The sequence below is a fragment of the Eleutherodactylus coqui genome, chromosome 6 (genome assembly GCF_035609145.1).
Source record: "Eleutherodactylus coqui strain aEleCoq1 chromosome 6, aEleCoq1.hap1, whole genome shotgun sequence".
In the NCBI taxonomy this organism is placed as follows: Eukaryota; Metazoa; Chordata; class Amphibia; order Anura; family Eleutherodactylidae; genus Eleutherodactylus; species Eleutherodactylus coqui.
Genome location: NC_089842.1, coordinates 237,881,419 through 238,763,918, shown reverse-complemented (window position 1 = coordinate 238,763,918; position 882,500 = coordinate 237,881,419). Strand labels below are relative to the sequence as shown.

At 44.3% G+C, this 882,500-nt stretch overlaps 16 protein-coding genes, 1 long non-coding RNA gene and 1 pseudogene across 17 annotated transcripts; 12 read left to right on the top strand and 6 right to left on the bottom strand.

Annotated features, from left to right (window-relative positions):
• Window positions 1-13,410: 13,410 nt before the first annotated feature.
• On the bottom strand, window positions 13,411-16,988 carry LOC136631647 (uncharacterized). The gene is made up of 3 exons (XR_010793077.1): window positions 16,745-16,988; window positions 13,549-13,668; window positions 13,411-13,444 (listed from the first exon to the last, which is right to left on the bottom strand). It is a non-coding gene; the product is annotated as an uncharacterized lncRNA (long non-coding RNA).
• Window positions 16,989-51,658: 34,670 nt separating this feature from the next.
• Window positions 51,659-52,846, top strand: LOC136571914 (chemokine XC receptor 1-like). The gene is made up of 2 exons (XM_066572532.1): window positions 51,659-51,730; window positions 51,807-52,846. Exon 2 carries the CDS (start codon window positions 51,830-51,832, stop codon window positions 52,844-52,846), a length of 1,017 nt encoding a protein of 338 aa, XP_066428629.1. The 5' UTR covers window positions 51,659-51,730; window positions 51,807-51,829.
• Window positions 52,847-66,577: 13,731 nt separating this feature from the next.
• Window positions 66,578-586,759, bottom strand: LOC136571913 (SLAM family member 5-like). Its single transcript, XM_066572531.1, has 4 exons — window positions 586,693-586,759; window positions 574,342-574,659; window positions 70,037-70,354; window positions 66,578-66,897 (listed from the first exon to the last, which is right to left on the bottom strand). The coding sequence occupies exons 1-4, from the start codon at window positions 586,751-586,753 to the stop codon at window positions 66,578-66,580; spliced, it is 1,017 nt and encodes a 338-aa protein (XP_066428628.1). The 5' UTR covers window positions 586,754-586,759.
• LOC136631707 (olfactory receptor 5M11-like) lies at window positions 105,691-106,626 on the top strand. The gene has a single exon (XM_066605994.1). The coding sequence runs from the start codon at window positions 105,691-105,693 to the stop codon at window positions 106,624-106,626; it is 936 nt and encodes a 311-aa protein (XP_066462091.1).
• Window positions 117,164-122,710, bottom strand: LOC136631706 (olfactory receptor 5AR1-like; the record flags this gene model as incomplete). Its single annotated transcript, XM_066605992.1, has 3 exons — window positions 122,566-122,710; window positions 121,351-122,256; window positions 117,164-117,180 (listed from the first exon to the last, which is right to left on the bottom strand). Coding segments are annotated over exons 1-3 (1,068 nt in total), but the record flags the coding sequence as incomplete, so codon positions are not given.
• Window positions 154,900-155,823, bottom strand: LOC136631705 (olfactory receptor 5AS1-like). Its single transcript, XM_066605991.1, has one exon. It carries the CDS (start codon window positions 155,821-155,823, stop codon window positions 154,900-154,902), a length of 924 nt encoding a protein of 307 aa, XP_066462088.1.
• LOC136631704 (olfactory receptor 5G3-like) lies at window positions 178,666-190,546 on the top strand. The gene is made up of 2 exons (XM_066605990.1): window positions 178,666-178,705; window positions 189,627-190,546. The coding sequence occupies exons 1-2, from the start codon at window positions 178,666-178,668 to the stop codon at window positions 190,544-190,546; spliced, it is 960 nt and encodes a 319-aa protein (XP_066462087.1).
• Window positions 200,536-201,487, top strand: LOC136631702 (olfactory receptor 5V1-like; annotated as a pseudogene).
• Window positions 222,398-228,802, top strand: LOC136631701 (olfactory receptor 5AR1-like). Its single transcript, XM_066605989.1, has 3 exons — window positions 222,398-222,425; window positions 222,870-223,824; window positions 228,502-228,802. Exons 1-3 carry the CDS (start codon window positions 222,398-222,400, stop codon window positions 228,800-228,802), a joined length of 1,284 nt encoding a protein of 427 aa, XP_066462086.1.
• LOC136631646 (uncharacterized) lies at window positions 247,027-261,986 on the bottom strand. The gene is made up of 5 exons (XM_066605931.1): window positions 261,686-261,986; window positions 255,992-256,297; window positions 249,326-249,469; window positions 248,517-248,551; window positions 247,027-247,117 (listed from the first exon to the last, which is right to left on the bottom strand). The coding sequence occupies exons 1-5, from the start codon at window positions 261,927-261,929 to the stop codon at window positions 247,091-247,093; spliced, it is 756 nt and encodes a 251-aa protein (XP_066462028.1). The 5' UTR covers window positions 261,930-261,986; the 3' UTR covers window positions 247,027-247,090.
• On the top strand, window positions 552,300-553,302 carry LOC136631645 (chemokine XC receptor 1-like). Its single transcript, XM_066605930.1, has one exon. It carries the CDS (start codon window positions 552,410-552,412, stop codon window positions 553,235-553,237), a length of 828 nt encoding a protein of 275 aa, XP_066462027.1. The 5' UTR covers window positions 552,300-552,409; the 3' UTR covers window positions 553,238-553,302.
• Window positions 586,760-607,496: 20,737 nt separating the features above from the next.
• On the top strand, window positions 607,497-608,432 carry LOC136571912 (olfactory receptor 5M11-like). The gene has a single exon (XM_066572530.1). The coding sequence runs from the start codon at window positions 607,497-607,499 to the stop codon at window positions 608,430-608,432; it is 936 nt and encodes a 311-aa protein (XP_066428627.1).
• A 35,715-nt stretch (window positions 608,433-644,147) lies between these two features.
• Window positions 644,148-645,095, bottom strand: LOC136571911 (olfactory receptor 5AR1-like). The gene has a single exon (XM_066572529.1). The coding sequence runs from the start codon at window positions 645,093-645,095 to the stop codon at window positions 644,148-644,150; it is 948 nt and encodes a 315-aa protein (XP_066428626.1).
• A 47,656-nt stretch (window positions 645,096-692,751) lies between these two features.
• LOC136571910 (olfactory receptor 5AR1-like) lies at window positions 692,752-693,681 on the top strand. The gene has a single exon (XM_066572528.1). The coding sequence runs from the start codon at window positions 692,752-692,754 to the stop codon at window positions 693,679-693,681; it is 930 nt and encodes a 309-aa protein (XP_066428625.1).
• Window positions 693,682-741,598: 47,917 nt separating this feature from the next.
• Window positions 741,599-742,528, top strand: LOC136571909 (olfactory receptor 5AR1-like). The gene has a single exon (XM_066572527.1). It carries the CDS (start codon window positions 741,599-741,601, stop codon window positions 742,526-742,528), a length of 930 nt encoding a protein of 309 aa, XP_066428624.1.
• A 46,782-nt stretch (window positions 742,529-789,310) lies between these two features.
• On the top strand, window positions 789,311-790,240 carry LOC136571908 (olfactory receptor 5AR1-like). The gene has a single exon (XM_066572525.1). It carries the CDS (start codon window positions 789,311-789,313, stop codon window positions 790,238-790,240), a length of 930 nt encoding a protein of 309 aa, XP_066428622.1.
• Window positions 790,241-843,134: 52,894 nt separating this feature from the next.
• On the top strand, window positions 843,135-844,064 carry LOC136571907 (olfactory receptor 13C9-like). The gene has a single exon (XM_066572524.1). The coding sequence runs from the start codon at window positions 843,135-843,137 to the stop codon at window positions 844,062-844,064; it is 930 nt and encodes a 309-aa protein (XP_066428621.1).
• A 16,508-nt stretch (window positions 844,065-860,572) lies between these two features.
• Window positions 860,573-869,218, top strand: LOC136631644 (immunoglobulin lambda-1 light chain-like). Its single transcript, XM_066605929.1, has 4 exons — window positions 860,573-860,615; window positions 863,316-863,627; window positions 866,699-867,031; window positions 868,710-869,218. The coding sequence occupies exons 1-4, from the start codon at window positions 860,582-860,584 to the stop codon at window positions 868,793-868,795; spliced, it is 765 nt and encodes a 254-aa protein (XP_066462026.1). The 5' UTR covers window positions 860,573-860,581; the 3' UTR covers window positions 868,796-869,218.
• The last annotated feature ends 13,282 nt before the right edge of the window (window positions 869,219-882,500 follow it).

Here is an 882,500-nt window from a genome sequence, read left to right as displayed (position 1 = left end):
CTCGTTCGAGTATCAGCGTGTTCGAGATGCTCGTTACTCGTGACGAGTACCACGCGATGTTCGAGTTACTTTCACTTTCATGTCTGAGACGTTAGCGCGCTTTTCTGGCCAATAGAAAGACAGGGAAGGCATTACAACTTCCTCCTGTGACGTTCCAGCCCTATACCACCCCCCTGCAGTGAGTGGCTGGCGAGATCAGGTGACACCCGAGTATTGAAATCTGCCCCTCCCGCGGCTCGCCACAGATGCTTTCTCGCTTAGCTGAGGGAAGGGGCTGCTGCTGGTGCTGCTGCTATAGGGAGAGTGTTAGGAGTATTTTAGGCTTCAAGAACCCCAACGGTCCTTCTTAGGGCCACAGCTAACCGTGTGCAGTAGTGTGGAGGCTGCTTTTTGCAGTGTTGCACTTTTTTTTTTTGGTATATCGGCGTGCAGAGCATTGCGCCCTGCAGTAATACTCCAGGGACAGAAGTGGTGGTTAGGCAGGGACAGAAGACATATTAATATTATTGATTGAATATAGGCAGTGGGCCTTTGCTAAAAGAATTTGGGCAAAAAATCTATTTGGCCTGCCTGTCACTGTGCTCAGTGTTCTGGGTCTGTGTGTGCTGGGTGTAGTAGTTCTACAAAATCATACGCAGCCAGCTAAGTGTTACAGCAGGCTAGCGCAAAATTATTTCCTGGCGTTCCGTAAACGAAGTCAGCCTCCAACCACAGGCCAATAAGCGGCACTTTTAATTACAGCGTTCTGTTTATGCACTACTGGTAATACAGCATGCTGAGGGGTAGGGGTAGGCCTAGAGGACGTGGACGCGGCCGAGGACGCCGAGGCCCAAGTCAGGGTGTGGGCACAGGCCGAGCCAGTGCATTGGCATGGGGTAGAGGCAGGGCCAGACCGAATAATCCACCAACTGTTTCCCAAACCGCCCCCTCGCGCCATGCCACCCTGCAGAGGTCAAGGTGCACTACGGTGTGGCAGTTTTTCACAGAGACGCCTGACGACCGACGAACAGTGGTGTGCATCCTTTGTTGCGCCAAGATCAGCTGGGGAGGCACCACCACCAGCATGCGCAGGCATATGATGGCCAAGCACCCCACAAGGTGGGACAAAGGCCGTTCACCGCCTCCGGTTTGCACCACTGCTTCTCCCCCTGTGCCCCAACCTGCCACTGAGATCCAACCCCCCTCTGAGGACACAGGCACGACCGTCTCCTGGCCTGCACCCACACCCTCACCTCCGCTGTCCTCGGCCCATCCAGCAATGTCTCTCAGCGCAGCGTCCAGACGTCGCTAGCGCCACTGTTTGAGCGCAAGCGCAACTACGCCGCCACGCACCCGCAAGCTCAAGCGTTAAACGTGCACATTGCCAAATTGATCAGCCTGGAGATGCTGCCGTATAGGCTTGTGGAAACGGAGGCTTTCAAAAGCATGATGGCGGCGGCGGCCACGCGCTACTCGGTTCCCAGTTGCCACTACTTTTCCTGATGTGCCGTCCCAGCCCTGCACGACCACGTCTCCCGCAACATTGTACGCGCCCTCACCAACGCGGTTACTGCCAAGGTCCACTTAACAACGGACATGTGGACAAGCACAGGCGGGCAGGGCCACTATATCTCCCTGACGGCACATTGGGTGAATTTAGTGGAGGCTGGGACAGAGTCAGAGCCTGGGACCGCTCACGTCCTACCCACACCCAGAATTGCGGGCCCCAGCTCGGTGCTGGTATCTGCGGCGGTGTATGTTTCCTCCACTAAACCACCCTCCTCCTCCTTCGCAACCTCTGTCTCGCAATCAAGATGTGTCAGCAGCAGCACGTCGCCAGCAGTCGGTGTAGCGCGGCGTTGCAGCACAGCGGTGGGCAAGCGTCAGCAGGCCGTGCTGAAACTACTCAGCTTAGGAGAGAAGAGGCACACTGCCCACGAACTGCTGCAGGGTCTGACACAGCAGACCGACCGCTGGCTTGCGCCGCTGAGCCTCCAACCGGGCATGGTCGTGTGTGACAACGGCCGTAACCTGGTGGCGGCTCTGCAGCTCGGCAGCCTCACGCACGTGCCATGCCTGGCCCATGTCTTTAATTTGGTGGTTCAGCGCTTTCTGAAAAGCTACCCACACTTGTCAGACCTGCTCGGAAAGGTGCGCCGGCTCTGCGCACATTTCCGCAAGTCCCACACGGACGCTGCCACCCTGCGCACCCTGCAACATCTGTTTCATCTGCCAGTGCACCGATTGCTGTGCGACGTGCCCACACAGTGGAACTCTACACTCCACATGTTGGCCAGGCTCTATGAGCAACGTAGAGCTATAGTGGAATACCAACTCCAACATGGGCAGCGTAGTGGGAGTCAGCCTCCTCAATTATTTACAGAAGAGTGGGCCTGGTTGGCAGCCATCTGCCAGGTCCTTGGAAACTTTGAGGAGTCTACCCAGGTGGTGAGCGGCGATGCTGCAATCATTAGCGTCACCATTCCTCTGCTATGCCTCTTGAGAAGTTCCCTGCAAAGCATAAAGGCAGACACTTTGCACTCGGAAACGGAGGCGGGGGAAGACAGTATGTCGCTGGATAGTCAGAGCAACCTCATGTCTATATCTCAGCGCGTTGAGGAGGAGGGGGAGGAGCCTGAGGAGGATGAGGAGGAGGGGGAAGAGACAGTTTGGCCCACTGCTGAGGGGACAGATGCTGCTTGCCTGTCATCCTTTCAGCGTGTATGGCCAGAGGAGGAGGAGGAGGAGGGGGAGGAGCATGAGGAGGAGGGGGAAGAGACAGCTTGGCCCACTGCTGAGGGTACACATGCTGCTTGCCTGTCATCCTTTCAGCGTGTATGGCCAGAGGAGGAGGGGCAGGAGGAGGAGGATCCTGAAAGTGATCTTCCGAATGAGGACAGCCATGTGTTGCGTACAGGTACCCTGGCACACATGGCTGACTTCATGTTAGGATGCCTTTCTCGTGACCCTCGCGTTACACGCATTCTGGCCACTACGGATTACTGGGTGTACACACTGCTCGACCCACGGTATAAGGAGAGCCTTTCCACTCTCATTCCTGAAGAGGAAAGGGGTTCGAGAATGATGCTATACCACAGGTCGCTGGTGGACAAACTGATGGTAAACTTCCCATCCGACAGCGCTAGTGGCAGAAGGCGCATCTCCGCCGCCCAGGTAGCAGGGGAGACTCAGAGATCAGGCAGCATGTACAGCGCAGGCAGGGGAACATTATCCAAGGCCTTTGCCAGCTTTATGGCTCCCCAGCAAGACTGTGTCACCAGTCCCCAGTCAAGGCTGAGTTGGCGGGAGCACTGTAAAAGGATTGTGAGGGAGTACGTAGCCAATGGCACGACCGTTCTCAGTGATGCCTCTGCCCCCTATAACTACTGGGTGTCGAAGCTGGACACGTGGCCTGAACTCGTGCTGTATGCCCTGGAGGTGCTTGCTTGTCCTGCGGCTAGCGTCTTGTCAGAGAGTGTGTTTAGTGCGGCTGGGGGAATCATCACAGATAAGCGTACCCACCTGTCAACCGACAGTGCCGACAGGCTTACACTCATCAAGATGAACAAAGCCTGGATTTCCCCAGACTTCTCTTCTCCACCAGCGGACAGCAGCAATACGTAAGCAATACGTAGGCTGCACCCGCGGATGGAAGCATCGTTCTCTATCACCATCCAAAACGGGGACATTTTTGCTTCATCAATCTGTGTACACTATTCCTCCTCCTCCTCCTGCTCCTCCTGAAACCTCACATAATCACGCCGAACGGGCAATTTTTCTTAGGCCCACAAGGCTCAGTCATATAATTTTTCTAAACAATTTTTATACGTTTCAATGGTCATTAAAGCGTTGAAACTTTCACCTCAACCAATTTTTATTTTTACTGGGCTGCCTCCAGGCCTAGTTACCAATTAAGCCACATTAACCAAAGCGATTAATGGGTTTCACCTGCTCTCTTGGTTGGGCATGGGCAATTTTTCTGAGGTACATTAGTACTGTTGGTACACCAATTTCTGGGGGCCCTCGCCTACAGTGTAATCCAATTAACTTTTGGCCCACCTGCATTACAGCTGACGTAACATCAGCTGTGTTGGGCACTCCAATGGGATATATTTATGTACCGCCGGTGGGTTCCAGGGAGCCACCCATGCTGTGGGTCCACAGGGAGTTGTAAATGCATCTTTCCACTTCTAAAGAACCCCGGTCTGACTGGGGCATGCAGTGTGGGCCGAAGCCCACCTGCATTAAGCAAGACATTACCTCAGCTGTGATGGGCAATGCAATGGGATATATTTATGTGCCGCCGGTGGGTTCCAGGGAGCCACACATGGTGTGGGTGCACACGGAATTCCCATTGCGGAGTTGTACCTGTCTGTGACTATTTATAAAAAAACGCGGTCTGACTGGGGCATGCAGACACCTTGACAGAATGAATAGTGTGTGGCACATAGGTTCCCCATTGCTATGCTCACGTGTGCAGCTCCTGATGGAGGTGGCACAGGATTGGATTTTTCATTGCTTCTGTACAGCACTGTGGGCTATCGCCCCGCCCCTTTTAAAGAGGGTCGCTGCCTAGCCGTGCCAACCCTCTGCAGTGTGTGCCTGCGGTTCCTCCTCATGGCAGACACACTTATAAATAGACATGAGTGTGGCGTGGCATGAGGGCAGCTGAAGGCTGCGCAGGGACAATTTGGTGTGCGCTGTGGACACTGGGTCGTGCAGGGGGGGGGGGGGTCGGGCAGCATGTAACCCAGGAGAAGTGGCAGCGGAGTGTCATGCAGGCAGTGATTGTGCTTTGTTGGAGGTAGTGTGGTGCTTAGCTAAGGTATGCATTGCTAATGAGGGCTTTTCAGAAGTAAAAATTGTTGGGAGGGGGGGGGCACTCTTGCCGCTATTGTGGCTTAATAGTGGGACCTGGGAACTTGAGATGCAGCCCAACATGTAGCCCCTCGCCTGCCCTGTCTGCTGCTGTGTCGTTCCCATCACTTTCTTGAATTGCCCAGATTTTCACAAATGAAAACCTTATCGAGCATCGGCGATATACAAAAATGCTCTGGTCGCCCATTGACTTCAATGGGGTTCGTTACTCGAAACGAACCCTCGAGCAGAGCGATAATTTTGTCCTGAGTAACGAGCAGCCGAGCATTTTGATGCTCGCTCATCTCTATTAAGGACTCATTTAGATGAGCGTTCTTTTGCGCAGACCTATGTGCACACAAAAAATGCGCTCCACGGATGAGCAAAATGCGCATGACTGAAGGTCCGTGCATATGCTCTGTTCCCTGGTGCAGCTATCCTTGTAGAAGCACAGCTGCTCCAGGAAGGTCCCCTCATGACTGAACACTGTGACAGCATTGTCACAGTGTTCAGTGATGAGGGGACACCCCGTGGGGGTTAAAGAATTCACTGCCTCAGCTGTCACCAGCTGTGGCAGAGGACCGCAATGCTACGGAATTGCTTTCACTTGGGACGGTGCTGCATCTGGCTCCTTGAAAGCAATGAGCTGCAGGCAACTCAAGCAGTGATTTGCGGGGAAAGGCTTGAAATATAAGCCCTTCCCTGAAAATAAGCCTAAACTGACAGAAATAATAGTAACTATACATCACCTCTCCACCGCTCTGGCGCAGCTTTTTTCTGCAGCTCCTTGGCAGTTTTTCTTCTCCATTCTGCTTCCAGAAAGCACTGCCTCTGATTGGCTGAGCGCTGTGACCAATCAGAGGCTACGCTCAGCTGTCATTTAATGTTTGAGCGTGGCCTCTGACTGGTCACAATGCTTAGGCTGGAGGAATATCTGTCTGGTATGATTTAGGGATCCTACACTGGGCAGGGGGTTTGATCAGATGACACTGGAGATCACTTCTAATGCTATCATTTTATAATTCTGTTAACTCTATGAGGGCTTGTTTATTGTGAAACACGTTGTATTTTTAATGATACCATTTGATCTACCATATGAATTATTGAAAAACTTTTTAAATGGGGTTAAATTGGAAAAAAAGCAATTGCAACATTGTTCTGGGATTTTGTTTTTATGGCATTCATTGTGCTGTAAAAATGACATGCTTGCTTTATTTTCCAGGTCATTACAATTATGATGATACCAAATTGATATAGTTTTTTCATGTACACTACTGTTAGATAAAAAAAAACGAATTGCTTTTTGTAGCTATAGTCTAACAAACAGAACTTACTTTTCTTTTCCATTAACGGAGTTAGTGAGGTCTTGTTTTTCGTGTTTTTGTGTACATTCAATTTTTTATTGCTTTTTATTCAACTTTTTGAGGAGACGGCAGAATCAAAAAAGTGTGTATTTCTGCTTTTCTGCATTCACTGACTGCAATAAATAATGTGATGTTTCAATTGTTAGTACTTCTACAGATGAACTATATGTATATTTATTGTTTTGGTTTTATTTAGATTTTTATTTTATGTTAAACATGGTAAAAAGGGGTTTAATATTTTAAAAAAAAATTTGTATTCTTCGCACTAGTATTAGTCACACTATTGGATTTGAAAAAGTGATGAGGGAGAGAGAGAGATCGATCCCACATACAAAAAAATGCTCGAGTCTCCCATTGTAGTCATTACTCGAGTAGAGCTCTCAAATTTTACAAAAAGCTCGACTCGAATAACGCGGTCCCGAGCACTTGGGTGCTCGCTCATCTCTAATTGTTACCTCTCCTGTCATTGCTGCTTCTGGAAATCATATGATGCTCTGTTGCTCATTATGATACAAGATACATTTTTTCCCCCCATTTTCATTTGTTTCCTCCCCTTTTTTTATCCATCAACATAGTTGTTCAAGGGCTTGTTTTTTGCGGGTTTTTTTATGAGTTCTATTTTTCTATAGTTCTATTTAATGTACCCTATAATGTACTGAAAAACTTAAAAAAAAATTCTGAGTGGAGAGAAATGGAAAAATAAATTAAATACCACCATCTTGTTTCTACGGCGCACAAACTGCAACAAAAATGAAATGATAACTTTATTCTATGGGCCAGTACGATTACTACAATACCAAACTTATATATATATATATATATATATATATATATATATATATATATATATATATATATATATTTATTTCTTTTTTTGCTGTATTACTTGTATTTTATTTAAAAAATATTTAATTTTTTAAAATTGTTTTCTGCTGCTATTTTCTGCGTGCAATACATTTTTTTACTTTCCCGTCAACATAGTTGTACGAGGCTCATTTTTTGCGGGATGTCCTGTAGTTTGCGTTGGCCCCATTTTGGAAAAATAAGAATTTTTGGTCGCTTTTTATTGCATTTGTTATTGGGACTACATTCATCGTGCAGGGTAAATAATGTATTACTTTGATTAATCTGACCTTTACTGATGCAGCAATAGCAAATATGTTTTTTGTTTCATTTTTTACATTCCTTTATTGCAAATATGAGAAAAGGGTTTTTTTTAACTTTGATTACTTTTTTTTTAATAATTAGTAAAACTTTCTTGATCCTTTTTTTACTTTCTTTTTCTAGTCTCCAGAGAAGAAAACAACTTGCGATGCTTTGATCACTCCTGTAGCATTATGTAATGCCATAGCATTACATCATGCTGCGATTGGGCAGTCAGTCTATCAAGCCACCCCATGGGCATGGTTTGATAGGCATTCTGCCATGTCAGCCCTGGGGCCTTTCAGAAGTCTCTGACTGTCATGGCACCCACGTGGCTCCTTGCAATCTCATCGCTGGGGACCAAATGGGACTCCTGAACATCATTTGGGGGATGTAAATGCCGCAGTCAGTACTGACAGTGGCATTTATTAGGTCAACAGCTCCGATGAGCCACGAGGCTTATTGGAGCTGTTGCTGACAGGTATCGGCTGTAAGAAACAGCCGGCAGCCACGATGTATGGAGGGAGATCGCCACATGCTCTCTCTTCATATATAGCCTGGCGATACAGGACGTAAAAATACGGCAGCCTGGTCACTAAGGTATTAAGCTAAAGATTGTTTACCCTTAATTTTTGGAATAATTTTTAAAAATTAAAAGTGAACACCATATAGAATTTCCAAAAAAGATCTTGAGGCCATCTTAGGGTGTGATACAGCAGAAAAAGAGTTGCAGCAGCCAGAAATGAAGTCATTGAGACTGCATGTTAAGTACAGCAATATAGGCTGTACACCCCTATCAGAGGATGTGTCAGAGTCAGCTGGCTGCAAGTGTAGCACTGTCTCCGTGCTGAGGAGCAGTGCAGAAGATTCATGTCCACTAACACCAGTGAGCAGGAGAAAGGGATACAAACTTTAGCAGATGTCTACTTCAGTGATACCATTAAGTTCTTTACACAAAAGCAGGACAAATTTAGTTCCAGGATACTGATTTTCCGATATGCCGTTATCCTTTGACAGGGATACTATCCTCTCAGGGCCCACAGTTCATGTAGATCATGCAAGATGTAGAACCTTAAAGTCTTTCAGAGAGGTCAGATTGTTGATGCCTATCTACTTGAAGCATCTGTCAAGAACACTGCCAGTTTACTTGGTGTATCCAGAGGTAAAGTATCAAAAGTCATTACAGCATATACCCTTGAAGGCAAAGCATAGTCTGCTACAGGCAATGATGGCCAAAAGTGTTAACTCAGTGACAGAGATAGAAGGGTGTTGAAGCAGAGTGTGATCTCTAATAGGAGGGCAACTGCAGGCAGAGTGACTGTGGAGTCCAGTCATCATTTCCAGCTTCTTATCTTGACCATTATAATGAGAATATCACAAACTGAACTTTTCATGGCAGAGCAGCAATTTGAAAACCACAGTTTACACAATGAATACATGAAGATGACTACAGTGATCCAACAAGAGCATGAATCCTAGTCTACTGATGTCTGAAAAAATGTAGTTTAGTCCAATGAATCCTCCTTTACATTATTTCCCACCACAGGATGTGTTCATACCTGGTGAACACCAAAGAAAGCCTATCATCCAGCTACCTGCTTCCCACAGTCAAGCATGTGGTGGTACCACCATGGTTTGGGCAGCCATCTCATGGTTTTCTGCAGGATCCATTGTCACCTTAAAAGGGAGAGTGATTACAAGGACAATTATAACATTTTGGCCTATCAGCTTCCCCCATTGGTTGTAGACATTGTTTCCTGACAAAGATGCTCCTATCCATGCTGCTGACTATCTCCAATCATGAGCATGAAGATAAGGTTCTGCACTTTCCTTGGCCAGCACAGTCACCAGCCTGATCATAATTATGCCATTCTGCTCTGTTTTGCAAATTGGAGTGAGTACAAGTTATATCCCAGCAACATCTCTACTGGGGCTTGAACAGCTATTGCATGACGAGTGATCTAATATTCCATTACATACTATTCAGCGCTTGTATGAGCCCACTCCAAACCGAATTCAGGCTGTATTAACTGCCAACAGCATCCCTCACGTCATTAATGAAAAATCTCATGAAACATCTAGGTGTTTCCATTATTTTGATAACAAACTGTATGTCTTTTTGGCCTTTTAGGTGAAGATATGTGGCGTCACTATATAATAGGGGAGGGTTATACATTTCTCTATTGAGTGTTGTTATATTCTGACTTTAAGATTGAGTGGGAATGGAGGAACAGTTTCTGCGTGAAAGCATGTAGGAAGTCCAAAGAGAGAGAAAAAATGCAACTGAGCAATTGGTCCTGCAGATCAAAACATCCAGTGAGCAAAACGGCAAGTCGAAACCATGGGAACGGTAACACCCCGGTTAAAGTGGACTAGAAGTGCTATATATTTAGTCAGTGAAATTGGTTCCTCAAATTCCCTTTTTCATCATTATTTACTGTGCACACAGGTATATAGACAGCAGCTGGGCTTACTGAAGCACACGGCCACACACTTGAATGGCCAGAACCTGGACGTGATCTGCTTGTGGCTCCCTTTCTAGGAGGAAAAACAGTCACCCCACAAGTGAACATAAAAAGGGCTGTGAAATTTTGGGCCAATACTGGCCTTGAGATGAGTTTGAGATGAGAAATATGAAGATTCCAGCCAGAACCAGCATTCTTAAAAAAATGGGAAATGGGAGTGCAAACCTGCAGTCCCTGCATCCCCTTGCCCTCTACGACCACATCTTCCTGATAAGAGCCCTGTTTTTTCCCAAAAGCATGGATGGAAGTCAAATATCCATAATTTAATCAATGGAGAAAATTGGTGAATGCAACTATTCCACATAATCACCTTTATTTATATTACACATCACTTCATATTGGGTTCTGGCCCAGTTGGGACTCACTACCTGTATGTTTTTGGAGTGCAGAATTAAACTATAGTACCTAAGGAAATGCTGTTCTTGGTGGAATTTGAGCTTAGGACCCCAGAGCTGCAAGAAAACAGCTCTAACCACTGAGCAGCCTTGCTGCCCAATTCCACAAAGGCAAAACAATGTGTACAAAAATAGGGAGCACCCCTAATTATTTATCTGAGGTGTGGAATGATTGGCATGCAGCTTTGCTATCCCTATTCTGCTTTGATTCCCTGGCATCTCAGTTGTGTTCCAGGTTTAGGCCACTTTCACTCGTCCGAGAAAATCGCACAAGGTTTGCGCATTGCAAGATGTACAAATCTTGCATGAATATGAACCCCATTCCTTTGAATGGGGTCATATATATGAGCAATGTGATGTGGGAAGAAATGGCGGCTGGCCCTATCTTTGGTCATTCCCTCTGAATGCCTCGCCCATTGTTTTTAATGGGGATGGGAAAAACATTGCATGGTGTGCGAGGTGCAAGCCCTTACGACTCAAAAACACCTTACATCTGCGGGAACATCCCCCGTTCCAGAGCGTGATATCGGGCTAAGTTTCACAACGTGATATCACGCTCATCCGTGTAAATTAGCCTTAAGGGGTTAAGTAGATAAATTCCTCTGAAGTATCTGTGAATCTTCAACCATGTTTACTATATTTGAGGTTATGAGGAAAGTTATTATGCCAATCGCTGCATAAATGTAATTAAGTCAATGGAGGCCGTCTGATCTACAGCCCACATGCAATTAACTAGCGATGGCGTGAGAAATACTGCGCATGAGCGCCTCCATGCTCATTCTCATTGCAGATAATACAGGTACGAGGGGTTGCCGGCCAGGACCACAGCTGGATTACACTGTGGGATTTTGCATGCAGAATCTGGTTTGTCAATGTGCAGCCAGCCTACGAAAAAATGTTTTGTCTTTCACTGCAGTTTCAAGAGTCTAGAAAAGTGGGGCAGGATTTGAGTGCAGTCAGGTTTTTGTTTTTTTTAGACTTATTTAAGAATTGTGACTGTTTAAAGTCACAAAGCTTGTTGGAATCTCACTTTAGTTCCATGATGGCTTGCAAAGTGACTCCACATCTCTATGGCGTATTTACCCTGTTAAAGGCCAGATAGTTTTGATTTTTTTTTACTTTTCTTATTTTGCTCTTGCCTTCCAGGAGCCAAAACTTTTTTATTTTTTTTATCAACATAGCTATATGAGTTCTTGCATTTTATGGTCCAAGTTACATTTTTTAACCCCTTGGAGTTAAAGATGAAACAATTTTATCAAAATCATGCAACATTTAATGTGTCATATTTTAGGCCTCGGTCAGACGACCGTTTTTTGCCGTGATTTGCAGATGCGCATGCGATCTGCACATATATAGAACCATTGCTTCGCAATGGTATCGGTCATATGTCCGCTTTTTATGTGGATATGCGATAAATTATAGGAGAGAGAGCTGCCCCTGATTGGTCCCTGAGCTGAGCCAATCAGAGGCAGCCCTCACTCACCCATTCATGAATTCATGAATGGGTGAGTGAGGGCTGCCTCTGATTGGTGAGGGCTGTGACCAATCAGAGGCAGCCCATTCAGCAGGCGAGGATTTTAAATCCCCACCTGCTGAATACTACAGAGAGCAGTTCAGGAGAACTGCGGCCGGCCGCGGCTGAACTTCGGCTGCAGGGACAAGGTGAGTATATATATTTTTTTTATTTTTACACATTTTTGGATGGTTTTCAGGGAAGGGCTTATATGTTTAAGCCCTTCCCGAAAATTCATCCTGCGCTCGCCGACAGCCCATTGCTTTCAATGGAGCCGGCTGTATTGCCGGCTCCATTGAATTTCAATGGGCGGACAGCGCTCCTTTAATCGGGCCCGTTTCGCCGAAAACGCTGCTAGCTGCAGATTTTTCGGCGAATCATTGGCCCCGGTCACGCGATTTGCGGATGCGCATCCGTAATACGATCCGCAAATCGCGGCAAAAACCGGTCGCCTGACCGAGGCCTTAAAGTGTAGAAGGAAAAAAAGAAAAACAAGTTGTGTCAAATATCTTCCTGATGATAAATATCCCCAATGTTTAGGACCATTTCATTGTATTCAATACGAGTTCTTTATCCAGGTCCCAAGTCCAATGAAGGATTCCTCTACAGTATAGGACATTTTTGTTAAAAAGGACCCAAGCTGTGCAGTTACAAGATCCATTCTTTATTAAGATGTTAAAATAAGACTGACAGCCTGATAAAACGAGTAACTTCGGTCTATAAGAATAGCTCAGATTAATTGGGCATTGATCCGCCATTAATGTAGCGTCCTTGGCTTTCACTGTGTAGATCTAGTAAGATGATTTATATTCAGTTCTGAATAGACAGTTTCATCCTAGAAAAAAAATATATAAATCACCAGCTGTCATAATTTATTTGAATACAATAATGCTTAGACTTTGCTTTAGTGCACCCTACTGACTCTGGGTTTATGTAAATATATAATAAGACCAGATGGTACATGTTTTATAGGTTTAAACTCCTCAAAATAGTAACAAAAAAAAATTGGTTTAAATGTAGAAAACAATTGGCCTACGAAGAACAGTGTAAGGTAAGAGATGATCTATGAGTAAATGTGGCCATTGTGAAGACAATAGTCATGGCTAGCCTTAGCTGCATGCTGTGGTACACAGGGTACTGGACATCATCTTGTGGGGGGGGGGGGGGGGGGCACAGATGGATGCAGACTCCTTAGGTTCAGGTGCTGTATTTATGTAGTGAGCTTGGTTCTCAACCTGTATGTATGTTATGAGCTTGGTTTTGGTGCTGTATTTATGTTAAAAATTTGGTTCTGGTATTGAAGCTATATACTGAGGTTAGTTTGTGCTGTATTTATCTTATGAGCTTAATTCTGGTTCTGTACTTATGTTATGAGCTTGGTGCTGGTACCATATTCACTGAGCAACTCTTGTGTGGGTATGCTAGTAATTTGCAGCTTTCTGCACAGTCAGAATGTAGGTAATACAGTACTAATATATATATATATATATATATATTTTTTTTTATTTATTTTTTTTTTTTTTTCTTAAGGCAAGGGAGCAAAAAAAAAATTCTGCACAGGGTGCCATGAAACCTAGGACAGGCATGGGAAATAGTCTTAGGTCATTACTCATTATATAATTACCTCAGCCACAACATTTTTTTCCATTAAGCTTGGAGTTTTACTATCTGCAATAGAAAACAGAATACATATATGTTGACCGATGTGGAATATGCTATAACATGTATAAAACATTGGCAGTTGGGTGACAGCTGTGCATATTGTATGTTACCTGTGAGCTTGAGAGTCCTGATGAGATGGATGGACACCATCAACACCAACAAAGCCCCAGCCGCCACAACTGCTATCAGGAAACTTTGACATTTAGAGGTAAAATATCCATAGTGCTCACCTATAAATAGACAAACATAGGATTTTAACAGTAATTTTTCACAGTTACTAGCAAATTTTAAAAGCTTTTTTTAAGGACCAGTTCAGTCCTGACATGGATTGTAAGAGCCTATATATCCCCAAACCCTTATTAAGTAATGGAATCATTTTCAGATGCCATGTTGGGTTTGCTGCTCCTTGAGGTACCAGTACATTTGAAACCCACAAGAACTGACCCCATTTTGAAAACTAGACCCCTCAGGAAATTTATCAACGGGTGTAGTGAGCATTTGACCCCACAGGTGTTTTGTGAATTTTTCCATTAATATGTCAATTTAGCCCCAGATTTTACATTTTTACCAGGGACAAAAGGAGAGAAACACCCCATGATGTGTTATCTAATTTCTACAGAGCACGGAAATGCCCCATATGTGGACGTAAACTGCTGTTTGGGCACCTGGCGGGGCTCAGAAGGGAAGGAGTGGCATGTGGCTTTATGTATAAGCAGTTCGGATCCATCAGGGTAAATCATATAATGGTGTTTAAACACAATAATGAAGTTACAACTCCAGGGATGTATAGTATATTTTGAAGCAATCTTTTTTGCACAGATGGGTTGTGTGGGGCACATTTCACAGTGAGGCATCGTGTCCCTCCTTGTTTGTAACAAACTCTGCACCTTTTTTGGTCCTTCTCTTCTTGCCAGGGAAAGGAATTTGACTAGGAAAAAGTTGCCCTGGTACTTTATGTGTCGCCTTGCTTCCAATAGTGCTGGGCTCCCTCCTTCCTGCTCCCCCAAAAATTAGGGCCTTCTCCTGGAATTCAAGAAAGGTCTCCCTTTGGCCGACACATCAATATACCACACAGGGAATTTTACAGTGCTACCTGTATGATGGGCACAGCCAGTTTTTTATACCACACCCTTGTTTTCTGCATGGCGTTGTACGGATGAGTGCTTGATCAGACAGGTCTACCTTTTGCATGTACCTATTGTAGTCAAGGACACAGTCTGGCTTGGGGGCCTCCATACTGGGCAAGGGGATGATTGTGTATTGTGTTCAATATATGGACATCCCTCTTGGCCCATAGTGGTGCCCTGCTCTTACCCCTTCTCAGAATTGTCCAAGCAGCAACTTAAGGAGGCTTTTCAAACAGTGTCACGTGTAACAGTTTTTCTGCAAGTGAAGCTCCGGAATAAGGGAAAACTGATTATCCAGGTACAGGTGGTAACCCTGGTCTAGCAGTGGGTGCACCAGTTCCCATACAATTTTTCCTGTAGATCCCAGCAGGGGAGGATGCATTCTGGGGGCTCAATTTTGTTGTCCTTCTCTTCATAAATCCTGAACATATGGGTACACCCTGAAGTACTCTCGCACAGCTTGTACATTTTCACACCATACTGTGCCCTCTTACTAGGCAGCTACTGGCGGAATTTAAGCCTTGCTCTGAAATATGCTAAGGACTCGTCTACAGAAATATTTTTCTCCGGGGTGTACACCTGAGCAAAATGTGTCCTTGACATAACCATGCGGAAAATTAGGGTGTGGCATAAAATATTTGTGCTACGGTAGGCCCTAATGCTGTTTCTCTACTAGCCTCATACATAATACAATTCCCCAAAATTTGTGATTTCTGTTGCATCCACGGGGGTCTACTAGTGGGGTTTTGCAAAACTGGAGTTTGGATTTTCTTGGATGAAATTCTAGGCATGTAAATTAGTTTGTGTAACAACATGGGCAATAAAATTATCTGAAAAGAAAACTTTACAAAGTCCTCTGAGGCCTGCTGTACTAAATTTTTTTCATGAGTTCCCAGTAAAGTCAAGGATCTGGGCTCTGAAATTTACTGGGGAAATCCACTGAGTATCAGATCAATTGGGGTTGTCTGAACTGGCAGTCCTTGGTCACCTTCTCGGGGGTCCAGGGGGTTCAGACTCACTTGATGACGAAGTGTATAATGCCAGAAAAATGGGGTCATCCTAACTATGGTAGCTGAGTCTAACTCAAACACAATAACTGCATAAGCCTTCTCTTACAGGCCATATTATAAATGTATACAAACAGCAAACACTACATTAACACTACATAATGATGGTTGCTAGAATTGTTTCTTCTTTGCATACCTCAGTCTCTCCTCAGACCCGTTTCTCTCTCTGACCACAATGTTGCAGTGGTGGGAGGTAGAGTTTGCATTATAAATAGCACAAACTCGGGCTGCAGTGCTGTGATTCGTCAGTCATTGCTGACTGACCAATCACAGTGACCGCTGGGGCAGGAATGCTGTGATTGGTCCCTGAGCAGAAAGTAGTTAGCTGCCATCACTGCAATGTTGCCAAAATTGCCAACGCAGTGATAATTTAAACACAGAACATAAGTACCATTTGGGTATATTTACATCCTGTGTCAGTAAGGGGACAAAAGACAACATGGTCCATGACTAGTGATAAGTGAACTTTTCAAAATTTTGGTTCAGCCAGTTTGCCAAATTTGGACAAAAAGTTTGGTTCAATTTGAATAAGTTCGAACCGACCCCAGTCTTCACCAATCCCCTTAAAACTGGTGAAGAGGGAAAAGGAGGAAAAGAAGCCAGTTTAGCAAAGTTCAACCTGAAACAGGGTTTTCAACTGTTTCGGTTTGCTCAACACTCTCTATGACTACTAGTATAACAGAGTTTATTAGCCAATTGAAGTGTAACTATGCTTTCTAAAAACTTTTGAGATGTCATGGGCACCTTTAAAAAATTTTGATTACTGGTGGCCTGGCTGCTGAAACCCCCACTGATCACCAGCTGAAGCACTCATCCAACTTCTATCACTGTTCGTGAGCTGAAGATGAGCCAATAGACTTTTTATTGAGCCCATCTTCAGCTAATGAGCAGTGACAACACTCAGATGAGTGCTTCCTCTGACTCATTTCAGTGATCGGTTGCAGTAACAGCAGCTGAACCACCAGCAATAAAACCTCTTGACTCACCGCTATGAAATGCCAAAAGTTTTTAGAAAGCACAGTCATACTTTATTGTCCATTGTGTTCTATAGAAGTCATGGAATATCTCCACAAATGTGTTCTTACCACTTTACTTCTAGGATCAATTGTTACCTTGTGCTGGTATTTCCCAGTGGACACTGATGGGAGAAGATGTTAGCCAAACTTCACAAGTCGCCTTCTCCCCGTGGTTCCACTTGTCCTTAGAAAGCACAATGAAGTTTGTCACAGTCCATGTCCCATCTGATTCTTCTTTAGAGATGATCCAGCCCTTGTGATATGTTCCTGAGATGTTCCAGTATAGATAGACTGCAGTACCAGCTGCACATACTACACAAGTCAGCTGTAAAGGGGTGTGAAGAAGATGAAGCTGGCGATGAGCGAGAATATGAATGGAGCTTCTGGAAGAGGACCTGCCTACAAACATGGAATGGTGGTAGGGTTAAATGAAATAGAAAGTGTTTATGTGATTTTCAGATATATATTAATCCATAGCATGACTGATGCATCATGATAACTCAATTTGCAGCATTGTAGTACATTTTAGTTATCATAACACATTAAATAAAAAGTTAAATGAATGTTCCCATCTCAGCTTTTCATAGCCAAGATGGAAAACCGCTGCCATGATTACTGGCCACTAGACATGAGCGAGCATGCTCGTCCGAGCTTGATGGTCGTTGGAGTATTAGGGTGCTCGAGATGCTTGTTACTCGAGACGAGCACCACGCGGTACTCGTCTCGATTAAACGAGCACTGACCATTGAATTCAATGGAGCCGGCAATACAGCCGCCTCCATTGAAAGCAATGGGCTGCCGGCTAGCGCGGGATGAATTTTCGGGAAGGGCTTAAAAATATAAGCCCTTACCTGAAAATCATCCTAAAATGTGTAAAAAGTAAAAAAAAAAATATATACTCACCTTGTCCCGGCAGAACAATGTTAGCCCATTGAATTCAATGGAGCCGGCAATACAGCCGGCTCCATTGAAAGCAATGGGCTGCCGGCGATCGCACAATGAATTTTCGGGAAGGGCTTAAATATATAAGCCCTTCCCTGCAATTCATCCAGAAATGTGTAAAAATAAAAAAATATATATATACTCACCTGGTCCCGGCAGACGGAGTTCAGCTGCGGCCAGCTGGCAGTTCTCCCGAACTGCTCTCTGTAGTATTCAGCAGCCGGGGATTTAAAATACCCGCCTTCTGAATACTGAATGGGTGAGTGAGTGCTGCCTCTGATTGGCTCAGCGCAGCTCTCAGCTGAATGACAGCAGTTCAGCACCACAGTGCAGGGGACAGCAGGAGAAGACGCGGCTGTGCCCAGGCAGCTGAAGGGAGGTGAGTATCTATTTTTTTTGTTTTTTAAATTACTTTTAATTCATTTCCAGGGAATGGCTTATATGTAAAGCCCTTCCCTGAAAAAGAATTCAGGTGTGCCAGCGGACCATTGTCTTCAATGGAGTCGCCGGCAGCAGCAGCGGCTCCATTGAAGAGCATGCCTGCATTTTTATTCTTTTTTACACTAAAATCTTTCTTTTTCAGGTAAGGGCTTATATTTTTAAGCCCTTCCCGAAAATTCATCCCGCGCTCGCCGGCAGCCCATTGCTTTCAATGGAGTCGGCTGTATTGCCGGCTCCATTGAATTCAATGGGCTAACATCGTTCTTCTCTTCCACAGCTGTTACAGCTGTGGCAGAGGAGAACGATCATTATGCTGACAGTGGGGGGGGGGGGGGGGGGGGAGTCTCACTCTTGCCACTATTGTGGCTTAATAGTGAGACCTCGGAGCCCGAAATGCAGCCCTGCATGTTGCTCCTCGCCTGCCCTATCCATTTCTGTGTTTTTTACAAGACTTTGGGGATTAGCTAAGATTTTCACAAATGAAAACCTTAGCGGAGCGCCAGTCATATACAAAAATGCTAGAGTCGCCCATTGACTTCAATGGGGTTCGTTACTCGAAACAAACTCTCGAGCATCACTGAAAGTTCGACTCGAGTAACGAGCACTCGAGCATTTTGGTGCTCGCTCATCTCTACTGGCCACTTGATCGGAGCCTGTCAATTGAGCTCTGTTTCCGTAGCTCTCATTGAAGTGAATGGGAGCTGTGCTATGTTGTTTCTGTTGTTCCCATTCACTGCAAAAACTGCTCTAGAGACAAAGCTCGACAATTTCCAACTGGTAGTCACTTGCTATCGACATTCTCTGTACTTGCCACATCATCAGAGGGGACTGGCTGTTCTACACATCTTAACTAAATAAGCTTTCTTTCCTGTCTCTGCATCAGCTATAACAGAGAAGCAAAAATAATTTTGGTAGCTAAAGGATAAAAAAATAGGGCAGTAAAACCGCCACATGGGTAAAATCCCTAAAAAGTGTCTGGTCCTTAAGGTACAAAACAGCCTGGTCCTTAAGGAGTTAAATCTATGTTGGTTTAACCGAGTTTTCAGCATATTTGTTGCACGGCCCACATATTTTAGACCGCATGGGCATTCCAACAAGTATACCGCTAAGTCGCACTGCATGTCATGTGGTGCCTCAGTTTTATTATTTTCTGATCTGGATTAGATGTAATCTCTGTTCTTCCATAATTAATTTGTGCGCAGCACTTGCACCCTCTTAAATTACATTTGCAAATACCTACTGACTTCTCAACTACTTGTTTAGTGGATTGTTTACGTAAACAGGATGGAGCCAGAATATTTTTCAAAGTTTTTGTTCGACGAAAAATCAAGTTCGGTTTTCTCGCAATCTTAGGCTGCATTCCCACGAACGTATATCGGCTCAGTTTTCACGCCGAGCCGATATACGTCATCCTCCTCTGCAGGGGGGGAGGGGAGTGATGGAAGAGCCAGGAGCAGGAACTGAGCTTCCGCCCCTCTCTGCCTCCTCTCCGCCCCTCTGCACTATTTGCAATGAAAGGAGGCGGGATGGGGGCGGGGCTAAGTTTCAAGGAATTAGCCCCACCCCCGCTCCGCCTCTCTCCATTGCAAATAGTGCAGAGGGGCGGAGAGGAGGCAGAGAGGGGGCGGGAGCTCAGTTCCTGCTCCTGGCTCTTCCATCCTCCCCCCCCCCCCTGCACACCAGGACAACGTATATCGGCTCGGCGTGAAAACCGAGCCGATATATGTTCGTGGGAATGCAGCCCATATAGGTTAGATTGCTCCTTAAAATCATCTATTTAGGAGCAGTTCCATCTGATCCTGACAGATTGATTAAATGGTATATTCAATTTTCACTTTTTTTCATGGCAGCTAATGAAATCTAAATAACTATTAGCATCTACTGCTTTGAAATGGGTCCTGATACATACTTTCCCCATATTACAGTCTAATTCTGAATCTAAGAAAGTAACTAGAGTTGGACTAATGTCCCCTGTAAATTCCAAGTTATGTTGATTCTTACTGATATCTGTAATTAATTGTAATAAAGCAATAACTTCAAATGCAGGGTACGGCAATGGGGACGAAATTTGCCCCATGTAATACTAATTTATATGTTGGAGCGTTTGAGGCAAACCATTTTAATAATCCTCACTTCCTATTTTGTAGACAGTTCATCGATGATGTACTCTAAATCTGGAAAGATGAGAAAACAGAGAATCAAGGTAAAATCTTGATATCGATAAGTACACCTGGACTACAGGTGCCGAGCAGTTAGTTCCCCTATTGGGGGTCCCCGCTCGGTGCCAGGTGAGTTATCTGTTCAATTTCCAACACATTCTGCTATACGAGTAATCCATTTGGCACTCTCCTGTGTATATCATTACATTCTGGTATATTACTATACTCAGCAGCTGTACATACATAATAATATACAGGAGATACCCAGGTTAGGGCTCCTTCAGACAGGCGAGCACGATATGGGGCTGTGAATCATGGCCAGATATTTAGCTCCCCATGATGTGAATACACTGGGATGTGAGCAGTTTTGAGCCTCAATTCACTGCAGGAATGAAGGGAATTCTCACTGCGGCTATCACAGGCGGAGGATCGAGAGGTTAACTGCAAGTCAGCAGGGAAATGGTTAACATGATACAAATAGCACATTTTTCACTTGCGTTTTTTAGGTCATTGCCTAGTTTTTGGCTTTTATTCTTTTAGATGTTTTTACTTGATGAATAAGTGCATGCTAAACATAAGTAAACAAATAATCACCACCCAAGAAACACCCGTGAAAAACTCTTATGCTGGTTAACAAAAGTTGAAATTTTTTTAAATACATTTTTTTGGGGAAAATAACTAGAGATGAGCGAGCATACTCGTCCGAGCTTGATGCTCGTTCGAGTATTAGGGTGTTCGAGATGCTCGTTACTCGTAACGAGTACCACGTGATGTTCGAGTTACTTTCACTTTCTTCCCTGAGAAATTTGCGCGCTTTTCTGGCCAATAGAAAGACAGGGAAGGCATTACAACTTCCCCCTGCGACGTTCAAGCCCTATACCACCCCCCTGCAGTGAGTGGCTGGCGAGATTAGGTGTCACCCGAGTATTGAAATCTGCCCCTCCCGCAGCTCGCTACGGATGCATTCTGACATTAGTTCAGGGAAAGTGGTATCGTGTTGGAGCTGCTATAGGGAGAGCGTTAGGAGTGTTTTAGGTTTCAAGAACCCCAACGGTCCTTCTTAAGGCCATAAATCTTCTCTATATGCGCTCAATGGGGCCGGCGGCAGCAGCGCCGACCCCATTGAGAACATATAGAAGACAAATCATTCTCCTCTTCCACAGCTGTAACAGCTGTGACAGAGAAGAACGATGTTTGCCCATTGAATTCAATGGAGCCGGCAATACAGCCGACTCCATTGAATGCAATGGGCTGCCGGCGATCGCAGGATGAATTGTCGGGAAGGGGTTAAATATATAACCCCTTCCCTGCAATTCATCCAGAAATGTGTTACAATAAAAATATATACCGGCGTATAAGGCGACGGGGCGTATAAGACGACCCCCCAACTGTCACCTTATACGCCGGCAATACAGTGGAGCAAAGAATAAAAATCATTACTCACTTCTCCTGGCGTTCTGCGGCGCTCCTGCAGGCTGTCGCTCCCTCCTGGTGTTCTGCGGTGCTCCTGCAGGCTGTTGCTCCCTCCTGGTTCCCGGCAGAGCATTGATTTCTCTACGAAGGGCTTTAAATCCCCGCCTCCAGAAACACACGTGCCTTCAGCCAATCACAGCCAATGACAATGATGTCATTGAATGGCTGTGATTGGCTGTGTTTCTGGAGGCGGGGATTTCAAGCCCTGCCTCCAGAAAGCAATACTCTGCCGTGGACCAGGAGGGAGCAACAGCCTGCAGCAGCGCCGCAGAACGTCAGAAGAAGTAAGTAATGATTTTTATTCTTTGCTCCACTGTATTACCGGCGTATAAGGTGACAGTTGGGGGGTCGTCTTATACGCCCCGTCGCCTTATACGCCGGTATATATTTTTATTGTAACACATTTCTGGATGAATTGCAGGGAAGGGGTTATATATTTAACCCCTTCCCGACAATTCATCCTGCGATCGCCGGCAGCCCATTGCATTCAGTGGAACCTGCTGTATTGCTGGCTCCATTGAATTCAATGGGCAAACATCGTTCTTCTCTGCCACAGCAGTTACAGCTATGGCAGAGGAGAACGATCTTTACGCTGACAGTGCGGGGGGGGGGGCACTCTTGCCGCTATTGTGGCTTAATAGTGGGACCTGGGAACTTGAGATGCAGCCCAACATGTAGCCCCTCGCCTGCCCTATCCGTTGCTGTGTCGTTCCCATCACTTTGTAGAATTGCCCAGATTTTCACAAACGAAAACCTTAGCGAGCATCGGCGATATACAAAAATGCTCGGGTCGCCCATTGACTTCAATGGGGTTCGTTACTCGAAACGAACCCTCAAGCATTGCGAAAATTTCGTCCCGAGTAACGAGCACCCGAGCATTTTGGTGCTCGCTCATCTCTAAAAATAACCCAAAAATTGATTGCTCAGGGAAGCCTTAAATGGAATGTATCATCTGTATTCTTTTCACTAAGGGAAACCAGATAGTGAAATATATTCCATTTTTTTTGTTGTTTTCTGATTATAGATTTTTTTGTTATTCTATTGTCTGTTCACGACTACGGGGCGGCCATCTTGTCTTTACTACAGTTCACAGAATTTACAGATATGCTTTACTGCAGAACTCATGGGCCTTTCACACAGTGTTCAGAAGCTGACCTATTAATTTCTTCGGGAGACTATTCCAGCAGCACTGTGACCTGTGCAGCGAAGGGGAGGAGGTGAGCTGTGACTATCACTTTAACTTTAAGATTCTTGTTAACGTTATGTGTTTCAGTAGCATAGTGTGAGAGGAGTTTTTCAAAACTAAAATTAAACAAGAGCCCTCTTAGGTCCACTATGAGCCAGGCTTGGCTCTCTGGTTTACCCATCTTGTCAATTGAAAACAAAGCAGTGAAAGGAATTGATTTTGATGATACGATTTCAAAATTTGCAGAGAACAAAGTTAAGAGACAAAGGTTGTGAGTGTTTATGCTCACAATGTTAAGTATCTAAGCTAGTAATTTCAAAATTGGGAGGGGGGGGGGGGGTGACAAAAAAGTTTCTGAACCGAGTACCACCTGACCTTGCTACGCCACTGACTGCAGGTCCGAGTAAGGAGTCCTCTCTAGGCAACCTCTTTAAATATGTTAATGAAAAGTTAAAGAAGGAAAGGAAGACTGAAGAGAAACAAGAAGAGAAGAAAAAAAAATGAAGGTGTAGGTTGAGAATATTAAAGAGTCGAGGAAATAGGTTAAAAACAAAAAGAAATAGAGCAAAGAGGAAAAATGGAAGGAGAAAAATACAATACAATGAGAAGAAATAGAAGTAGACAACAAAGGAGGAGAAGAAACAAAATAGATGAGGTAAAGCTGGATAAGGAAGAGAAACTAACAGAGGAAGAGGAGAAAAATAAAGAGCTGAAGCAGAAGAAAAATAAGAGAAGTGAAAAAAAAATCTTCAATAGCTCACCCAGTTGGAGCTAAGTAGGCTACCCGGTAATAGGGTCACTAAACTACAGAGTCGCTAGACAAGCTAAAAAAGCTTCATACCACACAAAAGTAAAAAATAAACACAGACAATTATCTGCACAAAGTGGTCGGCTGCAGAACCAAAGCAGGCCAGAGACAGAACAAAGCCCTATTGCTTGCCAACGATATGTTCCCATTTTCTGACATTTAGATATGGTCTGCAGATAGTTGAAGTGATAAAGAATAGGCAGTAATTATTTTATGGATGACTGCTGGTTTAGGCCTTAGTCACACGGGCGTTTTTTCACGCGATTTGCGGATCGCATGACGGATGCGCATCCGCAAATCGCGTGACCGGTGCGCGCAAGTCGCCCGCAAATCGCCCGAAAATCTGCTCCTAGCCGCGTTTCATTAGAAACGGGCCGGAGCTGTCCAGCGCATTGCATTCAATGGAGACGGCAATAGAGCCGGCTCCATTTAAAGCAATGCGCTGCGGGCGAGCCCGGGATGAATTGTCGGTAAGGGCTTAAATATATAAGCCCTTCCCTGCAATTAATCCTAAAATGTGTAAAAATAAAAAATATATATATACTCACCTTCTCCCGACAGCCGAAGCTCCGCGCGGCCGTTCTGCAGTGGGTGTGAAGGGGGTGTGAGTCAGACCTGCCTCCTGATTGGCTCAGCGCTGAGCCAATCAGAGGCATGTCTCACTCACACCCATTCATGAATTCATGAATGGATGTGAGTCAGACCTGCCCCTGATTGGCTCAGCGCTGAGAGGCAGCAGTCACTCACCCATTCATGAATTCATGAATGGGTGTGTGAGTAAAACCGGCCTCTGATTGGTCAGGGCTGTGACCAATCAGAGGCAGATCATTCAGCAGGCGGGGATTTTAAAGCCCCGCCGGCTGAATAGTGCCGAGAAGCAGTTCAGGAGAACTGACAGCGGCCGCGGCAGAACTCCAGCTGCAGCGGAAAGGTGAGTATACAATTTTTTTATTTTAACACATTTTAGGATGAATTGCAGGGAAGGGCTTATATATTTAAGCCCTTCCCGACAATTCACCCCGCACACGCCGGCAGCCCATTGCTTTCAATGGAGCGGCTGTATTGCCGGCTCCATTGAATTCAATGGGCAAACATCGTTCTTCTCTGCCACAGCTGTTACAGCTGTGGCAGAGAAGAATGATTTGTCTTCTATATGTTCTCAATGGGGTCGGGGCTGCTGCCGCCGGCCCCATTGAGCGCATATAGAGAAGAGAACAGGAATCGCAGATCGCAGATAGGTGCGATCTGCGATTTCTGTTCTATAATTTATCGGACGAGCGCATAAAAAGCGCTCATGTGTCCGATACCATTGCAAAGCAATGGTTTTATAAAATCGCCGGACGCATGCGCATGCGCAAATCGCGGCTAAAAACGCCCGTCTGACTAAGGCCTTACTGTGAATGCAGGCGGGCAAGTCGGTAGAAGCAATAATCGCCAATAAAGTGTATATGGTTGAAGGACGGTGCACCGTAGCTGCAACTTTCACTTAACTCATTTGAAAGTGCCAGTATACTTTTTCCGAATAGGTTGCCATATGTGTACCGAGGAATAACACTATTTATGACCATTATATGATCTGTATCCTGAATTTATCACCAGCGTTCTTCTCTGCAGGCTGCATCTCTATTTTTCAGTTCTCTTCGAGCTTGTCAGAGAAACCTGCTTTAATGTCTTCTATGCACTGAACATGGAAAAAAACAGATTCTGTTCGCTAACCTTCTGTAGTACACACAGATACACAACATCGGCATGGAGGACAGTAAAGTACTGATCAGCGCAGATGTGATTCAGTATCTGTAAATCACTCACCATTAGCTCCAGCAGCCATGTCTGTACGAGTCTCTCACTCTCCTCCATCCTCCCTCTCCTCATCATGAAATTTTATGAGCAGCATGATTCATCACTCTCCTCCACTTCCTGTTATCCATCTTCTTACCACACTTCACTGCTTACATCTGCACCAGATGGATCCTCTAGCACAGATCCATCGTAAAATCTGAGATGAAATAGCATAATATGCTTCGCTATGTCATCTGGGAAAATGCCGGTGGGCATAAGAAAAGTCAGGCAAACCACATTATAGTCAATAGGGTTCATTCCGCTTCGTCATAGGATGAACTCAGCACAAACACACGTGTGAACTCGGACTTAGAAATAGGAGTGACTCCTAATGGCATTTTTCTGCACCCCAGTTTCTATGTTTGCATGCATAATTGAGGCACTTGGCCTAGTTTTTACATCAAACGTGGCTTTTTGGCCACAATTCTTCCATGATGACCACTTCTAGCCAGACTTCTCTGAACAGTAGATGGGTTCCCACTGGTTTCTACCAGTTCTGAGCTGATGGCATTGCTGGACATCTTCCAATTTCCAAGGGAAGTAAGTATCATGTGTCTTTCATCTGCTGCACTGCTTCCCTGGCCAAGCACTGTGTCTACAGTCTACAATGCTACCAATTTGTTTGCACTTCTTCAAAAGAGCTTGAACAGGACATCTTGAAATCCCAGTCTGCTTTAACCCCTTAAGGATATGTTTTTTTTTCTACCATTTTCCTTTTTAATGGATACATGGCACCTCCTTACGCTTATTGGCAAGGAAATCTGGCAAGAGTCATACATGTGGTGAACATTAGATGTAAATTTGGGCATGGCTGATCTATGTGTAAGTTGACTATTTGAAAAAGGCGCCTGGGGTGCTGAAACGCATAGCTTGATAGACCATAAATAGTTTTTATAACTTTTAATGACTAAATCAAAAAATCTTTTATACTTTGGAGAATCCTATTTGGCTTTATTTGCTCAAACCACTCATATCTCTACTGTAGAGATATTTAATTCACTAAATACGCAGAGAGATCTTTTTTCCTCTCTTTCTTCTATTCACCCAATTTTAAGCCTCCTACACAGCTGCGTCTGTTTTAGTTAAAGATTGTATTTCAGCCTACATATGAATATGACGATCATTATCACCTGTTTCGTATAATTGGTTAAGCATACACCTGACTCTAATCCTACAAAAACACTAATTGCATGCATAGAAAAATTGATGGAGTTTTGAAGGCAGAGGGTGCTCACCCCAATTATAGGTGTGATTTACATTTCTCTTTAGTTCAGTCATTTCGTTAATTGACAACATTGAATAAAGTATTAACACTTCTAGCTTTGAAAGCATTCTTACTTTGAAGCATTTTTTCCACACTTGCCTAAAACTTTTGCACAGTATTGTATATGCAAGCTAAATTAGAAGACTGAATCCAGGTCACAGACAAGCTGAGCCAGAACACCCGAGACTACAGGTCTAGACATGACAGGGAGGAACAAAGCAGACCGTTCCGGGGTCAGATGCTAAATAACTGAAGAGAAGGTTATTCCAGTAGGAGGGTCAATGGTAAACTTGGCCAGGTATCCAGAATACAATCCACAATTCCACACCCGAGTTTTAATAAGAAGAGCCAATAACTGCCAAGAGAATCTTGGGTAAACTGGATTATGTATCCTAGCTAGATTAGCTGATTAGCAACTGCTGTGGTAACTTCTGAGCCCAGAACCAGAGAAGAGAGATAAGCAGCGATGACTAGGTGTGATCACACAGAAGAGTCAAGATTACGGTAATAAAAGCTGAATAAGTCCCCAGGATCAGATGACTACATGACCAGAGAACTGTCAGATGTGCCAGCCAAAACGGTGGCTGCTGGTTGGAACACAGTGAGGTATGTAATATTACCCCATTTTTAGCTATGTTTTCTTACCTCCAACATTCAGATTGGTTCCATTGCCAAATTTCAGAGAAAGTTTAGTGTAACGATACATACAGTAATAAACTCCGGAGTCAGCGATTTGTACATCATATATCTCCAAGCTGGCCACATAGTTCTCATATTTGCAGGCATATTTGTGTGTATCATTATCCTTCACACATGACTTTACACAGATCGAGTCTTCACCATCTCTCCATTTTTTATAGTACCAGGAGAATTTTATTCCTACAGGGTTTGCACTGGATACACAAGTGATGACTGCCGTGCCATTAACATCCATGTATATAATGTTCTGGGGCTGATGCAGAACCATTCCACCAATGATCCCTGTAAGAGAAGACTTCATATATTTAATAAGATGCATCATATCTGTCGGGAGATTGTAGAACAAACAAAAGCCATAATACTCAGTGTGGCTTAATGTGGAGAACACAAATCAAAAAAGACAAACATCATCAAACAGATGGGACATATCTATCTATCTACCTCATATCTATCTATCTATCTATCTATCTATCTATCTATCTATCTATCTATCTATCTATCTATCTCATATCTATCTATCTCATATCTATCTATCTATCTATCTATCTATCTGTCTCATATCTATCTATCTATATCATATCATATCATATCATATCTATCTATCTATCTATCTATCTATCTATCTATCTATCTATCTATCTCCTATCTATCTATCTCCTATCTATCTATCTATCTATCTATCTATCTATCTATCTATCTCCTATCTATCTATCTCATATCTATCTATCTATCTATCTATCTATCTATCTATCTATCTTGTATCTTTCTCTTCCTATCTATTATAACAGCTTTAATAATTTTCTTACCTTGAATAAACAGAAGTATATAGAGAGCACCCATATCTGCTGCTCAGCACAGGGGTTCGGTACAATCAGGGTATTACTGTACATTATATTGTTATACATTCCCCATATGTGACCATATATAGAAATGTAAAGAGCTCTGGCTCCTCCTACCACAACATTAAAGGCACTGCCAAATACGTATATCTCATCTGAGCGAGAGATAAAAGAAATATACATTTGAAACTAAAATATCTTGAGATCAAAGCAAGGATTTCTAGGTCTCATTCCAGGTAGAGGGACATTCAATAAAATATCTCAAGAATTAAAGTGACACCAACACTAACACTTTCTTCAAGTACAGGTTAATGCATACCTAAATATACAGTGGTGCTTGGAAGTTTGTGAATTTTTTTTCAGAATTTCCCATGTCTGCTTATATTTGATCTAAAGCTATATCAGAATTTCACACAAGTCTTGAAAAAGTTAAAAATATTAGCCTTGGTAATTCATTGGGGAAAATGATCCAATATCACATATCTATGAGTGGTAAAAGTATGTGAACCTTTGTTTCCAGTATCTGTGTGACCCTATTGTGCAGCAATAACTGCATCTAAAGGTTTACAGTAATTTTTGATCAGTCCTGCACATCAATTTGGGGGAATTTTAGTCCATTTTAGTCCATTCTTCTGTGCAAAACAGTTTCCGCTATTATGTTTTTGGGTTTCCTTCCACAATTTGCTTCTTCAGGTCCTTCCACAACATTTCTGCAAGTTTAAAGTCCAGACCTTGGCTTGGCCATTCCAAAACTTTAACTTCATTCTTCTTTAACGATTCTATTGTAGAATGACTTGTGTTCTTTGGGTTGTTGTCTTGCCATATGATCCAAGTTCTCTTGAGATTCAGCTCATGGACAGAAGCCCTGACATTTTCTCTTAGAATTTGTTGGTTTAATTCAGAATTCAGTGGTCCATCAATGATGGAAAGCCACCATATCTCCAAACATAACACCTAATTTAAGCCAAAAAGTTCATTGTTGGTGTTATCCATCCCCAAAGCATTGTTTCAATAGCCTTATGGCTTCTTCAGGTGATACTTGACATTGCTGCCTGTCTGCAGTTTGCTCTTTTTTGGAGAACAGCAACATTCTCCTTTCATTCCTGCCTTGCACACCATTGTTATTCAGTGTTCCCCTAATGGTGGACTAATAAACATTAATATTAGCTAATGTGAGAAAGGCTTTTACTTTCTTAAAGTTTACCTTGGGTTCCTTTGTGACCTCACAGACTATTTCCCACAGGAAATCCTCAGGTGGCTACCCAAAGAGTAGTCTCCTTTAGCAACAGCTAACATGTAGCTGATCTGACGTCACCAAGTTACAGTAAACATGGGGAGAAGAAATTGTGGTCAGACAAAGTAAGAGTTGTGGAAGGTGATGTACAGTCAGCAATGTGATAGGCAGAGCTCAAGGTCGACAGCAGATAACAGTTTGTGGTCAAAAATACAAGCCTGACCAGTAATATAGATAATAAGAATATGACACCATAATAGAACATTAGTGCCTAATAAACCTTATTGCTTAGATCCCGAGCGATTGGAGAGGCTCACTTTTAAATCCCAGTATCACTAGGTATTGGCTGATGGCCATTGCAATTAATATCACAAGCCCTTTAAATACTTGAAGTCTGTGCATTCATGTAGCCAGTGGTGTTGTCACATCCCAGTTAGCACACTATTTAGTATTTGCCGACACCTTTGTTTCTGTGGGTTCTATCCTGACTAGCCAGGGTAAACATCTCTTGTGTGTACTAGCCCAGGTTAATTAGTCCTGCAGCTATCAGCGAGGTGTGGCTAGTGATTGACATTTCTGTCAGCCAATTGGCTTCTCCCTCTTCCCTATATAATCTAGTGCTTCCTGGCTGGGAGTTGCCAGTGATTTTCAGTATTCCTTGAGCAGTCAGCCTGCTCAGAGCTCCTATGTGTCTGGTTCCTGTGTTCAGGTTTTTTCCCCATTTTGCATCTGTTGTTTGTCTGGTATTCAGTTGTTCTTGACTTTTAGTTTTTGTTTGTCTCTATTTCTTCCTTGGTTGCCAGCACTCTGGTTCCCCTCGGACCCTTTTCCTGTCCTTGTGCAAGAAAGTGGGGTCATCGCTTTTGGGATGGGTGCTTCGCTGAAAGGTGGGTTCAGTCTGAGGGGTTTTGAGTGCCCTGCTCTGTCCATTACCTCACATCTCTGCATGGCCTGCACCTAGCCACCCATATTAGCTAGTTTTCATGTCTATTCTGGCTGCCCTCATACCAGGTTCCTGTTTGCAGGTCAGGACGAACGTAACATAATCATCGACCCAATAAAATTGCGCTAAACAAAGTATAGATCCAATTCAGGCATTTACTTATCAGGTTGGTGCCATGTCTATACAGAATCCAATGCAAGCTCTGGTTCAGTGAGTCCCAGCATAGTCAGGGCAAATGGCGAACATTATGCAACATCTGTCTGCCATTAAGTCTTTGACTGTATCATTTGACGTTTCTGCACAATCTGAATCAAGGCTTGAGTTACCAGACTGTTTTTCTGGCAAGCATAGCGATTTTGTTTCATTTTGTGAAGCTTGCAAGTTCTATTTTCGTTTGAGGCCAATTTCCTCGGGAAATGAGATCCAGAAGGTAGGCATTGTAGTCTCTTGGTTACAGGGAGACCCTCAGGCCTGGACGTTTTCCCTTTCTCCCGCCTCACCTGCTCTGTCTTCAATAGACAGTTTTTTCTCAGCGCTAGACCTGCTCTATGATAATCTGGATCGTGTGGCCCTCGCTGAAAGTAAAATCCGCATGATACTACAAGGCAATCGTCCGGTTGAGGATTACTGCCCGAAATTTCGTCTCTGGGTAAATGAAACTCAGTGGAACGATCCGGCTTTGAGAAGCCAGTTCTGTTTCCGTCTGTCATGCAAACTGAAGAACGTAATGGTTCAGTATGCTGCACCTTGCATGCTAGAGGATGCTATGGCCTTGGTGATTAGGATTGATCTCCGTCAGTGGGAGAGAAAGCAGCAAATGGTGTTTGAGTCTCCCTCCTCATCGTCTGTGTTCCCTGAAGAGGTTGTGGGTGAACCTATGGAGATAGGAACAGTTTCTATTAATAAAGAACGTAGGGCTATTCGTCTAAAGAAAGATTTATGCTTTTATTGTGGTCAAGATGGGCACTTTATTCACAGTTGTCCAGTGAGACCCACGAACAAGCAACCAGTTATTTGGCGTGATCCACAAGTAGCTTAGTTGGTTAAGTCCAGGTAAACTTTCCCAGCTGAAGTAGTTTCAGATAAAAACATCATATCTGCTTGTGTTTGTTTGGATAGTGGGTCAGACATTAATGTGATTCTTAGTTTGCCCTAAAAGCCGGTCTGAAGATGAAAACTCCCTAAACCAATTTCTGTTTCCACTATAGATTTGTCCCGTTACTCCTGAAGCACTTTGTTCCGGATGTACGATTGAGGGTTGGACCATTTCATGAAGAAACTTTATTGTTGTATGTCTGTGAGGGTCTGCCTACTGATATTTTCCTTAGATTACACTGATTAAAATTCATAACCTGATAATCAACTAGGTTTCCAGTAATATTTCTGCGTGGGACACCTGTTGTCTTACCAGGTGTATTCCTGCAAATACCCCAGTTAGGGAGTATTAGCCCTCATCCTGATTCATGGAAAAGTAATGATCAATCTTACTTTATTCACTAGACCTGGCGTGATTTTTCCTGTTTCCAATTACCTCTGGGTTTCCTACACTCGCTCCTTACAGACTATTGTGACTGAGACCGATTGTGTAAGGTGCAATAGTTATATTCAGGGTGTCTTAAATTATGTTTTTGCTCCTCATTGTGGCACTTATGAGTTTGTTTCAGGCCCATATAGATAGGTCATGTATAACGTTTTGTCCATTTAAGGAGTTGAAATGGGTTTTTTTGTCCTAAGGGTCCAGAGGCCCCTTTTGTTTAATGGGGGGTAGTGTTACGTTACACTTAGCACACTCTCACGTATTTGCCAGCACACATTTGCTTCTGTTGGGGTCTATTTTGACTAGCCAGGGTAAACATCTCCTGTGTGTATTAGTCCAGGGTAATTAGTCTTGCAACTGTCAAAGAGGTGTGGCTGGGGATTGACATTTCTGTCAGCCAATCAGCTTCTCCTTCTTCCCTATATAATCCAGCTCTTCCTGGCTGGGAGTTGTCAATGATTTTTAGTGTTCCCTGAGCAGTCAGCCTGCTCAGAGATCCTGTGTGTTTGGCTCCTGTTTTCGGGTTTGTTCCCTGTTTTGTATCTGTTGTTTGTTTGGTATTCTATTGTTCTTGCCTTTTAGTTTTTCTCTATTTCTACCCTGGTTGCAAACACTCTGGCTCCTCTCGACCCCCCCGTTTTGTCCTTGTGCAAGAAAATGCGGTCATCCCTTTCGGGAAGGGTGCTCGGCTGCAAGGTGGGTTCAGTCTGAGGGGTTCTGCCCCGCTCTGTCCATTACCTCACTTATCTGTCGAGTCTGCGCCTGGCCACCCGTATTAGCTAGTTTTCATGTCCGTTCTGGCTGCCCTTGTACCAGGTTCCTGTTTGCAGTCTAGGAAGAACGTAACACATATAATCCCAGAGAATGGTGCTGTGCAAAAAAATATGCTGCATGGATGTGCAAAATACACGTGACTGAAGCTACATACCCATTGCTTTCAATGGGGCCAGCACTAATGCACTTATGGGCTAAAAGTCTGTGACCCTCTAGGTCCTGGGATGTAACTGTTGTCAGTGCTGGGGTCAGTGCTGGAAGCCGCCTCTCATGGAATTGAGCGCTGCTGCTAAGTAGCTCACCCATTATAAAATTATAATGGACAGACTACATAGCAGCACCGCTCATTGCATTGAGCATTGGCTTCCAGTGCTGACACCAGGAAAATGATGGGGAAGCTTATAGGGCTAAAATTAGGTGGCAGGTTCCCTTTAAAGAATCATCTAGCAACCGAACAACCCCTTTAATTTATTTTTAGATACATTTGATTAATTTATTTGAATAGTGTTTAAAACTGCCCCCAAAAATATCAACTAAAATGTAACCAAGGAGTAAATCAAGGGATTTAAAGATGAGATTTAGAAAGGCAGGTGTGATTTTTTTTTTTTTTTTTTCTTTCAATAAGTTTGTATTTCTATTTTAAGAACCGGCCTTTTGCTTTGGTTTTAGAAACTTTGCCAAGTTTGCTTCTTATCTAACTGTGAACAGGATGCTGTGTGACGTCCAGTCTCTGTGGTTAAACCAAAGCTCACTAACTTAAAATACTTTAAGTTATGAAGAAGTTGAGTCAAAAAGAAACAGAACTTTTACTGGTTCAATGTCCTTCTAAATCATGGGCACCACATCTGCTTTCTATTCTGGCCACACATCAGTATTATGGTAACTCTACAAGTGTTTCTGCTTTATGTAAAACTAACCTTCTCTGTTGCTCTTCACAGAAACAAGATAGGATGAGGTTTTTGTTCTTCAGTTGTTGGTTAAATTGTCAATGCTAAAAACATAGTAACATAGTATGCAAGGCCAAAAAAAGACAAGTGTCCATCCAGTTCAGCCTATTGCCCCCTGATTTCGATTCAAAAGAAGGCAAAAAAGAAAAACAATGAAGTAGAAGCCAATTGTCCGCATGTAAGGGAAAAAATTCCTTCCTGAATTCATGAATGAGTGAGTGCTGCCTCTCATTGGCTAAGCACAGGACCAATCACAGGCAGCTCTCAGCTGTCATTCAATAGCTGAGACCTGCCTCTGATTGGTCACAGTGCTCAGCCAATCAGAGGCAGCCCTTTCAGCAGGCGGGGGTTTTAAACCTCCGCCTGCTGAAAGCTCCTCATAGCAGTGCAGGAGAAGAGATGGCTAGATGTGGCTGAGCCCCGGCAGCTGCAGAGAGGTGAGTATAATTTTTTTTTTTACAAATTTTTGGATTGATTTTCAGGGAAGGGCTTATATTTTAAGCCCTTCTCCAAAAATCAATGCAGGGCTTGCCGGCAGCCCATTACTTTCAATGGAGCCAGCTGTATTGCTGGCCCCATTGAATTCAATGGAGCCAGCTGTATTGTCGGCCCCATTGAATTCAATGGGAGAACATTGCAATCCTCTGCCACAGCTGTCACAGCTGTGGCAGTGGATTTCTTCATCTTCGCGGGGAGTTCCATTGTCACTGGACACAGTGTTCAGTGACAAAGGAATCGTGATGTTCTTGGTATGTCAATGGGGCCACCTCAGCTGCTGCCAGCCCTATTGACCCCAGGTGAAACTTCTGGATGTGACAGCATCCAGGGGTTTCACATCCAAGGAATCCCCTCCTGCAGCTGTCACAGCCGCAGTAGGGGATAGTGGGCAGCGCTCTTTTTGAGTGGATAAACACTGCTAGGTGCGGTTTTTCCGCCATGACGGCCGCTTTGGTCACGCAAAGTTTTGAACGCATCGGTTATGCGCCCATGTGACCGAGCCCTTACATTTTTTTATTTTTTTCATACAAATATGGGCAAATTAGCAAAAAAGTGTTTTTTTATGTATTTTTTCTGCTATTTATTTTGTTTTTTTTCACACTGTTTATGTCCCTGATGGAGACCTGATCCATAGCAGCTATGATCGCTATGGTAAGGCATTGCAGGATTTATATGCTGCAATGTCTTATCGCTGGTTATAGTGATCATAGGCAATGACAAAGCAAGACGCCTGTATCTGACATCTTGTTGCCATGGCAACCCATCAGCCTTTTACGATTACATCACGGGGGTCCAAAGACATCACAGAGGGAGCGCGCTCCCTCTGTGAACCCTTTACACCCTTCAATCTACAAAGATCATGCCTTGTAAGGGGTTAACAGCTGTTGCAACAGCAAGACCGACTATCAGTTACAGTCAGCTACCACTGCTGGATGTTGCAGGATCTCTTCAGATCCTGTGAGATCCACGTGACATAGGGTTACATCATGTAGCCTTAAAGGGGTTGTCTCGCGAAAGCAAGTGGGGTTAAGTACTTCTGTATGGCCATATTAATGCACTTTGTAATATACATCGTGCATTAAATATGAGCCATACAGAAGTTATTCACTTACCTGCTCCGTTGCTGGCGTCCCCGTCTCCATGGCTCCGTCTAATTTCGGTGTCTTCTTGCTTTTTTAGACGCACTTGCACAGATGGATCTTCTCCCTTCGGCTCGGCTCGGCAGCAGCGGCGTTTTGGCTCCGCCCCTTGTACGTGTCATCGCGTAGCTCCGCCCCCGTCACATGTGCCAATTCCAGCCTCCTGATTGGCTGGAATCAGCACATGTGGCGGGGGCGGAGCTACGCGATGACGCATCCAAGGGGCGGAGCCAAAACGCAGCTGCTGCCGAGCCAAAGGGAGAAGATTCATCTGCGCAAGCGCGTCTAAAAAAGCAAGAAGACACCGAAATTAGACGGAGCCATGGAGACGGGGACGCCAGCAACGGAGTGGAAAAGTGAATAACTTCTGTATGGCTCATATTTAATGCACGATGTATATTACAAAGTGCATTAATATGGCCATACAGAAGTACTTAACCCCACTTGCTTTCGCGAGACAACCCCTTTAAGTATCACCCTTCCATGATCTAACCTTACATCCTGTAGCGGGAAGGGTTTAAACTAAATAATCCCAATTTTGACAACTTTTCGGGGTTTCGTAGTCCACCCATTCAATTTGTGACTTTAGTTGCCCACCTTTGTACCCACTCAAGCTCTGATATGTCCTTCTTGAGTACCGGTGCCCAAAACTGTCCACAATATTCCATGTGTGGTCTGACCAGTGACTTGTAAAGAGGAAGAACAATGTTCTCATCATGCGCCCCTAGACCTCTTCTGATGCCTCCATAATCCTATTTGCCTTGGTAGCAGCTGCCTGACACTGGTTGCTCCAGTTAAGCTTACAGTTAACTGAAATCCCCAAGTCCGTTTTCATGTCATTGTTTCCCAGTGGTTTCCCAATTAGCGTGTAATGGTGACATGTTTTTCCTCTGCCCATGTGCATAACTTTACATTTATTGGTGTTAAACCTCATTTACTACTTTTCTGCTCAAGCCACCAACTTATCCAGACCCTCCTGTAATCGCCTCGTGTCCTCTCTTGTGTTAATTACTTTATATAGTTTTGTGTCATCTGCAAATATTGATATTTAGCTATTCAATCCTTCTACCAGGTATTAATACATTAAAAAGTATAGGGCCCAAACCCCCTGTGCTACCCCACTAGTAATGTTGATCCAATCAGAGTAGGTACTATTAATAAGCACCATCTGCCTTCTATCACTAAGCCAGTTACTTACACACATTCTTGACCAAGCATTCTCATTTTATATACCAACCAATCAAATTGTTTGGAAAAGTACAGATATACAAGATACAGTGGCTCTCCCCATTCCAGTCCAGTACCTCTGCACAGAAGCTGATCTGATTGGTTTGACGGGAGCAATCTCCCACAAACCCATGGTGATACGGGGCTAGACAGCTATTTTCCTTGAGGTACTCCAGGATAGCATCTGTTAGAAACCCTTCAAACGTATTACCCACAATAGTAGTAAGACTTACCAGCCTATAATTTACAGGGTCACTTTTTGGTGGGATGAGTACGTAGAGATTTTCTCCCTCCTCCCCTTGGAAAGATTTAATTTGGACAAAGGGAAGTGGGACAAGAGTAAAAAGGAGGAGGAAGATAAGCGGAGATGGCCTTTCATCCCACAAACATTCATGAACTGGCTGCAGTCATTCACGATCTTGGCTAGTGTCATAAGTGAAAAGTCACCAGAACATTGTTTTTCTGCTATATGGATGCCATAGGGGAGGTTCATCATACATATGAGGGAAAACATGGCTCCACTATGATGCGCAGTTCGACAAAGGAAGGTAGTCCATCTAACCATTCGTTGGAATCATAAAGACGCTGACCTCTGGTTATGGGTTATGACACCTTCTTATTATAGGCAGTCTTGAGATGAGCGAGCACGCTCGGTAAGGTGAGTTACTCGAGCGAGCCTCGCTCATCTCGAGTAACTGTTATCCTCTGAGCGTGCTCGGCGGTGAGCGGGGGGCGGCAGGGGTAGCAAGGGGGAGAGATCTCTCTCACTCTCACCCCCTCCCCTCCGCTGCCCCCCCGAGCACGCTCGGAGGAGAAGGCAGTTACTCGAGATGAGCGAGGCTCACTCGAGTAACTCACCTTACCGAGCATGCTCGCTCATCTCTAGGGCAGTCCTTTCATGCAGGAGCTGGTTCATCTGGGACTTTCGGAAACTCGAATTGACCTGGAGCTATGCTCTGTGCTGTATAAATCATTTGATGTGGTTGTTGTTTGGGTGCAGCGGTACAGAAAGGGGCTTTGCTAGCAAAGATGGACTTTGAGAAATGTGCGGATCACAAGGGAGTATAGAGAAGATTTGGGGAGGTAGGTATTTTTGGACTAGTACAATAGTAGATCTCTAATGATGGCTGAGGTTGTTGACAATTTTGACTTTATTTTTTTACAGACGCGGGGGGCAGTACCAGGTTCAGGGCTTTTTATGGTGGTCAGTGGTGCGTCAGAAGGTGGTCGGACTTATGTGCGTTGGATGGACTTGATACAAACTTGATGCTCTTTCCTATACTAGAAGAGGTGATAATTTGGGATGACCATTTGCGCAATAAAAAGGTTAGGTTTAAATGTAACAACATGGGAGTCATGCAGGCGATCAATAACATGACTGTATCTTCCCTGACGGTAATTCAGGTGCTTAGGCAATTGGTGTTAGAATTTTTGTTCCTGAATGCATGGGAGCTTACTGTACATGTACCTGGAATTGAAAATTCAATTGGGGACTCATTTCTTCATTTCATAATCTTCTCATTATCTTCATTTCATTATGTATTGTGGTCCTCTTTTTCCACAACCTTGTGTGTTCTCAAAATACGTTTTCCAATTTTGTTGTTTCAGATTCCTTGCCATTAGAGATGAGCGAACATGCTCGGATAAGGCAGTTACTCGAGCGAGCATCACTCTTCTCGAGTAACTACATACTCATCCAAGCAAATGCGGGGGGGGGGGGGGGGGGCGGCGGGGGTGAGCGGGGGGGGGGGAGTGGATGGAGCAGGGGGAAGAGAGAGAGGCCTTTGGAAGCTCTGCAGACTCTTACGTGTTCATAGCTTCCAGAATGGGCAAGCAGCTTCTTGCCAACCAGCTGGCCCTGCCAGAACTTCCGTTGCTTCCTGTCAACCCATGTTCTGCAGCCATTTCCTCTCAGAGGGTTGAACACCAGATGGAGGGTCTTTAACTACCGACTTACACGAACTCTGCGTTACATCTAATGTGCTTTTGGAATTCTCACCAGTAAATGGCGGGTTTTCCTGAGCACCATTCAGATAGAGCCCGAAAGGGCATGCTCGCTAGATAAAACCACCGTAGTTCTGAATATTTTTGGCCGGATCAATGATGTGGGTTGGAAGCTAGAGGAAGGTCCAATGCCCACAAACACACCAGTTGTAGGCACGGAACGGAGCCAAGCGAATAGTCTTGCAGCTTTGGGACCTATGGTTAGAGACCGTTTTGCAGATTACTTCATGACATTTCATGAAGAAGTTCCATGGCAGCTGGCCTCTATCCATGAAGCCTGAGCGGCAGGACTTTCCAAACCGTGTTTTGATTTTTTTTCTCCTGGCGTCCAAATTGTTTTTAGTTAGCGTTTTCCTTTTTCTTATTTTTTTTTTTAGGTAGGGACTTGCAAGTGATGAGGACTCTTGGCAGGCATTGTGGGCTTATATAATATGGCCATACTTAGCTGATTTACATTTGTATTAGCTGAATATGGCCAGATTATAAACTAATAGCTCATTATCAGTGTTCCACGTATTAAAAATTTGGTATTTAATAATAACGTCTTTCTTTATTTTGTCCTCAAACGTGACGGTCACCGTAAGATTTAGCGTTTGTGTTCAGAAACTCCGTAAGACAACTGTGAGAAAAAACTCCCCTGTGAAATTTCGGATTTTAAAGGATAATGTTTACAACTCCCTGTTGCTGTATCCTTCATGGATTCCAAATGGGATACGAGTGGAGGCAGTTGTAACAATGTGGTAAGTTCTCCTCTTGTCCCAAAAGTGTTCTGCAACACCCTGTTCTTATATCCTTCCTGGAATCCAATTATAGTACTACAGTTATCACAGCCCGGAACATCCAACATGGTTACAACTCCCTGTTCCCGAATCCTTCTTGGAATCCAAGTAGGATACAGGAAGAGGCATATGGGAAGTTCAACTGATTGGTCCACAAGTGTTCCACAACACCCTTTGTACCGTATCCTTATTGAAATCGCACTGGGAAAGGCTGTTGTAAAAATAATGTGGTTGTTCACCGTTTAAACTATTGTAGATAATTGATGTGTGTGTTGGATCCTCACAATGAGCAACTGACACAAGTTCTGTGCAAAAATGTACAATTTTACTGCAAGACAAAAAATTACAAACATTTTAAAAAATAAAAACCTAATTTACTGCATGCTTTCAGAACATGGATAAACTTGCCAAAAACAAATTGTAAAGTTTTTTTTTTACAGATTTTGAAATCTATTACGCTCCTGAGAGGGCGCCACGTTGCACGCACCAGTCTGGCTGAATTCCCTTCGATGCTCAGGTGTGGCACTAGGTGGTTCTGTGAACAGCGATGAAGAAGAAGAAGGCAGCGGAGGTAGTGGTGCCGCGTAACCTCGTCCTATAGAACCGTAAATTACGTTCATATCGTCCATATATGCACCGCTCTGTAAGGATCGGCCCTGCTGAAGGTGCTGTGGGAATTGGGAAGGTGCTGCTTCTGGTGTTGGTGGAGGTGGCTGCACTCTTAATCTGACTATGACGGATATTATCTATAACAGCGTAGAGTTGTGTTGCTGAATTTGGCGGAATCGCCATCTCCACAAATAAAGCATAAACGATTGCGTTTGCAGGCGCTACTCAACCAGAACCTGTCGCATATGCGACGCCACTAGCATCCCAAAACTATCACAGCTGTCTCGGGCAGCATGCAGCTGCTGTAAAGATGCCAGTACCTCCCTCTGTAGTTGAATTTGGTGGTTCATTGCATCGGGTTGAGCAACCTTGCCCATCTTCTCGAAGGAAGACTGGGGGTCACTGTGGTTGTCATCTCTGCTGCAGCCCCCAAACTAGTTGAAGGCGTGACAGTGGCCTCTGTGGACTCCTCATGGAGCGAAAGGACTGGTTCTGACTGGGTCCCCTCCTCCGTCTCTGTATTGTCTTCAATGTTGTTGCTTACACCGTTGAGAAAGAGAAACAGCCTCCATTAAAATTTGTTGACTCTTAGACCCCATTTACACTGACAGATGATTGCTCAAAAGTCGCTCAAATGACAGTTTGAGTGACAGTTTTGAGCGATCATCTTTGCATAGTCTATAGTAGCTAATTAGCTACTATACAGCTATGTAGGTGCAGTGGAACACCTCTATCTCTCGCCGAACACTACAGCTGTTCTGCATAAGCAAACAGCTGTAGTGTTCTCTCGCTTACAGCCTGTGTCCCGCTGTGACTTCATAGCGGGACACAGGCAGAGAGAACCTTATCAGTGCAGCCGATAACAGCCAGCTACGCTGATAACAGCTGATTGCTCAATTCCAGCAAGATAGAATTCAGCGATCAACGACTCGTGCACAAAAACTGCACAATGTTAGTGCATTTAGACAAAACGAGAATCGCTCAAAAGATTGGGGAAAAGGACAGTCTGGGTGGAGGGGTGATATGACCGAAGGCCAGATCAGACAAGCTGACTGTGTAACAGATGTTCAGCGGTGGTGGTGTCACAATAGGAGACCACAATACTTACATGTATTATTGGGACCACAATACTTACATATATCCTCCTTGGCAGTTAGGTCAGCAGATGTCCACGTTGCACCAAACATTTAGGCTGAACGTTCCTCCCATCGTCAGTCCTTTAGGATTTTGTCACTGTACTCTTCTGAGTTGGTGTCCCAAATCACATGGAAATCCTCCATGAGGACGACTAAATGGCCCATGTCCACCATTGCTTCTTTGTGGTGTCTTCAGAAGCTCTCAACTTCCGCCTCCACTCCCCCTTCCTGGTTGTCCTGGCAACAAAACCAAGTTAACGCCTACAAACACTGTACATATGCTGTGTACAGCGGATGTACAGCATTAACTAATGCTTCCATTGAAGTCAATGGAGACCTCCCTCGGCGCAATTTATTTGCCACTGTGGAAATACGCAGCAGAATTCCTCAAGTGAACATTGGCAGGCAGAAAGCTATTAGGTTCAATAGAACCTATTAGCTGTGGAATTCCCACACGGATTTCCGCCATGGGAAAAGTGGTAGAAATCCATTCGTGGGCATTAGCTCTACTTTAATCTTTTACTTGTATATTGTTTTGTGAGATTTTTAGAAATCACTTTTCTACCACTGAAGTTTGAGGAAGCAACAACTTTCAAGTTTTCTCATGTGTTTCTCATTACCTCTTTCATCCTAAAATCATTGCACATTTTTAGTTTCTAGTTCTGGTTTTTCAGAGTCTCCTAGGTAGGTGTGATGTTCACATTGCAGATACAGGTGGTTTTTATATGAATGTATCAAGGTGTACACATTAGAAAACTAAACTCCCAATTCTTCCTTAGGAAACTGTACATATCTTTGAGATGTAGTGCAGCTAAAACTACAGTGCACGGCCTGAGTAGTTTGGGGCTTTTCCATTCCCTTTACCCTATTTCTATAAATATTAGGAACTTTTCACACAGGAAAGAAGAGGTCACATGACGCACTGCAAGTTGCAGTAAATTCTGCCACAAAATCTGCAAGCTAACTGTGGATTTTGATGCAGAACTGAAAATGGCTTTAAACCTGTCTACAGTTCTGCATCAAAATCTGTAGTTATACCTGCAGATTTTGGTGTAGAATTCAGCAGCTACAAATTTGACTGTGTCCTGGCATAGTACTGCAGGGTACTAGTGTAGTATGTCTTCACTGGAAGACATGGGTGGGCGGGCTGAGCTACAGGTAATACCCAGGTCACACCCATGTCGTGCCCACAGCTGCCAATTGGCTCCCGCACACACACCTTCACAGATTACGACTTCTGAGCTCTGAGTTGAGCATCTCCCCAGGACCAGTGTGATCTGCAGAGCATTCCCCGTGGACAGGACATCAGTGCGGCAGCAGCGGTAAGCCGGTGGTGTACAGCCTCCATCCTCCTCCTTCCTGGTCCTCTGTCTGCTGCCAGAGTGTGGCTCAGCGAGAGGGACACAGCATGGGGACAGTGAGAGTGCAGTCGGTGGGGGATGGGAGTGAAGATGTGTTAGCTGTCAGGGATGGGCTGGTATGTGGGGAGAGAGGAGACTACAACCCGGAGAGGGAGCGTGGCATGGATGGTGAGAGTAGGGCCGGAGCAGACATGTGTGAGATGTCAGGAGGATGGCCTGGTACTTGGGGAGAGATGAGTCTACAACCTGGAGAGGGGAGCGGCATGGATGCTGAGAGTGGGGCTGGTGGGGGATGGGTCCAGAGATGTGTGAGCCGTCAGGGAGATGGCCAGTACATGTGTGTATGGGGAGATGTGTACAAGATGTACAAACAAGGACATTTGTGAAAGTGTGTGTTCGGGAGCCAATCGGCAGCTGTGGGCGGGGCATGGGCATTACCTGTAGCGCAGCCCAGCCAACCCATGTCTTTCGGTAGAGACATACTACACTAGTACCATACTGCAGTGTGTTATCTGAGCAATCTCGTTTTTTTTAGGTCTGTCTGTATGTGAGGTCTCCAGAACTGAACATTGAGTATTGCAGCTGTGAGCTCACAAGACTTCTGAACAGTAGGATCAGAATCTCTCTTGTTCTACCAGTTACACCTCCTATGCAGCCAAGCATTTTACCGTTTTGCTACAATGTTGACTCATTGAATCTGTCGGAAATCAGAACCTCTTGTTTCTTCTATTTTGAGGTCCTGTCTAACACCGAACTGCCAGTATGGTACTCAGATAGGAATCCCTTCCTCCACAATTATTATTTTACATTTGGAAACACTGAGCTGCAGCTTCAAGTGTTTTTACAATTTACCTGGTTAACTCCTGAGCAACCACTCATATGTCTTTGGACAGCGGCCATTAAGGGGGTTTATTCTACATCTTTTAACGGTGGCTGCATCAGAAACAACCTTCGATCTCTGCTGTTTAACCCTTTACATGCCACACTTAGTGCGACTGTGGCACTGAAAGCTCTGACAGAGGGAGGAGGCTCCCTCTATCACCCATTTGACCCCTTTCTGGTGCACTACTATACTGAACTATAGTAGCGTATTAGAAGAATGATAAAATTTGGTGATATTCAAGTCCCCTAGTGGGACAAAAATAAAAAGTTAAAACAAAACATTGCTCAACTATCCAATGATGACTCTTCTCAAGTAACTGCATACTTATCCGAGCAAATGCATGGTGACAGCAGGGGAGAGTGAGAGAGATCTCTCTCTCCCCCCGCTCTTCGCCGCAAGCCCCCTGCATTTGCTTGGAAGAGTATGCAGTTACTCAAAAAGAGCGATGCTTGCTCGAGTAACTACCTTTGCCGAGCATGCTCGCTCATCTCTAATGACAATCCTTGCACCATTGTAGATGTATTGTGCTTTGTGATGGACGGCTTGTGTGCAGTTGTATAAACCATATATCCAATAACGTACAGTTCCCTTCCAAAAGCTATTGTTGATAAATCTCCCCCCGACCATGCGTACCTCCCTGGAAGTCTGGAGTCAATCAACCTTCCCCCAGTGGTGTGAATGTATATATACATTCATATATATAGCTTCATAGGAAATAGCTAGCAGTTAAATGGTTAATGAGCTCAATATTATACCCTGGAATGTGTAAGTAGAATGTTGAATTACTCTTTCCCATACCTTTCTCATGGGAAACCTGTCTGCGGGGAACACTGGGACCTCATACACTGATAAGGAAAAGCTACTTAGATAATGAACACAGTATAAGTGTTGCGTCCTCCGCACATGCAACCACAATAACACAAACAAAAGGCACAAACTGTGCAAAGGAAACATAAAACTAAGGGGAATTCTCTCCCTATAGTCCCCTAACCCGGGAGGGGGCCCTGCCTACTCAGCGGACCAATCGCTCTGACAAGTGCAGAAAAGCACTTAGCTAGCATAGAGAGCTTCAGCTAAGGTGTGTTCCTCCGTCGCGGTCCAAAGGCAAATGAAGTGATTGACCAGCACAGGAGATACTGCTGGCAATGTTTAAGTAGGAGCTAGGCTACTCAGCACCAGGTGCTGACTGACATTACTCCTGCAGCTACCAGAGAAGCAAGGGCACACCCAAAGCCTTGTCTGGCCTGCAAGCCAGGTGTAGGCCTCAGAACGGCTGCAACAGTACCTCCCCTTCTAGAAAGGGCCCCAGGACCCTTAGGACCAGGACGTCCAGGGTTTGATCTGTGAAAATTTTTCACCAGACGATCTACATGAACATCCGCTGCAGGAACCCATGACCTCTCTTCTGGGCCATAACCGCGCCAATGTACCAGGTACTGCAGGGAATTCCTGACTTAACGGGAGTACAGAATGCGACTTATTATAAACTGCTCCTCCCCATCCACTAGCACAGGAGCCAGGGGTGGTGAGTCATTCCCCGAATCGATGAATCTTTTGAGCAGAGATTTATGGAACACATTGTTAATCTTCATCGTGCTGGGAAATTCTAACCGGAAGGCCACCGCGTTAATCTTCTCAATTATTTTAAACAGACCGATAAATCGCGGGCCCAGTTTAGCGGATAGTTGCTTGAGTTTTATATTTCTGGTAGACAACCACACCAAGTCTCCAACACAGAACCCCGCCCCCTCAGAGCAGTGACTGTCAACTCAATTGCTGCGCCGAACGGATCACTGTAAATTTTTCTGGACCTCCGCCCACCCGGCCTCAATATCGGAACAAAACTCATTTGCTCCTGGTACCTCCGAAACCCTCTTGGAAAGGGGGCCAAAACATGGGTGAAATCCATAGTTAAAAAAGAACGGTGAGGTCCCCGTAGCCTCCAGTGGTCTATTGTTTAGAGCAAACTCGGCTGGTGGTAAGAACTTCGACCAGTCCTCCTGATTTTCCGAGGCATAACAACATAAATACTGCTCCAGGTTCTTATTACACCTCTCCGTTTGCCCATTGATCTCAGGCTGGTATGCCGAGGAAAACGAAAGCTGGACACCCAAACGAGAGCAGACTATCCGCCAAAAGCTAGACACAAATTGTACGCCGCGATCGGAGACTATATTCTCTGGCAAACCATGTAGTCTAACAATGTGGCAAATGAACAAACTCGCCAACGTCTTGGCATTAGGTAAACTGGGGACTGCCACAAAATGGCACATTTTACTAAACCGGTCCACTACCACGCACACAACCGTGTTGCCATCGGAAGGTGGTAAATCCGTAATGAAGTCCATGGACAAATGTGTCCATGGTCCCCTAGGAATGGGCAGCGGCACTAACATACCGGCTGGCCTACTGCGGGATGACTTGGTTCTGGCACACACCTCACATGACGGAACAAAACTGAACGTATCCCGTCGTAATGAAGGCCACCAATAGGTTCTCGAGAGTAACTTACAGGTATTATTAATCCCCGGATGCCCGGCCAACATCGAACTGTGAATCTCGGCCAGCACCTGTAACCTTAGATGAACCGGAACAAAGAGCTTCCCAGCCAGAAGCTTTGACGGGGCCAAATTTTGTGCTTTATGGACTTGCTCCTCTAACTCTAATGACACTGCCGACACCACCACCCATTCAGACAGGATACGGGCAGGAGGTTCCTCAGAAACCACTGGAAGAAAACTTCTGGAAAGAGCATCGGCCTTCACATTCTTCCAGCCTGGACGATATGTAACTAAAAAATTGAAACAGGAAAAGAAAAGCGACCAGCGTGCCTGTCTGGAATTAAGTCTCTTGGCAGATTCCAGATATATGAGGTTTTTGTGATCCATGAAGACCGTTACTTTATGTCGCGCCGCCTCTAGAAAATGTCGCCACTCCTCAAATGCCCATTTAATCGCCAGCAATTCCCGGTCCCCAATGTCATAATTTCGCTCCGAGGACGAAAATTTACGGGAGAAGAATGCACACGGGCGGAGATCTTGCAATGTCTCCATTCCCTGAGATAGAGCTGCTCCAACCCCCACCTCAGAAGCACCGACCTCAACAATAAAGGGCCTGGAAGAATCTGGCTGCCCCAGAACCGGAGCAGTAGCAAAACACCTCTTCAATCTCTGAAATGACTGCATAGCTTCCGTCGACCATTAAGTAGGAAAGCACCCCTTCTTAGTCATATCAGTGAGAGGTTTAACTATCACCGAAAAATTCCTAATGAATCTATGGTAATAGTTGGCGAACCCCAAGAACCTTTGTAAGGCTTTCACATTTTCTGGTAGGACCCAATCCTGTACAGCTCGGACCTTCTCAGGATCCATCATGAACCCTTCGTGGGTAATTATATGCCCCAAAAATGTGATCTCTTGTACAGCAAACACACACTTTTCTCTTTTGGCGAACAAACAATTCTCACGCAAAGCTTGGAGGACCTGGCGAACATGAGAAACATGGGACTCAAAATCCGGAGAAAAGATCAAAATATCATCCAAGTATACTAGTACAAATCTGCCCACAAACTGAGAGAGAACCTCATTGATCAAGGACTGGAATACAGCAGGGGCATTAGTGAGACCAAAAGGCATCACCAGACTCTCAAAATGCCCCTCTGGGGTATTAAACGCAGTCTTCCACTCGTCCCCCTCCCTAATCTAGATTAAATTATATGCCCCGCGCAAGTCCAGTTTGGAAAACCAGTTGGAGTCATTCAACTGCGAAAACAGATCCGGAATAAGGGGGAGAGGGTATGGATTGCGTTTCGTGATCTTGTTCAATACCCTAAAGTCAACACAGGGACGTAACCCGCCATCTTGTTTCTTTACAAAAAAGAAACCAGCTGCTAGTGTGGAATTAGATGGTCGTATATGATTCCTTCTCAAGCTGTCCTGGATATAATCTTTGAGCACCTGTCTCTCAGGGGCCGATATGTTGAACATGCGACTCTTGGGTTACTTGCAGTCAGGGAGAAGTTCAATGACACAATCCCCTTGTCTGTGCGGTGGTAATTTGTCTGCCCCCTCTTGGGAAAACACATCAGAGAAGTCAGCGATAAATTCAGGCAACTCCTCTGCCTGAATGGAGGCTATATCAGCAGAAATGCAACCAGACAGACAACCAGGGCTCCATTTAACAATGTCCCCCTTTTCCCAGTCCACTACTGGGTTGTGTAGGCGCAGCCAGGGCAACCCCAGAACTACTTGCGCAGGGAGGGATTCCATGACATATAGTGTTATACATTCTGTGTGGAACAGCCCAATCTTTAAATGGAAATTAGGAACACAGAAACTCAGATTTCTCTAAGATAGTGGCGCAGCATCAATGGCGGACACAGGGATGGGAGAATCCAAAGCACTCATCACTAAGCCTAAATGTTTGACAGTCTCCTGATTTATTAAATTAATACTAGCTCCACAATCCAAAAAGACTAGTATGGGACTGTCAACACTGCCACAACGAATTTCAGCGGGAAGTACCAGCCTGGAAGAGGATACCCAAGCAATCTGATGGCCTAGAGGAACCTTCACTCTAACCTCCAGGTCAACTCGTTTTTCCCACTGAGCTTTACGACGTGGGCAAAACTGAGCCATATGACCTGTATGATTACAGACAAAGCATCGGCCATTAAACTGTACCATCCTTCTCTTCCTAACCCTGCCAGCCAGAGACCCCAGCTGCATGGGCACTTCCATACCTGTAGGTAGGAGGTCGGGATCTGTAGACGGTTCCTGATGCCTCTCCCTGATCCGTCTCCCAACTTTAATAGCCAGAGACATGGCCTCATCTAGACTGCCAGGTACTGGATGTCCTACCAGTACGTCCTTGATCTCATTGGACAGACCACAATGGAACTGGCTCTTTAAAGCAGGGTCATTCCACTGAGTTTCTGCTGCCCAACGTCGAAACTTAGCATAATAATCTTCTCTTCAACAGTGGAATCTCTCTGTCGTAAACGTCTGATATTTCCCTCAGTCACCGCTATCTTATCAGAGTCGTCATAAATGAGACCCAAAGCAGCAAAAAAGTTATCCACTGAGGTCAGAGCCTCAGACGTCAGGGGTAATGAAAATGTCCATGCCTGTGGCGCCCCCTGCAGTCTGGACATTACAATGCCCACCCTCTGGGCGTCGTCCCCCGAAGAGCTAGGACGCAGTCTGAAATAGAGCTTACAGGCCTCTCGAAAGGATCCGAATTTCTGCCTATTTCCCGAAAAACGGTCCGGTAGCTCAATTTTTGGTTCCTTGCTGGGAACCTGCAGTGTAAGTTGTCGCTGTTTAATCTCATCGACCTCCGCAGCCAGCGTGCCGAGCTGGTGTGACAAAACCTCAAGGGGATTCATGTTAACTGCACAGAATCTCCCTGAGTAGGTAAGGGCTGGTCAATCTGTTGCGTCCTCCGCACGTGCAACCACAATAACACAAACAAAAGGCACAAACTGTGCAAAGGAAACATAAAACTAAGGGGAATTCTCTCCCTATAGTCCCCTAACCCGGGAGGGGGTCCTGCCTACTCGGCGGACCAATCACTCTGACAAGTGCGAGCCCGCACGCGTGCCTAGGCCACTGACAAATCCCTATCAGGGAGCCCTAGCATCAAAGAAAGGCAAAACAGAAAACCAAGCGAAGCAGAAAAGCACTTAGCTAGCATAGAGAGCTTCAGCCAAGGTGTGTTCCTCCGTCGCTGTCCAAAGGCAACTGAAGTGATTGACCAGCACAGGAGATAATTCTGGCAATGTTTAAGTAGGAGCTAGGCTACTCAGCACCAGGTGCTGACTGACATTACTCCTGCAGCTACCACACCCCTCAGCTCCCGGAGAAGCAAGGGAACACCCAAAACCTGGTCTGGCCTGCAAGCCAGGTGTAGGCCTCAGAATGGCTGCAACAATAAGTGTGGTTTGTTCTCATCTAGTTAGAGGTGACGTGTTTGGTAGTGGCATATACCTGGTGTGTTAACATATGTTAATCTGAGAGTCATTACATACTAAGCCAATTATGAGTTGTTATGATGTTGGGGGCATACATGTTAAATGATGAGTCATGTTCAACTATATCTGTACTGTTATGATGTAAGTAAACCAGAAGTGTATTAGAGAATGACCAACATGCAGTCAGAGTAATCTGGAATATGATATTATTCCCATAACAGATACTAGAACATTTTATTAGTGGCCTATCCACAAGTCCTTGGAAAAACAGTGGGATTAATTACATAAAGGATTAATTTGACAAAGTTGGCAAAGTTACATTTTTTTCAAGACTTACAGGCAAAGTTCAGACTCCAGGAGGGTGAGAGTCTTCACTATTTTCAAGTTCGCTCTTTCCTGAAGTCATTTAATATGTGTATAGTTAAAATCAGTCCTACAAGTTTTGCAGAAAGGCAATCAACCAAATGTTTCAATAACTAGAAATATGTAGGACCGTTTGACGAGGAATCATGAGGTTAGCAAAAAAATCCTCCTACTGAATTGGGAAAAGGATTTGGGTAAAATATTTCCCATAGAAAGTTGGGAATTGGACCTCAAATTATCAACACGAGCAACAAAAGGAGCCTCGATCCTGGAGACATACACAAAAATTGTTACACGCTGGTACCGCACTACAACAATTCTGAAAAACAGGTTTACGTGATGGCTATCACTGCTGGAGGGAATGCAGTCTCCCTGGACCATTACTCCACATCTTTTGGGATTGTCCCCGCATGCAACTTTTCTGGGAAGAAGCATTTAATACAATAAACACCTTAGCAAACACCCAGGCTCCCAAAACATCCGACAGCTTTACTACTATTGAATTTGGAGAATTACCAGGTCGGTCTAAAGAAAAAATTTGGCCATATCTTTATGACAGCGTCTAATTTAATTGCTAGAAATTGGAAGGTCACAATCCCACCAAAAGGAAAAAACCTTCACACCATATTATCCACTCATGCCACAATGGAGAAATCGATGGCACTCAGATCAAATACGTTTCACAAATATCAAGAAATGTGGAATATCTGGCTTACACATTGTCCATATCAATGTCAAAAGAGAGCCGGTATTGTTGTTGCTCAGGTACTAAGTTATCTAATGTTTACCTACCTAAAGCTATGGAATTTTATGAACAAAGATAAGCAACTGTCAAAAAATGTTAAAAATTCTGTGTGAAGAAGTGAGTTAATGTCGAGCTATGTGTGATATTTAGATGAATATCTCATCACTCACTCTGATGCAGAATAAATGTTTGTCCTCCCTGTTTTTCCTACCACAAAATAAAAAATGTTTAAAATAAGCTATTTTTGACACCTTCAACTGTCAGCATTTTATGAAACATGGCTTACGACTAGTCATGAATGAGCATACTCGCTAAGGGCAATTGCTCGAGCGAGCATTGCCCTTAGCGAGTACCTGCCCGCTCGAGAGAAAAGGCTCAGGTGCCGGTGTGGGGGAGCGGTGAGTTGCGGCACCCCAATGCAGTATTGACAGTGGCATTTAAAGGCATTTAATCGGCCACGCAGCTGAAACAACTGATGCCCACGCTGTATGAAAAGAGGTCGCTCCGCGACCTCTCTTCATACATACCCTGATGCTTCAGGACGTAAATGTACGCCCTGGAGTGTGAAGGGGTTAAAATAATAAGGTGAACTATACTTATCTCTCTGCACTACAACCTCACTGGGGTGATTTTTGTGACAGATGATGTCACAGGAAATCAGACGAACACTAGCCAATGTAGGTGAAGTACTGGCATCATTGCAGTCAGGAAGTGAGCACCAATGGCAGAAGAATGAGCAGTGATGCTGCAGATTCTCATTGGCTGCAGGAGTCCCCTTATTTACAGTGACTTCATCTGTCACAGCAATCATCGGGACCACAATAAAGCTGCAGCGCTGGATCCCGGCGGCCATGGAGGGGCAGCTATAGTTCACATAATTATTTTAATACATGGGGTCCTACTGAAGTGGGGTTTTCCAGTAACTCGATAACCCCTTTAATAAAAATATCTGCGCAGTGCCACTGGCGAGACCTCAAAATTCTGCGCATAACAGTCCAGCTATTTTTCTTTACTCCCTGTGAATAGACTTTGCTTTATTATGTTAATTATGTTGGCTCCATATCAGAACCAAAACCAGTTTTTAACCACACGCACAAACATTTACACGAAACAGACCTGTGCAAGGCCGGGGAATTCTGCTAGTTACCGATAAATGGAATATTTAAAAAATGGAACAAAAACTAAAGCTCAAATCAACCAAGTCTTGAAACAGGAAGTTACTGGGCTTATATTGGAATGCCTGTTTTATTTCTTCGGGCTTTCCCTCTACGCTTTTGCTAAGGTAAGAGTGGATTTAGTACGCTGTAAATATGTACTAATTTTGGAAAATTCTAGAATCGCTCACTTTTTCTTATTAGGACACCAAGACGAAGGAAATATAATGGAAGAAACAACTTATAATTCCGAAATGACCATCTCCGAGGATTACTCTGGATTCATACCCCCGTGTAACAATGAGGATGTATATGCGTTCGTTTTTCTGTATACAACGATATTAAATTCCTTTTTCTTCATATTTGGAATCACCGGAAATGTCCTGGTCATATGGATCCTTATCACGTACGAACACATGGAGTCGCTCACCAATGTTTTTATATTTAATTTATCAGTTGCGGACCTTCTTCTAACGGCATGTCTACCGTTTTTTGCCGTATATCACAGACAAGGATGGATTTTTGGACCGGTCACCTGCAAAGCATTTAATATTCTCTTCTCTCTGGCGTTCTACAGCGGAATTATCTTCTTGACGTGCCTAACATACTATCGGTACGTTGCAGTTGTGAATCCATTATCGGTACTGAAAAACAAAAGACACTTGAATGGAGTACTTGTAACAGTGCTCTTCTGGGTAGTTAGTCTTTGTGCTTCTATTCCTGTTATCATTTTCCAAACTCAGACCTGGTTTTCGGATTTTGCCCAATGTGATTATAAACAAAAATACCCAATATTGGTTATTCACTATCAGCAAAATGTTTCTTTTTTTGTTGCTTTTTGTGTCATTGTATACTGCTATTTCAGGATAATCAGGACTTTAAACAATTCTCGATCACAAATCAATCATAAACCGGTTAAACTCATTCTGGTTATCGTTGCGCTCTATTTGGTCAGTTGGGCACCCTACAATATTGTCATATTATTACAGTCATTTGAACTTCAACAGTTGTTTTTGAGCTGCGAACTGAGAAAAAACTTGATATATGCAAAGTATGTTACAGAGAACATCGCATTTTCTCATTGCTGCCTCAATCCCATTTTATATGCGTTCGTTGGAGTGAAATTCAGAACACATTTAAAAAGCGTCATTAAATGTGCCAAACACAGAAAACGCTCCCAACAGCATGCCACCAGGAGTATTTCCCAAAACCATGATTATAATGAAGTGGGCTCAGTTTTCTAAGGAGGAGCCGTAAAAGCAGATATTCTTTGTGAAAATTCCACATATTCACACTCGTTTATTTTTGCATTCTTATCTATAGTCCATTTAATTTACCCTTTAGTGACTGGCTTATTTCCGCATTAATGACCAAGCTGTTGTCATAGGTTTTTCATCCTTGTATTGGAAGTGTTTTGTTGACTTAATCATGTGAGAGCTCATTTTTCTGTTGAACAAGTTGTATCTTTTAATGGCACCAACTTTGGAGAATGTAGAATGTGTTGCAAAAATTATTATTTTTTTTTTGTGGGGGGCTGAAATTTCACAATTTTTTTGGGGGGGGGCGGGGTTCTTTTTTTAACTTTTACAATGATATAAAAAAAGCATGATGTCATTCTCTAGATCAGTACACTTACAGCAATAGTAAGTTTTTTATGTGTTATTACTAAAAGCACTTTAAAAAACTTGAATAATATTGCTTTTCTGTAGCCACGTTACACAACCTGAACAGAGAACAACCTGTCATTTTCATTGGTACAATTTTGGGCTACAAATTACTTTTTTGATTACCTATTAGGGCTTATTTAGACGGGTGTATATTGGTCAGGTTTTTATGCCCGGCTGATATATGCTGCCCCTCTCTGCAAAGGGAGGAGGCGGCACTGAGCTCCCACCCCCTCTCTGCCCTCTCCCCGACGCTCGTCACTGTTTGCAGTGGGAGGGGGTGAAACTTAGCTCTGCCCCATCCCACCCCCTTTTATTGCAAACAGTGGCGAGGGGCAGAGAGGGGGTGGGAGCTCAGTGCACTATCTTTAGTCCCATCCCACCTCCTCCACTTGCAGAGAGCGGCAGCGTATATAGGCCGGGCATGAAAACCCAGCCGATATACGCCCGTCTGAATAAGCCCGTATTCTGCTTTTGGGAGGTAGGAGTTGCAAAAAACACCAATTCTAGACTTTGTTAAGGTGTTCAATTTGCAGTATAAAGGACCTTTTACCTTTATTCTAGGTGTCGATACGATTACAGTGATACAAGTTTATATAGTTTTTTTAACTGTTTTTTCACACAAACCAATAAAAAAAAAAACGTCTTTAAGGCAGGGCTCACAGGACCGTATGGGAATTGCATATGTAAGTCCATGCGATACATTATAGCTTGCAGGCAATCAATTACATAATCTTGCGCAGTTCCGCTCTCCTTAGCATCTCAGCATTGTGTAATCCGTGATCATAAAATAGAACGCAACATGTTTTATTTTACTGCATATATACGCAAAATAGAGCCCATTGTTCTTTATTCTTGTGTATATACATGCAGCCCTACATTATATTGTGTACGGACTGCGGGTATACGTGTCATCGCAAAGCGACAGTGCGGGAAATATAAACCAAAAACTAGGTCTACTGCGGATGACAGCCTGTGTGAGTACACGGTCATTGCAGTACAATTTGGTCGCTATATGTGGCCATACGCAGGATCATGGCCAGGTTTACCCCTATAAAATACTGCAGGAGTCCTGCGGCGTTTTACGCTTATGGTTGTGCGAGCCTGGCCCAACTCTTTCATGCCCACGGGTCATAGATGCTCCTGTTTTCAGGTCACGTTCTGCAGTTCTGGTATTGCCACCTTCTAATCATAGTTTTTTTATTTTTTTGGGTGACGTATATACATAAGGGCTTGCTTTTTGTGCGACTAGTTTTTCAATGGTACATTTAAACAAATCATATACTGTTTTAAAAGATGTTTAAAATTTTCAAGTGGGGCAAAGTGAGAAAAAAAACCCCACAATTGCACTATTTTTGGAGCGTTTATATTTATAACGTTCATAATGTAGTAAAATGATACACTGTATTTATTCTGTGGTCAGTACGATTACAATGATACCAAATGTATAGAGTTTTTTTTTATATAGTAATAATTAAAAAATGTAAAACAATTTTTAAAAAATGTTGTCTGCCTCAATCTTTTGATGCTCATAACGTTTACATTTTTCCGTCGATAGGGCTGTGTGAGGGTTGTTTTCTGCCGATTGACCTGCAGTAATAGTGATATCCCACAGCGGCCCCAGTAGTAATAGTGACATCCCACAGTGACCCAGTGGTAATATTGACATACCACAGTGGCCCCAGCAGTAATATTGAAATCCCACAGTGGCCCCCAGTAGTAATCGTGACATCCCACAGCAGCCCAGTAGTAATAGTGCCCCATTGAGACCCATATACTTACCCCCTCCTCTTCATGGATCCACTGCTGCTCCTCTGCTTGGCACTGCTAAGAGCGCTGATCTAAGGTGCACACTGTGACATCAGTGTGCTGCCGGATGCCTCCTCCCCTGCTCTTGTGGAACCTAACAGGAGACGTCAGGGGATCGGGGAGGATCCCGACTGCAAACTGACGTCATAGTGTGCGCCGGGATCAGTGCAGAGATCAGCACAGCTAGCATTGCAGCTGCATGAATGCAGGCAGGGATGCCATGGCCCCTGCCGGTATTTACTAATGTGGTGAGCGTCCGATGGCTGCGCGTGCCAGTGGGGAGAGCTCTGTGTGCCACCTCTGGTACGCATGCCATAGGTTCGCTACCACTGTCCTATGACAATCAATCATAGGCTTGAAATATGCATACATGCAGTAACCAGCACTAGGTAATGGAAGCACAAGAGAGATAGCAGAGAGGGCTGCAAGCCTGAGGTCCAGTGTGAGCTAAGTGGTGGGAATACCACAAGCCTGACAGGGGAGGACACACCTGGACTGAAACCCTGATTGTGTCCGTATTTGGACATTGCTATCAACAATTCTGGCCTAGACGTTTGTTACTGAGGAGCGAATAAAAAAACTGGAGGAAATATGGTGTCCCGATGAGCTAAATACACCTAAGAAAAAGGTTTCATAAGGTTAACGTGGACATTTCTGTTTTTCAAAAAGAAAAATGTTATTGAAATTGTTTTTTTTTTTTTTTTTGGTGTGCTTTAAAAAGAAATGAATAAAATGTAAAAAATATTTGTACATATCTGACAAACTCATAACTGTTACAACCTGTACTGTAAAAACAATTCTGCAAAAAAAAAAAAAAAACTGTAATAAAGGCAAAAGTGAAAAAAATAAACAAAAATTAAATTAGCATGTCCTACAATTTCTTTATTATTTTTTAAATAGAAAGATATGTATATGAGCGCAGAAAGTTTTCCATTATTTGTACTCCAGACGTTTATTATTTCTTAGAATTTTTGCTTGTCCACCAAAAGATCCGGAATTTATTATTTTATTCTATATACTATTTCCTTTTTCTTTCCTCCTTTGTACACCAAATACTCCTTTGAATGCTTTGTATGTGATGATCATGATGGCGGAAGTGGTAATATTATCCTGTAGCACCAAAAGAAGTCAACCAGCCATAAAAAAAATGCATTTCTTAAGGGGTTTTGGAACACACCCTTATCAGGAAGCAGAAACTTGTTAGACATCAGATGTTTTCACGGGGTACAATTATACTTTTGTAGTTTTGTTGGCTGTTTTTGAAAAAAACCAAAATCAATGTCCAAGACAGTCAGTTAATTAATAAATAAGTAGGACTGACATTTTTGGTGGGATCATAGCTGTCTTCATATTGGATCCATGGTATTGAAGACAGTTGAAAAGCTTGTGTACATACGCCCCCCCTAACACCCCAGCAAAGCTCCTGTAGACACAGAATACAGCTATAGGAACACTTGGGCAAAAACATCTGTAGGATCATTGGTGTTATTGTGTTACAATGGGCTTGCCCAACACCCCCCTGGTTGTAGGAAGTTGGTTTCTACTTAGCCCCTGCTTCTGGGTTAATGAGGAAACCCCATATATGGTAATAGGGGCTAGTATATAAGAATGAGACCTGCCCACTCCAGTCAGTTCCAGACCGAATGGGAAGTAGGATGGGAGCAACTCACTGCTCCCTACATATTCCCTCCAGAAAGCCAAAGACCTGCTTCAGACTAGCTGTAACCATGCAGTTATCAGATTTCAGCCATATATAGAGTGGGACTGAAATCCCACTTTACTAAAACAGCTTAGCACTGAATTGAGTGTTACTTCCAGTTTCCCTCGGCAGACCTGACGCAATTAGCTCAGCTGAATCATTGCAGCTTTTCAGCTATAGTTCTCCATACTTGGTGCCGAGTATTTCTAGTGCGGCCTGTTGGTGATTGCTGGAGTCTGAAGCAATTTTGGATGATCTTCTGTGGCTAAGTAATAGTCCCAGTCTGATAGTTCTAGTTAGAATTATAAATAGGGATTGGTGTGCAATTCAGGTACTAGTGGAAGGTTAGGTGACCGATGGCCCATAGGGAGATTAGTGGCCTGGTCACACTGATAGGATAGACTAAACTAGGGGCTAGCATAGTGTAGTCAGGCTTGATGAACTGTCTGAACGTGTTTGATGTACTATCTATCTATCTATCTATCTATCTATCTATCTATCTATCTATCCATCCATCCATCCATACTTATTGTAATTCTCATTCCCATATTATAAAAGTGTTATTCCTTTACCGTCATCTTGCTATAATTCTTTCGTTGCAGACAAGTAGTATTTCAAATGTATGTTTATCTATATATCTATATGTGTATGTATAGGTTATTCCCAGGAAGAGACCCTTGTTTCATTAAAGGCTCTATCCTGGGTGGAGGCACTGATTAAGGAAACTCAGTATTACACCTAGTCTTCCATTAAAGGGGTTGTCTCGAGGCAAAAGTGACATTTTTTTTTTTGCCCAGTCCCCCTTCTAAAGCAAACATTACTATGCACAAGTGTAAATGGCTTTTAACGAAGGTTTCTACTCACCGTTCTAGCGTTTCAGCAACTTATAAAACTTCTTCCAAAAATGGCTGCCGGTCCTTTCCCAGGGATGCACCGCGTTTTTCTCCCATGGTGCACCGCGGGTCTTCTCCCATGGTGCACCGTGGATGTCTTGCGTTCCACTGCCGATTACAGCCACCTAATTGGCTGATCGGCACACGTGACAGGGTGAAGCTACGCGATGACGCGTAGAAGGGGGCGGACCGACCAGAAGGGAGAAGACCCTTCTGCGCAAGCGCGTCTAATCGCCAAGCGCGTCTAATTGGGCGATTAGACGCTGAAATTAGACGGAGCCATGGAGACGGGGACGCCAGCAACGGAGTGGGTAAGTGAATAACTTCTGTATGGCTCATATTTAATGCACGATGTATATTACAAAGTGCATTAATATGGCCATACAGAAGTGTATAACCCCACTTGCTTTCGCGAGACAACCCCTTTAAACGAAGGTGCCAGGTCCCCTTGTCCCATACAGGTTAGTGCCAGATACTGTTGGTAAGGGTCATTATTCATACCTTCCCCCAAACAGGGTTACACATCTCTGACCCTTCACCTGATTGCCTGTCACACTTTGGAGTTCTCCTCTGTGTATTCCATCCACTTCCTTGAAGTGCAGCTCCCTGTCTAATTGTTATCAACCATCATTTTGAGAGTGAGATTTCTTACTTTCAGTTTCACATCTATCTCGTGATGCATCAGCACATCATTAGCTAGAGGCTGTACCATTTTGTCTGCTAGGGGGACAGTTTAGTTTTCATTACATTCTATATTCACCAACATAAGTTGCAGCCATATGTATATAGTCAGAAGGATGAACTGTTATCTCCTCTATTACACCTGTGTGACAGGAGATGTGTGATCATCATCACTAAAAGTAATCCAACATGCTCCTAAAATGGCCAGCATAAACAATAGTAAACAGACTGTGCCACGATCACAGGTACCTGTAACTTTAGATTTTTGTCACATAATGGGCTCATCACGTATGCTGATGAAAATGGTAGAGGAAACGCAAGCCCTGGCAGATTGCACTAAAGATACTAAAGAATGGACACTGATTGTAGTGAGAAGGCAGAATCTGCTTAAGGTACAGCAGACAAAACAGTAAAGGATTACATGGCCAGTTTCTAGAATCGAGGGCAGAGCGGATAAAGAAAAGACCTGCTATGGTTAAAAATGAGAAATTAAAAAGAAACAGAAGGACTGATTGTATCCGCACAAGAACAGGGAATTAGGACTGATGCGATGAAAGCCAGGGTGGAAAAATTAATAGATGCAAAATGCTGACTCTATAAAGAAACTGAAGAAACAATCAACTGCATACTCAGCTGTGGGGAAAAAACTGCACAGATTTAAGCCCTTCCAATCCAATTTGTATCCTCTTTTCCTAGGGGGCTTACTCTTTTTCTGCCGCTATGCAACAGTGCTATCTGCTGGCTAAAGCCAGTACTGAAAGAGGTGACATATTGGATAGGCTCTGACAGCAGAGAGGCTGTCAATATGCAGTAAGAGAACCTCGACGGACGTCTTCCAACATCGGAGCTGTACAGCCTTAAATCATAATGTCTTCAGAGGTCAGACAGTGGATTGGAAAGGGTTAATACAAACATAGACACAATTCAGTGGCAAAGATGATTCATTGGAACTTCAGCAAAGACTACCATCTGACAACAACAAAGAACTGGTGGGACCATAATCCCAAAAAACTGGTTCAAAATGAAGCCACAAAAATACAATGGGATTTCCATATACAAGAAAAGCCTTGGCCATAACATGCCTAATTTAACCATCATTGAAAAGAAAAGGGCGTGGCTTGTCAACATTAATGGCTTGTCAACCTGATGATGCTAAGGTCAATGAGAAACAACAATAGAAAATGGCCAGTGTTGGTCCCAGTGATATAGGTGCCATGCCTAAAGATCTTGACCGGTGCTTAAAACAGCTTAGTACTGACAAAATTAAAGAACAACTTTGGTGAAAACAAATATTCTCTTGCCTGCCCCCCTCACACTCTGGAGGTCTCTCCTTGCATTGCAGTCACTTCCATATTGGCACCATTGTTATAGGCCCCTGTGTCTGCCAGAACCACTTCCAGACACTTGGTTCAAGAACATCTGGTCTGCCAGTGCCCATTACAGGCATTGCCTTTGACACGCACCCACCATTGCCACCATTTACAATGCTGTCATAAATGATAAAACTGGACTGCTATTGAGTGGAATCAGGTTGTCTTCAGCAACAAATTCAAGTTTAGCTTGGGCACTGACTATGGCCATGTTTGTGTCTGGAGAACTCTGGGAGAGCACCTCAATCCTGCATTGGCTGTGGAGCAAAACACTACCCCTACTGCTAGTGTGATGGTATGGAACGCCATTGAATAGGACAGTCAGTTTCCCCTAGTAGTGGTACGAAGGACAATGACAGCTCAGCAATATGCTCAGGACACCCTGCAGCCACATATGTTCCTCTCATGGAGACTTCCAAAAGGCATTTTCCGGCTGGATAATGCTCAGTGGCACACACAAGGGGATCACAGGAATGTCCCCAAAACATTGTCACACTTCCGTGGCTGCCTGGTCACCAAGTTTATTGCCAATAGACAATGTATGGGACCATCTGGGATGCCAACTTTGACAGCCTACGAGTTTGCACAATATAGAGGCTCAGTTACAGCAAATGTGCAGTGATATGCCACAGGATACCATACAGAACCTGTATGCCTCCATGTTCGCCCGTATCACATCTTGTATCAAAGCTAGAGGGGGTACTGCAGGGTACTAGAGCCTCCATGCCCACCCGTGTCACATCTTGTATCCAAGCGAGAGGTGATACAACAGGGTACTAGAGCCTCCATGCCTGCCGTATCACATCTTGTATCCAAGCTAGAGGCGGTACAACAGGGTAATAGAGCCTCCATGGCCACCCGTATCACATCTTGTATCCAAGTGAGAGGTGATACAACAGGGTAGTAAAGCCTCCATGCCCATCCGTATCAGATGTTGTATCCAAGCTAGAGGTGGTACAACAGGTACTAGAGCCTCCATACCTGCCTGTATCACATCTTGTATCCAAGCTAGAGGTAGTACAACAGGGTACCAGAGCCTTCATGCCCACCCGTGTCACATCTTGTATCCAAGCTAGAGGTAGTACAACAGGGTACTACAGCCGTCCTACAAGGGGTCGGTTCGCCAAAATAAATGGTCTGTTTGCTCTTATATTATAATCACTTACTTAGATCAACATTACAATCACACAGAGAAAGTTTCCTTCCATTCTGACAACTTCTTCTATGGGAGGGATTGTTTTTAACAAAGAATGTACATAATAGATAGTGATTATGCTATCTTTGAATTTTGGATAAAAAGGGAAGGAGGACCTGAGAAAACTCAGACCTCAAGGTTGGATTTCAGAAAGGCAGATTTCAATGAACTCAGAAGGAGGATAGGAAGAATCCAATGGCTGGATGTTCCTAAGGACAAAAATGCCCAAGAAGGTTGGGAAATATTGCGAAATGAGATTCTCAAAGCACAATCGTTAACAATTCCTAAATGAAGAAAGATAAGCATTTAAAGAAACCAGGATGGATGAACACAGAACTGGCACACATGTTAAAAACGAAGAAAAATATGTTTATCAAATGGAAAGAAGGAGGAATATCTAAAGACGAATATAATGCGGTCTGCAGAAACTGTAGGGCAAGGGTCCGAAAAGCTAAAGCTAATAATGAATTGGGGCTTGCAACAGAGGCCAAAAGCAATAAAAAAAGGATTTGGGGGGTATGTGAAAAGCAAAAGAAAAGTCAAAGATGATATTGAATGCTTAGAAGATGAAAAGGGGGTTGGGCCCGATGACCCTGGAGGTCCCTTCCAACTCTACCATTCTATGATTCCATGATAGATAGATTTCTCATTTCTCGCATATGAGCTCCGAAGAGTAAACTATCGCCATACTATCCAGCAGACTTTACTTCACTGTAGAACTCTGCAGTCACATGATTAGTGACTTTTACAATTATTGCTTGTTACATTCTAAGAATTATAAAGCCGTCCATAATAAAAGAATCACCTCGGAGTCTTAACACAGTGAGGGGGCATTTATTACACCTGTACATCAATAACAAGAACTTATAAGTGCAAATTATCATCAGATCACCCAAAATATCATAAGATGTATAAATATAGGTTAAAATCTATTTTAAATAAGAATAAATTAAATGAGGATAATGATTGGGTCTCCTCCAGTGGTGAATATTGTCATCATCCTCCATTGGCTCCGTCACATTTCACTGACCATAAAGGGCTAGTGCATAATTAAAAAACTTGCCTGCTTTCCTCCAGAAAGAGCACTATTCCTGCCTATGGACCGTCTATATTGCAGTCCAGCCCCATTGATGTTAATGCCTCACTGAAGGGGAGGGAGCTGTAATACCACATACAACCTGAGGATGACTATGGTGCTGTTTTTAGAAGAAAGCAGCCATATTTTTCCAATCATCTACAACCACATTACAGGGGAGATTCCCCCAAGGTGGCACTTTGAAAAGTATTTTAAGGAGGTGTATAAAAAGTAATTATGTAATGATCATATATGTCCCTTTTAGGCACTTCCAAATAGTATAGCTTCATCCAAACCACCAACAGTCCAATTCGTTAGGGACTGCAACAAGCTAATAATGAAAGGGTTGTGGTATATGCAAAATTCCATAAAAAGAGGCATTTCAAGTTTTTTTTCAGGGCAATTCTAAACCAAAAGTTTCCAAATGTTAGGAGGTATGGCTCCACTTGCGCCGCAAACTCATTGTTGTCATTGGAATGCGAATATAGACTATACAAAGGAGTCGGGGACTGGTTATTATTGGAGTTCTCCTACAGCTAACTATATGGATTGTGATTAGAGATGAGCGAGCACCAAAATGCTCGAGTGCTCGTTACTCGAGTCGAACTTTCAGTGATACTCGAGAGTTCGTTTCGAGTAACGAACCCCATTGAAGTCAATGGGCGACTCGAGCATTTTTGTATATGACTGGTGCTCCGCTAAGGTTTTCATTTGTGAAAATCTTAGCAAATCACCAAAGTCATGTAAAAAACACAGAAATGGGTAGGGCAGGCGAGGAGCAACATGCAGGGCTGCATTTCGGGCTCCGAAGTCTCACTATTAAGCCACAATAGTGAATTCATGAATGGGTGAGTGAGTGCTGCCTCTGATTGGCTCAGCGCTGAGCCAATCAGGGGCAGCTCTCAGCTGTCATTCATGAATTCATGAATGGGTGTGAGTGAGAGCTGCCTCTGATTGGTCAGGCTGTGACAAATCAGAGGCAGCTCATTCAGCAGGCGGGGATTTTAAATCCCCGGCTGCTGAATACTACAGAGAGCAGTTCAGAAAAACTGCCGCCGGCCGCAGCTCAACTCCGTCTGCCGGGACCAGGTGAGTATATATATATATTTTTATTTTTACACAATTCTGGATGAATTGCAGGGAAGGGCTTATATATTTAAGCCCTTCCCGAAAATTCATCGTGAGAATTCAATGCGCTGGACAGCTCCGGCCCATTTCTATTTTTTATTTTTACACATTTTAGGATGATTTTCAGGTAAGGGCTTATATTTTTAAGCCCTTCCCAAAAATTCATCCTGCGCTCGCCGGCAGCCCATTGCTTTCAATGGAGCCAGCTGTATTGCCGGCTCCATTGAATTCAATGGTCAGTGCTCGTTTAATCGAGACGAGTACCGCGTGGTGCTCGTCTCGAGTAACGAGCATCTCGAGCACCCTAATACTCGAACGAGCATCAAGCTCGGACGAGTATGCTCGCTCATCTCTAATTGTGATATATTTTGCATGAATCAGTCGTACGCAGCATGGCCACTTTATTAGAGACCCCAGTCTCGTAGCATGTTGGACCTCCTTTTATTTTCAGAATTTGTCATGGTGTAGATTCCACTCGGTGATGAAATTGCACTGTTGGAATATTGGCCCCTGAGGGCAGAAGCTTCTTCACACTGCTACAACAGAAAACCCCACAGGATTGGCAGTAAAAACCTGGCCTCAATTAGTTTAGAACTGATTATCAGGCCTCGTTGGAAATCACTCAGATATGCTGAATTTTCCCATTTAATGTGGATTAACACTTAAACTGATTACATGATTTTATGCTGCACTCCATGGTCATGGCTCTAATGTCCATGTACAGACCTCCAATCTTCAGAGAAAATCAGGGTCTATAATAAAGTGGCCACACAGTAAATGTATGAAACTTTGTAATATACTTTATGATACTGGAGAAAAATAACATGTTGCCGTCCTTTCAATGTACTGCAGTCCTCCCTTACTTTATGTGTTTTGTATATTGCCTATAAATGTACTGGAACCTCTTCTAAAAATTAAATCAAGAAAGGGGAGGAAGAGAAGGGAGTGAGGAGGGGATGCAGCTGCAGCATCTCTCCCTCCGTGTGTATTTGAGACTGAATGCTGCGAGAGGGGAGGAAGAGCAGCAAGCTAAAGTGGTAATTAGCTCAGAGTATATAGTACAGCTCTGATATCACACCAGGAAGAGCTACCCATTGAGTTACAGAAATCAAAAAAGGAGGTGAAGACCCCAAAAGATGTAGTTTACACAACGTTTCTGGAGACTGATGGTTTAAGGTTCAGTATCTTCATGATTGAACAAAGTCCTTTACATCTTTGAGAATCTTCAGTATCTACAGTGGGAGTTGACCGATTATGGAATAGATATTTCTGGTAAAAGATAAAAAAAAGGAAAATACTGAGTATATGAATACATGCAATATCTAAAAATATACCTCAATGGCGATTTGCTGATTTCATAAAACTTCACATTAAAAAGCCTTGTGCCTCCCCATATAAAGCAAGCAGTTGATTACAGAGATGGATTATACCCTCCATTGTATCATATGAGGCGGTTAGTTTGTGATAGGAGATTCTCCTAAGATAAACAAGCTCGCCCTCTTATCCATGCCCCTCCTCCTTTTAAAAGAAAAAAAAAAATCACATCTCAGATATTGTTGAAGAAACTAAAAGTATTGCCTGTTTATGACTATAATGAAGCAAGTCACTTTAAATACTCTTCAGGAACTGATTTTTCACTTTGGGAAGTTTTCAGGGATAACTTTTACATTCTTAAAAGGGTTTAATGCGTGGCCCCAACTAACCAGCTGCTTGCAGGGTCACTGTGTAGGAAGCAGGTAGCTCGGTAGATTGTGCTCCCGTTCATAGAAGTGAAAAGGAGCTGTGCCTGCATTACCACTCTGGACCACTGCACAGGATATAGAGCTATCTTTTTCCTGCTCCGTGACCCCTTTTGATCAGCTATTGGTGGTAAGTTAAAGTCCCCTGGTGCAGGCACCAAGTCATGACTGACTCCTCAGGTGACGTCACATCGTGACATTTTCTAGGCAGACTGTTTTTCCGGGGTGGTTTGCCATTGCCTTCCCCAGTCATCTTTTTACCCCCCAGCAAGCTGTGTACTCATTTTACCAACCTCAGAGGGATGAAAGCTATTGATGACCTGCCATCAATTTTCTATTGTTGTTGTTGTTAGCAGTTAAGTCATTCGACGACCCTAGAGGCAAGCTCCCTTTTTATGTTTTTTGCTTTTGCACTGCTTCTTTCAGTTGTGTGATCTCCATGCTAAGATTATGAAAACCCTTGCAGCATGTCTCTCTGACATATTAGTTTAGAAGGAGTCATAGGGAGGGGGGAGGGGAAGATAAAGCAGATCTGATGGATTTTGGTGACCCTGTAACACATTTCTATTGTTATAGAAATTAAAAATGGCTGCTGTATGTTAACTACTTCCCAGACTCAATTACAAGAAGAGTGGTTATCACAGGTGATCACAAAGGGCCCATTACTATCAGTACTGGCCTTAGGTTAGATGGCACTCCAAGTGGAAATTTTTTTGTGCCTCCCATCATCATTAAACAACTTTATATATTGTATATAAGATATCGTTTTTTCCTTATGACTTGAGGTACAAAAAAAATTAAACCAAGTGTAGGATGGGGGTTGCAATCTCTGGAAGCAAGGGTCTCCAGGACCACCAATGTCCATACAGCTGTGACTAGTAATGGCTCTTCTGTGAAGGTTCCTAACACAAGGATTCTCTTGCTGACGCTCTTTGGATCATCGTTCTCACCGTCATCCTGATAATGTCCAGTAGTCATATAATGTGTCACCTGTGTAGCATTAATAGCAGTGGGACAGACATATGGAGAACACGGATAGGAACAGGTAAGCTGCTGTCAGGCCGGACCTCACATACATGTGGCATCCTAGATGTAAATGAGACATAGAATGGTAGAGTTAGAATGACCAATGTATTACACAGATTTATACTTTACAATCCTTAACCCTTTAGTGACGCGGCCTATTTTGGCCCTAAGGACAAAACAATTTTTGGAGGATTTTCATCTCCACTTTTCAACAGCCATCACTTATTAATTTTTCAATCTACGCAGTTGAATGGGACTCCGAGTTGAAGCAGCAAGCAGCATATTTCATCCTATAAATTCTTGCAAAATACTGGATGGAAATTGAATGGATCCCATTATAGCTATTGGGGCCATTAGGTGCCGTTTGGTTCTGCCATAAGATAGATGAGACATAGAATGCCGTCTTCCTGCTCCCCCGAAGAGAACAGGGAAATACGATCCCTTAACGCTGATGTTAATGAGCCCTAAAAGAGATTAGAGAAAAAGCTCTTCTTTCTTCACTCATAAACAGCGCCCCCTCCTATCCAATAGCTGCATCTGGTATTGCAACTCATCAATGTTCACTTAAATGTAGCTGAAATGCACAACCACACCTATACCATGGACAGAATATGAAACAGATAGAGTCATTGAGGCTGTGTATGCATACATGCAGACAGGTATGTTTTACATATGTATATGGATACACAACTTATGTTACTTCTTTTTTTGTGTCATACTAGCACCTGCATTATTTGTTTCCATGCAGGATTGTTCAATGTGGACAGAGATGTTCTTCTGGTCAGCCGGGTTCTGGACTATACACAGGAATTCCATGTCCTGGTGGTCCGGAGGTAGTGATATCTGGATGATGCTTCCAGTATTATATAGCTGGTACTCAGAGTCCTGCTGTCTGTATTTCCAAGTATAGGAGACATCTGATGTGTGTGATGGGACAGAACAATGGAGAGTAACATTACATAGCTTTGCAGTGCTTCCCTTCCATTCACTGCGTATAGCCGGAGAGGGAACGGGCTCTGAAATAAAAATGCCTTGGTAGATTAAAATTGAGGCAGGACCATAAACTCTGTTACTTTTCTGTCCCTTTACATAAAATAATTGGAAGATTAAAACTAAAATGAATTTGACACAATAAAACCATAAAGATGCTTCACCTACAGTACCATGCCTGACCACATGGTGCGCTGTTAGGAAGAAGATGCAAAGAGCACCAAGCACTCCCAAGTACATTTAGTTCAATATTCCAATGCCTTATCTAGTGATAAAAATATTACAATAGTAATTTGCATAAACTGTAAGGGTATTTCCATTTCAACACAGTTCCAAAAACTAAATGAGTAGCCTTTAGTTACTTCAAAGATATGAAAATGTTGCAATCCAATGATTATTCAATCATAACAACTCGTTAAATTGAATCTGCCCTGACTATCTGTTGATTGGCTTTGATTGCTATGGAAAGTCACAGTCGTATACTTTCTCTGCAGTGGCGGGAAATGTAGTACTACATGGCACCCATTTAAATAAATTGCTTACCTTGTAATTCTTGGACAGGACAGATCTGCAAGTGGTACTTTTTACTGTTACTATGGAAAGCACAGGAAGCACATCATGCTGACCACAGTGCAGTGGCCCAGGTTGGTATTGCAGGAGAAACAATATTCTTCCTAACTGCTCTCCCTACATGGAAAAAGATACCCTTCCCAATCTACGTTATAGGCCTCTCATGTGACAAACCAGAATCTCACTTCACGCTGAGGGGCAATCACCACAAAACAGGGTGCCTGTACATGGTTATAGTTTTCTTTTGGAGAAAACTCTGGATTTAGTTCATATTCCCAGTCATTGTTACAAATCTTGTGAAACGGTCTGACATTGATTCGTAGAGTTGGAAGGGACCTCCAGGGTCATTTGGTCCAACCAGCTGCTCAATGCAATATTCACTAAATCATCCCAAATAGATGTCTATCCAGCCTCTGTTTGAAGACTTCCATTAAAGGAGAACCCGCAACCTCCCGTGGCAACCTGTTCCAATCATTGATCACGCTAACTGTCAGAAAGTTTTTTCCTAATATCTAATCTGTGTCTCCTCCCTTTCAGTTTCATCCCATTGCCTCTACTCTCTCCTTATGCAAATGAGAATAGTGCTGATCTCTGTGGACTGTGACAGCCCTTCAGATATTTGTAGACAGCTATTAAGTCTCCCATCAGCCTTCTTTTTTTGCCAGCTAAACTTTCCCAGATCATTTAACCATTCTTGTAGCTCTTCTCTGAATTTCCTCCAGCTTGTCAAATGTATTTTTTAAAATGGGGTGCCCAGAACTGGACATAAATTCAGATGAGGTCTGACCAAGGAAGAGTAGAGGGGGATAATTATTTAATGTGATCTAGATTCCATGTTTCTCTTAATACATCTCATAATTGTGTTTGTATCACACTGTTGACTCATGTTCAGTCTGTAACCTACTATACACAAGTCTTTTTCACATCTGCTGCTGCTTAGCCCAATTCTTGCCATTCTGTATGTGCTGTTTTTCATTTTTCTTGCCCAGATGTAGGACTATGTTGTTAGTCATTGCCCACTGTTCAAGCTTCTATTGATTTATTAATATCCTATCTCTGATTTCTGGTATTGGCTATTCCTCCTAGCTCTGTGTTGTCAGCAAATTTCATCAGTTACCCCTCGATTCCCTTACCTTGATCATTTTCAAAAAATGTCGAACACTGGGCCTAAGACAGAACTTGCACAACTGGGCTCAGACGATGTAGCTATGTTACAGGAAAATTAATTAATTTGTTTTTTTAAAGTGAGCAAAAATAAAAATATCAAATAAAAAGAGCTGCAGCAGGAAGGAGTTAAAAGATTGCTATCTGACCTGGTCATGTGATGGACACACAGGTGGTCAAGTGGTACAAGACAGAGCTGTGATAGTTGCACTTTGATAAGCCAATGTGCTTCTGTGTCCAACACATGCCCAGGAAGAACTTTACCCACAACATGAAGAGATCTTGAAAATCATGGGGAGCTGATGCAGTAAGTAGTGTGAGACACTGAAGGGGTTAACTCTGGACGGTCGCTATATTCCACCTGGGTTCAGGTATTATGTCCGTTAAGAACGAAGGGGGTCCATGTCTCAGTGCGTGGAACACGGGGAAAAAAACTGTGAGGTGATGTGATCTCCAGCATATAGTTGCTGGAGATGCTTTTTCTAAAATGTGTTGGGCCTGTTTTTTTTTTGGAATGGATGGCAGGCTTGGTAGTGGGGCTGTCCATTCCACCCCTTCCACTCCAGGTCTAATTAGGGGGAGGCAAGCTCTCCAGGTGTAGAGGTTGGGTAGTTAACCCAGACCATAATGTCTGCAGCTATGCAGACTGGTAGGAGGCCGGGTGCAGCTAGATGCTGGCAGCTGCTGGTCTCATGCTCATGCTCATGCTCTATCCCTGACCCAGGGAAGAAACTGAACTGTGTGGTTTTTCATGCGGCTGCAGCAAGCCGTATGTATAGACAGGGAAGACCTCTGTATAGTAAGTGCTGAATAAGCAGGATTTTTGTTTATGCCTGAAGTTAAGGCTGTATTTTGTGCTTTCTAATAAACACAGGCCAAACCTATATGGACTTTACCTGCTTTTGTGGTCTCTGACTGTCACTCACCCTGCAACCCCACACTCTATCTGAGCTAACTCTCCCATAGTAGATTAGACGATTGTATAATTTTTCATTTTTTTGAACCTACAGTACTCTTTGAATGCCAGCTAATAATCATGGGATTAAGTTTAATATTCATATGAGGCTGATTAAAGGGGCTTTCCTGGCAAATTTTCCTGAGGAGAGCTAATTAATAGTTGATCACTGGGGATCCACTGCTCAGGATCCCCAGCAACCAGCTGAGTATCCAACCTGATGTCAGTGCAACGGGGCTGGACATCATCATCAGGGTCGGAGCACGAAGTCTCAGAGGCAGCTTCACTCCCTATGAAATCCTGAGCAGCAGGCCTGCATCGGTCAACTATTGATGATGACCCTTCCTGAGTACAGATCATCAAAAACCCTTTGTATTCATGAGACTGATAAATATGTATGAGATAGTAATATCTAACTGTTACAGGCTTCTGGTTTAGGTTGTACAATGGCTGCCACCAGATGCACATAGACTTACCATATACAATGAGATTAAATGAAAACCTGAGTATCTCCTTGCTGGTGAGTGTGATCTCGGCGCAGTATTTCCCAGCATCCCTCAGGCTCAGATTTCTGATGATTATGGTTGTTCCATTATTGAAACCTCTAATGCGATCCTTGAACTTATCACCGTAAGTCAGGAGGGAAGTATTCCCGATTTCCGCCACTTTAAATACAGTATTATCAGATGTAAATTTCCACACAGTTTCTTCTACAGGAAGCGGGAGGTGTAGGCGAGTAGACATTTCTACAGAGCGGTTCACCAGGCCGATCACCGGCACAGGCTCTTGATTGGCTACAGGGAACCAGATACAAAAATTATCATTGATGCAAAGAAGGACAAAAAAAGACGTATGCAGTACCAAATACAGCCACATGGGCATTACTACAGATAAGTGGCATGACACCTATCAGCTGGTTGGTAGAGGAGTTGTGGGTCAAACAAAGGAGAGGTCACCAATGTCATAGGACAGGATCTAGAGCAGTGTTTCTCAACTCCAGTCTTTAGGGACGCCCAATGGGTCATGTTTTCAGGATTCCCTCAGTGTTGCACAGGTGATGTAATTATCATCAATGCCTCAGACATTGCCACAGGTGTTCTTACTATAGGATATCCTGAAAACATGACCTGGTGGAGGTCCCTGAGGACTGGAGTTGAGAAACAGTAATGTAGAGTACTGGGCAAAAGTTTTAGGCATGTGTGGAGAAAATGCCGCAAAGTAAGAATGCTTTCAGAAATAGAAGTCTATTTTTGTCAATTAACAAAATGCAAAGTGAGTGAAAAAAAGAGAAATGTAAATCCCATCAATATTTGGTGCGTCCACACTTGGCCTGGAAAACAGCATCAATTCTTCTAGATACATTTTTACAAAAAGATGATAACGATCCTGATTTTCATACGCAGCATACGGACGAATTTTTGCCACGGAATTCGCGGGCCAGACGCCCACCGCCAATTCTGCAGCAATGTCTATACATAGACATGCTATGTTAAAGGATTCTCCCCTGTCCATGAGTGGAAATCAACTGCAATTTTTCTGCTTCCTGGGGAGAATCGCAGCATTTTCTATTTGGTGCGGAAAATCACACGGACGGTTTCCATTGCAGTCAATGGAAGCCGTCCATCCTGTAAGCGCTGCAAAAGTATCACGGGGATCTGCGTCATAGCCCAGTGCTGGCGTGTCATGCCCTGCCCTGCAAATGCGTGCCGGCTCGCTGGCCAAGACATTCGCGGCAGATCCGGATAAGTGAGTATGGGTCTCTAGGGGCGATTGCCTGGGCACCAGATCTGATTCTGCTGTGAGATTTCGCAGTCTGAATTCAACCCAGCCCTGGACATGAGGTCTTATTAACTGAAACAGCTGTGAATGAGGAGCAACCAAACTGTTATGAAGGTGAGGTTGTGGAAGACAGTTTCATATTACAGGCCTTACACCATAGTAAGACTGAGCACAGCAGCAAGTCACAAGATATTAATACTGCATAAGCAACATCTCTCCTAGGCAAAAATTTTAAAGCAGACTGGGGTTGCAAAATGCGTTGTTCAAGCTTTTTTGAAGAAGCACAAAGAAATGAGCAATGTTTAGGACAGTAGACACAGTGGAGAGCACTCCTCTGTAAATCGAACACACATTTGTCCTTAGTTCTCCAATATGTTTGGAACAACCTCCCTACCGAGTTCATTAAAAACTGTGTGCAAGTACACCTAGAAGAATTGATGTTCTTTTGAAAGGGTGGTCACACCAAACATTGATGTGATTTATATTTCTCTTTTGCATTTTGTTAATTGACAAAAATAAACTATTATCATTTCTATTTTTGAAAGCATTCTTACTTTATAGCATTTTTTCCACACCTGCCTAACACTTTTGCACACTGCTGTAGATATTAGTAAAAATGAAATCTCAAAGCCTCCTTTGACATCCCCCATATAGTGACAAATAGAGAAACTACTCTGGTCCTGTTTTGAAGAGAGATTCAGTTGAGTTCTGCATTACTGACCACCCCACATCCTGTTTTCCGGACTAGATTGAAGCAAAGTTTTCTAAACTTTCCTCCGCACCTTCTTAATACAGAAGTATAGATTACCTGAAGTAATAAAGAAATTCGTCCTCTACGGCTGAAGTTTTAATATGCCTAATCCTTTGCTGTTTTGGGAGATTGGCTGCCACCAGAGGTTTATTCTGCTTTACCTATTAAAATCACATGCGCACTCGACTGAGACGAGCATGCATGTGTATGAGGGGGTCTGAAGGAATAGCTGTCGGCCAATAGCAATCTATAGAGTATGACGAGCCTAAGAGATGCAACCACTGGACACTATGTCGTAAATTATCCAAAACACAAGACGGAGGATTGATGCACAGGTGTAACCATACTGCACCTGCTCTTCACAGCAATTCCACAGTACTGCTGTGAGAGGGTGAGACAGCCTCCAATATGTGTACATTGCTCTTGTTACTGTATATAGTCCACTATGTGTTTATTATTTGTCCACAAGAGGTCGCTGTTCTACAGAAAAGATTTTGGTCAAGCTGGGAGGTGACAGGACCATGGTAGCCTGTGATTGCAGCACCCGTTGCCTGGTTACAGCGTGCGCACGGGAGGAGAAAAAATAAAAGTGTGCGTACACTGTGAGGTGACAGTTGGTCGAGGGAGACATCTGAGTGGAGCTACGGAAGAGGGAAGGAAGTTGTATCTTGAAGGGATCGGAGCTGCAGCGGATTCAGATTTTGACCAGATGCCGGCTGGATGGGTGAAGACTTGCTGCCGGGGATGTTGCTTAACAACCGGAGTGAGACTGGCTATTGTGTGTACAATACTGGATGCCGCTGAGGAAATGAGTAACGACTCTATGCGGTACCGCACACTTTTCTGGAGGAGGCCCTCATCCGTCTAGACTTTTTGGCTGATCATACAGCAGACCGGTCTACGTGCACGCAAGACATCATATTTTGGCGCCAAGTTACTTGGGACTGCGTTTTGGCCTGTAGTTAGATTAGGTAGGGTTATGGACCGTGTCAGGCCACACTTCAGCGGGATCGGCATAGTGGCTGGCAGGCCACATCCAGCCGTCAGTAAGAAGCTTCCAGAGAACATTCACCTGGCTATACGGCCGCTGTTCTTTATAAATGTTCAATATTGTATTAGGTTCGGGGGGATAGAGTCAGTGTGGGTAAGTCTGTAAGCTGTTGTGCTGCACCGCCGGTACTCAGATCACTCTTCCTTTCCTTTGTTCCTTAGTAGCGGTATTAATAGGTAACAAGGGCCAGGTTTATTTAGGCCTGCCCATTAGGTAACAGCATAGTCTATTATAGTAGCACCCTTTGGGGAGTACAGCGCTGTACAGCACAAGGGCCTCAGCCATCTGGCTGAGTGTATGTGAGTTTTGTTGGGTTACCCATTGTTTGTGGTCACGTGGGCCACAGGGCTTTAGTAAAATTCGGTTTGCACCTGAACTGGTGTCAGAGACGTTTTCCTTGTCTGTGACTTCGCTGTATCCTGGGGAGCCCACCCTGGTACACGGCTTACACTTCAATCATTGCTTCCATGTGGCACTAGCACAATATTGGTTAGTTTCAAAAAGTCTGATGGGTGGTTTTCTCTTTGGCCTGTTCCAGGCTCTCTTCTTCTCCTCCTTTACCACAAGCTATGTGCCTTTGCTAATGATCAACATATCGATCTTCATTGAGTTCTGCATACTGCATTTATGCAGTAAGGTGTCCCGTCCGGGCGTTGTGGCTTTGCTATATTTAAGGTGACCAGATGCTCTGATTTAGGTGGGACAGTCCCACTTTGGGACCCTGTGTCCTGCTTTCCTCCGGGTCCCAAGCAGGACAGCCATTTGTCCCGCTTTTGGGACGTCTGTCCAGGGTCACCAATAAAGTGATTACCAGCCAGAGTGCTGCAGCTTCTCAGCTAGTAATCATGGCAGTGTGTGCATCCAGAATCCACCTCCCCTGACCTCTCCTCCTTGGTTTCACAGGAGGGAAGGAAAAGGGAGGAGGCACTGCTTCAGGTGCACACACTTCTGCCCCCAACAGCGCTGAGAAGATGAGGAGGAGGAGGTAAGTATCGGTCTTAGGGGGCTACTGTGGGGTCACTGTTAATACTGGGCCAATATAGGGGACAGTAATAGAATAGTGTCCCCTATATTAGCCCCAGTATTAATAGCATTACTACTGCGGCCACTGTGGGAGTTACTATTACTAATGGAGCTACTGTTGAGGTCACTGTTACTACTGGAGTTACTGTAGGGCTCACTATTACTGCTGAGACTACTATGGGGATCACTATTACTACTAGAGTAATTATAGAGGTCACTATTACTACTGGGGCCACTGTGGGGATTACTATTAACCTCTTCACGACCAAGGACGTACCGATACGTCCTGTGGCAGCGAGGTATGTATGAAAAGAGGTTGCGATGCAACCTCTCTTCATACAGTGCGGGCGTCAGCTGTTTATAACAGTTGACACCCGCGGGCAATAGCCGCGAGTGGCCGCGCGGCCGATCGTGGCTATTAACCATTTAAATGCCGCTGTCAATTATGACAGCGGCATTTAAATCCCCCGATGTTCGGGGGTCCCGCACGGCCCCCCCCACGGTGAGATTGGGAGAGCCGTGCAGGTGTCATGGCAGCCGGGGACCTAATGAAAGGCCCCAGGGCTGCCTTAACAGACTGCCTATCAAGCCATCCACACAGGGTGGCTTGATAGACTGCCTGTCAAAAAGCAGTAAGACGTAATGCTATAGCATTACGTCATACTGCAGGAGCGATCAAAGCATCGCATCTTAAAGTCCCCCAGGGGGACTTCAAAGTAATGTAAATAAAAAATCAATAAAGTTTTTTTTAATTGAAAAAAAAAAAAGTTGTAAAAGTTTAAATCACCCCCCTTTTGCCATATCTATTATTAAAAAATCTAAATAATATATTAAAAATATGTATTTGGTATCGCCTCGTCCGTAAAAGTCCGAACTATCAAAGTAGCGCATTATTTTTCCCACACGGTGAACGTCGTCCGAAAAAAAAAAAAAAAGAACGCCAGAAATGCACTTTTATAGTTACCCTGTCTCCCAGAAAAAATGCAATAAAAAGCGATCAAAAAGTCGTATGTATTCCAAAATGGTACTATCAGAAACTACAGGTCATCCCGCAAAAAATGAGCCCTCGGACAACTACGTCGACGGAAAAATAAAAAAGTTATCGCGCACACAAAATGAAGGCAGAAAATAATTGAAAAAAATGTAATGTCTTTGAAAAAAAAAAAAGAGTATAGTAAAAAAAAAAACTATACAAGTTTGGTATCGTAGTAATCGTACCAACCCATAGAATAAAGCTATTATGTCATTTTTGTTGCTGTTTGTGCGCCGCTGGAGCAAGACGCACTAAAAGATGGCGAAATGTCTTTTTTTTTCATTTTACTCCACTTAGAATTTTTTTTAAGTTTTTCAGTACATTATATGGTACTTTAAATAGCACCATTGAAAAATACAACTCGTCCCGCAAAAAACAAGCCCTCATACAGCGACATCGATGGATAAATAAAGAAGTTACGATTTTTTTAAAGGGGGGAGGAAAAAACGAAAATGGAAAAAGAAAAATGGCCGCGTCATTAAGGGGTTAATACTGGGGACACTGTGGGAATCACTATTACTACTGGGACAACTGTGGGGATTACTATTAATACTGGGGACACTGTGGGAATCACTATTACTACTGGGACAACTGTGGGGATTACTATTAATACTGGGGACACTGTGGGAGTCACTATTACTACTGTAGCCAATATAGGGGACACTATCACTATTGAGGCCACTCTGTACGTGGAAGCATACTTCAAGCTGACTTAGGGTGCCGCAGTGTTCTGTGACGAGGGGACTCCCCATGGGGAATCTTTACGGGCAGCACGGACCTTGCCAATGCACGCATGTCCTATCTTTTGCAGGTGCAAAGATTTTGAAATTGTAAAAAATTGACATGTGAGCACTGCATAGGAAACCAATGGTTCTAATAGATACGTGCAAAAAAAACGCTCGTTTGACTTTTCTGAGGGTGCCTTCACACTTGCGATCGCGATATCGCTGCATTTTTTTTTAACAAAAATGTTAATAGGACTTTCTAATGTTAAAAATGCATTGCACAAAAACTTGCAATTTTTGTGCAATGTGTTTAAACATTTAAAAGTCCTATTGACATTTGCGTTAAAAAAAACGCTGCGATATCGCGATCGCAAGTATGAAGAAACCCTGAGGGTCCTTTCAGATGAGCTGATTATCATTTGAATAAGCGAGTGGCATCACCATTAGCTCATTCGCACTCGTGCAGCCTGTTTACACAAGCAGATACATTGTTGGCTCGTTCAAATGAGAAATTGTTCAACATCGTTCAGTCTTTCACATTCGCTGTAAAACTGAATGAGAACGACTGAATGATCGCTGTTTAAACCGAACCATAAGTGAATGAGCCAACCATGATTTTTATGACTGCAAACAGTGAATGATAATCATTCGCATTCGGTTGTTGACTTGCGTTTAGACCGAACACTTATTATTCTCCTTAGCTCATTTGAACGATAATGATTCCATCTAAAGGCGCCTACCCACTGGCGTTGCCGATTTTCGTGTGTGAAAAACGCAGCGTTTTTCGCACGTTTTCCACGGCGTTTTTCGCGTCTTTTTCGTTAATTTCCCTTGACAATCATGGGTGCATTAAGAGAAAAATAAGGAGACATATGCAACTGACAGTTCTTATGTGAAAAATTGCAACGAAACGAAAAAAAAAAACCCAAATGGACAAGAACACATTCTATGCTAATCGCTTTTCAGAAAAAACGCAAAACGCAATTTAGCATCGTAGGAAAAAAAAAAAAATCGCCAGGGAGATACTCGTCTAAGGCACATTACTCGGACGAGTAGTGCCTTAGCGAGTATACTCGCTCATCCCTAGTATCTCCATCTCAGTCTGTGGTACCGCCACGCCTGCTGTCTTGAGTCCTATCTGATTCCAATCTTTTCTTTGCCGTCCATATGCAGTCTCTTGCTCGCTCAAAAACATCTCCGGAATCCACCCTTTTCTTATTGTGCTCTAAGGGTGACTACCCACTAGCGGGTTTTTTACTGTGAAATTCGCAGCGTTTTTTTAATTTTTTGCAGGGGTCTTTGGGCTATGGGACTTGTAAAGCTAAAATTGTGATCACGCAAAATTGCGATTTTGCGGTAAATCGTGATTTTGCTCGATCGCAATTTTAACATTACAAGTCCCATGAACCCCTGCAAAAAAATAAAACGCTGCGAATTTCGAAGTAAAAAAAAAACGCTAGTGGGTAGTCACCCTTAGAGCACAATAAGAAAAGGGTGGATTCCGGAGATGTTTTTGAGCGAGCAAGAGACTGCATATGGAGGGCAAAGGAAAGATTGGAATCAGATATGACTCAAGACAGCAGGCGTGGCGGTACCAAAGACTGAGATGGAGATACTAGGGATGAGCGAGTATACTCGCTAAGGCACTACTCGTCCGAGTAATGTGCCTTAGACGAGTATCTCCCCGCTCGTCCATAAAGGTTCGGGGGCCGGTGCGGAGCGGGGAGCTGCGGGGGAGAGTGGGGAGGAACGGAGGGGGGATCTCTCTCTCCCTCTCTCCCGCCCGCTCTCCCCTGCTCCCCGCCGCGACTCACCTGTCAGCCGCAGCGGTCCCCGAATCTGCAGGGACGAGCAGGGAGATACTCGTCTAAAGCACATTACTCGGACGAGTAGTGCCTTAGCGAGTATACTCGCTCATCCTTAGGAGATACCCACTTGCATTTTTCTTGCCTGTTTTTTTTCATGCGATATTGTTGCATTTTTTTATGCGATTGTCAATGGGACTTTCTAATGTTAAAAACGTATTGCAAGTTTTTGCTTTGCGACTTTTAACATTAGAAAGTCCCATTGACAATCACGTAAAAGAAAAAAACGCAGCAATGTCACGTGAAAAAAATGCGAAAGAAAAACAGAAATAGGAGTTCACCCTTAGGGCGCCCACCCACTGGCGTTTGCGATTTTCGTGCGTGAAAAACGCAGTGTTTTCGCGGCGTTTCCATTAATTTCCATTGACTTTCATGGGTGCATTAGGAGAAAAATAAGGACACATATGCAACTGACAGTTCCTATGTTAAAAAACGCAACGCAACGCAAAACGCCAGTGGACAGGAGTACATTCAATTCTAATTGCTCTGCAGGAAAAACGCAAAACGCAAAGAAAAAAAAATCGCCAGTGGGTGGGCGCCCTTAGTTCGGTTTCTAGACGACAAAATGCAAGAAGTTCAGTTTTTAAAAAGTTCCAATTTCAGACAGACAGATGAGTACATGATAATAGTGAGAGCGGGCAGACAGAGATAGGACACAATTAGAGATGAGCCAACGTTCTCGTTTAGGGCGATTTCGCAATCGAGCTCCGCTTTTTTCGAGTAACTGACTACTCAGGCGAAAAGATTCTGGGGGCGCCGGGGGGTGCCGTGGTGGAGCGGGGGGTAGCAGTGGGGAACAGGGGGGGAGCTCTTCCCCCCCCCCCCACTCCCCTCTGCAACCCCCCGTTCACCTCCGGCGTCCCCGAGTAGTCAGTTACTCGAAAAAAGCGGTGCGCTATTGCGGAATCGCCCTAAACGAGTATGTTCGCTCATCTCTAGACACAATGATAGCGACCGCAAACAGACAAATGGAGGACATGATAATAGCGACAGCAGACAGACAGAACTAGGACATGAAGAAAGCAAAAGTGGCCCAACAGACAGACTACACAATGATAGAGACAGCGGACAAACAAAGAGAGGACATGATGATAGCGATAGCGGCCAGACAGACAGAGGACATGATGATAGCGACAGCGGCCAGACAGACAGAGGACATGATGATAGCGACAGCGGCCAGACAGACAGAGGACATGATGATAGCGACAGCGGCCAGACAGACAGAGGACATGATGATAGCGGCCAGACAGACAGAGGACATGATGATAGCGACAGCGGCCAGACAGGCAGAGGACATGATGATAGCGACAGCGGCCAGACAGACAGAGGACATGATGATAGCGACAGCGGCCAGACAGACAGAGGACATGATGATAGCGACAGCGGCCAGACAGACAGAGGACATGATGATAGCGACAGCGGCCAGACAGACAGAGGACATGATGATAGCGACAGCGGCCAGGCAGACAGAGGACATGATGATAGCGACAGCGGCCAGACAGACAGAGGACATGATGATAGCGACAGCGGCCAGACAGACAGAGGACATGATGATAGCGACAGCGGCCAGACAGACAGAGGACATGATGATAGCGACAGCGGCCAGGCAGACAGAGGACATGATGATAGCGACAGCGGCCAGACAGACAGAGGACATGATGATAGCGACAGCGGCCAGACAGACAGAGGACATGATGATAGCGACAGCGGCCAGACAGACAGAGGACATGAGGATAGCGACAGCGGCCAGACAGACAGAGGACATGATGATAGCGACAGCGGCCAGACAGACAGAGGACATGATGATAGCGACAGCGGCCAGACAGACAGAGGACATGATGATAGCGACAGCGGCCAGACAGACAGAGGACATGATGATAGCGACAGCGGCCAGACAGACAGAGGACATGATGATAGCGACAGCGGCCAGACAGACAGAGGACATGATGATAGCGACAGCGGCCAGACAGACAGAGGACATGATGATAGCGACAGCGGCCAGACAGACAGAGGACATGATGATAGCGACAGCGGACAGACAGACAGGGGACATGATGATAGCGACAGCGGACAGACAGAAGAGGAAACAATGACAGAGACAGCAGACATCTCATCCTTTATGAGACTTCATTGGTTTTCCATGAATATCTATCTACTAAAGCCCCTTACCTGAGGCCAGGAGAAGGAGGGGCACAGTCACAGAGAAAAGTCCAGGGGCCATGTGCAGCATCTTCTTACCATTAGAAGAGGACGTATAATGGAAATATACTTCCTTCTTGGTCTAAATGACAGCAGCTAACATATCCACCTCTGCTCGGTCACGTGGTCTGTCATTTTGTTGTAACCACATTGTGGCTTTACTGAGAAAGCACAGATAAAATATAAAAGCTGCATTCAGAAAGAAATCTGGCCCTGGGAAAGCTGGGTGTCAGCCAGTCCTGCGCCCTCCAGCCCCCACTGGACGTATCATCCATCTCTTCCAGAATAGCGGAGTATGAATTATGCCTTTTTTCTGTGTCGCTCTATAAACAGATTTGCTTTTCAGAGTCTAGGAAAGTTGGGTAACAACAAGACCCAGAGAAGCATAATAGCTGTCATAGCAGTAGTCACAAAGTGTATTACCTTCTAGTCTCTGCAGCTTTTCTCAGCAGAATCCTATTACATCACCACTTCTGTACTAATTAATAGGCAATGGCACATGTAGTGATTCCCTTCTGTGCTTCTACACAAACAATCCCGCTCATTCAGTTTCCCATGTTATAACCTTCCCCTGCTCTTTAACCCCTTCCTACCCAACGGCATATATTTACATCCTGGCTAGGAAGGTGAGCCCGGGCCATCAACAGCAGGAGCTGGACAACCGACCTCCTGCTGCAACAGCAGGAACTGATGAGAACACCAAACCCAGCTGTTAACCCCTTACACACCGCCATCAATATCGATCAATGCATGTAAAAGGTTTACAGTGGGTTCACAGTTATATAATACATTATATGTACCCCAAAAATGGTGCCAATTAATACTCCAGCTCGCCACGCTAAAAAACAAGCTCTCATACGACCATGTAGACAGAAAAATAAAAAAAAAAGATGCCTTTTGAAAAATTGAGATGAAAATCCCTCCAAAAATGTCATGTTCTTTGCTCCAAAATAGGACGTGTCAAGAAGGGGTTAAAAGAAATACACTGAATGGACACTTTATTAGAGACCCCCATCTAGTAGTGTGATGGACCTTCTGTGGTTTTTGGACTGCAGAAATTTACTGTGATGTAGATTCCACTAGGGGATGAAATCAGTCTGCAGGAATATCGGCCCCTGCGGACAAGAACCTTCCTGAAGATGCTGCAGATTAGATGGAGGTGCTCACACGTTCTGACTGGCTGGCAGGAAGGCGTCATTAATTCATGCTGCTTGCACAAAATTTGACCTACCATCAGCATGGGGCAACAGATATCAGGATCCATCTGACCAGGAGAAGTTTTTCCGCTGCTCAGTGATACAAGTTTTGCGCTCTTTTGCCGTCTATACTCTCGTCTTTCTATTTCTCTTACACGCAATGGCTGGTCATCTGCTAGTAAAGCCGTATTCCACTGTTATCAAATTCCCAGTGCCTGTTTTTTGGAATGATTCCTGACAGCCTCCTCTGACCCCTTTTGGTGACAATTTTTTTCAATCCACACAATACTCTTTTGCTGGATGTTTTTCCTAAATCACGCCATTGTTGGTATATGCTTCATTACGCAAGAAAGCCCCACGTGGTTGGCAGTGAAATCCTGGCCCCGGCTAGTCTAGCACCGATGACCAGGTCTCATTGGAAGATGCTCAGATTGCTAGATCTTTCCATCTAGTGTGGATTCCTACTGATACTGATCCACGTAAGGTCATGTAACCCTACGCTGCATTCAGGGGTCACGGCTCTAATTTCCATGGAGAGAAGCTTCAATCACGGGGCTAGGTGCTTCAATAAAGGAGCCACTGAGTGAATATATATATGGAGGAATTGCTATGCATACATTTCCCTAACATACAATGTTGCTGAGAACCAGAAGAGGCTGATTCTTCCTGTTTGCAGCGGGTGATGAGAACAACAACTACTTTCCTACTGACCGGATATTGAGGGTGATAACAGTAATGTGGTCAGAATGAGAACACTTCAGCTTCATGTGGTTTTAATGATGTATTAGACCAGCTTCGTTTCCTGATACTTGGCTCACAGATGGGCAAGAAGCTAGAAACAAAAGTTATTGTTTCATGCAAAGATGTTGCAAAGCAAAAACTCACAGCATCTCAAGGTATACTGAGAGTGAGGCGGCCTTCACACCGGTGAGAAAATCACGCGATATTTGTGCTTTGTGAGATGCAAAAATGTCGCACAAATAGGAATTCCATTTTTTTGTATGGTGTTGTAGACATGAGCGATGTTTTCGCACAGGGCACTGTAGTACCCCAGAGTTGGGCACTTCAGCACTTTCTGTCTAGAGTACAACATTAAAGGGGTTGTCCCGCACCGAAACATATTTTTTTTTTTTTTGCACAGACCCCCACATAGTACACAGTAAAAGCGCATCTATTTGTTTTTTTTGTTGTTTTTTTTAAGAAGTCTCTTACCTGGATCCTGGTTCTGCAGCTTTGAAGAATCTTCTTTCCAAGATGGCGCTGCTGGTCTTTCCCTACGGTGCACCGCGGGTCTTCTCCCATGGTGCATTGTGGATGTTCTTCTCCAGTCTGCGCTCCACTGCCGATTCCAGCCACCTCATTGGCTGATCGGCACCACGTGACGGAGGCGGAGCTACGCGATGATGCGAAGAAGAGGGAGGAGCCAGGATGCAGCTCGTGAGCCCAGAACATCAAGAGGAGGAATCTTCAGTGCGCAAGCGCGACTGTTCGTGCGACCAGAGGAGAAGTTTGATCTGCACCATGGAAACGCAGACGCCAGCACCGAAGCAGGTAAGTATATAACTTCTATATGGCTCATATTTAATGCACGATGTATATTACAAAGTGCATTAATATGGCCATACAGAAGTGTGTATTCCCACTTGCTTTCGCGGGACAACCCCTTTAAACAAGTGGGATACATATCTTTCACAAATTATGAATACAGTCGAAAGCAAATCTTTAACATTATCAAAGTAGAATTTTCATTTTTTCATTTTACATCGACTCCTCTGGTTTTTCTAATTACTTATTACTTGCAATCAAATCAGCCCTATATATTAGGGTATGTGATGTGTCAGTCAAAATTATAATTTTTTATACATTGGCTTGCATATTTGGAACCTAATGTATTGGGATATGAAGAATTCATTTCTGGTATTATTTTTGTAAAAATAGCAATTACCGTATATACTCGAGTATTAGCTGACCCGAGTATAAGCCGAGACAATAGGTTTCACCACAACAAACTGGGAAAACTTATTGACTCGAGTATAAGCCTAGCTATACTCGAGTATATACTAGGTAAAAAAAACCCCTCCATACTCACCTTGCAGCCAGCGTCTGTGCGACAAGCTGCTTGAATTCTCCCTGCTGTCATCCCCTGCCGTCCTCTCTGCTTGGCTCTGTCTGTAAGTAAGCGCTGTGATTGGATTGAGTGCCAACCAATCACAGCTGGCGCTCGATCCAATCACAGTGCTTGCTGACACAACACTGACGACAGGGGATTTGAAAGCCGAGCAGGGAGATGACAGCGAGGAGAATTCTAAAGCAGCTTGATTGCCTGTGAATGATCGAGCACAGGCTCTGATTGGCTGACGATCGATCCAATCACAGCTCTTACTTATACCGCACTGACAGTGGGGGATGACAGAGCCAAGCAAAGAGCACGACGGGGGATGACAGCGGAGAGAATTCAAGCAGCCTGCCGCACCGCCGCCGGAGACACAGACGCCGGCTGGGAGGTCAGTATGGAGGGGTTTTTTTTAAAGCCTTCCCTGACTCGAGTATAAGCCAAGGGGGGCTTTTTCAGCTCAAAAAATGTGCTGAAAAACTAGGCTTATACTCGAGTATATACAGCAAATTACCTGTAATTAAAATTACACAATAAAGTTCATATTAATCATATTACACCTTTTATTGACAGTATAGAGACATTTAGTATCAATTAATAACATTTATTTAATAATTAAAATGCAAGATGGAAGTTAAATAAAACCTACTTTAGTCACCGCTATTAATAAAACGCAAATAAATTTCAACAATTTGAACATAAGAACAAACAGGTGATAAAACATTGTGCATGCGAATAATGACTGAACTGTAAAAAAGTCTATCCGCATTCTGCTTAGGGCACAAGAGCAAAACTCCAGACAGTCAGTGATATAGTTATTATTTAAGCTTGGAACACTTTTAGAAAGTCTTTCTTTATGTTCAAAGAAGGCATCACTTCCAGATTACGCAACTGTGTTCATACAAATCCATCTCTGTTGGCCAACCACACACTGATTTAGCTGCTCTGTAACCCATTGGGCGGCTCGCTCACAACTTTGAGTATGTGGTGAATATGGAGGAAGGTCCAGGGGGGCAACTTTCAATGCATCAAGTTGGGCCAAAGACTTGTTTGCTATGTAAACTGGTTCAGTGATGGTCTCTGCCTCCCAATCAAAGAGTTTTGAGGTTGCAAGCATTGAGGAACCATTTTGGGAACTATAAAAGACCGCACTGCAGTGGAGCCTTCTTCACTTCCAGCCCTGACTGCCATTATTGTGTCAACTGCTAACACTCTGTCTTGTATCATCAGAACAGAGAAGAGTGACGAGTACTTTCTCAGGATGAGCCCACCAAGATCCGCTTTTTAGGTAGGACTTTAAGGCATCCTTGACCATTGTATCTTGCTTCTACCAAGGTTGATGCCAAGGTCCATACTTGATCTCTTGTTTCACCTTGATCTCATAGAACATGGTGAGGTAAACTTGTGTTACCCAGGTTGCAAGCAGCTTCAAGACTTCCAAACTAATTTTTTAAAATTAACAATAACTTGGCATCCTTATTTAAAGTGTACCGAGGTTTCATTGTTGATAATATTTCAACCTCAAATCCCATACATCTAAATATTTGTTGTATGAACTAGAGCGAATAGCCATCCACTTTTCGAACACGCAATCTTCTGCCATACGGCTTACGAAGTCTTCTAGTTTTGGGGGTTCAGGAGATTTCCAGTGTTTTGCTATAATTGTTTTGGCCATCATCATGGAGTGGCCCATCAAGTATCTGATTGGGTGAGGTAATTCACTAAGGTTAAATAACAACAGAGCAAGTTTAGGGTTTTTTGGGAGTTTTGTTTTTCGCACTTTCTATAAAAAGTCGAATACTCCCTCCCAGAAGGGTATGAGTTTCAGACAAGGACAAAAGATATGTGACAAGGACCTCTTTTGTGCACAATTCCTCCTGAAAAAGCTGTCACATCCTTTTATGCGACTGGCTGTAAGTTGAGGAGAGTAGCACCATCGCATTTGTATTTTTACTTGTGTTTCTAGTGTGAGGGTTATGAACATATTAATTTATATATGTATGTATCTTTGATATACGTTTCCGGAGGCTGTAGGCCTAAATTGTACACTCTATTCTGTGTCCTATGAAAAGGTCTGCTAAATGCTTGTACATTTAGCTTAGTACTTAATTACATTAAGTAGAGGTGTAATCTTAAATGTCCATCATGTCTCCAAGATCTTGTTTAGCTTTTGTTTACAAAGGTTGTGAGGAATGCTTTGATCATTGTCTGCTGTCTAGGTAGGGCATGTGATTAATATATAGAGTGTGATGATAATCAGGGTACCAGACAAGATGTCTACATACAAATAAATAAAGCATTGTTTATAGAGAAGACACAATCACTTACCAGAAAAACAGGTCGACCTCTGTAAAGCAGTTCAACCTCTGATACGCCTACTATTTTCTGTATAAGAATAAGTCAATGTACACAATAAACTCAGATTGCTCTAAGACACGACCGTGATGCCTGTGTCTATTGCTTTCTCATGGTGGCCGACATAACCACCTCTGATTTGGAGTCCCACAGCATATTAACGTAACATGGATTTATCCTTATCAGTAATTGGCGCCCAACGTGGGGCTTGATGGAACAAGAGGACCACCTACACCTCAAACCCCCCCGGACCCAGATGGGATAAGGAGCCACTCGGAACCACGGATTGACAAAAACTGCGCAGTAAGGTAAGGTTTTATCTTGCCACAATCTATCCGTGCTTCCTGGCTGCTCCTTTCCTGTCCGAGGGGTAAGAAGTGCATGCCTCTTATAAATCTTCAAGCTTTTTAAGAATTCATATGGTGGGCTGAATATGCTGTGCGGGTGTTTAACTGTTATTGTCTTTATTTGTTACCTTGCATGGTCAGTGTACAGAATATGATACCCTATTGCCAATCTCTGGAAGGCATGGTATAAGTTATACCAGGGAAGCCTAAAATTTTCAGGGGATAAAACCCCTGATGGGATCCTCTTATTAACATAAGAGAAGTAGTAGAAACAAGGTAAAATATGCAGGGTGAGGAAGTACAGAATATGAAACCCTCTTGCCGATCTCGGGAAGGCATGGTATAAATTGTACCAGGGAAGCCTAAAATTTTCAGGGGATAAAATCCCTGATGGGAGCCTCTTATAGGTATAAGAGAAGTAGTTGATACGGGGGGAAATAAGCAGGGTTGGGAAGTACCGACACTTTTAGACAAGTGAGGAAGTACTGACACTTAAAGTACTGACAAAAAAAAAAAAAAAAAATAGTAACTGACATGCAAATGTTTTTGTCTTTATGTGTGTGTATAAATGGAAGGACCTGTATGAGAGTTAGACTGTGTTATATGGTGTATACTGTCCGGTAACCAGAAACGAAATGAAGCAAAAATGACCAAATGCTGAGCCAGACCACAGGGGGTGGAGCTAGGTGATGTAAGGAGATGGGAGGGAAGAACAATAGGAACAGGTCTTGCTCCACCCTACACACAGTCCAGCCTAGGTGAGAAGTGTGTCTCCATTTTAAGTGGATGTTGGTGTATATATATGTATATTGTGGTAATGTATAGAGTGAAGGTCACTCTTAGACTCCATGTTAAGTCTCTCACTTGAACAAATGGAGTGACCAAAGGAGGGGCATCCAATTTTATTCCTGAGACTAGTTGTGTGAGATAATAGCCCAGGATTACCACAGTGTATATATGTATATACAGATTCGTGGAATATGTGGAATTCAAAAATATTGAGTTGTGTTAATTTGAATATTATTGAATTAAGATATTAATATGAGATAATTGTGTACTTGAAACACCTGATAAGTACTTTAGTCAAATTAATAGCAAAAGTTCTATTTAAAGTGTATCTCATTTCCAATTAACAACAGTATTTTATTTGAAGAGTGTATAAAGAAAATAATAATAAAAATAATAAGCCTCTTGGTGTACATAAACCGCCAGCCATTGTCCATACTGCTGGTAAAGAGGATAAGGTGCGGAAGACTGCACAGAAAAATAGTGAAACAAACAATTGTTTTATGTGTGTGAAAGAATAAAAATTATAAGCCTCTTGGTGTACATAAACCGCCAGCCATTGTCCATACTGCTGGTAAAGAGGATAAGGTGCGGAAGACTGCACAGAAAAATAGTGAAACAAACAATTGTTTTATGTGTGTGAAAGAATAAAAATTATAAGCCTCTTGGTGTACATAAACCGCCAGCCATTGTCCATACTACTGGTAAAGAGGATAAGGTGTGAAAGATATCTAAAGAAATTGGCAAATGAATATTGGTCCCCATCCCACTTATTAGGGTCCCAATCGACTACAGTATGATCCTTTTATAGTGTCTTACTCTCTTTAAAGCATAATTTGAACTAAGTCTTGCTCCTTGCAGCAATACATAAATGGCGCTGTGAACAGGATTACGCAGAGAGTAATACACTAGTTTGTTTTAAAGGAAAATTTTGATAAACTGATAGTTGAAGAATTTCTTGTGATAATCTGGCACAGTGTGAAAATGTCGCCTTTTAAGAAAATCCGCAATAGTACGAAAATGTCGGTAGCTAAGAACAAAGAAGTGTCCGATGAATTGTTAATTATGCCAGGGTGGAATAAAGCCCCCTATAATATATTGGCCGCTGAGTGGTCGCAGTGTGGTGAATATCAGTATGTGGGTAGAAATGGGCATAAGTTGTATTGTGTTTGTCATTGGGTAGCCTATTCTGAGCAAATTGTGTAAAAACCGCAGTACTAAGAGTTTTTCTTATCTATACATAATTCGCTCATTATTGGAAGTCTGGTGTACAGTAAATACAATCCCAATTTCTACTTCACATATTATCAGTCCGTATAGGAATGAATAAAACCCCCCTTAGTGAGTGTGAATTTGCAGTTTTTGTAAGGTGGGGGCAAGTGTATTACACTCTAAGTTCATTTTGAATAGTCAGCCCAGGTTATTTGCACAATAGAAGATGGTCACAGGCAGTGGAACCAGTTATACAGCTATTTGTCTGGAGAAGTTTCTGTGTTCTATAGAAGATAAGATACATTTCAAAGGGTGGAGTACTGGGCTTTAGAAGACCTACTTGTCTTTGCAAAGAAATCTGAATTAAGAATTGGTTATATTTGGCTACACAGGAAGTATGTTGTATTATATATATATATATATATATATATATATACTGTTCAGTAGCTGAAAATGAAATGAGAAAAGAATTCAAAGATGTTCTCTCATTGTCGGGTTAGTTCCCTCTTCCATCTTCACCCCCTCCTTCATCTCAATTCCAACCGTCTCCTCCCCACCCTATGCCAAGTCATCCACTCCAAGGTCAAACATTGGACTGGAGGGATGGACCTGCTGGCATTGTGGACAACAGAACCCGGATTGGAGAGAGAGCTGCCCTGCTTGCGGAGCTCCTCGGCACAAACCGGTTATGCCTATGCTCACTAGATCCTAGGCTAGTGAGTGGAAGCATGAGGACAAGAAAGAGATGCAGGGAGCGGAGGGTGGAATAGGAGCAGATGTAAAACAGGGAAGGCAGTGGGAACGATAATCTAAAATTATGTGAAAAACTATTGTGGCACAGATTAGGATTAAATTAAACATAGAGAATTGAGAAGTGGTAAAATATTTTTAATTTGTCTGGAACATTGGGAAAAAGAAAAACAAAAATTTGAGAGAATCCTCCTTGTCTCTTTCTAATATCACACAAAGAGAAGGAAGAAAGTGTAAAACAATTCTATGCCCGCCTTCAACAACATTAGTCAGATCTGGGGTATAGGGGCATAGAAAAGATGGGCAAACATGTACTTAGTATGGCCTTTGTAGAAGGTCTATTGGAATCCCTAAGGTCATAGATAATAAGCCAGAGTGGAGACAGTCTGAATCTCCGGCCCTTTTTCAGACAAAAGGGCATTTATGTAACTGTCCTGCAGGCTTGGACTCCGCCTGAGGGGACTGTGCTGTTGCAATATGTTAATGACTTTCCAGCTTTGTGCTGAGGATCTGAAAACATGTCAATCTGCACCCATTTCTCTTGTAAAATTTTTTAGCAGAAAATGGCTGCAAGGCTTAAAAAGGAAAAATTACAGCTTTGTAAACAAAAGGTTGTTGTCTAGCTCAAGAAGGCAGACATCTCACAGAACGACGCAAGGCTGCAGTTCAAGCCATTTCTGTATCTTCTTCTGCTGCCAAAGCTTCGCACCTTTTTGGGACTTGTCTCATACTGCCGTCCCTGGCCTTTCATGCGACAGCAGTATTGACGCAAAAAAACATGGAGGATGTCCACGGTCACTTGGGTATTACTCCATGAGATTGGATCCGGTAGCCCGAGGAGCCCCCTCCTGTGTCTGTGCGGTGGCAGCAGTACAAGTAGTGGTTGACAAGTCTTCTGAGTTGGTCCTGAACTACCCTTCTAGTGGTTCTCACCCCTCATGACATCCAGAGTATACTCACTCAAGTACAACCTAAACATCTGTCTCTAGCTCGTCAAATAAGGTTGATTTGTGCTTTGCACATGCCCCCCCCTTTAATATTTCTTTTCAATGGTGAACCCGGCTACTCTTCTTCCAATCGAGTATCCTGTTTCAAATGGGGGAGGGGGAGGCATAGGTGATCAAATGGGGGAGGGGGATGCATAGGTGATCTATGTATTACAGATCAGCTATTTTTAAAAAATTTTTTTGCAAATAAGAACATGATCTATTTGGAATAGAATATCAGCATGATTGTCTAGCATTGATGCAACAAGAAAGTTTAAGTTTTAAAGAGTTATTGAAACCCCTTGTTAATACATATTTTGAGTTGTATTTTATAGATGGTACCAGGGTGATTGACGACTCCACACCAGATGTTCACACAACAAGATCTCTAAAAGCAGAATGCCTCCGCATGTCTCGGTACAAGAAGCGGAACTGAAGGCCCTCACTGAGGCGTGTAGAGTGACAGAAGGTAACCATTTACACTGACTCCTGGTATGTATTCGGCATAGATCATGGTTACGGCCCAATATGGAAGGCCAGACATTTTTAAACTTCTGTAGGACAACCCATTGAGAATGGTGTAGCAGTACAGAACCTTATGAAAGCCCTACTCCTACCAGACAAAGTAGCAATCCTGAAGGTGAAAGCTCATACTAAAGCCAACAGTGCAGAAGCAAAAGGCAACGCCCTAGCAGACTTCAGCGCAGACAGCGGCCCTCAAGCCGTGGAAGAAAGAAGGAAAGAAGATACTGACCGCACAAGTCAGAGACTATGATTTGGACTTTGATAAAAATTTGAACATTGATGTACTAAAGACATTACAGTCACAAGCCAGCAAAGAAGAAAAAGATAAATGGACTAATATGAGAGCAGTAGAACAGGGTGGCGTATGGCAAACAGTCAGTAACTTGCCTACCACGATCCCTGTACCCCATGATGGCCCAGCTGATCCATGGAAAGACTCACCTATCGAAGGCAGCTATGTTACCTACGCTTGAGAGAGAAAGGGTTGCCCCCTGGGTTCTTTGTAGCTGCTACATCATTTGTCCAGTTTTGCATGAGCTATGCCGTAAGCAACAGGGTAGAAGTAAATTGACCACAAAGGCACTTGCCAGGACCACTCTACCCATTTCAGGGATTGCAAATTGACAACATTCAGCTCCCACGTGTTGGGAAGTATGAATATGTGCTTGTTGTTGATGTTTTTCAGGTTGGAGGCGTACCCTGTTACAAAAGTAAATGAGCAGGTAACCGAAAAGAAGCTCATGAATAAGGTAATCTGCAGATACGGGGTACCAGAGGTAATCGAATCAGATAGAGGTACACATTTCACAGGTGAAATAATGCAACACTTCATGTCTGCCCTGGGTAACTCCCAGGCATTTGACACCCCTTATCATCCACAAAGAGCCAGAAAACAATTGTGCATTATAATATTTCTCTTCAGGCAATGAAACCCTGCACCAGAGGAAAACGAAAATGGTATGATACCCTATTAGGGGGAATTGGTACAGGTGTAGGGGTTCTGAACTCTATAGATTTAGAGGTGATGAAGAATAAAATGGCTGGGGTAGGACAGGATGTTTCTAGATTGATAAATGTTCAGGCACAATGCATGCCTTCCTTGTTCCTCCCCCGATGTCTTGCATTAGGATATGATAAGGATGTATTAACGCTTTTTAATCTGGTTTTGCGGTTTAAAAGGATTTGTTTGTAAATATGAGTAAATTCATGAACTATACACAATGTAGCCTGCAATACGTATATATGATTCACAAGAGGGACAAAGCAGTCAGATGTGATGACAAATAATGAAAAATTGTGGAGAAATATTCTCAATAATGTAATTCCAGTAGCAACTTGGATACGGCCCGGGCTGATGGTGTAGAATGCTCTGATGAGTATAGCACTGGGGAAATGATTTTATGATGTAAAGGACACAAGCCTGATGTGTAAGTCTGTAGTACTACCTGTGGTGTTCGGACCGCCTCTATATGCTTTACAATATTGGTTGCCCAAGTTCACAGGTATGATGATTTATAGTGAAAATAAAACCCATGGTATAGAGAACTGTGAAGAAACACTGGATGGCCTAGCATGCGGACGGAGTACAGCCGCATATGAGCCATGTTTCCAGCAGCCTTCAGTCAGCATATGTGATTGGACGGTGTTACCTGCTTCATCTATATGCTGATAGAAGTTGGCCCCCAATATATATTCTTTGTTGCCAACCGAACTGGAACCACCAGTATGTATAATCTCATCACTCCATTGTCTGGATGTATACAGAACATGTCGGTGATACATTGATTTACAGAAACTTACACATTTTTGCCAGATGCTGAAGCAACATTAAGGTACTACTGGTACCCAGATGCTATCCCTATGTCAACTCTGACAGTATCCTTGGGTAGAATTGTAAGACTAATGATAGATACTGAACACCTTTAAAAGCATTTGGATGTTACTAACCTCTCCCTTATGGAATTAGAAAAATGTATGGGTAGGAGATAAGCTAGTCAGCCTAGGTACTAAGATCCAGGTAGACACAGAGTATAACTGGTATGATATTTTTACTGAATGGTCACCTACAGCAGGAAAGATGATGGATTTTATGTTTCACCCATTATTAATACTGTTTCTTTTGTTCATTCTTTTGAGTGTTTGCAATTTATGGACATTCTGTGGGATACGGAGACAAGCAAATTATCTGGAATCGCTCCCTCTACGATATCGTTAAAACAGTCATACGTAAAAGAGCAACAACAGTGGGGATCCGGCGAAGAGGATAGAAAGACCGGCAGGGGTGGCTTAGCACCCTTGATAGTACCACTACAAAGGCTCTTTTCAAGATGGACTGTTTCAAAATGGGGGATTGTGAGGGTTATGAACATATTAATTTATATATGTATGTATCTTTGATATACGTTTCCGGAGGCTGTAGGCCTAAATTGTACACTCTATTCTGTGTCCTATGAAAAGGTCTGCTAAATGCTTGTACATTTAGCTTAGTACTTAATTACATTAAGTAGAGGTGTAATCTTAAATGTCCATCATGTCTCCAAGATCTTGTTTAGCTTTTGTTTACAAAGGTTGTGAGGAATGCTTTGATCATTGTCTGCTGTCTAGGTAGGGCATGTGATTAATATATAGAGTGTGATGATAATCAGGGTACCAGACAAGATGTCTACATACAAATAAATAAAGCATTGTTTATAGAGAAGACACAATCACTTACCAGAAAAACAGGTCGACCTCTGTAAAGCAGTTCAACCTCTGATACGCCTACTATTTTCTGTATAAGAATAAGTCAATGTACACAATAAACTCAGATTGCTCTAAGACACGACCGTGATGCCTGTGTCTATTGCTTTCTCATGGTGGCCGACATAACCACCTCTGATTTGGAGTCCCACAGCATATTAACGTAACATGGATTTATCCCTATCACTAGTATGACTGTGCCTTTTTGGATTTCAATGCTGTTCTATACATTTTCCTCCACTCGTCCAGGGAGAACTTTTCCCCAAATTCTTTTTCCCAGTTGAGCAAGTGTGATTTTTTTTGTCAAGTTATCATTGCTAATCAGTATATCATAAAACTGTCTTGTTTCTGATTTATTATATTTTGGGTCAAGTTCTCATTGTACGGAGGCCACCAGTGGAAGGACATCTTCTCTCTCCAGGTCCACAAGGGAGAATGTCAAGATTCGAAGATTAGAAGATCTAATAAGTTCTGCGAGTTGTTCTATGATAAGGCTGCACAGGAGTGGGGAAAGCAGACATCCTTGCCTCGTCCCATTGGTTATGGTGAATGGGTCAGATATATTACCATCAACCAGTATCCTTGCTGATGGGTTTGAGTACAGGGCTTGGATGGCACGAACTGCACCCCCCCCCCCCCCCCTGAAACCATGTTGCTTCAATGACAGAGATTTATTCTTTAGGGTTTTGGTTTACTCTTATGGTGGTTTTTCCTCATGTATCAGAGTTAGTGAGTGGCGCAGGCTAGAGGGTAGATGCATCGTTCCCTTGGGGAAAGCCTCCTTCCTTTGTTTATTCTTTCCTCGTAATGCAGGGGGTTCCTAGTACTGTGGTGTGAACATTGGCAGAGAGTATATATTTTGATTTGCAGTTATTGCAGGAATGAAGCAGATGTGACACTACTAGAGATGAGCGAGTGTACTCGCTAAGGCAAACTACTCGAGCAGGTAGTGCCTTATGCGAGTACCTGCCCACTTGTCTCAAAAGATTCGGGTGTCGGCAGGGGAGAGCAGTGAGTTGCGGGAGTGAGCGGGGGGGGGGAGCGAGGGGGAGAGAGTGAGAGAGGGATCTCCCCCCCGTTCCTCCCCGCTCTCCCCCGCCGGCCCCCGAATCTTTTGAGACAAGCGGGCAGGTACTCGCATAAGGCACTACCTGCTCAAGTAGTTTGCCTTAGCGAGTAAGCTCGCTCATCTCTAGACACCACCTTTTAGAATTTACATTATCTCCAATAGAACAAAGAAACGTCTCTAGACAAATAATAGACCTGTGTAAGAGATTTCACTGTCAATTTTCAATATAACGTTTATCTTCTTATATGGGCAAATAGTTGGGGCACTTCAGGTCTACTGCATGTGTGGGTGCATGTTATCTGTATCTCAAAATCCACTCCCATGGTATGTTAATCGTATGTGGCAATGGTACTATGTGGGTACTTAGAGTGTAATATTCTCCCTCCCTTCCTTACAACTTGCAAATCCACACTACACAAACAGCAGGGGAATGTATTCATTTATTTACAAGCTAATAAACTTATTAACCCTTTCCAATCCACTGTCTGACGTCTTAAGACATTATAATTTTAGGCTGTACAGCTCCGATGTTGGAAAATGTCCGACAGGGTTCTCTTACTGTATATTGCCAGCCTCTCTGCTATCAGAGCCTATCCAACATGTCACCTCATGCAGTACTGGCTTTAGCCAGCATATAGCTCCGTTTTATAATAGCAGAAAAAGAGTAAGCCCCCTAGGAAAACCAGGATACAACTTGGATTGGAAAGGGTTAAAAGAAATAGAGACTCAAATCCTACTTACATAAGACTGCCAACAGTAAACGAGACACACGTAAGAAAAACTCTTACCCACTATGCTTCGACATGTTTAAGAAATAGAGACTCAAATCATACTTACATACTTATATTCACCATTTCAGTTAGCTACTATGCCTAAGCTATCCTCTCTGTACACTGTTAAACTTTTTCCATCTTTCAATAATCAAATATTCCTCAGAACTTATTCCTGCTCTCTTCAACATCCGCTGACATAGACCTTTACCGCATTTTTACCTTCTCTCTCTTATACTATTTTTCTTGTGTACCCCAATATGTCATTTCCCAATAAGTTCCCCATGACTCATCTGAGGCTTTTCTCTGCAACTCACAACACAAATCTGGCTTCAAGGCACTACACTATAGGATGCATTTTGCAAAACCACCTTGTCTGTCTGGTCATAATTGGGAAGACCTCCATTTCAGGTATTTCCCAGCAACTCAAGACGCAGATGTGGCTTGAAAGCACTTCCACTGCAGGATGCATTTAGCAAAGCTTATCGGGAATATTTTGTGCACCCCACTTTCAAAAAGACATAGACAAACTGGAGCAAGTTCAGAGAAGAGTTACCAAGCTGGTTAGCGGTCTGCAAATCATGTCCTATGAGAAACGGTTAAAGATTCTGGGAGTCTTTAGCTTGCAAAAAAAGAAGCTGAGTGGAGACTTAAGAGCTGTCTACAAATATCTGAAGGGCTCTCACAGTGCAGAGGGATCAGCCCTATTCTCATCTGCACAAGGAAAGACTAGAAGCAATGGGATGAAACTGAAAGGGAGGAAACACAGATTAGATATTAGAAAAAAGGGCACATGTTGTCCCTATCTTCAAAAAAGGGAAAAGGGTGGATCCAGAAAACTACAGGCCTGTGAGCCTGACTTCTATACCGGGAAAGATCTTTAAGCAAATTATTAAACAGCATGTATGCAACTACTTGGATTAACATGGAGTAATTAACCAGAGCAAGCAGGAGTTTGTAACAAACAAGTTATGCGAGACTAATCTAATTTCCTTGGATGACAGTATCACCAACTGGGTAGATCAGGGAAATGCGGTGGATATACTTTACCTTGACCTAAATAAAGCATTTGACAAAGTATTTCATACTATACCTTTTGAAAAAATGAGCAAATGTGGGATTGACAAGGCAACTGTTAGGTGAATTCACAACTGGCTGAGTGATCATACTCAAAGAGTGGTCATAAATGGCCGCACATCCAAGTGGAAGAATGTATCAAGTGGTGTACCACAAGGCTCTGTCCTGGGACCAGTGTTCAATATTTTTATAAATGATCTGGAGGAGGGAATTGATGGGAATCTGATCAAATTTGCCGATGACCCAAATCTAGGAGGGATAGCTAACACTAAGGAACAGAGAGTATTCAAAAAAATCTAGAAAAGCTTGCACAGTGGGTGGCCACTAACATTGTATTTAAAAAGGAGAAATGCAAAGTCCTACATCTGGGCAAAAAATGAAGGAAGCACATACAGAATGGGAGGAATTGGGCTGGGCAGCAGCACATGTGAAAAAGACTTGGGTATACTAATAGATCATAGACTGAACGTGAGTTAATAATGTGCATGCAGCATCCAAACACAATTCTGGGATGTATTAGGAGAAGTATAGAATCTGGATCATGTGAGGTTATTATCCCCCTCTACTCTTCCTAAGTGAGACCTCATCTGGAATATTGTGGCCAGTTCTGAGCACCTCACTTTAAAAAGACAAGAAACTGGAGCAAGTTCAGAAAGGCGTTACCAAGATGGTGAGCGGTCTGCAAATCATGTCCTTTGAAGAACGGGTAAAGAATCTGGGAATGTTTAGATTGTAAAAAATAAGGCTGAGAGGAGACTTAAAGGGGTTGTCTCGCGGCAGCAAGTGGGGTTATACACTTCTGTATGGCCATATTAATGCACTTTGTAATGTACATCGTGCATTAAATATGAGCCATACAGAAGTTATTCACTTACCTGCTCCGTTGCTGGCGTCCCCGTCGCCATGGATCCGTCTAATTCTGATGTCTTCTTGCTTTTTTTAGACACGCTTGCGCTGTGCGGTCTTCTCCCCTTCAGCTCGGTCCAGGCACGAGCGGCGTTCTGGCTCCTCCCCCTTCTACGCATCATCACGTAGCTCCGCCCCGTCACGTGTGCCGATTCCAGCCAATCAGGAGGCTGGAATCGGCAATGGACCGCACAGAGCCCACGGTGCACCATGGGAGAAGACCCGCAGTGCATCGTGGGTGAAGATCCCGGCGGCCATCTTGGTGAAGGAAGAAGTAAGAAGAAGGAAGACGTCGCAGAGCGGGGATTCGGGTAAGTAATAAATTTTTTTTATTTTTTTTTAACACATCCCTTGGGGTTGTCTTGCGCCGAACGGGGGGGGCCTATGGGAAAAAAAAAAACGTTTCGGCGCGAGACAACCCCTTTAATAGCTGTCTACCAATATCTGAAGGGCTGTCACAGTACAGAGGGATCAGCCCTATTTTCATTTGCACAAGGAAAGACTAGAACCAAAAGTATGAAACTGAAAGGGAGGAGACACAAATTAGACATTAAAAAAAGCTTTCTGAAAGTGAGGGATGATCAATGAGTGGAACAGGTTACCACAGGAGGTGGTGATTTTTTCTTCAATGGAAGTCTTCAAACAAAGGCTGGACAAATATCTGTCTGGGATGATTTAGTGAATCCTGCACTGAGCAGGGGGTTGGACCCGATGACCCTGGAGGACCCTTCCAACTCTACCATTCTATGATTCTATGAATTCTGTAAAAACAAAACAAAAAAGTAGTCGTTTTCTGATCATGTTACTTCTCCAAAACAGGCGTTGTTATAATCATTATGACCTGTAGACTAAAAGGTAATATATTTTTTATACCACATGGTGAAATAGCTTTTTTCTATTGCCCCCAGCAAAAAAAAATTCTAAAAATGTTTTTTACTATGTTATATCTACCTAAAAAAACCTATAAAAACTAGAACTTGTCCTGTAAAATACAAAGTGTCATACAGCTAGGCTGATGAAAAAATACAGATATTTGTGCCAAATATATTTACTTGAGAAAGTAATTCAAAATCTACAATTTAAAAAAGTGACTTTCTTAGGAGGGTTTTTCCAATTTTCACTTAAATGTTGGGGGTGGGGGGGGGGATATAGGTTAAGAAAAAATAGTTTAGAAAATCTCAAATCATAGGTTTATTTTCCTGATCTCATAGGCAATGGTCCCCCTAGGCAGGAGCACAGGTTCCCCACAGCTGATCTCATAGGCAATGGTCCCCATAGGCAGGAGCAGAAGTTCCCCACAGGTTCCTCACAATGTCAGTAATTGTATCAGGGCCAATTAGTCTGAACAGTATTTAGGGTCACAACTGAAGGATCTGATATTCGCTGTAATGTAATGGAGAGCCCAGCAGTAATCAGAGAGACATCAGCTATAGATGAGAGGTAATGGGCTCTAAAAAACACACCAGACATTCATTTTGGAGGATGGGGCTTATTGAGCAGAAGGAATGAGGTTCATTCACAGCCATCTCTTTATCAGCCCTGCACACAAATATACATTGTATGAAGCAGGGTTACAGATAACACTGCCCAAAAAATTTTTTTAGATGTCTGCAAATTATGGGGAAGTCTGGTCTGAAATACAGTTAGGGCTCATGACCAACAGGCATATGCGTAAAACGCTGCAGGGTTCCCCACAGTGTTTTACCCATTATGTAACCATACACTTTTCTGGTAGAGAGCTGGCATTGACTGTATATGTCTGTGTGGGCACTGCTCATGCCCTCATAGCACATGTACACACGTAGTGGGACTTTTTTTTTTAATTCCTCGCTCTGTTTCAGAAATGTATCGGACTCATGCTGCGTGGTACACAGAAATAGAGCATTCTGCAATTTGCTTTTTCCTGCATATCGATACACAGAGTCTACATGCTGGTGTGCATGGGTCAATGAAAGTCCATTGACTTTCATTGATTCACTGCGTATCATGCGACCATGCAATGTACATGTAATGTGCAGTGAAATCACGGTCCTAGACATGAACCCTTAGACCTTGATTTTGGAGGATGTGGCTGTAGATAGGCAATAAAGTGATTGTCCAACATTTGACACTTTATTTTTAGGTTCAAATTCTGCGCTAATTACTTAAAGAGGTATTCTCATCTCTGGAATCCTATGTGTTCAAAATCACAAAACAATGCACTGACTCCTAAGATGTCCATTTCCATAATGCTCCGTTCTCCAGATACTGTAGCTATTGATTCTCTGTCCTCTGGTTATTTACTGCTCATTTCCTGATAACAGACCACCTTTTCTATGGCAAGAAATAGCTGATCACAACATTAGATGATGGCCGGGCTGAAAGCTAGTGCATATACTCCTGAGACCCTGGCCACCAAATTTAGGGCAAAGGAAGAACACAATCAAAAAGGGCACTGCCTGGGATTTTCTATCATTTTCAAAAAATGGTGTTCAGACTCACTTGGCGCCAGATAGTGGGTCCCAGTATCCAGAAACCACCCTCTGGCACCCGAAGTCCAAGTGAGCTTTGATTTTATAATCCCTAAGTGGTATCTGTAGATCTGGAGAGCAGAACATGAACTCATCCCAACAACTCTACCAGAGCAGTGGGTATGCAAAGTAAACAAAAATAGTGCACAAAAAGGCACAAAAAAAGAAAAGTTCTTCCCATGTTGTATTTTGTTATTTAATAAAAAAGCTATTCATGTACCTATATAGTATTGTCTATCTGCCTCCCTATAATAAACAAAGAGATGGAATGTAGCAACAAGGGCAGTAGGTGCTTTTTCTGTGAGAGAATATTCTCTGCTCTATGAAGTAAGGAGAGTGGGTTTCCTACCACTCCCAGATTGGCCTACAGGGGGCGCCAAAGAACTTTTCTTTTTTGTGTCTTTTTGTGCACTATTTTTGACTTGATTTAGGGCAAAAACACATGGGCATATGTTCAACTACGCTCGCTGCTACGGAGAATAGTTGCGTATGAAGGGGGTTATCTTTGTGTTTTTTGGGGGGCCTTTAGAACCCTGCCATAGTGCTCGAGTTTGAAAAAAACTGCAGGAAGATAGGTCCTGCCTTATCTTTCCTGCATGTAGCAGTAACTATGTGTGAGAAAGATAAGGCAAGTCCTATCTTTTCTCTCCCATACTATTAATGTCAAGAATACCGCTAATGAAAATGAAACTATTGAAATCATTGGTTTTGTTTTGTCCCTTTGTGCAGCTGTCTATAGACCCGTACAGACCATTCTATGTAATACACTCCTATATACCCCTCCCCTCCCCCTATAAAGGCCGTATCACAGCTTTTACCCCTGTGGTGTTAAAACTCCAGGCTCAGGGATTTCTCTTTTTAAATGGGGCTTTCTTAGCTGCCACCTCAGCTTTCTCATGCTCATTCCTGAATTGCCGTTGGTTCTTCAGTTGCTTCTCTACAGGTCTTTGCGTGGAGTTTGTCTCTTCTTACCCTGTTTTCCTACTTTCTACAACTTCTTGCACATGGTTTACAGTCTCTAATTCACTTTTTAATCCCTTCAGCTTTTCCAGAAAAACCTGACTGTTGTCTCCTTCAGAAATTTGCACTCGTATTGATCTCAGATTCCATTGTTCCTTTTGCAGTTAGTGAATCTGTCGTTGGGTCACCTCTTGCTCATGAATTGCTTCCTGTGCTGTCTTGAAGTCCAGTATGTCTTTTAAGACCTTTGCTTTGCCTTCTCAATTATCAGGTTTTCCTTGAGCTCCATTATCTAAGACTCCAATTCACAATTTTTTTTTTGCTAAGTGCATTTTCAACTCTGAAACTTGAGGGTGCATTTAGACGACCGTATATCGTCCGGGTATTCACGCTGGCCATTATACGGCGTCTCTCTCTGCAGGACGAGGACGCTGGAACAGCCAGGAGCAGTTCTCTGAGCTCCCGCCCCCTCTCTGCCTCCTCTCCACCCCGCTCTGCCCCTCTGCACTATTTCCAATGATGAAAGGTGGGACAGGGGTGGAGCTAATTCCCATAACGTAGCCCCACCCCCGTCCCACCTCCTCTCATTGCAAATAGTGTTGAGGGGCAGAGAGAGGGAGAGGAGGCAGAGAGGGGGCGGGAGCTCAGAGCACTGCTCTCGGCTCTTCCAGCCTCCTCCATCTGCAGAGAGAGATGCCGTATATCGTCCAGCGTGAATACCCGGCCAATATACGGTCGTCTGAATGCACCCTTACTATGTAAACCTGTAGTTTGATTCCGTGCATCTGCAGAAGCTCTTTCTAACTTGCAACATGTCATCTCTTATTTGTATTTTATTACAGTCCTGTTCACACTGTGAAGCCTACGCTTCCAGACATAATCTGCGACCAGCTTCATCTCTGGCTACATTTCTGAGATCTTGTATCTCCTTGTGGGATTTTGAAAGATATCCCTTGTATTTCTTTTTCTCACTTCTCAATTCTTCCAAGCCTTGCTCACACTGAACGGTTTGCTCCTCCAGCAACAACCTGTAATCATCTTCAACTTTAGCTAATCTTCTAAGGTGCTCATTCTCCTTTAAGACAATCGCATTTTCTGTTTTCACCTAAGCAGCATCTTAGAGAGCAACCCATCTTTCTCTCTGGAGTATTTCTGCCTCCTCTATCAGTAACCCTTGCCTCACCATAGCTTTCAGGTTAGCACTCATTGTGGCAAGTTCCTCCTGAACTTTAAGCAAATGTTCACCATCTGTCTAACTTTGGACGTCTGCACTGACTACACCTTCTGTTTTACTAGAAGCAGTCTTCCTTTTCTTTTTCTTATTCCTTGCATTTTAACTTCTTGTCGCCCCAACTGACGTTTGGTTGCAGCTAGCAACTATTTTAGCTTCACTGGAATCTCCAGCGCTAACCCCTCTCTCTGGGATGCCTTCACTTGAGGCTTATTTGGGCTAAATCCCACATGGGCAGTAGCTGAACTCCCTGTAACAGCCTGTTCAGACTCTTCCTTCATTTGGGAAACATTTCTATAAATTTTAGGCATATCATATACAGAAAACATGTTGATGACATTTATGTGATTGCACTCTTCATTAAATGTCCATTCAAATTGTGCAGCTTGCAATGTGCCATCCTGCACAGAAACCCAGCAGGGCTCTTTTAGGTGGTCTCCCTCCACCATTGCTATCTTGGCTGCAACATGGACAAAACAAAAAAAAACAGTCCACCAGCTTGGTTTATTGTAGTACTCTATCTGGACCTTTTTGCCCCAAAGGCAACTACCCTTTCAGTCTCTTGGACCTTTAAACGCCAATTTCAAACTTTTGTTTTCCCTCAGCAACCCCACTTTCGGCCTCCTGGCCCTTTAAATGCAGCTTTGTAGCAATGCTCACAGCAGATATACAATGTACATCCTCAGTCTTCTGTGTTTGCCTTTTTTTTGCCTGCACATCTTCCACCATATGTGGCAAGTTGGGCTCACTCACATATAGGATTGCCATCTTTCCATCCAGAATTGGAAACACTTACGCATAAAAGCTCAAAGACCTGGATTTGTTGAAACACTATGGTGCCTGCCAGAATTTATTTCATGTACAGCACAATGCCATAACATATACCAAAGTTCTTTTTCTGTACCCCTACCAGGATATGAGTCTAGGGTCATCCTCCCTGTCAAACTCAGGGCTTCCATTACGGGGTAAGAGTCTAGGGTTGTCATTCCTGTCAGACTCGAGGCCTCCACTAGTCCACACTGGATCTCGGGCTTGTAGGCCTTTGAGCTCTGCTGCACTTAAAACTTCCCCCTGAGCATGGCAGGAACTGACCCTTTAATATCACTTCCTGCCTGCACACGCACAGGTGTTTTATCTCACTTCTAGTACAAGAATGCCTGTATATAGCCCTCTACAGGTCATTGTGTACTACACTCCTACAGTATAACAATACATTCTTCTTTACTTCCATATACTGCAAATAGTACAATACACTGTTGTGCACTTCTATATACAATATGTATAACAATACACCCTTGAGGTCTTAAGATACTAATTAAAGAAACACAAAAAGAATTACAAGATAAAGAAATTAGGTTGGTTTCTAAAGGCCCATTTACATTGGACGAGTGTCAGGCAAAAATAAAAGAACTTCAAGTAAAAGGAAACCAATGCGGCTCGACAAGACGGTAAGAGAGGCAATAAATGAAAAAAAGAAAGCGTTCAAACTACTAAAGCAAGAAGGCAGCGAAGAAGCGCTAAAATCGTACAGGGAAAGAAACAAAATATGCAAAGAAAAGATCAAAATTGCTAAGGTAGAGGCAGAAAGACTGATCACCAAAGAGAGCAAAAACAACCTGAAACTATAGTTCAACTATATTAACAGCAAAAGGATTTGCACTGCCCCTTTAACAAATAATGCAGGATAAATCATTGAAGATGATGGAGGGAAGGCAAACCTATTAAATAGTTTCTTTTCAAGCGTATTCACAAACGAAAAGGAAATGCCACATGAGATGCAGGGGAATAAAATGAACCCCTCACAAAATATCTCATACCTAACGCAGGAGGAGGTGCGGAACCAATTAAAGAAGGTTAAAATTGATAAATTGCCAGGCCCAGATAGAATACACCCAAGGGTACTAAGGGAACTAAGTGATGTGATAGCTAGGCTGCTATATCTAATATTTGTGGATACTATCAAGACCGGGTTTGTACCATTGGATTGGCGCATTGCGAACGTGGTTCCAATTTGCAAAAAGGAGTCCAAAAGTGAGCCTGGTAACTACAGGCCGGTAAGTCTCACGTCAGTAACTGGAAAAATATTCGAGGGGTTTCTGAGAGACGCCATCAAAGAATACCTCTGGGAGAACAACGGAATAACTCCTCACCAGCATGGGTTCATGAAGAGGTCGATCATGTCAGACCAATCTGATCAGCTTCTACGATGAAGTAAGCTCTAGGCTGGACCTGGGAGAGTCTATTGATCTCGTATATCTGGACTTCTCTAAAGCATTTGACACCGTGCCGCATAATAGACTGATATATAAAATGAGACAGCTCGGATTGGGTGAAAACGTGTGTATCTGGGTAAAGAATTGGCTCAGAAAAAGAAAGCAGAGGGTGGTAATGAATGGTTCATACTCTGATTGGGTCCCCGTTGCAGGTGGGGTGCCACATGGTTCAGTATTGGGCCCCATTCTGTTCAATATATTTATCAGCGACTTGAGAGAGGGGCTGCAAAGTAAAATATTAACATTTGCAGATGACACAAAATTATACAATATAATCAATGCAACAGAGGACAAAGTAAGGCTACAAACGGACCGAGATAAGCTAGGGGCGTGGGCAGAAAAAATGGCAAATAAAGTTTAATGTTAATAAATGTAACGGTTCTGCACATGGGCAGGAGAAACGGATGTCACCAATATACACTAGATGGGGGACTCTAAGGGAAAAGTGATATGGAAAAAGACCTGGTAGTACTAGTGGATTGTAGATTAAACTGGAGTAACCAATGCCGGTCAGCTGCTGCAAAAGCTAATAGAGTCTTGGGGTGCATTAAAAGAGGTATAGGGGCGAAGGACGAGAACATTATCCTCCCACTATATAAGGCACTTGTCAGGCCCCACATGGAATAGTTCTGGTCACCGGTGCTCAGGAAAGATGTCACAGTGCTGGAGGGGTTCAAAGAAGGGCAACTAAACTAATACATAAAATGAAGGGACTGGAATACCCAGAGAGGCTATCCAAAGTGGGATTATTTACCCCGGAAAAAAGACGGCTAAGGGGCGATCAAATAACCATGTATAAATACATGAGGGGACAATACAAGGATCTCTCCCATGATCTGTTTATACTCAGGACTGCGACAGTAACGAGAGGGCATCTGTTACATCTAGAAGAAAGCAGGTTTCATCGCCCAGACAGAAAAGGGTTCTTTACTGTAAGAGCCGTGAGACTGTGGAACTCTCTGCCTGAGGACGTGGTGATGGCAAAATCCATAGAGGAGTTTAAAAAGAGACTTGATGTCTTTCTAGAGGGGAAGGATATTACAGGATATAAATATTAGGTTAATTGTTAATCTGGGTATACAGGCAGGTAGGAACTATTAGGGGTTGATCCACGGATTAGTCTGATTGCCATTAGGGAGTCGGGAAGGAATTTTTCCCCCAAAAGGGCTAATTGGCTCCTGCCTCTTGGATTTTTTTGCCTTCCTCTGGATCAACAACGTAGTAAACAGGATAAACAGGCAGGACTAGATGGACATTGTCTTCATTCGGCCTTACATACTATGTTACTATCTTACTCGTCCCTGTATCCCTGCGCTCCTGCATGGGAGCTAGCACCGCTGGCTTGCACATGGCGCAGCCAGCAGGGGGGCGAAGCAGTGCAGGAGATTTCTCTCCTTTCGCTCCCCCGCCCCACTCCATTGAGATACACAGGCGCCGTTCGCTATTGAATGGCGGCTGTCTAAACTGCACGATCAGCGATGATCGTCATGGCTCATCTTTTGTGCTGCTAAAAGATGAGCAATGTTTAAACAGCCGCCATTCACTATCAAACGACGCCTGTGTATCTCAATGGAGGGGGCGGGGGAGCGAGAGGAGAGAAATCTCCTGCACTGTCCCGACCCCCTGCTGGCTGCACTGTGTGCGATCCAGCTGTGCTAGGAGCACGGGAGCGCGGAGATACAGGGGCGAGTGTCGGGCATCCTTTGCCCAACACTCGTCAAATGTAAATGGGCCTTAAGGGTCAATAGAACATGCTTCTATTGGGGTAAATATCTTTTTTTTTTTTCTCATGATGGTTTTGTTACATGAGGCCAAATATGCACAGTAAAGTTGTCTTTAGCTCCTACTCACCTAACCTTCCATCTTGTTTTTCCCATGACAGATGCCCATTTTTGTGGAATGGAACTAGTCAACCAATCTTCTTCAGGCAGATTTATTCTCCTCGGTTTGTCCTCTGATCCTTACTTGAAGGTTTTTGGCTTTATTGCATTCTTGGTGATGTATTTTATCACATTGTTAGCAAACCTTTTACTGATGATTGCAGTGAAGATTAATCCAAAGCTCAAGACTCCCATGTACTTCTTTCTTACTAATCTTTCCATTATTGACATTTGCTTCTCTACTACCGTGGTCCCTAAAATCCTGCAGAACACATTATCCAAGGACAGGAGCATCTCTCTACCAGATTGTGCTGTCCAAATGTATTGCCATTTGGCCTTTGGGGCTACAGAGTGTCTCATACTTGCCGCCATGGCTTATGATAGATTTGTTGCTATCTGTAAACCTCTGCACTACAACACCATCATGAGCAAGAAGACGTGTATCTGTATGGCCGCTGCATCATGGACAGCAAGCTTCACCAACTCCACAATACAAGTGATCTACACCTTCCAGATGTCCTTCTGCCGTTCCCACCATGTCAACCACTTCTTTTGTGAGATGCCTCCATTCTTCCAAATATCCTGCAGTGATACTTGGCTACACGAGGTATCAATGTACATTACAGCTGGAATTATAGTCAGTTTATCTTTTTTCTTCATTCTGATTTCATATATCCATATTGTGTCCACCGTACTGAAGATTAGCTCTTCGGATGGAAGGCATAAAGCTCTTTCCACATGTGCCTCCCATATGATTGTGGTGACTCTCTACTATGGGACCATTATGATTCTATATTTACGTCCACGTTCACATTCTTCTCCAGACATAGACAAGTCTATCTCCGTCCTCTACTCTGCTGTGACACCGATGCTAAACCCCATCATCTACAGTGTCAGAAATAAGGATGTCAAAGGAACCATTAAAAGAAATCCAATGAAGCAATCACCTCAATAATGATCAAAGTACACTAAATGGTCACATTATTAAGGATCCCATCTAGTAGTGTGTTGGAACTCCTTTGGCCATTAGAATTACAGAAATTCATTATGAAATCCAGTCACAGGTGTCAGAGGGCCCAATGTGTGCAGGAAAACATTCCCCGCACCAGTGGTGGCCTTCAGTTAGATGTTACTCTGTATGGAATTTTTTATGACCCCCACCTATTCCCCATTGTAAGAAAAAAATGTTATATGTTATATATACTTCACTGATAGGTTGTCTGTCTGTAAGCCACTCAAAATATTATAGCACCACCTTTGTATCCCCAAAAAGTACTAGTGTCCCAAAAGATACTGCAACCTGCTTTGTGTGCAAAAAGGTAATAGTGCCACCTTTGTGCCACCATAATGTAATAGTGTCCCCTTTGTGCCCCTGTAAGTTAATATTGTCCAATTTTTGCCTTTACAATACAATAGTGCCCCTTTGTGCTCTTATAAGGTAAAAGTGCACCAAAAATCCCTCCTCAGTGCAGAGTTTAGGATTACTTGTTTAATTTACTCACTCCTTTCACGTAACAGCATCTGGTAGAGCTACTGTACATGAATCAGTCTCCTCCCCTCTGTTGTTTAAAAGTCCTAAAAAGGAGAAGACAGAGTCAGGAGGCGAATAATTCATGGAGCTCCACAAGAACTTATAGCATGGAAGAAAGCTGTGGATCGGACTGCTTCTATTGACTTCAATGGAAGCCATCCGTGCGGAATCCGCACTGAAATGGAGTATGCTGCGATTTTTTTATCTGGACCAAAAGGTCAGCAAATCAAATCTGTATGCTTTATTTCATTTGCGGACGCCCATGTTTCCGTATGGGTGGATTAATTTGCTGATTGTCTATGCAGGTGCCCCTCGCAGATTCCACAAGTCAACCCAGCGCATGGATATTGGGCCTAAATCCACCAGTGCCTCCCTAGCAAGCTGCTGGCTTGTGCCTAGTTCACAGGTAGCTAACACTGCCCATGTATAAGAAAGAAAAAAGTGGTGCTCCATAGTGCAGGAGATCCCTGGTGAACATATAGATGGTATGTAGAAACAGAGAGATGTGCACTTACCGGGACAGGTTGTGCTATTAGGTACAGCACTGCAAGAAGCATAAAGCAGCTGCAGCCATTCATAGGGCAGATCGGTGTAGGAACCTTCTGAAGTCGGAGATGAAAGCAGGAATAAAGTCAGGGGTCATTAGCCTGATGATCAGACACCTTCATCCAGCCAATTGCAGACAAATAGACAAGCAGGAATTTGAAAGGTAAAAAGCGTAAGACATTGGATGATGCCATGGGGTCATAAAGATCATCCAGACTCATCAGGTCCATGATGATGTTAGCGCAAAATTCGCTATTATAGATATACCATGTGTTCCAAATTAAATAATATGTGTACAGGCCTGGAGAGCCTTCAAAGACCACACGGACTACATCATGTGTTCCCAAAAGAGTCTGTCTTTATTCTGCGCGCGTTGAAACTTAAATAAGTTTCCACCCAGGAAGTATACAGTTACATTATTTAGCGTGCTGATTGGTTGTCCTCAGAGGGAGGTATTTGTGAGGTAGCTTGTGAGGTCATCCATCTGGGAGGAACTTCAGTGAGCATGCTCAGTTCATTCTTGAATTTAGCTCCATGAGAGAAACATCCTGTATCTCCTCTGTTTGCCAAGGACAGAGACATTCCTAAAAAGGTTTGGCCAGTTAGAACTGGTTTAACCAGTATTTGGGACAATAGGCACTGCTCCTTAAATTCTTGTGGAGGTGGTGGGGGGGTGATCTTCACTTCCTCTAGAAGTTCAGACCATTATAGACAAAATACAGTATATTCACAGTTGATAACAGAAAATACATACAAAATGGTGAACCTATAGGATATCTCCCACAATTCCCTCCTTTGTTGTGCGTATTTTCATTCTCCTGGATGTTTTTATTCTTCCTTTTTGTGTTCTCGGGCCTTTCCCTACCGCCTACAGGGGACCCTAGCTGTCACCTTCCTTATCCCTGCCTACTGCTGGGTGATATCCAGGATAAGGAAAATACCTCACAACACGTTACAGTTTCCCAACGGTATTCTAGGTAGATGGCTCCTGAAAGATTGATCTTTATTTCACGTTTTCTGCATAAGCCACCTTGTTCATAGTTTAAATGACATACAACATGTTGAATGTGACTGGCTTTCCAAGGTGTGATTTCAGGTTATATTGTTTGTTACAGGTTAACATTGGCCTGATTACACAATATGGCTGAAACATTGGTACACTTACTGCTACCTTATTGTATCTGTTGACATTTTTTTTTTTTTTTGTTCTTAAACAGCGACATTTTCACACTATGCCAGATTATCACAAGAAAATTCTTTAAATATGAGTTTATCACAATTTTCCTTTTAAAACAAACTAGTATATTACTCTCTGCGTAATCCTGTTCACAGCGCCATTTATGTATTGCTGCAAGGAGCAAGACTTAGTTCATATTACGCTTTAAAGAGAGTAAGACACTATAAAAGGTTTAACAATAAGAATTTATTAAAACCAAATGATAATTGAGCATAGTGGTGACTAATTGTCCTACGTTTGTCAACTATTGGGTCTATACACAAAGGATAATGTCTATATACAAATGATAATAGCTATATACAAAACATAACGGTTGCAGATGTCACATCACAAAGTATAAAGATAGCAAGTTACATTATTACCTAAAAGGTTACAGGTCACATATTACCATCACCAAAAGTTCCCTATATTTTCTAGAGGTTCAGCAGATGACATACTCATCTACTACTCAAAGCTTCTCATCCTTCCATCAAAGATTCCAAGAGCTTCTCCTCCTAGATTCCAAAAGCTTCTACTTCTTAGTTTCCAAAAGCTACTCCTCCTCCTAACTCTCTCCTGTCCTTTATACTAGTATAACTTGCTGAGTCATAGGCCATATTCTCCAAGCTTTGTAAACCAAGATGTTATCAGTCTGAGACCCCCCACCATCTGAAGGAGCCAGTTTCATTGATCAAAGGTTCAGAATCAGCAACTCAATTCCCTAGACAATGATGATGGTATCACAGGATTAACAAGACAACAGATTCATGGCCATACAATGTATATGGACAGAGTTCAAACAAACCTATACAAATGGAACTGTAGTTAAAGCCGTTAGCATTGTTCTGTCACATTTCACAGTTACATCAAAGCTTCCTACACCAAACAGGTTTGAAGGCCACATGAATGTTCATAGCTATTCGTATGTAAGATACAAAATGGAGGATAGAGGACAAAATGGAGGGCTACAAATATTTCATCAAGATACATAAAATTAGCATACAATTTAGGGTTGGAATATGTACTTTGACATATCATGGTTTGATCTTCAAGTTCTATTAATCAACTTCTGAAATATATTACATAAACAACCAAATATCTGTTCCCTATATTTTCATTTGCTAGCAACATAAAACCAATCTTATCAAATCTGGGCTCGAGAAAATAATGAAAAATAATAAAAAAATTAAAAAAAAAACGTTAGATGTTGAATACAAATGTCTCTTCCTGTAAAATTGTTCTTCTTCTCTTGATCTTCTTTAGATCCTAAACCTATAGGATCTCCGATGCAGGGAAGCAGGGGGATTATTGTGCCCTCACTGCTTTCCCTGGTTAGCCAAAGAACAGACCCTAAGTAGGAATCTGTCCCCGCCCATTACATTGGTATCAAACAATCTTCTCCATTCTCCATATCCAGAAGTATCCACAGCTGACTATAGAGCCCCTTTATTCCAATGTAGCAGCTGCCTCTGTACAGCATTTTGTTGCCCAAGGTCTTCAGGGAGGAGCTGTGATGCTTTTCCCTCCTTTGACGTCATCTGCTGGCGGTTATTGTGCAGAGTATGAGGATCACCCCAGTGGCAATTTAGCAGCAGTCGGGCACACTTGTCAGTTCTTCAGGCTCAGTTGAATAGTCATAGCGTATGGACAGATGCAGCAGGTACTTGGAGAAGATGAAATTTCAAATCACAATTGAAAAAGTCCAAAAGTCCTGGTGGAAATAACTCAGTTCATAAATTTTCTCAGTCCCAAATAAATTTGATGCAGAATAAATCAGTCCATGGCAAATCAAACAAAACAAATTCACAATCTGGGGTCTTGTGTGCTTTTCTTCACCCCTTCATAAAAATAGATAAAACAAAAATCTGTAGGTCAAATTTATCAATAAAACAATCTCTGCTCAGAGGGACCTGATGAGTTTTCTGCTGTAGCAAATGAATATTCCTAATCTATCTTCAGTAAAGCACAAATAACTTCTGTATACTGTATACATAAACTAATCAATTAATTATTACTATTTAAACAAATATAATATCAAACATTGCAAATCAATCAAGTTTTCAATAGAATAATCTTAGATTTATCAATATCATCATCAGTGCAGTTACTTATTTTTCACGTTATCAAACACTGCGAACCAAGTTAAGCAAATTTTATAACGCAACATTCCTAGATTTGTCATAATCCTCTTCATCAGTAGTTATGTATTTACCACATCCCTTATGAGGAAGAAGAGAAATGACAGCCCAATGACCGCAGGGGTCCTACATATAACAAGAGATTATGGGCCACATCTGTCTCCTCCCTTGATTATCTTTATTCAATGTCTGACATGAACCCAAATTAGCTTTTCTTGAAGTTTCACTGAGACCGTAGTGGTTAACAGCACTTGAAAGGATTCTTTGCATTTTGATCTGGAAACACGAAGAATACACATTTATGAGTGACAGATGATATAACTCCTGATGTTAGGCACTCACATGGGAGGTAAGGCCCTCCTTTTTGGCCTGGAATAAGCGTAGGCCTATTACAGCAGCATTACCAAACAAAACCTTCATAGGGACTCAACTTAGTCTTATATTCAGGCGTGGTTCTAACCAAGTAGATGACTAATAAAATGTTTACCTTTATTATTTATTATGACTTCTGGTGTATCCAAATATTCAAAATTACTTTCATAAAACATATTCTTAGGTCATATTTTAAGCGTGTTAAAATTATTTTTATTTCTCAAGCCACGCCTCCAAATAACATGAAAAGAGGTCTATGCAAACCAACAACTCTAAACACCTACCTGTGGTAGCTGTATGCTATCATCCTGCAGTCACTGATACAGATAGTCTGGCTCGCACCGAGAAGGTACCTTGACCAATTGGCCTGGATTGTAACGGGCGCATATTATGCATCCCTGTACAAACCCTATTGCAGCAGTGTTGAACCCTGGGGTAAGCCAAGCAGAAGACACCATACCACACATTACCTCCTTGGATGAATGGGTTAGCTCAGGGATCAGATGTGACATCATGGAGTACAGCGTGCAGGGGAGGCACAGGCATTTACCTTTCTGCCAGACCCCAGTAGCATTCCGTTCGCTTTTCCACTCCTCCTTTTTCTTCTTTTGAGGCCTGTTCCTGTAATTCAAGCAACAGAGAAATATCTACACCTATTTCAGGTGCAAGCAGGTTACCAGCCGTTACCTCATTCTATGGAAGTCAGGCTGCTGCGGTGCCTGCTCTCTGGTTCTTTCCAGCCTCAGTGGTTGTCTCTGTGGCATAAGCCTGGACTCTGATGATAAGTCACCTGTGCGGAAAGAGCTAAAACCTTGTAGAACAAAAGACACTGCTTCTGCGTTCTGGATTGGCTTACTCGAGGACCCCATGAAACTTCCACTGTGCCCCATAAGATGTGAAATCGTGTACGATTCCCAATGTGTACCTTAAGTCGGTGCAGACACAAACAGCCTTACCTGCAGCCAGCTTACATATTTCAGTGAGCGCCATCACCTCTATTTCCTGAGTAACTGAGTCTCTCAGGAGGGAAAGAGTGGTTTTTGTATAATTACCTCTTTCTGTCGGTTACCACTGCATAGCCTGTTTTACTTGTCCATTTCACCGATATTTGGAATCATCTATGGGTAAAACTCAAGATTTACATTAATCATGGCAGTTACAACATTATTGTTAGGACATCCAGTTTTCTGTTTTCATTAATCTTCCGACAATCATTATCATGTGCCTGCTATTTAATGTCATGGTCTGCACCTGCTGCCCCTCCTCTCAACCTTCTGAATTCAGTAAAAGACATGAAACGGCATTTGGAACTATACCCCACTGGATTGGAATATGTGAGGGTGCTAGCAGGGCAGTCTCATACATAGATAGTCTGGAAGCTGAAAGATGTTTATTTTGCACTCTATACAGTATTTTATTACCCCTTGAGGGAGCATCACGTTAAGGGGCCCCACACCATCTCCGGTACCTGCACTAAAACATACTGCAAACAGGAGAGGAAATATTGTTATTACAATCTGCAACCATGACAACTGCACCAATGATGGTTAACTACTGGTTTACTAAGGGACTAGTATCCCTGATACCATTTGGGATATACTCAAATTCTGTCATTCAAAATTTTCTTATTTTTCAAATGTAACTATCTTCATGTTAAATACTGTTGTTAATTGAAAATGAGATACACTCTAAAATAGAACTTTTGTTATTAATTTGACTAAAGTACTTATCAGGTGTTTCAAGTACACAATTATCTCATTTTAGTATCTTAATTGAATAATATTCAAATTAACACGACTCAATATTTTTAAATTCTCCACATACTCAAAGAACCTATATATATATATATAAATATACTGTGGTAATCCTGGGCTATTATCTCACACAACTACCCTCAGAAATAAATTAGATGCCCCTCCTTTGGCCACCTACATTTGTTCAAGTGAGAGACTTAACATGGAGTCTAAGAGTGACCTTCCCTCTATACATTACCACAATATACATATATATACCAACATCCACTTAAAATGGAGACATGCTTCTCTCCTAGGCTGGTCTGTGTGGAGGGTGGAGCAAGACCTCTTCCTATTGTTCTTCCCTCCCATCTCCTTACATCACCTAGCTCCACCCCCTGTGGTCTGGCTCAGCGTTTGGTCTTTCTTGCCTCATTTCATTTCTAGCCTCCGAACAGTATATACCATATAACACAATCTAACTCTCATACGGGCCCTTCATTTATACACACAAATTCACACTCACTGGGGTTTTAACTCACTCGTATACAGACTGATATGTATCTCATATGAAGTAGAAACTGGGATTGTATTTACTGTTCATAGAACTTCCCATATTGAACAAAGTATATAGTTATAAGAAAAACTCTTATGTACCGCGGTTTTTACATATTTTGTTCAGAATAGGCTATCCAATGACAAACATAATACAACTTATGCCCATTTCCACCCACATACTTATATTCACCACTCCAGATAGCAGCCATTATCACCGTTCATTGTTAAACCTTCTACCTTTCCTTAACTCATTGACTTGCTTTTTCCTTCACCCATTTTTGTGTGTCCAGTTATGTTTACAAACATCATCTCACCGAATTTGCTTGCGAGTCATATTTACGATTTTTCCCACAACTCACAACACAGGTCTGGCTTATCTTTTAATAAGCACTTACAATTTCACCCCTGCCCATCTTGTTGTAATTGGAAAAATCCTTAATTAATTGAGATTCTCTACTCCAGCACCTCATGGCACAGATCTGCACTTTTGGCACCACATTGTGGAACCTCAACAGTCCGTTTGGCCTGCCATAATCGGAGCAGAATCTCTGGCTAGCCCACATCTTTACTCCAAGCCCAAATTCCCTTGAGTTGATGTATGCAGACATGGCAAATGCAAGCATGCCATGTGCACCCCTCCCCCCACATAACAAAGGGAGACCTCTTCAGCCACATGTTGCACAATGGAAACTCTGACCGCATGGACACTCTACTGTTTTTAACCCTTGAGCTAACTTTGCTTATATCAACTTTCCTTTTTGCTTTTCTTTTAACAAGTTATACTGCACTTTCTTTGTTCCTTATTAACCTGCACAGTCTGTTCACACCATTTACTTCTACAGAGAATATATAAACCCCCATAGCTCACACCTTCTTTCACTCAGGACATTTTCTTTACAGACAACATAAAAACAACACAGTATATCTATTTCATAGTTCTTTAGATACAGACTTATCATATTTCAACTCACCCGGCCTGGGGCGGATCATAGCAGAGAGGGAGAGATGGGACAGGTACAAGAATAACTTATTACCTTGTTTGAGCTCATTATCTGTCCGTCTCTGCTTCGAAGTCCCCTTGTGTCCGGATAACGATGAAATATCTTCATATCTCTGTATCTTCATTATCCCAGCGGTGCCTCCAAATTTGTTAGCGCAAAATTCGCTATCTCGATATACTGTGCGTTTCCAAATTAAGATAATATGTGTACAGGCCTGGAGAGCCTTTCAAAGACCACACGGCCTACATCATGTGTTCCCAAAAAGAGTCTGTCTTTATTCTGCGCGCGTTGAAACTTAAATAAGTTTCCACCCAGGAAGTATACAGTTACAATTATTTAGCGTGCTGATTGGTTCTTCTAAGAGGGAGGTATTTGTGAGGTAGCTTGTGGTGTCATCCATCTGGGAGGAACTTCAGTGAGCACGCTCAGTTCATTCTTGAATATGTCCTCGTGAGAAGAACATCCTGTGTTTCTCCTCTCTGCTGTCCAAGAACACCTAAAAAGGTTTGGCCAGTTAGAACTGGTTTTACCAGTTCTTGGGACAATAGGCACTGCTCCTTAAATTCTTGTGGAAGGGGGGGGGGTGATGTTTCTTCCCTTAGAGGTTTAAACCATTATTGACAAAATACAGTATATTCACAGTTGACAAAAATACAGAAAATACATATAGGATATCTCCCACAACTGCGTAGAAGACCGGGTGTTCGCTACATTGCTGGACACGTTTTCTGCTAACCACAACAGGACCTGCTCGCACTGTTCTGTTTGTAATAAAGGTCTATCATGCAGACCAGTAAATTGTGATATGAAGCTGGGGAGCCCAGAAACTTGCCTCTCTCCTAATCCCGCAGCAGCCGGCTGTAATTCACAACGCCCAGGAACTCGGCCTGTGCCCACACCCTCACTTGGACACCCGCGTCTGCGTCCTCGACCCTTACCCCTACTCCTCAGCATGGCGCTCACTACTGTGGGTAGGGGATAGGGCTGGCATGTCACAGCAGGAAGTGGTAATGCCTTCCTTGCATGTCTATTGGCTAGAAAATGGCGCTAAACATGCAGGGAAGGAAATGCAATTGACTCAAGTACCGCATTGTGTTCGTCTCGAGTAACAAGCATCTCGAGTACCCTAATGCTCGAACGAGCATCAAGCTCGGACGAGTGTGCTCGCTCATCTCTAATCATAATTAGAGATGAGCGAGCACCAAAATGCTCGGGTGCTCGTTACTCGGAACGAAATTCCCGCGATGCTCGAGGGTTCGTTTCGAGTAACGAACCCCATTGAAGTCAATGGGCGACCCGAGCATTTTTGTATTTCGCCGATGCTCGCTAAGGTTTTCATGTGTGAAAATCTGGGCAATTCTACAAAGTGATGGGAACGACACAGTGATGGATAGGGCAGGCGAGGGGCTACATGTTGGGCTGCATCTCAAGTTCCCAGGTCCCACTATTAAGCCACAATAGCGGCAAGAGTGCCCCCCCCCCCGCACTGTCAGCGTAAAGATCGTTCTCCTCTGCCATAGCTGTAACAGCTGTAGCAGAGAAGAACGATGTTTGCCCATTGAATTCAATGGAGCGGCAATACAGCCGCTCCATTGAAAGCAATGGGCTGCCGGCGTGCGCGGGGTGAATTGTCGGGAAGGGGTTAAATATATAACCCCTTCCCTGCAATTCATCCAGAAATGTGTTACAATTAAAATATATACCGGCATATAAGGCGACGGGGCGTATAAGACGACCCCCCAACTGTCACCTTATACGCCGGCAATACAGTGGAGCAAAGAATAAAAAGCATTACTTACTTCTTCAGGCGATCTGCGGCGCTCCTGCAGGCTGTCGCTCCCTCCTGGTGTTTGCAGGCTCTTGCTCCCTCCTGGTTCCCGGCAGACTATTGCTTTCTCTACGAAAGGCTTGAAATCCCCGCCTCCAGAACCACAGCCAATCACAGCCATTCAATGACATCATTGTCATTGGTTGTGATTGGCTGAAGGCACATGTGTTTCTGGAGGCAGGGATTTAAAGCCTTTCGTAGAGAAAGCAATAGTCTGCCGTGGACCAGGAGGGAGCGACATCCTGCAGCAGCGCCGCAGAACGTCAGAAGAAGTAAGTAATGCTTTTTATTCTTTGCTCCGCTATATTACCGGCGTATAAGGTGACAGTTGGGGGGTCGTCTTATACGCCCCGTCGCCTTATACGCCGGTATATATTTTTATTTTTACACATTTCTGGATGAATTGCAGGGAAGGGGTTATATATTTAACCCCTTCCCGACAATTCACCCCGCGCACGCCGGCAGCCCATTGCTTTCAGTGGAACCTGCTGTATTGCCGGCTCCATTGAATTCAATGGGCAAACATCGTTCTTCTCTGCCACAGCTGTTACAGCTGTGGCAGAGAAGAAGGATTTGTCTTCTATATGTTCTCAATGGGGTCGGCGCTGCTGCCGCCGGCCCCATTGAGCGCATATACAGAAGATTTATGGCCTTTAGAAGGACCGTTGGGGTTCTTGAAGCCTATAATAACTCCTAACACTCTCCCTATAGCAGCTCCAACACGATAACACTTTCCCTGAACTAATGTCAGAATGCATCCGTAGCGAGCCGCGGGAGGTGCAGATTTCAATACTCGGGTGACACCTGATCTCGCCAGCCACTCACTGCAGGGGGGTGGTATAGGGCTTGAACGTCGCAGGGGGAAGTTGTAATGCCTTCCCTGTCTTTCTATTGGCCAGAAAACCGCGCTAACGTCTCAGAGATACAAGTGAAAGTAACCCGAACACCGCGTGGTACTCGTTAAGAGTAACGAGCATCCCGAACACCCTAATATTCGTCCGAGCTTGTACGTTCGCTCATCTCTAATCATAATCATTCCATCAATGGTCAATTTTAGTAATAGTCCCAAAATCATTGTACATGGTGGTATCTTTAATTTTGTCTTTTCTTAGAACTTCTGAGAATAAGGTAGCTGGACATGTAATACAAGTTGCTCTCTATAGATGCTTGAAAAGCAGAGTAAGTCTAAAGTAATCTGAAGAGCTAATTGTCTCTGAGCCATGAAAAGGATTTTTAGCCAACAAGGATCACCTTTTATTTGAAAGTTTGCTATTCTGTCTGTTTGTATGACTTAACTAAGCTGAATTAGATAAGCTACCTCCTAAAGGTGACTACCCACTACAGTTTTTTTTCACTGCGAAATTCGCAGCGTTTTTTTTTCTGCAGGGGTCTATGGGACTTGTAATGTTAAAATCGCGATCGCGCAAAATTGCAATTTACCACGAAATCGTGATTTTGCGCGATCACAATTTTAACATTACAAGTCCCATAGACCCCTAGTGGAAATAAAATACTGCGATTTTCGCAGTGAAAAAAAACTGTAGTGGGTAGTCAGCCTAATAGATAGCATTTCAGAGACATTGCACCATCTGCCATTTGCATACCATTCTTCCATACTACATATATTGGGCTTGAAATATATTGTCTGTCACCTTGATAACTATAGAACCTATAGCTCTATACTTAAATTACAGAGTGTTGTAAAATTAACAATAATATTTAATGGATAATGGTGATCAAGGAAAGTAAAAAAAAAACGTTTCAAAAGTTAAAGTTCCATCACCCCTCACCGATTATCCTCCACTTACCTTCCCCAGCTTCTGCGCATATGCCCACTAGCAAAAGAAGCCAAGGAGGGCCCAGGAAATTTAAAATCTCCTTGCTCCCAGCTACCAAAGGGTCAAAATACTGCAGGGTCAAAATACTTATGACACCCTCAGTGAATGCATTAAGGGTTATATTTTTTTAATGGGGTCATTTGTGGGGATATCTATCATTCTGACACCAATGTTTAATCTGCACGTTTCCTAAATGGTTAAAAAAATCTAAAGTTTCTCAAATGTGCTTCCAGAATAAAGTAAATAGAAGGAAATATGTATCTCATCAAAAATTTGTATAGTATGTTCGCACATATTTGACATATTGCAGTTGAAAATGTGAAAAACATTACAATTTATTCAAATGTTTTCCAATTTTGATGCTTTTATTAAATATAGACAAATTCTGTCAGCCTATTATTATGACCTAAAAGAAGTGCAATATGTGGTGAAATAACAGTCAGAATTACTTAGATATGCAAAATCTTTACAGAGTTGTTCTATGTTAAAGTGACACATGTCAGATTTCCAAAGTGTGGCCTGGTCATTAAGGTGCAAACAGGCTTGGTCACTTAATGGTTAATAAAGATGTTTATGCTCTTTGGGAGGGTTTTTTATTCTAGTGAAAATGAGAATAAACTCTATTAAAGAGACAATACTTTACATATCAACTGCAATGCTAAGTATACATTTCTGCTACAATTCAAAATATGCTTGCTCATCTCTCAGCATCTCTTGCCAATATATACGTCTCCTGTACATCTTCCTGGCAGCAGTAAGACACATGACAATCAGTGTCTTCATACTGTGACATAACCACTACATATATCATCATACTTCATGGTTATAGACCCCAACCTCAAATGTTTCAGAGAAGCAGCATCCTTATCCACAGAACGCAATACATGACATAGACATTATGTTACGATCGTGTGGGCAAACTAAGCACGGGGCCCACACAATCGTACCCAAAGAGGAATGGATGCACGCGAGAACACAGGTTGCACACGAGTTTCAAGCAACTGACCCTGTACTACAATAGAGGATGGCATGGCCTTACTTAAGCAGGGAATTCACAATAAAGGGCGGCCAAGCGGTCTTCGGATCTGGGCCCTAGCTGCTCCTAGGAGCCATGCACCAGAACAGGATACACACAATGCCACATGACAGGGACAGAACAACAGGAGACACAGAGCTAGAACACACAGCATACAGCAGCCAAAATACATACACTAATAGCAGATGATAGGCTGGATATAAATACCAGGTATTAGTTGACATTTTGTGCAAAACATGGAAGCTAGAGGGCCAACTTCACAGCTCCTGCTTATACCGCTAGTCCATACACTAACCAGGATTCCAGCAGAACCGGATACAGTTCACACAGCAAGCTGCACAGGACAGGACACAGATCACAGGTCATACTGCAAGCTAACACAAAACTGACACAAAATAAACGTACAAACAGACATAAACCAGCGCACACTTCACACAGATGAAACTCACAGCAAGTCTATGTGTCCTCATACAGTGGGGATAGACAGTCAGCCACCGAGCTGACATAGGGAGCAGTGTGAGGGATCCACCAACTGACACACAGAGAGAGACATAAGACGTTTGGATGCCGCACCTGTAAAGGGGGAAGGAAAGGGGCGCTGCAGACTAGGACTACAGGTGTCAAAACCATCTTTGGGAAGCAGAGAGACACAACAGACCTACTTGCAAACACAGATCTGAGTGGGAAAATAACAGATACATCCAAACAGTACAAGACCAGCTTCAGACTGACAAGAGCTGGGTTTATATGTGCTGAAGGCTAAACAGGATTGGCTGATGGAGAATACCACACCGAGCTAGCTCAATTAACCCTCAACCTCCTGTGGAGCTGTGCTACTAGGAAACTTAACACTACAGATTCCAGCAGCACATGTAACACATTACTAATATCCAGAGGTCGCCACATTAGAAAACTGGTGGCTCACAATACTGGTTGCCCTCCTGTTGAACTCAGAGCCACTCTGCTGTTGGTCTGGAAACTGCTGCTGCCAAATCATAATCCCAAGCTATTTGTGATGACTTTCAGGGGTGGGTTGGGACTGCTGCTACTCTGCTTCCTCTGCCCTGTGTTACACCGCTGACTGCAGTGATGTAGCTACCTTTCTATTATTAAAAGGTGCCTGTAGCATCAAAATCCTCTTCGCATGTGGGTAGGTCCTAGCCCTGTTCCTTTCTGTATGGTGGGGACAGGGTCTCCACGCCACTGACACACTAGTCCTGCCAGCACTGTATCCACAACAAGGTGCCATGCTCTTCCTTTCAAGTCCCTATTCCCTGCCGCTGATCTTTGACAACAGGGCGGGGCTAAGCATATTTATTATTTTTTGAGACACAGAAAAGTTTGTGGGTGGTAACAAGACACAATTATCTCTCCTCTGCACTTGGCCCACCAAAGTGTTGAAACTAACCTGCATGTGAGCGTCTTTGGCTATTAGTTGCCTTCCCTTCAACAATCTCACTGATGGCACTAATACAATACCCGAGATAGATCTAAAGCTGGTGAGGATCGTAGGTCTCTGTGGGCTAGGCAAATGGGTAATATCCAATCTACATAGGAAGTTATCTGACTGCTCGTGTACTGCCTGCTTATGTAAAATTTCCACCTCTTGTTATTGTTGGTAATTTCTTTTTTATTGGAATCTATCTTCCAGTGTTAATACCCACTCAGCTGGTAGTCCAGTAGTCTGATGACAACATTAAAAAGTATCTCCTTCATCAAAGGGCATGTGATTGAAATGACTGACAGGAATGGTCAACTTGAAGCTCAATGAAATTGGGGAAAAGAGATTTCACACTGTTCAACTTTCCTGTTTTTCATATGTAAACATCATATTAAGATTTTTGTAAACATAACCTTGATTGGAGAACATTTTTAAATAGATTCTTCTTTATGGTTCCTTTGACATCCTTATTTCTGACACTGTAGATAATGGGGTTTAGCATGGGTGTCACAGCAGAGTAGAGGATGGAAATAGTGTTGTCTATGTCAGGAGAGGATTGGGAATGTGGACGTAAATATAAAAGCATAATGGTCCCATAGTAGAGAGTCACCACAATGATGTGGGAGGCACATGTAGAGAGAGCTTTATACCTTCCATCAGAAGAATTGATCTTCAGGATAGTAGGCAGAATATGCATGTATGAAATCAGAGTTAAGAAAAACGATAAACTAGCAAAGGATCCCGCTGAAATATACATTGCTACCTCGTGAAGCCAAGTATCACTGCAAGATATTTGTAAGAAGGCAGGTACCTCACAAAAGAAGTGGTTGACATGGTGGGAATGGCAGAAAGACATCTGGAAGGTGTAGATCACATGTATCATGGAGTTGATGAAGCTTGCTATCCATGATGCAGCGGCCATAGAGATACACATCTTCTTGCTCATGATGATGTTGTAGTGCATAGGTTTACAGATGGCAACAAATCTATCATAGGCCATGATGGCAAGAATGAGACATTCTATAGCCCCAAATGCCAAATGAAAGTGCATCTGGATAGCACATTCCAGTAAGGAGACGCTAGTGTCCTTAAATAATGTGTTCTTCAGGATTTTAGGGACCACAGTGGTAGAGAGGCCAATATCAACGATAGAGAGATTACTAAGAAAGAAGTACATAGGAGTTTGGAGCTTTGGATTAATCCTCACCATAATGATCAGAAGAAGATTTGCTATCAAAGTTATCAAAAACATCCCCAAGAATGCAAGGAAGCCAAGAACCTCCAAGTAAGGAACAAATGACAAACCAAGGAGAAAAAATCGGTTTGAAGAGGATTGGTTGAACATCTCTATAACAAATAAAGAAGAACCTCACATGGACAAGAATTGGAAATGGAAGCTTTATTTATTGACTACAAGCTTGAGTTATGGGTAATGAATTTGAGCATCATGTAGTCATATCATAATCTTTCCATCAGTGGTCATCTTTAAGAATAGTTACAAAAACATTGTTCATGGTGGCATCCTACATTTCCTTGTAGATCTCCACTTCTGAGGATAATGTAGTTTGACAAGTGATATGATTCTCTATAGATGCTAGAAATCTAAAGTAGAAGCCAGTTGTCTCTGAGCCATGAAAAAACAATGTTAACATTTACCAGTGAACAGGGAATATCCTTTATTTTCTCTTTTATGTATGACATAAATATATAGATTTATAGGGAAGCTGTTTTCTAATACATGGCACTCCAGAGACATTGTACTATCTCCAATTTGCATACCATTCTTCTTTTCTACATACATTGGGCTTGAACTATTTCGGCTGTCATGTTGATACCTATAGAACCTATAGCCCTGAACTTAAAAAGCAGGGAGTGTTGTAAAATAAACAATAACGCACATTTACCTCTTAAAATAGCCACGTGTCAGAACTTGAATCTGCGATTTATTGTGTTTGAGGCAATGTCCCTGCTAATTGAGCTATTCAGCATACTCTACAGCTCCCCTAAATCCTAGTACCTTGTTCCTCATCCCTTGTGCATGTATGCCAGACTTCATTACTCTGTCCCGACAGATTTGGTAGCTGAGAATCAGGAGATATCACTGGGGACTGCGGTGACCAGTCCCCAGGCCCGTGATCGCCGTTATCCAATGGATAATGCCGATCATGGAAATGTGAAAAAAAGTTTAAAAAAATGAAAGTTTCAGCTCCCCTCATAGGTCAGATCCATGAAGGCAGCTGAAAATACTCACCCTTGTTCTCCGCGATGTGCCACGGTGATCTGGACCTGCCGCAGGCTTTTGCACATCTGCCGATGTGGCACGCATGCACAGAAGGCCGGAGTGCCTGGCTAATTAAAAATCTCCCTGCACCCGACTGTCAAAGATAGAAGAGTGCAGGAATATGTCACCTGGGGCTGCTATATGTGGTTCCTGGTCACTTGATTGCTTTATCCATGGGATAGCAATGATCATGTAAAGTTAAAAAGTTTTTTTTTTAAAGTTTAAAAAGTAAAAGTTTCATCTCCCCTTATGGATCATATCCATGGGGGGAGATGAAATTACATACCGAAGGTACCCAGATTTGTCCCCAAATCAGATCTTTATCCGCAGACCTATCTCAGCTTCGGCCCATATCCCCGTCGGCAAAATGGTAGACGAATGCACAAAAGTAAAGAATTGTCCAGTAAATGTAAAATCTCCCTACACCTGAGATCCTGGAGATATCACGGGGTGCTGCAGTATTCAGTTCCTGGTTACGAGATCGCCATTATCCAATGGAAAATGGTGATCATGTAAAAGTTAAAAAAATAGTTGAAGTTTCATCTGCCCTCACAGATGTGATCCTCCTCCATGGACCTTCCCGGCTACCAAAAGTCGCCGGGAGCCTGGAACAGTGACCGGTGGCCTTGCTGAGAGGTCACATGGTACAAAAGGTTAGCAATATACCTTAGTCCAGTCTCACATGACCAGACAGAAATTGTGGATTCCTCATGCTTTTGATCTGCAGTAATACGCGGATCAATCGAATGCATTGGTTTATAGAATTCCGCTCAAATTAGCTGGTCGGAATTACATAATCCACTCGCATAAAACAGAATGCCGTATGTTCTCTTTTACATTGAATCTCCGCAACATAGAGCCCATTGCACTGTACGGTTGCGGATAAACCCATAGCCCAAATGCAACTACATTGTGTATGGGCTGTGGGTACCTGCACCATCGCTAAGCAACGGCACGGGAAATGCAAACAAAAAAAAGCTGTACTGTGCATGACCGCCTGCATTTTAATGCCCCGATGTGCCCATCCCAATTGGGCCTTTGTAACTACCCCTGTCTTCGGACATACAACACAGTTTATATAATTACTTTTATCTAAGATTTAGGGAATGCCAAAAAATGGGGGTGTGGGATTATTTTTAGGGAGACAATTTTTTTTCTGCACAAGTGAGCAATTTGGCCTGGAATTTATTCAGTTGTGCCCTGAAATCCAATGGGTGCTCCTTTCATTATAGGCCTAGCCATGTGTCCTGTAAGTAGATTGGGGCTACAATGGGTATTTCTTGAACACAGGAGATACAGGGGGATTCATTTTGGGGTAAAAATTCTTCATTCATATGTGTGCTATACGAAAAAAAAAAGTTTTTAAATTGACACAATTGACCAAAAAATGAAAATCGTAATTTTTTTCCTTCTGCTTTGCTTAGATTCATTCAAAAACTGTAGAGTAAAGATACACAGTACAACCCTAGATGAATTCGATAAGGGGTGTACACGTGGGCAATGGGACCTAAAGCACCTTCAAGAAAATGTCTGTTCTGAAAGCCACCGGTTGCTACTCTCGGTTTGGGCCCCGTTGTGCATACAGACATAATATGAGGACCACAAAAGGTAGGTTTCTTAATACAGGACGAACAGGGGGATTCATTTATATATGTGCTGTACAAAAAAAACCTGTTTTTAAAATGACACCATTGGCAAAAAAATTTAAATCATATTTTGTTTCCTTCTGCTTTGCTTAGATTCTTTAAAAAACTTTGGGGTAAAAATACACAGTACACCCCTAGATTAATGTGGCTATTTCTGGGGGTTCTCTATCGTTTTGGCCACTCGAGGGCTATGGGGCCTAAAATGCTTCAAGCAAAATGTCTGTTCTAAAAGCCACTGGCTGCTCCCTTCATGTTGGGCCCCATTGTTCATACAGACATAATATTATGGCCACAATGGGTATGTTTCTGAACACAGGACAAACACGGGTATCCATTTTGGGGTGTAAATTCTCAATTTGATGTGCCCTACAGAAAAAAAAACTGCATTTAAAATGACATATTTGCAAAAATATTATTTAACTGGGACAAGAAAGGTCCAAATTATATTATAAAGCTTGTCACTGTTTGGACCCTAAAACTTAACTTTTAATAATTATAGAAACTGACACACATACATGGGACACACAAAAATAAGGAATGTATTAAATGTATACTCTAGGATACTTCTCACTGGCTTACGTAAGTAAATATCAAATATGGTCCATTAAAAAACCTTTCTTCTGCGCTCTTTACTGTGGATCTTTTGCTCTTTTGCTTTTCCCAGCAAAAGATCCACAGTAAAGAGCGCGGAAGAAAGGTTTTTTATCTATGAACTCTGGTTATTTCCCCATTTGGGTTTGTATACCTTTTGGGTTTTTTTCTTCCTGCTGCCCTCCTTAATCCTGAAGGATATCTGAGGATCTTCATTTATTACAAGCAAACCGGGACCATCAGTGCAAGTGGGGTGTCCCCCTTACATTCCTGGGACCCTGCTATGCACCAGGTGAGTTAACCCCATATACATTTCGGCATATTGTGTGGTGGCGCGGATCGCTATTCTTTAAATATCGACCATTGTTATGTGTCCTGAATTTTAATGGGTGTGTTTGGTACCACTGTAGGTAAACCCAAATAAGAGGGACAATACTAAACAATGTTGATCTTCTCCCTGAGGTGTAAGGGAGTTTATTTTGACAGTACACTACAACAGGCAGGAATAACCCCCCGATGAAGTGTCAGTCAGTTATAGATCCTAATCGTGACCAGGACAGAAGACAACTCTGCCATGACATTAAATCAGGTATAATGAACTTAATAGGTCTAGTTTGGTCCAACGCATTTCGCTCCACTCAGGAGCTCCTCAGGGACCTGAATCTGCCTCGATGATATGCCTCTATAAGTATCCTTAGTCATTAGTTTTAAAATGGGGGGCATTTGTGGGGGTATCTATCATTCTGACATCTATGAGCTTTTGAAATCTTGGCTTGGTATAGGAAAACAAAGTGTTCCTCAAAATGTTGATAATCAATGTTAAATTTGTATGTCCCCTAACTGGTTAAAAAAAAAAAGCTAACATTTTTCAAATGTGCATCCAGAATAAAGTAAACAGATGGAAATATATATCTTATCAAATATGTCTATCGTATGCTTGCACATATTTTAGATATTGCAATTGAAAATGTGCTGCAGCGCCTTGAGCTACCGACTGAAGGCGACATGCTCACAGATGGTAATTGAGAGGTGGAGGAGGGTGGGTTGGAGGAGGTGGCATAATAAGCAGGAGAAACCATGACCGAGGTAGGATCCGCAATCCTTGGTGTTAGTAACACATGAGCGGACCCAGGGTCAGACTCAGTCCCAGCCTGCACCAGGTTAACCCAATGTGTCATCAGTTGTCCACGTGTTGGTGGTTAAATGGACCTTCCCAGTAACTGCGTTGGTGAGGGCACGGTTGATATTCCATGACACGTGCTGGTGTAGGGTCGGGACGACAGAGCAGGAAAAATAGTGGCGACTGGGGACGGCCACCGCCATAAGGTTGCAGAAAGCCTGAGTGTCTTTCAGCCTATATGGCAGCATCTCCAGGCTCAGCAGTTCAGAGATATGCATGTTTAGCGATTGTGCATGTGGGTGGCTGCATATTTGCGCTTGCGCTCTGTTTGTGTTATGGACAGCTGAACGCTGCTCTGGGACACATTGGTGGAGGCAGTGGAGGACTGTGCAGGTGAAGAGGTGTGTGCAGGGCGGGAGACTCTCGTGCCTGCGTCCTGGAAGAGGGATTACATCTCAGTGCCAGCATGTGAATGTGCATGCTGGTAGTGGTGGCTCCTCGGCTGATCTTGGTGCGGAACAAGTTTCACACCACTGTTCGTCGGTCGTCCGCGCGCTCCTTAAAAAACCTCCAGATCTTTAAACACCTAGCCCTCTGCACGGGAGCGTGCCACGAGGAGGGGCTGTGGGGAAGAGTTGGGGGATTACTTGCTCTGCCCCTGCTTCCCCCTCTGGACGCCCCACTGCCTCTTCCCACCTGTTCTCGTGCTGCACTTGCCTCCCCCCCCGAAGCACTGTCTTCAGTAGGCTTACCAATCTAGGTGGGGTCAGTCACCTCATCATCCACCAGCTCCTCCTATGAATCCCCAGTCTGCTCCTCCCTCAGACTTACTGCCCTAACAACAACCTCACTGACAGACAATTGTGTCTCATCATCAACATCAACAAATACCACTTAAGACACTACTTGGAAGTCCCCAACCTTATCACTCTGAGACTGTGAAAGGTCCAAATTTTGGCCATTGGTCACGATAAGCTCCTCAGCTTGCTTATGAACTGTTGTTTGCGACACAGGGAAGGGACCTGAGAACAGATCCTGTGAGTATGCCTGTTCTGAATCTCTCTTTTTCCTGGAGTGACCAGGCTGGGAGGAAGGAAGAGCAGACTTAGGACTCAGAGATCCAGTCCCTTGGCTAGCGTGAGTGGACTGCATGGAAGATTGGGTGGTGGATAAATCACTATCCATGTTATCACCTGATCGCACTGTGGTGGTTTTAATAATGGTCTACCACGCGGACCTACAAAATGTGAGATGAGGCTAGGGAGCATAGATATGCGGCGTTCTACTTCTCCCTCAGCAGCAGGCACTATTTAGCCCCGCCCAGGCCCTCAGTCTCTGCCCACACCCTCATTCGGATTCCCACGTCCGCGTCCACATCCTCGTCCTCGACCCTTACCCCTAGTCTTAATCATGCTGTATAATGCACTGCGTCAAAATGCTACGCAAACTGGAAGGTATTTTGCTATGCTTTAAGCCAAAAATAGACAGTGTAAAATGTATACAGTCTTGTTATATAGTGAGGATCAAGAGGACACACCCTGGGGTAATTTGCATACGCTATAGCAAAAAACATACAGTGAAAAATGTGTACAGTCTTGTTATACAGTGTGGATCGACAGGAAACACACTGGGGTATTTTGCATACACTATAGCAAAAAATAGTGAAAAATGAGTACAGTCTTGTTCCAAAAACAAATAAAAAAATGAAAAATGAAAGAAGTTTTGTTAGTTCCTATATAGTCTGTGTACACCTGTAGCAGTATACTGTATAGAGCCGGTAGCAGTATGCAGTATTGGCACACTTGTGTAATGTTACTTCCGGATGTAGTACAAACATGAAATTTGGCACAACCATTCTACGGGTCATAAATAGTAAAAGTGAAGGGGTCACAAGTCGAAAATTTAATAAATGCAAAAATATTGGCAGCCCTGTGTAATGTATTAAATCTAATTCTCTAACTTCCCTATTTCATACAAACAAGAAATTTGGCATGAGTATTCTTTAGGTCATAATTAGGAAAAGTAAATGGGTATGAAATTAATTATTCAATGCTAATTGCAAAAGTATTGGCACACCTGTGTAATGTACCAAATCTTATTCTCTAACTTTCCGATGTCGTACAAACATTAAATTTGTGATGATCATTCTTCAGCTCCTGAATAGGAAAAGTGAATGGGTATGAACTTGATTATTCAATGTTATGTGCAAAAGTATCGCCACCATCTTGTAATGTACCTCATGTAAATCTCCAACTTCCCAATGTCATGCAATCAAGAAATTTGGCATGAGTATTCTTTATGTCCTAATTACGAATAGTAAAGGGGTTACAACTCCATAACTCAATGGTATTTGCAGAAGTATTGGCACACATGTGTAATAAAACTTCCTGGTGTCATACAAACATGAAAATTGACACTACCATGCTACAGGTTGTACATAGGAAAAGTAAAGGGGTCACAACTCGAAAATTCAAAGATAAGTGCAAAAATATTGGCAGCCCTGTGTAATATATTAAATCTTATTCTGTAACTTCCCGATTTTCTACAAACAAGAAATTTGGCACAAACATTCTTTAGGTCCTAAATAGTAAAAGTAAAGGGGTCATACCTCAGAAATGCAACATTAAGCGCAAAAATATTGGCACCCCTATGTATTTAACCTCCTGGTGACATACAAGAATTACATTTGACACGACCATGCTACAGGTCCTAAATAGGAAAAGTTAAGGGGTCAGAACTCAAAAATTCAATGCTAAGTGCAAAAATATTGGTAGCTCTCTGTAATGTACCAAATCTAATTCTCTAACTTCTTGATGATTATTCTTCAGCTCCTAAATAGGAAAAGTAAATGTGTATGAACCTAATTATTCAATGCTAATTGCAAAAGTATTGGCACACCTGTGGAATGGAACTTCCTGGTGTCGTACAAACATGAAATTTGGCAAAACCCTTCTACAGGTCCTAAATAGGAAAAGTAAAGGGGTCACAACTAGAGATGAGCGAGCACACTCGTCCTAGCTTGATGCTCATTCCAGCATTAGGGTACTCGAGATGCTCGTTACTCGAGACGAACACCACGCTGTACTCGAGTCAATTGCATTTCCTTCCCGCATGTTTAGGGCCATTTTCAAGCCAATAGACATGCGGGGAAGGCATTACCACTTTCTGCTGTGACGTGCCAGCCCTATCCCACCCCACAGTAGTGAGTGGCTGGGCCGATCAGGTAACCGCCGAGTACTTAAAGTGGTCCCGCCCGCGGCTCGCCTCAGACGCATGCTGGTAGAGGTTAGGGAAAGTGCTGCTGCTGATATAGGGACAGTGTTAGCGTAGGATCCAGTCTACAAGAACCCCAAGGTCTTTCTTAGGGCTTCTCACTCTTCATAGTGTGCATTACTGTTGTGGCTGGCTGGGAGCAGTAGTGCACCAATTTTTTTATTTCATCTCGGGCTGTGCAGGCCATGTTAGCTATAGCATTCTCAGTCTGCAGTGTATTATGCAGAGTTTAGGGGAAGAGCTGCTTATATAGGGGAAAGTGTTAGAGTAGGATCCTGTCTTCAAGAACCCCAAGAGTCCTTCTTAGGGCTACATCTGACCGTGTGCATTATAGTTGTGGCTTGCTGGGAGTAGTAGTGCATCAATTTTTGTATTACGCATCTAGGCCTGTTCCCAGCTTTTCAGTAATAACGTTCTCAGCCTAAAGTGCCGTACAACCAGCTCTCACAGTGAAACTGCTCTCTAACATCTCCTAGTCTACTGCAAGCGACTTCATTTATACCGTTCTGTGTCTGCAGTGCATAACCCAGAGTGTTGGGACACAGCCATTTCTATAGGGAAAGTTATACACTATACAGTCCTGATCCTCCATGCAAGAACCCGAACGCTCCTTCTTGAGGCTACATCTGACCGTGTGCATTATAGTTGTGGCTTGCTGGGAGTATTAGTGCATCAATATTTGTAATATGCATCTAGACCAGTTCCCAGCCTTTCAGTAATTGATTCTCAGCCTGCAGTGCCGTACAACCAGCTCTCACCGTGAAATTGCTCTCTAATATTTCCTAGCCTACTGCTAACGACTTCATTTATACCGTTCTGTGTCTGCAGTGCATTAAACAGAGGTCTCACCGCTAAACAAAACTGCAATATTTCCTTGGCCACTGCAAAGTATTTCAGCTCTGCTGCTGTGCAGAGCGTCTTACAATACCCTTTCCTTGGTGGGGTTGAGATAGACGCAGTTACCAGCACTATCCACTGGCTTTAGAGTCTTCTCCTACTCCACACAGCCTCTATTATCTACAAGTCTCTGTGAGCAGTAAATTACCCCTAGGTATGAGCGCAAGACAGCGGGTTAATTTCTTCAAGTCACAGCATAGAGCCTCCGCTATCTACAAGTCTCTGTGTGCGGTGAATTAAGCCACAGTTGTCAGTGGTGTACAGTGGGGTAATTTATTTGGGCCCTGCTCTATTCTTAATCCACCATGATGAGAAGTAGGGGTAAGGGTCGAGGATGCGGATGTCCAAGAGAGGGTGTGGGCACCGGCCGACTTCCTGGTCGTGGTGAATCACAGCCGGCTGCTGTGGGATTAGGAGAGAGGCAAGTTTCTGGGCTCCCGAGCTTCATAGCACAATTTACGGGTCTGCGTGGTAGACCTTTATTACAAACAGAGCAGTGTAAGCAGGTCCTGTCGTGGATGGCAGAAAATGCGTCCAACAATGTATCCACCAGCCAGTCTTCTACGGAGTCGACTACTCCCGGCCTAGGAACTGCAACTCTGAATCCTCTGGCTGCTGCTCCTCCTTCTTTCCAGCCTCCTCACTCTATGAAAATGACATATTCTGAGCAGGCAGACTCCCAGGAACTGTTCTCGGGTCCCTGCCATGAGTGGAAAAAATGGTTCCTCTCTCACCTGAGGAGTTTGTTGTGACCGATGCCCAACCTTTGGAAAGTTCCCAGAGTCCGGGTGATGAGGCTGGGGACTTTCGGCAACTGTCTCAAGAGCTTTTTGTGGATGAGGATGATGAGACACAGTTGTCTTTATCAGTGAGGTAGTAGTAAGGGCAGTAAGTCCAAGGGAGGAGCGCACTGAGGATTCAGAGGAAGAGCAGCTGGACGATGAGGTAACTGACCCCACCTGGTTTGCTAAGCCTACTGAGGACAGGGCTTCAGAGGGGGAGGCAAGTGCAGCAGCAGGACAGCTTGGAAGAGTCAGTAGAGTGGCCAGAGGTAGGGGCAGGGCTAGAGCGAAGAAATCCCCCAACTGTTTCCCAAAGCACCCCCTCATGGCAAGCATCCATGCAGAGCGTGTAGATGATTTTTAGTGAGATCGCGGATGACTGCCGAACAGTGGTGTGAAACCTGTGTCTCACCAAGATCAGCTGGGGAGCCACCACTACCAGCCTCGCCACCACCAGCATGCGCAGGCTTGCACCCACATCCTCCCCTCCACCGTCCTCCACTCCTTCCAGCAATGTCTCTCAGCACAGCGTTCAGCTGTCGCTAACACAAGCGTTGGAGCGAAAGCGCAAATACGCCGCCACCCACGTACAAACTTTAAACATGCACATTGCCAAATTAATCAGCCTGGAGATGCTGCTATACAGGCTTGTGGAAATGGAGGCTTTCAAAAACATGATGGCGGAGGTGGTCCCGCGCTACTCGGTCCTCAGTCGCCACTACATTTCCCGGTGTGCCGTCCCAGCCCTACAAGAGCATATCTCCCGCAACATAAATCATGCCCTCACCAACGCGGTTACTGGGAAGGTCCACTTAGCCACGGACACGTGGACAAGTACTGGCGGACAGGGCCACTATATCTCCCTGACGGCACATTGGGTTAACTTGGTGGAGGCTGGGACCGTGTCAGAGCCTGGGACCGCTCACGTCCTACCCACACCCAGTATAGCAGGTCCTACCTCGGTACTGGTCTCTGCGGCTTTTTATGCCACCTCCTCCAAAACCTCTCCCTCACGTCTACCTCTCAATTAAGAAGCGTGAGCACGTCGCCAGCAGTTGGAAGCGCGGGTAGTGGCAGCACAGCGGTGGGCAAGCGTCAGCAAGCCGTGCTGAAACTAATCAGCTCAGGTGACAAGAGGCATATGGCTCCTGTGCTGTTGCAAGGTCTGACAGAGCAGACAGACCTCTGCCTTTTGCCGCTGAGCCTCCAACCGGGCACGGTCGTGTGTGACAACGGTCGTAGCCTGGTGGCGGCTCTGCAGCTCGGCAGCCTCACACATGTGCCATGCCTGGCTCACGTCTTCAATCTGGTGGTTCAGCGGTTTCTGAAAAACTACCCCCACTAGTCTGACCTGCTCGGCAAGGTGCGCAGCGTCTGCGCACATTTCCACAAGTCCACCACGGACGCTGCCACCCTGAGGACCCTGCACGTTGGAATTCTATGCTGCACATGTTGGCCAGGCTGACGAGCAATAATGGAATACCAGCTGTAACATGGGCTGCAAGTGGTAGTCAGCCTCCACAATTTTTTACTGAGGAGTGGGCATGGATGGCAGATATCTGCCAGGTCCTCAGAAACTTTGAGGAGTCTACCCAGATGGGGAGCAGCGATGCTGCAATCATTAGTGTTACCATCCCGCTGCTTTGTCTGCTGAGAAGTTCGCTGCAAAGCATAAAAGCTGACGCTTTGCGGTTGGAACAGGAGATGGGGATTACAGTATTTCACTTGATAGCCAGACCACCCTCATGTCTATATCTCAGCGCATTTTGGAGGAGAAGGAGGAGGGGGAGGTGCAGGAGGAGGAGGGAGAAGAGATACCTGGGCACACTGCAGAGGGTACCCATGCTGCTTTCCTCTCATCTGTTCAGCGTGTATGGGCTGTAGATGAGGAGGAGAAGGAGGAGGAGGATCCTGAAAGTCATCTTCCTAGTGAAGACAGCGATGTGTTGCGTACTGGTACCCTGGCACACATGGCTGACTTCATGTTAGGCTGCCTTTCCCGTGACCCTCGCGTAAAACACATTCTGGCCAATACGGATTACTGGGTGTACACCCTTCTCGACCCACGGTATAAGGAGAAACTTTCCACTCCCATTCCCAAAGAGGGAAGGGGTACGAGAGTGATGCAGTACCACAGAGCCCTGGTGTAAAAAGTGAGGCTAAAGTTCCCATCTGACAGCACTAGTGGCAGAAGATGCAGTTCAGAGGGCCAAGTAGCAGGGAAGGCGTGGGGATCAGGCAGCATGTCCAGCGCAGGCAGGGGAACACTCTCCAAGGCCTTTGCCAGCTTTATGGCCTCCCAGCAAGACCCCAGTCAAGGCTGAGTCAGAGGGAGCACTGTAAAAAGATGGTGAGGGAGTACGTAGCCAATCGTACCACCGTCCTCTGTGATGCCTCTGCTCCATTGGGTGTCAAAGCTGGACACATGGCACGAACTTGCGCTGTCCACCCTGGAGGTTCTAGCCTGCCCTGCCGTTAGCATCTTGTCAGAGACAGTGTTTAGTGCAGCTGGGGGAATCATCACGGATAAGCGTACCCGCCTGTCAACTGCCAGTGCCGACATGCTTACACTCATAAAGATGAACAAAGGCTGGATTTCCCCAGACTTCTCTTCTCCATTGGCAGAAAGCAGCGGAACCTAATGATTCTTTTTGCTGCAACAGGAGAAAAAAGCATCCACTATCACCAGAAAAAAGGGGGAATTAGCTTTGTCAATCACTCTCGGATATTATTACTCCTCCTCCTAAAACAGCATATCATCACGCTGAACTGACAATTTTTCTGCGGCCCAAAAGGCTGTGTTTATAATTTTTTTTGCAATTTTTCAAAGTTTCAAAAGTATTGATACTTTAACAGAAACCAATTTGTTTCACAGGGCTGCCTCCAGGCTCTGTTAGAAATTAAGCAACAGCAAGTGCTATCTTTAAAAAATGTTTATGGGTTTCACCTGCCCTCGCAGTTGAGCAATTTTTTAGGGGTGCACTTTTACTCTTGGTAAACCAATTTTTCTGGCCCTCGCCTATACTTTTATCTAACTAACTTTTCCGGCCTTCTCCTACGCTCATGGTACACCAATGTTTCAGGCGTTCGCCTATACTCTTGCTACAGAAATGTTTCAGGGGTCTGCCTATACTTTTGCTACAGAAATGCTACTGGGGTCTGCCTATACTTTTGCTACAGAAATGTTACTGGGGTCCGCCTATACCTTTGCTACAGAAACGTTGCTAGGGTCTGCCTATGCTCTGCTACAGAAATGTTACTGGGGACCGCCTATACTCTTGCTACAGAAATGTTGCAGGGGTCTGCCTATACTTCTGCTACAAAAATGTTACTGGAGTCCGCCTATGCAGTTTCTACTGAATGGTTTGAGTGGTTCGCCTATACTTTTGCTACATAAATATTACTGGGGTCTGCCCATGCTGTGGGTACACAAAGACTTCCCATGTTTGGGCACTGTGATTTCATTATGCGTAATAACATCTTTAAGTTCCTTGGGCTCGCCTATGCTGTGGGTGCACAAAGACTTACCATTGCGGTGTTTTACCAGTTTGGCACAAATACACTGACAGACTAGGGTAGAAATGTGGGCGGAGGTCCTTGGCGGGGTGAAACTCACATGGATTTCCCATTGCTATGTAACTCGTGATACCTTGGGTCACACAAGGTGGAGGCTGGGACCGAGCCTGACCCAGGACCCGCTCACAAAGTATTGCTGCATTATGGAGATGTGTAGAAGTGATGTCACCTTTATGCCCTCGTTTGCTGCTCCTGACAATTTTGTGACGGAGGTGTCACAGGATTGGAATGATGATCGTACATCAATTTATCATCAATTCTCAACTGCACTGTGGGCTATCGCGTACATTTTCAAAGACGGTTGCTGCCTGGCCCTGCCAACCCTCTGCAGTGTGTGCCTCCGGTTTCTCCTCATCCAGTACGCGCTTTTAAATAGACATGAGGGTGGTGTGGCTATGAAGCAAGCGTGTGGCATGAGGGTGGCTGAACGCTGCGCAGTGAAACTTTTGTGTACGCTGTGGAAGCAGGGTCGTGCAGGGGCTTTAGACAGCAATGCCAGCATGTAACCCAGGTGAAGAGGCAGCTGTGTCACCCGCAGGCAGTGATTGTCCTTGGTTGCAGGTAGTGTGGTGCTTAGCTTAGATGTGCCAGTGCGTGTGCCTTGCTAATGAGGGTTTGTCGGAAGTAAATTGTTAGGGGGTGACGCCAGACTCTTGCCCCCATTTTGGCTTAATAGTGGGACCTGGGAGCCTCAGGTGCAGCCATGCATGCTGCGCCTACACTTCTCTATTGGTTTCTGTGGTGTTTCCATGACTTTCTTATGTTTTCGGGTGTGTGACAAGTCATCAGCTATGCGAAGCATCGGTCCCATAAAAATGCTCGAGTCGCCCATTGACTTCAATTGGGTTCGTTACTCAAAACGAGCATTACGAAAAGTTCGACTCGAGCAACGAGCACCCGAGCATTTTGATGCTCGCTCATCTCTAGTCACAACTTGAAAATTCAATACTAAGGGTAAAAATATCGGCAGCCCTCTATAATGTATCAAATATTATTTTCTAGTTTCTCATTCCGTACAAACATAAAATTTGTGATGGTCATTCTCTTGCTCCTAAATAGGAAAAGTGAATGAGTAGGAACATGATTATTAAATGCTATATGCAAAAGTATTGGCTTCCCTGTATAATGTACCAAATCTAATACTCTAACCTCCCGATGTCATATAAGCATAACATTTGGCAGGAGCATACATAGGTATTAGCACCCCTGTGTAACGTATCAAAACTAATTCTCTAAGAACCCAATGTCGCACAAGCATAAAATTTGGCATGAGCATTCTTTAGGTCCTAATTGGGAAAAGTGAAGGGGTCTCAACTCGATTATTCAATGCTAATTGCAAAAGTATTAGCACACCTGTGTAATGTAATTTACTGATGTCGTACAAACATGAAATTTGACACAACCATTCTGCAAGTCCTAATATGAAAAGTAAAGGGGTCACAACTTGAAAATTCACTGCTAAGTGCAAACATATTGGCAGCCCTCTGCAATGTATGAAATCTAAATCTCTAAATTCCCGATGCCTTACAAACATTACATTTGTGAGGATCATTCTTCAGCTCCTAAATAGAAAAAGTAAATGTGCACGAACTTAATTATTCAATGCAAATTGCAAAAGTAATGGCACACCTGTGTAACGTAACTTCCTAGTGTCTTATAAACATGGAATTTGGCAGGAGCATTCTTTAGATCCTACATAGGAAAAGTAATGGGATCACAACCCGATTATTTAATGCTAAGTGCAAAAGTATTGACCCCCCTTTGTAATATACAAAATTTAATTCTCTAATTTCCTGCTGTTTCACAAACATTAAATTTGGCAGGAATATACTTTAGGTCCTAAATACTAAAAGTAAATGGGTCACAACTTGGAAGTTCAATTCTAAGTACAAAAGTATTTGCACCCTTGTGTAGCATACCAAAACTAATTCTCTAAGTACTTGATGTCCTACAAACATAAAATTTGGCATCAGCATTTTTTAGTTCCCATGTAGGCAAAGTAAATGGGGCACAACCTGAAAATTCCATGCTAAGTTCAAAAATATTGGCACCCCTATGTAATTTAACCTCCTGGTGTCATACAAACATGACATTTGACTCGACCATTCTTTAGGTCCTAAATAGGAAAAGTAAAGGGGAATCGACTAGAGTATTCAATGGTATGTGCAAAAGCATTGGCACCCATATGTAATGTAACTTCCCGGTGTCGTGCAAACATTAAATTTGGCACAACCATTCTCCAAGTCCTAAATAAGAAATGTAAATGGGTCACAACTCGAAAATTCAATGCTAAGTGCACCACCATGTCATGTAACTTCCCAATGTCGCACAAACATGACATTTTGCAGGTGCATTCTTTAGGCCCTAAATTGAAAAAGTCAAGGGGTCACAACTCAAAAATCCAATGCTAAGTGCAAGAGTATTGGCACTCCTTTGGAATATAATAAATCTAGTATATACTCTAACTTCCTGATGCCGTACAAAAAAGAATTTTGGCATGAACATTCTTTAGATTCTAAATAGGAATAGTAAAGGGGTCCCAGCTCATGTTTTCAATGCTAAGTGCCAAAGTATTGACACGCCTCTGTAATGTAACTTCCCGATGTCATAGAAACATGAAAATTGGCATGGCCATTCTACATGTTTTAAATAGGAAAAGTAAAGGGGGTCACAACTCGAAAATGCAATGCTAATTGCAAAAGTATTCAGAGAAAAAGAAGATATCAACAGCACTGTTTGAGTCTAATAAGGTTGAACAAGTATCCTGCATGCCCACTAGGATTGGGATCCAAGCCAAGCCATTCCTTGCATAAACTTGAAAAAATGATGTAGGCAGCAGTTGCAGTGCAAATCAATGAAGATCTTTTTATTCCTCCCAGGACATGCAAACATGATGTTTCGACTACTTGAGTTTTTGTCATACTTGACAAAGTATGAAACCAAAAAATGAGGGGCCCAACATTTTAAAGTGTCCCTAGTACACACTTTGTCAAGTATAACAAAGACTCAAGGAGTCTAAACGTCATGTTTGCATGTCTTGGGAGGAATAAAAAGATCTTCATTGCTTTGCACCGCAACTGCTTCCTACATCATTTTTTCAAGTTAATTGCAAAAGTATTGGCATCCCTGTGTAATCTACCAAGTCTAATTCTCTACCTTCCAGATGTTGTACAAACTTGACATTTGGGATTATCATTCTTTAACTCCCAAGTAGGAAAAGAAAAGGGATCACAACTTGATTATTCAATTCTAAGGGCAATAAGATTGATGCTGTCACGTACCGGGCACAGGAGAGGAAGAGGGGGGACAATACCTATCAATCTTGCCTCCTGTCTTGATCACTCCAGCGGTATTGTAAGCATGAAGTCGTTAGAATACAGGCTGATTTGTACAAAGCTTTCACGGGGCTTCTGCACGCATGCAAAGCGGAAGCTCAAATCACCACCTGATCCGTTCTAACTCACTCCAGTGCCCTACAATGCCCATACACAGCTGCCACCACCAATGTTTACAGGCATTGGACCTGATTTATGAATTAGTAACAGAATCTTTGGAGTATTATGGTTCGTTGTTAAAACGGATAAGGCTTGAACTGATACATTGTAGATTTATTCTAGAAATGGTCTGCAGTGCAATATATACAAAATGTACAAAAGTATACAAGGAAAAAGATTGTTACATGGGGAAATAAGGAATACAGTATTAATACAGCAGATTTAAAATAAACAGGAGAAATTAAAAGAAAGTTACCAGATTTTGGGATACACAGCCCAAAAGGGTTTGGCTGGCGGAGAGCCAGAACATAGGGAAGTCCATATACTGCAGTATAGCTCCATGGATCGACAAATGGGACCTGAGGGGCCCAACATTTTAAAGTGTCCCTAGTACACACTTCCTCCCTGCCCCCTCTGAGGTCATACAGAGAATGGAGGGTTGGACTTGTACAAACTCTGAAGAATCATAAATTATTATTTTTTGGTCATATCTCGGCGGGGAAGGGGGGGTGGGGCTCCGATCGTTAAGGCATGCCAGCCATATTTCCAGTCATGATTTTATCTGCAGGTGCATACCAAACACACAGCCACAATCATAACCAGGGATGGGGTTACATAATTTGAGAGGGTTCCTTAGCGCGTAACGCACCGTGAGTGGATGTGTTTTGTCCAGCTGTGACACCCGATTTTGAAAATCTAATTCATATTTGACTGGGACATTCACACAACCAAATATTCTTATTAAAGATTTCCCCAATATGATTTTTTTGGGCTCCGGCTAGTCTGGAAGAGGAAGTTAATAGAAAAATGTTTTTTTAAAACGTAATTACCACATGCATGGTCTGTATTCTCATGCTAATACCACTTAACAAATACAGGTGGGAGAGAAAGAATGGGGGTTATTTACATCACAGCACAGCTCTTGTCCAGGCCAGGTGAGACAATGCTTTTCCTGCATGCACATATCAACAGGCTGGGGGGGAAAAGCTGCTAAACCTGTCACTTCTTTCCACCTATTCAAGGATTATATAGTAGGTACCAAATGGATTGCTGGACATAGGCTGAATATAATGCCCAGAACAAGATGGTTGATGGCTTAACGACTCTAGGTACAAAATCTTATACATCATCATAGGCGCCCCTGTGTAATGTTCGAAATCTAATTAACTAACTTCCCAATGTCGTACAAGCATGAAATTTGGCAGGAGCATTCTTTAGGTCCTAAGTAGGAAAAGTAAATGGGTCACAACTCAAAAATTCAATGCTATGTACAAAAGTAAGTGCACACCTATATAATGTAACTTCTCGGTGTTGTACAAGTGTAAAATTTGGCACAAGTATTCTTTAGGTCCTAAATGAGGAGAGTGGGATGGTTGGCACATTCTGCAGAGGGACATTGGTACATCAGCCTGAGGAGAATCTAATGCTTCTTTATGTGTATCCATATTTTATTCTGTGGTTACTCTAAAGTAACCTTGGATTCATAAAATGTTTTGTGCAAACAACACGTAAACACCTGTATCAAATTAACTTGGGTGAGGCCAGGTAAATCAGCTAGTAAAAATATATGGGTGCAATGTGCATATCTGTCCCAAGTTTATACTGTTCGTGACTTGGGCAGCATGAACCAGGTGACATGTTCCTTTTTAGGAATCACTGATAATTAGACACATTAGTTTGCACATTAGTTTCAAAGAGAGAAGTGGAGACTTTGTCCATAATGGTCATCAATGAAACTCCATATGGAGAAATTGCTTGGAAAATTATACAAAATTTATGGAATGGAAATGTACATAAACTTACATCTTATGGATGGCACGGGTTCATAAGCTAAGTTTGCACCTTTGGCAATGGACAGTGGCTGCAACAGCGGGGATTGTGAGTCTACCCATCCCTGCTGTTTCAATAGTGTCAGTTAGGTAGAGCTCCAAGAGAGAAGTGGAAGAAGACTTGATTGCATATGAAAGGAATATATTGACATAAACTCATCTGACGCACCTATGACCAGCCCTAATGAAGTTAGGGGCAGCCTAGGTTGTCTGCAATCCAAGTAGGCAAGTAGAGGCAGAGTGATATCCACTGGTCTTCAGGACATTTAATAGAGAGAGCGTCAAATGGGTAGTCCAGTTACATAGAAATATAACCAAAAAAGCAACAGAGAAAAGATTGGTATAGGAAACATAAAGTCTTTTGCGCTCCAGTAGATATACCATTGAAGACAATTAGCAAGTAACAAGCAACCTACTTCACAGGGGTGCCTCTGTCCAAAGCACCCCAATCCAGTACTGCAGAAATGTCAAACATCAACAACCAATGTATGGAAAGGTCCAAGGATTCAGGAAGGCATTGTACAGCAACAAACACTTTATTCCAACAATATAGAATGCGTTGCATTTTGGCCCAAACAGAAAGAGACAGGGCCCTTTCTCAAGGATCATCCGTTCGGGTCAAAATATGTTGCATTCTATACTGTTGGAATAAAGTGTTTGTTGCTGTACAACGCCTTCCTGAATCCTTGGACCTATCCATACATTGGTTGTTGGTGTTTGACATTTCTACAGTACTGGATTGGGGTGCTTTTGACAGAGGCACTCCTGTGAAGTAAGTTACTTGTTACTTGCTAATTGTCTTTAATGGTATATCTACTGGAGCTCAAAATGCTTTTTGGATTTCTATACCTATCTTTTTTCTGTGATGTTGCTAAGAGGTTAAATGCTCATTGAATTAATTTACTGTAATGTCCCAGAAAACTAATTTAATGCTTATGGAAATGTATAGCGTTCTCATTAATTCAGTCCAATCGCTACCTGAGATCAGGAGGGAAGTTCTTTGTTGTTGATAGGAGTCTGAATTTTGGGACCTTCACAGATCACAAGAATGGAGGTCCTGAAAGTTCATGAATGAATAGAGTGGTGGTCACAAATGCGTATTACTTGTTAATTTTTTTTAGATACCTGAGCACTTCAAATTTTCTACCTTTGGCAGTCCCATTAAAATTAATAGAACTGTGATACATATGTGTGACCTCCACGCCCTTCATTCATGGACTTTCAGGAACCCCTTTTTCATGATCAGTGGTGGTCCCAAAAGTTATCCACTGGCTAATGGATATCTTAAAAAATGTAAAAGATTTAACTGAGATAGATAAATCATTTTAAATATTAATCCTTCACAGCATAGACTAAATTTAAAATATAATGTTTATTTGAAGTATTTAAAAAACAAAACCACATAGGGCACACCTACATATTTATTATAGGTGTGCCCTATGTGGTTTTGTTTTTGAAATACTTTAAATAAACGTTATATTTTTAATTTAGTCTATCCTGTGAAGGGCTTTCTCTAAGAAATAGACTTTTGCCCCTGTGAATTACTTATTTTAAATATTAATATAACAAGCAATTCATGAAACTGATGAATCCATCAGCATAGAACTTAAACTATGCTGCATATAAAAATGTTAATAATTGAAGTAAATTAAAATACAATATAAACGAATGCAGGGTGTGAACACATTATGGCACAAAATCAGACAACTATCCAACTTACTGTTTTCTGTATATTTCTGATGGTCACCTATATATATTTCATCAGTTCAAACAATTTTTACAACTTGGCTAATTATTTTTAATTGTAGAGTGATCAACATCATGGAAGTTCTGCTTCAGTGGGCGTAATGGGTGTCCAGTCCAGTTGAGGTTTTTGTGGATGACTATGAGGCAGAATAATGCAGGAAGCTTCTGTAAATTGGCAAAGATGAACACTGCAGTGCTCAGCCTTAAATAATATCTTATATTTATATCCTGATCAATCCCAGAAGATGAAACTTTCAGATGTCCCAGAGCTATAAATTAGCCTACATTAGAGAAATAAAGAAAATAATTATTATTTATAATTGTTACAAAGTTATATAAGCAGAATGAACAAAGAAAGTTGTACAGTATGTTCAGTAAATAAAAAGTTTATATTAATAACCATATTGGCCAAATTTGTGCTTCTATAGTAATTAGAGATGAGCGAGCATACTCGTCCAAGCTTGATGCTCGTTCGAGTATTAGGGTGCTCGAGATGCTCGTTACTCGAGACGAGCACCACGCGGCACGAGTACTGACCATTGAATTCAATGGAGCCGGCAATACAGCCGGCTCCATTGAAAGCAATGGGCTGCCAGCTAGCGCGGGATGAATTTTCGGGAAGGGCTTAAAAATATAAGCCCTTACCTGAAAATCATCCTAAAATGTGTAAAAAGTAAAAAAAAATATATACTCCCCTTATCCCGGCAGAACGATGTTAGCCCATTGAATTCAATGGAGCCGGCAATACAGCCGGCTCCATTGAAAGCAATAGGCTGCCGGCGATCGCACAATGAATTTTCGGGAAGGGCTTAAATATATTCATCCAGAAATGTGTAAAAATAAAAAAAATATATATACTCACCTGGTCCTGGCAGACGGAGTTCAGCTGCGGCCAGCTGGCAGTTCTCCTGCCTGCTGAATGAGCTGCCTCTGATTGGTCACAGCCTGACCAATCAGAGGCAGATCTCACTCACACCCATTCATGAATTCATGAATGGGTGAGTGAATGCTGCCTCTGATTGGCTCAGCGCAGCTCTCAGCTAAATGACAGCAGTTCAGCACCACAGTGCAGGGGACAGCAGGAGAAGACGCAGCTGTGCCCCGGCAGCTGAAGGGAGGTATCTATTTTTTTGTTTTTTAAATCACTTTTAATTCATTTCCAGGGAATGGCTTATATGTAAAACCCTTCCCTGAAAAAGAATTCAGGTGTGCCAGCGGACCATTGTCTTCAATGGAGTCGCCGGCAGCAGCAGCGGCTCCATTGAAGAGAATGCTTGCATTTTTATTCTTTTTTACACTAAAATCTTTCTTTTTCACGTAAGGGCTTATATTTTTAAGCCCTTCCCGAAAATTCATCCCGCGCTCGCCGGCAGCCCATTGCTTTCAATGGAGCCAGCTGTATTGCCGGCTCCATTGAATTCAATGGGCTAACATCGTTCTTCTCTGCCACAGCTCTTACAGTTGTGGCAGAACGATCGTTATGCTGACAGTGGGGGGTCTCACTCTTGCTACTATTGTGGCTTAATAGTGAGACCTCGGAGCCCGAAATGCAGCCCTGCATGTTGCTCCTTGCCTGCCCTATCCATTTATGTGTTTTTTACATGACTTTGGTGATTTGCTAAGATTTTCACAAATGAAAACCTTAGCGGAGCACCAGTCATATACAAAAATGCTCGAGTCGCCCATTGACTTCAATGGGGTTCGTTACTCGAAACGAACTCTCGAGCATCACTGAAAGTTTGACTCGCGTAACGAGCATTGTAGAACTTGTATGAAGACCTACTACATGCAAGTATTGCAGTGCATTGTGCAAGTAATCAAGTAATTACATTTTCAAGTTCCACTAGAGGTCTAAAAAAGTGTAAAAAAAAAAGATTTTGTTAATTTTTTTAAAAATATTTAGAAATAAAATGAAGAGTTCAAAAAGTGTTACTTTATTTTAAATGTAGTTTATCCAGCGTGGCACAAAATATTGTACGCAATGTCAGAATTCTGGGAGTCTTTTGGTTCACTCTGCCTCTTAAAAAAATAGATCAAAAACTGAACAACAAGTTTTATGTATCTTGAAATTGCACTTATAAAAACTACAACTCATCCAACAAGAAACAAGCCCTTACACAGCCCTAGAAGCAGAAAAATTAAAAAGTAGGAAGGCCCTGAATTTTGCAATGCAAATCTAATTTAAGTAGAGAAACAGAATGAAAATATCATACAACTGTGGTATCTGTGTAATTGCATTGGCTCGCAGAAAAAAGTTAACCAGTTATCACCCCACCGCTCCTACTTAAGGCTCATGTCTATGGGCGGGTCAGATTCCGCATGCGCGAGCACGCAGTGGATTCCGACCCTGCTGGCGGCCAAGGACCGTGAATACCTGTCCAGGATTTCACTGCGGATGTGTGCAGAAGCGCCCACGTACCGCCACACATGCGCAGTAAAGTTTTCTTTTTCTAACTCCTGCTTTCCCGAGGAATCCACAGCTCATCCACAATGTCAATTGCGGACGGGCCGTGGATCAGACGGCTTCCTTTGATTTTAATGGAAGCCGCCCGTGCGGGAACAACACCGAAATGGAGCATGCTACAATTTGTTTTCCAGACCAAAAGGTCCACAAAACAAAGCTGCATGCTTTAATTCAGCTGCAGACGTCTATGTTTCTCTGTGGGTGGCTTGAACTGTGGATCATTCGTGCAGGTACGCATAATTCAAGTCCACCTGTGGACATTGGGCTTAACTTATAATTACAATAAAGTTTATCTTTGTGTTGCTCATAAGGGTGACTACTCACTAAAGTTTTCTTTTCCCTGTGAAATTCGTAGCTTTTTGTTTTCTGCAGGGGTCTATGGGACTTGTAATGTTAAAATCGCAAACGCGCAAAATCACGATTTCACGGTAATTTCGCAGTGAAAAAAAACCTGTAGTGGGTAGTCACCCTAAGGGCTCCCACCCACTGGCGACATTTTCTTTCTTGCGCTGCAAGAGCACGAGAAAACTCTCGCATCACAGTGCAAGAAAGAGGCCGGTATAGAACCAGCATATTGCAAGTGGTTTCAATGGGGCCAGCGACAGCAGCGCTAGCCCCACTGAAAGCATAGGGAGAATGCCGCGGACTTCTGACACAGCTGTGACAGCTGTGGCAGGAGTTTCCGTCATCCCAGTGGGGACCACGGGGATGAAGGAATCCTCTGTCACAGCTGTGGCAGAAATCCACAGCATTCTATTCTATTGCTTTCAGTGGGATCGGCACTGCTGCCGATCCCATTGAAATCAATGGTTTCAGCCAAGCCCCGCAGAATGATTATCGGGGAAGGGCTTGAAGTATAAGCCCTTCCCCGATAGGCATCAATAAGTGGTGAAAAAATAAAAAAAATTATTACTCACCTCTCCTGCGCTCAGCCGCGTCCTCCTGCTGGCTCCCCGGTACTGCTATGAAGCTCTTTCCGCAGTCAGGGATTTAAAAATCCCCGCCTCCTGAAAGGGCTATGCAGATTGGCTGAGGGCTCAGCCAATAGCAGCTACTGCTTAGCTATTGGCTGAGCACTCATCCAATCACACATAGCTCTTAGCTATTAATTCACGTCCTCATTTAGGACGTTTAGTTTTCCTATTCAGGACCTAAAGAATGCTCCTGCCAAATTTCATGTTTGTACGATATCAGAAAGTTAGAGAATTAGATTTGGTACATTACAGAGGGGCGCCAATACTTTTGCACTTAGCATTGAATTTTCGAGTTGTGGCCCCTTTACTTTTCCTATTTAGGACCTAAAGAATGTTCCTGACAAATTTCATGATTCTATGTAGAGATGAGCGAGCACCAAAATGCTCGGGTGCTCGTTGCTCGAGTCAAACTTTGTAATACTCGAGAGCTCGTTTCGAGTAATTAACCCTATTGAAGTTAATGGGCGACTCGAGCATTTTTGTATGGGACCGATGCTCCGCATAGCTGATGACTTGTGAAACACCAGAAAACATCAGAAAGCCATGGAAACACCACAAAAACGGATAGGGAAGGGCAGGGGCAGCATGCATGGCTGCATATGAGGCTCGCAGGTCCCACTATTAAGCCAAAATGGGGGCAAGAGTCTGGCGGTCACCCCCTAACAATTTACTTGGAATAAACCCTCATTCATTCTGTGTTGGTGTCAGATAGCTGAACAACGCAATGGGAAAGCCATCTGCACTTTGCACCCTACCTAGGTCAGTCAGTGTATTTGTGTCAGACAGGTAAAACAGCGCTATGGGAAGTCTTTGTGCACCAACAGCATATGCGAGCCAAAGGAACCCAAGGAAAATATTGAAGCAATTCAATAAACATGAAGCAATTACAGTGCCCAAACATGGCAGACTTTCACTCCGCCGAGGACCTCGGCCTCTGCACACACCCTCAGCAATCGTTGGCATAAAGCGGACTCCGATGCTATTACAGCTGTAAACGTCTCATTAAATTAGTTGTGGTTGCTTTCATCGCTCCAAAGACTTAATGAACCAGGAAGACGTTCCACGGGCCAAACCTGGCGCAGTTGCATTTCCCCCAGGACTTCGTCCTCTGCCCACATCCTCAGCAATCGTGGGCATAAAGCAGACTCCAATGCTAGTACAGCTCTATACCTCTAATTAATGCAGTAACGCTCCTTTTGTTTGGCCCAAACCAGTGTCTCAAATAACTGTGGTAACACGAGAGAAAATACATGTTGCGCAGTGCTGATCCCCTGACCCCAAGCAGGAGGAGGAGGTGGTACAACAAGGCCAAGAAACCATGACTGAGGTAGGACCCGCAATAGTCTGTGTGGGAAGTATGTCAGAGGGTCCTGGGTCAGGCTCGGTCCCAGCCTCCACCTTGTGTGACCCAAGGTGCCGCGAGTTACATAGCAATGGGAAATCCATGTGTCCGCACACTATTCATTCTGCGTAGGTGTCAGATAGCTCAACAACGCAATGGGAAAGCCATCTGCACTTTGCACCCTACTAAAGCCTGTCAGTGTATTTGTGCCAGACAGGTGAAATACCGCTATGGGAAGTCTTTGTGCACCCACAGCATAGGTGAGCCAAAGGAACCCAAGGAAAGTATTACACATAAAGAAATCACAGCACCCAAACATGTTGGGTTGGCAGGCCAGGCAGGGACCCTCTTTGAATGTGTGGGCGATAGCCCACAATGCTGTTGAGAAATGATGATAAATTGATGTACGATCATCATTCCAATCCCGTGCCACCTCTGTCACAAAATTGTCAGGATCCGCAAACGTGGGCATAAAGGGGACTCAGGTGCCAGCACTTCTACACATCTCCACAATGTAGCAATACTCTGTGTGGGAAGCACGTGAGCGGGCCCTAGGTCAGGCTCGGTCCCAGCCTCCACCTTGTGTGACCCAAGGTGCCCTGAGTTACATAGCAATGGGAAATCCATGTGTTCCCACACAATTCATTCTGTGTAGGTGTCAGATAGCTCAACACCACAAGGGGACGTCTTTGAGTTCCTTGGGCTCGCCTATGCTGTCAGTGCACAAAGATGGTATTACACAGGAAGAAATCAGAGTGCCCAAACATGGCAGAGTTTCCCCCCGCCAAGGACCTTGGCCTCGGCACACATTTCTTCCCAAGTCAGTCAGTGTAATTGTGCCAGATAGGTAAAACACCACGATGGAAGTCTTTGTGCACCCACGGCATAGGCAGACCCCTGTAACATCTCTGTTGCAAAGGTATAGGCAGACCCCAGTAACATTTCTGTAGTAAAAGTATAGGCAGACCCCAGTAACATTTCTGTAGTAAAAGTATAGGCGGACCCCAGTAACATTACTGTAGCAAAGGTATAGGCAGACCCCAGCAACATTTCTGTAGCAAAGGTATAAGCAGACCCCAGTAACATTTCTGTAGCAAAAGTATAGGCAGACCCCTGTAACATTTCTGTAGCACAAGTATAGGCAGACCCCAGTAACATTTCTGTAGCAAAAGTATAGGCAGACCCCTGTAACGTTTCTGTAGCAGAAGTATAGGTGAACCCCTGAAACATTGGTGTACCATGAGTGTAGGCGCAGGCCGGAAAAATTAGTTAGATAACAGTATAGACGAGGGCCAGAAAAATTGGTGTACCAAGAGAAAAAGTGTACCCCTGAAAAATTGCTCAACCGCGAGGGCAGGTGAAACCCATAAACATTTTTTAAAGATACAGCTCGCTGTTGTTTAATTTCTAACAGAGCCTGGAGGCAGCCCTGTGAAAAAAATTGGTTTCTATTAAAGTATCAATACAAATTTGTTTAAGTTAAATAGAGATGAGCGAGCGTACTCATCCGAGCTTGATGCTCGTTCGAGTATTAGGGTACTCGAGATGCTCGTTACTCGAGACGAGTACCACGCGGTGTTCGAGTCACTTCCATTTTCTTCCCAGAAAATTTTGCACCGTTTTCTGGCCAATAGAAACACAGGGAAGGCATTATAACTTCCTCCTGTGAAGTTCCAGCCCTATCCCACCCCCCTGCAGTGAGGGTTTGGGGAGATCAGGTGACACCCAAGTATATAAACTGGGGCCGGCCGCGGCTCGCCACAGATGCACGCTGAGAAACATTAGGGAAAGTGCCGTCCTGCTGTAGCTGCTATAGGGAGAGTGTTAGGCTGTTATCTTCGTCTACAAGAACCCCAACGGTCCTTATTAGGGCCACATCTGACCGTGTGCAGTACTGTTGAAGCTGCTTTTAGCAGTTTTGCAAATTTTTTTTTTTTTTTTTGTATATCGGGCTTGCAGACCATAGCGTCCTCAGTCTGCAGTCATTTTACTGAGTATAGGGGCAGTACTGGTGAGGCAGGGACAGTGGTACAGGGAAAGAGATATACTGGCTATTTAGGCAGTGGGCTTTTTCAAAAAAATTGGAAAAAAAAATCTTTGGGCTGCATGTGACCGTGTTCAGTTTACTGCGTGTCTGCTGGGGGTAGTAGTCACTCATTAATACCCAGCTAGGTGTTATTGCAGCCTTGCGCATAATTATTTCTGGCTGCACTGTGCTTTCAATAACCACAGTCATCCTCCAACAGGGAAATCCATATACAGGCTATATAGGCAGTGGGCTTTTTCCCAAAAATTGGGAAAAAATACTATATTTGGGCTGCCTGTGACCGTCTTCAGTTTACTGCGTGTCTGCTGGGGGTAGTAGTCGCTCATTATTACCCAGCCAAGCCTTTGACCGTGTACACTTTACTGCGTGTCTGCTGGGGGTAGTGGTTGCTCATTATTACCCAGCTAAGCGTTATAGCAGGCTTGCGCATAATTGTTTCCTGGCTCTGCTGTGTCCGCTACATGACCGCCGTCATCCCGCCAGAGGGAAAGAGTATACATATATACGCTGCATACAGTGTCTGTCTGGTTTTTCACGTCACCATTTTAGAAAATTGAAGCAAAATACTTAAGGCCTACCACTGGCCTTTGGCCACTTCACTGGTTCTGCCCTATGAATTCCAGTAGCTCAGTCATACGCACCTAGGTCTCACTACAGGCTTGCGCATAATTGTTTCCTGGCTCTGCTGTGTCCGTTACATGACCGCCGTCATCCCGTCAGAGGGAAAGAGTATACATATATACGCTGCATACGGTGTCTGTCAGGTTTTTCACCTCACCATTTTAAAAAGTTGAAGCAAAATACTTAAGGCCTACCACTGGCCTTTGGCCACTTGAATGGTTCTGCCCTGTGAATTCCAGTAGCTCAGTCATACGCACCTAGGTCTCACTACAGGCTTGCGCATAATTGTTTCCTGGCTCTGCTGTGCGTTCCATAAGCTAAATCAGCCTCCAACCACAGGCCAATAAGCGGCACATTTAATTACAGCATTCTGTTTCTGCTCTACTCGTAATACACCATGCTGAGGGGTAGGGGTAGGCCTAGAGGACGTGGATGCGGGCGAGGATGCGGAGGCCCAAGTCAGGGTGTGGGCACAGGCCGAGCTCCTGGTCCAGGTGTATCGCAGCCGACTGCTGCGGGATTAGGAGAGAGGCAAGTTTCTAGGGTCCCCAGATTCATCTCACAATTAATGGGTCCACGCGGTAGACCTTTATTAGAAACTGAGCAGTGTGAGCAGGTCCTTTTGTGGATGGCAGAAAGTGCATCCAGCAATCTATCGACCACCCAGAGTTCTACGCCGTCCACTGCTGCATCCCTAAATCCTCTTGCTGCTGCTCCTCCCTTCTCCCAGCATCCTCCCTCCCAGCAAATGACACATTCAGAAGAGCAGGCAGGCTCCCAGGAACTGTTCTCGGGTCCTGGCCCTGAGTGGGCAAAAATGAATCCTCTATCACCTGAGGAGTTTCTCATGACCGATGCCCAACCTTTGGAAAGTTCCCGGGATCCGGGTGAGGAGACTGGGGACTTCCGGCAACTGTCTCAAGAGCTTTCTGTGGGTGAGGAGGACGATGACGATGAGACACAGTTGTCTATCAGTGAGGTAGTAGTAAGGGCAGTAAGTCCGAGGGAGGAGCGCACAGAGGATTCGGAGGAAGAGCAGCAGGACGATGAGGTGACTGACCCCACCTGGTTTGCTAAGCCTACTGAGGACACGTCTTCAGAGGGGGAGGCTAATGCAGCAGGGCAGGTTGGAAGAGGCAGTGCGGTGGCCAGGGGTAGAGAAAGGGCCAGACCGAATAATCCACCAACTGTTTCCCAAAGCGCCCCCTCGCGCCATGCCACCCTGCAGAGGCCGAGGTGCTCAAAGCTGTGGCAGTTTTTCACTGAGAGTGCAGACGACCGACAAACTGTGGTGTGCAAGGTTTGTCGTGCCAAGATCAGCCGGGGAGCCACCACCACCAGCCTCACCACCACCAGCATGCGCAGACATATGATGGCCAAGCACCCCACAAGGTGGGACGAAGGCCGTTCACCGCCTCCGGTTTGCACCACTGCCTCTCCCCGTGTGCCCCAACCTGCCACTGAGATCCAACCCCCCTCTCAGGACACAGGCACGACCGTCTCCCGGCCTGCACCCACACCCTCACCTCCGCTGTCCTCGGCCCCATCCAGCAATGTCTCTCAGCGCAGCGTCCAGCCGTCGCTAGCGCAACTGTTTGAGCGCAAGCGCAAGTACGCCGCCATGCACCCACACGCTCAAGCGTTAAACGTGCACATAGCCAAATTGATCAGCCTGGAGATGCTGCCGTTAAGGCTTGTGGAAACGGAGGCTTTCAAAAACATGATGGTGGCGGCGGCCCCGCGCTACTCGGTTCCCAGTCGCCACTACTTTTCCCGATATGTTGTCCCAGCCGTGCACAACCACGTCTCCTGCAACATTGTACGCACCCTCACCAACGCGGTTACTGCCAAGGCCCACTTAACAACGGACACGTGGACAAGCACAGGCAGGCAGGGCCACTATATCTCCCTGATGGCACATTGGGTGAATTTAGTGGAGGCTGGGACTGAGTCAGAGCCTGGGACCGCTCACGTCCTACCCACCCCCAGAATTGCGGGCCCCAGCTCGGTGGTGGTAACTGCGGCGGTGTATGCTTCCTCCACTAAACCACCCTCCTCCTCCCTCCTCCTAGTACGCAACCTCTGTCTCGCAATCAAGATGTGTCAGCAGCAGCACGTCGCCAGCAGTCGTTGTCGAGCGGGGTGGCAGCACAGCGGTGGGCAAGCGCCAGCAGGTCGTGCTGAAACTACTCAGTTTAGGAGAGAAGAGGCACACGAACTGCTGCAGGGTCTGACAGAGCAGACCGACCGCTGGCTTTCGCCGCTGAGCCTCCAACCGGGCATGGTCGTGTGTGACAAGGTCCGTAACCTGGTGGCGGCTCTGCAGCTCGGCAGCCTCACGCACGTGCCATGTCTGGCCCACGTCTTTAATTTGGTGGTTCAGCGGTTTCTGAAAAGCTACCCACGCTTGTCAGACCTGCTTGGAAAGGTGCGCCGGCTCAGCAGGGAGGTCTGGGCCAAAGGGGGAAGAAAAAGGAAAGTTTATGACTCCAGTCAGAGAATATCATCTGTCCTCACTGGCAATAACTTTATTGTAATAACTTATACAGTCTCCAGGGTGCTTGTGTAGAGCTGGTATTTACTGTTTATGGTCACTATTAGAGATGAGTGAGCATACTCGCTAAGACCAATTGCTCCATCGAGGTGACAGGTGAGTTGCGGCAGTGGGCAGGAGGGTGCGGGAGGTGGAGATAGAGATCTCCCCTCCATTCCTCCCCGCTCTCCTCCGCCGCTCCCTGCCCGCCGCCGGCAGCCAAACCTTTTCTCTCGAGCGGGAAAGTACTCGCTAAGGGCAATGCTCGCTCATCACTAGTCACTATATAATGGTAATATTGGACTTTATATAGTGTTTTTCTTCAGTAATACTGTGGCGGTTTAGTGCAGTTATGGTTTAGAGGTATTATTTGTCCCTGATATAGCATCATTATTGGTTATATTGATCTTTGCAGTGGTCGTTATTCAGTAACAGTATGGTGGGACTTTCCCTTCACTATGTGGTGGTAATATGTGATCATGGTCTGCAGTTTTATTTGATACTATTATTTGGGCCTCATTTACTGTTACTATTCGTATTGTTGGTCTTGGTATAGTTGATTCTGTTCAGTGACAGCATGGAGGTAATTATACACTTCTTGAGGTAATATTTTATGTGGATTTCTTTTTTTCGCTTTTACAAAAAAAAAAAAACAAGAATAGTTTTTATTTTAACCATGCACATTTTTTTTAATACACTTTAATAACATTTATCCTTTTACTTTTTTGGTCCTAATAGGAACATCACAATGCGATCGTTGTTGCCCTGATCCATTTTTGTCTTGACTACTGTAACTTATCACTAATCGGTCTTCCCTGCAGTCTATCCTGAATACGGTTGCCCGACTCATCTTTATATCCAATCATTACACTGTTGCATTTACCTTTTTGCCCATAACTACACTAATGCCTCCACCCTGTGCCATACACTACACTGATGTCTCCCACTATAACAGTTACGGCAGTGATGCCTCTGCCCTGTGCCAGCCACTACACCAATGTTTCCATTCTGTGTCTCTCCACTATTTGCCCATCTGCTACAGAATACAATTTAAACTCACTTTCCCATCCATAAAGCTCTCCACAGTGCTGCAGCCCCCTATTTCTTCTCCCTCAACTCCGATACCCTTGACCGCTGTTTTGATAATGACTTTACACTAAGTTCATCCTTAATCTGAGACTCCCACTCCAGTTATGATGCTTTGGTATTCTCAATATGGGAATAATATAATTCCATGTGAATCTAGAACTCCAAAATTATCTATTAGACGACTGTGGCATGCCTGTATGCCTTTTAATAGGCCTCTGGCTGGTATGACCACCCATTGCTGAGCCACAATTACATTTGTGAGGGGCCAGTGGGAACAGAGGGAACCCCTCCCTCTGTCTATCTACCTAGATACCATGATTAATACTGACCACGGCACCTAGGGAGCTAATGACCAGGATCAAAGTCTTTTCTGATCCTGGTCAGTAAAATGAGAGCCACGCTGTCAGTTAATACAGAGCTCTATTGTGAGTGCAGAATCTATTACATAAATGTCCATCATTGAAGCTTAAAGCAAGCCAGTATATAATATTAGTTTACATCATGGAGTCTTAACAGGTTAAAAATAGGTGGTACTTTAATGTATATCTCTAGTACTAACCTGTTCTGTGCGTCGTAAGTAGAGATGAGCGAGCGTACTCGGCCACGCCCATTTTTTGCCCAAGCGCCGCGATTTTCGAGTACTTCCATACTCGGGCGAAAAGATTCTGGGGGGCGCCGTGGGTGAGAGGGGGGTTGCAGCGGGGAGTGGGGGGGGGGGGAGAAAAAGAGGGCTCCCCCCTGTTCCCCGCTGCTACCCCCCGCTCCGCCACGCCGCCCCCCGGAGCCCCCCGAATCTTTTCACCCGAGTACGGAAGTACTCGAAAATCGAGGTGCTCGATCGAGTAATTACTCGAAATGAGTAGGTTCGCTCATCTCTAGTCGTAAGACATTTGCTGCAGTGATCTATATAGGCTTCTCCCCCCTACTGCCAATGGGACTGTGGTTGTCAGTTGGTTTATCTCCATCTAATTGTTTGGGCCTACCAACAATATGAGGCCAATTTATAATTCTGTTTCGGAGCAACAAGCTCCTTTTTCAAGCACAAATCTGGTAGTTAGTTGCTGGTTAGTTGCTGACTGCTCTGAAAGATTATTATAACAAATTATTATCATTGTGTGTAAAAGGGCCTTTAGATGGAGATCAGAAAGAATTGCAAATCTCACCACATTTTTTTCCTGTTCTGCATTTAAGATGTTTTTAGCATAATAAAATCTTGTTTTATTTTGAGATGAATGCACAATTTCACAGTCCTCTTTAGATTCATGCTGTAGCCCTTGGCCGATACGAGGTATTTTCCCTTCCACTGCACCATCTGAGATTTGAACACGTAACTTCAATTAATTGAGCTGAGCTTGCAAACTTTTTTTTTTTGTTTGAGCTATAGGTGGAGCTGAGGTACAGTCAATACTAAGACTTTGGGTGACAAAAGACCACATATGTGGACATTAATGTATCATGTGATGGTTGTTTTTTTGAAAATGTGTGTGTTGGAATCTGTTACAGATCTTGTATCACAATTCAAGGGCTTCAAGCAATGCTTGTGCTCAGATCTTATGGTCAACATCCAAACTGGCATTAAGAATAGAGCACAGAAGGAAAGTTTGATACTATCGGATCCAGTGTTTCTCAATATAGAATTCCTATATTAATAAGATTTTTTATAAAAATAAATTCGATTGGAGACTTTAACTACAGTAGATTTTTCTTATGGTTCCTTTGACATCCTTATTTCTGACACTGTAGATGATGGGGTTTAGCATAGGTGTAACAGTTGTGTAGAGGATAGAGACAGACTTGTCTATGTCTCGAGAGGCATGAGAATGTGGACGTAAATACATAACCATAATGGTTCCATAGTAGAGAGTAACTACAATGATGTGGGAGGCACATGTGGAGAGAGCTTTATACCTTCCATCAGTAGAACTGATCTTCAGGATGGTGGATACAATACGGATATATGAAATTAGAATCAAGAAAAACGCTAGACTAACTATGATTCCAGCTGTAATGTACATTGATACCTCATGAGGCCAAGTGTCACTGCAGGATATTTGTAAAAATGGAGGTACCTCGCAAAAGAAGTGGTTGACATAGTGGGAACGGCAGAAGGACATCTGGAAAGTGTAGATCACTTGTATCATGGAGTTGATAAAGCTTGAGGTCCATGACGCAGCGGCCATACAAATACATATTTTCTTGCTCATGATGGTGTTGTAGTGCAGCGGTTTACAGATGGCAGCAAATCTATCATAAGCCATAATAGCAAGTAAAAAACACTCTGTAGACCCAAAAGCCAAATGAAAGTACATCTGGATAGCACATTCTAGTAGAGAGATGCTCCTGTCCTTGGATAATGTGTTCTTCAGGAGTTTAGGGACCACAGTGGTAGAGAAGCAAATATCAATAAAGGAAAGATTAATAAGAAAGAAGTACATGGGAGTCTGGAGCTTTGGGTTGAGTTTCACCGCGACGATCAGTAGAAAGTTTGCTAGCAAGGTAATCAAGTATATCACCAAGAATGAAAGAAAGCCAAGAGCCTCCACATAAGGAATGGTGGACAATCCAACGAGAAAAAATCTTCCTGAAAAGGATTGGTTAACCAGTTCCATAGCACTAATAATGAGCACCTGACATGGACAAAAAGTGGAAATGGAAGCTTATTGACTGACCTAAACAAGTCTATTTGCTATAGATAAAGGTAATGATCTTAAACATTTTACAGTCCAATCTTAATCATTATATCTACAGACAGCTTTTATAAGGTGCTCTCCTTTTAAAAAACACACAGTTGCGATTATCTAATTATCTTTTTTATAGAACAGTGACCTAACCTTCCCTACGGGTCCTTACATTGGGTTAGGGACCTCATCTTACATCAGAAGTTCCACCAAATTATATTGCGCCAAAGTGACTTTCAGCCAGCAGCCCATCATACTGCACCCTGAAGCTGGCAATATACATGAGAGAATTGTCCAAAAAAGCAAAATGGCAAAAATAATGCTAACAATTGCTTGCACTTGCATAACATGTGATCCAACCCAAAGAAAAATGTGAGCTGTTGCTGAAATTGCAAGTGTATGGCATGATTAGTGGAAGCCAGCTGATCATGCCATTTTGCACAGGCTTGTAAAATAAAAAAATAAGGTGAACTAAATTAACCCTATTTAGTCTCAATGCGGCCAATCAAAGTTTAATGAGTATGGTCAGCCTGAGAGGCTACTCTTTGTCACAGCCTCTTCAATCTCTACGCCACTTTTAGGTTTGCACTAGTCACTTAGTATGGAAAATGCTTTCTGTCTCCATGTGTCCTTATGACCATTACACCACTACTTCTCCATGAGTTCCTACTGCAAAGCATGCACATTGCATATTACTCTGTACAGCATAGGAGTATGACTCCCTACACTACAGACGGACTATTATAGACCTAGTTGGAAAAGGAGTACCTTTTTATCAAGGTACCACTTAATATACCTGCAACAATAATACAACTGAGACTTTAATACAGCATACATGTTTTGCAAAACACTATGCAATCCTTCAACTATTCTTGTCATTGAGGAGAATAGATAACTTCTTAGGCTTCTCCAGTCTGCTCCATCTACTAGACTTGAAGGAAAAGGGCCATCAGTAGGTCTCAGGTCCGGGCAGCCAGTCCCTCTGTGCTTATGGTACACTCCAACTCTGGGCTAACAGATTTAGTCCACGTTTGTTCATGCATTGACTTCCAAAGTCTCTAAAGGTCCATTTAGATGGGACGAATGTCGGGCAAACGATGCCCGACACTTGCCCCTGTGCGTCCTCGCTCCCATGCTGTTGCAGAGTTGCTAGTAGTGCTGGCTCGCTCACAGAGTGGCCAGCAGGGGGGCAAGGCAGCTGGAGGAGATTTTTCTCCTCCCACTCCCCCGCCCCTCTCCATTGACTTAACATAACGGCTGTTCAGTACTGAACAGCTGCTACTTACAATGAGCAATCAGCACATCGTCCATTGTTTATGCAGCATAAACGATGGACGATGAGCTGATCACTGATCGTTCAGTGTAAATAGCAGCCATTTAGTACCAAACGATCGCTATGTTAAGTCAATGCAGATGGGCGTGGGAGTGCAAGGAGAGAATTTTTCTCCAGCCTCCCGTCTGTGAGCCAGCGATACTTGCTCCCGTGAAGCAGCACAGGAGCGAGTATGTGCGGGGACGAGTGTCGGGCATCGTTTGCCCAACATTCGTCCAGTCTAAATGGGCCTTTAGGGTATGATCACCAGCCCAGTACTGTCCCCTGTGGTACTCCACTAGTAATGGTGACCTAATCACATTAAGCATCATTAATAACCACCCTCTGCTTTCTATCTCTGAGCCAGTTACATACCCACTCATACACATTCTCACCCAGACCAAGCATTTTCATTTTATTTACCAACCTTTTATGTGGCACAGTATCCTTTAGGGAAAAAAAAAACAACAACAAGATATATAAGATCCAAAGACTCTCCCCAATCCAGTTTAGATAGAACTTACCTCCGTGTAGAAGCTGATTAGATTGGTTTAACAGGAGTGATCCCTCATAAACCCACACTGATATGGAGTTGTACAGCTATTTTCATCTAGGCACTCCAGGATAGTGTCTCTTAGAAACCCCCCCCCCCCCCAAATTTTTTATTAACTATAGAAGTTAGACTTACCAGCCTATGGTTTTTAGGTTCACTTTGTGACTCCTTCTTGTATATTGGCAACTACATTTGCTTTTTGCCAATTTTGTGGAACAAACCCCATCATCACAGTTAAATATTAGAATAAGGTATTGTCGATTATAGTACTTAATATCTGGGGATGTATGCCATCTGAAACTAGTGATTTGTCTATGTAATCTTTTTAACACAGATCTGCACTTCTTCCTGAGTTAGACTGATGACATAGAGTGTAGAGTTTTCTTTATGATGATTAACCGTTCAGTTGCATCAGACCTTCAGTCACTCTATGGATCAATGTTCTCCATGTGTCTTTCACCGCTTCTTTCACTTCCACGATTGACCTGTTGGTGGCCTTGATTGTATCTTGTCATCTTGTTCCTTGTCGGCCTGATCTGCTCTTTCTACTGATCTTGTGAAGCATCAGTACTGTTTCCAGTGAGTTAGCAAGCATCACGTATCAAAAAATAGAGCCACTGTTTGACAATTTTGCCCTCTAGTGATATTTTCAGTTTGACGCGATCTAACACTACCTTATTCGTAGTAAGGCAGTCCAAGGTATCCGTAGCATTCTCCTCCAGAACCAGAGTTCAAACATATAAAATTTTCCTTCTGTTTGCTTTCCTGAGCGTCCAACCTTTGCAACCATACATCGTTATGAGAAAGACGATTGCATTGACTAGTCTGGTTTTGTTGCAATGCTAATATTCTTGCTTTTCCAGATCTTTTCCATTTCTTGCACTGCATTCCTACCAAGTGTAATCCATTTCTTGATCTCAGGTCCAGATTGCCCATTGCAATCGATTTTGGATCCATGGAAGATGAAATCCTGGACCGACTCAACTTCTTTGTTGTTAATTTTATGTTCAATGCACCGTTGCCTACCGTGGTGATGACTTTCGTTTTCTTGCTGTTGAGGTACAGTCCCATGCGTTCGCTTACCTTTTGCACTCATTGGATAAGGTATTCTAGGTTCCTTTCACTTTCTGCAAGCAGGGTGGTGGCATCTGCATATTGAAGGTTGTTGACATTTCTGCGACTGATTTTGACTCCGATTTCTAATTTGTCCAAATTGTATTGCATCATGATTAGAGATGAGCGAACGTACTCGGTTCGGGTGTTTTTTGACTCGAGCACCGCTTTTCCCGAGTAACTGACTACTTGGACGAATAGATTCGGGGGGCGCCAGGGGTGCACGGGGGGTTGCAGAGGGGAGTGGGGAGAGAGAGAGCTCCCCCCTGTTCCCCACTGCTACCCCCCGCTCCACTACGCCGCCCCCGACCCCTGGCGCCCCCCAAATCTTTTCGTCCGAGTAGTCAGTTACTCGGAAAAAGCGGTGCTCGAGTTCAAAAACACCCGAACCGAGTACGTTCGCTCATCTTTAATCATGATCGTTTCTGCAAACAGATTGAAAAGGACTGGTGATTGAATGCAGCCTTGCTGTGGGCCTTTCTCGATTCCAATCCAATCTGTGTTTCCATAAGTTGTCCTGACTATTGCTTCTTGGTTTTTGTAAAGAGACTTTATAAGCTGTTAAATATGTTCTGGGACGCCCATTTGCTTCAGACTCTTCCAAAGCTTGTCATGTTTGAAGTAATCAAATGTCTTGCTGTAGTCAATGAAAAACATGTACACGTCCATTTGATACTCTCGGGTCTTCTCCGTGATCCAACACAGGTTTGAGATTTGGTCTCTGGTGCCACGTCCTTTGTGGAAGCCAGCTTGAACCTTTGGCAGTTCCCGTTCAGCAATTGTCACAATGCATTTTTGCATGATCTTTTAAAAAAAGTATGCTCGTGTAAAATATGAGGGCGGTGGTGGGGTAATTGGAATATTCTTGAGCATCACCTTCTTTTGGCAGTGTGATGAAGACAGACCTTGTCCAGTTTTTGGGCCACGATTTGGAGCTTCAGATTTTATGACATAGGTTGGTTAGGATCTTGACTGACACTGGTTTGAGCAGTTTGGCTGGTGTGTGATCAACGCTCGGAGCTTTCCTGCTTGGTAGTTATTTTCAGCATTTCACCTCACAACATTTCATTTTCCTCTTAAAATACACTGAAGAAAAAAACTGTTTAACAGATTTGCTTTTTCCTCATCACCTTCTATAATTCTTCTCTCATTCCTTTTTAAAGTGCCAATACTTACAGTTTTAATCTTTTTACTATTTATACAACTGAAGAACATTTTAAGGTTCCAGCTTTTCTGCCTTTGTGTTTTGTTCATAATTTTTGTTCTCCTAAATACCTTTTCATGCTTCTTTACTGCTTTTTCTTATTTCAGTGGTTTCAATGCTTTTTTCCCATTATGTATTGCTCTATTCGCATCTTTCAGGAGAAGCATCTGACCGGAAGTGATGTCAGACGCCAGAAGCGAGCCAAGAGCAGGGCGCAAGGGGACATCGGTGGGGCACAGGAACTGTGGCCAGGAGACCGAGGAAGCCACTGAAGGATTGCCCGCTGATGGATCCGTCCAGCAGGGAGAGGTAGCAGAGCGGTTCCTGGAGCGGAACCAGGTCATTGAGCGGGGCTTCAGGGAGAGAGGTCCTGATGCTGAGCCTGTGGGTGAGGTCATCAGCTGCTGAAGAGGAGTCTGCTGCTGCTAAGGGCTGATAAGTATATTCTGTGTGTGTCCCTGTCAGTAGTGTCTGTGCGTGTGCCTGTCAGTAAGTGTCTGGGTGTGTGTGTCTGTCAGTAAGTGTCTGGGTGTGTGCCCGTCAGTAAGTGTCTGGGTGTGTGCCCGTCAGTAAGTGTCTCGGTGTGTGCCCACCAGTAAGTGTCTGTGTGTGTGCACGTCAGTAAGTGTCTGTGTGTGTGCCCGTCATTAAGTGTCTGTGTGTGAGTGCCCATCAGTAAAAGTGTCTGTGTGTGAGTGCCATTCAGTAAGTATTTGTGTGTGTAAGTGCCCATCAGTAAATGCCTGTGTGTGTAAGTGCCTATTAGTAAATGTCTGTGTGTGAGTGCGAGCGGTTGTGAATGGGCAGAGGCGCGTGAGCGGTTGTGAACGGGTGGAGGCGTGTTTAGAGTTTGACCTAGTCTATCTTCACTACTTCCGTTAGTAAATTGTAGATCCCCATTAGGATGAGCTCCATGCCTGACAATGCCACCCAGTGTGTTACTTGTGCAATGTATGCGGTCCTTGATCAGCCGATCGAGGGTGCATACTGTTTCGCAAGATGCATGGTGAACAGAAAGGTGGAGGAATGTGTCTGTACATTAAACCCTACCTAATGCCAAGGCTACGAGAAGATATAGGTGCAGGAGATAAAAGTGTGGAATCTCTGTGGGTAGAAATACAGGGAGAAAAAAAATAACAAAATCCTGATAGGGGTTTTGTATAGGCCACCAAAAGCAACAGAAGAAACGGAAATCTTACTATTAGGGCAAATAGAAGAGGTGTCAAACTGCAATGAAGTAATTATCATGGGGGACTTTAATTATCTGGATATAATATGGGAAGATGAAACCTGCAAATCTCACAAGGGTGATAAGTTCTTGAGAACAATTAAAGACAACTACCTTTCCCAACATGCGCAGAAGCTGAGTAGAGGGAGGGCCACTCTGGACTTATTATTAACTGCCAAATCAGACTGAATCATGGGGGTGAAGGTTGGGGGACACTTGGGAAACAATGACCACAATATAATTAATTTCCAGCTATCATTCAATAAGAAGCCCTATCAGGGAGTGACAAAAAAAACCTTAATCTTTAGTAAAGCAAAAATTTGATCAGCTCAGAACTAGTATCGGTAACATTAATTGGGATAGCGTCCTTAAAAATGAAAGCACAGACAACAAATGGGAAAAGTTTAAAAAGTTCTTATTACCTCATATGAGCAGTTCATACCCTTTAAAAATAAAAGAGCTACAAGTAATAAACAAAAAAAGAAAGCGTTTAAACTAATAAAACAAGAAGGCAGTGAAGAAGCGCTAAAATCATAAAGAGGAAAAAACTAAATCCGTAAAGAAAACATTAAAATTGCTAAGGAGGAGGCAGAAAGATTGATTGTCAAAGACCAAAAATAACCCTAAACTATTCCTCAACCATATAAACAGTAAAAGGATTTGCACTGAAAGCACTGACCCTTAAGCAAATAATGAAGGAGAAACCATAGAAGACGATGGAGGGAGGAGGGGGGGGGGTGTCACACAAGATGCAAGGGAACAAAACGAACCCCCCACTAAGTATTGCATGCCTAACGGGGGACGAAGTGCAAAAGCGGTTTAAGAGGATTACAATCGATAAATCGCTGGGTCTAGATGGAATACACCCAAGGATTCTAAAAGAAATAAGTGTCATGATAGCTGACCCCTATTTTTTACATTTATGGACACTACCGGAACCTGGGTTGTACCACTGGACTGGTACATTGCCAATGTGGTTCTAATATACAAAGAGGGGTCCGAAAGAGAGCCTGGTAACTACAGCCGGTGAGTCTCACTTCAATAATTGGAAACATTTTTGAGGGGTTTATGAGAGATGCCATCCTAGAATACATCAAGGAAAACAACAGTATAACCCCTCATCAGCATGGGTTCAAGAGGAGTCGATCATGTCAGACCAATTTGATCAGCCTCTACGATAAAGTAAGTTCCAGGCTGGACCTGGGAGAGTCTATTGATCTTGTATATTTCGATTTTTCCAAAGAATTCGACACCGTGGCGCATATTGGTTGATATATAAAATGAGGCAGCTTGGTCTAGGTGAAACCATATGTATCTGGGTAAAGAATTGGCTCAGAGATAGAAAGCAGAGGGTAGTAATAAAGGGATCAAACTCTGATTGGCCACCATTGCTAGTGGGGTGCCACAAGGTTCAGTATTAGGCCCCATTCTGTTCAATATATTTATCAATGACCTGATAGAGGGGCCGCACAGCAAAATATCAATATTTGGAGATGATACAAAATTATACAAGACAATTAATACAGCGGAGGACAATGTGTGGCTACAAAATGTACCTAGATAAGCTGGGGGCTTGGGTAGAAAAATGGCAAATGAAATTCAATGTTGATAAATGTAAGAATATGCACATGGGCAAGAAAAACAGATGTCACCAATATACACTACATGGGGTACTGCTAGGGAAAAGGGATATGGCAAAAGACCTGGGGGTACTAGTGGACTGTAGACTTAAATGGAGCAATCAATGCCAGTCAGCTGCTGCAAAAGCAAATGACGTCTTGGGGTGCACTAAAAGAGGTATAGGGGTAAGGGATGACAACATTATTCTTCCACTATATAAGGCACTTGTTAGGCCCTACATGGAATACTGTGTACAGTTCGGGACACCTGTGCTCAGGAAAGATGCAGCAGTGCTTGACGGGGTTCAAAGAAGGGTGACTAAGTTAATAAATGGAATGACTGGACTGGAATACCCAGAGAGGCTATACAAATTGGGATTATTTACCCTGGAAAAAAGATTGCTAAGGGGCAACCAAATAACTATGTATAAATACATTAGGGGACAATACTAGGATCTCTCCCATGATCTGTTTATGCCCAGGACTCTGACGTTAATGAGAGTGCATCCGCTATGTCTAGAAGAAAGCAGGTTTCATCACCAACATAGAAGGGAGTTGTTTACTGTAAGAGCAGTGAGACTGTGGAACTCTCTGCCTGAGGACGTGGTCATGGCAAACTCCATATAGGGGATTAGAGGTCTTTCTAGAACGCTATGATATTACAGGATATAGACCTTAGGTGACCAGCGGGGTTGATGATCTCAAATGTTGACCCAGAGATTACTCTGGCTGCCACTATGGAGTCAGGGAGGAATTGCCTTCCTCTGGACCGACAAGGAAGAGGTTGAAACAAGCTGAACTAAATGGACATTGTCTTCATTCAGCCTAATATACTATGCTGCTATGTTCATCCACATGCGTTTTCGCTTGTCTTGTATTCCTTTAACGTATGTACCACTCACAATGTATATTTAAGATATTTGTAAAAATTTCATATTTATTGTCTGTACTCTTATTTTTGATGGCATTGCCAAGTCAATAAGCTATGGGCATCTCTAAGCTGATGAGCTTCACCTTCATGAAGTTTATTGTTTTGTGGCTCCTGACAAAACACCCTATCAAAAGACAAGTGGAAATTGTATTTGTAGTATGATCACTCTTTCCTAGGTGTCCACCGACCTGAAACTTTGTTATTCTATCTGGTCTATTGGTTAATATTAAGTCCAAAAAGGTTGCCCCTCTAGTTGGTTCCTACACCAATCAGTTTTTGGCAAAAAGCTTTTTCCTTTATGAGATCCATAGGTTTTGCTTTCCATTCTATAGCTATAATTCCAAAGTGTAGATCTCATAGTGAAGATTCTAATGTAATTTACGCATATAGAAATACATGAATGCATTTTATCCATGTACATTACTTTTCTTGTAGACAAGGAAATAATCAGACCATCAATTTGCCACTGGTGCCTGACAGTCATAAAAGGGGTCTGAAGGAAGATGGTCCATTTACAGTGAAAAATAACCCTCCAATGTATTGCTGATAACAAATGATAGTGAAGAAAAATGTCAATTATTGGTAATTTTATAGTAATGATTGTCCTGACAGACATGGCATTCATAACAAGATATGGGCAACAGATCTCATGAGGAGCAAATACAGTATGCCATGAAGATGGCAGTCACTATGCACTGCAGTGTAGAAATCTTACTGTAGCAGATAATAAAGGGAGCAGGAAACAATGTGCAATAACAGATATCTAACACCAGTCCAGTTGTTTGGTCATTGGGTGATATTAAGGCAATCCAGCCAGATTAGGATATCATCTCCCAGTGTTCTCAATGAAGCCTGCAGATTATATAACACAGTGGGCTTTACCTATGGATTATATCTATTAGCACCCAATGCTAACAGTGCCGCGTGCTTGAGATGTGCTCTTATATACAATTGTCCATACCCTCTAATTGCCCCCTGAAGTAATTACAATTGATGTACAAATTATTCTACCTTTAGGGATTTTCCCTATTAATATGAGCATTTGCTTATTTCCTCTGTTTGTATGGTGTAACTGTTAAAAGATCCATACTAATGGTGATGAATGGTCGAAAGATTAGTTGACTTTAAAAGGAACACTCTGGGTCAGGGTCGGACTAACCGCATATGCAGCTGCTTTGGCTGTACGGAGGCCCGGGCTGCTGGGCCAGGTACAGCTGTTGGGCCTTCTGATTTTAGTTTTTTAAGGTGTGTTTAATAAAATAACAAACTCTACATACTCACCTCCACTGTTGCTCCCCAGTCGCTGTAGTGCACATTGCTGTTCTCTGCTGACCTTCGAGTTGTGAGATCATGAGACACACACATGATCGCTGTAGACATTCCTGGCCTCACTAACATTGATTAGGGATGAGCGAGCATAATCGTCCGAGCTTGATGCTCGTTCAAGTATTAGCGTGTTCGAGATGCTCGTTACTCGTAACGAGTACCACGCGATGTTCGAGTTACTTTCACTTTCATCTCTGAGACGTTAGCGCGCTTTTCTGGCCAATAGAAAGACATGGAAGTCATTACAACTTCCTCCTGTGACGTTCAAGCCCTATATCACCCCCCTGCAGTGAGTGGCTGGGGAGATCAGGTGACACCCGAGTATTTAAATCTGCCCCTCCCGCGGCTCAGCACAGATGCATGGTGACAGAGATCAGGGACAGTGCTGCTGATGCTGCTGCTGCTATAGGGAGAGTGTTAGGTGTTATTTTAGTCTTCAAGAACCCCAACAATCCTTCTTAGGGCCACATCTGACCGTCTGCAGTACTGTTGAGGCTGCTTTTAGCAGTGTTGCACAATTTTTTTTTTTTTGTATATCGGGCGTACAGAGCATTGCGTCCTCAGTCTGCAGTCATTTTACTCAGTATAGGGGCAGTACTGGTGAGGCAGGGAAAGAGGTATACTGGCTATAGAGGCAGTGGGCTTTTTCCCAAAAAATTCCCAAAAATACAATATTAGGCCTGCCTGTCACTGCCTTCAGTTTACTGCGTCTCTGCTGGGGGTAGTAGTTGTTGAATTAATACCCAGCCTTGCGCATAATTGTTGCCTGTCGCTGCAGTGCGTTACGTATGCGAAGTCAGCCTCCAACAGGGCAATCGAAATACAGTGCATATCACAGGCAGTGTGGTTGTTCCCACAATGTTTAAAAATATACAAGATTTGGCCTGCCTGTCAGTGCCTTCCGTTTACAGCGTCTCTGCTGGGGGTAGTAGTTGGTGAATTAATACCCAGCCTTGCACATAATCGTTGCCTGCCTCAGCAGTGCGTTACGTACGCGAAGTCAGCCTCCAAAAGGGAAATCGAAATACAGTGTATATCACAGGCAGTGTGGTTGTTCCCAAAAAATACAATATTAGGCCTGCCTGTCACTGCCTTCAGTTTACTGCGTCTCTGCTGGGGGTAGTAGTTGTTGAATTAATACCCAGCCTTGCGCATAATTGTTGCCTGCCTCTGCAGTGCGTTACGTACGCGAAGTCAGCCTCCAACCACAGGCCAATAAGCAGCACATTTAATTACAGCGTTCTGTTTCTGCTAATCTCGTAATACACCATGCTGAGGGGTAGGGGTAGGCCTAGAGGACGTGGATGGAGGCGAGGACGCGGAGGCTCAAGTCAGGGTGTAGGCACAGGCCGAGCTCCTGGTCCGGGTGTATTGCAGCCGACTGCTGCGGGATTAGGAGAAAGGCAAGTTTCAAGGGTCCCCAGATTCATCTCACAATTAATGGGTCCACGCGGTAGACCTTTATTAGAAAATGAGCAGTGTGAGCAGGTCCTGTCGTGGATGGCAGAAAGTGCATCCAGCAATCTATCGACCACCCAGTCTTCTACGCCGTCCACAGCTGCAACTCTGAATCCTTTGGCTGCTGCTCCTCCTTCCTCCCAGCCTCCTCACTCCATGAAAATGACACATTCGGAGGAGCAGGCAGACTCCCAGGAACTGCTCTCGGGCCCCTGCCCAGATTGGGCAGCAATGGTTCCTCTCCCAACAGAGGAGTTTATCGTGACCGATGCCCAACCTTTGGAAAGTTCCCGGGGTCCGGGGGATGAGGCTGGGGACTTCCGGCAACTGTCTCAAGAGCTTTCAGTGGGTGAGGAGGACCATGACGATGAGACACAGTTGTCTATCAGTGAGGTAGTAGTAGAGGGAAGTAAGTCCGAGGGAGGAGCGCACAGAGGACTCGGAGGAAGAGCAGCTGGACGATGAGGTGACTGATCCCACCTGGTTTGCTAAGCCTACTGAAGACAGGTCTTCAGAGGGAGAGGCAAGTGCAGCAGCAGGGCAGGTTGGAAGAGGCAGTGCGGTGGCCTGGGGTAGAGGCAGGGCCAGACCGAATAATCCACCAACTGTTTCCCAAAGCGCCCCCTCGCGCCATGCCACCCTGCAGAGTCCGAGGTGCTCAAAGGTGTGGCAGTTTTTCACTGAGAGTGCAGACGACCGACGAACTGTGGTGTGCAAGGTTTGTCGTGCCAAGATCAGCCACCACCACCAGCCTCACCACCACCAGCATGCGCAAGCATATGATGGCCAAGCACCCCACAAGGTGGGAGGAAGGCCGTTCACTGCCTCCGGTTTGCACCACTGCCTCTCCTCCTGTGCCCCAACCTGCCACTGAGATCCAACCCCCCTCTCAGGACACAGGCACGACCGTCTCCCGGCATGCACCCACACGCTCACCTCCGCTGTCCTCGGCCCCATCCAGCAATGTCTCTCAGCGCAGCGTCCAGCCGTCGCTAGCGCAACTGTTTGAGCGCGAGCGCAAGTACGCCGTCACGCACCCGCACGCTCAAGCATTAAACGTGCACATAGCCAAATTGATCAGCCTGGAGATGCTGCCGTATAGGCTTGTGGAAACGGAGGCTTTCAAAAACATGATGGCGGCAGCGGCCCCGCGCTACTCGGTTCCCAGTCGCCACTACTTTTCCCGATATGCTGTCCCAGCCCTACCCGACCACGTCTCCCGCAACATTGTACGCACCCTCACCAACGCGGTTACTGCCAAGGTCCACTTAACAACGGACACGTGGACAAGCACAGGCAGGCAGGGCCACTATATCTCCCTGACGGCACATTGGGTGAATTTAGTGGAGGCTGGGACAGAGTCAGAGCCTGGGACCGCTCACATCCTACCCACCCCCAGAATTGCGGGCCCCAGCTTGGTGGTGGTATCTGCGGCGGTGTATGCTTCCTCCACTAAACCACCCTCCTCCTCCCTCCTCCTCCTACGCAACCTCTGTCTCGCAATCAAGATGTGTCAGCAGCAGCACGTCGCCAGCAGTCGGTGTCGCGCGGGGTGGCAGCACAGCGGTGGGCAAGCGCCAGCAGGTCGTGCTGAAACTACTCAGCTTAGGAGAGAAGAGGCACATGGCCCACGAACTGCTGCAGGGTCTGACAGAGCAGACCGACCGCTGGCTTTCGCCGCTGAGCCTCCAACCGGGCATGTGTGACAACGTCTGTAACCTGGTGGCGGCTCTGCAGCTCGGCAGCCTCACGCACGTGCCATGCCTGGCCCACGTCTTTAATTTGGTGGTTCAGCGGTTTCTGAAAAGCTACCCACGCTTGTCAGACCTGCTTGGAAAGGTGCGCCGGCTCAGCGCACACTTCCGCAAGTCCAACACGAACGCTGCCACCCTGCGGACCCTGCAACATCGGTTTAATCTGCCAGTGCACCGACTGCTATGCGACGTGCCCACACGGTGGAACTCTACGCTCCACATGTTGGCCAGGCTCTATGAGCAGCGTAGAGCTATAGTGGAATACCAACTCCAACATGGGCGGCGTAGTGGGAGTCAGCCTCCTTAATTCTTTACAGAAGAGTGGGCCTGGTTGGCAGACATCTGCCAGGTCCTTCGAAACTTTGAGGAGACTACCCAGATGGTGAGCGGCGATGCTGCAATTATTAGTGTCACCATTCCTCTGCTATGCCTCTTGAGAAGTTCCCTGCAAAGCATAAAGGCAGACGCTTTGCGCTCGGAAACGGAGGCGGGGGAAGACAGTATGTCGCTGGATAGTCAGAGCACCCTCATGTCTATATCTCAGCGCATTGAGGAGGAGGAGGAGAGGGAGGAGCATGAGGAGGAGGGGAAGAGACAGCTTGGCCCACTGCTGAGGGTACCCATGCTGCTTGCCTGTCATCCTTTCAGCGTGTATGGCCTGAGGAGGAGGAGGAGGATCCTGAAAGTGATCTTCCTAGTGAGGACAGCCATGTGTTGCGTACAGGTACCCTGGCACACATGGCTGACTTCATGTTAGGATGCCTTTCTCGTGACCCTCGTGTTACATGCATTCTGGCCACTACGGATTACTGGGTGTACACAATGCTCGACCCACGGTATAAGGAGAACCTTTCCACTCTCATACCCGAAGAGGAAAGGGGTTCGAGAGTGATGCTATACCACAGGACCCTGGCGGACAAACTGATGGTAAAATTCCCATCCGACAGCGCTAGTGGCAGAAGGCGCAGTTCCGAGGGCCAGGTAGCAGGGGAGGCACGGAGATCAGGCAGCATGTACAGCGCAGGCAGGGGAACACTCTCGAAGGCCTTTGCCAGCTTTATGGCTCCCCAGCAAGACTGTGTCACCGCTCCCCAGTCAAGGCTGAGTCGGCGGGAGCACTGTAAAAGGATGGTGAGGGAGTACGTAGCCGATCGCACGACCGTCCTCCGTGACGTCTCTGCTCCCTACAACTACTGGGTGTCGAAGCTGGACACGTGGCCTGAACTTGCGCTGTATGCCCTGGAGGTGCTTGCTTGTCCTGCGGCTAGCGTCTTTTCAGAGAGGGTGTTTAGTGCGGCTGGGGGAATCATCACGGATAAGCGTACCCGCCTGTCAACTGACAGTGCCGACAGGCTTACCCTCATAAAGATGAACAAAGCCTGGATTTCCCCAGACTTCTCTTCTCCACCAGCGGACAGCAGCGGTACCTAAACAATACGTAGGCTGCACCCGCGGATGGAAGCATCGTTCTCTATTACCATAAAAAACGGGGTCCTTTTATCTTCATCAATCTGTGTATTATATTTATCCTCCTCCTGCTCCTCCTCCTGAAACCTCACGTAATCACGCCGAACGGGCAATTTTTCTTAGGCCCAACAGGCTCAGTCATATTACTTTTGTAAACAATGTTTATACGTTTCAATTCTCATTAAAGCGTTGAAACTTGCACCTGACCCAATTTTTATTTTAACTGGGCTGCCTCCAGGCCTAGTTACAAATTAAGCCACATTAACCAAAGCGATTAATGGGTTTCACCTGCCCTATTGGTTGGGCATGGGCAATTTTCTGAGGTACATTAGTACTGTTGGTACACCAATTTTTTTGGGCCCTCGCCTACAGTGTAATCCTAGTAATTTTTATGGGCTACGCCTGCACTCATGGTACAGCAAGGTGTGTGGGGTTGGCCCACACTTTTGCTACATAAATGTAACTGGGGCCTTGTCTATACTGCAACTACTGATATGTGAAAGAGACTGTTATCTCCCTAAACTGCTGCAACGGGAATGTTACTGTGGCCTGTCTGGACTGCTACTACTACTGAAATGGAACTAATACTGTACTCCCCCTATACTGCTGCTTCGGAATTGTTACTGGGGCCTGTCTGGACTGCTACTACTACTGAAATGGAACTAATACTGTGCTCCCCCTATAATGCTGCTAGTGATATGTTACTGTGGTCTGTCCCTAATGCTACCGCTGAAATGTTACTAATTCTGGGCTCTGCCTATACCGCTGCTAATGCTATGTCACTGGGGTGTGGAAACGGAGACTTCCCAAAGACATGATGGTGGCGAGGCCATTTCCCACCAACGCGGTTACTGTTAAGGTGCATATAACCACGGACACGTGGAGAGGACACTTAGTGCCTCAAAAACATCCCCCTCCTCCTCCAACAATGAAAACATTCTTGCCAAATAAATTTGCATTGGTCCGTCTGGTGGCAGTCCAAGAATTTCAACTTTACCGACACAACAAGAGAGCCCCCCCACCATCCCCCCGCCACGGCCCACTTAATCCTGGCCACATTCCGAAAACCAACTAAATAAAACTGCGCTACTAGGTCCACAGTTGCCACCACATTCCCACCAACGCGGTTACTGTTAAGGTACATATTACCACTCTGACTGGGACATGCACTGTGGGCCGAAGCACACCTGTATTGTATGTGACGTTAGCTCTGCTGAGCAGGGCACTGCAATGGGAAACATTTATGTACCGCCGATGGGTTCCAGGGAGCCACCCATGCTGTGGGTCCACAGGGACTTCACATTAGGGATTTGTACCTGCCAGTGTCTATGTATTAAAAACCCCGGTCAGACTGGGGCATGCAGTGTGGGCCAAAGACCACCTGCATTTAATCGGACATTACCTCAGCTGTGCTGGGCAATGCAATGGGATATATTTATGTACCGCCGGTGGCTTCCTGGGACCCACCCATGCTGTCGGTCCACACAGACTTCACAATAGGGAGTTGTAACTGCCTGTGTCTACTTATAAAAAACCTCAGTCTGACTGGGGCATGCAGTGTGGGCCGAAGCCCACCTGCATTTAATCTGACATTACCTCAGCTGTGCTGGGCAATGCAATGGGATATATTTATGTACCGCCGGTAGCTTCCTGGGACCCACCTGTGCTGTCGGTCCACACGGAGTTGTTGCTGCATGTGTCTACTTATAAAGAACCCAAGTCTGACTAGGGCATGCAGTGTGGGCCGAAGCCCACCTGCATTTAATCTGACGTTAGCTTTGCTGTCCAGGGCACTGCAATGGGATATATTTATGTACCGCCGGTGGCTTCCTGGGACCCACCTATGCTGTCGGTCCACACGGAGTTGTAACTGCATGTGACTACTTATAAAGAACCCCAGTCTGACTGGGGCATGCAGTGTGGGCTGAAGCCCACCTGCATTAAACCTGACGTTACCTCAGCTGTGCTGGGCACTGCAATGGGATTTGTTTATGTACCGCCGGTGGGTTCCAGGGAGCCACCCATGCTGTCGGTGCACACGGAATTCCCATTGCGGAGTTGTACCTGCCTGTGACTATTTATAAAAAACCCGGTATGCCTGGGGCATGCAGTGTGGGCCGAAGCCCACCTGCATTTAATCTGACGTTAGCTCTACTATCCGGGGCACTGCATTGGGACAATCTGCAGGAGCAATACAGAGCTAATGAGATGTGCACAGCTACGCTAGCATTGGAGTCCGCTGTAGGCCCACGATTGCTGAGGGTTTGTGCAGAGGCCTATGTCCTGGGTGCAGTGAAAGTCTGCTCCCTGCCTAGGATTGCTGAAGCTGGGGGCCGAGGCCTATGTCGTGGCCGCGGTGCAGGTCTGCCATGTTTGGCCGGTCAGATCAGTTTTTGGTTCATGTCTTGGGTTTCCTAGGACCCACCTATGCTGTTGGTGCAAACTTAGCTCCCATCGTGGTGTTTGACCTGTCTGGCACAAAGACACTGACTGACTTGGGTAGGGGGCAGAGCGCAGACGGCTTTCCCCCTGCAGTGTGAATTGAGCTATGCGACACCTTGACAGAATGAATAGTGTGTGGCACATGGGTTCCCCATTGCTATGCCCACGTGTGCAGCTCCTGATGACAGTGGCACAGGGTTGGATTTCTCATTGCTTCTGTACAGCATTGTGGGCTATCGCCCCACCCCTTTTAAAGAGGGTCGCTGCCTGGCCCTGCCAACCCTCTGCAGTGTGTGCCTGCGGTTCCTCCTCATGGCAGACACACTTATAAATAGACATGAGGGTGGTGTGGCTATGAGGCCAGCGTGTGGCATGAGGGCAGCTGAAGGCTGCGCAGGGATACTTTGGTGTGCGCTGTGGACACTGGGTCGTGCGGGGGGGGGGGGGGGTTGGGCAGCATGTAACCCAGGAGAAGTGGCAGCGGAGTGTCATGCAGGCAGTGCTTGTGCTTGGTTGGAGGTAGTGTGGTGCTTAGCTAAGGTATGTCTTGCTAATGAGGGTTTTTCTGAAGTAAAAATTGTTGGGAGGGGGGGGCACTCTTGCCGCTATTGTGGCTGAATGCAGCCCAACATGTAGCCCCTCGCCTGCCCTATCCGTTTCTGTGTCGTTCCCATAATTTTCTTGAATTTCCCAGATTTTCACAAATGAAAACCTTAGCGAGCATCGGCGATATACAAAAATGCTCGAGTCGCCCATTGACTTCCATGGGGTTCGTTACTCGAAACGAACCCTCGAGCATCGCGAAAAGTTCGACTCGAGTAACGAGCACCCGAGCATTTTGGTGCTCGCTCATCTCTAATTAAGATAGAAGATTGACATCAGCAATCATGTGTTACATAATCACACAACCAGGAAGTCAGCAGAGAACCGCAGTGTGGAGTACAGAGGAGATGAGGATGTAGAGGGTTTTTTAATAGATAGTTATAAGGAGACAGTTTATATAAAAGAGGGCAAAAGGCGGAAACAATTCTAAGAAAAATGGGACTAAAGGTGGCATCTATCATATGTAAAAGGGGGCAAGGGGCAGCATCTATATATCATAGAATCATAAAATGGTAGAGTTGGAAGGGACCTCCAGGGTCATCTGGTCCAACCCCCTGTTCAGTGCAGAATTTACTAAATCATCCCAGACAGATGTCTGTCCAGCCTTTGTTTGAACACTTCCATTAAGGCATGATGGTCTGCAGTTCTCCCACCCCCCCCCAGATCGAATGACAGGCGCTGCATTAAATAATCCCAGATAGATGACTGTCTAGCTTATGTTTGAAAACTTCCATTGAAGGAGAATTTACACCTCCCATGGTAACCCGTACTACTCATTGATCACCGTCACTGTCAGAAAGTTTTTTTCTGATATCTAATTTGTGTCTCCTCCCTTTCAGTTTCATCCCATTGCTTCTAGTCTTTCCTTGTGCAAATGAGAATAGGGCTGATCCCTCTGCACTGTGACAGCCCTTCAGATATTTGTAGACAGCTATTAAAGGGGTTGTCCCGTGCCGAAACGGGTTTTTTTTTTTCAACCCCTCCCCCCCCCCCGTTCGGCGCGAGACAACCCCGATGCAGGGACCTAAAGAAAGCTTACCGGAGCGCTTACCTTAATCCCCGCGCTCCGGTGACTTCTATACTTACCGGTGAAGATGGCCGCCGGGATCCTCTTCCTCCGTGGACCGCAGCTCTTCTGTGCGGTCCATTGCCGATTCCAGCCTCCTGATTGGCTGGAATCGGCACGTGACGGGGCGGAGCTACACGGAGCTACACGGAGCCCCATAGAGAACAGGAGAAGACCTGGACTGCGCAAGCGCGGCTAATTTGGCCATCGGAGGGCGAAAATTAGTCGGCTCCATGGGAACGAGGACGCTAGCAACGGAGCAGGTAAGTATAAAACTTTTTATAACTTCTGAATGGCTCATAATTAATGCACAATGTACATTACAAAGTGCATTATTATGGCCATACAGAACTGTATAGACCCACTTGCTGCCGCGGGACAACCCCTTTAAGTCTCCTCTCAGCCTATTTTTTGCAAGCTAAACATTCCCAGATCCTTTAACCGTTCTTCAAAAGACTTGATTTGCAGATCGCTCACCATCTTGGTAACTCTTCTCTGAACTTGCTCGTTAGTCTATGTGTTTTTTTTAAGTTGGCTGCCCAGAACTGGACACAGTATTCCAGATTAAGTCTGACAAAGGAAGAGTAGAGGGGGATAATTACCTCATGCAAGTTAGACTCTATGCTTCTCGTAATACATCCCAGAATTGTGTTTGCTTTTTTTGTTGGCTGCTGCATCACATTGTTGACTCATGTTCAGTCTATGATCTATTAGTATACCCAAGTCTTTTTCACATGTGCTGCTTAGCCCAATTTATGTAAGAAGGTGACACAATGGCATATATAAACTCTCTTTCATAGACTGCTCTCATGCCTCTATCTTTCACACAAACTGCTCCCCTATATCACATCTATCACAAACTCCTCCCTATTTTTCCTCTCTCTCACATACATTGTTTCCCAAGACCTCCAGTTACACAGATAGCTTTCCAAATCTGAATCTTACAAAAACTACTCCTCATGCCATACTTTTGTAAAGGGGACTAACTTTAATTATTTTGTAATTTGTTATGATTTTTCTATGTTTGTTTTATATGTGCATTGTTGGGATCTTTGAGTCTTCGAGAATAGCAGAAAGTTTTAATGTCCCACAACATGAGTCCTCACACAACTATTAATGTAAAAATAAAAAAGTTATTGCTGTCAGAAGATGGTGGCAGAAAATCTTATTTTCAAAAGATATTTTATTTTTTTAATCAGTACAGCAAAAAAAAAAAAAAAACTATATGAATTTAGTATCATCATAATAACACCGACCCATGAAATAAAGTAATGGTGGCATTTTTGCCACAGTGTATGCCTTAAAAACAAGACCCCCCCAAAGATGGTGGAATTTATTTATTTATTCCATTTTACTGTATTTAATTTTTTTTAAAGTTTTTCAGTATATTACATAGTATTATAGAGTTGGAAAGGGCCTCCAGATTCATTTGGTCCAACCCCCTGCTCATTGCAGGATTCGCCAAATCATCCCAGTTGGTTTAAAGACTATCAATGAAGGAAAGCTCACCACCGCCTGTGGCAACCTGTTCCACTCATTGATTCCCTTCACTGTCTAATATCTAATCTGTGTCTCCTCCCTTTCAGTTTCATCCCCTTGCTTCTAGTCTTTCCTTGTGCAGATGAGAATAGGGCTGATCCCTCTGCAGAGGGATCCACATGTCCAAACAACTGCACAGACACACAGAACACGTCGCTGTTCACACCTACAGAAGCCTACATGAATGCAAACACAAGGGTATGATGAGAGAACTGAGGAAACAGGACCCTCTCGCCAGAGGGGCTGATATTTATATGCAGCAGACTGGTGGTGATTGGCTTGCTGGAGAGCTCCACACTCAGCCAGCTCAAACATTCCACAGCTGCGGCAATGTGCTCCTGAAAACCTATAGAACTGCGGGTTCCAAGAGAACAACGTAACAGTTTAATTAAAAAATGTACACAGTTTAAAAAAACATTCTTTGTTTTAAACCTACACACAGTATTACCTCAATCATCAAGAAGTGTATCTCCATACTGTCATTGAACAACATCCACCATACCAAGATCAACATTATCAATAATGACACTAAGTAAGGGCCAAGTAATACTGCCAAATAATACAGCACACCACGAACACATATTACCAGCACATAGTGAAAGAGAAAAAACACCATAACTTTACTAAATAAAGACCACAGAAAAGATCAATATTACCAATAATGACACTAATCAGGGACAAATAATACCCTTAAACCATGACTGCACTACACCACCATAGTATCACTGAAGATCACAAGTGACGTTTTCTATGTCTGGACACATTTACTTTCCCTTGTCTTTGCTATCTGGCTCAGACCTCCCTGCTGACTTCCTCTAGTTAGATATGACATGCAGACATCTTAGGCTCCTCAATTTTTTAGTCATTGCCTTTGTTTTAAATACCTCTACAGAATCTCGCCATCCACTGATCTAAATAGTAAGAATGTCACTAATGGTACCCCACACAGTAATAGTGCTACCTATAGGCCCCACACAGTACACACCCCACTCATAAATAATGCCTTCTTTATTCATCCAATACAGTAATAATACTTCCTTTTTCCCCACTCAGTAATAATATCCCCTCTTTATGTCCCTACTCCGTAATAATGTCCCTTATGCTCATTGTGAGTAATAATACCACTTATATGGACTAAAAGAAAAGCAATACTCACTTCTCTTTCCCTTTTGGAATCTGCACTGTACTGTTCCCTTGCTGACTTTCTGGGTAGCTAGATCACGTGATTTCACTGCCCAGAAGTCAGCAAGGGACCCCAGTGGTGCTTACTCTAGAGGACAGTATAAGTGACAGAGGTAAGTATAGCTGTTTTGATTTATTTTAGTTCACTTCACCAACCAGATTGTATGTGCCCCCAGCATTGGTCCTAGGACTAGACTGGCTAACTGGGATTTATCTACGTGGTCTTAATGGCCAATCTACTCCTGCTTATCAGCTTTTTCCACAGTTTTTTTCAGCATCTCTAATCATAAGGCATCTAGATTTGGCCTCTCTGGTTTCATTTACACCTCCTATATCTTGGACTATTTCTCCTCACTACCATCAAATATAAATAACCATTAAAGTCCTTGTTGTTCTTTACTGACTTCATTATTCACATCTACCAAGGTAAATTTTGACTACCAGTCTAATAACAGTCCTTAGCCTATATCATTATGACAAATTTACTGAAATGTACTGAAATGGTAAAATTAGCCAAAGAGAAAAGTAGAGACACTCTTGGGAATCCCAGACTCCAGAAACATAATGGTGAACCTGACACATTTTTGATAAATTGAATGGAAACCTTTCTAGAACATAGTTATAAATAGTTCTAGAAAAGAGATGTGAATGGCGCTCAGGTGTGCTGTTTCTGGAATTTTTTTTGATTAGACATTTGTGAAAATTCTTTCCATGTCTCTCATTGAGGTAATTTTTGCAGCATGTTCATGAATTTCTACAAACCCCATTCTGATGAATGCAATAGCAAAGTTATGTTTGAGCATACCCTTATAGCCCAGGTCCATTTTAAACAGTCTTGGCTGTTAATAAAAGGCGTTTTCACCTCATGTTTGGCTGCCTGCACAGATATACAGAACAAGTCACTGATCACACCAATACACAAGGTCATACATACCACACAAAACAGGACTACACATAGAGCACATGTCTGGCCACCTGCACAGACATACCAAATACGTTGCTGTTCACACCAGCACACAAGGTCATACATACCACATAGAACAAGAACCCCACCGAGAATTCACATGCATACAGATAGCAAACTATAGCTAGTCCAAGTGTCCTCACACTGAGGGGATAAAAAGTCAGCCACCATGCTGACACAACAGTCAAGAGTAACATAGTAACATATTAGGTTAGGCTGAATGAAGATAATGCCCATCTAGTTCAGCCTGTTTCAACCCCCTTGTTGATCCAGAGGAAGGCAAAAAGCCCCAAGAAGCAGAAGCCAATTAGCCCATTCAGTTGAAAACTTCCTTCCAGACTCCATAATGGCAATCAGAATAGTCCCTGGATCAACCTTTGATAGTCCCTACCTGAATGTAAGACCCAGAACAATAACCCACTGGTCACCTAATGTCTATATCCTGTAATATCATAGCTCTCTAGATAGACATCTAGTCCTCTCTTAAACTCCTGAATGGATTTTGCCATCACCATGTCCTCAGGCAAAGAGTTCCACAGTCTTACTGCTCCTACAGTAAAGAACTCCCTTCTATGTTGATGATGAAACCTTCTTTCCTATACATGTAGCGAATGCCCTATTGTTACCATTGCAGTCCTGGGTATAAACAGATCATGGGAGAGATCCTTGTATTGTCCCCTAATGTATTTATACATAGTTTTTTTGATCGCCGCTTACCCATCTTTTTTCCAGGGCTAATAATCCTAATTTTGATAGCCTCTCTGGGTATTCCAGTCCTCTCATTTCATTTATTAATTTACTTGCCCTTCTTTGAACCCCTTCAAGCGCTGCGACATCTTTCCTGAGCACCGGTGTCCAGAACTGTACACAGTGTCAAGCATCACCCATGTGACATACACTTAAGAAGTCTGGAGGCTGCACCTGCAAAGGGATAGGAAGAAACCTGCGGATGTATGCACCTGTGTGGTCACCATGCCACACACTACTTAATGCACACACCCAGAGTGCAAGCATGCGAGGGATAAAAGGTGTCCAGACCATCCTCAGGAAAGGTGAGAGAGACACTTCAGACAAGCATGCATAACACCAGGGGGAAGAGCAGCTGGACGATGAGGTGACTGACCCCACCTGGCTTGCTAAGCCTACTGAGGACAGGGCTTCAGAGGGGGAGACAAGTGCAGCAGCAGGACAGGTTGGAAGAGGCAGTGGTGTGGCCAGGGGTAGAGGCAGGGCCACAGCGAAGTATCCCCCAACTGTTTCCCAAAGCAACCCTTTGCAGCAAGCCTACATGCAGAGGGCTAGGTGTTCAAAAGTGTGGATGTTTTTTAGTGAGAGCGCGGACAACCGATAAACAGTGGTGTGCAACCTGTGTCGCACCATGATCAGCCGGGGAGCCACCACTACCAGCCTCACCACCACCAGCATGCGCAGGCATATGATGGCCCAGCACCCCAGAAGGTGGGACGAAGGCCATTCACCGCCTCGAGGTCACACCATTGCCTCTTCCCCTGTGCCCAAACCTGCCACACAGATCCAATCCCCCTCCCAGGACACAGGCACGAGCTCCTCCCAGAATAGCGGGTCCTACCCCGGTGCTTGTATCTGTGGCATTTTATGCCACCGACTCCAAACCCTCCTGCTCCTCCTCCTCCATTGCCACCTCTACCTCTCACTTAAGAAGTTTGAGCACGTCGCCAGCAGTCGGTAGTGCGCGGCAGCACAGCGGTGGGCAAGGGACAGCAAGCCGTACTGAAACTAATCAGCTTGGGTGACAAGAGGCACATGGCCCCTGAGCTGCTGCAGGGTCTAACAGTGCACACCGACCTCTGGCTTTCGCCGCTGAGCCTCCAACCGGGCATGGTTGTGTGTGACAACAGCTGTAACCTGCTGGCGGCTCTGCAGCTCGGCAGCCTCACACATGTGCCATGCCTGGCCCACGTCTTCAATCTGGTGGTTCAACGGTTTCTGAAAAACTACCCCCACTTGCTCGGCAAGGTGCGCACGGGCATGGAAGATCAGGACAACTGCCAGGTCCTCTGAAACTTTGAGGAGTCTATTAAGATGGTAAGCGGCGATGCGGCCATCATTAGCGTTACCATTCCGCTGCTTTGACTGCTGAGAAGTTCGCTGCTAAGCATAAAGGCCGATGCTTTGTGGTTGGAACAGGAGACGGGGGATGACAGTGTGTCGCTTGATAGCCAGACCACCCTCATGTCTATATCTCAGTGTGTTTTGGAGGAGGGGAAGGAGCAGGAGGAGGAGGGGGAAGAGACAGCTGGCCACACTGCAGAGGGTACCCATGCTGCTTGCCTCTCATATGTTCAGCATTTATGGGCTGAAGAAGAGGAGGAGAAGGATCCAGAAAATCATCTTCCTAGTGAGGACAGCGATTTGTTGCGTATTGGGACCCTGGCACACATGGCTGACTTCATGTTAGGTTGCCTTTCCCGTGACCCTCGCGTTAGACGCATTCTGGCCAACACGGATTACTGAGTGTACACCCTTCTCGACCCATGGTATAAGGAGCACCTTTCCTCTCTCATTCCCGAAGAGGAAAGGGGCATGAGAGTGATGCAATACCACAGGGCCCTGGTTTAAAAAGTGATGCTAAAGTTCCTTTCTAACAGCGCTAGTGGCAGAAGACGCAGTTCAGAAAGCCAAGTAGCAGGGAAGGAGCGGGGATCAGGCAGCATGTCCAGCGCAGGCAGGGGAACACTCTCCAAGGCCTTTGCCAGCTTTATGGCTCCCCAGCAAGACTGTGTCACCACTCCCCAGTCAAGGCTGAGTCGGAGGGAGCATTGTAAAAATATTGTGAGGGAGTACATAGCCAATCGTACCACCATCCTCCGTGATGCCTCTGCTCCATACAACTATTGGGTGTCAAAGCTGGACACGTGGCACGAACTTGCGCTGTACGCCCTGGAGGTGCTGGCTTGCCCTGCCGCTAGCCTCTTGTCAGAGAGGGTGTTTAGTGCAGCTGGGGGAATCATCACTGATAAGCGTATCCGCCTGTCAACTGCCAGTGCCGACATGCTTACACTCATAAAGGTGAACAAAGCCTGGATTTCCCCAGACTTCTCTTCTCCACTGGCAGAAAGCAGCGGTACCTAATGATTCTTTTCGCTGCAACCGGAGAATATCCTCTCGGATATTATTACTGCTCCTCCTCCTACTCCTCCTCCTAAAACAGTATGTCAACACGCTGAACTGCCAATTTTTCTGCGGCCCAAAAGGCTCTATTTAAAAGGTTTTTTTTTTTTACAATTTTTCAACGTTTCAAAAGTATTGATACTTTAACAGACACCAATTTTTTTCACAGGGCTGCCTACAGGCTCTGTTAAAAATTAGGCAACAGCGAGCTGTATCTTTAAGAAATGTTTATGGGTTTCACCTGCCCTCGCGGTTAAAGGGGTTGTCCCGCGCCGAAACGTTTTTTTTTTTTTTTTCAACCCCCCCCCCCGTTCGGCGCGAGACAACCCCGATGCAGGGGTTAAAAAAGAAAACCGGACAGTGCTTACCTGAATCCCCGCGCTCCGGTGACTTCTTACTTACCTGCTGAAGATGGCCGCCGGGATCTTCTCTCTCGGTGGACCGCAGGGCTTCTGTGCGGTCCCTTGCCGATTCCAGCCTCCTGATTGGCTGGAATCGGCACGTGATGGGGCGTAGCTGCACGGAGCCGCTCTCCGGCACGAGCGGCCCCATTCAGAAAAGAAGAAGACCCGGACTGCGCAAGCGTGTCTAATATGGCGATTAGATGCTGAAAATTAGACGGCTCCATGGAAACTAGGACGCTAGCAACGGAACAGGTAAGTGAAAAATTTCTTAGAACTTCTGTATGGCTCATAATTAATGCACAATGTACATTACAAAGTGCATTAATATGGCCATACAGAAGTGTATAGACCCACTTGCTTTCGCGGGACAACCCCTTTAAGCAATTTTTCAGGGGTGCACTTGTACTCTTGGTACACCAATTTTTCTGGCCCTCGTCTATACTGTTATCTAACTAATTTTTCCGGCCTTCACCTACACCCTTGGTAACCAAATTTTTTCAGGGGTTCGCCTACACTCTTGCTACAGAAATGTTACAGGGGTTCGCCTACACTCTTGCTACAGAAATGTTACAGGGGTTCGCCTACACTCTTGCTACAGAAATGTTACAGGGGTCTGCCTACACTTTTGCTACAGAAATGTTACAGGGGTTCGCCTACACTCTTGCTACAGAAATGTTACAGGGGTCTGCCTATACTCTTGCTACAGAAATGTTACAGGGGTCTGCCTACACTCTTGCTACAGAAATGTTACTGGGGTCAGCCTGTACCTTTTCTACTGAATGGTTTGAGGGGATTGCCTATACACTTGCTACAGAAATTTACTTAATGACACGGCCTATTTTGGCGTTGAGGACCAAGCGATTTTTTGGTATTTTTCCATCTCCATTTTTCAAAAGCCATAACTTTTTTATTTTTCCGTGGACGCGGCCGTATAAGGGCTTGTTTTTTGCGTGGCGAGCTGTAGTTTTTATCGGTGCCACTTTCGGGTACATAGACACTATCGTTAATTTTATTTTTTTATTTTTATGATAACAGGGAGAGAAAACACATCAATTCTGCCATAGATTTCTTTTTTCTTTTTTTTACAGCGTTAATCATGCAGCATAAATGACACACTAAATTTTTTCTGCGGGTCGGTACGGTAGCAACGATACCAAAATTGTTATATTTTTTTTAGGTTTTTACACTTTTTTGCAATAAAACCCCCTTTTTTTTGGAAATTTTTTTTTTCTCTATAGCTGCAATCAAAGTCCTGTAACTTTTTTATTTTTCTATGTACGGAGCTCTATGAGGGCTTATTTTTTGCAAGATGAGCTGTAGTTTTTATTGGTACCATTATGGGGAATGTACGGCTTTTTTGATCACTTTATTGCATTTTTTGGGAGGCAAAATGCTAAAAATTAGCATTTTGCCTCTGTTTTTTAGCAGTTTTTTTTTACGCTTTTTGTCATACAAAATAAAAAGCGTGTTCAACTTTTTGTGCATGTCGTTAAGGACATGTCAATACCCAATATGTGGCGTTTTAATTATTTTTCCCATTTTTTTATGCTAATATTAGAAAAAGCATAAAAAAGGGGTTTTTTTACATATTTTTTTTACATTTTTCTTTTTTTTACACTTTTCTTTTCTTTTTTTTACACTATTTGAGTCCCTCTGAGGGACTTACATCACTGTACTGATGATCGCTGTTATAAGGCATGGCAGAGCTACTGCTCTGCCATGCCTTATCGCTTGTACAGTGATCATAGGCATAGGCAATACAGGACACCACGAGAGCCGGCCGGAGACACAGAGGGAGCGCGATCCCTCTGTGAACTCTTTCCCTGCCGTGATCTACTTAGATCGCGGCAGGGAAGGGGTTAACAGCGGTTAACCCTCATGTAGTGAAGCATGTTAGAGGAGGAGAGATTGTCCCAGCTTGGATGTGAGGTGGAAGGGGTGAGCCTCACCTAAGCAGAGCAAGAGCAACCATAAGTGAGTGCTTGTCAAGGACCAGTGCAGAGGTACTGTCTCCATATTAATTTCCTACATGGCCATTCAGATCTAGTGGATCACCACATAGATGTACACACATTCTGTCTTTCACACCTGGCTGTTCTGAAGTCTGGATCACCGGGTGGAGGTACTCCTAAGTCCATCATTCACGCATGGGTGTTCTGAACTCTAGATCACCGGGTGGAGGTACTACTGCTCAAGTCTATTAATTTCCTGCACTGTCATTGCTCTAAATTGTGCCTTGTATTGTTGAAGTTTTGCCAAGTAAAGTTACTCCATGTCCTGACCATTCCCTGGAACCTGAGGTACTTCATATTTGTCTGCTTCTCCCTTTATTCTGGTGTGTACCAGTACAGTGGTGTTACCCGTGACAAACTCTTTTCCTGTTCTACCATCTATTGGGCATCCCTATGCTAGGGGTGTCCGGAAGAGGCCCAGTGCCGCCCTGGCCTTGGCTGCGTGCGTTCATCTGGGAAGGAGCGTGGTAAGTGCCGCTGTGACAAGCCAGCATCTTGCCCTCCCAGCTTATCAGCATATGCCATGTGTCCGGAGTCACCCTACAGAACTCTGCGCAGTCCTTCCTTGCTCATTCAGAATGAGAGGTGCGGAATGCCCCTCTGGGCAAAGTGTGGCAAGTAAGGAAAAATGGGGATAGATTCAAATGAAGAAAATATTTTACCAGCATGAATTTACTATTGTTTTTCCATAAATACAGTTAAAGAAATTGTCTCATGTCCTTCGAGCTTCTGGATCAACAAGAGTAAAATGTTATTTTCCTGGAGATACTGTACAACTTTCTTTATCCATTCTATGTATGTAACTATGTAAAAGTTATAAAAATATTGTTTTTATTTTTAAGGAAACTCAAATATAGAACAATCTACAGCTCTGGGACATCATTGTTCAGAACATCGTAATTGTGTAGGGACTACTTCTGAAAGTTTCTTCTTCTGGGATTAATCAGGATATGAGTGTGATATTATTTAAGGCTGAGCACTGCAGTGTTCATCTTTGCTCCAATCTATAGGAGCTTCCTGCATCATTCTACCTCATAGTGAGCGACAAATGCCTCAACTGAACTGGACACCCATTAGGCCCACTTGGGCAGAACTTCCATGATGTAGATGTTTTTGAGCAGAAGAAACAATACAGAGAATATAGTAAGTTGAATAGGTGCCACACTTTATGCCATAATATGAGCGTAATCTGTATTCATTTTTGTTTATTGATTTACTGGAATTATTTTAATCTGAATTTGTAACATAATTTAAGTGTTATGCTGATGGAATCCTCTGTTTAGTGGTTGTACATTATAATAATACTATTCTATCTATTTATCTGTCTCATATCTATCTGTCTCATATCTATCTATATATCTAATGATGTATTGAATTACTCAATAGATAACTTTCTGATCAGTGGGAGTGCAAATGCTGGGTCTGATCACGAGAAAGGGGTCTTGAATGTTCCCAAATGAATGAAGTGATAGTCACGCATATGCACCACCGTTTCATTCACTTCAAAGGGACTGCCAGGGATAGCCAAGTTCAAGTGCTCAGCTATCACCAGAAATCCTATTGAAAACAATAGACTGGCATTGGACATGTGAGACCACTGCTCTATTCGTTCGTGGACCCTCAGGACCCCCATTCTGGTGATCAGTGGAGGTCCTAGTGGCCAAACCCCCATTGATTACACAGTTGTCCCCAATACAGATAAAATAGATTCTTCCTAATATCAAGTTGAGATCAGACTACATCAACAAAAATTCTATACAATTCCAAAAGGCATATAAAACAGAAACAAATAAAATCCAGTGTTCAAAGTATTAAAATCAGTGGAGCCGGTATCAACCTAATACATCAAGAAATGGTCAAACACTTAGGGTTAGAGGTAAAACCGCTGAGTTTACTCATTGTTGTGTCTGCCATCAACGCCTCTCCATTATTACAGAAGATGCATGTATAAAGATCGGTTATTTCATACTGAGACTATCACTCTATACATTACGGAATCCCTACCAACACAGATAGTCTTAGGTTTGCCTTGGTTGCAGCTGCATATGTAGTGACCCAGTACATCATTCTGTTCCCTTCCATAAATGTCATACATGTTTGTCCTATGTCGATGCACTGTACAAAGCTACCTTGTCATTTTCTGTGTGTGTGTTGCACAGCTGCAGCACTAGAAGGATTAAGTGTTTAATAAAATCCTAGCCTGCATGTAAATGTATCAGTTATGTCATATCATGTGGTATGAGAGAAGATATAAATGTGAGAGATTGAGAGCGGGAAAGGGTTCATCTTCTAAAGCTTCTAGAAAACACAGAGCCACATCGAGGCACCTTCAGCCTACCTGTGTTGAAAATGGAAGAAGAGGAAAGATTTCCCATACTTTGTGTTTTGAATGTGAGTGGATTGAGCCCCCAAGCATGAGAGAGCATTTGTAAGTAACTATTTCTTCTCAAGGACTGTGCATAGGTAGTATCTCATTGTTTAACCCCTTAGTGACCGGGCTTTTTTGCTTTTTTCCATTTTTGTTTTTTCCTACTCCCTTTTAAAAAATCGTAGCTCCTTTATTTATCCATAAACGTCGCTGTATGAGGGCTTGTTTTTTGTGGGACGAGTTGTATTTTTCAATGGCACTATTTATTGTACCATATAATGTACTGAAAAACTTTTTAAAAATTCTTAGCGGAGAGAAATGGAAAAAAAACGACATTCCACCGTCTTTCGGTGCGTCCTGTCTCTACGACGCACAAACTGCAACAAAAACGACCTGATATTTTTATTCTATGGTTCAGTACGATTACTACGATACCAAACTTATATAGTATTGTTTTTGCTGTAGTACTTGTATTTTTTTTTTAAGATATTAAATTTTTTTAAATTATTTTCTGCGGTCATTTTGTGTGCGCCATAACTTTTTTATTTTTTCATCGACGTAGTTGAGCAAGGGCTCATTTTTTGTGGGATGTCCTGTAGTTTCCGATAGTATCAATTTGGAATACATACGACTTTTTGATCGCTTTTTATAGCGTTTTTTCTGGGAGACAGGGTAACTAAAAAAATGCATTTCTGGCGTTCTTTAATTTTTTTTTCAGACGACGTTCACCTTGCAGAAAAAAATAATGCACTACTTTGATAGATTGGACTTTTACGGATGCGGCGATACCAAATACATATTTTTATTTCATGATTTCGATTTTTAATAATAGATATGGCAAAAGGGGGGTGATTTAAACTTTTATAACCTTTTTTTTTTTATTACAATTTAAAAAACGTTATTGATCTTTTTTTTAACTTTACTTTGAAGTCCCCCTGGGGGACTTTAACATGCGATGCTTTGATCGCTCCTGCAGTATGACCTAATGGTATAGCATTACGTCATACTGCTTGATAGGCAGCCTGCTATGACAGCCCTGGGGGCATTCAATAGGCCCCCGGCTGCCATGACACCTGCACGGATCCCCCGATCTCACCGCGGTGGGGCCGTGCGGGACCCCCAAACAGCGTTCGGGGGATTTAAATGCCGCTGTCAGAATTGACAGCGGCATTTAAAGGGTTAATAGCCACGATCGGCCGAACGGCCGAGCGCGGCTATTGCCTGCTGGTGTCAGCTGTAATAAACTCGCAGAGGGCTTCCATAAAAAGATCATCTCTGCTGTTATTGAGAAGTTCGGTTTTAGAGACTGCATCTGTTCCTCTACCTCTTTCCAGAACGCGGCAATGACCGGGCACTCCCACCCGATATGTCTGAAAGAGCCTACTTCTGTATTACATCTCCAGCATCTATCGTGTGAGGCTAATTTATAGGCCAAGAGCCCTCGTGGGGTTTTATACCATCTAACTAAAAGCTTGTAGTGGCTTTCTTGAAGCAGGATGCATGGGGACAGGCCGAAGGCAGTTTGCAGGATCAATTTAATATCAGCGGAGGAAAAGGATATATTAAGTTCTTTTTCCCAAGAGCTGAGGGAAGCTGGTTTATATATCTCAGGAGGCATGATAATCTTTTTGGAGAGAATGGAGATCATTTTATGTTTAGGATGATCGCTATGAAGCAGTTTTTCGAATGGAGTCTCTGGTCTAGTGGACCTATGTGTTTTCTGAAACTCTCCAAACGCTTTGGTCACATGGGCCTTCTGTAGGAAGGAAAGGGACAGCTGTGGGGTTAAAGTTGTAATAATATCAGAAACCTTTCTATGGGTTTGTACTTGTAAGTCTCTTATCTTTGAGTGGCAAATTTCCCCTAGATGCTTCTGACTGACCTATCTGTTGTCCAGCTCAGGAGCTTACAAATGGTACTCAGCGGAGCGGACGGAGATGGTTCTGGTGCCAGGAATTTCCTGAATTTATCCCAGACCTCACAAAGGCCTCGCATCAGCGGATTGAAATTTTTAGAACTATATGTGCTTCTGGCGGGGTACCATAGGTCCTCCAGTAGAGTGTCTCCATAGCAGCCAACTGCCAGAAGTTGTAACAATGTATCTTTTGTGGGAGAGACCAGATCCATCCAATAAATGAGTTGAGTAGCCTGGTAGAAGTCGTGGACACATGGCAGGCCGATCCCCCCCCCCTCCTCTCTCTTTCTAATCATAAGACTATAGGCCAGGCGGGACCTTCTCTGTCTTCATACGTATCCTGAAAATGCCCAGCGGAGAGCTTTAAAAAAAGTCTTGGGAAGGGAGATTTGGAGCATTCTAAGTTTGTATAGAATCATTGGGAGGACTTAAGATTTTAGTATGTTTTTCCTACCGAGCCAAGAAATGTATGGTGATTCGTATGCGTGTAGTAGGCTCCTGACGTGTGCTAGAAGTGGTAGAAAGTTGTTACAGTACAAGTCTTCAGCTTTTTTTGTGATCTTGACTCCCAGAAACTCTATTGAGGTGTCTGACCATTCGAAGGGTGAACCGGATTTCAAGGATTTGCATCGAGCTGAGGGAATAGAGACATTTAGGATAGTAGATTTGGAAAAGCTTATTTTGAAGTTAGATATGGCTCCAAAAGATTTTAAAAAGGAGATCAAATTAGGAATTCCTGTCTCTGGTTCTGAGATTATGAACATAATGTCATCCGCAAACGCAGCTGTGGTCATAGAAACTGTGCCCAGCTCGAGTCCTTTTATAGTGAGATCCATCCTTATCCCTTGCAGAAGGGGCTCCATAGATAGAATGAAAAGGGTCGGGTTCCATTTCTAATATCAAAAGGTGTGGAGAATAAATTATTAATCTTCAGTGTAGCGTAAGGTTCTTTATACAACAAAAGAATTGCAGAAATAAATGGGGGGGGGGGGGGGGGATTAAACTGAGCCAAAACTCTCTCCATGTAAATCCAGTCCACCCTATCGAATGCCTTTTCGGCATCTGTACCCACTAATGCTAACGGGATGCTATGGGTCTGGGCATATCTAATGGCGTACAGCAGTCTGCAGCAGTTATCTGCAGCAGTTATACACAGTGAGCAGTATGTGACCACTCCAGCTTTTGCTAGGACTAGAGTGGTGGAGACAAGGCAGCTGCACTGGATAGGGGTGACTATTTTTGGGGTGAGTATGGTTTATTGCTTATTTTACAACACTCCATGTCCTTAAATTTCTATAGATATCAAAATGACATGTACGTATGTTGTGCAAATTGCAGATGGTGTAATGCCTCTGCAGCACCATCAATTAGAAGGTAGCTTCTCTATAACTCAGTATAATTAAGTTATACAAACAGAGACAATAACAAACTTTTCAAACAATGGGTAATCCCTGCTAGAGGAGGAATCTGAACATAGGTTCAGGCATAATTAGCTCCCTGCTTTAGGTTTTGAGCATCTAAAGAAGAATCATATTACATGTCCAGCTGTCTTATCCTCAGAAGCTCTAAGAATACTTTTACACAGGACGTAAGAGCTAAATAGCACACGGGAGCAATAGACGATCAGCGAATGGAAGTGCAGCACACCGGGAATCTCTTACGGCCACCCATCTCTATTCACTGTGAGCAAGCAGTCATTCAAATATGAACGATTGGCTGTTTACATTGAGCGAGAAGTTGCTCACTAGTCGCATTTTTTCAGTGAGCTAAAACAAAGTGACTTGCAGCTAATGAGTGATTTCTTGCTCAGTTCCCTGCCAGGTTCTGTTTTTTTCATGGGTTAACTATCGGTCAAGATCACTTGTTTGAGTGATTTTTTTTGGCTTATTGTCATCCCACATAAAAGTACCCTAAGAAAAGACAAAATGAAAGATACTCCTATGTACAATGATTCTGAGACTATTCCAAGATATGACCTTAAATGGAATGACTATGATAGGACTAGTCAAAGATATTTAAAGATCCTTCATCCTTAGCTCAAGCTGGTAGAGATATTTAAGTCAATAAACTTAGCTTTCATTTCCACTTCTTGTCCATGTCAGGTTTTCTTTTTATGTGTTATAGAAATGTTCAACCAATCCTCTTCAAGCAGATTTATTCTACTCAGTTTATCCTCTGGTCCTTACTTGGATGTTCTTGGCTTCCTTGCATTCTTGGCAATGTATTTGATAACTTTGATAGCAAACTTAATACTGATCATCGTGGTGAGAATCAATCCAAAGCTCCAGACTCCCATGTACTTCTTTCTTACTAATCTCTCCATTATTGACATTTGCTTCTCTACCACTGTAGTCCCTAAAATCCTGCAGAACACATTATCCAAGGACAGAAGCATCTCTCTACTAGAATGTGCTGTCCAGATGCACTTTCATTTGGCTCTTGGGTCTACGGAATGTTTCATACTTGCCGTCATGGCCTATGATAGATTTGCTGCCATCTGTAAACCACTGCACTACAACACCATCATGAGCAAGAAGATGTGTTTCTGTATGGCCGCTGCATCTTGGACCTCAAGCTTCATCAACTCTATTATACATGTGATCTACACCTTCCAGATGCCCTTCTGCCGTTCCCACCATGTCAACCACTTCTTTTGTGAGATACCTCCTTTCTTACAAATATCCTGCAGTGATACTTGGCTCCATGAGGTTGCAACATATATTTCAGCAGGAATCATCGCTAGTTTATCTTTTTTCTTGACTCTGATTTCATATATCCATATTGTGTCCACCATTCTGAAGATCAGCTCTACTGATGGAAGGTATAAAGCTCTCTCCACATGTGCCTCCCACATCATTGTAGTGACTGTTTACTATGGGACCATTATGCTTCTGTATTTACGTCCACGTTCCCGTTCCTCACCAGACATAGACAAGTCTATCTCCATCCTCTACTCTGCTGTGACGCCCATGCTAAACCCCATCATCTACAGTGTCAGAAATAAGGATGTCAAAAGAACCATAAGGAACAAACTATTTAAATAAGTCCTTAAGTCAAAGAAATTTTGTATTAAAAAAATTATTATGGCTTTTAAATATGAAAAACATAAAAAACTGAATAATGTGGAACCGCTTTGCACCTTCTCTGCCTCAGGTTCACTGAGCTAAAATGGCAGGAGTCTACCATTTATGTCACATGACATTTGGTAAAGCAGATATTAGAGATGAGCAAGCACCAAAATGCTCGGGTGCTCGTTGCTCGAGTCGAACTTTCTGCGATGCTCAAGAGCTCGTTTCGAGTAATGAACACCATTGAAGTCAATGGGCGACTCGAGCATTTTTGTATATGACCGATGCTCCGCATAGGTCATGACTTGTGATACTCTGGAAAACATCCGAAAGTCATGGAAACACCACTGAAACGGATAGGGAAGGGCAGGGGCAACATGCAGGGCTGCATCTCAGGCTCCCAGGTCCCACTATTAAGCCACAACGGGGGCAAGAGTCTGCTCCCCCCTAACAATTTTAACTTCGGACAAACCCTCATTAGCAAGGCACACCTTAGCTAAGCACCACCCTACCTGCAACCAAGGAAATCACTGCCTGCGGGTGACACCACTGCCTCTTCTCCTGGGTTGCATGCTGCCCAACCCCCCGCATGACTCTGTGTCCACAGCGCACACAAAGGTTTCCCTGCCCAGCCTTCAGCTGCCCTCATGCCACATGCTCGCTTCATAGCTACACCACCTTCATGTCTATTTCCAAGTGCGTCAGCGATGAGGAGGAACCGGAGGCACACACTGCAGAGGGTTAGCAGGGCCAGGCGGTGACCCTCTTTGAAAGGGGGGGGGGGGCGATAGCCCACAATGCTGTTGAGAATCGATGATAAATTGACGTACGATCATCATTCCAATCCCGTGCCACCTCCGTCACAAAATTGTCAGGAGCCGCAAACGTGGGCATAAAGGGGACTCAGGTGCCAGCCCAGCACTTCTACACATCTCCACAATGCAGCAATACTCTGTGTGGGAAGCACATGAGCAAGCCCAGGGTCAGGCTCTGTCACAGTCTCCATCTTGTGTGACCCAAGGTGCTGCGAGTTACATAGCAATGGGAAATCCATGTGTCCCCACACAATTCATTCTGTGTATGTGTCAGATAGCTCAACACAGCAATAGAAAGTCTTTGAGTTCCTTGGGCTTGCCTATGCTGTCGGTGTACAAAGATGGTACTATACAAGAAGAAATCAGAGCACCCAAACATGGCAGACTTTCACCCGGCCAAGGACCTCAGCCCACATTTCTACCCTAGTCAGTCAGCGTATTTGTGCCAGACAGGTAAAGCAACGCAATGGGAACTGATTGTGCACTCACAGCATAGGCTAGCCCAAAAAACTCAAGCATGGTATTACACATGAGGAAATCAGAGTGCCCAAACATGGCAGAGTTTCACCCTGTGAAGGGCCCTACTTTTCTGCCCTAGTCAGTCAGTGGGTTTGTGTCAGACAGGTAAAACACCACAATGGGAAGTCTTTGTGCACCCACAGCATAGGCGAATCCCAGGAACTTAAAGATGGTATTACACATAAAGAAATCACAGTGCCCGAACATGGCAAAGTTTCTGCCCGCCAAGGACCTCGGCCCACACCCTCAGCAATCGTGGGCATAAAGCGGACTTCGATGCTAGTACAGCTGTGAACATCTCATATAATTATTTGCAGTTGCTTTCACCGCTCCAAAGACAGGATTAACCAGAAAGTAGTTCCACAGGCCCAACCTGGCGCAGTTGAATTTCCCCCAGGACATAGGCCTCTGCCCACACCCTCAACAATCACGGGCATGAAGCAGACTCCGATGCTAGTACAGTTGTGAACATCTCATGAATGCAGTAACGCTCCTCTTGTTTGGCCCAAACCAGTGCCGCGGATAACTGTGGTAACACGAGAGAAAATGCATGTTACCCAGTGCTGATCCCATGACCCCAAGCAGGAGGAGGAGGTAGTATTACAAGGCAAAGACACCATGACCAGGACCCGCAGTAGCCTGTGTGGGAAGTATGTGAGCGGGCCCTGGGTGACGCTCGGTCCCAGCAAATACCTTGTGTGACCCAAGGTGCCGCGAGTAACATAGCAATGGGAAAATCCATGTGCCTACACACTATTCATTCTGTGTAGGTGACGGATAGCTCAATCGACACCGCAAGGGGAAAGCCATCTGCACTCTGCACCGTACCCAAGTCAGTCAGTGTCTTTGTGCCAGACAGGTAAAACACCACTATGTGAAGTCTGTGTGCACCCACAGCATAGGCGAGTCCAAGGAACCCAAAGACAGTATTAAATATGAAGAAATCACAGTGCCAAAACATGGCAGACTTTCACTGCGCCGAGGACATAGGCCTCTGCCCAGACCCTCAGCAATCGTGGGCATGAAGCGCACTCTTATGCTAGTACAGCTGTGAACATCTCATGAATGCAGTAACGCTCCTCTTGTTTGGCCCAAACCGGTGCCGCGGTTAACTGTGGTATCACGAGAGAAAATACATGTTGCCCAGTGCTGATCCCATGACCCCAAGCAGGAGGAGGAGGTAGTATTACAAGGCCAAGAAACCATGACCAGGACCCGCAGTAGCCTGTATGGGAAGTATGTGAGCGGGCCCTGGGTAATGCTCGGTCCCAGCAAACACCTTCTGTGACTCAAGGTGCCGCCAGTGACATAGAAATGGGAATCCATGTGTCCACACACTATTCATTCTGTGTAGGTGTTGGATAGCTCAATCGACACCGCAAGGTGAAAGCCATCTGCACTCTGCACCCTACCCAAGTCAGTCAGTGTCTTTGTGCCAGACAGGTAAAACACCGCTATGGGAAGTCTTTGTGCACCCACAGCATAGGCGAGCTGAAGGAACCTAAAGACAGTAATAAACTTGAAGAAATGACAGTGCCCAAACATGGCAGACTGTAACTGCGCCAGGACATAGGCCTCTGCACACACCCTCAGCAATCGTGGGCATAGAGCGGACTCCGATGCTAGTACAGCTGTGAACGTCTCATGAATGCAGTAACGCTCCTCTTGTTTGGCCCAAATCAGTGTCTCAGATAACTGTGGTAACACGGGAGAAAATACATGATGCCCAGTGCTGATCCCCTGAACCCAAGCAGGAGGAGGAGGTGGCATTACAAGGCCAAGACACCATGACCAGGACCCGCTATAGTCTGTGTGGGAAGCACGTTAGCGGGCCCAGGGTCAGGCTCGGTCACAGCCTCCACCTTATGTGACCCAAGGTGCCCTGAGTTACATAGCAATGGGAAATCCATGTGTCCCCAACACAGATAGCTCAACACTGCACGGGGAAGTCTTTGAATTCCTTGGGCTCGCCTATGCTGTCAGTGCACAAAGATGGTATTACACAGGAAGAAATCTGAGTGCCCAACCATGGGAGAGTTTCACCCTGCCAAGGACCTGGGCCTTGGCCCACATTTTTGGCCAAGTCAGTTACTGTATCATTTGTGCCAGATAGGTAAAACACAGCGATAGGAGGCCTTAGTGCACCCATAGTATAGACAGACCCCTGTAACTTTCCTGTAGCAAAGGTATAAACAGACCCCAGTAACATTTCTGTAGCAGAAGTATAGGCAGACCCCAGAAACATTTCTGTAGCACAAGTATAGGCATACCCCAGTAACATTTCTGTAGTAGAAGTATAGGCAGACCCCAGTAACATTTCTGTAGCAGAAGTATAGGCAGACCCCTGTAACATTTCTGTAGCACAAGTATAGGCAGACCCCAGAAACATTTCTGTAGCACAAGTATAGGCAGACCCCTGTAACATTCCTGTAGCAAAGGTATAAACAGACCCCAGCAACATTTCTGTAGCAGAAGTATAGGCAGACCCCTGTAACATTTCTGTAGCAGAAGTATATGTAGACCCCAGTAACATTTCTGTAGCAGAAGTATAGGCAGATCCGAGTAACATTTCTGTAGTAAGTGTATAGGCGGACCCTAGCAACATTTCTGTAGCAGAAGTATAGGCAGATCCGAGTAACATTTCTGTAGCAGAAGTATAGGCAAACCCCAGTAACATTTCTGTAGCAAGAGTATAGGCGAACCCCTGAAACATTGGTGTACCATTAGTGTAGGCGAAGTCCGGAAAAATTAGTTAGATAACAGTATAGGCGAGGGCCAGAAAAAATTAGTGTACCAAGAGTACAAGTATACCCTTGAAAAATTTCTCAACCGAGAGGGTAGGTGAAACCCAGAAATATTTTTTAAAGATACAGCTCGTTTTTGCTTAATTTGCAACAGAGCCTGGAGGCAGCCCTGTGAAAAAAATTGGTTTCTGGTAAAGTATTAATACTTTTGAAACTTTGAAAAATTTAAAAAAAAATTGTAAGCAGAGCCTTTTGGGCTGCAGAAAAATTGGCAGTTCAGCGTGATGACATGATGTTTCAGGAGGAGGAGTAGGAGGAGGAAGACTAATATCCGAGAGTGATTGACAAAGCTAATTCCCCCTTTTTTCCGGTGATAGAGAATGCTTATTTATCCGGTTGCAGCACAAAGAATCTTTAGGTACCGCTGCTTTCCGCCGGTGGAGAAGAGAAGTCTGGGGAAATCCAGGCTTTGTTCATCTTTATGAGTGTAAGCATGTCGGCACTGGCAGTTGACAGGCGGATACGCTTATCAGTGATGATTCCCCCAGCTGCACTAAACACCCTCTCTGACAAGAGGCTAGCGGCAGGGCAAGACAGCACCTCCAGGGTGTACAGCGCAAGTTCGTGCCACGTGTCCAGCTTTGACACCCAATAGTTGTATGGAGCAGAGGCATCACTGAGGACGGTGGTACGATCGGCTACGTACTCCCTCGACATCTTTTTACAGTGATCCCTCTGACTCAGCCTTGACTGGGGAGTGGTCACACAGTCTTGCTTGGGAGCCATAAAGCTGGCAAAGGCCTTGGAGAGTGTTTCCTTGCCTGCGCTGGACATGCTGCCTGATCTCCTCGCCTCCCCTGCTATTGGCCCTTGGAACTGCGCCTTCTGCCGCTAGCGCTGTCAGATGGGAAATTTAGCATCATTTTTTCCACCAGGGCCCTATGGTATTGCATCACTCTTGTACCCCTTTCCACTTCTGAAATGAGAGTGGAAAGGTTCTCCTTATACCGTGGGTCGAGAAGGGTGTACACCCAGTAATCCGTGTTGGCCAGAATGCGTCTAATGCGAGGGTCACGAGAAAGGCAGCCTAACATGAAGTCAGCCATGTGTGCCAGGGTACCAGTACGCAACACATCGCTGTCCTCACTAGGAAGATGACTTTCAGGATCCTCCTCTTCCTCCTCCTCTACAGCCCATGTACGCTGAAGAGATGAGAGGCAAGCAGCATGGGTACCCTCTGCAGTGTGGCCAGCTGTCTCTTCCCCCTCCTCCTCCTGCTCCTCCCCCTCCTCCTCCTCCTCCAAAACGTGCTGAGATATAGACATGAGGGTGGTCTGGCTATCAAGCGACATACTGTCATACCCCGTCTCCTGTTCCAACCGCAAAGCGTCGGCCTTTATGCTTTGCAGCGAACTTCTTAGCAGACAAAGCAACGGGATGGTAATGCTAATGATTGCCACATCGCAGCTCACCATCTGGGTAGACTCCTCAAAGTTTCCGAGGACCTTACAGATATGTGCCATCCATGCCCACTCCTCAGTAAAGAATTGCAGAGGCTGACTACCACTCTGCCACCCATGTTGCAGCTGGTATTCCACTATTGCTCTACGCTGCTCGTACAGCCTGCCCAACATGTGCAGCATACAATTCCAATGTGTGGGCACGTCGCACAGCAGTTGGTGCTCTGGCAGCTGAAACCAGCATTGCAGGGTCCTCAGGGTGGCAGTGTCTATGGTGGACTTGCGAAAATGTGCGCAGACGCGGTGCACCTTGCCGAGCATGTCAGACAAGTGGGGGTAGTTTTTCAGAAACCGCTGAACCACCAGATGGAAGACGTGGGCCAGGCATGGCACACGTGTGAGGCTGCCAAGCTGCAGAGCCGCCACCAGGTTCGGCCGTTGTACACACAACCATGCCCGCTTGGTGGTTCAGCGGCGAAAGCCAGTGGTCAGTCTTCTCTGTCAGACTCTGCAGCTGCTCGGTGGTCGTGTGCCTCTTGTCACCTAGGCTGATTAGTTTCAGCACGGCTTGCTGACGCTTGACCACCACTGTGCTGCCACGCCGCGTGCTACTGACTGCTGGCGACGTGCTCACACTTCTTAATTCAGAGGTAGAGGTTGCAGGAGGAGGAGGGGGAGGGTTTGGAGGAGGTGGCATAAAACGCTGCAGATACCAGCACCGAGGTAGGATCTGCTATTCTGGGTGTGGGTAGGACGTGAGAGTCCCAGGCTCTGACTCGGTCCCAGCCTCCACCAAGTTCACCCAAAGTGATGTTAGGAAGATATAGTGGCCCTACCCGCCAGTATTTTTCCACGTGTCCATGGTTAAGTGGACCTTCTCAGTAACTGCGTTGGTGAGGGCATGATTTATGTTGCAGGAGACGTGCTGGTGTAAGGCTGGGACGGCACACTGGGAAAAATAGTGGCGACTGGGGACCAAGTAGCGTGGGACCACCGCCACAACCATCATGTTTTTGAAAGCCTCCGTTTCCACACGCCTGTACAGCAGCATCTCCAGGCTGATGAATTTGGCAATGTGCACGTTTAAAGCTTGTTCATGCAGGTGGGCGGTGGCATATTTTCACTTTCGCTCCAATGCTTGTGTTAGCGGCAGCTGAACGCTGCGCTGAGAGACATTGCTGGATGGAGTGGAGGACGGTGGAGGTGAGGGTGTGGATGCAGGCTGGAAGGCGCTTGTGCCTGTGTCCTGGGAGGGGGATTGGATCTGAGTGGCAGGTTGGGGCACAGGGGAAGAGCAGTGGTGTGACCCGGAGGCGGTGAATGGCCCTAATCCCACCTTGTGGGGTGTTTGGCCATCATATGCTTGCACATGTAGGTGGTGGTGAGGCTGGTAGTGGTGGCTACCCGGCTGATCTTGGTGCGGCACAGGTTGCACACCACTGTTCGTCGGTCGTCCGCGCTCTCACTAAAAACATCCACACCTTTGAACACCTAGGCCTCTGCATGGAGGCTTGCCACGAGGGGGTGCTTTGGGAAACAGTTGGGAGATTCTTCGCTCTGGCCCTGCCTCTACCCCTGGCCACTCTACTGGCCTTTCCAACCTGTCCTGCTGCTGCACTTGCCTCCTCCTCTGAAGCCCTGTCCTCAGTAGACTTAGCAAACCAGGTGGGGTCAGTCACCTCATCGACCAGCTGCTCTTCCTCGGAATCCTCTGTGCGCTCCTCCCTCTGACTTACTGCCCTTACTACTACCTCACTGACAGACAACTGAGTCTCATCATTCTCATCCACAAAAAGCTCTTGAGACAGTTGCAGGAAGTTCACAGCCTCATCACCGGACTCCGGGAACTTTCCGAAGGTTGGGCATTGGTCCCGACAAACTCCTCAGGTAAGAGAGGAACCGTTTTTTCCCACTCATGGCAGGGACCCGAGAACAGTTCCTGGGAGTCTGCTTGCTCGGCATATGTCATTTTCATGTAGTGAGGAGACTGGGAGGAAGGAGGAGCAGCCAGAGGATTCAGAGTTGCAGTCCTTATGCCGGGAGTGGTGGACTGCATAGAAGACTGGGTGGTCGATACATTGCTGGACGCGTTTTCTGCCATCCACGACAGGACCTGCTCGCACTGCTCTGCTTGTAATAAATGTCTACCACGTAAATTGTGATATGAAGCTGGGGAGCCCAGAAACTTGCCTCTCTCCTAATCCCTCAGCAGCCGGCTGTGAATAACCACGCCCAGGAATTCGGCCTCACTTGGACGTCCGTGTCCTCGACCCTTACCCCTACTCCTCTTCACGGTGGATTAAGAATAAAGCAGGGCCCAAATAAATTACCCCACTATACTACACTAACAACTGTGGCCTAATTCACCGCACACAGAGACTTGTAGATAGCGGAGGCTCTATGCTGTGACTTGAAAAAAATTAACCCGCTGTCTTGCGCTGATACCTAGGAGTAATTTACCGCTCGCAGAGACTTGTAGATAATAGAGTCGGTATGGAGCGGGAGAAGACTCTAAAGTCAGTGGATAGTGCTGGTAACTGCGGCTATCTCAACCCCACCAAGGAAAGGGTATTGTGAGACGTTCTGCACAGCGGCTAAGCTGAAATACTTTGCAGTGGCCCAGGAAATATTACAGTACTGTTTAGCGGTGAGACCTCTGCCTAATGCAGTGCAGACACAGAACGGTATAACTGAAGTTGTTTGCAGTAAGCTAGGTAATGTTAGAGTGTAGTTTCACGGTGAGAGCTGGTTGTACGGCACTGCAGGCTGAGAACGCTATTACTGAAAGGCTGGGAACAGGCCTAGATGCGTAATACAAAGATTGATGCACTACTGCTCCCAGCCAGCCACGACTATAATGCACACGGTGAGATGTAGCCCTAAGAAGGACCGTTGGGGTTCTTGCATGGAGGATCAGGACTGTATAACTTTCCCTCTAGAATTAGTTGTGTCCCTACACTCTGTGTTATGCACTGCACACACAGAACAGTATAGCTGAAATGGCCTGCACAGCCCGAGATCCTTAAAAAAAAGATGGTGCACTAGTGCTTCCAGCCAGCCACAACAGTAATGCACACTATGAGGAGTAGCCCTTAGAAGGACTGTTGGGGTTCTTGAAGACAGGATCCTACGCTAAAACTATCCCTGTATATGTGTATATGTAGCAGCACTCTGCCAGCATGCGTCTGAGGCGAGCCGAGGGCGGGACCAGTGTAAGTACTTGGCGGTCACATGATCGGCCGAGCCACTCACTAGTGTGTGTGTGTGTGTGTGTGTGGGGGGGGGGGGGGGGGGGGCTGGCACGTCACCGCAGGAAACTGTAATGCCTTCTCCGCATGTCTATTGGCTAGAAAATGGCGCTAAACATGCAGGGAAGGAAATGCAATTGACTCGAGTACCGCGTGGTGTTCGTCTCAATTAGCGAGCATCTCAAGTACCCTAATAATCGAACGAGCATGAAGCTCGGATGAGTGTGCTCGCTTATCTCTAATTGACAGTTTGGTTTTTTTTTGCATTAACCTATATTGGGAACACCTTTCCTTATGTTGGGGCTGTATTTTTATTGATGGGAAATAAATAATGGCAGAAGAAGACTGGGGAGTGCGGCAGATTCATTCACTCTGTTGTATGGAGTTTTCACCTATTATTTTTTTAATTTTAGCTTTTAATATTCTGCTCTTTCTACAGATCATCCAAATGTATCTTTCATTTTAGCCTAAAGGGACAGCCTGTAAACGTGGCATTAAGGTGGAGATCCCGCAGTAGCAGAGCAGGACACAGCGGGGAGAGGTGAGTATACGGCTATTTTTTATGTGCAAGGATAAGGGGTTTTACAAAAAAAAACTACAACTCAGACACACCCTTAACATTTCTGTACTGTGTGCTTTTAGGGGAGAATCCTTTATATTACATGAGATGAAGCATGCCACAGTTTTTGGGGAATCACAGCACTAATGATCCATACAACATGGATTCGTACCACATTATGTGGATGAGCCATGTAGCTTATTGGCAATATACTATTTAGGCCCCCCGCACACAGGCGGAAATTTTGTGACGGGATTTCCCGCAGAATTTCTGCCCGTGCCCGCTGCCATAGGATTGCATTAGATAATGGCACACAGCTGCGATTGGCCTGCATGAAAAAACACGCACGGAAAATAAATCACGGCATGCTTTATTTCCAGAAACGTCACTAGTGACTCGCCGGCTCTGCGCTTGTGCCGGCTGTGCGAGTGAGCCACAGATCTGTGCAGGGGCACAAGGGTGAGAATTCTTGCAGTGAGATCTGGCCCAGCCGTCTGCAGGCAGCCTTACAGAAACACCACCCATAGGGTATCATAAATAAGTGAATAGAGAAAATATGAAACATAGAAATAACTATTGATGTTGACTCTGATTCCTACAGGTTCCCACTGACACTTGGTATGGAATACTTGAACCAAACATCTTCAAATAGATTTTTCTTGGTTGGTCTTTCCACTGACCCATTCCTTCAACCATTATATTTTATGATATTTCTAAGGATGTATATGGTCACTTTAACAGGGAACATTTTGATCATTGCTGTGGTAAGGACAGAACCACGACTACAGACCCCTATGTACTTTTTCCTCAGTAACCTCTCTCTCATTGACCTCTGTTTCTCATCCACCATCGTGCCCAAGCTTCTGCTGAATACTTTGTCTGAAGACAAGAGTATCTCTTTCTGGGCATGTGTCGCTCAGATGTATTTCCACCTAGCTTTGGGAGGAACTGAGTGTATTATTTTGGCAATCATGGCCTATGATAGATATGTGGCCATCTGCCACCCCTTACACTACTACAATATCATGAACTTAAAGCTTTGTTTTCTTCTCTCAGTCGGAACCTGGTCTTCAAACTTCCTTAACTCCATTTACTATGCATACAGCACTTTTCAGCTGCCCTTCTGTAGGTCTAAGACTGTGAATCACTACTTCTGCGAGATGCCTCCTCTCTTTCGATTGTCTTGTAAGGACACATTGATCAATGAAATAGCAGTTTATATCTCTGGAGGGATTGTAGGTCTTTGCTCTTTTGTGTTGACTCTTCTGTCCTATGTTCAATTCATGCATCTTAAAGATCCGCTCAAGCACTGGAAGACGCAAAGCCTTTTCTACTTGTGTCTCCCACCTTTCAGTGGTTTCTTTATACTACAGTGCTCTTGCTTTCATCTATTCATCTCGGGGGAGCTACTCAGTATTTCGAGATAGATCTGTGGCCATTTTATACACTGTGGTTACTCCCATGTTTAACCCCATTATTTATAGCATAAGAAACAAGGAAGTGAAGGAAAGTGTCAGGAAAATATTGATTTACAGGGATTCCCAGCGTACAATCCTCAAATTCCATCACTGAAGTCAGAAGATATTTTTTATGACAATGAACTTTTTTCTGTAAATTTTCTATACATTGAAGATACTACAATTTGTTTTATAAACCATTGGACCTCATAAACATCTAAACTACTGAATTGCCTCAAAATTGTCAATCTGAAAATTCAATAAAAACAATTGTTAAAAAAAATTGCCTGCATTTCAATAGTAAATTAAAGAATGGTTTGTACTTTTTGTTGCCGTATGTCTATGTGAGTAATGAAGAAGTGGCCCATGCAAAGTGTAATACATTTCTGAACAGTGTAAGATTACATATGACAGCATAAAAAGTATTCAAGAGGTTGGAGTTTATTTTGTGCCTTACAAGGTGACAGTATTAATTCATGGTTTGTTTCATTTCTATGTAATTGTAAGAAGTGGCAAGGCATATAAAGGGTTAATTGTATGTAATGTTGTGTACAGTTTTATTGCTACTTCATATATATGTGTATAATGCACAGGGCGGTGGCCGTCTCTTATCTGAGCTGGTAAACAAGTGTTAAGGATTTTTTTTTTCATCTATGCAAAGTAGAGGGAGGAGTAAAAGTTATACAATCCAGATCCCAGTACGGGAGGCCCAGAGCAGAGCAAGCTTACAAAGTAGTAAGAGCTACATTGACACACACTAGGTCTGGAAGATGTGGCTTGGTGATAGATTTCCAGCAGAATATCCTGAACATAAAGCTATCACTGCTTGTCAGCATAAAAAGTGCAAGCAGCAGAAGTGAGGTGAGCTGTATGGCGCTGGCACAATGGGTGGTCAACCTGACCCTATATAGAAGGAATGATGCTGCAAGAAGGTCAAGATAAATAGTCAGTTAACTGCAGAGAGCGAGCAGGGACCTGCTAATCAGACTGGCTGTGAAGATGATCTGAGTCGTGTGGGAGCAACAGCTATAATGATGAGTAAGGGTACATTCAAACGAGCGTGTGTGTGTGCCGCACATAGGTGTGCACAAAACTGCACACCCACGTACGTGCACAAAACACGCGTGAATGCAGGTTCGTGCAGCATTGCTTTTAATGGGTTCGCGGTTGCTGCCAGCAGACCCATTGAACGCAATAGGATGTTGACAACCCATGCAGTGATTTTAAGGGATGGGCTTGAAATATAAGACCTTCCCTGAAAATCACCACTGGTTTGCGTAAAAAAAAAAAAAAAATAGGACTGCAGTGATTTTCGGGGAAGGGCTTTAAATATATATATATATAATAATTAACCTTAAACAGCAAAAACTATTGAAATTGATTTAAACAACATCTTACAAATGAATTGTTCCATTACTATAGAAGCAAATGTTTGACTAATATGACTATCACTGTTAGTTTTTACTTAACTACAATTTAAATAGATGGCACATCTTCTTCAGGCTTCTTCTGGATCCACAACAGTAATACTTTTTTTTTTTTTTACTGAACATATTGTACGTCTTTCTTTGTTCATTCTGCTTATATAACTTTGTAAAAACTCTAAGTAATAATGTTGCTGCAATATAGACTAATTTATAGCTCTGGGAAATCAGTGTTCAAAACCTCATAATTGTTTATGGTCCATTTATGAAAATGTAATCTTCGGGGAGCAATCAAGATATGAGTATGATATTATTTATAGGCTGCGCACTGCAGAGCTCATTTTTGTTCCCGTCTACAGGAACTTCCTGCATCATTTGACCTCATAGTTAGTGACAAATGCCTCAACTGGACTGGACACCCATTAGGCCCGCTGAAGCAGAACTTCCATGATGTAAATCACCAAACAACTAAAAATAACTTGCAAAATTGTAAAAATTCTTTGAGAGGATGAAGCACTGATATATGATCATTGGAAATATACAGAATACAGTAAGTTGCATAGGTGCCTGAACTTATACCATGATATGTTTGCACCCTATATCCATTCATATCGTATTTTAATTTACTGAAATTATTAACATTTTTGTATGCAATATAGTTCAAGTTGTATGCTAATGGATTCATCTGTTCCATAGATAACATATTTAATATACACTACCGTTCAAAAGTTTGGGGTCACCCAAACAATTTTGTGTTTTCCATGAAAAGTCACACTTATTCACCACCATGCGTTGTGAAATGAATAGACAATAGAGCCAAGACATTGACAAGGTTAGAAATAATGATTTGTATGTGAAATAACATTGTTTTTACATCAAACTTTGCTTTCGTCAAAGAATCCTCCTTTTGCAGCAATTACAGCATTGCACACCTTTGACATTCTAGCTGTTAATTTGTTGAGGTAAGCTTGTGAAATTGCACCCCACGCTTCTAGAAGCATCTCCCACAAGTAGGATTGGTTGGATGGGCACTTCTGGCGTACCATACGGTCAAGCTGCTCCCACAACAGCTCAATGGGGTTCAGATCTGGTGACTGCGCTGGCCACTCCATTACCGATAGAATACCAGCTGCCTGCTTCTGCTGTAAATAGTTCTTGCACAATTTGGAGGTGTGTTTAGGGTCATTGTCCTGTTGTAGGATGAAATTGGTTCCAATCAAGCGCTGTCCACTGGGTATGGCATGGCGTTGCAAAATGGAGTGATAGCCTTCCTTATTCAGAATCCCTTTTACCCTGTACAAATCTCCCACCTTACCAGCACCAAAGCAACCCCAGACCATCACATTACCTCCACCATGCTTAACAGATGGCGTCAGGCATTCTTCCAGCATCTTTTCATGTGTTCTGTGTCTCACAAACGTTCTTCTTTGTGATCCACACACCTCAAACTTGGATTCATCCATCCACAACACTTTTTTCCAGTCTTCCTCTGTCCAATGTCTGTGTTCTTTTGCCCATCTTAATCTTTTTCTTTTATTGGCCAGTCTCAGATATGGCTTTTTCTTTGCCACTCTGCCCTGAAGCCCAAAATCCCGCAGCCGCCTCTTCACTGTAGATGTTGACACTGGTGTTTTGCAGGTACTATTTAATGAAGATGCCAGTTGGGTACCTGTGAGGCGTCTGTTTCTCAAACTAGAGACTCTAATGTGCTTATCTTCTTGCTTAGTTGTGCAACGCGGCCTCCCACTTCTTTTTCTACTCTGGTTAGAGCCTGTTTGTGCTGTCCTCTGAAGGGAGTAGTACACACCGTTGTAGGAAATCTTCAATTTCTTAGCAATTTCTCGCATGGAATAGCCTTCATTTCTAAGAACAAGAATAGACTGTCGAGTTTCAGATGAAAGTTCTCTTTTTCTGGCCATTTTGAGCGTTTAATTGACCCCACAAATGTGATGCTCCAGAAACTCAATCTGCTCACAGGAAGGTCAGTTTTGTAGCTTCTGTAACGAGCTAGACTGTTTTCAGATGTGTGAACATGATTGCACAAGGGTTTTCTAATCATCAATTAGCCTTCTGAGCCAATGAGCAAACACATTGTACCATTAGAACACTGGAGTGATAGTTGCTGGAAATGAGCCTCTATACACCTTTGTAGATATTGCACAAAAAACCAGACATTTGCAGCTAGAATAGTCATTTACCACATTAGCAATGTATAGAGTGCATTTGTTTAAAGTTAAAACTTGTTTAAAGTTATCTTCATTGAAAAGTACAGTGCTTTTCCTTCAAAAATAAGGACATTTCAATGTGACCCCAAACTTTTGAACGGTAGTGTATGTATATATATATATATATATATATATATATATATATATATATATATATATATGTTATCTATCAATCCATCTATTTTTCTATATCTATGTAATTATATGATATCCTAGCTTTTCCTTTCGACTCTGCATCATAACTATCTCAGAATTATTTTGTTGCTAACCCATCGCTAACTAACATATGTTTTAAACCTTCATCTTTCTTAATCATACATCCCTTGCGTTTCTTTATTATATAAACCATTCGCATAATACCTGTATTAGGAAAGGTACTTCACTAAGACCGTCTGCACACGGGGGGGGGGGGGGGGGGGTGGCGGATCACCTGCGAGAAATCTCGGACCAGCGCAGGACTCACCTTTTCTGCATGCACAGAGCATAGCCGGCGGCCCGGGAGTGACATTTCTGTGCAGGCCTCTGTGAGACCCGCACAGAGATAGAGCATACCGCAATTTGTTTTCCGCATGCGATTTCACGTGCACAAATTGCGGCCGTCTGCCTAGGATTGCGTTTTTTAATGCAATCCTATGGCAGCTTCCACGGGCAGAAATTCTGCAGGAAATCCCGCCACAGAATTTCCGCCTGTGTGCAAGGGGCCTAAGCCTGATTAGTGAAGAACCTCTTTGTAAACTACATTGGTAGTATTACCTTCAGGTCAAGGCTCACCATACTGCTAGCAGAACGCATTCAGGAACAGACACATAGAACTGACCTTGTGAAAAACAGTCCTACGTCAAGTCTATTCCGGCTAACTTCAATGATTGTCCGGGTGATTTATTGATCATCCTTGCAAAGCAAACCTTGAGGGGAACCTGCATTCTTTGGGTATTAACGGTATTTGTGGTATGAATGCAGTTTACCCTTTAGCACATCCGGTAATTACTGTTGCCTCTATAACATTTTGATGGAAAACGTTTCTTTCCAGTCTGGTGCAATTACATAATTTTGGAGGGTTTATGTTCCTTAGTTACATAACTAGTGGTTATGTGGGGGGAGACCAACTGGGTGGAGGGTGTTTAGGAATTCTATGGGATAGTTTACTGCATCATAAGGTTGTTGTACTGAATCTATAAACTTGAATTTCTTCTCCTTCGAATGATTTCAACAAAAGATCATTAATAGCAGCTGTTTCGTCATTTTGGGGAGTTAAAAGCACAGGCTCGCATAACCAATTTATGGGCTTTGCTTTGATGTCAGAGATGTCGGGGTACAACTTTAACAGTCAATTCTGTAAGAGATGTCACCACTATGGCTAAGCTTTTGGTGGTTTGATGCTCTTACCTTCATGTGTAGAGTAGAGATGAGCGAACGTACTCGTCCGAGCTTGATATTCGTGCGAATATTAGGGTGTTCGGGATGCTCGTTACTCGTAACGAGTACCACGCGGTGTTCCGGTTACTTTCAGTTTCCTCTCTGAGACGTTAGCGCGCTTTTCTAGCCAATTGAAAGACAGGGAAGGCATTACAACTTCCCCCTGTGACGTTCAAGCCCTATACCACCCCCCTGCTGTGAGTGGCTGGGGCGATCAGATGTCACCCGAGTATATAAATCGGCCCCTCCCGCGGCTCGCCACACATGCCTTGTGACTTAGCTGAGGGAAAGTGCAGCTGCTGGAGCTGCTGTAGGGAGAGCGTTAGGAGTCAGTGTAGGCTTCAAGAACCCCAACGGCCCTTCTTAGGGCCACATCTACTAGTGTGCAGTACTGTGTTAGCACAGTATTTTTTTTGTCCAAAATTGGATCTGCAGAGCATTGCGCCCTGCAATAGGGTCAGAAGTGGGGGTTAGGCAGGGAGAGTGTTAGGAGTTAGTGTAGGCTTCAAGAACCCCAACGGTCCTTTCTAGGGCCACTTCTATCCGTGTGCAGTACTGTACAGGCTGCTGTTAGCAGTGTTGCATTTTTTTTTTTTCTCAAAACCGGCTGTGCAGAGCATTGCACCCGGCATTAATACTACAGGGATAGAATTGTGTAGGCAGGGCCAGAAGACATACATTATTCATTGAATACACGCAGTGGGGTCTTCCCTTTGCTAAAAAGGAAAAAAATTATATTTGGCCAGCCTGTGTCAGTCCTAAGGTCTCCGTGTACGTGTGTGCTGCGTGTACAACGTACAAAAATCAGACGCAACCAGCTACGCTTTACTGCAGGCTTGCGCCATTGTCTTTCCTGACTGGCAAATACCTGCTCTGCTAGAGTTAATAACTCTGCTACACTATACTTGTGTGACACTTTTTGAGGGCCACACCACAGATATTAAACTTCTTGTTCATTGAATATACGCAGTGGGTCCTTCCCTAAGCTAAAAAGGAAAAAAATTATATTTGGCCTGCCTGTGTCAGTCCTAAGGTCTCCGTGTACGTGTGTGCTGCGTGGACAACGTACAAAAATCAGACGCAACCAGCTACGGTTGAGTGCAGCCTTGCGCCAATTTCTTTCCTGCCTGGGAAATCAAATCACTGGTAATACAGCATGCTGAGGGGTAGGGGTAGGCCTAGAGGATGTGGACGCGGGCGAGGACGCGGAGGCCCAAGTCAGGGTGTGGGCACAGGCCGAGCCAGTGCGGTGGCCAGGGGTAGAGGCAGGGCCAGACCGAATAATCCACCAACTGCTTCCCAAAGCGCCCCCTCGCGCCATGCCAACCTGCAGAGGTCAAGGTGCTCTACGGTGTGGCAGTTTTTCACAGAGACGCCTGACGACGGTCAGTGGTGTGCAACCTTTGTCGCGCCAAGATCAGCTGGGGAGGCACCACCAACAGCATGCACAGGCATATGATGGCCAAGCACCCCACAAGGTGGGACGATGCCCGTTCACCGCCTCCGGTTTGCACCACTGCCTCTCCCCCTGTGCCCCAACCTGCCACTGAGATCCAACCCCCCTCTGAGGACACAGGCACGAGTGCCTACCGGCCTGCACCCACACCCTCACCTCCGCTGTCCTCGGCCCCATCCAGCAATGTCTCTCAGCGCAGCGTCCAGACGTCGCTAGTGCCACAGTTTGAGCGCAAGCGCAACTACGACGCCACGCACCCGCACGCTCAAGCGTTAAACGTGCACATTGCAAAATTGATCAGCCTAGAGATGCTGCCGTATAGGCTTGTGGAAACGGAGGCTTTCAAAAGCATGATGGCGGCGGCTGTCCCGCGCTACTCGGTTCCCAGTCGCCACTACTTTTCGGGATGTGCCGTCCCAGCCCTGCACGACCACGTCTCCCGCAACATTGTACGCGCCCTCACCAACGCGGTTACTGCCAAGGTCCACTTAACAACGGACACGTGGACAAGCACAGGCGGCCAGGGCCACTATATCTCCCTGACGGCACATTGGGTGAATTTAGTGGAGGCTGGGACAGAGTCAGAGCCTGGGACCGCTCACGTCCTACCCACCCCCAGAATTGCGGGCCACAGCTCGGTGGTGGTATCTGCGGCGGTGTATGCTTCCTCCACTAAAGCACCTTCCTCCTCCTCCTCCTCCTCCTCCTCCAACGCAACCTCTGTCTCGCAATCAAGATGTGTCAGCAGCACGTCGCCAGCAGTCGGTGTCACGCGGCGTGGCAGCACAGCGGTGGGCAAGCGTCAGCAGGCCGTGCTGAAACTACTCAGCTTAGGAGAGAAGAGGCACACGGCCCACGAACTGCTGCAGGGTCTGACAGAGCAGACCGACCACTGGCTTGCGCCGCTGAGCCTCCAACCGGGCATGGTCGTGTGTGACAACGGCCGTAAGCAGGTGGCGGCTCTGCAGCTCGGCAGCCTCACGCACGTGCCATGCCTGGCCCATGTCTTTAATTTGGTGGTTCAGCGCTTTCTGAAAAGCTACCCCCACTTGTCATACCTGCTCGGAAAGGTGCGCCAGCTCTGCGCACATTTCCGCAAATCCCACACGCACGCTGCCACCCTGCGGACACTGCAACATAGGTTTAATCTGCCAGTGCACCGACTGCTGTGCGACGTGCCCACACAGTGGAACTCTACGCTCCACATGTTGGCCAGACTCTATGAGCAGCGTAGAGCTATAGTGGAATACCAACTCCAACTTGCGCGGCGCAGTGGGAGTCAGCCTCCTCAATTATTTACAGAAGAGTGGCCCTGGTTGGCAGCCATCTGCCAGGTCCTTGGAAAATTTGAGGAGTCTACCCAGGTGGTGAGCGGCGATGCTGCAATCATTAGCGTCACCATTCCTCTGCTATGCATCTTGAGAAGTTCCCTGCAAAGCATAAAGGCAGACGCTTTGCGCTCGGAAACAGAGCCGGGGGAAGACAGTATGTCGCTGGATAGTCAGAGCACCCGCCTGTCTATATCTCAGCGCGTTGAGGAGGAGGAGCATGAGGAGGATGAGGAGGAGGGGGAAGAGACAGCTTGGCCCACTGGTGAGGGTACACATGCTGCTGGGCTGTCATCCTTTCAGCGTGTATGGCCTGAGGAGGAGGAAGAGGAGGAGGAGGAGGATCCTGAAAGTGATCTTCCTAGTGAAGACAGCCATGTGTTGCGTACAGGTACCCTGGCACACATGGCTGACTTCATGTTAGGATGCCTTTCTCGTGACCCTCGCGTTACACGCATTCTGGCCACTACGGATTACTGGGAGTACACACTGCTCGACCCACGCTATAAGGAGAACCTTACCATTCTCATTCCCGAAGAGGAAAGGGGTTCGAGAGTGTTGCTATACCATAGGGCGCTGGTGGACAAACTGATGGTAAACTTCCCATCCGACAGCGCTAGTGGCAGAAGGCGCAGTTCCGAAGGCCAGGTAGCAGGGGAGGCGCAGAGATCAGGCAGCATGTACAGCGCAGGCAGGGGAACATTCTCCAAGGCCTTTGCCAGCTTTATGGCTCCCCAGCAAGACTGTGTCACCGCTCCCCAGTCAAGGCTGAGTCGGCGGGAGCACTGTAAAAGGATGGTGAGGGAGTACGTAGCCGATCGCACGACCGTCCTCCGTGACGCCTCTGCCCCCTACAACTACTGGGTGTCGAAGCTGGACACGTGGCCTGAACTCGCGCTGTATGCCCTGGAGGTGCTTGCTTGTCCTGCGGCTAGCGTCTTGTCGGAGAGGGTGTTTAGTGCGGCTGGGGGAATCATCACAGATAAGCGTACCCACCTGTCAAACGACAGTGCCGACAGGCTTACACTCATCAAGATGAACAAAGCCTGGATTTCCCCAGACTTCTCTTCTCCACCAGCGGACAGCAGCGATACTTAAGCAATTCGTAGGCTGCACCTGCGGATGGAAGCTACGTTCTCTCTCACCATCCAAAACGGGGACATTTCTGCTTCATCAATCTGTGTCTAATATTCCTCCTCCTCCTCCTCCTGCTCCTCCTCCTGAAACCTCACGTAATCACGCTGAACGGGCAATTTTTCTTAGGGCCACAAGGCTCACTCATAATTTTTCTAAACAATTTTTATATGTTTCAATGCTCTTAAAAGCGTTGAAACTTTAACTTGAACCAATTTTTCGTTAAACTGGGCTGCCTCCAGGCCTAGTTACCCCTTAAGCCACATTAACCAAAGCGATTAATGGGTTTCACCTGCTATCTTGGTTGGGCATGGCCAATTTTTCGGATGTACATTAGTACTGTTGATACAGCAATTTTTGTGGGCCCTCGCCTACAGTGTAATCAAATGAATTTTCAGCCCACCTGCATTACAGCTGACGTTACATCCGCTGTGTTGGGCAATGCAATGGGATATTTTTGTGTATCGCCGGTGGGTTCCAGGGAGCCACCCATGCTGTAGGTGCACACGGAGTTTAACCTACATCTGTCCACTTGTAAAGAACCCCAGTCAGACTGGGGCATGCAGTGTGAGCCGAAGCCCACCTGTATTAAGCACGACATTACTACCTCAGCTTTGTTGGGCAATGCAATGGGATATTTCTATGTACCGCCGGTGGGTTCCAGGGAGCCACCCATGCTGTGGGTCCACAGGGACTTCACAATAGGGAGTTGTACCTGCCTGTGTCTATGAATTAAAAACCGCGGTCTGACTGGGGCATGCAGACACCTTGACAGAATGAATAGTGTGTGGCACATAGGTTCGCCATTGCTATGCCCACGTGTGCAGCTCCTGATGGCGGTGGCACAGGATTCTATTTCTCATTGCTTCTGTACAGCATTGTGGGCTATCGCCCCGCCCCTTTTAAAGAGGGTCGCTGCCTAGCCGTGCCAACCCTCTGCAGTGTGTGCCTGCGGTTCCTCGTCATGGCAGACGCACTTCTAAATAGACATGAGGGTGGTGTGGCATGAGGGAAGCTGAAGGCTGCGCAGGGACACTTTGGTGTGCGCTGTGGGGGGGAGGGGGGAGGGGGGGGGGGTTGGGCAGCATGTAACCCAGGAGAAGTGGCAGTGGAGTGTCATGCAGGCAGTGATTGTGCTTTGTTGTAGGTAGTGTGGTGCTTAGCTAAGGTATGCCATGCTAATGAGGGCTTTTCAGAAGTAAAAGTTTTTGGGAGGGGGGGGCCCACTCTTGCCGGTATTGTGGCTTAATAGTGGGACCTGGGAACTTGAGATGCAGCCCAACATGTAGCCCCTCGCCTGCCCTATCCGTTTCTGTGTCGTTCCCATCACTTTCTTGAATTGCCCAGATTTTCACACATGAAAACCTTAGCGAGCATCGGCGATATACAAAAATGTTCTGGTCGCCCATGGGGTTCGTTACTCGAAACGAACCCTCGAGCATCGCGATAATTTCGTCCCGAGTAACGAGCACCCGAGCATTTTGGTGCTCGCTCATCTCTAGTGTAGAGTTTTAGACTGACGAAGAGCCCGATAGGTTGGCAAGCTCGCTATTACATCATGTATTTTTGTTAGCCATTTGAAGGTATCATATCTACAAGATTATGTGGTTTCTCTGGCTGGGAACAATCACCTGATGATACTACCTTCACGTGTTACTTAAAAATCTCCTATTTTAAGTAACATATCTGAAAAATACCCATCGGAAGTGTCACCTCTTAAGAAAACTCTCATATTTGTTATTAGGGAAAGCTTCTGAATATGAGGCCACAAATATGAAGATTTTAGACATGACCTTAGTCCATCGGCTTGTGTTACCCTGGGCATGACTAGTGAAGTTTGCCAAAAGTCTCCAGCTAAGAGAACTGTATTATGCCCCCATTAAGCCACCATTTGCCCTTATATCTTTCAGCATTCTACTGAGCGTTTCGACTCCACCTTTATGAGCCATTCATCCCATTCTATTAGCTTAGCCTCTTTCAGCACCTGCACCATATTACTCTGCTTTGATATATTGCACAGAGGTGTCTTTACATGCATCAGATTTAAGAGCAGTTTAAAAGCAGAATGTACCTCCATTGAGTAATGTGGTACCAATGCCAGAAGAGGTAACAGTCAAGGCTGCTCCACGATCTTTCTGTATTCTGGCTAGTAGTAGATTTAGGACAAATGTTTTGCTGACACCCCCAGAAGCATCCAGGAAAAATATTTGACCAGTGCCCTTCTCAACACTTTCTAAAATTTGGTTGTAAATTTGAAATTGTTCTTCAGGTAACAAACTTTCATTGTTAGACACTACATGTGCCAAGAAAATTATATCTTAACTGATTTATTTAAGAAAATCTCTTCTTCGGAAGACTGCATCACATTTTGTAGCTTGAGGTGAGCCGTAAGTTTCTAAACATTATCCTCTACAAGAAAACACTACGTCTTCACTAGAAATCAGGTGTTTAACCCATTCCCGCTGCAGGGCATAAGTTAACGTCCTGGCAGCAGGGTACTTCCTGCAACAGGACGTAAACTAACGTCCTGGAGATAGCGCGGGATCACAGCGATCATCTGGGGAGTGGTCAAAGTCCCCCAGGGGGACACAAACAGTGTAAAAAAAACTAAGATTAAAAAAATGAATTAAAAAATGTAAAAAAAAGAGTATGCTTTTTCTCAGATTAGCATAAAAAAAGGTAAAAAAAAAATAAAACCCCACATACTTGGTATTGTCACATCCGTAACGACGCGTACAATAAGATGCACATGCTGTGGACTGTGCACGGAAAAAAACGCAAAAAAAAACGCTAAAAAACTGAGGCAAAATGCTAATTTTTAGCATTTTGCCTCACTAAAAATGCAATAAAAGTGATCAAAAAAGCCGTATGTACCCTGAAATGGTACCAGTAAAAACTACAGCTCGTCTTGCAAAAAATAAGCCCTCACAGAGTGCTGTACATTAAAAAATAAAAAAGTTACAGGACTTTGAATGCAGCGATTTAGAAAAAAAAAAAGATTTCCAAAAAAAGGGTTTTTATTGCAGAAAAGTGGAAAAAAATTAAAAAAAATTTAAGAATTCTGGTATCGTTGTAACCGTACCGGTCCGCAGAAAAAATGTATTGTTTCATTTATGCTGCGTGATTAACGCTGAAAAAAAAAAAATAAAAATCTATGGTAGAATTGATGCGTTTTCTCTCCCTACTATCATAAAAAAAATAATAAAAGTTTTACAATATAGTTAATGTACCCAAAAATGATGCCGATAAAAACTACAGTTCGCCACGCAAAAAAACAAGCCCTTATACGGCCGCGTCGACGGAAAAATAAAAACGTTATGGCTTTTGATAAGCGGAGAAGAAAATCCGCCAAAAATTGTTGCGTCCTTAAGCCCAAAATAGGCCGTGTCATGAAGGGGTTAACATAAATTTCATCCATAATGTGATAAACATTTTCTGACAATTCTGACACTAGATGATGCTTTATGTCTTCTGACGTACTATCCTTGAATTTTTCCCATAAAGTGTCTGAGAGTTGACAAAATATCAACAATACTGACAAAAGTTCCCATAGCTGGAATGGAGAATCACAAAGAGAAACTTCTTCCGTAGTAGCATTCCAGTGCCTTTCATTCTCTAGTAATTATAGACTGATTGATATGCCAGGGGAACAATACCGTTAACAGTCTTCAAATTCAAGAATGACTTTGGACCTCTAATTTCTTGAGATAGAAGACAAAAATAATAGCACTGAGCATTATTTCAGAGGATGGTGTACATTCTGCCCAAAGCTTGATCCCTTTTTACTTCTGGCCAGCCATCAATGTTATTTCAACATTTTCTCCTCTCAAATCTATTACTTCTCTATACATAGTAGAAAGGAACTTCCACATAAAGCAGAGTTTTTTCAAAATCATAAGATGCTTATAGCTCCTGCTCAAAAGTCAGAATTTGCACCTTACCACCGTTGCAACATATACCATGAGCCTCTTCTTAAGGGCATTACAATATATAGATTTATAAGGCATAGCTACCAGAGCTAACAGTTTTGTCAGATTCATAATCCATGCCAGATTCATACAACATTCCAAACAAAGCTTTAACCTTCCATGGAAGCGATTGCCTTTCTGATAATCCTCTTGGATTATTTCTGTCATATCTATTAACAGCTACTCTGTGAATTTCAGGTGATATTTAGCTGATGATGTTCTATGGACCTCGGGTTTATTTTCTTGGTATTTAGCGGCTGCAGCTCTATGAACCTCAGGGTTATTCTGTCGATAATTAGCTGCAGCAGCTCTATGAACCTCTGGTTTATTTTCTTGGCATTTAGCGGCTGCAGCTCTATGAACCTCAGGGTTATTCTGTCGATAATTAGCTGCAGCAGCTCTATGAACCTCTGGTTTATTTTCTTGGCATTTAGCTGCTGCAGCTCTATGAACCTCTGGTGTATTTTCTTGGTATTTAGCTGCTGCAGCTCTATGAACCTGTGTATTTTTTTGTTTGTAAACTGTCTCTGCAGCATGGTGGACTTCCCTATTTCTATTTGTGTACTTAGTAGCGGCTTCTTTGCTGTGTTCTTCTGATCGCATTGGTAAATCTAGATTGGTAGTTTTAGCAGTTTTTCCCAGAATTAGAAGTACTTTCAAGCTGAGGAATGGGGAGTGTGTTCTTCACAGCTTCATAAGGCAGGTAAACATGCAAATATCTGTTAGAAGTAAAACGAGGCCTATTTATGAGATTCCTTTCAACTCCAAACTTTCCATACAACTTTCCATTGTGATAGACTTCAGACACTGACCTAAATATTTGGCTGGGTTTTACTAAATCACACAATTCACCATGAGGCCTTAGTCAGACGGGCGTTTTTTCACGCGATTTGTGGATCGCATGACGGATGCGCATCTGCAAATCGCGTGACCGGGGCCCGAAAATCTGCTCCTAGCCGCGTTTCATTAGAAGCGGGCCGGAGCTGTCCAGCGCATTGCATTCAATGGAGCCGGCAACACAGCCGGCTCCATTGAAAGCAATGCGCTGCGGGCGAGTGTGGGATGAATTGTCGAGAAGGGCTTAAATATATAAGCCCTTCCCTGCAATTCATCCAGAAATGTGTTAAAATAAAAAAAATATATATATACTCACCTTGTCCCGGCAGCCGGAGTTCAGAGCGGCCGGCCTGCAGTGGGTGTGAGTCAGACTTGCCTCTGATTGGCTCAGCGCTGAGCCAATAACACATTTCTGGATGAATTGCAGGGAAGGGCTTATATATTTAAGCCCTTCCTGACAATTCATCCCGCGCACGCCAGCAGCCCATTGCTTTCAATGGAGCCGGCTGTATTGCCGGCTCCATTGAATTCAATGGGCAAACATCGTTCTTCTCTGCTACAGCTGTTACAGCTGTGGCAGAGAAGAATGATTTGTCTTCTATATGTTCTCAATTGGGTCGGCGTTGCTGCCGCCGGCCCCATTGAGCGCGTATAGAAAAGAGAACAGGAATCGCAGATCGCAGATAGGTGCGATCTGCGATTTCTGTTCTATAATTTATCGGACGAGCACATAAAAAGCGCTCATGTGTCCGATACCATTGCAAAGCAATGGTTTTTAAAAAATCGCAGGACGCATGCGCATGCGCAAAGCGGGCGAAAAAATGCCCGTCTGACTAAGGCCTGAGTGTGCGGTCATGACATATCCGCAAAACAGTCAGCAGAACTGTTATAATTATTCCCATGACTATCATGAGTTAAAATGGCAAAATTATCCCAGTGATTCAACAATTGCTCCAATATATCCTCAGGCACCTCTCTGGCAATGACTTGTGTATTGTACAAAGTATAGGATATTGCTCTAAATAGGCAAGCACCATGACCAATAATAGGTACGATGGTATGAGCCACCATTGTGACATTCATGTTTAAAACTTTAACAACCATTGTAGATGAAATATATGAAAGCTATCTAAAATAAAATCTGTCTTTGTTGCCTGTAGCAACCAATCAAACCACAGCTGCGCTAAGATTGGTTGCTATGGGCAATAAAACAGGTTTTCTTTTAGAGAGCTTTCATAAGAGTGTGGTGCCAAGTTTCAAGTTCCTAGGTTCCTCCACCCCCCTTTGACCCCTTTAGGAGTTGAATTTCAAAAACTGTTTTCTTAGTGTTTCTCTAAGTTATACAAAGACGCTCTTGCCAAATTTCATGTTTCTAATGTCAATGCTTTTGGTTCTGTGTTAATGAGTCAGTCAGTCCGGAGATTTCATTTTATATGTATAGATTATCCATCAGATAGAGGATCTAATCATGAGAAGAGGGTCCTGAAGTCCATGAATGAAGGGAGCAGAGGTCACATATACGCACCAGCCCTCTATTTATTTCACTGGGACTGCCAGAGGTAGTGGAGCTTAAGCACTCATCTATCTCTAGAAAAACCATTCAAAAAATAAACTAGTGTTCATTCATGGACCTTCAGGACCCCCATTCTTGTGATTGGTGGAGGTCTCAGTGTTCAAACTTACACAGATCCCAGAATTATTCCCTTTCGCTTCCAAATAGCGATCATGCTGGATTAATGATAACTCTATACATTTCCATAAGTATTAAAGAGGTTTTGACATACTTTACTACAAAAAAAATTCAATGAGAGCTTTGCGCTTTGCAACATGGCTTATTTTTTACAGCATTAATTATCCAGCATCTTACATTTTACTTTTCCATTTTTCTGTGTGTTGGTATGTTTATGACAATCGCAAAATTATATACATTTTTTAAGGTTTTTCCACTTTAGCACAATAAAACCCTTTTTTAAATTTGATTTTATTTTTTTTGCATGGCTGTATTTAAAGTCTCATAACTTTTTTATTTTGACATTCACAGAACTTTATGTCGGCTTTTTTTGTGTAAAAGCATGTAATTTTTATTGGCGTACATATGGCTTTTATTGTGATTTTTTTCAAGCAAAAAGGGCAAAAAAAACAAACATTTTGGCTTCATTTAAAAAAAAAAATCTTTGTTTGTGTTTGTCATGCAGGATAAAAGATGTGTTCAAGTTATGGTATGGGTTGTTTTCTTAATATTTTTCATTAAACATAAAGGAAAATATTTTTTTAACAGTTTTTTTAATATTTGTACCTTTTTTAGGATTTTTTTTTCCATTTTTTGCCCCATTAAGGGTTTTGAAGCTGCAATCCTATGATTGCTGTAATAATACACTGCAGTATCTCTGTACCAAAATTCATCTTCGCTTTTCATAGCGATTGTAGGTTGTGGCAGATCAGGACACAATTACATAGCAAAGAGCTGATGACGCCACAGAGGGAACACCCTCCCTCTATGAACCTTTTACATGCTACCATGAAAAGAGTTCACAGTGGGAATTAATGTTTTCACTGATCTCTGATGTTGTAGAAGGAAGACAGCAGTTAGTCACCGCTGACTCCCACTGCTGATGGTGCCGCCTCTTTCTCTGATCTGCCTGGTTCCTGACACTCTGATCCCAGAAGAAGCTGCAGTGGTGAAAAGCCATTCTTTGTGTACATGACTGCTTAGCCAATCATAGGCTTCAGGGTTGATACTGCCATGAACAGCAAGTGACCACTGAAGCAAAAGATTTGCTGAGCAGTCACATGCACAGTAAACGGCACATGATTGGAGTGGTGGAGAACAATCAGCGGTGTGTGACAGAGGTGGCTATTTTAGGTGGTGAGTATGGCTTATCACTTATTTTACAACACTCCCTGCCTTTTAAGTTCAGGACTATATGTTTTATACAAATCAACATGTGATTGTTCTCAGCAAGAGAAACGACGTAATCTTATAGATATGATACCTTTTAATGGCTAACAAAAATACATGATGTAATAATAGCGAGCTTTCGTACCAACGCAGGGTACTTCTTCCGGCTTAAATGGATTGGATCTGAAGAGGCATGCATATTTATACACACTTATAACATACATACTTATGACAAGGCACAGATATGGATGTGATTGGTTCGCACTTAAAAGGAATTCTGCAAACCAGAAAACAAACTTTTTTTTGTCTAGGCACTGATAGCGGAGTGAAAGTTTTATGGTCTCTAAATTACTGTTGGAGGTGGGGGAAAAGGTCAACAGGCTTGAATTGTTATAAGAGATACACAAACATTTTTAGCTAAATACTGATAAGGCAGTGAAAGTTTATGGTCCCTGAATTACTGTTGTTGGTGATCTTATCTGTGCAATCAAGTCTCACACTTCCCATTCACGCATAAATCCTGGGGAATAATTTAACCCAGTATTCAGCGTGTCAAAGGTTGTTATCAATTTATACTCCCAAATTCTTCTGTGGTTTTGTGACTTGAAACCACCCTTCAATATCAAAACTCTCATATCTCCTATGTCATGTCCATGGCTAGAGAAGTGTTCGGCCACAGGTAATTCTCTTCTTCTGTGTTCAATCGTGTGGCGATGAGATCTCATCCTGGCTTTCAGTTTCTGTCCTGTTTCTCCAACATAAAGACCCCCAACAGGACATTTACTGCACATGATCAGGTACACAACATTGGACGAGGAACATGTGAATGTCCCCTGGATCTTATAGTCCTGCTGTGTGTTGGGGATCCGTATCCTGTCCGCAGTCAGTACATGTGAGCAGGTCTTACAGCTCCTTACATTACAGGGATAAGTTCCTTTTTGTGTGTCAGAGGGTAATGCACTCCTGATTATAAAGTTCCTCAAGTTAGGAGGTTGCCTGTAACACAGAAGCGGAGGGTCCGGGAATATGGTTTTCAGACGGTCATCCTTGTGCAGGGTATGGTGGAGTTTTCTTGCGGTTTTCCTTAGTACCTCTAGTTGCGGATTGTAGGTCACTACTAGAGGCACACGATTGTTTCTTTCCTTCTCCTTGTATTGGAGTAGTTGACTTCTGGGTATCCTGGTGGCTCTGGTGATTTGGTCATCAATTGAGGTGGGATGGTAGCCCTGATTTATAAATGTTCTTTTAAGATGGTACAAATGTTCCTCTCTGTCCGTTGGGTTGGAGCAGATCCGGTTGTATCTGATGGCCTGGCTGTAGACAATGGACTTTTTGATGTGTTTAGGATGGAAACTGTCCCATCTGAGGTATGTGGGCCGATCAATCGGTTTTCGGTACAGGGATGTCTGTATTTAGTTATTTGAAATCTTTATGGTGGTGTCCAAAAAGTTGATTTCTGTATGCGAGTAGTTTAATGTCAGGTTTATGGTGGGGTGGAATGCATTGAATCTTTCATGGAATTTTATTAATTCTTGTTCGGTGTTGGTCCAGATGATCATGATGTCATCAATGTAGCGGAAGTAGGCCAATGGTTTGCTGGGGCAAGAGGCCAGAAAGTCACTCTCCAGTTTTGCCATAAAAAGGTTGGCATATTGCGGTGCCATTTTACTGCCCATGGCAGTCCCTGTGAGTTGCAGGAATTTCTCTTTGCCAAAGGAGAAATAATTGTGTGTGAGAATGAATCTTGTGAGTTGTAGCACTGCATCAGAGGTGACCCCATTGGCCTCAAGGTGCGCCTGGCAGGCAGTCAGTCCATCCTCGTGTGGGATGTTGGAATATAAGGATTCCACATCCATAGTGGCCAGGATGGTGCCATTGGGGAGGGGACCTACGGTTGACAGTTTGTTCAGTAGGTCCGTGGTGTCTTGCAGGTAGCTGGTTGTGTTTCTCACCAGTGGTTTGAGGATGCCTTCCACCCATCCTGAGATTCCTTCAGTGAGGGTTCCCACACCTGAGATAATCGGTCTTCCTGGGTTGCCAGCTTTGTGTAGTTTTGGAAGCATGTAGAATGTCCCCACCTTGGGGTTCTCCGGTATCAAGTCCAGAAGTTTTGTGGAGCCCACAGACAGGCTTCTAATGACACTAAACTGAATCAAGACCCGACTCAGAAATATGTGAGGGAATTGAGAAGGGTCATTAGAAGCCTGTCTGTGGGCTCCACAAAACTTCTGGACTTGATACCGGAGAACCCCAAGGTGGGGACATTCTACATGCTTCCAAAACTACACAAAGCTGGCAACCCAGGAAGACCGATTATCTCAGGTGTGGGAACCCTCACTGAAGGAATCTCAGGATGGGTGGAAGGCATCCTCAAACCACTGGTGAGAAACACAACCAGCTACCTGCAAGACACCACGGACCTACTGAACAAACTGTCAACCGTAGGTCCCCTCCCCAATGGCACCATCCTGGCCACTATGGATGTGGAATCCTTATATTCCAACATCCCACACGAGGATGGACTGACTGCCTGCCAGGCGCACCTTGAGGCCAATGGGGTCGCCTCTGATGCAGTGCTACAACTCACAAGATTCATTCTCACACACAATTATTTCTCCTTTGGCAAAGAGAAATTCCTGCAACTCACAGGGACTGCCATGGGCAGTAAAATGGCACCGCAATATGCCAACCTTTTTATGGCAAAACTGGAGAGTGACTTTCTGGCCTCTTGCCCCAGCAAACCATTGGCCTACTTCCGCTACATTGATGACATCATGATCATCTGGACCAACACCGAACAAGAATTAATAAAATTCCATGAAAGATTCAATGCATTCCACCCCACCATAAACCTGACATTAAACTACTCGCATACAGAAATCAACTTTTTGGACACCACCATAAAGATTTCAAATAACTCAATACAGACATCCCTGTACCGAAAACCGATTGATCGGCCCACATACCTCAGATGGGACAGTTTCCATCCTAAACACATCAAAAAGTCCATTGTCTACAGCCAGGCCATCAGATACAACCGGATCTGCTCCAACCCAACGGACAGAGAGGAACATTTGTACCATCTTAAAAGAACATTTATAAATCAGGGCTACCATCCCACCTCAATTGATGACCAAATCACCAGAGCCACCAGGATACCCAGAAGTCAACTACTCCAATACAAGGAGAAGGAAAGAAACAATCGTGTGCCTCTAGTAGTGACCTACAATCCGCAACTAGAGGTACTAAGGAAAACCGCAAGAAAACTCCACCATACCCTGCACAAGGATGACCGTCTGAAAACCATATTCCCGGACCCTCCGCTTCTGTGTTACAGGCAACCTCCTAACTTGAGGAACTTTATAATCAGGAGTGCATTACCCTCTGACACACAAAAAGGAACTTATCCCTGTAATGTAAGGAGCTGTAAGACCTGCTCACATGTACTGACTGCGGACAGGATACGGATCCCCAACACACAGCAGGACTATAAGATCCAGGGGACATTCACATGTTCCTCGTCCAATGTTGTGTACCTGATCATGTGCAGTAAATGTCCTGTTGGGGGTCTTTATGTTGGAGAAGCAGGACAGAAACTGAAAGCCAGGATGAGATCTCATCGCCACACGATTGAACACAGAAGAAGAGAATTACCTGTGGCCGAACACTTCTCTAGCCATGGACATGACATAGGAGATATGAGAGTTTTGATATTGAAGGGTGGTTTCAAGTCACAAAACCACAGAAGAATTTGGGAGTATAAATTGATAACAACCTTTGACACGCTGAATACTGGGTTAAATTATTCCCCAGGATTTATGCGTGAATGGGAAGTGTGAGACTTGATTGCACAGATAAGATCACCAACAACAGTAATTCAGGGACCATAAACTTTCACTGCCTTATCAGTATTTAGCTAAAAATGTTTGTGTATCTCTTATAACAATTCAAGCCTGTTGACCTTTTCCCCCACCTCCAACAGTAATTTAGAGACCATAAAACTTTCACTCCGCTATCAGTGCCTAGACAAAAAAAAGTTTGTTTTCTGGTTTGCAGAATTCCTTTTAAGTGCGAACCAATCACATCCATATCTGTGCCTTGTCATAAGTATGTATGTTATAAGTGTGTATAAATATGCATGCCTCTTCAGATCCAATCCATTTAAGCCGGAAGAAGTACCCTGCGTTGGTACGAAAGCTCGCTATTATTACATCATGTATTTTTGTTAGCCATTAAAAGGTATCATATCTACAAGATTACGTCGTTTCTCTTGCTGAGAACAATCACATTTTGCTCTACTGGCTAACACGGTACCAGATCTTTGTTATACAAATCAACATGACAGCCAAAATATCTCAAGTCCAATGTATGTTTAAAAGAAGAATAGTATGAAAATGGGAGATGGTACAATGCCCCGGACGTGCCATCTATTAGAAGGTAGCTTCCCTATAAGTCCATGTATATAAGTCATACAAAAAGAGAAAATAAACTTATTAATCTCTGTTGGCTGAGGATTTTTAACATTGTTTTTCATGGTTCATAAACAATTACTTAAGATTTCTAACATTTATAGAGGAATCATATCACATGTCAACCTGTGTTATCCTCAGAAGTTCTAAGTAAAGATCTATAAGAGAATGAAAGATACCACCATGAATAAGTTTTTATGATTATTCATATAATGATATCTATAGATGGAATGATTATGATAGGAATACACAATGTTTAAAATCATTATCTATAGCACAAGCTGGTAAAGTTATTTAAGTCAATAAATAAAGCTTCCATTTCCTATTCCTGTCCATGTGAGGTTTTCCTATATGTGTTATAAAAATGTTCAACCAATCCACTTCAAGCAGATTTATTCTCCTCGGTTTGTCCTTTGTTCCTTCATTGAAGGTTCTTGGGTTACTTGCATTCTTGGGGATGTATTTGATAACTTTGATAGCAAATCTTCTACTGATCATTATGGTGATGATTAATCCGAAGCTTCAGACTCCTATGTACTTCTTTCTTACTAATCTCTCTATCGTTGATATTGGCCTCTCTACCACCGTGGTCCCTAAAATCCTGAAGAACACATTATTTAAGGACACTAGCGTCTCCTTACTGGAATGTGCTATCCAGATGCACTTTCATTTGGCTTTTGGAGGTATAGAATGTCTCATTCTTGCCATCATGGCCTATGATAGATTTGCTGCCATCTGTAAACCTCTGCACTACAACACCATCATGAGCAAGAAGATGTGTATCTGTATGGCCGCTGCATCATGGATAGCAAGCTTCATCAACTCCATGATGCATGTGATCTACACCTTCCAGATGTTCTTCTGCCATTCCCACCATGTCAACCACTTCTCTTGTGAGATACCACCTTTCCTACAAATATCCTGCAGTGATACTTGGCTCCATGAAGTAGCAACATATTTTTCAGCAGGGTCCATTGCAGGCTTATCATTTTTCTTAACTCTAATTTCATATATCCATATTGTGTCCACCATCCTGAAGATCAGTTTTACTGATGGAAGGTATAAAGCTCTCTCCACATGTGCCTCCCACATCATTGTAGTGACTGTTTACTATGGGACCGTTATGCTTCTGTATTTACGTCCACATTCCCGTTCCTCTCTAGATATAGACAAGTATATCTCCATCTTCTACTCTGCTGTGACGCCCATGCTAAACCCCATCATCTACAGTGTCAGAAATAAGGATGTCAAAGAAACCATAAGGAAGAATTTATTTAAAAATGTTATTCAATCAAGGTTATGCTAGGGTTTGCCAAGGAAAATAGACTCATGGGGTACAGAAGAAAGTTCTTTATATCAGTGCTGGCATGCAAGAGAGAAGACACGCCAGAGCCCAGACAGCGCAGCTGGGAGCGTAATGTTTTTTTTTTGGAAACCTAGGGATGATTTTCAGGGAAGGGCTTATATTTTAAGCCCTTCCCCGAAAATCACTGAGGGGGCTTGTCTGCATCCCATTGCTTTCAATGGGGCCGTCGCTAGCAACGCTGGCCCTATTTAAAACAATGGGCATGGTGCTATGGTCACGCACATTTCGATAATGTGTGGAGCGCTCTTATTTGCTCACATAGGTGTGCAAAAAAAACCCGCTCATCTGACTGAGCCCTTATGATCCTACCCACTAGTGATCTCTCTTCTTGCGATGCGAGAGCGAGTAAAAACACATAACTAAGAAACCAATAATTTTCAATGGTTTCAAACTCACTTGTGATTTCTTCACTGAAACCTCGCAGTGCTCAGAAAAATCTCCGCTATCGCCCATTGTTTACAATTGGGCCGACAGCAGAAGCCAGCCCCATTGAAAACATAGAGATGAAGGAATCCTCTGCCACAGAGGTCCGCAATGCTATCACATTGCTTTCAATGGGGTTGGAACTGCTGCCACCCCATTGAGAGCGGTAGGTGGCAGGCAACCACTGCAGCAAATATTTTCAGGGAAGGGCCTAAAATATGAGCCCTTCCCTAAAAATCACCCCTAGTTGTAAAAAAAAGTTGAAAAAAAATAACTCGCCTAGAAGAGCTGTAGGGCTCTTATCTCCAGCCCCAGCAGTCATCTTCTGTCTTCTGGAGGTTGGGGATTGAAAAATCCCTTCTTCCAGAAAGCACCGCCTCTTATTGGCTTTACACTGTGATCAATCAGAGACAGCGCCCGTCCATCATTGAATGACAGCTGATCGCTGCCTGTGATTGGTCACAGCACTCAGACAATCACAGGCAGTGCTCAGTCATTCAAGAATTCAATTCTCGCATCGCAAGAAAACATATCACTAGTAGGTAGGATCCCTTAATGTGTAATGGTGACGCATATTTTCTCTGCCAATGTGCATAACTTTATATTTATCAGTGTTAAACTTCATTTGCCACTTTTCTTCAATTTAGGGCTCCTACCCATTTCCGTTTTTTTAACGCTACCATATCGTCACGTTTTTTTTAACGCGATCAGCAATGGGACTTTCTAATGTTAAAAACACATTGCACAAAAACATTTAACATGAGAATTTAAAAAAACGCAACAATATTGCAGCATTAAAAAAACGCAAATGGGCAGAGGAGCCCTTATCCAGATCCTCTTACAACCGCCTTGCATCCTCTCTTATGTTAATATCTTTATATGGTTTTGTATCATTTGCAAATATTGATATTTTACTGTGCAATTCTTCTAGCAGGTCATTAATAAATGTATAAAAAAAAAGGATCCAAAATGGCCCCGGTAGTACCCCACTTGTACCTTTCCTCAGCTATTTCTAGCATCTATTATCAAAAATCATCTGCATTTGGCCTCTCCATTCTCATTAAAGGGGTTGTCCCGCGGCAGCAAGTGGGTCTATACACCTCTGTATGGCCATATTAATGCACTTTGTAATGTACATTGTGCATTAATTATGAGCCATACAGAAGTTATCAAAAGTTTTATACTTACCTGCTCCGTTGCTGGCGTCCTCGTCTCCATGGTGCCGACTAATTTTCGGCCTCTAATGGCCAAATTAGCCGCGCTTGCGCAGTCCGGGTCTTCTGCTGTCTTCAATGGGGCCGCTCGTGCAGAATGCCAGCTCCGTGTAGCTCCGCCCCGTCACGTGCCGATTCCAGCCAATCAGGAGGCTGGAATCGGCAATGGACCGCACAGAAGCCCTGCGGTCCACAGAGAGAGAGGATCCCGGCGGCCATCTTCAGCAGGTGCGTATGAAGACGCCGGACCGCCGGGATTCGGGTAAGTACTACCCGGTTTGTTTTTTTAACCCCTGCATCGGGGTTGTCTCGCGCCGAACGGGGGGGGGGGGGGGTTAAAAAAAACAAGAACCCGTTTCGGCGCGGGACAACCCCTTTAACTAGCTCAGCATCTTGAATTATTTCGCTACATTAACATCAAATTAAATAACCATTTAGTGCCCTGACATCCCATACTGACTTTATTATTTGCATCTACCAAGGTAGATTTTGACTACCAGGCTGATAACAGCCTAACGTTTATTATTTTAAGTGGGGTCCTCAGCCTATATCATTGTGACAAACTTACTGAAATCTACTGAAATGGTGAAACCAGCTAAAAAGAAAAGTTGAGACTCTATTGGGACTCCCAGACTCCAGAAACACTGTGGTGAACTTGACACATTTTTGATCAATTCAATGGAAACCTCTCTGGGACATGGTGTTAAATACTGCAGGTGCCACTTTGCAATGCTAAATGTGATATAGGAGATGACTATTGCAACACCCAGAGGGGTGACCCTGGGCAGCTGGCTAACATGAAGAGCTTGGAGGGTTAAGTGCTGTCTCGTCATGTTGGCACTTACCATGCTCTGGTTCCCGAGGGATGACACACAGCCAAGGCCAGTGAAGATTGCAAGCCAGGCTTTGACACTCCTTTGGAAGATAAAAGGTCCAATATGTGATAGTGAAGGCGCTTCTTTTTTATTAATTCACAAGATAAAGACCAGCAATTGAAAACACGTTTCGGGGACGCACCCCTTCGTCAGTTCGGCTGGATTGGACACAACAGGATGCCTGAAGGTGACACAATCCCAAAGGTGTTTTGGGTGTGCCAGAGGTCCTGTATGTGGCAGGAAGGAACACAAGGAAGCTAAAGGTGCTTCCCTGTCTTACACTGGGATCTCCAACAACATGGGCAGATGGATGACCATCAACCCCCCTTCCCGCTCTCAGACACTCACTTTTATACTTTCACTTATACCACATGACACAATAGAATAGTTACATTCAGCAGACAGAGCTAACAGGCAATGATTTTATGTAAGTTAACCCTTCAGATGCTGCAACTGTGCAATACACATACAGAAAATGACATAACACCAGGATGGTGTTCTGGGCCACTACACTATGATCATAGTTTTGAAGATCCAAAGAGTGACATAGTCATAGCTGCAGTTGAGACTATGACCAGAGCTTTACTACAAGGGATTGTAGAATTATGAACAGATATTAAATATGTTTGCCACATGGCTGACAACCTGCACAAGATATACTACTTGTAAAAAAATCAAGCAACTAGAAGGAGTTGTCAGAATCAAATGAAACTTTATATGTATGGATGTAATGTTGATGACTCATATAAGGAAGTGATTACAGAATCAGAGCAAAAGGAGAATTTATTGCAGAACACTGAACACTTGAAGGGAGGCTCTAGTACCCTGTTGCACCACCTCAAGCTTGGATGCAAGATGTGATACAGGTGGGCATGGAGGCTCTAGTACCCTATTGTACTGCATCTAGCTTGGATAAAGAATGTGAATACAGATGGGCATGGAGGCTCTAGTACCCTGTTGTACCACCTCTAGTTTGGATACAAGATGTGATACTGGCAGGCATGGAGGATCTAGTACCCTGTTGTACTGCCTCTAGTTTGTATACAAGATGTGATACAGGTGGGCATGGAAGCTCTAGTACCCTGTTGTACCGCCTCTAGCTTGGATACAAGATGTGATACAGGTGGGCATGGAGGCTCTAGTACCCTATTGTGCCACCTCTAGCTTGGTTACAAGATGTAATACAGGGGGCATAGAGGCTCTAGTACCCTGCTGTATCCCCTCTAGCTTGGATACAAGATGTGATACAGGTGGGCATGGAGGCTCTAGTACCCTGTTGTATCGCCTATAGCTTGGATATACGATGTGATATGGGTGGGCATTGAGGCCCTAGTATGCTGTTGTACTGCCTCTAACTTGGATACCAGATGTGATACAGGTGGGCATGGAAGCTCTAGTACCCTGTTGTACTGCCTCTAGCTAGTATACAAGATGTGATATGGGCAGACATGGAGGCATTAGTACCCTTTTGTACTGCCTCTAGTATGGATGAAAGATGTGTTAGAGATGGGCATGGAGGCTCTAGGACCCTGTTGTACCATCTCTAGCTTGGATACAAGATGTGATACAGATGGGCATGGAGGCTCATGTACCTTGTTGTACCACCTCTAGCTTAGATAGAAGATGTGATATATGCGGACGTGGAGGCTCTAGTACCCTGTTTTACTGACTCTCTAGCTTAGATACAAGATGTGATACGGGTGGGCATGGAGGCTCTAATACCCTGTTTTACTGTCTCTAGCTTAGATACAAGATGTGATACGGGTGTACATGGAGGTTCTAGTACCCTGTTTTACTGTTTCTAGCTTAGATACAAGATGTGATACGGGTTGGCATGGAGGCTCTAGTAGCCTGTTGTACTGCCTCTAGCTTGGATACAAGATGTCATACAGGTGGGCATGGAGGTTCTAGTACCCTGTTGTACTGCCTCTAGCTTGGATACAAGATGTGATATGGGCAGCATGGAGGTATACAGGTTCTGTATGTTATTCTGCAGCATATCAGTCCACATGTGCTGTAGCTGAGCCTCTAGATTGTGAAAACTTGAAGTCTCTCAACATTGTTGTTCAAAATGGTCCCATACATGTTTTATTAGCGATAAATCTGGCAACTGGGAAGACCATAGAATTCCTGTGACACTCCTGCTGTGTACAGCCAAGCATTATCATGCTGGAAATGCCTCTTCCAAGTCTCAACATGTGTTTGCAGAATGTTCTGTACATATCCCTGAGCTGCTATTGTCCCTCATACCATGTAACCGACTGTTGTATGCGATGGCTCCCCTGGCCATCACACCAGCAGGGGGCAGTGTGCCGCTCCACAGCAAAGACAAGATTGAGGCGCTCATCCCGAGGTCTCCAGACATGAATACGGCCATCGTCAGTACCCGAAACTAACCCAGGATTCATTGCTGAAGACAACCTGGTTCTACTCCAGTCTTGTTTCCTCATTCACAACACCACTGGTGATAATACTGTAGATGTAATGTATTTTATGGTTATTAATATTCAATGATGATAATAATACTAATACAAAAATATCGTTATTAAAGGGATTGTCCGAATAGCTAAAATTGCTTCACAACCGCTCGGTACTTCCTGGTTGCTGCTGACCAGGACATGTGACTGCTGCAGCTAACCAATACATCAAAAAGAAAAAAACCACTGGATGTCATAAAGTGAGGAGCCTAAAATTCAAATATTGAGTTTACCCAGGTTTGGTTCCACATTTTGCACTTTGTTTAATGCAAAAGTGGTGCTTTGTTCCCACCGAGCGCAGGGCTCTTTTATATCTTTCGGTTGCCTCTACCGTACACGTCTGTCTTTGACCTTCTAATGCACACTCGCACCACTCCCTCTTCCACTATCACATCGACTCTCTGCAGACCCCCTGCCCTGGTCTGGCTCATGGGAAGCAGCTCCTCAATCCTCAAAGCCGCAAAAACCGCCAAAACAAAACCTACTAGAGATGAGCGAGCACCAAAATGCTCGGGTGCTCGTTGCTCGAGTTGAGCTTTTCATAATGCTTGAGAACTCGTTTCGAGTAACAAACCCCATTGAAGTCAATAGGGGACTCGAGCATTTTTCAAGCTGACCGATGCTCTGCATGGGGGAGGTTGTGTGAAACATCTGAAAACATCAGAAAGTCATGGAAACACCACAAAAACGGATAGGAAACGGCAGGGGCAGCATGCATGGGTGCATCTGAGTCTCCCAGGTCGCACTATTAAGCCAAATTGTGGGCAAGAACCTCGTGGTCACCCCCCTAACAATTTAGTTGGGACAGACCATCATTAGCAAAGCACACTCGCTGGCTCATCTTAGCTAAGCACCACACTAGCTTCAAGCAGGGTCAGTCACCACCTGCGGGTGACACCGATGCCTCTTCTCCTGGGTTACATGCTGGCATTGCCGTCCAATCATCCCCACAAGCCTGCGTCCACAGCGTACTCAAATTTTTCCCTGTGCAGCATTCAGCTGCCCTCATGCCACACACTCACTTCATAGCCACACCACCCTCATGTCTATTTATAAGTGCGTCTTGGATGAGGAGGATCCGGAGACACACACTGCAGAGGGTTGGCAGGGCCAGGTAGCGACCCTCTCTGAAAGTGTGGGTGATAGCCCACAATGCTGTTGAGAGTTGATGATAAATTGACATACGATCATAATTTCAAGCCCATGCCACCTCCATCACAAAATTGTCAAGAGCTGCAAACGTGGGCATAAAAGGGACTCAGGTGCCAGCACTTCTACACATCTCCACAATGCAGCAGCGCATACTAATACCAAAGGTTGGTTTGAAGCAGGAGGTGTTGCAAAAGTAGCCACCACAGGTGTACAGTAACCTTGTGAAAGTCTCATGAAATCCGTTTCACTTCCTGTGAACACTCCAATCCATGATCTCGAATAACTGTGGTTATTTGTTGCACGAGAGATAATACATGCCGACCGACGCTGATCCCCAGATCCCAAGGAAGAGGTGGCATAATAAGCCTGAGAAACCATGACCGAGGTAGGACCTGCAATACTCTGTGTGGAGTCAGGCTGGGTCCCAACCTCCACCTGGTTGACCCAATGTGCCATGAGTTACATAGCGATATGAAATCCATGTGTCCCCACACAATTCATTTGGTGTATGTGTCAGATAGCTAACACACCGCAATGGGAAATCTTTGTGCACTCACAGCAGAGGTGAGCCCCTGCAACCCAGGGACAGTATAAAATATGAAGAAATCAGAGTGCCCACACATGGCAGAGTTTCACCCCACCCAGGACCTGGCCTCTGCCCGTACCCTCAGCAATCGTGGGCATGAAGCGGACTCGGATGCTAGTATAGTTGTTAACGTCTCCTTAATTCAGTTATGCTTCTTTTGATTGGTCCAAACCAGTGTCCTAGATAACTGTGGTAACACGAGAGCAAATACATGTCGACCAGTGCTGATCCCCAGACCCCATGAAACCCAAAGACAGCATTACACATTACACGTGAAAAAATGACAGTGCCCAAACATGGCAAGTTGCCCCCCCCCCCCTCTCTTCCCCACAACCTCGGCCTCTTCCCTACACCCTCAGCAATCGTGGGCATAAAGCTGACTCGGATACTAGTACAGCTGTGAACGTCTCATTAAATCAGTTGCACTTGCTTTCATCGCTACAAAGACTGGATGAACCACCAAGAAGTTCCACAGGCCAAACCAGGCACAGTTCCACCCCTCCAGGACCTCAGCCTCTGCCCTACACCCTCAGCAATCGTGGGCATGAATCGGACTTGGATGCTAGTACAGCTGTGAACGTTTCATTAAATCAGTTACGCTTCTTTTGATTGGTTTAAACCAGTGTCTCAGATAACTGTGGTAACACGAGAGGTGGCATAATAAGCCCGAGCAACCATGACCAAGGTAGGACACACAATATTCTGTGTGGGATGCACGTGAGCAGGCCCAGGGTCAGGGTTGGTCCCAGCCTCCACCTGGTTGACCTAATGTGCTTTAAGTTACATAGCTTTGGGAAATCTATGTGTCCCCACACAATTAATTCAGTATATGTGTCAGATAGCTGAACACCGCAATGGGAAACCTTTGTGCACCCACAGAATAGGCGAGCCTATGAAACCAAAAGACAGTATTACACATGAAGAAATGACAGTGCCCAAACATGGCAGAGTTTCACCCCGGCCAGGACCTCGGCCTCAACCCACACTTCTGCCCAAGTCATTCTGTATATTTGTGCCAGGTAGCTAAACACCGCTATGGAAAACCTTTGTGCACCCACAGTATAGGCGGACCCCTGAAACATTTCTGTAGCAAGTGTATAGGCAGACCCCTGAAACATTTCTGTAGCAAGAGTATAGGCGAACCCCTCAAACCTGTCAGTAGCAAGTGAATAGGCAGACCCTGTTACATTTATGTAGCAAGAGTATAGGTGGACCCCTGAAACATTTCTGTAGCAAAAGTATAGGCGAACCCCTGAAACATTGGTGTACCAAGAGTATAGGTGAACGCCTGAAAAAAATTGGACAGGCGGGTACGCTTATCCGTGATGATTCCCCAGCTACACTAAACACCCACTCTGACAAGACGCTAGCTGCAGGGCAGGCCAGCACCTCCAGGGCGCACAGCACAAGTTCCTGCCACGTGTCCAGCTTTGACACCCAATACTTGTATGGAGCAGAGGCATCATGGAGGACAGTGGTACGGTAGGCTATGTACTCCCTCTCCATTTCTTTACAGTGTTCCCTCCGACTCAGTTTTGACTGGGGAGCCATAAAATTGTCAAAGGCCTTTGAGAGTGTTCCCCTGCCTGCGCTGGACATGCTGCCGGATCCCCACACCACCACTGCTAGTTGGCCCTCGGAACTGTGTCTTCTACCACTAGCGCTGTCAGATGGGAACTTTAGCATCACTTTTTCCACCAGGGCCCTGTGGTATTGCATCACTCTCATACCCCCTTCCTCTTCGGGAATGAGAGTGGAAAGGTTGTCCTTATACCGTGGGTCGAGAAGGATGTACACCCAGTAATCAGTGTTGACTAGAATGCGTCTAACGCGCAGGTCACGGGAAAGGCAGTCTAACATGAAGTCAGCCATGTGTGCCAAAGTCCCAGTATGCAACACATCGCTGTCCTCACTAGTAGGATGCTCCTCCTCCTCTTCAGCCCATACACGCTGAACAGATGAGAAGGAAGCAGCATGGGTACCCTCTGCAGTGTGGCCAGCAGTCTTTTCTCCCTCCTTCTCCTCCTCCTCCTCCTCCAAAACGCGCTGAGATATAGACATGAGGGTGGTCTGGCTATCAAGCAAGATACTCTCATCCCCCATCTCCTGTTCTAACCACAAAGCGTCGGCCTGCAGCGAACTTCTCAGCAGTCAAAGCAGAGGGATGGTAACACTAATGATGGCCGCATCACTGCTCACCATTTCGGCAGACTCCTCAAAGTTTCCGAGGACCTGGAAGATGTCTGCCATCCATGCCCACTCCTCTGTAAAGAACTGCAGAGGCTGACTACCACTCCGCCGCCCATGTTGTAGCTGGTATTGCTCTATGCTGCTCGCACAGCCTCGCCAACACGTGCAGCATAGAATTCCAGCGCATGGGCACGTCGCACAGCAGTCGGTGCTCTGGCAGCTTAAACCGACATTGCAGTGTCCTGAGGGTGGCAGCATCCGTGGTGGACTTGCAGAAATGTGCGCAGACGCGGCGCTTCTTGCCAAGCAAGTCAGACAAGTGGGGGTAGTTTTTCAGAAACTAATGAACCACCAGATTAAAGACGTGGGCCAGGCATGGCACGTGTGTGAGGCTGCAAAGCTGCAGAGCCACCACCAGGTTACGGCCATTGTCACACACAACCGTGCCCGGTTGGAGGTTCAGCGGCGAAAGCCAGAGGTTGGTCTGCTCTGTCAGACACTGTAACACCTCGGGGGGCATGTGCCTCTTGTCACCTAAGCTGATTAGTTTCAGCATGCCTTGCTGATGCTTGTCCACCGCTGTGCTGCCGCGCCACACGCTACCGAATGCAGGCGACGTGCTCACACTTCTTAATTGAGAGGTAGAGGTGGCAGAGGAGGAGGAGGGGGGGAGTGCCATAATAGCCCGCAGATATCAGCACCGAGGTAGGACCCGCTTTTCTTGGTGTGAGAAGCATGTAAGCGGTCCCAGCCTCCACCAAATTCACCCAATGTGCCGTCAGAGAGATATAGTGGCCCTGCCCGCCAGTACTTGTCCACGTGTTCGTTGTTAAGTGGACCTTCCCAGTAACAGCGTTGGTGAGGGCGCGGGTATTTTGGGGGCGGGGACGGCACACTTGGGAAAAATAGTGGCGACAGGGGACCGAGTAGCGTGGGACCACCACTGCCATCATGTTTTTGAAAGTCTCCGTTTCCACAAGCCTGTACGGCAGCATCTCCAGGCTGATTAATTTGGCAATGTACACGTTTAAAGCTTGTGCGTGCGGGTGGGTTGAGATGTATTTCCTCTTTTGCTCCAACGCTTGTGTTAATGACAGCTGAACGCTGCGGTGAGAGACATTGCTAGATGGAGTGGAGGACCATGGAGGTGAGGGTGTGGGTGCAGGCCGGGAGGCGCTCGTGCCTGTGTCCTGGGAGGGGGATTGGATCTGTGTGGTAGGTTGTGGCACAGGGGAAGAGGCAGTGGTGGACCAGGAGGTGGTGAATGGCCATCATCCTACCTTGTGGGGTGCTTGACCATCATATGCCTGTGCGTTCTGGTGGTGGTGATTCTGGTAGTGGTGGCTCCCCGGCTGATCTTGGTGCAGCACAGGTTGCACACCACTGTTCATTGGTCATCTGCGCTCTCACTAAAAAACATCCACACCTTTGACCATCTAGCCCTCTGCACGGAGGCTTGCCACGAGGGGGTGCTTTGGGAAACAGTTGGGGGATTCTTAGCCTTGGGCCTGCCTCTCCCCCTGGCCACTCCACTGTCTCTTCCAACCTGCCCTGCTGCTGCACGTGCCTCCCCCTCTGAAGCTCTGTCTTCTGTAGGCTTAGCAAGCCAGGTGGGGTCAGTCACCTCATCATCCAGCAGCTCTTCCTCCGAATCCTCTGTGCGCTCCTCCCTCGGACTTACTGCCCTTACTACTACCTCACTGACAAACAACTGTGTCTTATCATCCTTATCCACAAAAAGCTCTTGAGACAGTTGCCGGAAGTCCCCAGCCTCATCACCCGGACTCCGGGAACTTTCCAAAGGTTGGGCATCGGTCACGACAAACTCCTGAGGTGAGAGAGGAACCGTTTTTTCCCCCTCATGGCAGGGACCCGAGAACAGTTCCTGGGAGTCTCCCTGCTCAGAATATGTCATTTTCATGGAGTGAGGAGACTGGGAGGAAGGAGGAGCAGCAGCCAGAGGATTCATAGTTGCAGTCCCTAGGGTGGGAGTACTGGACTGCGTAGAAGACTGGGAGTTCGATACATTGCTGGACGCATTATCTGGCTTCCACGACAGGACCTGCTCGTACTGCTCTGCTTGTAATAAAGGTCTACCACGTGGACCCGCGAATTGTGATATGAAGCTGGGGAGCATAGGGACTTGGCGATCTATAAATCCCTCAGCAGCCGGCTGTGATGCACCCCGCCCAGGATCTCGGCCAGTGCCCACACCCTCACTTAGATGCCCGCATCTGTGTCCACGTCCACGTCCTTGACTTTTACCCCTACTCCTCATCATGTCAGATTAAGGATGGAGCAGGGCCCAAATAAATTACCCCACCGTATAGCACTTAGAACTGTGGCTAATTCACCGCACACAGACAATTGTAGATACCGGAGGCTCTATGCTGTCTTGCGCTGATACCTAGGAATCATTTACTGCTCACAGAGATATGTAGATAAGAGAGGCTGTATGGAGTGGGAGAAAACTCTAAAGCAAGTGGATAGTGCTAATAACTGCGGCTACCTCAATCCCTCCAAGAAAAGGCTATTGTGAGATGCTCTGCACAGGGGCAGAAACCTCTAAAGCCAGTGGATAGTGCTGATAACTGCGGCTACTTTACCGCACCCAAGGAAAGGGTATTGTGAGATGCTCTGCACAGGGTCAGAAAGCTATAAAGCCAATGGATAGAGGGAATAACTGCGGCTACTTCACCCAACACAGAGAATAGTATCTGTGAAATGTTCTGCAGTGGCCCAGGAAATGTTAGAGTACTGTTTAGTGATGAGACCTCTGCCTAATGCACTGCACACATAGAACAGTATAGCTGAAATGGCCTGCAGTGGCCCAGGAAATAATAGAGTACTGTTTTGTGATGAGACCTCTGCCTAATGCACTGCACACATAGAACGGTATAGCTGAATTGGTCTGCACAGGCCTAGATGCTTTAAAAAAAAATGGTGCACTACTACTCACAGCCAGCCACAACAGTAATGCGCACAATGAGAAGTAGCCCTAAGAAGGACAATTGGGGTTCTTGAAGAGAGGATCCTACTCTAACTGTTTTCCCTATATCAGCAGCAGCACTTTCCCTAACCTCTGCCAGCATGCGTTTGAGGCAAGCCGCGGGCAGGACCAGTTTAAGTACTCGGCGGTCACCTGATCCCGCCAGCCACTCACTGCTGTTGGCAGGCAAAGGGCTGGCATGTCACAGCAGGAAGTGGTAATGCCTTCCCCACATGTTTATTGGCTAAAAAATGGCGCTAAACATGTGGGGAAGGGAAATTATATTTTCTTGTGTACTGCGTGTTGCTCGACTCGAGTACCGACCATCTCGAGTAGCCTAATACTCGAAAGAGTATCAAGCTCAGACGAGTGTGCTCGCTCATCTCTAATACCCACCCTAAACAACAATGTCTCTCACTCGTCCGTACATGTGAACTTCAAAACCTCCAACAGCGTGCCTAAAACTGGAAAGGTGATTAAGTGGCAATTCTAGTCCCATTGTCTCTCTTTCCAGGCCATTGGCCAGGGAGCCCTGCACCAATTATTCCCAATAATTGCTCCGAACCCGATTGCTCCTGCCGCATCTGAAAAGAGGCTGAGTTATTTGCCCGATAATTCCTTCCTAGGGCACATCACCTACCTGTTGAAAGGATGCAGAAAAACTCTCCAAATATGGAGGTCCGCCTGAAGGTTCCGAGTAACGCTAATAAAATGGTGCGCCGCTTTTACCCCTACGGTTGCCAACGACAGATGACGGGAAAAGGCACGACCCATCGGGATAACTTTATAGGCAAAATTCAACAAACCCAGAAGCACCTGCATCTGGTGTAATGTTACCTTTTTGGAATTTCCCACCTCCTCCAACATCTACCTGAGGCAAGCTACCTTCTCTTCCGGCAGCCGAAAAAACCATCCTTACTGTTGATTTCTATGCCCCAAAATACTAGGCACGATACGGCCCCAGCGCTTTTTCTTCTGACAGCGGGACGCCAACCTGCCCCATCAACCTCTGAAAAGTCACCAATAAATACACGCTTGTGGGCCCATAAATAAAAAATCTTACAGATAGTGTATGACTGATGCTAAGCCCATCTTATATTTGAGCATCCACTCCAGGAACAAGCTGAACAACTCAAAGTAGTAACATGAGATGGAGCATCCCATCAGCAAACACATATCCACAAAAAATTGACCATTGAGCCTACAACATAATAAATGAAAGCAGTCTGGGTGCATGGGCAGCAAGCGAAAAAGCTGATTCTATGTTGGCCTTCACCCACTGTGCCCCTTTTCCTGGAAACCTCACCAAACCCACAGCCCGTTTGAAGGAGGTATATGAGACCACAGCTTGCTCCTTTGAAATGCCATCATTCACTGATTCCCCACCAGTTATGGATTAACCATAATTTGCCTGTTTCTTTCTTGGGCACCAGCCCCAATGGAGACACACGCAAATTCATAAAGGTGGTTCTTGCAATGGGCCAGCCATGCAACCTAATTCCACTTCTTTCAATAATTTTTCCATAACCAAAGTGGCGTTGTCCATCGCAGACTTTAAATTGGCGCATAGCATTAACGTCGGTTGATGTGCCTCCTTACTCCTGGCACCTGGCCGCTGCCTACTGTCCAAACCATCTCTTCTCCTGCCACTCCGAGAGGCCGGGCTTGGGCTGAGGCGAGCCCGTGGGTTCCTTCTCCTTTGTGGCCTTCCTTGCTTGACACCGTTGCTCTCCTCCACTCTCTCTGCCGCCGCCAATTCTGCCTCTTCAGTCTGACACACCGCCAGCAACTTCTTCAGCTACATTATCCCATCCTGCTGCACCGCTGGCCAAATCTTCTCCCGTAGGCTCTCCATCCCAGGCACTGTCTTCTTTACTGACGTCTTCCACCTGATGCTTCTCCAGGTCGGAACTTCTTCTTTCCTCTCCTCTCTTCTCTTCCCTGTGACTCCTGTTCTTCCCTCACCTAACTCCTCATTTTCCTTTCCCAGATCACTCTCCCTATTAAGCCTTACCAACCCCTCGACCTCCAGTTCCTGGCAGCTTCCTTAATTTGTTTGCTGCCTGCAGTGGTCTGGTCACATTGGTAGACTAGATAGAGTTAAGGACCTAGTGTAGCATAGTTAGGCTTGCCATCATCATCCGCCTTCCTGTTTGATGATCGTCGACTGAAGAAGCTTCTAGTCATCATCATGATCCTCATTCATCTTCTGATCTGCAGCGGATTGTCCTGTTATCTCTATTTTACTTCTGACCTCTGAGGTATTGTGCATTAGACTTCCTACACATATGTATACCCGGGTATATAGGTACAGTTAATTGGGAGTGCTAGCCTAAATATTGACTACTGTTATATTCAATTTAATGTATATTTGTGCTATCCCCAATTATGACTTTAAAAAGTTGCTGTGATGATCTTTATTGTTATCTCAGTAAAATTATTGATTTTGTATAATTTGAATATAGAATTCGCTGCCTGTTCATGGTAATGCATAGTTAATTCTCAGGAAGAGATCCTTGTTATGTCAAAGGATCCATCCTGAGTGGAGGCACTGAAAACAACTCTTTTATATACCCATTTTTCCACTCCGCGGAGGTGCTAGGTCTCTGTGTCCCACACGGGTTAGCGCCACTGCCTGATGGGGAGGATTATTATTCATACTCTCCCTTCCCAACCAGGGCTACATAAGTTATCTCCTTTCCATGAAAAAGGATACTAGCAGATCATGGGGGTCTAGCCGCTGGAACCCCCACTGCTTTCGGCAACAGGGGTTCCGTTGGTCTCTAAATATATGAAGTGGAGGTCAGGCAAGCATATTGCTGCTCAATTCATTTCAATGAGTGCACTAGAGATTTCCAAGTGCATAATATAGCAATCTACAGTGCATTCAATGAAATTATTTTTGGGGGGACCAACTGGACACACATTCTCAGGATAGTGGATAACTTCTTATTACTAGAATACTCCTTTAAAAAGGCAGGCCAGTTTCATGGCTGAGATGGGAAACCTGTGACTTTTCTGGACCACCTCACTGGGTGTTATGGAAATAGTTGAGACAGTTGTCTTTCACTGTTTCTGTGACTCCCATTGAAGTGAATCGGAGCTACGCAAACCGCATAGCACGGTGTGCTACAATGTTTCCATAACTCTTATTAACTTTAATGGGAGATCCGAAAATGACATAAGTCTGCTGCCTCGTCTGTTTCCATAACATCTGACAAGATGGTTGGGAGACAGTTGGGAATCTCTCCACTGATACACAGCGGCCCACTGGCAAGTACAATACACAGCATAGTGTGGCGAGGGGAACCCAATCACAATTGCAACCTCTACCACCCGTACACCTATGCCATTGCTTGTTGCCATAAGCTGAATGGGTAATCTGCTTTGCTGTCGACTAGGCCTCTGGAATGGAAGAGCTGAAATGTAAGTAAAAAATCTCCTTCTCCCCTCCATCGTGGTGGAACAGGGCATAATTGCCAGGATCTCAGTAAAGCAACGCTTTTCACTGTACCACTATCGGGCACATAAGCACCCAACAGCCATTCCACAGAATATCGCTTCTGTGCTTTCACACAGCAGCCATATTTATTCAGAAGATGAAGGCAGAGCAGGCCGTAGATTGCTTCCGCCCATCTGCCTCCATTCACTAAAAACAGGCATGCACTCATATATGAATGGCTGCCTATTCCAACAGGCTGACAGGCGCTTGGTTTTTAGGTGAGATAAAAACCAAACAACTCCAACAAGTGAGCAATTACTTGCTTGTTGCTTTGTCGGCAGTTGTTTGTACACAGGATGACTATTACTCAAATTTGCTGTTCCTAGCCATGAATTGTCCAATAATCACCCCATGCAAAGGCACCCTAACTGTCTGCCTGCTTTATGTTGAATTTGTAGGCTGGCCTTGGGTTATATTTAAGAATTTGGGGCCCCACTTATAATTTTGCCCAAGGCCACACCGTCTAAGACCGGCCCTGCTTGTAGTCTAACTTTATACTTTGACATCAAGTTTATTATAATATATTATACTCGTTAGCAGAAAGGGATTCACATAAAACTATCCATCATAATCTCATTCAAGGGTTACATCATCCTTTTGTATCAATTATATTAATTGTATCTTGTTTTCCTTTGTGTATCAAAAGTTTTGGTTTAGACATTTCTGTGTGCACCAAATTAGCCTTATGGGAAACACGGCGGCAATGCATCTCTCAATGGACTGTTCAGCAATGCCACACATCATTACAGGTACTGTACTGTAAATTGGCATCTTAATGAGCCGAGGAAGAGAGGCTTATTATAATTTGAACGTAGTACTTATGGGGATTTAACTGGAACAACACCAGAATGCAAGAAACAATATAACTGGCAATGCAAAGTACATAGAAAGTATGCAAAATACTAAAGTTTATATTATTGTTAGTTGATTTTATTGTTTTTTTATTCAGCTTTATGATATATTGTCATTTATTAGAGTTCAAAGAAAAGCAAATACATTTTTGTACTAAAGAATCTAATCTGACCCATTAAAATTGAAAGAAAACTGTTGGCTTTTTTCCATATGCAATTCATAAACGTTTTGTCATGTAGTGGGTGTTATCCCACTGTGTCATTGACCAATTTGGCATAGGGCTGTTGTACTTAGAGTTCCCCTAGTTTTCACCCTTTAATCCCTTCTTGAGGGATCTGGTCTTCGTTGCATGGGCTCCCAGACCATTACCCCAGGATTAGTCTTGGTGCAGTAACAGCTGACATGGACAGATCTTACTTACTGTAGGAATGTGTAACAGTACCACTGGTTGGCGCGGTTTCTGCTGCGACTTTGGATCAGATGTTTTGTTGGCATCGGTTACAGCAGTGCTACGAGCGGGGCTTTTTTGAGATTCAGGCTCAGTGCAGGGACTGGTACCTGTACTATGATGAGTGTTAGTCCCAGAGAACTCATCCCCGGGATGATTCTGCCCCTTTGGTTTGTGCAGATATAGTTGCCCCATTTTCATACCTACATACCCTACATGGAACTACCAATCACAGGGTTGTTGTGGAATCCTGATTCCATAACATTGATGCCATCTCCACTTATTGGCAATAGTAAGGTATAATTGTTGGACAATTTATGAAATATTCACACCAGTCACATGCTTCTGGTTTTCCTCTCATCTCTCCCACTTGATAGTCTCTCTTTTTGTATCTGATCTCTTGTAGACCCAGTGTGGACCTTTTGTCAGCATGCATATAACCAACCATAGAATGTCTTCCTCTTTCTCTTTTTTCTCTGAATGTGCAAGTGCATATTCTCTCTCCACTTCTATTCAGCCATTCTCTTATGGGCTCAGTTTGTTCTCCACTCTGTGTAGGCCTCTCGGTCTCTCAGACACACACAGGAGCATCCTCTTTCAATCGCTTCCATGTCTCACAGCTCTGACTCCACTGCTTCACACACCCCACCACCTAAGAGCAAGAGTTTTCTAGGTCTATCTGGTCCTTCCCGTGAGCAGACGCCTAGTTAATGCTTTGCTGTGCACTGGGACCTGACAGCACACATTTACTATACATTTTTTAAAGAAACCGAGCATATGTACAGCCAGCACTTAATACCCCTTACAAAAGTAGCTGCGAGACAGACAGAGCCGATATAATAGGCTGAGGTTCATGCAATACGGAGAAAAAAGTGGAGTGTCAGGGCAAATGGCAAACAGGCAAATTGTAGTTGAAGAACAGACCGAGGTCAGGACAAGCAGGATTTGAGATAGCCGTGTTAGTAAGGGTCAAAACCAGGAGTGGAGCGAAAAAAGTAGCACCTACCCAGAACCTATTGCTCCAATGGAGAAGTGTGCCTTTAACTCTTTCCAATCAAGTGTCAGACCTTGTGTTACGGCACTCTGACCCTCCGAGAGCCAGATGGGGTGCCCTGAACTTACCGCACCCCACTGTCCCTGCCTACTTACCTCGACCTGGCTAACCCCAGGCGGACAACTGAACGGCGGTCCCTACCCTGGCTAGGGACCTGGCGACTACCTAGATGAACTAACTAAAGGGGGACAGAGTGCCGACAAGGAAGGCAGATGGAGTTACCAAACAGGAAATGCTGAGCACTAGACAAAGCTAGGGAAAGGAAGCTGACGAGCCGACTAGCGGACTGACTGGAGGGAACTGCAGGCAGAACTAACTAGTAGCTGACAGAACCAATAACTGGCAGTGAGCTCAGGTCACTGCCAGCCTTATAACTGTGAGACTCCGCCCAGGGGTGGAGAGTGGGAGGAGGCAACTCCCCCACTCACAGTACAAGAGAGAGGAAGGGGTGCGGGCGGCGCCCTACGGGCGGACTTGCCCACGCCGCCGCACACCGGCCGCCCCACATCGGCGGGAGAAGCCTGTCGTCACAGCTCCAGGACGCCGGAGCCAAAGCCGGAGCGGCGCGCGCTGACCGCAGGACCCCGCGCCGTGCTGCATGGTAACACCTTGTCCGACATTGAGATTTCTCTGCATAGCTTCAATGTCTGGTAAGGTTCGACACATCTTTCTAACACTATGCAGAAGAGAGGTTCAACATTGGAGTTCTCCTTTAAATATGTATATTACACTATGCAGGAGAGAGAACTGGCACGAGGCATCCCAGCTGTCTTCTGCATATGTATATTACAGTATGCAGGAGAGAGGTCCGATGTCGGATCTCTCTCCTGTATAGTGTAATATACATATATAATAATGATAATACCACATATATTTATATATACGCATATACATATGTAATATACATAACTCACATTTAATTTTCAAAAAATTGCTAATAAAATCATCATGACAGTTCATTTTAAGTGTTTTTGTTGAGTATTTCCAAGGAACCCACAAACTCTTCCTAAACAAAATAAATAAAAGATGGGGAGTGCGCGGGTTGCAAGGAAATTAGATTGGAAAAGCTTAAAGGGGTTGTCCCGCGCCGAAACAGGTTTTTTTTCTTTTTCAATAGCCCCCCCGTTCGGCGCGAGACAAACCCGATGCAGGGATAAAAAAAAAAAACGGGTAGTACTTACCCGAATCCCCGCGCTCCGGTGACTTCTTACTTACCTTGTGAAGATGGCCGCCGGGATCTTCACCCTCGGTGGACCGCAGGTCTTCTGTGCGGTCCATTGCCGATTCCAGCCTCCTGATTGGTTGGAATCGGCACACGTGACGGGGCGGAGCTACGAGGAGCCGCTCTCTGGCACGAGCGGCCCCATTCAGAAGACAGAAGACAGGACTGCGCAAGCGCGTCTAATCGGGCGATTAGACACTGAAGATTAGACGGCACCATGGAGACGGGGACGCTAGCAACGGAGCAGGTAAGTGAATAACTTCTGTATGGCTCATAATTAATGCACAGTGTACATTACAAAGTGCATTAATATGGCCATACAGAAGTGTATACCCCCACTTGCTTTCGCGGGACAACCCCTTTAATAACCAAGGAGCATAGAGATTGCTTGGAAATGGAAAAGCTGAATGCAACAACTGGCCCTATATGAAGTAGGCTGAGCACGTGCGTAATAAGGCCAGAACAGACAACTGTGACAGCAGTGTGACATACGCCACACAGAAGGTACAGAAGACACCATGAACCATTGCGGGGGGCAGGAAGAGGCGAGAGACTCCGCCAGTCACGGTTGCGGCTATAACGCTTTTGGATTCCACCATCACTTACACTATTGGAAGAAACATTGATAATGTAAATATCGAACAATAAATAACTGTTTTGTTTTTTACTAAACAAGTTCAAAATGATGTCTTTATAGTGATCAGAGCTCTGTTTATCTCATAATAACCATCAAATGCTATGCATTGTCAAAGAGTTATAAAGGGGTTTTCTCATAAAGACAACCCCAGTCCATATGCTGCATATTTGGACTATGATATGAATGGCTTCCATTCTGGATGACTCATCTGAATGGCCTCCCTGTAATTCAACATTTGCTCTACCATGACTGCTGCAAGGGAAATGTCTGGCATGGAATATGTTGGCAAAATTAGCTGTTTTTGGGGATGCCAAAAGATGGACCTGGCACTCTGAAACCACTTTGTGAAAGGTATTGTCACTAATGAGAAGACTCCATTAATGATATAATTCTGGATGAGCGTAGCCTTGGCTAGAGGATGCTTAGGAGCATACTGCATACTATTTCTATACTGAGCTAACCAATAACACTGTATGCAGATAGCTCTTAACCCCTTCATGACAAAGCCTGTTTGCACCTTAGTAACGGAGCCAAATTTTGAAAATCTGACATGTGTCATTTTAACATGGAATAAATCCGTAAAGGTTTTGCATATCCAAGGGATTCTGACGTTTTTTTCTTTTTTTAATCAATACTTTATTGTGTAACTCAAAGAATGTCCTACAATAAAATACAGTATCTTCAGAGACAATAACATAAGATCAAATTGCATCTACAGTTCCAAAACAGGTTTTAAGTATATATGAAATTTTTATCCTTGACAATAAGGAATAAGGTGAGGTTTGGGTAAGGGAGAGGAAATGGGGGGGAGGGAGGGATGAGGGAGTAGGCAAGTATAGGGGTAAGATTCCACTTTAAAGAGGAAATATTGAATAGACATTCGGATTAAGTGTGCCTTAATTCTGTTGCTCTAGACGGGTAATGGGGTATTTTACACCAGATACACCATTTTTATATTAGTTAACAATGACATCTCTGGACCAGACCCGCCAGGGTTTCCACATAGCTCTAAAATTATCATGTGTTCTTGATGCCCAACTTGTTAACTCTTCAAATCTGCAAATTTTATTGACCTTAGCGGTCCATTGCAACAAAGTGGGTACAGTGGACTTCTACCAATGTAAAGGAATTAGGGATTTAGCTGCCAATATAATGACATTGTTTTTTCGACACATATTGTATTTCATTTAGGTGATAAAAATAGACTGGTAGAATTTATGTATATTTATTAAAAGTGCCAAAATTAGGACAATTTTGAAAAAAAATATCCTTTTTTCACATTTTCAATTGCAATATCTCAAATATTTGCAAACATACTGTAGAACTGTTTGATAAGATATATATTTCCATCTGTTTACTTTATTCTGGGTGCACCTTTGAAAAAACTTTCATTTTTTTAGCCATTTAGGAGACATACAAATTTAACATTGATTTTCAACATTTTGAGGAACACTTTGTTTTCCTACACCAAGCCAAGATTGAAAAGGCTCATAGGGGTCAGAATGATAGATACCCCCACAAATGACCCCATTTTAAAAACTACACACCTTAATGTGGGAGGTCACTGAGGGGTCATGAGTATTTTTACCCTACAGTGTTTTTTCAGGAATTAACGCAATTTAGAGGAGAAAAAATAAAATTTCAGATTTTCTAAATACGTCATTTTAAAGGTTTTTATTCTATAGTGCACTAATCTTATGTCTGTATGTACAATGGGGCCCAAACTGAAAGGAGCAGCCAGTGGCCTTCAGAACAGAAATTTTGCTTGAAGGCATTATAGGCCCCATAGCATACTTGTAAAGCCCTGGAGTGGACAAAACGACAGAAAATCCCCACTAATAACCCAATTTTTAAAACTAGACCCCTTAACATATTCATCTAGGGGTGTACTGCGTATTTTAACCCCACAGTTTTTGAATGAATCTAAGCAAAGCAGAAGGAAAAAAATTATGATTTTCATTTTTTTGGCAATTGTGTCAATTTAAAAACTGTTTTTTAGTACAGCCCACAAAAGAAGACTTTCACACCAAAATGGATCCCCCTGTTTGCTTCATGTTCCGAAACATACTTATTGTGGCCCTAGTCTACTTACAGGACACATGGTTAGGTCTATAATGGAAGGAGCACCTGTTGGATTTCAGGGCACAACCGAATAAATTCCAGGACTCACTTGTGCGGAAAAAAAATGATTACCTAAAAATAAGGCACTTTTTGGCATTACCTAAATTTTAGATAACAGTAATGATGTAAACCATGTGGTATATCCGAAGACAAGAGTAATTATGGGGGCCTGATTCGGATGGGCACATGGGGCAATAAAACCGGGTATCCCTCCTACTCTCATGCTTTTTGGGAGGTATTTCTTGACCTTAGTGGCAGGGATGGGTTGTAGAAAGTGGTGCTCTATGAGGCTTTGTAAGCTCGCTGAGGTGCGGCGGTCTCACACAGAAGGCGTTCAACAAGCTGCTCCTGGAACTGCAGGAAGGCGAGCGTTCCCGGGAGCTTCTTGTAAATTACGTATAATAATGCCAGGTCCACTCGGCCATATGTGGAATCCGCTTGTGGAGGCCCGCAGAGAATGACAGCTTTGAGCCCAGCCATGGCCCTATGTACGACCGCGTAATGTACTGCGCATAACTGCATTCTAACACATGCAGTTAAGCGCAGTACACCTTTTTTTTTAAATTTCCAGTGCCGTCGCTTAGTGATGATGTGGGTACCCGCAGCCCGTGCACAATGTATTTGCGTATGGGCTGCGGGAATAACCGCGACCTTGGAGCTCAATGGGCTCTATGTTGCAGATATCCGCAGTAAAATAGAACCCGCCACGTTCTGTTTTCTGCGAGTGCATTACGTAATTTCAACCCGCTAATGTGAGCGGAATTCTTTAGTCTAGTGCATTTAATTGATCCACGTATTACCGCGGACCAAACGAATGCAAGATCTGTAATTCCCTTCCGGTCGTGTAAGACTGGCCCAAGGTAGATCGCTATGTTTTTATCACATGATCAGGGACCACTCAACAAGGCCACCGGACACTGCTCCAGGCTCTCAGCTACCTTTTAAAATTTCTCCGACTCCTGAACGTGTCTGGCATTTTGCTGAAGGGTGCATGCACAGAATCCAGTTGATGCTTTCCCTGTACCTTTGAGACCTGGTGGGGATTTAATGCTTTTGATTGACTTGAAAGAACAACTGGACCAATAGTGTTGGGATTTGTCATTTGGACTGGTCCTCCACACCAGGTGAGTCCATTTTTTTCATTAATTGAATCTATTGACTGTTTATATATTGATTCCTCCCTTGGAGTGTGATCACACGTATTTACTAAACACTCTGCCCTAACTCATGGCCACATCTCCTACACTAAGGTAGCAGAATGCAGTAGTTGTTATAAGGGTCTAGAAGCTAAAGGTGAGAAGCATTAGGGATCACTGTGGATGATGGACAAGAAAGAGGGCAACTGAAAATCTAATGCAGATGGCTAGGAAAGCAAGGCTTCTTCACATTTTGCTTGATGAATTCAAGAATATACAGTTTTATTGTACAAAACAGTACAATCGCGGAATGGTGGATCATGATTTTACTGCAGCGTAAGTCACCTGCAAAAATCATAAAAATAAGGATAAATAATCATAATCTTAAATAAGCATAAATATACAATGTATGGGAGATGGCACTCATTTAAAGGACTTAAAGTGAAGAAAAATTGAATACTCATCTATTCCGGCAGCTCGCCTTTTATCGCTGCAGCACATGACCTAGAGGAAGATGCGGGCTGTTATGTGCCATTCATTGTGCATGTAACCCACAGCCAGTCACAAGCTTCAGCAATTATTTTTTCATGGCCACTGAAGCCTGTGAGTGGCCATGAGTACAATGCGTTCCATGCGCCAGGGAGCCACCAGGATAGACGACTATTCAACTTTTCTTGAATACTTCATGGCTTCATTTTAAGCCAGTTTAACTTTTCTTCATGTCCCGGAAAATGCCTTTAATTAGACAACAGTTGAAGGAAATTTCCAGCAGGTAATAGTTATCACTTATCACCCCTTCTCATTAGTCCATCCATAGTGGATGGTACATAGTGGATGGAGTGGCTGCACATTGTTGACCACCCCTTTCAGGAGTAGGACAAGGAGTAGCTGATTGCCTAGAGCACCAATGAGAGGTGACTAATTCATGGCCTTAAAGAAAAGTAGGGAGATGAATAAGATGTAGGGAGAGGAGGGGGGTGCAGGCTTTTTAAAAAATGTCTAAGTAGATGAATAGAAAAAAAACACCATCAATAGAGTTGCAGGATGGAATTGTAGCTTGAAGCTCACAACACCAGAAGCTGTGTCAAATGGTATTTATTAGCTGTCAGAGCATACAGTACAGTACATGTTTCCACTTTCTCAGGGGTTTTCATCAGGTATCCAGTGTCAGGAGATTCCAGCAATGGTTCCATCCAGCAGCATCATTGGTAGTGTTTTTATTTCTATTCATCTACCTTTTTAACATTCTTTTAACACTTTCTTTAGAGCCGTAAAGGCCCCCATAGACATTAATGTTTAGTCGTCCGAACACACCAATTTTTGGAAAGGCCAGATGACTCTCTAATGTATATGGAGGCCTCTCAATTTTTCCCCAACAGATAATGTTGTGGGAAAGAAGGATTGGGGATTTTACATTTCAACATCCAATCCTTTTGTTCCTTGGGAGATAAGCTGGCATGAGAGCTGTTTAGCTGTGACTTATCTCCTAAATACCCAAGCTGAATGTTTATGTGAATGGTAATGCCAAGGGAAAAAGCTGTCTGGTCAATAGCTGTTGAAGGCATATGGACATCTTGAGTTGATTGTTCAAGACCCCAATATAAGTTTGTTGCAGTGCCCCTGACCTACAATATGCCACTGGTGTCTTCTTATGTGATAGAGGGGGCTTAAGGTCTCTTGAGGCACCAGGGCTTATATTACATGAGCTGCATGACATACTATTTTAATGTGTTCTTATACTTACCGACTCATCTTCAGGATTAAATCTCACATGACGTTCTAAAAAAAAAATTGAAAAAAAAACTTATGTGACCAAACATTTACTGGCCTATAATATATGTGAAATAAAAAAAATATCCAGCAATTACCTTGATTTAGGAGCTGTGATTAGCTGCCACTGTTCTGAGCATTTTGTAATGGTCAGAACAGTTGAAAGATGGCACTGTGTTCGGGTAAGACATCCTGAAGATATGGGTGCAGATGGTCAGCTACACCATTCAAGGATTGTGATATGATGAGCAATGGACCTAAGCACACTCCCCAGACCATCACACAATAACCATCATGAACCTCAATTAGCACTCATGGGATACGGCTTTATGCAGTGCCCTCTGGATGCATATGCCTTATGGTTCAGCACGAAATCGGACTTGTCACTCCAGATGACCTTCTACCATGTGTTCGAGTTCTATTGACGTCTTTCCTAGGCACATAATTTATACCAGAAACTGGCTCATATTATAGCTGAGACTTAGTAGCTGGTCTAAGTTTTAGTGTGGTGCATGGAGGTGCCACCAGATGCTGGAGACTTGCCCCACTTTATCACACCAATGCAAACTTTATTTAGATCAGTATATGAAATGCTGGTCTAAGTAAATATGCCCAACTCTTTTTAGTGGCTCTCTGTTTTGGCTAATAGACAGATGCTCTGGAATAATTTGAGAAAACCCCAGGAAGATATTTGAAATTTGAGTTTTTGGGGAAGAATTGGGTCATAATTAGAAGACATCTATCTAGCTTTAGATCTTCTGCCTGCATTTTTGGATGACGTACCCTGGTGAGTGCTTGGTTGCTGGGTATCTTTTGACAAATTTCTGTGTCGCACGGCAAGGATAACCAGATGTACAAGGAGGATAGCAATTAGGATGGGTAATCCCACATACAGTACCATATAGCAGTCACTGCTGGACCCCTCATCTGAAACAAAGAAGAAAGGAAATAACTTAAGAATATTTTAAGAAAATTCATTGGTCAATTTAATGGGAAGGACCTTTTGATCTCATCAACATCATGATCTTTGGTGGTATCAGAGCTTCACCAGTTTTGCTGAAGTCGATCACTAACTGTGACCATCATTTTGTTTTTAGGTACAGAATTCTGTACTTATTAATTTCATAAACTGTTCTGCAAATCAGCGGGTGTGAACCCACTGTGCCAATGACTGAATTAACTTTCAGCTAGTCCTGAGGGCTGTTCAAAGGGGTTGACTGGTCTTCATTCTTTAAAACCTTTTTAGAGGGATCTGGCCTTCACTGCAGGTAAGCTCCAAGTCATTTTCCCAGTAGTAGTCTTGGTTTAGTGGCAGCACACCCAGACAGGCCAAAAAGTATTGAAGTGCAGTACCAAAGGGACAGACAAGGATGTAGTCAGTGTAGCAGGCTATAGTCAGGATAGAAGGAGTTCATACAATATAGAGAATCAGGCTAGTGGTCATAGTAGTCAGCAATCAAGCTAGCTGTAGTTAGAAAATAGGCCGAGGTAAGGACAGGCATGAATCAAGAAAGCTGGGCAATTAGGCAGATGGTCAAAATCAAGCAAAATACAGGTACACCTTCACAGAACCACTAGGAACCTATTGCTTAGGCACCTTCTAGTGGGGGAAAGTGGTGTAAACAACCCAGGAAACATTGCATTGGCTAGGGATGGGAAAGCTGGGTGTGCACAGTTGCCCTTAGAGTGGTGGGCGAAGCATGTGGATGCACCCTATGTACAGAGGAGACAACCACAGAAACAGCACAGCACCAGAAACATAGACGAATTAGAAGTTGCCAATGGCTGTGACGGGCAGAGGGAAAGGTGAGGTAATTGGCCACAAGTAAAACATCCTTCTACAGGTCAGAATTCTGATCTTCTATTACAGAGCTCCAAATCCTGCTAGAAGATTTGTACTCAAACCAATTTGTAAAGTTTTCATGTTTTACGATAGATATATTGAAATGACAAATAGTTACAAATTCTTTAAAATGTTTCTTTTGAGCTGTCTTAAAGGCAAAGTCACTCTGAATATAAGTGTAGTGATGGTTTATCTCTAGAGATGAGAGAACCTACTCATTTCGAGTAATTACTCGATCGAGCACCGCGATTTTCGAGTACTTCTGTACTCGGGTGAAAAGATTCGGGGGGCGGGGGGAGGCGTGGCGGAGCGGGGAAAAGCAGTGGGGAACAGGGGGGAGACCTCTCTCTCTCCCTCTCCCCCCCACTCCCCACTGCAACCCCCCACTGACCCACAGCGCCCCCCGAATCTTTTCGCCCGAGTACGGAAGTACTCGAAAATCGCGGCGCTCGGGCGAAAAAGGGGCGTGGCCGAGTACGCTTGCTCATCTCTATTTATCTCCTTATTGTTTATGTCCTGGCAGGGTGATAGTTAATGCAACAGGAGGTAAACTTACATCCTGTAGATGACACAGGCTCAGAAGTGAGAACTAGTAAGGGAGACGGCCAACCGCTACAGTAGTGGGGATCAGTACGAACAACGATCCCTGCTGTTAACCCCTTACATGTGGCAATCCATGTACATTGCAGCATGTAAAGGATTCACAGGGACCAATGGGTTGTCATGCCAGCTGGTAGCCATACACTTGTGTCCGGGTTTGCTATGGCCTGTGATCACTATTGTGAGTGATAATGTATTGCAGTACAGAAATAATGCAATACTTAATCTTAGCAATCAGAGCTTTTACAGATTCAAGTCTGCTGCAGGGACATAAAAATGTAAGAAACAAATAAAATTTGTGTAATAAAAATATATTAAAAATAAAAGAAATCTTTTTTGCACATTTTCCCCTGTTTATATAAAAAAAATGTTAAACAAAACCCACATATTTGGTATCATCTTATCTGTAACAATAAATTGAACACACTATTTATCCAGCATGGCAACAAAGTAAAAAGAAATTAAAAACGGAGGCAAAATGCTTATTTTGTGCATAATGCCTCTGAAAAAAAACACAATACGGCCTTAGTCAGACGGGCGTTTTTCACCGCGATTTGCGCATGCGCATGCGTCCGGCGATTTTATAAAACCATTGCTTTGCAATGGTATCGGACACATGAGCGCTTTTTATGCGCTCGTCCGATAAATTATAGAACAGAAATCGCAGATCGCACCTATGTGCGATCTGCGATTCCTGTTCTCTTCTCTATATGCGCTCAGTGGGGCCGGTGGCAGCAGCGCCGACCCCATTGAGAACATATAGAAGACAAATCATTCTTCTCTGCCACAGCTGTAACAGCTGTGGCAGAGAAGAACGATGTTTGCCCATTGAATTCAATGGAGCCGGCAATACAGCCGACTCCATTGAAAGCAATGGGCTGCCGGCGTGCGCGGGATGAATTGTCAGGAAGGGCTTAAATATATAAGCCCTTCCCTGCAATTCATCCAGAAATGTGTTAAAATAAAAAATATACTGTATATATACTCACCTGCTCCCGGCAGCCGGAGTTCCCCGCGGCCGGCCTGCAGTGGGTCTGAAGGGGGTGTGAGTCAGACCTGCCCCCTGATTGGCTCAGCGCTGAGCCAATCAGGGGGCAGGTCTGACTCACACCCCCTTCACACCCAGTGCAGGCCGGCCGCTCTGAACTCCGGCTGCCGGGAGCAGGTGAGTATGTATATATTTTTTATTTTAACACTTTTCTGGATAAGTTGCAGGGAAGGGCTTATATATTTAAGCCCTTCCCGACAATTCATCCCACACTCGCCCGCAGTGCATTGCTTTCAATGGAGCGGGCTGTATTGCCGGCTCCATTGAATGCAATGCGCTGGACAGCTCCGGCCCGTTTCTAATGAAACGCGGCTAGGAGCAGATTTTCAGGCACCGGTCATGCGATTTGTGGATGCGCATCCGTCATGCGATCCGCAAATCGCGCGAAAAAACACCCGTCTGACTAAGGCCTAAAAGTGATCAAAAAAGCTGTATGTACCCCATAATGGTTTCAATAAAAACTACAGCTCGTCATGCAAAAAACAATCCCCCACAGAGCTCCGTTCACAAAAAAAATAGGTTGAGTCCTTATGGGATTAATGGGAACCTGTCAGCAGGTATCATCCTTGTAAACCATTTCAAGCATATTAAGAATCAGGAAATTAAGGTTGAAAACCTGTATTTACATTATGATGACCCATTATAGCCCAACATACCTTTTGACATTGGGTAGTTAACTCCTTAACGATGCAGCCTTTTTTTTTTTCATTTTTGCTTTTTACCCCCACTTTGAAAAAAAATCATAAATGAGGACTTGTTTTTTGTGGGACGAGTTGTATTTTTTAATGGTACTATTTACTGGTATTATGTACTGAAAAGTTTAGTGCAGTAGGAAAAACTGCAATTCTGATATCTTTGGGGGGCCTCTTGTTTTTACGGCGTCCATACTGCTGCAAAAATTCCCTGGTAGCTTTATTCTACGGGTCAACATGATTAGGTTGATACCAAATTTCTATAATTTTTTGTGCTGTACTTCCTATAAAGAATGAAATATATTTGAATAAAAAAAAAATAGCCACAACTTTTTAATTGTTCTGTCGACACAGTTGTGTGAAGGCTCATTTTTTTGTGGGACGTTCTGTAGTTTCTATTGGTACCATTTTGGAATACATGTGACCTCTTAGGCCTCAGTCAGACAGGCGTTTTTTGCCGCGATTTGCGCGTGCGCATGCGTCCGGCGATTTTATAAAACCATTGCTTTGCAATGGTATCGGACACATGAGCGCTTTTTATGCGCTCGTCCGATAAATTATAGAACAGAAATCGCAGATCGCACCTATCTGCGATCTGCAATTCCTGTTCTCTTTTCTATATGCGCTCAATGGGGCCGGTGGCAGCAGCGCCGACCCCATTGAGAACATATAGAAGACAAATCATTCTTCTCTGCCACAGCTGTAACAGCTGTGACAGAGAAGAACGATGTTTGCCCATTGAATTCAATGGAGCCGGCAATACAGCCGACTCCATTGAAAGCAATGGGCTGCCGGCGTGCGCGGGGTGAATTGTCGGGAAGGGGTTAAATATATAAGCCCTTCCCTGCAATTCATCCAGAAATGTGTTAAAATAAAAAAAAATTGTATACTCACCTTTCCGCTGCAGCCGGAGTCCAGCCGCGGCCAGTTCTCCTGAACTGCTTCTCGGCACTATTCAGCCGGCGGGGCTTTAAAATCCCCGCCTGCTGAATGATCTGCCTCTGATTGGTCACAGCCCTGACCAATCAGAGGCAGGTTTCACTCACACACCCATTCATGAATTCATGAATGGGTGAGTGACTGCTGCCTCTCAGCGCTGAGCCAATCAGGGGCAGGTCTGACTCACATCCATTCATGTATTCATGAATAGGTGTGAGTGAGACATGCCTCTGATTGGCTCAGCGCTGAGCCAATCAGGGGGCAGGTCTGACTCACACCCCCTTCACACCCACTGCAGGACGGCCGCACGGAGCTCCGGCTGCCGGGAGAAGGTGAGTATATATATATTTTTTATTTTTACACATTTTAGCATGAATTGCAGGGAAGGGCTTATATATTTAAGCCCTTCCCGACAATTCATCCCGGGCTCGCCCGCAGCGCATTACTTTAAATGGAGCCGGCTCTATTGCCATCTCCATTGAATGCAATGCGCTGGACAGCTCCGGCCCGTTTCTAATGAAACGCGGCTAGGAGCAGATTTTCGGGCGATTTGCGGGCGACTTGCGCGCACCGGTCACGCGATTTGCGGATGCGCATCCGTCATGCGATCCGCAAATCGCATGAAAAAACGCCCGTGTGACTAAGGCCTTAATCATTTTTCATTACATTTTTCTGAGAGACAGAATTGACCAAAATACCAATAAATGCTACTATCAATTCTGTCAGTTCCAAAAAAGTGCAATTCTGGCGTTGTCTATTTTTTTTCTGACAACATAAATAATGTGTTATTATAGATCGGATTCATACTGACAAAGCAATACCAAATATGTTTTTTTTATCTTGATTTTTTATGATAAATATGAAAAAAATGTAGAACTTTAATCCGTTTTTTTTTTTAAACTAAACATTTTTAAAGTAATTTTAACATTTTTTTAAGTCCCCATAGGGGATTTGAACTGGTGATTAGAGATGAGCGAACACCCAAATGCTCGAGTCCGCCTTATTTGAGTCGAGCTTTTCGTAAAATTCCAGAGCTGTATTCGAGTAATGAACCCCATTGACTACAATGGGAGACTCGAGCATTTTTGTATGTGGGACGCCGGGTGCCGAGCTTTTTTTTTTTTCTCCTTGGTTCGTTTCTCTCTCGAACAAGCATCAAGCTCGGCAGAGTATGTTCGCTCAACTCTACTGGTGATCATTTGATCGCTCATAGACTATAATGTAATATTGCTTCATGACAAGCACTCTATGGAGCCATCCTGCAAGAAGGCCCCAGGCTGTCATTGGCATCAAATGTCACCTTTCAATTTCATCATGGGAGGTCCATTCAGAACTCCCAAATGCCAATCGAGGCATTTAATGCTGCTGTCAGAATTGATAGTGGCATTCAAGGGCTTAATAGCCACAATCAGCGTTCATGCTGATCACGTCTATGGCAGGTGGGTGTCAGCTGTCAAAGACAGCCGGCACCTACCAGGTATTGAGCGGAATTAACCACTGATCCCACTGTAGTCAAACCTCTACACCCCCATGATTCAAATATATGTCACATGCTGTATCCTAATTAGATCTGAACGGTCTAACCTGCGCTGTGCCCATTCATCTGTCTTTGCTGCCTGTTGGCTCCTCTTGGCAGCTGAAGACGGATGCATACACATATATATATATATATATATATATATATATATATATATATATATATATATATATATATATATATAAAAGTCTATGCATCTATTTTCAGCTTCCAAGAGAAGTTAACAGGCAACCAAGACAGCCAAAGAGGCACAGGGGTCAGATGAGTGCTGCAGCCCCTTCAATTCAGTGAACAGCGGGGGTCTCAACACCCAGACCCCCCTATTTAAAGTTTGTGACATGCCCCTCTAGCATGCCAAACATTTTTAAAAACTGCAATTACTCTTTAATGTATTTAAAATAGATTTTAAGGGTGCCCCCACCACAAATATCAATATGATAGCGATATGTTTAAGGGCTTATTCAGACGTGCGTATACCAGTCGGGTTTTCATGCCCAACTGATATAATCTGCCCCTCTCTGCAAGGGGAGAAGGCAGGACGGAACAGGAGCTAGTGCACTGAGCTACCACCCCCTCTCTGCCCCCACCCCCTTCCAATGAAAACAGTGGCAAGGGGCGGAAAGAGGGCGGGAGCTCAGTGCACTAGGTTCTGTCCTGTCCTGCCTCCTCCCCTTGCAGAGAGGGGCAGTGTGTATCGGCCGGGTGTGAAAACCCGACCAATATACGCCCGTCTGAATAAGCCCTAAGACTGGTGGGTGTCTCTTAGAGCCACCCTGAATTTTCTACTTACCCTTATTAAATTCCCAGGCAGTGACATTTGAGGAGATGTTTTCACCAGTGGTCAACTTCTTTATAAAGCAAATAATTAATGAATATGGAACAGATCTACGCTGCAAGACAAGTAAGCTTCTTAAACTCCCATCTGGATCCAGAGTTGTCCAACCTTTCTTCTCTGTCCCATTCACAATCCACTTAATGACGTCCCATTCTTTTGTCCAGTTAAGAGCGGCACACAATAAAATGGTTGACTCTGAGTCCCTTGGATGGTCTTCTACTGATGCTAGTATTGACAAGGTAGGTTTCACTGGATAACGCTCTGAGAAGAGGATCAAAATTATTCAGGGACATACATTTTTGTATAGACTTCCAGAGGGGTAACCTCAAGATTCTGGGCTTCCTGCAAAATATGTTAGAGGGATCCAGAACAACACATACCATTTATAATACAGATGTATTCGTGTACTACAGAAGGACAATTGGTCCCCTTCTGTCACCAGGACGACTACTTCTGCACTACCCAATAGATACATGGGTATCACAATTGTATTTAGTGCATAGAGTTTATTGTACTCCATTAAACCCTTTAGTTGCACACAAAGAAAATCTCCAGGGCTTGCTGCACTGACCATGCAGTTAAACCACGGAAGATTTTCGTGGACAGCTCTAGTGTTGAAACGTGCAGAACACTCAGCTGTCACCTGAAATCTTCCAGGGTTTAAAATTGCATTGTTGACTCATTTCAAAAACCTGCCCTGTGAGGCATGACATGGTAATAATAAACCTGCCACTGAAGGGGTTACAGTTATTTAACATGGATATCCGATTAAACTTAGACTGTCTGAACTGTTATGCAGATGGTGCAGATTTCATGTATACAATCTGGGATTGTGTAAAATTGTGTGAATTTTGGAATTGGTTACTAGGGGTAATTAAAAACATATATCTTGTTGATATTGGTCGTACTCCCAGAACTTGTATACTTGATAATGTTAGTGGGGCCTGATGGGCAGACTCTTTTGAGAATTCAAAGACCATTGTGTTAAGCATAGAAGTTGATGGCTATTTGTTGGATGCAGCCTGCCCCCACAAACCCCCACTACCGCCACCTTCGGCCTCATTCAGACAAGCATGTTTATGTGTGACTCCCAATGGAGAGTAAAGAATCCCTTGCCACAGCTGTGACTGCCGTGGCATACGATTGTGAAGCTCTTCAAATGATTTCAATTAGGACGCCGCAGTGATTTTTGGGGAAGGGCTTTCAATATAATCCTCTCCCTGAAAATCATCCCTAGCTGTAGTAAAAAAATATATACATATACTCAACTGTCTGCCATGGCCAGGGCTCAGGCACATCTAGCCACTTGTTTTCCCTGCACTGTAATGAATTTCTTTCAGCAGACAGGGATTTAAAATGTCTGCCTGCTGAACGGGCTGCATCTGGTTGGCTGAGTGCTCAGCCAATCACAGGCAGTGCTCAGCCATTTATTGAATGACAGCTGAGCGCTGCCTGTAATTGATCACAGCGCTCAGCCAATCACAGGCAGCGCCTGGCAATTCAGTGAATTCATTTTAAATCCCCATCTGCTTAAAGAACTTCGTTACAGTGCAGAGAGAACAAGCAGCTAGACGCAACTGAGCCCCACAGCGGCGGACAGCTGAGTATATATTTTTTTATTTTTTACTACTTATACTTAAAGCCCTTGCCTGAAAACCACTGCAGAGGTTGCCAGCAGCTCATTGCTTTTAATTAAGAACAATACTGCATGGAGCTTTGTTCATGTGTGTTTTAGCACGTGCGTGTACGCACGGATTTGTGCGCTCCTATGCACGTACAAATGCATGCTCATGTGAACGAGGCCTTAGACAGTTGGAGATTTTTTCGCAAATATAAGAGGTTATATCTTTGGAAAGAGAAATATATCAATAAAGAGGCTGTTTGATTAAGTTTCAGAAAAATTGGGTAAGATGGTCTCATAAATACAATGGATGGTTCCCATCGAATGCTGGTTGCATTGAGATATTGTAGAAAAGGTGAAGAGATTTGAGTGAAGGGAGATAGGTGAGAGGGTGGAGACTTAGTTGTTATTTTGTATCTGCTTAAATATTTTTTGGGGTTGGTGATTGAGATTTCCTTAAATATAGCTATGATTGATTGTATTGTCTGGGTGAGGTAATGATTAGAGATGAGCGAGCATCCAAATGCTCGAGTTCGCGTTATTCGAGTCGATCTTTTCGTAAAATTCGAGAGCTGTACTCGAGTAACGAACCCCATTGACTACAATGGGAGACTCAAGCATGTGGGACGCCGGGTCCCGAGCTTTTTTTTTTTCTTTTGGTTCGTGTGTTCTCTCTCACTCTCTCTCTCTCCCCCCTGCCTGCCAGCCCAAAAAATTGCCAATGACGCGTGCTGCGTCGCTGCAGGGAGGGGCCAAAACAGGCACGTCACAGCCGGGAGGAGCCAAAAACTGGGGCGGGGTCGAACACAGCTTGATGCTTGTTCGAGTAACGAGCGCCATCGAGTACGCTAATACTCGAACGAGCATCAAGCTCAGCAGAGTATTTTCGCTCCACTCTAGTAATATGTTTTATGCATATTATGCTTATGAATGTCTAAATGTATAGACATTAAGGGGTAATTGTATTCAAATTATAATTTCAATGATCTAATTAAAAAAGATACAACCTCCAATGACTAGCAATTCATGAGATAAACCTGGCATTGAATGTGTATCACTGGAGGATAGAGCATTACACTGTATCCCTTGGGAATCAGTGGGCTGTCTATGAGGGTGGCTTCACACGAGCTTGTTTTTGTGCGTACATTGGTGCATACATAAGTGCGCACCAATGTAAGAGCAAAAACACACGTGAATGCCGGTCCGTGAATTGCCTTCAACGGAACCGCGGCTGCTACCGGCGGCTCCATTGAATGCAATGGTCTGCTGGCACCCATGAATTGTTTTTGAGGGAAGGGCTTTACATATAAGCTTTTCCCTGAAAAAAACTTAATTTTAGTGTAAAAAAAATAAAATAATGCACGCATTCTCTTCAATGGATCCGTGGCTGCTGCCAGCGGCTCCATTGAAGACAATGGTCTGCTGGCACCCCTGAATTGTTTTTCAGGGAAGAGCTTTACATATAAGCTCTTCCCTGAAAAACAAGAATTTTAGTGTAAAAAAAAAGCCACCCTTAATTTCAGTGGGCACACTGATGCAATGGCTCTTCATTCCACTAATGGAGGAAGGTTGAAGTGACCTCAAAATACCCTAGTTGGGCATTGTACAAGGGGCTGAGCCAGAGACTCACTTCAGTGGCCTTGAGTTTCCTTGTGTCTGACTCAATAAGATCAAAATCACATATGTAGTCAATAAGTCCTGATATCGGGCTTACCAACATGTGGTTTCCCCACGCATGTGAGGCATTTTTATATCAAGACCGCCTTGTATCACTTTGCGGAAGTAGCGATCCTGACAGCCATGGTGGAGGATCATGGAGTGTCTCCCATTGTTTTCAAAGGGGAAACCTCACACCGCATTGCACCTTGTGCACCTAGCACGTGGTGCGATGCTGCCGTCAGCCTTATTGAAAAAAAATGGCCAATGCAAGGGTGCGCCCAAAGATAGGAGTGCTGCAATTTGTTTCCTGCATCACACCGCTTGTGTGTATGACCCCATTCAAAAAAATGGGGTTCATATTCCTGTGAGATTTGTGCATCTCGCAATGCACAAATTTCCTTCGATTTTCTCACCCATGTGAAGCTGGCCTTAAAGACTAGACATTTTCAGTTTTTTGTTCTCATTTGTGGTTGACACAGCCATGTGAGGCCTTTTTTTAAGGAAGAGTTATATTTTTAATAGTATCATAAGTGGGGTGAAATACAAAAAATGCAATTGTGCCATTTCTTGGAAAGTGTTATTTTGACAGCCTTCATGATGCAATAAAATGACACGGTAACTTTGTTCTGGGGGTCAGTACGATTATGGCAATACCAAATGTATATTTATAATGTTATGCTAATTAAAAAAAAAAAAGACTTTTTAAATCGCTTTTATCCAGTTTTTGTTTGGAGATGCAGTAACCTAAAAAGCAAAATTCTGGCATTGTGCATTTTTTCTGATTGCATTAACCATATGCGATAAAAACCGCATTAATTTAATGGATCGGACATTTAAGGATGCGGAAAAATCAATTAATGTAATATTTTTATTGTGTTCATTTTTCATGTATATACTGGGAAATTAAAGGATGTAAAACTTTTTATTTTTGTATTATTTCTAATATGTATGAATGTGTCCATAAAAGTCTGATCTATTAAAGTATCGTATTATTTATCCCACATGGGGAGTCTGTCAGCAAGAAAATACACAGTGACACAATTTCACTCTTTTGATTACTCTTTCAAAAAGCAAAAATTTAATAAAAAGCAATTTGAAGAGTCATAAGCATGGTGCCAATGAAAACTGCAGCTTGCCACTCAAAAAACAGCCCCACACGCCTTGCATCAATGATAAATAAAAAAGGTATGGGGTCAGAAGATGGTGAAAACGGCAATAACTTTTTACCATTTACATTTATTTTTAAGTAGTACAACTCGTGTATACATTTTAATTATACTTATTTTTACTTCTTTTGGTCCCACTAGGGGACTTGATTGCCAGATCTCTCCTATATTATACTATAATGCTTCAGAATTTCAACATATTGTGTTTTTAACAAAAGCCTATTAAGCCCTACCACATGCAGTGCATAGCCCTTTTTCTTAAGCCAATGTCACTGTTAGGTTGCTGAAAGTGAAGTTTGGGGTGGGTGCAGAACCTGAGTCCTTCTCAAACATGATCAGTGCTGACAATTAGGGCTCTTTCACATGGGCGCTGTCTACCCGGAGTATAGCCGCATGCATAACTGGCGGCTACACTGCTCTAAAGATCACGTGAACAGGCTAATTCAAGCTACTTGAAATAGCCCATTCATATGATCCGAGGTGTGGGCTGCGTAATTTCCAGCTCCCATAGGAGCGTATGGAAAGCATGCAGCAAAGATAGGACAGGTCCTATTTTTGCGCGAACCTCGGAGCCGGCATACAAATTTGCACTCGCATGTCCTATCTTTGTTAGATGCGCGGATTCCGCGTGTCTAACAATTGTCCAAGTGAACGCTTCTATAGGAACCTGTTAGTTCCTATTGAAGCACTTTATGTGCGCACCTCTCATATGGGCGAACAGCGCCCATGTGAAAGAGCCCTTAAATTCAGCTAACACTTGGCTGCAACAGCCAAGTTTGGAGATAACTCTGATCCTGGTCGTTAACCCTTTAGATGCCACTGTCAAACTGACATTTACCAGGCTTAATACAGGGGGCTCCTTCACCTGAACATACTCCCTGCAACTAGATAGATAGATAGATAGATAGATAGATAGATAGATAGGAGATAGATAGATAGATAGATAGATAGATAGATAGATAGATAGATAGCTATGAGATAGATAGATAGATAGATAGATAGATAGATAGATATGAGATAGATAGATAGATAGATATGAGATAGATAGATAGATAGATAGATAGATAGATAGATAGATAGATAGATAGGAGATAGATAGATAGATATGAGATAGATAGATAGATAGATAGATAGATAAGAGATAGATAGATAGATAGATAGATAGATAGATAGATAGATAGATAGATAGCATTGTATGCTTACCTATAACAATTAACGTGTTGGCTAGATGGAAGGTTTGGTCCAATCCTGACATAGAACAGTAATACACCCCAGAGTCAGATGTAAGGACATTTCTAATCTCCATGCTGAGTACAGACTGGTTCTCACAGTAGACATAAAATTTACTATCGTTGTTGCGTGAGATACATCCACTTCGAGACACGGACTGTAATCCTCCATCCTCATTTTCCTTGTACCATTGTAAATTACTACGGTTTTTACTCATGTTACATGTGATGTTGATGTTCTTGCCAATTTCTACAAAGTTGACATGGGAAAAGTCTGGGATATTTCCATATGTAATTATCTCTGTTGGAAAGAATTTTACACAGATTGTTATAACACAAACTAGATGGAATGTGGGTCACAGTGGATAGGCAAACTATGGTTATCATCAACAGTCCATACACTCTGTGGTGGGTACTGAGCCTTGAGTGGACAGACTGGTGATAGCTTTTCATTGTTAAAATGGATATAATCTATCTATCTATCTATCTATCTATCTATCTATCTCATATCTATATATCCCATATCTATCTCACTCATATCCATCTATAATATATATATTTATCTCATATCTATCTATCTATCTATCTATCTATCTCATATCTATATATCTATCTATCTATCTCATATCTATCTATCTATCTATCTCATATCTATCTATCTATCTATCTATCTATCTATCTATCTCATATCTATATATCTCATATCTATCTCACTCATATCCATCTATAATATATATATATTTATCTCATATCTATCTATCTCCTATCTATCTATCTTTCTATCTATCTATCTATCTCATATCTATCTATCTATCTATCTATCTTTCTATCTATCTCATATCTATATATCCCACATCTATCTCACTCATATCCATCTATAATATATATATATATATATATATATATATATATATATATATATATATATATATATATATATTTATCTCATATCTATCTATCTATCTATCTATCTCATATCTATCTATCTCATATCTATATATCCCATATCTATCTCACTCATATCCATCTATAATATATATATTTATCTCATATCCATCTATAATATATATATTTATCTCATATCTATCTATCTATCTATCTATCTCATATCTATCTATCTATCTATCTATCTATCTCATATCTATATATCTCATATCTATCTCACTCATATCCATCTATAATATATATATTTATCTCATATCTATCTATCTCCTATCTATCTATCTTTCTATCTATCTATCTATCTCATATCTATCTATCTATCTATCTATCTATCTATCTATCTATCTATCTATCTATCTATCTATCTTTCTATCTATCTCATATCTATATATCCCACATCTATCTCACTCATATCCATCTATAATATATATATATATATATATATATATATATATATATATATATATATATATATATATATATATATTTATCTCATATCTATCTATCTATCTATCTATCTCATATCTATCTATCTCATATCTATATATCCCATATCTATCTCACTCATATCCATCTATAATATATATATTTATCTCATATCCATCTATAATATATATATTTATCTCATATCTATCTATTTATCTATCTGTCTATCCATCGATCTCCTATCTATTTATAAATCTATCCATCTATCTGATGTCTATCTATCTATTTAATGTATATTTAAGTTTATAACTAGTTAATGACCCACAATTTTTAAAAATTTACCCTTTGATTTTCCGTACCCGCTTTTCCAGAGCTCTAACTTATTTTCCTGTTGGCATAGCCATGAGAGTGCTTTTAAAGGATAAGTTGTACTTTTTCATATCACTTTTTAATTTACAATCTAATATATTGAAAACCTTTTTAAAAATGTGATTTTAGGATAAATAGGAAACATCCCGCAATGATGCAATATTGCATCATTGTTTTTTTTTATATTAATTGTATAGTGTTCATGTAATCTGTGGGTCAATGCAAGTGTGTCAATACCTAATTTATGCAGTTTTTTAATAAAAAAAACATATTATTACTTAAAGAAACAAAGTACAATATAATTGGCCTGGCCAGGGCCTAATTTAGTTTTATAGAGAAGGTTAGAGGAGTAGAGGGGGTAGGTGAGGAGTGGGGGTGATGGAGGGGTTTGTGTGTGTCTGAGACAGCTTAAGGGTTTCCCATGGGGTGGATGTCGTCGGGGACAGCTCCGTTCTGCGTAGTTACTGTAGAGCAGCTTTTGTTTGGTGTTTTTTCTCTACCTCCTATAAAGAGGTCAAGAACCTGTTGTTTTGTGAGGGGTATGAATAATCTAGTCATGGAGACCATATTTCTAGAACTTTTTCGCGTTTGTCTGCTAGGATAGAGGTCAGTTTTTCGTTTGTTAAGTACCAGTCTTGTCTACGTTTAACTTCTGTGAAATCTAGTGAGGCTTTGCGCCACGATTTGGCGATTACTTGCTTAGTGTATATTATTACTTTTTAAGAATAAAATAACCCCTTCAAGAAAAAAAAATTGCTGTGTTGCCAAATTCTGAGACCCACCAAGGCGCAACCAAGGCTGTGGGTTACATGCACAATGAATGGCACATGACAGCTCGCATCTTCCTCCAGGTCATGTGCTGCAGCGATGAAAGGCGAGCTGCCGGAATAGATGAGTATTCAATAGAGATGAGCGAACGTACTCGTTTCAAGTAATTACTCGATTGAGCACCGCGATTTTCGAGTACTTCAGTACTCGGGTGCAAAGATTCGGGGGGCCCCAGGGGGCGGGGGGAGGCGTGGCGGCACAGGGGGGTAGCAGCAGGGAACAGGGGGGAGCCCTCTCTCTCTCCCTCTCCCCCCCACTCCTTGCTGCAACCCCCCACTCACTCACGGCGCCCCCCGAATCTTTTCGCCTGAGTACGGAAGTACTCGAAAATCGCGGTACTCGTGCGAAAAAGGTGCGTGGCCGAGTACGCTCGCTCATCTCTAAACAATACCTATTATGTTTAATTATTTTGTATATAAAAAATGGAAAAGCATTTATTTTTTACTTTTAACTTTTGAAAATATTTTATTAAACTATTTTTCACTTTTTTATTTTTTAGTCCCCATAGGGATTTGGGCTTCAGATCACTTATACAATATACTCTATATTTCTGTATAGCAACATACTGAGCATTTCAATGCTAGTCCATGAAGCCTTTCCACAAGCAGGCTGCAATATGGCAGTCATAAGGGTCTTCAGTAGAATCCAGGATTTCATTTGACTGCGATCGTGTCACAGAGAACCAGCGGGTATCCGAAAATTTAAAATTACAGCTTAGATCAATGTTAAATTATATGAATGTAAGGAATAAAAAATAAACAGTCTATCTATCTATCCCATGTCTATCTATCTATCTATCTATCTATCTATCTATCTATCTATCTATCTATCATCTATCTCCTATCTATCTCCTATCTATCTATCTATCTATCTATCTATCTATCTATCTATCTATCTATCTATCTATCTCATATCTATCTATCTCATATCTATCTATCTATCTATCTATCTATCTATCTATCTATCTATCTATCTTCTATCTATCTATCTATCTATCTCCTATCTATCTCCTATCTATCTATCTATCTATCTCATATCTATCTATCTATCTATCTATCTATCTATCTATCTATCTATCTATCTATCTATCTATCTTCTATCTATCTATCTATCTCCTATCTATCTATCTATCTATCTCATATCTATCTATCTATCTATCCCATATCTATCTATCTATCCCATATCTATCTATCTATCCATCTATCTATCTTTCTATCTATCTATCTCATATCTATCTATCTATCTATCTATCTATCTATCTATCCCATATCTATCTATCTATCTATCTCATATCTATCTATCTATCTATCTCCTATCTATCTCCTATCTATCTATCTATCTCATATCTATCTATCTCATATCTATCTATCTATCTATCTATCTATCTATCTATCTATCTATCTATCTTCTATCTATCTATCTATCTCTATCTATCTCCTATCTATCTATCTATATCTATCTATCTATCTATCTATCTCATATCTATCTATCTATCTTCTATCTATCTATCTATCTATCTCATATCTATCTATCTATCTATCTATCTATCTATCTATCTATCTATCTATCTATCTATCTATCTATCTATCTATCCCTGTTAGACTATCTGCACATCTTGAAAGTGAGCACAATGATCTACATTTCCATTCACTCTTAATTGGAAGTAATTAGATCAATTGTTTACTTACCCTGAATAAAAGTAGAAAAAGCGACAATAATCCAGAAGTTCATGTTTCCTCGTATGTTAGCAGCAGGGTTATGGCAAGAAGCGCTCTCCCCTCGTATCTGACTTCCTGGCCTGTCAGCATGAGGAAACTCAGAATGTGATACAGAGATAACAGCACTGATAGATGCTGGTGCATACAGTGAGCCACAGGCCAGCAATAACAAATAGTTTTCGAGCATCATATTACATGAAGGACTCATGTGCGAATGGACCTGACCAATTCACCTAAATTCAACTAGATATTTTTGGGGAGCATTTTTCACTTAAATGCAAGTATTTTGGGCTGACAATTATTTTTCAAGAGATTTTAATTAAACGTTTTGCACTATTTGTTTCCTGCAGCTTCTACTTCCACTGCATATAGACTGCAAACTATATCTCAAAAGGAGATCCGTCAGTGAAGCTGGTAAAACGGCTTACGCAAATGCAGATGATAAAGTGTTAATGGGCATTAGTGTCCATTAACACTTTATGCATAATGATCGCTAAAAATTTCAATCTTTCAATCGTTTAAAGGTTGTCTTTGTGTGTAAACGGGCCTTTAATCTTCAGCCCTCATCTCTCCTCTCCTGCACTTTTTGTCAGCTGATTTATGAACATAACAAGCATAAGCTTTCATCTGCTTATAATTTAGCTGATAAAAGGTGCAGTAGAGGAAAGAACAGATAGAAACTAAACTGTCATTACAGCTTCACTGATGGATAACCTATAGAGACTGTGAATGACAGCTCAGCGCTGCCTGTGATTGGTCCTTGCGCTCAGCCAATCAGAGGCAGCACTCAGCCATTCATTGAATTTAGTCAATCATTATATTCAATGAATGACTGAGCGCTGCCTGTGATTGGCTGAGCGCTCAGCCAATCAGATACAGCCCTTTCAGCAGGCGGAAATTTTAAATCCCCGCCTGCTGAAAGAACTTTACTACACTGATGGGCACCCAAGCGGCTAGACGAGACTGAGCCCCGACAGCAGCAGAGAGGCGAGTATATGTTTTTTTAAATTTTTTATACAAACCAGGGAGGATTTTCAGGGAAGGTCTGAAAGACTTTCCCCGAAAATCACTGTAGGGGTTGCTGGTATCCCATTGCTTTCAATGGGGCCACCGGCATCAGCAGCAGCCCCATTGAAGGCAATGGGCACGGACCTGTTTTCATGCATGTTTTTGCACATATGTGGGTGTGTGGTTTTGTGTGCACCTGTGTATGCACATAAATAAGCTTGTGTGAACAAGGCCTTAGAGAGGATTGAAAGTGAAAAAAAGTACTCCTGCGCTCAGGTTAACCAAGGGCAGAGAAACAATTAGACACCATGAGAGAGTAAATGACTCAGGAACAGAGGATGACCTCCATTCATGGTGGATAGAAAAAAGAGACTTATTCAGCAGTTGCTATATACAGTAATATGTAGAAGCCCTGGAAGACAAACAGTGCAAACTTTTAATTAACCCCTATTGAAAAAAGTTATTGTAAGTCCAAAATACACGTATTTAAGCAAAGAAAAGACTTTCAAAGTGTCCATAGCCATAGTCCATAGCAGGGGTGGCTTCAACATGTATAGGTGGCAACATTCCAGTACCTGTAAATTCCACGTTTCTATACCTTAGTAGTACATGAAATTTCATCTTCTTCGCCTTCCAGTAGTTTGTAGTTCCTTTTCTCTACCAGCAGGATTTTTGTAAATGTTCAAAAACCTCAAAAGTACTCAAAAATATCCATCTTGTATAATGCATAAAGTAAATAGGTTGGATGGGTCTTTCTTCAGCTGAGAGATAGCATACTGTTATAGGGGAAAGAGAGAAGTGGGGAAGCATCTGACTGGATCAGAATGGTTAGCAAACCACTGGCATCACACCAGAGACTTGGAGGAAGACCTAAAAACCCAAGCTAGACACCATTCTGAGGTGTTCTATATCTAATATACATCTATAGAGGTTGTTCACATTTCATTTTACTCTACGTCCCTGGTTCCATCTCAGGTTTCCATTTGAATGGAAAAAATGTGATTCAGATGGAATCATAGGTTTCTATTGCTCAAACAGAGACCAATAGGGTTTTTGCTCGGACAGTTTTTTGTTTCTTTCTGGTATTTATGTTGGAGAGAATACAATTTTGTTTGAGGGCCAAGTACTAAATCTGGAACAGGATCCAGTAATTATCATATATCTCTTGTAGTATCCTCTGGGGAAGAAGGCTCTTGCTGGTCCCTTCAGGCCCAAGACCTGGAAGCCATCACAAAGTGTTCACCTGCTAAAAGTATAATTTGAAGTTTCAGGGCCTCAGTGCAAAATTTGTAATAGGACCCTCACCTACCATGTGTCATATATACTATTGGAGTCTTTGCATGTGGAATAGAGGCTTTGGGAACCTTCAGAAACCAAGGTGAGGGGTGAGACTGCCTACCACTGCATCATCTAAAGCTACATTCCCCCAAAGAAAACCACCTAAATGACACTATATTTATACTGTCTGATGTAAATGCTCTTGGTAACGGACTGCTTGGTTGCTTCTTCTTCTAACTTGTATCCTCTTTACTTTTCTGTCAGTCCTGGGTCATTGTTGTAAATAGGAGACAATGAATTACAAATCCCTGACCTAGGACACCCAACGTGATGAAAACATAATTGCATCTAGCACAGGTTAAGGCCCTAAATTTTATATTGATACACAAAAAATAGGAATGACTGGTTTATGAATTCAACATATATCACCTACTAAATACTATATGTTATCTTGAGAAAATGTTACCTACAGTCAGATGTCAGCCTTCATATATTGTGAGTTTGCGTGGGTTGTGGTTATTTAATGTTGATTACGGGCAGTAATGACACCCTCTGAACAGAACATAGGACATTTAGTGGTTTCCTTCCTCTCAGAGAAAACACAATCACTCTTTTTAAAGACCTCTTTTATGTAATTAGCTTGTTGGCACACAGATCATTACATTTTGCTTCGTAGGGAGCTATAAAGAATGACTTCCAGGCCACTCGCTGTTCATTTGTCCCCTTATTTTAAATGTCAAAACAAAAAAAAATGGAGAGAAAAATATTCACTTTGGATGAGAAACTCAATCATGATTGGACATTGAAGGTTCCGTACTTACACAGTAACATAGTATGAAAGGCCGAATGAAGACAATGTCCATCTAGTCCAGCCTGTTTATCCTCCTGTGTTGTTGATCCAGAGGAAGGCAAAAAAATCCCAAGAGCAGGAGGCAATTAGCTCTTTTGGGGGAAAAATTTCTTCCCCACTCCCTAATGACAATCAGAATAATTCCTGGATCAACCCTTAATAGTTACCACTTGCCTGTAAACCCGGATTAACAATTAACCTAAGATTTATATCCTGTAATATCCTTCCACTCCAGAAAGACATCAAGTCCCTTTTTAAACTCCTCTATGGATTTTGCCATCACTACGTCCTCAGGTAGAGAGTTCCACAGTCTAACTGCTCTTACAGTAAAGAGCCTTTTCTGTAAGAGCAGCCCTTTTCTGTCTTGGTGATGAAACCTGCTTTCTTCTAGACGTAGCAGATGCCCTCTCGTTACCGTCACAGTCCTGGGTATAAACAGATCATGGGAGAGATCCTAGTATTGTCCCCTCATGTATTTATACATAGTTATTTGATCGCCCCTTAGCCGTCTTTTTTCTAGAGTAAATAATCCCAATTTTGATAGCTTCTCTGGGTATTGCATTCCCGTTATTCCATGTATTAGTTTAGTTGCTCTTCTTTGAACCCCCTCTAGCACTGTAACATCTTTCCTGAGCTCCGGTGACCAGAACTGTGCGCAGTATTCCATGTGAGGCCTGACTAGTGCCTTATATAGTGGGAGGATAATGTTCTCGTCCCTCGCCCCTATACCTCTTTTAATGCACCCCAAGACTTTATTAGCCTTTTCAGAAGCTGACTGGCATTAATTGCTCCAGTTTAGTCTACAATCCACTAGTACCCACAGGTCCCTTTCCATATGACTTTTCCCTAGTGGTACCCCATTTAGTGTAAATTGGTGACATCCGTTTCTCCTGCCCATGTGCATAACCTTACATTTTTCAACATTGAACTTCATTTGCCATTTTCCTGCCCAAGCCCCCAGCTTATCTAGGTCCGTTTGTAGCCGTACATTGTCCTCCGTTGCATTGATTATATTGTATAATTTTGTGTCATCTGCAAATATTGATATTTTACAGTGCAGCCCCTCTATCAGGTCGTTGATAAATATATTAAACAGAATGGGGCCCAATACTGAACCCTGTGGCACCCCGCTAGCGACGGTGGCCCAATCAGAGTATGAACCATTTATTACCACCCTCTGCTTTCTATCTCTGAGCCAATTCTTTACCCAGATACACACGTTTTCACCCAATCCGAGCTGTCTGATTTTATATATCAGCCCCTTATGTGGCACGGTGTCAAATGCTTTAGAGAAGTCCAGATATACGAGATCAATAGACTCTCCCAGGTCCAGCCTAGAGCTTACTTCATCGTAGAAGCTGATCAGATTGGTCTGACATGATCGACCCTTCATGAACCCATGCTGGTGAGGAGTTATTCCGTTGTTCTCCTTGAGGTATTCTTCGATGGTGTCTCTCAGAAACCCCTCGAATATTTTTCCCATTACTGACGTGAGACTTACTGGCCTGTAGTTACTAGGCTCACTTTTGGTCCCCTTTTTGTAAATTGGAACCACGTTGGCAATGCGCCAATCCAATGGTACAACCCCGGTCTTGATAGTATCCACAAATATTAGGTATAGCGGCCTAGCTATCACATCACTTAGTTCCCTTAGTATCCTTGGGTGTATTCCATCTGGGCCTGTCAATTTATCAATTTTAATCTTCTTTAATTGGTTCCGCACCTCCTCCTGCGTTAGGTATGAGATATTTTGTGAGGGGTTCATTTTATTCCCCTGCATCTCGTGTGGCATTTCCTTTTCGTTTGTAAATACGCTTGAAAAGAAACTATTTAATAGATGGCCATCTCCACTTTTTTTTCAGCTATGGCTGGTCTCGGCCTCATCAGTTTTTTAGTTACACAAACAGCCAAATCTACTATGTTGTGCTCCTATCAATATTTCTACCCCTTTTCATGACTTTTAGTTTCATCCTAACATGAACAAGAATAAAAAGTGTAATAGAACGGATGTGGATCCTCTGTACCACAATCTAAAACCACCAGGGATGCAGACATAAAAGGGGTTGTACAAAAATTGCAAGTAATCCTCTATCCATAGGGTAGGGGATCACTTGCTAATTGTTAGGGATCCCACTGCTGAGACCCTCACCGATTTCCAAAATGGGACTCTCCTATCTTGTTCTGCCTATCACCGCAGAGTTCCCCAGTAGCATCAGCACAAAGGGAGCTCTGGCCAAGCAGTCAGCTCTCAATTTATTTCAATACGAACGGAAATACTCAAGCAAGTGCAGTTCAATATCTCTGCAGCCCCATTGAACGTGAATGGAGCACTTATGCACCTGTGCAACCAGCGCTTCATTTAGTCTCCTCCTCACTTCAGGGGCTAACCACATAGTGAGGTGCACAAGTGACCTATGGATATGGGATAATTTGCAATCTTGGTTTAACCCCTTTAATCTCTTCACTATCATAGACCACCAGGGATATTACTGTTATCTCCACAGATCACCAGGTAATTCATGTTGAACCCCTGAGCTATCTAATGCAACCATCGAATGTCAGTATTCACTTTTAAAGTGTAACTTACTTCCCGAAGACACTTGACATGTCGTGGGTGATGAGACCCCACCAATCACTAGAACAAAGAAGCAAAAGCACTCATCCAACCAAACAGCACTTGGATGAACACTTCTGTTGCTTCATTCTAGCAATCGCTGAGAGTCTCAGCACCTAGACCAGTGGTGGTGAACCTACATCATGCATGCCAGAGGCGGCACACAGAGCCCTCCCTTCTGGCACACATCGCCGTGGCTCCCCTGACGGCATTCACTCAGCAGCGCCGCTTCCTGTGCTGATCCCGGTGCACACTGTGATGTCATTGTGTGGCCAGGATCCTCCTGCCCCCTCCCACGACGCCTCCTACATGGTTCCACAACAGCAGGGGGAGGAGGTGTCCGGCAGAACACTGACGTCAGTGTGCACCTGCGATCAGCACTGCTGGAGGGCACGCCGGACAGAGGAGGAGCCTCACTTCCACAAGGAGGAGGGGGTAAGTATGTGGGTCTTGGGGGTGAAAGGGGGGCCGCTGTGGGATGTTACTACTACTACTGAGGGCCCCTATGGAGTGTCACTAATACTACTAGGGGCCGCTATGGGATGTCACTATTATACTGGGGGCCGCTGTGGGATGTCACGATTACACTGCGGGCCGCTGTGTGGTGTCACTACTGGGGGCCGCTGTGGGGTGTCACTATTACTACATCACACATGCCAGAGATGACACACAGAGCCCTCCCTGCTGGCATGGGTCGCCGTGGCTCCCCTGCCGACATTCACTCAGCAGCACTGCTATCTTTGCTGATCCCAACGCACACTGTGATGTCAGTGTGCAGCCAGGATCATCCTGCCCCCTCCCCCGACATCTCCTACTTGGTTCCACGAGAGCAGGGGGAGGAGGTGTCCGGCAGAGCACTGACATTAGTGTTCAACTGCGATCAGCACTGCTGGAGGGCATGTCGGACAGAGGAGGAGCGGCACTTCCACGAGGAGGAGGGGGTAAGTATGTGGGTCTTGGGGGTGAATGGGGGGCTGCTGTGGGATGTCACTATTACTACTGGGGGCCCCTGTGGAGTGTCACTATTACTACTGGGGGATGCTATGGGATGTCACTATTATACTGGGGGCTGCTGTGGGATGTCTTGATTACACTGGGGGCCGCTGTGGGGTGTCACTACTGGGGGCCGCTGTGGGGTGTCACTATTACTGCATCACACATGCCAGAGTAAGTATGTGGGTCTAGGGGGTGGAATGGGGGGGCCGCTGTGGGATGTCACTATTACACTGGGGGCTGCTGTGGGGGTGTCACTACTACTACTGGAGGCCGCTGGGGGTGTCACTATTACTAATGGGGGCCACTGTGGGATGTCACTGTTATACTGGGGGCCGCTTTGGGGTGTCATTATTATTGCTGGGGGCCGCTGTGGGATGTCACTATTACATTGGGGGCCACTGTGGCGTGTCACTATTACTACTCGGGGCCACTGTAGGGTGTCACTACTACTACTGGGGACGTTGTGGGATGTCACTATATACTGGGGGCTGCTTTGGGGTGTCATTATTATTACTGGGTGCCACTGTGGGATGTCACTATTATTACTGGGGGCCGCTGTGGGGTGTCACTATTATTACTGGGGGCCACTATGGGGTGTCACTATTTGACATCCCGGTGACATGTCAAAAGCTTTTGAAATGTACAGTTAAATTGTAAGCCACCTCCAGAAAACAAAATGTATTAACCCCTATGATAGATAGATAGATAGATAGATAGATAGCTATGAGATAGATAGATAGATAGATAGATAGATAGATAGATAGATAGATAGATAGATAGATAGATATTGTAATGTATAGACTTTAGGCTGCCAGACATTTTGTGTGTCAGGCCTTGGGCCTATCTCAGCTCCCATTGTATGTAGAAGCTAGCATTGGTAATTTGTCAGGCCCTTGAAAAGCTGAATGAATTCAATGTTCTAATCTCCCCCTCTCCTCAGTAAATGACAAGCCTTTTGATGTACAAGACAGGACAGAGGACAGGAAACCCTTAGCCCCACTGACTATAAACTGGCTAATGACAAGGAGATGCTAAATTGGACCCCTACTGGCGTAGATTGACACCATCATCAGTTCACACAGACATCCTGGTGCCTAACTTCACATCAGAAGATATTAAATAAAAAAATATATTAAGGCGTATGAAAGTCCTAGCCTGATATGAATTATATTTTCTGAATTGGGCTGGCTAGCCGAACAAAACGCATCTACACGCGTTGAGGTCCAAGGCCCAGAACACCCAGAATCACATATGTCGGAATATATGGATCCGAACCCAGCCATGTGTGGGCTCAAACTGTATGTAAAATCATGACTAAAAATATGCTGGGCCTATAGGCACGATCGGGGAACCTCTCGCCAAGATATAACTGAAAATGGTCAATTATGATTTTTCCACCCCCACCCTCCTCAAGACATCACACTGCTGGCAACGTGTATTTGTATGGGTATTGTAGAGCTCTGGGTTGCATTAGAATGGATCAGGTGAATGATTTGAGCTTTTGCTTTGCAGCCTGTATTCAAACAATTTCAAGCTTGCAATCCTGCTAGAGTGATTGATTGGTATAGTTGATGGGATAGGCGATTTGCTGTAGAATTGTGGCCGAAGGTGATGGTTACTTGTCCAGTTGACGTGCAGAGTCTCGGAAAGTTTGTTACAAATCACTCCACAATCTAAGCCTCCGCTTGCCTACGTGACAAGTTTAGCTGCAGTTCAATGCAAAACCAGAGGTGACTAGTTGTGATACTTTGGTGACCTTGGCTAAATGACAAAACTAAGCCATATGAAAAGGCCTAAGTAGCCTTGTAGGCTTGAAAAAATATTTTTTCTGGTTATCAAAAAGGAATCACCTCAATGATACTTTTGTCTTTTTTATACAAGAGTATTAAATATTGCCTAAATAGCAAGCTGCATTGTCATTCAGGTGATATCATTTTACTAACAAATTTACTTTTCTTCTTATTCATGTCCTTTTACACTTTCGGTTCCATTACTGTTCCATGACTCTTTGGTCAGAAGTGTTACATCCTGTGATGGGTTGAGTGGAAAAAGAAAGACTTTAAAAAAATGCAAAAACTCAACACTACGAATCAGTTTGAGGCCTTAGTCAGACGGGCGTTTTTTCGCGCGATTTGCGGATCGCATGACGGATGCGCATCCGCAAATCGCGTGACCGGTGCGCGCAAGTCGCCCGCAAATCGCCCAAAAATCTGCTCCTAGCCGCGTTTCATTAGAAACGGGCCGGAGCTGTCCAGCGCATTGCATTCAATGGAGACGGCAATACAGCCGTCTCCATTGAAAGCAATGCGCTGCGGGCGAGCCCGGGATGAATTGTCGGTAAGGGCTTAAATATATAAGCCCTTACCTGCAATTCATCCTAAAATTCATCCGAGCGGCCGTCCTGCAGTGGGTGTGAAGGGGGTGTGAGTCAGACCTGCCCCCTGATTGGCTCAGCGCTGAGCCAATCAGAGGCATGCCTCACTCACACCCATTCATGAATGGATGTGAGTCAGACCTGCCCCTGATTGGCTCAGCGCTGAGAGGCAGCAGTCACTCACCCATTCATGAATTCATGAATGGGTGTGTGAGTGAAACCGGCCTCTGATTGGTCAGGCTGTGACCAATCAGAGGCAGATCATTCAGCAGGCGGGGATTTTAAAGCCCCGCCGGCTGAATAGTGCCGAGAAGCAGTTCAGGAGAACTGACAGCGGCCGCGGCTGGACTCTGGCTGCAGCAGAAAGGTGAGTATACAATTTTTTTTTATTTTAACACATTTTAGGATGAATTGCAGGGAAGGGTTTATATATTTAACCCCTTCCCGACAATTCACCCCGCGCACGCCGGCAGCCCATTGCTTTCAAAGGAGCGGCTGTATTGCCGCTCCATTGAATTGAATGGGCAAACATCGTTCTTCTCTGCCACAGCCGTTACAGCTGTGGCAGAGAAGAATGATTTGTCTTCTATATGTTCTCAATGGGGTCGGCGCTGCTGCCGCCGGCCCCATTGAGCGCATATAGAGAAGAGAACAGGAATCGCAGATCGCAGATAGGTGCGATCTGCGATTTTTTGTTCTATAATTTATCGGACGAGCGCATAAAAAGCGCTCATGTGTCCGATACCATTGCAAAGCAATGGTTTTAAAAAATCGCCGGACGCATGCGCATGCGCAAATCGCGGCTAAAAACGCCCGTCTGACTGAGCCCTGAGTGAGATTGTTTGATCAGCAATACTAATGCTATTGTAATTTATTTAACTTTTATATTTCATTGGATCATTGGATTGTCTAGATGTGAACCATGACAGGAATGATCTCTGATTATGCTCTAATAAAAAAGTAACTCCTTGCCCATAAAGTCTATGTGACTAGTAGAAGTTTACATTGTTGACATATGAGAGACTCATGAAGAAGCGGTAATTATGGCGGTCACAAAGCAACACAAATAAACTCTGTATCACCCTTCTACCATCCTCAAACCAAGGAAATAGACAGTAAGAGGATGAAGAATGCTCAGTGAGTGGTTCAGTACCCTACTGAGAGGCACCCACATCACAAGTTTAATTAAAATCCAACCTAGTGTGTGATGACATAATGGTGGTAGATCGTCATCCATTATTCCATGTGAATCTGCCACCTTTAAGGTCTATGGGAAGTTGAATGGATCTAAGCAGATGGTTGAGTATTTCCTGTCAAGCAAAGCTTATCAATATTCATTTGATGTCTTTCATACCTATAATTGCAGGGGTCTTTGATGTCCCTCGCTCCTTTTGAGACCAGCAAGTAAGCCTATTGCTGTGGTGATAACAAAGTTACCAAGCTACAAGAGGATGTCCATTGTTTTTATCCCTCCACCATTGTCTACCATCCTGTGCCCAATCCACAAGTGCAGACCTTGTGGCATTGGGAAGTAATACTCTTATTAATCAAAGAAGGAATTAATAATGAGGTTTATGTGTCATTTGAAGGTCCCAGACCAACAACAGTTATGTTTTTATGTTTTCTGAACCACAAGTGTGCATTCCCCCGCTGATGTGCAACCTCCAGGGGAGTTGCATATCCACAAAGCTAATCATCTGTCGACATATTCTGTTGGGTAGCCACAAGTAGGTAAATTCATAATATGAAACATGGCAGCCATAGCTTCTCTGTTGGAGGGCTTCCTATGGAAGTATGGCTGAAATGTTAATTTGGGTTTCCACCTGGAAGATCTGTGCATATACTCTGGTAGCTTTTAATGATGTTGTGGTGGAGATTGGACTCTAATAGACTTTAAAACTAAAGGGGAATCATCCCTTCATTGTCTGACCCAGGTGTGGCATTTAAATTTTGGCCTGTCCCCCGTTCCACACATTTTGTTGCCTACGGATTATTTGAAACAAAGACTGTTAATTTCTATTATCTTGCCTTTTTGTTTTCATACTGTTTTGTGTGTATTTGTATGTTCCTTACCCTTTGTATAAAAGTGTCCCTTTGTTTATTTTTACCTCAGCATGGCTAACTCTTTTCAGAATAAAGCTTAAAACTTTACTTAGTCTTCCTTGAATGGTTTAACCGATCCATAACCCCTTAGTGTGTTGTGTTGGTTGGTGGAAACCAAGATGGCTGACCTACCTGTCAGAAATGGTCAGTGGTGGCAGCAAAATGTGTTGGGGGGCGCTAGGCCATGCAGGGTATGATTTTGGCTCCATCTTGCATGATCCAGGGAGCTGAAAATAAGTCAACACTGTGATCCGCCCCTGGGTGCCATACGTCACAGATTGATGACCCCTAAACCCCCTTATATGTAACATAATGGTCATCTTTTGTATATATTTTACCGGGTAAGACGTGCTCCTAACCTGGTGCAAGTATTTACTAAGTATCATGCATCCATTGTTTGTTGGATAACATGGAGTCTTCAGGTAAGCAAGAGGGCGCCCCTTAGGTCAGCCCAACCAGATGATCTTTTACCTCCATGTGACAGCATCTTGTGGAGCTACGTGAATCATTCTCTTCCTGACCTTGTCTCCTCCGAACTGATGTTACAAGGCATAACTGTCAGCTCATCAGTGCTCCTGAACTACAGTCACACATTCTACACAGAATGCTATTAAACCTAAGGCTAGCGCCAATTTGGGGGCTATGTTACTTTAATAATGCTCTCAGTTTTATATAGAGACTTACATAGTGGCTGGAACTTTTAGTATGAAGCTGTCACCAGAGGGCTACAAGTAGAAGGAAATTTCGACTTGAACTAGTTACAGATCTACAAATTGTAAGGTGATGTTAGTCAGGAGTTTAGGAGGCTTGTGGAGGGTGGTTGGTGGGGTACTAAGAATGCAATATTGACTTTTGTTATGGGGCCTTTAGATTGGTATGTAAGCCTCTACACCTGCATTTATTTATTACTAATTTTCAGATATTTAGAAACATCTTTGGGCACAAACATATTCCTATAACAGAGTATGTATACATTATAAACAGACTGGTTAAGTAGAAGATTTTTCCATGGACCCAAGCTATGGCAAAATGATGTGGCCTATGAGGTTGATGTTCAGCCAATTCCTTATGATGATGAAATTAGAGGATCAGTGAAGTGTATCACTCATTATCGTTTTTTGGGGGGGCTGTAATAGTTATTACAATGCTGTTAAAGAGTACAGGAACATATTCTGTATAGTTGAAGGGTCTATCCACTGAATCTTTTTTATGGGTAAACCTGGTTACCATATACTATGAAATGCTTGTAGTTGCATTAAAAGGCTTCACACAAATATATGTACACAGCAGTAGATGAATTTAATAGATTGTGTGCGCTCACATAAATTCTCTCCATAGACAAGTACAATGCTTAGCAAGTTAGAAGTGTCCCCCGTGCAGCTAATGGTTCCAAATAGGTTTTCCAAAGACTGCGCACAATAATTGTGTCAGGATCAGCGGATGTAGATCCACCAAGGCACATATTTGGGATAAATCCTGAAGAGACACCTGAGTTACCCTGGTCTTCCCTCTTTAGCTCCACCAATCGGGATTTAGGCTTCACAGCAGGGACTCCAGGTAATTGCTCAGAAATTTGTCTCAGTATGGTGGCAGTTGATGCTACTATAGGCCTAGGTGTTGTCCTGAGAGTGAGAACAGGTCTGGGTTGGAGCAAGAGGCACACTACAGCATGAGGAACAAGCCATAGGTCAGGTCATAGAGAACAGGTTCAGTATGGAAAGGCAGACCAGAGGTCAGTCCAGGTAGCAGACAGAAGCACAGTTGATATAGCAAGCTGGGGTCAGGAGTGGAGAGGGGAACTAAAGACAGGCATAGCCAATGTCAGGACATCAAAGAATCAGAACAAACTTGATAGCACCTAAAGCAGACCAAAATGACCATAATACTCAGACACCTCCTATAGGGGAGGATTCATGATATAGCCAGGAATAGCAACTAATAGGCAGGGAAAGAATAAGTTTGATACATGTTGGCCCCTTATGAAAGTAGCCAAGCATGCGTCCTCAGAATAACTTTCAGTGCTACAGCAGACTCCAGAGCCAGACTTCTCCGAAAGGCAGGGAGGATCTGCATGACGCAGCCACCATGTGAACAAATTGTATTGGGTATTAGGTAATGGTCTTAGAATCTGGACTCTGGAGAATGTTTCTACAAGGATTTGTCTTGTGCTGCAGGATAATTAGGACAAGGCATTAAGATATTGATGGCAATACTGCAGGCTTTGTTATTTTCTTCGTTTGTTAAGATGGTTCATGTTCAGCTGGGCATAAGTAATTTCATCCTGAAAATGCAATTAATATTGTTACTCTCAATTTCAAAAAAGGTACAAAGCTGTACATGGCCTAACAATTCTGAACAACATGATTCCCACACATTTCCTGGCTGCAAAATAATGCATGAATAAAGTTTGATACTTGTTTGGCATCAAAGCACAGGAGTGCTGCCCTTCACTCTTTTCACTTTAGTCAAGTCTTGAAGTATTTGAAGTCTACGGATATCAGCGCCATCAGATTTTGAAGTCACAATGTCAAACACCATGGATGGACCACATTGTATGTCAATGGGATCCATTGGGTGTTGGTGATATCTGTCCTGTGATGGATGCTACTCTGTGTTATAGATCTATATGTAGCATGAGCTCATTGAGTATCTGTCCTGGACCATGTCACCATGAAAAGTAAGAAAAACACATTGTCAACTTCATATTTACACACTTCAGAGCAAATCAGTGTCTGATGATTAACAGCTGCTTCATCTCAACACCTTGTAGATACTTTGTACATATAGTACAAAGGGATCCTTCAGCTTAATGTAATCCAACATGGACAGGAATAAAACTTTCCTTTAGGTCTCACTGTGAAAACCGACAAATAGTCAACATTAAATGAGTTGCATGAGTTACATGTCTTCCTTCCTCTAAGAAAAGCACTATTCTCGTTCATGAAATATGTGTGGTATTGTAGCTGCCATGTTAAATGTGTTATTATGACATACACATTATATCTTTATTTAAATTGTGTTGCCGAACAAAACTTTGACAGTCAATATTCGCTAATTTTAAGGTTCCAGAAACCAGAAGTGCATTGACAAATCTTACTGGTATTCTACTTTGGCAATATACTGTACATAGTTGAAAACTTACCTGACTCCTATTTTTGCCATCAGAAATGTTGCTGATTTTATCTGAAAAGCACAAAACAAAAAAGGTTAAGTCTGGGATCTTGGACTTCACCCAATGGCACTATTTAGATCACACAAGCCTTGTTAGAATTTTTTAGCAATTTCTAAAGGAAGGGCCAATGATTTCAATGACCATTTGAATAGGATTTTATTTCATAGTTCAAGTTGCAGAAATCTCTGAGTAGTGTCAAAGGAGTTAAGGCTGAAAGGACTTTAGCGTTCTTAAAGCAACCCTCCAGTCCGCAATTAAAGTTTGACTATACATTGCTAATATATAGTCAACATACAGGTCCAAGTACCCTCCAGAGGATCCACCCTGGCTCCGTTCTGCTCCCATGTGGTCTATCAACCAAAATGTCCACCGCAGTCTTAGACTGCCCAATTCACAGATGCAGCAATAGTCTGAGACACACCCAACACCCTCAGAGGGACAAGCACTGATGGCATAGGCATTGTGCATTGGTGTTGGTCCATCCGATGGCAGCAAGGAGGTGTGCCTCAGACTATCACTGCACATATTGGACAGCGTAGTTTGAGACTGCAATGGACATTTTGTGTTGAAGACAATTGGGGAACAGATTGGAGAAATGGAAGTAGGATTGATTCATATAAGGGCACCAGACATGTTGACTATTTATCGGCAATGTAAGTCAAATTTTCATTTTAGACTGGAGAGTCACTTTAGGCCTATTTGCCAATGCTTCAAGAGTACTCTAGCTGAAAATTAATAGAAAAATCAAAACAAGTTGTCAGTCAAATTGATAACGCTTTGGTTTTCCAATAATTTTTATTGAGTTTGCAGATTAAACATTACAGTAAATCGCTATACATTTTGCAATCATATGATAAATCTGCAAAACCCCTTTCTTCATAGAAAACTTAAAAACAAGAAACTTTAAAAGTAAAGAAACATAATAAAATGAAATGGGTGAAACAGAAAGGGGAGGGGGGGCGGGGTGGGAAGCAAAGGGAGGAGACCAGGGAAGGGAGAGAGGAAAGGAGGGGGAAGAACGGGGTAAATTTCCAGAACCCTCACATTCACAGCCCAAGAGAACCTACCCTTTAAGGCCTACCCTTATAGAAATAACCTACCCTTATAGAAATATTCCTAGGTATCTGTTTATTTATAATGTTCTCCTATTGCATTATCCCTTTGTTAACGCCCATTAACCAGAGTTGCCAAGTTTCTCTATAATTTTGCATTCTGTTTTGCCTTAGGGCAAAAAGTTTTTCATAAAACAATGCTCTGATGTTATACTACCGTAATTACATTTTGGATTGAAGGTGTGTTAGGGGATCTCCAATCTCTGGCTATTAATAGTTTAACGTTAAGTAAAATATGTGCGACATTTTCCTGGGATTGAGGAGAAACTTCTTCTATACCCAACAACAAAATTGCCAACTGTAGATTTGGCTTCATTTTTATGCTCGTAATTTTAAAAATTGTTGCGAACACTGAGATCCATAAAGATAAGCTGGGTGGGCATTCCCAAAAAATATGAAAAAGAGAGCCCACTTCTCCACATCCTCTCCATCACATTCTTGAGGTACCCCAAAAAGCTAATTGATAATGCTTTTGAGAATGAGATTCTTCTCATATTGTAGAAAGATGAAAGATAGAAGAGGAGAAGACATAGAAAAAGAAAATGCAAATGAAATTTCCATTCCTTGTATGGCAAAAACATGATTGTGATTATGTATAGCTGAGATTTATATATATATATATATATATATATATATATATATATATATATATATATATATATATATATATATATATATATACACTATGGTGACAAAAGAATTGTGACACAAATAGAAGGTGATACCATTTTTTAATACGGTGTTGGGCCGCCTTTGCATTCCATGACTGCAGTGAATCTCTTAAGCATGCTTTCCACCAAAGTTTCATAAATGTGTGGCGGGATTTACTTTCATTCCTCAGGAAGAGCTTCTACTAGTGATGCTGGGGATGATGGGTATGTTAGGCGTGCATGCATATGTCGTTCTAGTTTGTCCCAAAGATGCCTGATAGGTTTGTGATCTGGACTTATGGAAGGCCAATGAAGTTTTCAGATGTTCTACTCGTCAAACCAAACCACAACACTACATGCTGTATGACATGGTCCTCAGTCATGTTGGTACAGTCATGGAGCTATACCAAAGTATTGCTCCTAGGTAGGAAATGCAACATTCTCTGCACCCATTGACATTGAGAGTGAACTTCACTTTAACCAGTGGACCTAGTCCTTCCCAACAGAAACACCCCCACACATAACAGAACCTCTTCCACACTTCACTGTTGGGATGATGTAGTCATGATGTTATCTTCTAGAATACACCTTTAACTAATCAGTGAAGGACTAAGCTTATACAAAAATGTTTCTAAAGTGAGGATGAGGATGGTTATGGGTAAATATGTATTACCTGTTCGCTTGTAGATCCATAGAAGATGAATAGACAGAGTCAATAGCAGTAGAAGACCCAAAGTCAAAACTGATGTCAGTACACTTTTACAATTGAAGGGTGGACCTAGAAAATGATCAACATGGTGCATTTAAAAAAAAACAACAAATATCCTCAAACCTCATAAAAATCATCAGAAGAACAATTACCAAAAGCCATAAAGTTGGTAATGATACACACATATATTAAAAAGCTTTGAGTTAGCAGTCACTTGCTCCAAATTCTCAAATTTTAATGTTAAAATCATTCCCTTGACAACAAAGGACAGTAGTGTGGACCCTAGGGCACCTCAATGGTAGTGCCTATCATTGGTCTAGAAGAATATGTTTTAATTAAACAAAAAAAGGTAAACACACTGTTTATAATTTTTTTTTTTAACATAAAAGTCCTCACCTAGTGCCATGGTCTCTACTTAAAAGCAACTTTCACCCACGAATGAAAGAGATCTAAGCTTCATCTCCTACCACCCGTCATGAATCATAAAGTGTCCATGGAGTTGCAGTGAACAAGGCAGCACTGCACATCTAGTCTACACTACACCAAATACTTGGGACCTAAAAAACCAAACATGGCAGATCGCATCTACTAGTGGCTCCCATATGGTCCTTGGACGAGCAGTGTACTTGAACAGGCTGCATGTGGGTACTATTGGCTGACTCTTTCTTGACGAGACCAATGGCCTAGTTGTCAGACACACCAGGACTTCAATTCTCCTGGACACCAATCACATCCAGCTACATCTCATCTGGCACTTCACGCAGTCCTCCTGTGCCCTCTGACCAGTACCCCCAGCATAAGAACAAGCACTACATCCATAAGTAACTGTGTGCCAAGCACATACCCTGTCAGCTCTGTGGTGTACATTCTCTCTCTATAATCATCTATGAACCAGCAGCTTCTATTACTGATTTTCCTCAGTAAATTTCTGGTTCACTTATTTATTACACTCATTGACAAAAAATATGCACCCCAAATCAAATGTCAGATTGCTGCAAAAGTTAGTATGCAGTTATGTCTGAGACACATGTGTAAGCAATTACAGTTGTGGTATGGTTAGACACTGGGTCTTGTCACCAGAGGTCATAAAGTGCATCCCTTGTTGCACTATAATAAAGCTTTCATATGCTAGTTTTGTATACTGTACCTCTTATTGAGAGATTATTGACTGCTAGATATGTCTTTATAACACACTCATAGAACTGGGAGTTCACAGTACAAATACAACCAAGGGCAACATTGTAGTGGCCCAGAGGGTCCTTCAGAATAGCTACACATTTATTGTCCTGTGAACACCTGTCTATGTGCTCACTCAGGAGACATAGAATGTTCCATACGTTGGAAAACCCCTGTTTTCCCTTTTCTTTCTACAAGCTAAACTCACTGCTTAGCAATAGCTGTCTGCTGATTGGCTGGTTGTCACACAAACACTGATTGGTAGAAGGGGAAGGGTGAGAGTCAAGAGTCAAGAGAAGGGGAGTCATAGTTCGGAAGAGGAAGAGAGTGGATGTGTTTTCGGAGACGGACGTGCAGGAGGTGTTCCGTGGACATACCAGAAGGAGAGAACGCTGCCTGGAGTAGGAAGACAGGATTCAAGCAGCTTCTGACTCAGCCCACAGTGTGGAGAAACAAACTGGGATCTTTCCAGCTAACAGTGAGTAACACTGAACCCTGCTCCATTATAATTAAGTAAGAGAGGCTCATCTTTAAACCAGCTCCAGTTACTACGTAAAGTCTTCAGATCAAACATCCCAAAAATACCAAGGACTGTGGGAGTATTGTTAAGTAACCTCCAGGAACAAATAGAGAGAGAGCATTGGAGAGTAAAGTGTTAAATGTACTGAACTGGATTTGTGAAGCAATGTTAACTGTATGCTACCATTGTTTACAAGTCTGCCATAATCTGCAAGTCTGCCATTGTTGTGCTTGTTCAACTGTTTCCAGAAAAGCTAGTAAACTGCATACCTCCAGTTTGCAAACTAAAGCTAACATGACTCGTGTCAGTTATTTCGTCACTAACCCCAAGATTCCTGAAGAGGGGCTGGCATTACATGATAAACCACTGTTATAAAACCATAGAATACACCTTGCCGCCATTGTTGGGAGAGATTGCAGAGCCACCTGTGACAACCATCTTTCCTTCCAATGGTCTCCCTCACTGTGGCACTCCTCGCTCAGACGCTGCAACATCATTATGAAGTTTTCTATGTATTCCCCTATGTTTGTGTAGGCTTTCTTCCACAATCAAAAATATTGGCCCATGTGTTTGAGATAAGAAATCTAGATTGTGAGTCCCATAAGAAACAGTGAATAATCCAAAATATGTTAGTACTATTTAAGAGAAATACATAAATTCAGTCAGCTGTTAAAACTAGCATGGTCCTACATAGAGATGAGCGAACCTACTCGGCCACGCCCCTTTTTCACCCGAGCGCCGCGATTTTCGAGTACTTCCGTACTCGGGCGAAAAGATTCGGGGGGGCGCCGTGGGTGAGTGGGGGGTTGCAGCGGGGAGTGGGGGGGGGAGAGGGAGAGAGAGAGGGCTCCCCCCTGTTCCCCACTGCTACGCCCCGCTCCGCCATGCCTCCCCCGCCCCCTGGCGCCCCCCGAATCTTTTCACCTGAGTACGGAAGTACTCAAAAATCGCGGTGCTCGATCGAGTAATTACTCGAAACAAGTAGGTTCGCTCATCTCTAGTCCTACAACTAAAAGGTATGCAAAAAGGGATCCTTCATACCATTTTCTGTTGTCTTTTTATGTGTCAGAAGGACTTCTTGTACTAGGGCCAGATGTGGCTGCTTTCTCAATACATCTCACCCATATTTGGTATCATTTTAGCCATCACAGAACAAAAAAATACATTTACAAATTTACATTTGATATTTGGTGCACGGTGTTTGGCTGAAAATGCTCCAATCTAATACTACCATTTTTTGCAAAAATAAAGGAATAATTGACCTATGTAAATAGAAAAAAGATATATCAGCCTTGTAATAATGATGTGTGGAAAAAACCATCAAATTGCTCCTAAGCTCTAAAATATTTTCTTCTATGATAGCACTTAAGAGGTTTTTTTTTGTTTGTTTTTGCACTTTAATATTATATTTTAATCAATATTACATTTTTTTCAGAATTCTAATTTCTCTTACCTGTTATTTGCCGATGTATGACTACCGCAGTAGAAGAATTAAACTGGACCTTACAGCTCACTTGATTTCTGTTGTTTAAAGTGTCCTTAGAAACTGAGACGATGTTCATGAAAGTCCAGATTTCATTTGATAGCTGAATGGAGGTTGTCTTGCCCTTGTAAGGTGTTCCAGAGATGATCCAGGTTATATTGACTATATGACGAACCTCATGTGCTACACAAGACAGCATAAGATGGTTGGGAAGAAGATGTTGAACAAAGAGATGGATAGAGTTTTGGGAGGTGGAGCTATCTGCAAATATTAGATATACCATAGTTATTTTATTACGTTTATCACTATTTCATATAAAGCTTATTCTTATTTATTGAAAAGCCATTTCATGATGCTCCATAATGGTTTCTACCAACTACATATAGTACTTATCATGGAAAAAAGACCAAGATCTAATTTGTCCATTAGTTGTAATATATGGTTTCCCTGAGTGCTTGCTCACATTTCTGCCATTTTATTGACATTTTGGTCTATGCCCCTTCTTGCATCCAGGCTGCAACCATAGTGTACTACAGCTAGATGTTTTTCTTAACAGGGATACTATTGTGCCCTTCCATTTTAGTGGCTATAGTCCATAGGTTGAGTGGTTTGGTGATCATTACTTGGTACTAAAATCCACATCAACTGAATGATAACATCTTTCTTGTCCTATTTCCAATGTTTTAGGGAGTAGTCAAACCAGGTGGCGAGAAAGGTGATAAAACAGAGCTCACCAGCTGGTACTTTCTTATCTTCTTCAAGGAGTTTAGTGAAGCTTCCTGAAGAACTAGGATTAAACCTAGATCTAATGAACTAACCCTTATTGAGGACTTTATGTGCCAGTGTTATCTTGGAATTATGTGGGCTGAAATTAAAAGAAAAAACAAAAATAACCAGCAGGGCATTTTTATAATGCTTGTTTAAACTTAAGCGCCATTTACATGGGACGACTGTCGGGCAAGCGATGCCCGACACTCGTCCCCACATGTACTCGCTCCCATGCTGCTGCACAGGAGCGAGTATGACTGACTCGCTCAGCAGGGAGGCAAGGTGGCTGGAGGAGATTTCACTCCTCACTCTCCCCCATCCCTCTCCATTCACTTTAACAGCGGCCGTTCAGTACTGAATGGGTGCTGTTAAAATGAATAGAGAAGGGCAGGGTAGAGCGAGGATAGAAATCTCCTTAAGCCGCCCCGCTGTGAGCCAATGATACTAGCTCCGGTGCAGCAGCACAAGAGCTAATACATGCAGGGACGAGTGTCAGGCAGTCATCCCTTGTAAATAGGGCTTTAGAATCAGTACAAAATAAGCACTATATGCAAATAAGAAATGGAACAAAGGGTTTTCATTGCCACCTACTGGAAGGTAGCTTCCTAATAAGTCAATGTCCGAGTTTGCATGAGCTTGCATGGCCTATAAGCTACCTCATGGCACCTTGAAGGTTTTCACATGGAGACAGAACTTCCTATAAGTCATCTGGAACCAATTTGGAGGTCTCAACAAGGAGAAATAGAACTTCATCAGACCCACATCAGAGGCTTCTCACCCAGCCAAGCAGCTACCTACTGTGCACTGATGAAGGGCAAAAGCCCCTAAACAGTTGTCAGTAGATAAGTTATAATTAGAGATGAGCGAGCATACTCGTCCGAGCTTGATGCTCGTTCGAGTATTAGGGTGCTCGAGATGCTCGTTACTCGAGACGAGCACCACGCGATACTCGTCTCGATTAAACGAGCACTGACCATTGAATTCAATGGAGCCGGCAATACAGCCGACTCCATTGAAAGCAATGGGCTGCCGGCGTACGCGGGATGAATTGTCGGGAAGGGCTTAAATATATAAGCCCTTCCCTGCAATTCATCTAGAAATGTGTAAAAATAAAAAATATATATATACTTACCTTGTCCCGGCAGAACGATGTTAGCCCATTGAATTCAATGGAGCCGCAATACAGCCGACTCCATTGAAAGCAATGGGCTGCCGGCGATCGCAGGATGAATTGTCGGGAAAGGGTTAAATATATAAGCCCTTCCCTGCAATTCATCCAGAAATGTGTAAAAATAAAAAATATATATATACTCACCTGGTGCCGGCAGACGGAGTTCAGCGCGGCAGGCTGCAGTTCTCCTGAACTGCTCTGAACAGCTGTGAGTAGTATTCAGCAGCCGGGGATTTAAAATCCCCGCCTGCTGAATAAGATGCCTCTGATTGGTCACAGCCTGACCAATCAGAGGCCAGCCCTCACTCACACCCATTCATGAATTCATGAATGGGTGAGTGAGGGCTGCCTCTGATTGGCTCAGGGGCAGCTCTCCGTCTGCCGGCACCAGGTGAGTATATATATATTTTTTATTTTTACACATTTCTGGATGAATTGCAGGGAAGGGCTTATATATTTAACCCTTTCCCGACAATTCATCCCGCGATCGCCGGCAGCCCATTGCTTTCAATGGAGTCGGCTGTATTGACGGCTCCATTGAATTCAATGGGCTAACATCGCTCTGCCGGGACCAGGTAAGTATATATATATATTTTTTATTTTTACACATTTCTGGATGAATTGCAGGGAAGGGCCTATATATTTAACCCCTTTCCGACAATTCATCCCGCGATCGCTGGCAGCCCATTGCTTTCAATGGAGTTGGCTGTATTGACGGCTCCATTGAATTCAATGGGCTAACATCGTTCTTCTCTGCCACAGCTGTTACAGCTGTGGCAGAGGAGAACGATCGTTATGCTGACAGTGCGGGTGGGTCTCACTCTTGCCGCTATTGTGGCTTAATAGTGGGACCTGGGAACTTGAGATACAGCCCAAAATGTAGCTCCTCGCCTGCCCTATTCGTTTCTGTGTCGTTTTCATCACTTTCTTGTGTTTTGCAGATTTTCACAAATGAAAACCTTAGCGAGCATCGGCGATATACAAAAATGCTCGGGTCGCCCATTGACTTCAATGGGGTTCGTTACTCGAAACGAACTCTCGAGCATCACTGAAAGTTCGACTCGAGTAACGAGCACCCGAGCATTTTGGTGCTCGCTCATCTCTAGTTATAATCCCAGTTATGTCACAAGTTTTGTTAAAAGGTCAAACATTGATTTACAGGGAAGCTGTCTTTGTTTCATCTTCCATTTGCATACTCTATTTCTCAAAAAGCTTTTTGTGACCTATTAGTCTTCTCATGCTATCCTGATGCTCTCTACAAGGAGAAACAGTATTTCCCCAGACCCAACATAATTATTTTAATTTATTTCCATACGTTCTTTTATTAAATTATAGACAACACTATCCTTAAATTTCAAAAATCCCTGACTTCATGAGTCAATAAAGGATATAAGCTTGCACACTGAATATAAAATAAAGACTTAAAAGCCATCATAACACATTTTTTGCTTTCAATAAGGGTTGTACTGCTGAACCCCATACCCATAATTCCTTCGGAGCAATAAGCTCCTCCCTCTGTCTGTTGATGCAATGCACACATTGTTTTAAAGAGCAGGATATTATACTACTATTGTCAAATCTTCCTGAGTTTTTTTGCTATTGTATGTTCATTACTGATTATACTTCAAAAGCACCTGAGCCTATATGATGAGTCTTACCTTGGACAATCAGGGCGGTTCCATTTGCCATAATATTATTGGTATATTGATAATAGTATGTACAGTAGTAAACTCCAGAATCATTGGTCTGTGTGTTACGTATCTGCAGTGTCGCCCTATAACCACTAGTACTACAGACATATTTATCCTGGTCATTATCCGTAACACAGGATTTAACTAATGAAATGTTTCCTCCAGTTATCCAACTTCTTCGGTACCAGGAAACCAAAGTTCCAGCTTCCAGTCGTTCACTGGACACACAGGGGAGTTGTGCTGTGGTCCCCTCATCCACATAGATGACATCCGCAGGCTGATACAGAACTATCGGAGTAGCAATCACTGCAACAAAATATATTCAACATTAATCTGAAGTAGTGTAACTTACACTATTTAATACTACATGAAGCATAAGATATACATCTAGCAGAGTTACTTCGCTCTCTGTGCTCAAATAGCAGACTGAGGCTCTCTGACCATGGCTGCTTCCTGTTCCTATGATCTTGTGTAACTTTTCAGTACTCTGGATCTCTATTCCTAGCTATATCTGGTTCCAATGGCAATCATAGAGTCAGTTGCATTTGGACATTACTTTGAACCAAAGTTAGTAACACCTGACTGCTTGCAGTACTGACTCATTCTGTGTCTACTGCTATCAGCTGCAAGTTTTGCTATATCCAGGCCTTGCTACTTGCTACCTTGCCCTTTGGGTGTAATTCCTGGTATCATTATTATTGACCTTGGCACCAACTCCTCACTTTGTATTGGATCATCCATGAAATATCTTCCCATCCATAGACTATCCTGAATTACTGATCTACATCACAACTCAGTCTGAAAACTCCTACAGCCCACTTGACACTAATTAGAGACTATTCCCAGAAGCCACGGCCTGGGGATCCACATTGGAAAGTCCATACATTTGTGAGCGTGTTAAGCAATAGGAGAATATTTTAGATTTCATCCTGATTTTACCTTGATTATTCAGTATCAAACCAGTCACAGCATATAGATTCCACTATTAGTTCTGGCTTCGTATGGAGCACAGAGTCAAAATGTCTTATAGTCATCAATTAGCATTTATAGCCTCCCTCTTGACAAAATATGATACACTGAAAGCTACAGTAGATCATATGGACAAGTCAGTGTACAGATGGATCAAGACGGGTCTGGAATAGCACCCATCAACTATGAACTTAACAAGGGTCATGGAAGACATTATCAGGGACACAGAATGGGTGAATAAAAAGAGAAACTATTCACTTAATTCCCTTATGTGTGAAGATCTGAAATGAGACTTGTCACCCTTCTTTATTATCTTTTTGGTACAATTTAGAAAAAAATCATAGGTGAAAACATTTTTATGCACAGAAAACTAAACATTTGTCAAAAGATACATATGTATCCTTCCTTACTTTGGCTCTTGGTTTGAGTTATTACAAGATAAATGGTGCGAGAAAACCAGCTTTGAGTTATGAGTAACACAAACGTTTTTTCTTTTGAAACCTGGCCATCTCTTGTTACTCATCTCAAGATATCTTGACCCAAGAGTCATGGTAATGAAGGACACATCTGTATATAGCTGAGATACTAATGTGAATCCATGTGGTTATGAAATGATTAAAATTGCTGTGACTTGTACAATTGCAAAAAGAATCACATACGCGTCTGTTTTTTTGCTAAAGACTTTGAACAGAAGTCCCCTATTTTAACACACTGTCGATGAAATTTACGGAAGCTTGACAAGTCTGTGTGGAGTACTTTAATCAGAATACCTCAGGGCTGATCAGTGTTCACAATCTCGGTTGTTTTAGTTGTTCTAATTTATCGTAAGAAGAATCCCCAAAGAACGTTAATAGGCAAAAAAGATCTGTGGGGTCTGTAGATTCCCTATAATCTGTATATAACAATACATAATTATTTGATGGCAGAAAGTAACTTATATTTCCCTTTGATCAGACTTTTCGAATTTTACAATAACATAATTACATATTATTTTTTAAGGGTTTTTTTTTTACAATATTTTGGCCTTTCGTATGATTCCAATGATATTTCTATCTGAAAGTCAATAGGTATCACAATTGTATTTACTGCATTGAGTTTATCATTCTCCATTAAGGTTGTTAATTAACGTGGTTATTAGATTAAACTCAGACTGTCCGAAATGTAGTATGGATGGTGCAGATTTATTGGATTCGGTCTGGGATTGTGTAAAATAGTGTGAACTTTGGAATCGGGTACTAGAGATAATTAAAAATATATGTCTTGCTGATATTGGTGTTAATCCTAGAATTTGTATTTTGGGTATTGTTGTCGGGATGGATAGCCATAATCTTGAGAATTCAGAGAGCATTATATAAGGCACAAAAGTTGAATACTACTAATTGGATACTGTCTCCCGACAGTGGGAGATTTTGTTGCAAAGATAAGAGAGGTTATATCTTTGGAAAAGGGGGTATATTAAAAAAGAAGCAGCTTGACTAAGCTCCAGGGCATTTGGGGAAGATGGTGTGATACATGTATAATGGATAGTTGATATCGAGTGCTGGTTGCATTGCGGTGTTGTAGAAACGTTAATGGGATTTGGAGGGGATGAAGAATAGAGGAGTAAGAGTGGAGAAGAGGTAATTTTTTTTTTTTTTTTGGGGGGGGGATTATGATTTGCTTAAATATAGTTATAAATGACTGTATTGTTCTGGTGGGGTAATGATATGATCTCTGCATGTATATATGTGTAAAAAGTAAGGGGTACTTGTATTCAAAAAAAGAACTTCAATAAAAGTGATATGATTTTAAAAAAGGAAAGGAGAAGATAATTTTTCTCTTTGTCTGCAAAGTTCTTTATCCATGAGTTCACTAGAATGTGAAAGAAATAGCACTGCCAAAACTCCAGCATGGCTGTAAACACATAAAAAAAGTTTTTGAAAATAAAAATATATATTTTTAGTGAATCTACACTTATTGTGCATATTATGAAATAATGAACTGCAGCAAGGCAAAATCCTTATTCTGCCACCTAAATCATCCATCTGAGCCATTCTATCAGGACTGTACCGACAGCAGCATTCAGGTCATTTTTTAGTAAGCCATATATTCTGAAGTTTTGAAAGTAATTGTTTTGCCCATCACTGCTTCTTACTGCCGTCCTGATGTTTCTCATCTGTGGCTTCTTATAAAAGCAGCAACTCTATTAAACCCATTACATACTGTATTGGTATTATAGAATTAGTGTTTTGGGCAATGCCCCAAAATATAAATGTACAGTTGAGTTTTTTTGTCCATGTTTTCATAATTCGTATTAACTACTATTTACAGGTATGTCCTTCCTGACCTTTCCTCTTGGCTTGAGATACCATAAGATGAGTGGTGCAAGACGAAAACTTAAACCAAAAAAGGGTCACTCTGTTAGGTATTTTTGGCAAGGTAAAAGGTAAGTCTTTTCAAAGCCTTTCATTTTGCATCACTCCTTTTGGTATACCTCTGTATAAAATATGATTATTTTATATGTATCAACTTTAATTTTTTTATTTTTTAACTATACTTTGAAAGTTTCTAAATACATTTTAAAATAAAAACAAAAAGAAAATTATTCTTAAATCTTAAAATTACACAAGTTCAATCTACGTAACCTGGAAAGCACAACAATATATGTTGATAAAACAAATAAAAACATTGAAAAGTTGCAAAAACAAATAATAGTTATATCTGTCTGTGGAATTTTAAGTAAATACAAGACAAGAGTGTTAATAATTAGAGATGAGCGAACACCAAAATGTTCGGGTGTTCGTTATTCGGAACGAACTTCCCGTGATGCTCGAGAGTTCGTTTCGAACAACGAACCCCATTGAAGTCAATGGGCGACCAGAACATTTTTGTATTTCGCCGATGCTCGCTAAGGTTTTCATGTGTGAAAATCTGGGCAATTCAAGAAAGTGATGGGAACGACACAGAAACGGATAGGGCAGGCGAGGGGCTACGTGTTGGGCTGCATCTCAAGTTCACAGGTCCCACTATTAAGCCACAATACCGGCAAGAGTGGGCCCCCCCCCCCCTCCCAACAACTTTTACTTCTGAAAAGCCCTCATTAGCATGGCATACCTTTGCTAAGCACCACACTACCTCCAACAAAGCACAATCACTGCCTGCATGACACTCCACTGACACTTCTCCTGGGTTACATGCTGCCCAACCGCCCCCCCTCCCCCCCACAGCGCACACCAAAGTGTCCCTGGGCAGCCTTCAGCTGCCCTCATGCCACACCACGCTCATGTCTATTTAGAATTGTGTCTGCCATGACGAGGGACCGCAGGCACACACTGCAGAGGTTGGCACGGCTAGGCAGCGACCCTCTTTAAAAGTGGCGGAGCGATAGCCCACAATGCTGTACAGAAGCAATGAGAAATAGAATCCTGTGCCACCGCCATCAGGAGCTGCACACGTGGGCATAGCAATGGGGAACCTATGTGCCACACACTATTCATTCTGTCAAGGTGTCTGCATGCCCCAGTCAGACCAGGCTTTTTAATTCATAGACACAGGCAGGTACAACTCCCTATTGTGAAGTCCCTGTCGACCCACAGCATGGGTGGCTCCCTGGAACCCACCGGCGGTACACAGAAATATCCCATTGCATTGCCCAACACAGCTGAGGTAGTAATGTCGTGCTTAATGCAGGTGGGCTTCGGCCCACACTGCATGCCCCAGTCTGACTGGGGTTCTTTATAAGTGTACAGATGTAGTAAAAACTCCGTGTGCACCTACAGCATGGGTGGGTGCCAGGAAGCCACCGGCGGTACATAGAAATATCCCATTGCATTGCCCAACACAGCTGAGGTAGTAATGTTGTGCTTAACCCTTTCCAATCCAATTTGTATATGGTTTTCCTAGGGGGCTTACTCTTTTTCTGCTGTTATACAACGGCGCTATATGCTGGCTAAAGCCAGTACTGCATGAGCTGACACGTAGGATAGGCTCCGACAGCAGAGAGGCTGGCAATATACAGTAAGAGAACCCCGACGGACGTCTACCAACAACGGAGCTGTACAGCCTTAAACCCTAATGTCTTCACAGGTCACACAGTGGACTGGAAAGGGTTAATGCAGGTGGGTTTCGGCCCACACTGCATGCCCCAGTCAGACTGGGGTTCTTTACAAGTGGACACATGTAGGTTAAACTCCCTGTGGACCCACTGCCTGGGTGGGTGCCAGGAAGCCACCGGCGGTACATAGAAATATCCCATTGCATTGCCCAACACAGCTGAGGTAGTAATGTCGTGCGTAATACAGGTGGGCTTCGGCCCACACTGCATGGCCCAGTCAGACGGGTTCTTTAGAAGTGTACAGATGTATTAAAAACTCAGTGTGCACCTACAGCATGGGTGGCTCCCTGGAACCCACCGGCGGTACATAAAAATATCCCATTGCATTGCCCAACACAGCTGAGGTAACGTCAGCTGTAATGCAGGTGGGCTAAAAATTCATTTGATTACACTGTAGGCGAGGGCCCACAAAAATTGCTGTATCAACAGTACTAATGTACATCCCAAAAATTGGCCATGGCCAGCCAAGAGGGCAGGTGAAACCCATTAATCGCTTTGGTTAATGTGGCTTAAGTGGTAACTAGGCCTGGAGGCAGCCCAGTGTAACGAAAAATTGGTTCAAGTTACAGTTCCAACGCTTTTAAGCGCATTGAAACTTATAAAAATTGTTCTGAAAAATTATTTGAGTGAGCCTTGTGGCCCTAAGAAAAATTGCCCGTTCAGCGTGATTACGTGAGGTTTCAGGAGGAGGAGCAGGAGGAGGAGGAGGAGGAATATTAGACACAGATTGATGAAGCAGAAATGTCCCCGTTTTGGATGGTGAGAGAGAACGTAGCTTCCATCCGCGGGTGCAGCCTACGTATTGCTTACGTATCGCTGCTGTCCGCTGGTGGAGAACAGAAGTCTGGGGAAATCCAGCCTTTGTTCATCTTGATGAGTGTTAGCCTGTCGGCACTGTCGGTTGACAAGCGGCTACGCTTATCTGTGATGATTCCCCCAGCCGCACTAAACACCCTCTCCGACAAGACGCTAGCCGCAGGACAAGCAAGCACCTCCAGGGCATACAGCGCTAGTTCAGGCCACATGTCCAGCTTCGACACCCAGTAGTTGTAGGGGGCAGAGGCGTCACCAAGGATGGTCGTGCGATCCGCTACGTACTCCCTCACCATCCTTTTACAGTGCTCCCGCCGACTCAGCCGTGACTGGGGAGCGGTGACACAGTCTTGGTGGGGAGCCATAAAGCTGGCCAGGCCCTTAAAGACTGTTGCACTGCCTGGGATGTACATGCTGCTCGATCTACGCACCTCCCCTGCTACCTTGCCCTCGGTACTGCGCCTTCTGCCACTAGCGCTGTCGGCTGGGAATTTGACCATCAGCTTGTCCGCAAGGGTCCTGTGGTATAGCAACACTCTCGAACCCCTTTCCTCTTCGGGAATCAGAGTGGGCAGGTTCTCCTTATACCGTGGATCGAGCAGTGTGTACACCCAGTAATCCGTCGTGGCCAGAATGCGTGCAACGCGAGGGTCACGAGAAAGGCATCCTAACATGAAGTCAGCCATGTGTGCCAGGGTACCAGTACGCAACACATGGCTGTCCTCACTAGGAAGATCACTGTCAGGATCCTCCTCCTCCTCCTCCTCCTCCTCAGGCCATACACGCTGAAAGGATGACAGGCAATCAGCCGGTGTACCGTCAGCAGCGGGCCAAGCTGTCTCTTCCCCCTCCTCCTCATCCTCCTCATGCTCCTCCTCCTCCTCCTGTATGCGCTGAGAAATAGACAGGAGGGTGCCCTGACTATCCAGCGGCATACTGTCTTCCCCCGCCCCCGTTTCCGAGCGCAAAGCAGCTGCCTTTATGGTTTGCAGGGAATTTCTCAAGATGCATAGCAGAGGAATGGTGACGCTAATGATTGTAGCATCGCCGCTCACCACCTGGGTAGACTCCTCAAAATTACCAAGGACATGGCAGATGTCTGCCAACCAGGCCCACTCTTCTGAAAGGAATTGAGGAGGCTGACTCCCACTGCGCCGCCCATGTTGGAGTTGGTATTCGACTATAGCTCTACGTTGTTCATAGAGCCTGGCCAACATGTGGAGCGTAGAGTTCCACCGTGTGGGCACGTCGCACAGCAGTCGGTGCACTGGCAGCTTAAAGTGATGTTGCAGGGTGCGCAGGGTGGCAGCGTCCGTGTGGGACTTGCGGAAATGTGCGCAGAGCCGGCGCGCCTTTACGAGCAGGTCTGACAAGCGTGGGTAGCTTTTCAGAAAGCGCTGAACCACCAAATTAAAGACGTGGGCCAGGCATGGCACGTGCGTGAGGCTGCCAAGCTGCAGAGCCGCCACCAGGTTACGCCCGTTGTCACACACGACCATGCCCGGTTGGAGGCTCAGCGGCGCAAGCCAGCGGTCGGTCTGCTGTGTCAGACCCTGCAGCAGTTCGTGGGCCGTGTGCCTCTTATCGCCTAAGCTGAGTAGTTTCAGCACGGCCTGCTGACGCTTGCCCACCGCTGTGCTGCCACACCGCGCGACACCGACTGCTGGCGACATGCTGCTGCTAACACATCTTGATTGCGAGACAGAGGAGGAGGAGGAGGAGGAGGAGGGTGCTTTAGTGGAGGAAGCATACACCTCCGCAGATACCACCACCGAGCTGGGGCCCGCAATTCTGGGGGTGGGTAGGACGTGAGCGGTCCCAGGCTCTGACTCTGTCCCAGCCTCCACTAAATTCACCCAATGTGCCGTCAGGGAGATGTAGTGGCCCTGCCCGCCTGTGCTTGTCCACGTGTCCGTAGTTAAGTGGACCGTGGCAGTAACCGCGTTGGTGAGGGCGCGCACAATGTTGCGGGAGACGTGGTCGTGCAGGGCTGGGACGGCACATCGGGAAAAGAAGTGGCGACTGGGAACTGAGTAGCGCGGGGCCGCCGCCTCCATGATACTTTTGAAGGACTCAGTTTCCACAACCCTATACGGCAGCATCTCAAGGCTGATGAATTTTGCTATGCGGACGGTTAACGTTTGAGTGTGCGGGTGCGTGGCGGCGTACTTGCGCTTGCGCTCGAACACTTGCGCAAGCGACGGCTGAACGGTGCGCTGAACTACACTGCTGGATGGGGCCGAGGACAGCGGAGATGAGGGTGTGGGTGCAGGCCATGAGGCGGTAGTGCCTGTGTCCTGAGAGGGGGGTTGCATCTCAGTGGCAGGTTGGGGCACAGGGGGAGAGGCAGGGGTGCAAACCGGAGGCGGTGAATGGCCTTCGTCCCACCTTGTGGGGTGCTTGGCCATCATATGTCTGCGCATGGTGGTGGTGGTGAGGCTGTTGGTGTTGGCTCCCCGGCTGAGCTTTGCGCAACAAAGGTTGCACAGCACTGTTCGTCGGTCGTCAGGCGTCTCTGTGAAAAACTGCCAGACCTTAGAGCACCTCGGCCTCTGCAGGGTGGCATGGCGCGAGGGGGCGCTTTGGGAAACACTTGGTGGATTATTCGGTCTGGCCCTGCCTCTACCCCTGGCCCTGGCCACCGCACTGCCTCTTGCAACCTGCCCTGCTGATGCCCTTGACTCCCCCTCTGAAGACCTGTCCTCCTGAGTAAGCGTTGCACACCAGGTGGGGTCAGTCACCTCATCGTCCTGCTGCTCTTCCTCCGAATCCTCTGTGCGCTGCTCCCTTGGACTTACTGCCCTTACTACTACCTCACTGCAAGACAACTGTGTCTGATCGTCATCATCCTCCTCACCCACAGAAAGTTGTTGAGACAGTTGGCGGAAGTCCCCAGCCTCTTCCCTCGGACCCCGGGAACTTTCGAATGGTTGGGCATCAGTGACGATAAACTCCTCTGGTGGGAGAGGAACCGCTGCTGCCCAATCTAAGCAGGGGCCCGAGAACAGTTCCTGGGAGTGTTCCCGCTCCTGAGCAGGTGTCATTGTAGTGGAGTGAGGAGGCTGGGAGGAAGGAGGAGCAGCAGACAGAGGATTCGGATTTGCAGCAGTGGACGGCGCAGAACTGCGTGTTGACGATAGGTTGCTCGAAGCACTTTCTGCCATCCAGGACAGGACCTGCTCACACTGCTCATTTTCTAATAACCGTCTCCCGCGTGGACCCATTAATTGGGCGATGAATGTGGGGACGCCAGAAACGTGCCTCTCTCCTAATCGCGCAGCAGTCGGCTGCGACACACCGGGATCAGGAGCTCGGCCTGTGCCCACACCCTGACTTGGCCCTCCGCGTCCTCGGCCGCGTCCACGTCCTCTAGGCCTACCCCTACCCCTCAGCATGCTGTATTACCAGTGATTTGATTTCACAGGCAGGAAATAAATTGGCGCAAGACTGCAGGCCAAATATAATTTTTTCCCTTTTTGGAAAACGAAAGGCCCCACTGCCTCTAGTGAATGAATAATCTAAGTTTAATAACTGTGCTGTGTCCCTGCTAATGTGTCACAGAACGTGAGGGTAGCAGAGTTATTATAACTCTTGGAGAGCAGCTATTTTTTTCCCAATTAAGGAAAGCAAATGGCGAAGCCAGCAGTAAAGCGTAGCTGGGTGCGTATGATTTAGCAATGTTGTTCACGCAGCTCACACGTGTCCACAGGCGTTAGGACGGACAGAGGCTGGACAAATAGATTTGTTTTCAGTTTTTTTCCACCAAAAGGCAGCACTGCGTATATTCAATGAACATGAGAAGTTTAATAACTGTGCTGTGTCCCTGCTTATGTGTCACAGAACGTGAGGGTAGCAGAGTTATTATAACTCTTGGAGAGCAGGTATTTTTTCCCAATTAAGGAAAGCAAATGGCGAAGCCAGCAGTAAAGCGTAGCTGGGTGCGTCTGATTTAGCAATGTTGTTCAAGCAGCTCACACGTGTCCACAGCCCGTAAGGACGGACAGAGGCTGGACAAATAGATTTGTTTTCAGTTTTTTTGCACCAAAAGGCAGCACTGCGTATATTCAATGAATAATAACTGTGTTGTGGCCCTGCCTATACAATTCTTTCCCTGCAGTATCAATGGAGGGTGCAATGGTCTGCAGAGGCGATTTTGAGAAGCAAAAAAAAATGCAGCACAGCTAACAGCAGCCTGGACAGTACTGCACACGGATAAATATGGCCCTAGAAAGGACCGTTGAGGTTCTTGAAGGCTACACTCACTCCTAACACTCTCCCTGCCTATGCAGCACTTCTGTCCCTAATGCCAGGTGCAACGGTCTGCAGAGGCGATTTTGAGAAAAAAAAAATTGCCACTGCTAACAGCAGCCAACACACAGCTATCAGTGGCCCTAATAAGGACCTTTGGGGGGTCTTGAAGCCTACACTAACTACCAATTCTTTCCCTACAGCAGCTCCGGTACAAACAGCACTGTCCCTCATCTAACTCACAAGGCATCTGAGGCGAGCCGCGGGAGGGGCCGACTTTTATGTTCGGGTGACACCTGATCTTCCCAGCCACTCACAGCAGGGGGGTGGTATAGGGCTTGAACGTCACAGGGGGGAAGTTGTAATGCCTTCCCTGTCTTTCAATTGGCCAGAAAAGCGCGCTAACGTCTCAGGGAAGGAAGTGAAAGTAACCAGAACACCGCATGGTGTTCGTTACGAATAACGAACATCCCGAACACCCTAATATTCGCACGAATATCAAGCTCGGACGAACGCGTTCGCTCATCTCTATTAATAATGTTGTGGCTGGAAATTTCCTTACCTTTAGAAAAGAGGAGCACGAAAATTAGATGCATTTCTGTTCCCTGGCAGAATTTGTTATAAGTCACTGCACAATACCCTACTTCTTTTATAATTGCTTTCTCGGAAATGACCATACAGGGTTACTTTCCTTTTCTTGCTCGGAGGTGATTGCTCAGCCTAAATGCATTTTTTTTCTATAGCATTTATAAAAAGTTATATAGAGTTAATGATTAGAGATGAGCGAGCACCAAAATGCTCGGGTGCTCGTTACTCGGGACGAACTTTTCGCGATGCTTGAGGGTTCGTTTCGAGTAACGAACCCCATTGAAGTCAATGGGCGACCCGAGCATTTTTGTATATCGCCGATGCTCGCTAAGGTTTTCATTTGTGAAAATCTGGGCAATTCAACAAAGTGATGGGAACGACACAGAAACGGATAGGGCAGGCGAGGGGCTACATGTTGGGCTGCATCTCAAGTTCACAGGTCCCACTATTAACCCACAATAGCGGCAAGAGTGCCCCCCCCCCCACTGTTAGCATAAAGATCGTTCTCCTCTGCCATAGCTGTAACAGCTGTGGCAGAGAAGAACGATGTTAGCCCATTGAATTCAATGGAGCCGGCAATACAGCAGGTTCCACTGAAAGCAATGGGCTGCCGGCGATCGCGGGATGAATTGTCGGGAAGGGCTTAAATATATAACCCCTTCCCTGCAATTCATCCAGAAATGTGTTACAATAAAAATATATACCGGCGTATAAGGCGACAGGGCGTATAAGACGACCCCCCAACTGTCACCTTATACGCCGGGAATACAGAGGAGCAAAGAATAAAAATCATTACTTACTTCTCCTGGCGTCCTGCGGCGCTGCTGCAGGCTGTCGCTCCCTCCTGGTCCCCGGCAGAGCATTGCTTTCTGGACACAGGGCTTGAAATCCCCGCCTCCAGAAAACACACGTGCCTTCAGCCAATCACAGCCATTCAATGACATCATTGTCATTGGCTGTGATTGGCTGAAGGCACGTGTGTTTCTGGAGGCGGGGATTTCAAGCCCTGTGTCCAGAAAGCAATGCTTTGCCGGGGACCAGGAGGGAGCGACAGCCTGCAGCAGCGCCGCAGGACGCCAGGAGAAGTAAGTAATGATTTTTATTCTTTGCTCCTCTGTATTCCCGGCGTATAAGGTGACAGTTGGGGGGTCGTCTTATACGCCCCGTCGCCTTATACGCCGGTATATACGGTATATATTTTTATTGTAACACATTTCTGGATGAATTGCAGGGAAGGGCTTATATATTTAAGCCCTTCCCGACAATTCATCCCGCGATCGCCGGCAGCCCATTGCTTTCAGTGGAACCTGCTGTATTGCCGGCTCCATTGAATTCAATGGGCAAACATCGTTCTTCTCTGCCACAGCTGTTACAGCTGTGGCAGAGAAGAATGATTTGTCTTCTATATGTTCTCAATGGGGTCGGCGCTGCTGCCACTGGCCCCATTGAGCGCATATAGAGAAGAGAACAGGAATCGCAGATCGCACATAGGTGCGATCTGCGATTTCTATGGCCTAAGAAGGACCGTTGGGGTTCTTGAAGCCTAAAAAAACTCCTAACGCTCTCCCTATAGCAGCAGCACCAGCAGCACTTTCCCTGATTTATGTCAGAAGGCATCTGTGGCGAGCCGCGGAAGGGCAGATTTTAATACTCAGGTGACACCTAATCTCGCCAGCCACTCACTGCAGGGGGGTGGTATAGGGCTTGAACGTTGCAGGGGGAAGTTGTAATGCCTTCCCTGTCTTTCTATTGGCCAGAAAAGCGCGCAAATTTCTCAGGGAAGAAAATGAAAGTAACTCGAACATCGCGTGGTACTCGTCTCGAGTAACGAGCATCTCAAACACCCTAATACTCGAACGAGTATCAAGCTCGGATGAGTATGCTCGCTCATCTCTACCTATACTCATCAATTAGCATTTATAGCCTCCCTCTTGGCAAAATATGATACACTGAAAGGTACAGAGGATCATTTAGACAAGTCAGTGTGCAGATAGATGAAGACACGTCTGGTATACCAACCATCAACTATGAACTTAACAAGGTCATGGAGGACATTATCACGGACACAGAATGGGTGAATCAAAAGCTTCCTTTAAAATATGCGATGGTTGACTAAAAGGAAAACTATTTACTTAATTCACTAATGTGTGAAGATCTGAAATGAGAATCGTCACCCTTCTTTATTGTTTTTTTGGTAGAATTTAGAAAAAATCATTGGTGGAGAACACTTTTATGCACAGAAAACTAAATATTTGTCAAAAGAATTATAAGAAGTATATTGTAGGTACATATGTATCTTATCTTACTCTGACTCTTGGTTTGAGTTATTACAAGATACTGAGTGCGAGATAACCAGCTTTGAGTTATGAGTAACACAAACGTTTTTTCCTTTGAAACCTGGTCATCTCATGTTACTCATCCCAAGATATCTTGACCCAAGAGTCATGGTAATGAAGGACACATCTGTATATAGCTGAGATACTAATGTGAATCCATGTGGTTATGAAACAATTAAAATTGCTGTGACTTGTACAATTGCAAAAAAATATATATCTGTTTGTTTTTTTGCTAAAGACTTTGAGCAATAAGTCCCCTATTTTAACAACTGTCCATAAAATTTACGGAAGCTTGACAAGTCTGTGTGGAGTACTTTAATCAGAATATCTTAGGCCTCATCAGTGTTCACAATCTCGGTTGTTTCAGTTGTTCTAATTTATCGTAAGAACCCCCAAAGAACGTTAATAGGCAAAAAAGATCTGTGGAGTCTGTAGATTCCCCATAATCTGTATATAACAATACATAATTATTTGATGGCAGAAAGTAACTTATATTTCCCTTTGATCAGACTTTTTGAATTTTACAATAACATAATTACATATTATTTTTCTAGGGTTTTTTTTTACAATATTTTGGCCCTGCGTATGATTCCAATGATATTTCTATCTGAAAGTCAATAGGTATCACAATTGTATTTACTGCATTGAGTTTATCATTCTCCATTACGGTTGTTAACTAACGTGGTTATTAGATTAAACTCAGACTGTCCGAAATGTAGTATGGATGGTGCAGATTTATTGCACACGGTCTGGGATTGTGTAAAATAGTGTGAACTTTGGAATCGGGTACTAAAGATAATTAAAAATATATGTCTTGTTGATATTGGTGTTAATGCTAGAATTTGTATTTTGGGTGTTGTTGTCGTGATGAATAGCCATCAAGAGTGGAGAAGAGGTAATTTTTTTTTTTTTTTTGGGGGGGGGGATTATGATTTGCTTAAATATAGTTATAAATGACTGTATTGTCTTGATGGGGTAATGATATGATCTCTGCATGTATATATGTGTAAAAAGTAAGGGGTACTTGTATTCAAAAAAAGAACTTCAATAAAAGTGATATGATTTAAAAAAAGGAAAGGAGAAGATAATTTTTCTCTTTGTCTGCAAAGTTCTTTATCCATGAGTTCACTATCATGTGAAAGAAATAGCACTGCCAAAACTCCAGCATGGCTGTAAACACATAAAAAAATCAAGTTTTTGAAAATAAAAATATATATTTTTAGTGAATCTACACTTATTGTGTATATTATGAAATGATGAACTGCAGCAAGGCAAAATGCGTATTCTGCCACCTAAATCATCCATCTGAGCCATTCTATCAGGACTGTACCGACAGCAGCATTCAGGTCATTTTTTTTAGTAAGCCATATATTCTGAAGTTTTGAAAGTAATTGTTTTGCCCATCACTGCTTCTTACTGCCGTCCTGATGTTTCTCATCTGTGGCTTCTTATAAAAGCAGCAACTCTATTAAACCCATTACATACTCTATTGGTATTATAGAATTAGTGTTTTGGGCAATGCCCCAAAATATAAATGTACAGTTGAGTTTTTTTGTCCTTGTTTTCATAATTCGTATTAACTACTATTTACAGATATGTCCTTCCTGACCTTTTTCTCTTGGCTTGAGATACCATAAGATGAGTGTTGCAAGACGAAAACTTAAAAAAAAAATGGTGTCACTCTGTTAGGTATTTTTGGCAAGGTAAAAGGTAAGTCTTTTCAAAGCCTTTCATTTTGCATCACTCCTTTTGGTATACCTCTGTATAAAATATGATTATTTTATGTGTGTCAACTTTAATTTTAAATTTTTTTAACTGTTTCTATACTTTGAAAGTTTCTAAATACATTTTAAAATAAAAACAAAAAGAAAATTATTCTTAAATCTTAAAATTACACAAGTTCAATTTACGTAACCTGAAAAGCACAACAATATATGTTGATAAAACAAATAAAAGCATTGAAAAGTTGCAAAAACAAATAATAGTTATATCTGTCTATTGAATTGTAAGTAAATACAAGACAAGAGTGTTAATAATGTTGTGGCTGGAAATTTCCTTACCTTTAGAAAAGAGGAGCACGAAAATTAGATGCATTTCTGTTCCCTGGCAGAATTTGTTATAAGTCACTGCACAATACCGTACTTCTTTTATAATTGCTTTCTCGGAAATGACCATACAGGGTTACTTTCCTTTCCTTGCTCAGAGGTGATTGCTCAGCCTAAATGCATTTTTTTTCTATAGCATTTATAAAAAGTTATATAGAGTTAATGATGGTCATTAGAGATGAGCGAGCATACTCGTCTGAGCTTGATGCTCATTTGAGTATTAGGGTGCTCCAGATGCTCGTTACTCAAGACGAACACCAAGCAGTACTCGAGTCAATTGCACTTCCCTTCCCCGCATGTTTAGCGCCGTTTTCTAGCCAATAAACATTGAGGAAGGCATTACCACTTCCTGCTGTGAAGTGCCAGCCCTGCCCCCTCCCCCCCCACAGTAGTGAGTGGCTCGGCCGATCAGGTGACCGCCAAATACCTAAACTGGTCCCGCCCATGGCTCGCCTCAGACGCATGCTGGCAGAGGTTAGGGAATGTGCTGCTGCTTATACAGGGATAGTGTTAGCGTAGGATCCACAAGGTGGGACGAAGGCCATTCACCGCCTCCGTGTCATACCACTGCCTCTTCCCCTGTGCCACAACCTGTGCCACAGATCCAATCCCCCTCCCAGGACACAGGCACGTGTCTCTCCCAGGCTGCACCCAAACCCTCACCTCCACGGTCCTCCACGGCCTCTAGCAATGTTTCCCAGCGCAGCGTTCAGCTGTCGCTAACTCAACTGTTGGAGCAAAAGCGCGAATACGCCACCAACCACCCGCACGCACAAGCTTTAAACGTGCACATTGCCAAATTAATCAGCCTGGAGATGCTGCCGTACAGGCTTGTGGAAACGGAGGCTTTCAAAAACATGATGGCGGCGGCGGTCCCACGTTACTCGGTCCCCAGTCGCCACTATTTTTCCCGGTGTGCTGTCCCCGCCCTACACCAGCACTTCTTCCGCAACATCAATCGTACCCTTACCAACGCAGTTACTGGGAAGGTCCACTTAATCACGGACACGTGGACAAGTACTGGCGGGCAGGGCCACTATATCTCCCTGACGGCACATTGGGTGAACTTGGTGGAGGTGGGTCCTACCTTGACGCTGGTATCTGCAGCGTATTATGAAACCTCCTCCAAACCCCCCTCCTCCCCCACCACCTCCACCTCTCAATTACAAAGTGTAAGTACGTCGCCAGCAGTCGGTAGCGTGCGGCGCAGCAGCACAGCGGTGGGCAAGCGTCAGCAAGCCGTGCTAAAACTAATCAGCTTAGGTGACAAGAGGCACACGGTTCCCGAGCTATTACAGGGTCTGACGGAGCAGACCGACCACTGGCTTTCATCGCTGAGCCTCCAACCGGGCATGGTCGTGTGTGACAACGGCCGTAACCTGGTGGCAGCTCTGCAGCTCGGCAGCCTCACACACATGCCATGCCTGGCCCACGTCTTCAATCTGGTGGCTCAGCAGTTTCTGAAAAACTACCCCCACTTGTCTGACCTGCTCGGCAAGGTGCGCCGCGTCTGCGCACATTTCCGCAAGTCCACCACGGACGCTGCCACCCTTAGGACACTGCAACATTGGTTTCAGCTGCCAGAGCACCGACTGCTGTGCGACATGCCCACGTGCTGGAATTCTACGCTGCACATATTGGCCAGGCTGTATGAGCAGCGTAGAGCAATAGTGGAATACCAGCTACAACATGGGTGGCGGAGTGGTAGTCAGCCTCCTCAGTTCTTTACAGAGGAGTGGGCATGAATGGCAGACATCTGCCAGTTCCTCGGAAACTTTGAGGAGTCTACCCAGATGGTGAGCGGTGATGCGGCAATCATTAGCGTTACCATCCCGCTGCTTTGCTTGCTGAGAACTTCACTGCTAAGCATAAAGGCTGACACTTTGCGGTTAGAAGAGGGGATAGGGGATGACAGTATGTCGCTTGATAGCCAGACCACCCTCAAGTCTATATATCAGCAGGTTTTGGTTGAAGAGGAGGAGGTGGGGGAAGAAACCGCTGGCGACACTACCCATGCTGCTTACCTGTCATATGTTCAACATGTATGGGCTGAAGAGGAGAAGGAGTTGGAGGAGGAGCATCCTCCTAGTGAGGGCAGCGATGTGTTGCGTACTGGGACTCTGGCACACATGGCTGACTTCATTTTAGGCTGCTTTTCCCGTGACACACGCGTTAGATGCATTTTTGTCAACATGAATTGTCGGGTGTATACCCTTCTCGACCCACGGTATAAGGAGAACGTTTCCACTCTCATTTCCGAAGTTTCACCTGTCCTTGGCGTTCAGCAATTTTTCACGGGTACACTTGTACTCTTGGTACACCAATTTTTCAGGCCATTGCCAATAGTGTTAGCAAACTAGTTTTTCAGGGCTTCACCTATACTCTCGGTAAACAAATTTTTTCAGGTGTTCGCCTATACTGTTGGTACACCAATGTTTCAGGGGTTTGCCTATACTCTTGCTACAGAAATGTTACAGGGGCCCGCCTATACACTTGCCACAGAAATGTTACAGGGGTTCACCTATACATTTGCTACTGAAAGGTTACTGGGGTCCGCCTATACACTTGCTACTGAAAGGTTTGAGGGGTTTGCCTATACTCTTGCTACTGAAATGTTTGAGGGGTTCGGCTATACTCTTGCTACAGAATTGTTACGGGGGTCCGCCTATACATTTGCTACTGAAATGTTACTGAGGTCTGCCTATACTTGTACTACAGAAATGTTACTGGGGTCTGCCTATACCTTTGCTACAGAAATGTTACTGGGGTCCGCCTATACTCTTGCTACTGAAATCTTACTTGGGTCAGACTATACACTTGCTACTGATAGGTTTGAGGGGTTGGCCTGTACTCTTGCTACTGAAATGTTACAGGGGTCTGCCTATACTCTTGCTACTAAAATGTTACTGGGGTCTGCCTATATTCTTTCTACTGAAAGTTTTTAGAGGTTCGCCTATACTCTTGCTACAGAAATGTTACAGGGGTCTGCCTATACTCTTGCTAATGAAAGATTTGAGGGGTTTGCCTATAGTCTTGCTACAGAAATGTTACTGGGGTCCGCCTATACACTTGCTACTGATAGGTTTAAGGGGTTCGCCTATACACTTGCTACAGAAATGTTACAGGAGTCCACCCATACTCTCGCAACAGAAATGTTACTGGAGTCCGCCTATACACTTGCTATTGAAAGGTTACTGGGGTCCCCCTAGACAATTGCTACTGAAATGTTACAAGGGTCTGCCTATACACTTGCTACAGAAAGGTTTAAGGGGTTCGCCTATACTCTTGCTACAGAGATGTTACAGGGGTCCACCTATACACTTGCTACTGAAAGGTTACTGGGGTCCGCCTATACACTTGCTACTGAAAGGTTTGAGGGGTTCGCCTATACTCTTGCTACAGAAATGTTAAAGGAGTTCGCCTATACACTTGCTACTAAAAGGTTGGAAGGGTCTGCCTATACACTTGCTACTTAAAGGTTGGAGGGGTCTGCCTATAAACTTGCTACTAAAATGTTTGAGGGGTTCGCCTATACTCTTGCAACAGAAAAATTTCAGGGGTCCGCCTATACTGTGTGTGCACAAAGGCTTCCCATAGAGGTTTTCAGTGGTGACACATACACAGAATGAAGTGTGTGGGGACACATGGATTTCCTATAGCTATGTAACTCATGGCACCTTGGGTCACACAAGGTGGAGGCTGGGACCGAGCCTGACCCAGGGCCCGCTCATGTGCTTCCCATACAGAGTATTGCGGGTCCTACCTCGGTCATGGGTTTTCGGCCTTATTATGTCACCTCCTCTTCCTGCTTGGGGTCTGGGGATTAGCGCTGGGAAACATGTATTTGCTCTCACGTTACCACAGTTATCTGAGACACTGGTTTGGACCAAACAAAAGAAGCGTTACTGAATTAATGAGACGTTCAAAGCTGTACTAGCATCCGAGTCCGCTTTATGCCCACGATTTCTGAGGGTGTAGGAAAGAGGCCGAGGTCCTGGAGAGGGGCAACTGTGCCAGGTTTGGCCTGTGGAACTTCTTTGTGGTTCATCCAGTCTTTGGAGTGATGAAAGCAACCGTAACTGACTTAATGAGATGTTCACAGCTGTACTAGCATCCGAGTCCGCTTTATGCCCACGATTACTGAGGGTGTGGGCTGAGGCTGAGGTCCTTGCGGGGTGAAACTCTTCCATGTTTGGGCACTCTGATTTCTTCATGTGTAATACTATCTTTGATTTCCTTGGGCTTGCCTATGCTGTGGGTGCACAAAGACTTCCCATTGCGTTGTTTTACCTGTCTGGCACAAATACACAGACTGACTTGGGTAGGGTGCAGATCGCTTTCCCATTACGGTGTTTTACCTATCTGGCACAAATACACTGAAAGACTACGGCAGAAATGTGGGTCGAGGCTGAGGTCCTTGACAGCGTGAAACTCTACCATGTTTGGGCACTCTGATTTCTTCCTGTGTAATACCATCTTTGAGTTCCTTAGGCTCGCCTATGCTGAGGGTGCAAAAAGACTTCCTATTGCGGTGTTCAGCTATCTGACACCTACACAGAATGAATTGTGTGGGGACACATGGATTTCCCATTGCTATGTAACTCATGGTACCTTGGGTCACACAAGGTGGAGGCTGGGTCCGAGCCAGACCCTGGGCTCTCTCACGTGCTTCCCACACAGAGTATTGCTGCATTGTGGAGATGTGTAGAAGTACTGGCACCTGAGTCCCCTTTCTGCCCACGTTTGCGGCTCCTGACAATTTTGTGATGGAAGTGGCACGGGATTGGAATGATGATCATACGTCAATTTATCATTAATTCTCAACAGCATTATGTGCTATTGCCCACATTTTCAAAGAGGGTCGCTGCCTGGCCCTGCTAACCCTCTGTAGTGTGTGTTTCCAGTTCCTCCTCATCTCAGACGCACTTATAAATCGACATGAGGGTGGTGTGTCTATGAAGCGAGCTTGTGGCATGAGGCCAGCCAAACGCTGCGCAGGGAAAGTTTGTGTGCACGGTGGATGCATGGTCGTGCGGGGGGTTGGACAGCAATGCCAGCATGTAACCCAGGAGAATAGGCAGCGGTGTTACCCGCAAGCAGTGATTGTCCTTGGTTGCAGGTAGTGTGGTGCTTAGCTAAGATGTGCCAGCACGTGTGCCTTGCTAATGAGGGTCTGTCCCAAGTAAATTGGTAGTGCAGTGGCTCTTGCCCCATTTTGGCTTAATAGTGAGACCTGGGAGCCTTAAATGCAGCCATGCATGCTGACCCTGCCCTTCCCTATCCGTTTCTGTGGTGTTTCCATGACTTTCTGAGGTTTTCCGGTGTTTCACAAGTCATCCCCTATGCGGAGCTTCGGTCCCATATAAAAATGCTCGAGTCTCCAATTGACTTCAATTGGGTTTGTTACTCGAAATGAGCTCTCGCGCATTACGAAAAGTTCGACTCGAGCAACGAGCACCCGAGCATTTTGGTGCTTGCTCATCTCTAATGGTCATATATCCTGAAAGACCATGCTATTAGAGATGCCGGCCGTCTCACAATTGTAACTTCCCTTTATAGAAATTAGTGCCATGACCCTTGAGCGCAGCATAAAGTCACATGATAGGCTTTCTATGGATTAGTTTCAGAGTTAATCCACATTAGATGGGAAAATCCAGCGATCTGAATGACTTCCAAAGACGCCGGGTCTTAGTGCTAGCTGGGGCTGAGATTTCACTGCCTACTCTCCACTTTTATGTGATGGTGTGGAGAGTATACAGAGAATGATGTGACCAAGATTTGATGTAGTAAGGAGAGATCTGAATTCCTTAAGAACAGGGCCAACTTTGCTGTTGGCTACAGGTTCTACCATAGGGATCGTCTGCATCTCCTAAGAGAGGGTGCAGCCATGCTGGCAGAGAATATGGATAGAAGGTTGGAGGAGTGTTTAAACTAGGGACTGTTGCGGGGATGGGGGTGGGGTGGGCAACCAAAGAGATAAAAGGGAACATAGTGTAGACAGTGATCTGGAACAAAGTAATGGAAATGAGGGCGAGCAGTGGGAGCGGTTAATACAATGGGAACTGGCAAAACAGTTAATAGGAATACACTTGAAATAAAGTAACGAAAACTTTCTAAACTGCATGGTGACTAATGCTAGAAGTTTGACCAATAAGGTTGACAAACTGGAAGTAATTATGTTTGAGGAAAACTATGACATAATGGGAATAACGAAGACTCGATTGGATGAAAGCTGTAACTGGATGGTTATAGTTTGTTCCTAAAAAATGAAAAGAGGAGGGGTTTGTCTTTATCTAAACATCTGCTTAAAGCCCAAAAACCCAACAAGTTTATAGAGGTTTTCTATAGACCACCAAATATAACAGAAGCCACCAAGAATCTATTATTGAAGCAATTAGATGAAGCAGAAAATCACAATGGGGTAATTATTATGGGAGACTTTAACCGTCCGGACATAAACTGGGAAGCGGAAACCTGTGATTCTCATAAAGGTAACAACTTTCTGTCAATAAAATCTTAACTTCTACAGGACTCGACCAGGGGGACGGCCAAATTGGAGTTAATTTTAACCTATAGAGCTGACAGGATAACATGGGTGCAAGTTGAGCGGCATCTGGGATATAGTCACCAAAAAAATAAAAATTTAAACTTGCCTATCAATAGGGATTCTTATTGGGGAGCTACAAAAATAGTAAACTTTAGGAAGGCAAAGTTTTATTGGCTTAGAGATGTCCTTAACCCTATTGATTGGCACAATGTCCTCAGAAAAAAGTACAAACAATAAATGTTTAGAAGATTCTTAAATACTCACTATAAGCAGTTCATACCCTACAGAAATAAAAAGGTTAGGAATAGGAAACTAGTGTGGCTCAATATCTCTGGGTCCCGATCGAATACACTCCCAGGTTCTAAGGGAGTTCAGTAATATGATAAGCCTTTGTTTCTTTTATTTAAGGACTCTATAATGATGGGTTCTGTTCCACTAGATTTGCGCATAGGACAGTAATGACCCTTTTACAAGGGATAGCAGTCGGGTAAATGACTGCACGAGCGCTGACATTACCGCTAAGTTCTTCAGTGCTTGTGTAGAGCGTTTACACTGACAGACTTCCCCACTGGATTGTGGGCTTCTTGCTGGCTTCTCATTCAGCGCTTTTACCTTCTAAGTGAAGTGCTGAGTGGGGAGCGTTTCCACAGAAAGACAAGCCTGCGATCCAGCGATAGTTTTAAGCTGACTGAAATCCAGCTTTAATAACCTGTGAACACAAATTAGTGATTTTTGTGCATTTGCACTACCCAATTATTGCTCAATTTTGCTTGCTTGAATTAATTTTGAGCGATAATCGTCCAATGAAAATGGCCCATTAGCCTGACTTCTATTGGAAGTAAAATGTTTGAAGGTGCTCTTCAAACAAACCTGATCAGCTTCTATGAGAAGGTAAATTCTAGACAGAAAATGGTTGCAAATAAATCTGAATAAGTTGGAGGCTTGGGCAGAAAAATGGCAAATGTGGTGCAATACTGAAAAATGGAAGAGTATACACATGACCAAGGGAAATACCATTGCATCAAGATAGGTCTAGGAAACATGACGAGCACATTGTTCTTCCTCTTTATGAGTCAATGGTCAGGGCAAGTGGTTAAACACTCCCAGACAAAAGAGAACCTACAAAATTTTGCTAGAGGAGGGACTTGTGGCAGTGCCTGGACTCTAGGTTTAATAAAAAACACCTCAAGCATGTAGTATATGCACACGGAAATCAGGAAAGTAAGTTTATGTCATCATTGCTTAAGAAAGTGCATGCCAAAAATCTCATTAAATCCATCAAAACAGATATGGGTAGTCGGGTTACTTTGACCCAGGACATAGCAAAATACTTCCAACAGTTTTATTCACATCTATATAATCTTAGAGACCAAACACCTCTTTGGGATTCACAGAACACAAGTGATCAGATAGAGTCCTACTTAATATCACTGCACCTTCCCAAATTGGGGCAGAGGGAGGCAGCAGCTCTATTGACAATGGTTAAAGGGGTTGTCCCGCGAAAGCAAGTGGGTCTATACACTTCTGTATGGCCATATTAATGCACTTTGTAATGTACATTGTGATATTAATTATGAGCCATACAGAAGTTATCAGAAGTTTTTCACTTACCTGCTCCGTTGCTAGCGTCCTCGTTTCCATGGAGCCGTCTAATTTTCCGCGTCTAATCGCCAAATTAGACGCTCTTGCGCAGTCCGGGTCTTCTTCTTTTCTCAATGGGGCTCCATGTAGCTCCGTGTAGCTCCGCCCCGTCACGTGCCGATTCTAGCCAATCAGGAGGCTGGAATTGGCAATGGACCGCACAGAAGCCCTGCGGTCCACCGAGGGAGAAGATCCCGGCGGCCATCTTCACCGGTAAGTAAGAAGTCACCGGAGCGCGGGGATTCAGGTAAGCGCTGTCCGGTGTTCTTTTTTAACCCGTGCATCGGGGTTGTCTCGCGCCAAACGGAGGGGGGGGGGGGTTGAAAAAAAAAAAAAACGTTTCGGCGCGGGACAACCCCTTTAAGGCTTGTTGGATTCATGCATCTTGGGAAAAAGCCCAAGCCCTGATGGCCTATCCCAAGTATATTATAAAACTTTCAAAACAACTTTAGTTCCTCACCTAACAGAGCTTTTTAATTCACTACTACAAGAAAAGGCCCTGCCGAAACAATCTCAGAAAGCGCACATCACATTGATACAAAAAGAGAATAAAGATCCAGAGATGTCCAGTAGTTATAGGAAATTTCCCTGATAAATCTTGATGTTAAACTCTGGGCTAAACTAATGGCCAGAAGATTAGAAGATTTCATCTCCACTCTGATCAATGGGGAGCAAACTGGTTTTGTTAAGGGGAGGGAGGGAAGAGACAATTGCTATTGTTTACTTCACACAGTTCAATATGCCCAATCACATAACATCCCCTTAGCCCTAGTAGGAACTGATGCTGAAAAGACTTTGATAGGGTGGACTGGCTCTATATGGAAAAAGGTCTATTACAATTCAATATCCCTGTCACATTTATCTCAGCTATCTTTTCTCTGTATGCAAAACCTTACATGAGGGTAAAAATTACCTACATACTTTCTCCCCCATTTGACATCAGAAACGGTACCCGTCAGGACTGCCCACTTTCCCCCACCCTGGTTATCCTTGCGATGGAGCCCCTCCTTGAAGAGGCTGAGGTAAGACCCAGAAGTTAGAGGTCTTAATGTGGGGGGGCATATGCTTTCTTTAGCTGCTTTTGCCAACGACATCATGTTTCTGATAGCAGCCCCAGAAAAGGACATCCCAGGGCTCGCTTCGCTTCTGGAGGAGTTTGGGTTAATCTCCAACTTTAAAGTCAATTTCTCAAAATCTACAGTTTTAAATGTGTCCATCAGCCAAATCTCATTGTAAGGCTCTGAAATTTAACTCACCCTTCCTCTGGTCAAATATGGCAATAGATTACCTGGGAATTAAACTTACCCAAAAAGCAGAAGACTTATATTCATATAACTTTCAGCCCCTTAATGGTCATGTAAAGAATCTCCTGTGCACCCATGATTTGCCCTATATATTGTGGTTCAGCAGGAAAAATATCTTAAAGTCTTATTTTTTCCCAGTGATAATATATAAAATCTGCATGCTCCCCATCCATCTCCCAGCGAGTTTCTTTAAGATTTTTCACTTAGTCTTCTCTGGATATGTCTGGAGACAAAGGAGAACGCATCTGGCCTAAAGTTTAATGGTAAAGATAGGCTCAGAGAGAGGCATTGACTTGCCCTGCGTCTATGACTTCTATCAAGCTACCCAACTTAGTTACTGGATGGAACTTGTCTACCCCACAAGTGACCCACTGTTGTATCCACTGGCTGAGGGCTCATATGGAAATACTTTATTAGAAGTATGAAGAGCAAATATAGATCAAGGGGCTTCAACACCCTGATTAGGGGCTGCTGTGAGACCTGGGATGGACTGATAAAAGTGCTGGCTCTTAGTCCATCACCTGCCACACCATCGTGCACCCTATACAAATAGTTTGACATACCCCCTGATCTAGGCACAATTAATATATGCAGAAAATGTTCATGCATTAATGTAGGAGACCTACAGGCTTTGGCACACAAAACCTCTGCAGATATTTTAAAATCCCTCTTGCCCAACCAGACCTTTTCATTTTTATAGACATCTCATATCACTAAAATGATTCAGGTTTTTCTCAGGTCATTCAAATCAACCAGACCTAGGATCTGTTTTTTTTTTTTTTTAAACAAGTTTTATTGAAATTTTTCATAGTAAGTAATACACAACAGTCTTGCAGCCAGAATAAGAAATGTACAGTAAAGCGAGGAGTATACAGCTATTCACTGTCCGTCTGAAGGGAACTATGGGAGGAGGGTCTTGAAAGTATTCCACAAGCCCTCCAGGCCATTATACGCAAACGTCTGGGGAGGCCCCAAGTTCCTCACAAATAAGAGCTGCATACAGAGTAAACTGTAAAAATAGTATGATGGTGGGGGGGAAAGACGTGGAAAAGAGGGGGTGGGGGTGGAGGGGGGGAGGGGGGGTGTAAAGGGCATGAGATCCATTAGAGACAGTGTATCTAAGTATAACAACAGAGGGGGATGGGGGTACCTTCTTGTTCTGTCCCAAGGTCAGAGGGACACAGACACAGCGCCACGTCATGCCACATCTCTCCGTCTTGTAGTCCGGGGGTCGCTTCACCACGCTGGATGAGAGTAGCCAGAGTCTGTGAAGGGTCCTCCAACGTCCGCGGTCCGAGCCCCAAGATCACGTGCCAACCACAGGCTGTAGGGAGTAATAGAACCGCTCCAGGAACCGGATGCTCCCGCGAGGAGCTCTATGAGCTTTTGCGGTAAGTCTCCCCAACACTCAAGCCAGATGGGTGCTCAGGAGTTGATTTGTCTCCAGGGGTGCCATGTTTTAATAAATCCCTCGTGTGTTCCCGTGTTCCAACTGTGTAGTTCCTCCATATTATAAATGGAGTCCACTTTTGATTTCCAGAGTGCCAAAGTAGGAGGTACCCTCTGAAGCCAGAAAGCGGGAATCAGAGCCTTCGCGGCGTCTAAGAGAAAGGCCAACAATTTGTCTTTTAACGGGTGGAAATTCGCCGAGGGTTTCCAAAGGAGCAATATTTCCGCTGTGATGTGGAAGTTGGGTTTAAGACGGCGCATCACATCCCCTATTTCTCTCCAGAATTTAGTTAGTCCTGTGCACTCCCACCAAATATGGCAATATGATCCCACTCCCGCACCGCATCTCCAGCATTTATCCTGGTCAGCTAATTTGTGCGCGTGTAGCCATTGTGGGGTCTTATACCATCTGACCATAATTTTATAGTGGCCTTCTTGTAGCAATATACAGGGTGAGAGGCCAAAGGCAGTTTGCAAAATCAATTTGACCTCTGAAGTAGAAAGGGAAATTTTAAGTTCTTTTTCCCAAGATATTAGAAATGCTGGTTTATAGTGAGTTTCGGGGCTTATATACCTGTTACGGATACACGAGATAGATTTGTCTCTTGTCAGGTTACTAACTAAAGCTTTTTCAAATGGGGTTTCTGGTCTAGTCGACCTAGCTGTTTTCTGAAACTCTCCAAAGGCTTGGAGAACATGGGCCCTTTGCAAAAAGGAAAGGGTAATCTGCGGTGCCAGGGTGTCTAAGATCTCAGTTGGTGTCTTGTGCGCCAGTGTCTGAAGCTCCTTGATCCTTAAAGGGGCGAACTTCCTCCATAAGCTTCTAATATCCCTGTCTGTTGTCCGACCCAGGTAACTACTTAAAATACTCAGTGGAGCTGCCGGGGACCTCTCTGGGGCTAGAGCTAACCCGAGTTTGTCCCACACTTCACACGGGCCACGCAGCAGTGGGTTAAAGTCCTTAGCCCTGTAGACTTTTCTAGAGGGGCGCCACAAATCCTCCAAACAAGTGTCACTCTCTCTGCCAAAGGTCAAAGAGTGCAACACCTTATCCCCTGAGGGGGAAGTTAGGTCTATCCAGTACCTTATTTGGATCGCTTGATAGAAATCGTGGACGCATGGCAACCCAATCCCCCCCTCGGACTTCCTTTTAATCATGAGGCAGAAGGCTAAGCGCGGTCTTTTCTGTCTCCATGTGTAGCCAATGAAAGCTGACCGTATGGCTTTGAAGAAAGATTGGGGTAGGTGGATAGGTAGCATTCTCAGTTTGTAGAGGATTTGAGGTAGAATGTAAGTCTTTAATATATTTTTCCTCCCAAACCAAGAGGCATATGGTGTGTCATATTGTTGTAGTATGGTTTTGACCTGTGATATCAAGGGCACAAAGTTGGCGCTGTATAGGTCCTCGATTTTTTTTGTGATCTTGATGCCAAGGTATTCAATCGAAGTGTCTGACCAATCGAAGGGTGAGCTGGACCTCAAAAGCGCGCTGCGGTTTGGCGGGATGGAGACATTGAGGATGGTGGATTTAGTATAATTTATTTTAAAGTTGGAGATGCTACCAAAGGAGTTTAAGAGAGCGATCAAATTGGGGATACCTTTCTCAGGCTCAGTTATCACAAACATAATATCGTCTGCGAACGCAGCCGTGTTTAAGCTGACTGAACCAGCTCTCAATCCCTCAATATCTGGGGCCAACCTAACGCTCCTTAATAGGGGTTCCAACGTGAGTATGAAAAGGGTCGGAGAAAGCGGACAGCCTTGCCGAGTACCATTTCTAATGTCAAAGGGTGGGGAAAGTAAGTTATTGACTTTCAGTCTAGCGTAAGGTTCTTTATAAAGAGTGAGAATTGCTGCTATGAACGGTGGTGGGAAGTTGAAATGAGTTAGAACTCTCTCCATGTAGGTCCAGCTCACCCTATCGAACGCCTTCTCAGCGTCTGTTCCGACAAGTGCCAGCTCTATACCGTTGGTTTGGGCGTATTTTATAGCATGGAGCAGTCTGTAGCAGTTGTCTCTGCCCTCTCTATGTTTAACAAACCCTGCTTGTTCTTTGTCAATCAGTTTGGGGATTAGTGTTTCAAGCCTTTTTGCAAGCAGTTTAGCCCAGAATTTAACGTCTGTGTTGATGAGAGAGATGGGCCTATAACTGCCACAGAGCTCCGGATTTTTGCCATCTTTATGAATGAGCGTTATGTGTGCCTCTTGTGCTTGTTTGGGTAGCGTTTTCCCTGACATGAGGGCATTCATCAGGTCTTTCAATTTGGGGGCCAGTGTCTCCCTGAAAGTCTTATAATACAGTGCTGGGTAACCATCAGGTCCAGGGCTCTTGCCGGCAGGGCTGTTGGTTATTATCTCTTCCACTTCTTTTAAAGAGATGGGAAGCACCAAGGCTTGAGCGTCGGAGACTTTCAATTTAGGTAGGTTAATATTGTTTAAGAAATGGTCTATTTGTTCCTTGGTGTCATTAGGGTTTAAGGGGTACTCCGGTCCTTTCAAGTTGTAAAGCTCGGCGTAATATTTTTGGAAGGCCTCTGCTATTCCTTTTGAGGAGGTTAAAGATTTCCCTGCATGATCTTTGATGGAGGAAATATGGTTCTTGGTTCTCGCTTTTTTGATCATGGAGGAAAGCAATTTGCTCCCCTTATTGCCGTGAGCATAATATTTATATTTTAGATACAGGTGTTTTTTATTGTATCTCGAATCTAACAGGCGCCTAAGCTCCCGTCTTAAGTCCGCCAGTTCCTCGAGGTTGTTTCCTACTTGGGAGAGTTTTGATTGTTGCTCGGCCTTAGCAATCCGCTTTAAGAGCCTGTCTATTTCAAGTTGTTGTTGCTTCTTAATTTTGGAGCCTAGAGAGATGAACAGACCTCTCATGAAGGCCTTGTGGGCCTCCCAAACTACTGGGAACTCTAGGTCCCCGGTGTCGTTGAGTTGGAAAAATTCCTCTAACAAACCAGAGAGGCGGTCCCTCTCCATGTCCAACCCTAGTAGTGAGGTATTAAGTTTCCAGACCCATTCTCTATGACCGTCTGCGAAGAGTGTAAGATCTATGTGTATTGGGGCGTGATCTGATATTGAAATTGATTCTATTCTAGCTCCCTTTACTCCAGGCAGAATGTTCTGTGAGACAAATAGATGATCTAACCTCTGGAACGACTTATGGACTTGGGAAAAATATGTAAAGTCCTTTGTCGAGGGGTTGATTGTTCGCCATGCGTCCACGATCCCGGCCTCCTGAAAAGCTTTATTCAGTTTTTTGATTCGTCTCTGGGCGATCCCAGATCTGCCCCTCGACGAGTCGAGTAGGGGATTGAGGAATAAATTAAAGTCTCCTCCAAGTACAATTGGTCCCTCGGCGAATTCCTTCAAGATATTAATTTGCTCAACCAGCCAATCTACTTGGTTGGTATTGGGTGCATATAAGTTCGCTATTGTTAGCCTTTTGTTCTCAATAGACCCCTTCAAAAACAAAACTCTGCCCATCCGGTCTGAGTATTCTGCTTTTAGGGTAAACACAACGGATCTATGGAACAGAATGGCCACCCCTTTTGATGCAGATGTAGGGTATGTGCTATGGTAGCTCTCGGGAAAAATTTTCCTAGAGAGGTGGTAATGGTTATCAGCTTTAAAATGTGTTTCCTGGAGCAGTAATATTTTTGTGTTGAATTTTCTTACCAGTTGGGAGACACTAAACCTTTTCTGGGGTGTATTCAGGCCACGGACGTTGAAGGACGTGACTCTCAATGGCTCCACGACCCCGGGAACGTCCATTGTTGTCTCAGACCGTTAGATGCTACCCTAATGTCGAGGAGAGAGAAAAGCAGGTTAAGTCGCTGTTATACGAATCAGAATCGAGGAGTAGCGTTGGAGAAGCACCGTCGCTGCGGTCCTGTCCGTCTCGCTGGTGGTTGTTGTCAGGGAAGATATGGTCGCCCTGGTAGGTATTGGAGGGGGGGGGAGGGGAGAGGTTAGGAAAAGTAAGGGATAGAGGGGGAAAACAGTTAGACAAATGCAAAAGGTACAATAACAAGATGTGGCACCAGAAACGTCTGATGCTTAAGTATTTACGGGTGAGCTCCGCAGGAAGTTACGGAGCCCAGCCGCAAAAGTGGGGTGGAATCAAGGTCCGCTCCAAATACTATAAGTATTGGTAATCGCCTGATCGGGGGAGCACAAAAAGGCACTTGCTTGTAGAGAAAACGAGGAAAGTTCTAACTTCTATAAACCATGGATTACTAGGTCCAACGTAAAGGATGAATCAACCGCGTTCAGTGTGCAGAATTCCGCAGGTTTTCCGGGTGGTCGTTTTTGTAGAAAAACCATGGGAGTTCGGTAGCCCAAAGGGCACATTTTTTCTGCCACTGTGTCTTTAATGGAAGAGGACGTATGTCCGGACGGGATCAAGTGTCACAGATGGCGTTCTCTTCTCTCTGTTTCTTCCTTTGCTTGCTGCGTGGTGACTTTGACTGTGTCGCTGTCTGCCAGCTGTCCTGAGTGGGTAGATGGGGGAGGGACGGGAACTCCGGTAAGGGAAGCCAGTTCGGGAGGTCCATAGGCTCGAGTCCCAGGTGCTGCCAGCTTCCCTGAAGGTCCTCCGGGGATCGTATATTTATCCTTCTCCCATTGTGAGTTACACCTAACCCGAAGGGAAAAAGCCAGGCGTATTTTATATTCTTTGATTTAAGCGCATCCAATAAAGGGCGCAGCATTCTGCGCTTGGCTAGAGTTGTGGGGGAGAGGTCTTGGTAGATCTGTATATTGGTACCTTCATATTGGAGGTTTCTGCTGCTCCTTGCTGCATTCAAGATAGCAACCGCATCAGGGAAAGTCAGCAACTTGCACAAAATGTCCCTTGGGGGTTCTGCTGGGGCAGGCTGTGGTCTCAGGGCTCTATGCACCCTCTCGATAGCAATCCCTGAGGCTCTCTCTTCTCCCAGCAACCCAGCAAAGATTTCTAAGCTGATCTTATGCAGTGTCTCTGCCGCCCAGGACTCTGGCAAGCCCTTTATGCGGACATTATTGCGACGGCTCCTATTCTCTAAATCCTCCTGCATGAGGAGCATTCTGTTAAGGTGAGTGTGCTGGTCTTTTACTGCAGCAGCTAGTTCTTTGGAATGGTTAGTTATATCTGCTGTGGAGCCCTCCAAATCCTCTACCCTCCTCCCCATACTCCTTACTTCTTCTTTTATGGCTGTTAGTTCAGTTAGCAGCGGTCCCATCGTTGTAGCTAGCAGCTCTCGCATAAAACCCTTTGAGGGGGGGTCATCCTCTTCACAATCAGAGGAGATCTCTCCTTCCCGCGCTGTGTTCATTGCTGCTGCGGCCGCCGGCGCCATCTTGCCTGCTGTGTGTGGGGAGCGGGCGCTCCGTTCTTTAAGGAACCGCTGCATGTCGGACTGACCTCGGGGCTGGCGAGGGGTCCCTGTATGTTCTCCCGTCCTTTCCTTAGTCAGCTTTCCCATTTTCGGATAGTATAGCGGCTGTTAAGTGCCTGAAAGAGTGCCGTGGAGATGGAGCACAAACTCTATGCTACCATCTCACTCCGCGGTCAGGCTCCGCCCCCCCTAGGATCTGTTTGAAAGGGTTTTGCATGAAGGAATTATAGGCTATAGAAAAATAGGAAATTTACATAAGACCTTCATCTTCCCACAGATGCTTGCTAAACCAGCTTTTCTTATGTCCTGGGAAAGGGTGTTGAATATCTCCCTCTCAACAAAGGACACCAAAATAATTTTGAGAACAGCCTGTGGACTTTTCCCTTGTGTTCTTTCACAGGAGAGTCATTACAAACTCCTGCTGAGATGATGCAAGACTCCATGATGGCTCTTTGCATATAAATTAACCTCACATTGCAGGTGCTGGAGGTGTGACACAGCCAAGGGTTCTTATCTGCAGGTCTGGTGGGAGTGCCCAGTCATCATACAGTTCTGGAGAGACATGGAAAGGGTTTGGCGGAGACTCTCCCCTAACCTAATGATTATGCCTCACATGATTTTCTTATGGAAGCCTTCCGCATGCTTTCACCCACTTAAGCAGAGACTGATTGCCTTCCTACTAGATGCAGCTAAGGTCCTGAAACATATTCAGTGGCTTCAAAAGACATCCCTCACTAGAGCGCAGTGGAGAAAAAAAGTAGACCTCATCTACAACTTGGAAGAATTCTCCAGTTGCTCAGTAGGCCCACATGATAAATTTCTGCAGATATGGAGACGTTGGCAGGAATTGAGTGAAGATTGTTAGATGATCTAGAAATAGGTTCTCACTGTAAATTGATTAACAGAGCTTGATATGCCTCAGGCACAACCAAAATACCTAACCCTAGGAGTTCCAAAACCAGGTCCCCAGGGTGGGCCTGGTACCAGGTTTTAGAGTTCTTGTGGAGGACGGAAATTGGTGTGGGGGATCTGACGAATGTTGGGGGGAAAGGGTGGCTGTGGGGTGGTACGCTGACTCAGGCTGATTCAGGATCAGGATTTATTTACTTTCTAGGAGGGAGAGCCTGACCACTATCACCCGGCTGACTTTAAGGTTTGTCACTTTTAGCTTTTCTTCTTTTTCTCTGCGCCTTAAGACTTATTCATCCTTTTTCCTCCCTCCCCTACTCCCCACTCTCCCTTTCATCTCCCCCTACCTTTTAAGTCATTGTTTGGTCTTAGTTTTTCATATGTCTTTTCTTTACGGCTATTTGATGCTGTTTAATAACATGGTAACATTTCTACGTCCGACTTGGATGAGACCAGTGTATATTATAATACTGTTTCTTTACTGTTTTGTGAAATAATAAAAAAAATGAAAAATTCTAATAAAACTTGATTTACAAAAAGAATTATACTTTTTGGTCAGCTCATCTCCAGGAAAAAATTGAGTAAATGCCAGCAAAAAGTCACATGCACCCCAAAATGGTACTACTGGAAAAATACAGTTTATCCTGCAAAAATTAAGTTCCCATGTGGCTATGTCACCCAAAAATGAAAACAGTTATGAGTTTTTAAAAGATCAAGTGACCGCTGAGTACTTAAAGTGGTCCCGCCCGCGGCTCGCCTCAGACACACGCTGGCAGAGGTTAGGGAAAGTGCTGCTGCTGATATAGGGAAAGTGTTAGAGTAGGATCCTGTCTTCAAGAACCCCAACGGTCCTTCTTAGGGCTACATCTGACCGTGTGCAGTACTGTTGTGGCTGGCTGGGAGCAGTAGTGCACCATTTTTTAAAATCTCGGGCTGTGCAGGCTTTTTTAGCTATAGCGTTCTCAGTCTGCAGTGTATTATGCAGAGTATAGGGAAAGTGCTACAGAGATAGGGCAAGTGTTAGAGTAGGATCCTGTCTTCAAAAACCCCAAAGCTCCTTAATGGGCTACATCTGACCGTGTGCATTTCAGTTGGGGCCTTCTGGGAGTAGTAGTGCATCCATTTTTGTATTACGCATTTAGGTCTGTTCGCAGCCTTTCAGTAGTAGTTTTTTTCAGGAAAGTGTTAGAGTGGGATCCTGTCTTCAAAAACCCCAAAGCGCCTTCGTTGGGCTACATCTGACCGTGTGCATTTTAGTTGTGGCTGGCTGGGAGTTGTAGTGCATCCATTTTTGTATTACACATCTAGGCTTGTTTGCAGCCTTTCGGTAATATTTTTTTCAGGCTGCAGTGCCGTACAATACCGCTCTCACCATGAAACTGCACTCTAACATTTCCTAGCCTGCTGCGAACGACTTCATTTATACCGTTCTGTGTCTGCAGTGAATTAGACACAGAGTGTTGGGGCACAGCCACTTCTATAGGGAAAGTAATATACACTATACAGTCCTGATCCTCCATGCAAGAACCCCAAAGATCCTTCGTTGGGCTACATCTGACCGTGTGCATTTTAGTTGGGGCCTGCTGGGAGTAGTAGTCTGAGAAGGGAATGGAATGTATCAAAAAGTCATTTGGCACTGTGGGATAGTGAGGAGATGAGGGAGGTGAAGTAAGTTTGGCATGGTGGAGGGCGAGGCTGTAGGTTTTGAGCATAAATTTGAAGTGGAGGAAGTCTACAGACTGCTTTGACTTTCTCCACAGCCATTCAGCACACCTATAGCACCACAGGATGAAGCACATTTGGGGCATGAGCTGTGGTTGCTGTGGTCTGTGATGGATATGCTCAGGTCATGAGGGGTGCCACTTCATCTAGGGCGTGTCTGAGGATAGTAGAGTGGTGCTTGGCAGCCAAATTGGGGCATGAGAGGAGAGGGATGGGGGACAGGGAGGACTGTAAGGTCTCAGAGAACTGTTTGGTGAGGACAGTATGAAGGTTCCTAGAAGTGCGATAGGTCGAAGAGTCTGGAGAGATGGTAGAGTTCCTGATGGAGAAGAGTGGAATGGGGGTGTTTGCAAAGCGGTAGGTAGAGCAGAGGCGGAGGAAAATTAGGTTGAGAGTGTTGCTGTCTCTGTGAGTGGGGGAGTCTAATAGGCCAAGGGAGAAGGTGAGCATTAAAAACTGGGAGGTAGATGGTAGGATGAGTCATTAGTGGGGATTTTGAAGTCACTGAGGATGAAGGCTGGGATTTAGAGATGAGCGAGCGTACTTGCTAAGGCAAACTACTCGAGCGAGTAGTGCCTTATGCGAGTACCTGTCCGCTCGTCTCAAAAGCTTCGGGTGCCGGCGGGGGACGGGGAGCGGCAGGGGAGAGTGACGGGAACGGGGGGGGGGATCTCTCTCTCTTACCCCCCCCCCCTCTCCCCCCTGCTCACTCCCGTAACTCACCGCTCTCCCCCGCTGGCACCCGAATCTTTTGAGACGAGCGGGCAGGTACTCGCATAAGGCACTACTCGCTCGAGTAGTTTGCCTTAGCGAGTACGCTCGATCATCTCTATTGGGATTTCATAGCATAGGAAGTGGAAAAGCCAAGCGGTGAAATGATCGAGGAATAGGCGGGTCGGACCCGGGGACCAGTAGATAACAGTGATGCACAGGAACAGTAAGAGGAAGAGTCGGAGGGTGTGGACTTCAAATGATGGGAAGATGAGCGAGGGAACCTGGGGAATGATCTAGAAGTTGTAGTTTGGTGAGAGAACAACTACTCCACTGTGTCTGTCACTTAATCTGGGGGTGTGGGAGAACTGCAGACCATTATGGGTTAATGGAAGTGTTCAATCAGAGGCTGGACAAATCTCTGCATGGGATGATTTAGTGAATCCTGCACTGAGCAAGGGGTTGGATCAGATGACCATGGAGGTTCCTTCCAATTTTACCATTCTATGATAGGACAATGCAGCGGGAGAGGTAGAATCAGACTTCTGAATCCACATTTCAGTGAGAGTGAGCTGGTTGAGATGTTTGGTGGTGAAGGGGTCGTGGATAGTAGGGAGTTTATTGCACACAGGCTGGGGGGGGGTTCCATAGGGGACATTTGAAAGAGGCAGGAGGGCATGTGGGATAATGGTGGGGCTAGAGGGGATGGTTTGATGTGATAAGGGAGAGATTTTGGTAGGGGGCAGCATGGGGTGAGCTAGGGTTGGGCGAGATGTCCCCTGCAGCCAGAAGTAATAGGGTAGCAAGAGTGAGCAGGTGATTGAAGGTAGCTATCATGTTTATTGGTGGTATGAGGGGGATGGAGGCAATTGAGGAAGGTGAGGAGTGCATGGGAGCTGTGTATGGGTGAGGAGAGGAAGAAGAGGCTAATGTGTATGGAGTGTATTGGGGATGGACGTAGGAAGAGAGCGTTAAGGCTGGCAGTGAGGATGGCAATGGAGGCTATAACAGAGATGTGGTTGTTGAGGTGCAGGGTGTTAGTGTTGGTGGAGTATACTTGTCTTCTGCCCCATTGAGCAGCCTTGTCTAAATGCACGGCTCGCCCACTTGAGCAGTTGGACAGGTGAAACAGGGTGTATGTGCAGCAGACTATTGCAGGTGATGAGGCGATGGAGGAGGGGATCGCTCAATGTAGAGAATGGAGCAAAATGTAAGCATGAGTAAAGCAGTGGAGATGCATTCTTTGCAGATGATAATGAGACACATGCAAAATGGAGCAAGTATAAGCATAGGCGAGAACAGCGGAGTGGAGATGCAGTCTTTGCAGAAGCAGTTTTTGTGGGTAAGTTAGGCGAGCGTGATTGATGATGAGTCGAATGAAGCAGCCATTTCATAAGATTAGGCGAGCAGTGTGGTATAGAGCAGGCGAAGCAGCCTTTGGCGGCTCTTACCCTGGTGTCTGGCCTCAGTAAAGGTTCGTCGTAGTGGAGTTCGTGAGGAGCCTGAAGTGCTTCTTCCCCAGGTGTTCAGGCGGACTATTACAGAGAAAAGGTGAAGGTTGAGGTGGCTGCAGAGCTTAGGCCGGTTGGATGGGTCTCTGAGCTGGGGTGCAGGGATCAGGGCAGGCATTTAATCAATAAACGTTAGCTATATGTCTCCTGCCACATCAGAACTACAGCTGAGTAGCTAGTTTATTAGATTAATTAAGCAACAGGCCCATATGTTTCTGACCCTCCTTGGATAAACAACAGGTAATAAGACTGGAAATGGAGCTGGGAATCGTGCAATTTGGGAGAGGGTGAACACAAAAAAGAAAAATCTAATAAGAACAACAATACAGTCTGAGCAGAACACATACCATAGACATTAAACAGTTCAACTAAGCAGTGAGATATCAATAGTGCAGATTTAGCGGAGATTAGCATGAGTCAGCAGCACAGAGTATGTCAGCATGTGCCTAATATGCCTCTTCTGTCTTTATTATCTCTGTCCTCTAACACTTTGGCTCAGATTAAATGTCCCCTCCTGGGGGGGGTTCCTAGTTTTGGCTCGGACTGTGGTGCCTCGTCTTTGGAGACTCTCTGTGGCCCTCTCTATTGGTGAATGGGCACAGGAGTTTATTAATGTGAGGAGGGAGGAACCTATGGCTGATGACACTGATTCCCAGGATCACTTCCTCAGTCTATGGTCAGGTTTGATCACCTAAAGTTCTTGCCCCTCCCTCACATTTGGTTCTATTTAGTTGATTGTCCTTTGCGCCCTCTTATTTCTCCTTACATCTCCTTTTTCTGTTTTTGCTCATTCTCTATTCCTGTTCTAGTTTGGCATCTTTTGAATCCTCTATTATGGACGGTGTTTTTAAGCTCAAGATTCCTTATAAACACTCCGATTTCTGCCGTTTGACACTTATAATGTTTAAGTTTCTGATGCCAGTAATGTAGTTTTGCTGATCTTGTGCTCAATGCTGGATTTGTTCTTTTACCGGTCATTTCTTTGTAAATTGTTCTTCTCATAAACTTTTAATAAAACAGATTAGACATTAAGTACCAATTTACACCATATCCTTAAGAGTTAATAGTTAATTCTGATCAAAAAAGCCTTCTTTTTAAATTCAATGCATTGAGGTTTAACCACCGAAACCAGAGTGGACGTTAGTAGAACATCCTGTTTACCTGAGCTCAGCGAAGTTATAGAACAGTGATATAGAAACAGTCTTAAAACAGACATTAAAAAGAAAGACTTCTTACCAGAGATGAGCGAGCACCAAAATGTTCGGGTGCTCGTTACTCGAGACGAACTTTTCGCGATGCTCGAGGGTTCGTTTCGAGTAACGAACCCCATTGAAGTCAATGGGCGACCAGAGCATTTTTGTATATCGCCGATGCTCGCTAAGGTTTTCATTTGTGAAAATCTGGGCAATTTAAGAAAGTGATGGGAACGACACAGCAACGGATAGGGCAGGCGAGGGGCTACATGTTGGGCTGCATCTCAAGTTCCCAGGTCCCACTATTAAGCCACAATAGCGGCAAGAGTGTCCCCCCCCTCCCAACAATTTTTACTTCTGAAAAACCCTCATTAGCAAGGCATACCTTAGCTAAGCACCACACTACCTCCAACAAAGCACAATCACTGCCTGCATGACACTCCGCTGCCACTTCTCCTGGGTTACATGCTGCCCAACCGCCCCGCCCCCCGCACGACCCAGTGTCCACAGCACACACCAAAGTGTCCCTGCGCAGCCTTCAGCTGCACTCATGCCACACCACCCTCATGTCTATTTATAAGTGCGTCTGCCATGAGGAGGAACCGCAGGCACACACTGCAGAGGGTTGGCATGGCTAGGCAGCGACCCTCTTTAAAAGGGGCGGGGCGATAGCCCACAATGCTGTACAGAAGCAATGAGAAATATAATCCTGTGCCACCGCCATCAGGAGCTGCACACGTGGGCATAGCAATGGGGAACCTATGTGCCACACACTATTCATTCTGTCAAGGTGTCTGTATGCCCCAGTCAGACCGCGGTTTTTTATAAATAGTCACAGGCAGGTACAACTCCGCAATGGGAATTCCGTGTGCACCCACAGCATGGGTGGCTCCCTGGAACCCACTGGCTGTACATAAATGTATCTCATTGCAGTGCCCTGGACAATGTAAAATTACTGCAGACTGTTTCACTCTGGACAGGAATACAGCGGTGATGTAAGAGGCAACGCAGAGCCAGGAAAGAATTTTGCGCAAGCCTGCTGTAACACTTAGCCGGCTGCGTATGAATTAGGACAACTACACCCAGCACAGACCCAGTACACTGAGGACGGTCACAGGCAGCCCAAATAGATTTTTTTTCCCAAATTTTTTTGGAAAGGCCCACTGCCTATATAAACTGTATATGTCTTGTGTCCCTGCCTCACCACTACTGGCCCTGGACTATGTAAAATTACTGCAGGACGCAATGCTCTGGACGCAACGCTCTGCACGGCCGATATACAAAAAAAAAAAAAAAAAGTGCAACACTGCAAAAAGCAGCCTCAACAGTACTGCACAAGGTCAGATGTGGCCCTAAGATGGACCGTTGGGGTTCTTGAAGCCTAAAATACTCCTAACACTCTCCCTATAGCAGCTCCAACACGATAGCACTTTCCCTGATCTCTGTCAGAATGCATCTGTGGCGAGCCGCGGGAGGGGACGATTTATATACTCGGGTGACACCTGATCTCGCCAGCCACTCACTGCAGGGGGGTGGTATAGGGCTTGAACGTCGCAGGGGGAAGTTGTAATGCCTTCCCTGTCTTTCTATTGGCCAGAAAAGCGCACTAACGTCTCAGAGATGAAAGTGAAAGTAACCCGAACATCGCGTGGTACTCGTTACGAGTAACGAGCATCTCGAACACGCTAATACTCAAACGAGTATCAAGCTCGGACGAGTACGTTCGCTCATCTCTATTTCTTACCAATTTGTAATTTTGATCTTAATTTTTTGCACTTTTAACTATAAGATTGACATTCCCAAAATTCTAGAAAATATTACCAAAAACAGTGTGTCGCATATATATTTAATATCTGACGTCCTAGGGCTCATATCCACGGCGATTTTTTACTGCGTATTACGCGTGCGTTGCACGGCCTCATGATATGCATGAATGGAGTCAATGAAAGTCAGTGGACTTTAATTGATCCATGTGCATGTGTGTGTAGACCCTGCATGCTGATAAGCATGAGCAATAGATCGCAGCAGGCTCTGTTAGCTGCATACCACTCAGCGTGAGCCCTATGCATTTGTATAGGCAGCGAACGTAACATTGCCCATACACAATACAATGCTCAATATGCAACCCCGGTAAGAAGTAGAACAGGAATTAAATAAATAAAAGAGTCACACTGCACAAGTCCATGTGATGCATGGACACTCACAGCCATGTGTGGTCTCTGCTGGCAGACCCGCTATTTACAAATACCGTCAGAACACTGCAGGAGGACCCACAGCATTTTACTGGTATGGCTGTGGACATGAGGCTTAAAGGGATAAGACACCTAGGAGTAGATAAAAAAAATATGCAGGATATGACTTTATGGTCCTTTTATACAGTGTCTATCTATCTATCTATCTATCTATCTATCTATCTATCTATCTATCTATCTATCTCCTATCTATCTATCTATCTATCTATCTATCTATCTATCTATCTATCTCCTATCTATCCCATATCTATCTATCTATCTATCTATCTATTATCTATCTATCTATCTATCTATCTATCTATCTATCTCATATCTATCTATCTATCTCTATCTCATATCTATCTATCTCCTATCTATCTATATATCTATATATCTATCTATCTCATATCTATCTATCTATCTATCTATCTCCTATCTATCTATCTATCTATCTATCTATCTATCTATCTATCTATCTATCTATCTATCTATGTCTATCTATCTATCTATCTATCTATCTCCTATCTATCTATCTATCTATCTCACATCTATCTATCTCCTATCTATCTATCTATCTATCTATCTATCTATCTATTATCTATCTATCTATCTATCTATCTATCTATCTATCTATCTATCTATCTATCTATCTCATATCTATCTATCTATCTCTATCTCATATCTATCTATCTCCTATCTATCTATCTATCTATCTATATATCTATATATCTATCTATCTCATATCTATCTATCTATCTATCTATCTATCTATCTATCTATCTCCTATCTATCTATCTATCTATCTATCTATCTATCTATCTATCTATGTCTATCTATCTATCTATCTATCTATCTATCTATCTATCTATCTATCTATCTATCTCCTATCTATCTATCTATCTCACATCTATCTATCTCCTATCTATCTATCTATCTATCTATCTATCTATCTCATATCTATCTATCTCATATCTATCTATCTCCTATCTATCAATCTATCAATCTATCTATCTATCTATCTATCTATCTATCTCATATCTATCTATCTGTCTATTTATCACCGTCAATATAGAAGACACTTATTATATTTACTGGGTCAACTATGGGCGACCCTATTACCCCTGGTGCCACTATGCGGGTCACTATTATAACTGGGATCACTATGGGGGGGGGGGGGCACTATTACTACTGGGATCACTATGGGGGACGCTATTACTACTGGGTCACTATGGAGACACAATTACTACTGGGGCCAATATGGATGACCCTATTGCTATGGGGGACACTATGAGGGTTACTTCTATTACTAGGGGTCACTACAGGGGCCACTATTACTGCTGGAGCCACAATGGGTGACCCTATTTCTACTGGGGCCACAATGGTGGTCTCTATTATTACTGGGGTCACTATGGGGTTCCCTATTATAATTATTATCATTTTGCATTACTGCATAACTTTTTTATTATTCCATTGATGCAGTTCTTTGCGGTGCAGTTTTTATTGATGAGGTGCAGTTACTTTTGGTACCATTTTGGCATACATACAGATTTTGTGGACACTTTTAATGTGATGTTTTGAGAGGCATAATGAAAAAAATAAGCATTGTTGCTCAGTTTTTTTTAGTTTTTTTTAAACTTTTTTGCTATGTAGGATAAATAGTGTATTCAATTTATTGTACAGGTTGTTATAAATGCAATGATTCTGAGGGCTCAGTCAGACAAGCTTTTTTTCACATATGAATAGGTGCATAAACAAAATGCAGAAAACATGTATAAAAAATGCATGATTGAAGCTTCAGATGTGTTTTTAATTTGCACTTGTTGTGCGGTCACATGATAGTAAAATTCACACATAAATAGTGTGTCCCCATTGGAAGCAATGGGAGAGGATCACTATCCCCTGCTGCGGCTGTGTCAGCTGCGTCAGGGGATTCCTTGGATGTGAATGCTGTCACACCCAAGGGCTTCACCTTGTTTCCAATGAGACCGGCGGTAGCAGCGAGGCAGAGGAGCGCGATCTGCGACAGCTGTGCCAGGGTATTCCTTTATCCTCACAGGGAGTTCCCTCATCACTGAATGCCGTGACAGCACTGTCACAGTGTTCAGTGATGAGGGGACTCCCTGCAGAGATGAAAAAATCCCCAGCTGCCGCCCCATTTAAAGCATTGGGATGAAGGCAACCCCGCAGGAAGTTTCAGGGGGGACATGAAATATAAGGAAATGAAAAGGAAATCCTACTGTCAAAGTTCTTAGCTGCAGGAAAAAAAAACAAAAAAAACAGTGACACATCCCCTAGAAGTGTTGTCTGGGCCAGGTGCGTCTTTTTCCCTCTTCTTCTTCATTTCTTCTGGCCGGGGAATAAAATATTCTTGCCTCCTGGAAGCACAGCATCTGAATGGCTGTGATTGGTCACAGCGCTCAGCCAATCAGAGGCAGTGCTTCTAGGAGGTGGGGATTTTTCAATCCCCAGACAGAAGAAAATGAAGAAGAGTGCTGCAGACCCGGGGAGAACGTGCCGGAGCCGGACAGCACTTCTAGGTGATGCATTTTTTTCCCCAGCAGCTAGTTCTTATTTAAGGGCTTTGACAGTAGAATTTCCTACTGTCAAAGTTGCATCGCTTCGCATGAAAACCGCGTTTTCGTGCAAAAGCGAAAAATGCTGTCCTATCTTTTGCAGGTGCTAATTTTTAGCCCTCGTAAAAAAACTGAGATGTGACCTCTTTCATTGGAAAGTATTGGTTCTAATAGAGCTATTTCTTAAACGCACCTATACATGCGTTAGATCAAATAAAATTTTTGTATGACTATTGTTTTTACATTTTTTTTTACTAGTTTTGCCTTTTAGTTTTTTCATTTGTTATGCCTTTGTAGGAAACTTGATCCTGTGAAGCTACGATCACTATAATACATTGCAGTACTTCTGTACTGCAATGTATTATCGCTATTATTAGTGGTCATAGGTCATGGCAACCCATCAACCCACTGCGATTAAATTGTGGTGGGCCGAAGACATCACAGAGGGTTTGTAAGAGGTTATCAGTGGGAATTGGTGTTCTCACCAACCCCACTGTTGCAGCAGGAGACTGGCTTTTAATTCCAGACAGCTCTTGCTGTGGATGGCGCTGGTTCAGCTTCTGAGCTCATGCCATCTATAGAACATAAGTTTACATCCATTTGCAGAAAAACTTTACCATAACTGTAGCGTAAAGGGCTTTATGATTTTTCACCTTTGAACTCACAGTACAGTTTATATATTAAGTAAATATGTGTGGCTTACAACTTTATTAATAATTATTGGCTTTATTTACACAGACAATGTGGAGAATCTGGCCTCACCATCTGTGACTGATAGATGGTTTCCCGCTGCAACAACGGGGATTGGTGAGGACACAGATTCCGGCTTTTAACCCCTTGCATACCATGATCAATGCTGATCGTGGCATGTTAAGAGTTCACAGAGGAAGCATGCTCCCCTTGCGACATTATCAGCCCACCGAGATGTCAACATTGAGGGCCGATGAGTTTTTATGGCAACCGGACGACACGAAGTGGCGTCCGGGTCTGCCATGACATACGATCGCTAGCAATAGCGATAATGCATTGTAGTACAGAGGTACTGCAATATATTATTTTAGAAATCATATGATTGGAGGTTCATGTCCTCTACATAGACATAAAAATTATTCAAAGAAAATTGTGGGAAAAAAAAGTGTAAAAATGAAAAAAAATACTGCACATATTTCGTATCACCACCTCCATAACAACCTATACAATAAATTGAGCACACTATTTATTCTGCATGGCAAAAACCATTAAGAAAATAGAAAATTTGTGAAAAAAATGTTCATTTTGTTTCCCAACAATGCAATAAAAGTAATAAAAAATCTGTATGCAACCCAGAAGGGTACCAAGAAAAACTATAGCTCATCACGCAAAAAAAAAAAAAGCCCTCATAGAGCTCCTTTGTTTGAAAAATAAAAAAGCATGGTGGCTTTTACAGGCTATGACCGGCTGCCTGGTTAAGCAGGTCTAGGGATAATGCATCATGTGGAATCGGCTTTTGCTGTCTGCCTTGATGCATAACTCCATGTTGGATTAGTCATGCCTGAGAGTAAGGTGGAGGTGTGGTTCTCTATTCTATTCTCTCTGCCATTGTTTCAGGTGCAGACTAGCTATTTATTCTCTGCCCTCCTTGTCAGCAGTGCTGCCTATTTTAATACACAGTGGAGTACCTGGGGTTGAAGCTCAACTGTGCTGGGTGTTCTGCACTGCAGATAAGTAGCTGCTGGGTCTTTTCCTATTGCTTTGTTGTTTGTCTTTTCTGTTTTTGCTTTGCAGGTTGGTGCGTCTCTCCAGGGTTTTTTTTATAGGGACACTCAGGCCCCAGAAAGAAGACCGCTGGGCCACCCTTTATCAGGGCTAGGTCCCCACTTTAGGTAGGGACCTGTCACCTGCCCCAACTAGGTTAGGGCAAAGCTCCCCTCCTTCCCTGGAGTTGGTGTCACCGTCCCGCATTACGGTATTTGCGGTTTTGCTATCATTTATACATTCCCATTCATCGTGCTTAGCAGTATACTCTGTGTCGCACGGTCCTTACAATCGTGGTTATCACTACCCCGTGTTTGTGATGAGCATGGTGCTCTGGCTCTGCACTGACGTGACAGTTATACAAAGCATTATATGTACCCAGTAAATGATACCAATAAAAATTACAGCTGGTCAAACAAACAAAAAAAAACTCATAACGATAGCAAAGAAAAAATAAAAAAGTTATAGGTCTTAAAAGTGGAGATGAAGTCCCCCCCAAAAATCATTGTGTCATTCAGGCCAAAATAGGCCATGCCAGTGAAGTGTAAAATGACCTTGGTCTTAGTCGTGTCACCAGCACTCCTCCAACTTGTATCCATAAAAAAATGGGATTTCATTTGAAGGGGTTACTAATACATTACAGAGCATAAATTCTAGGATTAATGTGTCAATACAATCCATGATCATTGTGGAACTGAAATAGTTTTAAAAAAGTTTCAAAAACTCTGAAATTGGACGAGAAGTATAGTCAAGAAGTGAATGTAAAGATCAAAACATGACGATTAGATAGAAACGTTGGTGTGATTTTCGTATTTCTATTTTAAGAACTGACCTGCTTTGTGTTTAGTAACTTTGCTAAATGGAAACAGGATGTTGTTTAACGTCCATTTTCTGTGGTTAAACCAGAGTTAAATTATTCTATTTTTAAAGTTGAAAAAAAATCAATAAAAGCAAATTGAAGTTAAAAAATTAATTAAAAAGAAAAACTTTTGTTGTGTAAATTTAGATTCTGCCTCGCATGCATCAGACGTGTTCTATCTTTGGATCACGTATTACTGTTATCTCTTCAAGTGTTGCTGTTTTATGTAACCATGACATCCTCTATTACTTATAATAGAAACAAGGTAGAGTATTTCGGGGTAATGTCTGTTTTTGACTTTTAGATATTGTTTTTCAGAAACAAAAGCAAAAAGTAAATGAAATAAGTTATGGCCGCTCAGTGTGGTCGTCAGTAAAACTCCCACCCTCCTCCTGCCGATCGCAGCCGACGGTATCCTCTGCCCTTCTGTGTCGCTCACGCCACATTGTCCTCCATGCAGCTTTTATCTTTTGTAGGGTGCACACACGTGGCCAGTCTACCTTTTGAATTGCCAGCATGCACATCCAAATTTCCCATCCCAATATTGTGTTTTTCCAGATTATTCAAGGCATCCTTTCTTACTGAAGAAATGCATGAGCAAAAGGTTTTGTTTGGTTCCTCTGAAGGTGCTCCTGATTCTTGTTTGACTCCTTGTTTCGGCTCTTGCTTTCATACTCAGAATTCACAGAATTTGCCTGCCCTGACCTTGGAATCTTCCTTGACTTCAATTTACCTGATTGCCTCCTATTTTAACCTTCTGCCTGTTTTTCCATTTTGCATAAACTCCATCTATCCTGTTCTCAGTCTCCTATATGGACTATGACACTGGTTGTACCTCCGGTACCATATTACAGTCCCTCTGACCTGTTTGTATCAGCTACCGCTGCACTGAGTCTGCACCTGGGGTAACAGCTGAGGAGCCCCTGCAGCAAAGACCAGATCCACCAAAAAGGGATTAAAGGGTGAGACCCCACACTATCTACTATGATGGCTTTTTTGATAATGACGCACGATTATTGCTCTAGAATCAACTTATCAATAGATATAAATTATCTTCCTGTGTAATGTTTTTGCTAAACATCAGAACATGAAATATTGTTAAAATGTATTTTTTCATATACCATAGAAAAAAAGGATTATTTGGGCTACTAAAAAAGAGAGTATGGGCTTAAACAAACAAAAGTCCTCATGCAGGTTTTTCTGCGCAGGTTTTGGCTGGGCATGAAACGCAGGGAAATAAAGATAGCTGGCCCTTATATGGCTATAAAGGGGACAATATGCATGGGGACATGGCATTTCCAGCACAAAAAGTACATTAATATGCGCTGGCACGCATGTATCGGCCTGTTTAGTGCCATCTCCAAACCTAGTTCATGAGCAAACAAGCTCTGTTGCAGTGAAATTATTTGTGCATACGTTCGTCTGTAGAAGCCCTACATCTGAGAAGACCACTCATTAGATCACTCAGAAAAATGCTAAGGATATGTGATAGGCTACCACTCATGAGAGCTGTAGTCTTACATACAGCATTTTTCTATGCATCATTTTGGTGAAAGATGCCCTACTTTTTGGAAGAGTGAACCATTTTTGTCCTTACACTAGAAATAAATAGACACATGAAAAGTGCATTTTCATAGTAGGGAAGGAAATCATAGTAGGGGCCAAAATGTACAGAATGGCTCTAGCTAGCTCAATGCAACCTAGTATTACATAGTGGCCAGTCCTGTAAGTGGGTATCAGTCTCATTTTAATGATTCACTCTGGGGCATTCTGGTAGCCAACCCTCCTGTAGTGAAGTAGGAAGTGGTGTGTTGGCTTAACGGTACCAACATGGGTAAATCATTGCGATATTATTTTTGGTGCCAATATGCACTGGCACTGGTGATCATAAGAAAAAATGAATATGCAGTAAGTAGTTTACCTTGGTGAGAGATAAGCTTTAGGACCAATTCAAGGTATTAACTCCTTAAAGGGGTTCTGTCACTAAAAAGAAAAATGCTATACTTATCTATTCCTCCCCATCAGTCTACTTACCAGATCTTCACTTCCCCCATGTTCTCCTGTCTCCTGCAGTCCGGGGGCTCACTTCAGCTCCAGCTGCTTGATTCTTCTCCTTCCTGTGAGGTTACGTACATTTGGTTGGCAGTCTGCCAATGTACGTTATGTCACAGCTAACAGGCCAGCAGGAGGACTGCCTATCTTCTTCAGAGATTGCTCATGCCAGCTGTCTCTGAAATAGATTACAATTCCTTCCTAGGCAGTGAAGCTACAGCACAGGGATGTGACCTTCACTGACCCAGCAGGAAGGAGTTTGTGATAAGCAGCCTTCATAACAAGCTGGGCCCAGCCTGCAGTGAGCTGACCTGGGGCACTGGAGAAGCTCAACCAGGAGAAGATGTGATAAGGAGACAGACAGGGAAGGAATAGGTAAGTTTAGATAATTTTTCTTTTAATGACAAAACCCCTTTAATGATGAAGCCTTTTTTTATATTTTTCGTTTTTCCTCCCCACTTTTAAAAGAATCATATCTTTCATTTATCTATCAACATAGCTGTCTGAGGGCTTCTTTCTTGCAGGATGAGTTGTATTTTTCAATGATACTATTTAATGTACTTGATCCGCTGCACTGCAGGTGTGGATGACTCTCCGCACTGGCTGTCAGAAAGAACCCATGGCCAGCAATGGAGCCGGCCATGCAGAGAGCGTCCGCACGCAGTGCAGCTGTCTTATCGGGCAGAAACACGGGAAGATCAGGCCCGTGTGACTGAGCCCTGAGGGCTCGTTTTTTGCAGGATGTCCCGTATTTTCTATTTTGGAACAGATAAAACTGTTTGATCACTTTTATTACATTTTTAAATGTAAGTTTTTTTAAACTTGTATTACCTTTTATTTTTTTTTATAAAACTTTTTTTTATTCCTTTTTACATTCTTTTAGTCTCATAGGGGACTTCAACTTGTATTTGTTTGATCGTTCTTGCAGTGTAATGTAATATCATAGTATTACCATATTATTACATTATATTGCCTATTAAGTCATGCAATAGGCATGGCTTCATGGACAATCTGAAATGGCAGCCTTGTGGGTCTTCAGAAGGGCCCCGGCTGCCATGACAACTGAACAGCGCCCAGCAATCTCTTTGTGAGGGAGCCGTTTTCGGTCCCCAAACCATGATAGATGGTGGCATTCAGAGGGTTAACAGCCATGATCAGCACGGGCGCTGATTGCAGCTGTTATTGCAGGCGTTAGCTGTCAAAGACAGCCAACACCCCTAATGAATGGAGCAGGGTAGACCTTCGATCCTACTCCATGCAATCCCCAAACCTCCATGGCGTAACTGCATGTCGTGGAGCATTAAGGTGTTAAATGGCTGATCATTATTGATGTCACAGCTCACATGATGGAAACCTGTACAGATAACATTTTTTTTTTGTAAAAAGAAAGAAAGTTGTCTGATTATAAAAGAATTTCTTTATTAAGAAAGATCCTGATAATCCATTAACTTTCATATATAAGACCAACTCCCAATAATCTGTGCATTTCACCACTATTTCCATAGCATCCTTGGACTTCACTGTGCAGGTTGATTCGTACGTCTAGTACAATGATTCATATTCAGTTTTGAATAAGTAATTTCATCCTAGAAAAGAGAGAAAAAATTATCACTCATTAATTTACTGTCATTCCTATAAATACTGTAGAAGATCTACAAGGGGTACCAAATGAAAACAGAATCTTCTTCTGGTGGGCGTTACTGTTACTAGTACAGGTTTCAGCTGCCAGGTGAATGTAGGCCAGCCAATATGGATCGGATGGTTCTGTTTGGTTCAGTGATTTTATTTATTATTAACTCTTCTCGCTCCATGCAACTTTTTTTTGAGTGCTTTGAGCAGTACGTTGTTGGTATGACTCAGTCATCAGTAAATAGATGAAAGACTGAACAACCTGTTAAGAAAAAAATCACCGGAGCTGAGGCAACCTTCCCCAAAAATGTTGACTATCATACCGCCTCAGAAGAGCTCAAAAGACATTCGTCCAAGAACAGAAGCCTGTACTAGTAATGCCTTGCCTTACAGAAAAGGATTTCTGTTTCTTTTTGGTGCCTCTTCATACTTGCTATTAGTGCTTCCTACTGACTTTGGGCTCATTTAAATTAATGTTCAGAATGCACATGTCAGTTTAAATGTTTGAACATAGAAACAATAACATTTGGTAAAACCTACAACAAAATGAGCCAGTGAAGAACCTGGCAAAAAGTTGCTTATTGGTGATATAAAAAAAGGGCCAGCAATATGTGGTAAGCAAAGATTTGAGATAATCTTTGAATAAATGTGGACTTGATAAAGGCAATAGTCTTAGGACTGAAGTTTTATTCTACACTCCTCAAAAATATTAGCAGAACACTTTGCGCTATAAAAATCAGGGTCCACTTAAATCACACATTGGATCTCAATGAAGATTAAAGTTGAAAATCTGTTCTTAAGAGAAAATCTACTACTATTATCTGTGAAGAGAACGGGGAGCCAATGGCAGACCTGCCAATTTTGGCTCATTTTAATTGAGCTGCATGGTGGTGACTGTGAGCACAAGTCACACTACAGGATATTGAGCTCTCATGCCACCTTCATGGAGTCTGTTTCTGAAAGTTTGTTCAGAAACATGCAGCTCTGTAGCCCACTGTAGCTCATTTTGTAGTGCCTTGGCAGTGCTCCTCTGGTCCTGATGCTGGGTTGATGTCCTTCTATGGCCATGTCCAACTTTCCTCATGTAATAGCCAATGTCCTGGTATCTGCTCCATGCTCTTGAGAGTGTGCCAAAAGATGCAGCAAAACTTCTTGTGGTGGCACATGTGGATGTGCCATCCTCAAGGACAAGAATTAACTGTGCAATCTGATTGGGCTACAAGTAGAAACTCAGGTACCAGCAGCAACATGGACACTATCAAAATACAAAACAAGAGAATAATAAGGAGAGAGGCATTCTCCAGTCCATTTTTGAGGGATATCTTGCTTTCGCTTCTACAGTGTGTAGTGGCCTAGAGTTAATGGAGTCCCCTCCAGAATGTTCTATATTTGTCTCGTGTCACTGTCTTGTCAGTGTCTTGTTTGTAGAGTGCATCAGGTTTATGTGTATTGTATGGCTGCACGCATGAAAGGGTTAATGTTTGGGTCATGTTTGGAAAATGTATTGTTTTGTCTAGTATGGTATAAAAGCATGGTCATGTGATGTGTGAGAGGGAGTGGAGTAGTAGTGAGAGCAGTTGTGGTAATGGTCTGATGGAATGGTCCTGTTGAGTTAGTATAAGAGACAGACAACCTGATAGAGAGAGCCAGAAACTTGGAGAATGGAAGAGTCCGTGAGGTGCTACCTTGTTCCTGCCTGGGCCTAGCCTTAGCCACCATCTCTAAGGCTGCCTGTCCATAGGGTTGCTATGGAAAGCATAGCGCCGGCGTCCACGAGCAGAGAATCATAGCGATTCTCCATTAGCGGGATTTAAATTATGGCATGGTGCAATTGCCACGATTCTCCGTGGTGAGCCTATCTATTAGATAGGCTCATCTCGGAGACCTGTCAGCTCTCCCCCCTCCTTCCCCACGGTGGAATATCGCTACTAATATTCCACCTCGGCTGTGGACAGGGGGCCTAAAGAAGCAAATGTACCTGGACTGGGAGAAATGAGTGGAAACCGCATGAAACATAGAAAAAGGAACCGCTAGCAAGCGAGAGAAGATTGAGTGACTAGCAGTAGAGAGAAAGAGAGTTACCAGGAGAGTTAATGCCTACAGATAACTGGGACTGTAGAGATAAAAATGCCCCTTGAATCCTCCCTGCATCAACAAAGTAAGAATTCTTGGACTGTTGTCATTTATACTTGTTAAGTAAATGAGCAGAACTGAACTTTCCAAGTTCCTATTCAGAAAAGTGTACTTTGTGCATGGACTACTTTATTTCCCCAGAAATTACATTAAAGCGATCCACCACAGAGGACAGAACATTGGTGTCAGGAGTGGCAAGTTGGACTACAGTAACCCTGGTTACTACACCATGATCTACCCAAGCAGAAACAAAGTCGGGTCCCGAGCTACCCTTAGGGAGGAGATGGTAGAGCCCGGTGGCAAGGTTAACATCTCCATCCCACTGTCTCCTCAGCTGAGAGCTTGCTCCTCGGACGCTGCAGAGTGGAGCTTTGGCGTCATGAGCAGGATGATGCCTCTGCGCCATACTTAAGAAAAAGTGAAGTGGTGCCTCCGCTATTGCCAGACACAAAGAAAATTGAGTGCCCGTGCCTGGGAAAAAAACGCAAGTAAGGGCTCTTACCCACTTGCGTTTTTTTAATGGGATTGTCAATGGGACTTGCTAATGTTAAAAATGCATTGCACAAAAATTGCAAAGCACAAATTTGCAAAGTGTTTTTAACATTAGAAAGTCCTATTGACAATCATATTAAAAAATATCAGCGTTAAAAAAACGCAGGTGGGTAAGAGTCCTTAATCTGTCTCCAGTATTAGGCCCTCCGGGCTTTCCAGAAAAGGCAAGGACAAGATCCCTCCAAATCACTGTGCCTAAATGAAATTAAAAGGACAAGGTTGTGGGTCCTCTGAGCCTACAGGAATTAGAAGGACAAGGTTGTGGGTCCTCTGAGCCTACAGGAATTAGAAGGACAAGGTTGTGGGTCCTGTGAGCCAACAGACAAGGCATTGTCACCTGCAAGATGCAAAGAAAAAGTAAGAACTCTTTATTTGAAATAAGTTTATATGTATCCCAGATGCATTATCGCCTAGAGAGAGATCGTACCATGTTGCTTGACAAAGTAGAATTCCCAAATCTACATTATGTAATGGAAATAAGGAACACTCTATGGACTGTCAAAATGGCGCTCAGCCTTCTTCTTCTACAGTGACAGAAAAGCCCACAAAACTTTCCCACCACAGAGTTTCTGCCATGGCTGTGGGAAAAGTAGGGGGGGGGGGGGGGACCTCCACTGCTGAATAGCAGCAGCAGAGCGCTGAAGACCACCCAGGGCAGGAGCTGCTTATGCTGGTGAGTGAGATGCCAGAAACCACCCAGCAGACCAGCAAGAGCATCCCTGCGTGTGACATGGCTGCAAATGTGCTGAGAGGATTCCCGACTGGATACCCGCCACCTGAGCCATGCTTTTATTGGGGAGATGTGCCAGAGTTGCTGGAATTGCTGCCCAGGATTTCTTCAGCTTCCCTCGAACTGGAGGAGAGGATAGAGGAGCCGTTGAATCCTGACTCCATTAGGGAGAGGGAAGAAATGACCGCGCCGGACACTGCTGAGACCTATGTCACAAGGCCATCATCTACCATTCGACCCATAGTAAGAGACCCGCTAGCAGAAAGGCTGGTGACGAGGAACACCTTAGCCAACATTTTACCTTCTAGGAAGAGAGTTTGGAGTTTACAGAAGTATCAGACACATGATGGATTTGTGGAGTCGCAATTTCCCCCGTGGATTTTAGTCCACCAGGACAATCACACAGTGAAGGACTTGTTGCCTTAATTCCTCCAACCATTCATCGTGGAGTTTGGGGACACTAACTTCCCCTTTGTGTACAGAGAAGCCACAGATTATCACCCATTGGATTTATCTACTCTGCTGTGGCAGTCATCTGACTGTTTTGAGCCTTGCCCCGTGAGAGAGGACAGCACATAGGAGGACAGCAATGTAAGTGTTGTCATGCATGCTAGTGCTAGTGTTGTCATGCGTGCTCACTTTGCTCCTCCATTGGAATTCGCGCTCTGGGGAAGTAATGCAGCCCCCACTGGCTATACCACTGCGTCAGAGTCTGATAAGCCAGCAGTTTTGTTGGTCAGAAAAGTAACATGGTGTTAAAAGACTTTATATGCCCATTGTTTGTCCAAAACTGTTTTTGGGACTTATTATTTTAATCTTTGCCCTTTATTGCCCAAAGGACTCCAAAGTTATTTTATCCCTTAATGCATATTTGATTTGTCTACAATGCGTAATTGAATTTCTAAAAAGTTTATATTGCATTATTTAATTGCAAAAAGTAAAAGAAATGTTAATGATATTATGCTAATGTGTAGGAGGGTATATAAGAGTAAAGTTCTTGCTGCTTGCACTTAAGTATATGTATGCATCTGCATGAGACGTTTGAGTGAGACAGGAAGTCTTGACGCTGCATCCTACTATTCATTAATTATTTCAGTCCGCTAACTGTCTTCACTGTCCCAGGAGACATGGCCTTATTATCATATCTGGTAAGCTCAGTTGGGGATATTGACTTAAACTATCAGCAATCATTAGTCAGAGGGGAATGATGTTCATGCCACTTGCCCTCAGTTAAAAAAAAAAAAATCTTCAAGTCACCCTTTTTCTATCTGCCTGTCAGTTCACAGTGATGTATCTCAATTTTAGTCTGTGCTGAGAAGAATTATGAAAGGGCCCCATAGCCATTCTAGTGAATCCTGAGGATCTGCCTAGCCTATCATTACTTGTTCTTGAGACTGGCCAGTCCATTTCTCTTACACAATGTCATAAATTACAACTGCACACCGGAAGTGAGATCCCAGGTAGTCTGAGTATGCCAGGGTGGGTTAAACTCTGAATAGTAACCAGAAGGGTGAAAATATAGCGTAATGATTCTGCCATATACTCTTCCAGACTGTGATAGATAATTCTCTTGTGATAATAAGTCAGAGCTCTGAGGAATTCCAATCCCGGATATTCACACTCCATTATAAGGAAGCTCTGGGGTCGGCTTTTCTTAAGTAGGAGAGAACTGTAATGGCCCAGAATTAATTGGGTCCCCTCCAAAATGTTCTATGTTTGTCTCATGTCACTGTCTTGTTAGTGTCTTGTTTGTAGAGTGCACCAGGTTTATGTGTATTGTATGGCTGCAGGCCTGAAAGGGTTAATGTTTGGGTCATGTTTAGAAAATGTGTCGTTTTGTCTAGTGTAGTATAAAAGCATGGTCATGTGATGTGTGAGAGGGAGTGGAGTAGTAGTAAGAGCAGTTGTGGTACCGGTCTGGTGAAGTGGTCCTGTGGAGTCGGTGTGAGACAGTCATCCTGACAGAGAGAGACGAAGACTTAGAAAACTGAAGAAGAGGTGGTCCACTCTTCCCGCCTGGGCCTGGCCATTGCTGCTATTTCTAAAAAAGCAAATGTACCCAGACTGGGAGAAATGTGTGGAAACCACATAAGTCCAGAGAGAGAGAAAGGAACCGCTAGCAAGTAATTGAAGAGTGAGTGACTGGCAGGAGAGAGAAAGAGAGTTACCAGGAGAGTTAATACCTACATATAACTGGTAATGTAGAGCTAAAAAAGCCCTGTGAATCCTCCCTGCATCATCACTGTAAGAATTCTTGGACTGCTGTCATTTATACTTGTTAAGTAAACAAGCAGAACTGAACTTTCCCAGTCCCTGTTCAGAAAAGTGTACTTTGTGCATGGACTACTTTATTTCCCTGGAATTAACATTGGAGGGATCCACCACAGAGCACGAAGCATTAGGGGCACAAGTGACAAGTTGGACTACAAGTAACCTTGGTTACTATCTCGTGATCTCCCCCAGCAGTAACGAGGTTGGGTCCCGAGCTACCCTTAGGGAGGAGATGGTAGAGCCCTGTGACAAGGTTAACATCTCCACCCAGCTGTCTCCTCGGCTGACGGCCTGCTCCTCAGACGTTGCACAGTGCACCTGTTGTTACTTTTAATGCAATCAAATGGATTCACAATGACTCATGCTTAATAACTTGACAGATTGCTATCCTTGAAGACTAAGTCACTAGAGTGATGCCTATGTGCCTTAAATTTTTTGAGCAGTGTATATTCTTTGTATAGTTACCTCAGTCATGTTATTCTTTTCGGTTAGGTTGGGAGTTTTATTACCTGAAATATGAAAGATAATAAATATATATTGACCAATTTTAAACAGGTTATAAAACATACATAATTTGTGGCCAGTAAGGTGGCATCTGTTGTAGAAGACTGTCAGTTTCAACATTTCTCAGCTGTGCATACATTACCTATGAGCCTGAAAGTCCTGATGAGATGATAAGACAACATCAGCATCAATAAAATCCCTGCAGTCACCACTGGTATCAGGAAGATTTGACATTGAGATATGGCAACATATTGATTGAGCTTATCTGTAAAATGGCAACACACAGGATATGTTAGATCAAACCTAAAGTTGAATGTTCTTGTTTGATTCAAAACGTGTTTCCCATCTAAACTCATGACTGTGCACGTGAAGCTCGAGCTAAGAGCACCTAGTGTCTGAAATGGACTTGATTTCAGTTGTATTATGCTGACAAAAGTATTTTGGCACGCAAAAGGAAGGTGATGAAATTTGATTTTATTACCATTTTTGAGGCTTGTGTTGGGCCACTGTTGGCCTCAATGACTGTAGTTACTCTCCTAGGCATGCTTTCCACCATATTCCCATAAATATGGAGAGGGATTTGCCCCCATTTCTCAATGAAAGCTTCAGATAGTGATGCAGGGGATGATGGCCATGTTGGGCGTGCATGGATACAGCATTCCAGTTCACCCCAGGTATGGCAAAGGAAGTTTGCATACATTCTGTTACTTAACACTGCATGCTGTCTGATGTGGTGCTCAGTCAAGTTGTTAAGGACATAAAGCAAAGTATTGCTACAAGGAACGCAATGCTGCATTCTCCGGAATGTATCTTCTTTACCCAATTGGCATTAAGAGTGTTCTTCACTAGAACCAATGGTCCTGGCCCTTCCCAGCAGAAACAACTCCACCCTATAACAGAACCTCCTCCACACTGTTTTGGCAACCACCACACCCAAGTGTGACCATCTGATTGGAAGACAGTGTACAGTGATTAAGCTGACCACAACACTTGCTTTCACCTATTTACAGTTCAACAACAACACTCCAAGCACCATCACAGATGCATCTGTGCATTTACTTCTGTGATGTTGGGCTTGTGTGCAGTCGCTCATCTATGGTAGTCTTCTGCATGCAGTTCCCTATGGATGGTTCTGGTGCTAACGGATATTGCAATGGCCTGTGAGATCTCCTGAGTAATTGTTATGACAGACGATGTGCGAGATGCCTTCACAGCTCATACAAGACTTTGTTGCCCATGTTCTGTTAGTTTGCAAGGTCTCCCTGAACATGGCTGTACTGCACAAACTAGATGTTTTTCATTTCAAAAAAACAATGTCAACAGTAGAATTTGGAAGGTCCAGAAGTGCTGTATTTTCCTGTACTGACTGTTGGCTTAAGTGACATCCCACCACCTCATCTCATTGGAAGTCTGTCAATTCTATGTCTCCTGACTTTCTAATGGTTTCTGCAATATGCCTGCATGATTCTATGGCTCATACCAAATGCTCACACAGCTGACTTGAAAATCCCCTTCACCTGACAGCATGGGATTTGTGGGGGTCCTAATACTTTTGTCAACATAGTGTATATTCTTTCAGGAGCTCAATTTAGGTATGATCTCAACAACTTAATATGCTAAAAACTTGAAAACCACAAAATCGCACTACTGAAGAACAAACATAGCTTTCTCAATAAATATTTAAAAGAATGCCTATTGTCTGGATTTTTAAATGATTTTAGACACAAAAGAGTATTTAATAACATATTGTGGCAGGAAGGGAAAAGTAAAATATACCTCCGCCAACTTAAAAAAGTAGAGCCAAGCACCATTTATCAATAGAAGTGAAATAATGTCCATTGTGTCATGAACAAGCCATGGAATACAATAGGTTCATGAATTTGTTGTCCACTCTCGCATCCATTTTTACCTTGTCCTGGTATTTCCCAGTGGACGCTGATGGGAGAGGATTGTAACCAAACTTCACAAGTCACCTTCTCCCCGTGGTTCCAGTTGTCCTTGGAAAGTGTGATGGAGTTCATCACAGTCCATGTCCCATCTGATTCCTCTTTAGAGATGATCCAGCCCTTGTGATATGTTCCTGAGATGTTCCAGTATAGATGGACTATATCATTAGCCGCAAGCACTACACAGGTCAGCTGTAAAGGGCTATGAGGAAGATGGGGCTGGAGATGTCCGAGAATATTAATTGAGCTTCTGGAGGTGGACCTATCTGCAAATATATGATTGTGGCAGCACTGAATAAACTGTATAGTGTCCATATTTTATACATGCAGAATATTGCTAGTTCTTTGGTGTAGACATATGGTCACTATGTAGTCAACATGGTAGCAGTATGTGCTCAGATGTTGATATGTTGCTTTAAAGGAGGGAGGGATTCCCACAAATAGAATTATGGAAAGGGGAAAAGTATTTGTTTGGTTGGGTCTGACTGCTCAGTCATAAGAAGAGGGGCCCTGAGTGTCCCCAAAGAAACACAGTAGTGTTCACATGTGCATAGTACAACTTCAACAATTTAAATAGGACTGCCGGAGAAAGCCAAGAGCTGGTACTCAGCAACCTTTGACAATCCCCAAAAAATGAATAGAGCAGAAATGTGAATGCTGAATGGCCTCTCCATTAAATCAGTGAAGCTCAGGACCCTTGTTCTCCTGATCATTGAGGATTACAGCGGTCAGATTTCCACCAATTGCATACTTATTCCTTATCTTGTATATAAGAGATAAGTTCTTTTCATTGGACAACCCCTTTAAAGGGGTAAAAGTAATAACATATCACTTGGTCCAAGTGCAACAACCCTCACAGATGCTTAGAATGAAGGATCTGTGTAGTTTTACTGTGCACAGAGTGTCACTGTACATGAAAAAGCCAAAGGGGCTTTTGCACTTTTGCTCTTGGGATTGGTAAAATAATTCAGACTCCCACCAATCCCACTAGTACATGCTATATTGTTATCTGAAGTGAATACAAGGAAAAAGAAGACTACAAAAAAGGAGGACTTGTTAAAGAATATCCCTTTTCCTTGTTTGCACGTTTGTTACAGTCCCTCTGATATCCAGACATGTCCGGCTCAGTGGAAGTAAAGAGTCAAGGGCCAACAAAAGAAGTATACTACCTGTTTCACAACTGAACATGTATAGAATAGGAAAAGAGGTGCACTGTATGTGTAACTTTCATTAAGTTAATCTTTCCCAGTTGAATTAGTCAAATCAGAGAGTTAGAAGAGGGGGAAGAGGGGGAACAAAAATTTTCTTAAAACAATTGTTTATATCATATGTTTTGTCAGAAGTTGCATATAAGTAAAAGGATAAAAGAAAGTATGAAGCTGATGCAAATTGCAATCAAAATTATTCAACCTCCATTCCAATTAGGTTTATGTACTAAATTTGCAAACTTTTAGCTGTTTCCAAACAATAAAACAAGAACAATTTGAATAACTCAACACGACTAATATAACAAATGGTTCCTCCAAATTCATCACAAAATGTCACTTTTAATGACTACTGTAGTCTCAAAATCAGTCAACCCCCTGAATAAAACATCTCACAAGAGCATACATTTGCAAATCAGGTGTTATCTCAAGCACACCTGATGCAAGTAATCAAGCACTTTGTTAGTTACATCAGGTGTGCTTGACATAAACAACATTAAATAACTGGACTGGCAAGAGCTTTGTTGACTGACATTTGATTGTGAGAGACTGGTCCAAAAAGTTAAGAGAAGAAATCATTATCTTGCACAAAGAAGAAAAAGTATGAAAAATGAAAGCAAAGGCACTGAATGTTCTAGAGCTACAGTTGAAATCATAAGCCATAAGTTCAAAGGACACAGGCTATATGTCATTGATGTAGCAGAAAGAGAAAGCTATCACCAGGTTCCTCAGGAGATAGTTCACCAGAAACCCTTAAAGGACTGCAAAAGACTTTAAGCAAGATTTGGTGACAGCAGGTACTGAGGTTTCTGTTTGCATAATTAGACACTTGGGTCAGATCTACTGACCCAAAAGCACAAGAAAAGTCACTTCCATAAGCTCATAAACAAATAAATAAGCCACAGAAGTTTTTGGATGCAGTGCAAGGGAGTGATGAAACAAAACTGGCATTTTTTGGGTCCATGAATCAGCAATATGTCTGGGGGAGAAACTAAACAAATGCTAAGAAGAACCCCTTGCCTACAGTGAAGCATGCTCTAGTGCCTCTTTGTTTATCCTGGCACTGGAAACCTACAGCATATGAGGACAAGATGTATTCAATCAAGTATTAGGAGATCCTAGGAGAAAATATGAACTTCCAACAGGACAATGATCCCAAGCATGCCTTATCTTCCACCAATGATTGGTTTAAGAAAAAGTCCTGGAAGGTTCCCCCTGACTTGAACCCCATAGAAAATCTTTGGTAGGATGTGAAGAAGGCAGTTGCAGCACAGAAACCCAAGAATATTAGTGGCCAGGAGGTCATTGCCCTTGAGGAATGGGGTAAAATTTCTTTGGAACGCTGTCAGAAGCTGCTGTCTGGTTATACATGACATTTGCAGCGATTCATAACAGTGAAAGGTTTTCTACCAAGTGTTAAATGCACTCGTCATGAAGGGGTTGAATACTTCGGAGACTGCAGTAATCATTAAAGTGGCATTTTGTGCTGAATCTAGAAAAAACACTTGTATTAGATGCATTGAGATTTTTAAATAATTCTTGCTTGATATTTCTTTTTTTTTTACAAACAGCTGAAAGTTTGCGATATTGGCAAATAAAACTAATTTGTAATGCAGGTTAAATAATTTTTACTGCAAATGTAGATACACATTGCCTATTGCTGACATCTTTACTGTCTTGCAAAGCAGGAAACAAAAGGACTAAAATGCCCCAAATTAGAGTCATCATCAAAAACTTAAACATTGTCCTATAGTCGGCTATGATAACTTACCTCCAACATTCAGAAAAGTTCCATTGCCAAATTTCTGAGGAGTCGTGTACAGATACGTACAGTAATATACTCCAGCGTCAGTGATTTGTACATTATATATTTTCAAGCTGGCCACATTTGTCTCATGTTTCTCACAATCATATTTGTGTATATCACTATCAGGTGAGCATGACTTTACACGGACCGGGTCTTCACTGCGTCTCCATTTTCTGTGATACCAAAAGATGTTTTGTCTATCTAAGTATTTAGTGGACACACAAGTGATGACTGCAGTGCCATTAACATCCACGGATACAATGTTCTGGGGCTGATGCAGAACCATTTTACCAGTGATCCCTGTAAGAGAAGCCGTTTAGGTGCATCATAATGTAGCTACAGGGAGATTGCACAAGGCGCAAATACAAGAAGGGACAACTGCAAATAATGACATCCCCCACAATGCAAATGTAGGTCATTCAATATGGCTCAGGTTGGAAAATACAAATCAGAGTTGAAGAATATTATCAAACAAGCTGGATGTCATGTGATGCCTTGTATATGAAGTAAAGTATAGCAAAAGGCACATCCAATAAATGATAAGATCAACTCCCTAGATGCCCAGATAATGGTCATTTTATATGTTACATAGAGAAACTAAGTGCAAGAATTGATCCCTATTGGGTATAACTGCAGATGGTAAACCAAATGGCACACAATGTCAGTCTGCTGCATCAAAAGGTATTTTCTTGTATTATAAAAAGGCATATGGCTTTGAAGGAAGAAATTATTATTTTACCGCATAATAAAGCACTGATGAAGAAGATATGAGACTACTAGAGAAATGAAGTAAGTATGTAAAACATTGTCTATAATATGATGATGATTATCCGTTCAGTCGAGGCCGACTTTCGGTCACTTCATGGATCATCGTTCTCCTTGCTTTCCTATCCTTGTCCGGCTGTGATCATGAAGTATTTTGGCAGGAATAGTGGATTAGTTTACCACTGCTTTCTACACCCTTCCCCATTTATCTGGGCTTGGGACCGGCGTGGCTGGGTTATCTATAATATATGGATACAAACTGTATATAATTTGTAAGTAGTATGGAAGATCTCAGTTATCAAAAAGATTGGCAAAATGTTTTTTTTTTTTTTTTTTCAAGACCCCACAGAGAACACCTTGTCAATGCTTGAAAGCATTACATTACTGGCCATAGGTATGAGACATGCTTCTACAGGATTTGGATAGTACTGTATAGATATTGGATCTTGGGATCAGTCTGATTAACATTAGGGGTAAACGAAAATTTGGAAAAATAGTATGTGTTGTCCGGTTTTTGCCTTTATCTGGATAAACTGTGTGTTTAATTTGACCTTTTTTTCAACCCATTAGCTATGTAGTTAGAGTTTATACATTATACATGGAGCTTTTTTGTGAATGGTATATGAAGAGAAGCAATAAAGCTTGTAATACTAGAACTATACAGTTTAACGCTAAAACAAAAATACAATAAACAGTGTATCAATCATCTAAATGTTCGTAAATTAAGTCACTGAGTTCGGTGTCCTCAGAGACAATGAAGAGATGTTGACTGAACTTGGCAGAACTTTTTGTGGTCTATCTTAGACACCCGGTAGTATAATATTATTTCTTCTCGAAACTTTCTATCTATCTATCTATCTATCTATCTATCTATCTATCTATCTATCTATCTATCTATCTATCTATCTATCTATTTATCTATCTCTCTCTCTATCTATCTATCTATCTATCTATCTATCTATCTATCTATCTATCTATCTATCTATCTATCTATCTATCTATCTATCTCCTATCTATCTATCTATCTATCTATCTATCTATCTATCTATCTATCTATCTATCTATCTCCTATCTATCTCCTATCTATCTATCTCCTATCTATCTATCTATCTATCTATCTATCTATCTATCTATCTATCTATCTCATATCTATCTATCTATCTATCTATCTATCTATCTATCTCCTATCTATCTATCTATCTCCTATCTATCTATCTATCTATCTATCTATCTATCTATCTATCTATCTATCTATCTATCATTAATCTCTCTCTTTAATATCTAATCTATCTATTTATCTATCAACTGTCTCATATCTATCTATCTATCTGCTTTCTTTCTCTCTCTTATGGAAAGCTATGTTTATACTAATACATTTGAGCTTCTTTGCCTTCATTATTTAATTATCCTATATTAGTTTTCAGGACTTTGATAAGACAAGATACAGTATGACAATAACTAAATACTGACCCCTACTTACAGACTGTTCCAAGATTACAATGGAAGTCATGAAACAGAAGAAACATGTAGTGTAAGGAACAATCCTCCCCATCCGATCCTCATCACTACCTGCTAACAAAGAATATAATACAAGGCAGGGAAATGGGTGTTCAACTGTGCTGAAGTTCTTCTCTATGTCCGGGAGCTTTCTTATTGTTGGTTATAATAAGTATAATATATAATAAGCCGCATTTCTTACCTTGAAGAAGCAGAAGTATATAGAGAACACCCATATCTGCTGCTCAGCACAGGGGTCGGGTACACACAGGGTATTACTGTGCATTATATCGTTATATATTCCCCATATGTGACCATATATAGAAATGTAAAGAGCTCTGGCTACTCCCACCTGACCATCAAAGGCAGAGGTAGAAATCTGTATGGGGATATGAAAAATCTTGATATTGAAACAAGAATTATTTTCTAATCACAGATAAAGTTGATGAATATATTTAACTAGCTGATATACCCGGCTTCGCCCGAGTTAATTTGGTACTGGTGTTTATCTGGTGTTCACACGGAAAAGCTTATGAAGTCGTGGTTACTTTAGAGATACTGAGGAAAAACATATGTTCACCATTTTGCATAGTTCTCTGCGATATCCAGGAAACACCACGGGGAGGTAACAATGCGACGTTTCCTTTATATAAAAGGACATCAGGAAGTGAGAGAATTTGATTACGTACATAAAATTTGGACACTAATTCTTTTGCGCTTAAAATTGAATAATCAAGTTGGGACCCATTAGCGTTTCCTATTTATGACATAATCAATGCTTGTGCCAAATTTCCCGTTTCTATGACACCGGAAAGTGAAAAAATTACATTCCGCACGTAAAATTTGGACGTTAATTCTTTTGCGCATAGAATTGAATAATCGAGTTGGGACCCATTAGCTTTTCCTACTTATGACATAATCAATGCTCCTGCCAAATTTCCCGTTTCTATGACACCGGAAAAAAGTGAAAAAATTACATTCCGTACGTAAAATTTGAACGCTAATTCTTTTGCGCATAGAATTGAATAATCAAGTTGGGACCCATTAGCTTTTCCTATTTATGACATAATCAATGCTCCTGCCAAATTTCCCGTTTCTATGACACCGGAAAGTGAAAAAATTACATTCCGCACGTAAAATTCCGACGCCAATTCTTTTGCACTAGAATTGAATATTCGAGTTGGGATCTATTAACTTTTCCTATTTATGACATAATCAATGCCCGTGCCAAATTTCAAATTTCTATCACATTGGGAAGTAAGAGATTTAGATTATGTACGTAAAATTTCGAGGCTAATTCTTTTGCGCATAGAATTGAATAATGGAGTTGGGACCCATTAGCTTTTACTATTTATGACATAATCAATCCTCGTGCCAAATTTCCTGTTTCTATGACACCGGAAAGTGAGAAAATTACATTCCGCACGTAAAATTTGGACGCTAATTCTTTTGCGCATGGAATTGAATAATGGAGTTGGGACCCATTAGCTTTTCCTATTTATGACATAATCAATGCTCGGGGCAAATTTCCCGTTTCTATGACACCGGAAAGTGAGAAAATTAGATTCCGTACGTAAAATTTAGACGCTGATTCTTTTGCGCATAGAATTGAATAATCAAGTTGGGACCCATTAGCTTTTAATATTTATGACATAATCAATGCTCGTGCCAAATTTCCCGTTTCTATGACACCGGAAAGGGAAGGAATTACATTCCGCACGTAAAATTTTGACGCTAATTCTTTTGCGCATAGAATTGAATAATGGAGTTGGGACCAATTAGCTTTTCCTATTTATGAGATAATCAATGCTCGTGCCAAATTTCCTGCTTCTATGACACCGGAAAGTGAGAAAATTACATTCCGCACGTAAAATTTGGACGCTAATTCTTTTGCGCATAGAATTGAATAATGGAGTTGGGACCCATTAGCTTTTCCTATTTATGAGATAATCAATGCTCGTGCCAAATTTCCTGTTTCTATGACACCGGAAAGTGAGAAAATTACATTCCACACGTAAAATTTGGACGCTAATTCTTTTGCACATAGAATTGAATAATCGAGTTAGCGTTTCCTATTTATGACATAATCAATGCTCGTGCCAAATTTCCCGTTTCTATGACACCGGAAAGTGAGAAAATTAGATTCCGTACGTAAAATTTGGACGCTAATTCTTTTGCGCATAGAATTGAATAATCGAGTTGGGACCCATTAGCTTTTCCTATTTATGACAATCAATGCTCGTGCCAAATTTCACGTTTCTATGACACCGGAAAGCGAAAAAATTACATTCCGCGCGTAAAATTTCGTCGCCAATTCTTTTGCGCTAGAATTGAATAATCGACTTGTGACCTACGAACTATTCTTACTTATGACATAATCAATGCGCGTGCCAAATTTCACGTTTCTATGACACCGGAAAGTGAGATAATTAGATTCCGTACGTAAAATTTGGACGCTAATTCTTTTGCGCATAGAATTGAATAATCGATTTGGGACCCATTAACTTTTCCTATTTATGACATAATCAATGCTCCTGCCAAATTTCGAGTTTCTATAACACCGGGAAGTGAGAGAATTAGATTCAGTACGTAAAATTTGGACGCTAATTCTTTTGCGCATAGAATTGAATAATCGTGTTGGGACCCATTAACTTTTCCCATTTATGACATAATCAATGCTTGGGCCAAATTTTAAGTTTCTATGACATTGGAAAGTGACAGATTTAGATTAAGTACGTAAAATTTCGACGCCAATTCTTTTGCGCTAGAATTGAATAATCGAGTTGGGACCTAATTACTTTTCCCATTTTGGAGATAATCTATGCTCGCGCCAAATTTCATGTTTCTACGACATCGGGAAGTTGGAGAACTTTTGGCGAGTCACTCAGTCAGTCAGTCAGTCAGTGAGTGAGTGAGTGAGTGAGTCAGTCAGTCAGTGAGTCAGTGAGGGCTTTCGTCTTTATATATATAGATCATGCAGTGAAATGTCTTTAACTTGGCATCTGATCTAGAAAATCAGATAGTGTGGCACTTGTTTCAGTCACTGAATTACAAATTATCTGATATTCCACAAGACCTGAAAGAAAAGAAATGGAGCATTAAAGGGGTTGTCCCGCGCCGAAACGGGAAACGTTTTTTTTTTTTTCAACCCCCCCCCCCCCCCCCCGTTCGGCGCGAGACAACCCCGATGCAGGGACGTAAAAAAAAAAACGCTCAGTGCTTACCTTAATCCCCGCGCTCCGGTGACTTCTATACTTACCGGCTGAAGATGGCCGCCGGGATCCTCTTCCTCCGTGGACCGCAGCTCTTCTGTGCGGTCCATTGCCGATTCCAGCCTCCTGATTGGCTGGAATCGGCACGTGACGGGGCGGAGCTACACGGAGCTCCGTAGCCCCATTGAAGAAAGCAGAAGACCCGGACTGCGCAAGCGCGTCTAATTTGGCCATTCGACCATTTTAGACGGCGAAAATTAGGCGGGCTCCATGGAGACGAGGACGCCAGCAGCGGAGCAGGTAAGTGAAAAACTTTTTATAACTTCTGTATGGCTCATAATTTATGCACAATGTACATTACAAAGTGCATTATTATGGCCATACAGAAGTGTATAGACCCACTTGCTGGCGCGGGACAACCCCTTTAAGATCAATATGATATTATCTTGTTATTTTGGGTTCTATTCATGGAGGTTCTCACCTCTTGCTGGTAAGTTATCTATGGTTGTCCAATAAATCATGTTCTATCTTGCACTTTCTATATATTTATACCATAAGATGCAATCTCTGGCCTTCACTCTTTTTATCTACTTAATCCCATTTCCTCATATCAGGTCCATGCTTTATCAAAAATTCTCATTTTCATATTTGACAACCTTTCGCCCATCTAAAATTTACCTTTGGTTTTAAGCATGCTCAGATCACCACAAATATTCAAGTAGCCCATTTTCGACCCCATGTCCCCTTCTAAAACCCTTATTCTAAACTTTCTTCTTGTGTCCAGAACCTCTGGTCAACCATTTATCTACTAACTCTCCGATGGACCCTTCACAATCTGGCTTCACTACTTTATGCTCTGCCAAAACTGCACTGGCTAAATTATTTAATAATCTTCTGTTAACCAAATTCAATAGTCACTACTAGAGATGAGCGAACGTACTCGTCCGAGCTTGATACTCGTTCGAGTATTAGCGTGTTTGAGATGCTCGTTACTCGTGACGAGTACCACGCGATGTTCGAGTTACTTTCACTTTAATCTCTGAGACATTTGCGCATTTTTCTGGCCAATAGAAAGACAGGGAAGGCATTACAACTTCCCCCTGCGACGTTCAAGCCCTATACCACCCCCCTGCAGTGAGTGGCTTGGGAGATCAGATGTCACCCGAGTATATAAATCGGCCCCGCCCGCGGCTCGCCACAGATGTGTTCTGACAGAGATCAGGGACAATGCTGCTGGTGCCGGAGCTGCTATAGGGAGAGTGTTAGGAGTATTTTAGGCTTCAAGAACCCCAACGGTCCTTCTTAGGGCCACATCTAACCGTGTGCAGTAGTGTGGAGGCTGCTTTTTGCAGTGTTGCACTTTTTTTTTTTTTTTGTATATCGGCCGTGCAGAGCATTGCGCCCTGCAGTAATTATACATAGTCCAGGGCCAGTAGTGGTGGTGAGGCAGGGACAGAAGACATATTGAATATAGGCAGTGGGCCTTTCCAAAAACATTTGGGAAAAAAAAATCTATTTGGGCTGCCTGTGACTGTCCTCAGTGTACTGGGTCTCTGCTGGGGGTAGTTGTCCTCCTAATTCATACGCAGCCAGCTAAGTGTTACAGCAGGCTTGTGCAAAATTATTTCCTGGCTCTGTGTTGGCTGTTACATCACCGATGTATTCCAGTCCACAGTGCAACAGTCTGCAGTAATTTTACATACTCCAGGGCCAGTAGTGGTGAGGCAGGGACAGAAGACAGATTTTAATTCCTGGCTCTGCTGTGCGTTCCGTAAGCGAAGTCAGCCTCCAACCACAGGCCAATAAGTGGCACATTTAATTACAGCGTTCTGTTTCTGCACTACTGGTAATACAGCATGCTGAGGGGTAGGGGTAGGTCTAGAGGACGTGGACGCGGGCGAGGACGCGGAGGCCCAAGTCAGGGTGTGGGCACAGGCCGAGCCAGTGCGGTGGCCAGGGGTAGAGGCAGGGTCAGACCGAATAATCCACCAACTGTTTCCCAAAGCACCCCCTCGTGCCATGCCACCCTGCAGAGGTCAAGGTGCTCTACGGTGTGGCAGTTTTTCACAGAGACGCCTGACGACCGACGAACAGTGGTGTGCAACCTTTGTCGCGCCAAGATCAGCTGGGGAGCCACCACCACCAGCATGTGCAGGCATATGATGGCCAAGCACCCCACAAGGTGGGATGAAGGCCGTTCACCGCCTCCGGTTTGCACCACTGCCTCTCCCCCTGTGCCCCAACCTGCCACTGAGATCCAACCCCCCTCTAAGGACACAGGCACTACCGTCTCCTGGCCTGCACCCACACCCTCACCTCCGCTGTCCTCGGCCCCATCCAGCAATGTCTCTCAGCGCAGCGTCCAGACGTCGCTAGCGCCACTGTTTGAGCGCAAGCGCAAGTACGCCGCCACGCACCCGCAAGCTCAAGCGTTAAACGTGCACATTGCCAAATTGATCAGCCTGGAGATGCTGCCGTATAGGCTTGTGGAAACGGAGGCTTTCAAAAGCATGATGGCGGCGGCGGCCCCGCGCTACTCGGTTTCCAGTTGCCACTACTTTTCCTGATGTGCCGTCCCAGCCCTGCACGACCACGTCTCCCGCAACATTGTACGCGCCCTCACCAACGTGGTTACTGCCAAGGTCCACTTAACAACGGACACGTGGACAAGCACAGGCGGGCAGGGCCACTATATCTCCCTGACGGCACATTGGGTGAATTTAGTGGAGGCTGGGACAGAGTCAGAGCCTGGGACCGCTCACGTCCTACCCACCCCCAGAATTGCGGGCCCCAGCTCGGTGCTGGTATCTGCGGCGGTGTATGCTTCCTCCACTAAACCACCCTCCTCCTGCTCCTCCTCCAACGCAACCTCTGTCTCACAATCAAGATGTGTCAGCAGCAGCAGCACGTCGCCAGCAGCCGGTGTCGCGCGGCGTGGCAGCGCAGCGGTGGGCAAGCGTCAGCAGGCCGTGCTGAAACTACTCAGCTTAGGAGAGAAGAGGCACACGGCCCACGAACTGCTGCAGGGTCTGACAGAGCAGACCGACCGCTGGCTTGCGCCGCTGAGCCTCCAACCGGGCATGGTCGTGTGTGACAACGGCCGTAACCTGGTGGCGGCTCTGCAGCTCGGCAGCCTCACGCACGTGCCATGCCTGGCCCATGTCTTTAATTTGGTGGTTCAGCGCTTTCTGAAAAGCTAACCACACTTGTCATACGTGCTCGGAAGGGTGCGCCGGGTCAGCGCACATTTCCGCAAGTCCCACACGGACGCTGCCACCCTGCGCACCCTGCAACATCGCTTTAATCTGCCAGTGCACTGACTGCTGTGCGACGTGCCCACACGGTGGAACTCTACGCTCCACATGTTGGCCAGGCTCTATGAGCAGCGTAGAGCTATAGTGGAATACCAACTCCAACATGGGCGGCGTAGTGGGAGTCAGCCTCCTCAATTCTTTACAGAAGAGTGGGCCTGGTTGGCAGACATCTGCCAGGTCCTTGGAAACTTTGAGGAGTCTACCCAGATGGTGAGCGGGGATGCTGCAATCATTAGCATCACCATTCCTCTGCTATGCCTCTTGAGAAGTTCCCTGCAAAGCATAAAGGCAGACGCTTTGCACTCGGAAACGGAGGCGGGGGAAGACAGTATGTCGCTGCATAGTCAGAGCACCCTCATGTCTATATCTCAGCGCGTTGAGGAGGAGGAGGAGGGGGAGGAGCATGAGGAGGAGGGGGAAGAGACAGCTTGGCCCACTGCTGAGGGTACCCATGCTGCTTGCCTTTCATCCTTTCAGCGTGTATGGCCGGAGGAGGAGGAGGAGGATCCTGAAAGTGATCTTCCTAGTGAGGACAGCCATGTGTTGCGTACAGGTACACTGGCACACATGGCTGACTTCATGTTAGGATGCCTTTCTCGTGACCCTCGCGTTGCACGCATTCTGGCCACTACGGATTACTGGGTGTACACACTGCTCGACCCACGGTATAAGGAGAACCTTTCCACTCTCATTCCCGAAGAGGAAAGGGGTTCGAGAATGATGCTATACCACAGGGCGCTGGTGGACAAGCTGATGGTAAACTTCCCATCCGACAGCGCTAGTGGCAGAAGGCGCAGTTCCTAAGGCCAGGTAGCAGGGGAGGCGCAGAGATCAGGCAGCATGTACAGCGCAGGCAGGGGAATATTCTCCAAGGCCTTTGCCAGCTTTATGGCTCCCCAGCAAGACTGTGTCACCGCTCCCCAGTCAAGGCTGAGTTGGCGGGAGCACTGTAAAAGGATGGTGAGGGAGTACGTAACCGATCGCACGACCGTCCTCGGTGACGCCTCTGCCCCCTACAACTACTGGGTGTCGAAGCAGGACACATGGCCTGAACTCGCGCTGTATGCCCTGAAGGTGCTTGCTTGTCCTGCGGCTAGCGTATTGTCAGAGAGGGTGTTTAGTGCGGCTGGGGGAATGATCACGGATAAGCGTACCCGCCTGTCAACCGACAGTGCCGACAGGCTAACACTCATCAAGATGAACAAAGCCTGGATTTCCCCAGACTTCTCTTCTCCACCAGCGGACAGCAGCGATACCTAAGCAATACGTAGGCTGCACCCGCGGATGGAAGCATCGTTCTCTATCACCATCAAAATCGGGGACCTTTTTGCTTCATCAATCTGTGTATAATATTCATCCTCCTCCTCCTGCTCCTCCTCCTGAAACCTCACGTAATCACGCCGAACGGGCAATTTTTCTTAGGCCCACAAGGCTCAGTCATATAATTTTTCTAAACAATTTTTATACGTTTCAATGCTCATTAAAGCGTTGAAACGTGCACCTGAACCAATTTTTATTTTAACTGGGCTGCCTCCAGGCCTAGTTACAAATTAAGCCACATTAACCAAAGCGATTAATGGGTTTCACCTGCCCTCTTGGTTGGGCATGGGCAATTTTTCTGAGGTACATTAGTACTGTTGGTACACCAATTTTTGGGGGCCCTCGCTTACAGTGTAATCCAATTAATTTTTTGCCCACCTGCATTACAGCTGACGTTACATCAGCTGTGCTGGGCACTGCAATGGGATGTATTTATGTACCGCCGGTGGGTTCCAGGGAGCCACCCATGCTGTCGGTCCACATGGAGTTGTAACTACATGTGTCCACTTCTAAAGAACCCCAGTCTGACTGGGGCATGCAGTGTGGGCCGAAGCCCACCTGCATTAAACATGACATTACCTCAGCTGTGATGGGCAATGCTATGGGATATATTTATGTGCCGCCGGTGGCTTCCTGCACCCACCCATGCTGTGGGTCCACAGGGACTGCACAATAGGGAGTTGTACCTGCCTGTGTCTATGAATTAAAAAGCCTGGTCAGGTTGGGGCATGCAGTGTGGGCCGAAGCCCACCTGCATTTAATCTGACGTTAGCTCTGCTGTCCAGCGCACTGCAATGGGATTCATTTATGTACAGCCGGTGGGTTCCAGGGAGCCACCCATGCTGTGGGTGCACACGGAATTCCCATTGCGGAGTTGGGGATTCCCAGTTGTACCTGCCTGTGACTATTTATAAAAAACCGCGGTCTGACTGGGGCATGCAGACACCTTGACAGAATGAATAGTGTGTGGCACATAGGTTCCCCATTGCTATGCCCTCGTGTGCAGCTCCTGATGGCGGTGGCACAGGATTATATTTCTCATTGCTTCTGTACAGCATTGTGGGCTATCGCCCCACCCCTTTTAAAGAGGGTCGCTGCCTAGCCATGCCAACCCTCTGCAGTGTGTGCCTGTGGTTCCTCCTCATGGCAGACGCACTTATAAATAGACATGAGTGTGGCGTGGCATGAGGGCAGCTGAAGGCTGCGCAGGGAGAATTTGGTGTGCGCTGTGGACACTGGGTCGTGCAGGGGGGGGGGGGGTGTTGGGCAGCATGTAACCCAGGAGAAGTGGCAGCGGAGTGTCATGCAGGCAGTGATTGTGCTTTGTTGGAGGTAGTGTGGTGCTTTGCTAAGGTATGCATTGCTAATGAGGGTTTTTCAGAAGTAAAAGTTGTTGGGAGGGGGGGGGCCCACTCTTGCCGCTATTGTGGCTTAAAAGTGGGACCTGTGAACTTGAGATGCAGCCCAACATGCAGCCCCTCGCCTGCCCTATCCGTTTCTGTGTCGTTCCCATCACTTTCTTGAATTGCCCAGATTTTCACAAATGGAAACCTTAGCGAGCATCGGCGATATACAAAAATGCTCGAGTCGCCCATTGACTTCAATGGGGTTCGTTACTCGAAACGAACCCTCGAGCATCGCGATAATTTCGTCCCGAGTAACGAGCACCCGAGCATTTTGGTGCTCGCTCATCTCTAGTAACCATGACATCCTCTATTACTTATAATAGAAACAAGGTAGAGTATTTGGGGGTAATGTCTGTTTTTGACTTTTAGATATTGTTTTTCAGAAACAAAAGCAAAAAGTAAATGAAATAAGTTATGGCCGCTCAGTGTGGTCGTTGTTTGACTGATTCTTGTTTGACTCCTCGTTTCGGCTCTTGCTTTCATACTCAGAATTCACAGAATTTGCCTGCCCTGACCTTGGAATCTTCCTTGACTTCAATTTACCTGATTGCCTCCTATTTTAACCTTCTGCCTGTTTTTCCATTTTGCATAAACTCCATCTATCCTGTTCTCAGTCTCCTATATGGACTATGACATTGGTTGTACCTCCGGTACCATATTATAGTCCCTCTGACCTATTTGTATCAGCTACCGCTGCACTGAGTCTGCACCTGGGGTAACAGATGAGGGGCCCCCGTAGCAAAGACCAGATCCACCAAAAAGGGATTAAAGGGTGAAACCCCACACTATCTACTATGATGGCTTTTTTGATAATGACGCAGGATTATTGCTCTAGAATCAACTTGTCATCAATAGATATAAATTATCTTCCTGTGTAATGTTTTTGCTAAACATCAGAACATGAAATATTGTTAAAGTGTATTTTTTAATAGAACCATAGAAAAAAAAAGGAGTATTTGGGGTACTAAAAAAGAGAGTATGGGCTTAAACAAACAAAAGTGCTCATGCAGGTTTTTCTGCGCAGGTTTTGGCTGGACATGAAACGCAGGGAAATAAAGATAGCTGGCCCTTATATGGCTATAAAGGGAACAATATGCATGGGGACATGGCATTTCCAGCACAAAAAGCACATTAATATGCCCTGGCACGCATGTATCGGCCTGTTTAGTGCCATCTCCAAACCTAGTTCATGAGCAAACAAGCTCTGTTGCGGTGAAATTATTTGTGCATACGTTCGTCTGTAGAAGCCCTACATCTGAGAAGACCACTCATAAGATCACTCAGAAAAATGCTAAGGATATGTGGTAGGCTACCACTCATGAGAGCTGTAGTCTTACATGCAGCATTTTTCTATGCATCATTTTGGTGAAAGATGCCCTACTTTTTGGAAGAACTAACCTTTTTTGTCCCTACACTAGAGATAAATAGACACATGAAAAGTGCATTTTCATACTAGGGAAGGAAATCAGAGTAGGGGCCAAAATGTACAGAATGGCTCTAGCTGGCTCAACGCAACCTAGTATTTCATAGTGGCCAGTCCTGTAAGTGGGTATCAGTCTTATTTTAATGATTCACTTTTGGGCATTCTGATAGCCAACCCTCCTCTACTGAAGTAGGTAGTGGTGTGTTGGCTTAATGGTACCAACATGGGGATATTATTTTTGGTGCCATTATGCACTGGCACTGGTGATCATAAGAAAAAAATGAATATGCAGTAAGTAGTTTACCTTGGTGAGAGATAAGCTTTAGGACCAATTCAAGGTATTAACTCCTTAAAGGGGTTCTGTCGCTAAAAAAGAAAAATGCTATACTGATCTATTCCTCCCCCATCAGTCTACTTACCAGATCTTCAGTTCCCCCATGTTCTCCTGTCTCCTGCAGTCCGGGGGCTCACTTCAGCTCCAGCTGCCTGATTCTGCTCCTTCCTGTGAGGTTATGTACATTTGGTTGGCAGTCTGCCAATGTACGTTATGTCACAGCTAACAGGCCAGCAGGAGGACTGCCTATCTTCTTCAGAGATTGCTCATGCCAGCTGTCTCTGAAATAGAATACAATTCCTTCCTAGGCAGTGAAGCTACAGCACAGGGATGTGACCTTCACTGACCCAGCAGGAAGGAGTTTGTGATAAGCAGCCTTCATAACAAGCGGGGCCCAGCCTACAGTGAGCTGACCTGGGGCACTGGAGAAGCTCAACCAGGAGAAAATGTGATAAGGAGACAGACAGGGAAGGAATATGTAAGTTTAGATATTTTTTCTTTTAATGACAAAACCGCTTTAATGATGAGGCCTTTTTTTTATATTTTTGGTTTTTCCTCCCCACTTTTAAAAGAATCATATCTTTCATTTATCTATCAACATAGCTGTCTGAGGGCTTCTTTCTTGCAGGATGAGTTGTATTTTTCAATGATACTATTTAATGTACCTGATCCGCTGCACAGCAGGTGTGATTGACTCTCCGCACTGGCTGTCAGAAAGAACACATGGCCAGCAATGGAGACGGTCATGCAGAGAGTCGTCCGCACGCAGTGCGGCTGTCTTATCGGGCAGAAACACGGTAAGATCAAGCCCGTGTGACTGAGGCCTGAGGGCCCGTTTTTTGCAGGATGTCCCGTATTTTCTATTTTGGAACAGATACAACTGTTTGATCACTTTTATTACATTTTTAAATGTAAGTTTTTTTAAACTTGTATTACCTTTTATTTTTTTTAATAAAACTTTTTTTTATTCCTTTTTACATTCTTTTAGTCTCATAGGGGATTTCAACTTGTATTTGTTTGATCGTTCTTGCAGTGTAATGTAATATCATAGTATTACCATATTATTACATTATATTGTCTATTAAGTCATGCAACAGGCATGGCTTCATGGACAATCTGAAATGGCAGCCTTGTGGGTCTTCAGAAGGGCCCGGGCTGCCATGACAACTGAACAGCACCCAGCAATCACTTTGTGAGGGAGCCGTTTGCGGCCCCCAAGCCCTGATTGATGGTGGCATTCAGAGGGTTAACAGCCATGATCAGCACGGGCACTGATTGCAGCTGTTATTGCAGGCGTTAGCTGTCAAAGACAGCCAACACCCCTATTGAATGGAGCAGGGTAGACCTTCGATCCTACTCCATGCAATCCCCAAACCTCCATGACGTAACTGTATGTCGTGGAGCATTAAGGTGTTAAATGGCTGATCATTATTGATGTCACAGCTCACATGATGGAAACCTGTACAGATAACATTTTTTTTTTGTTAAAAAGAAAGAAAGTTGTCTGATTATAAAATAATTTCTTTATTAAGAAAGATCCTGATAATCCATTAACTTTCATATATAAGAGCAGCTCCCAATAATCTGTGCATTTCACCACTATTTCCATAGCATCCTTGGACTTCACTGTGCAGGTTGATTTGTACGTCTAGTACAATGATTCATATTCAGTTCTGAATAAGTAATTTCATCCTAGAAAAGAGAGGAAAAAATTACCACTCATTAATTTACTGTCATTCCTATAAATACTGTAGAAGATCTACAAGGGGTACCAAATGAAAACAGAATCTTCTTCTGGGGGGCGTTACTGTTACTAGTACAGGTTTCTGCTGCCAGGTGAATGTAGGCCAGCCAATATGGTTCGGATGGTTCTGTTTGGTTCAGTGATTTTATTTCCAATAAGTTGTTCAGTTTTTCGCCTATTTTGTGAAGGCTGACTCATATGAACAATGCGCAGCTGTGAAATTTTTGTTTCTTTTTCAACTGCTCAAAGCACTAGAAAAAATTACCCAACACTCAGCGCTTTGTGGGCAAACAGGTGACTCATTCTTCTTTTTTTCATGAGTGCTTTAAACAGTAGAGAAAGAAACAGAATTCCACAACTGCATATTATTCATATGAATCCGCCATCACAGAATAGGTGAAAAACTGAAAAACTTGTTGGAAAAACATCACTGGAGCAAAACACAACCGTCCGAAAAATATTGTCTCTTCATATTAACTCTTCTCGCTCCATGCAACTTTTTTTTGAGTGCTTTGAGCAGTACGTTGTTGGTATGACTCAGTCATCAGTAAATAGACGAAAAACTGAACAACCTGTTAAAAAAAAAATCACCGGAGCTGAAGACAACCTTCCCCAACAATGTTGACTATCATACCGCCTGAGAAGAGTTCAACAGACATTCGTCCAAGAACAGAAGCCTGTACTAGTAATGCCTTGCCTTACAGAAAAGGATTTCTGTTTCTTTTTGGTGCCTCTTCATACTTGGTATTAGTGCATACTACAGACTCTGGGCTCATTTAAATTATGTTCAGAATGCACATATCAGTTTAAATGTTTGAACATCGAAACAATAACATTTGTTAAAACCTACAACAAAATGAGCCAGTGAAAAACCTGGCAAAAAGTTGCTTATTGGTGATATAAAAAAAAGGGCCAGCAATATGTGGTAAGCAAAGATTTGAGATAGTATTTGAATAAATGTGGACTTGATGAAGGCAATAGTCTTAGGACTGAAGATTTATTCTACACTCCTCAAAAATATTAGCAGAACACTTTGCGCTATAAAAATCAGGGTCCACTTAAGTCACACATTGGATCTCAATGAAGATTAAAGTTGAAAATCTGTTCTTAAGAGAAAATCTACTACTATTATCTGTGAAGAGAACGGGGAGCCAATGGCAGACCTGCCGATTTTGGCTCATTTTAATTGAGCTACATGGTGGTGACTGTGAGCACAAGTCACACTACAGGATATTGAGCTCTCATGCCACCTTCATGGAGTCTGTTTCTGAAAGTTTGTTCAGAAACATGCAGACCAGTAGCCCGCTGTAGCTTATTTTGTAGTGCCTTGGCAGTGCTCCTCTGGTCCTGATGCTGGGTTGATGTCCTTCTACGGCCATGTCCAACTTTCCTCATGTAATAGCCGATGTCCTAGTATCTGCTCCATGCTCTTGAGAGTGTGCCAAAAGATGCAGCAAAACTTCTTGTGGTGGCATATGTGGATGTGCCATCCTCAAGGACCAGAACTAACTGTGCAATCTGATTGGGCTACAAGTAGAAACTCAGGTACCAACAGCAACATGGACACTAGCTAACAAAGCAAGAGAAGAATAAGGAGAGAGGCATTCTCCAGTCCATTTTTGAGGGATATCTTGCTTTCACTTCTACAGTGTGTAGTGGCCTAGAGTTAATGGGGTCCCCTCCAGAATGTTCTATTTTTGTCTCGTGTCACTGTCTTGTCAGTTTCTTGTTTGTAGAGTGCATCAGGTTTATGTGTATTGTATGGCTGCACGCATGAAAGGGTTAATGTTTGGGTCATGTCTGGAAAATGTATCGTTTTGTCTAGTATGGTATAAAAGCATGGTCATGTGATGTGTGAGAGGGAGTGGAGTAGTAGTGAGAGCAGTTGTGGTAATGGTCTGATGGAATGGTCCTGTTGAGTTAGTATAAGAGACAGACAACTTGATAGAGAGAGCCAGAGGCTTGGAGAATGGAAGAGTCCGAGAGGTGCTCCCTTGTTCCTGCCTGGGCCTAGCCTTAGCCACCATCTCTAAGGCTGCCTGTCCATAGGGTTGCTATGGAAAGCATAGCGCCGGCGTCCACGAGCAGAGAATCATAGCGATTCTCCATTAGCGGGATTTAAATTATGGCATGGTGCAATTGCCACGATTCTCCGTGGTGAGCCTATCTATTAGATAGGCTCATCTTGGAGACCTGTCAGCTCTCCCCCCTCCTTCCCTACGGTGGAATATCGCTACTGATATTCCGCCTCGGCTGTGGACAGGGGGCCTAAAGAAGCAAATGTACCTGGACTGGGAGAAATGAGTGGAAACCGCATGAAACATAGAAAAAGGAACCGCTAGCAAGCGAGAGAAGATTGAGTGACTAGCAGTAGAGAGAAAGAGAGTTACCAGGAGAGTTAATGCCTACAGATAACTGGGACTGTAGAGATAAAAATGCCCCTTGAATCCTCCCTGCATCAACAAAGTAAGAATTCTTGGACTGTTGTCATTTATACTTGTTAAGTAAACGAGCAAAACTGAACTTTCCAAGTTCCTGTTCAGAAAAGTGTACTTTGTGCATGGACTACTTTATTTCCCCAGAAATTACATTGAAGCGATCCACCACAGAGGACAGAACATTGGTGTCATGAGTGGCAAGTTGGACTACAGTAACCCTGGTTACTACACCATGATCTACCCCAGCAGTAACAAAGTCGGGTCCCGAGCTACGCTTAGGGAGGAGATGGTAGAGCCCCGTGGCAAAGTTAACATCTCCACCCCGCTGTCTCCTCAGCTGAGGGCCTGCTCCTCGGACGCTGCAGAGTGGAGCTTTGGTGTCATGAGCAGGATGATGCCTCCACACCATACTTAAGAAAAGGTGAAGTGGTGCCTCCGCCATTGCCAGACACGGAGAAAATTGAGTGCCTGTGCCTGGGAAAAAACGCAAGTAAGGGCTCTTACCCACTTGCATTTTTTTAACGGGATTGTCAATGGGACTTGCTAATGTTAAAAACGCATTGCACAAAAATTGCAAAGCACAAACTTGCAATGTGTTTTTAACATTAGAAAGTCCTATTGACAATCATATTAAAAAATAGCAGCATTAAAAAAACGCAGGTGGGTAAGAGTCCTTAAACTGTCTTCAGTATTAGGCCCTCCGGGCTTTCCAGAAAAGTCAAGGACAAGATCCCTCCAAATCTCTGAGCCTAAAGGAAATTAAAAGGACAAGGTTGTGGGTCCTGTGAGCCTACAGAAAAGTTGGAAAGACAAGGCATTGTCACCAGCAAGATGCAAAGAAAATGTAAGAACTCTTTATTTGAAATAAGTTTATATGTGTCCCAGATGCATTATCGCCTGGAGAGAGATCGTACCATGTTGCTTGACAAAGTAGAATTGCCAAGTCTACATTATGTAATGGAAATAAGGAACACTCTATGGAGTGTCAAAATGGCGCTCAGCCTTCTTCTTCTACAGTGACAGAAAAGCCCACAAAACTTTCCCACCACAGAGTTCCTGCCATGGCTGTGGGAAAAGTAGGGGGGCACCTCCACTGCTGAACAGCAGCAGCAGAGCGCTGAAGACCACCCAGGGCAGGAGCTACTTATGCTGGTGAGTGAGATGCCAGAAACCACCCAGCAGACCAGCAAGAGCATCCCTGCCTGTGACATGGCTGCAAATGTGCTGAGAGGATTCCCGACTGGATACCTGCCACCTGAGCCATGCTTCTGCTGGGGAGATGTGCCAGAGTTGCTGGAATTGCTGCCCAGGATTTCTTCAGCTTCCCTCCAACTGGAGGAGAGGATAGAGGAGCCATTGAATCCTGACTCCATTAGGGAGAGGGAAGAAATGACCGCGCCGGACACTACTGAGACCTATGTCACAAGGCCATCGTCTACCCTTCGACCCATAGTAAGAGACCCGCTAGCAGAAAGGCTGGGGACGAGGAACACCTCAGCCAACTTTCTACCTTCTAGGAAGAGAGTTTGGAGTTTACAGAAGTATCAGACACATGATGGATTTGTGGAGTCGCAATTTCCCCCGTGGATTTTGGTCCACCAGGACAATCACACAGTGAAGGACTTGTTGCCTTAATTCCTCCAACCATTCATCGTGGAGTATGGGGACACTTCACCTTTGTGTACAGAGAAGCCACAGATTATCACCCATTGGATTTATCTACTCTGCTGTGGCAGTCATATGACTGTTTTGAGCCCTGCCCCGTGAGAGAGGACAGCACATAGGAGGACAGCAGTGTAAGTGTTGTCATCCATGCTAGTGCTAGTGTTGTCATGCGTGCTCACTTTGCTCCTCCATTGGAATTCGCGCTCTGGGGAAGTAATGCAGCCCCCACTGGCTATACCACTGAGTCAGAGTCTGATGAGCCAGCAGTTTTGTTGGTCAGAAAAGTAACATGGTGTTAAGAGACTTTATATGCCCATTGTTTTTCCAAAACTGTTTTTGGGACTTATTATTTTAATCTTTGCCCTTTATTGCCCAAAGGACTCCAAAGTTATTTTATCCCTTAATGCATATTTGATTTGTCTACAATGCGTAATTGAATTTCTAAAAAGTTTATATTGCATTATTTAATTGCAAAAAGTAAAAGAAATGTTAATGATATTATGCTAATGTGTAGGAGGGTATATAAGAGTAAAGTTCTTGCTGCTTGCACTTAAGTATATGTATGCATCTGCATGAGACGTTTGAGTGAGACAGGAAGTCTTGACGCTGCATCCTACTATTCATTAATTATTTCAGTCCGCTGTCTTCACTGTCCCAGGAGACATGGCCTTATTATCATATCTGGTAAGCTCAGTTGGGGATATTGACTTAAACTATCAGCAATCATTAGTCAGAGGGGAGTGATGTTCATGCCACTTGCCCTCATTTAAAAAAAAAAAAAAAAATCTTCAAGTCACCCTTTTTCTATCTACCTGTCAGTTCACAGTGATGTATCTCAATTTTAGTCTGTGGTGAGAAGAATTATGAAAGGGCCCCATAGCCATTCTAGTGAATCCTGAGGATCCGCCCAGCCTAGCATTACTTGTTCTTGAGACTGGCCAGTCCATTTCTCTTACACAATGTCATAAATTACAACTGCACACCGGAAGTGAGATCCCAGGTAGTCTGAGTATGCCAGGGTGGGTTAAACTCTGAGTAGTAACCAGAAGGTTGAAAATATAGCGTAATGATTCTGCCATATACTCTTGCAGACTGTGATAGATAATTCTCTTGTGATAATAAGTCAGAGCTCTGAGGAATTCCAATCCCGGATATTCACACTCCATTATAAGGAAGCTCTGGGGTCGGCTTTTCTTAAGTAGGAGAGAACTGTAGTGGCCCAGAATTAATGGGGTCCCCTCCAAAATGTTCTATGTTTATCTCATGTCACTGTCTTGTTAGTGTCTTGTTTGTAGAGTGCACCAAGTTTATGTGTATTGTATGGCTGCAGGCATGAAAGGGTTAATGTTTGGGTCATGTTTAGAAAATGTATCGTTTTGTCTAGTGTGGTATAAAAGCATGGTCATGTGATGTGTGAGAGGGAGTGGAGTAGTAGTAAGAGCAGTTGTGGAGCGGTCTGGTGAAGTGGTCCTGTTGAGTCGGTGTGAGACAGTCATCCTGACAGAGAGGCGAAGACTTAGAAAACTGAAGAAGAGGTGGTCCACTGTTCCCGCCTGGGCCTAGCCATAGCTGCCATCTCTAAAAAAGTAAATGTACCCAGACTGGGAGAAATGTGTGAAAACCACATAAGTCCGGAGAGAGAGAATGGAACTGCTAGCAAGTAATTGAAGAGTGAGTGACTGGCAGGAGAGAGAAAGAGAGTTACCAGGAGAGTTAATGCCTACAGATAACTGGGACTGTAGAGATAAAAATGCCCCTTGAATCCTGCGTGCATCAACAAAGTAAGAATTCTTGGACTGTTGTCATTTATACTTGTTAAGTAAACAAGCAGAGCTGAACTTTCCCAGTTCCTGTTCAGAAAAGTGTACTTTGTGCGTGAACTACTTTATTTCCCTGGAATTTACATTAGAGGGATCCACCACAGAGCACGGAGCATTAGGGGCACGAGTGACAAGTTGGACTACAGATAACCTTGGTTACTATCTCGTGATCTCCCCCAGCAGTAACGAGGTTGGGTCCCGAGCCACCCTTAGGGAGGAGATGGTAGAGCCCTGTGACAAGGTTAACATCTCCACCCGGCTGTCTCCTCGGCTGACGGCCTGCTCCTGAGACGTTGCACAGTGCACCTGTTATTACTTTTAATGCAGTCAAGTGGATTCACAATGACTCATGCTTAATAACTTTCACAGATTGTTATCCTTGAAGATTAAAGGGGTTGTCCCGTGCCGAAACGTTTGTTTTTTTTTTCAACAGCCCCCCCCCGTTCGGCGCGAGACAAACCCGATGCAGGGACTTAAAAAAATACCCGCACAGCGCTTACCTGAATCCCCGCGCTCCGGTGACTTCTTACTTACCGGTTGAAGATGGCCGCCGGGATCTTCTCCCTCGGTCGACCGCAGGGCTTCTGTGCAGTCCATTGCCGATTCCAGCCTCCTGATTGGCTGGAATCGGCACGTGACGGGGCGGAGCTACAAGGAGCCGCTCTCCGGCACGTGCGGCCCCATTCAGAAAAGAAGAAGACCGGACTGCGCAAGCGAGTCTAATCTGGCGATTAGACGCTGAAAATTAGACGGCACCATGGAGACGAGGACGCCAGCAACGGAACAGGTAAGTGAATAACTTCTGATAACTTCTGTATGACTCATAATTAATGCACAATGTACATTACAAAGTGCATTAATATGGCCATACAGAAGTGTATAGACCCACTTGCTTTCGCGGGACAACCCCTTTAAGTCACTAGAGTGATGCCTATGTGCCTTAAAATTTTTTGAGCAGTGTATATTCTTTGTATAGTTACCTCAATCATATTATTCTTCTTTTCGGTTAGGATGGGAGTTTTATAACCTGAAATATGAAACATAATAAATATATATTGACCAATTTTAAACAGGTTATAAAACATACATAATTTGTGGCCAGTAAGGTGGCATCTGTTGTAGAAGACTGTTAGTTTCAACATTTCTCAGCTGTGCATACATTACCTATGAGCCTGAAAGTCCTGATGAGATGATAAGACAACATCAGCATCAATAAAATCCCTGCAGTCACCACTGGTATCAGGAAGATTTGACATTGAGATATGGCAACATATTGATGGAGCTTATCTGTGAAATGGCCAGACACAGGATATGTTAGATCAAACCTAAAGTTGAATATTCTTGTTTGGTTCAAAACTTGTTTCCCATCTAAACTCATCACTGTGCACCTGAGGCTTGAGCTAAGAGCAGCTAGTGGCTGAAATGGACTTGATTTCAGTTGTATTATGCTGACAAAAGTATTTTGGCACACAAAAGGAAGGTGATGAAATTTGATTTTATTACCATTTTTGAGGCTTGTGTTTGGCCACGTTGGCCTCAATGACTGTAGTTACTCTCCTAGGCATGCTTTCCACCATATTCCCATAAATATGGAGAGGGATTTGCCCCCATTTCTCAATGAAAGCTTCAGATAGTGATGCAGGGGATGATGGCCATGTTGGGCGTGCATGGGTACAGCATTCCAGTTCACCCCAGAGATGCTCAGTGGGATTGAGACTCTGACTTTGGTCTGGCAAAGGAAGTTTGCATACATTCTGTTACTTAACACTGCATGCTGTATGACGTGGTGCTCAGTCAAGTTGTTAAGGACATAAAGCAAAGTATTGCTACAAGGAAGGCAATGTCGCATTCTCCGGAATGTATCTTTACCCAATTGGCATTAAGAGTGTTCTTCACTAGAACCAATAGTCCTGGTCCTTCCCAGCAGAAACAACTCCACCCTATAACAGAACCTCCTCCACACTGTTTTGGCAACCACCACACCCAAGTGTGACCATCTGATTGGAAAACAGTGTACAGTGATTAAGCTGTCCACAACACTTGCTTTCACTTATTTACAGTTCAACAACAACACTCCAAGCACCATCACAGATGCATCTGTGCATTTACTGCTGTGATGTTGGGCTTGTGTGCAGCCGCTCATCTATGGTAATCTTCTGCATGCAGTTCCCTATGGATGGTTCTGGTGCTAACGGATATTGCAATGGCCTGTGAGATCTCCTGAGTAATTGCTATGACAGACGATGTGCGAGATGCCTTCACAGCTCATACAAGACTTTGTTGCCCATGTTCTGTTAGTTTGCAAGGTCTCCCTGAACATGGCTGTACTGCACAAACTAGATGTTTTTCATTTCAAAAAAACAATGTCAACAGTAGAATTTGGAAGGTCCAGAAGTGCTGTATTTTCCTGTACTGACTGTTGGCTTAAGTGACATCCCACCACCTCAGCTCATTGGAAGTCTGTCAATACTATGTCTCGTGACTTTCTAATAGATTCTGCAAGATGCCTGCATGATTCTATGGCTTATACCTAATGCTCACACAGCTGACTTGAAAATCCCCTTCACCTGACAGCATGGGATTTTTGAGGGTCCTAATACTTTCAGGAGCTCAATTTAGGTATGATCTCAACAACTTAATATGCTAAAAACTTGAAAACCACAAAATCGAACTACTGAAGAAGAAACATAGCCTTCTCAATAAATATTTAAAAGAATGCCTATTGTCTGGATTTTTAAATGATTTTAGATACATAAGAGAACTGACTATGTGGACCCTTGACCAAAAAAAATTATAATAAAATATAACTTTTATTAAAGAAATAACTAAAAGGAAGAACATACACACATAAATCTAGATCCAGGAAATTGGATGTCAGTCCACCACCAGGGCTGACATGCCGCCGTTTTGTTTATTTGTTTGATTTCAGTTTTTGCTTATTAAGGCTCTGACTTAGTGACCACCTTATTGAGGGACTAATATAGGTCTTTGAATCCTCTTTCCACTCTATTGAGGGACTATTATAGGTCTTAGGAATTTTCCTTGTAGCTCTAGAGCGAAAATTTATCAGATGGCTATCCAAAAGGCGGCTATTCTGGGCTGCTGTGAATATGCCATTTGATTATCCAGGGACCCGATTACCAAAATTTTGCCCTCGGGATACTCTTTGACTTAACGGCTAAAATTATTCTATCTTTCTGTACTCGGGACTATTATCCCTGAGAAATTATAACTTTCTCTCGCATAAAGGGTAGAAATTTTTCTTACCTATACCCTACTCTTATTTCTACCATTGTAGTAGTAGGGTTCTCGTAGTCCTGTCAGTTCATTTATCTTATATGGCGACAATAATCTATCTAGTAATATAATTGTCACCAGTGGAAATGACAGTTCTACTCTGATTGATCCCTCTATATCCAGTGTGTCATTTATTTGACAGTGCTGGACATTTTGAGGCTTCATCAATTTTTTATTTTTGTACCACTATCCGATTTCTGACTGGGAGTCACTAAACCAGTAAAGTACCATTTTTTGCGTATTGAAACCCCTGATGAACCCACGTTGTGGGAGAAACGCGTTGGGTTACGCTTATAATTGTTAGTGGTCCGGCATAGACTATTTTCTTGATGTGAACGACGTATACATCACCGAACCTGATCTCTGAAGTTTGGGTCACGTTCTGTAACATCCAATTGTCGGACTTATGTCACTTTTTCATCCTCTGATTAGGTTGACGTGTATACAATAGATTCTGATAATCCTGTCAGATTCTGCAAAGAGACCGAATACACTAAATGGCTGAGTCATAACGATACTCAGACTGACCGGTCTATTACTGTTTATGGACAGTGGTATCAATACATTTTTATCGGTTCCATGGGATTTCCTGGATCTAGATTTATGTGTGTATGTTCTTCCTTTTAGTTATTTCTTTAATAAAAGTTATATTTTATTATAATTTTTTTTGGTCAAGGGTCCACATAGTCAGTTCTTTCCAAACTAGTTGGACTTCACTGCCTCTGTTAAATTAGATACATAAGAGTATTTAATAACATATTGTGGCAGGAAGGGAAAAGTAAGATATACCTCCGCCAACTTAAAAAATTAGAGCAAAGCACCATCTAACAATATAAGTGAAATAATGTTCATTATGTCATGAACAAGCCATGGAATACAATAGGTTCATGAATTTGTTGTCCACTCTCGCATCAATTGTTACCTTGTCCTGGTATTTCCCAGTGAACACTGATGGGAGAGGATTGTATCCAAACTTCACAAGTCACCTTCTCCCCGTGGTTCCAGTTGTCCTTGGGAAGTGTGATGGAGTTCATCACAGTCCATGTCCCATCTGATTCCTCTTTAGAGATGATCCAGCCTTTGTGATATGTTCCTGAGATGTTCCAGTATCGATGGACTATATCATTAGCCGCAAGCACTACACAGGTCAGCTGTAAAGGGCTATGAGGAATATGGGCCTGGAGATGTCTGAGAATATTGATTGAGCTTCTGGAGGTGGACCTATCTGCAAATATGTGATTGTGGCAGCACTGAATAAACTGTATAGTGTCCATATTTTAAAGATGCATAATATTGCTAGTGCTTTGGTGTAGACATATGGTTACTATGTAGTCAACATGGTAGCAGTATGTGCTCAGATGTTGATATGTTGCTTTAAAGGAGGGAGGGATTCCCACAAATAGAATTATGGAAAGGGGAAAAGTATCTGATTGGTTAGGTCTGACTGCTCAGTCATAAAAACAGGGGCCCTGAGTGTCCCCAAAAAAACACAGTAGTGTTCGCATGTGCATAGTACAACTTCAACAATTTCAATAGAACTGCCGGAGAAAGCCAAGAGCTTGTACTCAGCTAGCTTTGACAATCCAAAAGAAATGAATAGAGCCTAAATATGAATGCTGAATGAACTCTCCATTAAATCAGGGAAGCTCAGGAAACTTGTTCTCCTGATCATTGGGGATTACAGTGGTCAGATTTCCACCAATTGCATACTTATTCCTTATCCTGTAGATAAGAGATAAGTTCTTTTCATGGGACAACCCCTTTAAAGGGGTAAAAGTAATAACAAATCACTTGTTCATCACTGCTGGTTTGAGTGCAACAACCCTCACAGATGCTTAGAATGAAGGACCTGTGTAATTTTTCTGTGCACAAAGTGCCACTGTACAGGGGAAAAGCCAAAGGGGCTTTTGCACTTTTGCTCTTGGGATTGGTAAAATAATTCAGACTCCCACCAATCCCACTAGTACATGCTATATTGTTATCTGAAGTGAATAAATACTCTTTCAACAAGAAAAAGAAGACTACAAAAAGGAGGACTTGTTAAAGAATATCCCTTTTCCTTGTTTGCACGTTTGTTACAGTCCCTCTGATATCCAGATATGTCCGGCTCAGTGGAAGTAAAGAATCAAGGGCCAACAAAAGAAGTATACTACCTGTTTCACAACTGAACATGTATATAATAGGAAAAGAGGTGCACTGTATGTGCAACTTTCATTAGGTTAATATTTCCCAGTTGAATTAGTCAAATCAGAGAATTGGAAGAGGGGGAAGAGGGGTAACAAAAATTTTCTTAAAACAATTGTTTATATCATAAGTTTTGTCAGAAGTTGCATACAAGTAAAAGGATAAAAGAAAGTATGAAGCTGATGCAAATTGCAATCAAAATTATTCAACCCCATTCCAATTAGGTTTATGTACTAAATTTGCAAACTTTTAGCTGTTTCCAAACAATAAAACAAGAACAATTCAAATAACTCAACACGACTAATATAACAAATGGTTCCTCCAAATTCATCACAAAATGTCACTTTTAATGACTACTGCAGTCTCAAAATCATTCAACCCCCTGAATAAAATCTCACAAGAGCATACATTTGCAAATCAGGTGTTATCTCAAGCACACCTGATGCAAGTAATCAAGCACTTTATTAGTTACATCAGGTGTGCTTGAGATAAACCACATCAAATATCTGGACTGGTGAGGGCTTTGACTGTGACATTTGATTGTGAGAGACTGGTCCAAGAAGTTAAGAGAGGAAATCACTGCCTTCCACAAACAAGGAAAAGTATGAAAATTGATAGCAAAGGCACTGAATGTTCTAGTGATACAGTTGAAAGCATAATCCACAAGTTCAAAGTTAAAAGAACATGGGCTATACGGCCATGATGTAGCAGAAAGAGAAAGCTATCACCAGGTTCCTCAGGAGATAGTTGGTCAAAACCCTTTAGTGACTGCAAAAGACTTGCAGGGAAATTTGGTGGCAGCAGGTACTGAAGATTCTGTTTGCATAATTAGATGCATATTAAACATTGAAGGCCTTCATGCATGAACTCCGAGATCTACTGACCCAAAAGCACAAGAAAAGCCACTTCAATAAGCTCAAAACCATATAAATAAGCCACAGAAGTTTTGGGATGCAGTGCTAGGGAGTGATGAAACAAAACTGGCACTTTTTGCATCCATGAATTAGCAATATGTCTGGGGGAGAAACTAAATAAATGCTAAGAAGAACCCCTTGCCTACAGTGAAGCATTTATCCTGGCACTGGAAACCTACAGCATATGAAAGACAAGATGTATTCAATCAAGTATTAGGAGATCCTAGGAGAAAATATGAACTTCCAACAGGACAATGATCCCAAGCATGCCTTAAATTCCACCAAGGATTGATGTTAGAAGAAATCCTGGAAGATTCCGCCTGACTTGAACCCCATAGAAAATCTTTGGTAGGATGTGAAAGTTACAGCACAGAAACCCAAGAATATTAGTGACCCGGAGGCTATAGCCCTGGAGGAATGGGGTAAAATTCCTTTGGAACTCTTTCAGAAGCTGCTGTCTGGTTATACATGACATTTGCAGCCAGTGAGTCATAACTGTGAAAAGTTTCCTACTAAGTGTTAAATGCACTCGTCATGAAGGGGTTGAATACGTCTGAGACTGCAGTACTCATTAAAGTGGCCTTTTTTGCTGAAACTGGAAAAACAGTTGTATTAGTTGCATTGAGATTTTTAAATAATTCTTGCTTGATATTTTTTTTTACAAACAGCTGAAAGTTTGCGATATTGGCAAATAAAACTAATTTCTAATGCAGGTTAAATAATTTTTACTGCAAATGTAGATACACATTGCCTATTGTTGACATCTTTACTGTCTTGCAAAGCATGAAACAAAAGGACTAAAATGCCCCAAACCAGAGTCATCATCTAAAACATAAACATTGTCCTATTGTAGGTTATGATGACTTACCTCCAACATTCAGAAAAGTTCCATTGCCAAATTTCTGAGGAGTCGTGTACAGATAGGTACAGTAATATACACCAGAGTCAGTGATTTGTACATTATGTATTTTCAAGCTGGCCACATTTGTCTCATGTTTCTCACAATCATATTTGTGTATATCACTATCAGGTGAGCATGACTTTACACGGACCGGGCCTTCACTGTGTCTCCATTTTCTGTGATACCAAAAGATGTTTTGTCTATCTAAGTATTTACTGGACACACAAGTGATGACTGCGGTGCCATTAACATCCACGGATACAATGTTCTGGGGCTGATGCAGAACCATTTCACCAGTGATCCCTGTAAGAGAAGCCGTTTAGGTGCATCATAATGTAGTTACAGGGAGATTGCACAAGGCGCAAATACAAGAAGGGACAACTGCAAATAATGACATCCCCCCAATGCAAATGTAGGTCATTCAATATGGCTCAAGTTGGAAAATACAAATCAGAGTTGAAGAATATTATCAAACAAGTTGGATGTCATGTGATGCCTTGTATATGAAGTAAAGTATAGCAAAGAACACTTCCAATAAATGATAAGATCAACTTCCTAGATGCCCTGATAATGGTCATTTTATATGTTACATAGAGAAACTAAGTGCAAGAATTGATCACTATTGGGTATGACTGCAGATGATAAACCAAATGGCACACAATGTCAGTCTGCTGCATCAAAAGGTATTTTCTTGTACTATAAAAAGGCATATGGCTTTGAAGGAAGAAATTATTATTTTACCGCATAATAAAGCACTGATGAAGAAGATATGAGACTACTAGAGAAATGAAGTAAGTATGTAAAACATTGTCTAGAATATGATGTTGATTATCCGTTCAGTCGAGGCCGACTTTCAGTCACTTTATGGATCATCGTTCTCCTTGCTTTCCTATCCTTGCCCGGCTGTGATCATGAAGTATTTTGGCAGGAATAGTGGATTAGTTTACCATTGCTTTCTACACCCTTCCCCATTTATCGGTGCTTGGGACCGGCGTGTAGCTAGCTACATGGCTGGGTTATCTATAATATATGGATACAAACTGTATATAATTTAGTAAGTAGTATGGAAGATCTCAGTTATCAAAAAGACTGGCAAAATAAATTTCATTTTTTTTTTGAAGACCCCACAGAGAACACCTTGTCGATGCTTGAAAGCATTACATTACTGGCCATGGGTATGGGACATGCTTCTACAGGATTTGGATAGTACTGTATAGATATTGGATCTAGGGATCAGTCTGATTAACATTAGTGGTAAACGAAAATTTGTTTCCAATCTAGGAAAAATAGTATGTGTTGTCCAGTTTTTGCCTTTATCTGGATAAACTGTGTGTTTAATTTGACCTTTTTTTCAACCCATCAGCTATGTAGTTAGAGTTTATACATTATACATGGAGCTTTTTTGTGAATGGTATATGAAGAGAAGCAATAAAGCTTGTAATACTAGAACTATACAGTTTAACGCTAAAACAAAAATACAATAAACAGTGTATCAATCATCTAAATGTTCGTAAATTAAGTTACTGAGTTCGGTCTCCTCAGAGACAATGAAGAGATGTTGACTGAACTTGGCAGAACTTTTTGTGGTCTATCTCAGACACTCGGTAGTATAATATTATTTCTTCTCGAAACTTTCTATCTATCTATCTATCTATCTATCTATCTATCTATCTCCTATCTATCTATCTATCTATCTATCTATCTATCTATCTATCTATCTATCTATCATTAATCTCTCTCTTTAATATCTAATCTATCTATTTATCTATCAACTGTCTCATATCTATCTGTCTGTCTGCTTTCTTTCTCTCTCTTATGGAAAGCTATGTTTATACTAATACATTTGAGCTTCTTTGCCTTCATTATTTAATTATCCTATATTAGTTTTCAGGATTTTGATAAGACAAGACACAGTATGAGAATAACTAAATACTGACCCCTACTTACAGACTGTTCCAAGATTACAATGGAAGTCATGAAACAGAAGAAACATGTAGTGTAAGGAACAATCCTCCCCATGCCATTCTTATCACTACCTGCTAACAAAGAATATAATACAAGACAGGGAAATGGGTGTTCAACTGTGTTGAAGTTCTTCTCTGTCCTGGAGCTTTCTTATTGTTGGTTATAATAAGTATAATATATAATAAGCCACATTTCTTACCTTGAAGAAGCAGAAGTATATAGAGAACACCCATATCTGCTGCTCAGCACAGGGGTCGGGTACACACAGGGTATTACTGTGCATTATATCGTTATATATTCCCCATATGTGACCATATATAGAAATGTAAAGAGCTCTGGCTACTCCCACCTGACCATCAAAGGCAGAGGTAGAAATCTGTATGAGGATATGAAAAATTCTGACATTGAAACAAGAATTATTTTCTAATCACAGATAAAGTTGATGAATATATTTAACTAGCTGATATACCCGGCTTCGCCCGAGTTAATTTGGTACTGGTGTTTATCTGGTGTTCACACGGAAAATCTTATGAAGTCGTGGTTACTTTAGAGATACCGAGGAAAAACATATGTTCGCCATTTTGCATAGTTCTCTGCGTTACCCAGGAAACACCACAGGGAGGTAACCATGCGACGTTTCCTTTATATAAAATGACATCAGGAAGTGAGAGAATTTGATTACGTACATAAAATTTCGACGCCAATTCTTTTGCTCTAGAATTGAATAATTGAGTTGGGACCAATTAGCGTTTCTTATTGATGACATAATCAATGCTCTTGCCAAATTTCCCGTTTCTATGACACCGGAAAGTGAAAAAATTACATTCCGTACGTAAAATTTGAACGCTAATTCTTTTGCGCATAGAATTGAATAATCAAGTTGGGACCCATTAGCTTTTCCTATTTATGACATAATCAATGCTTGTGCCAAATTTCCCGTTTCTATGACACCGGAAAGTGAAAAAATTACATTCCGCACGTAAAATTCCGACGCCAATTCTTTTGCACTAGAATTGAATAATCGAGTTGGGACCTATTAACTTTTCCTATTTATGACATAATCAATGCCCGTGCCAAATTTCAAGTTTCTATCACATTGGGAAGTGAGAGATTTAGATTATGTACGTAAAATTTGGACGCTAATTCTTTTGCGCATAGAATTGAATAATGGAGTTGGGACCCATTAGCTTTTACTATTTATGGCATAATCAATGCTCGGGGCAAATTTCCCGTTTCTATGACACCGGAAAGTGAGAAAATTAGATTCCGTACGTAAAATTTGGACGCTGATTCTTTTGCGCATAGAATTGAATAATCAAGTTGGGACCCATTAGCTTTTAATATTTATGACATAATCAATGCTTGTGCCAAATTTCCCGTTTCTATGACACCGGGAAGGGAAGGAATTACATTCCGCACGTAAAATTTCGACGCTAATTCTTTTGCGCATAGAATTAAATAATGGAGTTGGGACCCATTAGCTTTTCCTATTTATGAGATAATCAATGCTCGTGCCAAATTTCCTGTTTCTATGACACCGGAAAGTGAGAAAATTACATTCCGCACGTAAAATTTGGACGCTAATTCTTTTGCGCATGGAATTGAATAATGGAGTTGGGACCCATTAGCTTTTCCTATTTATGACATAATCAATGCTCGGGGCAAATTTCCCGTTTCTATGACACCGGAAAGTGAGAAAATTAGATTCCGTACGTAAAATTTGGACGCTGATTCTTTTGCGCATAGAATTAAATAATCAAGTTGGGACCCATTAGCTTTTAATATTTATGACATAATCAATGCTCGTGCCAATTTTCCCGTTTCTATGACACCGGAAAGGGAAGGAATTACATTCCGCACGTAAAATTTCGACGCTAATTATTTTGCGCATAGAATTGAATAATGGAGTTGGGACCCATTAGCTTTTCCTATTTATGAGATAATCAATGCTCGTGCCAAATTTCCTGTTTCTATGACACCGGAAAGTGAGAAAATTACATTCCACACGTAAAATTTGGACGATAATTCTTTTGCACATAGAATTGAATAATCGAGTTAGCGTTTCCTATTTATGACATAATCAATGCTCGTGTCAAATTTCCCGTTTCTATGACACCGGAAAGTGAAAAAATTACATTCCGCACGTAAAATTTCGACGCCAATTATTTTGCACTGGAATTGAATAATCGAGTTGGGACCTATTAACTGTTCCTATTTATGACATAATCAATGCTCGTGCCAAATTTCACGTTTCTATGACACCGGAAAGTGAGAAAATTAGATTCCGTACGTAAAATTTGGATGCTAATTCTTTTGCGCTAGAAATGAATAATCGAGTTGGGACCTACAAACTTTTCTTACTTATGACATAATCAATGCTCGTGCCAAATTTCACGTTTCTATGACACCGGAAAGTGAGATAATTAGATTCCGTACGTAAAATTTGGACGCTAATTCTTTTGCGCATAGAATTGAATAATCGATTTGGGACCCATTAACTTTTCCTATTTATGACATAATCAATGCTCCTGCCAAATTTCGAGTTTCTATAACACCGGGAAGTGAGAGAATTAGATTCCGTACGTAAAATTTGGACGCTAATTCTTTTGCGCATAGAATTGAATAATCGTGTTGGGACCCATTAAGTTTTACCATTTATGACATAATCAATGCTTGGGCCAAATTTTAAGTTTCTATGACATTGGAAAGTGACAGATTTAGATTAAGTACGTAAAATTTCGACGCCAATTCTTTTGCGCTAGAATTGAATAATCGAGTTGGGACCCAATTACTTTTCCCATTTTGGAGATAATCTATGCGTGTGTCAAATTTCATGTTTCTACGACATCGGGAAGTTGGAGAACTTTTGGCGAGTCACTTTTGGCGAGTCAGTCAGTGAGTCAGTGAGTCAGTGAGGGCTTTCGTCTTTATATATATAGATCATGCAGTGAAATGTCTTTAACTTGGCATCTGATCTAGAAAATCAGATAGTGTGGCACTTGTTTCAGTCACTGAATTACAAATTATCTGATATTCCACAAGACCTGAAAGAAAAAAAATGGAGCATTAAGATCAATATGATATTATCTTGTTATTTTGGGTTCTATTCATGGAGGTTCTCACCTCTTGCTGGTAAGTTATTTATGGTTGTCCAATAAATCATGTTCTATCTTGCACTTTCTATATATTTATACCATAAGATGCAATCTCTGGCCTTCACTCTTTTTATCTACTTAATCCCATTTCCTCATATCAGGTCCATGCTTTATCAAAAATTCTCATTTTCATATTTGACAACTTTTCTCCCATCTAAAATTTAGCTTTGGTTTTAAGCATGCTCAGATCACCACAAATATTCAAGTAGCCCATTTTCGACCCCATGTCCCCTTCTAAAACCCTTATTCTGTCTAGAACCTCTGGTCAACCATTTATCTACTAACTCTCCGATGGACCCTTCACAATCTGGCTCCACTACTTTATGCTCTGCCAAAACTGCACTGGCTAAATTATTTAATAATCTTCTGTTAACCAAATTCAATAGTCACTACTAGAGATGAGCGAACGTACTCGTCCGAGCTTGATACTCGTTCGAGTATTAGCGTGTTCGGGATGCTCGTTACTCGTGACGAGTACCACGCGATGTTCGAGTTACTTTCACTTTCATCTCTGAGACGTTAGCGCGCTTTTCTGGCCAATAGAAAGACAGGGAAGGCATTACAACTTCCCCCTGCGACTTTCAAGCCCTATACCACCCCCCTGCAGTGAGTGGCTTGGGAGATCAGGTGTCAACCGAGTATATAAATCGGCCCCTCCCGCGGCTCGCCACAGATGTGTTCTGACATAGAGGAGGGAAAGTGCTATCGTGTTGGAGCTGCTGTAGGGAGAGTGTTAGGAGTATTTTAGGCTTCAAGAACCCCAACGGTCCTTCTTAGGGCCACATCTAACCGTGTGCAGTAGTGTGGAGGCTGCTTTTTGCAGTGTTGCACATTTTTTTTTTTTTGTATATCGGCCGTGCAGAGCATTGCGCCCTGCAGTAATTATACATAGTCCAGGGCCAGTAGTGGTGGTGAGGCAGGGACAGAAGACATATTGAATATAGGCAGTGGGTCTTTCCAAAAACATTTGGGAAAAAAAATCTATTTGGGCTGCCTGTGACTGTCCTCAGTGTACTGGGTCTGTGCTGGGGGTAGTTGTCCTCCTAATTCATACGCAGCCAGCTAAGTGTTACAGCAGGCTTGTGCAAAATTATTTCCTGGCTCTGTGTTGGCTGTTACATCACCGCTGTATTCCAGTCCACAGTGCAACAGTCTGCAGTTATTTTACATACTCCAGGGCCAGTAGTGGTGAGGCAGGGACAGAAGATATATTTTAATTCCTGACTCTGCTGTGCATTCCGTAAGCGAAGTCAGCCTCCAACCACAGGCCAATAAGTGGCACATTTAATTACAGCGTTCTGTTTCTGCACTACTGGTAATACAGCATGCTGAGGGGTAGGGGTAGGCCTAGAGGACGTGGACGCGGGCGAGGACGCGGAGGCCCAAGTCAGGGTGTGGGCACAGGCCGAGCCAGTGCGGTGGCCAGGGGTAGAGGCAGGGCCAGACCGAATAATCCACCAACTGTTTCCCAAAGCACCCCCTCGCGCCATGCCACCCTGCAGAGGTCAAGGTGCTCTACGGTGTGGCAGTTTTTCACAGAGACGCATGACGACCGACGAACAGTGGTGTGCAACCTTTGTCGCGCCAAGATCAGCTGGGGAGCCACCACCACCAGCATGCGCAGGCATATGATGGCCAAGCACCCCACAAGGTGGGATGAAGGCCGTTCACCGCCTCCGGTTTGCACCACTGCCTCTCCCCCTGTGCCCCAACCTGCCACTGAGATCCAACCCCCCTCTAAGGACACAGGCACTACCGTCTCCTGGCCTGCACCCACACCCTCACCTCCGCTGTCCTCGGCCCCATCCAGCAATGTCTCTCAGCGCAGCGTCCAGACGTCACTAGCGCCACTGTTTGAGCGCAAGCGCAAGTACGCCGCCACGCACCCGCAAGCTCAAGCGTTAAACGTGCACATTGCCAAATTGATCAGCCTGGAGATGCTGCCGTATAGGCTTGTGGAAACGGAGGCTTTCGAAAGCATGATGGCGGCGGCGGCCACGCGCTACTCGGTTCCCAGTTGCCACTACTTTTCCTGATGTGCCGTCCCAGCCCTGCACGACCACGTCTCCCGCAACATTGTACGCGCCCTCACCAACGCGGTTACTGCCAAGGTCCACTTAACAACGGACACGTGGACAAGCACAGGCGGGCAGGGCCACTTTATCTCCCTGACGGCACATTGGGTGAATTTAGTGGAGGCTGGGACAGAGTCAGAGCCTGGGACCGCTCACGTCCTACCCACCCCCAGAATTGCGGGCCCCAGCTCGGTGCTGGTATCTGCGGCGGTGTATGCTTCCTCCACTAAACCACCCTCCTCCTCCTCCTCCAATGCAACCTCTGTCTCACAATCAAGATGTGTCAGCAGCAGCACGTCGCCAGCAGCCGGTGTCGCGCGGCGTGGCAGCGCAGCGGTGGGCAAGCGTCAGCAGGCCGTGCTGAAACTACTCAGCTTAGGAGAGAAGAGGCACATGGCCCACGAACTGCTGCAGGGTCTGACAGAGCAGACCGACCGCTGGCTTGCGCCGCTGAGCCTCAAACCGGGCATGGTCGTGTGTGACAACGGCCGTAACCTGGTGGCGGCTCTGCAGCTCGGCAGCCTCACGCACGTGCCATGCCTGGCCCATGTCTTTAATTTGGTGGTTCAGCGCTTTCTGAAAAGCTAACCACACTTGTCATACGTGCTCGGAAGGGTGCGCCGGGTCAGCGCACATTTCCGCAAGTCCAAGACGGACGCTGCCACCCTGCGGACCCTGCAACATCGGTTTAATCTGCCAGTGCACCGACTGCTGTGCGACGTGCCCACACGGTGGAACTCTACGCTGCACATGTTGGCCAGGCTCTATGAGCAGCGTAGAGCTATAGTGGAATACCAACTCCAACATGGGCGGCGTAGTGGGAGTCAGCCTCCTCAATTCTTTACAGAAGAGTGGGCCTGGTTGGCAGACATCTGCCAGGTCCTTGGAAACTTTGAGGAGTTTACCCAGATGGTGAGCGGGGATGCTGCAATCATTAGCGTCACCATTCCTCTGCTATGCCTCTTGAGAAGTTCCCTGCAAAGCATAAAGGCAGACGCTTTGCACTCGGAAACGGAGGCTGGGGAAGACAGTATGTCGCTGGATAGTCAGAGCACCCTCATGTCTATATCTCAGCGCGTTGAGGAGGAGGAGGGGGAGGAGCATGAGGAGGAGGGGGAAGAGACAGCTTGGCCCACTGCTGAGGGTACCCATGCTGCTTGCCTTTCATCCTTTCAGCGTGTATGGCCGGAGGAGGAGAAGGAGGATCCTGAAAGTGATTTTCCTAGTGAGGACAGCCATGTGTTGCGTACAGGTACCCTGGCACACATGGCTGACTTCATGTTAGGATGCCTTTCTCGTGACCCTCGCGTTACACGCATTCTGGCCACTACGGATTACTGGGTGTACACACTGCTCGACCCACGCTATAAGGAGAACCTTTCCACTCTCATTCCCGAAGAGGAAAGGGGTTCGAGAATGATGCTATACCACAGGGCGCTGGTGGACAAACTGATGGTAAACTTCCCATCCGACAGCGCTAGTGGCAGAAGGCGCAGTTCCAAAGGCCAGGTAGCAGGGGAGGCGCAGAGATCAGGCAGCATGTACAGCGCAGGCAGGGGAACATTCTCCAAGGCCTTTGCCAGCTTTATGGCTCCCCAGCAAGACTGTGTCACCGCTCCCCAGTCAAGGCTGAGTTGGCGGGAGCACTGTAAAAGGATGGTGAGGGAGTACGTAGCCGATCGCACGACCGTCCTCGGTGACGCCTCTGCCCCCTACAACTACTGGGTGTCGAAGCAGGACACATGGCCTGAACTCGCGCTGTATGCCCTGAAGGTGCTTGCTTGTCCTGCGGCTAGCGTATTGTCAGAGAGGGTGTTTAGTGCGGCTGGGGGAATCATCACGGATAAGCGTACCCGCCTGTCAACCGACAGTGCCGACAGGCTTACACTCATCAAGATGAACAATGCCTGGATTTACCCAGACTTCTCTTCTTCACCAGCGGACAGCAGCGATACCTAAACAATACGTAGGCTGCACCCGCAGATGGAAGCATCGTTCTCTATCACCATCAAAAACGGGGACATTTTTGCTTCATCAATCTGTGTATAATATTCCTCCTCCTCCTCCTGCTCCTCCTCCTGAAACCTCACGTAATCACGCCGAACGGGCAATTTTTCTTAGGCCCACAAGGCTCAGTCATATAATTTTTCTAAACAATTTTTATACGTTTCAATGCTCATTAAAGCGTTGAAACTTGCACCTGAACCAATTTTTATTTTAACTGGGCTGCCTCCAGGCCTAGTTACCAATTAAGCCACACTAACCAAAGCGATTAATGGGTTTCACCTGCCCTCTTGGTTGGGCATGGGCAATTTTTCTGAGCTACATTAGTACTGTTGGTACACCAATTTTTGGGGGCCCTCTCCTACAGTGTAATCCAATTAATTTTTTGCCCACCTGCATTACAGCTGACGTTACATCAGCTGTGCTGGGCACTGCAATGGGATATATTTATGTACCGCCGGTGGGTTCCAGGGAGCCACCCATGCTGTCGGTCCACATGGAGTTGTAACTACATGTGTCCACTTCTAAAGAACCCCAGTCTGACTGGGGCATGCAGTGTGGGCCGAAGCCCACCTGCATTAAACATGACATTACCTCAGCTGTGATGGGCAATGCTATGGGATATATTTATGTGCCGCCGGTGGCTTCCTGGCACCCACCCATGCTGTCGGTCCACAGGGACTTCACAATAGGGAGTTGTACCTGCCTGTGTCTATGAATTAAAAAGCCCAGTCAGGTTGGGGCATGCAGTGTTGGCCGAAGCCCACCTGCATTTAATCTGACGTTAGCTCTGCTGTCCAGGGCACTGCAATGGGATACATTTATGTACAGCCGGTGGGTTCCAGGGAGCCACCCATGCTGTGGGTGCACACGGAATTCCCATTGCGGAGTTGGGGATTCCCAGTTGTACCTGCCTGTGACTATTTATAAAAAACCGCGGTCTGACTGGGGCATGCAGACACCTTGACAGAATCAATAGTGTGTGGAACATAGGTTCCCCATTGCTATGCCCTCGTGTGCAGCTCCTGATGGCGGTGGCACAGGATTATATTTCTCATTGCTTCTGTACAGCATTGTGGGCTATCGCCCCACCCCTTTTAAAGAGGGTCGCTGCCTAGCCGTGCCAACCCTCTACAGTGTGTGCCTGTGGTTCCTCCTCATGGCAGACGCACTTATAAATAGACATGAGGGTGGCGTGGCATGAGGGCAGCTGAAAGCTTGGCAGGGACAATTTGGTGTACGCTGTGGACACTGTAGTGCGGGGGGGGGGGGGGTTGGGCAGCACGTAACCCAGGAGAAGTGGCAGCGGAGTGTCATGCAGGCAGTGATTGTGCTTTGTTGGATGTAGTGTGGTGCTTAGCTAAGGTATGTATTGCTAATGAGGGGTTTTCAGAAGTAAAAGTTGTTGGGAGGGGGGGGGGGCCCACTCTTGCCGCTATTGTGGCTTAGAAGTGGGACCTGGGAACTTGAGATGCAGCCCAACATGTAGCCCCTCGCCTGCCCTATCCGTTTCTGTGTCGTTCCCATCACTTTCTTGAATTGCCCAGATTTTCACAAATGGAAACCTTAGCGAGCATCGGCGAAATACAAAAATGCTCGAGTCGCCCATTGACTTCAATGGGGTTCGTTACTCGAAACGAACCCTCGAGCATCGCGATAATTTCGTCCCGAGTAACGAGCACCCGAGCATTTTGGTGCTCGCTCATCTCTAGTAACCATGACATCCTCTATTACTTATAATAGAAACAAGGTAGAGTCGGTCGGGGTAATGTCTGTTTTTGACTTTTAGATATTGTTTTTCAGAAACAAAAGCAAAAAGTAAATGAAATAAGTTATGGCCGCTCAGTGTGGTCGTTGTTTGACTGATTCTTGTTTGACTCCTCGTTTCGGCTCTTGCTTTCATACTCAGAATTCACAGAATTTGCCTGTCCTGACCTTGGAATCTTCCTTGACTTCAATTTACCTGATTGCCTCCTATTTTAACCTTCTGCCTGTTTTTCCATTTTGCATAAACTCCATCTATCCTGTTCTCAGTCTCCTATATGGACTATGACACTGGTTGTACCTCCGGTACCATATTACAGTCCCTCTGACCTGTTTGTATCAGCTACCGCTGCACTGAGTCTGCACCTGGGGTAACAGCTGAGGAGCCCCTGCAGCAAAGACCAGATCCACCAAAAAGGGATTAAAGGGTGAAACCCCACACTATCTACTATGATGGCTTTTTTGATAATGACGCACGATTATTGCTCTAGAATCAACTTATCATCAATAGATATAAATTATCTTCCCGTGTAATGTTTTTGCTAAACATCAGAACATGAAATATTGTTAAAATGTATTTTTTCATATACCATAGAAAAAAAAGGATTATTTGGGCTACTAAAAAAGAGAGTATGGGCTTAAACAAACAAAAGTGCTCATGCAGGTTTTTCTGCGCAGGTTTTGGTTGGGCATGAAACGCAGGGAAATAAAGATAGCTGGCCCTTATATGGCTATAAAGGGAACAATATGCATGGGGACATGGCATTTCCAGCACAAAAAGTATATTAATATGCACTGGCACGCATGTATCGGCCTGTTTAGTGCCATCTCCAAACCTAGTTCATGAGCAAACAAGCTCTGTTGCGGTGAAATTATTTGTGCATACGTTCGTCTGTAGAAGCCCTACATCTGAGAAGACCACTCATTAGATCACTCAGAAAAATGCTAAGGATATGTGATAGGCTACCACTCATGAGAGCTGTAGTCTTACATACAACATTTTTCTATGCATTATTTTGGTGAAAGATGCCCTACTTTTTGGAAGAGTGAACCATTTTTGTCCTTACACTAGAAATAAATAGACACATGAAAAGTGCATTTTCATAGTAGAGAAGGAAATCATAGTAGGGGTCAAAATGTACAGAATGGCTCTAGCTAGCTCAATGCAACCTAGTATTTCATAGTGGCCAGTCCTGTAAGTGGGTATCAGTCTCATTTTAATGATTCACTCTGGGGCATTCTGGTAGCCGAACCTCCTGTAGTGAAATAGGAAGTGGTGTGTTGGCTTAACGGTACCAACATGGGTAAATCATTGCGATATTATTTTTGGTGCCAATATGCACTGGCACTGGTGATCATAAGAAAAAATGAATATGCAGTAAGTAGTTTACCTTGGTGAGAGATAAGCTTTAGGACCAATTCAAGGTATTAACTCCTTAAAGGGGTTCTGTCACTAAAAAAGAAAAATGCTATACTTATCTATTCCTCCCCCATCAGTCTGCTTACCAGATCTTCACCTCCCCCATGTTCTCCTGTCTCCTGCAGTCCGGGGGCTCACTTCAGCTCCAGCTGCCTGATTCTTCTCCTTTCTGTGAGGTTACGTACATTTGGTTGGCAGTCTGCCAATGTACGTTATGTCACAGCTCACAGGCCAGCAGGAGGACTGCCTATCTTCTTCAGAGATTGCTCATGCGAGCTATCTCTGAAATAGAATACAATTCCTGCCTAGGCAGTGAAGCTACAGCACAGGGATGTGACCTTCACTGACCCAGCAGGAAGGAGTTTGTGATAAGCAGCCTTCATAACAAGCTGGGCCCAGCCTGCAGTGAGCTGACCTGGGGCACTGGAGAAGCTCAACCACGAGACGATGTGATAAGGAGACAGACAGGGAAGGAATAGGTAAGTTTAGATATTTTTTCTTTTAATGACAAAACCCCTTTAATGATGAGGCCTTTTTTTATATTTTTCATTTTTCCTCCCCACTTTTAAAAGAATCATATCTTTTATTTATCTATCAACATAGCTGTCTGAGGGCTTCTTTCTTGCAGGATGAGTTGTATTTTTCAATGATACTATTTAATGTACCTGACTCTCCGCACTGGCTGTCAGAAAAAACACATGGCCAACAATGGAGCCAGTTATGCAAAGAGTCGTCCGCACGCAGTGCGGCTGTCTTATCGGGCAGAAACACGAGAAGATCAAGCCCGTGTGACTGAGCCCTGAGGGCTCGTTTTTTGCAGGATGTCCCATATTTTCTATTTTGGAACAGATGCAACTGTTTCATCGCTTTTATTACATTTTTAAGTGTAAGTTTTTTTAAACTTGTATTACCTTTTATTTTTTTAATAAAACTTTTTTTAAATTCATTTTTACATTGTTTTAGTCTCCCAGGGGACTTCAACTTGTATTTGTTTGATCGTTCTTGTAATGTAATATCACAGTATTACCATATTATTACATTATATTGTCTATTAAGATATGCAACAGGCATGGCTTCATGGACAATCTGAAATGGCAGCCTTGTGGGTCTTCAGAAGGGCCCGGGCTACCATGACACCTGAACAGCACCCAGCAATCTCTTTGCGAGGGAGCTGTTTGCGGTCCCCAAGCCATGATTGATGGTGGCATTCATAGGGTTAACAGCCATGATTAGCATGGGCGCTGATTGCAGCTGTTATTGCAGGCGTTAGCTGTCAAAGACAGCCAACACCCCTATTGAATGGAGCAGGGTAGACCTTCGATCCTACTCCATGCAATCCCCAAACCTCCATGGCGTAACTGTATGTCGTGGAGCATTAAGGTGTTAAATGGCTGATCATTATTGATGTCACAGCTCACATGATGGAAACCTGTACAGATAACATTTTTTTTGTTAAAAAGAAAGAAAGTTGTCTGATTATAAAATAATTTCTTTATTAAGAAAGATCCTGATAATCCATTAACTTTCATTTATAAGACCAACTCCCAATAATCTGTGCATTTCACCACTATTTCCATAGCATCCTTGGACTTCACTGTGCAGGTTGATTTGTACGTCTAGTACAATGATTCATATTCAGTTTTGAATAAGTAATTTCATCCTAGAAAAGAGAGAAAAAATGATCACTCATTAATTTACTGTCATTCCTATAAATACTGTAGAAGATACACAAGGGATACCAAATGAAAACAGAATCTTCTTCTGGTGGGCGTTACTGTTACTAGTACAGGTTTCTGCTGCCAGGTGAATGTATGCCAACTAGAGATGAGCGAGCATACTCGTCTGAGCTTGGTGCTCGTTCGAGTATTAGGGTGTTCGAGATGCTCGTTACTCGATACGAGCACCACGCGGTACTCGTCTCAATTAAACGAGCACTGACCATTGAATTCAATGGAGCCGGCAATACAGCCGGCTCCATTGAAAGCAATGGGCTGCCGGCGAGCGTGGGATAAATTTTCGGGAAGGGCTTAAAAACATAAGCCCTTACCTGAAAATCATCCAGAAATGTGTAAAAATAAAAAAAAAATTATGCCAGCATAAAGATCGTTCTCCTCTGCCTAGAGAAGAACGATGTTAGCCCATTGAATTCAATGGAGACGGCAATACAGCCGACTCCATTGAAAGCAATGGGCTGCCAGTGAGCGCGGGATGAATTGTCGGGAATGGCTTAAAAATATAAGCCCTTACCTGAAAATCATCCTTAAGGGTGCGTTCAGACGAGCGTGTTTTGGTGCGTGCATACGCACGCACAAAAACAGGCTTGTATTTACAACACTGCATTCCCTATGGTGTGTGCACATGTCCGTACTTTGCAGGTGTTTGCCTGCAAAGATAGGACATGCGTGCACCATAGGGAATGCACGCATTGTTTTCAATGGAGCTGCGGCTGCTGGCGGCGGCTCCATTGAAAACAATGGTCTGCTGGCTCCCTGCATTCCTTTTCAGGGAAGGACTTTACATATAAGCCTTTCCCTGAAAAAGAAAGATTTTAGTGTAAGAAAGAATAAAAATGCAGGCATTCTCTTCAATGGAGTCGCTGCTGCTGCCGGCGGCTCCATTGAAGACAATGGCCTGCTGGCTCCCTGCATTCCTCTTCAGGGAAGGACTTTACATATAAGCCATTCCCTGGAAATGAATTAAAAGTGATTTAAAAAACAAAAAAAATAGATACTCACCTCCCTTCAGCTGCCGGGGCACAGCCGTGTCTTCTCCTGCTGTCCCCTGCACTGTGGTGCTGAACTGCTGATCTATCACCAGCCGGGTATTTAAAATCCCCGCCCGCTGAATGAGCTGCCTCTGATTGGTCAGAGCCTCACCAATCAGAGGCAGCTCTCACTCACACCCATTCATGAATTCATGAATGGGTGAGTGCTGCCTCTGATTGGTCCCTGCGCTGAGTCAATCAGAGACAGCACTCACTCACCCATTCATGAATTAATTAATGGGTGTGAGTGAGAGCTGCCTCTGATTGGTGAGGCTCTGACTCTGATTTTAAATCCCCGGCTGCTGAATACTACTCAGTGCAGTTCAGAAGAACTGCCGGCCAGACGCGGCTGAACTCCAGCTGCAGCGGAAAGGTGAGTATACATTTTTTTTTTATTTTTACACATTTTAGGATGATTTTCAGGTAAGGGCTTATATATTTAAGCCCTTCCCGAAAATTCATCCCGCGCTCGCCGGCAGCCCATTGCTTTCAATGGAGCCGGCTGTATTGCCGGCTCCATTGAATTCAATGGGCTAATATCATTCTTCTCTGCCACAGCTGTTACAGCTGTGGCAGAGGAGAACGATCTTTATGCTGACAGTGTGGGGGGTCTCACTCTTGCCACTATTGTGGCTTAATAGTGAGACCTCGGAGCCCGAAATGTAGCCCTGCATGTTGCTCCTCGCCTGCCCTATCCATTTCTGTGCTTTTTACATGACTTTGGTGATTTGCTAAGCTTTTCACAAATGAAAACCTTAGCGGAGCACCAGTCATATACAAAAATGCTCGAGTCGCCCATTGACTTCAATGGGGTTCGTTACTCGAAACGAACTCCCGAGCATCACTGAAAGTTCGACTCGAGTAACGAGCACTCGAGCATTTTGGTGCTCGCTCATCTCTAATGCCAGCCAATATGGTTCAGATGGTTCTGTTTGGTTCAGTGATTTTATTTCCAACAAGTTGTTCAGTTTTTCGCCTAGTTTGTGATGGCTGACTCATATGAACAATGCGCAGCTGTGAAATTTTTGTTTCTTTATCAACTGCTCAAAGCACTAGAAAAAATTGCCTAACACTCAGCGCTATGTGGGCAAACAGGTGACTGATTCTTTTTTTTATGAATGCTTTAAACAGTAGAGAAAGAAACAGAATTCCACAACTGCATATTATTCATATGAATCCACCATCACAGAATAGGTGAAAAACTGAAAAACTTGTTGGAAAAACATCACTGGAGCAAAACACAACCATCCGAAAAATATTGTCTCTTCATATTAACTCTGCTTGCTCCATGCAACTTTTTTTATTAGTGCTTTGAGCAGTACGTTGTTGGTATGACTCAGTCATCAGTAAATAGATGAAAGACTGAACAACCTGTTAAAAAAAAAAATCACCGGAGCTGAAGACAGCCTTCCCCAACAATGTTGACTGTCATACCGCATGAGAAGAGTTCAACAGACATTCGTCCAAGAACAGAAGCCTGGACTAAAAATGCCTCACCTAACAGAAAAAGATTTCTGTTTCTTTTTGATACCTCTTCATACTTGATATTAGTGCATCCTACTGACTTTGGGCTCATTTAAATTAATGTTCAGAATGTACATGTCAGTTTAAACTTTTGAACATACAACAAAATGAGCCAGTGAAGAACCTGGCAAAAAGTTGCTTACTGGTGATATAAAAAAAGGGCCAGCAATATGTGGTAAGCAAAGATTTGAGATAGTCTTTGAATAAATGTGGACTTGATGAAGGCAATAGTCTTAGGACGGACGTTTTATTCTACACTCCTCAAAAATATTAGCAGAACACTTTGCGCTATAAAAATCAGGGTCCACTTAAATCACACATTGGATCTCAATGAAGATTAAAGTTGAAAATCTGTTCTTAAGAGAAAATCTACTACTATTATCTGTGAAGAGAACGGGGAGCCAATAGCAGACCTGCCAATTTTGGCTCATTTTAATTGAGCTACATGGTGCTGACTGTGAGCACAAGTCACACTACAGGATATTGAGCTCTCATGCCACCTTCATGGAGTCTGTTTCTGAAAGTTTGTTCACAAACATGCAGCTCTGTAGCCCACTGTAGCTCATTTTGTAGTGCCTTGGCAGTGCTCCTCTGGTCCTGATGCTGGGTTGATGTCCTTCTATGGCCATGTCCAACTTTCCTCATGTAAAAGCCGATGTCCTAGTATTTGCTTCATGCTCTTGAGAGTGTGCCAAAAGATGCAGCAAAACTTCTTGTGGTGGCATATGTGGATGTGCCATCCTCAAGGACCAGAACTAACTGTGCAATCTGATTGGGCTACAAGTAGAAACTCAGGTACCAACAGCAACATGGACACTAGCAAAATACAAAACAAGAGAAGAATAAGGAGAGAGGCATTCTCCAGTCCATTTTTGAGGGATATCTTGCTTTCGCTTCTACAGTGTGTAGTGGCCAAGATTTAATGGGGTCCCCTCCAGAATGTTCTATGTTTGTCTCGTGTCACTGTCTTGTCAGTGTCTTGTTTGTAGAGTGCATCAGGATTATGTGTATTGTATGGCTGCACGCATGAAAGGGTTAATGTTTGGGCCATGTCTGGAAAATGTATCGTTTTGTCTAGTATGGTATAAAAGCATGGTCATGTGATGTGTGAGAGGGAGTGGAGTAGTAGTGAGAGCAGTTGTGGTACTGGTCTGGTGGAATGGTCCTGTTGAGTCAGTGTGAGATAGAGAGAGCCAGAGGCTTGGAGAATGGAAGAGTCCGAGAGGTGCTCCCTTCTTCCTGCCTTGGCCTAGCCTTAGCCACCATCTCTAAGTCATGTGATGTGTGAGAGGGAGTGGAGTAGTAGTGAGAGCAGTTGTGGTACCGGTCTGGTTAAGTGGTCCTGTTGAGTCGGTGTGAGACAGTCAACCTGACAGAGAGAGACGAAGACTTAGAAAATTGAAGAATCCAAGAGGTGGTCCACTGTTCCCGCCTGGGCCTAGCCATAGCTGCTATCTCTAAAAAAGCAAATGTACCCAGACTGGGAGAAATGTGTGGAAACCACATAAGTCCGGAAAGAGAGAGAAAGGAACTGCTAGCAAGTAGGAGAAGAGTGAGTGACTGCCAGGAGAGAGAAAGAGAGTTACCAGGAGAGTTAATGCCTACATATAACTGAGAATGTAGAGATAAAAATGCCCTGTGAATCCTCCCTGCATCATCACTGTAAGAATTCTTGGACTGTTGTCATTTATACTTGTTACGTAAACAATCAGAACTGAACTTTCCCAGTTCCTGTTCAGAAAAGTGTACTTTGTGCATGGACTACTTTATTTCCCTGGAATTTACATTGGAGGGATCCACCACAGAGCACGGAGCATTAGGGGCACGAGTGACAAGTTGGACTACAGATAACCTTGGTTACTATCCCGTGATCTCCCCCAGCAGTAACGAGGTTGGGTCCCGAGCTACCCTTAGGGAGGAGATGGTAGAGCCCTGTGACAAGGTTAACATCTCCACCCAGCTGTCTCCTCGGCTGACGGCCTGCTCCTCAGACGTAGCACAGTGCACCTTTTACTTTTAATGCAATCAAATGGATTCACAATGACTCATGCTTAATAACTTGACAGATTGTTATCCTTGAAGACTAAGTCACTATAGTGATGCCTAAGTGTGCCTTTAAATTTTTTGAGCAGTGTATATTCTTTGTATAGTTACCTCAATCATGTTATTCTCTTCGGTTAGGTTGGGAGTTTTATTACCTGAAATATGAAAGATAATAAATATATATTGACCAATTTTAAACAGGTTATAAAACATGCATAATTTGTGGCCAGTAAGGTGGCATCTGTTGTAGAAGACAGTTAGTTGCAGTATTTCTCAGTTCTACATACATTACCTATGAGCCTGAAAGTCCTGATGAGATGATAAGACAACATCAGCATCAATAAAATCCCTGCAGTCACCACTGGTATCAGGAAGATTTGACATTGAGATATGGCAACATATTGATGGAGCTTATCTGTAAAATGGCAACACACAGGATATGTTAGATCAAACCTAAAGTTGAATGTTCTTGTTTGGTTCAAAACTTGTTTCCCATCTAAACTCATGACTGTGCACCTGAAGCTTGAGCTAAGAGCAGCTGGTGGCTGAAATGGACTTGATTTCAGTTGTATTATGCTGACAAAAGTATTTTGGCACGCAAAAGGAAGGTGATAAAATTTGATTTTATTACAATTTTTGAGGCTTGCGTTGGGCCACCTTTGGCCTCAATGTCTGTAGTTACTCTCCTAGGCATGCTTTCCACCATATTCGCATAGATATGGAGAGGGATTTGCCCCCATTTCTCAATGAAAGCTTCAGATAGTGATGCAGGGGATGATGGCCATGTTGGGCGTGCATGGGTACAGCATTCCAGTTCACCCCAAAGATGCTCAGTGGGATTCAGACCCTGACTTTGGTCTGGCAAAGGATGTTTGCAAACATTCTGTTACTTAACACTGCATGCTGTCTGACGTGGTGCTCAGTCAAGTTGTTAAGCACATAAAGCTAAAGCAAAGTATTGCTACAAGGAAGGCAATGCCGCATTCTCCGGAATGTATCTTCTTTAGCCATTGGCATTAAGAGTGTTCTTCACTAGAACCAATGGTCCTGGCCCTTCCCAGCAGAAACACCTCCACCCTATAACAGAACCTCCTCCAGACTTCACTGTAGAGATAATGCAGTTGCATAGAAACCACTGTTTTGGCAACCACCACACCCAAGTGTGACCATCTGATTGGAAGACAGTGTACAGTGATTAAGCTGACCACAACACTTGCTTTCACCTATTTACAGTTCAACAACAACACTCCAAGCACCATCACAGATGCATCTGTGCATTTACTTCTGTGATGTTGGGCTTGTGTGCAGCCGCTCATCTATGGTAGTCTTCTGCATGCAGTTCCCTATGGATGGTTCTGGTGCTAACGGATATTGCAATGGCCTGTGAGATCTCCTGAGTAATTGATATGACAGACGATGTGCGAGATGCCTTCACAGCCCATACAAGACTTTGTTGCCCATGTTCTGTTAGTTTGCAAGGTCTCTCTGAACATGGCTGTACTGCACAAACTAGATGTTTTTCATTTCAAAAAAACAATGTCAACTGTAGAATGTGGAAGGTCCAGAAGTGCTGTATTTTCCTGTACTGACTGTTGGCTTAAGTGACATCCCACCACCTCAGCTTATTGGAAGTCTGTCAATTCTATGTCTCGTGACTTTCTAATAGTTTCTGCAAGATGCCTGCATGATTCTATGGCTCATACCTAATGCTCACACAGCTGACTTGAAAATCCCCTTCGGCTGACAGCATAGGATTTGTGAGGGTCCTAATACTTTTGTCAACATAGTGTATATTCTTTCAGGAGCTCAATTTAGGTATGATCTCAACAACTTAATATGCTAAAAACTTGAAAACCACAAAATCGAACTACTGAAGAAGAAACATAGCCTTCTCAATAAATATTTAAAAGAATGCCTATTGTCTGGGTTTTTAAATGATCTTAGATACATAAGAGTATTTAATAACATATTGTGGCAGGAAGGGAAAAGTAAGATATACCTACGCCAACTTAAAAAAGTAGAGACAAGCACCATTTAACAATATAAGTGAAATAATGTCCATTATGTCATCAACAAGCCATGGAATACAATAGGGTCATGAATTTGTTGTCCACGCTCACATCCATTTTTACCTTGTCCTGGTATTTCCCAGTGGACGCTGATGGGAGAGGATTGTAACCAAACTTCACAAGTCACCTTCTCCCCGTGGTTCCAGTTGTCCTTGGGAAGTGTAATGGAGTTCATCACAGTCCATATCCCATCTGATTCCTCTTTAGAGATGATCCAGCCCTTGTGATATGTTCCTGAGATGTTCCAGTATAGATGGACTATATCATTAGCCGCAAGCACTACACAGGTCAGCTGTAAAGGGCTATGAGGAATATGGGCCTGGAGATGTCCGAGAATATTAATTGAGCTTCTGGAGGTGGACCTATCTGCAAATATGTGATTGTGGCAGCACTGAATAAACTGTAAAGTGTCCATATTTTATACATGCAGAATATTGCTAGTTCTTTGGTGTAGATATACAGTCACTATGTAGTCAACATGGTAGCAGTATGTGCTCAGATGTTGATATGTTGCTTTATAGGAGGGAGGGATTCCCACAAATAGAATTATGGAAAGGGGAAAAGTATCTGATTGGTTAGGTCTGACTGCTCAGTCATAAAAACAGGGGCCCTGAGTGTCCCCAAAGAAACACAGTAGTGTTCGCATGTGCATAGTACAACTTCAACAATTTCAATAGGACTGCCGGAGAAAGCCAAGAGCTTGTACTCAGCTAGCTTTGACAATCCAAAAGAAATGAATAGAGCCTAAATATGAATGCTGAATGGCCTCTCCATTAAATCAGGGAAGCTCAGGAAACTTGTTCTCCTGATCATTGGGGATTACAGTGGTCAGATTTCCACCAATTGCATACTTATTCCTTATCCTGTAGATAAGAGATAAGTTCTTTTCATGGGACAACTCCTTTAAAGGGGTAAAAGTAATAACATATCACTTGTTCATCACTGCTGGTTTGAGTGCAACAACCCTCACAGATGTTTAGAATGAAGGACCTGTGTAGTTTTTCTGTGCACAAAGTGCCACTGTACAGGGGAAAAGCCAAAGGGGCTTTTGCACTTTTGCTCTTGGGATTGGTAAAATAATTCAGACTCCCACCAATCCCACTAGTACATGCTATATTGTTATCTGAAGTGAATGAATACTCTTTCAACAAGAAAAAGAAGACTACAAAAAGGAGGACTTGTTAAAGAATATCCTTTTTCCTTGTTTGCACGTTTGTTACAGTCCCTCTGATATCTAGACATGTCCAGCTCAGTGGAAGTAAAGAGTCAAGGGCCAACAAAAGAAGTATACTACCTGTTTCACAACTGAACATGTATATAATAGGAAAAGAGGTGCACTGTATGTGCAACTTTCATTAAGTTAATCTTTCCCAGTTGAATTAGTCAAATCAGAGAATTGGAAGAGGGGGAAGAGGGGTAACAAAAATTTTCTTAAAACAATTGTTTATATCATAAGTAGAGATGAGCGAACGTACTCGTCTCGAGTACTTACGCACCCGAGTACCGCCATTTTCGAGTACTTCAGTACTCGGGTGAAAAGATTCGGGGGGCGCCGGGGGGCGGGGAGAGGCGTGGCGGTGCGGGGGGTAGCAGCGGGGAACAGGGGGGAGCCCTCTCTCTCCCTCTCCCCCTCACTCCCCACTGCTACCCCCCGTGCCGCCACGGCGCCCCCCAAATTTTTTCGCCTGAGTACGGAAGTACTCGAAATTCGCGGTATTCGGGCGAAAAAGGGGCGGGGCCGAGCACGTTAGCTCATCTCTAATCATAAGTTTTGTCAGAAGTTGCATACAAGTAAAAGGATAAAAGAAAGTATGAAGCTGATGCAAATTGCAATCAAAATTATTCAACCCGATTCCAATTAGATTTATGTACTAAATTTGCAAACTTTTAGCTGTTTCCAAACAATAAAACAAGTACAATTTGAATAACTTAACACGACTAATATAACAAATGGTTCCTCCAAATTCATCACAAAATGTCACTTTTAATGACTACTACTAGTTTCAAAATCATTCAACCCCCTGAATAAAATATCTCACAAGAGCATACATTTGCAAATCAGGTGTTATCTCAAGCACACCTGATGCAAGTAATCAAGCACTTTATTAGTTACATCAGGTGTGCTTGAGATAAACCACATCAAATATCTGGACTGGTGAGGGCTTTGCTGACTGTGACATTTGATTGTGAGAGACTGGTCCAAGAAGTTAAGAGAAGAAATCATTGCCTTCCACAAACAAGGAAAAGTATGAAAATTGATAGCAAAGGCACTGAATGTTCTAGTGATACAGTTGAAAGCATAATCCACAAGTTCAAAGTTAAAAGAACATGGGCTATACGACCATGATGTAGCAGAAAGAGAAAGCTATCACCAGGTTCCTCAGGAGATAGTTGGCCAAAAACCCTTTAGTGACTGCAAAAGACTTGCAGGGAAATTTGGTGGCAGCAGGTACTGAAGATTCTGTTTGCATAATTAGATGCATATTAAACATTGAAGGCCTTCATGCATGAACTCCGAGATCTACTGACCCAAAAGCACAAGAAAAGCCACTTCAATAAGCTCAAAACCATATAAATAAGCCACAGAAGTTTTGGGATGCTGTGCTAGGGAGTGATGAAACAAAACTGGCACTTTTTGCATCCATGAATCAGCAATATGTCTGGGGGAGAACCTAAACAAATGCTAAGAAGAACCCCTTACCTACAGTGAAGTATGCTCTGGTGCTTCTTTGTTTATCCTGGTACTGGAAACCTACAGCATATGAAGGACAAGATGTATTCAATCAAGTATTAGGAGATCCTAGGAGAAAATATGAACTTCCAACAGGACAATGATCCCAAGCATGCCTTAAATTCCACCAAGGATTGATGTTAGAAGAAATCCTGGAAGATTCCGCCTGACTTGAACCCCATAGAAAATCTTTGGTAGGATGTGAAAGTTACAGCACAGAAACCCAAGAATATTAGTGACCCGGAGGCTATTGCCCTGGAGGAATGGGGTAAAATTCCTTTGGAACTCTTTCAGAAGCTGCTGTCTGGTTATACATGACATTTGCAGCCAGTGAGTCATAACTGTGAAAAGTTTCCTACTAAGTGTTAAATGCACTCGTCATGAAGGGGGTGAATACGTCTGAGCCTGCAGTAATCATTAAAGTGGCCTTTTGTGCTGAAACTGGAAAAACAGTTGTATTAGTTGCATTGAGATTTTTCAATAATTCTTGCTTGATATTTTCTTTTGCGATATTGGCAAATAAAACTAATTTCTAATGCAGGTTAAATAATTTTTACTGCAAATGTAGATACACATTGCCTATTGCTGACATCTTTACTGTCTTGCAAAGCAGGAAACAAAAGGACTAAAATGCCCCAAATTAGAGTCATCATCAAAAACTTAAACATTGTCCTATAGTCGGTTATGATGACTTACCTCCAACATTCAGAAAAGTTCCATTGCCAAATTTCAGAGGAGTCGTGTACAGATACGTACAGTAATATACTCCAGAGTCAGTGATTTGTACATTATGTATTTTCAAGCTGGCCACATTTGTCTCACGTTTCTCACAATCATATTTGTGTATATCACTATCAGGTGAGCATGACTTTACACGGACCGGGCCTTCACTGTGTCTCCATTTTCTGTGATACCAAAAGATGTTTTGTCTATCTAAGTATTTAGTGGACACACAAGTGATGACTGCAGTGCCATTAACATCCACGGATACAATGTTCTGGGGCTGATGCAGAACCATTTCACCAGTGATCCCTGTAAGAGAAGCCGTTTAGGTGCATCATAATGTAGCTACAGGGCGCAAATACAAGAAGGGACAACTGCAAATAATGACATCCCCCCAATGCAAATGTAGGTCATTCAATATGGCTCAAGTTGGAAAATACAAATCAGAGTTGAAGAATATTATCAAACAAGTTGGATGTCATGTGATGCCTTGTATATGAAGTAAAGTATAGCAAAGAGCACATCCAATAAATGATAAGATCAACTTCCTAGATGCCCAGATAATGGTCATTTTATATGTTACATAGAGAAACTATGTGCAAGAATTGATCACTATTGGGTATGACTGCAGATGATAAACCAAATGGCACACAATGTCAGTCTGCTGCATCAAAAGGTATTTTCTTGTATTATAAAAAGGCATATGGCTTTGAAGGAAGAAATGACTATTTTACCGCATAATAAAGCACTGATGAAAAAGATATGAGAGTACTAGAGAAATGTAATTAATATGTAATACATTGTCTATAATATGATGATGATGATTATCCGTTCAGTCGAGGCCGACTTTCGGTCACTTTATGGATCATCGTTCTCCTTGCTTTCCTATCCTTGTCCGGCTGTGATCATGAAGTATTTTGGCAGGAATAGTGGATTAGTTTACCACTGCTTTCTACACCCTTCCCCATTTATCGGTGCTTGGGACCGGCGTGTAGCTAGCTACATGGCTGGGTTATCTATAATATATGGATACAAACTGTATATAATTTGTAAGTAGTATGGAAGATCTCAGTTATCAAAAAGACTGGCAAAATGTTTTTGTTTTTTTTTTTTGAAGACCCCACAGAGAACACCTTGTCATTGCTTGAAAGCATTACATTACTGGCCATAGGTATGGGACATGCTTCTACAGGATATGGATAGTACTGTATAGATATTGGATCTAGGGATCAGTCTGATTAACATTAGGGGTAAACGAAAATTTGTTTCCAATCTAGGAAAAATAGTATGTGTTGTCCAGTTTTTGCCTTTATCTGGATAAACTGTGGGTTTAATTTGAACTTTTTTTCAACCCATTAGCTATGTAGTTAGAGTTTATACATTATACATGGAGCTTTTTTGTGAATGGTATATGAAGAGAAGCAATAAAGCTTGTAATACTAGAACTATACAGTTTAACGCTAAAACAAAAATACAATAAACAGTGTATCAATAATCTAAATGTTCTTAAATTAAGTCACTGAGTTCGGTCTCCTCAGAGACAATGAAGAGATGTTGACTGAACTTGGCAGAACTTTTTGTGGTCTATCTCAGACACCCGGTAGTATAATATTATTTCTACTCGAAACTTTCTATCTATCTATCTATCTATCTATCTATCTATCTATCTATCTATCTATCTATCTATCTATCTATCTATCTATCTATCTATCATTAATCTCATATCTATCTATCTATCTATCTATCTATCTATCTATCTATCTATCTATCATTAATCTCTCTCTTTAATATCTAATCTATCTATTTATCTATCAACTGTCTATCTGTCTATCTGCTTTCTTTCTCTCTCTTATGGAAAGCTATGTTTATACTAATACATTTGAGCTTCTTTGCCTTCATTATTTAATTATCCCATATTAGTTTTCAGGACTTTGATAAGACAAGATACAGCATGGCAATAACTAAATACTGACCCCTACTTACAGACTGTTCCAAGATTACAATGGAAGTCATGAAACAGAAGAAACATGTAGTATAAGGAACAATCCTCCCCATGCCATTCTCATCATTACCTGCTAACAAAGAATATAATACAAGGCAGGGAAATAGGTGTTCAACTGTGTTGAAGTTCTTCTCTATGTCCTGGAGCTTTCTTATTGTTGGTTATAATAAGTATAATATATAATAAGCCACATTTCTTACCTTGAAGAAGCAGAAGTATATAGAGAGCACCCATATCTGCTGCTCAGCACAGGGGTCGGGTACACACAGGGTATTACTGTGCATTATATCGTTATATTCCCCATATGTGACCATATATAGAAATGTAAAGAACTCTGGCTACTCCCACCTGACCATGAAAGGCAGAGGTAGAAATCTGTATGGCTATAAGATAAATCCTGACATTGAAACAAGAATTATTTTCTAATCACAGATAAAGTTGATGAATATATTTAATCATGCAGTGAAATGTCTTTAACTTGGCATCTGATCTAGAAAATCAGATAGTCTGGCACTTGTTTCAGTCACTGAATTGCAAATTATCTGATATTCGACGAGACCAGAAGAAAAAGACTGAGCATTAAGATCAATATGGTATTATCTTGTTAATTTGATTTCTCTTCCTGGAGGTTTTCAACTCTCGCTGGTAAGTTATCTATGGTTGTCCAATAAATCATGTTCTATCTTGCACTTTCTATATATTTATAACATAAGATGCAATCTAGAGGCCTTTCACTCTTTTTATCTACTTGATCCCATTTCCTCATATCAGGTCCATGCTTTATCAAAAATTCTCGTTTCCATATTTGACAACTTTTCTCCCATCTAAAATTTACCCTTAGTTTTAAGCATGTTCAGATCACCACAAATATTCAAGTAGCCAATGTTCTACCCCATTCCCCCTGCTATAACCCTGTTTCTAAACTTCCTCCTTGTATCTAAACGTCTAGAACCTCTGGTCAACCATTTATCTACTGATTCTGCGATGGACTCTTCACAATCCGGCTTCACTACTTCATGCTTTGCCAAAACTGCACTGGCTAAAGCATCTAATAATCTGTTAACCAAATTCAATAGTCACTACTCACTCTTAATAGTAATCCGTTTCAGATCAACCTTTGCTAAGCGTTTGGTTTGGAACAAACCTGGACCAAGATTTTAGCTAAGTTCTATCTGAAACAGGGTTCTGCTGGTTTGGTTCACTCCTCACTAATCCTGAACACTGGTGTATAACACTGTCTGAGAGCCAAAAGAGCCCCCTCAGAGTGTTATACAGAGCTTTTATGGCCCTGACACAGTGTTTTACACCAGTTTTAGAGGTTTTGGTGAGCTTCTGTTTTGGTTTGAATTAAAGTTCGGTGAACTCGCCAAACCGAGCTTTTCATCAATAGTCTTATTTCTTCTAGATCTATGTGCTGCATTTGTCATCATATCCAAATCTCCGCATTCTCTGTTCTTTTAGCTTGCTCTTTCCAATATCTCCCACCACTTTTGGAAATGTTTATCTTGCTGATTCTATTTCCTCTCTTTATTATAGTTCCACAGGACTCTGACTTGGAATCGTCTTCTTTTTTCACTTAGTTGAGCAGTCCATCAGCAGGTTTGCCTACCAGTACCATCTTTGTACGAATGACAGTCAACTATATGTGCCTCCCCCAGGATATTTCTCCTGCTCTATTGAAAATCCCTAATGAGTGGCCATAGTCTGCTGTCTGTCTAAACTGTCATGTCCTTTCTACATTTTAAACTTCCTAAATCGTAACTCCTTTTTCCACCAGTTTCTTCCTACCTTTTATTTACGTTCCTATCCTTTTTGTTTCCATCTTAGCCTGTAAAACCACTTTCTTCCCTGGGCTCACAAGCCCAATGAAGGCATACTAAACTTGATATGTCCTTTCTTGTCCTTGTCATTTCAATCGTTTCTGCACGCTCACAGTAGCATGAATGTATTGTACTGTGTGACATGAATTAGAGGATTTTTACATTACAAGTAGAGATGAGAGAGCATGCTTGTACAAGCTTAATGCTCGGTCGAGCATTAACATACTCAATGTCGCTTGTTACTCACTCAAGCACCACGCGGTGTTAAAGAAACTTTTATGTCCCCTCCCCGCATTTTTTTTTTGGCCACTAAACATGCAGGGAGGGCTTTACCACTTCCTGCTGTGGCATGCCAACCCTGAACGCCGAGTATTTAAACTCCAGCCACCCGTGGCTCGCCTTAGACGCATGCTGCATGAGCTTAGGGATAGAGCTGCTGCTATAGGGAAAGAGTTAGGGTAAGGATTAGGTTGCGGTTAGGCAGGGATCCTTAAAACCGGAACCCAACAGTCCTTTCTAGGACTACTACTCCTTTCATTGTGTGCATCAGCATTTTGACTGGCTGGGACCAGTAGTGCGCACAAATTTTTTTTCAAGCATCTTGGCTGTATTCTGCTCACTGTTACAGGTTTTATGCCGTGTACTGCCAGGGGTGTACACATAGTACATAAGACGTAATAACACTCCTATCATTTCTCTGATTTTTAGTTTTTTATGGGCTCAAAGCGTACGCTATATACCCGTGTGTTGGTGCTGTGTTGGAGCCTACTCTATCTACCAGTCTCTGTGGGCGGTGAATTAGCCCTAGCTAACAGCAGTATACACTGTTTTAATTTTTTCTGGGCCTGCTCAGAGACTCCTGTATCTACCAGTCTCTGTGGGCGGTGAATTAGCGCTAGCTAACAGCAGTACACACTGTTTCTTGTGGGTTTTTTTGGCCTATAAACGTATGCAAAATAACTAGCATTTTTCGTAGCATTTACTTCAAGTGCTTTATTCAACATGATGAAGACTAGGGGTAAGGGGCGAGGACAAGGACGTGGATGTGGGCGTCCAAATGAGGGTGTGGGCAGAGGCAGAGGCCGAGCTCCTGGGCAGTGCCTGCTGCTGAGGAATTAGTAGACCGCCGCGTATCTCCCCTCCCCAGCTTCATCTCACATTTTGCAGGTCCATGTAGTACACCATTATTAAAAGCACAACAGTGCGATCAGGTGTTGACGTGGATAGTGGATAACGCCTCCAGTACTTTATTCAACACCCAGTCTTCCACGCAGTCCACTCACGCCAGCCAAGGGACTGCACCTCTGAATCCTCAGGTTGCTCCTCCTTCCTCCCAGCCTGGTCACTCCAGGAAAAGGAGACATTTTGAATAGGCATACACCCAAGAGCTCTTCTTGGGTCCCTGCCCTGAGTCAGAAAAAAACGGTTCCACAGCCACGTGAGAAGTTTGTGGTGACCGATGCCCAAAATTTGGACCTTTTTGAGACTCAGGGTAATGAGGGTGGAAACTTCCAATTACTGTCTCAAGAGCTACATGTGGATGATGAGGATGAGACACAGTTGTCTGTCAGTGAGGTTGTTGTTGGGGCAGTAAGTCTGAGGGAGGAGCAGACTGAGGATTCAGAGGAAGAGCTGGTGGATGATGAGGTGACTGACCCCACCTGGCTTGCTAAGCCACAGCAAATACTCCCCCAACTGTTCCCCACAGCACCTCCTCGCAGCAAGCTCCCATGCAGAGGGCTAGGTGTTCGAAGGTCTGGAGGTTTTTCAATGAGAGCGCGGACGAGTGACGAACATTAGCAGGGTGAGCCACCACCACCAGCATGAGCAGGTTTATGATAGCTAAGCACCTGATGACGTGAGACGAAGGCCATTCACCCCCTGCGGTTCACACCACTGCCTCTTCCCCGTGTCACATCCTGTTACTGACATCCAATCTCCCTCCCAGGATGCTGGCACGAGCGTCTCCCGGCCTGCACCCACACCCTTTCCTCCACTGTCCTCCATCAATGTGTCCCACCGCAGCGTTCAGCTTTCGATAACCCAAGCATTGGAATGCAAGCGGAAATACGCTACCACCCATCCATATGCACAAGCTTTAAACGTGCATATTTCAAAACTACTCAGCCTGGAGATGCTGACACATAGGCTAGTAAAAACAGAGGCTTTCCACAACCTGATGGTGACGGCGGACCCTTGGTACTCGGTCCCCAGCCGCCACTATTTTTCCCACTGCACAGTCCTCGCCCTACACCAGCATGTCTAAGGGAACATAAACCGTGCTCTCATCAACACGTTTACTGGGAAGGTCCACTTAACCACTGACACGAGGACAAGTGCTGGTGGGCAGGGACACTTTATCTACCAGATGGCACATTGTGTTAACCTTGTGGAGGCTGGGACCGAGTCTGACCCTGGTTCCGCTCACGTGCTACCCACGCCGAGGATTGCAGGTCCTACCTCGGTGAAGGTTTCTCCGGCTTATTATACCACCACCTCCAAACACCCCCCCTCCTCCCCCACCCGCTCCACTTCTCAATTACCATGTGTGAGCATGTCACCTTCAGTTGGTAGCTGGAGGCGCTGCAGCACTGTGGTGGGGAAGCATCAGCAGGCCGTGCTGAAACTACTCAGCTTCGGAGACAAGAGGCACACCGCCTAAGAGCTGTTACAGGGTTTGATGAAGCAGACCGATCTGTGGCTTTCACCGCTGAGCCTCCAACCAGGCATGGTCGTGTGTGACAATGGGCGAAACCTGGTGGCGGCTCTGCAGCTTGGCAGACTAACACACGTGTCATGCCTGGCCCACGTGTTCAATCTGGTGGTTCAGCGCTTTCTTAAAAACTACCCCATTTGTCTGACCTGCTCAGGAAGGTGAGTCGCGTCTGCACGCACAGATGCTGCCACCTTCAGGACACTGCATTATTGCTTCCAGCTGCCAGTGCACTGACTGTTGTGCGACGTGCCCACGTGCTGGAATTCAATGTTGCACATGTTGACCAGGCTTTACGAGCAGCGTAGAGCCATTGTTGAATATCGGAGGCAAAATGGCTGGTAGTCAACCTCCACAGTTCTTCACAGAGGAGTGGGCATGGATGTCTGACATCTGTCCGGTCTTAGGAAACTTTGAGGAGTCTACACAAATGGTGAGCGGCGATGCAGGCATTATCAGCATAACTATCCTGCTGCTTTGTCTCCTGAGAAGATCGCTGCTAAGCATTATGGCTGACGCTTTGCAGCTAGAACAGGAGATGGGGGAAGAGAATATGTCGCTTGACCACCCTCACATCTGTTTCTCAGCGCGTATTGGAGGAGGGGGAGGAGGGGTAGGAGGCGGAAGAGACTGCTGCCCACACTGCAGAAGGTACCCAGGCTACATCCTAGACATCTGTTCAGCGTGTATGGACTGAAGAGGAGGAGGACGAGGACAGTGAGAGTTATCCTCCTAGTGAGAACAGCGATGTATTGGGACTCTGGCACACATGGCTGACTTCATATTACGCTGCTTTTCCCATGACCCTCGCATTACACGCATTCTGGCCAACCAGGATTACCGTGTGCATTTTACTGGTTGTGGGAGTGGTAGTGCATCACTATTGCAGAGCCAGACCTTTTTGCAGCCTTCCGTATAATTTTTTTCTGGCTGCAGTTTGCGTTACATTACCGCTGTCAGCCTCCAACTGTACGCCAATAATTCCATTATTTCTTACACCGGTCTGTGTCTGCCGTGAACTTCACGCACAGCGTACAGCCACAGCCACTGAAAGAGGGAAAGTCATATACACGCCACATAGCCTGTATTCTTTTTCAATTTTTTTTTTAAAAAAAGCTCCTTCTTACGGCTACCTCCGACCGTCTGCATTTTACAGGGTGTCTGGTGGGAGTTGCAGTGCATCACTATTGCACAGCTAGACCTGTTTGCAGCTTTCCGTATTCTTTGTTTCTGCCTGGAGTTAGCGTTACAATACCGCTGTCAGCCTCCAACTGTACGCAAATAATTCTATAATAATTTACACCACTCTGTGTCTGCTCTATTCGTAATATTCGTAACCTGCCATTCAGATCCAACCCCCTCTCAGGACACAGGCAAGAGCGCCTCCTTGCATGCACCCACACCCTCACCTCCGCTGTCCTCGACCCCATCCCGCAATGTCTCTCAGCGCAGCTTCCAGCTGTCGCTAGCGCAAGTGTTGGAGCGAAAGCGCAAATACGCTATCACGCACCCGCACGCTCAAGCGTTAAACGTGCACATTGCCAAATTGATCAGCCTGGAGATGCTGCCATACAGGCTTGCGGAAATGGAGACTTTCAAAAACATGATGGCGTCGGCGGTTCCACGCTACTCGGTCCCCAGTCGCCACTATTTTACCCAGTGTGCCGTCCCATCCCTACACCAGGACGTCTCCCGCAACATCAATCATGCCCTCACCAACGCGGTTACTGGGAAGGTCCACTTAACCACGGACACGTGGACAAGTACTGGCGGGCTTGGCCACTATATCTCCCTGACGGCAAATTGGGTGAATTTGGTGGAGGCTGGGACCGAGTCAGAGCCTGGGACCGCACACGTCCTACGCACACCCAGAATAGCGGGTCCTACCTCGGTTCAGGTATCTGCGGCGATCTATGCCACTTCCTCTAAACCATCCCCCTCCTCCTCCTCCTCCTACGCAACCTCTACCTCTCAATTAAGGAATGTGAGCAGCACGTCGCCAGCAGTCGGTGTGGCGCGGCAGCACAGAGGTGGGCAAGCGTCAGCAGGCCGTGCTGAAACTACTCAGCCTAGGTGACAAGAGGCGCACGGCCCCTAAAATGTTGCAGGGTCTGACAGAGCAGACTGATCTCTGGCTTTCACCGCTGAGCCTCCAACCTGGCATGGTCGTGTGTGACAATGGCTGTAACCTGGTGGCGGCTCTGCAGCTCGGCAGCATCACACACGTGCCATGCCTGGCCCACGTCTTCAATCTGGTGATTCAGTAGATTCTGAAAAACTACCCGCACTTGTCTGACCTGCTCGGCAAGGTGCGCCGCGTCTGCGCACATTTCCGCAAGTCCACCACGGACGCTGCTACCCTGAGGACCCTGCCCACATTATGGAATTCTACGCTGCCCCTGTTGGCCAGGCTCTATGAGCAGCGCAGAGCAATAGTGGAATACCAACTCCAACATGGGCGGCGTAGTGGGAGTCAGCCTCCCCAATTCTTTACCGAGGAGTGGGCCTGAATGGCAGACATCTGCCAGGTCCTTTGAATCTTTAAGGAGTCTACCCAGATGGTGAGCAGCGACGCTGCAATCATTAGCGTAACCATCCCGCTGCTATGCCTGCTGGGGTTCGCTGCAAGGCATAAAGGCCGACGCTTTGCGGTTGGAACAGGAGACGGGGGATGACCGTATGTCGCTTGATAGCCAGACCACCCTCATGTCTATATCTCAGCGTGTTTTGGAGAGGGAGGAGGAGAGGGAGGAGCGGGAGGAGGAGGGGGAAGAGACAGCTGGGCACACTTCAGAGGGTTCCCATGCTGCTTGCCTCTCATCTGTTCAGCGTGTATGGCCTGTGAAGAAGGAGGAGGAAGAGGAGCCTGAAAGTAATCTTCCTAGTGAGGACAGCCATTTCTTGCGTACTGGCACCCTGGCACACATGGCTGACTTAATGTTAGGCTGCCTTTCTCGTGACCCACGCGTTAGACGCATTCTGGCCAACACGGATTACTGGGTGTACACCCTTCTCGACCCACGGTACAAGGAACACCTTTCCACTCTCATTCCTGAAGAGGAAAGGGGTACGAAAGTGATGCAATACCACATGGCCCTGGTGGACAAAGTGATGCTAAACTTCCCATCTGACAGTGCTAGCGGCAGAAGGTCAGTTTCAAGGGCCAAGTAGCAGGGGAGGCATGAAGATCAGGCAGCATCTTCAGCTCAGGCAGGGGAACACTCTCCAAGGCCTTTGCCAGCTATGGCTCCCCAGCAAGACTGCGTCACCACTCCCCAGTCAAGGCTCAGTTAGAGGGAGCACTGTAAAAAGATGGTGAGGAAGTACATAGCCGATTGTACCACCGTTCTCCGTGATACCTCTGCTCCGTACAACAATTGGGTGTCAAAGCTGGACACGTGGCACGAACTTGTGCTGTATGCCCTGGAGGTGCTGGCTTGCCCTGCCGCTAGTGTCTTGTCAGAGAGGGTGTTTAGTGCAGCTGGAGGAATCATCACGGACAAGCGTACCCGCCTGTCAACTGCCAGTGCCGACATGCTTACACTCATAAAGATGAACAAAGCCTGGATTTCCCCAGACTTCTCTTCTCCACCGGTGGAGAGCAGCGGAACCTAAAGATTCTTTTCGCTGCAACCGCTGATAAAAGCACTCTTCTCTATCACCGGAGAAACGGGGCATTTAGCTTTGTCAATCTGTCTCTGACATTAGTCCTCCTCCAGCTACTCCTCTTCCAGAAACAACATGCCATCGCGCTGTACGGCCAACTTTTCTGTGGGCCAAAAGGCTCATCTACCAATGTTTTTACAATTTTTCAAAGTTTCAAAAGTATTGCTACTTTAACATGAACCAATTTTTTCAACAGGGCTTCCTGCAAGCTCTGTTACAAATTAGCAACAGTAAGCTGTATCTTTCCAAAAATATCTATGGGTTTCACCAGCCCTCTTGGTTGATAAATTTTTTAGAGGTACACTTGTACTTTTGATACACTTATTTTTCGGGCCCACGCCTACACTCTTATCCAACTAATTTTTTCGGCCTTCGCCTACGCTCATGTTACCCCAATGTTGCAGAGGTTGGCCTATACTATTACTACAGAAATTTTACTGGGGTCTGCCTGCATATACTTCTGCTGCAAGAATGTTACAGGGGTCTGCCTATACTGCTGCCACGTAAATGTTACAAGGGTCTGCCTATACTGCTGCTACAAGAATGTTACTGGGGTCTGCCTATACAGCTGCCACTTAAATGTTACAGGGGGTCTGCCCATACTTCTGCCACGTAAATGTTACTGGGGTCTGCCTATACTGCTCCTACAAGAATGCTACTGGGGTCTGCCTATACGGCTGCCACTTAAATGTTACAGGGGTCTGCCTATACTTCTGCCACGTAAATGTTACAGGGGTCTGCGTATACTGCTGCTACAAGAATGTTACAGGGGTCTGCCTATACTGCTTCCACTGAAATGTTACAGGGGTCTGCCTATACTTCTGCTACAAGAATGTTACAGGGGTCTGCCCATACTGCTGCCACGTAAATGTTACAGGGGTCTGCCTATACTTCTGCCACGTAAATGTTACAGGGGTCTGCCTATACTGCTGTTCCATAAATGTTACAGGGGTCTGCCTATACTTGTACAGAAATATTACTATTGGGGTCTGCCTTTACTCCTGCTATCGAACTATTAGAGGGGTCTGCCTATACTTCTGCTACCAAAATGTTACAGGGGTCTGCCTATACTTCTACTAAAGAAGTGGTACTGAGGTCTGCCTTTACTACTGCAACCGAAATGTAACTGGGGTCTGCTTATACCTTTTCTACTGGAATGTTACAGGGGTCTGTTTATACTATAGGTGCACACAGACTTCCCATCGTGGTGTTTTACCCATCAGGCCCAAAAACATCCACTGACTAGGGCATGAATTGTGGGCCGAGGCCAATATGTATTTTCTCTCGTGTTACTAGAGTTATCTGTGAAACTCGTTTCGGCCACTGAAGAGGAGCGTTACTGGCTTAATGAGATGTTCACAGCTGTACTAGCATCGGAGTCCACTCTATGCCCGCGTTTGCTGAGGGTGTGTGCAGTGGCCTATGTCCTCGGCGGAGTGAAAGTCTGCCATGTTTGGGCACTGTCATTTCTTCATGTTTATTACTTTTTTTGGGTTCCTTTTGCTCGCCTATTCTGTGGGTGCACAAAGACTTCCCATTGCGATGTTTTACCTGTCGGGCACAATGTCACTGACTGACTTGGGTAGGGTGCAGAGTGCAGATGGCTTTCCCCTTGTGGTGTCGATTGAGCTATCCGACACCAACACAGAATGAATAGTGTGAGGGCACCTAGATTGCCCATTGCTATGTAACCCGCGGCACCTTGGGTATTACAGTGTGTTTGCTGGGACCGAGCATTACCAAGGGCCCGCTCACATACTTCCCACACAGTCTACAGAGTGTCCTGGTCATGGTTCTTGGCCTTGTAAGACCACCTCCTCCTCCTGCTTGGGGTCAGGGGATCAGCACTGGGCATCATGTATTTGCTCTCGTGTTACCATAGTTGTCTGATACACTGGTTTGGGCAAAAGAAGAGGAACATTACAGCATTAATGAAACGTTCAATGCTGTGCTAGCATCGAAGTCCACTTCATGCCTACGATTACTGAAGCTGCTGGCCGAGGCCTATGTCCCGGGGAAACTGCAGCTGCGCCAGGTTGGGCCTGTGGAACATTTTCCTGGCTAATCCAGTCATTGGAGCGGTGAAAGAAAACGTAACTGATTTAATGAGCCCGTCGCAGATGAACTAGCATGGAAGTCTGCTTCATGCCTACGATTGCTGAAGCTGTTGGCCGAGACCTATGTCCTCGGTGCAGTGTAAGTCTGCCATGTTTGGGCACTGTAATTTCTTCATGTTTATTACTTTCTTTTGGTTCCTTCTGCTCGCCTATGCTGTGGGTGCACACAGACTTCCCATTGCGGTGTTTGACCTGTTTGGCACAAAGACACTGACTGACTTGCGTAGGGGGCAGAGTGCAGATGGCTTTCCCCTTGCAGTGTCAATTGAGCTATCTGACACCTAGACAGAATGAATACTGTGTGGGCACATGGATTCCCCATAGCTATGTAACTCATGCCCACGTTTTTTAGCTCCTGACGGAGGTTGGCACTTTATTGGAATGAAGATCGAACGTCAATTTCTCATTGATTCTCAACTGCATTGTAGGCTGTCGCCCCCCCTTTTACAGAAGGTCGCTACCTGGCCCTGCCAAACCTCTGCAGTGTGTGCCTCCGGTTCCTCATCATGGCAGACGCACTTGGAAATAGACATGAGGGTGGTGTGGCTATGAAGCGAGCATGTGGCATGAGGGCAGCTGAAGGCTGCGCAGGGACACTTTTGTGTGCGCTGTGGACGCTGGGTCGTGTGTGGGGGGGGAGGGTCGGGCAGCATGTAACCCAGGAGAAGAGGCAGCAGTGTGACCCGCAGGCAGTGATTGTGCTTGGTTGGAGTTAGTGTGGTGCTTAGCTAAGGTGTGACTTGCTAATGAGGGTTTCTCTGAAGTAAAAATTGTTAGGGGGGGGGGGGCACACTCTTGCCGCTATTGTGGCTTTATAGTGAGACCTGGGAGCCTGAGATGCAGCTCTGCATGCTGCCCCTGCCCTATCCGTTTCTGTGGCGTTTCCATCACTTTCGTAGGTTTTCCAAATTTCCACAAGTGAAGACCTATCCGGAGCATCGGTCATATACAAAAATGCTCGAGTCGCCCATTGACTTCAATGGGGTTCGTTACTCGAAACGAACTCTCAAGCATCGCGGAAAGCTCGACTCGAGCAACGAGCACCCGAGCATTTTGGTGCTCGCTCATCTCTATTTTTTACCTTTAGAAAAGAGGAGCAAAAAAATGAGGTTAATTTCTGTTCCCTGGCAGAATTTCTCATAAGTGACTGTATAATACCCTACAGCCTTTCTTAATAATTGCTTTTAAGGAAATGACCATACAAGGTTACTTTCTTTTCCCTGCTCAGAGGTGATTGCTCAGCCTAAATGCTTTTCTATAGCTTTCATAAAAGGTTATATAGAGATAATGATGGTCATGTACCCTGAATGACCACTTTTCTTAGAGTCCCCGGACCTCTCACGATTGTAGCTTCACTCTATAGAAATTAGTGCCATGACCCTTGAGTGCAGCATAAAATCACATGACAGGTTTCCTGTGGACCAGTTTCAGAGTGAATCCACATTAGTTGGGAAAATGCAGTGATTCGAGTGACTTCCAAACCGGCCTGGTCGTTGGTGCTAGTCTACCCGGGGCCAGGATTTCACTGCCTACTATCCACTTCTCAGGTGGTGGTGTGGAGAGTATACAGAGAATGATGTGATCAAGATTTAGTGTAGGAAGGAGGGATCTGAGTTCCTGGAGAACAGGCCCGGCTATGCTGTTGGCTACATGTTCTGTCATAGGGATCAGCTGCATCTCAACTGAAAGGGCACAGCTGTACTGGGGGAGAAGATGGCTAGAAGGTTGGAGGAGTGTTTAAACTAGGGAATGTTGGAGGGCAACCAGACAGTTAGGGGGAAGACAGAGTAGACAGTCACCTGGTACTAAATAATGGAAATGGGGGTGGAGTAGTGGGAGGGGTAATGCAGTGAGAACTGACAGAACAGTTAAAAGGGATAGCCTTGAAATAACAAAATAACCAAACCTTTCTAAACTGCATGGTGACTAATTTCAGAAGTCTGACCAATAAGGTTGATGAACTGCAAGTAGTTAAAGGGGTTGTCCCGCGAAAGCAAGTGGGGTTCAGCACTTCTGTATGGCCATATTAATGCACTTTGTAATGTACATCGTGCATTAATTATGAGCCATACAGAAGTTATTCACTTACCTGTTCCGTTGCTAGCGTCCTCGTCTCCACGGAGCCGTCTAATTTCAGCGTCTAATCGCTGCGCAGTCCAGTCTTCTCCCTTCTGAATGGGGCCGCTCGTGCCGGAGAGCTGCTCCTCGTAGCTCCGCCCCCCGTCAAGTGTGCCGATTCCAGCCAATCAGGAGGCTGGAATCGGCAATGGAACGCACAGAGCCCACGGTGCACCATGGGAGAAGACCTGCGGTCCACCGTGGGTGAAGATCCCGACGGCCATCTTCGCAAGGTAAGTAAGAAGTCACCGGAGCGCGGGGATTCGGGTAAGTACTATCCGTTTTTTTTTTTTAAACCCCTGCATCGGGTTTGTCTCGCGCCGAACGGGGGGGCTATTGAAAGAAAAAAAAAACGTTTCGGCGCGGGACAACCCCTTTAAGTGTGCGGAAAAGTATGACATAGTGGGAATAATACAGACTTGCTTGGATGACATCTGTGACTGGATGGGTAACTTACAGGCTTATAGTTTGTTCATAAAAATGGAAAGAGGAGCAGTTTGACTTTATGTAAAATTCTGCTTAAAGCCTACACCACAAAAAGATACATATGAGGGAGTTGAACAGGTGGAGTCTGTATTGGTAGAGATACATGGAGGGAAAAACAAGAATAAAATTCTTGGAGGGGTTTTCTAGACACCACCAAATATAGCAGAAACCACCGAAAATCTATTAAAGATCTCTAAAGAAAATAGATGAAACAGCAAATCACAAGGAGACAATTATTATGGGAGACTTTAACTGTTCAGATAAAAACTGGGAAACTGAAACCTATGGATCTCATAAAGGTAACACGTTTGTGTCAATAACAGATGATAATTACCAACTAGAGTGACAGCCATTCTAAAGTTAGTGTTAACCAATAGGTCTGACAGAATAACAGGGGTGCAAATTGAGGGGCACCTGGGAAATACTGCTAATAATTTACTACATTTCTACTTGCATATCAAGTTGAAATTGGGGAGCTATAAAAATAGTAACTTTAGAAAAGCAAAGTTAAATCAGCTTAGAGATACCCTTAACCTTACTAACTGGAACAACGTCCTCAAAAATAAGAGTATAAACAGTAAATGGGAAATTTGAAAAAGCTTCTTAAATGGTCGCTGTGAGCAGTCCATGCCGTACAGGAATAAGAGGTTTAAGATTAGGATAAAACAAATGTGGCTTAATAAAGATATAAAGAGTAGGGGAACAGAAAGCATTTAAACAAATAAAGCAGGAAGTCCGTAAAAAAGCATAAAAATCTGTAAGTTAAAAAAACAAATTTTGAAAAAGCAAAGAAAAGCAGCAAAGGTGGAAACAGAGAGACTTATTGCCAAAGAGTGTAAAACTAACTCTAAACTGTTCTTCAATTATAAAAATAGTAAAAAAGATTAATATAGAAAGTGTTTGCCCATTAATAAATAATCTAGGAAAAAATGTAGAGGGCTATGAGGAGAAAGCAAATCTAATAAACAGTTTTTTTCAAAAATGTATTCACTCAGGAAAATTAAATGTCAGATTAATTGCAAAGTGATAAAGTAAACTCTCCTTTAAATGTCACATGTCTAACCCAGGGAGAAGTGCAGAGCCACCTTAAAAATATTAAAATAGACAATGGCATACAACCCTGGGTTCTAAGGAAATTAAGCAATGTAATAGACAAGCCCTTGATTCTTATATTAATGTCCTCAGAAATAAGAGTATGGACAATAAATGGGAAATTTTTAAAAGCTTCTTAAATACACACTATGAACAGTTCATATCTTACAGGAATAAAAGGGTTAGGAATAGGAAACCATTGTGGCTCAATGAAAATGTAAGGGGGGAAATAAACAGCAAACAGAAAGTGTTTAAACTACCAAAACAAGAAGGCAGCAAAGAAGCGCTAAAAACAGCAAAGTTGGAGACAGAGAGACTCATTGCCAAAAACAGTAAAACTAACTCTACACTGTTCTTCAACTATATAATAGCAAAAAAATTAAAATGGAAAATGTGTTGACCCTTTAATAAATAATGTAGGAAAAATTGTAGAGGGTCATTTGGAGAAAGCAAATCTGTTAAATAGTTTTTTTTCGCCAGTATATTCACAGATTAAAAAGGAAATGTCACATTAGATGCAGAGTGATATTGTAAACTACTAACTGTCACCAGTCTAACCCAGGAAGAAGTGCAGAGCCATCTTAAAAATATTAAACTACACAAATCTCCGGGTCCCAATGGTATACACCCCTGGGTTCTAACAGAATGAGGTAATTTGATAGACCCTTGCTTCTTATGTTTAAGGGCTCTATAATGATGTGGTTTGTTACTCTAGATTTGCACATAGGCCAGTAATGGCCCTTATACATGGACCAACAGTTGGGTAAATGACTGCACAAGCGCTGACATCACTGCTGAGGTCTTTAGTGCTTGTGTAGAGTGTTTACACTGACAAATTTTGTGATGTAGAAACTGCTAGGCCATCAGACATTTTGCGTGTGTCAGGTCCTAGGCATGTCTCAGCATCCATTTTATATCAGCTCAGTCAGGCCTGGCTGTATGGCATCCATATCAATTTGCCGTTCAGGACCCTGGAAAAGTCAAGTGGATTAAATATTGGTTCCCCCTTCCTTTTTCACAGCTGTCCAGGTCTTTTGATGTACAAGAGGCCAGGAAATGCGTTGTTCCAATAGCAATAAAACTAGCTAGTGACAGGGGAATGCTAATTGACCCCATGCTGGTTTGGATTGACACCTTAGATATTTCCCATAGACGTCCTGACTGCACAAGGAAATCTTTTAATAAAGGATATTTGGTCATGTGTAGGGCCTAGTCCAATATGAAATGTTTTCAGAATCGGGCGGCCCAGCTGAATAAAACGCATCCACACGCGTTGAGGCTGAGGAATATCTGCATAGCTAGGCCTAATTTATGTATCATGCTTAGCATCTATGGATTGGTAAATTCCTGATATTAAACATGACAGCCATATCTTCCCCATTGGAGTGCCTGCTGGGGAATTATGGACAAAACATAAAATCCGGGTTTCATATAGATATTCCCCACATATCCTCAACCTGCCTTTGAGACATCATGAAATGGCCGTCAGGAGTGTGGTTCTACTGTCAGGGAAATTTCTGCGTAATAGCACCAATCAGGCCCACCCCAATGCCCCACTGCCGGCGGTAAAGAAGAGACACCACACACGGAGGTCTGGTATAGTTCCTAACACGGGGACATAACTGCGCACTTTATTACAGATTACATGGGATCTTATACCCTTTGGTCACATCACTAGGATTGGGTGATGGGCTCATTGGCTCAGATTCACCGCATAGCCATATATGGGAAGTCCGGATTTCCGGCTGAGGCACTGAAAGTTATATACGTAGTTGAACAGTCGTTATCTAGATACGGCGCTTCTGGGAAAACAGCCAAGCACGCGGCCTTCGTGTTCGGTTCTTCCTTGCGGTATTTAAGATACATTTTGTCTTCGCCTTGCAAGGCCTTTGGAATATCTGATGTAAGGCGACAGATTAAGTTTTTCTCATTTTAACTTTGAATAGAACTTGCATACAGGTATAAAAGCATAAAAAACATATGGCAATATATACATATACCCTCACACTACGGACGCTTTAAAACTGAGTGAGTTCTTTATCCAAAATGGTCAGACCACGGAGATATGCTGCTGCATATGGACTGTCCCGTTTTTGCTTTCTGGAACTGCGCCATAGATACTCTTTGGGCCGTGTATCCCTAAATCTGGTAACTTTCTTTTAATTTCTTTCTATTTATTTTAAAATGCTGTCTTGTTGTGCATTAATACAGTATTCTCTTATACTCCTGTGTAACATCCTTTTCTGTATACTTTTGTACATATATACATATTTTGAATGGCTAGTTTTTTTTTTCTAGAATAAGTCTATAATTTCTTAGTGAAGCCTTGTCCATTTTAAAGCGAATCATAACTCTAAAGATTGTGTTCATATTTCATAGTTTACCGGTGATATTGTAACAAGCTGGTGGTGGCAGCATGTATTTGCATCAGTTTTGCAAGGCTCTGAGTCTTTAGAACAGAGCAGGGGGGTGATCTGAGCTTTCAGGCCACATACATGCAGAAGCCTGGGAAATCTGGGTACAGATCCACCTGTATTGTAATGACTCCAAGCTTTCAATCCTGCTTCAATCAAGCCTCTACTGTGACAGTTGGTAGCAGTGAGTGCACTTGAAGTAGTCCATCTGTAAGTAATCAAGGATAGAGGCAGTATCAATAGGTATCCCCCACCTCTCCCTCCATGACAGAATTCACCGCTGGATCACAGGTTTCTCACTGGCTTCTCACTCAGGACTTCACCTTCTCTCTCCTGAGACTACTCACTAATTTTAAGAGCAGGTTTGCAGTTTAAGTTTCTCTTCTGCAGCAACATCATTGTGAATAGAGTGCTGTCCAAGCATGCGCTATTAATGCTCCATTACTTTCAATGGAGCTGATGGAAACAGCTGACCAACATCGGCTTGGGATCCTTTATAGCCCCATTGAAAGTAAATGGAGTACTAGTGCCCTTGCATGACTAGTGCTACATTTAGTCTCCTCCTTTGGGAAGAGGAAAGTGGACACAGGAGTCCTGTTCTCTGATCAAAGGAACTCTCAGTAGTGAGACCCCACCAATCAGCAAGTTATCTCCTTGTCTATGCATATGCCTCATAATTCACGATTTTCGGGATCGCTTTCTGGAGACATCACGTGGTTTGTGACTGTTTTGTGTCTAATTTGCCTCTTCTGGCTTTATTGTCTTTATCCTCTGACTCTTTGGCTCAGATGAAAAGCTTCCTTTTGAGTTTTTTTTTCTAGTTCAGTCTTTACATCTCCTTTTTCTGTCTTTGCTCATACTCTATCCCTGTTCTAGCATGGCATCTTTTACATTTTCTATTATGGACGGTGTTTTCAAGCTCAAGTTTCCTTATACACTGCTTTGTTACACTCCGATTTCTGCCTTTTGACACTTATGACAAGTTTCTGATGGTAGTATTGTCATTTTGCTGATATTGTGCTAAATACTGGAATTTATTCTTTTACCAGTCTTTTCTTTGTAAATTGTTCTTCTCATAAACTTTTAATAAAACAGATTACACGTTAAGGACCAATTTAAGCCATATCCTTAGGTGTTAATATTTAATTAAGATCAAAAAGCCTTTTTTTTTAGATTCAATGCATTGAGGTTTAACTACCAAAACCGGAGTGGACGTCAGTAGAACATCCTGTTTACCTTTAGATAAAGAATCGAGCACAGCAAAGTTACAGAGCTGTGATATAGAAACCGTCTTAAAATAGACATTAAAAAGAAAAGTTTATTACCAATGTAAGAATCCTGATCATCACCTTTAGGCCACGGTCAGACGGGCTTTTTTTGGAGCATGAATAAGCGCGCTTAAAAAGCGGTTCTATTAGAACCAAAGCTTTGCCATGAAAGCGGTCACATGTACGTTTTTTAGACATGCTAAATAATCACACCTGCAAAAGATAGGACAGCATTTAAAAAAGTGTGACTATAGTCCATGGTGTGATTAAAGATCGGACCCGAACAATGTTTTTCTTTTTTTTTTTTTTTTAATCAAATTTTTAGTCGTTTTCCAGAATAATAAACATTCTCTCATTGACAAGGAATAATGAGCAATACAAGATAGAGCATGCGTCAAAATGCAAACAAGCCAGATGTACAGCAAGAGTTATGACAGGAAGCTACGTCAGCGTAGAGACCTCATAACACTATACCTGACCGGAAATATCATAAACTCCTTGAGTGAGAGAAACAGAAAAAAAAGGGGGAGGGAGGGGGAGAAAGTATGAGGAGAGAGAGGTAGAGTAGAGGGGGTAAGGGTGAGGTGTGAGGCAGTAGACAGTAGAGTACGGATTCTTGGTTATTCTGCCAAAGAGTTGATTACAAGTTGGGATCATCACCAACGCCAGAGGTCTGCGTGGTTATAGGCTGGTACAAGGTTAGGAATAGAAGGCGGGGAGTCTGTGCAGGGGGTTGAGGGTGCCAGGAGGTCCCAGAAGGACTCCCCTGACTCCGTGCAACTACATCTACTTACTAGTGGGAGATTCTATATCAAGATTTTATTTGTCTCCATGGGTGCCATGCCTTTATAAATCCCTCGTGTGATCCAGTGTTCCAACTATGTAGTTCCTCCATGTTATAGATCGAATCAACTTTTGTTTTCCATTGTGCCAAGGTGGGAGGGGTTTTCTGGAGCCAGAGGGAGGGTATCAGGGCTTTGGCAGCGTCTAGAAGGAATGCCAGCAGTTTATCTTTGATAGGGTGGAAGTTCGCCGAGGGCCTCCAGAGGAAAAGTATCTCCGCTGTAATTTGGAAGTTTGGCTTGAGGAGACGCATAACTTCCTCTACTTCTCTCCAGAACATGGTTAGCGCTGAGCACTCCCACCAGACATGACTAAACTAACCTGTTTCGGTGTTAAATCTCCAAAATTTACTGTGATTAGCTAGTTTATATACGTAGAGCCATTGTGGGGTCTTGTACCATCTAACCATGATTTTATAGTGGCTTTCCTGGAGCAAAATACATGGAGAAAGGCCGAAGGCGGTTTGTAAGATCAATTTAATATCCAATGTAGTGAGGGAGATTTTAAGTTCTTTTTCCCATGAGACCAGGAAAGCTAGTTTGTAAAGTTCCGGGGGTGTGGTGATCCTGTTGCAGATAATGGAAATCAATTTGTTTTTGGGTTGATCGCTAAGGAGTATCTTTTCAAATGGGGCCTCTGGTCTAGTGGATCTATAGGTTTTCTGGAACTCCCCAAAAGCTTGGAGTACATGTGCCCTTTGTAGGAAAGAGAGGGGTAGTTGCGCAGTTAGGGTATTTAGGATGTCCGCTGGCTGCCTGTGAGCCTGCGTTTGCAGGTCGCTTATCCTAAGAGAGGCAAATCTCTCCCAGAGGCTTCTGACGGCTCTGTCTGTTGTCCAGCCCAGTAGTTTGCTAAGTGTGCTCAGAGGAGCTGTGGGGGATGGGTCTGGGGATTGCTTTAGTTTATCCCAAACCTCACAGGGACCTCGTAGCAGTGGGTTAAAGTTTTTGGATCTGTATATATTTTTGGAGGGGTACCAGAGGTCCTCCAGGAGAGTGTCCCCTTCACTACCCACCATCAGGGAGTGTAACAATTTATCCCCAGAAGGGCAAACTAGATTCATCCAGTATCTGAGTTGGACAGCCTGATAGAAGTCATGGATGCATGGCAACCCAATCCCTCCCTCTGTTTTTCTTTTGATCATAAGGCTGAAGGCCAATCGGGGACGTCTCTGTCTCCAGGTATATCCGGCAAAGGCAGAACATAGGGCTTTAACAATGTTTTTCTCTCCAAAGCGCAGGAGTTCCCTTTGAGTCCTCTTGGGAGTCTTAAAACACTCCGATCATGTGAAGGAGTGCATAGACTCCTATGTGATCTCAATCTCTTGCAAATACACAAGGTGTTTCCAATGTGTCTCTTGTGGCTGCTGTTACTGTGGCCAAAAGGACTCTGTGAATGGAGCCGTAATGAAGCATTGCATTTCCAGTGCTACACATGGCGAAGGCTCATAGACGCGTGAGTTTGAGCAGCAGTTTTCCTCGCTAGAAAGGTTGGTGACTAGCAAGGTCACTAGGCATCTCCTCCGTGGTCTCACGCACTTCTAAATATAAGACCGTCATTTCCAACAATTCTAGAATATATTTCCAAAAATAGTGTGTTGCATGTATATTTAACATCTGACCTCTTAGGGTTCATATCCATAGGTGTTTTTTCATCGTGTATCACACATGTGCTGCATGGCTGCATAATGCGTGGTGAAAAGAGTCAACGAAAGTCAATGGACTTTCATTGATCCATGTGCGTGTAGACATTGCGTGTTGATACACATGAGAAATAGATTGCAGCACACTCTATTTTTCTGCGTACCACGCAGCGTGATCCCTACACATTTGTATAGGCAGTGCATGTAACACTGTCCATACGTAATACATTGCGTATGGGCAGGGTTTTCATATGCAACCCCATTATGACATAGAGCAGGGAGTTAAAGTTAAAAAAAAAAGACTTATACTGTGCATGACCAAGTGATACGTGGCATGTGCAGTACACTCAAAGCAATACGCGCTCTTTGCCAGCAGACCTGCTATATACAAATACCGATAACATGCTGCAGGGGGACCTGCAGCATTTAACCGGTATGGCTATGGACAGGAGGCCTTAAAGGGATAAAACACCTATAAGTAGTTCAAAAATTAAATATGACATGACTTTGGGGGCCACTATTGGGGCACTGTTAATACTGATGCAACTATGAGGGTTACTTTTATTACTGGGGTCACTACCGGGGTCACTATTACTGTTGGAGCCACAATGGGTTACCCTATGTCTACTAGGACCACTATGGGACCTCTATTATTACGGGAGTCAATATTATTATTATATTTCTTCATTGCTACATAACTTTTTTATTATCCCACGGATGCAGCTCTGTGAGGACTTCCTTTTTTGCATGCAGTTTTTATTGGTACCATTTTTGGGTACACACAGCTTTTTTGGAGACTTATATTGGGATTTTTGAGATGCATGATGAACAAAATAAGTAATATTGCTATTTTTTATTTTTATTTTTTACTTTTTGGCAGGGTAGTGTGTTCAATTTATTGTACAGATTGTTACGGATGCAATAATTCCAAACTTGCCATTTTTTTCATTTATTTTTTATAAGCAAATAAGGGAAAGCGCGCAAAAAGGTTATTTTTGTTATTACTACTGTTTTTACATTTTTAGTTTTATATTTTAGTTTTTTTCATTTTATATGTCTTTGTAGGGAACTTAAACCTGTGAAGGTATAATCACTATAATACATTGCAGAAGCTTCTGTACTGCACTTCATTATCACTATTTTTAGTTGTCATAGGTCATGGCAACCCATTAACCTTCCACGGTTGCATTGTAGTGGGCCGATTATGTGATAGAGGGATTGTAAGAGAGCATCAGCGAGGATCCGTGTTCTCACTAATTCCCACTGTTGCAATGGGAGACTGGCTTTTAGTTACACATAGCTCATGCTGTGGATGGTGCTGGCTTAGCTTCTGAGCCCATGACACCCATATGATGTACGTTTACATCCATTTGCAGGAAAACCTTGACATACCTGTAGCATGAGGGGGATAATGAGGTTTCCATCTTTGAACTCCTATTACAATTTATGTATCCAGTACATGTGCATTACAACGTTATTAATCTTGCTTGGCTTCATTTTCACAGACAATGTGGAGGATCCGGCTGCATCATCTATGACTGACAGCTGGCCTCCCGCTGCAACAGTGGGGATCGTTGAGAACACCGAATACCTGCTTTTAATTCCTTACATACTGTGATCAATGTTTATCAAGGCATGTAAAGAGTTCACAGAGGGAGCATGCTCCCCTGTGACATTATCGGCCCACTGAGATGTCAACATTGAGGGCTGATGGGTTTCTATGGCAACCTGACGCGAGGAAGTGGCATCCAAGTGTGCCATGGCATATGATTGCTAGCAATAATTCATTACAGCACAGAGGTACTGCAATGTATTATAGCGATCAAACGATTGTGGGTTCAAGTCCTCTACATCGACATAAAAAAGAAAATTAAGTGAAAAAAAGTGTAAAAGCAAAAAAAAATGCACATATTTGGTATCACTATGTCCATAATAATGTATACAATAAATTGGGCACATTATTTATTTTGCATGGCAAAAAAATGATTACAAGAAAAACTTTAAAAACGTAGCAAAAATGGTAATTTTGTTCAATTTGCTTCCAAAAATGCGATAAAAGTAACAAAAAAGCTGTATGCAACCCGAAAGGGGGGCAATAAAAACTGCTCTTCAAAAAAATGTATTAAAAGTTATACAATGCATAATATGTACCCAGAAAATGATACCAATAAAAACTACAGCTCGTCAAGTGAAAAACCAAATCTCATGGAAATGTCAATGAAAAAAAAAATAGGTTTTAAAAGTGGAGATGAAATACTCAAAAAATCATCATGTCATTAGGACCAAAATAGGCCATGCCACTGACGGGTAAAATGACCTTGGTTGTAGTCGTGACACTGGCACTCCTCTAACTTCTATCCATAAAATGAGGTTTAATTTGAAAGGGTTACTAATAAATCACAGAACATGAATTCTAGAATTAATATGTAAATAGAATCCATGATCATTGTGGAACTGAAATAGTTAAAAAAAAAGTTTCCAAAATTGGACATAAAATATAGTGTAGAAGTGAATGAAAAAATCAAAAGGTGACGGTTAGATAGAAAAGTTGGTGTGATTTTCGTATTTCTATTTTAAGAACTGACCTATTGCTTTGTGTTTAGCAACTTTGCTAAATGGAAACAGGATGTTGTTTAACGTCCACTTTTTGTGGTTAAACCAGAGTTACATTATTTTTTGAAAGTGGAAAAAATCAATAAAAGCAAATTTAAGTTAAAAAATAAATGAAAAAAGAAAGACTTTTGTTGTGTAAATTTAGATTCTGCCTCACATGCATCAGACGTGTTCTATCTTTGGATCACGTATTACTGTTATCTCTTCAAGTGTTGCTGTTTTATGTAACCATGACGTCCTCTATTACTTATAACAGAAACAAGGTAGAGTATTTCGGGGTAATGTCTGTTTTTGACTTTTAGGTATTGTTTTTCAGAAACAAAAGCAAAAAGCAATAAAATAATTAATGGCTGCTGGGTGTGGTCGGCGGAGCAACTCCCACCCTCCTCCTGCCGATCGCAGCCAATGGCATCCTCTACCCTTCTCTGTGGCTCACACCACACTGTCCTCCCTGCAGCTTGTATCTTTTGTAGGTTGCACACAAGTGACCAGCCCACCTTTTAAATCTGCCAGCATGCACACCCTTGATAAAGGCCCTGTTCTGGGCCGAAACGTAGCCTACCTATTTAGACTATGGGAAAATAAAGATTTCATTATTTTATGAAACATATGTATGCTGCCACTACTTCTTTATACTTTTGGATTTGCCTTTTGAGTCTTGGGGCACAGACTCATATAGGTGGCTAGCATTTTTCCACCTTTCCCTGTGAAGGATTTTTTTTTTTGGATCTTATATGAACTATGTCACTGGTTGTACCTCTAGTACAATGCTATGGTACCTCCGATCTGTGTGTATCAGCTACCACTGCACCAAGTCTTCACCTGGGGTAACAGCTTAGGAGCTCCTGCCTCAAAGACCAGATCCACCAAAAAGAGGTGAAAGAGTGAACAGGAGTTCTCTAAGTGCAGCCCTCTGTAGTAGCCCAAAATCAAATCAGTCAGTGGCACAGCGGGTCCACACCCGCTTTATGACAAAAATGTACAATCTTCAATAAAGGTCATCCAGGAAGATAGGGAGCTCCTAGACAAAACTGATAATACTCTTTAGCAGGGGCGTAACTATAGAGGGTGCAGGGGATGCGGTTGCACCCGGGCCCAGGAGCCTTAGGGGGCCCATAAGGCCTCTCTTCTCCATATAAGGAGCCCAGTACTATGAATAAAGCATTATAGTTGGAGGCCCTGTTACAGGTTTTGCATTGGGGCCCAGAAGCTTCAAGTTATGTCTCTGTGCAGCATGGTTTAGGTATGGGTATGGGTACAGATAGAGGGGGGGCCCCAGTTCACCTTTTGCATCAAGGCCCCTGAGCCTTTAGTTACGCCCCTGCTCTTTAGTACTGTTGTACAATAACATATCCAAGGCTCCATAAATGCACAGCTCTTCTGTTGTTCTGTCTTATATTCCACTGATGAACAGCCATATTGGTCATCTTCTCCACAATACCAGGCAGTACTGTGAGTTTTCAGAAGGGCCCGGGCTGCCATGACAACTAAACAGCACCCCACAATCTCATCGTAAGAAAGCCGTTAAGTCCCCCCAAACCTTGATTGATGGTGGCATTTAGATGGTTAACAGTCACAATCAGCATGGCCGCTGATTGCAACTGTTATGGGCAGTTGTAAGCTGTCAAAGAAAGACGTCACCCATTTTGTATGAAGGCAGGATTAACCCTTAATCCTACTCTATTCAATCCCCATACTTTCATGACATAACTGTATGTTGTGGAGCGTTAAGGGGTTAAATGCCTGATCATTATTTGGGTCACATCTCATGTGATCGAAACCTCTACAGTATAGAATGTTTTTGTTGTTAAAAAGAAATAAAGTTGTCTGATTATAAATTAACTTCTTTATTAAGAAAGATCCTGATAATCCATTAATTTTTATGTATCTAGCAACTCCCAATAATTTGTCCATTTCACCACTATTTCCATAGCATCCTTGGACTTCACTGTGCAGGTTGATTCGTAAGTCTAGTACAATGATTCATATTCAGTTCTGAATAAGTAATTTCATCCTAGAAAAAAAGAGAAGAATTTCCACTCAATAATCTTCTGTCATTCCTATAAATACTGTAGAAGATATATAAGAGGGTACCAAATGATACATGAATCTTCTGCTGGTGGGCGTTACTGTTACTAGTTGAGGATTCTGCTGCCAGGTGAATGTATTGTGTTTGGCTTAGTGATTTTGTTTTCTAACGAGTTGCTCAGTTTTTTGCCTACGTTGCGATGGCTGATTCATATGAACAATGCGCAGTTGTGAAATTGTGTTTATTTTTCTACTGATCAAAGCACTTGTGAAAAAAAGTTGCACAGGGAGAGATGGGGTGAATAAGGAAGGTGAGGGGTAGGTGTCATGCCATTTTTCGGCAAAAAATGCTTAAAGGGGTTGTCCCGCGGCAAAATCAAACATTTTTTTTTTCTACATACCCCCACATTGCGCCCCGTTAAAAACAATCCCTTTGTTACTTAAAAAAAAAAAAAAAACGCTTACCTGCATCCCCGTTCGGGCAGTTTCTTCTTTTCTTCTTTTAAAGATGGCCGCCGGTCCTTTCCCAAGGATACACCGCGGTTTTCTCCCATGGTGCACCGCGGGTCTTCTCCCATGGTGCACCGTGGATGTCTTGCGTTCCACTGCCGATTACAGCCACCTAATTGGCTGATCGGCACCACGTGACAGAGGCGGAGCTACGATGACGATGCGCAGACCAGCTCTCCGGCGCGAGCACACCGGAGCGGCCCCATTCAACAGAGCAGAAGACCGGACAGCGCAAGCGCGTCTAAAGAAGCCAGAAGATGCAGAAATTAGTCGGAGCCATGGAGACGGGGACGCCAGCAACGGAGTGGGTAAGTGTATAACTTCGGTATGGCTCATATTTAATGCACGATGTATATTACAAAGTGCATTAATATGGCCATACAGAAGTGTATAACCCCACTTGATTTCACGGGACAACCCCTTTAATACTCAGAGCTATGTGGGCAAACAGGTGACTGATTCTTCCATCATGACAACTCAAATGCCCACACAGTGGTGAGTGTAAAGCAATTTTGGACAAAAAGTGTCAAGACACCCTTGCCTTACTCTCATTATTCAACAGATTTCGCTCTGTGCAACTTTTCTTCATGAGTGCTTTGAGCAGTAGAAAAAGAAGCTACATTTCACAACTGCATGTTATTCATATGAATCAGCCATCACTAAATAGGCGAAAAACTCAATGTGTTGCAAAAAGATCACTGGAGCCGAATACAACTATCCTAACAATATCGGCTCTCTATATTCACTCTTCTTGCTCTGTGCAACTTTTTTTTAGGTGTGCTTTGAGCAGTAGAAGAGAAAACAACATTTCTCAGCTGCACGCTGTTGGTATGACTCAGTAAATAGACGAAAAACTGAACAACTTGTTAAAAAAAATATCACCGGAGCTGAACACAACTTTCCCCAACAACGTTGACTGTTATACCGCCTCAAAAGGGTTCAAAAGACCTTTGTCTAACCAAAAAGCCCATACTAGTAATACCTCATCCACCAAAAAAGATTCCTGTTTCTTTTAGGTACCTCTTCATACTTGGCTTTAGCACACCCTACTGACTCTGGGCTCATTAAAATTGTGTTCAGAATTTACATGTCAGTTTAAACTTTTGAACATAGAAACAATAACAATTGGTAAAACCTACAAGAAAATGAGCCAGTGAAGAACGTGGCAAATAGTTGCTTATTGGTGATATAAAAAGGGGCCAGCAATATGTGGTAAGCAAAGATTTGAGATAGTCTTTGAATAAATGTGGACTTGATGAAGGCAATAGTCTTAGGTCTGAACCTTTATTCTACACTCCTCAAAAATATTAGCAGAGCACTTTACTCTGAAAAAATCAGGATCCACTTAAATCACACAATGGATCTCAATGAAGATGAAAGTTGAAAATCTACTGTTCTTAAGAGAAAATCTACTACTATTATCTGTGAAGAGAACGGGGCGCCAATGGCAGACCTGACAATTTTGGTTTATTTCATTTGAGCTGCATGGTGCTGATGGTGAGTACAAGTCACCCTTTAGGATGTTGAGCTCTCATGCTACCTTCATGGAGTCTGTTTCTGATAGTGTGTTCAGAAACATGCAGACCAGCAGACTGCTGGAGCTCATTTTGTAGTGCTCTGGCAGTGCTCCTCCGTTCCTGATGCTGGGTTGATGTCCTTCTACAGACCTGTCCAACCTGCCTCAAGTAACAGCCAATGTCCTAGTATCTACTCCATGCTCTTGAGGATGTGTCCAAAGATGCAGCAAAACTTCTTGTGGTGGCACATATGAACGTGCCATCCTCACGGACCAGAACTAGCTATGGAATCTGATTGGACTGCTGGTAGAACGTCATATACCAGTAGCAACATGGACACTAGCAAAATACAAATCATCAAGAATCAGTCATGAAGAATAAGGAGAGAGGCATTGTCTCCAGTCCATTTTTGAGGGATATCTTGCTTTCGCTTCTCCGGTGCACCTGATGTTTATTTTAATGGCATTAAAGCAGTTAAATGGAGTCACAATTGTCAGAACCGGCAACTCTCGGGGCCGCCGTGCCCGCACCACCGGTCCGGCCACCCGGGGTGCAGGAGCGCGGCGCAGAGGTACCCCGGTTCTTGTGATCTCCCCGGGCCGCTGTAAGACTGGTCGCCGCCGGGTTGCTAGGGAGGCAGCTGGTGCTTCTAGTGTCCTGACTACCAGGCTGGCTTCCCTAGTAACTGTCTGTGCAGCTAGACTGGGGGCGTGTCCCCAGCACCGCCCTGATTAGCCCTGCTGCTGTCAGGCTCCCCGCCCCAATCAGCTTCTGGGGCGGGAGCGCTGACAGCATTTAAATAGGTGTGTTTTCCTCTCAGGCCTCGCCAGTGTTAGTTTGGTTCTCCAGCTGCACCCGCGTTTATCCTGACTGCTCTTGTGACCTCGGCTTTTCTGACACCTGCTTTTGGACTTGACTACGTTTTTGCCTGACCCCTCCGTACTGCGTACCCTCTTGTTGCCGACCCGGATTGTCTGACCATTCTACCGTTGCTTGTCTCAGTGTCTGTTTGTCTCCCGTGTCCCGCTTCCCTAGTGAGGGTAGGGACCGTCGCCCAGTTGTCGCCCTGGGGGTTAGCCCAGGGGGGCAAGTAGGCAGGGACAGGGGTTGCGGGATATCTCAGGGACCCCCATATCCCGGACACTGTCCTGACAGTAACACTGGCCGAACTAAGGTCAGACCCTTGCATCCGCCCGGCAACTTTGAGCCCCTCGATGGAGGCCGTGGCGGCTGTAGCGAACCAGGTCCAGGTCCTTACGACCCTTGCCCAGGACCTAACAGCCCGCTTGCAGCCACGGGAACAAGTGGCAGCTGCAGGTCCCATGCAGCCCTCGTCCGCTCCAGGAACGATGTCAGAACCTCGAGCCACGCTTCCGGATTGCTTCTCCGGAGAGAGAGATCAGTTTTTTGCATTTAGAGAGAGCTGCAAGCTCTACTTTGATCTCCGCCCCCACTCCTCTGGTACTGAATACCAGAAAGTGGGAATCGTAATTACCCGCCTGAGGGGAGAGCCCCAAAATTGGGCTTTCTCGCTACCAGCTGGCTCTCCAGCCCGACTATCCCTTGACGCCTTTTTTTCCGCCCTGGGTCAAATTTATGACGAACCCGACCGGGCGGGCTACGCAGTCTCCAAACTTCTGGCCCTGCGCCAGGGTTGTAAGATGGCGGAGGACTACTGTTCCCAATTCCGTCAACATTGTACGGAATCCCGGTGGAACGATGCCGCCCTAAAAGACTTATTTTTGACCGGTCTGTCTGAGGGTCTCAAGGACCTACTTGTGGCCCACCCAGAGCCTAAAACCCTGGAGCAAGCCATGTCGCTGGCTATTCGAGCCGACCGACGTTTGAGGGCCAGACACGCCGCTCGGACCACCCCACTCCCCACGTCTACTTCTTCGACTGACCCGACCTGTTACCCTCCCACCACCGAGGCCATGGAGCTGGGAGCCGTGAACCCCGAGCAACGACGGGAACACCGCCTGAAGAAGAACCTCTGCTTCTACTGTGGGGAGCCGGGTCACCGCATTGCTACCTGCGCTAAGAAGCCACGGCAGGAAGAACTCCCGCTCCTAGGCAGTTGTCGGGGGGACTGTCTAGGAGCCAAGGTACTCCCTGTGTTGTCCAAAATGTTAGTGCCTTGCACCCTAGAATTTCATGCTTTCCACCGTACTGGGCAAGCCTTTGTCGATTCGGGGGCTGCGGCTAATTTCGTTAACTTTAATTTCGTTGCTCAACTGTCCGGGGTTTTGTTACGTTTAGAAACTCCGATTCTGGTTTCAGGAGTGGACTCCACTCCTTTGCAAGCAGGGGTGGTTAATCTGGTGACCCCTGAAGTAAGGTTTACTATAGGAGCCTTACACGTGGAAACCTGCACCTTTCTAGTGATGAGAGATTTGTCTGTGGACGTCGTCCTAGGCCTCCCCTGGCTCCGGGAGCACAACCCGGTAGTAAATTGGGACACGTTGGAACTGGTAAAGTGGGGTCCCCGCTGTGCCAACCACCTTCGTGCGGTGAAGGTGGGAATCTCCACCTGCGAGGGGAGCCCCCTACCAGAATACCTCTCCGAGTTTTCTGACGTGTTCTCCAAACAATTATCTGAAGCTCTGCCCCCTCATAGGGAATGGGACTGTAAAATAGACTTGATTCCTGGGGCCAAACTTCCTAAGGGCCGCATTTATAACGTTACGGTTCCAGAGAGAGAATCCATGAGGGACTACATCCAGGACAGCCTGGCCAAGGGGCACATCCGGCCCTCAGAATCCCCGGTGGGTGCCGGGTTTTTCTTCGTTGAGAAGAAGGATGGGGGTCTCCGGCCCTGTATTGACTATAGAGAGCTAAATAAAATCACAGTCCGAAACCAGTATGCTCTTCCACTCATTCCTGACCTCCTCAACCAGGTCGCTGGTGCCCGATGGTTTTCCAAACTTGATCTCAGGGGAGCATACAACCTCATCCGCATTCGGGAGGGGGATGAGTGGAAAACCGCCTTCAATACGCCCCTCGGGCATTTTGAATACCTAGTTATGCCTTTTGGATTGTGTAACGCCCCCGCCATTTTTCAGGGGTACATGAACTCAGTGTTTCAGGATATCATGGGGGTGTTCGTGGTTGTATATCTAGACGACATTTTGATTTTTTCCTCCGACTTGCCGAGTCACCATACTCACGTTCAGACTGTGCTAGCTCGACTCAGACATAACAAGCTGTTTGCTAAACTCGAGAAATGTGTTTTCGGGGTACAAAGGATATCATTTTTGGGGTATATCATCACGCCATGCGACTTCCAGATGGATCCTGAAAAGGTGAAGGCCATCACGGAGTGGGCCCAGCCAGGGTCGTTGAAAGCCCTTCAACGCTTCCTCGGCTTCGCCAACTACTATCGCAAATTCATTAAAGACTTCTCCGTGGTGGCTAAACCTCTAACGGACCTCACCAGAAAGGGGGCAGATGTGAGGACCTGGTCTTCTGAGGCTCTGAGGGCCTTCAATACCCTAAAGGCGGCGTTCTCGTCTGCACCTGTCCTAGTACAACCGGATCTGTCCAGTCCTTTTGTGGTGGAGGTAGATGCCTCTGAGTTTGGTGTGGGAGCGGTACTGTCCCAAGGTCCCTCCACTCTCACCAACCTTAGACCGTGTGCCTATTTTTCTAGGAAGTTTTCGTCCACCGAACGGAACTATGATATAGGCAACCGGGAATTGCTGGCGATTAAGTGGGCTTTTGAAGAGTGGAGGCATTTTTTGGAAGGAGCCCATCACCAGATTACGGTACTCACTGACCATAAAAACCTCACTTATCTAGATTCCGCTAAGAGGTTAAATGCTCGGCAAGCCCGCTGGGCCTTGTTTTTCTCTCGGTTCAATTTTGTTGTTACCTATAGACCCGGTTCTAAGAATGTCAAGGCTGATGCCCTGTCTAGGAGTTTTGGTTCTCCGGAACCTTCCGAGCCGGAGCCTGAGAGCATTCTCTCCCCTGGGGTGGTCCTCGCTGCTGTCTCCTCCGACCTTTCACCTCTCATTCACGCCGCTCAACAATCTGCTCCTGAAGCCCTTCCGGAAGGCAAATTATTTGTCCCGTTGTCACTGAGATTGAAAGTGTTAGAGGAGACACATGCTTCAGTCCTAGCTGGACACCCCGGTATCAGGGGTACTCTGGAGTTAGCGGCCAGACTCTATTGGTGGCCGCACATGGCCAAGGATGTACGGGTATTTGTGTCCGCATGCCCGGTTTGCGCAAGGGGGAAGAACCTCAGGAGACGTCCTGAGGGGCCTCTTCTGCCCTTGCCCATTCCGTCCAGGCCATGGTCCCAGTTGTCCATGGATTTTATTACTGATCTGCCATCCTCGCTGGGGAATACGGTCATTTGGGTAATAGTTGACCGTTTCTCCAAAATGTCTCATTTTGTTCCACTTGGCAAGTTGCCTAACGCCAAACTTTTGTCTGAGATGTTCATCAAGGAGATTGTTCGGTTACATGGGATCCCCGAGGATATTGTGTCTGATAGAGGGGTTCAGTTCGTCGCTCGCTTCTGGCGAGCCTTCTGTAAAAATCTAAACGTTAATTTGTCCTTTTCCTCTGCTTTCCATCCCGAGAGTAACGGACAAACGGAACGGATGAACCAAGAACTTATCCAGTATCTGCGACTGTTTGTCTCTGATAACCAGCATCAGTGGGCCAACTACTTACCTCTCGCCGAATTTGCTATTAACAACCATGGTAACTCGTCGACCCAACTGTCACCTTTTTTTTGTAACTATGGGTTCCATCCCCGGTTCTCGCTTTCTACTCCTTTGGTCTCGAACAATCCGGCCGCCGACATATCCGCCGAAGAACTGTGCACAGTTTGGGCCCAGGTTCGTAAGAACCTTCAGGGTTCCCAAGAGAAACTGCGTAAATACGCAAATAAAAGACGTACTATCTCTGCACCTTTTGTGGTCGGGGAGCAGGTTTTATTATCATCTAAGAATCTGAGACTTAAGGTTCCCTCCCTGAAACTTGCTCCTCGGTTCATTGGCCCATTTACGGTTTCTCAGGTTATCAACCCGGTGTCATATAAGTTGGCACTTCCTGACCCCTGGAAGGTCCACAAGGTTTTTCACAAGAACTTGCTTAAGAAGTATGTGACTCCAGTTCTCCCCACCCAGAACCCGCCTCCTCCCTCTCTGGTACAGGGGGAACTGGAGTATGAAGTAGAAAGGCTTGTGGATGCCCGACGGGTTAGAGGTGGGCTGCAGTACCTGGTCCACTGGAGAGGATTTGGCCCTGAGGATAGGACGTGGGTCCCTGCCAGGGACGTTCATGCGCCACGCCTAGTCCAGGCATTCCACAGGGCTTTCCCGCTTAAGCCCGCACCTGGCCATGGGGGTCCGGTGTACCCCCGTAGAAGGGGGGGTACTGTCAGAACCGGCAACTCTCGGGGCCGCCGTGCCCGCACCACCGGTCCGGCCACCCGGGGTGCAGGAGCGCGGCGCAGAGGTACCCCGGTTCTTGTGATCTCCCCGGGCCGCTGTAAGACTGGTCGCCGCCGGGTTGCTAGGGAGGCAGCTGGTGCTTCTAGTGTCCTGACTACCAGGCTGGCTTCCCTAGTAACTGTCTGTGCAGCTAGACTGGGGGCGTGTCCCCAGCACCGCCCTGATTAGCCCTGCTGCTGTCAGGCTCCCCGCCCCAATCAGCTTCTGGGGCGGGAGCGCTGACAGCATTTAAATAGGTGTGTTTTCCTCTCAGGCCTCGCCAGTGTTAGTTTGGTTCTCCAGCTGCACCCGCGTTTATCCTGACTGCTCTTGTGACCTCGGCTTTTCTGACACCTGCTTTTGGACTTGACTACGTTTTTGCCTGACCCCTCCGTACTGCGTACCCTCTTGTTGCCGACCCGGATTGTCTGACCATTCTACCGTTGCTTGTCTCAGTGTCTGTTTGTCTCCCGTGTCCCGCTTCCCTAGTGAGGGTAGGGACCGTCGCCCAGTTGTCGCCCTGGGGGTTAGCCCAGGGGGGCAAGTAGGCAGGGACAGGGGTTGCGGGATATCTCAGGGACCCCCATATCCCGGACACTGTCCTGACAACAATTACTTCTGCAATGTATTTTCATTGTACTCGTAAAGTTACCTCAATCATGTCATCATTCTTTTCGGTTGGGTCTGGAGTTTTATTACCTGAAATAGGAAAAATAATAAATATATATTGACCAATTTGAAACAGGCTATAAAATACACATAACGTGTGGCCAGTAAGGTGGCATCTGTTGTAGAAGACTGTTAGTTGCAGTATTTCTCAGTTCTACATACATTACCTATGAGCCTGAAAGTCCTGATGAGATGATAAGACAACATCAGCATCAATAAAATCCCTGCAGTCACCACTGGTATCAGGGAGCCTTGACATTGAGATATGGCAACATATTGATGGAGCTTATCTGTAAAATAGCCAGACACAGGATATGTTAGATCAAGCTTAAAATCGAATGTTCTGTGGGTTCAAAACCTATTTCCCATCTAAACTTATTACTGTGCACCTGAGGCTTGAGCTAAGAGCAACTAGTGGCTGAAATGGGCTTGATTTCAGTTGTATCATACTGACAAAAGTATTTAGATGCACAGAGAAGATGATGAAATTTGATTAAATTCCCATTTTTCAATACGGCATTGGGCCACCTTTGGCCTCAATGAATGCACTAACACTCCTAGGCCGCTTTCCACCATAGATATGTAGAGGGATTTGCCTCCATTTCTCAATGAGAGCTTCAGATAGTGATGCATGGGATGATGGGCGTGATAAGCGTGCATGTGTACGGCATTGTAGTTTGCCCCAATTATGCTTAGTGGAATTGAGACCCAGACTTTGGACTAGCAAAGGAAGTTTGCAGACATTCTGCTACTCAACACTGCGTGCTGCATGACGTGGTGCTCAGTCATGTTGGTAAAGGCACAAAGCTAAAATAAAGTATTGCTACAAGGTAGGTAATGCCACATTCTCCAGAATATATCTTTGCCAATTGGCATTAAGGGTATACTTCACTATAATCAATGGCCCTGGCCCTTCCCAGCAGTAACACCTGCACATCATAACAGAACCTCCTACAAGACTTCACTGTAGGTACAATGCAGTTGCTTACAAACCACTCTGTAGGCAACCCCCACACCCAAGTGTGGCCATTTGATCGGAAGACAGTGTACAGTGATTAAGCTGACCACAACACTTGCTTTCACTCATTTACAGTCCAAAATCAACACTCCAAGCACCATCACAGATGCATCTATGCATTTACTGCTGTGATGTTGGACTTGTGTGCAGAAGCTCATCCATGGTAAATCTTTACGTGCAGTTCCCTATGAATGGTTATGGTTCTAATGGATAGTCCAATGGCCTGTGAGTAGGGATGAGCGAGCATACTCGGAAAAGCACTACTCGCTCGAATAATTTGCTTTATCCGAGTATCGCTGTGCTCGTCCCTGAAGATTCGGGTGCCGCTGCGGCTGACAGGTGAGTCGCAGCGGGGAGCAGGGGAGAGCGGGCGGGAGAGAGGGAGAGAAAGATCTTACCTCCGTTCCTCCCCGCTCTCCCCTGCAGCTCCCCGCTCCGTGCCGGCACCCGAATCTTCAGGGACGAGCACAGCGATACTCGGATAAAGCAAATTACTCGAGCGAGTAGTGCTTTTCCGAGTACGCTCGCTCATCCCTACCTGTGAGATCTCCTGAGTAATTGTTATGACAGATGATGTGCGAGATGCCTTCACAGCTTGTACAAGGCTTTGTTGGACATGTTATGTCAGTTTGCAAGGTCTCCCTAAAAGTTGCTGTACTGCACACACGGTACTCATGTTACCAACCTTGGGAGAATGGAAGGCTGAGTCAACCTTGACCAAGCGGAATTGAACTTGCAACCTTTAGGACTGCATTTCTGCTGTCTTAACACTCTGCACCACAAGAGGCTCTTTCTCTCAGGCACTCAATTAAGGTATGATCTCAACAACTTAATATGGAAAAACTTGAAGACCACAGAACTGAACTACTGAAGAACAAACATCGCCTTCTCAATACAAATATAAAAGAATGCCTATTGTCTGGATTTTTTAATGATCTCAGATACATAAGAGTATTCAATATGGTACTATGGCAGGAAGGGAAAAGATATACCTCCGCCAACTTAAAAAATTAGAGCCAAACACCATGTAACAATGTGAGTGAATTAATGTCCATTATGTCATGAACAAGCCATGGAATACAATATGTTCCTAGATTTATTGCCACCTCCCTGCTAGGATCTGTTGTTACCTTGTCCTGATATTTCCCAGTGGACACTGATGGGAGAGGATTGTAACCAAACTTCACAAGTCACCTTCTCCCCGTGGTTCCAGTTGTCCTTGGAAAGTGTGATGGAATTCATCATAGTCCATGTTCCATCTGATTCCTCTTTAGAGATGATCCATCCCTTGTGATATGTTCCTGAGATGTTCCAGTATAGATGGACTATATCATTAGCCGCAAGCACTACACAGGTCAGCTGTAAAGGGCTATGAGGAATATGGGCCTGGAGATGTCCGAGAATATGAATGGAGCTTCTGGAGGTGGACCTATCTGCAAATATGTAATCGTGGCAGAACTGAATAAACTGTATAGTGTCCATATTTTATACATGCAGAATAGCAAGTTCTTTGATGTAGACATATGGTCACTATGTAGTCAACATGGTAGCAGTATGTGCTCAGATGTTGACATATGTTGATGTAATTTAAAAAAGCGTTGTGCCACAAATAAAATTATGGAAAGAGGATGAGTATCCAAATGCTCAATCATAAGTGGGGGCCCCGAGTGTCCCCAAATGAATGCAGGGTTGGTCACATGAACATAGTACAACTTTTTCCATTTCAATAGGACTGCTGGAGAAAAGCAAAAACTGTATTCAGCTACTTTGACAGACTCAAAGAAATGAAATAAACAACAGCATGCATGCTCAATGACCTCTAAATTCAATCAAGGACATTGAGGACCCATTTTATCATGAACAGTAGGGATCCCAGTGGTCACACCCCTCCCATTCACATACTCAGCACCTATTCTATGGATAAATGAGAGGTTCTTTTCATGGGAAAACCACTTTAAAGACATAAAAATAGTGACATTACTTGTTCATTACTGTGGGTCCGACTCCAAGAACCACCACAGCTGCTTAGAATGAAGAACTTTCAATAGTTTTACTGTGCACAGCGTGCCACTGTACAGGAAAAAAATCCAGAGGGGCTTCTCCCTTTTGTTTTTGGGATCTGTCAAAGAATTTGGACTACCACCAATTTCGCTACTAGTGCCATATTGTTATCTAATGTGAAGACTCCTTTAACAAGAAAAAGAAGACAGCCGCAAAAAAGGGGGACTTGCTGCAGAAGAGCCTTTTTAATTTTTTGCACATTTTTTGCAGACCTTCTGATATTCAGATATGGCCGGCACAGAGCTAGTAAAAGAGTCAAGGGCCAACAAAAAGAGACAACCTGTACCACAATTAGACTTGTATATAATAGGAGAAGGGGTGCTCTTTAGGTGCAACTTTCATTAAATTAGTCTTCGCTGTTGAACTAGTCAAATCTGAGAATAAGAAGAGGGGGATTAGAGGCAACAAAATATTCTTAAAACAATTGTTTATACCTTAAGTTTTGCCAACGATTGTATATAAGTAAAATGTTGATTGAAAGTACGAGCAGACACAAGTTAATGACACAAATGTATTCAGCCGCCATTGCATATTAGGTATTTTTGCCAAATTTGCAAACAATTAAAAATGAACAATTTGAATAACTAAACGCAACTAATATAACAAGTGGTCTTTCCAATTTCATCACAAAATATCACTTTTAACCCCTTAAGGACACGACCCTTTGTTTTTGTTTTTCATCGTCAGTTTCTCCTCCTCGTTTTTAAAAAATCGCAACACTTTACAAGGGTGGCTTCACACGAGCGTGTCTTTGTATGTGCATATGCGCGCACAAAAACAAGCGTCTATTAGAACCTATGCATTCCTAAGGTGTGTTCACATGTCCGTGCTTTACAGGCAGGCGCCTACAAAGATAGGACATGCGTGCACCATAGGGAATGCACGCATTGTCTTCAATGGAGCTGCTCCCTCTGTGAACCCTTCCCATCTACATGGATCGCGGCAGGAAAGGGGTTAACAGCAGGGGGCGCATCTCCGATGCACCCCCACTGTTGCAGCAAGAGGCCGGCTATCAGTGACAGCCAGCTCCCGCTGCCAGATAGTATGAGATCGCTTATGACTTGCCAGATGCAACTCCTTAAGGGCTTTATTAGTTGCATTAGGTATGTTGGAAATAAAACACATCAAATATCTGGACTGGCTAGGGCTTTCTTGACTGTAACATTTGATTGTGTGTTAGAGATTGGTCCAAAAATGCAAGAGAAGAGATAATTGCCTTGAGAAAAGGATACAAAAAAAAGCAAATACGCTGAATGTTCCTAGAGATACAGTTGGAAGTATACTTCGCAAGTTCAAAGTTAAAGGAACACTGGTTATATTACCTTGATGTGGCAGAAAGAGGAATATATCACTAGCTGCCACCCATATCCTTAGGAGGTAGGTGGCCAAAAACCCTCAAGTAACTACAAAAGACCTGCAACTAGATTTGGTGGCACAGACACTGAGGTTTCTGTTTGAATAGTAAGAAGGTCTTCATGCCTGGACTCCAAGATGACACTTTTACTGACCCACAAACACAAGAAACATCTCTCCAATATGTTGAAAACCATACAAATAACCTACAAAAGTGGAGTGATGAAACAAAACTGGAACTTTTCAGGTCTATTGATCATCAGTATGTCTGGAGGAAGAAGAATGAATTATACGCTAAAAAGAACCCCCTGCCTACAGTGAAGCATGTCAGTGGCTCACTGCAGGTTTCCTCTGACACTGGAAACCTGCAGCGTGTAAAATAAAGAAAACAAGGGTTCCGTTTAGAGATGAGCGAGCATACTCGTCCGAGCTTGATGCTCGATCGAGTATTAGGGTGTTCGAGATGCTCGTTACTCGTGACGAGTACCACGCGATGTTCGAGTTACTTTCACTTTCATCTCTGAGACGTTAGCGCGCTTTTCTGGCCAATAGAAAGACAGGGAAGGCATTACAACTTCCCCCTGCGACGTTCAAGCCCTATACCACCCCCCTGCAGTGAGTGGCTGGCGAGATTAGGTGTCACCCGAGTATTTAAATCTGCCCCTCCCGCGGCTCGCCACAGATGCATTCTGACATTAGTTCAGGGAAAGTGGTATCTTGGTGGAGCTGCTATAGGGAGAGCGTTAGGAGGGATTTTAGGTTTCAAGAACCCCAACGGTCCTTCTTAAGGCTATAAATCTTCTCTATATGCGCTCAATGGGGCCGGCGGCAGCAGCGCCGACCCCATTGAGAACATATAGAAGACAAATCCTTCTTCTCTGCCACAGCTGTAACAGCCGTGGCAGAGAAGAACGATGTTTGCCCTTTGAATTCAATGGAACCAGCAATACAGCAGGTTCCACTGAAAGCAATGGGCTGCCGGCAAGCGCGGGGATGAATTGTCGGGAAGGGCTTAAATATATAAGCCCTTCCCTGCAATTCATCCAGAAATGTGTTACAATAAAAATATATACCGGCGTATAAGGCGACGGGGCGTATAAGACGACCCCCCAACTGTCACCTTATACGCCGGCAATACAGTGGAGCAAAGAATGAAAATCATTACTTACTTCTTCTGACGTTCTGCGGCGCTGCTGCAGGCTGTCGCTCCCTCCTGGTTCCCGGCAGAGCATTGATTTCTCTACGAAGGGCTTTAAATCCCCGCCTCCAGAAACACACGTGCCTTCAGCCAATCACAGCCAATGACAATGATGTCATTGAATGGCTGTGATTGGCTGTGTTTCTGGAGGCGGGGATTTCAAGCCCTGCGTCCAGAAAGCAATGTTCTGCCGTGGACCAGGAGGGAGCGACAGCCTGCAGGAGCGCCGCAGAACGTCAGAAGAAGTGAGTAATGCTTTTTATTCTTTGCTCCACTGTATTGCCAGCGTATAAGGTGACAGTTGGGGGGTCGTCTTATACGCCCCGTCGCCATATACGCCGGTATATATTTTTATTGTAACACATTTCTGGATGAATTGCAGGGAAGGGCTTATATATTTAACCCCTTCCCGACAATTCATCCTGCGATCGCCGGCAGCCCAGTGCTTTCAGTGGAACCTGCTGTATTGCCGGCTCCATTGAATTCAATGGGCAAACATCGTTCTTCTCTGTCACAGCTGTTACAGCTATGGCAGAGGAGAACGATCTTTACGCTGAAAGTGCGGGGTTGGGGGGGGGGGCACTCTTGCCGCTATTGCGGCTTAATAGTGGGACCTGGGAACTTGAGATGCAGCCCAACATGTAGCCCCTCGCCTGCCCTATCCGTTGCTGTGTCGTTCCCATCACTTTCTTGAATTGCCCAGATTTTCACAAATGGAAACCTTAGCGAGCATCGGCGATATACAAAAATGCTCTGGTCGCCCATTGACTTCAATGGGGTTCGTTACTCGAAACGAACCCTCGAGCATTGCGAAAATTTCGTCCCGAGTAACGAGCACCCGAGCATTTTGGTGCTCGCTCATCTCTAGTTCCGTTAAGTATCAGGAAATCCTAGAAGAAAACATCATGCATTCTGTGAAGAAGCTGAATCTTGGGCAATATTGGAACTCCTAGCAGGACAATGATCTCAAGCCTACCTTAAATTCCACCACAGATTGGTTTAAGAAATTGGTTGGGGAATTCCGGAGTAATCATCACAGTTGCCTGACTTGAACCCCATGAAAAACTTTTGGTTGGATATTAAGAAGATTGTTGCAACAAAGAAACCCAAGAATATTAGTGAACCGAAGGCATTGCCCATGAGGAATGGGGTAAGATTCCTCAGGAACACTGTCAGAAGCTGCTGTCTGGCAATATATAATGTTTGCAGCCGGTCATAACAGTAAGAGATGCTCTACTAAGTACTAAAAATGCTTGTCACGAAGGGGGGGGGGGGGGGGAATAATTCTGAGAGTGATATTTTGTGCTGAATCTGGAGAAACCAATTGTTATATTAGTTGTATTCAGTTTTTGAAATCATTCTTGTTAGATTTTTTTTTTACAAAAAGCTGAAAGTTTGTAATTTTGGCAAATAAACGTAATTTGTAATGCTGGTTGAGTAAATTTAATTGCAAATGAAGTTACACATTGCATATTGCCAACATCTCTATTGGGAACGGAAAGGAGAGGAACAAAATGCCGCAACCCGGTATCATCCTTAAAAAATGAAACATTGTTCTATAGTCGGCTATGATGACTTACCTCCAACATTCAATATAGTTCCATTGCCAAATATCTGAGAATTCGCAGAGTACAGATACGTACAGTAATATACTCCAGAGTCAGTGATTTGTACATTATATATTTTCAAGCTGGCCACATTTGTCTCATGTTTCTCACAATCATATTTGTGTATATCACTATCAGGTGAGCATGACTTTACACGGACCGGGCCTTCACTGCGTCTCCATTTTCTGTGATACCAGGAGATCTTACGTATACTATGTAAGTCTTCAGTGGACACACAAGTGATGACTGCGGTGCCATTAACATCCATGGATACAATGTTCTGGGGCTGATGCAGAACCATTCCACCAGTGATCCCTGTACGATAAGAATATTATCAAACAAGCTGGATGTCATGTCATGCCTTGTATTTGAAGTAAAGTATAGCAAAGGGCACATCCAATAAATGTTACATAGGGAAACTATGTGCATAAATTGATCACTGTTGGGTGTAATTGCGGATGATAAACCAAATAGCACTCAATGTCAGTCTGCTGCATCAAGAGGTATTTTCTTGTATTATAAAAAGACATATGGCTTTAAGGAAGAAATTAGTATTTTACCGTTTTATAAAGCACTGATGACAAAGATATGAGACAATTGGAGAAATGTAATAAATATATAGTACATTCTCTATAATATATAGCTACATATACAATTTAGTAGGCAGTATGGAAGATGTCAGCTATCAAAAAGGTCTTCAAAATGTAATGAATAGAGATGAGCGAGCATACTCGGTAAGGCGATATACTCGAGAGAGCATCGCCTTGTTTGAGTACCTGCTGGCTCGTCCCTGAAGATTCGGGGGGCCGCAGTGCTGAGTGGGGGGTTGTGGAGGGGATCGGGAGGGAGAGAGAGAGGGCTCTCACTCTCCTCCCCGCTCTCCCTCGCTGCCCCGTGCCGCCCCCGACCCCCGCGGCCCCTCCGAATCTTCAGGGCCGAGCCAGCAGGTACTCGCAAAAGGCGATGCTCTCTCGAGTATATCGCCTTACCGAGTATGCTCGCTCATCTCTTGTAATGAATTTACCCTAGAAAAGAGCAGGTTGAGGGGTGATAAATCATTCTTTTTGAAGACCCCACAGAGAATGTCTTGTCATTGTTTGAAAGCATTACATTTCTGGAAAAAATTATGGGACATGCTTCTATGGGGTTTGGTATAATAGTACTGTATGGATCTAGGGATCTGTCTGATTGACAATAGGGGTCAACACAAATGTGTTTCCAATTTAGGGAAAATGGTCTGTGGTGTCTAGTCTTTGCCTTCCTCTGGATCAACTGGGTGTTGAACTTGATAAACTTTTTACCAGCACATTAGCCATGTAGTTACAGTTTTTGTATTGTACATAGAGCCTTTGTGAAGCAATATAGCTTGTAATACTAGAACTACACAGTTCCATGCTAGAACAAAAAAACTATAAAAAGTTCATCAATATTCAAAATGTTTACAAATTAAAAGTCCTCAAGTTTGGTCTCCTCAGAGATAATGAAGAGATGTTGACTGAACGAAATATCGAATGAGTAAATATGCAGAACTTTATAGTCTATCTCAGACACTTGGTAGTATAATATTGTTTCTACTAGAAATTCTATGCATTTATTATAAAAATTATTATATCTATCGATCTTCTTTCTTTCTCATATCAAAAACTATGTTTTATATTTATAAGCGTGAGCTTCTTTACCTTGATTATTTAATTATCCCATATTAGTTTTCAGGACTTTCATAAGACAAGATACAGTATGACAATAACTTAACACTGACGCTTACATACAGACTGTTCCAAGATTACAATGGAAGTCATAAAACAGAAGAAACAAGTAGTATAAGGAACAATCCTCCCCATCCCATCCTCATCACTACCTACTAGATAAATAATACAGTACAAGACAGGGCAATGGATGTCCAATTGTTTAAGAAAGTTCTTCTCTATCTTTGTGTCCTGGAGCTTTCTTATTGTTGGGTACAATGAGTATAATATATAATAAGCTACAGTTCTTACCTTGAAGAAGCAGAAGTATATAGAGAGCATCCATATCTGCTGCTCAGCACAGGGGTTTGGGTACACACAGGGTATTACTGTGCATTATATCGTTATATATTCCCCATATGTGACCATATATAGAAATGTTAAGAGCTCTGGCTACTCCCTCCTGACCATCAAAGGCAGAGGTAGAAATTTGTAGAGTGCTAAGAAAAATCCTGACATCTGAGAGCCAGAAGACCTCTCTTAGAGTGTTATACAGGGCTTTTATGGCTCTTGCACAATGCTATACACCAGTTAAGTGGTTTTGGTGAAGTTCCCTTTCGATTTGAATTAAAGTTCAACAAATTGGCCAAACCAAACTTTTCAAATGGTTGCTCATCAGCATTCTTCTAGATCTATGTTCTGCATTTGGCACCACAATATTTTTGCATTCTCTGTTCCTTTAGCTTTGTTCTTTCCAATATCTCCCACCACTTTTGGAATTGTTTATCTTGCTGGTTCAATTTCCTCTCTTCATTATAGTTCCACAGGACTCCGACTTGGAATCCTTCCTTTTTTTCACTTAGTTGGGCAGACCATCAGCAGGTTTGCCTACCAGTACCATCTTTATTGGAATAACACTCAACTATGTGTCTTCCCCAGGAGATTTCTCCTGCTCTACTGAAAAACCCAAATGAGTGGACATAGTCTGTCATCTGTCTCAAGTATCATATTCTTTCTACATTGTAAACTTTCAAAAACAAAGCTCCTTCTGTTTCCATCAGTTTCTTCCTAAGTTTTGTATATACCTACTTATACTTTTTTTCCATCTTAGCCTGTAAAACCCCTATTTTCCCTGGACTTACAAGCCCAATTACTTAGAGATATACTAAACTTGATATGTGCTTTCTTGCCTTTGCAATCTCAACTGTTTCTGCAAGGTCACAGTAGCATAAATGTATTGTACTGTTTGGGATGGGGTAGAGGATTTTTACATTACAAGTAGAGATGAGCGAGCACCAAAATGCTTGAGTGCTCGTTACTCGAGTCAAACTTTCAGTGATGCTCGAGAGTTCGTTTCAAGTAACGAACCCCATTGAAGTCAATGGGCGACTCGAGCATTTTTGTATATGACTGGTGCTCCGCTAAGGTTTTCATTTGTGAAAATCTTAGCAAATCACCAAAGTCATGTAAAAAACACAGAAATGGATAGGGCAGGCGAGGAGCAACATGCAGGGCTGCATTTCGGGCTCCGAGGTCTCACTGTTAAGCCACAATAGTGGCAAGAGTGAGACCCCCCCCCCCCCGCACTGTCCGCATAACGATCGTTCTCCTCTGCCACAGCTGTAACAGCTGTGGCAGAGCAGAACGATGTTAGCCCATTGAATTCAATGGAGCCGGCAATACAGCCGGCTCCATTGAAAGCAATGGGCTGCTGGCGATCGCGGGATGAATTTTCGGGAAGGGCTTAAATATATAAGCCCTTCTCTGCAATTCATCCAGAAATGTGTAAAAAAAAAAAAAAAATATATACTCACCTGCTCCCGGAAGACGGAGTTCAGCCGCGGCCAGCTGGCAGTTCTCCTGAACTGATCTCCGTAGTATTCAGCAGCCGGGGATTTAAAATCCCCGCCTGCTGAATGAGCTGCCTCTGATTGGTCACAGCCTGACCAATCAGAGGCAGCTCTCACTCACACCCATTCATGAATTCATGAATGGGTGAGTGAGTGCTGCCACTGGTTGGCTCAGCTCAGCTGTCATTCAGCTGAGAGCTGCCCCTGATTGGCCCTGCGCTGAGCCAATCAGAGGAAGCACTCACTCACCCATTCATGCATTCATGAATGGGTGTGAGTGAGAGCTGCCTCTGATTGGTCAGGCTGTGACCAATCAGAGGCAGCTCATTCAGCAGGCGGGGATTTTAAATCCCCGGCTGCTGAATACTACAGAGAGCAGTTCGGGAGAACTGCCAGCTGGCCGCGGCTGAACTCCGTCTGCCGGGACCAGGTGAGTATATATATTTTTTTTATTTTTACACATTTCTGGATGAATTGCAGGGAAGAGCTTATATATTTAAGCCCTTCCCGAAAATTCATTGTGCGATCGCCGGCAGCCCATTGCTTTCAATGGAGCCGGCTGTATTGCCGGCTCCATTGAATTCAATGGGCTAACATCGTTCTGCCGGGACAAGGTGAGTATATATATTTTTTTACTTTTTAAACATTTCTGGATGAATTTCAGGTAAGGGCTTATATTTTTAAGCCCTTCCCGAAAATTCATCCCGCGCTATCCGGCAGCCCATTGCTTTCAATGGAGCCGGCTGTATTGCCAGCTCCATTGAATTCAATGGTCAGTGCTCGTTTAATCGAGACGAGCAACGCATGGTGCTCGTCAAGAGTAACGAGCATCTCGAGCACCCTAATACTCGAACGAGCATCAAGCTCGGACAAGTATGCTCGCTCATCTCTAATTACAAGTCAAAATCCCTAGGGTGTAACAAAGATACCTAAAATATAAAAAAGATACATGAAAACATGAATTATAAAGATAATTATTAACCCCTTCACTCCACATTCTTTTTGTAATTTTTTGGTCTCTACCTTCCAAGAGCTGTTTTTTTCCCTCTTCCTATAGCCATAATGTGGCTTGTTTATTGGGAGACAAGTAGTATTTTTAATGGTACTATTTAATGTACCATATGATGTATTGAAAAACTTTTTAAACTTTTTGAATGGAGTTAAATGGAAAAAAGGAATTGTTCCATTGTTTTGGGGTTTTGTTTTTATGGCATTCAGGGTGCCGCAAAAATGACAAGTTCATTTTATTTTGTGGGTCATTGAAATTATGATTATACCAAATATGTACAGTTTTTTATGGTTCACTACTTTTAGATAAATAAAAACTCTTTAAAAACAAAGGAATTGCTTTTTGTAGTCATATTCTGACAAACAGAACTTTTTTTTCCCATTGATCAAGTTTGTGAGGTCTTTTTTTTTGTGAAAATGAAACTTTTTTTTGCTTTTAATTCAATTTTTTTGGGAGACTGGGAAGCGGCGATTCTAGCAGTGTGTGTTTCAGCTTTTCCGATGGTGTTCACTATCTGGAACAAACAATGTGATATTTTAATAGTTAGAACGTCTACAGATGGGACGACACCAATTATGTATATTTTTATTCTTTTGATCTTGTTTTGATTTATGTGAAATTGATAGTAAGGATTTTTTAAAGATTTTTTAATATAAAAAACTGATGGCCCTCTCTGGCCAGCTTTCACTGTTGTAACTAAGTGGTTATTATTATTTTAGATTAAATTTACTAATATTTACATGGTGAGTCAAAGATCTAGAAACATCAATTTAACTGATGTAATAATATGGACATTGAGGCCCCCTGCACACGGGCGGAGATTCTGCGGCGGGATTTCTTGCAAAATTTCCAACCGTGGAAGCTGCCATAGGATTGCATTTAAAAACGCAATCCTAGGCAGACGGCCGCCATTTGTCTGTGTGAAATCACATGCAGAAAACAAATCGCGGCATGTTTTTTTTCTGCGCGGGTCTCGCAGAGGCCCGCATAGAATGTCACTCCTGGGCCGCCGGCTCTGCTCTGTGCATGCGCCGGCTGAGCGGCAGCCGGTACATCAGAGAGGTGGAGCCGTGGGAGAAGGTGAGACCCACACTGGTCCCTACAGGGGCACGGGTCGGGTCCCGCTGCGAGAATTCTCTCAGCAGGATCTGACCCGGCCATCTGCAGGCGGCCTGACTTCCAATGTGTAAAAGTATTAGTTAAATCCAGTCTTTGTGAACATGGTAATGAACTGCAGGTGATCTTTCTACACAACACAGCAGGATTTTCTGTTTCAGCTGAACCAAATAGCCCCAGAGAAAACAAGTCCAAGGCCATTAAGTCCACTGACCTTGGTGGCCATTGTACCATATCTTTACACACAATCCAACACCCAGGGAATTGCACATCCAGCCACCTTTGTACAGCCACAGCATAGGGCAGAGGGGTGCTATCCTGCTAAAAGTAATGAAGGACCTCACTGTACTTATTGAGCACAGATGAAAATATGTTATCCTGGAATATCTGGAGGTACTTCTCACTTAAGTGATGCGTCATTAAAAAAGGTCTTGCATGTTTGATACTATTTACCAGCTTTTCCCTCACTTAATTCCCAAACAAGTACAGAAAGGGCAAAAATTGAAACTTCCAGTGTGTTTCTGAGTAGATTCTAGCCAAAACTGATATATCACATACCCCCCTTCTATTTGAATAACCTAATCTCAATTCAATATGCAGAGTTCAAAATGGCGTCCAGAAAGGTCTATTTTACCAAAAATGCAGCCTGCCTTCCAATTAATACTTTCACACATTGGAAGTCAATTTTCTCATTACATCAGTTTAACAGGTATGTCCAGACTTTTGAGTCACCCTATAGATATGTATGTATATGTAGGCAAAAATACACTTTACTTTTTTTGCTCTTATACTGTGTGAATTTCAGAACATAACTTTTAACCCTTTCCAATCCAATTATTTTTTTCTCATTCATTCTCCCCAGCTCCAAATAAATTGGAGCTGGTGAGAATAGATGAGAAAAAATACATTGCCCTGCACCCTCCTGAACTGACAGAGTTCAGGAGGGTGCAGGTGCTCACTGCACCGTGGGGGTGGGGCTGCTTACCTGTCCGGCATCTTCCGCATTCTCTCTCTGCCTCCCGGCTCGGCGATCATGTGACCGCTGGGGTCAGGTGGCACCGAGCGGTCACATGATCGCCGAGCCGGGAGACAGAAGGGAGAATGCGGAAGACGCCGGACAGGTAAGCAGGTCCCCCCACGGTGCAGGCTCCCGGCTCGGCATTCATGTGACCGCTGGGGGTCAGGTGACACCGGCGGTCACATGATCGCCGGCGGAATCTCCTGCATTACATAGCGCTAATTGAGCGCTATGTAATGTGTAAAGGAGAAGGCAGAAAGGGTTAAAAACCCTTTCTGCCTTCTCCTTGGGGGTCCTCAATGAGGACCAGTGCAGGAGTGCATCTGCACCCAATGTGTCTGATGATCGGGTGCAGATGCACTCCTGCACTGCAGTGTCGGGCCTGTCCCAACATCGGAGCTGTGGAGGGAAATTATGAGGTCGGGGCAGGCCCGACATTGGATTGGAAAGGGTTAAAACTGCATAGAATCTTTGTGTAAATGAAACAACTTTAGTAAATTGAGAAAATTGTTAACTTTCTTAAGAAAACAGAAAAGAGACATGAAATGTAAGCATTGGGTGGCAGAGGTGATGAAAAAATGATGTTTAGATAGAAAAGTTGATGTGATTATTTTTTATAATATGTATGGTTTTGATTTATAAAGTGCATACAGTGGCGGGCTCGGTTGGTGTTGGCTTTGGGTCATTTTTATGCATATATTTGTATATTATTCTGTAACTGTATTTTTATTTATTTATGTAACATTTTTTTTTTTTTTTTTACCATCTGAGTCCCCTATGGTGTTTTATAAGACCTCTGGAAGACATTCACATGGTCTTTTTTTAATTGCACACTTTTCCCACTGTAGCTCGGACATTCATAGGAGCCTTAGTTACAGGAAAAAACATCTCCTTGTAGTGATAATAGTCACTGGCAGAGCTTAGCTACGTTTGCTAGGACCCAGCACCTCTAATATAACAGGAGGGAACAGGCGGTCACGTGATTGTTCGGTCCCACAGTGGAAGAAACACTTCGACTTTAACATCTTAGTACATAGCGCTTATTGAGCGCTATGTACCCAAGAAAAGGGAAGGCAAAAGCAGTTAAAAACACTTCTCCCTTCTTCTCCAGGTTCTCAGCTGTGACTAACAGCAGAGAACCCGACCTGCATCTGTTTGATTGCAGGAGCAGAGGCTTTAATCCCACACCATATTTTTGCTATTGGCCAGAATTAAAGCCCAGGATCAAGCAGCATAGACTTACAGCACTTGGTCCTTAAAGTGGTTAATATTAGATTAGCCAATATGTCTAACTTAATAACAGGGGTGCATGTCTGGGCGCACCTGGTAAATAGTGACCATAATATAATACATTTTAACTTGTGTTTCAATAGGTAGTCTTAACAGGGAGCTAAAAAAATACAACTTTAAGAAGACAAACTTTGATCAATTTAAAGATGTCCTTAACCTTATAGACTGGAGCAATGTACTCAAAAATAAGAGTACAGACAAGAAATGGGACATTTTTAAAAGCTTCTTAAATGATTGCTGCGAGCATTCTGTCAAGGCCTAAACCCAGGAGCTCCAGTGCTTCAGGTGGCAACTCTATCTGCTGAGCCCTTCAGCTGCCTAGTTAGCTAATGAGGATGGTGGAAGCAGCGTTATGTTTTGTGGCTGCTTTTTCTGTGACTAAAACTGGGACTTTAGTCAAGGTAGAGGGAATTAATGACAATTCCAAACATCAGTCCATTTTGGTACAAAACCTTCAGGCCTCCACTAAAAAGCTGAAGATAAAGAGGAATTTCACCTTTCAGCACAGCAATGACTCAAAGCATACCTTCACCAGTAGAAGATCAAAGTTTTGGAATGGCCTAGCCAGAGCCTAGATCTGAATCTTATTGATGATCCGTGGGTTGACCTGAAGAAAGGGCTACCCATGAGATGCCCTCACAATCTGAAATGATTTATCTATGTTGGGATATATATATATAAACACTCTTTTGTAATGTATTCTAGAACTGTTGGAAAATTACGCTCTTAAAGGGGTTGTGCTGCAGAAGCAAGTGCAGTTATGCACTTCTGTATGGCCATATTAATGCACTTTGTAATATACATCGTGCATTAAATATTGGCCATACAGAAGTTATACACTTACCCCCTCCGGTGCTGGCGTCCCCGTCTCCATGGCAACTACCAAACTTCTCCTCTGGTCGCCGCAACAGTCGCGCTTGCGCAGAGAAGAATCCTCTTCTGGAAAGTCCGGGCTCACGAGCTGCATCCTGGCTCCTCCTCCTTCTCAGCGTCTTCGCGTAGCTCTGCCCCCGTCACGTGGTGCCAATCAGCCAATGAGGTGGCTGTAATCGGCAGTGGAGCTCAGACTGGAGAAGAACATCCACAGTGCACCATGGGAGAAGACCCGCAGTGCACCATGGGAGAAGACCAGCGGTGCACCTTGGGAAATGATGGCGGCCATCTTGGAAGAAGATTTTTATAACTTCATGAAACAGCTTCATGGTGAGTAGAAACGCTCTAAAAAACCGATTTACATGGGTAGTTTGTGATGCTTGCTTAACATGGGGTGTGAAAAAATTTTCGTTTTGGCCGCGGGACAACCCCTTTAATGCTAAAACGTGCAAAGAGTGATAAACAGAATTACAATTTTATGAGAAGTTTCTTCTCTATTTAAGTCTATTTTAAGAACATTTCTATATCATCACAGTTCTATAACTTCGCTGAGCTTCATTGTGTATCTTAAGGTAAGCAGGATGTTCTACAAACGTCCACTCTGGTTTCCGTGGTTAAACATGAACGCAATCGGTTTAAAAAGAAGACTTTTGTGTTCCTAAATAACATTAACTCTTTAAGGATGAATCCTAGTTTGGTAATTAACATGTAATCTGTTTTATTAGACATTTTTGAGAAGAACAGTTTTGAAAGAAAAGACCAGAAAAATAACAAATTCCAGTATTGAACACAAGATAAGCAAAATGACAATAACGCCATCAGAGACTTATAAATTGGAAGTGCCAAAAGGCAGAAACCCGAGTGTAACTAAGAAGTGCATGAAGAATGTTGAGCTTGAAAACATAATAGAAGATTTAAAAGTTGCCAAGATAGAACAAGAATAGAGAACAAACAAAAAAACAGAAAGAGGAAATAATGGCGGGCACAAAGGACAAACAACAAAACAGAACCAAATGCCAGGGATTGGCAAGACAGACAAATAAAATAATGTAGAAACAGCTATAAAACAGTTGGAAAGGTGTTTGAAGGTCAACCGAGGTGTCCACAGAGTGAGGAAGCAATCCTGTGTCATCAGCCATAAGTTTCTCAATCCTCATCATATAATAAAAATCCTGTGCTCATTCACCCACAGAGGGGTCCACATTGGATCTCCAATGATGAGGCACCACAGCCAGAGCCACAACCAGGAAAAACCTCAGGAGGAAACATTTCATCTGAGCCAAAGAGTTAAAGGCCGCTAACCATGTGATAAGTCTCCAGAATGCCATCCCAGAAATTGTGAATTGAGGGGTATATCTATAACTTGCTGATCGTAGGGGTCTCACCACTGAGAGCCCTTCCGATTTTGAGATCGAGACTCCTGTGTCCCCATGCTCCTCATTGTGGGGTTACAAACCTCTCCAATAGTGAGGAGGAGACTGAATATAGCCCTTGCCATGCAAGCTCACTAGTGCTCCATTTACTTTCAAGGGGTTGTGAAGATTTCCGAGCCAGTGCTGTTTAGCTATTTCCATCAGCCCCATTGAAATTAGTAGAGCACTATTCATGCATGCTTGGCAGCACTCCCTTCACAGTGATGTTGCTGTTGGAAAATACTGAAAAATGGAATTCTGGTCTCAAGATTGGCGACTAGTCTCAATGGAGAGATTCCTACCGATCAGCTAGTTATCCCCTTTTTTTGTGGATATTCTGTGGATACGGGATAACTTGCAGTTGTGATACAACTCCTTTAAGGACATAGCAATTTTATTTTTTGTCTCACCACACTCTGAGAACCCTATCTTTGCATTGTGTTTTGCTGGCATTGCTGTGTGAAGTCTAGTTTATGGTATGGGTCATTGTGCTAGAGAAGAAACTTATAGGGGTTGTCTAGCCGTGACTGGTGCATGTAAGCAAACTTTGTAATATACTTTGTACTTTGTAAATGAGCCATACAAAAGATATAAACTTACCTACAGGAGGGCCGCCCTCTGTGTCGACCATCCCGTTGTCCCTGGTTATGACAAATTCTGTCTTTTTTTTTTTTTTCTTCGCACATGTGCAGTAGCGCTCGTCTGGCCTGGAATTCACATCTGTTTCTTCACGCATGCACAATTGCCCTTGTCGGCTTGGAATGCACGGCAGATTCCTTGCGCATATGCAGTTTACTCAGAAGTCAACACTGAAGCCGATCCTGACAGCAGCATCCACAGGCTGCTGGTGTCATCATTACTACTGGGGCAATGTCGATGGTGGGTGGTGTCATCAATACTACTGAGGGCAGTGTCGGGGGGCAGGTGGTGTCACCATTACCACTGGGGGCAGTGTCGGGGGTGGGTGGTGTCACTATTGCTACTGGAGCAACTATTGTGGATTACTATTACTACTTGAACAGCTATTGGGGGTCCCTATTACTGCTAAGGCAATTATTTGGGGTCACTGTTACTGCTGGGGCAATTATGAGGGTCACTATCTTTCCTCAGGCAACTATTGGGAGTCACTATTACTGCTGGGGCAAATATTGGAGGTCACTATCTCTGCTGGGAAAATTATTACAGGTCACTCATACTGCTGGGGCAATTATTGGGGGTAACTATTTGTGCTGCGCAATTATTGGGGGTCACTATTAGTGCTATGGCAATTATTGGGGGTCACTATCTTTGCTGGGGCAACTATTGGGCATCACTATCACTGCTGGGGCAAATATTGGGGTCAATATCTCTGCTGAGGGCAAATGTTGGGGGTCACTATTACTGTTGGGGCAATTATTGAGGGTCACTATTATTGCTGGGACATATATTGGGTTTCACTATTACTGCTGTGGCAATTATTAGGGGCCACTATTTGTTCTGGGGCTATTATTGGGGATCACTATTAGTGCTGCGGCAATCATTAGGGGTCACTCTTATGGCTGAGGCAATTATTGGGATCACTATCTCTGCTGGGGAAACTATTGGGGGTCACTATCACTGCTAGGGCAAATTTTTGGGTCACTTTTAGTGCTGGGGCAATTATTGGGGGTCACTCTTACTGCTGGGGCAATTATTGAGGGTCACTATTATTGCTGGGACATATATTGGGTTTCACTATTACTGCTGTGGCAATTATTAGGGGCCACTATTTGTTCTGGGGCTATTATTGGGGATCACTATTAGTGCTGCGGCAATCATTAGGGGTCACTATATGTGCTAGGCAATTATTGGGGATCACTATTAGTGCTGGGACAATTATTGGGGGTCACTCTTATGGCTGGGGCAATTATTGGGATCACTATCTCTGCTGGGGAAACTATTGGGGGTCACTATCACTGCTAGGGCAAATTTTTGGGTCAATTTTAGTGCTGGGGCAATTATTGGGGGTCACTCTTACTGCTGGGGCAATTATTGAGGGTCACTATTATTGCTGTGACATATATTGGGTTTCACTATTACTGCTGTGGCAATTATTAGGGGCCACTATTTGTTCTGGGGCTATTATTGGGGATCACTATTAGTGCTGGGGCAATTATTGGGGGTCACTCTTATGGCTGGGGCAATTATTGGGATCACTATCTCTGCTGAGGAAACTATTGGGGGTCACTATCACTACTAGGGCAAATTTTTGAGTCACTTTTAGTGCTGGGGCGATTATTGGGGGTCACTCTTACTGCTGGGGCAATTATTGAGGGTCACTATTATTGCTGTGACATATATTGGGTTTCACTATTACTGCTGTGGCAATTATTAGGGGCCACTATTTGTTCTGGGGCTATTATTGGGGATCACTATTAGTGCTGGGGCAATTATTGGGGGTCACTCTTATGGCTGGGGCAATTATTGGGATCACTATCTCTGCTGAGGAAACTATTGGGGGTCACTATCACTGCTAGGGCAAATTTTTGGGTCACTTTTAGTGCTGGGGCGATTATTGGGGGTCACTCTTACTGCTGGGGCAATTATTGAGGGTCACTATTATTGCTGGGACATATATTGGGTTTCACTATTACTGCTGTGGCAATTATTAGGGGCCACTATTTGTTCTGGGGCTATTATTGGAGATCACTATTAGTGCTGCGGCAATCATTATGGGTCACTATATGTGCTAGGCAATTATTGGGGATTACTATTAGTGCTGGGGCAATTATTGGGGGTCACTCTTACTGCTGGGGCAATTATTGAGGGTCACTATTATTGCTGGGACAAATATTGGGTTTCATTATTACTGCTGTGGCAATTATTAGGGGCCACTATTTGTTCTGGGGCTATTATTGGGGATCACTATTAGTGCTGCGGCAATCATTAGGGGTCACTATATGTGCTAGGCAATTATTGGGGATCACTATTAGTGCTGGGGCAATTATTGGGGGTCACTCTTATGGCTGGGGCAATTATTGGGATCACTATCTCTGCTGGGGAAACTATTGGGGGTCACTATCACTGCTAGGGCAAATTTTTGGGTAACTTTTAGTGCTGAGGCAATTATTGGGGGTCACTCTTACTGCTGGGGCAATTATTGAGGGTCACTATTTCTGCTGGGGCAAATATTGAGGGTCACTATTACTGCTTGGAGCAATTATTGGGGGTCACTATTTCTGCTGGGGCAAATATCGAGGGCCACTATTACTGCTGGGGCAATTATTGGGGGTTACAGAATGATCACGCCAAATATGAAGTCTGTTGTGGACACCTTGTGGAAACATGTTGCTGAACTTCTAGCATTTTGTGCCACCTACCAGGGTTGCTGACCTGCAAAGAGAAATATATGGGTTACAGAGACAACTACTGGAGTTACGCAATTTAGGTTCTGATGTCTGCATGCCACTGCCCCAGTGGGGATCGTTGCCAGTACCAAGGTTGCTTAACCAGTGCCGTATCTACTTCCAGAAGCAATATCGACTTTCTAACAGATTATGGCACTTGCATGGGCCTTGCCGTATGTGGAAACAAACAGTAGCCTCCCCAACAAACTCAATGCCTTCACTACCTCTATGGAGCAAGTATTTGATGACTCAAATCTCTGTGCCACAGCAGAGGGTAGGTTACATAAGTGTGACGATCAGTTACCGAATATACAGTAGAATTTTGTTTCCGGGTACTGATACCACATGGAACCAAGCCACCCAGAATAGTTTGTTCTGACGAGGATTATCTGAGCCAGTAAAAGATGAGCTTGCCAGAGATGAGACCCCTGACAATTTGGAGGACTTTATTTGGTTATGTATTCAAATTGATCAGAGACTTACTGAACATAAAAAGGAGAAGCTGCGGGTATTTGGGAATCACTCTACCTATTCTTTCAGTCAACCAGCATTTAACACCCAGCAAAGGACTGATGTTGTACCTGAACCAATGCAGATTGATGTCATCCGCAAACCACTTCCGCTAGCAAAGGAGGAAAGGTGCCATCCACACTATATAAGCAGACTGTATGCTTATTTCACGGTCTTTTTTGGTGCTAAAGTGTACGCAAAATACCCTGGTGTTTGTCCTGTCCATCCACACTATATAAGCAGACTGAATGCATTTCTCACAGTCTTTTTTTTTTGCTAAGGTGTATGCAAAATACCCCAGTGTGTCCTGTCCATCCACTCTGCATAAGCAGACTGTACGCATTTCTCACAGTCTTTATTTTGCTATAGTGTATGCAAAATACCCCTGTGTGTGTCCTGTCCATCCACACTATATAAGCAGACTAAATGCATTTCTCAAGGTCCTCTTTTTGCTCTAGTGTTCGCAAAATACCCCAGTGTGTTTCCTGTGCATCCACTGTACATAAGCCGACTGTACCCATTTCTCACTGTCTTTTTTTGCTATAGTGTACACAAAATGCCCCACTGTGTGTCCTGTCTATCCACACTATATAAGCAGACTACTCATTTCTCACAGTCTTTTTTTTGCTATAGTGTACGCAAAATACCCCAGTGTGTCCCCAACGTGCTGACATGATGGTTTAGGAGGAGGAAGATCAGAGAAGGATAGACCAAGCTACGTCTACCCTTTTCTGGGGTGATAGAGGATGCATGGTTATACAGTTCCAGCTTAAAGATACTTTATGTTAAGCTGCTTTCCACCGGTGGAGAAGAGAAGTCTGGGGAAATCCAGGCTTTGTTCATCCTAATAAGTGTAAGCCTGTCGGCGCTGTCAGTTGACAGGCGGGTACACTTATTCGTGATAATCCCCCCAGCAACACTAAACACCCTTTCTGACAACACGCTAGTAGCAGGGCAGGCCAGCACCTCCAAGGTGTACAGCGCAAGTTAGTGCCATGTGTCTAGTTTTGACACCCAATAGTTGTATGGAGCAGGAGGATCACAGAGGACGTTGGTATGGTCAGCTATGTACTCCCTCACCATCTTTTTACACTGTACCCTCCAACTCAGCCTAGACTGATGAGTGGTGATACAGTCTTGCTGGGGTGCCATAAAAACTGGCAAAGGCCTTGGAGAGTGTTCCCCTGCCTGCAATAGACATGCTGCCTGTTCCCCTCATCTCCCCTGCTAGTTGGCCCACTGAACTACGTCCTCTACCGCTAGCATTGTCAGATGGGAAGTTTAGTATCAGCCTTTCCACCAGGGCCCTGTGGTATTGCATCACTCTTGTACTCCTTTCCTCTTCAGGAATGAGAGTGGAAAGGTTATCCTTATACCGTGGGTCGAGAAGGGTGAACAACCAATAATCTGTGTTGGCAAGAATGCGTCAAACGCGAGGGTCACAGGAAAGGCAGCTTAACATGAAGTCAGCCATGTGTGCCAGAGTCCCAATACGCAACACATCACTGTCCTGACTAGGAAGATGACTCTCAGTCTCCGCCTCCTCTTCAGCCCATACACGCTAAACAGATATGAAGGATGTAGCATGAGTATCCTCTGCAGTGTGGCCAGCAGTCTCTTCCCCCCTCCTCCTCCTCCAATACTCACTGAGAAACAGACCTGAGGGTAGTCTGGATATCAAGTGACATATTGTCATCCCCCATCTTCTGTTCTATCCGCAAAGCGTCATCCTTAATGCTTAGCGGCGACCTTCTCAGCAGGCAAAGCAGCAGGATGGTTACGCTGATAATGGCCGCATCGCCACTCACCATTTGTGTTGACTCCTCAAAGTATCCTAACACCTGACAGATGTCAGACATCCATGCCCACTGCTCTGTGAAAAAGTGCAGAGGCTGACTACCACTCTGACGGGCATGTTGCAGCTGGTATTCAACAATGGCTCTATGCGGCTCGTAAACCCTGGCCAACATGTGCTAAGTTGAATTCCAGCACGTGGGCACATTGCACAACAGTCGTTGTGGAAGCGCTGTGGAAGCGCTGTTGCAGTGCCCTGAGGGTAGCAGCATCAGTGGTGGACTTTCTGAAATGTGCGCACACGTGACGCACCTTGCTGAGCAGCTCAGACAAATTGGGTAGTTTTTAAGAAAGCGCTGAACCACCAGATTGAAGATGTGGGCCAGGCATGGCACGTGTGTTAGGCTGCTAAGCTGCAGAGCCTCCACCAGGTTACGCCCATTGTCACACACAACCATGCCTGGTTGGAGGTTCAGCAGCGAAAGCCACAGATCTATCTGCCCCATCAAACCCTGTAACAGCTCTTGGGCGGTGTGCCTCTTGTCACCTAAGCTCAGGAGTTTCAGCACGGCCTCTTGACACTTTCTCACGGCAGTGCTGCAGCGCCTTGAGCTACCAACTGTTGGCAACGTGCTCATAGATGGTAATTGAGGTGGAGGAGGTGGCATAATAAGCCAGAGAAACCATGACCAAGGTAGGACCCGCAATCCTCGGTGTGGGTAGCACGTGAGTGGAGCCAGGGTCAGACTCGGTCCCAGCCTCCACCAGGTTAACACAATGTGCCGTCAGAGAGATGTAGTGTCCCTGCCCGCCAGCACTTGTCTATGTGTCAGTGGTTAAGTGGACCTTCCCAGTAACCGCTTTGTTGAGGGCACGGTTAATATACCGTGACATGTGCTGGTTTAGGGCGGGGACAGCACAGCGGGAAAAATAGTGGCTGGGGACCGAGTAGCGAGGGACAGCCGCCACCATTGTCTTGGTTTTCTTGAGGGTCCATGGCGTGATCAATAGGAATGTTTGCACCCTTCCTGATTAATCCTCAGAGATTGTGCATGTACAGAAGAACTTGACACTGAGACGGACTGAAAGTGTAAAAAGTCTTCCTTGACTCTTCCTGTTTATCATTAGTAGGCGTATAGCATCTTATATACTATAATGAGTTAATTGCCCTTTATGGGCATACAGGAAGCAATACGTGATTGAAAATCAAAGCATGGGATTGGGTGGTCTAAATAAGGTCTTTTTACATCGCTGTCATCGAGGACGTCTGACATCATGTGGTTTCTGGTGCCAACCAGCGCCATCTTTCCGTGTTTGATGGAGGGGGCAGGGGTGGAGTGAACAATAGACATTTCACCTTGGATGTATATATGTATATATCCTCCACACCATAAGGTTGCGAAAAGCCTCAGTTTCTACCAGCCTATATGGCAGCATCTCCAAGCTCAGCAGTTTGGAGATATGCACATTTAGCAATTGTGCATGCGGGTGGGTGGCTGCATATTTGCGCTCTAATGTTTGTGCTATGGACAGCTGAACGCTGCCCTGGGACACATTGGTGGAAGCAGTAGAGGACTGTGCAGGTAAAGGGGTGAATGCAGGGCGGGAGATTCTTGTGCCTGCATCCTGGGAGGGGGATTGCATCTCAGTGCCAGCATGTGACACAGGGGAAGAGGCAGTGGTGTGACCCGCAGGCGGTGAATGGCCTTCATTCTACCTCGTTGGGTGCTTAGCTATCATATGCCTGCGCATGCTGGTGGTGGTGAGGCTGGTAGTAGTGGCTCCCCTACTGCACTCTCATTAAAAACCTCCAGACCTTCAAACACCTAGCCCTCTGCATGGCAGCTTGCTGCGAGGAGGTGCTGTGGGGAAAAGTTGACGTATTACTTGCGCTGATCCAGCTTCTCCCTCTGGCCACCTCACTGCCTCTTTCAACCTATTCTGGTGCTGCACTTGCCTCCCCCTCTGAAGCGCTGTCTTTAGTAGGCTTACCAACCCAGGTCGGGTCAGTCACCTCATCATCCACCAGATCTTCCTCTGAATCCTCAGTCCGCTCCTCCCTCAGACTTACTGCCCTAACAACAACCTCACCGACAGACAACTGTGTCTCATCATCATCATCATCAACAAATACCTCTTGAGACACTACTTGGAAGTCCCTGAGACTGTGAAAGGTCCAAATTTTGGGCATTGGTCACAACAAACTCCTCATGTGGCTCATGAACAGTTGTTTGCCATTCAGGGAAGGGACCTGAGAATCCTGTGAGTATGCCTGCTCTGAATATCTTTTTTTTCCTGGAGTGAGCAGGCTGGGAGGAAGGAGTATTAGCGTGAGGATTCAGAGGTCCAGTCCCTTGGCTAGCAGGAGTGGACTGCATGGAAGACTAGGTGGTGGATAAATTACTGGACAAGTTATCCGCTATCCACGTGATCACCTGATCGCACTGTTGTATTTTTAATAATGGTGTACCACGCGGACCGGCAAACAGTGAGATGAAGCTAGGGACTGTAGATATGTGGCGTTCTACTTCTCCCTCAGCAGCAAGCACTGTTTCACCCCGCCCAGGACCTCGGCCTCTGCTTACACCCTCATTTGGACGTCCTCGTCCCTGTCCTTGACTCTTACCCCTAGTTTTGATGATGTTGTATAATGCACTGCGTCAAAACGCTACGCAAGCTCTGGGGTGTTTTGTGTACACCATAGCAAAAAAATACTGTGAAAAATGCATACAGTCTGGTTATATAGTGTGGACGGACAGGACACACACTGGGGTATTTTGCGTTTAGCAACTTTGCTAAATGGAAACAGGAAGCTGTTTAACGTCCAATGTCTGTGGTTAAACCAGAGTTCAATAATTTTTTGAAGTGGAAAAAATCAATAAAATGAAATTGAAGTTGAAAAAAAATAATAAAAAACTTTTGCTGTGTAAATTTAGGTTCTGCATCACAGGCATCAGATCTGCTCTATTTTCTGACCACGCATTACTGTTACCTCTTTAACCCCTTAGTGACGGCCCCATTTTCTTTTTACATATTAGCTAAGTGAGCTTCAATCCTCAGGGCCGTAAAAACATGTATCCCCTGCAGGCTGTGGACGTGACAGCTACATGCTGTCGGTTACCGAAGTCCGAGGAATGCTCGCCTTCCTGCAGTTCCAGGAGCAGCTTCTTGCACGTCTTCTGTGTGTGACCGCCGCTCCTCAGCAAGATTATGAAGCCTCACAGAGTGCCACTTTTTACATCCCATCCCTGCCACTAAGGTCAAGAAATACCCCCAAAAAAGCATGAGAGGAGGAGGAGGGAAACCTGGTTTAATTGCCCCATGTGCCCATCCTAACCAGCCCCCATAATTACCCCTGTCTTCAGAGGGGGGGGGTATTTTTATGGAGTCAAGTGAGCAATGGAGCCTGGAATTTATTCAATGTGCCCTGAAATCCAACGACCGTTCCTTTCATTATAGGCCTAGCCATGTGTCCTGCAAGTAGATTAGGACCATAATGGGTATGTTTCTGAACACAGGACAAACATGGTTAACAATTTTGGGGTGAAAGTCTTCATTCATATATGTGTTGTAGAAAAAAAATGTTTTTGAATTGACACAATTGCCAAAAAAATGAAAATCGTGATCTTTTCCTACTGCTTTGCTTAAATTCTTTAAAAAAAATACGCATTACACCCCTAGCTGAATTAGTTAAGGGGTCTAGTTTTCAAAATGGGGTCATTTGTGGGTGCTCTCCATCGTGTTGGCCGACTAAGGAATCTACAATTAGGCAATGGGGCCTAAATCACCTTCAAAATGTCTGCTCTGAAAGCCCCCGGCTCCTCCTTTAAGTTTTGGCCCCATTGTGCATACAGACATAATATTAGGGTCACAGTGGGTATGTTTCTGAACACCTGACAAACAGGGTTATCCATTTTGGGGTAAAAGTCTTCATTCATTGTGTGCTGTACAAAAAAAATGTTTTTAAAATGACACAATTGCCAAAAAAAAATCAAAATCTTAATTTTTTCCTACTGCTTTGCCTAGATTCATTTAAAAATGGTGGAGTTATAATACGCAGTACACCCCTAGATGAATTTATTAATGGGTATAGTTTTCAATATGGGGTCATTTGTTGGGGTTCTCTTTCATTTTAGCCGCTCAAGGGCTCTACAAGAGGGCAATGGGGCCTAAATCACCTTCTTGCAAAATTTCTGTACTGAAAGCCACTGGCTGCTCCTTTCGGTTTGGCCCCGTTGTGCATACAGACATAATAATAGGGCCGAAATGAGTATGTCTCTGAATACAGGAAGAACATGGGTATCCACTTTGGGGTGCAAGTCTTCATTCATATGTGTGCTGTACAAAAAAAACCTGTTTTTAAAATGACACAATTTACAAAAAAATGAAAACCTTATTTTTTTTTCCTTCTGCTTTGCTTAGATTTATTCAAAAACCGTGGGGTCAAAATATGCAGTAAACCCCTACATTTATTCGTTACGGGGTCTAGTTTTCAAAATGGGGTCATTTGTGGGGGTACTTTATCGTTTTGGCCACTCAAGGGCTCTACCAGAGTGCAATGGGGTCTACAATGCCTTCAAGCGAAATTTCTATTTTGAAAGCCACTGGCTGTTCCTTTAATTTTGGGCCCCGTTGTGCATGCAGACATACGATTAGGGCTAGAGATGAGCGAGCACCAAAATGCTCGGGTGCTCATTGCTCGAGTCGAACTTTTAGTAATGCTCGAGAGCTCATTTTGAGTAACGAACCCCATTGAAGTGAATGGTCGACTCCAGCATTTTTGTATGGGACCGATGCTTCGCATAGCTGATGACTTGTCAAACACCAGAAAACATCAGAAAGTCATGGAAACACCACAGAAACAGATAGGGAAGGGCAGGGGCAGCATGGATGGCTGCATCTGAGGCTCCCAGGTCCCACTATTAAGCCAAAATGGGGGCAAGAGTCTGACGGTCACCCCCTTACAATTTACTTCGGACAAATGCTCATTAGCAAGGCACACGCGCTGGCACATCTTAGCTAAGCACCACACTACCTGCAACCAAGGACAATCACTGCCTGTGGGTGACACTGCTGTCACTTCTCCTGGGTTACATGCTGGCATTGCTGTCCGACCCCACCCCCCACACACACACGACCCTGTGTCCACAGCGCAACAAAAGTTTCCCTGCGCAGTGTTCAGCTGCCCTCATGCCACACACTTGCTTGACTCATGTCTATTTATAAGCACGCACTGGATGATGAGGAACTTGAGGCACACACTGCAGAGGGTTGGCAGGGCCAGGCAGTGACCCTCTTTGAAATTGTGGGCAATAGCCCACAATGCTGTAAAGAATTGATGATAGATTGACGTACGATCATCATTCCAATCCCGTGCCACCTCCGTCACAAAATTGTCAGGAGCTGCAAACGTGGGCATAAAGGGGACTCAGGTGCCAGGACCTCGGCCCACATTTCTGCCCTAGTCAGTTAGTGTGTTTGTGCCAGATCGGTAAAACACCGCTATGGGAAGTCTTTGTGCACCTACAGCATAGGCGAGCCCAAGGAACTTATAGATGGTATTACGCCTAAAGAAATCACAGCGCCCAAACATGGCAGAGTTTCCCCCCACCAAGGACCTCGGCCAACATTTCTACCCTAGTCAGTCAGTGTGTTTGTGTCAGACAGGTAAAACAACGCCATGGAAAGTCTTTGTGCAGTCACAGCATAGGCGAGCCCAAGGAACTGAAGCATAGTATTACACATGAGGAAATCAGAGTGCCCAAACATGGCAGAGTTTCACCCTGCTAAGGGCCTTGGCCTACATTTCTGCCCTAGTCAGTCAGTGTGTTTGTGCCAGACAGGTAAAACACCGCAATGGGAAGTCTTTGTGCACTCACAGCATAGGCGAGCCCAAGGAACTCAAGCATGGTATTACACATGAGGGAATCAGAGTGCCCAAACATGGCAGAGTTTCACCCCGCTAAGGGCCTCAGCCTCGGCCCACATTTCTGCCCTAGTCAGTCAGTGTGTTTGTGCCAGACAGGTAAAACACCGCAATGGGAAGTCTTTGTGCACTCACAGCATAGGCGAGCCCAAGGAACTCAAGCATGGTATTACACATGAGGGAATCAGAGTGCCCAAACATGGCAGAGTTTCACCCCGCTAAGGGCCTCAGCCTCGGCCCACATTTCTGCCCTAGTCAGTCAGTGTGTTTGTGCCAGACAGGTAAATCAACGCAATGAGAAGTCTTTGTGCACCCACAGCATTGACGAGCCCCTGGAACCCAAGGAAAGTATTACACATAAAGAAATCAGAGCACCCAAACAAGGCAGTTTCACCCTGCCAAGGACCTCAACCTCGGCTCACACCCTCAGTAATCGTGGGAATAAAGCGGGCTCGGATGCTAGTGCAGCTGTGAATGTATCATTAATGCAGTAATGCTCCTTTTGTTTGACCCAAACCAGTGATTCAGATAACTGTGGTAACATGAGAGAAAATGCATGTTGCTGTTGCCCAGCGCTGATCCCCAGACCCCAAGCAGGAGGAGGAGGTGGATTAACAAGGCCAAGAAACCATGACCGAGGTAGGACCCATAATAGTCTGTGTGGGAAGTATGTGAGCGGGCCCTGGGTCAGTCTCGGTCCCAGCCTCCACCTTGTGTGACCCAAGGTGCCACGAATTACATAGCAATGAAAAATCCATGTGTCCACACACCATTCATTCTGTGTAGGTGTCAGATAGCTCAACACCGCAAGGGGAAGTCTTTGAGATCCTTGGGCTTGCCTATGCTGTCAGTGAGCAAAGATGGTATTGCACAGGAAGAAATCACAGGAGTGCCCAAACAAGGCAGAGTTTCACCCCACCAAGGACCTCGGCCTCAGCCCACATTTCTGCCCTAGTCAGTCAGTGTATTTGTGCCAGATGTGTAAAACACAGCGATGGGAAGTCTTTGTGCACCCACAGTATAAGCAGACCCCTGTAATATTTCTGTAGGAAGAGTGTAGGCAAACCCCTAAAACATTGGTGTATCAAAAGTATAGGCGGACCCCAGTAACATTTTGGTAGCAAAAGTATAGGCAGACCCCTGTATAATTTCTGTATCAGTAGTATAGGCAGACCCCAGTAACATTTCTGTAGCAAAGGTATAGGCAGACCCCTGTAACATTTCTTTAGCAAGAGTATAGGTGAACCCCAGAAACATTGGTGTACTATGAGTGTAGGCGAATGTCGGAAAAATTTGTTAGATAACAGTATAGGCGAGGCCAGAAAAATTGGTGTACCAAGAATATAAGTGCACCCCTGAAAAATTGCTTAACCGCCAGGGCAGGTGAAACCCATAAACAGTTTTTAAAGATACAGCTCGCTATTGCTTAATTTTTTAACTGAGCCTGAAGGCAGTCCTGTGAAAAAAATTGGTTTCTGTTAAAGTATCAATACTTTTGAAACTTTGAAAAATTGTAAAAAAAATTATAAACAGAGCCTTTTGGGTCGCAGAAAAATTGGCAGTTCAGCGTGATGACATGCTGTTTTAGGAGGAGCAGTAATAATATCCGAGAGTGATTGACATAGCTAATTCCCCCTTTTTTTCTAGTGATAGAAAATGCTTTTCTTCTCCTGTTGCAGCAAAAAGAATCATTAGCTTCCGCTGCTTTCTGCAGAAGTCTGGGGAAATCCAGCCTTTGTTCATTTTTATGAGTGTAAGCATGTCGGCCCTGGCAGTTGACAGGCGAGTACGCTTATCCGTGATGATTCCCCCAGCTGCACTAAACACCCTCTCTGACAAGACGCTAGCGGCAGGGCAGGCTAGCACCTCCAGTACATACAGAGCAAGTTCGTGCCACGTGTCTAGCTTTGACACCCAATAGTTGTATGGAGCAGAGGCATCAAGGAGGATAGTGATACGATTGGCTACATACTCCATCACCATCTTTTTACAGTGATCCCTCCGACTCAGCCTTGACTGGGGAGTGGTGACGCAGTCTTGCTGGGGAGCCATAAAGCTGGCAAAGGCCTTGGAGAGTGCACCCTTGCCTGCGCTGGACAGGCTGCCTGATCTCTATGCCTCCCCTGCTACTTGGCCCTCGGAACTGCATCTTCTGCCCCTAGTGCTGTCAGATGGGAACTTTAGTATCACTTTTTCCACCAGGGCCCTGTGGTATTGCATCTCTCTCGTACCCCTTTCCTCTTCGGGAATGAGAGGGGAAAGGTTCTCCTTATACCGTGGGTCGAGAAGGGTGTACACCCAGTATTCCGTGTTGGCCAGAATGTGTCTAACGCGAGGGTCACAGGAAATGCAGCGTAACATGAAGTCAGCCATGTGTACCAGGGTCCCAGTATGCAACACATCGCTTTCCTCACTAGGAAGATGACTTTCAGGATCCTCCTTCTCCACAGCCCATACACACTGAACAGATGAGAGCCAAGCAGCATGGGTACCCTCTGCAGTGTGGTCGGCTGTCTCTTCCCTATCCCCCCCCCCTCCTCCTCCAAAACGCGCTGAGATATAGACATGAGGGTGGTCTAGCTATCAAGCGACATACTGTCATTCCCCCGTCTCTGTTCTAACTACAAAGCGTCGGCCTTTATGCCTTGCAGCGAACTTCTCAGCAGGCAAAGCAGTAGGATGGTAACGTTAATGATGGCTGCATTGCCGCTCACCATCTGGGTAGACTCCTCAAAGTTTCCGAAGACCTGGCAGATTTCTGCCATCCATGCCCACTCCTCAGAAAAGAATTGCGGAGGCTAATTACCACTACGCCACCCATGTTGCAGCTGGTATTCCACTATTGCTTTACGCTGCTCGTACAGCCTGGCCAACATGTTCAGCGTAGAATTTCAGTGTGTTGGCACGTCGCACAGCAGTCGGCGCTCTGGCAGCTGAAACCAATGTTGCAGGGTCCTCAGGGTGGCAGCGTCCGTGGTGGACTTGTGGAAATGTGCGCAGACGCGGCACACCTTGCCGAGCAGGTCAGACAAGTGGGGGTAGTTTTTCAGAAACCACTGAACCACCAGATTGAAGATGAGGGCCAGGCATGGCACATGTGTGAGGCTGCCGAACTGCATAGCCGCCACCAGGTTACGGCCGTTGTCTCACACGACCATGCCTGGTTGGAGGCTCAGGTCAGTCTGCTCTGTCCGCCTCTAGTCACCTAAGCTGATTACTTTCAGCATAGCCCCTGGAACCCAAGGAAAGTATTACACATAAAGAAATCAGAGCACCCAAACAAGGCAGTTTCACCCTGCCAAGGACCTCAACCTCGGCTCACACCCTCAGTAATCGTGGGAATAAAGCGGGCTCGGATGCTAGTGCAGCTGTGAATGTATCATTAATGCAGTAATGCTCCTTTTGTTTGACCCAAACCAGTGATTCAGATAACTGTGGTAACATGAGAGAAAATGCATGTTGCTGTTGCCCAGCGCTGATCCCCAGACCCCAAGCAGGAGGAGGAGGTGGATTAACAAGGCCAAGAAACCATGACCGAGGTAGGACCCATAATAGTCTGTGTGGGAAGTATGTGAGCGGGCCCTGGGTCAGTCTCGGTCCCAGCCTCCACCTTGTGTGACCCAAGGTGCCACGAATTACATAGCAATGAAAAATCCATGTGTCCACACACCATTCATTCTGTGTAGGTGTCAGATAGCTCAACACCGCAAGGGGAAGTCTTTGAGATCCTTGGGCTTGCCTATGCTGTCAGTGAGCAAAGATGGTATTGCACAGGAAGAAATCACAGGAGTGCCCAAACAAGGCAGAGTTTCACCCCACCAAGGACCTCGGCCTCAGCCCACATTTCTGCCCTAGTCAGTCAGTGTATTTGTGCCAGATGTGTAAAACACAGCGATGGGAAGTCTTTGTGCACCCACAGTATAAGCAGACCCCTGTAATATTTCTGTAGGAAGAGTGTAGGCAAACCCCTAAAACATTGGTGTATCAAAAGTATAGGCGGACCCCAGTAACATTTTGGTAGCAAAAGTATAGGCAGACCCCTGTATAATTTCTGTATCAGTAGTATAGGCAGACCCCAGTAACATTTCTGTAGCAAAGGTATAGGCAGACCCCTGTAACATTTCTTTAGCAAGAGTATAGGTGAACCCCAGAAACATTGGTGTACTATGAGTGTAGGCGAATGTCGGAAAAATTTGTTAGATAACAGTATAGGCGAGGCCAGAAAAATTGGTGTACCAAGAATATAAGTGCACCCCTGAAAAATTGCTTAACCGCCAGGGCAGGTGAAACCCATAAACAGTTTTTAAAGATACAGCTCGCTATTGCTTAATTTTTTAACTGAGCCTGAAGGCAGTCCTGTGAAAAAAATTGGTTTCTGTTAAAGTATCAATACTTTTGAAACTTTGAAAAATTGTAAAAAAAATTATAAACAGAGCCTTTTGGGTCGCAGAAAAATTGGCAGTTCAGCGTGATGACATGCTGTTTTAGGAGGAGCAGTAATAATATCCGAGAGTGATTGACATAGCTAATTCCCCCTTTTTTTCTAGTGATAGAAAATGCTTTTCTTCTCCTGTTGCAGCAAAAAGAATCATTAGCTTCCGCTGCTTTCTGCAGAAGTCTGGGGAAATCCAGCCTTTGTTCATTTTTATGAGTGTAAGCATGTCGGCCCTGGCAGTTGACAGGCGAGTACGCTTATCCGTGATGATTCCCCCAGCTGCACTAAACACCCTCTCTGACAAGACGCTAGCGGCAGGGCAGGCTAGCACCTCCAGTACATACAGAGCAAGTTCGTGCCACGTGTCTAGCTTTGACACCCAATAGTTGTATGGAGCAGAGGCATCAAGGAGGATAGTGATACGATTGGCTACATACTCCATCACCATCTTTTTACAGTGATCCCTCCGACTCAGCCTTGACTGGGGAGTGGTGACGCAGTCTTGCTGGGGAGCCATAAAGCTGGCAAAGGCCTTGGAGAGTGCACCCTTGCCTGCGCTGGACAGGCTGCCTGATCTCTATGCCTCCCCTGCTACTTGGCCCTCGGAACTGCATCTTCTGCCCCTAGTGCTGTCAGATGGGAACTTTAGTATCACTTTTTCCACCAGGGCCCTGTGGTATTGCATCTCTCTCGTACCCCTTTCCTCTTCGGGAATGAGAGGGGAAAGGTTCTCCTTATACCGTGGGTCGAGAAGGGTGTACACCCAGTATTCCGTGTTGGCCAGAATGTGTCTAACGCGAGGGTCACAGGAAATGCAGCGTAACATGAAGTCAGCCATGTGTACCAGGGTCCCAGTATGCAACACATCGCTTTCCTCACTAGGAAGATGACTTTCAGGATCCTCCTTCTCCACAGCCCATACACACTGAACAGATGAGAGCCAAGCAGCATGGGTACCCTCTGCAGTGTGGTCGGCTGTCTCTTCCCTATCCCCCCCCCCTCCTCCTCCAAAACGCGCTGAGATATAGACATGAGGGTGGTCTAGCTATCAAGCGACATACTGTCATTCCCCCGTCTCTGTTCTAACTACAAAGCGTCGGCCTTTATGCCTTGCAGCGAACTTCTCAGCAGGCAAAGCAGTAGGATGGTAACGTTAATGATGGCTGCATTGCCGCTCACCATCTGGGTAGACTCCTCAAAGTTTCCGAAGACCTGGCAGATTTCTGCCATCCATGCCCACTCCTCAGAAAAGAATTGCGGAGGCTAATTACCACTACGCCACCCATGTTGCAGCTGGTATTCCACTATTGCTTTACGCTGCTCGTACAGCCTGGCCAACATGTTCAGCGTAGAATTTCAGTGTGTTGGCACGTCGCACAGCAGTCGGCGCTCTGGCAGCTGAAACCAATGTTGCAGGGTCCTCAGGGTGGCAGCGTCCGTGGTGGACTTGTGGAAATGTGCGCAGACGCGGCACACCTTGCCGAGCAGGTCAGACAAGTGGGGGTAGTTTTTCAGAAACCACTGAACCACCAGATTGAAGATGAGGGCCAGGCATGGCACATGTGTGAGGCTGCCGAACTGCATAGCCGCCACCAGGTTACGGCCGTTGTCTCACACGACCATGCCTGGTTGGAGGCTCAGGTCAGTCTGCTCTGTCCGCCTCTAGTCACCTAAGCTGATTACTTTCAGCATGGCTTGCTGACTCTTGCCCACCGCTGTGCTGCCGTGCCGCGCGCTACCGATTGCTGGCAATGTGCTCACACTTCTTAATTGAGAGGTAGACGTTGCGTAGGAGGAGGAGGTGGAGAGTTTGGAGCAGGTGGCATAAAACGCCGCACATACCAGCACTGAGGTAGGCCCCGCTATTCTGGGGTTGGGTAGGACTTGAGCGGTCCCAGACTCTGACTCAGTCCCAGCCTCCACCAAGTTCACCCAATATGCCGTCATGGAGATATAGTGGCCCTGCCCGCCAGTACTTGTTCATGTGTCCATGATTAAGTCGACCTTCCCAGTAACCGTTTTGGTGAGGGCACGATTTATGTTGCGGGAGACGTGCTGGTGTAGGGCTGGGACGTCACACCGGGAAAAATAATGACGAGTGGGGATCGAGTAGCGCGGGACCGCTGCTGCCATCATGTTTTTGAAAGCCCTTGTTTCCACAAGCCTGTACAGCAGCATCTCCAGGCTGATTAATTTGGCAATGTGCATGTTTAAAGCTTGTGCATGCGGGTGGGTTGCGGCGTTATTGCGCTTTTACTCCAACTCTTGTGTTAGCGACGGCTGAACGCTGCGCTGAGAGACATTGCTGGATGGAGTGGAGGACGGTGGAGGTGAGGGTGTGGGTGCAGGCCGGGAGGCGCTCGTGCCTGTGTCCTGGGAGGGGGATTGGATCTGTGTGGCAGGCTGGGGCACAGGGGAAAAAGCAGTGGTGTGACCCGAAGGCGTTGAATGTCCTTCGTCCCACCTTGTGGGGAGCTTGGCCATCATATGCCTGCGCATGCTGGTGGTGATGAGGCTGGTAGTGGTGGCTCCCTGGCTGATCTTGGTGCGACACAGGTTGCACACCACTGTTCGTCGGTCGTCCGTGCTCTCACTAAAAAACATCCACACCTTTGAACACCTAGCCCTCTGCACGAAGGCTTGCCGCGAGGAGGTGCTTTAGGAAACAGTTGGGGGATTCTTCGCTCTGGCCCTGCCTCTACCCCCGGCCACTCCACTGCCTCTTCCAACCTGTCCTGCTGCTGCACTTGCCTCCCCCTCTGAAGCCCTGTCCTCAGGAGGCTTAGCAAACCAGGTGGGGTCAGTCACCTCATCGTCCAGCTGCTCTTCCTCTAAATCCTCTGTGCGCTCCTCCCTCGGACTTACTGCCCTTACTACTGCCTCACTGACAGACAACTGTGTCTCATCATCCTCACCCACAAAAAGCTCTTGAGACAGTTGCTGGAAGTCTCCAGCCTCATCACCTGGACTTAAACTTTCCAAAGATTGGGCATCGTTACGATAAACTTCTCAGATGCGAGAGAAACATTTTTTTTCCACTCATGGCAGGGACCCGAGAACAGTTCCTGGGAGTCTGCCTGCTCAGAATGTCATTTTCATAGAGTGGAGGCTGGGAGGAAGGAGGAGCAGCAGCCAGAGGATTCAAAGTTGCAGTCCCTAGGCTGGGAGTAGTGGACTGCATAGAAGACTGGGTGGTCGATACATTTCTGGACGCATTTTCTGCCATCCACGACAGGACCTGCTCACACTGCTCTGTTTGTAGTAAAGGTCTACCACGTGGACATGTAAATTGTGATATGAAGCTGGGGACCCCAGAAACTTGCCTCTCTCCTACTCCTGCACCAGCCGTCTGTGATTCACCACGCCCAGGAACTCGGCCTGTGCCCACACCCTCACTTGGACGTCCGCGTCCTCGACGTCTACCCCTACTTCTCACCATGGCGGATTAAGAATAGAGCAGGGCCCAAATAAATTACCCCACTATGCAGCACTGATAACTGTGGCTTAATTCACCGCACACAGAGACTCGTAGATAGCGGAGGCTCTATGCTGTGATTTGAAAGAATTAACACGCTGTCTTGCGCTGATACCTTGGGGGAATTTACCGCTCGCAGAGACTTGTAGATAATAGAGGCTGTATGGAGTGGGAGAAGACTCTATAGCCAGTGGATAGTGCTGGTAACTTCGGCTATCTCAACCCCACCAACGGAAAGGGTATTGTGAGACGCTCTGCACAGCGGCAGAGCTGAAATACTCTGCAGTGGCCCGGGAAATATTACAGTATTGTTTAGCAGTGAGACCTCTGCCTAATGCAGTGCAGACACAGAACGGTATAACTGAAGTCGTTTGCAGTTGGTTAGGAATTATTTGAGTGCAGTTTCACTATGAGAGCTGGTTGTACGGCACTGCAGCCTGAAAATACTATTACTGAAAGGCTGGGAACTGGCCTTGATGCGTAATACAAAAATTGATGCACTACTACTCCCAGCCAGCCACAACTATAATGCACACGGTCAGATGTAGCCCTAAGAAGGAGCTTTGGGGTTCTTGTTCTTTGCTTGTGCTGACCTTGGAATAGTCTTTGACTTTGATTAACCTGATTGCCACATGCTCTAACCTTCTGCCTGTTTCTCCATTTTGCATGAACTCCACCTATCCTGTTCTCAGCCTCTTATATGGACTACGTCACTGGCTATACCTCCAGTACTATGTTATCATACCTCTGACCTATTTGTGTCAGCTAGCATTGTGCTGAGTCTGCTTCTGCGGTATTAGTCTAGGGGCCCCTCCAGCAAAGACAAGATCCACTAGAAAGGTGTGAAAGGATGAAAACAAGGAGTCCCCTAAGTGCAGCCCTCAGGAGTAGCCCAAAGTAAATCGGTCAGCGGCACAGAGGGTCTACACCTGCTGCATGACCAAATGTACAATTCTCAATAAAGGTCACCCAGGAAGATAGGAAGCCCCTAGACTAGACTGGTAATACTCTTTAGTACTCTTGTACACTAACATATAGTATCCAAGGCTCCATGAATGTACAGCTCTACGCTGCTCCATCTAATTTGAAGATTTTATTGATAATGACCGCAGTGTTATTGTTCTACAATCAATTTGTCATCAATAGATATAAATTATGTTTATATATAATGTTTTTGAAACATGAGAACATGAAATATTGTAAAAAAGTTTTTTTTTTTTTTTTTTTTGTTAATATAGTACTATATCAAAAATAATTCTTAGGGCTACTAAAAACAGAGGGCATCTGAGAAGACCACTCAGAAAGCTGTTGAAGATTACTGGGCTGTATTCCTATGGACAGACTTTTCTTATACATTGTTTTGGTAAATGATGCCCTACTTTTTTGAAAAGTGAAGAAGTTTATTGTCCTTACACTAGAGATATATGAATAGACATATGAATAGTACATTTTTGTAGCAGAGTAGGAGATCAGTGTCTACATAATGGCTGTAGCTGGCTAAATGCACCCTAGTGGCTCGTCCTGGGTACCAGCTTCATTCTAATGACTCACTTTTGGGCATTCTGGTGGCCAACCCTACTGTACTGAGGTGAGAGGTGTTGCGTTGGCTTAATGGGAAAGTCATTGTGATATTCTCTTTGGTTTCCAATGTCCTCTATATTGTACACTCATGTCTCCTGGCACTGGTGAATATAAGAAGTATATGGATATACAGTAAGTTAATCTGGATGAGATATTATAATGTTTAGGACCAATTTAAGGTATTAAATATCTGTTCATTATTTGAATCACAGCTCACATGATAAACACCTTTACAGTATAGCAAACATATAATCAGAGGCAGCATCCACGGCAGTCCATTTCAGATATAAGGAACTTTAGTCCATGTTGGTCCCACAAGCAGCAATATATAGATGCAGCAGTACAGCAGAAATGACACAGCGACGTTTCGATCTAAACAGATCTTTGTCAAACCTTTAGGCCTCCCTCACACAGGGCGTTTTGTACAGCGTTTAGCGCTGCCTTTTCAGCCCAGCACTAAACGCTGTACAACACTCCCATTCATTTCAATGGGGCTGCTCACACAGGACTGAAAACACAGCTGTTCTATTTTGGGGCGTTTTCAGCCCTGCGTCGCCCATTGAAATGAATGGGCAGTGGTTTTAGCACTGCTGAAAACGTGGTAACGCTTGGTGCCGCGTTTTTGGCAGCGTTAACCGCTCGCCGATTTTCGGGGTGAGGGCTTGCAATAGAAGTCCTACCCCGAAAATCTGCCCCAGCTAGGTAGAGAGAAAAAAAGAAGGTTAATACTCACCTAGCCGCTGCAGTCCGGGTCGCCGCCGCTGGTCTCTGCCGCTGATCCGGGCTTCCCCTGCATTCACAAGTCTATTGCCCTAGGCCAGGTTTGAGAACCCCGCCTCCGGCAATAGAGTGCTGTGATTGGTTGTCGGCACACTCGATGCCCAATCACAGCCCTTCATTGACTGTCTCAGCCAATCAGCGCCCGCAAGCTCTGATTGGCTGAGACAGTCAATGAAGGGCTGTGATTGGGCATCGAGCAAGCACCGACAACCAATCACAGCACTCTATTGCCGGAGACGGGGTTCTCAAACCTGGCCTACGGCAATAGACTTGGGAGTGCCGGGGAAGCCCGGATCAGCGTCAGAGACCAGCGGTCGCGACCCGGACTGCAGCGGCTAGGTGAGTATTACTTTTTTTTTTCTTTTCAGCATTCTTGGCTGCTTTTAAAGTATGCCAGCGCTGCTGAAACGGGGCGGAATCTGCCGTAACCCAGCGCTGAAAAACGCTGCGTTTCTGCAAACACCCCGTGTGAGAGAGGCCTTACAGTATAGAATGTTTTTTGTTACAGAAAGCTGATTATAAAATAATGTCTTTTTAAGGGAGATCCTGATAATTTCTTGACTTTTATATATGAGCAGCTCTCAATAATATTTGAGTTTCACCATTATTTATATTGCATCCTTGGATTCCACTGTGGAGGTTGATTTTTAAGTCTATTCAGTTCTGAATAAGTAATTTCATCCTATAAAAAGAGATAAAAATGTTACTCAATAATCTGGTGTGATTCCTTTAAGAACTGTAGAGGATATATAAGGGGATAGCCAACAGAAACATGAAACTTCTTCTGGTGGGCGAGGCTTCTGTTGCTAGGTGAACGTCTCCGCAACCCCTCTGGGGTGGTATGTTAGCTGACATTGTTGGGGAAGGTTACGTTGCTGATTACTGGAGCCGAACACAACCTTCCCCGTGGGTTCTGCAGACATTTGTCTAACTACAGAAGCTTGTTCTAGTAACACCTCGCCCATCAGAGAAATAAATCCTGTACCCTTTCATACTTTGCTTTAGCGCACCCTACAGACTCTACGCTCACTTAACGTATGTTCTGATATCACATGTCAGTTTAAGCTTTTGCACATAGAACCTGAAATGTTGCTTATTGGTGATATATTAATGGGCCAGGGATATGTTAAGCAAAGATTTGAGATAGTCTTTGAATAAATGTGGACTTGATGAAGGCAATAGTCTTTGGTCTTAACCTTTATTCTACACTGCTCAAAAATATTAACACAACACTTTGCTCTAAATAATTTAAGAACCACTTAAAGCACATATTGGAGCTCAATGGAAGAACGATTCGAGTTTAAGATCTAGAGTTCCAAAGAGAACAGGTCGCCAACAGCAGATATGCCAATTCTGGTGCATATGATGAGTTGCACGGGGCTGGACTGTGAGCACAGGTCATACTACTTGATGTCGAACTCTCGTGTCACCCTCATGGAGTCTGTTTCTGAAAGTGTATTCAGAAACATGCAGACCAGTCGCCTGCTGGAGCTCATTTTGTAGTGCTCTGATGGCATTCCTCGGATCCTGATGCTGGGTTGATACACTTCCACGGCCCTGTCCAACTCTTTTCATGTAATGGCCGTGCTCTGGTATCATGCTACTTAGAGTGTGCTAAGAAATACAGCAAACTGTTGGGTCCAGTGGTTCTGGGGTCTCTATGCCCGCACTACCTGTTCTATTACCCGGGCTGCTGGGGTGCAGCGCAGAGGAGCCCCGGTCTTGGTGACCTCTCCTGGCTGCCGTTATCTGGTACGCTGGCTCTGGGCATGTGCTGCCGCGCGCAGGGAGCGTGCGCCTAGTTAGCTGGGTTGCTGGGGACGTGGCGGGTTACCACCCTGCCGCATCCCCATTGCCATGACACCCTGGTGCGCTTGCTCTGCACTCATTGCTGGATGTCTCCTCTCTGCTCTGCAATCACTACTTGGTGTCTGGATCTCTGCTCTGCACTCACTGTTTGAGGTTTGGGTCTCTACTCTGGACTCTCTGCTTAATGTCTGGGACCTGCTTCTGTCAGGCTCCCCGCCCTAATCAGCTGCTGGGGCAGGAGTTCTGACAGCATTTTAACTACTCAGTTCCTTCAGACCTCTGCCAGTGTTTGTTAGGTCTTCTGCTGCACTCATGTTCCTTGAATTTGACTGACTCCATGTTTGACTTACTTGCTTGGACCCTGACTTCACCTGGCCCCTCGTACTGCATACCCTCCTGTTGGGAACCAGATTACTTGACCAGCCTCTGTGTTTTGCTTGTAGTCTGACTCCTTGCCCCTCATTTAATGGCACTAAGGCCCAATGTCCACGGGCAAATTTGATTTGCGGAATCTGCTCAGGACACCCACGCGGGAGATCCACAAATCAAGCCGCCCATAGAGGAGCACGGGCGTCCACAAATGGATTAGAAGCATGTGGATTTGATTTGTAGACCTTTTAGTCTGGAAAAGAAATCGCAGCATGCTCTATTTTTCTGCGGATCCCGCAGGGACGGTTTCCGTTGAAGTCAACCAAAGCCGTCTGATCCGTGGCACACCCACAGCTGCCACACGGATCCGTGGGAAAGCAAAACATTTAAAAAAGAAACTGTACTGCGCATGTCCGACGGTGAGCCGTGGGGACTATGCGCAGTACATCGAACCTGGAAATGGAGGGATCGCCGCTGTCAGGGAAAACAAGTAAGCAGGGCTCACTGGTCATGGGATTCCTTGCACGGAATCTGAGCATACTGTGGACATGAGGCCTAAAGCTGGTGAAATGGATTCCCAATCACTTCTGCTTCATAACTGGACAGATTGTTATCCTTGAAGACTAAGTAACGGCAATGATGTCCAAGTACTTTTAGTTTTTTCGAGTAGTGTGTGTATATATATGTTACGATCGTGACCAAGAGGGACTGGGTACGCACACGGATTTCTGGCAAACTGACCCTGTGCTACAGGGGGGATGAACTGGTCCTACCTAAGCGGGGACATTGCTCCAATAAGGGCAGCCCAGCAGTCTTCGGATCTCGGCTCTAGCTGATCCTAGGAGCCACGCACCAGAACAGGATGCATTCACATGCCACATGACAGGGACAGAATAACAGGACACACAGAGCCAGAATACACAGCATACAGCAGCCAAAATGCACACACTAATAGATGATAAGCTGAATATAAATGCGAGCTGTTAATTTCGTACATTGGCCAATGAACTTAAGCTGCAAGCCCCGGCAAGGCCCCTCGTATCTTGCAGTCCCTACACTAGCAAGACACATCTACTAGAGGGCCCTAGGAGCCAACCTAGCGCAGACATAGCAAACAAACTCAGCAGACCAAATTGACACAAAATAAACATACAAACGGACATAAACTGCAAGGCACAGATCACACAGCAAGCTGCAACAAAACACAAATAGCAGGTCACACAGCAAACTTCAACAGACAAGGATTCATGATTGCTCACCCTGAACACCAGAGACTGACCAGGAGCTGGGTTTATATGTGAGCACAGACCCAGGAGATTGGCTAGCAGGAAGTACCACACCCAGCCAGCTCAATCAATTAACCCTGTGAGGGCTGTGCTGCTAGAAAGCTTAGAACTACAGATCCCAGCAGCACACGTAACAATATATGTTATAAAGTTACATCAGTCATATTATTGCTTTCCATTATATATGGAATTTTAATAGCTGAAATATGAAAAAGAGTACATACTCGTATATATTGACCAATTTGAAACAGGCTACAAAACATAAACAATTTGTGGGCAGTAAGAGGGCAACTTATGTAAAAGACTGTCATTTTCAACATTTCTCAGTTGTGTATATCTTACCTGTGTACCTGAGACTCAGGATGAGGTAAATAGACAACATCAACACCAATAAAGTCCCAGCAGTCACCATCCGTATCAAGAAGCTTTGACATTTAGATATGCCAACATGTCGATGGAGCTTATCTGTAAAATGGTCAGACACAGAATGTGTTAGATCAAACTTAAAGTTGAATGTTCTTTGTCTGGTTAAAAACATGCTTCCTATTCAAACTCATCACTATCCTCCTGAAGCTTGAGCTAAGGACACTTAAGCCCAATGTCTATGGGCGGATTTAATTTGCGGAACCCGTGCGGGGCACCTGCGTGAGAGATCCACAAATTAAGTCACCCATAGGGATGTATTAGCATCCGCAAAACAGTTAAAAGCATGCGGTTGTAATTTTTTCCTGGCGTGTGGATTGCTCACAACCGAAGAAATCCTGGCATGCTCCATTTTTCTGCGGATGCCGCAGGGACGGCTTACATTGAAGTCATGGAAGCCGTTCAATCTGCGGCACATCCACAGCTGTCACTGTGGACATGCCTCAGATCTGCGAGACAGCAGGAGATTTTAACAAAAATTGCACGGCACATGCATCCGGCACCTCGGCTGGCGCTGGCATCCGCCGTACTGGAGAAAGAAGATCCAGCATGGAGGAGACCCGTACTGGATCTGTACAGGTAAGATAATGGTTTTTTTTGTCCATTATCTGCAGGCACGGCTGGATTCTGCTGTGGGATTTAGCAGATGGAATCCATGTGTGCAAGTGGACATGAGGCCTTAGTGTCTGATATGGTGCTAATTGCAGATATACTAGTTTGACAAAAGTATTGGGTCACACGTAGAAGATGATGAAATTCAATTTAATTTACAATTTTCAATATGGTCGTTTTAACTAAATGACAGCAGTAACCTTCCAAGGCTGCTTTCCACCAAATTCCCATAGACGTATAAAGGAAATTGCCCCAATTTCTTAAGGAGAGCTTGAGATAATGATGCAAGAGATGATCGGCATGTTGGGCATCCATAGATACGATGTTCTAGTTTGCCCCAAAGATGCTCAGTGGGTTTGAGATCCATACTTTGGGCTGGCCAATGAAAACCACACTCCAGGCAGCCGCCACACTCAATTGTGCCCATCTGATTAAAATATTCGGCTATCCACAACACTTGATTTCACGCATTTACAGTCCAAGAATGACACTCTAAGCACCATCACAGGTTTGTGTTTAGCCGCTTGTCCATGGTAACCCTTGTAATTCTCTTTGGGTTGGGTATGGGGTAATAGATGTTTTTTTCAAAGGCCTGTGAGACCAAATGAGTGATTGTTTTGTTAGATGATGTATGTAGTGCCTTCACAGCTCATTCAAGGCTTCATTGTCCACGTTCTGTCAGTTTACAAGGTCACCCCAAACGTGGCTGCATTGAATATATACCAGATGTTTTCCATTTCTGAATAACATTGTTAGTAGTGGACTCTGGAAGGTTCAAAAGCACTGCAATGTCCTGTACTGTTTGGTGGCTCAGGTGACATTTCACCACCACACCCCATTAAAACTCTATCAATTCTGCACCTCATGACATTCTATTGTTTTTTGTACAAGGATATGCCTGTGTGATACTCTACGTTATACCAAGTGTTTACATGTCCGATTTGAATATGCAATTTGCCTGATAGGTCAAGATCAGCGGGGTCCCAATACTTTTGTCAACATAGTGTATATTGTTTCAGGAACTTAATTAAGACTGAATCTCAACAACGTAAGTTTCCTAGTCTTCAAATTTTCTTTATATTAACTACTGAAGAACAGACAGACTTCTAAATACATATTTAAAGGGATATCTAATTTCTGGATTTTTAAATGACCTCAGACACAATTTTCTAAATAAACTTCTCCAAATCTACTATCCTAAATATATCCATCCCTTCAGCCCGTTGCTCGCCATTGAAATCCAGCTCACCCTTCGAATGGTCTGACACCTCAATTGAGTTCCTCAGTGTTAGGATCACAAAAAAAGCGGAAGATTTGTTCAGCACCAACTTCTTGCCTCTCCTTACTCAGGTCAAAACACTACTACACACATATGATATGCCGTACGTCTCCTGGTTTGGCAGGAAAAACATACTAAAATCATATGTTCTCCCACAGATCCTATATAAGCTCAGGATGCTCCCAATTCATCTGCCTCAGTCCTTCTTTAAAGCCCTATGATCGGCCTTTTCCGGATATGTCTGGAGACAGAGAAGGCCTCGTCTGGCCTTCAGTCTCATGATTAAAAGAAAAATAGAGGGGTGGATCGGATTGCCATGCGTCTACGACTTCTACCAAGCTATCCAACTCAGATATTGGATGGACCTGGTCTCCCCTTCGGGGGATAAATTGCTACATTTCCTATCGGCAGGTTGCGGCGGAGAAACTTTATTGGAGGACCTCTGGTACCCCTCTAAAAGTATATACAGGTCTAAAAACTTCAACCCGCTGATATGAGGCTCCTGTGAGGTCTGGGATAAACTAAAGCAATCCCTGGCTCCAGAACCTTCTCCCTTAGCACCACTGAGTACTCTTGGTAAACTTCTGGCTGGACTTCGGACAGAGCAATCAGAAGCATTTGGGTGAAATTCGCCACTTTTAGTATAAGCGATTTACAATTGCATGCCCACAGGCAGCCCTCTGACATTTTGTATACCCTAACTCCACAACTGTCCCTCTCCTTCCTACAAAGGGCTCATGTGTCCAAAGCCTTTGGGGAGTTTCAGAAAACTTACAGATCTACGAGACCAGAGACTCTATTTGAAAAGATGGTCCTTAGCAACCGACCAAAACATAAATCTATCTCCATTATCCATAACAGGATCACTACACCTTCGGAGCTATATAAACCAGCTTTCCTGGATTCCTGGGAAAAAGAACTAAATATGTCCCTAACCTCCGCAGATATGAAATTGATCTTACGAACCGCCTTCGGCCTTTCTCAATGCATTCTGCTTCAGGAAAGTCAGTATAAAATTTTAGTAAGATGGTATAAAACCCCACAATGGCTTTATGCCTATAAGCTAGCCACAGACGGCAAATGCTGGAGATGCAACACAGAAACAGGTTCGTTTAGACATATCTGTGGGAGTGTGCGGTAATTACCACGTTTTGGAAAGAAGTTGAGGAAGTAATGTGTCTTCTTAAGCCGAACTTCCTAATAACAGCGGAGTTGCTCTTTCTTTGGAAGCCCTCCGCGACAAACTGCTGTCATTCCTTCTGTACGCTGCAAAAGCCCTGATACCCTCCCTTTGGCTCCAGAAAATCCCTCCCACCTACCTTGGCACAATAGAAAACAAAAGTTGACTTGATATACAACATGGAGGGGTTACATAGCTGGAACACTGGATCACACGATGGATTTGTGAGGACATGGCACTCCTGGAGACAAATAATGTCCTGAAGTGGAACTGTTTAGTAGAAATGTGACAGAGCCGTACGGGGATAGGAGTATCCTCTCCGACTCTCCTGCTACGCTCAACCCGTTGCACAGGCTCCCGCCCTTTGTACTAGTACCTAACCATGAAGACCTCAGGCACTGAAGGTGACATTGGCCTGGATTTTAGCTAGATAAAGCTTCTGTGAGACTGTCAGAGGTCACCATAGGAACAGGCTATCTTTAGCAAGAAAGAAATATCTAGGTTGCATAACCAAGAACTCGCACTTCACCGCCTACTGACATATGCATTCTCCCCACCCCATCCTTCCTATCTCTCTTTCCGAATACTTCCTTCCTTCCTCCCCCCCTTCTCTCTCAATTAAGAGTCATAATATTTCTGGGCAGGCGCACTGCTACGATGACTCTACGTAGACACAGTAGCTTTGTTATAATTCTTTCTGTCCCTATTGAATGGTAACATCTTAACTAGGGATGAGCGAGTATATTCGCTAAAGCAGTACTCGTTCGAGTAATGTGCTTTAGACGAGTATCTCCCTGCTCGTCCCTGAAGATTCAGGGGCCGCCACGGAGCGGGGAGCGGCGGGGGAGAGCGCGGAGGAACGGAGGGGAGATCTCTCTCTGCCTCTCTCGCGCCCGCTCTCCCCTGCTCCCCGCCGCAACTCACCTGTCAGCCGCAGCGGTCCCCGAATCTTTAAGGACGAGCAGGGAGATACTCGGCTAAGGCACATTACTCGAGCGAGTAGTGCTTTAGCGAGTATACTCGCTCATCCCTAATCTTAACTCAAGAACTAACATGTATCGTATACTATCCTATGTTGGAGAGAGAATTTTGTTATATCCAAAACTCTAATAACATTTCATAAAAAAAAAAAAAATAGAGCCAAACACCATGTAACAATATAAGTCAATTAATGCCCATTATTTCATTGACAAGCCATACAGTAGGTTCTTGAATTTTATTACCACCTCCCTGCTAGGATCTGTTGTTACCTTGTCCTGGGATTTCCCAGTGGACACTGATAGGAGAGGATTGTAACCAAACTTCACAAGTCACCTCCTCACGTTGGTTCCAGTTATCCTTGGGAAGTGTGATGGAATTCATCACAGTCCATGTTCCATCTGATTCCTCTTTAGAGATGATCCAGCCCTTGTGATATGTTCCTGAGATGTTCCAGTATAGATGGACTATATCATTAGCCGCAAGCACTACACAGGTCAGCTGTAAAGGGCTATGAGGAAGATGGGCCTGGAGATGTCCGAGAATATGAATTGAGCTTCTGGAGGTGGACCTATCTGCAAATATATGATGGTGGCCGCACTGAATAAACTGTATAGTGTTCATAATTTATACATGCGTAACAGCAAGGTCTTTGATGTAGATATACAGTCACTATATAGTCAACATGGTAGCAGTATGTGCTCAGATGTTGATATATTACTTAAAAGGGAAGGGGTCCCACAAAGAGAACTATGGAAAGGGGATAAATATTTGATTGCTGGGAGTCTGACCACTCAATCATAAGAACGGGGGCCCAGAATGCCCCAAATGAACGCAGTAGTAGTTACACAAGCATACTACCACTTCATCCATTTCAATAGGACTGCCAGCAAAAGAGAAGTGCTTGTACACAGCTACCTTAGACAGTCCTAAAGAAATAAATGGAGCAGAAGAGTGCATGCTCGATGACCTATTTATTCAGTCAGAGACACTCAGGATCCCTGTTCTCCTGATTAGTGGGGGTCACAGTAGTCAGACCCCCAGCAATTATATATGTATCCCCTATCCTGTGGATAAGAGATGATTTCTTTTCATGGGACAACCCCTTTAACCCCTTCAGTGATGGGTTTAGGTAGTCTTCAGCACTTTTCAACACTGATTTTTAGGAGATTTTGAGGGCGTACCACTAAAGAGGTTAAAGGGGCAAAGTTAATGATATATCACTTATTTACCACTGCTAGTTCAATTGCAATAACCCCTACAAATGATTAGAATGAAGGATGGGCAGCACTATTTTTTATGTGCACAGAGTGCCACTGAACAGGGAAAAGCCAAAAGGGCTTCTGGACTTTTGTTCTTGGCATCAATCAAAGAGTTCACACTCCCATCAATTCACTAGTACAAGCCATATTGTCATCTGATGTGAATACTCCTTCAACAAGAAAAAGAAGTCAACAACAAAAAAGGAGGACTCGTTGAGGAAGAACCTTTTTCATTGTTTGTATATTTGTTGCAGACCCTCTGATATCCAGATATGGCCAGCACAGTGCGAGTAACAAGAGCTAAGGGCCAATAAAAATCGGGTACTTGTTGCACAATTAGACTTATATATGATAGGAGAAGGGGTGCACTAGGAATCTTTCCCTGTTGAGCTAGCAAAATCTGAAATATTCAAAATATACTTAAAAAATTTGTTTAGGCCTTAAAGGGGTTGTCCCGCGCCGAAACGTTTTTTTTTTTTCAATAGCCCCCCCGTTCGGCGCGAGACAAACCCGATGCAGGGGTTAAAAAAGAAAACGGGATAGTGCTTACCTGAATCCCCGCGCTCCGGTGACTTCTTACTTACCTGGTGAAGATGGCCGCTGGGATCTTCTCCCTCGGTGGACCGCAGGTCTTCTGTGCGGTCCATTGCCGATTCCAGCCTCCTGATTGGCTGGAATCGGCACGTGACGGGGCGGAGCTACAAGGAGCCGCTCTCCGGCACGAGCGGCCCCATTCAGAAAAGAAGAAGACAGGACTGCGCAAGCGCGTCTAATCCGGCGATTAGACGCTGAAAATTAGACGGCACCATGGAGACGAGGACGCCAGCAACGGAACAGGTAAGTGAATAACTTCTGTATGGCTCATAATTAATGCACGATGCATAATTAATGCACGATGTATATTACAAAGTGCATTAATATGGCCATACAGAAGTGCTGAACCCCACTTGCTGCCGCGGGACAACCCCTTTAAGTTTTGTCAAAGGTTATGTATAAGTAAAAGGATAATAAAAAGTATGAAGCTGATACAAGTTGCAATTAAAATTACTCAACCTCCATTCCAATTAGGTCCATTTGCCAAATTTACAAACTTTTAGCTGTTTGCAAAAAAAAAAAACAATTAAAAAAGAACAATTTGAATAACTCAACACAACTAATATAACGAGTGATTTCTCCAAATTCATCATAAAATGCCACTATTAACCCCTTAACACTCCAGAACTTACATTTACATTCTATGGAGGGGAATCATAGCTTGATCCGACTGCATACAATACGGGTGCTGGCTGTTTTTATATAGCCGCCACTCGCCTGCAGCAGCTCCCATCAGCACTGCTGCTGATCACTGCTGTTAACCCGTTAAATGCCACAGTCAATTCTGTAGCAGCATTTAAATGTTCGAGGGCACCGAAAAGCCCCCCGTGATGAGATCAGGGGGTGCCATTTGGTTGCTGTGGCAGCCAGGAGCCTTCTGAAAGTCCCCAGGGCTGACTTTGCAGATTGCCTATTAAAACATGCGTCATGTCCTAGAAGAGACGCCAATAATGCTGTTGTGCCCTATGAGGGAACGCCAAAAGTTGTAACACCCCTGCTTGGGATGCTGCAGGGTAATGACTCTCTACCCAAGTATACGGTTGGAGTTGGGAGGGTGTAGTGCGTGGACCTGTCATGGTGGCACTTACCAACTCTTGGTCCTGGAGGGAGTTACTGCAGCAGAGGATAGGCCCAGTAGTCCTCAGAATGAAGGGGTAATAGTTGTCAGTTTGTGACGCCACCGTTCCACACACCGGCATTCATACACAGGGGATTAATAAACACTGGACAAGTGTATCGTACCTCGGGTCCCTAGGAACGGCTAGGGCCCGGAATAAACTTTACTAGTGACTTTTAAAACCTTATAAACAACTTCAGCAGGCAGAGTTTACAGTGCAGGCAGATTAGCATTATCCAGATACTTGACATGAAAGTCAATGGCCACAGAATGGCAGTAATTATCGTTCTGCTCTCATAGACTTCAAGATGCGTGGGTGTCAGTTAACGGGTGTACCACTATACAGGGATCTGGGTTTCAGACGGCCGCATAGGACTTGCAAAACCAACTTCAGATTGTATTCAGAGGTTTGATAGACTTCTGCACTGGCCTTGCTTGGGAAAGTACACAGTTACCGGAAGGAGAAGTTACTTACAAGGGCTCTCAGTTACCAGACTTTTGGGAAAAAAAAACACTCAGGCTCACTCCGATTCCCAGTCTCTTCCTAAAGGTGAAGTCTTTCTTTCTCCTCCATCTTCAGTGACACAAGGGCTGATGGTGCCCTCATGCGCCTCTGTGGTAGCAAACCCTCAGATGGGAGATGGGTGCTCCTCGGCAGACAAGATGGATCTCTCAGAACTCCCTAATCAAGGGCTTCATTAGTTGCATGAGGCATAATTGAGATAAAATATATCTAGAAATACAGTAACATAGTAACATAGTATGTAAGGCCGAATGAAGACAATGTCCATCTAGTCCAGCCTGTCTAGCCTCCTGTGTTGTTGATCCAGAGGAAGGCAAAAAACCCCAAGGCCAGAAGCCAATTAGCCCCTTTGGGGGGAAAATTCCTTCCCGTCTCCCTAATGGCAATCAGACTAATCCCTGGACCAACCCCTAATAGTTCCTACCTGCCTGCATACCCGGATTAACAATTAACCTAAGATTTATATCCTGTAATATCCTTCCACTCCAGAAAGACATCAAGTCCCCTTTTAAACTCCACTGTGGATTTTGCCATCACCGCATCCTCAGGCAGAGAGTTCCACAGTCTCATTGCTCTTACAGTAAAGAACCCTCTTCTGTGTTGGAGAGGAAACCTGCTTTCTTCTAGACATAGCGGATTCCCTCTCGTTCCCGTCGCAGTCCTCGGTAAAAGCAGATCGTGGGAGAGATCCTTGTATTTTTCCCCTCATGTATTTATACATAGTTATTTGATCGCCTCTTAGCTGTCTTTTTTCCAGGGTAAATAATCTCAATTTTGATGCCTCTCTGGTTGTTCTAGTCCTCTCATTCTGTTTATTAATTTGTTGCCCTTCTTTGAACCCCCTCAAGCACTGTAACATCTTTCCTGAGCCCCGGTGACCAGAACTGTGTGCAGTATTCCATGTGAGGCCTGACTAGTGCCTTATATAGTGGGAGGATAATGTTCTCGTCCCTCGCCCCTATACCTCTTTTAATGCACCCCAAGACTTTATTAGCTTTTGCAGCAGCTGACTGGCATTGGTTACTCCAGTTTAATCTACAATTCACTAGTGTCCCCAGGTCTTTTCCATATCACTTTTCCCTAGCAGTACCCCATTCAGTGTTTTTTTGGTGACATCCGTTTCTCTTGCCCATGTGCAGAACCTTACATTTATCAACATTGAACTTCATTTGCCATTTTTCTGCCCAAGCCCCCAACTTATCTAGGTCAATTTGTAGCCATACCTTGTCCTGCATTGCATTGATTATATTGTATGATTTTATGTCATCTGCAAATATTGATATTTTACTGTGCAGCCCCTCTATCAGGTCGTTGATAAATATATTGAACAGAATGGGGCCCAATACTGACCCTGTGGCCCCCCACTAGCAACGGGGACCCAATCAGAGTATGAACCATTTATTACCCCCCTCTGCTTTCTGTCTCTGAGCCAGTTCTTTACCCAACTACACACGTTTTCACCCAATCCGAGCTGCCTCTTTTTCTGTATCAGCTTATTATGCGGCACGGTGTCAAATGGTTTAGAGAAGTCCACATATACAATGCTGGTGAAGAGTTATTCCGTTGTTCTCCTTGAGGTATTCTTCAATGGCGTCTCTCAGAAACCCCTCGAATATTTTTCCAATTACGGAAGTGAGACTTACCGGCCTGTAGTTACCAGACTCACTTTTGGACCCATTTTTGTAAATTGGAATCACGTTGGCAATGGGCCAATCCAGTGGTACAACCCCGGTCTTGATAGTATCCATAAATATTAGAAATAGCGGCCTCGCTATCACATCACTTAGTACCCTTGGGTGTATTCCATCTGGGCCTGGTGATTTATCGATTTATATCTTCTTTAACTGGTTCCGCACTTCCTCCTTCGTTATGTATGAGCTATTTTGTGAGGGGTTCATTTTCTTCTCCTGCATCTCATATGGCATTTCACTACTAACATGAAGTGATTAGGATCCTTTTAAACTTTTCCCATTTGTCGTTTGTACTGATATTTTTGAGGATGTTGTCCCAATTAATGTTACCGATAGTAGTTCTCAGCTGATCGAATTTTGCTTTACTAAAGTTTAGTTTATTTGTCACTCCCTGATAAGGCTTCCTATTGAATGACAGCTGGAAGTTGATTATATTTTGGTCACTGTTCCCTAAGTGCCCCTAAACCTGTACCCCCAATATTCGGTCCAGTTTGTTAGTTAGTACTAAGTCCACATTGGCTCTCCCTCTAGTTGGCTCCTGTTCGGTAAGGTAGTTATCTTTAATAGTTCTTGAGAACTTATCACCCTTTTGAGATTTGCAGGTTTCGTTTTCCCATTTTATATCCAGATAATTAAAGTCCCCCATGATAATTACTTTGTTCCGGATTGGAATCTCTTCTATCTGCCCTAATAGTAAGGTTTCAGTTTCTTGTGTTGCTTTTAATGGCCTATAAAAAAAACCCTATCAGGATTTTGTTATTTTTTTTCTCCCTGTATTTCTACCCATAGAGATTACACCTGTTCACCTCCTGCCCTTATATCCTCCCGTAGCCTCGGTATTGATTATGCTTTAATGTACAGACATACCCCCTCCCCCTTTCTGGTTTCCACGGTCTCTTCTGAAGAGGTTGTAACCCTGTAAATTCACCGCCCAATCGCACTTATCATCAAGCCCTGTTTCTGTCATTCCAACTATATAATAGTTTTCATCAGTCATTCTCACTTCAAGCTTGCCCACTTTACCGATCAGACTTCTTGCATTCGTGGTCATACAATTTATACAGTTTTTTTTGTTCTTTAAATTTATTTTTCTGCTAATGGTGCTATTGGATGATCTGTCAGTTCTAACTGTACTAACCCCACCCCCTGCTCGACCCCCATTTCATTACTTAGACCCAGGTCGCTAGCTACACTAGCTACCCCCTTGTTTCTCTTTTTGCCCTCCCCCCCAGTCCCTAGTTTAAACACTCCTCCAGCCTTCTAGCCATCTTCTCCCCCAGCACAGCTGCACCCTCCCCATTAAGATGCAGTCTGTCCCTGCGGTAGAGCCTGTAGCCTACAGCAAAGTCAGCCCAGTTCTCCAGGAACCCAAATCCCTCCTTCTTACACCAACTTCAAAGCCACTTGTTTACCTCCCTAAGATCCTGCTGCCTTTCTAGTGTGGCTTTAGGTGCAGGTAGTATTTCTGAGAAAACTACCCTGGAGGTCCTCGCCCGAAGCTTGGACCCTAAGTCCCTGAAATCATTTTTGAGGGCCCTCCATTGACCTCTAATTTGTTCATTGGTGCAAACATGCACCATGACCGCTGGATCCTCACCAGCCCCTCCCAGTAATCTGTCAATGTGAGCTGCGATGTGTCAAACTCGAGTGCCAGGAAGACAACCCACCTTTTGATGATCCCTGTCTTTATGACAGATTGCCTTATCTGTCCCCCTTATAATTGGGTCCCCCACCACTAGGACCTGTCTAGCATGCCCTGCGCTCCCCGTCCCCATCTCACTGGAGCAATTATCCCCCTGGCGTTCAGAGGGCATGTCGTGCTGCAGCGGTGCTGGCTCTGTAATGGCATTCCCCTCATTTGCCAATGTTGCAGACTTGTTGGGTTGTGCCAGTTCAGGGCTAGCCTTCCTGTTTCTCTTCCCTCTACCCTTCCTTCTATCTGTGACCCAGCTTACTGCCTGCTCCCCCTGCTTTTCTGTGCTACCATCCTCCCCCCCCCCCTCTACTCAATAATGGCTCGCATAGTTGAAAGCATACTTCACAAGCTCAACATTAGAGAAACACAGACTATACTACCTTGATGTGACAGAAAGAGGGCGTTATCACCAGCTGTCACCAGATTCCTCAAAAGGGTCAAAAACCCTCACGTGACTGCAAAAGATCTGTAGCAAGATTTGGTGGCAGAAGGTACTGAGGTTTCCATTTGCACGGTAAGGCACATACTAAACACCAAAGTTTATGCCAGAACTCCAAGATGTTACTTCTTTTGAACCAAAAGCACAAGAAAAGTTGCTCCAATATGCTCAAAATCAATACAAATAAGCCACAGAACTTTTGGGGTTCTGTTCTGTGGAGCGATGAAACAAAATTTGAACTTTTTGGGCCTATGAATCAGCGGAATGTCTGGAAGAGAAATTAAGCATATGCTAAAAAGAACCCCTTCCTACAGTGAAGCATGGCGGTGGCTTAGTAACATACATAGTAACATAGTTCGTTAGGCCGAATGAAGACAATGTCCATCTAGTCCAGCCTGTCTATCCTCCTATGTTGATCCAGAGGAAGGCAAAAAACCCCAAGAGCAGAAGCCAATTAGCCCTTTTTGGGGAAAAAATTCCTTCCTGACTCCCTAATGGCAATCAGACTGTTCCCTGGATCAACCCCTAAAAGTTCTTACCTGCCTGTAAACCCGGATTAACAAATAACCTAAGATTTATAACCTATAACAGTGGTGGCGAACCTATGGCACGGGTGCCAGAGGCGGCACTCAGAGCCCTTCCTGCTGGCACGCGCCGCCGTCGGCCGCTCACCACTTTAGTGAGTACCGGCTGGGGCCATGGCTCTACTGCCACTATTCACTCAGCAGCACTGATCCCGATGCATACTGTGACGTCAGTACACACCTGGGATCCTCCTCCCCTGACGTCTCCGCGAGAAGAGGGGGGGAGGCGTCCGGCAGCACACACTGACGTCACAGTGTGCACTCGGGATCAGCGCCAGCAGCGGTGCCGAGCAGAGGACGAGGGGGTAAGTATATGGGTATCAAGGGGGGGGTGGGGGGGATGTCACTATTACTGCTGGGGCTGCTGTGGGATGTCACTATTACTGCTGGGGCCGCTGTGGGGGGGGGTTCACAGTTACTGCTGGGGCTGCTCTGGGGGGGGGTCACCTTTACAGCTAGGTCCACTGTGGGGTGTCACTATTACCGCTGGGGTATGTTTACACACGGCAGAAATGTTGCAGAATGTCCTCAGCGGAAATTTCTGTGGCAAACTCTGCAGCATTTCTGCATCCAAAAAGCTGTCAAAATCTGCACTCTGTCTATTTTGAAACAGCCTTATCCTTTTTGGAAGGATGGGGGTAAAATCATACATCGTGATAAGCCCCGCCCCCTGATGTGTTGGCACTTTGCGATAAATAAGTGAGTTTTGGGTTGCAGTTTGGGCACTCAGTCTCTAAAAGGTTCGCCATCACTGACCTATAATATCCTTCCTCTCCAGAAAGACATCAAGCTTCTTTTTAAACTCCTCTATGGATTTTGCCATCATCACATCCTCTGGCAGAGAGTTCCACAGTCTAACTGCTCTTACAGTAAAGAACCCCTTTCTATGTTGGTGATGAAACCTGCTTTCCTCTAGACCTAGCGGATGCCCTCTCGTTACCGTTTTAGTCCTGGGTGTAAACAGATCCTGGGAGAGATCCTTGTATTGTCCCCTCATGTATTTATACATAGTTATTTGATCACCACTTAGCCGTCTTTTTTTCTAGAGTAAATAATCCCAATTTTGATGCCTCTCTGGGTATTCCAGTCCCGTCATGCCATGTATTAGTTTAGTTGCTCTTCTTTGAACCCCCTCCAGTACTGTAACATCTTTCCTGAGCCCCGGTGACCAAAACTGTGTGCAGTATTCCATGTGGGGCCTGAGTAGTGCCTTATATAATGGAAGGATAATGTTCTCGTCCTTCGCCCCTATACCTCTTTTAATACACCCCAAGACTTTATTAGCCTTTGCAGCAGCTGACTGGCATTGGTTACTCCAGTTTAGTCTACTATCCACTAGTACCCCCTGGTCCTTTTCCATATCACTTATCCCTAGTGGTACCCCATTAAGTGAATATTGGTGACATTCGTTTTTGCTGCCCATGTGCATAATCTTTTTTCAATATTGAACTTTATTTGCCATTTTTCTGCCCAAGCCCCCAGCTTATCCAGGTCCATTTGTAGCTTTATATTGTCCTCCATTGCATTAATTATATTGTATAATTTTGTGGCATCTGCAAATATTGATATTTTGCTGCGCAGCCCCTCTATCAGGTCGTTGATTGATATATTGAACATAATGGGGCCTAATACTGCACCCTGTGGCACCCCACTAGTGACTGTGGTCCAATCAGAGTATGAACCATTTATTACCACACTCTGCTTTCTATCATTGAGCCAATTCTTTACCCAATTACACACGTTTTCACCCAATCCGAGCTGTCTCATTGTGTATATTAGCCTATTATGTGGCACGGTGTCAAGGCTTTAGAGAAGTCCAGATATACGAGATCAATAGATTCTCCCAGTCCAGCTTAGAGCTTACTCAGTCGTAGAAACTTTATTTATCTGACATGAAAGACTCTTCATGAATCCATGCTGGTGAGGAGTTATTCCCTTGTTCTCCTTGAGGTACTCATCGATGGCGTCTCTCAGAATCCCCTCGAAAAGTTTTCCCGTTATTGAAGTGAGACTTACTGGTCTGTAGTTACCAGGCTCACTTTTGCTCCCCTTTTAGGAAATTGGAACCACGTTGGAAATGCGCCAATCCAATGGTACAACACCGGTCTTGATGTCTAGAAATAGACATCTTGGTGTCTAGAAATATTAGATATAGCGGCCTAGCTATCTCGTCACTTAGTTCCCTTAGTATCCTTGGGTGTATTCCATCTGGGCCTGGTGATTTGTCGATTTTAGTCTTCTTTAATCGCTTCTGCACTTCCTCTTGTGTTAGGTATGACATATTTTGTGAGGGGTTCATTTTATTCCACTGCATCTGGTGTGGCATTTCCTTTTCGCTTGTGAATACATTTGAAAAGAAACCGTTTAATAGATTTGCCTTCCCTCCATCATCTTCAATGATTTCTCCTGCATTATTTGTTAAAGGGCCAGTGCTCTCCCTGCAAATCCTTTTGCTGTTAATATAGTTGAAAAATAGTTTCGGGGTTGCTTTTGCTCTCTTTGGCGATCAGTCTTTCCGCCTCCTCCTTGGCAATTTTGATCGTATCTTTGCATATTTTGTTTTTTTTCCCTGTACGATTTTAGCGCTTCTTCGCTACCTTCTTGCTGTAGTAGTTTGAACGCTTTCTTTTTTTCGTTTATTGCCCCTCTTACAGTCTTGTTTCCTTTTAGTTGAGATTCTTTTATTTTTAAAGGGAATGAACTGCTCACATGAGGTGATTAGGATCCTTTTAAACTTTTCCCATTTGTCCTCCGCACTGATATTTTTGAGGATATTGTCCCAATTAATGTTACCGATAGTAGTTCCCAGCTGATCAAATTTTGCTTTACTAAAGTTAAGTTTTTTTTGTCGCTCCCTGATAAGGCTTCCTATTGATTGACAGCTGAGAGTTGATTATATTGTGGTCGCTGTTCCCCAAGTGCCCCTCAACCTGCACCCCCTTTATACGTTCCGGTTTGTTAGTTAGTACTAGGTCCAGAATGGCCCTCCCTCTTGTTGGTTCCTGCACTAGTTGGTTCAGGTAAGAACTTATCACCCCTGTGAGATTTGCAGGTTTCCTTCTCCCATGTTATACCTGGATAATTAAAGTCCCCCATGATTATTAATTCATTGCGGTTTGACACCTCTTCTATCTGCCTTAATAGTAAGTTTTCAGTTTCTTCTGTTGCTTTTGGTGGTCTATAGAAGACCCCTATCAGGATTTTGTTATTTTTTTCCTCCCTGTATTTCTACCCACAGAGATTCCACCTGTTCGTCTCCTACCCCTATGTCCTCCCGTAGCCTCGGCTTTAAGATCGATTTGATGTACAGACATACCCCTCCCCCTTTCTGGTTCCTTCGGTCTCTTCTGAAGAGATTGTACCCCTGCAAATTCGCCGCCCAATCGCACTTATCATCAAGCCATGTTTCTGTTATTCCAACTATATCGTAATTTTCATTGGCCATTCTTACTTCAAGCTCACCCACTTTACCGATCAGACTTCTTGCATTCGTGGTCATACAATTTATACTTTTTTGTTTGTTTTTCAAATTCGTTTTGTTCCTTTTCGTACTATTTGTACTATTGGCTGATCTAACAGTTCTAACTGTACTAACCCCATCCCCTGCTTGACCCCCACTCCCCTTGCTTGGACCCGGGTCACTAGTTACACTGGCTACCCCATTATTACCATCCACCCCCACCCCAGCGAGTGTCTGCTCAGTGAGCACCAAACTCCTTTCCATGATGTCAATGGCTCTAAGTGTTGCCAGTTGCCCATTTAGATCCAGAATTTGGGCTTCTAAATGTGCGATGTGCAAGCATCTTGCGCAACAGTCTGCACCCTCGATCGGCTGATCAAGGACCGCATACATTGCACAAGTAGCACACTGGAGGACATTGTCAGGCATGGAGCTCATTCTAATGGGGATCTACAATTTACTTGTGGAAGTAGTGTAGATAGACTTGTTCACACTCTGCTCACACACTACCGCCTCTGCGCAACCGCTCACACGCTGCTGCCTCTGCTCAACCGCTCACACGCTGCTGCCTCTGTGCAACCGCTTACACACTGCCGCCTCTGCGCAACCTCTCACGCTGCTGCCTCTACTCAACCACTCACACGCTGTAGCCTCTGCGCAACCGCTTACACACTGCCACTCACACACTGGCGCTCACGCCGCTCACACACTTCCGCTCACACGCTGCCGCCTCTACGCAACCGCTCACGCGCAACCGCCTCTGCCAGACATGGAACTCATCCTAATGGGGATCTACAATTTACTTGTGGAAGTAGTGAAGATAGACTTGTTCACGATCCGCTTACACGCTACCGCCTCTGCGCAACCGCTCACATGCTGTTGCCCCTGCTCAACCGATCACACGCTGCCACCTCTGCTCAACCGCTCACACGCTGTCTCCTCTGCGCAACCTTTCACACGCTGTCGCCTCTGCTCAACCTCTCACACGCTGTCGCCTCTGCGCAACCACTCACACGCTGCTGCCTCTGCTCAATCGCTCACATGCTGCTGCCCCTGCTCAACCGATCACACGCTGTCTCCTCTGCGCAACCTTTCACACACTGTCTCCTCTGCGCAACCTCTCACACGCTGCTGCCTCTGCTCACACGCTGCCGCCTCTGCGCAACCTCTCACATGCTGTCACCTCTGCTCAACCACTCACACACTGCCGCCTCTGCGCAACCACTCACACGCTGCTGCCTCTGTGCAACCTCTCACACACTGCCACTCACACGCTGGCACTCACGCCGCTCACACACTTCCGCTCACCCGCTGCCGCCTCTGCGCAACCACTCACACACTGACGCTCACGCGCAACCGCTCACTCGCTGCCGCCTCTGTGCAACCGCTCACTCACTGCCGCCTCTGCCAGGCATGGAACTCATCCTAATGGGGATCTACAATTTACTTGTGGAAGTAGTGAAGATAGACTTGTTCACGATCCGCTCACACGCTGCTGCCCCTGCTCAACTGCTGACACGCTGCTGCCTCTGCTCAACCGCTCACACGCTACTGCCTCTGCTCAACTGCTCACACGCTGTTGCCTCTGCGCAACCGCTCACACGCTGCTGCCTCTGCTCAACCGCTCACACGCTGCTGCCTCTGCTCAACCGCTCACACGCTGCTGCCTCTGCTCAACCTCTCACACGCTGCTGCCTCTGGGCAACCACTCACACGCTGCTGCCTCTGGGCAACCGCTCACACGCTGCTGCCTCTGGGCAACCACTCACACGCTGCTGCCTCTGGGCAACCTCTCACACGCTGCTGCCTCTGCTCAACTGCTCACACGCTGCTGCCTCTGCTCAACCGCTCACACGCTGCTGCCTCTGCTCAACCGCTCACACACTACTGCCTCTGCTCAACCACTCACACACTGCTGCCTCTGCTCAACCGCTCACACGCTGCCGCCTCTGCACAACCGCTCACAAGGTGCTGCCTTATGCGCAACCTCTCACACGCTGTCACCTCTGCGTAACCTCTCACACGCTGCAGCCTCTGCGTAACCTCTCACACGCTGCAGCCTCTGCGCAACCTCTCACGCGCTGCTGCCTCTGCGCAACCTCTCACACACTGCCACTCACACGCTGGCGCTCACGCCGCTCACACACTTCCGCTCACACCCTGCCGCCTCTGCGCAACCGCTCACACACTGACGCTCACGCGCAACCGCTCACTCGCTGCCGCCTCTGTGCAACCGCTCACTCACTGCCGCCTCTGCCAGGCATGGAACTCATCCTAATGGGGATCTACAATTTACTTGTGGAAGTAGTGAAGATAGACTTGTTCACGATCCGCTTACACGCTACCGCCTCTGCGCAACCTCTCACACGCTGCTGCCCCTGCTCAACTGCTCACACGCTCCTGCCTCTGCTCAACCGCTCACACGCTACTGCCTCTGCTCAACCGCTCACACGCTACTGGCTCTGCGCAACCTCTCACACGCTGTCTCCTCTGCGCAACCTCTCACACTCTGTTGCCTCTGCGCAACCGCTCACACGCTGCTGCCTCTGCTCAACCGCTCACACGCTGCTGCCTCTGGGCAACCGCTCACACGCTGCTGCCTCTGGGAAACCGCTCACACGCTGCTGCCTCTGGGCAACCTCTCACACGCTGCTGCCTCTGCTCAACTGCTCACACGCTGCTGCCTCTGCTCAACCGCTCACACACTACTGCCTCTGCTCAACCGCTCACACACTGCTGCCTCTGCTCAACCGCTCACACGCTGCCGCTCACACGCTGCCGCCTCTGCACAACCGCTCACAAGGTGCTGCCTTATGCGCAACCTCTCACGTGCTGTCACCTCTGCATAACCTCTCACATGCTGTCGCCTCTGCGTAACCTCTCACACGCTGCTGCCTCTGCGCAACTGCTCACACGCTGTCACTCACACTCTGCCGCTCAACCGCTCACACGCTTCTGCTCATACGCTGCCGCCTCTGTGCAACCGCTCACCCGCTGCCGCCTCTGCGCAACCACTCACACGCTGACGCTCACGCGCAACCGCTCAAACGCTGCCGCCTCTGTGCAACTGCTTACTCGCTGTCGCCTCTGCACAACCGCTCACACGCTGCCGCCTCTGTGCAACCGCTCACCCACAATTTTTTTTTTTCCACAAACACTTAGACCCACAGACACACACACACAGAAGACACAACTAGGACACACTAGATACACAGAAGACACACAGTTAGATTCACACACACACACACAGATGATACTTATCGGCTCCTGTTGCAGCTCCTCCACTCCTCCTGGTGACGTCACCTGCTCTCCCGGCGGCCGCTCTCTCTGCCCTCCTGCCGCTCCGTTACCTGCTGCTCCGCTTTGCTCTGCTCCACTTCTGCAGCGCTCTCCTCGGACAAACCTCCTGCCGGCGCTTGACTCCTGGTGGCCACCGGGAGCCTCCGGGCGCCGGCTCCTGCTCCGCTCCCCTTCTGCCCCCCGCTCCTGCTTCAGCGCTTCTGCCTCGGCGCGCTGCTGCTATCAGCGTCTGACGTCACTTCCTCCTCTGCTAGTGAAGCATGGTGGAGGCTCAGTGATACTACAGTAAAGCATGGTAATGGGTTGGTGATGCTACAGTGAAGCATGGCGGTTGCATGGTGATGCTACAGTGAAGTATGGTGGTGGCTCGGGGATGCTACTGTGAAGCATGGCAGTGGCTCCGTGATGCTAGAGTGAGGCATGGTGGTGGCTGGGTGATGCTACAGTGAAGCATGGTGGTGGCTCGGTGATGCTACAGTGAAGCATGGCGGTGGCTGGGTGATGCTACAGTGAAGCATGGCGGTGGCTCGGTGATGCTACAGTGAAGCATGGTGGTGGCTCGGTGATGCTACAGTGAAGCATAGCAGTGGCTTGGTGATGCTTCAGTGAAGCATGGCGGTGGCTTAGTGATGCTACAGTGAAGCCTGCTTCCTCTCGAAACCTGCAGCATCTGAGAGACAGGATGGATTCAGTTAAGTATCAGGAAATCCTAAGAGTCATTGGACTTTCCAACCAGACAATGATTCCAAACATATCTTGAAGTCTACTAATGCTTGGTTCAGAAGAAGTCCTGAAAAATTCTTGAGTGTCATCACAGTCGCCTAACTTGAGCCCTATAGAAAATCTTTGATGGGATGTGAAAAAGGCGGCTGCAATAAACAAACCCGAGACTATTAGTAAACCAGAGGCCATTTGCCGTGGAGTAAAGTCCCTCAGGAAAACTGTGTGATTGCGCTGTGAAGAACTGTCAGCAACTGCTGTCTGGCTATATGTAATGTTTGCAACCGGTCATAACAGTAAAAGCTGCTCTACTAAGTATTAACCCGTTTAGGACCAGCCACAGTAAATTTACGGCGGCTGGTTCTGGGCTTAGAGCACCGCCGATAGTAAAATTACGGCGGTGCTCTGTCTCCTGCCTCTGCAATCAGTCAGAGCCAGGAACAGGTTATCAGCGGTTAGTGACAGCTGATATCCCGGAGCAGAAGGCAGGAGGGGCTTTTAACCCTTCCTGCCTTCTGCTTCCATGATATACAGTGCTCAATGAGCACTATATGGGGAAAGTGAAAGTAAGATGTTCTTTCACTACGGGAGCCTCGGGGGGGGGGGGGGGGGGGTCATGTGACCTCCCGGGATTCCCTGCTACTGCAGAGCTGCAGGGTCAGACTAGACCCTGGCAGCTCTTCAAGTGACTAATGTCACCACAGGGGTTGCTTTCCCCTGTAACTAGGGCTCCTATGGACGCCCTAGCTACAGTGGGAAAGTGTCAAATAAAGGGAAAAAAAACATGTGAATGTCCCCCAGAGGTCTTATATGACTTCATGGGGGACCTAGATAGCAAAAAACACAATTACATACATAAGTACAACAAAACAACAAAATAAAACAACATACAAAAGAAAGAGAATAACACAAAGCAGATGCCAACAAAAACCGTCACCGTATGCGCCCTGTAAACCAAAACCATACATACTATATATCAAAACGTCCAAAACAAATAGAGGAACCCATTCCCATACTTTATTTTAGTGTAAATATAAAAATAATTTTTAAAAAATTACAAATGTTAAAAAACGATTTTTTTTTAGCTTTTTACCCCCAATTAAACTTAAAAATGGAAAAAAAGTCAGTGAAAAGGATATAAAAATAGTCCTACATGTCACGGAAAAAAAACGCAGCAACAATAATTTTGGTAGCTAAAGGAAAAAAAATAGAGCAGTAAAACCACCACAGGGGTAAAATCCCTAAAAAGTGTCTGGTCCTTAAGGTACAAAAGAGACTGGTCCTTAAGGGGTTAAAGACACATGTTATGAAGGGGGTGAATAATTCTGAGATTGCAGTATTCATTAAAAGTATTCATTTTGTACTGAATCTGGAACACTTGTTATATTAGTTGTGTTGAGCTTTTTAAATCATTCTTGTTTGATTTTTTTTTTTCAGACAGCTGAAAGTTTGTAAATTGGGCAAATAAACGTAATTTGTAATTCAGGTTGAATAGTTTTAATTGCTAATGTAGATACACAATGCCTGCTGCCTGCAAAGCTGGAAAAGAAAGGAACAAAATGCCCCAAATCCGTGTCATCTTTAAACAACTGAAACATTGTCCTATAGTCGGCTATGATGACTTACCTCCAACATTCAATATAGTTCCATTGCCAAATATCTGAGAACTCGCAGAGTACAGATACATACAGTAATATACTCCAGAGTCAGTGATTTGTACATTATGTATTTTCAAGCTGGCCACATTTGTCTCACGTTTCTCACAATCATATTTGTGTATATCCTTATCAGGTGTGCATGACTTTACACGGACCGGGTCTTCACTGCGTCTCCATTTTCTGTGATACCAGGAGATCCTACGTTTACTATCTAAGCCTTCATTGGACACACAAGTGATGACTGCAGTGCCATTAACATCCATAGATACAATGTTCTGGGGCTGATACAGAACCATTCCACCAGTGATCCCTGTAAGAGAAGCCGTTTAGGTGCATCATAATGTAGCTACAGGGCGCAAATACAAGAAGGGACAACTGCAAATAATGACATCCCCCCAATGCAAATGTAGGCCATTCAACATGGCTCTAGTTGGAAAATACAAATCCGAGTTGAAGAATATTATCAAACAAGCTGGATGTCATGTGATGCCTTGTATTTGATGTAAAGTATAGCAAAGAGGCTTTTCAATAAATGATAAGATAAACTTCCTTGATGACCTGATAATGGCCAGTTCAGATGTTACACAGGAAAACTATGTGCAAGAATTGATCACTATTGGGTGTAATTGCAGATGATAAACAAAATGGCACAAAATGTCAGTCTGCTGCATCAAGAGGTATTTTCTTGTATTATAAAAAGTCAGTTGGCTTTTAAGGAACAAATTTTATTTTACAGCCGAGGTCAGATGAGTGTGGTTTACACTCTGATAAGCAAAAATATCACATGACTGGGCTGTCTGTAGCTCCGTGGAGCAGCCTGGTCAAACATCCATGGTGTGGGCTGCATGCTTCCATGGCTCCCATAGAAACCTATGGAAATCACCCTGCACAGCGCACACCACAGAGCTGACAGGCTGAATTTAATGAATGGCTGAGCGCTGCCTGTGATTGGCTGAGCACTCAGCCAATCAGACACAGCTCTTTCAGAAGGTGGGGATTTTTAAATCCCTGGCAGGAGAAGAAGCTTCAGAAGAGTGCTGGAGAGCCAGTGGGAAGACATGCCGAAGCCGTGACAGTGGCGGAAAGATGATCTATTTAATTTTTACAGTAGCTGGGGATTATTTTCAGGGAAAGGCTTATATTTTAAGCCCTGCCACAAAAATCACTGCAGGGTTTGCCTGCATCCCATTGCTTTCAACGGGGCCTGCGGCAGTAGCGCCGGCCCCATTGAAAGCAATGAGAATGGAGATGTGGTCACACACATTTTCAATATGCGTGGAGTGCATTTTTTTGCGCACATAGGCACACAAAAAAAATTGCTCATCTGACTGAGCCCATATAAAGCACTGACAGCTTTCATAGGGGCGACAAAATCGCACAATTTTCTCGCGATGTGACAACAAATGTGCAACAAATCGCATGTTTGTCAAGCCCCTGCTTTTCTGTGGGTTCCTTCACATCAGCAATGTTTTGTAGGCTGCTATATTGAGAGGTAAAAAAAATGTGGCATGCTGCATATTGCTGCGATTTGCCATGCTTTGTAGGCCATGTTTCCCTATGGAGCCTGAGGTGCAATGCAACTTTTACAGTAGGAAGTCCTACTGTTTGTCTCTAAAATAAGTCCTGGCTGTATAAAAAAATACCTTCTCCTCTGGCAATTCCTTCACACTTGCTTGTAGTCTTCATCCAGCGCATTGAATGGCTGTGATTGGTTCATCAAGTGCTGTGGCGTTCAAGAACCAATCAGAGCCAGCACATCCTGGAGGCAAGATTTTTCATCCTCCTAACCAGAAAGCGCTGGCTGAAGACGACAAGCAAGTGCAGAGGAACTGCCGGAGGAGAGGTGCGACGGAGCGGACAGCTCCTGTTAGTTGATTTATTGTTATGTTTTTATTTTTTTAATGATTATTTTCGGGCTAGGGCTGATATTTCAAGCACCCCCAAAAATCTCAGCAAAAGAGCGCTACAAAGTCCCATGAGAAAACAAAGCGACATTACACAGAACATAGTTGTGATATCACTGCGATTTTCTAACGGCGATATCGCTGTCACAGAGGCCTGATACATTATCTATAAAATATAGAGATACATATATTATTTAGTCAGTAGTATGGGAGATCTCAATTATCAAAAAGGTTGGCAAAATGTAGTAATTTACCCTAGAAAAGAGCAGGTTGAGGGGTGATAATCATTCTTTTTGAAGACCTCACAGAGAACAGCTGGTCATTGCTTGAAAGCATTACATTACTAGCCATAGGTATGGAACATGCTTTTATGGGATTTGGTATAACAGTACTGTATAGATCGAGGGATCTGTCTGATTGACATTAGGGCTCAACAAAAATGTATTAACAATCTGGGGGAAATGGTCTGTGGCGTCTAGTTTTTGCCTTCCTATAGATCAACTGAGTGTTAAACTTGATGGACTTTTTTCCAACCCATTAGCAATTGTAGTTACAGCTTATATACTGTGCATGGAGACTTTGTGTTGTTGTATGAAGAGAAGCAATAAAGCTTGTAATACTAAAATTATACAATTGCATGCTGGAACAAAAATACAATAAAAAGGTTTATCAATCTAAATGTTTATAAATTAATTGTCACGGATTTTGGTCTTCTCAGAGATGATCTATCTATCTATCTATCTATCTATCTCTCTATCTCTCTATCTACTATCTATCTATCTATCTATCTATCTATCTATCTATCTATCAATCTCCTATCTATCTATCTATCTATCTATCTATCTATCTCCTATCTATCTATCTATCTATCTATCTATCTATCTATCTATCTATCTCATATCTATCTATCTATCTATCTCATATCTATCTAATATCTATCTATCTCCTATCTATCTATCTCCTATCTATCTCTCTATCTCCTATCTATCTATCTCATATCTATATCTATCTATCTATCTATCTATCTCCTATCTATCTATCTATCTATCTATCTATCTATCTATCTATCTATCTATCTATCTATCTATCTCATATCTATCTAATATCTATCTATCTCTCTCTCTCATATCTATCTATCTATCTATCTATCTATCTATCTATCTATCTATCTATCTATCTATCTATCTATCTCCTATCTATCTATCTATCTATCTATCTATCTCATATCTCTCGCATATCTATCTATCTATCTATCTATCTATCTATCTATCTATCTCATATCTATCTATCTATCTATCTCCTATCTATCTATCTATCTATCTATCTATCTCCTATCTATCTATCTATCTATCTATCTCATATCTCTCTCATATCTATCTATCTCCTATCTATCTATCTGATATCTATCTATCTATCTATCTATCTATCTATCTATCTATCTATCTCATATCTATCTATCTATCTCCTATCTATCTAGCTATCTATATATCTCATATCTATCTATCTATCTATCTATCTCATATCTATCTATCTATCTATCTCATATCTATCTATCTATCTATCTATCTATCTCATATCTATCTATCTCTCTATCTCATATCTATCTATCTATCTATCTATCTATCTATCTATCTATCTCATATCTATCTCATATCTATCTATCTATCTATCTATCTCATATCTATCTATCTATCTATCTATCTATCTATCTATCTATCTATCTCATATCTATCTATCTATCTATCTATCTATCTCTCTATCTCATATCTATCTATCTATCTATCTATCTATCTATCTATCTATCTCATATCTATCTATCTATCTCTCTATCTCATATCTATCTATCTATCTATCTCATATCTATCTATCTATCTATCTATATATCTATCTCATATCTATCTATCTATCTATCTATCTATCTATCTATCTATCTATCTATCTCCTATCTATCTATCTATCTATCTCATATCTATCTAATATCTATCTATCTCTCGCTCTCATATCTATCTATCTATCTATCTATCTCCTATCTATCTATCTATCTATCTATCTATCTATCTATCTATCTCATATCTCTCGCATATCTATCTATCTATCTATCTATCTATCTCATATCTATCTATCTATCTATCTCCTATCTATCTATCTATCTATCTATCATCTATCTATCTATCTATCTATCTATCTATCTATCTATCTCATATCTCTCTCATATCTATCTATCTATCTATCTATCTATCTATCTATCTATCTATCTATCTGATATCTATCTATCTATCTATCTCATATCTATCTATCTATCTCCTATCTATCTAGCTATCTATCTATCTATCTCATATCTATCTATCTATCTATCTCATATCTATCTATCTATCTATCTATCTATCTATCTATCTATCTATCTCATATCTATCTATCTATCTATCTATCTATCTATCTATCTATCTATCTCATATCTATCTATCTATCTCTCTATCTCATATCTATCTATCTATCTATCTATCTCATATCTATCTCATATCTATCTATCTATCTCATATCTATCTATCTATCTATCTATCTCATATCTATCTATCTATCTCCTATCTATCTAGCTATCTGTCTATCTATCTCATATCTATCTATCTATCTATCTATCTATCTATCTATCTATCTCATATCTATCTATCTATCTCTCTATCTCATATCTATCTCTCTATCTCATATCTATCTATCTCATATCTATCTATCTATCTATCTCATATCTATCTATCTATCTATCTATCTCATATCTATCTATCTATCTATCTATCTATCTATCTATCTATCTATCTATCTATCTATCTATCTATCTATCTATCTCTCTGTTTAGCTGCCTGTCTGGCTGTATTCTTTCTTTCTCAGATTGAATGCTGTATTTTATACTAATAAATTTGAGCTTCTTTACTAGAGATGAGCAGCACCCAAATGCTCGGGTCCGCGTTATTCGAGTCAAGCTCTTCGCAAAATTCAAGAGCTCTACTCGAGTAATGAACCCCATTGACCACGAACATGGCGTGATGTTCGTTCGAGTATCGAGCACCATTGAGTACGCTAATACTCAAACGAGCATCAAGCTTGGCAGAGTACGTTCGCTCAACTCTATTCTTTACCTTCATTATTTAATTCTCTTACATTAGTTTTCAGGACTTTGATAAGACAAGATACAGCATGGCAATAACTAAATACTGACCCCTACTTACAGACTGTTCCAATATTACAATGGAAGTCATGAAACAGAAGAAATATGTAGTGTAAGGAACATTTCCCCCCATCCCATCCTCATCATTACCTGCTAACAAAGAATATAATACAAGACTGGGAAATGGGTGTTCAACTGTGTTGAAGTTCTTCTCTATTTCCTGGAGCTTTCTTATTGTTTAGTATAATGAGCATAATATGTAATAAGCCACATTTCTTACCTTGAAGAAGCAGAAGTATATAGAGAACACCCATATCTGCTGCTCAGCACAGGGGTCGGGTACACACAGGGTATTACTGTGCATTATATCGTTATATATTCCCCATATGTGACCATATATAGAAATGTAAAGAGCTCTGGCTACTCCCTCCTGACCATCAAAGGCAGAGGTAGAAATCTGTATGGGTATAAGAAAATCCTGACATTGAAACAAGAATTATTTTCTAATAACAGATAAGGTTAAAGAATATTTAATCATGCAGTGAAATTTCTTTAACTTGGCATCTGATCTAGAAATTCAGATAGTCTGGCACTTGTTTCAGTCACTGAATTACAAAATGATCTGATATTTGACAAGACCAGAAGAAAAAGACTGAGCATTAAGATCAATATGGTATTATCTTGGTATTTTGGGGGTTTTCTTCCTCGAGGTTCTCCACTCTCACTGGTAAGTTATTTATGGTTGTCCAATAGTTTGTGTCTCATGTTCCATCTTGCACTTTCTCCATATTTATAACATAGGATGAAGTCTCTGCCCTTCTCTCTGTCTTTTTGATGCTATTTTCTCATATCAGGTCCATGCTTTATCAAGAGTTCTTGTTTCCAAATTTCTGTTATCTACATTTTTTCCCTTTGGCGTTAATCATGCTCAGTTCACCAAAAATATTAAAGAAAGGGCTTTGCTACCTCTATATTCTGCTATCACCCTGTTTTTAACCCTCCTTTTTGCATCTTAACTTCTAGAACCTCTGGTCAACCATGTCTTTACCAACTCTCTGATGGATCCTTCACAATCCGGTCTACTTCATACTCTGCCAAAACTGCATTAGTTAAAGTATCTAATGATCTTCTGTCAACCAAATGCAATAGTCACTACTCACTCTTATTTAGTGTTGATTGAACCTAACCAGTAGAACTCTCTCAGGTAGACCTTTGCTAAAAGCTTGGTTTGGAAAAAAAACAAATGGAGGTTTTAGCAAAGTTCTACCTGAAACAGATTGATTAAGGACTCATTTAGATGAGCGTTCTTTTGCACGTAGCTATGCGCACAAAAAAAATGCGCTCCACGGATGAGCAAAATGCGAGTGACTGAAGGTCCGTGCATATGCTCTGTTCCCTGGTGCAGCTGTGCTTGTAGAAGCACAGCTGCTCCAGGAAGGTCCCCTCATAACTGAACACTGTGACAGCATTTTCACAGTGTTCAGTGATAAGGGGACACCCCGTGGCTGTCACCAGCTGTGGTAGAGGACCGCAATGCTACGGAATTGCTTTTCACTTGGGACGCATCTGGCCCCTTGAAAGCAATGAGCTGCAGGCAACTCAAGCAGTGATTTGCAGGGAAAGGCTTGAAATATAAGCCCTTCCCTGAAAATAAGCCTAAGCTGACTGAAATAATAATAATAATGATACATCACCTCTCCACCGCTCTGGCGCAGCTTCTTTCTGCAGCTCCTTGGCAGTTTTTCTTCTGTATTCTGCTTCCAGAAAGAACTGCCTCTGATTGGCTGAGCGCTGTGACCAATCAGAGGCTACGCTCAGCTGTCATTTAATGGTTGAACGGGGCCTCTGACTGATCACAATGCTTAGGCTGAAGGAATATCTGTCTGGTATGATTTAGGAATCCTACACTGGGCAGGGGGTTTGATCAGATGACCCTGGAGGTCACTTCTAATGCTATCATTTTATAATTCTGTTAACTCTATGAGGGCTTGTTTATTGTGAAACACATTGTATTTTTAATGATACCATTTGATCTACCATATGAATTATTGTAAACTTTTTAAATGGGGTTAAATTGGAAAAAAAAGCAATTGCAACATTGTTCTGGGATTTTGTTTTTATGGCATTCATTGTGCTGTAAAAATGACATGTTTGCTTTATTTTCCAGGTCATTACAATTATGATGATACCTAATTAATATAGTTTTTTCATGTACACTACTGTTAGATAAAAAAACTAATTGCTTTTTGTAGCTATAGTCTAACAAACAGAACTTACATTTTTTTTCCATTAACGGAGCTAGTGAGGTCTTGTTTTTCGTGTTTTTGTGTGCATGCAATTTTTTATTGCTTTTTATTCAACTTTTTGAGGAGACGGGAGTATCAAAAAAGTGTGTATTTCTGCTTTTCTGCATTCACTGACTGCAATAAATAATGTGATGTTTCAATTGTTAGTACTTCTACAGATGAACTATATGTATATTTATTGTTTTGGTTTTATTTAGATTTTTATTTTATGTTAAACATGGTAAAAAGGGGTTTAATATTTTTTTAAAAAATTAGTATTCTTCTTTTAACGATTTTTTTAGTCGCACTATTGGATTTGAAAATGTGATGAGAGAGAGAGAGAGATCGATCCCACATACAAAAAAATGCTCGAGTCTCCCATTGTAGTCAATGGGGTTCATTACTCGAGTAGAGCTCTCAAATTTTACGAAAAGCTCGACTCGAATAACGCGGACCCGAGCATTTGGGTGTTCGCTCATCTCTAATTGTTACCTCTCCTATCATTGCTGCTTCTGGAAATCATATGACGCTCTGTTGCTCATTATGATACAAGATACATTTTTTCCCCCCATTTTCATTTGTTTCCTCCCCTTTTTTTATCCATCGACATAGCTGTTCAAGGGCTTGTTTTTTGCGTTTTTTTTAAGAGTTGTATTTTTCTATAGTTCTATTTAATGTACCCTATAATGTACTGAAAAACTTTTAAAAAAATTCTGAGTGGAGAGAAATAGAAAAATAAATGAAATTCCACCATCTTGTTTCTATGGCGCACAAACTGCAACAAAAATGAAATGATAACTTTACTCTATGGGCCAGTACGATTACTACAATACCAAACATATATATATATATATATATTTCTTTTTTTGCTGTATTACTTGTATTTTATTTAAAAAATATTAAATTTTTTAAAATTCTTTTCTGCCGCTATTTTCTGCGTGCAATAGATTTTTTTACTTTCCCGTCAACATAGTTGTACGAGGCTCATTTTTTGCGGGATGTCCTGTAGTTTGCGTTGGCCCCATTTTGGAAAAATAAGAATTTTTGGTCGCTTTTTATTGCATTTTTTCTTGGGACTACATTCATTGTGCAGGGTAAATAATGTATTACTTTGATTAATCTGACCTTTACTGATGCAGCAATACCAAATATGTTTTTTGTTTCATTATTTACATTCCTTTATTGCAAATATGAGAAAAGGTTTTTTTTAAACTTTAATTACTTTTTTAATAATTAGTAAAACTTTCTTGATCCTATTTTTATTTTCTTTTTCTAGTCTCCAGAGAAGAAAACAACTTGCGATGCTTTGATCCCTCCTGTAGTATGTTGTAATGCCATAGCATTAAATCATGCTGCAATTGGGCAGTCAGTCTATCAAGCCACCCCATGGGCATGGTTTGATAGGCATTCTGCCATGACAGCCCTGGGGCCTTTCAGAAGTCTCTGACTGTCATGGCACCCACGTGGCTCCTTGCAATCTCATCGCAGGGGACCAAATGGGACTCCTGAACATCATTTGGGGGATGTAAATGTCACTGTCAGGAGTGACAGTGGCATTTAATAGGTCAACAGCTCCGATGAGCCACGAGGCTTATTGGAGCTGTTGCTGACAGGTATCGGCTGTAAGAAACAGCCGGCAGCCACGATGTATGGAGGGAGATTGCCACATGATCGCTCTTCATACATAGCCTGGCGATACAGGATGTAAAAATACGACAGCCTGGTCACTAAGATATTAAGCTAAAGATTGTTTATCCTTAATTTTTGGAATAATTTTTAAAAATTAAAAGTGAACACCATATAGAATTTCCAAAAAAGATCTTGAGGACATCTTAGGGTGTGATACAGCAGAAAAAGAGTTGCAGCAGCCAGAAATGAAGTCATTGAGACTGCATCTTAAAGGGTTTGTCTCGCGAAAGCAAGTGGGGTTATACACTTCTGTATGGCCATATTAATGCACTTTGTAATGTACATTGTGCATTAAATATGAGCCATACAGAAGTTATTCACTTCCCTTCCCTGCGCTGGCGTCCCCGTCTCCATGGCTCCGTCTAACTTCAGCGTCTAATCGCCCGATTAGACGCGCTTGCGCAGAAGGGTCTTCTGCCTTCGGGTCTGTCCGGCAGCAGCGGCGTTCTGGCCCCGCCCCCTTCTACGCGTCATTGCGTAGCACCGCCACACCTTGTGTGCCGATTCCAGCCAATCAGGAGGCTGGAATCGGCACGCGTGACGGGGCGGAGCTACGCAATGATACGTAGAAGGGGCGGAGCCAGAATGACGCTCGTGCCCGGACCGGCCAGAAGGGAGATGACCCTCCTGCGCAAGCGCGTCTAATCGGGCGATTAGACGCTGAAGTTAGACGGAGCCATGGAGACGGGGACGCCAGCGCAGGGAAGGTAAGTGAATAACTTCTGTATGGCTCATATTTAATGCACGATGTATATTACAAAGTGCATTAATATGGCCATACAGAAGTGTATAACCCCACTTGCTGCCGCGAGACAACCCCTTTAAGTACAGCAATGTTGGCTGCAATACCACTAACAAAGGATGTGTCAGAGTCAGCTGGCTGCAAGTGTAGCACTGTCCCTGTGCTGAGGAGCAGTGCAGAAGATTCATGTCCACTAACACCAGTGAGCAGGAGAAAGGGATACCAACTTTAGCAGATCTCTACTTCAGTGATACAATTAAGTTCTTTACACAAAAGCAGGACAAATTTAATTCCAGGACACTGATTTTCCGTTATCCTTTGACAGGGATACTATCCTCTCAGGGCCCACAGTTCATGTAGATCATGCAAGATGTAGAACCTTAAAGTCTTCCAGAGAGGGCAGATTGTTGGTGCCTGTCTACTTGAAGCATCTGTCAAGAAAACTGTCAGTTTACTTGGTGTATCCAAAGATATAGTATCAAAAGTCATTACAGCATATACCCTTGAAGGCAAAGCATAGTCTGCTACATGCAATGATGGCCAAAAGTGTAAACTCAGTGACAGAGATAGAAGGGCGTTGAAGCAGATTGTGATCTCTAATAGGAGGACAACTGCAGGCAGAGTGACTGCTGAGCTCAATCATCATTTCCAGCTTCTTATCCTGACCATTATAATGAGAATATCACAAGCTGAACTTTTCATGGCAGAGCAGCAATTTGAAAACCACAGTTTACACAATGAATACACGAAGATGACTATAATGATCCAACAAGAGCATGAATCCTAGTCTACTGAAGACTAAAAAAATGTAGTTTAGTCCAATGAATCCTCCTTTACATTATTTCCCACCACAGGATGCGTTCATACCTGGTGAACACCAAAGAAAGCCTATCATCCCGCTACCTGCTTCCCACAGTCAAGCATGTGGTGGTTCCACCATGGTTTGGGCAGCCATCTCATGGTTTTCTGCAGGATCCATTGTCACCTTAAAAAGGGAGAGCGATTACAAGGACAATTATAACATTTTTGCCCATCAGCTCCCCCATTGGTTGCAGACATTGTTTCCTGACAAAGATGCTCCTATCCATGCTGCTGACTATCTCCAATCATGAGCATGAAGATAAGGTTTGGCACTTCCCTTGGCCAGCACAGTCACCAGCCTGATCATAATCATGCCATTCTGCTCTGTTTTGCAAATTGGAGTGAGTACAAGTTATATCCCAGCAATATCTCTACTGGGGCTTGAACAGTTATTGCATGACGAGTGATCTAATATTCCATTACATACCATTCCACTCCCCTCCAAACTGAATTCAGGTTTTATTAACTTTCAAAATCATTCCTCACGTCAAAAGGCCTCACGTCAACCCCTTTATAGGGGTTGTCCCGCGAAACAAAGTGGGTCTATACACTTCTGTATGGCCATATTAATGCACTTTGTAATGTACATTGTGCATTAATTATGAGCCATACAGAAGTTATCAAAAGTTATTCACTTACCTGTTCCGTTGCTGGCGTCCTCGTCTCCATGGTTGCCGTCTAATTTTCAGCGTCTAATGGCCAAATTAGACGCGCTTGCGCAGTCCGGGTCTTCTCCTTTTCTCAATGGGGCTCCGTGTAGCTCCGTGTAGCTCCGCCCTGTCACGTGCCGATTCCAGCCAATCAGGAGGCTGGAATCGGCAATGGACCGCACAGAAGCCCTGCGGTCCACCGAGGGAGAAGATCCCGGCGGCCATCTTCAGCAGGTAAGTAAGAAGTCACCGGAGCGCGGGGATTCAGGTAAGCGCTGTCCAGTGTTCTTTTTTAACCCCTGCATCGGGGTTGTCTCGCGCCGAACGGGGGGGGGGTTGAAAAAAAACAAAAACGTTTTGGCGCGGGACAACCCCTTTAATGAAAAATCTCATGAAACATCTAGGTGTTTCCATTATTTTGATAATAAACCATATGTCTTTTTGGCCTTTTGGATGAAGATGTGTGGCATCACTATATAATAGGGGAGGGTTATACATTTCTGTATTGAGTGTTGCTATATTCTGACTTTAAGATATAGTGGGAATGGAGGAACAGTTTCTGCTTGAAAGCATGTAGGAAGTCCAAAGAGAGAGCGAAAATGCAACTGAGCAATTGGTCCTGCAGATCAAAACCTCCGGTGAGCAAAACGGCAATCGAAACCATGGGAACGGTAACACCCCGGTTAAATTGGGCTAGAACTGCTATATATTTAGTCAATGAAACTGGTTCCTCAATTTCCCTTTTTCATCATTATTTACTGTGCACACTGGTATATAGACAGCAGCTGGGCTTACTTAAGCACACGGCCACCCACTTGAATGGCCAGAACCTGGACGTGATCTGCTTGTGGCTCAATTTCTAGGAGGAAAAACAGTCACCCCACAAATGAGCATAAAAAGGGCAGTGAAAGTTTGGGCCATTACTGGCCTTGAGATGAGTTTGAGATGAGAAATATGAAGATTCCATCCAGAACCAGCATTCTTAAAAAAATGGCAAATGGGAGTGCAAACCTCCAGTCCCTGCATCCCCCTGCCCTCTACAACCACATCTTCCTGACAAGAGCCCTGTTTTTTCCCAAAAGCATGAATGGAAGTAAATATCCATAATTTAATCAATGGAGAAAATTGGTGAATGCTACTATTCCACATAATCACCTTTATTTATACAGCACATGCATATTACACATCACTTCATATTGGGTTCTGTCCCACTTGGGACTCACTACCTGTATGCTTTTGGAGTGCAGAATTAAACTATAGTACCTAGGGAAATGCTGTTCTTGGTGGAATTTGAGCTTAGGACCCCAGAGCTGCAAAAAAAAAAACAGCGCTAACCACTGAGCCAACTTGCTGCCCAATTCCACAAAAGGCAAAACAATGTGTACAGAAATAGAGAGCACCCCTAATTATTTATCTAAGGTGTGGCATGGTTGGCATGCAGCTTTGCTAACCCTATTCTGCTTTGATTCCCTGGCATCTCAGCTGTGTTCCAGGTTTAGGCCACTTTCACTTGTCCGAGAAAATCGCACAAGGTTTGCGCATTGCAAGACGTACAAATCTTGCATGAATTTGAACTCCATTAATTTGAATGGGGTCATATACATGAGCAATGTGATGTGGGAAGAAATGGCGGCAGGTCCTATCTTTGGGCATTCCCTCTGAATGCCTTGCCCATTGTTTTCAATGGGGATGGGAAAAACATTGCACGGTGTGCGAGGTGCATGCCCTTACGACTCAAAAACACCTTACATCTGCGGGAACATCCCACGTTCCAGAGCGTGATATCGGGCTAAGTTTCACAATGTGATATCACGCTCATCCGTGTAAATTAGCCTTAAGGGGTTAGGTAGACAAATTCCTCTGAATTATCTGTGAATCTTCAACCATGTTTACCATATTTGAGGTTATTAAGGGAAGTTATTATGCCAATCACTGCATAAATGTAATGAAGTCAATGGAGGCCGTCTGATCTACAGCCCACATGCAATTAACTAGCGATGGCGTGAGAAATACTGCGCATGAGCGCCTCCATGTTCATTCGCATTACAGATAATACAGATACGCTGGGTTGCCAGCCAGGGCCACAGCTGGATTACACTTGTGGGATTTCGCATGCAGAATCCGGCTCGCCAATGTGCAGCCAGCCTACGAAAAAATGTTTTGTCTTTCATTGCAGTTTCAAGAGTCTAGAAAAGTGGGGCAGGATTTGAGTGCAGTCAGGTTTTTGTTTTTTTTAGACTTATTTAAGAATTGTGACTGTTTAAAGTCACAAAGCTTGTTGGAATCTCACTTTAGTTCCATGATGGCTTGCAGAGTGACTCCACATCTCTATGGCGTATTTACCCTGTTAAAGGCCAGATAGTTTTGATTTTTTTACTTTTCTTATTTTGCTCTTGCCTTCCAGGAGCCAAAACTTTTTTTATTTTTTTAATCAACATAGCTATATGAGTTCTTGCATTTTATGGTCCAAGTTACATTTTTTAACCCCTTGGAGTTAAAGATGAAACAATTTTATCAAACTCATGCAACATTTGATAAATGTGTCATATTTTAGGCCTCGGTCAGACGACCGTTTTTTGCCGTGATTTGCGGATGCGCATGCGATCTGCGCATATATAGAACCATTGCTTCGCAATAAGATCGGTCATATGTCCGCTTTTTATGCGGATATGCGATAAATTATAGGAGATAGAGCTGCCCCTGATTGGTCCCTGAGCTGAGCCAATCAGAGGCAGCCCTCACTCACCCATTCATGAATTCATGAATGGGTGAGTGAGAGCTGCCTCTGATTGGTGAGGGCTATGACCAATCAGAGGCAGCCCATTCAGCAGGCGAGGATTTTAAAGCCCCGCCTGCTGAATACTACACAGAGCAGTTCAGGAGAATTGCCGGCCGGCCGCGGCTGAACTTCGGCTGCAGGGACAAGGTGAGTATATATATTTTTTTTATTTTTACACCTTTTTGGATGGTTTTCAGGGAAGGGCTTATATGTTTAAGCCCTTCCCGAAAATTCACCCTGCGCTCGCCGACAGCCCATTGCTTTCAATGGAGCCAGCTGTATTGCCGGCTCCATTGAATTTCAATGGGCGGACAGCGCTCCTTTGATCGGGCCCGTTTCGCCGAAAACGCTGCTAGCTGCAGATTTTTCGGCGAATCATTGGCCCCGGTCACGCGATTTGCGGATGCGCATCCGTCATGTGATCCGCAAATCGCGGCAAAAACTGGTCGTCTGACAGAGGCCTTAAAGGGGTTGTCCCGCGCCGAAACAGGTTTTTTTTTTTTTCAATAGCCCCCCCATTCGGCGCGAGACAAACCCGTTGCATGTGTTGAAAAAAAAAAACGGATAGTACTTACCCGAATCCCCGCGCTCCGGTGACTTCTTACCTACCTTGCGAAGATGGCCGCTGGGATCTTCACCCTCGGTGGACCGCAGGTCTTCTGTGCGGTCCATTGCCGATTCCAGCCTCTTGATTGGCTGGAATCGGCACACGTGACGGGGCGGAGCTACGAGGAGCAGCTCTCCAGCACGAGCAGCCCCATTCAACACGGAGAAGACCGGACTGCGCAAACGCGTCTAATCGGGCGATTAGACGCTGAAAATTAGACGGCACCATGGAGACGGGGACGCCAGCAACGTAACAGGTAAGTGAATAACTTCTGTATGGCTCATAATTAATGCACAATGTACATTACAAAGTGCATTAATATGGCCATACAGAAGTGTATAACCCCACTTTGTTTCGCGGGACAACCCCTTTAAAGTGTAGAAGGAAAAAAAGAAAAAAAAGTTGTGTCAAATATCTTCCTGATGATAAATATCCCCAATGTTTAGGACCATTTCATTGCATTCAATACTAGTTCTTTATCTAGGTCCCAAGTCCAATGAAGGATTCCTCTACAGTATAGGACATTTTTGTTAAAAAGGACCCAAGCTGTGCAGTTACAAGATCCATTCTTTATTAAGATGTTAAAATAAGACTGACAGCCTGATAAACGAGTAACTTCGGTCTATAAGAATAGCTCTGGTTAATTGGGCATTGATCCGCCATTAATGTAGCATCCTTGGCTTTGACTGTGTAGATCTAGTAAGATGATTTATATTCAGTTCTGAATAGACAGTTTCATCCTAGAAAAAATATATATAAATCACCAGCTGTCATACATTTATTTGAATACAATAATGCATAGACTTTGCTTTAGTGGACCCTACTGACTCTGGGTTTATGTAAATATATAATAAGACCAGATGGTACATGTTTTATAGGTTTAAACTCCTTAAAAAAAATTGGTTTAAATGTAGAAAACAATTGGCCTATGAAGAACCTGGTGATGTAAAAAGAGGGCGGCCATACAGTATAAGGTAAGAGATGATCTATGAGTCAATGTGAAGGCAATAGTCAGGGCTAGCCTTAGCTGCATGCTGTGGTACACAGGGTACTGGACATCATCTTGTGTGTGTGTGTGTGGGGGGGGGGGGGGGGGGCACAGATGGATGCAGACTCCTTAGGTTCTGGTGCTGTATTTATGTAGTGAGCTTGGTTCTCAACCTGTATGTATGTTATGAGCTTGATTTTGGTGCTGTATTTATGTTAAAAATGTGGTTCTGGTATTGAAGCTATGTACTGAGGTTAGTTTGTGCTGTATTTATCTTATGAGCTTAATTTCGGTTCTGTACTTATGTTATGAGCTTGGTGCTGGTACCATATTCACTGGGCAATTCTGGTGTGGGTATGCTAGTAATTTGCAGCTTTCTGCACAGTCAGAATGTAGGCAATACAGTACTAATATATATATATATATTATTTTTTTTTCTTTTCTTAAGGCAAGGGAGCAAAAAAAAAAGTTCTGCACAGGGTGCCATGAAACCTAGGACAGGCATGGGAAATAGTCTTAGGTCATTATATAATTACCTCAGTCACAACATTTTTTCCCATTAAGCTTGGAGTTTTACTATCTGCAATAGAAAACAGAATACATATATGTTGACCGATGTGGAATATGCTATAACATGTATAAAACATTGGCAGTTGGGTGACAGCTGTGCATATTGTATGTTACCTGTGAGCTTGAGAGTCCTGATGAGATGGATGGACACCATCAACACCAAGAAAGCCCCAGCGGTCACAACTGCTATCAGGAAACTTTGACATTTAGAGGTAAAATATCCATAGTGCTCACCTATAAATAGACAAACATAGGATTTTAGCAGTCATTTTTCACATTTACTAGCAAAGCTTTTTTTTAAGGACCAGTTCAGTCCTGACATGGATTTTAAGAGCCTATATATCCCCAAACCCTCATGAAGTAATGGAATAATTTTCAGATGCCATGTTGTGTTTGCAGCTCCTTGAGGTACCAGTACATTTGAAACCCACAAGAACTTACCCCATTTTGGAAAGTAGACCCCTCAGGAAATTCATCATGGGGTGTAGTGAGCATTTGACCCCACTGGTGTTTTGTGAATTTTTTTACCAATTTGATTTGTAAACAAAAAATTCTAATTTTTCCAGTAATATGTCGATTTAGGCCCAGATTTTACATTTTTACCAGGGACAAAAGGAGAGAAACACCCCATGATGTGTTATCTAATTTCTATAGAGCACGGAAATGCCCCATATTTAAACTGCCTTTTGGGCACCTGGCAGGGCTCAGAAGGGAAGGAGCGGCATGTGGCTTTATGTATAAGCAGTTCGGATCTATCAGGGTAAATCATATAATGGTGTTTAAAGGCAATAATCAAATTACAATTCCAGGGATGTATAGTGTATTTTGAAGCAATCTTTTCTGCACAGATGGGTTATGTGGGGCACATTTCACAGTGACGCATCGTGTCCCTCCTTGTTTGTAACAAACTCTGCGCCTTTTTTGGTCCTTCTCTTCTTGCCAGGGGAGGGAATTTGACTAGGAAAAAGTTGCCCTGGTACTTTATGTATCGCCTTGCTTCCAATAGTGTTGGGCTCTCTCCTTCCTGCTTCCCCAAAAATTAGGACCTTCTCTAGGAATTCAAGAAAGGTCTCCCTTTGGCCGACACATCAATATACCACACAGCGAATTTTAGAGTGCTACCAGTGCTAGCTGCTCAGCTAATAAGCAATGACAACACTTAGATGAGTGCTTCCTCTGACTCATCTAAGTGTTGTCACTGCTCATTAGCTGAAGATGGGCTCAATAAAAAGTCTATTGGCTCATCTTCAGCTCACGAACAGTGATAGAAGTTGGATGAGTGCTTCAGCTGGTGATTAGTGGGGGTTTCAGCAGGCAAGCCACCAGTAATCAAAATTTTTGACATGTGCCCATGACATCTCAAAAGTTTTTAGAAAGCATAGTTACACTTCAATTGGCTATTAAACTCTGTTATACTAGTAACGGTTGGAGTAACAGCAGCTGAATCACCAGCAATAAAACCTCTTACTCATCCCTATGAAATGCCAAATGTTTTTAGACAGCACAATCATTCTTTATTGTCCATTGTGTTCTATAGAAGTCATGGAATATCTTCACAAATGTGTTCTTGCCACTTTACTTCTAGGATCAATTGTTACTAGAGATGAGTGAGCACCAAAATGCTCAGGTGCTCGTTGCTCGAGTCGAACTTTCCATAATACTCGAGAGCTCGTTTCGAGTAACGAATCCCATTGAAGTCAATGGGCGACTCGAGCATTTTTGTATGGGACCGATGCTCCACATAGCTGATGACTTGTGAAACACCAGAAAACCTCAGAAAGTCATGGAAACACCACAGAAACGGATAGGGAAGGGCAGGGGCAGCATGCATAGCTACAACTGAGGCTCCCAGGTCCCACTATTAAGCCAAAATGGGGGCAAGAGTCTGGCATCACCTCCTGAAGAATTTACTTTGGACAAACCCTCATTAGCAAGGCACACACGCTGGCACATCTTAGCTAAGCACCACACTACCTGCAACCAAGGACAATCACTGCCTGTGGGTGACACCGCTGCCTCTTCTCCTGGGTTATATGCTGTCCAATCCCCCCGCACGACCCTTCGTCCACAGCGCACACAAAAGTTTCCCTGCGCGGCGTTCAGCTGCCCTCATGCCACACGCTCGCTTCATGGCCATACCACCCTCATGTCTATTTATAAGCGCGTACTGGATGAGGAGGAACCGGGGGCACTCACTGCAGACGGTTGGCAGGGCCAGGCAGCGACCCTCTTTGAAAGTGTGGGCGATAGCCCACGATGCTGTTGAGAATTGATGATAAATTGACGTACGATCATCATTCCAATCCCATGCCACCTCCATCACAAAATTGTCAGGAGCCGCAAACGTGGGCATAAAGAGGACTCAGGTGCCAGCACTTCTACACATCTCCACAATGCAGCAATACTCTGTGTGGCAAGCCAAAGGAACCCAAGGAAAGTATTAAACATGAAGCAATTACAGTGCCCAAACATGGCAGAATTATACTCCGCTAAGAACCTCGCCCTCGACCCACACCCTCGGCAATCGTGGGCATAAAGCGGACTCCAATGCTAGTACAGGTGTGAACGTCTCATTTAATTAGTTGCGGTTGCTTTTATCGCTCCAAAGACTGGATGAACCAGGAAGAAGTTCCATGGGCCAAACCTGGAGCAGTTGCATTTCCCCTAGAACTTTGGAACCTGCCTGCACCCTCAGCAATCGTGGGCATAAAGCGGACTCCGATGCTAGTACAGCTGTGAAGGTCTCATTAAATCAGTTATGGTTGCTTTTACCGCTCCAAAGACTGGATTAACCAGGAAGAAGTTACACGGGCCCAACCTGGCACAGTTGCATTTCCCCCAGGACACAGGCCTCTGCCCACACCCTCAGCAATCGTGGGCATAAACCGGACTCCGATGTTAGTACAGCAGTGAACGGCTCATTAAATCAGTTACGTTGCTTTCACCACTCCAAAGACTAGATTAACCAGGAAGAAGTTCCACGGGCCCAACGCAGTTGAAGACGTGGGCCAGGCGTGGCACGTGTGTGAGGCTGCCGAGCTGCAGAGCCGCCACCCGGAGGCTCAGCGGCGAAAGCCAGAGGTCGGTCTGCTCTGTCAGACCCTGCAACAGCTCAGGGGCCGTGTGCCTCTTGTCACCTAAGCTGATTAATTTCAGCACGGACTGCTGACGCTTGCCCACCGCTGTGCTGCCGCGCCGCTTGATACCGACTGCTGGCGACGTGCTCACACTTCTTAATTGAGAGGTAGAGGTGGCGGAGGAGGGGGAGTGTTTAGAGGAGGTGGCATAAAACGCAGCAGATACCAGCACCGAGGTAGGACCTGCTTTTCTGGGTGTGGGTAGGACGTGAGCAGTCCCAGGCTCTGACTCGGTCCCAGCCTCCACCAAATTCACCCAATGTGCCGTCAGGGAGATATAGTGGCCCTGCCCGCCTGTGCTTGTCCACGTGTCCATTGTTAAGTGGATCTTCCCAGTAACCGCGTTGGTGAGGGCACGATTAATGTTGCGGGAGACGTGCTGGTGTAGGGCTGGGGCTGCACACTGGGGAAAAATAGTGGCGACTGGGAACTGAGTAGCGCGGGACCGCCGGCGCCATCATGTTTTTGAAAGCCTACATTTCCACTGTACGGCAGCATCTCCAGGCTGATTAATTTGACAATGTGCACGTTTAAAGCTTGTGCGTGCGGGTGCGTGGCGACGTATTTGCGTTTTCACTCCAACGCTTGTGTAAGTGAAAGCTGAACGCTGCGCTTAGAGACATTGCTGGATGGGGAAGAGGCAGTGGTGTGACTTGGAGGCGGTGAACGGCCTTCGTTCCACCTTGTGGGGTGCTTGGCCATCATATGCCTGCGCATGCTGGTGGTGGTGAGGCTGGTAGTGGTGGCTCCCCGGCTGATCTTGGTGCGACACAGGTTGCACACCACTGTTCGTTGGTCGTCCGCGCTCTCACTGAAAAACATCCACACCTTTGAACGCCTAGGCCTCTGCACGGAGGCTTGCCGCGGGGTGGTGCTTTGGGAAACAGTTGGGGGATTCTTTGCTCTGGCCCTGCCTCTCCCCCTGGCCACATAGCTGGATGCATTTTCTGCCTTCCATGGACCTGCTTACACTGCTCTGTTTGTAATAAAGGTCTACCACATGGACCCATAAATTGTGATATAAAGCTAGAGACGCCAGAAACTTGCCTCTCTCCTAATCCCACAGCAGCCGGCTGTGATTCACCTGGACCTGGAACTCGGCCCCAAATAAATTACCCCACTTTACAGCACTGACAACTGTGGCTTAATTCACCGCACACAGAGACTCGTAGATAGCGGAGGCTCTATGCTGTGACTAGGAAAAATTATCCCGCTGTCTTGCGCTGGTACTTAGGGGTAATTTACCGCTCACAGAGACTTGTAGATAATAGAGGCTGTATGGAGTGGGAGAAGACTCTAATGCCAGTGGATAGTGCTGGTAACTGCGGCTATCTCAACCCCACCAAGGAAAGGGTATTGTGAGACGCTCTGCACAGCGGCAGAGCTGAAATACTTTGCAGTGGCCCAGGAAATATTATAGTACTGTTTAGCGGTGAGACCTCTGTCTAATGCACTGCAGACACAGAATGGTATAAACGAAGACCTTCGCAGTAGGCTAGGAAATGTTAGAGTGTAGTTTCACTGTGAGAGCTGGTTGTACGGCACTGCAGGCTGAGAACGCTATTACTGAGAGGCTGCGAACAGGCCTAGGCCCTAGATGCGTAATACAAAAATGGATGCACTACAACTCCCAGCAGGCCACAAGTATAATGCACACGGTCAGATGTAGCCCTAAGAAGGAGCTTTGGGGTTTTTGCATGGAGGATCAGGACTGTATAGTGTATAACTTCCCCTATAGAAGTGGCTGTGCCCCAACACTCTGTATCTAATTCACTGCAGACACAGAATGGTATAAATGAAGTCATTCTCAGCAGGCTAGGAATTATTTGAGTGCAGTTTCACGGTGAGAGCTTGTTGTACGGCACTGCAGGCTGAGAATGCTATTACTGAAAGGTTGGGAACAGGCCTAGATGCGTAATACAAAAATGGAAGCACTACAACTCCCAGCCAGTCACATGTATAATGCACACGGTCAGATGCAGCCCAACAAAGGAGCTTTGGGATTTTTGCACGGAGGATACGGACTGTATAGTGTATATAACTTTCCCTATAGAAGTGGCTGTGCTCCAACACTCTGTGTTATGCACTACAGACAGAGAAGGGTATAAATTAAGTCGTTCGCAGCAGGCTAGGAATTATTTGAGTGCAGTTTCACGGTGAGAGCTGGTTGTACGGCACTGCAGCCTGAAAAAAACTACTACTGAAAGGCTGCAAACAGCCCTAGATGTGTAATATAAAAATGGATGCACTACTACTCCCAGCCAGCCACAAGTTTAATACACACGGTCAGATGTAGTTCAACGAAGGAGCTTTGGGGCTTTTGAAGACAGGATCCTACTCCAACACTTTCCCAATATCAGCAGCAGCTCTTTCCCTATACTCTGTATAATACACTGCAGACTGAGAACACTATAGCTAATATGGCCTGCACAGCCCGAGATGAAAAAAAAAAAAATGGTGCACTACTGCTCCCAGGCAGCCACAACAGTAATGCACACAGTCAGATGTAGCCCTAAGAAGGACTGTCGGGGTTCTTGAAGACAGGATCCTACTCTAACACTTTCCCTATATCAGCAGCAGCACTTTCCCTAACCTCTGCCAGCATGCGTCTGAGGCGAGCCGCGGGAGGGACCACTTTAAGTACTCGGCGGTCACCTTGTCGGCCCAGCCACTCACTTCTGTGGGGTGGAATAGGGCTGGCTCGTCACAGCAGGAAGTGGTAATGCCTTCCCCAATGTTTATTGGCTAGAAAATGGTGCTAAACATGAGGGGAAGGAAATAAAATAGATTCGAGTACTGCTTGGTGTTCGTCTCGAGTAACGAGCATCTTGAGTACCCTAATACTCGAATGAGCATCAAGCTCCGACGAGTGTGCTCGCTCATCTCTAATTGTTACCTTGTGCTGGTATTTCCCAGTGGACACTGATGGGAGAAGATGTTAGCCAAACTTCACAAGTCGCCTTTTCCCCGTGGTTCCACTTGTCCTTAGGAAGCACAATGAAGTTTGTCACAGTCGATGTCCCATCTGATTCTTCTTTAGAGATGATCCATCCCTTGTGATATGTTCCTGAGATGTTCCAGTATAGATGGACTATATCATTAGCCGCAAGCACTACACAGGTCAGCTGTAAAGGGGTGTGAGGAAGATGAAGCTGGCGATGACCGAGAATATGAATGGAGCTTCTGGAAGAGGACCTGCCTACAAACATAGAATGGTGGTAGGGTTAAATGAAATAGAAAGTGTTTATGTGATTTTCAGATATATCAATCCATAGCATGACTTGATTTCCAGCATTGTAGTACATTTTAGTTATCATAACACATTAAATAAAAAGTTAAATTGATGTTCCCATCTCAGCTTTTCATAGCCAAGATGGAAAAGTGCTGCCATGATTACTGGCCACTTGATCGGAGCCTGTCAATTGGGCTCTGTTTCCGTAGCTCTCATTGAAGTGAATGGGATCTGTGCTATATTGTTTCTGTTGTTCCCATTCACTGCAACAACTGCTCTAGAGACAAAGCTCGACAATTTCCAATCGGTAGTCACTTGCTATGGACATTCTCTGTACTTGTCACATCATCAGAGGGGACTGGCTGTTCTACAAATCTTAACCAAATAAGCTTTCTTTCCTGTCTCTGCATCAGCTATAACAGAGAAGCAAAAATAATTTTGGTAGCTAAAGGAAAAGAAATAGGGCAGTGAAACCGCCACATGGGTAAAATCCCTAAAAAGTGTCTGGTCCTTAAGGTACAAAACAGCCTGGTCCTTAAGGGGTTAAATCTATGTTGGTTTAACCGAGTTTTCAGCATATTTTTTGTTTGGCCCACATATTTTAGACCACATGGGCATTCCAACAGGCATACCGCTAAGTCGCACTGCATGTCATGTGGTGCCTCAGTTTTATTATTTTCTGATCTGGATTAGATGTAATCTCTGTTCCTCCATAATTAATTTGTGCGCAGCACTTGCACCCTCTTAAATTACTTTTGCAAATACCTGCTGGCTTCTCAACTACTTGTTTAGTGGATTGTTTACGTAAACAGGATGGAGCCAGAATATTTTTTTTAAGTTTTGTTCGACGAAAAATCAAGTTCGTTTTTTTTGCAATCGTCGAATAAAGGAACGAATTACCCTTTCATACACCCCAGTGTTTTTCTAAAAAATGTTTAATCTCACCTCCTTGTGTACTATAATTGGTAGTAAAAGCCATTTTTAGTTAGTTGTATTATTATCCTATCTTTTCTGCTTATTATAATACATTTTTCCACTGTATGTTAATGCTTTTTGATAGGCTGCTTTTATCAATGTGAATGAGTAGCTTTTTTCACAGAACCTCTCCTTAAATAGGTTAGATTGTTCCTTGAAATCATCTATTTAGGAGCAGTTCCATCTGATCCTGACAGATTGATTAACCCCTTGAGTGGCACGCTCGGAAATTTTCCGGGACGAGCTCCACTGCCGATAGTGATATAGCCCAGATTTCCGGGCTATGTATCACTATGGGAGCTGCAGAGCACAATGCCACAAGCTGTGACAGTGTGCTCTGCCTGCACAGCCCCACAGAGAACAAAGCAAGGGCTTTGAAAAACCAGCAGAAGATATTGCCGATCTGCCGGCAATCTCCTGCTTTGTTTACAGGTTGCCATAGAGACCATCGGCTTATCAGAAGCAAGCCGATGGTCTCTGTGGCAGGGAGAGCTTGGTGCTTGGCTGTCAGAGGACAGCTAGGCACCAGCTCTTACAGCAGAGATCAGAGAAAACCTCTGATCTCTGCTGTGTTAACCCTTTACATGCTACAGTCTATGTGACTGCAGCATGTAAAGGGCTGTCACTGCAGCATGTAAAGGGCTGTCACCATCAGACCCCCGGAATGTGATCAGGGGTCCTGATGGGTCCCTGTGGAAGTCCCCTAAAGGGACAAAAGAAAAAAAATTAACAAAAAAAAAAAATGGAAAAAAAATTTAAAAAAAATTATAAAAACACTTGTCTCCCTTTACTTTGTAAAAAATCAGAAATACAATCACACATGTGGTATCCATGCGTCATAATGACCCAGAGAAGGAAGTTAATGCATTATTTAACCCCTTAATGACATGGCCCCTTTTTTTTATTTTTTCCCCATTTCTTTTTTTCCTCCCCCCTGTTTAAAAAATCACAACTTGTCCCGCAAAAAACAAGCCCTTATATGGCCATGTCAATGGAAAAGTGAAAAAGTTATGGCTCTTGAGACGCAACTGCAAAATTAGTTGAAATTCAATGATTAGACCATTTTAAATGGTATATTCAATTTTCACTTTTTTTCATGGCAGCTAATGAAATCTAAATAACTATTAGCATCTACTGCTAATGAAATTTGCCCCATGTAATACTAATTTATATGTTGGAGCGTTTGAGGCAAACCATTTTAATAATCCTCACTTCCTATTTTGTAGACGGTTCATCGATGATGTACTCTTAATCTGGAAAGGTGAGAAAACAGAGGATCAAGGTAAAATCTTGATATCGTAAGTACACCTGGACTACAGGTGCCGAGCAGTTAGGTCCCCTATTGGGGGTCCCCGCTCAGTGCCAGGTGAGTCATCTGTTCAATTTCCAGCAAATTCTGCTATACAAGTAATCCATTTGGCGCTCTCCTATGTATATCATTACATTCTGGTATATTACTATACTCAGCAGCTGTACATACATAATAATATACAGGAGATACCCAGGTTAGGGCTCCTTCAGACAGGCGAGCACGATATGGAGCTGTGAATCATGGCCAGATATTTAGCTCCCCACTATGTGAACGCCCCGTGGATGCGAGCAGTTTTGAGCCTCACGTCACTGCAGGAATGAAGGGAGTCCTCACCGCAGCTATCACAGGCGGAGGATCGAGAGGTTAACTGCAAGTCAGCAGGGAAATGGTTAACATGATACAAATAGCGCATTTTTCACTTGCGTTTTTTGGGTCATTGCCTAGTTTTTGGCTTTTATTCTTTTAGATGTTTTTACTTGATGAATAAGTGCATGCTAAACATAAGTAAACACATAATCACCACCCAAAAAACACCTGTGAAAAACTCTTATGCTGGTTAACAAAAGTTGAAATTTTTTTAAATACATTTTTTGGGGGAAAATGACCCAAAAATTGATGGCTCAGGGAACCCTTAATTGGAATGTATCATCTGTATTCTTTTCACTAAGAAAAACCAGATAGTGAAACATATTCCATTTTGATATTTTGTTTTCTGATTATAGATTTTTTTATTATTCTATTGTCTGTTCACGACTACGGGGCGGCCATCTTGTCTTCACTGCAGTTCACAGCATTTAGAGAGATGCTTTACTGCAGAACTCATGGGCCTTTCACACAGTGGACAGAAGCTGACCTATTGATTTCTTCGAGACTATTCCAGCATGCACTTTGACCTGTGCAGCGAGGGGGAGGAGGTGAGCTGTGACTATCACTTTAACCTTAAGATTCTTGTTAACGTGATGTGTTTTAGTAGCATCATGCGAGAGGAGTTTTTCAAAACTAAAATTAAACAAGAGCCCTCTTAGGTCCACTGTGAGCCAGGCTCGGCTCTCTGGTTTACCCATCTTGTCAATTGAAAACAAACCACCGAAAGGAATTGATGGGATTTCAAAATTTGCAGAGAACAAAGTTAGGAGACAAAGGCTTTAAGTTTTTATGCTCACAATGTTAAGTATATAAGCTAGAAAATTACACTTGCAACTGTAAGAATCTTGTCTTCCCTTCTTTTAGTAATTTCAAAATTGGGAGAGGGGGGGGGGGGCAAAAAAGTTTCCGAACCGAGTACCACCTGACCTTGCTACGCCACTGACTGCAGGTCCGGGTAAGGAGTCCTCTCTAGGCAACCTCTTTAAATATGTTAATGAAAAGTTAAAAAAGGCAAAGAAGACTGAAGAGAAACAGGAAGAGAAGAAAAAGAATGAAGGTGTAGGTTGAGAATATTAAAGAGTAGAGGAAATAGGTTAAAAACAAAAAGAAATAGAACAAAGAGGAAAAATGGAAGGAGGAAAATACAATACAATGAGAAGAAATAGAAGTAGACAACAAAGGAGGAGAAGAAACAAAGTAGATGAGGTAAAGCTGGATAAGGAAGAGAAACTAACAGAGGAAGAGGAGAAAAATAAAGAGCTGAAGCAGAAGAAAAATAAGAGGAGAAGAAGAAGTGAAAAAAAATCTTCAATAGCTCACCCAGTTGGAGGCTAAGCAGGTTACGCGGTAATAGGGTCACTAAACTACAGAGTCGCGAGACAAGCTAAAAAAGCTTCATACCACACAAAAGTGTGGTATGAAGTGAGTGCTGCCTCTGATTGGCTCAGCGCAAGGACCAATCAGGGGCAGCTCTCAGCTGTCATTCAGCTGAGAGCTGCCCCTGATTGGTCCCTGCGCTGAGCCAATCAGAGGCAGCACTCACTCACCCATTCATGAATTCATGAATGGGTAAGTGAGAGCTGCCTCTGATTGGTGAGGCTGTGACCAATCAGAGGCAGCTCATTCAGCAGGCGGGGATTTTAAATCCCCGGCTGCTGAATACTACTCAGAGCAGTTCAGGAGAACTGCCGGCCCGCCGCGCTGAACTCCGTCTGCCGGAACCAGGTGAGTATATTTTTTGTTTGTTTGTTTTTACACATTTCTGGATGAATTTCCGGGAAGGGCTTATATTTTTAAGCCCTTCCCGAAAATTAATCGTGAGATCGCCCGCAGCCCATTGCTTTCAATGGAGCCGGCTCCATTGAATTCAATGCGCTGGACAGCTCCAGCCCGTTTCTATTGAAACGCGGCTAGGAGCAGTTTTTTCGGGCGAGTTTTTTGGCCCCGGTCACGCAATTTGCGGATGCGCATCCGTCATGCCATCCGCAAATCACGGGAAAAAACGCCCGTGTCACTAAGGCCTTACTGTGAATGCAGGCTGGCAAGTCGGTAGAAGCAATAATCGCCAATAAAGTGTATATGGTTGAAGGACGGTGCACCGTAGCTGCAACTTTCACTTAACTTATTTGAAAGTGCAAGTATACTTTTTCAGATAGGTTGCCATATGTGTACCGAGGAATAACACTATTTATGACCATTATATGATCTGTATCCTGAATTTATAACCAGTCTTCTTCTCTGCAGGCTGCATCTCTATTTTTCAGTTCTCTTTGAGCTTGTCAGAGAAACCTGCTTTAATGTCTTCTATGCACTGAACATGGAAAAAACTAATTCTGTTCGCTAACCTTCTGTAGTACACACAGATACACAACATCGGCATGGAGGACAGTATCTGTAAATCACTCACCATTAGCTCCAGCAGCCATGTCTGTACGAGTCTCTCACTCTCCTCCATCTTCCCTCTCCTCATCATAAAATTTTATGAGCAGCATGATTCATCACTCTCCTCCACTTCCTGTTATCCATCTTCTTACCACACTTGACTGCTTACATCTGCACCAGATGGATCCTCTAGCACAGATCCATCGTAAAATCTGAGATGAAATAGCATAACATGCTTTGCTATGTCATCTGGAAAAATGCCGGAGGGCATAACAAAAGTCGGGCAAACCACATTATAGTCAATAGGGTTCATTCAGTTTCGTCATAGGATGAACTCAGCACAAACACACGTGTGAACTCAGACTTAGAAATAGGAGAGACTCTAATGGCCATTTTTCTGCACCCCAATTTCTATGTTTGCATGCATAATTGAGGCACTTGGCCTAGTTTTTACATCAAACATGGCTTTTTGGCCACAATTCTTCCATGATGACCACTTCTAGCCAGACTTCTCTGAACAGTAGATGGGTTCCCACTGGTTTCTACCAGTTCTGAGCTGATGGCATTGCTGGACATCTTCCAATTTCAAAGAGAAGTAAGTATCATGTGTCTTTCATCTGCTGCACTGCTTCCCTGGCCAAGCACTGTGTCTACAGTCTACAATGCTACCAATTTGTTTGCACTTCTTCAAAAGAGCTTGAACAGGACATCTTGAAATCCCAGTCTGCTTTAACCCCTTAAGGATATGTTTTTTTTTCTACCATTTTCCTTTTTTAAAGGATGCATGGCACCTCCTTACGCTTATTGGCAAGGACATCTGGCAAGAGTCATACATGTGGTGTACATTAGATGTAAATTTGGGCATGGCTGATCTATGTGTAAGTTGACTATTTGAAAAAGGCGCCTGGGGCGCTGAAACGCATAGCTTGATAAACCATAAATATTTTTTATACCTTTTAATGACTAAATCCAAAAATCTTTTATACTTTGGCGAATCCTATTTGGCTTTATTTGCTCAAACCACTCATACCTCTTCTGTAGAGATATTTAATTCCCTAAATACGCAGAGAAATCTTTTTTCCTCTTTTTCTTCTATTCACCCAATTTTAAGCCTCCTACACAGCTGTGTCTTCTGTTTTAGTTAAAGACTGTATTCCAACCTACACATGAATATGATGATCATTATCACCTGTTTCGTATAATTGGTTAAGCATACACCTGACTGCAATCCTACAAAAACACTAATTGCATGCATAGAAAAATTGATGCCGTCTTGAAGGCAGAGGGTGCTCACCCCAATTATAGATGCGATTTACATTTCTCTTTTGTTCAGTCATTTCATTAATTGACAACATTGAATAAAGTATTAACACTTCTAGCTTTGAGAGCATTCTTACTTTGAAGCATTTTTTCCACACTTGCCTAAAACTTTTGCACAGTATTGTATATACAAGCTAAATCAGAAGACTGAATCCAGGTCACAGACAAGCTGAGCCAGAACACTCGAGACTACAGGTCTAGACATGATAGGCAGGTGCAAAGTCAGACAGTCCAGGGTCAGATGCTAAATAACCGAAGAGAAGGTTATTCCAGTAGGAGGGTCAATGGTAAACTGGGCCAGGTATACAGAATACAATCCATAATTCCACACCCGAGTTTTAATAAGAAGAGCCAATAACTGCCAAGAGAATCCTGGGTAAACTGGGTTATGTATCCTAGCTAGATTATCTGATTAGCAACTGCTGCTGTAACTTCTGAGCCCAGAACCAGAGAGGAGAGTTTAGCAGCGATGACTAGGTGTGATCACACAGAAGAGTCAAGATTACGGTAATAAAAGCTGAATACGTCACCGGAATCAGACGACTACATGACCAGAGAACTGTCAGATGTGCCAGCCAAAACGGTGGCTGCTGGTTGGAACACAGTGAGGTATGTAACATTACCCCATTTTTAGCTATGTTTTCTTACCTCCAACACTCAGATTGGTTCCATTGCCAAATTTCAGAGAAAGTGTAGTGTGACGATACATACAGTAATAAACTCCAGAGTCAGCGATTTGTACGTTATATATCTCCAAGCTGGCCACATAGTTCTCATGTTTGCAGGCATATTTGTGTGTATCATTATCCTTCAGACATGACTTTACACGGACCGGGTCTTCACCATCTCTCCATTTTTTATAGTACCAGGAGAATTTTACTCCTACAGAGTTTGCACTGGACACACAAGTGATGACTGCGGTGCCATTAACATCCACGGATACAATGTTCTGGGGCTGATGCAGAACCATTTCACCAGTGATCCCTGTAAGAGAAGACTTCAGATATTTAGTAAGATGCATCATATCTGTCAGGAGATTGTAGAACGCACAAAAGCCATAATACTCAGAGTGGCTTAATGTACAGAACACAAATCGAAGAAGATAAACATCATCAAACAGATGGGACATCTATCTATCGATCTATCTATCTATCTATCTATCTATCTATCTATTTTCTCTATCTCATATCTATCTATCTATCTATCTATCTATCTATCTATCTCATATCTATCTATCTATCTATCTATCTATCTATCTATCTATCTATCTATCTATCTATCCCATATCTATCTATCTATCTATCTATCTCTCTCATATCTATCTATCTATCTATCTATCTATCTCTCGCATATCTATCTATCTCTCTCATATCTATCTATCTCATATCTACCTATCTCTCTCATATCTATCTATCTATCTCTCTCATATCTATCTATCTATCTATCTATCTATCTATCTATCTCATATCTATTTATCTCATATCTATCTCTCTCATATCTATCTATCTATCTCATATCTATCTATCTATCTCATATCTATCTCTCTCATATCTATTTATCTCATATCTCTCTATCTATCTATCTATCTATCTATCTCATATCTATCTATCTATCTATCTATCTATCTATCTATCTATCTCATATCTATCTATCTCTCTCATATCTATCTCTCTCATATCTATTTATCTCATATCTATCTATCTATCTATCTATCTATCTATCTATCTCATATCTATCTATCTCCTATCTATCTATCTATCTATCTATCTATCTATCTATCAATCAATCAATCAATCTCCTATCTATCAATCTCCTATCTATCTATCTATCTATCCCATATCTATCTATCTATCTATCTATCTATCTATCTATCTATCTATCTATCTATCTATCTATCTATCTATCTATCTCATATCTATCTATCTATCTATCTATCTATCTATCTATCTATCTATCTATCTATCTATCTATCTTGTATCTTTTTCTTCTTATCTATTATAACAGCTTTAATTTTGTTACCTTGAATAAACAGAAGTATATAGAGAACATCCATGTTTGCTGCTCAGCACAGGGGTCCGGTACAATCAGGGTATTACTGTACATTATATTGTTATACATTCCCCATATGTGACCATATATAGAAATGTAAAGAGCTCTGGCTCCTCCTACCATAACATTAAAGGCACTGCCAAATACGTATTTCTCATCTGAGCGAGAGATAAAAGAAATATACATTTGAAACTAAAATATCTTAAGATCAAAGCAAGGATTTCTAGGTCTCATTCCAAGTAGAAGGACATTCGATACAGTATTTCATGACTTAAAGTGACACCAACACTAACACTTTCTTCAAGTACAGGTTAATGCATACCTAAATATACAGTGGTGCTTGGAAGTTTGTGAATTTTTTTTCAGAATTTCCCATGTCGGCTTATATTTGATCTAAAGCTATGTCAGAATTTCACACAAGTCTTGAAAAAGTTAAAAATATTAGCCTTGGTAATTTCTTGAGGAAAATGATCTAATATCACATATCTATGAGTGGTTAAAGTATGTGAACCTTTGTTTCCAGTATCTGTGTGACCCTATTGTGCAGCAATAACTGTATCTAAAGGTTTACAGTAATTTTTGATCAGTCCTGCACATTAATTTGGGGGAATTTTAGTCCATTCTTCTGTGCAAAACAGCTTCCGCTATTATGTTTTTGGGTTTCCTTCCACAAATTGCTTCTTCAGGCCTTCCACAACATTTCTGTAAGTTTAAAGTCCGGACCTTGGCTTGGCCATTCCAAAACTTTAACTCTAATCCCCTTTAACAATTCTATTGTAGAATTACTTGTGTGCTTTAGGTTGTTGTCTTGCCATGTGTTCCAAGGTCTCTTGAGATTCAGCTCATGGACAGAGACCCTGACATTTTTCCTTGAAAATTGTTGGTTTAATTCAGAATTCAGTGTTCCGTCAATGATGGAAAGCCGCCATGGCCCAGGCACAGCAAAACAGGCCCCAAACATGATACTACCACCTCCGTGTTTCACAGATCATATGAGGTTTTTATGCTGTGTTTTCTTTCTCCAAACATGACACCAAATTTAAGCCAAAAAGCTCCATTTTAGTGTTATCCATCCACAAAGCATTGTTTCAATAGCCTTATGGCTTCTTCGGGTGATACTTAACATTGCCGCCTGTCTGCAGTTTGCTCTTTTTTGGAGAACAGCAACTTTCTCCTTTCATTCCTGCCTTACACACCATTGTTGTTCAGTGTCCCCCTAATGGTGGACTCATGAATATTAATATTAGCTAATGTGAGAAAGGCGTTTACTTTCTTAAAGTTTACCTTGGGTTCCTTTGTGACCTCACAGACTATTTCCCACAGGAAATCCTCAGGTGGCTACCCAAACAGTAGTCTCCTTTAGCAACCGCTAACATGTAGCTGATCTGACGTCACCCAGTTGTAGTAAACATGGGAAGAAGAAATTGTGGTCAGACAAAGTAAAGTTGTGGAAGGTGATGTACAGTCAGCAATGGTTGATATGCAGAGCTCAAGGTGGAAAGCAGAAAAGAGTTTGTGGTCAAAAATACAAGCCTGACCAGTAATATAGATAATAAGAATATGACACCATAACAGAGCATTAGTGCCTAATAAACCTTATTGCTTTGGTCCAGAGCGATTGGAGAGGCTCACTTTTAAATCCCAGTATCACTAGGTAGTCCTGCAGCTATCAGCGAGGTGTGGCTAGTGATTGACATTTCTGTCAGCCAATTGGCTTCTCCCTCTTCCCTATATAATCAAGTGCTTCCTGACTGGGAGTTGCCAGTGATTTTCAGTATTCCTTGAGCAGTCAGCCTGCTCAGAGCTCCTATGTGTCTGGTTCCTGTGTTCGGGTTTTTTCCCCCGTTTTGTATCTGTTGTTTGTCTGGTATTCAGTTGTTCTTGTCTTTTAGTTTTTGTCTGTCTCTATTTCTTCCTTGGTTGCCAGCACTCTGGTTCCCCTCGGACCCCTTTCCTGTCCTTGTGCAAGAAAGTGGGATCATCGCTTTCGGGATGGATGCTCCGCTGAAAGGTGGGTTCAGTCTGAGGGGTTTTGAGTGCCCTGCTCTGTCCATTACCTCACTTCTCTGTCTGGCCTGCGCCTAGCCACCCATATTAGCTAGTTTTCATGTCTATTCTGGCTGCCCTCATACCAGGTTCCTGTTTGCAGTCCAGGACAAACGTAACATAATCATCGATCCAATAAAATTGCGCTAAACGAAGTATGGATCCTATTCAGGCACTTACTGATAAGGTTGATGCCATGTCTATACAGAATCCAATGCAAGCTCTGGTTCAGCGAGTTCTAGCATTGTCACAGCAAATGGCGGACATTATGCAACAGTTGTCTGCCATTAAGTCTTTGACTATACCATTTGATGTTTCTGCACAATCTGAGCCACGGCTTGAGTTACCAGACTTTTTTTCTGGCAAGCATAGCGATTTTGTTTCATATGGTAAAGCTTGCAAGTTCTATTTTCGTTTGAGGCCAATTTCCTTGGGAAATGAGATCCAGAAGGTAGTCATTGTAGTCTCTTGGTTACAGGGAGACCCTCAGGCCTGGACGTTTTCCCTTTCTCCCGCCTCACCTGCTCTGTCTTCAATAGACAGTTTTTTCTCAGCGCTAGGCCTGCTCTATGATGGTCTGGATCGTGTGGCCCTCACTGAAAGTAAAATCCGCATGATACTACAAGGCAATCGTCCGGTTGAGGATTACTGCCCGAAATTTCGGCTCTGGGTAAATGAAACTCAGTGGAACGATCCGGCTTTGAGAAGCCAGTTCTGTTTCAATCTGTCATGCAAACTGAAGAATGTAATGGTTCAGTATGCTACACCTTGCATGCTAGAGGATTCTATGGCCTTGGCAATTAGGATTGATCTCCGTCAGCGGGAGAGAAAGCAGCAAATGGTGTTTGAGTATCCCTCCTCATCGTCTATGTTCCCTGAAGAGGTTGTGGGTGAACCTATGGAGATAGGAACAGTTTCTATTAATAGAGAATGTAGGGTTATTCGTCTAAAGAAAGATGTGTGCTTTTATTGTGGTCAAGATGGGCACTTTATTCACAGTTGTCCAGTGAGATCCACGAACAAGCAACCAGTTATTCGGCGGGATCCACAAGTTGCTTGGTTGGCTAAGTCCAGGTAAACTTTCCCAGCTGAAGTAGTTTCAGATAAAAACTTCATATCTGCTTGTGTTTGTTTGGATAGTGGGTCAGAGATTAATGTGATTCTTAGTTTGCCCTAAAAGCCGGTCTGAAGATGGAAACTCTCTCCAAACCAATTTCTGTTTCCACTATAGATTCGTCCCGTTACTCCTGAAGCACTTTGTTCCGGATGTACGATTAAGGGTTGGACCATTTCATGAAGAAACTTTATTGTTGTATGTCTGTGAGGGTCTGCCTACTGATATTTGCCTTAGATTACACTGGTTAAAATTCATAACCTGATAATCGACTAGGTTTCCAGTAATATTTCTGCGTGGGACACCTGTTGTCTAACCAGGTGTATTCCTGCAAATACCCCAGTTAGGGAGTATTAGCCCTCATCCTGATTCATGGAAAAGTACTGATCAATCTTACTTTATTCACTAGACCTGGCGTGATTTTTCCTGTTTCCAGTTACCCTCGGGTTTCGTACACTCGTTCCTTACAGACTATTGTGACTGAGACCGATTGTGTAAGGTGCAATAGTTATATTCAGGGTGTCTTAAATTATGTTTTTGCTCCTTATTGTGGCATTTATGAGTTTGTTTCAGGCCCATATGGATAGGTCATGTATAACGTTTTGTCCATTGAAGGAGTTGAAATGTTTTTTTTTTTGTCCTAAGGGTTCAGAGGCCCCTTTTGTTTAAAGGGGGGTAGTGTTACGTTACACTTAGCACACTCAAGTATTTGCCAGAACACGTTTGCTTCTGTTGGGGTCTATTCTGACTAGCCAGGGTAAACATCTCCTGTGTGTACTAGTCCAGAGTAATTAGTCTTGCAACTGTCAAAGAGGTGTGGCTGGGGATTGACATTTCTGTCAGCCAATCAGCTTCTCCTTCTTCCCTATATAATCTAGCTCTTCCTGGCTGGGAGTTGTCAATGATTTTTAGTGTTCCCTGAGCAGTCAGCCTGCTCAGAGTTCCTGTGTGTTTGGCTCCTGTTTTCGGGTTTGTTCCCTGTTTTGTATCTGTTGTTTGTTTGGTATTCTATTGTTCTTGCCTTTTAGTTTTTCTCTATTTCTTCCCTGGTTGCAAGCACTCTGGCTCCTCTCGACCCCCCGTCTTGTCCTTGTGCAAGAAAATGGGGTTGTCCCTTTCGGGAAGGGTGCTCGGCTGCAAGATGGGTTCAGTCAGAGGGGTTCTACCCCGTTCTGTTCATTACCTCACTTCTCTGTCCAGTCTGCGCCTTGCCACCCGTATTAGCTAGTTTTCATGTCTGTTCTGGCTGCCCTTGTACCAGGTTCCTGTTTGCAGTCCAGGATGAACGTAACAAATATAATCCCAGAGAATGGTGCTGTGCAAAAAAATATGCTGCATGGATGTGCAAAATACACGTGACTGAAGCTATATGCCCATTGCTTTCAATGGGGCCGGGGCTAAATCACTTATGGGCTAAAAGTCTGGGACCCTCTAGGTCCGGGGATGTAACTGTTGTCAGTGCTGGTGTCAGTGCTGGAAGCCGCCTCTCATGGAATTGAGCGCTGATGCTAAGTAGCCTGCCCGTTATAAAACTGTAATGGACAGACTACATAGCAGCACAGCTCATTGCATTGAGCATTGGCTTCCAGTGCTGACACCAGGAAAATGATGGGGAAGCTTATAAATCTAAAATTAGGTGGCAGGTTCCCTTTAAAGAATCACCTAGCAACCGAACAACACCTTTAATTTATTTTTAGATACATTTGATTAATTTATTTGAATAGTGTTTAAAACTGCCCCCAAAAATATCAACTAAAATGTAACCAAGGAGTAAATCAAGGGATTTAAAGATGAGATTTAGAAAGGCGGGTGTGAATTTTTTTTTTTTCTTTCAATAAGTTTGTATTTCTATTTTAAGAACCGGCCTTTTGCTTTGGTTTTAGAAACTTTGCCAAGTTTGCTTCTTATCTACTGTAACTGTGAACAGGATGCTGTGTGACGTCCAGTCTCTGTGGTTAAACCAAAGCTCACTAACTTTAAATACTTTAAGTTATGAAGAAGTTGAGTCAAAAAGAAACAGAACTTTACTGGCTCAATGTCCTTCTAAATCATGGGCACCACATCTACTTTCTATCCTGGCCACACATCAGTATTATGGTAACTATACAAGTGTTTCTGCTTTATGTAAAACTAACTTTCTCTGTTGCTCTTCACAGAAACAAGAAAGGATGAGGTTTTGTTCTTCAGTTGTTGGTTAAATTTTCAATGCTAAAAACATAGTAACATAGTATGCAAGGCCAAAAAAGACAAGTGTCCATCCAGTTCAGCTTATTACCCCCTGATTTCAATCCAAAAGAAGGCAAAAAAGAAAAACTATGAAGTAGAAGCCAATTGTCCCCATGTAAGGGAAAAAATTCCTTCCTGAATTCATGAATGAGTGAGTGCTGCCTCTCATTGGCTGAGCGCAGGGACCAATCACAGGCAGCTCTCAGCTGTCATTCAATAGCTGAGAGCTGCCTCTGATTGGTCACAGTGCTCAGCCAATCAGAGGCAGCCCTTTCAGCAGGTGGGGGTTTTAAATCTCCGCTTGCTGAAAGCTCTTCATAGCAGTGCAGGAGAAGAAATGGCTAGATGTGGCTGAGTCCCGGCAGCTGCAGAGAGATGAGTATATATATATTTTTTTTTACGAATTTTTGGATTGATTTTCAGGGAAGGGCTGATATTTTAAGCCCTTCTTCGAAAATCAATGCAGGACTTGCCAGCAGCCCATTGCTTTCAATGGAGCCAGCTGTATTGCCGGCCCCATTGAATTCAATGGGAGAACATTGCAATCCTCTGCCACAGCTGTCACAGCTGTGACAGTGGATTTCTTCATCTCCGCGGGGAGTCCTATTGTCACTGGACACTATGACAATGCTGTCACAGTGTTCAGTGACTAAGGAATCATGATGTTCTTGGTATATCAATAGGGCAACTGCAGCTGCTGCCAGCCCTATTGACCACAGGTGAAACCTCTGGATGTGACAGCATCCAGGGGCTTCACATCCAAGGAATCCCCTGCTGCAGCTGTCACAGCCGCAGCAGGGGATAGTGGGCAGCGCTCTTTTTGAGTGGATAAACGCTGCTAGGTGCGGTTTTTCCGCAATGACGCCCGCTTTGGTCACGCAAATTTTTAAACGCATCAGTTATGCGCCCATGTGACCGAGCCCTTACATTTTTTATTTTTTTCATACAAATAGGGAAAAATGAGAAAAAAAGTGTTTTTTTAATGTATTTTTTCAGCTATTTATTTTGTTTTTTCACACTGTTTATGTCCATGATGGGGACCTGATCCACAGCAGCTATGATCGCTATGGTAAGGCATTGCAGGATTTATATGCTGCAATGTCTTATCGCTGGTTATAGTGATTATAGGCAATGGCAAAGCAAGACGCCTGTATCTGACATCTTGTTGCCATGGCAACCCGTCAGCCTTTTACGATTACATCACGGGGGTCAGAAGACATCACAGAGGGAGCACGCTCCCTCTGTGAACCCTTTACACCCTTCAATCTACAAAGATCATGCCTTGTAAGGGGTTAACAGCTGTTGCAACAGGAAGGCCGACTATCAGTTACAGTCGGCTACCACTGCTGGATGTTGCAGGATCTCTTCAGATCCTGTGAGATCCACGTGACATAGGGTTACATCATGTAGTCTTAAGTATCACCCTTCCATGATCTAACCTTACATCCTGTAGCGGGAAGGGTTTAAACTAAATAATCCCAATTTTGACAACTTTTCGGGGTTTCGTAGTCCACCAATTTAATTTGTGACTTTAGTTGCCCACCTTTGTACCCACTCAAGATCTGATATATCCTTCTTGAGTACCGGTGCCCAAAACTGTCCACAATATTCCATGTGTGGTCTGACCAGTGACTTGTAAAGAGGAAGAACAATGTTCTTATCATGCGCCCCTAGACCTCTTCTGATGCCCCCATAATCCTATTTGCCTTGGTAGCAGCTGCCTTACACTGGTTGCTCCAGTTAAGCTTACAGTTAACTAAAATCCCGAAGTCTGTTTTCATGTCAGTGTTTCCCAGTGGTTTCCCAATTAGCGTGTAATAGTGACATGTTTTTCCTCTGCCAATGTGCATAACTTTACATTTATTGGTGTTAAACCTCATTGGCTACTTTTCTGCTCAAGCCTCCAAGTTATCCAGATCCTCCTGCAATCGCATTGTGTCCTGTCTTGTGTTAATTACTTTATATAGTTTTGTGTCATCTGCAAACATTGATATTTTGCTACGCAATCCTTCTACCAGATCATTAATAAATATATTAAAAGAATAGGGCCCAAACCCCCTGTGGTACCCCACTAGTAATTTTGATCCAATCAGAGTAGGTACTATTAATAAGCACCTTCTGCCTTCTATCACTAAGCCAGTTACTTACACACATTCTTGACCAAGCATTCTCATTTTATATACCAACCAATCAAATTGTTTGGAAAAGTACAGATATACAAGATACAGTGGCTCTCCCCATTCCAGTCCAGTACCTCTGCACAGAAGCTGGTTTGATTGGTTTGACGGAAGTGATCTCTCACAAACCCATGGTGGTATGGGGCTAGACAGCTATTTTCCTTGAGGTACCCTCGGATAGCATCTCTTAGAAACCCTTCAAACGTATTACCCACAATAGTAGTAAGACTTACCAGCCTGTAATTTCCACTTTCCCTTTTTAGCAGTATAAGTACATAGAGATTTTCTCCTTCCTCCCTTTGGAAAAATTTAATTTGGACAAAAGGAAGAGGGACAAGACTAAAAAGGAGGAGGAAGAGAAGCAGAGATGGCCTTTCATCCCACAAACATTCATGAACTGGCTACAGTCATTCACGATCTTGGCTAGTGTCATAAGTGAAAAGTCACCAGAACATTGTTTTTCTGCTATATGGATGCCATAAGGGAGGCTCATCATACATATGAGGGGAAAACATGGCTCCACTATGATGCGCAGTTCGACAAAGGAAGGTAGTCCATCTAACCATTCGTTGGAATCATAAAGACGCTGACCTCTGGTTATGGGTTATGACACCTTCTAATTATAGGCAGTCTAGAGATGAGCGAGCACGCTCGGTAATTTGAGTTACTCGAGCGAGCCTCACTCATCTCGAGTAACTGCCTTCTCCTCTGAGCGTGCTCAGGGGTGAGCGGCGGGCTGCAGGGGTAGCGAGGGGGAGAGAGAGATCTTTCTCACTCTCACCCCCGCTCCCCTCCGCTGCCCCCCGAGCACGCTCGGAGGAGAAGGCAGTGAGCGAGGCTCACTCGAATAACTCACCTTACCGAGAGTGCTCCCTCATCTCTAGGGCATTCCTTTCATGCAAGAGCTGGTTCAACTGGGACTTTCGGAAACTCGAATTGACCGGGAGCTATGCTCTGTGCTGTATAAATCATTTGATGTGGTTGTTGTTTGGGTGCAGCGGTACAGAAAGGGGCTTTGCTAGCAAAGACGGACTTTGAGAAATGTGCAGATCACAAGGGAGTATAGAGAAGATTTGGGGAGGTAGGTATTTTTGGACTAGTACAATAGTAGATCTCTAATGATGGCTGAGGTTGTTGACAATTTTGACTTTATTTTTTTACAGACGCGGGGGGCAGTACCAGGTTCAGGGCTTTTTATAGTGATCAGTGGTGCGTCAGAAGGTGGTCAGACTCATGGGCGTTGGATGGACTTGATACAAACTTGATGCTCTTTCCTATACTAGAAGAGGTGATAATTTGGGATGACCATTTGCGCAATTAAAAGGTTAGGTTTAAATGTAACAACATGGGAGTCATGCAGGGTATCAATAACATGACTGTATCTTCCCTGACGGTAATTCAGGTGCTTAGGCAATTGGTGTTAGAATTTTTGTTCCTGAATGCATGGGAGCTTACTGTACATGTACCTGGAATTGAAAATTCAATTGGGGACTCTCATTTCTTCATTTCATAATCTTCTCATTATCTTCATTTCATTATGTATTGAGGTCCTCTTTTTCCACAACCTTGTGTGTTCTCAAAATACGTTTTCCAATTTTGTTGTTTCAGATTCCTTGCCATTAGAGATGAGCGAACATGCTCAGATAAGGCAGTTACTCGAGCGAGCATCACTCTTCTCGAGTAACTACATACTCATCCGAGCAAATGCGGGGGGGGGGGGGGGGGGCGGCGGGGGTGAGCGGGGGGGGAGGGGGTGGAGCAGGGGGAAGAGAGAGAGGCCTTTGGAAGCTCTGCAGACTCTTACGTGTTCATAGCTTCCAGAATCGGCAAGCAGCTTCTTGCCAACCAGCTGGCCCTGTCAGAACTACGGTTGCTTCCTGTCAACCCATGTTCTGCAGCCATTTCCACTCAAAGGGTTGGACACCAGATGGAGGGTCTTTAACTACCGACTTACGCGAACTCTGCGTTACATCTAATGTGCTTTTGGAATTCTCACCAGTAAATGGCGGGTTTTCCTGAGCACCATTCAGATAGAGCCCGAAAGGGCATGCTCGCTAGATAAAACCACCATAGTTCTGAATATTTTTGGCCGGATCAATGATGTGGGTTGGAAGCTAGAGGACGGTCCAATGCCCACAAACACACCAGTTGTAGGCACGGAACGGAGCCAAGCGAATAGTCTTGCAGCTTCGGGACCTATGGTTAGAGACCGTTTTGCAGATTACTTCATGACATTTCATGAAGAAGTTCCATGGCAGCTGGCCTCTATCCATGAAGCCTGAGCGGCAGGACTTTCCAAACCGTGTTTTGATTTTTTTCTCCTGGCTTCCAAATTGTTTTTAGTTAGCGTTTTCCTTTTTCTTATTTTTTTTTTTAGGTAGGGACTTGCAAGTGATGAGGACTCTTGGCAGGCATTGTGGGCTTATATAATATGGCCATACTTAGCTGATTTACATTTGTATTAGCTGAATATGGCCAGATTATAAACTAATGGCTCATTATCAGTGTTCCACGTATTAAAAATTTGGTATTTAATAATAACGTCTTTCTTTATTTTGTCCTCAAACGTGATGGTCACCGTAAGATTTAGCGTTTGTGTTCAGAAACGCCGTAAGACAACTGTGAGAAAAAACTCCCCTGTGAAATTCGGATTTTAAAGGATAATGTTTACAACTCCCTGTTGCTGTATCCTTCATGGATTCCAAATGGGATACGAGTGGAGGCAGTTGTAACAATGTGGTAAGTTCTCCTCTTGTCCCAAAAGTGTTCTGCAACACCCTGTTCTTATATCCTTCTTGGAATCCAATTATAGTACAACAGTTGTCACAGCCCTGAACATCCAACATGGTTACAACTCCCTGTTCCCGAATCCTTCTTGGAATCCAAGTAGGATACAGGAAGAGGCATATGGGAAGTTCAACTGATTGGTCCACAAGTGTTCCACAACACCCTTTGTACCGTATCCTTATTGAAATCGCACTGGGAAAGGCTGTTGTAGAAAAAATGTGGTTGTTCACCGTTTAAACTATTGTGGATAATTGATGTGTGTGTTGGATCCTCACAATGAGCAACTGACACAAGTTCTGTGCAAAAATGTACAATTTTACAAAAATTACAAACATTTTTTTAAAAAAAAACCTAATTTACTGCATGCTTTCAGAACATGGATAAACTTGCCAAAAACAAATTGTAAAGTTTTTTTTTTACAGATTTTGAAATCTATTACGCTCCTGAGAGGGCGCCACGTTGCACGCACCAGTCTGGCTGAATTCCCTTTGACGCTCGGGTGTGGCACTAGGTGGTTCTGTGAACAGCGATGAAGAAGAAGAAGGCAGCGGAGGTAGTGGTGCCGCGTAACCTCGTCCTATAGAACCGTAAATTACGTTCATATCGTCCATATATGCACCGCTCTGTAAGTATCGGCCCTGCTGAAGGTGCTGCGGGAATTGGGAAGGTGCTGCTTCTGGTGTTGGTGGAGGTGGCTGCACTCTGAATCTGACTATGACGGATATTATCTATAACAGCATAGAGTTGTGTTGCGGAATTTGGCGATATCACCATCTCCATCAAATAAAGCATAAACGATTGCGTTTGCAGGCGCTACTCAACCAGAACCTGTCGCATATGTGACGCCACTAGCATCCCAAAACTATCACAGCTGTCTCGGGCAGCATGCAGCTGCTGTAAAGATGCCAGTACCTCCCTCTGTAGTTGAATTTGGTGGTTCATTGCATCAGGTTGAGCAACCTTGCCCATCTTCTCGAAGGAAGACTGGGGGTCACTGTGGTTGTCATCTCTGCTGCAGCCCCCAAACTAGTTGAAGGCGTGACAGTGGCCTCTGTGGACTCCTCATGGAGGGAAAGGACTGGTTCTGACTGGGTCCCCTCCTCCGTCTCTGTATTGTCTTCAATGTTGTTGCTTACACCGTTGAGAAAGAGAAACAGCCTCCATTAAAATTTGTTGACTCTTAGACCCATTTACACTGACAGATGATTGCTCAAAAGTTGCTCAAATGACAGTTTGAGTGACAGTTTTGAGCGATCATCTTTGCATAGTCTATAGTAGCTAATTAGCTACTATACAGCTATGTAGGTGCAGTGGAACACCTCTATCTCTCGCCAAACACTACAGCTGTTCTGCATAAGCAAACAGCTGTAGTGTTCTCTGCGCTTACAGCCTGTGTCCCGCTGTGAATTCACAGCGGGACACAGGCACAGAGAACCTTATCAGTGCAGCCGCTGATAACAGCCAGCTCCGCTGATAAAAGCTGATTGCTCAATTCTAGCAAGATAGAATTCAGCGATCAACGACTCGTGCACAAAAACTGCACAATGTTAGTGCATTTAGACAAAATGAGAATCGCTCAAAAGATTGGGGAAAAGGACAGAGTCTGGGTGGAGGGGTGATATGACCGAAGGCCAGATCAGACAAGCTGACTGTGTAACAGATGTTCAGCGGTGGTGGTGTCACAATGGGAGACCACAATACTTACATATATCCTCCTTGGCAGTTAGGTCCGCAGATGTCCACGTTGCACCAAACATTTAGGCTGAACGTTCCTCCCATCGTCGCTCCTTTAGGATTTTATCACTGTACTCTTCTGAGTTGGTGTCCCAAATCACATGGAAATCCTCCATGAGGACGACTAAATGGCCCATGTCCACCATTGCTTCTTTGTGGTGTCTTCAGAAGCTCTCAACTTCCGCCTCCACTCCCCCTTCCTGTTTGTCCTGGCAACAAAACCAGGTTAACGCCTACAAACACTGTACATATGCTGTGTACAGCGGATGTACAGCATTAACTAATGCTTCCATTGAAGTCAATGGAGACCTCCCTCGGCGCAATTTATTTGCCACTGTGGAAATACGCAGCAGAATTCCTCAAGTGAACATTGGCAGGCAGAAAGCTATTAGGTTCAATAGAACCTATTAGCTGTGGAATTCCCACACGGATTTCCGCCATGGGAAAAGTGGTAGAAATCCATTCGTGGGCATTAGCCCTACTTTAATCTTTTACTTGTATATTGTTTTGTGAGATTTTTAGAAATCACTTTTCTACCACTGAAGTTTGAGGAAGCAACAACTTTCAAGTTTTCTCATGTGTTTCTCATTACCTCTTTCATCCTAAACTCATTGCACATTTTTAGCTTCTAGTTCTAGTTTTTCAGAGTCTCCTAGGTAGGTGTGATGTTCACAGTAGCAGATACAGGTGGTTTTTATATGAATGTATCAAGGTGTACACATTAGAAAACTAAACTCCCAATTCTTCCTTAGGAAACTGTCCATATCTTTGAGATGTAGTGCAGCTAAAACTACAGTGCACGGCCTGAGTAGTTTGGGGCTTTTCCATTCCCTTTACCCTATTTCTATAAATATTAGGAACTTTTCACACAGGAAAGAAGAGGTCACACGCCGCACCGCAAGTTGCAGTAAATTCTGCCACCAAATCTGCAAGCTAACTGTGGATTTTGGTGCAGAACTGAAAATGGCTTTAAACCTGTCTACAGTTCTGCATCAAAATCCGTAGTTATACCTGTAGATTTTGGTGTAGAATTCAGCAGCTACAAATTTGACTGTGTCCTGGCATAGTACTGCAGGGTGCTAGTGTAGTATGTCTTCACTGGAAGACATGGGTGGGGGGGGGGGCTGAGCTACAGGTAATGCCCAGGTCACACCCAGGTCATGCCCACAGCTGCCAATTGGCTCCCGCACACACACCTTCACAAATTACGACGTCCGAGCTCTGAGTTGAGCATCTCCCCAGGACCTGTGTGATCTGCAGAGCATTCCCCGTGGACAGGACATCAGTGTGGCAGCAGTGGTAAGCCGGTGGTGTACAGCCTCCATCCTCCTCCTCCCTGGTCCTCTGTCTGCTGCCAGAGTGTGGCTCAGGGAGAGGGACACAGCATGGGGACAGTGAGAGTGCAGTCGGTGGGGGATGGGAGTGAAGATGTGTTAGCTGTCAGGGATGGGCTGGTATGTGGGGAGAGAGGAGACTACAACCCGGAGAGGGAGCGTGGCATGGATGGTGAGAGTAGGGCCGGTGGAGGACGGGAGCAGACATGTGTGAGCTGTCAGGGGGATGGCCCGGTACTTGGGGAGAGATGAGTCTACAACCTGGAGAGGGGCGCGGCATGGATGCTGAGAGTGGGGCTGGTGGAGGATGGGTCCAGAGATGTGTGAGCCGTCAGGGGGATGGCCAGTACATGTGTGTATGGGGAGATGTGTACAAGATGTACAAACAAGGACATTTGTGAAAGTGTGTGTTCGGGAGCCAATCGGCAGCTGTGGGCGGGGCATGGGCATTACCTGTAGCGCAGCCCAGCCAACCCATGTCTTTCGGTAGAGACATACTACACTAGTACCATACTGCAGTGTGTTATCTGAGCAATCTCGTTTTTTTTAGGTCTGTCTGTATGTGAGGTCTCCAGAACTGAACATTGAGTATTGCAGCTGTGAGCTCACAAGACTTCTGAACAGTAGGATCAGAATCTCTCTTGTTCTACCAGTTACACCTCCTATGCAGCCAAGCATTTTACCGTTTTGCTACAATGTTGACTCATTGAATCTGTCAGAAATCAGAACCTCTTGTTTCTTCTATTTTGAGGTCCTGTCTAACACCGAACTGCCAGTATGGTACTCAGATAGGAATCCTTTCCTCCAGAATTATTATTTTACATTTGGAAACGCTGAGCTGCAGCTTCCAGTGTTTTTACAATTTACATGGTTAACTCCTGAACAACCACTCATATGTCTTTAGACAGCGGCCATTAAGGGGGTTTATTCTACAGTGCCATCTTTTAACGGTGGCTGCATCAGAAGCCTAGTGCAGGTCTCTCAGGCCCGGAGGCGCGGGTACTGAGCTATCAAATGACAGCTTGGCACTTTCTCTATCAGTGGGGACTGAAGAAACCTTCGATCTCTGCTGTTTAACCCCTTACATGCAACACTTAGTGCGACTGTGGCACTGAAAGCTCTGACAGAGGGAGGAGGCTCCCTCTATCACCCATTTGACCTCTTTCTAGTGCACTACTATACTGAACTATAGTAGTGTATTAGAAGAATGATAACATTTGGTGATATTCAAGTCCCCTAGTGGGACAAAAATAAAAAGTTAAAACAAAACATTGCTCAACTATCCAATGATGACAATTAGAGACGGGCGAGCACCGTCAGTAAAGGCAGTTACTCGAGCGAGCATGGCTCTTCTCAAGTAACTGCATACTCATCCGAGCAAATGCAGGGGGACGGTGGGGGTGAGCAGGGAGGGAGAGTGAGAGAGATCTCTCTCACCTCCCCGCTCCCCCCCCCGCCAGCCCTCCGCATTTGCTTGGACGAGTATGCAGTTACACAAAAAGAGCGATGCTCGCCCGAGTAACTACCTTTGCTGAGCATGCTCGCTCATCTCTAATGACAATCCTTGCACCATTATAGATGTATTGTGCTTTGTGATGGACGGCTTGTGTGCAGCTGTATAAACCATATATCCAATAACGTACAGTTCCCTTCATAAGCTATTGTTGATAAATCTCCCCCCGACCATGCGTACCTCCCTGGAAGCCTGGAGTGCATTTCTTATGAGTCAATCAACCTCTCCCCAATGGTGTGAATGTATATATACATTCATATATCTACAATCACAGAAAATGGCCGTTACTTACCGAGTGAGGATTGCACATAGATGCATCCTCTCACCATGCAGGTAGCTGACTACCAAATGGAGGAGCCAATAACACCTGTGCAGGACACCGATGAGACAGCCACTCACACTGCCTCTTGATAATGAGCGGGGTGGCTGCTTGGTGTATACTCCCACACATAGTGTTTTTAATTTCCCCTTCTGTGATACATTCATATATCTAGCTTCATAGGAAATAGCTAGCAGTTAAATGGTTAATGAGCTCGATATTATACCCTGGAATGTGTAAGTAGAATGTTGAATTACTCTTCCCCGTACCTTTCTCATGGGAATCCTGTCTGGGGGAAACACTGGGACCTCATACACTGATAAGGAAAAGCTACTTAGATAATGAACACAGTATAAGTGTGGTTTGTCCTCATCAGTTAGAGGTGACGTGTTTGGTAGTGGCATATACCTGGGGTGTTAACATATGTTAATCTGAGAGTCATTACATACTAAGCCAATTGTGAGTTGTTATGAGGTTGGGGGCGTACATGTTAAATGATGCATCATGTTCAACTATATCTGTACTGTTAAGATGTAAGTAAACCAGAAGTGTATTAGAGAATGACCAACATGCAGTCAGAGTCATCTGGAATATGATATTATTCCCATAACAGATACTAGAACATTTTATTAGTGGCCTATCCACAAGTCCTTGGAAAAACAGTGGGATTAATTACATAAATGATTTATTTGACAAAGTTGGCAAAGTTAAAGTTTTTTCAAGACTTACAGGCAAAGTTCAGACTCAGGAGGGTGAGAGTCTTCCCTATTTTAAGGTTTGCTCTTTTCCTGAAGTACTTTAATATGTGTATAGTTAAAATCAGTCCTACAGGTTTTGCAGAAAGACAATCAACCAAATATTCAAAAACTAGAAATGTGTACGACTGTTTGACGAGGAATCATGGGGTTAGCAAAAAAAAATCCTCCTACTGAATTGGGAAAAGGATTTGGGAAAAATATGTCCCATAGAAAGTTGGGAATTGGACCTCAAATTATCAACACGAGCAACAAAAGGAGCCGCGATCCTGGAGACATGCACAAAAATTGTTACACGCTGGTACCGCACTACAACAATTCTGAAAAACAGAGGTTTAGGTGATGGCTATCACTGCTGGAGGGAATGCAGTCTCCCTGGACCATTACTCCACATCTTTTGGGATTGTCCCCGCATGCAACTTTTCTGGGAAGAAGTATTTAATACAATAAACACCTTAGCAAACACCCAGGTTCCCAAAACACACAAAACAGCTTTACTACTATTGAATTTGGAGAATTACCAGGTCGGTCTAAAGAAATAGTTTGGCCATATCTTTATGACAGTACCTAATTTAATTGCTAGAAATTGGAAGGTCACACTCCAACCAAAAGGGAAAGACCGTCACACCGTATTATCGACTCATGCCACAATGGAGAAATCGATGGCACTCAGATCAAATACGTTTCACAAATATCAAGAAATGTGGAATGTCTGACTTACACATTATCCATATCAATGTCAAAAGAGAGCCGGTATTGTTGTTGCTCAGGTACTAAGTAGAGATGAGCGAGTATACTCGCTAAGGCACATTACTCGAGCGAGTAGTGCCTTACCCGAGTATCTCCCCGCTCATCTCTAAAGATTCAAGGGCCGGCGCGGGTGACAGGTGAGTTGCGGCGGGGAGCGGGGGGGGAGAGAGAGATCTCCCCTCCGTTCCTCCCCGCTCTCCCCCGTCGTTCCCCGCCCCCCACCGGCCCCTAAATCTTTAGAGACGAGCGGGGAGATACTCGGCTAAGGTACTACTCGCTCGAGTAATGTGCCTTGGCGAGTATACTCGCTCATCTCTAGTACTTAGTTATCTAATGTTTACCTACCTAAAGCTATGGAATTTTATGAATAAAGATAAGCAACTGTCAAAAAATGTTAAACATTCTATGTGAATAAGCGAGTTAATGTTGAGCTATGTGTGATATTTAGATTAATATTAGAGATGAGCGAGCGTACTCGGTTCGGGTGTTTTTGAACTCGAGTACCGCTTTTTTCGAGTAACTGACTACTCGGACGAAAAGATTCGGGGGGTGCCGGGGGTGAGCCGGGGGTTGTAGAGGGGAGTGTGGGGGGGGGGAGAGAGAGAGCTCCCCCCTGTTCCCCACTGCTACCCCCCGCTCCACCACGCCGCCCCCGGCGCCCCCCGAATCTTTTCTTTCGAGTAGCGAGTTACTCGGAAAAAGCGGTGCTCGAGTTCAAAAACACCCGAACCGAGTAGGTTCGCTCATCTCTAATTAATATCTCGTCATTCACTCTGATGCAGCATAAATGTTTGTTCTCCCTGTTTTTCCTACCACAAAATAAAAAATGTTTAAAATAAGCTATTTTTGACACCTTCAACTGTCAGCATTTTATGTAGCATGGCTTCAAACACATGAGATGCTAATAAGACATGATCCATTCTACTGGTAGGGGTGTCCAAATACTTTTGGTAAAATTATGTATATTGTAATAGATCAACAAAATAATCAATATATTAAAGTTTGTACAATCGTATGCAAACATTTAGATCCACATTTCGTACCAGAATATATAGCATTTTCCATCTTTACATCTCTGAAAAGTAATTTCTATGTCTGCCGTTTACGCATGACCAAATGACTGGACAAATCTGCATCAAATTTGCCACATAGGTAAATCAGACACTTCCGAAGGTTTTGCCTATAATCAAAATGCAAACGCAATTATTGAAGGGATTGTCCAGTTACTGGACATCCCGGCTTCAATAACACCCCTTGTATTTATGCCTTAATGATGTGGACCCTTTTTTTTTCCATTTTCGTTTTTTCATCCCCCCATTAAAAAAATCGTAACTCCTTTATTTATCCATTGACGTCGCTGTATGAGGGCTTGTTTTTTGCGGGACAAGTTGTAGTTTTCAAGGGTGCTATTTGAAGTACCATATAATGTACTGAAAAACTTTTTTAAAATTCTAAGTGAAGTAAAATGAAAAAAAAAACAAACCAACATTCCGCCATCTTTCAGTGCGTTTTGTTTCTACGGCGCACAAACTGCAACAAAATCGACATGATAACTTTATTCTATGGGTCAGTACAATTGCTACGATACCAAACGTGTAAAGTTTATTCTTACTGTATTATACTTTTTTTTTTCAAGGACATTTAATTTTCTTCGATTATTTTCTGCCGCCATCTTGTGCGCGCGATAACTTTGTAATTTTTTTTGTCGATGTAGTTGTGCGAGGGCTCATTTTTTGCGGTACGTCTTGTAGTTTACATTAGTACCAAATTGGAATATATATGACTTTTTGATCACTTTTTATTGCGTTTTTTCTGGGAGACAGGGTGACCGAAAAAGTGCATTTCTGGTGTTCTTTATTTTTTTTTTTCAGACGACGTTCACCGTGTGTGGTAATTAATGTGCTACTTTGATAGATCAGACTTTTATGGACATGGCAATACCAAATATGTATTTTTAATTTATTATTTAGATTTTTTAATTATAGATATGGCAAAAGGGGGTTGATTAAAACTTTTATAACTTTTCTTTTTTTTACAATTAAAAAAAACTTTATTGATCTTTTTTTAACTTTACTTTTAAGCCCCCCCCCCCCCCCCCCCCGGGGGACTACAACATGCGATTCTTTGATTGCTCCTGCAGTATGATTTAATGCTACAGCTTTACGTCATACTACAATTTGGCAGGCAGCCTATCAAGCCACCCCAAGGGGATGGCTTGATAGGCAGCCCTGGGGCCTTTCAGAAGGCCCCTGGCTGCCATGACACCTACACGGTCCCCCCCCCCCCCCCGATCTCACCGCGGGGGGCGAGGGTGTACAAGACCCCCAAACATTGTTCAGGGCATTTAAAGGGTTAACAGCCACAATCGGCCACACGGCTGAAACAGCTGACGCTCATGCTGTAGCTCTCTTCATACATACCCTGATGCTCCAGGCATAAATGTACGCCCTGGAGTGTGAAGGGGTTAAAATAATAAGGTGAACTATACTTATCTCTCTGCACTACAACCTCACTGCTGTGATTTTTGTGACAGATGATGTCACAGGAAATCAGATGAACACTAGCCAATGTAGGTGAAGTACTGGCATCATTGCAGTCAGGAAGTGAGCACCAATGGCAGAAGAATGAGCAGTTATGCTGTAGCTTCTGATTGGCTGCAGGAGTCCCCTTATTTACAGTGACTTCATCTGTCACAGCAATCATCGGGACCACAATGAAGCTGCAGCGCTGGATCCCGGCGGCCATGGAGGGGAAACTATAGTTCACATAATTATTTTAATACATGGGGTCCTACTGAAGTGGGGTTTTCCAGTAACTCGATAACCTCTTCAATAAAAATATCTTCGCAGCGCCACTGGCGAGACCTCAAAATTCTGCACGTAACAGTCCAGCTATTTTTCTTTACTCCCTGTGAATAGACTTTGCTTTATTATGTTAATTATGTTGGCTCCATATCAGAACCAAAAGCAGTTTTTAACCACACGCACAAACACTTACACGAAACAGACCTGTGCAAGGCCGGGGAATTCTGCTAGTTACCCATAAATGGAATATTTAAAAAATGGAACAAAAACTAAAGCTCAAATCAACCAAGTCTTGAAACAGGAAGTGACTGGGCTTATATTGGAATGCCTGTTTTATTTCTTCTGGCTTTCCCTCTACGCTTTTGCTAAGGTAAGAGTGGATTTAGTACGCTGTAAATATGTACTAATTTTGGAAAATTCTAGAATCGTTCTCTTTTTTTTATTAGGACACCAAGACAAAGGAAATATGATGGAAGAGACAACTTATAATTCCGAAATGACCATCTCCGAGGATTATTCTGGATTCATACCCCCGTGTAACAATGAGGATGTATATGCGTTCGTTTTTCTGTATACAACGATATTAAATTCCTTTTTCTTCATATTTGGAATCACCGGAAATGTCCTGGTCATATGGATCCTTATCACGTACGAACACATGGAGTCGCTCACCAATGTTTTTATATTTAATTTATCAGTTGCGGACCTTCTTCTAACGGCATGTCTACCGTTTTTTGCCGTATATCACAGACAAGGATGGATTTTTGGACCGGTCACCTGCAAAGCATTTAATATTCTCTTCTCTCTGGCGTTCTACAGCGGAATTATCTTCTTGACGTGCCTAACATACTATCGGTACGTTGCAGTTGTGAATCCATTATCGGTACTGAAAAACAAAAGACACTTGAATGGAGTACTTGTAACAGTGCTCTTCTGGGTAGTTAGTCTTTGTGCTTCTATTCCTGTTATCATTTTCCAAACTCAGACCTGGTTTTCGGATTTTGCCCAATGTGATTATAAACAAAAATACCCAATATTGGTTATTCACTATCAGCAAAACGTTTCTTTTTTTGTTGCTTTTTGTGTCATTGTATACTGCTATTTCAGGATAATCAGGACTTTAAACAATTCTCGATCACAAATCAATCATAAACCGGTTAAACTCATTCTGGTTATCGTTGCGCTCTATTTGGTCAGTTGGGCACCCTACAATATTGTCATATTATTACAGTCATTTGAACTTCAACAGTTGTTTTTGAGCTGCGAACTGAGAAAAAACTTGATATATGCAAAGTATGTTACAGAGAACATCGCATTTTCTCATTGCTGCCTCAATCCCATTTTATATGCGTTCGTTGGAGTGAAATTCAGAACACATTTAAAAAGCATCATTAAATGTGCCAAACACAGAAAACGCTCCCAACAGCATGCCACCAGGAGTATCTCCCAAAACCATGATTATAATGAAGTGGGCTCAGTTTTCTAATGGTACATGTGTTCTGCAACTTAGGAGGAGCCGTAAAAGCAGATAGTCTTTGTGAAAATTCCACATATTCACGCTTGTTTATTTTTGCATTCTTAGCTATAGTCCATTTAATTTACCCTTTAGTGACCGGCTTATTTTGCGCATTAATGACCAAGCTGTTGTCATAGGTTTTTCATCATTGTATTGGAAGTGTTTTGTTGACTTAATCATGTGAGAGCTCGTTTTTCTGTTGAACAAGTTGTATCTTTTAATGGCACAAACTTTGGAGAATGTAGAATGTGTTGCAAAAAGTTTTTTTGTTTTTTTTGCGGGGGGCTGAAATTTCACATTTTTTTTGGGGGGGGGGGTCTTTTTTTAACTTTTACAATGATATAAAAAAAGCATGATGTCATTCTCTAGATCAGTACATTACAGCAATAGTAAGTTTTTTATGTGTTATTATTACTAAAAGCACTTAAAAAAACTTGAATAATCTTGCTTTTCTGTAGCCACATTACACGACCTGAACAGAGAACAACCTGTCATTTTCATTGGTACAATTTTGGGCTACAAATTACTTTTTGATTATCTATTAGGGCTTATTCAGACGGGTGTATATTGGTCAGGTTTTTATGCCCGGCTGATATATGCTGCCCCTCTCTGCAAAGGGAGGAGGCGGCACTGAGCTCCCACCCCCTCTCTGCCCTCTCCCCGACGCTCGTCACTGTTTGCAGTGGGAGGGGGTGAAACTTAGCTCTGCCCCATCCCACCCCCTCTTATTGCAAACAGTGGCGAGGGGCAGAGAGGGGCTGGGTGCTCAGTGCACTATCTTTAGTCCCATCCCACCTCCTCCACTTCCAGAGAGCGGCAGCGTATATAGGCCGGGCATGAAAACCCAACCGATATACGCCCGTCTGAATAAGCCCGTATTCTGCTTTTGGGAGGTAGAAGTTGCTAAAAACACCAATTCTAGGCTTTGTTAAGGTGTTCACTTTGCAGAATAAGGCCTTAGTCAGACGGGCGTTTTTAGCCGCGATTTGCGCATGCGCATGCGTCCGGCGATTTTATAAAACCATTGCTTTGCAATGGTATCGGACACATGAGCGCTTTTTATGCGCTCGTCCGATAAATTATAGAACAAAAAATCGCAGATCGCACCTATCTGCGATCTGCGATTCCTGTTCTCTTCTGTATATGCGCTCAATGGGGCCGGCGACAGCAGCGCCGACCCCATTGAGAACATATAGAAGACAAATCATTCTTCTCTGCCACGGATGTAACAGCTGTGACAGAGAAGAACGATGTTTGCCCATTGAATTCAATGGAGCGGCAATACAGCCGCTCCATTGAAAGCAATAGGCTGCCGGCATGCGCAGGGTGAATTGTCGGGAAGGGCTTAAATATATAAGCCCTTCCCTGCAATTCATCCTAAAATGTGTTAAAATAAAAAAAAATTGTATACTCACCTTTCCGCTGCAGCCGGAGTCCAGCCGCGGCCGCTGTCAGTTCTCCTGAACTGCTTCTCGGCACTATTCAGCCGGCGGGGCTTTAAAATCCCCACCTGCTGAATTATCTGCCTCTGATTGGTCACAGCCCTGACCAATCAGAGGCCGGTTTCACTCACACACCCATTCATGAATTCATGAATGGGTGAGTGACTGCTGCCTCTCAGCGCTGAGCCAATGAGGGGCAGGTCTGACTCACATCCATTCATGAATGGGTGTGAGTGAGGCATGCCTCTGATTGGCTCAGCGCTGAGCCAATCAGGGGGCAGGTCTGACTCACACCCCCTTCACACCCACTGCAGGACGGCCGCTCGGAGCTCCGGCTGCCGGCAGGTGAGTATACAATTTTTTTTTTTATTTTTACACATTTTAGGATGAATTGCAGGTAAGGGCTTATATATTTAAGCCCTTACCGACAATTCATCCCGGGCTCGCCCGCAGCGCATTGCTTTAAATGGAGCCGGCTCTATTGCCGTCTCCATTGAATGCAATGCGCTGGACAGCTCCGGCCCGTTTCTAATGAAACGCGGCTAGGAGCAGATTTTTGGGCGATTTGCGGGCGACTTGCGCACACCGGTCACGCGATTTGCGGATGCGCATCCGTCATGCGATCCGCAAATCGCGCGAAAAAACGCCCGTCTGACTAAGGCCTAAAGGACCTTTTACCTTTATTCTATGTGTCGATACGACTACAGTGATACAAGTTTATATAGTTTTTTTAACTGTTTTTTCACACAAACAAATAAAAAAAACGTCTTTAAGGCAGGGCTCACACCACCGTATGGGAGTTGCATATGTAAGTCCATGCGATACATTATAGCTTGCAGGCAATCAATTACATAATCGTACGCAGTTCCGCTCTCCTTAGCGTCTTGGTATTGTGTAATCCGTGATCATAAAATAGAACGCAACATGTTTTATTTTACTGCATATATACGCAAAATAGAGCCCATTCTTCTTTATTCTCGTGTGTATACATGCAGCCCTACATTATATTGTGTACGGGCTGCGGGTATACGCGTCATCGCTAAGCAACAGTGTGGGAAATATAAACAAAAAAACTGGTCTACTGCGGATGACAGCCTGTGTGAGTACACGGTCATTGCAGTACAATTTTGTCGCTATATGTGGCCGTACGCAGGATCATGGCCAGGTTCACCGCTATAAAATACTGCAGGAGCCCCTCAGCGTTTTACGCTTATGGTTGTGCGAGCCTGGTCTAACTCTTTCATGGCCACGGGTCATAGATGCTCCTGTTTTCAGGTCACGTTCTGCAGTTCTGGTATTGCCACCTTCTAATCATAGCTTTTTTTTATTTTTTGGGTGACATATATACATAAGGGCTTGCTTTTTGTGCAGTGGTACATTTAAACAAATAATATACTGTTTTAAAAGATGTTTAAAATTTTCAAGTAGGGCAAAATGAGAAAAAAAACCCCCACAATTGCACTATTTTTGGAGCGTTTATATTTATAACGTTCATAATGTAGTAAAAATGATACACTGTATTTATTCTGTGGTCAGTACGATTACAATGATACCAAATGTATAGAGTTTTTTTTTTATATAGTAATAATTAAAAAAAAATGCTGTCTGCCTCAATCTTTTGATGGTCATAACGTTTACATTTTTCCGTCGATAGGGCTGTGTGAGGGTTGTTTTCTGCCGATTGACCTGTAGTAATATTGACATACCACAGTAGCCCCAGCAGTAATATTGAAATCCCACAGTGGCCCCCAGTAGTAATGGTGACATCCCACAGCAGCCCAGTAGTAATAGTGCCCCCTTGAGACCCATATACTTACCCCCTCCTCTTCATGGATCCACTGCTGCTCCTCTGCTCGGAACTGCTAAGAGCGCTGATCTAAGGTGCACACTGTGACATCAGTGTGCTGCCGGATGCCTCCTCCCCTGCTCTTGTGGAACCTAACAGGAGACGTCAGGGGATCGGGGAGGATCCCGACTGCAAACTGACGTCATAGTGTGCGCCGGGATCAGTGCAGAGATCAGCACAGCTAGCATTGCAGCTGCATGAATGCAGGCAGGGATGCCATGGCCCCTGCCGGTATTCACTAATGTGGTGAGCGTCCGATGGCTGCACGTGCCAGTGGGGAGGGCTCTGTGTGCCACCTCTGGTGCGCATGCCATAGGTTCGCTACCACTGTCCAATGACAATCAATCATAGGCTTGAAATATGCATACATGCAGTAACCAGCACTAGGTAATGGAAGCACAAGAGAGATAGCAGAGAGGGCTGCAAGCCTGAGGTCCAGTGCGAGCTAAGTGGTGGGAATACCACAAGCCTGACAGGGGAGGACACACCTGGACTGAGACCCTGATTGTGTCCGTATTTGGACATTGCTATCAACAATTCTGGCCTAGACGTTTGTTACTGAGGAGCGAATAAAAAAACTGGAGGAAATATGGTGTCCCGATGAGCTAAACACACCTAAGAAAAAGGTTTCATAAGGTTAACGTGGACATTTCTGTTTTTCAAAAAGAAAAATGTTATTGAAATCGGGTTTTTTTGGGGTTTTTTTTTACGAAAATGGTGTGCTTTAAAAAGAAATGAATAAAATGTAAAAAATATTTGTACATATCTGATAAACCCATAACTGTTACAACCTGTACTGTAAAAACAATTCTGCAAAAAAAAAAAAATGAAACAGTAATAAAGGCAAAAGTGAAAAAAAAACCCAAAAATTAAATTAGTATGTCTTACAATCTCTTTATTATTTCTTTAATAGAAAGATATGTATATGAGCGCAGAAAGTTTTCCATATTTTGTACTCCAGACGTTTATTATTTCTTAGAATTTTTGCTTGTCCACCAAAAGATCAGGAATTTAGTATTTTATTCTATATACTATTTCCTTTTTCTTTCCTCCTTTGTACACCAAATACTCCTTTGAATGCTTTGTATGTGATGATCATGATGGCGGAAGTGGTAAAACTATCCTGCAGCACCAAAAGAAGTCAACCAGCCATAAAAAATACGTTTCTTAAGGGGTTTTGGAACACACCCTTATCAGGAAGCAGAAACTTGTTAGACATCAGATGTTTTCACGGGGTACAATTATACTTTTGTAGTTTTGTTGGCTGTTTTTGAAAAAAACAAAAATCAATGTCCAAGACAGTCAGTTAATTAATAAATAAGTAGGACTGACATTTTTGGTGGGATCATAGCTGTCTTCATATTGGATCCATGGTATTGAAGACAGTTGAAAAACTTGTGTACATACGCACCCCTAACACCCCAGCAAAGCTCCTGTAGACACAGAATACAGCTATAGGAACACTTGGGCAAAAACATCTGTAGGATCATTGTTGTTATTGTGTTACAATGGACTTGCCCAACACCCCCCTGGTTGTAGGAAGTTGGTTTCTACTTAGCCCCTGCTTCTGGGTTAATGAGGAAACCCCATATATGGTAATAGGGGCTAGTATATAAGAATGAGACCTGCCCACTCCAGTCAGTTCCAGACCGAATGGGAAGTAAGATGGGAGCTACTCACTGCTCCCTAAATATTCCCTCCAGAAAGCCAAAGACCTGCTTCAGACTAGCTGTAACCAAGTAGTTATCAGATTTCAGCCATACATATAGTGGGACTGAAATCCCACTTTACTAAAACAGCTTAGCACTGAATTGAGTGTTACTTTCCGTTTCCCTCAGCAGACCTGACACAATTAGCTCAGCTGTATCATTGCAGCTTTTCAGCTATAGTTCTCCATACTTGGTGCCATGTATTTCTAGTGCGGCCTGCTTGGTGATTGCTGAAATCTGAAGTAATTTTGGCTGATCTTCTGTGGCCAAGTAATAGTCCCAGTCTGATAGTTCTAGTTAGAATTATAAATAGGGATCTGTGTGCAATGCAGGCACTAGTGGAAGGTTAGGTGACCGATGGCCCATAGGGAGATTAGTGGTCCGGTCACACTGATAGGATAGACTAAACTAGGGGCTAGCATATTGTAGTCAGGCTTGTTCCTGGATTCAACTCCTGTGTGGAATCGTTGGACCAGAAGAGCTGCTGCACTACTTATCGTCATTCTGTTCGGGACCTCCATCAGAGCGCTGTTCACACCCTGCAGATTCCTGTATTTACAAACAACCACAGAGGGGCCCCCTGCAATGTGATTCTTTGTCTCTGATGTCTGAGGTATGGTGTATGGGACGCCATGCATATTTATATATACACATACCCGGGTATATAGTGACTGTGGTTAAATACTATTAGGACTGCTATAGGAACTAAAGTGCTTGATGTACTTACTATCTATCTATCCCCTATCTATCTCCTATCTATCTCCTATCCCCTATCTATCTATCTATCTATCTATCTATCTCCTATCTATCTCCTATCCCCTATCTATCTATCTCCTATCTATCTATCTATCTATCTATCTATCTATCTATCTATCTCCTATCTATCTATCTATTTCCTATCTATCTATCTATTTCCTATCTATCTATCTATCTATCTCCTATCTATCTATCTATCTCCTATATATCTATCTCTCTATCTATCTCTCTATCTATCTCTCTATCTATCTCTCTATCTATCTCTCTATCTATCTCTCTATCTATCTCTCTATCTCCAATCTATCTATCTATCTATCTATCTATCTATCTATCTATCTCCTATCTATCTATCGCCTATCTATCTCCTATCTATCTATCGCCTATCTATCTATCTATCGCCTATCTATCTATCTATCTATCTCCTATCTATCTATCTATCTCCTATATATCTATCTCTCTATCTATCTCTCTATCTATCTCTCTATCTATCTCTCTATCTATCTCTCTATCTATCTCTCTATCTATCTCTCTATCTATCTCTCTATCTCCAATCTATCTATCTATCTATCTATCTATCTATCTATCTATCTATCTATCTATCTATCTATCTATCTCCTATCTATCTATCGCCTATCTATCTCCTATCTATCTATCGCCTATCTATCTATCTATCGCCTATCTATCTATCTATCTATCTATCTCCTATCTATCTATCTCCTATCTATCTATCTCCTATCTATCTATATCCTATCTATCTATCTATCTCCTATCTATCTCCTATCTATCTCCTATCTATCTATCTATCTCCTATCTATCTATCTATTTATCTCCTATCTATCTATCTATCTATCTATCTATCTCCTATCTATCTATCTATCTATCTATCTATCTATCTATCTCCTATCTATCTATCTATCTATCTCCTATCTATCTCCTATCTCCTAATCTCCTATCTATCTATCTATCTATCTATCTCCTATCTATCCATCTATCTATCTATCTCCTATCTATCTATCTATCTCCTATCTATCTATCTATCTATCTCCTATCTATCTATCTCCTATCTATCTATCTATCTATCTATCTCCTATCTATCTATCTCCTATCTATCTATCTATCTCCTATCTATCTATCTATCTATCTATCTATCTCCTATCTATCTATCTATCTATCTATCTCCTATCTATCTATCTATCAATCTATCTATCTCCTATCTATCTATCAATCTATCTATCTATCTCCTATCTATCTCCTATCTATCTATCTATCTATCTATCTCCTATCTATCTCCTATCTATCTATCTATCTATCTATCTATCTCCTATCTATCTATCTATCTCCTATCTATCTCCTATCTATCTATCTATCTATCTCCTATCTATCTATCTATCTATCTATCTATCTATCTATCTATCTCCTATCTATCTATCTCCTATCTATCTATCTATCTATCTATCTATCTATCTATCTCCTATCTATCTATCTCCTATCTCCTATCTATCTCCTATCTATCTCCTATCTATCTATCTCCTATCTATCTCCTATCTATCTATCTCCTATCTATCTATCTATCTATCTCCTATCTATCTATCTATCTATCTATCTATCTATCTCCTATCTATCTATCTATCTATCTATCTATCTATCTCCTATCTATCTATCTATATATCTATCTATCTATCTCCTATCTATCTATCTATATATCTATCTATCTATCTATCTCCTATCTATCTCCTATCTATCTATCTATCTCCTATCTATCTCCTATCTATCTATCTATCTATCTATCTATCTATCTATCTCCTATCTATCTCCTATCTATCTATCTATCTATCTCCTATCTATCTCCTATCTATCTCCTATCTATCTATCTATCTATCTATCTATCTCCTATCTATCTATCTATCTATCTATCTATCTCCTATCTATCTATCTATCTCCTATCTATCTATCTATCTATCTCCTATCTATCTATCTCCTATCTATCTCCTATCTATCTATCTCCTATCTATCTATCTCCTATCTATCTCTTATCTATCTATCTCCTATCTATCTATCTATCTATCTCCTATCTATCTATCTATCTATCTATCTCCTATCTATCTATCTATCTATCTATCTATCATCTATCTCCTATCTATCTATCTATCTATCTATCTATCTATCATCTATCTCCTATCTATCTATCTATCTATCATCTATCTATCTTCTATCTATCTATCTATCTCCTATCTATCTATCTATCTCCTATCTATCTATCTCCTATCTATCATCTATCTCCTATCTATCTATCTATCATCTATCTATCTATCTATCTATCTATCTATCTATCTATCTATCTTCTATCTATCTATCTATCTATCTCCTATCTATCTATCTCCTATCTATCTATCTATCTCCTATCTATCTATCTATCTATCTATCTATCTATCTATCTATCTATCTATCTCCTATCTATGTATCTCCTATCTATCTCCTATCTATCTCCTATCTCCTATCTATCTATCTATCTATCTATCTCCTATCTATTTATCTCCTATCTATCTATCTATCTATCTATCTCCTATCTATCTCCTATCTATCTCCTATCTATCTATCTATCTATCTATCTATCTATCTATCTATCTCCTATCTATCTCCTATCTATCTATCTATCTATCTATCTCCTATCTATCTCCTATCTATCTCCTATCTATCTATCTATCTATCTCCTATCTATCTCCTATCTATCTATCTATCTCCTATCTATCTATCTATCTATCTATCTATCTATCTCCTATCTATCTCCTATCTATCTATCTTACTCCTATCTATCTATCTCCTATCTATCTATCTATCTCCTATCTATCTATCTATCTCCTATCTGTCTATCTATCTCTCTATCTATCTATCTCCTATCTATCTCTCTATCTCTCTATCTATCTATCTCCTATCTATCTATCTATCCATCTATGCATACTTATTGTAATTCTGATTTCCATCTGATAAAAGTGTTATTCCTTTACCGTCATCTTGCTATAATTCTTTCTTTGCAGACAAGTAGTATTTCAAATGCATGTTTATCTATATGTGTATGTATATGCTATTCCCAGGAAGAGACCCTTGTTTCATTAAAGGCTCTATCCTGGGTGGAGGCACTGATTAAGGAAACTCAGTATTACACCTAGTCTTCCATTAAGCGAAGGTGCCAGGTCGCCTTGTCCCATACAGGTTAGCGCCAGATACTGTTGGGAAGGGTCATTATTCATACCTTCCCCCAAACAGGGTTACACATCTCTGACCCTTCACCTGATTGCCTGTCACACTTTGGAGTTCTCCTCTGTGTATTCCATACACTGCCTTGAAGTGCAGCTCCCTGTCTAATTGTTATCAACCATCATTTTGAGAGTGAGATTTCTTACTTTCAGTTTCACATCTATCTCGTGATGCATCAGCACATCATTAGCTAGAGGCTGTACCATTTTGTCTGCTAGGGGGACAGTTTAGTTTTCATTACATTCTATATTCACCAACATAAGTTGCAGCCATATGTATATAGTCCGGAGGATGAACTGTTATCTCCTCTATTACACCTGTGTGACAGGAGATGTGTGATCATCATCACTAAAAGTAATCCAACATGCTCCTAAAATGCCCAGCATAAACAATTATAAACAGACTGTGCCACGATCACAGGTACCTGTAACTTAAGATTTTTGTCACATAATGGGCTCATCACGTATGCTGAAGAAAATGGTAGAGGAAACACAAGCCCTGGCAGATTGCACTAAAGATACTAAAGAATGGACACTGATTGTAGTGAGAAGGCAGAATCTGCTTAAGGTACAGCAGACAAAACAGTAAAGGATTACATGGCCAGTTTCTAGAATCGAGGGTAGAGCGGATAAAGAGAAGACCTGCTATGGTTAAAAATGAGAAATTAAAAAGAAAGAAACAGAGGGACTGATTGTATCCGCACAAGAACAGGAAATTAGGACTGATGCGATGAAAGCCAGGGTGGAAAAATTAATAGATGCAAAATGCTGACTTTATAAAGAATCTGATGAAACAATCAACTACGTACTCAGCTGTGGGAAAAAAACTGCACAGATTTAAGCCTTTCCAATCCAATTTGTATCCTCTTTTCCTAGGGGGCTTACTCTTTTTCTGCCGCTATGCAACAGCGCTATCTGCTGGCTAAAGCCAGTACTAAAAAAAGGTGACATATTGGATAGGCTCCAACAGCAGAGAGGCTGGCAATATGCAGTAAGAGAACCTCGACGGACGTCTTCCAACATCGGAGCTGTACAGCCTTAAATCATAATGTCTTCAGAGGTCAGACAGTGGATTGGAAAGGGTTAATACAAACATAGACACAATTCGGTGGCAAAGATGATTCATTGGAACTTCAGCAAAGACTACCATCTGACAACAAAGAACTGGTGGGACCATAATCCCAAAAAACTGGTTCAAAATGAAGCCATAAAAATACGATGGGATTTCCATATACAAGAAAAGCCTTGGCCATAACATGCCTAATTTAACCATCATTGAAAAGAAAAGGGCGTGGCTTGTCAAAATTGATGGCTTGTCAACCTGAGGATGCTAAGGTCAATGAGAAACAACAATAGAAAATGGCCAGTGTTGGTCCCAGTGATATAGGTGCCATGCCTAAAGATCTTGACCGATGCTTAAAACAGCTTAGTACTGACAAAATTAAAGAACAACTTTGGTGAAAACAAATTTTCTCTTGCCTACCCCCTCACACTCTGGAGGTCTCTCCTTGCATTGCAGTCACTTCCATATTGGCACCATTGTTATAGGCCCCTGTGTCTGCCAGAACCACTTCCAGACACTTGGTTCAAGAACATCTCGTCTGCCAGTGCCCATTACAGGCATTGCCTTTGACACGCACCCACCATTGCCACCATTTACAATGGTGTCATAAATGATAAAACTGGACTGCTATTGAGTGGAATCAGGTTGTCTTCAGCAACAAATTCAAGTTTAGCTTGGGCACTGACTATGGCCGTGTTGGTGTCTGGAGAACTCTGGGAGAGCACCTCAATCCTGCATTGGCTGTGGAGCAACACACTACCCCCACTGCTAGTGTGATGGCATGGAACGCCATTGCATAGGACAGTCAGTCACCCCTAATAGTGGTAGGAGGGACAATGACAGCTCAGCAATAAGTTCAGGACACCCTGCAGCCACATATGTTCCTCTCATGGAGACTTCCAAAAGGCATTTTCCAGCTGGATAATGCTCAGTGGCACACATAAGGGGATCACAGGAATGTCCCCACAACATTGTCACACTTCCGTGGCTGCCTGGTCACCAAGTTTATTGCCAATAGACAATGTATGGGACCATCTGGGATGCCAACTTTGACAGCCTACGAGTTTGCACAATATAGAGGCTCAGTTACAGCAAATGTGCAGTGATATGCCAAAGGATACCATACAGAACCTGTATGCCTCCATGTTCGCCCGTATCACATCTTGTATCCAAGCTAGAGGGGGTACTGCAGGGTACTAGAGCCTCCATGCCCACCCGTGTCACATCTTGTATCCAAGCGAGAGGTGATACAACAAGGTACTAGAGCCTCCATGCCCACCCGTATCACATCTTGTATCCAAGCTAGAGGCGGTACAACAGGGTAATAGAGCCTCCATGGCCACCCGTATCACATCTTGTATCCAAGCAAGAGGTGATACAACAGGGTACTAAAGCCTCCATGCCCATCCGTATCAGATGTTGTATCCAAGCTAGAGGTGGTACAACAGGGTATCAGAGCCTTCATGCCCACCCGTGTCACATCTTGTATCCAAGCTAGAGGTAGTACAACAGGGTACTACAGCCTTCCTACAAGGGGTCGGTTCGCCAAAATAAATGGTCTGTTTGCTCTTATATTATAATCACTTACTTAGATCAACATTACAATCCCACAGAGAAAGTTTCCTTCCATTCTGACAACTTCTTCTATGGGAGGGATTGTTTTTAACAAAGAATGTACATAATAGATAGTAATTATGCTATCTTTGAATTTTGGATAAAAAGGGGAGGAAGACCTGAGAAAACTCAGACCTCAAGGTTGGATTTCAGAAAGGCAGATTTCAATTAACTCAGAAGGAGGATAGGAAGAATCCAATGGCTGGATGTTCTTAAGGACAAAAATGCCCAAGAAGGTTGGGAAATATTGAGAAATGAGATTCTCAAAGCACAATCGTTAACAATTCCTAAATGAAGAAAGATGAGCATTTAAAGAAACCAGGATGGATGAACACAGAACTGGCATACATGTTAAAAACGAAGAAAAATATGTTTATCAAATGGAAAGAAGGAGGAATATCTAAGGAAGAATATAATGGGGTCTGCAGAAACTGTAGGGCAAGTGTCCGAAAAGCTAAAGCTAATAATGAATTGGGGCTTGCAACAGAGGTCAAAAGCAATAAAAAAAAGGATTTGGGGGGTATGTGAAAAGCAAAAGAAAAGTCAAAGATGATATTGAATGCTTACAAGATGAGCAGGGGGTTGGGCCCGATGACCCTGGAGGTCCCTTCTAACTCTACCATTCTATGATTCCATGATAGATAGATTTCTCATTTCTCGCATATGAGCTCAGAAGAGTAAACTATCGCCATACTATCCAGCAGGCTTTACTTCACTGGAGAACTCTGCAGTCACATGATTAGTGACTTTTACAATTATTGCTTGTTACATTATAAGAATTATACAGCCGTCCATAATAAAGGAATCACCTCGGAGTCTTAACACAGTGAGGGGGCATTTATTAGACCTGTACATCAATAACAAGAACTTTAAGTGCAAATTATCATCAGATCATCCAAAATATCATAAAATGTATAAATATAGGTTAAAATCCATTTTAAATAAGAATAAATTAAATGAGGATAATGATTGGGTCTCCTCCAGTGGTGAATACTGTCATCATCCTCCATTGGCTCTGTCACATTTCACTGACCATAAAGGGCTAGTGCATAATTAAAAAACTTGGCTGCTTTCCTCCAGAAAGAGCTCTATTCCTGCCTATGGACCGTCTATATTGCAGTCCAGCTCCATTGAAGTTAATGCCTCACTGAAGGGGAGCTGTAATACCACATACAACCTGAGGATGACTATGGTGCTGTTTTTAGAAGAAAGCAGCCATATTTTTCCAATCATCTACAACCACGTTACAGGGGAGATTCACCCAAGGTGGCACTTTGAAAAGTATTTTAAGAAGCTGTATAAAAAGTAATTATGTAATGATCATATATGTCCCTTTTAGGCACTTCCAAATAGTAAAGCTTCATCCAAACCACCAACAGTCCAATTCGATAGGGACTGCAACAAGCTAGTAATGAAAGGGTTGTGGTATATGCAAAATTCCATAAAAAGAGGGATTTCAAGTTTGTTTGCAGGGCAATTCTAAACCAAAAGTTTCCAAATGTTAGGAGGTATGGCTCCACTTGCGCCGCAAACTCATTGTTGTCATTGGAATGCGGATACAGACTATACAAAGGAGTCGGGGACTGGTTATTATTGGAGTTCTCCTACAGCTAACTATATGGATTGTGATTAGAGATGAGCGAGCACCAAAATGCTCAAGTGCTCGTTACTCGAGTCGAACTTTCAGTGATGCTCGAGAGTTCGTTTCGAGTAACGAACCCCATTGAAGTCAATGGGCGACTCGAGCATTTTTGTATATGACTGGTGCTCCGCTAAGGTTTTCATTTGTGAAAATCTTAGCAAATCACCAAAGTCATGTAAAAAACACAGAAATGGATAGGGCAGGCGAGGAGCAACATGCAGGGCTGCATTTCGGGCTCCGAAGTCTCACTATTAAGCCACAATAGTAAATTCATGAATGGGTGAGTGAGTGCTGCCTCTGATTGGCTCAGCGCTGAGCCAATCAGGGGCAGCTCTCAGCTGTCATTCATGAATTCATGAATGGGTGTGAGTGAGAGCTGCCTCTGATTGGTCCAGCTGTGACAAATCAGAGGCAGCTCATTCAGCAGGCGGAATACTACAGAGAGCAGTTCAGGAGAACTGCCGGCCAGACGCGGCTGAACTCCGCCTGCCGGGACCAGGTGAGTATATATTTTTTTATTTTTACACAATTCTGGATGAATTGCAGGGAAGGGCTTATATATTTAAGCGCTTCCCGAAAATTCATCGTGAGAATTCAATGCGCTGGACAGCTCCGGCCCGTTTCTATTTTTTTTATTTTTACACATTTTAGGATGATTTTCAGGTAAGGGCTTATATTTTTAAGCCCTTCCCGAAAATTCATCCCGCGCTCGCTGGCATCCCATTGCTTTCAATGGAGCCAGCTGTATTGCAGAAAACAGAAAACCCCACAAGATTGGCAGTAAAAACCTGGCCTCAATTAGTTTAGAACTGATTATCAGGCCTCGTTGGAAATCACTCAGATATGCTGAATTTTCCCATTTAATGTGGATTAACACTTTAACTGATTACGTGATTTTATGCTGCACTCCATGGTCATGGCTCTAATGTCCATGTACAGACCTCCAATCTTCAGAGAGAATCAGGGTCTATAATAAAGTGGCCACACAGTGGATGTGTGAATGTATGAAACTTTGTAATATACTTTATGATACTAGGGAAAAATAACATGTTGCCGTCCTTTCAATGTACTGTAGTCCTCTCTTACTTAATGTGTTTTGTATATTGCCTATAAATGTACTGGAACCTTCTTGAAAAATTAAATCAAGAAAGTGGAGGAAGAGAAGGGAGCGAGGAGGGGATGCAGCTGCAGCATCTCTCCCTCGGTGTGTATTTGAGACTGAATGCTGCGAGAGGGGAGGAAGAGCAGCAAGCTAAAGTGGTAATTAGCTCAGAGTATATAGTACAGCTCTGATATCACACCAGGAAGAGCTACCCATTGAGTTACAGAAATCAAAAAAGGAGGTGAAGACCCCAAAAGATGTAGTTTACACAACGTTTCTGGAGACTGATGGTTCAAGGTTCAGTATCTTCATGATTGAACAAAGTCCTTTACATCTTTGAGAATCTTCAGTATCTACAGTGGGAGTTGACCGATTATGGAATAGATATTTCTGGTAAAGATAAAAAAAGGAAAATACTGAGTATATAAATGCATGCAATATCTAAAAATATACCTCAATGGCGATTTGCTGATTTCATAAAACTTCACATTAAAAAGCCTTGTGCCTCCCCATATTACGCAAGCAGTTGATTACAGAGATGGATTATACCCTCCATTGTATCATATGAGGCGGTTAGTTTGTGATAGGAGATTCTCCTAAGATAAAGAAGCTCGCCCTCTTATCCATGCCCCTCCTCCTTTAAAAAAAAAATAAAAAAATCACATCTCAGATATTGTTGAAGAAACTAAAAGTATTGCCTCTTTTTGACTAAAATGAAGCAAGTCACCTGAAATACTCTTCAGGAACTGATTTTTCACTTTGGGAAGTTTTCAGGGATACCTTTTACATTCTTAAAAGGGTTTAATGCGTGGCCCCAACTATCCAGCTGCTTGCAGGGTCACTGTGTAGGAAGCAGGTAGCTCGGTAGATTGTGCTCCCGTTCATTGAAGTGAAAAGGAGCTGTGCCTGCATTACCACTCTGGACCACTGCACAGGATATAGAGCTATCTTTTTCCTGCTCCATGCATGGTAACAGCGGCCCTTCAAATTGGGGACCAGCATTGCGGCCCCCTTGTGATCAGCTATTGATGGTAAGTTCAAGTCCCCTGGTGCTGGCACCAAGTCATGACTGATTCCTCGGGTGACGTCACATCGTGACGTTTTCTAGGCAGACTGTTTTTCCGGGGTGGTATGCCATTGCCTTCCCCAGTCATCTTTTTACCTCCCAGCAAGCTGTGTACTCATTTTACCGACCTCAGAGGGATGAAAGCTATTGAGGACCTGTAGAGATGAGCGAACGTACTCGTTTCGAGTAATTACTCTATCGAGCACCGCGATTTTCGAGTTCTTCAGTACTCGGGTGAAAAGATTCAGGGGGCGTCGGGGGGAGGCGTGGTGGCGCGGGGGGTAGCAGCGGGGAACAGGGAGGAGCCCTCTCTCTCCCTCTCCCTCCCCACTCCCTGCTGCAACCCCCCACTCACCCACGGCGCCCCCCGAATCTTTTCGCCCGAGTACGGAAGTACTCGAAAATCACGGTACTCGGGCAAAAAAGGGGCATGGCCGAGTACGCTCGCTCATCTCTAATGACCGGTCATCAATTTTCTATTGTTGTTCTTAGCAGTTAAGTCATTCGACGACCCTAGAGGCTCCCTCCATCCCATGTTTTTGGCTTTTGCACTGCTTCTTTCAGTTGTGTGATATCCATGCTAAGATTATTAAAACCCTTGCAGGATGTCTCTCTGACATATTAGTTTAGAAGGAGTCATAGGGAGGGGGGAGGGGAAGATAAAGCAGATCTGATGGATTTTGGTGACCCTGTGACACATTTCTATTGTTATAAAAATTAAAAATGGCTGCTGTATGTTAACTACTTCCCAGACTCAATTACAAGAAGAGTGGTTGTCACAGGTGACCACAAAGGGACCATTACTATCAGTACTGGCCTTAGGTTAGATGGCACTCCAAGTGGATTTTTTTTTGTGCCTCCCATCATCATTAAACAACTTTATATATTGTATATAAGATATTGTTTTTTCCTTATGACTTGAGGTACAAAAAAAATTAAACCAAGTGTAGGATGGGGGTTGCAATCTCTGGATGCAAGGGTCTCCAGGACCACCAATGGCCCTACAGCTGTGACTAGTGATGGCTCTTCTGTAAAGGTTCCTAACACAAGGATTCTCTTGCTGACGCTCTTTGGATCATCGTCCTCACCGTCATCCTGATAATGTCCAGTAGTCATATAATGTGTCACCTGTGTAGCATTAATAGCAGTGGGACAGACATATGGAGAACACGGATAGGAACAGGTAAGCTGCTGTCAGGCCGGACCTCACATACATGTAGCATCCTAGATGTAAATGAGACATAGAATGGTAGAGTTAGAACGACCAATGTATTACACAGATTTATACTTTACAATCCTTAACCCCTTAGTGACACGGCCTATTTTGGCCCTAAGGACAAAACAATTTTTGGAGGATTTTCATCTCCACTTTTCAACAGCCATCACTTATTAATTTTTCAATTGACGCAGTTGAATGGGACTCCGAGTTGAAGCAGCAAGCAGCATATTTCATCCTATGAATTCTTAAAAATACTGGATGGAAATTGATTGGATCCCATTATATTGGGGCCATTCGGTGCCGTTTGGTTCTGCCATAAGATAGAACCATTCAGCCAAGGGCTGCCGTCTTCCTCCTCCCCCAAAGAGAACAGGGAAATAAGATCCCTTAACGCTGATGTTAATGAGCCCTAAAAGAGATTAGAGAAAAAGCTCTTCCTTCTTCTCTCATAAACAGCGCCACTCCTATCCAATAGCTGCATCTGGTATTGCAACTCATCAATGTTCACTTAAATGTAGCTGAAATGCACAACCACACCTACCCTGTTTCCCTGAAAATAAGACATAGCCTGAAAATAAGGATTTTTCAGGTTTTTTGAGGATGTTTGAAATATAAGCCCTACTCCAAAATTAAGCCCTGCTAACAGTTAATTTTAAAAAAGTCAATTTAAATAGTGTCCAGGCAGCTATAGATGTAAAAAGTTAAACCTTTTTGAACAAAAATTAATATAAGACACTGTCTTATTTTCAGGGAAACACGGTATACCACGGACAGGAGGGGTGCTGATAAATATGAAACAGATAGAGTCATTGAGGCTGTGTATGCATACATGCAGACAGGTATGTTTTACATATGTATATGGATACACAACTTATGTTACTTCTTTTTTTGTGTCATACTAGCACCTGCATTATTTGTTTCCACGCAGAATTGTTCTCTATGGACAGAGATGTTCTTCTGGTCGGCCGGGTTCTGGACTATACACAGGAATTCCATGTCCTGGTGGTCCGGAGGTAGTGATATCTGGATGATGCTTCCAGTATTATATAGCTGGTACTCAGAGTCCTGCTGTCTGTATTTCCAAGTATAGGAGACATCTGATGTGTGTGATGGGACAGAACAATGGAGAGTAACATTACATAGCTTTGCAGTGCTTCCCTTCCATTCACTGCGTATAGCCGGAGAGGGAACGGGCTCTGAAATAAAAATGCCTTGGTAGATTAAAATTGGGGCAGGACCATAAACTCTGTTACTTTTCTGTCTCTTTACATACAATAATGTAAACATTAAAACTAAAATGAATTTGACACAATAAAACCATAAAGATGCTTCACCTACAGTACCATGCCTGACCACATGGTGCGCTGTTAGGAAGAAGATGCAAAGAGCACCAAGCTCTCCCAAGTACATTTAGTTCAATATTCCAATGCCTTATCTAGTGATTAAAATATTACAATAGTAATTTGCATAAACTTTAAGGGTATTTCCATTTCAACACAGTTCCATAAAACTAAATGAGTAGCCTTTAGTTCCTTCAAAGATATGAAAATGTTGCAATCCAATGATTATTCAATCATAACAACTCGTTAAATTGAATCTGCCCTGACTATCTGTTGATTGGCTTTGATTGCTACGGAAAGTCGCCGACAGTCGTATATTTTCTCTGCAGTGGCCACTACTGGAGAAATGTAGTACTACATGGCACCCATTTAAATAAATTGCTTACCTTGTAATTCTTGGACAGGACAGATCTGCAAGTGGTACTTTTTACTGTTACTATGGAAAGCACAGAAAGCACATCATGCTGACCACAGTGCAGTGGCCCAGGTTGGTATTGCAGGAGAAACAATATTCTTCCTAACTGCTCTCCCTACATGGAAAAAAGATACCCTTCCCAACCTATGTTATAGGCCTCTCATGTGACAAGCCAGAATCTCACTTCACGCTGAGGAGCAATCACCCCAAAACAGGGTGCCTGTACATGGTTATAGTTTTCTTTTGGAGAAAACGCTGAATTTAGTTCATATTCCCAGTCATTGTTACAAATCTTGTGAAACGGTCTGACATTGATTCGTAGAGTTGGAAGGGACCTCCAGGGTCATTTGGTCCAACCAGCTGCTCAATGCAGGATTCACTAAATCATCCCAAATAGATGTCTATCCAGCCTCTGTTTGAAGACTTCCATTAAAGGAGAACCTGCAACGTCCCGTGGCAACCTGTTCCACTCATTGATCACGCTCGCTGTCAGAAAGTTTTTTCCTAATATCTAATCTGTGTCTCCTCCCTTTCAGTTTCATCCCATTGCCTCTACTCTCTCCTTATGCAAATGAGAATAGTGCTGATCTCTGTGGACTGTGACATCCCTTCAGATATTTGTAGACAGCTATTAAGTCTCCCCTCAGCCTTCTTTTTTTGCCAGCTAAACATTCCCAGATCATTTAACCATTATTGTAGCTCTTCTCTGAATTTCCTCCAGCTTGTCAAATGTATTTTTTAAAGTGGGAAGCCCAGAACTGGACACAAATTCAGATGAGGTCTGACCAAGGAAGAGTAGAGGGGGATAAGTATTTAATGTGATCTGGATTCCATGTTTTTCTTAATACATCTCCTAATTGTGTTTGTATCACACTGTTGACTCATGTTCAGCCTGTAACCTACTATACACAAGTCTTTTTCACATCTGCTGCTGCTTAGCCCAATTCTTGCCATTCTGTATGTGCTGTTTTTCATTTTTCTTGCCCAGATGTTGTTTGTCATTGCCCACTGTTCAAGCTTCTATTGATTTATTAATATCCTATCTCTGATCTCTGGTATTGGCTATTCCTCCTAGCTCTGTGTTGTCAGCAAATTTCATCAGTTTCCCCTCAATTCCCTTATCTTGATCATTTTCAAAAAATGTCGAACACTGGGCCTAAGACAGAACTTGCACAACTGGGCTCAGACGATGTAGCTATGTTACAGGAAAATTAATTAATTTGTTTTTTTTAAGTGAGCATGGAAATTGAAAATGAAAATATCAAATAAAAAGAGCTGCAGCAGGAAGGAGTTAAAAGATTGCTATCTGACCTGGTCATGTGATGGACACACAGGTGGTCAAGTGGTACAAGACAGAGCTGTGATAGTTGCACTTTGATAAGCCAATGTGCTTCTGTGTCCAACACATGCCCCGGAAGAACTTTACCCACAAATGAAGACTCCTCTTAAATGACAACATGAAGAGATCTTGAAAATCATGGGGAGCTGATGCAGTAAGTAGTGTGAGACACTGAAGGGGTTAACTCTGGACGGTCGCTATATTCCACCTGGGTTCAGGTATTATGTCCGTTAAGAACGAAGGGGGTCCATGTCTCAGTGCGTGGAACACGGGGAAAAAAACTGTGAGGTGATGTGATCTCCAGCATATAGTTGCTGGAGATGCTTTTTCTAAAATGTGTTGGGCCTGTTTTTTTTTGGAATGGATGGCAGGCTTGGTAGTGGGGCTGTCCATTCCACCCCTTCCACTCCAGGTCTAATTAGGGGGGGGCAAGCTCTCCAGGTGTAGAGGTTGGGTAGTTAACCCAGACCATAAAGTCTGCAGCTATGCAGACTGGTAGGAGGCCGGGTGCAGCTAGATGCTGGCAGCTGCTGGTCTCATACTCATGCTCTATCCCTGACCCAGGGAAGAAACTGAATGGTGTGATTTTTTGTGCGGCTGCAGCAAGCCGTATGTGTAGACAGGGAAGACCTCTGTATAGTAAGTGCTGAATAAGCAGGATTTATGTTTATGCCTGAAGTTAAGGCTGTATTTTGTGCTTTCTAATAAACACAGGCCAAACCTATATGGACTTTACCTGCTGTTGTGGTCTCTGACCGTTGCTCACCCTGCAACCCCGCATCTATCTGAGCTAACTCTCCGATAGTAGATTAGACGATTGTATAATTTTTCATTTTTTTGAACCTATAGTACTCTTTGAATGCCAGCTAATAATCATGGGATTAGGTTTAATATTCATATGAGGCCAATTAAAGGGGCTTTCCTGGCAAATTTTCCTGAGGAGAGCTAATTAATAGTTGATCACTGGGGATCCACTGCTCAGGATCCCCAGCAACCAGCTGAGTATCCAACCTGATGTCAGTGCAACGGGGCTGGACATCATCATCAGGGTCGGAGCGCGAAGTCTCAGAGGCAGCTTCACTCCCTATGAAATCCTGAGCAGCAGGCCTGCATCGGTCAACTATTGATGACCCTTCCTGAGTACAGATCATCAAAAACCCTTTATATTCATGAGACTGATAAATACGTATGAGATAGTAATATCTAACTGTTACAGGCTTCTGGTTTAGGTTGTACAATGGCTGCCACCAGATGCACATAGACTTACCATATACAATGAGATTAAATGAAAACCTGAGTATCTCCTTGCTGGTGAGTGTGATCTCGGCGCAGTATTTCCCAGCATCCCTCAGGCTCAGATTTCTGATGATTATGGTTGTTCCATTATTGAAACCTCTAATGCGATCCTTGAACTTATCACCGTAAGTCAGGAGGGAAGTATTCCCGATTTCTGCCACTTTAAATACAGTATTATCAGATGTAAATTTCCACACAGTTTCTTCTACAGGAAGCGGGAGGTGTAGGCGAGTAGACATTTCTACAGAGCGGTTCACCAGGCCGATCACCGGCACAGGCTCTTGATTGGCTACAGGGAACCAGATACAAAAATTATCATTGATGCAAAGAAGGACAAAAAAAAAAGACGTATGCAGTACCAAATACAGCCACATGGGTATTACTACAGATAAGTGGCATGGCACCTATCAGCTGGTTGGTAGAGGAGTTGTGGGTCAAACAAAGGAGAGGTCACCAATGTCGTAGGACAGGATCTAGAGCAGTTTTTCTCAACTCCAGTCTTTGAGGACGCCCAATGGGTCATGTTTTCAGGATTCCCTCAGTGTTGCACAGGTGATGTAATTATCATCAATGCCTCAGACATTGCCACAGGTGTTCTTACTATAGGATATCCTGAAAACATGACCTGGTGGGGGTCCCTGAGGACTGGAGTTGGGAAACAGTAATGTAGAGTACTGGGCAAAAGTTTTAGGCATGTGTGGAGAAAATGCCGCAAAGTAAGAATCCTTTCAGAAATAGAAGTCTATTTTTGTCAATTAACAAAATGCAAAGTGAGTGAAAAAAAGAGAAATGTAACTCCCATCAATATTTGGTGTGTCCACACTGGCCTAGAAAACAGCATCAATTCTTCTAGATACATTTGTACAAAAAGATGATAATGATCCTGATTTTCATACGTAGCTTTAACCCCGTCATGACATGGCCTATTTTGGGCTTAAGGACGCAACAATTTTTGGCGGATTTTCTTCTCCGTTTATCAAAAGCCATAACTTTTTTATTTTTCCGTCGACGCGGCTGTATGAGGGCTTGTTTTTTGCGTGGCGAACTGTAGTTTTTATCAATGCCAATTTTGGGTACATAGACTATATTGTAAATTTTTTATTTTTTTTTTAATGATATCAGAGAGAGAAAACGCATCAATTCCGCCATAGATTTTTTAATTTTTTTTTTTACACCGTTAATCATGCAGCATAAATGAGACTTTCCATTTTTTCTGCAGACCGGTACGGTTACAACGATACCAAAATTCTAACATTTTTTTTAGGTTTTCCCACTTTTCTGCAATAAAAACCCTTTTTTTTGGAAATCTTTTTTCTATTCTAAATTGCTGCATTCAAAGTCCTGTAACTTTTTTATTTTTTGATGTACATAGCTCTATGAGGGCTTATTTTTTGCGAGACGACCTGTAGATTTTATTGGTACCATTTTGGCGTACATACGACTTTTTTGATCACTTTTATTGCGTTTTTAGTGAGGAAAATGCTAAAAATGAGCATTTTGCCTCAGTTTTTTTGCTTTTTTTTTAGCGTTTTTTTCCATGCACAGTCAAAAGCATGTTCAACTTATTGTATGCATCGTTACGGACGCGACAATACCAAATATGTGGGGTTTTATTTTTTTTTACCTTTTTTTATGCTAATCTGAGAAAAAGCATAAAAAATGGTTTTTTTTACTCTTTTTTTTACATTTTTTTAATTCATTTTTTAACTCTTTCTTTTTTTTACACTGTTTGTGTCCCTCTGAGGGACTTTAACCACTGCCCTGATGATCGCTGTCATAAGGCATGGCAGAGCTACTACTCTCCCATGCCTTATCGCTCATACAGCGATCTCAGGCATAGGCAATACAGGACGCCAGTGTCTGGCGTCCTGTTGCCATGGTGACAGGCCGGGCTCTTGCGATGACATCGCGAGTTCCGGCCGGAGACACAGAGGGAGCCGCGCTCCCGCTGTGAACTCTTTCCCTGCCGCGATCTACTTAGATCGCGGCAGGCAAGGGGTTAACAGTGGCGGGCGCATCTCCGATGTCCCCCCACTGTTGCAGCGAGACACCGGCTGTGACTGACAGCCGGCTCCCGCTGCGGGATAGCGCTGGATCATATGTGATCCCGCGCTATCTCCAGGACGTAAGTTTGCGCCCTGTTGTGGGAAGTACCCCGCTCCCAGGACGTAAACTTACGCCCTGCAGCGGGAATGGGTTAAACGCAGTTGGGCTCCACGGACAAATTTTTGCCACGAAATTCGCGGGCCAGACGCCCACCGCCCATTCCGCAGCAATGTCCGTCCATAGACATGCTATGTTAAAAGATTCTCCCCTGCCCATGAGTGGAAATCAACTGCGATTTGTCTGCTTCCTGGGGAGAATCGCAGCATTTTCTATTTGGTGCGGAAAATCACACGGACGGTTTCCATTGCAGTCAATGGAAGCCGTCCATCCTGTAAGCGCTGCAAAAGTATCACGGGGATTTGCGTCGTAGCTTAGTGCTGGCGTGTCATGCCCTGCCCTGCAAATGCATGCCGGCTCACTGACCAAGACATCCGGATAAGTGAGTATGGGTCTCTAGGGGCGATTGCCTGGGCACCAGGTATGATTCTGCTGTGAGATTTCGCAGTCGGAATTCAACCCAGCCCTGGACATGAGGTCTTATCAACTGAAACAGCTGTGAATGAGGAGCAACCAAACTGTTAGGAAGGTGAGGTTGTGGAAGACAGTTTCATATCACAGGTCTTACACCATAGTAAGACTGAGCACAGCAACAAGTCACAAGATATTAATACTGCATAAGCAACATCTCTCCTAGGCAAAATTTTTAAAGCAGACTGGGGTTGCAAGATGCGTTGTTCAAGCTTTTTTGAAGAAGCACAAAGAAATGAGCAATGTTTAGGACAGTAGACACAGTGGAGAGCACTCCTCTGTAAAGCGAACACACACTTGTCCTTAGTTCTCCAATATGTTTGGAACAACCTCCCTACCGAGTTCATTAAAAACTGTGTGCAAGTGCACCTAGAAGAATTGATGTCCTTTTGATAGGGTGGTCACACCAAACATTGATGTGATTTAGATTTCTCTTTTGCATTTTGTTAATTGACAAATATAAACTATTATCATTTCTATTTTTGAAAGCATTCTTACTTTATAGCATTTTTTCCACATCTGCCTAACACTTTTGCACACTGCTGTAGATTTTAGTAAAAATGAAATCTCAAAGCCTCCTTTGACATCCCCCATATAGTGACACATAGAGAAACTACTCTGGTCCTGTTTTGAAGAGAGATTCAGTTGAGTTCTGCATTACTGACCACCCCACATCCTGTTTTCCGGACTAGATTGAAGCAAAGTTTTCTAAACTTTCCTCCACACCTTCTTAATACAGAAGTATAGATTACCTGAAGTAATAAAGAAATTCGGCCTCTACGGCTGAAGTTTTAATATGCCTAATCCTTTGCTGTTTTGGGAGATTGGCTGCCACCAGAGGCTTATTCTGCTTAACCTATTAAAATCACATGCGCACTCGACTGAGACGAGCATGCATGTGTATGAGGGGGTCTGAAGAAATAGCTGTCGGCCAATAGCAATCTATAGAGTATGACGAGCCTAAGAGATGCACCCACTGGACACTATGCCGTAAATTATCCAAAACACAAGATGGAGGATTGATGCACAGGTGTAACTGTACCGCACCTGCTCTTCACAGCAATTCCACAGTACTGCTGTGAGAGGGTGAGACAGCCTCCAATTAGTGTACATTGTTCTTGTTACTGTATATAGTCCACTATGTGTTTATTATTTGTCCACAAGAGGTCGCTGTTCTACAGAAAAGATTTTGGTCAAGCTGGGAGGTGACAGGATCATGGTAGCCTGTGATTGGAGCACGGGAGGAGAAAAAATAAAAGTGTGCGTACACTGTGAGGGGACAGTTGGTCGAGGGAGAAATCTGAGTTTAGCTACGGAAGAGGGAAGGAAGTCGTATCCTGAAGGGACTTGAGCTGCAGCGGATTCAGATTTTGACCAGATGCCCGCTGGATGGGAGAAGACTTGCTGCCGAGGATGTTGCTGAACAACCGGAGTGAGACTGGTTATTGTGTGTACAATACTGGATCCCGCTGAGGAAATGAGTAATGGCTCTCTGCGGTACTGCACACTTTTCTGGAGGAGGCCCTCATCCGTCTAGACTTTTTGGCTGATTATACAGCAGACCGGTCTACGTGCACGCAAGACATCATATTTTGGCGGAAAGTTACTTGGGACTGCGTTTTGGCCTGTAGTTAGATTAGGTAGGGTTATGGACCGTGTCAGGCCACACTTCAGCGGGATCGGCATAGTGGCTGGCTGGCCACATCCAACCGTCAGTAAGAAGCTTCTGGAGAACATTCACCTGGCTATATGGCCGCTGTTCATTATACATGTTCCATATTGTATTGGTCTGGGGGGATAGAGTCAATGTGGGTAAATTTGTAAGCTGTTGTGCCGTACCGCCGGTACTCAGATCACTCTCCCTTTCCTTTGTTCCTTAGAAGCGGTATTAATAGGTAACAAGGGCCCGGGTTATTTAGGCCTGCACATTAGGTAAAAGCATAGTCTATTATAGTAGCGCCCTTTGGGGAGTACAGCGCTGTACAGCACAAGGGCCTCAGCCATCTGGCTGAGTGTATGTGAGTTTTGTTGGGTTACCCATTGTTTGTGGTCACGTGGGCCACAGGGCTTTAGTAAAATTCGGTTTGCACCTGAACTGGTGTCAGAGTTGTTTTTCTTGTCTGTGACTTCGCTGTATCCTGGGGAGCCCACAGGCTTACACTGCAATCATTGCTTCCACATGGCACTAGCACAATGTTGGTTAGTTTCAAAAAGTCTGATGGGTGGTTTTCTCTTTGGCCTGTTCCAGGCTCTCTTCTTCTCCTCCTTTACCACAAGCTATGTGCCTTTGCTAATGATTAACATATCGAGCTCCATTGAGTTCTGCATACTGCATTTATGCAGTAAGGTGTCCCGTCTGGGTGTTATGGCTTTGCTCTATTTAATGTGACCAGATGCTCTGATTTAGGTGGGACAGTCCCACTTTGGGACCCTGTGTCCCGCTTTCCTCCGGGTCCCAAGCAGGACAGCCATTTGTCCCGCTTTTGGGACGTCTGTCCAGGGTCACCAATAAAGTGATTACCAGCCAGAGTGATGGAGCTTCCCAGCTAGTAATCATGGCAGTGTGTGCATCCAGAATCCACCTCCCCTGACCTCTCCTCTAGGTTTCACAGGAGGGAAGGAAAAGGGAGGAGGCACTGCTTCAGGTGCACACACTTCTGCCCCCAGCAGCGCTGAGAAGATGAGGAGGAGGAGGTAAGTATCGGTCTCAGGGGGCTACTGTGGGGTCACTGTTAATACTGGGCCAATATAGGGAACAGTATTAGTAATAGTGTCCCCTATATTAGCCCCAGTATTAATAGCATTACTACTGTGGCCACTGTGGGTGTTACTATTACTACTGAAGCTACTGTTGAGGTCACTGTTACTGCTGGAGTTAATGTAGGGCTCACTATTACTGCTGAGACTACTATGGGGATCACTATTACTACTAGAGTTATTGTAGGGGTCACTATTACTACTGAGGCCACTGTGGGGATTACTATTAATACTGGGGACACTGTGAGAATCACTATTACTACTGGGACCACTGTGGGGTTACTATTAATACTGGGGACACTGTGGGAGTCACTATTACTACTGGGACCACTGTGGCGGTCACTATTACTACTGTAGCCAATATAGGGGACACTATCACTATTGAGGCCACTCTGTACGTGGAAGCATACTTCAAGCTGACTTAGGGTATGCTTACATGTGGCCGAAGTGCTATGGAATTTCTGCAGCCAAAATTTCCGCAGCAAATTCTGCAACATTTCCGCATCCAAAAACAATTTTGAGTGGAAATCAGCTGCCTATCTGCAGCTGATTTCATACTATGCAGCGCTCCCCCTCACCTCCTCTGACGGAGGTGTAATCAATGCGGCCCCTGATATCTGTGTTCCTGTATACAGACACCAACAGAGAGATCTGAGGTTGCATTGACTACAAATGAGTAAAATGCTTGTTGGGTGGCCAGAGGTCCATTATGAGGGGTTACTATTAAGACTCTAACTACTACTGGGGGTCACTGTTACTATTGCGGCTTCTAATGGGGGTCACTATTTCTACTGGTGCCACTAATGGATCACTGTTACTACTGGGGTCACTATAGGGATCAGTATTACTACTAGGACAACTATTACTACTGGGGCCTCTAAGGTGGCCACTATTATTGTGAGGCGGTTACTGAAGAGCACCATTATGGAATACAGAGTGCATGGCTTTGTGTAGAAGGGGCATGGACTTCTATAAAAATGTGCACTGCTATGGTTATCTCACTTTTTGTTTTGGGAAGTATGGGGAATTCACCAATCGGGATGCTGCAAAAGTCAATTCAGGGTTCATACACGTCATAAAAAAAATGGAATTTGATAAAACTCATGGAATACCTGGAAATGTCATGGAATTTTCAGATCTGTCATGGATTTTTGTTTTTTGTCATGAAATTTTGCTAATTTTTGAAGTCTTGCTAAGAGTCGAATTGTTGCTTTTTTCATCCGTATCACTAAGAGATTACTTGCATTTAAGTTAATTGATTGCAGTTCATATGCTAAGGATGGGAGGACAGTTGGGGAATCTACAGAATCAAAGAAGCTGGTTTGTCAAAATGTTCCAAGTTGCTTTCTATCTGAGAGTGAGGTTAAAAAAAAAAAAAACTTTTGGCAAACTCGCTTAATGCAATTCTGTTGTAGTGCTGTTATACCTTCTGTAATGTTTAGGATAACTACTGGAAGAACAAGAGTTCACTTAAACAGTACAGATTTTTTTAAAGTGTCCCTTGTAAAACTCGGTTTCAAAGTGTATATACCGTGTACTTAATACACGGTACATAGACTTTCATGCCGGAGTCAGTTTCATGCCACGGAAATTAAAAAAAAAACAGTATGAACCCTGCAATTGGTGCATTGGACTAAGGTAAGGACTAGAGTTGAGCGAACATACTCTGGCGAGCTTGATGCTCGTTCGAGTATTAGCGTACTAGATGGTGCTCGCTACTCGAACGGGCATCAAATCGCCTTCGACCCCATCCCAGCTTTTGGCTCCTCCCCGCTGTGACGTGCCTGTTCTGGCCCCTCCCTGCCGCGACGCAGCGTGCATCATTTGAAAACTTTTGGTCTGGCAGGAAGGGGAAGGGGAAGAGAGAGAGGGAGAGGGAGAGGGAGAGAGGGAGAGGGAGAGGGAGAGATAGAGGGGGAGAGAGAGAGAGAGAGAGAGAGAGAGGGGGAGAGGGGGAGAGAGAGGGGGAGAGAGAGGGGGAGAGAGAGAGAAACACACGAACCAAGAAAAAAACAAAACAAAAGCTTGGGACCATACGTTCCCCATACAAAAATGCTTGAGTCTCCCATTGTAGTCAATGGGGTTCGCTACTCGAGTAGAGCTCTTGAATTTTAGAAAAACTCGACTTGAATAACGCAGACCCGAGCATTTGGGTGCTCGCTCATCTCTAGTAAGGACCCAGTTGATGCTCCCCTCCAGCCCATTCATCCCATTCCTTCTTCTGACAGCATGTCTCCTGCGGACCAGGACTCTGAGATGTCAAACATTAGCAAAGAGGAGTGGTTTGTGACAGCGGAGGGGGAAAGAGCCCAGACCAGGCCAGGATGAAAACCACCACCTACTGTATATGAAACCAATAAACACAAAAAAATGTGGTTATGGGGCACTGGAGTCACTGTGACATTCAGAAAGAGTATGGTTACACTTGGAAGCCCACACAAATAGGGAGAGAACAAACTCCATGCAGATGTTGACTTTGATCAGATTTTGAAGCCAGGACTCTAGTGCAGCAAGGCAACAGTGCGAAGCACCAAGTCAGCACGCATGCTACACTATAGTGCCCATAATATGAGCAACTACAGGAAGAGAACAGAAAGACTTTCTACACTGTAACAACATAGCAGAACGGTGAGGTCCGCTGCTCGTCTCATTATTGGTTGTGATTAGGTTATGGAACTTTTTACATTTTGTGTTGATCGGGTTGTGTGAGAGCTCATTCTTTGCACTGTGACTTTTATTTTTCATTACTACTATTTTGGGGTACTTTTAAATTACTTTTTATTCAATTTTTCCTTCGATAAAAGGTGATTAAAAAGGGCAATCCTGGCCTTGCAATATATTTTTCTTGATGGTTTTCATTGTGTGGGATTCATTCTTTAATGAATTAACTCTAGCCGATTGCTAGATTTACCTGAACTGAAGCCAAAAACCAACAGGAATGCGCCACAGGGAACTGATGGCAGGCGTTTTTAAAGCAACAGACCTTGCATCCACGGGTAAATTCCATGATAACTTTTTTATACCAGAAAACTGGCGTAAAGCCTTCTTAAATGTCCCCTGATATTCCCGACCCCTTTTAAAATAGCTGCAGCTTCAGTTCAATTGTGAAATAAAAAGCATGTTGGTAGGACTGATAGAACCTGAGAGAGGGTGGTGCAGAACTGTGGAGAGCTTTATGGATGAGAGTGATGAGTATCTATTGTATTCTATTGTGGACAAGCAACCAGGGTGGAGGCATCAGTGTAGTGACTGGCACAAGGGGGAGGAATCAGTATTGAATTTAGTGAATGGCTGAGCGCTGCCTCTGATTGGCTGAGCGCTGTGACCAATCAGAGGCAGTGCTTAGCTGTCATTCAATGCATGGCTAAGCGCTGCCTGTGATTGACTGAGTGCTCAGCCAATCACTTTCAGGAGGTGGGGATTTTTAAAACCCCGGCCAGGAGAAAGTGCTTCAGAACAGTGCAGGGGAGCCAGCGAGAAGATGCGCTGGAGCCCCGACAGTGGCGGAGAAGTGGTGTATATATTTTTTTTACATTTTTTACAGCAGCTAGGGAGGATTTTCAGGAAAGGGCTTGTATTTCAAGCCCTTCCCGGAAAATCACTGCGGGGATTGCCTGCATCCCATTGCTTTCAAAAGGGCGACTGCAGTGCAAGCCGCATTGAAAGCAATAGGAGAACATCGCGATCCTCTGCCACAGCTGTAACAGCTGTGGCAGGGGATTCTTTCATGCCGCGAGGATTATCCTCATCACTGAACACTGAGACAGTGCTGTCACAGTGTTCTGTGACGAGGGGACTCCCCACGGGGAATCTTTACGGGCAGCACGGACCTTGCCAATGCACACATGTCCTATCTTTTGCAGGTGCAAAGATTTTGAAATTGTAAAAAATTGACATGTGAGCACTGCATAGGAAACCAATGGTTCTAATAGATACGCGCAAAAAAAAACGCTCGTCTGACTTTTCTGAGGGTGCCTTCACACTTGTGATCGCGATCGCAAGTATGAAGAAACCCTGAGGGTCCTTTCAGATGAGCTGATTATCATTGGAATAAGCGAGTGGCATCACCTTTAGCTCATTCGCACTCGTGCAGCCTGTTTAGACAAGCAGATACATTGTGGCTCGTTCAAATGAGAAATTGTTCAACATCGTTCAGTCTTTCACATTCGCTGTAAAACTGAATGAGAACGACTGAATGATCGCTGCTTAAACCGAACCATAAGTGAATGAGCCAACCATGATTTTTATGACTGCAAATAGTGAATGATAATCATTCGCATTCGGTTGTTGACTTGCGTTTAGACCGAACACTTATTATTCTCTTCAGCTCATTTGAACGATAATGATTCCATCTAAGGGCGCCTACCGACTGGCGTTGCCGATTTTCGTGTGTGAAAAACGCAGCGTTTTTTGCGCGTTTTCCGTGCCTTTTTCGCAGCTTTTTTCGCGCCTTTTTCGTTAATTTCCATTGACAATCATGGGTGCATTAAGAGAAAAATAAGGAGACATATGCAACTGACAGTTCCTATGTGAAAAATTGCAACGAAACGAAAAAAAAAAACCCAAATGGACAAGAACACATTCTATGCTAATTGCTCTTCAGAAAAAACGCAAAACGCAATTTAGCATCGCAGGAAAAAAAAAAATCGCCAGTGGATAGGCACCCTAAGGGTGACTACCCACTAGCGTTTTTTTTTACTGCGAAATTCGCAGCGTTTTTTTTATTTTTCTGCAGGGGTCTATGGGCTATGGGACTTGTAAAGCTAAAATTGCGATCACGCAAAATTGCGATTTCACGGTAAATCGTGATTTTGCTCGATCGCGATTTTAACATTACAAGTCCCATGAACCCCTGCAGAAAAATAAAACGCTGCGAATTTCGAAGTAAAAAAAAAAACGCTAGTGGGTAGTCACCCTTAGAGCACAATAAGAAAAGGGTGGATTCCGGAGATGTTTTTGAGCGAGCAAGAGACTGCATATGGAGCGCAAAGGAAAGATTGGAATCAGATATGACTCAAGACAGCAGGCGTGGCGGTACCACAGACGGAGATGGAGATACTAGGGATGAGCGAGTATACTCGCTAAGGCACTACTCGTCCGAGTAATGTGCTTTAGCCGAGTATCTCCCTGCTCGTCCATAAAGATTCAGGGGCCGCCGCGGAGCGGGGAGCGGCGGGGGAGAGCGGGGAGGAACGGAGGGGAGATCTCTCTCTCCCTCTCTCCCGCCCGCTCTGCCCCGCTCCCCGCCGCAACTCACCTGTCAGCGGCAGCGGCACCCGAATCTTCAGGGATGAGCAGGGAGATACTCGTCTAAGGCACATTACTCGGACGAGTAGTGCCTTAGCGAGTATACTCGCTCATCCTTAGGAGATACCCACTTGCATTTTTCTTGCCTGTTTTTTTTTCATGCGATATTGTTGCATTTTTTTATGTGATTGTCAATGGGACTTTCTAATGTTAAAAACGCATTGCAAGTTTTTGCTTTGCGACTTTTGTGTGATGCGGTTTTAACATTAGAAAGTCCCATTGACAATCACGTACAAAAAAAAAACGCAGTGATGTCACGTGAAACAAAATGCGAAAGAAAAACAGAAATAGGAGTCCACCCTTAGTTCGGTTTCTAGACGACAAAATGCAAGAAGTTCAGTTTTTAAAAAGTTCCAATTTCAGACAGACAGATGAGTACATGATAATAGTGACAGCAGGCAGGCAGAGATAGGACACAATGATAGCGACAGCAAACAGACAAATGGAGTACATGATAATAGTGACAGCGGGCAGACAGAGATAGGACACAATTAGAGATGAGCCAACGTTCTCGTTTAGGGCGATTTCGCAATCGAGCACAGCTTTTTTCGAGTAACTGACTACTCGGGCGAAAAGATTCTGGGGGCGCCGGAGGGTGCCGTGGTGGAGCGGGGGGTAGCAGTGGGGAACAGGGGGAAGCTCTTCCCCCCCTTCCACTCCCCTCTGCAACCCCCCGTTCACCTCCGGCACCCCCCCGAATCTTTTCGCCCGAGTAGTCAGTTACTCGAAAAAGCGGTGCGCTATTGCGGAATCGCCCAAAACGAGAACGTTCGCTCATCTCTAGACACAATGATAGCGACCGCAAACAGACAAATGGAGGACATGATAATAGCGACAGCAGACAGACAGAACTAGGACATGAAGAAAGCAAAAGTGGCCCAACAGACAGACTACACAATGATAGAGACAGCGGACAGACAGACAGAGGACATGAAGAAAGCAAAAGTGGCTCAACAGACAGACTACACAATGATAGAGACAGCGGCCAGACAGACAGAGGACATGATGATAGCAACAGCGGCCAGACAGACAGAGGACATGATGATAGCGACAGCGGCCAGACAGACAGAGGACATGATGATAGCGACAGCGGCCAGACAGACAGAGGACATGATGATAGCGACAGCGGCCAGACAGACAGAGGACATGATGATAGCGACAGCGGCCAGACAGACAGAGGACATGATGATAGCGACAGCGGCCAGACAGGCAGAGGACATGATGATAGCGACAGCGGCCAGACAGACAGAGGACATGATGATAGCGACAGCGGCCAGACAGACAGAGGACATGATGATAGCGACAGCGGCCAGACAGACAGAGGACATGATGATAGCGACAGCGGCCAGACAGACAGAGGACATGATGATAGCGACAGCGGCCAGACAGACAGAGGACATGATGATAGCGACAGCGGCCAGACAGACAGAGGACATGATGATAGCGACAGCGGCCAGACAGACAGAGGACATGATGATAGCGACAGCGGCCAGACAGACAGAGGACATGATGATAGTGACAGCGGACTGACAGAAGAGGAAACAATGACAGAGACAGAAGATATCTCATCCTTTATGAGACTTCATTGGTTTTCCATGAATATCTATTTACTAATGCCTCTTACCTGAGGCCAGGAGAAGGAGGGGCACGGTCACAGAGAGAAGTCCGGGGGCCATGTGCAGCATCTTCTTACCATTAGAAGAGGACGTATAATGGAAATATACTTCCTTCTTGGTCTAAATGACAGCGAACATATCCACCTCTGCTCGGTCACGTGGTCTGTCATTTTGTTGTAACCACATTGTGGCTTTACTGAGAAAGCACAGAAAAAATATAAAAGCTGCATTCAGAAAGAAATCTGGCCCTGGGAAAGCTGGGTGTCAGCCAGTCCTGCGCCCTCCAGCCCACACTGGACGTATCATCCATCTCTTCCAGAATAGCGGAGTATGAATTATGCCTTTTTTCTGTGTCGCTCTATAAACAGATTTGCTTTTCAGAGTCTAGGAAAGTTGGGTAACAACAAGACCCAGAGAAGCATAATAGCTGTCATAGCAGTAGTCACAAAGTGTATTACCTTCTAGTCTCTGCAGCATTTCTCAGTAGAATGCAATTACATCACCACTTCTGTACTAATAGGCAATGGCAGATGTAGTGATTCCCTTCTGTGCTTCTACACAATCACGCTCATTCAGTTTCCCATATGATAACCTTCCCCTGCTCTTTAACCCCTTCCTACCCCAGGGCATATATTTACATCCTGGCTAGGAAGGTGAGCCTGGGCCATCAACAGCAGGAGCCGGACAACCGACCTCCTGCTGCAACAGCAGGAGCCGGACAACCGACCTCCTGCTGCAACAGCAGGAACTGATGAGAACACCAAACCCAGCTGTTAACCCCTTACACACCGCCATCAATGTCGATCACGGCATGTAAAAGGTTTACAGTGGGTTCACAGTTATATAATACATTATATGTACCCCAAAAATGGTGCCAATTAATACTCCAGCTCGCCACGCTAAAAAACAAGCTCTCATACGACCATGTAGACAGAAAAATAAAAAAAAGTTATGCCTTTTGAAAAATTGAGATGAAAATCCCTCCAAAAATGTCATGTTCTTTGCTCCAAAATAGGACATGTCAAGAAGGGGTTAAAATAAAACCACTGAGTGGACACATTGTTAGAGACCCCCATCTAGTAGCGTGATGGACCTTCTGTGGTCTTTGGACTGCAGAAATTCAGTGAGATGTAGATTCCACTAGGAGATGAAATCAGTGTGTAGGAATATCGGCCCCTGCGGACAGGAAGCTTCTTGTAGTTGCTGCAGATTAGATGGAGGTGCTCACACATTCTGACTGGCTGGCAGGAAGGGATCATTAATTCATGCTGCTTGCACCAAATTTGACCTACCATCAGCATGGGGCAACAGATATCAGGATCCATCTGACCAGGAGAAGTTTTTCCGCTGCTCAGTGATACAAGTTTTGCGCTCTTTTGCCGTCTATAGTCTCGTCTTTCTATTTCTCTTACACACAATGGCTGGTCATCTGCTAGTAAAGCCGTATTCCACTGTTATCAAATTCCCAGTGCCTGTTTTTTGGAATGATTCCTGACAGCCTCCTCTGACCCCTTTTGGTGACAATTTTTTTCAATCCACACAATACTCTTTTGCTGGATGTTTTTCCTAAATCACGCCATTGTTGGTATATGCTTCATTACGCAAGAAAGCCCCACGTGGTCGGCAGTGAAATCATGGCCCCGGCTAGTCTAGCACCGATGACCAGGTCTCATTGGAAGATGCTCAGATTGCTAGATCTTTCCATCTAGTGTGGATTCCTACTGATACTGATCCACGTAAGGTCATGTAACCCTACGCTGCATTCAGGGGTCACGGCTCTAATTTCCATGGAGAGAAGCTTCAATCACGGGGCTAGGTGCTTCAATAAAGGAGCCACTGAGTGAATATATATATGGAGGAATTGCTATGCATACATTTCCCTAACATACAATGTTGCTGAGAACCAGAAGAGGCTGATTCTTCCTGTTTGCAGCGGGTGATGAGAACAACAACTACTTTCCTACTGACCGGATATTGGGGGTGATAACAGTAATGTGGTCAGAATGAGAACACTTCAGCTTCATGTGGTTTTAATGATGTATTAGACCAGATTCGTTTCCTGATACTTGGCTCACAGATGGGCAAGAAGCTAGAAACAAAGGTTATTGTTTCATACAAAGATGTTGCAAAGCAACAACTAACAGCATGTCGAGGTATACTGAGAGTGAGGCGGCCTTCACACCGGTGAGAAAATCACGCGATATTTGTGATTTGTGAGATGCAAAAATGTCGCACAAATAGGAATTCCATTTTTTGAATGGTGTTGTAGACATGAGCGTTTTTTTCGCACAGGGCACTGTAGTACCCCAGAGTTGGGCACTTCAGCACTTTCTGTCTAGAGTACAACATTAAAGGGGTTGTCCTGCACCGAAACATAATTTTTTTTTTTGCACAGACCCCCACATAGTACACAGTAAAAGCGCATCTATTTGGTTTTTTTGTTGTTTTTTTTAAGAAGTCTCTTACCTGGATCCTGGTTCTGCAGCTTTGAAGAATCTTCTTTCCAAGATGGCGCTGCTGGTCTTTCCCCACGGTGCACCGCGGGTCTTCTCCCATGGTGCATTGTGGATGTTCTTCTCCAGTCTGCGCTCCACTGCCGATTCCAGCCACTTCATTGGCTGATCGGCACCACGTGACGGAGGCGGAGCTACACAATGATGCGAAGAAGAGGGAGGAGCCAGGATGCAGCTCGTGAGCCTGGAACATCAAGAAGAGGAATCTTCAGTGCGCAAGCGCGACTGTTTGTGCGACCAGAGGAGAAGTTTGATCGGCGCCATGGAAACGCAGACGCCAGCACCGGAGGGGGTAAGTATATAACTTCTGTATGGCCAATATTTAAAGCACGATGTATATTACAAAGTGCATTAGTATGGCCATACAGAAGTGTATAACCCCACTTGATTTCGCGAGACAACCCCTTTAAACAAGTGGGATACATATCTTTCACAAATTATGAATACAGTCGAAAGCAAATCTTTAACATTATCAAAGTAGAATTTTCATTTTTTCATTTTACATCGACTCCTCTGGTTTTTCTAATTACTTATTACTTGCAATCAAATCAGCCCTATATATTAGGGTATGTGATGTGTCAGTCAAAATTATAATTTTTTATACATTGGCTTGCACATTTGGAACCTAATGTATTGGGATATGAAGAATTCATTTCTGGTATTATTTTTGTAAAAATAGCAATTACCGTATATACTCGAGTATTAGCCGACCCGAGTATAAGCCGAGACAATAGGTTTCACCACAACAAACTGGGAAAACGTATTGACTCGAGTATAAGCCGAGCTATACTCGAGTATATACTAGGTAAAAAAAAACCTCCATACTCACCTTGCAGCCAGCGTCTGTGCTACAAGCTACTTTAATTCTCCCGGTTGTCATCCCCTGCCATCCTCTCTGCTTGGCTCTGTCAGTGCTGTGTAAGTAAGCGCTGTGATTGGATTGAGTGCCAACCAATCACAGCTGGCGCTCGATCCAATCACAGTGCTTGCTGACACAACACTGACGACAGGGGATTTGAAAGCCGAGCAGGGAGATGACAGCGAGGAGAATTCTAAAGCAGCTTGATTGGCTGTGAATGATCGAGCACAGGCTCTGATTGGCTGAAGATCGATCCAATCACAGCTCTTACTTATACCGCACTGACAGCAGGGGATGACAGAGCCAAGCAAAGAGCACAATGGGGGATGACAGCGGAGAGAATTCAAGCAGCCTGCCGCACCGCCGCCGGAGACACAGACGCCGGCTGGGAGGTGAGTATGGAGGGTTTTTTTTTTAAGCCTTCCCTGACTCGAGTATAAGCCAAGGGGGGCTTTTTCAGCACAAAAAAATGTGCTGAAAATCTAGGCTTATACTCGAGTATATACAGTAAATTACCTGTAATTAAAATTACGCAATAAAGTTCATATTAATCATATTAGGCCTTTTATTGACAGTATAGAGACATTTAGTATCAATTAATAACATTTATTTAATAATTAAAATGCAAGATGGAAGTTAAATAAAACCTACTTTAGTCACCACTATTAATAAAACACCAATAAATTTCAATAATTTGAACATAAGAACAAACAGGTGATAAAACATTGCATGCGAATAATGACTGAACTGCAAAAAAGTCTGTCCGCATTCTGCTTTAGGGCACAAAAGCAAAACTCCAGACAGTTAGTGATAAAGTTATTAGTTATTATTTAAGCTTGGAACACTTTTAGAAAGTCTTTCTTTATGTTCAAAGAAGGCATCACTTCTAGATTACCCAACTATGTTCATATAAATCCATCTCTGTTGGCCAACCACACACTGTTTTAGCTGTTCTGTAACCCATTGGATGGCTCGCTCACAACTTTGAGTATGTGGTGAATATGGAGGAAGCTCCAGGGGGGCAAATTTCAATGCATCAAGTTGGGCCAAAGACTTGTTTGCTATGTAAACTGGTTCAGAGATGGTCTCTGCCTCCCAATCAATAAGTTTTGAGGTTGCAAGTATTGAGGTTTACCATTTTGGGAACTATAAAAGACCGCACTGCAGTGGAGCCTTGTTCACTTCCAGCCCTGACTGCTATTATTGTGTCAACTGCTAACACTCTCTCTTGTATCATCAGAACAGAGAAGAGTGACGAGTACTTTCTCAGGATGAGCCCACCAAGATCACTTTTCACGTAGGACTTTAAGGCATCCTTGACCATTGTATCTTGCTTCTGACAAGGTTGATGCCAAGGTCCATACTTGATCTCATGTTTCACCTTGATCTCATAGAACATGGGGAGGTAAACTTGTGTTACCCAGGTTGCAAGCAGCTTCAAGACCTCCTATTTTTTTTTAAATTAACAATAACTTGGCATCCTTATTTAAAGTGTACCGAGGTTTCGTTGTTGATAATATTTCAACCTCAAATCCCATACATCTATACATTTATTGTATGCATTAGAGCGAATAGCCATCCACTTTTCGAACACACAATGTTCTGCCATACGGCTTACGAAGTCTTCTAGTTTTGGGGGTTCGGGAGATTTCCAGTGTTTTGCTATAATTGTTTTGGCCATCATCATGGAGTGGCCCATCAAGTATCTGATTGGGTGAGGTAATTCACTAAGGTTAAATAACAACAGAGCAAGTTAGAGTTTTTTGGGAGTTTTGTTTTTTGTACTTTCTATAAAAAGTCGAATACTCCCTCCCAGAAGGGTATGAGCTTCGGGCAGGGACAAAAGATATGTGACAAGGACCTCTTTTGTCCACAATTCCTCCTGAAAAAGCTTCCACATCCTTTTATGCGACTGGCTGTAAGTTGAGGAGAGTAGTACCATCGCATTTATATTTTTGCTTGTGTTTCTAGTATGACTGTGCCTTTTTTGGATTTCAATGCTGTTCTAAACACTTTCCTTCACTCGTCCAGGGAGAACTTTACCCCTAATTCTTAGAGACGTTTCTTTGTTCTATTGGAGATAATGTAAATTCTAAAGGGTGTTGTCACATTTGCTTCATGCCTGCAATAACTGCAAATCAAAATATATACTCTCTGCCAATGTTGACACCACAGTACTAGGAACCCTCTGCATTACAAGAAAAAAATAAACAAAGGAAGGAGGCTTTCCCCAAGGGAAAGATGCATCAAGCCTCTTGCCTGTGCCACTCACTAACTCTGATAAATGACGGAGGAAAAACCACCATAAGAGTAAACCAAAACCTCAAAGAATAAATCTCAGTCATTGAAGCAACATGGTTTCGCAGGGGGGGGGGGGGGGGAGAGAGAGTGCAGTTTGTACCATCCAAGACCTGTACTCAAACCCATCAGCAAAGATACTGGTTGATGGTAATATGTCTGACCCATTCATCATAACCAATGGGATGAGGCAGGGATGTCCACTTTCCCCACTCCTGTTCAGCCTTATTATAGTACCGCTCGCAGAACTTATTAAATCATCTAATCCTCGAATCTTGACATTCTCCCTTATGGACCTAGAGAGAGAAGATGTCCTTCCACTGGTGGCCTCCGTACAATGAGAACTTGACCCAAAATATAATAAATCAGAAACAAGACAGTTTTATGATATACTAATAAGCAATGGCAATTTGACAAAAAAAAATCACACTTGCTCAACTGGGAAAAAGAATTAGGGGTAACGTTCTCCCTGGACGAGTGAAGGAAAGTGTTTAGAACAGCATTGAAATCCAAAAAAGGCACAGTCATACTAGAAACACAAGCAAAAATATAAATGCGATGGTACTACTCTCCTCAACTTACAGCCAGTCGCATAAAAGGATGTGGAAGCTTTTTCAGGAGGAATTGTGGACAAAAGAGGTCCTTGTCACATATCTTTTGTCCCTGCCCGAAGCTCATACCCTTCTGGGAGGGAGTATTCGACTTTTTATAGAAAGTACAAAAAACAAAACTCCCAAAAAACTCTAACTTGCTCTGTTGTTATTTAACCTTAGTGAATTACCTCACCCAATCAGATACTTGATGGGCCACTCCATGATGATGGCCAAAACAATTATAGCAAAACACTGGAAATCTCCCGAACCTCCAAAACTAGAAGACTTCGTAAGCCGTATGGCAGAACATTGTGTGTTCGAAAAGTGGATGGCTATTCGCTCTAATGCATACAATAAATGTATAGATGTATGGGATTTGAGGTTGAAATATTATCAACAACGAAACCTCGGTGCACTTTAAATAAGGATGCCAAGTTATTGTTAATTTTAAAAAAAAAAGGAGGTCTTGAAGCTGCTTGCAACCTGGGTAACACAAGTTTACCTCCCCATGTTCTATGAGATCAAGGTGAAACATGAGATCAAGTATGGACCTTGGCATCAACCTTGTCAGAAGCAAGATACAATGGTCAAGGATGCCTTAAATTCCTACGTGAAAAGTGATCTTGGTGGGCTCATCCTGAGAAAGTACTCGTCACTCTTCTCTGTTCTGATGATACAAGAGAGAGTGTTAGCAGTTGACACAATAATGACAGTCAGGGCTGGAAGTGAACAAGGCTCCACTGCAGTGCGGTCTTTTATAGTTCCCAAAATGGTAAACCTCAATGCTTGCAACCTCAAAACTCATTGATTGGGAGGCAGAGACCATCACTGAACCAGTTTACATAGCAAACAAGTCTTTGGCCCAACTTGATGCATTGAAATTTGCCCCCCTGGAGCTTCCTCCATATTCACCACATACTCAAAGTTGTGAGCGAGCCATCCAATGGGTTACAGAACAGCTAAATCAGTGTGTGGTTGGCCAACAGAGATGGATTTATATGAACATAGTTGGGTAATCTAGAAGTGATGCCTTCTTTGAACATAAAGAAAGACTTTCTAAAAGTGTTCCAAGCTTAAATAATAACTAATAACTTTATCACTGACTGCCTGGAGTTTTGCTTTTGTGCCCTAAAGCAGAATGCGGACAGACTTTTTTACAGTTCAGTCATTATTCGCATGCACAATGTTTTATCACCTGTTTGTTCTTATGTTCAAATTGTTGAAATTTATTTGTGTTTTATTAATGGCGGTGACTAAAGTAATTTTTATTATTAAATAAATGTTATTAATTGATACTAAATGTCTCGATACTGTCAATAAAAGGCCTAATATGATTAATATTAACTTTATTGCCTAATTTTAATTACAGGTAATTTACTGTATATACTCGAGTATAAGCCTAGATTTTTGATTTGCAGTTATTGCAGGCATGAAGCAGATGTGACAACACCCTTTAGAATTTACATTATCTCCAATAGAACAAAGAAACGTCTCTAGACAAATAATAGACCTGTGTAAGAGATTTCACTGTCGATTTTCAATATAACGTTTATCTTCTTATATGGGCAAATAGTTGGGGCACTTCGGGTCTACTGCATGTGTGGGTGCATGTTGTCTGTATCTCAAAATCCACTCCCATGGTATGTTAATCGTATGTGGCAATGGTACTATGTGGGTACTTAGAGTGTTATATTCTCCTTCCTTTCCTTACAACTTGCAAATCCACACTCCACAAACAGCAGGGGCATGTATTCATTTATTAACAAGCAAATAAGCTTATTAAAAGAAATAGAGACTCAAATCATACTTACATAGGACTGCCCACAGTAAACGAGACACAAGTAAGAAAAACTCTTACCCACTATGGTTCGACATGGTTAAGCCAATATCGGTCATCCAATAACAATCCTTAAAACACAACACAACTTATGCCTGATTTCCACTTGCATACTTCTTATATTCACCATTTCAGTTAGCTACTATGCCTAAGCTATCCTCTCTGTACACTGTTAAACTTTTTCCATCTTTCAATAATCAAATATTCCTCAGAACTTATTCCTGCTCTCTTCAACATCCGCTGACATAGACCTTTACCGCATTTTTACCTTCTCTCTCTTATACTATTTTTCTTGTGTACCCCAATATGTCATTTCCCAATAAGTTCCCCATGACTCATCTGAGGCTTTTCTCTGCAACTCACAACACAGATCTGGCTTCAAAGCACTACACTATAGGATGCATTTTGCAAAACCACCTTGTCTGTCTGGTCATAATTGGGAAGACCTCCATTTCAGGTATTTCCCAGCAACTCAAGACGCAGATGTGGCTTGAAAGCACTTCCACTGCAGGATGCATTTAGCAAAGCTTATCTGGAATATTCTGGGCACCCCACTTTCAAAAAGACAAATTGGAGCAAGTTCAGAGAAGAGTTACCAAGCTGGTTAGCGGTCTGCAAATCATGTCCTATGAGAAACGGTTAAAGATTCTGGGAATCTTTAGCTTGCAAAAAAAGAAGCTGAGTGGAGACTTAAGAGCTGTCTACAAATATCTGAAGGGCTGTCACAGTGCAGAGGGATCAGCCCTATTCTCATCTGCACAAGGAAAGACTAGAAGCAATGCGATGAAACTGAAAGGGAGGAGACTCAAATTAGATATTAGAAAAAAGGGCACATGTTGTCCCTATCTTCAAAAAAAGGGAAAAGGGTGGATCCAGAAAACTACAGGCCTGTGAGCCTGACTTCTATACCGGGAAAGATCTTTAAGAAAATTATTAAACAGCATGTATGCAACTACTTGGATTAACATGGAGTAATTAACCAGAGCGAGCAGGAGTTTGTAACAAACAAGTTATGCCAGACTAATCTAATTTCCTTGGATGATAGTATCACCAACTGGGTAGATCAGGGAAATGCGGTGGATATACTTTACCTTGACCTAAATAAAGCATTTGACAAAGTATTTCAAACTATACCTTTTGAAAAAATGAGCAAATATGGGATTGACAAGGCTACTGTTAGGTGAATTCACAACTGGCTGAGTGATCATACTCAAAGAGTAGTCATAAATGGCTGCACATCCAAGTGGAAGAATGTATCAAGTGGGGACCACAAGGCTCTGTCCTAGGCCCAGTGTTGTTCAATATTTTTATAAATTATCTGGAGGAGGGAATTGATGGGAATCTGATCAAATTTGCCGATGACACAAATCTAGGAGGAATAGCTAACACTAAGGAACAGAGAGTATTCAAAAAAATCTAGAAAAGCTTGCACAGTGGGTGGCGACTAACAGAATGGTATTTAAAAAGGAGAAATGCAAAGTCATACATCTGGGCAAAAAATGAAGAAAGCACATACAGAATGGGAAGAATTGGGCTAAGCAGCAGCACATGTGAAAAAGACTTGGGTATACTAATAGATCATAGACTGAACATGAGTCAACAATGTGATGCAGCAGCCAAACACAATTCTGGGATGTATTAGGAGAAGCATAGAATCTGGATCATGTGAGGTTATTATCCCCCTCTACTCTTCCTAAGTGAGACCTCATCTGGAATATTGTGGCCAGTTCTGAGCACCTCACTTTAAAAAGACAAGAAACTGGAGCAAGTTCAGAAAGGCGTTACCAAGATGGTGAGCGGTCTGCAAATCATGTCCTTTGAAGAACGGGTAAAGAATCTGGGAATGTTTAGATTGTAAAAAATAAGGCTGAGAGGAGACTTAAAGGGGTTGTCTCGCGGCAGCAAGTGGGGTTATACACTTCTGTATGGCCATATTAATGCACTTTGTAATGTACATCGTGCATTAAATATGAGCCATACAGAAGTTATTCACTTACCTGCTCCGTTGCTGGCGTCCCCGTCGCCATGGATCCGTCTAATTCTGATGTCTTCTTGCTTTTTTTAGACACGCTTGCGCTGTGCGGTCTTCTCCCCTTCAGCTCGGTCCAGGCACGAGCGGCGTTCTGGCTCCTCCCCCTTCTACGCATCATCACGTAGCTCCGCCCCGTCACGTGTGCCGATTCCAGCCAATCAGGAGGCTGGAATCGGCAATGGACCGCACAGAGCCCACGGTGCACCATGGGAGAAGACCCGCAGTGCATCGTGGGTGAAGATCCCGGCGGCCATCTTGGTGAAGGAAGAAGTAAGAAGAAGGAAGACGTCGCAGAGCGGGGATTCGGGTAAGTAATAAATTTTTTTTTTTTTTTTTAACACATCCCTTGGGGTTGTCTTGCGCCGAACGGGGGGGGCCTATGGGGAAAAAAAAACGTTTCGGCGCGAGACAACCCCTTTAATAGCTGTCTACCAATATCTGAAGGGCTGTCACAGTACAGAGGGATCAGCCCTATTTTCATTTGCACAAGGAAAGACTAGAACCAAAAGTATGAAACTGAAAGGGAGGAGACACAAATTAGACATTAAAAAAAGCTTTCTGAAAGTGAGGGATGATCAATGAGTGGAACAGGTTACCACAGGAGGTGGTGATTTTTTCTTCAATGGAAGTCTTCAAACAAAGGCTGGACAAATATCTGTCTGGGATGATTTAGTGAATCCTGCACTGAGCAGGGGGTTGGACCCGATGACCCTGGAGGACCCTTCCAACTCTACCATTCTATGATTCTATGAATTCTGTAAAAACAAAACAAAAAAGTAGTCGTTTTCTGATCATGTTACTTCTCCAAAACAGGCGTTGTTATAATCATTATGACCTGTAGACTAAAAGGTAATATATTTTTTATACCACATGGTGAAATAGCTTTTTTCTATTGCCCCCAGCAAAAAAAAATTCTAAAAATGTTTTTTACTATGTTATATCTACCTAAAAAAACCTATAAAAACTAGAACTTGTCCTGTAAAATACAAAGTGTCATACAGCTAGGCTGATGAAAAAATACAGATATTTGTGCCAAATATATTTACTTGAGAAAGTAATTCAAAATCTACAATTTAAAAAAGTGACTTTCTTAGGAGGGTTTTTCCAATTTTCACTTAAATGTTGGGGGTGGGGGGGGGGGGATATAGGTTAAGAAAAAATAGTTTAGAAAATCTCAAATCATAGGTTTATTTTCCTGATCTCATAGGCAATGGTCCCCCTAGGCAGGAGCACAGGTTCCCCACAGCTGATCTCATAGGCAATGGTCCCCATAGGCAGGAGCAGAAGTTCCCCACAGGTTCCTCACAATGTCAGTAATTGTATCAGGGCCAATTAGTCTGAACAGTATTTAGGGTCACAACTGAAGGATCTGATATTCGCTGTAATGTAATGGAGAGCCCAGCAGTAATCAGAGAGACGTCAGCTATAGATGAGAGGTAATGGGCTCTAAAAAAACACACCAGACATTCATTTTGGAGGATGGGGCTTATTGAGCAGAAGGAATGAGGTTCATTCACAGCCATCTCTTTATCAGCCCTGCACACAAATATACATTGTATGAAGCAGGGTTACAGATAACACTGCCAAAAAAAAAATGTTAGATGTCTGCAAATTATGGGGAAGTCTGGTCTGAAATACAGTTAGGGCTCATGACCAACAGGCATATGCGTAAAACGCTGCAGGGTTCCCCACAGTGTTTTACCCAGGCATTGACTGTATATGTCTGTGTGGGCACTGCTCATGCCCTCATAGCACATGTACACACGTAGTGGGACTTTTTTTTTTAATTCCTCGCTCTGTTTCAGAAATGTATCGGACTCATGCTGCGTGGTACACAGAAATAGAGCATTCTGCAATTTGCTTTTTCCTGCATATCGATACACAGAGTCTACATGCTGGTGTGCATGGGTCAATGAAAGTCCATTGACTTTCATTGATTCACTGCGTATCATGCGACCATGCAATGTACATGTAATGTGCAGAGAAATCACAGTCGTAGACATGAACCCTTAGACCTTGATTTTGGAGGATGTGGCTGTAGATAGGCAATAAAGTGATTGTCCAACATTTGACACTTTATTTTTAGGTTCAAATTCTGTGCTAATTACTTAAAGAGGTATTCTCATCTCTGGAATCCCATGTGTTCAAAATCACAAAACAATGCACTGACTCCTAAGATGTCCATTTCCATAATGCTCCGTTCTCCAGATACTGTAGCTATTGATTCTCTGTCCTCTGGTTGTTTACTGCTCATTTCCCCATAACAGACCACCTTTTCTATGGAAAGAAATAGCTGATCACAACATTAGATGATGGCCGGGCTGAAAGCTAGTGCATATACTCCTGAGACCCTGACCACCAGATTTAGGGCAAAGGAAGAACACAATCAAATAGGGCACTGCCTGGGATTTTCTATAATTTTCAAATAAGGGTGTTCAGACTCACTTGGCGCCAGATAGTGGGTCCCAGTATCTAGAACCCACCCTCTGGCAACCGGAGTCCAAGTGAGCTTTGATTTTATAATCCCTAAGTGGTATCTGTAGATCTGGAGAGCAGAACATGAACTCATCCCAACAACTCTACCAGAGCAGTGGGTATGCAAAGTAAACAAAAATAGTGCACCAAAAGGCACAAAAAAAGAAAAGTTCTTCCCATGTTGTATTTTGTTATTTAATATAAAAGCTATTCATGTACCTATATAGTATTGTCTATCTGCCTCCCTATAATAAACATAGGGATGGACTGTAGCAACAAGGGCAGTAGGTGCTTTTTCTGTGAGAGAACATTCTCTGCACTATGAAGTAAGGAGAGTGGATTTCCTACCACTCCCAGATTGGCCTTCAGGGGCGCCAAAGAACTTTTTCCTTTTTTGTGTCTTTTTGTGCACTATTTTTGACTAGATTTAGGGCAAAAACACATGGGCGTCTGTTCAACTGTGCTCGCTGCTACGGAGAATAGTTGCGTATGAACGGGGTTATCTTTGTGTTTTTTGGGGGGGCCTTTAGAACCCTGCCATAGTGCTCGAGTTTGAAAAAAACTGCAGGAAGATAGGTCCTGCCTTATCTTTCCTGCATGTAGCAGTAACTATGTGTGAGAAAGATAAGGCAAGTCCTATCTTTTCTCTCCTATACTATGAACGTCAAGAATACCGCTAATGAAAATGAAACTATTGAAATCATTGGTTTTGTTTTGTCCCTTTGTGCAGCTGTCTATAGACCCGTACAGACCATTCTATGTAATACACTCCTATATACCCCTCCCCTCCCCCTATAATGGCCTTAGGCCGTATCACAGCTTTTTCCCCTCTGGAGTTAAAACTCCAGGCTCAGGGATTTCTCTTTTTAAATGGGGCTTTCTTAGCTGCCACCTCAGCTTTCTCATGCTCATTCCTGTATTGCCGTTGGTTCTTCAGTTGCTTCTCTACAGGTCTTTGCGTGGAGTTTGTCTCTACTTACCCTGTTTTGCTACTTTCTGCAAAAACCTGACTATTGTCTCCTTCATAAATTTGCACTCGTATTGATCTCAGATTCCATTGTTCCTTTTCCAGTTAGTGAATCTGTCGTTGGGTCACCTCTTGCTCATGAAGTGCTTCCTATGCTGTCTTGAAGTCCAGTATGTCTTTTAAGACCTTTGCTTGCTTCCCTGCCTGGCTAGAAGCAGCCTTCTCAATTATCAGGTTTTCCCTGAGCTCCTGTTAGGACTAGCAGCATCTGCACTTGCTGCTGCATGTCTGGGATCTGCACTCGCTGCCTTTTGCCTAGGTCTGGCTGCTGGCAGACTCCCCGCCCCAATCAGCTGCTGGGGCGGGAGTTCTGACAGCATTTAAACCTGCCTGTTTCTCTCTAGCATTGCCAGTGTTAGTTTTGGATTTCCTGCTACACCTGCGTACTGCATACTTCTGACTCCTGTTACTGACCTTCTGCCTTTGGACCTGACGTTGCTTTTGCCTGACCCTCTTGTACCGTGTACCCTCTCGTTGCTGACCCGGATTGTCTGACTCTCCTTGCTGTTGTTTGTTCCAGTGCCTGTCTGTTTGTTAGTCCCCGTGTCCCCCTTCCTTAGTGAGTGTAGGGACCGTCGCCCAGTTGTCGCCCTGGGGCTTAGCCCAGGGGGGCAAGTAGGAAGGGACAGGGGTTGCGGGTATTTTCAGGGACCTCCAGTTTCCCGGACCCCGAGCCCTGACAGTAACACTGGACGAACAGAAGTCGGATCCCTACATCCGACCAGCAACCTTGAAACCCACTATGGAGGCTGTGGCGGCCTTATCCAACCAGGTACAGATTCTGACGGACCTGGTCCAGGACCTGACTGCTCGAATGCAGCATCAGGAGCAGCGAGGGGCTTCTAATATGATGCAGCTCCCTGCCACTCCTGGTACGGTTTCTGAACCCCGAGCAACACCTCCTGACTTCTTTTCCGGTGAGAGAAGTCAGTTTTTTGTGTTCAGAGAAGGCTGCAAGCTTTATTTTGACCTCCGACCCCACACCTCTGGCACAGAGTACCAGAAAGTGGGTTTCGTGATAACTCGCCTGAGGAGAGAACCCCAAATTTGGGCCTTCTCCTTACCAGCTGACTCCCCCACCCGACAGTCACTAGACGCCTTTTTTGCTGCTTTGGGCCAGATCTATGACGAACCCGACCGTGCTGCCTACGCTGTCGCTAAACTGTTGTCCTTGCGACAGGGTCAGAAGGTGGCAGAAGATTATTGTTCCCAATTCAGACAGCACTGCACCTTTTTTGGTTGGGGAGCAAGTTTTATTGTCGTCTAAGAATTTGAGACGGAAGGTTCCGTCTTTAAAACTTGCACCGCGGTTTATTGGTCCTTTTTCTATTTTGGAGGTTATTAACCCACTGGTTTATAGATTATCTCTTCCTGGCTCTTGGAAGATTCATAATGTTTTTCATAAAAGCTTGCTAAAAAGATATGTGACTCCAGTTTTGCCCACCCGTGACCCGCCCTCTCCTACGCTGGTGCAAGGAGAATTTGAATTTGAGGTGGAAAGTATTGTTGACCCCAGGCGGCTTCGGCGCTCTATACAGTATCTGGTCCACTGGAGAGGGTTTGGCCCTGATGGACGGACTTGGGTTCCTGCCAGAGATGTTCATGCCCCACGTCCGGTCCGATTATTCCACAGGGCCCTCCCTCTTAAGCCCGCTCCGGGTCTTGGGGGTCCAGTGTCCCCCCGTAGAAGGGGGGGGTACTGTTAGGACTAGCAGCATCTGCACTTGCTGCTGCATGTCTGGGATCTGCACTCGCTGCCTTTTGCCTAGGTCTGGCTGCTGGCAGACTCCCCGCCCCAATCAGCTGCTGGGGCGGGAGTTCTGATAGCATTTAAACCTGCCTGTTTCTCTCTAGCATTGCCAGTGTTAGTTTTGGATTTCCTGCTACACCTGCGTACTGCATACTTCTGACTCCTGTTACTGACCTTCTGCCTTTGGACCTGACGTTGCCTTTGCCTGACTCTCTTGTACCGCGTACCCGCTTGTTGCTGACCCGGATTGTCTGACTCTCCTTGCTGTTGTTTGTTCCAGTGCCTGTCTGTTCGTTAGTCCCCGTGTCCCCCTTCCTTAGTGAGTGTAGGGACCGTCGCCCAGTTGTCGCCCTGGGGCTTAGCCCAGGGGGGCAAGTAGGAAGGGACAGGGGTTGCGGGTATTTTCAGGGACCTCCAGTTTCCCGGACCCCGAGCCCTGACAGCTCCATTATCTAAGACTCCAATTTTTTTCGCTAAGTGCATCTTCAACTCTGCAACTTGAGGGTGCATTCAGACGACCCTCAAGACGATTTTCAATGAGGAGTGGCGGGGCGGGGCGCGGCTAATTCCTGGAACTTAGCCGCACCCCTGTCCCGCCTCCTCTCATTGCAAATAGTTCAGAGGGGCAGAGAGGGGGTGGAGAGGAGGCAGAGAGGAGGGGGAGGGGGGAGCTCAGAGCACTGCTCTCGGCTCTTCCAGCCTCCTCCATCTGCAGAGAGAGATGCCGCAAATCGTCCAGCGTGAATACCCGGCCGATATACGGTCGTCTGAATGCACCCTTACTATGTAAACCTGTAGTTTGATTCCGTGCATCTGCAGAAGCTCTTTCTAACTTGCAACATGTCATCTCTTATTTGTATTTTATTACAGTCCTGTTCACACTGTGAAGCTTACGCTTCCAGACATAATCTGCGACCAGCTTCATCTTTGGCTACATTTCTGAGATCTTGTATCTCCTTGTGGGCTTTTGAAAGATATCCCTTGTATTTCTTTTTCTCACTTCTCAATTCTTCCAAGCCTTGCTCACACTGAACGGTTTGCTCCTCCAGCAACAACCTGTGATCATCTTCAACTTTAGCTAATCTTCTAAGGTGCTCATTCTCCTTTAAGACAATCACATTTTCTGTTTTCACCTAAGCAGCATCTTAGAGAGCAACCCATCTTTCTCTCTGGAGTATTTCTGCCTCCTCTATCAGTAACCCTTGCCTCACCATAGCATTCAGGATAACACTCATTGTGGCAAGTTCCTCCTGAACTCTAAGCAAATGTTCACCATCTGTCTAACTTTGGACGTCTGCACTGACTACACCTTCTGTTTTACTAGAAGCAGTCTTCCTTTTTTTTTTCTTATTCCTTGCATTTTAACTTCTTGTCGCCCCAACTGACGTTTGGTTGCAGCTTGCAACTATTTTAGCTTCACTGGAATCTCCAGCGCTAACCCCTCTCTCTGGGATTCCTTTACTTGAGGCTTATTTGGGCTAAATCCCACATGGGCAGTAGCTGAACTCCCTGTAACAGCCTGTTCAGACTCTTCCTTCATTTGGGAAACATTTCTATAAATTTTAGGCATATCATATACAGAAAACATGTTGATGACATTTATGTGATTGCACTCTTCATTAAATGTCCATTCAAATTGTGCAGCTTGCACTGTGCGATCCTGCACAGAAACCCAGCAGGGCTCTTTTAGGTGGTCTCCCTCCACCATTGCTATCTTGGCTGCAACATGGACAAAACAAAAAAAAAACAGTCCACCAGCTTGGTTTATTGTAGTACTCTATCTGGACCTTTTTGCCCCAAAGGCAACTACCCTTTCAGTCTCTTGGACCTTTAAACGCCAAATTTCAAACTTTTGCTTTCCCACAGCAACCCCACTTTCGGCCTCCTGGCCCTTTAAATGCAGCTTTGTAGCAATGCTCACAGCAGATATACAATGTACATCCTCAGTCTTCTGTGTTTGCCTTTTTTTTGCCTGCACATCTTCCACCATATGTGGCAAGTTGGGCTCACTCACATACAGGATTGCCATCTTTCCATCCAGAATTGGAATCACCCACGCATAAAAGCTCTGAGACCTGAATTTCTTGAAACACTATGGTGCCTGCCAGAATTTATTTAATGTACAGCACAATGCCATAACATACACCAAAGTTCTTTTACTGTACCCCTACCAGGATATGAGTCTAGGGTCATCCTCCCTGTCAAACTCAGGGCTTCCATTACGGGGTAAGAGTCTAGGGTTGTCATTCCTGTCAGACTCGAGGCCTCCACTAGTCCACACTGGATCTCAGGCTTGTAGGCCTTTCAGCTCTGCTGCACTTGAAACTTCCCCCGGAGCATGGCAGGAACTGATCCTTTAATATCACTTCCTGCCTGCACACGCACAGGTGTTTTCTCTCACTTCTAGTACAAGAATGCCTGTATATAGCCCTCTACAGGTCATTGTGTACTACACTCCTACAGTATAACAATACATTCTTCTTTACTTCCATATACTGCAAATAGTACAATACACTGTTGTGCACTTCTATATACAATATGTATAACAATACACCCATGAGGTCTTAAGATACTAATTAAAGAAACACAAAAAGAATTGAAAGATAAAGAAATTAGGTTGGTTTCTAAAGGCCCATTTACATTGGATGAGTGTCAGGCAAAAATAAAAGAACTTCAAGTAAAAGGAAACCAATGTGGCTCGACAAGTCGGTAAGAGAGGCAATAAATGAAAAAAAGAAAACGTTCAAACTGCTAAAGCAAAAAGGCAGCGAAAAAGCGCTAAAATCGTACAGGGAAAAAAACAAAATATGCAAAGATAAGATCAAAATTGCTATGGAGGAGGCAGAAAGACTGATCGACAGCAAAAGGATTTTCACTGAGGGCACTGCCCCTTTAACAAATAATGCAGGATAAATCATTGAAGATGATGGAGGGAAGGCAAACCTATTAAATAGTTTCTTTTCAAGCGTATTCACAAACGAAAAGGAAATGCCACATGAGATGCAGGGGAATAAAATGAACCCCTCACAAAATATCTCATACCTAACGCAGGAGGAGGTGCGGAACCGGTTAAAGAAGATTAAAATCGATAAATCGACAGACCCAGATAGAATACACCCAAGGGTACTAAGGGAACTAAATGATGTGATAGCTAGGCCGCTATATCTAATATTTGTGGATACTATCAAGACCGGGATTGTACCATTGGATTGGCGCATTGGGAACGTGGTTCCAATTTACAAAAAGGGGTCCAAAAGTGAGCCTGGCAACTACAGGCCGGTAAGCCTCACTTCAGTAACTGGAAAAATATTCAAGGGGTTTCTGAGAGACGCCATCGAAGAATATCTCAAGGAGAACAACGGAATAACTCCTCACCGGCATGGGTTCAAGAAGGGTCGATCATGTCAAACCAATCTGATCAGCTTCTGCAATGAAGTAAGCTCTAGGCTGGACCTGGGAGAGTCTATTGATCTCGTATATCTAGACTTCTCTAAAGCATTTGACACCGTGACGCATAATAGACTGATATATAAAATGAGACGGCTTGGATTGGGTGAAAACGTGTGTAATTGGGTAAAGAACTGGCTCAGAGAAAGAAAGCAGAGGGTGATAATAAATGCTTCATACTCTGATTGGGCCACCGTTGCTAGTGGGGTGCCACAGGGTTCAGTATTAGGCTGCATTCTGTTCAATATATTTATCAACGACCTGATAGAGGGGCTGCACTGTAAAATATCAATATTTGCAGATAACACAAAATTATACAATATAATTAATGCAATGGAGGACAATGTGCGGCTACAAACGGACCTAGATAAGCTGGGGGCTTTGGCAGAAAAAATGGCAAATTAAGTTCAATGTTGATAAATGTAAGGTTATACACATGGGCAGGAGAAATGGATGTTACCAATATTCACTAAATGGAGTACTGCTAGGGAAAAGTCATATGGAAAGGGACCTGTGGGTACTAGTGGATTGTAGATTAAACTGGAGTAACCAATGCCAGTCAGCTGCTGCAAAAGCTAATAGAGTCTTTAGGTGCATTAAAAGAGGTATAGGGTCGAAGGACGAGAACATTATCCTCCCACTATATAAGGCACTTGTCAGGCCCCACATGGAATACTGCGCACAGTTCTGGTCACCGGTGCTCAGGAAGGATGTTACGGTGCTTGAGGGGGTTCAAAGAAGGGCAACTAAACTAATACATGGAATGACGGGACTGGAATACCCAGAGAGGGTATCAAAATTGGGATTATTTACCCTGGAAAAAAGATGGCTAAGAGGCGATCAAATAACTATGTATAAATACATGAGGGGACAATACAAGGATGTCTCCCAAGATCTGTTTATACCCAGGACTGCGACGGTAATGAGAGGGCATCCGCTACGTCTAGAAGAAAGCAGGTTTCATCGCCCACACAGAAAAGGGTTCTTTACTGTAAGAGCCATGAGACTGTGGAACTCTCTGCCTGAGGGCGTGGTGATGGCAAAATCCATAGAGGAGCTTAAAAGGAGACTTGAAGTCTTTCTAGAGGGGAAGGATATTACAGGATATAAATCTTAGGTTAATTGTCAATCCGGGTATACAGGCAGGTAGGAACTATTAGAGGTTGATCCAGGGATTAGTCTGATTGCCAATAGGGAGTCGGGAAGGAATTTTTCTCCCAAAAGGGCTAATTGGCTCCTGCCTCTTGGGGTTTTTTGCCTTCCTCTGGATCAACAACATAGGAGGATAAACAGGCTGGACTAGATGGACATTGTCTTCATTTGGCCTTACATACTATGTTACTGTGTTACTCGTCCCTGTATCCCGGCGCTATTGTGCTCCTACACGAGAGCTAGCACAGCTGGCTTGCACACGGCGTGGCCAGCAGGGGGGCGGGGCAGTGCAGGAGATTTCTCTCCTCTCGCTCCCCCGCCCCCCTCCATTGAGATACACAGGCGCTGTTCGCTATTGAATGGCGGCTGTCTAAACTGCACGATGAGTGGTGATCGTCATCACTCATCTTTTGTGCTGCTAAAAGATGAGTGATGACGATTATCGCTCATCGAGCAGTTTAAACAGCCGCCGTTCAATATCAAATGACGCTTGTGTATCTCAATGGAGGGGGCGGGGGAGCGAGAGGAGAGAAATCTCCTGCACTGCCCCGACCCCCTGCTGTCCGCACCGTGTGCGATCCAGCTGTGCTAGGAGCACGGGAGCGCGGGGATACAGGGGAGAGTGTCGGGCATCCTTTGCCCAACACTCGTCAAATGTAAATGGGCCTTAAGGGTCAATAGAACATGGTCCTATTGGGGTAAATATCTTTTTTTTTCTCATGATGGTTTTGTTACATGAGGCCAAATATGCACAGTGGAGTTGTCTTTAGCTCCTTCTCACTTAACCTTCCATCTTGTTTTTCCCATGACAGATGCCCATTTTTGTGGAATGGAACTAGTCAACCAATCCTCTTCAGGCAGATTTATTCTCCTTGGTTTGTCCTCTGATCCTTACTTGAAGGTTTTTGGCTTTATTGCATTCTTGGGGATGTATTTTATCACATTGTTAGCAAACCTTTTACTGATGATCGCAGTGAAGATTAATCCAAAGCTCAAGACTCCCATGTACTTCTTCCTTACTAATCTTTCCATTATTGACATTTGCTTCTCTACCACCGTGGTCCCTAAAATCCTGCAGAACACATTATCCAAGGACAGGAGCATCTCTCTACCAGATTGCGCTGTCCAGATGTACTGCCATTTGGCCTTTGGGGCTACAGAGTGTCTCATACTTGCCGCCATGGCTTATGATAGATTTGTTGCCATCTGTAAACCGCTGCACTACAACACCATCATGAGCAAGAAGACGTGTATCTGTATGGCCGCTGCATCATGGACAGCAAGCTTCACCAACTCCACAATACAAGTGATCTACACCTTCCAGATGTCCTTCTGCCGTTCCCACCATGTCAATCACTTCTTTTGTGAGATGCCTCCATTCTTCCAAATATCCTGCAGTGATACTTGGCTACACGAGGTATCAATGTACATTACAGCTGGAATTATAGTCAGTTTATCTTTTTTCTTCATTCTGATTTCATATATCCATATTGTGTCCACCGTACTGAAGATTAGCTCTTCGGATGGAAGGCATAAAGCTCTTTCCACATGTGCCTCCCATATGATTGTGGTGACTCTCTACTATGGGACCATTATGATTCTATATTTACGTCCACGTTCACATTCTTCTCCAGACATAGACAAGTCTATCTCCGTCCTCTACTCTGCTGTGACACCGATGCTAAACCCCATCATCTACAGTGTCAGAAATAAGGATGTCAAAGGAACCATTAAAAGAAATCCAATGAAGCAATCACCTCAATAATGATCAAAGTACACTAAATGGTCACATTATTAAGGATCCCATCTAGTAGTGTGTTGAAACTCCTTTGGCCATCAGAATTACAGAAATTCATTATGACATCCAGTCACAGGTTTCAGAGCGCCCAATGTGTGCATGAAAATATTCCCCACACCAGTGGTGGCCTTCAGTTAGATGTTACTCTGTATGGAATTTTTTTATGACCCCCCTATTCCCCATTGTAAGAAAAAAATGATATATGTTATATATACTGCACTGATAGGTTGTCTGTCTATAAACCACTCAAAATATTATAGCACCACCTTTGTATCCCCATAAAGTACTAGTGTCCCAAAAGATACTACAACCTGCTTTGTGTGCAAAAGGTAATAGTGCCACCTTGTGCCACCATAATGTAATAGTGTCTCCTTTGTGCCCCTGTAAGTTAATATTGTCCAATTTTTGCCTTTACAATACAATAGTGCCCCTTTGGTGCTCTTATAAGGTAAAAGTGCACCAAAAATCCCTCCTCAGTGCAGAGTTTAGGATTACTTGTTTTATTTACTCACTCCTTTCACGTAACAGCATCTAGAGCTACTGTACATGAATCAGTCTCCTCCCCTTTGTTGTTTAAAAGTGCTAAAAAGGAGAAGACAGAGTCAGGAGGAGAATAATTCATGGAGCTCCACAAAACTTATAGCATGGAAGAAAGCTGTGGATTGGACTGCTTCCATTGACTTCAATGGAAGCCGTCCATGCGGAATCCGCACTGAAATGGAGTATGCTGCGATTTTTTTATCTGGACTAAAAGGTCAGCAAATCAAATCTGCATGCTTTATTTCATTTGCGGATGCCCATGTTTCTTTATGGGTGGATTAATTTGCTGATTGTCTATGCAGGTGCCCCTCGCAGATTCCACAAGTCAACCCCGCCCATGGACATTGGGCCTAAATCCACCAGTGCCTCCTTAGCAAGCTGCTGGATTGTGCCCTGGTTCACAGGTAGCTAACACTGCCCATGTATAAGAAAGAAAAAAGAGGGGCTCCATAGTGCAGGAGATCCCTGGTGAACATATAGATGGTACGTAGAAACAGAGAGATGTGCACTTACCTGGACAGGTTGTGCTATTAGGCACAGCACTGCAAGAAGCATAAAGCAGCTGCAGCCATTCATAAGGCAGATCAGTGTAGGAACCTTCTGAAGTCGGAGATGAAAGCAGGAATAAAGTCAGGAGTCATTGGCCTGATGAGCAGATGCCTTCACCTAGCCAATTGCAGACAAATAGACAAGCAGGAATTTGAAAGGTAAAAAGCGTAAGACATTGGATGATGCCATGGGGTCAAAAAGATTATCCAGACTCATCAGGTCCATGATGACAATGCAATGATTTCATGAAATCTATCAAAACCATGAGTAATGATTCATTAGAAAAAAAAAAAAACATCCATTCAAGTATACAAACCACTCTATACAGAATCAAGTTACATTATTCCGGCCACCAGCTAATATCCAGAGTAATCACCATGTGCCGCGTGGACAGCAGCTAGACAGGCTTGAAGTGACTCAATAAGATACTAGTAGGTTGTCTCAGGTACCTGGAGCCATGCTAACTGCAGTACATCCTACATTTGCAGGAGGCATTCATGGGGGAATGAACTGTAGAGGGAACATGACGATCAAGGTGGTCTCACAGATGCTCAATTGTGTTCAAGTCTGGGGAATTAGGGGCCAGGGCAATACTTGGAAGTCTTGGTCATGCTCTTCCAACCACTGCCAGACATTTCTAGCCATGTGACATCTTGCACTCTTCTGTTGGAAGATCCAATCTGTCCCAGGAAAGACAAACAGCATTTATAGGTTTATGTGATCTGCAAGAATGGATTCATAACCAGATCCGATCAGAGTGCCTTCCACAAGGATGAGTGGACCCAGAGAATGCCACCACCAGCTTGTGTTCTTCCAGCAATGGTTGCAGGGTATTTGCTCTCTGATGTTTCTCATCTGTCATGCCAATGAAGCAGATTCAATGAAACGTGACTCATCAAGGAAGGCCACTCTTTGGCAATCAGTGATGGTCCAATTTCAATACTGCCATGCAAATTGAAGCCTTTTCTACCAATTCACCTTTGTTAGCATAGGTGCAGTGACCATCTGTCTGCTTCAGAGCTCCATCGGCGCTGAGCTGTTGCTTTAGGCAAATCACACACACACGCTAATTGCCACAATTACCACAACATAGCATATTATTGAGCCTCGTGTGGCGCAGAGTGTAAGCTCTCGCCTACAACCTGAAGATTGCAAGTTCGATCCCCACATGCGTCAGGTAGCTGGCTCAAGGTTGACTCATTCTTCCGAGGTCGGTAAAATGAGAACCCAGCTTGGTGGGGGGTAATAATTACCTGAAAGCGCTGCGTAATAAGTTGGCGCTATACAAATACCATCGGCACTGAGCTGTTGCTTCAGGCAAATTGCACACACACGCTAATTACCACAACATAGCATATTATCGAGCCTTGTGTGGCGCAGAGTGTAAGCTCTCGCCTACAACCTGAAGATTGCAAGTTCGATCCCCACATGCATCAGGTAGCCGGCTCAAGGTTGACTCATCCTTCCGAGGTCGTTAAAATGAGAACCCAGCTTGGTGGGGGGTAATTAAGTAATAATTACCTGAAAGCGCTGCGTAATAAGTTGGCGCTATACAAATACCAAGATTTATTTCAGATGGTCCTTGTGCACCTTCGTAGCTGAGGTTCACATCTCATATCACTTACACGTGGCGGTCCACAGTTTCCATGTCAGTTCTTCCCATTGTTGCTGTTTGTCCATTCACTTTCACCACAACAGAACTTCACAAATTGCCAACAATCATTATTTTTTTGCAACTTTGACAAATCGTTCCATTTACCCATGACAGCAATCAGTGATATGTGAACAGGCAGCCTACCTCAAATCTTATATACCTACCAAGGCATCCCACAACATGCCACTTCCTTCATGGCCTATGCACTGACAACATCGAAAGTAGGGGGTGGTCATATTAATGTGCTCCACAAGTAAAATTAGCAGCTGTGGAAGTTGAGTGGAGTATAAAAGTAACAAGACACACAAACCTGATAGCAGAACTATACCAGAATAAAGCCGAGCCTGCTCCTGGCCGCATATATAGCAAGTATAGCAGTATATTCTATAAATGATCAAACAACCGCAAGTTCATATTCCTTTTGGGTACAAAAAATTAATAATGATGAGTAAAATAATTTTTTTTAATTTTTTTAAATATAATATTTTAAAAGTTGAAATATTCCCCTTTTCCCATGATTATGATTTATCCATACAGTAATTGCTGACTTCCGGTCACCTTGTGGATCAGCATACGCCATGCTTCCCTGTCATTGGCCGCTTCCTTCAGATTTTCCACAGTCATGTTCGTGTCAACCTTGATTGTGTCTAGCCAGCGTGTTCTTTGGTGTCCTCTTCTTCTTGACCCACTGACTGTGCTGAGCATTGCACTATGGCCAAGGCTGATGCTTCGCTTGATTCCAGACCCCGCTTCGCCACTGCAATCGATCTTGAATCCAAGGAAAGTGAAATCTTGGACTTTTCCTATACTTAGCATCAAAAATTAAAAATATGCAAATTTTGTATCACCACATCCATAAAAGTATGATTTATTAAAATAGCACATTGTTTATCCCACGCAGTGAACACCATATTAAAAATATACACTAGGATTGCACTTTTCTGGTCACCCTCACTCCAAAGAAAAATGTTATGGTGCAATAGAAACCACAAGTCATCTTGCAAAAAGTAAGCCCCCATACAGCTGCATTGACCGAAAAATAAAAGTTATTTTTTATTAGATTTTTTGAAAAGTAGTAAAGCAAAAACTACATAGATTTTCTTATTGCCACAATCCTACTGACCAACAGAATACAGTTATCTGGTTATATTTGCCGGAGTGCGTATGCTGTAAAATACAAGCCCCCTCAACACCAACACAACTGTGTTTTTCTCATTTCACTCCACTTAGGCATTTTTTTTTAATTTTCAATTAAAATAGTACTATTAAAAAATACAATTCCTCTCACAAAAACCAAACCCTCAGACAACTACCTTGAAAAGAAAAATGAAAACAGACCAGAAAAGTAGGCAGTACTGGGATGGACGTGGAAGTGCTGATACTGAGTATGATGAATTATTTATTAAATCACAACTAAATAGGATGGGAGGAGGTACATCTGCTTAGAATGTGGATTCAGTAGTTTAATTTAACTAAATAGGTGGAAAGTTTAATTCTTTAGTGACCACAACACTCCTTCTTACTGACCTAAGTAATGGGCTTTAAACTTGCACATACATCTTTTTAAGGGCACATTCAGATGACCATATATCGTCTGGGTATTCACGCTGGCCGATATACGGCATCTCTCTCTCCAGGGAGAGGAGGCTGGAAGAGCTGGGAGCAGTGCTCTGAGCTCCCGCCCCCTTTCTGCCTCCTCTCCGCCCCACTGCACTATTTGCAATGAGAGGAGGTGGGATGGGGCGGGGCTAAGTTCTGGGAATTGGCTCCGCCCCATCTCACCTGTCCTTGTTGAAAATAGTGCAGGGGGGTGGAGAGGAGGCAGAGAGGGGGCAGGAGCTCAAAGCACTGCTCCCGGCTCTTCCAGCCTCCTCCCCCTGCAGAGAGAGACGCCGTATATCGGCAAGGTGGTGACTTAGCTGACTACTGCAGCCAGGCTCCTGCTGTAAGAACTAGAAATAGAAAAATTTCAAATCTTTGCAGGAAAAACAAATTTTGGAAAAAAAAACAAAACGGCGCTCCAAGTGCATAAGATCCCAAGAATAGTGGTCCCATGTCCCCAACTTCTCCTCATTGTGGTCTGACTGCACTCACAGTGAGGAGGAGATTGAATGGAGCAGTGGCTGGGCATGTGCCACTCATTCATTTTCAATGAGAGTGCAAGAAAGTGTCAAGTACAAGTGCTTGGCTCTTTCTGTCAACCACATTGAAATGAATGGAGTGGTGGGCGTGCATCCTCTGCCACCGCTCCATTCATTCTCCTACCACTGCGGGTGTGATAAGCGATCCTGTAGTAACGAGAAGAGGGGAACCCGGGACTGCTGTTCTCAGGATAGGTTGGCATTTCAATGGCGAGCCCACCCCCCATATCAGACTTTTATCACCGATCCTATGAGTAGATGAAAAAAGTTAATTCTGGTACACTGTCGTAGGGCCTGATCTGAGGTATGTATTACTTTAGGGAGCCTGGCGTGAGGTCTGTTTTCATCTATGGGGTCTGGAGTCTATATTAGTTTGGGGGTCTGTATTAGCTAACAGGTCTGGCATCTGTGATAGTTTAGCTGGTCTGGGGTCTGTGTTTATTTAGGGTCTCTGGGGTCTATATTACTTTGTAGGTTTGGTCTGGGATCTGTGTTAGTTTAAGGAGTCTGGTCTTGGTTTATATTTATTCTAGAGTCTATGTGTCACATTTACAAAACTTTTTACACCAGCTTGTGGTGTAAAAAAGTTGAACATTTTTGTACAAGCAGGTATTTATGCAGAAAATTGTGAATTTTCTTTCTCATGTGCTGGCCGGCCACTTTTTCAAAAATTGGGTGGAGCTCTTCAGTAGGGGGTATTTATGTAAAACTCATGCCAGAAACTTGCGTAAATTATACCAGAAATATACTCTATCTTAAGATGCATGCAACTCTTCATGTATTTAGCCTGTGTTATCCTAGGATAAGTTGTACTAAGTCCAGCAATAGAAAATTTGCTCCTATTTTCACTTAAAAGGTCCTCTATTGATCCCAAAACCAGCACACTCAATTCCCTACTGCTTCATTCACATCTGTGATCAATGCACTCAGCACGCTCATTCCATTCCATAAAAGTGGATGGAATGGCGGTTAAGCACATGTACTGCCATTTAGTGATGAGCGAGCATACTCTCTAAGGGCAATTGCTCGAGCGAGCATTGCCCTTAGAGAGTACCTGCCCGCTTGAGCGAAAAGGTTTGGCTGCCGGCGGCGGGCAGGGAGCTGCCTCTGCTCACTGCCGCAACTCACCTGTCACCCGCGCCGGCAGCCGAACCTTTTCTCTCGAGCGGGGAGGTACTCGCTAAGGGCAATGCTTGCTCAAGTAGTTGCCCTTAGCAAGTGTGCTTGCTCATCACTACTGCCATTCCATTCACATGGGCCATTTGTGTGCACCAGGCTTGGGATTGCTGGCATTCCCAATGGTCCTAGCAGTTAGATCCCCAGAGATCAGACCTTTATCACTTATCCAGTGGATTTGAGATAAATGTCTTTAATGGGAAAACCCTTAAAGTCATGTCACTCCGTCATGTCATGTCATGGTCAGCCAAACTTAGTTGGCTTCTTTTATGTCAGCAGTCAGTCCAACTTTTGGCTTTCCAACTATTGCAGTACTACAGCTCTCAGTATGCCCAGAAATGCTGTGAGTTGTTGCTTTGCAACATCTTTGTATGAAACAATAACCTTTGTTTCTAGCTTCTTGCCCATCTGTGAGCCAAGTATCAGGAAACTAAGCTGGTCTAATACATCATTAAAACCACATGAAGCTGAAGTGTTCTCATTCTGACCACATTACTGTTATCACCCTCAATATCCGGTCAGTAGGAAAGTAGTTGTTATTCTCATCACCTGCTGCAAACAGGAAGAATCAACCTCTTCTGGTTCTCAACAACATGTTCAACATTGCATCTTAGTGAAATGTATGTATAGCAATTTCCCCATATATTTACACAGAGTTGCCAATTTATTAGAGCCCCTGACCCTCTAACAATTGGAGCATGTCTCTATGGAAAATAAAGCTGTGACCCCTGAGTCCAGCAATCTGAATGACTTTCACCAAGGCCTGGTCATCGATGCTTGACTAGCCAAAGTCAGGATTTCACTACCAACCGTGTGGGGTTTTCTTGTGTAACAATGTGAAGAATATGCAAAGCTTGGCATTATTGATAAAAACATCCAGCGAAAGGTGATCCTGTATGTGGAAACAACCTGACACTGAAAAGCGGTGAGAGGAGGAAGTGAGGAATCATTCCAACAAATTGGCACTGGACATTCAAAAGCAGTGGGAAATGACTATAACAGCAGATAACCAGCGCCATTGTGTCTAAAAGAAACAAAAAGGCAAAGCTCCAAGGGGCAAAAGAGTGCAAAACGTATTTCACTGAGAAGTGGAAAAATATCACCTGGTCAGATGAACCCAGATTCCTGGAACACCCTGCCGATGGAAGGGTTAGAATGTGGCACCAGCAAAATGAATAGATGACCCTTTCCTGTCAGCTGGTCATAACATATCAACACCTCCATCTAATTGCAGCAAATATAAGAAGATTCCTACAGAATGATTTCATCCCCTAGTGGAATCTATGCCACAATGAATTAGGTATTAGTGTATGTTGACTAGAGATGAGCGAGCGTACTCGTCCGAGCTTGATACTCGTTCAAGTATTAGCATGTTCGAGATGCTCGTTACTAGAGGCGAGCACCACGCGATGTTCGAGTTACTTTCACTTTCATCTCTGAGACATTAGCGCGCTTTTCTGGCCAATAGAAAGACATGGAAGGCATTACAACTTCCCCCTGCGACGTTCAAGCCCTATACCACCCCCCTGCTGTGAGTGGCTGGGGAGATCAGGTGTCACCCGAGTATTTAAATCTGCCCTGCCCGCGGCTCGCCACAGATGCGTTCTGACAGAGATCAGGGAAAGTGCTGCTGATGCCGGAGCTGCTATAGGGAGAGCGTTAGGTGTTATTTTAGGCTTCAAGAACCCCAACGGTACTTCTTAGGGCCACATCTGACCGTGTGCAGTACTGTTGAGGCTGCTGTGAGCAGTGTTGCACAATTTTTTTTTGTATATTGGGCGTGCAGACCATTGCGTCCTCAGTCTGCAGTCATTGTACAGAGTATAGGGGCAATACTGGTGAGGCAGGGACAGTGGGAAAGGTGAAAGAGATATACTGTCTATATAGGCAGTGGGCTTTTTCAAAAAAATTGGGGGAAAATACTATATTTGGGCTGCCTGTGACCGTTTTCAGTGTACTGCGTGTCTGCTGGGGGTAGTAGTCCTAATTAATACGCAGCTAAGCGTTACAGCAGGCTTGCGCAAAATCATTTCCTGGCTCTGCTGTCTCCGTTACATCACCGCCGTCATAGCGCCAGAGGGAAACAGTAAACATAATATACGCTGCATACAGTATCTGTCTGCTGTTTCAGCTCACCATTTAAAAAAAGGAAAGCCAAATACTTAAGGCCTACCACTGCCCTTTGGCGACTTGACTGCTTCTGCGCTGTGAATTCCACTAGCTGAGTGATACTCACCTACGTCTCACTATAGGCGTGCGCAAAATTGTTTCCTGGCTCTGCTGTGCGTTCCGTAAGCGAAGTCAGCCTCCAACCACAGGCCAATAAGCGGCACATTTAATTACAGCGTTCTGTTTCTGCACTACTGGTAATACAGCATGCTGAGGGGTAGGGGTAGGCCTAGAGGACGTGGACATGGGCGAGGACGCGGAGGCCCAAGTCAGGGTGTGGGCACAGGCCGAGCTCCTGATCCAGGTGTATCGCAGCCGACTGCTGCGGGATTAGGAGAGAGGAAAGTTTAAGGGTTCCCCAGATTCATCTCACAATTAATGGGTCCACTCGGTAGACCTTTATTAGAAAATGAGCAGTGTGAGCAGGTCCTGTCGTGGATGACACAAAGTGCATCCAGCAATCTATCGACCACCCAGACTTCTACTCCGTCCACTGCTGCAACTCTGAATCCTCTGGCTGCTGCTCCTCCTTCCTCCCAGCTTCCTCACTCCATTACAATGACACATTCTGAGGAGCAGGCAGACTCCCAGGAACTGTTCTCGGGCCCCTGCCCAGAATGGGCAGCAATGGTTCCTCTCCCACTGGAGGAGTTTGTCGTGACCAATGCCCAACCTTTGGAAAGTTCCCGGGGTCCGGGGGATGAGGCTGGGGACTTCCGGCAACTGTCTCAAGAGCTTTCAGTGGGTGAGGACGACAATGACGATGAGACACAGTTGTCTATCACTCAGGTAGTAGTAATTGCAGTAAGTCCGAGGGAGGAGCGCACAGAGGATTCTGAGGAAGAGCAGCTGGACGATGAGGTGACTGACCCCACCTGGTTTGCTAAGCCTACTGAGGACAGGTCTTCAGAGAGGGAGGCAAGTGCAGCAGCAGGGCAGGTTGGAAGAGGCAGTGCAGTGGCCAGGGGTATAGGCAGGGCCAGACCGAATAATCCACCAACTGTTTCCCAAAGCGCCCCCTCGCGCCATGCCACCCTGCAGAGGCCAAGGTGCTCAAAGGTGTGGCAGTTTTTCACTGAGAGTGCAGACGACCGACGAACTGTGGTGTGCAAGGTTTGTCGCGCCAAGATCAGCCGGGGAGCCACCACCACCAGCCTCACCACCACCAGCATGCGCAGGCATATGATGGCCAAGCACCCCACAAGGTGGGACGAAGGCCGTTCACCGCCTCCGGTTTGCACCACTGCCTCTCCCCCTGTGCCCCAACCTGCCACTGAGATCCAACCCCCCTCTCAGGACACAGGCACGACCGTCTCCCGGCCTGCACCCACACCCTCACCTCCGCTGTTCTCGGCCCCATCCAGCAATGTCTCTCAGCGCAGCGTCCAGCCGTCGCTAGTGCAACTGTTTGAGCGCAAGCGCAAGTACGCCGCCACGCACCCGCACGCTCAAGCGTTAAACGTGCACATAGCCAAATTGATCAGTCTGGAGATGCTGCCGTATAGGCTTGTGGAAATGGAGGCTTTCAAAAACATGATGGTGGTGGCAGCCCCGCGCTACTCGGTTCCCAGTCGCCACTACTTTTCCCGATGTGCCGTCCCAGCCCTGCACGACCACGTCTCCCGCAACATTGCACGCGCCCTCACCAACGCGGTTACTGCCAAGGTCCACTTAACAACGGACACGTGGACAAGCACAGGCGGGCAGGGCCACTATATTTCCCTGACGGCACATTGGGTGAATTTAGTGGAGGCCTAGGACCCCCCTATGCTGTTGGTGCAAACTTAGTTCCCATCGTGGTGTTTGACCTGTCTGGCACAAAGACACTGACTGACTTAGGTAGAGGGCAGAGCGCTGACGGCTTTCCCCTTGCAGTGTGGATTGAGCTATGCGACACCTTGACAGAATGAATACTGTGTGGCACATGGATTCCCCATTGCTATGCCCACGTTTGCAGCTCCTGATGGAGGTGGAACAGGATTGGAGTTCTCATTGCTTCTGTACAGCATTGTGGGCTATCGCCCCTTTTTAAAGAGGGTCACTGCCTGGCCCTGCCAACCCTCTGCAGTGTGTTCCTGCGGTTCCTCCTCATGGCAGACACACTTATAAATAGACATGAGGGTGGTGTGGACGTGAGGCCAGCGTGTGGCATGAGGGCAGCTGAAGGCTGCGCAGGGACACTTTGGTGTGCGCTGTAGACATTTGTTCGTGCGCGCGCGCGGGGGGGGGGGGGGGTGGGCAGCATGTAACCCAAGAGGAGAGGCAGGGGTGTGTCCCGCAGGCAATGCTTGTGCTTTGCTGGAGGTAGTGTGGTGCTTAGCTAAGGTGTGCCTTGCTAATGAGGGTTTGTCCGAAGTAAAAATTGGTAGGAGGGTGGGCCCACTCTTGCCGCTATTGTGGCTGAATAGTGGGACCTGGGAACCTGAAATGCAGCCCAGCATGTTGCCCCTCGCCTGCCCTATCTGTTTCTGTGTCGTTCCCATCACTTTCTTGGGTTTTGCAGATTTTCACAAATGAAAACCTTAGCGAGCATCGGCGATATACAAAAATGCTCGGGTCGCCCATTGACTTCAATGGGGTTCGTTACTCGAAACGAACCCTCGAGCATTGCGAAAAGTTCGATTCGAGTTTCGAGCACCCGAGCATTTTGGTGCTCACTCATCTCTATTTGCTAGGCTTCCCTCGTTCTCCTTCACCGGCTCCTGCCCCCACCCAGTATAGTTGTCTGGTTCAGCATCTACAGACATTTTCTGACACTGTTTTTCATGGTTCCCTGTGGGTGTGGAAACACTTTCAGACAGTGTGTCCGGTGCCATCTTGTGCTTGATGTATTTTAATGTAGTGTCCCCAGCCATTGCCTCTTTTACTGCTGCCATCTCCCTCCCTGTCTGCAGGCATTCTGCTATCTCTCCCACTGCTTCATCAGTGTCTCTCCGCTCACCTCCATGTATGAAGTCTGCAGTTTCTTTCAGCTCATCGGACGGGGAGCCGCCGGTGGGCGTGTCCTCCGCGGCCATTTCAGAGAGGGAGCCGCACGCTACAAAAAACTCCTCCAGCCTGGATGGTTTTGCCTTGGAGATCCATCTCCTCGACATCGCTGTGCTCCAGGTACGTTCCCCCAGCTGATAGGGGTGTTTTCCCGTCTTTCAGCTGTTGCTTTAGTAGTTGCTGAGAGCCTGTGTCGGACAGAGCCTAAGCTGTAGCAGCCGTCCTGGTGCCTCTCCAAGCCACGCCCCAACTTTTATGTTTTTTTAACCATTTAGGAGACGTACAAATTTAACATTACTTTTCAGTATTTTGAGGAACACTTTATTTTCCTGCACCAAGTCAAGTTTGCAAAGGCTCATAAGTGTCAGAATAATAGATACCCCCCCAAATGACCCCATTTTAAAAACTACACCCCTTAGTGTATTCACTGAGGGGTGTCATGAGTATTTTGATCCCACAGGTTTTTTTCAGGAATTCATTCAATTTAGAGGAGAAAAAGTAACATTTCATATTTTTGCAAATATGTCATTTTAAAGACATTTTTTTTCTATAGTTTACATGAAAATGAGGATTTACACCCCAAAATGGATCCCTCCTGTTTGTCCTCTGTTCAAAATTATATCCATTGTGGCCCTAATCTTATATCTGAGTGCACAACAGGGCCCAAAATGAAAGGAGTAGTCAGTGTCTTTCAGAACAGAAATTTTGCTTGAAGTCCTTTTAGACCCCATAGCACACATGTAGAGTTCTTGAGCGCCCAAAACAATAGAGAACGCACACAAATGACCCTATTTTGAAAACTAGACTCCTTAACAAATTTATCTAGGGGTGTATTAGCTATTTTGACGCCAGAGTTTTTGAATGAATTCAAGCAAAGCAAAAGGAAAAAAAATGGGATTTTCATTTTTTTGGCAATTCTGTCACTTTAAAAACCATTTTCTTTTGTACAGCACACATATTAATGAAAACTTGCACCCCAAAATGGATACCCCTGTTTGTGCTGTTTTCAGAAATATACCCATTGTGGCCCTAATCTTATGTCTGGATGCACAACAGGGCCAAAATGAAAGGAGCAGTCGGTGTCTTTCAGAACATAAATTTTGCTTGAAGGCCTTTTATGCCCTATACCACACTGGTAGAGTTCTTGAGCGGTCAAAACTATAGAGAACCCCCAAAAATGACCTCATTTAAAAAACTAGACCCCTTGACGTGTTCATCTAGGGGTGTACTGTGAATTTGACCCTACAATTTTTGAATAGATCTAAGCAAAGCAGTAGGAAAAAATTAGGATTTTCATTTTTTGGGCAATTGCATCAATTTAAAAAACTGTTTTTTTTGTACAGCACACATATAAATGAAGATTTTCACACCAAAATAGATACCCCTGTTTGTCCCGTGTTCAGAAACATACCCATTGTGGCCCTAATGTACTTACAGGTCACATGGCCAGGCCTATAATGGTAGGAACACCCATTGGATTTCAGGGCAAAACTGAATAAATTCCAGGCCCCATCGCCCACTTATAGAGCCATTGAGCGGCCAAAACGATAAAGAACCCCCTCAAATGACCCCATTTTGAAAACTAGATCGCTTAAGAAATTCCTCTAGGGGTGTACTGCTCATTTTGTATTTGAATGAATCTAAGAAAAGCAGAAGGAAAAAATTACGATTTTCAATTTTTTTTGGCAATTTTTTCAATTTAAAAACAGGTTTTTTTTGTACAGCGTACATAGGAATGAAGACATTCACCCCAAAATGCATACCCCCGTTTGTCCTGAGTTCAGAAACATACCCATTGTGGCCCTAATCTACTTACAGGGCCCATGGCAAGGCCTATAATGGAGGGAACACCCGTTGGATTGCAGGGCACAACTGAATAAATTTCAGGCCTCATCGCGCACTTGTACGGAATAAAAATTGACTCCCTAAAAATATCCCCCTCCTCTGTGCCCTTTTCGGCGTTCCCCAAATCTTAGATAAAAGTAATAATGTGAACTGTGTGGTATTTACGAAGACAGGGGTAATTACGGAGGCTGGTTGGAATGGGCACATGGGGCAATAAAACCGTGTATCTTCCCTCCTCTCATGCTTTTTGGGGATCATTTCTTGACCTCAGTGGTGGGTATGGGGTGTAAAAAGTGGCATTCCGTGAGTCTTCGTAAGCTTGCGGAGGTGTGGCGGTCTCGCACAGAAGACGCTCAACAAGCTGCTCCTGGAACTGCAGAAAGGCAAGCAGTCCCGGGGCTTCTTGTAAAATACGTATTACAGGTAGCGGTCTGAATAACGCTGGGCTCACGCAGCCGTAGGCGGAATCTGCTTGTGGAGGCCCGCAGCGGATCCCAGCTGTGAGCCCAGCTGTGACCCTGCGTACGGCCGCGTAATGTACTACGCATAACTGCCTACTCACACAGGCGGTCATGCGCCGTACACCTTTTTTTTGTTTGTATTTCCCGCACTATCGCTTAGCGATGACGCGGGTACCCGCAGCCCGTACACAATGTAGTTGCGTATGGGCAGCGGGTATATCCACGACCACGGAGCACAATGGGCTCTACGTTGCGGATATCCGCAGTAAAATAGAACCTGCCGCGTTCTCTTTTCTGCAAGTGGATTACGTAATTCCAACCGGCTAATGTGAGCGGAATTGTGTAATCCAATGCGATTGATCTGCGTATTACCGCGGATCAGAAGCATGCGGAATCTAATTCCTATCCGGTCATATGAGACCGACCTATGTTAGATCGCTACTTTTTTATTACATGACCGGGGACCGCTCAACGAGGCCACCTGTCACTGCTCCAGGCTCTCGGCGACTGTTGGTCGCTGAGAGCAAGGAGATCTTAAATTTCCTGGGCTCCCCGACTCCTGCGCATGTGTCCGGCATTTTGACGGCGGTCGCATGTGCAGAATCCAGCAAGGTTCTTTAAGGAGGATCGCCCCGGGGTTCAAATACAGAGGCCTCCGGTAAAAAGTTTCATCTCCTCTCACCGAGCGCATCGGTGAGGGGAGATGAAACTTCAATTTTTTTTTAAACTTTTACGTGACCGCCATTATCCATTGGAGCAGGGAGAATTTAAATTATCCTGGCAATTCACAGCTTTTGCGCATGCGTCCGCCATTTTGGCGGCGGGCGTGTGCGCAGAAGCTGGGGTAAGGTCCACGGTAATAAATCCCGGGGCCTTATGTATGTACTTTCATCCTCCCTCACGGATATGATCCGTGAGGGAAGCTAAGATGCAAGCTTTTTAAACTTTTTAAAACTTTTTTTTACTTTTTTTTTTTTAACTTTTTTACACTTTTTTTTTAACTTTAAATTATCCATTGGATAACAGTGATCATCTCTGCAGTGACATCCCTCTGCTTCTGGCTACACATGGCAGCCAGGAGCAGACGGATTTTGAATTTCCCGGGGCTCGAGCCCCTCTGTGCCCCTCTGTCAATCATCGGAAACACATGCGCAGACGGGGACTTCGGGTCCCGGAGCTTTTTTTTACTTTTTCAAACTTTTTCGCGATTGCCGCTATCCACGCGGTCCCCGGTAACATCTTCTGGTTCCCGGCTACCTTCAGGAGCTGGGAGCCAGGAGATTTTGAATTTGCCGGGGGCTCCCGGGCTTCTGCGCATGCGTGTGACGTCATCCGTCTGCGCAGAAGAGCGGCGGCGGGTCCGGGAGGAGTAATATCAGCTGCCCTGATGGATCGGATCCATCAGGGCAGCTGAATCTTTAACTTTTTTAAAACTTTTTTTCACTTTATTGTGGGGGGGGGGGGGGGGAATGCCCACAGCCCAGGATGACAGCCCTATGCTGTCGGCTACCTGCGGGCACCGACAGCATCGAGCTGTCACGTCCAGAGCCCACGTGGCTTTTTTTCTCTGCAGGACACATGTTTTTACGGCCTCAGAGAATAAAGCCCAGTTGGGCAGGACATAAAAAGGCAATGGGCTGGTCACTAAGGGGTTAAATAATGCACTACTTTGATCAGATCAGAATTTTATGTATGTGGCAATACCAAATATGTATTTTTCTTTTGTGATTCAGATCTTTTTATTATAGAAGGCAAAAGGGGGGTGATTTAAATTTTTATTACTTTTTTTTTACACTTAGTAAAACTTTATTTATCTGATTTTTATTTATTTATTACCCCCCCCCCCCCCCGCCCCCCAGTGAAACACAACTAGCGTTGCTTTGATCGCTCCTGCAGTATGATGTAATGTCATAGGATTACATCATACTGTGATCTGACAGCAAGTCTATCAAGTCAACCAACGGGAACGGCTTAATAGTTAGCCTGCTAAGGCAGCCCTGGGCCCTTTCAAGAGGACCCCGGCTACCATTGTCAGGGTAATTCTAAGTACAGTACCAATCAGGCCCACCCCACTTGCCCCGCTGCCGGCGGAAAGAAGAAAACACCACACGGAGGTCTGGTATAATTCCTTACACGGGGACATGACTGTGCTGCGCGCTTTATTACAGATTACATGAGATCTTATACCCTTTGGTCTCATCACTAGAAATGAGTGATGGGCTCATTGGCTAAAATTCCCAGCATAACCATATATGGGAAGTCCGGATTTCCGGCCTGAGACAGTGAAAGTTCAGATGCATAGTTGAACATCTTGATATGGCACTTCTGGGAAAACGGCCAAGTACACGCGGCCTTCGTCTGGTTCTTCTTTGCTGTACATTTTGTTTTCGCCTGGCAAGGCCTTTGGAATATCTGATGTAAGGCGACATATAAGTTTTTCTCATTTTAACTTTGAATAGAACTTGCATACAGGTATAAAAGCATAAAGAACATATGGCAATATATACATATACCCTCACAAACCCCCCTAAAAACTTATATGGAGATCAAGCATCAGACCTTGCACTCTTCCTCGGTCGTCTCTCCCTTGCGTCAGGGTTTCTCCACTGCCCGTAAGTCCCTACTCCTAGGAGGGGGATCCCTACCTCACCTCAGAAGGAGGCCATGGATTCCCTGGGCTTATTTCCGGGCATCCATACCCTCTATCTGTACGAGTTAACACCCCACAGGGTGTGCCCTCGCCGGAACCTAAGGTCTTCTGCACTATCCCTAGGCAAATGGGAAGTCCACTGACAGTTCATCTTAGGAGATCGGGGTAGGCGCAGCACTAGTACATTTCTCCATTCTTCTGGTAACGTACGTGGCTGGCATTATCGGAACTGGCTCTTCATCTTTTTCAAACAAGGGAAATGTTGGTGTCATATTGTCCAGTCCCTTACTCATACTCTTTTTGGTCAAAGGGATAATACACATACAGGAAGTTATATACCCAACCTCTTTCTGCTAAAATCATATCCAGGGCCACTCTATTTTGGAACGCCATGGATGCAGTGGGCACTAACTGGTCAGCTAACCCTTGTAAAGTATGCCTGGTGTAGTTTACAAACCTCTGCTGATTGTAATAGATATAATTCATCCAATCTACATTATTATTGACAGTGACAATAGCAAATAAGGACTCAAAACCTGCTTTAACCTGATCTCTAGAATTAAATTCATCTGGCACCCCCCTTGGCACTCCTATTGCATTTATGTATACATGTGGATAAAAGTTACCACCTGGAGCGTCAACTTCTCTCTTAGCAGGATGCGGTGTTGGATTCTCACCCTCAGTGTAGTCTTATTGATTGCACATTTGATTGTATTAATTTGTTCTGAAACAGGGGGCTAGTGTACAGTAGTCAAAGGTGTGTGTTAGAGGAATTGTACCACATTATAGCATGTAAAGGATATGCAGGATCATTAGTTTTTTTTCAGTGCGAAGTGTGGATCCAAGTGGGCTTTCCTTCGAGCTTGACTGCAGTTGGGGTGGTGAACAACATCTGGTAGGGACATTCAAACCGGGTCTCTCTCTCAAACTTTTTCACATAGACCCTGTCACCTGATTTCAAATTGTGACACTCATCTGTAGGACCTGGGAGAAAAGCAGAGACTGCAGAATGCATTATTGACAATTCCTTGGAGAGACCTATGACAAAATTAACAAGAAAATCATTCCCCAAACTCAGCTACTGTGGCATATACCCTCCTGAGAAAAAGAAAAACTAGTGGAAGACACTCAATTCAAAATTTACCCATTTTCTTCATTGCCTTTTGGATCTACTTTCCCACTGCTCCGCGGACGGTAGGGTGTGTGAAAAGCCTGGAATATACCCAAAGCAGACATGATGTGTTGCATTATTTCACCTGTGAAGTGTGTACCTTTGTTTGACTCAATCACTTCCGGTGCCCCATATCTGCGGATTACCTCATTCATGAGCTTCTGTGCGGTTACCTGCTTATTTACTTTGGTAACAGAGTAGGTCTTCAACCTGAAAAACATCAACAACAACAAGCACATATTCATGCTTCCCAACAAGTGGGAGCTGAATGTAGCCAATTTGCAATCCCTGAAATGGGTAGAGTGGTCTAGGCAAGTGTGATGTGGCAAATTTACTTCTACCGTGTTGCTTTACGGCAAAGATCATGCAAAATTGGACAAATGATGCAGCAGCTACAGAAAACCCAGGAGCCACCCGTCCTTGTTCAAGTGTCGACATCATTACTGCTTTGAGAGGTGCGTCTTTCCGTGCATCAGCTGGGCCATCATGGGGCACAGGGACCGTGGTAGGCAAGTGCTGTTGACTGTTCACCATATGCTGTCCCTTTTTAGTCCATTTTTCCTTTTCTTCCTTGCTGGCTTGTAACTGTAAAGTCTTTAGCATATCAAAGTCCAAAGTTTTTATCAAAGTCCAAGTTCATATCAAAGTCCAAAGTTATTGTTAAATTCTTCTTTTCTTCTGTTCTTCCACAGCTTGAGGGCCGCTGCCTTTGCTGTGTGGTCTGTGATGGCGTTGCCTCTTGTTTCTCCGGTGTAGGAATTGGTGTGAGCTTTCCACTTTGTCAGGTAGAAGTAGAGCCTCCATGAGAATCTGCACCGTTGCATCATTCTTAATTGGCTGTCCTGCTGAGGTAAAAAACTGTCTGGCCTTCCATGTTGGGCCGTAATCATGAGCTATGCCAAATGCATACCGGGAGTCAGTGTAAATGTTTGCCGTCTTACCTTCTGCCACTCTACACGCCTCCGTGAGTGCTTTTAATTCCGCTTCTTGTACTGCGACATGCGGAGGCATTCTGCTTTTAGGACATCTTGTTGTGTAACCACTGCATAAGCGGAGTGGAGTTGTCAATCACCCTGGGTACCATCTATAAAAAACAACTCAAAATATGCATTATTAACAAGGGGTTTCAGTAACGTTTTAAAACTTAAATTTTCTTGTTGCATCAATGCTAGACAATCAGGCTGATATTCTATTTCAAATAGATCAGAATCTTGCTGCAGAAAAAATTAAAAATGGCTTGCAAAAAATTTAAAAATGGATGATTTGCAATACCTAGATCACCTATGCCTTCTCCTCCCCCCCTTTGAACCAGGGTACTAAATTGGAAGAATAGTAGCCGGGTTCAAGTTAGTACAACATTGTAAAAAGATTTGATGGATGCAGATAAGACCTGTAAGATGTTAGCACCAATAACAGAGACATGAGTTACATCGGGGCAGAATAATCTACAAACACCTATTAATATTTGAAATGTGATATTCTTTAAGCAAATTCATTATTAATCTGATCCTGCTTGCAATGTCTTATCAAATTTGAGAGAGAGAAAAAAAAAACAACTTTTACTAGCTGCTCAAGATCCTCACCCCCTCCCTTGTGGACAAGAGGGATGAAACATTACGTACTATTACATCATCTAGCTCCACCCCCCCGATACTGGCTGTGTGCGTCTTTTTTCAGAACTTCATTTCATCTGTACAGTCTTAAGCATCCACATCACAACCAAGCAAAGTCTTATGCATGGGTGGGACTTCCATCCCTAGTCAATATCTGCATCACACATTTTACATTTCATCACAGCCTGAACACTGGGCATTAACTTTCATCCATTCATGCGCTCAAGTCTGCTCCGTCACCCCCTATTGAAGGTGTACCAGTACATACAGATACACAGAAAAAAAGTCTGATAAACATACATACATCAGCTGAAAAATACCGAGGTGAGTGCTATAATGTTATAAAGTACATGATTCTATTGAGATGAGATTGTGAATGAGCGCTATCTTTGACAAATTATGTGAAAAAAAAATTGCTGAGTGACTGAGACATTCTATCTTTCTTATTTACTGAAACTATTATATGCTGTATTAAACGCTGAAGTATTTTAGTTTCTGTGACCCTGAGCTTAGAGTGAAGTCTGAAAGCCCCCACCTTTGTAAAACCAACTGTTATCTCTCTGAACATTCACTGACTGAGTTGTTTTAGTTTAACTATTGTCTGCATTTGAACTCATAAATAACACATATGCTGGGACCTTGCAACATGTTCATTTTCAACCCCTGTATAAGTAAGAATATATCTTAGAAATTGCTATATTTCCTGCCTACTAAGACAGTATAATTAATTAAATTCATTTCAATTCATTTTAAGCAAGCAAAGATATTTTCCAGGGTCATTATTGCATTTTCTCTCGCTTCGTTATCTCTTGACCTTGAAAACGAGACACAGACTCTACAGCTTCACATAAACAGACCCTTCTCCCCTAAAAGCAAGCTTAGTTAACCATTTGCACATACAGTATATACATATATATATACACATATATATCAATATCTATTATCTATCTTGTATTATACACCTTTTCTTCTTTCTCTCTGCCAACAAATCACATGCTTTGTAACTTTCCTCTCGACTTTGCTTGTTTCCCATACTTCTCTCCCTACCTAGCTGCCAATGTAACCTTCAATAGACACTCTCCTGACACCATCTTGAACACTTACTGTACTTTCCAACATTTCACTTACGGATACTTTCTTAATACGTGTACATACTTAACTTTCTCTGACTGTCTCTCTCTCTCTCTCTCTCACTCCAGCACTTTCTAGCAAACCTTGGTCTTTTAAGGCACGCTTCTTGGTCCTAAAGACCTGCTCCCAGACACCATGCTGTAATCTACCGTGCGGGTCGATGTCACACATTTTTTATAAGCTTTCTTACATTTTACAGATTGGGACTCTCCTCCACCAATTCATCCGCACAGCGGCAGCCCATAAGGGGCTCTGTCTTCTTTAATAAGGTCTTACACATATTAGAACAACAACAATAATAATAATAACACGCTCCATAGAATGCATCCCTCTTAATTTTCAAATTGTCAGCCCCTTATATACCGGCAAAACAACCGAGGGTCCCTTCTCCTATGGAACCATCCTCACAGAATGCATCTCTCTGAAATCAAATCGTGTGCCCCATATATAAGGCAAAACAAGCGAGAGTCCCTTCTCCTATGAAGCCTGTCTCACAAAATGCATCCCTCTTAATTTTCAAATTGTTAGCCTGGGATATATATATATATATATATGGCAAAACAACCGAGGGTCCCTTCTCTTATGAAACCTGTCTCACAAAATGCATTCCTCTTAATTTTCAAATTGTTAGCCCCTTATATACTGGAAAAACAACCGAGGGTCCCTTCTCTTGTGAGACTAAATACAACAAACAACCTTCACTATCGTTAAAACACCATGGACTTCAACAACAAATAGACTACAGACTAGTTTCTGGGTGAGCGATTGGTGCGCATATCACGGTCAGTGGTCCATGACGGCAAACCCGAAGCCCACACGAGTTACCGTGTAGAACTCTTAACCCAACCCGTCCGGTCACAAAACACAGATAGTCCCTCCTGCTGCAAGACTCGCAGTGTAAAACACAACATAAATATATGCTGGTCTTACCTGGAGTTCTGTGAGTTGATCAGGCTCGTTTTGCAGCAGGACGGCTTCCCCGTGGCGTGGATCCGGGTGGAATGCGTTGTAAGCTCCGGTTTTACCGCCCCAGTTGGTTGCGCCAAATTGTCAGGGTAATTCTAAGTACAGCACCAATCAGGCCCACCCCACTTGCCCCGCTGCCGGCGGAAAGAAGAAAACACCACACGGAGGTCTGGTATAATTCCTTACACGGGGACATGACTGCGCTGCGCGCTTTATTACAGATTACATGAGATCTTATACCCTTTGGTCTCATCACTAGAAATGGGTGATGGGCTCATTGGCTAAAATTCACAGCATAACCATATATGGGAAGTCCGGATTTCCGGCCTGAGACAGTGAAAGTTCAGATGCATAGTTGAACATCTTGATATGGCGCTTCTGGGAAAACGGCCAAGTACACGCGGCCTTCGTCTGGTTCTTCTTTGCTGTACATTTTGTCTTCGCCTGGCAAGGCCTTTGGAATATCTGATGTAAGGTGACATATAAGTTTTTCTCATTTTAACTTTGAATAGAACTTGCATACAGGTATAAAAGCATAAAGAACATATGGCAATATATACATATACCCTCACACCATGATACCTGCATGGCTCCCTGCAATCTCATCATTCGGGGGATTTAAATGCTGCAGTCAGAATTGAGAGCGGTATTTAAAGGCTTTAATAGCCGCAATCGGCCGTGTGGCTGATTGCAGCTATTGGCCACTGGTGTCAGCTGTAATAAAAAGCTGACACCCGTGCGGTATGAATACAGGTTGCCCCACGATCTCTCTTCATACATGCCCCGACGCTGTATGATGTAAATGTACGTCATATAGTGGGAAGGGTTAAACTATGGAAAGTACAGTTTACCGTATGTATTTTTGCTTGTGCTAGCACCTTGAACTTCATTTTCTGAGCTTTACTGTACTCTTTATTTATAATAATAGGGGTCTTGCACAACCTGGAAATTGTGTTTACGAAGAACGTAGCTTTCTGTGGTAAGATGGAAACAAAATATACTTTATGGTATGCCAATAAGTAACACATTTTGAGGTATAAACCTCTTCAACAGACAGGTGGACAAAATTAGGCAGAAAGTCAATTTTTCATAGTCCCATGGGGTTTTTTTTGAACATAACCAAAGTTGGCTAACAATGTAAGGCAGTTCTCTGCTATCTGCACTTTTCAATTTTCATCAACAGGTTTAGTAGGTTGCACCAGACCCCTAGTGTTTTTTTTCTTCAATATCCGCATGATAGGAGACAATATGAGATCAGTGAGGACCACTGCCTGTAACCCCATGCCAATCAGCTGTTTGAAGTGACCGTGACACTTGAGTTTAATGCTACGGCCACTTCACTGAATACCAAGCACAGAAGCTGTACATAGTAGAATATGCCAGCTATAGCAGCTCAATCTCATTCTCTTGAATGAAACTGAACTGCTGTTAATGTATGTAACTGATTAAAGGGGTTGTCCCGCGCCGAAACGGGTTTTTTTTTTTTTCAATAGGCCCCCCGTTCGGCGCGAGACAAACCCAATGCATGGGTTAAAAAAAAAAAAGTTTAGTACTTACCCGAATCCCCGTGCTGCGGCGACTTCTTCCTTACCTTAGCAAGATGGCCGCCGGGATCTTCACCCACGATGCACCGCGGGTCTTCTCCCATGGTGCACCGTGGGCTCTATGCGGTCCATTGCCGATTCCAGCCAATCAGGAGGCACACGTGACGGGGCGGAGCTACGCGATGACGCGTAGAAGGGGGCGGACCCAGAACTCCGCTCGTGCCGAGACCCAAGAGAAGGGAGAAGACCCTTCTGCGCAAGCGCGTCTAATCGGGAGATTAGACGCTGAAATTAAACGGCACTATGGAGACGAGGACGCCAGCAACGGAGCAGGTAAGTGAATAACTTCTTTATGGCTCATATTTAATGCACGATGTATATTACAAAGTGCATTAATATGGCCATACAGAAGTGCTTACCCCCACTTGCTTTCTCGGGACAACCCCTTTAACATGGCGCCACATGCCTGTAAAGAAGCTGCAGCTTATTCCCAGGCCTGGGACATGAAATTCATTGGTCAAACAGCTAGTTGATTCAAAGAACTGAGTAAGTGGCAAACCCCCACAGATCTGGAATAGATCACCTAATTGGCACCTTCCCAATTATTATCTTATCTTACATACAGTAGCGTTAACTTGGTATTTGATGTAACCTGGGGATAAGAAGGAGGGGGTAAAAAAACAAAGGGAGAAGGAGAGGGAGGGAGTTGGATGGGCGGGGGAGGGGTAGGGTAAAGGGGGACACACTTTTAATTGAAATATTTATCTTACCCAAATTCTTATTGATAGAAGTGCCAGTCTACCCAGCAATCAGGAGGAGGACCTCCGATCTATCTAGACCTTTATGAGGTCAGATCATTTTGTATAGAGGGAAGCAAAGGATACCATGCTAAGTCATAGGCCTCCGGTGTATCATTTTTAATTGCAAATAATTTTTCATAGAAGCAATGCTCAGGCAGCATTTTTGTGATGGATTGTAAAGAGGGAATGGCAAGAGCCGTCCAACATCTGGCTTTGGCTAGTTTTACAGAAAGGAGGATATGAGAAGTGATTTTCCTATGTTTTCCATGCATCTCTTTAATACTGAATAGTAATAATGCTAGTTGCGGAGTAGGTTGAATTCCTATAATTTTGAAAATCATGGAAAATACTGAAATCCATAATGGCTGTAGGGATTGACAGCTCCAAAAAATATGGATCAATGATCCCGTCTCTCCACACTCCCTCCAACACAGCGCAGAGGCCTCCAGATCCATTCTATGTATTCTAATGGAAGGGTAGTACCATCTAGATATCAGTTTATAGTAAGTCTTCAGAAGGTTGGCGTTCAGAGCGCTGTTGTGGGCCCATGCAAAGGCATTGGATCATTGCCTAGGGTTGAAAAAGGACTTCATATCTCTTTCACAGTTAAGCAGGTGGACTTTTTTGAAGTATCTCTCCTCCAATTCTCTTTTCCCTAAATAAATCTCATAGAAGCGCATACTCAACTTAAAGGGGGGAGGTTTGAATAGAAAACTATTGAGATAAATAGGAAGTAAGATAGTCAATGGAAGGTGACTTTCAATGTAGCTTTTGATCTGAAGGTATTTAAGGAAGTTCAGCCATGGCAGATTGAATCTTTTGATTGTCAGTTCCAAAGGAATTAATTTATTGTTTGCCATTAAATCAGAGGTGGTTGACACTCCTCTCTCTCTCCACTTATCTACAAAAAAGCTCTGGAATGAAAAAATCCAATGTTTCTATGGGAAGAGGAAACTCTTTTCTAGGGGAGTGAATTTCAATAGGTGGTGCCAAGGTGGAGCCAAGCTGAAACTGAGGCATTTATGGTATTGCAGGCTGGAACTGCAAAGGACTGGTCAAAGGAGATTGCCACCAGTTAGTGGCATGGGGTGCAACCTCTCAATAATTGGCCTTCTATTGTTGGCCAGCTTGTTGAATGCGAGGGGAAGCACCAGGAGAAAATCTGACATGTCAAATTTGCTCTGTAGTAAGCCATTAAGTTAGAAACTCCTAGTCCCCCCCCCCCCCCTAAGGGTTCAAAATTTAGGGCTGGAATATGGTTAATAGGGAAGAAAATATTTGTTCCCATATAGGAAATTGTGTTCTTTTCCCATGAATAGGGGAATTCCCTTCTTATGGCTTCCTTAAGTTGGGAGGGAATATCAATATTTAGAATTTGGGACTTAGTAAAATTGACCTTATAATATGACACCTGACCAAAGATTCTCACTACATCTGAGACTGCCTGCAAGGAACCGAGGAGATGAGAGAGGAGGAAAATAATGTTGTCAGCAAATAGTCCCAATTTATGCTGTCTGAGAGGAAGTGGTGATATCCATATCTACATGTACGGTCTCTGTCAAGAGCTCCATTATCAAAATAAATAGAATGGGTTTCGATAGTGATGTTAAATGGATTTGAAAGAATTCCATTTGCTAAAAGTTTAGCTGAGGGGGAGGAGTACAAGGCCTAGATTGTTTTAAGGATGTTGCCATTAAATCCAAATTTCTGTAGTGCAGAGAAGGCATAGTCCCAATGGATCCTATCAAACTCCTTCTCCACATCCAAAGTCAGAAGCAGAGAAGGTGTTCCAAGGCTCACAGCATGATATATCACATCCACAATCCTTCTGGTACTGTCCAAAGCCTGTCAGCCTCCCTCAAATCCAACCTGATCTCCATGAATTAATGAGGGAATTATTGTGAAAAGGCACTAAGCATGAATCTTTGCGTAAAGTTTGGTATCGCAATTTAACAGAGATATGGATTGGAAATTTGCTGGAGTAGTGGTGGGTTTCCCTGGCTTAGGGATCGTCACTATGGTGGCTTTTAACATTTCAACCAGTAGAGACCCCTGGGACATTGCTGTATCCTCTGTGGAGCTAGGAAAGTGCTAAAATTTTGAGTAACCATCTGGACCTGGGGGTTTATTTTTCTTTGAGTTCTGCACTGTATCTGTAATTTCACTTACCATAATGGGTTCATTTACATTGTCTAGTTGGATTTTTTTTAAAGAGGGTAGTCTTATGCTAGATAGAAATGCCTCTATCATCTCTTTGGAAGGTTATGGAGTTGAAGGGTCATCCGCAAGGTTATAGAGCCCTTCGTAAAATTGTTTAAATCTTTCTGCAATATCTTGGTGGTGGCAAATTTTGTGGTTCCTTGTTAGGGTCCAGGAGGAAGAGAACTTTGGACTAGATGTGTCTTTGTTTTATGTTTGCCATTAATTTACTGAATTTGTTGTTTGCCATGTAATATGTTGCTTTTAGGTATTTAACATGTTTTTCGTGCTCTACCAACATCATATCTGTAAGCTTGCGTTTAGCTTTAAACAGTTCTGAGTGTAAGGATGAGGAGGATCCTAAGCCTAGTTTATGTTGTAACATTTTAATTGATGAGAGAAGGGAGCGAAGTTCCCTCTCTTTTTTCTTTTTTATGTCGGGTACCTTGCTGGATCATGACACCTCTGAGCACTGATTTTGAGCATTCCATATAGAGAAAGGGCTCATATCAGGAAAGTCATTAAGTGCAAAATCTTCCTGTATGGCTGTGTGGAATATTTCCCTATATTTGGGTATAGGGACTTGGTAAAAAGAAAGAAAATGCCCGCGCTCTTCAGGACCTAAACACTAGGGTCGGGCTACAGACACCACTTGTTTCAAACTTTTATTCTAAATATCCTCTGTGCAACGCGTTTCGTCGTTCTACACAACGACTTTCTCAAGCACAAGACTTTCTCTTGTGCTTGAGAAAGTCGTTGTGTAGAACGACGAAACGCGTTGCACAGAGGATATTTAGAATAAAAGTTTGAAACAAGTGGTGTCTGTAGCCCGACCCTGGTGTTTAGGTCCTGAAGAGCGCGGGCATTTTCTTTTTACCAAGTCCCTATACGAAGATACTTCGAGTGGGTCCTGCTAGCCAGCAGGACACAGAAGCCCAGCAGCCGAACGGACACACCAGAGTATTTAAAAGCCTACGAGGATGTGGAGGTGCTGGTGAGACCTCTGTTAAGGGGTACTCGCCAGACACCGGGTGAGTCCAATTGATTTATTTATTCTTTGAGTATTCTAACTTATATTTAGAGTGATTATACAAAGAGTTAACAGCTCCAAGCCAGCCCGGGTAACGCCTCCCTGACGTGTTTTTTCCCTATATTTGGGGATATTCATCAATTGCGTGTTGTTATACCTACTTCTGGAAGGGGGAAGGGTAGAAGAGGATCATCAATATCAGGAACAGCGGAGCGTGATCAACCAAGAAGACGTGACTACTGAGGCCTTTTGAGTCTTAGGGAGGAGGAAGAAATCTGTCAGGAACATTTCAATTCTAGAAAAGGTCTTGTGTCTAGGGGAGTAGAACAAGTACCCTTTTGAGCTTGCATTCATGCATCTAAATGAATAATATAATTCTTCTTTAATAAGCCATGGGGAGAGGGAAGGAACCCTTGACCTGCATCCGCTATTCGTGTCAAATGCAGGGTCAGCTATAATATTAAAGTCCCCACATAACAATAATTGTCCCTTCTTTACTTTTTGGTTATTTTAATGACTTTGTTTATGAAATTAATTTGGGAAGAATTTGGTGCGTATACATTGACTAAAGTTATAAACATTCCATTTATGTTACCCACCAACACAATGCATCTGCTCCCTACATTTACCACTAAATCAATTAGACTAAAGTCCAGTGTGTCCTTCATAGCCACCATGACACCGATTTTCAATCGGATGAGAAAATAAAGGAAAACTTTGGGTGAGAAATTTTGGGACTCTTCCCTTCTTCCAAATGGGTCTCTTGGATGCAGATGATGTCTGCATTTGATGATACCACTTCTCTTCATAATGAATGCCTTTTAAATGAGGTGTTGAGGCCTTTTACATTAATAGATAAACAGTTTACAACTAGAGATGAGCGAACGTACTCGTCCGAGCTTGATATTCGTGCGAATATTAGGGTGTTCGGGATGCTCGTTACTCGAAACGAATACCACGCGGTGTTCTGGTTACTTTCAGTTTCCTCTCTGAGACGTTAGCGCGCTTTTCTGGCCAATTGAAAGACAGGGAAGGCATTACAACTTCCCCCTGTGACGTTCAAGCTCTATACCACCCCCCTGCAGTGAGTGGCTGGGAAGATCAGATGTCACCCGAGTATAAAAGTCGGCCCCTCCCGCGGCTCGCCACACATGCCTTGTGAGTTAGCTGAGGGAAAGTACTATCGTGCTGGTGCTGCTGTAGGGAGAGCGTTAGGAGTCAGTGTAGGCTTCAAGAACCCCAACGGTCCTTCTCAGGGCCACATCTACCTGTGTGCAGGCTGCTGCTAGCAGTGTTTTTTTTTTTTTTTTTCTGAAAATCGGCAGTGCAGAGCATTGCACCCGGCATTAGGGACAGAAGTGGTGCATAGGCAGGGAGAGTGTTAGGAGTGAGTGTAGCCTTCAAGAACCTCAACGGTCCTTTCTAGGGCCAAATTTAAGCGTGTGCAGTACTGTGCTGGCTGCTGTTAGCAGTGTTGCATTTTTTTTTTTTCTAAAAATCGTCTGTGCAGAGCATTACACCCTCCATTGATACTACAGGGACAGAATTGTGTAGGCAGGGCCACAACACAGTTATTGTTCATTGAATATACGCAGTGGGGTCTTCCCTTTGCTAAAAAGGAAAAAAATTATATTTGGCCAGCCTGTGTCAGTCCTAAGGTCTCCGTGTACGTGTGTGCTGCGTGGACAACGTACAAAAATCAGACACAACCAGCTACGGTTTACTGCAGGCTTGCGCCATTGTCTTTCCTGACTGGCAAATACCTGCTCTGCTAGAGTTAATAACTCTGCTACACTAAAGTTGTGTGTCACTTTTTCAGGGCCACACTACAGTTCTAAAAGTTATTGTTCATTGAATATACGCAGTGGGTCCTTCCCTTTGCAAAAAAGGAAAAGAAATTGTATTTGGCCTGCCTGTGTCAGTCCTAAGGTCTCCGTGTACGTGTGTGATGCGTGGACAACGTACAAAAATCAGACGCAACCAGCTACGGTTTACTGCAGGCTTGCGCCATTGTCTTTCCTGACTGGCAAATACCTGCTCTGCTAGAGTTAATAACTCTGCTACACTATAGTTGTGTGACACTTTTTGAGGGCCACACCACAGATATTAAACTTCTTGTTCATTGAATATACGCAGTGGGTCCTTCCCTTTGCAATAAAGGAAAAGAAATTGTATTTGGCCTGCCTGTGTCAGTCCTAAGGTCTCCGTGTACGTGTGTGCTGCGTGGACAACGTACAAAAATCAGACGCAACCAGCTACGGTTTACTGCAGGCTTGCGCCATTGTCTTTCCTGACTGGCAAATACCTGCTCTGCTAGAGTTAATAACTCTGCTACACTAAAGTTGTGTGTCACTTTTTCAGGGCCACACTACAGTTCTAAAAGTTATTGTTCATTGAATATACGCAGTGGGTCCTTCCCTTTGCAAAAAAGGAAAAGAAATTCTATTTGGCCTGCCTGTGTCAGTCCTAAGGGCTCTGAGTACGTGTGTGCTGCGTGGAGAACGTAAAAAAATCAGACGCAACCAGCTACGGTTGAGTGCAGCCTTGCGCCAATTTCTTTCCTGCCTGGGAAATCAAATCACTGGTAATACAGCATGCTGAGGGGTAGGGGTAGGCCTAGAGGATGTGGACGCGGCCGAGGACGCGGAGGGCCAAGTGAGGGTGTGGGCACAGGCCGAGCCAGTGCGGTGGCCAGGGGTAGAGGCAGGGCCAGACCGAATAATCCACCAACTGTTTCCCAAAGCGCCCCCTCGCGCCATGCCACCCTGCACAGGTCAAGGTGCTCTACGTTGTGGCAGTTTTTCACAGAGACGCCTGACGACCGACGAACAGTGGTGTGCAACCTTTGTCGCGCCAAGATCAGCTGGGGAGGCACCACCAACAGCATGCGCAGGCATATGATGGCCAAGCACCCCACAAGGTGGGACGATGCCCGTTCACCGCCTCCGGTTTGCACCACTGCCTCTCCCCCTGTGCCCCAACCTGCCACTGAGATCCAACCCCGCTCTGAGGACACAGGCACTACCGTCTCCTGGCCTGCACCCACACCATCACCTCCGCTGTCCTCGGCCCCATCCAGCAATGACTCTCAGCGCAGCGTCCAGACGTCGCTAGTGCCACAGTTTGAGCGCAAGCGCAAGTACGACGCCACGCACCCGCACGCTCAAGCGTTAAACGTGCACATTGCAAAATTGATCAGCCTACAGATGCTGCCGTATAGGCTTGTGGAAACGGAGGCTTTCAAAAGCATGATGGCGGCGGCTGCCCCGCGCTACTCGGTTCCCAGTCGCCACTACTTTTCCCGATGTGCCGTCCCAGCCCTGCACGACCACGTCTCCCGCAACATTGTACGCGCCCTCACCAACACGGTTACTGCCAAGGTCCACTTAACAACAGACACGTGGACAAGCACAGGCGGGCAGTGCCACTATATCTCCCTGACGGCACATTGGGTGAATTTAGTGGAGGCTGGGACAGAGTCAGAGCCTGGGACCGCTCACGTCCTACCCACCCCCAGAATTGCGGGCCACAGCTCGGTGGTGGTATCTGCGGCGGTGTATGCTTCCTCCACTAAAGCACCTTCCTCCTCCTCCTCCTCCAACGCAACCTCTGTCTCGCAATCAAGATGTGTCAGCAGCACGTCGCCAGCAGTCAGTGTCGCGCGGCGTGGCAGCACAGCGGTGGGCAAGCGTCAGCAGGCCGTGCTGAAACTACTCAGCTTAGGAGAGAAGAGGCACACGGCCCACGAACTGCTGCAGGGTCTGACAGAGCAGACCGACCGCTGGCTTGCGCCGCTGAGCCTCCAACCGGGCATGGTCGTGTGTGACAACGGCCGTAAGCTGGTGGCGGCTCTGCAGCTCGGCAGCCTCACGCACGTGCCATGCCTGGCCCATGTCTTTAATTTGGTGGTTCAGCGCTTTCTGAAAAGCTACCCCCACTTGTCATACCTGCTCGGAAAAGTGCGCCAGCTCTGCGCACATTTCCGCAAATCCCACACGCACGCTGCCACCCTGCGGACACTGCAACATAGGTTTAATCTGCCAGTGCACCGACTGCTGTGCGACGTGCCCACACAGTGGAACTCTACGCTCCACATGTTGGCCAGACTCTATGAGCAGCGTAGAGCTATAGTGGAATACCAACTCCAACTTGCGCGGCGCAGTGGGAGTCAGCCTCCTCAATTATTTACAGAAGAGTGGCCCTGGTTGGCAGACATCTGCCAGGTCCTTGGAACATTTGAGGAGTCTACCCAGGTGGTGAGCGGCGATGCTGCAATCATTAGCGTCACCATTCCTCTGCTATGCATCTTGAGAAGTTCCCTGCAAAGCATAAAGGCAGACGCTTTGCGCTCGGAAACAGAGCCGGGGGAAGACAGTATGTCGCTGGATAGTCAGAGCACCCGCCTGTCTATATCTCAGCGCGTTGAGGAGGAGGAGGAGGAGCATGAGGAGGATGAGGAGGAGGGGGAAGAGACAGCTTGGCCCACTGCTGAGGGTACAGATGCTGCTGGGCTGTCATCCTTTCAGCGTGTATGGCCTGAGGAGGAGGAAGAGGAGGAGGAGGAGGATCCTGAAAGTGATCTTCCTAGTGAAGACAGCCATGTGTTGCATACAGGTACCCTGGCACACATGGCTGACTTCATGTTAGGATGCCTTTCGCGTGACCCTCGCGTTGCACGCATTCTGGCCACTACGGATTACTGGGTGTACACACTGCTCGATCCACGGTATAAGGAGAGCCTTTGCACTCTCATTCCCGAAGAGGAAAGGGGTTCGAGAATGATGCTATACCACAGGGCGCTGGTGGACAAACTGATGGTAAACTTCCCATCCGACAGCGCTAGTGGCAGAAGGCGCAGTTCCGAGGGCCAGGTAGCAGGGGAGGCGCAGAGATCAGGCAGCATGTACAGCGCAGGCAGGGGAACATTATCCAAGGCCTTTGCCAGCATTATGGCTCTCCAGCAAGACTGTGTCACCGCTCCCCAGTCAAGGCTGAGTCGGCGGGAGCACTGTAAAAGGATGGTGAGGGAGTACGTAGCCGATCGCACGACCGTCCTCCGTGACGCCTCTGCCCCCTACAACTACTGGGTGTCGAAGCTGGACACGTGGCCTGAACTCGCGCTGTATGCCCTGGAGGTGCTTGCTTGTCCTGCGGCTAGTGTCTTGTCAGAGAGTGTGTTTAGTGTGGCTGGGGGAATCATCACGGATAAGCGTACCCACCTGTCAACCGACAGTGCCGACAGGCTTACACTCATCAAGATGAACAAAGCCTGGATTTCCCCAGACTTCTCTTCTCCACCAGCGGACAGCAGCGATACGTAATCAATACGTAGGCTGCACCCGCGGATGAAAGCTACGTTCTCTCTCACCATCCAAAACGGGGACATTTCTGCTTCATCAATCTGTGTCTAATATTCCTCCTCCTCCTCCTGCTCCTCCTCCTGAAACCTCACGTAATCATGCTGAACGGGCAATTTTTCTTAGGGCCACAAGGCTCACTCATATAATTTTTCTAAACAATTTTTATATGTTTCAATGCTCTTAAAAGCGTTGAAACTTTAACTTGAACCAATTTTTCGTTACACTGGGCTGCCTCCAGGCCTAGTTACCACTTAAGCCACATTAACCAAAGCGATTAATGGGTTTCACCTGCCCTCTTGGTTGGCCATGGCCAATTTTTTGGATGTACATTAGTACTGTTGATACAGCAATTTTTGTGGGCCCTCGCCTACAGTGTAATCAAATGAATTTTTAGCCCACCTGCATAACAGCTGATGTTACATCCGCTGTGTTGGGCAATGCAATGGGATATTTTTGTGTATCGCCGGTGGGTTCCAGGGAGCCACCCATGCTGTAGGTGCACACGGAGTTTAACCTACATGTGTCCACTTGTAAAGAACCCCAGTCTGACTGGGGCATGCAGTGTGGGCCGAAGCCCACCTGCATTAAGCACGACATTACTACCTCAGCTGTGTTGGGCAATGCAATGGGATATTTCTATGTACCGCCGGTGGCTTCCTGGCACCCACCCATGCTGTGGGTCCACAGGGAACTATGAATGCATCTGTTTCCACTTGTAAAGAACCCCAGTCTGACTGGGGCATGCAGTGTGGGCCGAAGCCCACCTGCATTAAACATGACATTACTACCTCAGCTGTGATGGGCACTGCAATGGGATATTTTTATGTACCGCCGGTGGGTTCCAGGGAGCCACCCATGCTGTAGGTGCACACGGAGTTTAACCTACATGTGTCCACTTGTAAAGAACCCCAGTCTGACTGGGGCATGCAGTGTGGGCCGAAGCCCACCTGCATTAGGCACGACATTACTACCTCAGCTGTGATGGGCAATGCAATGGGATATTTTTATGTTCCGCCGGTGGGTTCCAGGGAGCCACCCATGCTGTCGGTCCACAGGGACTTCACAATAGGGAGTTGTACCTGCCTGTGTCTATGAATTAAAAACCGCGGTCTGACTGGGGCATGCAGACACCTTGACAGAATGAATAGTGTGTGGCACATAGGTTCCCCATTGCTATGCCCACGTGTGCAGCTCCTGATGGCGGTGGCACAGGATTCTATTTCTCATTGCTTCTGTACAGCATTGTGGGCTATCGCCCCGCCCCTTTTAAAGAGGGTCGCTGCCTAGCCGTGCCAACCCTCTGCAGTGTGTGCCTGCGGTTCCTCCTCATGGCAGACGCACTTCTAAATAGACATGAGTGTGGCGTGGCATGAGGGCAGCTGAAGGCTGCGCAGGGACACTTTGGTGTGCGCTGTGGGGGGGAGGGGGGGCGGTTGGGCAGCATGTAAGCCAGGAGAAGTGGCAGTGGAGTGTCATGCAGGCAGTGATTGTGCTTTGTTGGAGGTAGTGTGGTGCTTAGCTAAGGTATGCATTGCTAATGAGGGCTTTTCAGAAGTAAAAGTTTTTGGGAGGGGGGGGGTCCCCACTCTTGCCGCTATTGTGGCTTAATAGTGGGACCTGTGAACTTGAGATGCAGCCCAACATGTAGCCCCTCACCTGCCCTGTCCATTGCTGTGTCGTTCCCATCACTTTCTTGAATTGCCCAGATTTTTAAACATGAAAACCTTAGCGAGCATCGGCGAAATACAAAAATGCTCGGGTCGCCCATTGACTTCAATGGGGTTCGTTATTCGAAACGAACCCTCGAGCATCGCGAAAAGTTCGTTCCGAGTAACGAGCACCCGAGCATTTTGGTGCTCGCTCATCTCTATTTACAACCATTACATGATTCCGGGATTGCGATGGGAAGTCACAATCTCAATCTTGGGCACTGTGTATGGGATCCAAACATGGGTATCCAGCGGATCCTAGGAAAGTAGCTAGTAGAGTGGGTCATCTTCATTCTTAATGTATGTGGTTTCCTTTCATGTGGCAGGATGTAGGGTATGGTGAGAGAAAACATTTGAACATTAAAAAAAGAATTTGAGGTGAGGGTGCGTGGTGAAACACATCTGGTGAATGGGTACCTACTGTGACCACCACTAAGGTGACCTCATGGGGGGGTATAAGTTCAGCCATCTGGGGAGAAAGCCTTCATTTCTTTTCCGAAGACCCTAAATTATCAAATTTTGTCAACAGTCAACGAGAATATTGTTCCTCTAAGCGCCAATCATCACATGTGGGTCAGTGACTTGTTGGACCACTCTTGAGAAAGGCATTTTGGGGGTCCCATATCTGTATCCAGAAAGCCCCACTTCATTAAGAGCTTTAGGCTCTCCTCTGGATTCAGAATTATATGGGTGGATCTTTCCATTAGACAATCAGTCTGGTCGGGAAGCCCCATTTATAGAGAATTTTGTTATCCCAAAGGATTGTGGTTATGTAGGAGAACTTCTTTCTTATTTGCATAGTTTCTTGGGACAAGATCAGAAAAAATGTTGGTCTTGTCGAATAGTGCAGGTAGTGTTTGGAGCTTCGAAATCAGACTTTCTTTGATGTGGTAAAAGTGTCTTCGCACTATGATATCTCTAGGTAGCTTTTTGGAGATTGTATTTGGACAGGGTAAGCCATGAGCTCTATCTATAATTCTTTCTTCTGCTGCAGAGTTTGGGAGGTGAGTTGTAATTAGGTGCTTCACAAACATGGTCAGTTCCACCTAAGGGATCGATTCTGCCAATCCTCCAATTTTAACATTGTTATGGTGGTTTCTATCTTCCAAGTCCGCCATTATGTACTTTAGAACTTCAAAATCTTCAGCTAACGTGAGGTGGGCATCTATTAACTCATTATGTGATCCCGTCATCTCTCCCATCTTATGCTCCAAGTGATTTACTCTGTCTCCTAGCTCAGTGATTGAACAGTTAACAGAGGCGTTAAATTTGCATAAATCATTTTGGATACGCCCTCTTAAAGCTACGATCATTTTTTAAATAAAATGCTCTGAAGCAGCTTGATCCCTGCACTCAATGTTTAACAGAAGGTCATTAGCAGTCTCAAGTGTTGTTAGAGTGCACAGGGGTTTTTTAGAAAGCCTTTCACTTTGCTTTTGCTGTTGCTGCAGCTGCAGCTCCCTTGCAGACCCAACCTGGCTCTCAAGCCTGGGCGGCCTCTTATCCGGGCTCTCTCTCTAGGGATAGTTGTGCTGCTCTTCATTTGAGTTTTCCACCTTTGGGGTCACTGGTGACTCCTCCTAGTTCGTGGAACATGGAGAAGAACTCCCTGCGTGGGCGCTGGCCGTGGATAGTGTGAAGGGCAAGGAGAAATTCTCTTACCCATTCCCCATGGTCTGATGTTTGCCTCCCCCAACTCCGTCTACCTGTCAGAATGTGCACTCGGCACCACCATTTGTTCCTCCGGCAGTTCCTCCTCTCCTCCTGGCTCCCATGCAAGGAAGAAATCAGTGAGCTGTTTGGGCTTTAATTTTGGCGCTCTCCTCCTGGTCATCTTCACTATGTGAAATCTCCGGTCATGCTTCAGGACACCTCTGGTGAGTCAGGTTGAAGTAGCTGTCGACTTTCTTCTCGGAGCTCGAGGCCGTACAGCCGCTTTCTCTGCCATCCAGACCACGCCCCCCTTGGGAGACCCTCTGAAATATTTTACTTGACTGTGTCGTAATGTTTTCTTCTCATCCAAAGTTTTTTAAATGCACATTTGACTTCTTTGTTTCTCATGCTATATATCATGGGATTTAAAACTGGAGTTACAACATTAAAAAATAGAGTAAGCATTTTATCATCTTCCATAGAATAACTTGATTGCGGCCTTAAATACATAATTATGATAGTGCCATAAAATATTACCACAACTGTAAGGTGGGATGCACATGTAGAAAAAGCTTTCCGTCTGCCTACTGTACAACGGATTTGCAGAATTGTAGAAATGATAAAAAAATAAGATATTATGGTTAATAAAAATGATGCACCAGAAGCAAGACCACCTAGACCCAAGATAACAATGACATTGATTATTGTGTCTGTACACGATAATTCCAATAAGGGTGGCATGTCACAGAAGAAATGGTTCACTTCCATGGAAGCACAAAAAGATACAGTTGAAGTAAGTATTGTATGAGCAAATGAGTAAAGAACCCCAGTCATCCAACAACCAAACGCCAGACATATGCAGGTTTTCTTGCTCATGATTTGAGAGTAACGTAAGGGATGGCAAATAGCCACGTATCGATCATAACCCATAATACTTAAAAGAAGGCATTCAGCACATCCCAGAAAGTGAAAGAAATAGAGCTGAATAAAACATCCAATATATGATATGTAGTTATGTTCTACAAGAAATCCAATCAGCATTTTGGGGACAGTCACTGATGTAAATGAAATGTCTAAAAGAGCTAAATTGCATATGAATCTATACATTGGTTTTCGTAGTTCATTGGCAAGTTGTGTAATTGCAATCAACGCCAAATTTCCTGATATTGCTGTAGTGTAAACCAGAGACAATAATATGAATAATGCAATCTTTGTTTTTGGGTCACTGGATAATCCAATTAAAATAAAGTCCATGTCTTTAGTGTGGTTAACTGGTCCCATAATTAAGGTTTTGGAAATAATTATACAAGCAACTTTGTCACTATCAGAATCAAGAAAGAAAAAAAAAACATAGAATAAGTCCAATATAAATTATTTGCAGTCTGGCAATTTCACTTACTATTTCGATAATAGTCAATATAAGGGACCAACAATTAAAATTTAACTTTTATTATTATAAATGTGTTAAAATACTCCTCAAGGGACCCACTAAACAAACAAAACAACAAACAAACAACAGATATATGTGTCTGGTGTAATGTAGACACCAGATTATATCTATAGTAATCTCAAATAAGAGCCCTAAATTTAGGCCGATAGGCAGATATAGTAACAGATAAACTGAATACAGATGTAGAGATACCAGTTTATGTCTACTAGTTTATAGTTATCCAGTAAATAATATCTGCATTATTTTGAGAGGTCTGAAGGCATATCTAACAGAGCTGGATAGCACACAATTGGGGGAATGTTTGTGTTTATGTAGATACCTTATTTTTAATGATATTGAAAGTATCCAATATGTGATGTCAGGTATACGGACCAATGTTCTGTCAAGGATGTTATAGTAGATTACAGAGCAGGTCAAATACAAATGGTCACTCTAGTCCCCTAATAATTGCTCTGGCCATTCAAAACTGGCTACTGGTATTAGGACTAGCTGAAAGCTGATAGTAGATATAATACTCAGCTGACAATTTCATTGCATAACATAGGAAGGTGAGTAGACTGTCTAGCTAATGCTGATGACAATCAGCTAAATGTCTAACTGTCTAATACCAATGCAAAATTAGTTAATTTTTATTCAATTGTCATTTGTCTATTTAAGAACCTTGATTTATGATTTCACTGGTCTGTGTTGCTATGAGCTGTTAAATTGTTGATTAGACATCTGATAAGCTGTTATCATCGTTCATAGTATACCCCATTTTCCAAATCTTGAAGAAGATTTGATGGCTTCTTGACATAAGGTGATTGTTTCTTCAGATAAGAAATGTTTACTCTCAAGGTCTAGAGATGAGCGAGCATACTCGTCCGAGGTTGATGCTCGTTACTCGAGACGAGCACCACGCGGTACTCGTCTCGATTAAACGAGCACTGACCATTGAATTAAATGGAGCCGGCAATACAGCCAGCTCCATTGAAAGCAATGGCCTGCCGGCGAGCGCGGGATGAATTGTCGGGAAGAGCTTACATATATAAGCCCTTCCCTGCAATTCATCCAGAAATGTGTAAAAAAAAATAAATATATATATATATATATATACTCACCTTGTCCCAGCAGAACGATGTTAGCCCATTGAATTCAATGGAGTCAGCAATACAGCCGGCTCCATTAAAAGCAATGGGCTGCCGGCGATCGTGGGATGAATTGTCGGGAAGGGGTTAAATATATAAGCCCTTCCCTGCAATTCATCCAGAAATGTGTAAAAAAAAAAAAATATATATATATATATATATACTCACCTGGTCCAGGCAGACGGAGTTCAGCGCGGCCAGCGGCAGTCCTCCTGAACTGCTCTGAACAGCTGTGAGTAGTATTCAGCAGCCGGGGATTTAAAATCCCCGCCTGCTGAATGAGCTGCCTCTAATTGGTCACAGCCTGACCAATCAGAGGCAGATTCCACTCACACACCCATTCATGAATTTATGAATGGGTGTGTGACTGCTGCCTCTGATTGGCTCAGCGGGACCAATCAGATGAGAGGCAGCAGTCACACACCCATTCATAAATTCATGAATGGGTGTGTGAGTGGAATCTGCCTCTGATTGGTCAGGCTGTGACCAATTAGAGGCAGCTCATTCAGCAGGCGGGGATTTTAAATCCCCGGCTGCTGAATACTACTCACAGCTGTTCAGAGCAGTTCAGGAGGACTGCCGCTGGCCGCGCTGAACTCCGTCTGCCGGGACCAGGTGAGTATATATATATTTTTTTATTTTTACACATTTCTGGATGAATTGCAGGGAAGGGCTTATATATTTAACCCCTTCCCGACAATTCATCCCGCGATCGCCGGCAGCCCATTGCTTTCAATGGAGCCAGCTGTATTGCTGGCTCCATTGAATTCAATGGGCTAACATCGTTCTTCTCTGCCACAGCTGTTACAGCTGTGGCAGAGGAGAACGATCTGTATGCTGACAGTGGGGGGGGGGGGGGTCCTCACTCTTGCCACTATTGTGGCTTAATAGTCAGACCTGGGAACTTGAGATGCAGCCCAACATGTAGCCCCTCGCCTGCCCTATCCGTTTCTGTGTCGTTCCCATCACTTTCCTGAATTTCCCAGGTTTTCACAAATGAAAACCTTAGCGAGCATCGGCGATATACAAAAATGCTCGAGTTGCCCATTGACTTCAATGGGGTTCGTTACTCGAAACGAACTCTCGAGCATCACTGAAAGTTCGACTCGAGTAACGAGCACCCGAGCATTTTGGTGCTCGCTCATCTCTATCAAGGTCATTTTAATTACTTCGGGCATTAGATTGAAGTATTTGACAGTGACAAGTTGGATCATAAAAGGTAGCTTTTTATCCATAGGGGGTTATGCTAATTTTAAAATGGATAATGATGTAGACAGGATGTTCACAGCAAAAGAAATAGTGCAAGCTGCTGCAAAGAAAAAAGCTTGATGGAAATTGGGAACTGTTGTTCATATGAGAAGCTTTGGAAAAAATGTGTTACATGATAATGGAGCAATTCTGGCTGATAGACGATTGCTTAAGTTTGCAGATAGTTTTTTTGCAAAGCGAAAAAAGGACAGTTGAAGTTACAAGATGGCAATTTTTACATGTGCTTTGTGTGAAAGACAAAGGAAGACCAGCCCTTCCTCACCCTCTGAGGGCTCTGCCCTGGCCCTGTCAGGGATGCATTTTTCTCCCTATTGCCCCGTCCCTAGAGTTGTTGCTGGAAAGATCTTTTCCGCTCCGTGGGGGTGGGGGGTAGGGGGCATTATAGGGGAGAAAGGGGATCCTTTTATACTCTCATTTATGCTGTCTGTGTCCCTCTATGACATGAAGTAAGTTCATGCAGAATCTGTGGACAAATATGCGATAACCACCGTTTGTCCTGTATGTTTTGATGTCTTAACACTGATCTTCGCTGTTCGTGTTGTCTCCTCTTTACAAGTGTCAGGTAGTGTCAGGAAAGGTTGCTATAGGTGACAGTAGTGTTGATATGGATCAGAAAATAGCTGACAGCAGTAAAAAAAAAAAATTTCAGAGAGAGAGAGAAAGGATTATTATGTGATGATTTGACAGCCTTGAGACAGTGCAAGAGTGTATGGGAATACATAAATGGTTGAAGAATGTGTGCTTGCAAGGCTCTGTGGGCACAGCCCCCTTCTTTACTCTCAGCCTCATGGATAGGCCTCTTTCACATGGCCATAGGCATTTTTACATGCACCCACCAGCGCTGTAAAAACGCTTGAATGGGTGCACAAATCTAGCCAAATCTAATCTGTGATGCTGTTGCGGCCTGTTGCTAGCATCCCTCTGCTTTCCCTGTCTGCTTTTGTCCAGCACTGAGAGGGTTACCCAGCTCACCTGAGTGGCTCTAACCCACTCTCGGAGTTCTGTCTGACCTGTCTCTAGTCAGCCTCTCTGTGATGTCTGTATGTCCTGGTGTGAACAGTGTCATCCTATTACATTCTGTGTGGACTATCCCATGCTTTTGTATCTCTGTGGGTCTGCTGTAGGCTTTCTGAGCTGGCATGGTGGCCAGTTCTGCCTCTATATATGCATATTTCTGCATCTGTCTGCTGCTAATTTTGCCTGGTCCTGAGTTTATCCCCTTCAGGGATAGTCAGACCCGAGGTTCCAGTGCAGGGCCGCTCTTATGAGGGCGATCACTCTGCCTATAGGTAGGGGTCTGCCATTCTCTCTGCAGCCAAGGGTCAGTTCCCCTTTCCCTGTCTACAGTCCATCTATCTGAGGAGTTGGCTACCAACCACTCAGGGACTGTCCTCAGCTTGGTTTGGTTGGTCCAGTGAATCCACAATTTCTTGAAATCCGTAACAGCAGTAAACATTGTGTGTGGAAGATTATATGGTTATTAATATTTGTATGAGAGAGACAGACTTAACTGCGTGGATGGATGAGAGTTAATGACTAGTGTTTAAGCTGTGATGAATGTAAAATATGTGATGCAGATATTGACTGGGGATAAAAATTTCTCTCCCCTAGGTTAGGGGTGGTGAACCTATGGCACGCATGCCAAAGGCGGCACTCAGAGCCCTCCCTGCTGGCATGCGCTGCCTTCGGCCACTCACCACGGTAGTGAACACCGGCAGGTGTGCTGTGGCTCCGCTGCAGGTATCCACTTAGTGAAGCTGATTCCGGTGCACACTGTGACGTCAGTGTGCAGCCGGGATGCCCCCACCTCCCCTGACGTCTCCTGCATGGTTCCACGAGAGCAGGGGAGGAGGTGTCCGGCAGCACACTGACATCACACTGTGCACCTGGGATCAGCGCCAGCAGCAGCGCCGAGCAGAGGAGGAGGGGGTAAGTATATGGGTCTCAGGGGGGTCAGTACTCCTACTGGGGGCCACCAGGGGGGTCAGTACTCATACTGGGGGCCGCCGTGGGGGTCAGTAATCCTACTGGGGGCCACTGTGGTGGTCAGTATTCCTAGTGGGGGTCGCCGTGGGGGTCAGTATTCCTACTGGGGGCTGCCGTGGGGGTCAGTATTCCTACTGGTGGCCGCCGTGGGGGTCAGTATTCCTACTGGGGTCCGCCGTGGGGGTCAGTATTCCTATTGGGGGCTGCCGTGGGGGTCAGTATTCCTACTGGGGGCCGCTTTGGGGTCAGTATTGCTACTGGGGCCGCCTTGGGGGTCACAATTGCTGATGGGGCCACCGTGGGTGACACCATTACTGCTGAGGCCACTTTGGGGGACACTATTACTGCTGAGGCCACTTTGGGGGACACTATTACTGCTGTGGCCACTGTGGGAGTCCCTATTACTACTGAGGGGGTCACTACTACCTCTGGGGCCACTGTGGGGGTCACTATTACCACTGGGGCCACTATTACCACTGGGGTCACTGTGGCGGCGGGAGGGGGGTCACTATTACCGCTGAGGCCGCTGTACGGGTCACTTTTACCACTGGGCCACTCTGGGGGTCACTATCACTGTTGGGGTATGTTTACACATGGCAGAAATGCTGCAGAATGTCCTCAGCAGAATTTTTGGTTGCAAATTCCACAGCATTTCCACTTCCAAAAAGCAGTCAAAATCTGCACGCTATTTTGAAGCGGCCCTGTCCTTTTTATAACGGCGGTGGTAAAATCATACGTGGTGATAAGCCCCGCCCCCTGACGTGTTGGCACTTTGTGATAAATAAGTGGGTTTTGGGTTGTAGTTTGGGCGCTCGGTCTCTAAAAGGTTTGCCATCACTGCCCTAGGCTCAGGGTAGGATGTGAATTTCACCCACATTTTTGTTTTCTTATTTCTATGCCTTTGTATATGTCAGTGTCAGTCTTCACTGTAGCTGTGATATTTTAATAATTAACTCAGAAGTTCAGGATAAGCAGTGGTAAATATTGCCTCCCCAGTAAAACCTTTTCCACCTTGCCTGCTCAAGCTTTGACAAAAAATAAGAAATTGTTTAGGGTTTTTTTGTTTCCCTCAGCCCTAGAGTATGGGACTATGGACATATTGCATTGCCCTCATTCCAGCTCACACTGGTTGGCAAAGCCCCGTAGCATATTACTCAACATGCCTTCACCCTGTTGCTTGTATTGCATCCTCTTGTGTTAGAAACACTAACTGCAGCTGGAAAAAAAGTTCTGAGATAGGTTTTTTGCTCAGACTTTGGTCCAGAGGAATGTCACTATTACCTACAGTGCGCCCTGCTCATGCCACTTAACGTGTCAGCATTGTAACACCCACAGTCCCATTAGCTTGCTGCATCTTGAAAAGGAGAGAAGGGGGAATAATCACCTGATAGTTTTTTCCTTTCAGCTTAATACACATGGCTAGAGATGAGCGAACGTACTCGTCTGAGCTTGATGCTCGCTCGAGTATTAGGGTACTCAAGGTGCTTGTTACTCGAGATGAGCACCACGCGGTACTCGAGTCAATTCCATTTCCTTTCCTGCATGTTTTGCGCCATTTTCTGGCCAATAGACATGAAGGGAAGGCATTACAGCTTCCTCCTGTGACGTTCCAGCCCTATCCCACCCCACAGCAGTGAGTGGCTTGTGAGATCAAGTGACCAGGGAGTATTTAAAGCAGTCCCGCCCGCGGCTCGCCTCAGACACACGCTGGCAGAGATTAGGGACAGTGGTGCTGCTGCTATATGGAGAGTGTTAGGCTACTGTTTGCGTCTTCAAGAACCCCAACGCTCCTTCTTAAGGGCCACATCTGACCGTGTGCATTACTGTTGTGGCTGCTGGGAGCAGTTTTGCACAATTATTTTTTTCATCTTGGGCTGTGCAGACTATTGCGTTCTCAGTCTGCAGTCAATTATACAGAGTATAGGGGCAGCACTGGTGAAGCAGGGACAGTGGTAGTGTAGAATCCTGTCAACAAGTACCCCCCAAAAAGCTCATTCTTAGGTTTACCTGTGACCGTGTGCATTTCACTGCGTGGCTGCTGGGAGTTGCCTCACTACTACCCAGCTAGGCCTTTTTGCAGCCTTGCGTATAATTTTTTTGGGACTGCAGTGTGCATTACATAACCGCTGTGAGCCTCCTACTGCAGGCCAATAATTGCATATTTTTTTACACCGCTCTGTGTGTGCCTGCTAATTCACGCACAGCGTGTGGCGACAGCCCCTGATAGAGGGTAAGACATATACGCGCTCTCTAGGCTGTTAGCTTTTCAAAAAAATTAGAAAAAAACGCTCCTTCTTAGGGCTACCTGTGACAGTGTGCATTATACTGCGTTGCTGCTGGGAGTTGCCTCACTATTATTCAGCTAGGTCTTTTTGCAGCCTTGCGTATAATTTTTTTGGGACTGCAATGTGCGTTACATAACCGCTGTCAGCCTCCAACTGCACGATACTAATTGCATAATTATTCCGACCGCTCTGTGTCTGCTCTATTCATAATTCATCTTGCGCAGTGGTAGGGGTAGGCCTAGAGGACGTGGACGCGGGCGAGAACGCAGAGGTCCAACTCTGAATCCTCTCGCTGCTGCTCCGCCTTTCTCCCAGCCTCCTCACTCCATGAAAATGACACATTCTGATGAGCAGACAGACTCCCAGAAACTGTTCTCGGGCCCCTGCCTTGATTGGGAAAAAATGGTTCCTCACTCAGCTGAGGAATTTGTCGTGACCGATGCCCAACCTTTGGAGAGATAGCTGGGCCCACTGCAGAGGGTACCCATGCTGCTTGCCTCCCATCTGTTCAGCGTGTCTGGCCTGTGGACGAGGAGGAGGAGGATCCTGAAAGTGATCTTCCTAGTGAGGACAGCCATGTCTTGCGTAACTGGCACCCTGGCACACATGGCTGACTTCATGTTAGGCTGCCTTTCTCGTGACCCTCGCGTTAGACTCATTCTGGCCACAACGGATTACTGGGTGTACACCCTTCTCGACCCACGGTATAAGGAGAACCTTTCCACTCTCATTCCCGAAGAGGAAAGGGGTTCAAGAGTGATGCAATACCACAGGGCCCTGGTAGACAAACTGATAGTAAACTTCCCATCTGACAGCGCTAGCGGCAGAAGGCGCAGTACTGTGGGCCAAGTAGAAGGGGAGGCACGGAGATCAGGCAGCATGTTCAGCGCAGGCAGGGGAACACTCTCCAAGGCCTTTGCCAGCTTTATGGCTCCCCAGCAAGACTGCGTCACAACTCCCCAGTCAAGACTGAGTCGGAGGGAGCACTGTAAAAAGATGGTGAGGGAGTACATAGCTGATCGTACCACTGTCCTCCGTGATGCCTCTGCTCCATACAACTATTGGGTGTCAAAGCTGGACACGTGGCACGAACTTGCGCTGTATGCCCTGGAGGTGCTGGCTTGCCCTGCCGCTAGCGTCTTGTCAGAGAGGGTGTTTAGTGCAGCTGGGGGAATCATCACAGACAAGCGTATCCACCTGTCAACTGCCAGTGCTGACATGCTAACACTCATAAGGATGAACAAAGCCTGGATTTCCCCAGACTTCTCTTCTCCGCCAGCGGAGAGCAGCGGAACCTAAAGAATCTTTTCATTGCAACCACAGATAAAAGCACTCTTCTGTATCACCGGGAAAATGGGGCATTTATCTTTGTCAGTCTGTCTCTGACATTAGTCCTCCTACTGCTACTCCTCCTTTAGAAACAACATGTCATCACGCTGAACGGCCAATTTTTCTGCGGCCCAAAAGGCTCATCTACATCTACCAATGTTTTTACAATTTTTCTAAGTTTCAAAAATATTAAGACTGTTACATGAACCAATTTTTTCAACAGGGCTGCCTCCAGGCTCTGTTACAAATTAAGCAACAGTGAGCTGTATCTTTAAAAAAATGTTTATGGGTTTCACCTGCCCTCTCGGTTGATACATTTTTCATAGGTACACTTGTACTCTTGGTACACTAATTATTGGGGCCCACACCTACACTCTTATCCAACTAATTTTCCCAGCCTTTGCCTACACTCATGGTATCCCAATGTTTCTGAGGTTGGCCTATACTATTACTACAGAAATTTTACTGGGGTCTGCCTGCCGGCCTGCCTATACTTCTGCTACAAGAAAGTTACAGGGGTCTGCCTATACTGCTGCCACTTACATGTTACAGGGGTCTGCCTATACTTCTGCTACAGAAATGCTACTGGGATCTGTCTATAGTGTTACTACAGAAATGATACAGGGGCCTGCGTATACTTCTGCTACAAAAATGTTACTGGGGTCTGCCTATACTTCAACAACAGAAATGGTGGTGGGGTCTGCCTATACTGCTGCTACAGAAATGTTACAGGGCGCTGCCTATACTGCTGCTACATAACTGTTACTGGGGTCTGCCTATACTTCTGCCACATAAATGTTACAGGGGTCTACCTACACTGCTGCCACTTAAATGTCACAGGAGTCTGCCTATACTTCTGCTACAAGAATGTTACTGGGGTCTGCCTATACTTCTGCCACATAAATGTTACAGGGGGTCTGCGTATACTTCTGCTACACAAATATTACAGGGGTCTGCCTATACTTCTGCTGCAGAAATGTTACAGGGGTTTGCCTATACTTCTGCTAATGAAATGTTACTGGGGTCTGTCTACACTGTTACTACAGAAATGTTACTGGGGTCTCCCTAGACTTCTGCAACATAACTGTTACTGGGGTCAGCTTATACCTTTGCTACTGGAATATTACAGGGGTCTGCATATACAATGGGTGCACTAAGTCTTCCCATAGCGATATTCTACCTATCTGGCCCCCCAAAAAAACCAGAATGTCTAGGGCAAGGCGTGTGGGCCGCAGCCAACATGTATTTCCTCTCACGTAACCTCAGCTATGCGGGGCACTGTAATGGGATTTCTTTCTTTACCGTCTGTGTGTTCCTGCTAGCCACCCATGCTGCGGGTGCACACAGACTTGCCATAGCGGAGTTGTACCTGCCTGGCATTTTAAAAAAACAACAGAATGTCTAGGGCATGGCGTGTGGGCCGCAGCCAACATGTATGTCCTCTCACATAACCTCAGCTATCCAGGGCACTGCAATGGGATTTCTTTCTGTACCATCTGTGTGTTCCTGCTAGCCACCCATGCTGCGGGTGCACACAGACTTGCCATAGCGGAGTTGTACCTTCCTGACACTTTAAAAAAAAACAAAAAACAGAATGTCTAGGGCATGGCGTGTGGGCCGCAGCCAACATGTATTTCCTCTCACGTAACCTCAGCTATCCGGGGCACTGCAATGGGATTTCTTTCTGTACCATTTGTGTGTTCCTGCTAGCCACCCATGCTGCGGGTGCACACAGACTTGCCATAGCGGAGTTGTACCGGTCTGTCCCCAAAACACTGACTGACTTGGGTAGGGTGCAGAGTGCAGATGGTTTACCCCTTGCGTTGTCTATGAAGTATCCGACACCCAAACAGAATGAGTAGTGTGTGGACACATGCAGTCCCCATTGCTATGTCACTCGCAGCACCTTGGGCCACACAAGGTGTTTGCTGGGACAGAGGCTGACACAGGGCCCGCTCACATAGTTCCCACACCGAGTATTGCTGCTTTGTGGAGATGTGTAGAAGTGCTGGGCTGGCAGCGGAGTCCCCTTAATGCCCACGTTTGCAGCTCCTGACGGAGGTTGCACAGGATTGGAATGAAGATCGAACGTCAATCTATTATCAATTCTCAACAGCATTGTGGGCTATCACCCACACTTTCAAAGAGGGTCGCTGCCTGGCCCTGCCAACCCTCTGCGGTGTGTGCCTCCGGTTCCTCCTCATGGTAGATGCACTTATAAATAGACAAGAGGGTGGTGTGGCTATGAAGCCAGCGTGTGGCATGAGGGCAGCTGAAGGCTGCGCAGGGGCACTTTTGTGTGCGCTGCGGACGCAGGGTCGTGTGGGGGGTTGGGCAGCATATAACCCAGGAGAAGAGGCAGTAGTGTGTTCCGCTGGCAGTGATTGTGCTTGGTTGGAGGTAGTGTGGTGCTTAGCTAAGGTGTGCCTTGCTAATGAGGGTTTGTCCGAAGTAAAAATTGTTAGGGGGGCGAGGGGGCACTCTTGCCGCTATTGTGGCTTAATAGTGAGACCTGGGAACCTGAGATGCAGCCCTGCAAGTAGCCCCCTGCCTGCCCTATCCGTTTCTGTGTCGTTTTTATCACTTTCATAGGTTTTGGAGATTTTCACAAATGAAAACCTTAGCGAGCATCGGTCATATACAAAAATGCTCGAGTCGCCCATTGACTTCAATGGGGTTCGTTACTCGAAACGAACTCTCGAGCATCGCGGAAAGCTCAACTCGAGCAATGAGCACCCGAGCATTTGGCTGATCGCTCATCTCTACACATGACTATGCACTAACTAATGGCCCTGGAGACAGGGATGCATCACAGAAGAGGAAATCAAGAATTAAAAGCAATCACAGAAAAATGGCCGTTACTTACTGACTGAGGAGTGCATATAGATGTATCCTCCTCTCACCATGCAGGTCGCTGACTACCAAATGGAGGAGCCAATAACACCTGTGCAGGACACCGATAAAACAGCCACTCACACTGCCTCCTGACAATGAGGGGGGTGGATGCTTGGTGTACACTCCCATACATAGTGGATACAGGACAGGCGATTCAGTCATGTTGATCAGTCATTAGGCAACCCTGATTTTGCACTCTTTGTGGATGGATGGAGGTCAAGAAGGCAGGTTCTATACAGGTTATGGCCGCCTGCAGACGAGCGGGTCGGATCCGGCAGCGAGAAATCTCGCCGCGCGATCCGACCCCAGAGCCTGCAGGGACGAGCGCGTACTCACCCGCGCCTGGCGGCCCCGGCTCTTTGATGTGCCGGCTGCCGCGCAGCCGGCGCATGCGCAGACCGGAGCCGGCGGCCAGGTGAGTGCGTGCCCCGCAGAAAATTAGAACATGCCGCGGTTTGTTTGCCGCGCGAGATTTCGCGCGGCCAAACCGCGGCCGTCTGCATAGGAGTGCGTATTGTAATGCACTCCTATGCAGACTTTCAGCGGCGGAAATCCCGCGGGAAATCCCGCGGCGGGATTTCCGCTCGTCTGCAGGCGGCCTATGTTGTGCTCTCCTTACATGATGTAGTCAAGGCCAAACCTTTTCCATCTTGTATGTCAGCCCGAAAAACTGAATTGCGAGCTCTGGAAGAAGCAAGCAAGCATGCTCACGAGAACGCGGCTAACGTCTACACAGACTCATGCTATGCCTACTGCATTGCTCATGACTACGGACCCATCAGGAGAACAAGATAATTCTTAAAAGCAAATGAAACAGCAATTCAAAATAGAAAAAGTGTACAGGCACTGATGGAAGCCCTCTTGCTGCTTGAGAGAGTGGCCTAAAAATGCAACAAAAGGCCACTCCAAGGATGGCACAAAAGGAGGCAACCGTAAATCACCAGGCTGATTAGGCTATAAAGACAGCCACACAGAAGCCCAGAATTGATCCTTCAGGGGTTGGGTAGGTACAGGAGGGGTGGGGTGGGGGGGGAATTGCGTACCAGCATGAAACTTCTCATTATAACCAATTTAGAGCAGACAGGGGAATCATCTGAAATATGATAATCATTCCCATAACACGGGTTATACCCATTTCAGCAAGCTACGGCCTATCCATATGATAGGTGATGTGATAACTTGCTGATCAGTAAACTCAACCACTGCGACCTTCATCGATCCTGAGATTTTGGACCTGGTACTCCCACAGTGTGAGAAAAGAGGCTACACTACTTTCATTCCAATGGGAGTGCAAAAGACAGTTCAGTGCTTGAACTCGGATTTCTCCAGTTCTATCATTGAAGAGAATGAAGCAAAGGTGCTCATGCACAATCCCCTTTGTCCACACTTGGGGATGTGTTGACGCCAAAAGTTCAGCATAGTTGGGGTTCCCAGCAGTTGGATTACCACCAATCAACACATTGTCCTCTATCATGTGGATATCAAGTCACTGTAAAAATGTGTCTCTGTAGAAGAAGAACCCTTAATTAAAACCATACAAAAATTACCTATTAGAGGTCATTAGAGATGAGCGAGCACCAAAATGCTCAGGTACTCGTTGCTCGAGTCAAACTTTTCGTAATGCTCGAGAGCTTGATTCGAGTAACAAACCACACTGAAGTCAATGGAGGGACTTGAGCATTTTTGTATGGGACCGATGCTCTGCATAGGTGATGACTTGTGAAACACCAGAAAACATCAGAAAGTCATGGAAACACTACAGAAATGGATAGGGAAAGGCTGGGGCAGCAAGCATGGCTGCATCTGAGGCTCCCAGGTCCCACTATTAAGCCAAAATGGGGGCAAGAGTCTGGCGGTCACTCTCCTAACATTTTACTTGGGACAAACGCTCATTAGCAAGGAACACATACTGGCACATCTTAGCTAAGCACCACACTACCTGCAACCAAGGACAATCACTGCCTGCGGGTGACATCGCTGCCTCTTCTCCTGGGTTACATGCTGGCATTGCTGTCCAACCCCCCCGCACGACCCTGCGCCCACAGCGCACCCAAAATTTTCCCTGCGCTGCGTTCAGCTGGCCTCATGCCACACGCTCACTTCATAGCCACACCACCCTCATGTCGATTTATAAGTGCGTACTGATGAGCAGGAACTGGAGGCACACACTGCAGAGGATTGGCAGGGCTAGGCAACGACCCTCTTTGAAAGTGTGGGCCATAGCCCACAATGCTGTTTAGAATTGATGATAAATTGAAGTATGATCATCATTCCAATCCTGTGCCACCTCCATCACAAAATTTTCAGGAGCCGTAAACGTGGGCATAAAAGGGACTCAGGTGCCAGCACTTCTACACATCTCCACAATGCAGCAATACTCTGTGTGGGAAGCACGTGAGCGGGCCCAGGGTCAGGCTCGGTCCCAGCCTCCACCTTGAGTGACCCAAGGTGCCGCAAGTTACATAGCAATGGGAAATCCATGTGTCCCCAAACAATTTATTCTGTGTAGGTGTAGGATAGCTGAACACTGTAATGGGAAATCTTTGAGTTCCTTGGGCTTGCCTATGCTGTTGGTGCACAAAGATGGAATTACACAGGAAGAAATTAGAGCGCCCAAACATGGCAGAGTTTCACCCCGCCAAGGACCTTGGCCCACATTTCTGCCCTAGTCAGTCAGTGTATTTGTGCCAGACAGGTAAAACAACGCAATGGGAAGTCTTTGTGCACCCACAGCATAGTTGAGCCCCTGGAACCCAAGGAAAGTATTACACATTAAGAAATCAGAGCACCCAAAGAAGGCAGTTTCACCCCGCCAAGGACCTGGGCCTTGGCTCACATCCTCAGTAATCGTGGGCATAAAGTGGACTCGGGTGCTAGTGCAGCTGTGAACATCTCATTAATGCAGTAATGCTCCTTTTGCTTGGCCCAAACCACTGTCTCAGATAACTGTGGTAACAAGAGAGAAAATATATGTTGCCCAGCGCTGATCCCCAGGCCTCAAGCAGGAGGAGGAAGTGGCATAATAAGGCTGAGAAACCATGACCGAGGTAGGACCAGCAATACTCTGTGTGGGAAGTATGTCAGTGGGCCCAGGGTCAGGCTCGGTCCCGGCCTCCACCATGTGTGACCCAAGGTGCCGTGAGTTAAATAGCTATGGGAAATCCATGTGTTCCGACACACTTCATTCTGTGTAGGTGTCAGATAGCTCAACACCGCAATGGCAAGTCTTTGAGTTCCTTGAGCTCGCCTATGCTGTGGGTGCACAAAGATGGTATTACACAGGAAGTAATCAGAGTGCCCAAACATGGCAGAGTTTCACCCCGCCAAGGACCTCGGCCTCGGACGACATTTCTGCCCAAGTCAGTCAGTGTATTTGTGCCAGATAGGTAAAACACCACGATGGGAAGTCTTTGTGCACCCACGGCATAGGCAGACCCCAGTAACATTTCTATAGCAAGAGTATAGGCGGACCCCAGTAACATTTCAGTAGCAAGAGTATAGGCGGACCCTGGTAACATTTCTGTAGCAAAAGTTTAGGCAGACCCCAGTATCATTTATGTAGCAAAACTATAAACGAACCCCAGTAACTTTTCTGTAGCAAAAGTATAGGCGAACACCTGTAACATTTCTGTAGCAAGAGTATAGGTGAACCCCTCAAACCATTCAGTAGAAACTGTATAGACAGACCCCAGTAACATTTTTGTAGCAAGAGTATAGGCGGACCCCAGTAACATTTCTGTAGCAAAAGTATAGGCAGACCCCTGTAACATTTCTGTAGCAAGAGTATAGGCGGACCCCTGTAACATTTCTGTAAGAAGAGTATAGGCGAACCCCTCAAACCATTCAGTAGCAAGAGTATAGGTGGACCCCAGTAACATTTCTGTAGCAAAAGTATAGGCGAACCCCTGTAACATTTCTGTAACAAGAGTATAGGCGAACCCCTCAAACCATTCAGTAGCAACTGTATAGGCGGACCCCAGTAACATTTCTGTAGCAAAAGTATAGGCAGACCCCAGTAACATTTCTGTAGCAAAAGTATAGGCGGACCCCAGTAACATTTCTGTAGCAAGAGTATAGGCGGACCCCAGTAACATTTCTGTAGCAAGAGTATAGGCGGACCCCTGTAACATTTCTGTAGCAAGAGTATAGGCGAACCCCTCAAACCATTCAGTAGAAACTGTATAGGCGGACCCCAGTAACATTTCTGTAGCAAAAGTATAGGCAAACCCCAGTAACATTTCTGTAGCAAAAGTACAGGCAGACCCCAGTAACATTTCTGTAGCAAGAGCATAGGAGGACGCCAGTAACATTTCTTTAGCAAAAGAATAGGCGAACCCCTGTAACAGTTCTGTAGCAAGAGTATAGGCAAACTCCAGTAACATTGGTGTACCAAGAGTATAGGCGAACACCTGTAAAAATTTGCTTATCAAGAGTAGAGGCAAAGTCTGGAAAAAATTAGTTTGCTAACAATATCTCACTGAAAAACATTTATACCTTTGTACATCTAGCCCTCTGCACGGAGGCTTGCCGTGAGGGGCTACTGTGGGAAACAGTTGGGGGATTCTTTGCTCTGGCCCTGCCTCTACCCCTGGCCACCCCACTGCCTCTTCCATCCCGTCCTGCTGCTGCACTTGCCTCCCCCTCTGAAGTCCTGTCTTCAGTAGGCTTAGCAAGCCAGGTGGGGTCAGTCACCTCATCGTCCAGCAGATTTTCTTCCGAATCCTCTGTGCGCTCCTCACTCGGACTTACTGCCCTTACTACTACCTCACTGACAGACTACTGTGTCTCATCATCCTCATCCACAAAAAGCTCTTGAGGCAGTTGCCGGAAGTCCCCAGCCTCATCGCCTGGACTCCGGGAACTTTCCAAAGCTTGGGCATCAGTCACGACAAACTCCTCAGGTGAGAGAGGAACCGTTTTTTTCCCACCCTGGGCAGGGACCTGAGAACAGTTCCTGGGAGTCTGCCTGGTCATAATCTGTCATTTTCCTGGAGTGACGAGGCTGGGAGGAAGGAGGAGTAGCCAGAGGATTCAGAGGTACAGTCCCTAGGCCGGGAGTAGTGGACTGTGTAGAAGACTGGGGGTTTGATACATTGCTTGACGCATTATCTGCCATCCACGACAGGACCTGCTTGCACTCCTCTTCTTGTAATAAAGGTCTACCTCACGGACCCACAAATTGTGATAGGAAGCTGGGGAGAGTAGGGACTTGGTGCTCTCCTAATCTCTCAGCAGCTGGCTGTTATGCACCCCGCCCAGGACCTCGGCCTGCGCCCACACCCTCACTGGGATGCCTGCGGTCGCGTCCACATCCACATCCACGTCCTCGACCCTTACCCCTACTATTCATCATGTCGGAGTAAGGATAGAGCAGGGCCAAAATAAATTACCCCTCCATATAGCACTAATTTACCACACACAGAGACGTGTAGATACCAGAGGCTCTATGCTGTGACCAGAAAAAATTAAACCGTTGTCTAGCACTGATACGGAAGAGTCATTTACCGCTCACAGAGACTTGTATATGATAGAGAGGCTGTATGGAGTGGGAAAAAAATAGAAAGGCAGTCGATAGTGCTGGTAACTGCGGCAACTTCACCGTACCCAAGGAAAGGGTATTGTGCAAAGCTCTGCCTAGGGGCAGAAAGCTATACAGGCGGTGAACAGTGCTAATAACTGCGTCAGCTTTACCGCACCCAAGGAAAGGGTATTGTGGGATGCTCTGCCCAGGGGCAGAAAGCTATACGGGCAGTAAACAGTGCTAATAACTGTGGCAACTTCACCGCACCCAAGGAAAGGGTATTGTGGGAAGCTCTGCCCAGGGGCAGAAAGCTATACAGCCAGTGAACAGTGCTAATAACTGCGCAACTTCACCGCACCCAATGAAAGGGTATTGTGCGATGCTTTCTGCCCAGGGGCAGAAAGCTATACAGCCAGTGGATAGTGCTGATAACTGCGGATACTTCACCCAACACATAGAATTGTATCTGTGAAATGCTGTTCTGCAGTGGGCCAGGAAATATTTGGGTACTATTTAGCAATGAGAGTGAGCCCTCTGCCTAAGGCACTGCACACATAGAACGGTATAGCTGCAATGATCTGGAGTGGCCCAGGAAATATTTGCATACTATTTAGCGATGAGAGTGAGCTGCTATAGCTGTAATGCTCTGCAGAGGGATAGATGTTAAAAAGAAGAAAAAAAAAAACTGGCGCACTACTGCTCCCAGCCAGCCAAAACTGTAATGCACAGGATGAGGAGTAGCCCAAAGAAGGACCGTTGGGGCTCTTAAAGACAGGATCCTGCTCACTTTCCCTCAACTCTGCCTAATGCACTGCAGACTGAGAGGCGTAATGCTTTGCAGAGAGATATATATTTTTTAAAAAGAAAAATAAAAACCCCAACTTCACCGCACCCAAGAAAAGTGTATTGTGCGACGGTCTGCACAGGGACACAAAGCTATACAGCCAGTGGATTGTGCTGATAACTGCGGCAACTTCACCCAACACATAGAATGGTATCTGTGAAATGCTGTTCTGCAGTGGGCCAGGAAATATTTGCGTACTATTTAGTGATGAGAGTCAGCTGCTATAGCTGTAATGCTCTGCAGAGGGATAGATGTTAAAAAAAAAAAAATGGTGCACTACTGCTCCCAGCCAGCCACAACCCCATTGGGGTTCTTGAAGACAGGATTCTACTCTAACACTTTCCCTGTATAAACCTCAGCACTTTCCCTAACCACTGCCAGCATGTGTCTGAGGCGAGCCGCGGGCTGGACAATTTTAAGTACTCGGCGGTCACCTGATCTCGCCAGCCACTCACTACTGTCGGGGGGGGGGGGGGGGGGAGAGGGCTGGCACGTCACAGCACGAAGTGGTAATCCCTTTCCCGCACGTTTATTGGCTAGAAAATGGCGCTAAACATGCGGGGAATGAAATGCAATTGACTCGAGTACCGCGTGGTGTTCGTCTCGAGTAACGAGCATCTAGAGCACCCTAATACTCGAACGAGCATCAAGCTCGGACGAGTGTGCTCGCTCATCTCTAGCGATCATCAATGTGTTAATATGCAAGCAAGAAATAATTATAATTCAATCAATAAATTGATGATAACTGAAAAGTCCACAGGAAACTGGTCTGTTATATGGATTGTAGAAACGAGGCATCAAAAGAGCCAAAATATGCAAGTGTGAAGGTAGCCTAAACCAAAGGATACACTTCATAAACACTACAGCTGTATCTACTCCTTTATACTATAAAACACCAAAACACTAAACATAGTTACATTATGCTACATTGATTTTATGCTAGTGTAAATATTATGTGCAAATACATTTATGAAAATAATGGATTTATACAATTGTCAATACAAAAAAAATAGACAAAATACAGTGCAGTTTGTGCTACTTTTTATGTTACTATACCGTATTGTCAGTCTTTCATGCCATCAAGCATAATGTCTCCTAATTCCTTGTTTATATACTGGTATGCATTGATTTAAATTAGTCCTGGCATGATTAATCAACGTGCACTAATTAGCCCTTGTTATACTTTTGTTATCCTTAAATTCCCTCAAGATAAACATAATTGATGCTTAAGAATAGAGATGAGCGAGCACCAAAATGCTCGGGTGCTCGTTACTCGGAACGAAATTCCCGCGATGCTCGAGGGTTCGTTTCGAGTAACGAACCCCATTGAAGTCAATGGGCGACCCGAGCATTTTTGTATATCGCCGATGCTCACTAAGGTTTTCATATGTGAAAATCTGGGCAATTCAAGAAAGTGATGGGAACGACACAGTGATGGATAGGGCAGGCGAGGGGCTACATGGTGGGCTGCATCTCAAGTTCCCAGGTCCCACTATTAAGCCACAATAGCGGCAAGAGTGCCCCCCCCCCGCACTGTCAGCGTAAAGATCGTTCTCCTCTGCCATAGCTGTAACAGCTGTAGCAGAGAAGAACGATGTTTGCCCATTGAATTCAATGGAGCGGCAATACAGCCGCTCCATTGAAAGCAATGGGCTGCCGGCGTGCGCGGGGTGAATTGTCGGGAAGGGGTTAAATATATAACCCCTTCCCTGCAATTCATCCAGAAATGTGTAAAAATAAAAATATATACCGGCGTATAAGGCGACGGGGCGTATAAGACGACCCCCCAACTGTCACCTTATACGCCGGTAATATAGCGGAGCAAAGAATAAAAAGCATTACTTACTTCTTCAGACGATCTGCAGGATGTCGCTCCCTCCTGGTCCACGGCAGACTATTGCTTTCTCTACGAAAGGCTTGAAATCCCCGCCTCCAGAACCACAGCCAATCACAGCCATTCAATGACATCATTGTCATTGGCTGTGATTGGCTGAAGGCACATGTCTTTCTGGAGGCAGGGATTTCAAGCCTTTCGTAGAGAAAGCAATAGTCTGCCGTGGACCAGGAGGGAGCGACATCCTGCAGCAGCGCCGCAGATCGTCAGAAGAAGTAAGTAATGCTTTTTATTCTTTGCTCCGCTATATTACCGGCGTATAAGGTGACAGTTGGGGGGTCGTCTTATACGCCCCGTCGCCTTATACGCCGGTATATATTTTTATTTTTACACATTTCTGGATGAATTGCAGGGAAGGGGTTATATATTTAACCCCTTCCCGACAATTCACCCCGCGCACGCCGGCAGCCCATTGCTTTCAATGGAGCGGCTGTATTGCCGCTCCATTGAATTCAATGGGCAAACATCGTTCTTCTCTGCTACAGCTGTTACAGCTGTGGCAGAAAAGAAGGATTTGTCTTCTATATGTTCTCAATGGGGTCGGCGCTGCTGCCGCTGGCCCCATTGAGCGCATATACAGAAGATTTATGGCCTTTAGAAGGACCGTTGGGGTTCTTGAAGCCTATAATAACTCCTAACACTCTCCCTATAGCAGCTCCAACACGATAGCACTTTCCCTGAACTCATGTCAGAATGCATCCGTAGCGAGCCGCGGGAGGGGCAGATTTCAATACTCGGGTGACACCTAATCTCGCCAGCCACTCACAGCAGGGGGGTGGTATAGGGCTTGAACGTTGCAGGGGGAAGTTGTAATGCCTTCCCTGTCTTTCTATTGGCCAGAAAAGCGCGCTAACGTCTCAGAGATACAAGTGAAAGTAACCCGAACACCGCGTGGTACTCGTTAAGAGTAACGAGCATCCCGAACACCGTAATATTCGCCCGAGCATCAAGCTCGGACGAGTACGTTCGCTCATCTCTACTTAAGAAAGTTCAATGCAGAAAAATGTAACACTAGTTTTATACTCAGGATGAAGATATAATCTGCACAAAAGTTTCTACTAAAACATGGCAAATACTTATTTTCTGTGTTGTGTCCTTTAAAAGAAATATCCTGGAATAAGATTTGTGTTTCACAGAGTAGAAAATAAATTAATGGAATAAGTGTTTCTACTTTGTAGTTTATCTTTTACTGGACTTTCTTAAATAAGTTCACCAAGCTTTATCACATATTTTTCTTGAAATGGGTTTTCTGGGTTTAAGAGGCTCTCATGAAGCATTCCCTATCTATATGCCCTTTAAAGGTATATGGATATCATAAAGGGAGGTCCACTCAGATGGTACCACACCTGAAATGTTTTCAGCCGCCATAACAATACATCTAGCGTACTGCTGATGGCAGGTATGCTACAATAATAAATATGTAACTAATTAGAGTTTGTACCCAAACGTTGACTGTACAATGCTTCCAAGCACTTCCTGGACATGAGGCCAATATGGCTTCCCTTTGGGTAGCTAATAGAGATGAGCGAACGTGCTCGGCCACGCCCCTTTTTCACCCGAATACCGCGATTTTCGAGTACTTCCATACTCGGGTGAAAAAATTCGGGGGGCGCCGTGGGTGAGTGGGGGGTTGCAGCGGGGAGTGGGGGGGAGAGGGAGAGAGAGAGGGCTCCCACCTGTTCCCCGCTGCCACCCCCCACTCACCCACGGCGCCCCCCGCCCCCCGGCGACCTCGAGTACTTTTCACTCGAGTACTGAAGTACTCGAAAATGGCGGTACTCGATCGAGTAATTACTCGAAACGAGTACGTTTTCTCATCTCTAGTAGCTAACAAATAATGCTGCTCGTAATGATTGTCCAAACAGTAAAATCAATCGGATTTTCACCAAATCGGATTGGATTTACCCTGACCCAATTTCTGGCGAAAATCTTGGTAAAATACACTTTCCCACAATGCTTACTAAAGCAGGTCCGCATGTAGCCAATCAGCAGCAGGGTGCATTGATGATGTCACCAAATGTGTCCTTCATGTTACATATAGGCAACACTTTCATTGGACACCTCTATCACATGATCCAGCCATATACAACATAGCCATTGTGTTATCAGCACCATTTAAAGGGGTTGTCCCGCGAAACAAAGTGGGGGTATACACTTCTGTATGGCCATATTAATGCACTTTGTAATGTACATTGTGCATTAAATATGCGCCATACAGAAGTTATTCACTTACCTGTTCCGTTGCTAGCGTCCCCGTCTCCATGGCGCCGACTAATTTTCAGCGTCTAATCGCCCAATTAGACGCGCTTGCGCAGTCCGGTCTTCTTTCTTCTGAATGGGGCCGCTCGTGCCGGAGAGCGGCTCCTCGTAGCTCCGCCCCGTCACGTGTGCCGATTCCAGACAATCAGGAGGCTGGAATCGGCAATGGACCGCACAGAAGACCTGCGGTCCACCGAGGGTGAAGATCCCGGCGGCCATCTTCGCAAGGTAAGTAAAAGTCACCGGAGCGCGGGGATTTAGGTAAGCACTATCCGTTTTTTTTTTTAAACCCCTGCATCGGGTTTGTCTCGCGCCGAACGGGGGGGCTATTGAAAAAAAAAAAAACCCATTTCGGCACGGGACAACCCCTTTAACAGCTCAGCTGAACAGACAGAAAGAAGTTGCTCTATAGTGTGGGAGATATTGCAGATGCTAAAAAGTGTATATGCCAACGGAAAAACTGCTCTGTAGTGTGCAGTGTAGAAATTGCAGCTGGTGAAATAGTATATAGCAGCAGACCCAGAAACAAACTAGTACATGTACAAGTACGCTCACCACTACAGAGCATATTTGCGCATGAACAAGTGAAAATTATTACTTTTTAACCGTTTAAATTTTGCACTATTGCACACCGTAAAAAAATAAAAGCTTAAAGATAGGGCAGGACTTATCTTTTCTTGCACATATAAAACATACTTGTGAGAAAAGATAAAGCATGTCCTATATTTTCTCACACATAGTATTATCACGTGAGACTCCCGCTAGTCAAAATGAAACCATTGAAATCAATGGATTTGTTTTATCATGTTTTGAAGCGCTGATTTCTTCAGCCGCAAAACATTGCAAAATTACATTAATTTGTTTAGGCCCATAGTATGAGGAATATTGCAGCTGCTGAAGTCTATTGCTATATACCTGCATGTGCGGAGGTGTAACTTAAAGCTTCTGTGCCCCAATGCAAAATCTGTAACAGGACCTCCATCTATAATGCTTTATTCATAGTACTGGACTCCTTATATTGAAAAGAGAGACCTTATGGGCCCCCTAAGGCTCCTTGACCCGGGTGTTATTGCATCCTCTGCATCCCCTATAGTTACTCCCCGTATCTGTGGGTTTGTGAACAGAGATGAGCGAGCATACTCGTCCGAGCTTGACGCTCGTTCGAGTATTAGGGTGCTCGAGATGCTCGTTACTCGAGACGAGCACCACGCGGTACTCGTCTCGATTAAACGAGCACTGACCATTGAATTCAATGGAGCCGGCAATACAGCCGGCTCCATTGAAAGCAATGGGATGCCGGCGATCGCGGGATGAATTGTCGGGAAGGGGTTAAATATATAAGCCCTTCCCTGCAATTCATCCAGAAATGTGTAAAAAAAATAATATATATATATATATATATATATATATATATATATATATTCACCTGGTCCCGGGGATTTAAAATCCCTGCCTGCTGAATGAGCTGCCTCTAATTGGTCACAGCCTGACCAATCAGAGGCAGATTCCACTCACACACCCATTCATGAATTTATGAATGGGTGTGTGACTGCTGCCTCTGATTGTTACAGCTGTGGCAGAGGAGAACGATCTTACAGTGCGGGGGGGGGGGGGGTGTCTCACTCTTGCCACTATTGTGGCTTAATAGTGGGACCTGGGAACTTGAGATGCAGCCCAACATGTAGCCCCTCGCCTGCCCTATCCGTTTCTGTGTCGTTCCCATCACTTTCTTGAATTTCCCAGGTTTTCACAAATGAAAACCTTAGCGAGCATCGGCGATATACAAAAATGCTCGAGTCGCCCATTGACTTCAATGGGGTTCGTTACTCGAAACGAACTCTCGAGCATCACTGAAAGTTCGACTCGAGTAACGAGCACCCGAGCATTTTGGTGCTCGCTCATCTCTATTTGTGAATTTAAAAACTTGAAACAGGAAAAAGACACAAAGCTATACTATCTGTTTGCCAAGATCTGATTCTGGCCTATTAGATTGTTACACATCTGCCTGTGGTTTTTTGAAAATTAAAAACTGAACTAAAGGCTAAACTAAAAACTACCCAAAAGCTAAACTGAAAACAATATATCAAAACTAACAATAAGAAGAATAAAACATGTAGACAGCAAGGGGCAGCAGAGATGTCGGTAATTGTCATGGCGCCTCAAGTGTCTCTCACTGAAGCAACAGCTCCATATTTTGCATGAGTCAAGGCAAGCCTGCTGCCATTATTTGGAATTGGTTTTGTCCATGCATTACATTCGCAGCACACACAACAGATTGAGTGGATGACGCAGCATGCCTCAACTACAACCACCTTCTTTTCCTTGCAGTCCAAGGCACAGAACAGTCAGTCTGCAACAGTCCGCCATAAACCACCATCAACTGCTACTAGCTGCAGCTGCAGCAACATCAAGCCCACAACTGGGTCTTTTCATACGACTTGGGCAGCCTGGACGTTCTTTGAAACTACAGGTGATGGCAGAATAGTGGTCATCTGTAAGATCTGCGGTAAGTGTTTGAAATGAGGCAAGAATATTAAACAATTTCAACACAATGTGTATGAACAGCCACATGAACTCCCATCACCTTCTGCCAAATAGTTATCCCTGCCCTGTCCTACCCGTAAGTGATAATGTGTTCCTGGTGCTGTCAGTGGTAGGGTACACCTGGCCACAGATAAGTGGTCAAGCAAGCAGGGGCATTACATATCCTTAAAGGCACATTGGGTTAAAGGGGTTGTCTCGCGGCAAACCTCAAAATTTTACCTTACCCCATTCCCCCTGTCACCCCCCTGGCATAAAATAGCAAATTAAAGCAGTTTTTAAACCGCTTGCTACTTACCGATCTGACGAAATAAGGACTTTAAAAAATCTTCTCCCTAGATGGCCGCCGGTCCTTTCCCAGGGATACACTGCGGTTTTCTCCCATGGTGCACCGCGGGTCTTCTCCCATGGTGCACCATGGGCTCTGTGCGTTCCATTGTCGATTCCAGACTCCTGATTGGCTGGAATCGGCACACGTAATTGGGCGGAGCTACGCGATGATGCGTAGAAGGGGGCGGAGCCAGAACGCCGCTCGTGCCTGGACCGAGCAGAAGGGGAGAAGACCGCACAGCGCAAGCGCGTCTAAAAAAGCAAGAAGACAGCGAAATTAGACTGAGCCATGGAGACGTGGACGCTAGCAACGGAGCAGGTAAGTGAATAACTTCTGTATGGCTCATATTTAATGCACGATGTATATTACAAAGTGCATTAATATGGCCATACAGAAGTGTATAACCCCACTTGCTGCCGCGAGACAACCCCTTTAATTGTTGTGTGTCATGGGACTCTGTAATATATATCTGATTTACAAGGTGTATGTAAGGTAGTCTAGGAGAGTCTGTTTCTGAAGCTGCTTGCAAAAGTTAGTCTAGGAGAGTGGAGACTTTTGGTGGTTAGGAGAAATTGTGCCTTGTCCTACAAGGGACCCCAGGATGGAAGAGGCTGAGCAATTGCCTTATGTGTGCCCTGGGCTCAACTCACCCAGGCCTACCTGCTGTTGACCTGGAGGACTGAGAGAGTGAGGGGAACCGCCATGCAGTGCTGAGTGTTTTCTTCCTAAAAGTGAGTGTTGACTGGTGGAGAGCTGGAATGAAAGAGAGTGGCTGGGAACAGAACTCTGCAGATAACTTGGAATGTGGACTTGTCTGTCATTCTGTGATTCCTTCCTGTCACACCACTAATGTTGCCTGCATCAGTGTCCTGATGGTTGATGTGTAATGGATTGTAATAAACTAAGTAAAATGCCTATTGCAAATATGTACTTTTTCTACTAACACACACTGCCTCTTTAAATGCTGACTAACTACTTGCTCCCACCATGTTTCTGACAATTTACTCAAGATGGCACCTCCATACAAATCTATAACAATTGACGACCCAGATGGGACATCGGGCTGTGAGCCAAAGAGTAGCTGTGAGAAAAGTCGTTGGTGACGGGCAAAGCAGCCGGACACAGTTGGGGGCCTGATCAACTCCTAGAAGTACGGTAGGACATTTTTATGTTACCCCTACACCTGTCTCCATCTTGGCCTTTTTCTGTGACTTAAACGACTGCGTCTGTGGCCACCAAAGACAGGTAATATTCTTGCTTGGTGTCTGGTAACCCCAACCTGTCATACAGAATATCTGCTGCCCAGTTTTATGTTATGTGTGCGTTGATGGTTGGAAGAAACTTGGAGGATTAAGTGAAACGGCGGGTAGATCTGCAGATAAATTAGCATGGGTATACTGCTCCAGAGTGACAGAGTGGTAATGCTCCTCACTGAAGCAGAGCGCTGGGACGACCTTAGTAACGAGCATCCTCCACAGTCTCCTATGACCAGTATTGTTTAATGCTATGTTATGTCCTAAGTTTGTTATGAGGATTATGTTGGTATAAATGAGGGTGGCTGGGGTTAAAACTAAGAGACCAAAATTTGAGGGTAGAGTACCGCCCTATTATGCCACGTTCGCCTGAGGTCCTAGTTTTCTGCCTTAACGTTCATTACCCTGTTTAAAGGGGGGGGGGGGAGGGAAGTTGTCTCTGAGGAGAGCAATACAGTATTCAGAGGTTTCTGCTAACAGAATCAGCCAGAGATAGAACAGGCTAGGAGGATACACAGCAGGAAACTGTTAATCTGTTAGAGTTCCCATTGAGGAATCTGAAGGACAAGCGAGGGGGAGGAGATGGGTTCTAAACAATCTAAACCTCTAGAAGGCAGCTTAGCATGCGACCTTGTAGCGCCACACGAGGGGGAGGAATGCAGAAAAAAGTTTAGAAAGTTACTGAAAGTTTGCAGATTACCGTATAAGGGATAAGGGATAAGAAAGGTATGCTAATAGATAACAATCTATTAAAAGCAGAAGAAGGCTGGTATAACGTCGCTAGGATGATACACAGGGACCAGTGGGTTGAGGAAGAAGTGAAAATAAAAAATCAGACTGTATATGTGTATCATGAAAATGTGTATCATAGAAAATTGCGATGATGTGCCACTGGCAAATGCACCTTCCCCACCCTGCAATGGCAACCTGCCCTACTGGATATGTCTAGCCTGTGACGTCCAGAATTTCCGATGGTGCAATAACTGTTATAATTGTGGTGCCCCCATCCCGGCCGTCATTTCTCTCTGGGATGTCACCTCTTCTCCCCATACTCCAAGCCACTCCTACTACACCTCCAGTGACCACTTTCTGTCCCAGCGGCCATCTTAGCTAACCTGGAACTGTACCACCCACTTCCTGTCTCGGCAGCCACCTTAGCACTCCTGGAACTACACCTTCTCCACCCAGTTCTGGCAGCCATCTTGGTACTCCAGCCGGAATGCATAACCAGGAAGGACCTAAGCCCACTACGTTCCTCTATCCAGTCCTCAGGGCAGATTGCTTCTTCTATGTACCACCTAATGTTGGCCCTGCTGCACTAGGCATCAACCCCCTTATTCTTAATGGTGATCCGCAAGAAGACACCAGTGCTGTGATTTCTCCGCAGGTCCTCCCGGACGCAAGCACCAGTCGGTGGCTCAGTCATCCACCGTCCCCCAGCCTGCACACCCACAACAATCCCACCAGCCCTACAGCCTCAAAACGGTATAACTCTGATGATGCCGCCAGCTCCCTGATCACATTAGCCCCCTCTCAGACCCAGCAACCACCTCCGGGTCTAGACCTAAGGACTCCAACCGCCAATTTTGTACCCCTAACCACCACGTGGGGGCGGCCTGTCCTACCGCTTTACACAAGTGGTGACACAACCAGCTCTGGGCTCCCACAACACACCGCTCAACTATGTGGTATTCAACCCTACCCAGGCCTCCGCTCTTGTGACCAGTTTACCAGACCCAGAAAAACAAGCATGCCTTATTACCGCCGGATAGTGAAAAATCAGATGTTCGCAGCCACCTGGAAGGATCTAAAGGGGCTGACTGAAGTAAAGGCTGGGGACACATATTGGCCGATCATGGAATGATGTCTCAGAGAAGCCAGGCTGATGAATGACCAATCCTACCAATCTGGTGTGGAATTCTGTGAACAACTACATACCTGGGCCCAGGATCGCTTGGCTGACCAAGCTACCACAATTCAAGATATCATTCAGGACAAGGGGGAGTCCATGGAGAATTTCCATCTCCACCTTACCCAGATATTCCATGACCTCGAATTCTCTACCCAAAATAAGGCTCGTGTACAAATGTTGTCATCGGCTTTTGTTATGGGATTCCGAGAGCCCACTAAGAAGGGCCTAATCAAGGCAAGGCCAGAATACAGATCTCTCCCTATGGAGACTCTTCTCCTAGTAGCGAAAGGCCTGGAATCCTCCCAAGGGGGTCAGAAGCAGACTGCACCATTTATGCTGAATGGGCCACCGACTTATGGCCAGAAAGTCTGAACCTGTTTCAACTGTGGCCAACCCGGACACTTTAGAAGTGATTGCAGGCCCACAGAAGACCCTGACACATGGGGTGCCAACCACAGCCCTGGAGTGGTCAACAGCAGCAAACCTGAGACTCTTACCACTGCCCCCCTGAAGAATCATATCCACTGCCACCGCCGCCTCAGGCTCTTCACCCCACTCAAGAACACCTGGACCTCCTGCGCTAGGGTTTGGGCAAGCCTGTGTCACGTTCCCCATCTATGGCTGTGTCTTTAATGAACCCGGATGGTCCTCTAGCCAAAGTGACCCTACCCATCGAGGGATACCCTACTATGTTCCTAATTGACACAGGTGCAGCTAAAAGTGTGATCTGTACATCGGACCTGCCGGACCCCTCCTTCCTGTCTAACATAGACGTCTCCTGTGTGGGAGTTGATGGAATCCCCAGATCCAACCCACCTATACGCCCACTCCAAGTAGGGCCCTTCCCAGATCTCTTAGCCAGATCCGTTGTTTCCACTACTTGTCCTCTGAACCTTCTGGGAGCAGACGTCCTATCCAGACTGCAAGCAACCATCACCTTCACTGAAGATGGGAAAATCCCGGTTTCCACCCCACTGTCCTCTAAAGACTGCATGATGCTGTGCTCCCTGCCTATCCTCATATTCTTACAGACATCTTCCACATCAGGCATGCCAGAAGTATTGAAAAGAATACCGGAACACTTGTGGTCAACCGGCCCGGAAGACATTGGCCACCTCAAGGTGCCACCTGTAACGGTTACTCTGAAAGCAGGAGCACCACTTCCCCGAAAACCCAAGTATCCTCTCAAGATAGCAGTGCCAGAAGGAATTGTGGGACAAGTCAAGGCCTTGCTCCAGAATGGGGCTCTCATCCCCTGCGAGTCACCCTGCAACATACCCCTCTTTCTTGTGAAGAAGAAGACCCAGAAAGGGAAACCACACAAGTACAGAATGGTCCAGGATCTCAGAGCCATCAATGAGGCCACCATCTTGAAAACACCTATCATGCCAAACCCCCACTCCTTGCTGTCTGAAATCCCACCCTCAGCTATGTACTTTACAGTGGTGGACTTGGTGAATGCCTTCTTCAGTGTCCCACTCCACCCATCCTGCCGATACCTCTTTGCCTTCACTTATGACGTCCGACAGTACACTTGGACAGTAATGCCACAGGGAGCAAAGAACTCTCCAAGTCAATTTGCCAAAGCCATGGCCGTGATTCTGAGTACGTGGCAGTCGGAGTACCCCAATGTTGTCCTCTTTCAGTATGTGGATGACCTACTTCGGTGTGCTTATGACCTCCACACAGCTGAGTCAACATCTGAAAGCCTCCTCTGTTTCCTTGCCAATCAAGGTTGCAAAGCCTCAAAACCCAAACTACAGTAGTGCGCAACGTCAGTTGTGTTCTTAGGACACTGCATAGCGAAGGGTACAAGACACCACCCAAGACCGAGTTACTGCCATACAGCAGATACCACTACCTCAAGGACTGCGAGCACTTCATGCCTTCTTTGGACTCATCTCCTACTGCAGAGCATGGATCCCAGAAGCCTCTCTACTGATCCAACCTCTGTACGATGCTTTAAAGACGGATCCTTTTAGTCTCTCACCGGAAGTGCTATCCAGTTTTACTCTGCTCAAGCAGGTCATCTCCACCGCCCCAGGGCTGGGCTTACTGGACTATGACAAAACTTTCGAGCTCTTTGTGTCCGAGAGGCAAGGACACGCGACTGGGGTCCTTACCCAGTCTCATGGCAGCAGACTCAGGCCCATCAGATACTTCTCTTCTTGCCTGGACCCAGTCGCCAGAGGTGGCCCCCCCGCCTGCGAGCAGTCTTCGCAGCCCAAGCCCTGCTGGACCAAACTTCTGACTTGACCCTTGGGCATTCACTGGTGCTTCTGGCCCATCATGACATTGCTGCTATCCTCAACAAGATGCAGCCCAATCACCTGTCTGCAGCTAGACATCTCCACCTCCAGTGTTCCCTGCTCATCCCAAACAACATCACCCTGCAGAGTTTGGACTGTTAACTATTATGTGAAGTAAATGAGTAAAATCATTCCCGATTCTGCTCTGAAAATGTTATCCCTGTGTGTTAACAATATCTGGATTCACCACAGTGGATGTAATGGTGGTATCATGAGTGTCAAAAGGACCTTAAGGTAGACCACTACCAGAGTTACCCTGTGAAACTCCCCTAGCAGTAACTTGGGCAGGTCCCGCGCTACCCCCAGGGGTGAAAATGGTAGAGCCTGGTGACAAGACCTCCCTCTACCCTTGTATCTCCTCAGCTGTGGGCACGCTTTTCGGACACTGCACTATTAGAAAGGGTGTTCAGCATAGCTGGAGGTGTAATAATTGACAGGCGCATCTGCCTGTCCACAAGCAATGTGGATCACCTGGCATTAAAAAAAACAAACCAGCCGTGGATTTCACATAACTTTTGTACCTCCATGGCAGATTCTACTGATTAGTTACAGCATAGATTTCTATCAAAGAGCACAGTATGTCCTGAAGTAGGTGCTGGTGCTGTGCTACTTCTACTTCCACCATGTTTTCTCCTCTTTTTTTTCTTTTTCCCCTTTTCCTTCCCCCTAAAAACAAAAATATGTGAAAGAGTACCAAACTTTGCTCTCAAGGTGGTTGCTGCTGTTGTCCTATTACTTCCACCATTTTTCCTGCTCCATCTCCTCCTATGTCCCCTTCCCCCTTCATTTTTTTAAAGCACAAGAAAGCTGTGCTCTACTGCATTTCCTTTGAGGAGGCCTGTGGTTGGTTCTTTTCTTCACCTGATAGATTTTGTCCTTTATAAAATGACTGACATTGGTTGTGAAACAGCAGCATGCCTACTGTCCTTGGCATAATTTTTTGATAGTTCCGCTGCTTTTCCTTGGAGGAGGCCTTTGTTTCTGTCTTCCTTTGATCTGATATAATTTTTCTTTTTATAAACATTTATTGTAATAATGTAGTTGGGAGTAATCAGTCCAATTTTCAAAAAAACGCACACCACTGTACGCTATGTTTGCCAGTTTTTTGGATGAGCACAGTGTATCTCAGATGTGTGGCTGTATTTCCATGCAAATTGAGGGCCTTTGTCTGCATTAGGTTCCTTTAGTGGAGCGCTAATTTTATTGTGGGCAGTTAATTGTGATTTGTTTTCTCTTTTTGTTTTTGTTCGAACGCCAGTTCTGTTGGGCACAATTTGTAGTCGTGAGGGGTGAGGTGCTGAATAATACACGTAGTCAGATATTTTGCTTAACTTTTATTTTTTTAATCCGTTTTTACTAAAGATTTTTCAGATTTTACATAGAGGAGAAAGAATATTTGCAAGCAAACAGAGTATTACATTCTGTATACAGACGGGGAACATAAAACAACAAGAGCAGATCAAGGAAGGGGGAAAGAGGGAAAAGGAGAAAATGGGGTAAATAGGGTGGGGGGGCAATAAACAGCAGAGCTCGACCTTGTCACCACCATTCTCGCCTCCATCCACAGTCCAACTCCAAGGGCATTTGAACATGTATCACTGCAGAAGCGGCCTTCAACCTCGAGATCGCTATCTGCCAAACCTTGGTTAATCGAACGGGATCACAACAGTCCCCGTATAAACCTCAGGGTTTTTGTCTCAGTGTTCGCCAGTGGTTCCAAGTTTGGGCAAAACTATCATGGGAGGCCCTTGCCCAGCTTTAGAGCTCCTCTAAATTGTAAATCATGTCTACCTTTTCCTCCCACTGAAACAGTGAGGGAGGGGTTTTCTGAAGCCAGTGCAGAGGAATCAGTGCCTTTACAGCGTCCAGTAAAAACGCTATCAATTTATTTTTCAGTGGATGAAAAGTCGCGAAAGGTCTCCATAGAAAAATCACATTATGGGAGAGTATAAAAACAAAAAGGAGCAATTGAAAAGCAAACCCACCAGATATGGAGATAAGAGCTGACCGCTTTTTCACACCTCCAGCATTTGTTGTGAAGGGCTAGCTTGTAGTCATAGAGCCACTGCAGAGTTTTATACCCCCTCACCAATAGCTTGTAATGACTCTCCTGCATGAGCACACAAGGAGAGAGACCATATGCCATTTTTAAGATTAAGTTAGTGTTCATGCTGGATAGAAAGATTTTTAGTTCTTTTTCCCAGGTGTATAGGAAGGTTGGTTTAGAAAACAATGGGGGGCAATGAAGCTTCTCTGTATTATCAATATTTTCCTTGTGGAGGAGCCGCTAGTACCAAGGGCCCTCTCAAAGTGGGTCATGGGGTCTGGTGGATTTATATTTTGAAATAAACTCCTTGAACCCTTTGATTACATGCCCTTTTTGCAGGAAATTCAGGGATTGGCAGGGCAGCAGAGTCTGTAAAATTTCCTCAGGAGATTTATGTGCCAGAGCCTGTAAGTCTCCAACTACTCCTCCACTAAATTGCTTCCAGATACTTATCACGCAATGGTCGGGATGAAGACCCAGTAGTCTGTATAGAGCAGGGATCGGCATCCTCGAAGAGGGGCTGGGGGCCAGGAGTTCTCTGAGCCCTTCCCATGTCTCACAGTGTCCCCTAAGTAAGGGGTTGAAATTTTTTGATCTATAAATACTTTTTGTGGGAAGCCAGAGGTCTTCCACTAAGTTAGTACCATCTATGCCAGTTGCCAGGTTTTGCAACATCTGGTCTCTAGTGGAATTAGTGAGATCCATCCAATAATTGAGTTGGATAGCTAGGTAGAAGTGGCGGACGCTAGGCAAATCTATTCCACCTTCTGTACGTCTCCTAATCAGGAGGGTATCTGCTAAGCGCAGTATCCTCTGTCTCCAGAGAAACCCCAGGAAAACAGAGCGAATAGTTTTGAAAAAAGAGAGAGGCAGGTATATTGGGAGCATATGTATCTTGTAAAGAATGATGGGAGCCCATAGGACTTTAAAATGTTCTTCCTACCAAACCACGACAAGAATGGTAAGTCATATTTACGTAAGAGGGACTTCACTTGTGTGATTAAAGGCAAGAAGTTATGGGCATATAAATCCTGTGTATTTTTAGTCAGTTTAATGCCCAAATAATCTAGTGAGATGTCGGACCAGACAAAGGAAGAACTGTCTCTTAGCGAACTGCATCGTGTTGTAGGTATGGAGATATTAGGGAATTTTGACTTGGAAAAATTGACTTTAAAATTAGAAATTCCTCCAGTATCGAGGCAAGTCTAGATATACCTTTTTAAGGTTTGGTAACAACAAAAAAGATGTAATCCGCAAAACCAGCTGAAGACAAGATGTGGTCACCGAGACTTAGTCCTTTTATTTCTGGATCTTGCCTCACTCTCTGGAGCAAAGGCTCCATAGTCAGTAAAAAGAGGGTAGGTGACAGTGGGCAGCCCTCTCTAGTACCGTTATGAATGTCGAACGGGAGGAAAGAGTATATAGTTAACTTTCAATCTAGCATGGGGATTGGAGTATAAGGAGAATATTGCCACGATAAAAATGGGGGGATGTTGAATCTATGCAGAACCCTTTCCATTAAGAGCCAGTCCACCCTATTGAAGGCCTTTTCTGCGTCTGTCCCCACGAAGACCATTGGTACATTGTGGGACTGGGCATAATATGCGGCATGCAATAGCCGAAGACAGTTGTTTCTGCCCTCCCTGCCCTTGACGAAGCCTCCTTGTTCTGCTTCCACCAAGGTGGGCACATAGTCTTCCAGTCTCTTAGCCAAAAGTTTGGCCCATAATTTCACATCTAAGTTAATCAGAGAAATGGTTTTATAACTACCACATAGTTCAGGATAAGAGATGAGCGAGCGTACTCGGTTCGGGTGTTTTTGCACTCGAGCACCGCTTTTCCGAGTAATTGACTACTCGGACGAAAAGATTCGTGGGGCGCCGGGGGGCGGGGTTGCGGCACAAACGACACAATAAGAAAGCCCCCCGCCACGGCCCACTTAATCCTGGCCACATTCCGAAAACCAACTAAATAAAACCGCACTACTATATCCACACTCCACAACTTCATCCTGGCCCCATTCCGAAAACCAACTAAATAAAACCGCGGTAATAGGTCCACAGTCGCGACCACTTTCCCACCAACGCGGTTACTGGTAAGGTGCATATAACCACGGACAAGTGGACAAGACACGTACTGCCTCAAAAACATCCCCCTCCTCCTCCTACCAAAAATGAAAACATTCTTGGCAAATGCTTTCGCAGTGGTCCGTCTGGCGGCAGTCCAAGAATTTCACCTTAAACGACACAATAAGAAAGCCCACCACCACCCCCCCCCCCCCCCGCCACGGCCACTTAATCCTGGCCACATCCTGAAAACCAACTAAATAAAACCGCGGTAGTATTCCGTTATCCCTAGCTAAAGCTTTCAGCCGACTGGTAGAGCAATGGTGGCTTCCAACTTGTTGGTACTGCTAAGTCCAAAGATAAGCGTACAGTTGAGGTCGGAATACAGGTGACTATAGAACACAGCATCCCTGCAGGGCAAGGGACAGAGTTGCAGCAGGCACCGATCCTTAATGGAAGCAGGCCAGCTGAGAATCACATACTCCCTGAATGATTTTGGACTGACCGATGATGAGGCCTTTACTTGTGATCATCTTTGGTAATTCCTAATAAAGATGCTTGCGTGGTAGTAGCCAGAAACTTGGATTGCTATTTGCTAACACTTTGAAATGGACAACTGAAACCATAGGAATGAAGCCTTTCCATTTTTCAGCTGGAGATGAGAAGGAGTGCAGACTTTCAGTACCTTGAGAATCCTTTTCATTGCAATCAAATGCCCCTCTCTTGTCTTAGAAAATACTAGCTTTTCCACATAGGTGTTGTCAATCTGTTTATACTGTTACTACTGAAATCCAACTAATACTGGGCTATGCCTATCCTGCTGTTACGGAAATGTTACAGGGGCCTGTCGATACCGTTACTACTGAAATGTAACTGATACTGTGCTCTGCCTATACTGCAGCTACTGAAATGTTACTGGGGTCCGTCTATACTGTTACTACAGAAGTGTTAATAGGGTCTCCCTAGACTTCTGCAGCATAACTGTTAGTGGGGTCTGCGTATACCTTAGCTACAGGAGTATTACAGGGGTCGGTGCATACTATGGGTGCACTAAGTGTTCCCATCATGGTGTTCCACGTACATGGCCCCCCAAAAAAATAACCCAGACTGACTAGGGAATGTAGTGTGGGACGAAGCCTACCTGTATTTAATCTGGCGTTAGCTCTGCTGTCCAGGGCACTGCAATGGGATGTACCGCCGGTGGGTTCCAGGGAGCCACATATGCTATGGGTCCACAGGGACTTCACATAGGGGAGTTGTACCTGCCTGTGTTTATGAATAAAAAACCCCGGTCTGACTGGGGCATGCAGTGTGGGCCAAAGCCCACCTGTATTTTATCTGACGTTACCTCAGCTGTGCAGGACACTGCAATGGGATTTATTTATGTACCGCCGGTGGCTTTCTGGTACCCACCCATGCTGTCGGTCCACACGGACTTCACATTAGGGAGTTGTACCTGCCTGTGTATACTTATAAAAAAAAACCAGTCTGACTGGGGCATGCAGTGTGGGCCGAAGCCCACTTGTATTTAATCAGACGTTAGCTCTGCTGTCCAGGGCACTGCAATGGGATATATTTATGTACCGCCGGTGGGTTCCAGGGAGCCACCCTTGCTTTGGGTGCACACGGAATTCCCATTGCGGAGTTGTACCTGCCTGTGACCATTTATAAAAAAAACCCAGTCTGACTGGGGCATGCAGTGTGGGCCGAAGCCCACCTGTATTTCATCTGATGTTAGCTCTACTATCCGGGGCACTGCATTGGGACAAACTACAGGAGCAATACAGCGCTAATGAGACGTGCACAGCTACGCTAGCATTGGAGTCCGCTGTAGGCCCACGATTGCTGAGGGTTTGTGCAGAGGCCTATGTCCTGGGTGCAGTGAAAGTCCACTTCCTGCCTCCGATTGCTGAAGATGTTACCAATATACACTTAATGGGGCACTGCTAGGGAAAAGTGATATGGAAAAAGACCTGGGGGTACTAGTGGATTGTAGACTAAGCTGGAGTAACCAATGCCAATCAGCTGCTGCAAAGGCAGATAAAGTTTTGTGATGCATTAAAAGAGGTATAGGGGTGAAGGACGAGAACATTATCCTTCCATTATATAAGGCACTTCTCAGGCCTCACATGGAATACTGTGTACAGTTCTGGTCACCGGTGCTCAGGAAAGATGGTACGGTATTGGAGGGGGTTCAAAGAAGAGCGACTAAGCTAGTACATGGAATGACGGGACTAGAATACCCAGAGAGGCTATGAAAATTGGGACTATTTACTCTAGAAAAAAGAAGGTTAAGGGGCGACCAAATAACCATGTATAAGTACATGAGGGGACAATACAAGGATCTCTCCCAGGATCTGTTTATACCCAGGACTACGACGGTAACAAGAGGACATCCGCTACGATTAGAAGAATGCAGGTTTCATCACCAACATAGAAAAGGGTTATTTACTGTAAGAGCAGTGAGACTGTGGAACTCTCTGCCTGAGGACATGGTGATGGCAAAATCCTTAGAGGAGTTTAAAAGGGGACTTGATGTCTTTTTGGAGAGGAAGGATATTATAGGCTATAAATCTAAGGTTATTTGTTAATCCGGGTATACAGGCAGGTAGGAACTATTAGGGGTTGATCCAGGGAACAGTCTGATTGCCATTAGGGAGTCGGGAGGGAATTTTTTCCCCAAAAGGGCTAATTGGCTTCTGCTCTTGGGGTTTTTTGCCTTCCTCTGGATCAACAAAACAGGAGGCTAAACAGGCTGGACTAGATGGACATTGTCTTCATTCAGCCTAACGAACTATGTTACTATGTTACTATGCTTTACCTCTGTTTGTCCCGTGTTCAGAAACATACCCATTGTGGCCCCAATCTACTTACAGGACACATGGCTAGGCCTATAATGAAAGGAACACCTGTTGGATTTCAGGATACAACTGAATAAATTCCATTTGTACAGAATAAAAATTGACTCCCTAAAAATATCCCCCCCCCCTCCGCGCCCTTTTCGGCTTTCCCCAAATCTTAGATAAAAGTAATAATGTGAATTGTGTAGTATTTCCGAAGACAGGGGTTATTACGGAGGCTGGTTGGAATGGGCACATGGGGAAATAAAACCGGTATCCTCCCTCCTCTCATGCTTTTTGGGGGTCATTTCTTGACCTCAGTGGCGGGTATGGGGTGTAAAAAGTAGCGTTCCGTGAGTCTTCGTAAGCTTGCGGAGGTGTGGCGGTATCGCACAGAAGACGCTCAACAAACTGCTCCTGGAACTGCATGAAGGCAAGCATTCCCGGGGCTTCTTGTAAAATACGTATTACAGGTAGCAGTCTGAATAACGCCGGCTGTGACCCTGCGTATGGCCGCGTAATGCACTGTGCATAACTGCCTACTCACACAGGCGGTCATTCGCAGTACGAATTTTTTTTTGTTTGTATTTCCCGCACTGTCGCTTAGCGATGACGCGGGTACCCGCAGCCCGTGTACAACGTAGTTGCGTATGGGCAGCGGGTATATCCATGACCATGGAGCACAATAGGCTCTATGTTGCGGATAGCCGCAGTAAAATAGAACCTGCTGCGTTCTCTTTTCTGCAAGTGGATTACGCAATTCCAACCCACTAATGTGAGCGGAATTGTGTAATCCAATGCAATTGATTAGCGTAATACCACGGATCAGACGCATGCGAAATTCCGACCTATGTTAGATCACTACTTTTTTATTACGTGACCGGGAACCGCTCAACGAGGCCACCCGTCAGTGCTCAACGGTCGCCGAGAGCAAGGAGATTTTAAGTTTCCTGGGCTCCCTGACTCCAGCGCATGTGTCCGGTGTTTTGCCGGCGGTCGCATGTGCAGAATCCGGGTAAGTTCACGAATGAGGATCGCGTCGGGGTGCAAATACGGAGGCCTCCGGTAAAAAGTTACATCTCATCTCACCAATCACATCGGTGAGGGGAGATGAAACTAACTTTTTTTTTAACTTTTACGTGATCGCCATTGTCCATTGGATAACGGCGAACACGTGATCAGGAACCTCTTACCGCGGCCCCCCGTGAAATTTCAAGGCTCTTGGCTAAGTTTTGTGGCCAAGAGCAGGGAGATTTTAAGTTATCCTGGCAATCCACGGCTTTTGCGCATGCATCTGCCGCTTTGGCGACGGCCGCGTGCGCAGAAGCTGTGGTATGGTCCGTGGATAAATCCGGGGGCCTTAGGTACGTAATTCGTCCTCCCTCACGGATATGATCCGTGAGGGGAGATGAAATGTAAGCGTTTTAAACTTTTTTTTTACTTTTTCAAACTTTTATTTTTACTTTTTCAAATTTTTTTTTTAACTTTAAATGATCACTGCTATCCATTGGATAACAGTGATCATCTCTGCAGGGACATCCCTCTGCTCCTGGCTACACATGGCAGCCAGGAGCAGAGGGATTTTAAATTTCCCGGGTCCTGAGCCCCTCTGTGCACACGCCCGATGTCAATCATTGGGCGCGCATGCGCAGAAGGGGACTCGGGTCCTGGGAAAACCGGGACACCGCTGAGGACTGGGGGTGAGTATTTTCACCTCCCCTCATGGATCTGATCCATGAGGGGAGGTGAAATTAACTTTATTTTTACTTTTTTTAAAAACTTTTTCATGATCGCTGCTATCCTCTGGACATCTCCTGGTTCCCAGCTACCTTCAGGAGCTGGGAACCAGGAGATTTTAAACTCCCCGGGGTTCCCAGTCTACTGCGCATGCGCGTGACTTCTTTTGTCTGGCGTGCATGCGCAGAAGAGCTGCGCCGAATCCCGGAGGACTCTTTCACCGCGGCAGACATCAGGGAAGCCGGGTGAGTACTTTCAACTACCCTGATGGATCCGATCCATCAGGGCAGCTGAATCTTTAACTTTTTAAACTTTTTTTTAAACTTTATTGTGATCGGCACTATCCATTGGATAGTGCCGATCGCAATGCCGAGGGGACTGCCCGCAGCCCGGGATGACAGCTCCATGCTGTCGGCTACCTGCGGACACTGACAGCATGGAGCTGTCATGTCCATAGCCCACGGGGCTTTATTCTCTGTAGGATGCATGTTTTTACGTCCTCAGAGAATAAAGCCCACTTGGGCTGGACGTAAAAAGGCTATCGGCTGGTCGTTAAGGGGTTAAAAAGGTGGTCCTATCTGGAAAAATCCTCTCAGAATGAAGCTCTGAATTCTCTAACTCTAATAAGAGTAGCTGAGGGTGGCTAATGTTTTTCCTTGGACTGGTCGCAATCAAATCAATCAGATTAAGTAACTTTGTAAAAATGGAAGCTGCTCTCCCATATGCACAATGAGAAGGCTACTAAGTGGGGAACCTCCTCTACGACATCCATATGCCTTGACTGTTTACATGAAGTACTGATAAAACAGACCATTCTCACTGTCATTGCCCTACACCACAAAATAGCTGAGCCCAAAAAATGTCTGACTTTGCCTTTACTTGTAAATACCTTAGAACCGGAAGAAAAAAAAATCTTTAAATTGTTTTATTAAACTTTCATGAATTATTTTTACATGATTAATAATAGATACACGGTAAGTGGATGTCGGGGGACACATAATGACCACTGGGAGCTTTGAACATTGTATGAATTCTCCAACCACTCAATTACATAAAGAAGGAAGATATCTGTGATACCTTATAAATAGTACGGTCATGTTAATGCTTATTTGCTCTGCAGTCATAGAGAGCAGGCCACTCCATCAATGCAGACAACAGTAGACATATTACAGTAAGTAATAGATGTATGCAACCATGAATGATTTCTTTAAAGGAAAATTCACTTTCAAGAATTGTATTCTGTAATTTTATTTTTAGTAATTATTATTATTATATTAAAGTAAATTAGCCACTCCATTGGTGGACTAATAATCCGAGGGTCTTAAGGTAGGTAAAAACCAAAACTGCAAAGGGAAGACATAATATACCAAATTAAAGAGGTTATTCTTTACTTAAGATATGATTATTATTAAGGACGGGACATCAATATTAGATTTTTGGTATTTGGCTCTCTGTCTGACTGTTTGAAGGGGGCTCTCTGATTAGGGCCACGTCCGGTACCTTGCAATATTCTTGATCTCTTTAACCCTTTCCAATCCAATTATTTTTTCTCAGCCATTCTCCCCAGCTCCAAATAAATTGGAGCTGGTGAGAATGGATGAGAAAAAATACATTTCCCTGCACTCTCCTGAACTGACAGAGTTCAGGAGGGTGCAGGTGCTCACTGCACCGTGGAGGAACCTGCTTACCTGTCCGGCGTCTTCCACATTCTCCCTTCTGCCTCCCGGCTCGGCGATCATGTGACCGCTGAGGTCAGGTGGCATCCAGTGGTCACATGATCGCCAGGCTGGGAGGCAGAAGGGAGAATACGGAAGACGCCGGACAGGTAAGCGGCTTCCCCCACGGTGCAGGCTCCCGGCTTGGCGTTCATGTGACAGCTGGGGGTCAGGTGACACCGGCGGTCACATGATCGCCGGCCGGAATCTCCTGCATTACATAGCGCTAAATTTGTAAAGGAGAAGCAGAAAGGGTTAAAAACCCTTTCTGCCTTCTCCTCGGGCTCCTCAATGAGGACCAGTGCAGAAGTGTATCTGCACCCGATGTGTCTGATGATCGGGTGCAAATGCACTCCTGCACTGCAGTGTCGGGCCTGCCCCGACATCGGAGCTGTGGAGGTAAATTATGATGTTGGGCCAGGCCCAACATTGGATTGGAAAGGGTTAAAGCCTCAGTCAAACGGGCATTTTTATGTGCGTATGTTAGTTGCGTTTGCGATCCGCATCTATATAGAACCAATGCTTTTCAATGGCAGTGATCACATGTCCGATTTTTCCAAGCGCATAAAATTCGCACTTACAAAAGATAGAACATGTGGGGGCGTGGCCTAGATGGAGTTAATGTCAGACGCATAGCAGTTTAGCTCTGTACTTTACTTACCATTAGCAACTTTCAGCAATTTTTGAGGACGTCCAGCCAGAGGAGATCTTCATGCCAACGGGGGTAAGAGAGCTTCCTTGTGTCCCCCAACATCCAGAAACTCCCAGCCCCACACTGGAGAGCAAAACAGCTTGTCACTGCAAGCAGAGAGAGGAGAGCAGGTAGCCCTGCACAGCATGGGGAGTAGAAGGAGGAGGTTAACTACCCACCAGCTTCACAAGAGGAAGAGGGGAATGAAGGAGATTGACTTGAGGTGGGTGATTAGAGTCGAGAGAAAAGAAGGCCAAGAAGGGAGGAGGTGAGTCCACAATCCTCTTTAGAGCAGGAACCTACAGAGGCAGAGGAGAGGCAGGATCCTATCATGAATATTGAATGCTCTAGGCCAAGCAGCTTCAGAGTTCTTTATCAAGTACATGGTGCTAGCACTAAGAGGTTCCTTGAAGAAGGAATTAACTACATTGTACAACAAAATCGGCTTGGCTATTACAGGACTAGGAGACAGAGTGGACCATCTAGAGGCCAAAACTGGCGAGATTACTAATTCTCATAATCAGCTTAATAGATGCCCATTACAAGCTATCAGAGGACTTTGAATCTTTTAAAAATAAATTAGCTCATCGGGAAGATCGCAAAAGGTGCAACAATCTCAAATTTAGAGGAATTGAGGAGTCAGTGAGACTGGAAGAATTGCGCACCTATGTACAAAACCTCATAAAAACATTACTGTCAAACTCTAAACCATGCTGAGTACATATTAGACAGAATCCACTGACTCCTCAAAAGATAGAACATATGGGTGGCAATGGACGTGGTCACACATTTTTTTTTGTTCATGCGCAGTGCAATCTTTTTTACTCGCGAATAAGCACACGTAAAAACACCCATCTGACTGAGCCCTAAATATCTACATTCAATTCAAACATTCAACGTCTATGTAAAAAGTGCCAATTCTTTTCCTGGTTGTTTTGTATGTTTAAGTCAAAATTATATTAAATTTTTCAAGAAATGTGCAAACCATGAACAAGTGCTCCAATAATATGTCAGCTACATCACCAAATTTCTGGAAGTCGCATTCTGTTGAAGTCTTTGTATATTTTGGATTACATACTAAAAATATTTCAACTTAAAAATGGACTTTTTTATGATAAGCACTTTAGAGGGACTATATCAGCAATCTTTTTTGTATTAATTATATATTTTTATTCTATAGTCTATATGTTGCTATGGAGGTGGGTATCTTATCTAAGCTACAATAAACGGCATTTAGAGCATGTAGACGATATACTTTTACAGCAGTCTCATGGGTGATTCCCACAATGGACAAGAGGGAAACCATTGACTTGTATGGGAGACTGTTCTAGGCATGCTCTGTGACTACCTACTGTAAATGGTGGATCCTATGTTATCTACATATAGGAGTCACCTCTTAGAGTAATCCTGCCTGTAATGTTAGTGAGGTGACTTCTGAAAAGTCTTCTCTACAGATATCAGCAAGTATCTGCCTGTTATTAGGCTCTGTGATTACTTTTAAAATGCAGGATTTTAGGTCTCTTTTACATGCAGGTTGTGACCAAAAATGTTTTAAAAAATTACCCAAAATTCATATTTAACACAACAATGTGATTTATATAATAGGTAATTTTTAGAGATGAGCAAGCACACTCGTCTGAGCTTAATGCTCGATTGAGTATTAGACTACTCGATATGCTCGCTACTCGAGTCGAGCACCACGCGGCCCTCGAGTAAATTTCATTTCCATTACCCACATGTTTAGCACCATTTTTTATCCAATAAACATGCGGGGAAGGCTTTACCACTTCCTTCTTTAATGTGCCAACCCTCTGCATGTCTACAGCAGTGACTGGCTGGGCTGATCAGGTGACCGCCAAGTATTTAAGCTCCAGACACCCGCAGCTCGCCTCAGACGCCTGCTGCATGAGCTTAGGGATAGAACTGTTTCTGCTATAGGGAAAGCGTTCGGGTAGGGATTAGGTTGCGGTTAGGCATGGATCCTTGCTCAAAGAACCCAACAGTCCTTTCTAGGACTACTACTCCTCTCATTGTGTGCATCAGTATTTTGTCTGATGGGGACCAGAAGTGCGCACAACTTTTTTTTCAAGCATCTTGGCTGTATTTTGCCCACTGTTACAGGTTTTATGCAGTGTAATGCCAGGGGTGTACACATGGTACATAGGAAGTAAGAAAAATCCTATCATTTCTCTAATTTTTAGTTTATTGTGGGCTCAAAGCGTACGCTATATACCCGTGTGTTGGTGCTGTGTTGGAGTGTACTGTATCTACCAGTCTCTGTGGGTGGTAAATTAGCCCTAGCTAACATCAGTTTACACTGTTTTAATTTTTTTTTGGCAATGCTCAGAGCTTCCTGTATCTACCAGTCTCTGTGGGTGGTGAATTAGCCCAAGCTAACAGCTTTATTCAACATGATCAAGACTAGGGTTAAGGGTCGAGGTCGAGGACATGGATGTCCGAATGAGGGTGTGGGCAGAGCCCGAGGTCCTGGGTGGGGTGAAACAGTGACTGCTGCTGAGGGAATAGTAGAGCGCTGCGTATCTCCCTTCCCCAGCTTCATCTCACATTTTGCAGGTCCGTGGGTAGAACATTATTAAAAGAACAACAGTGCGATCTGGTGCTGACGTGGATAGCAGATAACGCCTCCAGTACTTTATCCCCCACCCAATCATCCACGCAGTTCACTCAAGCCAGCCAAGAAACTGCACCTCTGAATCCTCAGGCTGCTCTTCCTTCCTCCCAGCCTGGTCACTCTGGGAAAAGGAGAGATTACGAACAGGCATACACCCAAGAGCTCTTCTCGGGTCCCTGCCCCAGTCGGAAATAATGGTTCCACAGCCACGTGAGGAGTTTGTCGTGACCGATGCCCAAAATTTGGACCTTTCACAGACTCAGGATGAGGAGGGTGAGGACTTCCAATTACTGTCTCAAGAGCTATTTGTGGATGATGAGGAGGAGACAAAATTGTCTGTCAGTGAGGTTGTTGTTAGGGCAGTAATTCTGAGGGAGGAGCAGACTGAGAAGTCAGAGGAAGAGCTGGTGGATGATGAGGTGATTGACCCCACCTGGCTTGCTAAGCCTACTGAAGACAGGGCTTCAGAGGGGAATGCAAGTGCTGCAGCCGAACAGGTTGGAAGAGGCAGTAGGGTGGCCAGGGGGGAAGCAGGACCACAGCAAATACTCCCCCAACTGTTCCCCACAGCACCTCCTCAAGGCAAGCTCCCGTGCAGAGGGCTAGGTGTTCGAAGGTCTGGAGGTTTTTCAATGAGAGTGCGGACGACCGACGAACAGTGGTGTGCAACCTGTGCCGCACCAAGATCAGCACGGGAGCCACCACTACCAGCCTCACCACCACCAGCATGTGCAGGCATATCATGGCTAAGCACCTGATGACGTGGAACGAAGGCCATTCACCGCCTGCGGGTCACACCACTGCCTCTTCCCCTGTGTCACATCCTGTCTCTGAAATTCAATCCCCCTCCCAGGACGCTGGCACGAGCGTCTCCCGACCTGCACTCACACCCTCACCTCCACGGTCCTCCACTGCCTCCACCAATGTGTCCCAGTGCAGCTGTCGATAACCCAAGCATTGGAATGCAAGCGGAAATATGCGGCCACCCACCTGCCTGCACATTTTTTAAATGTGCATATTTCAAAACTACTCAGCCTGGAGATGCTGCCATATAGGATAGTAGAAACTGAGGCTTTCTGTAACTTGATGGTGGCAGCGGTCCCTCGGTTCTCGGTCCCCAGCCACCACTATTTTTCCCGCTGTGCCGTCCCCGCCCTACACCAGCACGTGTCACGGAACATAAACAGTGCCCTCACCAATGCGGTTACTGGGAAGGTCCACTTAACCACCGATACTTGGACAAGTGTTGGCGGGCAGGGACACTACATCTCCCTGACGGCACATTGGGTTAACCTTGTGGACGCTGGGATCGAGTCTGACCCTGGCCCCCCTCACGTGCCACCCACACCAAGGATTGCAGGTCCTACCTCGGTAAAGGTTTCTCCAACTTATTATGCCAACTCCTCCAAACACCCCCTCAATTACCATGTGTGAGCATGTCACCGACAGTCGGTAGCTCAAGGCTCTGCAGCAATGTGGTGGGGAAGCGTCAGCAGGCCGTGCTGAAACTACTCAGCTTGGGAGACAAGAGGCACACTGCCCACGAGCTGTTACAGGGATTAACAGAGCAGACCGACCAGTGGCTTTTGCTGCTCAACCTCCAATTAGGCATGGTCATGTGTGATAATGGGTGTAACCTGGTGGTCGCTCTGCAGTTTGGCAGACTAACACACATGCCACGCCTGGCCCATGTGTTCAATCTGGTGGTTCAGCGCTTTCTGATAACTACCCCATTTGTCTGACCTGCTCAGCAAGGTGCGTAGCGTTTGCGCCCATTTCAGGAAGTCCACCACAGGACACTGCAACATCGCTTCCAGCTGCCAGTGCACCGACTGTTGTGTGACGTGCCCACACGCTGGAATTCAAAATTGCACATGTTGGCCAGGCTTTACGAGCAGCGTAGAGCCATTGTTGAATACCAGCTGCAACATGGACGGCGGAGTGGTAGTCAGCCTCTGCAGTTCTTCACAGAGGAGTGGGCATGGATATCTGACATCTGTTGGGTCTTAGGAAACTTTGAGGAGTCTACACAAATGGTGAGTGGTGAGGCAGCCATTATAAGCGTTACCATCCCGCTGCTTTGCCTCCTGAGAATGTCGCTGCTAAGTATTAAGGCCCACGCTTTGCGACTAGAACAGGAGATGGGGGATGACAATATGTCGCTTGATAGCCAGACCACCCTCAATTCTGTTTCTCAGCACGGAGGAGGGGGATGAGACTGCTGCCCACACTGCAGAGGGTACCTATGCTACTTCCTTCACATCTGTTCAGCGTGTGTGAGCTGAAGAGGAGGAGGACAGTGAGAGTCATCCTCCTAGTGAGGACAGCGATGTGTTGCGTACTGGGACCCTGGCACACATGGCTGACTTCATGTTAGGTTGCCTTTCCCGTGACCCTCGCGAAAGACGCATTCTGGCCAATCAGGATTACTGGGTGTTTACCCTTCTTGACCCACGGTAAAAGGAGAACCTTTCCACTCTCATTCCTGAAGAGGAAAGGGGTACGAGAGTAATGCAATACCACAAGGCCCTGGTTGAAAAGCTGATGCTAAAGTTACCATCTGACAATGCTAGCGGTAGAGGATGTACTTCAGTGGACCAACTAGCAGGGGAGATGCGGGAACAGGCAGCATGTCCAGCGCGGGCAGGGAAACACTCTCCAAGGTCTTTGCCAGTTTTATGGCTCCCCAGCCAGACTGTGTTACTACTCCCCAGTCTAGTAGGAAGGAACACTGTAAAAAGATGGTGAGGGAGTACATAGTTGACCGTACCAACGTCCTCTGTGATCCCTCGGCTTCATACAACTATTGGGTGTCAAAAAGCTGGACATGTGGCCTGAACTTGCACTGTACGCCTTGGAGGTGCTGGCCTGCCCAGCCGATAGCGTGTTATCAGAGAGGGTGTTTAGTGCTGCTGGGGGGATTATCACGGATAAGTATACCCGACTGTCAACTGCCAGCGCCAACAGGTTTACACTCATTAAGATGAACTAAGCCTGGTTTTCCCCTGACTTCTCCACCAGCAGAAAGCAGAGGAATATAAAGATTCTGTAAGCTGGAACAGGAGAACCATGCGGGTTGGTGTGCCAATCAAGCGACCATGTGGCATGAGGACAGCTGAACGCTGCCCTGTGAAAAATTTGAGTACGCTTTGGACGCAGGCTTGCGTGGGGGGATTGGACAGCAATGCAAGCATGTAACCCAGGAGAAGAGGCAGTGGTGTCACCCGCAGATGGCAATTGGCCTTCGTTGCACCTAGTGTGGTGCTTAGCAAAGATGTGCCTTGCTGATTATGGTCTGGCCCAAGTAAATTGTTAGGGGGGTGACCGCCAGGCTCTTGCCCCCAATTTGGCTTAATAGTGTGACCTGCGAACCTCAGATGTATCCTTGTATGCTGCCCCTGCTGTTCCCCTATCTGTTTCTGTGGTGTTTCCATGACTTTCTGATGTTTTTTTTAGGTGTTTCATACAACCTCCCCTATTCGGAGCATAGGTCACCCTGAAAATGCTCGAGTCTCCCATTGACTTCACTGGGGTTCATTACTCGAAACGAGCTCGCGAGCATTACAAAAAGTTCGACTCGAGCAACGAGCACCTTAGCATTTTAGTGCTCACTCGTCTTTAGTCATTTTCTAATGACAGTTTCCCACTTTAAATGAAAGTAGAGCTTTCATTTTTATACACAGATGTAGCAAACCTACAGGTATTGTTAAAAACAGCTCTCTAGATGAATGACAAGGACATTCAATAATCTAAGGATAAAACATTGAGGCTCTTATAAAAAATAAAAAAAAAACAGTAGAAACATAAAATAGTGGAGTCGTTCTCAAAGACAAGCAATAACATTTTAGTTCTCATGTACCTTAGTGTATGAACACAGTGATCTGATTGGTTGTCTGTACTAGTTTTGTATGTGGGGTACTTCTCAATATACAGATATTCCAAGTTCAGTCAAACTACTTAACAATCTACAACTTTGTCCTTTGTTGAAGGTTCTGCGTTTTTCTATGGAGAACTCCAACCAAACTGTTCCATTTCGGTTCTTCCTGCTTGGATTATCCACTGTTCCTCACCTCCAAATTTTAGGGTTCCTTTTATTACTGGTGGTATACATTATTTCATTGTTAGGAAATGGTCTTCTTCTTATTACAGTGAGGATCAGCCCAACCTTACACACGCCTATGTACTTCTTCCTGTGTAATCTCTCTATCATTGACATCTTTGTATCCACCACTGTAGTACCCGTTATCCTCAAAAATACTTTATCCACAGACAAGAGTATCTCAGTGACTGGATGTGCTTTACAGATGTTCTTCTCATTGGTAGGTGGGGTAGCAGAGTGCCTCTTACTTACAGTCATGGCTTATGATAGATTTGTAGCCATTTGTAGGCCATTGCACTATAGCAGTATTATGAATATGAGGTTTTGTGTTATCTTAGCCCTAATACCATGGACTTTTGGTTTAGTAAACTCCTCCATCCATGTGCCCATTACCTTCATCGGACTTTCATTCTGCAATAATAATTTTATCAACCATTACTTTTGTGAAATACCTCCCATTTTAAGACTATCCTGCAAGGATCCTTGGCTTAATAAGGTAATAATGTATGTAACATGTGCGATCATTATTTTTTGCTCTCTAGCTTTGAATGTGATTTCCTATGTTTATATAATTTCCAGCATTTTGAAGATCCGTTCCTCACAAGGAAAACAAGCAGCGTTTTCTACATGCAGCTCTCACGTCACTGTCCTCACCTTCTATTTTTCAACCCTTATGTTTATGTATCTTCAGCCTCCATCTTCTCATTCTCTAGAGACAGACAGTACTCTATCTCTTCTCTATACGGCAGGAATGCCAATGTTGAATCCTATCATCTACAGCATCAGAAATAAGGATGTTAAAAATTGTGTAAGAAAGATGATCAAAACCAAGTGAAATAATCAGAAAACATTCTTAAGTTATTAGTTACCGTGCCTAAACTAGGTCAAATTATAATAAATCAGCTGAGTTTTATGTAGCCATACAAGTTTTGTTTGATAGCATATATTTGTGTATGGATTCTGGCTTGGCTTTCAATTCCCAGTCATTGTTTCAAGGCTTGTATAAAGAGTGTAACATTGACTTGCAGGAATGCTGCCTTCAAATAGGTGGCGATGCAGAGGTATTCCATCTCCCTTATTTGCATATTACCCAGAGGAGCATGAATGGCCTTATAAGTCTCCTCACTCACTCATCTTCTACGTGCTCTCCCTAAGGAGAAAGGATAGTGTTCTTGATCCACATCACAGGCCTCTTGCTAGCCAAGTCAGAAACCCACTGCACACTGATGAAGGGCATGCACCCTGAAACAACTGAATAAGGTCTCATTGTCCTAGTTCATTAAAACACGTCTATTTCATAGATACATAAGAAATAGTACAATAATGTTGCTGTTTATTTGGTCTATTTTAAAGAGAAACACAGTCCATCAGATGCAGGTGTAGATATACACTGAATGAACACTTTTTTAGAGACTCCATATAGTAGCATGTTCAACTTTCTGAGCCTTCAGAACCACAACAATTCATCATAGCGTTGATACCACTAAGTGTTGAAACCATTCTGCAGGAATACGCTGGTCTACAAAACAAAACTTTTTACTTTTACAAGAATATTTAATGGTGATTCCAGTTGTATTTCCCCTTCGGAATTTAATGTTAGAATTTTTCCATCAAGTTTTTTGGGACACATTTCAAGTTTTAGAAAATTAGTACTAATGTAAGTCAGCATTATGTGAAATAGTTTAATTAGAAAGTTTTTGATGAGGTTTGGCAAAATATTTTGCTTCTAGGACGTCTCTCTTCATGGTCCAGCAATAGTCAGCCGGTACCTCTGTTCCATTGTAGACATCTACTGATGGAGACACTCGCCATGCCGGTCACTGACAGCCCCAAAGATCTTCTGTGAGAAAGTCCAGGTGGGAGTCCAGAAGTGAAGTTTTAAGGACATATTGCTTCTCATAACTTAGTATGGTGTCACAAGCTCACTCACTAGCTCACAAGAGCTTTCTGATTCCAAGGAAAGAAGAGGAGACATTTGTGAACCTATAAAAATTCCTTCTTTCTCTTCCGCATCACTAACTTTGGCAAATTTAGATTTCAAATGCATAAGTACGGCAGAATTTCTATCAATTGTGTTTACAAATTGTTTCTGCTCCCCAGTTTTATATGCAGTGGAGGCAAATACACCTCTTCAGGATTCATTAAAGGTTATTAGTGAAATGGATGTGCCTCCATTTTCTGTCTCATGCGTAGCCATTTTGTAAACAAGTTGCCATCGTCAGTGTCTCTTTTCACTGTTTTCACTTGTCCTCTAAAAGAGTCCCTGAAACTGTTAGCCTGGCTCGCAGTGAGGAGGACATGGATATGCTGATCAGTTGGTCTGGATTGTAACAGACTAATACCATGCAGCCCAGTACAAACCAGTTCGCAGCAGTGGTAAGCCCTGGGGCAAATCAAACAGAAGACACTATACCACACAGTACCTCCTGAGAGTGATGGGGTAGCTTGAGACTCAGGTGTGACATCATGGTGTAGAACGAGCAGGAAAAGCATAAGAGTTTATCCATTCTACAGACCCTGTCAGTGTGTGGTCCATTCTTCTTTCTTCTACCAGTCATAGTCTCCCTCAGAGACTTGTTCCTGCAATCTAAGCAACCTAGAAAATATCCACATCCAATCCGGGTGTAACCAAGTTAGCAGCCATACCTCAGTTAAGGAGAGTCTGTCCACTCTTTGGAGTTACAGGAGTTACAGTTGGTGTGAGTTTTGGTAGGTAGGCAAAGGCAAAGTCCCCTGATGCAAGCACATTGGTTTTGTGGGCTTCTTGCCATTTCCTTTCACAGTCATCTTCTACCCCTACAGCAAGCTGGGTACTTATTTCCTTTAATTGAAAACGGAGTAGACCTTGGGCTAGCTACCTGAACCACTCAGGGATTGAACCCGCAACATTCAGTTCATGAGCACGAGCTTTAGACTGCATTTCTGCTGTCCCAATGCTCTGCACCACATGAGGCTCTCCAGTGAAATCTGTGTGAACTTGTATAAAAACAATGAAACATTGCATCTCCATTCTACATTGGTTTACCCAATGGTTCAACAACAACAAAAAAAAATTTCCACGGCGCCACAAAAAGTTGTGAAATCGAATGCGATGCCAAAAGTGTACCTTGGGTCTATGCTTACTTTCAAGCCAGTCCCACATATTACAGTGAGTGCCATCATCTCCCACCTCCTTGGATATGTCCCAGGAAAGGAGACGTTATTCCTCCCGCTTACCAGTATTAGTCACCGATGTGCTCTTCCAATATGCTGTTCACCTGTTCTGCTTATCAATTTCCATGATATTCTGGAACAATCTATGAAACACTCAAACTTTGCATTAGTAGTTGGTTTATTTTAATGCAATTTTGTTGCCGCAGACAACTGTCGTCATCCTTAAATTGTTACTGAAAATTGTTGGCTGTCCATCTGGAAGGAAAAACATTACCCGAAGTCCTCCCATTAGGTATCAGTAAATAGTAGTCACAGCAGCACTCTTAAGGAAACACCAAACCTTGTGGAGCTGTAAAGTGCATGCTGGAAAGTCAAATCAAAAAGAATAATAATATCCCAGCAGCACAGAGGTGTAGTTTCCACTTTCAAAAAGGAACACCTTTAGTCCACTTCAGCAAGTAAAATGATAGTTGGCTGCAACGTTTCGAACAGCAATTGGTCTTTGTCAAGCAATCCTCCCGTTAGCATTTTGTTCCTAGTAAAGGCTTACAATGAGCATACACTTGTTACCAGGACTCAGGTGGGGCACCAGGAGCACTAAGGCATAAGAGGAAACATAGTCCCCTTAAATATATATATATATATATATATATATATATATATATTTTATCAAGTCAGGTGGGACTGGAAACTTCCCAATTTCCATCTAACCAGTTGCCCATAGCATTAATGGGACCTGAGTACCTACCCCCTGGACATAAGGGGCCCAAAGTTGTCCCTTTCCAACAAAAGCGATTGCAACTAGGCCATATGGGAGGAGAGAAGAGGGAGGGAGTGTAGCAGCTATGCTATATCAGCAGGCTGTGCGTTTTTATGTCGTGGGAAAACGACTTAACCAGGAGATTTCAAGGCGTGAGAGATGATTTAATTATGTTTGAATAGACGACACTAGAGGCAGGAAAATGTATAGGAGTAAGATTTGTTAGAGTAAAGCATAGCTTAACCCCTTAGTGACGAAGCCTGTTTGCGCCTTAGTGACGGAGCCAAATTTTGGAAATCTGACATGCGTCGTTCAACGTAGCATAACTCCGTAAAGGCTTTACATATCCAAGTGATTCTGACATTGTTTTTTCGCCACATGTTGTACTTCATTTAGGTTGTATAAAGAGACCGATATAATTTGTGTATATTTATTAAAAGTACCAATATTGGAAAAATTTTGAAAAAAATTGTCATTTTTTCACATTTTCAACCGTAATATTTCAAATATGTCCAAACATACCGTACAAATTTTTGATAAGATATGTATTTCCATCTGTTTACTTTATTCTGAATGCACACTTGAAAAACTTTTGTGTTTTTTTTTTAACCATTTAGAGGATGTACAAATTTAACATTACTTTTCAGCATTTTGAGGAGCACTTTGTTTTCCTGCACCAAGCCAAGTTTGCAAAGGCTCATAAGTGTCCGAATAATAGATACCCCAACAAATGACCCCATTTTAAAAACTTCACCCCTTAATGTATTCACTGAGGTGTGTCATGAGTATTTTGACCTCACCAGTTATTTTCAGGAATTAATTCAATTAAGAGGAGAAAAAAGAAAATTTCATATTTTTGCAAATATGTCATTTTAAAGACATATTTTTTTCCTATAGAGCCCATGAAAATGAGGATTTACACCCCAAAATGGATACCCTCGTTGCTCCCGTGTTCAGAAACATGTCCATTGTGGCTCTAATCTTATGTCTTGATGCACAACGCGACCCAAAATGAAAGGAGCAGTCGCTGTCTTTCAGAACATAAATTTTGCTTGAAGGCGTTTTAGGCCCCATAGCTCTTTTGTAGAGCTCTTGAGCGGCTAAACCCAAAGAGAACCCCCACAAGTGACCCCATTTGGAAAACTAGACCCCTTATCGAATTTATCTAGGGGTGTACTGCCCATTTTGACCTGACAGTTTTTGAATGAATTCAAGCAAAGCAAAAAGGAAAAATTGTGATTTTCGTTTTTTTGTCAATTCTGTCATTTTAAAAACAGCTTTTTTTGTACAGCACACACATGAATGAAGCCTTGCACCCCAAAATGGATACCCCTGTTTCTCCAGTGTTCAGAGACATACCCATTGTGGCCCTAATCTTATGTCTCGATGCACAACGGGGCCCAAAACGAAAGGAGTAGTCAGTGGTTTTCAGAACATAAATTTTCCTTGAAGGCGTTTTAGGCCCCATAGCACATTTGTAGAGCTCTTGAGCAGCCAAAATCAAAGAGAACCCCCACAAGTGACCCCATTTTGAAAACTATACCCTTTAACGAATTTATCTAGGGGTGTACTGCCCATTTTGACCCCACAGTTTTTGAATGAATTCAAGCAAAGCAAAAGGAAAAAATTGTGATTTTCGTTTTTTTGGCAATTCTGTCATTTTAAAAACTGGGTTTTTTTGTACAGCACACACATGAATGAAGACTTGCACCCCAAAATAGATACCCCTGTTTTTCCCGTGTTCAGAGACATACCCATAGTGGCCCTAATCTTATGTCTGGATGCACAACGGGGCCCAAAATGAAAGGAGTAGTCGGTTGCTTTTAGAACAGAAATTTAGCATGAAGGTGATTTAGGCCCCATTGCCCACTTGTAGAACCCTTGAGCGGCCAAAACGACAGAGAACCCCCACAAATGATCCCATTTTGAAAACTAGACCCCCTAACGAATTTATCTAGGGGTGTACTGTGTATTTTTACACTACAATTTTTGAATAAATCTAAGCAAAGCAGTAGGAAAAAAATTACAATTTTCATTTTTTTGGCAGTTGTATCAATTTAAAAACAGTTTTTTTTGTACAGCACACATAGGAATGAAGACTTTCACCCCAAAATGGATACCCCTGTTTGTCCCGTGTTCAGAACCATACCCCTTGTGGCCCTAATCTACTTAAAGGACACATGGCTAGGCCTATAATGGAAGGAGCACCCGTTGGATTTCAGGGTACAACGGAATAAATTCCAGGCCCCATTGCCCACTTATAGAGCCATTGAGCATCCAAAATGATAAAGAACCCCCACAAATGACCCCATTTTAAAAACTAGACCCCTTATCAAATTCATCTAGGGGTGTATTGCATATTTTGACCCCACAGTATTTGAATAAATCTAAGCAAAGCAGAATGAAAAAATTACGATTTTCATTTTTTTGGCAATTTTGTCAATTTAAAAACTGTTTTTTTTGTACAGTGTACATAGGAATGGAGAGGTTCACCCCAAAATGGATATCCCCGTTTGTCCCGTGTTTAAAAACATATCCATTGTGGCCCTAATCTACTTACAGGAAACATGGCTAGGCCTGTAATGAAAGGAGCACCCGTTAGATTTCAGGGTACAACGGAATAAATTCCAGGCATCATTGCCCACTTATAGAGCCATTGAGCGTCCAAAACGATAAAGAACCCCCACAAATGACCCCATTTTAAAAACTAGACCCCTTAACTAATTCATCTAGGGGCGTATTGCGTATTTTGACCTCATAGTATTTGAAAAAATCTAAGCAAAGCAGAAGGAAAAAAATTACGATTTTCATTTTTTTGTCAATTTTGTCAATTTAAAAACTGTTTTTTTTTGTACAGTGTACATAGGAATGAAGACGTTCACCCCAAAATAGATACCCCCATTTGTCCTGTGTTCAAAAACATACCCATTGTGGCCCTAATCTACTTACAGGAAACATGGCAAGGCGTATAATGGAGGGAAACCCATTGGATTGCAGGGCACAACTGAATAAATTCCAGGACCCATTGCCCACTTGTACGGAATAAAAATTGACACCTTAAAAAAATTCCCCCCTCCACCATTTTCGGCGTTACCCAAATCTTAGATAAAAGTAATAATGTGAACTGTGTAATATTTCCAAAGACAGGGGCAATTACGGAGACTGGTTGGAATGGGCACATGGGGCAATAAAACTGGGTATCCTCCCTCCTCTCATGCTTTTTGGGGGTATTTTGTGACCTCAGTGGCGGGTATGGGGTGTAAAAAATAGTGTTCCGTGAGTCTTCGTAACCTTGCCGAGGTCCGGTGGTCTCACACAGAAGACTCTCAACAAGCTGCCACGCGCGACGGAGCTCGGAAGAGCCTCCTGCAGCCGACTCAGAAAGAAGTCGCCGCAGAGCGGGGATTCGGGTAAGTACTAAACGTTTATGTTTTTTAACCCATCCCTTGTGTTCGTCTCGCGCCGAACGGGGGACATATTGAAAAAACAAAAAAAAACGTTTCGCGCGGGACAACCCCTTTAAGCTATTTGCGCCTACTCTGCTCCCTCATGCATGCAACTTCTTCAACCATATTATGACAACAGGTAGCGCACCCCAAGAAAATCTAAAAGCTACTATAGTCACTATACCTAAGGAAGGCAAGACCCCTGATGTTCCGAGCAACTTTCAACCTATATCCCTTCTTAACTCAGATGTTAAACTATACGCAAAAATTATAGCAAACCGACTATTTCCAATCTTACCCCAACTAATTAAAAATGACCAAGTAGGATTTACAAGGGGACGCCAGGCCCCAGATGGAACCAGACGACTAATAAACTTGATAGCTAAGGCAGACGCTACACGAACGCCTTCTCTGCTCCTTGCTCTGGATGTAGAGAAGGCGTTCGACAGGGTGCATTGGGGATTTATGCAGCGAACACTGGAGGGGTTTGGCCTTTCAGGTCCAATTCTCTCAGCCATAATGGCGCTCTATACTGCTCCGTCGGCATCCGTCCTGACAAACGGCATTTTATCCAAACCGTTCCAAATTACTAACGGCACGCGCCAAGGATGCCCACTATCACCTCTAATCTTCTCAATGATGATGGAACCACTAGCAGAGAAGATAAGATCCAACCCACTTATTCAAGGTATTCCTATAGGCTTAAAAGAGCATAAAATTAATCTATTTGCCGATGACGTAATCCTCACTTTAATCAACCCTAGAACCTCTCTTCCTCAAGTGACCTCCTCACTATCACAATTTGGAGCTGTCTCCTACTACAAAATGAATCCCACGAAATCACAAATGATGGGGATTCACTTAGCAAAAACAGATGAGAAATACCTAAGATTGACGTTCCCATATCAGTGGTGTCCTTCGTCCCTACCATACCTGGGAATAATACTGACCCCCCTCAATTGAAGAACTCCCGACTACCAACTTCTCACGGCTAGAGTCCACGATACAAAAAGAGCTGGATCGCTTGGCCAAATTCGAACCCAGCTGGATGGGCAGAGTGATCCTATACAAAATGCTTGTTCTCCCCCGAATATTATATCTCTTTAGAACTCTTCCTGTGACTATTCCTGAACCAATATTTGCGGCTCTCCACCAACAAATGAACAGGTTCGTCTGGAGAGGGGCCAGACCCAGAGTGGCATTCTCCATTCTAAATAGACCACTAAAATTCGGAGGTATGGGTCTCCCCAATCTCTGCAACTACCATAAAGCATTTCTAATAGACCAAAGCAGACATTGGTGTAGAGCGGAAACGGACAAAACATGGGCAGCAATGGAGTCTATACTATCAGGTATAAGTGAATGGAGAACATGCCTCCTAGCGGCTACTGTCCAGGCCCAAAGAGACACTCAATATCCCCAGATGGTGCAGGCTACTGTGCAGGGGTGGAGAGCACTACATGCTAAACCAAACCTAGATCCAACTACCTCAACAAAAATCTCACTCCCACTTCTTAGCCTAAAATACTTAATATCGGATCTTTCCATGAGCAACTAGCCACACAGAGCAACTATGAAGATCTCCGACCTGTATAGTGGAGACATTATCATGCCTTTCTCCCAGATACAAACAAAATATGCAATTCCACAATCAGAATACTACACGTATCTCCGAATTCATAACTTCTTGGGAGTCTGTAAGACGCTCCACGTCACGCTTCCATGCCCGATAAGCGACCTCCTAGATGGAAAGCTGCCGCCACAAAAAAGACTCACAAAATTGATCTATACCAGCCTATCTGACATTCAAAGTTTCAAAAAAACAGTCAACTTCCTAAACTGGGAAAAAGACCTAAACAAAAAATTCTCCCCTAGAACATGGTGTGAGGCGTTGGCGTGGGCCCATAGATCCACCTCATGTGCTTCTCATTGGGAACAATACCAGAAACTACTGACAAGATGGTATTGCTCTCCACTAAGGTTGTCGCAGATGAAAAAGGAAGTGTTCCCCCTGTGCTGGAGAGGGTGCGGCGGATTGGGTTCCCTCCTGCATATATTCTGGACATGCCCAAAAATATCTTGCTTCTGGGAAGAGATCTCGCAATACATAATAAACTTCTTTCCGTCCTTGAAGAAAATTGAACCAGAACTAGCCCTTCTTCTTATAGGTATAGGAAACATACCCAGAAGCCACAGAATAACTATATCTCACATATTCCATTCCGCGCGTATATTAATAGCGAGGAAATGGAGATCTAAACACATTCCCACTATAGAAGAAATACAAGAAACTGTTAATCTAAACTGCATTCATGAGAAATTGATAGCTCACCCAAAAAATACTCTGGCCCAATTCAGGAGAGACTGGGCAATGTGGCTTCAGATAACAAAAATGCCGACAGGATTCGATTAAATGAATGCAAACACTCTCCTCTTTGGAGATCTGACTGCCCTTCCGCCCCGCCCTCCCCACCGGAGGGGAATAGGTGACTCAAATCTTAAACACATGGACAGTGACCTGTATGATATGTTGTTGTGTTGATATATGATGTTAAGAATCTCAACAAACTAAAATGATGTTCTATCTGAATACAATCCTTGTTCTCAGGAACGTCTAAGCAAAGGAAAAAAAAAAAAACTCTGATAACTACCGCTCAAATCCAATTGTAAATGTTCAAGATACCTTTGAAGTTTAAGGTTATAAACTTTCCTATTGTCCCTATTAGAGATGAGCGAACGTACTCGGATAAGCACTACTCATCCGAGTAATGTGCCTTATCCGAGTACCGCTGTACTCGTGCTGAAAGATTCAGGACGCGCTGCGGAGCAGGGAGCTGCAGGGGAGAGCGGGGAGGAACGGAGGGGAGATCTTTCTCTCCTTCTCTCCCGCCCGCTCTGCCCCGCTCCCCGCCGCAACTCACCTGTCAGCAGCGGAGCGCCCCAAATCTTTCAGCACGACTACAGCGGTACTCGGATAAAGCACATTACTCGGACGAGTAGTGCTTATCCGAGTACGTTCGCTCATCTCTAGTCCCTATCCTTTTCCCCTCCTTCCTCCCCCTCCCTACTTTTCCTCCCCATAAAAGATGTTATATGCAATGTTCTAGTACTAATAACAAATCTAATGCATGTTAATCTCAATGCTGTATATCTTGAAAATGCTAATAAAAATTTAATGTTTAAAAAAAAAAATTTACACAAACCAAATAAGCACCCCACCTGGGTGTTGAGTTTAGGGTCATCTTCCCTGTCAAACTTCTGGTCTGCACTAGACCCTGGGCTAGCAGCCCTTCCAGCTCCATGAATCTGGCTCTCTCAGCCAATGTCCCTCCCAACTTGGGTGTGAGTCCAGGGTTGCCATCCCTGTCGGACTCTGGCCTTTGCTAGGCCACCAGCCTCTGCAGCACCTCAGCTCTGCTGCGTTGATCCTCTCCCCCTTGCTTTTGGCAGGAACTGGCTTTTATCTGGTTTCTGCTCCACCCCTTGGTGTTAAATCTAGCACCAGAAGTCCTGTCTGCAACCCTCTGCAGGCCCTTCTGTGTACTGCACTACTACATACCCCCCTTTGATATAGGCCATATCACACTTTCTTTTTTGGCCCTCCAGGGTCAAAACTCCAGGGTTGGGGGGGTCTCTCACCCTAACTGGCACTTTCTAATGCTCAACTTCCATATTAAATACTTCACATTGTACAACACTCCTCTGTTCAACTGTTGCAGGTGTCATTTCTTCAGTCTGCACTTCAGTAGTGGCATGTGCACTTATTTCCATCTGTGTGCCTTCTACCACAGAGATACTTCCATTCATTTGCACAACTTCCTTATCCAGGACAGGAGTTATTTCTGAGGCCTTTTCCCCAGTTTCTACTACCTTCTTGGCCTTCTCTGCTTCAGCAGTTTCACCTTCTGCCTTCTCTTTGTTCATTTGAACTTCAGAGGATTGCTCACCTTCCACCTGTAGCTCAGCTCTCACTTTCTCAATGCCTTTCACAATTTTTATCTCCTTTTTAGAATTTAACAGGGTCTTCTTTCTTTTTACTTGTCTAAACTGGGCCCTAGACCTCTCTAGTCTCTGAACCTTCTTTTCAGCAATATGACCCTTTGCCTCCCAGAGCTTCACCTTTGCATTTAACTTCTTAGCGGACCTTTGCAATACCACTTTTTCTTCTGACACCACCTTCAGGGTGCACGTCAAATTTAGCGCTTCAGTCTCTTTCTTAATATTCTCCAACAAGGTCTCTGTTCCTTCTTCCGGTTGTTGGAACACACCTTTTAGCTTTTCCTGTATCAGGGTTCTCTTTTCAGCGTTTGTCTTGGTGACAATCCAATCTTGCATTTCAATGCACACCCATTTGTTAAGCTGTTCTTTTGCATCTTTAGGAGACACTGAAAAATCCTCAGTAAGCCACTGTTCATACCTCTTTTGTTTCTTCTCCCAGTTGGACACCATCTGACATTGGTGACCAAGCTCCACAATAATGTCTTCTACTTCCTCTTCTTGCACCAGTCTCTGAGACTCTTCAGTCTCAGCTTCCAGCTCCACCTGCAGTCTATTCACCTTCTCAGACAACGCTGTCTGCCTTCTGGCACCTTCAGTGACTTTTACTAGTAGCTCTTGAAGCTGCATTTCTACTGCATTTCCTTTGCATTCAGATGCACACTTGTCTTCCAACAACCTCTTCACCTTTTGAGTCAGCTAAAGACACTCACTTTTCAAGTTTTTTTTTCACCTTTCCAGTTTGCTCCAACTGCTTTGACACTTTCCCCACAGCTACAGCATGACTCCGTTTCAGCTCCTGGATTTGGATTCCATGTACTTCAGCTTTCTCATCCAAACTCATCTGTAGCTGGGACACCAGTCTCTCATGCAGTGCTTCCTGGTTTTCCTTGTAACTCAGTCTGTCTTTCAAGATCTCTGCTTGCTTCTCTGCCTGACTGCAAGCAGCTTTCTTTAGTTCCAGCTTTTCCTTAAGCCACCTTATCAGGAACTCCAATTCACCATTTTTCTTTGCTAACTGCATTTTCAACTCTGCAACTTGATTCTGCAAACCAGTAGTTTGATTATGTGACTCTGTAGAAGCTCTTTCTAACTTGCAACACGTCATCTCCAACTCTTGGGTTTTCATTTGCAGTTTCTTACAGTCCTGTTCACACTGCACAGATTGTGCCTCCAGACATACTCTGCGATCAGCCTCATCTCTAGCTACATCTCTGAGGTCTTGTATCTCTTCATGGGCTGTTGAAAGATATCCCTCATACTTCTTTTTCTCACTTCTCATCTCTTCCAAGCTCTGTTCACACTGAACATTCTTCTGTTTCAGCAACACGCGGTGATCAGCTTCCTCCTTAGCCAATCTCTCAAGATGCTCATGCTCCTTTAAGAGAGCTGCATTCTCTGCTTTTAGCTGCTCAGCTTCTTGGAGATTACTTTCCTTTTCTTAGGAATTTATCTGTCTGCTCCTCTGCTAACAGCCTTTGCCTCTTGGCCTCTTCTCCAAGCAGACACAACTTGGCCCTTTCTTTCTCAAACTGCGCGTCAAGTCTTTCATTAGCAGTTTGACATGCTTCCTTCAGAAACTTTATATAAGCTTACATTGGTGCAAATCCCTCCTGAAGTTTAAACAAGAGTTCTCTTGCTGTCTCACCCTGGACCTCGGGATCTGCACTGACAACCTCACTTTTCTCATCAGCAGCATTTTCTTCTTTTTTCTCTTCTTTGCACCTTTAGTACTATCTATCCTCTCTCTCTAAAGGCATAGTACTACTAACTCCAGCATTTCTAGTCATACGCACACTGTCTTCATTATTTCTTCCCTCTTTCACTAGAGGTATATTTGCACTACCTCCCACATGGGCATTGGCTACACTTATTGCAACCTGTTCACACTGTTGCTTTATATGGGAGACATATATAATAATAATAATCTTTATTTGTATAGCGCCAACTTATTCCGCAGCGCTTATATATCTACACATATTAGGCACAGAATATATCCCACCATCCCCCACACATGACACTTCAGGATTAATGGACAGTTCTCAGACAAATCTTCCATAAATGTCCGTGCACACTGTGCGGCTTTCACGGTATCATCGTGCACAAAAGACATATCATGCAACACATTATGCACCATACGTTTTTTGAACTTTTTTGCACCTAATGCAGACATTGCAGTTTTCTCTGTACTCTCCTGCATGGAAAACATTTGGTCATGCAAAAATTTCCACACATCATCATATGCATTAGATGCATCTTTGGACAAATCTTCACCAAATGTCCTGCTACATTGTGCAACTTTTGCTGAGCCACCCTGCACATAAGACATTCTATTTGTCAGGACTCGGGGTCCGAGAAACTGGAAGTCCCTGAAAATACCCACAACCCCTGTCCCTACCTACTTGCCCCCCTGGGCTAAGCCTCAGGGTGACAACTGGGCGACGGTCCCTACACTCACTAAGGAAGGGGGACGCTGGGACTAACAAATGGACAGACACTGGAACAAACAACAGCAAGGAGAGTCAGACAATCCGGGTCAGCAACGAGAGGGTACGCGGTACAAGAGGGTCAGGCAAAGGCAACGTCAGGTCAAAAAGCAGAAAGTCAATATCAGGAGTCAAAAATCACAAAGTACGCTGGTGTAGCAGGAAAACCAAACTAACACTGGCACTGGTCTGCAGACACTAGCAGGTTTAAATGCTGTCAGGGTTCCCGCCCCAGCAGCTGATTGGGGCGGGGAGCCTGACAGCAGCTGAGTGCACCCAGCAGCACTGGGGAACCCGCCCCCAGCCCTGCAGGAGGCAGGAAAGGAGACACATGCCTGGTTGCTATGATACCGAGGACGCAACGCGGGGCAACACCCACCGCGTCCCTAGCAACCTGGCGGCGAGGAGGAGCTCGGCAGCCAGGGGAGGTGACGAGGATCGGGGCCCCCCTGCGCCGCACAGCAGCCGCACGTGTGACAGGACCGGCGGTGCGGGCACGACGGACCCACGAACTGCCAGTCCTTACACTATTAGTGGCCTCACCACTGCATGGAGTCTTCTCTGAATATTTGACACAGTCCTTTGGCGGGGATGCCTCCTGTTGTGCCCTCAAAGCCCTGCAGTTAGCCTCCAGTGACCACTTTGCCACTGGACATCCATACCTGCACTAGTCCATCTGCAAACACTCCCAGCATGGCTCTTGTTGGTTGCCTTCCGCACCACCCACCATCTTGACTTCTCAGTCCAACATGAACAAACAAGTTCACAAACTTACCTCGCAGACTTCCTCTGCCTGGTCTTCTGTTGCTCGCACAGCAACCGCAGACTTCGGCCTCCTGGCCCGTTAACCACAGCCTTGGCCTCCTGGCCCTTTAACCACAGCCTTGCCCTCCTGGCCTTTTAACTGCAGTATTCAGCCTCCTGGCCTTTTAAACTGCATACTCGGCCTCCTGCAGCTTTGTGCACCTCTCAAGATCGTGCCAGCGCATCCTCCACCATATGTGGCAAGTTGGCGTACACTCGCCTCGGGATTGCTGACCTCTCTTACATGGAAATAGCGCATCACACATGTAGAAACTGCTCCGGAGATGAGGATTTCTTTATCTGGCTCCTGACAGCCTTTATTTCACAGCACATCATACAACATCAATATACACAGTCCAAATAAGCACCCCACCTGGGTGTTGAGTTTAGGGTCGTCTTCCCTGTCAAACTCCTGGTCTGCACTAGACCCTGGGCTAGCAGTCCTTCCAGCTCCATGAATCTGTCTCTCTCAGCCAACGTCTCTCCCAACTTGGGTGTGAGTCCAGGGTTGTTGTCCCTGTCGGACTCTGGCCTTTGCTAGGCCACCGGCCTCTGCAGCACCTCAGCTCTGCTGCGTTGATCCTCTCCACCTTGCGTTTGGCAGGAACTGGCTTTTATCTGGTTTCTCCTCTACCCCTTGGTGTTAACCCTAGCACCAGAAGTCCTGTCTGCAGCCCTCTACAGGCCCTTCTGTGAACTGCACTACTACAGTGTGTAGGAGCCTGGCAAAGCTGTGTATATTCTAATGACTCTGCGCTTGCAATCCCACTAGAGCGATCGATCGAAGCTCTGCCATAGCAATTGGTAGTGCGGTAGCGCTCAAAGTAGTTGATCCATGACAAATCAGCAACAGAGGCGGGATCAGTCAGGGTACCCCTTCTCTCTCCTTGACAGATTTGGTTACAATGAAGCAGAGAATTATATGCTTCTCTTGAAGACGGAAGGGAAGCTGAAAGAATCAATAACATATCATCCACAAACAGGTTTATTTTATGCTGCCTATGACCTGCCATAATCACTTTAATGTTGTAGCGTGACTTGATCATCTCTGCAAGAGGTTGCATTACTAAAGAGAATAATAGAGGAGGCAGGGGACAGTCTTGCCATATACCATAAGTGATTTGAAAGGATTTGGGGAAAAAAAGATATCCACCAGCACCCTGGCCAAGAGGACACCACATAGGGCTTGAATAGCCTTAAAAATATTGCTGTGAAAGCCAAATTTATTGAGATTAGCAAAAGCAAAGCCACAGTAGATACTATTGAATGCCTTCTCTACATCCAAGGTCAGAAGTCGGGAAGGCAAGTGAGAGAGTTCGGTCTCTGAAATTAAATTTATCATTCTCCAGGTAGTGTCTGGTGCCTGTCTACTTTTCATAAACCCCAGCTGATCATTATGAATTAAATTGTGGAGTACCACTAGAAGTCTTTTTGTTAAAAGTTTAGAACAGTATTTCTCAACTCCAGTCATCAGGGACTCCCAACAGGTCATGTTTTCAGGATATCATACAGTAAGAACACCTGTGGCAAAGTCTGAGGCACTGACAATAATTACATAATCTGAGCAATAATGAGGAAATCTTAAAACATGGCCTGTTGGGGGTCCCTGATAACTGGACTAGGGAAACACTTTTTTATTTATTTTTTTTCAAATCAGATTTTTATTATTTTTTTTTTTTCAATAAGTGTGGTGCACAAGTATCCAGAGGTCTGTACATCGAGATAGTTATAAGCATCGACAACCAGCATACATATTACATAGAGGTATGATAAACCTTTAAGTGCCGGTCTAAGTCCACTGGTGCGCATAGGTACCTTAGGAGGAGGTTGCTTTCAGCTCCGAAGGGCTCACTGAGTCTATATGGTCAATGTTACGATCATGTGGGCAGGCAAAGCACGGGACCCACACGATCGTGACCAAAGGGGACGCACACGGGTATCACCAGGGTCACATGGGACTCACACCGGTTTCAGGCAACTGACCCTGTGCTAAAGGAGGAATGAGAGTGGCCCTACCTGAACGGGGACATTGCCCCAATAAGGGCAGCCCAGCGGTCTTCGGATCTGGGCCCTAGCTAATCCTAGGAGCCACGCACCAGAACAGGATGCATTCACATGCCACATGACAGACCCAGAATACACTGCATACAACATGCAACCACTAGTAACAGATTGGAAGCTGAATATAAATACCAGGTATTGGTTGACATTTTGTACAAGATGTTGAAAGCTAGCAGGCCACTTCACGGCTCCTGGTTATACTGCTAGTCCCTACACTAACCAGGAGTCCAGCAGAACCGGACACCGTTCACACAGCACACTGCAACAGGACACAACACAGATTGCAGGACACACAGCAAACTAACACAAAACTGACAGAATTTAAACTTACAAACGGACATGAACCAAGTCAAACTGCAAACTCCACCAGACAAGCATTCATGACTACTCACCTGAGGGGCCATACAGACTGACCTGGAGCTGGGTTTATATGTGAGCACAGATCCAGGGGATTGGCTAGCAGGAAGTACCACACCCAGCCAGCTCAATCATTAACCCTGAGAGTGCTGTGCTGCTGGAATCACAATAGCACAACATGTCTCAGCAGCACACGTAACAGTCAACCTCAGACATCTTAACAAAAAGAAATCAGTAACAGTTATGTGACAAGGAGGGGGGTGGAAGTGGTGGGGTAGGGAAGGGAGGGGGGAGAAGGGGAGCAGCAGGAGGCTAGTGTTAACCTTGGTTTATTCAAGATTGGTTGTGAGAAAAAGAGAGAGATCCATCTTGCGCATAGGAAGGTGGGGGATTTTGTGTCAAGCTTTCAAATCGCTCTTATTTCCGGAGAAGGGGGGGGGGGTACAGTAGCCAAGAGCAGAGCTGGGGAAGAGGGGCCCGATCTCCGTCCTGCCAGGCGGGCACCGGCGCCCCGGTCCCCGTAACACCAATCTCACCTCTAATCCCATGCCAAGGGGTCCATACTTTTAAGAATTTGTCATGTGATCCATTGGACCAGCTGGAGAGCTCTTCAAGATTCGATAGAAGGTCTACTCTGTCCCTCCATTGAGTCACAGTGGGGGGGTCTTGCTTTTTCCACAGCAGCGGAATAAGCGCTTTAGTTGTGTCCAGCAAGAACGCTACCAGCTTATGTTTCAAGGAGTGAAAGGCGGGGGATGGCTTCCACAGGAGTACCACCTCAGGGGATAGAGCAAGAGACGGCGACAATTTTTTCAGGACACGCTCTACCTCCCTCCAGAAAGGGATGATAAGTGGGCAGTTCCACCAAATGTGTATGTATGTGCCTGGGAACGTCTCGCATCTCCAGAATTTATCATGCGTGGCGAGTTTGTGGTCATATAACCATTGCTGGGTCCTGTACCACCTTGCCAAAAGCTTGTAGTGAGACTCCTGGGAGGTGACACAGGGAGATAGGCTGAAAGCCATCTTGAGAATGAGCCCAGTATCCTCTCGGGTAAATGTAACTCGGAGCTCTTTTTCCCAGGAGGTAAGGAAGGTCGGTTTCACGTGCCGGGTGGGGGAGATATAATTTTTACGAATATAGGAGACCTTCCTCGAAGTAGTGGAGTTACCTCTAATTGCGGTTTCGAAAGGGGTCTGGGGTCTTGAGGATTTAAATCGGTTTGAGAAGACCTTAAGCATCCTTTCGATGTGGGTGGAGACCAAGAAGGGTAGTGTACGGTTGGGAAGAAGCTTCTCCAATATCTCGGAGGGGGGTTTGTGAGCCACGGGCAGGATGTCGTGTATATATTTGTCCGCGAACATTCCCCATACTCGAGCGGAGCAGGGGTCAAGAGGTATGTCGATTAGTTTATAAAGTGCACGTAGGGGAGCACAGGGAGAGGGTCTGGGGGCCAAGGTTTCCCTCAGTCCCTCCCAGGTCTCTGCTGGGCCTCTTAAGACGGGGTTAGCCCCTAGGGCTCTGAGTTTCCTTTTCTCAGGAAACCAGAGGTCCTCTCAGAAAGTAGGGCCATATGATCCCTCGGCCAGCTTCTGGACAAGGGTGTCTTTGCTTGGATAGGAAAGCTCTATCCAGTTATTCAAATGAGTGGCATGGTAGAACTCTCTAATGCAGGGGAGATCTATCCCTCCCTTGCGCCTCCTAACCAGAAGGCAATGGGCCAGTCTCAGTCTCCTCCCCCTCCATAGGTATCTAGAGAAAGTTGAACACAGTGTTTTGAAGTAGGTAGTTGGGATAAATACTGGAAGTAGTCTGATTTTATATTGGATAATGGGGATGACATATGATTTTAGAATGTTCTTTCTTCCCATCCACGAGATAAACGGCAGTTCATAAGACCGCAGTAGGTTTTTGACCTTGGTTATCAGTGGGGGAAAATTTGCAGAGAAAAACACTTGTTTAGTAAATATTTTAGTATCACAGTTGAGCAGGGATATTGGCCTAACGTTAGCTGGGGAGTCTAATGATTTACCCATTTTGGGGATTGTAACTATAGTTGAGTAGAGCAATTTGTCTGGCAGATAACCATGAGTAACTGCAAATTCGATAAGAGAACACCTTTCTTGAGTGGTACAATATTACTGTATATGTTATAATCATTAATAACTTTAAAAGGGTTGGTGATCCAGGAATGATTATGAATGCCAGATTGGAGTCAAGAAGAAATTGTTGTCCTTAAATGGGGAAAATTGGCTTCTATCTCATTGGGTGTTTTTTTGCTGTCCTCTGGATCAACATTAGAGGGTAATAGGCTGAACAGGATGGACATGTCTTTTTCAGCCTTTTATACTATATTAGAATAAAATAAATAGAAAAAAACCTCTTTTTTGTGTACTTTCCACTCTCTTCTTCACGGTCCGATCGAGCGCAGGAGGAGAGGAGTGGGCTGCCGAGGCACAGGAGGAGAGAAGTGCTGACGGAGCGGCTGGTCGGGAGGATACACTGAAGAGAAATAAGAGTAAGCGGTCTTCTCCCGATCTCCCACTCTCAGGAGCCCTCAGGCAGACTATAGTGGAGAGACGGAGTTCGGACCGCGGTGGGGAGGCTCAGGCAGCGACTTCCAAAATGGCGCCTGCTGCCCCTGCTGAAAGCAGGATTCCCGTGCCTCTAATAAACCAGCCACAGTTAACAAATCCAGAGCTGGTAAAACAGGGGCTGCTCCAAGTTTCTCAGGGCTTAACACCACAAGAAAAAGACTCTGACACAGTGAACTTGACCCTGATGACCCCCTATTATGCATAAGTTGCTCAGAACAAGCAGCTACAGAGATCTTCATAAGAGGAATAATCCTGGCACTGAGGGGGTCCCTCCAAAGAGACTTAATATCCATCTTCAATTCACTAAACACTTCCATGGTGGATCAGGGAAATAGATATATATTAAGCCCTTCCCCAAAAATTCATCCAGCGCTTGCCGGCAGCCCATTGCTTTCAATGCAGCTGGCTGTATTGCCGGTTCCATTTAATTCAATGGGCGAACATCGTTCTCCTCTGCCACAGCTGTGCCACAGCTGTGGCAGAGGATAGCAGGGCCATTTCGCTGAAAACGCTGCTAGGTGCAGATTTTTCAGCGAATTGTCGCCCCCCGGTTACGCGATTTGCAAAAAAACGACCGTGTGACTGAGGCCTAACAGTCAAAGCAGAATGGTAACACCTACATTGGACCGTGGTTGTTCAAGGAGGAACTCTACGACTCATTCAGATGTATTAATGCAAATGTCAAAGAGTAGTCTTTCTACTCCACGAGGCATTGAATCTTTACCAGAATCGATATGTTTTTGGTAGATTTTTTTTATTACCAAGGGTAAAAGCGGCATTGATTGGTACTACATCCTGGTCAGATCATGCCCCTATATTTTCTCCCTGGCTCTATCTAGCTCAGAATTTATTCCCCAAATTTGGCGTAACAACTACTTCCTGATGAAATTTGACCTTTATAATAGCCAATTACACTTAGCTATTCAAGAATTCTTTTATAATTAATGATTCATCAGTTATGAGCCCATTTACAATGTGGAATGCGCACAAATCGGTAATAAGGGGTCTGATAATTCAACAAGGGTCCCGATACAAAAAGAAAAAACTTAGACTCTACATACTTTACTACTACAATTAAAAAATGTAGAACCAAGAGCCCTAATAGCCCTGACAAATAATCTCCATAGAGATTATTAGAACACGAGAAACAGCTGAAAATCTACAAAACAAATTACTACACTAATAACAAATTTAGTAGCTTTATGGCCCAGAAAGTTAAACAAATAAGAAGTAAATCTAAAATCCCATATATGAAAGAATCATGTTCAGAACACGAGATTTCTAACCCAAAAGATATAGCTAAAGCCTTTAGTAGGTTTTACGTGAAACTCTATAACCTAAAGGATGACCCTTCAACAATCCAACCTTATGAAGGAAGCATAAAAGAGTTTCTCAGTTTATATCAACCTCCCATCACTCAACCAAAGACACCTAGAAAAACGTAATACTCCAATCACTGAACAGGAAATCGTAAAAATAATTAGCACTATTAAAAAAGACAAGGCCTCAGGCCCTGATGGGTATTCTAATGAATACTACCAAATTTTTGGGAAAGAAGTGTCTGGAAATCTTGCTAAAATCTTTAATGAAGCCAGAAACACAGGAAAACTGCCTGTAGAAATGCTACAAGACACAATAGTAACAATCCCCAAGCCAAACAAAGACCTTACTCTACCGGGAAATTTCAGACCTATTTCACTGTTGAATAGCAATACAAAAATATACACAAAAATCCTAGCTCAGAGGCTACTGCGAATTATTACACTGTTGGAACATAGTGATCAGGTGGGGTTCACCCAAGACCGCCAGGCCTCAGACGGCACGCGAAGCTTAATAGATTTGCTGGCTCGGTTGACGGACCTTCGGACGCCTTCTCTGCTCTTTACCCTGGATGCGGAAAAGGTGTTCTATAGAATCAATTGGGGATAAGCATTTGCGGTTCTGGAAAATTTTGGATCTAAGGGAGAAATCCTAAGAGCTATTCAAGCTTTGTACTCTGCCCCCTCAGTGAAAGTGTAAGCTAACGGCACCCTATCTAGTCCCTTCCAGATGTCTAATGGTACTCGCCAGGGCTGCCGCCTTTTACCTCTACTTTTTGTACTAACGATGGAACCATTTGCTGAGAAAATTAGAACTACCATAGAAATCCGAGGAGTCCCCCTATCACTCCAACAACATAAAATAGGACTCTTTGCGGACAACGTTGCACTGCTAATGACTCACCCGCTGTCTTCCCTCAGGGCGGTAACAGAGACAATAAATAGCTTTAGCCAGATCTCATATTATAAAATTAACCCTCATAAATCCCAACTACTGGGTATCAACATATCAAAAAAACTGGAGGAGGCCATCAAAAAAGAATTCCCATAATCATGGGAAACAGGACTGATCTTTTACCTTGGCATTAAGATTGTCCTTCCCCTCAATGATATGCCAACAACAAACCTAGAACACCTCACTCTCTCGGTGCAAAAGAACTTAAATAGGTTTGACAAAATAGAACCTTCATGGTTGGGGAGAATAATACTGTATAAAATTATGGTACTTCCAAAAATTCTTTATATCTTCAGAACAATGGTGCTACCCATTCCTCAGAAATACCTTCAAGTGCTCAAAAACAGATGCTAACATTTATTTGGCATAGGAAACAGCCAAGGATGGCAGCTTCTATTTTATATTTGTCAAGAGACAGAGGTGGGATGGGAGTCCCAAATCTTACACTATATTATAGAGCTATAGTACTCCAACAAATAAAAGAGGGGTGGATGCCCCACAATAATATTAGCTGGCCTGCAATTGAAAAATGCTTAGCAGGAGGCAGGGACCTTTGAACAACCGTTACCATGCGGCGGCTGCCGAGGCCGCAGGTGGGTGTAGACGGCGGTATGCGCGCGGGAGCCTGTGAGTGCAGCTCTATGCATGAGTCCCTGTTATGGGATTCTGCTGGGAGGTGTCGCCTCCCTCTCTCTGCCCCTGGGCGGAGGCTTCTGTTTATAAGGCTGGCAGTGAGATCCATTCACTGCCAGTTATTGGTTTCTGTTCAGTATGCTAGCTTCCTGCCTCTGACAGTCTCCTGTGTTCAGCTTGTTTGCTTTATCTGCAAGGTGATCTATCTGCCTCGGTCTGCTTATATTTTCTGTTGGTTTATTCATCTGCCCTTCCTGTCGGTATTCTACCCTGTTCCATCTTGGTATGCCAGCATCCCTCCTCGGTCCCTAGCGAGTGTAGGGACCGCCGCCCAGTTGCCCGCCTGGGGTTATCCAGGAGTGGAGGCAAGTAGGCAGGGACAGGGGTTGCGGGTAAGTTCTAGGGCAACCAGGGCTGGCGTATTATCGGGTAGGATACCGTAACAACAACCCTGTTGGCAATTACAATCAATCCACATGTCCAGCTCCCAACTTGCCCAACCATTAAAATTTCTGTGGAGACCTGGCTGCACCTGATCAAACTCTCCAAGTCTCACTCCCCTAAATGTCAGATCGCCTTAGCTATTGATATACTAGAGCTTTTAATCCCTAATCTATCTATTAAAAGTTGGAAGAAAAAAGGAATTAAGTATTAACAGACATTCTAGTAAACTTCAAAATAAAACCCTTTGACAGGCTGTGCAGAGAAAGAAATCTCAAGAGCGGTGATCTCCTACATTACCTACAAATCAAGAGTTTCCTCTCGAACAACCCAAACATTTCGCTAAAATTACCCGTATATATGTATAACTTACTATATGTTCATGAGCCTCTGAAAGGTAAATTAAAACACTGGTATAACATTTTTAACGGAGAATCTAAGGAAGAGGAAAATAAACAGAAAAGGGTCCACCTCCTCAATTGGAAAAGAGATATGAAAACTTCATATGATCTGGATTATTGCATCAAAGTTTGTAAATGGGCATACAAGTGTACAGTTAGTGCAAGCCTATTAGAAGTCCACCAAAAAGTGCTAACAAGATGGTATTACTCCCCATTGAGGCTAGCGGGGATGTTCCCGAGTCTTCCCGGAGGATGTTGGAGAGGATGTGGAGCAGCTGGATCTCTTTATATTTTGGGAGTGTTCCTATATTCACCCATTATGGGCTGCGGTTTCTACAATTATATTCAAAATACTGGGAATTAAACTTTTTGTAATGTTTAAAAGGTAGTTTGAAAAAGAAAGGTGTTCGGGAATACAAACCAAAGAATACAGTAAACCTGTACAATGCTGTGTTTCCTGTCATCTTAATAAAAATTTATTGGTAATAAAAAAAAACACATTTGGTATTGTCAAATTAATGATTACCCATACGATAAACTGATTTTTATCCTGCAAGGCAAGGCAACAGCCACATTGGGAAAATAAAAAAGTTGTGGGACTTTAAATACTGCGATTAGAGATGAGCGAGCACACTCTGTAAGGTGAGTTACTCATCTCGAGTGCTCGGGGGAGGGGGCGGGGTGTAGGAGCGGGAGAGAGAGATCTCTTTCACTCTCCCCCCCTCCCCCCCGCTGTCCCCCGCCGCCCCCGCTCTCCGCTGCTCCCCCCAAGCACGCTCGGAGGAGAAGGCAGTTACTTGAGATGAATGAGGCTCACTCGAGTAACTGACCTTACCGAGCGTGCTCGCTCATCTCTCACCGCGATGATAAAAAAAATAATATTAAAAAAGTGTTTTTTATTGTGCAAAAGTGGAGGAACCTAAAAATGATTGTCGTAATCGTAGCAATTTGCATAAAAACTTACAAATCTTATTCCAGTAGTGAAGAGGAACCTCAAAATGCAGCAGTATCAGTACAGTCTATTAAGAAGCTCTAGTAGTACATTTCCCCATTGCTGTGGTGATGCATCTGTAATGGATCACAGCTCTGTGGCTCTCGGTGCTTGATAAAGGACACTACTTTTGAAACGTGTTGCACTTTTCACTTCTGTTTATGTATCCAGTAAAAGGATGTTCAAGGATCAGGATTTGTAACCGTGAACTCTATCTAACACATCAGGAATAATTTTAATCCACAACTAGAATTTCTGGGGGGTCCTTGGACTTTGACCCCCCCCCCCAAAAAAAAAAAAAAAAAAACTTAAGTGACAGTCCCATTCTTTTGCTAACCTTCTATATAAATTGATTGTCTTATACTGTATCCCTGGAGCATGGGAAATTTTTATCTTCTGATCGACTTATCTCTTCTTTTGCTTTCAGTGACACTTCTGTGCTACAATTGATGCCTACACCACTGTTCAGTATTTTAATTAATTTTGGGGAGGAGCACAGTGTTTGCCAGATCTATCTGTATTCCCATCCAATTTGGACAACTTTAGCTGCATGAGCTAGCTTCCAGAAGGAAAATTAGTGAATCTGATTTTTACTCCCATTTATTTTAATGATAGTTGGAATTGGCCATGCTATATCACAATAGTTTTGGTGAACACCAGATGGATCCCTACAGGAAACTGCTTATTACACTAATTGATCATCACTAGTCTTTATTATTACTGGATCCATTGCAGTGGATCTAAAATCGATTGCAACGATTTTACACTTTGTAGGAATGCAATGCAAGGAATGGAAAAGATCTGTAAAAGCAATGATATTAGCATTGCAACAAAACCAGACTGGTCAATGCAATACTCTTTTCCATAACGATGTATGGTTGCGAAATTTGGACGCTCAAAAAAACAGAATATCACTAGAGGGCAAAATCATCAAACAGAGGCTCTCTTTTTTAAGACATGTGATGCGTGGTAACTCACTGGAAACAGCACTGATGCTTGGCAAAGTCAGTGGGAAGAGAAGATCAGGACAACAAAGAACAAGATGGTTAGATGCAATCAAGGCCACCAAAGACAGAAATGTGTGAAGAACATTGATTAATGGATTGACCAAGAGTCAGATGCGACGGAATGGATAATCATCAGTCTCCATTATGATTGCATACAAGGAGCTATAGATTCAAAACAGCTGGAAATTCTCTAATTGCTCTGGAGCACAGCTTTCCTACCTGTTTTATGGAGTTCTCACCAATGGGAATATGATCGTGCCTGGACTTCACCATTGACCATGGTTCTTGCCAAAAGCTTGAACAATTACCTTGATTTAGCTTAAAATTTGCTTTTTAAACCAAGTAGAAAATGACAATGACTCATAATGCTAATATAGATCGCTGTAACTGTATTTTTTTCGTACAAAACTGTCTCACCAAGTGTGCCTCACCATGAACTGGGGGACACCTTACCCCCAGTGAGGTCTTTCTATAGCCAGATTTTTGAACAAAAGATAGCATGTTCTTTGTGGAATGGTTATAATAACAAAATTAGTGGACCTTTTAAAGTATCTCACTTTCTTATTTTCCAGTTTTAATGAATGAACTATTGATGAACTGTCTTTGGGATAAGTCATTAATAACTGACCAACCAAGGTTTGACATTCGGAACTCCTGACGATCACTTGATCGCCAGCATTGCCATGTTAGTATTGCTGGAAACACACAGCCCTGTACACTCTCCAGGTACTTGAAATGGTACTGCAGGTAGAGTTTCTATTCACGTGAATGGGACTAACTTTATAATGTCATTCTAGGCCATTGCATAGTGTATGAGGCTGTGTGTTTTGGACAAGGAGCCCTGTATCTCAACTCAGTGCACCTGCAATCACATGGTCGGCAGTGGTATTGGTTGTTGGACCCCCACTGATCTACTAGGATAGGTCATTAATAGTTTAAACCTGGAGAAACCCTTTAAATGCATTCTCTAGTAATGTAATCAAAGCTGTTTAATAAGAACTACAATTTTAAAAAGGAGGTCCTATTTGGAAAAATCCTCTTAGAATGAAGCTTTGAATTCTCCACAGCTCTGAATTCTCTAACTCTCTGGTAACAGTACCTAAGGGTGGTTTATGTTTTTCCTTGGACTGGCCGCAATCAAATCAATCAGATTAATGTAAGTAAGTTTGCAAAAAAAAAAAATTGAAAATGCTCTCCATATATGCGCAACGAGAAGGCTGCTGAGTGGCAAACCTCCTCTATGACGTCCATATGCCTTGACTGCTTACATAGCGTACTGATAAAACAGACTTTTCTCACTGTCATTGCCCTACACCACAAAACGGCTGACCTCCCAAAATGTCTAACTTTGCCTTCAAGTGTAAATATCTTAGAACCAGAATAATAAACAAATAATATCTTGAAATTGTTAAACATTTTATTAAACTTTCATGAATTATTTTTACGTGATTAAAAAAAAAGCTACACGGTAAGTGGATGTCAGGGGACACATAATGACCACTGGGAGCTTTGAACGTTGTATGAATTCTCCAACCACTCAATTACATAAAGAAGGAAGATATCTGTGATACCTAATAAATAGCACGGTCATGTTAATGCTTTAATTACTCTGCAATCATAGAGAGCAGGCCACTCCATCAATGCAGACAACAGTAGACATATTACAGTAAGTAATTGATGTATGCAACCAATAATTTCTTTAAAGGAAAATTCACTTTCAAGAATTGCATTCTTAAATTTTATTGTTAAAAATGATTATTATTAGAGATGAGCAAGCGTACTCGTCCGAGCTTGATGCTCGGGCGAATATTAGGGTGTTCGGGATGCTCGTTACTCTTAACGAGCACCACGCGATGTTCGGGTTACTTTCACTTTCATCTCTGAGACATTAGCGCGCTTTTCTGGCCAATTGAAAGACAGGGAAGGCATTACAACTTCCTCCTGTGATGTTCCAGCCCTATACCACCCCCCTGCTTTGAGTGGCTGGCAAGATCAGGTGTCACCCGAGTATAAAAATCGGCCCCTCCCGCGGCTCGCCTCAGATGCATTCAGACATAGAGGAGGGAAAGTGCTGTTGGTGCCTGATCAGCTATAGGGAGAGTGTTAGGAGTTAATGTAGGCTTCAAGAACCCCAACGGTCCTTCTTAGGGCCACATCTAACCGTGTGCAGTACTGTGGAGGCTGCTTTTTTGCAGTGTTGCACAATTTTTTTTTCCGGTATATCGGCCGTGCAGAGCATTGCGCCCTGCAGTAATACTACAGGGACAGAAGTGGTGGTTAGGCAGGGAGAGTGTTAGGAGTGATTGTAGGCTTCAAGAACCCCAACGGTCCTTCTTAGGGCCACATCTAACCGTGTGCAGTACTGTGGAGGCTGCTTTTTGCAGTGTTGCACTTTTTTTTTTTTTCCAAATCGGCCGTGCAGAGCATTGCGCCCTGCAGTAATACTCCAGGGACAGAATTGTGTAGGCAGGGCCAGAAGACATATATTATTGATTGAATATACGCAGTGGGCCTTTTCTAAAAAATATTGGGCAAAAAATCTATTTGGCCTGCCTCTCACATGCTCAGCGTTCTGGGTCCGTGTGTGCTGGGTGTAGTACTTCAACAAAATCATACGCAGCCAGCTAAGTGTAACAGCAGGCTTGCGCCAAATTATTTCCTGGCTGTGAAATCACCGCTCTGTTGCAGTTAATAACAGTGCAACACTCTGCAGTTCTGTGACACACTCCAGGGCCAGAAGACATATATTATTGATTGAATATATGCAGTGGGCCTTTTCTAAAAAATATTGGGCAAAAAATCTATTTGGCCTGCCTCTCACTGTGCTCAGCGTTCTGGGTCCGTGTGTGCTGGGTGTAATACTTCAACAAAATCATACGCAGCCAGCTAAGTGTAACAGCAGGCTAGCGCCAAATTATTTCCTGGCGTTCCGTAAGCGAAGTCAGCCTCCAACCACAGGCCAATAAGCGGCACATTTAATTACAGCGTTCTGTTTCTGAATTACTGGTAATACAGCATGCTGAGGGGTAGGGGTAGGCCTAGAGGACGTGGACGCGGCCGAGGACGCGGAGGCCCAAGTCAGGGTGTGGGCACAGGCCGAGCTCCTGATCCAGGTGTATCGCAGCCGACTGCTGCGGGATTAGGAGAGAGGCACGTTTCTGGCGTCCCCACATTCATCGCACAATTAATGGGTCCACGCGGGAGACCTTTATTAGAAAATGAGCAGTGTGAGCAGGTCCTGTCGTGGATGGCAGAAAGTGCTTCCAGCAAGCTATCGTCCACCCACAGTTCTGCGCCGTCCACTGCTGCAACTCTGAATCCTCTGGCTGCTGCTCCTCCTTCCTCCCAGCCTCCTCACTCCACTACAATGACACATTCTCAGGAGCGGGCAGACTCCCAGGAACTGTTCTCGGGCCCCTGCTCAGATTGGGCAGCAGTGGTTCCTCTCCCACCAGAGGAGTTTATCGTGGCTGATGCCCAACCATTGGAAAGTTCCCGGGGTCCGGGGGATGAGGCTGGGGACTTCCGGCAACTGTCTCAAGACCTTTCAGTGGGTGAGGAGGACGATGACGATGAGACACAGTTGTCTTTCAGTCAGGTAGTAGTGAGGGCAGTAAGTCCGAGGGAGGAGCGCACAGAGGATTCGGAGGAAGAGCAGCAGGACGATGAGGTGACTGACCCCACCTGGTTTGCAACGCCTACTGAGGACAGGTCTTCAGAGGGGGAGGCAAGGGCAGCAGCAGGGCAGGTTGCAAGAGGCAGTGCGGTGTCCAGGGGTAGAGGCAGGGCCAGACCGAATAATCCACCAACTGTTTCCCAAAGCGCACCCTCGCGCCATGCCACCCTGCAGAGGCCGAGGTGCTCAAAGGTCTGGCAGTTTTTCACTGAGAGTGCAGACGACCAACGAACAGTGGTGTGCAACCTTTGTCGCGCCAAGATCAGCCGGGGAGCCACCACCAACAGCCTCACCACCACCAGCATGCGCAGACATATGATGGCCAAGCACCCCACAAGGTGGGACAACGGCCGTTCACCGCCTCCGGTTTGCACCGCTGCCTCTCCCCCTGTGCCCCAACCTGCCACTCAGATTCAACCACACTCTCAGGACACAGGCACTACCGTCTCCTGGCCTGCACCCAAACCCTCACCTCCGCAGTCCGCGGCCCCATCCACCAATGTCTGTCAGCGCACCGTCCAGCCGTCGCTAGCGCAAGTGTTGGAGCGCAAGCGCAAGTACGCCGCCACGCACCCGCACGCTCAAGCGTTAAACGTGCAGATAGCCAAATTTATCAGCCTGGAGATGCTGCCGTATAGGGTTGTGGAAACGGAGTCCTTCAAAAGTATGATGGCGGCGGCGGCACCGCGCTACTCTGTTCCCAGTCGCCACTACTTTTCCCGATGTGCCGTCCCAGCCCTGCACGACCACGTCTCCCGCAACATTGTACGCGCCCCCACCAACGCGGTTACTGCCAAGGTCCACTTAACAACGGACACGTGGACAAGCAATTGCGGGCAGGGCCACTATATCTCCCTGACGGCACATTGGGTGAATTTAGTGGAGGCTGGGACAGAGTCAGAGCCTGGGACCGCTCACGTCCTACCCACCCCCAGAATTGCGGGCCCCAGCTCGGTGCTGGTATCTGCGGCGTTGTATGCTTCAACCACTAAACCACCCTCCTCCTCCTCCTCCACTACCTCTGTCTCACAATCAAGATGTGTCAGCAGCAGCAGGACGTCACCAGCAGTCGGTGTCGCGCGGCGTGGCAGCACAGCGGTTGGCAAGCGTCAGCAGGCCGTGCTGAAACTACTCAGCTTAGGAGATAAGAGGCACACGGCTCACGAACTGCTGCAGGGTCTGACAGAGCAGACCGACCGCTGGCTTGCGCCGCTGAGCCTACAACCGGGCATGGTCGTGTGTGACAACGGCCGTAACCTGGTGGCGGCTCTGCAGCTCGGCAGCCTCACGCACGTGCCATGCCTGGCCCACGTCTTTAATTTGGTGGTTCAGCGCTTTCTGAAAAGCTACCCACGCTTGTCAGACCTGCTCGTAAAGGTGCGCCGGCTCTGTGCACATTTCCGCAAGTCCAACACGGACGTTGCCAGCCTGCGCACCCTGCAACATCGGTTTCATCTGCCAGTGCACCGACTGCTGTGCGACGTGCCCACACGGTGGAACTCTACGCTCCACATGTTGGCCAGGCTCTATGAGCAGCGTAGAGCTATAGTGGAATACCAACTCCAACATGGGCGGCGCAGTGCGAGTCAGCCTCCTCAATTCTTTTCAGAAGAGTGGGCCTGGTTGGCAGACATCTGCCAGGTCCTTGGAAAGTTTGAGGAGTCTACCCAGGTGGTGAGCGGGGATGCTGCAATCATTAGCGTCACCATTCCTCTGCTATGCCTCTTGAGAAGTTCCCTGCAAAGCATAAAGGCAGACGCTTTGCGCTCGGAAACAGAGCCAGGGGAAGATAGTATGTCGCTGGATAGTCAGAGCACCCTCCTGTCTATATCTCTGCGCGTTGAGGAGGAGGAGGAGAAGCATGAGGAGGATGAGGAGGAGGGGGAAGAGACAGCTTGGCCCACTGCTGACGGTACACATGCTGCTTGCCTGTCATCCATTCAGCGTGTATGGCCTGAGGAGGAGGAGGAGGAGGAGGAGGATCCTGAAAGTGATCTTCCTAGTGAGGACAGCCATGTGTTGCGTACAGGTACCCTGGCACACATGGCTGACTTCATGTTAGGATGCCTTTCTCGTGACCCTCGCGTAGCACGCATTCTGGCCACTACGGATTACTGGGTGTACACACTGCTCGACCCACGGTATAAGGAGAACCTTTCCACTCTCATTCCCGAAGAGCAAAGGGATTCGAGAGTGATGCAATACCACAGGGCCCTGGTGGACAAACTGATGGTAAACTTCCCATCCGACAGCGCTAGTGGCAGAAGGCGCAGCTCCGAGGGTCAGGTAGCAGGGGAGGCGCGGAGATGAGGCAGCATGTACAGCACAGGCAGGGCAACACTCTTTAAGGCCCTGGACACCTTTATGGCTCCCCAGCAAGACTGTGTCACCGCTCCCCAGTCAAGGCTGAGTCGGCGGGAGCACTGTAAAAGGATGGTGAGGGAGTACGTAGCCGATCGCACGACCGTCCTCCGTGACGCCTCTGCCACCTACAACTACTGGGTGTCGAAGCTGGACACGTGGCCTGAACTCGCGCTGTATGCCCTGGAGGTGCTTGCTTGTCCTGCGGCTAGCGTCTTGTCAGAGAGGGTGTTTAGTGCGGCTGGGGGAATCATCACAGATAAGTGTACCCGCCTGTCAACCGACAGTGCCGACAGGCTAACACTCATCAAGATGAACAAAGCCTGGATTTCCCCAGACTTCTCTTCTCCACCAGCGGACAGCAGCGATACCTAAGCAATACGTAGGCTGCACCCGCGGATGGAAGCATCGTTCTCTATCACCATCAAAAACGGGGACATTTTTGCTTCATCAATCTGTGTATAATATTCCTCCTCCTCCTCCTGCTCCTCCTCCTGAAACCTGACATAATCACGCCAAACGGGCAATTTTTCTTAGGCCCACAAGGCTCAGTCATATAATTTTTCTATGCAATTTTGTATACGTTTCAATGCTCTTTAAAGCGTTGAAACTTTCACCTGAACCAATTTTTATTTTAACTGGGCTGCCTCCAGGCCTAGTTACCAATTAAGCCACATTAACCAAAGCGATTAATGGGTTTTACCTGCCCTCTTGGTTGGGCATGGCCAATTTTTCTCAGGTACATTAGTACTGTTGGTACACCAATTTTTGGGGGCCCTCGCCTACAGTGTAATCAAATTAATTTTTAGCCCACCTGCATTACAGCTGACGTTACATCAGCTGTGTTGGGCACTGCAATGGGATATATTTATGTACCGCCGGTGGCTTCCTGGCACCCACCCATGCTGTGCGTCCACACGGAGTTGAACCTACATCTGTCCACTTGTAAAGAACCCCAGTCTGACTGGGGCATGCAATGTGGGCCGAAGCCCACTTGCATTAAGCACGACATTACCTCAGCTGTGATGGGCAATGCAATGGGATACCTTTATGTACCACCGGTGGGTTCCAGGGAGCCACCCATGCTGTAGGTGCACACGGAGTTGAACCTACATCTGTCCACTTGTAAAGAACCCCAGTCTGACTGGGGCATGCAGTGTGGGCCGAAGCCCACCTGCATTAAGCACGACATTACCTCAGCTGTGATGGGCAATGCAATGGGATTTATTTATGTACCACCGGTGGCTTCCTGGCACCCACCCATGCTGTGGGTCCACACAGAGTTGAACCTACATCTGTCCACTTGTAAAGAACCCCAGTCTGACTGGGGCATGCAGTGTGGGCCGAAGCCCACCTGCATTTAATCTGACGTTAGCTCTGCTGTCCAGGGCACTGCAATGGGATACATTTATGTACAGCCGGTGGGTTCCAGGGAGCCACCCATGCTGTGGGTGCACACGGAATTCCCATTGCGGAGTTGTACCGGGCTGTAACTATTTTTAAAAAACCGCGGTCTGACTGGGGCATGCAGACACCTTGACAGAATGAATAGTGTGTGGCACATAGGTTCCCCATTGCTATGCCCATGTGTGCAGCTCCTGATGGAGGTGGCACAGTATTGGATTTCTCATTGCTTCTGTACAGCATTGTGGACTATCGCCCCGCCCCTTTTATGGGGGGGTCGCTGCCTAGCCATGCCAACCCTCTGCAGTGTGTGCCTGCTTTTCCTCTGGCAGACGCACTTATAAATAGACATGAGGGTGGTGTGGCATGAGTGTAGCTGAAGGCTGCGCAGGGACACTTTGGTGTGCGCTGTGGACACTGCGTCGTGCGGGGGGGGGGGGGGGGTCAGCATGTAACCCAGGAGAAGTGGCAGCGGAGTGTCATGCAGGCAGTGATTGTGCTTTGTTGGGGGTAGTGTGCTGCTTAGCTAAGGTATGCCTTGCTAACGAAGGCTTTTCAGAAGTAAAAGTTGTTGGGAGGGGGGGGGGGGCCCACTCTTGCCTGTATTGTGGCTTAATAGTGGGACCTGGGAACTTGAGATGCAGCCCAACATGTAGCCCCTCGCCTGCCCTATCCGTTTCTGTGTCGTTCCCATCACTTTCTTGAATTGCCCAGATTTTCACAAATGGAAACCTTAGCGAGCATCGGCGATATACAAAAATGCTCGGGTCGCCCATTGACTTCAATGGGGTTCGTTATTCGAAACGAACCCTCGAGCATCGCGAAAAGTTCGTCCCGAGTAACGAGCACCCGAGCATTTTGGTGCTCGCTCATCTCTAATTATTATTATTATTATTATTATTATACTAATGTAAATTAGCCACTCCATTGCTGAACTAATAATCCGAGTGTCTTAAGGTAGGTAAAAACCAAAACTGCAAAAGAAGACATAATATAACAAATTAAAAAGTTATTCTTTTCTTAAGAATTGATTATTATTAGGGATGGGACATCAATATTAGATTTTTGGTATTTGGCTCTCTGTCTGACTGTTTGAATGGAGCTCTCTGATTAGGGCCATGTCCAGTACCTTGCCATATTCTTGATCTCTTTAAATATCTACATTCAATTCAAACATGTCTATGTAAAAAGTGCCAATTCCTTTTCTGGTTGTTTGTAAATTTAAGTCAAAATTGTATTACATTTTTCAAGAAATGTGCAAACTATGAACAAGTGCTCCAATAATATGTCAGCTACATTACCAAATTTCTGGAAGCCACATACTGTTGAAGTCTTTGTATATTTTGGATTAACATTAGAGATGAGCGAGCGTACTCGTCCGAGCTTGATGCTCGTTCGAGTATTAGGGTACTCGAGATGCTCGTTACTCGTGACGAGCACCACGCGGTGTTCAAATCAATTCTATTTCCTTCCCTGAAAGATTTGCGCCATTTTCTGGCCAATAGACATGCAGGGGAGGCATTACAACGTCCTCCTGTGAAGTTCCAGCCCTATCCCACCCCCCTGCAGTGAGTGGCTGGCGAGATCAAGTGACCGCCGAGTATATAAAGTGAGGCCGCCCGCGGCTCGCCACAGACGCACGCTGGCAGAGATTAGGGAGAGTGCTGCTGCTGCTACAGAGAGAGTGTTAGTGTCTACAAGAACCCCAACGGTCCTTCTTAGGGCCACAGCTCACCTAGTGCACTACTGTTTTGGCTGCTGGGAGCAGTTTTGCACTTGTTTTTTTTTTTTTTTGGGGGGGGGAGCGTGCAGCCCCATTACAGCTATAGCGTTCTCAGGCTACAGTCTGTACTACGTAGTATAGGGGAAGTATTGGTGAGGCAGGGACAGTGGTAGTGTGGAATCCTGTCTAGAAGAACCCCAACGGTCCTTCTTAGGGCTACCTGTGACAGTGTACATTTAACTCGGTGGTTGCTGGCAGTTGTAGTACCTCAGTATTGCACAGCAAGGCCTGCATGCAGCCTTCAGTTACATTTTTTGCTGGGGGCAGTTAGTGTAACGTCTGCGCTGTCTGCCTCCAAGTGCACGCCAAGAAACCACAAATTTTTTACACCGCTCTGTGTTACCCGTCAGCTGCCTGCATAGTGTATGGTGACAGACACCCATAGAGGGAAAGTCCAATACACGCTGCATAGCCTGCATTGCATTGAAAAAATGATTTATTTTAAAAAAGAAATCCTTTTTACGGCTACTTGTAACCCAGTGCATTTCCCTGCGTGGCCTGTGGGACTTCAGGTGCATCAAAACTGCCTAGTGCACAGCAAGGCCTGCGTGCAGCCTTCCGTTAAATTTTTTTCTGGGTGCAGTTAGTGTAACGTAAGCGCTGTCTGCCTCCTAGTGCACGCCAAGAAACTACAATTTTTTTACACCGCTCTTTGTTAGCCGTCAGCTGCCTGCACAGTGTACGGTGACAGACACCCATAGAGGGAAAGTCCAATACACGCTGTATAGCCTGCATTGCATTGAAAAAAACATATTTTAAAAAAGAAATCCTTTTTACGGCTACCTGTGACCCAGTGCATTTGACTGTGTGGCCTGTGGGACTTCAGGTGCATCACAATTGCAAATTGCACAGCTAGTCCTGCTTGCATCCTTCCTTATAATTTATCTCTGGCTTTATTTTGCGATATATAACTGCTGGCAGCCACCAACTGCCCGGCAATAATTCACAAAATTTTTACACCGCTCAGTGTCTGCTCGATTCTTAATCCACCATTCTGAGGGGTAGGGTAGGGGCAGAGGACGTGGACGCGGTCGAGGACGCGGAGTTCCACGTGAAGGTGTGGGCATAGGCCGAGTTCCTGGTCCAGGTGAATCGCAACCGGCTGCTGCGGGATTAGGAGAGAGGAAAGTTTCTGGGGTCCCCAGCTTCATATCACAATTTTTGGGTCCACGTCGTAGACCTTTATTAAAAAACGAGCAGTGTGAACAGGTCCTGTCGTGGATGGCAGAAAGTGCATCCAGCAATCTATCGACCACCCAGTCTTCTACGCCGTCCACTGCTGCAACCCTGAATCCTCTGGCTGCTCCTCCTCCTTCCTCCCAGCCTCCTCACTCCATGAAAATGACACATTCTGAGGAGCAGGCAGACTCCCAGGAACTGTTCTCGGGCCCCTGCCCAGATTGGGCAACAATGGTTCCTCTCCCACCTGAGGAGTTTGTCGTGACCGATGCCCAACCTTTGGAAAGTTCCCGGGGTCCGGGGGATGAGGCTGGGGACTTCTGGCAACTGTCTCAAGAGCTTTCAGTGGGTGAGGAGGACGATGACGATGAGACACAGTTGTCTATCAGTGAGGCAGTAGTAAGGGCAGTAAGTCCGTTTTCACAAGCCTGTAACATAGCAGTAGCTGCAGTATAGGCAGAGCCCAGAATTAGTAACATTTCAGTGGTAAGAGTATAGACAGAACCCAGTAACATTTCCGTAGAGGCAGTATAGGCAGAGCCCATAACATTGCAGTTGCAGCAGTATAGGCAGAGCCCAGTATTAGTAACATTTCAGTAGTAACAGTAGGGACAGACCCCAGTAACATTTCCATAGCAGCAGTATAGGCAGAGCCCAGTATTAGTAACATTTCAGTAGTAGCAGTACAGACAGACCCCAGTAACATTTCCGTAGCAGCAGGATATGGGAAGCCCTGTATTAGTAACATTTCAGTAGTAGCAGCATAGACAGGCCCCAGTAACATTTCCGTAGCAGCAGTATGGGCAGAGTCCAGTATTAGTAACATTTCCGTAGTAGCAGTATAGACAGGCCCCAGTAATATTTCCGTAGCAGCAGTATGGGCAGAGCCCAGTATTAGTAACATTTCAGTCGCAGGAGTACAGACAGACCAGTAACATTTCCGTAGCAGCAGTATAGGCAGATCAGCACATTAACATTTCCGTAGCAGCAGTGTAGGGAGAGCACAGTATTTGTAACATTTCAGTAGTTGCAGTTAAGACAGACCCCAGTAACATTTCAGTAGCAGCAGTATGGGCAGAGCCCAGTATTAGTAACATTTCAGTAGTAGCAGTATAGACAGGCCCCAGTAACATTTCCGTAGCAGCAGTATGGGCAGAGCCCAGTATTAGTAATATTTCAGTAGTATCAGTATAGACAGACCCCAGTAACACTTCCGTAGCAGCAGTATAGGGAGAGCTCTGTATTAGTAACCTTTCAGTAGTAGCAGTATAGACAGGCCCCAGTAACATTTCCGTAGCAGCAGTATGGGCAGAGCCCAGTATTAGTAACATTTCAGTAGTAGCAGTATAGACAGACGCCAGTAACATCTCCGTAGAAGCAGTATGGGCAGAGCCCAGTATTAGTAACATTTCAGTAGTAGCAGTATAGACAGACCCCAGTAACATTTCCGCAGCAGCAGTATGGGGAGGGCCCACTATTAGTAACATGATGGCGGCGAGGCCGCGCTACTAGGTCCACAGTCGCGACAATTTTTCACCAACGCGGTTACTGGGAAGGTGCATATAACCACGGACACGTGCACAGGACGCGTACAGCCTCAAAAACATCCCCCTCCTCCTCCTCCAACAATGAAAACATTCTTGGCAAATGCTTTCGTAGTGGTCCGTCTGGCGGTGGTCCAAGAATTTCACCTAAAATGACACAATAAGAAAGCCCCCCACCCACCCGCCACGGCCCACTTAATCCTGGCCACATTCCGAAAACCAACTAAATAAAACCGCGCTACTAGGTCCACGCTCCACAACTTAATCCTGGCCACATTCCGAAAACCAACTAAATAAAACCGCGCTACTAGGTCCACAGTCGCGACAATTTTTCATCAACGCGGTTCCTGGGAAGGTGCATATAACCACGGACACGTGGACAGGACACAAACTGCCTCAAAAAAATCCCCCTCCTCCTCCTCCTCCAACAATGAAAACATTCTTGGCAAATGCTTTTGCAGTGGTCCATCTGGCGGCGGTCCAAGAATTTCACCTAAAATGACACAATAAGAAAGCCCACCACCAACCACCCACCACGGCCCACTTAATCCTGGCCACATTACGAAAACCAACTAAATAAAACTGTGGTACTAGTCCGTTATCCCTAGCTGAAGCTTTCAGCTGACTGGTAGAGCAATGGTGGCTTCCAACTTGTTGGTACTACTAAGTCCAAAGATAAGCGTACAGCTGAGGTCGGAATACAGGTGACTATAGAACACAGCATCCCTGCAGGGCAAGGGACAGAGTAGCAGCAGGCACCGATCCTTGGTGGAAGCAGGCCAGCTGAGAACCACATACTCCCTGAATGATTTTGGACTGACTAATGATGAGGCCTTTACTTGTGATCATCTTTGGTAATTCCTAAGAAAGATGCGTGGTAGTAGCCGGAAACATGGATTGCTATTTGCTAACACTTTGAAATGGACAACAGAAAACATATGAATGAAGGCTTTCCATTTTTCAGCTTGAGATGAGAAGGAGTGCAGACTTTCAGTACCTTGAATATCCTTTTCATTGCAATCAAATGCCCCTCTCTTGTCTCAGAAAATACTAGCTTTTCCACATAGGTGTTGTCTATCTGTCTATACTTTTACTACTGAAATCCCACTAATACTGGGCTCTGCCTATACTACTGTTACGGAAATGTTACAGGGGTCTGTGGATACTGTTACTATTGAAATGTAAGTGATACTGGGCTCTGCCTATACTGCAGCTACTGAAATGTTACTGGGGTCCATCTATACTGTTACTACAGAAGTGTTAATAGGGTCTCTTTAGACTTCTGCAACATAACTGTTAGTGGGGTCAGCTTATACTTTTGCTACAGGAGTATTACAGGGGTCTGTGCATACTATGGGTGCACTAGGTGTTCCCATCGCGGTGTTCAACGTACATGTTCCCCCAAAAAGTAACCCAGACTGACTAGGGCATGCAGTGTGGGCCGAAGCCTACCTGCATTTTATCTCACGTTACCTTAGCTATTCGGGGCACTGCAATGTTATGAATAATTCACAGAAAGAGCCCAAAATCCATAACCCCTTACTCTTCAAAGCAGACACAGTCGCCATAGGCAAAATTGCAGTAGGACAGGCGCAACCGCCATAAGCACTACAAATATGCTGGCAGCCAGACAATGCTGTGGAGGACGAAGCCCACCTGTACTTTATCTGACGTTATCTCAGCTATCCGGGGGACTGCAATGGGATTTATTTATGTACCGCCGGTGGCTTTCTGGGACCCACCCATGCTGTGGGTCCACTCCACACAGACTTCCCATAGGGGAGTTGTACCTGCCTATGACTATTAATTAAAAAACCCCAGTCTGACTGGGGCATGCAGTGTGGGCCGAAGTCCACCTGTATTTTATCTGACGTTAGCTCAGCTGTGCAGGGCACTGCAATGAGAATTATTTATGTACCGTCGTTGGCTTCCTGGGACCCACCCATGCTGTGGGTCCTCTCCACACAGACTTCCCATAGGGGAGTTGTACCTGCCTGTGACAATTAATTAAAAAAAACAAAAAACTGTCTGACTCAGGCATGCAGTGTGGGCCGAAGCCCACCTGTATTTTATGTCATGTTAGCTCAGCTGTCTGGGGCACTGCAATGGGATTTATTTATGTACCGCTGGTGAGTTCCAGGGAGCCACCCATGCTGTGGGTCCACTTCACACAGACTTCCCATAGGGGATTTGTACCTGCCTGTGACTATTAATTAAAAAAACCCAGTCTGACTTGGGCAAGCAGTGTGAGCCGAAGCCCACCTGTACTTTATGTCACGTTAGCTCAGCTATCCGGGGCACTGCAATGGGATTTATTTATGTACCGTTGGTGGCTTCCTGGGACCCACCCATGCTGTGGGTGCACACAGACTTCCCAGAGCAGAGTTGTACCTGCCTGTGACTATGAAAAAAGGCCAGACTGACTAGGGCATGGAGTGGGGGCCGAAGCCAACCTGTACTTTATCTCACGTTAGCTCAGCTATCCAGGGCACTGCATTGGGACAAACTAGAGGAGCAATACAGTGCTAATGAGACGTTCACAGGTACGCTAGCATTGGAGTCCGCTGTAGGCCCGCGATTGCTGAGGGTTTTTGCAGAGGCCTATGTCCTGGGTGCAGTGAAAGTCCGCTTCCTGCCTATGATTGCTGAAGCTGTGGGCCAAGGCCTATGTCGTCCGCGCGGTGCAAGTCTGCCATGTTTGGCCGGTCTGATTTATTTATTGTTCATGTCTTGGGTTGCCTAGGACCCACCTATGCTGTTGGTGCACACTTAGTTCCCATCGCGGTGTTTGACCTATCTGGCACAAAGACACTGACTGACTTGGGTAGGGGGCAGAGTGCAGATGGCTTTCCCCTTGCAGTGTCGATTGAGCTATGCGACACCTAGACAGAATGAATACTGTGTGGGCACGTGGATTCCCCATTGCTATGTAACTCATGCCCACGTTTGCAGCTCCTGACGGAGGTGGCACAGGATTGGAATGAAGATCGAACGTCAATTTCTCATTGCTTCTCTACAGCATTCTGGGCTATCGCCCCGCCCCTTTTAAAGAGGGTCGCTGCCTGGCCCTGCCAACCCTCTGCAGTGTGTGCCTCCGGTTCCGCCTCATGGCAGACACACTTATAAATAGACATGAGGGTGGTGTGGCTATGCAGCCAGCGTGTGGCATGAGGGCAGCTGAAGGCTGCGCAGGGACACTTTGGTGTGCGCTGTGGACACTGGGTCGTGTGTGTGTGGGGGGAGGGGGGGTTGGGCAGCATGTAACCCAGGAGAAGAGGCAGCGGTGTGTCCCGCAGGCAGTGATTGTGCTTTGTTGGAGGTAGTGTGGTGCTTAGCTAAGGTGTGCCTTGCTAATGAGGGTTTGTCCAAAGTAAAAATTGTTAGGGGGCGGGGGCTCACTCTTGCTGCTATTGTGGCTTAATAGTGGGACCTGGGAACCTGAGATGCAGCCCAGCATGTTGCCCCTCGCCTGCCCTATCCGTTTCTGTGTCGTTTCCATCACTTTCTTGGGTTTTCCAGATTTTCACAAATGAAAACCTTAGCGGAGCATGGGTCATATACAAAAATGCTCGAGTCGCCCATTGACTTCAATGGGGTTCGTTACTCGAAAGTTCAACTCAAGCAACGAGCACCCGAGCATTTTGGTGCTCGCTCATCTCTCATTAACATACTAAAAATATTTCAACCATTAAAAATGGGCTTTTATTATGATTAGTGCTTTAGAAAGACTATATTAGCAACATTTTTTGTATTAGTTATATTTTTTTATTCTATAGTCTATACGTGACTATGGAAGTGACTATCTTATCTAACCAACAAAAAACTGCATTTAGATATGATGTACTTTTACAGAAGTCTCATGGATGATTCACACAATGGACAAGAGGGAAACAATTGGCTTGTATGGGAGACTGTTCTTGGCATGCTCTGTGACCGGTGAAGACGTATTTTTGCAGGGAAGGAGTAGATTGTCACAGCTGGTCATCTATTGCAAATGGTGGATTCTGTGTTATCTACATATTGGTGTTAACTCTCAGTGTAATCCTGCCGTTGATATTAGTGAGATGACTTCTGAAAAATCTTCTCTACAAAAAAGGAAGAAGTATCTGCCTATTATTAGGCTCTGTGATCACTTTAAAAATTCAGTATTTTAGGTTTATTCTTTTTTACATACCTGTTGTGACCGAAAATTTAAAAAATCACCAACAATTCTTAAAAATCATGTTTAACACAAAAATGTGATTTATTTAATAGGTCATTTTCTAAGAACACATCCCCTTAATGGCTTTTTACCGACTAAGGTTTTTTTAACGCTGCAATATCGCTTCGTTTCTTTCAATGGGACTGTCTAATGTTAAAATCGCATTGCACAAAAATTGCAAAAAGCACAAACTTGCAATTTTTATGTGATGCGATTTTGACATTAGACAGTCCCATTTAAAAAAAAAGCAGCGATGAGGGGCGTGGCCTAGATGCAGACCCGAGCAGACATGTCTCCCTGAGCTCTGCTCGCACCCGGTAATTAAAGCTACTTAAATAGCATCTCCAGCTCAGAAAAATCGGCTCAAACGAACACTAAAGATCCCTACAACAAAGAGGCAGTACCTGAACTCCGAGAAGTGAAGCCGGGAGGGACGGAGATCTTTATCGCTCAGCACTGCCCGCGGGGGTGAGGACGCCTGAAACTTCACCGGAGGACTCTGCCGTCCCTAGCAGTGTTCTCCGCAGAGAGGAAGAAAAGAACGGAGCCCCACCGCAACCTTTGCTGAATCTCCCGGTGGGTCACTATTAGTAGAAGCCCGCCGAAGCACGGGAACGGAGCGACATCTTAAAATCCGGCAGCCGCGGCTGAGCGCAGTGTGCAGAGAGAAAGTGAAGGAGACAACCTTAGGATACACACTGTTTCCCAGAGCCTCCCGACACACGTTAACCCACAGCAGCTGCCTATCCACATTAAACAGTGGGCACAAAAGAAGCAGAAGCCTGCTGAAGCGTGGGAAGGAGGCGCCATTTTAGACACCAGCAACCGCGGCTGAGCGCGGCGTGAGGAAAGAAAGGAAGGAGACATTACCAGCTCACACGATGCCTCCCCGAACCCCCTGTTACAACACAGCCAACTACAGCTGTTCACTCACAGAAAACGACTGGGCTCAGGGAAGCTCACTGACCGCGCTAGACAGCGAGCTGATAACAGAGAGAATAGCTCTGTGACATCTAAGTGCCGGTGATAGGGCTTCTGGGGATCGTGGCTCCCCTGTACTGAGGCTTTTAGATTGAGCTCCCTTGAAGTAGTGTGAGCTGAAATAGGCTGTACATTGAGACGGACACTGTCTTGCCTTCACTATACTTGAACCCAATAAAAAGCTCTTTTGGGGGAGGAGGGGCCCGAACGAGAACCAGGACAGTTACATGACACAGAGCCTTCCCTGCTTACAATCCTTGCCCAAGAGGGATCTTAACCCCTTCAAAAACACCTAAAAGCAGCCTGAAGGTCCTCTGCAACAAAATGCCTAAAAGAAGAAACACCAAAACGCCACTTAACAAAGTCTCGGACTTTTTCATCACCCGCGGACCGAGGAGGCAGGGACCGATGAACAAAGAGGGCTCCCCCTCACCTCCAAGCCCCAGAGAAGACACAGAGGTTTCTCCTTCTCGGTCACCCGGCCTGAGAAGACAAAACGCTGACCAAGAAATACAATGTGAAGAGAAACCGAAGACCACATCCAGACGCGGGGTGAGTGATTCTTCTGAGGAGGGTGCTGGTGCCGCTCCACACGGCTGCAAAATGGCGCCATCGGGTTCGAAGCCACCATCTTTCCTCTCCAGTCCTTTATCAAGCCCTGAAAAACAGCACCCCTGACTCTCTTCACATACTAACCAACAGCAAGAAGACCCCCATTAGAGCCTGACCTCATTATAAGTGTCCCATCATCCAACATGCCTGCTATGGAAGATTTTATAAAACAAATGATCCTAGCATTAAAGGGATCTTTGCAAAAGGACATAAAGTCTCTGTCAAACACCCTAAACACCTCTATAACAGATCTAGAAGAAAGGACCGACCATATTGAAACCAAAATGGGAGAAGTAACTGCATCCCACAACAAATTAATAGATGCACACTACTCCCTGGAAGAGGAAGTAGAAGACATAAAGAAAAAACTTACAGATCTGGAAGATAGGAGCAGGAGGTGTAACGTCAAGTTTAGAGGCATCCCAGAGAGAGTCCCACAGCATGATCTAAAAAGCTTCCTCACCAAGCTAACAAAAGCATCCTTCCAGATGCCTCAGAATTAGATTGCACTATCGATAGAGCGCACAGATTGCTAAAGCCGAACTTTCTACCAGACTCAGTTCCAAGAGACGTAATCGCCAAATTTCATTTTTTCCATATAAAAGACGCCCTGATGACAGCTTCAAGAAAGCAGGGCGCCCTACCATCTCCATTTACAAACAAGCCTTTTCACCGACTTGTCACAGAATACTATCCCAGCAAGAAAGGCTTTCTCTCTAATCACTTCATCCCTGAGAGCTGCAAAAATTCCCTACAAATGGGGCTTTCCTGCAAAAATAATAGTCCACAAAGATAACACAGTGCATGCTCTAAACTCATCAGAAGATAGCGCCAATGTCCTCTCAAAATGGAATATCTTACTTCCAGAGGAACCACAATCAAGCAAACCTCAGAGACCCCCGAAATCCTCCCATCGCCACACGCTTCCTACTACTCCTCTGTGAAAACAGCATGAACATCACAAGTGTTCTTCCTTATATGATGCTGGTCACATTTCTCGCTGACCTTCAATACCGGGCTGATGGTCTGCAAGCCAAACTTTCCCCCCCATAACAGGTTTCAGGTTTTTATACCTGCTCTTATCTAAAGTTTAACTGTTTAATTTTACAGTCTCACTGCTCTTTCCGTGGAGGGCTCATATTGATGTTTTCATGCAATAAGATAGATTATCTTAAGTATGCCCTCACAAATAACATGAATAACGCAACTCATATATTGTTTAATGTTAACAGGCATATTACTGTTTTCGCCTGTATCTTTGTTTTAAGTTCGTATATTTGCTATGCTGCTAATGTATCCCAAACAAATACACTCAAAACCTGTTCCCAGAACGTTAGGGGATTAAATTCCCCATTCAAACGCTCAATGGTCTGGAAGGATGCTAAAGCGTCCAAAATAGACATCTTATGTTTGCAAGAAACGCATTTTGCCCAACAGTCTTGTCCTAAATTTTCAAATAAACAATACCCGCATATTTACTTTTCAAATGCCCATAAAAAACACGCTGGAGTACTGATTGCCCTGAGAGATAGTCTTCATTTTTCTCTTAATAAACAAATTTCAGACGACAAGGGTAGATACCTGATATTGCAAGGCACCATAAATAATTCACCAATTACTCTGGTGAACATTTATGCACCTAACAAATCCCAAATCTCCTTCCTGAACAGAGTAATAAAGAAGATCAGAAAAGTCCTTATGAGCAAATTACTATTATGTGGAGACTTCAACATAATAGCAGACAAAAAGGTGGACTCCACAGCATCCACCAGGAATGTGCTGGTTCTTCCTTCTTGGTTATATAGAGAGGGTTTATACAATACATTTAGATGTCTCAATTCCTCTTCAAGGGAATTTACCTTTTTCTCCCCAAGGCATAAAACTTACTCAAGGATAGATATGTTCTGGGTGGATAGAGGGACTCTCACTTCAATAACTGACTCCACGATTGGAGTCTCCACCTGGTCAGATCATGCGCCGATATACATAAAATTGAACGTGAGCGCCCCCTGTACCCTATCAAAAACGTGGCGAAACGATACCAACCTATACAATATCCCTGAGAATCAAAAAACTATCAACAAGGCTTTAGAGGAATACTTCTCTTTTAACTCCACATCAGATGTAAGCAACACCACGTTGTGGAATGCCCACAAGGCAGTTATAAGAGGGGTGCTAATAAAACTCAAAATACAACAAAATAAAAACAAACAAGAAAAAATAGACCTTCTATTAGGAAAAATAAACAAACTGGAATCTCTCCACCAAGAATATCCACAAAACAACCTCCTAATGGAGCTATCCTCCTTGAGGAGGGAATTAAAAAAAACGCTTCTAGACAACTACAATAGGGGTCTGACTTGCTTTAAAGCAAACTACTATTCCTACATGGAAAAAAACAATTAAAAACAAAAATCCCATTTATCACTAACAAAAATGCCCCCCAGGATAAAATCTCCCACCCCCAGCAGATAGCTGAACAATTCAGGGAATATTACAACAGCCTTTACAGCCTTAAAGATAATCCTAGCACTTTTCAGCCCACCCCAGAGGTAATAAATAAATTCCTGGATGGATTGGATCTCCCCACACTAGTCACCCAAAGAGACATATTAAGCAAACCAATATCAATTCCAAAAATACATAAGGCCATACAAGATCTAAAAAACACAAACCAAATTCACTATTTAATGAAGCGATGGACCTGGGCTCCATGCAAGAAGAAATACTCCAGGCCACTATTGTCACCATACCCAAACCAGGCAAGTCCCCTACAACACCAGAAAATTTCAGGTCTATTTCCCTCCTGAACTCCGACTTAAAAATATATGCTAAAATATTGGCCAGCAGACTTCTGGAGGTTTTGCCCACGGTCATTCCCAATGACCAAGTGGGCTTTACGAAAGGAATAAGTGCCACAGATGGCACATGCAAGATACAGAACTTGCTGGAGTCGATCGCCTCGAGTCAGACGCCTTCTCTCCTTCTTTCCCTGGACTCGGAGAAGGCGTTCGATAGAGTGCATTGGGGCTTCGCATTTGAAGTGCTCGGGAGGTTTGGGGTGGGCGAGGGCTTCCTGCGTGCAGTCCAAGCTCTTTACACAAAACCCTCGGCCAAAGTTTTGGTTGACGGGGTGTTGTCCTCATCTTTCTATATATCTAATGGCACCCAACAAGGGTGTCCCCTATCCCCATTGTTGTTTGTCATGACAATAGAACCCCTCACAGAAATGATTAGAACCTCTCTGGAGATTAGAGGTGTATCAATGGGCTTAAGACAGAACAAAATCGGCCTTTTCGCCGATGATATTATCATTACCATGACAGACCCTGTTAACTCCCTAAGAGGTGTAAACAACTGCATCACCCAATACAGCAATGCCTCTTTATACAAACTAAACTCTGACAAATCCCTGATAATGGGAATCAATGTAGATCCTGATTTAAAATTGGATATACAGAAGGAGTTTCCCTTTCAATGGAAAACTGAGATATCGTACCTAGGCACCAAAATATGTCAAAACCTACCTGAAACAATTTCCGCAAATTTTGATCCCCTATATATCTCTCTTCAAGCAGAGATGGAGGAAATTGGTAATTCTTGGTTCGGCAGAATGGCACTTTATAAAATGTTACCACTCCTGAAAATTGTATACCTTTTTCACACACTGTCCTATCCAATTCCCCAGTCCACGATCCAAAAATTCTAGAAGCAGCTACTTAATTTTATTTGGTGTGATAAAAAACGAGATTAGCGGCATCAATACTATACCAGCATAAGAAACAGGGGGGTCTTGGTGTTCCCAACCTCCAAACCTATTACAAGGCTTCTTTGTTAAGCCAATCTGGTGCCTGGCTGAAATCTCAATCAATCCCATCTTGGTGCCATATAGAGAAAAACAGAAATGGAGACAGACACCTGGACTCTGATTAAGGCCTCCAATCTTGGAGCTCTGATTCCAAAGATCGCACCACTAATATATTTCCAAGATATCCCTCTGCTAATGTCAAACACCCTTCAGTATTGGAACCAACTAGCACTTGGGTGTGGGGCTGACTCCAGAGACCCTCCAGCTGAACTTCCAATTGAAGTCCTTTCCTACTTCATTCGGGATTTAAATCTAAACAAATGGACAACTAGGGGAGTTAAAACCATCTCAGACATACTGAATAAAAGTAAACCTCTTTCTTTTCAGGAAATTCAAAACAAATTCAGTATGCCTGATTCAGAAGCTTTTTCATATATAAAAATTCTCTCCTTTCTCAAACAAGCTGATATATACAATTTCTCTTTCCCGAAAGAATTGGAAGTCATATTTACCAGGTGCAAAACCTCCCAAGCTTCCCAAATCAAAACCTTCTACAGCGTAATTACTCAAAATACCAATAGATTAAAAAAGATACACCTTCTAAATTGTGAGCATACCATAAAAGAAAACATACCACTCCCGATGCGGTTGAGAGCCTTTGAATGGGCCAATAAAGCTACTTTTTCAGCCAGCATTCTCCAAACCCATTACAAAGTACTAACTAACTGGTACTATACACCCTCAAAAATGGCAAAATTTTTCCCGACCCATTCTAATTCATGCTGGAGAGACTGCGGCCAAGTAGGCACCTTATATCACTTGTTTTGGGATTGTCCCCAAATCCGTAAATATTGGAAGGAGGTATTTAACACCATTTAATCCATAACTGGCATTTGTCTTGAGTGTTCACCTCAACTAGCACTCCTCCTTATCGGCTGCCAAGAAATACCAAAAAAGAAAAGAAAATGGATATGCCACTTTCTATTGACTGCCAAAAGCATCCTAACCAAAAAGTGGAGGAAAGCTTTTCCTCCCTTGATTGGGGAACTCTTGGGCGCAGTTTCAGACCATTATTGTTACGAAAAGATATATGCAAAATTTAACAATTGTCTCTCTAAATTTAACAGCATTTGGAATAATTGGCAGCAATTTGAACTAAAAAATAAGTTCTGATATGTTTAAAATTGTTTAGTTGATCTATTTCTCTTACTGCTTAAACACAAAAAGTAATTTATCTCATTTATAACATATCGCTGTGTGAAATGTAAAGCTTGAAATACCTGTCGTCACAATATGTAAACTTTGTAACGGTGTATTTAATTATTACTTATATACGCAATGATATGTATATGCTCCTACTTCTCTACAAAATTTAATAAAAATTATTATGGAAAAAAAAAAAAAAGCAGCGATATTGAAGCATTAAAAAAACGCTACTGGGTAAAAGCCCATAAATAGAAATAGAGGTTTCATTTTTATACACAGATGTAGCAAACCTACAGGTAATGTTGAAAACAGCTCTCTAGATGAATGACAAGGACAGTAAATAATCTAAGGATAAAACATTGAGGCTCTTATAAAAAACAGTAGAAACATAAAATAGTGGAGTAGTTCTCAAAGACAAGCAATTACATTTTCGTTCTCATGTACCTTAGAGTATGAACACAGTGATCTGATTGGTTGTCTGTACTAGTTTTGTATGTGGGGTTCTTCTCAATATACAAATATTCCAAGTTCAGTCAAACTACTTAACAATCTTCAACTTTGTCCTTTGTTGAAGGTTCTGGGTTTTTCTATGGAGAACTCCAACCAAACTGTTCCATTTCACTTTTTCCTGCTTGGATTATCTACTGTTCCTCAACTCCAAGTTTTAGGGTTCCTTTTATTACTGGTGGTATACATTATTGCATTGTTAGGAAATGGTCTTCTTCTTATTACAGTGAGGATCAGCCCAACCTTACACACGCCTATGTACTTCTTCCTTTGTAATCTCTCTATCATTGACATCTTTGTATCCTCCACTGTAGTGCCCGTTATCCTCAAAAATACTTTATCCACAGACAAGAGTATCTCAGTGACTGGATGTGCTTTACAGATGTTCTTCTCATTGGTGGGTGGGGTAGCAGAGTGCCTCTTACTTACCGTCATGGCTTATGATAGATTTGTAGCCATTTGTAAGCCATTGCACTATAGCAGTATTATGAATATGAGGTTTTGTGTTATCTTAGCCCTAATACCATGGACTTTGGGTTTAGTAAACTCCTTTATCCATGTGCCCGTTGTCTTCATCGGACTTTCATTCTGCAGGAATCATTTTATCAACCATTTCTTTTGTGAAATACCTCCCATTTTAAGACTATCCTGCAAGGATCCTTGGCTTAATAAGACAATGATGTATGTAGTATGTGCGATCCTTATTTTTTGCTCTTTATCTTTGAATGTGATTTCCTATGTTTATATAATTTCCAGCATTTTGAAGATCCGTTCCTCACAAGGAAAACAAGCAGCTTTTTCTACATGCAGCTCTCACGTCACTGTCCTCACCTTCTATTATGCAACCCTTATGTTCATGTATCTTCAGCCTCCATCTTCTCATTCTCTAGAGACAGATAGTATTCTATCTCTTCTCTATACGGCGGGAATGCCGATGATGAATCCCATCATCTACAGCATCAGAAATAAGGATGTTAAAAATTGTGTAAGAAAGATGATCAAAACCAAGTGAAATAATAAGAAAGCATTCTTAACTTATCAGTTACCGTGCCTAACCTAGGTCGAATTATAATAAATCAGCTGAGTTTTATGTAGCCATACAAGTTTTGTTTGATAGCATATATTTGTGTATGGATTCTGGCTTGGCTTTCAATTCCCAGTCATTGTTTCAAGGCTTGTATAAAGAGTCTAACATTGACTTGCAGGAATGCTGCCTTCCAATAGGTGGCGCTGCAGAGGTATTCCATCTCCCTTATTTAGATATTACCCAGAGAAGCATGAATGGCCTTATAAGTTTCCTCACTCACTCATCTTCTAGGCGCTCTCCCTAAGGAGAAAGGATAGTGTTCTTGATCCACATCACAGGCCTCTTGCTATCAAGTCAGAAACCCACTATACACTGATGAAGGGCAAGCACCCTGAAACAACTGAATAAGGTCTCATTGTCCTAGTTCATTAAAACACGTCTATTTCATAGATACATAAGAAATAGTACAATAATGTTGCTGTTTATTTGGTCTATTTTAAAGAGAAACACACTCCATCAGATGCAGGTGTAGATATACACTGAATGGACACTTTTTTAGAGACTCCATATAGTAGCATGTTCAACTTTCTGAGCCTTCAGAACCACAACAATTCATCATAGCGTTAATACCACTAAGTGTTGAAACCATTCTGCAGGAATACGCTGGTCTACAAAACAAAACTTTTTACTTTTACAAGAATATTTAATGGTGATTCCAGTTGTATTTCACCTTCGGAATTTAAATATGTTAAAATTTTTTCCATCAAGTTTTTTGGGACACATTTCAAGTTTTAGAAAATTAGTACTAATGTAAGTCAGCATTATGTGAAATAGTTTAATTAGAAAGTTTTTGACGAGGTTTGGCAGAATATTTTGCTTCATGGTCCAGCAATAGTCAGCCGGTACCTCTGTTCCATTGTAGACATCTACTGATGGAGACACTCGCCAGGCCGGTCACTGACAGCCCCAAAGATCTTCTGAGAGGATGTCCAGGTGGGAGTCCAGAAGTGAAGTTTTAAGGACATATTGCATCTCATAACTTAGTATGATGCCACAAGCTCACTCACTAGCTCACAAGAGCTTTCTGATTTCCAAGGAAAGAAGAGGAGACATTCGTGAACCTATAAAAATTCCTTCTTTCTCTTCCGCATCACTAACTTTGGGAAATTTAGATTTCAAATGCATAAGTACGGCAGCATTTCTATCAATTGTGTTTACAAATTGTTTCTTCTCCCCAGTTTTATATGCAGTGGAGGCAAATACACCTCTTCAGGATTCATTAAAGGTTATTAGTGAAATGGATGTGCCTCTATTTTCTGTCTCATGCGTAGCCCTTTTGTAAACAAGTTGCCATCTTCAGTGTCTCTTTTCACTGTATTCACTTGTCCTCTAAAAGAGTCCCTGAAACTGTTAGCCTGGCTCGCAGTGGGGAGGATATGGATATGCTGATCAGTTGGTCTGGATTGTAACAGACAAATACCATGCAGCCCAGTACAAACCAGTTCGCAGCAGTGGTAAGCCCTGGGGCAAATCAAACAGAAGACACTATACCACACAGTACCTCCTGAGAGTGATGGGGCAGCTTGTGACTCAGGTGTGAAATCATGGTGTAGAACGAGCAGGAAAAGCATAAGAGTGTATCCATTCTCCAGACCCTGTCAGTGTGTGGTCCATTCTTCTTTCTTCTACCAGTCATAGTCTCCCTCAGAGTTCCTGCAATCTAAGCAACCTCGAAAATATCCACATCCAATCCGGGTGTAACCAAGTTAGCAGCTATACCTCAGTTAAGGAGAGTCTGTCCACTCTCTGGAGTTACAGGAGTTACAGTTGGTGTGAGTTTTGGTAGGTAGGTAAAGGCAAAGTCCCCTGATGCAAGCACATTGTTTTTGTGGGCTTCTTGCCATTTCCTTTCACAGTCATCTTCTACCCTTCCAGCAAGCTGGGTACTTATTTTACTGATGGAAAACTGAGTAGACCTTTGGCCAGCTACCTGAACCACTCAGGGATTGAACCTGCAACATTCAGTTCATGAGCGAGAGCTTTAGACTGCATTTCTGCTGTCTCAATGCTCTACACCACATGAGGCTTTCCAGTGAAATCTGTGAACTTGAATAAAAACAATGAAACATTGCATCTCCATTCTACATTGGTTTACCCAATGGTTCAACAAAAAAACAACAAAAATTTTCACGGCGCCACAAAAAGTTGTGAAATCGAATGCGATTCCAAAAGTGTACCTTGGGTCTATGCTTACCTTCAAGCCAGTCCCACATATTACAGTGAGTGCCATCATCTCCCACCTCCTTGGATATGTCCCAGGAAAAGAGAAGTTATTCCTCTCGCTTACCAATATTAGTCACCGATGTGCTCTTCCTGTATGCTGTTCACCTCTTCTGCTTATCAATTTCCATGATATTCTGGAACAATCTATAAAATGTGATTTTTCTCAGCAAGAGAAACGACGTAATCTTGTAGATATGATACCTTTTAATGGCTAACAAAAATACATGATGTAATAATAGCGAGCTTTCGTACCAACGCAGGGTACTTCTTCCGGCTTAAATGGATTGGATCTGAAGAGGCATGCATATTTATACACACTTATAACATACATACTTATGACAAGGCACAGATATGGATGTGATTGGTTCGCACTTAAAAGGAATTCTGCAACTAGACACTGATAGCGGAGTGAAAGTTTTATGGTCCCTAAATTACTGTTGGAGGGGGGGGGGAAGGTCAACAGGCTTGAATTGTTATAAGAGATACACAAACATTTTTAGCTAAATACTGATAAGGGAGTGAAAGTTTATGGTCCCTGAATTACTGTTGATGGGGGTCTTATCTGTGCAATCAAGTCTCACACTTCCCATTCACGCATAAATCCTGGGGAATAATTTAACCCAGTATTCAGCGTGTCAAAGGTTGTTATCAATTTATATTCCCAAATTCTTCTGTGGTTTTGTGACTTGAAACCACCCTTCAATATCAAAACTCTCATATCCCCTATGTCATGTCCATGGTTAGAGAAGTGCTCGGCCACAGGTAATTCTCTTCTTCTGTGTTCAATCGTGTGGCGATGAGATCTCATCCTGGCTTTGAGTTTCTGTCCTGTTTCTCCAACATAAAGACCCCCAACAGGACATTTACTGCACATGATTAGGTACACCACATTGGACGAGGAACATGTGAATGTCCCCTGGATCTTATAGTCCTGCTGTGTGTTGGGGATCCGTATCCTGTCCGCAGTCAGTACATGTGAGCAGGTCTTACAGCTCCTTACATTACAGGGATAAGTTCCTTTTTGTGTGTCAGAGGGTAATGCACTCCTGATTATAAAGTTCCTCAAGTTAGGAGGTTGCCTGTAACACAGAAGCGGAGGGTCCGGGAATATGGTTTTCAGACGGTCATCCTTGTGCAGGGTATGGTGGAGTTTTCTTGCGGTTTTCCTTAGTACCTCTAGTTGCGGATTGTAGGTCACTACTAGAGGCACACGATTGTTTCTTTCCTTCTCCTTGTATTGGAGTAGTTGACTTCTGGGTATCCTGGTGGCTCTGGTGATTTGGTCACCAGATACAACCGGATCTGCTCCAACCCAACAGACAGAGAGGAACATTTGTACCATCTTAAAAGAACATTTATAAATCAGGGCTACCATCCCACCTCAATTGATGACCAAATCACCGATGGTTCCCACAGACTCCCTGGCTCCAAGATTTTTTTTCAGGGGAAAATCTTTGAATAAGGATTACTGGTTGTGCGAAGGACCTAGCCAGATATGAATTATCTTTTTGGAATCAGGTGGGCCAGCCAATTAAAACACATCTACACACATTCAGGTATGGGACCCAGAAACGGGACCCCCAAATGGTGTATCCACATACCTGGCTATAATTTACATGTCAAGCTTGATATCGTTGAATAGATAAAATTATGAGCAGAAATATGACGGTCATATATTCCCGATTAGAGGATCTCTTTCAGAGATATGGTCAAAATGGAGAATTATAGTTTTTGAAAGGTTGTACGCTTCTAACCAACCCATCTTGAAATTACATTAGAGGGGGTGGGGGGAGGTGTGTTCTGGTAAATCCTTTATAAATCAGGGCTCAGCGAACCCCTTTTGTCAGACTTCGGAGATATGCTACAACATAACGCTTTCCCATTTGCTTCAGTGACTCCACACAAACAGAACCTTGAGCCAAATATCACAAATCTGGTATCTGTCTTTATTTTCCCTTTGCTTTATTTTTAAATACTGTCTGTTGTGTATTTCTGTAAACCTTACCACCACTGTAACATTGTTTTCTGTATATTTTTGTATACTTATAAATATTTAGCACTTCTAGTCTTTTTTTTGGAATAAATCTGCAATTTATTAGTTAAGTTTTGTCTGTTTTAAAACGAACCATAACTTAAAAAATTGTGTTCATAATTAGAGATGAGCGAACGTGTTCGGCTCCGCCCCTTTTCGCCCGGACACCGAACTTCGCGAGGAATTCCGTGTTCGGGCGAAAAAAGTTCGGGGGTCGCCGTGGCAGCGCGGGGGGTTGCGGCGGGGAGTGGGGGGGAGAGGGAGAGAGAGAGGGCTCCCCCCTGTTCCCCGCTGCTGCCGCCCGCGCCGCCGCGCCTCTCCCCGCCCCCCGGCGCCCCCCGAATACTTACGCGCGAACACGGAAGTCCTCGGAAAAGCCGGTGTCCGGGTGCGTAAGTGTTCGTTAAGAACACGTTCGCTCATCTCTATTCATAATTCATAGTCTTGGTCCTAGCTTCCCTATGATAAAAACTGGTGGTGGCAGTGAGTGTGTGTGGGTATTGTAGAGTGCTAGAGATGTTAGACTGACCAGGGGGTGATTTGAGCTTTTGTTCTGTATGCGTTGTGGCAAGTTGGGGTACACTTGCCTCGTGTTCGCTGACCTCTCTTACATGGAAATGGCGCACCACACATGTAGAAACTGCTCAGGAGATGTGGATTTCTTTATCTGGCTCCTGCCAGTCTTTATTTCACAGCACATCATACAACGTCAATATACACAGTCCAAATACCCACCCCACCTGGGTGTTGAGTTTAGGGTCGTCTTCCCTGTCAAACTTCTGGTTTGCACTAGACCTAGCAGCCCTTCCAGCTCCATGAATCTGGCTCTCTCAGCCAACGTCTCTCCCAACTTGGGTGTCAGTCCAGGGTTGTTGTCCCTGTCGGACTGTGGCCTTTGCTAGGCCACCAGCCTCTGCAGCACCTCAGCTCTGTTGCGCTGATCCTCTCCCCCTTGCTTTTGGCAGGAACTGGCTTTTATCTGGTTTCTCCTCCACTTGGTGTTAACTCTAGCACCAGAAGTTCTGTCTGCAGCCCTCTACAGGCCCTTCTGTGTACTGCACTACTACATACCCCCCCTTTGATATAGGCCGTATCACACTTTCTTTTTTGGCCCTCCAGGGTCAAAACTCCAGGCTTGGGGGGTCTCTCGCCCTAACTGGCACTTTCTAAAGCTCAACTTACATAATAAATACTTCACATTGTACAACACTCCTCTATTCAACTGTTGCAAGTTCCATTTCTTCAGTCTGGACCTCAGTAGCGGCATGTGCACTTATTTCCATTTGTGTGCCTTCTACCACAGAGATACTTCCATTCATTTGCACAACTTCCTTATCCAGGACAGGAGTTATTTCTGAGGCCTTTTCCCCAGTTTCTGCTACCTTCGTGGCCTTCTCTGCTTCAGCAGTTTCACCTTCTGCCTTCTCTTTGGTCACTTGAACTTCAGAGGATTGCTCACCTTCCACCTGTAGCTCAGCTCTCACTTTCTCAATGACTTTCACATTTTTTATCTCATTTTTAGAATTCAGCAGGGTCTTCTTTCTTTTTACTTGTCTGAACTGGGCCCTAGACCTCTCTAGTCTCTGAACCTTCTTTTCAGCAATATGATGCTTTGCCTCCCAGAGCTTCACCTTTGCATTTAACTTCTTAGCGGACCTTTGCAATACTACTTTTTCTTCTGACATCACCTCCAGGGTGCACGTCAAAGTTAGCGCTTCAGTCTCTTTCTTAATATTCTCCAACAAGGTCTCCATTCCTTCTACCGGTTGTTGGAACACACCTTTTAGCTTTTCCCGTATCAAGGTTCTCTTTTCAGCGTTTGTCTTGTTGACAATCCAGTCTTGCATTTCAATGCGCACCCACTTGTTAAGCCATTCTTTTGCATCTTTAGGAGATGCTGATTTATCCTCAGTAAGCCACTGTTCATACCTCTTTTGTTTCTTCTCCCCGTTGGACACCACCTGACATTGGTGACCAAGCTCCACACTAATGTCTTCTACTTCCTGCTGAAGACTCACTGTAAACTTCTCAAGTTCATCATAGACATCAGTTTGAAGACAAAACAGCTGATTTATCACTTCCACTCCTTCTAGGATTTCACTATCTTGCTCTTCAACTGTGACCCAGCATGCAGGGTTCTCATCCAGTTTCTCTTCCAGATCTGACACCTGAAGTGTTGCAATCTGCTTTGACAGATTCCTCTTAGTTTCTGCATCTTCCTCTAACTGCTTGAGGAACACATCTATCTCATCTTGTATTATCTTCAGGTGTGCACTAAAACCAAGCCTCTACTGTGTCTCTTCTTGCACCAGTCTCTGAGACTCTTCAGTCTGAGCTTCTAGCTCCACCTGCAGTCTATTCACCTTCTTAGACAACGCTGTCTGCCTTCTGTCACTTTCAGTGACTTTTACTTGTAGCTCTTGAAGCTACATTTCTACTGTATTTCTTTTGCATTCAGATGCACACTTGTCTTCCAACAACCGCTTCACCTTTTGAGTCAGCTAAAGACACTCACTTTTCAATGTTTTTTTTTTTCACCTTTCCAGTTTGCTCCAACTGCTTGGACAGTTTCCCCATAGTTACAGCATGTCTCCGTTCCAGCTCCTGGATTTGGATTCCATGTACTTCAGCTTTCTCATCCAAACTCATCTGTAGCTGGGACACCAGTCTCTCATGCAGTGCTCCCTGGTTTTCCTTGTAACTCAGTCTGTCTTTCAAGATCTCTGCTTGCTTCTCTGCCTGACTGCAAGCAGCTTTCTTTAGTTTCAGCTTTTTCTTAAGCCACCTTATCAGGAACTCCAATTCACCATTTTTCTTTGCTCACTGCATTTTCAACTCTGCAACTTGATTCTGCAAACCTGTAGTTTGATTACGTGAATCTGTAAAAGCTCTTTCTGACTCGCAACACGTCATCTCCAACTCTTGGGTTTTCATTTGCAGTTTCTTACAGTCCTGTTCACACTGCACAGATTGTGCCTCCAGACATACTCTGCGATCAGCCTCATCTCTAGCTACATCTCTGAGGTCTTGTATCTCTTCATGGGCTGTTGAAAGATATCCCTCATACTTCTTTTTCTCACTTCTCATCTCTTCCAAGCTCTGTTCACACTGAACATTCTTCTGTTTCAGCAACACGCGGTGATCAGCTTCCTCCTTAGCCAATCTCTCAAGATGCTCATGCTCCTTTAAGAGCGCTGCATTTTCTGCTTTCAGCTGCTCAGCTTCTTGGAGATTACTTTCTTTTTCTTAGGAATTTATCTGTCTGCTCCTTTGCTAACAGCCTTTGCCTCTTGGCCTCTTCTCCAAGCAGACACAAGTTGGCCCTTTCTTTGTCAAACTGCGCGTCAAGTCTTTCATTAGTAGTTTGACATGCTTCCTTCAGAAACTTTATATAAGTTTACATTGGTGCAAATCCCTCCTGAAGTTTAAACAAGAGTTCTCTTGCTGTCTCACCCTGGACCTCGGGATTTGCACTGACAACCTCACTTTTCTCACCAGCAGCATTTTCTTCTTTTTTCTCTTCTTTGCACCTTTAGTACTATCTATCCTCTCTCTCTAAAGGCATAGTACTACTAACTCCAGCATTTCTAGTCCTACGCACACTGTTTTCATTATTTCTTCCCTCTTTCACTAGAGGCATATTTGCACTACCTCCCACGTGGGCGTTGGCTACACTTATTGCAACCTGTTCACACTGTTACCTTATATGGGAGACATATCTACACATATTAGGCACAGAATACATCCCACCATCCCCCACACATGACACTTCAGGATTAATGGAATTTTCTTGCACTAGCCGGTCAGCAACACAGTTCTCGGACAAATCTTCCTTAAATGTCTGTGCACACTGTGAGGCTTTCACGGTATCATCGTGCACAAAAACATATCATGCAACGCATTATGCACCATACATTTTTTGAACTATTTTTTGCACCCAATGCAGACATTGCAGTTTTCTCTGTACTCTCCTGCAAGGAAAATATTGGGTCATGCAAAAATTTCCACACATCATCATCTGCATTAGATTCTTTGGACGAACCTTCACCAAATGTCCTGCTACATTATACAGCTTTTGCTGAGCCACCCTGCACATAAGATATTCTATTAGTGGCCTCACCACTGCTTGGAGTCTTCTCTGAATATTTGACACAGTCCTTTGGCGGGGACACCTCCTGTTGTGCCCTCAAAGCCCTGCAGTTAGCCTCCATCACAGACCAGTGGGGTTTTACTGGCCACTTTGCCACTGGACATCCATACCTGCACTAGTCCATCTGCAAACAACCCCAGCATGGCTCTTGTTGGTTGCCTCCCGCACCACCCGCCATCTTGACTTCTCAGTCCAACATGAACAAACAAGTTCACAAACTTGCCTCGCAGACTTTCTCTGCCTAGTCCTCTGTTGCTTGCACAGCAACCGCAAACTTCGGCCTCCTGGCCCTTTAACCACAGCCTCGGCCCCCTGGCCTTTTAACTTCAGATTCGGCCTTCTGGCTCTTTAACTGCAGATTCAGCCTCCTGGCCCTTTAAACCGCACACTCAGCCTCCTGCAGCTTTGTGCACCACTCCAGATTGTGCCAGTGCATCCACCACCATATGTGGCAAGTTGGCGTACACTCGCCTCGGGATTGCGTGTAGCAGCCTGGCAAAGCTGGGTATATTCTAATGACTCTGCGCTTGCAATCCCACTAGAGCGATCGATCGAAGCTGTGCCATAGCAATTGGTAGTGTGGGAGCGCTCAAAGTAGTTGATCCATGACAATTCAGCAACAGAGGCGGGATCAGTCAGGGTACCCCCTCTCTCTCCTTGACAGATTTGGCTACAATGAAGCAGAGAATTATATGCTTCTCTTGAAGACGGAAGGGAATCTGAAAGAATCAATAACATATCATCCGCAAACAGGTTTATTTTATACTGCCTATGACCTGCCATAATCACTTTAATGTTGTAGCGTGACTTGATCATCTCTGCAAGAGTTTGCATTACTAAAGAGAATAATAGAGGAGACAGGGGACAGTCTTGCCATATACCATAAGTGATTTGAAAGGATTTGGGGAAAAAAGATATCCACCAGCACCCTGGCCAAGGGGACACCACATAGGGCCTGAATAGCCTTAAAAATATTGCTGTGAAAGCCAAATTTATTGAGAGTAGCAAAAGCAAAGCCACAGTGGATACTATTAAATGCCTTCTCTGCATCCAAGGCCAGAAGTCGGGAAGGCAAGTGAGAGAGTTCGGTCTCTGAAATTAAATTTATCATTCTCCAGGTAGTGTCTGGTGCCTGTCTACTTTTCATAAACCCCAGCTGATCATTATGAATTAAATTGTGAAGTACCACTAGAAGTCTTTTTGTTAACAGTTTAGACCAGTGTTTCTCAACTCCAGTCATCAGGGACTCCCAACAGGTCATGTTTTCAGGATATCATACAGTAAGAACACCTGTGGCAAAGTCTGAGGCACTGACAATAATTACATAATCTGAGCAATACTGAGGAAATCTTAAAACATGGCATGTTGGGGGTCCCTGATAACTGGACTAGGGAAACACTTGTTTAGAAAATATTTTAGTATCACAGTTGAGCAGGGATATTGGCCTAACGTTAGCTGGGGAGTCTAATGATTTACCCATTTTGGGGATTGTAACTATAGTTGCGTAGAGCAATTTGTCTGGCAGATAACCATGAGTAACTGCTTTATTAAGACTTTTAGCTAGATGCGGGAAAATAATGGGATCAAATACATTTTGGAATCAGTTAAAATCCATCTGGTCCCAGAGATTTGAAGAAGAATTAGTTATTTTTGAAACTTCTAAGATGAGAATGGGGGCATTTAGCTGTGATCTGGGGGAATGTTAGGGAGTTTGTTTTTTTGGAGGAAATTGTTAACTGATGAGTAGCAAGGTAATCTTTCTAGAGTACAAGATACTGAATTCATCATCAATATGTTGGGGAGGAATAATCTTAGTAATTGAGCTCCTAGATTTATAAATATATAGAATTTTTGCTTTAGGTTGTCTACGTTTGACTGTAGTCACTATTAATTTTGAGGGTTTAATATAAGAATAACATAAGGACCAAAATAATTTTAAATCTTTTTCATAGTCCTCTAAAAGCAACCTTCTAAGCTCATTACGTAGACTAAGAAGTTGATGATGGCCAGAATTAGAGGGAAGAGCCTGCAACTCAAGATCGATTTTGTTGATTTGTGCAAGGAGGTTGTTAATATAGGCTTGTTTTAGTTTCTTATGTTGTGAGCTAATTTTGATCAGCAGCCCCGAATAAACACTTTGTGAGCATTCCAAATTGGAAGAGTCAGTCTCGGGTAGGTTATTAAAAAGAAAAATTCATTAAGTTTCTTAATTATCAACATATTATAGTGGGAAATTTTCATACAGGACATTATTTTTCTAGGACCTAACATTATATAGTGGGTGTCTAAAAATACAGTTAATGAAATAGGAGAGGGATTAGACCACATATAGGTGCCAATTAAGGAGGAAGTGATCCAGAGAAGTGTCCCTCTGTCAACCAGGAATAAGTCTATTCAAGAAAAAGATTTGTGATGAGTGAAATAAAATGCATATTCTCTAGAAAATACATTTAGGCAATGAAAGGTATTGTATAGGGCCTATCTATGGAGCCAAGGAGGGAGACATCCTAACTCTATGACCTGTTGAGTCTACATCTCTGTCAGGGACAATATTGAAGTCTTCCCATATAATACGTTGGCCAAGTGAAGATTATGGACCTTTTTACGAAAGGAGTTAATATACTTTGTAACAACTTCTATGACAGCTATTATGCTTCCATCGGTCTTGTTGTTACCCCACTTTTCTAAACTCTGAAAAGCAAATTTGCTTAGTTATAGAGCTACACAGAAAAAAAGGCATATTTCATACCCTGGGAGAGATGAATGATATGTCCACTGGGGGCTGGGAGGGCGCAGGATTGGCTGACACCCAGCTTTCCCATGGCCAGATTTCCTTCTGAATGCAGTTTTTATATATTTTTATATTGGTCAGTAAAGTCATAGTGTGGCTACAATAAAATGACAGACCACGTGACTGAGCAGAGATGGATATATTAGCTGTCATTCAGGCCAATGGGGCTTGTATTATACATTTCTTCCAATGGAAAGAAGATGCTGCACATGGCCCCCAACCTTCTCTCTGTGACTGTGCTCCTCCTTATCCTGGCCTCAGGTAAGTGGCTTTAGTAAATAGATATTCTCTGGATATTCTCTGCTAATTTTGCTGACAGATGAAGAACAGTTCAATTTGTTGTGTGCTTCACTACATAGGACTTATGAAAATCAATGCAGTCTCAAAGAAAATGAGATGTCTGTTGTCACTATCATCATGTCCTCCTTCTATCTGCTCACTGTCTCTATCATCATGTCTTCCCTCTATTTGTCTGCTGTCCATATCATCATGTCCTCTCTCTATCTCTCCACTGTCTTTATGATCATGTCCTCTCTACCACTTTACTGTTGTAGTATCCCAGAACACCATCCTGGTCCCCTTCATAAATGTCATACATGCTTTTATTTCTGTAGATGCTCTGTGCAAAGCTTGTCCTGTCATATCCAGTGAGTGTGTTGCACAGCTGCGGCGCTTGAGAGGTAAACAGTAATAAAAACATTGCCTGCATGTAGATGTAACAGTTTGTCATGTCATGTGGTGTGAGTGAAGGTATAAATAGAAATGCTTGAGAGCGGAAAAGGAGTTCAAGTCCATCTTCAGGAGCAGAGCGTGCTAACACAGAGCTACAGGGAAGCACCTTCAGCTTCCATGTAGGTGAAGATGGAAGAGGAAGAGCGATATACCATAACGAGTGAAGTCTGGATGAGTCCCATGATTTTAGAGCGAGAGCAGTTTACAATAGTTCTGTATAGAGGAACCCACCGCACAGGTACTGATTCACACTACAGGTTTTTCCTGTGCGGCCGTCCAGAGTCAGGATCACCGCACAGAGGTACTCTACTGAGACACACCAGTGCGCCTGTCGTGTGGGGTGTTATTATTAAGTCTTTTGCCTTAAATAATTATCTGCCAGAGAGTCTGCGAAGTGACCCCTTCCTCCTCTGGAGTGCTCCCAGTCTAGAAGCCGTGCTGTGCAGAAAACGTGGACTGTATGACCGTTTTCATCCTGCGTATCCTCCCTGACCTATGTTCCTGCTTGCACTTAAAGAGAACTGTACCTGTACTTTTTTGAATACCTGTGTTGTAAAGCTTATTCATTAAGTAAAGTTATACCATGCCTCTTACTGTTCCTGGGGACCCGGGGTACTATACACAAGTCTCTGTGTTCTATTTTCCGCTGCTTAGCATACTAGTGTGGGAACTGTGGCATCACAAATGATAAGTAATACTACCCCCATCAACCTGTTTATTGGCACTTCCTACACTAGGAGTGTCGAAGGTGGCCTGCAATCCTGCTCTGGCCTTGGCCATGTGTCATCACTCAGGGACCAGAGCCTAGTGAGTGCCGCTGTGACAAGCCAACACTTATCTCTCCCAGCTGTTCATGCTAGTCAAGTGTCCGTAGTTATCCCTCTGGGGTGTTGCACTGTCTCTACCATCATCCCTCCTCTCTATCTGCTTCCTGTCTCTATCATCACTTCTTCCCCCATTTTTTCTGCTATCTCTATCATCATTTTTTCTTCCTATCTGTCCACTATCTCTATCATCATGCTGTCTCTGTCTGTTCACTGTCTGCGACACCATGTCCTATAAGCCATATAGATACTATAGTGTACCATGTGCAGTGATTCGGTGCTTTGTTCTGTTGCCTTGCGGCACTGGAGTCCTGCCTTCAGATCTGATCAAAGACAACATTTGCATGGAGTTTGTATGTTCTCTACATATTGGTGTGGGATTCCAAGTGTAACTATACTCTTTCTGCATGTCACAGTGACTCCAGTGCCCCATAACCACTATTTTTGGTGCTTGCAGTATGCTTATTGGTTTCAAACGGTCCAATTGGCGGTTTTCTTCCTAGCCTTGTTCGAGCTCTTTCCACCTCCATCATCTCCAACCACTACTCTTTACTAATGCTTGGCATCTAAAATGCTGTGCATAACATATACTGCCCCTCCAGAATCAGAGCATGTGCAGTTTTTCAGAGTCTTGGGTTTCAGGAGACACTTTGTCAAGAGAAGGAACAGCTAAATGGAAATGATGGGAACCTCAACTGGTTCCATACCTAAGTCCAATGTACCACTTTAGTTTGGCAGCAAAATTATTGGTGAATTTGCCATACCTCCCACCTTTTAAAGAAAGGAGGAACAACTGTAGTGGTGCACATTTTTACAAAAGGCTTTTACGAAAAGTTATGCCCCCTCACAGTAATAGTGTCCTTCGGTGACCCCCTCACAGTGATAATGTCCTTCATTGACCCCCTCACATTAAGAGTTACCCCGTTAGTGACCCCAACAGTCATAGTGATCTTAATAGTAATAGTGTTCTTGGCCCCAATAGTAATAGTTATCCCCATAGTGGTACCTGTAGTACCACTCTAGGGATAACTCAATGGTGGTCCCAGTAGAAATAGTGACTCCCGTAGTTGAGTGTGCATGTGATATGAAAAGGGGAAGGGAAATAATCTGCTGTCAGACACCTCTGGTGGCAACCAATCTCCCAAGAGGACAAAGAATTGGACATGCTAAAATATAACACCCTTAATCCTCCTTTTTAGGTGTGTTTGACATATGCCTAAAGTTTATGGTCACCTTTAGCTTCAGCTATGGGGGCCAAATTTCTTCATTACTTCAAGTAGTCTGTGCTTCTGTATTAAGAAAGTGCAGAGGAAAGTTTAAAAAACCTTTGCTTCAATGTAGTCCGGAAAACAGGATGTGGGGTGGTCAGTAATAAAGAACTCAACCAAATCTTTCTTTAAAACAGAACCATAGTAGTTTCTCTGTGTTACTATATGGGTGGGGAATGTCAGAGAAGGCTCTAAGATTTAATTTTACGAATATCTACTGCAGTGTGCAAAAGTTTTAGGCAGGTGTGGAAAAAAATTCTACAAACTAAGAATGCTTTCAAAAATAGAAGAGTTAGTCTATTTTTGTCAATTAACAAAATACAAAGTGACTGAACAAAAGAGAAATTTAAATGACATCAATATTTGGTGGGACCGGCCTTTACCTTCACAACAGCGTCAATTCTTTTAGGTATAATTGCACATAGTTTTTTAAAGAACTTGGCCGGGAGGTCATTCCATACATCCTGCAGACCTAAACACAGATCTTCCATGGATGTAGGCTTAATCAAATCCTTCTTTATCTTCATGTAACCCCAGACAGACTGGATGATGTGAGATCAGGGCTCTGTGAGAGCCATATCATCACTTCTAAGACTCCTTGAACGTCTATGGGTAGAAATACAGGGAGAAAGAAATAACAAAATCCTGATAGAGGTTTTCTATAGGCCACCAACAGAAGAAACTGAAACCTTACTATTAAGGCAGATAGAAGAGGTGTCAAACCGCAATAAAGTAATTATCATGGGAGACTTTAATTATCCAGATATAATATGGGATAACGAGACCTGCAAATCTCACAGGGGTGATAAGTTCTTGCGAACAATTAAAGATAACTACCTTACCCAACTTTTGCGGGAATTAACTAGAGGGAGGGCCACTCTGGACTTAGTATTAACTAACAAACCGGACCGAATAATGGGGGTACAGGTCGAGGGACACTTGGGGAACAGCGACCACAATATAATTAACTTCCAGCTGTCATCCAATAAGAAACCTTATCAGGGAGCAACAAATTAATTTACCTTTAGTAAAGCAAAATTTGATCAGCTCAGAACTATGATCGGTAACACTAATTAGGACAACATCCTCAAGAATAACAATGCAGCTGACAAATGGAAGAAGTTTAAAAACATGCTAATTACCTCATGTGAGCAGTTCATACCCTTTAAAAACAAAAGAACTGCAAGTAAACGGAAAGCAATGTGGCTCAAGAAGACGGTAAGGCCTTAGTCAGACGGGCGTTTTTTCACGCGATTTGCAGATTGCATGACGGATGCGCATGCGCAAATCGCGTGACCGGGGGCAAAAAATCGCGGGAAAAATCTACACCTAGCCGCGTTAATCGTCGCAGCAAAACGCCCATCTGACCGGAGAAAAATCGCCGAGCGCATCAAAATGCGCATGAAACTTAGACTGGCCGGCGAAAAAAACGCAGCTAGCTGCAGTAAATGATTTTGGTGCGCACATAAAACGCCGAACGCAGATAGGCGCGATCTGCGAATCGTCGTGTCCTATAATTTATCGCATATCCGCATAAAAAGCGGACATGTGACCGATACCATAGCGAACCATTGGTTCTATATATGCGCAAATCGCATGCGCATGCGCAAATCACGTGAAAAGACGCCCGTCTGACTAAGGCCTCAGAGAGGCAATAAATGAAAAAAATAAACCGTTCAAACTACTAAAGCAAGAAGGCAGCAAAGAAGCACTAAAATCGTACAGGGAAAAAAACTAAATATGCAAAGATAAGATTAAAATTGCTAAGGAGGAGGCAGAAAGACTGATCGCCAAAGAGAGCAAAAACAACCCGAAACTATTTTTCAACTATATTAACAGCAAAAGGATCTGTACCGAGAGCACTGGCCCTTTAACAAATAATGCAGGAGAAATCATTGAAGATGATGGAGGGAAGGCAAACCTATTAAATAGTTTCTTTTCAGGCATACTCAAGAACGAAAAGTAATTGCCTCATCAGATGCAGGGGAATAAAATGAATCCCTCACAAAATATCTGATACCTAACGCAGGAGGAAGTGCGGAACCGGTTAAAAAAGGTTAAAATCGATAAATCGCCAGGCCCAGATAGAATATACCCAAGGGTACTAAGGGAACTAAGTGATGTGATAGTTAGGCCGCTATATCTAATATTTATGGATACTATCAAGACTAGGGGTTGTACCATTGGATTGGCACATTGCCAACGTGGTTCCAATTTAGAAAAAGGGGTCCAAAAATGAGCCTGGTAACTACAGGCCGGTAAGTCTCACTTTAGTAACTGGAAAAATATTCAAGGGGTTTCTGAGAGACGCCATCGAAGAATACCTTAAGAGGAAGAACGGAATAACTTCTCACCGGCATGGGTTCATGAAGGGTAGATCATGTCAGATCAATCTGATCAGCTTCTACAATGCACCTGGGGAAGTCTATTGATCTCGTATATCTAGACTTCTCTAAAGCATTTGAAACCGTGACGCATAGTAGACTGATATATAAAATGAGATCGCTCGGATTGGGTGAAAACGTGTGTATCTGGGTAAAGAATTGGCCCAGAGATAGAAAGCAGAGTGTGGTAATAAACAGTTCATACTCTGATTGGGCCACAGTTGCTAGTGGGGTGCCACAGGGTTTAGTATTAGGCCCCATTCTGTTCAATATATTTATCAAAGACCTGATAGAGGGACTGCACAGTAAAATATCAATAATTGCAGATGATACAAAATTATACAATATAATCAATGCAGCGGAGGACAATGTGCGGCTACAAACGGACCTGGATAAGCTGGGGGCTTGGGCAGAAAAATGGCAAATGAAGTTCAATGTTGATAAATGTAAGGTTAAGCACATGGGCAGGAGAAACGGATGTCACCAATATACACTAAATGGGGTACTGCTAGGGAAAAGTAATATGGAAAAAGACCTGGGAATACTAATGGATTGTAGACTAAACTGGAGTAACCAATGCCAGACAGCTGCTGCAAAAGCTAATAAAGTCTTGGGGTGTATTGAAAGAGGTATAGGCTGGAGGGATGAGAACATTATTCTTCCACTATATAAGGCACTTGTTAGGCCCCACATGGAATACTGTGCACAGTTCTGGTCACCGGCGCTCAGGAAAGATATTACAGTGCTGGAGGGAGTTCAAAGAAGAGCAACTAAACTAATACATGGAATGTAGGGACTGGAATACCCAGAGGGGCTATCCAAATTGGGATTTTTTACCCTGGAAAAAAGACGGATAAGAGGCGATCAAATAACTATGTATAAGTACATGAGGTGACAATACAAGGATCTCTCCCAGGATCTGTTTATACCCAGGACTACGACGGTAACAAGAGGGCATCCGCTATGTCTAGAAGAAAGCAGGTTTCATAGCCAACACAGAAAAGGGTTCTTTACTGTAAGAGCAGTGAGACTGTAGAACTCTCTGCCTGAAGATGTGGTGATGGCAAAATCCATAGTGGAGTTTAAAAGGGGACTTGATGTCTTTCTAGAGGGGAAGGATATTACAGGATATAAATCTTAGGTTAATTGTTAATCCGGGTATACAGGCAGGTAGAAACTATTAGAGGTTGATCCAGGAATTAGTCTGATTGCCATTAGGGAGTCGGGAAGGAATTTTTCCCCCAAAAGGGCTAATTGACTCCTGCCTCTTGGGGTTTTTTGCCTTCCTCTGGATCAACAGCATAGGAGAATAAACAGGGTGAACTAGACGGACATTGTCTTCATTCCGCCTTACAAACATACAATGTGTAAGACCATCACCGTCTGGCCACTACATAACATAGACTTCACACTGTCTACAATGCAAGCCTAGTGGCTCAAACATATAGAAAGTCCATCATCTTTTACACAATTAGGTCAATCCAAGAGTCGTCTACCCCTGTCGGACTTGTAGGATTCGGGTACGACAGTTTGGTTTCCACTGGACCTCTCAAGAACCACTCCCAGTGACCTCTCAGGGACACTGAAATCAGCAACTGAGGGACATTTCTGCTCTGCAACTACATCCACCCAGGTGTTGGCTGATTAATTAGAGACAGTAACCCCCTCCATGCTCAAGATTTCCTCAGAAAAGCCTGTTCTCATGCCCCCTGGTGTCCACCCGCAGCACTGCACCATCATATATGTGTCATCCTACATATAAAAATGATAATTGTAACTTGTTTGGTATAATCGGTTTTTCATACACCTGACTATAATCTTACAAAATCCCTGACTGTGTGAAAGTATACCTAGAAGAACTGATGATGTTGTGAAGGCAAAGGGCTTTCACACCAAATACTGCTGGAATTTACATTTCCCTTTTGTTCAGTCACTTTGCATTTTGTGAATTGATAAAAACTATTAACACTGATAGATCATAGACTGAACATGTCAACAGAGTCAACAGTGTGATGCAGCAGCAAAAAATGCAAGCACAATTCTGGAATGTATTAAGAGCAGCATAAAGTCTAGATCACGTGATATTATTATCCCCCCTCTACTCTTCCTTGGTCAGACCTCATCTGGAACACTGTGTCCAGTTCTGGGCACCCCGATTTTAAAAAGACATAAACAAACTGGATGACGCGGCCCCTTTTTCTTTTTCCATTTTCGTTTTTTCCTCCCCCCATCAAAAAATCGTAACTCCTTTATTTATCCATCAACGTCGCTGTATGAGGGCTTGTTTTTTGCGGGACGAGTTGTATTTTTCAATAGTGCTGTTTAAAGTACCATATAATGTACTGAAAAACTTTTAAAAAATTCTAAGTGGAGTAAAATAAAAAAAATAAAAAAACGACATTTCACCATCTTTTAGTGTGTCTTGTTTCTACGGTGCACAAACGGCAACAAAATCGACATGATACATTATTCTATGGGTCGGTACGATTACTACAATACCAAACTTCTATAGGTTTTTTCTTACTATACTACTCTTTTTTTTTCTCAAAGACATTTAATTTTTTTCAATTATTCTCTGCGATCATTTTGTGCGCGCAATAACTTTTTTATTTTTTCGTCGACATAGTTGAGCAAGGGCTCATTTTTTGCAGGATGTCCTGTAGTTTATGATAATATCAATTTGGAATACATATGACTTTTTGATCGCTTTTTATTGCATTTTTTCTGGGAGACAGGCTAACTAAAAAAGTGCATTTCTGGCGTTCTTTATTTTTTTTTTCCGGATGACGTTCACTGTGCGGGAAAAATAATGCACTAGTTTGATAGTTCTGACTTTTACGGACGTGGCGATACCAAATACATATGTTTATTTTCTGATTTAGATTTTTTAATAATAGATATGGCAAAAGGGGGGTGATTTAAACTTTTGTAACTTTTTTTTTTACAATTAAAATAACTTTTTTGATTTTTTTTACTTTACTTTGAAGTGCCCCTGGGGAACTTTAACATGCAATGCTTTGATTGCTCCTGCAGTATGACGTAATCCTATAGCATTACGTCATAGTGCCATTTAACAGGCAGTCTATCAAGCCACTCCATGGGGATGGCTTGATAGGCAGTCTAGTAAGGCAGCCCTGGGGCCTTTCATTAGGCCCCCGTCTGCCATGACACCAGCACGGCTCCCCTGATCTCACCGCGGGGGGGGGGGGTCATGCGAGACCCCCGAACGCCGTTCGGGGGATTTAAATGCCGCTGTCACAATTGACAGCGGCATTTAAATGGTTAATAGCCGCGATCGGCCAAACGGCCTATCGCGGCTATTGCCCGCGGGTGTCAGCTGTTATAAACCTCTCTTCTTACATACCCTGCTGCTCCATGACGTACCAATACGTCATGGAGTGGAAAGGGGTTAAATACCACGATTAGAGATGAGCAAGCACACTAAGTAAGGTGAGTTACTTTAGCGAGCCTCGCTCATCTCAAGTAACTGCCTTCTCCCCCGAGAGTGCTCCGGGGGGTGTAGCGGGGGGAGAGAGAGCGAGATCTCTCACTCTCCCCGCCGCTCTCCCCCACCGCCCAGCCCCCTTCTGCCCCCGCGAGCACGCTCGGAGGAGAAGACAGTTACTTGAGGTCAACGAGGCTCGCTCGAGTAACTGACCTTACCGAGCGTGCTCGCTCATCTCTAAGCGCGATGATAAAAATAAATAATATTAAAAAAGTGGGGTTTTTTGTGCAAAAATGGAAGAACCTAAAAATTATAACATTTTGGTATTGTCGGAATCATAGTAATTTGAATAAAAACTTGCAAATCTTTTTCCAGTAGTGAAGAGGAACCTCAAAATGCAGCCCTATCAGTAGAGACTATTAAGAAGCTTTAGTAGTACATTTACCCATTGCTGTGGCGATCCATCTGTAATGGATCACAGCTCTGTGGCTCACGGTGTTTAATAAAGGACACTACTTTTGAAACGTGTTGCACTTTTCTCTTCTGTTCATGTATCCAGTAAAAAGATGTTCAAGGGTCTGGAGTTGTAACCGTGGACTCTATCTACAACATTCGTAATAATTTCAATGCACAACTGGAATTTCTGGGGAATCCTTGGACATTGACCGTCTCCCCCCCCCCCCCCCCCCAAAAAAAAAAAAAAGTGACAGTCCCATTCTTTTGCTAACCTTCTATATAAATCGATTGTCTTATACTGTATCCCTGGAACATTGGAAATTATTATCTTCTGATTAATTTATGTCTTATTTTGCTTTCAGTGACACTTCTATGCTACAATTGACGCCTACACCACTGTTCAGTATTTTAATTAATTTTGGGGAGGAGCACAGTGTTTGCCAGATGTGTCTGTATTCCCATCCAATTTGGGCAGCTTTAGCTGCATGAGCTAGCTTCCAGAAGGAAAATAAGTGAACCTGATTTTTACTCCCATTTATTTTAATGATAGTTGGAATGGTTTTGGTGGACACCAGATGGATCCCTACAGGAAACTGCTTATTACACTAATTGGTCATCACTAGTCTTTATTATTATGGGATCCATTGCAGTGGATCCAAAATCGATTGCAACGGGCAATCTTAACCTGAGATCAAGAGACAAAATACAATTGGTAGGAATGCAATGCAAGGAATGGAAAAGATCTGTAAAAGCAATGATATTAGCATTGCAACTAAAACCAGACTGGTCAATGCAATCGTCTTTCGCATAACGATATATGTTTGCAAAAGTTGGAACTCAAAAAAACAAAATATCACTAGAAGGCAAAATCATCAAACAGCGGCTCTCTTTTTTTGGACATGTGATGCATACTAACTCACTGGAAAAAGTATTGATGCTTGGCAAAGTCAGTGGGAAGAGAAGATCAGGACAATAAAGAACAAGATGGCTAGATGCAATCGAGGCCACCAAAGACAGAAATGTGTGGAGAACATTGATTAATGGAGTGACCGAGGGTCGGATGCGACTGAATGGATAATCATCAGTCACTATTATGATTGCATACAAGGAGTAATAGATTGAAAACAGATGGAAATTCTCTAATTGCTCTGGAGCACAGCTTTCCTACCTATTTTGCTGAGTTCTCACCAATGGGAATATGATCGTGCCTGGACTTCACCATTGACCATGGTTCTTGCCAAAAGCTTGAACAATTACCTTAATTTAGCTTAAAAGTTGCCTTTTAAACCAAGTAGAACATTACAATGACTCATAATGTTAATATAGATTGCTGTAACTGTATTCTCTTCGAACAAAACTGTCTCACCAAGTGTGCCTCACCATGAACTGCGGGGCACCATACCCTTAGTGAGGTCTTTCTATAGCAAGATTTTTAAACAAGAGTTAGCATATTCTTGGTGGAATGGTTATAATAACAAAATTAGTGGACTTTTTAAAGTATTTCACTTTCTTATTTTCCAGTTTTAAACTATTGATGAACTGTCCTCGGGATAAGTCATTAATAGCAGACTAACCGAGGTTTGACATTCGGAACTCCTGACGATCACTTGATCGCCAGCATTGCTGTGTTAGTATTGCTGGAAACACACAGCACTGTACACTCTGCAGGGACTTGAAATGGTACTGCAGGTAGAGTTTCTATTCAATTGAATGAGACTAACTTTATAGTGTCATTCTAGGCCATTGCATAGTGTATGAGGCTGTGTGTTTCAGACAAGGAGCCTTGTATCTCAACTCAGTGCACCTGCAATCACATGGTCAGCAGGGGTATTGGTTGTTGGACCCCCACTGATCTACTAGGATAGGTCATTAATAGTTTAAACCTGGAGAAACCCTTTAAATGCATTCTCTAGTAATGTAATCAAAGCTGTTTAATAAGAACTACAATTTTAAAAAGGTGGTCCTATTTGGAAAACTCCTCTTAGAATGAAGCTTTGAATTCTCCAAAGCTCTGAATTCTCTAACTCTCTGGTAACAGTACCTAAGGGTGGCTAATGTTTTTCTTTGGACTGGTTGCAATCAAATCAATCAGATTAATGTAAGTATGTTTGTAAAAATTGAAGCTGCTCTCCATATATGCGCAACGAGAAGGCTGCTGAGTGGCAAACCTCCTCTATGACGTCCATATGCCTTGACTGCTTACATAGCGTACTGATAAAACAGACATTTCTCACTGTCATTGCCCTACACCACAAAATGGCTGACCTCCCAAAATGTCTGACTTTGCCTTCAATTGTAAATACTAGAGATGATCGAGCACCAAAATGCTCGGGTGCTCATTGCTCGAGTCGAACTTTCGCGATGCTCGAGAGCTCGTTTCGAGTAACGAACCCCATTGAAGTCAATAGGCGACTTGAGCATTTTTGTATATGACCGATGCTCCGCGTTGGTCTTCACTTGTGAAAAACCAGAAAACATCCGAAAGTCATGGAAACACCACAGAAACGGATAGGGAAGGGCAGGGGCAGCATGCAGGGCTGCATTTTCTGGCATCCAGGTCTCACTATTAAGCCACAATAGCGGCTAGAGTCTGCCCTCCCCCTAACAATTTTTACTTCGGATAAACCCTCATTAGCAAGGCATACCTTAGCTAAGCACCACACTAACTCCAACAAAGCACAATCACTGCCTGTGGGTGACACCGCTGCCTCTTCTCCTGGGTTACATGCAGCCCAACCCCCCGCACGACCCTGCGTCCACAGTGCAAACAAAAGTGTTCCTGCACAGCCTTCAGCTGCCCTTATGCCACACGCTCGCTTCATAGCCCCCCCCCCCCCTCTTGTCTATTTCTCTGTGCATCAGCGATGAGGAGGAACCGGAGGCACACACTGCAGAGGGTTGGCAGGGCCAGGCAGCGACCCTCTTTGAAAAGGGGGAGGGGCAATAGCCCACAATGCTGTTGAGAATCAATGATAAATTGACGTACGATCATCATTCCAATCCCGTGCCACCTAAGTCGCAAAAATGTCACGAGCCGCAAACGTGGGCTGCCAGCCCAGCACTTCTACACATCTCCACAATGCAGCAATACTCTGTGTGGGAAGTATGTGTGCGGGGCCTGGGTCAGCCTCTGTCCCAGCAAACACCTAGTGTGGCCCAAGGTGCTGCGAGTGACATAGCAATGGGGAATCCATGTGTCCGCACACTACTCATTGGGTTTGGGTGTTGGATACCTCATTGACGACGCAAGGGGAAAACCATCTGCACTCTGCACCCTGCCCAAGTCAGTCAGTGTCTTTGTGCCAGACAGGTCAAACACCGCTATGGGAAGTCTGTGTGCACCCACGGCATGGGTGGGTCCAAGGATTTTAAAGACAGTACACATAAAGAAATCAGAGTGACCAAACATGGCAGACTTTCACTGTGCCGAAGACATAGGCCTCTGCACAAATCCTCAGCAGTCCGGTGCTAGTGCAGCTGTGAACATCTCATAAGTGCAGTATCGCTCCTCTTATTTGGGCCAAAGCAGTGCCCCGGATAACTGGGGTAAGGCGAGAGAAAATACATATTGGCCTCAGCCCACAATTCATGCCCTAGTCAGTGAGTGTTTTTGGGCCTGATAGGTAAAACACCGCAATGGGAAGTTTGTGTGCAGCCATACTATAAACCCCCTGTAACACAAACTTCCTGTAAATACCCCTGTAACATTCCAGTAGAAAAGGTATAAGCAGACCCCAGTAACATTTCGGCAGCAGTAGTATAGGCAGACCCCAGTACTGTTTCTGTAGTAGAAGTATAGGCAGACCCCTGTAACATTTCTGTAGCAGAAGTATAGGCAGACCTCTGTAACATTTCGGTTGCAGAAGTATAGGCAGACCCAAGTACCATTTCTGTAGAAATATAGGCAGACCCCTGTAACATTTATGTAGCAGCAGTAGAGGCAGACCCCTGTAACATTTATGTAGCAGCAGTATGGGCAGATCCCTGTAACATTTACATGGCAGAAGTATAGGCAGACCCCTGTAACATTTTTGTATCAGCAGTATAGGCAGACCCCTGTAACATTTACGTCACAGAAGTATAGGCAGACCCCTGTAACATTTGTGTAGCCGAAGTATAGGCAGACCCCTGTAACATTTACGTCGCAGAAGTATAGGCAGACCCCAGTAACATTTTTGTAGCAGAAGTATACGCAGACCCCTGTAACATTTATGTGGCAGAAGTATAGGCAGACCCCTGTAACATTTATGTAGCAGCAGTATAGGCAGACCACTGTAACATTTATGTAGCAGCAGTATAGGCAGACCCTGTAACATTTCTGTAGCAGCAGTATAGGCAGACCCCTGTAACATTAATGTGGCAGAAATATAGGCAGGCAGACACCAGTAAAATTTTTGTAGCAGGAGTATAGGCCAACCTCTGAAACACTGGGGTACCATGAGTGTAGGCAAAGGCCGGAAAAATTAGTTGGAGAACAGTGTAGGCGTGGGCCAGAAAATTAGTGTACCAAGAGTACAAGTGTACCTCTGAAAAATTTATCAACCGAGAGGGCAGGTGAAACCCATAAATATTTTTTTAAAGATACAGCTCGCTGTTGCTTAATTTGTAACAGAGCCTAGAGGCAACCCTGTTAAAAAAAATTGGTTTATGTTAAAGTATCAATACCTTTGAAACTTTGAAAAATTGTAAAAAAAAATGTTAGATTGGGCCGCAGAAAAATTGGCAGTTCAGCGTGATGACATATTGTTTCTGGACAAGGAGTAGCAGGAGGAGGACTAATATCAGAGAGAGATTGACAAAGCTAAATGCCCTGTTTTTCCGGTGATAGAGAAGAGTGCTTTTATCTGCGGTTGCAGCGAAAAGAATCTTTAGGTTCCGCTGCTCTCCGCCGGTGGAGAAGAGAAGTCTGGGGAAATCCAGGCTTTGTTCATCTTTATGAGTGTAAGGATGTCGGCACTGGCAGTTGACAGGCGGGTACGCTTATCCGTGATCATTCCCCCAGCTGCACTAAACACCCTCTCTGACAAGACGCTAGCGGCAGGGCAAGCCAGCACCTCCAGGGCATACAGTGCAAGTTCGTGCCACGTGTCCAGTTTTGACACCCAATAGTTGTATGGAGCAGAGGCATCACGGAGGACAGTGGTACGATCGGCTACGTACTCCCTCACCATCTTTTACAGTGCTCCCTCCGACTCAGCCTTGACTGGGGAGTGGTGACGCAGTCTTGCTGGGGAGCCATAAAGCTGGCAAAGGCCTTGGAGAGTGTTCCCCTGCCTGCGCTGAACATGCTGCCTGATCTCCGCGACTCCCCTGCTACTTGGCCCTTGGAACTGCGCCTTCTGCCGCTAGCGCTGTCAGATGAGAAGTTTAGCATCACTTTGTCCACCAGAGCCCTGTGGCATTGCATCACTCTCAAACCCCTTTCCTCTTTGGGAATGAGAGTGGAAAGGTTCTCCTTGTAGCGTGGGTCGAGAAGGGTGTACACCCAGTAATCCGTGTTGGCCAGAATGCGTCTAACGCGAGGGTCACGAGAAAGGCAGCCTAACATGAAGTCAGCCATGTGTGCCAGGGTGCCAGTACGCCAGACATGGCTTTCCTCGCTAGGAAGATGACTTTCGGGATCGTCCTCCTCCTCCACAGCCCATACATGCTGAATAGATGAGAGGCAAGCAGCATGGGTACCCTCTGCAGTGTGCCCAGCTGTCTCTTCCCCCTCCTCCTGCTCCTCCTCCTGCTCCTCCCCCTCCTCCTCCTCCTCCAAAATGCGCTGAGATATAGACATGAGGGTGGTCTGACTATCAAGCGACATACTGTCATCCCCCGTCTCCTGTTCGAACCGCAAAGCGTCGGCCTTTATGCCTTGCATAACAGCGGGATGGTAACGCTAATGATTACAGTGTCGACGCTCACCATCTGGGTAGACTGCTCAAAGCTTTCGAGGACCTGGCAGATGTCTGCCATCCAGGCCCACTCCACGGTAAAGAATTGGGGAGGTTGACTACCACTTTGCCGCCCATGTTGGAGCTGGTATTCCATTATTGCTCTACGCTGCTCATAGAGCCTGGCGAACATGTGCAGCGTAGAATTCCACTGTGTGGGCACGTCGCACAGCAGTCGGTGCTCTGGCAGATTAAACCAATATTGCAGGGTCCTCAGGGTGGCAGCGTCCGTGGTGGGCTTGCGGAAATGTGCGCACACGCGGCGCACCTTGCCAAGCCAGTCAGATAAGTGCGGATAGTTTTTCAGAAACCACGAACCACGAGATTGAAGACGTGGGCCAGGCATGGCACGTGTGTGAGGCTACCGAGCTGCAGAGCCGACACCAGGTTACACCCGTTGTCACACACGACCATGCCCGGTTGGAGGCTCAGCGGCGAAAGCCAGAGGTCGGTCTGCTCAGTCAGACCCTGCAACAGTTCGGGGGCCGTGTGTCTCTTGTCACCTAAGCTAAGTAGTTTCAGCACGGCCTGCTGACGCTTGCCTACAGCTGTGCTGCCGCGCCACACTGACTGCTGGCGACTTGCTGCTGCCACTTCTTAATTGAGAGGCAGAGGTTGCGTAGGAGGAGGAGGGGGGGAGTGGTTTAGAGGAGGTGGCATAGACCGCCGCAGATACCAACACAGAGGAAGGACCCGCTATTCTGGGTGTGGGTAGGACGTGAGCGGTCCCAGGCTCTGACTCGGTCCCAGCCTCCACCAAATTCACCCAATGTGCCGTCAGGGAGATATAGTGGCCCTGCCCGCCAGTACTTGTCCACGTGTCCGTGGCCGCGTTGGTGAGGGCACAATTTATGTTGCGGGAGACGTGCTGGTGTAGGGCTGGGACGGCACACCGGGAAAAATAGTGGCAACTGGGGACCGAGTACCGCGGGAACGCCGCCGCCATCATGTTTTTGAAAGCCTCCGTTTCCACAAGCCTGTACGCAGCATCTCCAGGCTGATTAATTTGGCAATGTGCACATTTAAAGCTTGTGCGTGCGGGTGCCTGGCGGCGTATTTGCGCTTTCACTCCAACGCTTGCGCTAGCGACAGCTGAACGCTGCGATGAGAGACATTGCTGGATGGGGTGGAGGACAGTGGAGGTGAGGGTGTGGGTGCAGGCCGGGAGACGCTCGTGCCTGTGTTCTGATAGAAGGTTTGGGTCTGTGTGGAGGTTTGGGCACAGGGGAAGAGGCAATGGTGTGACCCGGAGGCAGTGAACTGCCTTCGTCCCACCTTGTAGGGTTCTTGGCCATCATATGCCTGCAGATGCTGGTGGTGGTGAGGCTGGTTGTGGTGGCTCCCAGGCTGATCTTGGCGCGACACAGGTTGCACACCACTGTTCGTCGGTCGTCCACGCTGTCACTGAAAAACATCCACACCTAGCCCTCTGCACGGAGGTTTGGCGCGAGGGGGTGCTTTGGGAAACAGTTGGGGGATTCTTCGCTCTGGCCCTGCCTCTTCCCCTGGCCACCCCACTGCCTCTACCCACCTGTCCTGCTGCTGCACTTGCCTCCCCCCTGTGAAGACCTGTCCTCAGTTGGTTTAGCAAACCAGGCTGGGTCAGTCACCTCATCGTCCAGCTGCTCTTCCTCCGAATCCTCTGTGAGCTCTTCCTTCGGACTTACTGCCCTTACTACTGCCTCACTGATTGACAACTGTGTCTCATCATCATCATCCTCCTCACCCACTGAAAGCTCTTGAGACAGTTGCCAGAAGTCCCCAGCCTCATCACCCGCACCCCGGGAACTTTCCAAAGGTTGGGCATTGGTCACGACAAACTCCTCAGGTGAGAGAGGAACCATTTATTGCCAGTCACGGCAGGGACCCGAGAACAGTTCCTGGGAGTCTGCCTGTTCATCAGAATATGTCATTTTCATGGAGTGAGGAGGCTGGGAGGAAGGAGGAGCAGCAGCCAGAGGATTCAGAGTTGCAACAGTGGACTGCGTAGAAGACTGGGTGCTCGATACATTGCTTGATGCATTTTCTGCCATCCACGACAGGACCTGCTCACACTGCTTTGTTTGTAATAAAGGTCTACCACATGGACCCATAAATTGTGATATGAAGCTGGGGACCCCAGAAGCTTGCCTCTCTCCTAATTCCGCAGCAGCTGGCTGTGATTCACCTGGACCAGGAACTCGGCCTGTGCCCACACCCTCACTTCGACCTCCGCGTCCCCATCCGAGTCCTTGTCCTCGACCCCTACCCCTCATCATGGCGGATTACGAATAGAGAAGGGGCCAAATAAATTACCCCACTCTACAGCACTGACAACTTGGGCCTTAATTCACTGCACACAGAGACTTATAAATAGCGGAGGCTCTATGCTGTGACTAGGAAAAAGTAACCCGCTGTCTCGCGCTGATACCTTGGGGTAATTTACTGCTCGCAGAGAGTTGTAGATTATAGAGGCTGTGTGGAGTGGGAGAAGACTGTAAAGCCAGTGGATAGTGCTGGTATCTGTGGCGATCTCAACCCCACCAACGGAAATGGTATTGTGGGACCCTCTGCACAGTGGCTGATGTTAAGGGTTAATCTTGTTTCTAAGTAACATAACATAAGAAAAATAAGGATAAATAGAACAATGAAGACTAAAACCTATGCTTTGTAGTGCCAGGAACTAGGATTTTTAGATAAGAATTCAAATAGACAAAGCAAATAAAGCTAAAGCTATGTTAACAGAGAAGACACACAATTATTATAGAACTATTGTCTAATTCACCAGCAATCTCCTGACTTGAGTAATTGTTTGAGCTTTGAGACTATTTGATAGATGTCAATAAGTCCTAAGTAGTTTCACCTTTGTACCAGTAAAGTAGTTTCACCTTTGTACCAGTAAAGTAGTTTCACCTTTGTACCAGTAAAGTAGTTTCACCTTTGTAACACTAATCTTTGTACCAGGCAACATTTGGATACGCCTTCTTCCTCTTGTATAAGAATTGGCAATGTTCACAATAAAGTAGAATTCATTTGATTCACTATGCTGTGTGTGTAGTGGGTTCTTATGGTTCTCTGAGTACTTGCTATAACTTTCCTTCGAATTTGGACTCAAGCAACATCAGCACTGGTCTCCGTTGAGGACCCCCCAACAGTTCACTTGGCCCCCAACGTGGGGCGGGGACTCCTCTTCACCTGCAGCCAATACCCGTCGACACCAACTGCCAACAACCCAGGACCAGGATCACGGGACCCCAGATCTACAAAACACCGGTGTAAGGTAAAGCCCTTGACTTGCCATTTTCTGTTCTGCGCTCCCCAGAATTGTGTCTACTGTTGACAGAAGGTTAGTCGCTGCATGTGTTATTCCCCGCCTCTTTATGTAGTTTGTTCATGAAACTGTAATAGACAGAAGAACTCACTACTGGGATATTTTCATGCCATGTTGCCTGTAGTAATTGCTGAAATCTGTACGTTGATAGTCTGTGTCATTTTAGCCATAATTTACTTTTACTAGACCTGCTATAATATCACCAAAAGTTCCCTTAGAGGAGAGGTCTTGTCTCCCCTGAAACCCCTAAGTAGTCTGAGTGACTGCTGTAGTGATTCCGTAAAACTATTCCAGGACCCGGAGACTAAGTGTCTTTAGTATAACTGTGTGAGATAAAAAGTCCTGTATACTTAGTGAAGAATAGTGGGAAATAAATTACCTTCGTGGTTGAAAATGGGGTCTGAACGGTCTAAAGCTTATCTGCCTCCCATTGAGATAATCAAGGAGAGGGAAGGGGAAGACATATGCAGACAAGCCTATAAAATATATAGGCAGATAGGACTTAAAGGGGTTGTCCAGCCATAAACATTAGGTCTCATTACTTCTGTTTGCCCAATACAATGCACTTTGTAATGTACATTGTGCATTGTAAATTAGGCAAACAGAAGTTATTCACTTACCTCTTGGGCTGCCCCCCCCCCCTGTGTTGCTCCTCGGTTGCCATGGGTTCCGACAAGTCTCTTGTCCTCTTTTTGTCGGGACGACGGAGACACGCTTCTCCAGCACAGCTCTGCGCATGTGCAGAAGAACTTCAGCCACTGGGAAGCTCAGTTCTGCCTGCAGGGGAGGCGTGGCTGCTGGCTCTTCATCTCCAAGGTAAGAATGAGTGGAGGGGCGGGCTCTCGCAGGGGGGGTGGGGGGGTGGAGAGGGAGAGATGGATGGATGGATGGATGTGTGCAAGGGGGGGCGTGCAGTGATGTGTGTGTGTGTTCGTGGTGTCTGGAGACCCGGCTGTCAGAAGTCCCGGGGGAAGGAGGGAGGTGGAGAGGGAGAGATGGATGGATGGATGGATGTGTGCAGGGGGGGGGGTGCAGTGATGTGTGTGTGTGTTTGTGGTGTCTGGAGACCCGGCTGTCAGAAGTCCCGGGGGAAGGGGGGGTGGAGAGGGAGAGATGGATGGATGGATGTGTGCAAGGGGGGGGGGGGGTGCAGTGATGTGTGTGTGTGTGTGCAGGGACCCGGCTGACAGAAGTGGGGGGGGGGGTCATTGTGAGAGGGGTCGCTGTGGGAGGGGCACTATGAGGGCATGTGTGTGTGGGGAAATGTTTTGTTTTACTTTACTTTAGCAGGGTGGGGTTGCAGTAGGTAGCTTTGCAGTGGGGGGCTGCAGGAGAGTTCTCTCTCGGCTCTCCCCAGCCCCTCTCCATTCACTATACACTGTGCTGCTGTTTACACTCATGGTAGGATTTTATCATGAACCATGACAGTCTCCCCTGGCCACAACCCCTCTGATTATAGTATGCAGCAGGGGGCGGGGCCTGGGCGGGGAGAGACTGTAGATCAGTTCAATAGAGGTGGGCGTGTCGTGGGCGGGGCTAGGACGTGAGCTGAGGGAAATCCTGCCTTTTCATGTCTCTTACTACCATCGAGAGCGCGCACACAGAAGAGGGAGAGCGCAGAGCATTGTGGGAAGGCAGCACAGAGGCGCCATCTTTGAAAGCTGCAGTGAAGATCAGAATCTAAGGTAAGAAACTGACATTGCAGCTGATCTGCCGGCCGGTTTGAGCCCCTGTATGCTGTCTGTTACTATCCTTACTGAAAGGAAAGCAGCAGCATTATAAAAATTTTTACCCTGTGTGGCCGGACAACCCCTTTAAAAAGGCGGGAATCTTTAACTATGAGTTCTGGCAATAGTACGGGAAAAACACATGAAAGATATCAGAGACGCCGGTTTAGAAAAAGGAACAGACAATATGGGAAACGTACAGGGCAAGGGGTATGCCTAGATGGAAAACAGCTAGAGAAATAGCAAAAGACAGAGAAAGCAAGTTAGCTGTGGGGAGAGAATGTAGTCAGTTGTTTAGAAAAGCAGGTGTTTAGAATTTTGGGAGCCTTAGACCAGCAAGTTTGGGAAAGATTCAGAGATAGTCAAAAGGTTGGATAAAAGTAGTTAGACAGATGGATTGAGGCAAGTGTAGATACGGCAGTAATGGGTTATCAGAGAAAGGGAATCCTTTTATACTTTGTGTTCCTTTGGGACATAAAGCAAGTTCATGCAGAATCTGTGGACAATTATGTGACAAATAACCATTATTGTTTGTCTTGTATGTCTTGATGTTATGTAATCTAATCTTTGTTGTACGTCTTAGTCTTCTTCATACAAGTGTAAGAATGTTATATCCCACTCACGTCTGTGGGGCCCTTTAAGAATACAAGGGTTAAAAATGCAGAAAATGTTGCGCTGTTAGAAGTGCTTAGCATGTTTTCTTTTCTATGTGTTTAACTATTTATATCCTCAGAGAAATATACCTCTTGTAATTACTAATGATTAATGCTGTTTAAAGTCTGAATGTTCTAGCTGCTTTTTAATATTTTAGCTATTGTTCTGTTTCATAGAGAGATAAAATTCAGGGTCATAGAAAGAAGGAAGACAAACGTCTGTATAAATAAGAAACTTGTAATGAATTACGTGAATTATACGGTCTTAAAAATAGAAAACATACAGGGATTTTAAGATATATATTTTTGCTTCTTGGGTAAATGTCTGTTCGGTGGTTGGTTGGACGTCTGTATCACTGCTAAATGCTGTTAGTACTGTACTGTCTCTGAGAGAATGTTCTGTAGGAGAAACACGCAAACGACCAGCATCGAAGGGGTGGAGCTAGATGATGTAAAAGTACGTAATGTTTCATCCCTCTCTTGTCAAAAGAGGGGGGTGAGAAGCTTAGGCAGTTAGGAAAAGTGTTTTTTTTCTCAAATTTGATGAGACATTGCAGGCAGGATCAGATTAATAATGAATTTGCTTAAAGAATATCATATTTCAATGTGGATAGATGTTTGTGGATTATTCTGCCTTGTTGTAATTCATGTCTCTGTTATTTGTACTGATATCTTACAAGCCTTATCTGCATCCATCAAATTCTCACCAGATGGATCGGTACGGGTTGAGACCTCAGGTGACAGTTCAGAAGAGTTTTGTAAACTAACTGCTTGCTCTCCTGGGTCATTGCTTAGCCCAAGGAACTGAACATCTGACATAGGAACAAAAGGCTGCTGTCCAGGCCATACCTGTACTTACATCTGCTGCCAAACTCCGCACCTTTCTGGGCCTTGTTTCATACTGCCGCCCATGGATCCACTCTGTTTCCTCTCTTATGCAACCACTCTATGACTGTCTTTCAATCATTCTTTTCTCTCTCACCCCTGAAGTTCAATTCTCAGCTCTCCACCCTTTTACACTTTACCTTTTATTCTTTTCTGTACTGAACTTTCTGGCCATGTGACGACAGTATTGACACAAAGGCACAGAGGACTACCACAGCCACTTGGATACTACTCCATGAGGCTGGATCCAGTGGCTCGAGGAGCTCCCTCATGTGAGCGGTGGCAGACGTACAGGCAATGGTTGACAAATCTTCGGAGTTGGTATTGGACTACCCCCCTAGTGGTCCTCACCCCTCATGATATCCGGAGCATATACACGCAAGTGCAACCCAAGCACTTATTTCTGGCCCGTCAAATCCCGCTACAAAGTCCTCTTTTCATTCTTTTCAATGTTGCTACTACTTTGAACCCGGCTACTCTTCTTCCAATTAAAGGGGTTGTCCCGCGCCGAAACGTTTTTTTTTTTTTTTCAATAGTCCCCCCGTTCGGCGCGAGACAAACCCAATGCATGTGTTAAAAAAAAAAAGGTTAGTACTTACCCGAATCCCCGCTCTGCGGCGACTTCTTACTTACCTTACCAAGATGGCCGCCGGGATCTTCACCCACGATGCACCGCGGGTCTTCTCCCATGGTGCACCGTGGGCTCTGTGCGGTCCATTGCCGATTCCAGCCTCCTGATTGGCTGGAATCGGCACACGTGACGGGGCGGAGCTACGCAATGACGCGTAGAAGGGGGCGGAGCCAGAACTCTGCTCGTGCCGAGACACAAGAGAAGGGAGAAGACCCTTCTGCGCAAGCGCGTCTAATCGGGAGATTAGACGCTGAAATTAGACGGCACCATGGAGACGGGGACGCCAGCAACGGAGCAGGTAAGTGAATAACTTCTGTATGGCTCATATTTAATGCACGATGTATATTACAAAGTGCATTAATATGGCCATACAGAAGTGCTTACCCCCACTTGCTTTCTCGGGACAACCCCTTTAAGTATCCTAGTTCAAAGGGGGTGAGGAGAAGACATAGGTGATCTAGGTATTGCAGGTCAGCTATTTTAAATTTTTTTTTTTTTTTGCAACAAGGTTCTGATCTATTTGAAATAGAATACCAGCCTGATTGTCTAGCAGTAATCGGTGCAAGGGGTTTCAGGAGTGCCAATTCAGCTGGCAGAAACTGAACCGCTAGAGGTTATGTTCAAAAGGTCGCGATTAGAGATGAGCGAACCTACTCGTTTCGAGTAATTACTCGATCGAGCACTGCGATTTTTGAGTACCTCAGTACTCGGGTGCAAAGATTCGGGGGGCGCCGGGGGGCGGGGGGAGGCGTGACGGAGCGGGGGGTAGCAGCGGGGAACAGGGGGGAGCCCTCTCTCTCTCCTTCTCCCCCCCACTCCCTGCTGCAACCCCCCACTTACCCACGGGGCCCCCTGAATCTTTTCGCCCGAGTACGGAAGTACTCGAAAATCGTGGTACTCGGGTGAAAAAGGGGCGTGGCCGAGTAGGCTCGCTCATCTCTAGTCGCGATGCCTCACGCACTTCCTTGTGCTGGAAAGTCCTGAAAGCATATTGGGAACCGATGTGATGGGACCCTTGGGATGTTGTATCGAACTTCACCCGTCCGGTGAGGCTCGTATACACCCCGGGTCTGAAAGTCACCCAACCTTCTGTCGGATGGCAGCAGACCTAGCGACACCTCTCCCTGTCCTCACTCTTACGCACGTAGAGGAACAAGCTCTTAGTGTCGTTCCTTCGAAGCCTTTGGGCTACCAGTCAGACGGACCTCGGCAGACTGTCAGTCCCACCGGTAATGCTTTATCTAAAGGAAGGGGAAAAAGCCCCCTTGGTCCGTCAGTACCCCCTGGCACATGCCCAGGAAAATGAAATTGCAGACACTGTCTCTTCTTTATGTCAATTTAAAGCCTTCAAGGAATGTGTCTCCCCAGCCAATACGCTTTTTTTCCCAGTTAAGAAAAAGAGTATAAAGGGCCAGTCAGACTGTCAGTATTTGTTTGCATTTATTTTCAGAAGGAAAGCAGTACTGTTGGACAGTGCTGCCACAAGGGGCACAGAATAGCCCAAACTCAGTTCACCAGATGCATGAAGCTGGTATTAGACGCCTGGCCAATTCCCAAGGGCACCGCCCTCTTGTAATATGTTGATGACTTACTTTTATGTGCTCCTGACCCAAATAGTTGCCTCAATGCATCATTAAGCCTTTTGTGTTTCCTCCATCAGAGTAGAATGGCTGCAAAGCCAGCAAAGGGAAACTTCAGTTCTGCAAATCTCACGTAGTGTCCCTGGGCCACTGCCTAGGTCCAGGTACTAAACACCTGACGCCGGAGCGCACGAAGGTGGTAAGTGACATGCAACTTCCCACCTCCCATACCCAGTTGCGTACCTTCTTGGGACTGGTTTCATACTGTCGGCTATGGACACGCTCTGCCTCCATGACCATGCAGCCTCTGTACGACTGTTTGGGTTCATGGCCATTTGCCCTGACCCCGCAGGCCGAGTCAGCTAAAAGTACGATAACCAGTGCACCCGCACTGGGGCTGCCAGACTATGACAAAGCTTTCCAAATGTACGTCACTGAGATGGCGGGACACGCCACCGCTGTACTGACACAAATGCATGGTGACAAAAAGCGACCTGTAGCATACTACAGTGCCCATCTTGACGCGGTGGCTAGAGAGTCTCCATCATGCGTCCGAGCGGTTCTAGCAGTTCAGGCGCTACTGGACAAAAGTTCTGACGTTGTCTTAGATAACACCATGGTGATCTACACCCCACATGACATACATGGTATCCTGACTCAGGTAAGCCATCGTCATCTGTCTCTTGCCAGACAGATAAAAATGGAACTCGCAGTGCATTCCTCCTCGAACATCTCATTCCAAAGGTGCACCACCTTGAATCCAGCCACCTTACTTCCATTAGGTGACGTAAATTCAAATGGGGGAGTAAGTACAGGGGATCAGTTGTTTTACAACTCCCTGACTGACAAGCAGGAGGCATTTGACACCGGAAACCAGCATGATTGTGTGGCCCTCATGGCCCAGGAAACGGCTGGGTTCGCGCATGTCACAGTCAAGCCCCTGCAGAACCCCCAGTTTGAGCTGTTTGTGGATGGATCCAGATACCTGAATGACGAAGGAAGGTTTGTAGCAGGTTTTGAAGTAAGTCACACTAAATGAGATACTTGTACAAAAACCACTGCCGCCACACATGTCAGCGCAGAAGGCTGAGCTCCGTGCTCTAACTGAGGCCTGTACGATTGAAAAAGGTACCACTGCTAACATCTACGCTGATTCCAGGTACGCCTTTGGTACTGCACACGATTATGGACCCATCTGGCGGTCCAGGAGCTTTCTCACGGCACAAGGCAAGCCCATTAAGAATGGTGTATCAGTAGGTAGATTAATGCAGGCCATCATATTGCCAGAACAGGTGGCCATAATAAAGGTTAAAGCACACACGCAGGGGCAGTCACCAGAGAGCAAGGGAAATGATAGAGCGGATAGGGCAGCCCAGGCTGCAGCTCTCCTGGACAGGACACAAGACCCCGTGTGCTGTAAGTTGGATCTTGGTCCCACCACTCTTGTTGATGTGGGATTTGGCGTCCTACAGGATGAAGTGGAGCAGTGGACCAAGGCATGAGCCAGGTACGTAGATGATGTATGGAAATTAGGAGACAGAGTGTGTTTACCAGCGGCTGCCTACCCCCACCTCGCCGTCCTAGCTCACGGGAAAGTGCATGCCTCTCGGAATGCCATGGTTTCTGTTGTGGACAAGGTATGGTATGCTCCAGGTTTCGACAGGATGGCGAAGGCATATGTGAAGGCATGTGAAGTGTGCACCCTGCACAATCCAGGTCAAGTGGTGAGGACTCCCCCGGAAGTGCACACCCAGACCACTGTATCCTTTTCAGAGATTACAAATCGATTACATCCAGCTTCCCAAATCAGGCAGGTATGAGTACGTCCTTGTGTGCGTGGACCTGTACAAAGCGACCGCACAATGCACAGCGACTAAACTTGTGTCAGAACTTGTATGTAGATTTGGGGTACTAGAGACAATTGAGAGCGACAGAGGTACACATTTTACAGGTGAAGTGATGAGAGAGGTGATGTCAGCCTTTGGGGTGGAACAAGCGTTTCACACTCCATACCACCCGCAGAGTTCAGACAAAGTTAAAAGACTAAAATCGTATGCTTAAGTTAAAAGAAGTGTTGTTTGGCTCTATGCCAAGATTGGGGCTGTATCATCCACAGGCCCTACAGCAGGGCTATGACACAGTAGCCAGATATGTAAAGCACCTGTGTGACCAACTAAAAGTAACACAGAATCTAGTCTTTTCTTCCATTCCAGACCCAGACAACTTAGAGGGATCACACTCTCTGCAACCTGGAGACTGGGTGGTCGTAAAGAGGCGTGTCCGGAAATCCCTAGGGCTCAGATTCGAGGGGCCCTATCAAGTCCTGCTGACCACACCTACTTCGTAAGTTGAAGGAACTGTTGCTTGTCTTGGGACTAATAGGACTTTTGACGCCCTGCTTTGCCCCCCTATGAGAAGGAAAACAAAGGACATTTTGCTTATTGTTGGACTTTTTGGACTCCTCACTCCATGCTTCGCCCCTATGAGAGGGTGCAAAATGACAATGCCCAGAACCACTTTGTTAGACACCACCAAATACTGATAGATGGACTAAACACCTCACAGGTGAAGGACTGTTGGACTTGCACACACGCACCTGGTGCCACTAGTCTTCTTTTCCTGGTTGTTCCTGTTCCACCGAAAGAATTACTTACATGGACAAATGAAAACTCAGAAACCCGGGATAGCTGGTGGGGTAACACATTTAGTTCTTTGAACCCTGCCAATTGGTTCTCTGGTTTAGGAGGTTGGTTCTTGGGAATTCTACAAAGTATATTATAAGTGGTAATGATAATCTTATGTATATATATATTATAATAAAGATAATAATTTCATGCGTAGCTAAATGTACTGAAAACCGATTTTCTGCACCCATTTAGATGTCATGATAGCCTAGATGGACATAGAGTGCACCATTCCTACCTGGGGATCCGGCTGGAGTCGGCACCAACGGGTGACAGTACCATGAGATAATGGTGGCTCTGATGTCCAAATGGGGGATTATGTTAAGGGTTAATCTTGTTTCTAAGTAACATAACATAAGAAAAATAAGGATAAATAGAACAATGAAGACTAAAACCTATGCTTTGTAGTGCCAGGAACTAGGATTTTTAGATAAGAATTCAAATAGACAAAGCAAATAAAGCTAAAGCTATGTTAACAGAGAAGACACACAATTATTATAGAACTATTGTCTAATTCACCAGCAATCTCCTGACCTGGGTAATTGTTTGACCTTTGAGACTATTTGGTAGATGTCAATAAGTCCTAAGTAGTTTCACCTTTGTACCAGTAAAGTAGTTTCACCTTTGTACCAGTAAAGTAGTTTCACCTTTGTACCAGTAAAGTAGTTTCACCTTTGTAACACTAATCTTTGTACCAGGCAACATTTGGATACGCCTTCTTCCTCTTGTATAAGAATTGGCAATGTTCACAATAAAGTAGAATTCATTTGATTCACTATGCTGTGTGTGTAGTGGGCTCTTATGGTTCTCCGAGTACTCGCTATAACTTTCTTTCGAATTTGGACTCAAGCAACATCAGCACTGGTCTCCGTTGAAGACCCCCAACACCGAGCTGAAATACTTTGCAGTGGCCCCGGTAATATTACAGTACTGTTTAGCGTTGAGACCGCGGTCTAATTCACTGCAGACAGAGAACTGTATAAATATTTATGGAATTATTTGCGTACACTTTCACGCTGACAGCGGTATTGTAACGCTAACTCCAGACAGAAAAAAATAATACGGAAGGCTGCAAACAGGCCTAGCTGTGAAATAGTGAAGCAGTACATCTCCCAGCAGGCACCAAGCAAAATGGAGATGGTGAGATGCAAGCCAACGAAGGAGCTGTATTTTTTTTTTTGTTTGAAAAAGAATACAGGCTGTATACTGTCTATATTACTTTCCCTCTAAAAGTGGCTGTGTTGGCCCTGGGCTGTGCGTATAATTCACTGCAGACACAGACCGATGTAAAAAATTATGGAATTATTTGCGTACACTTTTACGCTGACAGCGGTATTGTAACGCTAACTCCAGCCAGAAAAATATTTTACGGAAGGCTGCATACAGGCCTAGCTGTGAAATAGTGAAGCACTACAACTCCCAGCAGGCACCCAGCAAAATGGAGATGGTGAGATGCAGCCCAACGAAGGGGCTGTTTTTTTTTTGGTTTGAAAAGGAATACAGGCTGTATACTGTGTATATCACTTTCCCTCTAAAAGTGGCTGTGTTGGCCCTACGCTGTGCGTTAAGTTCACTGCAGGCACAGACCGGTGTAAATAATTATGGAATTATTTGCGTACACTTTCACGCTGAGAGCGGTATTGTAACGCTAACTTCAGACAGAAAAAAAAAATACGCAAGGCTGCAAACAGGCCTAGCTGTGAAATAGTGAAGCACTACAACTCCCAGAAGATATTCAGCAAAATGGAGACGGTGAGATGCAGGCCAACGTAGGAGCTGTATTTTTTTTGTTCGAAAAAGAATACAGGCTGTATACTGTCTATAGCACTTTCCCTCTAAAAGTGGCTGTGTTGGCCCTGGGCTGTGCGTATAATTCACTGCAGACACAGACCGGTGTAAAAAATTATGGAATTTGCGTACACTTCCACGCTGACAGCAATATTGTAACGCTAACTCCAGCCAGAAAAAATTTATACGGAAGGCTGCAAACAGGCCTAGCTGTGAAATAGTGAAGCACTACAACTCCCACCTGGCACCCAGTAAAATGCAGACGGTGAGATGCAGCCCAACTAAGGTTTTTTAGTTTTTTTGTTTTAAAAAGAATACAGGCTGTATACTGTCTATATCACTTTCCCTCTACAAGTGGCTGTGTTGGCCGTACGCTGTACGTATAATTCACTGCAGACACAGACCGGTGTAAATAATTATGGAATTATTTGCGTGCACTTTCACGCTGAGAGCGGTATTGTAAAGCAAACTGCAACCAGAAAAAAATTATTCAGAAAGCTGCAAACAGGCCTAGCTGCGTAATAGTTAAGCACTGCAACTCCCAGCAGCCACCCAGTAAAATGCACACGGTCAGAGGTAGCCCTAAGAAGGACGTTGGGGTTCTTGTAGACAGGATCTTACACTACCACTGTCCCTATCTCAGCACCACTTTCCCTATACTGTGTATAATTGACTGCAGACTGAGAACGCTATAGCTGTAATGCCCTGCACAGCCCGAGATGAAATAATTTTGTGCAAAACTGCTCCCAGCAGCCACAACAGTAATGCACACGGTCAGATGTGGTCCTAAGAAGGACCGTTTGGGTTTTTGAAGACAGGAATCCTACACTACCACTTTTCCTATCTCAGCAGCACTTTCCCTAATCTCTCCCAGTGTGTGTCTGAGGCGAGCCGCTGGCAGGACCGCTTTAAATACTCAGCGGTCACTTGATCTCGCCAGCCACTCACTGCAGGGGGGTGGCATAGGGCTGGCACATCACAGGAGGAAGTGGTAATGCCTTCCCTGCATGTCTATTGGCTAGAAAATGGCGCTAAACATGTGGGGAAGGAAATGGAATTGACTCGAGTACCGCGTGGTGCTCGTCTCAAGTAACGAGCATCTCGAGCACCCTAATGCTCGAACGAGCATCAAGCTCGGACCAGTGTGCTCGGTCATCTCTAGTAAATACCTTAGAACCAGAAAAATAAGCAAATAATATCTTGAAATTGTTAAACAGTTTATTAAACTTTCATGAATTATTTTTACGTGGTTAAAAAAAAGCTACAAGGTAGGTAGATGTCGGGAGACACATAATGACCACTGGGAGCTTTGAACATTGTATGAATTCTCCAACCACTCAATTACATGAAGAAGGAAGATGTCTGTGATACCTAATAAATAGCACGGTCATGTTAATGCTCATTTGCTCTGCAATCATAGAGAGCAGGCCACTCCATCAACGCAGACAACAGTAGATATATTACAGCAAGCAATAAATGTATGCAACCAATAATTAAGGAAAATTCACTTTCAAGAATTGCATTCTTTAATTTTATTGTTAAAAATGACTATTATTATACTAATGTTTCACTGGACCCGCTAGAGAAATATTTTTAATACATTTAAAAACTTTTTTTTTATTCTGTTAAAATTGGAGCCCGCTCGATCATTAAATGAAAGTGTGCAAGAGCATCTCATTGATTTCAGTTTATCCTTTCTGATATATCCCATTTTTGCCAAAGGTGCACAAAACTGCATTTTGTAATTACACACTATGCAAAGTATGCCCTCCGATCTGAATTCACAGGGCTGTGAGTGATACCTGTTATCACCGACTCCTGATGTCTTTCATTATCTCCATGCCTCTGGGCACTTGCTTTCTACTTTAGTTTGTACAGTCCTAATTATATGCGCTGCCATTCATTATCTTTTTCTTTCTTTTACTTTGTTTTACACCTTAAGCATTCTTCCCTTCTGTACCATCATTGGGGTAGATGCATCCTATCAGCTGTCAGCTTACTATTTCTAGTTTCTCTTCTGCCGTGCACAATTTATTTTTTTCCTTACATATCCTTTCTTTCCTTTCTTTTTTCTTATGTTTTGAATATTTCCTCGTTGTACTCTCACTCAGAGTTGATATGATTAATTTATATTAAATTCTATGAGCAGCTTCTTATATGCGGCTTTTTGTATGCTTAAATATATGTATATGTATATACATTCTATGCTACTCCACGATACATACATTTTTGAGAATGCAATCTTGTGTATTATTTTCTTCTCTTTTTGTTATTATCCAAACTACTCTTTTTTTAACCCTTTATATCTTATTCATAAAATGTATTTATTATATGCCCCCTTTTAGATTGTTCGGACTAGTTAGGATTACATTCCTTTTCCATCAAGACTGCTTCACCTGTTTTGCATGAATCAATCTAATACCATTATCATTGACCCTTACTGTATTTATTCTTATTGTGTATTGTTTGTGTTTTTTTTAAACATTTCATTCAATGATATCTCATTTATTATTTATTATACACATTAACAATACATTTTTTTCTTTTTACTGTCAACACTTACATTGATAATTAGTCTCATCTCATCCTGTCAGTGTAAATACAAAGGTCTGTTGTTCTGTTTGGGTTAAACATAGAAGTAATAGCGGGACCGCATGCGGCTTGCAAGCATTTAAAAAATCAAAGTAAGAACAAAAGTTAAAAATATGCAATAATGTGGAAACAATCGTATAATATTATAATTGTATGTAAATGAGAAAGAACAATAGATATTTAGAATAAAACCATCTAGGGCAATGGAAGGAAAAGGAAAAGTCTACAGTTATAATAGCTTGCTGCCACGATAATAGTTTTTTGTATGAATTTGGTTATTTATGTTTCTGAATATGATACTAACAATGAAATAGTTGATTGCATTTACAAAGCATTTAAATGAATGTTCTAAGGGAAGGGAACTAACATGTGCTTTGTTAACGAGGCGGTTAAAACATCAGATGTTGTTTTAATGAGAGTGAATTAGTTTTTAGCATTTAAAGGGGTTGTCTCACGCCGAAACAGTTTTTTTTTTATTCAATAGGACCCCCGTTCGGCGCGAGACAAACCCAAGGGATGGGTTACAAAAAAAAAAGTTTATTACTTACCCGAATCCCCGCGCTGCGGCGACTTCTTTCTTCCTTTACCAAGATGGCCGCCGGGATCTTCACCCACGATGCACCGCGGGTCTTCTATGGTGCACCGTGGGCTCTGTGCGGTCCATTGCCAATTCCAGCCTCCTGATTGGCTGGAATCGGCACACGTGACGGGGCGGAGCTACGAGGACCAGCTCTCCGGCACGAGCGGCCCCATTCACCAGGGAGAAGACTGGACTGCGCAAGCGCGTCTAAAAACGCCAGAAGACAGCGAATTTAGACAGATCCATGGCGACGGGGATGCTAGCAACGGAGCAGGTAAGTGAATAACTTCTGTATGGCTCATAATTAATGCACTATGTATATTACAAAGTGCATTAATATGGCCATACAGAAGTGTATAACCCCACTTGATTTCACGAGACAACCCCTTTAAGGATGGGCAGCAATGTGTAGCATTGATGGGAACAAGGCCGTAAGGCTATAACGCGTTCTTCGCTGTTTGCGTGCCTGATTGCTTTAAGCATGTATTAAATAAAGTAAGGATTATACTCTGAGATTCCGGACTTCCCTGCATCTACTATTTATCGCTTAAAGAGGCCACCGGACCGAGTGGCATATGGAATGTGAGTATAATCTCCTTACACACAAAACAGATGGATCAACGGGCAGAAGCAGAGGTGAGACACTTTATGCATTTTTGAAAGCCTGTAAGAGAGCTAGATGTAATCGCTCGATTACAATATCCTGGCTTTAAATGCTGTTTTTTAGAACCAAAAAGACACTACTTAGGATCGCAAAAGCTTAGAGAGTAGAGCCTGATAACGCCCTCCAAGCATTCACACACATTAGCATATGTCCGCTAGGATCAATGTCACACAGTAATCTGACAGACAGGTCTTGGAGGGCGTTATCAGGCTCTACACTCTAAGCTTTTACCACCTTGTAGCGATCCTAAGTGGTGTCTTTACGAGACACCACTGATAACGTAGCATACTACTGTGCATAAGACCTTAAGTGCATCTGTGCTAGTGTTTGCTAACGACTATGTTAATGATATATATACTTTAGTATCCAGCCACCTATCACCTTAAAGGGGTTGTCCCGCGATGACAGGTTAAGTTAAACACTTCTGTATGGCCATATACATGCACTTTGTAATAAACATCGTGCATTAAATATGTGCCATACAGAAGTTATTCACTTACCTTCCCTGCGCTGGCGTCCCCGTCTCCATGGTGCTGTCTAATTTCAGCGCCTAATCGCCCGATTAGACGCGCTTGCGCAGAAGGGTCTTCTCCCTTCTGGTCGGTCCGGGCACGAGCGGCGTTCTGGCTCCGCCCCCTTCTAAGCGTCATCACGTAGCTCCGCCCCATCATGTGTGCCGATTCCAGCCAATCAGGAGGCTGGAATCGGCAATGGACCGCACAGAGCCCACGGTGCACCATGGGAGAAGACCTGGGTGAAGATCCCGGCGGCCATCTTGGAGGAAAAGAAGGAAGAAGTTGCAGAGAGGGGATGCGGGTAAGCAAAATTTTTTTTTTAAATTTCAACACATCCCTTGGGTTTGTGCTGCGCTGAACGGGGGGCCTATGCAAAAAAAAAAAAACCCATTTCGGCGCGGGACAACCCCTTTAAGTGACACATCAGTTTGAAGTAAATCAGTATCTTAAGCTGAGATATCCCAATTGAACTACTAGCATTCATATTGATAGCTCAGCGGCCTAAATACCTGAATTATCACACTAACAACAAAGCATACTACGGCATATGATGCTCTCAATGTATGCATGTTAGTGTGCGCTAATGATAGGAGAAGTATGCTAAGCCTTGCGTCCTAGTTTTTAGACACTCTATATTTATAACCATCCTAAGTGGCACCCTAGGCTCAAAACAAGCAGCAATAAAAGCTACTTCTAATACCATACTAAGGATATAATTTACCATCACGCATTATTCAGTGTTGAATAATGCTTGGCCTCTAAATTTCTGAGCTGGCCTCAAATATTTCTATCATGCACAGTGTTAACCATCAATGTCCCGTCTGTAACTCACATACTATCAAAAGTATACCATTAAAATTGAGATCATACTTGATATACCACTAAAAGAGTATCTTATAGAAGGGAGATTTGTACCCTGATTGATCCTTATCTTGATTTATCTTCAGAGTGGACCTACATATTTAAATAAAAAATCTTTCACTCCTTTATCCTGAGGAATCAGCCACAATTTAGAAGCGGCTGAGGAAACGCGGCGACTTTGGGAGGTTGATGTGTATGTGCACAAATTGTAAAAATCTGTTACAAATGCACTTTGCAAACTGTCCACTATGTGGATTTAGGAACACTCATACTAGATTTCTGATACTTTATTGAAGAAAATTCCATCGCTTTATTTAGCAGTAAGGCCAAGATTGTTAAACAATTTTTGGAACAACTCGGCCAATCAGAGAACAGAATGTGATTGAGACTATATTGGTATTACAGCAGACCAGTTTTTGGTGGCTTCATTAATCGATACCTCTATTAAGTAAAGAATCTAAGTCTATACATAATACTAGGACTTAATTCTTAGTGCATATGCAAATTATAAGAGGTATCATAAAGGTTGTGTTGTTATAAGTGTTTGTTAGCGGGCTCCAATTTTAACAGAATAAATAAAAGTTATTTTTTAAATGCATTAAAAATATTTCTATAACGGGTCCTTTCCAGTGAAATAGTAAGTAAAAGACAAGAACCCCTCTGTCACAGTGAATAGTTTATTATACTAATATGAATTAGCCACTCCATTGGTGGACTAATAATCTGAGGGTCTTAAAGTTGGTAAAAACCAAAACTGCAAAAGGAAGACATAATATAACAAATGAAAAAGGTTATTATTTACTTAAGATATGATTATTATCAATGATGGGACATCAATATTAGACTTTTGGTGTTTGGCTCTCTGTCTGACTGTTTGAATGGAGCTCTCTGATTAGGGCCACGGCCGGTACCTTGCAATATTCGTGATCTCTTTAAATATCTACATTCAACTCAAACATGTCTATGTAAAAAGTGCCAATTCTTTTCCTTGTTGTTTGTAAGTTTAAGTCAAAATTGTATTAGATTTTTCAAGAAATGTGCGAACTATGAACAAGTGCTCCAATAATATGTCAGCTACATCCCCAAATTTTTGGAAGCCGCATTCTGTTGAAGTCTTTGTATATTTTGGATTAACATACTAAACATATTTCAACGGTTAAAAATGGGCTTTTATTATGACTGTAGCGCTTTAGAGGGACTATATCAGCAACATTTTTTGTATTAGTTATATATTTTTTATTCTATAGTCTATATGTGACTATGGAAGTGACTATCTTATCAAACCAACAAAAAACGGCATTTAGAGCATTTAGATATGATGTACTTTTACAGAAGTCTCATGGATGACTCACACAATAGACAAGAGGGAAACCATTGGCTTGTATGGGAGACTGTTCTAGGCATGCTCTGTGACCGGTGAAGAGGTCATTTTGCAGGGAAGGAGTAGATTGTCACAGCTGGTCATCTATTGCTAATGCTTGATTCTGTGTTATCTACATAAAGGTATTACCTCTCAGTGTAATCCTGCCTGTGATATTAGTGAGGTGACTTCTGAAAAGTCTTCTCTACAGATATCAAGAAGTATCTGCCTATTATTAGGCTCTGTGATCACTTTAAAAATTCAGGATTTTAGGTTTATTCTTTTTACATACCTGTTGTGACCGAAATTTTTTTTAAAAAATTACCAACAATTCTTAAAAATCATGTTTAACACATCTCTAGATGAATGACAAGGACAGTCAATAATCTAAGGATAAAACATTGAGGCTCTTATAAAAAAAACAGTAGAAACATAAAATAGTGGAGTCGTTCTCAAAGACAAGGAATTACATTTTAGTTCTCATGTACCTTAGAGTTTGAACACAGTGATCTGATTGGTTGTCTGTACTAGTTTTGTATGTGGGGTACTTCTCAATATACAAATATTCCAAGTTAATTCAAACTACTTAACAATCTTCAACTTTGTCCTTTGTTGAAGGTTCTGGGTTTTTCTATGGAGAACTCCAACCAAACTGTTCCATTTCGGTTTTTCCTGCTTGGATTATCTACTGTTTCTCACCTTCAAGTTTTAGGGTTCCTTTTATTACTGTTGGTATACATTAATGCATTGTTAGGAAATGGTCTTCTTCTTATTACAGTGAGGATCAGCCCGACCTTACACACACCTATGTACTTCTTCCTGTGTAATCTCTCTATCATTGACATCTTTGTATCCACCACTGTAGTGCCCGTTATCCTCAAAAATACTTTATCCACAGACAAGAGTATCTCAGTGACTGGATGTGCTTTCCAGATGTTCTTCTCATTGGTAGGTGGGGTATCAGAATGCCTCTTACTTACCGTCATGGCTTATGATAGATTTGTAGCCATTTGTAGGCCATTGCACTATAGCAGTATTATGAATATGAGGTTTTGTGTTATCTTAGCCCTAATACCATGGACTTTTGCTGTTGTAAACTCCTCTATACATGTATCCATTACCTTTATCGGACTTTCATTCTGCAAGACTCATATTATCAACCATTTCTTTTGTGAAATACCTCCCATTTTAAGACTGTCCTGCAAGGATCCTTGGCTTAATAAGATAATGATGTATGTAGCATCTGTGATCATTATTTTTTGGTCTTTAACTTTGAATGTGATTTCCTATGTTTATATAATTTCCAGCATTTTGAAGATCCGTTCCTCACAAGGAAGACAAGCAGCGTTTTCTACATGCAGCTCTCACTTTACTGTCCTCACCTTCTATTATGCAACCCTTATGTTCATGTATCTTCAGCCTCCATCTTCTCATTCTCTAGAGATAGATCGTACTCTATCTCTTCTCTATACGGCGGGAATGCCAATGTTGAATCCCATCATCTACAGCATCAGAAATAAGGATGTTAAAAATTGTATAAGAAAGATAATCAAATCCAAGTGAAATAATCAGAAAGCATACCTACGTTATCAGTTATCATAAGAGATGAGCGAGCACACTCAGATAAATCAGTTACTCGAGCGAGCTTCACTCTTTTCGAATAATTGCATTCTTGTCCTAGCGTGCTCGGGGGTGGTGTCTGTGTAAGGTGTAGGCAGACCCCAGTAACATTTCTAGAGCAAGAGTATAGGCGGACCCCAGTAACATTTTTGTAGCAAGAGTATAGGCGGACCCCAGTAACATTTCTGTAGCAGAAGTATCGTCGGACCCCAGTAACATTTCTGTAGCAAGAGTATAGCCGAACCCCTCAAACAATTCAGTAGAAAAGGTGTAGGCAGACCCCTGTAACATTTTTGTAGCAAAAGTATAGGCAGACTCCTGTAACATTTCTGTAGCAAGAGTATAGGCGGAGCCCAGTAACATTTCTTTAGTAAAAGTATAGGCGAACCCCCTGTAAGATTTCTGTACCAAGAGTATAGTTGGACCCCAGTAACATTTCTGTACCAAAAGCATAGGCGGGCCCCTCAAACCATTCAGTAGAAAAGGTGTAGGCGGACCCCAGTAACATTTCTGTAGTATAAGTATAGGCGGACCCCAGTAACATTTTTGTACCAAGAGTATAGGCGGACGCCTGTAACATTTCTGTAGCAAAAGTATAGGTGAACCGCTCAACCATTCAGTAGAAACTGCATAGGGGGACCCAGTAACATTTCTGTAGCAAAAGTATAGGCAGACCCCAGTAACATTTTTGAAGCAAAAGTATAGGTGAACCCCTGAAACATAGGTGTACCATGAGTGTAGGCGAAGGCCGGAAAAATTAGTTAGTTAACAGTATAGGCAAGGGCTAGAAAAATTGGTGTACCAAGAGTACAAGTGCACCCCTGAAAAATTGCTCAACCGCAATTGTAACAGAGCCTGGAGGCAGCCCTGCGAAAAAAATTGGTTTCTATTAAAGTAATACTTTTGAAACTTTGAAAAATTGTAAAAAACTTTTAAACAGAGCCTTTTGGGCCACATGGAAAAATTGGCAGTTTAGCGTGATAACACGCTGTTTTAGCAGGAGGAGTAGGAGGAGGAGTAATAATATCCGAGAGTGATTGACAAAGCTATTTCCCCCCTTTTTTGTGGTGATAGAGGATGCATTTTTCTCTGTTGCAGCGAAAAGAATCTTTAGGATCCGCTGCTTTCCACCACTGGAGAAGAGAAGTCTGGGGAAATCCAGCCTTTGTTCATCTTTATGAGGGTAAGCATGCCCGCGCTGTTAGTTGACAGGTAGGTACGCTTATCCGTAATGATTCCCGCAGCTGCACTAAACACCCTCTCTGACAAGACACTAGCGGCAGGGCAGGCCAGCACATCCAGGGCGTACAGCGCAAGTTCGTGCCACGTATCCAGCTTTGAAACCTAATAGCTGTATGGAGCAGAGGCATCCCAGAGGATGGTGGTACGATTGGCTACGTACTCCCTCACCATCTTTTTACAGTGCTCCCTCCGACTCAGCCTTGATTGTGTAGTGGTGACACAGTCTTGCTGGGGAGCCATAAAGCTGGCAAAGGCCTTGGAGAGCGTTCCCCTGCCTGCGCTGAACATGCTGCCTGATCCCCGCGCCTGGCCTGCTCCTTGGCCCTCGGAACTGCATCTTCTGCCACTAGCGCTGTTAGATGGGAAGTTTAGCATCACTTTTTCCACCAGGCCCCTGTGGTATTGCATCACTCTCGTACCCCTTTCCTCTTCGGGAATGAGAGTGGAAAGGTTCTCCTTATACCGTGGGTCGAGAAGGGTGTACACCCAGTAATCCGTGTTGGCCAGAATGCGTCTAACGCGAGTGTCACGGAAAACACAGCCTAACATGAAGTCAGCCATGTGTTCCAGGGTACCAGTACACAAGACATGGCTGTCCTCACTAGGAAGATGACTTTCAGTATCCTCCTCCCCATCATCCTCCTCTTCCTCCTCTACAGCCCATGCACGCTGAACAGCGTGCACTGTGAGGTGCTGGTTGGTAACAGGAATTTGGGTTGTCAGGGGCTCTTACCCTGGTGCTTGAAGTGCTAGCCATTGTTTTTTGATCAAGAGTCCCTGGATACTTTGTCACCTTGGGACAGGGGGTGACGGGAAGCGCAGTAATAAAGCCCATTTCACAAGCTTATTGGTACTAGGCCCTTCACTGTTGCATGCTGTTGCCATTTGCCTTGACTAGGAGTTGTATCCACCTTCAGCAAGGAAGGAACCACTGCTGCCCGGCCTTTACCAGGGCCTCGTTATTCGAGTGTCCTGAGAGGCCTTCATGGCTACCATTGTGGCCACCGTACTTCGCCCTGTCAGTCAGTCCCCTACTTGACTGTTGCCCGTCTCTCATGACGAGGACCTGAGGTTGGACTTTGAGAGACAAAAGGTGATGTTAGATTGTGCCAAACCAAAAATGTCACTAGAAGGCAAAATCATTAAACAGCAGCTCTTCTTTTTTGGACATGTGATGCATGCTAACTCACTGGAAAGAGTACTGATGCTTGGCAGTGGAAAGAGAAGATCAGGATGACAAAGAACTAGAGATGAGCGAGCACACTCGGATAAGGCAGTTACTCGAGCGAGCATCGCTCTTCTCAAGTAACTGCATTTCCGTCCGAGCAGGCACGGAGTGGCGGCGGGTGGGGGTGGGGGGCGCCGTGGGGAGCGGGGGGAAGAGTAAGAGAGATCCCCCTTGGTCACCCATGCCCTCCCCCTGAGCCTGCTCGGACGAGAATGCAGTTACTCGAGAAGAGCGATGCTCGCTCGAGTAACTGCCTTTTCCCAGCATGCTCGTTCATCTCTACAAAGAACAAGACAGCTAAATACAATCAAGGCCACGACAAATATGTCAATCGAAGAATTGAAAGAAGCCGTGAAAGACAAAAATGCATAGAGAACATTGATACATGAACGGATAATCATCATCAGTCTCTATTATGATGGCATACAAGGAGTTATAGATTCAAAACAGCTGGAAATTCTCAAATTGCTCTGGAGCACAGCTTTTCCACCTGTTTCTAATGGGTCCTCACTAGAGATGAGCGAACGTACTCGTCCGAGCTTGATGCTCACTTGAGTACTAGGATACTTGAGATGCTCGTTTCTCGAGACGAGCACCATGCGGTACTCAAGTCAATTCCATTTCCTTCCCTGCATGTTTTGCGCCATTTCCTGGTCAATTGACACACAAGGAAGGCATTACAACTTCCTCCTGTGATGTTCCAGCCCTATCCCACTCCCCTGCAGTGAGTGGCTGGCGAGATCAAGTGACCGCCGAGTATATAAAGCAGTCCCGCCCGCTGCTCGCCTCAGACACACGTCAAAGATTAGGTAGAGTGCTGTTTCTGCAGTTTCTGCTATAGGGAGAGTGTTAGGCTACTGTCAGTGTCTTCAAGAACCCCAACGGTCCTTCTTAGGGCCACATCTTACCGTGTGCATTACTGTTGTGGCTGCTAGGAGCAGTTTTGCGCCATTTTTTTTTTCATCTTGGGCTCTGGAGAGTATTGCGTTCTCAGTCTGCAGTCAATTATACAGAGTATAGGGGCAGTACTTGTCAGGCAGGGACAGTGCTAGTGTAGAATCCTGTTAACAAGTACCCCAAAAAAGCTCCTGCTTAGGGCTACCTGTGCACGTGTGCAGTTTACTGGGTGGCTGCTAGGAGTTGTAGTGGCTCACTATTAGCCAGCTAGGCCTTTCTGCAGCCTAGCGTATAATTTTTTTGGCCTACAGTGTGTGTAACATAACCGCTGTCAGTCTCCAAGTGCAGGCAAATAATTGCCTAATTTTCTTACCATGCTCTGTGTCTGCTGTATTCGAAATACACCATGCTGAGGGGTAAGGGTAGGCCTAGAGGACGTGGCCGTGGACGCAGGCGAGGACGCGGAGGTCCAAGTGAGGGTGTGGGTACAGGCCGAGTTCCTGGTCCAGGTGAATCGCAGCCGGCTGCTGCGGGATTAGGAGAGAGGCAAGTTTCTGGGGTCCCCAGCTTCATATCACAATTTATGGGTCCACGTGGTAGACCTTTATTACAAAATGAGCAGTGTGAGCAGGCCCTATCGTGGATAGCAGGAAAATGCATCCAGCAATGTATCGACAACCCACTCTTCAACGCCGTCCACTGCTGCAACCCTGAATCCTCTCGCTGCTGCTCCTCCTTGCTGCACCCCACAAGGTGGGACGAAGGCTGTTCTCCGCCTCCGGGTCGCACCACTGCCTCTTCCCCTGTGCCCCAACTGCCACTCAGATCTAACCCCCCTCTCAGGACACAGGCACGAGCGCCTCCTGGCCTGCACCCACACCCTCGCCTCCGGTGTCCTCAGCCCCATCCCGCAATGTCTCTCAGCGCAGCATCCAGCTGTCGCTAGCGGAAGCCTTGGAGCGCAAGCGCAAATATGCCTCCACGCACCCGCACGCTCAAGCTTTAAACGTGCACATCGCGAAATTGATCAGCCTGGAGATGCTGCCGTGCAGGCTTGTGGAAATGGAGGCTTTCAAAAACATGATGGCTGCAAAGCCTAAAGGCTGACACTTTGCGGTCAGAACAGGAGACGGGAGAGTATGTCGCTTGATAGTCAGAGCACCCTCATGTCTATATCTCAGTGCGTTTTGGAGGAGGGGGAGGAGCATGAAGAGGAGGGGGTAGAGACAGCTGGGTCCACTGCTGAGGGTACCCATGCTGCTTGCCTCCCATCTGTTCAGCGTGTATGACCTGTGGACGAGGAGGAGGAGGATCTTGAAAGTGATCTTCCTAGTGAGGACAGCCATGTCTGGCGTACTGGTACCCTGGCACACACGGCTGACTTCATGTTAGGCTGCCTTTCTCGTGACCCTCTCGTTGGATGCATTCTGGCCACTACGGATTACTGGGTGTACACCCTTCTCGACCCCCGGTATAAGAGGAACCTTTAAACTCTCATTCCCGAAGAGAAAAGGGGTACGAGAGTAATGCAATACCACAGGGCCCTGGTGGACAAACTGATGGTAAACTTCCCATCTGACAGCGCTAGCGGCAGAAGGCGCAGTTCCGAGGGTCAAGTAGCAGGGGAGGCACGGAGATCAGGCAGCATGTTCAGCGCAGGCAGGGGAACACTCTCCAAGGCCTTTGCCAGCTTTATGGCTCGCCAGCAAGACTGCGTCACCACTCCCCAGTCAAGGTTGAGTCGGCGGGAGCACTGTAAAAAGATGGTGAGGGAGTACGTAGCCAATCGTACTACTGTCCTCCGTGATGCCTCTGCTCCATACAACTATTGGGTGTCAAAGCTGGACACGTTGCACGAACTTGCGCTGTATGCCCTGAAGGTGCTGGCTTGCCATGCCACTAGCGTCTTCTCAGAGAGGGTGTTTAGTGCAGCTGGGGGAATCATCACGGACAAGCGTACAAGCCTGTCAACTGCCAGTGCCGACATGCTTACACTCATAAAGATGAACAAAGCCTGGATTTCCTCAGACTTCTCTTCTCCACCAGCGGAGAGCAGCGGAACCTAAAGATTCTTTTCGCTGCAACCGCAGATAAAATCACTCTTCTCTGACACTGGTAAAACAGGGCATTTAGCTTTGTCAATCTGTCTCTGACATTATTCCTCCTCCTGCTACTCCTCCTCCAGAAACAACATGTCATCGAGCTGAACTGCCAATTTTTCTGCGGCCCAAAAGGCTCATCTACATTTACCAATTTTTTTAACAATGTTATAAACGTATTGAGACTGTAACATGAACCAATTCTTTTGACAGGGCTGCCACCAGGCTCTGTTACAAATTAAGCAACAGTGAGCTGTATCTTTAAAAAAATGTTTATGGGTTTCACCTGCCCTCTCGGTTGATAAATTTTGCACACTTGAGTATACTTGTACTCTTGGTACACAAATTTTTGGGGCCCACGCCTACACTCTTATCCAACTAATTTTTCCGGCCTTCGCCTACGCTCATGGTATCCCAATGTTTCAGAGGTTGGCCTATACTATTACTACAGAAATTTTACTGGGGTCTGCCTGCCTATACTTCTGCTAGAAGAAAGTTACAGGGGTCTTCCTATACTGCTGCCACAAAGATGTTACTGGGGTCTGCCTATACTGCTGCCACGTTAATTTCACAGGGGTTTGCCTATACTGCTGCCACAAGGATGTTACTGGGGTCTGGCAATACAGCTGCGACGTTAATGTTACAGGGGTCTGCCTATACTTCTACTACAGAAATGTTACTGGGATCTGCCTATACTGTTACACAGAAATATTACTCGGCTCTGTCTATACCATTACCACAGAAATGTTAGTGGGGTCTGACTATAACCTCCACCACGTTAATGTTACTGGGGTCTGCATATACAGTGGCGACAGACATGTTACTGGGGTCTGCCTTTACTTCTACAGAAATGGTACTGGGTCTGCCCATACTGCTGCTACAAAAATGTTATAGGGGTCTGCATATACTGCTGCTACACAAATGTTACAGGGGTCTGCCAATAGTGCTGCTACATTAATGTTACAGGGATCTGCCTATACTTCTGCTAATGAAATGTTCCTGGGGTCTGTGTGTTCCTGCTTTCCACCCCTGCTGTGGGTGCACACAGACTTGCCATAGCAGAGTTGTACCTTCCTGGCACTTTTAAAAAAAAACCTGAATGTCTAGGGCATGGCGTGTGGGCCTGCAAGCAACATGTATTTTCTCCCACGCAACCGCAGCTACCTGGGGCACTGCAATGGGATTTCTTTCTGTACCTTCTGTGTGTTCCTGCTAGCCACTCATGTTGCGGGTGCACACAGATTTGCCATAGCGGAGTTGTACCTGCCTGGCACTTTTAAAGAAACCACGAATGTCTAGGGCATGGCGTGTGGGCCAAAGCCAACATGTATTTTCTATCACGTAACCTCAGGTATCCGGGGCACTGCAATGGGATTTCTTTCTGTACCGTCTGTGTGTTCCTGCTAGCCACCCATGCAGCGGGTGCACACAGACTTGCCATAGCAGAGTTGTACCTGCCTAGCACTTTAAAAAAAAACAGAATGTCTAGGGCATGGCGTGTGGGCTGTAGCCAACATGTATTTCCTCTCACGTTACCTAAGCTATCTGGGGCACTGCAATGGGATTTCTTTCTGTACCGTCTGTGTGTTCCTGCTTGCCACCCATGCAGCGGGTGCACACAGACTTGCCATAGCAGAGTTGTACCTGCCTAGCACTTTTTAAAAAAAACAGACTGACTAGGGCATGGAGTGTGGGCCGAAGCCAACATGTATTTCCTCTCATGCAACCACAGCTATCCGGGGGAACTGCAATGGGATTTTTTTCTGTACCGTCTGTGTGTTAGTGCTAGCCACCCATGCTGCGGGTGCACACAGACTTGCCATAGCGGAGTTGTACCTGCCTGGCACTTTTAAAGAAACCACGAATGTCTAGGGCATAGCATGTGGGCCAAAGCCAACATGTATTTTCTATCACGTAACCTCAGCTATCCGGGGCACTGCAATGGGATTTCTTTATGTTACCATCTGTGGGTTCCTGGGGGCCACCCATGCTGTGAGTGCACACAGACTTCCCATTGAGGTGTTTTACCTGTCTGTCCCCAAAACACTGACAGACTTGGGTAGGGTGCAGAATGCAGGTGTTTTACCCCTTGCATTGTCGATGAGGTATACGACACCCAAACAGAATGAGTAGTGTGTGGACACATGTAGTTCCCATTGGACACAGGGTCGTGCGGGGGGGGGGGGGGGGTTGAGCAGCATGTAACCCAAGAGAAGTGGCAGCGGTGTGTCCTGCAGGAAGTGGTTGTGCTTTGTTGCAGGTAGTGTGGTGCTTAGCTAAGGTGTGCCTTGCTAATGAGGGTTTGTTTGAAGTAAAAATTGTTGGGGGCGGGGGCCCACTCTTGCCGCTATTGTGGCTTAATAGTGAGACCTGGGAACCTGAGATGTAGCCCAGCATGTTGCCCCTCGCCAGCCCTATCCATATCTGTATCGTTTCCATCACTTTCGTCGGTTTCGCAGATTTGCACAAATGAAAACCTTAGCGAGCATCGGTCATATACAAAAATGCTCGGGTCGCCCATTGACTTCAATGGAGTTCGTTACTCAAAACGAACCCTCAAGCATTGCGGAAAGCTCGACTCGAGCAACGAGCACCTGAGCATTTTGGTGCTCGCTCATCTCTAGTCCTCACCAATGGTAATATGATCGTGCCTCGACTTCACCACTGATCATGGTTCTTGACAAAAGTTTGAACAATCACCTCAATTTAGCTTAAAATTTGCCTTTTAAACCAAGTAGAACATTTTAAAGACTTATAATGTTATATGATAGGGGCTAAAAGAAATTAATATATGTTGCTTAGCAATCCATTTGAATCAATAAGGCTGATTACTGCAAAATATTTCATGTGTAAGAGGACTCATGACTGTTTTGAGGAAGAAGCCTGTGGTTTTCTGTCTACAATGAAGGTCTACGTGTGACCTAAATGGAATCAGGAAAGTCACCAGAACAGATGTTCATCAGTTTAGCAAGAGATGGCTTAACCACAGAGAGTTATCAGCAATTTCTAAAAAGTCATATATCACAAGTCTAAGTCAAATGTTAAGTCATAAGTTTTTTGTCAAATGTAAAATCACGAGTTTTTCCCTGTTTAACCACAAGTCCCATCCTGCGAGAGGGGCTGGCTATAAAAACCAAGACGATGCAAATAATAAACTTAGAGTTCATTGCTTCAACCATATACTGTGTGTATAGGTCTATGCATGGTCTCTCAGGAGCGCTCCTACCTAGGTCAATTTGGAAACGGACAACATCACTGACCAGTCTGTTTGTGCAGGCTAACCCCCGACAGTTTTTGGCGCCCAACTAGGGGGCGGGGCTTATCTTTACGGGACATCGCAACCAGTAGACTGAAACAAACTCCTGGCCCATTGACGTGGACACTGGATCCTGAGACCCCAGACTGCAAACACCGGTGTAAAGGTAAGAGCTTGTCTTACTATTATACAGTCTGGATTCTTTAGATCTGTGTGTCTCTAACGGACTAGAGGTTAGTTGTTGCCTGTTTCAATATATTTTCTGCCCCGTCCATATTTTAGAGTGAATGAGTTCATTTAACTGTCCTAGACGGAAGAACTCACTCATTGGGACTTAAAGAGTCATGTTGTCTGTATTGGAGATTGAAATAATTGTTATTGTTATAGTCTCATTTCTGGCAGTCATATTGTTACTCTGGATCTGTTATAATATTACTAAAAGTTCCCTAAGAGGCGAAGTCTGGTCTCCCCTGAATCCTAGTGTTTGAAGTTGACCACGTTTTAGTTCTGTAAATCTATTCCGGGACAGGGAACTGTGTGTTCCCAGATAATCTCAGTGATTATCTTAGTTTACTGTGTGAAATATACGTCCTGTATACTTAGTGAAGAATAGTTGGAAGTGGTCAAACATGGGGTCTGAACAAATTAAGACATATCAGACTCCTATTGAAATAATTAAAGATAGAGAAGGGGAGGACATTTGCAGACAAGCCTATAACGTTTACAAACGTATAGGCCTCAAGAAGGCGGGAACATTCAATTATGAATTTTGGTCACAATATGAGGATAAGCATAGAAAGGAAATAAGAAATAAGGGTTTGGAAAAGGGCATGAAGGCCATCCTGGACTGCTCTAAAACAGCAGAAGACGAACACTGGGACTCCGAGTCCCGAGGCGAGGGCATTTTAGTTTATTGTCCTATGGCCCGGCCACCAATAGACGTTCCCATGGAAACCCCTACGGTTCCATTAGCCCCTCCTGTCGTCCCGGCCGCTCCACCAATGTCTCCAAATAATCCCTTTAATTCTCTGTATCCCAATTTGCCGCCCCTGCCCCCTACGTATCCACAGGCTACTGCCCAGATGGATACACCTCCCTACAGCCCTCTGTAGTGGAAACCCAATATTTCTATATTTTGGACTTTGAGCCTTTGGTAGTGGACATTAGTGAATTTAACATTCTGTATAACCAAATGTCATGTTTGCCTTCTGTCCTTACATTTACGCAATATGCAATCCATCCTCTTATGAAACTTCTGTTCTCAAAACGCTGACAAGATAATATATAGTATAAACACGTTACATTTTCCATCTGTTTTGCAACTTGGAAGACAGTATAACTCAGACATGGACAACCGCAGTCTGAAACAGCTACCGCAATAATTACTCAAGCAATTTTACTGGAAACGTATGCAAATAACATGGGAGGTCTATGCTATTACTAACTCATGATGTAACCCAATTATATCGAAGGAACCACACGTGGGCCTAAGACAACTCAGTCATTTCATCCACCACCTGATGGCCAATCATAGATGACCGGAGGATGGAAGAATTGCAAGATGCTTATCCAATAATTAAACAATACGTTGTAGCTATGTAATCTTTTGACCTGCCCAGATGTTAAACTTTAAAAGAGGCTACACGCCCAACATTAAAGTTAGAATTGAGGAAGCTATACATGCTGAACCTCGTGTCAGTGTGAAAACTTCTTATGCGCATTATCAATTCAGAATTAATATGGAGGGGTGTAAACATTCCAAATTGAGTAAGCCGTGGTTCCACAAAGGAAAGCCACGACAGCTGGCGCCCAACGTGGGGCGTACGGGGAGTGATCGATAGGTTCCATAGAGTGCGGACAGAAGACATGGACATATGCGACCTTGGACTTGGTGGGCCCAAAATATCATCAGAACACGGTAAGATAAATTAATTATCTATACCTGTGTGGCTGAGTTCAGGCTCGCCTATGTGCCGTGTCAAGGCCGAACGATTTGGATCCGCACGACGACAGGTATTTCTTTGTCTCGATCACTCGATAAGAACCTGTCATAAGATATAAAAGGAATGTTTACATGCCTGTTGTTTTGAGAGTACTGGTCGGTTGGCAAGGTCAGTGAATTGCCTTAAGGGGGAGGATGACCCTGCGCAGGTGTCCCGATTACTCGGGTCAGGTTTGGTTACAAAACCTAAGAGTAAGGGACCTGTGAGGGTAGTTTGGCTGAGGTGTTCCTGCTCTGGTCCGGTTTGGTTACAAAGCCTAAGGGTCAGGAAGCCGTCAAACGTCTGGGCAGATATCGCTACTTCGGTAAAGTCTGGTAAAAGGCTTTCGAAGAAAGGGAACTGACAGACCGGATCCCGAGGGGCAGTTTAGACTAAACCAGCCGTACTGGTGCTCCGTCTATTTGTCTGTCTAATTGTGTGGGTATACCACCCATGTCTTGCCCAAATTGCCAAAAAGGATTGTTATTGACGATAAGTACCCTCGGATGGGAGATCTGTAGTCAGAATAATTCCTACCCCGCCCACCGCTGTGGTTACAGTCCACTGTTTGAGGATGATGGTCCGCAAATATTTGTTTATCGTTTAAACGTGCACGAGTAGATCCCTCCGTCTGAGGGTAGATCAATAAACTGTGTAGTGACAGAAATGCTAGAGACTCTAGGGTGGGACATACTGTGTCCGGCATCTGAGGAGACTTCTATAATCATGAATTTGGCAGCCATGATTAAAATTGAAAGGCAACAAACAATGTACCAAGGTCAATTCTTACACCCTACAGAAACGTGTGGAAGGGGTGGAGAGTCAAGTTATCATTGATTAATCAAGCAATCTTTCTGTGTGCTCAAAACGTCCTACCTGTCAGTTTTATAAAGTTAGTGTGCTTGTCTGTTGTGTAGAGCTAATCCTGCTGAGTTGTTATATAGGAATAGTTTGTTTGTCTGTCATATAGAAGTAGTATCAGTCCTGCTCAACTGTAAGAAGGGATTGTTGGCAATGAGAACGCATTGGCTGGGTTATAGCCAAGATTAATGCACCGTACACAGCGGCGCGCTGTGGGTTTGGACTTTATAGGATACATGTGCATTATTGGATCCCTTCTAGTAAGACAGACTACTAGACTGTGTTGCTGTTGAATTGTTAAACGTTGAAAGTATAGGCTTGTGCCCGTAAGTGAATGTATAAAAAGGGTTAACTGAATGTGTTTAGAGGAAAAAAAAAAAAAAGGCTGCTAACTTCATTTAAAAAGAGGAAGTGCCATAACTCTTAATAGAAGTGAAGCAATTCCTGTGCTGTAATAAATAAATAAACTATACGTCTGTCATACAAATGTAAAAAGTTATATGCCACTCACATCCTGAGGGGGCTCTTAAGAATACATCTATGTTTGTCAAGTCCCCAATTCAATTGTAACCACATACAATGTTAGGTGGTCACCGCTGTGACCGTAAGGTTACAACATAAGATTTATGCATTAGACGTTAGAATTTCCCTGAGTGTCAGAAAGAGGAAGAGAAGGTGGGCTGAAATGGCGTCTGTATTAACACAGGCCAAAGACACCAGCGTTCAATATAACAGTTTAGTAAATAGAGAGAGTTGCAGTACATTACCAATCAGATGGAGATGCCCGGCATCTAAGACTGCATCTGCCCAGTCGCCGGAAGTCTGGGACAAAAACTGTTGTAAAAGTAAAAAGTAGCCACGTTCTCCCTTGTAATCCTGTCGCTAGGCTGTCACGGGAGCGAGAGATTTTAAAAAGAGGAAGTTACTAGCCCTGACAACGTCCCAGCACCAGTAAAGTACATTCGCAGACAATATAAAATAAATAAATAAACTACAGGGAGTAAGAGAAACTGCAGAGAAGCCAAGGAATAGGAAACAAGCAGGTAACGATAAGGCCAGGTATCCATAGGAGGAACAGGGCAGATTGACCCGTAATTTGTAAAATGTAAATTGTGTGATGCATAAGACTTTATCTTTATTGGGTTGTGATGTGTATCCAAGGACTGCCAACCTTGAATGAGAGAATAAGGAAGTAAGTGATTAGCCAAATTCAGAGGGGTGGAGCTAGATGATGCAAGAACACGTCTCTTATCCAAGGAGGGGGTAAGAATCATAGATAGCCAGAAGAAAAAGTTTTGTTTTTTCCTCCTGTCTCAAACTCAGCTTTCCACGGTTCCTGACACCCACAAGACAGGCATAGGGAAATTGAATATACCCACCATGATAATATATATGAGACCCAGATACACACCCCTGGGTCAAACAATATCCCCCTAGTTAAAAAAAAAAAAAAAAGAAAAAAAGGGGTGAAGGGTCAGCCACACATGTTAGGTGCTGATGCTTTGAAAAAACTGCCAACCGGCCACAATTTCACTGTTAATTTCTCTTGCAGAAGGCGGTAAGGCCTGGAGGCCTCCAAAGACTAACCAAGTTCTGCAGGCCATACCTGTACATACACTGTTGCCAAATTCCGCACCTTTCTGGGCCTTGTTTCATACTGCCACCCATACGACAGTATTGACACAAAAGCACAGAGGACAACCACAGCCATGAGGTTAGATCCAGTGATTCGAGGAGCTCCCTCATCTGCTTGTGCGGTGGCAGCAGTACAGGCAATGGCTGACAAATCTTCTAAGTTGGTATTGGACTACCCCCTGGTGGTCCACACCCCAAATGACACCCAGAACATACTCATGCAAGTGTAACCCAAGCACTTATCTCTGGCCTATTAGATCCGGCTACAATGTGCTCTTTCCATGCCTCCCCCAATATTTCTTCCCAATGTTGTAATACCTTGAATCCGGCTACTCTTCTTTTAATCAGGTATTCCGGTTCAAACGGGGGAGGGGAGGCATAGGTGATCTGAGTATGACAGATCAGCTATTTTTTTAAGTTTTTTAGGATTCTGTGCAACAAAAATTCTGACAAAAACTGTTATTAGAATACACTGTTAATGATGCATATATTGAGTTTTCTTTTGTAGATGGTACCAGGGTGAGGATTGATGACTCCGAACCAGATATGCAGAGCTCACACAACAAGATGTCCTAAACGCAGAAGCTCTGCCTCCGCATGCCTCAGGGCAAGAAGCGGAACCGGAGGCCCTCACTGAGGCGTGTGGAGTGGTAGAAGGTAAGACGGCAACCCTTTACACTGACTCCTGGTATGCATTTGGCATGGCTCATGATTATGGCCCAATATGGAAGGCCAGACAGCTTGTTATCTCAGTAGGACAGCCAATTAAGAATGGTGCAGCGGTGCAGAGTCTCATGGAAACCCTACTCCTGGCAATGGAGAATTCACACCGATTTCTACAATGGAGAAGCGAGAGATGACACCCTCGCCGACAACACAGCAAAGGCAGCGGCCCTCAAGCCGTGGAAGAAAGAAGAATAGATACTGACAGCATGAGTCAGTGATAAAAACTTTGGACTTTGATAAAAACTTTGGACTTTGATAAAAACTTTGGACTTTGATAAAAACTTTGGACTTTGATAAAACCTTTGGACTTTGATAAAACCTTGGACTTTGATATGTCAAGGACTTTACAGTTATAAGTCAACGAGGAAAGAAAGCAGATGGGCTAAAAGACGGGAGCGACAGAACAGGACGGCGTATGGCGAACAATCAACAGAACTTGCCTACAGAGGTCCCTATCCCCCATGATGGCCCAACTGGTACACAGAATCAAAAGCAGCGATGACGTCGACACTGAACAAGAATGGGTGACGCCTAGGTTCTCTGTAGCTGCTGCATCATTTGTCCAGTTAGCATGATCTTTGCCATATGCGAGTCCGGACAGAAGTAAGGTGGCCATATAACACTTGCCTTGACCACTCTACCCATTTCAGAGATTGCCAATTTGACCACACTCAGCTCACACCTGTTGGGGAGTATGAATATGTGCTTGTTGTTGCTCGAGTCTTTTTCAGGTTGGAGGCCCACCCTGATACTAAGGTAAATGAGCAGATAACCACACAGAAGCTCATGAATGAGGTAATCTGCAGATACAGGGTACCGGAAGTGAATGAGGTAAACGAAGGTACACACTTCACAGGTAAAATAATGTGACATCATGTCTGGAAAGTAATTGGACAGGGGAGTGTGCCTTAGTAAAGCCCTTATGCTCTTCCACATCCTGTCAGACGGCATTGAAGATAATGAGGTTACCCCCCATAGTTACTCTATCTTGATCCAACTCTGCTGTGTTCGGTAGTTATCCTGTCATGTTGGTCTACCCTTGTTTCCTGCATAGGTACGACGGCTCTTTCCAGTCTTGTCACTAGGTAGTGTAGGGTCAGGGTAGGCGGCCTGGACGTGTTCACCATCAGGACTATCTCCAGGAGGGACACGGTGTGGGTGAAGATCAGGGAGTCCCAATCCGTGCGTACCTGTGCACACTACTAGCATTGTAACAGTACACTAGAGTGAGAAGAGAGGCTCCTGGTGATAGTTTTGACCTACACGTGTACGTTGACGTCATCAGACAGCCAAGGGGGGTACCTGATGAGTTTTTAAAATTTTTTCCTGATTATTATGGTAAATAAAATGTTGACTGGATTAATTATGTTTATTACAATTAAAAGTGACTTATAAGTTATACTAGGGACGCCTTATAGCGACTAGTCGACCAATAGAACCTACCTCGACTATGACTTTTCAAAATACAATGGCACTAGGTACGATTTTAGCCAAAAAAGGGAGTGTCTGTAAGATGATAGGGGGGACTTGTACCTACATTCCAGACAAAACGTGACCCGCAGGTAAAGACGCAGTTGCCATTAAGAAGCTGACCGCACTAACTAAAAAGAGCTAACCTTAATCTGTTTTCCTCAGTAAGGTACCTAACGGGAGTAGGAAAAAATATATATAAATAAGTTTTGAAACATTGTGTATTTAGAACACTGTGATAGGTTTTCGCTAAGATTTTGCTTTATTTTATCTGCAGTGCACTCTGCTTATGTCCACGCAACATGCTGGTGTTACAACGCCCCTGGTCCTGTTACCTTGCCGCCTCTGGAAAAGGGAAGTGGGAACAATCACCTTGTAGCTCTTTCCTTCCAGACTAATATATATATGATAATGCACTTACTAATAAGACAAAGATTCAGTCATGTTGATCAGTAATTAGATAGTCCTGACTTTGCACTCTTGTTGATGAATCGAGGTAGCGTCAAGAAGGCGGGGTTCTATACAAGTTATGCAGTGTTTACCTGAAATAGTAAAAGTCGCACCTCTCCTAACCTAATGCCTCGAGATCCCAAGTGGTAGCCTAGACCTCCACATGTACTAAAAGACCCGATTGCCATGAACCCACACCTAGGTATCAGAGGGGCATTTGCAGCCTAGGCGACAGTTGTGAAAGACCGCCACTCTACTGAGTTTTCAGAACGTTCTACACAAGAGTGTATTCCGACCCTGATGACTACCTGGTCCACCTGTCTCACTACGATGTCCAACAAAAAGCCCACTGTCAGCGCAAACATCAACATCATGGATCCAGAATACGATGATGTCGAACCATCCTATACCCCCATGACAGCAATAGCTCCAGTGTACAACACAATGCGAGTCTAGGGTCAGCGGTGGGGGTGGGACGGAGCAGGGCGAGTTTAGTGAAACAGATAGTTTCAAGGGGGGTCTATAGTGGAAACCCAATATTTCTATATTTTGGACTTTGAGCCTTTGGTAGTGGACATTAGTGAATTTAACATTCTGTATAACCAAATGTCATGTTTGCCTTCTGTCCTTACATTTACGCAATATGCAATACATCCTCTTATGAAACTTCTGTTCTCAAAACGCTGACAAGATAATATATAGTATAAACACGTTACATTTTCCATCTGTTTTGCAACTTGGAAGACAGTATAACTCAGACATGGACAACCGCAGTCTGAAACAGCTACCGCAATAATTACTCAAGCAATTTTACTGGAAACGTATGCAAATAACATGGGAGGTCTATGCTATTACTAACTCATGATGTAACCCAATTATATCGAAGGAACCACACGTGGGCCTAAGACAACTCAGTCATTTCATCCACCACCTGATGGCCAATCACAGATGACCGGAGGATGGAAGAATTGCAAGATGCTTATCCAATAATTAAACAATACGTTGTATCTATGTAATCTTTTGACCTGCCCAGATGTTAAACTCTTAAAAGAGGCTACACGCCCAACATTAAAGTTAGAATTGAGGAAGCTATACATGCTGAACCTCGTGTCAGTGTGAAAACTTCTTATGCACATTATCAATTCAGAATTAATATGGAGGGGTGTAAACATTCCAAATTGAGTAAGCCGTGGTTCCACAAAGGAAAGCCACGACACCGCAATCAGGACCCCCGGGCCCTGAAGTAAATAGAGGTCCGGCTTGGGACTGTCCACGTTGTGGTCAACAGAATGCCTGTTTTAGAGAACTCTGTACGGTATGTGGGACTCCACGTCCCAGGGACCAGTGTAGACAACCGGTTCCCTTGTTCCCCGTTACAACCTCCACTACCCATTATAGAGAACCAAACAGACCGAGTCCACCATTGGGCACGGCCAGACAAGAGGACACCGACAGACCATCGTCTTCTAATGACAGACCCACGGACGCACATAGACCAACTCCCGGGTCTACAGTCACTACATGGCGACCCTGGAGCGCCACAGACCAGATGGCACTGTGTCAGCAACTGCCCGATCCCCAGACAGAGCCAGCAGCTTTCCATAGAAAGTTGGAAGTCATACAGAAAAACTACTCTGCCACTTGGACAGACATGGAATGTCTTATGAATGTAAAATGTCCTCTGGGCCTTTACAATAGTATTACTCAATTTTGTGGTCTTGAAGAACGCCCAGATGACCCCCAGACATTACTTAGTGGTACTCAATATGTGGACAAGGTTAAGGCCTGGTTTAAGGATAAAGCCCAAGAGAGACGTACAGCCCTAACCCAGTGTAGACAGAACAAGGGCGAGTCTATTGAATGTTACTTTGGCTGTTTAGAGGAAGTAGGCAGAGATCTGGGTTTGTATGATTGTCCAAAAGCCATACATAATGCTGCTTTTTGTGAAGCCTTTATGCAAGGAATAGATAAGCGCCTGTCCGACTGCGTTAAAGCATGTACGCCCGATTGGCGACAGGCCAACCGCGTGATCTATATAAGAAAGCTGTAGGATTTGTCATGGACACAGAAGACCACGCAAAGGGTGTTATGGTTAAACATTACACCATGGAGGGGGACACAGCCCGACTTACAGACCCCAGGCGGGAGACCCGTAAGTGTTATAACTGCGGGAAGACTGGACACTTGGCCCGTAATTGTAGGGCCCCTAAACGCCCTAGACAGAACATGACAGACGAAAGGGGGCAACAGGGAAGTACGGCCAATACCACATCATCCCGCCCACAGGGAAACAACGGGTATACCAATTACCAATGAAGGTCTGGCACTCCTTCCCCCGTGTCCCTTATAGTTACTGACACACGTGGGCCACAAATTTTTCAGCCTCTAAAAATCCAGGGGAAGGAGGTGCCCTTTTTAATTGACACAGGGGCCACTAAATCATGTGTCAGTACCTCACAAGTCAATGACCTTAGTATTCCCCTCTCAGACTCCATAGCCATAGCCGTTGGAGTGTCCGGTGAACCAACACCCCTGCGTGAGACCGAGCCCATAGAAGTCTCCTTTCAAGGGTCATGAGTCCTCACTCGCTTCCTGGTGTCACCTGCTGGGGATTGCATCATGGGAACCGATGTGATGGGACCCCTGGGGTGCTGTATTCAGCTCCATCCTTCCGGTGAGGCTCATGTCAGTACCTCCGCGGCCGACCACCAGGTATTCTGTCTCATGACAGCAGACTTGGTCACTCCGCCTCCTTCTTGTACTGTATATGTGTTGACCCCAGAAGATACACAGGTTCTCTCAGCAGTACCAGAGACCCTATGGGCAAAAGGGAAGACAGACTTGGGGCGTCTCCACGTACCCCCAGTCATGGTGTATCTCAAAGATGGGGAAAAAGCCCCCATGATTCACCAATACCCCCTAGCCATGGCACAGGAAGATGCAATAGCCTCCACTATTACAGAGTTATGTGCCTTGAATGCTTTAAAACCTTGCGTCTCACCCGCTAACACGCCACTCTTCCCGGTTAAAAAGAAAGGCAAGAAAGGCGAACCTGATACCTACCGGATGGTTCACGATCTAAGAGAAATTAATAAGGTGACCATCCTAGAGACACCTCTGGTTCCCAATCCCTACACTCTGTTGTCCACCATACCCTCCGGAACCCGTTGGTACACTCTGGTCGATCTTACCAATGCATTCATGTCGGTCCCCCTACACCCCGATTGCCAGTACCTGTTTGCCTTCACGTTCCGAGGAAAACAGTACTGCTGGACTGTCCTACCACAAGGGGCACAAAACAGCCCAAATCAATTCACCCGATGTATGATGCTTGTACTTGATGCATGGACGGTCCCACCGGGTGTGGCCCTGCTTCAGTATGTTGATGATCTCCTACTCTGTGCACCGGACAGACCTACCTGCGTTGCGGCCTCACTCAGCCTCCTTTGTTTTCTTGCAGACAGCGGGTGTAAAGCCAGTAAAGACAAATTACAGTTTTGCAAATCTCATGTTGTGTTCCTTGGTCACTGCCTAGGTCCTGGTACAAAACACCTCACGCCAGAACGTACCAAGGTGGTGGAGGACATGCCACTCCCCGCCTCCCATGCTCAGTTGCGGACATTTCTGAGGTTAGTTTCATATTGTCAGCCGTGGATTCGCTCTGCCTCCATGACCATGCAGCCTCTGTACGACTGCCTGAGTTCTAAGCCATTTGCTTTGACCCCGGAAGCCGAGTCAGCTTTCCATCAGCTGAAAATACAGATTACCAGTGCTCCAGCACTGGGTCTGCCAGACTATGATAAACCCTTCCAGATGTTCGTGACTGAGATGGCGGGACATGCTACTGCCGTCCTCACACAAGAGCATGGTGACAAAAAGCGCCCTGTAGCATACTACAGTGCACATCTTGACGCAGTAGCCAGGGGTTCACCCTCCTGTGTAAGAGCAGTTCTGGCCGTACAAGCACTGCTTGAGAAAGCTTCTGAGCTGGTCCTAGACTACCCTCTTGTGGTCCTCACGCCCCATGACGTACATGGAATTCTGACACAGGTGAGCCGTAGACATCTGTCTCTTGCTAGACAGATCAAAATGAAACTTGCAGTACACTCTTCATCCAATGTCTCATTTCAACGTTGCACAACTTTGAATCCGGCCACCTTACTGCCATTAGGTGACACTGATTCAAATGGGGGAGTAAGTACAGGGGACCAGCTTTTCGCGAATTCCCTGACTGATGAGGAGGAGGCCTTTGATGCAGAACACCAGCACGACTGTGCAGCACTCATGGAGCAGGAGACAGCTGGGTTCGCACATGTCACTGATAAACCTCTCCTAAACCCCCACCTTGAAATTTTTGTGGATGGATCACAATACCAGAATGAGATGGGCAGATTTGTGACTGGGTTTGCTGTAGTGTCAATGAATGAAGTACTGATAGGCTGCGCCTTGCCCCCACATATGTCAGCACAGGAAGCGGAGCTGTGCGCTCTGACCGAGGCCTGCAAGTTAGCCCGGGGAGTCACTGCTAATATCTACACGGACTCCAGGTATGCGTTTGGCGTTGCGCATGACTATGGGCCGATTTGGCGCGCGCGGAGCTTCCTAACAGCTCAAGGCAGACCGATAAAGAATGGTGAGGCAGTAAGTAGTTCAATGTCAGCTATCATGCTCCCAAAGCAGGTAGCCATAATAAAGGTAAAAGCACACACCCAAGGGGACTCCTTGGAAAGCAGAGGCAACGAGAAGGCAGACGGAGCAGCTAAGGCTGCAGCCCTGCTGGACTGGAGGACACCCATGTGCAGAGTTCAGACCAGGTCCTGCCCAGCGGAGGAGGATCCTGATCCCCCTGCCAAGGACCAGACTTCCTCTGTCCCACCACAGAAGGAGGTGGACCTACTCCCCTCAGGGCAAGAGCAGGAGCACTGGGCAAGTGCAGGGGCAGTAAAAGGAAATGAAGGTTGGATAATGGGTTCCCGTATGTGTTTACCTGCGGCTGCCTATCCTAGTATGGCCCTTTTGGCTCATGGAAAGGTGCACGCTTCTCGTAATGCCATGGTAGCCCTGGTGGAGAAAATGTGGTACGGGATTTGACAGGATGGCAAAGGCAAATGTCAAGGCTTGTGAAATCTGTGCACTACACAACCCCGGTCAAGTAGTAAAAACCCCTCGGAAGTGCACTCCGCGACCTTTGTACCCCTTCCAGAGACTACAGATAGATTACATCCAGCTGCCCAGGTCAGGAAGGTATGAGTACGTTCTGGTATGCGTTGACCTCTTTTCCGGGTGGGCTGAGGCCTACGCGGTCCCGAAGGCCACTGCCCAGGCCACTGCAAAAAAACTTGTGTCAGAGTTAGTGTGCAGATTTGGGGTACCAGAGACCATTGAGAGCGACCGTGGTACTCACTTCACTGGTGAGGTAATGAAGGAAGTCATGTCCGCCTTAGGAGTAGAGCAGGCGTTCCACACCCCCTATCATCCGCAGAGCTCCGGAAAAGTGGAAAGACTCAATGGCACCCTCAAACTTAAAATTCAAAAAGCCATGGTTGAAACAGGAAAACCTTGGCCCGAGTGCCTACCTCTGGCCCTCTACTCAGTACGGACCACGCCAAATAGGAAAACAGGACTGTCTCCTTATGAGATTCTCTTTGGCTCTGTGCCCAGGCTAGGACTGTATCACCCACAAGCTCTATCCCTGGGTCATGATAAAGTTACTTCCTTTGTGCAGGACTTATGCCAAAAGCTAAAAATAACACACGACCTAGTTTTCTCTTCTATTCCAGACCCTGATAGTTTGGAAGGATCCCACTCTCTGCAACCTGGAGATTGGGTGGTGGTAAAGAGACACGTCAGAAAGACTTTGGAACCTCGCTTTGACGGACCATACCAAGTACTGTTAACCACTCCCACCTCGGTCAAGGTAGAAGGCAAACCCACTTGGATTCATGCCTCACACTGCAAGAAAGTTCCAACGCCTCAGCACCACGAGGGGGGTGGAGAGTAAGCCCAACCCAGGGTGGGGGAGGAGGATGGCAACCTGGACACCAGCACTGATAGTCTGGATAGGTGTATTATTTACCCTTTGTCTTCTTGGACTACTCTCTTTTCGGGACAACTCCTCACCAACTGTCGATGTAAGAAGAAGATGGACTGTTTGGGCGGAAGGACACCCCAACATGTGGGAATACTTTGCAAAAGACGTACTGAATATCTCCCACATGCGCATGCCCAACCTTCGGAGTGGGGAAGATATTTTACGGACTTGCTTACTGTCTATCCCCACTCCAATAAAGACACTTCGCGATATATATTCAATAGTGCATAACGATAGTGATGTGGAGGAGGGCAATGTTATCCAGGAAAATACCTTTCTTAATGTATATGAATATTGTCCCTATTGTGATGCGGTCGAACATACACTTTGGTCAAATATGACTCGTTTCCGGGTCAGGAATGTCGCTCCGGCTGAGGTATGCTATAACTTCACGTGTAATAAAGAACATATGGGAGGTTGTGCGCAGAGAACCAGGGTGACTAGTGATTCCCTGAGACTCTGTAATCGCACAGTCGAGCAATGTAGAAAGGTACATACTCCTATGCTTTGCAACCACACAGTCCGAAGCCCCAGCCATTTTAGGCACGTCAAATTACCATTAGGCTGGGTCCTGTCCTGCGGTAACCTGACTTACACATATATTCCAGCTAACCTGACCGGAGGTCCCTGCTCCCTAGCTAGATTAAGTATACTAATGTACCAAAAACCTAACAGCCCACAACTCACCAAAAGACAAAAGAGGGAGGTAGAAGGACTGGATAGCAACTGTGAAGGACCACCCACTCTACTTAGCTACACAGAACATACGGCGGTTCCTTCCAGTCTTGTCACTAGGTAGTGTAGGGTCAGGGTGAGGCGACCTGGACGTGTTCACCATTAGGACTATCTCCAGGAGGGTCATTGGTGTGGGTGAAGATTAGGGAGTCCCACGCCGTGCGTACCTGTGCACGCTACTAGTATTGTAACATCATACTAGAGACGCCTTATAGGGACTAATCGACCAATAGGACCTACCTCGACTATGACTTTCCAAAATAGAACTGGACCCTGCGTGTGTCTTCCTGATGTCCAAAATGGGGGAATGATAGGGGCTAAAAGAAATTAATATCTGTTGCTTAGCAATCCATTTGAATCAATAAGGCTGATTACTGCAAAATATTTCATGTGTAAGAGGACTCATGACTGTTTTGAGGAAGAAGCCTGTGGTTTTCTGTCTACACTGAAGGTCTACGTCTGACCTAAATGGAATCAGGAAGGTCACCAGAACAGATGTTCATCAGTTTAGCAAGAGATGGCTTAACCACAGAGAGTTATCAGCAATTTCTAAAAAGTCATATATCACAAGTCTAAGTCAAATGTTAAGTCATAAGTTTTTTGTCAAATGTAAAATCACGAGTTTTTCCCTGTTTAACCACAAGTCCCATCCTGCGAGAGGGGCTGGCTATAAAAACCAAGACAATGCAAATAATAAACTTAGAGTTCATTGCTTCAACCATATACTGTGTGTATAGGTCTATGCATGGTCTCTCAGGAGCGCTCCTACCTAGGTCAATTTGGAAACGGACAACATCACTGACCAGTCTGTTTGTGCAGGCTAACCACCGACAATATAGATTGCTGAACTATATTCTCGTGAATGAAAACAGTCTCGCCAAGTGTGCGTCATAATGAACTGAGGCACCTTACCCCCAGTGAGGTCTTTTTATAACAAGATTTTTGAACAATGCTTAGCATTTTCTTTGTGAAATGGTTATAACAAAATTAGTAGATCTTTTAAATAATTCTACTTTATTATTTTCCAGTTTTAAACTATTGATGAAAGTCCTCAGGATAAATCATCAATAGCAGAGTAGCCAAGGTTTGACTTTCGGAAATCCTGTCAATCACTTGATCGCCAGCATTGCTGTGTTAGTGTTGCTGAAAACATACAGCTTTATACACTCTGCAGGGACTTGAAATGGTACTGCAGGTAGAGTTCCTATTCACTTGAATGGGACTAACTTTATAGTGGCATTCTGGGTGAGTGCATAGTGTATGCGGATGTGTGTTTCAGACAAAGAGTCCCGTAAATCAAAACAGTGCATCTGCAATCACCCCACTAATCTACTAGGATTGGTTATCAATAGGTTAAACCTAGAGAAACCCTTTAAATGCATCATCAAGTAATATAATCAAAGCTGTTCAATAAAAAACACAATTTTAGAAAGTGAACTACAATTTTAAAAGGGTGGTCCTACTTGGAAAAATTCTCTCAGAATGAAGCTCTGAATTCTCCACAGCTCTGAATTCTCTAACTCTAGTAACAGTAGCTGAGGGTGGCTAATGTTTTTCCTTGGACTGGTCATAATTAGAGATGAGCGAACGTACTCGGTAAGGCCGATTTCGCAATCGAGCACTGCGATTTTCGAGTACTTCACTACTCGGGTGAAAAGATTCGGGGGTCGCCGGGGGGCGGGGCATGGCGTGGTGGAGCGGGGGTAGCAGCGTAGAACAGGGGGGAGCTCTCTCTCTCTCCCTCTCCCCCCCCCACTCCCCTCTGCAACCCCCCACTCACCCATGGCGCCCCCCGAATCTTTTCACCTGAGTAGTGAAGTACTCGAAAATCGCGGTGCTCGATTGCAAAATCGGCCTTACCGAGTACGTTCGCTCATCTCTAGTCATAATCAAATCAATCAAATTAATGTAAGCAAGTTTGTAAAAATGGAAGCTGCTCTCCACATATGCACAATGAGAAGGCTACTGAGTGGGGAACCTCCTCTATGACGTCCATATGCCTTCACTGTTACATGAAGTACTGATAAAACAGACTTTTCTCACTGTCCTTTCCCTACACCACAAAACGGCTGACCCCCCAAAATGTCTGACTTTGCCTTTAATTATAAATACCTTAGAACCAGAAAAATAATATCCTGAAATTGTTAAACATTTTATTAAACTTTCATGAATTAGTTTTACGTGAAGAAAAAAGCTACAAGGTAAGTGGATGTCGGGGGACATATAATGACTAGAGATGAGCGAGCGTACTTGTCCGAGCTTGATGCTCGTTCGAGTATTAGGGTACTCGAGATGCTCGTTACTCGAGGCGAGCACCACGCAATATTCGAGTCAATTCCATTTCCTTCCCTGAAAGTTTTGCGCCATTTTCTGGCCAATAGAAACGCAGGGAAGGCATTACAACTTCCTCCTGTGACGTTCCAGCCCTATCCCACTCCCCTGCAGTGAGTGGCTGGCGAGATCAAGTGACCGCTGAGTATATAAGGCAGCCCCACCCGCTGCTCGCCTCAGAAACACGCTGGCAGAGATTAGGGACAGTGTTACTGCTGCTATAGGGAGAGTGTTAGTGTCTACAAGAACCCCAACGGTCCTTCTTAGGGCCACAGCTCACCTAGGGCACTACTGTTGTGGCTGCAGGGAGCAGTTGTGTACTTTTTTTTTTTCTGTATATCGGGGGTGCAGCCCCATTACAGCTATAGCATTCTCAGGCTGCAGTCTGTACTACGTAGTATAGGGGAAGTATTGGTGAGGCAGGGAAAGTGGTAGTGTGGAATCCTGTCTAGAAGAACCCCAACGGTCCTTCTGAGGGCTACCTGTGACCGTGTGCATTTAACTCCATGGTTGCTGGGAATTGTAGTACCTCAGTATTGTACAGCAAGGCCTGAGTGCAGCATTCAGTAAAATTTTTTGCTGGGTGCAGTTAGCGTAACATAAGTGCTGCCTGCTTCCAAGTTCACGCCAAGAAACCACAAATTTTTTTCACCACTCTGTTAGCCGTCAGCTGCCGGCACAGTGTATGGTGACAGACACCCATACACGGGAAAGTCCAATACACACTCCATAGCCTGTATTGCATTGAAAAAAACATAATTTACAAAAGAAATCCTTTTTACGGCTGCCTGTGACCCAGTGCATTTCACTGTGTGGCCTGTGGGACTTGAGGTGCATCAAAACTGCATAGTGCACAGCAAGGCCTGCGTTCAGCCTACGGTAAAATTTTTTGCTGGGTGTAGTTAGCGTAATGTAAGCGCTGTCTGCCGCCAAGTGCACGCCAACATGCAACACATTTTTTACACCGCTCTGTGTTAGTCGGCAGCTGCCTCCACAGTGTACGGTGACAGACACCCATAGAGGGAAAGTCCGATACACGCTCCATAGCCTGCATTGCATTGAAAAAAACAGATATTAAAAAAGAAATCCTTTTTACGGCTACCTGTGACCCAGTGCATTCGACTGCGTGGCCTGTGGGACTTGAGGTGCATCACAATTGCATATTTCACAGCTAGTTCTGTTTGCATCCTTCCTTATAATTTATCTCTGGCTTCATTTTGAGTTATATAACCGCTGGCAGCCACCAACTGCGCGGCAATAATTCACAAAAATTTTTACACCGCTCAGTGTCTGCTCGATTCTTAATCCACCATGCTGAGGGGTAGGGGTAGAGGACGTGGACGCGGTCAAAGATGCAGAGTTCCACGTGAGGGTGTGGGCATAGGCCCAATTCCTGGTCCAGGTGAATCGCAGCCAGCTGCGGGATTAGGAGAGAGGAAAGTTTCTGGGGTCCCCAGCTTCATATGACAATTTTTAGGTCCACGTCATAGACAAGCAGTGTGAGCAGGTCCTGTCGTGGATGGCAGAAAGTGCATCCAGCAATCTATCAACCTGTCAGTCTTCTACGCCGTCCACTGCTGCAACTCTGAATCCTCTTCACTCCATGAAAATGACACATTCTGAGGAGCAGGCAGACTCCCAGGAACTGTTCTTGGGCCCCTGCATTAATTGGGCAACAATGGTTCCTCTCCCACCTGAGGGGTTTGTCGTGACCGATGCCCAACCTTTGGAAAGTTCCCGGGATCCGAGGGATGAGGCTGGGGACTTCTGGCAACTGTCTCAAGACCTTTCAGTGGGTGAGGAGGACGATGAGGATGAGACACAGTTGTCTATGAGTGAGGCAGTAGTAAGGGCAGTAAGTCCGAGGGAGGAGCGCACAGATGATTCGGAGGAAGAGCCACTGGATGATGAGGTGACTGACCCCACCTGGTTCGCTAAGCCAACTGAGGAGAGGTCTTCAGAGAGGGAGGTAATTGCAGCCGCAGGACAGGTTGGAAGAGGCAGTGGGGTTGCCAGGGGTAGAGGCAGGGCCAGAGCGAAGACTCCCCCAACTATTTCCCAAAGCACCCCCTCACGCCAAGCCACCCTGCAGAGGCCTAGGTCTTCAAAGGTGTGGATGTTGTTCAGTGAGAGCGCGGACGACCGACGAACAGTGGTGTGCAACCTGTGTCGCACCAAGATCAGTTGGGGAACCACCAGTACCAGCCTCACCATCACCAGCATGCGCAGGCATATGATGGCCAAGCACCCCACAAGGTGGGACGAAGGCCGTTCACCGCCTCCGAGTCGCACCACTGCCTCTCCACTACTTCTGAAAAACCCTCATTAGCAAGGCATTCCTTAGCTAAGCACCACACTACTTCCAACAAAGCACAATCACTGCCTGCATGACACTCCGCTGCCACTTCTCCTAGGTTACATTCTGCCCAACTCCCCCCCGCACGACCCAGTGTCCACAGCGCACACCAAAGTGTCCCTGCGCAGCCTTCAGCTGCCCTCATGCCACACGCTGGCCGCATAGCCACACCACCCTCATGTCTATTTATAAGTGAGTCTGCCATGAGGAGGAACTGGAGACACACATTGCAGAGGGTTGGCAGGGCTAGGCAGCGACCCTCTTTAAAAGGGGCGGGGCGATAGCCCACAATGCTGTACAGAAGCAATGAGAACTCCAATCCTGTGCCACCTCTGTCAGGAGCTGCAAACGTGGGCATAGCAATGGGGAATCCATGTGCCACACAGTATTCATTCTATCAAGGTGTCACATAGCTCAATCCACACTGCAAGGGGAAAGCCGTCAGCTCTCTGCCCCCTACCCAAGTCAGTCAGTGCCTTTGTGCCAGACAGGTCAAACACCGGAATGGGAACTAAGTTTGCACCAACAGCATAGGTGGGTCCTAGGAAACCCAAGACATGAAAAAAAAATTGCAAAACATGGCAGATTATTGCTGGATGGGGCCGAGGACAGCGGAGGTGAGCGTGTGCGTGCAGGCCGGGAGACGGTCGTGCCTGTGTCCTTAGAAGGGGGTTGGATCTCAGTGGCAGGTTGGGGCACAGGGGGAGAGGCAGTGGTGCAAACCGGAGGTGGTGAACGGCCTTCGTCCCACCTTGTGGGGTGCTTGGCCATCATATGCCTGCGCATGCTCGTGGTGGTGAGGCTGGTGGTGGTGGCTCCACGGCTGATCTTGGCGTGACAAACCTTGCACACCACAGTTCGTCGGTCGTCTGCACTCTCAGTGAAAAACTGCCACACCTTTGAGCACCTCGGCCTCTGCAGGGTGGCATGGCGCGAGGTGGCGCTTCTGATTGGCTCAGCGCAAGGACCAATCAGGGGCAGCTCTTAGCTATTGAATGACAGCTGAGAGCTGCCCCTGATTGGTCCCTGCGCTGAGCCAATCAGAGGCAGCACTCACTCACCCATTTATGAATTCATGAATGGGTGAGTGAGAGCTGCCTCTGATTGGTGAGGGCTGTGACCAATCAGAGGCAGCCCATTCAGCAGGCGGGGATTTTAAATCCCTGGCTGCTGAATACTACACAGAGCAGTTCAGGAGAACTGCCGGCCGGCCGCGGCTGAACTCCGGCTGCCGGGACAAGGTGAGAATATATATATTTTTTTATTTTTACACATTTCAGGATGATTTTCAGGGAAGGGCTTATATTTTTAAGCCCTTCCTGAAAATGTATCCTGCGCTCGCCGGCAGCCCATTGCTTTCAATGGAGCCGGCTGTATTGCCGGCTCCATTGAATTCAATGGGCGAACATCGTTCTTCTCTGCCACAGCTGATACAGCTGTGGCAGAGGAAAATGATCTTTGTAGTATATGTTCTCAATGGGGTCGGCGCTGCTGCCGCCGGCCCCATCGGGCGCATCTATTAAAACACAAGGAATCGCAGATCGCAGATAGTCGTGTCTGACGGCCGTTTTGCTGCAATGATAAACGCGGCTAGAGGCAGATTTTTCCGGCGATTTTTCGGCCTGGTCACGCGATTTGCGGATGCGCATCCGTTATGCGATCCGCAAATCGTGGCAAAAAACGGTCGTCTGACCGAGGCCTTAAAAAAAAAAAGTAATAAAAATTAAAATCACCCTCCTTTTGCCATATCTATAATAGAAAAAAATCTAAATCATAAAAGAAAAATACATATTTGGTATCACCGTGTCCGTAAATGTCCGATCTACCAAAGTAGTGCATTATTTACCCCACACAGTGAACGTAGTCTGAAAAAAAAAGGAATGCCTGAAAAGCCCATTTTAGGCACCCTGTCTCCCAGAGAAAATGCAATAAAAAGCGATCAAAAGGCTGTATGTATTCTAAATTAGTACTAACGTAAACTACAGGACATCCTGCAAAAAATTAGCTCTTGCTCAACTACGTCGACGGAAAAATAAAAAAAGTTATTGCGCGCAGAAGATGCAGCAGAAAATAATTTAAAAAAAAATAAATGTCTTTGAAAAAAATACAAGTACTACAGCAAAAAAAAAAACTATACAAGTTTGGTATTGTAGTAATCATACTGACCCATAGAATAAAGTTATCATGTCATTTTTGTTGCAGTCTGTGTGCTGTAGAAACACAACGCACTGAAAGATGGAGGAATGTCATTTTTTTTTTTCATTTTACTCCACTTAGAATTTTGTAAAGGTTTTTCAGTACATTATATGGTACTTTAAATAGCCCCATTAAAAACTACAACTCGTACCGCAAAAAACAACAAGCGCTCATACAGCGACGTCAATGGATAAATAAAGGAGATATGATTTTTTAAAATGGGTGAGGAAAAAAAGAAATTGTGGAAAAAAGAAAAAAAGGGGCCGTGTCATTAAGGGGTTAAATAATGTACTAACTTCCTTCTCTGTGTCTTTATGACGCAGGGATATCACATGTGTATTTTTATTTTTAATTTTTTACAAAGTAAAGGGAGGCATGTGTTTTTGTTTTTATTTTATTAATAATTTTTTTACTTTTTTTTTTTCTTTAACTTTTTTCAACTTTTTTCTTTTTTTTTTGTCCCTTTAGGGGATTTTCACAGAGACCCATAAGGACCCCCTGATCACATTCCAATGGGGTCCAATGGTGACAGCCCTTTACATGCTGCAGTCACATAGACCGCAGCATTTATAGGGTTAACACAGCAGAGATCGGAGATGTTCTCTGATCTCTGCTGTAAGATCTGGTGCCTGGTCGTCCTCTGACAGAGGGAGCCCCCTCCTTCTGTCAGTCCTTTACATGCTGCAGTCGCATAGACCGTGGCATGTAAAGGGTTAACACAGCAGAGATCGGAGGTTTTCTTTGATCTCTGCTGTAAGAGCTGGTGCTTGGCTGTCCTCTGACAGCCAAGCACCAGCTCTCCCTGCCACAGAGACCATCAGCTTGCTTGTGACAAGCCGATGGTCTCTATGGCAACCTGTAAACATAGCAGAGCAGGAGTTTGAAATGCCGGCAGATCGGCAATATCTCCATGCTTCTTATTTCAAGGTCCTGAACTGCTCTGTGTGGGACTGTGTAGGCAGAGCACAATGCCACAGCTAGTGGCATTGTGCTCTGAAGCTCCCATAGTGACACATAGCCCAGAAATCTTCCGTGCTATATCGCTATAGGGCAGTGAAGCTCGCCTTGGAAAATTTCTGGGCATGCCACTCAAGGGGTTAAATGGGGAAAATTGGCTTCTACCTGATTGGGGTTTTTTTGCCGTCCTCTGGATCAATATTAGAGGGTAATAGGCTGAACATGATGGACATGTCTTTTTCAGCCTTTTATTCTATATTAGAATAAAATTTAAAAAAAAAAAACCCTCTTTTTTGTGTACTTTCCACTCTCGCTTAAAAATAATAAAAAAATAAAAAACCCACATTTTGCATTGTCGCAGTCTTGATTACCTATACAATAAACTGATTTTTATCCTGCAAGGCAATAACCCACAATGGGAAAATAAAAAAGCTGTGGGAATTTAAATACTATTAGTCACTGTAGGGTTCGGAGCATAACTAAAATATAACTTTTATTAGGTACCAATAAAAAGAAACTTAGTCAAACAAGTTTCCAAAAAAGACACACACGTAGTATAAAAAGAATGCTCCTCATGCGGTAGTCCCAGAACTGATCTATACACGGAAATGGCCGTAATTCTGGGAGACAATATGAGAGCTTAATATAAAATTCAGAACTTCAAAACGGTTCGATTGATCAAAAGGCTGACCATAGGGTTAAATAGTACAACTATGACCGTTTAGTTGAAGGGTCAGCCAGACAGGTACGTTCAGATGGTTTAGACGCATTAACCACCATATAGTCCCTGGTAATTTTGTTCTGAGGATAGAGAACTTTACAGATTACCCCAGCCTAGTTTGTGCATGGGATGAATATCAATCCCGAATAGCACACTCTGATAGAAGGCTATAGGGCAATTTTGGCGAATTGGATCTAATCTTCTTAAGATTGATGCATGGGATATTAGTCAGTCCCTAAAATGCACATGATTATGATCATTAATGATTAGCCGCCAGCCTACCACAGGGGCTGGTGCTGCTACCTTTTCTGTTCTGATTTCTGCTGGGGGGAATCTCTGGGATACTTTAAAATTAGAGATGAGCGAACACCAAAATGTTCGGGTGTTCGTTATTCGAAAACGAACTTCCCGCGATGTTCGAGGGTTCGTTTCGAATAACGAACCCCATTGAAGTCAATGGGCGACCAGAGCATTTTTGTATTTCGCCGATGCTCGCTAAGGTTTTCATGTGTGAAAATCTGGGCAATTCAAGAAAGTGATGGGAATGACACAGAAACGGATAGGGCAGGCGAGGGGCTACATGTTGGGCTGCATCTCAAGTTCACAGGTCCCACTATTAAGCCACAATACCGGCAAGAGTGCCCCCCCCCCCCCCTCCCAACAACTTTTACTTCTGAAAAGCCCTCATTAGCATGGCATACCTTTGCTAAGCACCACACTAGCCACAAAAAAGCACAATCACTGCCTGGATATCATTCCGCTGCCACTTCTCCTGGGTTACATGCTGACCAACCGCCCCCCCTCCCCCCCACAGCGCACACCAAAGTGTCCCTGCGCAGCCTTCAGCTGCCCTCATGCCACACCACCCTCATGTCTATTTAGAAGTGCGTCTGCCATGAGGAGGAACCGCAGGCACACACTGCAGAGGGTTGGCACGGCTAGGCAGCGACCCTCTTTAAAAGGGGCGGGGCGATAGCCCACAATGCTGTACAGAAGCAATGAGAAATATAATCCTGTGCCACCGCCATCAGGAGCTGCACACGTGGGCATAGCAATGGGGAACCTATGTGCCACACACTATTCATTCTGTCAAGGTGTCTGCATGCCCCAGTCAGACTGGTAATATGTACCTTAACAGTAACCGCGTTGGTGGTAATGTGGTGGTGACTGCGGACCTAGTAGCACGGTTGTATTTTGTTGGTTTTCGGAATGTGGCCAGGATTAAGTGGGCCATGGCGGGGGGATGGTGTGGGGGCTCTCTTGTTGTGTCGGTAAAGGTGAAATTCTTGGACTGCCACCAGACGAACCAATGCAAAGGCATTTGCCAAGAATGTTTTCCCTGTTGGAGGAGGAGGGGGATGTTTTTGAGGCACTACGTGTCCTCTCCACGTGTCCGTGGTTATATGCACTTTAACAGTAACCGCGTTGGTGGGAAATGGCCTCGCCGCCATCATGTCTTTGGGAAGCCTCTGTTTCCACACCCCAGAGACATACCATTAGCAGCGGTATAGGCAGAGCCCAGAATTCGTAACATTTCAGCCGTAGCATTAGGACAGGCCCCACTAACATATCAGTAGCAGCATTATAGGAGGAGCGCAGTCTTCGTTCCATGTCAGCAATAGTAGCACTCAAGACAGGCCCCAGTAACAATTCCGAAACAGCAGTATAGCGGGAGCGCAGTCTTCGTTCCATGTCAGCAATAGTAGCACTCAAGACAGGCCCCAGTAACAATTCCGAAGCAGCAGTATAGCGGGAGCGCAGTCTTCGTTCCATGTCAGCAATAGTAGCACTCAAGACAGGCCCCAGTAACAATTCTGAAGCAGCAGTATAGTGGGAGCGCAGTCTTAGTTCCATTTCAGTAGCCTTAGTATAGCCAAGGCCCAAGTTACATTTATGTAGCTAAAGTGTAGGCCAACCCCACACACCTTTCTGTACCATGAGTGCAGGCGAAGAACATACAAATTGCTATGATTACACTGTAGGTGAGGGCCCCAAAAAATTGGTGTACCAACAGTACTAATGTACCTCAGTAAAAATTGGCCATGCCCAACCAAGATGGCAGGTGAATCGCTTTGGTTAATGTGGCTTAAGTGGTAACTAGGCCTGGAGGCAGCCCAGTGTAACGAAAAATTGGTTCAAGTTAAAGTTCCAACGCTTTTAAGCGCATTGAAACTTATAAAAATTGTTCAGAAAAATTATTTGAGTGAGCCTTGTGGCCCTAAGAAAAATTGCCCGTTCAGCGTGATTACGTGAGGTTTCAGGAGGAGGAGGAGGAATATTAGACACAGATTGATGAAGCAGAAATGTCCCCGTTTTGGATGGTGAGAGAGAACGTAGCTTCCATCCGCGGGTGCAGCCTACGTATTGCTTACGTATCGCTGCTGTCCGCTGGTGGAGAACTGAAGTCTGGGGAAATCCAGCATTTGTTCATCTTGATGAGTGTTAGCCTGTCGGCACTGTCGGTTGACAAGCGGCTACGCTTATCTGTGATGATTCCCCCAGCCGCACTAAACACCCTCTCCGACAAGACGCTAGCCGCAGGACAAGCAAGCACCTCCAGGGCATACAGCGCTAGTTCAGGCCACGTGTCCAGCTTCGACACCCAGTAGTTGTAGGGGGCAGAGGCATCACCGAGGATGGTCGTGCGATCGGCTACGTACTCCCTCACCATCCTTTTACAGTGCTCCCGCCGACTCAGCCTTGACTGGGGAGCGGTGACACAGTCTTGGTGGGGAGCCATAAAGCTGGCCAGGCCCTTAAAGACTGTTGCACTGCCTGGGATGTACATGCTGCTCGATCTCCGCACCTCCCCTGCTACCTTGCCCTCGGTACTGCGCCTTCTGCCACTAGCGCTGTCGGCTGGGAATTTTACCATCAGCTTGTCCGCAAGGGTCCTGTGGTATAGCAACACTCTCGAACCCCTTTCCTCTTCGGGAATGAGAGTGGGTAGGTTCTCCTTATAGCGTGGGTCGAGCAGTGTGTACACCCAGTAATCCGTCGTGGCCAGAATGCGTGCAACGCGAGGGTCACGAGAAAGGCATCCTAACATGAAGTCAGCCATGTGTGCCAGGGTACCTGTACGCAACACATGGCTGTCTTCACTAGGAAGATCACTGCCAGGATCCTCCTCCTCCTCCTCCTCCTCAGGCCATACACGCTGAAAGGATGACAGGCAATCAGCCGGTGTACCGTCAGCAGCGGGCCAAGCTGTCTCTTCCCCCTCCTCCTCATGCTCCTCCTCCTCCTCCTGTACGCACTGAGAAATAGACAGGAGGGTGCCCTGACTATCCAGCGGCATACTGTCTTCCACCGCCCCCGTTTCCGAGCGCAAAGCAGCTGCTTTTATGGTTTGCAGGGAATTTCTCAAGATGCATAGCAGAGGAATGGTGACGCTAATGATTGTAGCATCGCCGCTCACCACCTGGGTAGACTCCTCAAAATTACCAAGGACATGGCAGATGTCTGCCAACCAGGCCCACTCTTCTGAAAGGAATTGAGGAGGCTGACTCCCACTGCGCCGCCCATGTTGGAGTTGGTATTCGACTATAGCTCTACGCTGTTCATAGAGCCTGGCCAACATGTGGAGCGTAGAGTTCCACCGTGTGGGCACGTCGCACAGCAGTCGGTGCACTGGCAGCTTAAAGTGATGTTGCAGGGTGCGCAGGGTGGCAGCGTCCGTGTGGGACTTGCGGAAATGTGCGCAGAGCCGGCGCGCCTTTACGAGCAGGTCTGACAAGCGTGGGTAGCTTTTCAGAAAGCGCTGAACCACCAAATTAAAGACGTGGGCCAGGCATGGCACGTGCGTGAGGCTGCCGAGCTGCAGAGCAGCCGCCAGGTTACGGCCGTTGTCACACACGACCATGCCCGGTTGGAGGCTCAGCGGCGCAAGCCAGCGGTCGGTCTGCTGTGTCAGACCCTGCAGCAGTTCGTGGGCCGTGTGCCTCTTATCGCCTAAGCTGAGTAGTTTCAGCACGGCCTGCTGACGCTTGCCCACCGCTGTGCTGCCACACCGCGCGACACCGACTGCTGGCGACATGCTGCTGCTAACACATCTTGATTGCGAGACAGAGGAGGAGGAGGAGGAGGAGGGTGCTTTAGTGGAGGAAGCATACACCTCCGCAGATACCACCACCGAGCTGGGGCCCGCAATTCTGGGGGTGGGTAGGACGTGAGCGGTCCCAGGCTCTGACTCTGTCCCAGCCTCCACTAAATTCACCCAATGTGCCGTCAGGGAGATGTAGTGGCCCTGCCCGCCTGTGCTTGTCCACGTGTCCGTTGTTAAGTGGACCGTGGCAGTAACCGCGTTTGTGAGGGCGCGTACAATGTTGCGGGAGACGTGGTCGTGCAGGGCTGGGACGGCACATCGGGAAAAGTAGTGGCGACTGGGAACTGAGTAGCGCGGGGCCGCCGCCTCCATGATACTTTTGAAGGACTCCGTTTCCACAACCCTATACGGCAGCATCTCAAGGCTGATGAATTTTGCTATGCGGACGGTTAACGTTTGAGCGTGCGGGTGCGTGGCGGCGTACTTGCGCTTGCGCTCCAACAGTTGCGCAAGCGACGGCTGAACGGTGCGCTGAACTACACTGCTGGATGGGGCCGAGGACAGCAGAGATGAGGGTGTGGGTGCAGGCCATGAGGCGGTAGTGCCTGTGTCCTGAGAGGGGGGTTGCATCTCAGTGGCAGGTTGGGGCACAGGGGGAGAGGCAGGGGTGCAAACCGGAGGCGCTGAACGGCCTTCGTCCCACCTTGTGGGGTGCTTGGCCATCATATGTCTGCGCATGGTGGTGGTGGTGAGGCTGTTGGTGTTGGCTCCCCGGCTGAGCTTTGCGCAACAAAGGTTGCACACCACTGTTCGTCGGTCGTCAGGCGTCTCTGTGAAAAACTGCCAGACCTTAGAGCACCTCGGCCTCTGCAGGGTGGCATGGCGCGAGGGGGCGCTTTGGGAAACAGTTGGTGGATTATTCGGTCTGGCCCTGCCTCTACCCCTGGCCACCGCACTGCCTCTTGCAACCTGCCCTGCTGATGCCCTTGACTCCCCCTCTGAAGACCTGTCCTCCTGAGTAAGCGTTGCACACCAGGTGGGGTCAGTCACCTCATCGTCCTGCTGCTCTTCCTCCGAATCCTCTGTGCGCTGCTCCCTTGGACTTACTGCCCTTACTACTACCTCACTGCAAGACAACTGTGTCTGATCGTCATCGTCCTCCTCACCCACAGAAAGTTGTTGAGACAGTTGGCGGAAGTCCCCAGCCTCTTCCCCCGGACCCCGGGAACTTTCAAATGGTTGGGCATCAGTGACGATAAACTCCTCTGGTGGGAGAGGAACCGCTGCTGCCCAATCTAAGCAGGGGCCCGAGAACAGTTCCTGGGAGTGTTCCCGCTCCTGAGCAGGTGTCATTGTAGTGGAGTGAGGAGGCTGGGAGGAAGGAGGAGCAGCAGACAGAGGATTCGGATTTGCAGCAGTGGACGGCGCAGAACTGCGGGTTGACGATAGGTTGCTCGAAGCACTTTCTGCCATCCAGGACAGGACCTGCTCACACTGCTCATTTTCTAATAACCGTCTCCCGCGTGGACCCATTAATTGGGCGATGAATGTGGGGACGCCAGAAACGTGCCTCTCTCCTAATCGCGCAGCAGTCGGCTGCGACACACCGGGATCAGGAGCTCGGCCTGTGCCCACACCCTGACTTGGCCCTCCACGTCCTCGGCCGCGTCCACGTCCTCTAGGCCTACCCCTACCCCTCAGCATGCTGTATTACCAGTGATTTGATTTCACAGGCAGGAAATAAATTGGCGCAAGACTGCAGACCAAATATAATTTTTTCCCTTTTTTGAAAACGAAAGGCCCCACTGCCTCTAGTGAATGAATAATCTAAGTTTAATAACTGTGCTGTGGCGCTGCTAATGTGTCACAGAACGTGAGGGTAGCAGAGTTATTATAACTCTGGCAGAGCTGGTATTTTTTTCCCAATTAAGGAAAGCAAATGGCGAAGCCAGCAGTAAAACGTAGCTGGGTGCGTCTGATTTTTAAACGTTGCACACGCAGCCGACACGTGTCCACCGCCCTTAGGACGGACAGAGGCAGGACAAATAGATTTTTTTTCAGTTTTTTTCCACCAAAAGGCAGCACTGCGTATATTCAATGATCATGAGAAGTTTAATAACTGTGCTGTGGCCCTGCTAATGTGTCACAGAACGTGAGGGTAGCAGAGTTATTATAACTCTGGCAGAGCAGGTATTTTTTTCCCAATTAAGGAAAGCAAATGGCGAAGCCAGGAGTAAAACGTAGCTGGGTGTGTCTGATTTTTAAACATTGCACACGCAGCCGACACGTGTCCACAGCCCTTAGGACGGACAGAGGCAGGTCAAATAGAATTGTTTTCACTTGTTTTACAAGCAAAAGGCCGCACTGCGTATATTCAATGAATAATAACTGTGTTGTGGCCCTGCCTACACAATTCTTTCCCTGCAGTATCAATGGAGGGTGCAATGCTCTGCAGAGGCGATTTTGAGAAGAAAAAAAATATGCAGCACAGCTAACAGCAGCCAGCACAGTACTGCACACGGTTAAATATGGCCCTAGAAAGGACCGTTGAGGTTCTTGAAGGCTACACTCACTCCTAACACTCTCCCTGCCTATGCAACACTTCTGTCCCTAATGCCGGGTGCAACGCTCTGCAGAGCCGATTTTGAGAAAAAAAAAATTGCCACTGCTAACAGCAGCCAACACACAGCTATCAGTGGCCCTAATAAGGACCTTTGGGGGTCTTGAAGCCTACACTAACTACCAATTCTTTCCCTACAGCAGCTCCGGTACAAACAGCACTGTCCCTCATCTAACTCACAAGGCATCTGAGGCGAGCCGCGGGAGGGGCCGACTTTTATATTAGGCGAACACCTGATCTCCCCAGCCACTCACAGCAGGGGGGTGGTATAGGGATTGAACGTCACAGGGGGAAGTTGTAATGCCTTCCCTGTCTTTCAATTGGCCAGAAAAGCGCGCTAACGTCTCAGGGAAGGAAGTGAAAGTAACCCGAACACCGCATGGTGTTCGTTACGAATAACGAACATCCCGAACACCCTAATATTCGCACGAATATCAAGTTCGGACGAACACGTTCGCTCATCTCTATTTAAAATCCTTATGAGTGATAGTATTGGCTATCTCTCCTCTGAATCTTAGAACTTTAGCTACAGCTTACCTATTGCTATTTTTCTAGCAGTTGAGGATCCTTCCGTCAATTTCTTGACGTTTTGCTATGGAATTTAGGTTCCTGATGACGCTACGCTATTTGTAGCAGAAACGCGTTGAACCACGCTATTTTTTGGAAGAAAGTTCTATTGAATTTGCTTGATACGAAATATGCATTATCGATCCGAACCACACTATTTTTGGAAACAAAGTTCTGCTTAAATTGCTTGATAGGAATTACGCATTATCGATCCTGTTCTTACTTTTGAAAGGCAAAAAAAACCTCTCCCCTTTTTTTTCTAAGGGACATTTCAATTACTAACAGATTGTGCATTTTAGGGACTGACTTATATCCCATGCATCAATCTTAAGAAGATTAGATCCAATTCGCCAAAATTGCCCTATAGCCTTCTATCAGAGTGTGCTATTCGGGATTGATATTCATCCCATGCACAAACTAGGCTGGGGTAATCTGTAAAGTTCTCTATCCTCAGAACAAAATTACCAGGGACTATATGGTGGTTAATGCGTCTAAACCATCTGAACGTACCTGTCTGGCTGACCCTTCAACTAAACGGTCATAGTTGTACTATTTAACCCTATGGTCAGCCTTTTGATCAATCGAACCGTTTTGAAGTTCTGAATTTTATATTAAGCTCTCATATTGTCTCCCAGAATTACGGCCATTTCCGTGTATAGATCAGTTCTGGGACTACCGCATGAGGAGCATTCTTTTTATACTACGTGTGTGTCTTTTTTGGAAACTTGTTTGACTAAGTTTCTTTTTATTGGTACCTAATAAAAGTTATATTTTAGTTATGCTCCAAACCCTACAGTGACTAATTTAATTCGCCATCTGGTGTTCGTTCTACCTCTGTGATTTTGTTTGGAATTTAAATACTACAGTGATTAAAAAATATTATTAAAAAAGTGTTTTCATTGTGCAAAATTGGAAAAACCTAAAAAATATAAATTTTGGTATTGTCATAATTGTCCCAGTTTGCATTAAAAATTGCAACTCTTATTCTGGTAGTAAAGAGGAACCTCAAAATGCAGCAGTATCAGTACAGACTACTAAAAAGTTTAATTGTACATTTTCTCATTGCTGTGGCGATCCATCTGTAATGGATAACAGCTCTGTAGCTCACGGTGCCTTTGTCAAGCATGCTTGATAAAGCACATTACCTCCGAAAAGTTTTGCACTTTTCTCTTTTGTTTATGTATCCAGTAAAAAGATGTTTAAGGTTCAAGAGTTGTAACCATGGACTCTATCTGCAACATCTGGAATAATTTCAAGACACAACTGGGATTTCTGGGGGGGTCCTTGGACAATCACATCCCCAAAAAGAAATATATGTGACAGCCCTATTCTTTTGCTACCCTTCTATATAAATTGATTGTCTTATACTGTATCCCTGGAGCACGGGAATTTTTTATCTTCTGATCGACTTATCTCTTCTTTTGTTTTCAGTGACACTTCTGTGCTACAATTGACGCCTACACCACTGTTCAGTATTTTAATTAATTTTGGGGAGGAGCACAGTGTTTACCAGATGTGTCTGTATTCCCATCCAATTTGGGCAGCTTTAGCTGCATTAGCGACCTTCCAGAAGAAAAATGAGTGAATCTGATTTTTACTCCCATTTACTTTAATGATAGTCAGAATCGACCATCCGAATTCACAATGGTTTTGGTGAACACCAGATTGATCTCAACAGGAAACTGCTTATTACACTAATTGGTCATCACTAGTCTCTGTTACTATGGGATCCGTTGCAGTGGATCCAAAATTGATTGCAACAATCTTGACCTGAGATCAAGAGACAAAATATACTTGGTAGGAATACAATGCAAGGAATGGAAAAGATCTGGAAAAGCAATGATATTAGCATTGCAGCAAAAAACAGACTGGTCAGTGCAATCATCTTTCCCATAATGATGTATGGTTGCAAAAGTTGGACGCTCAAAAAAACAGACAGAAGGAAAATTGATTTGTTTGAGGTATGGTGCTGGGAGGAGAATGCTACAGATACCTTGGACTGCCATGACAATGAAAAAGGTAGTGTTAGATCATGTCAAACCGAAAATATCACTAGAGGGCAAAATCATCAAACAGCAGCTCTGTGATGTGTGCTATCTAACTTAAAACAGTACTGATGCTTGGCAAAGACAATAGGAAGAGAAGATCAGGATGCAAAAGAAGAAGATGGCTAGATACAATCAAGGCCACCAACATGTCAATCGCATAACTGAAGGAAGCGGTGAAAGACAGAAATGCGTGGAGAACATTGTTTCACGGAGTGATCGAGGGTCGAATGCGACTGAACGGATAATCATCAGTCTCTATTATGATTGCATAAAGGAGTTATAGATTAAAAATAGCTGGAAATTCTACCTGTTTCTACTGGATCCTCACCAATGGGAATATGATAGTGGCTGGACTTCACCACTGATCATGGTTCTTGACGAAAGCTTGAAGAATTACCTCAATTTAGCTTAAAAGTTGCCTTTTAAACCAAGAAGAACATTACAATGACTCATAATGTTAATATAGATCACTGTAACTGTATTCTCTTCGTACAAAACTGTCTCACCAAGTGTGCCTCACCATGAACTGGGGGGCACCTTACCCCCAGTGAAGTCTTTCTATAGCAAGATTTTTGAACAAGAGTTAGCATGTTCATTGTGGAATGGCTGTAATAGCAAAATTAGTAGACCGTTTAAAGTATCTCACTTTCTTATTTTCCAGTTTTAAACTATTGATGACATGTCCTCTGGATAAGTCAACAATAGCAGGCTAGCTGAAGTTTGACATTCGGAACTCCTGCCAATCACTTGATCGCCAGCATTGCAGCTAGTGTGGCTATTCACTTGAATGGGACTAACTTTATAGTGTCATTCTGGGCCACTGTATAGTGATCTACTAGGATAGGTCATCAAAAGTTTAAACCTAAATAAACCCTTTAAATGCATTCTCAAGTAATACAATTAAAGCTGATCAATAAAAAGCAAAATTTTTAGAAAGTAAACTACAATTTTAAAAAGCTGGTCTTGTCTGGAAAAATCCTCTCAGAACGAAGCTCTGAATTCTCTAACTCTCTGGTAACAGTACCTGAGGGTGGCTAATGTTTTTCCTTGGACTGGTCGCAATCAAATCAATCAAATTCAAGCTGATTCTACAGACCTCTTTCGGCCTATCTCCATGCATTTTGCTACAAGAAAGCCATTATAAAGTCTTAACTAGGTGGTATAGGACCCCACAGTGGCTCCATACACATAAATTAACGGAACAAGACAAATGCTGGAGATGCGAGGCAGCAACAGGTTCCTACATTCACATATGGTGGGAGTGTGATGCACCACATTTTGGAGGGAAGTAGAAGAAGTTCTACGATCACTGAAACCTAACTTCCGTATCACACCAGAGATACTCTTCTTATGGAGACCGTCAGCAATCTTTCACCCCCTCAGGGACAAACTATTAGCCTTTCTGATAGATGCGGCTAAGGCATTGATACCCTCTCTGTGGCTCCAAAAAACACCACCCACTATGGCACTTTGGAAAACTAAAGTCGAGTCTATTTATAACATGGAGGAGTTGCATAGCTGGAACACGGACTCACACGAGGGATTTATCAAGATATGGCACCCCTGGAGACAAATAGAGCAGAATACTGACCCCAAGAGTACGAACATACATTAGACAGAGAACCAGAAGTGATACTTCACAGGGTCGGATGACACACGAACAATTACCCGTAAGACCCTGAGGAGCTTGAAACCCCGAGACATACTAGACTTTGGCGACACCAAGGACTTCCCGAAGGGGAGGACCGGCACCCGGCGCACGGTAGAGGAGGTGGCGGGCGGCTCCGCGGCATCGGGCACCCATTAGAGAGGCAGAGTGATTTATGACCGTGAGTATCTTGATAGAGTAGCTAAAATTGACCGGACCCCCGTTGGGGGTAACCCACTGGACCATACTGAGATATTATCGAATCTGTATATTCTCCCCTTCTTTCCCTTCCACCCTGTCTTTCCTTCCCCCCCTCCCCCTCCCCGACCCCCCCACACATGTGAAGGTTTAGATTAAACTTATTTATCCTCTCTCCTATGCGAAATGAGAGCTAGAGGGGCGCCTCAGCTCCATGAGCAGTGGAGAGGGAGAGAAACGTTGTACCTTATGTTATAGTAATTATAAGTTATCAACAAGGTTTCTGTTTTAGCATTTCTTTGGATCAAAGACCGCGGTATGACAGATACAGACTCTTTTCCAGAACATTTTAATACCTCGGCTGTCTTATTATGCCAACCAATTGCATTCCAAGTGGTCCTTGAAAAATGTGAATGTTTTGATTATTATTGTAAAAATCTAATAAAAATTTGTTATAAAAAAAAAAAATCAATCAAATTAACGTAAGTTTATAAAAATGGAAGCTGCTCTCCACATATGCACAACAAGAAGGCGACTGTGTTAGCGACCTTCTCTATGACATCCACATGCCTTGACTGTTTACATGAAGTACTGATAAAACAGACCATTCTCACTGTCATTGCCCTATCAGGGTTAAATTTCTAAGTACAGCACCAATCGGGCCCATCCCACTTGCCCCGCTGCCGGCCGTAAGAATAGACACCACACAGGGATCTGGTATCATTCCTTACACGGGACATCGCTGCGGCTGCCGACGTCGACGTGCTTTATTACAGATTACATGAGATCTTATACCCTTTGTCCCATCCCCACTAGGGGGTGATGGGCTCATAACCATATATGGGCAGTCCGGATTTGCGGACTGAGACAGTGAAAATCATATAACAGTCATTATCTTGATACTGGCGCCTCTGGCCTACGTACAGAAAATCACGTATTCAATTAACTCCAGTGCAAAGAATCACCCACTCAATTCTAAGAAGTCCGGATTTCCAGCCTAAGACAGTGAAAGTTATGTACATTTGAACATCTTGATATCTTGTTTCTGGGAAAACGGCCAAGTACATGCGTCCTTCATGTCTGGTTCTTTTTTGCTGTGTTTCTAGAACATCTCTTGCAAAGCCTTGGGATATCTGATGTAAGGCGACATATAAGTTTTTTCTCATTTGGAATTGAATAAAACCTGCATACAGGTATAAAGCATAAAAAACACATATGGCAATATATATATATACCCTCACAGCCCTACACCACAAAATGACTGACCACCAAAAATGTCTGACTTTGCCTTCAATTATAAATACCTTAGAACCAGAAAACATTGTTAAACATTTTATTAACCTTTCATGAATTATTTTTACGTGATTAATAGAGATGAGCGAACGTACTCGTCCAAGCTTGATACTCGTTCGAGTATTAGGGTGTTCGAGATGCTCGTTACTCGTAACGAGTACCACGCGGTGTTCGGGTTACTTTCATTTACTTCCCTGAGAAATTTGCGCGTTTTTCTGGCCAATAGAAAGACAGGGAAGGCATTACAACTTCCCCCTGCAACGTTCAAGCCCTATACCACCCCCCTGCAGTGAGTGGCTGGGGAGATCAGGTGTCACCCGAGTATTAAAATCTGCCCCTCCCGCGGCTCGCCACAGATGCATTCTGACATTAGTTCAGGGAAAGTGCTGCTGGTGCCGGAGCTGCTATAGGGAGAGTGTTAGGAGTGATTTTAGTGATTTCAAGAACCCCAACGGTCCTTCTTAAGGCCATAGAAATCACAGATCGCACCTATGTGCGATCTGCGATTTCTGTTCTCTTCTCTATATGTGCTCAACGGGGCCGGCGGCAGCAGCGTCGACCCCATTGAGAACATATAGAAGACAAATCATTCTTCTCTGCCACAGCTGTAACAGCTGTGGCAGAGAAGAACGATGTTTGCCCATTGAATTCAATGGAGCCGGCAATACAGCAGGTTCCACTGAAAGCAATGGGCTGCCGGCGTGCGCGGGGCTGAATTGTCGGGAAGGGGTTAAATATATAAGCCCTTCCCTGCAATTCATCCAGAAATGTGTTACAATAAAAATATATACCGGCGTATAAGGCGACGGGGCGTATAAGACGACCCCCCAACTGTCACCTTATACGTCGGCAATACAGTGGAGCAAAGAATAAAAATCATTACTCACTTTTTCTGACGTTCTGCGGTGCTGCTGCTGGCTGTCGCTCCCTCCTGGTTCCCGGCAGAGCATTGCTTTCTCTACGAAGGGCTTTAAATCCCCGCAATGGGCAGCCCATTGCCGGCAGCCCATTGCTTTCAGTGGAACCTGCTGTATTGCTGGCTCCATTGAATTCAATGGGCAAACATCGTTCTTCTCTGCCACAGCTGTTACAGCTATGGCAGAGGAGAACGATCTTTACGCTGACAGTGCGGGGGGGGGGGGGGGCCCACTCTTGCCGCTATTGTGGCTTAATAGTGGGACCTGTGAACTTGAGATGCAGCCCAACATGTAGCCCCTCGCCTGCCCTATCCGTTGCTGTGTCGTTCCCATCACTTTCTTGAATTGCCCAGATTTTCACACATGAAAACCTTAGCGAGCATCGGCGATATACAAAAATGCTCGGGTCGCCCATTGACTTCAATGGGGTTCGTTACTCGAAACGAACCCTCGAGCATCGCGAAAATTTCGTCCCGAGTAACGAGCACCCGAGCATTTTAGTGCTCACTCATCTCTAGTGATTAATAATAGCTACAAGGTAAGTGGATGTCAGGGGACACATAATGACCACTGGGAGCTTTGAACGTTGTATGAATTCTCCAACCACTCAATTACATGAAGAAGGAAGATATCTGTGATACCGAATAAATAGTACGGTCATGTTAATGCTCATTTGCTCTGCAATCATAGAGAGCAGGCCACTCCATCAATGCAGACAACAGTAGACATATTACAGCGAGCAATAAATGTATGCAACCAGGAATGATTTCTTTAAATGAAAATTAACTTTCAAGAATTGTATTCTGTAATTTTATTGTTAGAAATTATTATTATTATTATTATTATTGGTATTATTATTATTATTATTATTATTATTATTATTATTATCATTATTACTATTATTATTATTGGTATTATTATTATTATTATTGGTATTATTATTATTATTAGTAGTAGTAGTATTATTACACTGGCCAACAAAATTGAAAAACATTTTTGGTGCCAGAAATGTTACAACTGATTAAGTGTATATTTGGCCTATTATTTACGCATATGCAAACAGTTTCTCTCCATCAGCTATAGTTTCGGCGAATGCACATGGCCAGCCACGCCGTGTCACATCATCAATCTTATTAGTACATTTAGTTTGTCACAACCAGTAGTGAGGAACGGTTGTGTACATTTGTCGCCCAAGGTGTTGTGGGGTTTTATAGCTATACAATCGTTGTGTTCAGGAGTGTACCTAAAGGCTCAGGGGCCCGGGTGCAAAAGTTCAGCTTGGGCCCACCCCTTGTTGTAAATTGTTACATAGTCTACTTTGTTTTGTTCCTTGCATCACAATATTGTAGAAAGTAACACTAATTTGTACGGTATTTGTTTAATTATATCGATCATATGTGTAATATGGAATAGGGTAATAAAATTCAGTAGGTGCCTATATCACAGAAACTAGAGCTGATAGGGGAAAATGGATGGCATATTTAAAATCAGCACACGAAATATACCTTAGATCCGCTATCAAACACTCTGCACCAAAATATGTGTTGGCCAGTGTTATTATTGTATTAATGTAAATTAGCCACTCCATTGGTGGACTACTAATCCGAGGGTCTTAAGGTTGGTAAAAAACCAAAACTGCAAAGGGAAGACATAATATACCAAATTAAAAAAGGTTATTCTTTACTTAAGATATGATTATTATCAATGATGGGACATCAATATTAGACTTTTGGTGTTTGGCTCTCTGTCTGACTGTTTGAATGGAGCTCTCTGATTAGGGCCACGTCCAGTACCTTGCAATATTCGTGATCTCTTTAGATATCTACATTTAACTCAAACATGTCTATGTAAAAAGTGCCAATTCTTTTCCTGGTTGTTTGTAAGTTTAAGTCAAAATTATATAACATTTTTCAAGAAATGTGCAAACCATGAACAAGTGCTCCAATAATATGTCAGCTACATCACCAAATTTCTGGAAGCCGCATTCTGTTGAAGTCTTTGTATATTTTGGATTAACATACTAAAAATATTTTAACTGTTAAAAATGGGCTTTTTTATGATAAGCACTTTAGAGAGGACTATGTCACCAACATTTTTTTGTGCTAAATATATTTTTTTATTCTATAGTCTATAGAATCTAAGCTACAATAAACGGCATTTAGAGCATTTAGATATGATGTACTTTTACAGAAGTCTCATGGATGATTCACACAATGGACAAGAGGGAAACCATTGACTTATATGGGAGACTGTTGTAGGCATGCTCTGTGACCGATGAAGAGGTCGCTTTGCAGGGACCAGGAGTAGATTGTAACAGCTGATCACCTATCAACCCCTTAGTGACGGAGCTTTTTTGCTTTTTTCCATTTTTGTTTTTTCCTCCTCCCTTTAAAAAAATCGTAGCTCTTTTATCCATCAATGTCGCTGTATGAGGGCTTGTTTTTGCGGGATATGTTGTATTTTTTATTGGTACTATTTATTGTACCATATAATGTACTAAAAAACGTATTAAAAATTCTAAGCGAAGAGAAATGGGAACAAAAACGATATTCCACCATACTTCAGTGCGTCCTGTTTCTACGGCGCACAAATTGCAACAAAAATGACCTGATAACTTTATTCTTTGGGTCAGTACAATTACTACGATACCAACCTTGTATAGTTTTTTTTTTTGCTGTACTACTTGTATTTTTTTTAAGATATTTAATTTTTTAAAATTATTTTCTGTGTCCATTTTCTGCGCACAATAACTTTTTTAATTTTTATGTCGACATAGTTATCGAAGGGCTCCTTTTGTGTGGTACGTCCTGTCGTTTCTGTTGGTACCCTTTTTCATATACAAATGACTTTTTGATTCCTTTTTATTAAATTTTTTCTTGGAGATGGGGTGACCAAAAAAGTGCATTTTTGGCGTGCTTTATTTTGTTTTCAGACCACGTTCACCGTGCGGGGTAAATAATACATTACTTTGAAGGATCGGACTTTTACGGATGCAACGATACCAAACACGTATTTTTTGTTTATTATTTTGATTTTTTTATTGCAAATATTGCAAAAGGGGGGGGGGTTGAACTTTTTTTTTTCAAATTAATTTTTTATTAGTTTTAATTCCACAATTACAAGTATATGTCATTAAACTTACAATAAGTGACAATACATTTCAACATCTGTTTATATCAAAACATTTAAACTAATAAACTACAACAGTTGTTGTTTTGTCAAAAAGCGCAGCCACAACTTCCATCTGGAGTCAAAATTATATCTGTCAGCATTGCTATTGGCGAGAATTTTCTCATATGTATAGTGATCTATGATAGTTTCAATTAGTTCAGTAGAGCTAGGGGGGCATTTAGACTTCCATTTCCTAGTGATTATTAGCTTAGCTGTAATTAAGCAGTGACATACTCATTTCCTATGTCCATAGGGTATGAGATTACAGTTCAGTGATAATAGGCCTATACTTGGATTCTGGGGGATCATGATGCCAGTAACCTCATGGATCATTGGGAAGGTCTCTTTCCAGTAGGATTGAACTAAGGGGCACTCCCAAAAAATGTGGAATATAGTTCCCTCTCCTCCACATTCCCTCCAGCATTGGTTGTTTACTCCAGTGATTTTTCTAGCTAGTTTGGATGGGGTATAATACCACCTTGTAAATAGTTTGTAATGTACCTGGATAACATTTGCATTTGGGGTGGATTTATTCACTCACTCAAAGGGGAATAGCCATTGAGATATTGTGAAGTTTTCTTTTATATCTTTTTCCCAATTGAGTAGATGGACTTTCTTTGTTTCTCCTGTGTCGCCTGACAAAGTGTTGTACCATTTCCTTGTAGCTTTCCCCTGGGTAGTTAGGGGTTTGGAGAAAATTGAGGTCAGTTCAGACGGGAACATATAGCTCTCCATGTGGTTTTTGTCTACAAATGATCGAATCTGGTAGTAAGTGTAGAGGGTATTTGTAGAAAGGTTATATTTCTCTTTGAGTGGTTGGAATGGTATTATCTTTTGATCTTCCATGAGATCAGAGACAAATTTAATGCCTTTACTTATCCAACTTCCAATTGAGATGTCCGATATATAATAGGTTAGTATCTCAAGTGGGATTTTCATAAATTTTCTTTTTGGAGATTTTATAAGTTTATAGGTGTATATGTTCCAGGCCTGAAGAGACGCCAGCATGGGAGGAAATAAGGATTGCACATCCAGGGATAGGTGAAGGTGTGGGTTGGTGACACTAAGAATTAAGGCTTGTAAAAGAGACCCCAGAGATCTGTTTCGATTGATGTGTCTTTCTATTTGAGGCCATGGCAATCTCTGGTTGTCCTCAAGCCATGTGGTCGATTGTTTTATATTAATTGCTTGATAGTAAGACCACAAATTGGGTACCCCCAGTCCTCCCTGTCTGCAGTTGAGATATAAAATATTAGCTGCCCCTCTAGGTCTTTTTCCTCCCCATATAAATTTTAGCATTTGTTTTTGAAAATTGTTTATAGTATTGTAAGGAATGGGATATGCCAAGGTTCTAAATAAGTATAGTATTTTTGGTAGTATAAGCATTTTGTACCATATAGTTTTGCCAAACCACGATGGGTCTTTTTTTTTCAACAAATCTAATTCTGACTGAATGGAAGAAAGGAGAGGATCACAATTTAAGGAAATAATGTCTTTCAGTGGGTAGCAGATTTTAATGCCTAGGTATGGTATCGAGGGGGGCCATTGAAAAGAAAATTATTTTTGTATGTCTCTTTTTAGGTTCGTGTTGATGTTTATACCCAATATTTGTGATTTACTTATGTTGTGACTATAGTATGAAGCTTTCCCAAACATTTCAGTAATTCTTGTGACTTCTCTCAGGGATCTCAGGGGGTCTGTCAAGGTTAGAAGGACATCGTCTGCGAAGAGACCTATTTTATGAGATCTGTTTCCTAAGAGAGTTCGTCTTATTTCTGGAAAGGTTCTGATTAATTCTGCCATGGGTTCCATGGTTAATATAAACAGTAAAGGGGACAACCGTGTCTAGTTCCATTCGTTATGTTGAAGGAAGCCGACAAGGCATCGTCTACCAAGACCCTGGCAGAAAAGGGCAGAGTATAGCTCTAAGGAAGTCATTATTTATTCCGAACTTTCTGAGAGTATTGAAAGCATACTCCCAATGGAGACTATCGAACACCTTCTCCGCATCCAGGGCAAGGAGGAGAGAAGGCGTCTGACTCGTCCCCATTTCCGCCACCAAGTGCCCTTCTAGTGCCGTCTGCTGCTTGTCTGTCTCTAACAAATCCTACCTGGTTGCTATGTACAACCCTAGGTAGAACATGTGAAAGTCTTGTGGCCAAAATTTTTGCATAGATTTTTATATCTACGTTCAATAACGAAATTGGTCCAAAGTTTGCTGTAGACTCTGTTGATTTGCCCCCGTTTAGGGATGGCAATTATGGTTGCTTGTAGCATCTCGTTTGGGGAATTTTCCTGTGGATAAGGCTTCATTGAAAGTCGTTGCTAGGTGTGGGGATACTGTAGATGAAAATAATTTATAATATTCGTTAGAAAAACCATCCGGGCCAGGTGATTTGACGTTTTTTAAAGTTTTAATAGTTTTTTGAATTTCTTCTGTGGAAATGGGTTCATTAAGCGTTTAAGAGTCTATTTTAGAAAGGTTCATTTGTTTAAGAATTTATCGATTATCTCTGTGTTTGGTTGGGATATAGATGTGTCATCTTTCAGATTGTAGAGTTTGGTGTAAAATTTCTTGTGTGTGGGATAATTTTGTTTTGTGATCGTCTGCTTTTATCACAAAAGGAATTTTAGTTCTAATTTGTCTTTTTTTTTGCAATATTAGCCATCAGTTAGAGTGTTTATCAAATGAAGAATAATAATTTGCCTACATGAAGTCTAGATTTTTGTTGTGTTCTACTAGTAGAATTGCTCTCAACTTCCTTCTCAGGGACATTAATGTTTTCTTTCTGTCTGCTGTCGCGTGGGTTTGTAAAGCTTTTTCTTGGTTTTGTATTTGGATCAGGAGGTTGTTGATTTGTGACTTTTTGTATTTGTTGTGTTGGGTGCTTATTTTTATTAGAATTCCTCTGATAAAAGCCTTGTGTGCGTTCCAGATTGAAAAGACATTTGCTTCTGAGTTTGTGTTTACCTTGAAGTATTCTTTCAAGTAATTGCTTATGGCAGAAGTGTTATGAGGGAGTTTAAGAAGTGCTATGTTATTACGCCATATTTTTGCATTTCCCAGACTCTCTCCTAAGTTGATGGATAGTGTTATCGGGGCGTGATCTGACCATGTGGACAGTCCTATCGCAGAGGTGATCATTTTAGACAGAGTCCATCTGTTAACTAGGAACATATCAATTTGTGAAAAAGAATTGTGGCGTGGTCAGAACAATGTATATTCTTTTGAGGAGGAGTTTAAACATCTGAAGGAGTCATACAGCGATTCTTTATGTAGCCATGGGAGTAGTATAGGGGCTGTTCTGTGTTTAGCTGTAGTGTCTATTATCTTATCTGAGATTAAATTGAAATCTCCACATATGATCAGGTCTCCGTTTTGTACTTTTTAAATTTTTCTAATGGTCTTGTTTAGAAATGAAATCTGACCATTGTTGGGGGCGTAAATGTTAGCCAAAGTGATGTTTTTCCCATTAAGTGTCCCTACTAAAATAAGGAATCTCGCTTTTGTATCTGCGATTTGTTTTGTTGCAACAAAATTTATATTAGCTCTGAATGCTATCAACACTCCTGCATGTTTTGTGGAAGCGTTAGCTGTATAAATCTGGGGGTATTGTTTGTTGGAAAATTTTGTGTTCGAGTTGTGCAGAAAATGTGTTTCTTGGACACACAATACATCAGCTTTGATGCAGTTGGCATCTCTCCACATGAGTGACCTTTTAAAGGGAGAACTTAACCCTCTAGCGTTCTGTGATAGTACTTTAACTGACATAGTGATTGAAAAATAGGTGTGTAGTTGTGGAAGTTTGAGGACTTACTGCGCTTGGATAGGATATAAAGGTCGTCATAACATGAACATCAACAGAAGGAACAGGATTGTCGCCAGTGAGTAGTATCTTCGGAGTCTTGCCGTATCTCTGGGCGACAAACTGAAAAAAGAAACAGTTCAACAAGATAAAGGTTAGAGCAGGAATTATTGCCTGCATTAGTTGGAAGGCGATATTAATAGTCCACCTGACAGCGTCCGCCTTTTACAGTAGGTGTTGTTATTTAACTTGTCCCAATTGATAAGGGTAGATTATTTGTCTAGCTATTTTTTTTCCACAAGAAATATTTAATAAGGAAATAGATTACGAGCACTCATTAGCAATCTTTTTCTTTGGCCTCTGTTGTGGTTCGGATTTTTGATTGCGGTCAATCAATAGTCCCCATTTTGATAGAAGCTTTTTCCCCTCTTCTGGGGAGGTTATTATGTGTAGAATACCATCTCTATGGATAAGAAGCTTTGTGGAGAAACCACATTTTTATAGGATATTTGCTGAACGTAAAATAAGTGTTATGGACAGGAAGGTTCTTCTTGCCTGCATGGTCGCAGGAGACAAGTCAGCAAAGATGTGGATGTTGGAATATGGTGCAGGCAGAGGATTCGCTTTGCGCGAGGCTTGCATCAGAGCCTCTTTTACATGAAAAAAAATGGATTCTGGCGATGGTGTCTATTGGCGCTTTTTCTGAAATATAGCTTGGTTTAGGCAGTCTGTGAATTCTGTCAAATTACTTCTGAAAAGTTTTCTCTACAGATATCAAGAAATATTTGCCTGATATTAGGCTCTGTGATGACTTCTAAAATGCAGAATTTTAAGTTTTTTTTTTTTTTTCATATCGGTTGTGACTGAAAACTTAAAAAAAATTACCAAAAATTCTTAAAAATCATATTTAACACAAAAATGGGATTTATATAATAGATCATTTTCTAATGACACTTTAAATTGAAGTAGAACTTTTGTTTTTATACACAGATGTAGCAAACCTACAGGTAATGTTGAAAGCAGCTCTCTAGATGAATGACAAGGACATTCAATAATCTAAGGATAAAACATTGAAGCTCTTATAAAAAACAGTAGAAACATAAAATAGTGGAGTCGTTCTGCAATTACATTTTCGTCCTCATGTACCTTAGAGTATGAACACAGTGATCTGATTGGTTGTCTGTACTAGTTTTGTATGTGGGGTACTTCTCAATATACAAATATTCCAAGTTAATTCAAACTACTTAACAATCTACAACTTTGTCCTTTGTTGAAGGTTCTGGGTTTTTCTATGGAGAACTCCAACCAAACTGTTCCATTTCGGTTTTTCCTGCTTGGATTATCCACTGTTCCCCACCTCCAAGTTTTAGGGTTCCTTTTATTACTGGTGGTATACATTAATGCATTGTTAGGAAATGGTCTTCTTCTTATTACAGTGAGGATCAGCCCGACCTTGCACACTCCTATGTACTTCTTTCTTTCTAATCTCTCTATGATTGACATCTTTCTATCCTCCACTATAGTGCCCGTTATCCTCAAAAATACTGTATCCACAGACAAGAGTATCTCAGTGGGTGGATGTGCTTTCCAGATGTTCTTCTCATTGGTAGTTGGGGTAGCAGAGTGCCTCTTACTTACCGTCATGGCTTATGATAGATTTGTAGCCATTTGTAGGCCATTGCACTATAGCAGTATTATGAATATGAGGTTTTGTGTTATCTTAGCCCTAATACCATGGACTTTTGCTGTTGTAAACTCCTCTATTCAGGTGCTTGTTACCTTTACCGGACTTTCATTCTGCAAGACTAATTTTATCAACCATTACTTTTGTGAAATACCTCCCATTTTAAGACTATCCTGCAAGGATCCTTGGCTTAATAAGATAATAATGTATGTAGCATCTGTGATCATTATTTTTTGGTCTTTATCTTTGAATGTGATTTCCTATGTTTATATAATTTCCAGCATTTTGAAGATCCGTTCCTCACAAGGAAGACAAGCAGCTTTTTCTACATGCAGCTCTCACTTTACTGTCCTCACCCTCTACTATGCAACCCTTATATTTATGTATCTTCAGCCTCCATCTTCTCATTCTCTAGAGACAGACAATACTGTATCTCTTATCTATACAGCGGGAATGTCAATGTTAAACCCCATCATCTACAGCATCAGAAATAAGGATGTTAAAAATTGTATAAGAAAGATGATCAAAACCAGGTGAAATAATCAGAAAGCATCCTTACGTTATCAGTTACCATGCCTAACCTAGGTCGAATTATAATAAATCAGCTGAGTTTTATGTAGCCATACAAGTTTTGTTTGATAACATATATTTGTGTATGGATTCTGGCTTGGCTTTCAACTCCCAGTCATTGTTATAAGGTTTGTATAAAGAGTCTAACATAGAGTTGCAGAGATGCTGCCTTCCAATAGGTCAAGCTGCAGAGGTATTCAATCTCCCTAGGGACTCTCCTCAAGGAGAAAAGATAGCGTTCCTGATCCACATCACTGGCCTCTTGCTAGCCAAGTCAGACACCTACTGCACGCTGAGGGGGGGCAAACACCCTGAAGCAGCTGTCAGGGTATGGTTTTCTGGCTTGGCTTTAAATTCCCAGTAATTGTTACAAGGTTTGTATAAAGAGTCTAACATTGACTTGCAAGAATGCTGCCTTCCAATAGGTGGCGCTGCAGAGGTATTGTTCATTCTCCCTTATTGGTTTAATAACATATTACAGGTCATTTACTAAATAAGGTCTCATTGTCCTAGTTCATTAAAACACCACTATTTCATAGATACATAAGAAATAGTACAATAATGTTGCTGTTTATTTGGTCTATTTCAAAGAGAAACACACTCCATCAGATGCAGGTGTAGACATACACTGAATGGCCACTTTATTAGAGACTCCATATAGTACAACCTTCTGAACTTAAATATGTTGCGTCACAAAAAAACTCAGATGGAAAAATTCTAATATTTCAAGTTTTATAAAATTAGTACTAATGTAAGTCAGCATTATGTGAAATAGTTTAATTAGAAAGTTTTTGATGAGGTTTGGCAGAATATTTTGCTTCTGGGACGTCTCTCTTCATGGTCCAGTAATAGTCAGCCGATACCTCTGTTCCATTGTAGACATCTACTGATGGAGACACTCGCCATGCCGGTCACTGACAGCCCCAAAGATCTGGGAAGAAGTCCAGGTGGGAATCCAAGAAGTGAAGTTTTAAGGACATATTGCATCCCATAACTCGGTATGATGTCACAAGCTCACTCACTAGCTAACAAGAGCTTTCTGATTTCCAAGGAAGAAGGAGGATACATTTGTGGCCCCATAAAATTCCTTCTTTCTGTTTCGCATCACTAACTTTAGGAAATATAGATTTCAAATGCCTAAATGAGGTAGAATTTCTATTGATTGTGTTTAGAAATTATTTCATAATTTCATAGTAAGCCAGATTATAATATAGAGGAGCAAAAGTGTTCATGTGCAGACTAATGAGCAGCTACCCAACTCAACCCAAGGTGGGGGAGGGGTGACTGCTGACAAACCTAATCTGCACCTTTTCTCACCTCTGTGATTTTATGGTGACAAAAGAAGTGTCACAAAAAAAACTGCCTTATGGACAAATGCTAACAAAATATTTGAATTCAGGAAGGGAAATACTACTAGAATCACCATTAAATATTTTGGTGAAAAAAATTCTGTTGACCAGTGATATTGGCCCATGTGGATGAATCTCTTAGATAGAGGTACTGTGATGCACTGAATAGCTGTCAGGAAGGGTACATCAATTGATGCTCCTTACACGAAATCTGTCCTTCCTATCAGCATGGCGCAACTCAAATCTGGGTTCATCTGGCCAGGTGATGTTTTTTACTGCTCAGTGATACAAGTTTTGTGTTCTTTTGATAACTGAATGCTTGTTTTTCTGTTTCCAGCAATGGCGCTGGAATTAGTCATCTGCTTTTATAGCCCAACCATGCAAAGGTATATTAAAGAATGATGAATTGTGCATTGGCACACGTTAGTTGGAGCAGCAGCATTGTATTTGGCTGCAACTTTCTTTGACTATGCAGCACCTGTATGACAGAATGATTTTTGACATCCTCCTCCAACCCCTTGGAGAGACAAGTTGTTTATGTCCTCAGAATTCCCTGTCGCTGGATGTTTTTCCTCTTCCACGCCATTCTCGATATATTCTACTTACTGCTGCATGAGAAAACCCCACAAGAACGGCAGTGAAATCCTGGCCTTGACTAGTCTACCAATGACAATAGGGGAAGCTTGGGTGCTCTCCTTTACTCCCAAGACGTGATGATTTAGGAGGCGATGTTAGGGATTCCATTTAGCACTGACTGAAGGTGTTGTAGACACAGCTTCACACTGTGTTGAAAGTTCTTTTCTAATCTATATAGACAAACTGTGCTTTTAATGTGTCTTTTAGCTACTGTAGTTTTAATATGGAATAATATATATATATATATATATATATATATATATATATACACATATATACATACATATAGGCAAAGGTCCTCACTGACTGACTGACTCGCCACTAATTTTCTAACTTCCCAGGGCTAAAAAGGAAAAGTAAAGGGGTCACAACTTGATTATTCAATTCTAAGCGCAAACATAAGTGACCTCCCTATGTTATTTACTTAATCCAATTCTCTAGCTTCCTGCTGTCGTACAAGCGAGAAATTTGACACAACCATTCCTTATGTCCCAAATAGGAAAATTAAAGGGGTCGCAACTTGATTATTCAATGCTGAGTGCAAAAGTAAGTGATTATCTATGTAATTTCCTGGATGTTGTACAAGTGTGAAATTTGATAGGAGCAGTCTTTAGGCCTTACATAGCTAAAGTAAAAGGGCCGCAACCTTATTATTCCATTCTAAGTGAAAAAGTAAGTGACCCAATTCTATAGGTGCTAAAGAGGAAAAACAGAGCGGTCACAACTCGATTATTCAATGCTAAGTGCAAAAGTAAGTGAATTCCTATGTAATGTATCTAATCTAACTCTCTAACTTCCTGGTGTCGTACAAATATGAAATTTGGCACAACCATTCCTCAGGTCCTGAACAGTAAAAGTAAAGGGGTCACGACTAGAGATGAGCGAACGTACTCGTTTAGCAGAATTACTCGATCGAGCATCGCTTTTTTTCAAGTAACTGCCTACTCGGGCGAAAAGATTTGAGGGGTGACGGGGGGTGGCAGGGTGGAGCAGGGGGTAGCAGTGGGGAACATGGGGGAGCTCTCTCTCTTCCCCCCCTCTCTTCCTCTCCACCGCAATTCCTCGCTCACCCCCGGCGCCCCCGAATCTTTTCGCTCGATTAGGCAGTTACTCGAAAAAAGCGATGCTTGATCGAGTAATTGTCTTAAACGAGTACGTTCGCTCATCTCTAGTCACGACTCAATTATTGAATGCTAAGTGCAAAAGTAAGTGCTCCCATTTGAAATGCACCTCATCTAATTCTCTAACTTCTCAGTGTCATACAAACTTGAAATCTTGCACAACCATTGTTAACTTCTTAGTGACCAGCCCATAGTGTTTTTACGTCCTGGACTGCTGGGCCTTAATCCCTGAGGACATAAAAAACATGCATCATCTGGGGATTAAAACCCTGCAGGCTCCATGCTGTCAGTTAACAGAGATAGCCAACATCCTGGAGCTGTCATCCTGGGCGGCGGGAGTCCCCCCGGTCACGCTATCGCCGATATCCACCGGATACCATCGATCGCGTTAAAGTCAATAAAACGTAAATAAAAGATACATTTTCAGCTCCCCTTATGGATTGGATTTATAAGGGGTGCTAAGAGTACCCATCTCTGGCCTCTGCGATGTCCCCCAGCATTCTGGTCCTGCAGGACCTGACGCTGGCGTCTGCACATGCGCACTAGATGCTATTATGTGCATGTGCAGAGGACCATGAGGCCCGGGAAATTTTAAAACTCCCTGCTCCCAGCTAGTATGAGCAGGGAGCTATTACCCGGAGCCACTGTATGTGGTTCCCAGTCACATGATCGCTGCTATCCAATAGATAACATCATGTAAAAGTTAAAAAAAAGTTTAAAAGTGTAAAAAAAAAGAAAAAAGTTTGTTTAATCTCCCCTCATGGACCATATCCATCAGGGGAGATGAAATTAGGTACCTAAGGCCCCCGGATTTATCCGCGGATCTTACCCCAGCTTTTGCGCACACACCCGTCGCCAAAATGGTGGATGCATGCACAAAAGCCGCAGATTGCCAGGATAATTTAAAATCTCCCGGCACCTGGCTACTAAATGTAGCTGAGAGCCTGAAGATCTCCTGGGGGGCTGCAGTACGTGGTTCTTGGTCACGTAATTGGATAACGGCGATTATGTAAAAGAAAAAAAGTTTCACCTCCCATCACAGATCTGAATCGTGAGGGGAGTTGAAATTACTTACCTAAGGCCTGCGGCGATGTTCCGCGATGGGATCCTTGTCTGTGGACCTTTCCCCAGATTTGTCTCATGCGCCCGTTGCCAAAATGACAGACACAAGCGCAGAAAGTGGGGAGGGCCTGGGAAATTTAAAATCTCCTTGCCCCTGGCTACTAAAGCTAGCCGAAAGCCTGGAGCAGTGACCATGGGCCACAGTGATTGGTCTCTGGTCACGTGCTCGCCGTTATCCAAAGGATAATGGCGATCACGTAAAAGTTAAGACAGTTAACGTTTGATACTCTGTTCGCTTTGGGCCTTATTGTATATCCAGACAGAAGATTGGGGCTACAATGGGTTAGTTTCTGAACATGGAACAAATGGGGGGGATCCATTTTGAGGTGAAATTCTTCATTCATATGTGTGCTGTACAAAAAAACTGTTTTTAAAAAGACATAACTGCTAAAAAAAAATTAAAAGTCTTCATTTTTCCTTCTGCTTTGCTTAGATTCATTCAAAAAATCTGGGGTCAATATATGCAGTACACCCCTAGATGAATGCGTTAAGGGGTCAAGTTTTCAAAATGGGGTCGTTTTGGCAGCTCAAGGACTCTACAAGTGTGCAATGGGGCCTAAAACACCTTCAAGCAAAATGTCTATTCTGAAAGCCACTGGCCTTTCCTTTTGGTTTTTTTGCCTTGTTGTGCATACGGACAGAAGATTCATTTTGGGGTGTAGATCCTCATTTTCCTGTGCACTATAGAAAAAAATTTGCAGAAATATGAAATGTTATTTTTTCTCCTCTAAATTGCTTTAATCCCTGAAAAGAAACTCTGAGGTCAAAATACTCCTCCTTCAGGGAATACAATAAAATGGGGTCATTTGTGGGGGTATCTTGCATTCTGACACCTATGAGCCTTTGTAATCTTGGCTTGGTGTAGGAAAACATAGTGTACCTCAAAATGGTAATGTTAGATTTGTATGTCTCCTAAATGGTTAAAAAAAAAACAATATTTTTCCAATGTGCGTCCAGAATAAAGTTAACAGATGGAAATATATATCTTTTCAAAAATATCTATATTATGTTTGCACATATTTAAGATAATGCAGTTGAGAAAAAAATGATGATTTTTTCAAAATTTCTCCAATTTTGACGCTTTTAATAAATATTCACAAATTCTATCTGTCAATTTTTATCATCTATATGAAGTAAAATACATGGCGAAAAAACAATGTCAGAATCACTTGGATATGCAAAACCTTTACGGTGTTATTCCATGTCAGATTTCCAAAATTTGGCCTGGTCATTAAGGCGCAAACAGGTTTGGCCACTAAGGAGTTAGGGCTTAGTCAGACGGGCGTTTTTTGCCCCCGATTTGCGCATGCGCATGCGTCCGGCGATTTTTTAAAACCATTGCTTTGCAATGGTATCGGACACATGAGCGCTTTTTATGCGCTCGTCCGATAAATTATAGAACAGAAATCGCAGATCGCACCTATCTGCGATCTGCGATTCCTGTTCTCTTCTCTATATGCGCTCAATGGGGCCGGCGGCAGCAGCGCCGACCCCATTGAGAACATATAGAAGACAAATCATTCTTCTCTGCCACAGCTGTAACAGCTGTGGCAGAGAAGAACGATGTTTGCCCATTGAATTCAATGGAGCGGCAATACAGCCGCTCCATTGAAAGCAATGGGCTGCCGGCGTGCGCGGGGTGAATTGTCGGGAAGGGGTTAAATATATAAACCCTTCCCTGCAATTCATCCTAAAATGTGTTAAAATAAAAAAAAATTGTATACTCACCTTTCTAGTGCAGCCGGAGTCCAGCCGCGGCCGCTGTCAGTTCTCCTGAACTGCTTCTCGGCACTATTCAGCCGGCGGGGCTTTAAAATCCCCGCCTGCTGAATGATCTGCCTCTGATTGGTCACAGCCTGACCAATCAGAGGCCAGTTTCACTCACACACCCATTCATGAATTCATGAATGGGTGAGTGACTGCTGCCTCTCAGCGCTGAGCCAATCAGGGGCAGGTCTGACTCACATCCATTCATGAATTCATGAATGGGTGTGAGTGAGGCATGCCTCTGATTGACTCAGCGCTGAGCCAATCAGGGGGAAGGTCTGACTCACACCCCCTTCACACCCACTGCAGGACGGCCGCTCGGAGCTCCAGCTGCCGGGAGAAGGTAAGTGCATATATATTTTTTATTTTAACACATTTTAGGATGAATTGCAGGTAAGGGCTTATATATTTAAGCCCTTACCGACAATTCATCCCGGGCTCGCCCGCAGCGCATTGCTTTCAATGGAGACGGCTGTATTGCCGTCTCCATTGAATGCAATGCGCTGGACAGCTCCGGCCCGTTTCTAATGAAACGCGGCTAGGAGCAGATTTTCGGGCGATTTGCGGGCGACTTGCACGCACCGGTCACGCGATTTGCGGATGCGCATCCGTCATGCAATCCGCAAATCGCGTGAAAAAACGCCCGTGTGACTAAGGCCTTAAGGTGCTAAATAGAAAAAGTAAAGGGGTCACAACCTGATTATTCAATGCTAAGTACAAAAGTCAGTGACCCCCTATATTATTTAACTTCATGGTGTCGTACATCGTGAAATTTGACACAAGCAGTCTTTGGGGCCTTCATAGCAAAAATAAAGGGGTGCAACCTTATTATTCAATTCAAATGAAAAAGTAAATGACCCCCTACGTTATGTAACTTCCTGGTGTCATACAAATGTGAAAACTGGCATGACCATATTATAGGTCCTTAATAGGAAAAGTAGAGGTGTTGAATCTTGATTATTCAATGCTAAGTGCAAAAGTAAGTGAACCCCTATGTACTGTACGTAATCTAATTCTCTAACTTCCCAATGTCATACAAACTTGAAATTTGTCAATACCATTCTTTAGGTCCTAAATAGGAAATGTAAAAGGGTCACAACTCGATTATTCAATGCTAAGTGCAAAAGTAATTGAACTCATATGTAATGTACCTAATCTAATTCTCTAACTTACCAGTCTTGTCCAAACTTTAAATTTGGCACAAACATTGTTTAGGTCCCAAATAGGAAAAGTAAAAGGGTCACAACTTCATTATTCAGTGTTAAGTGCAAAAGCAAGTGACCCCCTATGTTAAGTAACTTCCTGATGCTGTTCAAACGTGAAATTTGGTGCAACCATTCTTTAGGTCCTAAATAGCAAAAGTAAAGGGGTTGCAACTTGATTATTCAATTCCAAGTGCAAAAATAAGTGACCCCCTTCTATGTAATGTACTTTATTTAATTCTCTAAATTCCTGTTGTTGTAGAAACGTGAAACTTGACAAATCCATTCTTTAGGTCCTAAATAGGAAATGCAAAGGAGTCACAACTTGATTATTCAATAATAAATGGAGAAATGAATGACCCCCTACGTAATGTAAATTATAACATGCACATGTACTGCGCAAATGTGAAACTTGGCACAAGCATTCTTTACGTCTTACTAGGAAAAGTAAAGGGGTTACAACTTCAATATTCAATTCTAAGTGTGAAAAACTGTGAAAACTCATGATACATGAGATAGTTCTTGTTATAGTAATAATAAATGTGTTTCTTACATCAGCCTGACACGTACACACACATAATTTGGTACTGGTGTTTACCTGGTGTTCACACAGAAAATCGTATGAAGTCGTGGTTACTTTAGAGATACCGAGAAAAAAAATATGTTCACCATTTTGCATGGTTCTTTGCATTACCCAGGAAACACCACGTGGAGGTAACCATGCAAGGTTTCATTTAAATAAAATGACATCAGGAAGTGAGAGAATTAGATTACGTAGGTAAAATTTGGACGCTAATTCTTTTGCGCTTAGAATTGAATAATCGAGTTGGGACCCCTTAACTTTTCCTATTTATGATATAATCAATGCTCTTGCCAAATTTCAAGTTTCTATGACATCGGGAATTGAGAGAATTAGATTCCGGATGTAACATTTGGACACTAATTCTTTTGCACTTAGAATTGAATAATCGAGTTGGGACCCATTAGCTTTTCCTACTTATGACATAATTAATGCTCATGCCAAATTTCAAGTTTCTATGACATCGGGAAGTGAGAGAATTAGATTCCGTACATAAAATTTGGATGCTAATTCTTTTGCGCTTAGAAATGAATAATCGAGTTGGAACCCATTAACGTTTCCTATTTATGACATAATAATCAATCCTCGTGCCAAATTTCAACTTGCTATGACATCGGGAAGTGAGAGAATTAGATTACGTACGTAAAATTTGGATGCTAGTTCTTTTGCGCTAGAATTGAATAATCTAGTTGGGAACTCTTTACTTTTCCTATTTTGGACATCATCTATGCTTGTGCCTAATTTCATTTTTCTACGACATTGAGAAGTTGGAGAATTAGTGGGGAGTCAGTCAGTGAGTGAGTGAGTTAGTGAGGGCTTTCGTCTTTATATATATAGATATGTGTGTGTGTGTGTGTGTGTGTATGTATATATTTTCATATATCTACCTTCATAAGAAATAGTTAGCAGTTAAATGGTCAACTGGTTCAATATTGTACACTGGTGTGTGTGTTGGATTCCTGTTATCTATGTATCTACAACACACACACTTATGCATCTTCCCAGCACTGTCTCCAGATGTGTTTCTCACAAGAAGACTCTGGGACATTCATTCCCATGGGAATGAGCTACTTCTTATCTGCTACTGCATTCCTTTGGTCCAGGCAGGGATATTAATAAAGTCTATGCTACTTTGTTATATTGGAATTATGTGTTTGGTAGTGGCATACACCTGGGTCGTTAACATATGTTAATCATAGAGTCATTACATACTAAGCCAATTATGAGTTATTGTGATGTTTGGGGGCGTGCATGTAATTGGTGCATCATGTTCAACGATATCTGTACACGTGTTGCGGGGTTTTTTTCCGCACGGAAAAACGCGCTGATCTCCGCTTGTCTGACCAAGCCCTTGGAGACACAGTACACTTGGTGATTACAAATAATTATTTTTATTGAAGAAAATTACTGAGTGGTCCCTAAACCGTTAATATCAACTAAAGGTGGCCAATTATTCTACTTGGATTGATTGCTAGCAAATCAATCAAATGAATGCCAAATTGGAAGCTGCCCTCCATGCAAACTCAAAGGAGAAGAGAGCACAAAGAACCTCCTTTATGATGTCAATAGTCCATGATAGGATTGATGAAGTTCTGATAAAATAGTCTTTAGTCTTTATTCACAGGAATTGCATCATGCAACAAAATAGCTGACTCCACAAAAGGTCTGACTTTAATGTCAATTTCCAATACTGTAGGATGAAAAATTGAAAAGTTTAATATTTAGAAATTACTAAATATTTTCAATGAATTGTTTAATGATAAGGAAAACAGATGTAGAGCCCAATAATTATCACTGATTGCTTTGAACATAGAATCAACTTTCCCCCACTCATTTATATAAAGGAAGATACTTAAAGGGGTTGTCCCGCGGCAGCAAGTGGGGTTATACACTTCTGTATGGCCATATTAATGCACTATGTAATGTACATTGTGCATTAATTATGAGCCATACAGAAGTTATTCACTTACCTGTTCCGTTGCTAGCGTCCCCGTCTCCATGGTGCCGTCTAATTTCAGCGTCTAATCGCCCGATTAGACGCGCTTGCGCAGTCCGGTCTTCTTTCTCCCGAATGGGGCCGCTCGTGCCGGAGAGCTGCTCCTTGTAGCTCCGCCCCTTCACGTGTGCCAATTCCAGCCAATCAGGAGGCTGGAATCGGCAATGGAGCGCACAGAGCCCACGGTGCACCATGGGAGAAGACCCGCGGTGCATCGTGGGTGAAGATCCCGGCGGCCATCTTACTAAGGTAAGTAAGAAGTCGCGGGAGCGCGGGGATTCGGGTAAGTAGTGGACGGTGTTTTTTTTTTACCCCTGCATCGGGTTTGTCTCGCGCCGAACGGGGGGGGGGCTATTGAAAAAAAAAAAACCCGTTTCGGCGCGGGACAACCCCTTTAATGTTTACTGAACAATTCCTGCATTAGGAACTTCTGGTATGCGACATCTTGTGATCAGTAATAGACTGCAATGTAATGTAATGGCCTTGTCATGATGTCATCTCAGATAAGCTGACCTGTTCTGTGTGCAACATTTGGTAGTCATGGATAAACATGGTGGAGTATGACTTTGACAGTAGGCAGGTTGTTGGTGCCCAAAGGTGTGCTGCCAATATTTCTGAAACACTCACATTTGTTGGCTGTTCCTAAACCATGGTAGCAAGAGTATACCAAAACTGTTTGAACCATGTACTGACATTGAGCAGAAGATCACACAGTGGCAGGCTATGCGTGGTTGGTCCTAAACGTATTCATTGGGTGGCACATCTGGTATCTCAGCAATAACATGCCATAGTGGACCAACTGACCCAGTAATAAAACAGGTCATCTGGAGTGATGAGTCGATAAGCCCTGTTTCCTGCTTTAACCATACATATGGCTGGGTCCACATTTAGCATAAACAGCTTGAAGAGGTAACCCATGGGTGTACCACTGGGGCTCAAGAAGCTGGGGGTGGCAGTGTCATGGTCTAGGGAACATTTTCATGGCATGGTCTAGGACTGTTATCATACTGCAATCCTTGAATGGTAAAAGTTCATGAAGTAAACGTTCTTTAGGAAGTATGTATTTCCTGACTCCAGTGCCATCTTTTACAGGATGACTTTCATTGAGCTCGGATCACAATGGAGCAGTTGATGAAGCATGACAATGAATTCTCTACAGTGCCTTGGCCCCAAATTCACCAGGTTCTAACCCCATTGAACATGTTTAGAATATGCTTTAAAGGGCTGTGAGATCTGCCCAACTTTTCCACAAAATATGCACTGACTGACAGAGCTGCTGCAGTGGGCATGGATCGAAGTTGATTATGTAGTATGTTTGCCACCTTGGGAATCTCTTACCTGATGTCTATGAGCTGCATAGTGCAAAAAGATGAATCAACCCGTTATTGAATAGGTGTTCCTAATGCAGAGATCAATTAATGTATAGCATGGTACAGTAATGTAATTAACAACAAGGTATGTATTTTCCAGAGACATTCAATTAATCAACCATGTCTAGGGAACTACAGCAGTTAAAGGACTAGATAGAGGTAGGGGGTATCACGTCTCCTTCATACGTGACCTGCAGAAATGCAAATGGGACAGATATAAACCAACGACTGACAAGCACTCAAAACACTCACCACCATACCTGCACACATAGCTAGATGGAATAACTATAGAATGTGCGAGGTATTAGTTTGTATTTTGGCCAAGATACTTAAGCTGGCAAACCCACTTCAAGGGTTCTCGTTGTCTTGCGGGTCCCTAACGAGGCAACTTCCACATGAACCCTGCCTGCATGCAGGGTGATCGTGCCAATAGGGATTGGATCACGCTTGAACCTATGGTCCTAGCTCACCCAGGATGGAAAACAATCCAAAGCAGGACAGGATGCAGTTTACACCAAGATGCCAGGAATTTCCATACAAGACAGAATAGGACTGTTCATACATCTTGTCTGGCCACCTGCACAGGCCCAATGAACACATCACTGTTCACACACACAGAACACAGAATAGGACTGCCCACACCTCATGTCTGGCCACCTGCACAGACTTACAGAACACGACACTGTTCACACAAATACCATGCATGTAGCAAATACCAGAGTGTTGGGAAACCAGCTTCCTCTAGAAAAGGGGCTAGTATATATGCAGACCCGTGGATATTGTCTGGCTGGAGAAACTGCACACTCAGCCAGCACAATTATCACACAGCAGAGAAGGTGTGCTCCTGTACCCTCATAGGACAACAGATCCCAGCAGCACAAACTAACAGGGGGCTCCCTATGATCCCTGAATGGTCCCGACAATGAGAATGTCATGGAAGGCTTATACTATATAAAGGCTTCTTGTGCTGCAATGGGGTTATTTGGCTGAAATAATAGTCACATTCAAACTGGAAAAACCCTTCAGGAATTGGCACTTTTTGATTTGAAATTTTGCATTGACGTCTCATGTAATTCTACTTACTTGCCATAAATCCATTTTTAATCCGTCACTGACATAACTGATTTGGGTTATAAGAACTAGTAAATCGATTTTCCTTTTGTGTTCCAGCAGTGATAACATTTTTATTTTTTCATTAAAGCAGCTGTGTGACACTTTCAATTGAGTGGGATAAGTTCTAAGAGGAGCAATTTTGGGTTCATTTAGGCCCAATGACCACAGGCGGATTTGATGTGTGGAATCCACATGGGTCACCCGTGCAGAAGACCTGCAATTCGAAGTGCCCATAGAGAAGCATTGGCATCCGCAACTGAATTTAAGTGCGCATATTTGATTTCGGACCATTTTGTGGGGAAAACAAAACACGGCATGCTCCATTTCGGTGCGGATTCTGTGCGGACGGGCTCAGTAGAAGTTAATGGGTGAGGACGACCCGCAGTGCATCCACAAATACAATTGTGAATGCACTGAGGATTTGAAGGTTAAAATCAATTAGGGAGGTGGGGAACAGTCTGGAAAGTGTGGTTGCGGATTTTTTCTTCCGTGCGAATGATCCGCAGTGCATCCGCGTACATCTGCTTGGTAAAACCATTAACATCCACGATCTCTCGCTGCAGAAATCCGCATGTGGAATCCCATCCGGCCATGGACATTAATGTATTGGAAAATGTTGATTATTTTTTACAGGGGAAAATGGGAAAAAAGGCTATTTCACCCTTGTTTTTTTTTATCCATTTTTACAGCATTCACCATGAGGTATCAATATGAGTAAAAAAAATTTCTATGGGTGATTATAATTACGAAAGCATCAAATGTATACATGTTTTATTACGTTTTACTACCTTTGCACAATATACTGCACAGTAAACACTTTTTCTACAGAACGATTTTCTTATTGTGCGTCACCGCATTCCAAGACCACAACTTTTTAATTTTTCTATTTACAAAGCTGTTTGGAGGCTTAATTGCAGGAAAACTTGTGGTTTTTATTGGCATCATTTTGAGTTATTTTTTGATTACTTTTATTCCTGTTATAAGGAAACAGATGAACAGACAATGGCTTTCTTGGAATTGTTTAAATGTTTTTTTTTAGAAATTTACTGTGTTGGATAAATAAATTAATGTTTCATAGTATGGATTGTTATGGAAGTGGCAATACCCATTATGTGAATTAATATTGTACTAATATTTAAAGAATTATGTAAAGGGAGCAGGAAAACGCCCCCCCCCCCCCCTTCCTGAACAAATGGTTCCATCTTATGACAGAACTGAATGCAACTAGACAGCCCCCTATTGACTATAATGGGGTCCATTCGATTTTGAGCCAGCAGTCCAGCATTTTGTCAGAATTTACAGGATGAAATACGCTGTTTGCACAGCCTGCTTCTTTCACTTGGAGCCCCATTCCAAGTCTAACGTTAAAGTCTTGTTATACTGAAACATCGCATTGTGTCAGAAATCCACATACACGAGAACAACAGGCATCCCTGCCCAGGTTAACTTTAACCCCTTCCCTCCGCAGGACGTAAGGGTACGTCCTGGCAAGGGGTGCTTCCTGTAACTGGACGTACCCTTACGTAATGTGGATAGCGTGAGATCATAAGAGATCTCGCTCTATCCGGCAGCGGGAGACGGCTGTCACAAAAGCCATAGGTACCCCAAATTGCTACCATAAAATGGTACAATGGAAAAATAGAAAAGTTATAGGACTTTGAATGCAGCGATTTAGAAAAACAAAAGGTTTTCATTGCAGAAAAGTGGAAAAACCTAAAAAATAATAAGAATTTTGGTATCGTTGTAATCGTACTGACAAGCAGAGAAAATGTATTGTGTCATTTATGCTGCATGATTAACACTGTAAAAAAACAATCTATGGCACCAATAAAAACTACAATTCGTCAAGCAAAAAACAAGCTCTTATACGGCCGCATTGACAGAAAAATAAAAAAGTTATGGCTTTTGAAAAATGGAGATTAAAATGCGCCAAAAATCGTTGCGCCCTTAACCCCAAAATAGGTCGTGTCCTAAAGGCGCTAATATTAGAAAACTTTTTACCCCTTCTACCCCAGGTCTTAACTTTATGTCCTAGCTGATATCAATTGAACAGCGCCTTAATGTGGATGGAACAGATTCAATAAAAAAGAGAGCCAGTAACAATGAAGGGACCTACGTGGTGCAAACAGGAAGGACCCTGTGGGGGACCAGCCCGCTAGCACCCGAAGTCCTGGTAAGATCTAAATAGGTATCCTCATATCCCACAGTGAATCAGTGTTGGAGACCAGCAGCAGGTGGATCCATGAACAGAATAGAAAATCAAATTGATTGTAGTATCACAAGCTCGAGTCCCCTACAGGGACATAAAAATGGAAAACTAAATAGTAAAAAGCAAAGCAATAAAAAAACCTCTTTTTTCTGTACTTTCCACTCTTTGTTTAAAATATAAAAAAAAAAAAGCATGTTTGGTATTCTTGCATCCATAGCAACCCGTACAATAAACTCAACATATCTTTTATCCTATGGTAGTACCACAGAGGCACAGCCAGGGAACAGAGCTGAAATGTAATGCACAGAGGATAAATGTATTTCCCTGTATCAAGTCTCTGAGGATCTGGAGAAGTAATTAATGCCTGTAGCTGTATATAGGACCATCCGGGATGCCGACTTCGACAGCCAATGAGTTTGCACAATCTAGAGGCTCAGTTACAGCAAAAGTGGACCAATATGCCACAGGATACTATACAGAAACTCTATGCCTCCGTGTTCGCCCATATCACATCTTGTATCCAAGCTAGAGGCGATACAACAGGGTACTAGAGCCTCCATGCCCACTGGTATCACATCTTGTATCCAAGCTAGAGGCGGTACAACAGGGTACTAGAGCCTCCATGCCTGCCTGTATCACATCTTGAATCCGAGCTATAGGCAGTACAGCATGGCAGTACAGCCTTCATGGTTACCCGTATCACATCTGTTTCCAAGCTAGAGGCGGTATAACAGGGTACTAGAGCCTCCATGCACACCTCTATCACATCTTGTATCCAAGCTAGAGGCGGTACAACAGGGTACTAGAGCCTCCATGCACACCTCTATCACATCTTGTATCCAAGCTAGAGGGGGTAAAACCGGGTACTAGAGCCTCTATACCCTACCGTATCATATCTTGTATCCAAGCTAGATGCAGTACAACAGGGCACTAGAGCCTCCATGCCCTCCCGTATCACATCTTGTATCCAAGCTAGAGGCGGTACAACAGGGTACTAGAGCCTCCATGCCCTCCCGTATCACATCTTGTATCCAAGCTAGAGGCGGTACAACAGGGTACTAGAGCCTCCATGCCCTCACGTTTCACATCTTGTATCCAAGCTAGAGGCGGTACAACAGGGTACAAGAGCCACCATTCCCTGCCGTATAACATCTTGTATCCAAGCTAGAGGCGATACAACAGGGTACTAGAGCCTCCATGCCCTCCCGTATCACATCTGTATCCAAGGTAGAGGCGATACAACATGGTACTAGAGCCTCCATGCCTGCCCGTATCAAATCTTGTATCCAAGCTAGAGGTGATACAGCAGGGTACTAGAGCCTCCATGCCCTCCTGTATCACATCTTGTATCCAAGCTAGAGGCGGTACAACAGGGTACTAGAGCCTCCATGCCCTCCCGTATCACATCTGTATCCAAGGTAGAGGCGATACAACATGGTACTAGAGCCTCCATGCCTGCCCGTATCAAATCTTGTATCCAAGCTAGAGGTGGTACAACAGGGTACTAGAGCCTCCATGCCCTCCTGTATCACATCTTGTATCCAAGCTAGAGGCAGTACAACAGGGTACTAGAGCCTCCATGCCCTCCCGTATCACATCTTGTATCCAAGCTAGAAGTGGTACAACAGGATACTTGAGCTTCTTTGCAAGTGTTCAGCTTTCTGCAATAAATGATGCTTTTGCTCTGATATTGCAATCACACAGAAAGTTTCATTTGATTCTGACAACTCCTATGTGCATGATTTTCTTTGACAATGAGTGTATACACATATATAAACACACATAAACATATACATATATATGTATACATATGTAGGTGTGACTGATAGAGGTAGATAAAAGCTACCGTGAGCTACCATGAGAACAAAACCTCACACCAGTGTATCTACAGAGCAGAAGGAGGAGGGCTCAGAATGTCAGATATAGAGACCTTTCCTGACCAACAGACTAAATACCTGACAAGATATAATCTGCCCACAATCTGCTTCAACACTCAGTCAGACTCTCATATACCGAACTATGCTTACCCTAAAACTGCTCATTCTTATTCAAGGTGAGAATTTACAAAATAGTTGCATTCATTTATCTGTTCTGTTGAGTTATGTATTATTTCTCACCAGCTACAGAACATACACAAAAGCTGCTAATTTTTGGACTTTTTAGAATACTTTTGTATTTTATTTTTTCATTTATAGTATTATATCTGGAAGTGCTTAAGAGGATTTTTTCTGCTTTCACAGCTATTTGTGAATTTGCTTTAGATTTTTTTTACAATCTTTTTCCAAGTCCAGTCCAACTTCTGGAAGTCTATGGTAAGAGCAGGCAAAATAAAAATGTGGGTAGTTTCTGGTACTCTATTACAATTGTTTAATATTGGTATAAGCTTAGACTCAGACGGTGGAATGTTGGTGCATGGATGGTGCAGATTTAATGCATATGGGCTGGGATTGTGTAAAATTGCATGAATATTGGAATCAGGTACTAGAGGTCATAAAACAAATATATCTTCTCAACATTGGTCTTAATAACCCCAGAGCTTGTATATATTGTTGAATGGCGTGATGGGCATACTCTTCTGGGAATTCTGAGAGCCTTGTATCTGGCGTGGAGGATGATTACTGCTCATTGGATGCAGGCTTCCCCAACACTGACAGTAGAAGAGTTTGTTGCAAAGATAAGAAAGGTTATATCCTGAGAAAGGGGGCTATATCAAAATAGAGGCTGCTTGACTACATTTGAGGAAATTTTGGGAAGATGGCATGTTATATATAATGGATAATTCACATTGAGTGCTGATTGCATTGAGATATCGTACAAAAGCTGATAGGATTTAGAGAGAGAGAGAGAGAGAGAGAGAGAGAGAGAGAGCTGTAGAAGAGTTAAAGGCCATTTACAAGGGATGATTATCGTGCAAAATTCATTCAAACGAACAAACATGCACCATAATCATCATGTCTAAATGCAAAGCCATGGTAAACTATTTGTTGCTACTTGGATGAATCCACCTATTGGATGGCAGCATTCCTTCAAGTCAATGCTTGACCCTTTATACAAAGAATGCTGCCATCCAATGGGTGGTGCTGCAGAGGTATTGTTCCATCTTTCTTAATTGCATATTACCCAGAGGAGCATGGATGGCTTTATAAGTCTCCCTAAGGATGTTACCCCTCCCGACTCACATCACAGGCCTCTCACTAGCCAAGCCAGGATCCTACTACACACTGATGAGGGGCAAACACCCTGAAACAGCTATCTGTGTATGGATTATGGCTTGGTTTTCAATTCTCAATCATTGCTCTACATTGCTCTAAAGGGTCAAGCATTAATTTGAAGGAATGCTGCCATCCAATAGGTGGAACTGGAGAGATATTGTTTCATCTTCCTTATTTACATAGAATGTGAATCACTAAGTGAGACGTTAACGAGAAGTGAGTGATACTCAGTAGCGATCTAAACATTCTGCACAAGAGCGAACAACTAGCGGTGACATCACCTGTCCCTCATGCAGATCGTTTAGCTGACAGCCGTCCCATGTAAATGGAGCATTAGGTTTTTATTTTTTTTTTTTGGATGTGCCTTTTTTTTTTGGGGGGGGGGGGGGGATGGGGGTGATTAGAATTTGCTTAAGTGTAATTATGATTGATTGTATTGTCTGGGTGGAGTATTGATATGTTCTATGTATATTATATTAAAAATTAAGGGATGATTGTATTCAAAAATATAATTTTAATAAAAATTATTACAAAATCTAGATATGTGGGTAGTTTGTAAGACATGAATGTTACATCAGGTTTTTTTTTTACTTAATTGCCTCTAATCAAGTTATCCAAACATTTTTCATTATTTTTTTAAATAATTTTTTAAATTACAAACTGAAGAAAAAAAATTAACAAAAAGGTACACAGGAGTTATCACAAATTTAGATTTTATTTCTCTCAATCCAAGATTTACTCTCTCAATCCAACAGGTAAATATAATTATTTTTTATTATGTCTGCTCAAAGATTTTTTTGGCTCTTAACCTATCATCAATTATGTCGTTTCTTGTAAAATATTTATTAAATATCTCACTGTATATATTTGGTGATGTTTTATATTATACAAATTCCTAGAAAATTACCGACCCCGGGCCTCATTACTTCCATTTTCGGAATGTGAAAATTGCTAAATTTTGCTCCAGAAAAAAAAAATCCCAAATCACCAATCCCTCATCTGCAGATTTTTTTTCTTCTAGACACATCACCAATTTATAGACAAAATGTAAGAGCAAAGAAAAGCTTCAACAAGGTGCCATCTGATGGGACACTGGGGCTTCTAGAAAAGCCTTGATTATCCTATATTATAAGAGTCATAGCCAGGTTTTATTTCTCTGCGGCAAGGATTTAATTCTTTCTCTTATTTAAATATCCTGCCCAAAGGCAGAATTGCTTCTTGATGCCCCCTGGCATCTCATGGCACATGCCTCGCCAACCCTTTCTCTCCCGCAAGAGTTCTGTATATGGTTAGACTTATCGGACTTCCTTATTATTCAGTCAATTCTGATTCTTAAATTGTGAAGTTTCAAAAATATTCTTTAATTGCGGTGACAGATCCGGACAGTTTAGGTTCTATGGAAGAAACTGTTGAGGGCCAGGACTGTAATTCTGTATATGTGCTGTTTAGGACCTCCAGCAGCATTGGTGTGGGGGTTTCTGCACTCTGTTTAAATTCTAGTTTTTCAAGTTTTACACAATTGTTTTATGTTATTTTTTCAGTTTTAATCACTGGACTGTCAGCTCATCAGCCTGAAGATGTTGTTTTTGCTGATCCTGGTAACTCAGTAAACCTCACTTGTGCTTCCAATACATCATGTCTACCAAAATGCAGAAGCTGGTGGTACCGCAGGAAAGAACATGACATGTGGACTGTGGTGGATAATACCTCACGAAAAACTGGTTCTCAATCTGAGGCAAATATTCATCTTGTCATAGATAACGTTACACCTCAGGATTCTGGGAGATACTACTGCTCAGCTTATGATGGAAGTACTCAAGTCTTCAGTAAGGGAACAACATTAGTCATTGGAGGTGAGATGAATTTTTATTTTTTACTTTAATTTTGATTATTTTATTTCTATACCTAAAAAATTACTTTTAAAATGGCAGTTTTTATACAACTGTTTAACCATGTTAAAGAATACAGTAATATGGAGAAATATCATATACTGTGTATGTGTGTTGTCAGCCACAAGCAAAGAAGAATTATTTCATAATATTTGAATATTTAATCGGGCTCCTCACTGTTACAGGAAGTAGAAACATAAAAAAGATTAGAAAAAGCATATGATTGGAAGAAATCTCATATTCTTGTAATGTTGGACACCATCAATCTTAAAGGGGTTGTCCCGCGCTGAAAGATAAAAAATTTTTTTGCCCAGTCCCCCAGTACCTGTAAAGGAAAACCGCTGCCATGTGTTCAGCAACTTTAAAAAATCTTCTGTCCAAGATGGCTGCCGCTGGTCTTCTCCCACAGTGCACCACAGGTCTTCTCCCATGGTGCATTGTGGATGTTCTTCTGCTGTCTGTGCTCCACTGCTGATTCCAGCCACCTCATTGGCTGATCGGCACCATGTGATGGGGGCGGAGCTACGCAATGATGCTGAGAAGGGGGAGGAGCCAGTACGCAGCTCGTGAGCCCGGACCATCGAGGAGAAGAATCCTGTGTGCGCAAGCGCGACTGTTCCTGCGACCAGAGAAGACGTTTGATCGTCGCCATGGAGACGGGGACGCTAGCACCGGAGGGGGTAAGTGTATAACTTCTGTATGGCCAATATTTAATGCACAATGTATATTACAAAGTGCATTAATATGGCCATACAGAAGTGCTTAACCCCACTTGCTTTCATGGGGCAACCCCTTTAAAGAGGTGGCATATCTTGGTGATATACCATTACTTTGTGCAATGGGTAAACTCCATTAAAGTTTCCTGGTGTAAAGACTTCCTCAAACAACCCCCAATACTGCTACAACGAGCAAGAATTCTGCTGAATCATCATCTCCTCCTTTCTAACATGATGGGACAGTTTCCATGTAGCTTTTCCCACAGCAGATCAATTGCAGTGGATCAGCTGACCTTGTTTAGAGAGGTTCTAATTGGCTAGGCTCCCGTTAAGTATCTCTGGCTTCTGCAGTATGGTGCTGGTGATAGCAGAAACAACGTGAGTTCAACCCAGCATTCCTTGTTTTATTCCAGTCGGTGTGGTTTTGATTCTATGGTTGTTCTACTTCTGTTTTCTAGCCGTGTGGTTTTTGTTAGCTAATTCCCTGTTTGTATCTGCCTAGCTTTGGTGTATTATTTTGCTTGTTTGTTTGATTTCTTGCCTGGATTTACTATTGGAAATACATAAGTCTTCTAGTGCAAATTGCACCAGAAAATTTTCTTACATGGTTTGCACCACATTTATAATGCGTTTTTTGGACACTTTCAGACAATTGTTATACTTGTCTGCTTTCATGAGAAGGGAACATGGCAAAAATGCAACATTGTGCACAAGAAACTGTGCCAACAATTTTGCCAAATTTTGATGCAATTTTTGGCACAAACTAAACTAATATGTGGTATAAAGTTAGGCTAGACAGTCTAAAGATTCAACAGATTTATTATTCAGCAGTCACTATAATGAATGTTGTGCATTTTAAGACTGTCTAGTCTACACTTGCACTGTCTATCTATTAAACAGCATTAGTAAATCTTCACCAGCATTTACAACAGGGTCACTAATATGGATAACTGAGGGCTACTTAGAAACAGTGGTGTCTAGTGTTAGGGTCAGCATCATGGAAAGATTAGATAAAGATGTAGGAGTGGTCGCATTAAGCCCCATTTAGATGGACGAATGTTGGGCAAACGATGCCTGACACTCGTCCCCGCACACACACGCTCCAGTGCTGCTGCACAGGAGCTTGTATCGCTGGCTCACAGAGGAGCAGCAGGAGCAGATTTCAGTTCTCGCTTTCCCTGCCCCTGAACAGCTGCAATTTACACTGCACTGTCATAGTTAAAGGGGTTGTCCCACGCCAAAACGTTTTTTTTTTTTTTCAATAGCCCCCCCGTTCGGCTTGAGACAAACCCGATGCAGGGATAAAAAAAAAAAAACGGGTAGTACTTACCCGACTCCCCGCGCTCCGGTGACTTCTTACTTACCTTGTGAAGATGGCCGCCGGGATCTTCACCCTCGGTGGACCGCAGGTCTTCTGTGCGGTCCATTGCCGATTCCAGCCTCCTGATTGGCTGGAATTGGCACACGTGACGGGGCGGAGCTACGAGGAGCCGCTCTCCGGCACGAGCGGCCCCATTCAGAAGGGAGAAGACCGGACTGCGCAAGCGCGTCTAATCGGGAGATTAGACGCTGAAGATTAGACGGCACCATGGAGACGAGGACGCCAGCAACGGAACAGGTAAGTGAATAACTTCTGTATGGCTCATAATTAATGCACAATGTACATTACAAAGTGCATTAATATGGCCGTACAGAAGTGTATACCCACTTTGTTTCGCGGGACAACCCCTTTAAACGATGAGCGATAAGTTTAATTATGACAGTGCAGTGTAAATAGCAGCCGTTTGTTATTGAATGGTGACTATGTTAACTAATTGGAGAGAGGCGGGGGGAACGAGAACTGATATCTGCTCCTGCCACCCCGCTGTGAGCCAGCACAGGAGCGTGTATGTGCGGGGACGAGTGTCAGGCATCATTTGCCCGACATTCGTCCCGTCTAAATGGGGCTTTAGGTATAAGATTTCTCTGGTTGTTGTTTCTGTTCCATACCATCTGTTCAAGTTCTCTCCTGTCAGTATAATCAATGTCATCCTTAAAATCTGGTTGCTATCATCTTCTGTCCTCTAGTAGCGCATCCGTAGTTTTATATACATTTTTTCTATTGTGTTGATGTATGCTTCATATCTTTTATTCTTACAATATTATGGGTGTTACACTATTCTGCTACACAATATGTCCTGGGGGTATAGAGTCTAACCAGCATCATTATAAAATCGGTTTCCTGAGCCCCTCTGTATCTACAGAACATTTATTACTGTTACCTTTGATTTTACTGTATTCTGCTAGTACTTTTTGTTCCTTGTACTCTATATTTTCTAGATATCTCTGCCTTCAATGCCTCCATTCATCTTCTGACTCCTCGTATGCCCATTACACACCCATTTTCCATTCCATTGGCTTGTGTAGTATATACAGCCCCCCAACAAGTCTATGCAATCTGGAAAATCTCTGGAACACACATCAAGGGCAATATGGTCTTTTTAAAGAAACCTAGTGGGGCCTGGATCGTTGTCAATTCTATCTCACTTTCTAGAGACATCCTGAAGGATGGAGAGAGAATAACCTGTGAAGTATGGTTTAATTCCTCCACCCCTGTCAGCGTTCACTGGAAAATACCACAAAGCAGCAATTACCCCAAGATAAAACCTACAAGTAAGATATCTATCTATTTATTTTTCCGTCTCCTATCTATCTATCTATCTATCTATCTATCTATCTTTCTATCTATCTATCTCATATCTATCTATCTATCTCCTATCTATCTATCTATCTATCTATCTATCTATCTATCTATCTATCTATCTATCTCATATCTATCTATCTATCTATCTATCTATCTCATATCTATCTATCTATCATATATCTGATATCTATCTATCTATCTATCTATCTATCTATCTATCTATCTATCTATCTATCTATCTATCTATCTATCTATCTCATATCAATCAGCACCACTTTTCTCTATGGCATATGCATGGTTGTGCATTTCTGCTACATGCAAGTGGATGCTGATAAGCTGTAATACCAGACACAGCCATTGGACAGGCGTGGCACTGTTTATGAGAGAAGAAAAAAATTATCTCATTAATCTCAGACAACCTTTTTTAGGGCTTGTTCACATCAGTATTTCGGGATACCGTTTTCCTGCTCTGTTCAGAGAGCAGAAGAATGCCACCCCCTGGACAAATGGTTTCATCCTATGACAGAACTGAATGGCACTAAACAACCCCCATTGACTATAATGGAGGTCCATTCATTTTCTTCCTCTTGGAGCCCCAACACCAGTGAAACTTTAAAGTCTGTTTGTACTGAAATAATACAGTGTTTCAGTATAGCACACATACAGGGATAGTAGGTGTCCTTGTCCCAGCTAACTTTATTGCTGGAAACCCCTTTTACCCTGTCCTATTCCAGGACTTTACTTTTAGTCCTGGCTGGGAAGTGGTTCTCGCGAATGGATGTAAATTACATCCTATAGATAGCGCGGGCTCAGAAGTTGCACCCATGCCATCTGTAGTGGGAGCCGGCTGTAAGAGACAGCTGGCCTCCCACTGCAAGGGGAAACAATATTGATTGTAGCATGTGTGGGGTTTACAGAGGAAGGATTCTCCCTCTGTGACATCATCGGCTCTCCACCTTGTAATTACTGACCATAGGGTTGCCGTGGCAACCAGATGCTAGACAATGGTACCAGGACCTGCCATGGCCTGTGATCGCTATGAATGGTGACGAAGCATTGCAGTACAGTAGTAGTGCAATGTACTATCAAAGTGATCGCAGTATCACAAACTCAAGTCTCCCACTGGGACAAAAAAAATGTAAGATAAAATAGTAAAAAAAAAAAAAAAAACAATAAAAAAAACTATTTTTGTGTACTTTCTACTCTTTGTTTTTTTTGTTTTTTTTTTAAAAACCCACGTTTCGAATTGCTGCATCCATAACAACCTGTCCGAAAAACTGAACAATTTTTTTCTCCTGCATAGCAATATAGAAAAAAAAAAAAGAATGCAGCCTAAATGCTTTTTCTTGATCATTTGGCTTCCCCAAGAAAAGCAAAGAAGGTGATCAAAAAAGCCATATGTACCCCAAAATGGTACCAATTAAAACAGAGGCTTGTCACGCAAAAACAAGTCCACACAAAGCTCCGACCGCAGAAAAATAAAAAAGTTATGGCATTTAAAAAGTGGAGATGAAAATCCCCCAAAATCATTGTGTATCCATAACCAAAATAGGCCGCGTCACTAAAGGGTTAAGGATTGTAAAGTATAAATCTGTGTAATACATTGGTCATTCTAACTCTACCATTCTATGTCTCATTTACATCTAGGATGCTGCATGTATGTGAGGTCCGGCCTGACAGCAGCTTACCTGTTCCTATCCGTGTTCTCCATATGTCTGTCCCACTGCTATTAATGCTACACAGGTGACACATTATATGACTACTGGACATTATCAGGATGACGGTGAGAACGATGATCCAAAGAGCGTCAGCAAGAGAATCCTTGTGTTAGGAACCTTTACAGAAGAGCCATCACTAGTCACAGCTGTAGGGACATTGGTGGTCCTGGAGACCCTTGCTTCCAGAGATTGCAACCCCCCTCCCACACTTATTGTCTCCATCTAATCTGCAGCAACTACAAGAAGCTTCCTGTCCGCAAGGGCCGATATTCCGGCGGAACGATTTCATCTCTTAGTGGAATCTACGCAATGAATTCTGAAGACAAATTGAGGTCCAATCTGCTAGATTGCTGCTCTAATAAGGTGGCCATGCTGTGTACTATTAATCCATGCAGAAATTGAATTCTAGCCATTGGGCTTTGATGTGAATGTATCAATTTAAAAGTGAATTTCTAACTTTGAAACTAGCTTATATTTAAAAAAAAAACGACAAAAATCACAGTGGTATTCCAAATCTATATGGTCACAAATACGCCCTTCACAGATATAGATTAAAATTAAAATTCATAACTTTTATTCACAACTAATTAAAATTAGGGCCACATAAATCATATAACAAACAAAAACGAACGTGGACTGACAACATGGATCGTACTACGTAACTCAGTGACCGGATGGAAAAAGGGTCTCAATTCCCCTCGAGTAACCAGTCGGGTTAACCCCTATTAACAAAATTAGGGGACTGGGTCACTGGTTTGTAGCGGTACGTCACAGTGGGAAGAATGGTCAGAAGGTGTCAGGTTTCCAGTCTAGGATGATAGTTCATGGCTGGAGACCCACTGACCATTTCTATCGCTGCTTTCAATACACATTTATACAGTAAGGATCATATAGTTAATCAGAGGTATGTGTTACACCATATTAGGTAAGTAATCACTCAAGATTTGTGTGTTTCAACGTTGACAATAAAGAAATTGTTTCACACGGTGGGTAATCACTCAGATATTAATGTACGTGTTCCAACGTTAATGACCGAGTAGTCCCTCAGTAATCACTCAAACATTCTGAAATCTTTTAATGCTTGGGAGTGCGATAATTACTCCAAAGGTAGGTGATTACTCGAGTGTCTTTTCTATATTTCCACTTTTTTAGGAAATAGAATATTAACTCGGATTTGTATATTTCAGCGTTGGTAATAAAGAAATTGTTTCACACAATGAGTAATCTCTCAGGTATTAGTGTACGTATTTCGAATAGTCACTCAGTGATCGCTCAGACGTTCTTAAGTTTTTCAATATTTAGGAGTGAAATAATTACTCCAAAAGTAGGTGATCACTCCAGTGTCTTATCATATTTCAATTCTTTTAGGAGTAGGATATTGGCTCGACGCATTTCTCCATCCCTGTCTGGGGCGGTTCCTCAGGAGCAGGGCCGAGGATCGCCCTAAAAGTTGCGTGATTATCCCTATTGGTCCTATTGTGGTGAATAAGACCCTTGTTGGTAGTCCTTATTTTTATTAAAAGGGAATAAAACAGTATCAATGATTCAAGCAGAGTTCTCCTCCTATTGCTTCCCCCGTATCGGCTCAGAGACTTAATGTAGGGGGTCACCCTGCTGAATGGATCAGCAAAGGGACCAATGGTAGCCTATCAATATTTATCTGAGATCTTTTCTAGTTGCAGCGAGACCAATTAGCATATATGAGTCTCAAGGCAAGTAGGTGGGAGTTGAATATCCCAACTCCCTATCCCCAGAAGGAATCTCGGAAGACAATTCCTTCTATGGCGCAATATGAATCGTGCCCAAAGGTGAGGGGCTAGTCAGATAGACCCATTGGTCCAAGTCCATAGATACTGGACCAATGACCTATTACAGCCTATAGCCTGCAAAGGGTAGTCTAATTCAAAAGTCCCTAATAGGGATGGATCAATCATCCAATGCCCCAAAAATGGGTAAGCAGTCCTGCCCCAGATGCAGGGCAGAACAGCGCAGCCCTAATAGTAAGGGGAGGTAAATTGCGGGAGGAAAAGAGGAGGAGAGGTATAGCGCCTGCGGCTCTAATTGTGAGCGGCTGGCAGTGAAGTCCCAGAGCTCACAGCAGGGATTAAGAAGGGATATAGCTCCTCCTATTTCCGGGGGCCTGTCAGTAATCAACCAATGGGTTCCCTTATGGGGCGGGTAGCACTTAACAAGGTGGATGGCAGTGCAATCCATCCATCCTCACACTGCCCATGTCACCTGTAATGGTGTAAATTGTAGTCCGGGCCATAGCGCTGTGGGGAGTGCATCCAAGACACCTTCCCGATTATTTAATGGATGGCCATGATCGGCAGCACACGTAGTAGTGCAGCATTTCCGCGTTCCACGCTGGAACGCATGCAGCGCTGCCTGGTGACGTCACCGCACACCGTACATCCCCATTGGACGGGAGGACGGCAGCGCGATGTCATCAACAGGAGGCCGCATCCGTGGGCGGAGCGAGTACGGGGAGGGGTAAGTCCCTCGGGCAGCCTGGGAGTGGTTGCCCCACTGTGTCGCCGCCCCCACATTCTGTACACCAGCACTTCCGCGTTCCAAGCTGGAACGCATCCTACGTTGCGAGTTGACGTCACCGCGCTCCATACACCCCGATTGGCCGGGAGGACGGCAGCGCGATGCATTCATCGGAAGGCTGAATCCGTGGGCGGAATATATAAGTACAAGGTGGAGTAAGTGACTCGGGCAACGTGGGAGTGGTTGCATCGCTGTTTCTCCGCCCCTAGATGCTCGGTGTATAGAACCAATAGCGGAGGGGGCACCATTAGATCTTGAAAGGTGGTTTGAATTCGTGATGTCCAGCATTAACCCCCTCAGGAGGGGTTATCATGATCACACTTGCACACGGTTGCTATGGTAACGGACTATTCGTGGCAGGGAGCCCAAAAGACTGGTTACTCGAGAGGAATTGAGACCCTTTTTCCATCCGGTCACTGAGTTACGTAGTACGATCCATGTTGTCAGTCCACGTTCGTTTTTGTTTGTTATATGATTTATGTGGCCCTAATTTTAATTAGTTGTGAATAAAAGTTAGCTTATATTTTAAAATCACATGAAGAGCAATTCCATAATATATCACAATCCGCACCGGCAGCTGCAGGGGAGCTCCAATAATAACCAGCACTTGGCCCCTTTGTATAGTTTGTATCCACATTCGAATGACAACAATGGTTTTGCAGCACAAGCGAAGCCATACCTCCTATCATTTGGAATCTAGGTTTAGAATTTCCCTAAAAAAAACTAAAAATGCCTCTTTTTATACAATTTTGCATATACCACTCCTCTTTCATTATTAGCTTGTTGGGCCATCGCTAAAAATTGGACTGTTGGAGGTCTGGGTGACGCTTTACTTTGTGGAATTATCTAAAAGGGACATACATGATCATTACATAATTGCTTTTCATGGAACTCCTTAATATACTTTTCGAAGTGATGCCAAGGGTGGATCTTCCCTTTAACGTGGTTGTACATGACTGGAAAAATATGGCTGCTTTCTTCCAAAAAACATCACACTCATCCTCAGGGTGCATTCAGACGACCGTATATCGACTGGGTTTTCACGCCCAGCTGATATACGGCATCTCTCTCTGCAGGGGGAGGAGGCTGGAAGAGCCGAGAGCAGTGCTCTGAGCTCCCGCACCCTCTCCACCCCCTGCACTATTTTCAATGAGGAGAGGCGGGACTGGGGCAGAGCTAATTCCCGGAACTTGGTCACGCCCCCGCCCTGCCTCCTCTCATTGCAAATAGTGCAGAGGGGCGGAGAGGGGGTGGAAAGGAGGCAGAGAAGGAGGCTGGACTAGGAGGAAGGAGGGAGACAATTATTTTCATGAAGGCTTAAGCAATAACATCCTGCAGGCATGTGATTGTGACTCAGTAACATACCTCTGTGCGGTGATCCTGACTGGACGGTGGCACAGGAAAAGCCTGTAGTGGGAATTGGTACCTGTACAGTGGGTTCCTCTGTACTGAATTATTTGGGGATGCTCTCTCTTTCATGGCTTTTGGGACTCCAATCGCTCTAGGATATCTCCCCTCTTCTCCATCTTCACCTACATGGAAGCTGAAGGTGCTTCCATGTGGCTCTGTGTTAGCACTCTCTCAGTAGTCAAAATGGAAGACCTCTTCCCTCTCTCAGGCACTCACATTTATACCTTCTGACACACCACATGACATGACAAACTGATACCTCTACATGCAGGCAGTAGATGTTAACCTTTCAAGTGCCGCAGCTGTGCAACACACACATGGGATATAACAAAACAAGCCTTGCACAGTGCATCTACATAAGACAGACATGTATGACATTTATGGAGGGGACCAGGATGGTGTTCTTGGCCACTACACATGCACTAAAAGGCATAACAAGTTATGCATATGTTAAATCTGGTGAATTTTGGTAAACAGAATCAATTCGGAAGAGCAAGAATATCAAAGCATTACATTGTGCTAGCAAGAGTATGGTGAGCCCATATGCGAGAAAAGGCTATCTTCCTAGTCTTTTTATAGGTCAAGAAGCATTATAGGGCCCCCCGGTGACAAGACCGTTCATATAATCACCACAACTCTCATCCTTTACATATCTGCCTGAACTGCAGGAGGGGTTTTGCAGCAAAGCAACAACTTCTTCTAGGGGCAGGATTGTTTTTATAGATAAATAGATAGATGATAGATATGTGATAGATAGGAGATAGATAGATGGATGGATAGATAGATAGGAGATAAAGAGATAGATAGATAGATAGATAGATAGATATGAGATAGATAGATAGATAGATAGATAGATAGATAGATAGATATGGGATAGGTAGATAGATAGATAGATAGATAGATAGATAGATAGATAGATAGATAGATAGGATATAGGTAGATATATAGGTAGATAGATAGATATGAGATAGATAGATAAATAGATAGATAGATAGATATGAGATAGAAAGATAGATAGATATAAGATAGAAAGATATGGGATAGGTAGATATGGGATAGATAGATAGATAGATAGATAGATAGATAGATAGATATGGGATAGATAGATAGATAGATATGGGATAGGTAGATATGATATAGGTAGATATATAGGTAGATAGATAGATATGAGATAGATAGATAGATATAAGATAGATAAATATATATGGGATAGGAAGATATGGGATAGGTAGGTAGATAGATAGATAGATAGATAGATAGATAGATAGATAGATAGATAGATAGATATGAGATAGATAGATAGATATAAGATAGATAAATATATATGGGATAGGTAGATAGATAGATAGATAGATAGATAGATAGATAGATAGATAGATAGATAGATAGATATGAGATAGATAGATAGATAGATGATAGATAGATAGATAGGAGATAGATAGATAGATAGATAGATAGATAGATAGATATGAGATAGATAGATAGATAGATAGATATGAGATAGATAGATAGATATAAGATAGATAAATAGATATGGGATAGGAAGATATGGGATAGGTAGATAGATTGATAGATAGATAGATAGATAGATAGATAGATAGATAGATAGATAGATAGATAGATAGATAGATATAAGATAGATAAAAAGATATGGGATAGGAAGATATGGGATAGGTAGATAGATAGATAGATAGATAGATAGATATGAGATAGATAGATAGATAGATAAATAGATAGATGATAGATAGATAGATAGATAGATAGATAGATAGATAGATAGATAGATAGATAGATAGATAGATATGAGATAGATAGATAGTAGAGATGAGCGAGCACCAAAATGCTCGGGTGCTCGTTACTCGGGACGAAATTATCGCGATGCTCGAGGGTTCGTTTCGAGTAACGAACCCCATTGAAGTCAATGGGCGACCCGAGCATTTTTGTATTTCGCCGATGCTCGCTAAGGTTTTCATGTGTGAAAATCGGGGCAATTCAAGAAAGTGATGGGAATGACACAGCAATGGATAGGGCAGGCGAGGGGCTACATGTTGGGCTGCATCTCAAGTTCACAGGTCCCACTATTAAGCCACAATACCGGCAAGAGTGCCCCCCCCCCTCCCAACAACTTTTACTTCTGAAAAGCCCTCATTAGCAATGCATACCTCAGCTAAGCACCACACTACCTCCAACAAAGCACAACCACTGCCTGCATAACACTCCACTGCCACTTCTCCTGGGTTACATGCTGACCACCACCCCCCCCCCCCCCCCACAGCGCACACCAAAGTGTCCCTGCGCAGCCTTCAGCTGCCCTCATGCCACACCACCCTCATGTCTATTTATAAGTGCGTCTGCCATGAGGAGGAACCGCAGGCACACACTGCAGAGGGTTGGCACGGCTAGGCAGCGACCCTCTTTAAAAGGGGCGGGGCGATAGCCCACAATGCTGTACAGAAGCAATGAGAAATAGAATCCTGTGCCACCGCCATCAGGAGCTGCACACGTGGGCATAGCAATGGGGAACCTATGTGCCACACACTATTCATTCTGTCAAGGTGTCTGCATGCCCCAGTCAGACCGCGGTTTTTAATTCATAGACACAGGCAGGTACAACTCCCTATTGTGAAGTCCCTGTGGACCGACAGCATGGGTGGCTCCCTGGAACCCACCGGCGGTACATAAAAATATCCCATTGCATTGCCCAACACAGCTAAGGTAGTAATGTCGTGCTTAATGCAGGTGGGCTTCGGCCCACACTGCATGCCCCAGTCAGACTGGGGTTCTTTAGAAGTGGAAACAGATGCATTTATAATTCCCTGTGTTCCCACAGCATGGGTGGGTGCCAGGAAGCCACCGGCGGTACATAAAAATATCCCATTGCATTGCCCAACACAGCGGATATAACGTCAGCTGTAATGCAGGTGGGCTAAAAATTAATTTGATTACACTGTAGGTGAGGGCCCACAGAAATTGCTGTATCAACAGTACTAATGTACATCAGAAAAATTGGCCATGGCCAACCAAGAGGGCAGGTGAAACCCATTAATCGCTTTGGTTAATGTGGCTTAAGTGGTAACTAGGCCTGGAGGCAGCCCAGTTTAACGAAAAATTGGTTCAAGTTAAAGTTTCAACGCTTTTAAGAGCATTGAAACGTATAAAAAATTTTCAGAAAAATTATATGAGTAAGCCTTGTGGCCCTAAGAAAAATTGTCCGTTCGGCGTCATTACGTGAGGTTTAAGGAGGAGGAGCAGGAGGAGGAGGAGGAATATTATACACAGATTGATGAAGCAGAAATGTCCCCGTTTTGGATGGTGAGAGAGAACATAGCTTCCATCCGCGGGTGCAGCCTACGTATTGCTTAGGTATCGCTGCTGTCCGCTGGTGGAGAAGAGAAGTCTGGGGAAATCCAGGCTTTGTTCATCTTGATGAGTGTAAGCCTGTCGGCACTGTCAGTTGACAGGTGGGTACGCTTATCTGTGATGATTCCCCCAGCCGCACTAAACACCCTCTCTGACAAGACGCTAGCCGCAGGACAAGCAAGCATCTCCAGGGCATACAGCGCGAGTTCAGGCCACGTGTCCAGCTTCAACACCCAGTAGTTGTAGGGGGCAGAGGCGTCACCGAGGACGGTGCTGCAATCGGCTACTTACTCCCTCACCATCCTTTTACAGTGCTCCCACCAACTCAGCCTTGACTGGGGAGCGGTGACACAGTCTTGCTGGGGAGCCATAAAGCTGGCAAAGGCCTTGGAGAATGTTCCCCTGCCTGCGCTGTACATGCTGCCTGATCTCTGCGCCTCCCCTGCTACCTGGCCCTCGGAACTGCGCCTTCTGCCACTAGCGCTGTCGGATGGGAAGTTTACCATCAGTTTGTCCACCAGCGCCCTGTGGTATAGCATCATTCTCGAACCCCTTTCCTCTTCGGGAATGAGAGTGCAAAGGTTCTCCTTATAGCGTGGGTCGAGCAGTGTGTACACCCAGTAATCCGTAGTGGCCAGAATGCGTGTAACGCGAGGGTCACGAGAAAGGCATCCTAACATGAAGTCAGCCATGTGTGCCAGGGTACCTGTACGCAACACATGGCTGTCTTCACTAGGAAGATCACTTTCAGGATCCTCCTCCTCCTCCTCCTCCTCCTCAGGCCATACACGCTGAAAGGATGACAGGCAAGCAGCATGGGTACCGTCAGCAGTGGGCCAAGCTGTCTCTTCCCCCTCCTCCTCATCCTCCTCATGCTCCTCCTCCTCCTCCTGAACGCGCTGAGATATAGACAGGAGGGTGCTCTGACTATCCAGCGACATACTGTCTTCCCCCGGCTCTGTTTCCGAGCGCAAAGCGTCTGCCTTTATGCTTTGCAGGGAACTTCTCAAGATGCATAGCAGAGGAATGGTGACGCTAATGATTGCAGCATCGCCGCTCACCATCTGGGTAGACTCCTCAAATTTTCCAAGGAGCTGGCATATGGCTGCCAACCAGGCCCACTCTTCTGTAAATAATTGAGGAGGCTGACTCCCACTGCGCCGCGCAAGTTGGAGTTGGTATTCCATTATAGCTCTACGCTGCTCATAGAGTCTGGCCAACATGTAGAGCGTAGAGTTCCACTGTGTGGGCACGTCGCACAGCAGTCGGTGCACTGGCAGATTAACCCCTTGAGTGGCACGCCCGGAAAATTTCCGGGGACGAGCTCCACTGCTCATAGCAACATAGCCCGGAAGATTTCCGGGCTATGTATCACTATGGGAGCTGCAGAGCACAATGCCACAAGCTGTGACAGTGTGCTCTGCCTGCACAGACCCACAGAGAACAAAGCAAGGGCTTTGAAAAACCAGCAGAAGATATTGCCGACATGTCGGCAACCTCCTGCTTTGTTTACAGGTTGCCATAGAGACCATCGGTTTGTCAGAGGCAAGCCGATGGTCTCTGTGGCAGGGAGAGCTGGTTATTAGCTGTCAGAGGACAGCTAGGTACTAGCTCTTACAGCAGAGATCAGAGAAAACCTCCGATCTCTGCTGTGTTAACCCTTTACATGCTGCAGTCTATGTGACTGCAGCATGTAAAGGGCTGTCACTGCAGCATGTAAAGGGCTGTCACCATCAGACCCCCGGAATGTGATTAGGGGTCCTCATGGGTCCCTGTGGAAGTTCCCTAAAGGGACAAAAAAAAAAAAAAATTTTTTTAAATTAAAATAAAAAAAAGTTTAAAAATTATTTAAAAAAATTAAAAAAACACTTGTCTCCCTTTACTTTGTAAAAAATCAAAAATACAATCACACATGTGGTATCCGTGCATCGTAATGACCCAGAGAAGGAAGTTAATACATTATTTAACCCCTAAATGACATGGCCCCTTTTTTTCTTTTTTCCCCATTTCTTTTTTTCCTCCCCCCTGTTTAAAAAATCACAACTTGTCCCGGAAAAAAGCAAGCCCTTATATAGCCATGTCAATGGAAAAATGAAAAAGTTATGGCTCTTGAGACGCAACTGCAAAACTAGTTGAAATTCAATGATTAGACCATTTTAAAAAACCTGGCCTGGTGGGCACGACAGGGTGGTAGGAAACCTGCCACTCAAGGGGTTAAACCGATGTTGCAGGGTCCGCAGGGTGGCAGCGTGCGCGTGTGATCTGCGGAAATGTGCGCAGAGCTGGCGCACCTTTCCGAGCAGGTATGACAAGTGGGGGTAGCTTTTCAGAAAGCGCTGAACCACCAAATTAAACACATGGGCCAGGCATGGCACGTGCGTGAGGCTGCCGAGCTGCAGAGCTGCCACCAGCTTACGGCCGTTGTCACACATGACCATGCCCGGTTGGAGGCTCAGCGGCGCAAGCCAGCGGTCGGTCTGCTCTGTCAGACCCTGCAGCAGTTTGTGGGCCGTATGCCTCTTATCTCCTAAGCTGAGTAGTTTCAGCACGGCCTGCTGACGCTTGCCCACCGCTGTGCTGCCACGCCGCGTGACACCGACTGCTGGCGACGTGCTGCTGCTGACACATCTTGATTGCGAGACAGAGGTTGCGTAGGAGGAGGAGGAGGAGGAGGGTGCTTTAGTGGAGGAAGCATACACCGCCGCAGATACCAGCACCGAGCTGGGGCCCGCAATTCTGGGGGTGGGTAGGACGTGAGCGGTCCCAGGCTCTGACTCGGTCCCAGCCTCCACTAAATTCACCCAATGTGCCGTCAGGGAGATATAGTGGCCCTGGCCGCCTGTGCTTGTCCACGTGTCCGTTGTTAAGTGGACCTTTTGCAGTAAACAAAGTTGAGCAGCAGCACTCACCACTACCAGTTCGGGGGGGAAAAAATCCTAAGCTGTATCCTTCAGCCTTGTCTGCACGCCCAGACCGGGAAAGAGTCCAAATTCCCAAAGATATACATATAATAAGAAAGACGTCAGGCAGCAGGTTTGGTGCGGTTGTATTTTATGCATTCATGAGAATACACAGATAGTAATGCCTCCTCAACACACAAGATGGCGACGTTTCGACTCTAAAGCATGAGTCTTTGTCAAGCTGGACCTTGGCAGTAACCGCGTTGGTGAGGGCGCGTACAATGTTGCGGGAGACGTGGTCGTGCAGGCCTGGGACGGCACATCGGGAAAAGTAGTGGCGACTGGGAACCAAGTAGCGCGGGGCCGCCGCCGCCATCATGCTTTTGAAAGCCTCCGTTTCCACAAGCCTATACGGCAGCATCTCTAGGCTGATCAATTTTGCAATGTGCACGTTTAACGCTTGAGCGTGCGGGTGTGTGGCGTCGTACTTGCGCTTGCGCTCAAACTGTGGCGCTAGCGACGTCTGGACGCTACGCTGAGAGACATTGCTGGATGGGGCCGAGGACAGCGGAGGTGAGGGTGTGGGTGCAGGCCAGGAGACGGTAGTGCCTGTGTCCTCAGAGGGGGGTTGGATCTCAGTGGCAGGTTGGGGCACAGGGGGAGAGGCAGTGGTGCAAACCGGAGGCGGTGGACGGGCATCGTCCCACCTTGTGGGGTGCTTGGCCATCATATGCCTGCGCATGCTGTTGGTGGTGCCTCCCCAGCTGATCTTGGCGCGACAAAGGTTGCACACCACTGTTCGTCGGTCGTCAGATGTCTCTGTGAAAAACTGCCACACCGTAGAGCACCTTGACCTCTGCAGGGTGGCATGGCGCGAGGGGGCGCTTTGGGAAACAGTTGGTGGATTATTCGGTCTGGCCCTGCCTCTACCCCTGGCCACCGCACTGGCTCGGCCTGTGCCCACACCCTGACTTGGGCCTCCGCGTCCTCGCCCGCGTCCACGTCCTATAGGCCTACCCCTACCCCTCAGCATGGTGTATTACCAGTGATTTGATTTCCCAGGCAGGAAAGAAATTGGTGCAAGCCTGCTGCTAAACGTAGCTGGCTGCGTATGATTTCTGTTTACGTTCTGCACCCACCACACACGTACCCAGAACGCTGAGGACTGTCAGAGGCAGGCCAAATTGAATGTTTCCCTTTTTTTGGTAAAGAAAAGGCCCAATGCGTATATTCAATCAATAATATATGTCTTCTGGCCCTGCCTACACAATTCTGTCCCTGTAGTATTACTGCAGGGTGCAATGCTTTGCACAGCCGATTTAAAAAAAAAATAAAAAATGCAATACTGCTAACAGCAGCCTGCACAGTTCTGCACACGGTTAAATGTGGCCCTAAGAAGGACCGTTGGGGTTCTTGAAGCCTACACTCACTCCTAACACTCTCCCTGCCTAACCACCACTTCTGTCCCTGTAGTATTACTGCAGGGCGCAATGCTCTGCAGACAGCCGATTTTGAAAAAAAAAAAAAGGGCAACACTGCTAACAGCAGCCTGCACAGTACTGCACACGGTTAAATGTGGCCCTAAGAAGGACCGTTGGGGTTCTTGAAGCCTACACTCACTACTAACACTCTCCCTACAGCAGCTCCGGCACCAGCAGCACTGTCCCTCAGCTAACTCACAAGGCATCTGAGGCGAGCCGCGGGAGGGGCCGACTTTTATACTCGGGTGACATCTGATCTCCCCAGCCACTCACTGCAGGGGGGTGGTATAGGGCTTGAATGTCACAGGGGGAAGTTGTAATGCCTTCCCTGTCCTTCAATTGGCCAGAAAAGCGCGCTAACGTCTCAGAGATAAAAGTGAAAGTAACCCGAACACCGCGTGGTACTCGTTACGAGTAACGAGCATCCCGAACACCCTAATATTCGCACGAATATCAAGCTCGGACGAGTACGTTCGCCCATCTCTAATAGATAGATAGATAGATAGATATGAGATAGATAGATATGGGATAGGTAGATAGATAGATGAGAGATAGATAGATAGATAGATAGATAGATAGATAGACAGACAGACAGACAGACAGATAGATAGATAGATAGATAGATAGATAGATATGAGATAGATAGATAGATAGATATATAGATAGATAGATAGATAGATAGATAGATAGATAGATAGATAGATAGATAGATAGATAGATAGATAGATAGATAGATATGGGATAGGTAGATAGATAGATAGATAGATAGATAGATAGATAGATAGATAGATGATAGATAGATATGGGATAGGTACATAGATAGATAGATAGATAGATAGATAGATAGATAGATAGATAGATAGATAGATAGATAGATAGATAGATATGAGATAGAGATAGATAGATATGAGAAAGATAGATAGATAGATAGATGATAGATAGGTAGATATGGGATAGGTAGATAGATAGATAGATAGATAGATAGATAGATAGATAGATAGATAGATGATATATAGATTGATAGATAGATAGATAGATATGGGATAGATAGATAGATATGAGACAGATAGATAGATAGATAGATAGATAGATAGATGATATATAGATTGATAGATAGATAGATAGATAGATATGAGATAGATAGATAGATAGATATGAGATAGATAGATAGATAGATAGATAGATAGATATGGGATAGATAGATAGATATGAGACAGATAGATAGATAGATAGATAGATAGATAGATGATATATAGATTGATAGATAGATAGATAGATAGATATGAGATAGATAGATAGATAGATATGAGATAGATAGATAGATAGATAGATAGATAGATAGATAGATAGATAGATATGGGATAGGTAGATAGATAGATAGATAGATAGATAGATAGATAGATAGATAGATAGATAGATTGATATGGGATAGGTAGATATGATATAGGTAGATATGTACACTACCGTTCAAAAGTTTGGGGTCACATTGAAATGTCCTTATTTTTGAAGGAAAAGCACTGTACTTTTCAATGAAGATAACTTTAAACTAGTCCTAACTTTAAACAAATGCACTCTATACATTGCTAATGTGGTAAATGACTATTCTAGCTGCAAATGCCTGTTTTTTTGTGCAATATCTACAAAGGTGAATAGAGGCCCATTTCCAGCAACTATCACTCCAGTGTTCTAATGGTACAATGTGTTTGCTCATTGGCTCAGAAGGCTAATTGATGATTAGAAAACCCTTGTGCAATCATGTTCACACATCTGAAAACAGTCTAGCTCGTTACAGAAGCTACAAAACTGACCTTCCTGTGAGCAGATTGAGTTTCTGGAGCATCACATTTGTGGGGTCAATTAAACGCTCAAAATGGCCAGAAAAAGAGAACTGTCATCTGAAACTCGACAGTCTATTCTTGTTCTTAGAAATGAAGGCTATTCCATGCAAGAAATTGCTAAGAAATTGAAGATTTCCTACAACGGTGTGTACTACTCCCTTCAGAGGACAGCACAAAC

Bases quoted from the DNA above. Each gene is read 5' to 3' on its own strand.
- LOC136631705 (XM_066605991.1), bottom strand. From the start codon at position 155,823: ATGGAACTGGTTAACCAATCCTTTTCAGGAAGATTTTTTCTCGTTGGA.
- LOC136631707 (XM_066605994.1), top strand. From the start codon at position 105,691: ATGGAACTAGTCAACCAATCTTCTTCAGGCAGATTTATTCTCCTCGGT.
- LOC136631644 (XM_066605929.1), top strand. From the start codon at position 860,582: ATGCTTACCCTAAAACTGCTCATTCTTATTCAAG. The intron at 860,616-863,315 runs GTGAGAATTTAC...TTATTTTTTCAG, and splicing joins ACTGCTCATTCTTATTCAAG to TTTTAATCACTGGACTGTCA. The intron at 867,032-868,709 runs GTAAGATATCTA...ATTTACATCTAG, and splicing joins CCCCAAGATAAAACCTACAA to GATGCTGCATGTATGTGAGG.
- LOC136571913 (XM_066572531.1), bottom strand. From the start codon at position 586,753: ATGCTGCACATGGCCCCCGGACTTCTCTCTGTGACCGTGCCCCTCCTT. The intron at 574,660-586,692 runs GTAAGAGGCATT...GGTTCCCTGTAG, and splicing joins CCTCCTTCTCCTGGCCTCAG to CCAATCAAGAGCCTGTGCCG. The intron at 70,355-574,341 runs GTAAGTCTATGT...GGTTCCCTGTAG, and splicing joins ATTTAATCTCATTGTATATG to CCAATCAAGAGCCTGTGCCG.
- LOC136571910 (XM_066572528.1), top strand. From the start codon at position 692,752: ATGGAGAACTCCAACCAAACTGTTCCATTTCGGTTCTTCCTGCTTGGA.
- LOC136571911 (XM_066572529.1), bottom strand. From the start codon at position 645,095: ATGGGACCAGTTAACCACACTAAAGACATGGACTTTATTTTAATTGGA.
- LOC136631701 (XM_066605989.1), top strand. From the start codon at position 222,398: ATGACAGCCAAAATATCTCAAGTCCAAT. The intron at 222,426-222,869 runs GTATGTTTAAAA...TGTCCATGTGAG, and splicing joins CAAAATATCTCAAGTCCAAT to GTTTTCCTATATGTGTTATA. The intron at 223,825-228,501 runs GTTATGCTAGGG...ATGTTTTATTAG, and splicing joins AAAAATGTTATTCAATCAAG to CGATAAATCTGGCAACTGGG.
- LOC136631646 (XM_066605931.1), bottom strand. From the start codon at position 261,929: ATGAGTAAAAACCGTAGTAATTTACAATGGTACAAGGAAAATGAGGAT. The intron at 256,298-261,685 runs GTAAGCATACAA...TCCTCTTCTCAG, and splicing joins CAACACGTTAATTGTTATAG to AGCGTTATCCAGTGAAACCT. The intron at 249,470-255,991 runs GTAAGTAGAAAA...TCTTTGTTTCAG, and splicing joins TGCCTGGGAATTTAATAAGG to ATGAGGGGTCCAGCAGTGAC.
- LOC136571912 (XM_066572530.1), top strand. From the start codon at position 607,497: ATGGAACTAGTCAACCAATCCTCTTCAGGCAGATTTATTCTCCTTGGT.
- LOC136631645 (XM_066605930.1), top strand. From the start codon at position 552,410: ATGGAGTCGCTCACCAATGTTTTTATATTTAATTTATCAGTTGCGGAC.
- LOC136631704 (XM_066605990.1), top strand. From the start codon at position 178,666: ATGCGAGGGATAAAAGGTGTCCAGACCATCCTCAGGAAAG. The intron at 178,706-189,626 runs GTGAGAGAGACA...TATGTGTTATAG, and splicing joins CCAGACCATCCTCAGGAAAG to AAATGTTCAACCAATCCTCT.
- LOC136571909 (XM_066572527.1), top strand. From the start codon at position 741,599: ATGGAGAACTCCAACCAAACTGTTCCATTTCACTTTTTCCTGCTTGGA.
- LOC136571914 (XM_066572532.1), top strand. From the start codon at position 51,830: ATGGAAGAAACAACTTATAATTCCGAAATGACCATCTCCGAGGATTAC.
- LOC136571908 (XM_066572525.1), top strand. From the start codon at position 789,311: ATGGAGAACTCCAACCAAACTGTTCCATTTCGGTTTTTCCTGCTTGGA.
- LOC136571907 (XM_066572524.1), top strand. From the start codon at position 843,135: ATGGAGAACTCCAACCAAACTGTTCCATTTCGGTTTTTCCTGCTTGGA.